Source organism: Prionailurus bengalensis, chromosome C1, assembly GCF_016509475.1.
Source record: "Prionailurus bengalensis isolate Pbe53 chromosome C1, Fcat_Pben_1.1_paternal_pri, whole genome shotgun sequence".
Classification (NCBI taxonomy): Eukaryota; Metazoa; Chordata; class Mammalia; order Carnivora; family Felidae; genus Prionailurus; species Prionailurus bengalensis.
In genome coordinates this window covers 139,262,220-140,397,966 of record NC_057345.1, presented here as the reverse complement: position 1 = coordinate 140,397,966, position 1,135,747 = coordinate 139,262,220, and the positions used below count along the sequence as shown (strand labels likewise).

General features: G+C 37.1%; 4 protein-coding genes and 3 pseudogenes across 18 annotated transcripts; 3 read left to right on the top strand and 4 right to left on the bottom strand.

The window, feature by feature from the left end:
• Positions 1-57,528: 57,528 nt before the first annotated feature.
• EPC2 (enhancer of polycomb homolog 2) lies at positions 57,529-179,696 on the bottom strand. 3 transcript variants are annotated; one of them, XM_043576652.1, is made up of 14 exons: positions 179,221-179,696; positions 130,342-130,501; positions 97,945-98,090; positions 91,331-91,537; positions 84,912-85,060; positions 84,006-84,138; positions 81,632-81,823; positions 77,249-77,338; positions 75,860-76,005; positions 75,425-75,768; positions 63,588-63,724; positions 62,035-62,194; positions 60,791-61,124; positions 57,529-59,568 (listed from the first exon to the last, which is right to left on the bottom strand). In XM_043576652.1, the coding sequence occupies exons 1-14, from the start codon at positions 179,371-179,373 to the stop codon at positions 59,496-59,498; spliced, it is 2,424 nt and encodes an 807-aa protein (XP_043432587.1). In that variant the 5' UTR covers positions 179,374-179,696; the 3' UTR covers positions 57,529-59,495. The 3 variants fall into 3 exon arrangements, with proteins under 3 accessions (XP_043432587.1, XP_043432588.1, XP_043432589.1); XM_043576653.1 differs by having other exon boundaries at positions 63,588-63,718; XM_043576654.1 differs by lacking the exon at positions 81,632-81,823 and having other exon boundaries at positions 179,221-179,670.
• A 115,596-nt stretch (positions 179,697-295,292) lies between these two features.
• MBD5 (methyl-CpG binding domain protein 5) lies at positions 295,293-742,307 on the bottom strand. Of its 3 annotated transcripts, none has more exons than XM_043576637.1 (15): positions 741,683-742,307; positions 571,139-571,232; positions 527,901-528,048; positions 439,566-439,687; positions 369,349-369,522; positions 358,302-358,975; positions 349,057-349,159; positions 347,757-347,937; positions 340,784-342,919; positions 327,594-328,619; positions 325,749-325,960; positions 320,785-321,993; positions 309,778-309,851; positions 300,902-300,977; positions 295,293-298,004 (listed from the first exon to the last, which is right to left on the bottom strand). In XM_043576637.1, exons 6-15 carry the CDS (start codon positions 358,412-358,414, stop codon positions 297,933-297,935), a joined length of 5,202 nt encoding a protein of 1,733 aa, XP_043432572.1. In that variant the 5' UTR covers positions 358,415-358,975; positions 369,349-369,522; positions 439,566-439,687; positions 527,901-528,048; positions 571,139-571,232; positions 741,683-742,307; the 3' UTR covers positions 295,293-297,932. The 3 variants fall into 3 exon arrangements, with proteins under 3 accessions (XP_043432572.1, XP_043432574.1, XP_043432573.1); XM_043576639.1 differs by having other exon boundaries at positions 328,293-328,619; XM_043576638.1 differs by lacking the exon at positions 369,349-369,522 and having other exon boundaries at positions 741,683-742,300.
• Positions 512,036-535,248, top strand: LOC122479479 (annotated as a pseudogene).
• On the top strand, positions 588,158-589,080 carry LOC122481316 (annotated as a pseudogene).
• Positions 742,308-742,592: 285 nt separating the features above from the next.
• On the top strand, positions 742,593-822,441 carry ORC4 (origin recognition complex subunit 4). 10 transcript variants are annotated; one of them, XM_043576642.1, is made up of 15 exons: positions 742,593-742,709; positions 754,722-754,802; positions 779,802-779,875; positions 782,437-782,513; positions 783,101-783,191; positions 800,095-800,170; positions 800,644-800,729; positions 803,496-803,544; positions 805,224-805,375; positions 808,042-808,215; positions 813,442-813,528; positions 818,664-818,772; positions 819,483-819,578; positions 819,662-819,729; positions 821,991-822,441. In XM_043576642.1, exons 3-15 carry the CDS (start codon positions 779,819-779,821, stop codon positions 822,177-822,179), a joined length of 1,311 nt encoding a protein of 436 aa, XP_043432577.1. In that variant the 5' UTR covers positions 742,593-742,709; positions 754,722-754,802; positions 779,802-779,818; the 3' UTR covers positions 822,180-822,441. The 10 variants fall into 10 exon arrangements, with proteins under 10 accessions (XP_043432577.1, XP_043432581.1, XP_043432586.1 ...); XM_043576644.1 differs by lacking the exon at positions 754,722-754,802 and adding an exon at positions 744,046-744,217 and having other exon boundaries at positions 742,618-742,709; XM_043576643.1 differs by lacking the exon at positions 742,593-742,709 and adding an exon at positions 751,801-751,816.
• A 5,765-nt stretch (positions 822,442-828,206) lies between these two features.
• On the bottom strand, positions 828,207-911,094 carry ACVR2A (activin A receptor type 2A). Of its 2 annotated transcripts, XM_043576640.1 has the most exons (12): positions 909,709-910,538; positions 861,489-861,696; positions 858,873-858,982; positions 858,539-858,693; positions 846,674-846,697; positions 842,226-842,369; positions 839,762-839,905; positions 838,618-838,763; positions 836,323-836,437; positions 833,706-833,844; positions 829,978-830,108; positions 828,207-829,079 (listed from the first exon to the last, which is right to left on the bottom strand). In XM_043576640.1, the coding sequence occupies exons 1-12, from the start codon at positions 909,761-909,763 to the stop codon at positions 828,885-828,887; spliced, it is 1,566 nt and encodes a 521-aa protein (XP_043432575.1). In that variant the 5' UTR covers positions 909,764-910,538; the 3' UTR covers positions 828,207-828,884. The 2 variants fall into 2 exon arrangements, with proteins under 2 accessions (XP_043432575.1, XP_043432576.1); XM_043576641.1 differs by lacking the exon at positions 846,674-846,697 and having other exon boundaries at positions 909,709-911,094.
• Positions 911,095-927,876: 16,782 nt separating this feature from the next.
• LOC122479478 lies at positions 927,877-946,407 on the bottom strand (annotated as a pseudogene).
• Between the last annotated feature and the right edge of the window lie 189,340 nt (positions 946,408-1,135,747).

Here is a 1,135,747-nt window from a genome sequence, read left to right as displayed (position 1 = left end):
CCAAAAGCCTGTAGGTCTGGTCTGGCTGCCCAGGTCAAGAACAGGGTAGAGGTCGTATCCAGTATTGCCAGTTAAGATCTCTAGATAAACCAGGTCTATATCATCTCTTTACATCTGTTCATGATCTCCAAGGAGAATCCCTTATGACAATGTCCAACCGAAACGTTATGGAGCATTTTCTCTGTGCTGAACGGTTTTGTAAGAGTTGTTGGGAAATCAAGGGGGAAATGAGATTTGCCTGAATATTTGAAGCCGGTTTTCCCCAAAATGCCTGCACATACCAGTTCACAACATATTTTGGGTCAGGGGCTGCTTTCATATCTGATGAAAGTTGGGGACACTTTCCATAACAAAAACAAAAACAAAAAAAACTTGCACACACCCACAGATTTTTCACGCTATGTCATTGGATTTGGGAACAACCAAAACCTGCCTGTGACTCCCAGGTGAAGAATCTCTCTTAATTACTACTAATTGTAGTGTAGTTTCCAGAACCTCTGCCTAATGCCTACTTAGAACCCGTAGCATGAACAGAATATATACAGGATCAAGTTCTGAAGTCCCTTGCAAAATACGCTCAGAACCCCATGATCAGATTTCTGCCGACTTATTAGCCTTATCTCTTACCACTTCTCATCTTGATGTTTACACACTGACAAATACCAAACTATTTGTGGCTTCCTCCATTCACCTCTTGCTGTGCTTGCTTCTGATACTTTAAGTCATTTGCTAAGAGTCATCCATTCATGCCTATTACTAAGTAAGTGTATTAAGGCTCTTACAGTAAAAAGTAAGAGAAACCCAAATGAAGTCACCATGGCAATAGCAGAATTTATCAGAAGAATCCAGATTATCTTGCTTATTTAGAAAAAAATGATTAAACAATGGAGCCAGGAAATAGGCAGGCTACCAAGACTCTAACTCTCTAACTGTGGTCCCTGATTCCTCTTTGTATTGCCCTCATTCTTTCTCACTCCAAATCATCCCCCCAATGTCTGGAGACCCAGCTGCCAAGAGTCTCTGGGTTTCATTCTTCAATTTCTACCATTAGATAAGGATAGATGTTTGTTCAGAGTTTTGGTTTGAAAAAAACTAGGGAAAGTCTATGATTGGCTTGAGCTTAGGTATCTACCCCTAGACCACTCAATCAGAGTCAGGAACTTTGTAAGATCTTTGAGGAATATCATGATGGGAAGGTGCCCAAAACAAGAGGGATGTCATTCCCAGAAACAGAACATGGTGCTGGGCTGGCAAAACAATTAGATGTTCACTCCCCCTTTCCAGTGCTACCTTTTCCTCTTTGACTCAACTCAATCCTCCCTCCTTAGAAAGCCTTCCCTGACTTCCTAAACACCCACAAAGGGCAGGTGGTCCTTCTTGTTGTCCTCACAACCTACTATTCACATCTCTATCACTACACTCTCATGGGCAATGATAGCTGCCTCATCTTTATGTCTCTAGCATCTAGTGCATAGTAGGCAGCATGCTGAATAAGAAATCCAACCTAGAAGGAAGTTCTACCTGAGTAAAAATCCCAGCCCTGCCACTTACTAGATGTGGGAGGTACCCATGGCAAGGTATTCAATTCCCTTAAGACTCAATTTTAACTCTATCATTGGAATAGCGAATCATCTCATAAAGTTTTTGACCGAATTTTAAGAAATAAAGCTTTTAAAGAGCATAGTATGGTGCCTGACACATAGTATAAACCCTTGAATGTTTGTTGTTGTTGTTTGCTGAGCAAATGGTGGTAAGACAGATGTATTACTTAGTTAAATTAAGGAATACATCTGTTGCTTAAATGCAAGTTCACCTGGGAATACAGTTTTTCCACCTAGCTGAGAAGACAGACCTACAAAAATAAATTTTTATAAGCCATTATGAGCAGTACCAATTTGATTTCCTGTCCTCATGTTGTAGGATTTTTTTTTTTACCACAATACCCGGGATTCGTTGTCTTGCCACTTCAAAGAATGAAGAGGTGGACACAAAATGAGCAGCAGACAAAAGTTTATTAAAATATAAGATTAGAAAGAAAGAATAGTAGGAGAGCTCTCTTCACAGAGAGGGGACATTGGAAAGTGAATGCCTGCTGACAATAAGCAAGGGTCCTTGTTTTATAAGGTTCTGGTCACCCCACCCCTTCCCCTCCCCCTTGTTCCTTCTCAGGTTTTATCCTTATTGGCTGGATAACTCTAGGTGCTGGGTTGTCCATTCCTGATTGACTAATTTCCATTGTATGAGGGGTGGCCAGTTCCTTGTGGGTCATAGGTTTTACGGTCTACTTATTTTTAGTCAGGCCTTTTGTCAAATTCCTGAAGGAAACCTGAGGGGGAGTTGCCTGAGGGGATTTGCTATGGTCAGACATTCCCAGCATTGTTCCAAAATATGTCTTTCCCATCCCAGGGACCATCAGTTCCTAATCTCTCTATTTTATCCTATTTTTTTCCTATCATCCTCAGATGCAGTGAAAGTAGGTTTAAAAAGGCCAAAGTGCCACATTCTCATCTGTTTTCACATTAGTATTCTCAGGCTCTGGCTCAGACATCCATCATCTTTAGTGATCAACTTCACAATATACTGGAGAGGTCAGTCCAATCCCGGGTTTCCCTGAGCCCACTAGAAGATTACCAGAATCTCACACACACTGAGAAGGTCTGAGAAGGTCAGCACAGGGATAATCTGGGTGGAGAGACCTGTGTGTCCACGGGTTCACTCTTCACACACCCATTCATCTATCTATTCATGAACTATTAACTAAGTGAATCACATTTGTTGTCACTATAAATATAAATTTAGGTTTATTAAATGAGCTCTTCTCAAGAGGATTAATAAAGACCTCCCCCCACCCCTGCCCACTGCTACTTGAGGGGAAGTCACAAAATAAGTCATAATCCACAGGAAACTTAGAAACAAGTCAGAGTACCCTGGGTGGACTGCTCAGTGGTGGCTAAGAAGGTTTAATCAAGGAGATGGGCGTGGGGAAAAGGAGATGGACTAGGTAAGATCGAAAAATCCTTGGGGCGCCTGGGTGGCTCAGTTGGTAAGGCATCCGACTTCAGCTCAGGTCATGATCTTGCTGTTCGTGAGTTTGGCCCCTGCATCGGGCTCTGTGCTGACAGCTCAGAACCTGGAGCCTGCTTCAGATTCTGTGTCACCCTCTCTCTCTGCCCCTCCCATGCTCACGCTCTGTCTCTCAATAATAAATAAATGTTAAAGAATTAAAAAAAAAAAAGGATTAACAAGCCCTAGGAAAAGTTTATAATTGGCCTGGGTTTAAAAAAATTCAAGAGACACCCAAGCACAGAAAACAAAGGAGAAAATAGATAAGTTGAACAACATCAAAATAATAAAATTTTATGCATCAAAGGATAGTGAGTAAAAAGGCAATTCATAGAATTGAAGAAAATATTTGCAAATCATATACTGATTAAGGATATCCAGAATATATAAAGAACTCCTACAAATCAACAATAAAAGAAAATCTGATTTTAAAATGGTCAAAGGACTTGAATAGAAATTTCTCCAAAGAGACACAAATGACCAATTAGCCCATGAAAAGATGTTCAACCTCACTCGTCATTACAGAAATGCAAATCAACACCACAATGAGCTACCGCTTCACATCCACTAGAAAGTCTATTATAAAACAACAAAAACAAAAACAGAAAATCAGTGTCGAAGAGATGTGAGGTTGAACCCCTTGTGCACTGCTGGTGGGAACATAAAATGGTGCAAATATTATGAAACACAGTCTTATGGCTCCTCAAAAAATTAAAAATAGACTAACATACAACCCAGCAACTCCACCTCTGCATATATCCTCCAATGAATTGAAATCAGGGACTCATATTCCTATACCCATGCTCATGGCAGCATTATTTTCAATAGCTAAAATGTGGAAGCAACCCAAGCATACACCTGTGGATGAATGGGCAAACAAAATGTGGCATATCCATACAATAGGGTATTATTTAGCCTTAAAAACAAATTCCAGCATATGCTACAACATGTATGAACCTAAAGGACATTATGTTAAGTGAAAGAAGCCAGTCACAAGAAGGCAAATACTATACCATGCCAGTTATATGAGGTACTTAGAGTATTCAGATTCACAGAGAAAGTGGAAAGGCAGCTGCCAGGGACTTGAGAGAGGGGAAAATGGGGAGTTAATATTGAATGAGTATGGAGTTTTAGTTTGGGAATGTAAAAAAATGTTCTGGAGATTGATGGTGGTGATGATTGCATAATGACATGAATGTATTTAATACCACTGACTGTATACTTTAAAATGGTTAAGACTGTGGGACGCCTGGGTGGCTCAGTCAGTTAAGCATCCGACGTTGGCTCAGGTCATGATCTCATAGTTCTTGAGTTCAAGCCCTACGTCTGGGCTCTGTGCGGACAGCTCAGACCCCGGAACCTGTTTCAGATTCTGTGTCTCCCTCTCTCTCTGTCCCTCCCCTTTTCATACTCTGTCTCTCAAAAATAAATAAACATTAAAAATTATTAAGACTGCAAATTTTATGCTATGAAATATAAAATAAATTCTGTTATTGTGGTATATTTTGCCATAATTTTTAAAAGATAGAAACCCTTGTGCACTGTTGATAGGAATGTAAATTGGTTCAGCTACTATGGAAAAGAGTATGGCAGTTCTTCAAAAAAATTAAAAATAGAAATACCATATGATCCAGCAATCCCACTTCTGGGTATTTACCCAAAGGAAATTACATCACGGTTTTAAAAAGATATATGTACTCCTATGTCCATTGCAGCATTATTTATAATAGACAATAAATGGAAACAACCCAATTTGTCCATCAACAGGTGAATGGATAAAGAAGATATATATGTATGTGCGCACACACACACACACACACACACACACACACACAACTGAGGGAATATTAGTCAGTCATAAAAAAGAAAATATTGCCATTTGCAACATGAATGGACTTTGATGGCATTATGCTAAGTGAAATAAGTCAGATAGAGAGTGATAGGTACTGTATGATCTCACTTATATGTGGAATCTAAACAAACAAACAAACAAAATGAACTCAGAGACACAGCAAACAGTTTGGTGGTTGCTGGAGGGTGGGGGCGGGGGAATTGGAGGAAAGGGGGGTCACAAGGTACAAATTTTCAGTTATAAGATAAATAAGTCCTAGGGATGTAATGTACACCATGGTCTGATGGTTAACAAGACTCTATTGCATATTTGAAAGTTGCTGAGAGTAAAGCTCTCATCACAAGAAAAAAATCTGTCACTATGTATGGGGACAGACATTAAACTTATGATAGTGATCATTTCACAATATATACATATATCAAATCATTCTATGTACATCTGAAATACAATGTTATGTGTCAATGGTATCTCAATTTGTAAAAATACGTAACCTTGAGGGGCATCTGGGTGGCTCAGTTGGTTAAACATCCGACTCTTGATTTTGGCTCAGGTCATGATTTCATGGTTCATGAGCCCCACATCAGACTCTGCACTGACAGCTTAGAGCCTGCTTGGGATTCTCTCTCTCTCTCTCTCTCTCTCTCTGCTCCTCCCCCACCCCATGTCCCTGTGTTCTCTCTCTCTCTCAAAATAAATAAACATTTATAAAAACATTAAAAATACATTACACTGAAAAAAACAAGGAATTGGATTTTAAAAACCTTTCTGAACAGCTCTAGCCCACAGGGTTCTCTGCTTTGGCACCTGGGCACTTCCTGCCTTGTAATGACATTCCTACTGTTGCCTGGTACTGTTCTCTAGTTCTTTCCTTTTCACACTTCTTTCTGCTAAATGTCTTGTGTGTATGTCTGGCTCCTGTATCTATGCTGTGGGGATCATGTATTATTTACATTCTCGACAGATATTTTCTCAATGATCAATCAATCCATGTCCTTCATGATCATGATAATGGCAAGGACAAATGAATGAATACATAAACCTGAAAATAAATTGCATTGTAGCTGGAGCCTTGGGCTCAGGACCTACATTTTTCATTTCTGTTCTGCTGCTAAAGAGTTCTGTGACTATTGAAAATGTATTCATCTTCTCTGAATGATTTTTTTTATCCCATCTGTTGAAATGGCACTAAAAATATTATCTATTCTAGATAAGTGAGAACCGAAAGGGAGATCTGTGAGAAAATGGTTCGGAAATAAAGTCTGGGAGAGAGTGTGAAGAGATTGGAGGAATCACCCTTCCCAAGAAAACATGAGAAAAAGAAAGAAAGGGCATATATTAATATAAAGTTAATTATTTCAGGACTCGGCATAATGCCAGGCACAGAGTAGCAACTCAATAAATGTCTTTCATGCATTCATACATTATTCATTCACTCATTCAAAAATATGAATTTTCCATCACAGAGATGAATCCCTGAGGACCCCAGTGGACAAATCTGTTGCCTAAAGGAATGATCAAGTCCTGGTGCTCTGATTTTGGCTCCTGCTTAAATTAACAGGTGTGGTATGCTTTTCCAGGACAGCACCCACTGCACTCCTCTCTTTCCCGACCCAGCAAGGCCTTCTTGAAGCAGGGTCCTTGGAAGGCAGTTAGCACAGGGTAAGAGCCTCAAACAGACCCTAAGTTCCCCCGTCAAAATTTCATCCAAAGTTTCCACCAGCAACACCTGCATGGCCCTAAAATGTCCCTGCTGAGATGAAACAGACAATGGAGAACTATCTGGATCATTCAGGCAACAATGAACAGGCTCACTTTGACTTGCTTGAGCCTGGTAGAAATCAAGGCCAAAGCACTGAATTCTCCCCCATACCCGCATTCTCTCCTGAGTTATCAGAATCATTTTCTGAGTACATTGCTTCTCTCTATTTAGCTCACTCCTAGAGTCCCAATACCAGTCTCTACTGCCAGTAAGAAGTGTAAATTGAAGCAATTATCTGGATTGTTCAAGGAAAAAAAGCTTCAGAAATTCTTCTGCCTGAGTGATCTAGGTAATTGCTTCAATTTTCACATCAGCTCCCTGTCTTCAGCAGTCACTGGAATAGCCATTTAACTCAAACCCTGGGGTCTTTAGGTCCCTGTATGGGTTTAATCATTTCTGATTGCCCAGGCCTGGCTTCATTCCTATAAGCACAAAAAATATCTGGCCCTAGTGAAGATTAAAAACCAAACGAACAGATGAAAATATTTTTTAAAGAAATTGAAAAATCCCTTTAAAACTTGTAAAAATCACCTCTGGCCATAGACTAGAAAATCTGGATGTCTTTTAAGATTTGGCACCTCAGTTCAAGATGTCCGGGTAATTCAGCTCAGCAGGGAAGAAGCAAAGATTGTCATCTCCCTTTAACATGACATTAGCCGATCTGAGGGAGAAAGCCAGTTCTCTAACTGACACATCAACTGAGATTCATTTTACTAGATTAGACTTTTAGTATTAATCCACACAGAAAAAAAATTCAGGGCTCTGGACAAATAAGATGCAGAGCCACTTACCTTAAGGAGGGAGAGGAGATGAGAGAGAAAAGCCAAACTCTGTGCCTCCAGGGTGGGAGTGAGGGGCACCACGACTGAGCGCTGGCCATCACTGGGTGGGATGCGGGCAGCAGGCACCAGGCCCTGGTTAAGGAGCCAAGCCACAGGAGGCAAGGGGCATGAACCCCCTGCCCTTCTCAGAACCACCTTAGCACAATCCCGGTGTGACCTAGGAATCAGTAACTTCCTCGTCTTCCAGCAACTAAGTCCATTCAAGCATCTTCTGGAGACAGAATTCCACATTGATAGTTCCCCTGAAACACCAACTCCCGGGAAAACATTAAGAAGTAATGTAAACTTTATTTAAAGTGCCCCAGGAATCACGGATGAGGGATTTCTATTGCACACCCCACAGTGAACTACTTAAAAATCACGAGAGACTTCCTATCTCCAAAGTCCCAATCCCACTGTGCACCACAAAAGGTCTCTTTTCCTCCCCCATGGCTCTTCTCTCCTGGTGCTGACTTCCCTTGCCCTGTTTGTCCCCAATGCAGAGCTAATCCATGGTGTTCCAGCTCTGTCCCAGGCTTGTAACTCCAAACTCATCTCTATGTGCAGCTAACTACAGGGGACTCCTCTAACCAGAAGCTCCATCCTCCTCAGACACTGTGGGAAAGAAGAATAAGTATAAACATGTTCTATTGCCCACAATGAAGAAATACAGCAGCACCCTCAGCAATCAATTTCTAGGAAATATGTTAACAACTGAAATTTTCAAGGTTGATGTAGTTCCTTATAGAGGTTCTCCTTTACTTATTATTTTTTTTTAAGTTTATTTGTTTTGAGAGAGAGAGAGAGCACGCACAGAGGAGGGGCGGAGAGAGAAGGAGATATAATGTTTGAGAAGAAGGACAGAAAGAATCCCAGCAGGCTCTGCACGGTCAGCACAGAGCCCCACTTGGGGCTTGAACTCACGAGTGGCAAGATCACGATGTGAGCCACTATCGAGAGTCAGATGCTTAACCTACTGAGCCACCCAGGTGCCCCTCTCCTTTACTTTTTGAAGCAGTAAATGAGATGGGGTGTTTTTCAACAAAAGTCAAAGAAAAGTACCCAAAGACAAGAAGCCTTTTTTCAACAATTGTATTAGTTATCTATTGCTGTGTAGCAAATTACCCCAACACCTAGTAGCTTAAAACAATACTTTGTTATTTCACAGTGAATCAGGAACCTGGGCATCACTTACCTGAGCTCTGTGGCCCCTGTTCTCTAATGTAACAGGGCTGTAACCATCTTAAGTCTCAAAAGGGGAAGGATCCACTTCCAAGCTTGCTCTTGTGGTTTTTGGTAGGATTCCATTCCTCACTGATCATTGGCCAGTGGCTAATCTCAGCTCCTTGTCACATAAGCCCCCCAAGAGCAACAGACATCAACAAAGCAAGTGAGAGAGAGAGAAAAAAAGGTAGATATCATAGTTTTTTACAGCTTAATCTTATCCATCCATTTTTGTCACATCCCATTGATTAGATGCAAATCACTGGTCCAGCACACTTTCAAAAGAAGGTTATTTCACTAATGAATAGCAGCAGGCATGGATCTTAGAAGATCCATCTTAGAAGGCTTAAAACCAATAGATGAATTAACTGTCACTTACTGATCACTTATACGTAAATAGGGGAGACAGTAGAATCAAGCAATACAACTTTGGAAGCAGACCCTTCTCTCAAAGAGCTTAAGTCCAGTTGGGAGGTAAGATATATAGTGACCAAAAGAGAAATAACAACCATTACAAACAAACAAACAAACAAACAAACAAAAAAACCCCAAAAAACCAAAAACCTAAGGTGGCTATCATCAAAGGAAAAAAGAATATATTGGACTCCATAAAAATACAAAATCCTATATGTCAAAAGTCATACATAATAATAAAATAAAACAATCCACTAAAGAAGGTTTTTGCGACATATATGACAGAGTTGATATCTTTAATAAAGATATCTTATAAATCGATATGACAGTTGTAATGCACAATAGAAAAACTAGCCCAGAGCATAAAAACTCATATACAAAAGAATTACAAATTATCCTTAAATTCGTAAAAAACTATTCTGCCTCATTAGTAACCAAAGGAATGTCTGTTACATTGGCAAAGTTACAAAGAATAATAATCCCTAATGTTGTAATATATACAGGGAAGGCAACCTTCTCTTACCCTACTGGCAGGAAGGTAGATGTGTATAATTTTTCTGGGAGGGCAACATGAATCAAACCCTGAAAAGTGTACAGGTACAGACTTACTGCTGAAAGTAATAGAGATATCAGACATGTAAGCACTTGCACTTTCAAGGAAACAGGAAATGCAAAGTTGAATGAAGATTATCTGAGGACTAAAATTGGAAAGTGGTTTATGCCAAATTACTGAGAGCCTTGGACAACAGATCATGGTGTCTGGGTGGTGTTCAACAGGTAGCAGGAAGTCACTGGAACTTTTTATAGGGGTGATGTAAAGAAAGAAGAGTTCTATGCCCAGTTAGAAACATCAATGAGAGGGGCACCTGGGTGGCTCAGTCCGTTAAGTGTTGGACTCTTGGTATCAGCTCAGGTCATGATCTCACGGCTTGTGGGATCAAGCCCTGCATCAAGTCTCACATCACACTGATAGCACAGAGCCTGCTTGGGATTCTCTCTCTCCCTCTCTCTCTCTGCTCCTCCCCCCCTTGCTTGTTCTGTCTCTCATAAAATAAATAAATAAAGTTAAAAAAAAAAAAGGAGACATCAATGAATACAAATCCAGGGGCCAAATTGGATAGACTCATCATGAGATCTCTGATCCTCCCCCTTTAGCTTCACTGTCCAGCAGAGCCAAACAGATAGCCCTTCTTATTGAACAGAGACTTGAATAAATAGCTCCAGCCTTTTGGTCTCCTTTGATCTCTGACGTTTGAGGCCTATCAGCATGAGCCAGAGGGAGGGAAATATCACATCCCACCAGGGATGGATCTGGACACACCAAAATGGCAGCAATGGAAGTGCATAATCCAGAGTATGTTACGTAGGATTTCTTGGGTTGCAAGCAACAGAAATCTACCTGAGCTCTCTTAGGCCAAAGCAGAAAGGAAGTTAATTATAATTATTGAAGAAATAATGCTGGAATGCAACTGGGCTCAGAAACTGGAATCAAAGACTCAAATATTGTAATGTTTCTCTGTCTTGTCTTTGCTTCTTCTGGGCACATGCCTTCGTCCTTCTCTCTTTGTGTATGGGGTTCCTATATCACAGAATAGTCAGCTCTGCCAGCTCAAAAGTTTGTATATCCAACAAGTTGAACAATTATGAAAACTCTGTCTCTCTCAGCCCCAATTTTGGTCTTTGGGGAAGGACTTCTATGGGCTCAGCTCAGGTAAATTTCCTCTGTTGGACAAATCAACGCTACCCAAGCGCAATGTCAGGTTCAACAATCATGGATTTTTAAAAAAATTTTAATGTTTATTTATTGTTGAGAGAGAGAGGAGAGAGAGAGAGAGAGAGAGAGAGAGAGAGAGAGACAGAGAATGAGCAGGGGAGGGGCAGAGTGAGAGAGGGACACAGAATCCAAAGCAGGCTCCAGGCTCTGAGCTGTCAGCACAGAGCCCAATGTGGAGCTTGAACTCACAAGCCATGAGATCATGACCTGAGCCAAATTCAGATGCTTAACCAACTGAGCCACCCAGGTGCCCCTCAACAATCATGTTCATCAGAAGTAATCCCTTAACCAAGTTGGCTGGGGTTGGGGAGGGTGGGTGGGAAGGTCCTACAGAAGCACTGGAAAAACACCAGGGTATTGGTATCAATGGAACTTGGAGAGTAACTTGGAGGCCATGAGAAAGACATCATCTTTCCCCTACAGAATTCTTCCCCAAATGGTTGTTGATACAGCAATATTCAATACTGTATGCCTTCCATAATATCGCTCATTTCAGATTCAATTCTACCAGCCAAACACCCCCGCTTTCTGTTCTTCTCTGCCAACTTCTCTCTCTCTCTCTCTCTCTCTCACACACACACACACACACAAACACACACAGAGACAGAGAGATGGAGAGATTACCTAATGTCAGTAAAATCCAGATCTAATACAGCCCTGATATGGCTGCCAGTCAGCCTGCCACCATCAGCCTCTCCTTTGGGAAGCCAACTGACTCGCTTGGTCTAGCTACCCTGTGGATGACATCAAGGTGGCCTTATTTTTCCCTTAAATGGCCCATTTCCTTTTGAGAGGAGATAAATTGAATTATAGAGAATTAACTGGATAAGACACTTTAAACTGACCCAGAAAAGATATGAATTTGATATAGTGCTTAAAACACCCAACCCTGAAAACGTCCAGGCTCTGCTAGTATAAACACATAGTTGTGAGCAGAGTAACAGCCTGAATCCATTTGGCAAATGATTCCCCAGCCCCATTTGAAGGACTTCTTACTCCTACAATACACGTGTTGGCAATATTCAGATTTTTAATTCTGATTAATGAAAATAAAAATGAAATGAGGTTCTGCTGTTTCTTTGTCCACTTTTACTGGCAATCATCTGGCCACGTCAGCAAAATACTAGCATCAAAACTTAAATCCTAGGGCCCATTTTACTCTATTTAATCCATATTATAAACCCTCAGTTATATATGCGTATATTTATGTTTTTTAATGTTTATTTATTTCTGAGACAGAGAGAGACAGAGCATGAGTGGGGGAGGGGCAGAGATAGAGGGAGACACAGAATCCGAAGCAGCTCCAGGCTCTGAGCTGTCAGCACAGAGCCCGACGTGGGGCTCCAACTCACAAACCATGAGATCATGACCTGAGCCAAAGTCGGATGCTCAACCGACAGAGCCACCCAGGCGCCCCTGTATATATTTATGTTTTTACACACATACGTATATATACTATATATATGTGCTGAAGATCTTTGTTCTAGTGTTTGAAAAATTTATTCATTTGCTTATTCATTTCATAGCTATGCACAGACACTCATTCACTTCACAAATATTTATAAAATACTCACTAAATGCCAGATGCTGTTCTAGGAATCTGGAGATGCAACAGTGACAAGATAGACATAATCTAAGCCCTCATTGTCCTACATTCTATTGGAAGAGGTAGACAATCAGTAAATAAGTATGTGCCAGCATATGTCACAAAGTAATATAATCAGTGAAGACAAGTAAAGATGGGGGAAAGGCTAGCGATGAATGGTGGTCTCTATTCTAGTTCAGGTGATCAGGAATCAAAAGAAATTTGTAGATGTGCTTCAGTCCTTAAACTCTAACACAAGAAGAAATGTAGGGGAAAATACACAAACACATACACGAAAACACATTACAGAGAAAGAACAAAGGGAAGGATTTAGGAACAGAGGGAGGATACTAGTCAGCTATTACTGAGTAACAAACCACTCCAAAATGCAGTGGCATAAAACATGGACCATTTGTTATTTCTCACCCGTCTAGGGGGCCCTGGGCAGTTCTGCTAAACTTGACTGGGCGCTGCTGACCTCACCTGGGCTCTTTCACATTTCAGGGGATCAGCTGGTTGTCAGTTGGCTCTAAGATGATCTTGGCTCTTCCCCCAAATGTCTCGCACATCACTCCAGGAGGCTGGCCCAGGCATGTTCTACAACAAGGTAGAGGTGTGAGAGTGATCAAGCCCAATTGTGTAAGAGATTAAGTGCAATTGCACATGTACTTTTTCAAGCCTCCACTTGCCTCACATTTGCGAACAATGGTCACATCAAACTGCATGGCTGAGACCAGAGACACAGTGAGAGGTGACTGCAAAGTTATAGGGCCAACGGTGTAAATAAGGACTGAATTGTGCCCCCTCAACTTCATATGTTGAAGTCCTAACCTCCAATGTGACCGTATCTGGAGATAAAGTGTCTTTAGGAGGGTACTTAAGGTTAAACAAGGTCATAAGAGTGGGGTCCTAATCTGATGGGACTGTGGCCTTATAAGAGAAAGAGAGAGATCCCTTTCTCTTTTTCCACCGTGTGAGGACACAGTGAGAAGGGGTGATCTGAAGCCAGGAAGAAAGCTCTCACCATAACCTGCCCTGGTCAGCACCTTGATCTTGTACTTCCCAGCCTCCAGAACTGTGAGAAAATCAGTTTCTATTGTTTAGCCACCCAGCCTATGGTATTTTGTTAGGGCCGCCTGAGCTAAGACAGATGTGGACACATAAAGGCCATTTACTACCACAAGAAGGGAGAAGGGAGGAAGGGAGGCAGGGAGCCAGAGGGGTTTGCTTATTTTTTTTATTTTTTTATTTATTTTTTTTTTAATTTTTAAAAAAATTTTTTTTTCAACGTTTATTTATTTTTGGGACAGAGAGAGACAGAGCATGAACGGGGGAGGGGCAGAGAGAGAGGGAGACACAGAATCGGAAACAGGCTCCAGGCTCTGAGCCATCAGCCCAGAGCCTGACGCGGGGCTCGAACTCCCGGACCATGAGATCGTGACCTGGCTGAAGTCGGTCGCTTAACCGACTGCGCCACCCAGGCGCCCCTGCTTATTTTTTTAAAAAGTGTATAGTTGAAAAGATTAATACATTTCACTCTCCTTCATCAGAAAGTTGGTCGTGTGCTCTGTGACCATCTGCAACCTCCCTCGATAAGCAGAAGGCAGTGAGAAGGTGAGGATTGGGACCAGGGAGAAGGGGACCAGGATTGGCTCACTTCATTCCAAAAACACTTAGAAATGGTTTGGGGATTTTCTGTGCTTGGGACAAAACAGATTGTCGTGTGAAAGATTTTCATTCTACCCAGAAGGCTCTTATCACAGCCCTACTCTCTTCCTATCTTCAAAATGTCACGTGAGCCTCAGGCATCGATTTAAAAAACAAAAGATGTCTTCCTATTAGAGTGTAAGGACACCTATAGGCATCTCTGCTTTAAAATATAAATATAACATTGGCTTTAACTAGCAAACCCACCTTAATATACTTTGGATTGAGTCACTGCAGGATCCTAACCAGCAGAGAATATGTATTCATTTGATGTGATTGATCATGAGTCTCTGTCCTATGTGCTCTAAGGACTCCTCTAACTTAAAACTAAAATGTATATTCCTGCTAGCACAAGAGTTACCAAGATAAGTGAGATAAGCAAGTCATGGTTCCTGTGTTCCCAGTGGAGGAACAAAGGTATGGAAAATACCTGCATGAATGTTGGGCTTGCCTTCATACATTCAGAGGAGTGGACCTGTGGCATTCACAGAGGAAAGTCCTGTTCCCGTGGAAGAGACATAGGCTCTCCCCCAGGGGGAGGGTTGGACAGACGTGCCACTGTTACCACCCTGGAAGAGGGAGGCAGGTCTCAGGCAGGTGGGAGAAGGTTCCAGATTCTCACAAACCCTCTCTATTTGGAAGCCTGGACATCAAGGGGTCCAGTGGTAGCGGGACCTGAGAGTGTGGAGCCACCTCACTGCAAACTCCTGTGTATAACCCAAAGATGCCCCTTTCTCTGTTCTCAGGCATTAGGAGTGGAAGAAGAAAGTTTAAGGAGTATTGCTTCTCTTCCACCAGGAGGGCCAGCTAGCCAAGGAATGAAGGCGCATGCCTCAGTGACTCAGGGATGATCCTTTTCTGCCTTCCTCATCTCTGGACATGGCAGAGTGGCCTCCTTAAATGCCAACTCTGTAGAGATCCCGCCATTCCTGCCAGCCTGCTGGGACCACCTGGCTCCAGGGAGCCTCCTCTTTGAGGACAAGGCTGCCTGCACTCACCAGTCTGACCACCTCCAGGCAGAGGAAGATTTTCTCTGAGAGAAAAGCTTTGTAGAGCGAAGAGAAGTGTGTAAGGTGGATAAGGTAGCTGTGTCTTAGGTTGGGTTCCCTAGAAGCAGAGCCTGAGGTGGGCATTTCCATGGAAGTGGTTCCTTGAAGAGCAAGGGAAGCAGGGAGTGAGGCATAAAGTAGCAGTTCCACAGGAGAGGGGCTTCAGCCTGGTCCCACCAGGAGATTCAGGCATGCAAACTGTACCACCTTGAGTCACAGGGGAAGTGTTTTATATCCCTGTATCATTCACTGGCCATGTGCTGTGCCGTCCCAGCCTAGGAGGAGGGCAACTCTCTAGAGAAGAGAGTGGCTGGGCGCTGTTACAGCCAACACTCCCAGACACTGGGGAGGGGAGCACAGCTGGTAGAGAGGTTCTGGGAGGGGCACAATGGTGTCCACCCTGTGGGAACATACTCAGCAAAGAGAAGGACCCACATATGTAAAGAGCATGTTGTGTTTGGAGATCAGTTCTGCCCGTGTATAAACTATGACAGTGTAAGTGAGCACCATATGACATCATGCAGGTGAAAGCACAGTCCACCTGTAAGGTACCGGTGAAATTTCCCATATCCATATTTCTTATAGGCTTGATATGAAGACCAGATGGGGGCACAACAGATAAAACATTACTGTATAAACTGGAAAAGCTCTATACAAGTGTTAACTATTTAAGATACATTTTTGACAGTCACGAATACATTTAATAAGTATTATGGATTTTGTCCTGTATGCCAGGCACTATACTAGACACTAGGGATACAGCAGGAACAAATATAGCCTTGGTTCGTACCCTCATGGAACTTATGATTTAGTGAGGGAAGCAGACATCACAGTCATACAAATACCTATTATTGAATTGCAACTGACAAGTACTTTGGAAAGAAAAGTGCAGAACACATGGTGGTATTGGTTGGAGGACTTGGCGATTAGGGGAGGGCTCACTGAGCATGTGCCATTTAAACTAAGATGGTGGAAGAATAGGGAATAGAATGTATGAAAAACGTGAGGGGTAACGATGCTGGTGGTTTTGGCGGGGGGGAAAGCTTGAGGGTCTGGAGACAAGCAATGGGTCAGATAGTTCAAGTACCGATACTTGAACCATCAAGATTTGATTTTCAAAAATTAGATCAATAGATCTATCCATAGATGAATGGATAGATCCATAGATGTATAGATAGATGATAGATTAGATAGGTGATGGAAGGTAGATAGATAATAGATACATAGATAGATAGATATAGAATAGACTCCCTCTCCCACTATTATCTATCTAGCTATCTAGCTATCTATCTACCTGCTAATGCTGTCATACACTGAGACTTGTGATTCATTTCCTTCCTCTCCCTTCCTTTTACAAGACTAGACATATGTTTTCAATAGATAGTAACAGCTGTTACAAATTGTCACCATCAGGTAAAGTGCTAGATTTCAGGTAAGATCTATTTCTTTTACTGCTCACCCACATCACTAAATTCAGTAAATTCATTGTCCTAAAAGGTCTTCCCTATATATCCCTGCCTTTTATGTCCCTAACGATCATCCTCGACTAAGCCATTATGACATCACACCGAAATTACTGCAGGAGCTTCTTCACTGCTCACTCTGCCCCTATACACACTGCTCTCATATTTATTATTCCAATAGCCACTCTAAAGTGCAATTCCACTGCTGTTATTCCATAAAGTATTGCCAATGTGGTAAGGCAACAAACAGAAATGAGAGGCACAGCTGTAGAAAAAATGGAAGCAAAATTATACATAATTGCAGGAAAGATGATTATTCATCCCTCCCTCCCAATATAAGGGTTAGCTAAAAGGTTAATAGACCTAATATAAGAGTTTTATAAAGTGGCCAGATGAAAAACAAATACATAAAATCACCCATTTTTCTATCATCAGAAATATTCCATTTCATAAGGGAGATGAAATGCCCCCAACAAGAGCTCAGGGTTTCCTGTAGAGATGGAGAGAAATGGACACTTTCCTTCAGCAGACAGGAAGGAGAGGAGGGCCCAGACTCTGGAACTAGATGGCATGGGTTTTGATCATAACTCCACTGCTTCACAGCTGAGTGCTGAGTGACTCTGGGCAGGCTCTCTAACCTTTCTGGGCCTCAATTTCCTCATTTTTAAAAGAGGGGTGATAATCATGCTACTTCAAAGGTGACCACGAAGATTAATGAGATAACGCACAGTAAGGATTAGAGCACTGTCTGCCATAGAGTAAGCCCCGTAAAATGTTGCCATTACTATAAAAAAAAACTTTTTTTATTTTTTTTATTTTATTTATTTATTTTTTTTTAAATTTTTTTTTTCAACATTTATTTTTGGGACAGAGAGAGACAGAGCATGAACGGGGGAGGGGCAGAGAGAGAGGGAGACACAGAATCAGAAACAGGCTCCAGGCTCTGAGCCATCAGCCCAGAGCCTGACGTGGGGCTCGAACTCCCGGACCGCGAGATCGTGACCTGGCTGAAGTCGGACGCTCAACCGACTGCGCCACCCAGGCGCCCCCAAAAAAACAAACTTTTTTTAAAAGTTTATTTATTTTGAGGGGGGTGGTGACAAGCAGTGGAGGGGCAGAGAGAAGGACAGACAGAATCCCAAGCAGGGTCTGAACCATTAGCGTAGAGCCCGATGCCGGGCTCCAACCCTTGAACTGTGAGATCATGACCTGGGCCAAGATCAAGAGTCGGAGGCTCAACTGATTGCACCACCCAGGTGCTCTGTTATTTATTTATTTATTTATTTATTTTAACTACTACAGCCACACTTTGTCACCTGCCCTGAAGTTTTGCATTAAGCCCTGGGTCCCACAAATTCCTCCATGAAAATAGTTCTATTATTTCTTAACCTCCATCCCTTTGATTCATATAGAGGTACTTCAGTGCATATCCAAGACCCAGGCACTGTGCTAGCTCTTCCATCATTATTGCCCACTCCTTAGCTAAGGGAATTTTCTCCAAAAGCAATGAAAGCATGTGGAGATACAACTCAGCATCCAGCATGACAAAATTTTATCATCTTTAAAAAAAAAATTTTTTTTAATGTTTTATTTATTTTTGAGACAGGGAGAGACAGAGCATGAACAGGGAAGGGTCAGAGAGAGGGCAACACAGAATCTAAAACAGGCTCCAGGCTCTGAGCTGTCAGCACCACTGACCGCAGACCGCGAGATCATGACCTGAGCCGAAGTCGGCCGCTTAACCGATGGAGCCACGCAGGCGCCCCAGATCATCTTAAATTCTAAGAAAGCTTAGCACCTGGGAACTAGTCTCAAATACTTTCATTTACAAGAGGGTATTTGCATTACCAAAATTCCCACTTGAATGCAATTCTAGGTCCAAAAGAATTACCTCTATAAGTAAATGACTCATGGTGCTTAATGACAAAAGCTGTTTGTTTTTTATCCTCTTAATTATCAAGGTTTCAAAAAATATTAGGATCCAAGTCTCAGCTTGGGCATGCCAGATACAGGTGTCCACTACTTTCATATTCCAAAGGCTTTAAAATAATGTAATGGCTCCATCTGGATAGTTTTGCCATTGGAATCGAAAGATGACAAGGTATCAAAGTTATCTGTTATCTGGAGGCAACAGAGCATGTAGCAGGGACCTCAAGTTAAAGATGAGTAAGACAGATTACCTTATGCTATTTTACTGTCTTTATTTCCCCTCGGTTACCCTAGGTTTTCAATAATCTTTAAAGAAATCTTCTAGACTGTTCTCATCTGTGCCAAGTGGACTTAAGGGAAGAGTTGTATGTTGCATGTCCTCATACTTGGGCCGAACCCTCAAAAGGAAAGCAGAGGTCGCTGAGGCCAACCTATAGGTGGCAGAAGCAATTATCGAGAGATTCCCAGGAGAGAAGTGAATCTCAGAGCAAGAATGAGAGCTTTGAGGTCCAGCCAGCACTCCTCTCTTGGTGATTCCTCCCCCACAGCCAGCCTTAAAGAATCTGGGCTAGATTTTATTAGGCTGGCCATCTGGTTCCTTTCAGCATAAACCTAAATAATGTTATTACAAGGGGGTGATGTTATATCATGTAACAATACCACAGGGAGTTCGAGGTAAGTGTTATGAGACTTCAAAAAAAGAGAAAAACCAGTCCTAGCTGTCAAGGAGTCAGATAAGACTTCAGAGGAAGCGACACATGAGCAAATAGTGGCTTCAACACTAAACACAAGGGTTTACACTCTTTATGAGAAGGCAATCCAGGACTGACATGGCAGCTCCAGGATATGACGAAAAACTCAGTAATCAAAGTAAAAAAAAAGTTTACTATGTTTCTACTGTGCCGTCCTCTACTGTGTAACTTCCACCCTCAAGATTGTTTCATTGGCCAAGATGACTCCAAGCGCACAGGGTGTCAACACCATGTTCTAATTGATAAGAAAAGGCAGGGTCACAATCCTGAATGAACAACTCTCTTAACAGCAGCTTTTCTAAGACACAGGCAACATTTCTACTTATAACTCATTGGCCAGAACTCATTCACATGATCATACCTAGCTGCTGTGATCTTTTAGTTGGGTGCATTGCTGCCGCCAAATAATGCTGGGATTCTGTGCTTGAGGAGCAAGGGGGAAATGGATATTAAATCACAACTAGTCCCTGTGAAATTGTAACAATTTCTGAACAATGTAATGATATCAATCAAAATGCCCCAAAGAAAATCACTTCATCAGCAGAGCATAAAATGGATTGGATGGGAATTTCACTTCTAGGTGGAGGGCCATGAGGAGCTGAGCAGACCCATTCCCCAGCAAACAAGCAAAGCTCTTGAAAACTATTTTTTACAACAACCATTTGAAGTTTATGAAAATTGTCCTAAGGGAAGACAACAAATGAAGAAACATTTATTCAAGGAAATCTGTTAAACTTGATAAGAGCAGCAAGTGTCTGTGGCATTTGAGTCACAACTCCCTACCTCCCACTCCCTACCCCATCTCAGCTTAATGGAAGCCCCACTCCAAGTAGGTGTGGTCAAGAAGTCAGGGCTCCCATTCCCCTCACCTCTCAATCAATGGTTACCATATCTCACTGGGAGAGGCAAGCCACCAGCATTTCTTATCCCCTCCAACTTCAAGTTAAAGAGGCTAAATTCCTTCCTTCCATTCACCCTCTTTTTAAAAATCTATTTATTTATTTTGAGAAACAGAGATTGTGCAAGCAAGGGAGGAGCAGAGAGAAGAGGGGAGAGAGAATCCCAAGCAGACTCCATGCTGTCAGCACAGAGTCCGACTTGGGGCTCAATCCCATGAACTGTGAGATCATAGCCAGAGCTGAAATCAAGAGTTGGACGCTTAGGGGTGCCTGGGTGTCTCAATCGGTTAGGCGGCCGACTTCAGCTCAGGTCATGATCTCGCAGTTCATGAATTCGAGCCCCATGTCGGGCTCTGTGCTGACAGCTTGGAGCCTGGAGTCTGCTTTGGATTCTGTGTCTCCCTCTCTGTCCCTCCCCTGCTCACACTCTGTCTCTCTGTCTCTCAAAAATAAATAAATGTTAAAAAGAAATTTTTAAAAAGTCAGACGTTTAACTGACTGAGCTACCCAGGCGCCCCTCCATTCACCCTTAACCCATAGGATGGAGCCTTTCTTCCAGGCCTAATGAACCAAGAAGATTGGGGCCTCAATCATCCCCATCTGAGCTTGCTCACTTATAGGGTAGAGGCTAAGCCTTGTTGGGATGAGCACTGGGTGTTATATGTAAGTGATGGATTACTAAATTCTACTCCTGAAATCATTATTACACTATATGTTAACTTGGATTTAAATAAAAATAATAAAATTAAATGAATTATTTAAATTTAAATAAAAATTTAAATAAAAAATTAAAATTAAAATTAAAAATTAAAAATTAATTAAAAAGAAAGAAGACCAAAGACCACCACACCAGCCAGTGCTTAGAATAGTGGCTCAGAGATTTTGCCTGAAGAGAGAAGCAGTTCATAAGAAAAGGCAAGTCCAAAGTTCTCATCAAAGGAGCTGATTTGAAACAGAGTGTGCAGTGGTTCAAGCTTAAGAGATCTCTAAAAAACAATAGCTCCTTTTAATTAAGAGCAATAAAGCTAAACCATAGGTTAGCTAGTTTATCAGAGAGAACAAGGGAGAAAGATTGCTAAAAATAGCCCACCTGGGATCAGAACAAACCTCAATGACTGGCCTAAAAAACTAGCCTTGGGGGGATTGGGAGAAGAGGGCAGAGTAGGAAGCACCCAAAACCTTTATCTCCACCTAGACAACAATTGCAGTGGCAGAAACAGTCTAGTGTAACTACTTGGGAATTGCAGTAATTTCAGTCAATCTCTGTTATTAGCACAATAGCAGTTACCTCATCCCCCACCCCCAGTCCCACGGCAAGCAGCGGTGCACATGTTCCTGGAGCAGCTTGCATACTGCCTGCCAGAGGCAGGGTTGGCAAAAAGGACACTGCCCTCCGAATATCAGAGATCTGTTCTCTGATCATTGATTGCTGCTTCTGATCACAGATGTATAGACAAAGAGGTGGTGGCCATTGTTGTTGTATTTCCCTGAATTGTTGCAGGCTCCTTCCTCTCTGGCTGAAGTGACTTCTAGGTAATTTAAAAGACCAGTGATTTTCCTCCCCTTTCATTTTTCTCTTTTTCCCATTTTTGGAGCCAGACATTGAAGAGTAGGACATTCAAAAGCAAACTCATGTATGGAGGAAATTAGAAAAAATCACTGTGCACGCTCAGGGAAAAGCAGAGGCTCAAAAAAGACCTGAGAAGAACTAAAGTTTACACCTCAGCCTGATCTTCAGCACAGAGATAGCCTACAACAATAAACAAAAACAAAACCCAGCAAACCCTGGGAAACGGGAAGAATCTGATTTCCAGACTTACTACATTAAAAAAATTCTTTTTTCAGTATTCTCTACACCCAACATGGGACTAGAACTTACAACCCTGAGATAAAGAGTCACATACTCATCCAACTGAGCCAGCCAGGCACCCCCAGACTTACTACATTATTAAGTTCATATGTCCAGTTTTCAACAACAAAAAAAATCATAGTCCATACAAAGAAACAAGAAAGTATGGCCTATCTAAAGGGAAAATATAAACCAACAGAAATTATTCCTTAAAAAGGCAGATGTGTTAGAAAAAGACCTTAAAATAATGGTCCAAAAGATGCTCAAAAAACTAAAAGAAGTTGTGGAGAAAGTCAAGAAAAACAATGTATGAACAAAATGGAAATGTCAATAAACAGATAGAAAACCTAAAAAGGAACCAAAAAGAAATTCTGGAACTGAAAATCACAATAATTGCCATGAAAACTTTACTAGGAGAATTCAAAGGCATATTTGAGCAAGCAGAAGAAAAAAATCAGCAAACTCAAAGATAGGAAAAATGGAAATTATTGAGTCTGAGGAACAAAAAGAAAAAGAAGTTTGAAAAAAAGTGAACAAGCCTAAGAGACCTGTGAGAAACCATCAAGCAGACTATCATACACATTATGGAAGTCTCAGGAGAAGATAACGAATAGAGAGCATATTTGAAGAAATAATGGCTGAAAAAATCCCAAATTTGATGAAATACATGAAAATAAACATTCAAGAAGCTCAATGAGAGACATTATAATCAAATTGCCAAATGACAAAGACAAAGAATTTCAAAAGCACCAGGAGGAAAGTGACTTATCACATACAAAGTATCCTCAGTAAGATTATCAGCAGATTTCTCATTAAAAACACTGGAGGCTAGCAGGCAGTGGGCTAATATATTCAAAGTGCTATAAGAAAAGAAACTACCAATCAAGAATCCTATATCTAGCACAAATGTCCTTCAAAAGTGAGAGAGAGGGGCACCTGGGTGGCTCAAGTGTCTGACTTTAGCTCAGGTCGTGATCTCATGATTCGTGCGTTCAAACCCCTCATTAGGCACTGCACTGACAGCACGGAGCCTGCTCGGATTCTCTGTCTCCCTTTCTCTCTGCCTTTCCCCAGCTCATTCTCTCTCTTGAAAATAAATAAGTAAGCATTTAAAAAAAAATTGAGGGAGAAATTATACTCCCAAATAAACAAAAGCTGAAGAAGTCTGTTGCCAGACTTGTCATAGTTCTGCCTGACAAGAAATTCTGAAGGCAGTCCTGCAGAATGAAATGAAAGGGTGCTAGAGAGTAACTTGAAGCTGTTTGAAGAAATGAAGACCTTAGTAATGGCAGATACATGAGAAATTATAAAAGCTATATTACTGTAACAATAGTCACTCCACTTTTTGTTTTGTATGCAGTTTAAGAAACTAATGCACTTAAAAATATTAGTTTAGGGGGGATGGGCTAAATGGGTAAGGGGCATTAAGGAATCTACTTCTGAAATCATTTCTTCACTATATGCTAATTTGGATGTAAGTTTTAAAAAATAAAAAATTAAGTTAAAAAATATTAGTTTATATTTTTTGACAAACAATGTATAAAGATGTAACTTTGTAACATCAACAACTGAAAGGGTAAAGGCTGAGCTGTTAAGAAGCAGGATTTTTGTATGTTACTGAAATCAAGCTGATATAAATTTAAATCAGAGTGCTATCACCTTGGAATGTTAATGCAATCACCATGGTAATCACAAAGAAAATAGCTAAACGATATACACAAAAGGAAATGAGAAGGGACTTAAATGTTTCATATGAAAAATAACTAAACACAAAAAAAGATAATAATGTAAGATTTGAAGAATTAAAAGTTATGAGACATACAGGGAAAAAATAGCCAAATGACAGAAGATAAGGCAATTATCAGTAATTAGTTTAAATGCAGATGGATTAATCTCTCCAAAGACACAGATTGTCAAAATGGGTTTTTATTTTCATTTATTTTCTAATTTTTTTAAGTTTTATTTATTTAAGTAATCTCTACACTCAACATGGGGCTCAGACTCATAACCCCAAGATCAAGAGTTGCATATTTTTCTGACTGAGCCTGCTAGGCACCCCATGGAAATGGGTTTTAAAAAATGACCTAACTATATGCTAGCTGTAAGAGACACATTTTTTTATTATTATTATTTTGCAGGGGTTGGGCATAAGTGAGTAAGGGGCAGAGAGAGAGAATCCCAGGTGGGGCAGAGACAGAGAGAGAGAGAGAGAGAGAGAGAAAGAGAAGTAGGGTTCACCCTAAGTGGGACTCATGTTTACCCGAAGTGGGGCTTGAACTCACAAACCATGAAATCATGACGTGAGCCAAAGTCAGATGCTTAATGACTGAGCCACCCAGACACTCTATAAGAGACATTTTATATCCAAAGGCAAAAATAGATTGAAAATGAAATGATGGAAAAGGCAATTCCATGGAAATAGTAACCAAAAGAGAGCAGAGTGGTTACACTAATATCAGACAAAATAAACATTTTGGTAGAGGTTAGAAGAGACAAAGAAGGATATTACATATAATAAACAGTTCAATAGAGCAAGAATATATGAAAATTGTAACATTTATGCACCTAATAACAGACCAGCAACATATATGAGGCAAAAATTGGCAGAAGGTAAGGGAGAAATCGACAGCTCTGTAATAACAGTTGGAGACTTTAATACCCTATTCTCAATAATGGACAGAGCAACTGGATAGAAGATGCATATAGGAATAGACTTTAACAACATAACAAACCATCTGGAGCTAAGGGGCACATACAGAACTCTCCACCCAACAACAGCAGAATATACATTCTTCTCAAGTGCACATGAGACATTTTTCAGGACAGACCATATGTAAGGTCACAAAGTCTCAGTAGATTTTAAAAGGTAGATACCATATAAAGTATCTTCTCTGACTACAAAGAGATAAAGTTAGAAATCAGTAAGAGAAGGAAAGTGAAAAATTCACAAATCTATGAAATGAGACAGTGTACTCTTAAACAACCAATGACAAGGGAAATTAGAAAATACTTTGACATGAATGAAATTGAAGAGACACCATACTAAAACTTATGGGATGCAGCTAAAGCAGCATTTAGAGGTAAATTTATACCTGCAAATATCTATACCAAGAAAGAATAAAGATTTTAAACCAACAACCTAACCTTCCACCATAAGACACTGGAAAAAAGAAGAGAAATAAAACTCAAAAATATCAGAAGGAAGGAAATAATAAGGATTAGAGCATAGCTAAACAAAATAGAGAATGGAAAAATGAGAGAGAAACAATGAAACTAATAGTTGGTTCTTCAAAAAGATCAACCAAATTGACAAAACTTTACCTAGACAGATCATGAAAAACAAAGACGACTCAAATTACTAAAACCAGAAATGAAAGAAGGGCTATTGCCACTGATCTTAAAGAAGCAAAAGGAATATAAAGGAATACTATGAACAACTGTATGCCAACAAATTAGGTACCTTAGATGAAATGGCAAATTTCTATAAAAACACAAGCTACCTAAGCTGACCCAAGAAGCAATTTTATTTTTTATTATTTTTAAAGATTTTTTAAAGTATTCTTTACACCCAACATGGGGTTTGAACCTATAACTCTGAGATCAAGAGTTGCAGGATCTACTGACTGAGCCCACCAGGCACCCCAAGAAGAAATTTTTAAACGTATGTGGCATAGCCCCACAATGGAATATTATTCAGCAATTAAAAGAAATGAAGCACTCACCAGCTGACGCAGTGCTGACTGAGCGAGCATGTGCCAGGGTCCAAGCTTTGAGGAAATGGCGGTGCTTAAGGAACATGCCCGCACAGAACTGCCCATCTAGGAGGGGAGGAGACGGTGCGCGGTGCGCAAAGCTGCGATACATAATGTCATGTGATGATGAGAGTTCTGGCAAAATGAAGCGGATTAAAAAATTAAATCCAAGTGGTGGTGTGAGTGCAGACGTAAACACAAAGGACTGCTCTGACAACCTGGGGCTGGAAGAGCGGAGACTCACAGGCTGCAAATGTATGGGCCATGTGACCACCCTGAGAGTGTGAGGACCAGCGAGAAGACCAGCGTGGCTGGGGCACAGTAGGCTGTGCGGAGAAGGGTAGGAGGCAGAGAGCGTGGCAGACAGAGTGAAGGAGTCAGCAGGTCCGGGTCGCTCATTAGGGTTTTGGGCCATGGTAAAAAGGATTCAGTAAGAGAGCTGAGTTTATTTTCAATATAATGAGAAGCCACAGGAAGATTTTAAACAAGGATCTGATGTGCATTCAGAAAGGTGTGTGGTAAATGAGGGCGTGTTAGGTAAATGTGGAAGCAGAATGTCATGGGTTAAATTGTGCCCCCCACAAATGGTTCTGTAGAAGTCCTAACCTCCAGTAATTGTGTCTATGACTTTATTTGGAAACAGGGTCACCGCAGATACAATGATGTGAAGATGAAGTCCTTAGGGTGGGCCTTAATCCAATGTGACTCACGTTCTTACAAAAAGAGGGAAATTTGCACAGGGACGCATGGGGAAAATGCCAAGTGAAGACACAGGGACACACAGAGGCAAGACATCCACATGAAGACAGAGGTAGAGAATGGAATCCTGTTGCCCGAACCGCAATCCATATTCGAGGCTACAAAAAAGCTGGACTTGGCAAAGAAGGAACCTCCCTCAGAGCTTTCAGAAGGAGCATGGCTGGTACCTAAGTTGTAGACTTCTAGCTCCCAGGACTGTGACAGAATACGTGTCTGTTGTTTAAGCTACTCTGTTTAGAAACTAAAGCACGTGTAAACCAAGTGGGTAGTTACTGCAGAGGTCCAAACAAGGGAGGCAGGTCCTCAGACAGGGAGGTGTGGGAGGTGTGATTTATGTTGAAAGCAGAGCTGACGGAAATTTGCCGATACGTTGTGTTTGGGGATAGACGCAATATAAGAATTAGTTGGCCAGGAAAACATTTGAAGAGCACTTTGCAAGAAACTCCAAGACCAGTAAGAAGTTTTAAAATTCTGGGTCTCAAAGGGAAGAGATCAATCAAGGGAATCCCTTGACAGTTATGGGGCACAGGGAGTACACCAAAGAATAAACAAGTTAGGGGTACCTGAGGTCACAAATGCTTTGCCTGTTTCTGTGAGACAGCATGAAGAAATGGGTCAGGCTAGAAAATATGTAAACCAAATTGACATATTAGCCTCCGATAGATCACTGCATGAGGTGTACCTACGAGTCTTGAAGACATTTGGAGTTACCTGTTGTGACACATGAGCTAATTTATCCCACCACATGACAGTGGGTAGGAGAGATTTCCATAAGGAATGAGGCCCCAGCAAGATGAACCAACCCCTGCAAGGAAGATGATATCACCCTATTTTAAAGATGAGCAAAGTGGGGCTTACTGAAGTTAAGAAACCTGTCCAAGACCGCACTGGGAGAAGCATTGGACTTCAAACCCAGGGCCATTTGACCAGAAGCTTTCGATCTTTCCATTATGTCATTCAACGTGATCTTTCTTTATTGATATTCAAAGGCAGTCCATGGATCAGCAGCATCAGCATTCCCTGGGCACATGTTCAAAATGCAGATTCTCAGGCCCCACCTGGTCTCACTGAACCGGAATCTGCGTGTTAACAGGTGGGCCAAATGCACGAGGCTATGAGAAGCACAGCTCTACTTAATCTTTAAAAGGCCTTTGATAAGGGGTGCCTGGCTGGCTCAGTTGGTGGAACAAAGTCAGTTAGTGGGTTGTGAGTTTGGGCTTCATCTTTGGTATAGAGATTACTTAAAAAAAAAAAAGTCTTCAAAAAAAAAGGCCTTTGATAACCATCCCCTCCAAATCCTACTGCCTTGCTTTACAGATGAGGAAACTGAGGGTCAGAGAGAACTAGTAAGTGCCCAGTGTTCCTGACTCAGTGCTTGTAACAACATGGTGGACCACACTTGAGGATCCTCACTAACATGCTGCTGTGGGCAGAAGGGGCAGTCAGTGATGACAGCTGCCAATAAAGAACAGCACTGAAGTTGAAGGAAAAACATGGTCCTGTCTGTCACAACCTCCCGGTCCCTCACCCAGCTCTTGTCCAGGTTCCCTTGGAAGAGTTACACTGATGCCTCCCCAACCCAACTATGAGCCCCTTGAAGGCAGGAATGTTGTCACTTCTTTCTTTGCACCTTCAGTGCCTGCATATATACTGTGCATACAGTAGGTGCGCAATCCGTGTTTGAGGACATCACTTAAGATAGTGGGTGCGAAGGACTTGCCCAGGGAATGAGGCCCCAACAAGAAGGGGTGAACTAAGACAAAGCCTCCACACTTGCCTGGGCAGCCCCACCCGTCCTCACTCCCCATTCACTTTCTTTTAATATTTATTACTAAGTATTAAGCTGCTTCAGCAACTCGAAGCTTTTCCAAATTCCTTAACGGGAGTGCCAGTAAATATGCCAGCACTTTACTTCTTGCACTGACCCCATTTCCTCCTCAATACCATTACTGCTGCCGAAACTGCCAAGGTGCTTTGGCTCTGAGCTTTAATGCACAAGGGCCACTGAGTCCTAGAGGATCAGCAAAAAGTCTGGACACAGCTAGGGACTAGCGCCCAGCCCTCTCTGGCCCCTGGGCCCCCAGGCCCTGCCTCACCTGCTGTTCACACCTCCCAGCGTCCTTGCAAACTGCGAGCCTCCTGACAACAGAGGGGCCAACACACAGTGAGCCTCCCAGGAGGGGCCTCCACCAGGCAGGGCGCCTGGAGCGATGAAAAAGCCAAGCCGAGAAGAGCAAAAGGCCGGCAGAGCGTCAGGCCCAGCCCATGGCCCTCTGCTTGAGTCCAGAATGTCCTGGCCCCCAGGTCCAGCTCTGGCTGCAGGCAATCGGGCCTGCCTTCCGTGCCCCTGCAGGGGAGGGGCATGATGAGGGGGCCCTTCCCCTAGGGCCAGTGTGTGGGGCCAGCCCCTTTCCTGTGCTGCTCAGGTAGGCCTTCTGGGGGCCTCTTGGATCGGGAATCCAGCCGCCGGCTGCCTCCTGTGGTATATTTCTGTTGCCTCCTACCTGATCTCAGATTCTGGACTCAGCTCCACCGACTTACAGAAATTTTACGTCATTCTCTAAGTTTCTAGGTTTTCCTTGTCTCAGGCTGTGCATTCCAGGAGCCCAAACTAGGACGAAAATAACTTCCTTAGGAGGTGGTTGTAAAGACTAGAGCAGATCATCTATGTAAAGCTCTTGGAAGAGAAACAAAGCGCCCAAGTGACTGAGAAAGAAAAAAGCAGCTCCTGACACCTGTGATCGGGTCTGCCTCTCAAGGCAGGCCTTGGTGTCGTTTAGAAGCTCTTCTGAGGCTCACAACTAGGTCATGTTCTCCTGCTGGATGTCAATGATCTCAAAGAACACCACCAGACACGGGCACTCTGATACTGTGATAAAGTGAGGCAAAAACACGGTCACCCTGCAACTCACGAAATACCAACAGTTCGCCGCCCCCCTCTTCCTCCCTCTCTTTCTCTTCCTACAATGATTGACTGCTGCTTCTTTACCAGTTCCAGCTTGAGCCTTACTCTAGTCTGCCCTCCCTATAGATAAGGTTTATTAAGATGACGCCCAATCATAGAACTGTGCCACTTACCATGGCATCCGATCCAGAGCAAAGCCCCCCATTCTTGACCCTCCTGGGAATAATCTAGTGGAAGCCTGCATCCTAACCCAGGTCTTTCTCATCTTCTCCCTGAGCTGCCTCTGCCAGCAGAGATGGCTTGACAGGACAGGCAGGGGAGGCTTGGAGGAGGTGAGGTCAGGAGACAGGTCCTCCCTGGTCCCAGACTCCTCCTTCGGCACCCTCTCAGCTATTAGCAGGTGAATTGGCACATCCGGTGAGGAGTGGTGAGCAGCAGAGGGTTGGTGCCCAGTGTAAACAGATCAATCAATCTGAAAACACTCTCCACACCCTGGAGGGTTTTGTGAGTGAATTGGGAGAAGCGAACACACAGGTGTGAGCAGGCAGCTTGGGTCAGTCTGGGTAGCTTAAGGGGCACAATTCCCACCATAATCTGCCCTTTGCTGTTGCTTCTACTGTCCTTTACTAGGTTTGGTGAAGCCACGGAGCCTTCGTGACATCAGACTTCATGGAACTTTGTTACTTACATTCTCTTGTTTAACAAAAAAACAAAAAACAAAAAACAACTCTAGGGGCACCTAGGTGGCTCAGCCTGTTAAGCATGGGACTCCTGATTTCGGCTCAGGTCGTGATCTCACGGTTGTGGGATCGAGCTCCTAATGGTCAGCTCCGGGCCGGCTCTGCGCTGACAGCATGGAGCCCTGCTTAGGATTCTCTCTCTCTCTGCCCCTTCCCTCACACGTGTGTGCATGCAATCTGTCTCTCTTAAAAAAAAAAAAAAAAAAAAAAAAAAAAAAAAAAGACTACACCGTGCTAAGAAACACATTTCAGAATCATGTTATAAAACACCTCTGATAATCAAGTTTAACATCATCAGTGGTAAGTCATGCTGATAGTTTAGACTCTGGGTATAAGAATGTCACTGAACCTCTGTGGTCTTCCTCTCAAAAGCCCATAATCCAGTCTAATCATGATAAATACATGAAACAATCCCAAACTGAGGGTTATTTTACCAAACGCTCGATCGATACTCCTCAAAACTGTCAAGGCCAACAAGAACAAAGAGAAGCTGAGAAATTGTCACAGTCAAGAGGAGTCTAAGGAGACATGATGACCAATTGTTTTGCACGATCCTGGATGGGTCCTGAAACAAAAAAGGGCCTGAGGTAAAAACTAAGGAGGTCTGAATAAACTATGGGCTTTAGTTAATAATAACAGATCAGTATTGGTTCATTAGTTGTGAGGAATATACCACAGTAAGGTAAGATGTTAACAATAACATGAGCTTCACATCTAATGCTGGCGGCTTCCCTGTTCTAACAGTGATTTCTACATTATGTCATTCTGTCCTACCGTAATCCGTCCTACCCTAATACCCTCACCACGACTCCACTTCAGCAGCCCCTCCTTGTCCTTGTCCCGGAACTGGTCATCTCTTGCAGTTCCCCCAATTCCCACCCATTTGTTCACTGCTTCACCTGCTCATTAATTTGCGTGTGAAATAAATAGCTGTTGAACACCTACAAAGCTCCAGGCTGAGGTAGGAGTGGCAGGAGACACGAAGAGCTCCCTCCTCCTCCTTCTCCTCAGCTTTGCCAAGCCCTCCAACCCCAAGACTCAATTCCTCCAAATGTGATCCCTGGACCACCTCCATGGAATCACCCAGAGTGGTAACAAGGTGGTACATGGGCCCTACCCCAGGATACTGAGTTAGAAATTCAAGGCCAACCAAGTCCCTATGTGTGGCTGAAATATGTCATCTCTTTTTGATATTTTAATAAAGTTCCCTAAACTAATATATTTATATGAAAAATTCAAACAATATCAAGTAAATAAAATAAGATGAAACTCTGCCTTTATTCCCACTGAAAGTCTGCTCCTCTCCTTGGAGTTAAGAGTCTGGGCTTCCATTTTACTTGTATTTACAAACATACAGGGTCTTCTTTATATAAATGGAATCACTTGGAATTAATTAGGCACCAGAAAGTTTTCTCACTGTGTTGTCCTTTTATTTCCTGCTGCCTTTTACTGGACTTCCAAGGATCTTCTGTCTTTTCCCTCCCTTAGTTATTTGAAAATTATATATTTTATTTCTATTGATCTGATGTTACACTTACATTTTGACAAAGTTATTTAAGCATTTTTTTCTACCAACCTTGAGAATTAATCAGCATCCATAACATTCATATTTAAACAGAATAATGCTGTTATCAAAATTTTGTCCCAGTCTCTCTTTTTAAAAGCATGTATTAGGGGCGCCTGCCTGGCTCAGCTGGTTGAGCGTCTGACTGTTGATTTCAGCTTGGGTCATGGTCCCAGGGTCATGGGATCAAGCCCTGCATCAGGCTCCACACTGAGAATAGAGCCTGCTAAGGATTCTCTCTCTCTCTCTCTCCCCCTCTGCCCCTCTGCCCTGCTCACTCATTCTTTTGCTCTCTCTCTAAAATATAAATAAACAAGTAAACAAATAAACAAATAAGTAAATAAATACATAAATAAAATGAAAATAAGAGCGTGTATTATGGAAAATTTCAAATACAAACGAGAGTAGACCATTGAGTATGAGTTCCTCTGTAAACCTCGCCAGCTTAACCATGAGGAGCGTGTACCACCCGTGACCAATCCCATTTCATCTGTGTCCCATCCACCTGCTTTTCTCATATTGTTTTAAAGCATATTCTAGATGTCGTATTTCATGTATAAAATTTTCAATATCTATTTCAAAAGGCATAAAGGCTCCTTTTTTATTTGTAACTATAATATCAGCATCACACCTAAGAATCAATCAATAATATAAAAAATCTAGGAGCACCTGGCTGGTTCAGTCAGTTAAGCATCCGACTTTGGCTCAGGTCATGATCTCACAGTCTATGAGTTCGAGCCCCACATAGGGCTCTGTGATGACAGCTCAGAGCCTGGAGCCTGCTTCGGATTCTGTGTCGCCCTCTCTCTCTGACCCTCCCCTGCTCTCTCTCTCTCTTTCTCTCTCAAAAAATGAATAAACATTAAAAACATTAAAAAAAAAAGAAACCTGGTAAATATTCAGAATTCCAATTGGCTCATAAATGTCAGTAATTTTTTTTCTATTGCTTGTTTGAGTTGGAATCCACACATTGCAATTGGTTGAGGTTCACACTGTCTTTTATTCTACAGGTTTCCCTTCCATCTTTTTTTTTTTTTACATTTAATTTGTTGAAAAAAAAAAGATAATTTGTCCTATAGTTTCCCAAGTCTGAATTTTGTGATTGCATCCCACGGGTGCTCTTTTACAAGCTCCTCTCTTCTCTGTATTGATAGTTAGATCTATAGGCTTGATGAGATTCAGAATAGATATTTTTGGTAAAGCATTTTGGTAAGAATACTTGCTAGATGGTGGTAGGAAGCACGTAACGTCTGGTTGTCTTTCTTTTTGTGATATTAATAGCTAACAATGCTCCTACATCCAAAATTAGGATATACAAAGTCCACTCTTCTCTCTTCATTTATTTGCTGGAATACTTCTGTCAAAGTAAATGTCTCGTGTACTATTGCTTTGTCTGGTGGTAACGTTAGTAAAGAGAAGGCAAGATACATGCTTCATTCCTTCCTTTTATTTAGAGTTTTCAAAATCATGTCTCAGTTCCCCAGCATCTTCCAGTGGCAATCAACTGGACTTACTTTTGTTTTGTTGCTGACTTAGTATTATTACACACTCGTGCATTTGCACATGCTTGATGTACTTCTATTCACTGAAGTCACCACCCCAGAGATGCTCCTATTGCCCAATCTTTGGCCAGTTGTTTGGTGTGCTCCTGAGAACTGGCTGGGTTAAGACATTATGTCACAACATCACATTTTGGGGGGTTAATCTCTGGCAAATATACAAGTTGAAAACCCATTTGGAATGGTTTTACCCTGTCCAAATATTTTATGTGTTCAAATCTCAGAGAATGGAAAGCTTCTCAACCTGGCAAGAGAACTACATGAGCAGAGAGAAGATGATACTCCTCTGTGGAGGGCACACATCCTTGATTAACATGACACGTAAATCTCTCCATCTCCTTTTAGGCACAGACACTTCCCCTGATCCAGGCAAAAACAGCTGGTGGTGAACTTGGCGGCCACACCTTCGGTCGCCTTCCAGTACCCCTTCTGTCACCCACCACTTAGAATCTCTGCTGTGAGATTTTATTATCTACTTTTCTCCAGCTCTTTCTTACCGAGTTACATACAATCACAATAACATGCACAGGTTTAATTGTAAAGTTAGGTTTTGACAAATGCACATACTGTGTACCTATCACCTCTAACAAGAAATAGAACATTTCTATCTCCAAGAAAGTTTTCATGCCTCTTTCTTTTTAAAATTTTTTTTTCTTTTATTAGTTTTCTTTATTTTTGAGAGGCAAAGAGAGACAGAGCACGTGTGGGGAGGGGCAGAGAGAGAAGGAGACACAGAATCCAAAGCAGGCTCCAGGCTCTGAGCTGTCAGCACAGAGCCCAATGCGGGGCTCGAACTCACAAACCGTGAGATCATAACCTGAGCCGAAGTCAGTCGCTCAACTGACCAAGCCACCCATGTGCCCCATTTTCATGCCTCTTTCAAGTCAATTCCATCCACCCACTCAGACAAAACCATGGCTTTGTTTTCTGTCACTGTAGATTAGTTTTTGGCTTCACATGAATGGATTCATACAGATACACTCTTCAGTGCATGGCTTCTCTCACAACATAATGTTTCTGAGATTTATCTCTATTGTTGTATTAGCAGTTCATTCATCTGTAATGCTGAGTTAACACACTGCTATTTGTTGATCTTTTCACCAATTAATGGACATTTGGGTTGTCTCCGGTATTTGCCTATAAATCAAGCAACTGTAAATATTCATGTATAAGTCTTTTGTAGACATGTGTTCTTTTCTCCTGGGCTAGGATTGGAGTTGTATTGTAAATATGTTTAACTTTATGAGAAACTACCACACAGATTTGCAAAGTGATCATACCATTCTACGTTCCTACCTACAATGTATGAGCCTTCAGATTGATTCACATCCTCACCAACATTGGGTATTCGCAATTATTTGAATTCCAGCCATTTCAATGGATGTGATCTCTCATTGTGATTTTAATCCACACTTCCCTAATGGCTAATGACATTGAACATATTTTTATGCATTTATTGGCCAATCTTATATCTTCTTTTGTGAGGTGCCTAAGTCTTTTGATCCTTTTTGGTATTGGGTTCTTTCTCTTTTGATCACTGATTTGTAGGTGTTCTTTCTATATTCTGGGTACAAGTCCTTCATCATATATTTGTGGATATTTTTGTGTCGATATTATTGTGGATATTTTATATTTGTGGATATTGTGGATATTTTTTCCTAACCCTTGGCTTGCCATTTCACTTCTCTAGATTTTGTATTTAATTTTATTTCCCACTTCGTTTGTATATTTCAGCATGTTCCTTCAGTTGCCAACCCAAGCTCAAAGTAAAACATACCATTTATTGAGGACTTACTGTAGGTCCTCTCCTGCGCTAAGCTCTTGAATAGAGACCGTTGACCTCGCCTGCTACTCACCACAATTGTGGGAAGTAAATAACATCCACCGCATTGAATCAGTGCAAAAACTGAGGTTGAGTAAGTCTTCCAGTATCGCCCAGCCAGCAAATGGCAGGCAGGCTTTAAAGCAGTGCTGTTCAGTGCTGGCTGCTTAGTGAACTACCTGAACAGAGGTAGGGTAAAAATGACTGACGCCCAGGTCTCAGCCTCAGGGATCCTGATTTAATTGGTCTGGGGAGGAGCTCGGCATGGGTATGCTTTAAAAGCTCCCCAAGTGACTCTAACATACAGAGCCTCTGATTTCAAATGTGGTCCGTGTTCCCTGCTGATGCTCAGAGCTTGGCTCCTGAAGATTGGCCTGCCCACCGGTGCAAAAAGAGTTAAGTGACAAGGCCTCCCCGGGGCCATCTCTCCGCATCATTTAGGGGCTGTGCGAAGAGAAAGCACGCCTGGCTGAGGCAGTGCTCACTGTGCAGACTGGAGATGATTTGGGTTTTAATTTAGGGAACTCTTTAAAATCTGTTTTCTCCTCCATCCCCTCCCCCTCAGGAGGCAGCATCCAGACATCAGCTCACAAAACCACGTCCAATTTTGGAGGCTGCAGCAATCTGGGAACCATCCAAGGTGTCCTTACAGACAGGCAGTCACAAGTCGGAAATGACGACTGCACAGGGGTTTTAATGTTGCATGCAAATCGTCTCTCTCCTGACAGTTTTCAACTTGCTGTCATTTAATGAGGCTTCCCGCTCTCTGAGGAAAGCTGGTACCAAGTGGGGGAGGATACTGCTTTTCTTTTCAGCATTCTACTTAGCTCTACATAGCTCCGTACTGCTATGGCTTTCAGAAGCTGAGCTGGGGTTCCTGAAAAGCCAACATCTCCGTTAAGTGGGAAAAGAGAGAGAGCCAGGGAGAGATAGGCTTCTCTAAAATAAGATCCATCTTGGTTTTTTTCTCCCTGTGATGTTTATAGCTCATAGCAATAAGCCCAGAAAATCCTTATGTGTTCTGGAATCAGAACCTCAGTGTCACTCAGTTGAGGCTAAGTCAGAGGAGAAATTTAATGTAATACTTTTGTGGAGCTTTGAAAATTACCATCATCATTTGGGTGTCAAAAACACACCGAGTGTGCAATACAGCATTGGATATTTTTTTTCCTGGCCCACAAGCTTTCACAGAGAAAGACTTGCTGAAGGGAAACAAAATGATCCACATCAGGACAGAATCTCTCCCCAGAGAGCTCAGGTGCCAAGCTCTGCAAAACAGGTTCACGTAAATTTCAGGAGTGGACACTAGGGTCATGGCCACCTCAGGTGGTGGCTGATGCCTAAAGCACTGCATCTAGAGCAGTGGTTTTCAAAGTGTGGTCCCAGGGCCAACAGCACAGACATCACCTGGGATCAACACGGTAGAAATGCAAATTCCTCCGTCCCGTCCCAGATCTACAGTGCCAGAAACTCTGGGGCTGGAGCCCAGTGATCTGTGGTTTAATGAGCCCTCCAGTGATTCTGATGTCCCTTAAAGCTTAAGAACCAGTGATCTAGTTGAGACTCTCAAGAATCATTCTTGGAAAACTTGAGCCCTACTGAATTACAGGCAGGAGGCAGGCTAGAGAGGGCCTGCCTCAAGCTTTTGAAGCATTTCCTCCTTGGTGTCAGTGGGAAAGGAGTTGGGTGGATGGTGAGAACTCCACCCAGAAGCAGAAGAAGCAGACTGAGCAAACAGAGGAGCATCTTTTCTGGGGCTTGGGCCACCTTCTTGCGGATTCTCCCTGCGGAAGGAGGACACATTACAGTGCAATAACAAAGCAGTTCCATAAGTGGGTTCCCACCTTCCGTTTCAGGGATACAAGGTCTGCAACCTATCTAGAAGGGCGCCATGATGGGTTGGAGTTAGGGAGATGGGATGGTGGGAAGGAGGAACAGTTTTTCCAGCCCAGAGAAAGGGGCCGCCTCTAGATCCACACGGGGCCAGCTGGATAACAGCCCTAATTGATTGTTGGATACAACCTGCACAACTAGATACAGCGGGACTGCTCAGGAAATAGCTGAACCAAGCAGAAACTTTCTTCTCAGAACAAAGAAGAGATAAGGAGGAGGATGCCAGGGTTGGGGAGGAGGTGGATGAAAGGTGGATGAGCCCCAGAAGAGGGTAGTTTAAAGGTACCAAGATTTGTTTAAATCAGGTTAAGACATATAATCGCGGAAATGAGCGTCACGAAGTTTGCTGTACTCACAGTCCGCTAGAAGCAGGAGGAGGGCCGCACCGTGCAAGGGGCCACAGCCAGAAGCACTGGAGACGGTCAGGGAGCAGACGGAAGAGCAAACGTGGACAAGGAACAGCCGTGGCCAGTCCAGCAGGCTTAAGATTGGCTAGTTTGAGTCGTTTCAGGGGGCCCCAGGGCACAGGGATGTCCCTAGCTGTCTGGATCCTGGTAGGTGATTACGGCAGATAAGTAGTGGCCTGGAATGTGAGAGCCCCAAGAAGGAGGTGGTTGGGTGTGGACTCTGGATTGGTTGGATTGTCTAGGAAAGGCACACTTTCAGCGAGGAATTCGTTTGTTACCTTTGGGAATTGGGAGGGGCAATCCCTCGGGGCTCAAAGCAGAAGAATACAGAGAATAAAAGATGTGGCTGATACACAGGGACAACTGAAGTAAGATCCGCAAAACTTGGCTGCTTAACTGAGCTACCACTCTGTTCCCAATCGTCTCTGTGCTGTGCCGCCCGGCGGCCCCCGGCTCCGCGTGGGTATCGAGCACTTGAAATGGGGTCAGTGTGACTGAAGAATTGCATTTTACTTTTTAATTAAATTTTAATTAATATGAATGTTAAAAACTAAAGCAGTACAAAATACTCTCCCCTTAAACAGGTGTAATGTGGGTGTCAAATAGCTCAGTTATTTGTGTATTGATCCCGTGTTAAAATGACAAGATTTTGGATATATTGGGTTAAATAAAATACACATTTAAAATGAATTCCACCTGTTTCTTCACATTTTTAAATGTGGCTACTGGGAAATTTAAACTTACAGATGTGGTTTGTGCTGTATTTTTGTTGGACGGTACTCGCCTATACACTTAGCAGTGACTGAAAGCAAAGTCAGTTCTAAATAGCAATAAAAGACTGGGCTGCCCGACAGGTGGGTGGTAACGAAGTAAACAACTGAGTGTGCCTTCCTCTTGTTGGGGGATGTCGCTCTGCGTACTGGGATTGGCATACGCTCATCAGGATGCAGGAGAAAGTGGTGGGGTAGCCGGAGATGTTGATGTGCCTGAAAAAGATTCATGCCCAAGCAATTTCTTGAGAGAGAGAAAACGACCTTCGTGCCTGCAGTCCTACAATATCCATAAGGCCCGGAAGCACTTTGCAGTATTTCCCGGCTGCTGCAGTGCATAAGGGCTGCCAAAGTCCTCCCAAGACCCCCGCTCCTCTCTCCTGCCTCACCTGACATTCCCTGGACGGTCAGGTCTGGCAGAGGCAAGGAACAGCAAAAAAGGATATGTAGAAGGACCAGATAAAGGCTTCTAAACAGCCTAGTGCCCACTGTGCTGAGTCCCTGCTCCCAAGCAGCCCTCCACCCTGGGTGTTCTTGTGTGGCTGCCAGCCCTGGGAAGGTTCATGAGTCACAGATATCCTCAAGGTTAGAATTTGGGGCGTTGTGGTTATAAATTAGTACAAGTGGTTTCTTGGCACTAGATCCAGGAGCGCTGGCTCTGTGTCAACTGCAGGCAATCCTCTCGGCTAATGGGAGGGGGGTGGTGGTTTGGATGGTGGGGATATAAGGGGCCAAGGCTTCCTGGGTCAAGGACAGAGGCAGCAAAGGTGCCACGAGGGTCACTAATGGGAATCCAAACCGGCTGGGCAGCAGGCGTGGGGCCACATAGGAAAGGGTGACCTGGCATAACTCCAGAGGGTGAAATACCACAGCTGGTAGCCATCTGAACCCACACATTTTTTTCAAGGGGAGGGGAGTACTGGTTCCATGCGTATATCATCTGAAGTTCTGGGTCACATCCTTTATTGAGCTGGGGGTGGGACCCCTTTGTGGGGGGCTCTCTTAAGATGGGAAAAGAGAGTTCTCTACATGGTCCAGAAGAAGGACTATTTTGAAAAGGGGAACAACCTTCTTTTTCCCACTGGTAGACGCAATCCAATTCATTCAGTCCAACAAGTTATATTTTTGTGTCTAATATGTTCCAGGCACTGGCATACAAGGCACTTGAGGTCCCTCCCTGCCCTCTAGTAGCTTAGAAGCAGATGAGGTAACTGTGTAATGATTAAAGTGCAACTGTTGTGGGGTATCTGGCTGGCTCAATCATTAGAGCAATGTGACTCTTGATCTTGAGGTCATGAGTTCAAGCCCCATGTTGGCTGTAGAGATTACTAAAAAAATAAAATAAACTTTAAGAAAGAAGGAAAGAAAGCAAGAAAGTAAAGGAAAGAAAGAAAGAAAGAAAGAGAAAGAAAGAAAAGAAGAAGTAAAGAAAGCAAGGAAGGAAAGCAAGGAAGGAAAGGAAAGAGAAAGAAAGAAAGAAAGAAAGAGATGGAAAGAAAGAAATGAAGGAAGGAAGGAAGAAGGAGCAGGCAAGTGTTGTGAAAAGGAAGTAAAGAAAAAGTTGTCTCACTGGAGAGCCTCATCAGAGAAGGCCTCCTTGAGGAGTGTGTTAACAACCCAAGGGAGAGCTTAGGGCAGAGGACAGTTTTTCTAGCTGAGAGATTTGCACACACAAATGTCTAGATGCAGGAGAGGTCCTGGCCTGCCGTGGATTCAACACATTCAGCTCTAATGTGTGGATTTATTAGCCACACTAGAGCCAGATGTGTTTTGGGCATGATTGTACCATCTTGATCTGCCCCAGAAGTTACAAAGACAATTACAAGCAATAGTTCTCATTTGTTTATTCATATAGCATTCATGGGGCATCCACAGTGTGTCAGGCACAGGACCTCATTGTTAGAAGGCAGCAAAGAGCTAGAGAACCCAAGGGATGGATGTAGGCACAGAACAGGACAGAGCTGGGAGAGCTGTGGGAAGGAGAGGGAATCGAGGGAGAGGGTGTTCACTTCTGAGACTGTGACCTTCCTGCCTTGAGAGCATGAAGTGGCAAGCAAAAGGCCCTTGGCAAACAACCCCAAGAGCCTGGAGGAGGAAGATCATAGTATCTCTCCTTTTCTTGCTTCCTACACTTCACCATTTGTCATGTGCTAGAAATTCTGCTTCCTTATCATCTCATGTCTTGACCCCATCTCCACTGTCAGCTCAGAGTCCCATTAATACCTGACTAGACTAAAACCAAAGCCTAAAGCAGCTTATTAAAACACAAGGATCAGAAGAGACCAAGAAGTATAACCTTGGTCTTGAAAACAGACTGGTTAGCGTGATCACTGCCCAGCAAGGACAGGATGAATGGTTGGTGTGATGGGGCAGATGGTGCCCATGGCATTTAGCTGGCTGAGCTACACTGGAGGAAGGTGGAAGCAACCACTTCGAAGTAAGTGCAGAGAGGAGCATGGAGAGCTTAGGGTAGAGGTAAAGGAAAAGTGAGGGTATCTGTTGGTGTTATGGGGGAAAAAAAAGAAATAAATTAATGAAGAAATCATGGTTTTACAAGTAATTTACAATAGCAACAAAAACCATACCTGGTGATAAGACAAAGAATAAATATGTGAAGATATTTATGGGTAAATTCCATCCATTTGATCCAAGATTCGATACAATTCCAAGCAAATCACCTACAGAGATTTTCTTAAAAAAAACACTGATTCTAAAGTTCATCTGGAAAGAAAAGTTGCAAGAATAACCAAGGTTACTTAGAAAATGCTTTCTTGAATCTACTAAATACCAAGAAGTATTAAAAACTATAATTTAAAAAAAGGTAGGAAGAGGGATTAAAGTTATGTGTTCCAACAATGTTTAAATAATAAAACTAGCAAAGATGGGAAACAGCTGGGAATAAAGGACATCATGTACAGTAACACAAGCTTAAGTACTTTTAGTGTAAAAGGGTAAAAGCAAAGAAATGAATTACTGACTAAATTGGGTGACGGAGAACAGAGGGTCAGTAGGGCAAGGAAGACACAAGCTAATTAAATTGTATTCATAGTAGGGAACCAATAGGCATTGATTAAAGAAAGAAGGAACTAAGCTTATTATATAAAGACACACATGCAAAGGGAACCACCAAAACAAGAAATGGAAGCCTTACTAAACACAAAGAGAACCACAATAAAAAGAACCAAAAAAAAGACCACATAATGAAACGAACACATATACATGCATAGACATCCATAAACATTCATACACACATTAAACATAAAATAATATAAAATAACCAAGACAAAACATCTCTCTCATATTAAAACATGTAAATGGACTCAAATTACTCAAAAGCAATGCACAACTCTATGCTGTGGCAAGAGACATACCCAAAACAACGTGAATGATAACGATCGTGAATAAAGAGGTGGGCAAAGCTGAGCTGCCACATGTCAGTGGAAATTGTGAGTGGACAGCTCCAAGGACCCATTCCTCCTTAGAAATGCCAGAAAATTAAGGGAAAATTTTTAGCATCAACCTCGTCAACTATGGAAAACAAAGATTTGCAGGATCCAAGCGAAACTTGTATCAAGGAAAAGGCAACCTAGGTGGCTCAGTCAGTTAAGCATCTGACTTCTGATTTGGGCTCAGGTGATGATTTCACAGTTTGTGAGTTCGAGCCCCACGTCAGTCTCTGTGCTGACAACATGGAGTCTTCTTGGGATTGTCTCTCTCTCTCTGCCCCTCCCCTGCTCACACACTCTCTCTCTCAAAATAAATACACTTTAAAAAAGAAAAGAAAAAGGCAACCTAAAATTGGTAGAAAAGCTTTGTGATGTTTTCATTTGCCCTTGTCCCACCCACCTCTGTGGTATATCTATGGACTTGAAGATGGTATGTCGTGTTCCCAGTGTAGGACTCTGGTACCCGGTTCCAGAAGTAGAGCAAATCTTACTTGCAAAGAATTATGTTTGTCTACTCTAACCTGTCTGAAGGACTGACACAAGGTGTTTGTTTTGCCTAACTTGCAACTTGCTCAGGGTTGGAAGGGCTGTGGACATTTCTTGAAAATGTCATAACGCAAATCAGTTACCTGCATTGATATGGGGCAAACGATTATGGTTGAAGTATGCAATACAGGGTCAAAAGTCTGGGGTGGACAAGCTGGGGAGACACTTTCTTTGGGAAATTAAGGGCATTCAAAAGGATCCTTGCATACCAAGGAATTTAGAAAGCCATGTGCATGCCCAGGGCAGAACACATGCCAGAAAAGACCTGAGAAGAACCTAAGTTTTCACCTCTGGCTGATCTCTTGGTTTAGGGAAAAGAGGAAGTGAAGACTTAAAGCAGAGATGTAAACGGACTGGCTAAACTTCAATACCTTATAACAGAACACCTAGACAGAATAAGGGAATAGAGGACTGTAACATTCTATAAATACACTAGACTTACCAGACACCTATAGAACACTCCCCCAACAGCAGAATACACACTTTTCTCAAGTACACAGGGAACATACACCATAAGAAACCACATATTAAGCCACAAAACACATTTTAATAAGTTCAAAAGGAGTTAAATTGTACAGTGTTTTCTCTGACAACAGTTGAGTAAAACCAGAAATCAGTAACAGAAGGAAAACTGAAAAATTAACCAGGACTTGGAAATTGAACAACACACTTTTGAACACGATAAAACTTTAGCTATGTTGACAAAGAAAACATAGAGAAGACACTAACTAAAATTAGAAATGAAGGGGTGCCTGGGTGGCTCAGTTGGTTAAGCAACCAACTCTTGATTTTGGCCCATGTCATGATCTCACAGTGGTCGGATTGAGCCCTTTGTTGGGTTCCACGCTAAGCATGGATCCTGTTTGGGATTCTCTCCATCCCTCTCTTTGTCCCTACCTCCCTTGTTTGTTCTCTCTCTCTTCCTCAAAATAAATAAATAAACTTTAAGAAATTAGAAATGAGATAGGACATTACTACTCATCTCACAGAAATCAAAAGGAATGTAAGAAAATACTACAAACAATAGTATACCAACAAATTAGATAACCTACATGAGATAGATAAATTCTTTTTTTAAAACATTTATTTATTTATTTTGAGAGAGCGAGAGAGAGAGAGAGAGAGAGAGAAGGGCAGAGAGAGATGAAGAGAGAATCCCAAGCAAGCTACATGCTCAGTGCAGAGCCCAACACAGGCTCAATCTTACAACCATGAGATCACTACCTGCACCGAAATCAAGAGCTGGAGGTTCAAGTGACTGAGCCACCCAGGCGCCAGGGACTAATTCTTACAAACACATAAAGTACCAAAATTGACACAAGAAGAAATTAAAAATCTGGACAGATCAGAACAAGTAAGGAGATTGAATCAGTAATAGAAAAGTCTCCCAAAAAAGAAAAGTCCAGGACTACACAGTGTCATTGGTGAATTCTACCGAACATCTGAAAAAGAATTAACACAGCTTTTTTCAACTTCTTCCCCAAACTGGAAGATAGAACACTTCCTAATTCATTCTATAAAGGTATTATTAACCTGCTACCAAAGCTAGACAAAGATACCTCAAGAAAACTGTAAACCAATATACCTTGTGAGTATAGATGCAAAAATTCTCAACAAAGTGTTAGGAAACCCAATTCAATAGTATGTTAAAATGATTGTATAGCATGACCAAGTGGATTTATTTCAATACAAGGGTGGCTCGGCATAAGAAATTCAGTCAACATAATAAACAACATTAATAAAATTACAGGGGGGAAAAATCTCAACATACGATTATCTCAGTTCACACAGAAAAGGCATTTGACAAACGCCAACAGCCTTTCATGATAGAAACACTCAGAAAACTAGGAGTAAGAGGGAACTTCATCAATATCATAAAGGGCATTTATGGAAAACCTACAGCTAATACCACACTCAGTGCTGAAAGACTGAAAGTGTTCCTTTTAAGATCAGGAACAAGATAAAGATGCCCAATGTCGCCACTGTTATTCAGCATTGCACTGGAAATTCCAGCCAGATGTAAGTAGGCAAGGAAAAGGAATACAAGGAATTACTTCAATTGGAAGGGAGAAGTAAAACTATCTTTATTCATAGATGACATTATCCTAAATAACGAAAATCTCAAAGAATCTACAAAAATAACTACCAGAGCTTATAAAAAAAATTCAGCAAAGTTACAGGATCTAAAATCAACATACAGAATCAATTATATTTCTACACACCAGCAATGAACAACCCATAAAGAAAATGAAGAAAATTCCTATTATAATAGCGTTCAAAAGAATAAAATACCTAGGAATAAATTTAACAAAGAAAATGAAAGACTCGAATACTAAAAACTACAAAACATTGTGAAAGAAATTAAACACCTAAATAAGTGGAAAGACAATCTATGTTCATGGACTGGAAAACTTGATGTTGTTAAGATTGTAACACTAGCCAAAGAAATCTCCAGGTTCAGTGCAGTTCTTATAAAAATTCCATCTCTGTTTTCGCAGATTTGGAAAAGCCAATCCTCAAATCCTCAATTATGGAATTGTAAGGGCCTCAAATAGCCAAAACAATCTTGAAAAAGGAGAACAAAATTGGAAAACTCATTTCCTAATTTCAAAACATATTGCAAAGCAATGTTAATGAAGACATTCTGGTAGTTGTACAAAAGTATATCTATCTATCATCTACCTATATAGATCAGTGGACTAGAACGGAGAATCCAGAAATTAACCCATACGTCTATGGCCAGTTGATTTCTACAAGAATGCCAAGACCACTCACCAGGGAAAGAAGAGTCTTTTTAATTAATGGGACAGGGATAAGAGGATATCACGTGCAAAAGAATTAGGTTTGCCCCTTAACTCACAGCTTATATAAAATTTAAGTCAAAATGGATCAATCATCGAAGTATAAGAGCTCAAAACCAAAACCTCTTATTAAAAACACAGGAGTAAATCTTCATGACCTTGGACTTGGCAATGAATTTTTAGATAATACTAAAGGTACAAATAACAAAGGAAAAAATAGATAAATTGGACTTTGTCAAAATTAAAAGCTTTGTGCATCAAAAAATGTTACTAGGAAAATGAAAAGATAAGCTATAACACTAGAGAAAATCTTTGCATGTCGTATAAGGGTTTACCATCCAAAATGTATTAAGAATTCTTAACATCTGGGGCACCTGGGTGGCTTAGTCGGTTAAGCATCTGACTCTTGATTTTGGCTCAGGTCATAATCCCAGGGTCCTGGGATCGACCACCACCTTGGGCTTTGCGCTGATAGTATGGAGCCTACTTGGGATCCTTTTTCCCTCTCTCTCTGTCCCTCCCCCACTCACATGCACATGCTTTCTCTCTCTCTAAAAATAAATAAACAAATAAATAAATAAGAACCCCTACAACACAAAAGGACAAACAACCCAATTTAAAAATGAGGAAAGGACTTGAATAGACATTTCTCCAGAGAAGATATACAAATGGCTGACAAGCACATGAAAAGATGTTTAGTTTCATTAGTCCTTAGCAAAATGCAAAATCAAAACAGTGAGATACCATTTCACAAATACTAGGATGGGTTTTTTTTTTTTTTTTTTTTTAAGGAAAATAAAGTGTTTGCGAGGATGCGGAGAAATTGAAACTCTTGTACTCAAAAAGTTCAACACTGAGTTACCATATAATGCAGCAATTCCACTCTTAGCCCTACACTCAAAAGCACTGAAAATATGTTCTTGGGGCACCTGGGTAGCTCAGTCGTTTAAGCGTCTGACTTTGGCTCAGATCGGGTTCATGAGTTCGAGCCCCACATCAAGCTCTCTGCTGTCAATGCAGAGCTCACTTTGGATCCTCTGTTCCCCTCTCTCTCTGTCCTTTCCCCACTGTTCTCTCTGTCTCTCAAAAATAAATAAAGATTAAAAAAAATAGGTTCTTAAACCAATACATGTACACACATGTTCACGGCAGCTTTATTCATAGTAGTCCGAAGATGGGAAAAGCCCAAAATAAATACATCAGCAAATGAATGGATAAGTAAATTGTGGTACATACAATGCGATACTGTGCAGCTATAAGAAGGAATGAAGTACTGGTATATATACAACATAGATAACTTTAAAAACATTATGCTAAGTGAAAGAAGTCAAGCACAAAAGGTCATATATGGTTTCATTTATTTGAAATATCCAGAAAAGGAAAACCATAGAGACAGAAAACAGATCGATGGTTGCCAGGGGCTGGAGGTGGCTTCTTTATGGCTATGGGGGTTTCTTTTAGGGGTGTTGACATGTTTTGAAGCTACATAGTGGTGGTGGTGGCACAAGACTGTGAATTGTGTACTAAATACCACTGAAACACTCACATCATTTATTGTGTAAGTTTTTTAACGTTTATTCATCCTGAGAAAGAGAGAGACAGCGTGAGCAGGGGTGGGGCAGGGAGAGAGGAAGAGAGAATCCCAAGCAGGATCCACATTCAGGGTGGAGCCCCATGCGGGGCTCAATCCCATGAACCCACAGACCACGACCTCAGCTGAAATCAAGAGTCAGACACTCAACCGACTGAGCCACCCAGGTGCCCTATGTGAATGTCATCTTAATTTTTTTTTTTAATTTTTAAAAAATGTTTTTATTTATTTTTGAAGGAAAGAGAGAGACAGAGCATGAGCGGGGGGGGGGGGGGTGGAGAGGCAGAAAGAGAGAGGGAGACACAGAATCAGAAGCAGGATCCAGGTTTTGCGCTGTCAGCACAGAGCCCAACAGGGGGCTCGAACTCACGAACCGTGAGATCATGACCTGAGCCGAAGCCAGATGCTCAACCGGCTGAGCCACCCGGGTGCCCCAATCTTAATTTTTTAAAAAGTATGTCTGTAAAATTAAAATGTAAAGAAAGAAGGGGTCACTGCATTAATATTGGTGAGAGAGAATTCAGACCAAAAACCACTAAACATGATAAAGAAGGGTACTTTTTAAAAAAATTTTTATTTATTTTTGAGAGAGAGAGAGAGAGAGAGACAGAGCATGAGTGGGGGGAGGGGCAGAGAGAGAGGGAGACACAGAATCCAAAGCAGGCTCCAGGCTCCGAGCTGTCAGCACAGAGCCTGATGCTGGGCTCGAACTCACAGACCACGAGATCATGACCTGAGCCAAAGTTGGACGCTCAACCGACTGAGGCACCCAGGCGCCCCAAGAAGGGTACTTTAAATAAGATGACTTAAAGTTGACTTTGAAAAATAAAACAGAAAAAATATAGGCAGAATAACTCTGAAATAAAAGGAGAGCAATTGTAGAAAACTAACTCTATCAGATATTTAAAACACTAATGACACCTGAGTATTAAAACAATAAGATATTGGCAACATGAATAGATAACACCAGTGGAACAGAAACAAACAGAAATAGACCCAAAGAATTTAGAATATGATAAAGGCAGTATATCATCAATGAAGAAAAAAAATATCTTTTTTTTTAAAGATTTTTTTAAAAAGAAATCTCTACACCCAGCATGGGGCTTGAACCCATAACCCAGAGATGAAGCGTCCTAAACTCCACTGACTGAGCCAGCCAGGCATCCCCCCCAAAAATGTACTTATTAACAAAAGTTTGATACAATCTGAGGTAAAGTTGAATTTATACCTCATATCATTTTCCAGGATAAACTGCAACTGAATCAATATTTAAGTATACAAAAAATGAAATGATTCAAGTTTTGGAAGATAAGAAGGGAGTACATCCTTTATAACTTTTGAGGAAAAGTTGGAAAAAGCCTAAGCATGACTTAATAAACAAAGGCAATAGATATTTGATATATCTGCCTATGTAAATTAAAAAAACACCCAAACTCGCATGCTAAAAATTTATAATAAGCCATCATAAGACATATATACTTGTAACTCCTATCATAGAGAAAGGGCTAATTTTTCTGGTTTATAAAGTGGAAAGGACCAATAATCCAACAGAAAAATTGGTGAAGGGACAACATAAAAGTGGCCCTTAAATATATGAAAAGATATTCAATCTCTTTCATTATAAGAGAATTCTAAACTAAACTTACACTGACATACCATTTTTCACCTTTCAGATTGACAAAAATCTTTCTTTCTTTCTTTATAAGTAGGCTCTACGCCCCACATGGGACTCAAACTCATGACTCTGAGATCAAGACCTGAATGTTCTACCCACCGAGCCAGCCAGGAGCCCCAGGAAGAGCTTGCTAATAAAGCAGTCAGAGCAGAAATAGGCTGTATTGGGGGGTGAAAGAACCTAAGTCATCACTTGATATTAGCATACTGGGCCTTAAATCTGGGTATAAGTAAGAACTGGGGGCAGGGTGTGGCCAGGATTTAAAACCAGATTCCTAGGACTCCTCACAGAACCCCTGGAGGTATAGCCCGCAAGTTTGTTTGTTTTTACAGCTTCTCAAGAAATCCGGGCGTAATCAGACTAGCACTGATCATTCACTTATTTATTTGGGCACTACGCACTGAGCCCTTACTACATTTCAGGCTGCTGTGCGAGGTGATGAGGACAGGGCCAGGAATAAGACAGGCATTGCTTCAGCTCTAATGAGACTGACAGTCTAGAGGAGGAGAAAGAGGCAACAAGTAAAGGGACAAACACACAATTCAGGTGGTAATACATGCTATGATGAAAATAAAATAGGGAGAAGTGATGGAGAGTTTAAATTTAGAGTGTAGAACAGGTGGCTGGGAAAGGCCCCTCCCCGCTGAGGAGGCACTTCAGCTGGGAACTATTAGGAAGGAGCTCGAGTCATGTAACTAAGAATGCTCCAGACAAAGGGAGCAGAGCGCAAAGGTTCTGTGGCCACAGGAAAGGACACGGATAAATCAGATCTAAGAGGTGGGCAGGGAGCAGGTCAAGAAGGGCCGTGTAGACCAGGGTAGGGAGCTGGATTTTTATTTTAAGAGGATTGTGAAGCCCTGGAGTTTGGGAACCATGTTAAGGGGATTGAAACATCCCATCTGGCAGAATTGGCAGTTGGAACCAAGACCCGGGTCAGCTGATGTCTGTTCCCTCCCTCCTCCAACAGTATAAGTGTGTGTCTTTTTTCCCAGAGGGCCCAAGACTCTTAAAATTTCATATCCCCAACAGCACCCTAGGGTGTTTTAAATACAGTGAGTGGTCAATGGTTGCTGAATAAAATGGTAAATTCAGATATTCTGAACAATCGGTAAATAAAATCAAAAGAAGACATCTTGTCCAGATTCCCATACAATCTCTAGTGGATTTCTTGAATGCCATTAGCAGGAGCTCACTACCCTAGTGATTTGCCACTTTCCAGTGAAATTGCTAGTTTGAAATATATATCTAATTTTAATACATGCAAATAATTATCCTTATAAACCAATACAATTAGGCCAAATTAGTGAATTTATGCAAAACTTCTGAAAAGTTGGCTTGCAATTAAAATTTTTTTTAATGCTTATTTATTTTTGAGGGAGAGAGAGAGAGAGAGAGAGAGAGACAGAATGTGAGCAGAGGAGGGGCAGAGAGAGAAGGACACGAAATCTGAAGCAGACTCCAGGTTCTGAGCTGTCAGCACAGAGCCCGACATGGGGCTCGACGTGAGATCATGACCTGAGCTGAAGTCAGATGCTTAACTGACTGAGCCACCCAGGCATCCCCATTGGCTTGCAATTTTTAAAAAACTTGTGTAATTTAATGAACTTCTACTTATCTGTAATAATCTTAAGTATTACCTTAAATGCAAAAGGACATTTAAAATACTAATTCCGAAGCATGCCATTTTTAAGGGTCCCTAACCTGTACAATGTGTTATGATGAACCATTTAAATGTTCGTTAGTAACATGGCTATCTAACACTTTCAAACTTAGAACTTATATAAAAGAGGTGAAAACCACTGAAACAAGCATTCGGTGGACTAAGGTCATGGATGTTCCAAAGTACACCGGAGTTGGCAAGCTTGTAGGGTCAGTTCCAGATCGGGCACCATCTAGCTGTGGACAGGCTTCTTCACCTGTCTGGGTCCTAGTTTCTTCATATGGAAAATGAGAGGGCTGGACAAGATAATCTGTAGGACTTTTTAGTTATAGAATTAATCCATGCAATATATTCCCCAAGACAAACTGGAAAAAGGTAAAGCCCTTGAGACAAGGATTGTTCATCATTCATAAACACAGAAGCAAATTTCACCTGCAGTATTGGAAGTTGGGGGAGAACAGCACTTTCTAAAGCAGCCGGGACAGAAGGGTTTACAGATGAAAAAGTAACCCCAAGGCAAACCACATCTGGAGGAGAACTGGTGTCACAGGTTAACAGTTGGGTACAAGTGTTACTTGGAAACATCTGATGTGGCTTTGGGGTGAGCAAGCATCCTCCCTCCAAAATAGCTTAAGTGGAAAGCTTTAATAATTCATTACATTCCTGGTAAGTGTGTTGAAATTTGATTTTTTGATAAAAACATACCCAGAAAGCATAATGCATAAGGAAACATTGATTAGTCACAAAACCCAGATATGAGTCTGACAGTAATCAGTAATGAAATATTTCCAGCTCACAAACACAATGACAAAAGCAGCCACTATGCAGTCTGCTCCCGGATTTTCTTATACTTGAGCTTGACTGCTAATTTTATATAAATATAAGGAGAAAAATAGCTTTTGGGAATCTTAAATCAAAGCCTATTTTCTGCCACTATCCACCTACAACCATCTGCTGGACTATGGATTAAAGAATATGACAGCAACCCTCTAAGGAAGCTGCACAAAGAAAACCAGTTTCAGAAGCTATAGGTCCATCATTTTAAGCATAATTAAACTATTCAAGTCTGTTTGGTTAATAAGTCCAAGAGAAATGAAACTATGTATAATGATCACCACTGCTTGGTTTAAAATAACCAGAAGAGTATAAAAAATAAAAAGGAAATCTCTTGATTCTGTTTGATAGCACTAATTGTTATTCATTCACTTATTCAACAAATATTTCAACAACTACCACGTACCAGACTCTGTGCCAAGTGCAGGAGACAAAACTGAGAGCAAGTCCCTGCCACCATGAGGCTCATGAGGCAGATGAAGGGACTGGTCAGCAGACAAATAATATAATTAAAAATATTTCTTTCATATCATTCGTAGAGAAGGAACTGGGACAGAGAACAACAGAGGATGGCCAGAGAGCATCTCTCTGAGGAGGGGACCCTCGAAGCCTAAAAGATGAGAATAGGCAGAGAGGAGTATTTTAGACAGGAGTGTCCGTGTACAAAGACACTGAGGCAGGAAATCATTTATTAAAGTCAGGATTGGATCCACCAGTGGAGCTCAAGTGTGGTGCCGTGAGGAAGTAATACAGGACGAGTCTGGAGAGTTTGGAGAAGGCAGAACCAGACACGGGAGGGCACCTGGGTGGCTGAGTCGGTCAAGCTTCCAATGCTCGATTTTTGGTTCAGGTCATGATCTCACAGTTCACGGGATGGAGCCCTGAGTCGGGCTCTGTGCTACAGCACAGAGCCTGTTTGGGATTGGAGAATCCCAATTCCTCTTTCTCTCTCTCTCTCTCTGCCCCTCCCCCACTTATGGGTGCATGCGCGCTCTCTCTCTCTCTCTCTCAAAATAAACATTAAAAAATTTATCACCTTCACAGTTTAAAAAAACGAGCAAGACACGGATTATCTTACAGTCCTGGGAGGTATTTGGATTTTAAGTGTAATGGGAAGAAATGGGGAAGGATTTTCGAAGACAACCGAGATAATCTGATGTTTAAAGGATCATATTTGCTACCATGTGAACTGATGGGGAATGAGCGAGGATGGGAGTGGGGAGAAGAGTCATAAGGCTGCGGCAATGCAAGAGATGGCAGTGCTCTGACCAAGGCAGGGGGTGGGGGGCGGGGAAAGCATGGGCTGCGTACATATTGTTGGAGCTCACGTCAAAAGACTTGTGGATGGATTCTAACAAGGGTGGGGGGAGGAGAGGGAGGAATCAAAATGACTAGGTGCATGAGGGAGCCAGAGCTGAGATGGTGGAGATGGGGTGTGTGGAGGTGGGGGTGGAGAGGTGGTGGAAACCGATCCGGTGGAACCGATGCAGGCAAGACCGTTTGCACACAGTATATACGTGTGGGCATGTCAATGAGACTCGCAAGTGCTGGTGTCAACAAAGCATCGGATGAAGAATGGAATTCGGTGCAGAGTTCTGTGCTAAAAATTAAAATTTTGAAGCCACCAGGATAAAAATATTCAAATCCATGGCAGAAGGGAGTACCGAGAAGCAAAGAGGTCCTGGGAAAAAGAAGCTCCCATGCGGTGGAAATGTCATGCAAGCAAAATTCTCCGAAACAGCTTCTTGAAGACAGTAACTTTGTCCTCGTAGTCAAATACCAAAGTAGCAAGATACAGTTGGAAAGGGGATACTGACAGCTGAGGTTTAGAGAGCCTGAAGACCTTTAAAACTGGAATAAATAAACCTTTGAAAAGTTGTTATTAGACCATCACAGGGGAACAATTGTCTCTGAGCACAACGATGTTCTGGGGGCGATTAGCACTTTGATTGCCTGAAATGGGAAAGTGTGAGGTATATTTACAAATCGCTGTACAGATTTTAAATAACCACAATTTTAATTCATGAACTGTAAGAATTATTTTTTCAGAACATACAATGTCAAAATCTTAAAGTAGGGAAATGCCTTTGTTATAAGGAATTCTTCATATTCAGCAGTATTTTTTTAAAAAAAATATTTGTTTATTTTTGGTAGAGCACAGGCAGGGAAGGGGCAGAAAGAGGGAGACAGAGATGTGAAGCAGGCTCTGTACTGACAGGTGGACGGCAGTGAGCCCGATGTGGGGCCTCAACTCATAAACTGCAAGATCATGACCTGAGTCAAAGTCAGACACTCAACCGACTGAGCCACCCAGGTGACCCAGCAGTATTTCTAGTGGCCATGGAGCTTGCTCAGTGAGAGGCATTCTTCGGAGCTAATGAAACTAGGGATTCTTTAACTCTTCTTATTTGACAAATAAGGAAATCTGTTCTGAGCTTTTCGGCAGTTACTTGTCCATGGTTACAAGTAGTAAACAAAAGATTAGCCTAGATATTCCCAACTTTACCTCTAACCAACAAACACCGTCTGTTGAACTTACAAAAAAACGAATGAACTAACCAATCACATGAACAAAGAGACAAAAGAACTTAAAAAATACTGGTATCTCTACCCACTTTTTGGAGATCTTGATTCAACCAGCCTGGGATGAGATCCCACACATCTATACTTTTCAGAACTCTCCAAACTGCTTGTGATGGCCAGAAGTGCTGGATAGGACTTGAACTCAGGCTTTTTACCTCACTGCTAAACTCTCATCACCTCTTATTTCCTTACCAACCAAATCACTCATGTCTACCCACTTTCACTCTATCTCTGTATGTTCTTCCGAAGGAAATTAGAAGCCCTTCGATCACCAGCTGCTCCTCCATGATTGCCACCCAAGTCCCTTCTGCCCTCCTCCCCTCTCCTGGCCACATGGGACACTAAGTTTCGGCTGCTCACATGACTGCTTTTCCTTCTCTTTCTCTACCTAATCTCATCCACTGCAGTGCCACATGCTGCTGCTGATGGCCAGCCATATGGCCAGGCTGGACCTGACCTCCTGCCTATCACCCAGGGTTGTGAAATTTATGATTTATAAAAGAACAAAATGTGTGCAACAAGACCACCTTACATTTTATCTATAAAAAATACGTTGTTCTATTGAAGTTATTCCAAGGTACTGAGATGGGGGAAGACTGAGGTGAGTGGTAAGTGGGACAGAGCTAATCTGATCACAGAGGTGTGGCAGACACACCTAAGGCGGCCCTATAATTCCCATCTCCTAGGATCCAGGTCTTCCTGTAATTCGCTCGAATGTGGGCAAGACCTGTAACTTGCTTCTAACTGGAGTAGAGCAAGTGAAAGGATTTTACAGATGTGATTAAGGTCCTTAATCAGTTGACTAAGTTAAAGCAGATCAGGCTGCTTGGGCCTGAGCTAATCAGATGAGCCCTCCAAGAAGACCTAGGCTTCTCTGAGACAAGAGACTTCACATGGCAGAAACAGTCTTCCATTGCCCATGAAGCAGCAAATTGCTATGAATTCTACAGCCATAAGGAAGTGAATTCTGTCTAGTCTGAGGAAACTTAGAAGCGGATCCTTCCCTACTTGAGCTTCCAGATGAGAACACAGAACCATTGCCACCTTGATTTCAGTTTAGTGCTACACTCCTAACCTACACATATGGGTTGTTTGTAATAGTTTATGCCTCAGCAGATTGCACAGATGTCATGTTGAAAGCTGAAATCCTACATCTTGGCTACCCCTAATTTGGGCTCACGTGGTCACTGACCTAAAGCTACTTATACTTATGGCAGTGAGAAGAGCACACGAGACAGGCATCAGTAAGACAGGAGCCATGTGTGCTCATGACCTCCAGTGGCCCTGGCATCTAGCAGAGGAAGAACACAGTGTTCTTCTACACGCTAATGGTTAGGTTTTCAAATTTGGCAAAAGGAAAATGTCATTGTTGTAGAATATGCTATCGATCAAATCAATAGTTTGTATACTGAAGATGGAGTAAGTTTCTTTTTGTGATTGGAGTCAATCTCTTTTGTTGTAACAACAAAGGTAATTGCAGAACCCGGGGCTTTCCTGAGGATAATGTTCACTCTGAGGGAGGGTCAATATTCAGAGACTTTATCATCTTGACTTGCAATATGATTCTAACCAGTTGGTCAGTGAAACACGGGTTTTGTTCAAAGATGCAATGATCTTATGAGGGAGATTTTATGAGAGTAACACAATATCTCAAGTACACACAGAACTCTTAATAGGACACAGAAGACCTCATTCAGAAGTCGTCCAAGCCTACAATGTGGTACCAAATAAGTCATTGCTGGAGAAATATGTGGTTTAGTGTTACCTTCTTCTTCCCTGTGTTAAAATTTCAAGCTTTGAAGTAAGCCACAGCTAAAAACGCTTACAGTCCATGTTTGAAATAAGAAACAGTTCCCCTTCTGATAATAGGAAAAGGAAAAGGCATGGTAGGAAGGCATATAGGGTCTGATGTTACTGATCCTTATGAATGGTGCTGGTAAGTTAAGGGATAGTGACAATAGCAGGGAAAGTGACTCTTCTGGAAAGTGAATCATCTAAAGAAGTGGGAGATTTGATTCCTGCAGTATCAGAGCTGGGGGAGATGTTTACAGGCTAATTTTACCATTTGTCCTATGATCCAAGTTCAGAGATATGAAGATGCCAATTAAATGGAGAAGGGATTAAAACCACACTCAAGAAATTGACATTCTACTGTACTTATCGTCTGTCTTGTTTCCTCCATTAACACCTCTGAAAAGTACAGAATTCTTGGGACTGTCATTGTAGTTGTTTAGAATTGTTTCCATGCAAGTTCGGCTGCATTATACGATAGAATACAACTGTCCGTATGCCGGATGTTAATGATTTAACAAAAAGAAGCTCTGGACTAACTGTATGCTCAGCCTTAGCTCCCACATAATTTACTTCCTTGGTGACAAACCACTGACACACGGGCCACACTTAATCCTTCACCATGCCTGTCACCGGCCTCCCTTCTGGAGTTTTAGTAACTTGCTCATTTTACAGATGGGGAAACCAAGGTCCAGCAAGGGCTAAACTCCACCCCATGTTGGGCCCAGATCCAGCTTCCGCTCGCATGTGCTGATTGAGAGCTTTAAGCACTTACTAGCGAGTCTGGCAGACAGAGGAGGAAAATCTGATTGGCTTGGGCTTCCTTGTTGGATGGCTAGAAGCCAAAGTTGGATCTAATGCACTCAATCTGGGAAACAGAAAACAAAATATTAATTGCCTGGCGGTGTAAGAGTGGGGGAGGTTGTTTCCTAATTAAGTTTTAGACTCGGCTTGCTACAGATGCTGCCAGTAAGTGGACTGAGAAGTACAGTAAGTTCTCCTTTGAAGGGCACTTCTTCCACTTTAAGGATGGGAGGCAGTGGTTAGAAGTGTGGGGACTACCTAAGTCTAATTCCTGGCTCAGTAACTTTGTAACTAGGTGGCATAGGGCAAGTTATCTAATTTCTCTAAGTTTCATTTTCCTGATCCGTAAAATGGGGAGAATACTGGTACATTACATGATTGTTAGGACTAAATGAAAAAGTCACTAAGAAAACTACATGCTCCATGAGGTTAGCCATGAGTACACTGCAATTAATAACGAGAAAAAAAAAAAAAAACCCTCGTCCTACATGATAGAATAGTGAATTATTTGAAATACACTTAACCTTTTGAAATTTAAGTTTGCCAAATTAATTAAAGAATGAAACATTTCTGTTAAAAGTGTACTATTAATGAAAAAAAAAGTGTCCGAAGTATAGCATTAAATTCAAATATAGCAGTATATACTAGGGATAAGTTTCTGAAATATTAGTAGTCCTCCTTCTTGCTCTTCCCCCCACAAAAAACCACCTTGGTAATAAACACTAAGCACAGGTGCAAATACTGTATTCCCTATTTTTTAAAAAGACAGAATGTGTGTGGGGGTATGAGTGTGTGTGACATATATATATTTTTTACATCTGCCCTCCGGACAGATTTATTTTTCCTTTGGTCTTTTGCAAAAGAAAGATATGCAACACATCCTCAAATACCTTTAGAGCTACATCACAGTAACTGGTCATGAACATGATCTTGAATTACTAGGAAAGGCAGGCAGAAAAATGGTTTATAAATATTTCTAACTATATCGAATTACAAGATACCACAGGACATGAGTAGCCTTTTTGCTTAAAACAAAACAAAACAACCCCCCCGCCCCGAACCCAACCAAACAACCAACCTACTCATCCCATCAAAAAAACCCACATTCTCCAAGAACTCTGGAAGCTTAGTGAACTACAACATCAACATTAGTTTCCTCACAAAACCAAGATAGGGTGGTACTGCCCAGTGGGGGGCCAGCGCAAAACCAAACTGTTCTTAAAGGTGAAAGGTAAGTCTCTCATCACTTGAAAGGTTTTGAAAAGCACTGGAAAAATGTGTGTGCAAGTAACTGAAATGCCACCTGTGAGACAGTTACAACCACCAAAATAAGGAAGGACTTAGTTTTCTATTTTACTTCGAAAGGAACAAATCACTTGGTCACCAGTCTTTGATAAGGTCTGGGTTTGCCACATCTCCAGAAACTGTACAAATGGATAGTTCTTTTGTTTTACTTAAATTATTTATAACATGTATATCACATAAGGCAAGTTCACTTCATGCTTTACTTAGTAAAATGGAAAAAAAAGCTTTCTCCAAAATTGGCACTAAAGTTAAGTTCTTAATAGCAAGGAGATACATCACTATAAGCAGAATGAACACAGTCATAATACATATCAAATCAAAATTATTTCCTTTATATCATCAGCAATGAGTTAACTCCAGAGGTAGTATGGCAGAAACGAGCATGGATCCTATCAGGTCACAACCGATGAAGAAATTAAATTTATTTTTCTCTGTGGTTTTGACCATAAATTGCTTTACACATTTAGGACCTGAATAAAAACCACTCTCAGCAGAAATCTTGGCCCATTAATTCAACTGACATATCAATTTTACAACTTTCAGGACTGCAGATATAAAAAATGTAAAGTATAAAATTATGTAAGTTTGAAATGGTTTTAATCATATTCATTAAAAATATTTACATTTCCCGGTACTTACTTGACAAAACCCCCTTGCAATATAATTCTACTCTAAACTTTTATTTATAAAATGAGGCTCATTTATGAGATTTCAGTGAATGTTATACTGCAAATTACTTACATTCCGTAAACTATTTTAAGAACTTTTCATATCAAAGGTAGTTTATATTGGATTATCTGAAACCCAATAGTGCCCACAGATGAGCTTCTTACAAATCTTTTCATTAATGCTTGGAAAGCACTGTGAAAATGAAAAGTGCTGTTAAGTGCTATCGTCTCCCTTAAATTCTCACTTACGCTGTGTGCACATTGTGAAATAAACACATATGCAGCATGTCCATGTTTTGATATGTATTTTTATTTCCCTGCAGTTTTCACTTATCAAGAACAAGTAACAGGGAAAGTTGTCTGAACTAGTGCATAAACAAACATTCTGAAACACCACTACACGTATCTAATTTACAAGAACCGTATAAAAAAAGTCACTAAAACACTACACTATGAAGGTGTCCAACGCTTACAGTCAGACTTTTTCCAACCCGTTACTTGCCTTGTAGCCACAGGAAAACTCTCCAAAATTGAAAAGACAGTCTTGCCACAACCCTCCCCCCCTCCCAACACCTGGGATGGCTCGATATCTAGACTTCCAATAATTATTGCAATGATATGATGCAATACATACCTGGTAAAATATCCTTTATGTGGTGTGTTACAGTTTTAAAGCCAGTTAAAATATGCAGTCTTCAGATAAAATGTAATCCTTGAAAAATTTTCTTATCTGCACAGTTTAAATGTGCTAGATGCATAATTTTTCCTAGTCCGTTTTTCCTGTGTAATTATTTTTTATAAACTGGTATTATAAATAGAAATATACATTCAAAATATATGGAAAAGTGAGTTACTACATTAAATTTGCATGTATCGATCCATCCCTTTCCCCTGCACAGTAATAGAAAATACTATTTTGCCTTGAACTTCATATTTGACAGTGAAATGCCACTAGTATTTACCAAAAAGTCCATCTAGTCAAATTGTGAAACAAAATGAACCAAGTGAAAACTTTACAGTTTCTTTAGAAAAAAATTACAAGAATTTCATTTCCTAGCTATGAATCTTTAACTTTTTAGACACAAAGTTGGATTTATTTTTACAAGATACAAAATGTAAACATGGCAAAATAAATAGTTAAAACAAGTGATGCAGGATCCCATTTCATGCTCATGATCCCATTAAAGAATTATTTTTTAAAATCCATTCAGTTGCAAATTCAAGTGCAAAAGCATGATGATGAATATCTACTATTCAAGTAACAGAAATAATATTGATGATACAAATAAACTATTTTACAAGGTAGTGATTTTCCCAATTTTACAAAATATACATCATATATCGATTTCATATCCGATATACTGTAGTCCATTTAGGTCCATTGTTACGCTCTGTGATCCACAGAGTGTCGCCTTTTGCATTCAGCTGGAATATGAATGACTGCACACCATCAGCACAGGTCAAAGCCACACGTTTTAGGTTATGTCACTTCCATAGCTACTGTTGTCTCTGCTATTCCATTTAAACCCAATCTTTCTGGTTCATGGTTCTCTCTATAATAAGGCAAAGAGTAAAATAAACATTAATACTCTCCAGAATATGATATTATCACTCAGTATTTACAGATACGGTTTTACGTAACTACAACTAAACATGTACTTCACAAGAACATTTCCTACTTTTACAATTGCTATACAGGAATGAGGAAAAGTTTTGTGTATCTAAGAAATTCTATTATTTCCTAATTACTTGATTATAATTGTTTACTTAGGAAACACAGTAATTTAACATAATATTTCGGGGGAAGCCAATGATAAACTACTTATGAAAATATGTAACACAGGACAATCCAAGTTTTTTACAATAGATGAAGCATATGATGCTCAAAAAGAATAATCATCAGGGGTGCCTGGGTGGCTCAGTCGGTTGAGCGTCCGACTTCGGCTCAGGTCATGATCTCACGGTCCGTGAGTTCAAGCCCCACGTTGGGCTCTGGGCTGACAGCTCAGAGCCTGGAGCCTGCTTCAGATTCTGTGTCTCCCTCTCTCTGACCCTCCCCCGTTCATGCTCTGTCTCTCTCTGTCTCAAAAATAAATAAACATTAAAAAAAAATATAAAAAAAAAAAAGAATCATCATCAGAAGCACAACAGTACTTAGATTACTTTCCACTAGTGTAATTTTATAGGTTTAAGGTCATGCAGTAAGTTATTAACTCATGCACGTCAAGTTTTTTTCTGATTCGTTGCTCTCATGTACTAGTATCACAGAAATATAAAAACATACCCTGAAATACATGATCACAGATTTAGCTAATCCCAGAAGAGTCTCAATTTTTATACACAGAATAATTTACTTTCTTCTTATAATGTTGAAGAAAACACAAATTTTGATTTGAAAATTAAAGCTCTGACGTGGGGATCAGTAACAACTCTAACCTCCCCAACTGTCTAAGCTACAAAAAAACAGTAGAAGACTCAAGCTTCTAAAATATCCTTTGATTTATTTTTTGGGCTTGATGGTTCCCAATTTGATGTGCTTTTCCCCCTTGTTTTTTATGCTTCTGGTTGGCACGTAAACATCCCACTATTGACCTCAAACAAATAATCTAAGTCACAGAGCTCTACCCTGAGTAGAACTCAGTATGTGTTAAAAGCAAGTCAATCAATAGACATCTACTGCAGTAAAAAATGTCCTTTTCCTCCCATAGGACAGCCAGCAGAAAGGGACAGGATGGTACCAGAAATACACACACACACACACACACACACACACACCTTGCTATGCTGCTGATGGCACTGCTGGGAGTAACCTTTGGCACTCTGTCCATACTGGCAGCAACCGTGGCAAGTTTTAAGGCTGTTGGCGATGGTGCTGAAGTCCGTGTATTGATATGCACATTGACTGGAGAAACAACACTGACGTTATTGAGGTGCACTGCATTTGTCAGGCAGGAATTGTTCATGGGAAGTGTTTGAGGACTGCTTGTGCACAATGCTGGGATTAAGTGGTTTGTAGTGGTGTGGCCAACTGTCCTTACAAGTTGTACAGCTGAAATCCCTGGGCTGGATGATAAAGCCATATTGGTGGAGTATAACGTTTTAGAGGTTCCTGGAGGAGAAAAATAACATCATTTAATTCGTATCATGAGACATTAATTAAACTCTCAGAAAATCAGAGTTTAATAAAAATCCGTGCAAACATTTGTATTCTAATTACATACCAAATTAACTTTCCACATAATGGCCTCTCTAAAGAGAGTTCCTGATCACAACATACTTACCTGTTACAACCCAAAGACACATTTTTCTACTAGCCTGCATAAAAGTCTACATTTGGAAAGTAGGAAACAACAGGGCAGAGAGGTCCTCTCTGGGGGTTGAGACCATGTGGAAATGACAGTCGGATTCCATCACAATTCACGCATGCAAGGAATCAGTAAGGCGGGGTAATCAGGATCATGGGTGTATCTAAAAGCAAGTGGAAAAACCCTAGGGTCTGAGTAGTAGCTGAAGGCTGATAGGAACAGCAAGTCTTTGAGGACTCAGGGTGGTAAGAAGCAGACAAGGTTTCAGAGTAATACTGTATTTCAAGAGGAGGAGTCAGAGAAAGCAGTCCCATGAGTATGTGCCAGTGGGAAGGTAAACCCAATTTCAAACTTACTGACAGACCAACCTGGATTATATTTTGCCTATCAATGCATGGATAATTCCAGCGTGATGGTTAGCGATTAGCTCAGTATGTTTCCTAAGATGTGAGGCAACTGACAGTATGTGGATAAAACCAGGCAGGATGGAGAGTTACACAGGAAGGTATCTAGTGGGAGCAGGAGGAAACAGGGAGCAGGCTCTCTGTGATTTCCAGAAAATATGCAGCTATTCCGCCACACCTATCCTCAGAAATTCTGGAGTCCTGACTTCTTGTACGATTTTTTCCCCTTGTATTTAAAACAAACACCATATCTCCAATCAGTAAGTTACAACCTCGAGCTAGTAAGTATCGCATGAAACCACAGGCTTACCTGAAGGCTGGACAACACCGTTTATGTTGTTGTGGCCAGTGTTCTGTTCCTTGGCTACCTCACTGCGACTTGGAACAGGTGCACTGACTACTGCAGATGCAGCAAAGTGGGCGCTGGCTGAGTCAAGTGTTTTAGACATACAGTCAGAGGTGCTTGAGCCCTATAAAATGAACAAAATTAAACTCTCAATTTTTCAAATGTGATTTCATGAATGTGAATATTAAGAAATGGGCAAACCCAAAAGGTGGTTTCCTTTTTCATCTTGAACAGGTGTAAGTGCTAAGATTAAGAGATCCAAGGCTCCACAGACTATTTTTGGCATTTTTAAGCAGGGAGTGACTAAAAATTGGGAAGCAACTATTTCTGAGAAAGAACTAGGGGATTAAAAAACCTCAAACCTTTTATGCTCTATTAATTTTTCCAGTAAGTGTTAAAGAATGCCTTTAAAAATACTTGACAATCTAGATAGTAGGGACAAAATGAGATTTAACCATCCTTTTTGTCACAATGTAAAAACATGTCTTGCCTAACTAACCTCGCAAGTAGGCTAGTTACCCGAGAGATTCAGAAAAAGCAAACAAAGGCAAGTTTAATGGCCATTCCTCTTGATTCTGCATGAAACAGGTCAGCCAATAGCTCCAGAATGCAGGCTAGTCCCAAATCCACCCGGATGCTAGAGGAGTGCTGAGGGCTCCTGGTGTCACTGAGATTTTCATGTTGCTGGATTCAGGATTTCCAAGGTCAGTGTATTTAGTGACCCTCTGAGAATGAACTGACCTACTATCAGCAGACGCTGGCCTGAGAGCTCACAGAATACAACAAAGATTGAGTTAACCTCAGTTATTACTTCAGAGTTACTTTTGGAATTATGAAGTAAGAAAACTTAAGACCTAAAGTATTAGATTTATTTCTTTCAGATGGCTCAAATTTCAAACAAACTTTTCAATTACACTTTTTAGTGGCTTAACAACAGAAATTTATTCTCATACAGTTTTGGATGCCACAACTTCAAAATAAGTGTTATAGGGCTCATATCAAGGTGTTTGCAGGGTTTCTTTCTTCCGGCAATTGCAATTTTAGAAAGTATTTTTGTTCTTAACCCCTAGCATATTCGTCTAATGGTGCCAATGGAAAACGTCACCTAGTGGCAATTTTTTTCTTCAGGGAAATGTGATTCAAAGAGGCAAGGGACTATGTTGTTTGGATTTAGTGGACAATTCAAGAAAATTACCTCCTAAGTCATGGGGCACACCCAAATGGCACTTAAAAACACAGTTTAGGAAGGGGTTAAGATTGGGGAAAAAAAGTTTTGGAGGCAGAGTAGGGGTGGGGATGATAATTCTAAGAGTATCTAATTCCTTCCACAAATTCTCAATACCCCTCTAAAACAATGTGGTTTCTTTCCTAAATTACAAATACCATATTTGACTCTAGTATTCTCCTCATTAAATATACATTAGTTTATCAAGGTTATCTTTGACTTGACAAAATTGTACAAAACTATGTAATTAAAGAAGAAAAAGGAAACAACCACGATTAAAAGACAGGTTCACCTGTGCTTTTGGGTGCGTCTGTTGCGAGGAATGCTGAGATTGCTGTTTCTGCTGAAGCTGAGCAAGCTGCTGCCTTTGCATTTGAACTAACTGCTGTTGATGTGTCTGAAACTGCTCTTCTGTGATACCCCCTGTTACTGGCAAAGGACATTCAGTTCAGAAGTATGTTTTAAAGTACTTTGCACAACACAAATAGAATACAATATAAAATTATTGCACAATTAAGATGAAAAGCAAGTGCAAATCATACATCAGCAAGAAACTCAATAAAAAGCAAAAGTGGTTTATGTTAATATCCATGATCTTCTAAAATCACATGCCAAAAGAAGTTCCTACATGCAGTGTTTATACTGTACAAAATAGTCCTAATATGAGGATTCTATTACTTATTCAGACTTCGTGTCTTTGGGATCATTCTTAGCTCTCTACATTGTGGAAGTATATAATGAGAAAACTGATTTATTAATACAAATAATAATGATGATGACTAAGTGATAGCCTTATTAAGAAAGCAGGACCATCTGCAGAACTATAAAGGATTCTTACTGCTGGTTCTCATCTAGGACATTTTCCCTGGTTACAAATCAGAGTAGATGACAAAGGTGTTCACCTTGCACAATCAGTAACTGTAGTTCAAGCCAACAGATTTGATGCTAAAATAAGTCTTATCTATAGAAATATGGGTTAGAAATCAGAGAACTCTTCAGAAAACTAAAGACAGAATATATCCTCAGATGCAATCAAGGGGTGACCAACTGTGTTAACAGTAGATTTCAAGTAAAAATGAGACATCTAAAACGTTTGTTTATAAGATTAGCCAAGAAAAAGTTATAAGAGGAAAGCATTTTTCTCAAAGAAATGTAAAAAATTTTCAATAATTTTCAAGTAAATCACTGATAAACTGACTTAGAGGACATAAGCTATTTCCATAGAAGTCAGTACATTATCAAAATCAAGAAGTATTAAATCAGATCAGAATACATGTACTACTAGAGTAAATTTGCTCTATTTTTCTTCATTGCTTTCTTTCCTCTCTCCTATCTCTTTCAGTCAATCAGTATTTACTATTTACGATGATGCAGAGTGCTACATTAAGAGTTAAGTGAATACATGGCAAAATAAAAGGCAAAAGGAGGGTCCCAGCTATAAAGTCCAAAAGTGTAGTTGGAAAGAAAAGATACATATAAAGGAATAGCAACTAATATGAGCCAACCTTTAAATGCAAGTGAGCAATCTCATCAATTGGACCTAAAGTCTCATTAACAGGACCTAAAGGAATTTAGCTAGAAGAGGACACAGCCTGAACCTAGGTTACTCTTGACTATTCCCCCAAGTTTTCCATTTACTACAAAGGAGAAATTTAAAAAAATGTGATGGTAAATTAGACATATAACAAGCTTTGAATAAATACAGTCTATTTTCTATTAAAAGGGAGTTAGGCCCCAGAGATGGACAAAACATTAAATAAGCCTTCATTTCTGTTCGACAACGTTATCATTTAAAGTTTGTATTGGGCTATGAAGGAAAAAAAGTTCTTAGATAGCAATTTTATTTTTAGAAGATTCAAAGACCTGGGGCTATGATAGTGCGCACTCTAAAATTTTAATATTACCTGCATTTTTGAAGTACACATTAGTTATCTTACTGAATTACCAACAAAATCAAATGTTTTTCTTTGCACATGTTAAATTCACTGCAAGTGTTCTATTTTTAAGTGTAAAAAACATTTTTAATTCTAAATTTACAATCTTCAAAATCAAATGAAAATGTGAAGTATTCATAAATTTCCAGTTGTTTGAAAACCTTGGGAAAGAGATGAAAAATAGTTTATTAGATAAAAGGCAGGAAGGAAAACTCTTAAGTTAAACCCAAATAAATATGTTTAATAAGTCTTATGTGTATAAAGGATTGTGCCAATTCAAATTAAATGAACTTGGTTGGAATCTGGTGTTAGCATGGTCTAGTCCCTCAAATCCAGTGTTAAGTTTATCTGGAGCTAAGTTTTTTGTTGTGGTGAAAAGGTGGGAGTCACAGTGATTAATTTTAAATGAGGAAGAAAATTAAGTGAATACAGTTTTAACAGCTACTTCAAAATTGGGAGAGAAATGAGAACAATGAGAATCTTCTCTAAAATCTTTTAAGCCAGAACATCATAAAATCTCACTAATTCAGAATAAGTATGTACTTAAATTAGTAGAAAGAACAAATAGCATTCTTTTAATTAAAAAATTGCTTTTGGGGGCGTCTGGGTGGCTCAGTCGGTTGAGCACCCAACTTTGGCTCAGGTCATGATCTCATGGTTTGTGAGTTCGAGCCCTGCCTGCAACTGTCCTGCTCTGTGCTGACAGTTCAGAGCCTGAAGCCTGCTTTGGCTTCTGTGTCTCCCTTTCTCTCTCTGCCCATCCCCACTTGCACTCTGTCTGTCTCTCTCAAAAATAAACAAACATTAAACATTTTTTTTCAAAAGTTAAAAAAATTACTTTTGGTTGGTAGTCCATGAGTAACAAAGTGTTGCCAACTATAGATGGTTCTGCTTGTTTTTTATGAATGGATGATCATTTACGTATATATTAAAAAGGAATGCTGATAAAATTGCCTGTTTTGGGGTGGGGTTATATCTGTTTATTGCCCTGTCTTGTTGAGACCATTAATTTGCTCAGGAACCCCATCTTTTTTCCTCATCAGAAATGCATTAAGGGGCGCCTGGGTGGCTCAGTTGGTTGAGCATCTGACTTCGGCTCAGGTCACGATCTCATGGTCTATGAGTTTGAGCCCCGCGTCAGGCTCTGTGCTGACAGCTCGGAGCCTGGAGCCTGGAGCCTGCTTCGGATTCTGTGTCTCCCTCTCTCTCTGCCCCTCCCCCGCTCATGCTCTAATAAACATTAAAAAAAAAAAAAAAAGAAACGCATTAAAATCCTAACCAATCAAGGCTCAATCCAAATTATTCAAATTAATGGTCACTGTTTCCTAACCTTTTTAAACCCTGGCTGATTTTAATAATAAAAATGTCACCCCGATCCCATTACTGGTTAAGAATTACTAATATAGGGGCGACTGGGTGGCTCAGTCGGTTAAGCGTCCGACTTCGGCTCAGGTCACTATCTCATGGTCTGTGAGTTCGAGCCCCGCGTCGGGCTCTGTGCTGACAGCTCAGAGCCTGGAGCCTGCTTCGGATTCTGTGTCTCTCTCTCTCTCTGCTCCTCCCCCGTTCATGCTCTGTCTCAAAAATAAATAAACATTAAAAAAAAAAAGCATTAAAAAAAAAAGAATTACTAATATAAACTCAATTTAACTCTATAATATGGATATGCCTTAAAAAATGACATTTATTTTTTTCTCCTTCCCATTACTTCAAGCTCAGCATGTTATATCCATTCTTGACCTCTAGCTCTTTCTTTACTATAAAGTTCCTCATTCGGAATTTTCTAGAGCATTATTTCATATCATTTTCAACTCTTTAGACAAAAAGAGCAATTAGTAATCATGACACAGAATTGGAACACATACAAAACACCCTAACTGACCTCTTTCCTTTTGTTAGGTGGAAAGAAGTAAGAAATGTATGATTTTAATAGCACAGACACAGTACTGAATTATCATTCTTAGAGTTGACCTAATGGTAGGTGGAGACAGGTGTTTGATGGAAAGTACCTTTCCTACTAATTATGTTTCCTTTCATAAATTACTTAAATATTTCCACAAGAAATTTATTTCTTACGTTGACTTACAATCATCAAGAGGCAAAAGTTAAAACAGGTCAGAAAAAGTCATAGTTATAGTGTGAAGAAGACTGTTTAGAAATTAGGGGCCCAGCTTTGAGGTGGGGGGGGGGGTGGTGGTGCGTGTAGTGGCAAAAGGGCAACTGGGAATATGCAAGAAAGAAGCCTTACCTGCTTCTCTTGCTTAGGGCCAAGCCAAGTTCTTTCTACTAGTTGCTTACACGGTGCTAGCTTAAAAGTAAAATTTATGCTGGTCATAATCTACCCTACCCCATGCCCTCCAATTCCTGTCAGTTTAAAATTTTTTTTTTTCAATGTTTATTATTATTTTATTTTTGGGACAGAGAGAGACAGAGCATGAGCGGGGGAGGGGCAGAGAGAGAGGGAGACACAGAATCGGAAACAGGCTCCAGGCTCTGAGCCATCAGCCCAGAGCCCGACGCGGGGCTCGAACTCACGGACCGCGAGATCGTGACCTGGCTGAAGTCGGACGCTTAACCGACTGCGCCACCCAGGCGCCCCCCTGCCAGTTTAAAAGTAACCACAAAACTGATTGTTTTGTGAAGGTAGCAATATTTCCTTAAAATCCAGATGGATGGAAGTGTCTTTTTACTTGAGTAACTTCCAAATTTCTGTAGTTAACACATGCTGATAGGTATACATATTACTGAATTTTCCTCATTATATATGCAAGTATGTCATTCTATACATTAGTGGCATACCTGCATTTCTAAATATTTTGTGTATATAACCAAAACTCTGTTTTTCAGTAAAGCCCCTAACCTTCCTGGCTATCTTCTTTACACCTGGCTTATTACCTATCTTAGATTTATCAGTTGCTTTATTTACCAGATGAATCCATGTAGTTTTTGTGAGAATACTTGTTACCATCCTTGGAATGTTGATTTTACTTTCAAAAGTCCTAGGTATTCTTCATGTCATCTTTTACCTTTCAAGGATGTGATTCCTATATGGTGGTCTGCTAGGTTGACCCCTTATCAGCTTTCCCTCCCGTATTTTGACAGATCCACTAAAAATATACTCAAGGTATCTCCCCTAGACTTTATGCTGGTTTCTTAACCTTGGGCCCACAGAGATATTCTTCAGTATGTGTGAAATCTTTACAAGTATTTGCTAACTTTGTATAGTTTTGTTGATTAACTAAAAAGAAAAATCTAATAGAAATACATTCTGGAACTTTTGGATGACCATCTCATAACAGGGTATGAACATATGGTTTTTGTCCTTGTGTGTGCCTTTTTATTTTTTTAATTTTTATTTGAGAGAGAGGGCACCTGTGTGTGCGGGAGCGGGAAAAAGGCAGAGGGAGGGAGGGAGGGAGGGAGGGAGGGAGGGAGGGAGAGAGAGAGAGAGAGAGAGAGAGAGAGAGAGAGAGAGAGAGAAACACAAGCAGGCTCTGCACCGCCACCGCAGAGCCCGACTTGGGGCTGGATCTCACCAACAAGACCACCACGCAAGCCAAAATCATGAACTGTCAGCAGAGCATGACAGATGTAGAGGTCGAACTCAAGAACCATGAGATCACAACCTGAGCCAAAGTTGGATGCTCAACCGACTGAGCCATCCAGGTGCCCCTGCGTGTGTGCCTTTTCAAAATTCTCTTTTAACCCCAAGTGGGCTAATACAGTGTATTCTTGGGAAGCTATGAACTTTTTAAAGCACTAGTCTAGACCAAGTTTTCATAGCTTAATGAAGAACATCTAACGTGGTAATAAAGATCTAAAAGTCAAGATGAATGTATTATCCAGTATTCTCCATCTACAAGGTAGGTCTTTGTTATAAAAGTCTTAATATACGCTTTATTAAGCAAAGCTGACTATATGCATTTTTGTTTGTCTGTTTTAAAAGACAGATTTGGGGCTGATGGGGGTGGGGGAAGATGGACAACCTATTTTATTTAAAAAAATTTTTTTAATGTTTATATTTATTTTTGAGACAGAGAGAGACAGAACATGAGCAGAGGAGGGAGACAGAGAGGGAGACACAGAATCTGAAGCAGGCTCCAGGCTCTGAGCTGTCAGCACAGAGGCTAACACAGGGCTCGAACCCATGAACTGTGAGATCATGACCTGAGCCAAAGTCAGACGCTCAACTGACTGAGCTGCCCAGGCGTCCCTGGACAACCTATTTTAAACCTTGTATGTCTTAGCGAGGAGTCAGGTGAAAGTTCACATAAGCCACTCTGAGCTACTCTGAGGACAAATGCTTCAATCCTTGAAAGCTGACATTATGTGTCTAGGACTATACACATCCTGTAATGTAACTGTCACAGTTAAAGGCAAACTCATGAATAAACTGCAAAACTGTGGGTAGAAAGGGTGAAGATGGGAGGCGAGGTCAGGAGTGAAGGGTGAGGGGGATAAGGAATAAGGAACAAATGAAATGTGAAAATAAAAAAAAATAAAGACCCATTTAAGGGGCACCTGGCTGGCTAAGTTGATGGAATGTGTAACTCTAGATCTTGCGGTTGTAGGTTTGAGCCCCACGCTGGTATAGAGATTTAAAAAAAATAAAATCTTTTTTTTATTTTTTAATTTTTTTTTTTTAACATTTATTTATTTTTGAGAGACAGGGAGAGACAGAGCATGAGCAGGGGGAGGGGCAGAGAAAGAGGGAGACACAGAATCTGAAGCAGGCTCTAAGCTATCAGCACAGAGCCTGATGTGGGGCTCAAACTCACAAACCATGAGATCATGACCTGAGCCGAAGTCGGACGCTTAACTGACTGAGCCACCCAGGCGCCCCCAAAGATGAAATCTTCAAAGACGCATTTAAACTTCTGACACCCAACCTAAATAGTTACAACTGAAATTTGAATATTATTTCCTTTAGCAATCAAACTAAAATCTTTTTAATTTCTGAAATCTGAATCTATTTCTCACCTTTGGAAGCAATCCTAACTAAAAAAATAAATCCTTGTGAATACCTTAGCTCATTGTTAAAATGTAGTTCTATTTATTGAAGAACTTTTTATACTTGCAAACATTTTATGGCAATTTAAGAAAGAATGGTGGGGGGCATGTGGGTGACTCAGTCAGTTAAGCGTCCAACTCTTGATCTCAGCTCAGGTTGTGATCTCAGGATTCCTGAGTTTGAGCCCTGCGTGGGGCTCCACACTGACAGTGCAGAGCCTGCTTGGGATTCTCTGTCTCCCTCTCTCTCTGCCCTTTCCCCACTCACTTGCATGGAGCTGTGCTGTCTCAAAAACAAATAAACATTAAAAAAAAAAAAAAAAAAAGAAAGAATGGAAAAAGAAACAAAAAATCAGGAATTTCTGTTGGAACACTGTTCAAATTGATGTTCTTACAAATTGGTAATGGTAAGATATTTGAAGCTGATCAAAAAGGGTGCTGGTACCTACTCACTACACTAAGATGAGGAAAAAAAGCGTTCATTTGCAACCATGCATTAGTCAAAACCAAGACTGAATGTAAACTAATCCATCTCTTCAAATCTGAACAAAGCTTGCTTGCTTCATTCATTCATTCATTCATTCATTCATTCATTCATTTTTAAAGTAATCTCTATGCCCAACATGGGGCTTGCACTCATGACCTCAAGATCAAGTCACATGCTCTACCGACTGAGCCAGCCAGGTGCCCCAAGCAAAGCTACTGTTAGATGTGAAATACAATTTCATTTCGGAGTTTGGGGTTTAAGAACAATATCTCAAAAAAAAAAGAGCTAAATAATAGTGCAGTTTCAAATGACTAAAAACTTTGATCTATTTATATAAAGAATGTAATACTTGCCATGTGCTGTAAGCTCCTTGAAGGTAGGGATTATTGTCTTACAAAACCTCGCAACTTTTAAACACTTAGCAGAGTGCTTTCCATGTAATAATTCTAAATCATTATCTATCCTTGGTTATTCACTTGCCATGTTCAGCACAATCCATCTTTCCTTTCTCTGTCCTACTTCTATTCTTTGAAAAGAGTTTTTCAATTAAGAAAACAGATCTTTATTTTACTTAATAGTTAATAAGATATGTCTTTGCTTTAAAATGAAGTCTTTAGTTCTAGTTCTAATACCTAGGACATACATTTTAATTTGTTTTAAGTCCTTTAAGTATGATATCAAAAATAACAATTAGATATTCTTTAGGACACAGGAATTATGACTTGAAAAAAAATTTTTTTAAATGTGTATTTATTTTTGAGAGAGAGTGAGTGCAAGTGAGTGGAGGAGGGGCAGAGAGGGGGAGAGAGGATCCAAAGTAGGCTCTGTGTTGACAGCAGAGAGCCAGATGTGGGCTCGAATTCACAAACGGTGAGATCATGACCTGAGCCACAGTCAGATGCTCAATGATTGAGCCACCCAGGTGCCCCAGGACTTGAAAAATATTAACTGGGTTATTAACAGCATAAAAGTAGGAATATTCTTCGCCACTAGCCCTCAAGTTCAAGTTTTTTTTCTAAGAACTAAGAAACTTGGGATATAAATAAATATTACGGTCAAAGGTATAGAGTTTCTATTTCTTTTTTTTTTTTTTTTGAGAGAGGAAGAGAGAATCTTTTTTTTTTTTTAACTTTTATTTATTATTGAGAGACAGAGAAAGACAGAGTATGAGCATGGGAGAGGCAGACAGAAGGAGACACAGAATCTGAAGCGGGCTCCAGGCTCTGAGCTGTCAGCACAGAGACTGACGTGGGGTTCGAACTCACAAGCCGCGAGATCATGACTTGAGCCGAAGTCAGACGCTTAACCAACTGAGCCACCCAGGCGCCCCAAGAGAGGAAGAGAGAATCTTAAGCAGGCTTCACACCCAGCCCAGAGCCCAATGCAGGGCTCGATCTCACAACCTTGAGATCATGACCCTGAGCCAAAATCAAGAGTAGGACTCTTAACCAACTGAGCAACCCAGGCAGCCGCAGTTTCTACTTCTGATTAAACCCTTTATTTGTTGAGATTTCCCAGCTGTGAAACAGAAAACTCAGTACTTATAATTGCCAAGATCAGTGACATACTCTGCAACATAAAAATATGGTCCTGTGTCAGTTTTGTTAAACTCTTAAAGACACACATGCTCTCATGACCAAGTCCATTAAGAAGAAGCAGAAGGCAACAGTGTTAATAAAGACAAAGATTAAAAGAAATCAAATCTACGAAGATTCAATTCTTTTGTCTCTGTCCATCAAATATAAAAATGTAACTTTTTAAAAACTCCTACATCCTCCTCTTTAGATAGATGAAAGAATTCTTATCAAAATTTACTGAATTGTAATGGAATCCACTGGTGCAAATGGGTACCTAAAATTGTCAGAGCTTTTCAACTTTTTACAAAAATGCTGTTAAAAGACTTGTTCCATTATGCATTTATATACCTGTTCCTAATATTTTGAAACCTAACATATTTATTGAAAACAAAACAAAAACCTTGTGGGGGCGCCTGGGTGGCGCAGTCGGTTAAGCGTCCGACTTCAGCCAGGTCACGATCTCGCGGCCCGTGAGTTCGAGCCCTGCATCAGGCTCTGGGCTGATGGCTCAGAGCCTGGAGCCTGTTTCCGATTCTGTGTCTCCCTCTCTCTCTGCCCCTCCCCCGTTCATGCTCTGTCTCTCTCTGTCCCAAAAATAAATAAATGTTGAAAAAAAAAAATTAAAAAAAAAAACCAAAAAAAAACCAAAAACCTTGTGGCCTCCATGACTAGATGGTCACAGCAGAGAAGGAAAATTTCAAACAAAATCCTTTACTCTAGTAACAGATTTAAACATATATTTGACAAATTCTACTTAAAAACACTGACTCTATGTAGCTTAGATGTTGCTTAAGCCTTGAGATTTGTCAAAGAAAGAAGGAAATGGTACTCTGTTGAGAATACTAAAAAATGTAAGGCAGGAAAAATTAATACAGACCAAAAAGAACACTTTTTTTTTTTTAATGGTAGGGGAAAGGCAAAAAATAAAAAACCTTACTGTCTATGATGTTAACATCATGTATTTGTCACTTAAGTTACCTAAAAAGTGCACGTATGCCTAAGATACTTTAAAGCTTATTTATTTTGAGAGAGAGAGGGAGGGAGAATCCCAAGCAGGCTCCATGCTGTCAGCACTGAGCCTGACTTGGGGCTCAATCCCACAAACTGTGAGATCATGACTTGAGCTGAAATCAAGAGTTGGAGGCTTAAACAAATGAGTCACCCAGGCATCGCATGCCTAAGATACTTTAAATGCTTATTTTATGCTGATGTATGGTAGTGTCACAAAATTCTACAGGTAGCTATTATGGAATTATTTAAGTTATATTAAGTTGTATTCTGGATCAATACATACAGAGTATTGATGATACTGTAACATACACAACCATACATATTTTCTGGACAAGAGTCAAGTCAAATCCTTCTGGAGTATGTTGGCAATGTACAGCAGAAAGTTGCAAATATCTGGCTATGTTCAAGTTGAGATGAAACAAAATCATTATTTTGCTATGGTACACATTATTAGAGAAGAAACTCAATCCACTGTCAAATCTAATTATAAATGCCTATTTTTAGATGTTTTATTTTTTAAATGTTTATTTTGAGAGAGAGTGAGTGAGCACATGAATGGGGGAGGGGCAGAGAGTGAGGGAAAGAGAGAATCCCAAGCAGGCTCTATGTTGTCAGCATACAGCTCAACGCAGGGCTCGATCTCATGAACCACGAATTCATGACTTGAGCTGAAATCAAGAGTTGGATACTTAAGTGAATGAACCACATAGGAGCTCCAAGATGTTTTTAAACTCCTCTTTTGGCAAAAATTATTTTGAGTAATTTTTGATACAGGAGTTCTAGTTCAGTTAAATAATTTGAACATGGTCTTGGAGTCGGCAGAAATAAAATCTGACCTAATATTCATGAACTTCCTACTACCTTTAGATTTCTAAGAAGCCTGCCACCACAAATCATATTAGGTATTTATTTCGGCTTTGAAAGCTTATTAAACTTCACAAACTCATGAACCTTATATAACAGGATACCGTTTTCCTTACCTAAGTTTGTTTAAGAGAAAATTAACCAACTAATCTGGAGAAATGACATGTCAACTTCCAATCATTCAAACAAATCCAATTTTCCATTATAATCTTTGAACAGATATATGTCTAGGTCAAGTCTGAAAATAAGCAGTCCAGTAACTAAAAATGACTGAACACTACTGAGACCAAATAAAATGCTTTAAAATCACTTTAAGGAGGTTCAACATAATTTCACTTAGTAAAATGTACATCCAGGAAAGAATTTAGAAACATTCACGTTTTACAAGAAGAAAGGGTATCAACAGTGTGAGTCAAGTCACATTTAGTTTTGACTCTGGATACCATGCAGTGTTTGTATATATCATAAGGATATTCAAAATTATACCTACTTATATATGTGATAAAGAGAAGACTATCCACAGATAAAAGCAAATCAAAATTACATTTTAGATTTTCTAGATACTATACATTATTTACAATGTACATGTCATAAAAATATTAAATTGAGCACAGAGTTTCTTAAAATGAAAAATGCTTTCTAGTCTCAATCAGAGGTTAGCTATCAGACAAAATTACAACTATTCATAGGGAGACTCTTAAAAAATCATTTTTCAGAAAGAAAGCTTTCAATGGTACTCTGGAGGAGCAATGCCTACATTTGAGCAAAGTTAATATACACAAAAATGAAACTTTTCTTTAACAAATGCACACTATGGTTATGATACTCTGGTAGCAGCTTATAACCACTTTACCCATAGGGAACTCCCTATGCATTCTGCCTACACATTCACCATACCAGGCACACACACTCAAAATATAAGTCTGGTTTAATAGATATCATGACATTGGTTAAAATGTGAACCACAATACTAGGGTTTAGTTTCTTAGGCTGGAAAACAAAAATATAATAGGTTAAGATAAAATTCTTTTCCATGATGTGATTATGAAAATAAACCTTCAAAATTTACCCTGAGCCCTTATTTATTTATTTGTTTATTTATTTATTTATTTATTTCAATATATGAAGTTTATTGTCAAATTGGTTTCCATACAACACCCAGTGTCCTGAGCCCTTATTTAGTGGATAATGAAAATTAAGTCGGAAAAAAAGAGCAGGATATATTTTTAACAAAGTGACAGCTTACCTGATATGCCATTCTTGCTGGTGTTCAATAAAGCTACAGATGCTGCAGAAACTCTTTTATTGTTCACAGTCTGCCCTGATTTTCTTGAGGTACATTCTTCACTATCACTGTCCTGTAAATTTAGTAGCCTTGGCTGGAAACACTGTAGTCGACATGATCTGATATTGCTTAATATTTCAGAAAGGGACAGTCTGTTTTCACAATGTTTACTGGAAGCATTGGTCCGAGTGAAATTAGAAGAGAAGTCTATAGTTTGGGAAGAGCTTGAAAAACCATTCAGCATTTCAGGGTCTATCTGTTTCAGGACTGGGTCATGTTCTGTGGATATTCGGTCCATTATGACCCTGAAAAGCAATATAAAACCAAATATTATCTGGAAGAATTAGTTCCCTTCTACCTTGTAAAACAAAAATCAGGTCAAGACAAATAGTATACCTTCCACCTCTGCCAATTCGCCTCCTTGCAAATCCTATACATCTTCTTGGGACTGTGAGTGTTGTAAGGCAATGCCTGTATCTCAACTTATCCAAATCTGCCAATTCTGAATTTTCAAAGGAGTGGTTAGCTTGGTCCAAACGAGGCTGCAAAGAAAGAAAAAAAAGAAAATCAAAACCCACGGAATAAATCTGAAAAGAAAAAAGGTTAAATCATGATAAAAATAAAATTCAGCATTAACAGAACAATTAAAATTTAGATATAAAACTGTAAAATTGTTTTATCTGCAAAAAACCAGATAAAATTTTACAAAACTGAATCAAAAGTTCACTCACCAAAGTAACTCAAAGTGTATTTAATATTTTAGGGTATATTTTAAAAGAAATATATCTTTAAAGAATAATATGGCTTTTAACATCTATGGCAGAAAAAGTAGAGATAGGAAAGTTAGTAATTTACAAGCTTCCTATTGAGATATACCAGAAAGAAATTTTTTTTTGGACCAAAAATTGTACTTCAAGCATGTATGGGTCAGGCTGATACTTCTTACTTTTAAGAACATACGGTTCATTTCTCTGCCTTCCTATTCCCTTTATTATTCTATTTTTCTGGGTCTTAACACTTCTCTATCCTTTCATAATATTTTTTTCTTTCTCTCATTAGCATAACTTGTAAAAAACTTTCTACCTCTTCTACACTACTCTCACACACACACACACACACACACACACACACATCCTAAATAAGTTGGAAGTGTAGATGTTTACCATAATGCAACAAGGCAAATGGTCTCCACAAGCCATACCTCATTTACTCTATAGTTACACTTTATCTGAAAATCTGAGCATCTGGGAATCAGGGTCCCTCCTGATAGAATGTTGCACCAAAACTTAATAACACAAAGCAATTTCTAAGTGTGTCAAAAAGTTATGAATATAATTATTAGATAAAATATTGCCATGAGGAGAATTTAAAGATGATTCTTTTATGTTTGATACTTACTTGGTATGTACATACAGGATGGGCTTGCTTAAAATAAATTTTAATGAACAGCAACTATCAAAACTTCAGTTAGAGATTCTGGGCTTACCTAACTCTAGCAGTGACAGTAAATTTTCATAACTGCTAAACTACAGTTAAAGCCCAAAGTAAAACTAAATTTTTAAAATTTAGAATTCTAAATTATCAATTTCCAAGTAAAGGATTATGAGATTTTTGGATATCCTCTGAAAGTACCTTTTAGCATCTTTTACTGGTATGTGTATAGGCAATATTAAATGAAAAATGCTGATGGACTTCCCATTTTTAGATCAAGACTAAGTTACCCTGACAAGAGTTACCTATGAACATCTGGTTCACAAAAACACTACAAAAAAATAAAATTCTTACAGCGTAATACTGGCATCCTGCTCGCCTCCTGAAAGCACAGGGACCATCAGGATCATTTTCTTCTTCAGGTTCCGATACTGGGGATGGTACCTAAAAAAAAAAGAGGCATGAGACATTCCATTTAGGAGTTATCAGAAGTCAACAGATCAATCTTTGTAATAATCTAAAATCAGAATCTGATCACAAACAGTATGCCTACGTTACATATAGTAGGCAGTAAATTCCCCCCAAACAGCTAAAGGCTAGCAATGATTTTCTATGGTTAAAAATGATTATTTTGAAAGGATTAGTTCTTGCAGGTACGTTAACATAGTATTGTGTAATTGCTTCTGAACACGTTAAGTACTTAAAAAGAATCAGTACAGTTTTTATATATCCCACTTATATTTTCTAAATAATGGATGCGGCCATAAATATTTTTATTTTGACAGTTATGGTTCACCTATATAGGCAGATGTATTTTTCTCCAATAACTTTCTTTCCCTGTAATAAAAGTCAAAAACTAGGAAGTAAAAAAGGTTTATGAATAGTGCCCCCTCCAAGGCCATAAAAGCTCATACGTTTTTCTCAAAGGGAGTCCCTACTCACTTTTTTAAAACACTTTTTTAGTTTTTATTTATTTAAATTCCAGTTAACATATAATGTAATATTTCAGGTGTACAGTTTAGTGAAATCACATTTTAAACTTGGCAGATGATAAGCAGAAAAATTAGAAAAGGACAGAAGGCTTGCTAAAGGTAAGCAGACTGGTTGCAAAGAGAAATGATAAGCCCATAGCCTGACAGCAAAAGAAAAAACAAAGACTTTCAAAAAGTCGTCACATAATTAAAATGCACTCTGCCTGGGAACCATGTGATCTTAGGTGAACTATCCCTATAAAACTTGAGTGGACCCCTGGGCAACACTGATACTTTGGAGCAAACTTTGTAAGTGTCATCAAAAACGGAGTAAATTATATACAAATATACTCTAATACAGCAGAGAAATAATATATGGTTTAGATAAATTTCTACCCATAATGGTTAAAATTAAAAAAAAAAAAAGTTTTGGTACTTAAGTTTCAGTAGTCTCGCAATTTCACTTTGGAGTACATCTCTTTTTCTGACAACGCTGGCTCAACCAAATTTACTTGCAAATTGTGAACCTCACAAATCCCTCTCTTCCTATTTTGAGAGGAAAAATGTGTTCTCCACATTATTTCCAAACTGTGGTAATTACCACTGAGCAGGGTCATCCAGGGGAGAAAGGCATTTGGTGAGGTTCCAATACACCTCCACCAACCCTATGGGGGAGACACAGAAACAGTAAGCTGGGGCTGATTCTTCTTCCCGTGGAACCAAGCCCCAAACCTGAAATTTGAAAGGAAATCCCCAATGTGAATTTTATACTTTGGTTCCTTTGCAAATCCTCTACCTCTTCTAAAATACACACAGGGGAAGTGTCACAAAATCTCAGAAATTCTTTGCATAAAATATACCACCCCTTCCTCCCGACCACCATTCTTCAGGAGTGGATTCGAGGATTTAGTCTGAGACACAGGAAGAGAGAGCTGACATCAGGAGAATCAGAAGTGTGATTAAGAAAAGACAGGGCTTTAATTCTGCTCTGTTGCAAATCAGTTGGAGAAGTCTGGTTAAAATGTCTGTTCTCTTAAGTCTCCCTATTCTCTTTTTCCTTGTTTACTGGACAAAGAAGCAGCACATCATTATTTTACAGATCTTTTTAGCAATAAAATCCTGATTTTGTAAGAGTTCCAGCCTAAATAGCTGCCTCACTGAATAATATCCAACCGTATAGGTAAATACTTATTCTTCAGTGACAGGGGATACCATTATAAAAATTGATGAGAGTTGTCAAAGACCCAGTAAAAGGACTCAAGAGGAACTTAAAAGTTTCAAAATATAATTTGAAATTTTGATGTGGGTTTGAAGGCTGGGGACTATATGAATAAACACAAGAATTTAGAATAGAAACAAAAGCCCCCTAATGCGAGAGGAATATATGACTAATATGTAAGTGTGTCCCACTATCAGGAGGATGGACTGATTCCAGCACTAAAGGAAAAGTTTCCATAGGTCATAATATCCCCTGGTGTCATTCTTAAGAGCTGGGAGTGTACAGCAAAACTTTAAAGGCTCTCTTCAGTACCACCAATATAAGGCTATTATTAATATATACTGAAGCCATGTCATCTTCTTACTTAAGATTCTTTAATAATGTTCTAGTGTGTATAATGGTAGATAGAAGCCATCTGCCACCTGGCTACTACTGCAAGCATCATTCTGTTCAACCTCTCTTCCCCTTTGCATTTTATGCTCCAGTAATGCCAAACTGCAAGCAATTCTCACTTACATGCTGTTTCCTCTGCCTAGAAGCCCTCCCTACACTTTCTATCAGAAAACTACTATGTGTTCGGACATTATTTTCCTCATTCCTCCAAAATGGCCACCTAATTAATATCCCATGGCTCTTTAATGCACTGAGTCTAACTGGATGATCCTTTGACAAAAGTAATCAATTATTTCATTAAGTGCTTTTCAAGCGTGTAAATTAAAACCTGTATTTGTGCATTTTACAATACATATGAATGCTAAAATATCTGGGATAGAAAAACTAAATTAGTGATAAAAGAGTAAAAAAAACACATAGTCTAGTCAAAGGGAATACATTTTACGATTCTACATTTTAAATAGTTACAACCATAAAGTATTTTATAAAACAGTTTGTTTCCAAATGTCTGTAATGTTGGTTAGAATTTTCTTTTTTCTCTTAAAGCAATGAAATAAAAATGTTAAAATATAATAAAATGTATTTGTTATAGCATTCTCTTTACATTGACTATACCATATAGACAAGAAAAAAGAGGGTGTTGCCAGACCAGGTGCTAAACTATAAATATGTATTTATCTTTTAAAATTCATCCTTTGATACATAAAGGTCTTTTAAAAACAGCACTTGTGAAAGTGAAATTAAGAATTTAAAATTGCAGGGGCACCTGGGTAGCTGAATTGGTTAAGCAACTTCAGGTCAGGTCACGGTCTTGTGGTTTCATGAGTTTGAGCCCCATACTGGATGGGCTCTGTGCTGATGGCGCAGAGCCTGCTTATGATTCTCTCTCTTTGCCCCTCCTATGCTCTCTCTCAAAATAAATGTAAAAACTTAAAAAAAAAAAAAAGATTTTTAAAATTGCAAACATCTTGCTATAAACTGTTGCAATATAAATCAAAGAATTATCTTCATGATTTACAATTTGCATTAGTTCTTTGGAATCTTTATAATTAAATGATTATTGCCAGGGGCGCCAGGGTGGCTCAGTCAGTTAGATGTCCAACTCCTGATATCGGCTCAGGTCGTGATCTTGAGCCCTTCATCAGGCTGCATGCTGAGTGTGGAGCCTGCTTCAGACTCTCTCTCTCCCCCTCTCTCTTTAGATAAATAAATAAACATTAAAAAAATATAAATGGTTATTGCCCAAATTAGCAAAGTTTACATTAAAAATTGCAAAACAAAATGCTAAAAAATTGTTAAAAAAATTATTGTTGGTTATTGTTGGTGAATATTTACAATTATGTATTAAGTATCTTAAAATATTGATAATCTTTGGTTCAGTAATTCTACTTTTTTTTTTAAGTTTATTTATTTATTTTGTGAGAGAGTAAGCATAGAGAGAGAGGGAGAGAGAATGTCAAGTAGGCTCTACATTGTCAGTGCAGAGCCTGAAGCAGGGCTCAAACTCATCAACTATTAGATCATGACCTGAACTGAAACCAAGAGTTGGACTCTTAACTAAGCCACCTAGATGCCCCTCAGTAATTCCATTTTTTTTTTTTTTAACGTGTACTTATTTTTGACAGCCAGAGGGAGGGAGAGTGAGAGAGAGAGCATGCATGTGAATGTGAATGGGGGAGAGGCAGAGAGAGAGAGAGAGAGAGAGAGAGAGAGAGAGAGAGAGAGGAACAGAAATACCAAAGCGGGCTCTGCTGAGACAGCAGAAAGCCTGATATGGGGCTCGAACTCATGAACCGTTGAGATCATGACCTGAAGTTGGCCGCTCAACCAACTGAGCCACCAGGTATCCCAGCAATTTCATTTCTAATAATCTACTTTAAATACAGATGGAAAAAAGAGAAACATTCATTTTTATAAAAAGGAACACTGAAAACCACCTAAATATTCCAGAGAATAAATTCTATCCAACTGAGAGAATATAATGGAAAGTAAATACCACATGAGTGGCTACATAAATAATGCGGAAAATGTTTATGCTATACAACATCAGGTGAAGAAAGTAAGAATCAAAACTAAGAGGTCAATTATGTTTTAAAATATAGCAATATAAAAGACTAGAAGGAAATGTCTTTAAAATAGTTTTAAAACAAGCACCTGTGGAAATTCATCTTCATCTGAGCTGTGAAAGTCATATTGCTTAATGTCACTCTTATTGATCACAGGCAATGTCTCAGGAGTGGGTTGCTGAGATGTTATCAAAGCCTCTGCTTTAGGCTTCTTTGGGTACTTCTTCTTTTGACGAACCACATCAGAAGCCTCTTCTTTCAAAGACAAATGATGAGGGTGCTGTTTACATGACGATTTTTCCCCCAAAAGGAAGAAATGAAAATCATTTTAGAAATCATGAAAAACTATACTGCTCTTTGAAAAACATACATTTTTACCCAGGAGGTGATTTTATTTACTGTTTTTAATATGCAAAAATTGTGGTCATAAATTGAAAAATGTTTTACTTTTTTCAAGTTGTGATTAAAAATAATAATGGTACCTAAATTTGCTTTTTATATTGTTATTTATACTTTAACTATGATGTTAGTGATTTAAAAAAATTACTCTATTATTATGCAATCCAGCATTTAAAAGCACTTACATTTAATTTTAATTTTATTTAAATCCACTGTATTAATGATTAATAAATTTATTTGAAAAATAACTTGAATTAGATTATAAATTCATTAATTTATTTCTACACTTACTTTCAATTTTTAAAAATGTCTATGTCTGGTAATCTTTTTGAGGAAAATGAGTTTATTAACTAGAGAAAAATTCGCTTTTTTAGAATTACTGCCTCAACTGAACAGTAATCAAACTGTTCTCAAGTACCCTAGAGTTCTGTGATAGCACTTTAGAGGTCATCTGGCAACCAGACTGACATATGGGGTGGGTTTCCAGCGCCCCCTGCTTTCCACCCCTCAGCAGAGAAGCTCTGTTACTATCTGTTTTGACATACATAGTGGTATTCCTCTTAACAAATAGGGTTCTACTACTTAAAAAGTTTGGAAATGATTGTTCTAATAGAGCACCAAAGTACAAGCAATATTGAAGTGAAAAAATATTTAAGAGGTTCTACATTTTCCCGTGTAGTCCACATTTTTGTTAAAACTACTGCAGGGTCAAAAATGGTACATACAATGAAAATGTTGCTTAAATGGCAAATTATTTAGGATATAGCTAGGTTTCCTACAATGGTTAAATCTATGGCATCAAAAAGAGAACCTCACCCTCTTCGAAACTACCTATATTTTAAGGTGGGATGTGTGACAAGGTAAATAAAGTTAGCTATGTGTAATGGGGTGGATCAACAATGAATGAGCAACCGTATCTCTAACACTAGTAAATATTCTGAGTGTTTTTCCTACAGATGATCTAAAATAAAAACCTAAAATATAGGAAAGGCTGATTCTGTCAGTAATTTCAGGTTGAGATTTTTATCTTCTCTACCAATCATATACTTGGAAAAAGCATTGGTTTATATAAAATGGATTTTAAAAAATAACTTAGAAAATAACATTTATTGCACTGATAACATTTTTGGCTATAGAGGCAAGTGTGTTTTAAAAAGAATCAAGTAGGTGGGCTAGATGCCTGTGATTAATAAGAAAGAACTTTTATGTTTGAATTGACATCAGCTGATTAAAGGAGGAGTCTTCCTGCTCCACATTCTTCTTTGACCTTTAACAACGAACCCAGGAAAAGTAAGAATTGTGTACATTTTTAAAAGATGAATTTTCCACAAACACCCTATGTTGCTTTTTAAATCTTGCTATATACAAAGTTCCACTGTCTAAATGCTCAGTCAATACCTATTTCTTAGTTAAATCTAAGCTCCTTAAAGGTTTTATTAATGAATACTTTAATTAATGTACCAAGTGAATACTGAATAAATACAATTTCTTGAAGTCTAAAAGACTTAAATAATCACTGAATCTGGCTCTTTATTAGCGAAGAAAATAGCATCTGGAAGTTACAGGACTTCTTCAAATCACTCAAAGTAGATAGCAGTTGATTCTGGAAGTGATAATGAAACTAAGAATAACTTTCCATAATAAATAGTCTCAATGAAGAAAGCTTTAATCTTAGATTTTGATGCCTGCCACTACAACGCAGGATTTGCTAAGGCTAGTGATAACAACTCAACTTTAATTACCCATATTCTCTAGAGAAGCAGATAGCACAGTGAAAAACACATGGTTTTTGGTGTTAGACCTAGACCTAAATCTCGAATCAGCCACTTATTAGCTATATAATCTAGAAGTCACTCAGAGATAAAATCTGTGTCAATGGGCTGCTATAACGATTAATGAGTTAATATGTATGTAAAAATTCCTAGCAAAGTGCTTGGCTAATAGTAAAAACTAACACATGTTAATTACTTTCTTCTTTAACCAAACTATACTAAGACAGCTGATGAAACCCCTAATTGTCTAAACAATATTATCATATGTGCTTCTCCCCAGAGGATATTCACCTTAGTTTTACATTCTTGGACTTTGTGATGATTTCCATTATGAAGAGTTGCTGGAGTGGCATATAACTCTTTTTCTGATCTATTGATTTTCACTTCATTAAGGATTTCACCGCCATAGTCTCCCAAATGATATCTTGAAAAGGTCACAAAATATAAGAAAATGTTTTGTAGTTGAAAAATAAATTAGAAAAAAAAAAACCCAATGATATCGCAATTAACTAGAATACAACTAATTAATTAGTCAGATTATTCTTTTAAAAAAAGATTATTCTTGAAAGAAAATTTACAGGAATAAAGAAGTTCATATTCGGGATATAGTAAGACAAAAAACAAAAAACCCTCTAAGGTATACAGAAGACAAATTTCTCATATATTTAATATTTTCAAACAGTGGGAAATGATGTTTAGAATGCTTACCTCAGGAATCACATAAAATTCTGTCAGGTGTAGTTTAGTCTATTTAGTTATGCAGGAAAAGGACTACTGCATTAGAGACACATTTTTAAAATGCGTTGAAACAAAAAATGTTTTCTACCTAGTTAGAAAATAAAATCATTTAAACATTCATTTCCCTCAAATTTTAATAGAAACTTTAATAAAAAGGATGGACAAAATGATCTCTAGATTCTTTTCTAAATAAAACTAAAGGATTCTGAAAAAAAATTAAGTATATTAGAGGATCTACACATAATACACATAAAAATATACCCCAAATTCGCAATCCAAACTGATAATCTAACTTAAAAAAAACTAGCAATACCCGGATTCTTCAAAAAATGTAGATTTCATTTAAGAATCCATTTTAACTGTTTTAAAGCATGGCAAAAAATAAAACAAATCATTTGGTTATATTCTGACCATCATTTAGCTAAAGCTACCATTAGTATATAACAGCAGCAAGGTTACCTTTTTTCCACAACTTCTAAGGTTAAGTGCAATAATTCTCGTTTTGTTTTCTCTCTTCTCTTAATCATTTCCAAAATTGTTATGGCTCTACTAAACTCTCGTCTCAGTTTCAACATCTTTTCATAAGAGGCTTCATCATTCTTACGATTCTGTTGAAAACAACAATTTTAGAAGAATAAACAATCCAATCATCATTCCATTTTCATTCAACAAAATCTTATGAGATCCAAAACTGTTTCATAAAGCAAAATGTTAAAAAAGTATTAAATATAAAAATGTTAAAAATCATCTTAAACAGCAACTACATAAGAGAACCTATTTAACTCTGAAAACAGAAGTACAAGCAAGTATCTCTCAAATATTAAAAAAAAAAAATGCTGCCCACTGTTGAAAAGATGGAATGATAGAAGGGATAATTCCAACGTACACACATTTTTAGAAGACTGCCTGAAACAAAACCTAGTGTATCAATCAGAAAATGCAGTCTACTGAAATTGATGCAAGGCATTTTCCAGTGACAGAAACAGTTCTGTTAAATCAAGGTTACCTACCAAAAAAAAAAAAAAAAAAAAAAAAAAAGCCAAAATGGGTCTCTATCATTCACCTCTGTAACTGCAGGTTGGAAGGTTCAATATACCACAATGTAAACACAATGACAATGACAAGCAAAACTTCCTATCAGAAACTCAGATATAAAACTGAAAGTAGGATATAAAGTATCTCAAAGAACTGGACTGTCATGTTTCAAAGTAATAACACCTCACTGCAGGGCAGAAAACAAGTGAAAACTCTAAATTTCAGAGTGTTGTTAAGAAGGTCCCACTGTGAAGCCTGAGATTTAATTTGAACAACTCCAAATCAAAGTCCTGCTTAATAATGAAAGAAGGCTCAGTTGTAATTAGCAACTATTTGCATAAAAGTTACTGTTAATATAAAATATTGTGTTTAATCAAATAACCATAGAATATTTATAGTAGGCATGGAACTATTTGTTTAAAAACAGACCATTACCACCTCTCATTCTATGTATACAGACACTGCACTTAAGCAATCTTCCCATCCTTGAGTTAATAATACAATGACATTAGAAAGAACCTGAAGCCAGGTTTCATATTGGAGGATTATAAAACAGAAAATAAAACTTAAAGATTCAAAGTTTTACTTTTTTCTTTAATGTATAGTTTCTTGTATTTGAAACTTAATCATCACCTATAAAACATAACCTAAACTAAATCTCATTAAGGTACTGCGTACCAAGTATTTTAAATGTTATATTAGTCATTCTTTTATTTCATCAAAAGGAAATTAATTTTTTTACCCCTTCAGTACTATGTGACAAAAGGCAAAATCTACAGCATGGTTTTAAGCAAGAAAACTTGGCAAGCAGGCAGAAATACCTCCCAATTGAAAAAAAAAATTAACATTACCAAGAGCAAATATTAAAGTGTCCCCCTGTACAGAGTACTGCACATGTCCCCTATCCTCAAAAGGCTTACAGTCTAGTAAGAATGAGACATACAGATTCAAAAGATGAGTAATAATATAAGGCTACATGCCAGCTGAACAATATTCAAAAGTGCACCAGAACCTTTTACGATCACCCCCCTCTTTACTAAGTGTTTTTTGTGGACTATATGCTTCTGCCCTGTCTTAACCATTCATTTTCTGCTCTCTTTAGGCCCAAATTAACTACCCTTACTAATTTTTCCTTTCTCTAGTCCTCTCTGTTTTTTTACTTTTTATTTACTTTTGAAATAATTTCATATTTACATAAAGTTAAAAAAATAATATGAACAACTCTTCTGTATTTTCATCAAGATTGCTCAAATGTTATTTGTTATTTTACATTTGTTTTATCTCTGTCTCTGTATGTATTTATTTAGTCTATGTTGTGAGGAACTAAAATGTCTGTGTCCTCTGAAAATTCATTTTGAAACTCCAAGGCCCCAATGTGATGGTATTTAGAGGTAGGGCCTTTGGGAGGTGATTAGGTCATGAGGGAGGAGTCCTCACAAATGAATTTGTGCTCTTATAAAAGAGACCTCAAAGAGCTCTTTCTCTTGCTCCTTCCACCATGTGAGGACACAGTAAGATGATCACTTCTGAATCAGCAAGTAGGCCCTCACCAGACACTGAATCTGCTAGTACCTGTATCTAGGACCTTCAAGCCTCTAGAACTGTGACAAATAAATATTTGTTGTTTAAAGCACTCAGTCTATGGTGTTTTTTGTTACAGCAGCCTAAACGGACTAAGGCACATACACATGAATGTATAATAAACACATACACAAATATGCAAAATTAGCATATTTTTTTAGAGTTTATTTTGAGAGAGAGAGAGAGAGACAGAGACAGACAGAGAGAGGGAGGGGGAGAGAGAAAAGGGGAGAGAGAGAGAGAGAGAGAGAGAGAGAGAGAGAATATGAATGCGGGGCTCAAACTCACCAACTGTGAGCTCATAACCTGAGCCAAAATCAAGAGTCGGATGCTTAACTGACTGAGCCACCCAGGTACCCCTATTTAAAAAACATTTTTTGAGAATGGTTGGGATGTATACTGTCCCTTCATCTCTAAGCACTTTAATATGTACTTTCTAGAAACAATGATACTCTCTTATATAACCAGTAACCATTATCGAAATCAAGAAATTAACACTGATGTTATCGTATTATCTAATTTAAACACTTATTCATGTTTCACTGGTTGTCCTACTAATGTCCTCTATAGCAATAAATATAATTGTTAAATATGTATTTTTATATGTTTACGTAATTGATGCTATGAAGGACATTAGCAGGACAATTATTTTTATTATTAAATTCACTCATAACAGTAAATTTTTTCCTGGTCTAGGGTCTGATTCAGGATTACAATTGCACTTAGCTGTCATGTCTCTTTAACGTCCTATAATTTGGAATAGTTCCTTTGACTTTCTATAGTGATCATAGTCTTGACATTTTTAAATAGAGGCCACTTAGTTTGTAGGATGTTCCTCACTATGGGTTTCTTCAATGTTTTGCCACAGTTAAATTCAGGTTATGTATTCTTCATAGGATTATCACAGAAGTGATCATTGTATCCGTCTCTTATATCAGGAGTTAAATGATAACTATTTGTCCCATTACTGTTGATGGTAATTTTTATCCCTTGATTAAGATGCTGTCAGGTTCCTTTAGTCAAATTACTATTTTTAATTAAAAAGGACACTGTAGGATTATGTACCTTGTTTCTCACCAAATTTCCTCCCACTGATGTAGTATCCACTGATTCTAACTTTTGCCTGAAACAATTATTACTATTGTGGCGGCCAAATGGTGATTTTCAAACTTCATCATTCTACTGAAACTTGGAAATTTTAAAGTTCTACTGTAAGGAAAAGTGTTCCCTTCTCTTTTATCAGTCAATCTACCAACCAACCATCCATTCATCCATCCGTCCCTCCCTCCCACCCTCCATCCATCTATCCATCCATTTATATTAGTATGGACTCATGGGTTACTATGGGTTATTCATTATTTATTTTGACATTTAAAACTTTCCCACATCTGGTTAGTAGAGTCCCCCTTCAAGCTGGCTCTTGAGGCCTTCTGATATGGGTCCAACATGCTTTTATCTTTAATCAACAGTCTTACTTTCTGGCATAACAGAATGTTTCAAGCGTATCTTTATATTTCCCAGCCCTAGACCTGGAAACACTATTTTTCTAAGGATTTCTGGTTCCTTTTGATGGAAAATGGTATTTAAAAATCAAGATCTAGGGGCGCCTGGGTGGCGCAGTCGGTTAAGCGTCCGACTTCAGCCAGGTCACGATCTCGCGGTCCGTGAGTTCGAGCCCCACGTCAGGCTCTGGGCTGATGGCTCAGAGCCTGGAGCCTGTTTCCGATTCTGTGTCTCCCTCTGTCTCTGCCCCTCCCCCGTTCATGCTCTGTCTCTCTCTGTCCCAAAAATAAATAAACGTTGAAAAAAAAAAAATTTAAAAAAAAAAAAAAAAAAAAAAAAAAATCAAGATCTACATGCTAGGCATGCTCACTGCTACTGAGTATCATTGCTTCTAGACTCAGCGAACAGAGCTAGAAAATACACCTGTAATATATGTATGTACACATACATTCACAGATCTATTAAAAACAATGAATTCATACTGATATCTTTTCTGTGCTTTTAAGATGGCCCTATCCCTGTTTTCAAATCTATTCACTTCCTTTACCGTTCCTCAAAATGGTCTCTGCTCTGGACCAACTCTTTTTTCCCTATTCCCAGTTACATATTATAGTTCTGACCTACTGCCCAATCTTCAGGGAAGTAGTTCTCAAACTGCTGCACTTTAGATTTAACTGGAGACCTTTTAATAACCAAGGATAATTCACAGGAGATTGTTACATGTGGCCAGACTGAGAACAACTACTTTGAGTTTCCTCTCTTGTCTTTCTCGTTTATTCTGGGCCACAGAGAGGGAGGAGAGAAAGCACAGATGTTAACAGTTGTATATATGGGGTTAAACATATTAAACACACATGCTGATTTAAGACTTCCCAATCAGCACTTTCAGACATGTTGGTGCCTTAAGACTGTCTCATTTAAGAATGTCCTAAAAGTACTTAAGCACTCCCAAATTAAATATTAGTTTACCAAATTAAAATTAAATTCTAGCCTGCCAAGCAAATATTTCAGAAGTCCTTTATTTTAGCACCTCTGTATGTAGCTATACATGTGTTTTCAATCTGTGGAAACAAAAAAGTAGAGAACCTTTGCTAGCAGTATTCATTTTTGCAGATCCCAGTGCTTGCCCACCTCTGGAACATCTAGGGGTATTCATTGTTGACTGCGTTCCCAACTTTCTCATTTTGAACCATAAACATTTTGAAGCAGCATCAGTGTGCATGAAGGGGAAAAGTCTTTGGTCCCAAAATTGAAAACAGAGAGGAATAAAAAGACTACTGGAAAAGAAAATGTACCACTCTGCAGAGGAAGGTGAAAATAACAGGCAAGAGAAAGGGTAGAAATCAGAGTGTCAGGAAAAAGCAATACTAGTTATTGCACAATGAAAGCACCTATACATTGGAATGCACTACTAGCAATTCCCAATATGCACTGGTTAGAAAACAGTGATTTAACCTATTTAAGAATAAAGCTGATTTAAACACTTAAAATGTTGTTTACATGTTAATAAATACTGCCTAGTTTTCAGTTCTTCACACCCACTCACTGAAAGTCTAATGGTATACTTCCTTCAAAAGACACTGCTAAAAATCTGTTTAGGAATGTATCTGAATTAATTACATTTCTTTTGAAAAGCAATTAGTAGTTCATATTTTTCAATGATTCAGGTAAACTTCCCCTTCCTCATGTCTAATTGCCTATATTTACAAATTTACCTCATTCCAATCTTTTCTAAGCAAGATGTTACACTTTCATAAAATATCTCAGACTATCTTATCTAAGAACTAAAACGCCAAATTGAAAACTTAGCCTGGTTTAGGCAATGTCATCTAAACTTGGGACATCTAAGACAGACTTACAGAAACTGGTTATTAACCGGTAGTAGAATTTTTCCTAAAATATACTATTCCTGGCAGCTGTTATGTTTCACAGCTGTTACATTCACAACTGACAAGGACAAGCTTTTCATGTTAGGAGAAACAGGAATCCATAGAAAAGGCTTTGCCTCCCATCATAATTCCTCATGGCTTTTACATTTATATGTTCTAATTTTTTGCAATGCTAGAGAATGTGTTATTGTGTATGGTGTTTACTGTTAATTATGAGAAATAGAAGACAATGAATACCACCTGTACAATAACACTTTCTTCTATAACATATCATTCCACAGCATGAGACCCTGTTTCTCTTATGTAAAATTCTGGCTCACACTGCTTGTGAAAGGCAGATGGGGACAAGTTCATCAATTAGAAATCTGACACAACTGACAACTCAGAAAAGAAGAAAAAGATTCCACTGTTACTTCTGACTATGGGAAGAACAGGCTTGAAAAGAACCTTTCCTTCCTTCCCATGACCCCACAGTAGCTAAAGGGAGTCAAGTTCTTTTTTATACCCAAGAATTAGAATATGGTTTCAAAAGAGCTATAAGCTCTTAAGCTTCCCAAACAAGAGGATATGTATAAAATGTATAGTTTACTGAAGAGCTCAAATTTCTGAGATATATAAAGATATAGAATTTCTTTTACTACTTCAACTGTTAAGTCTGAAATGGTAAAATCAGGAGACTATAAAGGGCATGGATATTGGTTATTGTACCAACAGAAGCTACTGAAGAGCAGGATTTCTAACATTTGGTTCAACAATGTTATTAGCTCCTCTTTATGTTCAAGGTATTCAAAATTATTGAAATTATTAGCAGAAAAAAATTGATCTTAAATACTATTAAGGCATACTAATTAAATCTAATTTGCCCATTACCTTTCGAGTTTGCATTTTCTCTGTTCTCCTCCGAAAGGCAACATAAGGGTCATTGTTGGTGGAGCCATCTCTTTTCTCTTGTTTTATCTGAGGAATGAGGGACGGCCCTCTACAGTTTTTACGTTTTCTTACCCAGTAGTCATACACAGCTTTAATAAGGTAATCATCTTCGTTTAGCAGCAGTTTTGCTTCCTGAAGTGTTACAAGCTAAATGAAAAACACAAATTGTCATCAACTATGTTTGAAAATGAGAAATCAAAGTTAAACTATTCCTATAGAAAAAAAAGTGATCAGTCTAACGATGATCAGACATCATGATTGCAGAAAACAGAATTCAATTCAATCTAACAAAGGATTTGTTAATAAGGAGATTCATTCAAAAATTTACATTTTGCCCTAAGAGGTAGTAAGAACCACAACTTAAAATACTTAAGAAGACTGAATGAATAGTAGTGGGAAGACTGCAACAGATCTATGCCTCAGGTAAGTCTTGGACTAGAAGACACCTCGGGTCCATCAAAAATCTGATAATCTGTGTTTCTATACATTTGAAGATCTAGTTTTCAACAGTCTACTGGGTTCTTTCTGTGCTTTTGTTTTCCAACAGAAACCAGAAGATACAGAACGTTTCTTTCTATATCTATCTACAATGAAAGATTAATATTTTCTAATATATTACAACTAATATAACAACTTTCTTTTGAAACTGTGAAGAATAAACTTAGCATGTTTCCAGAGGTTTAACACTAAGCAATCTTGAATTTCTTGTATGAATTACATATAAAGGCAATTCTTCTAGCAAACCTACTTTAGTACTAGAGAATCCTTGTTCTCAACACTCATTCTGCTAATAACATTGTTACATCTGTGACAGCAGCCCTCAGATGATTCCCTTGGAGTTTTGACACAGGTATCTCAAGGATGTCCTTCTCTGTTATCAGTACAGTCAACATAATGTTGACATATCTCAAACTAAGGTTTGTAAAAATTTGCTTGGTCACATCTGTTTCCTTGTTCCTTGTGAAGACTGATCAGCTTGAGCAGGATGGATTATGGGTTATCCATACCCATTTACAGGGAACTCTAGAAAAAGATCATGGAGTTAAGGCTGGAAAACGTCAACGAAGTGCTGTTATCACAATCTTTCTACTTTACCACTTTGGAAATGAAGATTCATTTTCAAAACAAGTTGAGGTATCTCCTAACAAATGTTTCCTTGAAACTCAGAAATTAAGGGAAAAATTTTCTCAATGAAACTGTAAGATCAACATATGAATCAATATGAGGGTTATATGAAGTCAATGGAAGACGGCATGACCCACCAAATAAATTTGATCTCTGATTTCTCATACTGGTATAACTTCATAGAATAAATGCAATAATCATTTGGATTTCCAGTCCTGTGATGGTGATTACCAGGGTTAATTAATTAGTTGGTTTCTTATTATAATTTGGCTGCCAAGATTGGCCACAGGAAGAGACTACACTGACAATGTCAACTCAAGCATTCTAATCCATGTAATGATTACTTTTAGTGTAATGAAATTATATGTGGCCATACTTTGGCTTATTCAATGTCTCAGTGGAGTCAGCTTCAACTCATCTGAGAGTCTGAGTAACTTGGTCTTTAAAGTGGAGGGCCACAGCCTGGAATAAGAGACCAAACCAAAAGCAGCAATATTTCCAAACATCACTCTAAATGGGCAACTCTGTTAGCTCAAGTTCTCTGGAACGGCCCAAAGTCTACAAGGCCAGTGGTAGAATAAGAATCAAACTTTCTGGATCCAGTAAAATTCTACCTCAGGACATCTGAGTGGCTCTGTCGGTTAAGCGTCTGACTCTCAATCTCTGCTCAGGTCATGGTCTCACAGTTCATGAGATCAAGCCCTGCGTCGGACTCTGCACTGACAGCGTGGAGCCTGCTTGGGATTCTCTCCCTCTCTCTCTGCCCCTCCCCTGCTCGCTCTCTAAATAAATAAACTTAAAAAAAAAAAAGAATAATTCAAAAAAACACACCTTAATAAAACACAAAAACCAAAAACCAAAAACTTGACCTCATGCTTACAGCATCATAGCATTACGAGCAGCTTTCATGTGCTCTGGGGACCAATGGTGTGATATGCTACACACCTTCAGCTGTTTGTGGTCATTCTGCTTCTGATAAAATCTTGTAACCTTCACTAATTATACTCTAACTCTAGAGTGTGGAGGAGGATAGGTTTCTTTCCATCAAGCTGCAGAGCGGTAATGAGTTTCTTATCCAACATTACTACCAGAATAACACTGCTTCCTATCTCCTGCAGGAAGTGTCATGGGATTAAAACACTGCCTCAGGTCTCCTTCTCTGGTACTTCTTGTTCCTTCTAGGAATGTCCTTCTGCCTGGTTGATACATACCCTCTTTATATCTCAGGTAACAAGAATTCAATACATTGTTTACAGTTAAAGATCCTGACCTTTCTTTCCAGTGTTAACTGTATTTTCTCAGTTGACTGATGTTTTTATGTTGCTATACAGTAAATTTTTATTTTAACCATTCTGTTAAAAGTATCTTTAGCTATTCTAAGGCAATTAGTGTCACTGGCATCATTATGATCACAGTGACAGCATCAGTTTGAGTGGGCAAAAACTATTTGCACAGTCTCAAATTATGACACACGATTAAATATCCACAAAATCAGAATCTTACTACTTTTCTATCTTAAGAAAAAACTTCTGCCATTTAACACTTTCTACCAGAAAGCAGTGGAGACCACTATTTACTTGATAAAAAGGTCTGTGGTAAAATTTATTATTTTTAAGACAGCTCGGAGTTGTTTGGTTTCCTTACTTTGGGGGCCCGGAAGTGAGGAGATTAAAAATTATTCTACTAGTGGGCTTTTCTTCTAGACTACTACTAGCTCCATGAAGACAAAGATCATTTAGTTTGCTTACATACAGATTTATGGCTTAGCAATTTCAATAAACACATTTATAATACACAAATGAATAAATTATGCATAAAATTAATGTTTTTTAATATAGTCAATTAAGCAATAAGTAGTTAATAATCAACTCCTATCAGTCCACCATTGTGTTACATAGCTTGTAGGGAAGACAGGAAAAAAACTGATAAAACCACACCTACAGAAACTTACAATATGGCAATGGACGCAAGGCAAATACAATTTAAACAATAAGTGAACAACGTAAGAACTTTAGAACTGAGTATTAGTGCATTAAGATATCTGAAAGAATCATAAAATACTCCATCTGGGAGTGCCTGTGTTGATAGCTTAAGATACAAGCATAAATTCTGAGGACAGATATTGAGGGAAACAGTAACAAACACGATGTAGAGGAAAAACGGAAGAGAAGATGAAGAAAGAAGACAAGACTCAAGAAATGTGGAGGTCAAGGCGCCTGGGTGGTGCAGTTGGTTAAGCTGCACCTGGTCACGATCTCGCGGTCCGTGAGTTCGAGCCCCGCGTCAGGCTCTGGGCTGATGGCTCAGAGCCTGGAGGCTGTTTCCGATTCTGTGTCTCCCTCTCTCTCTGCCCCTCCCCCGTTCATGCTCTGTCTCTCTCTGTCCCAAAAATAAATAAACGTTGAAAAAAAAAAAAAAAAAAAAAGAAATGTGGAGGTCAACAGCACCCACTACTCTAGGGACATTTAGTAGGATACAGGCTGAAATGGATGGATGACAATGAGAAAGTCAATGGTGCCCTGGGTGCAATTTCAGTAAACTGAAATGGATTGTAGTATGGGTAAGAGTTAAACAATACAGCTAATCTTTTAAAAATTTAACTGGTGACAAAAAAAAGAGGAAAGACACAGGGTAGTATTTTATAGAGAAATATGAGGTCAAATGAAAGGCTTCTCTTGGAAATAGGGACCCCATGACATATTTTTGGGCAAAGGTAGAAAGACTGAAGAAGTGAGAGAAGAGATAATTAAAGATGAAATATTCAAGGAATATACAGGTGGAAAAAGAAGAGTGAGAATTAGAAATTTAGGGACCAAAGGGATTAAAAAAACCCCACATCATTGTGAGTTTTGGGAGTCACTGGAGAGATGAGGAATACAGTACAGGATCATGTGGAGTTAAGAGAGCAAGTCAGAAAAGTTAAACTTGAGAGGTCTGGGGACTATCTAGGTGGAGAAGCCAACAGGCAACATGAAAAGAGAAAAAAGAAAGTCCTGGAGCTTGAGAAGGAAGTCAAGGGTAAAGATATATGTATTATTACCCTCAGAAAAATGCTTGCTAAGGTGATATTATCCCAAAATACATAAGGTAAGAATATCAAGAACAGAATTTCAAGAAACCCTGATGTTTGCAGAAATTAATGAAAAGGACTCAGTAGAAGACAATTAGAAGGAATGGTCAAAGAAAATAATGTAAAAAATCAGAAGAGAATGAAGTATATTCCAAAGAGCAAAGGTGAGGTGTTTCAAGAAATAAAGAGAGCTCAATTAAAATAAATGAATGAGGACTGAAATTAATCACGGCATTTGGCAACAGGAATTTTCAATAATGACTTCACTGCAGTAGTCTCCACAGAATGATGGGAGCAGAAGCTTTGTCTCAGTCTATCTTTTATGTCTTTTCTCTGTCAACTTAATAAATATTGCTTTAACCACAAACTTGATTCCTTGCCTTGAGATCTGCTACTATGTTAGCTGCCAAAAAGGAAAAATAAAGAAATTCGTGAATCCATAGTTCAGGTACCTGGAATGAGAAGAGTCTTTGGTATCTTTAATCCTTAGTTCTAATAACAGGACCATTATCTTGTCCCTAAGGCAAACTTCTACCTTTGTCTACACTGCCAAAAGCAGGTGTTACTATGCTCTGAGTCTACCCAATTTTAGGGCTTTGAAGCTTGTCACTGAACAAAAAGAACTAAAAAAGGATAGTGTTGATTGTATGTGGACAGTTAAGTGTATTATTGTTCACATGTGTTTTGTTTATCCTGCCTCACTTAGATGAGAAGCTCCCCAAGGGCAGAACTTCTGTCACCTCCCTTGTTCACCTAAGCACTAAGTAATTACTGACTGAAATGAAAGAAAGCAAATTACAGAACAGAGCATTGAAGGCTTCTGAGGATATAACTTCAGCCACCAAGAGTAGTTTTTGAGCAATCATGAAAAATAGCAGATATACCAAAATAAAGACTGAACCTAAGATTGCCAGAAGTTTGCAAAAAAGAAGAAAAATGAACCTATACCTGATGCCAGTAATCAAAATGTTAGGAAAACTGTGAGCACTAATAAGAATATTTTCAATATTCAATTTGATAATTAAAACAAATTTCCAATAAAAAAAGACAGTCTTTCAAAAAACCAACTAAGTTGAATTTTACAACATTCGGTTTCCAATGTACTTTTTTTGATTGCACATCAAATATTACTTTCCATCCAAATGGGGGGAAAAGACTGGAAGAAAGGCTAAATATGCAGCAGGCATTTCACAATGGAAAAGTTTTGAAAAGTGTTCTGAATAGCTGGTAATGCCTTAAGGATTTAAAGGACTTTAGTTGGGAGGTAAAGGAAAATAATGAATTTGTAATGGGTAAACTACTGAAAAGTGTTAACAGTCTACTATAAAATGTTTACTTTTATCTCTAACTTCTTACTACATTAATAACAATTAATATATTAATACACCACACAGATACACCAAGCAATTATTTTTTAAAACAATTTATTTTTAAAATCTAATTACAACAATCTATACATGTTCATTATAGTAAATTTGGAAAACAGAAACAGAATAAAGAACATAATAATCACCAATAATCCTACCACTTAAATAGAACCAACAGTGGTATTTTGTTGGATTTTCTTGATCTTTTATTCAATGCGCACATATAAATGTAAACACTTTAAATGAATCTCAGAGTTTTGCATTTAAACAATTCTGTATCCTTCTTTGAAATCTAACATTATATAATGAGCAATTTCTGTTAATATTCAAAATAATTATTTTTAATGGCTATGTGATATTTTACCCTACAACTTGTAAGTTATTCTGAACATCCTTGTTCAAAAATCTGACATTTTTACCAGTTATTTTTTTTGAGAATGACTCCTAGAGGTAGGATTACTAAATCAAAAGGTACACACATTTTAAGGTTCCTGACATATGCTGCCTAATTGCTTTCCAAAAAGACCATACCCTTTTAAATTCTCTATACCATATTTAGAATGACCCACTAAAAAAATTACTTCTTTGCGAATAATTTTTTCTTCACTTAAAATTTTAAGTAATATATACGTAAAACTAAAATGATAATGAGTACCTTAATAAATCTGAGCTTAACTAAGCCAGATTTGGTATAAGATATCTGCCTTAAAGACCCAACCAAGCAAATTTAGTCCTATGAAAAGAATCGAGAAGGTATTAAACACTATTGCAGCTAGTATTATTTTTATATCCAAACAGTCAGAATAGTACTATTCATACTCCTATTCAAAGAAATTATGCTGAATTATTCAGTTCAAGGAATACTGTAAACAGAAATTCTAAGATGTCAGGGAAATTTAAAAGGCAATATACTCAGGTCTAAAGAAAATGCAAAATAAAGCTACTAACTGGATTAACTTTAAGACAGGAGACATTTTTACAAGGTACAGTACCTGATTAGAACTGGCTTTTTCAAGTCTGTCAATCATAATTTCAAATTGCAAAGGCTTAATTTCCATCTTTCTGTTAAGTCTATTTAATAAGGTCTCATCTTCTGAATCCATATCATAATCTGGTTGCTCGTTGTCTAGATTAAAGGCTAGAAAAGAAAAGAAAAATTCTTCAAACTGAGGAGAAATTATGGAGTTACAGTGTGTTTATATTTGACCACAGAATACTACTAAATCACAACGCATTGACCAAAGAGAAGCTCATGAGCAGACATCTAAAAATTGGTTTCAGAGTACACCCAAAACTAATATAACATACATCGTATGTCAACTATACTCAAATAAAAAAACAAAAACAGAAAAAAAAAATTGGTTTCGGAGACTGGAAGCACAGTGTAAGAAAAATAAAATCTGAATTCATAGATGTGAATTAAAGTTTAACAGAACAGTAAAAGCAGTAACTAAAATTAATCTATTTTAAAAATAGAGGATCACAACAACCTACTGAAGATATCTGCAAGTGACATATTCAATAAAGACTTAGTATCCAAAATATATAAAGAACTTACACAACTTAACACCAAAAAACCAAATAATCCAATTAAAAAATGGGCAGAAGACATGAACTGATGTTTCTCCAAAGAAGACCTACAAATGTCCAACTGACAGATGAAAAGATGCTTAACATCAGTCATCATCAGGGAAATACAAATCAAAACCACATGAGAGATCACCACACATCTGTCAGAGTAGCTAAAATCAAAAACCCAAGAAACAACAAGTGTTGGCAAGAATGTGAAGAAAAAGGAACTCTCTTGCACTGTTGGTGGGAATGCAAACTGGTGGAGCCACTGTGGCAAACAGTACGGAGATTCCTCGAAAAGTTAAAAACAGAACTGCCCTATGATCCAGTAATTGCACTACTGGTATCTACCCCCAGTACAAAAACACGAATTCAAATACCCCTACATTTACTGCAGCATTATTTACAACAGCCAAGTATGGAAGCAGCCCAAGTGTCCATTGATAGATGAAGAGATAAACAAGATGTGCTATATATATAACAGAATATTATTCAGCCATAAAAAGAACTGAAATCTTGTCATTTGCAACAACATGGATGGAGCTAGACAGTATAATGCTAACTGCAACAAGACAGAGAGACAAAAATACCATATGATTTCACTCATATGTAGAATTTAGGAAAAAAAAAAACAAATGAACAAAGGAAAAGGGAAAAGACAAAGACAAACAAAAACAGACCCTTAACTATAGAGTAAAACAGATGGTTACCAGAGGGGAGGTGGTGGGAGATGGGTGTAAGAGGTGAAGGGGATTAACAGTATGCTTATTTGGATGAGCACTGAGTAATATATGGAATTGGTGAGTCACAATATTGGACACCTTAAACTAATAAAGCACTATATGTTAACTATACTGGAATTAAGATTTAAAAAATCAAAAATAGAACATCATGAAATATATGCCAAAATAGTAGCAATTATTAAAAAAAGATGTTATATATTTATCAACATGGTAGTTTGGTAATATAATGAGAAGCTATCTAAGAAAATTAAGAATCTAGAAATAAAAAGTGCAAAGTGTATGTATCATAAGAATGGTATTTCAAATCACTGAGGATAAAGGAGATTATTAATAAAAAGGGATTATACATACTAGTTACCTTTTAAAACTTAAGTTAGAATTCTACCTCATTCCTAATACCAATAAATGATGTATTTAACAAAATTTTATAGTAAAAAATAAAATGCAAAAAATGCTAGAGGAAAATGCAAGGGGAAACATGTTTGGGTAGGTATAAGCTCAGAAGCCATAAAGCGAATTAAATAAATGCAAACACAGCAACAAGATATATTTCACTCATCAGACAGACAAAGATCTAAAACTTGATGATACGCTATTTTGGAATGAATGGAGGAAGGAAATCTCAAACACCATGAAGAGGAAATTAAAACTGGTATTCAGTTCAATTAAAGACACCTACTCCTGGACTTGGCAATTCTATTTCTAGGAATTTATCGTATAAATATACAAACAGACAAATATACATATACAAGAATATTACATGTGACACTGTAAGAAGTAAAAAATATAAAAACAAGCAATGTATGTGGGAATACAGAAATACTGTATATAATGGTTTGTACATACATGGAATAGACTGAAGCCCTAAAAACGAATAATGATGTATGTATACTGATAGGGAAAGACACCTATCTTAACAAAAAGTGAGAAAAGCTAAGGTACAAAATAGTGTATATGTGCACTTATTTTTAAAAAATATAAATAGAATATATATGTATACATATATACTCTTTTAAGTGCACAGATTATTTTTATATAGTGCACAAAGATACATTTTTATTTATTTTTTAAATTGTTACATATTTATTTATTTATTTATTTTTTAAACTTTTTTTTTTCAACGTTTATTTATTTTTGGGACAGAGAGAGACAGAGCATGAACGGGGGAGGGGCCGAGAGAGAGGGAGACACAGAATCGGAAACAGGCTCCAGGTTCTGAGCCATTGGCCCAGAGCCTGATGCGGGGCTCGAACTCACGGACTGCGAGATCGTGACCTGGCTGAAGTCGGACGCTTAACTGACTGCGCCACCCAGGCGCCCCAATTACATATTTATTTTTGAGAGAGAGAGAGCGGGAGCAGGGGAGGGACAGAGAGAGAGAGAGAGAGAGAGAGAGAGAGAGAGAGAGAAGAGAGGGGAGAGAGAGAGAGAGAGAGAGAGAGAGAGAGAGAGAGAGAGAGAGAATCCGAAGCAGAGCTTTCAGCACAGAGCACAACATGGGGCTCGAACTCACCAACTATGAGATCATGACCTGAACCAAAGTCAGATGCCCAACTGATGAGCCACCCAGGTGCCCCAAAGATACGTTTTTAAAAGGGTAAGGAGAGGTGCGCCTGGGTGGCTTAGTCCATTCAGCATCTTGATTTCAGCTCAGGTCATGATCTCACAGTGCATGGGATCGAGCCCCACACTGGGCTCTGCTGCACTGTCAGCACAGAGCTTGCTTGGGATTCATTCTCATTCTCTCTCTCTCTCTCAAAAATTACTTCTGGTTAAAGGTACCTTTCAAAGTCCCTTAGATTACCTTTTACTTGGATATATTCACATGCAAGTATCTGACAGGCATAATTATATAGTGCAATGAAAATATGAAGAATCCAGAAGTAATAATACAAGAAAATTTCTCAGAGCTAATAAATAAATGGCAAGAAGTTTTCAGATTAAAAGACTTTACCGACCATGGTATGAAACGAGTGGCATGCAATTCAATGCGGCACATAATAATGGGCTAGCTACTGCCCATTACTTCATGATATTATTATGAATATGAATATTACTACTACACAATATTATGCCTATTATATATTTTGTGTTAAGGGGAAATATGTGCTCCCCACATTTCCACTCAAATCTTCAGGAGGGAAAAGTACACGAAAAATACTTTCAGCTTCTCTCTACCCCTGTACTTTCTCCTCAGCCAAGGAAGGCATGACTTAGGCAGATGAATTTGCAAGAAGGACCTAATCAGTTCAATATTTTTGAGTGCACAATCTCCTGTGCTTCTTCCTTCTCTTGAAGAGGGGCATTCTAGACAGCCCTCTACTACATGGTAAGCATAGGGGCCAATTCTGTCCTTGTATGCGGAGGCCTGCTTTGTCTCCAACCAGTGCCCAAACAATGGTGGGTAAGCTTGTCTAATTCAGGGGTTAAATATGAGAAGGTCCACTGAGGTCATGTATCTATGTCTTGTCTTCCAACACCATTTTTATTAGTATCGTGTCTGTTTCTCAATTGGTTCCAAAGTAGAAAAGAAAAAAGAATGTTGCTGTTTGTCCTCCTAAGCAAAATTTGCAGGCTACACTCAACAATTTATAAGTGGCAATGTTTTTTTTTACTTCAGAACATTCTATCTTCTATACTCCGGTCTCCATCATATGGCCTCTAAGATCATACATATTCTCTGTTCAGTTTATTCCACTCACCCTATTCTCTCTGGTTATTTGCATAACTACGATGCAATAGCACATGTGGTGTAAGTACTCTCTAACACACTGAATATAAGTTAAATGAGAGCGCTTTAAATTCCCAGCCTTGTAAAAACATAGTAAAACAAACATGGATAATTTCCCTATCTCAATTCTGTGAATTTAGAACTCTTCACATAAACCTATCCTTGTTATTTATAGATACTAATCACGATATCTGTCTGTGAACCCTCCTATGCCATGTTTGATACCATGTGACATTCCATTCCACAGGGTTAGAGTAACTGACCCTAAACACCTAACCCATTGGTAACCAGTGACCTATGAAATAGAACAGGGTTTAAAGCTTTTGTAACAGAAATGTGAACACAAAGACTGCTTCTGGTTAAATAAGGCAGAACGAACACAAATATGTGTCCAAAAATTCCAAAATAAAAGCAGAACAATGTTTGTTTTTTTTTCTTCAGATGGCATTTATCTTCAGAGGTGATGAGAACAAGGAGGTAAGAATTATCAATCAAATTTTCAGACTTACAAAAGCTACAGCTTAGCAGACAAGAGAACACTGAAATATAAAACAGGGCAGGGCAGTGGGGGAGGCAGGTGGAGAGAAAACAACTTGAAGCAGGAAAACTCCCCCTATCTATCTAAAGACTTATTAAGAGTTGAGATCAATGGTTACTCTCTGAAAGAAGGGGTAAAACACTTCTGAAAATAGGAAAATTAGTTAAAAATCTTTATATGGAGAATTAGATCCTTCTCTTGTCCAGTGTAGCTAACCAACTAGTTTTTCTCCCAAATGGTAGAAGCCTGGCAGATTAATCTGCAAAGGCGGATGCAGAGAGCCTGTGGGCTCTGGAGCACCAGGAATATACCGAGGGAAAGTAAAAGGCTCCATACCAAATGAGAAAGGGTAAGCAACAGGCTATGTGTTGAATCATGAAATCTGCCAGCACTGCCATCCACTGCCATCTCACCTTGCCATCCCCACCTCCCAACTCAGCTATAAAAACAAAAACAGGGGCGCCTGGGTGGCTTAGTTGATTGAGTGTCCCACTCTTGATTTTGGCTCAGGTCATGATCCCAGGGTCGTGGGATCGAGGCTCATGCTGGACTCTGCTAAGTGTGGAGCCTGCTTGGGATTCTCTCCCCCCATCCTGCCCCTCTTCTCTGGTCACACACTCTCTCGCTTTAAAAGAAAAACAAAACAGGAGCGCCTGGGTGGCTTCACTGGTCGACTTCAGCTCAGGTCATGATCTCATGGCTTGTGAGTTCTAGCCCCGTGTCGGGCTCTGTGCTGACAGCTCGGAGCCTGGATCCTGCTTCAGATCTGTGTCTCCCTCTCTCTCTGCCCCTAACCCACTCGCATTCTGTCTCTCTCTCAAAAGTAAATAAATATTCAAAATTTAAAAAAAAAAAAAAAAAGGAAAAAAAAAAAAGCCAAAAAAAAAAAAAAGTTAGCCACCACATAAATGATCTTATTCCAATACAACTGGGACAGTCAAGTAATCCAGATATTTGAGAAAAGACAGCAAAACAAATATAATGAAAAAAAGAAACTCAGAGAAAAAAATGAGAATGAAGAGAAAGAAAAAAATAACCCTTACAGAGGTATTACTGCATCCATGAAAGTAGAACAGAAACAGGATACTATATAAAAGGAACAGCTAGAGAACAGAAAATTAAAATTTTAAAGTATAATAGCAAAAATAAATAACATCAGCATTCTCAACAACGCTAGATGTTAAAGACAACAGTGTTCAAAATTCCTAAGTGTTCAAGAGTCAAAACAACCTAAAACCCTCTATCCAGCCAAACTATCAATCAAGCATGAGGCTACAATAAAAATATTATCAGACATGCAAGAACCCAAAAAAATGCACCTTCCAAACACCCTTTCTCAGAAAGCCACTGGAAAGTGTGCTCCATTAGAATGGAGTATATCTAAACATAAGAGAAGTCTGGAATCCAGGAAAGAGGGAAGCAAACACATGAGAGAAGCAAAGAAATTCCCAAGATGATGATGACAGATGACAATCATGTAGTAAGCCTAAGAGCAACCAGTCTAGAATAAAGCAGCAAAATTAATGGTTCCAGGAAAAAATGTCCATGAAAGAAATAAAATTAACAGATTATTTGACTATTTGAACATATTAAAAGAGTTATACTTCTATGGGAGAACTTGCATTGAATTAATGAAAGGCACATAGAAAAAGAAACAGAAACAGATAAGAAAGTTGTCTCCTTTGAACATAAAAACCTAAGCAAGAAAGGAAATGTAATCATTAAGTACTTGTTTCAGTTGCTAATATTTGCAGAATAATACTGTATACACTGAATACTGATTTAATAATGTAATTACAGCCAAAAAAAAGGGGGGGGGCCGGGAAAGTGTGTCGAGTAGATAAGTAAAAAGAACATTTTAACGTTTATTTTTGAGACAGAGAGAGACAGAGCATGAAAGGGGGAGGGGCAGAGAGAGAGGGAGACACAGAATCGGAAGTGTGCTCCAGGCTCTGAGCCATCAGCCGAGAGCCTGATGCGGGGCTCGAACCCACGGACTGTGAGATCGTGACCTGAGCTGAAGTCAGACGCTCAACCGACTGAGCCACCCAGGCGCCCCAAGAAGAACATTTTAAATAGAGGAGAGAATATATTTTTCTAAAAAAGTAGCTATCTCAGGGTGCCTGGGTGGCTCAGTCAGTTGAACATCTAACTTCAGCTCAAGTCATGATCTTGCATTCATGGGTTCGAGCCCTGGTCTCTGTGCTGATAGCTCAGAGCCTGGAGCCTGCTTTGGATTCTGTGTCTCCCTCTCTCTCTGCCCCTCCCCTCCTCATGCTCGGTCTGTCTCTCAAAAAAATAAAATGTTAAAAATAATAAAAAAAGAGGTGGACATACATTTTTAAAAAAAGCAGCTATCTCTCAGAATGGGATAAAGACTGCCCTTATTAGGGGAAGAAAATCTCAACTAAGCCTATTGATAAGCGTATTAACCTGATAAAAACATGTGATTTAAAAGACCTAAAAACCCAAACCAACCCCCCCCCCCAGAGGCAATATGCGTGTTAATGATGAGAACAAGTGAAAAGGTACCATTTATAATATGAGCCATGGAAGACCAAAGCTGTGAGGTAACAGAAATGAGAAGGAAAAAAGCAAAAGAATTCCAGTTCTAGTTTATAAGCATTAAGAATCCTTATAAAAGGCACTTGGGTGGCTCAGTAGGTTAAGTGTCTGACTCTTGATTTCAGCTCAGGTCATGATCTCACGGCTTTTGAGTTTGAGCCCTGCATAGGGTTCAGCTCTGACAGTGCAGAGCCTGCTTGGGATTCTCTCTCTCCTCCCTCTCTGTCCCTCCTCAACTCGCAATCTCGTTCTCTCAAAATAAATAAACATTAAAAATTTCTTTAAGAATCCTTACACTAATTCCCTTTTTGCTTTAGTTAATCTGAATCGTAATTGCTAACCTTATAATAAAAAATATCTATTTAATACACTTAATCCCTTGTAAAAAATGTTTCCCTGAGGGTTAGTACAACTTATTTTGAGGTTTTAGGTTTCAAGCAGAACTTTATTTTTCCTTTGATTTGTTTGTAGTCCTAAACATTTCCAGTTAGTATTCAGTAGCTTAATAAAACCCTAATTCAGTTGTTGCTTGTAAGTACTGTGAATTACAATTACTTATAACAATGGTTATCCCTGATGCAATTCCTATTATCCTCAAATGAATGCTTCACATACGTTTTCTCTAATGTTCACAAAACCCGGGAGAGGATGGTATTGTATCTTCACTGCAAAATAAAATTGAGATTTTAGAGGTGTTTCAGTTAGTTTGCACCTTGTCACACAGAATTTGAACCCAAGTATGTTGCATTCAGAAGTACATGCTACTTTCCCTTTACCACAACTTGCCTGAAAGGAGTGCATTTATATGTGCCCCTAGTCTGTGGGTTGTTCTTACGATTCTTTGCTTGTACAGAAATTTTAAGTTTTAATAGAGTACAATTTATTAACCTTTCCCTTATGGTTTCTCTCTTTGCCTTAAGAATTCTTTAAGTCATAAGGTTACCCTTTTTTTTTAATGTTAATATTTTGTGTTTCATATTTAGTCTTTATTTGGTTGTTCTTCCATATGGATAACCATTGTCCCAGCACTACTTATCAAATATTTTCATTCTTGGGGTGCCTGGGTGGCTCAGTCAGTTGAATGTCCAACTTCAGTTCAGGTCATGATCTCATGGTTTGCTTCTTGAGTTCAAGTCCCACACTGGGATCGCTGCTGTCAGTGCAGAGCCCACTTTGGATCACTGTCCCCCTTCTCTTCTGCCCCTCCCCTGCTCACACTCTCTCCCTTAAAAATAATAAAAATTTTTCATCCTTTCCCCACTGACTTGGAATGTCTCTCTGATCACACATCAAATTTCCACATATCTGTAGGTGGGTATGTTTGTTTCTTAGCCTTTTTTCCTTCCATGGGTCTGCTTACCAGTCACTGAATAAAAGATTAATATCTCAAACCATAGAATTTTAAGAAAGCATTGACTATGAAAGGAAAAAATGAAATTGGGGCAGGGGAGGCAGAAAATGGATAGCAACTAGACTTCTTTGAATATGGCTTCTTTTATAGATATGACTTTTAGAACCAATTTTACATAATATGAAACAAAATAAAATCTTGGAACAAAATCCTTAAGAACAAAATTAAATGGAACAAACAAAGCCAACTGTCATTTGGGTTCTATTACAAGTATCTTTAAAATACAGTAAAATGAAATTTCTAGTGGGAAATACTCTTAAGACCAAAAGCAAAACGAACCAACCAACAAACCAAAAAAACTTCAAACTGTTTTTGATAATTATATTATTGGTACAACGTGTTGGCATTATTATTCTGAGACTATTGTGGTGTAAGGTGGGATAAAACAAGGTAATTATGTGGCCACATATTGAGAACTGATAGATGTGAAGGTTTTAAGTTTGTAAAATTAAAACCCTGTAGTCTTGATTTAAGTAAGAAACATTAGTAAAAAACTCATATGTATTTTACCTTTCAAATTGTAAAAGTACGTATTTCCCTGTGAGGTCCACTAAAAAGTCTTAGAGAAGCTGGCCAACCCAGTAGCAGTGAACATCCCTAGTGCCCAGATAGTAGTCTCCAACCAGAATATGCCACTAAAAGGAACATAAACTCCCTGGAGAAATGGATGCTTTCAGCTCTGAGCCAGGAAATACAAAAGGTGAGCCTATAACATCTTAGTTTTCTTGCTTTTGGGTACGGTACAGCCATGTCAAAAGGATTTAAAAGCTAACCTGAATGTTTTTTCCTACAGGCCAGAAATGGATGAATATGAATATAAGGATAATAATGCAATGAATTAAGTCATAATAAAAATATATGTAAGTTCATGATCCATAATGACTCTAATAACAATAAACATCCTCGCAGTCACTTTTAGAAGGTACTAAGAAACGAACCTCCATCAGGAAGTTCAGAATTTTTGGTTCTCTCCTTTTGTTTTTAGGATCTAGAGAATGAGACCCCACCCCCAAACCCCACCCCCAGCTACCAGCACATGGATAGGGTGGTACATGCAGTGGAGTCCATATAGGCTGGAGGCATCATGAGGGGTTAAGGGTGGTGAATGGTGCCCCATCCGTCCCTGGACTTCAGTGTAAAGTGACTCCTTCCAGGATGGGGGGAAGGAGGTGGCATTCCAGAGGCAACACAGTGGGGAGGAGACCTGGAATGTGATTTTCTTCATTGTTTGAGCCTCTGGTGGCAAGCAAAGACTGGCCACGGGTCTGACTCGGGCCTCTCCTTGTACCTGCAAGTACTATGGACAAGCTGTTCTGCTGTGGAAGCCCATGCCAGGGCCTGGGAACTGCTTTATCACAAAATATTTGTGAGCATGGGGCCTGTGCCAAAGACCGTTTTTCCTAAATGACTCTGACTGTGGAGGGAGATGCTCATTTTGGTGCCTCTGCAACCCAACTATAGTCTATTTTTGCTTTTCTTTTTTTTTTTCCATATTGTATAATTTTATTTATGTGAAATGTTCAAAAAAGACATATAGAGAAAAAGATTAGTGTTTGCATAAGGCTGGGGGTGGGAAAAGGAAGTGACTCTCAATGGGCATGAGCTTTCTTTTCAGGGTGATGGAAATTACAATTACAACAGGAGGTGCGGGGGGGGGGGGGGGCGGGACCCAGGAAATGAGGATGCAATGAGTCAGGTTAGCAAGAAGGTAAGAAACTCTGATCTAGATTCGCAGGGAGAGGATGAAGAGATACAGTTTTCAGTCTGGCCAATCACACTGAAATGGCATCATCAGAAAAGTTCTCACAAGTGAGTGTGTTCTGCCTTTTGAAAATAAATCTAGACATTCTGTTTCCCTCCATTTATATAATCTGTCAATTTATTTGTGAACTCAGATCAATTCACAAAAGACTTGTGCCCATTTGAAAAGGGAATAGTGATTAGAGATCTGGGCCAGTGAGTCCTGTGTTTACTTCTTTTTCTTTCAACACCTTTGTCAGGATATCATCTATATACCATATAATTCACATGTCTTTCAGTGAATAATGTATTAATAAAGCATTTAGTGTATTATATCACCATTATACTACATCAGTCTAATTGTAACATCTTTCCTTCTGTGACAGTGGCAACCATTAATGATCACTGCCTTGATCCATTAACTCCTCAGGGGTTGCAAAACAGTGACACTCTATCCTTCCTTCTTGTTTTGCTTTAGCTGGAATACTTCTATTCAGAGAAACATCCCTGCTTCAACCACTTAGGGAGCCTGAGATACAGTTCATTAGAAAAAGGCAAGATAAATGCTCAATTTCCAATTATATTAAGAAAATGCTGTTTTTCTTGTAAGGAGTGGTGTGAGAATGGTATTATGTTTATATTTTTAAATTCCCAGATGAAATGACATTGGATTGGCTATATAAAATCATGGGGTGGGGGAAAAATGGTCGTAGAAGAACACTATTACAATGTTGAGTGATGAGTTCAAGGCAGTTCAATGTATGACTTTTTCTACTTATTCATCTTTTTAAAGTTTATTTATTTATTTTGAGAGAGAGAGAACTGCCTGTGAGTGGAGGAGGGGCAGAGAGAGAGAGAGAGAGAGAGAGAGAGAGAGAGAGAGAGAATCCCAAACAGGCTCTGCACTGATAGTGCAGAGCCTGATGTGGGGCTTGAACTCACGAACCGTGAGATCATGACCTGAGCAGATCCAAGAATCACTGAATGAGCCACCTAGATGCCCCTACTCTTTCTACTTTGGAAGATGTAACTTTTCTATAATAAAAGCTTCTTAAAATATAAATATCTAGGGGGATCTCAGGTTAAATGTCCAACTTCGGCTCAGGTCACGATCTCACAGTTCATGAGTTTGAGCCTTGCGTCAGGCTCTGTGCTGACAGCTCAGAGCCCGGAACCTGCTTCAGATTCTGTCTCCCTCTCTCTCAGCCTCTTCCCCACTCACACACCATTTCTCTCCCGGCTTCTCTCTCTTTCTCTCAAAAATACACAAACATTAAAAAAATAAATAAATAAAAAATAAATACCTAAAATATATAAAGAATCTGTAAAAAAGAGTCAGTAAATGGTCCCAAAGATATGAAGAGGTAATTTACATAGCAAAATGCTTAACGTCACTATAATTGGGAAAAGGCAAATTTAAATCAGCAAATACCATTTCATATCCATCAGATTGGGAAAAATTATAAAGCTTAACAATAACAAGTGTTGGTAAAATTATGAAAAACAAGAACTCTTTACACTTCTCGTAAAAATACAGACTAGTATAACCAGTTTGGAGAGTGATTTTGCAATATCTAGTAAAGTTAAACATGCACATTCTAAAATACCCAGCAATTCCACTTTACAAGTCTATATCCCACAGATGTACTCACAAATGTGGACAAAACAAGTACAAGGCTGTTCACTGCTACATTAGTCAGAAGAGCAAAACATTAGAAAAAAAAAAAAACCCTAAATGTTCAATAGAACAGAGAAATAGATATATTTACACAAAATTATATTTATAAAATGAAAACTTATGTTGACACAAAACATGCACATGAATGTTCATAAGCATCTTTATTCATAATAGGCAAAAATTGGAAACAACAATCCAAACGTCCTTCAACAGAAGGGTTAAACAAACTGGGGAACATCCACACTATGGAATTATATTCAGCAATACATAGGATCAAACTAAGGATACATGCAACACTTGGATTAATCTCAAGGGAATTATGTTGAATGGAAAAAAAAAAAAAAGCCAATTCCAAAGGGTAAGTACTATAGATTCCATTTATATAACATTCTTGAAATGATAAAACTACAGACATGGAAAACACATTAGTATCAGTAAAACAAGGTCAATAAATGCATCTATCTCATAAGATTCTTGTCAGGATTAAATAAAATAATTTGTGCATATCATAGGGCCCAGTACAGAGGAACAGTGCTCAATAAAGGTAGGCTGTTACTATTACTCAACTCCATTTATAGACAGATCAAGACTATCCTGTGATTTAGCAGAAGTGATACTAAAGTAATAGGTAGGTCTTTTTAGTATTAATGCCCTTAATAATCAGGTATATAGAAACGAGGGCTTTTAGTTTAATTTCTTTAAAGCAGGCCCAACTATGAATAACTGAAAACAGTAGATTATTGCAAAAAAGGTACTTTTTTCTATTTCTCTGAAGACTAAGACTTCCCATATAAGAAGAGCTGCTACATCTATTTCTCTGGCTTATTTCCTTAAGACTGATTTGTACCCAATGTATTAAAGTCACAAATACGTTGATAGAATCTGCAAAACTTTTCAAATTAACCCACAGTTTAACCTTGTATCTAGTCATGGTTATACTTGGAAGTAATTTTTTTCTATTATTCTTTAAGTCCGGACATGGGAAATTTTAACTTAAAGCAAAAAAGAAATAACAAACATCCAGGGGTGGGAGCTTGTTAAATGACTGACAGTTATGTCACAAATGACTTCTTCTCCTATATGTTTCACCTATCAAAGGAGAAAAAAATGATTTTAGGTGAGTTACCAGTGGATTTTAATTAGTATTTTAGTTAGAAATAGTTAAATAAAGGAATAGTGAACTATGGCCTACAATGAAATCTGGCCAGCAGTTTGTTTTTGGTAAGGCTGTGAATATGTAAAAAGATTTTCACATTTCTACAGAGTAATTAAAACAAACTGTTTTAAAGAGAAGAAAAAAAGAAGTAAAATACGTGGTAGAGACATATGTGGTACCCAAAGCCCAAAACGTTTACGAGCTAGCCCTTCACACAAAAAAACTTGCTAACCATGGTTTAGATTAGTAAAGAAGAACGAATTGCTTCTGAAACACTGGGGTATGAAAGATAAGCAAAGATTTACTAGGGAAGTAGTTTTCACAATTTCACTCTCTGGAGTGTGGTTTCTTCTCTCTTGGCTATCTCTCAGGCTCATCACCCATGAACAAAGAAAACAATCAATATGGCAAGTTACTAGGAGATACTCCCTGAAATACTCTTAGGAATGTGAACTAACAGCAAGAAATCTGTTGTTGTTTAAAAAATGAAATCATCCTAAGGACTGTCTAGCTCTGAAAAGCTGAGGTCTGAATTTGGCCCTTACTTCTAGGCCCTTGCAGTCACCTACTTCTTTTTATGAACTGACAAAAATCAGAAAGAACTAGTCACTAATATGCAGAATGGACCACTATAATTTGATTAATATTATGAAAAAGTATAGACAATTCTGCTATAACATGAGTTCCTAAAAAAAAAATCCCTCTATGTAAAATTATACACCAAAAATAACAGGCTTACAGAAACACTATATAACTTTATCAGAGACAAAACAAACTGTAACTGTTATATTAGCATATAAGCCACTCAGAGTGGCTGGCTACTACCTCAAGGGATACTAAAAATGCACACAAATAACAGTAAAAATGCACAAAAATAACAGAATAGATTGCTGGCTTGTGGGTGCTGAGACAATACAATCTGGAGTGGGTCTCTGCATTGGGGCTCCAGAGGAAATGTAACCTGGCACTAGCTAAGAGCTGTGCAAGGCTGGGTACGCCTCTCTTAGAAGGGAAGCATAGGTTGCAGACACTCTATTTTAAATTTTCTTATGGAGCTGAAAGGGTTCTTGCATGTATAGCAGCCAAGCACTAAAGCCTTTGTGCCTCCCTGTTGAAGATTTTTAATTCTTTTTTTTTTTTAAGCTTATTTATTTTGAGAGAGAAAAAACAGAGGGGCAGAGTGAGAGGGAGACAGAGGATACGAAGGGGGCTCTGCGCTAACAGCAGACAGCTTGATGCGGGGCTGGAACCCTTGAACCACAAGGTCATGACAGGAAGTCCCCCGCTTAACTGAGCCCCCCAGCCGCCTGTGAAGATTTTTAATTATTTTCTCACTACTCCAGTCCCCTTTGGCAAGGAAAAATCATAAAAGAATCAGGACGACTTCCACGTAATACTGGGATCATTCCCCCCCACCACCCCACAGTGAGCAATCACTATTGTTGAGCTAACTGGTATTAGAGGAACATGTGCAGCATAAGAGACTGGACAACAAAACTGTATTCCTGAGGACAAAAGAAATAATTTTATCTGAATCACCTGTCCTGATATTATTTTTCCTTACAAGATTCTAAATAATACAGATTGTCTATGCCACAGCTCTTTTTGTAAATAAGTGAGATAAGTGAATAGAGAAATGTGCATGAAAGTATTTCAAAAGCACCCATCTACATAATTATTTAGACATCTATGCTATTATTCATGTCCAATTTGTACCCAAAGGATTTTTAAGGGGTGGTGGTGGGGGTTATAAAAAAAAAGTTTGATTTTATTTTTTAATGTGGCAAAATATACATAACATAAATTTATCATCCTAACCATTTTTTTAAATGTTTTGCTTATTTTTGAGAGAGACAGAGCTCTCACTACAGCCAGAGAGGGGGAGAGGGAGACACAGAATCTGAAGCAGGCTCCAGGCTCTGAACTGTCTGCACAGAGCCTGATGTGGGGCTCGAACTCACGAACCATGAGATTATGACCTGAACCAAAGTCGAACACTTAACCAACTGAGCCACCCAAGCGCCCCTCATGTGAACCATTTTTAAGTGTAACAGTCTAGTGGTATTAAGCATATCCACACTGCTGTGCAATCATCACCACCACCCATCACCAGAAGAACCCAAAGGGTTTATTCCATAATTTCCTACTAACATTCCTTGTTATGTTGCCCAAAATAAGGAGATAATTAGTACTACCTAGAAATAATACCTATCTCTTACATGTATCACAGGAACCGTTTACAGAGTGAATCAAACGATGTTTGTAAAACATACAAAATTCATGGCCTAGCACTAATTCTATTTATTAAGTGCTTACTAAATGGATCAGGTAGAGAGATACGTACAGTAGATGAAGATATGTATCCCTGTCCTAGAGGCTTCCACGTCCTTCATTTTAAGCATGATAGTATTGATTATTACTTGCAAACACTCCTGGAGAGGGAAAAGAATTTTTTGTCCACCATGGTTTTCCTCACAAAGTTAACCTCATGGTCACTGGGCTTAGAACACTGTTCATAGTCCAACAAAGTGTTACCCTATATCCTTTGAATTACTTGATCATATCTAGTTGAACTTTTTTCTATCCTCTGATTCAGATGAGTAGTTTAGCCAAATGTCACCCTTCTTTCGGTTACTTGCATTAAAGAGGTAAATTTAGGTACACATTTCTGAACTTTAGTTCTTTAGAAGGGGCTTATACCACTGCTGGATACTGTGTGCAATTGATGAAAACAATTTAATATCCCTTTCAAAGGAGCAAACCCTTAAAAGAATTTTGTCAATAATCCCTCTTGTTCTTCCTCCTCTACCAGGTCCCATGAGGCGTGGCTCCAGCAAAGAGAAAAAAAAAGAAAGCCATTCTGCTATCAAAAAGACAGTTGACCACAGGGCGCCTGGGTGGCTCAGTTGGTGGAGTGTTCGACTTCGGCTCAGGCCATGATCTCATGGCTAGGGAGTTCAAGCCCCACGTCGGGTTCTGTGCTGACAGCTCAGAGCCTGGAGCCTGCTTTGGATTCTGTGTCTCCCTCTCTCTCTCTACCCCTCCCCTGTTCATGCTCTGTCTCTGTCTCAAAAATAAATAAACATTAAAAAAATTAAAAAAAAAAAAAAAAAAAAGAGCTGACCAGAGGATACACTATCAATATTCACAAACATGACCATAGAACATGCACCCCACATATTAAGAGACCTAAAAAACTCACTGTGAAGGAGATGGAAATACTAGACGTGTGCACTGCTAACAGGTTCAACAAAGCTGTCTGGTTTGAAGAAACAGGAATGTACCCTACCACATATGGGTACGTTTGTTCAGAAAACACCATTAATATAAAGATTCGCCAAAGAAGCTCTATATATTGGTCACCTATGTACATATCCTCACCTTCAAAAACTTGCAGAGGGATGGACAGGAGTGTATAGCACTGCTTCTGCATTTCTTCTTTCCACCCGGAGTACAGTAATGAGCATTCGTCCAAACAATGAGCAAACTAGGGTCATCTGTGTGGTCTACAATGCATTTAGTAATAAACTGCTCTGCACCAAGACCCAAGAGAAACTGCACTGTGCTCATCAACAGCATACAATACTTAGCAATGATACAATCCTCACTTGCACTGTCCCTGAACCATTAGGGGCAATGCTGACTCCTGAAGACATTTTAAACAGTATAAACAAACAAACAAAAACAACAACAACAAAAAATATAATTAAGAATAAAAAATTCTGGGATGCCTGGGTGGTTCAGTTGGTTTAGTGTCTGACTCTTGATTTCGGCTCAGGTCATGATCTTGTGACTGTTGAGTTTGAGCCCCTCACTGGGCTCTATGCTGACAGCACGGAGCCTGCTTGGGATTCTCTCTCTTCCTCCACCACCGCCCCCCCCCCCCCCGCCGCCACCCCTTTCAAAAACAAATAAACATTAAACAAATTTTAAGAACAAAAATTTCTGAAGAAGTTCCTCCTCCAGGGCAGAAAAAGCCTCTTGAGGCCATCATGTTTGAGGGTCTGGCCAACGTGGCCAACTGGCTAAGCTGATAGCTATGTTCTGGAGAGCAAGAAGTTGGGAGTTCGATCTATGGAAGATCAAAGCCCAGAAGAGGGAGACCTCCTCCCTCTCATCTTAGTTGTAATAAAGTAGTCTATTAAGGAAAAAATAATCTAACAAAAACCCAATAGTTAATGTGATTAAAAACTGTTTAAAATAATTACAGTTATAAAACAAGGTGGGAGTGGGGTTGGGGGTAGGCTGTCAAATCCAGCTTGAATACTTCCAGTGAAGGGGCAGACAGATGTATTGCTTGACAGTTGTTTCCAACCTTAAGTCAATATTTGTCTTATATACTTTCTTCCCTCACACTTCTAATAGTCACATTTACTTTGAAATTAAAAAAAAAAAGTTTTCACCTAAAAATTCACTCATGCGCACACATATTCTAATTTGATATAGCAGCATACTGTAAGCAAAATTCAGATTTAAAAGTTTTACAAATGGATAAAGTGATATAAATGAGAATAGCAATTCCTGATTTAAAATTTTTTAGCATCAAAATTACTCCATTTTTATTAGGAAACATTTTTAACCTAAAGTTCCTTGTGTTCTGGACAGGAATCAAAGAAAATAAAGAGACTGTAATATAAAATATAAAATAAAGAGACTGTAAACACTAAAGGTAGTGAATATGGTGACAGTATTTATTACTACTCTTTCAGAGTCCTTTCCTTACAAGCTGATTTTTCTCAGAACTGAACATGTACTGTTGAGGGTCTATAATTTGCTAGGTACTAAACAATAGAAAGGAGGACTATGGATGCCCAGATTAAATGCTTCCTGAGAATTGTTTTTTTTAAACCTATGTGCAATTTGTCAAGAAGAAAAAACTAGAACAAACAGAGATGTGCTGGGATATCTAGACTCTAATTAGCTTTACTCAAATTATATAGCAGTTACTCTTTTCTAGTAAACAGAGGTAAAAGTCTTAAAAATTAACAGTTCCTAAGGGTAGTCACAGACCAGAACCCAGGTGTTCAATTAATCACATGATTCCTTTTACTCATGTTGGTGGAAAAACACCAGGTGTGGGAGAAAATTATATAACTAAGGTTACTCAAGCAATATTTTAATAAAGTAAAAATCTCAGCGTCATAAAGTAAAATCTAGATAGTTTTCATTTTTAGGAAGTTTTTTCTTATTCCTGAAATCTATTCTGAATTTTTTCCCTCTTTCAAATCTTCCCTTTCCTCTTCCCTACCACCTTTTTCTCTTTCTAATAAACCAGTGCTGCAGTCATATTAAAAAACAATACAAAACAAAAAAAGTATGGTAAAGATCAGATGTATCAGCTAATTTACATGTTAAGACAATTTAAAAAGTAACATAATTTAAAGCTGGAAATACCTTATCTTACAGATCAGAAAACTGTGAGAGGTTAAGAACCTTGGTGAGTTGAGCACAGGTTTTAGGGTTTTGATTCATAGGGTTCAGAACTTACCCCATTACACCACAGACATGAAATTAAACCCTTCTAATCATAACAGCAGTAATGAAAAATTCTTTGAATTTCAAAGGGAGCAAAAATATAGATAAATCTAAAGATTGTTTTTGTTCCCCTTTGGACTTAAATGTTTAAGCTTATAAATTACATTTAATAAGCAAATATCATGCATATCAAACCAGCTGTTGTGAACCAAATGTATTAGGTACTCAAGGATTTGTTAAAAAACAAACATTAAAAATTAAAAAGAGAACAAACTCTAATAAGAGTTTTTTACTTAAAAGTTATTTCAGGTCAAGAACACTTCCAACATTTACCTATGAATTATCAATGGTACTTTTTTATTGTAAAAGAAAGCAACCCTCATTTGTATAAACTAAGCCCCTACTTTCATGCATCTTTAAACTTCGTAAGTGTTAACTTCTGGAAACTATTTGCCAATATCTGATCCCTTTAGTTCAGGCAACAAAATAAGACCTAGGTACAAGTGCACCTTGTTTGCCAAGGCCCTTCTTTGAAAGTATTAACAACACCACTTTCTAAGAGTGCCATTTACTTATAAACTCATTGGTGTATCTCTTCTTCCAACTCTGCATTTCCTTTCCATACAACTTTCCAAAATTATGTTTATTGATCCAATGAACCCGGTAACAACCAATACTGTCTGTACCTCAAGTACAACATGTATGACAGGCTCCCTTCTAAACTGGAATAAGTATCAGTGCCATAAGGCATAAAAAAAGGTAGACAGATACAAGGACATCCCAGAGAGAAGAGCAGAAATATACACAGGGAATATGCTTAACTACAAGAGATAGAAATTATCAATAATGAGTCTGGATAGAGGGCTCTATGATCCAAATCCACCTTTATATAGCAGAATAAGGAGTCAGAATTATACAGCCATGAAGCTGCATGCACATATATAACATGTGTATTATTTTTTTTTAAAAAGCAGAATTGAACAGTTTTACAAGTCTTACATCAGCAATGCTATCGTATACCCACCTAAACCTCAGTTAAATAGAACCTAGTATACATTAAAGTGGGCTCTGACTAGGTAGACCTATGAACTAGGAAGCAGTTCAAATAAAACACCTTCCTGGGATTCCATACATACTTCTTAAACCTAAGGAAGTCCAGGGATCTGACAAACGCTCACAAGTTTCTCCTTTACATGAGTATCAGCCAAGCCTTTAAACCAGTGTTTCTCAAACTTTTAACATTCACCAGAATTATCTGGATGGCTTGTTAAAACAGATTGTTGAACTTGACCACCAGTTTCTGACTCAGCAGATCTAGAGGAGGGCTTGCTAATTTTCATTTTTAACAAGTTCCCAAGTGATGATGAGCAACTTTATGAGAACCTCTGATCTAAACCCAAGTCTTTGCTCTTAAAGATCATAAACTTTACTTATGCCTAATTTGAAATACGCTGAATTTTTAAAATTTGTAAATTTTTAAGGTCTCAGACTTCAAGTAACTTTCAAAGACAGCTGATGACAGCTTAGTGTATCTCAAAGTTCGGAAGCAACATCGCCTCTGCTTGGAGCTCTCCAAGGTTCTAATAACCTCCAAGCTCAGCAGTTCTCAATAGAGTACCAAGAGATCATGAATGCAGATATAGCCAGAACTCTTGACTTTAAGTCTCCAAGATTTCCTACAATTATAAGACTCAGCTACAGACCTTACTTATATTCCTTACCCAATGTACAAATAAAACAAAGTGCAGAAGAGTCCAAGACCATTTCTACAAGATCACATGCTGATCCAAGTCTCTCTACTGCCCCCTCCAAAACAAACAAAAAAACCAAACCAGGTTTATACTATAATCAGGATTATTTTTAGTCCTTCCGCTGACTAGCCAACTATATCCCTCTCCCACTCTGAAAAACTCATATTTAAATAAATAACAAGGGGCGCCTGGGTGGCGCAGTCGGTTAAGCGTCCGACTTCAGCCAGGTCACGATCTCGCGCTCTGTGAGTTCGAGCCCCGCGTCAGGCTCTGGGCTGATGGCTCAGAGCCTGGAGCCTGTTTCCAATTCTGTGTCTCCCTCTGTCTCTGCCCCTCCCCCGTTCATGCTCTGTCTCTCTCTATCCCAAAAAAATAAATAAACGTTGAAAAAAAAAAATTTAAATAAATAACAAGTATTACTAGTCAAAATTAGTAGCAAAGATGACAACTATGGGAACCACAAACTATGAGAATGGGAAAGTGGATTCTTTGAGAGTTTCATGGAGAGATTTCTATCATCAGAGAAGGACTACAGCCTAATGATATTAGGTAGGACCTAAATGATGTAACGATGGTTTAAAAAGAAAGTCTCCTAGTCTTCTCTCTTCTTCAGACCATTTCTCTCTTGTTTTCTAACAACTCAGTAGGCAACTTGGGTAAAGGACAGTAACAATTCAGAAGATAAAAATGTTAATGGCTCCTTTAAAAGTAAGAAAAAACACTCAACCTCATTCATAGTAAGAAATCCAAATTAAAACTATACTAAAAGAAACTAAAGTCTGGATTTTGATCAACAATGATGTTCCAATATTGGTTTCTTAGGTTTGACACCAGGTGCCACAGTAATGCACGACAGTATTAGAGGAAACTGAAACTGGGTGAGAGGTATAAAAGAATACTACCTTTGCAACTTTTCTATAAATCTGAAATTTTTCCAAAATAAAAGGTTTATTTAAAAGAATAATGCACTGAGGTATATCATCTCTCACCTATCAGACTTGGAAAAAATTAAAAAATTCTAAGGCAGTCTTTTGACCAGGCTGTGATGAAATAGCACTATAATGCATTGCTAGTGGAAGTGTAAAACTGTAGAACTCCTATAGAAAGCAACTTGGCAATTTCTGGAATACATATAATCACACCTTTATGAAATTCTATATGTTCACAGTTCTTCACAGAAGCACTATTTGCAATAACAAAAGACTGGAAACAATCCAAGTTCCCTTCTATAGGAAATGGGATAATAATCTTGCACAACCAAACACAAAGAACTATTATGCAGCAGTAAAACAGAAATGAGGACACATTCTACATGTTGATATGGGCTAGTTTCCAGACTATACTCTTACGAAAAAGAAAAAAAAAAAATAAAAATCAAGTGCCAAAATGTACACATAGTATGTTAACTTTTGTGTAAAAGAGGTATAAAAATATAAATTCTTAAGTGCTTGAATTTGCATAACAAAACCCTAAAAGAAAACATAGCCTTAAAAAAAGTAGTTTCTTATAAGGGGAGGGTGACTGGAGGCTGTTTTTCATATACTTTCTATTTTGAAATCATCTAAATGCATTACCTATTAAAAATAAAACCGTATTACTTTGTGAAAACAATTTTGTGTTTAAAAAAAAATATTCTGAGTCAGTGATCTCTGCGTTCTACTGAGATTCTCCCCTACTTTCTGTTCAGACCTCATCTCTTTCTCATTCACTCTCAATGAATCATTCAACAAATACAAAATGAGGGCAAAAGCCTCACTTAGACATCTGGATGCAGACAGTATCTTAGCTTAACCAGTACAAATTAATTCTACAATTATATGTGAAAAAATATACATGCTATTAATAGCTAATAGTATAAATAATAAATAAGTCAAAGAAAAAGAATGTATCTCCATAGCGCACTAAACAGTTGGAAACATGAGAAATTAAATACCAATATTCTTATAGATTTAATTTCAGCAAAGCACTGAGTGGACCAGGAAATTAAACTTAGTACAGATATCATAAAGTTTTGAAATAGCAATCCTAAAAGATTTGAAAAATCCCAAACATGTAAAACATAAACTGGAGGGCAATGAATAACTAATTTCCTTTACTAGAGAGACTCTTTGCCAAATAAGATTTCACCAAGCTAAATAAGCTTCCGACTCTTGGTTTTAGCTCAGGTCATGGTCTCACAGTTTGTGAGTTCAAGCCCCTCATCAGGCACTGATGGTGCAGAGCCTGATTGGGATTCTCTCTCTCTCTCTCTCTCTCTCTCTCTCTCTCTCTCTCTCTCCCCCCCTCTCTCTCTCTCCCTCTCTCTCCCTCTCTCTCCCTCTCTCTCCCTCTCCCTCTCTCTGCCCCTCCCCTGCTTGCGCTGTTTCTGTCTCTCCCAAAATAAATAAATAAACTTAAAAAAAAAACCCATACATTTCAGATTTCAAAACATATTACAAAACTACAACAATCAAATTAGTGTATAGGTTATTAAAAGAGACTTGCAGACCAACGGGATCAGAGAATCATAAAATAAACCCTCACAAGATGATCAAAAAGGGTGTCAAGACTACACAATGGAGAAAGGACAGTCTCATAATGGTGCTGGGAAAACTGCAATCCACATGCAAAAAATATTAAGACAAGCCTTCTTACATTATGTACAAATATTAACTCAAAATGAATTAAAGACTTAAACACAAGACCTGTAACTATAAAACTCTTAAAAGAAAATACACAGGAAAAGCTTCATAATACTAGGTTTAGTTATGATTTCTTCCAGATGATACCAAAAGCACAAGCAACAACAACAAATGGGATTGCATCAAACTTAAAAACTTCTGCAAAGCACAGTTAACAATCAGGAGAGTGAAAAGGCAACCTATGGAATGGGAGAAAATACTTTCAAACCATATATCTGATAACAGGTTAATATCCAAAATACATCAAGAACTCCTAAACAACAACAAACCATCCCAATTAAAAAAAATGCAAAGGACCTGAAGAGACATTTCTCCAAAGATATACACATAGCCAACAAGCATATGAAAAGCAGCTCAACATCACTAGCCACTAGGGAATTACAAATCAAAATCACAATGAGATACCATCATTAGGATGGCCCCTCTAAAAAACAAACAAAAAACAAACAAAAATCACACTTGGTGTGAATGTGCAGACATTGGAATGTTGCACATTGTTGGTAGGATGGTAAAATACTGTAGCTACTGTGTGTAACACTAGGGAGGTTCCTCAAAAATACAACCACTATGTGATCCAGCAATTACTCTTCCAGGTATATATCCAAAAGAACTGAAAATAGGATCTCAAAGGGATATATATGCGAAGACCCATGTTCACTGCAATATTATTTACAACAGCCAGGAGGTAGAATCAACAGATGAATGGACAAACAAAATGTGATATACACATACAATGAGGTATTATTCAGCTTTAAAAAAGAATGAAATCTTGTCATATGCTACAATACGGATGAACCTTGAGGACATTATGCTAACTGAAATAAGCCAGTCACAAAAAGACAAATACACATGATTCCACTTACATGAGGTAACTAAAGTAGTCAAATTCATTGAAACAAAAAGTAGAATGGTGGTTGTTGGGGGCTGAGGGGAGGGTGTAGCAGGGGAGTTGTTCAATGGGTACAGAATTTCAGTAAGGCAAAATGAAAAACTTCTAAAGATCTGTTGAATAACAATGTGCATATAGTTAACGATACTGTGATACAGACTTACAAATTAAGAGAGAACATGTTATATTTTTTACCACAATAAAACCACCACCACCACTACCACCCCATTTTCCGAAACAAGTCATGAGGAAACAGGCTGACCCAAACTGAGGAACATTCTACCAAATACCTGGCCCGTACTAAAAAATGTCGTGGTATGAAGCACAAAAACACTAAGGAATAGCCTGAAGAGACAAGACAACTGAACGCAAAGCATCATCTGAAGTAAATTAGGCTTTATCTAAAAAGAGTTCACTGTGCACTAGCTTTAAAAAAAAAAAAAAATATTTTTTTCAAAGCCTAAAATCCTGTTTCTCCTTAAAATGCAAATTATATTTTACTAATGAAATTACTAATTTGCCAAGATTTACTAATACACAAAGTTGTATTTTACTAATAACAAAACCACAAATAATCCTGGGGCTAGAACTCCTATGTTAATTAAAGTGTAAACAAATAAAAACCTTCAGTATTGGCTTGCTTTCTTAGATTCCTGCTGACTACTGAAGGATGTAAAACAAATTCCTTGTAATATTATATAGCTTTGAAAATTATTAAAGCTAGTTAATGACTTGGAAAATGCTTATTGACAGTAAGTAAAAAAAAAAAAAAAAAACAACAGACCTATACATATATACATACATACACATCACACAAATTTGGAAAAAAGGGAAGACAACTTTTATCTCTGTTGCTTACCTTTGCAAGATGGGATTATTATTACGATTTTTTTTTTCAAGTAATCTCTATGCCCAACATGGGTCTCAAACTCAAGACTCTTGAGATCAAGACTCACACGCTCTACTGACTGAGCCAATCAGGCATCGTGGGATTACTATTCTTTTCTGCAATTAACACTTTATTTATTTAATTCTTTTTCATCTTTGTTTATTTTTGAGAAAAAGAGCATGAGCAGGGGAGGGGCAGAGAGAGAGGGAGACACAGAATCCAAAGCCCTACCCAGGGCTCAAACTCACAAGCTGGGAGACCATAACCTGAGCTGAAGTCAGACACTTAATCAACTAAGCCACCCAGGCACCCCAAGCCCAGGATTTCCTTTTCTATCAGCTGACAACCTATCCTCTATCCTGCAATTTATCCATCACATACACACAAAACTAATGGAAAAAAACGAATCCTTTACTCCCACTGTTGATTCTATCATCAACCACATTTGAATGGAAATGGATTTGTTTTCACATGTATCAGTATCGGCATCTTAGAACCATAAGCCATGACTGAAAAACAGTATACCAGAGTTAAACAGGCACACCCTAGAGCCAGAGGGCCTGGTTCCAATTCTGACTCTTCCACTTGCTAGCTCCATTACTTTGGGCTCTTTTTGTAATCTTTCTTTAAAAAGAAAGTACCTCGTAAAGTACCTTTGAGGCATGAGTGACATAATATATGTAAAACACTAACAGGACCTGGGCACGGCAATCGGTACAGGTCAGCTATGTTATTAAGCATTTTACCCATAACTGTGGAAAGAAAAGTTTAGTCTTCTATTAAAATTTTCAGGAAATAAGCATATAAAAAAGTACTTTTATGGGTAGGGAGCCCATTAAATTATACCAGTGGGGTAAAATGGAAGGAAATTTAGTTTTTGGTGGTAGATAGGGAGAGAGACAAAATCCTACAAAGCGCCAACACTCAGGGCAGTGTGGTGTCACTGAAGAATCTTCCGTGGAGATGCTACCTGCTAGGTGAATATGCTGAAAGCTTATTTCTGGTTAATACCTATTAACAAAATCTGGTGTGCTGGGTTATATCATAGTATCTTCTTTGTGTGGCCCCACAGGAGGTTCTAAATGCTTCAGTGCCAGGAAACATGCAATGAAATATGCACCTTAAAACCAATCTCACTTTTTTGCTTTGTCTATTAATTTCATCATGCCTAAAATATGCACTACTATGCATCAAATTTACCTCTTTGTTTTCTCCTGAATCTTTATCAAGGTCTTTAATCTGTGATGCTGTATTTTACTCAAAGTCACCCCAATTTTTCAAATTTTTTAACAGTGGGCATAAATAAATGCATAATGGCTCAAGGGGCACTCTCTTTGTACTCATTTTTATCTCTCTACCCAGACCACCAATGATTATTTTGCTTTTTCCCAAAACACCTGGCATTACTTTAATACTTTGAGTTTTGGGTTTCTTCCTCCTTCCTAGATTAGTAGCTCTCCAGGTACTGCTCTACATTTCAGCCTTCACGCCCACAGCTTTACCTAAGGAGACTCAGCACAATCCTGAGGAGAAAGATCCTTACAACCAGTTGATCTGAATGTGGGTTGTCCTCGAGGCCTGGCCTGGCTCACTGTCCCTGTTACCATGCCTCCAATCACCTGAACCTGGGATCTAGCTTCACCTGGAATGTGTTCTTCACAATCCACTTCTATACTTGTGGCACTTTTTTTCTAATATTTATTTATCTGAATGTGTGATTCATTTCATGAGATGTGTGCTCAATTTAACTGCTTTACACATACCTGGCAACATTTTTACAAAAAGTGATGTTCCTAGAATGCATCCTTTTCACCAAGAAGTTTTACTGTATAAACAAAGTAGTGCTCTTCATTTGGATTCTCCAATCAAAACATGTTTGTCCCACCAGGGGAAAAGGTCATCATTTTTGTTAAAAGAATAGCAAAGAGCATTGCAAGGATAATGAGACTGAAGTCGAATGTTAGGCCAGCATCTATCTCACTCTTGCTGAAAACCTAGTGGAACATACAGGTCCACTTTATATTGAATAAGTGGAATTTTTCTTCTTTTCCTAATGTAGACTTGACAATGGTCACCTTTATCAGACTGAGAAGAAGCCACCTTCACGTGTACTAAGGTATATAGGAGCATACACACAACGACAGGCACTTTCCTAGGGCTTTACTATCCTGGCTGCAGATACAAATAGCAGATTTCAATCTCCTTTTGGTGAGTTCCTCTGCCTGCCCAACAGAGAATGAGGAGGTGCTACCTCCCACCTATCCTTCCTCATGAACTCTCCTCTTTCAGCCAAGAAGCAGCTGAGACGGTCTACTGATCTGTGTGTGTAGGTGCAGTGCAGGGAGAAGAGGAAGAGACCTTTCCTTTCAAAACAAGATAAGGAGTCTTATTTTCAAAGACCATTTAGGTGAGTTCAAAACTAGAGACAAATTAACTTCAGAACACTTATGAAACAATATCTCAAGTTCCTTCATGTTCTAAAATTCTGAGATACTTAATGTCAACTATAAAATATTACCATATTAAATAAAAGGAATAATGGAACATCAAAATAACTTACTGCAGTGTAAACAAAGTCATTTCCTTAAGGAGAAAAGTTTGGGTTCTGAATTTGATGAAGTTCTTAAATTCCAAAAGGAATGAAGGAATTATAACATCTGGGTTGAGGTACCCAAAGTAAATCTGTTGTAACAGTAAGTAAAATGGAGGTAGCATCTTATACATGTGTCACACAACTGACCAGTGAGGAACAGTTTCAGTATCTTAGGTATCAAGACCACATGCCTCCAAGATGCCTCCATCTGTTATGCTGGAAAGACTACTCCAATGTGCTCTGATAACTTCCTCAGATTACCAATATGGGTCACTATGGAGAACTGGTACCACAAGAGAAAAGGAAGGAACAAAGTTCTTGCATCCATATCAAGACTGGTATCATTCCATTCCCAACTCCTTCTTGGCCTAAAATGACACTGTTGTAAATAACAGAGCTCACTTTTCATTTCTAACTTGGATCCACATGGGTCCTCAATTTCACTACACAAATAATTTTATTTTTTTCAATGTTTATTTTTCAGAGAGAACGTGGGGGAGGGGCAGAGAGACAGAGGCAGACAGAGAATCCCAAGCAGGCTCCACGCTGTCAGCACAGAGCCCAACGCAGGCTTGAACTCATGAACCATGAGATCATGACCTGAGCTGAAATCAAGAGTTGGACACTCAACCAACTGAACACCCTGGCAGCCCAATAATTTTGTTCTTATGTTTGATCTTGTGTACAATTTTGAGTCCTACAAGATCAATGTCTCAAAAATACCAACGTGTATATACTTTTACCTTCAATCATCCATTTATTCACTCGTTTACTTATTCAGCGAACATTACACTGCTTACCTAACCACATGCTAGGTACTATACTAGGCAGTGAAATTAAAAGAAAAAATGTCCCTGCTCTCAATGACTGGTATAGCCTAGAGAGACAGCAGAAGACAAACAATCACAACCAAAGGTGGCTCATGCTACAGTGAGGGTGTGTATGACACAAGAGGGCTTGAGGTAAACAGTGCCAAGAATTCTGCTTGGAGGGGCTCAGGGAAAAGCTGTTAAATGTAATCCTGGAGATGAGATGCAGAGAATAAGTTATATTCTAACAAATGGAAGAGAGAAGTAAAGGGGTATAACATGGAGGTATAACAATATGTGGCATAAGTCAGAGAGGTGCAAGGAGCTCATTATTTTGTAGCTGAAAAGTATAAAGGGTCAGGGGAAATGGAAAGAAAACTGTATTAAAACCATATTCTGGGGCTGTATGGTGAGTGAGATGAAATTCTGCTCCTGAAAAAAAACAGACCTTCACTTCTAACAGCTCATTTTGGTAAGTAAGGCTGGTGTCCTAGTGGTAGAACACACAGGGAAAAGTTAGGGGCACCTAGGTGGCTCAGTCAGTTAAGCATCTGACTCTTCATTTGGGCTCGCTTGAGATGGAGCCCCAGTTGGGCCCTGTGTGAAGAGCGTGGAGCCTGATTGGGACTGACTGACTGACTCTTTTTTTTTTTTTTTTAACTTTTTTTTTTCAATGTTTATTTATTTTTGGGACAGAGAGAGACAGAGCATGAACGGGGGAGGGGTAGAGAGAGAGGGAGACACAGAATTGGAAACAGGCTCCAGGCTCCGAGCCATCAGCCCAGAGCCTGACGCGGGGCTCGAACTCACGGACCGCGAGATCGTGACCTGGCTGAAGTCAGACGCTTAACCGACTGCGCCACCCAGGCGCCCCGTGACTGACTGACTCTTTATCTCTGCCCCTCCTCCACTCATGCTCTCTCTCAAAATAAATAAATAAACTTTAAAAAAATCATACAAAGTTAAAAGTACATCCAATGACAAAAGAATCTTTGAAAAACTCTAAACGGGTAATAGTCACATTAGTAGCACTGTGGAGTAATAAAGTAAGTTTTCTGCCAAAGCTCAGGGAAACAATGTGATGAACCTGAACTAAGCTATCCTACTGTGGCAATTATGCAATGTCTTTTCTTAGGCAGGCAAATGGAGATTCTTTCAACTCTATCATGTAAAGAAGAAAAGGAAAAAGCCAGAGCAGTATCTTCTGTAATTCCTTATATTTCAGAACTCAAAAAAAATGTTTAAAAGCCCTTCCTTGAGTGCCCGGGTGGCTCAGTCAGTTAAGAGTACGGCTTCGACTGGCAGGTCATGATCTCGCAGTTCGTGAGTTCCAGCCTGCGTCAGGGTCTGTGCTGACAGCTCAGAGCCTGGAGCCTGTTTCAGATTCTGCGTCTCCTTCTCTCTCTGCCCCTCCCCTGCTCACACTCTGTGTGTGTGTGTGTCTCTCTCTCTCAAAAATAAATAAACATTAAAAAAAAATTTTTTTTAATAAATAAAAGCCCTTCCTTGAGGGGTGGGCACCTGGCTGGCTCAACTGGAACAGCCATCTGACTTTTGATCCTGAGGTTGTGAGTTCAGGCCCCACATTGGGTGTAGAGATTACTAAAAACATAAATAAACTTAAAAAAAAAAAAAAAAAAGCTCTTCCCTGAAAAAAAAATCTCAATGATAACATGAGTTTAAATTTGAGTATAGACAAGTTTAAGGCCAGTAATAGGCATAGAAGTAAGCAAAGTGATAAATATCAATTTGATAGAAAATTAGTAGACACTGAAAATGACAATCACAGACAATATTCAAACGTGGGAAACTTAAAATATAAGTAGAAAAAGGAGTATGAAAATTTATATGTGCAATAGGATCTTATATATAGCATAGCATGTAGAACACATGTTGACAGACTAAAAGAGAAAAAATGAAAGTGAAAATAATTTTCTATTATTTTTATTCTATTTTCTGTGGTAACAGAATAAAATGAAATTTAAAAACCAACACAATTTTAATGTTTACTGTATCTAATGTGCCTGACCCAGATGGGTTACATGCAACTTCTTCATTCTTGGTTTTCTATAATGGTTTTTACATATGGTCCTGATGTCCAGCTACAGTGTTATTAAAATACAAAACAATAACAAATGGATACTTTGGCTTGAAAAATACTTAAAATTCCTATTATGAACCCGCTCCTTCCTGATACACAGGTAAGACAAATGCAACAAACTAAAGGGATTCAAAGAATACAGAGTCACATAAATAATGGCTGTATCATATTTCTCTCGAATGCTTAAGAGAAAAAAAAAAATTTCTGGAAATGGTTGTGACACCTAACAGCCTTTTAAAAGCCATTTAAAAACAATTATTTATTGTGCATCTATAAGCCATGCACTTCACTCTAAAGATATGAAGAGAAAATAAAACATAATCCTTGCCCTCAAGAAGCTTCTAGTCTAAAAGAAGAGAAAGAATGGTTACAAATAATTGTAATAAAATATGGCAAGTCCTCTAACAGAGGTATGTACAAGATACTGAGATTAAGTAAAAAACAGAAGTAGAGTGACAAAAGTCAGGATAAGCTTCAGAACGAAGTTAGGTGTTCAGTGAGTTGCAGGAGGTGAAAGCTGACTTGACTAGCACATGTAAGGGAGTGTGAAATGTGAAGTGTAAAATAACCAGGCAAATATGAGTAATTTCAAGTTAGTTCCTATGGCTAAGAGAGTGTGAGGAAGAGCAGTCAGGAAATGAGGTTAATGGAGTAGACAGGGGAAACAATCACAAAGGGTCTTGTATTCAAAGTAGAGAATTTGCCTGTTACTGAACTGTGAAATCTAAACTGCCACCAGCTACAAGGTGCACCATGACTTTATGTACTATTAAAAAGAAAAAAAAAGCTTTCTGCTGGAGTCTATTAACAAGGTTAACAGAATACTCCTGCATAAACACACACTACCAAATGGTAACAATCTCAGTGTAAGATAAAGAAATAAACCAACTATGCAGAAAGAAACAGCAAGGAACTTCATTTCTCAACTTGCCCTTACATGAAAGGAGGAGAGAAAAATCTCCCCCTGAGAAATGAACTCTAAGCAGGTCTGTAGCCTGAACTAAAGCTATCAGTATGGTCTAAAAACAAACAAAACAAACAGGGAAAACTTTAAAGTGGTCTGATGTTGGTAGTTTCCCTAAATGCTTGGCAGAAACAAATGCAAATTTTCTTTAGATAAACTAGACTTGTATCCAGGACAATAACAATTTAATATGCAATCTTATTTCAAAGATTACCAATAAAAAAATGTGCATCATAGATGGAAAATAGTCTTCTAGTCAGTCTTAAATCTGGAGGAGTTTCATAATTACCCGGGAACTTTTAAAAATACTTATTACTAGGATGCATACCGATGATTCTCATACAGGTGGCCTGAAGCAGAGCCCTGGAATCTCTATTTTAACAAGCTACCCAAGGCTTTTTCTTACACAATCAGACAAGATACCAAGACATCAGCATCTGTCTACACCATCAGCTGAAAACTACTGGAGACAATAAAGAACAGCAGGATTTTAAGCCAGAGAATAATTTGATCAGACTGACACTTTAGGAAGACCACTCTGGTGCTGGTGGACTTTGTCGAGAAGGCATATTAGAAGAGAGGGTAAGGAAAGGCGATGGGAGGGATAGTAAATTTAGCAGGAGGTTAGTGAAACAGTTCTAAGGCAAGAGATGGTGATCATTTAAATAGTAACAATGGGGAGAAAAATAAGAGAGTATCAAGGAGGAAGAAACAGAATTTTATAAAAATTAGACGTAGGTAGAGGGATAGAATCTAATTCTAAAAAACTTCTGAAGACTCACCCCTAATCAGCATTATAGCCACCAGGGCTTTAAAAATAAATCTTAAATTTGAGTACAACAATCCACCAACTTTTAGTTGTATAATAAAGTTTAAGTACCACACCAAATCCTAATCTACATAAACATCAAATATTCCAAATGCAACTAATGCAAATTCAGATGTTAAGTATACAGAGATTTTATTCTTTAATGTTTTACATTTCTATTAATCAGTGTGCATGAACTGAAAAATTAAAATCTCTTTGGGCATAGAAAAGAAAGGATATTCACTGGTAGATAAACTTAAATTACAAACAGAAAACAATGAATCAACAAACTTACGCTGAATATGAATGAACTGTTTTGGCTGTTTAAACTCTCCTTTGTACAAGCGATTGTAATAGTTGACGTTGCTCTCTGCCTCAGGAACTGGAATGACCATGCTCTCTTTTTTTTCTCTAAATACTTGCTGTGCTGAAATAGCTCGCTGTAAATGATGTTCCTGGAAAATGTAAAGTAGGCAACATAAGTTGTTTTAATAATGTTAATTCAATGCATAATTCTATTTAAAATTTACTTTAATAACTGCAAGGTGCTTTAAGAATTATTTATAAATAGTTCCTTCACCACAGAACTATAGAAAACATTGCCATTGATGTCCCTTAATGCTGTACTCATCCTGATATCACCTTAGATATTTATAACTTTAGTAAGTAGAATTTTATTCAAAGGTTAAATATACACATATTCGCAAACTAGAATTTAACATCTCAATTACAAGAAAATTGATCCCGTTTGCTAAATTAACAGAGGTGTCTGGCACCAATACCAGAAATACGGGAACACATGCAAATGACAGGAAAAGAATTGTGCCACAGGTTTTAATTATCTTCTGCATTTACATACCTGAACTTTAACAGTACAAACTAATTCCAAAAAAAAAAAAAAAAAAAAAGGAAAGAAAAAACCATGTTCAACAGACTACATTACTATCACAGCAGGAAATATTTCTAAACTAAGGTTAAACAAAAGTTCCTATGAAATACATCTTGATTGCAGTAACTTTTATTGCGCCTCTACCACTTAATGCCTACTTTCTCCCAACCACAAAAGGGACCAATGCCATTCCCAACAAAGCAGTATTACTTTGTAGATGGCAAATTAGGTCAAATCACTCCCCAATAAATCCCATTCAAACTCAGGTTAAAATTATCACTGACTTATAAGGCTTTGTTTCTCTCTGACTTCTCCCTACCCATCCTTTATCCTAGCCACACTACCTTTCCTTAAGGTTCCTAAATTGCCAAATGGATTGCTTCTGAAATTCCTTTAAGTCTCAACTTATCAGAGATGGCTTCTGTGATTTCTTTATCTAAAAGATAAAAGAGTACTGGCTGAGAATTGTTTTTATCGGTGTCATTCTTTCAACACTTTTCAGAGCATCTAGTAGACACCAGATACTACTCCTATTACTCAGAATTGTTAAAAGTGGATGAGACAGACTCTGCTATGAAGCAACTTAGCTAGTAGAAGAGAGATATCTCAGTATGCAATCATGTTTGGGCTTGACAAGCATGTCTCCTCAATTAGTGAAAGACTGTCTAAGGAGGATAGAGAACTATATCCAAAGAAAGTAAAATCTAAACTAAGACTTTCAGGATCAATAGGGATTTAGCAAGGCAAAAGGGAGAGAGAGAAAAAAAAAAATCCAGGCAGAGAAAACACAGCGTCCAAAATGGACAAAAGCTCAGAGACATTCAATAAAAGGCAAGCAGTTGAGGTAAGGGACAGGCAGGTGGATGCTAGCTTACATTTGAAGAGTTTCTCCATTTTCCATACCAGGAAGAAATACATTTTCTTCATAGGGTGGGATCCCAAGTTGGAACATTAAACACATTTCCCTATACAAATATTACTATCAATTTAGAGTCGATTAGTAACAATTTTTGAGTTAACTAAAAAATTGTGAGAGGATCAAATACACCCACAAACAGTATCAAGAAATTAGGAAAGCCAGGTTTTGAAAGAGCAATTTCTGCATTATTTAAGCCTATACTTTTCTATTACCTTGCTGACATTTCACTTCTCCTGGTCAAATAAAGTGATTCAATATGTGATGCCACCTTGTATTTATATAATGTTTTATACTTCTCAAAGTATATCCACAATCACATGCTTATTATTATGCTTATGCTTATTAGCTCCTCAAAATTTTGAGACAGGGACAGACACTATTACATTAATGAGACTCAAGAAACAAATGATTTGCTCTTAGTTGTGGTATAAATTACATGAGGGAGTCAAATTTCAGGACTCTGACTTAAGTATTCTTTGATTATTCCATCTTTACTAGAATGGGCTATTAAAAATTTAAAAAAAATCTTTTAATTCTAGTAATCTAGAAATATGGTTGACAAGAGGAACTGAGCTAACTGGTGACACATTTTTTATTTGAAGAGATTCTTTCTCCTCTAAGTACAAAACATTTTTAGGTATTATCCAATTACTGAAATACATCTTTAATAGACGAAGATTTAATATTATTTTAATTTTACATGTGAGGAAATTTAAAAATAGACCATAGATGACTCTCTTCTTAACACAGCTGGCAGATGACAGAGCTGCAGCCAGAAATTAAGGAGTCGACCATGACACACTCCCCCATTTTAATTTACAGACCAAATTTAGCTCTAAAAATAAATTCTCAGCTATCATTTCCTTCCCCATATTATCAGACAGCTTCTCAAACTAAAAACTCAGAAAAACACAACAATAATATGGCTTCTAGAGGCCTGTGTTTCATATAATAACCATAGTCAGTGACAAACAGACAAAATCCTGGAAGCAGGTAGAAGAGTTTTCATTTATCTTTATTAGGGCAAGCAGTTGGCAGGAATAATGTTGATTCCCTGTTACATCCTGCATTATATGTTGGTGAGGTTACCTGGGTTTTTAAAAGCATATTAAAAACCAAGCATGACTTGATTTCTTTTCCATTAAGAAGGCATTCTTTTGACCCACCAACTCCACTTTTGAAATTCATCAAAGGCAACAGACAAATGGGCAACAATGACTAAATAAAATGTTCATCAGTGGCTCAGTTGATTAAGCGTCTGACTCTGGATTTAGGCTCAGATCATGATCTCTTGGTTGTGAGACTAAGCCCCATGCTGGGCTCTGCACTAAGCATGGAACCTCCCTGGGATTCTCTTTCTCTCTTACCTGGCCCTGTCCCCCAAATGCTCTCTCTCTTAAAATAAGTAAATAATAATAATAGTAATAATAATAATAATAATAATAATAAATGGCATTATTTAAACACCAAAAAAAAAAAACCCATGAAGTCTAAATGGGAATAAGTAGGGAATTATAAAAATTTATAATTTTTATTTTATATTTATGTAACATAATTTTATTATATAATTACTTATACTATAATTTTATATATTATAAAATAACATGTATAAATATAAATGAATATGTGTGTAGAGAAAACAGACTGGAAGAATACAGTCTTTTATACACCACAAAATACTTTTTAGGTGGGTCTTATATTCTTCTGTGTGTGTCTGCTCTCTATTTTCTGAAATAAATCTGTATTAGTTTTTAAGTTTAAACAGTGAAATAAAAGCGTTGCATCTGAAATTGAAGGGACTCACCACCAAAATACACAAAGTCACTTCTTATGATTACTTTGACATTCTAAAATAACCTTTCAAAACTTACTACGTTATACCTAAATAAACATTTTTTGTTTTTCTAGATATTTACATCCTTTGTACCTTCTGTTTTTCCTAGTAATGTGTGAAATTATACGATAAATCATTAAAAGAAAATGAAAATAAACTAAATAACTCATGACTTTTAGTCATACATAAATACTACCAAGCACAATCTTGCAAAGTGCAGGAGAGAATTTTGTTTTTTCTTTTGGAGAGGAGTAAATTAAAGTTCTATGACTACATCGGCAGAAATCAGCAGTGCTGAAATGTGAATTTTTGTATGTGTGTCTCTATTCCATCTTACCAAGCTCAAGCCCCAACTTGTTGGGTCTTAGAATGTATTAATTGAGATAGGCAGCATACAAAATCAAAGATTATTCATTGGTATTTTAAAAATTCACATGCAAAACCCCCAGCAAAAGACAGCAAACTGAATCACTACCTTTATCTACTTCACCACCCTACAATAGTAAACTTACCAGTAAAGGACTAAGATGCTTATAAAGCCACAATAACAAAGAGAATGAAAAATAAGCCATCAGCACAAAACAAAGTGTAGCAAAATCCTAGGAGATCAAAATCAAAAGATCAAGTTTTGAATCCCTGCAGAGAAGGAAAAAAACAAAAACTGAGCCCATCTGTCCTGCAGAAAACAAGATAATGGGGATTTTGAAACACTAGCTGGAAACAGCTAGAATAAGACAAGTCCTTCTTTGCCTATTCCTCAAAAAGGAGATCATTCCACACAAACAGAAGAGGGCACCACAGAACCAGTAAAACTGTGAACTACACACTTAACTACAAAAATGAAGAGAAAACCTAGAAGTCTATGTTATTATTAAAAATAAAATTTTTAAAAATGCAACTATGGTTCTAATGATAAATTCTTTCCACTCTGCATGAGGGAAGAACAGAAAAAAACTTCAAGAAAAATACACCAAACTTAAATATGCCCCAAAGAAACATTTAGGGATATGAAAAATATCTTTGAATCAGAAACTCAAAAACTAAGATGACAGAAGGAGGGTAAAAGACTCAGGAAAAAATGGGAAGAGTTGAGTAACTCAGGAAAAAAAGAAAAGACAATTATCTCAGAGACAAAGACTAAAATTACTAGTAGCCAGGTACAAAATATATTCAAACAAAAACGTGTTGCATAAAGGTTGTCAAAGGACCAAGAGAATGAAAATCAGGTAAAGAAAGTAGTAAAACGAATAAGAAAGATGGTAAGATGTAAAAAGAGACAAAGAAGGAAAGACAGTCATATAAGTGGAGTCTCTGATGAAGAAAAACAATGCAACAGAACTAATTTTTTAAATTATTATTTATTATTGAGAGACAGAGACAGGGCATGAGCATGGGAGGGGCAGAGAGAGGAGGAGACAGAGAATCTGAAGGGGGTCCCAGGCTCCGAGCTGTCAGCACAGAGCCCAATGCGAGGCTCTAACTCACAAACCGAGCAAGATCATGACCTGAGCCAAAGTCAGATGCTTAACCGACTGAGCCACCCAGGCATCCTTCAGAATATTTAAAACAGCCCCCTACCAAGTGTCTGGAAATAAGATATGAATCTGCATATTGAAAAAGCCCACCAGGGAGCAAGATGGCATACAAAACTCTGCACGACCACAGACACAAACTGACAGTGCTTGGTGCAAACGGGAGAAAACACTCTGCTCACAGCTACCCTCTTGGGAGGGAAAGGGAAGAGTAGAATGCACATCCAACATTCCAGCTTTTGGGGAAACTGCCTAAGGGACTATAACTTCTGTCTCCCCTAAATCAGAGGGCTGAATGAACAACATTCTTTGGATGCCTGGTAAGGGTGGAGAACAAAAGAGAGCTCAAGCTCAGAGCCTTGTTGCAGCACCAAAGAAGGTATGGTACTGCAGCTAGACCGAGGGGAATTAAAGATTACAAGCTCCAGAAAACCAGTAACACTCTCTAACTAGGAAATTATGTGCACATGCCCAGAGAAGATGTATCTCCAGAAAAGGTTTGAAGGGCTTCCAGATTCCCTGTCTGGGCTAACGGAAAAAGGTCTTCCCTGGTATGAAGCCAATTTTTAGACACTGGGAGAGGTGGCTATTTTTTAAAAATGGACAAATTAGGGGCAGCTGGCTGGCTTGGCAGGATGTGACTCCTGCTCTCAGGGCTGTGGGTTCAAGCTCCACTTTGGGTGTGGAGATTACAAAAAATAAATTTAAAAAAATTTGAAAACTAGGGGCACGCAGGTAGCTCAGTTGATTAAGTGTCCAACTTTGGCTCAGGTCATGATCTTATGCTTCACGAGTTTGAGCCCTGCTTCGGGCTTTGTGCTGACAGCTCAGAGCCTGGAGCCTGCTTCATATCCATTCTCTCTCTCTCTCTCTCTCTCTCTCTCTCTCTCTGCCCCTCCCCTGCTCGTGCTCGCTCTCTCTCTCTCCCTCTCTCTCTCAAATAAATAAAAAACATATAAAAAATTAAAAAAATTAAAAACTAAAAAAATAAAATGCACAAATTATAGGAAAAAACAGGAGAGAAATACAGCTCAAAGAACAAAATATATCTCCCAAAAATGACCCTAAAGAAATGGAGATGTGTGAATTATTTGACAACAAATTTAAAATAATCATCTTTAAAAAATAATAAAATAAAATAATCATCTTAATAAAGCTCAACGTGCTACAAAAAACCATAAATAGACAACTAAATGAAATCAGGGAAACTGATGCATGGACAAAATGAGAATAGCAACAAAGAGATAGGAAATACAAAAAAGAACCAAACAGAAATTATGGAGCTGAAGATTGCAATAACTAAATTGAAAAATCCACCAGAAGGATTCAAAAGCATTCTTCATCAGGCAGAAGAAAGAATTAGTGAACTCAAAGATCGATCATTTGAAATAATTTAGTCAGAGGAACAAAAAAAGGGGAAAAAAATGAAGCCTAAGAGATTTATAGGACACTAATGACAGACCAATATATGCATTAATGAACCAAAAGGAGAAAAGAGAAAGGAGCAGTGAGCTTGTTTGAAGAAATAATGCCTGAAAATGAAATCTGGGGAAGAATATGGACATTCAAATTTAAAAAGCTCAAATAATGCCAACAAAAATGAATTCAAAGAAGCCCACACTAAGATACACTGTAATCAAACTGTCAAAAGTTCAAAGACAAAGAAGGAAATCTTGAAAGCAGCAAGGGAACAGCAAGTCATCATGTACAAGGGAACACCCATAAAGTCATCAGCAATTTCTCATCAGAACTATTACAAGCCAGAAAGGAGTGGGCTGATATATTCAAAGCGCTGGGGAAAAAAAACTGCCAACCAAGATACTGTATCTGGAAAAACTGCCCTTCAAAAATAAGTAAAGAATAAAAACCCACTCAGGTAAAAAATAGATGAGGGAATTCATCTCTGATAGACCTACCTCATAAGAATTGCTAAAAGGAGTCCCTTCCAGTTGAAACAAAAAGACACTAGAGAGCAACACAAAAATATCCAAAAACATAAAAATCTCTAATAAAGGTATATATAGACAAATACAGAATCTTGGAATACTGGAATGGTGGTACATAAGTCACTTTTAATTCTGGTATAGAACTTAAAAGATAAAAGCATAAAAACAGGTATTAAACATAAAACTATGTTGATGACACAAAACATAAAAAAAATTTAATTTATGACATCAATAATTTTAAAGCAGGGAAAGAGATGTAAACAGCTTGAGCTTTTCTTTTTTTTTTAATTTTTTTTTCAACGTTTTTAATTTATTTTTGGGACAGAGAGAGACAGAGCATGAACGGGGGAGGGGCAGAGAGAGAGGGAGACACAGAATCGGAAACAGGCTCCAGGCTCTGAGCCATCAGCCCAGAGCCTGACGCGGGGCTCGAACTCACGGACCGCGAGATCGTGACCTGGCTGAAGTCGGACGCTTAACCGACTGCGCCACCCAGGCGCCCCTTGAGCTTTTCTATGTAACCGAATTTACAAGTTTAAAAAAGACTGTTAGGATCTATACAAAGTTTTATGTAATACTGATGGTTTACTCACAAAAAATACCTACGGAAGATCCACAGAAGAAAATGAGAAAAGAATCAAAGCAGGTCACTTTGTGTTAATGAGACACAAAGGAAGAGTAGCAAAAGAGGAAAAGAGGGACAAAATAACTACAAGATAAATAGAAAACAATAAAATGGCAAGAGTAAGTCCCTCCGTATTAGTAATTATTCTAAATGTAAGTGGATTAAACTCTCCAATCAAAAAACATGGAGTAAATGGGCCACCTGGGTGACTCAGTCAGTTAAGCAGTTAAGCATCTAACTTTGGCTCAGGTCATGATCTCATGGTTTAAGAGTTCGAGCCCTGTATCAGGCTCTCTGCTGTCAGCACAGAGCCTGCTCTGGATCTTGTCCCCCTCCTCCCCTCCCCTTTCTCTTACTCTCTCTCTCTCAAAAATAAACACTAAAGGGGCGCCTGGGTGGCTCAGTCGGTTAAGCGTCCGACTTCAGCTCAGGTCACGATCTCACGGTCCGTGAGTTCGAGCCCCGCGTCGGGCTCTGGGCTGATGGCTCAGAGCCTGGAGCCTGTTTCCGGTTCTGTGTCTCCCTCTCTCTCTGCCCCTCCCCCGTTCATGCTCTGTCTCTCTCTGTCTCAAAAACAAATAAACGTTAAAAAAAATTTAAAAAAAAAAAATAAAAAAAAAAATAAACACTAAAAACAAAAACAAAAACAAAACCCAAAGATTAAAACAACAACAACAACAAAGAGTGACTGAACAGACTGCTATACCCTGTCTACAAGGCACTCACTTTAGATAGAAGAACATATATAACCATAAACGAAGGGATGGAAAAACATATTCCATGCAAATAGTAACCAAAAAAGAACAGGAGTGACCATACCTAGATCAAAAGACATTACACAATGATAAATCAGACAGCTTACCAGAAAATTATGACAATTATGAATATATATTATATGCACCTAACAGGAGTGCACCAAAATTTGTGAAACAATGACAGAATTAAAGGGAGAAAAAATAAGACAATCAATAGGAGATTTCAATACCCGGCTTTATAATGGATAGATCAACCAGAATATCAGTAAGGAAAAAGAGGACTTGAACAACAGTAGAGAGCAAATAAACTAACATACATATCCAGAACACTCCACCCAACAACAGCAGAATACACATTTTTCTCAAACACACACACAGAACATTCTCCAGGACAGATCATGTGTTAGGCCACAAAACAACTTTCATAAAATTTAAGAAAAGATGAAATCATACCAAGTATCTTTTCCAACCACAATGGAATAAAACTAGAAATCAACAGCAAAAGGAAAACTGGAAAATGCACAAATATGTGGAAACTGAACACACTTCTGAGCAATCAGTGGATCAAAAAAGAAATCACAAGGGAATTCAGAAAATACTCAAGACATGAAAACACAACAAAACTTAAGTGATGCAGCAAAGGCAGTATTAAGAGGGAAGTTTATAGCAGTAAATTCCTACTTACATTAGAAAAGAAAGATCTCAAATCAACAACCTAACTCTACACCTCAAATAATTAGGAAAAAGAACAAAACCCGAAGTTTACAAAAGTAAGTAAATAGTACAGATTAGAGCAGAAAAAAGTAAAATAGAGAATAGAACAAAAAAATTTAATGAAACTAAAAACTGTTTGGAAAAAGCCAAAAAAATTGACAAAACTGTAGCTATGTGAACTAAGAAAAAGTCCCCCAAACCAGAAAAAGATGACATTAAATGAGAAAAAGAATTATAAGAGACTACTACAAATAATTATGCACCAACAAACAGGGCATCTAGAAAAAACAGACAAATTTCTAGAAACATATAGCCTACCAAGACTAAACCATAACAAATTAAAAAAATCTAAATAAACCTGTAATTAGGAAGGATATTAAGTCAATAATCAAAAACATCCCAAGGTATTTGAAAAGAAAAGCTCAACACAGATGGCTCCACTGGTGAATTCTGCCAACATTTAAAGAATCAATACCAATCCTTATCAAGCACTTGTCAAATAATTGAGGAGGAAAAACTTCCAAATTCATTTAACAAGGCTAGTATTACCCTCATACCAGAATCAGACAAGTACTACAAGGGGAGGTGGGAAAAATGAGTAAAGGTGGTCAAAAGGTACAAGCTCCCAATTATAATCTTAATAAATTCTGGGGATGTAATGTACAGCATAGTGACTATAGTTAAAAATACTGTATTCTCTCCTTGAAAGTTGCTAGGAAAGTAACTCTTAAAAGTTATTCAAAAATATTCATGGATTGTAATACTTAAAAAAAGAACTACCATAACATCCAGCAATCCCACTTACAGGTATATATTCAAAAGAACTGAAAACAGGATTTAGAAGAGATATTTACATATCCACATTCAGTGCAGTATTACACGCAACAGCCAGTGGTGGAAGAAACCCAAATATTTACTAACAGATGAATGGAAAAACAAAATGTGGTGTACACATATAACAGAACATTAGCTTTAAATGGAAGGAAATTCTGACAGATGCTATAACATGGATGAACCTTGAGGACATTATGCTAAGTGAAATAAGCCAGTCCTGGTCACAAAAAGGCAAATATTGCATGATTTCACTTAAGTGTGGTCTAAAGTAAATTCTTTTTTTTAAAGATTTTATTTTACTAAAAATTCTTTTTATGTTTATTTTTGGGAGAGAGAGAGACCAAGCACGCAAGTGGGAGGGGGGGGGAGGGAGGGAGGGAGGGAGGGAGGGAGAGAGAGAGAGAGAGAGAGAGAACGCAAGCGGGGGGGGGGGGGGGGGGAGAGAGAGAGAGAGAGAGAGAGAGAGAGAGAGAGAGAGAGAGAGAGACACGCAGAATCCAAAGCAGATTCCAGGCTCTGAGCTTTCAGTACAGAGCTCAACACAGGGCTTGAAATCATGAACTGTGAGATATGACTTGAGCTGAAGTTGGATGCTTAAATTCAGCTCCCCAGGCACCCCTAAAAAGACTCATTTTTAAAGTAATCTCTACACCTCTACACCTAACATGGGGCTCAAACTCACAACCCCAAGATCAAGACTTGGATGCTCTACTGACTGAGCCAGCCAGGTATCTCTAAAGTAGTCAAATTCTTAAAAATAGAAAGTAGAATGGTAGTCGCTAGGGACTGGAAGAAGAGGAAAAAATAAACTGTTGTTCAACGGGTACAGTTGCAGTTTTCCAAGAAGAAAAAGTGCTTGATACCTGTTGCATAACACTGTGCATAGTACTGTACACTTAAATATGGTTTAGATGGTAAACTTTAGGTTATGAGTTCTTCACCACAAAAAAAAAAAAAAAAAAAAAAAAAAGCTTATTAAGTACCTGGCAAAAGTAATCCAGAACAACCAATTCTGACATATATTTGAATAAAACTATTTCAAAACTAATGAAAAAATCCTCAAGGCCTCTAAATAAACAATAATAGTAACAATGATAGTACTTATTATAAATTAATGTTAGTACAGTAACTCAAATGGCAAAAAAATAAAATCAGACTAAAATCACACTTCAAAAAACAACATAATGCAAAGCATCAATGAAGCAACATTTTTAGAAAGCTCAATGAAAGATATGAACCAAGGATTTTATACCCACCTAAGTTGTCCTTCAAGTATCAAGGCAACAGAAGAAACTTAAGAATTCTATTGGGCACTTTTGACAAATCTACTAGAATATCACTGTTAAACAAAAATATAATGCAAGCCACACATGCGAGCCATATCCTTAAATTTTCTAATAGCCACACTTAAAAGAGCAAAAAACAGATGAAAGTAATTTTAATAATACATTTTATCTAAGCCAATTACACATCTGTAACATTATTGTCTCAACATGCCATCAAAGTTTTTTCTCCCATGCCAAAATTTAGTGTGTATTTTACACATATAGAACATTTAAATTCGAACTAGCCATATTTCAAGTGCTCAACAGCCACAAATGACTACTGGCTACATACTCCACAGTATAATACATCTTCATCTTGGCTTCATCCAACCAAGAGGCAACCAAGAGGCAACTCTAATAAAATTTAATAAAATTTTACTTACACACACACACACACACACACACACACACCTCTCATAGATGGTCAAAGGATGAAAGACTAATGTACAAACATCTGCACACTAAAGTGGAAATAATGCAACTAAAAACAGATGGACGGAGTGCCTGGGTGTCTCATCAGTTGAGTGTCCAACTTTGGTTCAGGTCATGGTCTCATGATTCATGAGTTCACACCCTACATCAGGCTCACTCCTGTCACACAGATCCACTTCAGATCCTTTGTCTCCCCCTCTCTCTGCCTCTGCCCCGCTTGCACACTTGTACTCTCTCTTTCAAAAATAAATATTTAAAAAAAAAAAGAAGGAAAAAAAGCCTTCTCAAATAGAAAGCATGCACTATAACACAATACAAAAAAACTGTTAAATATTATAGTAAGAGTTGGGACCAAAGGTATTCAGTCCTATCAATAAATATGAATGGACTTATCTATGAAAACAAAAAAATTTTCTACTTGTTTAATAAGACTCAACTATATGCTGTGTACAACATCCCCCCTCCCCAAAAAAGTGGTTGGGGAAAAAGCAAAATTAAAGGAATGAATGAAAGTTTATCAAGTAATGGAAAACAGTAAGAAAGACAAACAGATCCTCATTATTACATAAGTAGAGTTCAAGTCAAAGAGCATTAAGCATGACCCAAAACCCACAATTCACAATAAGGGTTTTTAATATCTACATATCATTCATGAATGTCTATATCTATACATTTTGGATATCCATACAGATTTAAGAATATCTATACATCAAATGACATGGCAACCATTTTATAAAGCAAAAGCTACAGGATATGTAAGGACCGATAAATAAAAACACAGTACTAATATTAACTAACTTTACCACACCACTCCCAGCATAAGGTAAGTCAAATGGACAAAGAATAAGCATGGACCTAAGCACTGACCTAACTTTAATAAGGCAGATCTTATAGCCATATATCAAACTTTACACCTAATGCTCCTCAAGTTCACAAGCAACTGATAAATGTAATCATTTATCAGTTAAGAATTACAAAGACTAGGGTATTATGAATGGAGTAAAAGGGATAAGGAAAGAGACAATTCTGAGTAAACCCCTTTGTATGGTTTTGAAGTTTTAAAACCTTATTAATGTTCAACATGCCCTAAAGATAATTAAAATCAACACGGATGTGGGGAGAAACCAAAATAGTACACAAGGAGAAACAACAAATAAACCTCCCTCAATAGAAATGATTATTCCATACATCCACAATGAAGAGAATGGGAAACAAAGGTATTTAGGTTCCTTTGGAAAATAATGATTTGAAATTCATCTTTAAAACTTTGACAACATGGGGCGCCTGGGTGGCGCAGTCGGTTAAGCGTCCGACTTCAGCCAGGTCACGATCTCGCGGTCCATGAGTTCGAGCCCCGCGTCAGGCTCTGGGCTGATGGCTCAGAGCCTGGAGCCTGTTTCCGATTCTGTGTCTCCCTCTCTCTCTGCCCCTCCCCCGTTCATGCTCTGTCTCTCTTTGTCCCAAAAATAAACATTGAAAAAAATAATAATAAAATAAAATAAATAAATAAAACTTTGACAACATATACTTCAAAGGACTGTTGTGATGGTTATGTAAGTTTAAAAGGTGTTCAGAAGAGTTCATGGCACATTCTAAGGGATAAAAGTTTCTTGTTGTTATTAAAACATATCAGAGAATACAATCCTCGAAACAGTGGCATTTTAAGAACAAGATAAAAAAAATTTAGAAATTTTGACAATTAAAACCCTTTTTTCAACACCCATTCATAACATAAAATTCCCTGAAAGAAGGAAATGTCCCGAACCTGATAAAAAGCAGGCACCCATGGAAAACCTATACTTAATAACCATACTTAATGGTCAAAGACTGAATGCTTTCCTCAAGTTCAAGTTCAAGCCAAGGAAGTCTGTTCTCACCACTTGTAGCCCACATTTCACCTAAGATTCTAGTCAGTACAATGAGAGAAGAAAAACAAACACAGACATGTAGACTGGGAAAGAAGTAAAATTATTTGTACATGATATGGTTCATGTAGGGAGACAATCCTGGGGTATCTCAAAGGCTCCTAGGGCTAAAAAATGAATTAACAAAGTTGCAAGTCAATATTAAACACTCAAGTAAATTTCCATATATCAGTAACTGAAAAATGTAAATAAAAAGCAATACCACTTACAACAGCATCAAAACTACTAAATGCTTAGAGACAGACTTAACAAATTATGTGTAAACTTACACAGCAACATAAATGTAAATATTACATGTTCCTGGATTGGAGGGTTCAATGTTGTTCCAAAAAAATTTTACGTGGGTAGATTTTCCCCTAAATTATTTAAATTTCTAATAAATCCCTATCAAAGCCCTACCATGTTTGTTCCTTTTTTTTTTTTTAACAGAAATGGACAAGTTGATTATAAAATTCATATAGAAAGGCAAAAGAAAAATAGCCAAAATAACTCTGAAAAAGAATAAATGTGAAAGACATACACAATCTGACTACTAAATCATAAGTTTTAAATTATAAAGCTAAATTAATCAACATCACTAGCATATGAGCACATAAAACAACAGAAAAGTCTAGAAATAGACCCACAAACACACAGATAATGAATTTGAGACAAAGGTGTCAATCAATGGGGGAATTAAATGAGGGTAAGGATAGTCTTTTCAACAAATGGTTTGAACATGAGTTTGGGGGAAAAATGAGCCGATACTCTTAACTCATACTTTACACAAAAATTAACTCAAAATAGATCACAGACTCTAAATATAAAGCCTAAACTTATATCTGTAAGAAAATATAGAAGAAAAATTTTAGCAACCCTGGTTTTGGCAAAGACTTCTTAGGACACAAAATGCATTGATTATAAATGAAAGAACTGACAAATTAGACTTCCTAAAAATTCAAAAATTATGCCATTTAAAATACAAGAAAATGAAAAGACATGCCAGACTGAGAAAAATATTCACAATACATATGTGAGCCCTTCTATGCAGAATATATAAAGAACTGTTATATCTCAATAATAAACCAACCCAATTTTTTTTAACAAAATGAGTCCATGATTTAAACAGAAACTTCACAAAGCACAGTAATAACCAACAAGCACTTGAAAAGATGAACATCTTTGTATCAAAAAAATGAAAAATAAACCCATAGAAAGTTTTGATTACACACTCACAAAATGACTAAAATTAAGAAACTGGCAACACCAACTGTTGGTGGCAATGTCAAATAATATCACCCCTAAGGAAAACTATTGGGTAGTTTCTTATACAGTATAAATATACCCTTATCACATGACCCAACCATCTTACTGCTAAGTACGTACCCAAGAAGTGAAACACATGTTCACAAACAACTTGCACATGGATGTTAACTGCTATTTTGCTCACAACAACCAAAAATTGGAAACAATACAAATGTATATCAACAGATACATAGACAAAATGAATACATTCATTCATTGGAATACTACTCAGTTAAAGGGAGGGGAGGGGTCAAACTAATCTCACACACACACACACACACACACACACACACACAGGCACAACAATGAATTATACCAAAAGTATGCTGAGAAATAACCAGACACAAACAGCCATATACTGTTATGGTTCCATGTATAAGATGTTTGTGGACAGAGTAAACTAACCTATAGTGATCAAAATCAGATCAGGAGCTGACTGAAATGGGGGTGGAGGACAGGACTACAAAAGGGCTCAAAGGGGACTTTTGTAGGGAATGAAAATGTTCTACTTATTTTTTGGAAGGGTGGTTACACAGATATATTTGTTTATTAAAACACAGAACCACACACAAAATAAATGCTTTATGCTGTATGTAAATCACTTCAATAAAGGTGATTTTTAAAAAGAAGAAGAGGGGCACTTGACTGGCTCAGTCAGTAGAGCATGCCAATCTTGATGTCAGGGTTGTGAGTTCAAGGCCCACATTGGGCTTTAAAAAGGGGGAGGGGTTTGCAGGAGGAGGAGGAGGAGGAATAATAATAACCTGTGATGAAACAAAAATTTAATGTAAACAAAACATGCTGGCAAGGCATTATTTACAAAGCTAGTGAATTGTAGTAAAACCGACACTTTCAAGAATGAGTACTAGTGAATGTGTTGAAGTGTAAATTGGTATGATCTGGAGTACAGTTTGGGAAGATGTTTCTAAGCTTTAAATACATCGTCCTATGAGTCTTCTTAAATAATGACATCTGAAAATATTTATGCATTAAGTAGAAAAAGCAGGAAACAAAACCACATACTGAAGATAATCTAAAATATAGTAAGGTAAACAGAATAAGATGACAGCATGAATAAATGTAGAATTTTTTCAAAAGCTAGTAAGGAATGTGCCAAAGTAAAAAAAAAAAAAAAAAAAAAAAAAAGATTCAAAAGTATTAAATAGTGAACTTATAAGTGATCTATTTTCTCCTTTACATTTTCTGAAGTTTACTCAAGTAATATGTATTACAAAAAGCAACCCGTGTCAATCTTTAAAACTACTCATTTGGTATCCTTGTCAGAGTCAAAGAGAGAAGAGACGGAGGAAGACAAAAGGAAAAAGACTCTAGATAAGTCCTTATCCTATTCTAATTAAACCTGATTCTCTTCTAGCACCTTCTAAATCTGATTCTCAGTCCTAGCAACATATTAAAGTCACCTGGAGAAACCATATATGGACTACATGGGAGATAAAATTGTTCAAAGGATTCAGTAGCTGCCTTTCATTTCAACAAATGTGAAATACATACAGTGGAATATTATTCAGCCAATAAAAAAAAAGTACTGACGTATGATACAACATGCATGGACCTTTAAAACACTATATAAGTGAAAATGATCAGATACAAAAGGCCACATATTGTATGATTCCATTTGCAGGAAATGTCCAGATATAGGTAAGTCCACAAAGAAAGTGTATTAGTGGTTGTCAGGGAGTGGTAAAGGTAGTAGGATGGAAAGTGACTATGGGTATGGGATTTCTTCTTAGGGTGATGGAAGTGTTCTGCAACAAGATAGTTATCATATTGTATAACACTGAATTTATGACACTGTATAGCACTGAATGTATTAAAAACCACTGAATGCACACTTTAATATGTGAATTATGTTAAATTGTATTATAATAAAAAAATTGCAAAGAAAAAAAGATCATGTGACAAGGAATGAATTCACGCTTCTACCCGAAGCGACAAAAAAATCTGATGAGAGTTGAAACAACGGTTTTCCAGACACTGGACATTAGGCAATGAAGGACAATGATACTTGAGAGAAGTAAAACAACAAGTGGGGTCCTACAATTGCCTCAGCTTACTATTTTGGAAAAGTTTCCATGCCATGGAACATGAAAGTGAACTACGACAGAGCCTAAAAGACTTCAGGAAATGCACAGACAGAAACAAGAGTCTGAGAAGATGAACCTAAGACTACAGTACCAAAAAGGAAAGAACTGCAGAGAGTGAACCTAGGAGATCTGCAGAATTCTCTGAAGTATTCCACATAGTCCTCATCAGCACAGGTGTGTGGACTACCTGACACTGGAGAAAGAGCTATCCCAAAGGATTAGAGGGAAAATTGTCTGTCACTCAGGGCCAAGAAGAGACCTGTTCCCATCAACTAGCCTGGAAAAAAGACATGCTACACACAGAAGAAAGAAGTAAGGATGACATTAAATTTCTCATCAGAAACAGTGCAAGTGAGAAGACTAGAGCACCATTTTTTAAATACTAGACGAAAAAAACTGTCAAGCTATAATTAAATATCCAGCAAAAATATTTTCAAAAACAAAGGTGACGTTAGACATCTGTTGTACAAAAATGCACATACAGTTAACAATATTGTAATTTATATTTATAAAAATGTTAAGGATAAATTTACTTGCTTTACCACATACAAAAATGGGAAAAAAACACTTTTAGACATGCAAAAGCTTAAGTATTCATCACCAGTAGACCTGCACTACAAGAAATGTTAACAGAAGTCCTTTTGGGAAGAAGGAAAATGATACCTAATGGAAGTCTAGATGAAAACCAAGAGTAATAATAACTACAAGGATAAATACATACATCTTTCTCTTATCATTTACAAGTATGTGAAAAATAATTGGCTGTTTAAATAAAAATAATAAGTATGTACCACAGGGTTTATTACAAGTGTGAAATGTATGAAAACGACAGCATAAGGTCTTAGCAGGGAGAAATGGAAATACACTATTTCAAGGTTCTTACACTATACATAAGTAGTATATCACACAAAGGTAGACTGTGATAAACTAAAGATATACAGATGGTCCTTGATTTTTATGATGGTTCAACTTGCCATTTTTCCACTTTACAATGATTTGAAAATGATATGCACTCAGTATAAACCATACTTCAAAATTTTACTCTTGATCTTTTCCTGGGCTAGCACTATGTGGTACAATACATTCCTGTGATGCTGAGCAGTAGCAGTGAGCTACAGCTCCCAGTCAACCACACAATCATGAGGGCAAACAATCCATACATTTATAACCATCCTGTACCCATAAATCCACTGTGTTGCTCACTTTCAGTATTCTATAAAGTACATCAAATATTCAAAACTTTATCATAAAAGACTATGTGCTAGATGATTTTGCCCAACTGTAGAGTAAGTGTCCTAAGTACTTTTTTTTTTAATTTTTAAAAATTTTTTTTTTCAACGTTTATTTATTTTTGGGACAGAGAGAGACAGAGCATGAACGGGGGAGGGGCAGAGAGAGAGGGAGACACAGAATCGGAAACAGGCTCCAGGCTCCGAGCCATCAGCCCAGAGCCTGAAGTGGGGCTCGAACTCCCGGACCGCGAGATCGTGACCTGGCTGAAGTCGGACGCTTAACCGACTGCGCCACCCAGGTGCCCCCTGAGTACTTTTAAAGTAGGTTAGGCTAAGCCATGAAGTGAAGGTTGGGTGCATTAAATACGTTTCAACTTACAATATTTTCAGCTTACAATGAGTTTACTGGGAAATTAACTCATTTTAGGTCAAGGAACATCTGTATATTATAAACCCTAAATCAGAATTTCTCAATCTTGGCACTAGCGACATTCTAGGCAAGGCAAGTCTGTGTTGTGGGAGGATGGCTTGTGCATTGGAGAATGTTTAACAGTATCCCTGACTTCTACCCATGAGATGTTGGGAACACAAATTGCAACCTCCCCACACTGTGAAAATCAAAAATATTCCTGGACATTACCCAATGTCCTCTGGGAAATAAGAGAGACCCATCTGACAACGATGTCTCTAAAGCAATCACTTAAAGTAAAACAAAAAACAAAAAAAAGTAATAGGAAATAAGCCAAAAGCAGAAACAAAATGCAATCAGAAAAAATAATCTAAAAGAAGGTAGAGTAAGAGAAAAAGAAAACAAGAGAAGAAACAGAAAACACTGTTTGCTTCCACAGCACAGACACTAAATTGGAACAACTGTGCAAGGATGAGATGCAAAATCACGAAGCATTCTATATTTTTTAGAGGCGCCTAGCTAGCTCATTTGGTAGAGCATGCGACTCTTGATCTAGGGCTTGTGAGTTCAAGCTCCACTTTGGGCACAGAACCTACCAAAAACAAAAAACACAGAAAAGAGTAAGATGACAGAGTGAAACCTAACCATATCAAAAATCATATTAAATGTCAGTGAACTAGGAATAGAGGGAACCTCCTCAACTCGACAAAGACTATTTACAAATTATCATCTAACATCATCATAGTTCATGGTGAGAAACTTGAAGCTGTCCCACTAAGATAACTTACATAGGAAAAATGTCCCCTCTCATCACTTTGCTTCAACACTGGAAGTTCTAGTTAGTGAAGTAAAACAAGAAAAGGAAGTAAAAGGTACACAGATTGAGAAAGAAGACACAAAACTGCTTTGTTTGCAAATGTTATGAACATCCATGTAGAAAATGAAGTATTTTGTCATTTCCTCAAACTAGTAAGTGATTATAAGCAAGGTTGCAGGATTCAAAGTTACTATACAAAAACTAAATCACTTTCCTATATACCAGCAATGAACAAGTAGAATTTGAAATTAAAAACACAGGATCATTTACTTTAGCATCTCCCAAAATGAAAGACTTAGATATAAATCTAACAATTATCTATGAGGGAAAAACTACAAAATTCTGAGGAACAAAATCAAAGAACTAAATAATTTATTCTAGATTCATGGAGAAGAAAGCTCAACTTAAGAAGTCTCCAGGGGCGCCTGGGTGGCTCATTTGATTGAGCGTCTGGCCGGCTCAGGTCATGATCTCACGGTTCATGGGTTCGAGCCCCACATCGGGCTCTGTGCTGAGGCTCAGAGCCTGGAGCCTGCTTTGGATTCTGTGTCTCCCTCTGTCTCTGCCCCTCCCTCACTCATGCTCTATTTCTGCCTCTCAAAAATGAATAAAAGTTTAAAAATTAAAAAAAAAAAGTCTTCAACAAATGGTGCTTTAAAAACTGGACATCCACATGCAAAATAATGAAACCAGATACAGATCTTACCTCTTTTACAAAATACAAAATGGATCACAGATCTAAATGTAAAATGGCAATCTCTAAAACTCCTATAAGGCAACACAAGAAAATCTAGATGACGCTGGGCATAGCAACGACTTTTTAGATACAACACTAAAGGCACCATCCATGAAACAAATTGATAGATTAGACCTCATCAAAATTAAAAACTTCTGTTCCATGGAAAAAAACTGTTCAATGTCAAAAAAAAAAAAAGAAAAAGAAAAAGAAAAAGAAAAAAAAAAAGAAAGAAAAGCCAAGCCACAGAGTGAGAAAAAAAATCTAATGAAGAGCTGTTATCCAAAATATGCAAAGAACGTTTAAAACTTAACAATAAGAAAACAAGCAAGCTTATTGAAAAATGGGCCATGGACCTTAACAGACACTTCACCAAAGAATATATACACATAGCAAATAAGCATATGAAAAGATGCTCCACACTGTATATCAGGGAAAACTGAATTAAAACATACCACTACACCACTATTGCAATGTCTTAAATCCAGAACAGTGGCAACATCAAAAGCTGGCAAGGATGTAGAGCAACAGGAACTCTCACACATTACTGGTGGTAATGCAAAAACATACAGTCACTTTGGAAGAGTTTGGCAGTTTCTCACCAAATTAAAATGCTCTTACCATAAAACACAGCTATTGTGCCCTTGATACTTAAACAAAACGAGCTGAAAACTAGTAACCACATAAAAACCTGCCCACGGATATTTACTCATAATTATCAAAACTTAAAGGACTCAAGATGCCCTTCAGTTGGTGAATGTATAACGTGGCACATCCAGACAACAGAATATATTAATCAATGCTAAAAAGAAATGACTTATCAAGCCATGAAAAGACATAGAGAAACCCTAAATGTATACTACTAAGTGAAAAAAGTCAAACTGAAAGGCTACCTACTATATGATTCCAACTAAATGCTATTCTGGAAATATAAAGCAATGTAAACAGTAAAAAGATCAGTGGGTGAGGAGGGTTGGGGGCAATGGCACTGAAAATACTCTGTGTATACCATTATGATAGACACATGTCATACATTTATTTGTTCAAACCCACAGAATGTTAATGTAAACTATGGACTTCAAGTGATTATGATTTGTCAATGTAGGTTCACTAACTGTAACAAGTTTATCACTCTGGTGGAGAATACTGATGATGGGGAAGGCTATGCATGTATGAGGGCAGGAGATATATAAGAAATCTCTGTACCTGCCCCACAATTTTGCTGTGAACCTTAAACTGTTCTTCTAAAGTATAAAATCCTGGGGCACCTGGGCAGCTCCAGTTGGTTAAGTATTGGACTCTTGATTTTGGCTCAGGTAATGATCTCATGGTCCAGGAGATAGAGTCACAGTGGGGCTCTGCACTGAGAGCTTGGAGCCTGCTTGGGATTCTCTCCTTCCCTCTCTGCCCCTCCCCTGCTCACACATGTGCACTCTCTCTCAAAATAAGTAAATTTAAGATGCATGCCTCTAGATATGGAACATTATTTTTAAAAAGTGTAAAATCTTTTTTTATGTTTATTTTTAGACAGAGAAAATGAGAGAGCATGCACGTGTTGGGGAGGGGCAGAGAATCCCAAGCAGGCTCCATGCTGCCAGTGTAGAGCCCTACTGTCAGCGTAGAGTTTGACACGAGGCTCAATCTCATGAACCATGAGATCATGACCTGAGCTGAAATCGAGAGTGGGAGGCTTAACCAACTGAGTCACCCAGGGGTCCCAACAATCTCTGTCTTAATAGTGGTATTAACATCATTTACATTTAACATGATTTTTTAATTAGGATTTTACACTTTTAGGGGCCCCGTGTGTGGTTCAGTCAGTTGAGTGACCGACTCTTGATTTCAGCTCAGGTCATGATCTCGTGGTTCTGAGATCAAGTCCCGAGTCAGGATGCTCCGCACTAGGCACACCGGGCATGGAGCCTGTTTGGGATTCTCTCTCTCCCTCTGCCCCTCCCCCACTCGTGCATGCACACATTCACTTTCTTAAAAAAAGAGACTGTCGGACTAGGTAAAAACAAGACCCTATTATAAGCTGCCTATAAAAAATGCACTTTGAATATAAAGATTTAAGTAAGTTAGAGGTAAAAAAAAAAAAAAAAAAACGAAAAAGATAAACCATGCTAACGCTTAGTCATAGAGATTTAATATGACCATATTAGCATCCAACAAAGATTTCAGAACAAACTACCAAGGATTAAGAGGTTTATTTCATTGGGGAACCTGGCTGGCTCAGTTAGAAGAGCATGCAGACATTGATCTCAGGGTTGTGAGTTTGAGTCCCACATTGGGTGCAGAAATTACAAAAAAAAAAAAAAAAACCTAAAAAAAAGGAAATTTATATTTTCAATATTTATTTTTATTTTTGAGAGAGTGCACACACAAGTAGAGGAGGGGCAGAGAGAGAAGGAGACACAGAATCCAAAGCAGGCTCCAGGCTCTGAACTGTCAGCACAGAGCCCAATGTGGGGCTAGAACTCACGAACTGTGAGATCAGGACCTGAACCAAAGTCAGACATTTAACCGACTGAGCCACCCAAGCACCTCAAGAAGTTTATTTCATTATGCTTAAAGAGATCCATCAGTCAAAAGGACATAACAACCCTACTCATTTGTGCACCTAATAACAAAGCTTCAAGATACATTAAACAAAAACAAGTATACATTCAAGGGTAAAAAGGCAAATTCACAATTACAGAGGTTTTAATACCATATTTTCAATAACACATAAAACAAGTAGAGAGAAAATCAGCAAAGATATAGTAGTAGACTTTAACACTACTAGCTAACTTGATCTAACTTAAAAAAAAATTTTTTTAATGTTTATTTTATTTTTGAAAGGGACAGAATGCGAGTAGGGGAGAGGCAAAGAGAGAGGGAGACACAGAATCCAAAGCAGGCTCCAGACTCTAAGCTGTAAGCACAGAGCCTGATGCGGGACTGAAACCCACAAACTGTGAGATCAAGACCTGAGCCAAAATCAGATGCTTAACTGACTGAGCCACCCAGGCACCCCTAACTCGATCTGACTTTTACACAATGCTCCATCCAAAGGCAGCATACACCTTCTTTTCATGTTCACAGGGACCATTTACCAAGACAGAACATACTCTGAAAAGCATATTACATATTTCAAAAAGTTTATAAGAATTCAAACCATATGTCCTCAGACCACCATGCAATCAAGTTAGAAATTCATAACAGAAAAATCTCTGTGAAACCATTAAATATTTGGAAACTAAATAACACATTTCTAAATAACCCCAGGGTCAGAGGTATCAAAAGGAAAATTACAAAGTATCTTAAGGTGAACGAAAATTTAAACAAAAAGTTGCAAAATATTGCTAAAATAGAAAATTTATTGCACTCAATACTTACATTAAAAAGGTCTTAAATCAATAACATTAGCTTCCACCCTAAGAAACTAGAAAAAGAGCATATTAGACCCGAGTAAGCAGAAGAAAGGAAATGATCAAGATTAAAGTGGAAATCAATAAAAGAAAACAAAATCAACAGAGAAAAACCAATGAACCCAAAAGCTGATTCTTTAACAAAATCAATAAAATTAATAAGCTTCTAGCCAAACTGATGAGGGGAAAAGTGGGAAGACACAAATTACCAATATCAGGAACATAAGAGGAAACATCACCCTAGAGTGTATTATGAACTTCATACCAGTAAACTTGTCAATAAGTGAAAAGGACAATTTCCTTAAAAGAAACAAACTTTTGCCAAAGTTCACTCAGGAAGAAACAGATAATTTGAATGACCCTCTATTACAGAAACTGAGCTATAGTTAAAAATCCTTCATACAAGAAAATTCCAGGGACAGATGGCTTCACTGACAAATTCTACAAAATATTTGAGGAAACAGCAACTCTACACAAATTTTTCCATCATACAGAAGTGGAAAGAATACTTATCAACTCATTCTATGAAGCCAGTATTACGATACCAAAACCAGAAAAAGACATTTCAGGAGAAGACAACTACAGATGAATATCCCTTCAGATACAATCATCCCAAACAAAAATTTAGCAAACAGAATCCAACATGTTAAAAGGAGAATACATGACCAAATACGGTTTATCCCAGGAATGCAACATTAATTTCAAAACCAGTGTAATTCACTATATTAATTTTTTTAAGCCATGATCATTTCTATACACAGAAAAAGCATTTACAAAATCCAACATCCTTTCTAAAAATTCACAGAAAACTAAAAATATATAAGAGAATTTCTTCAATCTGATAAAGGAGATCTACTAAAAACAAAACCCACAACATCGTACTTCAGTGAAATACTGAATGCTTCTCCCCTAAAATTAGGAAGACAGGATATCTACTCTCAATATGCTACCTATCCATTCCTCTAATATTCTAAATACTGCTTTTGTAAGTAAAGTTATATGTATTTCATTAATTTTGCCTCCCAAAGAAATGTATTAGCTTTAGCTAAAAAATCAATAAACAGTCACATTACTAAGGTTTCTGTTTTTTTCTATAAAAGTGGATTTAAAGACATTTATCAACTAAACAGGTAAGTGCCCATTTGCAATAAATTCTTTTTAGAATTTAATAACAGGGTAAAGATTTTTCTCTTCTGAAAAACAGCTGTGTTAAATTTTAAATGAATAAGAACTGAATCACCCTCAGTTTCTCTATCTTAACTGCCTGTGGGGATTTGAAGAAGAAAAGAAGGTAAGAGGACTTTAATGTCTGGAGTAACTGATACCTTAAGCAGAAATGTAAAAGTGAAAGTAATCTTATTGTATAGACATATTTTATCACACACGTTATAATTCTAGAACCTGACTTACAAATCCAGTTTTGGAAAACAAGTCAATCAGAAGTTATATAACAGCAACTAGTTCCACTTGATAAAGTAACTAATGATTAATCTTTGTTATCTAATTGTTGGGTTTTTGAAACCTTGTTTTAAATTGAGAATTTCCTGATGCTGATTAAGACCCTGACCTTCAACATCAACACTAATTTAGGAAGGTGATAATAACATCAATGGCTGGCTTGCTCTTAAATATCCACAAACAACAACAGAAATGAGCAGTAGTAGAGAAAATTCAAAACTAAGCAAAAATAAATCACTGACACAGGGTTTTAAAAAGCATTATTTGATACTGAGCAAATTCATCTATTGATTAACAAAGTTATTTCCGGTATAATTTTGCATTTCTTGAATACTAAGAGTAGAGAGACAGCTCTTACAGAAAATTTCAAGATACCTATATGTGAAAACAACCAAGAATTCGATCACTGGTTATGCAAAGGAAAAATAAGAACATTAAAAAAAAAAAAAAGCTAGCAAATTGGATTCATTCACCCTAGAAATTACACAGAAAGAAAATAAGTATCTCTCACCCACAAAAAAACTGTGCCAGACTATAGAGCTCTATACTTGGAAAAATGCTTGGAAAGCAATTCTTCCGGAAACCACCAAATCTGAAATGGGCAATAGACAAAAACACTCTACTGCCACTATGAAGGAAGCAATCACATAGGGGAGGTGGGGGAGGCAGAATACTCTGCATTCATCAATATTATGTTAGATTTTAAAAAACCATCCTCCATCTCCTGGACCCATTTGAGAATTTCACAGAAATGTATCAAAACCCTCAGATGTTACAGGAAAAAAAAAAAAAAAAAAAAAGGTTGAGCACTACTGCTCTAAACCCAAGCTTCTCAAATTCTAACGTGCATATGAACCACCTAGCGATCTTTTTAAAATGCACATTTTTGATTCAACAGGTGTAGAATGAGACTTCAAATTCAAGCAATTTTAACAAAACTCCCAAGTAATGCCATATCCACAGACCAAACTGAACAGCAAGGTTCTAAACTATGCATCTCACAAAAGGTATCTTTATGGTATAACCACTCTGGAAAACAGTTTAACAGCTTTTCAAAAAAATTAAACAGTTTTACTATACCCACTATATAATCAAGCCGTTTAATCTCCAGGTATTTACCCAAAACAAATGAAAACAGATGTACACAAATGTTCACAGCAGCTTTATTTGCTCAACTGGTGAGTGGATAAACTGTGGTATATCCATAAAAGAGACTACTCTCAGCAATAAAAAGGAATGAATTATTGATACATGGTATAATATGTATGAATCTCAAACAATCATGCTGAGTGAAAGAAACCAGACCAAGAAAGAATATATGCTTAATTACTCTATTTATATAAAAGTCTAGAAAATGCAAACCACTAATCCACAGTGACAGCAGATTAGTGTTTGCCTGAAAAAAGGAGAGAGGACTTATAAAGGAGCATGAGGAAACAACTTTTAGAGATGGTAAATATGTTCATTATCTTAACTGTGGTAATAACGGTTTTACAGGTGTATATAAATGTCAACAAGTTGTACATGTTAAGTATGTGCTGTTCATTCATCAATATACCTCAACAAATCTATTTTAGAAAGACATCTTTCAAATAGGAAATTTGCTATACATAAATAATTAAATTCTAACTTTTGAAAACCCATGTAATACTGTGATAACAAGAAATACACATTCGATGTGAGTCCCAATTCCTGGCACAGAACTCCTAAAACTCTTGGAATTTCCTAAGTGATAAGTGTGACTTGATATTCCTAACAAATCCCTTTCAAGCATATATAGTTTATGTTATGAGGTGACTTTTGGAAAGCATCTAAGCATGGTGGCTGGTTGTCAAGAGAACCAATCATGTGATTAGAGAATTGGAACTTTCAGTCCCAAACCTAATCTCTGGGGAGAGGAGATGGCCTACAGATTGTAGATCAATCACCAATAGTTAATTAATCAATTATGCCTATGTAATGAAGCCTCCATAAAAAACCCCAAAAGGACTAGGTTCAGAGAGTTCACAGGCTGATAGATACATGGAGGTGGCTGAAAGAGTGGCAAATTCCAAGAGGGTATGGACACCCCGTGCCCCTTTCCCCATATGTTGCCCTATAAATTGCCTTCTCCCTGACTGTTCCCGAGTTTTATCCTTTTATTAATAAACCAGTCATCTACCAAGTAAAACGTTTCTCTGAGTTCTGTGAACCACTTTAGCAAATTAATTGAACCTAAGGAGGGGGTGGTTGGATACACCGATCTAGAACCAGTCAGTCAGATGCACAGGCGACTACCTGAACTCGTGATTGGCATCTGAAAGTGGAGGAGGGGAACAGTCTTGTAGAACTGAGCCCTTAACCTTTAGGATCTAATGCTATCTCCAGTGTCAGAATTGAGTTGAATTGTAGGACACTCCGCTGATGTCAGAGAATTGCTTGGTGTGTGTGTGCGGGGGGGGGGGGGGATCCCCCACACTGGAATAGATGTCAGAACTGAATATATACACCTTTACACATATGCTAAGATTAAGAACTTTCCCCCTTGCAGTGGGGTAGGCAGTAGTGGTGAAAGGTGACTCAGAGGGACAGCCATTTAGGATCTTTCTTAACTCCAAGTAACCACTGAAAACATGTACTGTAGAGTAGATAAGAAAGCCAGTGGTGATCCAATAATAGACTACAATTTAAAAAAGAAATCTTAGTCTGTTTCAGTAAAACCTGGAATTTTGCTAACTATGTAACTATATAAACAGGGTTTTGCAAAATACAAAATTATAGTTAGACACCTTTTGAGAAGTCAGTCTCACTCCCACCAATGTCCACTCTCTCAACTACCATTGTCTCCCCAGGAGTGGGTTGCTATCCACCAAGGTAGCCAATCATCTCACCTTACCCCAAACACAGTCAACTGAATCAGGCTAGATACCTTACCTGAATTAGGTCAATCATATTATATCTCCTGGGAAGTTAGAAATGAGAGTGAATCACTACTCTCAGCCAGAGATTTCTGCTTAAATAGATATAAATTTAGAAGCTATCGAGTGGCCACCTTGGGCCAACAAGACGCAAAATCTCTGTAAATCCTGTTACAGAGAAGAATGTATTAAGACTAAAAATATTTTAAAAAGAATAATACCTCATCACCAAATGGTGTTCATTCCACAAATGCTGGGGATGGTTCAATATTATAATTCATCAATAATGAACAGATCTGAAGGGAAAATCTCCACAAGTTCCAAAAAGGCATTTGAAAATATTCAAGACTCATTTATGGTAGAAACATTGGAGGTTTTACATATTATTTTTATGAAATTACATACATATGTATAATATTCTACTGTAAGTACCTATATATTTTTTTAATGTTTATTTATGTTTGAGAGGCAGGGGGTGGGGGAGGACAGAGAGAGAGGGAGACACAGAATCTGAAGCAGGCTCCAGGCTCTGAGCTGTCAGCAAAGAGCCTGACGCGGGGCTTGAACTCACAAACTGTGAGAGCACGACCTGAGCCAAAATTCGACCTTTAACCAACTGAGCCACCCAGGTGCCCGAGTAAATACCTATTTTGTTTTCTACGTCTATAAATCAGTCTAGAATAATCTACATCTTATTTAATGGAGAAACACTACCAGCAGTCACACTGAAGTAAGAAACAAAGATGCCCATTATCCTTACTACTATTCAATATGGAATGGAAATAATTTTCCAACAGAAATTTTAAATAATGAAAGGTAATGAGAAGCACACTAGTTAGAAAAGCAGAAATAAACTATCTCTTTAAGTAAGTTACATGATATTTATAGCTCAATAACTCAAGAGAACCCATGCAAAAGTACAATCAGGTAACTTAAGTCACAAGATATAAAATTAATATATAAAAATCAAGTTTTTAAAAATACAAATAATAACAAGTTATAAAGTATAATAGAAAACAAGGTAACATTTACAATAGCAACCAAGTAAATAAAATTCCGAGAAATAAGTTTAACCAAAAACAAAGCAAACAGAAAAAGAATGCTCCTGAAAATAAATATAACTAGACTCTAACAAATGAAGAGACAAATCATGTTCTTGGATAAAAAGTCAACATCACAAAGATGTCAATTATCTATAAGCTAATTTACAAATGTATGGTAAGTGCCAGTAAAACACCAACATTTTCTTTCTGAAGTCAGACAAAATTATAAAGGTCATATGGAAAAATAAACGAGCAACAATAGTAAGGAAAACTCTGAAAAGGAAAGCAGTAAGAATGTTAGAACTAGCCTCACCATGTATTTTTTAAATGATAAAAATATAAAAATAAAACAATGAAATGATTGATATTACAACAGTATATCTTCAAAAAAACGTGTTTTAAAAAGTCTTCTGCCCAATGAAACAAAATAGAAAATTTAAAAATAAATCCAAATGGCTAAGAAATTTCAAAGATGATGAAAGTGGCATCTCAAACCAGGAAGAAAAGATTTTTTTTAAATGGTGTTTGGACAACTGGACATGCATTTAGATGGGAAAAAAAAAAACGGACCTACAGAGCCATGCGTACTAGAGCAAATCAGACAGGTTCTAGAAGAAATCTTGAGGTAAATTTTGAGAGAGGTGGCAAAACGACCTTAATTTTAATTAAAAAACCAGAAGCATTCTTTCATTAAGAAATGAAAATTTTGGCTACATAACAACCAATATCCATCAAGAGGACACTGATTAAATGTACAATGGAACACCACCTACTTATAGTATTTAACAAATCAGAATCAATGCCTATCCCACAGGAATTTTTTTTAACAACTGTATTTATGCCTTAATCCCTTGTTTTGGGGAATCCCTGTTCCTTCCTCCCCAAACTCCCTTTACACCAATGATCAAAATGCAAACTGACATTCTCTTATACCATCCACTTCTCAGGCTACAGTAACTAGGGTTAATCCAATAATTGACAAGATGACTCAGGCTGGGCCACAGATTTCTCAATCTGAAAGGAAGAGATTAAAAAGCAAATCTCTCTCTCTTAACACACACACACACACACACACACACACACACACACCCTATACTTATATACCTATAAATACATAAATACAGAGGGAAAAAAAGCAAGGAAGGAAGTACATCCACAAAGGTCAAAAACGTGGATATCTCAGAATGGTAGGATTGCAAGGGATCTGTACTTTCTTCTTTATACTTATGGGTATATTCTGAATGTTTTACATATAAGCATATATGTATGATGCTGCTACAAAGGAGAGGTGGGTATTTTCAAAAACAGATAAAACAAGCTGGATGTTTTGGGGGTTTGCTTTTCCAATTTACAGAGACATTAGCTACTTCAGACATGCTCAGGTGGCTGAGCACGTTTCCAGTGATCATGTGTACTGCATTACCACTCTATAGAATGAGTATCTTCCTGTGCTGTATCATGCCCTAAATACAAAACACATATTAGGCAAATTTTAATTACACCACTGTTTCTAAACACAAATTCACTACAATACAGGCAAACAATTATCTAAATTTTACTTTTTTTTTAATTTTTTTTAATGTTTATTTATTTTTGAGACAGAGAGAGACAGAGCATGAACGGGGGAGGAGCAGAGAGAGAGGGAGACACAGAATCGGAAACAGGCTCCAGGCTCTGAGCCATCAGCCCAGAGCCCGACGCAGGGCTCGAACTCACGGACCGTGAGAACGTGACCTGGGCTGAAGTCGGACACTTAACCGACTGAGCCACCCAGGCGCCCCATAAATTTTACTTTTGTAAAGTACGATTCAAAGAATCTTCTTTACATTCAGTACATTTACTTTCTTCAGTAACGTGCTTCCACGTAAAAATTCTGCATTTCATAACAACACAAACTCAGTCTAAAGCTTTTTTAAATTTTTTAATGTTTATTTTTGAGAGAGAGAGAGAGAAAGAGCAGGGGAGGGGCAGAGAGAGAGGGGGAGACACAGAAACCGAAGCAGGCTCCAGGCTCTGAGCTGTCAGCACAGAGCAGGAGAGATGTGGGGCTTGGACTCATGAACCATGAGATCATCACCTGAGCGGAAGTCAGCCGCTTAACTGAGCCACCCAGGTGCCCCAGTCTAAAGCTTTTTAAATACCTCCTTAGAATTCTCAGAAAATTTAGAACTTTGTGATTCATATACAATAAGGATTAACAATGAAAAGAGCAATCTGTACCATCTACTAAACTGTAATTCTTAACCTCCTCTAGGTCATTTTCTTCATTAATAACCTGATGATGAGAGGAGTAATCAGGAGACCTACATAAAACTGTGGTTAAAAAAAAAAAATCAGTGGGGCGCCTGGGTGGCGCAGTCGGTTAAGCGTCCGACTTCAGCCAGGTCACGATCTCACGGTCCGTGAGTTCCGAGCCCCGCGTCGGGCTCTGGGCTGATGGCTCGGAGCCTGGAGCCTGTTTCCGATTCTGTGTCTCCCTCTCTCTCTGCCCCTCCCCCGTTCATGCTCTGTCTCTCTCTGTCCCAAAAATAAATAAATGAAAAAAAAAAAAATCAGTAAGGGGTGCCTGGGTGGCTCAGTCAAACATCCGACTCTTGATTTCAGCTCAGGTCATGATCCTGGAGTCATGGGATTGAGCCCTGCATAGGAAGCCTGCTTGGGATTCTCACTCTCCCTCTCTGCCCCTCTCCCCCACTTTTGTTCTAAAATAAAATAATTTTTAAAAATCAGTAAGTTCACAGACCCCATTAAGTCTATCTAGGTACCAGAAATTTCAATTAAGAATCCCTGATATAAAATTAAGACTTAATTGAAATCCCTTAATCCACAAAGCATCCCAATTGTCTTTACTCTGTCACAAATCTGCTGAAAATACATAGCTAGAAATCACATTTCCAGTGCTTTGGCCTTATAACTTGCTTAGTCTCTGTTCTGCCACCTCTGCCACCACCACTATCACTGCTAGCCATGTGCTGCCCTCCACAACCCATCCATCAACAATGATCTTTTACAAATACAAACCTGATGATGCACCCTCCAAAACCACAGCTCCCCATTATCAAGATTAAACCTTATATACTCTAAATGAAGGAAACACACAAACACGCATATATATATATATATATATATATGTATATATATATGTGTATATATATATATATACATATATATATAGCTTAATATCACTTAACTACTTAACACTGCATAACTAGTAAGTTATATGTAACATGTGTTGCTGTATCAGAACAGTGTTTTTCAAACTATGGGTTGAATCTCTAGTCAATCATAAAATCAGTAACTAGCTCATTTAACAAAACAGAAATAGCTATTTCTATTGGCTATATGTATAGCCAATCCTCAATACTCACAAATTCTGTGTTTGCAAATTCACCTCACACAAATGTGTGATCCCCAAAATCAATAGGTGCAGTACTTTCACAGTCATTCAAAGAATGTGCAAAGCGGCTTTCAAGTCATCCCAATCTTATGTTCCCAGCTGAGGTCAAAGGAGGTGACACTCTTCTTTCAGCTCTTATACTATAAATAAGTGTATTTCTAACATTCTATTTAGTGCCACTTTTTTGCATTTTTATAGTTTTTTGATGAGTTCATTGTTTATGGACTCCCCAAATGCAGTAGTGAAGCGCTATAATGTTCTTAAGCACAAGACGGCTGTGATGTAACTTACAGAGAAACTGTGTTAGACAAGTTTCATTCAGGCATGACTTACAGTGCTGCTGGCTGTGAGTTCAATGCCAAGAATCAATAGTATATGTTAAATAAAGTATCTTCAAAACACAAACATGCATAAAACAAGAATTTGTATTGATTTGTTTGATGAAAATGTTGTGACCAGAGAGGTTCCTGTGAACCAGCCCTGTATTTCCTTTAGAAGCAATGGTTCAGTATTCATTAATCCATTGTTTGTGGCAACTTGACAGAACATAACTACTGCATAAACAAACAAACACCCAACAGTATATTTGTGTGTGTAGTGTGTGTGCATGTCAAGACACACTTTATTTCAGTTTTATTTCACCTACACACACACACACACACACACACACACACACACACACACACAGTGAGTCAATCAAAAGAGTTCAAAAGCCAATGAATAAGAGAAATACTCCTTACTGGAATGGTAAAATGGCAAGGCAGACATGCAGGGGACATGGGCATACATAACTAACCGTTTTTTCGACCTAGAATCAGAATCACCCATAAACTGTGATTTGGCTGGGAAGTCTAAGGTAAACACATGTACTTTACAAAAGCACCCCAGATTGTTCTGCTATGTGGTCAAGATGGAACTGCTATTCTTCCTCCTACAGTGGTAATTTTCAGAGTGGGGTCACTGGACAGGCAGCATCAGGAACCTGTTAAAAAATATGAATTCCTAGGTCCCATTCCAGATCCACTAAAAACTACAATGTCAGAATGAAGCTCAGCAATCAGTGTTTTAACAAGCCCTCCAAGTGATTCTGATGCATGACAAAGTTTGAGAATCACTGACCTAAACCTTCTGTATTTCTTTTGGAGGTATTTTGAAAGCCCTGATGAATGTAAGATGGCTGAGCTGGTATTTCAGATAAAGTTGAAGGGGAACTACTGCTGTCTGAAGCACCTATAATGTACAGAAAATCTTCTAAGTACTTTCTCCATGGAAAGTGTCCTCTGTGTTTTAAAACAAAATAAATAAAATCTCCACATTACTTGTACAATAAATAAGGCAGCACTAGTTCTTCAGATCATCCTTCATATCACAAAGTTTCTCTTCCCACAGCTCTTTACACAGGAACTGCTCTTAAAACCAAAACCAAAACAAAAACAACAGGAAATGCTCTTAACACAAGTTTGCCTATCCTAAAACGTGACTCTACACTAGACCACAAAAATTCTTTCAACCCTCTAACAACTCTCCAGGACATCACACACTTTCCAATATGAAAAGCAATGACATGTACCAGGAAAAAAAAACATAAACAAAAAACTCATGACATCGTGGCATACGAAATAACTTCAAATCTCATTTGTAAAAAATAATTCAGTAGTATTTTTTTAAAGTTTATTATTTGAGAGACAGAGAGAATCCCAGAGAGACAGCAGAGAATCTCTGCTGACAGTACAGAGCCCAGTGCAGGGCTCAACCCCACCAACAGTGAGATCATGACCTGAGCTGAAACCAAGAGTTGGATGTTTACCCGACTGAGCCACCCAGACACCCCAATTTGGTATCTTCTACTAGCTATTACATGAACTCAGACATACTCTTGTTCAAATCACGTCCTTGTGACACAAATTTCCACAATATAATTTTTACTTTTTACATAACACATTAAACCTTATATGCAGTCATCCATGTACAACTCTTTTCTTTGGGACTACAAACTGCTTGAAGACAGGTACCACCTCTATTCCTTTCTGTAACCTAAAGTACATAACAGGCGTTGCTCGCTCCATCAGCAACTATTTAGTAAGAAGCTACCATACATCATTCACTGCACCAGATGATGGATACAAAGGTAATACAGACACAGTCCATGCATTCATGGAGCTACTTAATGAATGAACACAAACAACTGCAATGAAAGTTTGAAAGAGTGCAGTCTGTGTGAAAGATCCAGCTTACCAATATGATAACCCGAAATAAGATGACTTTCTTCAAAAGGGGAGCCTATTATTGCTCTTCTGACCTAAACTGCTACTTAAGGCCATAAATAATTGGTAAAAAAAAAAAAAAAAAAAATTCACCGACAAGACATTTAATAGTTAATCGGACTTTAAAATATTTATTTTACATATAGAAAAATAAACAAAAGTCCTATGCACAATGCAAGGCTTACAGACAGCCAAACTGCAACATGGGAATAAAAGATTAAGGTTTTATATCTAAACTCCAAACAATCCAATTAGAAAGCTACAATTTGCCAATTCTCAATTCCTCAGAGATTTTTAAATTTAAAATCAAAATTACCTGACTTAATGAATGACTCTAGATTAAGAAACTAACTCTAAGGTCACATATTACTTACAAAACGAATACAAGAAATAAGCATTTGTTTAGCAGTTTTCTAGGATACACATGCATGATGCCAACAACAGTTGCCTCTGTAGAGTGTCTGGGATGTGGGGAGGAAGGACATTTACTTTTCATATATATCATTTTGTGGTATAAATTTTTATCTTTACATCACGTGGGTATATTATTTTCCAACTTAAAAAATGTAGAAAATATCTTAAACACAAAAATAACATATTCTGTTTACAGTAACATCTCCTTTATAGTAATAAGAAATAAAATCTTTAGCCTAACTATATATTTGGGACAAGGATGACATGGCAATAAGGTTGCCATTTGGGCCAAAGAAATTCTTCTGAGGGATTCTAAACCTCAGGTCAAAGACCTTCAAAACTTCCAAAGAAAGAATTGAGGGGCCATAAACTTGGGTGAGAAAACAATCATTTCTCTTATTCCACTAACTTCTATCAAATTTAACATTTCCTTCAATTACTAATGTAGGCAAAAGGCAAAATAACAGTACTAGTAATACTCAGGACTAGCAATACAACAGAAATCACAGATCGTTTGTCATATTACAGTGGTTGCACTTGTCCAAATATTGTTTATACTTATCACTACTTAAAAAGATAATTAGGGGTTGTTAATACTTATCACTACTTAAATACTGTTTCTACTTATCACTACTTAAAAAGATAATTAGGGGTGCCTGGGTGGCTCAGTCAGTTAAGCATCTGACTTCAGACCAGGTCAAGATCTCATGGTTCCGGGAGTTCGAGCCCCGCGTCCAGCTCTTTGCTGACAGCCTGGAGCCTGGAGCCTGCTTCGAATTCTGTGTCTCCCTCTCTCTCTCTGCCCCTCCCGCACTCGTGCTCAGTCGCTCAGTCTCTCTCTCTCTCTCTCTCTCTCCCTCTCTCAAACATTAAAACTAAGATAATTAGATTCAACTCTGAATCTTGTCATTAATGTATTACTAAAGCATGTAAATTACAAACTTATATTATTTTGATAACTTTCAATATAATTGGCTTATGTGATTCTATTTTATGCATTTAAAACCATACTGATTCAGGCTCTCTGCCCATTTTTTACTTGATTCTTTTTGGTATTGAGTTGTATACGCTCTTTATATATTTTGGGTACTAGCCTCTTATCAGATACATCATTTGCAAATACCTTCTCCCATTCAGTAGGTAGTCTTGTCATTTTGTTGATGGTCTCCTGAGCTATACAAAAGCTTTTTATTTTGGTGTAGTCCCAATAGTTTATTTTTGCTTTTGTTTCCCTTGCCTCAGGAGACCTATCTAGGAAAATGTTTCTATGGCCCATGTCAAAGAAATTACTGCCTATGTTTTCTTCTGGGAGTTACACGGTTTCAGGTCTCACGTGTAGGTCCTTAATCCACTCTTGAGTTTGTTTTTGTGTACAGCGTAAGAAAGTGTTCCAGTTTCATTCTTTGGCACGTAGCTATCCAGTTTTCCCACTGTATATTCTTGCTTCCTTTGTCATAGATTAATTGACCATATAAGCACAGGTTTATTTCTAGGGTCTCTATTCTATTCCATTGATCTCTGTGTGTATTTTTTTGAGCCAGTACAATACCATTTTGATTACTACAGCTTTCTAGTATATCTTGAAGCCTGGGATTGTGATGCCTCTACCCTTGTTCATCTTTCTCAAGACGGCTTTGGCTATTCAAGGTCTTTTGTGGTTCCATACAAATGTTCATATTATTTGTTCTATTTCTGTGAAAAATGCTATTGGTATTTTGATAGAGATTGCATTAAGTCTGTACATTGCTTTGTAGAACCAACAATATTGGTTCTCCCGATACATGAGCATGGAGTATCCGTCCATTTGTTTGTGTCCTCCTCAATTTCCTTCATCACTGTTTTATAGTTTCCAGAGTACAGGTCTTTCACCTACATGGTTAAATTTACTCCCAGGTATTATATTCTTTTTGCTGCAATAGACATTTTTCCAAAGAAGACCTACAAATGGCCAACCAACACATGAAAAGCTGCTCAACATCACTATTCATCAGGGAAATGCCAATCAAAACCACAATGAGACAAAATCAAAACAAATGAGATCACAATCAAAACCACCTTACACCTGTCAGAATGGCTAGGATCAAAAAAGACAAGGAAAAACAAATGCTGGAGAGAATGTGGGAGAAAAAAAGGAACGATATGCTCTGTTAGTGGGAATGCAAACTGGGGCAGCCACTGTTGGAAACGGTATGGAGATTCCTCAAAAAATTAAAAGTAGAATTACCATATGATTCAGTAATTCCCCTACTGGGACAAAGAACTGGAACAAAGAAAACAAAACCACTACTAAAAAGATACATGCACCTCTATGTTTACTATAGCATTATTTACAAGCCACAGTCAAGCTATAGAAGCAACCTGAGTGTCCATCAATAGATGAAAGAATAAAAAAAATGTGGGGTGTGTGTATATGTGTACACACACACACACATACATATATATATATATATATATATATATATATAATGGAATAATAGTTGGCCATAAAAAAGAATAAGATCTTGCCATTTTTGCAACACCATGGATAGATTTAGAGAGTAAAATGTTAAGTGAAGTAAGTCAGACAAAGACAAATACTATATGATTTCACTCATATGTGGAATTTAAGAAACAAAACAAATGAACAAAGAAAAAAAAAGAGACGAACCAAAAAAACAAACTCTTAAATACAGAGGACAAACTGGGGGTTGCAGCAGGGGATGGGAAAAGCAGGAATTTTATCAAGCTGTCAAAGTCCCAAGTCACAAAAGGTTAAGAAGCCTTGGACAATGGTTCTTAAATCAGATCCCACAGCCCTCATTTGGAAATCGAGAAAAAAACATTTCAGGGTTATCGCAATTAGCAGGCAGGATATCAATAAACTTCATGATATGCCTGTGACAGTCCCATACACCCAAAAAACTGAATGCCAAAACCATGCCAGTTGAGAAATATCTCAAGGATCAAATGGCAAGAATACCTCTTTGGTACCATGCTTTCCAAAGTTCCAAACTTAAGTGTTCATCCCAGAGTTCATTGGTATATTAGAATGTCTCTCGTCATTTGATTCTCTAATGTATACCACCCACTGAACAGATTTTCATTACTAAAATTTATTTTCCCCATGACCAACTAACAATCAAAAAAATAAAGAAGCGGGGGGTGCTGGGTGGCTTTGTTGGTTAAGTGTCCAGCTTTGGCTCAGGTCATGATCACAGTCCGGGAGTTGGAGCCCCACGTCAGGCTCTGTGCTGACAACTCAAAGTCTGGATGGAGCCTGCTTCAGATTCTATGTCTCCCTCTCTCTCTGACCCTTCCCGCCCCTTTCTCTCTCTCTTTCTCAAAAATGAATAAACATTTTTAAAAAATTTTAAAAAGGAAGAAGAAAAAGAAAGAAAAAAGGAAATCACTTTTAAAAACAAATACAGTATCAATTATTCAGGAGTCAAATATTACTCTGAGGATTAGCTGAAAATTTAGTTTCTTTGCTAATTTTTAAAGTCTTTAATTTTTTAAATCATTTTGATTGTTAAAATGCTCTGCCAGGAAGAGATGGAAGGAGGAAAAGATGCGTATCAATCTGCTGATGTTTGACAACTATAAAAATATATTTAATTGACTAGAGAAAAAAATGTGAAACAGAAATTATTCCACAGAATAATGTATGGAGATACTCTGTATATTTTACTCTTCCATATTCCTTCACATTTATTAGCCTATATAACTGAAGACTGTTATTAATAATAAAAAAAAAAAAGCAGTTGCCTGTATAAGGCACTGACTTAAGTCCACAAAAAGATAATCTTTAAGATTACCTTTCAAGATACTTCTCATTAAACAGATGAAGCAAAGTGGCTTAATGAGATGAAGTAATTTATCTTGCCTAAAGAGAAAGTGACAGGCCAGGCCTGGAACCTAAGGCACTATTCTGAAGTACCAATTTCATCAAATTAACAGTACAAATAAGGGCTGCTTGTCAACTCCCCAACCAACAACCTCCTATCCTTTGCCCACATTCCTCCCAAAAAAGGGAAGTGAGAAAGCTGGAAGTAAAGATATGAGTTAGAGAACTAGCAGAGAGGCTGACTCTTTCACTCTGCATTCTTCTGACTGCACGGTGATACTAGCTGGCAAGAAAAAAGAAACCTAAAAACAAATGTAAGGAAATGGTGCTGAGAAGAATCTGGAAGTGGCTGTCATCTTCCTCCACTACTGATCCCACAAAAAAACAGTGGTGGATGACAGACTAGGCAAACCCAAAGTTCTATTTCATGCAAGTGTAAACAAGTCAAAATATCAGCAAGGATCAGTTTTAAGATAAAATCAAATAATCATGATGGACCTACTGCTATCTACATTGGTCTCATTCATGGCTTATTCCTACCAGCTGTCACCTACACATCCATTACTGGTTTTTCTACCTCAACTGTACTTGAAATGAAGATGCAGAGCTGTACGTTTAATAATACAATCAAATCCAATCCCAGTGGCCAGTATTATGGTCAATGCCTGTATCACAAACTTTCTACCACGTAAGAACCTGCATAGGTAATCCAGCCTCTGCTGAGTAAAACAAAGACTTTATACCTTCCTTAAGGCATTTGGTCTAAATGGGAAAACAAGTATCTATCACTCTCTCATGCATATATCCATATCCATACATACACATACATCCCTCAAGTGAGAAGTGGGAGATACTAAAAAATTTATTTTAAAACTCAAATTGTCTGGGCTAAAAGTATACCAAAATTCAGGACATTTACAGTAAGAGACAGTAAAAGAAAATTCCATGAAAAGGGAACTGATCATATCCAAAACATACAGAGGGGACTTCTCTTTTGATCTCTAGGAAAAATCAGTATTAAATAGTGGATAAATATAACTGAACCTCACAAAAAAAGGACTCTAAACCAAATTAACAGGATTACAATAATTAACTCTTTAAATAAAGCTTAACTACTAGTATCTTCCTAATATTTAGTCTTTCGCTTGTTAGTTCTTTTCATCTAATTAACATTCTGAACAATATACCTAGTAGATAGATATGTGGATTCACAGAAGCAAGTAATTTTTAGCCCCAAAGGTACTTTAACGGTCACTCAATCCAATTCTACTTCACAAATGAGGAAACTAAGGGCCAGGAAAGTTAAATAACTTCTTAGAGGTCACACAAAATGCATCCCTTACTATTTGGAAAATTAGTATGAAGGGTATGCTTTCTTTAAAAAGATTCTGGAGACTTCTTCTATAATCCTTAATTTAAATTTCATTTTAAAAAGGCAATACACATCCTACCATTATATTGTGAAATACGTAAAATATCGTTATCCCATTAAAACACCTTACAAACTTAAGGTCTATAAAAATACCCTAAGTATCCAAATTCACCTTGGATCAAACTATGGATTAAAACAATTTAATTAACAATTTAACTTCATAACTTTTGGTCATAATGTTATATACATACCAGCAGTAAATGTCTAAAGGGCAGCTCCTGACTAAAGCCTCATTCTCAGGAAAGTAGCCCTTAACAGCACTTATGTACTAACCTCCCCTGTCAGACTGTCAGACTTATAGGTACACAGACACCTGATTCAAGCCAAACCAATAATGACCAGGATCTGCGATTCTGAAACAAAAGAAACATAACAATGATGATAACAGCTAATATTTATTGACTGCTTACTGAATGCCACAAACTGTCCCAAGCACACAATTCATGCTCTCAACAACCCATGAGATTTTATAGATGAACTCAAAACCATTCAGTCTGGCTCAAAGAAGAAGATATGCACTTCACCACAACACTATACTACTACCTCTCAAATGACTGGGAATTGTTAGAGTTTAGTGATATTAATGTCACTTGCTGCTAAAAAGCCCATAGCTGCCCTGGTTCCTGGCATTCTCAAGCCTTGACCGTTCAAGCCTTCTTTGGGGTCTTCAAGGCAACACCTAGGAATCTTAAAGAAACCAGATTTGGTTTCTGTTACTTGAAATCAACCTAATGATCCTACCTGTTAAACATTTTTAGGCCTCGTTTTTAGAGACCTGATACTGATGAAATCTAAACTTACCCCACAGATAAATCATTCCTTAAAAGTTCGTGTTAAAGAAATGTGTTTACCAAAAAAAAAATTAAATTAAAAAAAAAAAAAGAAAGAAAGAAATGTGTTTACAAAAGGCATTCACCTTAAAGCTTCTTTCATATCATTCCCCGAGGCAAAAATTTTTAATGACTCTTCCATGGTAGTATAGAACAATGAAAATGTAATAAACTTAGGTATCATCTAGTTCTCAACCCACTCATTTTACAGATGGAAGCAGTACAGTGGTAAAGGTCAGAGCTCTAGACTCAATCACTCACAGGATTTGAGTTCAAATACTGGCTTTACTATGTTCTAGTCCAAGTAGGAGTGAACTTCGGCAAGATACTTAATCTCCAAAGCCTGCTTCGTCTTCTAGAAAAGACATAACAGCACCTACTATACATCCTATCGTTATAATGAGTCGTAAACCACCTACTGAGTTTAACAAAGTGCCTGGCATGTACTCAACACACTCACTAACGCACAATAAATGGTAGCTGTGATGGTAGTGATGAATGACCTGAGACTCAGAGAAGGTAGGCAACTTTCCCAGATCATTTGGCCACTAAAGAACAGAAACAAAACTAGAAAGAGACTTCACACTTGCAAGTCAGTGCTCTTTTTTCTACACCATTCTACAAACCCCTGGGCTAACATTTGAAACTATCTGTCATCTGGTATAACTGTACCCCTTTTGCAGCCTTATCTCCACCTCAACTTCTATTCATTAATTCACCAAATATTTAGTAAGTGCCTTCTTTGTTACAAACAGTTTCTAGTGTTGAAGATATAGCACAGAACAAAGTAAGGAGAAGAAGTAAAAGCCATCTGTAAGTCCAAAAAAACCAAAGAGAAAGAGCTAAGAGAATGGCGTGCTCAGAAATGATGCAGTACTACCCTCCTGAAATCTCTATAAGCAGGGGATGATGGATTGAAAAGGGCAGATAAAATACATGCAAAATGGAAGAAACTTCCTTTACTCTACTTAACATCCACAGAAATTGCTGTAAACATTCCTGGATTCCGGGTGCCCGGGTGGCTCATTCGGTTAAGCGTCCAACTTCCACTCAAGTCATGAACTTGTGGTTCACGAGTTCAAGCCCACGTCAGGCTCCATGCTGACAGCTCGGAGCCTGAAGCCTGCTTCAGATTCTGTGTCTCCCTCCCTCTCTGCCCCTCCCCAGTTCGCACTCTGCTTCTCTCCCCCTCAAAAATAAATAAAAACATTTAAAAAAAATTTTTAATAAAAAAAAATAAACATTCCTGGATTCAAGTATTTGCTTCAACACACACCATACAATCAAACCTGAAAGCCCAACTTGTTAAATCTCTCTCCAATCCCTCTATACATTCTAGTAACAGTTTTCTCTAATTCTTAACTATACTACAATTTATTTCTTTTTTTTTATTTTTTTTAATTTTTTTTTTAACGTTTTATTTTTGAGACAGAGAGAGACAGAGCATGAACGGGGGAGGGGCAGAGAGAGGGGGAGACACAGAATGGAAGCAGGCTCCAGGCTCTGAGCCATCAGCCCAGAGTCCGACGCGGGGCTCGAACTCACGGACCGCGAGATCGTGACCTGAGCTGAAGTCGGACGCTCAACCGACTGAGCCACCCAGGCGCCCCCAATTTAACTATTTCTAATGCTCTTTGTCAGGTCAACTTAACCTGGTAGTTTCTGCTAACTTTCCAGATATGTTTTTGACCTCAATGACTCATTTACATTTCCCGAAGTCAAGTTCTATATCATATTCTTCTTTTAATTTTAATCCTAGCAACACTCCAGCACACAGCCTTACAAATACTCTTATCCATGGTTACCCCTTCAAAAGTTTCCTGATGTCATATTTAGGTAACACCGGGCACTCAGATGATAACTGGCTAGTATATGCTTTTGTTGAAAGAATAAATGCTCAGTGTTTTTACAATATCAATTTATGAAATTTTATTTTATACCCTCTCTAGAACTCCTCTATAATGAAACATGAAATGTATTAGTGACAAAAAAAACTCTGAAATGTAAGAAACACTGAATATATTCCTACTCTCACTGTTGCTTAAAATATTAAGAGGATATCAAAATTAGGCAACTAAAGCATAAAAGGAGAAATGGCAATTCAAATCAGTCATGATCTTTTTCTTTAAAAATAAGCAGAATTAGGGGCGCCTGGGTGGCTTGGTCGGTTAAGCGTCCGACTTCAGCTCAGGTCATGATCTCACAGTCTGTGAGTTCGAGCCCTGCGTCGGGCTCTGTGCTGGCAGCTCGGAGCCTGGAGCCTGTTTCGGATTCTGTGTCTCCCTCTCTCTCTGCCCCTCCCCTGTTCATGCTCTGTCTCTCTCTGTCTCAAAAATAAATAAACATTAAAAAAGAAATTAAAAAAAAATAAGCAGAATTGGACACCTGGGTGGTTCAGTCAGTTAAGCGTCTGACTTCAGCTCAGGTCATGATCTCGCAGTTCAAGAGTTCGAGCCCCGCGTCAGGCTCTGTGCTGACAGCTCAGAGCCTGGAGCTGTCTTCAGATTCTGTGTCTCCCTCTTTCTGTCCTTTCCCTGCTCATACTCGGTCTCTCTCTCAAAAATAAATAAAACATTTTTAAAAATTGAAAATAAGCAGAATCACATGCTTCATAGAAATTTTGGTTCACTCTGATACAAAAAGGTATCTTATACAAATCTACATACACCTATGAGAAGGGTAATTAACACAAAATAAAAATATTGCAGCCATACCTGTGTGTTCAAAATTGTGTATTTAAAGGGGCCTCTGACTCAAGAGGGAAAAAATATATGCATTTAGTATTTAGGTACATGTTGTATCAAAGTAAGAAACCAAAAAGAATTCCATGAATAATTTCCCAAAATCTGCTAATGAATTACACACACACGCATGCACGCACACACAGTGTTTCATAAAAACATAGATCTTAGTATAGAAAGAAAAAAAAAAGAGGCTCATTCAACACTTAACCAACATTTAGCAAACATATATTATGTTCCAGGCACAGTTTCAGATACTCAGAATACATTAATGAACAAAATATGCAAAGATCCTTGTCCTTACATAGATTATATTCTATTAAAATAAAATCTAAACAATAAAAAATAATAGTTTCCCACAAATTTCTTACATGCTTATGGTAACGTAAACATTCAGATAAACATAATGGTACCACTACAGAGAAGCAAATAAACTTCTAAGAAAAAAGGAAAAAGAAACAGAAAATCTGAAAAGCCAAAAGCAAAAATCATACACAATTAAGTGATGAAAAACTACAGTTAACAATTTACTTATTTGTTTTAATAATTTATTGTTTTTAATGTTTATTTACTTGAGACACACACACACACACCCCGGGGATGGGCAGAGAGAGACACGTACAGAATCTGAAGCAGGCTCCAGGCTCTGAGCTGTCAGCACAGAGCCCGATGCGGGGCTCAAACTCTTGAACTGCAAGATCATGACCTGAGCTGAAGTTGGACACTCAACCGACTGAGTCACCCAGGCGCCCCTAGTTAGTAATTTAATATTCCAATCAAATCAATGTCATCTTTCAAAGTTCCCCAATTACAAAAAGTAAAACAATGTTTACAAAACCTGTAATGAACTTAACAGTTCAGAAGCTAATTTGGGATTCTGTAAGAAGTCAACATGAATCACAGTGGTTATAAGAATGGGTTTTGTGATATTAAAACCAAGGGCATGAATTATAGCCCTGCCAGTTACTAACAGTGAGACCCACAGTTTTTTCATCCATAAAACAGAAACAATAATACTACATAGGCTGTTGTTACAAAGATTCAATGAAAACCAAAAACAGGAAGCAATTCAAATATCCAGATGGATGGATGAATATATTACAACAATTCACTAGAATACTATTCAGTAATAAAAAGGAATGGACTGATACATGTAACAAGGATGAATCGTTAATGCATCATGCTGAGCAAAAGAAGCCTGACACGAAAGAGTATGTGAAATCCATTTAAATGTAATTCTAGAGAAAACAATACTAAAATCTATAGGAAAAGAAAACAAATGAGTAATTGCTTAGAACTACTGGTGTAGATGGAATGACTTGCAAAGGAGCACAAGGGAATTTTTTGGGTGTTTGAAATGTTGCTTTATCTTGATTGTGGTGGCATTTCCTTGTGTGTACATGTTTGTCAAAACTCATAAACTCTATGCTTTAAATGAGCACATTTTATTGCATATAAATAACTCAAAAAAGTTAATTTTAAAAAGGATTAAATGAACTAATCGTATGTAAAGTTATTAACATAGTATCTGGGACACAAGTAGTAGTCGAAAAATGGTTAAGTACTGTATTATCAAAAAACATCAACTATCTCTATACAACACTCAAGGGGTGTTGTGATGATCACCTGATCATTCTAGTTTAGATTCTAAATAAACACAAGTTAACAGTATTTGACCTAAATCAAGTGTCATGTAGAGCACTATAGAGACCAAGTTTAGGAGGATGCCTACTGGCAGACCTTAGGCAAAAGACAAGGAAAATGAGGAAAGGGAACAAAAGAAGATGCCTACATGTCCAAAAGAAAAGAAAGAGCTAAGAGAATGATGAGAGTGCTACCAATGTCAAACAATGCCTAGATTATCTCATCTAAGTATTATCAAAATATAACTCAAAACTGAGTCAATGACTATATAAACAAAGTCTAATAATAATCCAATAGACACAGTTTTTAATTTTACCGGGGCGGGGTGGGGGCGGAGTGAGAATGGAGGTTAAGATTCATGAAGGTGGTTCAAGTGAAGTCAAAAGATTCTGTCAACCAAGCAGGAAAGGAGTCATATTGTGGATAGTTAGAAATGCAAAGCAACAATTATAAATCCACAAGCCAAGGTTGTTATTTTTTTTTTTACAAGTCTATATAATTTAAAAAATACTTACAAAAATAACTAGAACATGTTGGTAATGGAAGTTGAATTGAAATACAACTCAGGGGCACCTGGGTGGCTCAGTCGGTTAAAGGTCTGACTCCTGATTTCAGCTCAGGTCATGATCTCATGGTTGTGAGTATAAGCCTGCTTGAGATTCTGTCTCCCTCTCTCTGTGCCTCCCCTGCTTGCGTGAATGCCCTCTCTCTCTCTCAAAATAAACATACATTAAAAAAAAAAAAAGAAATACAACTCAAATGAAACACAAAACATTTATGAAATTTATATTTTACTGCTGCTTAGAACTGCTTTTCAAGGCAGAACAGTTTTTTAATTTTATTTCAAGAGGGAGTGCACATGAGCGAGAAAAGGGCAGAGAGAGAGGGAGAGAGAGAGGGAGACAGAGAAACTGTCAGAGCAGAGCCCAACTTAGGGCTTGATCCCACAAACCATGAGATCATGACCTGAGCTGAAATCAAGCGGAAGCTTAACTGACTGAGCCACCCAGGTGCTGAAGGCAGAACATTTTTTTATTTTTTTTATTTTTTTTTAATTTTTTTTAAATTTTTAACGTTTATTTATTTTTGAGACAGAGAGAGACAGAGCATGAACGGGGGAGGGGCAGAGAGAGAGGGAGACACAGAATCGGAAACAGGCTCCAGGCTCTGAGCCATCAGCCCAGAGCCCGACGCGGGGCTCGAACCCACGGACCGCGAGATCGTGACCTGGCTGAAGTCGGATGCTTAACCGACTGCGCCACCCAGGCGCCCCCAGAACATTTTTTTAAAATGAACAAATAATTCTGCTTAATAACAGAAGTCCTGTAAACAGGACCAGAAGAACTGAATCGACTGTCACTCATGTAAGCACAAGTCTTCTTACACGTTAATTTAAAAAAGAGGAAAGAAAAAACGAACACCCCAACTGTACATTCTGGGAAGCAAAAGATAGTTATAAATCTTAACTGTCAGGGTTTGTTCAGTTTTGTTTTGATTTTAAGTACCACCACTTGTAACATCAAAGAGGCAGAAAGGACCAAAGAGTCAGAAGTCCTGGGTTTCAACTCTAGTTCCATCATAAATTGGATTTCTTCTTCCCTGGAAGTGGGCAACTGAAGCAGGCTACTGAAAATAATCCAATATAATCTGATTTCCAATCTCCAGATTGAAAATCACAACTGTTACTGAAAAAGTTAACAGTGAAAGGGTTTAATTATTTGTTTTTAATACATCATTAAAAAAATAACTAAACTGCAAGTTTTCTTCCTAAATTCAGGTAAAATACCAAGACACATGTGGCAAACTAAGGACCAAAAGCTGTAAGTATATTGCTGCTCAGTTCACAAAAAGTAACTTATCTTTCGGGTTAATTGTTCATTCTAGAACAAGCTTCTTGATTTTAGTTCTTCTCAAACCCAAATAACTGGATCCAAGTAATTACATCACTAGTGATACTTGAAGATTCATAAGCTACTTCTCCTCTTGGGTCAAATCCCATACAATCATATTAACAAAAATTTAACTTTGTGGAATACAAAGTTGTGTTTTTTAAAGTCCAATTCAATTCTTGTACATACTATAACTTTATTTTAATTATCGTTCCCACGGAAAATTGAGCTGCTAGAAATAAACTTCATTTTTAAAACAAAAAGAATATTCTCATATGACTTAGATCTAAATCTACAGCAAATGTTGGGTTTTCATCTTATTTTTTGAAAAGCTGAATACTTAATGTTCATCCCGATACCGTTGCCATATTCATTTTCTCCTGAAAGTGTAAGACTTCCAAGTAATCAAAGACCAAAGAAAAATGTGATTAAATCACAGCAGAAAGTAGTAATAACAGGGTAATATAATGAGGTCAGAACTGGAGCAGCCAATCAAAGGCATAAAAGCATTTCCTGCAATATTAATAGTCAAAAGAGAAAACCAATCACAGAAACCTCGAGCCTTCTTCTGACAGTCACAGAAGCAAGAGAACCAATCCACGCACACCCAGGGTTGACAATAAGGCGGGACCACAGGTTCATTGAAGAAATCCTTGAGGGTGCAGTTACTATGAACTTCGCACGCAAGTTAACACCACTCCAGAGTCATAAACACAGTCAAGCCAGACAAAATTCAACAGTATGCCAAATTCCATCAGGGAGAAAAGCAGAATCTTTGCAGAAACCGCTGTGTTATAAAAAATGCAACCGTCAATTTGGATGCATTAAGTCCTCAACTTCCAAAAGACTACCCTCTATGATGACAATTCCCGGGTACGCGGCGCGGGGACAGGGCAGCGCCAGCGGCTCGTAGGTGAACATCCCTGTTTGCTTTCTAACGCTGTGTACCGAACCGGTGCCGTCCCGGCTAGGTGGGCAGCGCCGTCCCTCTCGCCGCCGCGGAGCCAGCCGGTCAACGGCTCTCTACCGCTACACCCCGCTGGGTAGTCGCGGCTCCCGCCCTCCCCCGCCGCAGTGCTGCACCGCCTCATCCCGCTGCACCACCGGCGGCCGGGGAGCCGGGATTACCTTGCTAGGAGGAAGGTGTTTGTTATGAACGCGCTTTACTTTCCACAAGTAATTTCAACGAGAACCCAATGCAAAACTAAACTTGAAAGTGGGAAGAGAAAACCCTTCCTAGCCAAAAGATCCCTCGCCCATTAATTAACCCCGTGCCGGAGGAAGGTTCGGAGTGGAAGGTAAACAGAGGCCGTACGCCAAGTGCGGCCAGAACATCCCCTGCGCCATTCCCGGCCGCCGCTTACGGCAAGGCCCCCTTACGGCAGCGTAAGCGGCGCTGCGAGCTAATCACAACACTGGGACGCAACAACATGGCGGCCGCGGGCGGGCGCTGCGCCGGCCGAGAGGGTTTACGCTACTCCGCCGGCGTAGAGTCCCATGCGTTGGAGCGGCAGCGGCGCCCTCCAGCGAGCGTAAAGCGCTCTGTGAATGGCGAGGCCCGACTGACAAAGGGGAGGGGGGAGGAGGGAAGGGGGGGTAATAAACACTCGAGTCCCTACCGATTCCTCCTCCTTCTCCATCCCGGTGGGCATCTGGGGCACGGCCCGGTTGATGGAGACGCAGTCGTTGAGATCAGGCATGTCCTTGCCGCGGTAGATAGGCAGCGGTTTGGCGGCGTCCAGCGCCCGCGCTCGGAAGGAGAGTTTACTCATTGTCTCCCCGCCTTACAGGAACAGCCCGGGCGGCGGCGGCGGGGCGGGCGGGGAGGGGGGGAGGACTCCCGCCGCCTCCTCCACCTCCTTCCTCAGTGCAGCGCGGCCGGCCCGCTCCTCCTCCTCCTCCTCACTGCCCCCGGCCACAGCATGGGCGCCCACCCCGCCCGAAAACAGACCCCCGCCGCCCGCGGCCGCTTCCACACACTAGATCCGCCGCTCGCCCGCCCGATCCGCTCCCTGCGCCATGGCCAACATGGCGGACATTACCACAGCGGCGGCGAGCGATCCCGGCAGCCCGCGCGAGAGCGCGCCCCCGCCGCGGGGACGCGCCTCGCCCTCTCCCTCCCTCCCTCCTTCCTCTCCCTTCCCCTCCCTCGCCTGCCCACCCACTCTCTCCGCGGCGCTGCCGGCCCGCGGGAGCGTGCTCAGCCTCGGGCCGCTCGGGGGAGAGGGGGCGGCGGTGGCCCTCGGCTCGTTGGTCCGCGTCTCGCCGTGTGGCAGGTGCCAGGTGCGCAAGTTAACCCGCGCCCCCGAGCGTGCACCTTTGCCTCCGCGGCCCCGACACCCCGCTCGCAGAGTGCCCCGAGGGAAAGCGCCGGGCAAAGCTCGGCCGCGCGGAGCAGCGCGTGTCTGCAGAAGTCCGTGAGCGGGAAAGGAAGATGTCAACCAGTGCACAACAGCCACCAGCGAGCCTGTACTTAGCGCTGTCTCCACCGCGCCCCGAACGCCAGCGAATTCGCACATCCCCGTGAGGTGCGAAAGGTCCCCTCCGTCTGCCCACTCAGAGCGGCGCAGATCTGCAGAGTCCCGCCCGCCCCAAAAACGGTCAAGCAGCCCCTCCACCCTGTATCCTCTATTCAGTACCTGCCCCAAAGAGCTCTCCGTGGTAATACATCCTCGCTCATCCTTCGCGGGGAGGATGCTAATGGCAGCAGTGAGGGTTAATGTTTGAGGCTGCCAAATGCAACAAGTGCCCTTGAACCTGTCACCCAAACTTATTAGAGTTATTTAGTGGATGGTAGATATTATTCTGATTTCAAAAACAGTGTTCTTAGGAGTTAAACTTATGAAAGTTAATCAAGGCAGCACACATTTCCGAAGTGGCAGATGTGTGTGAAATACTGGGTATTATGGAAGACGCAAAGAAGTTTGAAATAAAGTTCCAACCCTCAGAGATCTTTCACGTTAATGAGATGATAGGTTCGTTGGAAAGATGAGTAACAGTAAGAGATGTAAATAGTTGAAGAACTGGGCAAAAAGTAATATAAATGATGGGAAAAAATTAAAAGTGTAAATACTTTATACAGGAGATGACACAAGGCAGTAGGACATGATTAGTTGCCAAGTGAGTTGCACAGGCAACAATGGCTATAAGAGAGCAGAGAAAGGAGACATTACTTTAGCTTGAACTGAGTAGAGAATATTCTAAAGAGGAAGGGAAATGAAGTTGACACAAATTAAGTAAGTACCAAGACTATTGTTGACATCAATCTTGGTTAGCCAAGAGTTCCTTGGTTAGTCTTTTAAGCATTACAGCTTTCTTACAAAATCCCTAGGAAGACTAACACATTTTACTCTTTTCTAATAACTGATAAAAATTCTATTTAGCTCAGAGAAAAGTAGGTGGTTGGCTGAAGACTAGAAGTGAAAAAAAATGATTTCTACAGTCATTTCTATATGGCATCAAAATTCTTCCTCCATCATTTCCCCCTCATCTACTTGTTCCCCTCTTCCTTTTTCCTCTTCTTCCTCTTCTCATTTCTCACCATATTCCCCTTTGAGGCAAAATGGTAGATATGGACTTTGTGGCACAGTCTAACACATTTGACCCAGCAAAAACCTCAAGCAGTATTTAGCAAGGGTTAAGTGTTTTCCATCTACTTTGTTGTTGGAAACAATGGAGATGTTATGACTCACTTCTTGTAAGCAGTACTTTTCTCAAGCTTATGGGCATGTCCTGCTTGAGGTACTACCCTCTGGAGCAGTTCTAGTTCTCTGCAAAGAACATGATCTTATTGGTAGTGGTCAACACTGCAAGTGTAAAAGGGGGTAGAGGGAGCCATGGTTGAAGAAATGAGTCATCCAGGGTTTTTATCTGGGTGCCTAGCACTTCTCAGATTCAGAAAAGATAACTTTTCCCCCCTATATATTGTTATTCTCTTCCTCTTTTTTTAATGTTTATTTATTTTGAGAGACAAAAAGAGTGCGAGTAGGGAAGAGCCAACGTTTTTTGAGTTTCCTTTTTTACAAGTCTATATAATTTAAAAAATACTTAGAAAATAATTAGAACATGTTGTTTATAATGGAAGCTGAAATACAACTCAAATGAAACACAAAACATTCATGAAATTTATATTTTACTGCTGCTTAGAACTGTTTATCAAGGCAGAACATTTTTAAATTTTCTTTTAAGTTTATATTTATTTTGAGAGAGAACGTGCATGTGCAAGTGAGGGCAGAGAGAGGGAGAAAGAGAATCCCAAACAGGCTCTGTGCTGTCAGCGCCGAGTCTGACGCGGGGCTCCAACCCATGAACCCTGAGATCATGACCTGAGCCAAAATCAAGAGTCAGAGGCTTAACTGTCTGAGCCACCCAGATGCCCCGTTACTCTCTTTCAAGAAAGGAAACATTCAGTATCTATTATATACCAGGCACTACAGTAGTACTTTAAAAAGTACATTATCTCAATTAATTGAATTCCACTTTGTTCTCATTATAACCCTATGGAGAAATGTTATAATTTTACTAATAAGGAAACAGGCTCAGACAGATAATTTGCTGAGTTTCAACACTAATTATTCAAATAAGTGGTTTCAAATCCAGGTCTAGCCTGAGTCCAAAACTCTCGTTTTCTCATCAGTGCCACCCTGCTATCGAAGCTCTTCAGTTTACTGATCATTCAACATTCTAAAGTTGCTCTTCCAAAGTCCTGAGACCTCCCAACCAGTGTCTAATACAGTCATAACCCAAAGCCTAAAAGATGCAGTAGGCTTGAGGAGAGCAGGAACAACATCTGCCCCGTTAATCACTGTATCTCTAGTTCTGTGCCTCACATATAGCAGGACCCTAATATATACATGTAGACTGATATTCCCTGAAGAAATTTACTGATACTGACCCCAATCCATTCCAGCTTGGAGTTCACATACCCTATTGGCCTGTCATTTGACCTAGCCATTGCTGACAATATTTGCTCTTATTATGGCCTACCCTGAATTTTAGAACCAATTAAAGCAGTTCAAAGAAATTCTTTTGAAACCTGAAATTCTATTACAGTAACAGATTTTTGCTGTAGTTATTGTTTTATTCTTCTTTTTCATTGACCATGTAACAGATTTCTTCCCCAAATCTTCACTATCCTCTTGCCCTGTAGTCAATGACTATAGAGCTGGTAATAAAATAGTTTGAGGTTGAAAACACAATATTCTTTTCGAGTGAGACACAGCCTGTGTATTCTTGGCTTCCACTTCAGTGCCCAAATCAGAACGCCTCTGTTTCATATTTGGAAAGTAACTTTTATTTGAATACAAATATTATTTTTCATAAAGTTTGTTTCTTTTTAAAAGTGTTTTAATGTTTTATTTATTCTTGAGAGAGAGCATGAGCAAGGGAGAGGCAGAGCGAGAGAGGGGCACAGAATCTGAAGGAGGCTCCAGGCTCTGATCTGTCAGCACAGAGCCCAACACGGGGCTAGAACTCACAAGCCGTGAGATCATGACCTGAGCTGAAGTCAGACACGCAACCACCCAGGAGCCCCTCATAAAGTTTATTTCTAATCTCTTTGTTAAATGCCTATATACTTGTTAGAGCTAAAAACAGAAAATATCTTTCCAACTTTTGAGGTAGATCCTGTTATAAAATTTTTTGTCAAAACTTGTTTCAAATGATTGTGCTGCCTAATAGCCTATTTTAATTTCCACATACAATGCACTGAGTACAGTTATTCTCTAATCAGTCCACTTCAAATATGCTTTGGACCAATTCCAAATGGCATACATTTAGCCAAGCAAGTGTAATATATACACACCCAAGAATTAGAAATAGTTTTAAAACTACTGTCTAAATGTAGCCTAGATTAGCATAGAGGTTAAATAGCTGTTAAGTATTGGGATTATATTCCAATTTCCCTGTACTGCAATCAGGGCAGGCAGCTTCCAGATAATGAACAAATTACTTTTTGAAAGAAACCTTAAAACTAGTAAACACAGTTGCTATTCAACTATTTCAGAGTTTTGTAAATGTCACGTTCTTTCTAATTGGCTCCCTATTTCTGAAAACCCAATTGAGAGTTAATTGGGTTGGTATGTGAACTGCATCCCTCCCCTCCGCTTATGTTCCAGGAATGAGCCCAGTACCAATAAAGCTTCGTTGTTTTCCATATGTAATCTGAATGTGGGGTCTGCACTCATTACAATCAACTGAAATCAGTGCCTTTGACTGAATCTTTGAGACAACAGGGATGGAGACTGCACTCAGAGGTGACAGGCCAAATATCTACTTCCACCTTTATATTCGCCACAGTGGGAAAACAAGATGCTAAATAAAAATTTGTGCCTGTAGCTCACTCAGCGGCATTGCTCCTCTCAGACCTGGTTGGAATCACAGGGTGCCACCTTGTGTATAAGCTGATGATTTACTTCCCAGTTCCACAAAGGATCCAGATAGACTCAAAATAATCAGTGCAAAAGCTCTCTATTTTATTAGTCAAGGAAAAATGAAACAGGTGTAATTAGAGGAAACAGATTTGAAAACATTCAACTCCAGAGGGTCCATGACACTCCGTTTTGAATCACACAAACGGTCTATCCCATTTCTCGCCCCACCCTGACCAGAAAGCACACTCAATGCCGCACACAGGGAATAGATTGCTGCTCTCCACTGGAGCTCTTTGATGGGGATACCAGAAATTAGTAAAGTTCTTGTGACAAAGCTAATGAATCCACTAAGACAACTATTTGTGTTCGAACAGTAAGCAAGCTCCATGGATTTAATTTCAGGACTTTTGATTTCTGAGAGGAACTAGGTTCTATCGATGTGATGAATATGATCCTCCTTATTTTTTAAAAAGTGCTGAGTTTGAAACAGGGAAACACAATTGATGGAGCAAGGCCACGGGTGGTAAAATAGGATCCTTTCCAATTCAGCTACCTTGCCCTCGAGAAATTCCACACTTCGCTAAATTCAGCATAGCTGCCATTCAGCTGAAACCACCATTACATTTATGGGACTGGCTGGACCTTTCATATTATTTTCAGGAGGCAGTTGAAGAGCCTGGGGCTTTGGGGCTCCAGGTGCACATCTCCTGTCTGGTTAGGTCTCCTGTAACATCTATTCATCTCAGTTGCCTTCCCTGGCCCCTTGTATCAGCACATTTTTTTCTCCTCAAGCATCTCTGAAAGGTAACTTGGAAGGTGCTTGCTCTCTCCTTGTGAAGGCAGTTTAGTCTCGCTGGTGTGCTGGCACATCTCAGACAACTGAAGCAGACCTAGAGTGGCAAGCTAGCTGGGGTCCAAAGTGTTAGCTGAGAGAAGTTCCCTGTCAGGAACCTGTGTTACTCATGTAAATGTGGGTCCTCTCACCTATGTTTTTAATCTCTCCTGCCACCAAAGGACTAATGTTTATAAATACAGATTTGTGAATGAGGTATGCAGTTGGAGTCCTGAATTAAAGAAAATTAGTGAATTGATTTAGTCACAGCCACGCCTTATTGATCTTATCTTTGTTGTTCCCAAGAACGAAATGGCTTGTTTCCTAAGAAAAGGTTCTGGTATTAGCATACTGAGAGCCCCCTAAGCTCCAGAATGACTTGTTAGGAGCCAGAAGGGAAAGCAATTTTAAGTCTCCAAGTTAAAAAACAGGTCTGCTAGTCTTTCATCAGCTATTAAAGGTGATTTGGGCAGAGGAAGAAACCATTGAACTAAAATACACCAATTACGTAGATATTTACTGGTTCACCCACACCCTTCACCTTATTTTAGAAGTGATTTCAGGTGGCTTTTGAGAGTAGCTAAAATGTGTGAGGATAGCATTTGGGCTCTCAATTTCCTGGTAACACGAAATTTCCTAGTCATGTGAAAATAGGAAACCTTGTCAGCTTCACAGTTCACAATGTCCATTAGATAAAATGATTGCTCAGGAGCTTTATGCTTGTTCCTGGTCCTAACCAGAATACCCGAGAGTTCATAAATAGAGCAACTAGGTGGTATGACAGACACCTCAACACTATCCTTACGGAAGACACAAAAGAAGCATCCCAGGGCTGTTTCTTATAGTGATTCTCCATATCAGCTAATGGCATCATATGCAATCCAGCACAATTCTGCAGGTATTAGGATGTCTGATGCCATGAGCCCCACCCCATGCAGGTCTGGGAGTATGAATGGACTCTATGATCACCCATGCAGATCTGAGAGTGTAAATGAACTCCACGATCCTCCCTGAACAGTGTTTTTGTCTCCACTGCCTCCTGATAAACTGTGTGGCCGAGAGCTCAAAACTGTGCTCTATTACAATTGCCTAAAATGTGGCCCTTCTAAATGCCCAATTAAGGGTAGACCCCTATGCCTTAAATGACTGCATTGTGCAGTATAGCAGTTAACATTCTTTTAGAAAGAAAGAGGCTTACCAAGGACCAGTGCCTGAATAGAAAGCTGTCCCTCCTACTCTTGCAGTGAGCTAAGGGTGTATCCACTGGCAGGGCCAAGAGGTAATTTTGCCTTTGCATAAACAAGGTGTGCATTGCTGTCTCAGGTTAGATGGTATGGTTGGTGGGACGCAGAGAAAAGGTGTTCTTGCACTCTATGTCCACATGAAGGCTGTCCTCTAGTGGGTAGCAATAGCCAGCTTTGTTTTCTAGCTCTGACTGCTTCCAGTGCTTACATCGGTGTGCCTTTACTTACAGAGCAGCCCCATCTCTGCTACTCACCATAGGTGGCGTTTGTAGCCCAGCAGCTGTGCCAAGGCTAGTCTTGAAGGAAACTAAGCTTCAGAGTATCTTCTCTTAAATTTTTTTTTTCAACATTTATTTTTGGGACAGAGAGAGACAGACCATGAACGGGGGAGGGGCAGAGAGAGAGGGAAACAGGCTCCAGGCTCTGAGCCATCAGCCCCGAGCCTGACGCGGGGCTCGAACTCACGGACCAAAAGATCGTGACCTGGCTGAAGTCGGCCGCTTAACCGACTGCACCACCCAGGCGCCCCATGAGTATCTTCTCTTAAATGAAGACATCAGTTCCTCAACTCAATGCCATGCAGGGGATACTTTTGTACTAAGTCCCTCATCTTCCATGCTTACCCACTCCAGCAATCCTTCACAGGATCACTGGGCTTTCCCCTCACTAGTACAGGGACTCATGCCTACAGAATACCTAGACCTGCCATTTTAGGTTAGCTTAGTGGAAGTCCATGAACAAAGGGATTCCAGAAGTAGATGTTGGTTTGAAGGCCCCACACTGATGTCTTTCACTAAGCTTGGGGGCAACTCTACCTTGGTCCAGGGCTTGCTACTTCAAGGCCCTGCTGACTGTCTTGGTCCTTTCTTCTGCCTCTCTATTTCATTGGGATAAAATGGCCTAAATAGTATGTTTCAACCCATGTATGCAATAGCTCCAGCTATTTAAAATGTACCAGAGTGGTTACCCAAAGAAAACAACGTGTGAAACCTAGTTTAAGCATAGAAAAGAGTCTGGAATATTCCACCAAAATATTCCCTCTAGTGAGGGAAATGAGATTGCAGGAAAAGAGGTGGTAGTAAAGAGAAATCCTTAGTTCTTACTTCATAAAGCCCCTCTGTAGGGTTAAATGATTATAATTCCACATAGATAGTTTAAAAAATCATTTAAAGAATTAAAGTCAGATAGTGGAGCATACTTGGGCTTTGGAGAGAGACAAAGCTTGTTTCTAGTATTCTATGACCCTTACTATATTGTTTAACCTCTGTGACTTTATTTGCAAGCTGGATGTAATGTGCCTGTCTCATAGGCTCCTGATGAGAGATAAGTGAGATAACATGCTATAAATTGGCTAGTACGGTGCTTGACAAATTGATAGGCCTAATCAACATTAAAACTACTGTGTTTTTCTCCCTTCCCTCTGCCTTTAAAAAATTTTTTTTTTATGTTTATTTTTTATGTTTGAGAGAGAGAAAGAGAGACAGAGCATGAGCAGGGGAAGGGCAGACAGATGGAGACAGAATCTGAAGCAGCTCCAGGCTCCGAGCTGTTAGCACAGAGCCTGATGGGGGCTCAAACTCACAAGTAGTGAGATCATGACCCAAGCCAAAGTCAGACCCCTAACCAACTGAGCCACCCAGGCACCCAACTCTGCCTTTTTATTTGCATGGCTTGAGATGATTCAGATTAGAGCTGTGGCACATATAAGACAAAACCTTGAGTTTCTACTCTGGCTTATGGTTTACTTTGACCTTTTTAATTTAGAGCTAAACTAAACAGAGCATTTCCCCCAGCCCCACCCCCAATAACACCTCATTCCCTGTCACTATTTTGGTTTCACCCATGGAATGGAACTATTATTCAAATCATTACAGCCATAGGGCCCTGCCAAAGAGGTAACATTAGATTCTTAAAAAAGAGAAGATTTTTATTAAGGATAGACACACTTATATCTAAATACCTAATCTGACTCTCTGAAAAGCCCAATTTATTTTCCATTTTCCAAGAGTTCTGTTCAATAATTATGATAAGATGAATCACATGACCTTAAGACCCAGATTTGAGGGGAAGGATCTACTTTTTCTTCTAATTTCTGCCCACCTCTCATCCTCCCTCCTTCTGTCCCTTGCTTCCACCCTCTTCTTATTTTAGGACATTCTAAAGCTAATTTTTAGAAGTTAAAGTTTCCATCTGAACAGCAACATAGTTAGCTCCTGTTCAAAATCACAAACAAATGGGCTACTTACCTATGAAAAATCCCATCATAATCCATGAGCTAGCTTGTCTCTTAGTTTATGTTCATCTGTAAAATAATGCTACTGGGTTCACAAGTGAGATCATAAAGGATATTAGCAGGAGTCATAATATAACATAGTGGGAGGCCTTCCAAAAAATTTTACAAGTGATGTTTGAAGATAATGTTTGTATGATTGTTTCCAACAAATCTGTCAGAACTCATCCACCCAAATGTGTGCCCTTCAACACATCCACCTTAGCTTTATAAAAAGCTAGACGTCTCTTAAAGTCAAACCTGGTGACTAAAGTGAGCGAACCATTTGAGGGTTTTTTGTTTGGTTTGGTTTTGGGTTTTTTGGTCACAGAGGAAGAAGGTAGTGATCCCGGTGCACCTACAGGATTTGTAAACTATCTCTGTGGGCTTTTCCATAAGAAGAGTTCCACAAATACTGTAAACTTATCCAAGTCTCCACCTTGGAGGATCACATTGATCTGGATGTTTGTATGTTGGTGTGCATATTAAGTCAGGCCCGTTGCCTACTGACCTTCTCTCCTCTTTATTACCCATTGATACAATTTAATTTAAAGGAAAATATTAGAGCATGAGACTGGTAGCCTTGGTTTTACTAACCTTTCCCGATTCTTGAGATATGAGAAAAATTTCCAGTTAAGAGTTCAGCCAAAAAAGAGCAAACGTCCTTCTCAGTGCTATGTTGCCTGACAAGATATTTATTCTTTATTAATTTTACAACTTTACAAACAGCTCTGAAAGCATTCTATTTGAAAAAGATAAAGAGTATGCAAGCTTGATTTTATTTGTTAAATTTTATATAGCCTTAGTCTATACAAATTTCATCACTTTTAGAGATTCTTTGTCCTAATTGGAAATAATTTGAAATAATATGAAATAGTAAGAAAAGAGGGAATAGCCATAAGATACTTAGAATTGAGAATGTCAACTTCATTTCCATCTGCAAACTAAAGATTTGTTTCCCACCCTGAAAGTTGATGCTTGCTCTCAATAGTATAGCTAATAGCCCAAAGCAGGCACAATTATTGACTTCTGTGCCCTGTTGCCCGATCTATAGCAATAAATTCCCAGGGTGGCTGCGCAATTACACACAATGTGATCACTATCACAGCAGGCCCAGCTACATATGGATACACAACATGATCACTTACCCAGTAGGCACCGTTCAATATGGTTAGACAACATGATCACTACACAGCAGGACCTTTTCAATATGGATTCCTAACATGGCCATGACTGATACGCCAAGCCAATTTGCATGTATCCGAACTGCATCCACTATCCCTGAAGAAACAGTCTGATGGGGGTATGTCATATAATAGCTAACTGCAATATACACTCAAGAATAGACACCCTGCAAAGGTTGTTTAGCACAGCAGTTTCTGCTATATGGAGAGTTGACCACAGACCCAGTGGAAATAGATTTGGCCTTGCAGACAACATGTGAGAGGACTTTCCAATGGGACTGCTAAGATGGTGGGCAAGATTCTGACTTTAGCCAAGTGTTAATAAGCAAAAGCTTAATGATGAACCAAAGATCTGTAATTTAGAAAACATCATGACAAACGGGCCTGAGGGAAAAGGCAAGGAGCACACTGTCTTATGTGGAGTGTGGATTTTCCTGCACCCACACCACCAGTGCCTCCATCAGAAGAGGATGCCTTTGACATTATCCTGCTACTTTTGTTAGAGCACATCCTTTTGAAGGAAGGTGCTTGTGTCTCTGAGCTGCTTTGATATACGTGAAAATACACCAACTTCTTTGTGTAAAGTAATGTTATCAACAGTTGTGCAGAACAAAAAAAGAAAAGCTTTTTAGGCAAATAAATGGAATGCTTCTTTTTTGCAAGCTTTAAAGAAGTAAATGAATTTGCAGATTTGAAATCAAAATAACAAAATCTGAAATCAAATTAACAAAAAGAAGAGTAATTATTTTATCAAAAAGCTTTTTATTTGCTTTTAAATGACTCTACTCCCAAAGATTCCAATTTGACTGATCTGGAATGTGGCCCAGAAATGTACATTTAACAAATATGCCAGGTGATTCTGCATCAGAGTATTTTATATAGCTACATCCCATTGCTTCTCTTTCCTTCCTCATCTTTTCTCTAATTTTCATTTTCCTTTTGCTGTCCCTATGTCTCCTCCCCGTTTGCTTGTCTTTTCTTGACTTATCTCTATCCTCTTCCCTTAATTTTTTCTTTTTTTTTTTTTTTTTCTCTAGGTGTGGACAGGGTTGGAGAGGTTAGTTGGAGGGTCATGAGGAAAAGAGAAGAAAGAAAATACTGTCAATTTCATAAGCCTCAGGCCTGTTCCAAAATGATATAATGTCTCGCTGCTCTCCCCCGCACCCCTTTAATTGTAGAACAAAGATCACGGCCACCTACTTTTCTACAGTCATGCTTAATAGAGGGAGGTCACCAGGAGCCAGGAGAAGATAGGCAGAGATCTTGGACTGAGCCTGCGATTGCCCATATTTTCTTCTACCTACTAGAAGATGCTGCATTTAAAATACTTATAGCAAACCTGGGATTGGAGCAACTACTGTCTGAATTTCTCACCAGTGGTCTTTGTATATGAGGCTCCTGTATTTGTGGTCTTCCCTTTCCTCTGTCCTCCACCCCCATTCTCCACCTATTTACTGGTTGTCTGGTTTTGTTTATTTCTTCCGTGGACTTTTTATCGAACATGAGTGAAGCAATATCGTTTGAAAAGCCCCAATCCAGGACACAGGCAGCTGGTACCCACATCTGGCCCTGACACTAGCTAACCTGGGACCTTGGATAAGTCATGCGCCCTCTCCAGTCTCATCGTCCTTGCTGTAAAGTGAGGGTGCATCTGTAATGTTCATTTAGTTCTAAAACTATACAGGGATGCCTGGGGGGCGCAGTCGGTTAACCAGCTGGCTTCGGCTCAGATCATGATCTCATGGTTCGTGGGTTCCAGCCCCGCGTCGGGCTCTGTGCTGACAGCTCAGAGCCTGGAGCCTGCTTCGGATTCTGGTCTCCCTCTCTCTCTGCCCCTCCCCCCACTTGTGCACACACACACTCTCTCTCTCTCTCTCTCTCTCAAAAATAAGTAAAATGTAAAACTATACAGAATAAAAAGAAGTATGATTCCTCTTCTATGATGCTTCAAGATAAATGAGGCTAGGTGTAAATTATAGCAATGTTTTTAGCAATCAGAAGAAGTAATTATTTTGTCCTTAAAAAAAATTAAACTAGCAGTATCTTATCTAGAGTCAAACTTACATGGCTGACAAATTTCCTACTGTTTTTGTTAGAATAAAATCAAAGCTAGTCTGAGTGGTAAAATACAAACTTAAAAAGAGGTTAATGTTTTCAATTAAACTACTGGCTTCTTAAATTTCCTTATTATTAATGATATATTTTTATCATGGTTATCTTTTAAAGTAACTACTAGAAAGCTTTTTTAAAATTAAACAATTTGAATGGATTCAAAGAGTGGGTTTATTATTACCACAACTCATATTTAGAGTACTTTTAATTTTTTCTCAATACTTATAAAAGAGATAAGAATATAATACAGAATTAACTCATATGAGTTCTTAGGATACAAAATCTTTCCTCTCGGACACAAAGTATCAGCCTTTATGGTAATATTCCCCAGAAGAAGAGATGGGGAGCAGCAGGGAGGGAGGAGGGAGAGGGAGGACTAACACTTATGGAACAATATCATTTACCAGGTACTATACTAGACACTTTTAGTTTGTTTCATACATAACTATTGAATCCCCTCTATACCTAACCTAGGAGCTGAGCATGGAATGGTGAGCAAGAAAGACATAGCCATTGCCCCCCATTTAATTCCATAACAATCTTTAAAAGTCCATATTATTGGGGTACTGGCTGGATCAGTCAGTTAAGCATCCAACTCGATATCGGCTCAGGTCATGACCTCACGGTTCATGAGATCCAACACAGAGCCTGCTTGGGATTTTCTCTCTCCCTCTCTTTTTGCCTCTCCCCCACCTCTCTCTCTCTCTCTCAAAATACATAAACTTCTTTTTAAAAAGCCCATATTAAATACATTTTTTTAAAAAAGTCTGCATTAAATAAAAGTCCATATTATTGACCCATGTTCTTTGCACCACTCACTTTGCATTTTATTCTAAGTCACAAAGCTTAAAATGTTTCCTCCCATCCCTCACAGGACATAAATACACCTTTCCTCTTCTATCCTGTACCTAGTGTTGGTGATAAATTAAGTGCTATTGAGTAGAGAGCTATTCAGCATCTGTAAGGCACATATTACCTCCTTTTACTCAATTAACCACATTAATAAGAACATTAGTATCCAACTTTTACCATCTATCCAGACAGAGAAGTCAATTAAAAAATTAACAACAGCCTGAAATTTCCTTGGATTTCATAGAGTTCTATATTTTTTTTGTTTCAATTTTTCATTTTTAATTGTGGTTTTTTAATTTAAAATTTATCATCTTAACCATTTTTAATTGTTTGGTACAATCACATTGCTGTGCAACTGGTCTTCAGAACTTTTCATCTTATAAAACTGGTTTTCCATATATCTTGACCCAAGTTGAATGCTCTATGCCTGGCTGACTTTGTGTAAGTAATTGGGTGACCCCCCCCACCCATAAAAATTAAACGGAAGGTACACTGACCAGGGATCTTTGAACTTTTCTAGAGTATGTTTCTGTTCTCAGCTCTGGAATAAAGAGGGGATTTGGGGGAGGGAAGGAAGTACTAGAAAACAATTTCTTTTCCAAAGATCATACTTTGGGACTTTTACTTTTTTCACTTCATTGATTCATTCAAATATTCAGTAATGCAAACTCTGCTGTCTACTTTTTTTTTTTAATTTTTTTAATGTTTATTTATTTTTGAGAGAGACAGAGACAGAGCATGAGCAGGGGAGGGGCAGAGAGGGAGACACAGAATCCGAAGCAGGCTCCAGGCTCTGAGTTGTCAGCACAGAGCCCGACGTGGGGCTCGAACTCACAGACCACGAGATTATGACCTGAGCCAAAGGTGGACGCTCAACCGACTGAGCCACCCAGGCACCTCTCTACTTTCTTACTAAGTAAGGCTTTCTACTAAGTGGAAAGGCTGTGATGATTCAAAGATGAGACAGTATCTGCCCCAGGTGCCTACTGCTTGGTAGAGCAAAGTCTGTACACAGTTAACTATGGTGAAACACAAGAAGTGCTAGGTATCTTACAGAAACCCCACAAAAAAGTCTATGGGAAGAGCAACCATGGAGAAATTACTTCTGGCTGATTGGCTGGGCATTATGACAGAGGAAGTTTAAGGGGGAAATATTATCAGAGCTTTGAAAAATATGTGAACACGTGGAAAAGGGGCAAGAAGTACGTTCCTGGCAGAAAGAAATGTGTGGCAAAGACATGAAGGAGAAAAGGATAGGATGCATTCCAGGATCAGGCACCTGAAGAATGAAACATGGTGAGTGAAAAGGTCTAGGAAACATCAGCAAAGCTTTCAATCTTGGTCCTGCCTATTAATGGCTATTTGGTCAATGTACTCAGTTTCTCTCAACCTCAGTTTTTGTTGTTGCAGATGGCAAAATATCTACAAGGTTATTGTAGATATAAAATATAGCAAAATGTGTGAAAATGATATATAAACCACAAAAATCTATACAAATGTAAGCAGTTTTTACTGGTAGGTTGGGGCCCAATGAGGGAGGGCTTAGGGGTTTGCACGAGCCACACCCAGAGGTTCTCTACCGCGAGCTCCCCTTGTTTCCCAGGGAAAGTCTAGTTATCTCTTTTACACAGTGGAATATAATCTGGCACAGCAGCTCTATGTACACATTTGATAACTGGTGTAGGTTTCACACCTGTAACTCTTGTGATTAAATCAATTTGCTACAGGATCAAAGTTTTAAGTACAGCCTTCCCGATTTCCCTGTTTTCCTCTTCAATAGGCTGACAGGCTTGTCTTTTTGCCTGGAGGTTGGGGTCTCCATTTTGGATTTCCTGTTCTCAAAACCACACCCCCTCAGGCATCCACTAGGTCATTCCTCCCAACTCCATGGATTCCTGGAGAATAGGATTCAATCCTGGTCTAAGGCGCAGAGTCCACTACTTACCTTACACTGAAAGGAATTCCTACCTCACACAGCAGAAAACAATCTAAGTTAATTAAGGGTGAAGATATTTGTATGCCACAAAATTTCAAAGGATCTGCAGTAGAAGTTTAATTGTCATTGACTCTAAATTTCAGTTGGTTTTATTTTATGTTTAACTTTTAGGTTGTCATTAACAATGGATTATTTGCAAAATTAAAGCCATTCAAAGTAAAGATAAATTGAATTCCTTGTACGTGCAGTGGCCTCTTCATTCCCGTGGCACACTCATGGGATGTTCTCAGTTGTGGCACCATTTCTCCATGACCAGATGCTTTTTCCTGGACTCTTACTGGTCTCCTAATTCCAGTGGTCTCCTAACTAGACACTCTTGCTCAGCCTTGCCTTCTTCCCATCCAGTCTCCACAGTGTTTCCAGAATGGTCATTCTGAACATGCAAATGCATTTGTGCATTTCCTTTGCTTCCTTAGCATGGCACAGAGCCCTCCATGACCTCACCCTCTGTCACCCCTCCCCATCCCTCACTCCCCCAATGTGCACATCTTTTCTGTCATACCACACATCTGCTGTACCTCAAGCCAGCCATGCTCTTTTAGAATTTGCTTGTTTACATTCTATTCCCTGGAGTTTCTGCTTGGTATTCTCATATTCTATCCTCAAGGTTCGTATCTATCAATCCCTTCTCTGTGAAGACACCCTGATGGGGGGAGTCCTCCTATCCTCTCCTGACCTCCAGCATCATTGATTCAGGCCTTCTCTCAGTACTTCATGCAAAATTAAGTCTATTGGAACATTATCACTGTTTCACTGTTTGCTCATCTGTCACCTTAATTTTATTTTTTTCAAGCCCAGATATCTGGGGCAGTTGAGCCCAATAAATAGTTGCTAAATGAATGAATAATGTACCCACGGGCCTGGACTTTAGAAAGTACTCTACAAATCTTAGATACCTTTCACTCTTTTTCCTAACTCCCATTTCATTTAGTTCCTAAAAATCACAATTTCCATTTCAGCCCAACCCAGGTCATCCTATGGAGATTCCAACGACAAATGTCCACTTTTAGGAAGTCATATTACCAGTCATGATGAAGAGGCCATTTTCTATTTTCAAGCAGTTTTGAGTAAAAAAAATTTTTCAAATCCATTGACTATATTTCACTCTCTTGCCTGAATCAAGTTTTCAGTTACACATACACTCTGGAGACAAATGGTTTTGTCATATTCATTTCTAGCCCTGCTTTATAAAACAGAATTTTAACCAACAGAAGTATAGACAAAAGATAAAAATAGAGGTGATATCCCAGACAATTTAAACTGGAAGTTCACTTCAATATTGGATGACTTCTCTGCACCAAGCTAGGTATGAGATAGGTCTTTGAATATATTTTTCTCTCTGGCTTACATTTACCTAGTTCATGCTTCTCTACATCGCTACAATTGGCAGTTTGGACCAGATAAGCTTTTGTTTTGAGAGTTTTCCAGTGCATCTTTGGATATTTAGCAGCATCTCTTGCCTCTACCCACTAGATGCCAGCAGTACCCCTACCCCAATTGTGACAACCAAAAATGTCTCCAGATATTGCCAGATGTCCCCTAGGGGGCAAAATGAGTCCTACTTGAGACTCACTGACATAACTGATTCCTGCTTATCCTTCATATTTTAGCTAATGTGTCTCCACCTCTAGGATGCCTTCCTTGGACCCTCCAAGTGGCTTAAATGACCCATTACATATTAAAACATTTTACACCATTCCTTCATAGTACACATCAAGATTTCCAATTAAGCATTTATTAGTAGGCTTTCTTATTATTTTCGTGTTGAGCTATAAGATCCATGAAAATGGAAACTGGGTCTGTTTTGCTCACTATTGTACAGTATCTGGTTCATACTAGGCACTCCATAAACAAATGGCTTGTAAAAAAGAGAATGGGGCTGCAGAGATGGAAGATGTAATCTCTGCCCTCAACAACAAAATTCAAAAAAGTTCAGAGGAAATATAGGTGGACTAGAAGTATCTAAGAATTAATGCAATTCGAGTGTATGAAAGCTTTTAAATAATATTCTTCCTGTATAACTCAAAGACAGTGGAGAGCAGCTATGAAATTATGTGGCAGGAAAGTCTCAGATGAGACACTAGGGGGGATTGAAGGGATGGGCACAGAGAGGCCCGGGGTCGTCTGCAAGTATTGTGCCATGGGGTTAACGCCCAGAAGGGGCCGAAGCTCATGTAATGGACTACAGGAAGGACTTTACAGTCGCATGTTCAGATAGCAGGCCTCCACCTGCATGAAAGCAACAGGCAGCAGCCATAGCCCTTAAGGGAACCCAGGGCAGGGAGAAGCTTGGGGAACATGTGTACCATCATCACATCCAGCTTCTGATACGTTCTGTATCCATGGCTAAATCAAAAGCAAAGTAAATATTTTTTTTCTTTCCTTTCATGTATGAATAAGACCATTTCCTTCATGAAGATGTAAGCAAAATAAGTACTAAACTATATCTTCTCTCTTTTTTAAACATAACATCTTCAGTGCTCTTACAATGACAGTTTAAAAAAAATTTTTTTAATGTTCATTTATTTTTGAAGCAGAGAGACACAACATGAGCAGGGGGTGGCAGAGAGAGAGAGGGGACACAGAATCTGAAGCAGGCTGCAGGCTCTGAGCTGTCAGCACAGAGCCCGACGCATGCCTTGAACCCACAAACCATGAGATCATGACCTGAGCCAAAGTCAGACGCTTAACTGACTGAGCCACCCAGGTGCCCCTAAACTATATCCTCTTATCTGCTGTCAGCACCTTTTCCAAATAAGGGGTCTTAAACTGTTCTCATCTTTTTATTGCACTAAACTTTTTCCTTTGATTTGTTTGTTGTCTGTTTATTAGAGTGGTGTTAGAGGCAGGGTCTTGACAGGAAGAAAATGGATTGATAAAGGAATTGTTTACAGGATGTATTAGGAAATCAAAGGCTAGTGCCTTGTCTGGGTCTAACAGTGAGGCACTCTTGTCACCTTTAGGCCTGAAGGAATATAGGAGGGGAGAGTGGTTACAGGAAGAGAGAGGAAGACAGAGAGAGCTATAGAAAGAGACATCTGCAATGAGCTGTGGCCACAGAAGAGGACGCAGCCAGCTTGCAGGGATCAGGCAGGGAGGGAGCACAAAAAAGAATCACTTCCTAACCTTGATCTTTTTTTTCCTTTCTCTCTCTCTCTGTCACTTTTTCTCCCCCTCAACTGCTGTTGTTACTTATTGGTGGCAATCAAGTAGGCAAGGGTTACCTACCAACTCAGTCCACAAAGGTGAACCTCCTTGGGTCCAGGACAGGGGGGAGAAGGGTGAGGACATGGAGGGGCAGGCGAAACTATTCTGCACAGGGTGTCATTACACACCATTTCCAATGGGTAGACGATCACATTATTTTGGACTTAATACCAATGATTTGTAAAATAGCTTTGATTTTTGTGACCTAGTTTTTTACTGGGAGATGGAATATATACACACTTGAAAGTAATAAAGAGTAACACAGAGAAATCCTACACGACTATCTCAGAGACCTAATAATTTTCGTAGTCAATGTAGTGGCTCAGATTAAAAACTATGTTGACACCAGCTTCCAAACCCCATTATATTCTTGAACACAGCTGTGTGAAAGACTGGATAAAACCTAATCTACCTCTGCCTCTCTCCTGGAGGAGTGTAATGGGACCATACAGTAGAGACTTCTTGCCTTTCCCTATGAGGGGAGTAGAAGTGGCTGAAGTGAGGAGAGCCATCATAGCACTTTGAGGAAGTCTGGGAGGTGGGGAGAGAAGCAGCTGTTGGGAGGGGAAGGACCTTAGGGCAATAGGTGGATGAAAAGGAATGCTAGGATGTTTGCTGGTGTGTCGAGCAACATTAGATCTCTCCCCTTGGAATTTTCTGAGAGACCTAAGATTAAATTGCTTCCTAATTTTTTATTTGAATAGGAAGCTGTTCAGATAAAGACCCCAAAGCATCCCAGCCTTCTGTAGGCTGCAGAAGCAAAGAACAGATGGCCATCTGGACAGGGGCCCTAGAGCCAGAAGGAAAATACAAAGAGCATGGGAACTCAGAGTTGCCAACCTCAACATGATGCCTAGGTGAACTCTCCTCTACCCTCACTCACATTTTCCAGGAGGAGAGAGCATTTTCATCAAGGGCAATCTGAAAAGTTCATGGATGAAGTAAGTGGAGCCTAGCTCAGCATACTGATAGGCACCAATGTTTAATAACTGTGATCTTATTAGATCCCCTTTCAGGGTAATGAAGCCTACTAGGGATGATTCTAGTTACCGTCTGAGACCATGCCTTGGCTTATGCCTGCCCCATCTCTTGAGTCCTGATCTGGGCTTGTCGCCCATGCTCCCATCTGTCCTGCTCACTGCTTGGCACTCTCTCCTGTTCATAACCCCAGCCTCCACCTGTCTGTGCCTTTGATGAGCCCATTCGGTAAGCTCTAGCCCTAAGCATGCATGTGAATTAGTAGTTTTGATAACTGCTTCGCTCACCAACATATTTCTTCCAATCGTCTTTGGGATTCTTGACACTGGCTTGCCTCGAGATACATATATTCTATATAATAACAAGGATTCATTGGGGTCTGATGCTAAACCAAGTCCATGGCACTGCCCTTAGGATACTTCAGCCTGGCCAGGGCCAACTACCTCAGTTCCTGCAAACCAATATTACATCACTACTATCGATTGATTTTTCCCCCCATGAGCCTACCACTTTGCATGAATTATCTCATGAAATCCACAGGACATACCAATCTGCAAGAGCATACTACCTTTCCTATTTTATAGATGAAAATACCAAAACACAGAAAGGCTGCATGTCAATTATACTCCAGTAAAACATCTTCCCCTTGCCCACACAGAAAGACTGAGTAAATTCTCTGTCAGAGAGCCAGCCAGTAGTAGAGCTGGGATTGAAACCCAAACAATCAGACTTCTGATCCTATGCTCTCAGCTGCTGTGATACATGTGCCCAGAATTTTCCCAACCCTCCAGAAAGTAGATGATCCAATACTTTCACAGATCTGTGCCATCCAGTCTGGAACAGCCTCCCTCATCCTGCACGCGATGAGCTCTTTCTCACCCTTCAGGTCCATGTTTCCTCCTCAGAGAGGCTTCCCTTCTCACCAGTCTAGAGATGGTCTCCCCTGCTTGTAGTCTCCTGTGCTTTCTGTCTCTTTTCTCCTATGTTGCATTTATCCCAATAGATAGTCCTTTGCATGTCTACTTGTCTAATGTGCCACCTTACTCTGCATGAGCTAGGATTGGGTCTGTGGGCTCAGCACCATATCCCCAGCACTCTGCCCAGCAACTGACCCAGAGCGGTCAATATCTTTCGAATAAGGGAATAAATGACTAGACTTCCTTCTGGCACTCTTTTCATCCTGGAACCTTCCAAAATTCCATCTATTACCTAAATTGTTGAGACTGTGACAAATGCTTTTTACTGTTTGTTTGCTGCTGAGACAGCAAACATCCGGCCTTTGAAGGTCGATTTTATTTTCAGAGATATATATAAGTCTTTTGAGGTCAAATTTGCAATGAACAAGTTTGTCACAATTAGGTAGCCTGATTTTGATTCAAAATGCCTTGTGATTATAATGTAGTAGGACTGGGTCACCTGGGTGGCTCAGTTGGTTAAACGTCCAACTCCTGATCTCAGCTCAGGTCTTGATCTCAGGGTTGTGAGTTAAAGCCCCACTTGGGCTCCATGCTAGGCATGAAGCTTACTTTAAAAATTGGAAAATAAATAAATAAATAAATAAAGTAGTAGGAGTGTGTGTGCATGTCCTATAGAAGCTGCAGAAGGGGCTTCTAATGGTTACCCAATGATGGTGGTCCCAACCCACCTGCAATCTACAGGCAACCACTCAATTGGTTGCATAAACTCTAACACATCTGTTCAAGATTACCTTTATTGCTTTCTAATTAGATTCCAACATGCCTCGTTTAGTCCAAGTGTTCTCAAACTTTTTGGACCTAAGACCTTTCATATTTTTTAAAAGTACTGAGGATCTCTAAAGTGCTTTTGTAACGAGGGTTATAAATCTATCAGTATTTACCATACTGAAAATTTAAACTGAGACATTTTAAAGACATAATTTATGACATCACTTAAAAATAATATTTCTTTGTTAGGTTGTTTTGGTTGAAGTATATGAGAAAAAAATCCAGCATCACCCAGATATGTGGTTGGAAAAGGAAGAAGTATTATATTAGCCTTTTCAGATAACCATGGATATTCTTTGATACTATTCCAAAACTCAACAATTGGTAGTTTCTAAAAGATGAATTCAATGTGAAACATGAAATGTTTGTTATATTCCCTTATCTTGAACTTTGGATCCATGCATGATTTTATAATATCACATTGTTTGGTCTCTTAAAAAGTCGTGGCTCACTGAGTTATACGTATCTTCCAAATGTTCATGCATTTTATTATGCAATATCAAAAAAAATCCATTAATATCACTACTGCTATTGTCAGAAAATTCTTTAAGTATTGGGATGTTGTCAAGTTCACAGTGGCAGACACAATTTTTCCAAAATTAGTTATTTTGGTAATTTTTGTTCGAGGGCTTGAAGTTTATTATTGGCAATAATATTGTCAGTTATTTTCCTTTATAATGTCAGGCCCACTTTGTTAATTTTCAAGAAAAGTTCTCCAAAATAACCATGTAAAAGTAGTAGTTCAGCTTGCAATTCAAATAATCACACAATTGCTTTTTTTGAGCTACGTTGTACTTCAGCATAAGACAGTGCTTTATGCATGCTTCCCATTGTATTAGAATATTAAAGAGACATGAACTCAAGAATCAATATTAAGTGAAATTGATAATTTTTATGATCCCCACCAAGGAAATCCTTAACTTACCTTTTCTTTTTTCTTTTCTTTCTTTTTTTTTTTTTTTTTTTTTTTGTGAATCCATTTTTTCTTTTCTTTTCTATTGTGTTTTCTTCTTTTCTGCCCCAGGGCTACTTACTATCTTGATTTGTGCAAAGGTACCAGCTAGTTTGACTGCCACTCATCATCAGCGCAGATGTTAACAGAGCAGCAAAGCCAAATAACATCTTTATTTATTTATTTATTAAAAAAAATTTTTTTTTTAAACGTTTATTTACTTTTGAGACAGAGAGAGACAGAGCATGAATGGGGGAGGGTCAGAGAGAGAGACGGAGACACAGAATCTGAAACAGGCTCTGGGCTCTGAGCAGTCAGCACAGAGCCTGACACGGGGCTCGAACTCACGAACTGTGAGATCATGACCTGAGCCGAAGTCGGCTGCTTAACCGACTGAGCCACCCAGGCGCCCCCCAAATAACATCTTAGTATTATAATGAAAATAGTTTTGACCTTTCTAATCCCCCCAAAAGGGGCTTGTGCACTCCCAGGAGTCTACAGAGCACTCTTTGAGAGTGGCTGTATCAGTTTATCTGCTGTAAAATTTTCCGAAAGACTTCTACAAAGTTGTGGCATTATCTTCCAGTATGATGTGACCAGACAGCACACCTGTAAAACAGTGTAGGCCAGAAACTGGAAAATGGCTCTAAAACCATGAAAGGAAAAATAAGTGGGAGAGTGCAGACTCATTTATAGAAACATTTTTGTTAACAATGCGTTTGGATGCAAACGCATTATGATGGCGCTCATTCTAAAACCTGCTTTGCTTTGCATACAACGTGCGTAAGAACGATCTCAAAGGTCACTGTGTCTTGCCGGCTTCTTCTAATTCCCAATTCTTAGAGCACACCAAGATACGAGTTTGCTTCTGAGGGAAAAGGCAACAGGAATTCAGAGAGATGTCTTATTTTGTAACCAGAATTTGCCTTTAGCACAATTTCGGTCGCTTCCTACCAGTCTGATTTGAGTTCTCACCTGTGCCCAATCTCACTGCATCTTCTCTGTCTCCAGGGTATTTAGTGGCTAATTAATAAATGCCTATAACATCCAGGAGAGGACAACTTTGAGAGTAATACAATTGTTTGCGGGAGTAGGCTTTATTTTTTTAAATGAAGAGCTTAATTGTTCCCGTACAGAATGTTGCAGCTGTAGAGTTGTTCTGAGGGGAGCAAATGGGTTGTGTTCACAATCAAGGATAGAGAACAGGGGAGCCCATCGCTTAAGACCCTTTGTGTAATGTTGAACAACGTGGGATCCTGTGTTGGCATGGCTGGCCACAGGGGAAGGGATCTTGGAGAGGGTAATACATAGAATCTGGGTGAAGTGGGAGAGAGAGGCAGAGAAAATCACGCAGTTTGTTGTCAAGGAAAACAAAGCTCTCTGTCCTTTTGGCATCTTTCTGGCTCTGAATGGTGCAGGCAGAGTTCTCCTGGGCAGAATTCACACCATCCCTGGACATTAGGCTTGCAACAAAACCTCACACCAGCACCAGGCCAGTGAGCCAGAAACACTGGAAGAGGTTACTGACCAGCTGGCCTTACCTTAAGACTGTGGAGGTAGAGCACTGGGATGGACATGGCAGTGAAATCCCAGAAATGTGACAGCAGCTGCTTCCTGTCCCTGCCTCCATAGTGGATGACTTGGACCCTGCTGGGAACCCTGACTGATGAATTGGAATCAAGAGAATTTTCCAACCTTCCACGTCAACAGGCAGAAGGGAAAAGAATATGAAATAAGAATCATCCAGGAGAGGGGCACCTGGGTGGCGCAGTCGGTTAAGCGTCCGACTTCGGCCAGGTCACGATCTCATGGTCCGTGAGTTCGAGCCCCGCATCAGGCTCTGGGCTGATGGCTCAGAGCCTGGAGCCTGTTTCCAATTCTGTGTCTCCCTCTCTCTCTGCCCCTCCCCCGTTCATGCTCTGTCTCTCTCTGTCCCAAAAATAAATAAACGTTGAAAGAATCATCCAGGAGAAGGGGAAAGGGAGTCAGAATATTTCTCTTCTTGTGAGGGAAGGCTCATTGACTGGAGAAATCTCAACCCGAGCCAAGGTTTTTGTTGAAACAAAAACAATGGTGCCTTACATTTTTTTCAAAAGCAATTTACTGTTATGGAGTATTTTCACATTTCACACTACCACAGTTGCACCTCACTACAACCAAATGAGGTAGGCAAAGGGAAAAGTGAGTAGCTTTTCGTAGCTCACAGAAAGGCTGGGGAATTTTTCTATTATAAGGAAATACACAAGTTCTGAGAGCTGCCCATGCATTTGAGCCACAAGGCTGTTCCTCGGTACAAAGCTAAAAGTAGAAACGAATGCCAATGTGAGCTCTTTTAGAAAATTTCTTTTTGATGTCATAAAAAACAAGAAGGACCTAACCTTTCTCTCAAATGTAGAACATTCGCAATGAGAACAGAAGGTATTCTGTTTTGGATGTTTCTGATGAGATCGTTACATTTTTCTTTTCTTTTTTTCAAAACAAGAATAAAGGCTTCCAGTGACTTTCAGTTCACTTGTAGTCCTTACTACTCCAAGGGCATTAAGAGTCGGCAGTGCACACAATTCTAGTAATAAGTATTTATTTGGGTAAAATTGCCAGCATCTGGAGCTTTCTCAACCTTAAGCTCCCATGGGTCTCCTGTTGGTACCTATAGTCAGAAGAATTGGGAAAAGATTCAACTTCTTTGATGCCAAGCTTCCCATCTGTGAAATGTGATGATAATATCTACCTCACAAGGTGTAAGTAGTAGATTACAGGTGATATCAAACAGATAAGAGTATACAGCACAATTGCTTGGCACATTAGTATAGAGTAGATTCATTTGGTGATGTGCTGAACTTGATTTATACAAGTTCACAAGAGCTCATTATTATATTTTGGGGAAATGTGCTGGCCAGTTGCTAAACCATTGGTACCTTGAAACCAACCATGGTGAGAGTATTCATACCCTGGAAATCAGCAAACTATAAATCAGCAGCATTCCTCATCAGCCAGGGGCTAAAGATTTATAGGCACACCACTACTGCTCATATGTGTTTCTTGTAGTTTTCAATTTTCTATTTAATATCATTCTAAAAAAATAGGATGAACTAAATTCGTATTGTGTTATACATGTCTTGAAAATGTAACACGTTTTCTTTCACTGGTATACAGTCTCTGTTAGGTTAAAGCACCAATGAAAAATAATCGGATCCCAGCCATGAACAGATTTAATGGTTATGGTAGACACTGCTGGCTACCATCCCAACAATCGCTTTCCTTGCTCTTGCCTCTCTTCCCTCCTCATAGAACTAGATTCTTTGATCTCAGGCAGGGTGGACCCCAGTGCTAATTTATAGCTCCAGAGATGGATCACCATTGCTCTAGTCAGTCATGGTAATGTGATTCTCCTTCAATAATGATTGGTTTACCAGAGGGCATATAACTGAATTCCGACTTCTCAGGTTTTATTTTATTTTATTTTTAAAAAGTTTTTTAATGTTTTTTTTTTTTAATTTTTATTTTGAGAGAGAGACAGAGTGTGAGCAGGGGAGGGGCAGAGAGATAGAGACACACACAGAATCCAAAGCAGGCTCCAGGCTCCGAACTGGCAGCACAGAACCCAACACAGAGCTCAAACTCACAGACTGTGAGATCATGACCTGAGCTGAAGCTGGACGCCCAACCGACTGAGCCACCCAGGTGCCTCTGGACTTCTCAGGTTTTAAAAAACAGACCCTGATTAGAAGAAAGCTCTTGATTCCTTTATCCAGTCACTTTAGTATGGGGATATGATGCCATGTGACTATAAGGCAACAGGCAAGCAGGCAGGAAAGTCAACTCCCGGAAGATGTCTGAGGGGAAGAGTGGAGAATGTCTATTTCTGTGTTAGCATCATTGAGCCACTGATGGAACCATGGACCTGTCTCTTACAAATAAAATGGTGTCAACCACAATTGCATTTTTTCCATTACTTTGTGGCCAAAAGCATTCCAATCTAATATGGAGAGAGTAATATATTATAAGAACAGCTGTCTTTTCAAACTTCCCCAAATTACATTGTGTAGTTGATATCTACTTATAAAGCCCATCCTGGCTCTAATCTCAACGAGCACAGGGCTCAGAGTGAGAGGGGATCCTAGAAGGCAGGTATGGAATTGAAAGGTCTGGAACTTCCCCTTGGACCTGTGTGGATTTGTTCAGGAATCAAGCAGAGACGAATATCACTTTGAAGTCCTTAAAGGGACTTGTGCCTCTTGAGATCTTGCTCATAGGGTATTCCTCTAGGCACAATATCATTAGGATCTTTTGAGGATTATTCTATCCTGAGTTATTTTAAATGCTTACCAGAATGGAATTCTGGGAAATTCATTCACAGCTGGCAAATAAATGAAAGGGAGTGTTAGAGATGGGGGTGGAGCTAAAAACTACACCTATTACCCTGTCAAACAAGACTTGAAAAGAACACATCATCATGCATATGAGAAAAGAAGAACCTGAAGAGGATGAGGATTTTCTAGAGAGGAAATAGTGAACCAGCACATTGTATACTCTCCAGGTGTCAGAATCTGCTTATGACCCTCCTCCCCACTGAAGACTAGGGATTCTTGCTGCCAAGTCAGTGGAATGCCAGCAGCAATGGAGCAGGGAGGAGGACATTTCAAAGAAGTAGGTGATAGAGGTCTTGCTCCTGGAAGCAGCCTGGATGTAGAGTTAGAGAAATCTCTGCCTGTCCGGATGGTTTCCCTGCGTGCCCCCACAGCAGGGTTTTTTCCAGACTCGCTGTAGGAGCACTGGGCACGGGAGACAGGAAGTGTGATTCAGGACGGTATGAAAATAGCCCTATGTGCTTCTTCTCCCCAGTGCCACAGTTCCGGCTCATCTCTTTTTCCACACGGTCTGTGACCGTGTCTGATGGCAACGTCTTCCCATACCCCAAAGGCTATAAGCTTTGGGGAGCTCAGCTGCCAGGCTAGTACCCAAGAGGGACAATGGCGATAGTGAGAAGCCACACTCAGGGCCTTCAACACTGGGAAATAGCAGAGAATGCTAGGAAGTCTATGAATGGCCTCCCAGGCTGCTTCAGGCTTATAAAGTCCTCCTTTCTCCTTTTGCTGAAAACTCCCATGGAAGTGAAAGGAACCTCTGTCTGGTTTATTTCAAAGGGGGGTTTGTAGAAAAAAAAATATTCAACATTATCCAAGTGGCTCCTTACTGGCTAATTTTCAGAGAGCTAAATATCTCAGCTGCTCCAAAACATTTCTTTTTCATATTAGTCAAAGGGACTGGTGATGGGCTCTGACATCAGATGCATTTTCCATTTATACATTCTGGTTCTCTCTCTTTAGGGAGATAGCCAATACTTAAGCCTTCTCAAAAATGATTTTTATGGAACAACTTCTCACTGATAAGAGTTCATCAGAATAAAATCAACTTCAGGAAGCCGGGTAGTAACTGCTAAATGTTCTTGTTATTTGGGGTCAATGAACTTCAAATCTCTCAAAGCTGTCACAGACCTGTGAAAGAAGCCTGTCCCTCTGTAGAAAAGCAAGCGAGAGCGTGCCAGGGCACTTGAGAGTCATGGCCTTTCTTTGGAGGGTATGAGTGGTATTCCTGAAGCGATGTCTGAGCGAGTGAGAATACAGACACCTCCCTTCCCTCACATCCAGGAAGTTGTGCGTGTGTGTGCCCGCGTTTAAGCTACCATCATGCTACAATTACATCATTCAAAATAAGACTATAAATAGTTTTAGTGACAGAGACACACTCAAATTACCTCAAAATATGTGTGTGGGGAGCAGTACTTCTGCTGTTGCTCTTGGGAACCCAGGAAAAGCCAACCCCCCTCGTGGGAGGAAGAGCAGGAGTTGGAACAGTGAGATGGAGAGGAGGAAATTCTCCCACTGCACACAGGTGACCTGCTGTTCGTGCGCCATTCAGCCACTCTCTCTAGGGCTGAGCCACCATCTTATTTTTGCTTTCTCAGAGTTTTTGCTTCCTCATCTTGCTCACAGTTTGTTTCCCTTTAACATCTCTGCTTGTGTATGGATCCAGCCCTACATCCCCATTTCTCTCAAAGCACCATTTCAGCTCCCTGCCTCGGTCACCAAGTGTTTCCTCGTTCCAGGTTCTGGGAGAGAAGTTGATGGCCCTGTTCATCTTCTCCTATGTTTCTGGATATCCTAAGGATTGTTAGCCCTTGGGCACAGCCAGTTGTAACCTAGGAATAGGATCATGTGGTTCAAAATAGCAATCTTGGGGCACCTGGGTGGCTCAGTTGGTTAAGTGTCCAACTTCAGCTCGGGTCATGATCTCATGGTTCATAAGTTCGAGCCCCACATAGGGCTCTGTGCTGCCAGTGCAGATCCTCTGTCCCCCTCTCTTTCTGCCCCTCCCCCATTGGTCCTCTCTCCCCCTCTCACTTTCTCTCTCTCTCTCTCTCTTAGAATAAATAAATAAACTTGAAAAAAAACAGCAGTCTTGGCATTCTCTTGCTTGGGGGTGTAGATGAGGCAGCTAATAGGAAGTTGTTAGGGGATTGCTAATAGTCTTATTAATAATGGTGGGTACCATGACTGACGTGTCTAATACAAACATGTGACTGTGCAGTTGAAGTATCTTCTTAATTAAAACTTACATTAAGGAATTTTTCATTTGATTTGTCTGACTGAACTAAAGTTCGTGTGTGTGTGTGTGTGTGTGTGTGTGTGTGCTTTATCCTGAATAACAATTCAGAGGGAAAAATACCACAGATTGTGCATCTCAGTTGAACTGTTGCCTCCTCATGGAGCCTTCCTTGACCACCCAATCTAAAGGAACCAATAAGCCACTTACACTCCAAAGTCCTGTCACTTTATTTCCTCCTTAGTTCTTATTATCTGAATTTACATTGTTTTTAAAGTTTTTAAAAATATTTATTTATTTTTGAGAGAGAGACAGTGCAAGCAGAGGAGGGGCAGAGAGAGAGAGGGAGACACAGAATCCAAAGCAGACTCCAGGCTCTGAGCTGTCAACACAGAGCCTGACACGGGGTTTGAACTCATGAACTGTGAGATCATGACCTGAGCCAAAGTCGGACGCTCAACCGACTGAGCCACCCAGGCACCACCAAATTACATTACTTTTTAAAAAAGAATTCATTGCCTCTCTCGCCCCTTCCCCCAGGCTATATATAAGCTCCTTGAGGCAAGCACTTGCCTGATCTTATTCACTACTTTACTCCCAGCACCTAGAATAGCGACTGACACAAATAAATATTTGTTAAATAAATGAATAAATAAATGGAGTGTGTAAAAGAAAAAAAATCCTCTGTAGACTTTAGATCTCCAGCTTTAGTGTGCACAAGAATCATTTGTTTCTTGTTGAAAATGCAGATTCTTTGCAGATATGCTGACTATTTCTGGGGTCGAGCCCAGGGTTCATCAGTGTCCACAACCACTCTGAGCGATTCTGATATGACTGGTGCAAGGACCACATTTTGATTATCGCTGCTGTGGTTGAACTTGCAAGACCTTCGACTTGAAATTTCCCACCCAATAAATACAAGGACAGACATGAGGTTACAGGGGGCCAGCATTTGGAAGATCAGAGCTCACTCCTTTGTTCTCAAGGGCCATCACGCCCTATGCGCTATCAACTAGCCTGTTGCCCCCAATTAGATCATGGGCTGCTTTTACCAAAAGAAAGAGAAATAGATGCTCAGCAAGTATAAATAGTAGATGTCTACCCAAATATCTTGGCAGGACTGCATCACTCTCAAACTCTTTTGTGTGATGTTGAGGCATTTCATGACCTAATTCCTGATGACCCGCTCAGCCACACCTGTCAAAACTAACCAATCTCATTAGTAAGGCAGACATACTGACCCTCAGGCGGTTTCCCCTAGATTACCATGCTCTTCATCACCTCTGGCAAGTATTTAGGATCATGGGCCCTTAGTGTTGGCAAGTATTTGTCAGCTGGCTCTTTAAGGGCAAGAAGTCCTGGTCAGTAGTGTTTGCCACTTTCTGTGATGTGGATACTCCCACCTCGACTCATTTCAGGTTATCAATGCCATGTCACTGAATGTGGAATTGGGAAAAGAGGCACAGAGTTCCCTCTTCCAATAGGTATAAGCAGGCTCCAGCACACCACTTCCTCTGGATCTTCACACATTCTGCCCTTTTGCAGGTCCTCCTGTATAAGGGTCCTTCACACCACCCCTCTGTGATGCGTTCAGCCTAATTCCTGTAGAGCTTCAACCTGTGGCCCAGCCACAGTCGCCTTGCCTGCGAGCCATGCTCCTCCTTCCTGCTTCCAAGCCCCTGGATTCCCCTCCAGTACAGACGCTCACATGCGTCTCCATGAGACCACAAGCTCACGGCATCCACACACTTTGCTCAATATCTAGTCCATAGTAAGTACTTCAAAATGTTTATTGCATGAATGAATGAATGCATTCCTTGTGTCTCACGAAATCTCCTCCCATGGGCAGCTGTCAACTTGATCTGGTACAAGACCACACAGAATATTTTTATTAAAGATGTAAACAATGCAGCTTGGATATAACTTTCCAAGGATTGGGCTGGTTGCCGGCTCATTCTCACTTCATTAAGATACGTGTGCCCAAAGGATCGGTAATTCTCTTCTCGGTCCCCAATCCTGCGTTTACCTTCATTATCCGTGAAGCCTGAGGGAGGCATTCATTAGTGAATTGGCTCTTCATGCAAAGATGGAAGGTGTCTGTGTGAGCTGAGTGCCTCTCTTGTTTTTGTTTGAGAGAAATGCTCACCAGAGGGACAATAAAGCCATCAGGATGGGGTGTGTACAGCATGGCAGGGGTGCTGGGGCGATAGCAGGAGGGAGATGGGGACAAGAGGCACTCAGAAGGGAAATCTGAGAGATATGGGTTCATTCTCAACATATTTTCTGAGTTTAGGGGGAGTGAAACATTCTATATCCAATGAGATTTGAAGGTTGGTTTAATATTATACATTTTTTTCTGGCAAATTAAAGACCAGAGCTTTCTGTGGGCTTTCTGACTCTCAGCAATAAATAAAAATTAGAGTAGCATTTCAAAGAGGGTTGGTGTCTCCTTGCACAGCAGGTGGGAAATAAAGCTTTTCAGCCTTCTGGGTAGCCGGTGGGAGAGACGTATATGCTCATGTCGCTGATCTCCGGTATGCCTCCCCAAGGGACAGTAACAATTACAGCGCCTGCATGGGCACACATTTGGGGGCACACTGGCTGTGGCAGCAATGCAGATGGGAAGTGGATGACCAACAGCTACAGCCTTGTGGCTGTGCCTTATAATTATGTAGACTCTGTTGAAGGGAAGGGAATCATTTCTTGAAACTTTACGCCATAACATGATTGTTACTGGAAAAGGTTTTCTCCTCTTCTGCTTCACGGACTCCTTACACACCCTCCGACAGTTTCTACTGCACTTGCACGTAAGAGCAAACATTTCCATGGCTCTACGGCATACCCACCCTGTAGTTAGACGGAAGTAGGAAAACAGAGACCTCTATCTTTGTCTTTAAGAGATTTTCTGACAAAAGGAGTGGTTCTTTACCTGGGCCCATGATCCTCAAAGGAGTCCATGGATGACCCTCAGAGGTTTTGCATGTGCCTTGACATTGAATGCAAATTCCAGTTGTCTGGTGGGAGGATCCATAGCATTCACTGTGTCTCAGAAAGGTTCCTGAAGCCCACACTGTTAAGAGATGGACCTTAATAGATGTGACTTAATAGAGCAAAGCTGCAAGGTGTCAGGAAAGTGCTGGGCTCTCTCAACAACCCCATGTGGGGGGTCAGAGCTCCAGGGTGATGCCCTGAAGGAGAAAGCTCTGGAGCTTGTGCCTCAGCTAGGTGAGCTTTAACTACTGGCTCTGCCACTGAGCCACAGGGAGAGGTTGGGCAAGCCACAGGGAGAGGTTGGGCTAACCTCTGACCTCAGGTCCTCACTCGTTTTGAGAATTCCATGCAGCAATGTACAAGGTGTTTGAAATGTTGGGCAACACAGCACAGATTACTTTTAAACAGCGTATCAGTTATATTTTTCAAAATGTGTTCAATCTGTTCTTTTTTTGTTTGTTTTTTTTTTTTAATCTCCAGATACCTTTTCAGATAAAGAACCTCCAAAGGTAAAGAATGAGGCCAATTCCTCACCTGGAAAAGTACAGTAAGTACTTATTTTCCCTGTTTCCAGACTTTTTCGAACGCTCTGTAGTGCACTGAAATCTAGAAGAATTTTACCTGAGAAGGTATCTGGAGGTTGAAGAAAAAAAGATATTAAGCACCTCATTTAGAAATGCAGTAGCATACTATTTTAAAATTGGTTTATCCTATATATCTGGACTTTTCAGACACCTTCTATATACAGGTTGTTGAGACACCATTTAATTATATATATTTTTTTTCTGTGGAAGAAGCAGAGGTATGTGAATCTCAAAGACACCAGTTGGCAGCATAGATAGGGGTCTCCTAAATCCTGGTCTACGTTTTGTCAGCTGTTCACTACCAGCATTCGAGTGAGCATCTGGCCACACGCCCCTGTCTCTCTCTACTCTAGTGGCTTGCAGATGTCTAGCAGTCCTGCCTCGTAGATGACTACCTAGGTCTGGCCTGAGGGGGAAGACTGCTGGTCAGAGAGGAGCTCAGTTGCATTTATTCATATGAACACAGTTTTTTAAAAACGATGGTTTGAGAATAAGAAGCCTGGAGGACTCTTTTTGACCCCTTGCTCAGACTGGGTGCCTCTGCTGTGTGCTCGCAGAGAGCCCTGTACTTTGCCTCTGAGCATTTAGCACTGGGATTGCAATCGCTCCTCTGGTGTCTGTCTCCTCTCTGGCTCACATCCAGTACTCACCAGCCCTGGGCGGTGCTTGCTACATAGCACCAGCTCGGCAGGTATGTTTTTAAACAGTTACTTAAAGAAACTTCATGTCCTCCTAAAAATGGAAAGGGATTGTTACTTGAGATTATAGAGTTGTACCTGGAGTTAAATTTTTCTCAACTAAGAAATAAGTCTTGGGGCGCCTGGGTGTCTCAGTCGGTTGAGCATCCAAATTCAGCTCAGGTCATGATCTCATAGTCTGTGAGTTCAAGCCCCGAGTCGGGCTCTGTGCTGACAGCTCAGAGCCTGAAGCCTGCTTCGGATTCTGTGTCTCTCTCTCTCTGACCCTCCCCCATTCATGCTCTGTCTTTCTCCGTCTCAAAAATAAATAAACGTTTAAAAAAATTAAAGAAATAAAGAAGTAAGTCTTGCTAGTAAAGCCAAACATCTGCACTGCAATTCCCCACCTCCTTTTCTCCCATGAAGTTGTGTCATTAACATAGGAAGACACATGGGAAACAAACAAACGCATCAATGTGCTAGCAGATTTTATTCATGAAGCAGAGTGCTACGGCACCAGCTCAGAGTCCTAGATCTGCTTCATAGAAGTTTTCTCTGTGTGAGTAGCACACCAAAGGCACTTTGAGGCCTGCAAGCAGTGAAGGAAGTGGTTTCTAGCCCCAGCATGTCAAAGCATCACCTAGAAGTTTTGGTGATAATACAGATTCCTGAAATATACTCCTGGAGATGCTGATTCAGGAGGTCTGGAGCAGGGCCCAGAATCTGTTTTTAACAAATGCTCTCTGTGATTCAGTTGATCAGCCAAGGTCTGAGGACTGACTTCTGAGGAACCTGTACTGAGTAGTTCTGGACATGTGCTCTATGACTCACATCGAGAGCAGTGGTTGAATACGTGTTAAGAATCACCCACAGAGCTCATTAAAAATGTAGATTAAAAACTTTTTTTTAATGTTTATTTATTTTTGAGACAGAGAGAGACACAGAGCATGAGCGGGAAAGGAGCAGAGAGAGGGGGAGACACAGAATCCAAAGCAGGCTCCAGGCTCTGAGCTGTCAGCACAGAGCCCGACATGGGGCTCGAACTGATCAACCACGAGATCATGACCTGAGCCGAAGTCGGACGCTCAACCGACTGAGCCACCCAGGCGCCCCTAAAAATGTAGATTTAAGGGATGCCTGAGTGGCTCAGTCAGTTGAGTGTCTGACTCTTGATTTTGGCTCACGTCATGAGCCTATGAACATGAGATCTACACCATGTTCTGCGCTGACAGCATGGAGTCTGCTTTGGATTCTCTCTCTCCCTTTCTCTGACCCTCTCCCGCTTTGCCTCTCTCTGTCTCTCTCAAAATAAAGAAACATTTTTTTTCAAATGCAAATTTGATAGCCAATAGAAAGTGGCTCAAATGACACAGACAGCAGCAAATATCAGTAAAAGGAAAGGGGGAGCAGCTGAAACTCTCATTACATTGCTGATGGGGGTGCAAAGTACAACCATTTTGAAAAGCTGCTAGGCATTTTCTTATAAGGTTAAATATATATGCCTACACTATGATCCAGCAACTTCCCTTCTAGATATTTGCCTAAGACAAGTAAAAGCATATATTCAGTTGTGCACTAATATTCATAATAGCTAAAAACTAGAAACAACCTTAGTGGATACACTCTAAGTAACCTCGATTATCCACACAGCCTTGTGTAAATCTCCTCTCTTTGAGACTGGGTGAAATTTGTGCTTCTAATATGGCAAAGATGACAAGATGTCACTCCCGTGGCTTATATCTTATTATTTATTTTTCCTTATATTTTATAGGATTCTGTGTTAGCAGATGGAAGAGTAAGGCTCTCCTGCTGGCTTTGAAGAAGCAGACAGCCTTGTTGTAAACTGCCCCTCGAGAGGACCACGTGGCCGGGAACTGCAGCAGGCAGCCAGTCTCCAGCTGACAGCCAGTAAGACGCCAATGTCCTCAGTCCTACAGCTGCAAGGATCTGAATTCTGCCAACAACATGTGAGTTTGGAAGAGGACCCCCAAGCTCCAGACAGTAATGTAGTTTGGATGATACCATAGTTGCTGTTTTGTGAGACTCTGAGCACAGAACCCAACCAAGTAAGTCATGATAGGACTCCTGAACCACGGGATTATGAGATAATAAGCGTGTGTTGTTTTTAACTGCTACATGTGTAGTAACTTGTTACACAGTATAGGAAATACACAACTGAGATATCCAGGTGAATGTATTAACAAATTATAACACATGTCTACAATGGAATAATACTTAGCAATGAAAAGAAACTAACTACTGATACATGTAACAATGTGGATGAGTGAAACATGGAGTGAAGAAGAGAGAGTATATGTGGTGTGATTGAAATGAGAATAGTGATTGCTTCTGGCAGAGGGGGAGTAACTGGAAAGGGGCCTAAGGAAACTTTCTGGAGGGTGACAGAAGTCTTGAGTGGGGTGGTGTTTACGTGGGGTGTATACATTTATCAGATCCCATTGAACAGTGTGCTTAAAAGATATGCATTTAATTGTATATCAATTATACCTCAATTTTAGAAAATCATAAGTAACTCTACTTCTCAGATTCTGGCTCAGTAGGTCTTGGACAGTACAATGTAGAATTCTTCACTTCTAATAAGCATCCCCAGACAATCCTAACACATCAGTCCTTGGACCACACTTGGGAAAACATCCCAGAGCAATGGGTCATTTAAGAAGGAAGATGGAAGAATAAGAAACACATGGTTTCTTCTGAGTCAATCTAGCTTTCTCCCCAAATCCTGTATTCTAGTTAGAACAATGTCTTCATTTGTTACTCAGCCAGTCAACAGGCAATTTCATTCAGTTCAATTAACTATTTTCTAAGTACTTGCTATTTCTCTTACCCAAAGAAATAATAAGATATAGCCATTCTTCCAAAAGAGGTAAACATTTAATTGAAGAAAAATGCTCATATATGCACGAAACTGGAAACTGTTCAATTGCAATAGAAAGCAAAGAGGACAATCACCCAGTCTTTCTACGTATCGAGTCTAGTTTTTCTTGGTCACTTTCAAAGTATTCCTTCACGCCAGTGTGTCTTCAAAGTGACCTTTTAATGCAATAGTTAATCATTCAGATGTTGTTCCCCTTACTAGGTTACCTCTGTTTTTCAACTCTTGAGAACCAAGGAAGGAAACTTCTTTCCTTCAGAGGCCCAGATGGACAGATGAAATTCAACATTTTCATTCCCAGATGCTGCTGATTTTTACTGAGCTTACCTCACTTGGGGAAATCTCTGTTAACTACCTAAGTATCGAACTTTAATCCTAATGAAGTATCACAGTCTATAATGTTCATGCAGATTCCTACTTCTAAAATCTTCCCGACAATTTTCTACTTCATTTTCCTCAATTCCAGGTCATTCTAAATGATGCTCTCCTACTATGGACAATAGGATGGTCAATAATCCATAAAATAATGTTTATCTTTGGTGATAAAGACGGAAAATTTCTCCTTTATAATGGAAGAATAAGATACTCTGAATTTACAAAGGCCTTTCAAACATATTGTTGTTACAGTAAATTCCCATGTCTCTAGAGTACAAATCCAGGGGCCTAAATAAAACACAATTGAGAAAAGTAACCAGAGAGGAGAATACACAGGGAATCTTTGGTTCAAAGAAGGGGAGGCTCAGAAGGGCTGTCTTCAAATAGAGGATGGGCTGTCTACATGGCTCCAAGAAGTAAAATTAGATGTAATGGCGGAAGAAACACAGTGACGGATCTTATTGCAACAAATAAGGAAATATTTCCTTACGATGGGTGCCATTCAAAGATAGAGCAAGCTTCTCGCGAAGGTTTATTCATTTTCTGTGGCTGCCATAAGAAATCACCACAAATTTAACAGCTTGAAACAACACCCATCTATTATCTCACGGGTCTATAAGTTTTGGAGTAATTCGTTACAGAGTAATAGAGAACTATTACACAGAGCTTTATCCTTGATGCTTTTTTATTCTTACCTTCCACATCTAATTCATCATAAAATCTTTTTGGCTCCACTTAGGATACATCAAGAATCTGACCATTTCTCACCATCTCCACTGCCACCTCCCTGGATCATCATCTTTCTGCTTCCATGCCTGCACTACCTCAGTCTCCTCCTTCTCCTCCTCCTCCTCCCCCTCCTCCTCCTCCTCCCCCTCCTCCTCCTCCTCCCTCCTCCTCCTCTTCCTCCTCCTCCTCCTCTTTTGTTTATTTACTTATTTGAGGGCTGGCAGAGAGACAGGGAAAGAGAGAATCCCAAGCAAGCTCCACTGTCAGCACAGAGCCCAATACAGATCTCACAGAACCATGAGATCATGACCTGAGCCGAAATCAAGAGTCAGACGCTTAACTGACTGAGCCACCCAGGTGCCCCTCAGTCTCTTCTTAATGGCACATCCATGATCCTTATAAGACATTAATCAGATAATATCACTCCTCTGCTCAAAGCCCTGCATTTTTTTTCTCATTTTACTCATATAAAAGCCAAATTCTTACAGTGACTCTATATGGTGTTTCCTCCCCACCCCAGTCCTGTTGGATGTCATCAACTACGACTATTCTACAACCTTCCCATCCCTTCCTCCCAGTCCTGCCCAAAGCTCCACACTCACCTCTTTGCCTCTATCTAAATGTGTAACCCCGTGTATCCTTTACCCATCCCCATATCCTTCGCACTCATGACTATCTGACATACTGTTTAGGGCCCCGCCATTTCTGCTTAGCTCAGGACTCTTCTGATGGGCAGTCTGGCCCCAGAGTTCCCCACTGTGTTGGCAGAGGTGCTGTCAGATCTGCATCATAGTCTGAAGGCTTTGCCTACCCAATCTTTCCTCCTCTTCCTTTCTATCTTTTATGGGCATTACACCCGATAATCTTTTGCACTCCTAATTTCATCTCAGTGTCTGCTTCCCAGAGACCAAAATGAATGCAAGCACTGCCCCTATGTTAACTCACTTAAATGCTTGGCTTTCCTCCCTTCTAGCTTCTACTCATAGAACTTTTAAAATTTCTTAGGATATAAAATGGCAGCAGCATGGGAATTAACTAAGCCTCCTAAATCCTTACCCTTATCAGCCAAAGTCTCCTGGTTCTTAATGTTAAATCATGGCAAGATTTCCCTAATTTTCTGCTTTTACAAAGAAAATAAACCTTTGTTGGAACCCTTGGTCCCCCTCTAATTTTCTTTCTTTCCACTGCCATACTTGCTAAACGAGCGGTCTCCTCCTTCTCCCCGCACACCTGTGCTGTGTACCTGGCAGTCTGATGTCCCACAGCCCAGGAAGCTGCACTTCCAGAACTCCTGCTGTAGTTGGCACTCTCCATAACTCCCTGCTTGCGACTCTTGCCTCTGTTTGTTAGTGACCCACATCGCCTCTTTTCCCCTCCTCCACACTCATCTATTTCTTCTGGATTTTCTTTGCTTTCTCATCTTCTCCTTCAATCTCTCTTTGGATGTTCCCAAAAGCACAGTACTTGGGCCTCCTTCTGTCTATTTCTGCATACCCTCTTCCAGACAACTCATTTATGCACCTGGTTTCAGTTACCACAGACATTTCCTGATGTTGATTTCTATCCCTTCAATGCTTTGCTACCACTTCAGAAGAGATGCCATAACAGAAAGCTTGACATGGGAACCAGAAGCCATAGGGCAGACACTAATAAATTTGATGACCAAAAATTTAAAATACCTACATGGCTAAAAAGCTCAGAAATGTGAAAAGAGAACAACCAACCAACATACCTACCATAAGTAAATTTAACAGATAATCATAAATTGAGAAAGAATACTTATAATTCATATGGCAAGGGACTAATTTTCTTACTATATAGAAGTCCCTTGAAAATCTGCTAAAAAAAATAAGAACAATACAATAAAAATAATAATAAAAATAATTGGGAAATATATGAATAGAAAATTTGTAGGGTTAAAAAAGGGAAAGTTGATGCTGGGAAAAATGGATATTGACATATGGAAAAATGAATTTGGATCCATACCTCATAACATATTTAAATGTTAACTCCAAGTGGATCAAAGTTCTCAAAGTGTAAGAGCTAAAACTGTAAAACTCTTAGGAGAAAACATAAGTATAAATCATTGTGAACTTGGACTGGGCAAAGCTGGGTTTCTTTGATATAATGCCCAAAGCACCACAACCAAAGAAAAAATAAATAGGGCTTTCAAAATTAAAAACCTCTGTGCATCCAAAAGACACTATCAAGAAAATGAAGAGAAAAGTCACAGATGAGAAGAAAATATTTGTAAATCATATTTCTGGTAAGGGACTATTATTCAGAATATATGAAGAACACTTACAACCCACTAATTAAAAGTTAAACACTTTTTATTACTAACTTTTTTTAAAGTTTATTTATTTTTGAGAGAGAGTGCACATGCCCATGAGCTGGGGAGGGGCAGAGAGAGAGGGAGAGAGAGAATCCCAAGCAGGCTCCAAGCTGTCAGCACAGAGCCTGATATGGGGTTCAATCCCAAGAAGGATGAGATCATGACTTAAGCCAAAATCAAGAGTCAGACACTTAACTGATTGAGCCACCCCAGGCCCCAAAATTTAAACACTTTTTTAATGGGCAAATAAATAAATTTAAAAATGGGCAAAGGATTTGAATCAGTATTTCTTCAAAGAAGGTATGCAAATGGTCAATAACCACATGAAAATCTATTCAACCTCAGTAGTCATTAGGGATATGCAAATCAAAACCATGATGAGGTATGACTTCATATGCCCTACAATAGTTTTCATTGATTTTAGAAAGGAAAATAAATACTGGTAAAGATATATAGAACTGGAACTCTCATATATTGCTGATGGAAATGCAAATGGTACAACAATCATGAGACATAGTTTGGCAGTTTCTAAAATAGTTAAAACATTACGTTCCCATGTAACACAGCAATTCTTTTTCTAGGCATATACTTAAGAGAATTGGAAATACACATCATACAAAAACTTGTGCAGGAATGTTTATAACAATGATATTCACTGGGTACCTGGGTGGCTCAGTCGGTTGAGCATGACTCTTGATTTCAGCTCAGGTCATGATCCCAGGGTTATGGGATTGAATCCCGCATCAGGCTCCACTCTGAGCATGGATCCTGTTTGAGATTCTCTCTCTCTCCCTTTGCCTCTTTCCCCCATTTGCATGCTCTCTCTATAAAATAAAAAAAAATAATATTTACAATATGCAAAAAATGGAAACAACCCAAATGTCCATCAATTGGTGAATGGATAAACAAAATGTGGTCTCTCCACATAGTGGAGTATTATTCAGCCATAAAATGAAGTAGTGACCCATGCTACAACATGGATGGATCTTGAAAACATTATTATAAGTGAAAGAATTCAGTCACAAAAAGTCACATATTACTTGATTCCATTTATAGGAAATGTCCAGAGACAGGAAGTAAATTGGTGACTATTGGGCTGGGACTTAGGAAGTAAGAGGCTTCTGCTGGGACTGGGGCAAGGGAAATGGGCATGACTGCTAATGGGTATGGGGCTTTTTTGGGGGGTGATAAAAATGTCTTGGAACTAGGTAGAAGTGGTGGTTGTACAAACTTGTGAATGTACTAAAAACCACTCAATTGTATACTTTAAAATGCTGAATTGTACGGTATGTGAATTATATCTCAAAAAAAAAATGAAACAAACCAAGTGGCTAATAAACTTGGGAATAGATGATCAAACTCACAACAATGTTGAATATGTGAATTAAAATAACAGTCAGGATTCATTTTCCCATCATTGGATTGGCAAAGACTTAAAAATCTATACCATACACAGTGTTTCACGCTTGTAGAGAAACTATTATATCCTTTTGAAGGAAGTGTAATTGGCATATTGTGTTCATACTCTGAATAAATAACTTCACTTCCAAGAATTTATCCTATGCTTATATTTGCATATATATATATATATATATATACACACACACACACACATAGATACATATATGAACAAATGCTTAAAGATGATAGCTGTAGCCTTGTTAAGAGCAAAAAAACCATTTAATTGTATAGCCATACAATAAAATATTATGCTATTGCTAGAACAATAAGGTAGGTTTATCAACAGTCCAACACTTAACCAACTGAGCCACCCAGGAGCACCTAAGGTATTTTAAAGACATCATTTTAGAGGAGAAAATAAAATTTTTTAGAATCTGCCATCTAGGATATCCTAAAGTGCTTTTTTCTTTTTTTTGAGTGTTGCTTTCTATGTCCTTATCATCAGTTCATGTTTTTTTTTTCCCCCTCCCATACATTTACAGTTCTTTTTATCTTTTTCTACCTAAAGAGAAAAGAGATGGAGCTTTGGAAATAAGGGGCTCCTGCTGGGGGATCATAATCCTGCTATACAGAGAATAGCTATGCCCTTGGGGAATGATTAATTGCTAACATTACCATGATTATCAATAACTTCATGGCTAACAAAGAACTTCTGCGCATCTCACCTCATTGAACTGGGGGCCTACAGCGATTCTGTGTACCTTAAGAGCAGGTTCCTATTTCATTAACTGCTGTCCCCAGGTTCCAGCTTAGGCAAAGTGCACAATAGGTGTTTTCTAAACTGAACTGAACTGGAGCTGGAGAGTGAAACAGTTGCAAGGATCCCAATTATCCACTTGCATTAGAGGAAATAGGAAGTGAGGAGGAGACTGTTGAAAATAGGAATAGGAATAACCTTTTTTTTTTTTTGAGAGAGAGCGAGCGAGCGAGAGAGCGAGCGTGAGCATGGGAGGGGCAAAGAGAGAGGGAGAGAGAGAATCCCAAGCAGGTTCCATGTGTGGAGCCTGACATGGGGATCGACCTCATGACCCTGGGATCATGACCTGAGCCAAAATCAGTTGGATCCAAAATGAGTTGGATGCTCGATCGACTGAGCCACCCAGGTGCTCCAGGAATAACCCTTTTAATAGGATATCAAGTTTCTGCCTCCCACCTCTCTCATCCCACCTTTGAAGAAATCTAGATAGGAAGGCAAGACAGGAAGGCCAGAGGAGAGTGATAAGAGACAAATGGACAATGGGAAATGACAAAGTCGAGTTTCACCTAGTCCTTGTTTTCCGGACCCAGCCCTCCAAGCACAGTGAACCGTTTTGTGTTTTTGTGTTGTTGTTGTTGTTTTGTTCTTGTATTTGGAAGCCAAGGTGTGATCTATCTTCAATATGTGGCTGAGTTACACTAGGTCGCTATTTGACATTGTCACAGTCCTCATACCTCTCCATGTGTGACAAGCATAGCTCTAAATGCAGGTGGTCCAGAGTCTCCTTCGAACCTGACAAGTTGAGGTTTCGAGCTGTGGCTTGCAGTAGCTTTAAATTTTCTCTTTGCTCTGAATTCTGCTCAGTTCAAATGAAATTCATGCTTCCTACATCAAGAAAGACAGGAACCACGTGAAATTCCCTGAAACACCTGGTGCCAGGCAGGTTGAGGCAGGTGATCCTGTCCTGCTGCCCTTGACAGGTTTGTGATAGCATCTCTTTTTGGTCTTTATGTTATTTACTGGCAGATTCCAGGTAATGTCAGTGCTGATGAATGCAAAACAGCCACTGTGACTGTGCTATCAGTACCCCCTAGAGCACAGGCTTTGATTGATCTAGAGCAGAGTTTTTCAGACTGGAGGTGGTGTGACCCATTGGTAAATTGAAGAAACAATTCAGTTGGACACTTACGTAACACTGTGTTACACTGTGTTTGTGTGTGAGCACCTATAGATGTATCTATAAATGTGTGTGTGTGTGTGTGTGTGTGTGTATAACAGTTCAGTGGATTGTGGCAGCATTTAAAAATAAAACCAAGTAGGATAAAATCAGTTTATTATTCACAGAAAACCCAAGAAACTGAAACTTAAGTTCCTGTGTTTGTAGATTATAATATAATATTAAATACCTTTCTTACAGTCATGGTCAAAAGAGGTTGAAAGCCATTGATCTAGAGTAGAAGTTGGCAACATCCAACTTACTGCCTATTGTTTGTACGAACGGCTAGCTCAGTATGACTTTTGCATTTTTAAACGTTTGGGAAAGAAATCAGAAGAATATTTCATGACATGTGACAGTTGAATTTCAGTGTCTATCAAGTATTATTGGCACGAAACCAAACCTGTTTATGTATCATCTGCGGCTGCTTTTGCCCAGAGTTGAGCAGACTTTATGGCCCATAAAGCCTAAAATATTTACTATCTTTATGGAAAAAGGTTACTGACCCTGATCTAGAGGAGCCATTTTTATGATCTTTTTTTTTTTTTTGGTCTGTTCATCTGTTTAATTTGTAGAAGAAATAGGGAAACTATGGTAATTTAGGGGTTGTGGTGGACACCGCTTCTTCTCCCCATATCTCCTGGGATCCCCTGTCCCGTTTTCTGTGGCCCTCCTCTGGAATCTGTGGGTTCTGGTGGCCTGCTCCTGCAGACTTCTGCAGACACTTGCCCTTGTGCTTCTGGAGAGCAGGTTTGCCTACCTGTGCAGGAGCTGGAGGTACCCAGGTGCTTCAGCTCTTGCAAGCAGGCCCTTGGCCAAAATGCAAGGGCATGGAATGCTAATTATCTCGCCTCAAATCATGAGGACAAAACTGTGAAGGGTCACTGTCATTCCAGGGTGTCCTGTGGGATCAGGCAGAAGTTCTCCCCCTTCAGATTTAGCCAGAATCACTCTCTCTCATGTGGTTTCTCTCCCTTCTCTGTCCTGGAGTACTTTTTAACAGTTGGGGTCATATGAACCCCAGTCACAGAGTCATCTTCTGGCGATCCCAGCCTCAGAGAGAGGGAGTTGGGGGAGAAGTTTATAAAAGGCAACTATTTGACAAAATTCTGGTTCAGTCCCCAGCCTCTCTTGCTCACTGTTGACTCTGCATGCTGTTGGTGCTTTTCAGGAAGGTGAAAGGTGGTTTTCTCATTAAAGATAAATTTGTGATGTGCTGTAATTGCAAAGAGCTCTGGGATAAGTCAAGAGAATTGGATTCTAATTCCAACTGATCCACTGGGCAAACACTAATCTCTGTAAGACTCATTCTGCCCCACTTGAAAAATAGTTAGATTCGCTGATTTTTTAAGGTTTCCTCAAACTTTGAGTCTCCTTGTGAAGTGGGTGGTTAAAACCATCATCTTGAAGCTGAGTAATACTGATAGAGCCATCTAGCCCACAAACTAGGTTGGGCTCCGGAATTTCAGGCTGAAGTCTGCATATTACCCATGCAGTGGAGGTGCTTGCCCTGTGAGCACCCATAGTGAAGGGGAGCACCCTGGGGGTCCAGTGCTCTCCCCATCACAACCTAGACTTTGATGGCCAGTTAGCAGCACTCAAGACTTGGCTTTCATAACATGCAACCACTGCACTAGGCTTTAGGCTTTAAAACTATCAACTCTCTCCTACCCCCCACCCCCCAGTTTCAGCCTGGACTCTGCTGGACTGGGCTTCCTACTTGGCACCAAATCTTTGGTCTGTCATTCTTTTCTGCCATGGTTATGCTCCATAGCTGACCATTTTTGCATCAGTTCTCTCAGGGTACCAAAGCTCCCAACTGTGAGACAAGAGCAGCTCTCACAGGTAAACCCTGAAAAGGAAAACCTTGAAAAGGGAACAGCATAGGGTGAGGTGGAAAGAAGGTATACAAGAAGGGGAAGAGGGGCAGAGAGAGAGGAGAGAGAATCCCAGTCTCTGCACTGATGAAGGGCTCGAACTCATGAACTGTGAGATTATGACATGAGCCAAAACCAAGGTTGGTTGGAAGCTTAACCACCTGAGCCACCCAGGTACCCTGTAATACTTTTAAAATTCTCAATTTTTTCTAATGTTTCATTTATTTTTGAGAGAGCGAGAGAGAGAGAGAGAACGTGAGCAGGGGAGGGGTAGAGAGAGAGGGGGACAGAGGATCCAAAGTGGGCTCTGTGCTGAGGGGAGACAGCCCAACATGGGGCTTGAACTCATGAACCATGAGATCGTGACCTGAGCTGAAGTCAGATGCTTAACCAACTGAGCCACCCAGGCTCCCCTATCATTTCTACTCTTAATTGGGTTTTAGCTTTTAGAGAAATCCTCTTAAAAACTACTGGTATAAGTGCTTCTGATTTAGGCTTTTGTTGGAATTGGTGACAAAATATTTAAAAAGACAACTATAAATTCTCTCTGAAAACACAATTGGCTTCTCAAAAATGAAGCTTCCTGTTGCAAGTGCAGAATATTCCCACCTACCCTGGGTCAGCTGAAACTATTCCAAAGAGAAAGTTTACATTTCTATAGTGTTGTGGGGACTGGGTTAACCACCGTTACCAACTCACCTAGCTACCTTCATTTAGAAACGAAAGTTATGACTACTAATAGCAACTCTGTTACTGAGTGACCTGATCATATCAAACATCAGATTTCTGACCATCTTGAAAGCTCCACAGTTTAGGGGACAAAAAATACAAAGCAAATCTAACAATGGTCAATAAGAGAAGTCTCTCTGAAGTAGTATCTGACCGCTCTTCTCACTTCCTTTAGCTTTTTTTTTTAATTGAAATATAATTCACATACCATAAAGTTCACCCTTTAAAGTGTACTATTCAGTAGTTTTCAGTGTTTTTACCCATCACCACAACCAAATTCCAGAATATTTTCATCACCCCAAAACAAATCCTCATCCTTCAGCCCCTGGCAACCACGAATCTACCTTGATCTTCTTTTACTTACCCCTACTTGATAGTGACTGTAGCCTTGGGGAGGCAGTGGCCATTAGTATCACAGGCCGTGGGAAAGTTCTGTTTCCCAAGATGCTTTTCTCTTTCTGCCACCATCAGTAAATGCTATTGACCAAGCACAGACCACAGACATCCCAAGGAATTCTCCACATGGCAATTATTCTTTGTCATTTATATATATATATATATATATATATATATATATATATATATATGTGTGTGTGTGTGTGTGTGTGTGTGTGTGATGACTAGAGAAGGATTAACTGAGGAAGGAGCACATGCACTACTACCTTGGCTGAAGTGGAGTATTGATTGTCATGGACGGCTGAAGATGACATTCTCCCAAAGACATAAAATAGCAGGACAATTTCTTTTAGAGTTAAACAAAGACATGTGCCATCACAGAGTCCAAGATTGGACCTTAAGTTTGTTAACATAACACAAAACTCTTAACTTGCTGACAATTTGTATCTGGCATTTTGTCCGGAAAGGGAGAAAGGTGGCTCAGGAAAGAGCTACACAGGAAGATGTGAGAAGAAAAGCAGCCTCGAAATCCAGGATTTGATGTGGCACTGACAGCTAGGTCTTGTTCTTTTGTTGAACATAAACAATTTCACAGAACCCTAAAAGCAGACAAGGCCATTCTCTGACCATGAAGGATGAAGAGAAGGCAGAACACTGTGTGATTATGTCTGAACGTGGCCTAAACATGAATGTTGCCTAGACCGTAAAGACGGCCCAACATCCTCCTTCCCTGGCTGTGAGGAATGAGTGCCACTTCCTTACCAACCCCAGTTTTAGCTTATGCCCATTTCTCTCACCTTTTAGATAAGACTTATTAAAATGTCAAGTCACAGAATTACCTTTGCTTTCACACAGCATCCAATCCAGAGCAAGGCTCCACTTCCTTGACCCTCCTCAAAATCAAATAATGCAAGCCAAATCTTATTCATAAGTCCTTTCTAATATCTCTTGCTGAGATATCCCCACAGTTCTCCTTCACTGAAACAAGTAACAGACCCAACTTATTCATCTACAGATGTGTTCCTCTTGGTCTCTGGCTGAAGGACATTGACGGAGAATAGATCATCTTCTACAAGGATGGTTTCAGGGCACCATACCAGGGCTCCTACCTGAAACTATTTCACCTACTTACCTGCCACAGGGAATACCTGAAATTCCACCATGAGAATGTTATTCCTTTAGGTCAAAACTTTAATGGCTATTAAATCTGAAATGCTCTTAGAAGAGAGTATAACCTGTGAAACACTCAGTGATAGATGTTTGACTTTGAGCAAGACCTTCTATATTTCAGTTATTCTTTAAATTTCCCCACATTTTAGGCCTTTGAAATTAGGGCATATCCTATGATTCCTGATGTATTAAATTCTCTGAGACATAGCGATACTATCTGATCTTCAGTTTCCTCAGTTATGAGTTCTAGTGGTAGGTTAAACACTGTTCCCCAAACCTCAGTTATCTGCGTAAAACTCTCACAATTTTTGCTATATACGTGTGCTACAGTAATGATGTTCATATAATATTTGTCTTTACAGCAATTCACTTTGAAAATTTAAGCAAATGTATCTTTCTCCTCACAATAATATCTATGAAATCCTGGGCAAGATATGCTAGTTATAGCTTTCTCTAAAACATAGTAAGAAATATATACAACTATAACAAAATTATAAAATGGCTGTTCCTGTTCCATCTAAACTCATCTCACTTATCCTGCAGTGGTAGCTGTACCATGGCTGGACAAGCCTGAACTAGCTGATTCCTAGGTGTCTTCCTGTTCCTGTGTTTGGTAGTTTCTATGGTTCTAAGAGGGACACAGTCTATCCCCCAAGGTTTATAATCTAAGGGTCAAGACTGACATGAACAAAAAGAAGAAGAGATACAATCATATACATTTTCAACACAAAAATAGGCCCTATTCACTATTTATATGGCTTTTAAGTAAGGAGAGTTGTGTTGGAGTCCCCGAAGCTTTATATTGGCAAAAACATCAGATCTCTTGATACCCAGAAACACACATGAAGGATTTCAGATGTGACCTTTGTTTCAAGTAATCTGAGGGAGGGTTTTGTCCAGAAGATAAAATAGTTTTGTTTTGAATAGTCTGGGAAAGCCTCTTGGAAGGGAAAAGATTTTAGTAATTAAACAAACTCTTTCTTTTATTGCCAGAGGTCCTCTAAGCCCTTCCTGCTCACGGTATGTTTGGTGGACATTGGCATGGCCAGGGACTTGTTAGAAATACAGGTTCTCAGGTCATAACTGCAGTCCTGCTGAACTGGAATCTGCATTCTTCCTGATCCAGGATGATTCGCATGCATAGTAAGTTGGAGAAGGGCTGCTCTAAAGCCACTCAAGCCCACCTTAGCCACTGCTTATCTGAAAATGGTCCTTCAATGACCTATCCCAAGCCAGGTAGCAAGGAAAAGCCTGAGGTCCCTGACAGCTGAAATATATCATATTCATGTGTTTCCCCTCTACCGTCTTTGAGGGACACCACATTACACAGTAGACTTAGGAAGCAAACATTTATTTTATTAAGGGGGAAATAAACATCAGTTAAACTAAAATCAAAACCCCAAGCCATAACTTGTGGTCTTTCAGCTGACTGAGGCTAAGAATAAGATTCAAATAGCCCTTATTTTCTTCCTTCTTCTGACCACCCTGCCATCTCACTCCCCTGCACTTACTGGTCCAGAACCCATCCATCCTCCACTGCTTGCAAGCCTCAGTGAGAACACCTAAAGTGATAAAGATCCATATAAAGGAAATCTATTCACATGAAAAAGAAAATGTTATTTTTCACTTGGGAAAGGCACAGGCATTTCTACGAGAAAACATTTTCTCTGGAAAGCTTTACCCCAGAGGACTCCTTCATTGATCATAGGATCCCTAATTCCTTCCTTCATTCCTTTAGACAAATACTCAATAAGTGTTTGTTGAGTGAATGAATGAAAATAATTTCCCCTCATGGGTAATGGCTTAGAAGGCCTCCTTCCCCTCTCAGCCTCTTTGGAAACTGGATTTTTGCCAAAGGCCATTTGATAGCACGTTTTCTGCCATCCCATCAACAGAATTAAATCAAAAGCATTTAAAACATTTTTAGTGACTAAGCAGAAATTGTTTATTAAGAAGGCCAAATGAAATGAGCCAATCAGAAAACAAATAGCCAGAGGCTACACTGATTCTTTTTAAGTGAGCTATACTCTAATATTTGGAAATAAATGAAAATTGTTTAGTTTTTAGTATATTCAAATTCTTTATTCCTAGGTTTCCATTCTGAACCTAAAATATACCAGGTTCTAATACTGTCAATGTTATATTTCTGTGCCATATTTCATCAACATATTCAAAAGTTTTCCCAATGAGCCTCTCAGCAGTGATAAAATATTATTGTTTGAATATTATCTCATGTAATTACATATGATAATGAAAACTGATATATTCATATGAATAAGAGTACAATCATTTATTTGAGCTTATATTTCCCTCAGTATGGACATTTTGGCAAGCACATTTCAAACCCTAAATACTACTGTGCTTTACTTTTCTCCAGGAACTTTCTAGCAAGAAGGAAGAGTGAAAAGGAATAGCCAATTATTGTGTCCCTATTCTGTGCCAGTTAGTCTGCTGGGAGCCTGGTAAGAAAAAAAGGTGAACAAAATATTAGAATAAGAGATATTATGGGTGGTCTAGTATGTGCCAGGTATTGTTCAGACTCGAAGTGCCTGAGGCAGAAATTCTTTTTTTTTTTTTCCAACGTTTATTTATTTTGGGGACAGAGAGAGACAGAGCATGAACGGGGGAGGGGCAGAGAGAGAGGGAGACACAGAATCGGAAACAGGCTCCAGGCTCCGAGCCATCAGCCCAGAGCCTGACGCGGGGCTCGAACTCACGGACCGCGAGATCGTGACCTGGCTGAAGTCGGACGCCTGAGGCAGAAATTCTAATGTAATGGTTCTCAGTGCTGGTTGTAGAGTAGAATCAGCTGGAGTCTTTAAAAGTATACAATATAAAAGAATGATATGGACCCCATTCCCAGACATTCTGATACAATTCGTTGAAGTGGGGCTGAGTACTCCAGCATTTTTTTTTAAACTCTCTAGAGGATCTGCCTGTGGGCCGAGGTCAAGAACCACTGCTTTGAAACGTGTATTACAATATTGTAATATCATCCATATGTAAATCAGAGTGGTAAATTTATTGAGATTTCAGTGTAAATAATAGATACAACTTTTCTTTTTTAAAGCCTCTTGGGAAAATGGGCCAAGTCTTTTATCTCCAGTACCTATCACAGTGTACGAAAAGTAAATGTGTGTTAAAGATCTCAACATTGATGATTGGAAAGCTTCTTGAAGCCATACTCAAGCACTTAACATATGTCTTTTAATTTGATTTTTATTTTTACTTATTTTTAATATTTATTTTTGAGGGGAGGGCAGGGGAAGAGAGAGAAGGAGACAGAGGACCAAAGCAGACTCTTTGTTGACAGCAGAGAGCCTGAGACGGGCTCAAACTCATGAACGGCATGATCATGACCTGAGCTGAAGTCAGTTGCTTAACTGACTGAGCCACCCAGGAACCCCTTAACACATGTTTATTAAATGGAAAAAAAAAAGCTTCAGTTAATGAAGAAATGATGATGAGGGGACATGGTACCACATTACTTCCTTGAAACAAGGAAGACAGAAACTGCTGGCTCCACTGTTTCCAGCTCTATGGAACTTCTACTGCCTATGTCCTCAGCAGCAAATGAATAGCATGAGTTCTTTGCCACAGATGGACTCGAGAGCCCTCGTCCTTCTCTTGGACCCTCCCCTGCTTCATCTGAGGCTCCTCACTGCCAGACTCAAGTTGTGATCAGGCAGGGAGATCAAGTAGGGAGTGCTTCAGTGCGGGGATTAGATGGGACATTAGCACCACCGGTGAAGAAAGAGTTCCATTGATTCTGGTGGCTAGTAAATGAATTCTGCTGTGGGAGTATCTCTTTTCCTTTCTTACTTGGAGTCAAACATTTGTCCTTTTACAAATTCTTCCCTCTTTGATATGACTAACTACAGTGGGACTGAGCTCTCAAGCATTGAATGAGATTCATAAGATCAAGGGATATTATGCATGTACATGGTCTGTAAGATATGTTTAAATGTCACCTTCTTTGAAAGAGTCCTTTGAACCATTTGTGATGCCAGAATCTATGTAATATATCTTGCTGTCTTAGTACATACTAGGTAAGATGTATCACGTTGTGTTGTTCCCATAGGAGCATCCCACTACATTATAACATTTTATTGCAGAGATTTGGATACATTGAGAATTGAATTGTTTCATGAAACTCATAATGCTATAAAGGACATGTTCGAACATTGTCAGCTCCTTTGGTGGATATTAGTCTCTCCCCCAAATACCAGTATGATAAACAACTATCCACTATTTGACACTAATCTACGTATCTGCTGCTGTGTGAGGCTCTATGTAGGATATTCTAGGAGGAGGTCACATGCTGCAGCATTAGTCATTGCAAATATAATTAGAGTTTCCAAGTGTCTCACCTGGGAAGATACTATCTCAAATGGAAGAATACACTGTTTCTTGGACTGCAAAGAGCAACCACGGGGGATACGCACAAGGACAGAAGGAATTTGTCAGAACTCTGGGAGCCCTGACTATACACATATCTGTTCCATGATACCATCTGGAAAGGAAATGAGGACATTGGCACAAAGAGGGTTCACTTCTGTATGGTACAATCGTAGGAAGATTCTATGAACAAATTAAACAACCTCTTTGTAGCTCTTGCCTCCTTGCTTAGTCCATCTCCCACAAATACTCTTACCCAAAACTTCACCCTGTGTTCTTGATGCATTTAAAAATACGGGGTGCCTGGGTGGCTCAGTCACTTAAGCATCTGACTCTTGATTTCGGCTCAGGTCATGATCTCTAAGCTTGTGAGTTCCAGCCCCACGTAAGGCTCTGCACTGGAGCCTGCTTGGGATCCTCTTTCTTCCTCTCTCTCTTCCCCTCCCCTGCTCACATTCTCTCTCTCTCTCTCTCTCAAAATAAATAAATAAACTTAAAAAATACACCTGATTTCTAGAATGAGGTAGAAAATAAATATGTATCTATATTGAATACCATATAAAAATATGTAGATCCAAAGATCTCTTTCCTTGAAGATTGTTATTACAGTTCATCCCATTTCACCTGCAGATTTATCACCTGACTCTTTATGAACTTATATTCTGCCACATTTATTTACTTCTTCCTCTTGTCACTTACTCTTACTGTTCCAGCATCTCCCAAACTTTCAACTGTTTACCGAACCAACTTTCCCCTTTTCCCCCTACTAATTTTTAACACTAGGGAATAGTTACGATGAAGAAAATTACATAAGGTGCCAGTCATACTGTCTCCATTTTCTTAGCAAATCTTTCCTGGGATTTTGTTTATAAAATACTAACCACATTGTCTATAGTTTGATCTTTTTTTTTTTTCATTTCACTTTCCTTCAATTTCTCTGTCTCTGTACTAAAAGGAGACGATTGCAATCACCAAGGGAAATATGCCTGACAATTCAAGTTGGACACCAGAGTGGATATAATAGTTTGCTAGACCTATTGTAACAAAGTATGAGGTAGAATATAAATATGTATCTATATTGAATACCATATAAAAATACATAGATCCAAAGATCTCTTTCCTTGAAGATTACTTGTTATTACAGTTCATCCCATTTCACCTATGGATTTATTCACCTGCCTCTTTATCAACTTATCTTCTGCCACATTTCTTTACTCCTTCCTCTTGTCACTTACTCTTACTGTTCCAGCATCTCCAAAACTTTCAACTGTTTACCAAACCAACTTTCCCCTTTTCCTCCTACTAATATTTAACACTAGGGAATAGTTACGATGAAGAAAATTACATAAGGTGCCAGTCATACTGTCTCCATTTTCTTAGCAAATCCTTCCTGGGATTTTGTTTATAAAATACTAACCACATTGTCTATAGTTTGATCTTTTTTTTTTTTTCATTTCACTTTCCTTCAATTTCTCTGTCTCTGTACTAAAAGGAGATGATTGCAATCACCAAGGGAAATATGCCTGACAATTTGAGTTGGACACCAGAGCAGATATAACAGTTTGCCAGACCTACTGTAACAAAGTACCACGAACCGGGTAGCTTAAACAACTGAACGTTATTGTGTCATAGTTCTGGGGGCTAGAGATTCTAGATCAAGATGCTGGCAGAACTGGTTGCTTCTAAGGGCTGTGTCAAATCTGTTTCATGTCTCTCTTCTAGTTTCTGGTGTTTTGCTGGCAATTTTTGGTGTTCCTTTGGCTCATAGAAACATCACCCCAATCTCTGGCATCTTGTATGTGTGTCTATTTCCAAATTTCCTCTTTTTATAAGGACACAATCATATAGAGCCCATCCTAATGGCCTCATTTTAACTTGATTACCTCTATAAAAATCCTATTACCAAATAAGGTTACATTCCGAGGGACTGGAGATTAGGACTTCACATTTGGGGGAGACCGCAATTGAACCCTTAATAGGGGGTTACTTTTCTGTATTGTGTATGGCTGGACTGGGCTATGCCTTGCTTCCTCAACAGCAGACTTGACTAGACAATGGACAGTTATTCCCACCTTAATTCTACCTTTTGACCGCATGACATTGGTCTCACTTGGTATCATCCTTCAAAGGAAATAGTCATTACTGGAGAGTGTGAAAATAGTGACTTGATTTTAAATAACCTGCCCATCTTCCCTATAGGAGAACAAAACCTCATTCATACTCTGTACTTCCTTGTTCCTGTCCCTCCTCATCCCTCCCCACTGCCCACTCCTTCTTCCAAGCTGAAACGCATCTGACCCTCCTCAGAAGTCTCTCTGGCTTAAGCTACTACCTGCTGCTGTGCAGAAAGCCAAAGAAGCAGCTTAGCTGGCTCTCCTTCTCAAATAGCAGAACTTCTGAGCCTTCCTGCTGTGAACCTTTGTCCCTCTCAGCCATTACCACAGGGAAAGACCTTCACTGAACCAGAGATCAGCAACAGGCTTATCAGTGAGTAAAGAGGTCAGTGGGATGAGCTGAAAATGCCACACCTGGGGAGCAGGGGGTGGATGTGTTTAAATGAAAATAAATAGGAGAATCCACGTGGCCATCCAGAAAATTCTGCAGGGTTTTGTTTGTTTTCCCAGCGCCCATGATGTTTCCTGTAGACCTCTTCCTTCTGGAGAGAGCGTACCCCTTGGTCATCTCTCAGGCCTAGGAGAACAAAGCTGCAAAGCCAAGTGGTGGTCCAGATAGTTCTGTTTCGGTTTTTCTAACAGAAAAGCTAGCACTTTGCTCACAACTAAACCATTTGCAATCTTTGCGTTCTTCTGATGCTTTGACATCAACAAAAATAAGAGGTACTTTTGCCTCAGGGAAACTTGTAAGCTAACTGAGTCACAGAGACTAGGAAAACTTATTGAAAATCATCTCCCAGTACATATGGGTATTAGACTTTCCAGAAAGGTGATTGGTTACGAGGGGAATCAGAAAGACTAAGAAGAAATGAAAGAGGGAAAGTACCTTTTGACTGAGAAATTTGGGCAAAGGGCTTAATCTGGGTATGGAGGAAAGGGTGATCATTTTGAAGTAAATGCCTCTTAATACCTCTGTGACTTAACCTTTCTGTTTACTTTTAAACTTGCTAAGTCAGGAAAATAGTCTGCCTCATGGATGACTATTGCGTTGAGATGACACAGAATTACAATGGTTTTGCCTGGGCGGGTCACTTGGAAGCAAATTCTCCCGCCTATTTCAACGGAAAGATTTCATTATGGTTTTGATTCAAAGGCAGGAAAGGAATGGACAAGAAAGTGAGAGACAATAGCAAGAAAAGTAAAGTAGCTCCTTAGAGCCCAAGCAGGCCTCTGTGCAGACCTTGTCTGAGGAGCTCCTCTCATTCTGAGGTGCCAGGCTGGCCAGAACAGGGCTGAGACAACATTCCTGGTCTCACACTCCCGATCCAGACTCAGTCCCTCCTAAAATTGCACAGAAACACATCCACCTGCACATGCATGTTCACAGATTGACAGGGAAACTTTATGATTGTTCTGGTGTGGGAGTTGAGGAACAAAAAAGACTTTCTCTGATGACTACAGCTCAACTCAAGCATCTCCTCCTCTCCTAATGGTGTTCTCATTCTGTAGAGTGCTGTAACTGTTCCATATACTGTCCTTTCTCCCCGCATGAAGGAGAGATGGGGAATAAGTCTTTTATTCCTCTTTTATGGACTGAAGCTCCACTGAGTAGATAGTAGATAATTAAATGTCTTATTAACTGGATTTCCACTCTGGCTAAACAGTCAACTTGTATGAGACCAACTCCACTAAACACAACTAGAATAGCTGGGTTTTTGTTCTGAGGTTTGTTTATTTATTTTGAGGGGGAACAGAGAGAGAGGGAAGGAGAGAGAATCCCAAGCAGGCTCTGCACTGCCAGGAAGGACCTGATGCAGGGCTTGAACTTAGGAACTGTGAGATCATGACATGAGCCGAAACCAAGAGGGGCTCGAACTCATGAACCATGAGATGATGACCTGAGCTGAAACCAAGAGTCAAGTGTTTCACTGACTAAGCCACCCAGATGCGTCTAGAACAGCTGGATTTTTAAAAAGATCCATCTGTTTGAAGTCACAGAGTTACCACAGCAGGCAGAAATTAGAGGCACAGTCCTGGAGAGAAAGGAAGTACACTGAGAGGAGAGCCAGCATGGGGCTCCTTCTCTGCTTCAGGTACTTGCTGACTCATAGGAGGGATGGGGCTGAGAGCTGAGGATACAGTCGATCGATCGGAGAGGGATAGCTAATCAATTCGATATCAGTATAGCTGGGGAAAACCCCTCCCCCTCAAAACAAACGTTCTTAGAACTCTAAGAAGAATTTTTTAAAAAAGGGTTGGCTAAGAAACAGAAGCTGAGCAGTCTCATAAGGTTGAGGAAATAAAAACTGGGGCTGTGGGCTCATCAAAGAGAAGGGGCCTAGGTTAATGCTTCAGGCTCTCAGTTGTGATCCCTGAAGGGCTGCCCCAGGGAGTAAGGGGGAATGGGAAATAGTGCTGTTGTCAGCAACACTGCAGCCCAATTCAGTTCAGATCAGTCCAGTCCAAGTCTAGATTCAGGTGAATGGCCCTATCTGTTGTAACTGCCTTCCAGAAGCAAAAGTAGATCCACTCTGGAGGAAGATAACATCATTTGAAACTGCTATACTTTCTCATATAGTTGTTTAATGATATATATCTTTATGTATCTCCGCTATACTCACCTTTCAAATTCTCTTGGGAAGGTATGGAAAAGGTATGGAGAGGCAGAAACCTTGGCCACTAGATCTGTTTCCTTATTTACAGGGTGAGACAGGTTTATGCAGCTTTGAAATTCTCCGTGTCTATGTGTGGAACTGGACTCTCCCTCACCCTGCTTGTATTGCCTCCTATTTTTTTTTAAGGTTTATTCATTTTTAAGAGACAGAGAGAGACAAAGCATGAGTGAGGGAGGAGCAGAGAGAGAGGGAGACACAAAATCCCAAGCAGGCTCCAGGTTCTGAACTGTCAGCACAGAGCCTGACACAGGACTCAAACTCATGATCCGTGAGATCATGACCCGAGCCAAAGTCAGACGCTTAACTGACTGAGCCACCCAGGTGCCCCTGTATTGCCTCCTATTTTAATCACTTCTTATTTGCCCCACTGTTTGGGGAGGATTCCTGCCTAGGGTTCTGGGGATGACTGAATGGGGGATACCCAACACAAATATACCCAGAGCCTCATATACTCACCACCCAGGGAAGACAGACAGGACACTGCATGCCTTGCAGGGCCACATGTGGGCTGTGCTTGAGAACAGAGCAGACCAGGAATCAGGGCTTTGGGAAGCAGGCTTTGTGGTGTCAAGATGGGGGAATGACCCCTGGCTCCCATGGAAAGAGGTGATTGGTCTGTTTGAAATGTTCCATGGGCTAGTAGGGAAGTGGAACCCACTTCTCAGGGATAAGCAGGAACTGTGCCTGGTCCCCTTGATAATGAGGGTTGCTGGCAAGAGAATCTTACCTGTGGGAGCAGAGTTGGGGAGGGGAACTTGCAGATAAGCCATTTGATACTTTCATGATTTTACCAATTGATAGAGCAGCACATAATACTGAGCCTTCCTTTTAGGCCTTACACCACACCTCCCAAGGGAGAAGGCCGTATACTTACACCCAGCGCCCAGCTTCTCCTCCATTGTCTTGACTTTTCGCCTATCTTTACATCTCATACTCATTTCTTACATGCTATGGCTCACACTGGACTTTGGGTCCTCATCATCTCCCATCTGTTGTGATAACATCATGTAACAGATTTCTCTGCCTCTGTTCTTTCCCGATTGAATCTATTCTTGTCACAACTGACATTATTAGTCTTCACAAGATACTACTTTAACCACTTTGGTTCCCGGTAGCTTCTCACAACCCATCGATAACTCCCTACGGGGAACTTGTATTTGGCTTCCCCAGGTTGTGTGAAAACACAACAGTGGCTAGCACAATGGCAGGAGGACCGAGCTAACCGTGATCCACTGAGCTTGGGGAGCCAATTCTCTGACTTCAGCTTGAAACACTAAATTCCTGCCTCCATGTTGCTACTTTCTAAACATGATCACATAATCAACCTTAAAAAGTAAAGGGCTACCTGGGTGGCTCAGTCAGTTAAGCATCTAACTTCAGCTTTCAGCTCATGTCATGATCTCACTGTGGGGATGGTGTGGAGCCTGGAGGCTGCATCAGATTCTGTGTCTCCCTCTCTCTCTGCCCCTTCCCTGCTTGTGCTCCCTCTCTCTCTCTCTATCTCAAATAAATAAATAAACTTAACAAAAAATTTTTTAAAAAGTACAGTTAGTGCCAATTTTCTTAGTGACATCTTTTTCAGTAAAATAGGTAATCTTGGTTATAAGAATATACTTTTTTACTTATCAGAGTCAAAAATAGCTCTTTTTTTTGGAGGGGGAGTACTTTTTATTTTTAATTTTTTAAGTTTATTAAAAATTTTTTAATGTTTATTTATTTTTGAGAGAGAGAGAGAGAGAGAGAGAGAATGAGTGGGGGAGGGGCAGAGAGAGAGGGGGACACAGAAACAGAAGCAGGCTCTAGGCTCTGAGCTGTCAGCACAGAACCTGCCATGGGACTTCAACCCATGGACTGTGAGATCATGACCTGAGCTGAAGTCTGGAGCTTAACTGACTGAGCCACCCAGGCACCCCTAAAGTTTATTTTGAGAGATAGTGAGGGAGTGAGTGAGCAGGGGAGGGACAGAGAAAGAGGGAGAGAGAGAATCCTAAGCAAGCTCTGAGCTGTCAGCACAGAGCCCGATGTGGGGCTTGAATTCACCAACTGTGAGATCATGACCTGAGCCTAAACTAAGAGGCAGACACTTAACCAACTGAGCCACCTAGGTGCTCTATTTTTCATTTCTAGAAAGTAAACTCTACTCCCAACATAGGCCTTGAACTCATGGCCCTGACTGAGTCAGCCAGGTGTCCCAAAAGGAACTATTTTCATTTTGAATGATTAAAAACAATGGCTATAACCTTTAAAATTTTTTTCTGAGTTGATTCGTTTCAAGAAAAGATTGGGGAAGATAGGCCCATTATAAAGACTTTCATTTTTTCTGCTTACTCCCTGGATGCACTGCCTATCATTGGGTCCACACAGGATCCCCATCACATAAATTCATCACTCATTCATCTGGCTCGCTTTTTAAAAAATAGAATGTATTTTTTTAGAGTAATTTTAGGTTCATAGAAAAACTGAACTGAAAGTATAGAAAGTTCTTATATATGCCCTGCCCCCACACATGGGCAACCTCCCCTACTATGTTCATCCTGCACCATAGTGGCACATTTGTTTTAACAGATGAAACCACATTGACACATCATCATCACTTAAAGTCCAAGTTTTCAGCAGGGTCTGTGCTTGGTGTAGTTTCTATGGATTGGACAAAAATGCATAATGATGTATATCTACCATTGTAGTATCATACAGAATAGTTTCACTGCCCTCAAAAAAATTCTCTGTGCTCTGCCTATCCATTCTTCCCTCCCCACTAACCCTTGGAAACCACTGATCTTTTTACAGTCTGCATAGTTTGGCCTTTTCCAGAATGTCATAAGTTGGAATCGTACTGCATGTGGCCTTTTCAGTTTAGCTTCTCTCACTGTCTTTACATGCCCTCCATGCCTTTCAATGGCTTGATACCTCATTTCTTTTTAGCACTGAATAATATTTCATTGTCTGGATGAACCACAGTTTATCCATTCATCTACTGAAAGATGTCTTAGTTACCTCAAAGTTTTAGCAATTAAAAATAAAACTGGGGGCGTCTGGGTGGCTCAGTTGGTTAAGCATCTGACTCTTGATCTCAGCTCAGGTCTTGAGCTCAGTGTTGTGAGTTCAAGCCCTGCATTGGGCTCTTCGCCGGGCATGGAGTCTACTTAAAAGACAAAACAAAACAAAACATCTGGCATCTGTGCCTCTGGCACACCTTTTGCCTTGTAAACAAACCTATGTGGGCTGTCTAGGCCAAACAGGACTGAGATGGGAATCTCCATTAACAGCAGCTTCATTAAGTGTGGCCGTATGGGGTGTGTTTGGGTAAGATACCAGCTAACTGCACCACAGACAGGCTGTATTATAAATTCCAGGGACACCAGATTTCCCCAGTAGAAATCATTCAGGGGGTGCCTGGGTGGCTCAGTTGGCTAAGTGTCTGACTCTTGATTTCAGCTCAGGTCATGATCTCACAGTTCATGAGATTGAGCCCTGCATTGGGCTCCACGCTGGAACCTGCTTGGGATTCTCTTTTTCTTTCTCTTTCTGCCCACCCCCCCCTTCTCCCTCCCTCTAGCTCTCAAAACAAATACACTTAAAAAAAAAAGAGACAGAGAAATTATTCAGTTAGCCCCTACAAGCATTTATAGAGTAGTATGTATAATCAATGTTAGGAGGATAATGGAGTGACTTAGAGGACTGCCTGCCCTCAGGATGGCTTGTGCACAGTGTAGAGAGCCCATGACAACTATAACATCCATATAACAATAAACCTTTATTGAGCAGGTACTAGGTGCCAAACTCTGTACTTGGCATTTCATTTAATCCACACGACAACCCAGCAAGGACATTTGATAGAACAGGGAATTGAGGCTTAGGCAGATTAAAGGAAAGCCTTCCCCAGCTGAACTGCAGAGACTTGAAGTACATTTGGGACAATCTGGACCTGCCCCTGTCCATTTGTCGATGTCCATAGGAAGCTAATCTTTGGACCCTAAGGTCCAATACTATGTTTTCAATTACTTTTCTTCTAGGCCAAGGGCAGTTTCAAGAATACATTGGAAAAACTCCTTCCTGGGATTCCTGTGATTCACACAAATCACAAAAAGCACAACAGGCCTCTTGTCCTAGCAGGGAAACTTGATGCCTTCCTGACAAACTGTTTGGTGCCCCTGAATTTGAGTAAGATAAAGACATGTAGCCAAAAATGACTACACACCTTAGGAGGTGAAGGAAAGAGGGGAAGTCATTATGAGCCTTTTGGGCAGCAGACTGTAGCTTTTGCCCAATACCTGCCCCCAAAGCTTTCTGTGACAAGCCATTCAAAAGACACACTGATTTTTAAAGAGGTTGGGTAGGGAAAGTCAGAAAAAGAACAACCACCATAATAAAATAACAAAACACTAAAGCAAATCAACAAGAAGAAATTAATAAAAATACAAAGAGAAATTAATAAACTGAAAACAATAAAACTAATATAAATAAATGCAAAAGCTGATTATTTAACAACAATAATACATTACTAATTAGTAATTCGTAATCTATACTACTACTGCACCACAGTGCAGTAGCACAGCTACTGCCACTGTTGAATGTCCAACTACCCCAACAGGAACAACACTGAGTTCCTAGTAAAGCACCATCCCTCATGGGGACCAGCCAACCAATCAGTGGTGAGCTGGTTACATTAGACTCCTTCCATCCTTCAAGGGTAAGTGATTTCCCTTGACTAGAATGGTCACAGATTACAGATTTTGATTTATCTTTACAACATCACTATCCATCCACTATCCTTTCAATGTTTCATCCACTAAGAGAATCCTGCAGAGTATCACAAAGGATCAAGGGACTCACATTATAGCCAGGGAGGCATGCTGTGAGCCTATCAGGGGATGCATTGATCCTCTTACCCAAAACTCCACCCAAAAGTTGTCAACCTGATCAAATAATGGGGATGACTTAATGCCGGGTTGCCTTGTAAACACCATCTTCTAGGATGCAGGATGCACCTTAAGACAATGACCATTGTGAAGGATTGTGTCTTCAGTAGGTAGAATCCATGGGTCCAGGAGTCAAGGGGCAGGGGAAGGGGTGGGAAAGAAGGCTGTGCTCACCATCACTCCCAGTGATTCACTTGGGAATTTTATGTTTATAGCTCCTACAACTCTCTGTGTGCCTGTTTAGAGGTCCTGGCTCCCAGAGGGAGAAACCCTTGCACTAGGAGTCACAAAAAAATCTTATTCAATGTTAAGCTATGACTGTTGCTTGTTCACTTTGGGCTCCTTGAGTAGATAGACCAGCAGCAAGCAGAGGCATTACTCTCTTGGCAGGGGTGATTAGCCTTGATCAGGGAGGACTACTTTCACACAAAGTGGCAGGGTAGATTATGTTTGACACCCAGTCATCCACTAGATATCTCTTGATAGTCCTCTGACCAATTACAATGGTAAATCAACAAGTGCAGCAAGTCTGGCTAAAGAAGGGCATGGCAACCACAGACTCAGAGAGCTTAGAGTTGAGAATCCTCATTCTCCCCAAGAGGATAGCCACCTAGACTAGAATAGGTACTAGCTGAGGCTGAGGAAAATTGAGAACGGGTAGCAGACAATGAGGACCAGTTGTCTCAAGATCAGCTTTAGCTGTGGGGGCTGTAATTTGTGTCACTAACCTTATTTTAAGTTTCCCTAGAGAAATGAAGAATCCTGGGGAACATGTTTCAAATGAGATATGTTTCTTATACTAAAAAGCAGATCTTAATGCACAAGGGGTGGACTGTAGTGCACTGGCTAGAATTCCCCCTTCAGGGCTGAGGCTGAGGCACACACTATACCAGCTGCTCTAGGAGTGTTGTTTGCCAGAGGCTTGGTTTTCAGTTGAGTCTCTCCCCAAGAATTGCCCTTAGCTGAAGGCAGGGATCTCACCCCCAGTTACAGTTATGCCCCTTGCTGGTCAGTCAGGATCTGACTGACATGAGGGTCTGGAAGGCCATCTTGACTCAATTTGAGACACATCTCTGGAGGGCCACCCCAGCTTCAGAGCTGAGGCCTCTGTTGTGACTGCATCACAATGCAACTTCTCTGTCACCCTGTTTCCCTCATTCCCCTAAAGTGTTTTTCTGGAGAGTATATTCCAACAATCCACCTGCACACAAATCTCCACCTCAAGTCTGTTTCCTAGGAAACCCAACTCATAATATTGGTGATTGGACATTTTAGAAGCTGATTCCACCTCCGCTTTATGAATACCCGCAAAAGGGAAGCTGAGGGTGGGGGGTGCAGAAAGATGACAGGGAAATCTCGGAGATACCCCCTTGCATCCTTGGCTCCTGGTTGGCTCTGCAGAGCAACAGCAGCAGCAGGAGTGAAGCCAGGAGTTCTACAGGCTCAGACATTTCCCTTTCTCTCTCAGTGGTTCTCCAGAGCCTGAAGCCAGAGGACCTGTCTCATTGCTCTTTTGTGCTGGTTATTCTGCCTTTCCTGACATCCTTGAGAGGCCTCCTGTTAAGCAATCAGCAAAAGAGCTGACTACTGCCAGAAATGAAAATAAAAGTGCTTCTTCTACTCTGTTCTTAAATGTCTCCTAGAAGAGAAACTAAGGGATATTTCCCAAACAGGATGTGGCTTAACATTTTTCTTTTAAAATACATTTTTAGCAGCCTACGGTAAAAGAAAGTTTTATCCAAAAAAGAAGCTTTATCAACCTCAAAACCATTTCATCACACTTCAATTCTCTTCAACTTTTAAAAATGTGTCCTTAAAGTCTATTAGTCATCAAAAAAAAAAAAAAATTAGAGCAGACCAGAAACAAAGTTGGAGAGACAATGAATGATTCAGAAGATCGCCCTTGTGGTTTGGGGGCCCAGCACAAAGTGAGAATTTGGCTGTATATATTTTTGTTAGATTTTCCGCAGTCCCAAATGTAGAAGTCTCCATGTCTTTTTTTAAAATTTATTTGTATTATATTATTAGAAGTCTCCATGTCTTAAGGTCAGTGTCAGAGCAGGCACAAATGGCAAGTAGAAGGATGAAAAATTGGTAAATAAAGAGTTGCCTCTGCTTCTTCCCTGTGGTCATACAATCCTACAAAGGAGACTGGAGAGAATAGACCCATTTAACAGGTAGGTTCAAAGACTGCTGGCTGCTAGCATACTCTACCTTCTTCCCTGTTCCAGTGCCTTCTCTGATGCGCACCTTCTAGGCCCAAGGAAACAAGGAAAGGAGACTGCCACTTAGTTTGTATTATGATTCTCTCAGGCAGAAGAGAAGGTGCTATGAATGCCAACTGGTAAGTGGAAAGGGATGGCTGGAGGTATTTACTTCAGCCTGTCTCTGCTGCCTGTCACAGGGAAGGACTGATTTGTAGGACGGAAGCTATCCATACCACCTGAGAATGTTCAGGTCATGAAAGCGTCAGTTTACCACAAGATGCATTGATGCAGCATTTCATTGGCCACAGTCAATTTCCTAATAAGCTGACTCTCCTCTTCTCTCTCACAAAGACAGAGCCATCAGGTGAGCTTTTGCTCCAGCAGACTACTCTACATCTAGAATACATAGTTACAGGAACAAGCACAGGAAGAGTAGAGCCCTGGCCTGCCCCCTGCCTCTTACTCTCCCTCTGTGGGGTCCCCAGCCTTGACCTTCCTTCCTTTCCCTGCTATCATTCTCCAACTCTTGTCCCAAAAGCTGGGGTGAGGATGTTTCCAGAAGGCCCAGGAGCCTTCTTTTATCAGGCTAGCCTTAAGGAAGATCCACTTTGTACCTGTTAGCACAAAGAAAGCCAGGATGTGGTGATGCTGAGAAACCCCACATGCACAGCACTCTGGGTGGTGCAATAAGGCAGTGTGTTCACCAACGCCCATGCTGCTCTCACCAGCTCACGCCCAGGTCTGGGCAACACTGGACCCACAGGGGACATTTTCTACACTCTAGAGAGCTTTTAATTTGTGTTAACTTAACAAAATTTTTAACCCTGAGGATGGCCACAGTCTAATATTATGCTCACCCTTGGGCTCAGGAAGGTTTCTGGTTCAAAAGGAAAACAAAGGGAACTGTGGTCCCTCAGGGGCATGGATTTTTTCTCACACATTTCTCTGTGCTTTTACCTCATGTTCTGTGTCCTTCCATCAGAAGCCTTTCCACCATCTGCAGGTCCTGCCATGTCTTTCAGTCCTGTGGCTTCAGTCAGCTGGCCTATGAAAGAGACGAAACAAGACCATGGCTGTGGTGGAGCGAGTTGCCAAAGGTCACTTTGTAATTAGGCTGCTTCTAGAAAAATCTCTTCACCTTAACCAACTCCTGTTGGCTATTCCACACTTGATCTTAGCCAAAAGGCTGAGAAGTGATCCTGTGTGCTAATCCAGAATAGGAAGACTGCTGAGAAGGCACAGTTCTGAAGTCCTGCCATTGAGGTATGGCACATGCAGTGATAAAAGGCTGTACAGAGAGACAGCATAGAGGAAGAAGTACATTATCCTTTTTCTTTTTTCTCTTTTTTTTTCCCTTTAAAAGTGAGGTGGTCAAGAAGCCCTGTAGAGTAGACAGCTGAGTAAGATGTTAAAGTACAGCTTTCAAAGCTGTTGCACTATTCTCAGGTAGGAATATGGCAGTACGGACCCTGGAGGTCAAATTCTGCCTCTGCTGCTTGCTAGCTGTGGGGCCTTGGGTAAGTGATTTAACCTCTCTTGTCAGAGTTTCCTCATCTATAAAACTGGAGGAAATAAAAGTTCCTGACTCACAGGTTTATCGTAAAGATTGGGTGAGTTAACATAAGTGAAGCTCTTAGCATAGTCTCTGGCATGTATTAAGTGCTCAATAAACGTTGGCTAGTAGACAATTAAAAACATTTTTTTATTAGTTTTCTTTATTTTTGAGAGGCAGAGAGAGAGAGAGCGCATGTGGGGGAGGGGCAGAGAGAGAGAGGGAGACACAGAATCGGAAGCAGGCTCCAGGCTCTGAGCTGCCACCCAGGTGCCCTGACAGTTTTAGTGTATCTGCTTTTACCCTTCCTGTGACAAGAGTCTTTTCATCTGGCCAGACAGATATAGAAGTAGAGAAAAAACAAACCCCAAAAGATGGGGAGAGAAGAGGAGAAGAAAAGAGACGGGGCTAGAAGAGTGAAAGGAAGGGCAGAGCTGCAGGTACATCCGGGGGTTAGGATGGCAGAGACTCTCACAGGCTGCTGTGGCCCAGGTGAGAGCCTTCTCCCCTGGAGAAGGAGTGACTTGGATATTCCAAAGAAGATGCATTGCCCAAGCTCTCACAAGAATCAAAAGGAGAGTATTTATATGATTTCTGAGAAAACTGAGAAGCTGTGAGACCACAAGTGTGGAAGATACACACCCCCCAGCTTCTCTGTCTACTGGGGATAATGCAGCATCATCAGTGGGGGAGATATGGTGGGGCACCCAGGGAAGTCAGTCCATGCACTTTGCATTGTTTTTATATGAGGTGGTGTAGGATATACAGAATCTTCTGTTGATTACATTTCTTGGTGTACATAGGATACAATGATCCAGTACTTCATATGTTCAGGAATGCTGGGGAAAAGGGCAGGAAGCACTGTCATTTGACTACATTCCATGCCACTGATTACCTGGTGGTAAGTGTATGTTTAAAAAATGCCTTGTGTGGCTACCACCAAGGGATGAAGAAGAGTTCCCAGGTAGATAAGCAGGAAGGGGAGAGGCCTATCAAGCAGGAGGAAGAATGTGTCTAAAAGTCTGAATATGAAGAACAGCTTGGAATGTCTCAGCGATAAAGGGTAAAGTGCAAGCACAGGGAGGGGAGGCTGAGAGCTGGGGCTAGGAGGGACATGGTGGGTCTTGCCTGGGTACTTGGACTTGATTTTTCTGAGCTGTGAGAAATCACCGAAGGATGTTGAGTAGGGGAATGTCAGCTTAGAACACAGTGGAGAATGGTTTCAAAGGGGCTGTGACAGACAGTGGGAACAATATTAGAGGCATCCTGCAATAGTGCAAGAAGGACTGATGAAGGTCCGAGCTGCTGCAGAACTCCAGGGGATGGGGCAATTTACCCTCTGGAACTTTGCCAGTGGAACTTGGAGAAATTACCAGTAAGAGAAGGGATGATACCCTGGTTTCTGGCTTGGGTGATTGAGGGGATGGCGGTGGCTCAGGAGACAGTTATGTGCAAGTGGAAAGAAAACATCCCGTATGATGCAGGGCAGTGAGGATGGGCTGGGCGGGGAGGGCAATGCATATACATATGAGCAGAAAGAGTGGAATTAGTGGAAGATGCCTTTTCTAGGATAAATGGGCAAGACGTTCAGTCTATTTGCGGTTTTTTATGATCCTTGCCACCTCTTCTCTTCTTTAGAGAGTGACTATTTAAAGACACTCCAAAAACAGAGCAACTAATATTTACTAAGTGCTTCCTTTGTGACTTCTTTGGGTGTTAGGCACTTTGCATATATTACTTCATTGATCCTCAAAACAGTCCTATAAAATGAATATTATCATGTCTAGTTAGTGACGAACACATTGAGATTCAAAGGGGTTAAGTAAGGCACTATCAATTAATAAATGATAGAGCTGATACCACTCGAGAAGGATAAAGAAAATTTCAGGACGGAAAAAGTAAGAATTTTTCACCGTTCATATTTCTGGGTGGGGGAAGACAGGCTAAGAAATGTAGGTGAACAAATGAACTTTGGCAATTTTATTAACACCTTATGTTTATATGTTCATGCTTTCAAAACATGTTCACATCCACTATCTCAGATTTCTCTCCAAATGTCTACCTGAGGCATTCAGGGCAGATGCTGGCATCTCTATCAATCCATGAAGCAAGTTAGCTAGTCTTTACGCCAACTGAGCTGCTGAGCATCGCCTCTGAGCAAGTTACTGTTCACAGGGTGTTTGCTGAAACTTCACCCATGGTCCTGCTCACAAGAGGTTTACCATCTTGTAAAGAGTTGCTATAGGGGGCTGTGGGGCACACAGGCTAAGTGCTAATTGGAGGCTTTCAACCATTCGTTTTCAAAGGAGATTCCCCAGATTCTAGTGCCTCTAGAGCAATGGTTCTCAACGAGTGGAATGATTTTGCCCCAGACATTTGGTAATGTCTGGAGACTTGCTATATTCTCCCACCTTTGGGGGTGATGCTGCTGATCTCTAGTGGGTAGACGGCAGGGATGCTGCTCCACATCCCACAAGGCACAAGACAGCCCCCACAACAAAGAATTCTCAGCCCGGTGTGGCTGTAATGCCAAGGTTGAGAAGGCTGCTCCAAGTTAATACGATTACTTGATTTGAATTTCATTTTTTAAATTACACTTTATTTTAAAATAGCAATAAAACAATAGCTATGCTGAAAATTATATACGAAATTTAATGCATTGTACTCAGCAAAGGATTAAACTTGTGCTACCAAATTAAATGCTTTTGTGGAGACTTGGACTAAATCTTCCCGACACGGTGAGTGTGAAGGAGAACAATGTCTTAACATTACCTGCTATGAGGAACATCCTACAGTTTCCAGATAATTATTGTTTTTGAAAATGTACCCATTTGTGACTATGTATCTGTCAGGATTTTCTCAATAAAATACAGAAATAAATTTGGAAGCTGAGGCTGACACAAGACAAGCAGTCATCCACAACACTCAATTTCATATTTTTTGTATTTATCAAACAGCCCAAGTGATTGGCTTTGAAAGTAAATGCTAATGGGGCACGTAGGTGGCTCAGTTGGTTGAGCCTCTGACCTCTGCTTAGGTCATGATCTTGCAGATCATGAGTGTGAGCCCCACAGATCCTCTGTCCCACCCACCCCCTCTCAGAAATGAATAAACATTTTAAAAAATAAAATAAAAGTATGGGGCTCATGGGTGGCTCAGGTGGTTAAGCATCCAACTTTGGCTTTGGCTCAGGCCATGGTCTCACAGTTCGTGGGTTAGAGCCCCTCATCGGGACTGTCAGAGCCTAGAGCCTACTTCAGATTCTGTGTCTCCCTTTCTCTCTGCCCCACCCCTCCCTCTCTCTCTCAAAAAGAAACATTAAAAATAATTTTTTTTAAATAAAAAGAAAAATAAAATAAAAGTAAATATTAAGTTTGAACTTGTACAATTGAATTAATGAATGAATACTGATCTCATTTGGGGAAAAAAACAAAAGGCCTGTGTATTAGAAAGAAATTTGGAAAGCACTGATACGGGGCATAGGATTCGTGGCCTGGCCTTCAGAGAGCACTACTCAGACCAGCAGCATCAGTGCCACTTAAGCGTTCAGTAAAACGCATGATCTCCGGCCCCGCACCAACCCCCCCTGAATCAGAATCGGCATTTTCAACAAGACTCGACACATATTAGCGTTTGAGAAGCACTGGTCTATAGGACTTCACAGAAAAGGAATCAAGTAGGGCTTACGGTATAAACAGACTGCGCACAAGGTGGGATTTCAACGGGGCATGACTCCAATATTAACTAGGCAGGGAAATGTGGGGAGGGCCTTCCAGGTGGGGGGAGGGGCAAGATGAGAGGCCCAGTAATAGACCACCCTGGCCAGACAGAGGATTCTGCAAACAGAACTCTTAGGACCAGTTTGACGAATCTGGGGGCAAAGGGGAACTTGGGGCTGAGGAATGCAGACGGCCAGCCAGCTCGCCGGCTCCAAGCTGCTTCCTCATGGGCTGCTTCCAGCCCCCTTACCTTGTTGACAGAGCAGCTTTGGTTGAATTCTGGGCCAGAATCACCAACCACTTCACCACCATGAATCAATTAAACCTTCAATAGCCCCAAGAAGTTGGGGCTCATTATCTCCATTTTCTGGATGGGGAGCCAACCACTTCCGAAGCTGTAATTACTGAAGGTCAGAGGGCACCTAAGGCAGGAAGTCTGGTCTGTAACAGCACATTCTTAGCCCTCCCAGGTTCTCCCTCTCCAGGGGCACTGAGGAGCTGCTCACAGCTGCTGGGACCCCTTCCAGAACTTAAGGGGCTTCAAGGAGCCCTGTCAAGGAGAAAAGGGACTATCAGTGTCTCCACTAAGGCCGGGCTCTGGGAAAAGAACAAGACTCATCTTGAGTCAGGAAGGGGGAGGCTCCTGAAAGGTTTGCTGGAAAGACGCTTGGATAGGGGAGCAAGAAGAGGGTGCTGGAGAGGGGTGGAAGAGAGGCAGCCACAGGGGAGAGCCCTGCCTCAGGGGGAGGCCTCTAGTGGGGCGATTTCTGAGAGGAGCTCGAACTATGATAGCCCTCCAGGCCAGCAGCAAAGAAACTTCAGTTAAGAATCACTTATTTTTCTTAAGAATACAAATAGGCTTAACTGAAGCCTTGTGTGTCAGCTGAATTCTTTACAGGCCCACAAATAAACCCTGGGAAATGAAATGTGCAGCTTGGCCGTTGGCCTGGAGCTTTGATTCTGACTAGTTCGTCCCTACCAGCCCTGGTTTTGCTCGGAGTCTGTCACAGGGTCAGCTTTCTCCTGACCTCTTGAGAGACCTGGTGAATTTCTAAGCCAAGGTAATGGACTCGATACCAGTAGAAAGACAAGTGCCCAAGGATAAGAAGAGGTGTCAGGGCGAGCTAGCCCATCCCTGAGGGCCCCCTCAGCTACCCTGTCCTGAAGATGGAGAGTCTGGGGCCCTACGCTCACTGCTCAGGGCATTTGTTGACATTCAGCTGGGGCCCCTTAACTCTGCCCTGAGGCTGATTCATCAACTCCTGGAGGCTGAGTGTGTTGAGGCCCTGCCTCCCCTTGATGCTGCCCTTTGATTCCTGGTTAATGACTCCCAGCTGTGCTGTCCGGAGTTTGTTCAGACTTTCTGAGAAGGAATGGCTCTGAAACCTGAGCTCTTCACTAGGTGGCTGTGGACAGGTTTGGGGACACAGCAAGTGCTGCTAATCTACAGTGGAGGCAGCACTATGGCCTGGGGTGTCTCCACACAGGGTGGGAGAAAGAGGCTGGGATTGCCAGGGGCGAAAGCAGGGAGGTCATCCCCACCTCTGGGCCTCTCAGACCTGCCAGACAGGCCTCAGGCACAAGGTCTTTCTCTAAACTCAAGGAATGATCTTTGAGACAGGTCTCAGCCTAAAGAGCCTAGGAGTTCACCAGAGCAGAGAGACATGGATCTTGCCTCTCCCCCAAATTCCCGAAACTATTCCCTGATGGTTGCAAAAACCTGAAGGGAGTAATCTTAAGCTGAGGGCACCTTACTAAAAGAAGCCTGTTTAGGACCTTCTGCAAAGTACACCTAGGGAGGGGAGAGTGTAAAGAAAAACGGAGGCTCCAAGTTCATTATGCATTCAGGTAAGGGGTGACCTAGGAGGGGTCACCTTCCTCAATCAGGGAGGCAATGTGGGCACTTGAGAGTCTCCAGGGAGCACTTCAGGGTAAGGCAGGGGCTGAAGAGAGAAAGGAAGACAATGAAACTCAAAACTGAGGTGTCAGTGCAGCCCCAGCCTAGGTCCCAGTTCCTGGTGCATTGGAGAGGAAGGCAGGTCTGGGGGCTGGGCTAGATTTGAGCTGTTGGGGCAGGTCATGAGGAGACCAGACACTGTCACAGCTGACAGATTTACCTCTCCAGAGGCCAGGGCAGCAGAGAGGTCAGGTGATTTCAAAACCTGAAGGCCTGGGGAAGTATAGGATAGCTGTATACCCATAATGTATAATTATATATACATACACACCAACTAGCCACTAAAAATCACACTATTCTTTGAGAATACTTATGTGTATGGGGAAATTCTCTTGATACGCTTGCAAGTGAAAAGAAGCTAGTACTACAAATAGTGGACACAGATTCCACTTGCTTTGCTGAATACACACACACACGTACACGCTGGGAATCCACTGACACATTCACACTGCTTATCTCTGTTATTGTAGTACTGTGAGGAGTGTTTATCTTCTTTATATTTTTCTACTCTTTCCAAATTTTCTATAAGCAGCCTGCGTTGCTTTTGTGAACAGAGGGGACAAAAACCGTTTCCTTCGATGATAGCAGATCTATGTAGAGTGTTAAAGAGTCAGTGGAGCTGTGAGCCAGTGTGATGGGAGCTTGGTGAACACTGTTAGTTGCCTAAAAGCACCGATTTCCCCTTCTTCCTTCCTAACTTTGGCCAAATCAGAGGGTAACCTGGGGGCTTCTGGGCAGTTCCTTACTCCTGTGAGAGAATCACAGGAAGAGATGGTCCTTCTAACCCCCTCCTTCCTCTGGACTTTGGCCTGTCTGGGCACAATGCCCACAACTGCTGTGGCTATCAGCGAGGGAGCCAAAGAATCCTCCAGCCCTGAAGGTGGTCTTGCTCTGGCCTTCCTGTCATGTGGAATGCCATATTTCTATATGGCTTACTTTGATTTAGGGCTATGTTATTAGTGGCTGGAAGCCTACCAAAGGATAGAGAGTTTGATTGGTTGTATATTACCTTAAGCAAGGTTGTTCTAATGGTTTAAAGATCCCAGCACCTTTTTAAAAAACTTTCAAAACTTGGAAACTCTTGTAAAAAAAAATTCACGATGTATTCAGTGTGTTTACACGTGGTTGGCAAATGGTAGGGAAGCAAAATGTGTAGAGATTTATAGTCAACCTCCATGTTAAATAGGGAGAGGGCCTGAAATAATAACGGTAAGGTAAAACAAAAGTCTGTGTAACACAATTGGATATTCAATTCAGCAAACAACTATGAAACCTACATGCTAGGCACTTAGCACTGAGGTATCAAATCAGAATCAGACACTGGTCATTTTCCTTGAGGTGCTCTTAGATTGTTAAAAAAAAACAACATTTTTTCTAGGTTGCATTTCATCCAAATCATGGAAAAATAAATGCAAAACTATTCATCTAGCAATAATTGCACCGTTCACCTTCTGTACTGCTCTTGATTATATACTTTGTAAGAAATGTACTGTTAATAATCAACATGAATGCAATTCAGAGGCAGAAAAATAGGAAGGAATTTGATTCAGAAAGATCACATAAAGTATGAGAACAAAACTGATCTTTACCCCCAAATGCTAAAAACTATGTTCTGCTTATAAAGTATTACTTGGAACTGTTATAGATCTTTCCCAGGGTCCAGTTGGAAGAGAACTACTTGGGGCTTGGGGGAGTGCGTGCTGGGCCTGCCCACCAAACTTTACAGTAACACAGGTAGAGACGGAGCCATTTCTCCAGCAGCCGACACCCCTGCCCCTTAATTCCAGGACCCAGAAGTAGAAATCCCTCAGTGAGTGTAGAGGATTCCTCAGTCAAAAATCACTCCCATCTCTGTGCTGACAGTGCAGAGTCTGCTTGACATTCTCTCTCTCTCCCTCTCTCTCTGCCCCTCATCTGCTCACACTATCTCTGTCTCTCTCAAAATAAATAAATACCCTTAAAAAAATCACTGCTACAAATCTAATTATACACCAGAGAACCTTTCCTTTGGGTCAAGTAGAACAGCTCCATGAATCCTTTTCAAAATTCTAGTTCTCTTAGGAGCGGTGTTCAAATTAATTCACAAGAGTGGCTGATTCAATTTTTCAACAAAGCTCTGGGAGAATGGGACACAGAGGATGAAGAGAGAGATTAAGGGACTGTTGTTTGGGAAGTCTGGCACAGGAAGGAGATTCAGATTGGAAATCCCTGGCAGGTGGAAGGCTGAGTGAGGGGCCGCGAGACAAACCACCTACTTTTTCCTCTCTCCTGGGTCCTATTTCTCATCTCAGCTTAGCCTTCCTCTTTTGAGGAATGCTTAAATAGAAGCCAACCTCAGCCAATAAACTTTCTCAAGTTTTGCTCCATGGAACAAGATACCCTTATCTTGTTCTACAAGATACCCTTAGAAAACTCTGGGTACTGAAAGCTCTTGGAGAGTTACAAATAGGTGAGCACATTGATGCCTCTGCCTCTGATTCCTGCAGTTGGGAATCCTAATCTGTGATTGTGCAATCCAGCATTTTCCAAACTTTTTTTTTGATCAAAGAGCTCTTCAGTGCATGCGAATTATCATGTCTCAGCAACATATTCTGAGAAATGCTTATCTGATGCTCAATTACAGTTTTTTTTTTAACCTGGGTTTTTAGATCACATAGTCCTATACTCCCTTCTTTTTCCATTTCCCTAGCTAAGTGTCACCCATAGCATGTGAATAGGAAAGAGAAGAGGCCAAAGGCACACTGGACCCTCAGCTCTTCTTGTCGGCTTTCTTAGCAAATGATTTCATTGGAAATAAATTTAAGCAATTCCTTGCTTTGTAGTTAGCATGTTAGCCACAGATTGCAATTATCTAAACTCAGTTCTTCATTAATCTGGAAGAATTGGAAGTTGGCTTTTACTGACTTGTTCTCAGCAACACTTGGCTCCTTTAAAAGCAGTAGCCTCCCTTAGGAAGCATCTTTTCATTATTCTGTAATCTTTGGAAAAAGCCCAAACACCTCTCCTCCCCAAGGGGAGCGGGTTCAGGAAAACCACTATTATTCCTGGCCAGAAAACGTTTCAAATAGAATCATCACAGATATAACTGGATATTCAGGATGTTGCCTGGAAGACACCAAACCACTGGATATTTGGGACCACAAGAGACAGACCCAAGAGCTCATTCTAAATCCTTCCTCAAAGTGATCTCTCTGAACTAACTACTGAGAATTTGTTAAAAATGCAGAATGTGCCCCTCCCCCAGACCAGAGAAGCAGATTCTGTATTTGAGCTAATCCCCAAGTGATTTCTATCACTTGTATATCAGAGTCTAAAAAATAACAGGATTTATCCCATCATTTCTCATTCATTCAACGAGTAATTATTGAGCACCACACGATACAACCGGCTCTCTTCTAGGTATTGAGGAGATGGTGGTTAGAAAAAAAAAGCAGGAAAGTTCCCAGTCCTCATGCAGTTTACACTCTAAGGGAGAAATAGACATAGACAAGTTTAAAACGAAAGATTGCAGGAAGTGGTAAATGGTCAAAGAAATAAGCAATTATGGATTAGAAACTGACTGGGAAGTTGGGGTAAGATGCAGTGGTCAGGGAGGGTCTGTCTGAACAGAGACCTGCACTGTGACACAGAGAGTGGTCCTAGTGATGGTCTGGGGCAGAAACATTCCAGGCAGATGGCACAGCCAGAGCAAAGGCCACGAGGAGAGTAGGAGCTTGGGAACAGCAAGAAAAAAGGCCAGGTGTCTAAAGCTTGGTAAATTAGGAAACTCAGAGGTCAGGAGGTAGGGAAGGGCCAGATTATGTGCACCAGTGGTTCTCAAACTTAGTGTGCATCTGAATCATGCCAAGGAGGACTTGTTAGACACAGATTGCTGAGTCCCATCCCCAGAGTTTCTGACTCAGCAGCTCTGGGACACAGCCCAAGAATTCACATCTCTAACAAGTTTCAGGTGATCCTCATGCTGCTGGTCCAGGGACCACACTTTGAGAACCACTGATATAGAGCCTTGTGGGGTCTTGTAAGGAGCTCAGTTATATTCTAAGTATGATGGAATGCCATTGGAGGATCCTAAGTAGGGGAGTGACAAAATCTGATTTTCATTTTCCTCTGTCACTGCCAGAAGAGGAGCAGACCTTTCCTGTCATCCATTATCATCTGAACTCGCATCGCTTTCCTGCCTTGCTCATCTCCTGATTTGGGTTTTGTTTTGACTTGATTTTTAAGCTTTTATTTAAATTCCAGTTAGTTAATATATGGTGTAATATTAATTTCAGATCTACAGTATAATCACCACCTGATTTGACCCAATTTCCTACCCTTCCCTTCCATGTCTTCCCAAACATTTCCACTGTGTCTTCTGGAATCTCCCCACCCCTCATTCTTGGATCTACAATTCTTACACATCCTCAGCCTATGACTGCCTTCCCTGCCACTTCTTGGCTTGGTTAGAGCCAGGCTCATCCCAAGGACACTGTACTTCTTCAGTTCTTTCTGGGAGAGCCCGTTGGATCTCTTGGAGCACACGACCTTAAAGGCCAGGAGGTGGTAAATGCAGGTGTCTTCTTGTTCTCAGTTGTTGTTCCCAGACCATAACTCTTATTCCCTCTTACACAGCCCCTGCCTGGTAGAAGGTCCTCCTGCCTGATTCTATCACTAGATCATGTCCCCGTTCACCGAGGGCTACAGGCCCTGCCTCTCAGTCTTCCTGTCTACACAGCCCTCTTTTGTCAACCTCAGTGAGGTTAACTACACCCATGTCCATTCCAGCACCCTGGCTTCTCTGTTTCCTTGATCTTTTCATCTCTAATGGCCTTTTCTTCCTTCATTCAACCTCAAAGTCATAATCTGAACCTTGTCACCACCAGAACTTCATGCCTCTGCAAGCCCCAATGCCCACCATCTTCCCCAGCTTCCTCTCCTTCAATGCACTTGTTCAAGTGCTCACTGAAATAATTCTTCAACTCTGTTGAGATCTCCTTTCCGTTGACTCCAACACTTTTTGCTCTCCATCAGTCACCTCTTGTGTTCAATCTTCTTCTCCAACATAAAGTCCATCACTGTGAACCCTCCCATCAAAACCTCTCATCTGTCCGATCCCCTTGTCTTCTAGGATAGAACTCTACAAAACACCAAATGGATCCAATCATCTATTTCTCTATACTTACACTCAAGTAATTTAAAATTGCTATGGAAAACCATGTCTGCCCTGTAAGCAGACTGTTTTCACTTTATGTTCATGATCACAGACCTCAAAGGAGTGTACATAACTGCTAGGTAACATTACTGTGTTTTCTGGTAAACCAGCATTCATATTTTAATGCCTTTTTTTTAATCTTTAAAATATTTTTTTTAATGTTTATTTACTTTTGAGAGAGAGGGAGAAAGAGAAAGAGAGAGACAGGGTGTGAGCGTGGGAGGGGCAGAGAGAGAGGGAGACACAGAATCTGAAGCAGGCTCTAGACTCTGAGCAGTCAGCACAGAGCCCGATGTGGGGCTCGAACTCACGAATGGTGAGATCGTGACCTGAGCTGAAGTCAGATGCTTAACAGACTGAGCCATCCAGGCACCCCCATACCTTTTTTATCTTTAAAACTCCCATGTCCCTTCCTGCTTCTTACTCAACTGATGAAGACTTCTCATATTTCATTGAGAAAAGAGAAGCTGTCACATGAGAACTCCCTCATTTCCCCATTTTCCCTGAAATCTACCCAAGTGCACTTGTTGGCCTCTTCTTCCCTCTAGTCAGATATGTCTGTTCCCATTAAAGGGCCATCAGTCCCCTGGTGCTCAGGGTGGCCTCCCCTCATTCATGCAGTCACCCTCCATAGTGCCTCCATCTCTACGGAATCATCCCCACTGGTGGATGCACATGCTTTAGTATCTCCCGTCTGTTTCTTCTGTGATTTATACCTGTACTTCTAAATAATGCAGCTATTTTTAGCTTCTTCAATTTTAGACACTTTCAATTGTCTTCCTGAACCCCCTTGTACACATTTCCCCTCCTTCTATCCTCCCAGTGTAGCTATATCACCAATTTTAGTTAAGTCAATGTTCAATATTTGCACTGTTGTCACTTAAGTACTCACAGCTGAACCATTATAATATGTTATTCTTTTATGGGTCGACTTTGTTTTTCTTGGGTTACTAATTACCTCATTTTTTCATTGCTTAGTTTGTAAAGTATCTATTACTCCTTTCTTTCTTTAACCAAACTTTCTAATCGAGTTATAAAATCCCTCTCATGAGTCACAGGTAGCTAATCAAGATGGCTTCTTCACTCTTGAGTCTGGCACCTGGGTTGTTAAGGCTAAAGTACACAAAGCTGGGAATGTCGACCTGTGTACTTGCATGTAGTCTCTCCAGCATGATGGTCATAGAATAGCTGGACTTCTCACATCATAGATCAGGACTTTAAGAGTGAGTGTTCTGGCAAACTGGGTGGAAGCTGTATGGCCTTTTAGGACATTGGTTGGGAAATCACATAGTATCGCCACACTGTATCAATTGATATAGTCATAGGTTCACTCAGAGTCAAAGTGAAGGGACGTAACTCACCTTTCAATGGGAGGAATGGCAAAGAATAAATGTGGCTATGGTTTAAAACTGCCACAGAGACACATTTATACTTGCATATGAGTCAAATGTCTTTAGAGGGAATAGCAAGAAATTGGTAAGGGGAGAAACTGGGTGACTAGGGAAAGAAGTAGGAAAGAAATTAACTTTGTCCTATAAACCATTTTGTATCTTTTGAATTTTGTGTCATGTGCCTGAACTATCTTTTTAAAAAATTAAATATTATTCACCATATTACAGCTTTGCCTAGAATTGCACCTGTTTCTAAAGGTCTGACAATTTCTAGGATACTCTAGACCAGTGCTGTTCAACAGAACTTGCTGTGATGATGGAAATATTCTATGTCTGTACTGTCCAACATAATAGCCACTAGCCACATGTGGTTATTAAAATTAAAATTAAACTAGACAAAAAGTTAATTCCTTACTCACACTAGCCACATTTGGAGTCCTCACCACATGAGTCTAGTGGCTACATATTGAATAGTATAGCTCAAGAAAGTGGGAGGGGCTTACACAAGTGGGATGAGGGTAGGGGAGCCTGAGAGGCCTTGGATCAGTGGTCTCCAAACCCTTTTACATGTGTGCTTCCTAAAGTAACTTTAAGGAAATACATTACCCCCGCAAAAATTAAAGTTGCCATCTAAATACCTTTAATTTGAAAATTTTATTTTTGGGGCACCTGCGTGGCTCAGTTGGTTAAGCGTTGTGGGACTCTTGATTTTGGCTCAGGTCATGATCTCCCAGTCCGTGGGACTGAGCCCCACATCCAGCTGTGTGCTAACAGTGCCAGAGCCTGTTTGGGACTCTTTCTCTCCTTCTCTCTCTGCCCCTCCCCTGCTCACATGCTCTCTCTCTCTCTCTCTCTCTCTCTCAAAATAAATAAATACACATTTTTTTAAAGTTTATTTTTGTTAGGAGTTACAAAAGATTCAACATTCCATAAGATGAGAACTAACTATAATTAGAATAAATATTTCATGAGATGGTTTGATAAGATAGGTTTAATTACTGAATCATGCCGATTGAATCTGAGAGAAATTGTGTAAAAAATTTAGCACCACTAACCTATCCTGCTTTAGTTGTTCTAAATTTAGAGTATTTCAATGTGGGCCATGCTTCAGCCTTAACGGAAATACATGCAAGACAGGGAAAGACAGGAAGCCCTAAGAGGCAAAGATGCCTTGATGAATCATTAAAGAGCCTCTCCAGAAAGCAATATATCAATTCCTCCCCACTTTTTGGGGGGCTTGATGTTTTCATACCCGAGAGTAAAGCTCCGTGGTGAGATTATCATGAGTGAGGGGGACATGGGAACTTTTGTGAGACAGTTTCAGAAATCTGTACTTGGAAGTAAAGATTCTGAAAGCAAAACTCTTTAGATCATTCATGGACATTTATCCCCTTTAGAGTAGACCCTCAGGTGTACTTGAACCCTGGTTTGAAGATGGCTGCCATAGGAAGATGGAAGCTGGGCTTGACACACGGGTGCCTGCTGGAGTAAAGATGAGGACAGGTCCCAGGTGCCCCTGAAGCTGAGATGGGATGGCACTGTCAGCGTCACTGCTGCAGCCCTGGCCTGCTGTCCAAGGCTTGTTTGTACTAAGGTGGAACGATTGCCTCAGGTTCTTCCATAGGAGCTTGCTTTCCTTGTGTGGAATTGTTAAGCCTTTTCCAAGAGGAAAGGGCCATGCACAGGGCTTCCCAGACTTGGGAACAATGGGCAAGGGCAGAGTGAGTTTCTTCTTACCAGTTGATTCTGTTCATACCTCCTTCCTCAGCACTGCTTCCCCCTTCCCTCTCCATCTAATTACTTCAGATGGAATATAGATTAGAGATGAAACTGGACAATCATAGTTCACTAGAATAGGGGCAAAAGGGCTGAGAGGGGCTGACCCGGTGCAACAAAGTGGACAGTAGTCTAACTGAGGTCTGATTAGAGTGGCCTCTCCACAGAGCTGTTTATCTGAAAGCAGGAGATTGCTCATAAGATAAAAACCTCACATAGTCAAAATTGCCCTAAAAAGTCTCTGAAGTCAACCTCTGAATACAGCTCACAGGGTGTTGTTTATGTGCCATACTGGAGACCAATACATCATCTCTCAAAATGTCCAGTATGGAAACCATTTTTTCCTTCTGGCCAAAGAAGGATAGATCAATGTTTCTTTGGTCAGATACTAGATGTGTAGTTGGGTTGCACCTAAGAATTATATTGTGTGAAACATACATTTCTTTGAACCCAGGAATCACACTAAGCATGTAGGGTGCTGACACCGTGAGAGGCTGGAGGGAGCTGAGACCCTGGGGGCAGAGCAGAGCTCTGTTCTCAGGCCTTCCTCACACCAGGGCAGATGAGCATTGTGTGAACTCAAGGGCAGAAACCCTGAGCACTTATACAGCCATTTGAAAACCTTCCCCTGCCCTTCATTCTTGGCCCAGCAATCTGTAGTTGAATTTTGTGAGTCTGCATCTGTATATGGCATGTCTCTCCTGTATTCCCTCACTTCTTTACTATTTTTGGTTGTCTCAGGAAGGTAGCAGTTACCTATCGATTGCTGCTCCGTGCCAAGCCCTGGGCTAAGCAGCCTGTCCCCATCTTTCAGACAGAGGTTAGCATATAAGTCCTTCAAGGGCACCCCACTCTCCACTTAAAGTAGACCCTCCTCTATCTACTTACAGAGCCATAAACGATATGGATGACTAGGAAGATAGACATGTTTGGCTTACTTCCTCATACATGAGGGCCCCGTGACTGTGGCAGTGGCAGAAGTATCGGTGATTAAACACCTAATGATCAGATGAGAGGAATGGAGTCCTCCTTGGGGGGTGGCAGAGGGTCCCAGACACACAGCAGCTGAACAATTTGAGTTGAAAATGAAGACAGATAAGTCTGGGAAAGTGAAGGTATTTTGTTTGCCAAGAGGGGTACCATCTTGATGATCTTCAGTGGAAAAAGTTTAAGTCAGCAATGTATTGCCTCTAATTTTCTGCTTTGGGGTGACGTGTAAAACATCAATTACTAACTACTACTGCATGTTAACCAATTTACCTGTAAGTGTCATTATAAAGAAAAGCAATTGCCTACGGTGAACATATTTGACTTAATAGCTTGTAAGACCTGTCTCCATTTATTCCATCATGTTAATGTTGGTTGTGGATGCTCATCTCTTCTTGGAAATGGATTCCATATTAACACTGTCACAAGAAAATGCACATGCTGTTTTCTCTTGCCATAGCACAGCCCCATCATTAAGCTTACGATGTCCATTTCCCAAAGACCACGTGGGAAGGTGTGCGGAGGCAGGCTCAACAAGGCTCCCCCTTGACCAACTACCTAAATAGCCCATTTCACCCTGCAGACTCCAGGGAAGACACAAGTACAAACCAATCAGAGAGCAAGTGACATGAGCTCCCCAGGGAATTGTACTTCTGGTCCAACACTACCAATAGACTGCTTCCTGCCATTTTTAATAACCTGACTGATGCTTTATTACCTCTGTCACTGTATTTTATTTGAAGTACTCATTACCAAACTATCAGGATGCTATTTATCCAAGTAGAAAAAAAGGCTGGTGTTTCCCTTTGTAACTTGGAACCCAGCCCTTCTGCATCTCTTTCAGCATCAGGGCTCATCTGTTCCTGAGTCAGAAGCCCAAGTACCATCCACACTAGAGTGTCTGCCCTGGAATTATTAGTTGGCTTGTGCACTCTCTGATCGCACACGGTCAGGGCCTGTCTTTTAAACATGTCTTCATGCCTAAACTCGCGATTCTGCTCACACTTCACCCCTGTGAGTACACTTCCACTCTTCTTCTGCTAAGGTCTAGTTGCAAGCAAGGGCATTCTTAATTCTGACACCCACCAGGCATTCTCTCCCTTTGCTAATGCTGACACCTTTTCTCTCTGAGCTCTGACAGCCCTTCCATGCTGCCCAATTCCACGGCACCTATTTCTGCCCTAGAGTTGCTAATGCATTTGTATGGACAAGTCTTAGCTTCCTAACCAGGTAGGCCTTCATCTTCTTCAGAGCACAGACTTTGGCTTATTTATCTTGGTTTCCCTCTCCCCCCTTACCGGCATGTCTGGCACCAGGCCCTGCACAAGTAGGGGCTCCATCCATGGATGCCTGTGCAGCACCCAGGGCCAGAGCTTGAGAGAAACAGTTTGGCCTCTCAGCGTGCAACCTGTGGGTCCACAGCTCCTCCTGCCCTCAGCCTCCCTGTTCTATTCTGGAGTCAAATAGATACTTTGGTGGGCAAGGTGGCCCTTGGGGACTCCATGCTGGAGTGCTGAGTGGCAACCACCTGGGTGGGCTCTATCTATCAGGTGGGATCACTCTGAGAGTCAACGCTTGGGAAACCCTCAGGCAATAGAGAACTTGAGACCACAAGATAGAAAACCAAGGTAGACCCTGCCTTTGCTGTATCTCTTACTTGAATTCCTCAGACAAATAAAAAATAACCTTTTTATTCCTGCCATTTGACCACGGTAGTCACTGCTCCTAGCCCTGCCACCTTCCTGTCCCCTGCAAAGGAGCTTTAGCCCCTCCATGTTGGCAGGGGTGGAAAGGTCCTGGTTCAGGTCTTTATTCAACAAAGGTTTATGGAGAGCCTACTTTGTGTCAGTGAACAAAACAGACCCTGCCCTCAGGTACTCACAGAAAACACCTGTAAGAAGGTAGAGGAAACATTTGGACAGTGGGAGTCAACAAACCACCTCAGATTTCATGTGTCACAGAATTCAAACATATAAAGAGCTCTTTCACTTACGGAAACATCACCCTTATCAGCAACAAGGAGATTTCCAAATAGGAACTGGGAACCTGGTAAAGCTCAGGGTTGGTGGTAGAAAAAACATTCAGAAGTTCCTGGGGTCTTCCTGATGGTCTTTGTGTTCATTTCCTAGGGCTCCCAAAACAAAGTGCTACAAACTGGTTAGCTTAGAACAACAGAAATGTATCATCTCACCGTTCTGGAAGCCAGAAGCCCCAAATAAAGATGTTGGCAAGATGATGCTCTCTCTGAACACGTAGGGGAATACTTCCTTGCTTCTTCTTCGCTTCTGGAGGGTGCTGGCAATCTGTGGTGTTACTTGGCCTGTAATTTGCTACATAACCCCAGTCCCTGCCTTTGTTGTCACATGGTGTTCTACCCGCATTTCTGTGTCTTTACATGGTTGTCTTCTTATAAGGGCACCAGTCATGTTGTATAGGCTCCTTATAAGTAGGGCCAATCCTACTTTGATAGAACCTTATCTTAACACATTATAATGGCAATATATTCCAAATAACATTTTGAGGTACTGGGAATCAGGACTTCAACATATCTTTTTTAGGGGGACACAATCCAACCATAACAGCATCGGATTGGAAGAAACAGGGCCAAAGATAGATGTCCCTTCACAGCTGCAATCTAACAGGAGAGAGAGTCAGAGATGACCACAAAACTCCCTTGAAAGTGGAAATATTTTCAGAAAGCAAACACTCACGAACACAAGGGCACGGGTTAGGAAGAAAATAAGTCTTGTGGAGCAGCATGAAGGGGAGAGGAAGTAGAGCAAGAACAAGGAGAGAGGAAATACTACTTGGCAATGAGAAAGAATGAAATCTGGCCTTTTGTAGCAATGTGGATAGAAGTGGAGAGTGTTATGCTAAGTGAAATAAGTCATACAGAGAAAGACAGATACCATATGTTTTCACTCATATGTGGATCCTGAGAAACTTAACAGAAAACCATGGGGGAGGGGAAGAAAAAAAAAGTTAGAGAGGGAGAGAGCCAAACCATAAGAGACTCTTAAAAACTGAGAATAAACTGAGGGTTGATGGGGGGTGGGAGGGAGGGGAAAGTGGGTGATGGGCATTGAGGAGGGCACCTTTTGGGATGAGCACTGGGTGTTGTATGGAAACCAATTTGACAAGAAATTCCATATTAAAAAATAATAAAATAAAATAATAAAATAAAAATAAAAGAATAAGGAGAGAGGAGGTCAAGGGAAGGAGGAGGCACCTGAGCCCAGAAACACACACAGGCAGTGAGAGGCATAAGAAGGGAGGGCAGGAAGAACGTTCTGAAGGACAGGAAACCACAGATGCAATGTAAGAAATCTCATCCTTGCAAGTAATTATCTTGGAGTTCATTAAGCAACTTCCTGCATGAAGCTAGAAGGGCAGTGAGTATTCTGCCCAGTGAGTTGATAATCCTGCTTCATCTTGGTTTAAAAGGTGGAAGAGCACATGAGAGAAACCCAGGGTCATAGCATTTTGAGCCAGTTCCCCTGAGCTGTGGCCCCAACCCCGGGCTGATAGACACCTCAGCTAGGGGACTGGCAGAAATGCCTGGAGGAGCAGAGCCCAGGGCCTGGCTGGATGCCGCCAGCCCCAACCTGCAGCAGGAAGCGGCACCCCCAGGTCCTCCCAGCAATCTCCACACGGGAAGAACACCACCCCTAGCAGCCAGCTAGACTCCCCAATGTCACCCTGTCCATCTCTCCTCCAAGGGCACTTGGCTATAGTTCTGTCTGAGAATGAATGAATGGGGTGGGAGGAGCAGATTCCTCCATGTGGGGTTATAAGGAACCATTTATCACCTCCTTCCAGACAGAGGCTGTACAAAGCACAGATCTTTGTGGAGCACTGATCTTCTTCAGGATCACCACTCAGATTTAGGAAGGAGGTGGCAGTTCCCCCACAGCCTCCAGTCACCCAGCATCCTGGGCTAACATACTAGACTTCCAGGTCCTCATGGTGGGTCTGAACCTCTTGTGTCCTCCCCCTACCCCCGGAAGTGTCCCTCAAAATAGCCCTATCCTGTGTTCCATTTGTTCCTAATAGTTGGCAAATATTTAATTTGATAAGGCAATCAGAACAATGTAAAAGCCCCAACGTATTATTAATGGGTGATCGTTATCAACTGACTCTCTTAGAGATTTTGCTTGTCCAGAGCAAGAAGTGACTCTAGGCACTTAGGTAGGAGTCATTTACTGAAAGGTCAGGCAGAGCATAGCAGAAGGAAAAAATCAGCTGCTATGGGAAGCACAGCTGAGCAGAAGTGACTTTTGGGAATGTCTTCTTGGTTATCACCCTGGTGGTTCTGGCTGCTTGGCACTGTTCCCTTGGATTTGACCTGGCTGTACTACCTGTGGATCATCTCCAAATGGCCTGGGCCTTTGGTCCTGGGCTGTAGCATTTGGCTGGAGCACAAAGTCCTGTGTCTGTCCAGTTTTCTGGAGGTGGGGAAAGACCATTCATAAATTCAGTTTCTGTAGTAGAAAGTATAGCCCTTTCTCCTATTTTATGATTCTTCCAAAATAGGAAGAGTGTTCCATGAGGGCAACTCAAAAGAACAACTGTCCACAAAAATAATATGGTGAGTGTTTGGAAGGGCCTCCTAAGACAACTCCCTAATCCCAAAGAGTGCCCCTCTGGAGATTTCAGGCACTATGGCGGTGAATGAGGAGACTTGCCTGATGTCGTAGATAGAAGCCCTAGAAGTCAGTCAAAGCTCAAGTCTTCTGTATAGATCCATGTGCTTGCACCAGCCTCACTGAGTGCCTTGTACATAGCTGATGCTGAAGCAGTATTTGTTAAATTAATGAATGAATTGCGGAGTCTCCCAGTATGTAACCACCTGCCTCAAATACATCATGAAATGAAGCAGGTTAGAATCATCAATAAATAAAATAAAATAAAATCTGAGGGCCCTGGGGTAAGAAGTTATTTCAACTCTTCCACATCTCACTCTCCTTATCTGGTAAGTTAAGAAGTTGGGTAAGTAAGTAAGTTAAGGGCTGATCTCTAAGAATTTACTTTTGAACAAACTATGAACAGAACTTTTGTCACCTGTAAGACAATTTAAAATGTTTAGAAATTTATTTATTTATTTTTTTTAATTTTTTTTTTAACGTTTATTTATTTTTGGGACAGAGAGAGACAGAGCATGAACGGGGTTGGGGCAGAGAGAGAGGGAGACACAGAATCAGAAACAGGCTCCAGGCTCCGAGCCATCAGCCCAGAGCCTGACGCGGGGCTCGAACTCACGGACCGCGAGATCGTGACCTGGCTGAAGTCGGACGCTTAACCGACTGCGCCACCCAGGCGCCCCAAAAATGTTTAGAAATTTAAACACTGACTAGATAATTTGATAATATTAAGGAATGACTGTTAATTAATTATTTTTAAATTAATGTCATGGTTTGATTTTGAAGAGTGCCCTTTAATATGGATGGACCAAGAGGACATCATGCTAAGTGAAATAAGCCAGACAGAGAAAGACAACTATGACATGATTATCACGTATATGTGGATTTTAAAAAACAAAACAAATGAACAAATAGCAACAACAATAAAAAGCAGAGAGGCAGACTCAAATATGGAAAACAAAGTGGTGGTTGCCTAAGGGAAGGCATTGGGGGAATGGATGAAATGGGTGAAGGGAATTAAGAGGTACAAACTTCCTGTTATAAAATAAAGAAGTCATGGTGTAAAAAGTACAGCATAGGGAATACAGTCAATAATATTGTAATATACTTATTGTGGTGAGCATTTTGTAATATATGCAATTGTTGAATCACTAGATTATACACCTGAAACTAATTTAATATTATATGTCAACTATACTGCAATTAAAATTGAAAAAAAAAACAAACAAAAGCGTTCTTGTCTTTTAAAGATACATGCTAGAATAATTTTGGATGAAATGATACAATGTCTGGGATTTGCTTTATCATGAAGTGAAGCAGGAAAGCAGGTAGGAAAATAGATTAAAAAGGCCGGGAGTTGCTCATCATCAAGGCTTGGCAATGTGTATGTGGGGGTTGGTTGCACCGTTTTGTCTACTTTTTATATGTAATGAAATTTCCATAATGAAATGTTTTTTCAAAACTTACAATTCTCTTTTCCTACAGCCCCTGTAGTGCCCATCCCAGTCAGAGCTTGTGGTAGACCCTGGTAGCTGCTGACCCAACATCTCTTGTTCCCTGGCTCTTTCTTAAAAAAAAAAAAAAAAAAACCCAGTTCCATCAAGGCACTCACTCTTCCACACAGCCCCTGTGACCCAAGGCAAGGTGACCCCAACCCAACCTCCAGCCCTAATTAGTCTCAGCAGATAAGAGTGAGGCCAACCTTCTCACTAGTGAGTGCTTCTGAGAGGATGAGGACTGAAGGAGAGCTTTGCTAGGACTTCTGAGAGGTTTCTCCCTACTCCTAGAGGGTCACTGAAAACACTTATCTCCTGTTGGAAGGAAGCAGGTGGCCCCAAATGTCCAGCAGCCATGCTGTATCCTAAAGGAAACCAGCCCCAAGAAGACCGAACATGCCGAACAGCAGAGCAGAGAGATGAAAAAATCCAGAGTCCCTGATAAGCATGCTGAACTGCTGGATCCGATAAGCTTGAAGTCCACCCTCTCTCTGGACTCCTCATTATGCAATATAATAAATGTTCTTTTTATTTTATTTTATTTTATTTTATTTTATTTTATTTTATTTTATTTTATTTTATTTTTTTACAACCAAGAGTATTTATAAGCAAGAGAACCTTAACAGACCCAATCTCAGTGAATACTTGCCTTGACAGTGGTGGAATGGGGACCAAACTAAAGGGAGGGATTCCCCCCCACAGTACAGCTACCACCATTTGGGATGCAGGAAGCAGTCAATGAAAGAGAAAAAGAAGGGTGGCGGTAGGAGGGATCTTTCAGAAGGTGGAGACATTGTACACTCTGTACCATTTTCAGCCCAGATAGTTCTTCCTGATGTCTGGCCATCTTGCTTTGAAAGACAATAACCTAAAGCTGCATAAACAAGATCAAGGGTCACCATTAGGAGAGTTGTGCCCAGTCCTTGCTGCTGTGGATTGCCTTTGAAATATGATGGCACCCATTTCTTGGCAGACATTCCTCACAGATATTATGCAAATCTACTTTTCTTGTTATGGGATGCCGAGAAGAGCCATTAGCAGAAGAGGGCGACGGGAGAGGGTATGCAACCAGTGGAGGGCTCTGGTTTTCCCCATACATTAGAGATGGAATTGTGATCTTCTCCTTGTCTAAGTGTTCTCGCCTCCTTCTCAAGTGGATTGAAATCCAGTGGACAGCACCCTTGAATGAAGCCCGAGGTTATTTATAAAACAGAAAGCGTCTCCTCAGTTTCCAGTGGGAGATGGTGTTGAATGTTTTCATCCTGTTACTCCTCACTCAGTCTCTTATTGGTTCCACTTTCTCTGCCACAGCCCCAGTGCAAATCACCACCATCTCTCACCCGACAACTGACCAAAGGGGCACAACTACCTCCCTAAATGGATTCCTGCTTCTTTCCAACTCCGTTCTTCTCACCACAGCCAGGGTGATCCTTTAAAAATGCAAGTCTGATGGGGGACCTGGGTGGCTCATTTGGTTGAGCTTCCGACTTCAGCTCAGGTCATGATCTCACAGCTTGTGAGTTCGAGCCCCACATCAGGCTCGGTGCCGACAGCTCGGAGCCTGGAGCCTGCTTCAGATTCTGTGCCTCCCTCTCTCTCTGCCCCAACCCACTCGCATTCTGTCTCTGTCTCTCTCAAAAATAAGTAAACATTTAAAAAAATGCAAATCTGATGGTGTGTTTTCCTTTCCTGGAACCTGTCAGTTGCATTCCACTGGCAACCAGGGTCTCCCTCCCTGTTCTCTTCACTCCAGACACGAGGACATTCTCTCACCTCAGAACTTTCCACATATGCTGATCCCCTAGGTTGGAGCTGTCTGTACTCCATCCTTCCTCATCATTTGCACACAGGCAACTCCTTTAGGTCTTACCTTAAATGTCACTTTCTTGGGGAGAAGACTTCTTACCCCCAGCCAAGCTACATACTCTTTACTTACACCCACAGTATCTTGCCTTTCTCTTTCATAACATTCAATGTCATTGGAAATTTTGCTTAACATCTCTCTTCCCCATTAGATTTTAAGCTCAAAGAGTAGAGATTTTGTCCATATTGCTTTATACTCCATCCCGAGGACCTACCACAGTATCTGGCACATAACCGACACTGTAATCACCGCAGGTGTAATCACAGTTGAAGCCTCCCAAAAGTGTGGCCCCAATGATTCCTCCAAACCCTGTTCAGCCTCTTGCATTCATGGAGCTTCACACCTACCAAGTTCCTGCTCTAGAGGACAGAGTATGGAAAGAAACAGATGTAGACAGATCAGAGTCCAATTTGGAACCGAAAAACAATGTTGTTGCCTTACAGAGCAAATGGCTCATTAGAATTCAAGACATTCCCCTTCCAAGCACACTTGTTTCTTATTGTTTGCTCTAAAGTGTTTTTGTGTGACTCAGAGATACAGACTACAGACTTGAAACAGAAAGCAAAGGCTGAGAGGAAGAAAAGCCGGAGCCATTTCCTGTTCAGTGACAGTACACACCAGGGAGGAGAGTGTCCTTGTCCTCCCCCTGCTGCTTCGGCAATAAGCAGAAGGCTTTCAAGTCCCCAGGTCAATGCTCTCTCCTGGACTACAGGCAGAGGTCTAGCAAGAGAAGCCACAGGTGTGGTGTCCAGGGGGTGGGAACGTCGGGAGGTGCCATGGGTGGGAACTGCTGGTTCCTCTCCCTTGGGCACTCAAGTAGTTTAACTTCCTGAAAGAAGATGTGATGGGGTGGGGAGAGGGCACTCTTCTTCCTCCACACTAGGCTGTTGGGCTTCCCTTTTCAGGATTACATAAGCCTCATCTTCACTCTGTGCAGGTGGACACCCTCTTTTCTTCATAGCCAGCCGCAACCTCTAGAAATTCATCGCCAAGAATTCCTCTGGGAAAATCATGGAGTCACTTTATCCTGGAGTTAGATGTGGAATGGCTGAGATCATTCTGTTCAGGGAATGGGTTTAGTTGAAAGTCAAGGGAGCCCAGTGGCAAGTTCCCGGACCCAGTCAGCTGGCTAAGGCATCATGGCTTCCTATAAGTGGGCCTGGCCTCAGGGACTCTGAAAGCCTGCCATATTGGATGGAGATGGAGAAGGCCAGAAGATGGGAAGCATGGGGACAATTTTCAAAAGGTGCAGGGGTGATGATATTCAGTAGGCCTAGGCTTGAATTCAGGCCATGCAACTGAAAGCTAGGTCTTCACTTCTTGAGGCTCAGTGTCCTATGGAAACATGGGTCTTGAAATGTATGTGGATGCCCTAACACACAGTATGCTCTAGATTCAAGAGGCAACTTGTATAATTATTACCCAGGGGTTGCGCTCAAGAACCTAACCTCTATTCCCTTCTGATTCACCATGCTTCCTTCAGAGTGTTTTTTCCAACACATGAGCTGACACCATCAGTCCTCAGTGAGGGAGATTTGGGGCCTCCCCGAGGTCCACTTCTCAAACTTTTCTGCTCTAGTGTCCCTAACAAGAGTGAATGTGTGCCTCAGAGCACCAAAGATGAAAATTTCTTTAAGTCCCTTGTTCTATTTTAAAAATTCATATGAATTAGGGGTACCTGGCTGGCTCAGCTGGTAGAGCATGAGACTCTTGATCTCGGGGTTGTGAGTTCAAGCCCCACATTGGGTGTAGAGATCACTTAAAAATAAAATCTTTTTAAAAAAGATCATATGAATTTATGTATCTTAATCCGTAATATAGTCCTGCTTGTTTAATATAAAAATAATGTATTCTTCAGCTATGCAAATAAAATGTACAGTTCTGGGAGGTCGCTGGGAGAAGGAGAATGCACTGACCACCCACATCTGAAACCTTGTTTCATTGTCCCCATAACTGTTTAAAATAGAGACTTTCTAAAAAGAATGAAAACATTACAGCCATTACAAAGCAGAATGTGAGCATTCCCCACACTGTAACTCCCTAAAAGAAACCCTTGTGAACAGTATCTGTGACACCTTTCTTTTCCTTGGCCTTGTGAGTTGTTGGATGTCCCTGCCTCCTGGAGTCTGTGAGGTGTCTCAATTGTACAGTCAATCGCAGACACCGTCCCCACCCTTTCAATGGAGAGTGGCAGCCTCCTGCCCAGAACCCATTCTGTTAACTCACTGTAAGCTTTGACCTCAAGTCAGCTCTGTCAGAAATCAAGAGAAGTGTTAGGAGGGAATCTCACTTCTTCAGACTTTTGCCTGATCTTTATTTTAGAAGTAGCTGAACCTAATGGGAATGTGTTGTCTGGCAGAGCCACAAGCTGGTAGCCAGCTCCTCAGGGGTCAGTGTGCAGAAAGAGAGGAGGTGATGTGGACTTCAGTTCAGACCCTGGTGGGGAGGGAGTGGAGCTGGATGGCGTGCTGTCTAGGACTCCTGCTTTGTAGTAGAGGGGCTGGGATTGGAAAGAAGCTACAGGCAGGTCAGTGACCTGCTTGCAGTGGGAGCTTCCAAGACTCGGGTCCTGAGGACAAAATACAAGGCAGGATTGGGATAAAGGTCTATCTTCCCATGTCTGCAGAGTGTCCAGGAGCTCAAGGAGGAAGGCACTGCTTCCAGATATCCTGGCCAAAATGGCCATGAGTGGCTTTGGGGGTAGCGGTCCACAGCGAGGGGCCAGGCAGAAGGGCCTGAGAGCAGAGATTGTTCTTTCACATAGACAAGTCTCCAGCAATACCCAGCGGGAGCCTTACAGGGGATGCCAAGGCACAGGCAATGGGCCAGTATAATTGAATGTTAATGCTTATGTGGCCTAATAAGTATTCGCATCCAGGGACATCTTGAAGAAATTCCGTTTAGGGAAGAATTCTGTCAACCAAGCATTTAATCATGGGATTTCTTTTGCCTGTATATGTTCCTAAAAACAAAAACCAAAAAAAAAAAAAAAAAAACCCCACAAAAAAACCCCCACAAACTGGAACTTATATGTGAAATGAATTTGCCCCTTCAAAGTAGTACTTTTGGAGCTAACGCACATTCTAGGATGCTCATGATATTTGCAGTAATCATCTTTGGGAACTGACTTCAGAGCCATCCTAAGAGTCAAACCTCAGAGTCAGCTGGTTTGATCACTCAGCTTATGCTTCAGATGTGTCTTTGAATAAGTTTTGTTTGATTCCAAAGATGAAATCCTCTATCAAGTGATTATGTTTTTTCACCAAGTCTGTTCCTCTGTAGACAGTAAATTTCTTGAACCAATGGAGCATGTCGGGCTCATCTTTGGCTGCAGGAGACCTGGCCGGGCACTTGAGAAATGCTTGATCAATATTTAGTTCTGTGCTTGTTAACTACACTCCATAGGCCTATTTCTGCCACTGTTGTGTTTTGCACACATTGCAGACACACATTGCAGACATCAAAACATTTGGGTTTTCTTCTCAGGTAGCTTTTTGTATTAAATAGTTAATATTTAATCCAGAAAAGGAAGGGTTATTCTAAATCTGCACCCACCAAAACCCACAGTAGAAATGCCTTCTGGAATGAGCATCAACAATTTAGCTTTTTCTGTTGGTTGATGTCACAGAGAACAGTCTGTCAACATTTTTCCCTATGTTGCTTTTCTTTCTGGGGGCACAGAATAAAGATGAAAAATCACAGCTCTGGGAGCAAACAGAATAGAGAGCTGGCACTCGAGGGATTGATTATGTATTCACTTATTTATTATAATTTTTTAAAAAATGGCCCAGCTGCTTCAGCTTACACAAGCTGGGCTGAAATATTTCAGTTGATAGTATTCTCATCTGGTGGTTATAATACTGTTTTTTTTAACCCTAAAAGGAGAAAATAAAAATTAAGTAAAAAAAATAATGCTTGAAACTAAGATTCAAACATTCCAGTATTCTCAAGAAATGGCCACTGTTTTGTTCTCCCTTCCTTGTGAGTTGATCCATAGTAGCCATGTTCACCAGGGGTTCACGTGGGAACCAGCTCACCTGGGAGAATTTTCCAATTGTTCACGTGTCCCTCATGTGACCTAGAAGGCCCAGGCCCAGACCTGTTCACTTGTACGATGCAGACCACTGATTGAGAATATGTGATCTATAGCAATCTGACCACTGCTGCTCTGTTATTTCTCTCCTGTGGTCATCATTATGCCAAATAAGTTACGTTTTGGTCAAATGATAGACTAGCTCAACTCCAGCTGTCTCAGAGAGAAGGAGGAATGTATTGGCTCATATAACTGGAAAGTCCAGGGAAAGGTTTGGCACAAGATATTACTTGATTCAATTACCTAAATGGTGTCAAGATCAGGCTTCTCTTATCTCTTGGCTTGGCCCCCTAATTGGTACTTTTCTCACACAAGCTCTTTTGTGAAGGCAAGATGGCTGCCAGCTGCTCTGGCCTCATAACCTCCAACTCCATTGGAAAGTTGGCCTCTATTTATCAACTTTTGGAATGAAATTCTGTGATACGTCTCTCCTTGGTCCAAATGGGGTCCCAAGTATCTATCTCTTCTGTACCAGACAGAATTCACTCAGAATACAGAAGCCACTCTAGATATTTAAAGCAGAGAGGGATTTCATTCCAGTAACTGAGTTCTTACAAAATTGGTGGATGGTCTGAAGGAGTGAGATAGATAGATGATAGATAGATAGACAGATAGATAGATGATAGATTTATTTAGTGGTAGCACTAGGGTTTATTAAGTTGTGCCTTAGTACAGGCTCTGGGACTTGCCCATGGTGCTCTTGATGTATAAAGCCTGGATGTTCTGCCAATTCTTCTTGAGCAATGGTACCAGGAAATTGACAGCTAAGTGGATGTTGTGCCCAAGCTCATCCTCTGTCATCTTCACATGGCCGATAGCCACTGCCAGACGCCACACCATCTTCAACTGGGAATTTAATTATGGACTTCACTTCACCTACTTTGGCCATCACGTTTTCACTGTGGATCAGCAAGGAAAGGAACTTGTCAGCTTTATTCAGGCCTGGGCCCAGGATTTGTGACATTGCCTCCAAACTGCTTCTGAAACCCAAGACACAATTGACCAGATGTGGAACCACTGCTTCATGGAAAGTGTCCATAAGCATGCATGCCTACAGAAAATGTGAACATAGGGGCGCCTGGGTGGCGCAGTCGGTTAAGCGTCTGACTTCAGCCAGGTCACGATCTCGCGGTCCGTGAGTTCCAGCCCCGCGTCGGGCTCTGGGCTGATGGCTCGGAGCCTGGAGCCTGCTTCCGATTCTGTGTCTGCCTCTCTCTCTGCCCCTCCCCCGTTCATGCTCTATCTCTCTCTGTCCCAAGAATAAATAAACGTTGAAAAAAAAATTTTTTTTTAAAAAGAAAATGTGAACATCATGGGGCGCCTGGGTGGGCTCAGTTGGTTAAGTGGCCGACTTTGGCTCAGGTCATGATCTCGCACTCCGTGAGTTCGAGTCCCACGTCGGGCTCTGTGCTGACAGCTCAGAGCCTGGAGCTTGCTTTGGATTCTGTGTCTCCCTCTCTTTCTGGCCCTCCCCCCATTCATGCTCTGTCTCTCTCTGTCTCAAAAATAAATAAACGTTTAAAAAATTGTTTTTAAATAAAAAGAAAAGAAAATGTGAACATCACAGGGAAATTATCTCTTCCAAGTACAGTTTGAATGGAAAATTTTGGGTAATAATTTGCATTCCTATCATTGCCTGTAGAAAAGTATAGAAAGGTGGTTTTTAGCTGTATAACTGCTACAATATGGATAACACACTGGAGGATGGTTTGAAAGGAGGAGAGTGGGAGGGTGCAAGGCTTTCTTATGCAAGGAGCCACACCCCCAGCTTCTGGGACTATCCAGGGTCAAGTACACCTGTAGTTCAGGGATTAATAGTGGGGTCAGATTGGTTGTCCAGAGGAAATTTATGTTATGGGTTATAGCCTGGGTTAAATTTAGTTTATATTATGCTGCTACTAGAAGAGAGGAAAAGATGTTGGGTGACAAAACCCAAAATTGTCTCCTGCAAGGTGTATGATGCTTTATCATTACAAGTACCTTCACCTACACTGTTCCATTTGATTCTCACAAAAGCCCCATAACTCGAGGAGGATGGGGGGGGGCGGGGTAGGAGGTGCAGTAAGGTCAAATACGGTTGTTCCCATCCTATAAAGGAGAAGTCCAGGAGATGCTTCGGAGGTTAAGAACCTGCTCAAACTAATCTCTTACAGCTGGTGAGAGGCAGCACTTGCATTCAGACCCAGTCTCCTGACTCCAATCCCATTTCCTTGGGCTACAGCAGAATGTTCTTTCTGAAACAATGGTTCCAACCCCCCAGCCCTCATGTGTAGAGCCTTATGCCAGGGGCCTTTAGGGAAAGCATTCCTCTGCTTTTCAACAGCTATGGCCAGATTGGAACACAAGGTCATGGAAGATGCCAATACTAGAGAAGAAGAGGGAAACTTTCACAAGTGCTTGGATGCTTTGTACTTCTCTTCATTTGGTCTTTATCTGAAGAATGAAACAGGGAGTTCACATTTGTTTGTTTAATGCTGGGTGTTCCAAGATGCTGTAATATCATTTCAAATATCTGAATTTAGGACATAGATTGGCTGTTTCTCCCAAACAGCAATATTTTTAGTATTAGCCATTCTCACGTAAATGTAAAATCTTCTTTGATAATAGATCAAAGCAAATCCCTCCTCCTAGCCTTCCTTGTGGGCTGCAAAATGACTGGGTTTGCATAAACCGGATTAGAGCCTTGCAGAGCTTCCACCAGCATTACAAATGGCTCCTGGCGTCAGCACCCAGGAAACCCCCGCTGCCTTATCAGCAAGAGCTTCCTCTCCATGACTCTCAGAGATTCAGGCCACCGCAGTGACAGAGATCTCAAAACTGGACTACACAGCGTCCCAGAGGCACCACATCCCAAAGAAGGGGACTTGCCTTGAGACCAGTGGGTCAACAAGAATCTAGGGACATGTTCCTGGGGAAGAAGAGCAAGCACCACGGCCTACCCCCTGGAAGTTCTGCCTCGAGGTCAGACCTTGTGGGGCCCACACAGCGGCTGCATGCAAGGCATCTCCACCCCAATGGGCAATAGGGCCAAAACTGTGATCAAGGACGTTCTTCCTTTTCACATGTGTGGTTGAGGCATCACACTCCTAGAATCCTCGCCATCTGTCTTAGCTCAGGCTGCTGTAACAAATTACCATAGATGGGGTGGTTTAAATAACAAAACTTACTTCGCACAGTTCTGGAAGCTGAAAGTCCAAGATCAAGGTCCTGGCAGCTTCTGTTCTGATGAGAGCCCTCTTCCTGGTTTGCAGATGGCTTTCTTCTCATATCCTCACATGCTGGAGAACAGAGAGACAGAGCAAGCTCCTGAATCTCTTCTTATAAAAACAGTTATCACGTTCGCAAGGGCTCTACCCTCATAACTAATCACCTCCAAGATGCCATACTTCCTAATGCCATCACATTGAGGGTTAGGATTTCAACATGCAAATTTGAGGGGAACACAGATATTCAGTTTATAGCATCATCTGGCTGTAGAGAAGACTTTTGGCAGAAGCTGGTTACTCCTGAGGTCCTGGCCCAAACTGGCTTAGTTGGGCCAGTCTTTTTGTCATTCATACCAGGTCTCAGTGAAGCCTTTATGACATTTCACACAGTGAGCTGGTTAGTTCTTTTTTTCTCTCAATGCTTCATTTTAACAAAATTAATAAAACACTTCTGTTATAGGCTGAATTATGTCTTCTTCCAAAATACGTATATTAATCTCCTAACCCCAGTACCATAAATATGACTATATTTGGAGATAGGGTCTTGAAAGAGGTAATCTAGTTAAAACGAGGACATTAGGGTGGGTCCTAATCCAGTATCACTGATGTCCTTATAAGAAAAGATTAGGACACAAACATGTACAAAGGGAAGATCATGTGAGGACATAGGGAGGAGATCGCCATCTGCAAGGCAAGGAGAGAGACCTCAGAAGGAAGGAGCCTTGCTGACCATTGATCTAGGACTTCTAGCCTCCATAATAATGAGAAAATAAATTTCTGTTGTTTAAGCTACCCAGTCTGTGGTACTTGGTTACAGTAGCCTTAGTGAACTAATATAACTTCCCTCCAGACCAGCTGGTATGATTTCCTGCCTCCGTTCTCCAGCCCTTTTCCTTGATAGCACTACTGACCATTTGTCCTCTGGATGCAGAGATGACAATGAGGCCATCACTAGTAGGTGTGTGCTTGGAGCCCTTTCCCAAGTACGACCATGGAATCATCCACTTATTCTCTCTTTCCCTGGACTCTCTCTAGGGCCAAGAAAACAATAAAGGCTTACCACATGCTTGTGGCTGGGGAACATTTCATGAAGGGGGACTTCCAGGGGGAGATGGCCCACATGTGTTTGATGCACCTCCTTGGTCCCCACATTTACCATTCTAGCCAACTGACTCACCAAATATTTACACCTCTGTTTTCTCTCAGCATCATTGGTTTAATCCATTTGGACCCCACCTTCCTAAGTTTATTTCCAACTATGTTGTCACAACACACAGACACATGGATTGCCTGGATTGGCTTGTGTTTCCTAGACAGGTTTAGTACCTTGCCTCATGCAGACACGATGGGCTCACCCATCTGAACTGATCAGACATTATCGATGATGACAGTTGACACATTGTCTTACTTTCAGCCCTTTACGGTATAGCTTGTGTTCTTGTTACAGTGTATTTAATAAGCATTGTGAACTCTTAGGAGAATAAGGATTAACCATATTACTAGTGGTTGTATGGGGAAGGTTGCATCTCTTTCTCAGAAGTCTTATAGAACCTAGTGTTTTAGCCATCCTGGTTGCTCCATCTGCACTCGAGGCAATGGTATTTACATCTCCTGTCTCCTTAGCAATTGCCTCTTTGTGGACAAGCTTTTGCTGGGACTCTCTGTGACCTCCCCACTGTACCCAGCACAAGCCCTGACATGCACAGGGGCTCAATCAAGATATCCTATAGGAATAAATTATGCTTATTATTTAGATTAATTTGCACTTATTAGTCATTTTAATTTCAAAGTATTTCTCCCTTTTCATCCTCACAGTAACCACCAGAACAGTTAAGGAATCAGAGACATGTACCTGATGTGATTAAAACGCTTAGGCCAGGGTGCATAAGAAATATTAGAATGCCTACTCGTCTGTATTTTTAATTTTGTAATTCAATGTATGTTTCACTAATATTATTAATGTGTTACATGGTACAGTGTATAATACAGTACATGTATGCACATGCCAACAAACAAACAAACAAACAAACACATTGCAGCTGCCTGCTGAAGAAATTTCCCTAAGGAGTTGGCATTTTTAGCAATGTTTCGAGACTGAACCAAGACTAAGAACCAGGCATTCCTGTCCCTATCCTGTCCCATTTCCTTACCTGTGACACAGGACCATCCACAGGTGTGGTCCTGTGATCAGGGCTCCTTCCCAGCTCTGCCAGTCCACCCTGCATGGACTTATCTAAGGGGCAGATTCCCCTGGAGCAAGAGAAGTTCCTGCCTCCTTGGACATTTTGGACTCTGGCATGATGATGCGTGTGATGTGTTAGCCCTGCTCCTGGCCCGTAGAAACCCACGTGTGATCTCTGCCATTAGTATTACTACTGAGAGAGCCTCAAACGGTCAGCACTAAATAAATGTTTGTTAAAAGAACATGTGAGATGCTCTGAAGACCAAGTCCCTGCCCTGGTGCTCAAAGGATATGTGTCTTCCTTACCCTGCTCCTTGGTAAGAGGACCAGTGGAAAGCAGGACTGTAAAGTCTGTAATTTGTCCCTGTCTCCTGCTCCCTTTAGGGTCTAGGAAGGGGATGGGAGATTGAGAGTCTTTGACTTCATGAAAACCTGCAGAGATAATTCTTCATTCCTCTTTTGCCTGATGAGGTGCTGAGTTAGGGTATCCCCATGGGATTTGAGGGTAGCCCTGCCCTGCCTTAAGCCCGGATGGCAGTACAACCCTGGCCATCCCAGCCCCCAGTTCTGGGAGGCAGAACCAGAGAGTGAGAGTACTCCTGGGCCCTGGGGTCTGGGGGAAGCAGGGCCTGTTGCCTGGTGCTCCGGGGCCCCTCAGAGCAGTGCTTATTATACCTCTTCATTCCACTGGAGGTTTCTGGAAGGACAGCCCTTTTCTGAGAGCATGGGCAGCTACAGAAACCTGGCTTGTAGTGACATCCAGAGGTCATGGAGAGAGGCAGCTGATTGGCAAGGGAATGCATGAGGGTGGAAATATTAAAAAAAAAATTTTTTTTAAATCTTTATTTATTTTTGAGAGAGAGACAGTGTGTGAGCAGGGGAGGAGCAGAGAGAGAGAGGGAGACACAGAATAGGAAGCAGGCTCCAGGCTCCAAGCTGTCAGCACAGAGCCTGTCGCGGGGCTCAAACTCACGAACCGTGAGATCATGACCTGAACTGAAGTCGGACGCTTAACCGACTGAGGGTGGAAATATTTTCATCTTAATTTGGGTGAATCTACAGTTGCATTTTTAGCTGGATATCAACGAGAGCCTGGAGGCACAACATTCCCTATAGGCACATTTCCGGAGTGCAGACAAATCCCACTCAGGCTGCCAAAGAGAGGGTCCCAAGGGGAAAGAGATCTGCTACAGAATAGCAGAGACATCTACAAACACACACAGCACAACCAGAGAGTCTAGAGAGCTTCCTCAGACGTCAAGTGCATCACTGAGCTGGGCAGCTTGTTACAGACCCAGGTTTTGAAGCCCCGCCTCAAGGATTATGACCCTGGGGCTCTGGGGTGGTTCAAGGAAATTTGCAAATGAGTTCCTCAGGTGTTGCTGATAGGGTGATCTGTGAGCCACACTTTGGGAAACACTTTCTTAATGCCCAGAATTACAGTGATAAGAGTTTGGATTGCAAAGCCTGAGAACTAAATAATTTTGAAGCCTGACTCACTTTTGGGGGAGGCGGGTCTATCCCCACCCAACTACTCCAGAACACTGGTTGCAGGGTGGGGAAGGCGGGGTATGGTTAAGGAGATAGAGTGCCAGGAATGAATGAAGGAGGAGATGCCAGTTTAGCAAAGGAGGTAGAGGATGCAAAGATACTTTCTGATCTTTAAATGAGTACTGCTCTTTCCTCTCTCCCTTATGTGGACCACTGTGGGAGGCAGCAGGGTAAGGACCAATCAGCCAGTGAACTTACTCCTTATAGAGGCCAGGCTGGGCCAGCCTCAGTGGGGCCCTGCTATAGTGCTTCCTCCCTGCCTCCCCTGAATCTGCGAGGCCCCTCCAGCACCCCCACACCTTCTCACCTTTCCCCCACCCCATTCTACACAGGCCCACCCCACCTACCATCTTCTCCCCAGGAGAGGCCTCAGCGAACATGTTGGGCCTTGTTCTCCTCTTAAGGACAAAGGCAGGTTGGGAGAAGGCAGGAGGCCATCACCGGCTGCATCTCTACTAACTGGCTTAGGCAATGATAGCAAATGGGTTTCAGACCCTGCTTAGTAAAGCCCCACCTTGGTGGGCAGGTTTCTAGAACTCACTTCTCCCCTTTTGATCAGAGCAGCCCAGCTCACAGGTACCTCCTTTGTTTCTGCTTCCCGGCAAGACTTCTTTTGAAGACAGGCTTCTTGTGGTTTAAAGAAAAAAAATGTTTTCAACCACAAATCTAGTGTGACTGCCTCGTTTTTCAGATAAGGAGGCCCAGAAAGTTAACTCGCCTTCCTAGTTTTCAGTTTTGATTTGGGTATTTGGAATATTTTCGTAAACGGGATCATATTTTTTATCCAAGTTCCAAAGTGGAACCAAAAGAATTATAGTGAAACAATTTTTTTTTTGGAAAGCCAAATTCAGGTCAGTGACATTGGCTATGGCTAACCAGCCAGCCAGCAAAGCAAGCTGCCAGAAAGGAAGGAGGCTGCTTCCCCTCCCCCTCCCTCCTCAAGTGTATGCAGCTGGGAAAACCGGGCTGGAAGTCGGTTTGCAGAGCAACCCGGAAGGCCCTGATTTCTCATGTTCAACCTTTGTGTATCCAGAGTCTACATGTAGCCTCTAAACACCACTCTTCCAGGTGTCCCCTGGCCACCGACCAGTCCCTCCAGCGTTGGACTGTGTGAGGCAGGAAAGAGAAGAGGGAGAAACAGGAGGACACACAGATGGGCTTTGCTTCCGGCACCAACCTTCTCAGCCCACTGCTCGCCTAGCTGGCTACCTCCCGGTCTCAGTCTGCCTGAGCTGCAGGCTGGGGGGCTTAAATAACAGAAATTAATTTTCTCACAGTTCTGGAGGCTGAAAGTCCACGACCAAGGTGCTGGCAGGTTTGGTGTCACCTGAAGCCTCTCTTCTGGGCTTGCAGATGGCCGTGTGCTTCCTGTGTCCTCACATGGCCTTCTGTCTGGGCACGCACTCCTGTGGTGTCTTCTTATATGGACACCAGTACCGTTGGATTAGGGCCCCACCCTTGTGACCTCATTAAAGGTCATATGTGCCCATCACCCTGGGCATTAAGGCTTCAGCATATGAATTCTGGGGGACCTGATCAGTTGTAATAGTCCCCTGAATCCGGCAGCAAGAATGCGTGGGGCAGAGGCTTACCCTCTCACACATCGTGTCAATCGTCACCTGACTCAGGCCCAGTACAACTCTCACTGACTTTTTCAACAGCCAACTATGGGCTGGGAACCCATGGCCCACAGAGAGCTGCTTCCTCCTGTTTTTCTCATGGAGATCTGAAATCCTCAAAACTCAGCTGGGTGCTAGGAAACGTGCCCTTGTCTGATGTGACCCACGTGGGACCTGGCTGTCCTTTGAAATTTAGGTTAAACCTGGCTCAGACTCTAATTGCATGGCCTCCTTGCAATTTCCTTGCCTTATTTTCTCCAGCTTCTGAGTCCTCACTGTGACTTCATGGCCTCAGACTGGAGCAGGAGTTTGCCCCTTTACGGTTCCCACACACATCCAGACTCACGTAGCATTTTCCCCGGTCACTTACTTTCCTGATTCCAGGCAGGGGCAGAGTGAGATTATACCAGTAGGGAACAACCTTCTGCAAACACCTCCTGTCTCCTCTCAGCCCCCCCACCTTTCCCAAAGTCCATGCTCCCCTGCCCTATTTGGCCCCTGAGAAGTGGGGTTCAGTTCTGGTGCATAGACGATGCAGTGATGTGCTACCCAGATCCTTTCAGGGCCAAGGCACACATTCCCCCATCCACATGGGGTGTTGCTTCTGAAAGTCTCAGAACTGAGCCTCTTCCCAGGAACTGCCCTTGACTCAAGGGAGCTGCCTCACCTAACAGAGCATCCCAAGCTCAAAGACTTCTCGGTGAGGTGGGTACAAAGGCACAGCCCATCGCTGTGGGGACAGTTCTGAAGAGCTCAAGTTCCCCCTGGAACTGGCTGCTGTCATTGCTGTGACTTCTCCCTCTGCTCAGCCAGATGCCCTCAGTCCTCACAGGTGTTGATACCGAGCACACTCCCTGATAAGCTTCCTGCACTCACACCTCCATCTCAGAAACTGTCTCTGGAAAACCTGACCCAAAATGCCAGGTCTGGCAGCCACAGGGGGCAGCCCCATTGTGCTGATCTGCACCTTCCTAGTCTCCCCAAAGTCTTGATAAGTCAAATTCTCTCCATTTTTTAAAATCATCATTCCCATCTTATTGACACAGAAACCAAGACTCAGAAAGGAGGAGGCATGTGAGCCCAATCTCACCCCTTGTGTTGTGTTGCGCTCTCTCAAAAATAAATAAACGTTAAAAAAAAAAAAAGAAGCTCCCTCCTTCCCTGAAACCTAGCTACGGAGGCACCTGTTACCCCACAAATGGGTTATCCCAGCATCTTTCCCTCAAATCCAACCTCCTCCCTCCAAACACCTTCCGATAACAGCTACCAGAAAGGTACAGCCTGAATTATGTGTCAGTCTTATTTGGTTAGTTAACTGGCTACCATATGGCACTGTGGGTGCCTGAAGGTAAAACTAAGCCATATGATTCTGGCTATGGGAGAGAAAAAGTCTCTCCCTTGCCCTTCATCCCATCCCCCTGTGCTTCCTTATAGGTCTGCTACATGGACACCCCTCTTTCTTTCATTTGGAAAGCCCAAATCTCCCCATCTGGTTTGGTTTGGGTTATTTTGGTTGCCGGGAGCTGAAACCCATTCTGGATGGCTCATATGATCTCAGGATATCCAATAAAACAAAACTGCCTGAGCTTAGGAAGTGTTGACTACCAAGGGCTGCAGGAAGTGCCTCTCATGTCCCTTTCAAAGGGCAGTAATGCATGGTAGCTAAAAGTAGGAAGTCAGGAGTCAGCCTACTTAGTTTACATCATGGCTTTACTGTGGGTCATCTTGGGCACCACTTCTTTGTGTCTTGGGTTCCTCGTCTGTACAATGAGGATAATCACAGCACCCATATCCAGGGATTTTTGGAGAAATAAATGAGGTACTATCAATGTAAAGGACTTAGTACAGTGCTTGGCATATATGAAGCACCGTGGCTCCGTTATTGTCTCTTACTCATGGCTTCTCCAATTTTCTCCTTGTATCTGTTGTTCTCTTGTTCTTTCTTTCCCAGCCACTCTCTGTGGGCCCTCATGATATGTACGTGACCTGAAAATATCCACTTTATTTTCCTTTGGTTTCCAGGTCAAGGGTCCATTCCCATGGAGCATGCTTCATCTGTACCTCTTAGTTTGGGGCTCCTATGAGAAGGAATGTGACTGTCCCCAGTCATCCTTTTGAGCCTAATCATTCAAGTGAAAGGTCATTGGCAACTTAGATCAGCCCTCCTCACATCAGGTGCCCAGTGGAATCATCTGAGGCTGGGAGCATGGGGCTAACCAATGCCCTCTCCCTCAGAAGGTCCACTGGGCAGGGGAGGCTCTAAGAGCAGGGTGTGTAGGAAGGGCAGCAATCCCCAACTCTGCTTGCTGCATCACTCTGTGAAGCTGATGCAATCTTTGACTTCCCCCATGACTATGGTTTCTCTCACCACACATGTTGAAAGAGTAATCTTTTATGATGGCTTTGCATCCTCTCTACCTCCTTAGCCCTTTGCATCAGACTGCCTGCTCTACCCACTCACCCAGAAGTAATTCCTTGAAGACCTTGCTCAGCCCTTTTTCTCCTTGAAGTGCCTGCATCATTGAACCTCCCAATCACCTCTGTGAAATTTTCCCCTCTCACTTTTCAGGCTGCTAACCAGCCTTATGGTCCTCCAGCCTCACTCATCAGCTTAGCCACTTCTGCTACTTTAACGGATGCTTGGGCATCTAATCTTGTCTTAGATTGTAAGCTTCTAGAAGGCAGACACTATCTTGTACAACTTCATATTCCACAAAGGCTTCCTCACAGTAAGCATGTAACTTACATTATCAGTGTTTTAGTCAGCTTATGCTAGGTTAAGCTGTAGTAACACCCCAAAATCCTAGTGCCTGAAACCAACAAAGGTTTATTTCTTGCTCATGCTCTTTATTTCATGGCTCTTGCGGATCAGCTACAGCTCTGCTGAGCTCCATCCAGCTTCATTCTACATGTCTCATCTTCTGGGGGATTGAGAGTGAAAGAATACTCCTCATCTAAAATATAAATTTGTGGATACAGAAAACAGCAAGAAACATGACAGAAACACACAGTGACTCTTGAGGCTTCTTTTTGGAACAGGCTCTGTCACTTCTACTCACAATTCACTGGACAAAACTAGTCCACAGTCAAGTCTGATTGTCAGCAAGGTGGAGAGGTAGAAAGACATCACGAGTATTTAAAAATGAAGTCCTTTTATAGAAAGAGGTTGTAGACAATTAGGGAAAATGATACAGTATTCTACAAAATGATTAAACAGTACTGTTTAAGGGAACCTTGACAGAGAGAGGCTTAAAGGTATTGCATAGGAGGGGTCATGGTATCCACATTTCTACACAACGAGGGATCCATTTTAAGTTATGACTCCAATCAGAATATAAGTAATACCTCCCATGAGAAGGGTCATAAAGCCCTTGCTCCTTTTGGTGCTGTAAATGTGTAGTCATCTCCACAGGGAAAGCACAACAACCATCAGAGTGTGCAGGTGGTAGTGATAGGAAGCTACGGAACCTACCATCCCAGGGCCATTTTTCAGAGCTTGATGGAGGAAACGGAAGCATTTTGAAGAAAACAATTGACACCTAAGTGTTCAATGGCTATGTTTGGTGTAAATGTTGAGGCTTATCACCAAGAATCTGTGGCAAGAGGCACCAGACGACAGTGGACAAGAACAACACAGGAAACCCAAAGTTGGCCTAGATCAGACCTGAGCTGTGCCTTCAGCTAGACAGATTAAGAGTTATTGCCACTTCCCTAATGAAAGGGAGCCAAAGACAATCCTGGAGGCTCTTTGGTGTAAGCATAAAGAAAAAATTTATTTGATTCTCACCACAGAGTGTTGGGTTAGTCTCAGTGGGTACTTGGAGTTGGTTTCATACTCATTGCAGAATTATTACATATCTGGACCAAATGAGACCTACCTTCCACGTAGATTCCTGGTAACCAAAGTAGGCAAAACAAGGTGAACAGCCCCTCAATCCAGAATTTAGTCTTACTGAGGTTTGTTCATATCTGGGTATGACAAGTGCCATAGACACTCAGTAAGCATATGCTCAGTGAGGAAATTCATTCTTCCTGGAACAGATTGGGCTTGATGCCAATTACTGGGAAGGATGAACCGGCTCCTAGTGGGACTGAAACTAGTTAATGAATTCCATCACTCTGTCAAGGACACGAACTACTTGTTATAGGGCATGATTTAAGAACCCAGAGGCTAGTGCCCCCCCCCCTTATTAGCATAGGCTAATTTTGAGCAATTCATGATACAAAACTCACCCTCTAAACTAGCTATAAAAATAAATTGAACTATACACACCCACCATGAATTTTTGTAATTTCACATAAAAATGTTGGAGGCCTGGGGGGAGTTCATGTTACATAGCACATAGCATCTTACAAATCCCTTTGCAGGAAAGAAATCTCTTTTAGATGTCTCTGCTCCTAAAATCTCCTTCTGATTCTCTTATGGAAAAAGGGGTGGGTTGGAAGGTCTGGAAATTGCCTATTTCTTCACCATTCTTCCACAACCCTCAATACCTCTCCCTTCAAGAAGCTCCCTCCTGGGGCATCTGGGTGGCTCAGTTGGTTGAGCGTCGACTTTGGCTCAGGTCATGATCTCACGGTTTGTGGGTTTGAGCCCCGCATCGGTCTCACTGCTGTCAGTTCAGAGTCGCTTCTGGATCTTCTGTCTCCATCCTTCTCTCTGTCTCTCCCCCACTTGCACTCTCTCAAAAATAAATAAAAATTAAAAAAAAAGAAGGTCCCTCCTGCCCTGAAACCTAGCTAGGGAGGCACCTGTTACCCCACAAAGGGGTTATCCTAGCATCTTTCCTTCAAATCCAACCTCCTCCCTCCAAAAACCTTCCAATAACAGCTACCAGGAAGATATTTTCTCCTTATTGTTAGGAACTGTACAAGCATATTTTGTGTGTGAGGTTGGATACAGTTATACATCCACTTATTAACTTTGAAAAATCTATTTCATGCACCTGAAACTCATACATGCAAAAGAGAGCCTGAGGAAATGTTGACAGTTTGGCTATTAATGGACAAGCCTGCCTGGGCTCCTGTCCTGGGACTGCCACTTTCTACCTGGGTAACATGGACAAATTATCTAAGGTCTTCAGGTTTTAGATTCCAGATTGATGAAATGGGGAAATAACAGTACCTGTCCTGTAGAATATGGGATAGTTTGTCATTTAACTGTCACACCATGTAGCGTGCTTAGCATTGTTCCTGGTACATGGCAAGTGCTCTGAAAACATTAGCAATTATTTTATCTTAGCAATACTTACAGAGTAAGAAGAATATGTTCCAACCACATGTTTTGTTCAAAACTTATGTGGTGGTTTTAAATGTGTCTACAAATTTTTTTTCACTCCATCAAGAAAGGCAATCAAGGGGCACCTGGATCCTCAGTCAGTTAAATGTCCGACTTTGGCTCAGGTCATGATCTCATGGTTTGTGAGTTCAATCCCTGCATCAGGCTCTCTGCTGTCAGCACAGAGCACACTTCAGATCCTCTGTTCTCCCCTCTCTCTCTGCCCCTCCCCCTGCTTGCACTGTCTCTCTCATAAATAAATGTACATTTTTTAAAAATGAGAATATTTCTTTTTTTAAAAAATGACAGTCAAATTTCCCTTTTCTAGAATACAGGCTGGCTTAAGGGCCTTGCTTCTAACCAATTAGATTGGGTAGAAGCAATGACATGTGACCTCAGAGGTTAGATTAGAAAAGGCAATACAGCTTCCACATGGCTCTTTCTCTGTGTCTTGGAGTATTTGCTCTTAGAAGCCAGACACAATGCTGTGAGGAAGCCCAGACCACACAGAGAAGTCAAGTGTAAGTGTTCTGGCCAACAGTCCTTGTCAAGGTCCTGGCTGACAGCCTGCATCAATCAGCCACTGGACATGTGGAGGGGAAGCCTTCATCATGAGCCCTCAGGCATCACTGACTACTACCAAGATGTCGAATGATAGCCACCCAGCTGAGGTCGGGGTAGGCACACACAGGTGACGTGTACATAGTGGTGGTGAATCTTGACAGGAGGTGCCATTTATGTTCTTTGTTCTTTTCTTCTACCTTGGAAAAAAGGAGTTTCGTAGATGCAGAACAACATATGAATTACATGTCATCACGTAAGTGGCATCATTTTTAGGCATGTTGACAAGCACACTACCATTTTGTCACCTGGAATGACAGAATGTGATACTGGGACACCCCACCCCCATCTTCCCTGCCATTCTTGATACAATTGTCAGGTTGTCAGGTCATTTGTCTGATCTCACAGGGATTTGTTAATCTTGGTCATGGAAATTTCAGACATTGAGACGGGCTGGTATAGGTTTTGGTACCCATCAAAGCTCATCCCATGTAGCTTCCTGTTCTGGTCCTGGAGAAAGTATTAGCTTCTTGCCTAATGAGGAGCTGTGCCTCATATAATCTTTTGTAGTAAAAAAAGAGAAAGGCAAAATCCAGTCGGAGGGAGCTAATAGCCTGCTGTGAGGTCTAAGGACAACATGCACACATCAGTGGGATTGTTCCTTGTTGCCCCATCTGTTTGATTTGATTCAGTCCAACAAAAAGGACAGTGTGAAGTGAAGGACTGTGTTGGAGGGGGGTGAGTTACATGGAGAAAGTGCTTCAAAATAAAAACTTAAATTAAAATATAAAAATAAAATTAAATTTAAATTAAAAAAGAGTACTTCAAGAAATTGTCTCTTCATTGTCAGTCCATGAGTAGGTATATCTGACAAAGATTAACCCAGAAGGCCCTAGCAGGGTTGCCACTGAATCTTAGAACATTAATTTGGGGGGCGCCTGTCTGGTTCAGTCGGGAGCACATGCAACTCTTGATCTGGGGGTTGTGAGTTCAAGCCCCACGTTGGGTGTAGAAATTACTTAAATATGAAATCTTTTTTTTTTATAAAGAACATTAATCTGAGAATAAATCTATTATTTCCTTGAAATTAGTAAGCCCAGTGAATGGTGTGATTTGCTCAAAGTCACATGGGTAAACAGGAGCAGAGCTGAGACCACAGTATAAGACTTTTGATTCCAACCTTATGGCTTTGGGTTCTAAATACAATCGTATTGAGTTGTTGACCTTAACCTAGATATTCCCTATGCCTTAATTTTGGAGGTCAATAATCTCTCTCTCTCTCTCTCTCTCTTTTTAAGAGAGAAGGAGAGAAGGGCAGAGAGAGAGAGAGAGAGAGAATATCTTAAATAGGCTTCACGCTCAGTGCAGAGCTCAGTGCTGAGCTGGATCCCATGACCCTGGGATCATGAGATCATGATCTGAGCTGAAATCAGGAGCTGGACACTCAACTGCTCTACTGATTCAGGCACCCAGGCACCCTGAGGTCAATGATATCTTGACTGGGTATCTCAGAGAACAGCTGGGTTTTTACCCGGAGGTCAATGGCGTGAACTTGAACTGTTGGCACTTTTCCAGGAGGATAGGAAGAATGATCCAACCTCTTCTCTGATCAGAGTGACCTTTCTAAAACAACATTAAATGGTGGCATAGAACCCTATTGTCATCATAACACTCATTACAGTTTAATAATCTTTTGGTGTCTGTCTTTGACCCTAGGCTATACATTCTATGAGGGTTGGAACATGGGAGTCACATTTACCATTGTATCCTACAGTAGTGCTGGCATATGTGAAGTGCACAATAAATAGAAATATTTGTTGATACGTGTATAGATAAATGATTGTTGCTCATCTGACTTAAAATGTTTCAAATGGCTTTCCATGTTCTGCTGGCCTAGAAGACCCACCAGCACCCCACTTCCACCATAAGCTAGCTGGCCTCTCCTTACTTTCCAGGCTTATCATCTCCCGCTCTCCTTCCTGGAAATCAACTCAAGACTTACTGAGTCCCTCACAGTTCTCAGAAAATCATGTTGTTCTCTACCCTTTCCTATCCTCCACCCAGCCCCTAGCCTTTCACTTTATTGCTTCTCTTGTAATATTCTTTACCCCTGCTGGCAATGCCTGAATTCCTACTCTTCCCTAAGTCACTTAACCTGATTCCCCAATATTTTAGTGTTCCAATATTCCAAAGCTGTTTGTAATTCACACCTTGCAGTGGCTCTTGCCAGTGTACTACAATGATTGTTTATACAACTTCCTCACTCACTGGAATGGGAGCCCTTGAAGGAGGGGCCTTTTTAACTTTCTCTCAGAGATAAGATGCTCTGTAAATATTTGCTGAATGAATGAATGAACAAAAAAATTACACCTCTTGGAAATCTTGGCATTATCTGGAAGCATGGAAATGTACCTAAATATTTAGAAGTCATCATTGTCCACTTGGTTTATTCTTTAGGGTTACTTATAAAGCTTCTAGGGCTCTGAGTTAGATGAGAAATCTATCATGAGCCAATTTCCCTCTGAGCTGGGTTCCTCAAGAGAATATTCTGCAGGATAGTTAATTCCAAGATTTCTAGGACAAGTTTGTCTTTATGCCTTGAAAAGACCTTAATACATGAATCTGAATACCTTTGTATTTGCACATTTTGCTTTTTGCAAAGCACCTTCATAAGTATGTTCATTTGAACTTCATGGTAACCCTGTGGGGCAGGAAGTATAATTCCAGTTCCCCTAGGGACAGATGAGAAAGCTCACATTGGAAGAAGTTAAGGCACTTGTCCAAGGTCACACAGCTGAGCTGGGCCTAGAACCCAGTTCAGCTCTTTTTCCACAATATCATGACTTAATGAATGAGATGCCTGGAACTATGCAATTTGGCTACTTGTCAAGAAAGTTCCAGAACTTTCCTGAGACTGGGGATGCATGGAGTACATGTGCATGTGCACAGTGAGGGTGCCTGACTAGGTTTGTGAGCATGGGTGTGGCCTCTCCTACCAAGAGTGGCATGGGCAGTGCTGGGCCTGCAGTCAGGGTTGGCAACTCTCCTGAGTAGGTGACAGAATCTGACAGTGACTCTGTCTCACATCCAAACAGACATAATTAACAGACACTTTGAACTTATAGAGAGATTGAGGTTATTCATATAACCTAACATAAAACATGGATTCCATGCTATTTATCAGATTTCCAGGAATGCTTTCTTTTCCTTGCCATTTAAGTAGAACTGAGCACAGAAAGTTGAGTAAGAAAAACTGGGTCCCCCTCCCACAACTCCCTTTGATCGCTCAGTGCTATCACTGCCTTTGCTCACTGAAGCAACATATTCTGGCCTCCCTGTATTTCGTCACTTAAAGCAATCTCCGAATGTGGATACACACACCTCAGGCACAGTACAAGATAATCCACTGGGATGAGAGAGGGAAAAAAGAAAAACTCTTATTTCTGTTCAGTTAATCTCAGTCTTTCTTAATTTGTATTTTGTGTGTTTCATAACGCACATCTGTAATTATTGCAGTAGTACACACAATACACACACACACACACACACACATTTGTATATAGTTAGTCCTCAAAGTTTGGCAACCACTGCTTCACAACAAGGAAATCCATTCTTTGAGGGAGAAACCACACCTCTTGTTGATTTTGTTCTTCACTCAGAGAGCTATGCCTCCTCACGATGGCAGTCACCATGGTCTGATCTCTTTTGGCTGACCTGATTGCCTTGTGAAGCACAGAATCACAACGCACACACTTTCTCTCCTCCCAGGATGCCCCACCTGCTCCACGATCGCCTTGGACATTTGGGAAGAGCTGGAAAACAATCAGAAAGGGGAGGGAAGGGTCTCTCTCGCCTTTGGTGACTCTTGCTCAGACAGGCAGCTTATCCATAGCAAGCCAGTGCACTTCATGCCAATTCTTAAACGCTTTCTTTTCCAGCTCCTGTGAGTGTCTGCTTCCCATTCTTTGCCAACTAAACCAGAAGAGTGAGACTCAGCCTGAAATCACAGGCCCCTGACCTCCATGCTTGTTTTGAAATTTGAAGGAACTTATTGATCCTAGATGATCTCTATTTGATTGGGAAAGGGGGATAGAGCCCGTAAAAGGTCACAGAAGATTTCCTAAGGATATCTTCTCTGACCACAAAAGCTGCTTAAGATTAACTTGGCAGGAAAAACTATGTTCTGGGGAGGATTCAGTCACAGTCCAGGGACCAAAGCCCCTGGCGACTAGTCCCCCAGATGCTTTCCCACGTGTGTTGTTCTACAGCAGCCCAGGATACTGAACAGACGGGAAACCCCAAAGAGGCTCTGCCCCTGGGACCTAAGTGCTCAGCTAAAATCGACTCCCTCCATCAGTGTTTAACAAATTTCGCCCCCTCTTTCAGCAAGATGTGACTAAGAATTCAGTCTAAAAAGTCTAGGTTCAGTATTTAGACATAAACTTCCAATTTAAAAATAAATAATAGTTCTTAATGACACTTGAAGATACTATCACTTCAGATTATTTGTTCTTTCCTCTCCCTTTTTGAAAGCATGTCTCAGTGTATTATCTCTTCTCATTTTCATATTAGTCCTCTGAGTATAGCTAACCCTAAGAGAGTTGTGAACACCTTCCTCCCACCCTCCGTAAGTCTCAATTTTTTTAGGAAATTCCTGATTCTTGCTTGGTTCACAGTCTTACTCCTCTCAAGAGCATCCCTGTTTAAATCAGGGAAAAGAAATAAATGGTTAAATGTAAACAGTAGGATCCTCTAAAGTGATCATCCCACAGAAGACTGGATCTTTCTTTAAGACAAATAAAAGCTATGTCATTTCCGGCTGTGGATGAAGGAACTGAGGCTCAGCCACTACTATTAGAAGTAATAATAATGACAACATCTAGACTTGCATAGCATTTACTCTATGCCTGACACTCTTCTAAGTGCTTCACATAGATTGATTTATTTAATCCTCTAGCACATTGATGATTCTATTATCCCTTAGTTTTCAGATGATGAAACTAAGGCACCAAGAAGGTAATTTGCCTGAAGTCACACAGCCACTGAATAACTGGTTTCGCATCCTAGGAGTCTAGACCCAGGATCTTTTTAGTGATTTGTCCTAAATCATGGAGTCAGTCAGCGGTAAGAACTGGGACCCCAAATTTCAGTCTCTTAAGTCAAATATACTCTTCTCTGTACTAAGCTCTGTAGTCCTGATCTGACTGATTGGAAATTGTTTACACTTTTCATACCTTGAGGTACTTACTCAAAGAACTCGTTCTGACTTCACTCTGAGGCTGAAAGCTAGAAGTTCTGTTTCTACCATGGTTGCCACAGTCAGTGAATGCAGTTATATTATTAGAGAAGTCATTTTCCCACCTAGTTTATTAGAAAACCACATTATTGATTCATTTCTGCATGTGGCATTATGGGAAGTAGAATTAATCTAAGAAACACCATAGGTAGAAGATCCAGAAGCTCAGGGCTGGATAGGAGAACCAGAAAAGGCTTCCATGATGCAGTTTGCTTGGGCCAGAACTGCCTTGGACAGGTAAATAGCACTTTCCTACCTTTAAAGCCTTTCTGGAGAGACACAACTCCTCCTTACCTGTGACACTTCACTGGCAGGAAGCTCCCTTTCCTGATCTAAATCTTTCATACTGCAGCTTAACGATACACGTTCTCTGAGGGCCTGTTATGTGACAGGCGCTAAGAACTTTATCTGCATTATCTCATTCAATCCTTAACCCCATGAGGGAAGTGTTCCCCTTTTACAGGTGAATCTAAGCATAGATAGGTTAAATAACTTGTCCAAAGTTAAACAACTGTTACTGGCACAGTCTAGATTTGACTGGAGATGATCTGTCTCCGGAACCCAGTTTATCAACGTTATAATGGGCTGCCTCCCTGTCAAGGGTCCGTTTCCTGTATACAGGACCCTGTTATAGAGGGAAGGCCTATTTGCTGGCCTCTGGATCATAGGATTGAATGCCTGTTATTGCACTGCCTCTGTTGTTGTTGTTATAGCTTTTTTTTTTTTTTTAACTGATAATTAGCTTTTAAAGCCCTTATGTTCAATGTTCATTGAATGTAGGAGGTGATAATAGTGGTTGGGGATACTTTGAAGGGCATGTACCTAATAATGACCTGGGATGGATGCTGAAAGACCCCTGCGGTCTCCCCTGCTGTGGGATAGATGCCCCTGTAGCCAGATGGCCTTGTCCTGGGTCCCCGACTCCCTGTAGTCCTGCTTTCTTGGGCTTTGACAACCCTTGGTGCTTACCTGGCACCTCTGGCATCTCGTGGGCTCTTCTGCAGCTTCCTGTTTCCTGGTGGAGCTGTGTGGGAGGAAGCAGGCATGCCGAAGGTCTGTACCTGACCTACACTTACCTGTGCATTCTGGTTAGCAGGCCTCACTTTCTAACATTTCTTAACACGGTAATGCTTTGGGGTTCTAAACTTCTGTGGCCTCTGATCATCAAAATAGAAACATTATTGGTCTGCCAGCACAGCACTAATTTGTGTGAAGGAAATAAGGGATTGATGCTACCTCAAGACTGGGACGGGGCTTTGCTCAACAAATGTGGCATGAAGGGTTATGGTGGGCCCAGGATGTTTTTCGCTTTTTGAGGATTAAGTGCTTTTCGAAAATGCTGTACTCCAGACGAGATCTATGCTCCTCAGTGTCGTCTCACTCCAAATGCCTGTTTTTCCCACAGCTGTCGGAATAGTCTTTCTAAAACACAGACCTTGATCATATCATGCCCCACCTTAAAACCCTGCAGTACTCCCCACCACCGCCATGCTAAAGTGCAGTCTGGGGAATACTTGTCCAGATCCCCCTTAGGGCTTCACCCCACTTCTCTTCTCGACTGCCTCATGCACGCTACTCCTCAGATGTTCTCTCACACTTCCGCCAGCCTCCAGCCTTAAGCGTGCCATTCTCTGTGCCCCAACATACTCCTTTACCCTCCTCCAGGCCACACACGTCTTCTTTGCCCCATTCCTATTCATCTTTCCCTCATCCTCACTAACCTAGGTCAGAGGCCTGCCATGTGCTTCCCAGACCAGCCCTTATCACCCTTTATTGTACTTACGTGTTCCACTGGCCATCTCCTTGGGTTGCTCTGTGGGGGCAAAGAATGGGGTCTGTCTTATTCACTATTGTATGCCTACTGCTGCCTACTGGGTATGGCATAGAGAGGAACCCAAGAATATTTATCAAATGAATAAATGTATCAGTGATATCTGCAAGATCTACGAAACTGCTTCTATCAGAACTAAGAGGAGGATCGCACAAAAACTACTGATACTTGAACCAGACTGCTATAGAGAGCTGTTAAAATGTATACATGGCATGGTCTCCTTAGCCAAATTCCTCATCTTGACCCAAGGCAGGCAGCTACACTATCAGCCTTCTATTACATGAAGCTCCATACACACATCCAAAGTGGGCTATTAGCCTTCTTGTAAACTGAATCATGGTATTTAGATAACTCTCCTAAGCCCAACATGGGAGTTCTCAAAACATGATTGTCTTGGGTCTTATGATCACAAGCGCCAAATGTGCTCAACATGAGGCTGAAGCTAATATATTCACTTCCTTATTGATGGATTGAGAAGCACTACTTTGGCATGGATTTTGTTTTGGATTTTGATCTAGGAATCAGTTTCCTGTTGATTACAGCAGGCAGAACATGCCAATATTTCACACAGACATATGTCCCCTAACTGATTCTGTTAAGGCAGTGGTTTTCAAGTCTCACTTTGTCCCCTACGCCCACTCTCCATTCCCCACCCCCACCCCAGGAGACATTTGGCAACGTCTAGCATCATTTTTGATTGTCACAATTTGGAAGGGATGCTACTGGCATCTAGTCGGTAGAGGCACGGGCAGCTGCCAAACATCCTACAATGCACAGGACAGGCCCCACGACAAAGAATGATCTCACCCAAAATGTCAATAGTGCCAGGGTTGGGAAGGCCTGCATTGAGGCGTCCCTCTGTAGACACATTGGTGCATGAGAACTAGGCCCTGTTTATCTGTGTAGTGCTTTCCAAGATGTGTGGAAACAAAGCAGAAAAGAACAAGTTAAAAAATGGTAAGAAGGCTGTGGTTCTTCCCTTGCCTATGATTTAGAAATTAAGATGCACAGCCCGTTCCTAAAGCAGAATAATTCAGTTTGGGGAGGTTTCCTAGGTAGGTCCCAGTCCCGGATCAAGGACTCTCCTATGGAAATATAATAAAAGGCATTTAGTATGGAATTGAACAGACGCTTGAGTGTGAAAAGGAGTTTTGGTGATTTCAAAACCATATTTGTTTTCCACATTGAAAATGTTCAGGTCATTTTCTTGTCCTAAGAAGATAACCACTTGGACAAAAATATCCACTTGAAATGCAGGTGAAATGTAAATTGCTACTCTTCTACACAGACAATCCAGTGTATTTATACTTAATCCATAAAGGCATGATGTTACAAAACACATTTGTATATTGTGAAGCCATCTGGCATCAAATTTTCCAATTTATAGACAACTTTGTATTTACATAACAAATTATTAAATCAACCATCTTTCCGGTTTATAAAAGGTTGCTGAGGTACACACACAGTGTGTATAAAAGCAGATAAGGCTGATATTACATATTTACAGTAGATACAAATTAATCTTTCATATTTGAAGATAATGCTTTTTATATATTTTTTCTGTATCAGACCCCCCCACTGTTAGCAGGATTTCCCATGCTTGAGTTGTTTATTGCTTTTTGGCTCACGGATTTAAAATTCACTTCTGGGTTGTTTACACGTATGAATTACTAATGTTCTTATCTCTTTGGCTAATGCAAATGTGATAGAGTGAATGAAAGAAAAGATAAATTAATTCAATATTACAGTTCTGGCTGTTGATATTATTTTTTTCATAGCCCCCAAATGAATCAAGTAACGCACAGCTCATTTTATACGCTACATTGAAAAGTCTTGAGACTTGTGTTAAACACCATTTGGGCATCAATGGGCAAAGTAAACAAGGTATCATATTTTCGGTAAGGTCTAGAATCTTGGCTTCCTTTTCAGAAAGAGTAATGTCACCAACATCTGAAGCATCTTAGATTTTAAAATCTCAATGCAAAACCACTTGTGACTTACAAGGGAACATTGCAAACTGCAGAGATTACCGGAGTTACCCACAATGTGTTACCCTGGTCTGAAAGGAAAAAAGAATTACCTCATGGAATAAGTCAGTTGGGAATCTTCATAAAACTTACAGAAAGCAAAATAGCAGCTCTCTGCTGTTCCCACAATTCTGCAGTGTTACGTTCAAAAATGAAGGTGGGGTTTACTTGAAAAAGAGACATTGCCAATAACTCAAAGTCAGGGTCCAACTACAAGAGTAAAAGTGGCCCATGATATCACAAGGGATGAATGCTCTTAAAGCATTTACATTCACAAGGAGACTGAAAACTACAAACCAAAAATATTCCTTTAAATAAATAAAAACCCTGATTACTTTTAATGCTACAAATGAGACAAATCAAACAAGAGCTGCTCAGTTAATTTTCATTCGTTTGAAATAATCTTTAAAAACTACTTAAAGATGTAGTTTATTCTCGTTGTGCTTCCTAAGACTGTTAAGGGACACAAAATAAAATGAGATTTTCTTTTCCAAGAGGGGTATTATGTTCTTTGAAGGAGCACAAAAATTTTTCATTGTTTCAATTGTCAGATTTGTTGGGGGGAGAAAAAAGTTTACTTTAGGAAATAAAAAATTTACTAATGTATAAAGGCTAGCCTTCATTTTTAAAAAATGAATTGGCTTCAATACAAAGAGAAAGAAATGGCTCTATGGGCAAAATTCAAGTATGAGTGACCAAGTTTTTAATTGTAAAGTAGGTGCAACATTTAAAAAAATGTTACAGCACTGCATGACCTGTAATGCTAACAATATTTACATTAACTGCTTACACGAAACCATATAACTGTAAAAGAGAGGGGGGAAAACCCCATGTGGACTGGAACAACAACACCTAGCAGCCACATCAAAGCCATAAGCAACCAGTGAAATCATGGGCACAAACATACTTTACATGGTCTACAGATGTAAAGTATACATTGGTGGGGAACCACACATCTAATTAGTTTAAAATATCTAAAAGAAGGCCAGGTGGACACAAACTCGTTCTAAAGACAGGAAAGGCTAAAGAAACTTCTACGTATCAACACACACATCCACACCCACATATACGCAGACACACACCATGCACAAACACGCATATGGATCTATCTGGGAATAAAAACAACCATGTAGACAGAACAGTAGAAAAGCAGATCGGTGGGGGGACAACAAAGGACATTTATGGTTTAAACATAGCAAACACGCAAAGATGTGTCAACTGAACTACACAAAAGATTACTTAGGGCGACTGCGCGAAGGACCGGCAGGCAATCCCACTGTTACATGAAAGACAAAATGGACCTACCCCTACAAGGAAGGTTTCCTGCCTCCAGGCCATGAAGCCTGGGTGCCAGTTGTATTCCATCAGGCGTGGGGTAGGGGTGAGGGTGGGAGTGAAAGTACAGTGAGACACAGGAGACCCAGGAGACCCTGGGGGGAAGAACTAAGAGCTGTTGCTATCAAAAGTGAGCCCTGGTGGAGTGCTCTGTGCTGTGGCCCCAAGAAACCAACTGGAAGAATGACCTTGGTCTCCTTTTTCCTGAGTTACTGGAACTCTGCTACATCGTGGGAGTGAGGAGTATGCGGGGTGGATGAGAGAGGAGGGATAGTGGAGGTGGTGGGCATCTGGGGGTCCAGAGCCTGCTATTGAAGGGCTCCCGGCAACCGGAGCATGAAGCTGTTGAGTGAGCCCCAGGCTAGGGGACAAGGCAGCGAGTGCTCTCTAGGGGTTTATGGGTTTAGGGGTGGGGGCTGGTGATTCTAAGAATAAAGGGATAATGGATCCCTTCTTTTGACAATCCATCAGCTGAAGTCAGGCTGGAGGCCTGGAACTTCTCTCAAGTGCGTGGGAGACAGGGTTATACCACCACCACAAAAATCGTGAAAAAAGACGGAAAATCATGTTGTGCTACATTTCTTATTAATAACCTTGTACTTTACAATGGCTCACAGTTTTAGGTTTGTATACTTGTAATGTAGTATTTTCTCTCTACATTTGTTTCACATTTTTTTTCTTACTTAATATAATATAAATAATTTGGTTAATAGATTTAACCTGCACATTTCAGCCACATTAATATATATAAGAATCTGTTAATGGTATAAATAATTCTTTAAATAAAATAAATCTGATATGTTACATAATACTGATAAAAAATTACCATTGCTAATAATTTTGTAAGCCACCTTCACTTCTGGTTTGAGTAATACTGATGAATGGCTATGACACTTGCTGTGATGATTGGTATTTTTTTTTTTTTTTTTTTTTTTTTTTGCCACTACAAGAAAACTGACTTCTAATCAACCTTACCTCTGATAATGGTTTTGAAGGGGGGCTTTTGCCTCCAGGTGTGGAAACAGAGTTTTATCTTGTCCGGTATTGTTTGCCAAAAAAATTCAACTCTGAGCATCCATGGTGGTGAGGCCTAAGCTATCTGAGTCAAGAGGTGGCTATCAAACATTAACTACAGAAATGACTGAGTAAAATATTCCATCTAAGATTTTTTTTATAAAACCTATTCTACTTTAAAACTTAGGTAAAAAAAATATGCAACAAATGGTTGCAGTTTCTGAATTCTTAATTTAGACCTGTGAGCCCTCATCCCTTTAGGAATCTGCAAGGTTTTGATTTCCTAGGCACCCGAAATCGGGTCCAGTGCTTCCGGATAAGGTTCATTCCAAACAGACAATAGAAATGGACACTCGGTGGTGTGCAATGTATGTCATAATTCAGGTAATACATCGTCATGCCTTTTCTCTGCTGTTAAATACAAAAACAGCATCTTTTACATTATCATAGAAAAGCATTTAGGTTGTATTTTTATTTATCACTTTACACTGGTAGTCTCTGGTAGGTGTACTCCATAGAAACCAAAGGATTTTGTACACTATTTCTTTGTACAATAAAAGATAAAGTGTGCATTAGGTACGCTTGTACATGACAATATTGTACAATATTTACATTTCTGATATCGCCATGAAATTCTGCATTTTCTATATACAACATTGAAAATTCTTCAGAAACATGTGGACATTTCTTATAATCACAATTTTAGTATTATAGAAAAAGTTTCTCAGTAATCTCTTGACCATTTATTACTCTCATCATTCAGGGATTTTGATTGGTTTTCCAGCATTCATTATCCTTCCTCATCAAAAAAAAAATATCGTATCACTGTTTCTTTTAGCACCCTGTGGTGGTGGTAGCTATCTGCCATAGTATAAATACTGATATAACAGTGGCTATATCAATACCTATATAGAGATAATATCTGTGCACGTTCCTTTAATAAACACTGCGCATTGGTGGAGTAGTCCCTGTTATCTGGAGATCTTCCTCCTCTTGGGTTTGGGGGGTCTCATTTGTCTGTCTCCCTGTGGGATTTGGTGAACCTGGAAATAAAGAGGTGGGGAAAAAATAACAACAAAGGTTGAAAGTACAAGCACCATTCGATTTCTGACAAAGAAACAGGGGAGGAAAGAGATTCCACCTTTCATTTCCAATCACTGATCTCCTGAGCCATTTAAAATTTTTACCAAGATTGTCCATAGTCACTACAGGGAATGAGGAGTCCTAGGAACAGATGAGCAGAGCAAACCTGTAACACTGGAACGCAAGGGAGGAACCAGAGAACATCACGTGTGGGAAATGACGTGTGCAGTTGCTACCTCTGCTGTGCATTTAAGACAAAAATGAAGCCCTTTTTGTTAGGGATCCCTAGATTGCCAACTTCAGCAGAGTCTAGAAAAGCACAAAAATACATACCAAACATGTTTTCTTCTTTACTTCATCACCTGACTTATTTTACAACTACTAAGAAGGGTCAGAGATGGTAAGAATATGCACTCAGCTCAGCCCATGGAAGTTTATTTAAGAGAACAATCAGAGTGAAAAATAGAAGATCACTACCATCTGTTGGCAGATCTGAGCTTGTATAGTCTGGAAAGTGTAACTGATGAACTCATCTCTGTATACTAAATGCAGAAACTGTAGCAGTTAGGGCTGTGTATCAGATTGAGCAGGCATGGAGCATGGCAGAGCATGGTTACCAGGTATCGGACAGCAGGTATGGTTTGGAGGGGCAGAGGACAGGTGCTAGGGAGGTGATCAGGTGCCCCACAATGTATGTGGTTACTGACAGGAGAGGGCAAGCCTAGACCCAGGAAAGGCAGGATGGTCCCAAGGCCGTGGTGTAGCTAATGTTTAACAACCAGTACCCTGTGGAGGGACACAAGCCGAGTGTAGGATATGCCAATTTCCATGGTGTACGTACTTGTACCACAGCCAATTTCAAAGTTACCAACGTAATGTCACAGAATTCATAATTAGGAGATGTTCCCAATCAGCTCTCAAGATCCACTACAAGTTGGCTTAATTGTTTTAAAATAATGTTAAGATAACAACGAAGGCCAATGCTATTCAAAGGCAAACACAAAAAGCTGTTTTAAAAACTTAAATTTAAAAAGTAACATTTATAAGTTTGTCACACTGCCTCTTCCTCCTAACCTGTCCATATACATTTTTTAAAAACCACTAGTTTCTGACGAAGAGCAATAACTGAAAACTTGTTATAATTGAGGAAAGAAGCCTTTATCCAAGGCTGCAAGGAAGTCTTGGTAATCTGTGAACCAAATATGGCCTGAAAAGGTATTTTGTTTAATAGCTATATGATGTTTCAATGTTTACAAAGACAGTTGTCAACATGAAAAAAGTTGGAATTTTACTTCTAGACTTGGCACCTTATGAAAAATTGGAGGAGCCGGCAATTCTGGCATAATTTCCCATAGGTTTGGACCTGCTGGAGTACGGAAGAAGGAATTCCTTCTGGAGAGAGCATGGCCTCCAGGTTGCCCCAATCCCATCACTCCTCACTGTCTGCTGGCCACAAAGGCCAAATGTCCTGCAGCAAAGACCAGCAAGAGGCTCACTGAACCCATTTTCTCTTCTTCCTGAACGGGCACATTGTAGAATGCATTTCCTAGTCCATTTGCCTTAAGAAAGCCAGATGAGGGGGTCAGTCCAGTGGAAAACAGCAGAAGTGAGGAGCCTATCCTGGCACCCCTGTGCATACTCACTTCTCTCACCTGCTGGGCTGCATGCAAATGATATGAAGGAGCACTTGGAAGCCCTGAGGAATGGGGGACACTAGAAACAGAAAGAAGAACCTGGGCCTCTGAATGACTGTGTGTGGAAAGCCCTTCCCCAACCGGCACCAGACTGAAGTAAGTAACAGTATCTATTGTGCTGAGCCTCTAAGGTAGCCTCCTTGACCTCTAGTTGGCATTTTTCAATCCACTTGAATTGCTGTTTTTTCTCACACCTGACCCACTTTACTTAGTGTATTTGCCTGGCCTTGGAAGGTGTTGGACTTCATGATCCCTGCTTCCGAACTTTCCTACATTCTGTCTGGAAGTTTAACATCTCAGGGCCTTAATTCATCCATCTGCAAAACGATGGGTTAGATCACAACATCTCTAAAGCCCATACCAACCCCAACATTCTATGAGTCTATAACTTATACCTGTCAATAAGTAGCCACTGAATGGGTTGCTGGGGTCCAGGTGACTTTACACAAAGTGTTGAGTGAAAGTAAATTAGCTTTCATTGCTGAATAGCCTTGGATAATTCACATTTTTTAAAAGAAATTACCAAAATTATATTTTGAGTGTTTACACTCACCAATGTTTGAATTAGAGAACAATGATGAAACTTCTCACATTCGATACTATTATGTGAACAGTTAAGTAAAAATGTAAAGAAAGAACAGACACAACTTCTTGAAAACCAGAGGTTACTATGTTCAGTAATTTAACAATAGGACTTTGTGCCAAATATTTTACTTTTTAGGTAACAATAGAAAGGAAATGAGAGGTCGATACACTCTTGATCTTGACCCTATTGTTCAATATCCCTCTCCCCCTTTTTTTTGGTTCTATGGACAAAGAGAAATTTGCATTATTGAATATTTAGGCAACAGTAATGGCCACTGCTGTGCAGAGAGTTAAATGCATAAAGCTGTGGTTTGAACTTTATTTTTTGCTGCTTACGTTTAGAAGGAATGTTATGTGGGAAAAACAAAAGTTATCTCAGAAAAAAGACACAGTTAATACTACTAGGTTATTTTTTCTTAAATTACTTTGAATCTTTTCTGATATCAGTCTTTTTTGGAGCCTAGTAATTTAGTATTGCTACGTGAGTTGCTTGTCAATATTGAAGACGCTTTACCAAAAAGTGTAATACAATTTATTTTCAAAGAAACATAGTATAATGGAAAAATAAATTAACTTACAGTCCCAGACATTTTGTCCAGTTCACTCATGGCCTCATGAATAGCAGCTTCTAAATGGTTATTTAGCTTTCCACTTCTGGAATTAATGAAAACAACACACCAGATTAACAAATTAAGGAAACAAAGTCTCAATTTAATCCCCTAATCAGAAAACAGAAGCACCAATTCCACCCTAGAAAGTCAATTTATATTTACATTTGAAAAAGTCTGATGACAAACATCCCTGGATTCTCACCACTTAATACTAATAATAAAGTCGCAGAACTATGAAAAAACGGAGCACATGATAGGGGACAATGGATTCTTTCCCTTTCCACATGCTTCTTCCACAGTCGGATGATTTTGCAAGAAAACTGGGCCGCGGGTCTCTTTTCCCACAGACGCAGCCTGTCGTCCAGGATTCCAGCCTGCCCTGCACTGCCTGTTCTGGCCTGTCTTTCTCAGGCAGCCAGGCTGCATGGCCAGGGGGAGGGCGGAGGGGCTGAACTGCAGACTCTGGCCACTAGGGAGCTCCCTCTGCCCTCGCTGCTGTATCCCGGCTTCTGAGTTGAGCAAGTGAAGGCTGAAATCCTGGTGCTTGCACAAGTTCTGGGTGGGAAACAGTTTAACAATCTATCACACCTAAGGCTCCCTCCTGGGCCCACCACCTTTTCTGCAAAACCAAAGTGACTTAACTATTTGAACAGATAAAGAATGGTGTCTCAGAGTGTCTATCGCTCATCTGACTTTTTCTCTCTACTCAGCCTAGCATTACACACATGTGCAGCCTGAATAACACAAAACGGTATATTCAAACTATAGGAAGCTGTGCAACAAACTACTTAAAACCAGGCAAATCCACACCATCTACCTCTGTAATTATGTACCCTTTGTCTATTCTAACTAACTTACTTTATTCTTTTTTATGCATATAGTTACGCAATTATTCTGAGTACTAAGCTGATTCATTTCATTTATCTTGTCACAACAATTACTAGAAAAGCTGCAGAGATAAAGCTGCAGGCTGTCAGCATGGTTTTCCAAGGGTTAAGTCTCACCTCGGCACGTACACGGAGATTGGAAATTTGCAGTTGGGGAAGAATTTGGCTCATAGTCCCATTTAGTTTGGCTCACGTCGTGTTTAAAAACATATTTGAACTTTAGTGGAATGCCTTTACATGAGGCCTTTTGGTTTACCACAGCCCCCACCAGGTTTTACCCTCATACACAGGGACTAGACAATTCATACATTTAGTTTCTGCATATACCCTGAGGAGTATACTGCTGGGCATATCACGGATGCTCCACATACTTCCTAAATAAAAAATCTGTCCAAAGCTAACACGACGTCTGTGTATTCTGGGATATACATATATGAACTTGAATCAGTTTAACTGGAAAAAAAAAGATTAATGTATTGGTTTTAACTAAATTATGTGGGCAATACAACAGGAACCCCTTACCTTTTGCCGGCCTGTAGGCTAGCCTCTAGCTTTCACATTCTTCGTATTTATTTTTAGAAATATAAACAATGCAGAAAAGTGCATAGAATAAGTTAACCTCTAACAAATCCACTTCTGAAAATAAACTGATAATAAATTATTATTTCCTTTCTTTTTAATTAAAAAAAAAAGCTGAAGTTCCCATTTGTTATCAATTCCTAGTCTCATTCTCTCCTCCTCTTCTCCCCAAAGGCAACTATGTTGTGTTTTTTTATAGTATGTTTTTATACTTTATACGATAGATCCATGAATGGTACGTAGTGCTGTCTTTTGTGTGTGTGTGTGTGTGTGTGTGTGTGTGTGTGTTTAATATACACACAAAGGTGTCCATCAAGGGTGGTATGGTATACATGCCCTTTGCAACTTGTCTCTTTCTCCCTTATCACTGTTTTCGGGCACTGTTTAAGTTGATATAATCTATTCATACACTGTCTTTTATTTACCTACCTATTCCAATTTTAAGGGACCATGGGCATCTCATGGAGTTGGTCTGAGTTGCTTTCCCAGTGAGGAGTTTGCCAAGCCTGATTTTGGGTGACTGGGAGGCGGGGAGGGGGTGGGAATCAAATGCCAGGATTCCATGGGGTCATGTAAGCTTGGCTGGGGTTGGATTGGGATCCCATTTGTGGGCTGTTTGGCAAAGGTCTTGACAGTATCATACATTGCCTAGTTGCCTAACACTATTACACCTTGTGTAACATGTTACATAGATTTGTCCTATTTCTTTTGTACTTAAAAGTATGAATATACATTTCAAAGGATATTTGTTATGGATTTTTATTGTAATATCTTATGGGTTTATATTTGACTACCTAAAGTTCTAAATGTCTAAAATGAAGGTAAAACATTTCAATAGAAAACCATTAGAGAATCTTGGTTCTCTCACTTTTACCTTAATAACAAGAATTGTTACTATTTATTGAAAATTGTCTATTTGCCAAGAGTTGTGTTAAATCTTTATATACATTATCTCATTTAATCTTTACAGCAAACCTATGAAATCAGTATATGACAACTGTTTCTATGCCATACTTTATGACTTTATAGGGAGAACTGGTGAAACCGATTCTAATTTGTCAATGAAGAACATGGATATTTAACTACAAACAGTTTTTAAAAGTAATAAATTCAAAGAGTCATGAAAAAGGTTTCCCTATGAAAAATTGCAATAACACCACCATTAAGGTACAAAAATAATTCAATATTACTTGCTGAACAAAAAGATAGAATTTAGGGGTCGCCTGGGTGGCTCAGTCAGTTAAGCATCTGACTCCTGATTTTGGCTCAGGACATGATCTCACAGTTCATGGAATCAAGCCCTGCATTGGGCACTGCACTGAGCATTGAGCCTGCTTGCGATTCTTTCTCCCTCTCTTTCTGCCCTTTCTCCACTTGTGCGTGTGCACACACACACCCTGTCTCTCTCTCTCTCTCTTAAAATAAATGAATAAACTTTAAAAAAAGAGAGAATTTAGGACTTTGTGATCTCTTTCTTCAACAAGATATTTAAAATGTTTATAAAGAGTTTATATTAATTTAAGCTAAATTTATTTTTCCTTTAACAAACTTAAGTACTTAACAGTTAAGTAATTGACTACTTGTGGAAGAGAGAATAAATACAGAGAGGTGGGGCATGAAATTACTTGAATGCATCATGAGATTCAAGAGGTAAAGGGAGACTCTCCCAGGTGTTAAAGCTGCAGACTAATTTTTACACTAACTGGTCGGGTCAGGGAAGAATGCACTTAAAAGAGGAAGAAAAATTTCCATGAGTTCATGAAATGAATAATTAGTCAAAATTCAGTCTTCCAGTACAGAGGGCCTCCCTGTGGAGTTTCATCCACTATTTTCTATTTCCTGCTGACATTTAATAATAAACATTTTTACTAATGGACACTCTAAAACCTACTTGATTAAGCAATAGATGTTCATATAATGACATTTCTAGTTATTAATGGAGATAATTGCCACTTCCATTTTTCACTGCCTATATTGTCACACATTATCCTTATCTTCACTAATCAAGGAAAAAGGCAGGTACACATCTGTGAATGGTATAAGAAATGAGGAAAATGAGGAACCACATGTCGCTCTACACTGTCAGTTTAGAATTTAAGCAACTCGCTTCATGTAGAATGGAACAAATTTGGGTGAGACCTAGACATCAAGAATCGTAGATTCTGAAACTTAATCCGCAGAGAAAGTATGAAGAATTTAAGGAATTTAGCATAACTACAATTTCTTGATCTTAAAGTGGAAATAGGATGTATTTTATCACTTTATCACTTTTGAACTCCACAAAAACCAGGTTGCCAGATTAAAAAAAATTTTTTTTTCAACGTTTATTTATTTTTGGGACAGAGAGAGACAGAGCATGAACGGGGGAGGGGCAGAGAGAGAGGGAGACACAGAATCGGAAACAGGCTCCAGGCTCTGAGCCATCAGCCTAGAGCCTGACGCAGGGCTCGAACTCCAGGACCGCGAGATCGTGACCTGGCTGAAGTCGGACGCCTAACCGACTGCGCCACCCAGGCGCCCCAGCCAGATTTTAAATTTATGTGTAAGTATAGGTAGAAGATTTGATCCTCATTTCGATGAAAATCATAGCAAATCTAAAAGCTATGAAATTTTTTCTTTAATGAAGCTATTTCCTCTTTCAAGTATAAAATGACCCTGAGTAATGTTTTCAATAAATATGTTAATATTTCTTCTGTGATTAGGCTGTAATAAGCATATACGTTTAAAGATATTTATTATACAGTTTGGTTGTAGAATATTAAAAATTAAAATGATTACATAGAATTCTAAACATCTAATATGGTGGTAGAATGTTTCCACTGGCAAAAATATCTCATAATTTCATTTGCTTCACCTGTATCTTTATAATAAAAATAGCTGTTTACTAAATACTTACCATGTGCCAAGTACTGTGTTTATATGATCTATATTATAACAATGCTAAGAGGTAGATATTAATATGCCCATTTTATTAAAAATTTTTTTAATGTTTATTTATTTTTGAGAGAGAGAGAGAGGCACTGTGTGAGCAGGGGAGGGGCAGAGAGAGAGGGAGACAGAATCTGAAGCAGGCTCTAGGCTCTGCTCTGAGCTGTCAGCACAGAGCCCGATGCGGGGCTTAATGTGTGATCATGAACATGAACTGTGTGATCATGATCTGAGCCGAAGTTGGATGTTCAATCGACTGAGCCACCCAGGTGCCCCTCTATGCCCATTTTAGAAATGAAGAATTTAGGCTCAGAGAGGTTAAGCAACATATGCAAGGGCATACAGCTATGAAGTGATGGAAATAGGATATGAACTCAGGCCCCAAACCAGTCTCTAAATCATCTTACCCAAATGCCACCTTCCTTTTTCACTCACTTTCTCTCTCCTTTTCCTTTGTTTACAAAAAGCAGTCACATCATTGCCATTTAAAAAATTCTTCCAGTTATTTTTCAGGAAAATTTTATATTATGGGTAGAAAGAAGACCAAACTAATTTGTATCAACACTCTCTACTCCCTTCTTATTCACTCTTCAACCCATGGCCACTTTGTTTTTACACCTGCCACTTTATTGGAAATGGTTTTCACTAAGGTTGCCAATAGCCTCCAAATTGCCCAGTTTCATGGAGATTTTTCAGTTCTTGTCTTACTGGACTTCTGTTTACCATTCTGGAAGCTTTTAGCCTTTGGTTTCTAACACCCTGCTCCCCTGACCCCCTATTCTCTTCCTTCTTTTTGATTATTCCCATCTGCTTCATTATCTCTGGTAAACATTCAAATGCCCAAGAGGTTCAATCCTTAACCCACTGTTCAAATTGGCCAAAGGATCTCTGTGAGATCACAGCCATTTTTACGTAGTCAAATATCACTTCTTCCCAGTGTCAGACATGGGTTCAACATAGTCCACAGGCACCCCACATGCACTCAACAGCCCCCCTGTACTAAATGCCATTTCAGTGTCTCCACCACCCACCAGGTCACCCCAGCTGAAACCCTGAAAGTTGTCCTTGATTGCTTGCTCTCCACATTCCAACCAATCACCATGATGTTTTGTGAATTTTCCCTCCTAAATATTTCTTGACCACATTCCTTCTCCTCCATTCTCATCACTCCTGTTCTGGTTTGAGCCCTCATTCTCCCTTGACTGCTGCCATGGCATCCTAAACAATGTCCCTGTTTCCAATATGGCTCCCCTAAAATTTATCCTCCGTACAGACATATCTAAAGTGAAAATCCATCTAGCTGTCCCATCAGGCACTTCCAATAAGATATAGGATCCCACTGGCCCTTACTAACCTCTTCATGATCTGATTGCTGCTTATACCTTTGGCCGCATCTTTTACAATTTCCTGTCTGAGGCTTTATAGTCCCCCAAATCCAACTGCTGATCTCATGTAAACATCATCCCACCCCACCCCATCTTGCTCTTTGTTTTCTTTGTCTGGCTAATACATATGTATTGTGCAAGACCTGGCTCAGATATTTCCTCTAGAAAGTCTTCCTTTACCTGAGTTTAATGCCACTTTCTATGATCCCCAAATACACTATACATATTGCTGTCATTGCAATTTTAATATTTTAATGGCTTCTGGATCTCCCTCCTTTGCTAAACAGTGAGCTCCAGGGGCTGTAGCACTGGGCCCAACACAGGTTTTTGCTCAATTAGTCTCCTTAACTAGGGCAATAACTAAATGATTAAGTAAATGAATAAACACAGGATTGGGTTCAATACACCATTCATCACTTATGTGACCTTCAACTAATTATTAAGGTTATTTGGGTTAAAGTGTCTTCATTCATAAATAGGCATAGTTATTCTGGCCCATCTTGTGATTGGGAGAATAAAATAATCGAGTTTAAATACTATATGCAAAATGTGAAGTATTCTAATGGGCATTTATAAGGCAAGTTGGTCTGAATAGACAATAGCATAATAAGTAAAGCTGTTTTTACTAAAGTTTGCCTTAGATTTTCTTCTTTTACCTCTCCAATCCATATTCTAGGTTTATGGTTTCATGAGTTTATGTAGATAATGCCACTTAGGACCCATGCAAATTCACCACAACTTGTAAACTAGCTTTGAAGAAAAACAATTTAAAATTGCTATTTATTCCTTATTACCTTTCAAAATTGATTAATACCAAATTTATGGGGAAAATGAAATTCATTTCAAGGCAGTATATTTATAAATATATATTTAAAAATTTTTTTAATGCTTATTTATTTTTTGAGAGAATCAGAGTGTGAGTGGGGGAGGGGCAGAGAAAGAGGGAGACAGAATCCGAAGCAGGCTCCAGGCTCCGAGCTGTCAGCACAGAGCCCAATGTGGGGCGTGAACTGACAAACCACGAGATCATGATCTGAATGGAAGTCGGGACGCTTAACCCACTGAGCCACCCAGGCGCCCCTCAGGGCAGTATATTTAAATATTTTAAGGAGTTATTTCATTTCTGTGTTATCAGTCAATTGGATATTTTGCACATAATTCAGCTAATGGCATATCTCACTAGAGGAAAGATTTGAGAGATCTTTTACGTCAAATAAACAAGTACTATTGAATACTCCATAGCAAACAGCCCATTGCAACTTTGTGATTTAGGTAATTTGCAATTTCCCTCCTTTTCTCCAGACCTTGTATTAATTTTATGGGCCTTATCCTACTACAAAGCTCTGCATAGCAAGTAGTACTTCAGTCAGAGCAGAGGGGACTTGCCTCACTGTATTCCTTATCAGATCTACAGCAAACCTGGCTATTCACTTGATCATCACCACAACCCTCACTACCTTCCAAAGAACTCCTGAACACAGGGGGAGTTTGCTTATTGTGGATGGCATCTTTTTGTGAGACATTCTATTGAGATGAAGAGTCTCCCTAAGAGTTGTTGAATTTTAAAATTTTACCTCTGGCGAGAATTATTAAAGATACCACTAAAAGAAAAAGTGCTCTTTAATAGATACTATTGATATCATTATGTACATAAGACACACTATTAATCATTCTGATCTCATAATTCTTAGATGTTCAATAATGTGAAAATTGTAGTAATTGAGCAGGTATGTCAATTATATGTATATATTTTTAAATGTTTATTTCTGAAAGAGAGAGAGAGAATGAGCAGTGGAGGGGCAGAGAGAGAGGGGGACAGAGGATCCAAAGCAGGCTCTGCACACTGACAGCAGTGAGCCCCATGCAGGGCTCGAACTCACAAACCATGAGATCATGACTTGAGGCAAAGTAGGAGGCTCAACGGACTGAGCCACCCAGGTGCCCCCATTATATGTATTTTTAAAATAACTTTTCATGTGCATGTACAGAAGCACATTTGTAGTTCTCTACCTTAAGATGAAATAATAATTATGATACATAAAACTACATTGTATGACAGGGAAACTGTGTTTCAAACATTATCTACTTGTCCTTACAACATTTACCCAGAACATACTAGAAATACTTGAATAATAACATCCCAAAGTACTTCTTGTTATAATTCCAAAGAAAACCTATTGCTCCTGCCCCAAGAAAAAAGAATTATTTACCATCACTTTGACTAATAGTTAATTGGATGAAATTACTTACTTGTGTACAATTGGGGATATCTCCTCAGCCCTCCTCCTGAAGGGACAGACTTTTTTTTTTTAATTTTTTTTTTAACGTTTATTTATTTTTGAGACAGGGAGAGACAGAGCATGAACTGGGGAGGGTCAGAGAGAGGGAGACACAGAATCTGAAGCAGGCTCCAGGCTCTGAGCTGTCAGCACAGAGCCCGACGCGGGGCTAGAGCTGACAGACCGCGAGATCATGACCTGAGCCGAAGTCGGCTGCTTAACTGACTGAGCCACCCAGGCGCCCCTGAAGGGACAGACTTTTACTATACTTTTATTTTTTAATTTTTAAAATTTTTAAAAATTAAAAATATATTTATGTATGTATGTTTGTATGTATTTATTTATTTTTTAGCAATCTCTACACCCAGTGTGGGGTTTGAACTCATGACCGCGAGATCAAGAGTTGCATGCTCTCTGACTGAGCCAGCCAGGCACCCCTTGCTATACTTTTAGAAACTACTTAATTGGCAAACATTGACAGTGTTTCTTTCCTAGCAAACGAGAGGGATGGACATGGAGGGAGTGAGGAAAGAGATGATGAAGAGGGACATCCCACACACAGTACAAATTGTTAAGAAAAGAAAATATTTTCTGTAATAGCTAACTAATTTGGCTTGTCTATAATGATCCTCTTGGGCGATAACCATTAAACTACACTTAGGGAGGCCCTAAGATGGACAAAATTAGTGAGATTTTCTTGTCCCTATGAATAAAACCCAGTAAGTTATATACTTGAGAAAGAAATGGCAAAAAAATAAATAAAATAAAATAAAATTGGTGCTTACTTTCTGTTCCTTTTCCGGGCTCGGCTGTAGGCTTCTAAACCTTCTGTTAGTGTCTTCAACTTCTCGGGCTCCACCTGAGTGAAGGCATGAAGACCAAACCATATTACCCAGACCTGCAATTGTTAACACCGTTTTTTACTTTCCTGCTGTGGGGAGGGAGGCTTAACTTTCACTGCCCTGTCAGGTGTCCTGTCCTTGCTCAAGCTGGGGCTGATTGTGTGGCTCCAGGCTGTAACATCAATGGAAATGAAAGATTGGTTGGCTTTCCAATTGTCAACAGTTTGTAAAGAATGTTTTAAGAACAAAATCTGGAATTTAAATAGCCTTCAATTCACAAAATCATGTAAATCAGAGATGGTTTGCTTCCCCTACTGCCTGACACCCCGCTACTGCAAATCTGTACTCCAGGAGAAGGGGGCCAGGAGCGGTGGTGAGTGAAGGGGGGCGGCCCAGCTACTGCAAATCTGTTATTCCAGCAGAAGGGGAACAGGAGCCATGGTGAGTGAAGGGGGCGGCCTTTGGAGCTGGCAGACGGAAGTTTGAATCTGACCTCCTCGGTTTCTAGCGTGAATAAAACACTCAAATGTTCTGAGCTCAGTTTCCTCCTCTTTAAAATGAGGACAACGATACCTACCTTCCTGCTACTATGGCTGTGATGATTAAAATGCAGCAAGTCATGTTGAACACAGTCAAGCACAGAGCGGCTATTATTACTTAGGACACGTTGGGTTCTGCAGAGGCCACAATTTGAGTGGGAGGTGGGCCACCTTAGTCCTTACTGCTGTGGGAAGAGGTGTGGCTACACCTTGTGGGCGTGTCCTCTCCCTTCTTGCTTCATCCCTGCCAGCCTGTGTGAAGCTTGCTACTTCTTCACAGTGCGGCCACCAATGGTGGCTGGGGTGTTGGTGGGGGTGGGGAGGTGTAGGCTTTGCCATTTGCCCCCAGTAATCTCTGTCACGGTTCTTGAAGCCACCCCCCACCAAGAAAAAGTTACTAAATAAGAAAACTTGTATGTAACTTGTGAATAAAAAGACCTTTAGAAAAACATTGTTATTTTTTGTCAATCTTAAAAAAAAAAACAATTTAAGTAAAAACAGTGTTGCTTGCTGTGTAAACACAGCTTCAAGGCAAGTCTTCTCAGCCATCGCTTAGCCCCCCAGCCTCTATGCTACTTTTATATAAAAATTCAAGAAGTTGTCAAAATGCCTCATGGGTAAGACAATAAATACTAAGAAGCAAGGAAATGATTAACTTTTCTCTTGAAATCTTCCTGAGTCATGAATATCATTATTAAGTAATTTTTCTTTGACCCCTTCAAATTGAGCACACGGTAATGGGTAACAAAGGGTTTCATCTCTTAAGTTTGAAAACAGGTATTTCTAACTATTCAGTGAGGAAAACATATAACAAAGACACTTTCCTCTTCACAATTTTGTGTTTTGTCCTAAAGGATGCAAATACACACGACTTCATGGGGGACACCCAATCTCTTGGATGCTAGAAAAGGAGACAATTTTGTTCTAACAACACTTCACAGGAGCCATGAAGGAAAGTGTCTTGTTGAAATAAAAAAGGAAAGGGAAGGGAAGGGAAGGGAAGGGAAGGGAAGGGAAGGGAAAGGAAGGGAAGGTGCCTGGATACACTTTCACATTTCATGTTAGAAAAGAGGCTTCATTTTGTATTTACTCACATGAAGAGCATAGGAAAGATATTTCACACATTAATTTATGTAATCTATAGCTAATTCCACAGATATTTAAATAACCTCCTTTGGTAGTAGGAAGGAAGCTCTCTTGTAACATAAACTCATATTAGACACGAGTCGGTGTAGTGAAAGATCTCAGAAGGGAATGATGCAAAGCAACAGGAAGCGGATTCACAGTGAAACAAAGCAAGACGCCAACATGAAGACCTACCCCCTTGGTCTTAGTTCCTCAAAGTTAAGTTAAAACTATTTTTTAAACCTCAGTTTTTATTTTTAGTTAAATAAAGAATAAGGGGTAATAAGAACATTTCTTGTGCGTTTATTACGGGAAAGGTACTGTTCTATCATTTAATATGGTAATACTGCAAACTAGTATTATTTTTGTTGTTTTACACATGGGACTCAGTGAATTTAAGTAGCATAGCCAGCATTGAAACTCAGGTCTGACTGCAAAGCACTCAACCTCTCTCCACCATACCAACTCCAATATACATTGAAGTATACAGTCATTTAAACACCCACTCCCCCACCACAGATAAACCAAAAAAAATAGATCAAATTAACTTAAATCAAATTACATTTTTACAAAAATTTAGATAACACATGCCTAAATTTATCTTTTAAAATTTTTTATGGTTGGATAATTTTCTGGTAATTTTGCTGAACTAATACTCTTCTGTGATTTTTTTTCCCCCATTTAAATCGCCTGTAAGGCTGTAAGGTACTCCATAATGAACTATATTATTTATAAAGGATTCAATGACCTTGACACAGAAAGCAATGATGGTGCTTTCCAAAACTAAATATAAATAAGATACACATCACTGTTTATTTCTGATTTGACAAGATCATACATATCCAGAGGTAAATGTTTAGTTTATTTTGTTTCAGAATTTTAGTACTCTACTGGATTGTGAAATATATGAGGAGCATACATTGTTTGTAGGGAATTATTCATACACTTATGCAATATTCAAGAAACTGTTTAAAGATACCGCCGTCCCCTCAGATGGTATCAGAGAACAAAATAAATTCAATTTCTAGTCAAATCGAAATCATATTTAATGATTTAATGAATACTCCCTCATAAATTACTTAGCTGACTTGTAAATGAGGAAAATACTGAGAAATCAAATACATAAATGCAACATTAAAAAGGAAAAACACACAAATATTTTTATAAAACTTACACTGAAGGAGCCAGTAATTCAAGACACTTAATACTTTGATCTGTAATTATAACCTTATGTTCCTGTATAGTCATAAGTCAGAAGTTCCATAAATTATTTAACTCTTATCTTGGTGAGAAATCAAGGGAGGACTTTATAATGTATCTTTCCTCATAATCTGCCCCATATTCTTACTCAAATAAGGATGATGTGAATAGTAATGACCAACATTGAATAACTCTCTTCACAGATGTCAGTTGAGACTTAGAAAAAATTACCAGAATTTATATGTATTTATAGTTCACATATTACCTCATGTATAAATATACACATATACTGAGTATTTTTTTGACTCCTAAAATCCTCCTTTCACTCATTCATATTCTTTAGACATCACAATTCTTCAACACAAATAGTTCTATAGCCTGTTTGTTCAGTATGGTTGGAAATATACCCAGAAGCATACCCATATACTCTTATAGGGAGGAAGTTTCAGACTTCTCTGAACAAACCTGAATCTCGGTTGCTGTTTTTGTTCATGAGGCACACATTAAAATTTGGTAATTTAATTAAGTTTGATTTGGGGTCAACATGGTAGCATGTAGTGTATCATAGAGGTAACTTAAATCTACAACAGAGGGAGACACAAACCTTTAAGGGAGCCAAACTGACCCTCTGAAAATGAGGTGGGGTATATGTTAGAACCTGGATCAAAGATCTTAGATCACTTTTTTTTTTTTGACGTTTATTCATTTTGAAAGACAGAGAGCATGAATGGGGGAGGAGCAGAGAGAGAGGGAGACAGAGAATCCAAAGCAGGCAGCACAGAGCCCAACGCAGGGCTCAAACTCACAAACTGTGAGATAATAACCTGAGCTGAAGTCGGATGCTTAAACAACTGAGCCACCCAGGAGCCCCTTAGATAATGTCAAAATTTCCTGCAAGCTTGAAACCTGGTAATGGGATTGCATTTCTTGGTGATTTACTTGGCTCCTACTTAGTGCTGAGGCAAAGCTGTTCCACAAAGGTCCAAGGACAGAGTACAAGCCACATTCCAGATTTCCTAAGACAGACAGGACAGCTGAACGCAAACCCGCTCTTCATTCCTTACATTTCATCCAATTTTTACAATGTCCTCAGCTCCTGGTATTGGGGAATGGTATTGTGCACAGAGTACCAAGCTTAGTTTAGGAGACCAGACTGGGTGCCTGGCTTAACTGCCTGTCATTTGTGCTCTTAGGAACGCCACTTTGCTGAGTGTCAGCTCCCTGGCCTGTAAAATGGGGATGGTTGTGCATCTTTACGGGTCATTGAGAGAATCTAAAAAGATAACGAAGACGACGGTGCTTTAAAAACACCAAAGTGTCATTGGTGGCACGTGAAACAGGACCAACCTTTAAACACGTCTAATAGTTATATATTCATATGTTTATATTAGAAAAATACAAAGAACATTATACCTGTGATTTCACACATAGTATATCTTAGACTAAGACTGAAGGAGTTATTTAAAAAGTGGCTTGAATGGTGCCTAGTTCATAATAGGAGTCCAAAAAGCATTTGTGGAATAAATAAATAAAGGAGTAAGTGAATTTGAATAAAGTTTCTAGCTAAGTGGTCTTACAGGTAGCATGCAACTTTGGCTGAAGCCTGGGAAATACAGCTCTGAAGCAACAAGCAAATATGAGGCATTTATCAGGTTCATTATTGTCAAACATTTATTAAACAGTAAATATTAAAAAATATCTTCAACCTGAAAAAGTCCTGCTAACCTAAGGGCGATATTTCAGTATTTTTTTTAAAGAATGGGAATTAATGATAAAGAAATACTTTGGAGTAAAGAGTTGACTCACCTGTGACAGAAGGATGAATCTAATTTTCCATCAATCGTACTCGTGGAAAAATCCCTAAAGCGAATCCCATTGTTCTTCCAAATGAACTAACCAAATACACATGAACAATTTTTGCCAGTAGCGTTATCTGAGGTTGTGTGTGTGTGTGTGTGTGTGTGTGTGCGCGCATGTGTGTTTCCTTTCTTCTTCACTTTGGAAGCAGTGTTTTTAAGTAGTGGAAAAGTATACTACAGGACTAGAATAAATCTATTCTAAATGTACAACAAATTTCACGTTGATCTGCCACACATAAATGGAATTAAATGGTTTGCGTAAGCTCATATTTCTAAAGCAGGACTGTTTAAAAGTTCACATCACAGAAACACGCATTGGCCTCAGGCTAACTCTATGAACACTGTCCTGACAAGCTCGAGGACACTGTGTGGGTCTCAGCTATCTGCAAATGGAACTAGGCCTCTTTAACCTTGTTTAGGGAAAAAAAGTTACAAAATTCCACAATTCACTTCAGTGATGTTTACAGTCTCACCGAGGTTTTACTTTGCTTAGTCTTTTTGCTAATATTCACATTTTTGGTCCTCTCTATTTCTTCATTTTTATTATCCTCCAAATTTTGACCAGGCACTGACTTTGTTAGCCTGGATTTTATCTTGCACAGAACTTTCCCAAAACTACTTTCCTCCCTTTTCAAGGAGATTCTGTTGCTACAGAGTGTTGATGGTCCTGCCACCCCACCAGCCACAACGCAGCCCAAATACTGCGGTTGGTGACTGGGTGTGGAGACAAGGACTCATTTCCAACTGTAATTAAGAAAATATATAAGGCAAAGGTAATACACAAAGAACACTTTCGACAGAGAATAATAGTACTAAAGAATACAAATAGCTAATCTGATAATCAAGCACAGGAAGCTGGTTCTTCAAAGTAAAATGTTTAAACATCGCAAGAAAACTCAAACTTAAGCTATACATTCCCAAAATGCGACGGTAAGCTGTCTTTATGTTTCACACTGTCAAAATGTGTGTGTGTGTGTGTGTGTGTGTGTGTGTGTGTGATAGTCACCTGACATACAGAAAGTGTATTGTCCTCAAATAAGTTTAGTTATGAGTTTTAATAATAAATGATGAGTTTTGTCTCATTTGAATGACTATTCAGAGAATTATTTTTATCTCTACCTGCCAAATATAATCATGTGAAAAAAGGCAAAGTGTAATTCTAAAGACAGAACCCTACCCACTGCTATTAAAAACATGCCTTTATTTGGTCATGTAGTGTGGCACTGAAATGTAGAACTTTTCTGGGTAATCAGGAGGTGTCTCTACCTGTCCACCAACAACCAATGTTTCATTGAAAAGAAACATTATGGTGCCAATCTAGAAATAAATCCTTTCCTAAATTTGGCTCAAGGCAGAATACACATTGAATGTAAGAGCAATGACATGAAGACCAACGGGAAATGTTCAAGAAGAGTAAAATTTATGTGCTAAAAAAGGAATTTTATTATTTGATTATTACTTTGACAGACAATACTTGTAGGCTAGTTAATGTAAGATCAGAGATGGCAGATGATAATTTCAAAATATAGTTTAGAAAACAGGAGCACTTTTCCCATTTTTAAATAATGACTGAAACAAGTATATAAAGACACCCATTTCCCCCACCCCAGTTTCATAGACTCAAAATGTAAGTTTTGAGTGTGTACATCATGGTGGAGGTGGAGAGGTGTAATGCCAGCCGAAGCCACTTCCCTTTCCAAGAATTCCCTAATACTGTGCCAAGATCTGGCAGTGTGCCTCTCCAGCTATGATGATGTACTGGAGCCCAGCACTGAGGGCTTATTCTTGGCCACTGAACCTTAAACTATAAAGGATTTATGGTTCAGAGAGAAACTTGCATCATTTATTTAGAAAAAGTATAAATATCTTTCAGGCCATACTTCATGACAAACTGGTAACTGAAGGAAAGAATGTAGCAGAGGGTAAGGAGATGAATGCTACTTTCTGAGTGGTGTAATACCAGGCACAGGATATTCTCTAGTGTTGTCACATAGCTTCAGTATTGGGGCAGTATTCTGTAGGGGCGATTCGGTCCAACTTTCCATGGACTGTTAAAAATCTCTACTAATTAAAATTGTTGTATATGTGGGGGTGGGGTAGGAAGGTAAAGGAAGAAAGTCTGAGTTGGTAGTTTTTAGCAACACTGTTGGGAGGGACTTTCAAGCTTTAAAATGCTTCCAAGTAGAACTCGTGCATGAAATGAACAGCTAATAACAACTTGTAATCTGATACGCCAATTTGTATGCGATGTGCTGAACTTGATTAACAAATGGTTATCAACTATTTCATCCATTAAACATATATATTATAATCCTCTCACTCTCAACCTGGTTAGTAAATCTTTTATTCATGGATAACGCATAGGTAAGCAATAACTAAAGTCAAATTACCACAATTCCACGGTGGTGAAATCCAAATTAATAAGGTTGTCTAACATAAAACAACAATAACAACAAAACAAAAACAAAAATAAAAAAACCACAAAGAGATGAAAAAAAATGGGCAAGGAGGCTAATTTTTACTGAGCCTCATTTGAGTGTTGGATAATCTACTTATGGTATCTCATTTAATTCTTAAGACATTATTTTGGGGCGCCTGGGTGGCGCAGTCGGTTAAGCGTCCGACTTCAGCCAGGTCACGATCTTGCGGTCGGTGAGTTCGAGCCCCGCGTCAGGCTCTGGGCTGATGGCTCGGAGCCTGGAGCCTGTTTCCGATTCTGTGTCTCCCTCTCTCTCTGCCCCTCCCCCGTTCATGCTCTGTCTCTCTCTGTCCCAAAAAATAAAATAAACGTTGAAAAAAAAAAAAAAAAGACATTATTTTGAGCAGGAACTGATATTCCCACTTGGGGGGTGAGGAGATTGCAGCTTGGGTGATTAATACAGCTACCCAGCATCATTTAGGAAACTGACGCCCCTGGATTAAGCTCATGTGAGAATGCCCAAAGCCTATACCTCTTTCTGCCACACTCTGCTTTCTCTCTAGTTCTCTGTAGACTATGTTCATAGAGTACTTGATGTTTTGAAATAAAACCTCCTAGGAAGCAATCTCAAAAAGTGCTGAACAGTTCTAATGCATTATTAGTAATTCTGTTACATTTAATATCCCACCAAAGATTAAAAATGCCTTTCTAAGACCATAAACTGACCAGGTCATTTACTATGACAGTTGGCTAAGGTATCAACTTAAGGACAACGTGGACATCTCAGCCCTAGGCAGACATCAGTGCTCCAGTCACAGCATTGATCTGTTGGTCCAGAGAGGACCCACACAACCTGAAAACAAGATTGATGCCCAGCTTAATTAATTACCATAATTTTTTTCTTTTTACTTTGCTTGCTTCTGAAAAGAATTTGAAGTGGTTTGCTGAGAACAAAGACTGCAACAGAAAATAAATGATAGGTTTGTGGGATGTGGGGGTGGGGAGAGATAAGATAATAAATCTATTCTAACACTTGAGTTAACATACACTTTATCTGGAGGGATCTGACAGAATCTTGGATTAATTTACTTTGGTGGACATGGAAATAGTATGAAAAACTGAGAAGCTAAGAAGGTTTAAAATGATAAACGTGTAAGAAAATTGGTTACCTAACCTTTTCTTCTGAGATACTACAAAGATAAACACTAGGGGATGTGGTCCTAACATTCCACATTAGCAAGGTGGAATCAATTAGATTTTCCTATAATAAACAAATTGTTTATGGAATCAGTCTCTATCTTTCTCTCTTGACTTTATTAAAATGTCAGCCTTTGCTACAGTATATAGAAGGAAACCTAATGCATTGCTTATCTTTTTAAAACCAGAAATCTGATTATTAATGCACAAGACTTTATTTGTCCAGCATTGCTGAGGACTAAGGGGTTCTATGTAAATAAAATTTACATCATGACTGGTTTGTTCACCGGACTAAGAGTACACATTTTAAAAATGTTTTACTGGAAATCTTTTCAAATAGAATCATGCTTTGTCTTACACAGATATTGAACATAGTTTAATTTTTTTCTTGATGAACCAGAATCATCAAGACATCAAGGAAAGGCCATTTGGCTTGAAGTCAGACAGACTTGTGTTTGAAATTTCGCCTTTCCTGGTCTTATACATTGAGAACATTGGCTTTCAGGGGCATCATTAAATAAGCTATGAGGAAGCCCTTCCTTTGTTTTGTGAACTATAGAAGAAAAAACAGTGTTTGTGAAACAGCACTTTGTTTTGTTTTTTTTAATGTGCAAAAGTGAGGTAGGTCCTGAAAAGACCAGAGATTTTTAAAAATGTTATGTGCCCTAGAGCTTCTAAGGCTGTTATACCTTACTTTTTAATGATAGATAAATATTTCATGTGTTATCATTAATATTTTATTATATGTTTTCAATTTTGCACCTCTAAATATATGCTTTACATTATTTTTTGGTGAATTACTGAAAATATTTTTAGCGTATCATGATATCAAGGTTTTCATACTAAGGTTGTCAGAATGCCAACTTACAATGTCAGGCAGTGGGGAAGGACATTTGAATTGACAGAAATGTTATGCTCCCTGTTAGCAATTCATCTATTGCCTATAATAAGGAAGAAGAATCTGGATATTTTAAACACTTACAATAAACATAGTGAGTGAAAACCAGGTGCTTATTCAAATGCAGCAAAATAAATGTTTCTTGGACTCTTAGATAATGATTTTTTTAAAAGTGTATCTCCCCAAACATTAGTGAGCAACTCAGTCCCAGGAGTTTGCAAACACACACTAACCAGAAGATTAGGACCATTGTTTAATGTGAAATGTGTTAAAAGTACATGCCTTTATTCTCCTGAGGACATGAAGAGATATTTAGACAAGGCATTTAGGACAGGAAGAATGTTTCCAGGAAAGGGAGGCCATAATCTTTTTTTTTAGCTAAGCTTTTTGTAAAATGGCACCTAAAAAGACGTGGTTTCATTTGCACAGAGATTGTAAAACAGTTCAGCATCTACATTTTAAATTTGTAGCAGTCCATTTATATTATAAAAGCCCAATTTTGCTGTTTCTAATTACTTTTTGAATAAACTGTCAAAAGTATTTAGGTTTATCAACCTAAAGAATGTTTTGTCTGGTCTCAGAGAGATTAGAGAATAAAATGTTTTGTGAACAGGAGTATGGAATTCATTTTCTTATCAAACGTAGAAACATTATGCCCAGAGCATATCCTGACAAGTATATATTAGGCATTATAAGCAACGGGTTTAAGGACCTCCTGGTCATTTGGAGAAAGACAATCTTTTTATTGTGCTGGCAAAAATGTTTTTGGTTTCCTGCCATTAAACCTAAGTGCCAGTGGAAGTTTGAGCAGAGTTGAAAATAGCTTTATATAATATACCCTTTAAGAGAATAATATATATTTGTAAGAGTAATTTTTATTTCCTAAGGAGATGAAAAATTACGTTTCTTCATTACATGTGGGGAATGTGCATAATTATCTCCTCCTGGTCAGATATAAATTTTTCTATCTGCTTTGAACATTCTGCATATTTCTTGCCTCGTGAGCCAATTCTACCATTGTGAGAGGGGGTAAAACCCAGAAGACCCCTACTAATTTCTTCTAAATTGAATGGTAGTTTCATGGAGAAGTTTTCATTTAATTTATATGATCAGATTGTGTTAAGTAGAACCAGACTGTGGGGTTAAACATTTCCATATGTTATAAAGGCCCAGAACTTTTCCTGAAAGGAGACACCATTCTGAACACAGACGTTACCTGTGGCTTCCAGAAATGGCTGCAATTGCACCCTGGTTTGGCCCTCTCCTCAGCAGTATGTGTCACATGCGAGCACATGGAGGAGACGCTGTCCCCCGGCACTTCCTGTTGCCCTACCTCTGCCACACCCGTGGACTCCAAAGGTCACCAGATTTTTTTCCCAGTCATTGCTACTTGCCTTCATCCTCTGGGTATGGAATGAAGAGTTAGATAAATGCAGGGAAGGAAGGCAGAATTAACAAAACTCTGGAAATCTGGTTCCTAGGTTACAGGCCCTTGTGGAATCTATGAATGCTTCACAACTCACCCCTTGATAGGACATTTTGGTGACTATAACCATCCCCTCTTCATTTTATGCTCCAGAAGTTTGTGAGACCTCAATGAGTCATGAAGAATCCTAATTTCAAATCCAAAGAATCCAAAGTGATGATAACATAAAATAACAATTGACATCTGAACAAAGGTTAGTATTTGACAATGGATAAAGATTGGTATACCTTCCCTTCCTCGGGGCTTTGTTGACATGAATTGTGAACGTCGTCTTCTCTTACTAATTTTCCAGGCCAAGAAGTGAGTCCTTTGATTTGGCCCCAGACCAAGTCGCCAACGTTGAACGTCCTTGGCCTATAATGTATCAACTCATTTGAAGAAGGGGAATCTGGATTCCTTAGGTCATCTTCACTACTAATGCTCTTAGCGTCTGAAGGGCTAGGCACACACCCATTAATGCTTTTGGCATTAAAGTCTCCATTGTAATGGATGTAGTCTTTGACTAGAGAATTTTCCAAACTATTTGAGGAGCTTGGAGATTGCTCCTCTAGGACCAGGTCTTGCCTTGTAGTGCCCAGCAGCTCTCCAAAGCCCCGACTCTGTCGAGGTCTGTTCCCATTAATGTGTGCGCATCTTTCCACAGTGTTCTCTAGTCTCTCCTTAAAACTCATCATAGTTCTTTTGTAGTTATTATACCTGAAATTTTCCTCCAGAATTTTATCCCCTTGACAGTTTCTTGGTGGTAACAGTACCGGGTGCTGTTCCCCAGGCAGAAATGGCAGTGTGGAGACATTGTTGGACCTTTCGTGACAAGGACTACTGTGGACATGGCCTGGATGATCTAAGAATTCCTCACACTTCCACCTGTTTCGCTCCCCTCCAGGGCTTTGCTCCCCATCCCACTGTTTTTTGGATGTGTGGCAACTTGCTGACTTGAAATATTCAAACCCATCTCCTTCATTTGAGTTCTTTCCATGGTCCAGATTCCTGGGCAGCCGAGCCCCTCTTGCATTCCTTAGCCTACCATCATGATCGACACTGCCCATGTTTCGTCCATGAATGACTGCACTGACAGCACTGGGGAGACTTAATGGGTCACCAATCGAGGCAGTGAAGGCACTCATGGCACTCAGAGCTGGAATGGGGCTGATCTGAGTTGTACTGTTGACTGCAGTGGTGATGACAGCCTGCACTCCTTTGCTGGCTGCATCAACCACTGCTTTGTAAATGGCATCCACAGAAGCATCGCCTGGGCCGCCTACAATGAGGCCGTCCTTCACCTGCTGACCAAGAGATGAGTCAATCCTTGGCTGCAACTCACAAGATGGATCTTGGAAAGGTGGAAGTGGGGTGTTTGGATTCTCAGGAAGAGCTGTGAGCCCCGGCTGAGTGCTTATTCTTTTGTTTAGGAGAGCTGCATCTTCCTGCATTCTCACCTTGAAGAAACAGACAGGAAGCAATGAGAGAAAGAAAAGTCTTTAAAGACCTCAAAGAGAAAGACCATATTTTTAAGATTTGCCAAAATGCAAACAAACATAACAAGGAAGGAAATATAAAGGAAGAGCAAGGCTCAAACATGAAATAAAAAGTCACTGTTTACAAGAGCTTGGGTCCCATTTCTTTGGTTGAAATCATTTCACAGATTTTTTTTTTTAAAGAAATCATCATTACCAAACATTCTTTAGCAAAGTTACAGGTGAGGTGGTTGGACACAAACTGTTTTCAGGTGATGACTCCACCCATTTACCTGTCATTACAGGTTTTGCAACTTGGAATTCAAAGAGAGAAACAAGTCCATCACCAGCACTGCTCGAATTACAAAGGGAACCAAATTTTGAAAAGGATTTCTCACTCACTTATATTTCTACTGAAATACAACTAAGCTCCCTCCCTCTCTCTCTCTCTCTCTCTCTCCATATATATATATATATATATATATATATATATATGAGTATGATATATATATCATATATATATGATGTATATATATATATATCATACTCTTTTCATAACAACAAAATGTTTCTGATATGACACTATTTTTGAAGGTTTCGGATAGAACAGTGACACCTATTCTTCAATCTTACCTGGCTACTGGCTGGGGGACACCCCTCTGCTGTCAACAGTGTCAATGTCTCTCTATAGATGTGACTGTTAATTGGGAAGAAATGAAGGGAGGGAATGCCCACTAGATAAGAATATGCATGTTCAGGACAGGAAGGATGATGCAGTTTGAAAAAGTCCCCAAGGTTATTCTAATTTCACCAACCCCACCTAAGAATTGCTGCTTCAGACCCTTGACACTTCAATTTTTCCCCTCAATGATCTCTCCCTTCTTGTCTTCACATCCTTTTCCACTAACCAGAACCTGGGATCCATCAGCATATCAACCACTCTCTTGTTATTCTTCCCCTGTCTACACCTACCAGATAAAATCTCAATCTGGGATCATTTTCACTGCCTGCTTATCTGTATCCACAGTGAGGTTGCTGAGTATCTGTCTAGGAATTCAGGGCGTTCAACTGCAGCTGGGGGCTTATTGTTCTCATCAATCCAGTGACCCTCTAGTTAGGTACCATTCTCTTTCACAGCCATTCAAATCTTCATCCACTTCTTGAAGCTGGCTGCTTACCATCTCTAGCACTATTCTTAGCTGATAGCCTTACTTAACAGAGAAAATGGAGTTCATAAGGTTAAGAATTCTCATAGTTCTTATATTCTGCTACTCTCTGCCCCCTGGCAGGACACACTTCTCTGCAACTATCTATGCCCCCAATCCAACCCTGCTTCCCAGCGTAAGAGAGCCCTCTTCTGCTCTCTGAAGGTAAGTCCTTCATTTATGCTCTGGATCCCAAGGCACTCCTCAGGGATCTTACCTCATCTGTTATCCCTTGTCTTCCTTATGTTCAATCTTCTACTTTTCATTTTCATTTTTATTTTTCCTTTAGTATACAACCATGTGCATAGCTTCCATATTCTAAAAGTTTGCATTCAACCTACGTCTGTTTCTCTTATGTTCTTCATAGTCACGTTTTTGAAAGAGTAATCCATACTCTTTAATCCTAACCTTTTCATCCCTCCACCCACTGCAATCTGTCTTGTGCTCCCATCACCCCACCAAAACTGAATTCCACCATCACTGGTGATGTCCTAAATCTAGTGGATTCTCTTCAGGCTTTATCTGCTTGTTTGAGATTCTCAGTGACATGGCTGAGCACTTTCTCTTCCCTTCTAAATTTATTTTATTCCACAAGATGTACATGGACATATTCTCATTGTCAAAATAGATAAAATTTTCTTTATCACTACTCCCCACCCAAATCTGACTTTCCCATCCCACTCTGATCCCATTTTCTTTCTCAGAAGTAATCAGTGCTGGAGAGCATCCTTGCAGACACTTATTTTTAATACATTAAGGTGTTTAGGTGTATAGCTAATTTTCTTTCTTTCCTTCCTTCTTTCACATAAATGGTTTTGTACTTTAGTATTGTTCTATAATACTACAGTATTGAAGTCTTGCAATCTTGTGGATCTTTTCAAATCAGTTATATAAAATATACCTAAACCTACTAGTACTAGAAAGAGGGATATACCATAATATATTTAATTATTTCCCTACTGATAGACACTTAAGTGGCTTCTAATTTTTGCCACCACAAATAACGTTGTAATGAACATTCTGGCATGTGCCCTTTTGTTTACATTTGAAGATTTCTCTAAAATAGATACAAAGAAGTTGAACTTCTGGGTCAAAGGGTAGGTATATTTATTTTTTACGTTATTTTTGAAAAATGCTTATTTTTGAGAGAGAGAGACCATGCACGGGTGCGGGGGTGGGAGTGGGAGAGAGAAAGAGGGAGACAGAGGATCTGAAGTGGGCTCCGTGCTGATAGCAGGGAGCTCAATACAGGACTCACACTCACAAACCACAAGATCATGACCTGAGCCGAAGTTGAACGCTTAACTGACTGAACCACCCAGGCATCCCAAGGATATGGGATGGTAACCACCCAGGCATACCCAAGGATAGGTATATTTAAAAACCTGATAGGGGCACCTGGGTGGCTCATTTGGTTAACTGACTGACTCTTGCTTTCAGCTCAGGTCATGATCTCACGGTTTGTGGGTTCAAGCCCCAAGTTGGGCTCTGTGCTGACAGCACTGAGCCTGCTTGGTTGGGATTCTCTCTCCCTTTCTCTCTGCCCTTCCCCTGTTGGCTCTCTCTCAAAATAATAAAAGAAACTTAAAACAAAAACCCTGATAAACTGTCAAGTTACCTGGATTTGTATCAGCATACAATTTGTATCAGCATACAATCAGACCAACAATATCTCTAAAAGTCAGCAAGGAATATCAATCAATCTGATTGACACATAAATGTTGTAATTTGTCTAACTCTGATTACTCTTTTCATATGTTCATTAATAATTTATTTTTCATTTTCCGTTCATATCTATTGCTCATTTTTCTATTATCTATTTCTATTTCTATTATCAATTATCTTTTTTCTTCCTGATTTGTAGGAGCTCTTTTTGTGTAATGAATGTCAATTACTTGCCATTATTATGCAAGTATTTTCTGCCAGGTGCCACTTGTCTTTAACTTTGTTTAAAATGCCCTTGATCATATGGAGATTTTAAAGTTTTATGTATTCAACCTTATTACTTCTTTTCTTTTTGACCTCCTGATTTTGTATCTTACTGAAAGAACCTTCTCTGCCTCAAGATTATTAAAAAAAATCTGTATTTTCTTTTTATATTTATTAAGTGTCATTCTTTCCATCTAGATCCTTAATCTATCAGAAATGTATTCAGCTTGTAAAGATAAAGGAAGGTGATGTGGCTGAAGCCAGGGAGAGTGGTGAGGGCAGAACTGGAGAGTCAGGCCAAGCTGGCATGTTAAAGATGTAGATTTCAGTCAGGAGAGCAGTGGAAACCACCAAAGGGTTTAAGAGGATCATATGATCAGTTTTTACTGTCCACTCCAAAAGGACCACTGAGAGGCCTCAGTCAAAATAAAATAACCTTCACACAAAAGACTGGAATGTTTAACAATAGTCATTCTTGGGAAATAATAGTAAGTGGACGTGAGAGGGCACATGACCTCCTTTTTCTGTCTCTTCCCCCCAGTTAAGTATTTTAACAGACCTAGACATTGTTTACTATTTGAATAACCCAGGGAAGGAGAGTACCTGAAAGTTCTGAAACAGACAAGCCATAGGGTTACTGTTAGCCGGGCAAGGAATTGTGGGCTGTCCTTGAAATGCTTGCAGGTTCTGGTACCCCTGGAGAAGTTGCTGCTGCGGCTGCTGATTTGGAGGAAACATCTGATTGTTGTTTAACAGCGACTGCAGATGAGTCAGTTGATGGTTATTCAATGTATTGTTTATTGAGGACATGTCACCTATAGTTTGAAAAACATAAAATGTAAGTCAGTGTGACTCTTCAGAGATCCTATGCCTATCTATGCACCTGAGGATTCCTGAAACAAAAACTGAAAACTGCACTTGGCATGGTCATTCTTTTCTCTTTTTCTCATCAATGTCTTACTAAGTGGTAAACAGAGAGTATTATTATTAATTAATTTTATCTTTCGTAGTTAGTTTTTTGACTTTATGTCCTGGAGACACTACTTAGTTTTTGCTCTATCCATTAGCCAATCATTATAGATTGAGCTTCAGTGTTATAAACTCCTTGATATTATTTTTGTTACAGCACCTAAAACTAAAGGTGGAAATTAATCGTAAAATGTTTTAGTAATCATAAGTATCTGAGCGAATTATTAAAATGAGTGGATCTGATCAGGCCTTGTTAACAAAATTTAGTTCTCATGCCACAGTCGTCAATAAATACCACCAAATAAAATCAGATTTGGCCAAGGAATATGTATATTGTTTTTAAGTAAAAGGTTGGTCACCTAAAATTAAAACTCTAAAGAAAGCTAATAATACAAAAGAATTCATTGCCATAATCATTAAAAATGAATATTATTAAATCAGATGGGATTAGTCAACAACTAAGTTCATATTCATAATTCAAAATTAACTTGTTTTAAAATTACATTGAAATTATCTTGAAGACAATGCCATTGAAATTGTCTTGTAACTTGAAATATGTAAACCTGTGATGTATTTTAGGTTATTTAACTATTGATTTTGACACCAAATAGAACTAATAAACTATAGCAAGTAGTAAACTATAAAATTAGTAAACTATATTCTAAAGGTGTCCATAAAATCTGGAAACATTATTATTAATTTTTAGGTACTGCAGATGCCCTTTTGACAGTGTTATGTGTATGTGCCTCTTTCCAGACTTTCTGGATAGATCTCTGCACTTAATATTACAGCTATCTGCATCAGTCAGTTGGATATACTTGCATTATTTTCTAACTTTTTTGCGATAGAATAATATACGTGAAGGATTTTGTTTTTAAGCCACAAAGTTCTAAGGAATTATACTGGCTGAGGAAATCTAACAGCAGCTATTGAGACTGTCTGTTTCCTTGAACTTGAGCAAAATTTATCTTTGGATGTTTTTATGCCTTGTTTCTTATTTTGCTGGATAAGCATTTACTTTTGTTTATGTAGGGGTCACCTGGAAGAAACACTTCCTCAAACAGTTTCCATCCACAGTGCAGCCGCTCATACTAACCCTGTGATGCCACACCAACTAAAATTCAAATAAGAGTTATTTTTATGATGGGCCTGTGCTTTATTGTTTGGAAAATAAGACTCTACTTGGCTTAAGAGAATGATAGGTAGGTTAAGTTTAAGTGGCATCAGAATTAGAAGATCAGAGAAAGCAGATTAAAATGTTATTCAGTACTGCTAGAATAGGGGAAGAGGAAAAAGTCATTTTCATGTTTGTATAACTATGGGTGTGTGTGGGTGTTATTATATTTAGTTCCTTAAGCAAGCTGTGACATAACAAAAACATTTTTAAAAATAGTGTGACAAAATGGAGTTTTTAAAAAGGAGAAAATAGAATTAGAAAAACGTTTCTTTTGTAAAAATTTGTGAAAAAATTTAACTTACCAAGCAGACCTGTCCCCAGTAGAGGGTTAAGTAGCTGTGGCACCACAGAGTTACTGTTGAGTTTAGCTGGACCAGGTGTATTCCCAGCATTATTAGATATATTCAGCAATGTTTCTGCCATTGACACCACTGCTGTCCCACCAAGTGTTGAGACAGTCAGTGCTGCCACTGCTGATGATGTAGTGGTTGTGGTAGTGGTTGCCTGGGAGGAAGTTGCTATGGAAACCTCTGGATGATTAGCGGTGTTGGCCGATGCTGAGTTCAGGACACCTCCCAACAGCTGGGGATTCAAGGCCATTAATCCTGAGGCCCCAGTGACAGCTGGGAGGAACAGGGGGTTAAAAGTAGTGTCACTGCCTGCAAAGCTCGGTAAAGGGTTCCCCAGGGGGCTGGTTAAAAGGGTCTCAGCTCGGCTGTTCTCTGACTGATTGCTTGGCAAATGGTCTGGTGGGGCTGTCATCTGTGTTAATGAGGGTAAAGGGGTATTTTGCTGTTGCAAAAGATCTGAGATGGTCAGATTGAAAGATGGCAGGGGAAGCATGGCAGCTGCTTGGGCTTGGTTCTGAAGCAGGGCTGCTAAGAGCTGAAAGTGAACAGGCTGCAATACCTGCCCATCCATGTCACCGGAGAGAAAAGCTAAAGCAGCGTTTACATTCGGGTTGAGAAAACCTAAAGGGTGGAGGTTGATCTCAGACTTGCCTTCTCCTGCTGAAGGCTGGAGGATATTTAATAGATTCTGGTTTAGGAGATGCTGTTGATTCACTGGCAAAGAGATAGGTAGAGAACTGAGGAGGCTGGGGTTCAAGGGGTGTGGAAGATGGTTGTTTGAAGTGCTGTTGGATGGAAAATGAAGTGCGTGCTCTTGGCCAACATAAGGAAAATCACTCCCAATAGGCAGCTGACTCTGCAGTGGGTTTCCAGCTGCGGTGGTAACTATGACGCCATCTTGAAGAACAGATGTTGTCTTTGTGATGGCAGGGTGGCTGGTGCCAGCTATGGCTATGGAGGATGATGGTCCTGAACCGCCTAAAATGAAGAAGAAGAAGAAAAAACACTTATTAATTATGGATGTTAAAGAAGACAACCCCATAAAAATACATTAAGGTATATTTCAATTAATTTGTTACACACCACCTTTGGGAATTTAAATCAGATTAATTGTAATCAGAGATGATTTGGCACTGTTTAATAACACTTAAATTTAACTCTATACTTCCTCATCTACTTTGAAAATAGGTATATTGAAGAAGTTTAGAAATATTAAAAAATATTAAGAAATAGCTAACTATTCTGTCAAATAGCTTGCTTTTCACAAAGTGGACAAGGTGATGAAGACAGGGCAATCTGTGCTGTAGCTGGTAGACAAAGGTAACAAGGCTTTATTTTTCAAAATATATTTTCATTTAAGAAAATGTTTTTGGTCTTTATTTATAACAACCTTCCTTTTAGTGAAAAAAAACCCCTAGAATATACATGAGAGTATAAAACAAAATAAAAAATAGCTATGGAGATAACTATTAATATTTTAATGTGTAGTTCTGCAGGCTTTTCCCACCTGTATGTATATACATATGCAGACATATATACACATATTACATATTTTAACAAAAATGGAATCATGCTGTTTTGTAACCTTTTTCTTTTATCGATAGGTTTTGACTATCTTTCCATGTTAAGTCGTGTTAACTTTAGAGCCATTTTACTACTATCATGTATGAATATACCAAAATTTAATCAATCTACAGTCATGGATATCTGATTGTTTACAATCTTTTACTGTTGTAAGCAACACTATGGTAAACATTCTTATTAACTCATCTTTGCCAATATGCTCAGTTATTTTCTAAGGATAAATTCTTAAAAGGGGAATTCCAGGGACAAAAAGATTTACATATTTTTTAATATGAGTACATATTGTCACACTGCCCTACAGTGAAGTTGATCAATGCATATTCAACTTACATTTTCATAAACAGGGTATGGCAGTGTTCATTTCTTACCAACACTATGTTTTATCATTTAAGAACTTTTTGTCACTGATAGCATAAAGATACTCTGTACTTAGGATTCCTTAAATCAGACCAAATGCCATCACCCAAATAGCATTCTTAATCTTGAAAGTCTTACGCTTCAGATGAAAATTCAAGGAACTTAATATTTAAAAATATAAAATTTCAGTTGCTTATTATAATCATTTTAGTTGTTCTCAATCCAAGCTGCACAACAGAATTACCTGGAGAACTTCAAACAAACAAATAAACAAAAACAATGCCTGGGCCTTATCCCAGGCTAGTTGAAAGCTTGTCTCTTAGGGTACAGCTTGAGCAGTAGTATCCTTTGAAATCACCCCTGGTGATCCAGATGCACAAGGGATGGGGTGAGAATCACATTCTGTTGAAAAGGAACCTACAATCATTGTTTTCATAAAAGGTCTTTCCCTAAAGAGAAGCATTATGTAATATATGCATTCATCAAATATTGTTACAGGCTTATGTAACATGTATATGATATAATGAACAACACTAGTGTTACTGAAAATCTAAAATAATCCAAACACTTTACTGCTGTGCTATGCCATCAAAAACTTTATATTTGACCATGTTACCATTGAGACCTTGTCTAAATACATATATGCAGAAATGTTTCCATAGTTGTAATAGTACTACAAATTTTATATGCTTCTTGTTTTCTTCTAATGGAATAACAGAAGAATTTTTCCTTTTTGGTATATGGAAGTTTGCATGAATATTTTTAACCTTGTAGTCTATGGATCGATCATATTTGTTGACCTATTCTGATAAAGTTTGGTATTTATATTTTCATCATCGTATATAACACAGGGATGAACATCTTCTTGCATATGATACTTTGCTACCTTTGAGTTTTCTTTAGGAAAAACTGGCATGATTGTTGTGAGAATCAAAAACAGGTCAGTGACAGGCTTGTAATGTCTAAAAGTCTACACAAATAAATGGAGTTATCATTGTCAGCATTATTATTTACATTAGTAGCTGCGGTTAGTAGTGGTGATGTAGTAATAGTAGTAAGTATAAATCAGTATATCCAACACACCTTATAGAATATCTCTATATTGCATGACTTTGCAATTTTTCCCAGCTGTCATGTCAGTTTTTTTTTTTAAGTTTTCAGTGTTTCATTTAAAGAATGAGATTTATAAAAAATCTGTTTAAAAATATATAAGTATTTATAAACCTTTATCACAAGACAATGACTATGTGCACAATGAGTAGAGTAAGAACATATCAAATACTGAAGGAAGCATATGGTATACAATTCTTTAAATGTTAATTCAGCTTTGTGATTAAACAGTCAACACCTTAAGCATTTCATTGCTTCGTAAAGCTTCCTATTTCTGTAAGTGGCAAAAAAATGTGCTTTATTTGCATTTTGAAACCATGTTTTTAAACAAGCCAATAACAACTCTTATTTACTGGTAATCGCTATCTGTGGCCATTTTTTTCCCATCTGCTAACCAATAATGACATATTTAAATGTACAGATCACTGTTCTTTTAACCACAACCAGAGCACATTTTCAAAATACTCTAGCAAGACATTATAGATGTAGGGTTTCCTTAGAGTTTACTATTATTAATATTTTTGTCTTGTTTTTTAAGAGAGAAACATCTACATTTAGGAGCCATTTGGGGACATTATTCTAAAAGTTCTTCATATAAATATTCTTGAGGAATGACAATAAAGAAAGTATGGTTGCTCTTGAGGAATGACAATAAAGAAAATATTACAAACAAGAAGGTTGTGGACATCCCAAGCTTCTTAAGGGTAATATGTGGATCAAGGCCTATTTTTTATTTTCTCTAACTTTCAACAATGAGCAGGAAGGCTCTGTTAAATAAAAGGATAGAAATGGTGATATAAAACAACCACAAAAACAGCTCCCTGCCCTTTCCTTCAGGAACTCATTGTATAGGAAAAGTGATAAACACACAAATCTCCCTGTCTTTCTTTTTCCTCTTTCGATACACATTTATTGGGAGCTTATATGAATCAGAAATGTTAAAGCTCTGTTCACAGAGCTAGTGTAACTATAATGCAATATGCTAAGAGATTTGACGGATATACAACAAAGGGACAATTGGAAAACTGAAGGTGTGAGGGTAAACTAAGCAATGCTAACATTTGATCTGGGATTTGAAACTGGAAAAGGAGATAGAAACAAGGTCATTAGAAAAAAAGAGAAGGAGATAATGAAGTGCATGGAGGATAATAAAGTACATGGAGGTACATATCCTGAAAACAAAGAAACTGACCAAAAATATTGTATGCTGCTTTTCCACACACACCTCCCCTCCCACCATGGTTAAACCTATTGCCTTAGACAAGCAGCACAGAAATTTGAAATTATCTTTCTAAACCATTAAAGGCAAGGATCACTTCTTATTTCTGAGACCTAACATGGTCTCTAACACACAGTTGACATTCCAAGAATGTTGGTTCAGTGAATCTATTAAGAACATAAAACCGGCATTCAACGTCTAGAAATCAGAGCTTTTGATGCTGTGTGTGTGGCATGTGTGTATGGGAAGTAAGGGAGAGGATACCATCCATTTGTGGATAAAGTAAAAACTGATTTCAGTATTGGTCCAAAGCCAGGAGGTCAGGGACAGGAAAGGAGATGGTTGGAAGGTGACAAGTTACTTTAGACTCTCACGTGGTCCAGGGAGTTAAAATCACCTTACAGAGGAAGAGGCACATTCCAAAGTATTCTGAGTTAGTTCTTAAAGTCACTCAGAAATGCTTGGGGTCATCCAAAGAAGACCCTGAATTTTTATATCTGGAGTGAAATTGGAGATTGCTTATTTCTGAGCTGCTTAATCTGCTTAATAGGCACTCTCTGGCAAACCTACTTCACAGTTCTGCATAAAAACCATATGGTCTCTTGAAGCACATGGAAAAAAAAAATGTTTTCTTAAAGATGAATTTTTTTTCCAGCCAAGATGTTTTGTGCTTAAACTAATGAAAGGGACAGTTACTAAGTTCTTTTAAAAAGCAAACTATTCACTAAACAATAAGCAGTTAAATAGCCAAATGGCATCTGGAGCCTGGAACAAGTTAGTAAGTTGGAGAAGTTCTTTAACTGAAAAAAAAATGATTATTTCACACCAGCCAGCAGCACCATGAACTGGCACAAATTCTTTTTCTCATTGTCTCTGTTGCTTTTAATGAAGTAGGAGATGAGACTGAAAAGTCACCCAAATAAACTTTCCTGGGGTGAGGTCACGTGCCTAGACACCCAATCAGAGGTTGAGATAAACTGGGACAATCAGGAATTGACACTGTTAACCTTCCCAGTGGGGTAGATTTCCAGATGTAAACAGTACTCTTCGCATACACATATAATTTATGACGTGTGTGAGTGTATATGTGTGTGTACACACAGAAGTAGCACCAGTAAAATTTTTAAAGGTTTTTAAAGGATACTTTCCTATTATTACTAGTTTCATTCTTGAGATGTTTTTTTCTGCTTCATTTAAAAATTTTTTTTGCTTTTTAGAACAAAGGTAATATCTACTTCTTTAGATTTATTTCTCTTGTCACCAATATTCTTTAAGGAAAGTCATTGTTTACATTATGGTAAACTCTTCTATGGTCGGCTCTTAAGTATTAATATTATTGTACATGTCTTTGTATGCACACAAGAGATGGCATAAAACTTATACCAAATGGATCAATAAAGTGCTTTTAAAATGTCATTATACCCATTTGATCTATATCCCCAATTTTGAATAAACACTACTTTATGCTAGAAAAATTTTTTCAAAGTTAATATGCCCAAATACTGATTTTTATCTATAAAAATTTAAGAGCCTAAGAGATGATTCATATAAAAGATATGCCTTCACCATTTGACCTTTATAATTTGCTTTGGCAAGTGTACTTTAAATGCAAACAAGGTCAACGGTAATCCTTAATAAAAATGAATGCTTGTAGAAACAAGAGGAAACATCATGCCCTAGTGAGTCTAATAAAATATAATTCACTTTTCAATCCTATGGAAATAGTAAAATTTTCTCCTCTATATTTAAAGGATTAATTTAAAAAATAAATAGAAAGATAACTTGTATGAGAAGTCTAGATCTTCCAACAAGACATTATTTTCCCAAGCCTTACTAATGGCATTGTATATGTATTTATAAAAATATATCAATTTCTATCTTTGTGCTTTGGATCCTGATGTAAATTCCTAGCATTCTTTTAGCAGAAGTAAGCAGGAAGACCTAGGGGCTGGTGGTTATTTGCTCTGTAAAAGGAAGGGAGGGAGGGGGACCCCAAACCAAAGCATTTAGAGAAGAATTGGGGGTAAGGGATCAATGGCAGTATCTAATGAAATGTTTTCCACCCTTAACAGGGCCAACCTGCTGGGGAGGAAGAAAACAAGTGGAAGGGATGCTTGAATACTGGAATATGAAGTTTGAGTCATGACTGTATCAAGATCAGTCTTGTGGTGGTAATGGTGTCAGGCAAAAAAAAAAAAAAAAGTGAATTTGTGTGTGTGTGTGTGTTACTGATCATTTGTTTCCTTAACACAGAATTACTCTTAAACTGTTGGAGTAAATGCAAAAATGCTTGAAATGTTTCAAGTAACAAAGTTTTGGTTTATTTTTAGAAATGCTTTTTATCACATGATAAAAATTTTTATTGTAAGGAAACCAATTTTGAGAAAAGAGGTTAAATCCCTAGCTTGGTGGGATTTCTGCTCTCGGAATATGAGCGTAGAGTAACACTTAAAATGTTTCAATATTCCATTCAGAAGTTTTATCTCCTTATTTTGTTTAATGAGCAGAGTAAACTGAGTTTCCAAGTTATAAGTACAGTTAACTTTGTGTCCTTCCATTGTATACTATTTTATCTGCAGTGCTAAAACAGTGCTTAGCACATACTAGGTGCTCAATAAATATTTGTTGAGTTAATTACCTCATGAATATTCTATGACAGTTTAGACCTATTTGGGGCTGCAAAACCAACTTAGTGTGCCCCAACCAGTATATTTTGATAAATGAAATAGAAAAACAAAAGAATACATTGTATATCTAGGGCACTATTTTGTGCAAACTGTTTCTGCTAATTTATATATATGAGTGCTAGGTCATGTTAGTAGGTGATAAAATCATTTCAGTGGGCCATGACTGTCTTAGAGAAAAAAAAAGAAAGAAATAGAATACGACAGGATAAGATAGCATGGGATCAAAAAGATCAGAGTGCATCACATATAATTGTTTCATTTTTGGAAACTTTCGTTATAAATTAAAAACATATATCTAGTGGATTATAATGCAAGTTAATTTCTTACTGTAGGAAGGAAGAAGTACCAAAAGGCTGAAAACATTGCTTTAGAGTCGGGCCTCTGAGTTGCTCAACTTTGTGGGGAGTGGTTTATGGAGCTGTGCTCCAGCAAGCATGTTTGTCAGAAGAGGTGTCCCTGTGGAGTTGTAGAGCACAGGAGCTCTGCCCTAGGTTATCTATGATAAATACTCTCCCTTGTACCTGTACCCATGGGTCTTGGACAGATATTTTGAAATTTCCTGGACTAGCTCTCACTGAGGAGTAGCTCAGCAACTCCTTCACACTTCCGTTGTTCCATTTTTAATCTGTAGAAAGGTGGGCTGTTACTTTGAATTTGCAAGTATAATTCTTACAAAATAACTTTTAGTCTACTCTTTACTTGACTGGATTAATGCTGTTTGATGTAAGTTCCTATAAAGGAAGAACACTAAGATTTATCTAGTACTACATGCATGTGGAAATGAAATCTATTTTGATGATACCACAGGAATATTTTTAAGCATTATTTTTAATGAGTCAAATTTGTGTAGAGTGAACATCACTGCCTAGAATTGGGTACTTTTAGAAGCTGCATCAGTGTTTTCAGACCACTTGATTTTAGTAAGTAATAGCTTAGGCATGTCCTAGAGAACTGAAGGATTTCTAGTGACTTCATAAATGAGTTTAGTGTATTGCAATGGAATAAAATTCTCCCAATTTGCACACTGGGACAATTTATTTCTTGAAAGGTACAAAATAGATCATTGAATCAGCAAACATATCACACCACTCTGAGTTCTGTCTTCACCTTTGATTATACAGACTCAATGTCTAAAGTCAAACATATTTTAAGTCCTTCTTTTGTACACAAGGAAACATTAAGCCTGGAATATGTAAACAAACAAGTGGTGTAACCCTGATAATAGGAAACCTTCTTAAACAGCAAGACATTGTTGTAAAAATATCTTACAGCAAAGAAGAAATGGCTCATTTTGCAAAAACTTAACTGAAAGAACAGACATAGATTTTTATCACACAATCAAGAATTTAATAGAGTTTTGGTACTGGCTAAAAAACAAAGCAGAAGGCAACTTTTAACTTAGAAGCCTTGTGCATCAGAGGAGGGATAAATTCTAGGCATTTAATGTTTGGTTGCAAATACTGTCAATAGCAACTATTAGTAATTCATTCACAACCTTAAAGGAGCCTTTGCCCTTCTTCACTCCACATTAGTCTCTGTAAGACTAGAAGATTATTTCCACACAAACGTCACGTATCCTGAGAGGGCTAATAACTTACATAGTACAATCCATCCGTGAACATTTTTATCCCATATTCTCTTTGCACCTGTAACTTCAAATGTAGGGAATGACAGTTTCCCTTTATTTTCTTTACTGGCATGTTCTGAGAATAAATAAATACATAGAACATAACACCAAGCTCATTGCTTTGCAGTCTGTTACCTAAAGTGTTCTTTTGTGGTCTCTATTTCATTTTCTTATACCTACCATATCAATGGCTGTACTGAGTTTCAATCACATGCTTTTTGTGCTGAAAGAAAAAACACTTTCTTTTCCAGAGTTTTTAAAAAATATATATAAATATCCGTGAACATATATTTATTCATAGGTTTATTTATATTCTTGTTAGTCAGTGTATCTCTTTAAGAGTTAAGGCAAATAAATGAATTATTTTCTCTTCTGGTATAAACTCATACTCTTCCTCTTCAGAGGATTCTATTTTCCTGTGTTTAGAAGAGTTGATTAAATGTTTTTTACTAGAAAAAAAAAAGAGTATAAAAGGGGTTTTGAAGTGAAAAAGTTGTATTTAATGACTATCACATTGGAGAAGGTAAGGTTGTTATTAAGTTGGTTAGCAGAGTAGTCTCAATCTTTTTGCTTCTTTGAAATTGTGAAAAACCACAGGGCTACGGTAGGGATAAGTTGTCCCAGGGACACTGACAGGACTTGGTCCTCTGCAGAGGCCAGGGTTACTGGCGTGTGTGATCTTGTTCTATGGCCAGCAGGTGAGCAGCGGTCAGAAAACTGAGGAGGCACAGGCCTGATAACATTTGCCAGTCAAGGGCACCTGATTTGGGATTCCTCCCTGAACCAAAACCCCACAGGACATGTGCTGGAACCATTTAAATGCTGAAACTTGGCTCTCTTCATAAATGGAAAGTTGCTTTAAATGGACACTACTGATGGATTTCAGAACATACCTGCATTCAACAGTTTGAGTATTTGAACTGAGAATCAGAACTTTGGGGTTTGGTTTGCCAGACCCAGCCAGGCTTGGCTTTACAACTTGAGGAATGTCAGCAAGGATCCTACTGGTCATTTTCTAAATCTGTTACATGGAGATACTAAGCTTTACTTGTAATTTGAAATCCAAAAAGTGAATAGAAACCTGTAAACTTTACGATGCAAAGTGTTCAGAGAGCTTTAATGGAAAGGCAATTTCAAAACAGCAAATAGAATTAATAAAACCTTGCATAGTCTTAAATTTTAGAAATATTTTCTAAGCATTTTATGTTTTACCTGATTTTTTTTTATCTCAGCCTCCAATTCCCATATTTGAGATGTGATACAATTTTAAATGTTTCCCATGGAATCCACATGTAGGCCTAAAAAAATCAGTATCTGGGTTGTTTATAATAGAAAAACTCTCTTTAAAATAAGTTTCTGACAATAAATAACCAATCAAATTAAGTGTTCTCAGAGCGAGTGATTTCTCCTCTTAAAGTCTTACTGTAACATTTTTGAGTTGCTTAGGAGAGTGGAAAAGGCACTGGGTTAAGCAGGTTACTTGAGTTGTGTCCGGGCTCCGTGACCAGAGAGAAGAGTAGCACTATGTTACCTGTGGGTTTCTTTCACCTTCACTGTGTTGTCATGCTCGGAAGGGCAGAACTAGCATCTGCATAGGTGCCTCCTTCAAAGGTCTACTGACACATCGCCCAGTAGAAAACCCATTCTTATCTGATTGAATGAGGTGATACAAATTCATTAAAATGAAGGTCAACAAATGTGACTCACAAATGAGGGGCAGTTCTCTTGACAGTTTGGACATTTCATCTGTGTTGACACAACATCCTAGCATCAGAGTACAGAGAGAAGGCAAAAATCACTGACCTTTGTCTAAAAGTGCATCAAAAGTTTACAAATGTGGCTTGTAACATGCACTGATGTGTTTTAATGTATTACCTGTTGGGTATTTTTAAAAATTTTGAAAGTGAAACATTCAAAGTTTTTTTGACTACTGAAGTTTTTAGATGAAGAACTTACACAGCTGGGAAGAAAATGGATTTTACAATCAGATGAACCTGAGTTCAAATTTTAATTCAGTTATGCACGAGTTTGGTCAATTATTTAAATTCTCTGAAGTTCAGTTACTCATGTGTAAAATGGGGGCAATAATACCTTATACTTTGGAGAACTACACAGATTAGAAATAACATAGGTAAATCACTTGGCACGTCATAAGCACTCGATAGCTATGATAGCTATAAGCAACATTTTAAGAGTAAAATGTATTTTTCTTCCAATGTCTTATTGGTATGCTAGGGCTACGTAGCAGAGATTATAGGGATAGCTGTGACGGCCACCTGCTAGCTCACTCTGCATGCCTAGCCTTGCTACTTATTTCATGGATGAATAAATGTCAGTGCAAATAAATATTTAGGCTAAGAAATTATAACGACAGTGCATTCAGTTGACACAGTTTACTGTGTATCAAAAAGAAACATGGAATTAGAGACGTTTTCAATATTCAGCTCATCAAAAGAGTTACAGTAATTAGTAAATCTACCCATTTTCACAACCAGCTGCACATCAGATCTATGTACTTTAATTAGTATTTAATTTTATTAGGTTTAATATTTTAAAACTTCTTACTGACCTAGATTTTTTATCAAAGTATATGCTTTCTGTTAGCTTACACATGATTGGTCAAATCCATATCGTTACTAGACATTTATTCTTGTACAATTTAGCTATTTATATGCTAACACTTTTCTTAGATTAATAAATTTTCAACCTGTGTTTGACACTCCCAGCACTGGCAATCCAGATCTGATGCTTTACAGAGGTTCATGGAACAAGAAAATACATGTCCGAGACTATATAAAATAAGTCTAAACTGAACATTCAGAAGAAACAAAAATATAAATAAATGTTGGTCTTTTCCATTACGGATGAATTGAAATACATCATTAATAAAATATATACACTTTGCAATATTAACTCAGACCTGAAACAAAGTAAGTTGAGGTAAGGGGTATCAAAACGTAAAGATATATAATACAACGAGACTAATAATGTCTCATCTAAATGATTGAAGGCATGCTTAATAAATATGGTATATTTTTAAATAGTTACTGATTTCATGTCACTTTCATCTGCTAAAAGCATAAGGTTAAATTTTCACTTTTGTGGAATTATTTAAAAAGGTATATGAGTCATTGAAAAGTTGGAAGCCCCTTTGGAACAAGTATCCTGTTAAACACATAAAAAATAGTTTCATGAGATTCTTTAGACTAAGAATATCTAGAAGGCACTAATCGTTTCAATTATCTTCTCCACCTCATATTCTTTTTAACACAAGAGGTCAATGAACAGTTCATTAAATACTGACATCAAAACATAAAACAGCACAAGTTGTGGAGGATGGCAGGTGTAAAGAAGTGATGCCAGGAAGGAAAACACTCAATGTTACTACCAGCAACAGAGACATGTAGGTTCTAATGCTTTTCCAGCATGACGGTAGAATACAGTCTATACATATCCAAACAATATCTTGTTATTAAAAGCCTCAGCAGTTTTCGCATTTCCAGTAGCAATCTGGTTTTCAAAGCCCGTTGTATTCATATCTGAATAATATTGTCTCTACAGTTATCTTTTGTTTCCTCCCTGTCATTTCCTACAAATCTCTCAAACCATTAGTGTTGGGTTTTGGGTATTCTTTCTGAAATACTTCCATGGTGAAATTTTCTGATGCCTCCATGAATTTACCTCTTTAGTGCTTCTTTACTGATTTTTATAACAATTTCTGATGACCCTATTGCACAAAACACAGTTCTTTCTAATGTGTCTACTTTTAAATAAATTGGTCTCCTTCATTATAGTGGATGAAGAGATACAATAAATTTGGGTTCAAAACCTTAATGTCAATGGTAAAAATAATGGCTAAATTCTACAAGAAAACTGTAAAATAATTTCAAGATCAAAAATTCTGGAAATCAGGTTTTCAAGCCTTTTTTATTAGAAAACTTAAATTATTATCTTTTTTTTAAAGGGAGTAGCCAATATCCATTTTTGAATTTTCTCAACAAATAATAATAAAGGATAGCAAACTAGGATAAGAAAACACATTAGAAGGCAGCTTTCTACTTCATACAACTTCTAGTTACCTTTCCTATCCATTTACCTATTTCTGGTCAGCAGCAAGAACAAAAATTCTGTTTATTTTTGCCTTTTTGGGTTTTCCAAGATGAGCATCATTTACCTGAATACAAACAAAAGCTAGGGGAAACGCTTTTCTATTGGCATAGACCGAGTACATGTCTCGTGAACCAGGAAACCCTGCCTTCTATGGCTTCTTTTGTAGTTTAGAGTCCAATGGTTATACAACCAACCGAAAGTCAAACAAAATTCAAAATGACAGATTGACAACAAGTAACGGAAACACATGGAATCCCCTTGGTTGTTATTTTTTCTATTAGACAAATCCCTAGCATTCTGTAAATAAAATTATAAATACTAAAGAAATGATGACAATTTCACAATGGGGAAAGGATCATTTCTTATCATAATAAATATTTTGGTACAAATTTTAAAAAACGTAGAAAAGTTTAGTACCTTGGGGTACTTTTTTCTAATAAAACCATACCTGCTTCAGAACTTGTTTGATTATAGCTGCTAACAATGCTGTTTGGTATCACTGGAGTGGAGGACGTTGAAATTCTTGACTGAGGTGGATTGGGATGTAATGAATTTCCTAAAGCCATGCCCGACTGACTGAGCATCCCACAGTTCCCGCTAGCCTGAATCTGATTTATTAAACCTGCAAGATGGTGGTTTGGGACTGGGCTGTTACTGTGAACAAAGTTAGTGTTTGCATTGTGGCAGTGCACGGCTTCCCCTCTCAAAGGTATGTTCTGTGTCAGTGAATTCTGAAGAGCACTGGAGTTCATATTGGGATCTGTAAAATGCAGCTGGTTAGCAGAGCAAGGCAAAGCAGTATTTGAGCCCCCACAACCCGGGGTACTATTGCTACTCAAGTGAGAGCTTTGACAACTCATAGACTGTAGTAACTGAGACATTGAACTGATGGGAAATGAACCCTGACCCTGCTTTCTTAGCAAGTCGGGTCCAGGTTTAGGAACTGCAGAACTATCCATTTGAGACTGTCTGAGCAAACTCAACACTGTGGTAGGTGGCTGTTTTCTTTTCCGCAATGAGTCTTTTTGCTGAGACATCAGCTTATCTCTTAGTGCTGCTCGACCACTTTGCCCTTCCCCTGTTGGGAGAAGCATGTTGGCAGTAGGAGTGAACATGGTGTTTAAAGTGCTATGTCCTTCAGTGTTGCCACTGCCAGCAACAGCTCCAGAATTGCTACTGCTGCTACAGTTGTTACCAGCAAGTTTGTTTTGATTTGCTAGCTGTGCTTTGGCTGCTGCTGAGAGTAAACTACTTGCTGGAAAGGAGGCAGCATTGTGCTGGTTCAAGATCTGATTTAAAGGCATTCCCAGCAAACCAGGCTGACTCTTTATGGAACCACTTCCGGCAGATGCAGTCGGAAAAGCTGCACTGCTTGGGGAATTTAGTACATTACTCATTCCAGCAATTAATGGGTTAGGGATATCCTTGTACTGATGGTGTCCATCGGACTTGGTAGAAGGGCTTGATGGCATTGATGGCCTTGGGGACCCTATTGTTGACCTTGGTGACCTGGGTGGAACCTTAATACCACTACAAGTGGCCTGGGGTCCTAGAGGTGGCATCATGAAATTTCCGTGATCTGATGATGTGGAAGATGAGCGTGATCTTTGGGGCGATGCCTCAATCCTTCCAATTCCAGTCCCCATCATGTGCACTGGGGATGTCACTGGAGAAGGGGACAGGGAGGTTGAAGCTGAATGCTGAACTCTTTGTATATGACTCCCATGATTCATATGACCAGGTTTTACGGTTGGCAAAGGGAGATTACTTGGCAAAGGAACAACAGCAGGAGGCATGCTTACATTCATCACAGGTACCTGAGAGTGGACATTTGAATGGAAACTAGTTGGATTAATGATAACAGGGTTCTGATTCACCGGTTTACTGGGAATAGGGTCAAGAATGCCAAGTGGATCTTTCTCGGATGTTAATGGCTTTTTCTGAAGAGCACAAGAAGGTGGAGGAGGGGGAGGTGGGCCTTGGGGTGGTTTGTGGTGGAACATTGCTCGTGGTATTTCCATATTAGTTGAAAAATTACACATTGGTTTTTTCATTACTGGACTCTTTGTAGTCAAGGTTGGGGAAAGAGGTATATTAGTCCTTCCAGCCATTGCACAGGATGACTGTACGGGAGAACCGTGTAGCATTACTGAAGGTGGAGAAAGAGGAGTCCTATTTAGATGAATAGGACTAGAATTGGGAGCTCCATGAAAACCAGGATTATTTCTTGGGAAAACATCAGGGCTTCCAAGTGGGTCAGTCCTTGGAGAGATTGAGCCATCTCCATATATCTGGGAACCTGACGATGCTGGGCTGGGGAGGCCTCCATGGCTGCCACGGAATGGAGATTTCTGTCCGTGTTCACTGCTGCCCAGTCTCTGCCGGGGGTAGATGGGGTGGAGTTCTTGTTGCTGGCTTCCAGGCAGTTCTTGTACATATAGCCTTCCCATGGCATTGGATGATCCAATCATTAACTTGAAAGGATTCTTACATTCAGGCATTACAGAATTTGTAATTCCTTCATGCGACTTATTTCTTACAGATCTTGGAGTTGCTGCCCGAGAAGGTACTACTGGAGTTGCATCTGGTGTGAAAGAGAGAGAGAGAAAAAAAGAATTCTGTTAGTAGTCTCAATTCTTTTGTGTTGGCATGGGGGAGGGAAGGAAAGGAGGAAATGAGGAAGGGAGGGCATCTGGAAATAGAAATTTTCCAAAAGAAGCTGTGACTCTATGCGATTAAAAAAAAGTTCTGTACTCTAAAATAAACTTTGATGGAAAAAAAAATGCACACTATTCTCACTTAGTTGACCAAAAGTTCTCAATAACTGCTCATTGTGCTTGTTTACTTCTTATCTGTTGAGAAAGGATGGGGATCTGAATCAGTACATACTGACATTAGCCATCCTAATAATATTTATAATGTGAAGACTCAAGATTGACAGCCCATACAGAAATGGCAATGTTACTATCTTGTTGGATTTGAATTTTTTAAGAACAGGGTTACATCAGAAAATTAAAATCTGCATAGCATAGTTTCTTATAATTTAAATGCACGGCCATTTTCACCAGAAAGTGTGTTACCCTATAAATCTTTCTGTTTCCTTACTGAAACTTCCTCAGGACAGCTACAAAAACTCTTCCTTATCTCACCATTTTTACTGTGAGAACAAAAGAGTCTTAATTTTTGTGAATTAAGTGGATGGGGTTTTGAATCTTTTAAAATGGGAGTGATAACAATAGTGAGGGCAGTGATACTGCAATCACGCTTAACTTCAGCAAGTCTGTAACACTATCCAACACTGCAATTTCTTTGCCCTTGATCAGCCATTACTGTAAAAACAGCCTTAGTCAACCAACTTAGGCAAAACATTGCAATTCTTTTACTAGGCTGGAATTCCTATGCAAAATTTACTCAGAATGCTAAAATCTTCAGTACTGGGTTCCAATCGAGTATTCTCTTTTTGCAGAAAGCATCGCTCCCTCTCTGGCTTTTTGGAATCCCTTCAGTTCCTTTGGAGATCTGACAGAATATAGGCAACAAAAGCAAGCTGGCTCATCACACAGAATTTTCATTTTATCATGTCCGAAGTCTAAGTTTAAGTTTTTTAGCCCCTAAGGATGTTTAACTATTTATAAAGTTGTGCCTTTTAAAACAGAGATGGCAAATAAAATCAGTTTCGTATGCCAATTCCCATCAACTGGTGGTGGCTGCTTAGAGAGCTATGTAGAAAGATGTCGAACTCCAGCTGGGCTCTGTGAGAAAATGCCAATGAGTCTTACAGGCACAGGAGATGAAAGTGGTCCCATGTATACCATAAACTGGCCACCCCAATTCTGAGACTTGCAATATATTAGCAAGTATACTTGGATCCGCTTGCAATTAGAGGTATCTTTACTTAAATGGATAACTGTAGACTTAAGATAAATACCCTTTTCCTGTCTGCTAGATCATATATAGGTCACATTACATCATAACAATTTCTAAGACTGTGGTTATCAATCTGGGGTAAAGCGAAGACTAGGCAGGGTATATTAAAGAAATAAGAGAATGCAGTGAACATATAGTTTTCTTGGAAAAGTGGGCTTTCTATTTCTAGTATGGTAGAGATTATTTGATACAGTGGTTTCTGCATATATGAAAAGTTGAGAACTAATGATATAAGAGAATTGCAGCCGATAAAGTCAACTTATTTTCTTGTTAAAGACAGAATTTTAAGGTTTATAATTAAAGGAATAAAATACGAAAAATACTTGGAGCATTGCACATAGCATCTAGTGAGAACACAGGTGTCTGTACTAACATCACTAGCATTATTATGTGATTAACTGTGTCTTCTTTAGTAACAAAACCACTGAGTTGTGTCTGTTCTGGGTGTTTATACAGTGTACAGTTTATACAATATACAGACGTTGGCATCCTTATATTCAACAGAATTTAGAAAACAGCTGTGGTTTAGAAAGGATGTCTTCCATACCTGGGGAAAAATAGTTACCATCTTTAAAATGACAGGAATACTGAATAAACAAACAAAAGTCATGCTGATGTTATGTTACGTTTAGGAATTAAGTAGTATAAGAATTGGCAAATAGAAATGCCAGGCACTCATCAAGTGTTTTCATGTACACTCAAGTAGACCTTTCAAAAGAATAAACAGAAACCAAATATACCCTTATGCATGCAAAATAAAGAGAAATGTAAACTACTATATGAGTCTTCTTAACTTTTAATTACTCAAATCCCAACCCCATAATATAGTTCAATATTAGGAATTTGAAATAAACACTATGTCTGAAGCTAGTGAAAGAATAGCAACTAATCCAATAAAGCATATCATTTTTTAAAAGCAGAGGTTTTAGGTTTTTTAAAAAATGTTTGTTTATTTTGAGAGAGAGAGAGAGAGAGAGAGAGAGAGCAAGCAGGGGTGAGGCAGAGAGGAGGGAAAGAGAGAGAATTCCAAGCAGGCTCCATGCTGCCAGTACAGAGCCCGATGTGGGGCTCAGTGTCATGAACCATGTGATTATGACCTGAGCCGAAATCAAGAGTGGGACCCTTAACTGACTGAGCCATCCACACACCCCATAAAGCATATCGTTTTAAAAGCGGACGGAGATACACCTCTTATACCTGTACTAGTTAAAGATTTACGTTTAATTTCAATAATGAAATTTGTATGTATAGGGTATGACAAAGGACCTAGATCAAGATACTACTAGGGTCAGGGGCGCCTGGGTGGCTCAGTCAGTTAAGCGGCCAACTTGGGTTCAGGTCATGATCTCGCGGTCCGTGAGTTTGAGCCCCGCGTCGGGCTCTGTGCTGACCGCTCAGAGCCTGGAGCCTGTTTCGGATTCTGTGTCTCCCTCTCTCTCTGACTCTCCCCCATTCATGATCTGTCTCTCTCTGTCTCAAAAATAAATAAACGTTAAAAAAAATTTAAAAAAAAAGATACTACTAGGGTCATTAAAAAAGCAACAAGGCAGACTTTGTAGAAAGAGGTAAAATTGATACAATGTGATATGAGAGCGGCAGCAGATATATGCAGGGTGATATGCAAAAATGAGAACAGTTATATCAAGGTGGCAAGATAATGGTATACTTCAAATAATTTATTACTATTAAATAGGTCTTTTAATTTTTGCAATATCTTTTAGTTTAAGAAAATGTAGCTCATTAAGAGAAAAAAAAATTCCTAATTTTTTTTTCTTACATACCTTTGTGGAGCAATTTTTTTCTGATCATTCCTGTTAAAGTTCAAAGGTTAGAGGGTTCTTGAAGAAGAGATCTCTGCTAATAACTGCCAAATTTGTCTCTTCCTACTCTCTTCACATGAGTTCTAAGTGTGAATCTTTAATTACCTGTATGATGTCACAACTGTTCCTCTTTGTATCTAAAGCTGTCAGTAATTTGGTCCCAACTTACTTATGCAGGTTTAATCTTCCACTCAAGTCAGACTAGTTTCCATATCGTCTCTTAATTACGCACCACTCATCCTGAATAAGAATTTTCTTATTTCCCTCATATGTCCAAATCTTACCATTTTCCAGGGCTAAAGATTTCTCTGATCACTGCAGGTTATATGTATCATCCCTAATTTTCAGAACTCTGCAGAACAATGTATAATTTGCCTTCATAAACAAATGCTTTGGTGCTCAGCCATATTTTATCTTGAAATATCATTCAAAATATTGTAATATTTTGGAAGGAGTTCATATCCTAGCCCATACAAAAAAAAGTTCCTCAGTCTCAAAGTATAATTCCACAAACTACATATTAGTTATAAAGGGAAGAGTTACCTTAACAACAGAGAAATTGGATATACCTAACTTTATCCAAGCACTCGAACTTAATGTCATCAATATGGGATAAACTGACATATGTGCTTTCTAATCAGGACATAACCTTACCTATGCAGTATTTCTACCAAACTGTGTTTAACCTGAGTATGAATAAATATCTGGAAACAATCAGGCATATCTGAAATGAGAAACACCTGTAAAACTGACCCAGACTCTTCAAAAATAGATTTCAAAAGACTGGGAAATTGGTGTAGATTAAAGAAGTGTAAAAAGTTAATGCAGTTGTACAATCTTTGATTGCATCCTGGGTTTAAAAAACTGTAAGAAATTATTAGGACAACTGGAGCAGTTAGAATATACACAGCATTTTAGATAATAATATTATCATCAGTGTTAAATTTTTTGAATGTGATAATTAGATTGTGGTTTATATAGGAGAACATCCATGTGTTTTGAAATCTTTAGAGATGAACTGTCAGAATAATTGCAACTTTTGCCACAAAATGTTAATTGTTGAATCTGAGCAAAGGGTATATGAGTGCTTGGTGAACTGTTCATGTAATTTTTCTGCACGTTTTAAATTAAAAAAAAAATAAAAGCGTGTGTGTGTGTGTGTGTGTGTGTGTGTGTGTGTGTGTGTGTGTTTGGTGGAGGTATAAAAAGTTCCTGACAAAGTGACTTCTCTTAGTAGGTGTTCAATAAATAGCTATTCAGTGACTGGAAGAACAACACTCTGGATGATATTGCTACTTGTGGGGGAGGACTTGAAACCATATCAATTCCAGCTCTAGCAAAAAGGTGACTTTTGTTTCCTAAAAACCGATGGCACCTTCTATTTTGTGAGCTCAGCTCTACATACTTGCACAGCATTTGGATGTGCTAATTGGTGTTTATTCTGCTCAGTTAACTCAAGGATTTAAATAGGAAATGTGGGGAAACAACTTTGTAGGAATTTTTCAGAACTAATTTGCTATCTGTAAAAAAAATGATAAAACACAGACAACTTTAGAAGCACTGTGTATGTTTTAAAAGGGGACTCAGAAAATGCTTCGCAAAGTGATTTCCAGTGACTCTTCTGGGGGAGAAGTTGCAGAGGCAAATTTCTAAACCCTTCACCGTATTACATACTTGTTCCTCCCCCAGGACTGGTGAGCACCAGAGAAGGATGTGGGGCTTCCATGCTCTTATGAAGTGTGGCCACTGCAATGATTTTTCTTTTATGTATGCATAGTTTTGTGACATCTTCATCTGCTTTAACATCTTCTGCGGTTCTCTGTTTCACAGCAGCTCCAGGATCGAAATTAAACACCTGGAAAAAGCACAGCCTCTGTTAGAATATGTCTGTAAAAACATCAGAGTAAAAAAATCTTATCATCAAAAAAAAAGTTTTGCATAGATTAGGGCATATATCTGAATAAAAGTGTCTTAAGTTTTTAAATTTAAGAAAAACAGTTTTATATATAATAGAATAAATACTTCTGCTGGACTCATGGTTTTTAGTGATAAAGTAAATAATGAAAATTATCCTAGTTCTAAGATAGCCAAGGTAAGTATATGGAAAGGTATAATACCTGATAATATTTTTAATTTTAGATATTTCCTGATGTTATAACAGTACAAAAACAGATGAGGTATAGTTAAAAAACAACAACAACAACAACAACAACCCTAAAAGCTGACATTTCTACATGCTAGCTTTTTCTTTGGCTTTATTTAATTACTATATTAATATTACTTTTTCATGGATTTAAAAAGTCCATTACTCTATTTTTAAAAAATCTTACTTGCTGTGTATATATTGATAGGCTGTTTCCAATGCGTTGTGGCGGTATGTGTGTGTGGAATGAGGTGACACAAATAAAAGGAAAAAGTGGTCTATTAATCTTTAGTTCTAAAATTAGCACATAATAGATATTCAGAGAACAATGTCCTGTTTCTATTCTACTCTAAAATAATACTTTGTCATTAAAAATAACTATTTTTTTTACCTTGCAAAGGACTAAAACAGTTTTACTTTTGGCTCAGAGGGGCAGCTTTGCAATTTTAAAAGTATTTGTGGCAGATTTATCAACACTCATGCAAAAAATAATATTGCAGATTGAGTAGTTATAGTAAGGAAGAAAATATTGCGCTATTAAATAATGGGCATGGGTATAGCTCAAATGAAAAGGTGCTAAAAAGATTTTGGTGAAATATTTAATATGAATATAGGTTTGTCATCTTTGAAAATGACTGGGACTTGAACCATTTTCTACAATTTTAAGCATTCCAGAGTGCATGCAAAAGATATCTAATTAGATAAAGACTTTAAAATGCATATATGATTGGAGAAGTAATATACAAATGAAATGCCAGATGAGAAAAATATATGAAAAACCTAAAAAAACAAAAAACAAAATGGCCAATAGATGTGTTGTGAAATGGTTACCTTGGGAAGAATAAGAGGACATTCCAAGCCACACTTGCATGTTCCGTCAGTAAGCAGGTATGTTTTAACCTGCTCCAAGCAAGATAACAAAGACCCACTGGGACTGTAAAAAAGTTAAAAAAAAAATCAGGAAATAATTCTGACTGCACATATTATATGAAAAAAGGCATAACTTAAGTCTTACTGTCCTTCAAAAGATAACATTTTCCTATTAAGGAAAAGCATTTTCTTTGTCAATATTATGTTATCTACTAAATTACAGCTTTTAACACTATCGGTCTTTCTTCTAACCAAACTATTTCTCAGAAAAATAGAGATTTTCATAGAAAATTAAATGAAAGTATTTTGAAAACCAAGAGTGGACTAAGAATGGCAAAGAATGCTGCCCTTAAGAAAGTACAGAAACAGGCAAGAGAGGAACAAGAAAACGACATGAAAGTAATCATTATTTTAAAGTAGATCTACTTTTAAAGCTGTTTGAGGAAAGACTGAAATTTAGAAACATGTTGGAAGTCAAACCAGAAAGTCATTAAGTCTACAAAAGTTGTGGCCAGCAAGTTCTTCCTTTTAATCTTGGAATCTAGAACCAAACTGTCCCAATGTTAAAAACAGATTTCTCCTTTTTTCCCCAATCCCCAAACATTTCCCTGCAATGTTTCTTTGTAGATAGATAAGTGTGGTCCAACTCAAATTGTACTGGGGAACCAAACCATTTTGGCAAGGAAAGAGGAGCAATGCAGAACTGACAAAGATCACGAACTCTGTAAGAAAATAGGGTTTTAGATGTCAGAAGGTGCTGTGTACATCTTCTGGCTGGTAATTGGGGGTAATGCTCTCAATGTTACTGCTCTGTGGGTCACAAAAGTCAGTATTTTCTGTGAATACTGATCAAGTTCAAGTCTACAGGTTAGGTACAAATTCAGATGGTAGGACAAATCTTTTGATTTGTATTTACAATGAGGGTTAGTTTAAAATGGGCAATCTGTATTAACATGTTGATTTTAATAGTATTAAATAGATATTATGCTTTGAAAACTATTATATACTTTTCATTCAAGAATAGCTTTTATTTATGACTATTTACTAAAACTTTCACTTTAGTCTTCTGATCAAATTTATCCAGAAAAAATACTCTCCATGTTGTATACAAAGCATTACTCTACTGGGGGCAGACTGCTTGCATAAAAACACAGGTAATAGTTTCATATCTATACATAAATAAAGGGCACCTGGGTGGCTCAGTCGGTTGGGTGTCTGACTTCAGCTCAGGTCATGATCTCACGGTTTGTGAGTTCGAGCCCCGCCTCAGGCTCTGTGTTGACCGCTCGAAGCCTGGAGCCTGCTTCGGACTCTGTGTCTCCCTCTCTCTCTGCTCCTCCCCCACGTATGCTCTATCTCTCTCTGTCTCTCAAAGATCAATAAATTAAAAAAATTGTTTTTATACATAAACCAGTTTTAAAATGCAATTCATATTTTATTTATGGACAGTCAAAGAAGTGACTTATGCACATAGAAAATCTCATTTAAAATCCTCAATTTTGTTGACTGAAACATTCATTTGTTTAGACAAATACTTTTTTTCAGATGATACGTAAAAAGTAATAATTCCCATATTACAGACTTGAGTTCCACCCCAGTGGTAGGGGCAATCTCATGCTTTTGAAAGTCTGGTAGTGTTGATAAAACAAGATTACCATTCAGTTGTCGTGTGAAGAATTCATGAATTTTGTGAAAAGAAACTGCCTAGCATTTTACAGTTAAAGAAAGTGTATGAACTGAATCCTAGAGGAATCTAATGGTAAAATTAAACATGAAGACAAGAATTCCTGAATTCTATTAGAGTACTCTACTCTAGACACTTAAAAACATTTCCTCTCAATACGTCAGTTGAGTTCTTTCCTTCAGTTGTAGCTCTTTAATTAACTTTTGTGAGTAATAATTAACATAAAAAATAGCTACAAGTCTTATGGCACAGATAAAGCTCAAAAGATTGGAAGCAGGTGGGAAATTTAAGGTGCAGCCTCAATGCCACCCTGAAGCAGGAGCAGCTGGAGACTACCTAAAAATCACAAGCAAACTGCACATTGAGAAGGGAGCTACAGAAGGAGGGCTAGCTTCCTATCCATGTTTAAGTACTAATTTAACCAGTTATATATACAAACAAATAAAAAAAACATGCTGACTTAATTTATTTGATGGTGTTTTACCTTATCTGACAAAGTTTGCTTCCACAATAATTCTCAGTGTATAGATTTGAATTTGGAGAACTCACACTAAAAGATAATGAAGTCTACTTACACTTGGCAAATCATGAATGAACAAGATAAATGACAGATTCCCAGACTTAACTTGGTTTCACTCAGCTCTCAGCAGTCTGAAAAGCTGATGTATCTTTCTTATGTAGTTTTATAAGATGAAGTAAAAAAATTAAATTACCAAGATTTTAGAGTCATTTGCTCTAAGATGAATATATATTTGCTCCCTACAGACTAGAATAACCACAAATATAAACAACAACATTGAAATCTTGCTATATTTATAAGAAAGTATTTTTAGTAGTTTTTAATAGCATTGGCAATAGGAAACTTGGAAAAAGTTATCCCATATGTCCTTGTCCATCTTATCTACTGTGGGGTGAGCTCCACATTCTCTGCTTTCTTATACCTTCACTCCAATTAACATAGAGCACATCTATACCACTGCAGAAATACTTATGTGCAAAAGAATTTCAACAGGTAATTAAGTTTACCTCAAGAAACACCTCAAACAAAGCAAACACACCTGAGATAGAATCTGAACTGACTTTTGAGTTGTTAAGGCATGAAATTGTCTGTATTCATATCATAGAAAATACCTCATTCATATAAATACATCTTTGCACAAATGGAGAATTCCACTGAAGCTGCGATACAAATCATCACACTGAAAAAAAGAGCAGTAATGTAATGATACAATGTGATATCTTTTAAAAAGTCCTAAGCCTGTTTCTAATAGTTTTTTCATTATATCACAAAGAAAGATTTGTTATCATAAGCTTTCATACACTTACTGATAAACTACAAAATAAGTAACTTAGGTGCCACTTGTTTAATAATAAGACTAAAACTTGATCAAGGTTCAAGATGGCAGTGTAGGAAGATCCTGAGCTCAGCTCCACCCATGGACCTAATGAATCTACAACTACAACACGAAGACCTAGAAACTAGATGAACAGAATCTCCACAACAGAGGGCAGCACTGAAATGGATGGAAGAAGCAGAGAAACAGTCTCAATAAGGAAAAGAACTCTAGGGAGGAAGTTCCATGGTTGAGAAGGATCTCAAAGGTATGATATTTGTCCCTTAAAAGCAAGAGATTTTGCTGATGTGGGTTGCCTCCATATCAGGCAGTCCAACCCTTAGATCCTACATAGGAGGGACAAGCCCCCCAAGTAGCTGGCTTTGAAAACTAACAGAGAGTATGTCTGGAAAAAACTACACAATTATAGGGAAAAAACTTGGTCTCAAAAGGCTAATGCACAGACTGACTCGGCCCAGAAACCAGAGCAAAAACACTCAATTGAAAAGCGCATAGACCATAGGTGAAGGATACCTACTTACCAATCTTGGTGAGCCTTCTGGAGAGGCAAGAGGCAGCAAGGCCTCTTCTCAAGGACTGAGACCCTGGCGACAGCCATTTCTGCTACCTCATTCTGCCATGCTGCACTGGTGGGCACTATTTTGGAATCGTTCTACTAGACCACTAATGCCAACAGGGTGTGCCCTGCTGAGAACTCTCCACAACCTTGTACCTCCACCAGGCCTTGCAGCAAGCAGGACCCTAGTTGTGCCCACTAGCATGTCCGTAGCAGTTACCCAGCGCCATACAGCCATCCAGGCCAGGAGCCAGCCCTATCCACAATTACATCCACAGCATTTGTGGCCACACTACAACAGAAGGGTAATTGCTGTCCACACAAGGGACACCCCTGTAGTAGATGGCTCTGGTGGCCAGGTAGGATTTCACTTCTGGGCCCCATAGGACATCTCATATATAAAACCACTCCTTCAAGACCGGGAGATAGCTGAAATGCCTCATACATAGAAATAAACACAGAGAGGTAGACAAAATGAGGAGACAGAGAAATATGTTCAAAAGAACAAGACAAAACCTCAGAAAAAGAACTAAACAAATAGAGATAAACAATCTATTTGATAAAGAGGTCAAAGTTAATGGTTATAAACGTGCTTACTGAACTTGGGGGAACAATGGATGAACACAGAACTTGAACAAGGAGAGAGAAAATATAAGAAAGTACCAATCAGAGCTGAAGAATATCATGACAGAACTGAAAAATACATTGGGGGAATAAAGATCAGAATAGATGTCACAGAAGAATGGATCAGCAATCTAGAAGACAGAGTAATGGAAATTGCCTAAACTGAATGACAAAAAGAAAAAATAATTTAAATAAATAAGTAAAGTTTAAGAAATCCCTGAAACAACATCAAGCATACTAACATTCGCATTACATATAGGGGTTTCATTAGTAGAAGGAAGAAATGAAAGTGTCAGAAAACTTAGTTGAAAAAATTATACTTGAAGATATTCATGACCTGGGGAAGGAAACAGACATCCAGGTTTGGGAAGGACGAGAGTCCCAAACAAGATGAATCTAGAGATCTACACCAAGACACATTATAATTAAAACGTCAAAAATTAAAGATAAAGAGAGAATCCTTAAAAAAAGCCAGAGAAAAGCAATTTAGTTACATATAAGTGAATCCCCATAAGACTATCAGTTGAACTTTCAGCAGAAAATTTTCAGGCCAGAAGGTAGTGACATGATATATTCAAAGTAGCGAAAGGAAAAAGCTTACAACCAAGGATCCTTTATCCGGCTAAGTTATCAATCAGGACTGAAGGGGAAGATAAAAATTTTCCCAGACAAGCAAAAGCTAAAGGAGTTAATCATAACTAAACTTGCTTTATAAGCACTGTTAAACTGGGCGCCTGGGTGGTTCCCTAGGTTAAGCGTCTGACTCTTGATTTCAGCTCAGGTCTGATCTCACGTTGGTGAGTTAGAGCCCTGTGTTGGGCTCTGTACTGACAGCATGGAGACTGCTTGGGATTCTCTCTCTCTTTCTCTCTTGGCCCTGTCCCCTTCTCTCTCTCTCTCTCTCTCTCTCTTTCTCTCTCTCTCAAAATAAGTAATTAAACTTAAAAAAAAAAAAGACCTATTAAAGGGAAAGTGGAAAAGGCCATGACTAGAAATAAGAAAATATATGAAAGGAAAAAATCCCACTGGTATAGGCAAACATAGAAAAGGTAGTGGATCAACCTCTTGTAAAGCTAGTATGAAGGTTAAAAGACAAAAGTAGTAAAATCAATTATATCTACAATAATGAAAAGATGCACAAAATAAAAAGATGCAAAACATGACATCAAAAACATAAAATGTGGGGAGAAGAGCAAACATGTAATGCTTTTAGAATGCTTTCAAACTTAAGCGACCACCAACTTAATATAGATTTCTGTATGTATAGGATGTTATATATGAACCTCATGGTGACCAAAAACCTAAAATAGATACACAAGAAAATAAAAAGAAAGGAATCCAAACATAAAACTAAAGAACATCATCAAATCACAGAGGAAGAGAGGAAGAGAAGAAAGGAACAGAAGAACTACAAAAAACAACCAGAAAACAATGAACATAATAGCAATAAGTACACACTTATCAATAAATGCTTTAAGTGTAAATGGACTAAGTGTTCCAATCAAAATACATAGGGTGGCTGAATGGATTAAAAGAAACAAAACAAGACCCATCTATATGCTGCCTATGAGAGATTTACTTCAGATCTAAACACACACACAGACTGAAATAAAGGGATAATAAAAGATATTCTATGCAAATGGAAACAAAAACAAACTGGGGTAGCAATACTTATATCACACAAAATAGACTTTATAAGAAAGGCTGCAACAAGAGACAAAAAAGGAAATTTACAAAATGATAAAGGGATCAATTCAACAAGAAGACATAACATTTGTAAATATTTATTTGCCTAACATAGTAGCACCTAAATATATAAAGCAAATATTAACAGACACAAAGGGAGAAACTGACAGTAATACTATAAAAGTAGGGGACTTTAACACCCCACTTACATCAAAGGATAGATCATCCAGACAGAAAATCAGTAAGGAAATACTGGCCTTAAATGACCCACTAGACCTGATGGACTTATTAGATACGTACAGAACATTCCATCTCAAGTGCACACGGAGCATCCTTCAGGATACATTGTATTTGACTGCAGAATAAGTCTCAACAAGTTTAAATCATATCAAGCACCTTTCAAACCACAACAGTATAAAACTAGAAATCAATCACAAGAAGACAAATTGAAAAACCACAAATACGTGGAGACTAAACAACATTCTACTGAACAACCAATGGCCAATGAAGAAATCAAAGAAGAAACCGAAAAATATTTTGAGATATATAAGCACAACATTCTAAAACCTACGGATGCAAAAGAAGTGTTAAAAGGGATGTTTATAATGATACAGGCCTGCTTCAAAACACAAGAAAAATTCTAAATCTTTTGAGATATATAAGCACAACATTCTAAAACCTATGGGAGGCAGCAAAAGAAGTGTTAAGAGGAATGTTTATAATGATACAGGCCTGCTTCAAGATGCAAGAAAAATTCCAAAAAAGAATTTAATCCTAAACCTAGATGAACTAGAAAAAGAAGAAACAAAACCCAAAATTAGTAGAAGGAAGGAAATAATAAATATCAGAGTGGAAATAAATGAAATAGAGACTAAAAATAAAAAAAAAATAGAAAAGACCAATGAAACTAAACGCTGGTCCTTTGAAAAGATAAACAAAATCTTAGCTAGACTCATCAAGAAAAAAAAAGGGGGATCCAAATGAATAAAGTGACAAATGAAAAAGGAGAAAAAACCCTGAATAGCCAAATCAATCTTGAGAAAGAAGAACAAAGCTGAAGGTAATCACAATCCTGATTTCAAACTAAACTACAAAGCTATAGTAATCAAAAACAATATGGTACGAGAACTAGCACAAAAACAGACACAGAGATCAATGGAACAAATTAGAAAGACCAGAAATAAACCCATGGTTATATGCTCAATTAATGAACAACAAAGAAGGCAAGAGTGTACAATGGGGAAAAGACAATCTCTTCAATAAGCGTTACTGGGAAAACTAAACAGCTACATGCAAAACAAGGAAACTGCACCACTTTCTTATACCACACACAAAAATAAGCTCAAAATTGAAGACTAGCATATAAGCCCTGAAACTATAAAACTCTTAGAAGGAAACATAAGCAGTAACCTCTTTGACATCTTAGCAATATTTTTTTGGATCAGTCATCTCAGGCAAGGACAGCAAAAGCAGAAATAAACAAATGGGACTATATCATACTAAAAGGCTTTTTACACAGTGAAGTAAACCATCCACAAACAAAATGGCAACTTACTGAATGAGAGAAGATATTCACAAAGGGTATATACAATAAGGGGTTAACATCCAAAACATATAAAGAACTCCTACAACTTAATATGAAAAAATCAAACATTCAGATTTTAAAATGTACAGATGACCTGACTGGACATTTTTCAAAGACATACAGATGGCCAACAAGCGTATGAAAAAATGCTCAATATCACTAACCAGCAGGGAAATGCACATCAAAACCACAATGAAATATCCTCTCACACATGTCAGAATGATTGTGATTAAAAAGATAAGAAATAACAAGTATTGGTGAGGATGGGAGAAAGGGAACCGTTGCACACCATTGGTAAGAATGTAAATTGGAGCAGCAAGTTGGAAAAAAGCATGGAGCTTCCTCAAAAAATTAAAAATACAAATACCATACAATCTAGCAATTCCACTGCATTGGCCATGCATACCACTTCTAGATATTTAACCAAAGAAAATGAAAACACTAATTCAAAAAGACAAATGCACTCCTATGTTCATTGCAGCTGTATTTGCAATAGCCAAGATATGGAAGCACCCTCAGTGTTCATAGATAGATGAATGGACAAAGGAGATTTGTACATGCATGCACACACATACACACACACACACACACGGGAATATTACTCAGTGATAAAAAAAAAGGATGAGATCTTGCCATTTGTGACAACATGGTTGATCCTAGAGGGTAGTATCTAAGTGAAATATGTCAGAGAAAGATAAATACCATATGACTTCATTTATATGTAGAATCTGAAGAACAAAACAAATGACCAAACCAAAGCAGAAACAGACTCATTGATATAGAAAACAAACTGGTGGTTGCCAGAGGGAGATAAATGGGAGGATGGACAAAATAGATCTTTCAGTTATAAAACATGTTAGACATAGGGAGGTAATGTACAGCATAGGGAATAGTCAGTGTAACAATTTGTATGATAATAGATGGTAACTAGACTTATTGAGGTGACTATTTCATAAAGTATACAAATGTCAAATCACTATGTTGTACTAATGAAACTAATATAATATTGTATATCAGTTAAGAAAACCCTGAAACTTCTTGGCAACAGTTCAGTTATTCCATTCAACTTGCTGTACACAAGATATATGCCACCAAAATTTTAAAAAGCAGGCATTTGCATTTTATTTGTATGATTTTAACTTGTGATATGAACAGCCATCTCCATCATGACTTTTTCTCTTTTACTGTTATATGCAATGGAATAGATTTAAAACTGTGCAGAAAAAATTAGGGAAATTATTTTTAGTTAATATCAGGAATTAAGAAGACTAATGATTGAAACTGCCTACAGATAAAAACACTCAACCTTATATCAGAAAAGCCAGCGGAAGCATGATGAAGGACAGAATAATACAGTCAAGAAATATTGGGTTTATTTCCAGTATTTTACATTTTCCTATGAATGTGGTAAAGATGCTTATATGTTTCTTTTAGAAATCTTCATATTTTTCCTTATCCTTGTTACAGAGATAAACAGAATGACACCTTAAATAAACACAAGCAATGCATAAAAATTTTCTCTTGTAACCTAAGGCAATTTACATTGCAAAACAGTACAGAATAAAACGCTCAAATATTTCTAGCAGGAAGGTCATTTATTCAAATTTATGTGAGGTGCTGTCAGTGACGGTATTTTGTTCCTCAAAAGAACAGACTCTACCTCCTTAATTTGGGGATTGCAAACTTGGAGGTGACACGGATAATAACAAGGCTCACCTGACATAAAGCACTCCATTTTGATCCACACGACGCTGCCAACCCACAGGAACTTGTATAGCTGGAAGACCTCCATCTTTGTCCCCTCCGTCACAGTCCTTGCCTCCATTCATTTTCTGTGTCTGCTTGGGACTTTCCAAAGATATCAGCAATAAGATGATATCCTTATATTACAGGGCATGATGGCCTTCAAAAATGGCCAGTGCAGCACAGTTTTTCCCAGACTGTACAAAATGCATTGGGAAGCTTCGGCTCAGTTTGGAACCAAGTCCTTGAAATCTGCCATTGTGGAAAAAATCAGTTTCCCATTATAATCTACATTAAATAACCAATATTTAATTCCTAAGGATGGTCTACATGGGTAAAAATGAGTGCTTCTGACTAAGGAAAATCATATTCACCAATGCTGGTACCTGTCTGAAGTGGGGGAGGGGAGGAGTGTAAAGTTTTTAGTTCAACATTTTGTCTTGAACCTTGATGTCAGACTAAAATAACCTCTATTGTCTAGAAACCGGTCTCATTTTTACAGTGTGAGTCGGTTAATATTTCCAGGTACTACCCGCCTTTAGAGGCCACATTCTTTAAACTTTCTCTTCATCTTCCAATCTGAATCCAAGATGTTGCAGGTTGGTTCATCTGATGTTTTCATGTCTTCAAAATTCCAATAATGTAGCCTGAAACATATGTAAATGTGTAAACTGTATATTTAATATTGAAAAACAGAGAAGCTGCACACTTTTAAAAATGGAATAAACTGCTACGTGTACCAAAACACTTTGATGTTCTCTGCCGTGAACATCACATGTCAAATTCGTCTTTTCTTCTTCCGACTTGCTCCACTCACTCTAGTTAAATCAACTTGCTTGCTCTTCATCACATGTAACTTTCTAATTATTAAAGATAGACCCATAATCATGGCATATGACACACACACATAACCTCCTTCTTACTCACAAGAAAAATATATCACCTCTTAGGTTCTGACAATTGGAAAGTTGTGTGTTAATCCAGTTACATTTTCTCACTCTTTAATTGTAAATATTCTTATGATTTACTTTTCTTTTCTAATCATTTTATTAGCCTGAAGAAGAAAATTTTTTTAAAGAAAAAAATTAAAAGGAAATCTACAGTACCTTTCCAAATATAAGAGATTCCCCACCACCACCACCCCCACCCCCCTGTTCTTGCATATAAGAGTGGGAGTTGCTTTATAGTTAAGATTTACAAATTCCCATCCATTACGGGGTACTCTGTTAATTCCTTTATTAAGTCACAAGGTGCTGCTTGGGGAAGACATACTGGCTTGAAACAATAGCAATAAGGGCTAGGGTGGAAAGCTTGTAAGAGGTCATCTTAAGGGATCTGTTAAATAAGAAAAGATGGCAAATAAATTTTTAGTAGATTTAGTACTTACTCCTAACGGAGAATGTGTTATTTCTTGTGGTATACAAGCCTTTCTATAATCAATTTAATATATAATGTGTGATTATACTGTGGGACTCATGAAACTTACTAAAAGATGAATGAAAATAATTATTCTAGTGTTATATAAGTGGGACTTGTGGCTTGTGATAAAAATTTCCAGTGACAGCATCACCCACAGATTAAAAAAAAATGCTGTGTCTCAAACAACTTAACTGAAAGTGAAGGTGTTATGCTCTGGAAAGGTCTGTATTAAAAGACTTAAGATTCATATGAAAATATTAAAATTACTTCAAAAAATTTAAATAAAAAGATTTATATTTTAGATGTTTAAAATATGTACGCATAACTTAAGCAATGAATGAAACAGTGTAAATAGACACATAACTACTTTACCTACATTCCTAAAAAACTTACATAATTAAGTTAGCTCTGGACATTTTTTGAGCTTTCTTCACAGGAGAATGCCTTATGCTAAAAGGCATCATGTACTCAGGCATAAGCTCTATTTGCAGCTTGGGCTGAGACAGATAGAAAGTGTTGCAATGAAGCATATACTCATTTAGCTGAAAGTCACAAACCATGGGCATGGGTGTGGTAAACATCATCAGGCAATGGGAAAAGTAGCAAAAATTTAGTGGGAAAAATGTGGGGTATAAGGAAAAGTGCCAAGTAGTAGCATTCCCAATGGTGTCTCAAGCTAACTTGCATTGCTGGGGCCACTCCATTGTGTCTATGTTTCTCACAGAAATGACCTACTTGTCTCCCATCCACTGTACCTTTAACTACGACCCCTGTTGATCATTTATGAGTTTATTGACGTTTCATTCAACAGTTAGTCAACAGCTATTATGTACGAGGTGTTATGCTATGTGCTGCAGTACAACGATGGTGGGACCCTTCTTTATCCATAGTCCAGTATAATGTTTGAATATAAAGGAAAGAGGGAGGAAGGATGAAAAAGAATGGAGAGAGCAAGGAAGGGTCAGTTGGGTCCAGTAGAGTTCCCAGTGCTAGTGGAAGATGGGAAAGAGGCATGAATTTTGTGCTATTCTGGACTCCCAGTTTTGGCAAATAGTGACAGACCCTGATTATTGAACCTTTTTTTTTAACAGTCCTTTTTCATGCTCATTTTATTAATTTGCTTTTCCTAACGAAATCTCTTTAGTGGTCTGTGATCATTAGATTGAATTGGCTTTCATTCTCCCTACTTCTGTTTTTGAGCTTTCTGATTATTTGATGCCTATTTTCTTTCCTTCCTTCCTTCTTTCTTCTTCTCCTCCTTCTCCTTCTTCTCCTTCTCCTTCTCCTTCTCCTTCTCCTTCTCCTTCTCCTTCTCCTTCTCCTTCTCCTTCTTCTTTGTTTGCCTGCTCTTGCATGCAACTCCAACTTCCCCAAGACTGGCTGGTTTGCTCCATTAAGTAATTTGTGTATCTGCCAGATAATAACATTGGCTTGATTCCTGCCAAATATCTCTCTCTCATATTTCAGTAATGAAAAATAGAAATATCTGATGGCTGGGTTTGTTTTGCTTAGACCAGCAATTCTCAGAGCATGGTGCTGGGACAATCATTACTGTCAATAATGCCCAAGAACTTGTCAGAAATATAAATTCACAGGCCTGGCCCCAGACTTAATGAATTAGAAACCTTGGGGGCCCTTCTGTTCTTTAAGAAGCCTTCCAGGTGATTCTGATGCCTGCTCAAGTTTGAGACCCACTGACTTAGACTAATGCCCCTGCCTCCCTTCCCAGGACATGGCCGTTTTTTTAATTAATTAATTAATTAATTAATTTTTGAGGAGGGGATTGTTTTTATTTTTTATTTTTTATTATTTTTTAATATGAAATTTATTGTCAAATTGATTTCCATACAACACCCAGTGCTCATCCCAACAGGTGCCCTCCTCAATACCAATCACCCACCCCCCCCTCCCTCCCACTCCCCATCAACCCTCAGTTTGTTCTCAGTTTTTAAGAGTCTCTTATGTTTTGGCTCCCTCCCTCTCTAATCTCTTTTTTTTTTTTCCTTCCCCTCCCCCATGGTCTTCTGTTAAGTTTCTCAGGATCCACATAAGAGTGAAAACGTATGGTATCTGTCTTTCTCTGGATGACTTATTTCACTTAGCATAACACTCTCCAGTTCCATCCACGTTGCTACAAAAGGAGACATGGCCCTTTTATATCTCTACATTATGCAGGCAGCCAGCCCTCAACTTCCTTTTGTCCCTGGGGAAGAGGGGTGGGGGGATGGGGCGGCCATCCTTTTTTTGCTGATACTTCAGCCTTCTAGAAGCAGCTCAATTGCAAGGGCCTTAGGGATTCCTCACAGAGTGGAGGTCGAGTATCTACATAGTTATCATTTATTTATCTGTAAGTGGCACCTATTTCCTCAACATTCATTTGTGAATTTGGAAAATTCGGAGATGTTTAAAGGTGAAAATTAAATTGGACTGTAATCTCAGTGTTGAATAACTACTGCAAACCTGAATGTACTTTCTTTTAATCGTTGTTTTCAGAAAATTTTAAAAGCACATGTTAAAAAAGAAATTATTATAATAATAAGCCACTACTCTAAATTCACAATGTAAGCATTTTGTCAGTTTTGCTTATTTTTAAAAATAAAACTCCATTACAGATAGAGCTAAATACTATCTCCCTCCCCCACCCGTCTCTCTTTTTTAGTCCTATTTCTTTCCCTTCCATCTTAAAGGCAACCACCATCATAAATCTGGTCCTCATTCTTATAGGCTTTGCTTTTATATGTTTATTCCCTGTATATGTATATGTAAACAATATTTGGTATTGGTATATGTGTTTCAAAATTTTTATATAAATACTATTACACATATATATCATTCTGCAACTTGCTTTTTAAAATTCAACACTGTTTGAGAGTTATCTCAGTTGAGATACATAGATCTGTCCCTGTTTCAGACATGTAGATCCAATTTGTTAATTTTTAACATCTGAATGGTATTCTATCATATTATTATAGAACTATTTATTTATTGGTGTATCAATCATATTAATGTTAGGCTGTAGAGTCTGCACAGTCTCAATTTTCAGACACTGCCAAGTTGCTCTCCAAAGTTGTACTGAATCCAAGTTTTTTTCATGTTCTAAACATGTCTTTTTCCTTTAAATATTGGATCATGACCACTTTGTACTTTATTTTCATCCTGAGCATTTTACTATGGCATTAAATATTTTTCCAAAATATTATTTTTTATTGCTGGATAGTATTTTTGGGGATACACACACAGACACACACACACATATATAATTTATTCACCTCCCTCTTGTGAACATAGATTTTTTCCTAGACTTTAGCAACTACAAATAAATCTGAGACAAATATTTCAGCCATTTTGGCATATTTACTGAGAATTCTTTGTTAAAATGGAATTGCATAATTTTAAGACCCTTGATAAATTTCTTAAAGTGACAAAAGGGTAGTTTTGGGAAAGCATTTCAGGCCATGGTTCTCAAACTTTTGAAACCCTCTTGTATGTCCTCTTTTGCTAAATATTAAAACCTTCTCTTTGCCCCTAAGATTCTGATAACTTTATTTCCTAAAGAGATTCATCATAAAATATTTAGTCATGCTTTATTTTTATAGTTTATATCTAAAAACAATAGTTTCTCCTCTTTTCCAAATTTAACATTAAAAAAAACCCTGCATATCCACAACATTTGCCCTTCATCTCCCCCGAAGATTCCATTATGACCCACCTTGTTTATATGGCTTGGTTTAAGCCCAATAGACACAGGTTAAAGCAGAAAAGATATTGTGATATGAAAGGTACCTACATCTCACCAACACTCAGGATCAGGGATAGATCTTACACTTAGGACATAATTCAAATTTATTCCACAAACAATTCTAGCAACAACAATATAAAATTCAAAAAGTGGTGTGTGGGGGTGGGTGGGTTGTGGGTGTGTGTATATTCTGAGATCTACCACAATTCTACAGACATTTTAATTTTTCTACTTCCTTTCAATATGCAAATTAGTTTGGGAATTGGCTTTTAGTGAAATGAATTTTAGTGGCTTGATTTACTTCTTTGCATTGGCTTCTTTTGATCATTCAGAATTCAAATTAGATGTTACCTCCTCGAAGAGACTATACTGTAAGCCATAGGTAATCTCTCAAACTTTGTCAATTCACTGGTACCTCTCATCATCCATTTGTTTATCATTTATTTGTTTGTTTATTGGCTTTCTCTCCCCATAGACTGTAAACTTCCTCACAGCAGGGACCATGTCTCTCTAGGTCCTTCCTATATTCCTAGTTTCTGGTATAGTGCCTGGTCTGCAGTAGGAGCTTAAATACTTCCTGAAGACTGCATATTCAAATCAGTCAACATAATTTTATATTCTGATTTTTACCATGTAGGCTTATAAAGATTTAGCAACACATGCATCTAAAATGAAAGGTTTTTTTAAAAGTTTATTTATTTATTTGAGAGAGACAGAAGCACTGTGAGTAGGGGAGAGGCAGAGAGAGAGAGAGAGAGAGAGAGAGAGAGAGAAAGAGAGAGAGAGAATCCCAAGCAAGCTCTCAGCACAGAGCCCACTGTGGGGCTTGAACTCACAAAACTGTGAGATCATGACCTGAGCCAAAACCAAGAGTCAGACGCTTAACTGACTGAGCCACCCAGGTGCTCCTGAAAGAGAGGTTTTTAAAAGAAGCCAGTGGAAGCTAATGAGTGTGAATGTTGACAAAATATATAAAAGATGTTTTGCTCTAGATTTGTCCCTGATCTCATAACCTCTGATAATTTCTGTGTAGAAAGTATGATAGGGCTTCTAAGAAAATTAATAAAGTGACTTTATTTTTTATTTGTAAAGTGCATCAGTTTTATTTATGAAGTGGTTTATATATACATTTTAATTGGATTAATAAAGAAACCATTAAAATAAATGAATCCAACAATTTAAAATTAAACTTATATTTCAGTAGGATGCTAATTAATACAATAGACCTTTTTTTCTTAATCTGCTTTACTGACATTCTTTTCAACCTAAGAATAAACTCACTAGTTTATGCAGTGTTAAATGTATATTTTAAAAGTTATACTCAAAGCACCATGAAGACTATCAGATTATGACATCATGAAAATAAGTAAGTAGGTATTCCTCATAAATCTTTCTGAATAACATCAAATGTTATAAATTCTTCTCAATAATGTCACACAAATTTTACTAATGGTAAAATAATAAATAGATTTTTTGAGTCATGTGATATCATGAGTAAATTCTATTAAAATGTTTATAATGACATCACACATTGATCTTGTGCCTTGTGAGGTTACTTGTATATATAGTAGGATAGAATGAATACCAGATGAACTACTGATTTTTCAAGGTAAGACTATGTAAATTAGGTAAAATACCAATATTTTATAATTATATAAGTCTAAATCATTTATTTTTATATGCTATGATTATAAACTTAGCCCTTGAAATGTTTAGAGTGAAATAAGAAATCTATTCCATTCCAACATTTGCAAGCGAATGTTTCATGTTCTCCAATGAGACCAAGTCTCCCGTAGAAGCTACCTTTACACTTAAATTCCAAAACAATATGTACATACCACAACAGATATGATTGTATTAAACAATAACATCAGCATTAGAATTTTGGAGAGTAATTTCTGAGTGGCTACATTATTATCATTTGACTGGGTAATAAATGGATATACTCATAATCTTTCCATTATTAGTTAAATTATGCTTGTTAGAGCAACCCTAAATCACATTTCCCCTTTTCAATTATCTTTCACCCTCATATCAATTATTCAAACAGCTCCTTTACAGCACTTAGCCAGTCCTCCCATCCAACTTTCCCATCTGTTTCACCTTTCACCTATTTATTCAAGCTATGCATTTTTATTTATGAGCACACTTATCTTGCAGTTACATCTTTTTTCATTTTTAAAAAACTGCTTCATAGATTATTCCTATTTCCACTCTGGTTATTACTGCCATTTTGTTCTTAATTTCATTTTGCAGCCACTTCTTCTAAAACATACTTCTCAAATGCATCCTATGTAAGGCTCTATTGGGTTCTGCTACCGATTGGGCTCTACTTACTTACCCCAAACTACTCTCAGTGCATTTACATTTGTTTTATACAGCTGTGTAGAGTACCATAAGCACATCTTTCCTGCCCTGATTACCAAAGCTCTCTAGTTTGAATGTCTTTGACCTTTTAATGCAGAAGAATATAAAAATTCACAATCTGTACATGAGGGATCATATTCACATAGGAAAGTTACATTTTTTCACAAACTTGGAAGGTACAGGGATAGGCTTCTCAGAGTGAGGCCAGTTCTCAGTCAAGGTAACAATGGCCTATGCCCATTTATGGTTAGGAGAATTATTTGTACCAGGCCATTTCTTGCTGCCAATGATAGGCAACTTACACATACATCCTTGCCATAAAGAAGCCTTCAGAGAACTAAATGCTGAGTACAGATAGTAGACTGCAATTGGCCTCAAATACTCTGTAGCTCCTTTTACCAGAAGGTAGGATTTATTGTTCCACACTTTGAATCTGGGCTGGCCTTGTGACTTGCTTTGACCAATGGAATGTGATGGATATGCTACTATTCAAGTGCTGAGTCTAAAACTTGATAGGCCTTGCATCTTCCACTCTCGCTTCCTGGAATGCCATTGTCTCAGGCATTGTCTCAGGACCAATCTGAGCCTGCCTGCTTGAGGATGAGACAAAGAAGTCCAGCTGGTCCAGCCAGTCCAGCTGAGGGCCCAGTCATGTAAGTAAGTCTAGTCAAAACGATATGGAACAGGGATGAGCTGGCCCCACAGAGCCCAACCTAGACTGCAAACCCACAAAATCATGATTATTTTTCAAATACCCCCAAATTATACTGGAAACAACCTGAAAGTCTAAAATAGGGTTTTATGTAAATTAATTACTGCTTTTAGAAGCTATGTAGCTCTATACTTTATTAGCTTGTGATCTTGGACAAGTTTTAACATTTCTTTCCTTATAAAAGAGAGATTATAGCCCTACAGAATTGTTCTGTGGATTAAAGTTAAAAGTTTTAAACCAGTGCCTAGCATGTGGCAAATATGTGAGTTGTTGCTATTTATGCATAGCTATTAAAATCATGTTATGGAAAATTTAATAGCACTGGAAAAGATACATGATATTGTCAGGTGAAAAAAACATACTGCAAAGTTGCATGTAGAATTATCAATCTTGGGGAGCCTGGCTGGCTCAGTCAGTTAAGTGTCTGACTTCAGCTCAGATAATGATCTCATGATTCATAGGTTCAAGCCCCACATTGGGCTCTGGGCTGAAAGCTCAGAGCCTGGAGCCTGCTTCAGATTCTATGTCTCCCTCTCTCTGTATCCCTCACCCACTTGTGCTCTGTCTCTCTCTCAAAAATAAACATGAAAAAACATAAAAAAAAAAAGAATCATAAATCTTCATTTACAAAAATGCTACTACATATGTAGATGCAGGAATACAGAAACACTGACCTCTCAGTGGTTGTCTCTGGGTAGCAGGAATATGAATGATTTTTATTTTCTTCATTGTTTTTCTGTATTTTCAAAGTTTTCCAGAATAAAAATCTATTGACTTTGCAATCAAGAAAAATATTATTTCCAAAAAACTAAATATTATATCCATAGAACAGCCAATTAATGTTTTCCTAATCCTTAAAAGCACTAGGAATACTTTTTTATTGGAAACAGTCACAAGCTTTGTAGCTAGTATTATGATATTATTTCTTTTTCTGTTTTAGCCAAGTGAAAAAGATACAAAATACTGTATTAACCTGGATGCTCTAAATACTAGAAATGAAAATTAAGACTATCCCTTTGACTGGTTCTAAAATGCTTCAGAGTGTCACTCTTACTTTTCTGCTTGGAATACGTCTCCCATCCCTACATTCTTGTTCTTCATCAAACTAACTTCTGTTTATCTCAGTTTAAATGTCACTTTCTCAGAGAGGTCTTCCCTGGTTTCTCTAGTCATTAGGTTTTCCAACTCTAACTTGGGTTCCCCTTTAACTCTTCCTTATAATATCTAGTAATTCACATGTATTACTACACATAACTGAGCTTTCATTTCACCCTTGTCATTCTACCTGACTGCAAAGAAAGAGCAAATTGAGACAGTTAACTTCAAGTTAAAGCCTCCTTTTGTGCCTTTAAAAATATTTAAGGAAGTAGAAATCGAGGGTCTATTTACATATGTAGAAAATGCTTACTATGCATTTTAAAAGCTCTCTTAAAAGCCAAAAAGTGCACAATCACCAGCTCACATTCTGTAAAAAAGAATTAGAGAACTGTTTTAAGTATAGTAATAGGTTACACCAGAACATCTATAAACTAATTGATAAAGTCACTATACTGCTGAGGGAAAAATTATCTATGATTTATTTCTGTATATTAGCCACCAGCAGAGTTTGCTATTTTTGCTTTTCTATAGAATAGTGAAGTTTCTCATAGAGGATATTTTTAAAAAATACTTGTCTACATTTACATAGTCTATTTTAGAGCAAATTTGAGGAGTAACTTTCACATTTTATCTGTACGTTACTGGTATTTTGGCTACTCAAGGAACAGCTCAATATACATATAGGTCAAATCATTTTTGAGAAATGATGTACATCAATATTGGTTTTTCCCCAAACTGTACTAGGAATGAAACAATTACGAACTATACTCATTTGGGGTTGAATAACATTTAAATAACTAATATTTATATACTCTTTTAGTCTTTTATATACTCTTTTACTTACTTATTCTTTACTATACTCTTCAATTCACCTGGCAACAGACGCCAAGTTCGTACTTGGAGTAATCAGTTCTGTAGAGAGGTAACGGTGACCCCTAGTAACCTTGAAAATAAGTTCACTCAAGGTGGAAACAGGAAGACATGTCAGCCATTGTAGAAACCTATCTAAAGACACTGTCTCTAAATATGTGTAAATATCTAGGAACACTCTGGTCCAATCAACACGTCCAATAAATGTAATTAAATGTAAAAAAAAGTATAGTCTAATTAATTGTTCCATAAGGTCTCTAAAAAAGCAAGAAGAGGAATATCGTCTGTACATGGATTCAAAAAATAAGAGTCCAAGATACACAATCTCTAAGTCCCATGAAATAAGCGACCTTTTACTGTGTTTATGTAGCTCACTTATCAGGAATAAAATGAGTAAGTAAGTAGTAATACCTGCAGATGTTCAATGGTGTCATATGAAAAGTATCTCAAGGAGACTCCATTTAGCATTTTACTGCTCACTGGAATGCTGAGGGAGGCAGAGAAAATGTAGCAGCCGAAGAAAACTTATGCACACAGTACTCAGGTTGGAGTGGAAAGGAGTTTTAGTATCATAACACCAAGCATAGAGTATCTTAGAGAACATGCTGAAGAAAAGCAAAACCTATAGAAAATAACATCTCCTATTTAACAAAGAGTTAAGCAAAATATAAGACCAAGTTACAAACAGGAGGACTCTGGGCCAAGTCCTATCTGCGGAAGTGTTTGGCATGTACACAGTTTGAGAATAATAATGAATTAGTTGACAATATTTAAATGAAAGGATATTGTATGAACATTTGCATTTCCTGCTTTACCTGAGAGACTGGATGATGTGGTAATACTAGGTCAACATTCCTGCCTTGCAACAATTATCTGGAACGGAGCAGTGACTGCTCCTTCAGAAAGGACTTGGCTCTCCAGTTCAGTGCAGTGGCTTCCTGCTTCATTCCCACCAGCCTGGCCTCTGTAGGCACTTGGGTTTCCAATCTCTGGAATAGAAAGGACCTTGAGACAAGGCTTGAAAGACTCACTATAGTCCTTGACAAGGAGTACAATTTATTTGTTTCTTAATGACCACTTAACCTATAATTCGTAGTGTCTTCAAAAGGGTGGAGGATGAACTCTCAGTGGATCATCATACATTATTAGTTTGTGAAGGAGTTCTAGTAAGCTAGCTAAAACCAAGAGCAGATAGCGAATTTTCTTAATAAAATTGAGTTGACCCTGAAACTGTGGTGATTTTTGAGTTAGAGGAGGTAGAGGGTACACAGAATTCTCACCCAACTTCAACCTTCTATCTTCCATTCTTTCTTAGCCCCATCGTCAGTAATACCACAAATTAGCATTATCTCAAGAACTCATCTTGGGATCAAAGAATCATGGAACCAAATTGTACATTACCATTACTGAGTTATAAAATGCTGCTCTCCTCCCCCTCGCTTTTAATATTGTTTCCTTTCAGCCAATAAGGGAAAAGATTATTTATAAGGACTTTCGAAAGTGTACTTGAGACCTTGTTAACCCTTATCCTATTTTCTCTGAGACATCAAGGAGACACTGACAAGGTTCTTTCTCAGTCAGAGCAAAGTAATCCTTGGGACAGTGTAAACTCATTTGTTCCCTTTCCATAGCTAATGAACAACCTTCTGATTATTTGTTGGGTTTCATAAGTGATTTGATATCATTAAGTTCATAACTTGGATATCAGGTACAAGTATTTCAGTCAATGAAAGCAAATAAACAAACAAATGGGTTATGTTTGGCTTATAAATTAATTTCTTGTAAATACAGATGATCTGCATCAAACCCTAGAGGCCCATCACCCTTGAGAGCAATGGAAAATAAATTTTTTCTTCTTTTCTTTCTTTTCTTTTCTTTTCTTTCTTTTTTAAACTAATTTCTTTGCCCAATACAGGGCTTGAACTTGTGACTCTGAGATCAAGAGTTGCACGTCTACTGACTGAACCAGCCAGATGCTCCTCAACATTTTCTTTTAATTGGAAGAGTAAGGACCACATCCTGGACCAGCCAACTTGCTCTTTTTTTCTTTTTGGTTTAGGGCCAAAGCAGGACAGGGGGATGTGTAGGACAGGGTGTACAGCATGCTTGAGTATTGCTATTTCTCAGAAAGCAGCCAGGAGAGACAAAGGAGCAATTAAGGAATGCGGAACAAAGATTAAATAACAATGTCTCTATAATCTTGATATATTAAAGGTATTCCAAGTATTAGACTTAGTGTTTTAAGCATTTACTAGCCATCCCCTACATGTGAAGCACAATAATGGATACTAAGAAACTGGACATAAAGAGAATACAAGCCCCATCTCAAGAAGCTATGCCTTGGAGGTGGAGGGTAGGGAGCTGTGCAATCCGGTAAACAGGTAATTATAAAACTGACTGACACTGGCTACAATAGGGCTAAATATGTGGTGCTAAAGGAGGACAAAGAAAGAGCTAGTCTAGTTCTCAGAGATCAGAGAAAGGGGGATGCTGGATACATTTAAGGATGCATTGAAATTAGACAGACAAAGAAAGGTTAGTAGGAGACGTGAAATTTCACCTAATCCATGCAAATGATCTTAGTTTCAAAAGATTAATATTAAAGATTTTACTCTTCTGTCTGGTAATATCAATTCCATTATTGTACTTATTTTTAGCTGGTAAGCAAGCATAAAGGTCTCATTTTGTCAGACCTTTTAACCTTGAGATGGTATAAGGGATGAAGCATTAATGAATATTTTCCACAGGAAGATCTGGATGTCTGCCTCATGCCTGAAATAGAAAATGGTGACCTGACATCCAGATAAGCAAAGAAGAAATACTATCAAAAGACGATGATTCACTTCACTAAGAAAGTATTATTAGATGTGAATGCATTGGAAGCAGAAGCTAAAAGGAGCAAGATATGGATGAGGGAGTCTTAGCCTATAGATAGAGTAGTTCAAAACTGTTTGGAAGTATATCCATTAAAAAAAGAAGTTCCTAACTGATGAAAATAAGATGGTTATTGTTCTAAAGCTATTTTAGACAAATGTATAAATAATATTAGCTGACTTCCTACCATCTTCTGGGAACAGCACTGAGCATTTTATACATACATCTATTAACTAACTTAATACTTGTCACTGTCCTATAAATAAATAGTATTGTTTTTTCTTTTCTAGAGTTAAGGAAATGGAGACAAGATAAATTAAATAACTTTACCTTCTCTTTTCCTTTCTGGTAATTTATATCTGCCTTTCCTATTTTATTGTTTTTCTCCTTAGTGTTTATCACTAACATACTGTATATACTATTTACCCTATATTTCCTCTGATAAAGAACATAAGCTCTGTGGGCACATGGACATATTAGTCATCATAACAGATAAAATTCCCTAGAATTTTTTGCTTTAGGTTCAATAGCTCCTTGAAGGCTGGCTGGATCACAACTTTTCATTTCTCATAGCACAAAGTACAGAACCTTACACATGAGCATAATCAGTATGCTCAGTATGCATATACGGAGCCCCTGTCACGCTTAGCACTGCATGTGTCACTGTAAGATAGGGAAGGACAAAATACCATCAGTGTTCTCAGAGAACTTAACACCTAGACACAGAAATAGGTAGAAGCATGAGGCATACCTAGGGTGTTCCTCACCTACGTCGTACCTAGGGAAGCCTCACATTCAGGTCCAATGTGAGTAATTTCATTACTTCTCTTCTTCAATTACCTAACGATGTCTAAAAGTGCTTATCCACCACTCCTCCCAAGACACCCTAGTTAGTCTGTGGCATTAACCTTTTGTGGAAATGCCAGAACTATTCACAACTCTATGCCTATGCACGTGTTGTTCCCTGGACATAGAAAGATTTCCTTCCACGTTCTTAAAGCAAGCAACCTTGTGCTCTTTAAACTCTCTGGTCAATTCTTCCATGAATCCCTCTTTAGACTCCTTCTCAGAGTTACTCATTCATTTCTCTCTCATTCTACAGTGCTGCTTACACATATGTAACAGCATACACTCTGTTTTATGTACACACATTCCTTGCTTTATATACCCTGTTTTTGAGTTGCCAAACACATTACCAGGTACATGATATGCAAACAATGTACTCTAAGTTGAATTATTTGTTTTTCTCACCTTTCAAAATGCGAGAGAATGTTTTAAATCCTCTAAAATATAAACATAAAATAGAAAAGTTCTTGTTAGGAATATGTTAAAACCACCCAGTGATATATGAAGGTGGCTAACTGCAGATGAGTATTCAACCAAAATCAAATGGAGGCTGAATAGAATCTACTTTTCTTATTCTATTATCAGTACAATTTCTAAATGCAGGGGCTGTCTACAGTGCCTAGAGGAGTGCCCGGTACACAGAGAATTACTTGTGAGTAAGTGAATGAGTGCTTGTACGCAAACAGAATGCCATAGCATAAACTAAATGTGCTGTAGAAATTCAGAGATGAGGTAACAAATAATAGAAAGAACAGTGAGGTAAGAGGAGGTTTAGAATCTGAAATTTTCTGGCTGTATAACTTTAGTAAGACAATTAACCTGAGCTTTAATTTTTTAATTTGTAAAAATTAATGGGCTGAACTAGATCAGCATTTTTCAAATTATTTTTGGTGTAGATTTCTTTTGTCTAAGGAAATCTAAATGGAATCTCCATTACATATTACATATGTATAATCTCCATTGCTTACTGGTAATAATTCGTTATATATATATAATATGTATAATCTCCATTGCTTGCTGGTAATAATTCATTTTATAAGATCAAATTATAACATTACTTATTAAAATTCATCAATAAAAATAAGGGACTACTTTGATTAATAAAAAGTATGAAATCAAGATATATGGGTGACAGTTGCAATTTTAAATCATCTTCAAAGGAGTCATTTTTGTACTTTGTTCTGACTTTATAATATTAACACAGTTCTGATTACCACAGAAAAGCTATTGCTAAAGGCAACTTTTTTTTTTTAATAGTGAATTTGGCTTCAGCAACATTAAGGTCTCTGCAATTAAAATGGTCAAGAAGCTTGAAGGGAGAGTAAAGAAATCTTTTTTCCACGGACTTCAACCTGTATTACAAAGCTGCAATCATCAAGACAGTATGGTACTGGCACAAAAACAGACACTCAGATCAATGGAACAGAACAGAGAACCCAGAAATGGACCCGCAAACATATGGCCAACTAGTCTTTGACAAAGCAGGAAAGAATATCCAATGGAATAAAGACAGTCTCTTCAGCAAGTGGTGCTGGGAAAACTGGACAGTAACATGCAGAAGAATGAACCTGGATCACTTTCTTATATAGCATACACAAAAATAAACTCAAAATGGATGAAAGACCTCAATGTAAGACAGGAAGCCATCAAAATCCTCGAGGAGAAAGCAGGCAAAAAACTCTTTGATCTTGGGCACAGCAAATTCTTACTCAATACATCTCCGGAGGCAAGGGAAACAAAAGCAAAAATGAACTATGGGGACCTCATCAAAATAAAAAGCATCTGCACAGCGAAGGAAACAATCAGGAAAACTAAAAGGCAACCGACGGAATGGGAGAAGATATTTGCAAATGACATACCAGAAAACGGGTTAGTATCCAAAATCCATAAGAACTTAGCAAACTCAACACCCAAAAGACAAATAATCCAGTGAGGAAATGGCAAAAGACATGAATAGACACTTCTCCAAGGAAGACATCCAGAAGGCAAACAGACACATGAAAAAATGCTCAACATTACTCATCATCAGGGAAATACAAATCAAAACCATAATGAAATACTACCTAACATCTGTCAGAATGGCTAACATTAACAACTTGAGCAACTACAGATGTTGGTGAGGATGCGGAGAAAGGGGATCTCTCTTGCACTGCTGGTGGGAATGCAAACTGGTGCAGTCACTCTGGAAAACAGTATGGAGGTTCCTCAAAAAATTAAAAATAGAACTACCCTATGACCCAGCAATTGCACTACTAGGTATTTATCCAAGGGATACATATATGCTGTTTCGAAAGGACACAGGCACCCCAATGTCTATAGCAGCACTATCAACAGTAGCCAAAGTATGGAAAGAGCCCAAATGTACATCAACAGATGAATGGATAAAGAAGATGTGGTGTGTGTGTACACACACACACACACACACACACCACATCTTCTTTATACACACACACACACACACACACACACACACACACACACAATGGAGTATTACTTGGCAATCAAAAAAATGAAATCTTTTTGCCATTTGCAACTACATGGACAGAACTAGAGGGTATTATGCTAAGTGAAATTAGTCAGTCAGAGAAAGACAAATATCATATGACTTCACTAATATGAAGACTTTAAGACACAGAACAGATGAACACAAGGGAAGGGAAGCAAAAGTAATATAATATAAAAACAGGGAGGGGGACAAAACATAAGAGACTCTTAAATATGGAGAACAGAGAGTTACTGGAAGGGTTGTGGGAGGGGGGATGGACTAAATGGGTAAGGGGCATTAAGAAATATACTCCTGAAATCATTGTTGCACTAAATGCTAACTAACTTGGATGTAAATTAAAAAAATAAATTAAATAAAATGGTAAAAAAAAGTCTTGTTTCCAAAATTGAAACACTATATCTAATCATTATTCATGTTTCTGGCCATGAATGTAAAATATAGGCAAGAAATATCCAAAACTAAAATTAAGCAAGAAAACTTGCTTGCTTTAATACAATATTATCATATTAATTTGCCATCGCAAAACTGTTAAGGAATGATAAGGATACATGGTGGGAAGATACCCCTATGTTGTGTTTGCATTTTTTCAATGAAGCCTACATATGCTGCAGCAGTGCTCTTGTTTGTATAACTTGATTTGGATAAAAAATAGTGAACTCAAGTTTTTAAAAAGCCCAGCTAAAAGCTTAAAAATAAAAATGCATACCCATAAGAAGTTCAAAATGCACATGAATATTGGTAGCAAAGCTTTAGTCAGCAGTGCATAAAAATATAAACTAGTTGGGGCACCTGGGTGGCTCAGTTGGTTGAGCCTCGGACTTTGGCTTAGGTCATGATCTCACAGTTTGTGAGTTCGAGCCCCGCTTTGAGCTCTGTGCTGACAGCTTGGAACCTGAAACCTGCTTCGGATTCTCTGTCTCCCTCTTTCTCCCTCTCTCTCTCTCTCTGGCCCTCCCCTGCTTGCACTCTCTCTCAAAATAAATAAACATTTAAAAAAATATATACAAACTAGTGTCATGGTTTACTTTTATTTCATGATAGTTTATGTGTTTGTTTCATGATGTGTTTCCAATGTGGTATAATGCATTGAATGTGCATCTTAAGTTTTTTTTACAGTGTTAATATATTTTTAACATTTAAATTTGTGTCCCCCATAAGGAAACCTTTGAAGAATCTCTTCTGAGTTGGATGCTCTTCTGCTCCAGCCAATTCTATCATTTCTACCTAATCTAGAAAAGCAAGAGAGACTTCATAAAGATGACTTCAATTTTTTCAACTCAATCTTACATATGTTTACTGAGATTAAGACACCCATTGGGGTGCCTGGGTGGCTCAGTCAGTTGAGCGATGGACTCTTGATTTTCACTCAGGTCATGATCTCACAGTTCATGGATTCCTGACCCTGAGACAGGCTCCACGCTAATGGTGTGGAGCCTGCTTGGGATTCTGTCTCCCTCTTTCTCTACTCCTCTCCTGCTTGTGCACACGTGCGCACTCTCTCTCTCAAAAATAAATAAATAAACATTAAAGGAAAAAAAAAAAAAAGACACCAATGGAACAGGGAAAAGCCTGATCAGATTGAAAGTGTAAAGTTGTGTTAGGAAGTTTCATGAATATAACTTTAAAAAACATGTCCATCTTCCTAGCATAGGGTGAATCTCTATGTACATAAGCTCAAAAAAGTTTTCATATCATAAATCTGTGACATTTCTAACATAAGCATTGCTGGTCTATAGGTATCTTAACTCATAAATGCAATCTCATTCCTATGTAGTTATTTGCTGATAATGACATCTGTCAGATGGAGAATGACTTAGTGATTTTGCAATTATTTACTTGAAGAACATATTCTAATTTGAACTACAGAGGAAACTCCCTTAACTGACCTCCACTTAAACAAATCTTCAACTAATCAAAACACCATTTCTATTTGAAAACAGACAAATGTTTACCTCTGCTTTTACCAGTTGAGTTGTATGCTTTCCAATATTAGTTGTGTTGTTTCCAAAACTGAGTCAGTAACAGTTGCTGGTATAATATTTAATAAAATATTTTGTAAACTAATGAAATGTAAGTATAAAAAAAGAATGACTATTTCTGTGAAAATTAAGCTAAAAGCATAACTTTTAAGACAAGCCTCCTAAAAAATGAGGTCAAATAAGATGAAAAAGTGGAGAATCTTGGGGTGGGGTGGGGGAACGCTAAAAATCTTGACTAGTTCTGTATTCAAATCATCTTGCAAGTGTCTTTGAATTCTTGTTCCTCTTCAAAGTTAAAAAAAATTAGCATAAAAAGAGACTGCTGTAAACTCATTGGGAACAAGTAAACTCATAGGGAAATGTTTTGATCTAAAAAGACTGTTGACTACTCTTAACTACAGAGAACCAACTGATGGTTACCACAGTGGTGGTGTGTGGTGGGGATGGGTGAAATAAGACATGGGGATTAAGGAGGGCACTTGTCATGATGAGTGCGGGGTGATGTATGGAAAGGCTGAATCACTAAATTCTACTCCTGAAACCAATACCACTGTATGTTAACTGACTGGAATTTAAATAAAAACTTAAAAAAAAAAGATTGTTGACTGAATGTACACTTACAGATTATAAATTGAAATGTCTAATTATAAATATTTTTAATGATCCTTTGCTTTAACACATCTTTTTGATTAATGAACCAATTAAGGGTTGAGAGTGTGATGGATAAGAGGTCTCTATTACTGTTACAAAAGTAATGTTTGTTTGTGACTGAAAGTATGAATTCATGTTGAAATGATGAAGTTGTTTGCAATGTAAGGTCTATTTTCATTTGATTCTCATTATTTTAAAAATATATTGATAAGGAAGTTATATAATTATTAAATGAAGAATCTTTAGCGAGGAACAAACTTTGAAAAAAGATATACCTAACAATATCCTAAAAATAATTGACACCAAAAAATGACAGAATTATAATCAGAAACTAATCAATCCACAATCAACATACAGTGATTGTGATAAATTTATCAGTGGAAACTGATAAATAGGCAAGAAATTTATAAAGATATACATGATACATGATTAGAAGTACATAAAATGTTCAATCTGATGGAAATATACAGAGGATTATACAACTTGGTAAGAATTATAAATACACATTTTTAAAAAGAACATGAGATTGGAAAAATTAGCACAGTATGGTGGTTGTGAGCATGGATTCTGGACCCAGACTGCTGGAATTAAAATTTCAGCTTGATTATGTTTTAGATTTAGGGTAAGTTACATCTCTGTCCCTCCGTTTCCTCATCTGAAAAATGAAGATAATAATCATATCTACCACATAGTGTTGAGCAAATTGAATAAATGAAGATTTCTTAAGCACTTAGTGCCTGGCCCATAGTCAGCGCTATATAAATATTTGGTAAATAGATGAAAATAACTGGCCATAAAGACAATCTCAAAGATTTCAAACAAATGAAATCACACGGAATGTATCATCTGATTAATTTCCATAAACACAGAATGTCTTAAGAAACTAATATCCCCAAATACCCCTGTGTTTGCAAATTTTAGAAAGAGTGACTCATATATGGCAGCCTTGAAAGTCAATATGAGGTCAGTGTTCATAAATTTATGGCATAATCCAAAATGTGATCTTATTTACCAGAATATGACTTGGCAGACAAGACAGCAGAATGAATAGAGTTGGATTTCTGGATTACTGAGTATAGGCATGGAAAAAGCAAAAACAGAATAGATCACATGTTTGCAATTTAATATAAAAATGTTCTAAAAAACATACACAAATACACACACAGGATGTGTGTGAGAGAGAATGATAAAGCAAATATGGCAAAATGTTAATTGTTGAATTTGTGTGTAGAGATAATAAACAGATACATAGATAAACAGATATCCAATAAATAGATAATTTATATGTACTGTTGTAACTTTTTGGTAAGTTTGAAATCATTTCAAAATAAAAAGTTTTAAAAATGTAGGGGAAACATGAACAAAAATAAAACAGGACCAGGCTTGTAGAGATGGGTGAGCAAAAGACAGAGAGGCAAGGAAGTTTGAGATATGGCAACTGTGTCACTGAAGATATGGAAAATAGAATCTAAGCTGGAATAAAGGTCTATATGAAGAACATGCAATACAGGTATAAGGAAAGGAGGAAAGGAAATATAAGTGGATAAAAGGCAGGAGAAATGGTCTGATCTGAAGGGGTTAAAATGTTGGGGAGACAAAACATGGACTCATGAAAATTATAAGGCAAAGTGGTTAAATGCTCATATAAATAAAAGGCAAAAAAAATCTGTTTAAGGTCAGAGAAGGTGACTATAAATGGCTACTGTACTTTTCAATCTCTTCCTTATTTTGCCTAACTCCCTTAGCCTCATATGTGGGTTGGAATAACTCACATTTAAGGTAAAGAAATGTTTATATGAAAAACAAACAAAAACCAACAAAAGAAAAGACAAGAAAGAAAAAAAAAAGATGTGGAGGCTAAAGAAATTGAGAAAAATAATTCTGATTCATCTTGCATGAATAGGGAAGGACTAAATTTGGGAAGGGGAACAGGTAGAGAAGGTAAACCTTCTGGAGAAGTTGATAGAAATGGGCCCCTTCATAGGTATTCATGTGAAATTGGACTGGTATTAAATATTGACTAATGAATTGGTTTTGAATATTTAGCAAGACCAACAACTGTTATATGAGATATACTTAATAGAAATAAAGAAAAAAAAACCGTTAGTACTTGAGGTCAATGTGATCATTTACTTAGAAAGCTCAAAATGAAAACTTATTAGAACCAATGAAAAAGATATTTAGAGGGTGGCTGGGTATAAAACCACCATACAAAAACAAGAAAGGGAGAATTGCCCTATCTAACAGTAAAATATATTAAAAAGTTGTAGTATTGATGTAAGCATAGGCAAGTAATATAATAGAAGAGTATGGCCACAGGTAAAGCCATAGATAAGCAAATTCATCCTAAAGGTATCATTCAATTCTATAGGAAAAGGATGGCCAATTCAATACATAGAATTGGGACAACTGGATACCCATTTGGAAAAAAAGAATGAATTACTTCCATAACTCATGTAATTCACAAAAAATACATTCCAAATGACTCAAGACTTAAGTAAAAAATAAAAACTAAATCAAACTAAAATATAAGTGTATTATGATAATATAAGAAATATGTTTAGGGGCGCCTGGGTGGCTCAGTCGGTTAAGTGTCCGACTTCGGCTCAGGTCATGATCTCATGGTTCGTGGGTTAGAACACCGAACTTTGTGCTGACAGCTCAGAGCCTGGAGCCTGCTTGGGATTCTGTGTCTCCCTCTCTCTCTGCCCCTCCCCTGCTCATGCTCTGTCTGTCTCTCCCTCTCAAAAATAAACATTAAAAAAATTTTAAAGACTACGTTTATGCCATATTTATGAAGCCCTTTTAAAAGAGATGAAAAGCAAACGTCGTAATGAAAAAGATTGTTCAATTTCACGACATCATTATTTAAAACTTCTGTTCAGCAAAAGAATAACAAAAAACTTAAAAGATAATTGATAAGCTAGAGAAAGTATTCAAAACATATTTAACAGTCAAAGCATTAGTATCTGAAATGTATAAAGAGCTTCGAAAACAGTGATAAAAAGATAAAAGGTCCAAAAGAAAAATGGACAATAAATATGGATAGGCTGCAAAGGTAAAACAAAAGGCTAATAAATGTAAGAAAGGATGCTTAGTAGTAGTCAGGAATGCAAAATAAAGCAATAAAGAAGTATCACTTTTCACTTATAACAAGGTAAACATGTTTAAAAGATTGGTAATATCAAGTTTGATTGAGTATGGGAAAAGTAGTGTCATGAACTACTTAGAAGGACAAACTGTTACCTCCTTTTAGGAGGGTAATGTATCAGTATCAATATGAATTTAAGATGTGCATATCCTTTAAAACAGCAATCCCTCTTCATCACGCATGGAAAAATAATCAAATATGTGAACAAAAAATTATGTACAATGGGAGGCGCCTGGGAGGCTCAGTTGGTTGAGTGTCTGACTCTTGGCTCCAGCTCAGATCATGATCTCACAGTTCGTGGGTTTGAGTCTCATGTTGGGCTCAGCACTGACATTGCAGCCTGCTTGGGATTCTCTCTCCCCTGTCTCCTGCCCCTCCCCCGCTTGTGTTCTCTTTCTCTCTCAAAATAAATAAGGTTAAAAAAAAGAATTATGTAAAATGATATTCATAGTAGCATTGATCACTAGAATGAAAAACACAAAATAACCTAAATGCCTATTAATTAGGGAATGGATAAATAAATAACAGTTATAGAAGATAATACAACACTTAAAAGAGGTAGTTCTATAGTGATATGGAAAGATTTCTAAGACATAGTGAAGTATAAAGTAACGAAAAGAGAGTTGAAGCACATATTCTAAGTGTAAAAACATTTAAATGACATTTAAATATCATACATAAGGTTGTAGTACTTTTAGTATCTATAGATGGTGAAATTGGGTTTCCTTTTGCATAAAATACCATGCATTTCCAACCTTTTCTTCCCTGGGTGGTCTTAGTAAAAACAATCTTTGTATCTTCATCTTCGGAGACTGACATTACATGTTAGTTCAAACAAACATGTACTGAGGCTCTACTATGTAAGTACTCAAAACCAAACAAAACATGGTATACTTTCTCCAAACCTTTTTGGAAATTACTTGAGAGGCTCACTTAAGTGGCATGAAGCAATCAGGTACTTAGAAGAGAATTATGTTTATTTTTGGAAATGGGCACGAAATGAAATTGTAGTTTCAAGAGCTGAGTCTGGCATAAAATTTAATGCATAACAGAGGTGTATGAGGTCCAATTACTCATATTAAATACTGGCTTTCTATGTTCATTAACATGGACTTTAATATTTTATAGCAAAAAAGCCTAGAATGCTAAACATAAGCTTTTATAAAAGGATTCAACTTTGTTTATTTTCATTATGTAAATATCCTTAGAATTCTTCAGCTTGTAATTCCAGGTTTTTCCTTGATGACTTAAAATGCTTAAAAGAATTTTTGGGGGACCAAGAATGAAAATATGACAGCAACCTTGATACTAACATTGAACACATTAATGTGCTATATTTGAGTTTTAAGAATACTCAGCATGGGAGAAACTCTTGGGAATCTGTACCAGCTTGGACACTAAAGCTCTAAAGTTGGCTTAGGAGGCTTTATGAATATGAGGGGAGGAGATGATGCAAGCAATTTCATCTCTGGGCAAATCAATTTAATGTTAATGAAAAAAATTTCCATGGCAACATAATACAGAAGCAAAAGAGCAGAATAAAAAGATAAAGCTTTTTTTTTTTTTTTTTTTTTTAGTTCTAACTATAGGTACTATTTGAAGACTTTATTCTTCATTGCAGTTTTTTGTTTTTAAACTCCTAAATAGGATATGTTTTAATATTTTTATTTTTATAGTTCTCAAGATGGATACTAATGACTCAGATTAACCAATCAGCTAATAAATTAGTCTCTCCTGACTTACAAAGTATGTAAAAAGATTACATAGATTTAAGGGACATATATTAATTTAGCTCATAGCTGAGCAGTATTATAAGCTATTGATTCATTACATTGGTCAGAAAGATACCTAAATTAGAATCAGAAAACAGATGGTGACAAATAAATAATCTATTAAACATAGCAGGCAATCACAAAACATAGCTAGATTTTTTTACACTAAAAATAAGAGGGACAAATGAAGGAGTTTGCCAAATTTATAAGAAAATAATCCTGAAACCCTCAAGTAATCTTCAAACTTAGACTACTAGGTCATTTCCTACTAGTAATAAGCAATTAATAAATAAATCTGAAGACACGACTGCAATGATAATTCTAATGCTTCAAGCGCGAACACTTCAATAGACAACTGCAGTAATATTTTTTATATTTTAATCATGAACACTTCAACAAACAATATCATTTAAAAAATGCCAGGATATTATAGTACAAGTGCTATGATTTACCTGTATTAAATGACTAATGTTGAACAATAAAGAGATAAAATTCCATACCATTTCATATTTTCAACCATGGTTTTATATCAAACATTACCAAACAGTTCACTACTACATAAGTTCTGTTTTTTAAAGAAAATTCCTCAATATACTTGATATATATAAGTATTCACTAATATTCATATAAATATAATTTAACATATTATGTATAAAATATGAGTCACTGAAAAGTTTCATATCATCACGAATCTTACAAAATACAAAAAGATCATAAACAGTTAAAAATGAAATTATATTCAGCAAAAACGCATGTTGCGAGAAACGTTGATGTTAATCTTTTTCATTGCTCATGAATAGACGCACAAGGGTAATTGGATCACACTGAACTAGTAATTTAGATCATGAGATTTTTATAATGCCTATGTGTCTTTTTTTCTTCACTGACCTTTTTGATACCAAAGCATTTAAAAAACCTTTGTCAAAAAGTGAATTTTATTCTAAATTTATGATTTGCTTTCTAACATGTTTATTCATTCATTCATTCATTCATTCAAAAACTGAACCAGGTATAAACTCGGGTGAAATTATTTAAATTGTTCATTAGGGTCTACTATATATCAGGTATGGTTCTAGGCACTGGTGACATTGTATATGGGACGTTGTAGTGGTGGCAACAGAACAAAACCAATAAGCAAATATATAAATACAATAACTGTAGGTCATGCTAAGTGTTATGAAAGAAAGAAACAGGATCTAAGAGAAAACAAGGATGGGGTAGGAGGGATCTCCTTTAGAGACATGGAAAGTTCTCTGAGGAGGTGAAATTTGAGAGGCCCAAAGGAAAAGAAACTGGTCATGAGAAAAGAATCGGGGGAAGAGCTTTCTAGGCAAAGGAAACAGCATGTGCAAAACTCTAGAGTTGGACAAGAGCTGGGTGTGTTCTAAAAATGAAGTTAAGATTGATGTCACTGGAGTGTAATGAGGGAAAGGGGGAGTGGCACGAGATTAAGAAACAGGCAAGGAAGGAACCATGTCAGCCGCCTTATTCATCATCACATCTTGAATTTTATTTTTAATTGCAATGGGAAAACAATAGTAAAGTTTAAACAGAGGAGTGACAAGACCCTAACTGCACTTTAGGAAGTTATTTCTTTTTAGCTATATTAAGAGTGGACAGGTAGAAGCAATCTGCTAGAAGTCTTTGGTGATAAAAGCTGACAAAATTTTGGATGCCTATTCACAATGGTCTCTTAAAACTACTTCTTTGTATTTAACTCTGAATAATAATAGGCACAACTAGAATAATTGGAGAAATGGGTCATGTTATCTTGGGGATTGTAATAGCCTAGGAAGTGCACATTGGGAGTGGTTACACAGGTATTTTAGACTTTGGAAAGCATATTTCAAAGTATTCAAAGAAGTAAAAGTGCATTGTAAGCATCCATTATAAGGAAGGCAAAAAAGGTTTTAAAGTTATTTAAAAATTTTAAAAAAGAGCATTCTAATCATAACCATACAACTAGCCTAAGCCCAAATATAAAGAAACCAGAGAGAAATCTGTAGAAGCTCAAGGGGTTGTACAGAGAGCTTTCTATGTGGCTTAGTTATAAAGAGGCTGTGTTTAAAAGGCAAAAGGAAAGAAAGGGACATAAATCTAAGATTCAGCCTTTAAGACCTTGTGTGATTGGACCTCTGAATACTTCCTGACCACATTTTATAAGTGTCTCTCCAGTCATGTCCTTTTTTCTGTTCCCTGAATATGTCAAACTAATTCTTGACTTTGGGCTTTTGCAGTTGCTTTCTCTCTTCTAAAATTCTTCTAATATTTGAACTCGAATATCACCTCAAAATACCATCTAGTTTATTTTCTTTATAGCACATATTGCTAACTTAAATAAAATACTATTTATGTGTTTATTGTCCTTCTCCCATCACTAGAATTTCAGCAAGAGAGCAAGGACTTTGTCTATTCTTTTCATGGCATTATCCTCACTGCCTAGCATAGCATCTGACACATTATAGACCTTTGATAAATGGATGGAAAAAAGGAAGAAAGGTAGAAATAGGGGAGGGAAAATGAAAAGGCATCTGAGAAAAACGTCCAAAAGTTTATTAAATCCAGAATAAAGTGGGGTTTTAGAAAAATCCTAAAGATATAAAAGGTACTTTCAAAGATATGATTAGAACAGGAAGATTAAAGTACAGTTGGGTAAGCAGCAGCAATAATAAAATAAAATTAGAAGAAAATTCAACTTCAATTTTGTTTCTATTTTCTTGATTAAGGAGAATAAATCTTATGTCAAAATGAAAAAAATATATCTGATTAAGAATAAATCATGGAGGACTTTTGGATTCTAGTCAAGATGGAATAACAGGGGTAAGATGTACTCTTGCTTGAAACAACCCCCACCCAGAAAAAAACAGGCAAAATATATGAAACAATGCTTTTTGAAGGCACGAGACACCAAGCAACCAAAAGAGACAACCAGGAAACAAAGGATAGGAGCCCTAGAATTGTCTTAACTTATTTCCTTGAGTGAGTTTCCAGACTATGTGCAGAGAGGGTGGACCCAGTGGGAGCTCAGCAGACTCTCTAAGCTAAGAAGACATAGCTAGTGTCAGGGGAGACCAAGGCAGTGTAAGTTTTCAGGACAAAGTGTGGGATAAGAAAGAGCTGCAGAGAGAGATATACACAGAGATCTGCAGAGGGTTCCCCCCCTTTTTAAATATGGGACTTCACATATACTTTATTATAATTTAAGTAAGCTCTATGCCCCATGTGGGACTTGACCTCATGACTCTGAGATCAAGAGTTGCATGTTCCAGGGTGCCTGGGTGGCAGTGTCAATTAAACGTCCCACTTCAGCTCAGATCACCATCTCTTGGTTCAAAAGTTCAAGCCCTGCATCAGGCTCTGTGCTGATAGCTCAAAGCCTGGAGCCTGCTTCGGATTCTCTCTCCTCTCTCTGCCCCTTCCCCATTCGTACTCTGTTTCTGTCTTTCTCAAAAATAAATAAAACATTAAAAAAAAATTTAAAAAAGAGAGTTGCATGTTCTACTGACTGAGCCAGCCAGGCACCCCAGAGTGTTCCCTTTGAGCATCTAACAGAGAACTAAACAGTGCATGCATGTGAGGAGACTAACTGAGGCCAAGGAAAGAATTCCCAAAAAGGATAAAGCAAGTGGGACTTGACACTCACACTGGGCTAGTAGCTACTATATTATATAACTAATAGGATATAGAGTAAAATACTCAGAAGTATCTTGCTCAGTAGTGGGGAATATGTAGACTTAAACACTTCCAGTCTTGCCTAATGAGTTTTAAAAGCAAGACCTAAAAGGATCAAATTGTTATTTCCAAGTAACTTAACTGCAATCCAGAGCAAACCTGAAAAATATTTAAATGCATACAAAAATGCCCAGGACCCAACAGAAAAAATTCACAAGGTCTAGCATCAAATAAAAATTATCATACATGGAAAAAAGCAGAAAAATAAAACACAGAGTGAGGTGAGAAATCAATCAGTCTTTGATGAACTTCCAGCGAATTATGTTGAGTGACAAAAGTCAATCCCCAAAGGTTATATACTATAGGAGACCATTTATCTAGCATTTTTGGAATGACAAAATTTTAGAAATGGAAAATAGACCAGTTGTTGCAAGGGTTAGTGATGGGGGTAAGGTGGGGGCAAGATAGAAGTGGGTATGGCTATAACAGGACATGAAGAGGGATTCTTGTGGTGACGGAACTGTACCTTGACTATGGTGGCAGATACAAGAACCTAAACTAAACATGGGATAGAATTGAACACATCTGAAAACATATGGGCACACAAGTAAGTACCAGTAAAATTAGAGAAATCTGAGCAAGATTAGTGCTTTCTATCAGCAAATTCTGGTATGATATTTTACTAGTTTTACAAAATGTTACCATCAGGGGAAAGGGGATAAAAGGCACAGGGGATTTCTCTGTAGATGAAGTTGAACTTCCAAAGATGAAAAATTATAATTTATCAGATGAAAAATACACTCGGTGGGATGAACAGCAGATTAGAGATTGCAGAAGATTAGTAAACTTGAAGACATAATAGAAACTATCAGAAATCAAACAAAGAAAAGAGATTGAAAAAAAAATAGAGTATCAGTGATCTGTGAGGCAATTCAAATGGATTACTATATGTGAAAGTGAAATCTCTAAAGGAGGAAAGAGAGTGGGGGACAAAAAAAAATTGAAGAAATAAAGGATAAAAATTTCCCCAATTTGATAAAAACTATAAACTCATAGATTTAAGAAGCAGAACAAATTCCAAACACAAAAAGCATAAAGAAAACTACACTAAGGTACATCATAATCAAGTTGTTCAAAATCAGAGATAAAGAAAAAGTTTTAAAAACAGCCAGTGAGGGGAAAATGTTATGTACAGAAGAACAAAGATAAGGATGATTTTTCAGTGAAAACAATGCTTATGAGATGACAGTGTACTCTCATATTTAAAGTACTAAAAAATTCCCCCAAATCTGTCAACCTAGAATTCTATATATAGCAAAAATATATCTTCCAAAATTAAGATAATATAAAGACTTTCAGATACACAAAAACTGAAAGAATTCATCATTATCAGACTTCCAGTACAAGTATGGTAAAGAAGGTTCTTCAGGAGGAAGCAAAGTAATACAAGATCGAAAGAAGGATCTAAGACAAAGTAATGAGGAACACCAGAAATAGTAATAATATGACTAAACACACATTTCTTATATCTTATAAACATATTCTTATATTTAATTTTTAAAAAGATAATTGACAATTTAAATTTTAGAAAATGTACTGCAGGGTTTATTTGAAAAAGTAAGATATATGATGACTATACTACAAAAGCCATAAGAGGAGAAATGGAAGTACACTAATTGTAACGCTCTAAAGCTACAAGTGAAGTGATACAATATCATTTGAAGGTAGATGTTGAAAAGCTAACGATATATGCTATAATCCCTACAACAACCAATAAATAATGAAACAAAGAGTTATACCTAAAAAGCCATTAAAGGAGATAAGAATCAAATCATAAAAAGTACTTAATCCAAAAAAAAAAAAGAGAAGGGAAAAAGAACAAAAACACATTGGACAAATATAAAAAGGGAAACATGGGGCAAATAGCAAAATGATAGATGTAAACCTGATTATATCAATACCTATATTAAATGTAAATGGTCTGAAAACCAAACTAAAAGGCAGAGGTTGTCACTTTGTATGTCTGTAATCATATAGGAAAAAGAAATAAAAGGCATCCAAATTGGTAAGAAAGAAATAAAACTGTCACTATTTCCAGATGACATAATACTATACACAGAAAACCCTAAGACTCCACCAAAAAACTATTAGATGTAATAAATGAACTCAGTCAAATTGCAGAATACAAAATTAATGTACAGAAATTGCTTGCATTTGTACATACTAATAACAAAGAAGCAGAAACAGAAATTAAGGAAAAGACTCCATTTATAATTGCAACAAAAAGAATAAAATACTAGGAATAAATTTAACTAAGAAAGTGAAAAACCTTTATTCTGTAAACTATAAAACATTCATTAATGAAACTGAAGACAACACAAGCAAAATGGAAAGATATCCCATGCTCATGGATTGGAAGAATTAATACTGTTAAAATGTCCATTTTACCCAAAGTAATCTACATATTCAGTACAATCCCTATCAAAATACCAATAGCATTTTTTCACAGAACTAGAATGAATAATACTAAAATTTGTATGGACAAGCAAAAAACCTGGAATAGCCAAAACAATCTTGAAAAAGAACAAAGCTGGAGGTATCACAATCTCAGATTTTAAGATATACTATAAAGCTATAATATCTAAAACAGTATGGTACTGGCACAAATACAGACACATAGATTATGGGACAAGGTAGAGCCCAGAAATAAACTCATGTTTATATCGTCAATTAATCTACAACAAAGGAGGCAAGAATATACAATGGAGAAAAGACAGTCTCTTTAATAAATATTGTTAGGAAAACTGGACAGCTACATACAAAAGAATTAAACTGGACCACTTTCTTACAGTAAACACAAAAATAAACTCAAAATGGCTTAAAGACCCAAATGCAAGACCAGAAACCATAAAATTCCTACAATAAAACACAGGCAGTACTTTCTTTAACATTGGCCTTAGCAGCATTTTTCTACATATATTTCTTGAAGCAAGGGAAACAAAAGCAAAAATAAATGACTGGGGCTACCCCCAAAAGAAAAGCTTTTGCACAGTGAAAGAAACAATCAACAAAACAAAAATCAACCTACTAACTGGGAGAATATATTTGCAAATGATATACCCAAAAGGGCTTAATATCCCAAATATAAAAAGCATGTCTACAACTCAACACCAAAACCCTCAACCTGATTAAAAAAATGGGCAGAGGACCTACATATTTTTTTCCAAAGAAGACATACAGATGGCCAATAGACACATGAAAAAATGTTCAACATCACAAACCACCAGGGAAATGCAAATCAAAACCACAATGAGATATCACCTTAAACCTGTCAGAATGGCTAGTATAAAAAAAAAAAAACAAGAAAAAATAAGTGTTAATGAGGATGTGGAGAAAAAAAAATTCTTGTGCACCACTGGTGGGAGTGTAAATCAGTGCAGCCACTGTGGAAAACAGTGTGGGGATTCTTCAAAAAATCAAAAATAGAAATATCGTAAGATTCAGTAATTCCACTATTTGGTATTTACCCAAAGAAAATGAAAACACGAATTTGAAGGATGTATGCACCCCTATGTTTACTGCAGCACTCTCTATATATACACATTGGAATATTACTCAGCTATAAAAAGAAATGAGATCTTGCCATTTGCAACGTAGATAGACCTAAAGGGTATTATGCTAAGTGAACTAAATCAGAGAAAGACAAATGCCATATGATTCACTTATATGTAGATTCTAAAAAACAAATGAGCAAACAAAAGAGCAGAAATACATTCATAAATACAGAGAGCAAACTAGTGGTTACCAGAGGGGAGAAGGATGGATGGATGAGCAAAAAGGTGTAAAGGGGAGTGGGAGGTACAGGCTTTTAGCTATGAAATGAATAAGTCAGGAGGATTAAAGTTATAGCATATGGAATATTATCAATGGTATTGTAATAGCATTGAATGGTAACAGATGGTAGCTATACTTGTGGTGAGCAAAGCGTATGGTATAGACTTGTTGAATTGCCATGTTGTACACCTGAAACTAATGTAATGTAATGTTATGTGTCAACTATAATTCAATAAGTAACAAACAGATTGGGATAAATGTCCCAATAAATAAAAATGCAATAAAATACTGTGCGTGGTAATAAATGAACAATAAATAAAAGTAAAAAAGCAAAGCCCAAGTATATGCCACCTATAAAAATCACAATTTAAACATAATGACATAATAGGTCAAAAGTAAAATTATGGACAAAGATAAATCCTGTTAACACTAATCCAAAGAATGGATACTTTAATAGCCCAAACTAAAAATAACCCAAATATCCATTACAGGTGGTTAAATGAATTTTGGTATATTGATAAAGAGACTGTAACTCAGGGGAAAAAAAAAGAATTACTGAGTTAGGTAACAGAAAGAATAAATCTCAAAATAATTTACTCAAAATAATCTCGAGTGAAAGAGGCCACACGAAAAGAGAGTGTATACTGTTTTATTCCATTTATATAAAATTCTAGAAAGTGCAAACTAATCTATAGTAACAGACAGCAGTGCAATGGTTGCCCGGGAAAATCAAGGAGAGTGGGAGGAAAAGGGAGGTAGGAATTAGAAATGAATGTAAGGAAACTTTTGGTGGTTATGGATATGTTCATTATCTTTATTGTGGTAATGGTTTCACATATGTTAAAACATTAAGTTGTACTCCTTATATATGTGTTGTTTATTATATATCAACTATATCTCAATAAAACTGTTCAAAATAAATAAATTAAAAAAGGAAAAACTCTTCCTTACAGAAGTATTTCAATAGATAAATGCAGAAGAAATGAGGGAGATAGAAAACAAAACAGATGAATCATTAGGGAAGAGAAGAAAAAAATAAGATGAAAAGAGAGGGAAGCAAACCATAAGAGACTCTTAAATACAGAGGACAAACAGGGTTGCTGGAGGGGTGCTGGGTGGGGGCATGGGCTAAATGGGCGATAGGCATTAAGGAGGGCACTTGTTGAGATGAGCAATGGGTGTTATATGTAAGTGATGAGTCACTAAATTCTACTTCTGAAATCATTATTACACTATATGTTAACTAACTTGTATTTAAATAAAATTTAAAAATAAAAAAAGAACACCACACTAGTAATTGAGGCAGGCATGATCCATTAGCAAATTCTAAAAACACTAGGTGAATGTTCAAGAAAAAAGAAGATAATTGCATGATATCAAAGTATCTCCTTCCAAATATTTATTAATTACAAAGGGAGAAAATAGCAACTTTACAGTGGAGACACCTGACACACACACCCTAAACCCAGTGATCAAGGTTAACATTATGGATAATAGTACATATCAACATCATGTGACACCTGTTATAGTGCCCTGAGGAAGGTACATCACTTCCAGTACTTGTTCCCAAAAAGAATAATCTCCTATAATCAGGACAGAACATCAGATAAACCCAACTGAGGGACAATCAATTGAATGCCTAGTTAGTAGTGAAAGTGCCAAGGTGTTAAAAAGATAAAAAGAGACTATGGAACTCTCACAGATTGGAGGAGATGAAAGAGACATGAAGACTAAATGTAATGTGGGATCCTGGATTGTATCTTGGAAAGAAAAAGCACACTGATGGGAAAAGTGGTGAAATCAGAATAAAGTCTATGATTTGGGTAATGATATTGTAACAATATTAGTTTCTTAGTTTTGATAATTGGATGGTGGTTCTGCAGAGTGTTAAATTAAGGGAGGGTATGGGGGTATATGGAAATGTTCTGCGCTATATTTGCAACTCTTCTAAAAGTCTATAATTATTACCAAAAAAAGTTTTTTAAACCACAAGCTTGCACAGGAGAAAAAGTAGTTACAGATTTCTAGCTGCTTTAATAGATCTTTTATTTGTATCTTGACCTATATGATTGCCTGAAAAAAACAAACAAGAGAACCTAGAGATGAAATAACAGGATTGGCGACGGTAATTTTTGAAGCACTGTAGAGACTAGAAGAAATGATGGAAGGGTAGATAATGAAAGAGTTTCTAATTTTTTTTTTAAAAAGGAGCATAATGTGGAGAGCTCAAATGATAAACCAGTCAGCCTTTAAATCATGCTTTTTAGCCTTGTAAGATTTCCAGAAGGAATTAATGAACAGATAGTTTTATGTGTACTTAGAACGGAAGGCAATAATAACTATGAGCTAGTTCAGCTTCACCAGGAACAAGTTATGTCAGACTAACATTTATCACTTTCTGAAAGGATGGCTTGTTTGACAGATCTAAAAAATCCTCTAGACCTAGTAACTTTGATTTCAAGAAGGTATTTGGCAAAATCACTAGAAATCTTGTGAACCAGATGGTAAAATAAGAGCTAGATGATATTTCAAAAGTTGTACACATTCACTGAATGACTATTTACAGGTTTACGACTCAATGTCTAAATTCAATCTCCTATCAGAATTCTCTATTGGCAAATCTAAAGGCTTTCTCTACAATCGTATCCAAGTAAACATTTTCTATTAACCAGGATGAAGATACACTGAGTTGGAAAAATGGTTGATGGCTGCAGAACAGAATTAGGGTCCAAATATCCTTAGAGGAATTTTGAAAAAAATCTTTAAAAAATAAGATTGAATGGAAGATAGAAGAGATATAATTTATAGTATATGATATAAAAGAGATTTTTTTTTTGGCTAACTGCAAGTTCAGTAAGTCTGTACAATGCAGTTGGTAAAAGAGTTAACAAGATCATATTTATCAGAGAGTAATATTAACCCTAAATTAGAATGTGAAATTCTTCTGATAAACTGCAAGCATTTCCACTCATCGAATTTCTTTAATTCATAGAAAAAATGAGAGTAAATAAATCTTTACGATATATGGAATTTCCATACTTGGAAACAAGAGCTAGAGAAAATAAATAGGCAAAGACAAATACTTATTAATCACTGGTAATAGATTCTGAAGTCATATTCCTGTTGTGTCTTAAGTGCTAGCCTTACTTTATCTAGAACCAATTCTACCTTTATGTTATATATTAGGATTCTATCTGAGATTCCATTAGATAAATCTTCCCACATTTATAAATAAAATAAAGCAAACAATTTTTTGATCTTTTAAAATACAAAGATTAGAAAATAGAAAACAGAATAGGGCCCACATGATAAACACTCATGAATTAACCAGACAACAGTAATAAAGCCAAATATAATCAAGTATGCCACGTAATCAGCTTGCTAGGGTTTGGCGGTCTTTGCTAAATAGTTTGCTTCAATATAAATCCTTTTCCCTTTCACACATTTATTTCACAAAGAGAGACTAAGGGCCTGAACTAGAATTCTGAGAGTGAGAGTAGAGAGAAGAGATACAGTTGAGTAATATTTGGGATCTGAAACAAGCAACTTTTATGGATACATGATGTAGGATGTATGGAATGTAGGAAAGAAATGGCAAATAGGTTTTAATTCACGTGCATTATCAGTCAGGGCCTGGCAGAAAACAAGACAAGTACACTCAAATTAATTAAAATAAAAGTAATTCATGGAACACTTTACATGCAAAGATGTGGGCAAGATTTATGGAAACTGAAAAGGGATAGTATATGATCCCAGGGCTGGCAACAGGAGACCTATGATCACCCCTAAGTCAGAAATGAGGAGGAATTGATAGGAGTTGTGTCTTTCAGTAAGGAAATGTATCCAACCTGTTGCAACCCCTGTAAGAATAAATATCCCAGCATCACCTTTGTCCCACTTTCCAACCTTCTGTGAATGCCTCTGAGCAAACCCAAACAGAAGACAGGGCAAGAAATCTCTTGAAGGAGTCTTGCATAAAAGTTATTGCACAAAAAGCAGAGTAGCAGAAAAGCAGGGTACCAATCCTAATTGATTGACAGTAGTTGCCTGAAACACCATGTAGAAAAGGATTCTGTGATGTCCTGCAACTTCATTAGGACACATAATCATGAAAGGCATACACCTATCATTAGAATGGGATGAGGCAGTGTTAGCATGTGTGCTCATGAGCCCTATGTCTGTAATAACCATGGGTTGGAGGAAAGGCAGCATGTGTGTCGTATGTTTTCCAACCCTGGACTATGAAGACTTTCATGTTTCTAGTTGGTCTGAATGGTAAATGGCTATACCAACAAATATAACAAAAAATATATAAGAGAACAAATTCTGGAGCAGGGATGATACATTCAGGTTAGGAAATGCTGACTTTGAAATGTTTTGATTCTGGGATGCCCAAAGACCATCCGTAGATATTTGAATCTTAAGTTCTGTGGGGAAGTCTAGAATGTAAATAGGAGCTTTGGAATCCACAGTTTACAGGTGATGAAACCATAAAGTGAAGAGAACACAGAGAAAATAAATAGTGGGTATGTATGAAATCAAGGGAGTATCAACATTAAGTAAAGGGCATAGAAAAAGCCAGCAAAAAGAAAAAGAAAAAGAACAGTCGGAAGGTTATACACAGCACCAAGGAAATGTAGACTCAAAGAAACCAAGAAAGCAGAATATTTATAGAAAAAAGTTGCCATGAATGTCAAAAGTTGAAGAAAGGGCAGTAAAATCTAGACTGAAAAATATCCACTGGATATGACAATTAGAAGATTATTGGTGCCCTCAATTAGAACAGTTCCAGGAATGTAATAAGAAAGGAAGCCCAATTTCAAAGGGATGAGAAGGTAATGAGAAATAAGAATCTGAATACAGCAAAAAATAATCTTTTGAGTACAATGGATGAGGTGAAAAGGAGAATGAATTGATGGCAGCTGGATGAAAAGAGGATTTAAAGAGGATTCTTTTTAGAGTGATTAAACAAATAAAATTAGAGTATGAGGAGAAGAAAACTAATGGAGTAAAACAATACATAAAAATGAGAGGACTATTACAGATGTCTGGAGCCTGTCCTACCAATGCATCCCTGAGGAAAAATGTTTTGCTCACAGCTGCTGTCCACCATAGTACAGGTTATATTAGGTGGCTTCTCACTCCTCAATACCGGTGATTGACTAATGTAGGCACATATGTTAGCTATCTATGACGAAAAGATGAGTTAAGTCAATTGGATTATCTTTGTTAGGAGTATGAGCTAAGAAATATGAAAATAATTGGCTGATTAGCAATATAATGTCAGATGGAAGGATGGTGATATAAAAAGAAAGGATAGTGTACTCAACACCAAAAAACAAACAATCCAATTTTAAAATGGTCAGGGGACAACAGAAATTTTTCTAAAGAAGATCTATGGACGGCTAACAGACACATGAAAGGATGTTCAACATCACTAATCATCAGGAAATGCAAATCAAAAACACGATGAGATACCACCTTATACTCATTAGAATGGCTAAAATCAAAATGACAAGAAATAACAAGTGTTGGTGAGGATGTGGAAAAAAGAATCCTTGTACACTGTTGATAGGAATGTAAATTGGTATAGCCAATGTAGAAAACAGTATGGAGTTTCCTCAAAAAATTAAAAATTGAAATGTCGTATGATCCCAAAATTCCACTACTGGGTATTTATCCAAAGAGAACGAAAACACTAATTTGAAAAGACATATGCACCCCTATGTTTACTGTTGTGTTATTTACAATAACCGAGATATGGAAGCATCCTAAGTATTCATCAATAGACTAATGGATAAGGAAAATGCAATACACACACACACACACACACACACACACACACATATACACACACACACAAACGGATATTACACAGCCATTTGAGACATGGATAGACCTAGAGGGTATTATACTAAGTAAAATAAGTCAGAGAAAGACAAATACCATATGATTCCATTCATAAGTGGATCTAAAAAAAAGAATAAACAAACAAAAAAGCAGAATCAGACCTATAAATACAGAGAACAAACTGATGCCTGCCAGAGGGGAGGTGAGTGTGGGGTTGAGCAAAATGACACAGTGTTCCAGCTATGGAAGAATAAGTCACAAGGATAAAAGGTACAGCATAAGGGATATAGTCAATAATACTGTAATAGTGATGTAACAGGAGAGATGGTAGCTATACTTGTGGTGAGTAGAGCATAATATATGAACTTATCAAGCTATACACCTGAACTGAATGTGACATTGTGCATCAACTATACTTAAAAAAAAAAAGATAGTGTAACAGCAATTAGCCATGTTAAAGCTAAAGTTAGAAAAAATTAAAAAAAATATGAGTGGCAAAAGGAAGCATTTATAAGGTAGAACGTGAGGAAGCTAGTTCTCAGAGAAACAGAAGAGGACAGAGATGTGTGGAGAGAAGCAGAGGCTTCCTGAGAGACCATGTCCCTTTAAAGTAGAGACCAAGAGAAAGAGAGCCTCCTTGGTATCTGATAGCTTTTTTTTTAAGTTTATTTATTTTGAGAGAGAGAGAGTGTGTGTGTGCGGGAGGGACAAGAGAGAGATAGGGAGGGAGAGAGAGAGAGAGAGAGAGAGAGAATTCCAAGCAGGCTCTGCACTGTCAGTGCAGAGCCCAAAGCAGAGCTTGAACTCAGGAAACATGAGATCATTACCTGAGCTGAAACCAGTCAGTTGCTTAGCCCACAGAGCCACCCAGGTACTTTTGATAGCTTTCAAGTTATGGTTCATTGATATCCTTACATTAACTCCTCTTTTCTCTTAACATGAATTAGTTTCTGATCCCTGAATCCCAACCTCCAATCTTAAGACCAGGAATAAAGCAAAATCATGGAGAAGTCAAAGTGGAAAGGGTTGCTTGAACAAGAAGGGAAAATCCAATCCTCAGTGATCCTAAGAAAGAAAGAATGGGTGTTAATGCGGGAATCAGAAGGAAGTACATAGCTCAAATGTATTTATCAAAAAAAAAGAAAAATATTAAAATTAAATGAGATAAGCATCTACCTAAAGAAGTTAGAAAAGAACCATAAAGCAAGCCCAAAGAAACAAGAAAGAACGAAATACAAATATAAGGGCTGATTATACAGAGAACAACATCAATAATAACTACAATAATAATAAGAACAATAGAAAACCAAAAGCTGATTTGAAAACATTAATAAGATAAGCAGACTTCTGACAAGACTGAAAACAGACAAAATAGAATGTGTAAACAAACAAAATATGTACTGAAAAAGGGGAAATAAGTATAGACACTATAGAGATTAAAAAATAAGAATGGGTGTTATGAACAACTATATATTAAAATATTTCAAACTGGTTTTGTTGATTGTTTCCTTTGCTGTGCAGAAACTTTTTATTTTGAGGTAGTCCCAATAGCTTATATTTGCTTTTGCTTTCCTTGCCTTAGGACATATATATCTAGAAAAATGTTATGGTCAATGCCAGAGGGATTATTGCCTGTGCTGTCTTCTAGGATTTTTATGGTTTCAGGTCTCATGTTTAGGTCTTTAATCCATTTTGAACTTATTTTTGTGTATGGTGTAAGAAAGTGGTCCAGTTTTATTTTTTTGCATGTAGCTGTCCAGTTTTCCCAACACCATTTGATAAAGAGACTTTTTTTCCCATTCAATATTTTTTCCTGCTTTGTTGAAGATCAATTGACCATATAATTGTGGGTTTATTTCTGAGTTTTCTATTCTGTTCAATTGATCTATGCGTCTATTTTTGTGCCAATACCATACTATTTTGATTACTACAGTGAAGGAAATAATCAACAAAACTAAATGGCAACTATGGAATGGGAGAAGATATTTGCAAATGACACATGAGATAAAGGGTTAGTATCCAAAAATATATAAAGAATTAATACAACCCAAAACCCCAAAAACAAATAATCCAATTGAAAAGTGTGCCAAACACAGGAACAGACATTTCTCCAAAGAAGACATACAGATGGCTAACAGACACATGAAAAAATGCATGTGTCAACATCACTCAGCATCAGGGAAATGAAAATCGAAACCACGAGGAGATATCACCTCACATCTGTCAGAATGGGTAAAATGAAAAAGACAACAAACAACAAGTGCTGGCAAGGATGTGGAGAAAAAGGAACCCTCTTGCACTGTTGGTGGGAATGCAAACTGGTGCAGCCACTGTGGAAAACAGTATGGAGGTTCCTCAAAAAGTTAAAAATAGAACTACCCTATGATCTAATAATCACACTATTGGGCATCTACTTCCAAAATACCAAAATCTTAATTCAAATAATACACGCACCCCTATGTTTATAGCAGCATTATTTATCATAGCCAAGTTATGGAAGCAGTCAAAGTGTTCATTGATAAATGAATGAATAAAGAAGACATGGTATATATATATGTGTAAACAAATGTGTATGTATATATATATATATATATATATATGTACAATGGGATATTATTTGGTCATAAAAATAATGAAATCTTGCCATTTGCAACAACATGGATGGAGCTAGAGAGTACAATGCTAAGTTCAATAAATCAATCAGAAAAAGATAATATATTTCCCCCATATATAGGATTTAAGAAACAAAATAAATAAGCAAAGAAAAAGGGGGGGGTGGGGAGAAAGAGAGAGAAACAAACCAAGAAACACTCTTAACTACAGAGAAAAAACTGATAGTTGCCAGAGGGGAGGTGGGTGGGGGATGGGTGAAATAGGTTACGGGGGGTTTAAGGAGTGTAGTTGTTGTGATAAGCACCAGGTGATGTATGTAATTGCTGAATTTGGAATTGTTGAATCACTCTATTAGACATCTGAAACTAATATAACACCGAATGCTAATATTTTAATGGAATTAAAATAGAATCAAATTAAAATTAAAATATATTTGAAATTAGAGATGATATATATAAATTCCCAGGAAAGTATGAAACATCACAATTGTTACAAAAAGAAATAAAGAACTCGAATAAATAATAAAAAAAAATGAAGTGGTAGTCAAAGACCACTTCTCCATTTATTTTTATTTTTTTATTAAGTAAATTCTACCTCTAATGTGGGACTTGAACTCATGACCCTGAGATCAAAAGTCACATGTTCTACTGACTGGGCCAGCCAGGTGCCCAAAGGCCACTTTTTTTTTTTAAAGAAACTCCAGGACCAGATGGTTCTACCAAATTTTAAAGATATATATAATTCCTATTCCATGTAAGTTCCAGAAAATATGAAAAGAACAAAAAGTACCCGTTATTTATGAAGCTAATATAATTCTGATCCTAATACAAGATAAAAACAACATTGCAAAAAACAATCTAGCCACATGGTGAACTTAGTATGGCAGAAAAGAAGAAAAGGGACCTTATACGTTTGTTGATGCAAAAATGTATTCAGTATTTGCAAAATCTTAAATCAGATTTGTAGCATAAAGCAGTAAAACATATGTTATATACTAGACAGTAATAGTACCATTGCCTAAATTTCTACCTTGAAGTTATAAGCATGACCTTTTCCTTCCAATTCAAAATTATAATATATTCTCAGTAATTTTCGACAACTCCTCTTCTTACTCCCAATCAACTAACTTCCCTTCCTTGCCATTGTACTGTGTCATTGCTACTAATCCCTCATATGTGTAGGGTTGAACATGGACATTGTGAACATCTGCTCTATCTCCAGTTTATCTGGGAGGAGGCTGGGCTTTCCTATCAAAGTTGGTGAACTTCAGGCTCAGAAAATCAGACTTCCCAAACCAGGATAAAAGCGAGAAGAGATTGGCGTCCTGGACAAAGGAGATGTCTGCTATTGACCCCCCAAATCTTGTATGTCTGGTTAACTTGAGTTGGAATAACTTAGAAACACTGGTTTATAAATCATAGGAATGAATGAAATTAGCAGCGTTCTGTTCTTTTGATTTTTGGGGTGCACAATCTTTCTCAATATGGCTTCAACATCTATTTCCTGCTACTCGGCGAAGACGACATAAGGCTAGAGATGTCTTTGGAAAAGAGAGATGTCAATCACAGACCATGTTGCCTTTTTGTTTTGTTATTTTAATTAGTAGGGGAACCAGCAAAGTCTGATTAATTTACTGTTTACTTTGCTTAATTCTAGTCTTTTGACTAGGTGATTTATTTCTTTACATTATATCATAGGGGTTTAAGAGGAGATCCTTAAACCTATAGAAAACAGATTAGGTGGATATACATTTAAAAGATTAGATAGGAATATTTTTCCACACGATAGCCAAACTTCTCAATTCCCTAAAACATTCAGGTAGTTTCCTTCTTCCTTTATCCAGAAACTCTCACAGGAGTCAGAGCTGAGTAATTTGTTTGAAGGCTTTTATCTTAAGCCCTTTTGGTTTCTATATAACAAAAAAGGCTATCTAAAGGTCTGTGGTCTATATTGTTTTTGGAACTAACTACATCCCAATAATAGAAAGCTAAAGGAAATATACCATTACTCCTAGTAGAGAATTTATAGGGTATAGTTAAGAGGTTTGAAGGGCAGCAAAGTTTTTAAACTTGGTTTTAACTGCTCCAGTTTGCAATTACATTGAATGAAGAAATGAAAGTGAATCTTTCATTGTAAACACTATCCCCTAAGTGAATACTGGACCAAAATATTTCTTTAAATAGAGCAAGAGATAATCATTCCTAAACTCACTACAACAAGTAAGAATGGGACAGATTTTACAAATGCTGCCTATGCTTCAGGCCTGACAGACAGATGCAGGACAACCATCCTGTAAGATAAAGAGAAGTTCCTCGAGTAAACTAGTGTAAGGTAGACCATTTAGCACTGAATCAGAGCTCAGGCTAGTTTTGGTTTAAGTTGTTTGATTTGGAGCAAGGTATAAAAGAGCCACAATATAGATATAATACTATTAAGAAGTAATTTGGAAAGATGCTCACCATTATTAATCATCAGGGAAATGCAAATCAAAAACACGATGAGATATCACCTCAGTAGCTATCATCAAAAGACAAGAAACAACAGGTGTTGGCAAGGAGGTGGAGGAAAGGGAACCCTTGTGTACTGCTGGTGGGAATGTAAATTGTTGCAGTCATTACGGAAAACAGTAAGGAGGTTTTTCAAAAATTAAAAATAGAACTACCATATGATTCAGCAATTCCACATCTGGGTATTTACCCAAAGAAAACAAAAACATTAGTTTGAAAAGGTACATGTACCCCCATATTCACTGCAGCAATATTTGCAATAGTCAAGATATGGAAATTACCTGAGTCCATTGATGGATGAATAGATAAAGAAACTGTGGTATATACGTATACAATAGAATACTATTCAGCAATCAAAGAGAAGGAAATCTTGCCATTTGCAACAACATGGATGGATCTAGAGGGCATTATGCTAAGTGAAATCAGTCAGACATAGAAAGACAAATACCATATGATTTTGCTTAGATGTGGAATTAAAATGAAACAAAAACCAAGGTTATAGATATAGAGAACAGATTGGTGATTGCCAGAGGAGGAGTTAGGGGAAGGGCAAAATTGATGAAGGGAGTCAAAACATACATACTTCCAGTTATAGAATAAATAAGTCATGGGGATATAATATACAGCATGGTAACTACATGGTATTGCATATTTGAAGCTTGCTAAGAGAGATCTTAAAAAAGTTTTTTTGTAACTATGTATGGTGATGGATGTTAACTAGACTTATTGTAGTGATCAATTCACAACATATGCAAATATCAAATCATCATGACATATACCAGAAATTAATATATTGTTATATGTGAATTATACCTCAATAAAAAAGTAGTAACTTGGAGGATGGGACACAAATAAAAAGGCAGGCAACAAAGCTCTTTCAGTACCCAGGCTATGGTGTACAATAGTGGTTCTTGAACTGTAGAGTGCTTAAGAATTACCAGTGTCATTTGTTAAAATGCAGATAGCCAGGCCAGACTGATGGTATTCTGACTGAGAAGCTATAACACAGCATCTAGGCATCTGTATATTTAATAAGTACCTCCAGGTAATTTTGACAGGAGAGGAAGTCTAGATATAATACATTGAAAAAACTGGTCTATGATATAAGAAAGAAATAAAATATTTGGCAGTTCTCCATGTGATTTTGTTAATAAAAAGCAATCAACCCCATAACAAAGATTTGAAATTTGGAACTTTTGCTGTGTTACTGTGTATTGTCTATGCAGCTCTTATTATAGAAATAGCCATAGCAATAAGGAAATGCAATATCATATCTTCCAGAAAGCCCATTCTAGTATGAACTTTGTCTATATCATTAGAAAAATAGACATTGTCAATAAATAGCACCATTTTTACATTCAGGAAAAAAAAGCCAATGAAATCATTTCTACTTTGTGAGAAAAAAGTAAAACAGAAATTTACATAATGTAGTGTACCAGACTGAAGGAAGCTACAGAAAAAAATTATTAAATGTTCCATTTGCTTTTCAGTAATTCAATGCAAGTCAGAGAAAACAAAAAATACATAAAAAGGTCAATGGAAATATTATTTTATAGAATACATGTTGTATATTTATATTCCTTGAGGAACAAATGCAAAACCTAAGACAAATGAATATTACCTTATCTCTTTTCAGAACAATTACTTGTAAATATTTGCTTTTATCTGACAACTTTATCAATATGTCTATTAGCTTTCAGGCTATTAAGCTTTGACAAGATACAGACTAATTGAAGAAATATGACTATTGTATAAATATCTGGAAGCTTCCATTAATTCTTACTTACATGGTTAGTAAAATCAGGCAGATGAACACATTAGACTGGAATGCTGCCTGCTGATAAGAAACCCGTTCTTTGTTTTAGGTGACGCCCAAAGTACATTACTTATGAAATATATGATGTCAAAAGAAAAGCATTCTAGAGTCAAAAATTACTTTCAGGCTGGAAAAAGAGATTTAAATAGTATAAATTACATTAGATCATCTGGGTATTTGCTAAAATTCAATGCAGAGAAATATTAAATCATTGAGTCATTCTCTGAGCAAAGCAAGAATATGTCAAAAATATAGCTGGGCTGCAAATTAAACCTGAACATTTTTGTTTGTTTGTGTTCTAAAATATAAACTCATGTGACACAACTATTTTTAGATATGAATTTTTTCCCTAGTAAGTACTGTTTTTTAACATTGTTTTCTGCAACATCTAAAGAGTAATCAACATTTCTCTAAGCCCTTTATGGAAGATTAAAAAAATCCCTTGAAATATACCTTGAGACTATCTAAGATTAAATAAAATATTCAGAAACCTCAAAATATTTTCTTCTCTGGTCTCTTACCATTATAAGGTTTGTTAAAGAGTCCTGGGAGTTTCAATTTACTGACTTGAAATGTAGACTTTACAGACTTATGCAGAGTGATTGATGAATATGCCTGTTAAGGGATATAACCATTCCTATCCTAATCAGGCTCACTTAGTTGCTTTTCTTAGAGAAATACAAAAAGGAATTCCTAAAGAGGTTAATATAAGAATTTCTGAACACCAAGAGGATTAAGAGTGTGGGATCCAAGTTCTATTTACTTTTTTAAATTAAAAATTATTGTTATATGGACTGAGTTGAGTTCCCCTAAAATTCTATGTTGACGCCCTTAACCCCCCAATATGACAGTACTGGAGAAAGGGCCTTTATGGAAGTAATTAAGGTTAAATGAAGGTTAAATGAAGGGAGGTATCCTAGTTCAATAGACTAGCATCTTTATAAGAGGAGAAAGAGACAATAAGGGTGGGACAGCACAGAAAAGGCCATATGAGGACAGCAAGAAGGCAGCTATCTGAGGTAAGCCAAGGAGAGAGACCAGGATAAACCAAACCTGCCAATATCTTGATCTTGGACTTTAGCCTTCAGAACTAGGAGAAAATAAATACCTATTGTTTAAGCCATGCAGTCTGTGGTAGCCTTATAAAACTAATATATTTATATTAAGTATATAACGTATATGTCATATATACGAGTTATAAAGCATAATAATAAAGTAAATGCCCATGAACACACACTAACTCCCTAATAAAACCCTGCTCCAGAGGACATCATTATTTTAAATTTTGTATTCACCATTAGTTTGCTTTGAAAAAAAAGTTTTATCATATATTTAGGGATCTTAAAAGAATATATTTTGTTCAGTTGGTCAAGTTGTCTATCCCTCTGCCAATACCACACTTTCTTAACTTTATAACAAATCTTGTTATCTTACAGAAGAAATTCATTAACCTTATTTTTCTTTAGGAGTCTATTGGCTATCCTAGCCTCTTTGCTTTCCCACATAAAATTTAGACCCAAGTAGAGTTCCTCAAATACCCTGTTAGGATTTTTCACCGGTATCCCATTGATCTATGAATCAAAAATTTGGAAAATTTCCAAATTTCCATAAATTTGGAAAAGACTGATGTCTTGTCTATATTTAATCAAATATATTAGTGCAACTCTCCAGTTAGACCTTTAATGTTCCTCAATAAAGCTTATAGTATTTTTTTCATAAAGCTCTTGCACACCTTTAATTCTTTGTACTTTATGTCTTTGTGGATGTAGTAAATAGTACCTCCTCTAAAATTTTTTAATGTTAGAAATGTAGTTTATTATTGTATATTGATTTTATAGTCAGTCACCAGGCTAAATTCTCATTATATTTCTTTTTCCCTGTAAGTTATTTTGAGTTTTCCATGTAGACAATCATGCCATCTACAAATGAAGGCAGTTTAATTTCTTCCTTTCAAATGATTATACTTGATATTTCTTTTCTCTTCTTGTGAGGACTCTGACCTCCACTAAAATGTTAAATCATCCTGTTCTAATTTTATTTTCTTTTCTTTAAAAAATTGTTTTAACATTTATTTATTTTTGAGACAGAGAGAGACAGAGTGTGAAAGGTGGAGGGGCAGAGAGAGAGGGAGACACAGAATCTGAAGCAGGATCCAAGCTCTGAGCTGTCAGCACAGAGCCTGATGCAGGGCTTGAATCCACAGACCGTGAGATCATGACCTGAGCCGAAGTTAGACACTTAACCAACTGAGTCACTCAGATGCCCCATCTCGTTCCAATTTTAAAGAAAATGCTTCTAGTATTTTATTGGTAAAACTGATATTTGCTGCATATTCTTGATAGATACCCTTTATCAATTTAGGGAATCTTTCCTTCTTTTGCAATTTTGCCAAAAGGATTTTTTTCTCCCCCATTAATGAGCCAACTGAAATAAAAAAAAAAAGTCTATTGAGATGACCATGTTTTTTTTTTCTCCTTTAATTTGCTATGCTAAATAGCATGTATAGATTACCCTCCAACCCTGCCACCAATATTAAACCATACTTGCATTCTTTAATGCCCTTCATCATCATGATGTATTTTCCTTTTTTTATACATTGTAATATTCTGTTTGCTCAAGTTTTGTGTAGGATTTGATATTAACATTCATAAGTGAGAATGAATTGTACTTTCCCTTTCTTTTGCTATTTTTGTTTGTTTTGGATATTAAGGTCTTGATAGAGATACATGTTGCTGAGTTTAAGAATAATTCTTCCTGGCACAAAAACAGACACATAGACCAATGGAATAGAATAGAAACCCCAGAACTAGACCCACAAACGTATGGCCAACTCATCTTTGACAAAGCAGGAAAGAACATCCAATGGAAAAAAGACAGTCTCTTTAACAAATGGTGCTGGGAGAACTGGACAGCAACATGCAGAAGGTTGAAACTAGACCACTTTCTCACACCATTCACAAAAATAAACTCAAAATGGATAAAGGACCTGAATGTGAGACAGGAAACCATCAAAACCTTAGAGGAGAAAGCAGGAAAAGACCTCTCTGACCTCAGCCGTAGCAATCTCTTACTCGACACATCCCCAAAGGCAAGGGAATTAAAAGCAAAAGTGAATTACTGGGACCTTACGAAGATAAAAAGCTTCTGCACAGCAAAGGAAACAACCAACAAAACTAAAAGGCAACCAACGGAATGGGAAAAGACATTCGCAAATGACATATTGGATAAAGGGCTAGTATCCAAAATCTATAAAGAGCTCACCAAACTCCACACCCGAAAAACAAATAACCCAGTGAAGAAATGGGCAGAAAACATGAATAGACACTTCTCTAAAGAAGACATCCGGATGGCCAACAGGCACATGAAAAGATGTTCAGCGTCGCTCCTTATCAGGGAAATACAAATCAAAACCACACTCAGGTATCACCTCACGCCAGTCAGAGTGGCCAAAATGAACAAATCAGGAGACTATAGATGCTGGAGAGGATGTGGAGAAACGGGAACCCTCTTGCACTGTTGGTGGGAATGCAAATTGGTACAGCCGCTCTGGAAAGCAGTGTGGAGGTTCCTCAGAAAATTAAAAATAGACCTACCCTATGACCCAGCAATAGCACTGCTAGGAATTTATCCAAGGGATACAGGAGTACTGATGCATAGGGCCACTTGTACCCCAATGTTCATAGCAGCACTCTCAACAATAGCCAAATTATGGAAAGAGCCTCAATGTCCATCAACTGATGAATGGATAAAGAAATTGTGGTTTATATACACAAGGGAGTACTACGTGGCAATGAGAAAAAATGAAATATGGCCTTTTGTAGCAACATGGATGGAACTGGAGAGTGTGAAGCTAAGTGAAATAAGCCATACAGAGAAAGGCAGATACCATATGGTTTCACTCTTATGTGGATCCTGAGAAACTCAACAGAAACCCATGGAGGAGGGGAAGGAAAAAAAAAAAAGAGGTTAGAGTGGGAGACAGCCAAAGCATAAGAGATTGTTAAAAACTGAGAACTGAGGGTTGATGGGGGGTGGGAGGGAGGGGAGGGTGGGTGATGGGTATTGAGGAGGGCACCTTTTGGGATGAGCACTGGGTGTTGTATGGAAACCAATTTGTCAATAAATTTCATATAAAAAAAATAGAAAAAAAAATAATTCTTCCTTTTTCTGTTTTCCACTAAAGTATGTAAATTTGAAATATCAGAGGATATTTGAAAGACCAGAGATCAACTGTAATGATGTGAGATTTGTGTTTTTTGTATTAATGAGAAGGTTTAACAAAATAGTTACTTCTTTAAGGGTTACAGGTTGACCCTCACTTTTTCAGTTTTTTCTTGAGTCACTTCTGGTAAGGTATAATTCTCAGGGGTTTGTACACTTCACCTAAGTTTTCACAATTTATTGGTATAAAGTGTCCATAGAAACCTTTACCTTTTAGATATCTACTCGATTTGTTAGTGGAGTATTTTTACTCATAATATTGTTTATTTCTGAGTTTTCTCTTTAATTCTTAACTGATTAAACATTCAGAGGTTGATTTATTTTAAAAGAAGCAATTTTAGGCTTTGCTGATCCTCCCTGCTGAATGTACGTTTTCCATTTCATTAATTTTCCTCTTTGTTATCTCATCTTACGTCTTATTTATTTATTTATTTATTTACCAGTCTGAAGTGTTCCTTTTACTTGAAGACTTTTGGTTCTAATAAATTAAAAAAAAATTTTTTTCTTAATGTTTTTATTTATTTTTGAGACAGAGAGAGACAGAGCATGAGCAGGGAAGGGGCAGAGAGAGAGGGAGACACAGAATTGGAAGTAGGCTCCAGGCTCTGAGCCATCAGCACAGAGCCCGATGCGGGGCTCGAACTCACAGACTGTGAGATCATGACCTGAGCCGAAGTCGGACGCTCAACCAACTGAGCCATCCAGGCGCCCCTGGTTCTAATAAATTTAATACAGTTACTGATACATCATGGGCAGAAGATACTCTTTGGTTAGTTTCATTCTTTTATTGCCTCTTTAAAAATATTTTTTTAATTTGTTTTTTTTCAGTTTTTATTTATTTTATTTTTTAAATTCACATCCAAGTCAGCATATAATGCAACAGTGATTTCAAGAGTAGATTTCTTAATGCCCCTTACCCATTTAGCCCATCCCCCCTCCCACAACCCCTCTAGTAACCAACCCTCTGTTCTCCATATTTAAGAGTCTCCTCTGTTTTGTTCCCCTGTTTGTATATTCTTTTTGCTTCCCTTCCCTTGTGTTTATCTGTTCTGTGTCTTAAAGTCCTCATGAGTGAAATCATATGATATTTGTCTTTCTCTGACTAATTCGCTTAGCATAATACCCTCTAGTTCCATCCACGTAGTTGCAAATGGCAAGATTTCATTCTTTTTGATTGCCGAGTAATACTCCATTGTGGTGTGTGTGTGTGTGTGTGTGTATGTGTACCGAATGTATGTGTATGTGTGCTGAGTAATAATCCATTGTGTGTGTGTGTGTGTGTGTGTGTGTGTGTGAAAATGTGTACCACATTTTCTTTATCCATTCATCCATCGATGGACATTTGGGCTCTTTTCATACTTTGGCTATCGATGATAGTGCTGCTATAAACATTGGGGTGCATGTGTCCCTTCGAAACAGCATACCTGTATCCCTTGGATAAATACCTAGCAGTGCCGTTGCTGGGTCATAGAGTAGTTTTACTTTTAGTTTTTTGAGGAACCTCCATACTGTTTTCCAGAGTGACTGCACCAGTTTACATTCCCACCAACAATGCAAAAGAGACCCTTTCTCTGCATCCTCGCCAACATCTGTTGTTGCCTGAGTTGTTAATGTTAGCCATTCTGACAGGTGTGAGGTGGTATCTCATTGTGGTTTTGATTTGTATTTCCCTGAGGATGAGTGATGTTGAGCATTTTTTCATGTGTCTATTGGCCATCTGGATGTCTTCTTAGTTGCTCATTTTCTAACTCATTAAACTGGAGGCCTATGTCATGAAATTTCAGCCTCCCTCCCTTTTTTTAACTAAGCATTTAAGGTTATGTATCCTATAAATTTGATTATGTTTAAACATATTTGTTTTATCAAATTTAGACAAATTTGTCTAGTTAAAAGCATTTTTTTTAGCTCATGACTTATTCTTTTTTAAAATAAATTTCCAAATGTATAATCATTGAAAAATTGATCTTTTTGCTATTGACTTTTATTTATGTAAGAAGATGTTGGTCTGTAAGACAATTCTTTGAAACTTACTGACCTTTTGGGCTAAAAATATAGTCAATTTTTGTAAATGGTTGGTTACTTGAGAAGAATGCTTATTCTCTAATTGGGTGCACAGTTTTACATACACAAATGTACATTAAAATTTATAATGATATTGATCAATTCATTCCTTTAATTGTATTGAATTGTAATATATTTTGGGGCTAAGTTATTATGTGTATGCAGGCTTAATATTATGCTTTTTCTAGTGAACTGAACCTTTTATTATTATGTAGTAAGCTCTCCTTATCTCTAGTCATGCTTGTTAAATTAAAATTGATGCCCCAGCTTTTGTTTGCTTGGTGTTTGCCCAGCATAACTTTTTACTATTCTTTTATTTTCAACCTTTTAATGTCTGTATGCTTCCAAAGTGTCACTAACTGCAATTGCCAATGTATTTAGATTTGTTTTGAGTATCTTACCTTTTGTTTTTTATTTGTCCAACTTTTCCCATGCTTAAAACAAAACAAAACAAAAACAAAAACACATCTCTTCTTGTCTTAAAAAATGGACTGGCATAGTTTTTATTTGTTTGAAACGTACTCCATTTTCTCCCCCCTATAGGATTGGATATCATATATTCCTTTTATACTCTTTTAGTGAGTTACTTTGAAATTTCACTATGTACTGATAATCCCTCCTGAACTCTTCCCCAGGCTTTCATGCTGTTGTTGTCTAACATTATACTTCTGTCATTTTTTCAACCCCTGAAACTTTAAATAATATCTATTATTATTATTAGCAATAGTACTTATACACATTTTATTGGGTTTGCTCCCATTTGCCAATTTTTCTATTCATCATTCCTTCTAGTATCTCAAATTTTCTTTGGAATAACTTTCCTTTTTTTCTATCATTCCACTGATTTTTTTCTTAATTAATCATTTTCTTTCATAAATTCCTTTAGTTTATGTCTGTTGGTGGTAAACTATGTTTTTGCTTGTCTATCTGTTTTACACCCTTGGCTTGAAAGAAAGTTTTGCTAAGCACCCAATTTTGGTTGACAAGTATAGTTGATCCTTGAATAACATGGGATTTGGGACGCTGGCCCTCTAGTCAAAAATCCATGTATACATGTGACTACCCTCAAACCTAACTACTATTAGCCTACTGTTGACCAGAAGCCATACCAATAACATAAACAGTTGATTAGTACACATTTTGTATGTTGTATGTGTTATATACTGTATTCTAACAATAAGACAAACTAGAGAAAATAAAGTGTTATTAAAAAATCATAAGGAAGATAAAATACGTTTACAGTACTGTACTGTATATACTGAAAAAAATCCACATATAAGTGAGCCTGTGCAGTTCAAACTCATGTTGTTCAAGGGTCAGCTATATTTTCTCTTAGCACGTTACTATTCCATTAATTTCTAGTTTCCTTTTTTGCTGTTGAGAAGTCTGTTGTCCACTTCATTGTTTTTTCTTTCAGGTGATGTGTTTTTCCCCCCACTCAGGCTGCTTTTAGTATCTTTTCTTGCTTTTAATGTCCTGAAGTTTTACAACACAATTTCAAGGTCTTGATTTCTTTTTATTTTTCTTGTTATATATTGTGATTCTGCTATCTGTAGACCCCTGTTCTTCACTATTTCTAGAAAATTAACAGTTATTAGCTCTTTAAATATTCTCTACCCTTCACTTCCTCTATTATCTTGGTGGGAGTCTTTGGTTAGTCTCAGAATTTCACATTTTAGCCTACAAGTCTCTACCTTTATTTCACGGTTTTCATGTTTTTGTGTTTCCCTGTTGTATTCTGTCATTTTAAAACATCTCTTCGAATCCACTAATTCTTCAGCTGTGTCCATGCTGATATATAACCCACTCTGCCATCTACTTGTCTGTTGAGTCAAAACCCTCATTTCCACTCTTCTGTACTCTGCTTTATATTGTTAGAATATGGAGTGTGCAGGTGTCTGCCCCTTCTGACAAGTTTCCTATTAAATTCTTCCAATAAGAGGCACCAGTAGGAGATTATAAGGGAAGAACTGTTAGTGGGGCAGTAGTGATAAGGTGATTATGGAACCCAGTAGTTTGAGAAGAGGCAGTAAATTTTTGGTAATTCAAGCACTTGTTGAGGTGACACCACTTTGGTGGATCCAAAAGTAAATGCAACAGTATCTCAGTGAATGTAGGCTTACAGGCTCCAACCAAGGAATGTTAGCGGCTTCTGAGCACTGGCTATTACTCCTTTTCCCTTTTTTATTTGCTCTGCCAGTTTTCTTCTGTTTTTCTAGTTCTTTCTAATAACCTAATTCCCTGTATGAAATGGTCCTTTAAAATAATTAGAATAGTTTCTGTTTTATTGACTAAATACGAATGTATCTATTCACTAAAGATTTCTTTCTCATTTGACAATTATATGTTCCACTTTTTAAAGTTCAATTCTGCTGGATTATTATTATTATTTTTTTAACATTTCTGATTTGTTTTAGCATAGTCTATATCAGCTGTAGTCTTGGGGGTCTACATTTGAAGTTTGTCTTTTCTGCTAACTCTCAGGGTGGCTTATTTCCTTACGTGTTTGATGGATTTTGATTATGAACTCAAGGAGGACAAAAACCCCACCCAGAAATATTTCTTCCAGCTTCTCTATCTTGCTATTGGCCTATATAGTTTCCTTCTGGATTAAGTGCTGTTCTTTTCATTTACTATTGAGAAGACCCCACCTGTCATACTTTTACTGTTTGTGCCTTAGTTTCTATCCAAGTTTTTTTCTTCCCTGCTTAAGATTTTATTTCTACCTGTGGAACTCAGCAATGAGAAAATATTAAGTTTTATGCAGGATTTGATTATTTTGTATTAAGGCAGCTCTTCAGAGTAATCTATTACATTGCTAAAAATAGATGTCTTCATACTGATTTTCTACTTATTCCACTTCTGTGCTATTTGAATATTTTCAAATTGTTGTTATTTTTATAATAAAAATTCTAGTTCCTAAAAAACTTTAATATAGCAGTGCAGACTTCAGCAAAAATGTATTACATTATTTTTTCCAATTAAAGATTGCCTTTAAATTTAACAATAAACTATAAAGTTTTAATATCAATTTATGTTTAATTATAATATTTTTATATGCTGCACCTTAATTTCTCTAAATCCTTTTTATTTAATGTAATAATATATAAAATTTAAGTCTCACTAATATTAAAAATAGGAAGATATAAGCCACAAAAAATTTTTGCTTTCCAAATAGGACAATGGATAGCCAATAATTATGTTTGTAATTACCTAACCACAAATTTGTAAATAAGTATTTTTCATATATATATATTTAAATATACCTAAGCTATGGCAAATTCCACATGAATTTTAATTAGATTAATGGACATTATGGAGATACATTACAATAAAGCTAGCCAAAATTAATAAATAAAAATGTATTGATCAGAATCTGAGTTATTTCAAGATAATATAAGATAAACATTTCCCCTCTTTTTTAATAATAGAAAAACCTTAAGTATTTCTGGTAAGAAAGTTCTCTGTAAATGAGCTAAAGAGCTATTTATGATATAGTATAAAAACTGAAACTACCCTGATAAAAAGTTGAATTATTTATTCTACTTAAAAGCAATATGAAAAGAAATTTAATCATGCCCTCATACTTGCAAAGCTATAACTTATTAAGCAGTGAAAGAAATGCTTAATGTAAGGAAATTAGATGTTACTCTTCAATTTTGGAAAGGTATGCTCCTAAACTCTTAAAACAGGTTAGCAATTTTGGAGGTTAATTTGAAAAAGCAGCAATATGATTCAGGTCAACTTTGAAATTTATCAAGAACCAAAGGTCATTAAACTGATTTTTTTTTTTTACTTATTTATCTTCGCTTAGAATAATTAAGGATTAATATATAAAACCATTTCACTCACATAAACTATCATTTTTTAAGGAATGAAAATATATATAAATTAATGAATACTGCAGAATGCATTACAAGAAAAAGACAATTTTTAAGGCTTATCTATAGTTCCTTGATATGCTCTGAATTACAGAAGGATATGCAGGAAGTTTTTTAAAAGAGTCTTTCCATGCTCAATCCCAAATCCTGACTCCATAATAGATAATTTCTCTATTGTGGGAACAACCTTTCAAGTAAATTTAATGTAATGACAAAATGGATACTTTTATTTCATTTGTTCCCATGATAACCTTAAGAAATATGTTCACCAAATTTCTGAGGCACAAAGTTTAAATCCAAAGTATGAACTAACTTTTCCTCCCTTCCTTCCTTCCTGTAGGTATCCACTGTCAAGATTATCCCTGAGGAAGGGAGAGGATGCAGAATGTTTATACTGCACAGAAGGGGAAGAAGACAAAGCAAAACAGAAGTACTAGAGGAAAGAAGTGAATTACTAGAGGCCTACACAGAAGAGGTAATTAGATTGATATAATTTCATACATTTTGAGGAAAGAATTTAGGGGGAAGCAGTGAAAGACAACATCAATGGTCAGACTCTAAGAAGCAGAGAAAAAGTAGTCAAAAGTGGTATTTATTTATTTGCGTAAATTGTTCATAAGCAAAGACATAGTTGCATCTTAGCAGCTTTCAACTGGCAATGTTTTAGTACCCTAGGAAAATCTGCCAATGTCTGAACACAATTTTGATGATCATTATAGGTGTGTGTGTGTGTGTATGTGTGTGTGTGTGCATGCACACACGTGCATGTACTAACATTCATGCTACTGGCATCTAGTGGGTAGAAGCCAGAGATGTTGCTGAACACCCTACATTGCACAGGAAAGCCCCCAACGACAAAGAATTATCCATTACAAAATGTCAATAGTGCTGAGGATGAGAAACCCGGCCTTACAACAGCAGAAGTGCTGCTCTCTTTTAGTTCAGACATGAATGATGGTTAGAGGAGCTAACATTCAGTAGAAGTGACTCACTAAGAAAACAATTTAGGTGCCTACTGGAGGCAAAGATTGGGATACATTTCTCAGAGGAAGACAATGACCTGTACCTGATCCCTAGAAATTTTAAATGATATAATGAAGATTTAAGATGAAAACTATCCAGTACAATGTTATCTGTGGACATGGGTTACCTGTGGCTACCACAAAGTTTCAAACACTTTCCTTATACAGTCACACCTTGTTTCATTGTGTTTTGTAGATATGCGTTTTTTTTTTTTTTTACAAATTGTGGCAACATTACATCAAGCAAGTCTATCAGCACCATTTTTCCAGCGCCATTTGCTGTTGTGTGTGTTCTGACTATTTTACTGACCGGCTGTTTTCCTGTCTCTCTCCCTCTCTTCAGACCTCCCTATTCTCTGAGATACAATAATATTTAAATTAGGTTAATTAATAACCCTACAATGGCCTTTATGTGTTCAAGTGAAAAAGAGTCAGTTGATGCAGCAAACTTCACCGTTGTCTTATTTTAAGAAATTGCCACAGCCACCCCAACCTTCAGCATCTACTACCGATTAGTCAGTAGCCATTAACTGAATCAAGGCAAGATCTTTCACCAGCAAAAAGATTATAACTTGCCAGAAGCTCAGACGATGGTTAAGCATTTTTTAGCCACAAAGTTTTCTTAAGGTGTGTATATTGTCTTTGGTTTTGGACAGAATGCTACTGCACACCTAATAAATTACAGTGTAGTATAAACGTAACTTTTACATGCACTGGGAAGCAAAAAAATTCATTTGAACTCACCTTCTTGTAATATTCATTTTATTGCAGTGGTCTGGAACTGAACCCAAAGTATCTCTGAGGTCTCCCTGTATTTTGTTAATTTTCTCCGGTATGATTCCAGTTTTCTTAAGGCAGAAATCAGAAAACTAGCATTCTCAGACTGTCTTACAGTTAGGTAAACACCTTAGGTCCCAGCAATCAAATTCACAGAGTGTGATTTGCAAATGGAAGCAAGCAACTTGAGGATGCAGCCTTGGAGAACTTCATTTGCTGGTGGAGACATCAGGTTCTTTGGGGATAATAGTGACATTCAGTCTGATGCGTCTTAAGTGCTTGGTGCCAGTGGAAACAGAACTTTGGAACAGGAGCTTTTGGAATATGCTCCCATAATGTTACGGACTGTCTTCAGAGCTACTCTGTGATTCTGTTAGCTACTTAATAACTTTCAACATGTCTCCTTTATTGTTAAACTGGCCAGAGAGGGTTATGTTATTTGTAATAAAGAATCTTGACTGATACAATAATGTAAGATTTAAAAATATTTCTTCCCTAAATGCCTTAGCTACCAATAAAGTGACTCAAGTTATCATCAGTAGGCCTAAGACATGCTATCCAACTATGATGTTTTGGATCTTGTGCTTATAGTATTTTCATTAATAACATGTACAATACTTTGGAAAGGATGCTAAAATAAGAGAAAAGTCCAAGGCTATCTCATTCAGGATCAATATGTAACATAGTATTTATACGCAGCAGGCATTAAATAAGGTTAGCTAAGAGGTTACCTTGAATTCAAAACAAATTCACTATATTGGAATAGTGACCAAGAATTTAAAATAGTACTGTTTTCTAGTACATCTGCCTGCGCTATCATCTTCTTCAGTATCCCAGAGTCCTGAGAGGACATAATCTGTCCTCCATACCACAACCCTCAGGCAAGGGAATGGACTGGTCACCTTTAGGCTCATCTACTATGGAAAAACACTGAAAAGGAAGGTCATTAGGGGCTAAGCTTTCATTTTCTGCTCTTTAATATCACCTTCAATTTTAGGTTCCACGTAGAAAGTGTTCAATAGGCACTGGTTAACTAACTATAATTTATGGAGGTTAGAAAAATAAGAAAACAGGACACCTTAGTAAAACTCATAAAAAGAAATATAGAACCTGGTATCATATTGCTTAGTATTGCTCCAAGAGTCTTTTACACTGTAAATGGTAATAAGATGGTTGAGGCTTGTTAGATACCTACATATACATTCAGAATTGTTTTATCTGACTTTGTAATTAAAAACTACCTGAGCACATGCAGGTTCACGTGTCTAAACACACATTCACATATACAAGGATTCTTTTTGTTTGTAACAAGTAAAAGGCCGGTGTGCTATGTATTAAGCTTTGCAACAGTCTAAATGTGGCAAATTGGCATCTAGTAAGGCTCTCCAACCCAATCAAATATTTCAGTATGTCAGTAACGTAATCATATATGCCTAGATTCAACATTTAAAAGGAATTTGTGCACCGAAAAAGGAGAGTGTGGAGGAAGGCCACAAAGTCAATAGTAGTATTATGAATAATTCTAATCAGTAAGTACTAAAAAACAAGATAAAAAGGGATTGAGTCACCTGATGACTACTGAGAGTATTTTATTTGGTTCATGTTTTCGTTGAGGACTTTCTAATAAACGTAACTGGTTTCAGAGTCTCCCAAGAATGTGACTTGCATTTAGATGGAAGCTTGTCCATTTACTCTAAGCCATCATCAATATTTATATAATATCAATACTGTTAGTTTGAAATTTTCAAAGTCTTGAAGGTTCTAAAACACTTTGATCCAGAAAAGTCTTATGGTTTATCAATTATTGGAAAGATAATGGATGTAATGTATAATAAATGAAAGCAAAAATGGGATTTGTATAGCCTCTCCTTTCAATAACAAATACAGAAGAACATGTTTGTATTTTTCCCCATATCACATAAATAAACAAGGATCATTACTGTATTACAACATTATCTGGTTATTCAATATGTACTTTTCACTGTAATGAAATGCTATCACTGAACAAGAGTTATTATAGCATAATAGTATCTTATCAAAGATACTACGTCTTGGGACACCTGGGTGGCTTAGGTGGTTAAGCATTGGACTCTTGATTTCAGCTCAAGTCATGAGATTCGGCATAGTTCATGAGATTGAGCCCCATGTTGGCTCTGCGCTGGGTGTGGAGCCTGCTTGAGATTCTCTCTCTCCCTCTCCCACAAACCCTCCCTAAAAAAAAGATATTATGTTTTTCTGCTTCCTGAAAAGTTTATATAACTATGTTTAGAAAGCACTTTTCATTTTTAAATTATTGTTATTTTTTAAGTAATCCAGTGTGGGGCTTGACCTCATGACCCCAAGATCAAGAGTCACAGACTCTACCAACTGAGCCAGTCAGGTGCCACTGCTCCCTAAAAAATTTGAATAGGTAAGCCTATTCATAAATTAGGTGTGCTTGCTTTCCTGTGATATCATAAAACTAATATTCAGTGTTTACTAAACTCTGTTCTTACCAAAGTTGAAACTTAATTTTATATCCACATCAACACATAATTCTAGAAAAAATTCAGGACCATATCCTGCTAAACTATGTGTTTATTCCAGTATGCAACTAAAGTAGGTCTTCATTATACTGTAAAGAGCTAATTAGAACAACTGCTCAAAGGCTAAACTGCTTTTCCTTAGTTACCTTGCTAGCAGAGTTGGCGGAAATCAGAGGCAGAATTGTAGAAAACGACTGCCCAACCTCTCAACCTCAAGTATCAGCGGCTTTACACTAAGTCTTTTTGCATGATATTCAGCTATCAATCTCCTCAAACTTCTTGAGCCAGCTATATTTTCTTTCATTATCTACTTCACTTAAACTCATGTTCTCTTTGCTACCCTTTCCTACCTTCTTACCTTTCACTTAGTTTCTGTAGTTTCACTTTTTCTTGTAGTTAGAAATCTCCCTCTCTGTTTAAGGTGTTTCTTCAAATTTGTAAGTACTACTTTTCAGAAACACTGCAACATGCTTTTCCTACTGGTGATGATTCCCAGTATAATAACGATTTATTGTACTCCACACACAAGGATGAAGGTAACGATCCAACTATATTAGTAGGCCATGAGTTTGAATCAGCTTTTTAGCAGTAAAGGATGGACTTTCATTAATGAACCCATATTGTTCTCCCTGGGTGCCTCAGAAAGCCAATGGTATGTATGAGTTGTGTGGCCTGAATTGGTATATGCAGTTAACCAACCATAAAGGGCCTAACAATCAGAAGAAATGAGACAAATATTTTCTTAAGACAAAAAGTCCATTATTATTATGTTAGATATCTAACACAAATGACAAGATTGCATTTGTTGTAACATTTATCATATCATAGATATTCAATAAATTGCTAGCATTAATGAGACTAATGTTTACCTTGAAGTATACTGATTTGGATCACAAAATTCACCTCATATTTTTCTAATCCCATCTTTGGTAATCAAAATCATTGACTTCCTAAACTACCCAGTATGGATTAGGAACTCTTACCACATACCTTTATAGCACATTGTACTACTTTCACCACATTTATTATCCTGCATTGTCATGGTTCAGTTTGCTTCTCAAGCAACTTGAGAATGGGGACTATATCTTCTATGCCTGCAGCTTTAATCTAACCATAGTACTTAGCAAGTATGTGTGTGATTTATGCTGAGTGAATGAATGAATGAATGAATGCATACAAACATATATACAAACAAACATAGAAGCCAAAGCAGCTTTTTCAACAGGGCATCAATCAGTAGTGAATTTAATACATTCATTTTTTTTTTAATAGAAAGGTCACTAGATGTATTAGAGTCTTAACAGGGTCCTAATACTGGTATTATAGGGGGGAAATCATTGGGGAAAAATCTTTTCCCAATTCTTTTATATTTCCCAAATCTTTTATATTTCCAATTGAGCTATTTATTTCAACCCATACTAATTAGGAGATTAGAGAACCAAAATGGCTTTCACAATAAGTGTAAGGAGATGATAAAGTCATCTGAAGTAACACAGACCTTACCTTGAGATTCTGTGACTTTCTTTCCCACTCTGAATGATGAATTTCTTACTAAAAGATCAGACAGTTTAGAGGAGCTTTAGTAAAATTTTGAAAATCTTAAAGTTCTGGAATTAACCTAGTATTTATAGCCTTGCTTCCTAGAGCATTTTTTCCCTCCATCTGCTGGTTGTTGATATGGTGTAACCTTATATTCAGATTACAGAAACACAGCAAGAATGAGTTTCTCTTTTTTAATATATTGCAATAAAATTCTGGCTTCAAATCTTGGTGTGAGACAGTTATTCTCTCACTAAAAAAATCTCAATGAAAAAAAAGTAGGTCAATATTGGTGCTGAATCCATTCTTATGTAAATAAGAGCTCCAAGGTTTAATTCTATAAATAATTTTACATGATACCACATGACCATTTTCACAGATAAATAATACAGTCATTAAAAGGGCAAAAATATTATTGACATGTTTTATAGAATACATTTCGAATGTAGACTATAAAGTTCTTGGTAGAATAAAAAAAAAAAACCTAAAATAAAAACCTAGTTTATTTGCTGAAATGCTTATACATTTACCTTTCCTTAGAAAGCTATTAAATTTTCTGTAAGGAAACAATCCTTCATGTCTTTTAATATTTATAATGTTAAGAGTAATAATAGTCCTTTTTACACGAAGCATCAAAACAATTGTAAAAGTCTGCTTCAGAGGTGCTTGGCTGGCTCAGATGCAACTCTTAATCTTGGGGTCATGAATCTGGACCTCATGCTGGGTGTAGAGATTAGTGAGATTAAAAAAAAAATGCCTGCTTCAAGCACACTCATATATTCACACATAGTTCCTCTTAGTTTACCACTCTGAAATTGTGTTTTTGCTTTTGGTTTAGACTCTTGTAATTAATCAGATGATATATGAATCTATGAGAGCTTTTGGCTCTTGACTGTCTATTAAATGGTAAATAACTTAAAAAAATTAAACTACAGTACAATTTAGTCCTCCGGGTTTTTTTTTTGACTTACCAATGTCAAACCACTAAAAAGTAATGTTGACCTCTGAACAGAAAACAAATATTGATTTGTTTATAAAGACTCTATAGCTTATGAACACAAAGAAGGTAGAATTTACGCTTTGAGAAAGATAAGGAAATAAAGTTATGTTTTATATGTATATAGATAAATATACACATAATATATGTGATCACATACATAATATAAATATACATATAGTGTCCAGTTAAAAAATTGTGATGCACTCAAAATATTAAAAATTGAGGTTATTTTAATAATTATCCCATTTTAGAAATAAAATACACTATAGTAATTTATGACACAGGCAAGTATCAAAAACTAGGCAATTTCTTAATAGAAAATGTTTTTTAAAAGACATGTTTCTCAATTTAATACATAATCTATCACCTTTATAGAGTTGTGACAATGATTTATTATAAACTGTAGAGGGCAAAAAAGGTTTCTGGACAAAGCTTTTGTTACACTTAAATTAGCCAGGTAAAGTGGGGCATGAAGGATAAATAAATGTGTGGCAGGTGGGGTGGAGGTTGGGGAGAGGATGGATGTCATAGTTTTATATGTCTCTTGAAATAGCTCTCTATTGTACATCTTCTAAGTGCATTCACCTAAAATATTAATACCCTGAATTCATATAGCACATTTAACAGAGAATTTAACGTGGCTCACAAATAAACGACCTTTTCTTGAGGGAGGGGTGATTATTAACCATCATATTAATTTTTCCTCATACTTTTGTCAATTTGAACAAAGTGCAAGGGGTACATTTCTAAGGTTTGGCCTTTTTTCTTGCATACTTGTAACAATTTGAACCATTATACTGAAGTAGGTTTAACTCTCCATAGGTATACTCAAATTTTAAAAAAGGACTACATCTTTTTATTTCAGTACAAATCAAACTTAGATGTTGCAAGAAGAGGATGAGGAACTCTCGAGAAACTTCATCCAGATTCCTCAGTTGTTTACATTTTGCCCCCTTTGCTTGTCATCTAAATATCTATCTAATTTCTTCTTTTGAGAGAAAACTGGTAATTGTGCCAATTTACCTTTAAAAACTTCAGTAAGTTTCCTCAAGACATACCTATTCTCTTACACAGCCACAATGCAATTTTTGAGATCAAGAAATTTAATATATCTAATCCACAGTTCATATTCAATTTTTGACAACTGTCCCATAATGTCCTTTTAGCATTTTATACTTGTTTTTTTAAACCCGTGGACCATGATCTAATCCATTATCACACATTATGTTTAGTTGTTAGTTTACTTAAAAATGGAACTTTTCGGGGCGCCTGGGTGGCGCAGTCGGTTAAGCGTCCGACTTCAGCCAGGTCACGATCTCGCGGTCCGTGAGTTCGAGCCCCGCGTCGGGCTCTGGGCAGATGGCTCAGAGCCTGTTTCCGATTCTGTGTCTCCCTCTCTCTCTGCCCCTCCCCCGTTCATGCTCTGTCTCTCTCTGTCCCAAAAATAGATAAACGTTGAAAAAATTTAAAAAAAAAATGGAACTTTTCTCTGTCTTTCCTTGCCTTTCTTGATCTTGACATTTTTGAAGAATGCAGGCCTGTTATTTTGTTTAGTGTTCCTCATTTTTAGTTCGCCTGATATTTCCTCTTGATTACCCTTAGGATATGCATCTTGATGGGAATATTACAGATGCAATGCCTTTTCCTTTTCAAGCACATCATATCAGGAAGCATATGAAATGTCACTTTAATCCAATACTGGTGGTGTTAACTTTGATCAGTTTGTTAATGTGATGTCCACCAGTTTTTCCACTGTCAAATTACTAAGTTTTCTTTATAATTAAGAAGGAATTTATGGGAAAATATTTTGAAACTATTTTATATAAAATTTAACCATTAATTTTGGTGTCTACTCGTGATTTTCTAACACCATTATCCCTTGTCTTAGTTGGCATAAAGATGAGCTTTCTCTTCTCTCTCATTTATTTATTTATTTATTCACTTATATTAGTATGGGCTGATAGATCCTTATTTTATTCAAGGTGTTATATAATTCATTGCTATCGTTATTTATTTTGATGTTCAACTTGTTCCAGATTTGGCCAGTGAGTGTTTCTTCAAGCTGACTCTATTCCAAATATTTTTGCAAGTAAATTTTCCTTAAAAGACTTCCACCTTTCACTCTCTCTCTAAATAAATAAAGTGTTCTTCCACTATTTTTTTTCAAAGCAGAAAGTTACTATAATGTCAAATTCAAAAAATTCTAGGAGAAGAACATGCTAAGGATATGATACTGATGATTACTAAATTAAGTGATGACAACAACTGTGTTCTATTTTGGAAAAGCTATTTCTTCTTTTACTGTTATTTTCTTAGAGTTGTAATGTGTGTAATTTTTTAAAGTACAAAATAATATGTGCATGATTTTAGAGTATTTTATCTAGAAACCATAAAGACTAATACTATATAACAACTTTAAAAATCTTTAACACTCTACTATAAATACTCTAAAATCATACACATATTACTTTTTAAAATTTTATTTATTTATTTTGAGAGAGAGAGAGCGTGAGCAGGGGAGGGGCAGAGAGAGAGGGAGAGAGAGACAATCCCAAGCAGCCTTCACGCCATCAGAGTAGAGCCCATCATGGGGCTCCAACTCATGAACTGTGAGATCATGACCTGAGCAGAAAACAAGAGTTGGGTGCTTAACCGACTGAGCTACGCTGGTGCCCTTTATACACATATTATTTTTAATTAATTAAAAAGATCTAATTAACCTCATCTAGATAAGGAGTTTCTATACAGCAAAGGAAACAATCAACAAAACTAAAAAGCAACCGATGGAATGATAGACGATATTTGCAAATGACATATCAGATAAAGGGTTAGTATCCAAAATCTATAAAGAACTTACCTAATTCAACACCTCAAAAACAAATAATCCAGTGGAGAAGTGGTCTAGGAATATGAATAGACAGTTTTCCAAAGAAGATATCCAGATGCTAGCAGACACATGAAAAGATGCTCAATGTCACTCATCATTGGGGAAATACAAATCAAAACCACAAGGAGATACCACCTCACACGGGTCAGAATTGATAAAATTAACAACTTAGGGAACAACAGATGTTGGCCAGGATGCGGAGAAAGGGAAACACTTTTGCACTGCTGGAGGGAACGCAAACTGGTGCAGCCACTCTGGAAAACAGTATGGAGGTTCCTCAAAAAATTAAAAATAGAACTATTCCTATGACCTAGCAATTGCACCACTAAGTATTTATCCGAAGGATATAAAAATGCTAATTTGAAGGGGCACATACACCCCAATGTTTATAGCAGTAGCTAAATTACAGAAAGAGCCTAAACGTCCATCAACTGATGAATGGATAAAGAAGATGTGGTGCGCGCGCGCGCACACACACACACACACACACACACACACACACTGGAATACTACTTCGCAATCAAAAATAATGAAATCTTGCCATTTGCAACAATGTGTATGGAACTGGAGGGTATTATACTACGTGAAATACCTCAGAGAAATATATCATATGACCTCACTCATATATGAAATTTGAGAAACACAACAGATGAACATAGGGGAAGGGAAGGAAAAATAAGATAAAAACAGAGAGGGAGGCAATCTATAAGAGACTTAAATATAGAGAACAAACTAAGGGTTGCTGGAGGTGAGGTGGATGGGGGGATGGGTTAAATGGGTGATGGGCATTAAGGAGTGCACTTTAAAAAAAATTTTTTTTAATGTTTATTTCTGAGTCAGAGAGAGACAGAGCACGAGTCGAGGAGGGGCAGAGGGAGAGGGAGACAGAATCTAAGGCAGGCTCCAGGCTCTGAGCTGTCAGCACAGAGCCTGACATGGGGTCAAACTCAAACTCACAAACCATGAGATTATGACCTGAGCCAAAGTCAGCTGCTCAACCAACTGAGCCACCTGGACGCCCCAAGGAGTGCATTTTTTGGGATGAGCACTGGGTGTCATGTAAGAAATGAATCACTGGGTTCTACTCCTGAAGCCAAGACTACACTGCATGTTAACTAACTTGAATTAAAAAAAATCTAATTAAATGTGGAGTTGTTATAAGATAATCCTGCAAACTAAGACATTTTTCAGATAACACTGGTCCTTCACAAGCACACAGTTGGTTATAAATGTACATCCTCTTTTTCTTTTAAGGGTTAAAAATGTACATAAATAATTTAAGATCATTGAATATATCATCAGAATTACAAGGAAGTCTAAAATATATTCAGTCCTGTATTTCCCAAACTATGAACTGAGAATCACTTAATATACATGGTACAGATAAAGAGTAATACAAAAATCTTTAATACTATATCCATCTTTTGGAAATTCACAATGCACATTAATATTGGGTATGGTAACTTGTTTCACTTAACTTTGTTTAATATAGAATTTCCCAAATTTCAGCACTGAAATTTGAAACTTTTTAGAAGTTCATCCTGAATACCTAGTTGGGATACAGTAATCTTCTCATTTTTCAGAAAATAACTATCTTTTACAATGTCTCATACATAGCTGATGGCAGATCCAGAACAGAAAATACAAATCTCCTGCTACTAACAGTTCTGTGTCTTGTTATAACATACTGCTTCCTGTATTAACATAAGACCACTTCCAGATCTTTTCAGTTGGAGTCCTCTTTACCAAGAAGTAGTAAGAGAATGTAATTTTGAAAAACATGCTTTTAAGCTCATATTAATGTCTAGGGATTGCTGTCCAAAATATGAATCAGTGTTGTGGAGTCTAGCTTCTACGACTTAACACATTATGTGATCTTTCAAAATAAGTAGCTATGGCAATTGCTTATTTGTCTGTCTATATAAATAATGTGAACCCTTTTTGTATCAAAGACTGGATCACATGCAAAGTTGCAATAGCTATATTAGTAAATCCTAGATAAATTCAGCCATTCATTCAGCCTATACTTTACCTTTTAAAAATGGCTTTGCAATAGCTGATTAAACACTAACTAAACAGGATAGTTTCTTTTTTATTTAAAAAAATTTTTTTCCAACGTTTTTTACTTATTTTTTGGGACAGAGAGAGACAGAGCATGAATGGGGGAGGGGCAGAGAGAGAGGGAGACACAGAATCAGAAACAGGCTCCAGGCTCCAAGCCATCAGCCCAGAGCCTGACACGGGGCTCGAACTCCCGGACCGCGAGATCGTGACCTGGCTGAAGTCGGACGCTTAACCAACTGCGCCACCCAGGCGCCCCAGGATAGTTTCTTAAACTGGTGTCCTGAAGAGCACAGCTCCAAAGATGGGATTTGATACGATGTAAAATAGTGTCAAGGTCAAACAAGTTTGGGAAATTTGGGTTTATAGAACTTTTTCCCTCCAGGACTACTCAGAAGCCTTTATATGATAAAGGGCATTCTGAATTTTTAAGAGAGAAAAATATGAAGAATGTGTGTGTGTGTGTGTGTGTGTGTGTGTCTGTGTGTGTGACTTTAATTCCCCAAATTTACTTGACAACTGATATTTTTCTCCCCACTTTGATGATAAAGCTTTTAGAAGATTGTTGTATAAAATACTAGTTTGGGAAATAGTGATTTGATTTAAAAAGGAATGAGCTGGAGACAAATCAGAGCTAGGTTTACTGTTTGCTCATTTATAGTAAGTTTTTAGTTCTGATAAGTCTTTTATGCCCACTCCCCAAAAAGGTATTAATATGCTTTCTGTTCAAAGTCCTGCTTCTGGGCCACTCTCTAATATCTGTTTATTGTTTATTGCATCTCATTCTGCACAGCATCTGCCTCGTTTAGTTGCAATTCTTACTTACTCCTATCTCTTCCTGCACGTCAGATTTTTAAATTAAAAAAAAAATTTAATGTTTATTTTTGAGAGAGAGAGAGTCAAAGCGTGAATGGGGGAGGGGCAGAGAGAGGGAGACACAGAATCTGAAGGAGGCTCCAGGCTCTGACCTGTCAGCTCAGAGTCTGACATAGGGCTGGAACCTACAGACCACTAGATCATGACCTGAGTCGAAGTTGGACTCTCTGACTGAGTCACCCAGGTGCCCCCCCTGCACTTCAGATTTGATTCTCAGCATTGGGTTTCCAGATTATGGCCTTAAACTCCTCAGCACAGATTCTGGGTATCTGCCTTCATACTTGGTAGTTCTCCCTGGCTATGTAAAACAAACAAACAAACAACAACAAAAAACACACACACACACACAAAAACTCATGAAAAAGTTTGGCAAGCTAATCTTTTTATCATCAAGAGGACAAACAAAAACTACACAGCTAATCCTTAGCACATCTTTGTTTTAATTTTATTAGCTGAGAATTGTGATGTAATCTGTTAGTTCTTCTACTTTATGATATTTTTTCATTGAGGAAAGAGGAACCAAATGAAACTTTTTCATTATACATATGATGCTTTACTTGAAAGTCAGTCACCTGTGTACATGCTTTAATTCATTCAATGCTTTCCTTTCAGAGTTTTATTTTTACACAGAAGTCTTAAAGGGTGAACTAGCTTCTTCTACATTGAGAGAATATGGCTTCCTGAATGTAAAAGCTGACTTTCTGTTAGAGATGCTCTATACCAAATAGACATATGATAAAATTAACTTCTCCTGATGAACATAATTTTATAATGCTGATTCTAGATACTATTTTATTTTTTAATAAATTAGCAGAGTTCACTCAAAATTAGGAAATAAAAACTAATTGCACCTTATTGGGGTTAGATTTCAAAATTAGCATTTACCTTCTAAATGCAAGGTAAATAATGGTGGGGGCCAAAATCCACGATGAGTCACAAAATTTTAAATGAACAATGATTACGTGTGCATTTTTAACTGGAAAGGAAAGCATTATGTTTAATATTTGAATCTTTTCAAACAGTATTTTAATGCCAGCTTAAAAAATGATTGTGCAGACTTTCAGATACCTTTTAAAATATCAGCAATATGAAACAGTGGGCATCCTGTAATTCTAGCATGTGGAATCAGAATGTTTCCAAGGTTTCAAAGTAAATATCAGCAATGCAGCAAACTCTACCTCGATTTTCAATATCTAGGTCACATGGACCACTTTGAATACTGTGAATAGGAAAAAAAAAAACAAGCAGGAAGATTTCTGTAGAGCTACCAAGAATTCATAACATTCAGATTATGACAAAAAACATATCATGGTTTTTAAAGTAATAATTCCTATATAATATAGAGAATAGTGCCTTAAAATGAATATCTGATCTATTATGTAAACTAAATAAACCTTTGAAGAGTATTATATTCTTAAATAAATATCTTTTGTTTTTACTGCTCCCTCAGATGTGTGTGTGTGTGTGTGTGTGTATCCATCTGAATAGTCAGGAACAGAGAAGAATACTGAAAATAAATGTATTGTAAACTAAAAAGCACATGCAATTTAGGAAAAGTCCTGCCATAATTAGCAGTAATCAGAAATTCTAACTTCCATTTACAATAAAGGCAAATAGGTATGGTAATAATGATATCTGAAAGCGCAATCTTTTTATTTATATGAAAGAGATATAGAAGGTTGACAATATACTTTAATTATGAAAAGTGTACAGTGGTTTTGTAATTTATCTTCTCCATAAACATATAGTTGCAGATATTTGGAGCCTAGAATTGTCTTTACTGTAGTTTTTATTATTTTCCTTGAAATCTACTGAATTTATTAATTATGAATTTAAAATTTCTCCTTGTCCCTTTCCCAAGTTATTATGTGAAACACAGAAAGTGAAGATGGGAGACTCTAACTCAGCTATCACTTACAATTTTTATACATATATAGTTCTTTTCATGAGAGACAGAAATGAAAGCAACTTGACTGAGTGCATTTTTCTTAATCTATTTGATAACACTAGAGGGAAATCACATATGCATCAGCGCAACAATTAAGATGGGAAATGCTGAAAAACTACATTTAAATGAGTAGGATTTATAGAGATAGAGTTTTAATAAAGATAATATTTATATTACAAAGACTTGGTTATAATCAATGTATATTATTTAACAATACTAAGCCTTGCAAGTATCTTTTAATGAAGCACATCAAGGAGCTGCTTAAGACTGCCAGGAAGCAGAAAAAACACTGTTTACATGTAACATACCATTAGTTAGCTGGAGTTCTCTTTAAGGCCTCAAAATTTTCATACAGATACTGGCTAGAGGATTTGGATTAAAGAATTTACTATAGTTACAGAGATATTTCAGAGGTGGTTTAAAAATGGGTCGATAGTCCTAATATGAAAACCCACAGTGAATATACTCAGCAGGAAAAAACAGAGCTTTTCTCCTAAGGAGGAAGAATAAGACAAGGATGTCCACTCTCACCACTTCTTTTCAACATAATAGTGGAAGTCGTAGCTTCAGCAATCAGACAACAAAAAGAAATAAAAGGAATCCAAATTGGTAAGGAACAAGTCAAACTTTCACTATTTGCAGATGACATGGTATTATATATAGAAACTCCACCAAAAACTACTAGAACTGATAAATGAATTCAGTAAAGCCTCAGGATACAAAATCAATGTACAGAGATCTGTTGCATTTCCATATATTAATAATGAAGCAGCAGGAAGAGAGATTAAGAAAACAATCCCATTTACAGTTGTACCAAAAGTAACAAAGTTTCTAGGAATAAACTTAACTAAGGAGGTGATAGACCTGTACTCTGAAAACATTAAAATATTGATGAAAGAAATTGAAGACACAATGAAATGGAAAGACATTCCATGCTCAAAGATTTAAAGAACAAATGTTGTTAAAATGTCTATACTGCCCAAAGCAATCTACAGATTCAATGCAATTCCTATCAAAATACCAAATATAGCATTTTTCACAGACCTAGAACAAACAATACTAAAGTCTATATGGAACTACAAAAAATCCTGAACAGCCAAAGCATCTTGAAAAAGCAAAGCCAAGCTGGAGACATCACAATTCCAGACTTCAAGTTATATTACAAAACTATAGTAATCAGAACAGTATGGCACTAGGACAAAAGTAGACACACAGACCAAGAGAACAGAATAGAAAATCCAGAAATAAACCCACAATTATATGGCCAATTCATCTTCAACAAAGCAGGAAAATATATCCAATGGGAAAAAGACAGTTTCTTCAATAAATGGTGCTGGGAAAACTGGACAACTGCATGCACAAGAATGAAACTGGAACACTTTCTTACACCAGACACAAAAATAAACTCAAAATGGATTAAATACCTCAGTGTGATACCTGAAACCATAAAAATCCTAGAAGAGAGGACAGGCAGTAATCTCTCTGACATTGACCGTAGCAACATTTTTCTAGATATGCCTCCTGAGGCAAGGGAAATAAATACAAGCAAAAATAAACTATTGGGACTATGTCAAAATAAAACGCTTCTGTACAGTGAAGGAAACAATTAACAAAACTAAAGGGCAACCTACTGAATGGGGAAGATATTTGGAAATGACATATATGATAAAGGGTTAGCATCCAAAATATATAAAGAGCTAATACAACCCAACACCCCAAAACACAAATGATCCATTTGAAAAATGGGCTGAACATATGAACAGATATTTCTCCAAAGAAGACTACAGATGGCCCACAGACATGAAAAGATGCTCAACATCACTCAGCATCAGGGAAATGAAAATCAAAACCACAAGGAGATACCACCACATACTTGTCAGAATGGCTGAAATCAAGAAATGCAAACAAAATGTGTTGGCAAGGATGTGGAGAAAAAGGAACCCACTTGCACAGTTGGTGGGAATGCAAACAGTGGGAAGCCATTGTGGAAAACAGTATGGAGGTTTCTCAAAAAGTTAAAAATAGAACTACCCTATGATCCAGTAATCACACTACTGGACATCTATCCCCCAAATACAAATGCACTAATTCAAAGGGATACATGCACTCCTATGTTTATAGCAGCATTATTTATAATAGCCAAATTATAGAAGCAGCCCAAGTGTCCACTGATAGATGAATGGATAAAGAAGACATGGTGTGTGTATACACACACACACACACACACACACACACACACACAATGGGATATTATTTGGCCATAAAAAAGAATGAAATCTTAGCATTTGCAACAACCTGGATGGAGCTAGAGAGTATTATGCTAAGTACAATAAGTAGTCAGAGAAAGACAAATGCCATATGATTTCCCTCACATGTGGAATTTAAGAAACAAAACAAACAAGCAAAAGAAAAAGTGAGAGAGAGAAACCAAGAAACAGACTCTTGACTACAGAGAACAAACTGATGGCTTTCAAAGGGGAGGTTGGGGGGGAGGATGAGTGGAATAGGTGATGGGGATTAAAGGAGTGCACTTGCTGCAATGAGCACTGGGTGATGTATGGAAGTGTTGTATACCTGAAACTGATATAACACTGCATGTCAATTAAACTGAAATTAAAATAAAAACTTAATAAAAAAAATAAAAATAAAAATGGTCCCGGGGCGCATGGGTGGCTCAGTCGGTTAAGTGACCAACTCTGACTCAGGTCATGATCTCGCAGTTTGTGGGTTCGAGCCCTGCGTCGGGCTCGGTGCTGACTGCTCAGAGCCTGGAACGTGTTTCAGATTCTGTATCTCCTTCTCCCTCTGCCCCTCCCCTGCTTGCACTCTGTCTGTCTCCCTCTCAAAAATAAATAAACATTACCAAAAAAAAAATAATAATAAAAACAAAAGGTCCCATAGGACAAAGAAAAAAGGGAAAGAATGAACATTATATATTTTATCTCCTTTTAGTTATCACTGCCAACCTATAAGATAGTTATTTTCATCCTCATATCTGTCAACTTACAGCAAATAAAAGATTATAAACTTCTAGAAGTTAATGGTTGGTTTAAGACAAATTTAGTGCTATTCCATGCAAAAACACATTTGTATTCAATGATAAGGTATCGAGTGATAGATGGAAACACTACTAGAGTAGTTAGAGGTTCAATTACTTCTGAAGAAAGTCACTTTTGTTTTGGCCAGGGGAATTTTATGCTAAATATATATAAAACATATATATTTTATGATATAATAATATGTAAATATGTATATATTTATATATAACATATATATTTTATAATATAATATAAATATATAATAATACATATAGTTTGCTTTCAGTAGGAGAAAGTAACTTGTTTCTAGATGATTGTATTTTGTTAAATATTAACCCATTTATTTATTTAAGAATATACTATTTACATCAGTATTTTAATAAATAGTTTTATTACTATATCTTGGGCTTATACCACTTTTATGTAAGTAGTATAAGAATCACAGTTAATTGTAGGAGAACCTAGTCTGTTAGTTGATGTTGCTATAAGTTAAATTTTAGAGAGTGATCTTTAAAAATAATTTTTTTAATGTTTATTTATTTTTGAGAGAGAGAGAGGGACAGAGAGCAAGTGGGTGAAGGGCAGAGAGAGAAAGAGACACAGAATATGAAGCAGGCTTCAGGCTCTGAGTTGTTAGCCCAGCGCCTGTGGGCGGGGCTTGAACCCACGAACTGTGAGATCATGACCTGAGCGTAAGTCAGACACTTAACCAACTGAGCCACACAGACGTCCCAAAATGATCTTTTTAAAATGACATTTTATCTGGTCGTTTTTTTGACTAGAAATTTTCAAGGCATTCTAAAGATGGTAAGATCATACATGGTTTTACTTCTTTTAAGACCTACTAAAATGATAGTACAGGAATAAAAAATAAATAACACCACAATGGCTGGGCCATCAACAGATGAGAGATTTTGAAAAATTAATGTGAGCTAGAAAACAGAGAAAAACTGCAGCCAAGGGGCACAGGAAACCACAGCCTAGCAGACATAGAGTGATAAATGTTTATTTATTTTTGAGAGAGAGAGCACAAGGAGGGGAGGGGCAGAGAGAAAAGGAGACAGAGGATCCAAAAGTGGGCTCTCCACTGACAGCAAAGAGCCCAATGTGAATCAAACCCACAAACCGTGAGATCATGACTTGAGCTGAAGTTGGATGCTTAACTGACTGAGCCACCCAGACGCTCCAAAAAAAGGGAAGTTTAAAAGGACTTCCAGGTAATATCCTCAGGGACAGCGAGCAGACATCAGATCCACAAAATAGTAATAATGACAATAATTATAATAATAATTATAATAGCAAATACATATAAGACTTACTCAATTCCAGATTTTATTCCCAGGGTTTTATGTTTATCAGCTCATTTACTCAGGGTTTTATGTTTATCAGCTCAGCTCAGAACTCTGAGATAGGTGTACTATCATTATCTCCATTTCAGGTTAAGGCAGAGACACAGAATTTAAAATTGCTTAAGATCACAGACTTAAGCGTGGGAGACTGGGATTCAAACTCAGTCTGGCTCCAGAATCTACCCTTTTCAACTTAGAATAAATAAAAATAAACAAAACCTCCAGAGAATATGAAAGACTCAGAAAATAAAACAAAATTTTATATTTCAACCTGCCTACAAATCTCTTTTTTGGGGGTTTTGTTTTAGAATGAAGAGCACTGCAAATGGAAACAGATTTGAAAAGAAACAAAGTATCATAAGAAAGATGATCATTAGATGTTCAGCTACGTAGTCCTTCACAGAATGACAGATATTACAGAAAGAAAGAAGAAAAACAATAAAGAAGGAAGGGAGGAAATTACTGAAGAAATAATGCAAGATAACTTTCTAGGAATGAAACTCCTTAGATGAAAATGCTCACTGAGTTCAACAGTAAAATATGGACAGAAAAAAGCCAAGACACATCATCAGGAATTGAAAAGCACCAAGGAAAATCAAGATGGGGCCTGAAAGTTGCCAGAGGGAAAACGAGCTGCAGGCTTAGGCTGGTGTTAATGAATTTTAGAAAACTTTCCAAGCTCAGGGAGAAAATGATTAGTGCTCTAGCATTCCAGAGAAACTAGAATTCAGATGGAAGCAGTTAGGCAGCAAGTGCTTCTCTTCAGCATATTCTTTAAAGGTGGTGCCTTTTCTACAAGTTTAACACAATGATTGTTGAGACTTTTATAAAAGGAAGTTAGTAGAAGAGGCACAAAATGTCAGTTTTTATATAGTATCTCATGTGGACCAGGCAGTCAAAACTGTGGCACTTAAAAAAAATGTTTATTTATTTTTAATAGACAAGCAGGGGGAGTGGCAGAGTGACAGGGAGACAAGAGGATCTGAACTGGGCTCTGCACTGACAGCACAGAGCCTGATGCGGGGCTCGAATTCACGAACCATGAGACCATGACCTGAGCAGAAGTCGGACGCTTAACTGACTGGGCCACCCAGGCACCCAAAACGTGGCACCTTTTAATGTGTTTTCTTCCTTTCAATACTGATGCACACACACCCACCTCTCCCTTTTCCCCCAGTGAGGCCGGCCCCCAGGCCTGTACCTTCTGATGTTAGGACCTGGATACACCTCTAATGAGAATAAAATAAACAACATTTCAAATATGTGAAAGTTCAAAAAATTTATCATTCAACTATTTTTTCATTGAAAGTTGCTGAGGGATATGCTTCATTAAAGGAAGATGTACAATGAAATAGAGAAAAATGTGGGTTGTCTGTCATCATGCCAATGGGAAGAACAGGAAGGAGAAGCCCAAGGATGACAGCTGTGTAGCCAGAGGATGTAATAAGGCTCCAGAAGAGCATTTCCAAGGGAAAAGAATAAAACCAGAGAGAGAGATCACAGCATGTTATATACAATAGAGAGTCAGAAAGAATCGGGGATATGATAAAGAAAAATAATGTATGAAAAACAAAAGCAAATGAAAAATTTTAAGAAAATTGAAAAATTGCCTAAGTCAGGACATATAACCAGAGAAGACTATTTGGGACTATAATCAATCACTAACTAAAATGATTCTGTTATCAGGCACTGTTTTAGCTATCGGGAATATAGTGAGGGAGCAAACAACAAACAAAAATATCAAACAAATTAGCTGAAGTAGATGGTATTCCTTGCCTTCTTGAAGCTATAGTCAAGAATGGGGAGAATGAAAAGTTAAATGAGGTAAGATATATCATTGGTTTAACAATAAGTGCTATGGAGAAAAACATAACAGGAAAAGTACAGTAAGAATCTCACATAGAGGGGCACCTGGGTAGTTCAGCTGGTTAAGCATTTGAATTTGGCTCAGGTCATGATCTCATGGTTTGTGAGTTCAAGACCCACATCGGGCTGTCTGCTGTCAGCACAGAGCCTGCTCTGGATTCTCTGTCCCTCCCCTCTTCTCTCTCTCTCTCTCAAAATAAATAAACTTAAAAAAAAAAAAAAAGAATTCCAGGTAGGGGAGATGCTATTTCCAATAAGATGTCCAGGAATGGCCCTACTGACTGGCTGCCAGTTGGTTTGAGTATTTAAGGAAGAGAAGGATCAGACAGTGCAGTCATCTGGGTAATGGATGTTCAGGTGGAGGACGCAGCAAATGCAAAGAGCCTTTCCACACAATAATGTAAATACTTGATTTTGGTTATAAAATAGATATAAGTGGCATCAATTTTAGAGATACAAAAGTGAAAGAACTGAGGACGGAATCACAGAGAAGGTGGGTGCACTAATGTCCTTGTCTGACAACAGGGGACAATCCCAAAGCAGCATCTATGGTTAAAGGTACTGGTTTATTATCCACAGTTACAACAGAGAAATCAAAGAAAGATAAAACTAACTGAGGAACAAAAGAGAAAAGGTAGAGGTAGGGTAGAGTGAGTGAGTGAATGTATAATGCCTCTTTTATTTATGTGTATGATAATAGATGATACCTAAAAGTGACAAATAAAAAATCTGAGGTGAAAGCAATTGACATTGACCTGAATAAATGAAGATATCAGAAGGAAAAGTGGAAAGAGAGGTGAGGCATAAGTGGGAGAAGTTGGATCACAGAACTGTTGATTTTAACCATGTGCACAAATTTGATCTAAACCACCCACCCCCCACCCCCCCACCCCCCCCGCCACACACACACACACACACACACACACACATACACACACACACACACACCCTTTGGAGGTCTCCCATTACTCGTAGGATTAATATCGAAATCTGAAACAAGGCCTCCGGGGGCCCTTCCTGTCTCACCAGCCTCACCTCTTTCTCCCTCCCCCACACTCTCTGCTCTAGCCACGCCTCCCTTCAGTTTCCTGAGCAGGCAAGACCCTCTAAGCTTCTGAAGCCTCTGTCTATGCTATTCCCTCCATCTGAAATGTTTCTGGCCCAATATTCCCACTCCTGGACTGACTTACCCATCCCGTCTAGTAGGTACAAGAGCCTAGGGCTCACAATAATACTCTTAGGGGTCCACAAAAAAGCTTTCTTTTAAAATAAGGGGAAAAAACCCTTTTAGGTCAAAGAAAATATTTTAATATACAATATTAACATACTTCTCTCTATACCAGTATAAATGCAAATCTCAATTTTTAATATTGTTTATGGAGGAAGGGACCCACAAAAGCAAAAGTGTCTAGGGCCCACCAAAATCATTGTGTGGCCCCCTTGGTCTCCAATTCCCCAATTCTACTGCCGGCGTGAATCTTCTCATCCCTTAGCTCCCAGCTGAAACACTCCTTCTTCAGGGACTCTGCCTGATTCTCCAGGCAATATGCGGTCCCTATGTATATTCCCCCATCACTTTGTAATATGGAAACAAACTAAATAATTGTGTAAATTTACATTTAATGAAATCAGGAACTGTGTCTACCTCGTTTACTGCTATATATTCCCAGCACCAAGCCTTGTATTCACTGATATGAGACTCTGAAGGACTCAGAATTTTCTACAGTGGTTCTCTCAAGTCGTTCACTTTTCTGATCCTAGATTTACTACTGATTAGTCTCTGATTGACTCAGTTTCTTCTTTTTAAAAATAGGAATAATAATGGGAGTTATGAGTTAGAATAGTGCCTGACACACAGTAATAACATTCTTCATGTTATCAGATAATTACGCCTACACTACCATTTTTTTTTCAACGTTTTTTTTATTTTATTTTATTTTTGGGGGGACAGAGAGAGACAGAGCATGAACGGGGGAGGGGCAGAGAGAGAGGGAGACACAGAATCGGAAACAGGCTCCACGCTCTGAGCCATCAGCCCAGAGCCTGACGCGGGGCTCGAACTCCCGGACCGCGAGATCGTGACCTGGCTGAAGTCGGACGCTTAACCAACTGCGCCACCCAGGCGCCCCTACACTACCATTTTTAAAATTACTATTATCATCATCATTATTATTTCATACACTGGGTGAATTAGGTAAATATTTTGTTTTGTTAATTTCCTCCCTTTTACTATCTCTTATGTAAATATGTTTTCAAGAGTTGTGGATGCCATTTTAACAACTTAACTCACAAGGTTTTAGGAAAAGAGCAAATAGCTGTAAAGACAGAGGAGAACTGAAGTTTTGGTAACTGAAAATACATAATTATCCATGAAATCAAGACTTCAGGGCTTTCAAAATATCCATACCCACCAACTCATAATTTTACATAAGATCAGGCTAGAAGAATACTTTAGCAAAGTATAGTAAATCAGAATTCTCTCAAACACAAATTTCCAAGAAAATCTAATAAAAATGAGAGGTTGAATTTATTATCTTAAAAAAATCTTACCTATTTCCCTCAAATAGATGCTCTGCAGAGTTGAAAACAATTTTCAATAGTGATATTACTTTCTTAGAGTTATAATTTTTTATACATAATTCCTTCTGTAGGTAAATAAAAATACATACCCCAAAGCAGTAAAAATAAAATAAAGCAACAGTAACTGAAAAGCCTACCAAGGGTTTTCATTTTGGTAAACATTTATCTCACCATCTAAGCTTCAGACTCCTGATATGACCCTCGGGATAATATGACAGACTCAGGTTTGATTCCCTCTGGTATTTCAACCAATACTGTGTACAACCTGAGGACCGTTTTTTTGAGGATAAATGACTGGCTAGGAAGACTAAAGTCCTGAGGCTTTGCCTGGGGCCTATAATCTCACCTAATCATTATTCACAATCCCCAGAAAAGCCTCGAGCTAAAATTGTGATTGCTATTTAGAACTAAACTTGCAAATTCATTTTTGAAAATCTTTTCTTCTTTTGTGATTTCATTTTTTTGTTTAATTCATGACCACCTTTAGATATCAACTATAGCAAGCATTAAAACCTAGAGCAATAGTCCATCTGTTTTGAGTGTTGCTTTCTTTACTAATTTATAAAAAAGATATTTTAATAGCAAAAATGCCTAAGGACTACATTGCGTAATACATGCAACTAAAAATGTAAAGTCCTTAAAGGGGATATGAAAAGCAGTGATAATGGAGAAGAGTTCTGTAAATTTAGAATTTTGTAATACAGTTCTCATAAGCCATTTTCAATTTGAAAAGCCAAAATAATTTTTATAAATGCAAAGATGAATTGAAGGATGCAATATCCTCTGAAAATCAGGGAATAAGCTAGAGTCAAGCCATACCACAAATTTCTTTAACTAACCTTTCACTTTTTTTTTTTTTTTTTACTTAGGATGTAAAAAATACTTCTTGCTATCTATCCTGCCAAAATGTTCCACTCTTGCTTATTTCTAGGATTGGCCATTGCAATCCTCTCTCTGTTCTTCCACTAATTCTACTTTATTTAATAGTGACATATAATTTCTTACTGATGATAACACTTAAGAGTCTCCTCTCTTAAAAACAGCAATTAAGAGTGAGGGCTGTTAAGTCTCAGACTGCCTAGACTAGAGTCAGATTCCTTATCTCTATAAAGGGGATAATAATACTTGTTACTTCAAAGTATATTGTGAAGATAAGTGAGACAAATGACTTAAAGTATTTACTAGATTGTCTGGTACATAATAAGTACTCATAAATGTTAGTTATTGTTAATAATGAAGACTTTTTAGAACCTTTTCTTTACTTCTTAAAGGTCTCCTGAGAAAACAAAAAACATTTGCTTGACTTTGGACAAACTTGAGCTAAACTCTTTTTTCTTTTGTTTTTTCCTTTATAAAATGAAATAATCTGACAGTATTAATCCAAAGGTCTTTCTTAACTGTAAAAACTTACATAATTTTATTTAGCTATGGCTAAGGTTCAGACTTATTTTCCTTTTCTGTTTTTAATGTGCATGGACAATTCTTTTTCTGGTTGAGACTAACTTTTCTTCTTTGATTAAGAACTACATCTGATGATATTCTGTACCCCTACTAGCCCTAGGAATCATGGGGTATTTTCCCAATTTCCTATGATGAAGTACCATATTCACAATCAAACTCTACAGAAGCCCCTAAGAAGGTATTACTTTCTTCTGAACTGATACTTTAAAAGTGAATCAGATATTAATTACATATAATATGTAAAATTTTGTGTTCTACGTAATCCAAGGATTAAACAAAAAATTGTTATGTTTTTGGAGAGGCATATGTAAAGTTTTATTCAAAAATGTTAACTTATATGGCAAAAATGAAGTACACAAAATAAAAACAAAGCATCATATCCAAACATTAAAAAATGAAAAAATAAGAAAACATAATTGTATCACATGTGATTTGTAGTGTTGATAGTCTTAATATGATTCTTCATTCTTATCAATAAAGAAAAAGCCTCAAAGACCACCAAGAATAATTTAGAATGGGGCATAAGTGACATAGGCATGAAAGAAATATAAAAGACAAATAACAATATGCAAAGATATACATTTTACTAGTAATCAAATAAATGAAAATTAGAATGACATATACTTTTCTCATTTCAGATTTATTTAAATTGAATACCAATGGCATTGGTTAATACCAATGGCAAAATTATGGAGAAAGTGGCACTCTGATGCACTGTTGGTGGAAATGCAAATTGGTAGAGCCTTTCCATATATTTCCCCTTTGATCTCCCAATTCCATTTAAAAGAATATACCATAAGCTAGCATTTTCCAAAGTGTCCAGTGGGATGTTGATATGTTCTGATGTTATTTTGTGTGTGTGTATGTAAAAGTCTAAATTTAATTTTAAATGTAAATGTATACAATGGCATTCAAAAACTTTTCTTTCCCTTTTTTTTAAATAAAATTTATTTTTCAGAGAAGTTTTAGGCTCACAGCAAAACTGAGTGTTAAGTATAGCAATTTCCCATATTGTCCCCTGCCCCCATACACCACAGTTTCTCCATCCTGTAGACAGATGTTATCTTAAGAAAACATTCTATAGTCAAATAAGTTTGATTTTTCAGACCTTTGTTACTACCTTTGATTTCTCAGACCTCATCTTTGTCTCCAAGATGGTGAACAGTGGTTCTTTATGTTATAGGCCATGGAATCCTCTTATCAGAGAGCATGCTTAGGAACTAAGAGTCTGCAACACTTACTTTTTTGGAAACTGTCCTAAAAAATCACTAGACACAAATGCAAACATGTATATACAAGAATGTTCACTGAAGTCATATTTAACACAGGAAAAAACCTGGAAAGATTCCGTATACTCAATAATTAGAAAGTGGTTACATAATTTATGTTATGTTCTTAAACTGGAATATTATATAACCATTAATAATGGAAATTCAGATGATATTTACTCACATTACACATAAGGTAATAAGTTGCTAAGTAAAGAAGCAATCTAGCCAAAGAACATTTATATCCTATTGTTACCAATCCTAATCATAATATTATATGGATACATATATTATACATTGTATACAAATATATCAATGAATTCAGAAAGACATACAACAAAATATAAAGAGTAGTTATCACAAGGTGATAGATTACTATACTTTTCTGTTTGTCTTATCTTTTTTCTTAATGAACATCTATTAATTTTATAATAGGAATATTTTTTAAAGGCAATGTGTTTATACATCTTAACTGTTTGGGGACATCTGGCATTTTATTCTTTAGGTGTCAGATGCTTTTCATACTTAACAAAAATTAAGTTCACAGTCAAGAAAACTATAATTATATAAAGAATTCATACAGAAAAAACACAATTCCTACCTTCTGGAGAGAAACTGATAAAAACATAACAAGTGCTGTGAGAGCCAGCAGCGTAATGGAGGCAGTAAATCTCTAGATGCTCTATGCCTTTATGAGTCCCTATAAGGGAGTACCTCTTCTCTCTGTAACACAAATAACATAAACACACAAATTTATTTAAAGGAGCAGCTGAATGAAAATCATCCTTAAGTATAGCTTGGAGCTATACAGGCTGCCTGTTTCCAGGTGTGATCTCACAGGTAAACAGTTAGAAATATTACCACTTAGTCTCTTTATGACCTTGGAAAAGTTACTTATCTTCTCCAAGCCTCAGTTTTCTCATCTGTAAATGGGGATAAGGATATAACCAACTATAAAGATTAATATTCATAAAGTATTCATAACAGTGCCAGATACTGTTGCTACATACGTGGTTTCTACAAATAAATACCTGAGTGGGATTGATTGTATTAATAGAGATCCTCCACAGAGCACATTACTATTAATGATATTTTACTTGTTAACATCTCAAGTAATTCTCATCTCAATCCTGTAAACTATTGTTATTATTACAAGCTAGCCCTCAGTTTGCATACCAGAAACTTGATTTTATCAACTCCCTAAACTGACACGAACAAACTCACAAACAACTGATCAATTTAAAAGAGAACCCCTTCCCTCTCCACCCCCTCCCCAAATGATATCCATTGAATAAAATACTATGTACTAATATCTGGTCTATGTAAGTACTGAACCACTTAGACATTATCTGATTAGTATAAAATTAAAGCAAGGAGAATTAAAAACTCATATTGGACCTTTCATTAAGCCATAGTTGTATGATATGCTTTTCTATAGTGTTACTGTAGAAACATTGGTAGGAAAACCAATTTCCTCGTATTCTTGGTATGATACCTTGAGAAGGCACGGCATCACCAATGAAGTATTCTTGCCAAGAATATTCAATCTGAATCTAATAATAAAAGAAATTTTTAGAAAAAAATCTAAATTAAAGGACATGTTGCGAACATTGGCCCAGACTGAAAAAATATCAGTGACATGACACAAAGAGGTTGGGAATTTTTTTTAGATTAAAGGAGATTAAGTGGATATGACAAGTGAATAAAATGCATGATCCTTAATTGGATCTTGGATTGGAGAAAAAAAGACAGCTATAATTACTGGACAACTGGGAAATCTAAACTGCAGACTTCACAAATCTCTATCGGTTAATAAATTTAAAATTAACTTAGGTGGTTTGTACCTGCAGATAAAATTATTCATTAATTCATTTATATTCATCACGATGTGTTAAATACCTATTCAGTGTGATAGGCCTGAAGATGACAAAAATTCCTGCAAGTAACAAACCCTAAAATACAGATATGGCTTAGCCAAAGAGGTCAGGTGAATTCAGTCTGGCAAGTTAGCAAATGAAGGTATGTAGCTAAACTAGTTATCTGTTATATTTGAGACTCTGACCATCTTCCTACTGAAGTATTCTTCTTTCTAATGGAGGGGAAAATTTCAGAATGTTAGAGCAGGTCACTGCTGCTTCATGCTGCCTTTAGTAAGGTTCCACAAGAAAGAGAGGCACATCAGGAAGCAGAGAAGGGAAAAAAAAGATAGCTTTGCCAAAAGAGCTACTTTCTGTCTGTGGCTGAGAATCAGATCATCTGAAGCCTGGCAGGTTGAAAAAGCCAAATTATAAATGTTTTATGATCAACTTTTACTTATTTTTGAATAGGCTATTTTCATAATGTAGAATTTGAAAGGTACAAAGAGGCAGTGAAAATTTCTCTTCCACTCTTGTCCCCAAGACAAGACTGTTTTCCCTCCTCAGAGGCAACCTCTGTTAACAGATTTATGTATTCCTCCAGAAATGTTTAATGCATTGTGAATCTACAGTTGTATTTACAGAAGCAGAGCAGGTTACACACTCTTCTACAGCTAGCTTTCTTCATAGTATGTTTTGTCAATTGATCATCTCGGTACCTATAGAGTTACTTTTATTTTATTTTATTTTTTAAATTTTTTAACATTTATTTATTTTTGAAAGAAACACAGCATGAGTGGGGGAGGGGCATAGAGAGAGGGAGAGACAGAATCTGAAGCAGGCTCCAGGCTCTGAGCTGTAAGCGCAGAGCCTGACGCGGGGTTGAAACCCACGGACCGCGAGATCATGATCTGAGGTGAAGTCAGACGCTTAACCGACTGAGCCACCCAGGCGCCCCGCAGATTTTTCTTAAGCAAAGGAAATAAGATACTGGCCACCAGGAGGAAATGAGCTTGAGATGTCTAAGTGTAGAGTACTGAAGATAAAAACTAAGGAATGTACCTGGGAGGATTTTCTTGAAGACTTCTTTGGATTCTAAGCATGCCAGTGTATTGTGGCAGAGCATCTGAAAAGTTATTGAAGCCTCTGCCATGAGAGGGGTGCAAAAGTGGCTAACACTGAGTGGGCAGACATAAAGGAGACTGAGGTTTGAAGAAACAGGGCAAAGAGTACAGGGTCCTTACAACTGGAGACTGTGGCAAGAATTATGGCAGTAGATCCCGTATATGAAGTCCAGAGGCTAAGCAAGAGGAATTATGTCTTGGTGGATGGTGGTACATGGTGCTGAAATGTCAAGGGTCAAGCAATAACTCAGAGGAGACAAGCAAGCAGAGAGAGGGGTATGGAAACCCACACTCATCCATTGATGACAGGATGGTATGAGCCTCCCTGGAACCTGGAGAAGTAGAAGGGAAGGAGAAAATACTTCTAAACTAAGGGTAAAAATCTTGGTTTAAAGCCTAAATTGATTCAATTTTACTTCAGAAGTAACCAACCAACTACCAATTGGTAAGATTAATTCTTCCTTTATCTGTGGAAATGGTCATGGGGACAGTGAAATACATGTATTAAGTATAACACATTGTTTGGCCCATGGTTGGTGGACTTAATTTCTCTAAAGTTAAAACTATGTTGCCCAGATTTTGATTTGGAAAATTTGACCATCTTTTAAAATTTTTTTTATTTTTTTAATGTTTATTATTTTTGAGAGAGAGAGAGACAGCAAGCGGGGAAGGAGCAGAGAGAGAGAGAGGGAGACAGAATCTGAAGCAGGCTCTAGGCTCTGAGCTGTCAGTACAGAGCCCAAGGTGGGGCTCCAACCCACGAACCACGAGATTATGACTTGAACTGAAGTAGAACGCGTAACCAACTGAGCCACCCAGGTGCCCCTGGAAAATTTGATCATCGTGTCATATGTCATTAATATACAAGATTGAGCTCTGTAAAATAAATCTCCTAGTTACTGTTATCAGGCTGATGGAGTAATAAACATCCCCATATGCCATGAAGGAAGCAGGTCTCTGTCATAATAAAAGCATTTAAATATAAAATACAAACATAAACAGCACTCCTCTCAAATATACCCTAAGACGAGGATAAGGATTAGATATAGTTATTTCCCATTTCCCCCAAATAGATACTATCTTTTTTAAAAAAGGTATTTATCTTAAATCTAACAAATGTTAAAAAGAAACTACTTGGTGGATAATAAAAACAATATTGATTTCTTTTTTTTTTTTTCAACGTTTATTTATTTTTGGGACAGAGAGAGACAGAGCATGAACGGGGGAGGGGCACAGAGAGAGGGAGACACAGAATCGGAAACAGGCTCCAGGCTCTGAGCCATCAGCCCAGAGCCTGACGCGGGGCTCGAACTCACAGACCGCGAGATCGTGACCTGGCTGAAGTAGGATGCTTAACCGACTGCGCCACCCAGGCGCCCCTTGATTTCTGATTAAAGAGGTAGATTGAACATACACATTTAACTACATTCCTTTTTAAAACTGTACTAAAATACAATTTAGTATTAAAATTTTTATTAAAAAGCATAAATGAATGAAGAAAAGGAGAGTGAGAGATGAATTACAGTAACAAAAATTTGGAAGCTAGACGACAGAAGGATGGCAGCTGACTGACAGCTGATTCAAACAAGCAATTCATTTTAGGTAGTAGGTAAAGGCAGGAAGCAATTTCATTTGTACTACAGTTTCCACAAAAACTTGGGAACTGGTGGCACCCAAACTTGTGGAAATGAGTTAAGTAATAGCAAACCTAGTTAGAAATCTATTTAAGAATTAGTCTTTTGCATTGTCTCTCTACCATTCACAACTGAACAAGTATGCCTCCCTCTCTCACCCTGGAAGAAGAGTAAATATTTACTCTTTGAAGTGTATAAAACAGAAGATTCCCCAAACTGGGAAATTTTGAAGAATTCTGGAGGGTAGAGTACTGTATTTAAAACAGAATTGAATGAAATTTTATATGATAAATATTAAGACTCCCAAGTCCTCTTCTACTAGGTTTGCAGAATGCTAGTAGCCCATCATAAAACTGGAGAGTGGAAGAGTCTCCTTTGGTGAATATAACTGGAATTTTAAAAAATGGTGCTCAATGAAATGGTATTGGAGGTTCCTGAACAAAGAAGCATATTCAGATCTAGGGAATCCATAGTCATTAAGCTCCAGTTATGTGTTATCCTGGCATCCCCCTTTCTTACTATCTGAAATATGAACTGGGACAGCCAATGACCGCTAGACATCTGGGGAAAGCTCCTAACATGAAAGATGGAGGCTAAAACCAAACCAAACCAAAACCAAAGCCAAAACAAACAGAAAATAGAAAAAGGAAAGAGAATTAAAAAAACAAAACCCTATGTTTAAAGAGATAAGAGAAGAACTGCATCCATGAAACAAAAACACACTGCTTTATTTATTTTTTAAGTTTATTTATTTATTTTGAGAGAGAGTGAGTGAGAGAGACAGCAGGGCAGGGCGGAAGGAGGAGAGAGAGAGAGAGAATTCTAAGTAGGCTCCTCACTCTCAGCACAGAGTTCGATGTAGGGCTTGAACCCATTAATCGTGAGATCATGACCTGAGCTGACACTGAAAGCCAGACACTTAACTGGCTGAGCCACCCAGGTGCCCCCAAAACACATTGTTTTAAAAAAAGAAAAGAAAAAAAAATCCTGGAAACAAGAAACTACTGCTGGGAAACAAAATCATGATAGAAATGGAAGCCTCAACAGAAAGGTTGGAAAATCTCCCAGGAAGTAAAGAGATTAAGAGAAAGAACCTAGGAGAGAAAGGATATGAAGATTAGGAGAGCAGTCTAGGATGTTCAACATTCAACTAACAGAAAAAGAGAAAAGAAAATTGAGAAAAAAATCATCAAAGAAATAACTTATGAAAAATTTCCTAAATTAAAGAGCATAAATTTCTACTTTAAAAGGGGTCACTGAGTGCCTGAATGAAAACAGATCTCCAACAGATCACATCATAACAAAATTTTAGAACTCTGTGACAAACAGAAAATTATAAAAGCTCCCGGAAAGGAAAAATATATAAAACAGAAAGTAGAATGTCTCTCAACTTTTCAACACTGAAACTAAAAGACAATAGAGATAGACCATAAAAATTCTGAGAAAATAAATTCCAAACCAGAATTCTGTATTTAGCTAAATATCAATCAAATATCAGTAAAGCAGAAAGACATATTCAGACAGGCAAGACCAAAACTATTGGTAGATGTGTTTCTTCAAAATGGGAGAGTAAATGAAGAAGGAAAAGACATTAAAAACAAGAGTTTCAATTCAAAACAGGGACACAAGAAGTCCAAAGGTGATAGTGAAAAGTAATCCATACCACGTGGGACAGAGGTTGCTGTTGAATCAGAAACAAGTACATAAGACACAAGACAAAAGAAAAATGAGACAATCATTAATTTTAGGGAAAACAGACAATTGAAAACATGATGTGGTTCGGCCATGAATTAAGTTTACAAAGATATAAATGTGTTTAATGAAATCTTAAACATCAAAATCATGGGGCGCCTGGGTGGCGCAGTCGGTTAAGCGTCCGACTTCAGCCAGGTCACGATCTCGCGGTCCGGGAGTTCGAGCCCCGCGTCAGGCTCTGGGCTGATGGCTCAGAGCCTGGAGCCTGTTTCCGATTCTGTGTCTCCCTCTCTCTCTGCCCCTCCCCCGTTCATGCTCTGTCTCTCTCTGTCCCCAAAAAATAAATAAACGTTGAAAAAAAAATTTAAAAAAAAAAAAACCAAAAACATCAAAATCATGATATAATTGTATTGAGAAGATGAAGTATTTGTGGTGATGGGGTGGGGATATAAAAACTTTAACTTTACTGTTAAAGTTTTACTTTACTTTACTTTTAACCTTACTGTTTCCTTACTGGGAAATTAACAGATTATATGCAAAGCTGAAAAAAATCAAGAAGTAAAAATATAATCGTATTATTTATGTATTTATTTTTATTTTTATTTTTTTGAATGCTTATGACAGCTTTATCATAAATAGCTCCAAACTGGGAACTACTTAAATGTCTATCAATTGGTAAACAGATACACAAAGTATAGCACATCTATACAATGAAATACTACTCAGCAATAAAAAGGAATAATACATGCAACAGAAGAATCTCAAAAGCATTACATGAAGTGAAAGAAGCCAGACACAAACCCTACATATTGCATTATACCATTTCATGACAATCTGGAAAAGACAAAAGTACAGAGACAGGAATCAAATGAGTGTTTGCTACAGGCTGTAGTAAAGGTGGTGGTGGGGGGGAGACAGATTATAAAGACACACGAGAACTTGCTGGGGTGATAGAAATGTCCTATAGCCCAATTGTGGTGGTTACGTTATGTTATACATCTGCCAAAACTCAACACATTATACATTTTAAAATGGTGAATTTTATTGTATGTAAATTATTCCTCAATAAACCTGAATGCATAGGCCATAAAAGGCATTGTAGCTTTCTCCTACTTTTCTTGGATCACTCACTCTAAGGGAAGCCAGGTATTGTGAGGACACTCACCACCCTTATGGAGAGGCCCACATGATAAGGAACTGAAACCTCTTGCCAACATGTGAATGAGACACCTTGGAATCTGATCCTTGAGCCCCAAACCTTGAATTAACTGGGGCTGCTGCCCTGGCGAACATCTTGCCTGCAACCTCAATAGAAGTCCTGAGGTAAAACCAACTAGCTAAGCCAGTTCCAAATCCTTGACCCAAAGAAACTGTGGGATAATAAATATTTGTTGTTTTAAGCCACTAAGCCTGGGGTAATAATTGTTACACAATTATAGATAGCTAATATACTGTGAGATGGGGGAATAATCTCAGGTGAAGTTGGTGAAGTGGGTAGAGAGCAGAGATCTTGTAGACTTATAGGCATTGTGAGTACTTCAGATTTGAGTCTTAGTTCAATGGTAAGGCATTGGTAGTTCTATTCAGAATAACAATCACAATTTCACTTTAAGTGTCACTCTACTATGGAGTGGTCAAGAATGGAGGCAGACAGACCAGTTAGGAGGCCATTGCAGTAGTCTATGTGAGATGATGGTGGTTTAGACTAGGGTGGTGACAGCGGAGATAGATGCATAGAGTCGAGGAAGTAGAGAGGAATCAAAGATGAGTCTAGGGTCTTTTGGTTTGATTAGATGAAATGAGAATAACTATAAAAGGAATATACTGGGAGAAGTGAGGGATGAAAACCAGTCCCGAAGGAGTGTATGAGCATGATGTATTTGTTGCAAATTGCAAAAAGGTCAGTATGGTTGGAGTTTATGGTGACTAAATGGGAGAAGAGAGTGATGAGAAAGGAAGCTGAGAAAACAGGCATGGAAGAAAGATCCTATTTACCACCATAAAGTATCTGGACTTTATGCAGCTAGCCACTGGAAGCCACTCAAAAAAAAATTTTTTTTTAATGTCTATTTATTTTTGAGACAGAGAGAGACAGAGTGTGAGCAGGGGAGGGGCAGAGAGAGAGAGAGAGAGAGAGAGAGAGAGAGAGAAAGAGAGAGAGAGGGAGGGAGACAGAATCCGAAGCAGGCTCCAGGCTCTGAGCTGTCAGCACAGAGCCTGACATGGGGCTTGAAGTCACGAACCATGAGATCATGACCTGAGCCCAAGTTGGATGCTTAGCCGACTGAGCCACCCAGGCACCCTGCCACTCAAAGATTTTAAGTAGGAGAGTGACTGACCAAATTCACATTTTAGAAAGGTAACTAGCAGAAGCAATAAAGAGTTTGGCTTGAAGATGGGAGACATTGGAAAGTAGGAGATATTTTAAATAACTTTCTTATTTTAAGGAAGCAGCAAAGTATAGTAGGAAGAACAAATGGCTTTGGAAGCAGACCCAAATTCAAATCTTTTTAATATTTAAGTTTATTTATTTTGTGTGTGTGTGTGTGTGTGTGTGTGTGTGTGTGTGTGAGAGAGAGAGAGAGAGAGAGAGAGAATCTCAAGCAGGCTGTGTGATGTCAGCACAGAGCCCAGTTCAGGGTTTGATCTCACAAACCATGAAATCATGAAATCAGCTGAAACCAAGAGTCAGACACTTAACCAAATGAGCCACATAGGCACTCCTCCAAATTAAAATCTTGACATAGCAAATTTCCATCTATTACAAGTTGAATCGTGTCTCCCCTCCATCTCCAATTCATATGTTGAACTCCTAACCCTAGTAACTCAGATGTGACTTCATTTGGAAATAGTCATTGCAGTTGTAATTAGTTAAGATAAGGTCATAGTGGAGTAGGATAAGCCCCTAATCCAACAACTGGTATCCTTATAGAAAGAAAAAATTTGGTCATAGACATGCATGCAGAGATAATGCCATTTGAACATGAAGGCACAGATGTACAGGTCAAGGAATGCTAAAGATTACCAACAAATCACTGGAAGCTAAGGGAGAGGCATGGAACAGATTCTTTCTCCACAGTCTTCAGTCTTCAGAGATTCTTTCTCACAGTCTTCAATTATACCCCAGTAACCAACTCTGTTGACACGTTGATCTTGGACTTTCAGCCTTCAGAACTGGCATAACCAATGATGAGGCTCCCAAACACAGTCCCAATTCCAGCCCCAGAACCAGCCACCCCAACTGTGGCAGCCCCAGCTCCAATGAACTTGGCTGCTGTGTCGATGTCCTTTGAAACAGCGCTGGCTTAGAAACTGTGGCTAGGAATAAGTGAGGTCAGGGGACGTGGGGCTGCCCAGCTGCTGAGGCTCTCATCTATCAGTGTCTCTGGTGGTTTTAGTGCCACTGCAGACAGTGATAGGCTCAACAGCTGAGAGGTGCTCCTGACCAAGAAGTGGCAGAGACGAACTTTGCACAGGCGTACATTTTCAGGGGATGAGGGACTGTGGCAGGAGAGTTGCTCCCAGTGCAGAGAAGACAGAGACTAATCATATTATTTAGAATGTTCTTTTTCATAAATATAAAAAGAAACAGCTAAAAATAAACTGAAAATGACTGCTTCTGGGAATCAGAAAATTGGTGGAAGGAATTGCAGAGCAGGGGACTGCCTCTGTTTTGTTTTTGTTTTTGTTTTTGTTTTTAAGTTTCATAGGACTCCGTGACTTTTTAAACTATGTCCATGTGTAATTTTTATAAATACAAAACAAAACAAAAAATAGCATAAGATTACCATTAACAATGATCTGTGGAACGTAATAGGTGTTTATAAATTCTTTTTTTTTTAAGTATTTATTTTTTTTGAGAGAGGGGAGGGGCAGAGAGAGAGAGAGAGAGAGAGAAAGAGAGAGAATTCCAAGCAGGCTTCGCACTGTCAGTGCAGAGTCCAACACAGGGCTCGATCTCTTGGATTGTGAGATCACGACCTGAGCCATAATCAAGACTCAGATGTTTAGCTTTCTGAGACACCCAGGAGCCCCAGGCATTTATAAATTCTTAAGTGTCATTGCAAATGAATTGTTGTATTATACAATCGTATAGGGCAAGTTTTTAGAAAAAAAGTGTTGCACCAGACAAACACCTGCTATGGCAGCCAGCAAGTACTTGGCAGGTATTTAAACATTGCTACTTTAATTGGTAACAATGAAAAACAAAAACAGGCACTGTTTTTGTAGAGGCTTCTAGACTTTAGAGGTTCTACCTCTTTTTAGTATATAATCTTGGACCTCTTTTTGCTTATGATTCTTTATCTGTAAAACCCTTATTTCACAGTAATGTTGTGATTGTAATTGATATAGGAACAGTCTTTAGCACACTGCCTGAGATATAATAAATGGTTAATAAATACTTGCTATTTTAATTGTAATTCCAAATTCTTAATTCTTTATTGTCAGAATCATATCCACTGTACTTCCTTCCACGCCCTTCCATAGAACTTGGAGCAATTTGTTCCCCATAAACATCTTGTTCAACCACCCCACAGAGATCAGACTCAATTGTTACCTTAAAATTAATCATGACTGGTATACTTTGAAACATAACTAGAAATAAATGTCATACTTGGAATCACGTCTCTCCCCTTTTTTAAATCCATTACTGCTTTATTTTATTTATTTATTTATCTATCTATTTATTTATTTATTTAATAAAAATAAATGGCATCCAGGAACAGGGTTTGTAACCAGAAGACCTAAGTTTGGGTAGGTCATTTAACCTTTCAGAGTATTCATTTTCTCATCTGTAAAGTGGAGGTGGTAATACCTGCTGGAATGGACATTTGATGTTTGCCTCCCTACCACGCTTTCCTGTTACTTCTGGTAACTGTATACTGATTTTCCTTTGGACAACTTATCCATTTCCCAGCTCTAGGGGAGGGTCTTACTGCCAAAGTAACTCAGCATATTACCCTATCCCACTGTCCACAGTTACGTGTTCAAGGATGAGCACTTAACCAAATCAGGACCAGGGACACTAAAAACTGCCAGTGTCATCAAGTGTGGAGCTGACAGTGGAGCCAGTTCAGCTCCAAATTAGCCTATCTGAAGACCATTCCATGCTATGAACCAAAATATCCTTTTTTAGTCTAAGCCAGTGTGTGTGTCTGTGCTGTAGGAAGGGTAGGGAGGGGTAGGAGAGGTAGGGCAGAGAGGGAGAATGTTCTTCACTGCAACCAAATGAATCTTAACTCCTATCTACCTTATAACCATTATCTCCACTACTTCTAAGATCAACTGAGACAATAAATGAATTAAAAATTTGGTAAACATGAAGCAATATGCAAATGTTGTTACTATTATAATTGTTAATAACAAAGCCCAACTCCTTCAAAAAGCGAACTATATCTTGCAATGGTCTTGCAAAAGATTTTCACAAAAACCAAAGTAGCCTATTTAAAATCTGGACATGTTAGATACTATTTGTGAATATATGTTTTGTATAAAAACATATGAATATGCAGTTGTTCAAATCTGTGACAGCAGCTCAGGTGGCATCCTTAGTCATCAAACTTAAAATGTTAGGCTAGTATCCCCCAATCTCTATTTTACCCTTTGATATTTATGGTTGTATGCTCCATAAACCTGTTTGAATCTTTTAGAAACTATGTATTTTGTACTAGTTACTTACAAGTGAATTTTATCAGACAATTAATTAGTCAAGTCTGGAGTATTTTACAATTGTTTTATTATTTATAAATAAGATGCTAATTAAAGGGAAACTGAAAAATGGTAACTGCTTCCTATAACTTTATAAACTAAAATAAAATACTTTGAAGTATTTATAAAGTACTGACTTTATAAACTAAAATAAAATACTTTGAAGTCAGAGGAAAAAATTGGAAGTAAATGGATATTTCAAATGAGTTCAAAGGCTTTGAAAAGGTATTTGTTTGCTTAAATAGATTTATCTCTTCATGTCTATAGGATTAATTTGACTGGCAATTCTTTTCTTTCTGACTAAAGCAATAATAAATTGTAGCTCAATTCCTATTTCATTTCTCAGAAACTGAGTAAGTGCAGCTGAAATAAATGCTGTTTTAAAGTATTTGCTCCATCCGACATGTCCATGGTCTTATTTCCACATTAGGCTCCTTCAGGTAAAGGATCAGCTAATCAGGTAATGAGGATGATTTTTGGTCTCACCTTTCATTATCACTACCTGATGAAAAGAATGAATATAATGATTTCATGAAATGTTTCATGAATGTAAACATTTTCTTATGATGAAAAATATCTTAAAAAAATGAAAAACTGAGCTACAATCACATTTTTTACAGAAATAGAATGATGAAAAAAGAATGATATTCTCTAGTTGAAAATAAGTTATGATATCAGTTTTGCAGGTAAAAATTTCATAACAATTCAAAATAGTATTAGATTGATTATTAGTCAGAAAACAATAAAATGCTTCAATTCCAGTTTTCTTCCTAATAAATTCCAGTAACTCTTCTTAATAAACCAGAGTTACTAACTGGGCCTATGAAGAGTCTGGTATTTTAATATGTATACTTTAAATCAGTTTTGTCTTTCAAAAGGGTTATTTTGGGAAGTTATAAACCAACCCCAGAAATGCTGGAATTGTTCGAAGTATTTTTGAATTTATATTTTGTTAATTGCCTTTACAATTAGCTTTTGCACCACACAAGATCTCTTGTCGTTTTTGATCCAAAAAAGGCATACATAACTTTTGACCCACTAAACTTAGTTTGAGATGACATTTAGTTGGTTTCAGAATTCAGATGAAATTAGTGTGTAGATTCAAAATAGTGTGTCACAGAACAAAAGTAATTCCATAAATATTTTGTGCAAAGGCAGTGCTTATGGAATGAGTCTACAGTGTAAGTCTACAATAAGTCTCTCAAAAGTTCTACTGAGAAAGAGTCAAATAATCCAGATTTAAAAATTTTGTGTTTGTCACTTTCCCTACAATTAACATCTTAAATTAGGAATCAAATAGCAGTCTGAATACGCAGATATAATATATTAAGTTGTAGACTGTGCAATTAAGTTTTTCTAAAATCAGTAACTCCTGGAAATTAATTCAATTTAACAAGCATTTATTGAGTATATTCTACATACCTATAGTAGTGCTAGGTACAATAGGAAATAAATAAATAATACAAAGCCAGGTCCTCAAGGCACTTATAAGCTAACAGAAGAGGACGTTATATACAATAACCACTAAAACATTCTACTTCACTTCATTGTAGATTGGACTATTCTAAATGAAGTTATAATCTTAATTGTATAAGTTAATTTCCATTTAAACATTTTAGTGCTTATTTTCTCATGTGTATCCTATCACCACTACCTTTGTGTACCTTTATAAATACATATCACATTAAATTGTGTAAATTTGTTTATATATCTGCCTCCTCAGCTAGCCTATGAGCTCCTTCACAGTAAGGACTAGAGTAGCATAATGTCTAATATAATGTGAAACATGCACAACAACTGTATGAATCATAAGGCAGGAAGTTAAGTGTACATCTAAAAGATGCAAACTGGTATGAGAAACTTGAACAAAGAATGGTTTAATTTTCACTGGAGAGCTTGGGGAAAGCTTCAAAAAGACAGCTTCAAAGAAAATTGAGATCTCAATAGAAATAGAAGAAGAAAGAGAAGATATAGATGGATGGAACAGGAAAGGTTTGCAAAAGCATGAAAGTAAAAAAGTACTGGGTATGCTTTAAAACTTCATAATCTAGTGTAATTGGAATTGTAAGCTTTTGTGGTTTATTAACAGATGTATTAGAGGTATGGAGAGGTGTAGGAGGAGAAACACCTAGACAAGTCAGTAGTGATCTGAGTGGGTTTGCTTTTCCACACCTGTACAACTGGGGGACCGATACAGGTGCCATGAAAATGGCCTTTGGGAATCTGTCACATGACCGAACACAATTCAACTGTCTATACTGTTTTAGAATAATGTAGAGCACTATTTACCAAATGGTATTTTAGGGAATAATACACTCAGAGAAGTGTAATACACTTCTGGGTTTGCAGAGCCCAGTTCAATCTAGCGTATTTTCCCAAATAATTTGATCATGGAATCCTTTTGAAATTCCCATTAACATCCCAGTTTGGAAAATATTATTGTAATTTCCCTATGTTTAATATGTAAGTTTTCACTATACTTAAACTCAAAATCTGAGTCATCAGATCAGTCTGTTTCAAGCCTCTTGATGCTATATTACTAATGGGAATAACTCCTAAATATCCACTAATTTGGTAGTAACAGAGGATATGAGAGAGGATCATGATAAATAAGATTATCAACATGTTTATACTTGTCTTATATACCTAAACCTACCTGAAATATTTAATATTTCATGACAGATTGATCAAAACTACAGTGAAAATTAGTGAAATAAACATAAGATTGACTTAGATATAATACCTCAAAAATATCAAGAAACTGGAAACGAGGTGAATGTCAATAAACAGAGGAATAGTTGAATAAATTCTGGTATATCCATACTATATAATATATTGCAGTCATTAAAAATATTACAGGGGAGGGGCGCCTGGGTGGCTTAGTCGGTTAAGTGTCCGACGTCGGCTCAAGTCAAGATCTCATGGCTCGTGAGTTTGAGCCCCTTGTTGGGCTCTATGCTGACAGCTAGAAGCCTAGAGCCTGCTTCAGATTCTGTGTCTCCCTCTCTCTGCACCTCCTCTGCTCATGCTCTATCTCTCTCTGTCTCAAAAATAAATAAACATAAAGAAATTTAAAAAAATTAGAGGGGAACCTGGATGGCTCAGTCAGGTAGGCATTTTGATTCTTGATTTCAGCTCAAGTCATGATTTCATGGACAGGCTCTGTGCTGATGGCATGGAGCCTGCTTGGGATTCTCCCTCTCTCTCTCTCTCTCTCTCTCTCTCTCTCTGCCCCTCTCCCCTTCTCGTGTGCTCTCTCTCCCACTGTCTCTCAAAATAAAATAAATAAACTTTAAGAAAACTAGAGCTGTTTCTACAAGGTATTATAGAGTAAGAAATGCAAGATACAAGGCTGTGTGTGTGTGTGTGTATGTGTGAGAGAGATCCCATGTTTTAAAGCAATGAACAAAATTCCTGTCTCTGTATTATGCGTATGCATTGAATACAGGAAAGATAATATACTGGGTTAAGAAGAAAAGACAGAATAAAGATATGATCATAATTTTACATATATGTAAAATAAAAATAAGATCCAAGTAAATGAAAAATATTAAAAACTACAAAATTTACATCAAAGTTAATTATGACTAATACAGTAAATCATCCTCTGTTTGAATTTTTTGATGGTTTGCCATTAATTCAGTGGGACCTGGGGTGGGTGGGATGTACATTTCTTAGAAATTATCATATATCCCTTCATGATCTGGTTCCTATTTTTTTCACATTACCAGTGTATATTCTACATTCCAGCTATTCTAAACAACCTAGCATTTACTAGAATGCCTTGTGCTACTTCATATTCCTGTGTCTTTGTGCACACCAGGTCCATTGCCTGAGATGTCCTTTTTTTCCCACTTCTCTGCATATTGAATTCTTACTGAAAAAATTTATGCATAAGGGGCGCCCAGGAGGCTCAGTCAGTTAAGCATACAGCTCTTGATTTCGGCTCAGGTCATGATCTCATGGTTTGTGAGATCCAGTCCTGCAGCAGGCTCTGTGCTGACAGTGTGGAGCCTGCTTGGGATTCTCTCTCTCCCTCTCTCTCTCTCTGCTCCTCCCCCCACTCTTTCAAAATAAATAAATAAACTTAAAAAAATTACATGTAATGTCTAGTCATACAAATACAAGATACAGGGGCACCTGGGTGGCTCAGTCAGTTAACGGGTCCGACTTTGGCTCAGGTCATGATCTCACAGTTCATGAGTTCGAGCCCCACGTCTGGCTCTGTGCTGACAGCTCGGAGCCTGGAGCCCGCTTCAGATTCTCTGTCTCCCTCTCTCTGCCCCTCCCCAGCTTTCACTCTGTCTCTCTCTCTTTCAAAAATAAATAAACATTAAAAATTAAAAAAAAATACATAACATTTTCTTTTTTTTTTTTTTTAATATTTTTTTTTTTAATTTTTTTTTCGACGTTTATTTTTGGGACAGAGAGAGACAGAGCATGAACGGGGGAAGGGCAGAGAGAGAGGGAGACACAGAATCAGAAACAGGCTCCAGGCTCCAAGCCATCATCCCAGAACCCGACGCGGGGCTCGAACTCACAGACCGCAAGATCGTGACCTGGCTGAAGTCGGACGCTTAACCGACTGCGCCACCCAGGCGCCCCTACATAACATTTTCTATCACAAGCATTAAGTAAGTGTTACAGGAATTCAGAGTCTTGACTGGGACAGCCAGGAAAAGCTATTTGAATTAGGTCTTGAAGGACTAGCACTTTAACAGAAATGAGGTGAGATGGTATTCCAAGCAGGGAGAAAGGACAAAATCCAAGATATATAGGTAGTATCAGTGCAAGATATCTTTAGAACACACTGCCTGGTACAAAGAGGGTATGTGGTAAATAACTGTGGATGGGTAGATGGATGGATTTATCAGAGATTAATGCAGGGAAATAGCAAGTTATAAGATGGGAAGGTTGGGATGGGGCCAAGTAACTGGGTCTTAAATATGTAGTGAAGATACCCAAAATCTATTCTGTATACCTGGGCTCTTCAAATAGGAGTATGTATACTTTATGTGACAAGAGAAAGCCCAGAATACACATGAAGCATCTTTCTGACTCATCAATTTTATTTGAAAATTTAGAATTAAGTAATTTAAATGATATATAATTTTAAACATTATTTTTATATTAAACCAAATAGATGGGGGGTGTCTGGGTGGCTCATTTGGTTAAGCACCTGACTTTGACTCAGGTAATGATCTCACTGTTTGTGAGTTTGAGTCCTACATGGAGCTCTCTGCTGTCAGCACAGAGCCCACTTCAGATCCTCTGTCTCCCTTTCTCTCTGCCTGTCCTCTACTCATGCACTCTCTCTCTCTCTTTTAATGTTTATTATTTTTGAGAGAGAGAGAGAGAGAGCAATTTGGGGGAGGGGGAGGGAGAGAGGGAGACACAGAATCCAAAGCAGGCTCCAGGCTCCAGGCTGTCAGCACAGAGCCTGACATGGAGATCAATGACCTGAGACGAAGTCAGAATGGTCAACTGAGACACCCAGGAGCCCCCCATATAATAAACATTTAAAACAAAACAAAACAAAACAACCCGAACAGATGTATTATAGAGTGGGGTGCAAAATTTGTGTGACTTTTTAAGATAAAACACAAACTTCAAAGAAATGTTGAGCTTATGGTGAGGGGCTTTCAGCTGTGCTACCAGATCCTGGTGTATGATGTTTACATCCTTTCCTGGCAGTGGAAATGTAAAGAAAGTCATGAAAGGGATTTGAGCAAGGTAGTAACAGCACAGAAGTGATGATTTATTTGTATTAATCTAGCATTAGGATGTCAGCTGGCCTAGGATGGGAGAACATTAAAATTTTAGGATGAGTAGGAGGACATGGCCAGAAGGCAGTGATCAGCTTGGAACAATATAGACCTCTAAATATTATAAGCAGAACTCAAATCCAAGTAAAATCACCAGCATTTCCCCACCTCCAATATTTTATTCATGCTACAGAGTAATTTCTTTCAAAACAGAAATCTGAGCATTACATCTGCCATTTAAAAACCCTCACTACCTTCACATTGTTATTGAGCTTATAAAAATAAAAATGTCTTCAAATGGTCTTGTAGAGCTACTGTGATCCCATTATTTAATTCCTCTAACAGCTTTCTATTCACTGACACCTTTCATCAATTAGTTCACTTTTATCTTTTAGGCACAGGGTCCCTTTGGTTCCTGGTATTCTCTATGTTCCTTCCAGTCACATGGCTTCCTACTATGCCTTCTGCCTAGAATGTCCTTTCCTTGCCTTTTGACAGAGTTAATCCATTTTCTACTGGCAATTAACAATAAGACACTATGATTTATTCTTATTTGGCCTGTGAATGAAGCGCTATGAGGGCTATAGAAAGGTGACTGCTTTATTAGGTGTCTCTATATCTTAGTTGCCAGTGATAGAAACCAATGTGGTTTAATTTCAGCAGAAAATAAATTTATTAAAAGATAGGAAGCATCTCACAGAATTCTTCAGGAAGCTGTAGAATCAGCTTTGGAGGCCACCAGCCATGAAAAGAGGCTGCAATGGGCAATGCTCCTGCTTGGAAGCTTCAAACTAGATGCTACCTCTAGAACAACTTCTCTATTTTTGGAAACTGGAAGTTGCTGCCCATTGCTACTACTACTTTCTTTAGAAGTCAAGTCTATGACCTGTTTTCTCATGTCTCTAGTTTTTCCTTCAAAGATTGAGGTGTATATGCCTAATTGGCAGAGTCTTGTTTATGAACTCACACTCAATGTGTGAGGCAGGCTGGGAAAGTAAGCAGTTGGCATTTTAAGCCTCTAAGGTAGGAACTATCTTTAAGTCAGAAGGTAAGGGACCCCCTAAACACAGGAAGAAGGATCTGATACTAATTAACCAAGAAGAACAACAAATATCCATTAGATTAAAAATGGAGATAGAATTGAGGAAAACTTTTCAGAGAAGGTGATATTTTATTTATTTATTTATTTATTTATTTATTTATTTATTTATTCATTCATTCATTCATTCATTTATTTATTTAAAATTCTTTTTAAATAAATTTATTTATTTTGAGAGAGATAAGAGACAGCACAAGCGCGGAAGGGGAACAGAGGGAGAGAGATAGAGAATCCCAAGCAGGCTCCATCTTGTCAGTGTGGAGCCCAACACAGGGCTGAACTCATGAAACTCTGAGATCCTGATCTGAGCCAGAACCAAAGTCTGATGCTTAACTGATTGAGCCACCAGGTGCCTTGAGCAGGTCGTATTATAGTTGGGTCTCTCTCGCTCACTCTCTCTCTCTCTCTTACCTCTCTTTTTTGGCTTTTGTTGAGCAAGATTTTATCAGACAAAGTAAAAGCAAGTGTTAGGGAGGATACTGCAGGGAAAGAGAAGATAATAGCAATGGGATTTAAGTAGCTTTAGAATCAACTGAGAAGCCTTTGAATAAATTATTACACATAAAAATTCTGATTCCATAGGAGTGAAGTGAGGCCCTGGTATCTCACATAATTATCAGAAGACTGTTGCCACCGGTTGGTTAAGCATTTCTGATATCAAAAGCATGGGCATGTGAAATAAATGGTATGTTTGGAGAAAGTAGTGAGTTGTTGGCCAAGTATGAGTAGAACACAGGCAGATCAGAGATGAGGCAAGAAAGGTAAATAGTGGCCAAACAGGAAATATGATGAATTAAGCTCTTAAAATTTAATATTAGAACTCTTAAATAAGTTCTAAACTTTAGACAAAGTTCTTTAAACAGAGGACTGACAGCCTTTTGCCAGGGAAGCTCTGGGAAGAGAATGAAAGAGAGACCAGCCTGAACCCGTACAGTTTGGGTTAACTGGGGGATAGTCTTCCACCAGAGAAAGGGGAAAATTTCCCTATCCCTGCTGGATAGAGGCAATAAGTGATAAAAGCCAAGACTTGCTGTGATCCAGAAGTGCTTATTCCTTTTTCTTGCAGATGACCTACAAAGTACCATCTATATGAACAGGTAAATGAACAGGTTGCACCTATTCACACATGTTGACTTCAAGTCTAAACATGTATTGTGATATTTGGGGGTGCTGTGATTCTTTGCCATGTAGTATACAAAGTCGTTTGTGGCATGATGATGCTGATTTCTAGAGCTAAAACCAATAGACTGATAAACAATAAATCATGTAGTAACAAAGATCCTTCTGAGAAGAACAGAATGGTTGATGGGATCCCATCCAAAAGTAAATGTCCCAGATCCACTTGAGAACGGAGGAGGAGTAAGGAGCTTACCAGTGAAACAATCATAACTGGCAAAAATTATAAAGCACAACTATTTAAAAGTTCTGGAAATTGCCCTAGGGGTAAAACCAAATGCAGAAACATTTTGCAATTGTAATCAGCCCTTACTTACAGAAAAGTTTTACTCCAGGTGAGGAAGGCTGGGAACAATGTGGCCCCAATCAGCCTTGTCCCATAGAAGTTCCACACCAGGAGGGGCAAACAAAGAATATCAGAGGTTACTGTTCCACCAATTGTCCCACTCATAAAACAAGGGTGTCACTCCAAGAAAAGTGGGACACTGTCCCTGCCCTTCACTTTGGAGCAGTGACTCAGAGATTTAGCCCAGGGACAGATGCAGGCCTTGAAAACAGAGAACTCTAAAGTTCTCTCCAAAACAAGTCATTTTATTTAGAATAGTGTAGAAAAGTTTAAGATTAAGGGTGCTCTAGATACAAGTAAGCAAGTAAGAGGAGGCTAATAATTCCACACAAGAAACAAGGCCACATCAGCGAAGGCAGGCCACATCAGTGAAGAATTGGAAATGACTGAATTTATCAGTTACCAACCAGTTAACACGCTAGGAAAATGGTGTTTTTACCAGAGAAAACCAAGGCTAGAGACAGCTTAGAACAGTCCCTCCTTGGTAGGCATAAACTTCAAAGAAAGGCCTCAAACTACTCTAGCAAAGGGACCAGAATTTAATTGGATCAAAGTGTGGAGTAATTTGTGTCCCTAAGCTTTATCAAAAACAATACAGTATTCCACTGGCAATCAGTGAAGCTAAACAGATGTGTGAGATACCAATAGAGGCAGACAGCATAAGAGAGATCAAGGAAAAAAGATAGTCAAAAGAGCTCTGTTATAAATACTATCATTACATGGTGACCATGTGCATGTGCAAGTCTGAACCCTTTGAGGAGTATTATCAGAAGCTGACACAGTGGGGGAAACAGACTTCACTAAAATAGTCTAGCTAAGTAATTCAACAAATAAATAAGCCAGCAACAACAAAAAGTCCTGGGAAAGAGGATCTGTATCTAGAGTTGATATAATATGTTATTGAAAATGTCAAGGTTTCAACAACAACAAAAAATTACAAGACATGCAAAAAACTCACCCAAACACAGGGGGAAAAAATGAACAAAAACTAATTAGTGAGAAAGTCCAGATGTCAGACCTAACAAAGGCTTCCAGGGAGCCAGTATAAATATGCTCAAAGAAGCAAAGCAAATACAATGACATAAACTATTCAAGGAGAAATAAAATAAACTGACTCAGGAAGAAATAGAAAATTTGAATAGATCTACAAGTAAAGAGAGTGAATTAATAATTTAAAAACTTCTCACAATGCATCAATATAAGTTCATCGTTTATAACAAATGTGCAATTATGGTGGGGGATGTTGATAATGGGGGAGGCTATGCATGTATAAGGAGCAGGAGGTATGTGAGAAATCTCTGTATTTTCTCTTCAATTTGCTGTGAACCCAAAACTGCTCTAGAAAAATAAAGTCTAAAACAAAACACTTCCCACAAAAAAGCCTGGGCCCAGATGGCTTCACTGGTGATTTCTGTCAAACATTTAAAGAACAATTAATACCAATTGTTCACAAATTCTTTCAAAAAATAGAAGAGGAGAGAGCATTTCTCAACTCATTATGAAACCATTATTACTTTGATACAAAAGCTAGACGGACATCAGAAGAAAACCACAGATCAATATCTCTTATGAATATAGGCATAAACATCATCAATTAAGTAGCAGCAAACCAAACCCAGCAACATATAAAAAGGACCATACACCATGACTATGTGGAATTTATCCCAGGAATTAACATATAAAATCAATTAATTTAATACACCATAACAGTAGAATTAGACAAAGCCCATGTCATTATCTCAATAGACACAGAATAAACACTTGACAAAATCCAACACCTCTTGATAAAAATACTGTACAAATTAGAACTAAAAGGGAACTTCCTCAAAACAATAAAAAACATGTATTAATAATCCATAGCTCATATCATAATTAACAGTGTAAGACTGAGTGCTTTCTTCCCAGATTAGGAAAAAGACAAAGGATGTCCACTCTCATCACTTCTATCCAACATTGTACTAGAGGTTCTAGCCAGGGAAATTAGGCAAGAAAATGAAATATAAGGCATCTAGATTGGGCATAAGTAAGACTATCTCTATTTCAGATGATATGATCTTGTATATAGAAAATCTAAAGGAATTCTCTAAGAAACTATAATAATTTATAAAAGAGTTTGGCAAAGTTGCAGGACACAAGATTAATATAAAAAACCAGTCACTTTCTCTATATTAACAATGAACAATATGAAATAAAGTTAAGAAACAATTCCATTTAAAATTGTATCAAAGGAGTAAAATATTTAGAAATGAATTTATCAAAAGAAGTATAAACTTACACTCTAAAAACTACAAAAGATTTGAAGAAAATCAAGACTTAAATAAACGGAAATACATTTCATGTTTATGGATGAACATGAGCCATAATATTATTAAGAGCAATATTCCCCAAGTTGATCTTTAGATTAAATGCGATCTATAAAAAATCACAGCTAGCTTCTTTGTAGAAACTGACAAGCTGAACTTAATACTTCTATGGGAATTTAAAGGCCCCAGAATAGCCAGGACAAACAATCTTGAAAAACAAGGACAAAGTTGGAGGACTCCTTATATCAAACATCACAAAGCTATGGTAATTAAGACAGTATAGCACTAGCATAAAGATAGACATACAGGTCAATGGAATCAAACTGAAAATCCAAAACCAAATCTTTTATGGTCAATCATTTTCAATGAGAATGCTCAGGAAATTCAAAGGGGGGAAAACAGTCTTTCCAAATGGAGCTATAACAAACAGATACTCATATACAACTGAATATGATTTTTATAAGATTATTAGGGAATACAAATAAGCGTCAGAATGAAAATAGTTCTATCACTCAAACACAACTGTTAAACTGTTTATTTTTGCATATCTTCTTGCAGACTTTCCCCCTATGCTTTTTTTTTTTCTTATAAAGCACTAATACTACTATACCTATATTTCATGTATTTTAAACCAAAAAGCCCATGTTTCAACAGATTCTTTGCAAACATTATGTATAACAACCTCATTTTTTATAATATAATAAGCACTATAATTTGCTCACTATCATTCACTATTGTTTATCATTTAGGTTCTTTCCAAATTTAATTATTATAAATAATCTTGCAAAGTTTCCTTTGGATAAGGCTTTTCTAGACTTCTTTAGAATAGATTTTTAGAAATTGGGTTAAGGATAATAATATCTCTAGGCCTCTGATATACATATATACCTTAATTGCTTTCCAAGAGTTGTACCAATTTATATCTACCAGCAGCATAAAAAAATACAGTTGATCCTCGAACAACATGAGGGTCATGGGCACTAACTCTCTGTGTAGTCGAATATCCATGTATAATTTTTGACTCCCAAAAAACTTTACTAATAGCTTATTGTTGACCTGAAGCCTTACAGATAACATAAACAGTTGATTAGCATAAATTTTATGTTACATGTATTATGTGCTGAATTCTCACAATAAAGTAAATTAGAGAAAAGAAAATGTTATTAAGAAAATCATAAGAGAAAATACATTTACAGTACTGTGCTGTATTTATCAAAAATAATTCATATATAAGGGGACCCATACAGTTCAAACCCATATTGTTCAAGGGCAAACTGTACCTGCTTCTACACACCTTCATAAACGTATCATCTCATTTTCAGGAGCATTATCATCTTTAAATGTCTTCAGAGCATGAATCTGAAATTCTACTTACAACCTATATTGGAAGAAGAACTAATTATAAGTTTAGTGATAAGGGTGATATTTAATATTTGCTATAAAGGTTTTGCATATTTTATGAGATTAATGTACCATACATGAAATAGGAGTCAAGTTAATTTTCATTCTGGAAAAGAATGGATTTGTATCAGTCAGATCAAACAAATATTTTGGCCGTATCTACAAGGCACTGTAGTAGTAGTGGGAGAATGCAATGGATTATAAGAAGTTTATAGATTGGTTGGAAAGGTAGAAGCACAAAAATAGTTCAATAGTAATAGGAGATTTAAATAAGTTTCACATGGGGAGCCTGGGCGGCTCAGTCGGTTAAGTGTCTGTCTGACTTTGGCTCAGGTCATGATTTCATGGTTTGTGAGTATGAGCCCTGCATCAGGCTCCATGCTGACAGCTCAGAGCCTGGAGCCTGCTTCGGATTCTGTGTCTCCCTCTCTCTCTGCCCCTCCCTTGCCTGCACTTTGTCTCTCTCTCTCTCTCTCTCTCTCTCTCTCTCTCTCTCTCTCTCTCAAAAATAAATAAACATTAAATTTTTTTTTTAAATAAATAAGTTTCAAAAAAAAGCAGAAGGTCTCAAGGTTGGTACAAAATTATTTGTCAAAAAAGCAACATGGAAAATGTAGCTTCTAGAAGTTCAGAGGAGACAGAAATCATCTCAAGTTAGGATGGATTTATTTACTAATTACAGAAGTTAGTATGTATATATAGGAAACCTTTCTATAGAAAAGTCTTTGTCTTAACATTATTTAAAGTCTTTGAACAATAAATGTTAGAATTTTAAAAATTCTGATATATGATTAATGTTTATAATATTTGACTGTTAATATGGGCATTAATAGCTCTCATTTCTAGATTGCTGTTTTTTTTCTTTTCATTTCTACTTCAAGACTCACTTCTAACAAATTAGCTTGTGAAATAATGTACTAAATTCATCCCTGCAGTGAGTGGTTAAATGTACCTGTCCTTCATCTAATCCTGTCATTAGGGCTTTCTTTTTCATTGTATGGATTTGTGCTTGGGGCATCTATTGTAATGTAATAGTGAGTTAACTGGCACTGCATTCTTTGCTCTATTATCTATCACACAGAAAAATATCTTGGGTAGTAGAATATTGTTCATGTTAAATAAATATCACTATCAACAATGACAGCCCAGTTTAGTCAATGCTGTGAATGAATTTCCATCTTATTACTTTGAAGAAATCAATTCGCTTTTATTCAAAATCTGAAGTCTACACACACACATACACCCATACACAAACACATTTCTGTGGTATTTTTAAGAAATAGTTGATGAGTTTTTGTAAGATGGGGAAGCTTTTACATTAAACTTGAAAAGCTTCAGAATCTGCCATCCAGAAAGCCACAGTTCCTTATCTGAAAGACTAAAGACAAAACAGAGACTTCCCATTATCTGAATATTCATCACCCAACAGAAGTTCTCATATTATAAAATACTGATTAATGCATACATTACCCAGTAATTGTTGCCTACTCAAATATTCTTCCCTCTTCAACAGTAAAGGGCCTGTCCTTACCTATTATGATACAAGTTTTGTTAGTTGTTTTTTTCTAAATCATTGGACATTGCAAATGTATCTATTCTTTTAGGATTCTGTTTATGGCTATAAATAATATAATGCAAATTGACAAAAGTCAGTATCAAGGAAAAATGCAGGATTTCATGAGATCAGTGAAAGTGATATTTGAGACTATTCAAATAGCACATAAAGCCATTTAGACCAGTTAAAAAGTGAAACAGAGAAAATCAGCAAGGATCATGACTCATGATCCTTGAGTGCTTCAAAGGGGAATAATTTGAACATAAAAAAGTGGAAAGACCCTTGGGAAAATTGAAAAAACAAAGACCCTGAATATTTTTGCAAAGAAGTATCCTCTTTAACAGCATCCTAGAAAGTTAAACATTAAGGGTAGGATGTCATATTGTGTTATCAACTGTGTTACAAATAACAAAAAAAAAAAAATTAAAATGCCATTCCTTCTTTAGTGATTTTTATTATTTCTACACATAAAATTATAACCTGTATTTAAATAGCTGTTGGTTTAACACTTTCCATAATAAAGTCCTACTAAACCTTCCTTTTCTAGTTCCATGCCCCCACTACTTACTATACATCTTTAGTTTCTATTTCATTTAGATTCCTTGTCCCGGTACTGATTATTCTTAGATAACAACAATAATAGTACAGGACAGTCATGAAAAGAATTTTGATTCTTAAAATAAATACAAACAGATTAAGTGAATTCCTTTTTAACACAGATGTGAACCTTAAGTTCATATGCTCATAAACAAAGCATTCCATAGTTCTAATACAGTGTTTAAAAGAAAGCAATGTCCATCATCTTCAATCTTTGTTTATACCATGAAAGACTTCGATGCAGAATGTAGGGTATTGGGTGAACAAGTAATTAAAGCTCACCTAAATAAACAGAGGTCTGTAAAGTCTGGAAGATTAAAATCAATGAAAAGTTATATGGTAAGTCAACTCGTCAGCTCAGGGATCGAAATCCAGAAGAAATATGATCATAACTCTGATTAACTTTGCCGTAACATTTCTCAGCAACTAAGACTTTTTAAAGATATATATTAAAAGTCAAATGACATGGATATGGGATAATCAATCTATCACATGAAAAGCAAGGATCATTTGGAAAGTAATAAAAATCAATGATAGTTTTCCAAGATGACAGGAAAATATATTCATTTATTTAGAGGAGAAAAAAATTCCTATGTTAAGTAGTCCAACCGTTAAATAAAATGTCAGATTTCATGTTTGTAAGAACAAATACTTTAAGAACAAGTACGGCATTTTTTTAACTGAAATATTATTGGTATATACTATATGGAAACTTGAGAATACTGGTAATAAAAACCAAGTGTTTGCTGATGTTTAAGCAATTAAAACTTTAACTAAAGTATAGAGTATTCTGAAGAATAAGCAGAAAAAAAATGACTGAAGTGGCCATGTATAAAAATGTAGTGAATTAGAGTACACACCCCATTTAACAGTTGTGTGATAATATGGATGCCTGTGGCCAGATATTCCGATTATTCAAAGTCAGAGATGTGAATTTTACTGTAAAATTTCCAAATTTTGAAAGATTATATGGCAAATGACACAAGCCTGCTGGCTGAATCTGGCCTGTAGGCAAGAGGTTTTGCAAATCTGGTATAAAGTAATACTATTTTGGTTATGTATAGTTGATTTACACTTATAATGAAGAAAATGGTTCCAATACTTTAGCCCAATCTTCTCGTGTCAATCTTATTAATATCCTTTCTTTTAGTAAGTTGACACAGGGAAATACAAAGTTGTAAGATCTTAATCGTGCTTTAATTTCCAAATGTTTTGACATTGGGTAGGATGCAGAAGAGAAAAGAGAAGCTATGTGTGCATCCAAACTTACGAACATTTAGTGAAGAATAGTTACAATCTCAAAGATACACAACTACAATCTAGACTCCTTGTTTTGTTTTGTTTTGTTTTCCTTCAGTTATCCCTCAGTTAATCAGAGTGACAGAATGCTGTGAATGGAGTTGTCTATTTGTTTCAGGAGCAGATGGGAAAAGTAGCTGCTTTAAAATGTGATTAAAATATGAGGCCTCTGTTTAGTATTTATTTTTCTTTAGGCTTAAGCAACTTTAATCAAGGGAAGAAGGACCAAACAGCTGCTGCAGCTCTAGTCCAATGCTTATGTCTCTGCATGGGAAATGCCATAACAACAAACAATCACAGCAAATAGACAATCAAATCTATCTTTTGCCAAAGCTGTGAGAAAAGTCACTCATACATTGTTTTGGGGGAGTCCAGTGTGGGTGTACAATCTTTGTGGAGAGTAACCAACATTTATTAAAATTAAAAATGCATTTACTAGGGGTGCCCAGCTGGCTCAGTTGGTGGACTATGCAACTCCGGATCTCAGGACTGTGAGTTCAAGCCCCACATTGAGTGTAGAGATTACTTAAAAATGAGTCTTGGGGCGCCTGGGTGGCTCAGTCGGTTAAGCGTCCGACTTCAGCCCGGGTCACGATCTCGCGGTCCGTGAGTTCGAGCCCTGCGTCGGGCTCTGGGCTGATGGCTCAGAGCCTGGAGCCTGCTTCCGATTCTGTGTCTCCCTCTCTTTCTGCCCCTCCCCTGTTCATGCTCTGTCTCTCTCTGTCTCAAAAATAAATAAAAACGTTAAAAGAAAGTGAGTCTTAAAAAAATGCATTTACTATTTTGTATTCTGGATATGGTGGTGGTTACGTATATCTATGCATGTGTTAAAATTTACAGAACTGTACATCCAAAGAAAGAAATCAGTTTTACTGTATGATAATTTTTTTTAAAAGAGCAAGTAAACCTAGTATATTAGTATAACCTAGTATAAGGGTTGTGGCCATTTTCAAGTTAATAATCACAGCACCTTAAAGGTGGGCAATGTTTCGACAATTCTCATCCATTGTCTCATCTGATTTTATAATTACCCAATTAAGACAGAGACTAGTCTCCAGTTTTTGCAGAAGACTACATCGAGGCTCCAAGAGAGGGGAAGTGACTTGCCTAAAGCCACATGGCAATGGGGCAATGAAGCCCAGACCAATCCAGGTCTGCCTACACAATTCTAAACAGGCCCATCGCCAATGCTCCCACTCTGTTGCTCTGAGATGGTTGAAACAATAAAGATTTTTTTTTTAATTTATTTATTTTTGAGAGACAGAGAGAGACAGAGTATGAGCAGGGAAGGGGCAGAGAGAGAGAGAGGGAGACACAGAATTCAAAGCAGGCTCCAGGCTCTGAGCTGTCAGCACAGAGCCCGATGCAGGGCTCGAACTCACAAACCATGAGATTACGACCTGAGCTGAAGTCGGATGCTTAACCAACTGAGCCACCCAGGCGCCCCGAAACAATAAAGATTTTTTTTAAATGTATGTACTCTCTGACCTAGTAATCTTGCTTCAGAAATTTATCCTTACAGATATCATACACATGTATACAACAGTAATATTTGTTTTCACTGCAGCAGTGTTTATGTCACCAAAGATTGAAAAAAACTCAAGTGTTCCTCCACCAGGAGCTGATTAAATAAACTATGACATACTTTCAATGGAAAACCATGCAGCTCTACACAGGAATAAAGAATATTAACAACAAACAAACAAACAAACAAACAACAAATAACCCCTCCACCCAGAGCTCCAAGCTAAGTTGGTCAACAAAGAAGGCAAAGTAGAAAATAATATATACATTATACTACGATTTCTGTAAGAAAGGTGAGAATATATCTGAATCTATATCTATGCTGTTATGTTTATGTGTATAAACAAACAAGAAAGTTTACGCAAGAAACTAATAATAGCCTTGACCAGAATGGGTTGGTGGTGGGAGAAGATGGGGACAGGGGTAGAAACAAGATTCTCAGTGACTACTTTTTAATATTCTTTTGAATTTTGAACCACACTGAAAAGTTAAGACAGTTAAGAAAGGGATTATAGGCAGCTGAATGGAGCTATGTTTATGTGCTAACCTTTTACTCTGCTCCCAGAAGTAGCAATTTTACCTTAACCTTTCTCATGCTCTAGCAAGAACAAAGCATGTTCCACTTAGAGTAATTTTGGCTACATTTGGGTCTGGAGAAGTAAGGGGAAATCTGTACTGGGGACTTAGGTGGAGAACACATTTACTGTGACTTAAAAAGAGCCATCCACTAAGGATAAGCAGCTTAGTTCCTAGATTTGTTCATCATAGTCCACTAAAGGTATGCAATAATTTTATCTGAAGAGTGAAGGAAATACCTACTCAACAGATTTCAGAACTAAAATTAGGATTCCTTTATTTCTGTTTCAAATTGTTAAGAACTAAATGTTGTATGCTGTGTTTGAAAGAGCGAAGGATTCTAAAACCTTGGCCTCAGAAGTTAAACCGTCAAAGACAAATACTAGATCATCCATATCTACTTCACTACCATCCCCTAAGAATCATTCTTCATAGAACCCTCACTGAGAGTTCCTTATTGTAAAAAGTACAGAATGATTTGTAAGTGAAACAAACTTTCCAGCCTCAGGGTTACCTGATTTCCATAGAAGCTCTGTAAAGCTGCTACAAATGACAAGAAGCATTCAAAGCTTATACTTTTAGAGTGATTTACAATTTATAGATTGAACTCTCCCGTCTCATTTCATTTGATCTTTACACTCTGGTATGTGGCGATTATTAACTTTGTTTTATAAATTAAGAAATTGAGGTTCAGAGAGGCGAGGCGGTTAGATAAGATCTTACCTCCAGAGATTGGCAGATAGGCAGAGGCCAGACTGGACCCCAGATTTGATTCTAAGACCAAATGATTTTCAATGATCACACAGTTATATATATATATATACATATATATATGTATATATATGCATTATATATGTGCATATATGCATTATATATTTGTGTATATACAAATGCACATATATATATGCACATATATAATGCATATATATCATTATATACATATATATGTATATTTGTATATATATGTATATATGTATATTTGTATATATATGTATATTTGTAAAAATATGTATATTTGTATACATATATATTTGTATATATGTATAAATATGTATATGTATATATACAAATATATATATGTATATATACATATATACATATATACATATATAATGCATAAAATTATTAATGACTGCCATAAATACACATATGACTAGTTTAGACATAACTAGTGATAGTTATATCTGATGAGAAGATTAAGTCTTAAAGTTGGTTTGTAATGGGGCACCTGGGTGGCTCATTTGGTTAAGTGTCGACTTAGGCTCAGGTGATGATCTCACTGTTCATGAGCTCGAGCCCTTGCATTGGGCTCTGTGCTGACAGCTCAGAGCCTGGAGCCTGCTTTGAATCCTGTGTCTCCTTCTCTCTCTGCTCCTCCCCTGTTCGTGCTCTGTCTCTCTCTCTCTCTCAAAAATAAAATAAACATTAAAAAAAAGTTGGTTTGTAAGGAAAAATATCCAGTAGTAAAAAGTATCTTTAGAGATCATTAAAACACTCACCAAGTAAAAAAACATGTAATATGGGTGGTTCAGCAACCCTGGTTCTATTAAATTTCAAAGTACAGGGGCGCCTGGGTGGCTCAGTCGGTTAAGCGTCAGACTTCGGCTCAGGTCATGATCTCACGGTCCGTGAGTACGAGCCCCGCGTTGGGCTCTGTGCTGACAGCTAAGCTCCTGGAGCCTGCATCGGATTCTGTGTCTCCCTCTCTCTCTGACCCTCCCCCGTTCATGCTCTGTCTCTGTCTCAAAAATAAATAAACATTAAAAAAATTAAAAAAAAAATAAATTTCAAAGTACAAATTAATATATTACATAAACTATATTACCTAAATAGGTATATACCTGAATATTTTATGTTACATGCACTTCACAAAAAAGAATGACTATAGGTGAATTTCTACAAATAAATGTACATATCATGCAACTGCACTACTGTACCAATAACTAACATTCACTGAGAGCTTCCTGAGAGTCACATATTATGCTAATTTTTATGTTACCATATTTAATGCTTTACAGATGTCTATGAGGTAGATCCAAACTCACAAATACAGATGAGGAAACAAAAGTCTTTGAAAGTTTTAGTCACACAGGAAGTAAATACCAATGACACAATTTAAATCCATTCATTTTGAGTTTAGAACTCACACTCCTGGAATATGAATTAGCGTTCATACTCTCATTTGGATGCACATAACTGTGCATCAAACAAGGCAGCAGAATCTTATAGATATCAAAGATGATAAGTTTGTCAAAGATTCATAACCTAATTTCCAAATTCTTATGTGAAAACTATGGCAATGAGACTTCTAATCAAGATGGCACTGGAAACACACATTAGAGACTCGTCTGTTTCAAATACATAGTATTATAAAGTACAGAGAGAAAAAAATCAAAAGACATATGTGTACTAAAAAATTTTTTGTTACTGTTTATTTTTGAGAGAGAGAGAGAGACAGAGTGTTAGCAGGTAGAGGCAGAGAAAGAGGGAGACACAGAATCTGAAGCAGGCTCCAGGCTCTGAGCTGTCAGCACAGAGCCCGATGTGGGGCTCAAACTCATGAACCATGAGATCATGACCTGAGCCAAACTCGGATGCTTAACCGACTGAGCCACCCAGGTGCCTCAAAAGATATATGTGTACTAAAAATAAAAATCCCCATGTAACAGAACACAAAACAATAAGTAAGGTTGGTGGTGTAGACTTGTTAAGTTCCAGGTCTGGTAGCAGACAGAGACACCAGGGGTTGACATTGTATGGTAGTGGAGATGAAAAAGAACACCTGGCAAGAGAGTTCAGCCAGTCTCACTGCATGAAATCTGCACTGAGGAGTGATTCACCAAACTTTGAAAAAGAGACTGGAAAAAGTTCAGCTAAAGCTTATGCAAACCCAGGGATCCAGAAGATGAAGACAAAGCCAACCTCCTAAAATATAGGACAAGACCCTCCTGCTGCCCCTACTTACTCAATGATTAGAATGAGCAGAAAAAGAGGAGATAAGAGAGAAAAGTTTTCTTTTCAATACAAGCCTGCAAGCTAATTTCCAATGCACATGAGGAAAACTTAAAGCAAAGAAAGATAAGACCTCAACAATTAGTAGAGTATATAAAGTTAAAAAAAAAATGTGCAAAACAAATACATACACAGAACAATCAGAAAACATCTTAAAAATGAGGTTTTAAGATTCTCAAAGAAATAAAGGAATAATATCTGTAAAAAGAATGAGAAAATATGAAACAAAGTCATAAGACAAGAATATATGTATATAAAAATACATAAGAAACATCTTTGAAAATGAAAATACTCAGGGCGCCTGGGTGGCTCAATCAGTTGAGTGTCCAACTTCGGCTCAGGTCATGATCTCGTGGTTCATGAATTTGAGCCCCGTGCTGGGCTCTGTGCTGACAGCTCAGAGCCTGGAACCTGCTTCAGATTCTGTGTCTCCTTCTCTCTCAGCCCCTCCCCTGCTCATGCTCTCTCGCTCTGTGTTTCAATAATAAATAAACATTAAAAAAAAGAAAATGAAAATACTGAATTAACTGAAAAAGAAAACATTAATAGACACCAGAAATTCTAAACTGGATATAGGAGAAAACAATAAACTGGAAAACAGATTTGAGAAAATCACAAAGAATAAGACACTGAGATACAAAGAGATGAAAACTGGGAAAGAGTAGTTAACAGTCATGGAGGATAGATGCTTTAACATATATCCAAACAAAATTTTCAGAAATAGAAGATAGAAGGCATGGCAGATATGCAATGTTTGAATATATAATGGTTGAAATATTTCCAGTACTAAAGGTCAGTATGATACCCATGATTAAAAGCATCATAATCGTCGAATCTATAGAACTATACATGAAAATAAATTCACACCTCAACCTTTCATATAGCAAATGCAAAAATCAAGGTTAATAAGAAAGTATTTTTTTTTTTAAAGTAGGCTCCATGCCCAGTGTGGAGCCCAATGTGGGGCTTGAATTCATGACCCTGAGATCGAGACCTGAAATGAGATCAAGAGTCGGACACTTAACCAACTGAGCCACCCAGGCACTCCAAGAGAAAATCTTAATACCATGAGAGAGAGAGAGAGAGAGAGAGAGAGAGAGAGAGAGAGAGAGGTGGGGGGTGGGGGGAAGATTATCTGTAAAGTAACAATAATTAATTGGCAGGCTTCTTATCTATATCAAAAGATTCTGGAAGATACTAGAGTAGTATCTCCAAAGTACTGATGGAAAAATAACTGTAACCTAAACATTTAAATGAACTAAATTGCCATCAAATAGTGAGGCCAAAATAAAGATATTTTTAGGCCTATGAAAACTAGTTTATTGCTAGACATGTTTGTTGAAATTATTTGTTATAGCCAAAAAAACCCCTCCAAAATAAAAAACAAAACAAAAACAAAAACCAAAAACCCCAAAACTGAACACTGTGGAAAGGCATGGGACATAAGAGAAAAATGTGAGCACAGAAATCAAACTAATGTGTGTTTTAGAATAAAACCAACAGGAGTAACTGGGTGGCTAATAAGTGCCGGACTTTGGCTAAGGTCAAGATCTCACAGTTCGTGAGTCTGAGCTCCATGTCGGGCTCTGTGTTGACAGCTCAAAGCCTGGAGCCTACTTCAGATTCTGTGTCTCCCTCTCTCTCTGTCCTTTCCTCACTCATGTCCTCTCCTTCTCTCAAAATTAAACATTAAAAAAACTTTTTTCAATACAATAAAACCAACAAAACACCAAGGAGAAATTACAATTCTAAATACATTTGTAAAGAAAGATAACAGATAAAATGTGGAGATTATTTAGGGAGAGAATATTATAAGCAATTTTAAGTTTCGTGAGAAAATACTATAGTACTTATATATATTAAAAATTTATGGGTAATAATTAAAAGAAAAGAAATGCAAACTTTATAGCTTCCAAACTAGCAGAGTGGAGAAAAAAAGGATGAGAAAGAAAGAAATAAAAAAACAAAATAAAAATGGGTCCAAATATGTCTATGACTACAATAATCATAAATGTATTAAATTAACTTCTTAAAAGAAAAATACTATCAAAGTGGGCTTAGAAAAATAACTCCAGCTTTATTATGCTCAGATGGGACACACCTAGAACAAAATGGTTTGGTGGTATAAAAATAAAAAAGAATGCAAAAGACTTTCCAGGCAGGTACTAGCTAAAAGAATGTATGAATGTAGGAGACAACATATTAATAAGCTTTCCTAATAGCTGGTATATTAAAAAAAAACCCAGCTCCAAAAAATAGGGAATTCCTATTAAGCATACATAATTACTGATTCAATTTATTTGCTGGTTATTGGGCTTTTCATGGTTCCTATTTCTCCCTGTTTCAGTTTTGATAGTTTATATGTTTCTGGGAATTTATTCATTTCCTCCAGGTTATCCAGTTTGTTGGCATATAGTTTTTCATAATATTCTCTTATAATTGTTTGCATTTCTGTAGTGTTGGTTGTCATTTCTCCTCTCTCATTTGTGGTTTTATTTATTTGGGTCCTTTCTCTTTTCTTTTTGATAAGTCTGGCAAGAGGTTTCTGAATTATATTAATATGTTCAAAGAACCCGCTCTGGTTTCATTGATCTGTTCTATTGTTTCTTTACTTTCTATATTATTTATTTCTGCTCTAATCTCTATAATTTCCTTCCTTCTGCTAGCATTAGGCTTTGTTACTCTTTTTCTAGCTCCTTTAGGTGAAAGGTTAGGTTGTTTATTTGAGATTTTTCTTGCTTCTTAGGTAGGCTTATATTGATTGATATTTCCTTCTTATGATTGTTATTGCTGCATCCCAAAAGTTTTGGACCATTGTTTTCAGTTTCACTTGTTTCCATGTATTTTAAATTTTTTTTAATGTTTATTTTTTAGAGAGACAGAAACAGAATGCAAGTGGGTTGGGGCAGAGAGAAAGGGAGACACAGAATCCAAAGCAGGCTGCAGGCTCTCAGCCGTCAGCACAGAGCCTGACACGGTGTTCAAACTCACGAGCTGTGAGATCATGACCTGAGCTGAAGTCGGACACTCAACCGACTGAGCCACCAAAGCGCCCCTATTTCCATGTATTTTTAAATTTCTCTCTGATTCTTGGTTGACTCATTCATTGTTTAGTAGCATGCTATTTAACCTTCATGTATTTGTGGACTTCCCAAATTTTTTCTTGTACTTGCCAGGGACTGAAGGAGAGGGGCTGACTACAAAGAGATACAGGAAATTTTTGCGGGTGATGGAAGTTCTATAAATTAACTGTGGTGGTAGTTAAATTAATAGGTAAATTTGTCAAAACTCAGAATAGCACACTAAAAAGATGATTTGATTTTATTTAAATTATACCTTAATTAACTTGATTTCAAAAGGTCTGCTTAATTGCTTAAAATAGTGGTAAAAACATTGCCTCAAACACATTTATTAAATTAGAAAAATGATTAAAAATCGATCAAATGTTTTAATCAAAGAAGTAAGATAAAACCAGAGTAAATGTAGGAAACAAGGTGAGAAACGATGAAGATAATCTAGCAAGACTGATGAACAAAACAAACAAAAAACCATTATGGGTATATACATAAACTTTACAGACTTTAAAAAGACTGTATATTCATATACAGACTTAAAACTTTTTTTTTAACATTTATTAATTTTTGAGAGAAAGAGTGTGAGTGGGGGAGGGGCAGAGAGAGAGAAGGAGACACAGAATCTCAGGCAGGCGCCAGGCTCTGAGCTGTCAACACAGAGCCCAATGCAGGGCTCAAACTCATGGACCTGCAAGATCATGACCTGAGCTGAAGTCGGATGCTTAACAACTGAGCCACCCAGGTGCCCCAAATCCAGACTATTAATAACACCCTAGGACATATTTGATACCTAAATGAACCGATCAACTTATTTACTTTTTTATTTATTTTTGAGACAGAGAGAGAGAGTGTACAAGTAAGTGAGGGACAGAGAGAGAGAATCCCACAAGGGGCAGAGAAAGGGAGAGAGAAAGGAAGAGAGAGAGAATCCCAAAGTGCAGCTCAAGCTCATGTGAGGTGGGGCTTGAATTCATCAACTGTGAGATCTATGACTTGAGCCAAAGTTGGATGCTTAACTGCTTAACCAACTGCACCATCCAGGCACCCCTGAATTGGTCAATTTATACATATATATTATATATATATATAAATATAAATATATAAATATATATATATAATATATATCTCGGTTTTTTTCTGGTAGAATTCAAGAAAGGAATGGGTTTTACAAAATGCCTCATATGGTCATACTCCAACCAAATTTTAATGATCTGTATTCATTAAACTCTCACTAGGAATATTTTCCTTATTACTAAAATCTTATCCAACTTTTCAGTCCCAAGGCTTTGAGCTTTCCATAAGCTTTTACCATTTCTTTCCATTGCTCTCCAATTGCCTTACCTATACGACTGTTGTCTATTCAACCTCAACGTACACTTATTTTGTATTCTTAACTGGATTTCACATAATGCTCTATAACTACTGTGAGTGACAAATTAAATAGTTTTTTTTTAAGAGTGATGTTGAAGAAAGGAAGACACGATTGTTTTCTGAAGTTATAGAGATAAGAGTACCTCAATTGAGTATATTAAAACTAGAGAAAAAATAAACTTTCCATTTCCTCTTCTCTGGGTTTAAATTTTTTTATGGACCTATATAATCTTCACAAAAATTCTGAATTCCTGACACTGGGTATTTATAGAACTGCTCTTTATGATGAGAAAACAGAGAAAAATCATCATACGTACATATAAATAAGGGGTTCCTTCTGAGGAATCATATCAAATATTTCCTTATGAAACAGTTGTACATCAAGAAAGAGCAGATCACTTCAAAAAATATCTTACATGATAACTAAGGGCAATGTATGATTCTTGACTGAAACTTACAGAAAATAAATGCTATAATAGGATAGTATCAAAATAAATGGCAACATTTGACTATAAGACTGTATATTGGGGTGCCTGGGTGGCTCAGTCGGTTAAGTATCCGACTTTGGCTCAGGTCATGGTCTCGTGGTTCGTGAGTTCAAGCCCCACGGTGGGCTCTGTGTTGACAGCTTGGAGCCTGAAGCCTGCTTCAGATTCTGAGTTACCTCTCTCTGCCCCTCCCTTGCTCTCTCTCTCTCAAAAATAAACAAACATTAACATTTTTTTAAAAAAGACTGTATATTACATGATAGCATTGTATCCATGTTAAATTTTATGAATTCAATAACTAATTCACTGTTGCTTTGTATACTGTAAGAAACATCATCTAAAATGAAAAAGATGGAGCGCTTGGGTGGCTCAGTTGGCTAAGTGTCCGACTTTGGCTCAGATCATGATCTCACAGTCCGTGAGTTTAAGCCTCGTGTCAGGCTCTGTGCTGAGAGCTCAGAGCCTGGAGCCTGCTTCAGGTTCTATGTCTTCTCTGTCTTCCCTTCCCCCTCTCATACTCTGTCTCTCTTTCAAAAATAAAATTAAAAAAATGAATAAAATGAAAAAGAAAATCAGGTTGACATCAGACTTCTTTCACACAACCACATATAATAGAAGACAATGGAGCATGCTCAATTAGTTTTTAAAAGTAAAAGATGTCTACCCAAGAATTCAAAGCTAGCCTAGCTCTATTATTCACCTCTTTAAAAAAATTTTTAATGTTTATTTTTATTTATTATTTATTTATTTATTTATATTATTTACTTTTTATTACAATAAAAAAGTGTGTGCATGCATGTGCGTGGGGGGGCAAAGTAAGAATGAGAGGAAGTAAAATTATGTTGAGTCTCTTATTGTACATACAGGGAACTATTATATAATTGTATTCAGGACACTGAAAGAAGGATGTAGCACTTGCAGAGTAAAAATATAATATATAACTCACAAATGGGAATGAGAATAAAGATAAAAAAATACTTAGCAGGTTCAGCAAAATATAGGAAGAGAAAAAGAATAGGAAAAAGCAAAAAAAAAAAAGTATTAAAAACACAGTCCAGCACTAAGTACACATGATGAAAAAGTTCCATATCCATAAGGAACACAGGCAAATTTAAGTACTCTCACTATCCAGGGCTTCTATGAGATAAGATAAAGAAAGAGAAGAAGAAAATGTTTTCTAAAAAGAAGTGTAAAGAATAGTATAAAGTAAGAACAAATCTATTTTTTTTCATAATAACAGTGAGATCATTCAGTTCTTTGACTAAAAAAATAAGACTTTTAGGCTTGTCCAAAAAACAAAATCCAATCCTTTGTTGATTTCTATGTTACATAAGCAATTCTATGCTATAAGACTCATATCTTAAAAATTTATAAGCAAAGGTTAACATTAAAGGAACAGGGAAAGATACATCAGATGACACAAACCAAAAAGCAAGAGCAGCAACATTAATAGCATGCTTGTGGAAATCAAAGCAAAGTATATGATACAGGCAAAGTGAATTATTTTTAACTGATTAAAAAGTATGGATCTACATTAAGTATATATATTTTATGAACTTTATGCTACAAATAACATAGCACTGAAATATGAAACAAAGCTATTTGAAATTCAAGAGGAATATGAAATTTTGGAAGTACTTGTTGGGAAAATAACTTTTCTCACATAGTCATTTTTACAAATCAAGCATCCAGAATTAAATTAAAAAATCAACCAACACAATGTATGTGCATAACTTTGGATATAGAAGAGACCATAATTTTCTTCAAATGTCCATGTAATGTTTATCAAAATTGATTATATTGTATACCACAATGAAAACTTCATTGAACTTCAAAAGCTAAAAAATTTATAGGCTAGCAACTAATCACAGGACAATAAACCTAGAAACTACTGATTAAAGATAAAACGAATAAATAATACTATCTAGAGACAAAAAAAATCATTCTCTAAAGAGGAAATAAAGTCATAAATTAGATATTTCATATTTTAAAAATAACAAAAAGGCAGTCAAAAGTTCTTAAGTTAGGTTTCAGTTGCAAGATGAGAGGTTGAACTCATATTTCTATCTCCTATCTCTTGAGATCTCATTAAAATACTAGTAAAGAAATAATTTTTAAAGGGAAAAAACATACAATAAGGAGAAGGGATGGAAGACAACCTATCAGTGGAAAACGGAGTTTAACAACTTCAGAGAGAAGGAAAGTAGAAGGAGTTTTAAGTGCTAAAGCAGAACAGTAAAGCAGGGAGCCAACCCACTTGAGGTAGCCCGGAAATAAAGAAAACACAAAATATGACAGACTTTGGTAGAAAGACATAGAGCTGAAAGCAGGAAATAAATGAAAGTCAGAAGACAAAGTTGTGCATTTCCCAACTACTTGTCACCCTAGGATGATCAGCAGTCACTTCCACCCTTACTTCAATTAAAAAAAATTGAGGTTTCTTGTCCAAAGAAATTTCACACACCATCTGGTATGAATCAGGGTGGCTAGAATGAGAGGCAGTGCTTCCCATCAGAGACATCAGCATTTTACACTTAGGGTTTGTAAAACACAGTGACTATTTTCATGTATATCTCATACAAAGTGAAGTCAGCCAATATACGAGTCTATACTAAAGCTCTTCTATTTACTCTATTTAAAAAGTAAACAAGGACCAAAGATCACCAACTACTTCAAGTATATCTGCCACAACGAAGAGAAAAATAAAGACCACAAATGGGGGGAAACTGACTATGGAGAAAGTGGAGACTATTTACAAAATATAAAATAACTTTGAAAAGCTTCCAATACATCCATAAAACAAGAACAGGATATCATTAAGAAAGAATGAAGTCAAAATAAGAAGGAGCCCTTGGAAATTAATATATGATTACCAAATTCAATATTTGGAAGTTTGGAAAATCACGTTAAGAAATATCTTTAAAAAACAGAATAAAAAGTACAGGATAGGCTTTGAGAAAGAAGTTAAGAGTTACAGAGGATTGATTTTAAAGGGTTACCATTCAACTAACAAAAAAGCCTCAGAATGAAAAAAACTGGGGATATAAACAAGAAAAAATAATCACAGAAATAAAAGGATAATCCAGAGATTAAAAAAGGATATAAAACTCCAGATTAAAGGATCCCTGTGTGCCAAGTATAATAGATTAAAAAAAATCCATAATTAGGCATAGCTTCATGAAACTTTGGACCACTAGGTAAGGAGATCTTAAAGCCTTCTAGTAAGAAGAAAAAGTCAGATAGCAATCATCTGATGAGCAATACTGGAAGAAATGGAGCAGTCTTAAAGTTGTAAGAAAATGATTTGAACTCTGATATCTAGCAAAAGCAGTTTTCAAATATGGAAATAGAATAAAGAATTTTTCAGGTCTACAAGGACTTAAAGAATTTACTTCCTATACATACTTTCTGGAATGATTACTTGAGCTTTTGCATCTAATCTAGCAAAAGAAGAGAGAAAATCAAGAAAGAGGAAGACTCGGGGATCAAAGAAATAACTCTCACTCAGGACATTTGATTAGACACATGTTTAACTCTCAGACTAAAATATAGACTAGCAAATTGAAAAAAAAGGAGTGACTGAAGGAAAAAAGAGTAATTCACAGAAGAATATTTAGCAAAAACACATGCCAATTCAGTTAAGTCTTATTGTTAATGTGCATTGGGAAAAGAAAATTAAGTTATAATCTATCATGGTTGTGGGTGTAGAGAAAGGTGAGAGAAAATTCAAGCATTTTAAAGTTTTTGTTTTGTTAGGATTCACTGATTACGTCTATATTTTATTAAGAGAATGAAAGTTTTTTATACGTGGATGTGGAAAAAAATTAATACAGGATGCAAAATTTCCAAACCACAAAAAGAAAAACCAGGATAAAAAGGAATATTAGATCAGTTCCACTGAAAGCAGGGAAAAAAAATAAGACAAACAAATATTCAAAAAAGTAATAAGTAGAAATCTAATTATGAGGCAGGAAATAGTGCAAATGTGTCAATAATCATAATGCATATTAACAAATTCTATTCTTTCATTAAAAGACAAAGACTCTGGCTAAAAAGAAAGAAGGAAAGGAAGGAAGCGGGTAAGGATGAATGGAAGGAAGGAAGGAAGCAAGAAAGGAAGGTAGAGATTCCAGCGACAAACTAGTTTAAAAAGGCACGCTTTAATCAATATGATGGAGAAATGTTGAAAATCAAAGGATAAAAAAGATAAACCATATAAATGTTAACAAAAGAAAACAGTTATCAGATAAAACATTTTTTTAATGTTTATTTTGAGAGAGAGAGAGAGTGAGCATACATGTGTGTGAGCACACAGGGGAGGAGCTTAGAGAGAGGAAGAGAGAGAGAATCCCAAGCAGGCTCTATGCTGTTAGTACAGAGCCTGATGCAGGACTTGATCTCATGAACCATGAGATCACGACCTGAGCAGACATCAAGGGTCAGATGCTCAACTGACTGAGCCACACAGGCACACAGAAAAAACTTTTTAATTGAAGACAAAATCCATTAGTTAGGACACGAAGGGTATTTAAATTGAAAAAGTCAAATTCCAACAAAAACATAATAATAATCTTGATGCCTTAGTCTTATTTAGAAACATATGTTCCGTACATACACACATACACATATATATACTATTAATATATGTAGTATGTGTAGTTTAGTATACAATAGTATATATTACATAATATATAGTATTTATATTAGTATATAATAGCATATAGTATAATATATATACTGTGTGTATATATACACACACAATATTCATAGTACATATCTGTTTGTATACACATACACACACAGATATTGTTTACTAATATAAGGAGAAATAGTCATATCTACAACCATAGTAGAAAACTAAATAGAGCGTTTTCATAAATTAACAACCAAGTAGTCAAAAATAAATGTCAGAAATATTAAGCTTCATCAACAGAAAATACGTATTGTTTGTAAATACCCATAGAGAATGATTATGTATTAGGCTATAAAGAAAATTTCAATAATTCCCGAAGTGGAAATTATGCAGAGCATATCATCTAAACTAAGAAATAACACTATCAGGGCACCTGGGTGGCTCAGTCGGTTAAGTCTCTGTCTTTGGCTCAGGTCATGATCTCATGGGTCGTGAGTTCGAGCCCTGCATTGGGCTCTGTGCTGATAGCCTAGAGCCTGTTTCGGATTCTTTGTATCTCCCCCCCCCCCCGCCCCTCGCCTGCTCGCACTCTGTCTCTGCCTCTCTCGAAAATAAACATTAAAAAATTTTTTTTAATAAAAAAATAACACTATCAATCGACAGCAAAGAAATAACTAAACACATATCCTCTTAGAATTAAAAAAAATATTTTCTAAATAATGCCTGTATTAAAGAGGAAATAAAAAATAGATTACAGACTATTTAGAAATAATTGACCTCAGAAAAAAACCCTAGAGCTTTAAAAGTTTTTAAAAATGTTTTACAAAAACATTTATGTATTAAAAAAAAAAGACCTACTTTGAAACATATGAACCAAGCATTTAATTCAAGGATCAAGAAAAGAAAAATAGCTGATCAAAAAGGATTTAAATAATATAACAGAAAGTGAATTTAGAATAATAGTCATAAAATTAATCGCTGGGCTTGAAAACAGTATAGAGGACAGCAGAGAATCTCTTGCTACAGAGATCAAGGGACTAAGGAACAGTCACAAGGAGCTGAAAAACGCTTTAAATGAAATGCAAAACAAAATGGAAACCACCACGGCTCGGATTGAAGAGGCAGAGGAGAGAATAGGTGAACTAGAAGATAAAGTTATGGAAAAAGAGGAAGCTGAGAAAAAGAGAGATAAAAAAATCCAGGAGTATGAGGGGAAAATTAGAGAACTAAGTGATACACTAAAAAGAAATAATATACGCATAATTGGTATCCCAGAGGAGGAAGAGAGAGAGAAAGGTGCTGAAGGGGTACTTGAAGAAATAATAGCTGAGAACTTCCCTGAACTGGGGAAGGAAAAAGGCATTGAAATCCAAGAGGCACAGAGAACTCCCTTCAGACGTAACTTGAATCGATCTTCTGCACGACATATCATAGTGAAACTGGCAAAATACAAGGAAAAAGAGAAATTTCTGAAAGCAGCAAGGGGTAAACGTACCCTCACATATAAAGGGAGACCTATAAGACTCGTGACTGATCTCTCTTTTGAAACTTGGCAGGCCAGAAAGAATTGGCACAAGATTTTCAGGGTGCTAGACAGAAAAAATATGCAGCCGAGAATCCTTTACCCAGCAAGTCTGTCATTTAGAATAGAAGGAGAGATAAAGGTCTTCCCAAACAAACAAAAACTGAAGGAATTTGTCACCACTAAACCAGCCCTACAAGAGATCCTAAGGGGGACCCTGTGAGACAAAGTACCAGAGACATCACTACAAGCATAAAACATACAGACATCACAATGACTCTAAACCCGTATCTTTCTATAATAACACTGAATGTAAATGGATTAAATACGCCAACCAAAACACATAAGGTATCAGAATGGATAAAAAAACAAGACCCATCGATTTGCTGTCTACAAGAGACTCATTTTAGACCTGAGGACACCTTTAGATTGAGAGTGAGGGGATGGAGAACTATTTATCATGCTACTGGAAGCCAAAAGAAAGCTGGAGTAGCCATACTTATATCAGACAAACTAGACTTTAAATTAAAGGCTGTAACAAGAGATGAAGAAGGACATTATATAATAGTTACAGGGTCTATCCATCAGGAAGAGCTAACAATTATAAATGTCTATGCGCCGAATACGGGAGCCCCCAAATATATAAAACAATTACTCATAAACATAAGCAACCTTATTGAGAAGAATGTGGTAATTGCAGGGGACTTTAATACACCACTTACAGAAATGGATAGATCATCTAGACACACGGTCAATAAAGAAACAAGGGCCCTGAATGAGACATTGGATCAGATGGACTTGACAGATATGTTTAGAACTCTGCATCCCAAAGCAACAGAATATACTTTCTTCTCGAGTGCACATGGAACATTCTCCAAGATAGATCATATACTGGGTCACAAAACAGCCCTTCCTAAGTTTACAAGAATTGAAATTATACCATGCTTACTTTCAGACCACAATGCTATGAAGCTGGAAATCAACCACAGAAAAAAGTCTGGAAAACCTCCAAAAGCATGGAGGTTAAAGAACACCCTGCTAACGAATGAGTGGGTCAACCAGGCAATTAGAGAAGAAATTTAAAAATATATATAAAGAAATGAAAATGAAAATACAACAATCCAAACGCTTTGGGACGCAGCGAAGGCAGTCCTGAGAGGAAAATACATTGCCATCCAGGCCTATCTCAAGAAACAAGAAAAATCCCAAATACAAAATCTAACAGCACACCTAAAGGAAATAGAAGCAGAACAGCAAAGGCAGCCTAAACCCAGCAGAAGAAGAGAAATAATAAAGATCAGAGCAGAAATAAACAATATAGAATCTAAAAAAACTATAGAGCAGATCAACGAAACCAAGAGTTGGTTTTTTGAAAAAATAAACAAAATTGACAAACCTCTAGCCAGGCTTCTCAAAAAGAAAAGGGAGATGACCCAAATAGATAAAATCATGAATGAAAATGGAATTATTACAACCAATCCCTCAGAGATACAAACAATTATCAGGGAATACTATGAAAAATTATATGCCAACAAATTGGACAACCTGGAAGAAATGGACAAATTCCTGAACACCCACACACTTCCAAAACTCAACCAGGAGGAAATAGAAAGCTTGAACAGACCCATAACCAGCGAAGAAATTGAATCGGTTATCAAAAATCTCCCAACAAATAAGAGTCCAGGACCAGATGGCTTCCCAGGGGAGTTCTACCAGACGTTTAAAGCAGAGATAATACCTATCCTTCACAAGCTATTCCAAGAAATAGAAAGAGAAGGAAAACTTCCAGACTCATTCTATGAAGCCAGTATTACTTTGATTCCTAAACCAGACAGAGACCCAGTAAAAAAAGAGAACTACAGGCCAATATCCCTGATGAATATGGATGCAAAAATTCTCAATAAGACACTAGCAAATCGAATTCAACAGCATATAAAAAGAATTATTCACCATGATCAAGTGGGATTCATTCCTGGAATGCAGGGCTGGTTCAACATTCGTAAATCAGTCAATGTGATACATCACATTAACAAAAAAAAAGAGAAGAACCATATGATCCTGTCAATCGATGCAGAAAAGGCCTTCGACAAAATCCAGCACCCTTTCTTAATAAAAACCCTTGAGAAAGTCGGGATAGAAGGAACATACTTAAAGATCATAAAAGCCATTTATGAAAAGCCCACAGCTAACATCATCCTCAACGGGGAAAAACTGAGAGCTTTTTCCCTGAGATCAGGAACACGACAGGGATGCCCACTCTCACCGCTGCTGTTCAACATAGTGCTGGAAGTTATAGCATCAGCAATCAGACAACAAAAGGAAATCAAAGGCATCAAAATTGGCAAAGATGAAGTCAAGCTTTCGCTTTTTGCAGATGACATGATATTATACATGGAAAATCCGATAGACTCCACCAAAGTCTGCTAGAACTGATACAGGAATTCAGCAAAGTTGCAGGATACAAAATCAATGTACAGAAATCAGTTGCATTCTTATACACTAACAATGAAGCAACAGAAAGACAAATAAAGAAACTGATCCCATTCACAATTGCACCAAGAAGCATAAAATACCTAGGGATAAATCTAACCAAAGATGTAAAGGATCTGTGTGCTAAAAACTATAGAAAGCTTATGAAGGTAATTGAAGAAGATTTAAAGAAATGGAAAGACATTCCCTGCTCATGGATTGGAAGAATAAATATTGTCAAAATGTCAATACTACCCAAAGCTATCTACACATTCAATGCAATCCCAATCAAAATGGCACCAGCATTCTTCTCGAAACTAGAACAAGCAATCCTAAAATTTATATGGAACCACAAAAGGCCCCGAATAGCCAAAGGAATTTTGAAGAAGAAGACCAAAGCAGGAGGCATCACAATCCCAGACTTTAGCCTCTACTACAAAGCTGTCATCATCAAGACAGCATGGTATTGGCACAAAAACAGACACATAGACCAATGGAATAGAATAGAAACCCCAGAACTAGACCCACAAACGTATGGCCAACTCATCTTTGACAAAGCAGGAAAGAACATCTAATGGAAAAAAGACAGCCTCTTTAGCAAATGGTGCTGGGAGAACTGGACAGCAACATGCAGAAGGTTGAAACTAGACCACTTTTTCACACCATTCACAAAAATAAACTCAAAATGGATAAAGGACCTGAATGTGAGACAGGAAACCATCAAAACCTTAGAGGAGAAAGCAGGAAAAGACCTCTCTGACCTCAGCCGTAGCAATCTCTTACTTGACACATCCCCAAAGGCAAGGGAATTAAAAGCAAAAGTGAATTACTGGGACCTTATGAAGATAAAAAGCTTCTGCACAGCAAAGGAAACAACCAACAAAACTAAAAGGCAACCAACGGAATGGGAAAAGATATTCGCAAATGACATATCGGACAAAGGGCTAGTATCCAAAATCTATAAAGAGCTCACCAAACTCCACACCCGAAAAACAAATAACCCAGTGAAGAAATGGGCAGAAAACATGAATAGACACTTCTCTAAAGAAGACATCCGGATGGCCAACAGGCACATGAAAAGATGTTCAGCGTCGCTCCTTATCAGGGAAATACAAATCAAAACCACACTCAGGTATCACCTCACGCCAGTCAGAGTGGCCAAAATGAACAAATCAGGAGACTCTAGATGCTGGAGAGGATGTGGAGAAACGGGAACCCTCTTGCACTGTTGGTGGGAATGCAAATTGGTGCAGCTGCTCTGGAAAGCAGTGTGGAGGTCCCTCAGAAAATTAAAAATAGACCTACCCTATGACCCAGCAATAGCACTGCTAGGAATTTATCCAAGGGATACAGGAGTACTGATGCATAGGGCCACTTGTACCCCAATGTTCATAGCAGCACTCTCAACAATAGCCAAATTATGGAAAGAGCCTAAATGTCCATCAACTGATGAATGGATAAAGAAATTGTGGTTTATATACACAATGGAATTCTACGTGGCAATGAGAAAAAATGAAATATGGCCTTTTGTAGCAACGTGGATGGAACTGGAGAGTGTGATGCTAAGTGAAATAAGCCATACAGAGAAAGACAGATACCATATGGTTTCACTCTTATGTGGATCCTGAGAAACTTAACAGGAACCCATGGGGGAGGGGAAGGAAAAAAAAAAAAAGAGGTTAGAGTGGGAGAGAGCCAAAGCATAAGAGACTCTTAAAAACTGAGAACAAACTGAGGGTTGATGGGGGGGGTGGGAGGGAGGAGAGGGTGGGTGATGGGTATTGAGGAGGGCACCTTTTGGGATGAGCACTGGGTGTTGTATGGAAACCAATTTGTCAATAAATTTCATATTAAAAAAATAAAAAGAAAAAAAAAGAAAAGAAAAATAATATAAACCTAAAGAAAAGAGAACAAAGAGATGAACAGTGATAAAAAACAGAAATAAAGAAAACAAAAAAAAAGATGGTACACTTGGACCACCAAACAAAAGCTGGCCGTTTCTACAGTCCAGTAAAACAGATAGTTCTGGTAGTATTTCAGTATTTTGAATGATCCTAGAGAAAGAATAAAAGCCTTTAAATTTACTTTAAGAAACTGATGTACTTTGCTATAAAACATGACAATGATAAAGCAAAAATAAAAACTAGAAACTAATCTCACTTATTCTTTCATTCAGTATTTACTGAGAGTGTACTGTATTTCAGGTACTGCACCAGGGACTACGGATAAAGCAATGAATAAAAAGACAAATCCCTACCCCACCACCATTTGCTTATTTTGAAAATAAGCAAATCAATACATGACCAAGTACAGTTTATAAGAGGAATATGAGCTATCTATGTTGAGTATTTAATAAAATATATTATTATATTGATAGGTCAAAAAACCCCATATGATCATCCTTAAAAATGGTTAAAGTTATTTGATAAAGTTCAATATCTACTTCTATTGAAAATACTTTAGGTAAATAAGAAATTGTGCATGATATACTTATTTAACATTGTTCTGCAAGAATTAGCAGTGCAACCAGATAAAATTATATGAGATGCAAACATTGGAAAAGATTTGGAATTATCATTATTTGCCAATGATAAAACTATGTACATGAAAAAACTCAAGTGTACCAGTTAAGCTAGCAAGATACTTCGTGAAGTAAGATAGTTCATGCCTGTTATAATTAAATGTACAATGGGTGCAGGGGTGGCTCAGTCGGTTAAGCATCCAACTTCCGCTTAGGTCATGATCTTGCGGTTCATGGGTTCCAGCCCTGCATCCGGCTCTGTGCTGACAGTTCAGAGCCTGGAGCCTGCTTTGGATTCTGTGTCTCCTTCTCTCTCTCTGCCCCTCCCCTGCTCACGCTCTGTCTCTCTCAAAACTATATAAACATAAAAAAAATTAAAAAAAAATAAATGTACATTAAAAATAAGAACAAGAAGAGTTTTATATAAACAGAAACATAGTAGAACATGTAATAGAAAAAAAGAGAGTTCACAACAGCAACAATGGTAATGGTAATATCATAGAAGCTGCACTATTAAAATCAGTGGGAATAGGAAGAGCTCTACTAGACAATATGTCGGGCTCTGTGTTGACAATGTGGAGCCTACTTGGGATTCTCTCTCTCTTTCCCTCTCTCTCTGCCTCTCCCCTGCTCATGCTGTCTCTCTCAAAATAAATCAAAAAACTTGAAAAAATTAAAAAATAAGAAAATTTTAAAAAGTGGGAGATAAATCAGAATTAAGTGTAGCTTGATTTGATTGAGTTACTTTATTACTTTCTGTACTTTTAATATGTTTGAAATATTTCATAATGAAAAATAGAAACTTTGCAACATCTATAGTCCATTTGATCTTTATTTTGGTGTAAATTGTGAGATTAGGGGACTAATTTTATTCCCATTGCCACACTATTGAATAATCCATGCTTTCCCCATTTTAATTTGAAATGCCTGTATCATATTGTAAATTTTTCTATGCTTTTCTATTTCTGTCTTCGTTCTGTTCTTTTTAATGTCTATTCTGGCCTCAGTACTAATGTTTTAGTTATTAAACCCTTTAAAATAAGTTTATAAATGAATAGATGGCCAAAACTATTATTACTTCTCCTTCTCTTTCCTGTCCTTCTTCCCCTCCCAAAAACATTTGCCTGGTACTTCCTTTGTGTTTATTGTCCCTCATAGCATACCAAGTAAATGTTAGAATATCTGGAATAACTCCTGATGAAGCTTGGAATACTTTATGCCAGCTCCATCAAGACACGGATTTCTGTTTTATTTTTTGCTGTATCTCAACAGCTTCCACAGAATTTGACATACAGTAGTGTCTGAATATTTGTTCAGTGAATTCATTCATTTAAAAAAATGCACAAAAAACCCTGAAAAGCTAGGATTTTATTATATTAATAGGCTAATGGGAGGATATTTTGCATCTCTATCATATTTAGTCATGCCAACATGGATCTGTTTGTTAATGTGGTTTTAAATGTCTCCCAGCAAAGTTTTACAATTTTCTTCAGCTAAATTGTAAATGGAATTCCTTTTATGTTTATCCTTTGTATGATTTTTATTATTATTAATATCCTTTTTCTTTCTTCTTAAAAATTGGTATTGGTAAACAGGGAGTTACTAAATTTGTGAGTTTATTTTTTATTCAGCAAACTTGCTGTCTTCTTTTAATCTGAAAATAATATTTTGTGTTTTGCTAGCCAGTCTATATATTTCTCTTCTTTTCCTTTTCTTATTTTATTGGGTAGAACTTGTAGTAAGTTGAGATGCTGGAGTGATGATAGGCCACATTTTTTTTTTGAGACTTTCAAATGGAATGCTTGCTGTTTTATAAATTTTATTTTTAGATTTTTGTAGATAGCTTTTTATCAGATTAAGAAATTTTCCTTCAGTTCTTAATTTGCTATTTGTTGTAATTGTTGTTGAATTTTACTGAATGCTTTTTACACATAATTATACAGTTTTTCTCTTTTAATATATTCAATGTAGTAGATTACCTTGATAGATTTTTTTTTTTTTTAAACATTGAACCATTCCTGGAATAAAGCCTACATGCTCAGGAGATAATACCCACATACATAAACATTATTCACTTCAATCTGCCAATATTTTATTTACAATTCCTGCATCAAAGTTTCCATGTGAAACTGGAATATAATTTTTCTTTCTTTATTGTTTTTGCCTTATTTTGATATTAAAATCAAAAGAGAGACACTTTCCCACTGTTTCTGAAATATTTCTTTCCTTTTTCACCTTAGTCTGAGCCACTATCTGAATTATCCTCTAATCTTCCCTTCTTTTCAAATTTATTTTTTCTATTCCCTGACCCCATTTTTTCCTTCCTGCATTTTACCACCTCACACATACTCTAGAATGTAAGCTCCAAGAGTAAGGAGTTTGGGTCTCCCCAGAAATTTGGCTTCTATTACCTATAACCTTGTTATAACCCTATAACAAGGGTTCCAAAATTTCTGTTGAATAAATGAAAGAAATAAGATCCTACTTTTCATCGTTCAGGCTGGCAAAGATAAAAAGCTTGAAATGCCCATATTGACACTTTGGGGAAAAAATGAACATACATTTATATGCATATATTCTAAAAAGTAATTCGAAGATAGCAACCAAAAGCCTTTAAAATGTGATACCTTTGACCAAAGAAGGGTACTTCTAGCAATTTATTTTTTTGATATACTCTAATAATGTGAAAACATTTTTTATCAAAGCATTGTTTACCAGGAAAAATGGCAAACGACCTAATTGTTCAATGATACGTAATTTTTAAATAAATTATGATACATCCATTGACTGGAACAGTATTATTTCTAAAGTTGTCATGGAAAGATGTTTAGGACAAATTGCATACTTCAAAAAGATGTTAATATAATATGCACAATCATTCTATTCTGGTAAAAAAGTTTACTTCTATATATTGAACAACGCCTAGAATGTGCACAAAAATATTGCTATGGTTTACCATTAGTACTAAGATAAACAAAACTCTTTTTCTTTTCCTTTACCCATATTTTTCTACCTTTCTATCATGAACACTATGTTTTCATTGGAAAGCATAATTTTAAAGCAAATTCTAATATCACGCTGTCACCAATTTAATGAAAAATCTCTGGGTTTGGGAAGTAAGATCAAATATTCAAGTGTGTGTACGTGTGTGTGTGTAAATGACATCTATTGTGGGCTACTCAGTATCTGAACACACTTCTTATTTTGGGGAATCTCACAACAAATTACTAATGAACAATAATGTGACTTAGGTTCAGGCAAACCAATGCTTCCATCTAGAACTTTCAATTCTGTGACAGCAATGCAGAGACACAGAAGTCATTAGCGATTACTCATTGAACATGTGCCTAACTGAGATACCAAACTCCAAGAGTGTCCAAGGGCAGCAGAGTGCAGCAGCATGATGAAGAATGTCCAGTGGAAACTATGTTAGCAGCAGCTCCTAAAGCAGAATTCTTATGGCAAGATATTGGCTACGCTTTGCCTTTTTTGGTTTCTACTACATTCTTAAGCCTGGTTCTCCAGTGCCCATACAAATTCTGTAGAACTCTATGATGTGTTTCCAAAAGAGTCCTTTTGTGCTTTAGACAGGTTCAGCTTCTATTGCTTAGAATAGATGTACAGTAGGAAATGTACAGTATAGTAGGAACGGCACCGGAGGGTATGTAGCTCCTGCAATCCAAGAACATCTATTGTGGTGAAAAAGAGAAATAGTCAGTTGTAACTCCATGTGATAAACGTTGTGATCTAGAGCACATACTGGGGCATATGGTATAATTCTCAATTGGTATAGCTGGCATCTGGTACAACTGCTTTGCAATTATCACCAGTTAATGCTCTTGCATTTCAAAAATTGCCACTATTTTTCTAGGTAGTTCAAAAGTTTACTAGAGAGTACATGGGTTTAATGCCAGAGAGATCAGGTATGAATACCAGCAATGATATTTACTATTTTGTGACCTTGGACAATAGATCTAATCTCTCTAGGTCTTAATCTCTTCATTTGTTAATTATTATGAGGATTCAACATGATCATATTAAAATTTCACATATCCCACGCTGAAATTCTTAACTCTGCTCCTTTATTCTGTAGCTCACGTTATATCTACACTTTTAATTCATGTATACTTCCACTGTAAACACCGCTTGCCAATATGATCAGTTCTTCCTATCTCATCAGAATATGAAACTCCTATGCATAAATCTAAATATCTCCTTTCTTTCATACTATGCATCAGCTACTGCAGTTCTGGTAGAGAAATTAGAAATAGCCCATATAAAGTCAAGCTGCCCTTTGCCCAGACTCACAATGCTATGTTCAGATAAACACAAACAAAATGGTAGCCCATATCCAAAAAAGCACTGAAAAGTGAAAAAAAGAATTTAAATCTTTGCTGAACTCCGTGAAGAAGAACTAATGTAAGATTTCATTGCTAATACATAACAAAAAATCTGAAAATTCTCTTTTGTCATCTCCTTAAATCAGAGTAGGGCAGCTGCCCAGAATCTTAACTTAGACCCTCAAATCTTCCTCAAACTATCTCTCTAAGCTCCACCTAATATAACTTTTTCCCTTAATACATCCTTTCTTCCAGTCTTTCTGGATTATTTTCTCCCTCTAACTTCCTAATGTAAATGAATCAAGCTTTCTCAGCTTCTTTCAATTCTCCTCCCTTCCATCTATATAAAACAGCGCGCGCACACACACACACACACACGCGCGCGCACACACACACACACACACACACACACACACAAATGGCCCTGAAGCTGAGCAAACAGAAAAAGATTGATTAACTTTTAAGTTTCATAATCTTTTATCCTTCCCCATGCCTTCCAAATTTCTCCTTCCCTCATTCCCAACCATCTCTCCCCTTGTCCCTTTCTCCCTTCCTGCCCCCCCTTTTCTCTCTTTCTCTCCCTCATACTCATGCTCACACCCCCACATCCACAATTGTATAGATTTGAGCCATGAAATATTTTGATTTGAAACTGCAATTGTGTCTTTAAACATGCTTGGCAATCCTACATTTTCCTGCTTGGTCTTTTACTCTTTCCCAGCTCTGATCTTTCTCCTGAGCTACAGATTCACAAATGTCTCTATCTTCTGGACATCATCATTTGGGTGCTTTATGGGCATTTCAAACACAAAATTTAAAGTGAATGAAAGACTCAGAAACTTGCTCCTTAAATCTTCTTTTCTCTCCTGTATTCTCTATCCCAACTATCAACTTTCACTTGGTCAGTCAAACAAAAAGCCCTGGTATGATCCCTGGCTTTTCTGCTTCCTTCATACTCTATGTTCATTAATCACCAAATCCGGATCTTTCTCACTGTTATAATCTGTCACATTGTACAGTATTATACACATTAGCTGTTACTACCGTAGATCAGACTAGCTTCCATGTTTTCCTCTATCTGGTCTTCCTGTTTCCTGGTCTGTCTTATTTCAGTCCACTGTTTTTACTGTTGTTAAAACAATCTTTTTAAGATGCCAATCTCATTCTGTCACTTAACAACATGGGTTCTGGAGTCTACCGTTAAGTTCTGAACCATATTTAATCATCAACTAGGGAGGGGGGAAAGTGTATGTTATAGTGGGTAAGCACACAGACACTAAAATCTGTTTGCCTTGGTTCAAATGCCAACATTATCTTTATTAATAGATGACCTTGGAACTATTAGTTAAATTTGTAGGACATGATCTTCTTAATTGTAAAACTGAGATAACAAAAGAATCTATACTACAGAGAAGTTGTGAGGATTACATTAATAAATAGAAAGCTCTGACAGAGCCATGTAAATGCGATTATTATCATATGGCCTTACCTAGATATATAGCCTTTTAGTTCTTCAGTCGCCCTATCTATAAATAGAAGTAATATGTACAACACAGGTTTTTTGATATTAGACAACATAAAGAGACTCATTAGATGTCATATTCTCTGTTAAAATATCCTCTGATCTCTCAATTCCCCAAGGCAGAAATCAATGTATATGCCGCCAGTGCCCCAGTATGTGCTCTAGATCATAACGTTTATCACATGTAGTTACAACGGACTATTTCTCTGTCTTCTTCATCACAATGGATGTTCTTGGATTGCAGGAGCTACATAGCCTCCAGTGGCTTTCCTACTGTACATCTGTACATTCCTACTGTACATCAGCAAAATTTTATTCTACAAGTTAATGAATGAATATATATAAAGTGCCTTTCCCAGTGTCTACCAAATAATATGTCAATTCTCTTTATCAATTTTTCAGTCTGTATGGGGATGATGGTAGGACAATTTCCTACTAGAGTTCTCTTTGCTTTTAATTTTGACCTCCACCAAAGTACTAGGTCATTTGGTGATGAGCCCTTTTACCTGGATCTAAGCCAACTGTCACTGCTGAGTTTCAGTATCCCAACCTCAATAATCTCATAATAAGAAATTAAGTCACTTTTCCATTTCTGTGTCTTTTTCTGAAGGGCCAACACTGAAGAAAAATGTCTCTAACAATAGTTCAGGGCACATTCTTCAAACACTACAATGCCATCGTGACATCATTAAAATTGATTCTTTCCCCACTAAAACATCTTCATGGAACAGATGAGGTTTGTTAAGTTTAAAGATTTTGCCTTGGAGATCCCTTAACTCTCGGAGGCTTTTCATAAACATATTTGGTATTTTACACATATTCAAAATTAAAATATGAATATGAATCATTTTCTTTCAGTGTTTCTTAATGAAGGCACCTCTTATAATTTGGATAAATCTTTGGAAAAATCTTTGTTCGATGGGACTGTTCCATCCTCTGCAAGAAATCTGAGACTTCTGGACCCTTCCACTAGCACTCTCCAATGGCAATAACTCTTTCCTATCACTGTGATAGCCAACAATGCTTCTAGACATTTCCAAACTCTCTTTGGGGAGCAAGAGTCAGGGGGAACAAAAATGATCACAATTAGATGAGGATCATTGTCAGTTAGATCATTCATCTAACCTTTAAAATATATCCATTTCTCTGGTATACTTATTACTTTGTCCCTATATCTTACTGATGAACTCAAGGCAAAGGTAAGGGTTACTTATTTTCTCTCTCAAGAAATGTACTTTTTCTTTACAGAGGTAAGATGTTAAGAAAAATCAACACTTGCATTAATTGAATAGGTATATACTTGCTAAACATTATCTTTGAACTATTTTTATTTGTAGTTAGTTAAACCTGCAAACTTGGCACTCTCTCCTACAATATGAAGGAATTCCTCCGAAAAGTGACCACAGTTCTTCAAATCCATGACTAACGGATATTTTACATTGAATAGAAATTATGTAAAATGCATGTTTTAAACAGATTTTTATGGAAAATTCTACCTATCTAATTATTAGGTATAGTAAGTTACTGGGAAGTTTCTTAAAAATACTATGAATAGATACTGAATATTTTCAAATGCCTGTCATTTTCATCAAAATGGTCATCCAAACTAAAAATATCATAAAAATGAAGACCAATAATTTTTCATTTTGATGATAATAAGAATGACAAACTACAAAGAAGTACAAATTGTATGGGAGTTCTTGGCTTTCTTTACTTATGACAACCTCACTGCAACAAGACAAAAAATCAGTGAGATAAATGATTCAAATACATCAAATAATAAAGTCTTCTGAAGTAGAGTTTTTATATTTCAATTGGAAATATAAACAAAGTCTTATTTTATAATACAAACCTAACCTTTTCTACTTTGAAATAATTGCCCTGGCATGTTTCTTACATTGTTTCGAAGAAGTCAGGCATACCTACCTTTCCTCTTTGCACCCATCTGATTCCTAGCTTTTTCTTTTTAAAGAATACTTATTAAACATTTGTGTGTGTGTGCCCATAGCACTCTATTAAGTACTCTGAATTATGTCAGGGCAAGAAATGAAGGAAAAGGGGAAGCGCAAATTAAAACAACAGTGAGATATCGCTACACACCTATAAAATGGCCAAAATCTGGAACACTGACAACACCAAATGCTGGCAAGGATGTAGAACAGAAGAAACTCTCATACATTGCCTGTGGGGGTGCAAAACAATACAGCTATTGGGGAAGGCAGTTTGGTGTTGTTTTTTTTTTTTTTATAAAGCTAAACATACTCTTACCTTATGATCAAGTAATTGCACCCGTTGGCATTTAAGCAAAAGAGCTTAACATTTATGTCTGCACAAAAACCTACACACAGATGTCAGCAGCCTTATTCATAATTGCCAAAACTTGGAAGCAACCAAGATGTCCATCAGTAGGTGAACAGAGAAACTATGGTATATCCAGACAATAGAATATTATTCGGTACTAAAAAGCTATCATGCCATGAAAAGGCTGGATAAATCTTAAACACATATTACTAAATGAAAGAAGCCAATCTGAAAAGCTACATACTCTAGAGTTTCGATGATATGACATCTGGAAAAGGCATAATTATGGAGACAATAAAAGATCAGCAGTTGTCATGGGTGGGGTGGGAGTAGGGATAAATAGACAGAGCAAAGGATTTTTAGGGCAGTTAAAATACTCTGTATGATATTATACATATTTCCAAACCAATAGAATGTATAACACCAGGTATGAACCCTAAGGTAAACTATGACTTTGGGTGATTATAATATGTCAGTGTGGGTTCATCCTTGGTAACAAATGTACCATTCTGGTAAGTTATGTTGATAACGGGGGAGGCTGTGCATATGTGAAGTTAGGGGGTTATGGGAAATCTCTGTACCTTCCTCTCAATTTTGTTGTGAATGTAAAACTGCTCTAAAAATAGTCTTTTTAAAAAATGAAGGGAACCAAGAAAAAAGGATGTATTTTTTAAAACACACTATTTTTCAAATAGCTTGCTTTCTAGAAAAAAAAAAGCCTTAAAAAAGAACTACATGCAACAAGCATGGTACAAGCCACAAAGTGCAAAGTGGCAGAATGGAATAGTAGAAAGAACACTAAACTTGAGTTAGAAAACTTGGGATCAAATCCAAATTACTGTGAAATTGGGCAAGACATTTATATTTACTTTTTCTAAATCCCAGTTTTCTTTTCTGTAAAGTAAGAATATTAACATTTCTTTTAGAGTTGTTTGGAGAATTAATGAGCTAAATCTCTGAAAATACCAGCATAGTATAATGACTGGCACACTTAACTAGCCACCCATTAAATGTTTCTTTTCCGTAAGTCTAGGAATGGAAAGCAAGGGGGAGCAAAAACTGGTGGGATTTTTTATAGTTTCATTACTTTGCCTACATGTCATAATTTATAGGGGAAAAACACTATCACAATGTATAGAAGAGCAGGAAAGCCCTGGCTGTCTTCATTCAAACCTATTTCTGCCAAGTCATTCTCCACTTTCTGTATTATCTTATGGGACCCAGTGAAGAAAAAGGTGTATTGTATGGCTAGATGTTAGCTGTAGTAGCAGAATTCAGAAACACTGTTTTTTACATTGGGAAAATGGTCTACGAAGGCAGCTATTTCCAGAAGAGCCAAAAATAGAAAGTAGACAGGCATGCTATGAAAGTAGCTAGAAAGGCAGCTCTAGGGCAGGGTTTCTCAACTGTAACACTAATTGCATTTTGGGCCCCATGGCTCTTTGTTGTGGGGGGCTGTGCTGTGCATTGTTAGATGCGTAGGAGCATCCCTCGCCTTGTATCATACCCCACCAATCATGACAACCTCAATTGCCAATAGATATTGCCAAATGTTCCTTTAGGAGGAAAAACTGCCCCTGGTTGAGAATCGCTGATTTAGATGGTAACAATGGAAGGAAAAGAAAAAGAAAAAAGAGTGAGGTAACTAATAAAACTGCCCAAAAGATTCACAGTTAAAAAACAGGCACAATTTTAAAAGATTTATCAACACAAAAATGATATATGTTTATATGAATCATGTCTGGGGAAAACTATCAGCAGTAGCTCTCAAGTAGATCATGCAATGAGCAGACGAAGAATAAATGTCATATGATGACTGTGTCGAAGGTCAGAAGCTGAGCGAAAGAAATAATGAGCTGGGTGGGGGTAGAACCAGGTCTGCGGTGATTTTTTTCAGTGTGCCAATTTTAACTTTCTTTTTTTTTTCCAAAAAACTAATTGAGGAAAACATGGTAGTAGATGGCAGGTGGATAGACAGGCAAAAGGATTAGAAATAGTCATTTGAAAGCATAATCAGATTAAAATATAAAAAGTCTTTTGTCCATTTTTCTTTTTTTCTTTTGAGGGGGTATTGATTTGTAATAATTCTTTTTCAATTATATGTGTTGCAATGTCCTCTCCAGTTTGTAACTTGTTTTTTTCATTCTCTTTAAGGTGACTTTTGAGAGAAGAAACATCACAATTATAATGCAATAAAATTTAATGATCTTTTCCTTAATGACTTTTTTCATTTTGTATCTTAAATTTTTCCCTACTCTGAAGATATTTTCTTAAAATTTTATAGTTTTGCCTTTCACATTTAATTCTTTACATCACTTAGAGCTGGTCTTCATATAAGGTATGAGGCAGGGGTCATAACCATATAAATGTCTCTGGGCTGTCCTAATTCACTCCACTGGCCACCCCACCTGTCTTTGCACTAAAGCTTTATATTAAATTCTCAATGCTGGTAGGTCAAGTCTCCCTACCTAATTCTTCTTAAAGAGTATAATATCATTACCTTAATCCCATCTTTTATTTATTAAACAGATTTCTTTTATGTTCTGTGCAATAGTTTTAACATGTGAAATGTTTGCAAATCTTCTTCTTAGTTAGTATGGTTTCTGATACTCTTTCTTGATACCTTGTATTGTAAGTATTTAATGTAAGCTCATTTTTTTTGGCGGGGATGGATTTTATCTGTGGGAATTTTTTGAGTCCTATATTCTAAATAGATTCTTTAGGAGAGAATTCATGTTTGCTTCTACCAGTGACTTGGGGGATTTTAAACTTGGGACCACACTAAATTCTTGGCTTTAATTTTCCTTTTCGTATCATATTCATAGTGTGAAGCTCAGCAGCAAACCCACAAGACCAGCTTGTGGTTACAAATGATTAGGGAGGTATTTTATTATTCTCAGGGCCAAGATTGGAACCAATCAGATTTTCTTGAAATGCTATGGGAAATGATAGGCTGATCTTATTATGCACTCTCACAGTGAAGGTGCAAAGATTTGGAAGTCTATGCTGAGGGGACCTTATGTTTATGAAGAACCTTGGACTTTGATTCTTTCTTGGTCCTCTTTCTTTCAATGAGGACAGAGTCTGTGAAACCCTAGCCCAGGGCTAACCAGGCTCAACAAATACCCTAAAGCTTACCTCTCTGGATGGCACTTTTACCTAGGTTTGTTTGTTTTGTTTTGTTTTAGCCTTTTAGGATAAACACACCATCACCATCTTTCACACCATCTTTCCAGTTCATAGTTGAATGCAATATTATGTTTATATCAATCATATCATTTTTAATTGTTTACCATGAAATGCTAGGGTGTCTAGTTCACCATACTAACAAGACATAAAGGTTAAATTTTATTTTTCTCCTCACCTTATCTATCTGTTCTCTTTTCTTTTTTAATTCCTGGTTTCAAAATACAAGATACTCATTTTGGAAAAAAAAAAAAAAACTCAAGTGGGGCGCCTGGGTGGCGCAGTCGGTTAAGCGTCTGGCTTCAGCCAGGTCATGATCTCGCGGTCCGTGAGTTCGAGCCCCGCGTCAGGCTCTGGGCTGATGGCTCAGAGCCTGGAGCCTGTTTCCAATTCTGTGTCTCCCTCTCTCTCTGCCCCTCCCCCATTCATGCTCTGTCTCTCTCTGTCCCAAAAATAAATAAACGTTAAAAAAAAAACTAAAAAAAAAAAACTCAAGTGATATGGAAATATAAAAGTAAAAAAATCACAGCCTCCTGTCCAACCTCCCCATAACTCTAAGGAAAAGACACTTTTATAGTTTGCTCTCATACAATATATATTTTTATTTTTACAAAAATAGTATTATGTCTACAAACATTCCCCTATTGCTCCTTAACATGGTTTTAAAAAATAAACAAACATACATCAGGTAGAATTTAACATGTCATTAATTATAGATCTACATCATGAATATTTTCAAAAGAAAATACTGTCTTGCAAATATTGAATTTCTTTGTCTTTTCTTCAATATAGAATCCTATTTTCTGAAAGACATTCTGAAAGTGTATTTTAACTTGTTTTATTAAATATGCAATGTTTCATTACGGATCCACATTTCATTTATAACTATGTTATTTACCAATAAACATAGATTCAACATATTTTCAAGGTTAGATATTCTCATTTCTCTTTGTAAGACTGCATGATCAGAAGTTATCAACCTCAGTGGGTTTAGAAATTTGTAAGTTATTAGTTAATAGTAGGTTTACAAAATATTCCCAACATGCTATGCAAGTGTTATTTCAAATGACACTAAGCAGATTTAAAGTAGTTATACTCCTTAAAGGGACTCAATATTCTCACTGGCTTTGAGGTACCACCTTCTCTGGCTGTTCACATGTGCTATGAAAGAATAGTTCTGAGATTTCAAATGAACAATTAGTGACATTTACCAATATTTTGGATGTCCAGTATCTAAGAAGATAGATGTTACACATATTTTAAAGATGTGCTGAAAACCCATACCAATTTATTTAAAGTACTAACTGATTAAAATATTCCACCAACTATAGAAGTTATTTATTGTGAGAAAAAGATCAAAGATCTTTGTTTTAAATTTTGTCTATTTTATCAAAAGATGTTTTAAATATGGCTTTTGGAAAACTTTTGGAAACAAGGGAAAATAGTCTTTAAGAATTAAAGTTCATTTCTGGCAGGGATGGGTTGCAGAAGCTGCAACAAAACCTGCCACAAATTTAATAAAGTTTAATAAAAAAAACAACTGTATAAAAATTAACATTTATGCCAACCATATTTTCAAAGAATAGTGACAGATAGGAAAAAGAATAGGTGGAAAGAATTTTTTTTTCTAATTATAGGAAGCTCATGACAGAGAACAAGAGAAAAACTCTAGGCAATAAAAAGTGCTCTACATGGAAGGAAATGTAATTATAGTATACTAGGTTTTGCAATGAAGAATATTTCCATAACACCAGTAAGCTAATTATTTACTTTTAAAACTACATTGGCAAGACGCGGGGGCAGAGAGCTACCAGGTGGTACAAGTGAGCTAGGTCATCATCTAATGATAATAGATAGATTATCTATAATTTCTATCTGTAAACAATGTATAATAATGGTAAACTTACATAGAATAGTAAACCCCCACCCCCATATTATTTACAAATAGGTGGATGAATTACTTGGGAAAATAAAAGCAAGTGAAAGTTAAGGCAGTTAAAAATTAAAAGCAGTTAACTGTTGGTGGGCTCGTAGGGAGGGGACACTCAATACCATTTGACTCAACATACACAAAAAATATTTTTTTTTTCTTAAAAAACAAAGGGAAAAGAGTAAGGCCCTAACAGGGAATCTAAGGCTGCCTATGCATTCTCACTCCACTTCTGCATTTAGTATCCAATGGAGAATCAATGTAGCGTGATGAGGGTTGGGTTTGGATACACACAAATATGGGTTTGAATTCTGGCTCTGCAACTGACCAATTCAAACATCTGTGAGATGTCGCTTAATATTTTACAGGCCATTTTTTTTGTATATAATTAGTCGGTAATGATTTCTACCATGCAGAGTTACTGTGAGGACTACCAATAACCTACGTGAAGCATATGACATGTAGAAAATGCTTGTTTAATAGTAGTTGCTATTATTAATCATTATCTCTTGCTAAGGAAAACAACAGCAAACTCAATCAAAGTTTATAATTTCTAAAGCTACAATCTTATGGGGCGCCTGGGTGGCTCAGTCGGTTAAGCGTCCGACTTCGGCTCAGGTCATGATCTCGCGGTCCGTGAGTTCAAGCCCCGCGTCGGGCTCTGGGCTGACAGCTCAGAGCCTGGAGCCTGTTTCCGATTCTGTGTCTCCCTCTCTCTCTGACCCTCCCCCGTTCATGCTCTGTCTCTCGCTGTCTCAAAAATAAATAAACATTAAAAAAAATTAAAAAAAAAATAAAGCTACAATCTTATTTTGGATTCTAAATCATATAACTATCAGGTGAGTTTTATTATCTGCATTTTACAGTTGAGCACAAAGGATAAGCATGCATGACCATATCTTTCTATTAGTAGGAACTTAAACTTGAAACAAATCTGCAAATAGTCTCTCTCAAAAATAATTCTGCCTCATTTAAACAATAAACAGGAAAGCAGAAAAGGCCTTTTCTGAGGTTTTGTAGAATGTTTTAATCAACAAAATTTTTTCATTATAGTTAGCAATAGGGTGATTAATGGTGGGGAAGATAAAAGAAAAGTTCCAAACAGAAAATAGCTGTGAATCTAGGTACCAGTCCAAGGCCCAAGGCCTCCTAGTATTTATAAGGTAGAGAGAAATGTAATTATTTTTACTTAAAGTAGCCTAGATAATAGACCTAACAGAACTCTAATAGTAGAGTTAGATTCAACTGTGATCATGTACTTCTTGACCTATTCATTTGTACCTAAGTCTTCATAACTCTGTAAAGCGTGTTAAAAAATTCATCATTCTTGGGGCACCTGGGAGGCTCAGTAGGTTAAGCATCTGACTTTGGCTCAGGTCATGATCTCACAGTTCTTGAGTTCAAGCCCCGTGTCAGGCTCTGTGCTGACAGCTCAGGGTCTGGAGCCTGCTTTAGATTCTGTGTTTCCTTCTCTCTCTGTCCCTCCCCTGCTTGTGCTCTGTCTCTTTCTGTCTGTCAAAAATAAATAAACATTAAAAAAAATTATCATTCTTTTAAAATTACAGACTTTAAAGAAGGTGGGCTATTGACATAACTTTTCAAGTCTGATGCTGTCATGTCTTGTTATAATTCATGGAGTCAAAGAAAGAAATGCTCATTCATGTGACATCTACTCCCTAAATCTCAAGCACAGCATCTAGGATACTGTGAACCACCTTTGAAGGCCCAGATTTGCAAATCCAGGTCTGTGAACAATGAACTAGAATTCAAACTAAATTTAAACTTTGATAACAGGGACTTAGTCACCAGTGTTTACCACAGTGTCAATGCCTGGCAGACAGCAGGTGCTTGGTCAATATTTGTGACATGGATAAATAAATGAGTGAAAGAGTGAATAATTCTTAAGTGATTATTTGAGTTTTCATTCTGCAAAGATAAAATGACCAAGTACAAAATTAAATAATAAATTATTTTATTTATAATGCATGAATTATTTTTCCTTCATTTAAAAAATAGAATAATATAGATTAAGTGAAGTTTCACTTGTAGGAAAAATTCTGCTACTTACATACATATAAAGTCAATGGTATAGTTTCACTACTTAATTTAAAAAATAAAATAATATAGATTAAGTGAAGTATCACTTGTAGGAAAAATTCTGCCACTTACATACATGTAAAGTCAATGGTATAGTTTCACTACTTCTGTTTCATAATGAGGTATTTTCACCTATCCCTTAGTAGCAAAACTAATGAGAACAGTAATAGTAAATGTAACAATGTTTTTTAATCTAAAATACTATAGTCACTATAATATAGGCCTGACATTTATTATCTCATTCACCCTTCACAACAAACTTATGAAACAGATTATCACCACATTTGACAGATGAAGAAAATGGGGAGTTTAAGTAGGTAATTTGCACAAGATCACAAAGATGATAGAACCCAGAGAAAAAAATCAGCCTAATTCTAAAATAACTGGCTTAACCCTAGGGGCAGTTAACACACACACACACACACACACACACAGTCCTACCACGTCTCGCCTGCTGTCCAACCCCAACCATGACACAATATTTTATCTATTCTCTCAACATCTATTGTACACTAATTATACTCCAGGTCCTATGCTAGGCTCTCCTAAAGATCACTTGTAATTCTGAAATACAACAAAAAATGCTACATACCAACACTGCTCTCTGGAACCACACTGTTGAGAACTAGACTCTGAAAGTTTCCACACTCTGTTCATATGCATGTGTGACATGTGTGCTTTTGTTTGTCTTACTAAGATACACACTTCTTTTAGGCAGGGTGGTACCAGGTTTATTTTTATATCCCTTAAAAATGCCTAGCACAGTGCTTTGCTCATAAAAAGTTCCTAATAAACACTGTTCAAAAATAACACTATGTGTAAATTGAACTAAATTTCCTTGGCTGAGAGAAAATGTAAATGAAGATTTTATCTTCCAATCTTCTGTGCAATTATCTTACACTTAAAAAAACCATAAATTCCAAAAACAGGACAGTTTTATTATTTTAAATCTTTTATTGGTAAGATTTAATAAAATTGTTAAATTTTCATGGAAACATATGAGATCTATGCTGATAAATCGCATGTAGTATGTAAATAGATTTTATTTGCTTTTCATATTTTATAACCTTAGGTAATTTTCTTTTTATAACATGGCCTTCCCCTACAATCCAAGTTAGGACATATGATTGCACAAGGATAAATTGATTCCATTTTAAAGAGGATAAATAATAATTTTTCTGTTTTTTTCTCAGAGCCATTATTATGATTACAGAACTATATGAATACTTGATTATGTAAGAATTAATATAAAAAAAGAAACCACATACTGGCAGGAATTATTTTATTTCCTCTTCTGACACTGCATTTTGCTTTTTAGTCTAGATAAAAATAAAATCAATTTGAAAAGACAGATTTTAATCTGAGATGATACTGAGCATTTTTTGTGTGTGTGTGGAAAAATAAGATATGTGGCAATTCATACTATGCGTTAGAGATATGACTCTGGCCCTGAGTTTACACGATTGATGGGTTTCTATCTGAATAGGCATACATGTGAATCGTAACTGTAATAATGCTTACCAGAGACAGTGGATATGACCTCAACCAGTTTCTCCTTTTATCTTTAGCATTAAATTGTTTCCTCTATAGCAAAATGTTTTTGAGAAGCACACACAAAATCCTATGCATTAGTTAAAATATAACACAAAATAACACATATACACATCCATAGCATGATTTCAGTAGACAAAACAATGATGTTAACTATTCCTAGAAAACCTCATCCAATAACCAATTTCTGAAATTACATGCTTGCCCAGGGTACAAATCATTCATTTGTGAGTTAAAATAAACCCAGAGGGCAGAATAGTTGCATAGCAGTATATTTTGTATTATTTTCTTTACTGACCATATATACAAATGCTACTTATTTTACTAGGCCTGAGTATTCTCACTGAATATTCTGTCTGGCTCTAAAATTAGAAACTTATTTAGACTCATTCTTCTCTGATAGGACAAAAATGCTACAGTGCTATCATCTGGTCACCAGTCAGTTGGCTGGCTCCTAAGTGCTCACAGAAGAGAAAAGGACATCATCACTCAGTACACTGACCATGTAGTCTTATTGTTAGTAATCTTTGTTTTGTTGTTCCTCCTCTAAATCATAATGAGGTTTTTCTCCTTCTTATATGGTATAATACTGAAATTGAAACTGGAACCCCTGGGAGGCATAAACTTATCTTGCAGAAATGATTTAATTAATCTGTGCTCTTATTACTTAGTAGTAAGATCTTAGGTAAGTTATCCCACATAGTAATATTTGACATTCCAACCTTATAGAATAACTATGGTAATAAAGGGTAGCAGCATTTAAGAAGTCCAATGAAGGCCCTGTGCCACTTGTTTTACATATATTGTCACATTTAATATTCAAAGCAACCAACCTTATAAGGTAAATATGATCATTTCCACTTTATATATAAGGACACTAAAAAATCATAAATTTGAAGTAATGCCATAATAAATGGCATAACCAGGAATCAAACCTAGGTCTACATGACTAAACTGATCATGAAGTGAAATAAATATATGAAAGTAAGATAATGAAGTGAATAGGTAATTATAAAAGCAAAAAAAAAAAAAAAATCCCAGGAACTGCAATCCTGGTAATGGTACAGTAACTTGAACCAGACTTGTTATCATCCCATGGTAACAATTACAAACTGAAAAAAATCCTAAAACAAACAAATAAAAAACAACTATTTGGAGACTGATCAAAAGTAGGCAAAACCAGAAAAAGAGACTCCGACCCTTGAAAGAAGAGAACATTCCTGGACAAGATCTATATTTATATAGCTTTTCCTCTGAGGTAAAAAGTTGTGGGAGTAGCCAGAGCTAAAGCAGAAAGTCACATTCTTACTGGCTTGAGGTATTAGAGGCCAGAGTTTAGGGCTGAAAGAATGGTTGAAAATTGAGGGTTGTAGTAGGACATGGATTTTGGAAAGCAGGGAAACACAGAAGGAGAGATTAAAAAAGTTGCATATATTTCCCACCCCTGAACTACACACACATGGGGAAGACTTCAAAGATCCTACTGGAAAAAAATAGCTGAAAGGATGAAAAGGGATTTCTGCTGCTTCCCATTGCACAAGACAAAGAGTTTGGAGTTTGAATCTCACCAAACTGAAGCAGCTTGGTGAACAACTTAGACTTTCCACAGAAATCCCCAAAGGGCCACATTTTTGGAGTTAAGATTATATCCCTGTATTAAAAGAGTCACCCCAGGATTTAAGGTAAAACCAAAAGAGACCCATTCTAACGAGACAAAAAACCAAGCCTTTACTAGAAAAAGATAAGCAGCCAGTAATTTAACTGTTAGAAAAAAAGTTAATATTCTCCAGAGGAAAATAATAGAATCCAGAGTCTCTAAAGTATATAATCTACCCAGTATAGAATAAAAAATCTCAACACATGAACAAATAGGAGAATGTGACCAAAACTCATAGAAAAAGCAACAAAAGAACAAATCTGTAATGACTGAGAAAGTACTTTAATGCAGCTATTATAAATATTATCAAGAACATGGGAACCCTGGTTGACTTAGTGGGTGGAGTATGTGACTCTTGATCTTGGGGCTGTGAATTCAACCCCATGTCAGGTATAGAAATTAATTAAAAATAAAATCTTAAAAATAAAAATAAATACTATCAAGAACATAAAAAATATCATCATGATGAGTGCACAGAGAATCTTAGAAGAAATGGAAACAATAAATAAGAATCAAATACACTAAAAATGGTTAAAATTATAAATTTTATTATGTACCTCTTACCACAATAAATTTTTGTAATGATTTAAATTGAAATTATAGAACTGAAAGTGCTTTATCAAAATGAAAAATTCACTGGATGGCTTAACAGCATATTGAAGATGACAGGAAAACCAGCCAGAGAACTTGGAGACAGATGAACAGAAATTTCTGAAGAGTCTCAGTGACCCACATAGCCAAGAAACAGAATCAAGTAATTTATCATACATGTATATAGAGTCCCAGAAAAAAAAAGAAAGAGAAAATAGGCAGGAAAAAATATTTGATTAAATAATAAGTAAAATTTCCCATGTTTGGTGAAAAAAAATTAACCTACAGATCTAAGAAGCTCAGCAAAACTCAAGAACAAAACATACAAAGAAACATAATCTAGGCACATCATATCAAATTGCTAAACAACATGGATAGAGAGTAAATCTTAGAGTTGCCACAGGAAAAAAGAAAATTTAATTCTGTCATCAGAGAACTGATTCTTATAATTGATGTAACTCTAGAAATTCAACTGTTCATTCAGCCCTATTTCACTTTTTAAAGAATTTTTTGATTTGCAGTTAGTAAAACCTTGGATTGTGAGTAATTTATTCTGTGAGTGTTCTGCAAGATGATAAAATATTTCTAATAAATTTTAACTTGATAAACAGTGATGTCCTGCAATACAAGTAATATATGTCGCTGAATGCCACATGATCACAGCTGAGCCAATGGTTCTTGAAATTCGCTTTGATATACAAGTGCTCTGGATTACAAGCATGTTTCTGGAGCAAATTATGCTTGCAAATCAAAGTTTTACTGAACCTATTTTTCCTTTACTCAGAGCTATGAGAGCTATGATGGTGTGTGTCATATCTATAGTGGGAAAAGTATTTATAGGTTCAAAAAAAGTTAAAATAATTAAATTAATATTGTTCTGGATATACTAGCTAATTAGGTAGAAGAAAGAAATAGAGATATAAATATTAGAAAGGAAGAGGCACTACCCTTAATAATGGATAAATTCAGATAGAGACTTAATAAGAAAATAGTGGATTGAACAATACTGTAGATCAAATGGAACTAACAGACAACTATAGAACACCCCATCCAATTAACAGAAAAATATGTATTCTTTCCAAGCATGTACGGAACATTTTGGAGGACTGATCATGTATTAGGCTACAAAACAATTCTCAAAAAATTCAAGAATATAGAAATTATAGCAAGTATGCTTTTTATCACAATGGAATGGCATTAGAAATCATAATAGGAGGAAAGCTGAAAAATACACAAATATATGGAAATTAAAGTGTATACTCCTGAACAAGCAATGGAGCAAAGAAATCAAAAGAGAAATTTAAACAATATCTTGAAACAAATGAAAATGGAAACACAACATACCAAAATGTATGGGGTATAGCAAAAAGCAGTTCTAACAGTAAGGTTTATAAATGCATACACAAAGAAAATAGATCTCAAATAAACAACCTAATATTACATCTCAAGGAACTAGAAAAAGACCAAACTAAGTCCAAAATTAGCATAAGGAAGGAAATAATAAAAATTAGAGCTGAAATAAATGAAAGAATAAGGAAACAAAGGATTAACAAAGCTAAGACTTGGTTCTTTGAAAAAATAAACAAAATTGACAAACCCTTAGCCAGACTAAGCAAAAGAAAGGACTCTAAATACGATTATAAATGAAAGAGAAGACGTTACAACAGAAACCACAGAAATATAAAGAATAACAGACCTACTATGAACAATAATATGCCAATAAATTGGACAATCTAGAAAAATGAATACATTCCTAGAAATAAACAATCTACCAAGACTAAATCATAAAGAAAGAGAAAACTCAAATAGACCAATGAGTAAGATTAATTCAGTAATCAAAAATTTTATAACAAACAAAACCCCAGGACTTGATAGTTTCACTGGTGAATTCCACCAAACATTTAAAGAATACCAAACCATCTCAAACATTTCCAAAAAAATTAAGAGGAGACAAGACTTCTAAGATAATTTTTACAAGGCCAGAATTATCCTACTACAAAGGCAGGTAAGGATACTATAGTAAAAGAAAACTACAGGTCAATATACCTAATGAATATACAGACAAAAATTTCAACAAAATATTAGCGAACTGAATTCAACAGCATATTAAAAGGGTCTTCACTATGATCACATGGGACAGATCCCTAGGATGCAAAGATGGTTCAATACATGCAAATCAGTAAATGTGAAATATCATAATAACAGCATGTAGATCAAAATCATACAATCTAAATAGATGCAAAGGAAGCATTTGACAAGTTCCAACATACTTTCATGATAAAAACCCTCAACAAAAATCTCAACATAATAAAACCCTGTATAAGAAGGGTTATATAAAATACTTAGGAATACATTTAACCAAGGAGGTGAAAGACCTGTACAATGAAAATCGTAAGACACTGATAAAAGAAAATGAAGAAGACAAAAATAAGTGAAATGATATCTCATGTCATAGATTAGAAGAATTAGTATCATTAAAATGTCCATACTACCAAAATTCATCTATAGATTCAGTGCAATCCCTATCAAAATTCCAGTGGTATTTTTTTTTTATAGATAGAAAAAATCTTAAAATTCTTATGGAATCACAAAAGACCCCTAATAGCCAAAGCAACCCTGAGAAAGAACAAAGCTAGAGACATCATGCTTCCTGATTCCAAACTATAGTACAAATCTAAAGGAATCAGTAATATGGTATTGGCATAAAAACAGACACAAAGACCAATGGAATCAAATATAGAACCCAGAAATAAACCCATATATATGGTCAACAAGGGCCCAAACTGACAAGGAAGGAGCCAAGAAAATTCAATGGGGAAAAGATAGTCTTTCCAATAAATGGTGTTGGAAAAACTGGATATTCACATGCAAAATAACAAAAGTGGACCCTTATCTTATACCACTCAGAAAAATTAACTTGAATTTAATGCTTAAATGTAAGAGCTGAAACCATAAAACTACTAGAAATAGGAAAAAACTTCTTGACCTTGCTCTTGGCAATGATGTTTTTGATATGACATCAAAAGCACAAGAACAAAGAAAAATTAAACCAGTGGGACTACATTAAACATGCTTCTACACTGCGAAAAAAAGAAAATCAACAAAATGAAAAGGCAAGTTATGGAACAGAAGAAAATATTTGCAAATCATATACCTGATAAGGGGTTAATATCCAAAATATGTAAGAAACTCCTACAACTCAACAGCAAAAAACCAAATTATCCAATTTTAAAAATGGCAAAGAAAATAAATATACATTTTTCCCAAGTAAATACCAAAGGTATGGTCAAAGGTACATAAAAAGAGCCCAACATCAATAATCATCAGGAAAATGCAAATCAAAAACCACAATGAGATACCACTTCACACCTGTTAAAATAGCTATTATCAAAAATACAAGAGATAGTAAATGCTGGTAAGGATGGGGAGAAAAAAGAACCCTTGAGCACGGCTGGCAGGAATATAAATTGGTACAGCCATTATGGAAAACAGTATGGGGGGGTCTTCAAAATATTAAAAATGGAACTACCATATGACCTAGCAATTCCACTTCTGGGCGTATATCTGAAGAAAATAACATCACTATCTCAAAGAGATATTTGCATCCCCATATTCACTGAAGCATTGTTTACAATAGCCAAGACATAGAAACAACCTGTGTCTATCAATGGATAAGGAAAATGTGATCTGATGTGTACATGCATGTGTGTGTGTTTATAACATGAAATATTATTCATCCACACAAAGAAGGAAACCCTGCCATTTGTGACTATAGGGATGAAACTTGAGAATATGATGTTAAATGAAATAAGTCAGAGAAAAACAAAAACTGTATGATCTTACTTAAATGTGGATTCTAAAATAAAAATGAACTCATAGAAACAGAAAGTAGATTGGTGGCTGCTGAGGTGGGAGAAATGGGTGAGGGTGGTCAAAGGGTACAAACTTCCAGTTATAAGATGAGTAAGTTCTGGGGATCTAATGCACAGCATGGTGACTAGAGTTAACAATACTATATTGAATACCTGAAAGTTGCTAGAAGAGCAGATCTTAAACCTTCTCTCCACAAACACACACACACACACACACACACACACACACACACACAGGAGCTATATGAAGTGATGGATGTGCTAACTAAACTTATTGTGGTATTCATCTGCAATACATACTTATATCAAATCATCATATTGTACACCTTAAACTTATACAATGTTATATGTCAACTCAATAAACTTAGGTGGGGGGAAAGGAAGAGATAATTGTATCCTTATTTCCATGATAACATGCATGTATATTTGAGAAACCCAAGAAAGTCAACAGAAAACCCCCTAAAAGGAATTTAGAAAGGTACTAATTACATAATTAGTATATGGAAGTCAATGATTCTCCTATATATATATGACATGCCCAATTATAAAATAAAAACTAGTAACAAATTCATTTAATATGAAAATCACAACAAAAATAAGTAACTCAGAATAAACAAATCCGGATATCTATAAGACATGTAATCTGTTTTCAGGACAGATATAACCATTATTCAAAGACTCGTTTTTCTGCCTAAATTAGTCTTTTAATAAGATTCTCGTTAAAATACCAGTAAGATTTTTTATTTTGAGAACATGAAAGCTGACACCAAAGTTCATCAAAAAACATGTCATTATCTACAAGTATTTTGAAAAGAAAAAAAAAAAAAAAGAGGAGTAAAGAGGAGACCAGTCCTTCCAGAGTATAAAAACACTGTGAAGATACAGTAATTAAGGACTTTTATACTAGAGAAGAAATAGACAAATAGAAAATGTATACCAGAGAATCCTGAAATATATTCCAATATACATAAGATTTTAATCCAATATACATATGATAAAGGTGACTTTTAAAAAAAAGATTAGTCAATACCAAAAAAATAAAAATAAAATAAAATAAAAAATGATTAATCAGTAAGAGCTGCTGGGACACTAAGAAAATTCCAGGTTATTTAAAGATTTAAATATAATATAAAAACTTTATTTAAAAAAAATGAGAGGGAAGGATGAATAGGCAGAGTATAGAGGATTTTTAAGGCAGTGAAACTACTGTGCATGATATCATGATAGTGGGTACATGCCTTTATAAATTTGTCCAAATCCATAAGATGTACACCGATGGTGAACCCTAAGGTAAACTGGAAACTTTAGGTAACAATGATGTATCAATGTAGGTTTATCAATTGTAACAAATGTACCACTGTGGTGGGGAAACTGATAAGGAGGAGGCTATGAATGTTTGGGGGCTGTGGGCCTATGGGAAAACTCTGTATGTTTCAGCTTTAATATAAACCTAAAACTGCTATAATAAAGTTTCTCAACAAAAATTAATCCATAAGAGTAGGAAAGAAAAAATGGTGTTATACTCTTGGACATAATCTAAAGAAGCTATAAGAGAAAAGACTGATTATTTGACTAAACCAAAACTTAAAATTTCAGTATGGGAAAAAAGAAACTACCACAAATCAAGTCGAGTGCAAATTAAACTGTAGGAAAAGGTGTGAAATACATGAGAAAAGGTACATTTTATTAGTGTACCAAGAATTCTTAGAATTCAATAAGACATAAAGGAAAGGCCATTAGTAAAGAAAAATGGATATGCTGCATTTATGTAAAAGAAAGCATATACAGTATATGCCTATGTATAAGTGTGCATATATGTGTGTGTTAAATGTATGTACACACATAAACTTGTATGTGGATAGAGGATTTCTGAAATGATACATAAAATAAGTTAATACAAGTTACTTGTGGAAAGTAGAAATAGGATAGTTTCAAATTTTACTTTTTATTTTATGCTTTTTCACATTATTTGTTTCTTATTTTAAAAATCATGAGTATGTATTGCTTTAATAATTCCAAAGTAAAACCTAACACAACATATTCCTTCTGAAGAAACTTACCGTAATATGCTGATTGTTTAAACCAACACACATTAAAATTTCTGTGGTCCCTCTTTCCACAACTGACAGTATTACATACTGGATTCTATTATGGAGTTTAAACATTTCAAAACAGGTAGTGATTTACTAAAATCCAGTAAAACAAAAAGCAGTAAAATTCTAGAATAAGGGAAGTTATCTAAATATAAATGTAAACTCAATTTTACTTAAGGACTTTTTTTCTTCTCAAATTGTTTTTGAAGTACACAGCAGAAGAAAGAAAATAATTATTGTTGTTTTCATTTTGCTTCTTTCAAGTCAGAACCACAGAGTTTTCTCTAGAAATTCCTTTCCCTTCACTCCCGCTGAGGCTCCAAATCAATGGAGTCCCGTCCTCCAAAGCCCATTACATTCTCAGACCTTTCTCTTATGGATGCTGTTTCTCTATCCGCAGCAGTTTTTATTCCAGGAATCTGGCCTCTCTCCCCAAGATTGTGGCTATTAACAAGCAATAGCTGTATCAAAAGCAACTTGATCAGTTGTAGACTCAGTAAATGAGCATACAGGCAAGGAACAATGATAGTAATTAACATTACTATCCGAGTCTTAGCCTTTAGTAATTTGAGATACAGCCTATAGCATATCATATAGAGTTTTCAAGAAGTTTCTCCTCAAACATTCTGGATCAAGATGAAACTTTTTCTAATATTCATAATGCAACTTCTTTCTGAACAATTAAGTACACTGGAATTCCTATTTCATGTATTTTGGTTAACGCCTAAGTGGTAATACAAATAACCAATTCATGTATAAATGAAATGCAATTACTCAATTGCTTCGATGATACTTTACTATAGCGATTATCAAATCTATTATGTTCTATGTTTCTTCACATCTACAAATTGTATCTACTACTATGGTGTCTGACACATAAAAGCTTTCTGAATGTATAGATGGATAAATACATGTAACAGAAGAACTGTCAATTACTTACAAACATAGCAGATTGGATAGAGCAGGTTAGAGAGGGCCCTAGAAGTTTTCTAAAACTGTAAGAATTCCATAAGTCGCCCCTACCCTATTACTCCCCACCGTAACTATCACTGTCATACTCCTAGCATATAAGCTCATTCACTCTCACCAGGAACATGCTATTGATATTAAGGCCTCCATAAAAGAAATCAGTCCATTTCAGTCTCAGATATACGTTGGGCCTTGGAATATAGACATTTGAGGGCAAAAGCACAATGCCCTAATGTTTTCCTTAGGTATGTTACCAGTAATTCGGGGTATTTACTTCACTCTTACTGATGTCTATCAAACTATAAAGTCCTTATTGTTTTATGTGCTAATTTATGTCTTCAAATTCCTTACTTTTCAGTTCAAAGTTTTACTAATTAGATCAGCACACCTCTAAGTAGATCTTATGATTTCAATTTCTGTGAGGCACATTCTTATCCAGACGTCCAATACTTTTGTATCATTTCCACTTCTACAGAATCCAATTCTATGGAATAAATAATGCTCAGTCACGCAGGTAGTAATTACCAGAATTGAAATTAACCAGTAGAGATAGGGCTAAAACATCTACATTTTTAAAAAGTTCTCCAGGTTATGCTGAAGCATAGTCAGGGTGGTGAACTGCTACTGTAGTAATTTGATCCAAAGTTTAGAAAATCAAACTCCATTCCTTAAATAGTCAACTGCTCATTTAATCTTGTACTTTGTTTTCTTTCCCCGGAGTTTCAACATTCATTTGGAAAATGAGATAAAAATATAAACCAAAGCCGTAAGTCCTTCAGTTTACTGAAAAATTCTGGGAAATAAAGAACATATCTCCACTCTGCAGCATTTCAAGCTCTCTGGTTTCTGTCTGTTTATCTCCTATACCAAATTTAAAGAAGATATTTAATGTGAAAGGCGTATAACTGAATTAGCTTCAGAACTTCCTTACTTTCTTTCTTTATTTTCTTTTTTCAACGTTTATTTATTTTTGGGACAGAGAGAGACAGAGCATGAACGGGGGAGGGGCAGAGAGAGAGGGAGACACAGAATCGGAAACTGGCTCCAGGCTCTGAGCCATCAGCCCAGAGCCCGACGCGGGGCTCGAACTCCCGGACCGCGAGATCATGACCTGGCTGAAGTCGGACGCTTAACCGACTGCGCCACCCAGGCGCCCCAAGAACTTCCTTACTTTCAATATCATTCTTTCTGGATGCCGTCTATAAGTAGAGGGGCTAATTACAATTTCCTTCATTCACTTCATAAACATTTATTGAGTACCTATTACATGCAAATAATAATGTGAAGCAGGTTTTACCTGAAAGAAGAGTATGTTTCAGAAATTTTATGTTTCATGTAACAAAGAAAAAACAAAAGGGCCCCAATTCAAGAATTTTTTGTTTTTTTATCTTTTATATTTTTAAAAATATTAATTCCAATATAATTAATGTACAGTATTAGTTTCAGTTGTGCAATATAGTGATTCAAAAATTCTACACTTATTCAGTGCTCATCATAATAAGTGTACTCTGAATTGTCTTCACCTATTTTACCCATTCTCCCACCCACCTTCCTTCCGGTAACCATCAATTTGTTGTCTACAGCTAAGAATCTATTTTATTCTCTCTTTTTTCTTTATTGCTTTTGTTTCTTAAATTCCACATATGAGTGAAATCATATGGTATTTGTCTTTCTCTGACTGACTTATTTCACAAAGCATTATACTCTCTAGCTCCATTCAGGTTGCAAATGATGATTTCATTCTTTGCTATGGCTGAGTAATATTCCATTGCATATATACACTATATCTTCTTTATCCATTCATCTATGCATGGACGCTTGAGTTGCTTTCATAATTTGGCTATTATAGATAATACTGCTATAAACATCAAGGTGCATGTATTCCTTTGAATTAGTATTTTTGTATTCTTTGTGTGAATACCCAGTAGTGGAATTACTGGATTATATAATAACTCTATTTTTATTTTTTTAAGGAACCTACATACTGATTTCCCTAGTGGTTGCACCAGTCTGCATTCCCACCAACACTGCAAAAGTATTTCTTTTTTTTTTTTTAATCTTTATTCATCTTTGAGAGAGAGAGAGGGGAGGGGGGAGAGAGCGAGACAGAGAATGAACAGGGGAGGGGCAGAGAGAAAGCGAGACACAGAATCTGAAGCAGGCTCCAGGCTCTGAGCTGTAAATGCAGAGCCCAATGTGGGGCTCAAACTCATGGACTGCAACATCATGATCTGAGCCAAAGTCAGATGCTTAATGGACTGAGCCATCCAGGAGCCCCAAGAGTATTTCTTTTTCTTCACACCCTCGCCAACACTTGTTTCTTGTGTTTTTGATTTTAGTGATTCTGACAGGTGTAAGGTGATATCTCCTTGTGGTTTTGATTTGCATTTCCCTGATGGTGAGTGATGTTGAGCATCTTTTCATGTGCTGTTGGCCATCTGGATGTCTTCTTTGGAGAAATGTCTGTTAATATCTTTGGCCCAACTTTCAACTGGATTATTTGTTTTTGGAGTGTTGAGTTGTATTAGCTCTTAATATATTTTGGATACTAACTCTTTATTGGATATGATATGTCATATGCAATTATCTTCTCCCATTCAGTAGGCTATCTTTTAGTTTTGTTGTTTTCTTTGCTGTGCAGAGCTTTTTATTTTAATAAAGTTATAATAGTTTATTTTTGTTTTATTTTCTTTCCTTAAGGACACATATCTAGAAAAATGTTGCTAAGGCTAATGTCAGAAAAATTACTGCCTATCCTCTCTTCTAGGATTTTTATGATTTCAGGTATCACATTTAAGTCTTTAATCCATTTTGAGTTTATTTTTGTGAATGGTGTAAGAAAGTGGTCCAGTCTCATTCTTTTGCATGTAGTTGTCCAGTTTTCCCAACACCATTTGTTGAAGAGACTTTTTCTCATTGCATATTCTTTCCTCCTTGATCAAAGATTAATTCACCATATAATCATGGGTCTATTACTGGGTTTTCTGTTCTGTTCCATTGATCTATGTCTATTTTTGTGCCAGTACCATATTGTTTTGATTACTATAGCTGTTATATATTAAAGTCTGGGATTGTGATGCTTCTAGTTTTGTTCTTTTTCAAGATTCCTTTGGCTCTTCAGGCTTTTTTTTGGTTCCATACAAATTTTCAGATTATTTGTTCTAATTCTGTAAAAAATGCAGTTGGTATTTTGATAGGGATTGCATTAAATCTATAGATTGCTTTGGGTAGTATGGACATTTTTGCAATATTTGTTCTTTCAATCCATGAGCATGGAATATATTTCCATTTCCTTGTGTCATCTTCAATTTCTCTCCTCAGTGTTGTGTAGTTCTCAGAGTACAGGTCTCTTACTTTGTTGGCTAAATTTATTCCTAGGTATTTTATTATTTTTGCTGTAGTTGAAAATAGTATAGTTTTCTTAACTTCTCTTTTGTTGCTTCATTTTTAGTGTATAGAAATGCCTTGGAGGGGCCCCTGGGTGGCTCAGTGGGTTAAGTGTCTGACTTTGGCTCAGGTCATGATCTTGTGGTTCATGAGTTTGAGCCCCGCATTGGACTCTGTGCTGACAGCTCAGAGCCTGAAGCCTGCTTTATAGTCTGTGTCTCCCTCTTTCTCTGCCCCTGCCCAGCTCACGCTCTGTCTCTTTTCTCTCAAAAATAAATAAACATTAAAAAAAATAAAAAAGAAATGCAGTGGATTTTTGTATGTTGATTACTGAATTCATTTACATGTTCTAGTAGTTTTTCTATATATATTGTTATGTTATCTGCAAATAGTGAACGTTCTACTTCTTCCTTACCAATTTAGAAGACTATTATTTCTTTTTGTTTTTCTGATTTCTGTTGCTAGGGCTTCTAGTACTATGTTGAATAAAAGTGGTGACAGTGGACATCTTCCTCATCTTAGGGCAAAAGCTCTTAGTTTTTCACTATTGAGCATGTGGTTCTTTTATATATTAGCCTTTATTATATTGAGGTATGTTTACTCTAAACCTATTTTCTTAAGGGTTTTTATCATGAATGGATGTTATACTTTGTCAAACGCTTTTTCTGCATCTATTGAAATAATCATATGGTTTTAATCCTTTCTCTTGTTAATGTGACATATCATGTTAATTGAGTTGTGAATATTGAACTACTCTTGTATCCCAGGAATAAACCCACTTCTGGTGAATGCTTTTTAAAATGTATTGCTGGATTCTGTTTGCTAATACTTTGTTGAGGATTTTTGCATCTATGTTCATTAGGGATATTAGCTTGTAGGGTTTTTTTGTTTGTTTGTTTGTTTTTTGTTTACTTGTTTATTTTGGTAGTGACTTTATATGGGTTTGGTTATCTGGGTAAAGCTGGTCTCATAGAATGAATTTGGAAGCTATCCATCCTCATCTATTTTTTTGGAATAGTTTGAGAGGAATAGGTATTAACTCTTCTGTAAATGTTTGGTAGAATTCACATATGAAGCCGTATGGTCCTGAACTTTGGTTTGTTTGTTTGTTTTTTAAGTTTTATTTTTTTTATTACTGATTCAATTTTATGGTTGGTAATTGGTCTGTTTAAATTTTCTATTTCTTCCTGATTTAGTGTTGGGAGTTCATATATTTCTAGGAATTTATCCATTTCTTCTAGGTTGTCCAATTTGTTGATGTATAATTTTTCATAATATTCTCTTATAATTCTTTGTAAATCTGTGGTGTTGCTTGTTATTTCTCCTTTTTCATTTCTGATTTTGTTTGCATCCTCTCTAGTTTTTGATGATATTGGCTAACAGTTATCAATTTTGTTGATTTTTCTAAAGAACTAGTTATGAGTTTCATCGGTCTGTTCTACTGGTTTTTGTTTGTTTGTTTTTTGTTTTTTGTTTCATTTCATTTATTTCAGCTGTAATCTTTATTATTTCCTTCCTTTGGGTGTTGGGTTTTGTTTATTTTTCTGTTTCTAGTTCTTTTAGGTGTAAGGTTATGTTGTTTATTTGAGATTTTTCTTGCTTACAGATAGGCCTGTATTGCTATAAACTTCCCTCCTAGAACAGATTTTGCTGCATTTTCAAGATTCATTTTCATTTGTATCCATGTATTTTTTTAATTTCCTCTTTGATTTCTTGCTTGACCCATTCATGGTTTACTAGTGTGTTATTTAACCTCCACGTATTTTTGGTCTTTACAGATTTTTTTCTTGAGGTGGATTTCTAGTTTCATAGCACTGAGAGTGGAAAAGATGCATGCTGGACTCCAATCTTTTTGAATCTGTTGAGACTTGTTTTGTGGCCTAACATATGATCTATTCTGGAGAATGTCCCAAGTACACTTGAAAAGAATGTGTATTGCACTGTTTTAGGATGGAATGCTCTGAGTTTATCTGTTAGAAACATCTGATCCAATGTGTCATTAAAAGTCACTGTCTCCTTGCAGATTTTCTTTTGGATGATCTATCCCTTGACATAAGTAGGGTGTCAAAGTCCTCTACTATTATTGTATTACTATTGATTACTTCTTTTATGTTTGTTATTAGCTGCTTTATGCATTTGGGTGCTCTCTGTTGGGTGCATATATATTTACAATTGTTACATTTTCTTGTTGGATTGTTCCCTTTATGATTATATCGTGTCCTTTTTTGTTTCCTGTTACAGTCTTTGTTTTAAATTTTATTTTGTCTGATACAAGTATTGCTATCCCAGCTTTCTTTTCATTTCCATTTGCATGATAATTGCTTTTCCATCCCTTTACTTTCAAACTACTTGTGTCTTTAGGTCTGAAATGAGTCTCTTGTAGGCAGCATATAGATAAGTCTTGCTTTTTAATCCATTCTGTCATCCTAGGTCTTTTGATTGGAGTGCTTAGTCCACTTACATTCAAACTAATTATTGATATGTATGTACTTACTGTCAGTTTATTTCTTGTTTTATAATTGCTTTTGTAGTTCTTTTTTCCTTTCCTCTCTTGCTCTTTTCTTTCACAGGCTGCTGGCTTTCTTTAGTGATATACTTAGATTCTTTTATTTATTTTTTACCTATTTATTATCCAGTTTTGATTTGTGGTTACCATTAGATTTACATATGACATTTTGTGCATATAGCAGTCTATATTAAGTTGACGGTCACTTATGTTTTTTTTTTAAAGTTATTAAACTGCTTTTTTTTAACTTGTTTTATTTTTTATTTTTTGAAATTTACATCTAAATTAGTTAGCATATAGTGCAACAATGATTTCAGAAGTAGATTCCTTAGTGCCCCTTACCCATTTAGCCCATCCCCCCCCCACAATCCCTCCAGTAACCCTCAGTTTGTTCTCCATATTTATGAGTCTCTTACGTTTTGTCCCCCTCCCTGTTTTTATATTATTTTTTGTTTCCCTTCCCTTAGGTTCATCTGTTTTATCTCTTAAAGTCCTCATATGAGTGAAGTCATATGATTTTTGTCTTTCTCTGACTGACTAATATCACTTAGCATAATACCCTCCAGTTCCATCCACATAGTTGCAAATGGCAAGGTTTCATTCTTTTTGATTGCCGAGTAATACTTCATCATGTATATATACCACATCTTCTTTATCCATTCATCCATCGATGGACATTTGGGCTCTTTCTATACTTTGGCTATTGTTGATAGTGCTGCTCTAAACATGGGGGTGCATGTGTCCCTTCGAAACAGCACACTTGTATCCCGTGGATAAATGCCTAGTAGTGCAATTGCTGGGTCGTAGGGTAGTTCTATTTTTAATTTTTTGAGGTACCTCCATACTGTTTTCCAGAGTGACTGCACCAGCTTGCATTCCCACCAGCAATGCAAAAGAGATCCTCTTTCTCCGCATCCTCACCAACATCTGTTGTTGCCTGGGTTGTTAATGTTAGCCATTCTGACAGGTGTAAGGTGGTATCTCATTGTGGTTTTGATTTGTATTTCCCTGATGATGAGTGATATTGAGCGTTTTTTCATGTGTCGGTTGGCCATCTGGATGTCTTCTTTGGAGAAGTGTCTATTCATGTCTTTTGCCCATTTCTTCACTGGATTACTTGTTTCTTGGGTGTTGAGTTTGGTAAGTTCTTTATGGTCACTTATGTTTAAACTCATTTTAAAACCAGTAAATTTTAGGGGTGCCTGGGTGGCTCAGTCGGTTAAGCAACTGACTTTGTCCCAGGTCATGATCTCACAGTTCAAGGGTTCGAGCCCTGTGTCGGGCTCTGTGCTGACAGCTCAGAGCCTGGAGCCTGCTTTGGATTCTGTGTCTCTCTGTCTCTCTGCCCCTCCCCAACTTGTGTTCTGTCCCTCTCTCTCTCTCAAAAACAAATAACATGTAAAAAAAATTTTTTTTTTCAACTTTTATTTATTTTTGGGACAGAGAGAGACAGAGCATGAACGGGGAAGGGGCAGAGAGAGAGGGAGACACAGAATTGGAAACAAGCTCCAGGCTCCAAGCCATCAGCCCAGAGCCTGACGTGGGGCTCGAACTCACGGACCGCGAGATCATGACCTGGCTGAAGTCGGACGCTTAACCGACTTCGCCACCCAGGCGCCCCCAAAAAAATTTAAAATTTTTTTTAAACCACTAAATTTTAACTCCTCTCCCCCCATGTTTAAGGTACATGGGGTGACACTTAATATTCTTTTATTTTGTGAATCCTTTGACTGATATTTATAGATATATTTAATTTTACTGCTTTTGTGCTTTCTACTTTTATTCCTCCTGCTTATGGTCTCTTTTCCACTCGAAGAGTCTCTTTTAACATTCCTTGTAAGTCTTGTCTAGTGGTGATGAATTCCTTTAACTTTTGTTTGTCTGGGAAACTCACACATTCTGAATGATAGCTTTGCTGGATAGAGGATTCCTGATTGAAGTTTTTTTTTTTTTTCCCCTTTTAGCACTTTGACTATATAAGGCCAGTCCCTTCTGTTTGAAAAGTTTTTGCTAAAAAATCAGCTGATAGCCTTAAGGGGTTTTCCTTGTATGTAAATGTTTTCTTTCCTCCTGCTATTTTTAAAATTCTCTCATTATCTTGGCATTTTAATTACTATGTGACTTGGTGTGGACCTCTTTGGGTTGATTTTGTTGGGGACTCTCTGTGCCTCCTGAATCTGGATTTCTATTTCCTTCTTTAGATTTGGGAAGTTTTCAGCTATTATTTCTCCAAATACATTTTCTGCCTACTTTTCACTCTCTTCTTATTCTAGGAGCTCTATAATATGAATGTTATTATACTTGATGGTGTCATTATGTTCTCTCAATCTATTTTCATTTTTTATTTTTTTCCTCTTTCCTGTTCAGCTTGATTGCTTTCCATTACTCTGTCCTCCAGGTTACTGGCCCATTTTTCTGTCTCCTCTAGTCTACTAATTATTCCCTCTAGTGATTTTTAATTTCAGGTGTTGAGTTCTTCATCTCTATTTGGTTCTTTTTTATGTTTTCTATTCTTTTTTAAGAGTCTCACTGAGGTCCTCCATTATTTTCTCAAGTCTAGTGAGTATCTTTATGATCTTTACTTTAAATTCTCTATTAGGTATATTACTTACCTACATTTCATTTAGGTCTTTTGCTGTGATTTTGTCCTATTCTTTCATTTGGAACATATTCCTCTGTCTCTTCATTTTGTCTAACTCTCTGATCTGTTTTTATGTGATAGGAAAAGTCAGCTACATCTCCTGCTCTTGCAAGTAGTGGCATTATAAAGAAGAGGTCTTATAGTACCCTGCAATGCAATGTCCCCTGCTCACCAAAACCTGGTGTTTCAGGGGTATCTCCTGTGTGTGTTTTGTGTGCCCTACTGTTGTGTTTGCTTTCAGTTCAGTGGTCTGCAATGGCTCTCTTTGCCTATTATGGGCAGGGATGTCTACTCTTACCACTGTTGTTCAACACAATACTGGAACTCCTAGCTTCAGCAATCAGACAACAAAAAAAGAAATAAAAGCATCCACATTGGCAATGAAGAAGTCAAACTTTCAGTTTTCACAGATAACTTGATATTTTACATGGAAAACCTGCAAGACTCCACCAAAAAACTACTAGAACTGATATATGAATTCAGCAAAGTTGCAGGATATACAAACAATGTACAGAAATCGGATGCATGTCTCTATACCAATAACGAAGCAGCAGAAAGAGAAATCAAGGAATTGATCCCATTTACAGTTGCATCAACAACCATAAAATACCTAGTAATAAACCTAACAAAAGAGGTAAAATATCTGTATGCTGAAAACTATAGAAAGCTTCTGAAAGAAATTAAAGACAAAAATTGAACTGAATTGAATTCATGAATTGAAAGAACAAATGTTATTAAAATGTCTACATCTCCCAAAGCAATCTACACTTTCAATGACATCCCTATCAAAATAACACCAACATTCTTCATAGAGAACAAACAATTCTAAAATTTGTATGGAACCAGAAAAGACTTTGAATAGCCAAAGTAATGTTGAAAAAGAAGACCAAAGCTGGAGGCATCACAATTCCAGACTTCAAGCTGTATTTCAGAGCTGTAATCATCAAGACAGTATGGTACTGGCACAAAAACAGACACATAGATAAATGGAATAGAATAAAGAACCCATAAATGGACCCACACACGTATGGCCAACTAATCTTCAACAAATCAGGAAAGAATATCCTAATGGAAAAAAGACAGTCCCTTCAGCAGATGCGCTGTCTCTTTAAGGGTGGGGATTCAATTTCCTCTTGTCCTTCCAGCTCTCCTGTAGCTGAGCTTACTGATTTTTAAAGTTCCAGGTGTTAAGCCCCAGTGATTGTAAGAACTCACAAATTATGCCCCACAAGTTTTCAAAGCCAAATTTTACAGAGATTTGTCTTTTCTAGGTGGGTTGTTGTGCCTGGTGGAGGGTCTGTTTCTCTCCTCTATCCATGCCCTTGGTGTCCTTCCCTCCTGCAGAAAGTCCTCTGGGTCAGTTTGGCTCTTGACCACAACTCCTACCCTATATGATGTGGCCTCTTTCTATTTCTTGTGGAGAGTCTGTTCTGCCAGTCTTTGGGTCATTTTCTGGGCTATTTACACGGAAGCGGGTATTATATAGCTGTAGCCATAAGATAAAGTGAGCTTAGGATCTTCCTACTTCATCTTTCTTCACTCCCATAACAGTTTATAATGCTTTACTTCCCTTCCTTTTTAGAAGCTCAAAGAAGACACACAGAAAATTTTCTTATTGAAGTTCTGAAATAAGAGGGTACATCTTGTGTAAGTTGTATTATATGAAAAGTTTGTGATAATTATTTAAATATATGGGAAATGGCCATAAAAAAGATAAAAATGTACTGATGATATATATACCACATACTGAATTATATATTAGAAAGACTTCACTAGAATTAGCTTTATTAGAATAGGCTATAGAATTAATGTTAAAAACATATAGTGGCTATGTTCATTTTGAAAGATCAACAATGTTTCTTAATTTGAATTCAAAGTTAATTTCTTACCCATGAAAATAAAAAAGTAGCTCTGGTTTGAATCAAGATTAGCAAAGGAAAAACTAACTCAGTTCATTTACAAATATAACTACCAGTACAATTATAAATGCAAATACGATGCCATCTCTAAAGTCTTTAGGGAATCTCATTTGTTGATGTATATAATATGGATACAATCCTCAACCATAAAACTGTAAAACTAACATTTGAACTCTGAGCTCAAGTAAACCAACAAAATGATAGATATTGTTTTATAACTTTAAATTATAGAGCTAAAGAGTATCTGGGCCAAAGTATTATCAAGAAACATCTATGTTCAAGAAATGGTACTACCAAATCATTGTAAGCAAAATATGTACATCTACTAATAGAGCGTATCTTGTCACAAGTGAAACAACCTCTTTCCTAGGAAAAGGAAATTCTCTTGTTTTTACAATCAATTTTTCTTCCCTAACTTTATTCTCAGTTCAAAAAAATATATGACAGTATTATTGTTTGAGTTGTGTTACCTCTCCCAAAATATGTTTAAATCTTAATCCTTGACCCTTGAATGTGACTTTGTTGGCACATAGGGTCTTTGCAGATGTAATCAAGTTAAGATGAGTCATGCTGATATAGGGTGGGTTATAGTCTGACTGTGGCCTTATAAGAAGAGGAGAAAAGACATAGAAACACATGGAGAAAACCATGTGATAAGGGAAGCAGAGATTGATGTAATGAGCATAAATGAAGAATGCCAAGATTGTTAGGCAACACCAGAAGCTAAGAGAAAGGCATGTAACAGATTCTTCCCTACAGCCTTTAAAAGATCATGGTCCTGCAGAGAACTTGATTTTGGACTTTCAGCTTCAAGAACTGTGAGAAAATAATTTTTTTCAAAATTTAAACCCCCAGTTTGTGGTAATTTGTTACAGCAGACCTAGGAAACTAATAAAAGATCCAAACTGCCTGTTTACTTTTATTTTTCTAGTGGAAATATCAGTTTCTCAGACTAAGCACCTGATCAACGTATACATAAAAGATACTTAATCCCAAGAAGAAAATTCTTCAAACCACTCTGCCTTGCACATGGAATATTTCTGTAAATAATAGTGGTTGATATAAAGTTAAAATTTTAGAGCAGGCAGTGAGTTGATGAGTACCCTAGTAAAATTACTTACAAAGTTTGGAATGTATAGTTTTCATGAGACTCAAAGGTTAACAATCATTTTTCCTAACAACTATGATTTTAAACAGTGATTTTTTGATAAACTGCATTTTCACATGTTTAAACATAAACTGCTTGTTGGGAAATTTCAGTAAACAAAATTTAGTTCTAGTACAACAACATAATGGTGTAAAACAAATTTGGCATGGGTATAATGGGAAAATTAACTATTTCTTTTGTAAGAGTTGAGCTTACCATGAGGAAATCTGTTTTCAATCGTTTTAAAAAAGGAGAATAACTCTATCACCTATTTATTGAATTATGAGCTACGGCGAATGCTAAATACCTAAGATTTTTAATTATATCACCTATCTCATTTAATTCTTAAAATTATATTACCATTCAAATTTTTAAAATTTACAAATTGTGGGTCAAAGAGAACCAATAATTTGTCTATGGTCACACAGCATGGTAGGTGTGGCAGAGTGGTGGTTAATTAGTTATTGTTACTATGTTCTTTGAATTTGGCTTATTATATAGTGGACTCATAAGTTATACCTGCTATGCTCTAATTGTCTTTCTAGGTACTAAAAGTTTTTACAACTATAATATTCAAATAAGCCTTAAAATATGGCAAAAAAAATTAAATAGCACTTTTGATTAGAATTATAAATATCTGTGGCTTATTAATGACATGGTCATAAATAGAATGTGATTCAAAGAGAACAAATGACTGGTTTTTAGTATAATGGGGAGGATACATAAATTAGAGCTATCTGACAGAAGATATGTTGCTTTTGGGGTACTTGGGAGGCCCTGGGGTACCTCTGATAGCACAGAGCCTGCTTGAGATTCTCTCTCTACCCCTCCCCACTGTTCCCATTCCCTCTCTCTCAAAATAAATAAATAAATAAATAAATAAATAAATAAATAAGTAACATTTTAAAAAATATATATATATTGCTGTGGTTAAAGAAAAACTTAGATAGAATATGATATGTGAATAAGTCAAAAAAGGAAATATTAGGGAAAATTTGACAAAAATAGGCTGCTTATGGAGAAGCAGTGTTTATGGAAACTATTCCTACTAATTTAGCAATGGTCAGTTTTAAGTATTTTCTTAAAATAGTTAAGTGGATTGTATCAAACTATGAAAAGTTTTAAATCATGAGTAAAGTATAATTCTAAGAAAACAAGTTTTAGAAACAACCACTGAAAGTGTGTAGAGGGTCATATGAACTTCCTATCCCCGAGAGCTGTTCTACTAGATTGGTTTGCTAAAGGCAGCAGTGGAAACTATTTCTTTGAAGATCTTTAGGAACAGAAGGCACACATTGCCAGCAGTTCAGAATGGGTTAGGTGTGTCTCTGCCAGAAGGCAGCCAGTGGATAGCCACTCTTGGTTCTCCAAGCCCAGTGACTACATAATAATGCTATTCTTATAACTGTGGAGGCAAGGGCAACACAGCTGCTTTTTCCTTTCTTTGGTGATCAGGATTTGCTGTCCAAAAAGTTGCAGAATAATGTGAATGTAATTAGATGAAATTTTCCCCAACAGGAAATCAAGAATTAATTCTGACTCTAGTTACTGAAAGAAAACTCAGAAGCTCTGCGCTGGACTTTTTAAACATTTATGTCCTCCTTTACTTAGAAAGTGTTCCTCTATGTACAACTTAAAAAGCAGACTCGTTTGCTAGATGACCTCAGGCCTATGAGTTGAATTAGTATTAAATAAAAAATTCTGAGCATATCTACAGTTTCTTTGTTTGTATAAAATCCTTTGAAAAATTCAATTTTAGTGCATTCTACTTAAATTTTTATGAGTTTATTTTTTATTTCATTTCATATTCATCTACTTAAGGTTCTATATTTCATGAAGGTGGCAAAGGGAGATTCCTTATATTTATACTTTTTTTCTTTAAAATACAGTCAATTTCTTTCCAAGCAAACTTTCCCTTTAACTGGTAATGTAATTAATTTCAATTTTAAAGACGGCACTGTGGTCCACAATCCTTGGCTGACTACTCTTCCAAGAACAATAAGAGCTGCTGAGAAAGGAACTAAAAGTTCCATGAGTTCTTTTGATGCAGGATTCTCACAAAATATAAAGCTGTGAGGAATGTAAAGGGATGACTTTCCAAGATTTTGGAGCACTTCAGAATAGTTGTTAAAAATAAGTAAGAAAAAATGCTGGAATGAAACAAAAAAATTTCATAAACGGTATGGATCATTCCAACCAAATAAAAAATAATTATAATCCCCCAAACTATTTAGTATTTGTAGTTAGATGATAGATGTGTCCAAGATGGATACAAATAGCACTGTTTTCAAACATGGGTGCTTAGTTTCTGTTACTTAAATAGCTTAACTATAAGAAATAGCTATATTAGCTATGCTTCATATATAAAATTGTTATATTAAAGAACATTTTATTTTTCCATTAAAATGCAAGATAATACTACTTATTTCTACATACTTAACAACAGAAAGCTCATAGTATAAATATTTCATTGCTTGCCTCCAAAGAATTGTTGACATCCTTTGTGGCCATCTGCCAAGGTGGTCATTTCTTTGTGTGTGATGGAATTAGAGAAGTATCAGGGTTCTATGGATTGATGAAAGAAAGTATTCTGTGCTCTTGGCTTCTGATATTTGTTTCCTTGGTCCTGTTAAAAAGGAAACAAGAGTGAATTTACCAATTTTGAACAGATAGCCAGTTATTGTGTATTTCTTTAGAATCACATTTAAGGACACTTTGAGATGTTTATGAGTTCTCATTAAGAATCACAGAATTTTAGCCTTATACACAAGTTGCTAAACTTATGACTGCAAGCAAGAAAGAGCTATGTCAATCAGATGATTCAATCCCCATACTTTGCACTATAGGGAACCAAAATCCAAGAGGTTAAACAACTCAAGCAAAGTTACAGTCAATTAGTGTCAGGGCTAGTATGAAGAAACAGTTCTTATTACTTCAAGTTTAGGGCTCTTTCTTCTGGTTGTCTCTTAGCAGGTAGAAGATAATAATCTTTGGGGGAAATTGGGAAAAGCATTATCATGACCAAGCTAATTTCTCAGCCTTAATGCTTACAGAAAATTCTGGAAACAACAAACAAAAAAACACAATAGTTTAGTAATATTTAGATAAATTCATAGCGCAGCATTTGCTCAAAGAAATATTTTAGTAAAGTACGACTAAGATACTATTTTATTAATAAATTAAACGTTACCATTAAATTTCTGAATTTCAAACAGAGCTAGGATCCTTTATTTTTCCAAAAGAATGCTATTTTTATTATTCACAGAGAAAAAGAGTGATGTTTTTAAAAAGAAAATTGTATCTTAGATACTGCCTTAATCAAAACCCTCCAAAGATTTCCCGTAACAGTTGTGATAAAGTCTTCTCCTGAGCTACATGATTTGGCCCCTGTTTACCTGTCAGCCTATCTCATAACTCTCTTCTTGCTTGGTATTCTACAGCCTTAGTGGCCTTCTTGCTCTTCCTCAAATATGCTAAGCACACTTTTGGTTTCTGTATTTGACCTTGGTCTTCCCTTAGACTGGAACACTTTCCCCAGATAGCCAAATGTTTGTTCCCAGTAACTGAAACACTTTCTTTTCTCTTAAGAGCATCATTGCATGTTTCAAGAATCTGCTCAAAAGTCACCTCCCAGGGCGCCTGGGTGGCTCAGTCTGCTGGGCATCTGACTCTTGATTTCGGCTCAGGCTGTGGGATTAAGCCCCATGTTGAGTTCAGCACTGAGTGTGGAGCCTGCTTAGGATTCTCTCTCTCCCTCTGCCCCTCTACTTGGCTTGTGCTCTCTCTCTCTCTCTCTCTCTCTCTCTCTCAAACAAACAAACAAGCAAACAAAAAAGTCACCCTTCAGAGATGCCTTCTCTTATTACTCCAGTCAAGCAACCTCCAACACTCACCCTTCCTTCCCAATAGGACCCCATTCTTTATACCTATATCTGCTTCATTTTCATTCATGGTATTTATAATTTGTGATGTTATATAGCCCAACACAATCCTTATAGGGACCACATATATTTTAGAATTAAGTATTATTTGAGTTTTTAAAGGTAATATGGTACATGTACTGTAATTAGGTAACATGCTCCTCCTTCTGTATCTGAGAAGTCTAGTACTTTAATATATTTACAGCAAAACATTTACACATTCTAAGTGGGATTTTAAAAAAGAAAATAGCCTCATACAAGTTTCACTATTAAATGAATTAAGATTATGTCAGGTTTTACCACAATATGAATTATAAACACCTTCAGTTTCAGAGCTTTTTGATTTTGGAATTTCACATAAGAGATTGTGGAATATCCTATATATTAATTTTTTTACTGCCTCTCTTGTATATTTGTATTCCATGAAACGCAAAGGAATGACCACCCGGTATACTCACCAGACCAGAGATTTTTGTTTTTTGTTTTTGGTTTTTTTTTTGCATTATAACTAAATCCTAACCTGTAAGAATATATTTCTTCTCAATTGAAAGAATAGTATAAAAAACATATTTTAAGAGCTTCTTAAAATTACTTCTTCTTTTGAGGTTCACTAAAAGAAAAATATGATAAATGGCCTTTCAATAAAACTATAGGAAACAACACCTGGGTTGTGTGATACAGTGGCAAGAATTTTCAACTAGAATTCTAGGGATCTAGGTTTGATCTTCCTTGCATTCCCATTTTCTAGTTAATTCCTTATCTATTTATCATTCACACATCCATCCTTATCCATCTAGTTCTTTCTCTTTCATTTAGGTATCTCACGATTCTTGGCTGAATGCATTATCTGTGAAACAAGAGCATAGAACTCAGTGGTCTTTAGTAGTTCTATGATTCTACTAACAGTTAAATAATTGAGCTAGTAATCACTCTATCACAGTTGGCTGACCAGTCTGAAAGGTACATACATAACCTTGCTCATCTGATCACAATAACAAAAATAGATACCAGTTTTAAATTAAATTTTAGCATGTCTGCTCAACGCCAATGAAATGCCATTTGTGTCAAATACATTTTATGTCACATACATACAGTCCTGAGCTTTTGTGTGAGTTTCTTCATAAGAGTATGCCCAATAATAGCAAGTATTTATTGATCATTTACTCTGTGCCAGCCACTATCCTAAGCTCTTTACAACTTACAATGATTCCATCAGATAGGTAGTAATATTATCCCCTGTGGTATATTGGATATTCCTCCCTTTCCCTCGTATACCTCCATGGAAGGTATATGTGTACCTCTCTGCTCTTTGACTTTGGACTCAGCCATGTGACTTGCTTTGACCAATGGGATAACAGGAGACATCGTGCAAACAGAACTTTGAAATATGCTTGTGCAGTTGCACTTCTTCCCGTTACCTTGCTTCTCACTCTGAGACAAAAATGCTTTAGTTAGCTCCAAGGAATAGGAGTGACATATGGCTCAGACTTAGATCCATCCTCCACTTGAGTCCATTTGAGCCCTGCCTTGATCATACTTACTTCAACTTACTTGCAGTCTCCTGAGCAAAAACTAAAAGCTTATGGTAGTATGCCAGTGAGATATTATGATAGGTACTACAGCAAAAGCTCACTGATAAACTGCTTTTTTTTTACAGACAATAAAAATGATGGGCAGAGACTGAGTAACTTGTCCAAACTTTTATAGTTACTTAAGTGATATGAGAGATGAAGCCATGCAGAGTCTCGCTCAAGGGTCCACACTCTTAACACCTAAGCTATAGTGCCACTACGTTATACTAGCTGTATTATATATTAAGCCATTTATTAATATAGCAGCAGGTGATCTGGTACATATTAAAATTCATAATTATAAAGGTAGTCTCGTTGTCAATAGACAAAGTTGTCTTGCAGTGAAACGTTTCTTCTTAAAAAATTAGTTAAGTACAAGAAATGTACTATTTCCTAGAAGCAGATTAATAAGTCTACATACATATCTCTTGAGGTGGCTTTCCAGCTCATTCTGCTACCATACAATGGACCTCAGTGCCGATATCTCTAGTACATGATTCCAACCCCTGACCTTGGCTAATTCAGGCATGCATCTGTGATCCAAGCTGGATCAGTCCGGTTCCTTTCTGGTATTTTGAAATATGGACACATGACTGGGAGCCACCATCAATGGACCTACTCTGGAGAAAATTGAAATCACCAGAGCTACGCCTGTTACTTTCTTCCCCACCTGTCAATTCCATGACAGTACCTCCTCGGAAAAATGCGTTTTTTGACTAAGCTTATTAGAACCTGTTTTTCTTGTTGTAACCAAAAGAAATTTAACAGAATAGATTTTTAAAAAATACATTGTTTTTATTATAATTTAAAAATGCAGACTAAAGATTTCTTAAAGAGGAGACCAAATAAAGTTTGCAATTGTTTTACATTTTATTAATTTTGCAATTTATAGTTACGGATTGTGTGTTTCCTGATAACCAGCTAAAAATCTTTCAATATATTAAGAACCATGGGCTATCTGTGAATAGAACTACATTTCAGTAAAGTTGAATAAAGTCAATCTTTCTTTGTAATTCTATGTATTTTATTTTATGCATTAAAAAACATTTTGTTTATATATGGCTTTCCACATTCCTTTTGATAACAAAAATCAAGTAAACATATGGAATTATTTGAATTACTAATTCAACTCAGACACTATATATGAGACTCAAATACATTCCAGACATTGTTTTGAGTCCTGGGGATACGCAAGGACAAAACGGTCTCCGCTCTCACAGAGTAGTGATAAGAAAGAATATGTGGAATATAATTTGAACATTTTACAGTACCATTAGTGATGAACCTAGAGATCTATGTAGTTAAAAGATAAAAGTAGCTTAAAAGTGTGAGAATATGGAGGCAAAATGCCTGGAGAAAATTTATGTGCAACCCTTAATCTATTTCTAATCTTTAAGAGGGGTATATCAGCATAGGAAGCTCTGTCAGAAATCATATGTAAGAGTACATAAAAAGTGCAACCACTAATGCAATGGCATATTTATGTTACACTTTTCACTTTACCAGTGATTTTCATATCTCAGTGATTTCATATATTACAACATGACCTCTTAATACCTCCTTGAGATGAACAGGTACAAATTGAACACCTTTTGTCATCAAGCATATGCTCAAATTACTAAAAACTTTGGAATGGTGTGAAAGACTTGGTAGTGGAGGAGTTTAAGAATTACTTAAAGCATATTTTCTCAACTGGTAGATTTAACCATTTAGAGCAGAGGCTGGCAAACTTCACCCAGAAAACAAATCTGGTCTGACATCTGTTTTTGTATGACCTGTGAGCCAAGAATGGTATTTACATTTCTAAATGGTCTAAAAGCATAAAAAAACAAAAACAAAAACAAAAACAAAAACAAAAACAAAAAACCTTCTATGACATCTGAAGATTATATAAAATTCAAATTCCAGTGCCCATAACTACAGCTGGAATACAGCCATACTCATCTGTTAATGTATTGCTTAACGCTACCTTCACACCTTAATAGCAGAGCTGAGTAGTGCTGGAGATATGTTGGACTGTGAAGGCTAAAATATTTACTACTGACTTTTCACAGAAAAAGTTTGGTGACCCCTGACCTAGAAGATCACAGTTTTCCAAGGAGTTCATAATGCTAAAGGCAATAATGACATCTATTTAAACTTGTAATAAAAAATAATAACTGCATAGTTAAATATTTCTTCCCCTTAAGAGCATACGAGGCAGATGAGTGAATGACTATCCTAGGAACCTTAGAAGTGTGTTCCCTATGAACAGAAGGCTGTTCATATGGATGACCTCCTTGATATTATGGTGTCTGTGATTATTATACAAGTTTAAACTGTTTAGCTCTCAGGCCTACTTTTGAAACTTACTGTCACATAGACTGATGGTTAAAGATAGCAAGCACAAAGAACTTCTGGTGACATATAATTAATGAGTAGTATAAAATTTCTACGAAGCCTATAAATTTGCCTTCAGACAACCATCATCAAATCTGTACGTTGCATTTATCTAATCAAAAGGAACTTCTAGAAGTCTCAAATACTTTTTAAAAAGCCAAAATTCAAAAGAATATGATCCTATCCCAAATTTTCTTGAGCGAAATAGCCTTTTTTTTTAGGTTTATTTATTGATTTTTGAGACAGAAAGAGAGAGAGAATGAGTGCATGCAAGCAAGGGAGGGGCGAGAGAGGAAGAGAGAGAGAGAGAAAGAGAGAGAGAGAGAGAGAGAGAGAGAGAGAATCCCAAGCAGGCTCTACACTGTCAGAGAACAGCCTGATACTGGGTTCAAACTCACAAAACATGAGATTATGATCTCAGTGGAAGTTAAGAGTCGGATGCTTAACTGAATGAGTTACCAAGGCACCTTCCCCCACAAATTTTTTTTTTAAGTAGGCTCCTGGCTCAGCATGGAGCCCAGCACGGGCTCAAACTCACAACCCTGAGATCAGGACTCAAGCTGAGATCAAGAGTCTGATGCTCAACCAACTGAGGCATCCAGGTGCCCCCAAATTTTCTTACTAGAAATTAAAAACAGCTCATTTCAAAAGCATAGAAGATAAAGAACTCAAAAAGATGAGATCATAAAAGCAGTCTGGCACCTACTTTTGATGTTGTAGTTTAGAGTTACTTTTCAACATACATTTAAAAACTCATTTGGCCACAAAGTCAAGTATTATTTAAAATGTCATAATTTTAGATTTACTATTGCATAGTATTGTCAAATCATTTTCTCTCCACATAATTAAAAGTAAATTAAATGAGCAGGTCACTTACTAGCAGTGAAACCATTTGAATGTCTCTATTATGTGTATTAAATATTAGTTTACATTGAAAATAAATTTTGATTGGGGTAGTTAGGTGCCTCAATTGGTTGAGGAGCTGACTCTTGGTTTTGGCTCAGGTCATGATACCAGGGTTGGGGGATGGAGCCCTGCATCAGACTCTGAGTGTGGAGCGTGCTTGAGCGTCTCTCTCTCTCCCTGCCTCTCCCCAACTTGCATGCTCATGCTCTTTCTCAAATAAATAAGTAAAATAAATAAATAAATGAATAGATAAATAAATAAATAAATTTTATGATGTAATTTTTAACAATATAGTTTAAGTGATAATGTTTATTTACTCATTCATTCATTATTCTTTCAGCAAACAAACAGATGAGTACAAACTCTTTGACAGCTACTGTAGAAAAAAGTTAAGAAATAAATGACAGGTCTTGCTTTCAAGGAATTTTCAGGCCAGCGGCTGGAAAAGAGACAAGTATACAGAATGTTCAAATACAATTTGATTAAAATTCTCTAATTGATGTAAGGTACATTGATGATGGGTGTAAAAAAAAAACTGCTATATTATAATCTAGAACAAAAATGAACTTGCTTCCCAACACGACCTAGTCGTTAACATCACTGAGCTGAACCTGCTGCAGCTAGAAATGCTCAAGAACCAGCTGGACCCGAAAGTGGATTTCTTGTCCAGATCAAGGACAAGATGCCCAGATCAAGGTGGTACAGACTAAGTGTGTGGAAGCCAAGGACTGTCTAAACATGCTGAACAAGAACAACGAGGGGAAAGAATTACTCGTCCCACTGACCAGTCCTATGCATGTCCCAGGGAAACTACATAATGTGGAACATGTACTCATTGACGTGGGAACAGGCTACTACGTAAAAAACGAAAATGAAGATGACAAGGACTTTTTCAAGAGGAAGATAGATTTCTTCACCAAGCAAATGGAGAAAATGCAGCCAGCTCTGCAGGAGAAGCATGCCATGAAACAGGCTCTCATGGAGATGATGAGCCAGAAGATCCAGCAGGTCACAGCCCTGGGGGCAACTTAGGCTATTGCCAAAGCCTGAGAGCTTTGCCAAAGCCTGAGAGCTTGTTTCAGAAGTGGGGCAGAGGGACCCTGCTTCAGGAGCCTGAGACTTTGTGGGCACAGCTTTCTGGGGTAAGGGAAGAGAAGGGTCTTATGTTTAATCTTAATAAATGTGCCAGTTGGGGGAAAAATGAACTCAGTTCCTAGAGGTGAAGACAGAACAGGGAGAATGAATTAAGAGATTTTAATAAGGTATAAACCACTGGGCATACTGACCAATGAGATGAGGAAAGTAAGACAAAGACTTAAAATTATTGCCAATAAGGGTGTCCTTTATTTAGACATATATAGAGAAGGAAAGAAGTGTCCACTGAATGCTACAGAGAAAAAAGGATAAATTGAATATTCCCTATAGATGACCAACTTTTCCTTCCCTTTTAATTTCCAGATACTATACACAATCCCTCATCCAATACTATTTGGAGCCATATGTGATTTGGAATTAAGAATTTTGTAAGTTTTGAAAGGCAAGCGTAAATCTTTTAGAACTATTTTTTTTTTTAATTTTTTTTCAACGTTTATTTACTTTTGGGACAGAGAGAGACAGAGCATGAACGGGGGAGGGGCAGAGAGAGAGGGAGACACAGAATCGGAAACAGGCTCCAGGCTCCGAGCCATCAGCCCAGAGGCTGACGCGGGGCTCGAACTCACGGACCGCGAGATCGTGACCTGGCTGAAGTCGGATGCTTAACCGACTGCGCCACCCAGGCGCCCCTAGAACTATTAAACAGACATACAGAAACTTTTTTTAAAACACAAATTTTTAATTCTACAACGTACATCAAAGACTGCTCAGTACTAAACTATAATTCCAGGCTTCTTGTCACTGAAGATTAATAAATGATTATTAATTAATAAGTTATTATTATTATTGATTATTAATAAGTGATTATAATTATTAATTATTAATAAGTGAAGATTACTAAGAACAGGCTCTCATTAACTGATAAATAGATATACAAAATGTAGTATAATCCATACAATGGAATGTTATTTGGCCATAAAAAAGGACTGAAATTCTAACACATGCTTACAAGATGGATGAACCTTGAAAACATTATGCTAAGTGAAAGTCAGACACAAATATCCACATACTGTATGATTCTATGTATAGGAAATGTCCAGAATAGGGAAATCCACAGTTATAAAAAGATTACTGGTCGCCAGGGACTTGTAGTAGAGGGGAATGGAGAGTAACTGCTAACAGGTGTAGGGTTTCTTCCTGAGGTCATGAAAATGTTCTGAAAGTAGGTAGCGGTGGTTGATGTACAACATTGTATATATACTAAAAAGAACCAAAGTGTACAATTTAAAATTGTGAACTGTGTAGTGTATGAATTGAATCTCAATAATGCTGCCACTAAATTTTTCTTAAGAATGAATTCATTTGATCAGATAATCTTCAGTTTCTAAAGTATTTAAAGTGAATTGCCAAGACAAATTATACTAGAGAAATATTTCTGTTCATGACTGAATAACTACATTGATCTTATAAAATATACCTAAAAGAAAACAGTAATATATTTCTTCAGATATTTCACATTTAAAAATCTACACATACATAAATAGGTCTAAAAATGGAGCACACATAATTGGTATGTATACAAAAAGAAACATAGGGAAAGAAACAAATAATAAAATAAGCCTGGGCTAGACTATAGTACGTCCTTACCTCAAAGATGTAACAACAACTAAAAATTTCTATCAAATGATGAAAGCAGTCACAAAAAGTTAATATGGCAATTTTCTCTTTAAATCCAAAGTCCAAATTTATTTTATTCCAGTTTAAGTTGGAGAATGTTTATAAACCAATATAAAGCTACTTTTCACTGTAGACAATGGCTTTTGGAAATGAGAAAATTTTAAATTGAAGATTCAACCGGAAAAATGAAAGAATAAAGAAACTAGAATCTGCACTTGAACAACCTTAAGTTTTAATTTATAAAAGATGAATTATAGAGGAAAAGTGAAAAAAGAAAACAAAGAAAAAGCAAAGCCCACCAAAATTATGTTCATCAGTTGGGCCCCTGACTTGATGTTCTATCAGGCTTGTGCTGAAGATGGTTTGGGTAGTAAGATCCGCTAAATGGCCTCTTCTTCTAGCAGATCACAAGTAGTCAACAAAGGGTAAAAAGAGAAATGTACTTCAGTAGATTAGGAAAAGCTACACTGAATTTATACTGCATAGTCTTCTCTTGTATATATACATATATAGACATATATAACATTTATACATTTATATATGTGTGTGTGTATTATACATAAGCAATTATCAAAAAACAATTTTTTTAGAATATAAATAATAAAATGTAGGTACAATTGAAAATTTACAAAAAAAAAGTATATGTAGCAAGAAACCAACATACTTTCTTTAATATTCTTAGAAAATAAATTGCAACGGGATAAAATTCTTACCAAATTACCAGTTTATTTAGTCATCTAAATTGTTTTTTATAATTTATGTTTTATTCACATTGAGCAATATAGGTAAAATGGATAAGTTTTGATTTATAAATACAACATGATAATATGATTACTAGATTCTGTTATATGACCATGAGCTAACTGCTCCCAATATTTATCCCAGTATGTGGTAAATCACAAAAACATTTAAAATTCTCCTTTGTTGTTTTGTCCTTTTAAGATCACAATATAAGTTTAATGTTATGATAATGTTTAATAACATAAAGCATAAAATATAATTGGATCTAGATAATTTAGCAACTGTGAGCTTCCCAATCATTTTTTAAAACCTGCTATCTCTTGAATAGCTTGTATAAATATAATACGGCATGTTTGAAGTATTAGAAAAAGAATAGTAGTCTTTCATAAATGGCATACTCTTAACATTGGAGGTAGAAAGGAATGATAGGAAGGGTACGTATATGTTAAGATAACGTAGCAAGTAGCAACTGATTTGTACGAAAATCAGCCCGTAGGTATTAATATTTAGGATGAAGAAACTGGGTAATACTTGCAGCAGGAAATTAGGAGTTTTATGGCTTTACTTTTCTTTTTGAAATGAAAATGATATTAAGATCTATGATATAACATAAAGATACTGTGATCAAATAGTATTTATTAAGCTTCTTAAATAAAGTCTACATTAGAATTTTAGTTGGAACTGCAAAAGCAATAAAGAAACTAATGCCTTCCTTCAGTAGGTAGCTTTATTTTATATTTTTAGTACTAAGTAATACATGAAACTAAAAATATCAAACAACTTAACAATATATATAATTAAATGGTCATGTGTAGCAAATGCAGCTATATGGACTACTATGTTTACATAGTCAGTTTTATAAAGTGATTAAAAAACTATGCATTCATGGTAAAATTAAATGCAGTTACAATATGTCATGCTAATGCCAATTAAAAGACAGAAGTAATAATATGGGTTAAAATCACGTTTGGATTTGGAAAAATTCTGTATTAAACATAAAGATGTTTAATAAATCTCACACAGAAACATAAATGGAGACACTTAATTAAAATTTAATTTGCTTCAAATAATTCTTTTACTATAATTTATAGTAAAAGTATATAGTATAGTATTATATTTATAGAGGCACGTGGTGACACTGTTTCTATTAACTTTTTTTTTTTTTAATTTTTTTTTTCAACGTTTATTTATTTTTGGGACAGAGAGAGACAGAGCATGAACGGGGGAGGGGCAGAGAGAGAGGGAGACACAGAATCAGAAACAGGCTCCAGGCTCTGAGCCATCAGCCCAGAGCCTGATGCGGGGCTCGAACTCACGGACCGCGAGATCGTGACCTGGCTGAAGTCGGACGCTTAACCGACTGCGCCACCCAGGCGCCCCATTAACTTTATAATTCATGGAAATATTTGCTTTGTTATTAAAAGCTTAGTTTGAGAGTTTCTAAGAAAAAAATAAGTAATTAAAGAGAAAAGTTGGGGAATGAAGAGCTCATATAAATGACAAACAGGCAAAAAGAACCTATAAAAATAATTGTAATAGTCAAACAATCTTTACCAGTAACAGAAAAGACAAGAACAGATAACTAAAAATGTTGAATGAGAATTAGGTATGTGGCAAGATCACAAAATTATTTCCAGTCACACATTTCACCTAGAAGAAATGAAGAGTCTAATAATTTAAGCTTATTGAAGTAGCTATCTGAGTGAAGCAAAAACAGTGTAGTGCCCTTATTTCATGTTTTCAAAATTGTATGATATGCAATCCACGTTAAAATCAATTGATTAATTAACTAATTAATGTAGAACAATGAAAGGAAAATTCTACTAAATTAATCTCCATTGCAAGATATTTTCAAGTCCTATACATAAGAATATAAAATAAAGAATTCTTGGGTAATATAAAGTAAAAATTAACAGATCTGTACAATTAGCAAGAAGACCAAACCAATCAAAGTACACACTATGTATTTTCACCTAATATTATCCTTCCTTCTGCTATGCTCTTCCATTGTCTGTATCATTTTCCAAACCTTTCTCATATTTTAAGATTTGCCCCCAAATTTTCCATAAAGTATATCCTTTCTACTCCAGCTCATAGTAATCTCCACTTTCCCCAGACTCTTGAAGTGAGTACCACCCACTTCAAAATCATGAGATAGACTGACAGTTTCCTGATCACAGAGATATACCAAACTTATTTTTAAAATCACTTTTTAAAGAAATTCATGATCAATACAAAATTCAAAATGCACAAAAGGATATGAAGTGAAAAAAAGCCTCAATCTTCTTTCTATAGATAAACACCATCAATAATTCTTCGCATGTCTCATTTTATAATTTTTATACACCTCTTAGAAAGTCTTGGGGAGGGGCGCCTGCATGGCTCCATGGATTGGCTCCATGCAAGAGTCATGGCTCCATTGACTCTTGATTTCAGCTCAGGTCAGGATCTCAGGGTTGATGAGTTGGAACCCCTCCCCCACCTCCTTGGGATTCTGTTTCCCTCTCTCGCTGCCCCTTTCCTACTTGCTCTCTCTCAAAATAAATAAAAATAAACTTAAAAAAAAAGTAAAACTTAAAGAAAAAAAGAAACTCTTGGGGACAAATTATTTAGGAATTTGGAGTTTTTCAGATTTAGAAAGGTAATTTCATTTACTTAATTTTATGTAACATTAGCCAATGGTATTTAGGCAGCATCTCATCATAAAATACATTAATATGTTTGTAGTGAATATTCACCCTTTTAAAAAATGTTTATTTACTTATTTTGAGAGAGAGAGAGAGAGAGAGAGAGAGAGAGAGAGAGAGAGAGAGAGAAAGAGGTTGTGAGCAGGGGAGGAGCAGAGAGAGAGAGGGAGAGAGAGAGATAATCCCAAACAGGCTCCTCATTGCCAGAGCAAAGCCTGACGCTGGGCTCGAACTCACAAACCGTGAGATCATGACCTGAGCTGAGAGGGAGTCTGACGCTTAACTGACTGAGCCGCCCAGGAGCCCCTCACTTTTGATATAAACATAGAATGCAGGGACTCCTGGGCAGCTCAGTCAGTCAAGCATATGACTTCAGGTCAGGTCATGATCTCACGGTTTGTGGGTTCGAGCCCTGCATCGGGCTCTATACTGACAGCTGAGAGCCTGGAGCCTGCTTCATATTGTGTCTCCCTCTCTCTCTGCCCTGCACCCGTTCACATTCTGTTTCTTGCTCTCAAAAATAAACATTAAAAAATAAACATAGAACATAAATAATTTCACATATTCACAAATAGTTTTTTTCCCCCCTCAGAGGATGTGTCTTTTTTCCTCCAACATTATTGAGATACAATTGACATACAACAGTAGTAACTTTATGGTGTATAACATGATGATTTGGTACATGCTTATACTGCAAAATGATTCCACAATAAGGTTAGTTAACACATTCATCATCTCACCTAATTATATTTGTGTGTGTGTGTGGTGAGAACATTTAAGATCTACTCTCTCAGCAACTTTCAACTATATAATACAGTTACTGTTAACTGTTATTGTTCATTCAGCACCAGGCTGAATACTAGATCCTAAGAATTTAATTCATTTTATAACTGGAAGTTTGTGTCCTTCGAAAAAAATCATTTCCCATTTCTCCCACTTTCCAGCCCCTGGCGACAACCACCATTCTATTCTCCATTTGTATGAGTTTGAGTTTTTTTCCCCAAGTTTTAATTTAAATTACAATTAGTTAACATACAGTATAGTATTAGTTTCAGGTATAGAATTTAGTGATTCAACTCTTGAATACAATACCTGGTGCTCATCACAATCTTTTTTTTTTTTTTTTTTTTTTAAAGATTCCACATTAAGTGCGGCCATACGTAAGTCTGGCTAACATTTCACTTAGCAGAATGCTCTCAAGGTCCATCCATGTTGTCACAAATGGCAGGATGTCCTTCTTTTCCTATGGCTAAATTTTATTCATCTGTATTTTCTTTATTCAGTCATTCATCCACTGATGGACACTTAGGTTGCTTCTATGTCTTGGCTGTTGTAAATAATGTTGCAATTAGCATAGGGGTGCAGTTCTCTCTTTCAGACAGTGATCTTATTTCTTTCAGATATATATCCAGAAGTGGGACCATATGGCAGGTCTATTTTGAATTTTTTGAGGACCCTACATACTATTTTTCCATAATGGCTATACCAATTTATTTCCTCACCAACAGTGCATAAGAGTTCCTTTTTCCCACATCCTTGCCAGGACTTGCTATCTTTGTGGGTTTTTTTTTTTTATTTTAATTTTTTAATGTTTATTTATTCTTGAGAGAAAGAGAGAGAGAGAGAGAGTGAACATGAGCAGGGGAGGGGCAAAGACAGAGGGAGACACAAAATCTGAAGCAGGATCCAGGCTCTGAGCTGTCAGCACAGAGCTGGAAGAGGGGCTTGAACTCACGAACCGTGAGAACACGACCTAAGCCGAAGTTAGACTCTTAACTGACTGAGCCACCTAGGTGCCCCTCTCATTTCTTTTTAATAATAGTCATTCTTACAGGTGTGAGGTGATATCACATTGTGGTTTTGTTTTGCATTTCTCTGATGATTAGTGGTGCTGAGCATCTTTTTATGTACCTGTTGGCCACCTGTGAGTTTTCTTTGGACAAATGTCTATTTGGGTCTTTCTGCCCATTTTTTATTCAGATTGTTTTTTGGTTATTGAGTTATAAGAGTTCCTTATGTTTTGGATATTAATCCCTTGTGTGATATATGGTCATGTAGAGTTTTTAAATTCAGGATGAATTTAAGTAGGCCTGTAATGGTCCCAGGTCAGTTAGGTTTGGCCCAAATGTGCTGAGGGAAAAAGAAACTTTTGGATTGCAGAGCTTTTTGCCTTTTTAGAACTGCAATTTCCGGCCTGTACAACTCTACCCATAAAAACACAATACACTACCAGGGCGCCTAGGTGGCTCAGTTGGTTAAACGTCTGACTTTGGCTCAGGTCATTATCTCACGACTTGTGGATTTGAGCTCTGTGTCGGTCTGTGCTGGCAGCTCAGAGCCTGAAGGCTGCTTCGGATCCTGTGTCTCCCTCCCTCTTCCCCTCTCTCTGTTCCTCCCCGGCTTATGGTCTGTCTCTCCCTCAAAAATAAATAAACATCAAAAAAATTTTTTTTAAAAACCACAATACCCTACCATACATGTATAGTAATGACAAATTGTACCCTTTTGTTCATTCTTATGTTTCAATATGAATGAAACACAATCTTGTTCTCAGTCACAGAGCTCAATGATTGAAATTTACAGAGAACAGTGCATATTTGACTCTCACTAAATACAGGTAGTAATTTAGTACCCACTAGAAAAAAACCTTACTGCTGAGTTGTTTCTGGATTTGTATATATTTCCTAGAAGGAGATCTTGCAGAGAATTCAGATAAGAGAATTCAGATAGTGGGTCAATTAAAGATGCTCTATCAGATAGTATGTGGTGTATTCATTCCATTTCTTTAACTATTGTCTCCAATATCATGCCTTACATTGCTTCTAGATGTATCCCACATTCCCTCTTTTGCTGTTGATTATATAGCTTATTAATTGTAGATATCTTTTATACATGTTTGATTCATCTTTTGATATTTCCCTCTTTTCATCTTCAACTATTGTGGTTTTTCTTTTTATGTTCTCTTACCAGCTATATTCAGTAGATGTTCAATCTGGCTGATAATCCACCTAATTCTTTCTGATATGCAGGTATGGATTCAACTTTTCTTTCCAGATGCCTAACCCAATGTCCAAACAACATGCATTAAATAATCCACTTTTCCCACTGATACGTGATGCCATCTGTATCATTTCCAATATTCCTGCACTTATTTAGTCTGGAATTTATTATCCTGTTCATTCTGTCAGTTCATATACCAATACAGACTTTTCCAACTTTGGGTCAGTGAGAGAATTAAATTCTAAAAAATGTGATATGTGACTATTTTCTTAATTATACCATAGGTAGTTTCTATATGCCATAGAAAGGAAGCTAATTCATTATATACATAGCTGAATAATGGTCACCTAAAGATATTATGTCCTAATGCCTGGAATCAACAAATATTACCTTATAAGGAAAAAGGATATTTCCAGATGTGATTAAAGGACTTTTAAAAGAGCAGATTATCTTGGATTATCAAGGTGGGCCCTAAGTGCAATTACAAAGGTCCTTATACAAGAAAAGGAGATATATATAGAAGGGCAAGAGGCAATGTGGCCATAGAGCCTGAGACTGAAGTGATGTGGCCATAAACCAAAGCTGCTGGCAGCCCTAGAAGCTGGAAGAGCCAAGAAAATGATTCCCCACCTAGACTCTTTAGACAAAGAAGACCCTGCCAACATCTTGATTTCGGCCCAGTGACACATATTTCAGATTTCTGCCATGTGGAACAGTGAGAAAATCATTATCTGTAGCATTAAGCCACCATTTATGGTAATTTGTTACAGCAGCCATAATAAATGAATACACAAACAATATGCCTAAACTATGGTAAATACCCAAACAATATGCCTAGGTACAATATGGCACTAAGGCTTAATTCAGAGTTATTTTGGTATACATGAAAGTTATTCACATGGATACATTATTAATCTTGTACCACAATTATCTTATTATTTGTAGTAGTTACTCAGTTGAATTTATTTGGGGTGGTGGATCCAGGTATATAATATCATCTGCATTCAGGGCTTTAACTTCACTTTCTTGATTTTTAAAAAGCTTCTTGTATCTTTCTCTTGGCTGGTTCCCTTCACCATGATGTTAAATGGCAGTCATGACAGTAGATGTCTTTACAAATGTTCCTGACTTGTGCAAATGCATTTGCAGTGTTTCCTCTTTCCTATTTACCCCCAACATCTGCTTAAACTGTCATGAACTGAGAGGAGAATGAATAAGCTTCCCATGTCTAGTGTGTTTTTGACTATTTTTCCTGGTGCCTGAACTATTTTTGTTTTGTAAGTGTTGATACCATGTTATTTGGCTTGTAAATATTCATAAGGAAAAAGGATATTTCCTTTCTACATCATCATTGTGAATTATACCCTTTGCATTAAAAAAACTACTTTGTTCATCTCATGGGATGTTTACGTGGACTGATTCCTCTGGTCTGAAATAAGTATTTTGTTAGCTTTTATTTGACTTAATTTTTATCTTTCTTTAGTTTTCAACATTCCTAAAATTCTTTTTTTTTAAATGTTTATTTATTTTGTAAAGACAGAGAGACAGAGAGCATGAGGAGGAGGGGGGTAGAGATTGGGAGCCACAGAATACAAAGCAGGCTCTCGGTTCTGAACTGTCAGCACAAAGCCTGATGCAGGGCTCAAACCCACAAACTACAAGATCATGGCCTCAGCCAAAGTCAGGATGCTTAACTGACTGAGCCACCCAGGCACCCCTCAACATTCCCCAAATTCCTTAATTTACTTATATTCTTGCATATATCAGAGAACAGAATTTTGCTCTGTGCTTTAGCTGGAAATCCATTAAAAAAAATTACATGAATTAAGTCCATTTACATTAATTTTTCTCTTGGCTGATTCCCTTCAGTACAATGTTAAGTGACAGTGGGCTTCTGATAAATAGAAACGGTCTGTTTTCATTCTGTTGTTATTTCAACTTGTTTTCTGGATTTTTAAAAAAGAAAATACATTAGCATCATTTATCTCATTTTTCTCCATGTTTAGTCCCTCTCTATCTCTGTTCCAGTAGTTATAACTTTATGCGACTTTTCATTTACAAATTGACTTACATAATTTTTATAACTTTGTTTTTTATTTCTGTATTCAAGATCTATTAGTTTACTCTTATAAGCAATTATGATATTAGCATATTTTCTATTGCTCTGTCCAGCTTTTCCTTTCATTCATCACACTTCAGTTAATATTTTTCTGTGCTTTTTGTTGTACTGTTAAACTCTTCTTATACTTTTGTTATTTGCAGCTTTCACTGACATTTCTTGACTTGTAAGTATTAAGGAAGAGGGAATCAACAAACTTATGACTATAAAACCATGGGATGAAAGGAGAAAATAAATGATGTAATATATCATTTCAATTTTTAGGGAATATAGTGTTTACATTTTGTTCTTAAATTTTAGTCCTTATTTTACAGTTAAATCCTTTTAATGCTCACTGCTTATCCTTCTGTGGTAATTTTTCTAGTTATTTCCATCTGGTTGGCCATTCATTTTCTAGGAATTTTTTCAAAAAGAAATAATATTCTCCAATTCAAAACTGTCTGTAGTCTTTACATCTGGAGACTGTTTCACTTAATTTAAAACACAAAACCCTGGGTGCATGGGTGGCTCAGTAGGTTGAGTGGCCAACTCTTGATATGGGCTCAGGTAGTGATCTTCCAGTGATTGGATCAACCCTGTGTCATAGTCCCTGCTGAGCTTGGGCCTGCTTGATATTCTCTCTCTCCTTCTCTTTCTGCCCCTACCCCTCTTACATGCTCTCATGCTCTCATGCTCTCTCTCTCTCAAAATAAATAAAAAAATAAACACTAAAAAAACTAAAATACAAAACTTTCTGTTTTACAGGATCCAGCAGATGTTATTCCATTGTCAGCTGCCACTGAATGTTGATGTGGATAAATCAGAGAGAAGCCTGAACATTCTTTTCTTGTATCAGTGGTTTGATCATTCTTTGTTCATGATTAAAATCTAGGAACTTCAAGAGGATAAGTCAAGAGCATTAATAGATCTAGATTAATTTTCCCTGGCCCATGGTGTGCCCTTTCAATAAGTGGATTCAAATTGCCATCTGTCTATAAAAGTTATTAAATTTTAACTTTAAATACATTTTTCTATTATTTTGGTTTTTTCTTTAGTTTCTCTCTCTCAATTTATGTATCTATACACAATCACACAAAATTTTCTCCCCAATTATTGTGTTTTTTCTTTCTTTTCTTTTTTGTCATTGTCATTTTGATCTTTTATGTTCCTTAAGGTACTTTCTATAATGTCTAGTCTCTCTTGTGCTCTTTCCAATTTTATCTTTTGAAATAAATACTTCTTTCATAAGTTTGGCCAGCTAGTAATTCATCCTGTGCTATCTTTACAACATTTTCCCAGATTTCTTGCTTTCCAGACCATGAGTTTTGCTCTCAGAGGTAACTGCTTTATTCATTTTCTCTGTTGTCTCTCTGCCTCTCTGTCCATCGATCCATCTATCCCTCCCTCTCTACCTTTTTCTTTCCTTTCCTTCCTTCATGGAGAATGCCATACAATACATTTTCAGCAATATTAAGATTCAGATATAATCCCCAAACCCTAAAATAGGCAAGAGTAGCTAAGACTAGCAGAAACCACATAACAGTAAGTGAGGCAAACAGTCTTGGAGAAATGTAGTGATAAAGGACCCTTGTCATACAGTTCCCAGAAATGACAGCAAAAAATATGGCCTGAAGGTATATAACATACTTAAGTTGCCTTGTTTGCAATCACAGGTATGGGAACGGAGGTGAGCTGAGTTGTTAGCAGAATCCACTAGACTCAGGTTTATAGAGGCAGAGTGGGTGGGAGCTACAAAAAGAAGACACAGATAAGCCTACTCCCTTGTGAAGAGTAGCGAACCTGAAACAATATTCTGGACCCTCCTACCAACACACCCACCCCCCTCTCGAAAATGCCTAGCCACCTAAAACCATTACAATCGGTCATATGCAATATAAAAGGAACTGCTACAGCACTGATAATAAAAATACTCTAAAATAAGATGATGAAAAGAATAATAAAATATAGTAACAGGCAGCAATCAATCACTAGTGGTTCCACAGTGCAAGGGAGAGGTTGGAAAATTGAACATTTTCATATGTGTATTAGCCATTTGCAATTCTTTGATAAACTGAATGTTCATGTCTTTTATACAAACGAATTGTTTTTTCTATATTGAATCGTTAGCACTCTTTCTATATTACGAAAATCAGCAACTCCTTTATTGTAGCTACCAAATATTAATTCTCAGTTTTCACATAACTTTTAATTTAATTTTTGGATTTTTTCTAACTCATTAGAAATTTTTATAGTAAAAAAAATCAGTGTATTATTTTATAGCTTTTAAAGAGTTGCTTTTAAACAAAACACCAAAGTTATCACTCAATGTTTTCCAAAGATGTTTTAAATTCCACAAATCACATCAATCCCATACTTAAAACCCACATATGGCTTCTTCTCATGGTTAAAACAAAATCTAAATTTAGTATTCCTTAACAGGAACTCTAAGGTCCTTATATGTCTTGCCCCTTCAATCTCTTCAGTCTTATTTCAAACCATTCTTTCCCTTACTTTCTCTATGACACCTCATGAGATTTCTTGCTATGCCTCAGACACATTAGTTCTTGCCGACTCAACAGCCTTTCCATTTGCTGTTCCATTCTGCTGCCCAGGCCACTCTTCCCTCACTCATTGCTTCCACTTATATCATCTGGGTGGTTTCTGCTTCAATATCATTTCCTCAGTCTTCCCTAACCACCTTATCTAAACTAAAATAGCACCCTAGCTCTTCATCACCCACTATTGCTTACCATATTTTATTTTTCTTTTTAAAACATGTCACTTTCCGAAATTAAATGATTTAATTATTTGCTGGCTTACTGTCTGTCTCCCATAAGAGGTAGTGAGCTCCATGAGGGAGGGACTTTATCTCCTTCATTGTTTATATAAGCTTCTGAAATAAGCCCCAGTAAATAATTGGATCACTAATGTTTTTTTTTTTGTTTGTTTGTTTTTTTTGGAATTTATTTTCGAGTTAGCTAATATACATAGTGTATACAGTGTAGTCTTGGCTTTGGGAGTAGATTCCCATGATTCATCCCTTACATACAAGACTCAGTGCAAAAGTATTTTACTAATGAATGAATGAATAAATAAATAAATATAGAGTTTCCAATGCTTAATTTAAAAATGTTTTAAAGCAGCCTTAAAAATATTGCCTTTATTCATTCAGAAAAGGCATAAGATGACAAACTATTTAGATAAAAAGCACTTCTTTAGAAGTTCTTGCTTTAAAATTTTGCCTTATAATATTCTAAGTGTTTTTTAACCCCATCAGTACATGTATAACATATAATTTCTTCTGTGGTGAGACCAGACCACATGTACATTTGAAAACAATTTAACTTTGATTTACACTTGCTTTACATGTTACAATTTTATAAAAACTGAGATTCTATATCTACAACTTCCTTGAGAAAGTAAGTGTATTAACTTATAAAATCCTTGCCTTAGTGTTGTTTGGCTTCTAGTGTGGGCACACAAGAAATATGTACATTACATAATGCATCAGAAAATTCAAGTTTAAAAAAAAGAAAAACAAGGTAAGATGAAAAGGGGTTGCCATTTAAAGTAGAATGGTTTTACAAGAAGAAACCCTAAAAATTCACAAATATGTGGCGATTAAACAACATGCCACTGAACAAACAATGGATCAAAGAAGAAATCAAAAAGAAAATAAAAAAAAATTGCTTGAGACAAATGAAAATGGAAATGCAACATATCAAAACTTATGGGATGCAGTAAAAACAGTTCTAAGAGGGAAGTTCATAGCAATAAATGTCTGAATCAAGGAACAAGAAAAAGTCTCAATGAAAGAGCCTAACTTTACATCTCAAGGAAATAGAAAGAGTAACAAAGCCCAGAGTTAGTGGAAAAAAGGAAATAAGAAAAATCAGAGCAGATATAAATGAAATAGACAATAAAAATACAATAGAAAAGATAAATTAAACTAAGAATCAGTTCCCTGAAAAGATAAATAAAATGGACAAGATGGGTAGTCTTTAAAGATTTTCTTTTTGTTTATTTATTTTTGAGAGATAGAGAGAGACAGATTGCAAATAGGGGAGGGGAAGAGAGAGAGGGAGACACAGAAACAGAAACCAAAGCAGCCTCCAGGCTCTGACTATCAGCACAGAGCCCAACACGGGGCTCAAACCCATGAATCGTGAGATCATGAAGTTGGATGCTCAACCGACCAAGCCCCCCAGGTACCCCTAGATAGATAGTCTTTAGATAGAGTCACCAAAAAAAAGAGAAGACTCAAATAAATAAAATCAGAAATGAAAAAGAGAAGACATTACAACTGATACCACAAAAAATGCAAAGAATAATAGCAATGAACTATTATATCCCAATAAATTTGACAGTCAATTTGACAATAGAAGAAATGCATAAATTCCTAGAACACTACAACCTACCAAGACTGAATCATGAAGGAATAGAAAATCTGAACAGACCAATTGCTAGTAGGGAGAATGAATCAGTAATCAAAACCTACCAACAAACCAAATTCCAGGATCAGACGGCTTCACTGATGAATTCTACGAAACATTTAAAGATGAATTAATACCAGTACTTCTTAAACTCTTCCAAAAATTAGAAGAAGAAATGCTTCCCAATTCATTGTACAAGACCAGACAAGGATGCCAAAAGAAAAGAAAAGTATAGGCCAATACCTCTGATGAACACAGATGCAAAATTGTCAACAAAATATTAGCAAACCAAATTCACTGATACATTAAAAGGTTTCATACATCATGACCAAGTGGGTTTTACTCAAAGGACACATGAATTATTCTACATGCACAAATCAATCAATATGCTACACAACATTAACATGATGAAGGATAAAAATCATATGATTATCTCAACAGATGCAGAAAAACCATTTGACAAAATTCAACATCCATTCATGATAAAAACTCTCAACAAAGTGGGTGTAGAGGGAATGTACCTCAACATAATAAAGGCTACATATGATAAGCTCAAAGCTAGTATCATACACAACTGTTAAAACCTGAGTACTTTTCTTCTAAGATCAGGAACAAGACAAATGTACCAAATCTCATCTCTTTTATTCAATATATTATGTAAATGGAAATCCTAGTCAGAGCCAGTAGGCGAGAAAAAGAAATAAAAGGCATCCAAATTGGAAAGGAAAAAAGTAAAACTGTCATTATTTTCAGATGACATGATAATATATATATAAAAACCCCTGAAGAATATACCAAAAAATGTTAGGCCTAATAAACGAATTAAGTAAAGTTGCAGGATACAAAATCAATATACAAATGTCTATGGCATTTCTATACACACACACAAAAAAACTATCAGGAAGAGAAATTAAGAAAACAATCCCATTTTATAATTTCATCAAAAGGAATAAATATGTAGGAATAAATTTAATCATGGAGGTGAACGATCTGTACACTGAAAACTATTAGACATTAATGAAAGAAACTGAAGAAGATACAAATAAATGGAAAGATATTTTGTGCTAATGGACTGGAAGAATTAATATTGTTAAAATGGTCATATTACTGGAAGCTATTTAAAGATTTAATGCAATCCCTATCAAAATGCCAATGGCATTTTCCACAAATAGAAAAACTAATCCTAAAATTTATATGGAACCAAAAAAGACCCCCAACAGCCAAAGAAATCTTGAGAAAGAACAAAGCTAGAGGTACCATGTTCCCAAATTTCAAACTACGTTACAAAGCTGCAATAACCAAAACATTATGGTATTGACATAAATACATACACATAGATTAATGGAACAGAATAGAGAGCCCAGAAATAAACCCATGTGTATGTGGTCAATTAATTTATGACAAAGGAGCCAAGAATATATGATGAGGAAAGGACAATCTCTTCAATAAATGGTGTTGGGAAAACCAGACAGTCACATGCAAAAGAATGAGGCTGGACCATTATCTTACACCATCCACAAAGATTAACTTAAAATGTATTAGACTTTAGTATAAGACCTGAAACCATAAAAGTCTTAAAAGAAAACATAGGTGGGAAGCTCCTTGACATTGGTCTCAGTGATGATTTTTTGTATTTGACAAGGGGGAAAAATAAACAAGTGGGATTACATCAAACTAAAAAGCTCTGCTGGAGTGCCTGGGTGGCTCAGTGGGTGAAATGCCCAACTCCTGACTTCAGCTCGGGTCATGATCTCATGGGTTTGTGGGTTTGAGCCCCACGTAGGGCTCTGCACTGGCAGTGTAGAGCCTGCTTGGGATTCTCCGTCTCTCCCTCTCTCTGCCCCTCCCCCACTGGCTCTCTCTGTCTTAAAAATAAGTAAACATTAAAAAAATTTACAAAAAAAGCTTCTCCCCTTCAAAATCACCAACAAAATGAAAGCACACTACTGAATAGTAGAAAATATTTGCAAATCATGTATCTACCAAGAGTTAATATCCTAAATATATAAGAACTTAGATATTTATAAGAATATAAAGAACTTATAAACTCAATAGCAAAACAAACAATCTGATTAAAGAAGGGGCAGAGGATCTGAATAGATATTTTTCCAAAGAAGACATACAGGGGGCCAAAAGATACATGAAAAGATGCTCAACATCACTCACCATCAGGTAAATGCAAATCAAAACTACAATGAGATATCACTTCACACATGTTAGAATGGCTATTCTCCAAAAAAAAAAAAAAAAAAAAAAAAGAAGTAACAAGTGTTGGTAAAGATATGGAGAAAAGGAAACCTTTATGCACTGTTGGTAGGAATGTAAACCAGTGCAGCCACTATGAAAACAATATGGACGGTCCTCAAAAAAATGAAAAATAAAACTATTATATTATCCAGCAATTCCACTTCTGGGTATTCAACCAAAGAAAATAAAAACACTACTCTGAAAATATATCTTCACCCCCATGTTCACTGCAGCATTACAAGAGCCAAGACATGGAAACAACTAAGTGTCCATCAATGGATGAATGAATAAAGAAAATGTGGTGTACAAATGATTTCACTTATATGTGGAATCTAAAAAACAAAATAAACAAAACAAAACAAAAAGCAGATTCTTAAATACAGAGAATAAACTAATGGTTGCTAGAGGGGAGGTGGGCAGGTGGGGGATGGGTAAAGTAGACAAAAGGGATTAAGAGATACAACCTGCCACGGAGATGAAAAATACAGCATAGGGAATATAGGCAAAATAGTATAGTAATGTTGTTTGGTGACAGATAGTGACTGCACTTATCATGATGAGCACTGAGTGGTATAGAATTGTTGACTCAATATGTTGTACACCTGAAACTCATATAACATTGTAGGTTAATTATACTTCAATAAAAAAGAACATGTTTAAAATAAGAATACGCATATATAATAGAATATTATTGAGCCCTAAAAATGAAATGTGATATATATATGAATATGTATATATGTATATGTGTGTGTATATATATATATATATATATATATATATATATATATATGTATGTATATGCATATATGTAACGGAGTATAACTGAGCCATAAAAAATAAAATGATGCTCGGGCACCTGGGTGGCTCAGTTGGTTAAGCGTCCGACTTAGGCTCGGGTCATGATCTTGTGGTTCATGAGAGCATTGGGCTCTGTGCTGACAGCTCAGAGCCTGGAGCCTGCCTCAGATTCTGTGTCTCCCTCTCTCTCTACCCCTCCCCTGCTCGTACTCTGTGTGTCTCTCTCTCTCTCAAAAATAAATAAACATTAAAAAATAAATAACAAAATAAAATGCTGCCATTTGACATAACATGGATGGACACTGAAGGCATTATGCTAAGGGAATAAGTTGGACACAGAAAGACAAAAACTAAATATCATATGATTTCACATATATGTGGACCACCCCTCAAAAAAATACCCCCCCCCAAAACACGAGCTTACAGATAGAGAACAGATTGATGTTTGCTAGAGGTGGGGGCAGGAGTGCCCAAATGGGTGAAAGGGTCAAAAGGTACAAATTTCTAATTATAAAATAACTCAGTCATGGCAATGTCATGTACAGCATAGTGTATACAGTTAATAATACTATACTGCATATTCTAAAGTTGCTAAAAAAAGTAGGTCTAAAAAAACAGAAATAGAATGGTCAAATAAGCCTTGTCAAGGCTCAGCAATGTTGAAGAAGGTGGGAGGACTATCAACGTAATCAAGACTGCATTTCAAGCTTAGAAGACAATTCTAAAAGAGGAGTTTCAAAATATTAAGGAAGGTTAGCATTATGAGATAAATATACAGTTTCTCAAGATGATTATTTTGGAGGATTTAACATTCATTTGGATCGCATGATGTATTTAAGAGTCAGATCACTTTGCTTAGTTACACTTCAAATGATAGTACAGTATACACGATATCTTTGTAGAGTAGACATTCATGGGAAGTATGTTCTAGAGAACTGTGTCAATAAGAAATCATAGAATCTATATTGATAACATGTTTACTCCTTTCACACATTACCACATTTATTATTTATTGTTTTTCTTTTAAATGTCAAAATTATAGGTATGAATTCAGATTGAAATGCTGAAATGTATTAATATTAAAATCACTATAAAAATCTGCCACATTATTAGCCTTTGTAATGGCTAGTTTTATGCATCAATTTGGATAGGCTACAGTATAATTATTCAGTTAAATGCTAATCTAGTTAAACAAATTCAAACTAAAACAACTCTGCAGTTAAATGTTAAAAACTATCAAGGATTTGGAGAAAATGATACAATTTGTATTGATTATTGTAATGTAAAATATTTTCATTTTTTAGATGTTAGTATAGCTAGTCATTAGACTGAGCTCAGGTGGCTCACTCGGTTAAGTGTCTGACTCTTGATTTCTTTCAGCTCAGGTCATGATCTCACAGTTCATGAAATCAAGCCCCGTGTTGGGCTCTGTGCTGACAGCCTGTAGCCTGCTTGGGATTCTCTCTCTCTTCTGCCTCTCCTCTGCTCTCTCTTTCTCTCAAAATAAATAAATAAATAAATAAATAAATAAATAAACAAACATTTTTAAAAAAAGTTTCCGATGCTATAGCACAGTAATTCTACTATGAAGAATAGAGTCTATGTAAATAAAAACAAAAACAAGCTTTTCCTAAAACATGTAACAGCAAAATGTTGTAAATATTCTAAATGTGTAAGCACAGATAAATGAAGGGCATGATGGTTTATTAATAGAATACATAACCACTGAAATGATGACCATGGACATGCATTCTCCAATGATAACATATCAGATACTTTATATAAAGTACTCTATGATCTTTTTGGAGAATATCACACATATAGCACATTGAAGTCTTTCTTATAGAAAAGAGACTTCTTTTGATGCTCAAATTAACTATTTTCCAAACTTACTTGAAAACAGCACTCTTTGTGTACCCGTTACTATTGCTGCAGAATAAACAACCTATATTGTTTACAAGTTCAGGCAGAGTTCAGCAATATTAGCTTGTTTCTGCTTAACTCAGTGCCAGATGGGGCAGCTTGAAGGCTTGGCATGGAATCATCTTAATCACATGCCTGGTAGGACCTCTTATGTGGCTTGAGATTCCTCACAACATAAGGGCTGGGGTTCTGCCTGGTAGGACCTCTCTTGTGGCATGGGCTTCCTCACAATATCAGGGCTGGAGTTCCCAGGGTGAGCACCCCAAGAGAGATATAAAGTCAGGCAGAGCTGTACTATCTACTATGATTAAGCTTCTGAAGCTACCTAATGTCATTTCCACTGCATTCTACTCATCAAGGCAGCCGGATTTCAAAGAAAAGGGGAACAAACTTTACCTCTTCATGAGAGAATGGATATGTTCTGGAAGAACATGTGGAATCAGAAATATTTCTGTTGTCAGTTTTGGCAAATATAATTTGCCATATATTTTTCAAGTAATAACTATTAATTTCCCATATTTGGTAAATGTTGATGGAGGTACATCAAAATAGTTATGTAATGTATTTGCTGCATACATGTTACATATATATTCATATACATATGATTCAGATATATATGATATGTATTTGTACATATATATTATACACATATACATATATATTATGTATTTATACATATAATATGTATTCATACAAATATATTATACACACACCATTTGGTCTGGGAAAAAATCCCCTGTGTTTGACAGTAAAACAGTCCCAGTCATTGTGGATGAATTAGGCAATATCCATTCAAATTTATATGAAACAACAATAGGAATTAGGACTGTCTCCAGCTAAATTTTCCCACTGCCCACTTGGATTAGCAGGTTGTCTACATTCTTGCATTTACAAGAGACACCAAGTTTCCGAGATACGAAGTCTTACTGATGTTAGTGATGAAAAATATCTTAATTTGACTTACAGGAAATCTATACAAATGGATATATCTATTTTGGCAAAAACAATTGTGAGTAACAAAGTATGATGAACAGAATTTATTCTTTTAATAGCAATGTCTTATAGAATTTTCTTTCTTACAAAAGACAATTTTTCAGAATACTTCTTTTATGTAGTTACAGCCAGTAAATAGAAACTATTTTTTAATGGTGGCACAAAAACATTTTTCAACAGCTACTTCTAATTACCTTTACAAAACATGACAGGTTAAGGCAATACAAATGAAACCAAAGTGGAAAGATCTAATATCTATGGAAATTTAAAACTTAGAATGTTGGGAATGAAAAGTACAGCATAGGGAATTTAGTCAATAATATTGTAATAATTTTGTATGGTGACAGAGAATAAGTACACTTATCATGGTAAGCACTTTGTAATGTACCTAATTGTTACATCACTATCTTGTATACCTGAAACTAATGATATATGTCAACTATAATTTAAAAAAAAAGCAATACAAGAGTAAAAAAAAAACCCTTAGAATTAAAATTACCTTTAAAAAGTTAAAATAAAATAAAATTACCTCCTAAACATTCTTTTTCAAGAAACCACTGGAAAACTCACTCTACAAAAATGAGAGAACAAAATAAAAACCGAAGGTTTAAGAAAAAGGAGTTTCACATAGGAGAGAGAAAAAGAGAATCTCACAAACGAGTAAGGGATATCCCAGAATGATACCTATGCCATCAGGGATAGCAGCCAGACTAGACTGCAATATGACTCAAGTTGAGGGCTATCATGAATATTTCCCACTGATTCTTTTAATGACTTTTCCTTTCTCTCTTTTATTTTTTGATCAGTCTGCAAGAAGTTTATCAATTTTATTGATATTTCCAAAGAGCTCTTGTGCTTTCACTGATTTTCTCTATTGTTTGGTATTCCCTAATTTATTGATTTCTGCTTTTATATTATTTCTTTGTTTATAGTTACTTTGGGTTTAATTTACTTTCTTTATCTTTTTTTTCAAGTTTTTATTTAAAATACATTTAGTTGTTATACACTATAATATTATTTTTAGGTGTAGAATTTAGTTATTCATTGCTTACATACAACACCTGGTGCTCATCACAAGTGCCCTCCTTAGTTCCCATCATCCATTTAACCCATCCCACCACCCACCTCCCCTCCAGTAACCCTCAGTTTGTTCTCTAATGCTCAGAGTCTGTTTTCTAGTTTGCCTCTTTCCTCCCTCCCCATCTTCATCTGTCTTGTTTCTTAAATTCCACATGTGAATGAAATCATATGGTATTTGTCTTTTTCTGACTGACTTATATAGCTTAGCATAATACTCTTTAGCTCCATCCATATCGTTGCAAATGGCAAGATTTCATTCTTTTTGATGGCCAAGTAATATTCCATTGCACACACACATACACACACATCCCACATCTTCTTTATCCATTCATCAATCGATAGGCATTTGGGCTCTTTCCATAAGTTGGTTATTGTTGATAGTGCTGCTATAAACATTGGGGTGTATGTGCTCCTTTGAATCAGCCTTTCTGTATCCTTTGGATAAATACCTAGTAGTGAAATTGCTGCAATGTAGGGTAGTTCTATTTTTAACTTTTTGAGGAACCTCCATACTGTTTTGCAGACTGGCTGCTCCAGTTTGCATTCCCACCAACAGTGCAAGAAGGTTCCCCTTTCTCCACGTCCTCGCCAACATCTGTTGTTTCCTGAGTTGTTGATTTTAGCCATTCTGACTGGTTTTGATTTGTATTTCTCTTATGATGAATGAGGTTGAGCATCTTTTCATGTGTCTGTTAGCCATATGTATGTCTTCAAAAGTGTCTATTCATGTCTTCTGCCCATTTCTTCACTGGATTGTTTTTTGGGTGTTTAGTTTGATAAGTTCTTTAGAGATTTTAGATAGTAACCCTTTATCTAGTATGCTATTTGCAAGTATCTTTTCCCATTCCATTGGTTGTCTTTTAGTTTTGTTGATTGTTTCCTTTGCTGTGCTTTTTACCTTGATGAAGTCCCAATATTTCATTTTTGTTTGTTCCCTTTGCCTCTGGAGACATGTCTAGTAAGAGGTTGCTCTGGCCGAGGTCAAAGAGGATGTTGCTTGTTTTCTCCCCTAGGATTTTGATGGGTTTTGTCTCACGTTTAGATCTTTCATCCATTTTGAATTTCTTTTTGTGTATAGTGTAAGAAAGTGGTTCAGTTTCATTCTGCATGTTGCAGTCCAGTTTTCCCAGCACTATTTGCTGAAAAGACTGTCTTTTTTTCCATTGGATATTGTTTCCTGCTTTGTGGAAGATTAGTTGGCCATACATGTTTTAGTCCATTTCTGGGTTCTCTATTCTATTCCACTGATCTATGTGTCTGCTTCATATATTTTTTAGATCTATTGTTAGGTGCATACACATGACGTAATGTCCTCTTGATGAACTTTTTTTTTTAAATTTTTTTTAATGTTTATTTATTTTTTGAGACAGAGAGAGACAGAGCATGAACGGGGGAGGGTCAGAGAGAGAGGGAGACACAGAAACTGAAAAAGGTTCCAGGCTCTGAGCTGTCAGCACAGAGCCAGATGCGGGGCTCGAACCCACGAACCATGAGATCATGACCTGAGCCGAAGTCGGATGCCCAACCGACTGAGCCACCCAGGCGCCCCTTGATGAACTTTTATCAAGTTTTTTCTTTATCTCTGGTAAAGATGTCTTTCTTCTCATTTAGAAGTCTACTTTGAAATTAATTTAGCCACTTCAGCTTTCTGATGATTTGTGTTAGCATGGTTAATTTACTTTTAACCTATCTGTGTCTTTATATTAAAAAACACTTCCTCTATCCAATATACTAGGGATTGGCAAGCTATGGCCCATAGGACAGCTATTTTTCTTTTTTTGTAAATAAAGTTTTATTGAAATACTGACAGAAACACTTGCTTACATTATGCTTTTGGCTGTTTTTGAGCTACAACAGCAGAATTGGGTAGGTGTAACAGAAACTGTATGGTCCTCAAACCTAAAATGCTGATTATCTACTCTTTGATAAAGTTTGCCAGCTCTTGTGGTATAGAATTTTTACTAGATTATTAATCTAACAAAATATTCCAATTCACTGGAGTGTTTAGACAATTTACATTTAATATGATTGTCATATAATTGGATATAAATCTACCATCTGGCTATTGTTTTCTATTTGGCCCATCTCTTCTTTCATCCTCTGTTCCTGCTTTCTTTTGAACACATTCAATGTTTTAGTATTCCACTTTATCTTCTCTATTGTCTTATTAGCTGCCTTTATATCTTTAGTGGTTATTCTAGGGTTTATATATGCATCTTTAACTTATTGCAGCATAGATTTAAATAATACCATACCACTTCCTGAATAATGTAAAAATCTTATGACATTTTACCTCCAATTCTCCCTCCCATTCTTTGCACTGTGGTCATGCATTTTATTACTACATACATCATAAACCTCACAATTTGGTTCTTACTTTTTATTACTTCTTTTGATTTAAATAGTTCTTTTTTTAATTAAAAATAGATTTTAGTTCAGTATAATTAACATACGGCGTTATATTAATTTTAGGTTTACAATATAATGATTCAACAATTCTATAGATTAATCAGTGTTCATCATGACAAATATACTCTTAATTCCCTTTATCTATTTTCTCCATACCCCTACCCATGTCCTCTATGTCAACCACCTATTTGTTTTTTGTTTTTCTTTGTTCATTTGATTATTAAATTCCACATATGACTGAAATCATATTGTATTTGGCTTTCTTTGTCTGACTCTTTTCACGTAGCATTATATTCTCTAGGCCCATCCATGTTGTAATAAATGGCAAGATCTCATTCTTTTTTATGGCTAATATTCCATATGTATTATGGAATACTACACACACACACACACACACACACACACACACCTACCTCATCTTCTTTATCCATTCATCTGTGGATGCACACTAAGGTTGTTTCCATACCTCGGCTATTGTAAATAATGCTGTGATAAATACAGGGGTACATATATTTTTTCAAGTTAGTGTTTTCACTTTCTTTAGATAAATATCCAATAGAATTATTGGATCACGTGATATTTCTATTTTTTACATTCAGTTATCTTTTAAAAATTTAAATGAGAAAAAAGCAGTCTCTTATTTACCTATATATTTACCATTTCTGGGGCTCTTCATTTCTTTGTGTGAATTGTGCTCCATCTAGTACTGTTTTTCTTCTACTTTAAGAATTCATTTAACATTTCTTGTAACAAACATCTACTGGTAATGAATTTCCTCAGTTACTTTGCTGTTTTATCTGCAAAGGTCATTATTTTAGATGTTTTTACTGGATATATAATTTTAACTTCACGGCTTTCCTCTCTCAGTGCTGATCTCATTCCAATGTTTTCTGATTTTCAGTATTTCTGTAGAGAAGTCAGTAAATTTTTTTATCTTTTGTGTTGTATATATAATGTGCCTTTTTTCTGGGCCTTTATGATTTTTATTTTTATTGTTAGCTTTCAGAAATTATGTCTTGGTGTGGTTTTCTTTCCTGTTTGAAGTTAGTTGAACTTTTTGTACTTTTCATCAAACATGGAAAAATTTTGGTCATAATTTCTTGAAATATTTCTTCTTTCTGGAACTCCGATTACACAAGTTTCTAGACTACAGGGTACCAGGACACTAAGGTGTCATCCATTTTTTTTTTTTTTTTTTTTTTACAGTTGTCTTACTCTCTGCTTCAGTTTGGAAAATTTCTTGAAGTCCACTTATATATATGTATTTTTAAAATTTTTTTTTCAACGTTTATTTATTTTTGGGACAGAGAGAGACAGAGCATGAACGGGGGAGGGGCAGAGAGAGAGGGAGACACAGAATCGGAAACAGGCTCCAGGCTCCGAGCCATCAGCCCAGAGCCTGACGCGGGGCTCGAACTCACAGACCGCAAGATCGTGACCTGGCTGAAGTCGGACGCTTAACCGACTGCGCCACCCAGGCGCCCCGTAGTCCACTTATATTTTTATCTGCAGTGTCTAATGCACTGCTTAACCCATCCAGTGGATATTTCATTTCATGTATCATTATTTTAATGTTTTTCTTTAAATCCCTGAATAAGTAAACAATTAGGTGTTTTAAAGACTTTGCTAATTATATCATCCTGGTAATTCTTAGTCTGTTCTCCCCTGGATTGGTTACTGTATCTGGCATTACATAAGGAGAGAGGCCAGCGCTAAGTCTATGCCATTGTCAGTGAGGTCAGAGGACATATGTACCATATGTATGAGGCTACATGATTAAGTAGGCATAATACCTTCCTCATAAGAATGTTATAGTTCGACATAGGAAGTAAAATAATTAGTTCAAAAGGCATATATATATATATATATATATATACACACATATATATATATATATATATATATATATATATATAATTTTAGAGAGAAAAAGAATGTGCACAAGTAGGGAGGAGGGGCAGAGAGAGAGAGAGAGAGAGAGAGAGAGAGAGAATGTTAAGCAGGCTCCCCAACATGTGAGTCTTGATCCCATGTCCCTGGGATCATGACCTGAGCTGAAATCAAGAGTTAGAGGCTCAACTGAAAGGGCCACCCAGGTGCACCTGAAAAAGCATTTTAATAGAGTTATAAATATATCCACATAAAAGGGCTAAATATCCACATGTAAGGGCTACCTATGTAAGCCCACAAAGGTCAAATAAGTCTTCTAAATAAATAGTATGAGCCACTGTGATGTCCTTTATTCTTTACATCTCCAAAGACAAATGTTAGATTATTCAGATGAATTATTTTCCATATTTTAAGAAGGCGGTGAAAATTATATCAGTCAGTAATTTTCCTTTTCTTCCTTGATTTCAAATTTTTAGGAAAAAAAAATCAAGTGAACAGAGAAGAAAAATGCAAACTAAATGCTTGTCACATCCAGCCCCCCACATTCCAGTTGATTGGTTCTGCTTTGTGTGTGTGTGTGTGTGTATATATATATATATATATATATATATATTCCTAATTTAGAGTATAAAAGCAATATATGCTTATCATGGAAATTTAGAAAAACATAAAAAAGGACAGCAAAAATAAATCCACCCATCATTTTATACTAGAAGATAATCTCTGTCCCATTTTACTGCATATTATGTAGACATTCACTTTTTTTAATGTTTATGTATTTATTTTGAGAGAAGTGAGGGAGAGCAGAGAGAGAGAGAGAGAGAGAGAGAGAGAGAGAGAGAGAATCCCAAGCAGGCTCTGAGATGTTAGTGCAGAACCTGATGTGGGGCTCGAACTCACGAACCATGAGATCATGACCTGAGCTGAAATCCAGAGTTGGACACTCAACTAACTGAGCCACCTAAGCACTTCTCACATTTCTTTCTTTTCTTTCTTTCTTTCTTTCTTTCTTTCTTTCTTTCTTTCTTTCTTTCAGTAGGCTCCACACCCAGAGCAGAGTCCAACGTGGGGCTTGAACTCACGATTCTGAGGATCTAAGACCTGAGCTGAGATCAAGAGTTGGTCACTTAACTGACTGAGCTACACAGGTACCCTGACATTCAGTTTTTTAAAAACAAAAATGAGTAGCAAAAAATTAGTTATCTTAGGAAAGTTTATTCTATCAATATAGGTTTATTTAATTAACTCTTATTGTTGGGCATTTTAATTGTTTTCAAACATCAAACATCTTAATAATATACTTACAAGAAATTTCTAGAAATGTGATCCCTGGGTCAAAAAGTACACACATAGGTAAAGCTTTTGTTAGAGTTTCTTCTTCTGTTAGAGTTTATTCCAGGATGATAATACCAAGATGTTCACTAGAACAACTATTGGATCTCTCTCTAAGCATCAGCTCCAGTAGAAATTATAGACAGGAAAAGCCAAGAATAAGAAAACTTGAAAACTCCTCAAAAAGGCAAGGTGGCATAGAGTACCGTTTTGAACTTGAAAATGTGCTTGGGCCATGGAACCTGAGGTTCTAGACAAGAGGAGGCTTATAGGCTGTGGGAAGACAAAATAGGAAGTAAACTAATGGAGTTCTGTTTTGGATTCTTTCCTCTCATTGCCTTGAGACAAAAACTGACTGTTCCCATATCTGCAGGGGCTCAGACTACTATAGAAATGCCTTCAGGAGTAAACAGAGTACTTATAAACAGCTGAGAAAACATGAGGGGACATTGGGCAGTCATGTCCCTATTCTTTTGTACCAAATCAGAGAGCTGGTGAAAAACAATCATCAGTTTTGGTTGCTGCTTCTTTCTGGTGGGATGGGGGAATGAGGGGAAATGTTGAAGTACAGACTTCGGGTATCACTTTGTTGATTTGATAAATTATTAATTGTGATTTTATCGGTGGCTTGGGGCTTTCCTACCTACCTCCCATCCTCTGAGCTCACCGAGAATGACATGGACTGAGTGCTGGCCTCTCCCTATATGTAATGCCAGATACAATAGTCAATCCAGAGGGAAATGGTCCTACAAAACCAAATATCAAGACATTGCAAGGAGCACAACTATTTCCAAAGGAAATAAAATTGGCATAAAGATTCTAAGAAAAGCTACAATGTTAGATCTAATGGCCCAAAATTTAAAAATAGTCTAATAAACATCCCAAAAGACATAAAGGAACATATTAGCAATATGTAACAAGAATAAGAAAACAAAGAAGCAAGCAGAACTATGAGGTACGAAAACTATAAAATCTGAAACATAGATTTCATAAAAAGTAGAATTAAAATAACAAATGAATTAATGAATTTGAAGACAAGTTTCAGGAAATCTTCAATGCTAAGGAAAAACAAGGAAATAGAAATATAAAAGAAAGACAAAGGGCTTGTCACTACTATCTGAATAACAGAGATGTGGAGAAAAAAATTAGAAATGATGAAGGTAACAAGACAAGAGACCATGGATTTTCAAAGGATTAAAGGAAACATAAAATCTAGAGTTGGATATAGAGCTATGTAGTCATTAAAATATGAGGTTATGATAATATGTTTTCAAGTATATAAGGCCTCATAAAACAGTTGTTGATTAAATACTCAAATAGAAAGAGAAGCAGGGTGCCTGGATGGCTCAGTCAGTTAGGCGTCCAACTTTAGCTTGGGTCATAGTCTCAGTGTTCCTGAGTTCCAGCCCTGCATCAGCTCTCTGCTGTCAGCACAGAGCCTGCTTCAGATCCTTTGTCCACCTTTCTCACACACATTCTCTCTCTTTCTCAAAAATAAAAATAAAAATAAAAAAAAGAAAGAGAAATGAAGAATGTCTTTAAAAGATGTATAAAGTAATCTATAAGAGAAAGGATTAAAAATCATACGATTATTTCAATAGATGCAGAAAAAGAATTGGACAAAGTACAACATCCATTCATGACAAAAACTCTCCACAAAGCACGTTTAGAGGGAACATAGCTCAACATAATAAAGGCCATACATGAAAACCCCACAGCTAACATCATACTCAATGGCAAAAAATGGAGAGCTTTTCCCCTAAGCTCAGGAACAAGACAAGGATGTCCACTCTTATCACTTTTATTCAATATAGTACTGGAAGTTCTAGCCACAGGAATCAGAAAACAAAAAAATAAAAGGCATCCAAATTGGTAAGGAAGAAGTAGAACTTTCACTATTTGCAGATGACATGACATTATATATAGAAAAACTACTAGAACTGATAAGTGAATTCAGTAAAGTCACAGGATACAAAATCAACATACAGAAATCCATTGCATTTCTATACATTAATAATGAAGCAGTAGAAAGAGAAATTAAGAAAACAATCTCATATATAATTACATCAAAAAATAAAAACCCAAGAATAATACTTAACCAAGTAGGTGAAAAATCTGTTCTCTGAGAACTATAAAATATTGATGAAAGAAACTGAAGATGACACAAGCAAATGGAAAGATATTCAAAGCTAATGGATCAGAAGGACAAAACTGTTAAATATGTATACTACCGAAAGCAACCTACAGATTTAATGCAACCCCTATCAAAATACCAACAGCATTTCTCACAGAACTAGAACAAACAATCCTAAATTTGTATGGAAGCACAAAAGACCCCAAATAGCCAAAGCAACTTCGAAAAAGAACAAAACTGGGGGTGCCTGGGTGGCTCAGTCGGTTAAGTGTCCAACTTCGGCTCAGGTCATGATCTCATGGTTTGTGGGTTTGAGCCCCGCGTCAGGGTCTGTGGTGACAGCTCAGAGCCTGGAGCCTGCTTCAGATTCTGTGTCTCCCTCTCTCTCTGCTTTTCCCCAGCTCATGCTCTGTCTGTCTCTCTCTCTCAAAAATAAATAAACATTAAAAATTTTTTTTTAAGAAATAGAACAAAACTGGAGGAATCACAATCCTAGATTTCAAGATACACTACAAAGCTATAGTAATCAACACAGTGTACTGGCACCAAAACAGACACATAGATCAATGGAACAGAATAGAGAGCCCAGAAATAAAAACAATTATATGGTCAATTAATCTTAGTCAAAGGAGGCAAGAATATGAAATGGGAAAAAGAGGTTCTTCAACAAATAGTGTTGGGAAACTGGACAGCTATGTGCAAAAGAATAAGACTGGAACAATTTCGTACACCATACACAAAAATAAACTCAAAATGGATTAAACACCTAAATGTGATACCTGAAACTACAAAAGTCCTACAAGAGAGGACAGGCAGTAATTTCTCTGACATTGGCCATAGCAACATTTTTCTAGATATGTCTCCTATGGCAAGGGTAACAAAAGCAAAAATACGGTATTGCAACTATATCAAAATAAAAAGCTTCTGCACAGTGAAGGAAGCAATCAACAAAAGAAAAAGGTAGCGTACTGAATGGAAGAAGATATTTGCATATGACATATCCAATAAAGAATTAGTATCTAAAATATATAAGGAACTGATACAACTCAATACAAATAATCCAATTGAAAAATGGGCATAACATGATCAGACATATCTCCCAAGAAGACATATAGATGGCCAACAGACACAGGAAAAGATATTCAACATCTCTAAACATCAGGGAAATACAAACCAAAACTATAATGAGATATCACCCTACACTTGTCGTGATGGCTAAAATTAAAAAAAAACAAGAAACAACAAGTGTTGGTGAGGATATGGAAAAAAAAGGAATACTTTTGCACTGTTGGTGGAAATGCAAACTGGGGTGCAGCCTCTGTGGAAAACAGTATGAAGATCCCTTAAAAAATTAAAAATAGAATTATATACCATATCATTCAGTAATTCCACTACTGGGTATTTAGCCTAAGAATATGAAAACACTAATTTGAAAAGACATATGCACTCCTATGCTTAATGCAGCATTATTTACAATAGCTAAGATATGGAAGAAGCCCAAGTGTCTATCGACAGGTTAATGGATAAAGAAAATGGTGAATAAACACAATAGAATATTATTCAATCATAAAAAAGAATGAAGTCTGGGCATTTGCAACAACATAGATGGATCTAAAGAGTATAATGCTAACTGCAGTAAGTCAGTCAAAGACAAATACCATATGATTTCACTCATATGTGCAATTTTAAGAAACAAACAAAAAAAGAAAGAAACCAAAAAACAGATTCTTAAGTATAGAGAACAAACTGATGGCTACCAGATGGGGAGGTAGGTGGGGTGGATGGGTGAAACAGGTGAAGGGTACACTTATTATTATTATTGTATTTAAGAGTACACTTATTGTGATGAGCACTGAGTAATGTACAGAATTGCTGAATTACTATATTGTACACATGAAAACAATATAACACTGTATGTTAACTGTACTGGAATTAAAATTTAAAAATTTTTAAAGGGAAAAAGAGAAAAAAGAACCCTACACTTATTAAAAAGATGATGCACAAAGTAATGCTGATAGAGTACCTTGGTAAAGTTTGTTGTCTTTAAAAATAGCAGCAAAGAAAAAGAGAAAAATTGACTGCAATATTTTGTTGTTTAAAGTAGATAGTAGCAACATGATGCAGTTGGGGAAGGTGAGAGAGACAACAGGATGTCAGAATGTACAAGAATCTTTTTTAGGGAAGATATATAAACACTACACTTTTAAGTAAGAAAAAATTAAAAAGATACACAAAGTGTGTGGAAAAAAACTGAAATAAGATGGTAGAAACACTTAAATGTATCAAAAAATTATGATAACTATTATATTTTTATTGAAAGTGTGTTTTGTTGTTAGTGGGTATATGAAATTCTTGCTTATAATCTCTACTTCTTCCTTTTGTAAGTAGAAATAACTTTAATTTTTCTTTTAATAATACACGGTTATTATGAAGTTTCAAATTCTAGGGATAAAGTGAGTATCTTCTAGAGTTAACTACCATTTGGTACATACTATAAAGGACATTAGACCAGATGACTGCTGATTTTTTCCCAACACATGCCTACCCTGAACTTATATACCTCACATATTTTTTTGGCAGAATATTTACCATTTATATAACCTTGACATATGTAACCAGAGTATGGCAACAACTTTAGTAGGGGATAGAAGGAACTCAATTCAGGGTATCACTAACCAAACTTTCTGTTTGTGGTAGAGTAGAAAACTAATGGACAATAGGATTAATTTAGGTATGGGGCAATGGGAGTTTAAGTGAAGCAAGACTGGGCAGATCAGAGCCCATTGGTCAGGGTTAAAAACTGAAGCTCTAATCAGTTCAAAAGGGGGGTGACCATTATCATATGGCTCAGTTAGATGTGGAGATTGAGGCTGTCTAGGTGTATCCTACGAAAGTGAGTCTGGACTATGTCTGCAGGTGGGGAGACCGTCAGGTGTCATCAGTACCTTGGGAGAAGACTGAAGAAGGGAGGAAAAAACTTGAATAGATCAAAAAGTATTTAAAGACATAAATAGCATTCATGGAAGTCTCACAAAAATCCTCAGAACCAGATAGGTTTTTTTTTTAAAGATTTTATTTTTAAGTAATCTCTACACTCAACATGGGGCTCAAACTCATAACCCCAAGTTCAAAAGTTGCATGCTCTACCAATGAAGCCAGCCAGGCACTCCATGAGTTTTAACATGAGTTAAACATTATGAGTTTTAACAAACATTAAAGAAACAGTAAATTCATATCTTGTAAAGTTGTTCCAGAAAATAGAAAAAGAGTAAAAGCTGTCCATCTTATTTTATTAGGCTGGTGTAAATCTTAATTGCAAAGTCAGACAAGGAAAATAAAGAGAAAACAATTACAGCACATTTCATTTAGGACTGTAGATTCTAAAATCCTAAATAAAATATTTGCTAACCAAATAAAATAACATTAAAAATAAAACACCATGATCACTAGAAACACAGGGATGGTTTCACATTAGAAATTCTATTCATATAATTCACAACGTTAATATACCAAAGGATAAATGTCATGTGATTGTTTCGAAGATGCATAAAAAGCATTTTATAGGGTTCAATAGCTATTTATGCATACGAAGCTAGAAATAGAAGAACTTTCATAATTTAGTAAAGGTTGTATGTTAAAAACCTTCAGTAAGCATTATACGTCAGTGAGAAGTGAGAAACTAGATGCATCCTCTTTAAGACTGGGCATAAGATAAGGATGCCCACTGTCACTACTACTGTTTAGTTCCAGATGAATTGATCAAAGGTATTAGAAAGAAGAAAAAAGTAAAAGTATGAGGATGGGAAGGGTAGAGAGAAAACTATCACTTTTGGAATTGATATATGATCATTTTTCTAGACAACAGAACAATCTATTAAGAATAAGAGAGTTCAGCAACATTGTTAGAACTTGTATCAATTTTCAAAAAATCAGTAGCATTTCTGTACACAAATGATATACATCCAGAAAATATTTTAATCAAGTTTTAAATATTGATGTTTACTCAAAGAATATCAAGCACAAGATTAAAAAGTTGAAAAAAATGGGATGCAGATATTTTTTAATATTTAAAACTAATAGGAAATGAATACCTAGAATACCTATGACAAACTCTTAAAGAACATTAGTCAAAAGAACCCATATGAAAAATAAAGAGTATGAACAAACAATTTCAGAAAAGGGAAGCCAAAAGGCCAATAAAAATATGAAGCAGTACTCAAACTCATTATTGATAAGAGGAATTAAAATTAAAATAATAAGCTATAAAATTATGCACATAATATTAGCACAAAATATTAGCAAGCTAGATAATGTTAAGGTTGGCAGGACTGACTGAGAAGGTTACTGCTAGTGAAAGTGTGGACCAAAGTATTTTATTTGGTAGAGCAACTGGCATAACTTGGTCAAGTTAAGTATAAACATGTATCCTATTACCCAGCAATTGTTCTCCTGCATATATATCCCAAAGAAATCCTTGCAAAGTCCACGATAAAGCAAGTGTGATAATGTTCATTATAGCAGTGTTTGTTGTGACAAAAGTCTGGATGGCAATCACTGGGAAATACAAGTAGTTAAAACATGGTAGCTACAAACGATGGAATACTATGCAGCAGTTAGAAGCGATGTAAACATGACAATATAAGTAAATGATAAACACTTAAGGTTAATTAAAATAAAATAGTAGGAAGAAAATGAAATACATAGCACAATACCATCTACGCATAATAAAATTTCATACACATAAAATGGGGCAGGGGGCAGGGTAGAGATATAATTAACCCAAGCCCAACTGTGAGATAACTGCTGAAGCTGAGAGATGGGCCCATGAAGATTCATAACATATTCTCTTCTTTTTTTAATTTATTTTAAATTTTCTATTTAAAATATTAAAAAATACATGTATATAAAAGCAATGCCTTATGAAAATACATATAAACAAAAGAGAATGGTGCAGTAGTTATTATAATGACTGTCAGAATGGTTTCCTATGGGTCAAGGTCAGAAGCATGGGACTAGAAATGAAAATAAAAGAATATGTATAAACAAATAAAATAAGTGCTTTGCATGGACCAATGATGACAGCGTGCAATGAACTGAGGAGCATGTTTAGCTCTATTCTTATGCAAAAGTTCCTTTAAAAAAAAAAGACTCCTTATTATTTTTTTCTTTAATTGAGAGGATCTGGTTTAAGACTGTGGAGATGGAGGAACTATAAAAATAATTGTCTAATTATTATAATTCAGAAAACAATTGAATAGCTGTTCCAAGGAACCAACTCACCATATGTTAACTATAGAAATGAATTAGAAGTAAGTAATGTCATTTATATTTTCAAGATAAGTCATTTCTGATAATAATATTCATCACAAAAAACTAGCAAAATCAATAAGCTGCTACCCACAAATTAAGGGGAAAAAATAGACTCTAAAGTAGTTGCACTCTAAAAGAATAAAGAAAAACAGAACAAAGGGAAAAAATTTCCACAGCAGAGGCTGTAAACTGTTTTATTTCGTTCACACATTTGGCAAAGGAGATTTTTTTCACAGGCAAAATTTTGTGCTGATATTTAAAAATTAGGACTTTTCAAAATCCATATTTATTTCTTCTGAAGATACAATAAAATTAGATTTTACAGTCTCTTATTTCCACTTAGAGAGGATTCTAGAGCTGAACAAAAATGTCCCATTTACTGGTCACATAGTCTCTAAGGTTACATGGTAACTGCCTGGCATGAAACATTATTTAAAATACTTTTTTCTTTTTTAACATTTTGTGCGCCTCATATCTCACTGAAAACTGTACCAAAATATATTCGGAAATATACTTAATAATGTGAACATGTAAGCAGTCATGGGAGGCATGGACAGAACATGTTAACTGAAAGGATATGGTAGGTAAAGAAAAATCTTTGGGGACTCAAGAAATAGTGAAAGGAGATTTGGTATTCAGAGGTAACACTCTGAGTATTTGAAAGTATGACAGAGTTTTTTGGAGTGGTTAAAGAACATGTTCCTAATGTAGTCAAAGAACTGATTAATGAATATGGTATTCAGAAGAAAGTGCAGTGAATAGTAGTTTTTGTTTAATCTTCCAAATTAAACTCTACTGAGTTGAGCCCACAGATTTAATGGAAGCTACTTCATTTCTTCTCCATTCTTCTTAATTGGTTTGCACACTTCCATAATAATATATCAATTTTATCCACTTCCTATTATAAATGACATATGACACTTCCTGTCATGATAGTGTTAGGGCATAACACCTTGTGTCTGAATATGAATGAATATGGTTTTGAAGTCACTTAGATAGGGCTAGTGATAAAACGAGTTTAGCAAGTCAAAGTACAGTCTGAAACCCTAACCATTTAAATGAGATGATTTATGAGGTTGTATCTATTACTTACCTTGAGTATCTATATTTTAAAGATCTTGTCTGTAAACCATATAACCTTCAATATCTACTTCCCATATGCAGAAACTGGCATCCTCAATAAGCATCTAAAAAAGAAACAAAAGAAAATATCATGAATTTGTGGTTATAAATATTGTTTATTTTAAACATATAAGCGGATGTAAAAATTATTCTTTATGATTTTATTAAGTTTGGACAAGGGGAGGCATATCTCATAGGACATATTTTATATAAATAAACACCAGTAATAATGAGATCTTTCCATTTAGAAGAATCAGAAAGTTTTGTGGAACATATATTTTGATTCATGCCAGAAAATTTAGTGCTTTCCATTGTCCTAATTTTATCTGGCTACCAAGTTTCTATGAGCATTTTTAAGAAATATAATTTTAAATACATTGATTCTGAGGTTCTACATGAACATAGCCCTACCCCAGGAAATATTTTCCTTGCTCAAATGGATCACAAAAATATATTCTTGATTATATCTGAGTTGCTTATAAATGCCAAAATCAAAGAGATCAACTAGTTAAATATCATCCTCATAAAAAAGGTCAATATTACTTAAACTGCCCAATCAGTACTTTATAAACACCAACCTAAGGAAGCTTTCAGAGATCTTTTAAGAGAAATTGCCACTAATTGAGAATTAGGATTATCTAAACAAAATGTTCTTTCCTAAAAGAATATGATTTTGGAATGAAACTGGACCACTTTCTTACATGGTACACAAAAATAAATTCAGAATGGATGAAAGACCTGAATTTGAGACAGGAAACCATCAAATCCTAGAGAACATAGGCAGAAACCTCTTTGACTTTAGCCATAGCAACTTCTTACCAGAAATGTCTTCAGAGGCAAGGGACACAAAAGCAAAAATGAACTATTGGGACTTCATCAAGATAAAAAACTTCTCAGGGAGCCTGGTGGCTCAGGGGCTGAGCATCTGACTCTTGATTTTGGTTCAGGTCATGATCTCACAATTCGTGAGATCAAGCCCCACACTGAGCTGCCAGCATAGAGCCTGCTTGGGATTCTCTCTCTCTGGCCCTCTCCCATCCTCTCTCTCTTTCTCTTTCTCAAAAATAAATAAATAAACATTTTTTAAGGAGATAAAAAGCTTCTGCACAGTGAAGGAGACAATCAGTAAAACTAAAAGGCAGCCTACAGAATGGAAGATATTTCCAAATAACATATCTGATAAAGGGTTAGTATCCAAAATGTATAAAGAACTTATTAAACTAAACACTCAAAACAAATAATCCAGCGAAGAAATGGGCAGAGGACATGAATCAATACTTTTGAAGACATCCATATGGCTAACAGACAAATGAACAGATGATCAACATCACTCATCCCCAGGGAAATACAAATCAAAACCACAATGAGATACCACCTCACACTAGTCAGAATGGCTAAAATTAACATCACAAGAAACAGATGTTGGTGAGGATATGGAGAAAGGGGAACCTTCTTGCATTGTTGGTGGGAATGCAAACTGGAGCAGCCAGTCTGGAACACAGTATGGAGTTTCCTCAAAAAGTTAAAAATAGAACTACCTACAATCCAGCAAATGCACTACTAGATATTTATCCAAAAGATACAAAAATACAGATTCATTGGGGTACATTTACCCCGATGTTTATAGCAGCATTATAAACAATAGCCAAGATATGGAAAGAACCAAATGCCTATCGACTGAAGAATGGATAAAGAAGATGTGGTATATGGGGCATCTGAATGGTCAGTTGATTATCCAACTTTGGCTCAGGTCATGATCTCAAGGTTCATGGGTTCAAACCCTGCATTGGGCTTGCTGCTGTCAGCCCGTCAACACAAAGCCTGCCTCAGATCCTCTGTACCCCTTTCTCTCTACACCTCCCTGGCTCATGCTCTCTCTCAAAAAATAAATGCAACATAGGAAAAGAGATGCGTTACATATGTATGTAATGGAATATTACTCAGCCATCAAAAGGAATGAAATCGTGCCATTTGCAATGAAGAGTCTGAGCTACAGTGTACTATGCTAAGCGAAATAAGTCAGGCAGAGAAAGACAAATACCATATGATTTCACTCATGTGGAATTTAAGAAATAAAACAGATGAACATGTAAGAAGAGGGGAGAAAGAGAGAGGGAAACAAACTATAAGAGACTTTATGATAGAGAACAAAATGAGGGTTGATGGAAGGATGTGGCAGGGAGATGGGCTAAATGGATGATGGGTATTAAGGAGGGAACTTGTTGTGTTGAGCACTGGGTGTTATATGTTAGTGATGAAATTAAATTCTACTCCTGAAAACAATATTACACTATATGTTAAGTAACTAGAATTTAAATAAAAATTTGAAAAGAAAAAAAATAAGTCTTGAGAATGTAATGTACAGCACAGAGAATGTAGTCAATAATATTGTATTAACTTTGTATGGTAACAGATAGTAGCTAGATGTATTGTAGTGATTGCAATGTATACAAATGTGGAATCTCTATGTTGTACACATGAAACTAATGAAAAATATGTCAATTATACTTAAATAAAAAATGGCCACACATAAACACACACAGAAGAATTTTATTCTCTCTTTGATTTTTTTAAAAAACAAGCCTAAGACAAGCAGTTAGGGAAACAAGGATTTGAAGGATATAATGCCATACGAATATGTGATTTTGAGTATTATGGATTCCCAAGCCAAACAGCGATAGTTTTTGGATTCAATTACACGATCCTTTTGCTCATTGCTGTAGATCTCTCATTAGAGTAGTTTCTTAGTTACAGCTGCACATTAAAAATACTTGGGGGGTGGGTGCTTGGGTGGCTTAGTCGGTTGAAATCTGACTTTGGCTCGGGTCATGGTCTCAGGTCATGATTTCAGGGCTCGTGAGTTTGAGCCCCATGTTGTGCTCTGTGCTGACAGTTCAGAGTCTGGAGCCTTCTTCAGATTCTGTATCTCCCTCTCTATCTGCCCCTCCCCCACTTGTGCTCTGTCTCTCTCTCTCAAAAATAAACATTAACAAATATTCGGGACACTTTTAACTATACTGAGATTTGGTATATTTCTTAGATATTCTTATTTAACTGGTATGGTGTGGTGCTGGGGCCTAGGGTTTTTGTTTGTTTGTTTGTTTGTTTGTTTGTTTGTTTTTAAGTATTAAGAAGGAGAGACACCTGGGTGGCTCAGTCGGTTGAGCAATGGACTCTTGGTTTTGGCTCAGGTCATAATCTCATGGTTTGTGGGTTCGAGCCCTGTGCTGGGCTCTGTATTCTCTCTCTCTTTCCCTGCTCTCTCTCTCTCTTTCTCAAAATTAAAAAAAAAAAAAAATTAAAAAGCATTAAGGAAGGGTATCAGTCCTTCTGTGAGTGGGAGGGGGCAAAAGAGAGTGAGACACTGAATCAGGGTCCAGGCTCTGAGCTATCAGCACAGAGTCCAACATGGGGCTCAAACTCATGAACTGTGAGATCAGGAGCCGAAGTCTGATGCTTAACCGACTGAACCGCCCAGGCACCCTCTAAGATTATATTTCTAATCTTAAAAGATAATCCTGAGGCATCCTGGATAAGAAATAACTTTAAAATATAAATAGGACTTTAGCAATAAATCAATGTAGATAAGCTAAAATAATGTTTATGGGTAATGTATTTTGTAAGCTGTGCTATCCTCCTAACCTAAGTAAACTGTGTAGGTAATCAACAAAATACTATGGCAAAAAAGAGAAAACTAAATTTATTCTATAATGACAATTTAACCCCAAACTACATAAATAATTACAAACATGCCCACAATGTCTCAGAATTAAAAATGTTTTGGCCTTAACTTAGCAGTGGGGAATAAGCTCTTCTACTATCATTTGCTCTAAGTGCAAAGCAACAAATTCTCAAAGAAAAAGTCTTGAGTCATTTCCTTCAACACACACACTAACATAGCTTACTAAAAATAAGATGAAATAGGCTGTTAACATTTTAGTCTTGAAAATTCTTTTAAAACAAGTCCAGAAATACTTTGTAATAAAAATAATATATTCATATGCACATACTCTGTAGATTCTTTCTGAAAAAGAAAAGTCTAATAAACAGAGGTGAATATCCAAGTCTGTGCTATACATAATAAGGATGATGATCTCAGTAACTGCTAAACCTTTAGAGAAAATTATAATTATTTTCACTTATCTACCTAGTATGGAGGTGCTCCTAATAAAGTATTCTTTCTACATGCATGTGCTGCTAACTACTTCAGGTTTTCCTATTAAGTTCACATCAATCTTCAGTTTATGACTAAAGTTGATTCTTTTCCCAGAACTAGTTCTGCTTAATAGCTAGTAAACAGTCATGGACTTCCTAAATGTCTTCACAAACACAGAGCCACCTCTCAAATCTGCAGGATCGGATGCAAGTTTGCCTCTGGTTTATAGCTATGCAATGAAATTCCAATGTCTTTTGGCAAGACTCATGATCTTTTACTATTTGACCCCAGATGCCTTTTGCTGTTTATCTCTCATCTCTTCATCAACCAAAACTTGGCTCAAATACTGCTTCCTCCTTGAAGGAAATTTCCATGAACCAGACACTAAAAGCTTTCTTTCTTTTTCTGACTTCCAACACTAATTATTGCCAAGTTACTTAGGTAATTAATCAGGTACTCACTTATGGTCCTTTATCTCTATCTTTTATTTTTAAGATTTGGCATGTTTGCTTTATTCCCTCAACTAAATTATAATTTCCCAGCAAGCCCTAGCTTGAAAGCATTTAATAAATATGTGATGATTTTATTTATTGGTCTTCCCATTAACTGAGCATAGCATTTTACAGTGATTGAGTGAAGCACCCAGCTTTTCTCCTTAGTATACTTTACAACTATGAATGATTTAAACATTGTAATTTCCCTAAGCTGCAAGAACTTTTGAGGTTACTGCACCTTACTCTCTTAATGTCTCACGATGTAGGTAATTATAGCAACTGAGAGTAATGGCATAATAATTGCTGTTAATAATAACAACTGAATAAAGAAAAATGAACATTATTTTTTTAATATTTGAAGGGATACATACATCCTGATGCTTATAGCAGAGCTATCAACAATAGCCAAATTATTATGGAAAGAGCCCAAATGTCCACTGACTGATGAATGGATAAAGAAGATGTGGTGTGTATGTATGTAAATATATGTATATATATGTATATATATGTATATATGTATATATACACATATACATATACATATACATACACACAACGGAATATTACACATCAAAATGAATGAAATCTTGCCATTTGCAATGATGTGGAAGGAGCTAGAAGGTATTATTCTAAGTGACACATGTCAGTCAGAGAAAGACAAAATATCATATGATTTCACTCATATGTGGAATTTAAGAAACAAAACAGATGAACATAGAGGAAGGGGGGAAAAAGAGAGGGAGGCAAACCATAAGAGACTCCTAAATATAGAGAACAAACTGAGGGTTGATGGATGGGAGGTGGGCATAGGATGGGCTAAATGGGTGATGAGTATTGAGGAGGGCACTTGTTGGGATGATCACTGGGTGCTGTAAGTGATGAATCACAAAATTCTATCCTGAAAGCAGTATAACACTGTGTGTTAACTAGAATTTAAATAAAAACTTAAAAAAAGAACATTTAAAAAGTAAATTAAATTCTATTTAAATACATGTAACACAGAAGTCCTAGGGAACATGGTTTAGTGTTTCCTTAGAAAAACTACATACTTCGGGGCGCCTGGGTGGCGCAGTCGGTTAAGCATCCGACTTCAGCCAGGTCACGATCTCGCGGTCCGTGAGTTCGAGCCCCGCATCAGGCTCTGGGCTGATGGCTCAGAGCCTGGAGCCTGTTTCCGATTCTGTCTCCCTCTCTCTCTGCCCCTCCCCCGTTCATGCTTTGTCTCTCTCTGTCCCAAAAAAAATAAATAAACGTTGAAAAAAAGACTTTAAAAAAAAAAAAAAAAGAAAAACTACATACTTCAATAAGAACCAACAACTCTATAAATAGCACAATACTCTATATATCACAAAAGAATTCAATGTATACAGATTACTCTTTAAAGACCAAAAATACAAACTTATAGATAATAAACAATAAATGTATCCAAGATTTTTAAAGTTGCTAACACTTCTTCCTTGCTTTGAAATACAGTAATGAGAGCTAACATTTATTGATTTCTAAATTCTAACCATCATTAATTAATTTAATCTTTACAACAATCCTAAGAAGTACTATTATCATCTATATTGTATGGATAGGGAAATTGAGGAACAGAGAAATTAACTTGTTGAAGCTTTCACAGTTAATAACTGTCAGAGCTAGATTTCAAACTCATGCAGTCTACAATTATCTACAGTATTTCTTTTTTTTTTTTCAACGTTTATTTATTTTTGGGACAGAGAGAGACAGAGCATGAACGGGGGAGAGTCAGAGAGAGAGGGAGACACAGAATCGGAAACAGGCTCCAGGCTCTGAGCCATCAGCCCAGAGCCCGACGCGGGGCTCGAACTCACGGACCGTGAGATCGTGACCTGGCTGAAGCCGGACGCTTAACCGACTGCGCCACCCAGGCGCCCCTACAGTATTTCTTAAAGGCACTATACATTAAACTAAAATCTTCAGTAGTTCCGGAAGCCTTACTTAATGTATCTGTATATAAATTTCTGCCTTATACCCTCCACCCTTTTCCAAGGTTTTTGAGATTTCCCACTCAAAGGAGAATGCCACGGAGGTCCACTTCAACTCTTCTTCTCACAAAAAGATGATTTCAAAGTCTTCATTTAGTGTTACATACTTTCTATTTCTGTACAATTTACAGAATAAAATCTGTAAAATTTACATAATAAAGCATAATACTAAAGGTTTATGTTAAAAACCCTGTCTTGATTTGAATGTGATGTTCTATGAGTCTAAAGACATTAAGATCCATTAAGTATGGTTCAGTAATGGGATATCATATTCATGGATTTAACTCCTTAGAAATTTTTTAATGAAAAACTATACCTTCTTAAAATATTACTGCACTCCCAAATTTGAAATATGGCAGTTTTTACAGGAAGAAAACATGCTTTCCACTTCCCTGAGCTATGGAACTATATCAAAACCTAAACTTTTATAGGTGGTTACTCTCATAGTATTAGCAGTATACAATACTGTGGACCTCAAGATCCCATTTATTCTAACAGGTGACTTAAAAATAATTCTAATTTAGGGGTACCTGGTGGCTAAATCAGTTAAGCGTCCAACTCTTGATTTCAGCTCAGGTCATGATCTCATGGTTCATGAGTTCGAGCCCTACATCAAGCTCTGCACAGGCAGTGCAAAACCTTCTTGGAATTCTCTCCTTCTCTCTCTCTGCCTGTCCCTCATGTGCTCTCTCTCTCTCTCTCTCTCTCTCTCTCTCTCTCTCCTTCTTTCTAAAAATAAATAAATAAACTTAAAAAAATTCTAGTTCACAAATTTCATATGTGGCTGAATGGAAACAGATCATAGCAAAAAATTATGGAATAAAATAAAACTTCACAAAGTATTTTATTTCAATAAAAAACAAACATTAAAATAATTAAAAATATTTTTAAGCCATGTCTGCTTTTTTTTGTTTCCATATTTCTTCAGTATAACAAGAGTTCTAATCATGTAATCAATGGAAGATTTGTTTTCTCAACTGTTTGTCATAGAGCATAATCTTAGCCTGAGCATATTTAAGCATTGCTTAGTACCAGTTAAGTCCATTATTAGGTTTATTCCCAATCACGTATTTAGTGGACCTTGCATAACTTTGATTTATGGTTTTAACACAACCATTCTATTTTTAAGTCAACAACATAAAAGACTCTTATTGGATACACCCCAGTCAGTGTCAAAACAAATAACCATAGGTAATTTGAAATCCTGTCCATTAAATTAGGCCTTGCCTTTAGCCCTCTTGCAACTTGCCCAGATGACCTGGCTTCAGTTAAGAAACTATATTTAGAGTCCAACATAACTGAAGTTCTTTCTATAAAAGTTGATAATAACCAGGCTATCCAAGGTATAAGAGTAAGTAGCATTTCTTTTTCATTAGAAAAAGACCTCTTCCACTGGAATAAATTATCAATTTGGTTCTGACAGACCACCTTAATAACATCTATTATTTGGGAAATACCAATTAGTGATATTTGGGTACACTAACATGCCAAACACTTTAAGAGCTGACATTTTTGGATAGAAAGAATTAAGTACAACATTTTGGCAAATATAGTACCAAGAACATGCATATAAATATTCTGGCAATAACAAATTCATTATGCTGGTTATCCTATTGGGTTGGTTGATAGACAATTAATGAGCTAATAGGGCTGGGACATAGAAAATGGGTTAGCAACCCATTTATTACTCTAATTCTATGTAGCTTCTCCCAACCTCAAAAATAAGGTACTTGAAAACCACTAAGGATCTCTCAACTTAAGGTTGAGAAAATAAGTATGTTCTAGAGAAAAACAAATGGGGTTTGGTGATTAAAATAATGTAAATATGAAGGTCTATGTTAATAGGTTTATATTCAATAAAACAAAAACATTTTAAAAAATCATTCCACTTATTCTTTCATGCACCAGAACTTTTCAAGGATTTCCTCTATGGCAGTGTTACAGAAATAAATTACAAAGCTATTCCATATACATTTATTATATTTTATAAAGCTATTTTACTTTTAGAAATAATAAATACACTAATGACCTTGCTCTCTGCCTTGCTCTAAATGCTGGTAATGTTAAAAGTTTATGACTAGGATGTTACTGATGTTATATATCTTCTCAGGTTCTGCCTTTTGCCTCTCTGACTCCTGACTCAGTAGTCTCTATGAGACATTTCTAGCAATATATCCCTGTTATTTTTTTCACAGCGTCTTTAGAAATCACTACCACTGACATCGCTTCCATTTTCTTTTTAAAAACCTCATGTTCCTCTTTTTCTCATTATAATCATTAACAGCAGTTGCCCACCTTTCCAGAATGCTGGAAATAAAATATTTTAATGCTAAAAAGTTCTACACAGGAAACAAAAAAGAAGAGAGAAAAAAGCAACAGTGATAACTCCTGTTGATTTCTTTGTTCAGGATTATGCTAAAAGTGTACTGGCATACACCTCTGAGATATTGTGGGTTTGGTTCCAGATCACCACAATAAAACAAATATTACAATAAAGTGAGTCAAATGAACCTTTTGTTTCCCCACTGCATGTAAATGTTATGCTTACACTATACTGTAGTCTATTCAGCGTGCAATAGCATGATGTCTAAACAATGTATATACCTTAATTAAAAAAATACTTTATTGCTAAAAAATGCTATCGTCTGAGCTTTCAGAAAGTCATAATCACTAATCACCATAACAAAATAATAATAATAATAAACTTTGAAATACTGTAAGAATAACCAAAATGTGATACAAAGACACAAAGTGACTACTGTTAGAAAAATGGCGCCAAAAGACTTGCCCAAAGGAGGGTGGCCGCCAACCTTCAAAGTGTAAAAAAACGTATCTGTGGAGCACAATAAAACGAGGTAAGGTGGTAGATGGAATTACGGACAAGAGATGGGGATATCAAAGGGGGAATTTCAACATCAGAGGGTATGCTTAAATTCCTTCTGAAACATGGTAACCTTGATTCCAACTCCATGATTCTATGAATCTATGATTAAAAATCACAAGAAATTTTATGAGCAAACAAGAGAATGCTTTGAAAAAAAAAAAAAAAAGGCATTCCTAAGTCAAATACCAAAGTTGCACTGCCCCCTTTTGGAGACAGACAACAGAAATTCATAAATATTAACAGGATATTGTTAATATTTTTAAATTCTAAAGCAGTATTATAGATACAGGCATTACTTGTATCAGTCAGAAATTTGTTCCCCTAACATATTTAACTAAATATGTTATTTGTTATAAATTGATGGCAGGCCAACATGAAGAATAAAACAAAACCTTGGAAGTGCCACCACGATCAAAAAGAATGTAATCCTGCCATTTGCAACAATGTGGATGGAACTAGAGTGTATTATGCTAAATGAAATAAGTCAGTCAGAGAAAGACAAATATCATATGATTTCACTCATATGTGGAATTTAATATACAAAACAGATGAACATATGGGAAGCAAAAATAAGATAAAAACAGAGAGGGAGAAAAAACCATCAGAGACTCTTAAATAGAGAGAACAAACTGAGGGTTGCTGGTGGGGTGTTGGATGGGGGAATGGGCTAAATGGACTATAGGCATTAAGGAGGGCACTTGTTAGGATGAGCACTGGGTGTTATATGTAAGTGATGAATCACTAAATTCTATTCCTGGAATCATTATTATATTATATGTTAACTAACTTGGATTTAAACTAAAATAAATAAATTAAAAAATAAATAAAATTCATAGCACCAAATAAAAAACTGCAAAAGAACTAGAATTGAGCCCCCCCACCAAAATGATGTTTCTCTTGATGATGAAACAGAAAATGGGTCTGTAACTCTGTGTGTGTGTGAGAGAGAGACAGAAAGAGAGAGGGTCTTACTTTCATTCACAAAAATTAAGAGTGCTTAAAGAAGCTTCACTTTCAAGTTTTTAATGGTGCTATGATATAACATTTGGGGGCATTTGATACATAAAACACTATAATCCTAAAGAAAAACACTATCATAAAGATAAATTTCATGAAGCTGTCATACATCTACTTCAATACCTAAAAAGAAATCCAGATCTAAATATAAACCATAATGCTTTATTTACATGGTGGTAACAAAGATAATAACAAGCCTCAAGTGATTCCACTGTACTGAATGAGATAAACTACTAGAGTGTTGTAGGAGATTAGAAAATACTGAATCAGAACTCAGAAACTCTTTTTAGAAGATGTTCTCTGGGATGCTTGGGTAGCTTAGTCAGTTAAGCATCTGTGCCCAGCTCTGTGCTGACAGTGTGGATCCTGCTTGGGACTCTCTTTCTCTGCCCCACCCCCACTCACATTTTTTCTCTTTCTCAAAATAAACAAATAAACTTAAAAAAAATGTTTCTTTCAAAAAAAGATGAGCACTGGGTGTATACAACACTGGGTGTTGTATGTAGCCAATTTGACAATAAATTATATTTAAAGAAGGATGAACTCTGTATAAAAACAAAAGAAAATCAGGTAAGTTAAAAACTAATAAAATATGATAGACTTATTAATTAGTACTTGTTAATTAAGACTAATTTAAAAGAAACTAAAGGAAAGATATATTTAAATTAACATGTAAATAATTTTAATATAGTTTTAAAGTATGTGCATACAGACTAAAAACTGTCTTCATAAGATTTTTAAAATAAGCAGCTTCAAAATGCAGCTATAGATTATTAAAATCAGCATATGGGGTGCCTGCATGGCTCAGTCAGTTAAGCGACTGACTTCAGCTCAGGTCACGATCTCACGGTTTGTGAGTTCAAGCCCTGTGTCAGGCTCTGTGCTGACAGCTCACAGCCTGGAGCCTGCTTAAGATTTTGTGTTTCCCCCTCTCTCTGCCCATCCCCTGCTCGTGCTCTCTCTCTCTCTCTCTCAAAGATAAATAACATTAAAAATATTTTTTTAAAAAATCAGCATATAAACTGCTTACAGAAAATATCAAATTTATGCTGTAAGACATTTTAAATGTTCTATTATATGGAAATACCCTCTTTCCAGTATTTATGGCATAATTTTTTTATGTAATGCATACTTCAGCTAAAGTGATTTTTCAAGTCATTAATGAAACAAAATAAAACAACCATCCAAAATGAAGGGTCTTCATTCATGGAAACAAATCCTTCAGTATTATCCTAAGGGAAGAGACTTTACCCAGGATAATGAACAAAAAAGCCATAAGTAGTTGCATCTTGGGAAAATCAAATTCTACCATGATTTCCAATAAAAACAAAAAGATATCAGGGAGAGATGTTAGAACCCCGTGCAAGGAGATGAAATCCTCACATGTCAACGCATTAAAATAAAAAAATGACAAGCAGGGAAAATGCACATAAATGCACAGAATAGGAGTATCATCCTTAGTGATGTCTGAAAAGGAGGTTAGTGTGACCAGAGTATCAAAGTCACCAGCGAGTGTTTGGGGGAAACATCAGGCTCTGACTTTCTGCAGATTTTTAGTGCAGGCACTCATAATAGCAAAAGAAACCATATTACATGAGGAATTTTATGAGCCAGTAGTATGCCTGATTTTATGATATCTGGAAATAGCTTTACCAAAAAAGCATATTTCAAATCCTACCAAAGATCAGTTCGGTACTATGCCAACCTGCCAATAATGAAGAGGTTTATTAGAGAAAATAACACAACGACACAAGAATAAAATCCCTATAAACAGAAAAAGATGTCTAGATTACACAAATTGCCTCCAGAAGTAAATAATGATGGGGTCATTTTCGACTCAGTGAAAGATAATTGAGAAATCAAAAAATGAAATCTAAATATGAGCAAGTGCAACCAAAAAGAGTTTGAGTCACTCTTGTTTACATGTTTAAAGGATTGCCTTGTCAAGTTTCTTTTTTGAGATACACAAGAAATAAATGGAATATCATTTTAGATCTTTGAAAGGCAACAGAAAAAATAACTATACATATAAAATGTGAAGAATTTGCAGAGATTTGCTCCATCTTCTCCGTGTTTATAATGAACCTAAATGACTATGCAGAAAAAGAACTACTTAAATGTTTGAACCAAAACATTATAGGTCATTTTGCTCTGTAAGAGTGATTTAAGTCTTAATACCATCTCTCTCTTTAAGCTTAAAATGCTACTTAAAATTAATCAAATATTAAATGTTCCTTATATTGCTGGCCTTTATAATGCTGTGACTTTTTCTGATGATTCCTTAGCACTGAAAATATAGTTGTAGATACTATTGTAGATACAGATACAATAAAATGTCCCCTAGATAAATATACGTAACATAGAATTTTAACTTGTTATAGTGAATTGCAAATTAGTGTGAGGAAGTAAAACAGTATGGTAGGTTCATGTTCAGTAAAAGTTAAATATATAACAATTAAAAATACCTATTGACAGGTTCATTGCAACAGAGAGCAATTGAAGCAAAAATAAAATGAAATATTCAGTTGATTCATATAGAAAATAATAAAAAAAAATCTCAATATGTTGGGATGCCTCTCTTTTTGATTGAACCAGGTGAAATTTTTTTATTGTTCAAAAAAGACTGAGGATTGAAAATTTCTCATGGTTTAAACTAAAAGCACTAGAGTTAGTTCATTTAGTTCATTTTAGTTCATTTAGTTCATTTAGTTCTATGAAACATTGCAATACAAACCAAGAAACAATGTATTCACTGACTAAAACCTATAGTTCAAATAATTTTACTACCACACAAAAAAGGTGAAAGAGGAATAAACACTATAAGTGATTTTTGTTGCTCCCAGATTCTTAAGAGATTATGTGTTTATTTGAGCATATACTGTGTAGATTATTAGGTAAAAAAAAATCATCACTGTTTTATTCTTCTTGGATGTTGATAAAGAAGATATAATAAGAGGAAGGTTATAAATGAGAGCAAATTCACATTTGGAAGAGAAGGAAACCAACAAAGTCCTTTATGATATTTACAATAGCTTAATAAATTTTTTGGCCAAGTACTGTAAGGTAAAAACTTCCTCTACCATATATTGCAAGTTCATAATTTTAAAAAATGGCTGACTGTAAATAAAGGCAATCTATTTAACTGTCTATTGATCAATCAGTGAAAAACGACCATATATTTATATAACAGTTTAGCAGAAATTTCAAGGAAAGAATTCTCAATTTTGCCTGATCCTAAAAATGTGTCTTATAAAAACCAACAAAAACCCAAAAATTAACATAGTATTTAAATTTTTATATACATAATTATAACATTAGATGCATCAAAATTAATTTTTATACATCTAATGTTTGGTCAGAACGAACAGTGTTGCTGTACCAGTTGTTAACATACTAAATAGTAAAAGGCTTCCATACTTGTTAGAAAATGGCCACTACTCTCTATTCCTCTCCCCATGTACTCTTCTCTAGGGACATCGCTCCCACCAAGCAGACTTATCCATATTCTAACCCCTTAGGAGATAAGACCTGGCAGAGCTGGGGGCCTATAAGACCCTTAGATCCACCCAAACTAGTGCCTACGCCATACCAGTTGTTATGTTTCAAATCTCTCCTCTGTTAATGAAACAGGGATAGTTGCAGAAGCTTTGTATTTGGAGTCAGACAGACTACTGCCTGGGTAAGTCACTGGTCTTTTCTGAAATTTTAACTTCCTCTTCTGAAATAGTTATTACTAACTACTTAGTAGAGCTTATTGTGGATTGTGTGTAATAACATAAAGTGCCTATTAGCAATGGTAGGCATACCACTTACTCTCCTCTCACCTTACTAGAAACATGGTATAGGGGCGCCTGGGTGGCGCAGTCGGTTAAGCGTCCGACTTCAGCCAGGTCACGATCTCGCGGTCCGTGAGTTTGAGCCCCGCGTCGGGCTCTGGGCTGATGGCTCAGAGCCTGGAGCCTGTTTCTGATTCTGTGTCTCCCTCTCTCTCTGCCCCTCCCCCGTTCATGCTCTGTCTCTCTCTGTCCCAAAAATAAATAAACGTTGAAAAAACAAACAAACAAACAAACAAACATGGTATAGTTAACACCTGAACAAAGGGGATTAGGGATGCCAAACCTACATGCAGTCAAAAATCCACATATAATGCTTGACTTCCCAATACCCTACTGTTGACCAGAAGTCTTACTAATACCATAAACTAATACCTTACAAATAGCCAATTAACATATTTTTAAATATATGATATACTGTATCCTATAATAAAATAAGCTAGAGAAAAGAAAATGTTATTAAGATAATCATCAAGAAGAGAAAATGCATTTACAGTACTGTGTTTATCAGAAAAATACCCTGTGTGTAAGTGGACCCACACAGTTCAAACCTGGGTTATGCCAAGGTCAACTGTAAATACTACATGGAAAAACAAGCAAAACTGCAGTCCTTTCCTCACAAATGGGTCATGTTTCAAACATTCATTTTTGAAATCGGTAGTCTGGTAATTAAGAATGCACTTTCCTCACAATGATCATTACATAAAAGTAGTAACGTATCTCAACAATTTTATAAATTCTAATTTCATCTACAATATGCTGTTTTCATACATGGACAAAAACTTATTGAGTATTCATATATGCTAGGTGCTATTTTAAGAATTTTACATTTAAGTGGTTTAATCCTCAGAGCAACCTTATGAAATTGTATGCTCTTATCACACCCACATAACAAATAAGGAAACCAAGACAGAGAGGTAAAGTATCATGCTCTAGGTTATAGTAGCTAGTAAGTGGCAGAGCCAGCATTCAACCTACGCAACCAGGCCCAAGGGCGTTTGTTCCTAATCACTATACTGTATTGTCTTTGGAGTTGTCTGATTCATAAAACATATAAAAACTTAAAAAATCAAACCATTGAGAGAAAAATCACATGGTAGTTCCTCAACTTGTGATAGAAATCAAACAGCAAAAGATGAAAAAATATACCAAATTTATCTTGCATCCTGGTGGCTTGAGGAAAAGCAGCCTTAGATTAGATTTGTGTAGATACAGACTGTCTACCCTCAAAGGTTTAAATACTACTATCATGGGTTCTTCATCACAGCTAATGCTCCTGAATTACCTTTCCTTTCCTTATTTATGTATCTATTATCAGTTTCTACAAAACATTACCTAAGGAATGGGAAATGCAGCAGAAAGTCTGGAGTCCCTTACATGAGCTTGGTTTCTCCTTTTTCTTTCAGAGGAAGTGTCTTTTTAAAGACAGTTTGCAAACAGGCCCAAGGCCAACTTGTATTGACCTGGGCTCCCAAGTCTGAATTATCAACAGTGACCAGGCTCTTGTCTGGCACCTTTCCCACAGATCAAGAGAATGGGTGTATTTGTTCCATGGAGATTAAGTTCAGCTACTGCCTGACTCCCCATCTTCTTCAGACTACACCTAGTACTTCTGTTTATCCTTGAGACTTCTGTGAGTTCTTCCTGTGACCATTTCTTACTTTGAAAGATTGCTCTTTAAATTCAGTTGTTGGTGTGCAAAAATAGTTTCCATCTAATGTTCTTAGTACTTTCAGATTATTTGTAATATTTTCATTTGAGCTTTTTGTTACATTTTACTTTTAGTATCAAGGTGACTGTCAAATATTTTATTTACTTGGTATATTAAATGCTCCAAAAACTACTTTTCAATATCCTAGAATCTTATTACTTTGCTATTTTAAATTCTTTAGCATTTTAGGCATCCCTAAATATTTATATTTAAGCATTTTAAGGGTATTAAGATTTGTTTTAGTTTAAACTGTAGATCTCACAGAATTTTTTGTTAGAATTATATTCAATTTTTTTGGTTAAAAAGCATTTTTTCCTTACTTCCATTTTTAAACTTTACTATATATATTGACTTCAGTATTTTAAAATTATGTGTAGAGTCTTAATGTAAGGGTGACTGTGTGAGATCCTTTAACTCACAAAACTTTGTTAAGTCACAAAAAAATTAAAAGGAATCTATCATACTATATATTTTCAGCCTCAAATTCAAATAGATCATCTTTATAACTGTCCATTTACTCTAAACAACGTATCATTAACAGTATAAAATAAATAATACCAGCCTAAATGGGAAGGATTCTTATCTTTGGGTTTATTAGGTAGTTGTCTTAGTGGGGTTTCTAAGGAAGCAGTCTCTGAGAATAAAACTGAGTATACATGGTTTTTTTTCATTTGGGAGGTTCAGAAGAACTGGCAAGGAAATGGGGAAGGTGATAAGAGAAGGGCAAGCAGCTAATATAGGGTACACCATTAGGCTAGCTATCACAGAAGCCAACTGAAACTTCATCTTCTGGGGGAAACTGGCAAATGGTATAAGATACAGGTCTCAGAATTGTCTAAGACAGGGCCAAGGAAGCTGAAACCTGTTAGTCACTCTTTACAGTCTAATCCCAGTGGTTTCTAGCAGGTCAGAGGCAGTCCTATGGCTTAGATGGAGGTGCTGGCCTTTGGAAGGCTGATGTGCACAAAATGGTAAGAGGCTACAAGGGTGTATGAAAACAGTACCACATTAACTATTACAACAACAAATCTATTAGACACCCCCCCCCCCCAAACACCACAGTGATCATTCTGACAAAGTAAATTTAGCCCTGAATGTTGGTAAAATTTTGGTAAACCAGTTTTACCTGTAAGTATAAGGTATGCTAATAATATTTAAGTATTACTGAGAGTGTATAACTTCTCATAAAATGCTAACAAAGCAAGAGCATGGGACTATACACTAGGAAACATGTATAAGCTCAAGGAATAATATCAGCCTGTGATTTAACTTTTTCAGGAAATAATCTCTTCCTTCCCAGCTGCTTAAAGCTCGGATGCCATCATGAACGACACAGTAACTATATGGACTAGGAAGTTCATGACCAAACAACTACTTCAGCAGAAACAAGTGGTCAGTGATGTTCTTCACCCTAGAAAGGCAGCCATACCTAAGACAACATTTTGGGGAAAACTAGCCAAAATTTAAGACCACACCAGAGGTCATCTTTGTATTTGGATTCAGAACCCATTTTGGTGGTGGCAAGACAACTGGCTTTGGCATGATTTATGATTTCTTAGATTATGCAAAGAAAAATGAACCCAAACATAGACTTGCAAGACATGGCCTGTGTGAGAAGACAAGATGTCAAGAAAACGGCAAAAGGAACGCAAGAACAGAATGAAGAAGGTCAAGGGGATTGAAAGCCAATATTGGTGCCAGCAACAAGTGAGCTGGAAATTGGACAACATGAGTAAAGACTGTACGGTGACTTTAACTGTGGTGATTGTGCAGTTTTTTTCATGAGAGAATAAATAAACTACATTTTTTAAAAAGAAATCCTCCTTATAGATCCCTATACTGTTCCAAACCAGAGCAAGGACAAACACCCATCAGAACAAAAGATATGAATCATCATCTAAGTAAAATGTGTATATTCCTATTGCAACTTGAAGGCACATGTTACAAAAAAAAAAATGAACTATGGATTAAACTCAACCCAAGTACAATTTTTTTGTACTCAATTTTGAATTCTTTCTCATCTTTAAAGCCTTTCTTGGTTCCTCTCAGTATTTGTCTGACTTGAATCTTACAATCTGTTCTTAGAGTGTGCATGCATGGCATTTATGTTTCTCAAGGTCAGGTGATAGGTGCCAACTAGAAGGGTTCAGGTCTAGGTCCCAGCTTCACCATAATTCCAGAGCTCCTCTGGTCAATGGGATGCCAAGCTGATGGATTCTTATTTCTGGATCTTGACTCTGCAAGCTGGATTAGTGCTTGCAGCCACTAGATAGCTACAACAGACTAGATGGCTAAGTGTTGAGTCCTGTGGGCCAGATAAGGGCATCTTTGGTCACATACTTCCCACTAAGGTGGATTTATTCAAGAGTAATGATCTTTTAAAAGCTAAACATAGTGAAAAAGCTAAGTGTATGTAAACTATATATCTGTCCCCAAGACTAATATTTATAGCTGTAAAATGGATTTGTAGTTGCGATTATTTTTTTGCAGAGAATAGAGAAAAAAAAAGGTGGAAAACAAGTGTGTGTGTGTGTGTGTGTGTGTGTGTGTGTGTGTGTGTGTGTAAGTGAAAAAATGACATTTCCCCCCTAAACTGTGCAGGCTATAAACCATACATACCATTTGGGACAATTATGCATGCATTTATTTCCTCTGAATTATATTTTCACTAGATAGTTGCCAAGCATTGGCCTATTTCTACTGCAGAGAGTAGTGCCTGGAATTTGTCAGGGCACCTCTGCAATTTGTGGGTTGTGTGGTTGTCAGACTTACTTTCAGTGTGTACACACAGGGAAAGTGCTTGGGGTGGGCGGGGGAGAGAGCTAACAGGAAATAAGAAGAGGAAGAGAGTCACCTAAGGAGAATATTTTCTGTCTCAGAAAGAGTAAGTCTGGTAAAGAAATATAGTGCATAAAGTAGTAAACATTTAGGAAGCACAGAGCTGGACACAGGGCTCGAACTCACAAACTGTGAGATCATGACCTAAGCCAAAGTCGACACTTAACCGACTAAGCCACCCAGGTACCTCTCAAATTTTTATATGTCTAAATAGATCAATTTGCAATATAAAATTCTATACTATTAATAACTCTTGAGTAAAACAATTATTTTATGTACAGCATACCTAATTTCTTATCCTATCAAATTGTAATAACAATAATAGATATTTACAGCTGGAAGGAACCTTAGCAATCCCCCAGACTTTGCCTTCATTTTCAAGAAGAGGAAACAGAGCTAAAAGGTTGACTTGCCTAAGGTCATAGTGATAAAAGGGCTAGGATCCAAGTCTCATCATTTCTTCTTAGATTTCTTTTACAAAAATAATTTTGAATAATTATTAACAGGTTTTTTTTTCAATTTGTAGAGCTTTTTACTTGAGTTCCACAACACATTTTCACATAAATAATATTTGTGGGAAGTATTATTAGCATTGCACCACCTCCCAATATGAACATATTTCAAATCTGTGTATCTCTACTTTTAATTCATTTTCTTAAGAAAATAGTCAAGAAAAGATGTTTGTATTATGGGTATATATTAAGATCTATAACTTAGACTATTCTTATCAATTTCAATAATATGAAATATATCTGAAATATTCTAATTTTTAAAATTTACAATTCATGAGTCTCAAAGATAGAGCTATTTTCTGAAAGTCATACCTTCTAAAATCAAGCAAATTGTGGAAAAGAGGGGAAATGAACACAAATCTTTTAAAAAATTACCCAGCATTCTAATCCAGCTCTTTCCCTTCTCCTGTTTTTGTTTTTCACTTCTCCCCAAAACTATGTGTAAATAATATGAGAAAAGCATTTCTATGGCTCTCCATCAATCTATACAAAGTTTTAAGCAACAATGTCACACTACTTCATTAACAAGTCCTCTGGGTACAGAAGTTTTTGTGTGGACATGGAATAGGTTGAAGAAAATTATAGTCTTCAAAAATTTGGCTCAGAATAAAGACTGACAGGGAGAAGATCACAAACTAGTCTAGATCCACGTGACAAAAAGACCCATTTTCTTTCTTTCTTTCTTTTTTTCAATATATGAAATTTATTGTCAAATTGGTTTCCATACAACACCCAGTGCTCATCCCAAAAGGTGCCCTCCTCAATACCCATCCCTCACCCTCCCCTCCCTCCCACCCCCCATCAACCCTCAGTTTGTTCTCAGTTTTTAAGAGTTTCTTATGCTTTGGCTTTCTCCCACTCTAACCTCTTTTTTTTTTCCTTCCTCTCCCCCATGGGTTTCTGTTAAGTTTCTCAGGATCCACATAAGAGTGAAAACATATGATATCTGTCTTTGTATGGCTTATTTCACTTAGCATCACACTCTCCAGTTCCATCCCTGTGGCTACAAAGGGCCATATTTCATTCTTTCTCATTGCCACGTAGTACTCCATTGTGTATATAAACCACAATTTCTTTATCCATTCATCACTTGATGGACATTTAGACTCTTTCCATAATTTGGCTATTGTTGAGAGTGCTGCTATAAACATTGGGGTACAAGTGCCCCTATGCATCAGTACTCCCGTATCCCTTGGGTAAATTCCTAGCAGTGCTACTGCTGGGTCATAGGGTAGGAAAAAGACCCATTTTCAATAAATAATATAGTGAATATGCTTGCATTCTTAAAAACAGACAACTGCTTATGTTAAGAATAAAATAGCTTTTCGGGGGAGTGGGGAAACCACAATAAATTAATCCAATATCTAGCACAGCTTTTGTAACAAAATGTGTTTTGTTCCTGCTTTGGAGGCTGGGAGAATGTCCTCCTTTTGCCAAGGATGGTGTCTACTGGCATAGAGGCAACATGGAGGCTCAAGGAATAAGCCTCCCTCTCCAGAGGAATACAGCATTAGCACAGCACAAAGACAGCATTTGTTATGCCTTCACAAATCAGATGCTGTGAGTCCACAATACCTAGACTCATATTCCTAGTGACGGGGAAAATCTATAACAATTTGACCACAGGGATTACAGGTTTCAAAAGGACAAAATAAAATTTCTTTTCTCAACTTGTGAAAATCTGACCTGGATCCAATTAACATTTAACTAAGTTTCTGGTTTATGTCACATACTTTCCCAAATAAAAGGTGATTTAATCACCACCAAAATCTTAGGGTATAGGTGTTATCATCCTCATTTAGTAGATGAGAGAACTGAGAGAGTAAGAGAGGTCAAAGCTCTGGCTGTTGATTGGAAAACTGCAGAGCTAGAACCTGAACCTGTCTAGTGCTTTACTCCATCTTTCCGCACTGCTCTGTTTTATCTCTGATAATGGCTTACAGTTGTGTTGAAAGGAAGACTTATCATATTGTAAAATGATTATTTATTTATCTGTCTCTGTTTATTACAAAGTGATCGAGGTAGCTTATAAATACCAGTGCCACGTATTAAAGTGGGTATGTGTGAGGAAATTGAGACAAAGAAAAATTATGATTTGGAAATAGTTTAAGAAAGAGTTGTAGGAAATGAATGTTTTACATATCATCATGATGGCACAGCAACGTAACACATAAGACTTTTTTCAAAATATCATCACCAAAATAGAAACTGCATGGGAGGCTCAGCAATGTTATAAGGTGTAAATTCCCTCTGGAATTCTCTTTTCTAGGGGTTTCTTTCATTTCCAGTGATATAGCTGTCAACAGTAATCTAAAATCAGATAAGGCCTCTTTTCCAGGTGACTAGGATAATGTGATCTCTGGGAATGATGCCCTAGGAATCTAGTTCTATTTATTAGCTCCTTTTGAAGACAGAAATGTATACCCAATTCTAAAACAGTAAATTACCAAAATAAAGAATCGGCTGGGGGTGAGGGTTTCAGTAATTTCCTATTTAATGGAGTAATGCCAAAATTCTAAGGGCAATGACCAAGAACATCTACATGGATGTTTCTACTTTCTAATATTTATTTCCTAACAGATTTTAATTCAAATCAGATCAAATGCACTCAATAAACTACATTAATATAATACCTAATTTTGATCATACTATATATTATGGAAATTGGAAGATATATTACATATTATATATGAAAAATGGAAGGGAGAAATCGTGAAAAAGTCAAACTTTCCAAAATAACACCTGTAAAATGCAATTTGAACATATCCTTTCAACTAAATATTAATTGGAAATCAAACCACAATTCCCAACTGGGAAAAAGGAGAGTGTATTCATTTAACATAGCACAAAAATAGGGTACAATATAAGGTTTACAAGCTTGGCTTTTAGTCTACGAATGCTTTTGGATCTTATGACATAACAAATTATTCATTACTGTGAAGAATGCTGACACACACCTCAACTTGGCTAAAAGGTAAAGTTGTCAAGTGTGTCTGTCAATATTTAGATTCACATGCTTATGAAAGGACTGATATAGTGGGGAAAAGTGAAAAGAAAGTTTAACCTCACTCCAGCTCAGTCCTATTCACACGGTATTCTGATGAGACCATACTTTGGTTTTCTGAGTAGGCTTGGTGCCCTGTGGTTTACTAAGAACCTCTCCAGGTCCTCTGCTTCCAAGCCTTCCACTGTAGGATCTTGTGAGGAGACAAAATTACACATGATACACGTTTTAAATCTCTTCTCTGCTCACCTGCTTATCTACCTTCCATTCTTTCCTCCCTCTTTCTTGCTTCAAGGATAGAGATTAGAAATGATATTGCTTACTTCTCCAAACAGACTATGGGAATAAAAGGATACTACTAGGTTAATACTGAAATTTAAATAGTATGACTGAACTCTATCTCTGAGGAAATAACAAATGCTTACCTATCTAAAGCATTTCTTGTTTTGTTAATAAAACCTAGCTCTTGAAGCTGTAAATGATTTATTAATTCCTTTTGTTTATTTATTTATTTATTTATTTTGAGAGAGAGCACAAGCGAGGGAGGGGCAGAGAAAGAGGGAGACACAGAATCGCAAACAGGATCCAGGCTCTTAGCTGTCAGCACAGAGCTCAACGTGGGGCTCGAACTCACAAGCCATGAGATCATGACCTGAGCCGAAGTCGGATGCTTAACTGACTGAGCCACCCAGGTGCCCCTATTAGCTCTAACGTAGATATCTCTGCATATATGATTGGATTTGTTTGTTATTTAGACTTCCATATTGTTAGCATTATAACATCATAGTTCCTCCATTAAACTAACATTAAAGAAGATAACTAGGTCTTCTCTCTTAAATCAATACAATACCATTTTGAAACCCTACTGTGCTCAAGACAGGTTTTAGATGCATCTGAACATTTGAAGGAGAACAAGCAGTTGGGGATATAAAATCACACACGAATCACCGTAACAACAGAAGTACAAATAAAATGCCATGCAAGCTAAGAGGCGAGAGAAAGAGAGGGCAACAGTTCCTTTGTAATTCTTAAAGAACTGATATGAAGAAGAATAAATTATGGTAGACTGAGGTTCGAAATCCAATACGAAGAAGCTTAGACAAAAGAGTATCTCTAATCATAACTTCCAACAAAAAACCTACAAATTCTTTCCGCTTATTCTTCTCAAAGATCTTGTATAAGACATTGTATGTTTTGAAATGATTCCACTCAACATTTTCCTGTCATATTTCACATGACCCCTGAAAATGCCATCACCTCTAGGAGGATCTAACTGCTCCAATTATCTTTTAGATCTTAACAGGAAGGTAAATTCTGTTCAAAAGCTTGCACTAACCCTCATAAATTGGAGTTACGTATCTACTGTGACTAAGACTGCTTGTACTTCCCTTCTCAAAGCAGTTATTTCACTGTCATGTTACTAACTGCCTGTATGATTCTCTCCAGTTACCATGAATTTTTTAAGGGCAAGCTTGATGGCCCTTATATTCACAATACCTAGTGCTGGGCTTAAAACTAGAAGTTGTTAAAAAAAAAAAAAAAAAGCTCTTGAATGGGTGCTGAATATGAAGTGTGCAGTTAGCAGCCAATCAGTAGGGTGACCAATGAGAAAGGCCTGAACTGAGGCAAAGGCAGGGAGGATGAAGAGGACAGACAGGACAGTAATATAGGAGTTGGAATCAATAAAACTTGGTGACTTACTAGAGGTAAGAGGAAGAAAAAAAAAAAGGAAAATGACAGAGTAAGTCCTGAAGGATTGTTCCCAATTTTTAACAAAATGGGTAGACAGGACAATCATGGTCCCTATAAACTCTTTGACCCTTCTCTTACTGCTCTCTCCCACAAGCCAGGCATGATGGCTACCTCATCGTTTCCCCAAAATGCCAGACACACACACCATGTGCAGCTGCTGTTTCCTCATCCTGGAGGAATCTTCCCCCAAATATCCACATAACTTGCTCCCTCACCTTTTCAGGTCTTTGCTCAAATGATACCTTTTAATGATGCCTTCCTAAGCATCCCACTCAGAACTGTAACCTTTATCCACATCTTGGTCCTCCTTTGTTTTCTTTCCTGCTTTATTTTGCCCCACAAAATTTATATCAGATACACAATGCATTTATTTGCTTTGTCTCATCCACTACAAATACGGTCTCTGAGGTGTAAAGATTTGTTCATTTGTTTACTTCACTACTGTACCCTCAGGGCTTAGAACATAGTAGGCATTCAATAAATGTCTAAATAATTAACGACTGAACAAACGAATGAACAGTATTGCCAACATGGGTAACAGAGTGGGAAAAAATTATGTAGAAGACGACTGTGTTCACTTTTGGATAATGCTCAATTAGAAGAGGTCTCTGAGACTTACAGTTGGTGCTCAGGGAAAAGCTTTCAGCTGGTGCAAGAAGCATATGATACTCAGAAACAACGTGCAGAGGAGAAAGAAAATTTTAAAAATCTATAGACATTGGGAAACACCAATGTTTAAGGATTGGGCAAAGGAGGAAGGGTAAGCAAAAAAGTCTGGGAAACAAAAAATAACCAAAGAGTAGGAAGAACACCAGAAAAGGAGAAAGGAGAGAATTTTAAGAAGTTCAGTAGAAATATCAGGTGGATTAGAAACTAAAATAAAGGAAGAGAAGGACTCATAGTATCTCATAATTAGGTCATCGCTGCTTTTAGCCAATGCAGGTTTACAGGAGCACAAAATAACAATCAAGAAACCAGCACTTATTGAGCACTCGTGTGCTATGCAAGATGGTTGGGGCTTCAAATACACCGTCTCTAATCCTCCCAACCAGGTAGCTATTCTATTTACCTAAATTTTATAGGAGAAACTGAAGAAAGGTGAAGTGGTTCATGGCTGTATAGATGAAAAAAAGTGGAGGAGCTAAGGTTTGAATCATAATACATAATAGAAATACACTTGATAAATGTTTTGCTCATTTGACACTCTCAATTTAAATTCCACATAAATTAATTTTCCAGGTATAAAAAGGCTTGCCACCTTCCGCACTAATACTCACATATTTTAAAGATCTTTAAAAGAATTTAAAAAACCCAAACAATCTTATACTTGATAATTTAAGAATGCTATTAGGAATATCAATTGCTTATATTTATGCCTTTGGGAACTCTTGAAGTGTTTAAATTTTTTGCTTTTATGATGAAAGGCACCACAATGATTTGTTGTTGTTGTTGTTTTTTGAAATTCTGTGTCTTCACTTTATAATTTTTCTGCCTCTGGGCCAGAACCATGCTAAGCGCTATACATATCTCAGGTAATCGTCACCATAACCTTATGATTTAAGTTATATTAGAAGAAAAAAGAGGCACAGAGAGGTTAAATAATGTATCCAATGTCACACAGCCAGTCCCAGCAGAGGTTTTAGGTCTCTGAGAGTCCAACTCCAAAGCTCTCAATCTTAATTCTGACTCAGCTGTTTTCCAGGCTGATATACCAATGAGGTCCTTAGTCATTTTGCAGATAGACCAGATTTCCAGATAAGTATTCCCCTAAATGAACTCTGAGATATAAGACTTCCAAAAATTTTGATGTTAATTGAAAAAAATGTTAACCTTTTGATGTATGAACAAACTAAAAATTTAAGAAAAAAAAGAAAAGCTTGTAGCATATTAAACATTTTACCTGCCTGTTAATGTTTACAAACACAACAAAGCATCAGGATTTGAGTGCTCTGTCCTAATAGTTTAATAATTGCATTAATTTCCTATTTGCTGCCAAAACAAATTACCACAAACTTATGATTTAAAACAATGCTTTTTATTACCTTGTTGTTCTATAGTCAATGACCTTGTATAGGTCTCACTGGGTGAAGGCTGAACATAGCTGTATTCCTTTCTGTGGGTTCTTAGGGAGAATCAGCTACCATGCCTTTTCCAGCTTCTAGAGGCGGCCCATATTTCTTGGATTGTGGTTCCTTTCCTCCATTTTCAAAGCCCACAAGAGCAGGAAGAGTCCTTCTCACATGAAATCGTTCTTACCACCTCTCTTGCCCTCCTCTTCCACGTTTAAGAACTCTTGTGTTTATAGGGGGCCCACCTGGATAATCCAGGATAATCACCCTCTTTCAAGGTTAGCTGATTAGCAACTTTAACTCCATCTGCAACCTTAATTCCCCTTTGCCTCCTAAGGTAACATATCATAGGTTCTGGAGATTAGAATATGAACATCTCTATGGAGATAGTATTCTGCCTACTACAGTAAGTAAGAAAATCCTCAACTATACCCTAAAATATGTTCCTATTACTGAAGAACAGGATGGAGAACATGGTTTTGTTTTGTTTTGTTTTGTTTTGTTTTGTTTTACCAATAGAAGGAGAAGGGAAAACATACTAGGCTGAGTGGGAAATACTAATTTGGATTATACTATCTTGCAGGAACATTTCGACTGAACTTATCTTGGAGATCTTAAAAATAATCTTCAGATATCTTCAGTCTAGGCAAAAAGACATAGTAGAATACTGCGATGGTCCTGAAAGACACTTACATTCTGTAAGAGTAACTTTTTTGTTAGTCTTCATCTATTCCTTCATCCTTTGCCTTTGAAATTTACAAAGACTTTCATCCTTCCTGGGAATGTCCTTTGGCCTCTAAATTTACATATACAACCCAAACTCTAGCTATATAAATGAAACACATCGAAATATTAGTAATTCACCTTAAGTGCTGAGGGAGGCCTACACTTTTCAGAGGTTTTACTATACTTAAGAAGAGCTGATTATGCCAACTAATTTTTCTAGCAGTAGAATGAAGGAAACATGAAGGGAACATTTTAAAGCCATGAATGGAAAAACTTAAGTAACATCTGCTTATCAAAGCTCACCTTCCTTGCTTTCCCCAACATTTGTTCCAATTTCCCAGAGGGTAACTTAATATTAACCCCTACTTCCATTGCAATAAGTCGAACAAGGCTTGCTAACCATGAATATTTAAAATAGTGATTCACAAATTTCAAAATAAGGGGGTGGTGTCTCTGATACTAAGTAATAATTATAAACTAGCCTGTATTGCAATGCATAGGAATGAATTTAAAACACAAGTATTATCAATATAAAGAAAACATTGAAACTCTGAGAAAACAGAACATAAATGGAATGGCATACCTTGTCATCAGAATGAATACTGGATGGATGTCTCAATATTAGTACATATTTACTGGAGTCGTTCCAAAAGCAGGGTGCCCCTGACGCACAGCACCATCACCATTTGAATTTTTTAGATATGTGAATTCTAAAGTTCCAACTCAGACTTAGTGCATCAGAAACTCAGCACACTGTTTTAACAACCTTTCCACATGATTCTGACATTTATACAAAAATTGAGATTGCTGTTTTAATGTAATCTCAACAAAAGTAACAACAGAAATTTTTCCTCAACAGGGAAACAGAACAAGACAAGCTGATTCTAAAGGTCGTATGGAAAAATACACATTAACATTTTGGCACGAGAGAAGGGACAAATTGGCACAGAAATCAATGGAAAAGAATAAAGAGTCCAGAAATATTCTCCCTACATAAAGGAATTTAGTACTTAACAAGAGTGGCATTTTATATCACAGGGGAATGATACAGAGACAACTGGTTAGCACTCATGAAAACAAACCAGCCAAATAAATAAATATATAAATGGAACAGTAAGTTCCTGGAAGAAATAAGAGATGAATTTTTATAAACTGAGAAGAAGCAAATGCCCTTCTAAGCAAGACATAAAGACAGGAAGAAGACTGGAAAATCTAACTCCTTAAAAAAAAAATTAACAAAGAAAAAAATACTATAAGCTATGCCAAATAACAAATAATCAGCTAGAGGAAAGAATATTTGTGATATATAAAACAGACCAAAAGTCTAATTACCCTAACTCACAAAGAGCCATTACAAATCAAAACTCAATTAAAAAAATGAGTGAAGGATATGAAAAGAAGCACTCAGGTGTGGTGTGTGTGGTAAGTGAAGGAAGAATATTTACAAATAGATGCAAAGGTATTAGGAAAGAAGAAAATTAAAATAAAGAGATATTTTTCATCTTTGAAATTGGCAAAATATACTTGATAATACGATGTGGCAAGAGTAAGGAGAAACCACATTCTCTTTTTAACATAAACAGAAGTATAAACTGATGAAATGTCATTGCAGAGGCAATTTTGCAACATCCATCAAAATTTAAAAACACACTTTACATTTCATAGGTAGGAATTTATCTGACACACAGTCAAAAGATACCCATGCAATAATGTTCATCCCATCTTTGTTAGAAATAACAAAACAGTAGATCAACCCAAATATTTGTTACTAAAAAAAAATGTTCAAATAATGAACTATGCATCTGTGGAATACCAAACAACCACCACAACAAACTGAGATAGCTCCATGTATCAATATCTAAGGTACTGTTTATTCCAATGACTTATTCCATAATGGGAAGCCTGTATTTCCCACTCTTCTTCACCCATTTCCTTTTCCCCCCACCCCCTCCCTTCTGGCAACCATCAGTTTGTTCTCTGTATTTATAGATCTGATTCTGCTTTTTGTTTGTTTATCTGTTTTGTTTTTTAGGTTACACATATAAATGAAATCATATGGTATTTGTCTTTTAAAAAGCATAGCTCAATTATTTGGAATGGTAAAGGCCTTCAAAAATAACTTGTGCACAAAAGCAATGCAAAACTGGCAAAACTGGCAAAATCGTCTTTTTCAAAACTCTGGAAATTAACTTTAATTATCTCATTTTTCTCTTAATCTCATTTCCTTCTCAGGTTCTGGAGTAGCCTTGAAAACCAAGAGCCTCACAACTCTGGTAGCTGTATAAACTGCCAACCTATTAGCACATAAGGATTAGGACAGGTTTAGAATTCCCTGAAATGTCCACTTGCAGAAAACTGTCACTATTTTGCCTTATCTGGCACCTCATTAAATGATTCCATTTTCAGGGCATTTTATTTCATGACTCAGAGCTACTTCTGTGCAAACAATCTTCTCCCCAAGCATTGTGCTGTTGAAGGAAATCAGTGGCAACTGTTTAACCCTTGGGGCTAACAAGAGGCTGAACAACAAACAAAAATTAAAAGGAAAATTGAAGAGTGGCACCTGGGTGGCTCAGTCTGTTAAGCGTCCAACTCTTGGTTTTGGCTCAGGTAATGATCTCCTGGTTCATGGGTTTGAGCCCCTCCCTCCCCACCACGTTGGGCTCTGCATAGTGAAACAAGAGCAGGCGTAAAGTAACTACATATGTAAATATAAAACACAGTAGAGATATTATGTTTCATTGTAACTCTTGCCTTCTCCCACATGATTTAAAAGACAGCTACACAATCTTAAAACTGTGTTGATGGGTTTACCATGTATAAAAATGTAATTTATATGACAATAATAGCACAAAGTAAAGGGAAGTAAACAGAACTATACTGGAGCAAAGTTTTTCTGATGAAATTAAGTTGGTATTAATCTAAACTAGATTGTTAACAATCACCAGGGCAACCATTAACAAAACAATTCTAAAACATAGTAAAAAAAAACAAGGAAATTAAGATAGTATATTAAAAAAATGTGTCAACTACAGAAGGCAACAATGAAGGAATGGGAAAAATGGGGGAAGACATTAGAAACACGGCAAACAGGAAAATGGCAGATGTAATTCTTACTTTATCAGTAATTACATTATATGTAAATGTAATACACACTCCAATCAAAAGTCAGAGATTGGTGGAATGGATAAAAAAAAATGTTCCAACTGTATACTGTCTATAAGATACACACCTTAGCTTCAAAGACAGAACTTGATTAAAAATGAAAGTATGAAAAAATATGTCATATAAGCAGTAATCAAAAGAAAGCTGGAATGTTTAAACTAACATCAGAGAAAAGAAACTGTAAGGAAAAAACTTTTCCTAGAGGCAAAGAACATTTTATAATACTTTTATAAATAAAAGGATCAACTCATCAGAAATAACTATTGTAAACATATATGCATCTAACAAAAAAGCCCCAATATCCTTGAAGCAGAAAGTCAGAACTGAAGGGAAAAATAGACAATTAAACAATAATAGTTGGGGTCTTCATTAATCCATTTTCAATAATGGACAGGATAACTAGGCAGGTCAACAGGGAAACAGAGAGTGAAACAGTACTAAAAATCAACTAGACCCAACAGTAGAATATCATTCTTCTCAAGTGCACATTGAAATTCCTGGATTTGTGGAAATTCAATGACACAGTCCTAAACAATCAATGAGTCAAACAAAATAATACAAGAGAACTTAGAAAAGATTTTAAATAAATAAAAATGGAGGCAAAATATACCCAAATTAATGGATTCAATTAAAGTAGTGCTTAGAGGGAATCTTATCAATGTAAATGCCCATATTAAAAAAAAAGAAGAGGGGCGCCTGTGTGGCGCAGTCGGTTAAGCGTCCGACTTCAGCCAGGTCACGATCTCACGGTCCGTGAGTTCGAGCCCCGCATCAGGCTCTGGGCTGATGGCTCAGAGCCTGGAGCCTGTTTCCGAGTCTGTGTCTCCCTCTCTCTCTGCCCCTCCCCTGTTCATGCTCTGTCTCTCTCTGTCCCAAAAATAAAATAAACGTTGAAAAAAAAAATTTAAAAAAAAAAAAAAAAAGAAGAAAATCTCAGGTCAAATCAGGAACACGAGGGATATCACTACCAACTACACAGAAATGAAAAGAATTATAAGGGCATACTATAAGTAATTGTATTTCAAGAAATTAGAAAACCTAGATAAAATGCACATTTATTAAAGTGTTTTTGTTGTTGTGTTTAAATGTTTGTGTATCATAAGTTCTGCAAAGTGTCAAATCAACATACAGTTAACTCTTGCTTTCAAAAAAGGTGAGCTGTAGTATTTTTAAAATTGATATTTTTATCAAGGTAACATATGGAGGCAGTTTATGAAATAAAATTATATTAAAAGTTTTATAGTGAAAAATTGCATTCTTCTGCCACATCCCTCTCTATGTCTCCAGAAGCAACTGTCCTTTTATCTCTAGGCTTAACATACATATTACTACATGTATGTTTTTTAATTGAAGTATAATTAATGTATAGTGTCATATTGGTTTCAGGTGTACAATGATTCCATAAATCTATACATTACTCAGTGCTCACCATGATAAGTGATCTCTTAAATTCCTTTATCTATCTCACCTATTCCCTCACCTACCTCCCCTCTAGCAACCACCAGTTTGTTCTCTGTATTTAAGAGTCTCTGCTTTTTTTCTCTTTTTTCCCTTTGTTTTGTTTCTTAAATTCTACTTATCAGTGTAATTACATGGTATTTATCTTTCTCTAACTTATTCCACTTAGCAGTATAACCTCCATGTCCATCCATGTCACTATAATGGCAAGATCTCATTCTTTTTTATGGCTGAGTAATATTCCATTATATATACTTAATATATATCACATTTTCTTTATCCATTCATCTATTGATGGACACTCGGGTTACTTCCATATCTTGGGTATCGTAAATAATGCTACAATAAACACAGGGATGCATATATCTTTTCAAATTCGTGTTTTCATTTTCTTTGGGAAATGAATTCCCAATAGTGGAATTACTGGGTCATATGGTATTTTATTTTTAAGTTTGTGAGAAACCTCCATACTGTTTCCACACTGGCTGCACCAATTTACATTCCCACCAACAGTGCACACGTGTTCTTTTTTCTCCATATCCTAATACTTGTTATGTCTTGTCTTTTTGATTCTAGCCATTGTGACAGGTGTGAGGTGATATCTCATTGTAGTTTTCATTTGCATTTCTTTGTATAGTGATGTTGAGTATCTTTTCATGTGTCTGTTGGCCATGAGTAGGTCTTTGGAAAAATGTCTATTCAGGTCCTCTGCCTTTTTAAAAATCACATATATCATTTGCAAGTACATTCTTCCATCCAGTAGGTTGCTATTTTGTTTTGTTGATGGTTTCCTCTGCTAGGCAAAAAGCTTTTCATTTTTGTGTAGTCCAAATAGCTTATTTTTGCTTTTGTTTCCCTTGCCTTAGGAGACACATTTAGAAAAATGTTGAGATAGGTGATGTCAAAGAAATTACTGCCTATGTTTTCTTCTAGGAGTTTTATGGTTGTAGGTCTCTCACATAGGTCTTTAATCCTTTTTGAGCTTATTTTTGTGTAGGCATGGTATAAGAAAGTGGTTTAATTTCATTCTTTTGCATATGGCTGTCCAGTTTTCCCAGCATTATTTGTTGAAGAGGCTGGTTCTTCCCCATTGTATACTCTTGCCTCCTTTGTCATAGATTAGTTGACCATATAAGTGTGAGTCTAGATGATATCCTTATACTTTTATTGCTTCATTTATCAATTTTAAACACTATTGGTTGACTCCCAATCATAAATGAAGACTTCATTCTTGTGTATACTTATCCCACATTTCTACCCATCTCTGATATCAAAATAATGTTATAGTATTGGGTTACACAAACAGCTAATGTACATATAAATAGCTAATGTAAATACTGTAAGCAAAGAAGTGAACTAGGACCATTTCTGTTATCTCCTGGAGTTAATAACTGCCTCATTTTTTTCACCCATCTAGTTTCTAAGTACTTAGTACAATTATTACAACACCATTGCTACATGCAAATCAATATTTTTTTCTATATGCTCAAACATACCACTTTCCTTTCTTTCCTGGAGAACTCCTTTGTTTGTTTGTTTGTTTGTTTGTTTGTTTGTTTGTTTAGAGAAGCTTGGGGGGGGGCAGAGGGAGAGAGTGAGAGAGAGTGAGAGAGTGAGAGAGACAGAGAACCTTAAGCAGACTCCACGCGCAGCATGGAGCTGGATGTGCGACTCCATCTTACAACCATGAGATAATGACCTGAGCCGAAAACAAGAGTTGGAAGATTAATCAACTGAGCCACCCAGGTGCCCCAAGTTTTTCTTTTAGAGGATACAACATGGAGCTGATTGCCCTCCTGATATGTTGAATAGCAGCCATGCTGACATTTTTCTTTATGCCTTTCTTGAGCAAGACCCCTTCATTTTAGTCTCTTTCTCTTTCTTATTTAATCACCTAGAGAAATCACATCTTCCAATAATTTCATAGGCATCAGTCCATGGAAAGTATTTTTTAGGGAAGGGGGAGCTACTCTTTCAACCATCACACTTGATTTGGCTGAGTACAAAATTAGGTAATGAAATTGCTTCCCTACAATTTTGAAGAAATTGTTCCACAGTGTAGTTGTGGAGAAGTCCAGTGCCATTTAACTCTTTTGGGTGTGAACGATCCCTATTCCTTGCTCTTAGGAAGCTCTTACAACCTTTTCTTTATATGCTTGGTATACTGAACTTTTGTGATGTTTTCCTTTGGTGTGGGTCTTTTTCATTTATTGTGCTGGATATTCAGTGGGCTCTTTCAAAGTAGAGACTCGTATCCTTCATTTCTGAGAAATTTAAACATATTAGTTCTCTAAAAATTTTTTGTTCATTCTACTTTTTCTGTTCTTCATTAATAATGAATAATATGATGGGCCTCCTGGGTTAAGACTTGAATCTCATGTTGGTTTTTTTTGCCTTCTGGGTTTCTTTTCATCTCTTTGCTTCTTGCTGTATTTTCAAGGAGCTCTTCCTAACTTTCTCTTCCAGTCTATTTAAGTTTATAATTAAATTTTATTTATTATATTTTTAACTTCAATGTTCTGCTTTGTCTAATTTTAAAAATTTAAATAGTACTTTATTCTTGTTTAAAGGATACAACAGTTTCTCTGATTCTTTGAAAATATAGTTTGTCTCTACTTTACATATGTTTCTTTTTCTTTTTGTATTTTAATCTTCTAGCTACCTTCACTGTCAGTTTCTTCTGGATCACATTTTACCGTTTGATTAGGCTTATCATGTTTTTCTTGTTGGAGGACTTCCTCAATTATTGGACAACTGTTGGAGTGAACTATTGAACATTCACTCATATTAAGAATAAAGCACCAAAAGGAAGTGTGTGGGTATGACCTGTCCATTGGTGAGCTTCACTGAGAGTTAATCAGGTTAATAAGATATGGTATCCTTTTTGTATGGGAATCTCCAAAAGTAAACATCTGAAAATCTTATGTTCTGGGAATATTAAAGTGCTATTTGAAAGTAAAGTGCTATTTACTTACTTTTTTTTTTTTTTTTTTACTATGCAGGTTTAAACTGTATTTCGAGTAGTCTTTCTAAAACCTACAGCAATCTCAAAGATATTTCATAAATATATTCACCCAATCTGAAGTATAAAAATTATTTTATAATTAATTCTGAATACAATCTTAAGTAATTTGTCAATTTAAAATGCTTTAGCTAAAATAAAGTTCAAATGATTTATGACATCGCAGATTTTCAGGATATGTTAGACATATTTTATGCATCCTTCTTACCTCTAAATTCATTAGAAAAAAGGATGACACAGCATTTTAAAATTCAAGTTTTAGATAACTCTGACTCAGATATAGAACTAGAAAGGATTTTGAGCTATCATTCCAAATAAACCATCTTATGTTGTAGAATAGGGAATAGCATTGGCATCATTCTTTCGGGATATTAACTAAACTGGAGAATCATGACTAGCTAACTATTTTTATATGAGATGCCGATATGTAAATAAACTTTTTAAAAAGTAGCCATATATTTATTTAAAAATTATTCTAATGTTTATTTTTTTAAGAGAGAGACAGACAGAAGGCAAACAGGGGAGGTGCAGAGAGAGAGGGAGACAAAGAATCCAAAGCAGGCTCCAGGTTCTGAGCTGTCAGCACACAGCCCAACATGGGGCTCGAACTCATGGACCACGAGATCATGACCTGAGCCAAAGTCGGCTTAACTGACTGAGCCACCCCAATAAAGTAGCCATATATTTAATGCAACATTCTCTTACTTGCTTTTGTCTGGAAACAACCTACACACCTATAGAATTTGGTCAATACTAAAATTTATTAGTGATGTTCAGTGCTTTTGATTCAGTTATGTAAAAGAGTAAAATCGTTTTCTAAACTTTAAAGCAAAAATTTATTCTTATTGTAAATGGAGAAATGAAAGGCCTTTCAAATGATATTTAAATCACAAATCCAGTATGATATGGTAAAAGAGCACTGAAATGGGAATAAAGGAATCTGAGTTCTAATTTGGTACCAATATTTTGAACATGGGGAAATCAGTTAACCTCTCTGAGCCTCAGCGTCCTCAAGTATAAAAGTGTTAGACTAGATAATCTCTCTTAGGACTTCTCTGTCACCGAAAGTTTCATTTTCAACAGAATTATTTGCACAGCAACAATATTATTTACTAATTGATAACTTCAGTGACAGACTTAGTTTTGCAATTCTGATGTCTAAGTTCTGCGTAATTATTCATTTTGCCATTACCACAGAAGAGGAGATTGACCTTAAAGGCTGGGAAGAGAACAGGGTATGTTGGGGCCCAGCAAGCCAGGGAAGAGGTGAAAAATTCCACACATGTCCAGTGAACATTTCAAGAGACCACGGGAGCAGAGGGGTCATAAGAGTCTCCTGGAGAAACAATGCATCCTATGGGGAAGGACACAAGAATGACTGTGTCTGCACTTCAGGTTTTCTGGGGAGAGTGGACATAAATAGGACACTACTATGGCTATTTTCTCTGCACACACCAAGGCCTAGACATCACACTCTTTTTCTAATATTCTCACATAAGAAACTTAACAATTATCACATCTACATATTGACTTTAAAAAAGTTTACAGAAAATATTTTGGAACAGTATGCTTAGGAAATCAACCATTTACCCTGTACCAACACATCCCCCAAGTGCAGTCTCTAATTTTATAAATTATAGATAATCTAAGTGGAGTATAGCTAGTCTTAAATATGCTGAAAATCATAATTCAAAAATGAAAAAAATTCTTTTAAAATTACTTTTCAAATAATCTATTAATGAAGTTACAAAGTATTAATCTGGCATGTAAAAAGAAACAACACAACAGTAGAAGAAACTACATTCTCAGAGATTTAGATCCCAAGAGAAGCTAGAGGTGCATTTGAACTGCTGCCTCCACCTGAAACCCAAATAAGTTGTTAAATAATCCTTCCAAGGTAAACATTTTTTGAAATTTCAAACTCAATGCGTTAGCAATTTTTCCTAAAAGGGTTTACCTTGTGGGGTTCAGCAGACAAAAAATTTGAGGATTTGAATTAGGTACTCTCTCTTCCTTGCCCTTCATATCCATTCAAGTGTCAGGATATATACATAATATATCAGGATATATATTTCTATATCCCAAGCATTCAGATTCCTCTTTGCATTCCTACTGCCTCAACTAGTTCAAACTCACAGTATTTCTTGATTACGTTGGTGTAACAGCTTCCTAACCACCCACTTCATATTGTGTACCATAGTGATCACTCTAAATACAAATTTCTCCATTATTTTTCCTTAGGCAACTCTTCTAGATAAGCCCTGCCATGTACTATATGTTACATTCTTAAAAAGTTATGTGGACATGCCATTTTATGACAAATTTGTTCCTAACGAATTGAACAAAATTACTTGATAAATGTACTTTTTTCTATATTCTGATTGTATTTTAAGCCTGGATTCTCTGGCTAGACTTCCTGGATTTGAACAGGACTATGGACAAATGTCTTTACTTTCAAGTGCTTCATTTTTTGTATCTGTAAATTTAGTATAATAGTTGGAATGTCTCACAGGATTTTCCTAAGCATAAAATGTGGAAAAAAAAATACAAATCTTAGAACTCACATGACACTGTGTATGAGGCCTTAGTGCAGGACCTCTTCTTACACAGTAGGAAATCAGCAAATGTTAGTAGTGTTATTGGCACCATACTTATTACCGTTGTTTTTGCCCTCATTGTTGTTACCTGAGATTTAAGTTTCTTTTCTAATCAGTCCTCTACTAAATAATTTACAACTCACAATCTGACATTTTTATCCATCCATCACACTGTACAGGGCAGAGTGTTAGAAAGGACCTTGAAGGATAGGTAAGATTTTGACAGCCAAATATGAAAAGGAGGACACCTAAGAAGGAGGGAAAATAACCACAAAAGAAACAAAAGAGGGGCAAGGCAGGGAATATGTAGAGAGCAGTAGCAAGGCCCTAATTGGATGGAGCCCAGGGTAAACAGAGAAATAACAGTTGGTACAGATGGATTTAAACCTAGTTGGAGAATGGGTTTAGCAACCAGAAAAGTTAGTAGTGAATAACACTACGAAAAAGTTTAAGGAAGTCTAGACCTAGTTTGTATCTGATGTATGTGTATGAAGTATGAATGCAAAATCAGGAGAAATGTATTTTGGCTACAATCAGATGGACTTAGGGATCTTGGGCAAAAGATTCAAAGGAAATTAAGAAGAAATTCAAGTGTCTGATAACTACATATAAATAGACTCAATTAAGAAGGACAATTCTTGAATTCAGTAAACTGGACAGAGGATTCTTATATTAAGGATTTTGTAAGTAAGATTTCTGGTTAAAGAGAGCTACTGTCTGATTTAGTTACTGCTTTGGCAACTGGATAAAACCTCACATTTTAGTCAAGTAACACTGTTGACCTAATGCATGCTTTACTGCCTTCTTTTTAGTAAGGGAGAAATTAAAAGAGAGAGAGCTACATGACCAAAGATTTTCTGGAAGAAGACCCCAAATCTTTAGTGATGGTCACAACAAATGTACCCAGAAAGAGATCCCTGTCTTATCACATTTCGCCTAATTTGTTCATATGTAAACTTTGGTAGTATCAAATTTCTTAACATTTCTCTTCTTCTAGCAAAAATTTCAGCTTCCCCTTTTTCTATTTCTTACTTGTCTAGAACCATTCCTCCCCATCAACCCCAAATTATAAATTCTATCAAATGTATTTTTAAAAAATGTTTATTTATTTTTGAGAGAGAGAGAGAGAGAGAGAGAGAGAGAGCATGAGGGGGGAGGGGCAGAAAGACAGGGAGACACAGAATCGGAAGCAGGCTCCAGGCTCTGATCTGTCAGCACATAGCCCGATGTGGGGCTTGAACTCATGAACTGTGAGATAGTGACCTGAGCCGAAGTCAGGTGCTTAACCGACTGAGGCCCCGGGGAGCCTCTCTATCAAATGTATTGAAACACAGAATAGATTCCTATCTCAGTTTCCTTATTTGTAAAACAAGATAATCCCAAGTAGAATATATCTAAGATTATGATTCTATAGTTCTCTGAAAAAGTTGAATGTTGCAGTTAAACAAATTCTTTTCACTTAACTTGCTGAGAAAATGGCTACCTGAAAGTGTGTCTCTTATGCCTCCATTTCCCAATGCTAGCAGCCTCCAAATCAGTTTCCAAATCACCTCCCCCTCAGTGATCACTAGGTTGGTGATCACCCAGCTCAGAAAAGGTACATGCGGCAAGACCACAGTATATACTGAAATCCTGGAAGGATCAGACACCCACTTTTGCTCCCTTCTGAGATCAAGAGGGACTAGGAGTTGTGGTTGACAGGCCAGAGGGTAGCACTAAAACTCCCAGGATACTAAGAATCTTGGTCTTTGTTGAAAATAAGTACATGCTCATGTGTGTAGTCTTAGAAGTTCTGGCTGATGTTTGTGGAAGACTTTCTAAGAAGACATAAAGATGGTCAGAGCTGCTCTCTATTCCTAAAGAGAAATTTAACCCAAATAATCCTGTTGCCTGAAAAAAATGGTGAATAAGCTTGTAAACTGGCATATTTAAAGCTCACAGATCAGAGAATGCTGGGACTCTCACCACTCAGAGGCTGCACAGAGACATTGTTAGGCAAAGGGAAATAATAACGTGCCCAAGGGGCCCCAATAAGCACAGAGAGAAAGAACAAACCAAACCCTGAGACTTGGGCAGCACCTAGTGGAATGGAATTGTTGGAGGAGAGAAAAAAAACATTAACAGTAACAATAAAGAAGAATGATCAGCTTTAAAACATACTCTAAAATTTAGAAATCTAATTTTTAAATTTAAGAATGAAATAATTGAAAAAAAAGTGTGCCACTGTTGAATCCAGAATTACTGGCTTGTAAGACCACGTGGAAGAAATCATGTCTGGTATTTTCACTGTTAGCATCTTTGCCATAGACATTTTTACTGCGTAACTAATTGGCCGTAAGGTAGTTTTGCCATAAAAGACACAATCATGAAAAACAACAGAGGGGCACTCATTGACAGAATGAAACAGGAATAATGAAAAACAAAAAGACTTTGTTGTGAAATACAAAATATTTGAATATATTCAAAATGTATAGTTTCATGGCAGTACTACATAAATAATGGATTTTATTTTCTGGATTGTACCTAAGCACTTACCTTCAAATTCTTTTGTTCACAGTAATGTATATATGTTTGTGTGTGTGTGTGTGTGTGTGTGTGTGTGTGTGTGTGTATTTGTTTTGTTTTGGTTGATTCACCTGCATGTTCGGCAATGTCCACTAAAATTTCTTCCTTCATTAAGAGAGATATCAGTTTCCAAATACACGGATGTGTATTTGTAACTGAGCTTTTTTTGCATTATGAAAACTTTTTGCACTGTTGTTGGCATATTGTTATGTGTCAGTTGACAGATGTTCCAAAGTTCTATGGGTAATGTGGGCTCAAAAATCTGCAACACTGTATAGACCAGTATGATGGTTTAGAGTATATAATATAAAAATGGGAGTAGTGCATCACTGAAGAAAAAAACCCAACTTGTCATCCAGTTGATGATACTAACAAACTGTCACACCAAACTGTCAACCAGTTATTTTTCTACCTTTTATGGCAAAATTGCCTTAGGGCCAGTTATCTATGTGGCAAAAATCTTTGGGGTGGAAAAGCTTACAGCAAAAATGCTTGTGGCAAAGATGTTTATGGTGAAACTACCTAGAACCAGATGAAATATTTCAAAATACGGAGCAGATATAGAAAGAGAGGGAAATCTTCAGGGAAAACAGACTTGGAAAATAACTACAAGTGAAGTTTCAGACAAGGAAGATAATAATCATAAAAGGAAAGTAAAAAAAAAACAGAGGAAGGTGAGGAATAAAGAAATGACACAAATAAAATTCCCTGATTTGAAGAAGGATTGAGTATGCAAATGAAAGGGTTTACTAAATTCTACGTAGATTAACCAAAGTAACACATACAACTAGATATATTTTGGTAAAATTCCTTTATTATGAGGATTAAAAGAAAATATTACAAATTTCCAGAAAGAACATGTTACTTAGTAAAGAAAAAGAATCAGATTGACATCTTACTTTCTAAAGGCAATACTTGAGGCCAGAAGACAGTGCAATACTGAGGACAGAGAGAAAAGGACTGCCAGCAAACAATTCTATGCCCAGTCAAGTTATCATTCTTCTTGCAGGCTAGAAGAAAGAATTCTGGATATGCAAAGATGAGCTATAATGCCACTCCTCTACCCAATCTGATGAAAATACTCAAGAAAATACCTGAACCAAATAGCATAAGAACCAGAATAGAAATCTCAAGATAGAGATGATGAATAGAAAACAGTGTAATAAGCCTTGCAATATATGTGTTAAGACTAAATGGATAATGATTGTCTGACTGGGAATTGATAATATAACTGCCAAGTAAGGATTCTTAAAATAGAAGAGACATATGGCAAGGGAAAAATCTAATGAATCTGGAACCAAATGTATTGAACTATGTCAGCAAAATTGAGGAGTTAGAAGGGGGGTAAAGCAAAGTAAAAGCACTCTAAAGGACAAGGGGAATGGAATGGGGAATTAAAACACTCTAAATCTTTCATCTAGGAAAAGGGAATAGAGTATATTAGTGGAAATATTATTTGGTTTTTGGTTGTTATATAATATTATCAAATTGTGGAGAAATGGATGTTAGGTAATTAGTATCAGAAGTATCAGAATAAAAAAGCACATTATTTGCAGATTAACAAGGCACGACAAAAAATAATAATGCACTGAAAAATGAAATTAATAGTAACTTGAACAAATCAGTAAGAATAAAGAAAAGGGGAAAGAGCAAACAGCAAAATAAATAACAAACAGAACGCAATATTAAAGAAATATAATGAATGAGATATATAACTTGTCCCTCTACATAGTGATAAGAGGATTTCTCTTAAACACAGAGTTTCAGACTGGGTTATAAGGCAAAATCCAGGTATATGACATTTTACAAAAAAACACACTTAAAAGAAGTTACTAAATATCTTTCTTGTTTTAGTGCTATGAATTTCAGAATATAAATGTAAATATATATATCTCTACACACACCTATCTATCTAAAATTAGGATAAAAAAAGAAGTAGGCATGATAAGTACTAAGTAAAATCAAACTTAGTACAGAGACAGATGATACCTGGTCATTTAGCAAACACATATATTTTTTTTATATTCCAGAATACTCTAGAGGAATATTTTCTTTATGATATTCATGGCAATTTAGATACCTACCTGCATTACCATCACTTTGCAAATAAATTTTCCTTAGTGTAATGTGAATCTGGGGACAATTTATGTTCCTTCAAAATAAGTTAAAAATGGTATGTTTAACTTGATTTCCCCCCCCCCATGTTTATTTATTTATTTTGAGAGAGAGAGAGAGCATGCATAAGCAGGGGAGGGGCAGAGAGAGAGGGAGACAGAAAATTCTCTCATAAGAGGGGAGGGGCAGAGAGAGAGGGAGACATGGGGCTCAATCTCATGAATCTCGATATCATAACCTGTGCTGAAATCAAGAGTTGGACGCTTACTCGACTGAGGCAACCAGGTGCCCCTAACTTGTTTTTTTCTGAAAACGGTATAACTTTATTTAAACATGCTTTTTTTTTCTATATTTGACAACAAGAGTGACAAGAAAAATGAGATGAAAACAAAATGAAGGCAGAAATATCAGACAATGAAAACTTATCCAAATGGAGATGAAAACTTGAGGATGAACAGGAGCAAATTCATACCTCAATATTCTGAGAATAACTTACTTGGAATGGTATAATATGTAAATGAGGTTTATAAAGTAAACGGCAGTACCAAATCTCTTGAAATATGAAAAAAGAAAATACGCTTTACCTTAAGTGACATTTAATTACCCCAAGAAAAACGTATACAAAGATTCTTCTAAAAACAGGATGGATATGGTCTCCTTTAAGAGATGAAGAAATAGAAATTAAACTACTATTGGATCTTAGAAATAGCAGAAGTAAATTTTTTGGTTTCCTTTATAAATGATTGCATAATCCCTCCAAACTATGTATTCTGAGACATTGTCAATTTTTTTTTTTCAAAAGTAACATTCTGTTATAATACTATCCCCACTTTCTAATTAAAACTGTTGTTAAGCATGGACCACCCAATTCTTTTTAGGTAGCAAGAACAGTATATGAATACATAAAATAAGTTACATTATTATGTCATCCTTTAGATAAGGTTTCACTGTTTCATGCATTTTATGTAAATGAACCAATATTCTTATGTAAATACATGCATGTGTCTGTTAAAAAAAATCATAGTAGCTACAGCCTACAAAACCAGGTTCTGGTTAAAAGAAAATCATATTAGATTTTAATATTCCAGCAAAATCCAAAATATCTTGAAAAATGATGTATGACTAAGGGAAGATTTAAAAAATTTACCAGTCTACCCTCACTGAACTAACCTAGATGAAATGACTGATTACAGATAAAATCTCACTTTCACTCCTGCACAACTTCCTCAAAGATTTGTTTGGGAACTGTCTCATGCTTAGTCATCCTCCAAATATGATTTTTATGAGCAAAAGCAGTTAGCTATTTTTGTGTTATACAAGATGAGAAAAGATGTATGAGTATTCCTTTTTAAGCAACATAATTTGATTTTTATGCTTATTCAATATCAAAAAAAGTGGTTCATTTTTACATTTTAGAATTACCATATGGATATATTTCAATGAAGATCCATTCCTATTGAAAGCCTGGAGAACTTTTGTTTACAATAAGAGGTAGAGCAACAGAGGATAATTTATACATTGTCTATGTATATTTTATTTCCATTCCAATTTTTGAATGGTAGACTTTGAACAGAATAAGTATACTTAGTCTCCAGAAATGTGAAAACATGAAAGAGCAGATCCTTAAAAATCACCACAATGCACATAAAATTCTGTCTGTATCCTCTAATAATAGTTTTGACTGTTTATTGAGTACTTTCAATGTGCCAGACATTGTCCTGTGGATATCTCATTTAATCCCCATAATAGATCTATGTGGCAAGCATAGTTATTCTCACTTTAGTGAGTAAGGGAACAAAGTTAGAGACATCACATGGGAAAAATCTTAGCTCAAAGTCTGACTTCAAAGTTCTTTCACCTAAAATAAAGGCTATTTATCAAAAACATTTAACTCTAAGATGACAATGTGCAAAGTAGTCATTAGCAAATAGTACCCGGAGAGGAATGCACGCACGCACACGCGCGCCCACATACACGCACACATGCACGCACAAATGCACGCACGCACACACACACACACACACACACACACACACACTCACACTCCTTAGGTGAAAAGGCTAGCATACTAAAAAGATACAATAAAATTTCATTCATCTGGAACCATCAAAGAATTAGAAACTTTAAATAAAAGAGGGGTTTTTTTCAGATATTTAAAACATAATACTCTTTCAATATTTAAAATATTTAAAGACATTTTTCTAAACACACATATATTTTCCTATATTCTTAAAAGAATGAACCTTGAAAAACAACATAACTTTTCTTGATAATGCAGGCTTATTCTTTTGAAAATTGGGATTTCTCTGGTTAACAAATTCAGTGAGTTGTGCTGTCATTAAAGTGATCATCTTAGTATGCACAGTGAGTGCAGTGCTATTTGCCCTTATTGTAATAGGATTACAATAAACCTGGATGACCTTGTTTTTTGATTTCTTAAATCTTTTCTAAGATTTTCCTATTTTCTTTTATTAGTTGGCGTCTCTAAGCAAGCCTACCTCTGCCCAGTATGCCCCTCAGTCCATTAAAAAAAATCTCTTAACAACTGCAGGTTAGGAAATAGAAATACAAGTTGATCTTTCAACCCTACTTCCTTCCTTCCTCTCTTCTGTCTTCATCAAATATTATGTGACTATTTTAGATGCCAGGCACTGTGGTAGTTGCTGCTTAAACTTAAATTTTATGTTATAATAATCATGAAAATGACCGATAAACAATTCCTCTATAATATTAACTCTTTGGCCTTTGGGACACATAGCTCAACAATGTATAGAGTACCCTATACAGTGAGAGAGCAGCTACCGGATAGGAAAAATTTATAAAGTCCCCACTTAGGCCTTACACTCCTGGAGTGTAAAGAAGATGCTATCTCTTTTTTTTTTTTTAATTTTTTTTCAACGTTTATTTATTTTTGGGACAGAGAGAGACAGAGCACGAACGGGGGAGGGGCAGAGAGAGAGGGAGACACAGAATCAGAAACAGGCTCCGGGCTCTGAGCCATCAGCCCAGAGCCTGACGCGGGGCTCAAACTCACAGACTGCGAGATCGTGACCTGGCTGAAGTCGGACGCTTAACCGACTGCGCCACCCAGGCGCCCCAGAAGATGCTATCTCTTATGTAGAAAGAATGACATTGTGATAATGTAAAAGGTGCATGTGAAGGCTTATAAGCAGAGGAGCCCCAATAAGAGTACAAGTTAGATAAAGGGCATCTATGTAAACAAAAGCAAAGAGAGGGAGAGAGAGAGAGAGAGAGAGAGAGAGAGAGAGAGAGAGAGAGAGAAAACCCAACTTTGGAGCCTATGATTATAATTACATCATAATGTAATTATATAAACTCCTAATATAGTCTAGTGGTAAGTCAGAAGCTGCTTGTACTGGCCCATCAGATCACGGACTACAGAGCCACATCCCCATAGCCTTCTTTCGGTCTTAGATTCTGCCTAGGAATGCTTTATTAAATAACTCAGCTAATGCTGATGCTGGTGGTCCAGAATCCATTCAACAGATTGAATAGGATCCATTCAATGGCTGTTCAATACCATTTATAGAATAATATCAATATTGTAATATCAATATTACACTTGAAAAAGAAAGGTAAGGTTTTACATAAATTGGAAAAAGAAAATGGCTATGGTAGTTCAGGGATGACCTGGGCACAGGTTTGGGTGCAGTGTCTCTCAGTATGGTTCGCTTAACACCTGTAAAATAATCACCCACAGCGCTTGTTAATAAAATGTGGATCCCTCAGTCTTATCCCAGATCTAGTGAATTAGAAAATTAGGCCTAAGCCCAGGAATCTTTGTTTTTAACAACCTCCCTTCTAAGACTCTAAAAAGTAGTCTTATATAATAAACAGTTATAATGGGAAACTACATTAGAAATAAAATACCCTTGCAACAAGTTAAAATGGATTTTCTATCTTATCTACATACAAAGACCATTCCTTTGTTCACTCATTAATGATCTATGGAACACTCATTATACGTCACACAGTGTATCTAGATGTTGATAGTATAAAGATGACCAAGAGATAGTCCCTGAACTCAAAAAGTTCAGTCTAATGTTTGCAAGGACAGTAAAATCAACAGTCTTTTCAACCAGTAAGTTTTAATTAATTCCTATTAAAGAACATGGACAAGTGATCATTGTAATCAATTAATATAACTTGACCCATAAATCCTCTTTAAAAGACAGCAACAAAATAAGTCCTTTTGAATGACCTCTATACTGCATTCTAGGACAAAGAACTCATTCATCTCTTATCGTGAGATGTTATGGATGAATATAGTTTTTAGGTAAGTGAAAAATACTTATAAAGTACCAAATTACTTTGACTCTAATCACCTTTGGTATACTTTCTAAAATTTAATACAAATTACCTGGTCTCCCCAACTTCACCCAGGTGAATGATTAACCATCATTAAATGAGTAAATTCCTGCTTCTGCTCACTCTGCAGCATGGTACACAAGACAGAGCTGGATAGCAAATCAGAGCCTGCAGTTTGGCGGGTCCATCCTTGCGACTTTTGATTGGAAATTCATATTTAATATCTCTACTTTCTGTCTTCATACATATGCTTGTATCTCTTGATCAGGAGTCAAGAGCACCTTGTTGGTATGGTAATTTTTGTCCCTTGAGTTTCCAGAGTAAATTTTCTTTATATTACGTATTTTATGTTTTCAGTTAGACAATCTCAAACAAGCATTTGAAATTTGCTGAAAATTTTCTGCATGCTTGTTTCTAAATATCTGTATGGTAACAAACAGATATATCCCTGTTACACTAAACAATATGTCAAAAATAATTTTGCATGGTTTCATTGACCTAACCTAACTCATCACTTACAGTACCATTCTATAAAATAACGATACTCTAGAGGCATCTGAGGTATACAGAGTCATTGCTATACTGTGTTAACTTCAATAAGTACAGTCCTTCTAATGTGATTTGTAGGAAGAATTGAGAGTTGCCAGGAGAAGCCAGGAAATAAAATTTATTTAATCAACTTAACTAAAACGTATATTAACATTTTACCAAAATTTTGTATTAATATTTTTTAAAAAAAATTTTAGTAAAGGTAATAGTCCTCTGTTTTAGGACAAAAAGCATGAGTTTTGCCAAGAAATAAGCCCATGCTGATATCGTCAATTAATCCAAAACAAAAAAGGCAAAAATATACAATGGGGATAAGACCATTTCTTCAACAAATGGTATCTGGAAAACTGGACAGCTACATGCAATAGAATGAAATTGGACCACATTCTTACACCATACATACACAATATTAAACTCAAAATGGACTCAAGACCTGAAATCTTTATAAAATTCTTAAAATAAAACATAGGCAGTAATTCCTCTGACATCATCCATCTTAACATTTTTCTAGATATGTCTCCCAAGGCAAGGTAAACAAAAGCAAAAATAAGCTATTTATACTATACAAAAATAAAAAGTTTGCATAGGAGAAGAAACCATCAACAAAACAAAAAGGCAACCTACTGAATGGGAGAAGGTATTTGCAAATGATATATCCAATAGGGGCTAAATATCCAATATATAAAGAACTAATACAACTGAACACCAGAAAAACCCAAATAATCTGGTTTTAAAAAGAACAGAGGACCTGGATAGACATTTTTCCAAAGACCTACCCATGGCCAACAGACACATGAAAAGATGCTTTAGTATCACTATACAAGGAAATGCAAATAAAACTACAATGAGATATCACCTTACACCTATCAGAATGGCTAGAATCAAAAAAAAAAAAAAAACAAGAAATAACAATTGTTGGAGAGGATATGGAGAAAAAGGAACACTTGTGCACTGTTGCTGGGAATGCAAGTTGGTGGAGCTACTGTGGAAAACAGTATGGAGGTTTCTCAAAAACTTCAAAGTAGAAATACCATATGACCCAGTAATTCCGTTCTTGGGAATTAATTTCCCAAAGAAAATGAAAACACGAATTTGAAAAGATATATGCACCCCTGTGTTTATTGCAGCATTATTTACAATACCCAAAATATGGAAGTAACCCAAGTGTCCATTGATAGACGAATAGATAAAGAAGATGCGTATTTATATATAATGGAATATTACTCAGCCATAAAAAAGAACAAGATCTTGCCATTTGCAACAACAGAAGTTGATTTAGAAAGTATAATGCTAAGTGAAATAAGTCAAACAGACAAAGGCAAATATCATATAATTTCATTTATATGTAGAATCTAAAAACAAAACAAATAAATAAAAAGCAGAAATAGACCCACAAATAAATAAAAATGATGCAGCCAGAGGGAGGGTGAGTTGAGGGGGGGGGAGGGGCGGTGGGCAGAATGGGTGGAGAGTGGGAGATACAGGCTTCAAGTTATGGAATGAATAAGTCGTGGAGATAAAAGATACAGCATACGGAATACAGTCAATGGTATTGTATTAGTGTTCTAAGATGGCAGTAACTATATTTGGGAGCATAGCATAATGTAGAGGCTTATTGAATCACTATGCTGTATACCTGAAACTAATGTAACACTGTGTATCAACTATACTTCAAAAAAGAAAAAGCCCATGAGATTAGAAACTAGTTTCCCTAAATGTTTAGACACTTTGTTTCTAGATCCAACTTTCTATAAAGGAGCTATTTCAAAGTTGAAGGAAGCCACCAAAATGTCTACAATGCCACAAAATTACTTAAATTTGAAAACTGTATTTGAATCACAAACATTTCAACAATGAAAAAATCTTATTAATTCAAAACTTTGGAAGTGTCAATTAGGGAGGCAGTCCAAAGTTCAAAATGGCATTAAATAATATTTATTCTACAGACACAAGTTAGTACAGAAAGTAAAAATATTTTAAAGTCTTATTTAACAATAAATTAAATATGAATAACATATTCTGCATTTATTTATGCAATTATCCAGTAAAATATAATGCCTGAGCTAACAGTTTTTGTAGTGTACTGCCACAAAAAAGCAAAACAGATGTAGAACTAATAATTAGTTTTGTCCCCACATTTCAACATTTTCAACAACTGCCATATGCTTAAAACTTATTAACAATGAAATGTTCCCTTTTGTTACTCTTTAAATACACATGACAACCTTCTTTGTACAATGCATCAGCTATATTTCCACTGAGCCTATCTCTTTAGACATAAGACTATGATTTGAGCCACTATTTTGGTTAAAAAGTACCTTAAGTTTCCTTCAGCCATAGTTTGTATTCCATTTTCCTCTTAAGGACTGTTAACAGTTCTTTACTGTCTTTAATTCTTCTGGAGTGTAAGATCTTTAAAATTGGGGTTGGAAGAGTAAAGTCATTTTGGAGATCATTATAAAACTGACAAAAAGCAATCTGAAATTGCTAGCCTAAAGAAATAGACCTAAAGATTCAACTGTTATGAGATCAAAACTTTGTGCTAAATCTTACAACTGTACTGATAGGAAACATTCAATCTGATGCCAGAACTTTCTTCTTAAAGAAACAGGAATTGTGCTGGTATAATGCATAAGGATAAGTGCAAACATTTACACACATGAAATCCATTAATTATAAATAAGGCCTTCATAAGACAGAGGTGGAAGTGTAGCTTTATATATTTGCTGCTGGTAGAACAGTTTTCAGGTATTTAAAGAGTGACTCAGTAATACATGCATGTCTGTAGATAACAGTATGTGTATTAAATTTATGCATTCCTTTTTGTGCTTATTGTTATTTTCAGTCCATTACATAGCAGGGTGGTATAAAGGAAAAACGAAACTTGGGATTTACTTTATGCTCCAAGGGTACTTCATGTGTAACTTTGTCATTGAACTTCAGGCTGCCAGGACTTTTTCTACCAAAGATACAAGGTTACTGTGAGGATCCATGACATGTGTACTGTATGTATTACATTCATGTCAAGTAATATATGTAGACATGCTTTTCAAAGTAAGGTTTTTCAATAAGATGTCACAATAATGTATTACAAATAATTAAGTACTCAAGTTTGCAACACGTTACTTATTCTTAATGTAAGAAGTATTCAATACACCCTTATACTATAAATTATGTTCTGTCTCTCTTTCAACTAACTGTATTCTGACACGCTTTTTTGAGGAAGGAATGTGTTGTGTATGTGACTGCCATCCATCACACGCATGGTCATGTTGGATAAGAGATTGGCAACTGCTCTTTAAGTAAAATCAGTTAGGGGGAAAAGATGATATTATCCCTATTATTAAAATAGCCCAGGTTAAAGGCCTCCTCTTAACGTTATAACTTATACAGTTCATACAATATAACTCATACATTCTATGAAATGCAAGTACAAAGGATTGCTTTTTTTTTTTTTTTTTTTTTTCCCTTTTGGCATGTGAGGAGTATGGGAAGTAAGCACCTGGGAGAAAGCACTGACTATGTATAGTGGGAGAAAGCATAAACACTCTGGTTATCAATATGGAAAGTAATATTTAGCCATCTAATAACTAAAATTATATTTCTCCATTTAAAACCTTAAATAAATTTTCCTTTGTAAGGTACCTACCTCTTGACCTACAATTCTCAATACCCTGGTTGGGTAGATAATAAATTCCTTGAACAGATTTTTATTTTAGTTACTGTTTAGTACAGAAGAAAGCATGCACTTTTATGCCAACACATTTTTCATTTCCTTTTAAGATAGTCATATAGCTTAGTAAATTTATTTTTATTTTTTTTTTTTTTTTAGTGTAGCAAAAAACTTTTCATAGTCAATCTTGAAAAAATATTTGGAAATATTTTAAGAATATTTCACATCATGAGTCACTCTTTCGATATTTACTGACCTATTAAGTGGCAGCTAACTTGTTTTGCTATCTACACAGTGCCAGACCTTAAGGAAGCCTAATACGAGAGACAGAAAAATTAACAAGGCATCTTCAGCACGGGGTGCTGTTGGGCTATGCTGGAGACACCTTCAAGGTTGAAGAATGTCTTCCAAGAAGACACCAAAGGCGAGTCCTGAAGTCAGTATGGGAAAGTGAAAATTCAGAAAGGGTATTTGAAGCTGAGGGAATATCATAAGAATTTATATCCTATATTACATGTTTGTCATGATCACATTTACCTTTTAGAGAGATGACTTTAATTGCAAGATAGAGAATGGATTAGAAAAAGGCAAAAATAATATATTAAACACTATTCCATTTTCATAATGTATGCAAATTCACAATGTAGCCTGTAAGAACTTACATGAAATGAAATAAACACAACATTTAAGGTAGAAAAAGAATGTTCATTAAGCCATTTTTGGTGATAGTAAAAAGCTAAAAAACAAAAATCCTCCCAAAACATAATAAATAACAACAAAAATCCCTAAAATGTAAATAAGGGAATGGTTAAAGAATTATGAAATTCAGCCAAGAGAAAGAATTCACTAGTATATTTTCAGAGTCTAAGATAATAGAAATGGAAAAATATAACCTGTATTCAGAGATGTCAAAAACTAAAAAGTACCTCTTAGATTGATGAAACATGCTAATTACATATATATATGAATTTCTATATTTCAAAAACATCTTAAATTTAAAAGCATGTTCTAACAGTATATATACCAAATCATATTACAAATTTGATCAATTGTAGACCACTCACATGCACATGGATGCGTGTGCACACACACACACACACACACACACACCCTTAAGCAAAGTATGCAACATAGAAGCCAAACATTTATATTTGTATTTACAGAGAGATACAGAGATATATAAACATACAGAAAGAATATTATAGAACACAAACTCATATTTGTGATATTCTTTTGCCACATAGTTACTTCAGTAATGTGATTAAGATGAAAATAATGTGGGTGGAAGAAAATAGAGTTGCATATGGTAAGGGTAGGTGAATCTAAAGTGGAAAGATCTGAGGAAGTTATAGAGACAGCTGTGATGTGTGCAGGGTTTTAGAAATGCATATAAAAACCGATAATGGGAATTATAATAAACATTTCTAAAATATTGCTCATGGAGTCTAAGACAAGCAAAACTGTTGAGTTTTCAAAAATGTATTTAAACTTCAGACTGCCCTTTGACTTCGATCATATTGCAGGACTGAGTCATGCAAGTTGCAATTTATAAGAATTGTATTTATCAGTGGGAAAACTGAAATAAAAGGGTTTTGGGATGATTAAGTTTATTCACTTATTAAAAAAATAACTGTGTATGTATATACACATATATACAAATATTTATATACACAGATATATATGGACACACATATATACTAATCCCACTTGTATATTTTATACAATATGCATATTATGTTTGTATATACTTATTACATATGTATTTCTTATATTTAAATAAATATATTTATAAATATATATGTACTTTTAAAACTCACATATATGTTTTTTCTATTCCTTGATTTTCAGATGGTAACATTGAATACTAGTCTTTCTGAAAAAAATCCATCAAATTTGAAATATACATCACTTGTAAGACATCCTAATTTTAGAAATATTAAAATATGGCGACTTTTGTATTTATTATTATAGGAATACAGTAATACTTGAATATGTAAGAAAATGATTAGAAAGATGAAAAGAAGTTTAACATTTAATACTACAGGGAAGAATGCAATCAGGAGAAGGGCACTTATTTTTCACTTTCTGCCCTTTAAAACTCTTTCAGTAATTTTTTTTCAAATTTTTATTTAAATTCTAGTTAGTTGATACATAGCGTAATATTGGTTTCAGGAGTAGAATTTAGTGATTCATCACTTACATACAACATTCAGTGCTCATCACAAGTGCCCTCCTAATACTCATCACCCATTTAGCCCATCCCACGTCCACCTCCCCTCCATCAACCCTCAGTTTGTTGTCTATCAGTAAGGGTCTCTTATGGTTTGCTTCTCTCTCTCTCTCTTCCCACCCCCCCTTTCGCATATGTTCATCTACTTTATTTCGTAAATTCTACATATGAGTGGAATCTTTTGGTATGTGTCTTTCTCTGACTGACTTATCTCACTTAGCACAATACACTTGAGTCCCATACACATCATTGCAAATGACAAGAACTCATTCTATTTGATGGCTGAGTAATATTCCATTGCATATAAATACTACATCTTTATCCATTTATCAGTCGATGGACACTTGGGTTTTTTCCATTGTTTGGCTATTTTTGGCAACGTTGCTATAAACATCAGGGTTCATTCGCCCCTTCGAATCTGTGTTTTGGTATTTTTTCGGTAAATACCTAGTAGTGCCATTGCTAGATCCTAAGGTAGTTCTATTTTTAAGTGTTTGAGGAACTTCCATACTGTTTTCCAGAGTGGTTGTACCAGTTTCCATTCCCACCAAAAGTGTAAGAGGGTTCCCCTTTCTCACATCCTCACCAACATCTGTTGTTTCCTGTGTTGTTAATTTTAGCCATTCTGACCAGTGTGAGATGGCATCTCTTTGTGGTTTTGATTTGTATTTCCCTGATGATGAGTGATTTTAAACATCTTTCCATGTGTCTGTTAGCCATCTGGATGTTTTCTTTGGAAAAGTGTCTATTCATGTCTCCTGCCCATTTCATCACTGGATTATTTGTTTTTTGCGTGTTGAGTTTGATAAGTTCTTTATAGATCTTGGACACCAACCTTTATCAGATAGGTCATTTGCAAATACCTTCTCCAATTCTATAGGCTGCCTTTTAGTTTTGTTGATTATTTCCTTCATTTTGCAGAAGCATTTTATCTTGATGAGATCCCAATAGTTCATTTGTGCTTTTGTTTCCTTTACTTCTGGAGACATGTCTAATAAGAAGTTGCTGCCTGTGTTCTCCTCTAGGATTTTGACGGGTTTTTGTCTCATATTTAAGTCATTTATCCATTTTGAATTTATTTTTGTGTATGGTGTAAGAAAGTGTCCTGTAAAAGATATTGGGCTGTAATGTTTTTAGTGGGGTCTTTGTATAGTTTTGGAATCAAGGTAATGTTGGCCTCATAGAAGGAATTTGGAAGTTTTCCTTCCATTTCTTTCTTTCTTTCTTTTTTAATGTTTAATGATTATTTATTTTTCAGAGAGAGACAGAGTGCGAGCAGGAGAGGGGCAGAGAGAGAGAGACACAGAATCCAAAGCAGACCCTAGGCTCTGAACTGTCAGCACAGAGCCCAATGCGAGGCTCGAACCCACGGAATATGAGATCATGACCTGAGCCAAAGTCGGACGCTTACCCAACTGAGCCACCCATGTGCCCCAGAAGTTTTCTTTCCATTTCTATTTCATGAAACAGTTTTAGAAGAATAGGTATTAACTTTTATTTAAATGTCTAATAGAATTCCCCTGGGAAGCCATCTGGACCCGGACTTCTGTTTGTTGGGAAATTTTTGATTACTTATTCAGTATCTTTGCCAGTTATGTGTCTGTTCAAATTATCTATTTCTTCCTATTTTAGTTTTGGTGGTTTGTATGTCTCTAGGTATTTGTCCATTTCTTCCAGATTGCCCAGTTTTTTGGCATATAATTTTTTGCATAATATTCTTTTATAATTGTTTGTATTTCTATGGTATTGGTTGTGACCTCTTCTATTCATTCATGATTTTACTTATTTGGGTCCTTCTCTTTTCTTTTTAATAAGTCTGGCTAGGGGTTTATCAACTTTATTAATTCTTTCAAAAAACCAGCTCTTACTTTCCTTGACCTGTTCTACTGTTTTGTTTCCATAGCATTTATTTATGCTCTAATCTTCATTATTGCCCTTCTTCTTCTGTGTCAGGCGTTATTTGCTGTTCCTTTCCTCACTCCTTAAGGTGTAAGATTAGGTTGTGTATTTAAGACTTTTCTGGCTACTTGAGGTATGCCTGTATTGAAATATACTTCCCTCATAGGACTGCCTTTGCTGCATCACAAAGGTTTTAGGCTGTCATGCTTTCATTTTCATTTGCTTTCATGTTTTTTTTTTAAATTCCTTCTTTAATTTCCTGGTTAACCCATTCATTCTTTAGTTGGATGTTCTTTATCCTCTGTGCATTTGTAGTCTTTCCAAATTTTTTCTTGTGGTTGACTTCAAGTTTCATAGTGTAGTGGTCTGAAAATATGCATGGTATGACCTCAATCTTTTTGTACTTGCTGAGGGCTGATTGTGACCCAGTATGTGATCTATTCTGGAGAATGTTCCAAGCACATTAAAAAAGAATGGGTATTCTGCTGCTTTGGGATGAAATGTTCTGAATATATGTTTTGAGTCCATCTGGTCCAGTGTATCATTCACTGGATAAAGTCCCCTACTATTATTGTACTATTATCAATAAATTTCTTTATGTTTGTTATTAATGGATTTATATATTTGGGTGTTCCAAGTTGGGGGCTTAAGTATTTACAACTGTTAGTTCTTCTTGATGGATAGATGCCTTAATTATGATATAATACCCTTCGTCTCTTGTTGCTGTCTTTGGTTTAAAATCCAGTTTGTCCTTTCAGTGATTTTTAAAATAATATAATTCATTACTCATGAAATTAGAATTTCTTAAAAAAAGATCACTATGGACGTTTATGTTAATTGCTATCACTGAAGTGATCTGTCCTTTGTCTTGTTGGATACTTCACTCTTCCTACTTTCCTAAGTGTTCTACCCAATCTCCTTCACTGGGCCCCCTTCTACTGCCCAATTTTACACGTTCCCTTCACATTTCAGTTCTTAGCAATCTTTTTCCTGCAGATACTTCCCTTGGAAACATTATCTATTTAATGGCTCATAATCAGCTCATATCTATGTGTTCCTTAGGCCTCACCTCTCACATGTGAATAACAGATGAATAAAATTGGAAATAGTCTGTTACCAGGTTCTCTGATGGACATATCTAAATGCATATCATATAGTCAACACAAAATGAACATATTCAAACACAACCCATTTTATTCATTCTCATTCTTACTTTGACAATTGCTTTACATCTTGAGTAATCTATCATAAACTTCAGAATGCTAGAAACTTCAGAATCACTCCATCCTTTTTACAAGATCCCAATCTAGGCAGTCATCAGCCAACAAAATGTTGAATTTATGCCTGCATTGCTTCTAATAGTCTCCCCCTTTTAAGGTCCTATAACTTGCACACATCTCTCATTTAGATTAGAATAACATTCTGAGGTCTCTCTAATCTCCCCATGTCAATTCATACTAAAGTCATTTTCCCAAAACATAGTAAATCTATTCAGTTGATACTTCTAACTTAAAATTTGGATAAGGTTCCCACACTATAAAGCTCATACTCTTTAATTTTTAATATTTCCACACACGTTTAGTAAATACTTATTTTGTGCCTATATATGTGATAAACAGGAGAAATACTTCCAAATAACATTGGGATTGGAGGTAAAAGGTAAGGAGAAGAGTAGCACTTGATGAGACCACAAAATTGCATATTCTTAGCTATTACTACATATCACTCAACTCTCCATTGTCCACCTCCACTTGTCTATTGTTATTCTTCTCTGCCTTCAGCCAACTCATTTGGCTCATATATGGACTCTCATATTCACCTATCCTTCTTTAAGGGATATAGAACAGTAAAACATAGCTTTAAAGGAAATGAAAATGGCTAAGAACAAACTCTATAAAACACTTAACAGTTTACAGAGATTGGTTTTACATTCACTTAACATGATCATTGACCATTATTTGACATTTAGAGTCTAAAATAGCATAGTTCACTGATTACAGGCAAAAAATAGTCAACCTAATGAATAGGTAACCGTAAATCTTATTTTCATCAAGTCATCCTATGGAAAAGTTACAAAATAAAATACTTAAATTACATAGTTTTTAGTAAATGAAGTGTTTGACATCAATAATTTTCTAAGTAACTGATATTTACCATTTCAAATGTCAAACTTAAAAAAATTAACTACTTTTGAAGAGAAGCATTATAAAATATGGGCATACATCATTTCATTGTACTTTGCTTTATTGTGCTTTGCAGATATTGTGTTTCTTTACAAATTGAAGGTCTGTGGCAACCCATTGCTGAGCAAGTCTATTGGTGTCATTTTTCCAACAGCACTTGCTCACTTCATGTCTCTATGTCACATTTTGACCAGTATTTCGAGCACGCTCATTATTATTATATTTGTTATGGTGATCTGTGATCGGTGATCTTTGATATTACTATTGCATTGGTTTGGGGTGCCATAAACTGTGCACATACAAGACAGCAAACTTAATAAATGTGTATGTTCTGACTGCTCCACCAACCAGCTGCTTCCCCATCTCTCTCCCTCCTGTCAATACTGATAGGCAAAATTAATAATCCTACAATGGCCTCTAGGTGTTCAAGTGAAAGGAACAGTTGAATGTATGTCACTTTAAATCAAAAGCTAGAAATGATTAAGCCTAGTAAGGAAGGCATGTCAAAAGTCAAAACACGCCAAAAGCTAAGCCTCTTACACCAGTTAGCCAAATCGTGAATGCAAAGGAAAGTCCTGAAAGAAATTAGAAGTGCTACTCCAACTAACACACAAATGATAAGTGAAATAGCCTTATTGCTGATATAAAGAAAGTTGTAGTGATCTAAACAGAAGATCAACTACCACATTGCTTCTCAGCCTTTTGGCTAAGACCAAATGCAAACCAACTACCACCTTTCCTTAAGCCTAAACCAAAGGAAGGTCCTAACATTCCAATTCTATGAAGGCTGAACAAGGTGAGGAAGCTGCTGACGAAAAGCTAGCAGAGTTTGGTTCATGAGGTTTAAGGAAAGCCATCTGCACAACATAAAAGTGCAAGATGAAGCAGCAAGTGCTGATGCAGAAGCTCCAGCAAGTTATCCAGAAGATCTAGCTACGATAAGTAACAAACTACACTAAATAGATTTTCAATGTAGACAATGATGTTCTCTACTGAAAGAACACCATCTAGAATTTTCGTAGGTAGAAAGGGGAAGTCAGTGCTTGGCTTCAAAGCTCCAAAGAACAGGCTGACTCTTGTTGGGGGCTAATGCAGCTGGTGACTTTAAGTTGAATCCAATGCTCACTGACCATTCAGAAAATCCTAGAGCCCTTAAGAATTATGCTGAATCTACTTTGCCTGTGCTCAAAACATGGAACAAATAATTGTGAATGATAGCACATCTGTTTACAATATGGTTAATTGAATATTTTAAGACCACAGTGGAGAACTACTGCTCAGAAAAAAGGATTCCTTTCAAAATATTACTGGTCATTGACAGTACACCTGGTCACCAAGAGCTATGATGGAAATGTACAATGTGATTAATATTGTTTTCATGCTTGCTAATGCAACATCCACTCTACAGCCCATGGATCAAGAAGTAATTTTGATTTTCAAATTAAAAAAAAAAGACCTTCAGGTCTTTGATTTTCAAGTATTTAAGAAATACATTTAGTAAGCTGTAGCTTCCATAGATAGTGATTCCTTTGATGGGTCAGGTAAAGTAAATTGAAAACCTTCTGGAAAGGATTCACCATCCTGGTGCCATTAAGAACATTCATGATTTATGGGAAGAGGTAAAAATATCAACATTAACTCTTCCAGGAGTTTGGAAGTTGATTCCAACCCTCGTGGATGACTTTGAGGGGTTCAAGACTTCAGTGAAGGAAGAAACAGGAGATGTCATGGAAATATTAAGAGAATGAGAATTAGAAGTGGAATCTGAAGATGTGACTGAATTGCTGCAATCTCATAATAAAACTGACAGATGAGGAGTTGTTTCTTATGGATGAGCAAAGAAAATGGTTTCTTGAGATGGAAATTACTGCCGAAGATGCTGTTAAGATTATTAAAATGATAACAAAGGATTTAGAATATTACATAAATTTAGTTGACTGCACGGTAGGGTTACAGAAGATTGATTCCAATTTTGAAAAAAGTTCTATTGTGTGTAAAATGCTATCAAACAGCATCTCATGCTACAGAGAAAAATTGTTCATAAAAGGAAGAGTCAATTGATGTGGCAAACTTCATTATTGTTTTTACGAATTTGCCACAGCCATTCCAACTTGCAGTAACCACAACCCTCATCACTCAGCAGCCATTCAATCTTGAGGCAAGATCTTCCACCAGCAAAATGATTACAACTCACTGAGCATTCCAACAAGGGTTAGCATTTTTTAGCAATAAAGTTTTTTTTAATTAACATATGTATCTTGTTTTTTAGATATTAATGGTATTGCACACTTAATAGACTACAATATAATCATAAGTTTTATATGCACTAGGAAACCAAAAAATTCATTTGACTCATTACATTATTACAAATTTAGTTTTACTGTGGTGATCTGGAACTGAACCCAACTATCTTCAAAGTGTGCCTGCATACCATACACATTCCTGCCTTAATAAGTAGAAAAGTAAAGAATAATTTTAACTTTACTAAGTAATTGCAGCACATCTAAAATGATACACTGTCATAATATCATTTTGTATCTCTAATTTTTTTAGATTCCTCTTTAAGTGGAGGTCATTTCTCTTCTATCCAAATCTTTTACAAATCTCTACATTCAAGTATTGCTTCCTAGCTTTTTTGTTCTGGAAAACTAGAAAACTATGTTAAGAGTCAATAAAGCTAGTGAACATCTAAAGAGAAAGGGAGTTGCTTTAATGTGAGAGCTTTGTAATAAGTATTTTCAGCGAATAATTTTCATATTATTTTATATCTGTTTTAGGAGCTGTACTCAAATGGTGGCTTGTGCTAAAATTCATTTTCCATCAAAAGTGGGGAGGTCAGGTAATTCTAGAATTTTTCTAGGTAGCTAAAATAATGATTTAAAAATGGGATTCAAATTTTACAAGATGAGAGTAAATCATATACAATCACTGTTCATAAGGAAACTGACATGCTGAAATTGATGCTTTCATCGTTGACTCCAAAGAAATCCAAAGAATTTCATTTTGAAAATTCATCTCAAATCTATATATTGAACTCATAGCAACAGGAAATGAGAAAACTGTATCTGTATATCTGCTTTCTTTCTTTTAATTTACGTCCAAAGGAATTCTCAGAATACAAAATGATATTTTTTTTTACTCTGACATAAAAAGCCTAGACACTTAGTTCTTTAAATTTTAGGATGTTCTTAATGAATCTAGTCCCCCATGGGAAGATGTGTTGCTTTTCATAGCTATTCATTCATGTTCTCTAAAGAAGTAGTTTAGCTAAACTAAATATCAAAACTGAAGATGTGTCTCTGAAGCTTTTTTACAGACATGGTACATGGCTTTTTAAAAGACTTGATCTGAAGAACTGAAGTCACCTGTAATAACAGGCCAGGCATAAACACAAGCCAAATTAATTTAAAAAATTTCCAAAAATTGAACAAAGGTTTCTGAATCTCGTATTATCTGATTTTGTAGGTGCAAAGTGTGTAGACTTAGATAAGTCTGTTTGAATATTCTTCTACCAAGAGGAATATGTGCATAAAAAACAAAAACAAAAACACTGAGACTAAAATAAAGCTGTGAATAACATAACAATTTCTTAAAGAAATGCCTTCTATATATATGTGAAAAAATATATTGTGATTAATTTGTGCATAAACGATGCATACTCTTAATAACAACACATGGCTGTGTGCTTACAGTGGGGCCAACAAGTATTCTAAATGCTTTACTTGTAAATAGTTCAACCTTTAAAAGGCCATATAAGTTAGGTACTACATCAGTCAATCCCAAGTCTGCAGATAAGAAAACTCAGGTGCACAGAAGTTAAAGCTGCCCAAGTTGACACAACTAGACAGTAGAGGCACGGTTAAGAGAAAGTAGAAGAGCTGTTAATATAACTTAAGGATATTTTAGTTAGGACAGTCTCTATATGGTATGACTTCTGAAATACAAAATGTTGAATCCAGTGTAAAAATGGAGTAGTGGGTATTTTTAATTCAATAATTTAAACATTACATGGAACAAATTAGAAGAGAAATTCCTCAACCTGTTAAAGACACCCATGAAAAAACCACAGCTATCACAATACATAATGGTGGGAGATTGCATGTTTCCCCTTCTTAAGATGAGGAACAAAATGGGGCACCTTGGGTGGCTCAGCCAGTTAAGCACCTGACTCTTGGTTTCAGCTCAGGTAATAATCTCATGGTTTGTGGTTCAAGCCCCGCATGGAGCTCTACACTGACAGTGTGGAGCCTGCTTCAGATTCTGTCTCTGTCTCTGTCTCTCTTTGCCCCTCCCCTACTCTCTCTCTCTCTGTCTCTCTCAAAATAAATAAACTTAAAAAAAATTTAAAAAAAAAAAAAGGTGAGGAACAAAACTTTAACCACTTGTATTCAGTATTGTACTGGAGTTTATAGCCAGAACAATTGGGCAAGAAAAAGAAAGAAAAGATAGCCAGATCTCAAAGGAAAAAGTCAACTGATCTTTATTTACAGAGTACATGAACTTATATAGAGAGAATACTAAGGAATCTACTAAAAAAAAACTATTAGAATAGAAGAGTTCAGTAAGATACTAGGAAAAAAGACCAATACACAAAAGTCAATGGTATGTGTCAACACAGTAGCAATAAACAATCTGAAAGTGAAATTAAGAAAACCATCCCATTCACAATAGCATGAAAAAAAACTTAGAAATAAACTTTTTAAAAGGTGTAAGGCTTAAGATTTGATAACACTGTTGTAGGATATTAAAGAAAACCAAAATAAGTTGAAGGATATGCTATATTTCTGAATCAAATACTTAACATTGTTAAGACAATAATCTTGAAATTGATCTACAGATTCAACACATAGGTATCAAAATTCCACCTGTCAATTGCATAGAATTGAAACCTGATTAGGATTTCACATGGAAATGCAGGAATAATCAAAACAATCTTCCAAAGAAGAATAAAGTTAGAGAACAGATGCTTCACATAATCAAAATAATGAGGTACTGGCATAAAGATAAACAGACATTAGATTAATAGAACAGAACCATGAGTCAGGAAATAAACCCTTACATTTACAGTCATTTGATTTTTGACAGAGATACTAAGGCCATTCATTGGGAAAGAAGTATCTGTCCAACAGATGGTGATGTGTTTAATTAGAGATCCACATGAAAAATAATGAAACTGGACTCCTTCCTCACACCATATACAAACATTAACTCAAAACTGATTATAGACTTTAGTGTAAGAGCTAAAACTAGAAAACTCTTAGCAGAAAACAAAGGAATACTGGTACAACTGGGTGGTTGGGTTAAGCGTCTGACTTCGGCTCAGGTCATGGTCTCATGGTTCCTAAGTTCAAACCCTGAATCGGGCTCTGTGCTGATAGTTCAGAGCCTGCTTCAGATCCTCTGTCTCCTTCCCTCTCTGCCCCTCCCTGTTCTCTCTCTCTCCCTCTCTGTCTCTCAAAATAAACATTAAAGGGGCGCCTGGGTGGCTCAGTTGGTTAAGCGTCCGACTTCAGCCAGGTCACGATCTCGCGGTCCGTGAGTTCGAGCCCCGCGTCAGGCTCTGGGCTGATGGCTCAGAGCCTGGAGCCTGCTTCCGATTCTGTGTCTCCCCCTCTCTCTGCCCCTCCCCCGTTCATGCTCTGTCTCTCTCTGTCTCAAAAATAAAAATAAAACGTTAAAAAAAATTAAAAAAAAAAAATAAACATTAAAAAAAAAAGAAAACAAAGGAATAAAATTTTGTGACCTTGGCTTAGGCAAAGTCCTTTTTATTTTATTTTATTTTATTTTATTTTATTTTATTTATTTTTTTAAATGTTCATTTATTTTTGAGAAAGAGACAGAGCGCAAGCAGGGGAGGAGCAGAGATAGAGGAGGGACACAGAATCTGAAGCAGGCTCCAGGCTCTGAGCTGTCAGCACAGAACCTGACATGGGGTTTGAACTTCAAGCTGTGAGATCATGACCAGAGCCAAAGTTGGACACCTAACTGACTGAGCCACCCAGGTGCCCCTATTTTATTAACAAAAAAAAATTTTTTTAATGTTTATTTATTTTTGAGAGACAGAGAGACAGAGCATGAGTGGGGGAGGGGCAGAGAGAGAGGGAGACACAGAATCGAAAGCATGCTCCAGGCTCTCAGCTGTCAGCACAGAGCCCAATGTGGGGCTCAAACTCATGAGCAGTAAGATCATGACCCGAGCCAAAGATGGACGCTCACCCAACTGAGCCACCCAGGTGTCCCAAGGCAAAGCCTTCTTTAGATATGACACCAAAAGCACAAGAAAAACAAGAAAAAAATAATAAATTGGATTTCACCAAAATTAGGAACTTTTGTGCTGTAAAGATGATACCATCAAGAAAATGAATAGACAATCTATGGGTGGGAGAAAAATTTTGTAAATCATGTAACTGATAAAGGACAACTCAAACATCCATCAACTGGTGAACGGATACACAAAATACAGTATATCTATATATTGTGATATTATCTGTCAATAAAAAGGAATGAAGTTAGGATACATACTACAACATGGACAAACTTGAAAACATTATCTTAAATGAAAGAAGCCAGTCACAGAAGATCACATATTGTATGATTCCATTTGTATGAAATGTCCAGGATAGGCAAATCTATAGAGAAAGACAGTAAATCAGTGACTTTTTAGTTTGGGAGGTGAGGGAGAAAGAGAATAGGAAGTGACCACTACTGGGTACATGGATATTTGGGGGGTTAATTAAGACATTCTAAAACAGATTGTTTTGTCATACAGCTCTATGAATATATTAAAAACCATTGAATTGTTCACTTTACATAGATGAAATACATGATATAGGTTATATGTCAATAAAGCTGTTAAAATAACAAACATAATTTTTTTTACCTTATATAAACTACTTCATGAATAAAATCTTAGATGGTGACCCTGGGAAATCCTCCCTTTGTGAAAGACAACAAAATGTTTAAATCCTTTTCATCACATGCTCCCTAGTTTGATCAACACCAAGCAAGAGCAGTTCTAGTATTGAACTATTATCAGATAAAATAGTTTAATATTAATCAATGTAAAGCTAAAATTACTAACCTGTAATAGTTTTTCTTGAAAATATAATTGACTTAGAGCAACAATTTAATACGGCAAATTAATTCATTTTTGCAAGTTGGGGGCACATTTTGAAACTAACTTATTTAGTAGAATGAGACTTCGTCACCCATCATTTTATTAAGTCCATGGGAACATTATCAAAGAGATTCACTCATTCTCTGTGAACATTTATTGAGTACTGATTATGAGCTTGGCACTGTGATAAGTACTGGGTATCTGGTGGTAACCTTTCCTTGAGGGCAAATGGTGGAATACTGGTAATGCCTACTCTAGTTAGTAGTAAGCAGGACAAGACACTTTATGGTGTTTTATGCTTTATGGTAAAAATTTCCCAGGACTCAGTCAACATTGTTTTCCTGTGTGGTAGAACTCTTTTTTAATATTTTTAAATATTTTTACTTTTTAAATATTTTTTACTCTTTTTAAATATTTTTAGTTTTTACTAAAGGTGCAGCATGCTATAAGGACGCATTTTTAACCAACTGAGTCACCCAGGCACCCCTATGGATGCATTTTTAATTCACTTTGCTTGGTTTTATTTTTTCTCTGTGTCTTAATTTCCACATTCACAAAATGGGGATAACTGAATATACCTTGTTAGGTTCTTATGAGAATTAATGAGATAATCTATTTAAAGCACATAGGTTATTACCTATGTGCTTGAGTAAAGATTCAAAAACATAATGATGATAATGATGATGATGGTGGTGGCAGTGGCAATGGTGGGAATTTACATATATGTATATATACATACACGTACATATTCCTGTATGTACAGAGATGAATTCTGTCTCCCTCTAGGTCTATGTTCTGGTTCAGCTATTTATTTAAAAAGCACATAATTTTATCCTTTGTTCATCTGGCTTTCAAAATTATATGGATATATCCTGAACTAGCAACTATTTACAACTGGTTTCAATCCGGCTTCTATGCTATATCTGGTTATAAGAAGTGGTATGTCAGATATTATTTGAAGGTCATGTAATTTGTCCACTCTTCTATGTATTGTAAATTCTATGGTTGCATAAAACATAACTCCCAAAAGGCTACAAAGTTGGACTATATATATCTTAACCCTTTGCAGAAACTCCATTTTTCAATTGAAAAAGTAAAGAATAAACTGCCATAAGAAATCTATTTATGCACTTGTATTTGAAATTATGTAGAAGCTATAGCTATGTACCTCTTAATCATAATCTCCAAAGATGCTGTCACATTCTAGAAATGCATTTTTTCCGCTTCTCTTGTGAGTAATTACTTTTAAAAAACACTAAGAAATGATATTTGTGGAAAATTATTTGTAAGGTATGTATTTTTCAACTCCTTTAGGTACAATTCTTAAATAAACTTTCACCACCAGAAGGCTATAAACTCAAACTGTATTATCTATTATATAAAAAATATAAAATAACAAGGAATGATTTATCTGACTATTGTAATGCATACAAAGGACTGAACTTCTTTCCTACAAGTTTATCATATTCAGTAGTAAAAATTCACCGTTTCCCAATGCTCTCCTGCCAGGGAACCCTTGTAGCCAATACCTACCTATGTGTTAAAGCTCAACTGAGACAACAGTTATTAATAGACCTATACAAATAAGGATTACTGGATATAAAAGGAGAATCAGCAGTTTATTTTTATTTTACTATTTATTTATTTATTTATTTTAAAGGGAAGAGAAAGGCTACAAATGTGCTATTAGCACCCAATGTATGCAAGAAACAGAAGTGATTGAAATTTTCTAATTTTGTTTTCAGTTATATTTGAGAGGTACTGTGTCAATAAAACAAGAATATACTACCATAGAAACAGAGCAATTAACAGTAAAACAGCAAAAAAAAAGTTGTGCTAATCTATAATATTCCCCAGGACATGAAATTCAGAATTTCTCCACATACTCAGTTAATCTGATAGGCAATAGACTAAATCCATTATTATTTTTATTTATAATTCTTATATGTTAAGAATTCTTATAAGTTGTTTGTTGTTGGCAGAAAGCAATGATAACATTCAGAGTTCTAGTAGTGCATTTCAAAGTAAAATAGGAATTCATTGTTGAGGGAAGTCCTGTACACTATAGGAGTCTGGCAGACATCCCTGGCTCCTGACCACTGAATACCAGTAGTTCTTTCTCAGTCACCGTGAAAACCTAAAAAGGACGTTAACATTACCAATATGTCCCTTGGGGGAGTAGAGGAAGAGCATACTAGCTGTATTTTTTTTTTTAAATGGAGGTAAATATTTAAGTGTAGAAAATAAAAATGATAAAATCCATAAAACACAACAAGATAATTTTACTACCTTGCAGTAGTGATTTCCTTTCTTACCATGACATAAAGACCAGAAATCACAAAGACTGACACATTTGACTAAAAAAAAAAAAAAAAAAGTGAAACTTAAATCCAGCAAATTATGTAAAACAAAGCAAAATTATGTAACAAAAGCAAACAAAGTAAATTATGTAAAACAAAGCAAAAATGAATTGGGAAAAAATATTTACATTTACAAAAGAGACTAATTAATAATCTTAATATTAAAAATTCTTCCAGGGCACCTGGGTGGCTCAGTCTGTTAAACTTTTGGTTTTTGATATTGGCTCACGTCATGATCTCACGATTCTTGAGATTGAGCCCTGCCTCAGGCTCAGCGCTGTGCACAGCCTTCTTGGGATTCTCTCTGCCTCTTTCTCTGCCCCTCTTCCCCCAAATAAATACATTAAACATTAAAAAAAAAAACCTCTTCCATAAAATCAGTGAAAAAAAACTACATAAAAGAAAAATAAGTCCATAGTAGTTGCCTTACATGAATTTCCTCATTAGGAGAGGATATAAAATTCTCAACAATTTTCTAAAGTAGTTTTTAGAATAACATCAATTTTATAGTAAGGTCAATTAGCTTGCCACTGTTACACAGCATGGTAGTGGTAAAGGTTGGGATTCAAGCTCTAATGTTAGAGCTCAGAGTCTTATCATTGCTCTCTACCAATAATAGACAATTTCACTACTGCAAGTATATTAATTTTATATAATTATTAATAAAGCAAATAGATACCTATATGAGACAGAATCTGCCCTCTCTACTTGTAATCGAGAAGAAAAAGAAATAATTTAAATAATTTCCAATAGGGAATTTACTTACTAAAATATAGCATATCCATAACATGTAATATCAGACAGAAATTAAAAAGAGTGAGGCAAATATATATGTAGCAATATGGGAAGATGTTAGTAATATGTTGGTAGATTTTTTAAAAAGTAACTTGCACAACAGAATTAGAGTACAATCTCACTTGTATAATTTTGAAAATTAAATATATATAATTATATACTTACATAACTCTAAGGAATAATTAATAATTCCAGAGAGGAATTTTTACTTTCCTGTGTTTTATATTTGTACGGTTAGATTTTTTTAAATAGCATACATATATTTCATTATTTACAATGAGCAATAAAAACACCCCTATATTGGAAAAAAATAAGGGAAAATTACATTAATCAAATAATTTCCTATACAAAAGCTTATAGTTTTTATATATTAGTAAAATGTCCAATGCTGTCACATAGCTATCACTTTTATTTTATATTGAAAATTCCTAGTATGTTATTCCTAATGATAGCAGGTAATAACTTATTCTCACCTCCAGATCATTAACCAACAATTTTACAGCTTGCTAAGAGGTTATCTAAAGTTCTCAGACAGTATTTAAACCAGCTACCTTCTGGGGTGCCTGGGTGGTTCAGTTGATTAGTGACTGACTTTAGCTCAAATCATGATCTCACGTTCATGGGTTCAAGCCTCATACTGGCTCTGTGCTGACAGCTCAGAGCCTGGAGCCTGCTTCATATTCTGTGTCTCCTTCTCTCCTCCTGCCCCCTCCCCATGTTTTGTCTGTCTCTCTCTCACAAGTAAATGAATATTAAAAGAATAATAGCAATAAAAATGAACCAGCCACCTTCTGTATTGATTTTGTCTAAAAAATAATAAGCTATTTCAGTACAGAGTGCTTTAAAAAAGTAGTTGAGCAGTATGTTTCAAAAAATTAAAAATTTCAATCCTCTTTCATCTAGCTATTACATGTTTTAGTAAGAAGAATTGTGCCTGAAGACTTATTTCCTGTCATTAGAGCACTAGTATAATAAAAAATTTAAATCAACAATGGGAAGCTGTTAAAGTGAACTACACAACATTACACAGATATATAAAATAATAATGCAGAAGAAAATTAAATAACATGGGTACATGTTTATAATGTACTATTCATGAAAAAATTCAAGTAACAAAATGGCATATACAATATGAACTCATTTAAAACATAAAAATCCTTAAAGAGAAAGATCTGGGAGTATAGGCACCAAAATGATTATCTCTGGATGATATAATTACATGTGATTTTTATCTTCCTCTTGTATATTTTCTTTTTTTCCCTCCTATATTTTCTAAAAGAAATAAATATTACTTTGTATTAACAAAATTAGCTTAAAAGTAGAAAAAAATCAAAATTGTGTGTTGTGACATGTTTACCAGATAGTATACAGTCATCTTCAGATTATTCCCAGAGAGAAGAAAAATGGGATACAAAGGCAAAGTTATGGGCAATCATTTATTAATCTAGTTTTCCATTCTGTCCTACTTTTCTTAGCAGTCCTTTCCATGCTGAAAATTGGCTGTTCACAACAGAATAAGGTGTATTTAGGCTACTAACATTCTTCTGCAACATGGGAAGGTAATGAAATGGTGTCTCTATGCATGTCATTTTAGGTTTCTCTAAACCTCTAACAAAACTGGTGATGTCAACAACATTTTAATTAGAGATTAGAAGCTGTTAACAGCAAATGCCAAAAATATCAACAGTACAAGTTTGAGAGCAAGTACTATAAATTAAAAAGTTTAAACAAAAGTTTTCAAGGTAATATTCCCAGTAGATGAAATACAATGTGCTTGCCATTATCTAAGAGTTAAACTTCATGTGCAAAAAGGAAGCACCAATTACTGGATCATTGAATGAATTATTACAAAATGTAAGAAGCTTCAAGTTATACCAGTTATTTCTCAAGCTCAAACTCACCTCAAGCATTAGAGTTGGAGAGGATTTGTTTAATAAAATGAGCAAGCTGTTTAGGTTTCAGAGTGAACAACTAGAGACTGCACACAAGAAATGGGCATGACTACGACCGTATGATTGAGCAGAAGTAACATTGGTGATTCTTACCTACGTATCTTGTCTAATAAAGTTTTCAGAGTACCAAACAGACACAGACATTTAGATGAACAAAGAGATGCCCGAGTTTCAGAGAGTCAGTGGCAGAACTGGGCCTCCTAAGATTTGAGACTGAAAGATTTTTTTTCTTCAAGTTCATCATTATAATAGTAGACCAACTGTGAATGACAATCCATAAACAGAATATGATGGAAATCAAATTTAAGTAAGAATTAGATAAGTGGATAGAAAAGGAAATAAAGAGAAAATAGATGAGTCAATATTAAGCATTTAAAAATTGTAAACTTGTTAAAAAATAGCATTTTTTATTCTTTTTAAATTAAGTATCAGAAACTACGAATTGCAAAGAGGTATTATCATGTGATAATATCTCATGCTTATTTTATTTTGCAATGTGTGAAAATTCACAAAGACATATTCATTTTGCATCAAGTATAAAGTATCTGGTACCAGAGTTTGTTAGGCCATTTTGGAAAACATTTCAAGAAAAGCTAATAAAAAGTATAGTGTTTTTAAATAAGGAAAGAATATTTTAGTTCAGATATTTATGACAGAACAAAACCTCCCCGAAAAAGTACACATGCTTAGATTTCTGGGGGAATAGGATTTCAGTAAAGCCACTAAAGGTTCTCACAAATGCATATGTGTACACACATATGCACAATTTCTTATAAAAAAACAAGAACTAAAACAAATTGTTAGAGAAATTATTACTGAGGAGATGTACTTTTGTGTATAAGAAAGCTAAATTTGAATATTTTTGACACTATATACAAAAGTTACCAACATAGATTTCACTTTTCTAACCTGAAAATTTTCAAACTTAGGAAAAGTTCCAATAATAGTATCCCCACAGAACACCCAATTACCTTTCACCTAATTTAATGATTTTTAACCTCTTGCAGTGTTTGCCCTTCCTCTGTCTTGAGTATCTGCTCCTGTGTGCATATCTGTATATATATGTGTGCTTTTTTTTCTGAACCATTTGAGAGATAGTAGCATACAATGTGATGCTTGACCCATACATATTTCAGTATGTATCTGTTAAGAACAACAATATTTTCTACACAATTGTGATAATATAATTATGACATTCAGGACATTTAACATTGATATTTAATATGATATCATTTACAACCCAAAATTGCATTTTGTCATTTGTCCCCAAAGTATCCTAACCTTTTGTTATTTTTGCCTTTATTTTTTGTTTCCAAATTAGGATTCAATTAATATTCATTCTGCTTTCATCTAGAGCAAATGCTCAGTCTTGTTCAGCTTTTCACATTAGTGACATTTTGGAAGAGTCTAGGTAAGTTGTTTTCAGACCGTTTCTCAATTTGAATGTGTCTGGCTAATTCCATTTCATGATTAGATTTAAGTTCCACGTTATTGGTAGGACTACAACAAAAGTGGCAGCTTTTCCTTCTGAAGTGTATATTAGGAGGCACATGATACCAGATCATGTTTTATTGGTGTTCTGAAGTTTAATTTGGTCTATTTGGTAAAGATGATAATCTTATGGCAAGAGCCCAAATGTCCATCAGCTGATGAATGGATAAAGACGATGTGGTTTATATATACAATAGAATACTATTTGGCAATGAGAAAGAATAAAATCCTGCCATTTGCAACAATGTGGATGGAACTGGAGGGTATTATGCTAAGTGAAATAAATCAGTCAGAGAAAGACAGATATCATATGTTTTCACTCATATGAAGAACTTGAAAACCTTAATGGAGAACATGGGGAAGGGAAGGGGAAAAAATAGTTTCAAACAGAGAGGGAGGCAAACCCTAAGAGCCTCTTGAATAAGGAGAACAAACTGAGAGTTGATGGGAGGAGCAGGGGAGAGGGGAAATGGGTAATGGGCATTGAGGAGGGTACTTGTTGGGATGAGCACTGGGTATGTAAGCAATGAATCACAGGAATCTACTCTCAAAACCAAGAGCACACTGTAGACACTATATGTTAGCAAACTTGACAATAAATTAAAAAAAAAAAAGGGATACTATCTGCCAGATTTCTCCATTTTAAAGGTACTTCTTCCTTTCTAATTAATAAGTAATCTGTGAGGTGACACCTTGAGACCATGTGAATATCCTGTTTGCCAACAGTCTTTTATTCAATAATTTTAGCATCAATTGGTGACTGTTACTTGATTCAGTTATTATAACTGTTGTACAATAAGGTGATTTTCTATTTCTACAATTCTTTCTACATTTATTACCTGACATTTTTCTGCTAAGAAGCACTTTACATTCACCCCTTCTTCTAATTTCTTTTAAGTATCAGTGTGGACTCATTGATTGCTATTCTTAATTCATTGTGTTTAATCCATTTCTAATTATTTGATAGTCAAATTGTCCCAGATTTGTCTAAAGGGAGCCCCTTTAAAGCTGGCTCCTGTACCCTGTGGACATGTCTCCTCAGGTTTTGAGCTTGTCCTAAAAAACACTGTAGAAATATTGACTTATTTCAAAACAGAAGTCAATATTACATCCAATAGTAGAACCCTACTAGAAGTATTCCCTCCAAACTAGAAAACTGGAAAATTCCTTTAAGAATATGAATTATTATTAATATTAGTTTTGAATATTTTTACAAATGCAAAAAAAGAAAAAGAAGCACAATGAATTAATATAACATAGGAAGAGGCAAAATATTATTTTGATAAAATGATTGGATGTTATGAAAGAATCAGCACAGAAGTTAGGAGAACTAAGGAGTTTAATACATTTTCCAGATATAAGTTAAATATATTAAAGTAGTATCACCAAATAATAACTAACTAGGAAATACAAAGGGAGAAGAGATTTCATTCCAAGGAAAAACTGCATTATTTAGAATGTAACAGTGAGAGGTACATTTAATCTTTATGAAGAAAACCATTACATTTAATTAGGAAATTTAAACTATGACCTAAATAAATGGAGAAAATGTCATATTCTTGAATGGGTGGCCGTAAATATTATAAAAATGAGTTTTTTTAGTTAAACATAGTGGATTACACGTGTGTTATCTCCACTCCTTCTTGAAGTCACCATTGAAATAAGAGTAAATATATTTTTAAAACATTACAATACTATATAAAAAACAAAAACAGGTAAAATATATCAACATAATTTTGGAAACTGGAAGTTGGATGGATTAAAGATAACCCAAGGGGTGAAAAAAGGTATAGAAGTGAAGGAAAAGAGAGAGGGAGAGGGGGATGAAGGGAAAAGGAGGAGAGAGAATGCAATTCTATTGCAGAACCTCACAAAAGCTTAAATTATCCTTCTGGATATAAGGGATTAATAGAGAAGGGCTTTAAGTGTAAGTATCAGTTCACAATTTTTTTTTAAAGTTTATTTATTTTGAGAGAGAGAAGGTGTGCACACTTGCCCATGTGTGTGGAAGGGGCAGAGAGAGAGGGAGAGAGAGAGAATCCCAAGCAGGTTCTGCATTGTCAGCATGACGCCAGATGTAGGGCTCGAACTCACAAAAAGTGAGATCATGACCTGAGCGGAAGTCAGACACTTAACCAACTGAGCCACCCAGGCGCCCGTGTTCACAATTTTTTAGTAGAGAACTAATCTCCTTCCCTAATCTGGAGCCAAGTGACTACTCAAATAGGTGACTGGAGTTTTATTCTCTAGAAGGTTGAACCAGAGAGGCCTCATTGTGAGACACCCAGAAGAGCTGACAGTGGAATAATGTGCCTTGTTTAACAACTGGATTTAAGTAAAAGTTTATTATACCACCACTACTTTTCCATTCATTGCCTCCTAGAATGCTGTCATCCAGGCTTTTATCGCAGAGGCAAGACACTGGAAAATTCCTAAGTATAATCTGAACTACCCAAGAGTAAATACTTTGAGATACTGACATTTGGTGATCTCCCAACAAAGAGATCACTTCCTTGCTCACTCAACTCTTAGGGAAACTTTTCAGTCAACAGCTCTGCCTATTGTGAACAGGATTCAAACAACTGAAAGAAAAACAGTAAACTTGGAAAAACTGATACAATTCAGGAAACAGAAGAAATATCAAAAAATATATATTTAAAAACCTCACACAAATAAGAAAACTATATTATACTCAGGAAATAAGAATCAGAAGCTTATAGGAAAGAAACTTTCAGAGAACAAAGAGCAGGAAAAAAAGCATAAATGTATAAAAAGGTTCAAAGATAAAAGTGAAGACTGCTTCTACAAGGTAGAACAAAATAATAGAGAAATGAACAACAGGAAACAAAAGATAAGACAATTAGAATCTAAGAGGTCCAATATCCAAATAATAGGAGTTCTAGAAGGATGAAAAACCAACATCACCAACAACAGCAAAATTAGAAGACAAGAAACTATCAAAGAAATAATGCATGAGAAATTTCCAAATGGAATACCTAGGTCAAAGGATAAAAATACAACAAACAAAAAGGTGAATCATTAAGAAAGTATAAAACACTATGGAAAAAGAGAAGATTCCAAAGCTTCCAGAGATTGTCAATGGGGATCTCCTATGTAGAAGATAAGAATCTGAAAGTTATTGGTCTTTTTAACAACCACACTGGAAACTAAAAGATAATGATCTTTAAAATTCGGAAATAGACATGATATTAAGGAATTAGTGCAAACTAATGTTCGTTCCTGTTAATATTTCCTGTTAACAATTATAGAATAGTTTTAGAAACATCAACAGAAAAAGCTCAAACCAGCACCTTTTGGGATGAGCACTGGGTGTTGTATGGAAACCAATTTGTCAATAAATTTCATAAAAAAAAAAAAAAAAAAAAAAGCTCAAACCAGAAAAACAATCAAATAAACCTGAATTGCATTCTTGCTCAATCTCTTACTAGCTTTGTAGTTAGTGATTACTAAGAAGCTAATTACTTAGCTTCTTTAAACCCGTTTCCTTCTTATAAAAAATAATAATGCCTAATTCATAGAGTTGTCCTAAGAATTAAATAATTTTTACAAAATCACAAAGAGGTACTTAACAAATTCTGACTATTATTATTATCTCCAGAATTATCATTTGTACTATTTAGTTTATGTCCTAGCCATAAGAAATAAATGCTAAAACAGTAAGTATTTAAACAATTGGACAAAATATATTAAATTTTAGTAACTAAAGAATACAATATAATGTGGTCATCAAATTGATATTTGCAAAGCCATTTAGAAACTTAGAAAAATTATTAGAAAATCCCAAAGAAAAAGGGAGATCACAAACTATATGTATAGGATAGTTTAACTACAGAAAAATGTATGTGCTAAGCATTATAGAGTTGAAAAGTCAATATGCAAAAATAGTTGTATTAGAGTATTGGCATTATAAATTATTCTTATTTAAGAATTTATTACGTGGCATATTATCTATTTTTAATAATGTTCAGAACACTGTAGAAAATACAAATAAGTAAAAAGAAAATGTGTTAAAAATCATGCAAAACCTCATTTGCAAGAGCTATTACTTTTAAACTTTTGAGACCGATAATGGATATATATACTCCATTGTTTTAAAAAAATTAGATTGTTTATTTTAGCTTACAATCATATCTGTTTCCCTTCAATAAAGTATCATGAACTTCTTTTGATAGCATAAATATACTTCAAAGACATTTTTAAAAATAGCTATTTAGCATTTTATTATATGGATATCTCACATTGAACCCATTCTCTCGTGAGGCAATTACTTGTTTCCATTATTTTAATTTTCTATAAAGTGATGAAATGACCACCCTTGTGGATAAATCTCTGAACATAACTTTAATTCTTTTCATAAATTCTTATAGGTGAAATTTATATGTCACAAATATAAATATTTTAACAACTTGGATGTACACTGCCAAATTGCTCTGCATAGGAGTTGCAGCAATTAACTTCTTGCCAGTAAGAGATATGACGGTATCTAGATTCTTGAATGTATGTTAACTTGGGGTTTCCAATTCTGTTTTCCTCCTCCCTCCCTTCTTTCCTTTTCTTCTTTCCTTTTCTAACTTGATAAGAAATGTAGTATTGTACAGTTACTTCCATCTGTATTTCTTGAATGACTAATGATTATGAATACGTGAAATATTTGTGTCTGTTTGTTCTTTGTTCAGTTACTTCTTGAAGCATGTGCTCAATGTCGATTTGGGATTTTTGTCTTGGCTTAGCTATTTACAAGCTGTATAATGGACTTCTATACCCTGTACCATGAGTACCACTTAAAGACAATGAAATAAAATAAGAAATATAGGGAAAAAAATCTCAAATAATCCCATAAGCTAACAAAAATGTATGGAATTCTGATAAGATTAAGTGAAGACTGATAAGGCAGGTACTAAAATTGTCTTTTACCTTAAGAATATTTGCTGAAGCAGTTGGACCTGAGTATTAATTTTGTGGCCTCAAAAGGTAGGGTATCCAACAGTAGACCCTCCATAGTGCTGGGACCATAAAGCACTACTCAGTGTAAGATTAAACTAGACAGGATAATGATGATCATGATAATAACAGGAAACATGGATAGAACTTACTGTGTTCTAAGTGTTTCAAAGATATTAACTCATGTAATCCTCACCAAAATCACTGAAAGGCACCATTATAATCTTTATATTAAAGGTCAAGACAGTGAAGCACAGAAAGGTTAAGTAATTTGTTCACAATTAGTAGTATATCTAAAACACATATTCAGACAGCCTGGGTCTAAGGACAATACTCTTAAGCACTATGCCATACCAACCCCCCTACTCCCCCCCCCCCCCCCCCCGCAAATCCCACCCAGAGAAACTACAAGGAAAATTGTACATACAGATCTTTGGCACTGGGTGGATGGGAAAAATAAGTCATCTCTGAGAATTTGCAACCAGAAGCTAACCCTCACTGAAGTCTGCAGTCCAAAGACTTACTACTCATTTGCTTCATAAAAACTCAATCCACGAATTTAAAGTGGTCCTAGATCAATGGTATCATACTAATAGTTTTCTCAGGCATCTAATGGAAGGAAACAAAAGTAAACCTTGAAAAATCCATCTTCATCACAGATAGTTCAAGATTAAAAAAAAAATCCCCCTAATGTCAGGAACAAGACAGGGATGTCTGCTCTCGCCACTGTTATTCAACATAGTATTGGAAGTCTTAGCCTCTGCAATAAGACAACACAAAGAAATAAAAGGCATCCAAATCGGCCAGGAGGAGGTCAAACTCTCACTCTTCACATGATGACATGATACTCTATATGGAAATCCCTAAAGATGCCACCAAAAACTGCTAGAACTGATTCATGAATTCAGCAAAGTTGCAGGATATAAAATAAATGCACAGAAATCGGTTGTGTTCGTATACACCAACAATGAAGCAACAGAAAGAGAAATCAAGGAATCGAGCCCATTTACAATTGCACCAAAAACCATAAAATACCTAGGAATAAATCTAACCAAGAAGGTGAAAAATCTATACACTGAAAACTACAGAAAGCTTATGAAAGAAATGGAAGAAGACACAAGAAAATGGAAAAAGATTCCATGCTCCTAGAAAGGAAGAACAAATAATGTTAAAATGTCAATACTACCCAAAGCAATCTACATATTCAATGCAATCCCTATCAAAATAACACCAGCATTCTTCACAGAGCTAGAACAAATGATCCTAAAATTTGTATGGAACCAGAAAAGACCCCGAATAGCCAAAGCAATCTTGAAAAAGAAAACCAAAGCAGAGGCATCACAATCCCAGGCTTCAAGCTATACTGCAAATGTGTAATCATCAAGACAGTATGGTACTGGCACAGGAACAGACACTCAGATCAACGGAACAGAACAGAGAACCCCGAAATGGACCCACAAACGTATGGCCAACTAATCTTTGACAAAGCAGGAAAGAATATCCGATGGAATAAAGACAGTCTCTTCAGCAAGCGGTGCTGGGAAAACCGGACAGCGACATGCAGAAGAATGAACCTGGACCACTTTCTTACACCATGCACAAAAATAAACTCAAAATGGACAAAAGACCTAAATGTAAGACAGGAAGCCATCAAAATCCTCGAGGAGAAAGCAGGCAAAAACCTTTTTGATCTTGGCCACAGCATCTTCTTACTCAACACATCTCCAGAGGCAAGGGAAACAAAAGCAAAAATGAACTATTGGGACCTCATCAAAATAAAAAGCTTCTGCACAGCAAAGGAAACAATCAGCAAAACTAAAAGGCAACCAACAGAATGGGAGAAGATATTTGCAAATGACATACTAGATAAGGGGTTAGTATCCAAAATCTATAAAGAACTTATCAAACTCAACACCCAAAAAACAAATAATCCAGTGAGGAAATGGGCAAAAGACATGAATAGACACTTCTCCAAAGAAGATATCCAGATGGCCAACCAACACATGAAAAAATGCTCAACTTCACTCATCATCAGGGAAATACAAATCAAAACCACAATGAGATACCACCTTACACTTGTCAGAATGGCTAACACTAACAACTCAGGCAACAACAGATGTTGGTAGTATGTGGAGAAAGAGGATTTTTTTTGCATTGTTGGTGGGAATGCGGGCTGGTGCAGTCACTCTGGAAAACAGTATGGAGGTTCCTCAAAAAAATAAAAACAGAACTACCCTACGACCCAGCAATTGCACTACTAGGCATTTATCCAAGGGATACAGGTGTGCTGTTTCGAAGGGACACATGCACCCCCATGTTTATAGCAGCACTATCAACAATAGCCAAAGTATGGAAAGAGCTCAAATGTCCATCGATGGATGAATGGATAAAGAAGATGTGATATATATATATATACATACATACACACACACATACACACACACACACACACAATGGAGTATTACTCGGCAATCAAAAAGAATGAAATCTTGCCGTCTGCAACAACAAGGATGGAACTGAAGGGTATATGCTAAGTCAAATTAGTCAGTCAGAGAAAGACAAATATCATATGACTTCACTTATATGAGGAATTTAAGAGACAAAACAGATGAATATAAGGGAAGGGAAACAAAAATAATATAAAAACAGGGAGGGAGACAAAATAGAAGAGACTCATAAATATGGAGAACAAACTGAGGGTACAGGAGGGGTTGTGGGAGGGAGGATGAGCTAAATGGGTAAGGGGCACTAAGGAATCTACTCCTGAAATCATTGTTGCATTATATGCTAACTAATTTGGATGTAAATTAAAAAATAAGTAAATAAAATGAAGCAGAAAAAAAGATTAAAAAAATCACTTAAATACATAGAAAACAAAGCACTCTTGTAAAATAAACAAACAAAAATATGTATTAGAATCACTCCCCAAAATTTTCCAGGTATCAGAATTACTACACACACAATACACATATGCTTAAGATGCTCCAATAAACAAAAAAATTAACAATATAAGAAAAGAACACAAATTCTGAAAAAAGAAAAATCTTAATTTTTAAAAATGTAAAACATGTTAATTAAAACAAAGGAAAAGTCAATCAGTAAATTAGGCAATAATTTTAAAATAGCTGAAATGAGAATTAGAAAACTGGAATAGACAAATTAATACTATGTCAAATGTAGTCCTCAGAGGTAAAGAGGCATGGAAAATATTGTGAAAAGATCTAACATGTATTTGAATTGAAGTTCTATCAAAAACAGAAGGAGGTGGAGGCTATACTAGAAGAGCAAAAAGTGTAGAAAATACAAGGGAAAAAAAGATCCCAAAAGAAAACAGAGAAAAAATAAATTACATTCAAAGGATTGACAGACGAGTAGTTAAATTTTTGAAAAATATAAACACCAGAAGACAGTGAAATAATACCTTTCATAAGCTAAAAGAAATTCACCAATAACCTAGAATTCTATACTCAAAACTATTCTTTTAACAGTGTGAATGAAATAAGGTCATTTATAGATAAAGACTGAGAGACTTTATCACTCTTATATCCTCACTGAATATACTTTCAAGCAAAAGAAAAGTAATACCAGATGGAAGATCTGAAATGCCAGATGAATGATGAGAGGAAAAAAGTGGTAAATATGAAAATATTAACATTACAAAATAATGTTAATTTCTTACACAATTAAAAAATGATACAATTAAATACATAAATACATATAAACTGGGAAACAGTAAGCAGAGTTACAGTGTTCTCTTCTAAGTTTCATTTTGTATGAGCAGAGAGTAAAGGTAATTTTAGAAGTCCAATGCGCTATCCATTGCGCTATGGAGCCACCTAGTAACGGTAATTTTATGTATTTATTAAAAAAAATTTTTTTTTTCAACGTTTATTTATTTTTGGGACAGAGAGAGACAGAGCATGAACGGGGGAGGGGCAGAGAGAGAGGGAGACACAGAATCGGAAACTGGCTCCAGGCTCTGAGCTATCAGCCCAGGGCCTGACGCGGGGCTCGAACTCCCGGACCGTGAGATCGTGACCTGGCTGAAGTCGGACGCTTAACCGACTGCGCCACCCAGGCGCCCCGAAATTATACTTTTTAATGTTTGTTTATTTTTGAGACAGAGACAGAGCATGAACAGGGGAGGGTTAGAGAAAGGGAGACACAGAATCCGAAGCAGGCTCCAGGCTCTGAGCCATCAGCCCAGAGCCCAACGCGGGGCTCGAACTCACGGACCTTGAGATCGTGACCTGGCTGAAGTCGGACGCTTAACCGACTGCGCCACCCAGGCACCCCGTAAAGGTAATTTTAAATGACACCTGGAGTAGTCAAGTAAAAATAGATAATATAACTTCCAAACTAGCAGAAAAACAACAACAACAACAACAACAACGACGATGACAACAACAACAAAATAATGAAGTATACAAAAAGAAGGTAATAAAGGGAAGAAAAAGAAACAAAGAAATGGTGGGAAAATAAAAACCCAGAATAAAATAAAAGTGAACCCAAATATATTAGTAATTACAATAAATGTAAAAGGCCTGTATGTTCCAGTTAAGAGGTAAAAATTGTCATTTTGTATTAAAATGTTTTAGCTATATTGTTTTCTTTTTTAAAAGATAGATACATAACATAAATAAAAGTACAAAGTGGACAACTATATTAACAGAAAATTATGCCAAAAGTTGTATTAATATAAGTGAAAATGTATTCTCAGGCAAAAGACATTATTAGAAATAAAAAGGACCATTTTTAAATTCTCCTGGGAAGATAACAATATCCAACTTATATGCAACCAATAACATAATCCCAAAATACATAAAGCATAACTTGACACGGAGAACTAAACAAACACGGCAAAATGGAAGATTTTTAATATAGCTTAGTAATTGAAAAGTCAAAATGGCAATGTCATAAGCACATAGATTTGACCTATTACCTATACCTAATGGACATATATATAAAATGGCAACACTAATTACAGAATACACATTATTTTCAAGCACATTTCCAAAATAGTACACTTTAAAAATCTGACCACAATCTAGACCACAAAAGCAAGGTTCAGCAACTTTTAAATAATTGACATTATACAAACTACATTCTCAAACAAAATAAGATTAAGATAGAATTTAATAAAAAGAAGATGACTAGAAGTAACTTACTTGATTTGAAAATAAAAAGCATAATTCTAAATAACTCAAAATGGAAATATGGCATTAAATATTCAGAACTAAATGACAAAATCTAATATGAAAATTTGTGGTATATAGTAAAAGCAATAATTGAAGAAAATTTTATAACCTTACATGCCCTACCATGGAAAAGGATGAAAATTCATGTCAGAATCCAATAAAATGTGTTTGATAAGAGAAACAAAATAAACTTAAAAAAAGCAGAAAAGGCAGGGCGTCTGGGTAGCTCAGTTAGTTAAGTGATCAACTCTTGAATTTGGCTCAGGTCATGATCTCACGGTTCATGAGTTTGAGCCCTGCATTGGGCTCTGTACTGACAGTGTGGAGCCTGCTTGGAGTTCTCTCTTTCTCCCTCTCTCTCTGTTCCTCCCTACTTGTGTTCTCTCTCTCTTTCTCTGTCTCTCTCAAAATAAATAATAATAAAAAAAGAGTCAATTATGTCTCAATAAAAAATTGTAAATTAAAAAAAAGTAGAGGACAAGAAATAATTAAGAGAAATTAGTGAAATAGAAAAAAATTAAAATAGACATGACAGCAAAACTAAAAGTTGACTGAAAAGTCTAATAAGACTGAAAATGTCTGGAGAGGTTTAGCAAAAAGTAGTAAGAAAGGAAGGGAAAAGGGAAGCTCTCGAGAGAAGGAGAGGAAGAAAAGGAGGAAAGCATGTAGAAATAGCTAATGACAAACTACATTAACTATAGATGCTGCAGGCAGTAAAATCATAAGAGGATATTAAAACAACTTTGTGCCAATACCTTTGAAAACACAGATGAAATGGACATCTAAGAAATTTCTAGGAAATATATATCTTACTGCCACTGATTCAAATTCAAATAGAAAAATCTGAACAATAGTAAAAATCTTCCCAAAAGTTAAATTCCAGACCCAGCTGTACAACTAAGGTGTTATTTAATTTCTGAATCTTAGTTTATTTAATTATAAAATGGGATATTATAATATACCATTATATTATCTCATAATTACTATGCTATCTCACAAGCATTTAATTTGAGGATTATATAAAACATTACATGAAGACAATCTGCAAACACTCAAAGGTTATAAAAAAGAGCATTATTTATCCAATTTTGGATTTAAGTCAGGAAACCTATAACTTTAAAAATAGATACATTCCAAAGAATCCACCAAAAAGTCAAGTTTTCACCATAAGGAAAATCTTATTTTGCGACTGTGTTCATTAAATAACTAAGGGCATTTTCTTTGGGAGGAAAACTGGCCACAAAATAATACAACTACAAATTAAGAATGCTGAAAAAACTTTAAATTCATGTTTTCAAAAAGTCACTATTGTGTGTTTAAACCTTACTGACATAGTTATAAATAACAACTATTTTTTTTAGTGTAATAGGCTCAAGATCCAAAACCCAAAAACAATATTGCAGGATGAAGAAGAAACATAACGAAGACACTAGTTCAATGTTTCATTGGTAATGAGTTAATGCTTGTTTCTTCCTGAAACACCGTCTTTTATGAATGTGTGCTTCATAAAATACCTGTAAACCTATTCATATTCATTTTTTTCATGTATGCATTCATTTAACAAAGATATTAGTGCTTACCAAGTATCAGGCACAAGATTAGTTGCTGAAGATAAAAAGATGAAAAACAGTGAGGTTTAGAATAATTTTACAGTCCAGTGAGAGAGGAAGAGATAAAGTACTTGAGTATGTTCAGAGTGCTACAGATGTTCACAGGAGAGGTACACTTAATGTAAAATGAAAAGATCAGAGAATGTTTCCTGAAGGGATGACTCCTAAGTTGTATATTAAAGAAGAAATTAGAGTTAGTCAGGGGAAAGGGGGGAGTTGGATGGCATTCCAGAAGAAGGAAACTCAGGCCACTGCTGTCATTGCTCCTATGTACATATATGTTATACTACACTGGTAAAGCATGGTGACTGCTATAAAAATTATTTCACAAAGAACAAGGTTTTAAATTCACTACTGAATAATGTTAAATATGAGTTTTAATGATATGAGTTATATAATAAATCATTCTAACTCTGAAAAAGATACCTTAAACTCATTTTGAAATCAAACTTCAGAGATCTATGTTTGACTAAAATACAATAAAATTTAAAAAAACAATGCTCATCTTGCTTCATTTTTCTATGCACTGGCATAGCTAGAAATTATAAGAAAGAAACCAGGGAATCTATGTTGGGATGGGAAAATTGGTCATATCTGGTCCAGAAACAAAGAAAGGGCACTTTACTGAATTGAGCTGACTTTCCAAACTAATTCATGTACTAACTTGCCACCTTACCACGTAGCATGTGAAAACATCAATAGGTTATATGGCTTCCTAAAAAGATTCCCTAACTACAGCTACTGTCCTGGCTCTTCCTCCAGCAGTGACTGGCTTTAGGGAGTTTTCTTATACCACTATTTCTACCTTAACTTTTTTATGACTCCAGTAATATTTACCCATGAGCCACTACTTTAAATACTAAAGTATTTTCAAGGCTGCAGTGTTTTCAATTACATTAATTTTGATCTCTGTAAGAAATGCAACCCCACCGTTAGGGATATATGTTACTCTGAAGAGGAAAAAAGTCACTGATGGAAAGCAAAAATAATAGAAAGAAAGCAGTAAGTAGCAACACAGCTGGAGTCGTGTTTGGCTTTGGTACAATAAAGAAAAACATAATAAAAGTGGATAATGTACTTTTTATTTTCTTGATGCTGCCTACATGGATATGTGAGGAATTTATTGTAAGGCAACAGTTTGATTTCTCACAGAATGTTATATTTTCTCACAGAAAACTTTTTATGTTCTGATTAAATTTTTCCATCTATCTTTTTCTTAGTGAGCTGGAATGTTCTGGTCTTGTATAACATAATAAATTATGCTATTTATAGTTTCTTTTGTATAAATTTTTGGTGATAAAAAAGACCTTAAAATTTTTGATTAGCCAATGAATAGACTGAGCTCCTAGTAGGGCCAATGTTCTTGTAAGTCTTCTGTTCCTACAAAAAGCCCTATATAAACAATCCAGATTTATATACATATGTAGCTGAATAAAACAAGGAATATAATTCTGATCATTCACATGAATATTAAACCAAAATCAAAGTAATATTTACCTGAGAAATATTGTAGAAAAATTACAAAACTGAATGAACACAGTATTTGGACTTAGACCTAGCCTAGAATCTTACTGTCACCACTATTTCACAGCAGTGTAACAGACAAGCTATTTCATTTCTTCCAGCCTTTTGCTTTCTTTACTGTGAAATAGAGAAAATAACACATAGTATTTTGAGTTGTTTTGAGGATTAAATAAGTTAACAAATGCACAGAACCTGGCAAAAATAGTGGATACCACAACTTTTCAACTCTACTTTTTATTAAAATAGACTGGTCAGAAGGTGTTTTTTTTGGTCAGAGATGGTCTAAAATTTGGCTAAGTAAGTGAAAACTATATCCTGCTTAACTTCATGCCAAGCTCAAACTTATTCCTACCATATTTTTGAGGCAGGAGAAGGGAGGATGGGATAGATTAGAATAGCAAACTTGACATCAAGAATAGATACATGATATTTTAAACCTTTGTTTCTAACTTAATTAAGACCTCCCTGGATCATTTTAAATCAGAGGATGCAGTGGATGGATAAGATAAGTGAAACAAGAAAGGGCTTATTTGGGGATTTATAGCTATTATGAATGTATATATTGTTCAACACATTTGTGTATATATATACATGCAAGTGTGCACACGTGCATGCACACGCACATCTTGCACAAACATATATAATTATGTGCATGAGAAAATCAGGACCAACCAAAGAAAAACAAACAGAAATGTAATGACTTGTACTTTTAGCTTTAACATCTACTTTTACAGAAAGAATACATTTTTTTTGAAGTTTAGTATTCTTTTTTATTATACTGAGGCTAGTAGACAGCATAGTGCAATGAAACGAGATTCAAATAACAAACCTGAAACCGTCTTACCTAGTTAGCAGACTTATAAAGATGATAAAGTCGTACTGAAGTTCCTTTATACTTAAAATCATTTTAGGTTCTGGAGGATGCTCACTTAATTATATTTGTTTATATGTGTAAAGTGACAACAACAGCAGTAGCTATAGTTCTGCATACAATCATTAAAAATCTTTAATTTCCAATGGAAGCATAATTTTTATTACTACTACTTCAAGGTCTCATTCTGCTTTTATACAAAGTGGACAGGGTGGGGGCTACTAACACTTATACCTCAAAAATAATGTCAAAGACATTATGATTGCTAACATGTAAGCTATAAAGGGCCAATTAGTGACTCTTACTAGTACAGTGGAACATAGATTCATTCTTATTTGTGAATATTCTTAAGTGAGGAGTGTGCAAGAGTATATTTTCCAGGGGCGCCTGGGTGGCTCAGTCAGTTAAGCGTCCAACTTCAACTCAGGTCATGATCTCACAGTCTGTGAGTTCAAGCCCTGCATCTGGCTCTGTGCTGTCAGTTCAGAGCCTGGAGCCTGCTTCAGATTCTGTCTCCCTCTCTCTCTCTCTGCCCCTCCCCACTCATGTTCTGTCTCTCAAAATATGAATAAATGTTAAAAAAATTTTTTTAAAAAGAGTGTATTTTCCAAAGATGTTAACCAATCAATCAATTCTTTCCCATATCTCTTCTTACAATGTAACTAACACTCTTCCCACTGGGAGGTAGGTTCTATGTCCCTTCCCTTGAACATGGGCAAGGGCTTAGACTGACCACTCCAATAGATATATTATGATAAAGATGATGTTATGTAATTTCTGAGACTAGGTTATGAAAAGGACAAAGCTTCTACTTAGTTCTTTCTTGAGATGCTTGTTCTGGGTCTTGGTTACCGTGCTGTGAGAAAGCTCAAACTAGTCCTTGACAGAGCATATGGAGAGGCCCTTTTTGAAAAGAATTAAATTCCCTAGTCAATAGTCAGAATCAATGGTTAGGTGAATGGACAATGACACAGATGATTTTGGTTCTCCCAGTCTTCCAGACCTAAAGTTGAGATTCCAAACATCATGGAACTGAGACAAGCCATCTGTACTATGCCCAGACTCTGAGTGTAACAAATGTTTATTCTGTATGTTTGAGTAATTTGTTATGCAGCATTAGATAACTGGAACAGATTCTTCTATACACACAAGTTTGAGACCTTGACATTTGAGGGCTATATGTAGAGGTTTATACTCACAGGAAAATCAACATACCTCTGATGATAGAGATAGGGAAGACAAGGGGAGGTTAAACTCTCATCTAATTTTCCTAGTCAGTATACGGCTGTTTGCTTTCTCTTGTCTTAAGAATGTTCTACTCTAACTATTCCCTGAGTCTGAACATTTATCCTCCCCAGTGACCCAACACTCTGATCTTCACTTGGCAAATTCCTCCTCTCCTTAAAGGTCTTATGTCTCTCATGAAATGTCACATTCTCCCAGAAGACTCATCTTACTGCTAAGGAATAGGTTTGGGTGCCTTCTGCAAGATTATAATGATTTTATCCTATTATATTTCAGTTGTTTAATTATCTGTCCACCCCACCAGCCTGTATACTCCTGAGGGCAAACATATTCTTACTTACTACTGCATACAAGCAAGCAATAGAGCTGCATGATCAATAAATAACAGTTTGATGAATGAATTAATGCTCCTTTCTACCTCTACCCTGGTAAAGCACACGGACTGAAAGAGTAAACCTTGGAAAATTAGAAGAGGATATTGAGAAATTGCAGTAGGTGAACAGAAATGAACACACTGAAGTTAGCAACTTTCCAAATAAGTCTTTCTAATTCAGAGCACCCAAAATATACCAAAGGCATCATGTTTGATGAATATCAAGAGGTAAAGCAATCTCCATTCTGGTTCCAGAAAATTTGGCAAATCAGACACAGTTCTCCCTCTGTTCCTGTCTCTCCTGACACTTTGTCTCACTTCCTCATGTTACCCTAGTCTGTAGACTTTCATGATAACCTCCAGATTCCAGTCTCCTAATTTATCCAGATTTGCCATCATAAGTGTTCTTTACTTAGGATCAAACACCTGGTAGGTTTCAAGACAATACTGATTTCATACATTTTTTTTTTCTCCATTAATCTAAACCTCAGTCTACATGAAATAACATCATTATAAAAACTATCACATAAACACATTCATGAATCAAAATAAGTGTGAGAGAGATTCCAAGTGTTTGGAGAGAAAATAAGGACATTTGACTAACAATTCCAAAATTACTCTCTCCATTTCTTTTAAGTTTTTACTTCCACTCCTTAATGCTGATTCAAACTAAATATTGATTTCATTATAACAATTAACTCTAGAGTGCAAATCACTTTAGCCCTCCTGGAGTTAACAACAGGAAATAAGAGACTTGTTTACTTGAATGAATCACCTACAATGGATATGAAGAATTACTTTTGAGTTAGGAAGGTCTGTCAGTATTTATTGTCTACTCCAGGTATTCTATACAAAAAGTCTCTCAGGAAGTACAAACTCATGCCTTTTTGCAGGTTCCTATATTTACCTGTCTATCTTGCTGTCATCTACTAGGTAACATCCTCTTCAAAAACCCCTTTCGTATTTTATTCTCTGTTACCTGGTTCAAAGGTTTTCCCTCCTATCCAAATATTGCAGTCTACCAAAGTAACTTCAGTATGCTACATGAATGATCCCATACTTATCTTCCATTTCTCGATTTTTGTTGGTGATTCAGTCAACCATTTCCATAGACATTCCTAAATGTCATACTGCTATACCCTCAAAATAATACGTTCAGACACTCTGACCCAACCATGGCCTCCTCACTGTCTAGCATTCTCTTCTAATTACAATCCAATATATAGATCCTCCAGGCAAGTAATATCCAAAGTAGGATATGCAAGATGATATAAGCTTATATAAAGCATATTAGCATAGAGGTAAATACATATAATTTATAATTACACATATACGTTGGTGGTATGCATTTAAAAAAATTGGAGACCACTTCAGACGCTACTTTTTCCATATCTACCTTTTATCCTTTTTCTTCACTGCCTTTCCTACTCTGCTTTTATCACATTGTACATCACTTCAACCTGTCAATATTTTCAATTCCCCTGCCTCTGTCCTTCCATTGTACCTAGGTCCTGAGTGCTTCAAGGAGAATAATGGCAAAATATAAAACTATACAGACAGTGGCCACCATAAATTCTTGATCAGCATCATCTGGGCCCCAAAGATGCCAGGTAATCCTATTAGCTGTCTCTATTTAGCTCTCTATTCTTCCACCGTGATTATCTCAAATATTCATCACTTCTCTAAAAACTCTTACCCCGTGCCTAGCAGCTGATATAAAGTGCTGGTTAATGGAAAAAAAATAATTGCCTTTAGATGAGATGAGACTTCAACTCCCTCAATTTTGTACCATCAGTGCTAAACACTGACAGATGGATTTCCAACATTTCCTTATAATAGAAAGGTGTTTCTCTTTCTGTGCTGTGCCCTTCTAGTCTCACTACTCCCCTTACCTGTTTCTCCTTTCTGATACTAATTTGTTCATACCTCTACAGCCCTTAGCAGTTAAACTTGCTCAGGTTTCTCCCATTATAAAAAGAACCCTTCTCCAACCTCAACTTCTCTCCAGCTACTATGCTTTTTTTTCTCCTCCCTTTCATAATCAAACTCCATGAGAGACATCAAGACTCCTTTTCTTACCTCTCATTTAGCAAATTACAGCAATGAGACTTCCATGACCATTAATTCAAGCCATCATTTCATATTTATATTGGCAAACCCAATGACACTTTTTGATCATTATTTTTCATTACACTTCAGCAATTCTGATTCAGCTTATTCTTTAAAATTTTTCTTTCTTTGGCCTTGGAGACAACAGATAGTTTTCAGCCTATGTCAGTGATTATTGCATGTTAGTGTTTTCTTCATTCTCTGGCTAACCCTATATCCGTGGTTTTCAATTTTGGCTGTACATCAAAATCACCAGGGAAGCTTTTGAAAATATAGGATATCTTAGGACACACTGAGACCACGTGAATCACAATCCCTGGAGTGTGGACACCAGGTACCATTTTTCAGAAAATCATCAGGTGATTCAGATGCACTGTGAAAGTAAGAATCTCTGTCTTAAATCTTGTCTGCAGGGCTCTGCCACAGGTCCTCTTCCCTTCTTACAGTGTGCATTTGCCTTATACAAGTTTACCTCATCTGGTGGCTTCAGTTATGATCTATATACTGATAAACCCCAAATCTGTATCTTCAGCTCAGATCTCTCCTCTGATCACCAGACCTAAGTATTCAGCTCTTTTGTTTGGACACAAACACTTCGATGTCTTGCATGTCTCAAGCTCAACATGTTCTAAACTGAACCAGTCACTCCCCATTCCCCATGTAACCCATTCCTCATTACTGCCCATAGAACAAACTACTAAACTTCAACCGTTATACCTTTTAAATATCTCCCCAATCTATTTCTTTCTTCTCATTCCTTACAAAGGTCACCATCACTGCTTAACTGGACTGATGCTAGAGCTTCTTAACTGGCCTCCCATCTGCAATTTTGCTCTCCTCCAATCCACACTCTTCACTGCAACCAGAATGATCTTTCTAAAATGCAAAGTTTATTACACATTACTATACTCAGATTACTGAAACTATGTCATGGTTTAAACCATCCAGTGGCTTTTCATTGCCTTCAGAATAAAATACCTTAACACACCTTATAAAGTCCTTCATGACTGTGCCCCTGTTTATCCCCTCCCCCCACATTCAATGTTCAAGCACTTAATTTCCAGTACTTAGAAGAACCATCCTTCTCTCTCCTCTAGGTATTAGCACAATATTATTTCTACTTGAAATAATCTCTCTCTTTCCAGGTCTAGCTAACTACTTCTTATTTTCCAGGTCTCAATTTAAATACCACAGCGTCTAGAAAAACCTTTCCTGACTTGTCTAAACTGTGGTAAAGACCAATGGCAGTGCTGGTGCTCAACAAATAGTCAAATGTAGCTGTTCTGCATTTTCTAGCATTTTCAGTTAGGTTGTAACAATGAGGCTGGTTGCTGGACAGTAAGATGTGCGGGAAAAACATATAAATTACTTACAAGACTGGTCTTTAAAAATGTCCAATAGGATTTTCCAGCTCTCCCTTTCACTGTCATGACAACTGATAAAGCCACATGTTTCTTTTTTTTTTTTTTAATATTAGTTTCATGTGTACAATTGAGTGACTCAACACTTCGATACAACACCCAGTGCTCATCACAAGTGCTTTCTTTAATCCCCATCACTCGTTTAACCCATTCCCTCACCCACCTCCCCTCTGGTAACCATCAGTTTGTTCTCTACACTTAAGAGTGTGTTTTTTGGTATGTATGCCTCCCTCTTTTTTCCCCCATGGTTGTGTGTTTTGTTTTGTAAACTCCACATGAGTGAAACCATATGCAAATCATATGGAAATCATAGTGAAATCAGTGAAATCTTTCTCTGACTTATTTTGCTTAGCATAATACTCCGAAACTCCATCCTTGTTGCAAACGAAAATATTTCATTCTTTGTTATGGCATATATATATATATATATGCCATATATATGTGTATGTGTATATATACACATACATACACACACACACATACACATATATACACATATATATGGTATATATTATATGTATATAATACTCCATTATATGGATATAGATGTAGATATAGATCACATCTTCTTTATTCATTTATCAGTCGATGGACATCTGGGCTATTTCCATAATTTGGCTATTGTAGATAATGCTGCTATAAACATCTGGTTGTATGTATCATTTCTGATTAGTATTTATTTTTTTTGGGGGGAGTAAATACTTAGTAGTGCAATTGTTGGATTGTAGAGAAGTTCTATTTTTAACTCTGAGGAAACTCCATACTACTTTCCAGAGTGAAAAGCTACATGTTTTTGTGAGATGGTGGAGGACAAGTAATTGAACATCACTCAAGTGAAAAAAAAAATCCTTTAATGACGAATTATGGAGATTTCTGATTTAATTTGTTAGCAAGTTTAACCCAGCCTACCCTTACTAATTACAATACAGGTCTTCAGCTATATACTCCTACTGGACTCCTTTACTACTTAGCACAATTTGTTATTGCTTATCTGCTTTCCCTCATAAGGCTATTAGCATTTTAAGGAAAAGTTTTGTCCCTACCTTGCTCACTACCTTGTCCCTAGAATCTAGCATAGTACTTGAAACATAGAAGACATTGAGAAATATGCTACATGAATAAATGCATCAATATAATCTGCTGTATTAAATGGAATGCTGTAGTACTACCCTCTGAATTTATAAGTAATATTATACACCAGATATTTTACCTGCCAGTATTTTTCCTTTCCTTTTAGTTAAAAGCTGCCATATAAATTTTGTATCTTGTTTTATTTTTTTTTACTTAACATAGGATGTACCTTTGTGATCACACATTCATCAGAAAAATCATTTATAATGAGTACATAATATTCCTTTATATATAAATACTGTCATGTCCTACTCTTGGACATTCAGCAGATTTCCAGCAAACAATTTTATTTATTAATTTTTAAATGTTTATTTACTTTGAGAGAGAGAGAGAGAACACACAAGTGCGTGAGTGGGGAGGGGTAGAGAGAGAAGGAGAGAGAGAATCCCAAAGAGGGATCTCCCAAGGAGAGGAGAGATTCTGCACTGTCAGCACAAAGCCTGATGCAGGGCTTGATCTCATAACCACGAGATCATGACATGAGCCAATATTAAGAGTGGGACGCTCAACTGACTGAGCCATCCAGGCACCCCTCAAGCAAACAGTTTTAGATGCAAGATAGTTACCTTCTTTGTTCAACTTAAATTTTGAATAATTTCTCTCACATTTTAAAGGTTTCATTTTCTTTCATCCTGTAGTTTCTCTGAAAGCTAGAATTTCATCTTTAAATTCTTATACCCTTTTCGTATGCCTTGTTAGATGCCTTGAACTGAATACACATGGATAATATACATTAAATGTTTAATGGAGAAAAAATTGAAGCTATCAATTCCAAAACAAAGGGTACTTTAGATATTTTATAAGCAAGGGGACATCTGAACAAACTAAATATAAACCCAATTACACTGTAATTAAGAGAAACAGAAATGGAGACACACCATTGACTTTGATAATTCTCTTGCTTTTTTAATCCATTATTCTCCAAAATTAACTGAAGCTGTGATTCTAAGAACAATGAGAAGCAAGGGAAGCAAACTAACTCAAAAAGTCAGGAGATCCAAGTTCAAGTTTCGGCTACTTCATTTAGTAGTTGTGTGGTGTTACACATATCTCCTTGTATTTCTATTATTTTGAAATAAGGGGAATATGTCTCTTTCTAAGACACAGTTTCTTAACCTAACACTATTAACATTTTAAACTAGAAAATTCTTTGTTGTTGGGAACTGTCCTGTGCATGTATGGTGTTTAATAACCTCCCTAACCTCTACCCACCAGACGCCAGTTGCAACATCCTGATTCTCTCAGGTAAGGACAGTCAAAAATATCACCAAACACTGTCAAATATGTCCTGAGGGGCAAAATTACCCACAGTTGAGAACTACTGCTCTAAAATAAGAACAATACTTCTGCAGCTTCGTTATTTCAACAACTTACCCCTCAAATTTTTTCAGAACTCCTAACAAATTAGTAGGTTAAATGTTTATAGTCTGTCTGTAGTATTTCCTTTTATGTCTCTGTAATTTCCTTTTCCTTGTCTGCTCTCTTATAATTTGCTTGTAAATAGTCAAAAGCATATCAAAGAAAAAAAGAAAATGGAAAAGTGTAAATGTTAAACTGATTATACAATTTGTCCTGGGGTAATTAAATATTGATAATATTGCTCTTTTAACTCTTAGCAGTATTTCAATTACTTTTTTCCTATATTCTCTTTTAAGAAGAAAGGACTACCTCAATTTCCCTTCTCCCACACATAAGACCATTTAAGGTGGCTTTATAGCTCAGGGATTCCAATTAACATTTAACATTGCAAACACTGAACAGCACCTAAAACTGCTTCTCATTCAGAACATTTTTTTTTCCAAGTCTGTTGAAGGTAGTAAGAAGACTCCAAAAAGAATCTAACTCATAGTAAAGGAATTCATTAATTTATTAAAAAATTGTTTTAATGTTTATTTTTGAGAGAGAAAGAGACAGACAAAGAGAGAGAGACAGCACGAGTGGTGGAGAGACAGAAAGAGTCTACACAGAATCTGAAGTAGGCTCCAAAGGACCAAGCTCTCAGCACAGTGCCTGACACAGGCCTCAAACCCACAAAACAGTGAGATCCTGACCTGAGCCAAAGTCAGAAACTTAACTGACTGAGCCACCTAGGCGCTCCAGTGAAGGAATTAATTTAAATATGAGTATTATGCATAGAGACATATTGCTCATAATAAGCAATTTGTATTTATACTATACCACACACTCTCAAAACACTATAAATGTTAAATCTAATAATTAAACATTCCCACCTTTTATAAGAGGGGAATAAATTTTAAGCATCTGAAAATGAGTCTTCAAATAAAAGTATCTTTTTTAAAATACACTCTGTATTACTACAGCATTTTAATGGTAACTCAAACACACTTTTACTTAAATCCAGATTGTATATATTAAAGGTATTATAGAACTAACAATATATAGTATGACAAGCAGTCAACTATAAATCATTTCCCAGCAATTACGTTTAATTTTATATTTCCTTCAGTATCTAATGTAGAAATAACAAAAAGAAGTACTGTGGTTTTAATTTCTAAAGCAATAGAATAAGGGAAAATTTTTTCACTTACAAATATTTATTTTAAGGTGTTATTTTAATATTCACTGTGTTCTTTTAGGAATCTGAAAATGAACATTTCTATGACAAACAACCTTTTTCCACATATTAAAAAGAGTTGCTGAATCTGTATTTCTTAACCATGATCCAATATTTTCAAGTGATTAGGCATATGCTGGGAGTAATGTCAACCTTTTAACTACATTTAGTGAGTAGAGAGCAATCAGTTGCCATAATTTTATTTATTCATTTATTATTTATACTGTGCTAGCTTCCAATAATGACTTAAGATGATTCACCTGTTTTTTTATACATTGGAATTATAAAGCAGCACTGAGAGAAAAAGCACTGTTTTGGAATCAGACACACCTAGGTTTGAATCCTGTCTTTGTGGCATAATACTCATGGAACTTTGGTCAAGTTACTTATTCTCTGAATAGCATATTTTATGGCTATTAGAACTATTAACTCAAATATCTGTATATACCTGGTTTATGGCAAGCATTCCATAAGCTGTATTTCTTCTTCTTCAAAGATGTTTAGAGTTTCAGAAAATTAAACATGCTAGTTTTCACAGTATTCTATTCTAGATCAAAAAAGTTAGGGCACTGGTACTGTGCCTGATAAGAAAAACATCAGTATCTGAAAAATTAATGCCGATGCCATTCTGGACTCATTCTTTTTTTGAACTACTTTATATGTACTCATACCATTAAATTTAGTTAAATACTACTTAAAGGGTACATATGAAAATTACAGTGTAAATTAATATTTCAAGACAGATAAAATGTAAGTGAGATTTTGAAAATACTTCAAAGTCCCTGAGTGAACCTTATTTTAGAGCAGTGGGCTTCAAATACAGGGTTCTATATTGAATTTTCCTTCCAAAGATCTGTAGGAGATACTGGACTATGCTAATCCTTAGAATGCCAATGCACATCTTTGATCAAGCTTTGTCTACAACTTACTAAAAAATTTAATTAATCTTTGGAACAGTTCATCTCAAAATAGATTCAAGGAAATTCTAAACTTCCTTAGAAATTAGCATAATGTAATTTAAAAAATACTTTTGGAAACCAAGTCTTATGATATTTAAGCAGACAAAATTATGTTCTCAATTATGGGATTAGCTATATTGACTCTCATTAGAGGTGTACATTTTTGAAATTTCTACATGTACGACAATTTAAAAAATATATTGCTAACAAAATCATGTACAGAAAAAAATACATTTTAAATATGGCAGTCTGGCTTTAAACAAAACAAAACTGATAATTCTGACAATTTATTGGTACAAAGTCTAAATGTGTGGTTCTGAACCAGAATCACTACCTGGAAAGCTTATTAAAACAGATTGCAAAGCCCCACCTCTAGAGTTTCTGATTTAATAGGTCTTGGATAAGTTCTTGGAATTTACATTTCTAACATTTTCAGGTGATGATGTTGGCTAGTTTAGCATGCTGTGAGAATCACTGCTGCAAGGATCCCTAAATGTTTATTATTCCTAATCTTCTTTAATCTGAATAATGTGTTACGTAATTTTCTTGACCTAATTTATTCATTTGTTCCTACAACAATTTCTTGGCTAGGTTGTTTCAGGTTCTGGTAATAAAGTGGTGAACAAAATAGACAAGATTTCTGCTGTCATGGAGCTTACAATCCACTGGTAAGAGAGATAATAAACATATAAACAGGAAATGCTGGATTGCAGTAGGTCCCATAAACAGAATTAAAACAAAGTGATGTGACTTGAGTGATTTCTTGAACTTTGGTAGTGGTTGGATAAGACCTCTCTGAGGAATTAACATTTAAGATGAAACCTGACTGGACATTCTAGGCAAAAGAAACAAGTCATATAAATGTCTTGACGGAGGAATAAATTTTGTGTGTCAGGAGATAGGTCAATTTGGATTATACATGAGAGCGAAGACAGTCAGGAGTCAAATCAATCATATAGGGTCATTTGGACCAGGGTAAAGAGTTTGGAGATCTCCACTATACCATACTCAAAAATTTCCATTAAAATATAAACAATGAATTCTGCAATTGATCTGCTGGCATCATATCTGTAAGGAAATGTTTCACCATATAGATAACAGAATATACTTTTAATTGGTCAAAGGCTCGTGCCCGTAGTAGTAGGCACAGTTTAAGAAATTTAGAGCACTTTAATCATAGAGGCCATATACAAAAGACCCACAGCTACTATCATCCTCAAAGTCAGGAACACGACAGGGATGTCCACTCTCATCACCTGAGAGTACTATGTGTTCAACATAGTACTGGAAATTCTAGTCTCAGCAATCAGACAACAAAAAGAAATAAAAGGCTTTCAAAGTAGCAAGGAAGAGGTCACACTTCCACTCTTCACAGACATGATACTCTATGTAGAAAACCCAAAAGACTCCACCAAAAAATTGGTATAACTGATAAATGAATTCAGCCAAGTTGCAGGATATAAAATCAACTACAGAAATCTGTTGCATTTCTATACACCAATTATTACGCAGCAGAAAGAGAAATCAAGGAATTGATTCCATTTACATCTGCACCAAAATCCATAAGATATCTAGGAATAAACATAACCAAAGAAATAAAAGATCTGTACTCAAAATTATAGAACACTTATCAAAGACATCAAAGAAGGCACAAAAAAAAATGGAAAAACATCCATGCTCATGAGTTGGAAGAACAAATATTAAAAAGTCTACATTATCCAAAGCAATCTATACCTTCAGCGCAATCCCTATCAAAATAACACAGTATTTTTCACAGAGCTGGAAGAAATAATTCTAAAACCTATATGGAGCCAGAAAAGACCCCAAATGGCCAGAGTAATGTTGAAAAAGGAAAGCAAAGCAGGAGGCATCATAATTCCACATTTCAAGCTATATTACAACAAAGCTGTAATCATCAAGACAGTATGGTAGTGGCACAAAAACAGATACTCAGGTCAATGGAACAGAATAGAGAGTCCAGAAATGGACCCACAAGTATAAGGTCAATCAATCTTTGACAAAGCAGGAAAGAATATCCAGTGGAAAAAAAGACAGTCTCTTCAACAAATGGTGCTGAGAAAATTAGACAGTGACATGTAGAAGAATGAAACTGGACCACTTTCTTACACCATACACATAGGTAAATTCAAAATGGATGAAAGACCTAAATGTGAAACTGGAAGCCATCAAAATTCTAGAAGAGAACTCAGGCAGCAATCTCTTTGATGTAAACCATAGCAACTTCTTATTAGACATATCTCCAGAGGCAAGGAAAACAAAAGCAAAAATGCTTATTGGGACCTCATCAAGATAAAAACCTGCACAGCAAAGGAAACAATCAACAAAATTAAAAGGTAACCGATGGAATGGGAGAAGATATTTGCAAATGATATTTCAGATAAAGGGCTAGTATTCAAAATCTAAAAAGAACTTATTAAACTCAACACCAAAAAAAAAAAAAAAATCCAGTGAAGAAATGGGCAGGAGACATGAATAGACATTTTTTCAAAGCAGACATTCAAATGGCTAACAGACATAAAAAAACGCTCAACATTGCTCATCATCAGGAAAATACCAATCAAAACCACAATGAGATACCACTTCACACATGTCAGAATGGCCAAAATTAACAGCTCAGGAAACAGCAGATGTTGGCGAAGATGTGGAGAAAGGGGAACCCTCTTACAATGCTGATGGGAATGCAAACTGGTGAAGCCACTCTGGAAAACAGTATGGGGGTTCCTCAAAAAGTTAAAAATAGAACTATCCTACAATCCAGCAATAGCACTACTAGGTATTTATCCAATGGACACAAAAATACTGATTTGAGCGGGCACATGCACCCCAATATTTATAGCAGCGCTATCAACAATAGCCAAATTATGGAAAGAGCCCAAATGTCCATCAACTAATGAATGGATAAAGAACATGTGGTATATGCACACAAAGGAATATTATTCAGCCATCAAAAAGAATGAAATCTTGCCATTTGCAGTGATGTGGATAGAACAAGGAATGTATTATGCTAAATGAAATAAGCCAAAGACAAATATCATATTTTACTCATATGTGGAATTTAAGAAACAAAACAGATGAACATAGGAAAAAGGAAGGAAAAATAAGATAAAAACATAAAGGGAGGTAAACCATAAGTAACTCTTAACTACATAGAACATACTGAGGGTTGCTGGAGGGGAGGCAGGTGGGGGATTGGCTAAATGGGTGATGGGCATTAAGGAGGGCACTCGTTGGGATGAGCACTGAATGTCATATGTAAGTGATGGATCACTGGGTTCTGCTCCTGAAACCAATACTATACACTATATGTTAACTAACTTGAATTGAAATAAAAACTTGGAAGAAAAAAAAAGAAAAAGAAATTTAGAGCAGTTTCAGAAAAAGTCAGAAACTCAGAAGGCTTTGGTACTCATTAGCCATGTGATCAAGACATGGTAGCCTTCAATTTTTTGGACCCCAGTTTCTTCCATCTTTAAAAGAGAGCAAGTATCTCTAAGAATTGTTGTGAATATTAAATAGTATAATGAATACCCAATAATTACCTGTTATTTTGTGGGTACTTAATAAACAAAACTTACAAAAATGTTATTTCAGATCAGTCTCTTCTGCTCTTTCAGATATATTAATCAGTTCAAAGAAATGAAAGAATGATTGAAACAAGCCAAGTTTTGAAGAAAACTTTCTTTTGTATCTCAATCCTCATAGATTCAATTTCCTAATGATGTCATATCGTATACGTGTCTATATGTGAATGTTTAAATACACTTGTGTAACAACAAACCTAAGAATAAAGAATATGTATTTTAAATCAACATACAATAGCCTATACACAAAATAAATGTTGCGCCATTCAAGTATAGGATTACAGGGCTACAACTGTTTCAAATAGCTTTGAACCTCCTACTTTAGAACTACTATAAGAATCAATTTAAACCTTCCCCTGCCAAAATCTGCTTTTTTAGCTTTGACTTGTTTTTAACCAAGAAAGAAACAAACAAAACAAAAACCTTCCTTATTAGACATTACTTAGACATTTATCTATAAATTCTAAGTTAATTCTCAAAAAATGACTAATAATACATAAACATTCAAAATATGGTACAGGCTGTGAAGACAACCTAAGGAGTTCCAAAAGTATTTAAGCAGAGCAGCAGCACTGATGTGAGTGCATAGCCTCTCATGTGATTACTGTCTAAGAATACTTGTTTGAATAGTTTCTAGGATTTGTTTAAAAGTAATCTACCAATGTGTGCATTGTTTGTATTGTACAACACACAGTAACCTGAAAGATCTTTTATAGGAAAAGGGTCCAATGGGAGTATTCCTTAGGAAACTGAATGTCATATAACTAATAATCTGCAAGAAAATCAAGTCATGATAGACAAGAAGTCATGCTTCCAGCTTTTCTAACTTCTTGGAAGTAGTACTCCAATATTCTTTCGACCCAGCCTCAGTTACTTAATACCTTTAATTATCTATCATATATATTTGAGTAGAAACTATTAGCCTTCCTTATGAAAGGAAAATTGAGATACATAGAATAGAGTTAAGTGGACAATTCAAAATCAAAGATAAGGTGAAATGGTAGATATGAAAGAAGGAAACCTAGTCCCATTACTTCCAAATAAACAGAACTACAAGAGGACATAAATGAGAAAGGACTTACATAGGGCAGTTCCTACAGTCCACAGAAGAAAAGAATGCAAATAATAGTGAAGCTATGATAAGCAAAAATAACAAAGCAAACAAAAACAACAACTTATTCCACCCTGCATCCTGTCAGTTAAAGGAGCCTTTAGCAACGGTCTCAGCCTATTGGAAATCTCACTCTCTTTGCATGATAGGATAAGTGAGCCTCAGAAGTCCTGGGAAGACTCCTGTGAAGACTGCAGTAGGGGTGTGTTTATTATCCTTGAGGATGGGCCAGGCTAAGGTAAAGGAGATGGGTATAGTCTAAAAATATTTTCCATAGAAACACTGCCATAACATCCATAGACCTGTTAATATCATGTTTTATGTACATTATAGATTGATTAAAGGAACATAATACCACCAGGCACAACCACCACATAAAATAGCATATCTATGATAAACAGATTCTGAGAAAACTGATAGACAAATTAGAGACTATCTATATTAAGCTTTTCAGGATGATGAGGCCTATCACAGTTAACAGTTACTAAATATGTGACTCCAAGGTCACATGATTGAAACTACTATTGGGCACAATATCTCTCACTCAAAACCCCTGGGGCCAGCAAAATTTCAGAATTGATATACATGTATTCTTTTTTATTTTAGAAGTTTAAACTAAGAAATATATACACTATATAATTATACTATATATGATATAACATCCCCCAAGGTAACTGGAGCAGCATCTGAGAATCAAACATTAATATTTCTGGAGTGAAATATAGGAATATTTACTACGGGAAAAATAAAGTCTATTAATAGTCTCATATAAATTCAGCTGTGGATTTGCCACCAAATGATGTAAGTTCAAGTCTGAATTTGCTGCATGAACAAAATGTACTTTTACTTAATTTTTTTTCTTATAAAAAAAGGGTCTCTCTCCAAACTGAAGATAGAGGACTTATATAGAAAGAGACTATGAACAATTATATCAGTATTTGTCAGTGTTATTTTCTCAACATCCTCACTGTCACCTTTAAAAAATAAAATTTGGGGGCTTCCTAACTAACTAAAGACTAATTGACAATAGATGAAAAGCTTAAAAAAAACCCTGAATATCAGTAATTGTTGTTCTAGTGCCCAAGGATTCCTGAAAAGGTTTCAAAACTTGAAGTGATGGGAGGAGAACAAAGTTTTCTTAAATTGAATGTAAGAAAATGCCATTATCTAAAATACAAGATTTTGATTAGCCTCTCTGCCACAATCAACAATAATTACTGTAATAATGATAATAATGATGTGGGTAACTCTGCTTTATACTCCCTGCCAACAAAACCTGCCATTCCTTGTTTCCTCACACTCAGGTGGATCGCCCTGAACCTGGGCAGTGTTGCTCAACCCTGCCCTTGTTTCAGGGGTCATGATCTGCTGCTGTGTTGCTTACATAGATGAAATACATTTACATGGCACAGAGGATGCTATACCTGGGTTAATCAGCCTAGTGTTTCCTTCTCCCTCCTTCCTACTGACCTCTTTTGTGCCAATTTCTATATCTATACTTGGAATCTACTCACTTCTGCTGTCAGGAACTTCTCTGACTTCAGATTAGACTCTATCTTCTATTGTTTAAGAATTTATATTCTCCCTTGGGGGTGGCTAGTCGGTTAAGTATCTGACGTCAGCTCAGGTCATGATCTCGTGGTTTGTGACTTTGAGTCCTGCATTGGGCTCTGTGCTGACAACTCAAGGCCTAGAGCCTGCTTTGAATTTGGTCTCTCTCTCTCTCTCTCTCTCTCTCTCTCCCCCTTCCCTGCTCATATTCTGTCTGCTCATGCAAAAATAACTAAACATCAAAAAAAATTTTTTAAATAAAAGAATTTATATTCTCCCTAAACGCAAAAATGAACTATTGGGACATCATCAAGATAAAAACTTTTGTACAGCAAAGGAAACTATAAAACTAAAAGGCAACTGACAGTATGGGAGAAGATATTTGCAAATGACATATCTGATAAAGGGTTAGTTTCCAAAATCTATAAAGAACTTATTAAAATCAACACCAAAAAAAAACCACCCAAATAATCCAGTGAAGAAATGGGCAGACGACATAAATAGACACTTTTTCAAAGAGGACATCCAGATGGCTAAGACACATAAAAAGATGCTCAACATCACTCATCATCAAGGAAATAAAAATCAAAACCACAAGCAGATACCACTTCACACCTGTCAGAATGGCTAAATTAACAACTCAGGAAACAACAGATGTTGGTGAGGATGTGGAGAAAGGGGAACCCTTTTGCATTACTGGTGGAAATGCAAACTGGTGCAGCCACTCTGGAGAACAGTATAGAAGTTCCTCAAAAAATTTTAAAAAACACTACACTGTGACCCATCAATTGCACTACTAGGTATTTATCCAAAGGATATAAATTGCTAATTTGAAGGGGCACATGCACCCCAATATTTATAGCAGCACTATCAACAATAACCAAATTTTGGAAAAAGCCCAAATGTCCCTTGACTGATGAATGGATAAAGAAGATGTGGTATGTATATACAATGGAATACTACTTAGCAATCAAAGAGAATGAAATCTTGCCATTTGCAATGATGTGGAGAGAACTAGCAATGTACTATGCTAAGTGAAATAAGTCAGTCAGAGAAAGACAAATATATTATTTCACTCATATGTGTAATTTAAGAAATACAACAGATGAACACAGGGGAAGGGAAGGAAAAATAAGATAAAAACAGGGAGGCAAACCATAAGAGACTCTTAAATACAGAGAACAAGTTGAGGGTTGCTGGAGGGGAGGTGGGTGGGAAGACTGGCTAAATGGGTGATGGGCATTGAAGAGGGCACTTGTTGGGTGTTATATTTAAGTGATGAATCACTGGGTTCTACTCCTGAAACCGATACTACACTGTATGTTAACAAACTTGAATTTAAAGAAATTAAAAAAAAATAATTTTTATTCTCCCTTCTAGAGTAGCTAATGTTCTGAATGAAGCTCTGTGTTTGCTGAGACCCTTATTTTCTATATCCTCTTATCAGCCTAAATCAACTTTAATCCTTGGCTTTTCTTGGCCTACTTCATCTCATGACACTGATAAAAGCAGTGTTAATTTCTGAAAGTACTAGTTTATGGTTATAAAAAAATGTCTTCCTTCTATATATCTCTTCTTTACAGATGTCCCATCAACCTCCTTAAATCAAATAAAATGGAAGCCAAGAGTCAAATGTTTTGAAGAAAGACAAAAATATTATATTACAAAAAAAGGAAAGTAAAGGCCAAATGCAAAGATGGTCAAAAATATTTAATACAACTCTTTAAAACCCATCATCGATAACTATCAATTTCCAACCAAATAAATAAGGGAAAATGATGTCAACAAGGAAATATTTCCTTGGGTCTGGGGAATAGGGGAGTGGATTGTTTAAGAATGGAAGAAAAAGGACTCAGGAAAAAAAAAAAAGTCAGGCACCATTAAAATAAATTGCAAAAATATTCTGTAAATAGTAACAAGATACCCAGTATATATATATATATATATATATATATATATATATATATATAATGGCTTTCTTCCAATGAATTCATGGTGATGTATTTTTTAAAGCGAAGGCATTTTTTTTTTTTTTTGAGAAGATGAGCCAATATGGGATCAGCCTGAATTGCTCTTAAAGTATATGCTATTTCCATATTGAAGATTAATTACTTGGTCCTAAAAACAAAAAAAGCAGAATCTATTACAGATAGTAAAGATACTGTTTTTCATCTGAGATAAAGATTTCAATAGGCCCAAGTTTCCACTGAACAGTCAATGTAATAATGATGAAAAATATGTACTGAAAAAATAACTTGGAAGTCAACAAACATTGTACTGAAATATGTAAATATTTTAAAAAATCTTTAAGAGGTAGAAAATAAGGTAGGTATTACTTGAGATCAGTGTCAAAATTGTTCCACTTTTTCAATGGCTATTATAATATACTGCCTTTTGTATTATTTGTTCTTATTTTTGGGATTAAATTCTACTTGAGTAAATTTTATAATCCCAACAAAAAGATAAAGCTTTAGTTAGGCATGTCACAGTGAGTTGGTGGCATCCCATATAAGAACAGAAGCATGCAAAAGGTTAAGTAATCTGCCCAATATTAATGGTAAAGCAAGGCAGAGTTCTTATTTAATTTCCAGCCCAATGCTATTAAATACTACATAAATCTATATTCTAAAACATAAAACTAAGTATTAAATTGCAAATAAGCAAAACAAAAAAGACTTTATATCATAGCATTTCTATGCCAGGTTTTCCTTTTGCAGGGGAGGTGCAATCTTCATCTAGGGGGAAAAGTCTCCTAGTAGTGAAAATGTGAAGGATATAAAAACATTTTTCATAAGTGATATATACAATGGATGAAAAGGGAACTATTTCAGTAAGAGCAGGATGGAATATAGGGCCTTTATTGGGGTGCTTTACTTCTTATTTTTGGATGAAATATGTTAAGTGAATGTTAAAAAGTGAAAAATATACATATTATACTTCAGAGGAAACCATATATGGTGTCTTTTTATCTTCTTGTTTTAAAAAATTTCATCTGTAACAAAGAGAGTTATGTTTGCTGACTCGCAATCAAGCAGAGGTTATGATTTAAAATCATGTGTAATACTAACATGTAATCCTTTTCACCAAAACATTTTCCACTTAGTAGTAAATATTTCCCAGGGTCCCCAAAGTCATAATCTTTCACAATCAAAAACAATCAACCAAATATTAGGTTTCTGAATATGGTTATATCCTGATTTTTAAAATTAAGATTCCCTGACATTTTATAGAACAGAAATATTGAATGGTTAATAAGAGAAGGGGGAACATAAATTTTACACATTTGACTTTTGATGAATTTCACTAGTGATGGAAATCAGCAAACAGGAGAGAGAATCGAGCTCAGGTTTTGGGACCAAACAGACTTGGATTTGAAATCCCATTTTCTCACTTGGTATCTTAATAACTTTGAACAAATAACTAACTTCTTTGTGGTTGTTTCCTCATAAGTTTGTTATGAGGATAAAAGGAAATAATACCAATAATGGGCAAGAAACACATGCCTAATAAATATTAGTTATAATTACTTATTTTTTTAATTAATTTATTTATTTTGAGAGAGAAAGAGAGTGCAGGAATGGCAGAGAGAGAGAGGGAGAGAGAGAATGCCAAATAGGCTCCATGCTATTAGCATGGAGCCTGATGCAGGGCTCAAACCCATGAACCATGAGATCATAACCTGAACCAAAATCAAGAGTCAGACGCTTAACCAACTGAGCCACCCGGGCGCCCCTAGGTTATAATTATTGAGACATTTATAGAGGATAACATACTCATTTTGTTGGAAACATGCCAAATGGTCTTGAAATTGTGCCAAAGCTACCAGCAAGCAGGTAAGATTATTTTATTCTTTTTTGGGTCGCAAATGTACAGGAAGTTATGTAATAAAAGTGTCCTTCCCCTGAACTCACATGCAGATTCAGTAATATAAATGTAATAGTTGTAGATGTGTGAGCTTAATGTTTTATGCTTCAATTGGACAGCTACGTTTATTTACCATTTATCCTAACACCTAGAATGGCTCTGGTACATAGTAGTGACTCAATAAATACCTGTTAAATGACTGAATAAGTGAATGTGCTAATGTCAATCAGAGAAGATATAAAAAGGTCAAAAGATAAATAATGAGAAATATAACCATCTAAGAGGAAAAACAATCCAGAATGAGATGCTGGTGGCCCTGGGAAAATGGTAGAGACCTGGGGAGTTTAGAGAACCCGTCAGAGCCAAAAGGAACAGACTTGAAAAAACTGTGATAGCAAGATGCATATATGCTCTAGAAAGGGGAAGATACTACAGGAGACACAGAATGACAAGAATTGGAAAACTCAGAACTCGAAGTGACAGATGCTATCACATAAACATTCAAGCAGTTCTGGAGAGAGCAGTTTTAGCCCAAAACTTTAGAGGTCTAGGGCTAAAGAAAGAAAATTATGCGGTCTCAGAGTCTAAAGGATCCATGAGAAATGCCTCTGATTTTGCATAAGAAGTGTGAAATATTTTCTCAAAGAGGAAAATATGGAAGGAGACAACCAAAAAGAATAAGGCTACAGAATAAATGAAAGCAGAAGATTCAGAAGAGGCTAAAGATCATTTACATAGAATCATGCTGAAGTGAATGAAAGGAAATAATGAGTATACTGGTCATGAGCAAGACTAAATGATTTACCAATTAAACTAATGCAATCACTTTCCAAATGAGCAGCTATTTATATTTTATATAGTTTTGTTCTAAGATACCAGGAACTCCCCCACAAAACTACGAGTTACAGTGCAGTAGGTACCATGTGGAAGAAACAGAAGGGCTAAAGTTGTGATTCTGGGGTAGACCCCAAGAGTAGGTTGCATCAGGTCATCTAAGTATGCACAGAGTGGGGGCCACCTTGAGTTGTGCTGCAATACAGGGTCAATTTATGGAAAGCAGACCAGGATTATGGGATATACCTATCACTTCTCTGCTACTACTGTATCTCATTCCGTTAGAGCCACATGTTTTGCTGTGAGTGAGGGGGATATAACTCCTTATCAAGGTTGATCTTGCTTGGTCCCAAGTTGCGATATTCTCTATAGTTCAAGGCATCTTTAATCCAGTTTCATATTCCTCTGGTTTAATAGCTTAAACAAAGTGAGATGGTGAGGGAATAGGGAACATAAGTTATTTAGACTGGAACTATCTGTACATAGTTAATTAGGAGTTAATTGCATATCTCTCTCATTTGTTACTTATTCACTCATTTATTCATTCATTCATTCAACATACACTTATTAAGCTATGTCCCAGATATTATTCTAAATACTAGGGATATAACAATTTGAAAAGACAGACAAGAACTCCACCTTTATAGTCTTTATTGTAAGTGTTTAGGGAAATGAGAAGGTTTGAAAGATAATAAATAAGTAAATGTTTATTTGACCCCTTATACTAAAACTTATTTGATACTAATTTTGAAGATTGCCTAGCACCCTGACACTGTGAGCTGTGAGTTGCTTCTTATGCTGAAATATACTCTAAAGATAGTACAGTCTTTTAGGTATATGAACTATCCTTATATTTAATATAAGTGCCTTTGAAACATTTGCCATAATTAGAAGCAGCAAATGCTTTTCTGTATTTAATCTTAGTTTTCTTTATTGCATTTTACAAAAACATATTTATCCTTCTCATCATAAAAGTAACAACCATGTTATAGAAATATTGGAATCTAGAAGGAAAAAAGGCCCTAATATTAGCAATTTATTACAGCATTTTGATACATTTTCTTCTAATATTTCTCATGATTAAATAGCTATATGTTTACATATTTGCAATACAATATATAATAAATTTGATTTTTTAATTTTATTTTAAACATTTTTCATTACTTCATAACTTTTTACTTTTAAAATTAGTAGACCACATATTAGGAACATATGTATTTATCTTTCTCCCAAACCATATAAAAACTTTAAGAATGAAACAAAAAGTCTATTTAAGGGACACCTGGGTAGCTCAGTCGGTTAAGCGTCTCACTTTATTTTATTTTATTTTTTTATTATTTTTTTTAAGCACCTCACTTTAGCTCAGGTCATGATCTTGCAGTCCATGAGTTCAAACCCTTTGTCAGGCTCTGTGCTGACAGGTTGAAGCCTGGAGCCTGCTTCGGATTCTGTGTGTCCCTCTCTCTTTGCCCCTCCTATGCTTGCACGCTCTCTCTCTCTTTCAAAATAAACATTAAAAAAAATAATAAAACACCCATGCTCTTAAAAAAAAAAGTCTATTTTAAGCATAACTAGTCTTTAAATTGAGGTCTAATACTGAAGATTTTAAGTCTAAACAATGCTAGGTTCAAAATCTGATGCTAGACATTTTTTTAAAGCATTAGTATATACAGCAAAATGTTGTATTTATATTACCACAATTTCTACTTTGGATTTGTTATTGAATAAAGTTAATGAGAAAATTGATGAGATTTTTCAATAATAAAGATTTATTTAGCAACTAGTGAAAATATCAGTTTCTAAACATATAACTCAAAAGTTCAGAAAACTGAAGAATCATATTTTTTTAAAGAAAAGAATATTTATCCAAATTAAACTTGTGCATCTCTCATGACTCAACATTTCTGGATCATTTTTAAAGTTATCTGTAAATACGTCTTTAAAAAACTAAATACAGAATAGAGTGAATTTCCATATATACTGATTTTACTGAAGAACTATGATTTTAATAAATCACTTGCATTACATGATATAAATGTCTCAGCTTGACAATAGCTTACTCATAAATAAGTTTAGTACAGGCCTACTTCAGAGAGATTGTATGTTTGGTTGCAGACCAAAGCAATAAAGCAGTATCTCAATAAGGTGAGTCAAATAATTTTTTTTGGTTTCCAGTACATATAAAAGTTATGTTTACACTATACTGTAGTCTATTACGTGTGCAATCCACTATGTCCAAAAAACAATGTATATGCCTTAATTGAAAAATACTTTATTGCTAAGAAATGCTAAACATCATCTGAGCTTTCAGTGAATTGTCACTGATCACCATAACAAATACAATAATGAAAAAGTTGTAATAATTGTGAGAATTACCAACATGTGACAGAGAGGCACAAAAGTGAGAAAATGCTATTGCAAAAACAGCATCAACAGACTTGCTCAACTCACAAATCTTTAATTTGTAAAAAACTCAGTATCTGCAAAGAGCAAGAAAGTGCAGCACAATAAAATGGGTATGCCTCCATATGATACCTGTCTACTCTACTTGAGGAATAGATTAATCCACTAATTCTATGTCTCCAGACTGTACCTTTACCTTGACTCTACACTTCTTCTACACAATGAGGGGTGTTTTTTTTTTGTTTTGTTTTCACTTTGTTTTAATTCTAAAAGATCCACTAAAAAAAAGTAGTATTTACTAGCATGACAACATGATTTATCAAATTAACTAGATTCAGGGATCTGGATACTAATGAAAATAGGCAAATATAGGTTTTTAATAGAGATGAGGGTGGTCACAACTATACTTGAGATGGGGATGAAGTGAATGAGAAGAGACTGCCTCTCAGACTTGAGAATTTCAGGTACATAAAAGATGGTGTATTTTCTGTATTCACTCACTAACCATGAAGATTCTATGAAGCTTCACTTTCTCTAGTTTTTATTAGCAAAACTGACTACAACAATCTCCTCAGAGGCTGTTATTACTGCCAACACTACTGTTACCCTCTAAAACATCTGTCAATCACTGATATAAGACAGGTTGAATGAGGCTAGGCTAAACCTAGTACCCAAAATGTTGGCGATACAAAGGCAGTGGTTTTGAGATTAGAAGACAGAATGCAAACTACTCATAATTCGCTGACATTTCAAGTAAGCATTTTATGAATTAGAAGTGGTATAAGTGGTAATGAATAACTTTAAACACATGATCATTTCAATATTGTTTTAAAAACTTTAATGATGTTGACCCGGAAATGTATTTCAATGGATTACTCAAAATGAAGACAGAAAAGCTATACATGAAGAATACATGGAAGAGATGAGTTAACAATATTAAACATTATTTTTCTATAAACATGTCTAAGAAGGTTAGCTATGGGGTCGTTTGTTCCAGTCTCTGTAGCATTCATCTCCATGGATAAAATATTTTGATGACAAAACAATTTATGCACTAATTCTTTTATAGTGTTAAATTTTCCAACAGAATAGCAGGATTATTGACTAATTCCAAGTTATAGCTATGATACTCAGTTATGTGAAAATTACATTTGTAATTAGCATTAACCAAAAGAAGTTCACAATAATCAAGAAAAAAGCTAAATTTGTAATGTAGAAATCAGAGAGATGAAAGGGTCAAAGCATGTGTGTTAAAAGAAGTATCAATGGGGGGGGGGGCGCCTGGGTGGCTCAGTTGTTAAGTGTCTGACTTCCACTCAGGTCATGATCTCATGGTTTGTGAGTTCAAGCCCCGTGTCAGGCTCTGTGCTAGCCTGGAGCCTGCTTGGGAATCTGTGTCTTCTTCTCTCTCTGACCCTCCCCCACCTGTGCTCTGTCTCTCTCTGTCTCTCAAAATAAATAAAAGAAGTATGAAGGATAACATATACTTAAACTGGATTACTTTAGCTACAGTAGAAAGTGAAGTCAGTCATATGACCTTGTTATATAATGGTACATTTGTGGTTGATAAGCTGTAGGGCAGTTCAGTTTAAGGAAATTAATAATAAAATGACTACATAAGGAAAAAGGCGATTTTAAATGATGATCTCAGAATTACATATAGCAGCAGTCAATAGTCATGAGAAATGGATCATACAAAATCCATAGTAAACGCTAGTGCATTCAGTCTACTCTGAGTAATCTGTCAGTCCTAAAACAAACAGAAAGCTGGCAAAATACTATGCCAGCCTGACATGTAAGTCAACTGCACCCAGTGGATACTGCAGGCTATTCAGTATACAAGCTCAGAACCTGATTAGAGTTACTCAGATCCACAGACCCGAGCCACGTCTGTCATCTGGTCACAATCAGTCCTAACACTAGAAAGAACCCTAGGAATCACTTTGAAAAATATGCTTGCTCATTGTTCAAAAATAAACTTCAGTGACTGTGAAATAGTTGAGAGTAATGTTTTAAGGGTTCAAGCTCTGAACACCAGATCTGAAGGAGGATTTTCTCCTCATCTATAACAATTTGATTCTTATAAGTGACTCAATAGGAAAGAAGCTGACCTTGATCAAGACTAGAATTCCACAGACTGTTGTTAAACAGGTGTTTGTGGCACTGACAATCTACATTTCACCTATCAGAATACCTTAAGTAGACTGTAAAACTGGTGTGGAATCTGGTAAAGGCTATAATCGAACATGCAAGAAAAAAAAAATGAGGATCTAACTGAATTGAGCTCTGGTGGTCAATACAAGAGTGAATCAAGTATAAGCTTAAGGCATCTTTTCTCTCATGCTATGAAAGCTACATATTTTGGAGGCTTTGACTCTGGTTTAGAATAAACCAGATTTGTTTTTATACAATCCTATTCCTCTCAAACTGAATCAGAATACACTCTTCCTTTATGTTGAACTTGAGTATCTGGGGTGATTCTCACTTGTCCTTGTATCTCAAGTGCCTCATTCATAGCAGGGAATCTACATATAGTCTTTGAACTCTATATATACTTTGAGCTACAGTCTCTTGTTCTGTTTAAAAAATAACTAAAATTATATTCCTTAATATAGCTCAGTCCATAGTACAGAAAATTTTTAAAATCTACTTTTATGTGTATTTCCATTCACTGATTTTAATTTTTTTTATTTTAATTTTTTTAATGTTTATTTATTTTTGAGGGAGAGAGAGAGAAAGATTGGGGGACACATAAAGTAGGCTCCAGGCTCTAAACTGTCAGCACAGAGCCCAATGTGTGGGGCTCAAACTCATGAACTGCAAGATCATGACCTGAGCTGAAGTTGGACGCTTAACCAACTGAGCCAACCAGGTGCCCCTGATTTTGATTTTTGAAGTCCATAAAGTTTAGGTCTTATTTCTTTGAGGACACAGACATCTTCATGGTTGTTTTACTTCCTGTTCTTGACAAATAATTACTTAATATCTGCATATACACATTTTAGGAGACTGACCATCTTGTAATCAACTGTGCAGCAAATTGAATAGGTACTTCATGTCTCCAGTGCCCAGTAACAACAAGATCACTCAAATACCAATAAAAATCACCATTCCAACAACACAGGAAAACATTTATATTTCCATAGAAATGTAGTATCAGATCAGCAAGGGTGGTTCAATATCTGCAAATCAACATGATATATCACTAAGAGAAAGAATAAAAATCATATTATCATTTCAACAGATGCAGAAAAAGCATTTGACAAAGTAAATATCCAGTCAGGATAAAAACCCTCAGACAAGGTAGGTTTAGAGGGAATATACCTCAATATAACAAATTCCATGTATGAAATACACACAGCTAACATCATCCTCAATGGGGAAAAACTTAGAGCTTTCCCCTGAAGTCAGGAACAAGACAATGTTGTTCACTCTTGTCACTTTTATTCAACAAAGGACTGGAAATCCTAGCTAAAGCAATCAGAATACAAAAAGAGATAAAAAGGCATACAAATTAGTAAGGAAGAAGTAAAACTTTCACTATTTGCAGATGACAAGATACTATATATATACAGAAAATTACAAAGATTCCACTAAAAACCTGCTAGAACTGATAAATGCAGTAAAGTTGAAGGATACAAAATCAATATACAGAAATCCACTGTATTTCTACACACTAATAAAGAAACAGCAGAAAGAGAAATTAAGAAAATAATCCCATTTGCAACTCTACCAAAAAAAATAAAATACCTAGGAATAAACTTAACCAAAGAGGTGAAAAACCTCTACTCTGAAAATATTAAAACTTTGATGCTCATGGATTAGAACAAATATTATCAGAATGTCTATACTACCCAAAGCAATCTAAAGATTTAATGCAATCCTATCAATATACCAATAAGATTTTTCACAGAATTAGAATAATCCTAAAATTTCTATGCAACCACAAAAGACCCCAAGTAACCAAAGCTTTCTTGAAAAAGAAAAACAAAACTGCAGGTATCACAATTCCAGACTTATATTCAAAACTGTAATAATCAAAACAGTATGGTACTGGCACAAAAATAGACACATAGATCAACGGAACAGCACAGAAAGCCCAGAAATAAACCCGCAATTACATGGTCAATTCATCTTTGACATAAGAGGCAAGAATATGCAATGGTAAAAAGACAGTCTCTTCAAGATATGTATGGTGTTGGGAAAACTGAACAGCTACATGCAAAAGAATGAAATTGGACTGCTTTCTTACACCATGCACAAAAACAAACTCAAAATTGATTAAAGACTTAAATGTGATACTTGAAACCACAAAAATCCCATAAGAGGGGGCAGGCAGTAATTTCCCTGACACTGATCTCTGAAATATCCTTATAGATATGTCTTCTGAGGAAACAAAAGAAAAAAAAAACCAACTATTCAGACTATTACAAAATAAAAAGCTTTTGCCCAGGGAAGCAAACATCCAACAACCTAATAAGTAACTTACTGAATGGGAGAAGATATTTGCAAATGACATATCTGATATAGGGTTAGTGTCCAAGATCCACAAAGAACTTCTATAACTCAACATTCAAAAACAAATAATCTGATTTAAAACTGGGCAGAAGACATGAACAGATATTGCTCAAAGAATACATACAGATGACCAACAGACACATACAATGATGTTCAACTTCACTCATCATCAGGGAAAATGCAAATCAAAACCACACTAAGGTATCACTTGTCAGAATGGCTAAAAAGAAAAGAAAAACAAAAACAAGTGTTGGTGAGGATATGGAGAAAAAGGAACCCTCTTGCACTGTTGGCAGGAATGCAAATTGGCGTGGCCACTGTGGAAAACACGAGGGAGGTTCCTCAAAAAATTAAAAATAGAATTACCCTATGATCCAGTAGTTCTGCTATTGGGTATTTATCCAAAAAATACATTACCACTAATTCAAAGGGGTATATGCACCCCTATGTTTAATGGAGCATTATTTAAAATAGCCAAACTGACTAAAAAACAGACTTTTAAGCATACAGAACAAACCGATGGTTACCAGAGGGGAAGTGGGTGGGAGAAGGGGTAAAATAAGGGAAGAGAATTAACAGTATACTTATGTCCTTATTTTTTGAAGAAAACTTCAATTTTTTAAGATATAAAAATAAACAGACTATGAGATCCTGGAGAGAAGGGATGGAATGTATTTTATTCATTTTAATATTTCTATTGTCTAGTCTAGTGATTTGCACATAGCAGCCATTCATTAAATATTTGATTTATGAACAAATGAATGAAGAAATGAATGAAGAAATCTGTTAGCAGTCGGGTAACAGAATTATTACTTATAGGATTAGTTATATGTACTGTTCACCAATAGTTGGTTCTTCTCTCTGAGGTTGCATAGAAAACTAACTTCCCAGCCTCCTTGTGATTGGATTTGTGACTTATAGGCTAGGACATTTAATTGTAGATGTAAGACCTTCCAGGGCTCTTTTTTTCTCTTTTTTCAGTGTGATGATCAGCAATGATTGAATGGTGGCTGCTCCATTAGGTCCCTAAGTGACTATTATGAGCATAGATACCTCTGACCATGATGGACATGCAAAGAGAATAAGAAATAAACCTCTATTGTTTCAGACCACTGCGGTTTTGTGGTTATTTCTCACTACCTCATAATATTGCTTAGCCTGACTGATACACTACCAATCACATTCTTATGTTCAGGTTGTATGCAAACTATTTTAAAACTCACGCCTGTCTGCAGTACACAGCAGAAAGACAAAAGCATTTTTATCACTCTGCTAAGAAACCAAGGGCTCTGAGTTTTCAAACTAGTTTCTAAGGGTAATCTGGGATAAATCACCAATTATTCCATTTTTGTGACCTGTTTTCCTAACCAAGATAGTATAATCAAGATAATATTTACATTCTAAGACCACACTTGTAGGGCAAATTAAGAAAACAACTACATAGATGTTATTTACAATGAAATAAGTTGGATAATTACTAGTGGTTCTTGATTTCTTGCAAACTAGTTATTTTCATTGTTAATGCATTTATGTGAGGACTGTGTAAAAAACCTCAATAAGTACTTTCTTATAAATATAATCACTACAATATGCATTGTTATTTTCTAAGATCTCTATGGTTAGAGAAATTATACATATAAGTCTAATCAATTATTAATCCTGAGGGAGAAAACCTATAGATACAGAAACATGAGCACCCTCAACTAATTACAATGTATGGATCTTATTTAGACCTTGATTCAAACAAACAGCCATAACACACACACACACACACACACACACACACAGCCGTAATTTTAATGCAATTGAAAAAAATCTGAAAATTGACTGATGTACAATGATAATTAGGATTATGTCTAACTTTTTAAAGTGTAGTAATGGCATTGTGGTTTCTTTAAATTGAATTGTCTTTTAGATATACATATAAAAATATTTATAGATGAGAAAAGTTCTAATAGCTGATGTTCTAACCCTCTCAGAACAATTATTCCCATTTCTCTTAGCCTAGTCTAGAGCATTAGGAAAGAAGAGCAATGAGATAGAGATCAGACAAGGAAAAGAGGTATAGTGGGCAGGGTTCTAGACTCTCATTCTGATTTCAAACAGTGTAAATCAGTTTCTACTTCTGACTGTCATTACCAAACAACAGCAAATAAACAAACCTGATTAAATCTAGTTTACCCCAGTATGCCCTATAGCCCTGTCATCTTTGGCTACTCCCTGAAACAGAAACCTCTCTTCTAGAGTCATCTACAGTCTTCCTTAGTTGCCTCGTTCTACTCTGGGCTTCTTCACTGAGCTACCTTTTAAATAATCCATTCCTGTAATGTTTTTTCTACTGTACCTCTATTACTGATACTATAATCACCAATTAACAATTTACAATCCCCTTTACCTCATCATCTTGACAAAATGCTCCCTCTAGAGACCTATTTGCCTTAGTAGAAACCCAGAGAACACCTTTTTCTGGTGGATCTTTCTAGAGGAAGCAAGCTTTATTCTCTCAACCCCCTTGTATAACACAAGAATCTGAGGGAAGTAGGAGGTCAGCATTCCTTAAGCCACTCGCGATCATTTCCAAATCATTACTGCCATATCCTCATGTAAAAAGTTCTATTCCATTGAGGTTTATTATTTTACAGTTATACCCACTACTCTTTTTAAAAAGAAATAGCATACCTATAAATCTGTTTAATCAGAAAGCTCACGTTTGTTTTTTTCCTCATCTTCAATATTTATTAGAAGTCCAATAAACACCAAGCTACATTATACAGAGGTTTACAAAGGAAAGAGGAAGCATCCAAAGGGAAAAAAAAAAGATACACACAAATTACAAATATAAAAGGTGCTTCTAACAATGAGGGACTTGAAGGTAAGCAGACTAAGCAGTGTTACTGATGCTTAGTAGAAGTTAAAGCACCAAGATTGATGGGGAAGGGAAGAAACACAAACCAAAAAATGAAAGAGAGGATACTTTGCGCAGTAGTTTGTTTCCAAAACGCAAAGCTTTATTTACTTTTTCTGATTGGAAAAATCATAAATCTAATTATAAAAAAATTCAAAGAAGAAAACAATTATCTGATATCTTATAAGCCAAAATTACCAGGGTCAACAATTTCATGCAAATAGAATCATATTATATATTGTATATTATTTTTCCCTGTTGTTTTTATAAATAATAAATACTTCCATATTAGCAACAAAGATTTATATAGTATAGTTAATAGCACTGGCTCTGGAGTCATACTTCTGGATCCATAACCTAACTTTTCTTTTTAATAGCCAGGTGAACTTTGGCAAGCTATTTTTCTTTATCTATGGTAAATCATACTTAAAAGTACCTATCTCATGGGTTATTGAGGATATGAGATATATTCCATGCTAATTGTTCAGAATAGTACCCAGAGTATAAGTGCTCAATAATTATTACTAATTTTTACTTTTAAATATGTCATTTTCATATTAATAATTATAATAATTTGACATATGTATATATTGCAAGTAATTACCACAATAAGTTTAGTTAACATCTATCACTGCACATAGGTTTTTGAGAACCTATTTTTTTTGAACTTTTAAGATCTACTTTCTTAGCAATGTTGAAACATACAATACAGTATTATTAACTACAGTCACCACGCTGTACATTACATCCCCAGAACTTACCTAATGTATAACTCTAAGTTTGCCCCTTTTGACCACCTTCACTCATTTTATAGCACCATCCCCACCCCCTTGCATCTGGCAACCATCAATCTGTTCTCTGTATCTGTGAGTTTGTTCTTTTGTTTTTGTTTGTTCGTTTGTTTTAAATTCTACATAGAAGTGAGATCATACAGCACTTGGCTTTCTTTGTCTGAGTTATTTCACTTAGAAGAATTCCTTCAAGGTCCATCCACATTATCACAAATGGCAGGATTTCCTTCTTTTTAATGGCTAAATATTTCATTTTTGTATGTGTGTGTATACACATGTATACTTTAGTATATACACACTATATATAATATATACATATACATATCTATCTACATATATATCTATATAGATATCGATATACATATATAGAGAGAGAGATGATCACATTTTCTTTATCAATTCACCTATCAATGGACACTTGTTTCCATGTCTTGGTTATTGTAATATAGTCTACATCCGCCATTTAAAAATGGCTCTACAGGGGCACCTGGGTGGCTCAGTTGGTTAAATATCTGACTCTTGATTTTGGCTCAGGTCATGATCTCACAGTCTGTGAGATCAAGACCCACAATGGGCTCTGTGCTGACAATACGGAGCCTGCTTAGGATTCACCCTCTCCCTTTCTCTTTGTCCCTCACCCACTCTCTCTCTCCCCTCTCTCTAAAAATAAATAAATAAACTTTAAAAAGTAATGAAATGGCTATACAGTATGCCATTATAAGAAAGTGCTGTATGTATTTAAACTATCCTCGGAATGGATATTTAAGTTGCTTCCACTGAAGCAATGTTCTTGGGTTTGTATTTGTTTTTTGGGGGGAGAGGGTACAAGCGAGCAAAGGGCAGAGAGAGAGAAGCAGGGCTCACCTGAAGTAGGACTTATGTTCACCCAAAGCAGGGCTTGAGCTCACCCAAAGTGGGGCTCGTGATCACCCAATGTGCAGCTTGTGCTCACCTGAAGTGGGGCTCAAGCTCACCTGATGTGAGCTGAAATGGATGTGTCACAAATCATGAGATCATGACCTGAGCTGAAGTCAGATGCTTAACCACTGGGCCTCCCAGGAACCCCTGAAGCAATGTTTTTATATGTAAGAGCAAGGAAGACAGAGGGATAACCAAGTCATTTTTACATAGTTTTAATTTAATTTACGAAAAACAATGACACTATATTTTAACGTTAACTTCAAATCCACCAATTTTAGCAATGTACCCTCCCCTTAACTCCCAAGAGTTTTATTTGTACAAGATAAAAGGTTTAATGGGCAGTCTGACTTACACCTCACGCCCCTCTTCTCCAAACCCAGTAAATCTAAAATTAAGACAATCATAACCTTTTTTTCTTCTAAACGGATTTTATCACCCCAGTAGGGAGCTTAATCTTATCCATCTTCTTGTCACACAATAATAAAAAATCATCACTGTGAGAATATCACTCTTCTGAGTGCAGGATATTTAGATTACATCAGGTACTAAGAAACTAAAATATTTCTTCCTGAGGATTCTTGGCCAGTTCTATGGGAGGGGTTTAAGGCCTTGGGTTTGCAAAGAAACCTAGATGGAATATTTATTCCATCTATCACTCCATCTCACCCTTTTTGTTTAAAGGATAAACTTTAGAACTGCATATGTGTATCCCAGAATATTAACAAGATAAAACAGAAATTTGTATTTCTTGATCAAATCACTGTTGTTTAGAAAGCTTAAAGAAAACAAACATAAACATTTACCATGGGTGAAAGGAAATACTATCTCCGTCAGATCCAACCAATCTAGCTTTCTTCATGGGATATGAAAATTTGAATGGTAAAACTTTTGAGTTAATAAATAAATCTGATACATTCATAATATAAGCGCCTGTCATGAAAAGTGATGATCTATTGGCAGAAGAAATCAAATGCCATTTTATTCAGCTTTCAAACAACAGCTAATTCATGTACCCCTTAAGGAATTAAAAGTATTCAACTGGGGTGTCTGAATGGCTCAGTCGATTAAGCGTCTGACTCTTGGTTTTGGATCAGGCCATGATCTCATAGTTCACGAGTTCGAGCCCTGCATCAGGCTCTGCAATGACAGCACGGAGCCTGCTTGGGATTTTCTTCCTCTCTTTCTGCCCCTTCCTTGGCTTGCTCTCTCTCTCTCTCTCTCTCTCTCTCTCTCCCCCAAATAAACAAACATTAAAAAAAAATTAAAAAACAACAGCAGAAGTTTTACCCATTAAGATTAAAGTCTGCATTTTGGCATATACATTTTTTAAATGTTTGATTTCTGGTAAAAGAGAAACCTGTTTTGCATCTAAAAATATATTATCCTGAGGGATGACACAGTGTAAAAGGGCACAATTTAGTAAACTTATTTTTAACTAAATGATGACTCACTTACAGTATGCAGATTTCAGGCAACTATATAGGTTTACCCAGTTCCATTACCTAAAGGTGTTTGTTATTAGAATTTTCAGTAGGTCTCAAGACATTATACCTACTACAAGAAATGCTATTATATTGGAGAGTGTAAGCAAGGTAGAACCTACCTTTCAGTTAGCATACTAAATTTTCTAGGTGAATGTACATTGGCATACAATGATTAAAACATGGAGTACAGACATGTGCATTTCGCTATGATTTATTTCCTCCAGATAATGAGAACACCTGATCATGTGAGACATTTTGTAAAAATGCACTTTCCAATTAAGTTTTAAGATTTTCTTCACATAATCTTTCAAATTTAGTATTAGAACTCACCATGAACATTATTTTAAAACTTAATGATTCCAAAACTCAGAGGATGCTAATTTTTTATTCCATTTTCAACTAAAAAGATAGCTAACATAACATCTATGCAAAATTTGTAGGAGGAAAATAATAAACTTTGTTCTTGAAAAGTGTTTAAAACAAAAGGCATTTGAAAGGCAGAGGCCAGACTAAAAGGACTCAGAAGAGAAATGGGTAATACTGAATTATCAGAAAGAAGATATCTCAGATCATTTTTTATAAATATATCCTCAAACAGGTGTAGGAACATACTGAGCATATATGTATATATTGGCTACCATATCAGAAAACACTGAGAGACCTGAGTTTGAGCCCCATGGTCTATTTTCTGATGACTGTGTAACCTTGAACAAGTTATATCTCTCTATATGTCAGTTTCCTCATCTCAAAAAAAAAAGGGGGGGGGGCTGAGGCGCCTGAGTGGCTCAGTCAGTTGAGTGTCCATCTTTCTCTCAGGTTGTGATCTCATGGTTTGTGGGTTCTAGCCCTGCATTGGGCTCACTGTTATCAGCGGGGAGCCCACTTCAGATCTTCTATTCCTCTCTCTCTTCCTCTCCCCTGCCCATGCTCTCTGTCTCTCAAAAATAAATATAAAATAAACATAAAAATAAATATAAAAAAGGGGGCTACAAATAGGGCCTATTTCATTGGATTATTAGCAGGATTAAATGAAAATATAAAGTGACTTAGTCCAATGTCTGCTTCAATAAACTGGCCCTCTGGTAACTATTCACGTATTTACATGCACAAATTTATAAATCCACCACCTACTTATATACACACAGAGAAAAAATACATTATATATAAATACCTATGTATGCTTACATATGTAAGACAGTTGGAATTTGTCAGAAAGAGGGGGAGAAATCATAATCTAGTAGGCTAATATTAGTGATTTTAACTTTAAATTAAAATGCTTCTCAATATTTTAGCCTGTATGTCTATTAATTTGTTAAATTACTACCTTACTCAGAATTATCAATTTATAGTAATATTAGTGTTGGTTTTACACTTACACTTTAAAACACTATTGTATAAAGAAAATAGTATTAAGATCTTGATTAATGTTATTTCTGTATTTCCAATTTTTATACTAGTGAAGCTGCCAGACTTTTCTGTAATTCTAACAATCCAGAATTTGTTGGGTCACAAGAATAGCATGAAGTCTAACAATACAATGAGCAAAAAATTTTCGATATATGCTTGTGGGCAAGATGGCAAAATGTGAACAGGAGATATGATCCTCAGACTCTCATACCTTTTATCCTACCAACTTCTCCATCAAAGAACCCTGGTCCCACCATGACAACAAACAATGGTCATTTTGTCTAAGGAATTTTTATTGGTTTGTTTTTCTAAGAGATCTCTTAATGGTGTTAAGTTCTAACAATTCTGGTGGTATTTTGGATAGTGATGTTGGGATTAATTAGTATATAACAAATAGACTATCAATATCAAATTAATGAAATGGATATTACATACACCATGATATAGAGCACCACTGGCTTAACAATCTTACCCCTAGAGTGCTATTCAATGTAGAAAGAAGTTTTAGGGAAGTGTCACATACTTTTGTTCTTTTATCCTATTCAGTATTTTTATTAATTAATGAAGACATTGAAAGGGGGGAAATAGTTTCGTCATACTTTTATAAATGGGAACTGCGTGCTCTTGTTCCCCACAAGCTCCTTATTATCCAGCAATGCAACATAGCTGCTAAACACAGGAACAGAGTATAAGCTGACATTTATATAAATATTAAATCCAACAAAAAGCATTGGTTGGATGTTCATTTACAGTTTTTTTTAATGTTTATTTATTTTTAAAAAAGAGAGATTCCTGTCAGAAAGGAAAAAAAATAAAGGCCAACAATAGTGGATTGGTCAAATAAATTATGGTTCTTCCATTTAGAACTCTATTCTGTATTTTAAATTATGTTGATGAAAATGTATTGACATGGAAACGTATTCATGATGTATCAAGTGAAAAAGGCCTGCGTAACAGTATGCACATTTTGATTCCATTAAAATAGAAATAGATCCATCTTGCTTTCTCTCTCTCTCACTTCCTCCTTTCTTCCCTTCCCTCCCCCTTCTCTGTGTACATACACAGAGTAATAAAAGGCTTGGAATGAGAAACATGAATGCTAACCAGTGGGTATCTTTGAATAATAGAATTATACATTTTGAAACTTTTCTCTTATTTATCCAGACATAGCAAATTTTCAAAAGAGAACATACATACATTGTTTCTGTAACATTAAAAGAAATTAGATGAGTGAATCCTGCATTAGCTGAAAATTTGGGTTTTGGTTTAAAGTCTTTCCCAATTTTGAAAAATCTGTGATATTTTCCTTTACCTACTAGTAACAACACATCACTTAAAATTATGACCAAGGACTGAAAAGCTTCTTATAAATGACTTTAAAGATCAAATTTTAAGTAAAATAACTGAAGATCTATCAATATAGTATACAGAGCAATGATATAGTGAAAAGTGAATTACGATACCCCAAAAGTACTAATTAGTTACCATTATTTCTTCACCTCTTAAGATGGTCCCTGAAGCATAAAAACAATAAAAAAGGAAACTACCAATGCATTATCAGTGGAAATATTTGATAAATAAACAAATATTGCAACACACAACTACATCAGACTTTCTCCAACAGAAGGTATTTGTTTTAAGTATTCTACAAACTACTGTGGAAAGAACTCTACAACTCAAGAAGACATGAGTACTATGATCACAAAGAGACAGCATCACTATGAAATAACTAATCCAAGATCTTTGCTTCTATTCTTTCAATACAATCTCTCCTTAGCACAATTCTGGAAACAAAGTGTAGCCAGATCATCAAGACCCACTAAAAAATCTTCTTAGGTTCAACTGGATGTACAGACTCACAAGACAACCATAGGCTACTCTGAACACCAGTCTATCCAGCATGTTATAGGATAAGCACCAATGTCTGCCAGCAGGGCAGAGTCAGCTTTTCATCTTCTGCAGGGGTCCTTGCAGCACTCCATAGAGTGGTTCATATAGTCAGCCATCTGGGAGCTTTCTTTCCTGGCCTTCTAGATCATGAGTTTGGTACAGGATAGACCCACATCAAACAGATGAGGAAGTTGCACTGACTTAGACACCTCATGTACCATCTGTAGTCAGTATCACTTATAACAATTCCATAGGCATAGCTTCCAGGATTCCTCCAAGGGACATTCAAGGAAACCCAAAGATATGGCTTTCTGCTAAGTATTTATAGTGCTATCAGTACAGATGAAGTTTATCAATTAGGGGACATTTTTTCCATAAATAATGTTATCTAGTGACACAGCTGATATACCACCCTTATCACATAACCAAGGATACAAGGTTGGAGAGTTAACAGAGTTAACAGAAGGTCAAACCCTCATGCTGAAGGGGAAAATGTTTTTGTTAAGCCTTTGCCCATACAGGGCAAGATACTTCCTTGGAGCACTGGTGAGAAATGACAGTAAGAATGAGCATTCAGTTACCATGAGATTTTAAGTCCGCTTTGGAGGATGGAGGGATATAGGTGGGAAGGGTAAGAAGTAGGGGGTAGTATAAGACAGGGGAAAAGAAGTGAATGAAATTATTTTGTAATCCTGAACAACACCTATTTCTATTTAATTCTAGTTCGTGTTTGAATAAAAACAGAATCTAAATTCAATGAGTTTATTTTGTTTTTTTTTTTTTATTTTTATTTTTATTTTTTTTTAAATTTTTTTTTTCAACGTTTTTTTATTTATTTTTGGGACAGAGAGAGACAGAGCATGAACGGGGGAGGGGCAGAGAGAGAGGGAGACACAGAGTCGGAAAGAGGCTCCAGGCTCCGAGCCATCAGCCCAAGAGCCTGACGCGGGGCTCGAACTCACGGACCGCGAGATCATGACCTGGCTGAAGTCGGCCGCTTAACCAACTGCACCACCCAGGCGCCCCTCAATGAGTTTATTTTGTAGACAAGCAGACAGAGTGAAATCCTAAATTCTATTTACTTAAGTAACAAGTCATCTGGAATAAATCTATAAAATACAGATCTATCTCTTAAGGCTTGGAGGTATCAGAACTTAAGAAAAATGTATTTATGCCTTGGCAAATGAAATAAGATGTTTACTGAATTCTTGGAGATTGTATCTTGCTCTATGTCTAATGATAATCTGTAAAGAAAATCAAACATAACAAAAATGGCTAACAATTACTGAGTAGCTCTTAATGTGGAGTTCTAAATACTTCTTTGATGTAGATACATTCAAAGCTCCTAAACATGTCAATGTCTACTATAGTGTCTGGTTCAAAGTAAGTGCTCAATAAATGTACCGAATTAATGAATATTCAGAGAGTGTATCTTTTGAGTTCTATTTTTCACAGTTATTATGAATAGAGTGAAAACTTCTACCAACATTAACTAGTATTTTCTTAGCATTAACCAGAATAAGTATAGATATTCTTAAATTTATACTCCATTCCACAAATACTCATCAAGTACTTCTATGTGCCATGATCTGTACTAGTCACTTGGGAACACCACCTTTGCTCTCTAGATATTTCCAGAAAACTCTAACATGGCTGAGAGTACAATACTGGATGATGCCATTAGGTCACTGAAGGATAAAAGAAGCCTCACAGGATGTCTCAGCCAAACCTTAAGTAATAAGTAAGAAAGAAACAACCACAGATAAGTGAAATGCATTCTTCATTGAAGGAATAGCTCGAGCAAAGGTCTGGAGGTGAGAAAAAACATGGTATATGTGATAGATCTGAAAACAGCTTAGTATTGCTGAAGGATATATTAAATACTAGAGTGAGAAAGCAAGAGATGAGGTTTCATTTGGAGATGAACAGAAAATATTTACCTATTAACATGTGACAATAAAGACAAATAAATGTCTTTAAATCTACTCAATGGAAATAATGCTACAAATGTCTCTTGTCCCCTCCTAACTCCCAAAGCTTTAACAACACCATGTGCTTAATTTTGGAACAAACAAATAACAGATATATTTTAGTAACCACATATCAATTAAATGCTAAGCTCATGTTTTTAGCTTTGCTTTGTATATAATCCAGGCAATGCATATAGACAGTTCTTCCTACTTTTAAGAAAACTCATACAAGGCTCAGAGTTTATGGTCTTTTCTACTGAAAAAGCCACAGAATTTTCAAATTTAGCATTCTATAACATTCCTATTCCCCACTTTCCATGTCATCCCTGGTTTATCTAAAACACAATCATTAACTGTAACACATTCAACTTAAAAAATTCATATTTTATTACATTATACTGTGATATCCCTATAATAATTTCCTTTCCTAAGATTGGTTTTTTCCTATATCTTTTGTTGAATGATGATTTCAAATGGTCATGACACTGCTTCGGAAATGTTACTGTTCAAGGAGACAGTCTGGTTTCAACCAATGGACACAGAATGCTCACAGGCTAGGAAAACACAGAAGCACCTCACAAACTCAAAGGTTTGCCCTTCTCAACCAATAGGTAGAACCTCTGGTCCACACAGCCTACTGCTCCCAGCTTCCTCTAATCTTAAAGTTACTCTCATGTCACCTTCCTCCCTCCCTCTATTTTAATAATGCTGGAAAATACCAGGCTACCCAAAAATAAGAAAGCCTCATCATAGGGCCTATAATGGCTTCTGGAAAGAGGCCTTCTAGGCCCCTCTTGGTATATGCTCCAAAGGAAAGCAAAGATGTTTTACCCTTCCCCTATTCCTGCTCCAAGCAGGTCAGTCTTATACATGTAAAACACTAGGGATGACACTGGGAGTTATCTAGCCCCAAATCTTCATTTTAGAAAGGGTGATGCCTAAATTTATTGTCTCAGATGCTGGCTGTGCAACTCTATCTCTGTTAGACTCGAAAGCAGTAAAGAATCTCACCTACCTACTAGATTTTGGGGCTTGAAGAAAGTAAGACAAGCATGAACCATAATTTTAGGTATCAGGAATTGACCATAAGGTATAATTTCAGCTCTCAAGTACATTTTCAGAAATACATTAATATAAAAATTGTGGGCTGCAAATAAGTATGAATTGCTGTCAATATTTTATATATTCTGTTTTTCATACATCAATTACTAAAGGAATAAAGGAAGGAAAGAAGGGAAGAAAATGGAAGGAAGCATGAAGGGATGGAAAATTGGAAAAAGTGGCCTATATCAAACCTCTAATTACTTGCAGTATTATCTAAAAATTATAGCTCCTTTAATATGTTTGTCACTAAGTAAGAGAATAAAGGTGAATTCAGGTTTAAGGCTTGATGGGCCCCTATGCAAAATTGCTGGGAATGGGAATAGTTGGGGCTGGGGGCATTAGCTATCTCAGAGAAAGGTGAATAGCAGCCAAATTAGTGTCCACAGGGTGATGAAGAAGAATGTATATTTGAACCAGGGTAGCACCAATTTCCAAATTATCTTATCTGGTAGTAGGAGCAATATGAAAGGAATCCTTGTGTGGTGGTGACATTTGAAGACAACTGATAGAAGCATAACTGTCCTCAAGATCTACACAGAACAGACCCGGAAGCATAAGGATTCTCTGCCTGGGCATAATGGGCTGCAGTCCCATCAGATCTCAAGAAAAAGAAGTTTACTAGTACTCAACGAGTTATCAAGTCAGACTGAGCAAACAGGGTGGCAGTGGTGGGATAAGGTTATACCTTGTTGACATTAGAGCACTTCTGGAGTCAACCTAGCACCTGGATACTGGGCTAAAAATGAGAAAGATTAATGGCCATGAAAGAATAAGATCACTAACACCCCGGCTCAGGAACAGGGTTGGATAGATATGTAGGGCAAAAAGTCTTAATAAATAAGCAAGTAGCAATATTATAACTGATACATTGATGGGTTTTTCAGAATGTATAAACTGTACTGATGGCAAAAGCTGCCAAGATCTGCAACTTTTGAAAACAAAGTAGTCCTTGGTCACACATAGGCAGTGTCATCCAAAATATACATTAGCACAGGAGTCAGCAAACTAAGCCCGTCATCTATTTTTGTAAAAAAAAAAAAAAAAAGAAAAAGAAAAGAAAAGAAAAAAGAAAAAAGAAAAAAGAAAAAAGAAAAAAAGAAGAAAGAAAAAAAGTTGTATTAGAACACAGGCATGCCCATTTATTTGTGTATTGCCAATAGCTGACTTCACACTACAAAAGCAATGTTGAGTCTGGCTCATAAAGCAGAAAGAGCCTTACTATCTGGCCCTTTACAGAAAACATGTATTGAGGTGCTCATTAGGGTAATACTATCTAGAACAAATCCAAAGGACCTCCAACTTCCATCCCTGCCATTTATTTTACTTCTATTTCTCAGATACATTAAAACCTGGATTTTTTCAGGTCAAGATTTATAGTAAAATAAAGACAAGAAATGTATAAAGGTTCTAAAATTTCAGGAAAAACATAAATTCAAAACACTTGAATAACAAATTCTAAACAAATGAAATAACATTGGTATACAATGGATCCACAATCCCTAAAGCAAATTCTAAAAATAGTATGTACTTCAGGTTTCCTTAAAAACATTTGTGGTTTTTCTCCCTATTAGTGACCAAGATGATTATTTAAAAGTTGTATTAAAATAGTGAAACAAAGAGTGGCTAAGAGAACTACTTCTCAAACAGGATCACAGGTCCCAAGGAACCTGTGAATATGTTCAGAGAAATTCTTGTGCCTCCAAGACAATGTGTAATTTTGCTTTTGTTTGTACTTTACTTTGTTAATGCGGGGGTGGTAGTTACAGGTATATAGGAGGTATAAGAAACTGAATTCATACCTGCTTTCTAATGATACATATATATGAAATTTTTGAGAAAAGAGTCTACAACATTTTTTTCCTTTTAGTGTTGTACATACAATAGTAATATTTGAGAAATCCTATCAGAGTATGTCAGTAGAAGAGGGAAAATGACATTAAAAAAATCATAGCAACATAGTTAAAACTCAAGTGATTTTATAATTTGACTACCATTAATTATTAAAAACTCCTAAACCAAAGTCCAAGCTAGATTTGTTTGCGTGTAACAGCAATCATACATCTGCAAAACACAATGGTTACATGAAATTAAAACAGAAAGACTTCAGCAAAAGTTTATATATATTACTTTGAGCTTATAGAATATAGACAGCTATGTGTTAAACGTTTAAAATACTAAATACACATATAAAATTATACACAATTTGAAAACATGTTAAGGGACTCACATTTTCCATGGTTACTGAAAGCTCTGAAGAGTGTAGTTTAGAAAGTATTCACATTTTGAATAAAGACTACAAATGCTTTAATAGCAGGAACCATGTCGTTTTTACTTTTTACAAATTAAGATTCTAGGAAATCACATCAAAATTTATTATCTTGCAACTTTCCTCTCACCAAAAAAAAATCTAAAATAATATATGTGTGTATATGTATTATTATATCTATTCATCTCAAGGTTAAGACTGCCAACAGAAAGAGAATTTGTAGAACAATTTTATAATAATTCTGATTTCAATTTAATATATCAGTTGACCCTTGAACATGGGTTTGAACTGCACAGGTCCGCTCACACATAGATTTTTAAAAGTACAGTACTGTAAATGTATTTTCCTTACGATTTTCTTAACATATTATTTTCACCAGCTTACTTTACTGTATGAATTCTGTATATAATACATGTACAAAATATGTGTTTATCAACTGTTTATGGGTAAGGCTTCTGATCAACAGTAGGCTATTAGTAGTTAAGCTTTTCGGGAGTCAAAAGTTATATGCAGATTTTTGACCATGTGGAGGACTGGCACCCCTCATCTCCACATGTCCAAGGGTCAACTGCGACAAAATGTTAATACCCACACTATATAATATATTTAATATTCATAAATTTAAAAATTAAGGCCTTAATAGAAAAAATAAAAGAACAAAACAAATTTCATGAATAAATATCTTATTAAGATAAAAAGAAGTACCAATGGTAAGGAACACATGATATATTTTACCATCCTGAAGACTAATAAATAAAAATTAAAGATCTTAGGGGTGCCTGGGTGGCTCAGTCGGTTAAGCGTCCGGCTTCAGCCAGGTCACGATCTTGCGGTCCGTGAGTTCGAGCCCCGCGTCGGGCTCTGGGCTGATGGCTCGGAGCATGGAGCCTGTTTCCGATTCTGTGTCTCCCTCTCTCTCTGCCCCTCCCCTGCTCATGCTCTGTCTCTCTCTATCCCAAAAATAAATAAACGTTGAAAAAAAAATTAAAAAAAAATTAAAGATCTTAAAGAGGAGAAAATTCAAAGCTTTCAATTGTACAGTAAGTCATTGTGCTACATTGCCAGATGGGATATATGAATCAGTTTCATCTTTCTTTTTTTTTAAATTTTTTTTTTCAACGTTTATTTATTTTTGGGACAGAGAGAGACAGAGCATGAACGGGGTAGGGGCAGAGAGAGAGGGAGACACAGAATCGGAAACAGGCTCCAGGCTCTGAGCCATCAGCCCAGAGCCCGACATGGGGCTCGAACTCACGGACCGCGAGATCGTGACCTGGCTGAAGTCGGTCGCTTAACCGACTGAGCCACCCAGGCGCCCCATTCAGTTTCACCTTTCTTAAGCAAACTGACAACATGAGTCAATAGCTTTAAAATTTTTCATAGACTTTGCCTCAGAAATTTCATTTTCAAGAATTCTAGTCTTTGGGCATTGATATAGACAGTCTTATGTAAAAAAAAGCATTCACTGATATGGAATAATGAAATATTAGAAATAACATAAGGTCAAACATTAAAGGAATGGCCAAATAAGTTATGATACATACACATAAGAAATACTACATTTGAAAGTTTTGTATAACATGAAAATATATATAGATACATATATATTTTAAAATTTTTTTCTTTACACGTTATTTTTGAAAGAGAGAGAGAGACAGAGACAGAGTGTAAGTGGGGGAGGGGCAGAGAGAGAGGGAGACACAGAATCTGAAGCAGGTTCAAGGCTCTGAGCTGTCAGCACAGAGCCCGGTGCCCAATGCAGGGCTCTAATTCATGAACTGTGAGATCATGAGCTGAGCTGAAGTCGGACGCTTAACTGACTGAGTGACCCAGGCTCCCCAAAAATACATTTATGAGTATATTTCCCACTTTCTTTGAGTAAGAAATACTAGATGCACAATAAGATCTTAATTATGAAAAGGAAACGGTACACACACACACACACACACACAAAAACCATGCTAAAGTCTTAAAAGTGGTTCTTTCTAATTTTATGTACTTCCTAATTATCAGAATGAGCAGGAAGTAGACTTAAAATCAGAAAAGGTAAACATAAAAAGGAAAAAAATAATTGCCACTGTGCCATTGATCGTTTAAATACTGTTACTAGCTACTTATAATTACAATAACCTTATAATTACAGATCAGGCAGATCTACACCTCTAGTAAGTAGGCAAGCAGTTATTTACGATAAAGGGAAGAGCATTTTGTAACAGAGTAATATTCTAAATAAAAATTCTATGGGATTGTGAGCATATTAAAAATGGAAAACTAGTAGAAATTATTAATGTTACTTTAATTTGTAAAAACCTTGACAAAAATCAAACCTCAAAAACTATTTCAAAAATTGAGTCAACTATATCAAAATTGAGATTTGGAAACTATTTTGCAATGAAGAAGAAAATATGTAAAGTACAAAGAATAAAAAGAGGGATAAAGAATACTGGCATCAGAAACTAGTCCTTTCTAACCTTTTTAGACTCTTAATGGAAACGTGCAAAGCCTCTTTGGTTAAGTAATGAACAAACAGTAAAATACCAAGGTAACAGGAGGCATCTAAGTATATGAAAGGAGACAAAAACAATATACATGATTTGACTGAGGTTAGGGAGTTTCTGTCATTAAGGGAGAAATGACAAAAATATATTTACAGAACAAATAATCATGCTTTATCAGTCATAAGAAAAATAAACTTAGAAATAAATTTTTCTGTTTCTTCTGTGACATCTTCTATTTAATACGTTAACAAAAGTCTACGTTATTATCAAGGACACTAACAATAAAATATATATTTAACTTAGAAATTTTTAATGAATTTTGGAATACTTGAGAGCAGTCCACACCTCAGTTAAGTCCTTAGAATAATCAGTTTACAAGTGTATGCAATATAAACAATTAACCCTCACTACTGTGGAAAGAAAATATAAGATGGAAATGTATCAAGTACCAAAAGAATGAAAGACAAAAACTTGTTTTCAATAAGCCATATAATTAAAAGATTTATAAAGTGGGGCATTTTAAAGGCATGGTTCCATGTATTTGAGGCCTTCAAATGCCCGAAAGCATCTCACCAGTTATCAAGAACCAAGATTCCTCTTGGCACTGTGCTAAAGAAATCCTTTAAAGAATCAGAAGAATTTGCTTTAATTATTTTTTAATTGAAAAGTAATTTTAAATGTACTTAAATTCAGACTATTATACATTTTAATTATACTAGTATATTTGTACAGCTTACTTAATACCAATTATATTTCTACTAGTATCAAGTAAAACAGCTTTACTTATCTAAACTTAAGAGTATGGTGATATGTATAACATAATGACTACAGTTGATAACACTGTAGTGTATAACTGAAGTTTGCTAAGAGAGCAGAACCTAAATGTTCTCACCAAAAAAAAAAAAAAAAAAAAAAAGACAAATATGTAAAGTGATGGATATGTTAATTAAATCAATGGAGGAAATCCTGTCCCAATGTATATATGTATCAAATCATCACATCATAAACTTTAAATTTTAGTTTTAATTATACCTCAATGAAGATGAAAAAAAAAAGTGTGGTGATGTCAATAGGATAAAAAAGTTGCTTACTGAGTATTCCATTATTAAATGTGTAAATGCTGTAGCTTATTGTATATATGGAAGGCAAATAGTAAATTATACTTTTTTTCAGTTGTCAGAACCAGCTTTCATACATGTGCTAACATTTCATAATAAAAAAAGCCATTTATAGCAGTGCTATCAACAACAGCAAATTACGGAAAGAGCCCAAATGTCCATCAACTGATGAATGGATAAAGAAGATGTGGTATATATACATATGATGGAATACTAGTTGCCAACGAAAAAGAATGAAATCTTGCCATTTACAACAATGTGGATGGAAGTAGAGGGTATTGTGCTAATTGAAATAAGTCAGTCAAAGAAAGACAGATATCATATGTTTCCATTCATATCTGGAAGTTAGAAACTTAACAGAAGACCACAGGGGAAGGAAAAGAAAAAATTATATACAGTTACAAAGTGGGAGGCAAACCATAAGAGACTTTTAAATACAGAGAACAAACTGAGGGTGGAAGAGGGAGGCGGGGGCTGGGAAAATGGGAGATGGTCATTGAGGAGGGCACTTGATGGGACGAGCTCTAGGTGTATATAAGTGATGCATCACAGGAATCTACTCCAGAACCTAACAGCACATTGTATACACTGTATGTTAGCTAATACATGTATCTATATATAAAGCCATTGATAACTCTTCAGTTAAATACTTCAGTTAAATATGTATTTATAAATGATGCTAAGATGCATATATGCAAACTACAGAGTAGATACATAACTTTTTATACAAGTACATAATACCACCATGGGGGATATAAGTTCTAATGAGGGCTCTTCATCCGAAGTCTTCCTTCCTTGTTGTATTGATAACATTAGCAATATCGCAAATGTACACATACAGGAGACTAGATACTACAAAAACTTATACTATAAAAACTTTCATTTATCCACCCATCATTCATCCATCCATCCATCCATCCATCCATCCATCTATCCAAAACACTTCATGAAACACTCTCATTGAGTTCCAATGACTTAATTTAAATATTGAAATAGCCAGAAGTTCTGACTAAATTCATACGAGGCAACTATGTTTTTCTGCAATGCCATGTTTAATAAACACACACACACACACACACACACACACACACACACACACAAAATACATTGTGGCAGGAAGTTTTTAAGCTAATAACTCACAGATTTTGCTTAATAGATATTTTTGAACAAACCTTTTAAAGTCAGACAGAAATAATGAAATCTACCTGAGAAAAACTTCAAGCACTTTGTCTATCCTATAGAGATATTAGAACTAATTGGGGCACCTGGATGGCTCAGTCGGTTATGTGTCTGACTCTTGATTTTGGCTCAGGTCATGATCTCACAGTTCACGGGATTGAGTCCGGAGTGGAGCTCTGTGCTGACAGTGCAGAGCTCTCTTGGGATTCTCTCTCCCTCCCTCTCTCTCTGACCCTTGCCCACTCATGCTATCTCAAAATAAATAAACAAACATTAAATAAGTAAATAAATAAGTTAATAAATGGAAAAGTATGTAGGGAGACAGAATCAAATTTTATGATTACACTTTGCTCATTTTTTTAAATGAAGTAATGAAACAAAAGCTAAATGACAGTAGAGAATATTTAGTAGTAAACAAGTTAGAATTTCTGAAAATCTTTTCTAAAAGCATTTGCAATGCATATAAAAGCAATCTAGAAAGTCAAAATAAATATTCAAATATATTGGGACATGTTAAGCTATCCATAATTTAAACGTGTTTCTTGGGGAGCCCTGGGTGGCTCAGTCAGTTAAGCGTCAGGTCATGATCTCATTCTTTATGAGTTAGCCCCACATTGGGCTCTGCACTGACAGTGTGGAGCCTGCTTGGGATTCTCCCTCTCTCTCTGCCCTTCCCCCATTCACTCTCTCCCTCTCTCAAAATAAATAATATATAAACTTAAAAAACTTTAAAAATAAAATAAACTTGTTTCTTAATAAGATCACACAAATCACAAAAGATTTACAGAGTAAAACTTATAGAAACATAAAAGCTGACAACATTGGGGTTAGATGGGCTTGAATTCTGGGTTTCCCCACTTACTAGCTAAGGGATATTGATGATTAAATTTAGCATTTCAGTTAGGTTTTACTATCTGGAATATATAGAACACTACCTAATTTGTAGCATCCAAGAAATAGTTCAGGGAAAACAGTTCATGATACTGTTAAATGATAAGTAAGAGTTAAATGCTAAATAAATATAATACATATTATAAGATAGAAGTAGGGAAAAAATACTGACTCAAACTCTGAGGTACAAGGTAAGGAGAAAAGAATCATACCTTCCCTTCTTAAAACAGCACTCTAAGAACAATATTCATTGTGGAGTTTAAAGTATTTCAAGTACAAGGTGAAAATGTTATCATTGATGTAATAATGTCTCTGGGAATGAACTATGAATAACATTGAAGATTTTTAATGTCTGTTCTTTATAATCAACAAATGTGGACCATGTTTACACTAGTGCTTATTTCAGGGTCCAGAAAACAAAACATATTAAAAAATAAAACAACAACTCAGTAAGAATTTTTAGAATCCAATTTTTTAAGCATGGGAATGAATTGTGGTCATTCTCTTCATGCTGTTGTTAACATCTAGGATCTAAGATTCAAGGTGAGAAACCTCAGTAATGATCGTACTACAAATGCATTTTTGGCTAAATTACAAACCCTAAAGCACACTGGATGTACTTTTTTTTTTTAGCATTCTGGATTTAAAATTCAAAATCTTTATCCCATGAACATAATGCCTTTAAAATTTAGCAATCAATAACAAACAAACAAACAAAAGATATTCTTAAAGGCTTGAGGCAAACAAAACAAAACACTTTTAAAGAACTCAGAAGTCACTGAAGAAAGCACAATAGAAATCAAAATATATTTATAAGAAGAGTAACAAAACCCTACATTTCAAAACTTGTGGGATATAGTTAAAGCAATATTTAGTGGATATTTAATGGCCTTAAATGTTTATATTAAAAAAGATAAAAGCCTGAAAATTGATGAGAAAGTATCTAAATTAAAGTTTAAAAAGTCAGCAGAATATATAATGAATAAAGTAAAATTAAAAAGTAAAAGAGGGACACCTGGGTGGCTCAGTTGGTTAAGCCTCAGACTCATGATCTTGGCTTGGGTCATGATCTCATGATTCGTGGGATCCAGCCTCATATCAGGCTCTGCACTGACAGAGTGGGGCTTGCTTGAGATCCTCTCTCTCCTGCTCTCTCTGCCTGTCCCCCACCCTCAAAATAAATAAATTTTAAAAGAGGAAGAAAAAATAAAAGATAGTTATAGAAATAAATTAAGTAGGAAATAAGGATACAATATTATCAGTAGTACCAAAAGCTAGCTATTTCTTCAAAAAGAAGAGCAAATTTGATAATGCCATTACAAGGTTAATCATGAACAACAAAAACACATAAATAAAAAATGTTGTATATGAAGAGTGGAATGTAACAAATAATGCATATATTAAACAGATAAGAGAATATTAGGAACACCTTTATGCCTATAAATAAGAAAAAACAGATATAGGTAACTTCCTAGAAACTTCCTAATGTATTACCTAAAGAATAAGACTGAATATTCTTTAACCACTAAAGCAATTATATCTATAAAAGTTAAAAACCTTCTCTCTCGGGGCGCCTGGGTGGCGCAGTCGGTTAAGCGTCCGACTTCAGCCAGGTCACGATCTCGCGGTCCGTGAGTTCGAGCCCCGCGTCAGGCTCTGGGCTGAAGGCTCAGAGCCTGGAGCCTGTTTCCGATTCTGTGTCTCCCTCTTTCTCTGCCCCTCCCCCATTCATGCTCTGTCTCTCTCTGTCCCAAAAATAAATAAAACGTTGAAAAAAAAATTAAAAAAAAATTAAAACAAAAACAAAAACAAAAAAAAAACCCTTCTCTCTCACACACACAAACACAAACAACAGCTCTGATGGATTACAGATATTTTTCAGCATGCGTTCAAACAAAATTCCAACCTTATATAAACACTTCCAAAGAATGAGAAAAAAAAGGATAAATACCAACTAATTTTTTAAAAAGGACATATACAAAGCAGTCTTGCTTCATGAAGAGATGCAAAATGCTCAAACTAAACATTTAAAAATATAATCTAGCGATGTAGAAAAAAGGTGTTACAACATGACTAAGTTGGTTTAAAACAGGAATGCCAAGTTGGTTTAATTTAGAAAATCACTTAAGCATAATATAAATTAACATTTTCATTAACAGATTAAAGAAGAAAAATCATATAAATAACTCAATAAACTGCATTTAATATAACTCAGTATTTGTGTGTGATAAAAACTTTTAATACTGGGAACAGAAAAGGACTTTAAAAATCTAATACAAGGCATCCACACAAAAAAATTCATACTTAAAAGGTGACATGTAGAAAGAACTCTTTTTAAGAAGCAACATTACAAAGATGTCCATTATTATCAGCACTGGGGATTCTAGCTCCCAAATAAAGGCAAACAAGAGAAATAATAGGTATAAGGCTTGGCAAGGAACAAATAAAACTTCACTATTTGCTGATTATGGTGATCTATTTTGAAAATACTCTGAGAATGTACATATAAACTATTAGAATGTAGAAGAGTGCTTAGTAAGCCTTCTGAATAAATAACAAATATGCAAAAGATAACTGCATTTCTGTACAAAAATGAGATACAATGTATTTTAAAGTACCAAAACTATACTGAAAAAATAAACTGGGAAAATCTCAAAATTTTGTGAGACATTAAAGACTAAACTACAAGAAGTATCCCATGGTCTTAGACTTAAAGACTTGTTATAATACTGAGATCAATTAGAATAAAAATCCATTTGAAGTTTCTAATAGACTATGGACATTCTGATTATATTTCCATTGATGCACTATGTGATAAGGCTTATGCTATCAGCTATCAGGATTTATTTTAAAGGTGTAGCAATTTTATGCAACAGTTAGACAAACGACTGATGGAAGTTCAGAAGCTGACCCAAACATATATTAAAACACAATTTAAAACAAATGGAGTATTAAAAATCAATGGTAAAAGGGAATCTATTCAATAAACAATGCTGTTACAATTAGCCACTGAAGGGAATAATAAAATTAGATCCTTATCTCAAAGTCTACATAGAAATCACTTTCAGATGCAGATAGGTATAAAGAAATGTAGAAGACAATACTTTAAAACTTAAAAATATGTTATAGGAAAATTTATTAAACACAAAATAAAAAGAATTAAGAACTTCTTTTCATCGAAGAACCATAAAAACAAAACGTGAAATGGAAGAAGGTATTTGCTACATGCATAACCAACAGATAATTAACATCCAGACATGTAAAGAATTCCTAAAATGCCAAATGGAATCACAACTATATCATATACCTATGAAAATATATTTAACCTCCCTCATTAGTCATTGAAGAAATGCAAATTTTAAGGTAAGATTTCACACCTACCAGATGGCAAAACTTTTAAAAAAGGGGATTGGGGAAGGAAACATCAAGGGTCAAAGAAACAGCAGAGCAATGGAAATTCTCATACCCTGGTAGTAGGAGAATAAACTGATACAATAATTTTGGAAAACAGAATGAATTTATTTTATAAAGTTGAACATATGTATACACTGTGATTCTGTAATTCTATATAAATCTACCTTAGAGTAGTGCTTCTCAAACTATCCATTGTGAAAAACCAGCTGTATTTATTAAAATTTCCAATCTGTTACAGATCAATACTCATGTACAATATAATACAAATGAATTGCTAGATAACTAGTCATGTGCTTGGATGCTGCAACTATTAAAGTTTCTAAACATTTTCAACTTTTATACTTACTTTGTCACAGAACAGTGACAGTTTGCAAATCAGTACTGGTCCGTGAAACACAGTTTTAAAAAGCATTATGTTAGAGCAGTGCTATTTAAGAAAATCTATAATAACAGAAATGTTGTATATCTGAGCTTGAAAAGCTGAATTCTAAGTGTGTTTTCTAATCACAAAGGGGTGAAATTTGAGGTCAACAGCAGAAAGAAATTTGGAAAATTCACAAATATGTGAAAATTAGACAACACACTTCTAAAGTTGTCTAATAGAAAATACTTGAAAACAGGAGAAAATGAAAGCACAACATATGAAAACTTCAGGTATGCAGTGAAAGTTTAGTAGGGAAGTTGAAGGGTCTCCATTTTAGAAAGGCTCCATCTCTGTTGTTTATCTGTGAGGCCCTACTTATTCATGTTCCATATTTTGTCTCTGAATAAGCCAAGGAAGCTGTGTTCCCACTTCAAGGGGAAAGAAAAAAAGTCAATCATTCTCTCAGTTTTGTCCTAGGCCCCAAACACTTGTTAACATCTAAGAAGACCCAGATCCCAAACACATTTCAGGACATTAGCTTCAAAAAACCTCATTTGTGACTGGCTTCCTACCTTCAGTAATTTGTGGAATATCATGTATCTTCACCTGACACTCACCTTTGATTGGACCCTACCGTGGATTCCTGAAGGAACCACAGACCCCTTTCTAACATAAACCCCAAGCTTTAAGAGATGACTCATTCTGCTTTCCTTTCCAAGTCTCCCAGAGACACTGCTATTCTCTTTTACTTGCACTGTTCATTAAACTCTGTTTCCATTTTCTCTGGCTCATGTTTAATTTCTAACCTGTGTGAAGCCAAGGACCCTCTTCCCTGGTCCTGTGAGATGCCACTCTGGGTCCTCAGACGCAGCCTGCCAGCATCAAAAGCAATTATTAAAGGGGAAATTTATAGATGTAAATGCTCACATTTAAAAAAAAAAAAAAAAAAAAAAAGAAAGATCTCAAATCAATAACATAATCTTCCACCTTAATAAACTAGAAACAGAGCAAAGTAAATGCAAAGAAAAAAGAAGAAACTTAAATAAAGTTTAGAGCAGAGATAAAGAATAGAGAACAGAAAAACAAAAGAGAAAAAATCAACAAAATCAAAAGTCAGCTCCCTGGAAAGATAAATAAAATTGATAAACCTTTAGCTAGAATGATCAAGTGAAAACAAAAAGAGAAGATTAAAGTTACTAAAATCAAGAATGAAAGCAGGGACATTACTGAGGACTTTATACAAATAAAAAGGATTATAAGAGAATACTATGAACAATTGTATGGAAACAAATTAAATAATGTAGATGAAATGGACAAGTTCCTAGTAGAAAATCTGAATGTACCTGTAACAAGTAAAAAGATTTAAATCAATAATAAATAAATTACTAATATAGAAGTCCAGAACCAGATGGCTTCACTGGTGAATTCTACCAAATGCTTAAAGAAAAATTAACATTAATCTTCTTCAAGCTCTTCCAAAAAAGAGAAGAGGAAAGAATACTCCCTAACTCATCCTATGAGACCATTATAACCTGATACCAAAACCAAAACTAGAAATCACAAGAAAACTATAGACCAGTATCTCTTATGAACATAAATGTAAAAATCATCAACAAAATATAGAAAATCAAATCCAGCAACATTTATATGGATTATACATTCTAATCAAATGGGATTTATTCTAGGAATGCATGGTCAGTTTAACATTTGAAATTCAATGAATTATAATACACCATATTAATAGAACAAAGGGAAAAACCATATGATCAATACAATAGATGCAAAAAGCATATAACAAAATCCAACAACCTTTCATGATAAAAAAAAAAAAATACACCCAACAAACTAGGAGTAGAAGAGAAATTTCCTCAACCTGAAGGAGCATTAAAAAAAAAAAAAAAAAAAGAAAAAACAAAAAAACCCACAGATAAAATCATACTTAATGGTGAGCTGGTGAAAGCTTTCTCCCTAAGACCAGGAACAAGAAAAGGATCTTTGCTCATGCCTCTTCTATTCAACATGAAGTTCTAGCTAGGTCAATTAGGTAAGAAACAAACAAACAAACAAACACAGTATCTCACTAGAAAGGAAGAAGTTTTAAAAAAGAAAAAAACTATCACTATTTGCAGATAACATAATTTTATTGAAGAGTTTACTGAAGAGTCTGGAAAAAATTATTAGAGCTAATGAGTTCAGAAAAGTTATAGAATATAAGATCAAAATACAAAAAGCAGTTGTATTTTTCAACACTAGCAATGAAAAAACCAAAGAGAAAATTTTTTAAAAAATCCATTTACACTAGCATCAAAAAAAAAGTAGATAGGAATAAATTTAGCCAAGAAGTGTAGGACTTGCACACTGCAAACTACAGGACATTGTTTAAATAAATTAAAGAAAACCTACATAAATGGAAACACATCCCATGTTCATGGATTGGAAAGCTAACATTATTAAGACTGTAATAATCTCCAAACTGATCAATCTATAGATTCAATGCAATTTCTATCAAAATTCCAACAGGCCTTTTCTTTTTTTTCTTTCTTTTCTTTCCTCCCTTCCTTCCTTCCTTCCTTCCTTCCTTCCTTCCTTCCTTCCTTCCTTCCTTCCTTTTTTGCAGAAAGAGACAAGCTGATTTTAAAATTCATATGGAAATAAAAAGGATCCTGAGTAGCCAAAGCAGTCTTAGAAATTAAAAAAAAAAAAAAAAAAAAAAAAGTTGGAGGGTTCACATTTTCTGATTTCAAAACTTACTACAAAGCTACAGTACTCAAAACACTGTGGTAGTGATATAAGGAGAGACATATAAATCAATAGAAAAGAATGGAGAGTCTGAAATACACCCATACATTTATGGCCAATTGATTCTTGACAGGGTGCTGAGATCATTCAATGGGGAAACAATAGTTTCTTCAGCAAACAATGTTGGGAAAATTGGATGTACAAAAGAATGAATTTGGACCTTGGCTTCATACCATATACAAAGTTAACGCAAAATGGATCAAAGCCTTATATGCAAGAGCTAAAAATATATACTGCTAGAAGCAAAGGTATAAATCTTTGTTACCTTGCATTCGACATTAATTTTTTAAACAGGACCCTAAAATTTCAAGTAATGACAAAAAATAGACAAATTGTAACAATTAAAATTTTTTGTGCATCAAAGGACATTACCAAGAAAGTAAAAGACAACACACAAAATGGGAGAAATATTTGCAAATATATAGATTTGATAAGAATCTAGTGTCCAAAAATATATATAAAAAAACCCTCTTAAAACACAATAATAAAAAGAAAATAAAGAGACAAATAACTCATTTTAAAAATGGGTAAAAGATTTGAATATACATCTCTGCAAATAAGTTCTGCAAATGACCATTAAAAACATGAAAAGATGTTGAATATCATTATCCCCAGGAAAGTCAAATCAAAATCAAATGAGATACCACTTCACACCAACTAGGATAGCTATAATACAAAAGACACATAACAAGAATGTGCAGGAATGTGCAGAAACTAGAACCTTCATATACTACTGGTGGGAATGTAAAATGTTGCAACCACTTTATAAAACAGTCTGATAGTCCCTCAAATGTTAAACATGTTATCATATGACCCAGCAAATTCCACTTCAAGGTATATGCCTACCTATACTGAAAACATGTTTACACAAAACTTGTACATAAATGTTTACAACAGCATTATCCATCACAACCAAAAAAGTGAATGGAAACCAAATGTCTATTAACTGATAAATAAACAAAATGTGCTGCTATAACCATAAATGAAAAATTATTCCACCATAAAAAGGGCTGCAGTATTGATATACTACCACATGGATTGAGCTAAATAAAATAAGCCCAGACACAATTATATGATTTCATTTATATGAAATGTCCAGAATAAGCATATCAATAGGAAAAGAAAGTAGATTACAGGTTGCCAGGGGGTGGTAGAGGGGGAAATTTTAAGCGACTGCTAACAGGTTTCTTTGGAGTGACAGAAATATTCTGGAATTAGTGATGATGGTTCCACAACATTGTTTATATACCCCAAACTACTGACTACACTCTAAAATGGTCAAAATTAAATTTTATCTCATAAAAGTAAAAATAAATCCTCCCCCCCACCCCCCCCAAAAAAAAAACCAAAAAACCCCAACCAACCAGAGCAAGATAAATGCTCAACAAATTTCAGTTTTTTCTTCTTCACCTTCTGGTTTAAAAGATATTGCAATAGGCCTCATAGTTTGGAAATAGTTGGAGCATAAAACAATAGAACGATTATTCTATGACTAGTACATACCCAGAGTTTCCAGGGATTTCTAGTACTACCCAAATTCTTTCCCTGGTTCAAAGGAAAGGTAAAGAATAGCTGACTCTCTGGGATATCCCACCACCTCCACATGTCACATGATTTCTAGCTTCTAGAGAAATAAGGTGCTGCCCAATTTCTGGGTACAAACTACTGGGCTGCTAAGAACCAGTGAGTATACCACCGGGCAGTCAAGCCACGGTCTAGTCAGTCAATGCATCACATGTGTTGTTACCAGAATCTTTAAGCAACCACAAAAAAAGTTGCCAAGAAGTTGGCAACTTCTTACCAACTCCCACAACATGGTCAATTTTACTTTTGCTCCTGGCACCGCCTCTCAGAAACTAGTATCACTAATGAAATGGTGTCACTTTGCTCCTCCTGTTTCGCCCACTGATTCAGTGCTCAATGCTCACTGTTCAGAGCACTATCAATGTTTTCTTAGACCCAGGAAGACTCCATGCCTTATGAGTGGAACTTGTCAGTACCTCAGGCTGTGACAGGGCAATTTTTCACTCTGAGGATTTTCTCTCTTCTCTCTTCTCAAACGAGCAAAGATGGAACTTCCGGCCCTCTGGGGCACTTTTCAACTAGTGAGTTCCACCTGAGAAGATTCAGGTGTATGTTTCCTACTATCATCCTTTTCTTTCATAGGTTTCATGTCACTTGTTTTTCTCTGAACAACTTATATTGCCTTAACCTTACTTTCCCTGGAAAGCCTCAGTCCTATTCAGCCTCCAACTCAAAACCAGACAACTGTTCATTCTCCAAGTCACAGTTTTCCTTGATGAACTTTTCTAATGCCCCCAAGTAGTTTTGGGTGCTCCTTTCTCAGTTCTTACCTTCTTATAACCTCCCACCCCCACCATTAAAGCATGTGTCAGGTTATAACTGTTGATTCTCAGTATACAGTAGAATATAGTACATATCCTCACTAAATTATAAATTCTTCAAGGGCAGAGGTTGTGCCTTACTCATCTTTGTAATGCCAGCACCTAATAAATAGTAAGCAATCAATAAATCACATCTTAAATATGTGAGATTAAAAAAAAAAAGGCCTATCAGGAGTCCTACTGAGACCTTCTTATGGACTAGGCTCTGTGCCAACAGCTCTGTATGCATTCTCTCTCTGAATCTTTGTAAAAACTTGGAGATGTAGGTAAAGATAATATCCCCTTTTTCTGAATGGATAAAATGATGCTTAAATAAGCTAAGTATTTCAGGATTAAACTCAAATTCTGATATCCAGTTCATGCTCCTATCTACTTTACATTCAAAGGGAAAGGATAAATTAATATAAAAGGATTTTTTTAAGAGAGCATATTTCAACATTTAAGTTGGGAATTATCTATGGTATCTTAATGGAGGCTTCTTTATGAGGCTTTCTAAAATAAACAGCCATTGGTATGAATTCTTGCAAACAATGGTGTCTCTGATCTTGCTGCTTTTGCACTTCATACCTTAGTATATGCTGTTGTTAGTCTACTAAGTTCTTACCACCTTATTCATCTGTAGAATTCCAATTCACACTTTAAAACTTTATGAGGGCATCACTTTGGATTTGAGGTTTTTCTGCCAAAAATATATTATCATAAGGAGTTTCTATAAATCAGGATTAGTTTATTAATGCAAATTTCTAGACTTGATTTACTTATCTTTCTTATTCACTCTGAATTTTTTCACATGCAGAATCCATTTCTTACTCCTCCTTGTATCTGTAGTGATTGTGTAACACAAAGCCACACATACATTGAGGCATTTAATAAAAATCTTGGCCAACCACATTTCTATGTCTCCATTTGGCCCCTGGGTAGATTTGAGGTATGATTTGCCCCTAACACTGGCCAAGAAGGATGTGAAAAACATCCAGATTTGCTATTGCCCATGTTCCTTCCTTTTTAAAACTTCCTGCTTCTCCACACAAAATGTATCCATTCCTTTTGGTTGCAGAGCCCTTACTTCAATCCAGGTCTGTCTCTTTGCGAAGGTCACGGTCTTAAAGTCTACATATACCTGAGACATGAATCTATTATGGCTTAGGCTAGATTTCAAAGTACACATAAAAACAAAACAAGCACTAGAAAATCTTGGGAGTAGTTAGGCACTGAAGGTAAAGAGAGAACTTTATCTGATGATAAAAAAGATAAATGTGTGTGCCTTTAACTAGAAAAAGTAAATTAATTTTGCTGGGGGGGGGGGTTTAAGATGATTTGATACTAACATCTAAATTGGGCTTTAAAGTAAAACATGTTCATTTGTGGGGGGAAGAGGTGGGCAACCAGGAATGGGTAAGGTAAGAGGCTTTGTACAGAAGACAGCATATGTGTAAAGGCAAGGAGACCTGAAGAAGCACAACATACTGTTGAGGAGGAAGCAGTTTCCTGAATTGCAACAAGACAAGGGGAAAAGTAATAGGAGGTGAGGTTGGAGGTCTAAGATAAAGTAAAATAAAGATAACTGACTTATGTGCCAGACTGAAAATGAGGTTTTATATAAGCTGAGATGAAGGGACTTTAATCAGAGTAGTGACATAACTAGATTTATTTCTGAGAACAACTAACTTCAGTGAAAGACAGAATATGGAATAGAGAAGGCCAGAGGCAGATTCATTAGCTAAAGAGACTATTTACTATCATTCCTAGCCAAGGAATGAGCTAAAGCAACAGAAATAAGCATAACGTGAAGATAGAACTGAACAGACTTAGGTGTTAGGAAGGAGACAAATTCTATAGGAGTTACTGACTAGCTGACTATGGAGGTAAAGCAAGGGATAGCAGAGATTCTGACATTTCTAATTTGGGACCTGGGGGGAACAGAATGACACTATGCTAGAGTAAATATAAACAGAAGAGACGTTTGTGAGAGATGTTAGTGAGTTTAATCACAGAAATGCTGATTGTGAAGGACCTTTGGGACACAATGTTAACCACTTAATCTAGGACCTAATCATATGTTGTTGAATTAATTTGATGTGTTTATGTAGACTTCTCAACCAATGCTAAAATTTTTGCAGATCTTGGATTTTACTTCCTTCACATCACTCACATATAAAGACTTCATTTAAACAACAATAAAAACAAACCCCTGGTGAACCGATTTGATTTGTGGGGACCATGAGTCTGTACATAAATCTAGACACAATTTTATTATCTATTATAGGGTTAAGAAAAATCATCAAAATTTCTAGATTGCTATACACAAAGAATCCTAATATACTTTGTAAAATGAAGGCAATTAAGAAAGAAAAAAGATAACATTTCTATACATTTACTAGTAGCTAGAGGATATTTTCACCTGTAACTCCTGGTTTATCTGCTCTTTATCCTGGAATAATTAGTATCCAGTCTACTTGAGAAAATGACGCGATCCAAGTTCAGTCTTTTATTCACTAGTCACGAGGACTATGGTGTCAGATATTGGCACTTTCAGATAACGTATGGCCTTCAGCAAATTAAAAAGTGGATCCTTAGCTTAAAACTGCAGAAGAGGATAACAAGGCCTATCTCATAAATAAGAATTAAATGCTATATGTAAAAGTGTCTGTAATTATTTCTGATATATAATAAGTAGGCAAGTTAATAGTTTTCCTTCATGAGTTCTTCATGAGTGGAGAGAAAAATCTGTATTTTTTTTAAATATTGTTTTTAATATAAGACTTTGGATATTATATTTTAAAGTCATCTTCAAAGTTAGTAACGTATACTGGTTAAAATGTCAAATACTGAGGAGCGCCTGGATTGCTCAGTCGATTGAGCATCCAACTTCAGCTCAGGTCATGATCTCCGCTTCAGATCCTGTGTTTCCCTCTCTCTCTGCCCCTCCACCACACATGTGGTGCTCTCTCTCTCTCTCTCTTTCTCCCTCTCTCTCTCTCTCTCACACACACACACACACACAAACAAAATGGAAAAAAAAAGTCAAACACTGATATTAAGCCTAGATTAAAGTTTATTAGTCATGTGACCTTGATGGAGTTAGCTCAAATATGCTTTCTTATCTATAAAATGGGAATAAGGGAGCTTGGGTGGCTCAGTGGGTTAAGCGTCTGACTTCGGTCCAGGTCATGATCTCACAGCTCATGGGTTTGAGCCCCGCGTCGGGGTCTGTGCTGACAGCTGAGAGACTGGAGCCTGCTTCAGATTCTGCGTCTCCCTCTCTCTCTGCCCCTCCCCTGCTCATGCCCTGACATTCTCTCTGCCTCAAAAATAAATATTTAAAAAAAATTAAAAATATAAAATGGGAATAAAAACTTTACTTACTTTGAAGGTAACTGTGTGTATTTGGTGACTGTGTGTATTAAAAGGCATACTGCACATAAACAATGTTATTATTATGTACCAGTTTGTATGTTAATCCAAACATTAGCTGCTATTATAACTATAAACACTGTAATCCATTTAGTCAAATATAAAAATATATGTCATTCTTACTGAAGAAATAAAACAACATATACATATGTGTATGTATACATGCATGTGTGTGTGCTCCCATGCATGTGAGGAAATGAAAGGGAACCAAGAAATTAAATTCAATACACTGAAAAAGATACCATAAAAAGTTGTATGTTGTAGAAAAACATAAATAAACTTTTAGTCAGAAATAAGATGCAGTGATAAAATTATTAACTAAATTTTAATCCTTGTAGAATAACTATCTAAACTGTCATTTTTATGTAAATTTGGATGATCACAGGAAACATGGAAAAAATTATAGGGTATTTTCATGTATTTTCCAGAAATAAGGACCTTAGGAATAACAGATTTTACATTGATAATATTTAACTCTAACCTGCTTTTAAGAAAGAAATACACAGATGGGCATTTATAGGTCTTTTTATTTTATCAATAAATAATGTAACAATAGCACAAATATTTTTCCCACACAGAAATGATATTTCTGACTTACCACTGATCACCTTATAAGTTTTTTTCCTCTTAGCAATAAAGATCCTTCACTGAGCTATTTATATTATTTTATCTGGACTCTCTTGACTCCCAACAACATGTTTGATAAGAAAATTGACTAAAATACATTTTATAATCCGTCACTAGGGAATTCTTTCTTCTGTGTTTAAACAAAAAGTCCTAAGAGTACTGGATTCATAACCCATCTCTCAGTGCCATGGCGAAAAAGTGTTTATGCATTAATACTAAATAGTTCAGCAACATGGGCATACTAGCTCATTAATCCAGATTTAATCATTTGAAATGAGATAACGGCATGTCCCTATTAGTCTAAAGTTCAACCCTGAATTTATCTATGAAGGAAACCAGCAAAAATAAATTAAGACCATAATAAGATTTAGAAGGAAATGTTTCTCCAATTTTACATACTATTTTCAAGCAGTCTTTAAACTGTTTTAGCAGCATTGATTTACATACCGCTACTTAATATGTGCATTACAAATAAGGCTGATTCATTCAGATACAGAGATGATTCTTCTTGGAAAGAGTTATATCACTATATACATCTGAAGTAAAGATGAATATATTTTTAAACAATTGCAAAAGTCACTGGATTACCTCAATTATTCTGATTTAGCAGTACTCTCAAGTAGCTATCATTGGAAATCCTAGTCTAATGTCTATTAAACATTTGAGTAACTGCAGATATATTTTAAGAGCAAATATGCATATTTTGCTAAGACTAAAATAAGTCTTAAAGTCTTAATAAAAAATTTCATTAATTTGTATTATACATACCTACAGACCTAGGGGCTAAAATGTTTATTACTCATAACTTATTTCTTTCAATTTAAATGAGTAACCCAGTACAAACAACTGTGGTATTTTACAATCCTCATGCTCATTAATGTCACCGATTTGATATTTTGTAGCCAGGTTAAGAATTTAGTAGGTAATGCATTAGGTATTTATCCAAAGGATAAAAAAACACAGATTTGAGGGGGGTACATGCACCCCAATGTTTATCAATAATAGTCATTATCAATAATAGTCAAAGGATGGAGAAAGTCCAAATGTCCATTGATTGATGAGTGGATAAAGATATGGTGTGTGTATAAACACACAGGAATATTATTCAACCATCAAAAAGAATGAAATCTTGCCATTTGCAATGACACGATTGGAGCTAGAGTGTATTATGCTCAGTGAAGTAAGTCAGAGAAAAACAAATACCATATGATTCCACTCATACATGGAATTTAAGAAACAAATGAACATATGGGAGGCGGGGGGAAGAGAGAAAGGGAAACAAACTATAAGAGACTCTTGAAGACAGAGAACAACTGAGGGTTGATGGAGGGAAGTGGGTGGGAGATGAGCTAGATGGGCGATGGTTGTTAAGGAGGGCACTTGTTACGAGGGGCACTGGGTGTTGTATGTAAATGATACACCACTGAATTCTACTCCTGAAACCAACACTGCACTGTATGTTAACTAAGTAGAATTTAAATAAAAATCTGAAAAACAAAATTTAGTAGGTAATGTATTGTAAGTCAAGTATCATAGAAAACCTTGTTCCTTGGCCAAGGGCAGAAATGGCATAATACATAAAACTCTAGAGAAGTGATTCTCAAACTTTAGCAGTAGGCAGAAGAATCCTGTAGGAATGCTTGTTAAAATGCAGATTCCACAGCCCAACTCACTGGAAATTCTAATACAGTAAGTTTGGGGTACACTGTGTAGTTTAATACGCAACTCAGGGGACTCTGAAGCAGGTGATCTAGGCGGTCATTAGTCTTCAAAAGGTTAAAAAATTCCCTGGTACATAAAGAAGGCCATAAAGGATTTTTCATTGACACTCTCCCTTAAAGGTCCAATACTTTTATTTATTTTTTAATGATTATTTTTGAGAGAGACAGACAGAGACAGAGCACAAGCAGGGAAGGGGCAGAGAGATAGGGAGACACAACATCTGAAGCAGGCTCCAGGCTCTGAGCTGTCAGCAAAGAGCCCAACACGGGGTTCCAACTCATGAACCACGAGATCATAACCTGAGCCAAAGTTGAAAGTTTAACAGACTGAGCCACCTAGGTATCCCAAGAGTCCAATTCTTTTATCAGATTCTCAAACAGAGCCAAGACCCAAAACAGGGCAAAAGCCACATTGCCTTTGGTAGCCCTGAAGCCCCAGTAAAACAATCCCTGACCAGCAATGGGATTCCGACAACTTGTAAGATTTCTTCTAGTCTGGTTTTCCTTACCTTTTTTTTATACTTAGAGGCAGTCACCCTGTAATTTTTATAAAATTACCAAATGCTAGTATAGAAACTTTATCAACATCACGTTTCTTTCCAAGAGACGTTGAGATCTGCAACTTCTCTTATTTACAGTTTGGTTTTTGAGTGTTTCTGTGGGGCTCTTTCCTCACCTTCCTAAGTTTGTTAAAATAAAGTAACTACATTACTCTTTATTTAATGTGGATTTTAGAGGAACTGCAGTTTAAAAAAAAAATAATGTAATGTGACTTGATAATGTAAAAGTTTAAAAATTGTCCTTGTTTTTGAGAGGCTAGCTAGCTTCAGATATTCAATGGCATTATTTAAAGAGAAAAAAAAAAGGCTCTTTGGCCTTTAACTTGAAGTTCCCTATAGTTTACTCATAGCTGTGAGAAATGTTCTATCTTTAGGTCATAAACCCCTTTTCTTCCTCATAGAGGCATATACTTCTCATCAGTTATGTAAAGAAAGACTTAACTTTAAAGTGTTATTCAGGCACTAAAAACAAATGGTAGGAAAAACTGCCAAGAAAGGGTATAGAGAGATGTACAATCACTGAATTCTTAGTGTAGCAGTGCCTTGTTCATCAGCATGTTTAGTTATTCTAAAGACTATTATGTAGGAAAAAGGAAGAAAATGTTTTTTTCTGAACCATGGTAACATCTATCTAATAGCTCTTATTATAATAGTGTTTACTATTTCTATCCCCATAGATTCTTATAAAAAAGAAATTCTGCATTTTTAAAAAAGAATACTATATGCTAATCACTTATCTGCAACTTGACTGCTCATCTGAGGCTGAGTAGTGAACAGTATTTTTGTACATCTCTTATGTATTTGTTCACAATGAAAGATAAGGAGCAAATCAGGAAATGAGCCATCTCCCTTAGGTGGCCAGAGCTTTTCTATCCTTTCCCTTTCTCTCGGAGTAAAAACAGTTAAAGACACATTTAACTTGTTAAGACTACTCTATTCTGTCAGAAGATGCTAATGTGTATGCTTCCTTCACCTCTATTTAAGGAAAAAAATCCATTCCCCTAAAGGAATTTCAAGTACAAGCCAACAGGTATTGAAAGTTTTTTGTTTATGCTTTTGGAGTGGGAAGGTTGAAGGAAAGCAGAAGAAAGGCAGTGGAGACAAGGAGACAAGGAAGAATCTTCTTTTGCCTCAGTAATCAATTTCTGCATCAAAACATGTGTAACCTTACTTGATTTAGAGTAACAGGGTGGCAGCTGTGTAAGATATGCCTGAGTGCATGTGTACACTGGGACAAGGGGGAGCACTGTTACAGAGGATAGCCTGTTAATGCCCAGTTCTCATCTTTCTCCCTAAGAAAGACTGTACATTATGGCATGGGGTAGCTTTTTTGGAGGTCCACTGCAAGGCACTTCAGGACATGAATGGCTATATAATTGGCTATTTTTAACTATTACTTTCTGGGACTTCTAAACTCACTTCAATTTCACCTAATTGAAAAAAGTCCCCTCTCCCTTTTTTTAAAAAAAATTTTTTAATGTTTATATTTGAGAGAGAGAGAGAGAGAGAGAGAGAGAGAGAGAGAGAGAGAGCGCACGTGCAGGGGAGAGGCAGAAAGAGACAGAGACAGAATCTGAAGCAGGATTCAGGCTCCAAGCTGTCAGCACAGAGCCCAATACAAAGCTGAAACTCAGGAGCCGTGAGATCACAACCTGAGTGGAAGTCAGACACTCAACCAACTGAGCCACCCAGGCAAGAAAGCCCCTCTCCTAAGTCTCCCCTGGGCTGAGCAAGGATGAGTGCTCTCAGCTATCCTGCTCTAGTCTAAGCAACCAGAGCTGAGAATCTAGAAGCCACTCTCACAGGAATCTTCATCACATTCTATTATCAGTTACAAAACAAGTTAGAGTCCAGATTCTGCAGTGCCATCTGCCTTCCAGCAACCTGTGATCCTGGTGTTTAAGGATCTCTCAAGTGAAAGGCATGAAAATGTTAACCCAGCAGACCTTAGCCCTAGAACAATAATTCTCAACAGTGGCTGCACTTCAGCATCATCTGAGAAACTTTAAAAAATAATAATAATACAAGAATCGTCATCTTCAGATATTCTGATTTAAACTTTATGGCTGGTCTTTGATGATTTTAATGTGTATCCATTAGAAATACCACCTTACATCTAGGAGGAAGAAGTGTGCAAAAACAAACAAAAAGTATTGCTTTGACATGTCAAATTGTTAAGAATGAGATAAGCAATTAATAAATAGTGGATGTATACATATGATAAAGATTAAAATGTGTTATAAAATCTGATACTAGTGTTTGGAGAAATAAAATAGAAAAAAACAGCTGTACTAAAAAACACTATTATTATCATTTATAGCAATTATATATTATATTTGCCTAATTATGAACTTCAACAATGACTCTAAACACCATTAAATGTATAAACCATGTTAGTTTTCATTAGATTACAGAAATACAGAAACAGAATCAGAGGACTAGATACTCTATGCATACACCATATGCTCACATTTAGTGGACATGAACTTCTTTATAATTTAAAATAATTAAGGAAGATATTACTTATCAGTAGGGTGCTCTGATTAAATACTGTACTAGACAATAGCCCAGTATTATAGACCACTGGATTCCGTTTTGCTAAATGAGGAGCAATAGCACATACACAAACTATCAAACATTTTGAAACATAACTAACAGGCCAGTGCTTTTGTGCTTAATTGATACTCACACAATAATGTCATCTTTATATATAAAACTCATTATTCTATGTATTATTTTCATTTGGACTGTAAAAACTACTTTCAAAGATAACAAAATTAAAGAATATACAGTAGTACTCAAAATGAATATATTCAGAAGTTAGATTCAAACAGAGTTTCTATATGCAGAATATCTTTTCATTAGCTTATGATTAAAATTTCAGAAATGTTTTACCCTCATTTCTGATTACTATTCAAGCAGCAGTGGCTTCTGACATTTCAGCACTGAGTTTTCTTCTATCTCTTTTAGTTAGCCCAGGGTAGGAAGTGATTTTAAAAACACTTAAGTGCATCAGAAGAGCTTTCTATTTAAAGGAATTCTTTAGTGAAACCTTTTTCATCATTTACTTTACAGTCTTTATAGGTTCAATTTTTCATGTAACAAATTTATTAAAATTTGGCATAATAAAGTGAATACAGTATGTGTCCCTAAGGGACAAAAAGCACAAATATATACCCCCCAAAATATAAAACATACAGGAAACATTATGCCGTAACTATAAATAATGTAATAATATGAAGTAAATACTTTAAAAAGTTTCTTATAAATCAAAATATCTTCATATCATTATTATCTGGAAGAAAGATATAGTATTACTATTTCTGAGATGACAGATCTAAGGTTGTAAAGCAGAATATGTGTTTTTAACTTCCAGCTATTTTATCTGTCGTCTGTTGCACCACCTTTCTCCTTTACCATATGCATTGTAGGTGGGATGCTTCATGTTGTTACTATGTCTAGCTTTGCAGAATCAACTTTCAAACTCTTTTATTTACTTCTCAAATGTGATCCTATAATTGTGCTTTATTGTCCCCAAGTCAAAGTAAGTTACTAGGATTTGTAGTTTTTCTATTTAATATCCTTGAAGAAAAATTCAAACTTATTTAAACTATAACATCAAAAATACAGAAATTACAATGGAAACAAAGATGAAATCATATAACTTTCTTACAAATCCTTGTAATTTATCTATTAGTTTAATCAAAACTTTATTTGTAGTTGGAATATCCTTTATAATTTATCATGAAGCCTTTATTATCAGATACACCCAGGATTAGTGTATACAAACAGGATTTCAAACCAGTATTAATCAAAAGTATCCCAGGAAAAATTGTGTCTTTAATCTTTTAGCATCCCATTTTTCTTTTTACCCAGCAAAGTACACTGTAGCTTAGCAAATTCAAGATAATTAAAGTAAACAACTTTCTTTACTGAGAAAAAACCCAGAATAAACCCCTGAAAAGTTATAGTGGACAAGAGCCTCAAGAACCATACAACCAACATAATGGTTTACAGGGGCACAGAACTCCCTTTTAAAAATTTTGTACAAATATGGATGTACTGTAAAAAACTATTTAGTAAATGTTAAAGGAAAACCAAAGGAAATTTAAAGAAATTCAAATAAAGTAAAAATAAGCACAAATAAATAAATAAATTTAAGAAGTACAATTTCTCAAAATACATAAACTATGTTCAAGTCCAAAGTGTCTGGTTCAAATTTTTAGGTACCTTGCCTTACTTTCTTCTTTTTCAGCTTCCTGTTTTAATCCAAGTGGCAAATATAAAAAGTCCAGGGGCAGACCTCAGTCCTAGATATACCACTTGCTATATGGCCTTGGATATACCATTCACCTTTTCTAGTAACAGATTTCTATTTCTTCATCAGTAAAACTAAAACACTGAAAATTACATGCCTTTATTATTATCATCTCGAAATGTCTGTCTTACAACTCAACTTGTATCTCTATTCTCTAACTACCTGAAACACTTGTTTAGTCTTTGTAATGTGGATCACTCTTGAGCATCTTGGTCCCTGTCTGTCTTATTTATTGCTGAGTAACTAACTCATAGCAAGTAATCAGTATTTGTAGAGCAAGTAACTGAATGAATGAATGGACTTTATGCTTCTCTATACCACTATGAAAAACCCAAGATTATTTCTTGACTCCTAGGTCTCTCTTTACCTAACTACATATATAATAAGAATCAACACAACAATCCATGTTTTCTCTCTCTTTGAGAAAAATTCCTGCTTAGAAAAATACTACTATTCCCTTGAGTTAGAATTTGATGTCCCTTAGCCACTGTTAGCCTAAAATGTCCACAATAATCTCATGTAAAGAGATTAATTCTTTTCACAAGACAGAACTTAAAAAAAAAAAAAGACTTAGACATAACTTGATTTTTTTAGCAGAAACATAAAAGTGGTTTAATGCCATCAGAATTTGCAAAATAAAGTAACTTGAGTTTTCAAACTAGGTTGTCAGTTGATTAGGATTCCTGAGTCTATGCCCCCAATCATCAGAATGAATATATCAAAATACCAGAGAGAGAGAGCAAGTGTGTGCACAAGCATTTTATAGAAGTTGTTTACAAAATATAAACATTATTTCATGCGGAAAGTAGCAAGGTCGTTGCCTTTCCGTTAATTATCTTCCTATTTTAAATACATATGAAATTGTATTTGTTTAATTTTCTATAATGAAAGTGACATTTTTGTAAAAATCCCCATAAATGTTAGCAAATTATTAGATTGGAATACTAAACTTTAAGTTTTGTTATTTTTAAAAAGAAAATTAATAATAAATTATTGTACACGATAATCCTACCTCCTAAGCAACTATGAACAATAATTACAAACTTGAAATTAGATACTATTATACTACTTGTCTAAGAAATCATTTACAATTCTCTCTCAAAGAGATGGTTCTGAGTCTTTTGGTCTTAATCTTAATATTTTCTGTATCCCAACCAGGCTGTTTATCACTTTCTTAATGCTGAATTATAAACACCACATAATATTTTAAACAACTAAAGAACAACTTTTTAATGTTTCTCTCATGTGTCTTTACAGAAACATACTGTTCTTATAATCCTACTACTTTTCAAAAGCTAATTGTACAATAATTTACTCTTTGAAATTGGAATTACTTTTCACAGAAACGAAATATTAACAATGATGGTTAAGTTTCTAGGATGGCTTGGAAAACTACATTGAGCCCATAATATATAGTATGACATACTGACAATATGAGAAACAGGGAAGGAGTTTTTTAATTAGTTCATGGTGGGGGCGGGAGCCATTGATACCTTTAAAAAAATACTCAATCCTTAAATATCCAAAGTGATAGCTTTAATCTAATCCCATTTATTTTTTTCTTATTTTATTTAAATTTTTACTTATTTATTTTTGAAAGAGACAGAGCAAAAGCAGGAGAGGGGCAGAAAGAGGGAGACACAGAATCTGAAGCAGGCTCCAGGCTCTGAGCTGTCAGCAGGGAGCCCGAGGCGGCTAGACTCAAACCCATGAACCACAAGACCATGACTTGAACTGAAGTGGGACGCTTAACCAACTAAGCCACTCAGTCGCCCCATTAATCCCATTTAAAACATTATTTTCATACAAGTTTTCAGTGAATAAAACTTAAAAGGACACATCCACGGAAACACAAGCCAATAAAATTTTTGAAGAACAGAGTAATATAACTTTAACATTTACTTTGCCAACGAATAGGTGTGTTGTTTGAATACTTAATAAAGAGCAGACATAGCTGGATCAAAATACTGGCACATGAAATATTCTGAATTCTAATTTAGTCTTTCTACTAACTTTTCTACTACCATGCTTTAAAAGGTATGAACTTTCTGTATGTCTCTGTTTCTTTATGGGAAACAATGGGGAGGTTTTTCCCACTATGTTTCAACAATAAGATAAAAAATTTAAAAATAATGTAAAGAATTTGGAAAATACAAAATCCTAAATAAAAGTCTGACATAGTTTTCAAGGAACTGTAAATTAAACTGAATTTGTTTTATTCGGCAAATGAAAAATTACCAAGTTAGACACTCACCATATTTAAGCCATCAGTTTTTCAATATATAATTGCTAGAACAGTTAATGTTTTTAACAGTAGTGCCAGACATTTTTAAAGATATATCTATATGTATATGTGTGTGTGTGTATATGTATATGTGTGTGTGTACATATACATATATATGTATACATATGGGACCAATCAGTTTATACTTTATACATTTACATATACATATATATGTATACATATATATGTATATGTACACACACACATATACATATATATACACACACACACACAAATATATATATATACATACATACATATACAAATGTACACACACACACACACACACACACACATATATATTACATACCCTGATCTTATTAAACAATCCTGAGGTGGGCATAATTATTACACCTATTTTACTAACGATGAAACTGAGGCAGATAGGAAATGGTAGAATAAGGATTTGAATCCAGACAGACTGGCTCTCGAGTCCAAGCTCTTAACTTTTAAAAAAATATTGCCTATTTTTTTTAATTAAAAAAAATTTTTTTTTTGAGAGAAAGAGAGTGCAAGTAGGGGAGAGGGGCAGAGGGAGAGACAGAATCTTAAGCAGGCTCCATGCTCAACGAGAAGCCTGACATGAGGCTCGATCCTACAACCCTGGGATCATGACCTGAGTTAAAATCAAAAGTCAGATGCTCAACTGACTGAACCACACACATCCCCTAATACTGCCTTAAGTTTGATGTGGAGAAACTAGACAAAGAAAAGTAACCTATTTGTATATTATTTCACTTAATAAGAATTACCAAAAGCACTGCTGTAAGCTAGGAATAGAATATTTACATTAATGAAGTATGATCATTTCTTCAAATTTCTCTAATACCTGAGCCCAGCAGTATTTATAGGTACCCATTTTATTAGCTGAGCACAGGAAAGCAAAAGTAAAGAGTAGATTAGGTCCTCATGGGTAGAATTTCAGGGAAAGTTTTAAAGTATTTTTAGGAGTAATGGATAAATTTTTTTTAAAAGAGGAGAAAAAATTAAATTCATAATTTCACAAAGATTCTGAAATGTGGTTATTACTAATAATAGAAGCAAAGAAAGAAAAGGAAAGGAAATTAAATTTTAGTGAATGTCCACAACATGCTATGACTTCATATGCACTCTATTATTTAATAATCATAACTGTGTGAGAATGGAGTCACTATGCTAATTCTACAGATAATCCCCCAAGTTCAGAACCTTAACAGCTAGCTCACCAAAGGCTACGTACTATACGCTCAGTATGTGGAGCCAGTGCTCAAACTGAGGACTGCTTCTGAAGCTCTAAAAGTTGCTACATATTAAACAAAAAAAAAAAAAAAAAAAAAAAAGTATGGTTATCACTGATCATCTGTGAATACTATAGTTGTACTATATAGCTTTTTAGTATATCTCAAATTCTGGAATTGTGATACCTCCAACTTTGTGCTTCTTTCTCAAGATTGTTTTAGCTATTCAGAAGTGTTTGTGTGGTTCCATACAAATTTTAGTATTATTTGTTCTAGGTTAAAAATGCTGTTGGTATTTTGATAGGGATTGAACTGAATCTGTAAATTGCTTGTGGTAGGATGGACATTTTAACAATATTATTTCTTCCAATCCCTGAGCATGGGATATCTTTCCATTTGTTGTGTCATCTTTTTTTTTTTTTTTTTCTTTTTAGAGGGGAGAGAGAGAAAGAGTGAATGCATGCACGCAGGAGAGGGGCAGAGGAAGAGAGAATCTTAAGCAGGCTCCATACCCAGCGTGGAGCCTGACACAGGGATCGATCTCACAATCATGAGATGATGATTTGAGCGGAAATCAATCAATTAATCACACTTAACCCAACAAGCCACCCAGGCACCCCTGTTTCATCTTCAATTTCTTTCATCAGTGTTTTATAGTTTACAGAGTACAGGTCTTTCACCTACTTGGTTAAGTTTATCACCAGGTATTTTATTCTTTCTGGTGTAATTGTAGATGGAACTGTTTTCTTAATTTCTCTTTTGGCTACTTCATTATTAGTATATAGAAATGTGACCATTTCCACGTATGAAACAAATAAGTCACAGGAATAATAGGTACAGAAGAGGGAATATAGTCAGTGGTATTGTAATAGTGTTGCATGGTGACAGATGGCAGTTACACTTGTGGTGAGCACAGCACAACATACAAAGTTATTGAATCAATGTTATCTACCTAAAACTAATATAATGTGTGTCAACTATACTCAAATAAAAAATTAAATAGTTCATTCCAAATATAAAATATAGAAACATACTATTGAATATTTAATTTTAAGCATATATTTCCTAACCTTTCTTTTCCAAAGCTATAGGTTTGTAACAGTGTAAAGTGCTATTTGTCTCACTTTTACATTCTTAACAGACTTTTTTGTATTGGTGCTTACAAGCAGTGCATTATATCAAGAATATACTTCTGAATGTTTTTTCTGGTCGTTAAGAGGATTAAATAAGATAATGTATGTAAAACACTTAGCAAAGTGAATGGCAAAAAGTAAGCACTTGATACATGTTAGTGATTTACTACTGCAGTAAAAAATCCTATCCAGCATTCTTTAATCATAATCATATTTTTCTTTGAGAAAGAGAGTGCACATCAGGGAGGGGCAGGGCAAGAGGGAGAGGGGATCCTAAGCAGGCTACATGCCCAGCGCACAGCCTGGTGTGGGGCTTTTCCTCAGAACTGCGAGTTCATGACCTGAGCCGAAATAGTCAGATGCTTAACCGAAGTCACACAGGTGCCCCATAATCTTACTTTCTAAACTTAATTTGATAAAGGAACTTTGGTGGGGGTGTGTCATACCTATTAACTTATCACAGAACTAGGGATCTCTGGAACACACTTTGATAGAAAGAAAAACAGGAAGGTGTAAATGTAAAACATAGAACATATCAATCCCTAAACAATTCCCAAGTGATTCCTCATTTCTGTTTAAAAAGTACCTTGACCCATCAGAATTATTAAATTAATTTGGTAAACTATCTTTTCAAACACAGTAAGCTTCCCAAACACTTATGGTCTATGAATCATCAGTGGTCAGCTAGACACTGCATGAAAAATAAACCAATGTTACTGATACCGTCTCATTAAAAATGCTTTATAAATTAGTTAAAACACAAATAAGTGAATAAATAACACAAACTCAATTCTGTAGTTTTTAATTTTAGATGTTAACTTGCTTTAAAACCGTGGTTTGCCATTTCTGAAAACGGCAGAAAGTGAAGTTCAAGATGACCAGATGGATGACGCACTGGCAGAATTCACCAACCAATAGTAACGTGATACAACTTGTCCCTTCAGTAAATGCTTATATATATTTACCTCATCCTTACCATTTAACACATCTTTGCAATATTTTGGTCTTATACTAACTAAAATGACTTAATCTATTTTTATAATGTTCTTAGTATTTGGGATATTTCTTGAACTTTTAGTTATTAATTACATGGTTTCTTACTTAACACAGACAGAAACCAGTGTTAAAAGAGGCTTAAAATTTAAAGATCAACATGAAGATATTTTATCAGCAATATAAATTAAATGGAAAATAACAATTAAAAATTAAATTTCTTCAACTTTGTCTTTAAGCTACAACTTCAATTGAGATACATCAATATTTTCAAAGCTAATATTGAGGCCTGAAATAGTTAATGCAACTTAATAATTTATAATTAATTCTGAGTGTACAAATTATTCTAAAAATTAGCAAAATAAAGTTGGCATTGTACTGTGATTAGTAATTCTACTTTTCTTAAGGGAATTAAAAAAAATTTATATTCTAATAACATCAACACAAATATGCCCTAGATTTGCGACATTCTGTTTGTGAATATGATGTCTTCTACTCTGTTTGTCTTGGTTTGCTACAGATATCACATTATATGTTCAGGTGCCAGTTAAAGGTCTTCTCAAGATGTCCCACTGAATGTGTCCCTCACAATCATTTGCTATGATATCCTATATCAGCCTACTATACTTGCAGACTTTTTCTTTTTCTTATTTATAACTCAATCACACCCTGGATATTCTCTTGAATACATACAAACATCAATTTTAATACCCTTTCTTCCTTTTCTTTTCTAACCTCTACCTAGTTATGTTTAGGGCATGATGTTATGTTCACTACTTTCCATTGTTATCTGTGTTAAAGAGGTTTTATGAGACCTCATAATTCCATGAGAAAAAGCATTGAGTTTTAAACTGAAATAAAAGTGAACTCTTGGGGCGCCTGGGTGGCGCAGTCGGTTAAGCGTCCGACTTCAGCCAGGTCACGATCTTGCGGTCCGTGAGTTCAAGCCCCGCGTCAGGCTCTGTGCTGACAGCTTAGAGCCTGGAGCCTGTTTCGGATTCTGTGTCTCCCTCTCTCTCTGCCCCTCCCCCGTTCATGCTCTGTCTCTCTCTGTCCCAAAAATAAATAAACGTTGAAAAAAAAAAAAATTAAAAAAAAAAGTGAACTCTTATAAAACAACCCTTTTATATGTGGTAGTAAATTTTTGCATTGAAAATAAAGAATATTAGTCTAAGTATAAATATTAATCATAAGGAAAAGAAAACATTGCCCTACATCTTGCAGTTTGGTTCCTACATTAATCCCTAGCATCACCTTTTCCTATGCACTCTCTAGTTCTTGAAACTTCTGTCATGCTGACCTTCATTTAATGTTAGGTACTATGTTCCTTCCCCCTCAGTACCATTGTACGTACTATTCCTTCCTTTCAGAAAACTTTTCTCTCTTGATCAAGTTAACTAATTTATCAAGATTTCAGTTAACTAAGCACTTCCTCCAAAAAACCAAAAACCAAAACTAACTTCCCTTGATCCCATTGATTGGTTAAATTATCCTTCTAAGAGCCTCATATTAAATCCCATGTACCTCTCTACAGCAATTGGAATAGTTCCAACCCTGCATTCATTTATACAATTATTTGATTACTATCTTTACTCTTTAGGATACGTTCAAAAGAGCAAGACCTATGTCTATTTTTGGTCACTATTCCAGAGCACATAATTGATGTCAACATATATTGGCTGAAGAAAGACACTGGCAAGGCACTGGTATAAAAAAAAAAAAAAAAAAAAAAAAAAAAAAAAAAAAAAAAAAGAGAGAGAGAGAGAGAGAGAGAGAGAGAGAGATAAGGAATACTGAGTACTTAAAATGACCCCTACATAAGAGAAAAATCACTGACTTCTCAGATGAAAACAAAATACACAGCCATATATGATAGAACTCTTTAAAACCGACATTTTTCAGGAGAAAAAAAAAGTTCAATTTGTGATGGTACAGATAGGTGGATTGGTAACTGACATGAGGCAGCCAGATGGAAATAAATTATGCCAGATGCAAATAAAACTCAAGTAAATGGAGAAAATATAAGCTATATCTTCTTGTTATTTTTTAGAATTTATATGTAAGATTTACAGTTTTAATTGTATACTAATTACTATTGATCCTAGGGACCAACTTGGGTATTAATTTAATTATGAAAAGAAAAAGAACCTCAGCTAATATCCTTGAATAAAATTTTCTTATTTTTTTTAATTTCTTTTTAAACTTTTTTTTTAATGTTTATTTTTGAGAAAGAGCAAGCAGGGGAGGGGCAGAGAGAGAGAGAGGGGGTACAGAGCACCCAAAGCAGGCTCCATGCTGACAGCAGTGAACCTGATGTGGGGCTTGAATTCACAAAATGCGAGATCATGACCTGAGGTGAAGTGGGACGCTCAACCAACTGAGCCACACAGGCGCCCTCAAATTTTCCTGTTTTAACTACATAGCATTTGATTTCTAACTCTTTCAGAATATATTTGCTTCGGGCTCCTGACAAATTTTCCTGTCATAACTATAAAGAACTATTCACTTCCTTATGTTTTATGTAAGTTATTTTTTCCCTATTTCTTTTCTGACCTGCATTCTTGGAAATGAAGTGTTAAAAACATAAATGCAAGGTATATTATTTCTAATGTCTGTCTTAATTTACCAAGTTATTTTGAATTTTAATCCTAGCTTTCAAACTACTAAAAATAAGCTCCCTTAACCTCATATCGCATTGGAAGCTTTGTCTTAACTTGAATTACTCTCCTGAGCCAACCTATGATTTCTCCTCTACCTAAACTCTGATTAACTCATGTCCTCCCAAGAAGCCCACTGTGATTAACTCTACAGAATTCTAATTGTTTCTTTACTCTGCGTATTTTCATACTCAGTTTGATGTTATTTTACAAAAGCTCCTGAAGTGTTTTTCAAGTACATATTCCAGTCACTTAAAAAAAAAAAAAGACTTAAAGTTAAAAACTTGTTTTATCTTTGTCTTCTATTCAAACCAGTACCTGAATACAGAAAAATTATAAAAATGTTAAGTGACTATGCCATCTGTATTTTGAATGAGGATATAATAATTTGGAGCACTGATTAAAATAATAAGAGTCTATCTTAGGTCCACCACATATTCTATCTGATCTCAGACTGAAACTGTCTTATCATCACCACTTTATGACTGACATTCTTTACCACCAGTTCCCCAGTTGATATTTTCCCAAGTTCGTGAGAAATTCATTTAGCAATAAGAAGCAAAGTATTTTAAAGTCAGGATAGATCATATTCATTGTTCCTCCCTCAATTGACAATGCTTTTCACCCTGTTAGATAAGATTAGATCAGTCTAACAGACCTTATTCTGTATCGAGCTATGATGATTGTTAGCCAATACTCAATTCTCTTCAAGGTATTCAAGGGGATATATTCATGTGATGATTAGGGGATGGGACTGCAATTTTCCTGGGTCATTCTTTTTCTCATTCCTTTAATACATAAATATTTCTTTCCATTATAAAATTACTACATGAATATAAACTTATTGTTAAAAATAAACCCAAGTAAAGTATGCAAAACTGTAAGAGTTCTTAATTTTCTACCATCCCACATACTTTCTATAAACCAAGGATATAATCTGCTACATATTTTCCAAATCTTTTCTTAATATATTTACATAAACATAAGGCATATATTTTATGCAATTTTTATTTTACAAATATATGTACATATGGTATAAAATATGTATTATATGCATGTAAATATAAATTCTTATATTTATTCTGTTTGGGCAATTTTTTACATAAATGGGATCATACTGTACACATCATTTTGTGCCCTGTTTTCAGTTTAGCTTATCTTAGAGATCTTTCCATATTTTTTAGCTTACAAATCCAAATTTTGCATGGCTGTTGTTAGTTCTTTTTACTTTTTTATTATTATATTTTTTACTTTAGAGATGGTGAGCATTGAGTGGAGGAGAAAGGCAGAAGGAGAGAGACAGAGAGGGGGAGGGAGAGAGAGAGAAAGCAAGAGAGAGAGAAGGAGAGAGAGAGAGGGAGAGAGAATCTTAAGCAGGCTCCATGCTCAGTGCAGAGCCTGATGCGGGGCTCATTCCCATGACCCCGCAATCATGACTTGAGGCAAAATCAACAGATGCTCAATCAACTGACCCACCCAGGCTCTCTGGTTGTTGTTAGTTCTTATCCTCAAACACTCTAGGTAGTATTTTTTAACTTTCTTATAAAATTTCAAAATAAATGAATCCTTTCTTTCAGTGCCAGGAAAATGTGTAATGTAGATTTTTCCATTGTAATGTATTTTAATTAAAAGCATTATAGCAAGTATTCATTGAATTTAATATGATTTTTCATCTTTCCTAAAATGTTTAAGCCTCCTATAAACTTGTATTTTAATAAAAAATATATGTATGTACATAAAGAATGTATAAATTTAGTAATCAAGGTCTAAAATTAGTAAAAACTAAAATTTATTCTTATAAAAAGAGAAAGCAATATAACATAGCAAATTTGCCTAGTCATTACAAAATTAAACACATACACACATAATTCATTTTCTAAATCAATGAGGTAGAATGAGCAAAAACAGTGAAGCTGCTGAAGAAATGTTTTTAAAGAATTCTTAAGTTTTCAAAAGAAAAAAAATTAAATAGTTTACCAACATACTTAGAACATAGAAACCACAAACAGCAGAGCAGCAGACCAGAAAAGCAACATAAGATTAAATTAAAATCTGTACTATGCGGGTCTAGTCTCCTCACATACACAAAACACTGGAGTAATATGACTGTTACTTTTGTTTTCTATTACGCAACATATCGCTACTTTCTTCAAACTGGAAACCCGAGTTGAATCAATTAGCTAACAAACATCTACTATCAAATTTATTAATTAAAAAAAAAAAAAACTAAAAACTAAACTGGCCATTTAAATAAGATATACAATAATATAAGCTGTTTGGTTTCATTATCAAAAGAAACTGCTAAAGAAAATGCTTTACTACTGGTAGAAAATAAACTTCATCTTTAGACTTCTATGAAAGAATTAATGTTAATACCATCTAAAATGAAAAAAGTATTCACAAGGAATGGCATAATTTAGGAAGGCCTATGGCTACACAAAATCATTGCCATCATTAGTGGTGATATTTGTAGCTGGTATAAGCTTTCTGATATATAGTGAACTGAACACTGCAGCTTTAATTGAAGTTTGAATGTTATAAACAGTTAGATGTCTGGCTCTGGCCTGCATTCTAATACCATCAGCAGAACAGAGATGGGAAGTATAAACAAACCTTTTAACTAGATTACAGTCTCTAAAATGGCCAAGAAATCCTTCAGCAAAAACTCGTGTGACAAATGTGGAAGAAGGAAAATGATTTTGGAATAATGCTAAAAAATAGCCTCTATAGTTCTGTCATTACTGCAACATGTATTTGACTTTCTAAATATTTTTATGTTGCTTAATATTCATTCATTAATGATACACTTTACATTTGACTTTCCAAATAAATAAAAATACTTTTTAACTTACATAGCTGCTGTTTTTTAGATCAGTAATCCCAAGTAAGGAAAGTTATTTAAAAATCAATACGTTTCTTTTGTTGGATGTGGAATACTTCCCTCCTCCAACATTAGTGACTGTATATATACAGCCAAGATTATTATTTTTAGATAGTAGTAACATTAAGATTGTATAAACTAAGTTAATTAATGGTCACCAGATCAGTAGAACATGTCTGGACTCAACGTATATAGCAAAAGATGGCTTTGGATGCAAGGATAAATCTAATTTTGCATTCAGTCAACCTGAAGAAACAAACTTCCATGAGTTAGACACTAAATTAAAAAAAAAAAAAAAACAAAAAAGGGCAGCACAAGAATGTAAATTTTAACACTAGCCCCATACAGAAATGTTTCCTCTCATTGCCTGAATGTTGGTTGGTTGGCAAAGAACTCAGTGAAGCATGGATGTGCAAAAATTTTTCACCACTGCAAGGCTGGTGACTGATTTATGTAACTCATTTTAGTCCTTTAACATAATATGTTCTAATAAATTATTCAATGACACAAAATTTAATTACAAGTTCTCTAAGAAAAGGTTATATAGGTCAACTGAAATAGGACTCAAGTTAGAATTAGTCACCTACAACTTTGAATGAAGTGTATGCTTTACACCAGTATGATGTCATTAGTGATTTTCTTTTCCATTATGTCCAACTACATTAGAAGATATGTCTTTAATAGATGTTAAGCCTGGTTCTCACCTTGTCTTTCTGAAAAATTCTGAGTCATTCCAACTTCTGAAATTTTACATGATATAGAAGTACCTCAAACAGAAACAATGACAAGTAAGAAACTTTACTTTTAATCTTTATATTTAGGTATTACCTTTGGGTAATATAGGTACCTTTGGGTACTTATATTTAGGTATTACCTCTTAAGAATTACCTTTGGGTTATCTAAGGAAATTACTGGAGACCAATGACTTATTCTATCTGACCAATTACTTAGATTGTTCTTAAAAACAATAAAACTAATTTGGTATAAAATTTCCTTTCTGAAGTATAATAGATAACAGAGAATAGTTCCTCAGCATTTAAAATATTTTGAAATTCTACAGGACATAATGCATTGGCATAATTGCTTATAGAATGATATCAGCAACTTATGCATATAGGATGAATGTGTATCTACTTAGGATAAATATGAAAATTACTTGATTAGTAATTTTTACAAATTACTCTTTTCTCCTAGAAGCAAAGAATGTAAAAATCAACTCTAGTTAGCTAGATCAAAAAGTATTTTAATTCAGTAGCTGCTTTAAAGAATAATAATTTAGGAATCTGGAGAAACCAACAAGTTGTCCATTCTCATACTAAAAATATTTCTGACTTTAAATAGTACTAAAAAGAATACATTAAACTTAATTCTATATGTGTAATGTGGTAATTATGAAAATCTTTTAAGATACAGGATCCAGAAGATGTGTATATAAACACTCAAGCATTAGACAATATAAAGTCTCCTCTATTTCGAGGTTTTCCATTATCAACATTTACATTAAAATGTTTATAGTAAATATTCACTGGGTCACAAATTGTTGGAACTTTCAAACTTCATGTAACAAAATGCTAAATGTAACTCATGCAAGAGAAAAGGAAGTTCAATATGTAGAAAGCCTAAATGTAATTTTTGCCATACAAAGAGAAGATTGACTTTACTTTTACAGCTGACCCTTGAACAATGAGAGTGCTGACCTCTGCGCAGTTGAAAATCCAGTATAATTTCTATCTCCCCTAAAAGTTAACCACCAAAAGCCTACTGTTGACCAGAAGCCTTAACCAATAACATAAACAGTCAATTAACACACATTTTGTATGTTACATGTATTATATATTGTATTCTTATAATAAAACTAGAGGAAAAAAGTTAAGAAAATCATAAGGAAGAAAAAAATACTTACAGTGCTATAAAAAATTTGCATGTAAGTGGACGAACAGTTCAAACCTGTGTTGTTCAAGGGTCAAGTGTATTTTACTTCAAGTTGCACACTGATCTGTATCTATGCTCCTTATAAAGAATTGGATTTTTTTAATTGTTTTTCTGTCCTTGTAAACTTTTAGAAATTTTCCATCACTCCATCAATAAGTTACTAGGGCAATGATTTTAGTGATGTTTACCAGAGAAATTACTGACTGATAAAAGTTACTGTGTCTGTATTTTAAATTAAAAAGTTAACGAATTTACTGTGATTGAATATTTTGCTGCTATATGTAAAATGCTGCTTTGTCAGTAATAGGTTTCCCCATTTGTAACATGGGAACAATGTTCAAAATTCACAGGATGAGTGTTTTGTTATTTTGTCACAGTATTAGATACTTATAATAAATGGTAATTATGATTAGTACTAAAATAAAAGTTAAGAATGACTTTGAAAGAGATCAGATTGACCTTCAGGAATCTATTTACCTGCACAAGATACTGTACCAGCAAGGGAGCCCAAGCCCCTCCTCCTTCCAAATTGTGAATCAATATTACTCTAAGAGGTACAGTTTAAGAAGGACAAAGAAAATCCAGGAAATCTCTCTCTAATCTTTAAATTACATACGAAAGCCATGATAGGAACCAAGATAGTATTCTTTGGTTTTGAAACATCCATTAACTAAGAAATTAATAACTCATTTTACTGAAGTTACATAACATAGTGAGGATTAATAATTGCAACTAACCAATTTAGAGGTAGAACTGGAAAGTTTCTAATGAGAATCTTGGAGAAATTTATCTAGTACACAATGAAAATTCCAAAACTCCTGAACAGCATATACCATAATTATTCCATGATAAATAAATTATACTGTTAGCTTAAACTATAGAAAATAACTAAATGATCAAAATGAAAATGATGTACCATGTATTCCAATGAACCATGAAAGATAACCTGGTATATGAAATGTAAGAAGAGAAGTTACTTTTGAGAAAAAAAAGTTTAAGTTTGGAGAGTTTGGGTTTTGTTTTTTGTTTTGGAATAATTTTATAAGAGATACTTTAATAAACAATGTTGATAATCTTCAAATAAAAGTATGTATCAATAAAATACTAGTAATGATGGTCACATAGACTATTTTTATGGTCTAAAATTAGTGAATTATATACAGAATAGAAAGCCCCAGAATACAGTATTAAGTGGAAAATTTTTCATTATATATTTCTATTTTAATAAAATACAGCAAAATCCTTCTTAAACATGCATTTTTCCACCTAACAGTATCCATTTATTTAGTTAATATAAAATTTATTTAGAAACATCAAAATAAAGTTATGACCAATATACTTGTGGAATACAATTAAAATACCTCTTCACATTAAACTGTAGGGACCATCCTTGTTTCTCAGATGCCTAGCACAGTGCCTGACAGACAGTAGATGCTCAAAAGATGTTTAATGAATACCTAAGTACAATCTGTTTTGCACATACATTCAAAATCCAGACAAGTTTGCAAAGGTACATAAGTTGGACATAGGCTTTCTGGCTGACTTCATGGGGTCCCACTGATGACTAGGAGTAAATCTTCATATCCATAGAAAACTGGAAAGTTGATAAGTGTCTGGGTAAGGACCAAAAAAACAAAGTCAGGGAAACATGTCACCTAAGTAACAGTTGCTTTATAGAGCTGGTAAAAGTGGCCTAATCATTCTAGTAACCTATCGCACTAGTCTCTCAATGAAATGAAATTTAAGTGTATCTTGAATATTTGCTAGGATATTTTTAATAGGAATTTTTTGAAATCTCTCACTAAAAATAAATTACTTTTGTCAAATTGTATCCTGTACAGGATTAGAGGGAATATGTTTTTACTTTCTATGAGTACTATATTATTAACAGGATTTGATTTGGCTAATAGAAAAAGTGACAGCTACAGTAAAAATAAAGAAAAAAAAATTCATAGTAGTGGAGAAATTGTAGCAGGGAGGAGAGGAAAGGAAAAAGGAAGAAAGGAAAGGAACCCCACATATGGGAGTAAAGAAATTCAAATATGCCTAACTCTAATACCAATTACGGCAATTAATCAGTAGGGCCTACTGTGCACCGGACACTGTACCGTGAGGGATGTAAATCTTAAGATACAAATTTTTAGTCTTAAGTGGTTCACAAAGCAAGACTAGCAGGTAAATGTTTATAATACAATATGGGTCATTATTATATATATGTCTCTAATCCAAGCGTAAAAAGCATATTTACTGATTAATTAGAAGTGCAGAGAAAACATAAGCATCAAGGGAAACAAATAATTCTCAAAATAGTAACTATCCACAATGAGAGAAATCAGTACCTTTTAAATCAACAAATTATTGAATTATAAATAGACAAAATTTTGGCTTAAAGCTATTTACCTAAACATTCTTAGGATAATACGCCTCTACATAAAATCCTTAAGTGCTATAGACAAAATTGTGAATGACAGTTTCATTTCCAACAAAAGAAAATGAGGTCGTGCAGCACAGGAAATGTTAAGAGACCTAAGTTCTCTGGTCCATGCTCTGCCCACTTACAGGCCTTGGAACCTAGGTAAGTTCCACAAACTCTCTGAACTTCAGCAAAATGGAAAACGAAGAGTTGGATAAAGTGACCTCCAAGATGTCACTTAGATGAAAATTACAATCTTAAAATATGTCTTAATAGTTAAAAAATAAGCTAGAATAAAAAAGGTTTTTTAAACATAAATCATTATCCAACTCAGAGGAAGTCTGGAAATCTCAAATTATACAGGGTTAGCCAGGGAGTGGTGAGATAAAGGAATGTTTTCAAAAGAAAAGCAGACATATATTAAGTAAAGGTATTATACTCAAGACTGTAAATTTTCACTCAGCTGCCGACGGGGCAACCACCATCCAATTATCTGCACAATTCGCCTTATTTAAAATTGATTTCTTCACTAAGTTCTACTTTCTCCCTCTTATGTTAAGGTTGCTGAGGTATTAGAGTGAGGACAAGAAATCCTAGGTGGACCTGGAATATTAGTATTGATGTTGGGAGAAAAACTTGAACTTGACACAGATTTCTGCTGAAATGCACCAATTACACCTTAGAGAAAGGTAAGAAATTGTTCAAATTTATAACAGAAAGGAAGGAAATAAGGCCATATTGTTTATTGCTACAGAGCTTTTTTCCTGTGTCTAAATGTCTACTCTTGTACACATTAATGAAAATTTACAGAACAAGTTTCTACATTTGCAATGCTTTTCTGCCACTAAAATATAAGCTTATTATATTTTGGCTTTGCCATAAAAAAATAAAAAATTAAAAGTATTATCCTGTTTTATAATATTTATGTCAAATATCCATCTAGATTTATTTTTCTTCAATCCTTTCTATTTGATCAAATTGCTGTTTTCATATTATCAGTCTGATCATAAAATTGCTGTTTTACAGAAGAATATTTTTTGCTGACATAAATTACGGGATCAGAGATACCAATGCAGTTACAAAAAAGGGTGTGTGTATGTATGTGTGTGTGTGTGTGTGTGTGTGTGTGTGTGTGACAGAGAGAGAGAGAGAGAGAGAGAGAGAGAGAGAGAGAGAGAGAGTGTGTGTGTGTGAGAGAGAGAGAGAGAGAGAATATATGAATGTGTGCATCCATCTTCAAGGAAAGGATAAAGAAATGTATGTATGAAACAAAATAACACTTTCCAATGTAAGCTCTAGTAAAAGGCCTATATTGGAAACATACTTTCTAGCATTTGTGAAATAAAATACAGCACTGAAATCGAAAGCCACAGTGATTTTTATGAAGACTGTTATTCTATAAACCTAAACCTGAATTTATCTTTCAATTTATGTCTAAACTACAGTGAATATACTAACTACAACTTCATTATTTGACTCATGAAAATATATTTTTGAAATTTGTCTCCTTTCACATATAGTGAGCAATTTGGTTCAGTACCCCAAGAGATGAAAAACTCATCTCAATTTACAACAGTAAATAAATAATTCAGTTAAAATTGAAAGTGGTACCAATCCAGCAAACTATTGATGGAGAGGTTTGGCCTTCCATGAAGCCAGAACAACATAAAGTTTTCAATGGGGATTACTTGTTCAGACAAGTTACAAAGATAAGAAAAATATCCAGATTAATTACAAAATAGCTAATATTCTCATCTTGTGGAAAATATCAAGAACCTATGTAAGGAGAGACAATACTAGTGGTATTGAAACTTTAAGCATTTTAAGCTTTGAACTTTATATGCTAATATAGGAAACAAACATTTAACAAAAAAGGCTGTAATACAAGTCAAAACCTAACCAAAGGCCTCTATCAACTAAAAATTTGAAATCTCCCATGCAAGTCAGACACAACAACAAAAAAAAAAAAAAAAAAAAAGAAAGAAAAAGAAAAAGAAAAAGAAAGAAAGAAAGAAAAATTAAACCCAGAAAGCAAAAACCAATCAAGTCTGTTCCAACACTGAAGTCAATTTCCAAATCACATACAGAACCAAAAAGGGGAAAACACTCAGGTCTACAAATGGATAAGCAGTTCCAATACAATCCAGATCCCGACATTTTCCCACTCAGAAACAAATGCAGTGGAGCTTTTCCTGGGGAAAAAGGAAAAAAGCTCTCCAAATGAATTTTTTCAAGTGACATCTAGAAAGTGTGCCTCTTTCTGTCTCTTTCCCTGGCGCCTCATTGGAGGAAGGAGGGGGTTGTTTTTGTATTTTCCCCCATTGGAGCAAGACACAATCAGATGTTAGCTGGAGAAGAGAAACCACTTTTGACAACAGCAAATAAAAATAAAAGTGCCCTTCCTCCTCTGACAGGATGGGCACCCACCTCACACACCCCTCCCCACTCCAACCCCTCCTTCACTCCCCCCCCCCCCAGCACCACCCCCTCCTCACCCCGGAGCTCCACTGCGTATGTGGTTTGGTGCTACTGTTGCCCCGGAGTTAAAGTCAGAGCCAGAGGAAGGCAATGAAGCCCCCACAGACACACTTACCTTTCCTGCCCCCCACTTTTGAGTGCCTTCCCTGGAGCTGTGGAGGATGACACAAAGGGTAATAAAGGGGGGGGAGTGGAGGAGGAGGAGGCGAAGGAGGAGGAGAGCTGGGGAAGTGGCTGCTCCTGGGTGTAGTGAGATGTCTCCAGCCAGGGCCAAGCAGCAGCAGCAGTAGCAGCAGCAGCAGCAGCAGCAGAGAAGGGTCTGTGTTGCTAAGAGGCTTTTGGTCTCTTTCTCTCCTCCTCTCACGGCCAAAGAGGAGGAGGGTGGAGGGGGCTCGGGAGGGAGGCTAGTGGAGGGGTGAGGGGGTAGGAGTCGTGGATGGGGGTTTTCGAAGAAGAAGAAACTCCTTCTTCTTCTCTCTCAGGCTCAATCCCCCTCTCAGGTCTCAGGGCTGGAGGGTGGGGGAAGGAACTCAGCCGCCTTCCCCCCACCCCCCTCAATTCAAGGTTGAAGTGGGGTAAAATTAGTGTCCTGTCCCTTTAAAAATAGAAATAAAAGGTGCCCCCCCTCTGCCACTGCCTCTCTCTTCATCATCAGCTGCTGCTGCTGCTGGGGTCTCTCTGCTGGGGGGGGGAGGGGGGGTTCGGGTAGAAGAGACGGGAGGCACTCACTGCGCATGTCTCTCTCTGACGGGAGGCTGGTTGGTTGAAGGCAAGAGGAGGGGGAGGGGAGGAAATGATCTGGTTTCCCAGAAGGCTCCGAGGCACTTGCGACCCGGAAGACATTGTAGCAGGGGGTAGAGGGGCGGGGGCGGGAGTAGGAGGAAGTCGCTACTCTTTAACAACCCCCTGACCCCTCCTACCTCCTAAGGGAAAGTGGAGGAACGGAAGTGGGCGTGGACGGAGACTAATGTAGGTCACGTGTTTGGGCGGGAGTGGGGCGGGGTGGGAGACGCGCTGCGTGCGCGGGGAATGCCGGGAGTATTGGTGTACCGTTGGCAGTGGCAGGTGAAGCTGAGCTGTCTACGCGGCCAGGGGCGCTTGTGAAGCGGTTCCTGTGGTGGCTAGATTGCTGCTCTGCCGTGGTAAGGGCGTCTTTTGTGTGAGAGGTAATATGGGCTAGGCTGGCCTCGAAACGAAGGCCTAAGGTCGCCAGTGGTGAAAGGCGAATCGAAAAGAATGAGGACGGAAGGTTGTGGAGACTCAGAATGCGGGAAGGGGGCAGGCTTGTCTAGGCCAGGCAGGCCAGAAATCTGGAAGGCCACTTCTGTCTCGTGGCTTTCCTCGTGAGGCTGCCTACGAATCTCTGAAGCTTGTAGGGATTCCTCATGAAACTAGGTCTCTGGCTGGGTGTTGACTACACCCGATGGTGGTTGTAAGGAATATGATGATACTGCTGTCAGAGAGAAATGGAATCTTTGGAGCCTATGCAGATGACTGTTGACTGCTTCAGAGCAGGGGAAGAGAGAAGCGCCATGTGTGAATTTTGACAACTCAGGCATTAGATGCATTGCTTGTATTAGGTATTATGACCATTATTCCTTACTTCGCTACCCTCCTTGGAATTCTGGAGTGGTTTTTGGGGAGGGAGCAAGCTTGGGAAGTCTTGAATGGAATTTCCTCTTTATAGCTTGGCGTTGTTGCTGCAACAAAACGCTTATGCTTGCTCTCAGAAAGCGATATGGGATTGTGTAGTCCTCGATATGGAGGAATGTAACGGTTGATAGAGAAGAGACATCACAAATTTTTCCTTTTCTGTGGTGTAGATAAGTGATTTTTAAATGAATATTTTGCTTTAAGTTTTTTTGGTTACTAGTCTCGGATTTAGATCCTTTGGTTTCTCAATTAAATGCTACCTATTTTTGCTGGAAATGTTTCCCTCATAAGATAATAATTCAGACTTTTAAAGGATTCGTGTATTTACATCGGTAAGGCTTTTTTTCAGTAAAGTCACACCATTTTTCACATCATTTCATAAATCTTAACTAGAACCATTTCAATCTTTAATTTCTTTTGTAAAAGTACTTTGAAAGATTATCATTCTGTATAGTTTCTTTTAAGGCCAATAATCTAAAATTCCTCATGTTTGTTCCTCATACAGGTATTTAATTCTGTAATAATTATTCTTTAGGATACACTATCAATTAAAGTTGTTACTTGTTTTCTACATTTTACTTAAGCTTTGGCAATTAACCCTATTTATGCATCATTGCCTAGTACTTAACTGCTTTCTTTGTGTGCAGTAATCTTGTCCAGTGGAATCAAAACTAGAGTCCTGTGCCTTAAAGTGTTGTTTATATTGTAACCAAATATATATCATTTTATAAAAGAAAGAAAGTCACAGCAAAGTAATATAAGTGCTTTAGGTAACAAATTTTAATTTCTTACGTTAAAATACTAAATATGCAAAAAAATACACAGATCATAGGTATACAGTACGATGAGTAATTACTAAGTGAACACTGAGTGATCACTACCACAGTCAAGAACTAGAACGTTCCTAGTACTGGAGACCTACTCCTCCCCCCATCAATTCCTGAATATTCCTCCTGCCTCACCACTACAAGAGGTTAACAGCAACCGGATTTTTATGGTAATTATTTTCTACATTTATTTCAAGTATTTTTTAACCACCAGTGTTGGCATTACTACCCGATTCAGATGAATTTTATCTGTGTTTTACCTGTATGTAAAAGAGTTACACGTTATGTGTTATTTTCCTCACGTGTCACCAATATTTAACCCAATTAGTACATTTAGCTATTGTTCATGTTTTTTTCATTTTATATAGTAATGTCTATAGTGTGATGTAGTCTTTTTCTGAATAAACCACAATTAATGTAACTCATCTAATATTAATAGGCATTTGGATTGTGTCCAGTTTTTAGCAGTTACGAGCAATGCTACTGTGAATGTTCTTGTGCATGTATTTTTCCACGCATAGCATGCATTTTTGTAGAATGGAGATTATGCCAAACTTTTCCAAAATAGATCAATTTAAACTCCCACCAGCAGTATATGGTAGATGCTTTTTTTCTACAGTCTCACCAACAGTTGATGTCTTTTGTTGATGCCAACATGATGAGTGTGGCTTTATGTTTTTACAGTTCCCTGGTTATTAATGACCCTGAGCAATTTGTAAAATATTTGTAGGCTGTTTGGATTTCTTATTTGAATTGTCACAATGTTTCTATTGGGTAGTTTGTGTTTTACTTAAATATTTGACTAGTATCGCAAATATCTTCTCTATAATTGGAGCATTTCTCGCTTCCTGGATGATTTTTATCTTCATTTCATTCCTTACTGGTTTATATGCTAATTCCTATTGTTTTAAATTTATTTGTAACTTTAACTCGAAGAAGTTCTATACTTGTGCTACCCAATACTGTAGCCAGCTTGTGGCTGGCTATGGACCACTTGAAATCTGGCTGAAAGTGTTACTGAGGAACTGAATTTTTAGTTTTGTGAAGTGTTAATTTAAATTTGAAAATTGATACTTGATTCAGTTGTTGAAAAATGCTTAAGTATGTTTGGAACAACTTGGGTATGTAAATGAATTTTCTCAACTGTTTTTGCATCTCTGAATTCTCTTTGAGGATCTTTTTCCTTTTGCTTTTAGTACACTGTTTAGAATCTTTTTTTTTTTTTTAATTTATATTTTGAGAGTCAGAGACAGAGGGTGAACTGGGGGGTGGAAGTGGGGGCAGCAAGAGCTACAGAGACGCAGAATCCTACGCAGGCTCCAGGCTTGGGGCTGTCAGCACAGAGCACGACACAGGGCTCGAACTCACGGACCACGACATCATGACCTGAGCCAAAGTCTGACGCTTAACCCACTGAACCATCCAGAGCCCCTAGAATATTTTTAATTCAGGTGTACTGATGGCCAATTACCTTAGTTTTTTTGCTTACCTTCCAAGTGTCTTTTTTCACCTTCAATCTTGAAGAAAGTTTTGGGTCTTTTAAATTGTAGGATTGTGGTGGTTTTTCAGAATCTTGAAGATAATGTTCCATTGTGGGTTTTTGTTTTTGCTTTTTTTTTTTTTTTTTTTTTTTGTTGTTGTTGTTGTTGATTTTGAGAAGTCACCTGTCAGTCTAATACTGGCTGATTTGGAAGAAATCTTTAAAGAATGTTTCTTTGTCTTAAGTTTTCTTCTATTTCTTTATGGCATTTTATGTAGAATTTTTTTTTTCCTGTTTTGAATTAATTGAAATTCTTGAATCTGTGGGTCAGTGTCTTTTTAAGAAGTAAATCACCTATATCTATTCTTACTGTTTCTAGCTACTTACTAAAAATTACTGTGGCTTTTATTGGCACAGTATTCATAATTGTTGTTTGTGACCAGTAATTCCAATTTCTTAATTTGTAATGGGTCTGTTTTTGCTGGTTTATGATTTTTCTTGGTTTCATGGTTTTTCATGTGTGCCTGTGTGCCAGTTGTTGGATTTGAAAAATTATAAGAATATGTGAGTCCTAAGATAATGGTATCTTTTTCAAGAAGCCATGTTTTCCTAGGAAAGGTAACAGGCACACTACCAGTCCCAAGTCACTTAGTTCATATTCAGGACTTCAGAGTAATTCTGTTTTACACTTAACTTTAAGTAGGACTTAAGTCATGAGTTCTACAAGTTCCATTTTACTTCCAGTTCTTCCTAATCCAAATGATATTCCTTAAGATCTCAACTTTAATTTGAGTGATGATTTATTTGCATCTGGATTTGGTGAGTCTTGTGCTTCGATTTTTTTCTTCATAGCCCAGCAGAGCTACCCGTAGTTCAGCCTTTCTTCTTGTTTCTCAGTCTTTTCTTCTGGATAAGTACAAGTCTTCAGGAAAAAGTGACTGACTATGGTGTTTATTTTTCTGATTTATCCTCCTGTATTTTGGCATGTAATTTCATACTGCTTTGTTTCTTTGGTTTTTATTGTGAAGGTTTTTTGTTGGTTTTAATAGGATTGATCTGATCTGCCGTTACCATATATGGAACCCTTATCCTCTTTTCTTTTCTTTTTAATTTTTGAGATTTGATTTCAAGATCTTTCTACTTCCAGCCAAAATTGTGTGTTTTAACTTGTCATACATTAGTTTAAAATTTTTCAATCAAATTGGCCTCTACAGCATAAGATGCCAAGGTAATTAAAATTTAGAAAATATTTTCAAATATATTTTTTTAAGTATTAAGTTTCAAATGTAAACGAACATGCACTTGAAATATTAACTATTTGTACATGGCTTATTAAAAAAAAAAAAAAAAAAGCTTAATTTATTTATCACAGGTTCAATTCTCCAGAATGTGGCCCACCAGAATTGCACCATGGTGGGTTGAAATGGTTGGGCCTTTATCTCCACACCTTGCTAGGCCCCAGGGAGGATGTGATGTTGGAAAAAGTGACTGTTAAAGCCTTTACTTCCCCCTCGCTAGGGGCAAAAACTTTTAAAGCTTTTTTTTTTGGCTAGTTCTTTTGATATTTAACTCTGTATTTACAAATAACATCTTATATGCTGCCACTTGATTTTTCCATGTTAGACATTATCCGTTGACTTCCACAGTGAGCGATGTAAATTTGGTTTTTTTCCCACAAATACCCAAGCCCTGCGCCCCCCATCATTTCACTGATATCTTAGTTTTTGGTAAATAACCATCCTATGTCTGTGTAGTTTCTCAATATTTATCATTAATTCAGCCCCGAACAATCTGCTTGCTTATTGTCAGCACATCTGCATAGGTTCAGAAGTATCAATTTTTTAATTTTTTTTTTTAAATCAGTTTATCGCTAAGAAATTTCTCCTAGAACATTCTGATCTCCAGTTTAGGCTGGCTCCTTGATGTGGTTACCCCTCATGCAACCTCTCTCTATTCTGTGATAGATCCTGTATCCCATGTAATTCTTCGTTTTATGTTAATTTTTGCATCTCTGAGTTTTCTTTGAGGATCTGTTTTCTTTTGCTTAAGTACATGCTTCAGAATTTCTTTAACATAGGTTATCATCATTAAAAGATTAATGGTTATCCATTAAGGTTAATTATCCTCATATTATTTGGTCACAATCTCCAGTAGCTATCTGAGAGGCGAATGGTCTGAGGCGTTATGTTCTGTATGTAAATATCTTTAGATTACCCTAACTTAGTTTGGATGTAGGATTTTAAGTTGGAAATGTTTTTCTTCAGAATTGCAAAGGAATTCTTAGTGTCTGATATAAAATCTGAAGCCATTCTTATTTTCAACACTTTGCATTTCACTCTTTTCTTCTTTATGGAAGCTTCTGCACCCTATTTTTGTTTGAAGCTTAAAGAATGTTCCCAGTGTTCTGAAATGTCACAGTGTTTGTTGTGAGGTGACTTTGCTGTGCATTTCATGGGTTCTTTCTGTCTGGCAACTTGTTTTCCTTACCTCTGAGAAAGTTTCTGATACTTGTCCTGTAATATCCTTACATCTATTTTTGGTTCTGAAGCTGCAATTAGATATTACACTCTTAGAGCCGTTTCTTTTCTCCCATTTTTAAAATCATCTTTCAGTCTTGCTTTACAGTTTTTTGGAAACTTGCTTGATTTTTTAAACATTTGAGACTTTAATTTTTGTTGTTATATTTTTAATTTCCAATACCTTTTTTGATCTCTGCATTTTTAAAATGGCATCCTGATATTTTTTTCTCTTTATGGATTTAATTGAAGTTTTGAATGTTTAATTGAGTTAAGCATTTAATTTAATTTTTTGAAGTTTATTTCTCCCTACTTACTCGGTTTTCTCTAAGTTATTCTTTCTGTTAGGATGTTTCAGAGGCTTTCATCTTAGAAGTTTTCCTCAGCTGTCTTGTGATTCTTGGTTGTGTGTTCAAATTTATGTAAAGGGCATCAGGAAGCTATTTCAGGCTGTGAATTTGGCTGAGGCTTGCTAGTTATTAATGGTTCTCACTGGAAGGATTTGTCTGGAGCATATTTGTGGGGGGATCACCGACATCAACTTTTTATTCATTTGAAAGCCTTTTCTCTTGGGCTAATAAGAACCCAATGAGTAGAATTTTCTAATCTTTTGCCTCTGATCTTTTGCCTTTTCCTGTCAGTGGTTCTCAGCTGTGACAATATGACTCCCAGAAGACATTTGGCAATGTCCAGAGACATATTTGATTATCAAGAGTTGCAATTGAAAACTGGTGGATAGATGCTGCAGATGCTGTTGAACATCCTATAATGCATAAGACAGCCACTCACAGCAAAGCATTAGTTCGAAATGTCATTAGTGCCTATTATGAGAAACCCTGTTCACAGAAGGCATAAGTTTGATTGCCAGGGATTTGAGAACCAGCTGAAAACAGCACAAGAATCACAACATTTGATTTTTTTTTTATATGATATCCTCGCCTTCTGTTGTGTCTGGTATCTCCCAATGTAAAGTCCTTTTCTTACTCTGTAGAATCTCTTGTCTTCTGATGGAGTGGGATAGAGGCTTCCATTTTAATTTTAACTGTTTTAGGAATGTAGATTTTTGAGAGATGGCTTTGTAAATGAATTCTATTGCAAATTAAAATACTGATTATTAAGTGACCTTGTTATGTGTTTATTCTATTTGAACCGGATTGGCTGATGAGACTGTGTTTTATGAAGTGCTTAAATGAGAAAATAAGATGCAAGTTGAAGATTATAAACTAGGAAATGGGTGAAGTCTGGAACTGACAATTGTTCCTCATCCTTCTATTTCAGTTTTATTACCCCATTTCACTCCAGATTTTTCCCAGGTGCTTATTTTCAAAGAAGCATCTTTTGGGGTTGCTAGTTTTTCCTGATTTCTTCTTCCCCTTAATAGTATATTCTTTTCCCAATGTCCCTTCTCATCCCAATGTCCCTTAAAAACACAATAAAATCTTAGATATTTTACTTCTTCCTTGAATAATGTGACAGATTAGTATGAAGTTTTGACCAAAAGATTGAGATCAGATTTGACAAGATTAAAGGTCTAAGTATGTTAGCTTTTCTTTTGGTGTGCCTACACATTCTCACTTTCTCGCATCTTGCCACCATTGTAAAAATAGACATTTTTTAATATAGATGACCCAGAAATGTCACCTTATATTGTTTTCTTAAAGTAATCACTTCTAGGTTTGTGTATGTTTTAGTCAACTTACTTTACAATGAGTAAAAAGCAATGTATTTTCTCTAAAAGCTGTGTTGTAGCTAATAACTATTAGACTTCTGTCCAATGTGTTATATATAGCATCATCCTGATGCAATGTCTGATGGGTATCATGTATTAAACTTAGGTTGAAACGAATTTTACATGTGTAACATGTTTAGAAGCTAAAATAAAATGTTTATTGTCCTAGCACTGAAAACTTTATATAGTCAAATTATATATTACTTGATTTAAATGTGCAACATGATTTTTTAAAATTCAAAAAAGGTAATACATTCAGTGTAAAAGTGGTGAGAAAAAATGAAAATAATCTGTTATTCCTGCACCTGGAAACAATTCTAAGATGTTGATTTATGTAATTTTAGTCCTTTTAATCTGTTTCTATGGATTTATTAACAGCCAGATCATAAAGTTTTGCCGTGTACTTTTATTTTTAAGAAAATGTTTATTTTGAGAGAGAGAGGACATGGGAGGGGCAGAGAGAATGGGAGAGAGAACCCCAAGTAGTCTCCATACTGTCAGTGTAGAGCCTGACCTGGAGCTTGAACTCCCAAACCATGAGATTATGACCTGAGCTGAAATCAAGAGCCACCCCAGTGCCCCTTGTGTACTTTTAAAAGAAATAATATGTAACTAATATCTTTCCAGTATATTACATACTGTTACAAAATAGTACTGTGTATATTTGCTTTATATTGTAGAAATAACCTGCCAGCCTCTGGGAGTTATGTTCCTAAATAGTGCCATGATCAGTGTTGACAAGAACAAACTGTAACAATTTTTCTTATTTTTGTATATAAATATTCTTACTTTTTGCGTTTGTTAATTTTTGAGAGAGAGTGTGTGTGCGAGGCAGGGAAGGGGCAGGGAGAGAGGGAGGCAGAGGATCTGAAGTGGGCTCTGTGATGACAGCAGGGAGGCCAATGCAGGTCTTGAACTCAGGAACTGAAATACCATGACCTGAGCTGAATGAAGTCAGGTGCTCAATCGACCGAGCCACCCAGGCGCACCAGATAAATTAGTTTTAAAGTATTTTTACTCGTGTGTGTGTGTGTAAGTATGTGTTTTTCATGTTTTATTTTTGAGAGAGAGAGAGAGATTGAGAGAGAGAGCACCTGCCCGTAAGCAGGGGAGGAGCAGAGAGAGAGGGAGACAGAATTAGAAGCAGACTCCAGGCTGAGTTGTCAGCACAGAGCCTACACAGGGCTGGAACTCATGATCCCTGAGATCATGACCTGAGCTGAAGTCAGCGCTCAACCAAGTGAGCCATCCAGGCACCCCTAAAGCATTTTTAAAGTAGCTAATATTTCCTATGAATTACCATTATTGTTTTGCAAACATTTCTGTACGGTCATATTTTGCTAAAACAGATTTTGTCTATATGTTTTACTTTACAGAAATTTTTACTTCATTTTATAATCTGTATTAGTAACTTGAAACTATGTTTTTGGTACTTACATTGCATTTTCACAAATCTTCTGTAAGTTTGTGTTTTCATCTCTGTTTTTCACAAATTATCATTAAAAAGAGTAAAGCAGTTTTGAGTGTGTATTTTTGCATGTTTTTTGGGGTCACCATAGTTGTCCACATGGAAGAGTAAGAATTGTGACTTTTGATCATTTCTTCCTTTCTTTTGGATTTTTTTTTTAATAAACTTTTTTAGAGCAGTTTAAGGGTTTAGAGAACAATTAACTTGAGAGTACAACAATTTTCCATATATTCCTACTGGCCTAGGTCCCCTAGCATTAACCCAGTTTACCTTATTATTAGCTTCTTGCCTAGAGTGGTATGTTTGTTACCATTGATGGACCAGTATTGATACATTAGTATTAAGAAAAGTTCATAGTTTAGATTAAGGTTTACTCTGTGAGTTGTACATTACACGTTTTGAGAAATGTATTATGACATATATCCACTGTGACAGTATCACAGGAAAATCATTTAGCTGTCCTAAAAGTCTTCTGTGCTCCACCCATTTTCCCTTCTCTTGAATTCTTGGCAACCATGATCTTTCTGAGTATCTCCATAGGTTAGCCTTTTCCATCCATAGAGCTGGAATGATACAGTGTGTATCCTTTTTCAAATTGTCCTTTGCTCCTAGCAATATGTGTCTAACTTTCCTTCATTTCTTCTCATGTCTTGATAGCTCATTTCTTCTTAGCAGCAAATAATATTTCATCTTATGGATGTATCACAGTTTGTTGATCCATTTACCTATTAAAGGATATCTTTGTTGTTTCCACTTTTTTGTAGTTATGAATAAAATTGTTACAAACAATCTGGTGCAGGTTTTGTATGGACATAAGTCTTTAACTCATTTGGATAAATACCAACATGTCTGATTTCCAGATTGTGTGGTAAGAGTATGCTTCATTTTGTAAGAAACTGCCAAACTCTTCCAAAGTAGATGTACCATTTTACATTCTAGTCTTCAGTGAATCAGTTCTTATTATTGTATGTCCTCACCAGCATTTGATGTCATCATTTTTTGCGTTTAGACATTCTATCAGGTATAGAGCAGAAATATCATTGTTTTAATATGCAATTTTCTAGTGACATATAATACTGAGCATCTTTTCATATGCTTATCACCTATATATTTTATTTGGTAAGGTGTCCAGATCTTTTGTCCATTTTTTTAACTGGGTTTCTTTTTTTTCCATTTTATTGTTTAAATGTTCTTGTATGTTTTGTATACCGGTCTTTTATCAAATCTGTGTTTTGCAAGTATTTTTTTCTCAGTCTGTGGCTTGTCTTCATTCTCTTAACAGTGTCTTTTATAGAGCAAAAGTTTTTAATTTAAAATTCAGTTTATCAATTTTTTCTTTTCTAGATTGTGCTTTTGGTGTTGTACCTAAAAATTCATTGCCAGACACAAAGTCACACAGATTTTTTTCTGTGTTCCTTTTTAGAAGTTCTACGGTTTTGTGTTTAATGTATAGGTGTATGTTACATTTAATTTTTGTGAGGTTTAAGTGCTCTGTCAACTCAGTTTTTTACCTGTGGGTGTCCAGTTCCAGTACCTTTAGACTTTTATCTTTTGAATTATCTTCTCTTCTTTGTCAAAAATATTTTTGTGAGTCTATATCTGGGTTTCTATTTTGTTCTATTTATTTATTTATTTATTTTTCTATTTTTTCACCATTACTACACTCTGCAGTTGACCCTTGAACAACACAAGTTTTAGGGTTGCAACTGCCTGTACAGTTTAAAATGAGTGTGTAACTTTTAGTTCCTCCCAAAACTTCACTACTAATAGCCTACTGTTGACTGGAAGTCTTAACTACTGATAACATAAACAGTTGATAATACCTGTTTTGTATGTTATATGTGATATATGCTATATTCTTAAAATAACCTAGAAGAAAGAAAATGTTAAGAAAATCATAAGGAAAATACACTTACAGTATTGTACTATATTTATTAAAAGAAAAAAAAAATGTGTGTGTATAAGTGGATCCAAGCAGTTTAACCCTTGTTGCTCAAGGGTCAATTGTATGTGTTACTTTAGCTTTATAGTAAGTCTTGTAGTAGGGTAGTTTCTGACCTCCAACTTTGTTCTCTTGCAATATCATATTGGCTCTTCTGTGTCTTTTTCCTTTCCACGTAAACTTTAAAATCAGTTTATATCTACAGAATAACTTTAGAATTTTGATTGGGATTTCATTGAATCTATAGATTAAGATTGAAAGAACTGACATAATAACAATACTGAGTCTTCTTATCCGTGTAAATGGAATATCTGTTCATGTATTTAGGTCCACTTTGATTTTTTTTAATCAGATTTTTTTAGTTTTCCTCATGTAGAAAGTAGTTGACATTGGTATATTAACCTTGTATCCTACAACTTTGCTTCAGTAGTTTATTAATTCCAATAGTGTGTGTGTATTCTTTGGGATTTTCTCCATTCATGATCTTACCATCTACAAAGAGATGATTTTATTTCTTCCTCCCTATCTGTATACATTTTATTTCCTTTTCTTGTCTTACTGCATTAGCTAAGTGTTCAAGTATCATTTTGAATACCAGTGGTGATCCTTCTTGATCTGAGTGGGAAATCATGTAATTTCTCACTATTAAAAATGGTGTTAGCTGTAGATATATTTTTTTAGATTTTTTTAGCATTAAAGAAATTCCCTTCTAGTCCTGATGTATTTTTGAATTGGTATTAGATTTTCTGAAATGCTTTTTCTGTATCTCTTGATAAAATCATATTTTCCTTCTTTTATTCTATTGTTGTTATGGATTAATCATTTGTTTTAGGAATGGTGAATGAGTCTGGCATAGTTAGAATGAATCCCACTTATTTTTATGTATTGTGTGATTTAGTTCACTACTACTTTGTTGAGAATTTTTGCATCTGTATTCATGAGAGATATTGGTATGTAGTTTTCCTTTCTTGTAATGTCATTGTCTGGTTTTCCTATTAAGGTAATGCTTACCTCATACAATTAGTTAGAATGTATTCATTCACCTTTATTTCCTGGAAGAGACTTATCATTAGTAGGGAATTACTATCATTTGTTCCTTAAATGTTTGGTGGAGTTTACCAGTGAACCTATCTGGGCCTGATGGTTTCTGTTTTGGAAGGTTATTTATTGACTCGATTTCTTTAATACATATAAACATATTCAGATTATTTTTCTTGCATACATTTTGTTAGATTGTGCCTTTCAAAGAAATGGTCCATTTCATCTAGGGATCAAATTTGTGGGCAGAGATGTTGTTCATAATTTTGCCTTATTACCATTTTAATGTTTAAAGGATCAGTGCTGATGGCTGATTTTTTGCTGTTTCCTCTTGATTCATTCTTAGAAATTCCATCTCTGCTTTTACAATGCTTGTTTGTAATTGCATGATACCTGCTTTTTCCATTAGAGCCCTTAACATGTTAGTTGTAGTTGTTTTATACTGCCAGTCTGCTAATTCCAAAATCTTAGTCACATCTGAGCCTCGTTTTGTCTTTTCAGGCTATGTCTTTTTTCCTTTTAGCGTGCCTTGTAACATTTTGTTGAAAGCCAGAAATGATGTACTGTCTATAAAGAACTGAGGTAAGTAAGTCTTTAGTGTGAGATTTTTATGTTTATTCAGCTTAAAATTAGGTTGTGTTTATTGTTTCCTGCACCCTTAGGTGTCAAAAACTAAAATTTCTTCTTGTGTTCTTGCTTTTGTCTCCAACTGTTTTCTTTGGAATTCCCTAGAGATTTCATAAACAAGGTCTGAGAGTTCTTTCACTTGTAAACCCCTACTTTAATACAGGAGCCCTGTTAATGTGGTGGGAAGATGTTGAGGGAGGAGAAGCATCATATATTACTGTAATTAGGTCTCAGTTTTGTGTGTAAGAGAGCCTATGCCCCTGAACATAGTACCTATACAGGTACTTCTCAGATTCCCCCACCCTCAACAAGTAACACACACATTACCCCTTTAGGGGAGTCATGAAGGGAAGAAGGGGCTAGCGTTGGGTATTTCCCTTCCCTAAGAGAGCTGGACTCTGGTAAAATAATTTGCTTTGCAGGCAAGCCTTGTTAAAGAGGACAGAATGCTCTAGATATATTTCAGTGTGTCTACTTTTCCCGTATCCCTGTTGCAACAGGAGGAAATTTTTTCTGATCCTTGTTAGAAGATCAGAAGTGTCTAGAGAACCTGGAAGGGTACTTGGAGGTAAAACTCAGAATAAGTGTGGTGTCTTCCCTAAGACTGGCCCTCCTGGAGTTTTTAACTCTTAAGCTTTTTAACTTTGAACCTCTAGCAAATTGTCAGTCACATTCTAATTTCGTATACTTTGGAACTGCCTCCAGTGCAGTCTCTGTACCTGGGCTTCTGCTCCAGTAAGCTATGATTCTCTATATCTGCCTGTGTCTAATATTGGAAGACACAGTGCCCTCTGACCTCATTCTTACAGATCTAAGAAGAGTTGTTGTTTTTCAGTTTGTTCAGGTTTTTTCTTGCTATGAAGAGAAGAGTGTCAACCTCCAAGCTCTTTACATGCTGGACAGAACCTTGATCCTTTTTGAATAAAAATTTCTGGTTTTGTTTGTTTTTACTTTAAAATCAAATTAGTGAAGACTGTAGTTGAAGTTTTTCATTGTGTGTGTATAGTGATGTAGTTAATTAACTTCCTACCACTAGCTATTTAATTTTTCCTTTTATAATCAGAATTATATTAAACATCCTTATAGCTAGGTATCTGTATATATCTATAATTTTTTTTTTTGAGTAAATTCCTGCAAGTGGAATTAAAGTCTGTATTAAATTGAGCCTTCTAGTAAAGATGTGTTTGTACCATTATTTTGTGTTGCTTCAATTAACCACAGCCTTCCCAATACCTTAACTCAAACATTTTACTTTGTGTTCCAAAATAGTACCTCACTTAATCTTTTTTTTTTTTAATTTTTTTTTCAACGTTTTTTATTTATTTTTGGGACAGAGAGAGACAGAGCATGAACGGGCGAGGGGCAGAGAGAGAGGGAGACACAGAATCGGAAACAGGCTCCAGGCTCTGAGCCATCAGCCCAGAGCCCGATGCGGGGCTCGAACTCAAGGACCACGAGATCGTGACCTGGCTGAAGTCAGACGCTTAACCGACTGCGCCACCCAGGCGCCCCCTCACTTAATCTTTTTAAATTTAGTTTTAATGGGAAAGAACTATATTTTAAAGATGAAATTCACTTTGTTCTCTTCCTCAATTTTTTTATTCAAATGTAATTAACATACAGTTATTAGTTTCAAGTGTGTACTATGATTCAGCAGTTCTGTACCTTTCAGAGTGCTCATCAAGATAAGTGCAGTCTTAATCTCTGTTAAGACTATTTGAACCATCCTCTAACCCACCTACCCTCTGGCAACTACCAGTTTGTTCTCTGTACTTAAGAGTTTGATTTTTTGACTTTTTTTCCCTTGTTTCTAAATTCCACATATGCACGAAGTTTTATGATATTTGTCTTTCTCTGATTGACTTATTTCACTTAGCATTATACCTTCTGGGTTCATCCATATTGTTGCAAATAGCAAGTTCTCACTTTTTCTTTATGGCTGAGTGATGTCCCTTTATATGTGTGTGTTTATGTGTATTTCAATATGTATGTACATAACAATTTCTCTATGCATTCATGTATGGATGGACACTTGGATTGCTTCCATATCTTGGCTATTATAAATAATACTGCAGCAAGCATAGGGATTCATATATCTTTTTTAATTAGTGTTTTCGTAGTCTTTTGGTCATTACCTATTAGTACAATTACTGGATCCTTGGTAATTGTATTTTTCATTCTTGAGGAACCTCCACACTGTTTACACAGTGGCTGCACAAGTTTGCATTCATGCCAGTAGTGTACGAGGTTCTTTTTCTCCACCTCTTCACCAATACTTATTGTTTCTTGTGTTTTTGATTTTAGCCATTCTGACAGGTATAAAGTGATATCTCATTGTGGTTTTAATCTGCATTTCCCTGGTGATTGGTGATACTGAGCATCTTTTCATGTGTTTGTTGGTGATTGTGTATGTCTTTGGAAACATGTCTGTTCTAGTCCTCTGCCTACTTTTTGTTTGGATTATGTTCTTTTGGTTTGAGTTGTGTCATTTCTTTATATATTTTGGAAATTAATCGTTTATCAGATATATGTCCTTTGCAAATATCTTCTCCCATTCAGTAGATTGTCTTTTAGTTGTGTTGATGGTTTTCTTTGCTATGCAAAAGCTTTTTGTTTTGGTGTAGTCCTGCTACTTTAATGTTGCTTTTGTTTCCCTTACCAGAGGAGACATACCTAGAAAAATGTTTCTATGGCCAACATCAAAGAAATTACTGCCTATGTTTCCATCTAGGAATTTTATTATTTCATGTCTCCCATTTAGATCTTTAATCCATTTTTAGTTTATTTTTTGAATATGGTGCAAGACAGTGGTCTGATTTCATTCTTTTGCATGTAGCTGTCCAGTTTTCTGAGCACAATTTGTTGAGGAGATTGTCTTTTCCCCATTGTATAGTCCTGCCGACTTTGTCATAGAGTAATTCACTATAAAAGCATGGGTTTATTTCTAGACTTTGTTTTGTTCTGTTGATCTGTTTATACTTGTGCCAGTATCATACCATTTTGATTATTACAGCTTTGTAGTATACATTGAAATCTGGGGTTGTTGTATGTCCAGCTTTGTTCTTTCTCAAGATTGATTTGACTATTCAGAGTTATTTTGTGATTCCATACAAATTTTAGTATTATTTGTCCTAGTTCTGTGAGCAATCCTGTTGATGTTTTGATAGGAATTTGTATTCAATCTATAGAATTCTTTAGGTAGTATGTACACTTTAACAGTATTAATTCTTTCAGGCCATTAACATATATTTTCAATTTCTTTAGTCAGTGTTTTATGGTTTTCAGAGTACAGGTCTTTCACTTTCTTATGTTTATTCCCAGGTAATTTATTCATCCTGGTATAATTGTAAACAGGATTGTTTTCATAATTTCTCTTTTTGCTATTTCATTATTAGTGTATAGAAATGCAACAGATTTTTGTATGTTAGTTTTGTATTCTGTGACTTTCCTAAATCCATTTATCTTTTTTTTTTTTTTTTTTTTTCATTTATCAGTTCTAATGGTTTGGTGGAGTCTTAGGGTTTTCTATATTAATACCATGCTATCTGCAAATAAGTGAAAGTTTTACTTCTTCCTTAACAATTTGGATTCCTTTTATTTGTTTTCCTTGTCTGATTACTGTGGCTAGGACTTCCAGTACTATGTTGAATAAAAGTGTTGACAGTAGACATCCTTGTCTTATTTCTGACCTTAGAGAAAGGGCTCTCAGTCTTTCCCCCACAGAATATGTGAGGTGTGGGTTTTTCATATATGACCTTTATTATGTTGAGATGGGTTTCATCTAAACCAACTTTGTTGAGAGTTTTTATCATGAATGGATGTGTTACTTTGTCAAGTGTTTTTTTTTTTTCTGCATTTCCTGAGATTATCCTATGGTTCATATCTTTCTCTTGTTAATGTGATGTATTATGTTGATTGATTTGATTGTAAATACTGAACCACCCTTGCATCCCTGAAATAAATCCCACCTGGTAATGGTGAATGACTTTTTAATGTGTTGTTGGATTTGGAGTGCTGTTATTTTGTTGATATTTTTTTTTGTAACTGTTTTCATCAGAGATATTGGCCTGTAGTTTTATTTATTTGTTTGTTTTCTTACTCTTGCTTGATTTCTCTAGATTAAGTATTAGTGGTAATAGTGGATATATTCATGATTTTATTTGTAATACTGTTTACAGTGGGTTTTGATACCTATCGTATTATAATTGAAGAACCAGATTTTTCCAAGTCCAACATGGGGCTTGAACTCATAACTCTGAGATCAAGACTGAGCTGAGATCAAAAGTCAGAGGCTTAACTGACTGAGCCACCCTGGCGCCCCAATCTTTTACTTTCTAAAAGATACCTTTTTTTATTTATTGGACTACTGGCTAATAAATATTTGATCCAGAATCTTTTATTCTGTTTATGAATTCTGTGTGAGCCTCATCTGCAATGATATTTTTTGCCTTTTGCCAAGTTTTATTAACAAAGCTTATATCAGGTGCATAGAATAAAGTACGAAGGCCTATATCTTTTTTTTTTCTAGATTTTGGAATTGTTTAAATCCCTGTAAACTTCTTTTTTGAATATTGGTTAAAAATTAAATTTCAAGGGTTGCCTGGGTGGCACAGGCAGTTAAGCATCCGACTCTTGATCTTGGCCCAGGTCATGATGATTTCATGGATCATGAGTTTGAGCCCACATTAGGCTCTTCACTTCTGGTGCACAGCCTGCTGGGGATTCTCCTTCTCTCTGCGCTGCCCTTCTCTCTGCCCCACCTCGCTTGTGTGCATTCTAGCGCGCGCTCTCTCCCTCGCTCTCAAAATAAACATAAAAAGAAATTTAAATTTTAGAACTCCTTGGTGCTATAGCTATTTTTGTGCGAAGTTTTGAGCACCCTTCCCATTTCTTTTGTGATCACTGATTTTTTCATGTTTTCTGCCTTTACTTTTCTTACTATTGTTTTGTTAATAATTATTTTGTCATTTTTCTGCCTTTATTTTACATTATGCACTTTTTCACTTAAACTTTTTTAGTTTTTTAAGTTAAATGTTACACATTTCACATTTAGTTTCTTTAATAATAAGTTTGCAAGCTTGTTTAATGCCAAGTAGTTCTGCACCCAGTTCCAACAAAAGTATTGGAGGGAGTGTTCCCCACACCACCAAGCAATTCTCAGACCTTAGCTGGGTGGCCTCCAATTCATCTCAATTCTGACATTGTTTACTTAGAGATCATATCTGATTCCACAGTTTAAGAGCTCAGTCCTATAAAACTACTCCCCCGCCCCCCACTTCATATGCCAGTCACAGGTTGAAGTTGTCACCTGTTCTGACTAACCTGCTGTAGATCAGAGGTTCCAATGTTCCCCTGCTATTGAGTGGCTCACAGAATGCAGAAAGACATTTTATTTATTAGGTTAGCAGTTTATTATAAAAGGACATAACTCAGGAGCAGCCAGGTGGATGAGATGCATAGGGCAAGGAATGTGGGAAGGGGTGTAGACTTTAATGTACTCTCTGAGCATGCCACTCTCCCTAAATCTCTCCTGTGTTCACCAACCCAGAAATTCATTGAACTTCATACTTTTGGGATTTTTTTTTACTTTTGGGAAGCTTCATCACACAGGCATGATCACATAGGCATGATCTATCATCATCTCCATTTTCAGTTCTCCCTTCTCAAGAGAATAGGCGTGGGGCTGAAAATTCCAAGCTTCGAATCATGGCTTCCTCTTTCTAGTGACCGGGACCTATCCACAATTCCACTAAAAGCTGCCTCATTAGAACAAAAGAGACTCCTGTCAATCAAGAAGTTACAAGGGTTTCAGGAGCCCTGTGTAGGAACCAGGGTCAAAGATAAAATATTAGAACCAAAAAAATGCTCCCAGTGCTCTTAACACTGAGGAAATTACAAGGGTTTCAGGAGTATGTGCAGGAACCAGGGCCTGAGATCAGTATTTTTTTATTATCTCAAAAATACCAAAAGTTTTTCTCTGGATTTTGTGGGGTTTTTTGTTTTTCTTTATGGTAGGGGAAATTTACACTATTTATGATCAATTCTCTATTAATAATTGGATTATCACTATTAGTGTTTTTTATAAATTCTTTTTTTTTTTAATTTTTTTTTTTCAACGTTTATTTATTTTTGGTACAGAGAGAGACAGAGCATGAACGGGCGAGGGGCAGAGAGAGAGGGAGACACAGAATCGGAAACAGGCTCCAGGCTCTGAGCCATCAGCCCAGAGCCTGATGCGGGGCTCGAACTCACGGACCGCGAGATCGTGACCTGGCTGAAGTCGGACGCTTAACCAACTGCGCCACCCAGGCGCCCCAGTGTTTTTTATAAATTCTTAAGTAGGAAATATTGGTTATCAGTTGCTATGTAGCACACTGTTTCACAACAGTTGCAACCAGTAGTGTTTTAAAACAACAAGCATTTTTTTCACACGGTTTCTGTCAGTCATGAATTCAGGGGCAACTTAGTTGGATAGTTGTGGTTCTTCAACTCTCATGAAGTTACAATCAAGATGTTAGTTGGGGTTGCAGTCATCTGAAAGCTTTACAGGAGCTGGAGAATAGTTCACTCACATGGTTGGCAAGTTTCTACTGACTCTTGATAAGAGGCTTGGTTACTTACCATATGGACCTGTTCATAGAGTTGCAGGACTTCATTGCATGACAGGTAGCTTCCCTCAGAGTAGGTGGTTTAAATGAAATCAAGACCTATCCTCGGAAGTCACACTCCATTATTTTCACAATATCCTCTTGGTTACACTGGCCAGCTCTATAATGTGGTAGTGGATTGGTTACAGATAGGCATACTAGAAGTTAAGAACCACTGAGGGCCATTTTGGAAGCTAGTTAAAATAAAGTGGAATTACTAAATTTTCTTTTAGGTTGTAAGAAAAACCTTGCATTTTGAGTATGAGACCTTCTCTTATGCATGCCTGTCTTCTGAAAAAGCTCTCACTTTACGTAGAGAATTATAGTTTTGTGCATTTGAGTTGGATAAATGGAACTGCTGAATTCAAAATTAGAGATTGGTAGAAAAAGGGGGGGGGAGGGGGACACCTGGGTGGCTCAGTTGGTTGACCATCCAACTCTTGATTTGGGCTCAGGTCATGATCCCAGGACCATGGTATTGTGCCCCACATCAGGTTCTGTGCTGAGCATGGAGCCTGCTTGGGATACTCTCTCCCTCTCTCCCCCTCCCTCTCCCTCTTCTTCCTCATCTCCCCCACTTTTACTTTGATGCTGTGTCTCAAAAAAAATTAAAGATTGGTAAACTCCTTTACCATTCATTTTCCTCATCTCTTTTATGGTTTTTGGCCTCTTCCTTTAGATCTTATAGTTATTCTAGGGTCCTAAGAGAACTTAGGTTTTATGGAAGTCTTTTACAAATACTGGGTTATAATATCCTCTGTTTAGTCAGTGTGCTTTATGTCTTAACAGAAGTTTTTCAGCATTCTGGTCGTCTCATCTTTTTAGCTTACCTGATGGTATAGATTTGTTCTTTTTATTGTAAACAGGAGCCTAATGGTCTGTCTCACAATTATGCAGTGTAGTCTGGCTCCAAAGGGAGAAAAGACTCCTCTTTGCTTTCGTGTGTATTTACTTCAAAAAGACCATTTTTTTATTAGCAAGCATATTGCACCACAGATCTAGTGTTGGGAATTCTGTGTTTGCTTACCTGATGCCTTTTCAAGGAAATAATGTGGGTTTCATGAGCTACCTTTATCTTATTTAAGAATTAGGAAATTCATTGGTCAAATGTATTTGAACTTTTTCAGCTAGAAGAGTGAGTGCTCCCTGTAGCCAGTTAACCAGACCAGTGCTTTTGTTTATTGTTGGGAGTTTTGTTTCGATGAGAGTGGTTTTTATTTTTGTTTTCCTTATGTCACTGATTAAAGAATAGCATTTTTTTTTCCGAATAGAGAATGGTGTTTACATAGGAAGAGGTGTATAAAAAATGACACAAATATAGGAAACAGTATATTTGAACCTGTCTGTCCACAGTTGATCATCAGTTAGTCCTCTCATTGACAGCCCTTTAACCTTGGGTGGGTGGGGATGGGTTGCAGAAAAGGATAGACATGTTATTTCACCTGAATTCTTAACCTGAATATGCCTGCAACTGGGTCTCTGAGTAAATTTGTGTCTCATTTTTTTCTTACGTAAAAATGAGGGAGTTATGTTTGATGATCTTGCTAAAAATAAATATCACTTTTATGAAGACATTTTGGGTATTTTATTGCCTTAAAGTCATCATGATGAACAGCTATTTTCCAGTACAAGGAAAAATGTAAGTTCCTGAGAATTCTGGTTTGGAGTGTCAAAAAGATAAAGTTTTCCTCTGAATTTGTACCATGTTATATAAGAAAAAATTCTAAGCTGTCCTTTTAAAGCAAAAAAAAAAAAACAAAAAAAAAAAACTTTTTGGGGACTCTCTCCCTTTAAAAAAATCCAACTATTTGGAAACCTAATTACAGTATAAATGTTTAAACTTATATTTTTATCTGTCATGGCAGAGTTATCTAAGCATGCTGATGGGTGTAGGGAGTGTATATTCATTAATATTCATTAGCAAACACCATGGGAGAATATAATTTTGGGCCATAGTACTCAAATTATAGGAATTTGATCTCCCTGTGTTTCCTGCACACGTTGAAGAGTCTCATTAGAAACAACAAACTGTTCTTAAAGTTTTTAGGATAAATTGTAAGATTTTGGGTTTACATGGGGTTATTTCTAGAAATTCTCAAAATTTTTTTCCAAAGGCAGTGTTTTCAGTCTTTTTTTCTTCTAAAAGTAGTTTAACATTTGTTAATTGATTCACTGAGGTTGTAGCATATCATATTTACATTTACATAAATTTATCTGTGAACATGTCAAAGGAAAAAAACTAAATAGTGGGGAGGATTCTATTCATTATTCTTCTTAAATGAACATATGCCCTGGAGTAATTGCACTTGCAAGCAAATACAATACTGTACAATATTACACTTTATGTCTATAAAGTATACCATATACTTTTCAAAAAAAAAATCTATATACATGTGTTCTCTCCTTACTCACTGATTTTAGAAGCCAGGTCTTAAATCGACTCCTATTTTTGGTACCTTCCTCCATTCAAAACAAAATGATGTTTTTGTTGATTCAAGTCTTTGTTGTCTTTATGCTGTTTATCCACCTAAGTAAGCATATTAGCTTTGATTCACAGCCTTCATTCCTCTTTCTATTCAGCATATTTCTAGTCACATTCCATGTGCTCAGAGAAAATAGAGTATAATTGACCAGTGTAACATTTAGGATAAAGTTACAAGCTAAATCAATGCCGGTAAAATGATACAATGCATTTCAAAAGCTGAAAGGATTTCTAGATTATTTGCAAATGTGTGTTGCGTCTTTCATTAGCCTATATAATTCAAAAGTGAATATATTTTAAATGTGTGCTTTAAAGAAGTTCTCTCAATATTTTCTTTTACACTAATACAAAATTGATATTTATATGGGATGTTTCATCGTTAATAATCATAAAATGTTGCAGTAACTTATAAATGCCTTTTTTACCTGAAGATTTTGTGTTATTAAACCTATGATTTTCCCAATGAGAGTATTTACTTATTTTGTTGACTGCTCATCCACCAATGTTCTTAGAAACAACTCCGTGGGCATATTCATTAATATGAAGATTCTAATAGTACTTTACAAAGTACTGTATGTATCTATGCACATAAATGTACATAGATACATATGTACATGATATGTCTCCATGTGTATATGTGGTTCCAGGCACATTGCTATGCAGTACTGAAAACTAAAAGGTAAGAGAGAGCATGGCTTTTCTGGAGAATTGTAAACCTTTCAGTCTGAATTATTTGGTCAGTTTTGAGTATTAGACATTATAGAATTTTTTCCTTCATTTTAATATCAATGAAGAGAATAGCATGTCATTATGTAATTATACTAAAGATGATTAAACTTTGAATTCATTTGAGCCTGAGTGAGTTTCTGAGTAAATTGTGTCCCCTCTATTCCCTGAGAACAAATGAAGAAGAAAAAAATTTAAGTTGTCAGGAGTTACTAGTTACGTTACTGTGGATGACTTATATTTAGAAACAACAACAACAAAAAAAAAACAATTATTTGGGATTATTTGGGATTACTCTTCAGCTCTGGGGAACTCAAGGAAACATCTCACCAGAGGCTCTGCCTAACTTGACTTACTAAATTCACATGATATCATAGATAGCATTTCAACTTGATCCTTTTAGGAAGTACTAACAATATGTTTGCTAGTCTGTAAACTTGGAATTTATACCTATTTTGTCCCTTATTTGTCCCACCTTCAACCCTTCCTTTAATTCTATTTTAATCTTTTCCTTGCTGCAAACACTCCAACTGGCAAGAGATAAGTGTGGAAACTAATTCTAGCTGGCTGAAAAACATATATTCTAACCTCAGTTTCATCTTAAAGAATAATGACAAAATGTAGAAACCGCCCACAGATTTCTCCTAAAATATTTCTTGTTTTACAATATTTGACTATTTATCCAATCAAGGACATTTTTCTAACTGAAAAGAGGCAGAGTTCTAATGTTTTGTGCATTCTTACTGTTCTTTGAAAAATGTCAGCCATACTGAGTTAGACACTAAGCAGTAGTAGAATTTGTATTTTTACTTTTACCTAAATTAAAGATTGATAGTGGTATTATTTTCAATTTTTTTTCTTCATCGGAGTTTTTTTTTGTTTTTTTGTTTTTTTTTTTTTAAACCAGGAGTTCTCGTCACAAAGTAATACTCCTCTCTGCTGGAACTTCGGAGTTTTGTTTAAAAAAAAAAAAGTCTTGTAAAAATAATGATTGTATGTTTTTCATTTTCAGTCCCATCCACCAATTTTACATAGATTTTGTAGGAGTTCTGTTAGTAAATTTCATCTTTTCTCATGTAAATTGGATGTTTTTCCAAGCTGATTGTAAAGGTGTTTTTATATTTTTAACAAATTGATATAAATAAAGCTCATTCTGCTCTTTATAGGTATATGTGTTAGAAAGTCTTCTTCCTAAGTGTCAATTGTATATTTATAAAGATTTTTATAGATAATATACATCATTTTCAGACACAAAATCAGAGATGAAAACATTTTTAAAATGTTTTCTCCATAGCACAAATTTCTTTCAAAAATCTTTCTTTCCTACCTTTATTTTTAAAGTTCTACTTATTTTTGGTTTTTCTCTTTCCTTGTCCTTGCCCTTGACCTGTCCTTCCCCCACCCCCCATAGTACTTGAATTAGTTCATCTTCCTTTAAAACGTCATAACAATACCTTTAAGTTCATTATCCATCCAACTGGACTCACACACCTAACTCATATAGTAAAAAGCTGAACGTGAATAAACATGGTGCAATTTGTAACCCCTATCTTTTACTTACTTCCCATTCTTTCTTAGGGCTCCTAGATTGCTGTTGTGACATGACATGACATGACTAGCTAACACAGATCAAGTGGAGGTATTAATGTCAATTTATATATTAAATATTATCTAAGCTTAATTTAATTCTCATGTTTTAGATAAATATTTTAAATAGAACCCTTTAAATAAATACTTGTTTTACCTGAGAGAGGGTTGTTTTTGCACCAACTAGTTTGGAGCCTATTCATCTGCAGGGTAGGAAAGACTCTTTGTTGTGTCTTTGACCTACTTGGACAATTTTAAAACTAAGTAAATGGGACATATTCTCACCTGTTTTCTCTTGTAAATGCTTTCTTTGGTATACAGTGTTACAGTTCCTGCTCACATTACTAGTGTAGGCTCCATTAAAATTTTTTTCTCCTTGTAAATTTACTGACTCTATTCCCTTGAAAAAGAAGTGTTTGCTCCCCCCCCCCCGTTTTTTTTTGTATGACCTGATATTTTCTATTTAAAAAGTGAACATTCGAATCTAATAATTTACAATTCTAGAAATCAGAAGATATCCCTATTCTGCAAAGTTTGCTGGGGTTTTTTGTCTTTGGCTATTATTTTACTTTTTTAATTGTTGTAGTGTGTCTCTGTGCCAAAAATCAGCTTGAGGTATAAAATTACGATTTCTCAGGTCCCTGTGAGCCTTCACCTTTCCCTGGGTATGTATCATGACTTTCTAATTCCCCTCATTTGTACAGTTTCTTTTTAATGTCCTAGTCTGTAATCTCTGGCTTCCAAAAAGAGGAAGAAAAAACTAAAGGGACAGAAAGTGGGCACTAGCCTTTTTATTCCCATGGAAGTTATACCTGCAGGAGAAAGAGGGACTTCCAACAATAAGGGGAAATGGAATAATAATGGCAACCTGTCTCTTTCTATTTCTGAGGTGAAAAGCCACCATCAACACAAATCCCTGACATTTGGGTAACAGGATCCCTTTGTCACCAGTCTGTCACCATAAGCTATGTGCAAGATGCTCAAGGAACAGGTTCATAGTTGCCTACCATTGGGCTCAGTAGTGGGGGATAGATAGCTGCTACTGAGCAAAGAGCTGAAATTAACCAAAATTATTGGCAATTTGCTTTGCAAGTCTTCCTCTGAATATTAAAAACCGTAAATAGACTCTAGCGTTCCAAAATACTTATATTGGATTCTTCCCTGTACAGTTGCTTTCTAGGTGTGGAGAAGGATTCCTGGTGCTTCCTAGGTTCCATAATCCATTTTCCCATCATCCCCCAGGACATTTCTTCATTATTAGATATTGCAAGGACAAGTATTCTCTGATTTCATTTTGCTCAATGATCCTTATCCACATGGCTCCTTATTGGCTTTCCAAAGTTTCTGTGATAAATAAGTATTACTTTCTAATGTTAAGTTTTTTTATCTTAAAAATACAGATATTTATTAAAAACCTAAGTTGTAGGGGCACCTGAGTGGCTCAATCTGTTAAGCATCAACTTTGGCTCAGGTCATGATCTCATGGTTTGTGGGTTCGAGCCCCACATCAGGCTCTGTGCTGACAACTCAGAGCCTGGAGCCTGCTTCAGCTTCTGTGTCTCCCTCTTTCTCTGCCCCTCCCCCACTCATGTGTGTTTACGCACCAGTGCTCACTCCCTCTCTCGCTCGCTCTCTCTCAAATAAATAAACTTAAAAAAAAATCTCTCTGCCCAAATTCTACTCTTAATACAAAGTGGACTGTATGTTCTTTAAGACCCCTTTCATTACTAAATTCATGAGTTTATTCCTTGTTTTGTACTTTCACTGCTTTTTCTACTTTTATATTCATATATCTTATTCCAGTCAGACTTTAGGCTTTTTGAGGATAGAGACCAACTTTAATATTTTATCTTTCCCATAGTGCTTCTCATAGGGCCTTGTAATAAGTACCCATTCACTAAATATTTGTTAAATTGAATTCATTGAGAATCTTTGTTATTAGCTTGGTGCTACTTGGTTTTCTCATTATAATACAGGGAGGCAGTTATACATTTATTTATTTAAATAAATATTTAATCATTTTTTTTAGATTGCATTTATCTTCTGTTTTGTTTGTAATGTCATTCCAGGTAACAATTTCTATTTAATGGGGTGAAAATATTCCTTTAAGCAGTGTCTGAAACTGAAACCATAATCATTTATACATACATACATATATATATATACATATATATATATATATATATATATACATAGACACACAAATATGTTGTATAGCCATCTTATTTATGTCTTGAGTCAAATTAGTCGGGAAATGTTAATCACCATGTAATAATACTACCAAAAAATTTATATCTAATTTACACAGCTGACAAGTTGAGTACCTAAAATCTGTGGCATAAAAGGACTTAGTGACTTAAAGCAACAGTATTATTTTGGTGAAACAATGTTTTTTTTACTTTGAAATATTTGTTAAATCAATTCAGTAATTTATTGAGCAGCTTATTCTCAACTATAGCTGGTGGTTATCAAAGCAAGTGTCATAATCTGTGCCTTTGTAAGATTTGATAACTTGAAGTTCTTTTAGATATTACCAGTTACAATTTGGTTTTATCTTATAATACAGATATTATATCCTGTTACTAATCAGCAAGCTGGGAGATATTTGGTCAATTTTCTAAACTTAAAAAAATCTGATTTTTTTTGTTTGAATTGGTGAAATATTACTCAGGCATAAAAAAAGAATGAGATCTTGTTATTTGCAACAACATAGATGGACCTAGAGGGTATTTTGCTAAGTGAAATTATGCTAAGAGAAAGACATCCCTTATGATTTCACTTATATGTAGAATATAAAAACCAAAACAAGTGAATAAACAACAACAAGATAGAAACAGACCCAGAAATACAGAAAATAAAGTGATGGTTGTCAGAGGGGAAGGGAGTGGGGGGGGGGGGAGGATGTGCAAAATGGGTGAAGGGGAGTAGGAGGTATAGGCTTCCGATTATGGAATGTATAGGAAAGGTACAGCATTTCCTCATGGAGGTGAAAGGTACAGCATTTAGAATATAGTCAATGGTATTGCAATATTGTTGTATGGTGACAGATGGTAGCTACACTTGCAGTGAGCAAAGCATAATGTAAAGACTTCTTGAATCACTATGTTCTCTACTTGGAGCTAATGTAACATTATGTGCCATCTGTAGTTCAATTAAAAAAAAAATCTGACTTAAAAGGACTTCCCCAGGAGTTTATCCAAGTTGGTTTTCCCTGAATCATTTCTTATTCTGTTAGTCTCAAAGACAATGATTAGAACCAAACTAAGATGAAGACATTAAGTTGGCTGTGCCTACCTGGTAGATTTATGTTTGCCATCTCTAGGCTGGGAAAACAACCTGACATCTTGCTGAATATTGAGCTCTATTTGGGAATACGTTATTACTGTCATTTATTTCTTTTCTTGTTATGTTTTTACAAGTTAAGAGATTTTCACAATAATCGCTTTTATGTTTTATTGTTGGCCAGAGTTAATTTAAAATATATGATGTAGAGACAATGACGTATAAGAGGCTCTGAGTGAAGGTTGGAGCTGGGGAACGCATTATGATAAAGAAGAGCTATAAGTGCCCATTGAAATCTCAGGAGCAGTAAAGGACATGTTTCATAATTTTTAGGAATTAGTCAACATGTAGTTTTTGGAAAGAATAGAAATGGGTAATTACTGTGATAAATATGCCACCTCAGTTGGTAAGTGGAGGCTGAATATACACATGATTGTATCTTAAATTAATGTAGTCATCCTGCTTTGTTTAACATCTCTTTAAAAGTCTAAAATTCCACATATAAGTTTGCTAAGTATCCATCAAGGAATATATTTTAGTGTTTCACCTTTTAACATTTCTTCTTCAATTAGTGTGAGTTGTAGGGACCATGGAAAATGTAGATAGGCTACTCTGAGCAGGCAGCTTCATGTGACATAATTTTATAATTCCTGTCGTTTTGGTCATTTGTCAACATAGGAACAAATTTCAGTGGTCAGTACTTTTCTGATTTACAATTTAGAAGTGCTCTGGAATTGGTGTGGTGAGAAGCTTTCCACCCTCTATATGTATCCACCTTTATGTGTATGTCAGAACTGAGTAGAATGACCTAAGAGAGAAGTCAGAGCTACATTGCAATTCACTTATTTGAGCCAATAGTGTAGAGCAGTGAGTCCTAGACCTGGTAGTAGAGCAAAGTTCATCAGAGAACATTCTGTAGACCCAGATTTATGACCAAGACATGCAAATCATGTTTTAGAAGAATTTTCCCAGGCAATTAATGATATTTGGGAAACTTACATAGAGTAAAGCAAATGATTGATTCTTTGTGTATGTTTCTAATTATAGTTTAAGGTTACGCTTGGGTCCAAAACTTCATTAATGCCAGCTGATTTTCCTTTGCCTTTTTAAAATAAAAAAGTGTAATAATTTGTGAGCTTGTGCTCTTGTTTTGTGAGAAGAATGCTTTCACTGGACCTACTGCATTTCATTGTACATACCACATTAAAGGTACCTCGCTGGGTGCACAGGGATATAAGAAATAATAAAGAGCAGAATCCCATCATAGATGAATTGGCTATGATCTAACTACCCTTTAGTTTGATTCCACTATACTACATGATCCTGAGGAATGTTAACAGTATAATTAGGTAAGAAGAATGTTTAACATTCAGACATTTTATTTTTTTATTACTTATTTATTTTTTTAATGTTTATTTTTGAGAGAGCGAGCGTGAGCAGGGGAGGTGCAGAGAGAGATGGAGACAGATCTGAAGCAGTCTCCAGACTCTCAGCTTTCAGCACAGAGCCCGACATGGGGCTTGAACTCACAAATTGAGAGATAATGATCTGAGCTGAAACTGGATGCTTAACGGACTGAGCCACCCAGGCACCCCGACATTCAGATACTTTAAAGATGCCTGTTCTGTGTAGCTTTAGCTTTTTCTCTATTGACAGCTAGCTTCTAGTGAAAGTAAAATCTTGGGTAGCATAGCCAGGAAGACTTTCAAGTTTAGTGCCTTAGCTCTGGACATGTAAGAACATCTAGAAGACCGTTAATGAAAAACAAATTATATCTGTTTGTGTGTGTGTGTGTGTGTGTGTGTGTGTGTGTGTGTGTGAATATTCCGTGAATGGTATGCTTTATTTGGCTGTTGCGTAAATGAATATTCTGGCTTGAGTAGCTTCATATGTGCACATTTATGCATGGGTAAAATGACATTGTTTATTTTTAGTTATCTGGTTAAGAGTTTTTAGTATCTTCAAGTGTGAAGGTTTTTTTTTTTTTTTAAAAGTCATTGCCTCATTTGTATTCTGAACAATGGTCTGGTGGTAATATATATAGAGAAAAGGTTATATAATTAAGAATCAACTTTAACTCTCGCATAAACGTGTACAATAAATAAGGGCAGGTAATTAATTAGATTAAATACCTATTCACCAAGACCAATGCATGGAAACATTAAGTAAATAGGAAGAAAAGGTGTGGTTTTTGTTTAATTTTTTTTTTCTGCTTTACTGCTTTTCACAGGGTATCTGGTAGCTTCTCTGCATTTTTTAGGCTGTGAGGTCATCACATCCTCAACAGTGTTTGAAGCAGGTGGCCTTGGGCAAAAAAGTACCTTCCTTCTGTGGATATTGGCAATAAATTCCTCTGATAACAATCTCATATGGTACACTTAACTGCTCAAGAGATCAGTGTCTAGGGAAGTGGAAAAATTAACACAGACCTAAGTTGCTCAGGTTTTATAAAAACAACCCCTTTGTCATTTACCAGCAATTCTACAGGCATGTTCTGTGACACTATTCCAGTTTTTTTCCAACGCTACATATCAGAATGATAATTTATGGCACTAAAAGGGGGGAGGGGTGGATTCTACCCCTAAAGATTCAGATCTATTCCCCTGGGATTTTTTTTTTTTTTAATGACCATTCATCCATTTTGCTCATGTCTACCTGAATACTACTTGTTCTTTGCCATTGACCACCCACTTGGCATCATAGTAACTGACACAGCCTAACAGTGCCACACCATTAGTGCTTTTCTCATCTTGTCATTGGAACTGTGAGACTGTAATCTTCAGTTAGCACCATTATTTAGCTGGCTTCATCAGAGCAAATGTTTGTCCTATCTCCTGAATCAAGCACATCTTATTGTTCTTTTTATATTAAGTGCTTTTCATGTTGTTTGATACCAGTCTGAGACTGGTACTAGGTTAATAACTATTTTCCAAAGTATTTTTTAGACACTGATTTTTACTTTTAATTTTTTTTAGCCTAGGGATTTTAATTTTTCCCAACAAATCTTGACGAATCAAAAACTGTTTGTAAAAACATTGTCTTCTATGCTGTTAAAGCATATATATCAAAACAATTTTAAAATTCTTTGCAGGAAAGATTTTTGGGTTTCTTTTAAATCAGGGGACAACATGTAAATGTAAAACATCCAGGCAACCGAAAGAATCTCTCAAGTAGATCACAGAATGTATACTGTTTTGGAATGTCCTCCAAAGTCTCTCTGAATTATCAGATGATAGGACAAAACCTTTGTTACTTTTCAGTAACTAGAGGAAAGAAAAACTCTTCTCACTTTCTTATTCTACTTGTGGTTTATGTTCAGTGGTCTATTTTCCTATCTAATAGGAAGCTTTCTAGCTTATTTATTTACCGTGATAAAAGTCCCTTGGCTTCCTGGTGTCTTTCCATTCCAAATTCTCCTGTTTTGATAACCCTTAGATAACTATTTAAGTGTGATCCTTAGATACTGTTTACCTTTAGGCTTAGCTTGGTTTGAAGAGATGTTTTCTATACCCATGGATTTCTTTACCTTCTGTGGTCTCATCAGTTTTACCAGGTCTGATGTGGAATGCAAAGTAATCAAGTCAATTTTCTCAGTAGTACACAAAATATGGTTTGGGGACTAGCAAGAGGAGCATCATCTGGGAACTTAACAGAAATGCAAATTCTCAACCACTACCCCAGACCTATTAAATCTGAAACTCTGGGGATGCTGCCTAGCAATCATCTCTTCCAGGTGTTGAATAGCTTCTTACAATTAGTGATTTGAGGTCTTTGGGATCCATGTAACTATAGACTGATCTGCCCATAATTTCTTTTTATTATACCAGTATTTAAAACTATTATTTTGTATTGAGCAAAACTCAGTGAATGTATACCATTGAAGTATGCTCTCATAGTTCTGAGGTACCTTAGTTGAAGTTGCACTTGACATTTATTGCATTGTCAAAGAAGTACTGTCACAGAAATTGTTTAGAACAAGATGATGTGCTTCTGCACCCCTCTCATCCTCATTTTGGTTCTTCTCTAATGTAATGTGATAATTTAGAAAGGGTACTGTGTTCACTGTGCATGGGATTTGACAGCATGGCATATCAAGTAAACCATTTAATTTAACCCCCACAATACCCAGTGAGTTAGATAATAGTTTTATCTCAATTTTGCAGAGGAGAAAACTAGGACTTAGGAAAGTTAATTTGCAAAAGTGACACCACAGAACAAGAACCCAAATCTAGGCCCTGCTAGTAACAAAGCTCTTTAAGGACACAATATTGCTACCAATTTCATTTCTCTACTTCTCCTTTTCCTTGGCTCTTTCTGAATTTGCGTTTATCTTAAATTTGATATAAATGGTCTTTACCATTTACTTCTCCTTATTCACAGTTCTAATTTGAATAATGTTCTTAAATATGTGTGTGTGTGTGTGTGTGTGTGTGTGTGTGTGTATATATATTTAGTTTCATCACTTGTGACTTTCTAAGAAAAACTAAAAATTTCTAGAAAAATTCTGGTATCTTCATATTCACTTCTTATACCTTTACTTTTTTCTGGTTTAATTTCAAAAATGGAAATCTTTTCATATATTCAGTAAAAGGTTTAAAGTATTGCCAAATTTTTCAGACATGCTAAAATGCATCTAGCATTTTCAAGTTTGAAATGAGTAAGGAGAATATTCCAAATCATGGCAAAATTACAAATTAGAAAAGGAAAAGTGTAGCTATTGACTAGTAATTTTAATCTTCATTTGGAATAAATATTCCTCCTAAACCTCAAGGTTTAATTGAAGGCAGTAAATAAAATTTGAAATATACAACCCTAATTCCAGAAAGAATATTTTGTTAATTTTTTTAATGTTACTAGCAAGCTGTCAGTCACTTATAAAAAGATAAAAATTCCTGATGTCTTTGTCTAACAATAATTGACGTTAGCTTCTTTTTTTTTTTTTTTTAATTTTTTTTTTTCAACGTTTATTTATTTTTGGGACAGAGAGAGACAGAGCATGAACGGGGGAGGGGCAGAGAGAGAGGGAGACACAGAATCGGAAACAGCTCCAGGCTCTGAGCCATCAGCCCAGAGCCCGACGCGGGGCTCGAACTCACGGAGTGCGAGATCGTGACCTGGCTGAAGTCGGACGCCCAACCGACTGCGCCACCCAGGCGCCCCTGACGTTAGCTTCTTTTGAATCACCATACAGCTTTATATGCTTTGCAACTTGATTTAAAAATTATTTCTTAAAAAATGTTCATGTACTTTATCTTTTGTTAATCTTGTAAGTTCTCTGTTAAATGAATTTCATAAATAATTTAACTATATTTTAACCATTTTGAAATTCCATTGCTGTGACACTACCATGAGATATACTGCATATATTTTACTTGAATTAGAGAATAAGTCATTCTGTATTTTTATAATTTATTATTCTTTTATACTTGGCAGTTTTTTTTAGAGTCATGGCATGTAATTGCTAAAAAAATTTGAAACTTAGCTAAGAAGTTGATTTAACCTGGCTTTGGCTTTTTTTTTGGCAGCTAGTTTACCTGTGGACATCCTCCACTACCTAGCATGTATTCACTTATCAAATACTTTTCTTGAAAACCAGTTGTATGCCAACATTGTACTGGTTGGTTTGGATACAATGATAGGCATAATTTCTGAGCCCTTCTTTTAAGGAGACTGTGACCCAGTGGAGCAAACATATAAGTAAGCACAGAGTTAGTTATATCACACTGTGTGATGATTAAGTTTTATGAAAGGAGAAGATGGCATATATCCTGAAAGCATTTGACAGACACATCCCCTCAGACTTTACCCAGAGTAGGAGTATATAGGGGTATCACAGGAACGTATTCCAGAGGTTGGTATGAAGCAGGATACAAGAATTGTTGAATGTTCAGACAGAATATTAATAGAAGGAGCTAGTAAGTTAAACTGAGAAGCTAGTCATTCAGAGCATTCCATTTATTTATTTATTTGTTTATTTATTTATTTATTTATTTATTTATTTATTTATTTATTTTTAACGTTTATTCATTTTTGAAAGAGGGAGAGAGACAGAGCATGAGTGGGGGAGGGGCAGAGAGAGAGAGAGGGAGACACAGAATCTGAAGCAAGCTCTAGGCTCTGAGCTGTCTGAGCCACGTGGGGCTCGAACCCATGGACCCCAGGATCATGACCTGAGCAAAAGTCAGATGCTTAACTGACTGAGCCATCCAAGCACTCCATTCCTTTTTTTTTTTTAACTTTTATTTTAAATTTTGTTTAAATGTTTTTATTTATTTTTGAGAAAGAGAGAGAGCACAAGGAGGGGAGTGGCAGAGAGAGGGAGACACATAACCTGAAGCAGGGTCCAGGCTCCAAGCTGTCAGCACAAAGTCCAACTCAGGGCTTGAACTCGTGAACCACAAGATCATGATCTGAGCTGAAGTCAGACACTTAACTGACTGAGCCACTCAGGTGCTCCCAGACCCTTCCTTTTAAATGGTGTTAGAGAATTTGGAATTCAGAATTTGGGGGCTTGGGGGAAACTGAGGGGTTTTTATGTGAAAGTGGTATCACTAATGAGTATAAGAGTTGGAGACCGATAAAAATGTTGCTATAGATTTCTGGTCTAGAAATGATGTTGATGTAAAATGGGATCGAAGCAGCTAGTGACAGAAGTGGATTGGGTTGAAATTCTTTAGGCAGTGTAATAGGCCAATTGTTACTCCAGCATCTGAGATTGAAAACTGGTGCGTTCACTCTAGCAGAACATAATTTGAGAGGAAGGTCCACTGGAAGCTAAAGAAATAATATGAGAGTAAGCCATTCCTTGGAATTGCCCATTTCACTGCTCCTTGAAATAGTATCAGTAAGTAATAGTAGGTTGTACCAAAATTCCTACAAATAATTAGAGTCACCCAGGTTCCACCAATATGAGTAATAGTCATGCATAGACATTCAGCTCTTCTTACCCTTTGTCTAGTCCTACTATTTTAGAATAGCAAATAAAATCATATTATAGAAAGCAAAGTAGGAAGTGGAAGTAGTCCCTGGATGCACTGGTATAATTTGAAGAGAAATTCAACCAAGCATACTCTAATGATCAATTTTCAGATAATCAAGATTTAGTTGTACCACTATTACTCATTTCATTTTTTGTCATTAAGCAGTTGGGGGGAAAAAACTTTAAAATTAGAATTGTCTTTTTCTTAAATTTTTATTTTGAAATTATTATAGACTCACAGAAGTTGCAAAAGTAGTACTTAGAGTCCTGTAAACCAGTTTCATCCAGCTTCTGTTAAGGGTGACCTCTCATGTAACTCTATATATAGAGTTATACGTATAACTCTCGTATAACTATAATACAATATCAAAATCAGGAAATTAATATTGCTCTAATATTGTTAACTGGACTATGGGTCTTATTTGGTTTTTAAGCAGATTTTACTTGCACTGATTTTTGTATGTCTGTATAATTCTCTGTGATTTGATCCCATGTATAGATTTGTGTGACCTCAATAAAGATACACAACTGTTCCACCATTACAGAGTAACTCTCCATGCAACCCTTTTGTAGTTATACTCACCCCTGCAACCTTGACTCTGTCTCTTAGCCACTACCACTCTGTTCTTAATTTCTTGTCATTTCAGTTGTACCAGTGGATCTTGGGACTCCTTCCACTTCCCTCTGTGCTTTATTTTATTTACTATTCCGAAATAGTAGGACTAGACAAAGTGTAAGAGGAACTAAATATCTATACATGGCTATTAATCATTTTAGTACCAAATGTAAGCTTGGGTGACTACAATTACTGTAGAAGTTTTTAGTACAAATTATTATTCACATTGTTTCAAGAATGTTGTTTAAGTGGAATCAGAAAATATGTAATTTTCTTTTGAGGTTGGCTTTTTTTTTTTTTTTACTATGGGTAATAAATACTGTTGAGATCCATGTATGTTGTTGCATGTATCAGCAGTTACTCCTCTTTTTTTGCTCAAGTATATTCCCTTATTTGGATGGATGTTTGAGTTTGTTAAATTCTGTTGACTCATTGGAGAACATCTGTATTGTTGCCAGTTTGAGGGTTATTATGAGTAAATTTGTAATGAGCATTCATATTACAAGGCTTTAGGTTGAACATAAGTTTTCATTTCTCTGGGATAAATACCCAAGAGTACAGTTGCTTGCTGTGTTGCATGGTAAGAATATATTTAGGTTTTTAAGAAACTGCCAGCAAGAAACTTTGCAGAGGGGCTGTAACCAGTTTGCATTCTCACCAGTAGTTATGTGAAAAATCCAGTTTCTCTGCATCCTCACCAGCATTTGGTGTTACCTCACTTTTTTATTTTAGCTGTTCTAACAGATATGTATTGATATTTCATTATGGTTTTAATTTGCATTTTCCAAATGGCTAATAATGTTAAACATCTTTCACTTGTTTATTTGCCATCTCTATATCCTCTTCAGTGGAATGTCTGTTTATGTCTTTTGCAGAATTTTCTAATTGGATTGTTTCTTTTTTGTTGAATTTTGAAGATGCTTTATATATTGGTCCTTTGTCAAATATGTGGATTACAAATATTTTCTGTCATGCTCTAAAGCTTGTTTTTTGTCTATTAAATTAGAATTGTTTTTTAAAATATTCTTTGTTATGGAGTGCAGATTTGACTATTATTTGGAGGGGCAAAATGTATTAAAATTAATCTTTTGACTAAGATTTAATTTACAGCAAGGTAGGCACTGAAGTACTGTGTGCGTTTCTTTCATGAATGATCCCCAAAAGAAGACAAATGCATGCTTTTAATGGTTTACTTGAATTATATTTGATGCAAGGAGGCAGATTAGACACCTACCTATGACCTCAGACATTTTACTTAGCTTTCATGAGCATTGTTTTCTTAATCCATGAAATGGGGAAAATATTTTTTAATTCAGTGATAGTTTGAAATAGCTATTATAGCCCTAAAAACAAAAGCATGTTGTAAAAGCTCTCCCCCACTTTTTAAAAATTCAGTCCTCATTTTCTAGTAGGCAATTATTTCATGTTTTTTTGTGAGTTCGGATGTTGACTTACAGATCTTTTTCATAGTCAAGAGTATCTTAAACCACAGTGAGGCTGTCATTTCATTTTGCTGAAAGGGTTTTCTAAACCCCAGATACAACTCTGATTTAAGGGAAAAAATAATAAAGTAAGTAGAATCAAGTAAAAATAATTAATGTAAAGATGCTCAAACAAGGTGCCTTGCATAGACATTAGGCTGATAGAAGGTGCCTTTTAGGGATTAGGTGCCTTCTAGGGGCATAATTTTCTCCTAAGAAAAAATATTCTTAAAGTTTAAGACAGCAGTTGATGGCTCTGTTTTTGAGTTTCCAGTTTGGGAGCTTGGCACCAGAAGCCAGAGTTTAGGCCCTGGCTACATAGCTTATACAATAAAAGGAAGACAGATTTTCTTGCTATTTATCTGTCATAGCCTTTCTCAGATGTTTTCCAGGGAAGCATAAAACAGCATTCCAGGGGTTGGCATCTAATTGTCAGTATGTGAAATTAAAAATATGAGTTAATGAGTTATTAAATGAGGTATATACGAAGCACTTATAACAGTTCCTGGTATATAAGTAAACACTGCTTAAGTTCTTATTACCAGACTAGTAAAGGATTGCTATTGGAAGTCAATGTGAAGAAAATTAGATCTTTTAACCAAAAGTTAAAAGTTTGGGGATACTGGCAATTAAGTGGAAATCTTTTTTAATGAATTTGATTATGGGTAAAGAGAAATACAGGCAATTATGGATGTTCAGAGAAGATGCATTTTACCTACTCTCTAATGATTGTGTATGGTTGGTGAATGGAGCAAGAAAGCAAAGGTTTTGTGGAATGTGATGATCCTGTGGGATGGATGGGGAGGGAAACATTCTGTATGAAGGAAGCGCATAATTAAAAAAAAAAAAAGTTAAGGAAGGGATGTGAATAGTAGATTGAAGAAAAATGGAGTAGTTGTCTGTAAGAAAGAAAAAATTGACATACATTAAGGTATGAGTTTGAAGTGTATAGCATGATGGTTTGATTTACATATACTGTGAAATGGTTATCACACTAGGTTTAGCCCAAATTTTTTGAAGTTTGAGAAATTGGACATTTTCATGTTTTCATGTTTTAAAACTTGTGTTTATTTTGATTCTATGATAGTAAATTCTTAAATAATCTTTTCAAGCCAGTAATGTTTTGTATTCATGCTAATTTATTTTTTTTTAAGGATTTCAGTTTGTTGAAATGAGCAGTCGTAAATCAAAGAGTAACAACTTAATACATGCAGAGCTCCTTTCACAGGTTAGTATTTTCATTAATCCTAAGGTCTCTTAACATGCAACGCTGATCAGAGAATTGTCATCTTCTTAACTGGAATTCTCCCTTTAACGTGAAGGGAGAACATAACTCCCTTTCCATTCAAAAGGGTAGAATGTCTTACACTACATTTATTTATTCTTTCTAAGTCTTTGGATAGTTGGAGTGCTAACTTGACTTCTGCCTTCCCAAATGTCTTCTGATTTCCATCTACTTTAATGTAATCTTCAGAGTTTTGTACTTCTTTATTAAATTTATTCCTCTTTTACTTCTTGTGATGCTGTTATAAATGGGAGTTTTTTTCTTAATTTTTTTTACTTGTTCATTGTTAGTGTATCTAAGTGAAATTGATTTTTGTATATTACTCTTGTTTCCTGTAGCCTTGCCAGACTTATTAGTTCTAATAGTTTTTAGTGTATTCTTTAGTTTTTTAATATATAAGATCATGTCATCTGCAAATATAGTTTTACTTCTTCCTTTTCAGTCTGGTTGACTTTAATTTTTTTTTATTGTCTAATAGCCCCAACTAGAACTTTCAGTGCAATATTGAGTAAAAGTGAAAAGAACATTCTTGTTTCATTTTTTATATTTGGGAAATACATTCAGTCTTTCACAATTGATATGATGTTAGCTATAGTTTTTGTAGGTGCCCTTAATCAGATTGAGGATGCTGTCTTTTTTCCTGGTATGTTGGGTGTTTTTATCATAAAAATTTAATATTAAGTGCATACTGTATTCCAATGGTGAGTGTACATGTATGTGTGTCTCCCTTAAGGAATATAGTAGGGAGTGGGTATAATAACTGCTCTGGTATTTCTATTTATCTGGCTTGACCAGAACTGTGTGTTTTTCTAATAAAAACTAAATGTAAGTTATTGGCATCCCTTCATATAAGACCTTACTTTCTTTTTGGAAGGAAAATGTTTAACTCTGTTTCAAAGAAAGTTTTTAGCTGAAGTATAATTTACATATCCTAGTAAAGTGCACAAATCTACATACAGTTCAATTTCTGTACATGTATACACCTATTTAACCTTCATCTCAGATCACTTGAGATTTTTGAACCTTTCACTGTTCACTACAGCTTCACTTCACTTTACCCCTTAGATGTTATACATAGTTCTTGCCTTTCTATTAGACTTTAATGAAGTTTGAGAAAGAAAAAAAAAGTGAGGTTTATCTTTTGATTTCTAATGATCATACGTAAGTAGAGAAATAAGCATTATGTTTAGTTGAGTCTCTGTAGATGCTCATTTAAGTGTTTTATAGGTATCAGCTGTTACCTATACAATACCTGTGTTATGTTACAGATGACTGCCTTATTTAATCTTGAGAACAGACCTGCCAGAAAACTGTTTCATTGTTTCAATTTTGTATATTAAAAAAATTAACATTTAGAAAAGGCTAACTTTAAAATCCATGTAGTTGACTTCTGGCATCACTCCTTATTCTTTCCCCTTCTTATACAATGATAATATGGATTATTTTATCTCTACTGAATAATTTGCTTTGCTTAGCCTCTGGTACATGTAAACAGGACTCAGATTTATCTTTTTGGTACATGAAGGATCGGTCCAATGTTGTCAGTGTGGGAGAAGCAAATAATCTTGGAAGCTTCTTTCTTCTGATGATGGGACCAAATCTGAAATAGCCTCTTAAGACTTTTGTCCCTGAAAGACCTCTGTAGTAGCAGCAGATTCAGAAACGGAATGCCTTTAATGGTCTATATTTTAAAAAATTATGCTATATTGTCTGACATAATTTTTTAAAGCCCAGTCTAAGCCCTTTTTTCTAAGGCAAACTCAAAATTTAGGTCCTTAAAAGATTTTTTTTCTTAATTCATTCCAGTGATTCTTCATTTTATAGGTGTAGATGAACACAATTTCTTCCATGTAATTGAGCATTTCCTTATATGCTGAATTACTACTTTTTTCAATATGTCATTTCTTCCCAATTTAGTTGCAGTGTTTCTTTAGGCATGGGTCATGCTCCTTTAGTAGTAGTATGTTCTGAATCTAATAGGTCCTCAATAAGTATATAGACTTTTAAACTTTATTTTCTCAAATCCTGACTGTCATGATAGGTGTAGATGGATAGGGCTTGAACTAAGCCAGTTTAGATGTGTTTGGTCTCTAGAGATTGAGGTGTGGTTCATGAGCATTATTAGATGACATTACGTTATTCGATTCTTTTGTGTCTTTGTTCCTTGGCTGATATGTTATGTACAAAGTGAAGCAATCATTCATTCACATGCAGTAAAACAGCCCTCCAATTTGCTGATGTGGCTAAAGTAATTCTCTTGTTGGATTTCACAAGTAAATTCTCATCTTTCTTCTGGGACTTGGGATAATAAAAAGAAAAAGAAAAAAAACCCACTAATTTTACAACTCATGAAAATGGTACCAGAACTCTTGAACACAAGCTATTTATGGAGGGTTAAATAAATTGATTAATACCTAATTCTGACTGCTATAAATGTGTATTCTCAGTCATTTTGATTTCATGAATAACATTTTCATTTGTATTTACTCACTTCTTTAAATCAGGTACAAAGAGTTTTACGGGAAAGATTTTGTCATCAAAGCCCACATAGTAACTTATTTGGAGTACAAGTACAATACAAGTAAGTTTAGCTATCCCTTTTTCTACGTAAAGATGCCCTTTAGGTTTTTCAAAAACCTACATAGATTTTACGTTACCTTACATGGATTTTATCTTGAATATGGCTAACATTTTTATAGAGATAAAAAATTTTGCTTTTATACAGAAGCTCTGAATATTATAAAGCAAGAGCAGATATAAATGTTTTCATAACAGGAAAGCTCCTTAACTTTGAATCTTTTGTTGTTTCTGTCATCTGGTATTATGGAGACAAATTCTGAGGTCTTGTACCTGATTCTCGAGTGCCAGCTGTGGAGTGAAAAGTTCCAAGAATTGCCACTGTTGTCCCTTGTCCCATATCATCATAAAGCCAAGATATTTCAAACTTAACTTGGTTTCCTCTTGAAGTTTCTAGTGATTCGTATGGACTTACTATCTCTTCCTGTGTTTTTCTGTGTAGGACTATATATAGCATAAGTCAAGTGCCAAGTGGGAGAGAAAAAGGGAATGCCTATTTTCTGTGCATATTCATATTCAGCTTTTAAAAAGTATTATCTAGCAAGTTATTCTAGCTTCCTTTTTAAATGTTGGCTATTTATGTCATTTCAGACACTTAATTGAGCTGCTAAAAAGAACTGCTATCCATGGAGAAAGTAACTCTGTTCTCATTATTGGGCCCCGAGGATCAGGAAAGACCACGGTAAAACTATTGATTTCTGGTATTTCCTTGCTTCTGTAGACATGTGATGATTCTTCTAGCGAATACCGGAAATATCTTTTATTTTCATTATTTTGTTAATTTTTCTTTTGTTTTTTTTCTTTAAATAATAGAAGACCTACAAAGCCTTAAAACTTAGGGTGGTATATTTGAATTGAGCATATCCTTTTTACCTTACTTTCCTCCTCAGTAACAAATTTTCATTTGATGTTTTCCCATTGTCTTTTGTCCTTGAAGAATTAGTCATTGCCAGTAGAAACAGCAAATTAGCATTTATTGAGCATGTTTCTTATGCTTTTTATCTATGTTCTGTACCTTAACTTGTGCTTTTTATCTGTTATCAGTTTTATACTAACCCTGTAAGGTAGGCATTGATTCTGTTTATAAATTGGGTAACTCTCATACCATGCATTCTTTTCTCCCTACTATTTGATTATTTACTGTTTAATCCTAACTCAAGTAATTTTTTCATTATACTCCCATCTTCTAGAATTCTTTTCTACTTTCCCTCTATCATATTTCGCTTAGTTACCTCAAAAGCATACTCTTGCTTTTTCCTCTGATTTTGTCTTTTCACATTCTTTTCGATATATGAGACAAATTATAGCTGTTACGTTGAATATATTACTATTAACTTTCAGTACTTGGGCTGCGTAAAATTTCTTTTCTGCTATATTCCATGCAATGAATTTAGATTTTTCACTAACATAGTTGTTTTTATGTGTTGAAGTAAAATTATGTATTAAATAAAATTATGTAAATTATAAGTTAATTATAATTATTAAATTATATTAAGTTAAATTATAAGTAATATTGCTTATTTTATAACCAATAAATATTGACTGTACATTAGGTAAGATGAGGAAATAAGGACTTTAGTATTTTACTCTTCTCACCCATTTCCAGTATTTGAAGTATATAAGTTGGGAATACAGATCTAGGTAATTTCTTTTCTTTTTTAATCTTGGAATACTTTTTCACATTTATTATATTACAGTTATATTTAGAATAATTTTTTCATTTTGACTATACTGTATTTGATTCAGTCCTTATGCTCATTTTATATAACCACTATTTTTTTATTCTTGCTTTCTTTATTATGATTTTCCTTTGTGTTTGACTTCAGTGCTGTTGGAATAGTTTTAACAAGAGAGCCATATGATTGGTATGCCTTTGAGCTATTAGAATATTTTAAATTCTTAACAATAATATTAACAATAGAAACACTGAGCAAAGGATATGCACAGAAAGGTCACAGAAAATTAAATACAAATCTGTCTTAAACTTATAAGCATCTTCAATCTTACTTATAAGTAACAAATTTAAAGCATTAGCACTTTTGTCTACCAGGATGACAAAACCTGTAAAATTGAGAACACTAAAATTGTGAACTTATAGGAAAATAGACACATGTTCCTACTGGTAGTATAAATTTACGTAACTAGAATAAAAGACAGTATCTAACCACATTACGAATTCATATGCCCTTTGACTCAGCAACAGCATTCTAGGAATTTGTACTTTTTAAATGATGTATATACACTTACTCATTGCAACAACATTTATTGATAGTGAAAGATCAGGAACAACATAAATGCCCATCAAGAGAATACCAGTTAATAAATGCTGGTTCATCCATCCATATGATAGATTATTATGCATCAGCAAAAAGTAACATTTGTCTGTAGTCCAGAAGAAAAGGGAAGAGGAAAAAATATCCTATTTTTATTGGTTTGTACAGGCATACCTCATTTTACTTTGCTCTGCTGCACTTTGCATATACCGTGTATTTTACAAATTGAAGATTTTTGGCAACCCTTTGTTGAGCAAGTATGTAGGTGCCGTTTTTCCAACAGCATGTGCTCATTTTGTGTCTCTGTCCCATCTTGGTAATTCTCAAAATATTTCAAACATATTCATTATCATATGTGTCATGGTGATGTGTAAACAGTGATCTTTGATGTTACTATTATAATTGTTTTGAGGTTTCAGGAACCATGTGCATATAAGATGGCAAACTTAATGGATTGATGTGTTTGTTCTGACTGCTCCACCCAGCGGCCACTCCCCCATCTCTGTCCCTCTCCTTGGGCCTTCCTATTCCCTAAGATACAACAATATTGACATTAGGCAATTAATAACACTACAGTGGCCTCTAGGTGTTTAAGTGAAGGGGAGAGTCACACATTTTAAATCAAAACAGTTTAAATCAAAAGGTAGAAATGATTGAATTTAGTGAAGAAGGCATGTCAGAACCAAGATAAGCTGAAAGCTAGGCTAGGCCTCTTACACTAGTCAAGCAGTGAATACAAAGGAAAAGTTCTTGAAGGAAATTAAAAGTGCTACTCCAGTAAACACACCAGTAGTGAGAAAGTGAAATAGCCCTATTGCTGATACGGAGAAAGTTTTAGTGGCCTACACATTCCCTTAAGCCAAAGCCTAATCCAGAACAAGGCCCTAATTCTGTTCAGTTGTTCAAAGGCTGAGAGAGGTGAGGAAGCTGCAGAAGAAAAGTTTGAAGCTAGCAGAAGTTGGTTCATGAGGTTTAAGGAAAGCAACACCTCCAAAACATAAAAGTGCAAGCGCTGATGTAGGAAAAGGGAGAATGATGAAACACAGACACATATTCTTGTTACAGTTCCTACCCAGAGGTGATACAGACTGCATCTCCTCACAGTTGCCTGGCCAGAGTGTCACATGCTCATACCTAATTTCAAGAGAGCGAAGAAGTGGATTTCTCCTAGATGCCTAGAAGGGATTGCTAGAAGTATTTGGTGAATGTCTGTGATGTTCACCACAGCTAACTTGTTTTGTGTGTGATTTTTCCCTGACTTGATAGTTGCAGAATTTCTTTATCTTAGCAGTGTAAAAATTTCAGACTATAAGCATAGGTCATAAAAACTGATACTGTATAAACTCCCTTAATATGAATTTAGATCTTTTTTCAGTAAAGGTTAATTTTTTTTTCTGTTTTCATTGTTCTGTTATCTTTGGAAAACACATCATCATACAAATGTTTAAAGATTATTTTTAGATAATGCTTTAATTCTTCAAGAGCTCCATTAGTGATACTCTGAGAAAATGAGATGTAGGAAATCAGTACATTAGATCTATTATTCCATCATAAACTATGCATCTTGAAACAAAGTGGCATTACAACAGAGAAGTTGTACCTCAGTGGTGTGTATATTAAAGGGTCTAGCCTAAAAATATAACTTGGGTCGCAAGCAAGCAACTGAATTTATTCTGAACTTCATCTTGGAAGTTTGTCCCTAAAAGCATGGAGAAAGTTCAAAAAAAAAAGGAAGTAGAGTTAGTAAACACTTGTAAAGATGTTTAAATACAAATTGAAACTTTACTCATTTAATTAGTAAATTGGCTAAAATAGACCTATTTTTTACCAAAAAAAAATTTAAACATGTAAGAGAGTTCCCTGGTTATTTTTTTCAATATTTATTTATTTATTTTTATTTATTTATTACTTTGTTTTATTTTAATTTACATCCAAGTTAGTTAGCATATACTGCGACAATGATTTCAGGAGTAGATTCCTTAATGCCCCTTACCCATTTAGCCCATCCCCCCTCCCACAACCCTACCAGTAACCCTCTGTTTGTTCTCCATATGTAAGAGTCTCTTCTGTTTTGTCCCCCTCCCTTTTTTTATATTATTTTTGCTTCCCTTCCCTTGTGTTCATCTGTTCTGTGTCTTAAAGTCCTCATATGAGTGAAGTCTATGATACTTGTCTTTCTCTAATTTTGCTTAGCATTATACCCTCCAGTTCCATCCATGTAGTTGTAAATGGCAAGATTTCATTCTTTTTGATTGTTGAGTAATACTCCATTGTATATATATGCCACATCTTCTTTATCCATTCATCCATCGATGGACATTTGGAGTCTTTCCATACTTTGGCCATTGTTGATAGTGCACTATAAACATGGGGGTGCATGTGTCCCTTCAAAACAGCATATCTGTATCCCTTGAATAATTACCTAGTAGTGCAATTGCTAGGTTGTAGGGTAGTTGTATTTTTAATTTTTGAGGAACCTCCATACTGTTTTCCAGAGTGACTGCACCAGTTTGCATTCCCATCAGCAGCACAAAAGAGATCCTCTTTCTCCGCATCCTCGCCAACATCTGTTGTTGCCTGAGTTGTTAATGTTAGCCATTCTGACAAGTGTAAGGTGGTATCTCATTGTGGTTTTGATTTGTATTTCCCTGATGATGAGTGAAGTTGAGCATTTTTTTGTGTGTCGGTTGGTCATCTAGATGTCTTCTTTGGAGAAGTGTCTATTCATGTCTTTTGCCCATTTCTTCACTGGATTATTTGTTTTTTGGGTGTTGAGTTGATAAGTTCTTTATAGATTTTGGATACTAACCCTTTATCTAGTATGTCATTTGCAAATATCTTCTCCCATTCCATCGGTTGGCTTTTATTTTTGCTGCTTGTTTCCTTCACTGTGCAGAAGCTTTTTATTTTGATGAGGTCCCAATAGTTCATTTTTGCTTTCTGTTTCCCTTGCCTCTGGAGACGTGTTGAGTGAGAAGTTGCTGTGGCCAAGGTCAAAGAGGTTTTTTGCCTGCTTTCTCCTCAAGGATTCTGATGGCTTCATGTCATATGATTAGGTCTTTCATCCATTTTGAGTTTATTTTTGTGTATGGTGTAAGAAAGTGGTCCAGGTTCATTCTTCTGCATGTCACTGTCCAGTTTCCTCAGCACCACTTGCTGAAGAGACTGTCTTTATTCCATTGGATATTCTTTCCTGCTTTGTCAAAGATTAGTTGGCCATACGTTTGTGGGTCCATTTCGGGGTTCTCTATTCTGTTCTATTGATCTGAGTGTCTGCTTTTGTGCCAGAGAGTTCCCCTGTTATAACCATCCCTCCCCCCCCCCCCCCCCCACATACACACATACAACTTCCCCTGTTATTAACATCTTCCCTTAGCATGGTACATTTGTAGAAATTCATGAACCAGTATTAATATGTTGTCATTAACTAGCGTCTCATAGTTTTCATGAAGGTTCACTCTTTCTGATGTACAATTCTGAGGATTTTAACATATGCATAGTCATGTGTCCAACATTACAGTGTCATACAAAATAATTTTGCCACCCTAAAAATCCCCTGTACTTTACCTATTAGTCTTCCCACCCCCAATCCTTGGCAAGCACTAATTTTCTTATTATCACCATGGTTTTGACTTTTTCAGAATGTCACAGTTGGAATCATAAAATTAAGAAGATTGGCTTCTTCCACTTACCAGTATGAATTTAAGGTTCCTTCATGTCATTTTATGGCTTGATAGGTCATTTCTTTTAATTGTTTAATAATATTCCTTTGTATGGATGTACCACTGTTTATCCATTCACCTATTAAAGGAACTTGATTAGTTCCAATTTTGAGTAGTTCTGAATAAAGCTTTTATAAACACTTGTATGCAGGTTTTTATGTGGACATAATCTTCAACTTAATTGGATAAATACTTGGGAGCAACATTGTTGGATCGTATGGTAAGACTGTTTAGCTTTGTGAGACTGTACTAAGCTGTCTTCCAAAGTGTCAGTACCATTTTGCTTTTTTCACCAGCAATTAATAAGAGTTTCTCTTGTTATGCATCCTCATTAGCATTTGGTATTATTGTTGTTTTTAATGTTAGCCATTCTAGTATGTATGTATAGTATCCCAATGCTATTTTTATTTCCAATCTTCTAATTATGTATGATATTAAGTATCTTTTCATATGCTTATTTTCATCTGTATATCTTTGGTAAGGTATTTTCTGACCATTTTTGAATTGGGTTTATTCATTTCTTATTGATATGTTTTGAGAAGTCTTTGTATATTTTGGATATACCAGCTATGTGTTTTGCAGATACTTTCTCCAAATCTGTGGTTTCTCTTTTAATTCTCTTATGAGTTTCCTTGGCAAGCAGTTTTTCCATATCAACTTACCATTTATTTCTTTCATAGGTTGTGATTTTGGTGTTATATCTAAAACTTCATCACCAAATCCAAGGCCTTCTAGGTTTTTCTCCTATGTGTCCTTCTGGATCTTTTATAGTTGTTGTGTTTTACAGTTGGGTTGGTGATTTATTTTGAGTTAATTTCTTTGAACGGTGTAAGGTCTGTGTCTAAATTCTTTTTCTTTCTTTTTTTTCTTTTCCTTGTACATGAATGTTTAAATTGTTTCAGCGTTTGTTGACAAGGCCGTCTTTTCTTCAGTGAATTACCTTTGCTTCTTTTTCAAAGGTCAGTTGATTGTATTTGTGTCAGTCTGTTTCTGCCTGTCTTGATTACTGTAGCTTTATAGTAAGGCTTAAAGTTAGGCATTGACAGTCTTCCAACTTTGTGTACTGCTTCAGTATTATTTTGGCTATTCTGGGTACTTTGCCTTTTTATTAACTTTAGAATTTATGTATTTATTTCCAAGTACTGGAATTTTTGTATTCAGTTGTGGGATTTTGTGTTCAATCTGTAGATCACAATGGAAAAATTGGTTTCTTAAGTATATTGAATCTTCACATTGATAAACATGGAATATCTTTTCATTTATTTAGGTCTTTCATCAGACTTTTGTGGTTTTTCTCATATAGATCTTACACATATGTCATTAGATTTATACTAAGTAAATAGTTTTGGTGCTAATGTGAGTAGTATGACATTTTTAATTCAGATTCCACCTGCTCATTGCTGATATATACAAAACCAAATGACTTTGTGTTTTATCTTGTATCGTGCAATCTTGTTGTAATTGATCATTTGTTCCAAAAATTTGTCAATATTTGGGCATTTTCTACAATCATGTCATCTGCAAATGACAGAAAGTTTTTATTTCTTTCCTATTTCCTTTTGTACCTTTTATTTCATTCTCTTGTCTTCCTGCATTTATCATTCACAGGCTATCTTTAAGCACTGATCATAAAATTAATATTATTCAAAGCCTCTTAATATGAATTTAGGTCTGTTTTCACTGAAGAATAAGTTTATTTTGGGATATTTCTTCTCATTTATTTCTTCTTGTCCTTTCTTAGCATTAGCATATCCAATTCTTAAGCCTTTGTTCTTATTTCTCTTTGTCATTTCTCCATGTTCTTTCTTTTTTTTTTTCCCCCTCAGCATTCTGCCATATCACCAGTGTGATTTTCTTCACCAGCAGTTCCACACTTTGCTTCTTCTAATGTGATACTGCATTTTAGCTTCTAACAGTCCTTCCTACTTGTCTGCCTCCTTGTCATGTACCTTCTTAGTCTGTTGTTTTGTGTTTATCTAAGTCTGGCTTAAACAGCTCACAATATTTATTTTCTAAAATACACATTTTCAGTACTAATTAGTCTTTTTCATCAGCTTATGTCCTTTATGTAACATAATTTTTATATAAACTCCCATGTTAGTTTTTTCTATTTATTCAAGGTTAAAGAAGACGACAGCCATTAAGTCATAGTATTTATCACTTAATAAAACAGATTGTTCGTGGTATGCTGACAGTTTGTCCCATTGTTGTTGCTTCTCAAACCAGAGAGGCCTGTTCTGGTGCTTTAAAGTCATTTATCAAGTGTGACTTTGCTGGAATGGGGAAGAATCCCATACTTGGTATTCCATTTTGTTATGATTTGACTTATTCCTATTGCACTCCAATATTGAGAGGACAGAGAGCCAAGGAGGATTGTTTAACTTTTGTGATTTGTTGTGTGTGGAGTATCCTGAGACATAAAGTAGATGATTTTAGACAAGAACTCTTATTAGTATAACTTTTTAAATGTAAATTTTAATTTAATAAGAATACAGTATATTTTTAATACTCTCTTTGGCCAAACTACTTGAAGTACAAAAATTTTCAATCTGCAGTTAACTGATAAAGATAACAGAAAGTTAGTGTGATTTACTGTATCTCAAACATTTTATTGAAAAAATACATGTGGTTCCAAATGACAGATTGTATCCTGGAAAATACTTTTCTATACAGAAATTACTGTAGACAAAGAAACAAGCATGTGGTAACAGTAATAGTAGGTAAGCATAAAAATCCCTGATTGCTGGCAGGTCTAAATGAACTATGCCAGTATGTTTGGAAAATTAATTGTTAGCTACAAAGATTGTGGAAATGGGGTAGCCATCTTTGTTATGGTGGTTGGTGTAATATAATGTCAACTAAGTATTTTTAGTATATAATGTAGCTTAAAATATTTGGAAAGATGAAATTGTATACAGTAAAAAATTTACCAGTTACACAATTTGTTAAAAAATTACACAATAGGGGGGCACCTGGGTGGCTCAGTCGGTTAGGCACCCGACTTCGGCTCAGGTCATGATCTCTCGGTCCGTGAGTTCGAGCCCCACATCGAGCTCTGTGCTGACAGCTCAGAGCCTGGAGCCTGCTTCAGATTCTGTGTCTCCCTCTCTCTTTGACCCTCCTCCGTTCATGCTCTGTCTCTCTCTGTCTCAAAAATAAACGTTAAAAAAATTAAAAAAAAATTATACAATAGGTAACACACCAGTCAGTTTTAGCAATATGTAGATTTGAACTAAAATTATTTGAAGACACATATGCTAATACATTTAAATTATCATTTCAGATCACACAAACACATCATGTAAAAATTGTGAGCTGATCTAGACAAATGATAATAAGTTGTTTAAAATAAATTTAATGGAAAGAATGTTATAAACTTGTTTTAACTCTTTTAAGTTTTTATTTTAACCACCTGATGCTCATCACAAATGCACTCCTTTATCCCAACAACTATTCTACCTATCCCCCCAACCACCTCCTCTCTGGTAACCATCAGTTGGTTCTCTAAACTTGAGTCTTTTTCATGGTATGCCTCTCTCTCTTTCTCTCTCTTTCCCTTTGCTTGTTTTGTTAACTCAATTCCACATGAGTGAAATCATATGGTATCTGTCTTTTTCTCTGACTTATTTCACTTAGCATTATAGTCTCCCTCCATGCATGTCATTGCAAAGGGCAAGATTTGATTCTTTTTTAATGGCTGAATAATATTCCATTGTGTGTGTATACCATGTCTTCTTTATCCATTCATCTATCAATGGACACTTTACTTCCATAATTTGGCTGTTGTAAATAATGCTATATAAACATGGGGTGTGTGTATCTCTTTGAATTAGTGTTTTTGTATTCTTTAGGGAAATACCCAGTAGTATATTTGTTGGATTGTAGGTTAGTTCTCTTTTAACTTTTTGAGGAACCTCATATTATCTTTCACAGTAGCTGTACCAATTTGCATTCCCACCAACAGTGCATGAGGGTTCCTTTTGCTCCACATCCTTGCCAGCACCTGTTCTTTTGTTTTTTATTCTAACCATTCTGGCAGGTGTGAAATGATATCTCCTTGTGGTTTTGATTTGCATTTCCTTGATGCTGAGTGATGTTGAGCATCTTTCAGTGGGTTTGTTGGCCAGCTGTATGTTTTCCTTGGGAGAATATCTGTCTTCTGTCCATTTGTAAATTGCATTATTTGTTTTTGGGGTGTTGGGTTGTATCAGCTCTTTATATATTTTGGATACTAACGCTTTATCAGATATGTCATTTGCAGATATCTTCTCTCATTCAGTAGGTTGCCTTGTAGTTTTGTTGGTTTTCTTCACCATCCAGAAGCTTTACATTTTGATATAGTCCCAATAGTTTATTTTTGCTTTTTTTTTTTTTTTCCTTGTCTCAGGGGGAGCTATTTAGAAAGAAGTTCCTAAAGGCCAGTGTCAGAGAAATTACTATCTGTGCTTTCTTGTAGAATTTTTACGGTTTCAGATCTCACATTTAGGTCTTTAGTAGATTTTGAGTCTGTTTTTGCATATGGTATAAGAGAGTGGTCCAGTTTCATTCTTCTGCATGTTTCTGTCCAGTTTTCCCAGCACCATTTTTTGTTTGTTTCTTAATTTTTTTTAATGTTTTTATTTATTTTTGACACAGAGACAGATCATGAGCAGGGGAGGGGCAGAGAGAGAGGGAGACACAGAATCTGAAGCAGGCTCCAGGCTCTGAGCTGTCAGCACAGAGCCCAACACAGGGCTCGAACTCACAGACTGTGAGATCATGACCTGAGCCGAAGTTGGATGCTCAACCAATTGAGCCACCCAGGTGCCCCCATTTTTTGAAGACATTATCTTTTTCCCTTTGGATATTCTTTCCCCCTTTGTCGAAGATTAATGGACCATATAATTGTGGGTTTATTTCTGGGTTTTCTATTCCATTGGTATGCATGTCTATTTTTGTGCCAGTACCATACTGTCTTGATTACTGCAGCCTTGTAATGTAACTTGAAGTCTGGAATTGTGATGCCTCCAACTTTGCTTTTAAGATTGTTTTGGCTATTTGGGGTCTTCTGTGGTTGCATAGACATTTTAGGATTATTTGTTCTAGCTCTGTGAAAAATGCTTAGTATTTGACAGGAACTACATTAAATGCATATTGCTTTGGGTAGTTTAGACATTTTAACAATATTCTTACAATCCATGAGCATAGAATGTCTTCCTATCTCTTTGTGTCCTCTTCATTTTCTTTCATCAGTGCTTTATAGTTTTCAGGGAACAGATTTGTCACCTCTTTGGTTATGTTTATCCTAGATATCTTACTCTTTTTGATGCAATTGTAAATGGTATTGTTTTCTTAATTTCTCTTTCTACTGCTTCATTATTGATGTATAGAAATGCAATGGAGATCTGTACATTGATTTTATATCTTGCCACTTTACTGACTTCATTTATTTTAGCAGCTTTTTGTTGGAGTCTTTTGGGTTTTCTATATAGAGTATCATGTCATCTGCAAATAAGTGAAAAGTTTTACTGCTTCCTTACTGTTTTGAATGCCTTTTATTTCTTTATATTTTCTGATTGCTGTGGCTACGTCTTCCAGTAGTATGTTGAATACAAGTGTTGAATACAAAGACATCTTTGTGTTGTTCCTGACCTTAAGGGAAAGGCTCTCAGTTTCTCCTCTATTTTATGTTTAGGTATGTTTCCTCTAAACCTACTTCATTGAGGGTTTTTATCATGAATAGATGTTGTACTTTGCCAAATGCTTTCTCTGCATCTACTAAAATAATCATATGGTTCTTATTCTTTATCTTATTGATGTGCTGTATCATGTTGATTGATTTGCAAATAGTGAACCGCCCTTGCAACCCAGCATTAAATCCTGCTTGATTGTGGTGAATAATTTTTTTAAATGTATTGTTGGATTCTGTTTGCTGGTATTATGTTGAGAATTTTTGCATCTGTATTCATCAGAGATCTTGGCCTGTAGTTGTTTTTGTGATATCTTTATCTAGTTTCGGTGTCAGGATAATGCTGCCCTCATAGAATGAATTTGAAGTTTTCCTTCCTTTTTTATTTTTTGGAATGTTTGAGAAGCATAGGTATTAACTGTTCTTCAAATGATTGTAGAATTTGAAAAGCCAAGTGGCTCTGGACTTTTGTTTCCTGGGAATTTTTTTGATTACCGATGTAATTTTCTCACTGGTTATTAGTCTGTTCAAATTTTCTGTTCTTCCTGTGTCAGTTTTGGTAGGTTACATGTTTCTAGGAATTTACCTATTTCTTCTAGGCTGTCCAGTGTTGGCATGTAGTTTTTCATATTGTTCTATGAATGTTTGTATTTCTGTGGTGTTATTTGTCTTCTCTCGTTTTTGATTTTATTTATTTGGTTTTTTTCTTTTTTTTTCCCCCTGGTAAGTGTGGCTAGAGGCTTACCAGTTTTATCATTTTTTTTCCCCCAAAGAACAAGCTCTTGGTTTCATTGATCTGTTCTATTGTGTTTTTGGTTTCTAAATCATTTATTTCTGCTCTAATCTTTATTATTTCCTTCCTTTGCTGGTTTTAGGGTTTTTTGTTCTTTTTAGCTCCTTTAGGTATAAAGTTATTTACTTGAGATTTGTCTTGCTTCTTGAGGTAGGCCTGTAGGCTCATATTGCTATAAACTTCCCTCTTAAAACTGTCCCACAGGTGTGAACCATTATATTTTCATATTTATTTGTTTCCATGTGCTTTTTTATTTCCTTCTTTGATTTCCTGGTTGACCCATTCATTGTTCAGTAGCATGTTAGTTAACCTCCATGTATTTGTGGTTTTCCGAGATTTTTTTCCTTGTGGTTGACGTATAGTTTCATAATGTTGTTTTCATAAAAGATACACGGTATGACTTTCATTTGTTGAGGCTTGTTTTGTGGCCTAATATCTGGAGATCTGTTTTGGAGAAAGTTCCATGTGCACTTGAGAAGGATGTGTATTCTGCTATTTTTGGATGGAATGTTGTCAATATATCTGCTAAATCTTTCTGGTCCAATGTGTCATTCTAAGCCATTGTCCTTGTTGATTTTCCGTTTAGATGATCTGTACATTGATGTCAGTGGGGTGTTAAAGTCCCCTACTGTTGTATTATTATTGATTCATTCCTTTATGTTTGTTATTAAATGTTTTATGTATTGGAGTGCTCCCATATTGGATGTGTAAATATTTACAATTATTATAGTCTATTGGATTGTTCCCTTAATTATTACATAGTGTCTTTCTTGGTCTCTTGTTAACAGTCTTTGATTTAAAGCCAATATAAGTATTGCTACTCTGGCTTTCTTTTGACATCCATTTACATGATAAATGTTTCTCCATCCCCTCACTTTCAATCTGCAGGTGTGTTTAGGTCTAAAATGTGTCTCTTGTACACAGCATATAGATGGGTCTTGGGGTTTTTTGTCCATTCTGTTCCCCTCTGTCTGTTTATTGGAGTCTTTAGTCCATTTACATTCAAAGTTATTATTGATATGCATTTGTTGCCGTTTTATTACTTGTTCTGTGGTTGTTTCCGAAGATTTTCTGATTTGTTCTTTTCTCTTTCATGGTTTGCTGATTTTCTTTAATGATATGTTTGGATTTCTTCTCTTTATTCTTTGCATATTTATTAGTGGTTTTTGATTTGTGGTTACCATTAGGTTTGTATATAACATCTTCTGCATAGAGCAGCCTGTATACAAGTTGATGGTTGTTTAAGTTTGAACCCATTCTTTACTCTTCGTCTCCCCATGTTTTAGGTATGTGGTGTCATATTTTATATCCTTTCATTTTGTGAATTCCTTTACTGATTTTTTTTTACAGGAATATTCATTTTTACTATTTTTGTGTTTCCTGCCTTCATGCTGTCATTTTGGTCTTCCTTTATTTACACTCAAAGAGACCCCTTTAATATTTTCTGCAGGGCTGGTTTAGTGGTCATGAACTCCTTTAATTTTTGTTTGTCTGACAGACTCACTCTTTCCTTCTATTCTGATAGCCTTGCAGGAAAGAGTATTCTTGGCTGCAGATATTTCCCATTCAGCAGTTTGCATATAACATGGCACTCCTTTCTGGATTGGAAAGTTTCTGCTGAAAAATTCTCTGATAGCCTTATGGTATTTCCTTTGTATATAACTGTCTATTTTTATCTTGTCACTTTTAATATTTTTTCCTTTACCACTGTATTTTCCCATTTTAATTACATATGTCTTGGTGTGGATCTACTTTTGTTGCTTTTGTTGGGGTTTCTTTGTGCCTCCTAGATCTGGATATCTGTTTCCTTCCCCAAATTAAGGAAGTTTTCAGCTATTATTTCTCCAAATAAATTCTTTACTCCCTTTTCTCTGTGCTCCTGGGACTCCTGTAATATGAATGTTATTACACTTGATGGAGACATTGAAATTCTCTACATCTGTTCTCATTTTCCATAATTCTTTTTTCTTTCTTTTGTTCAGCTTGATTATTTTCCATTACTCTGTCTTCTGGGTCATTAATTAGTTCCTCTTCTTCCAGCCTGCAGCCATCAAGCATGTTTCTCATTTCATTTATTGAGTCCTTTTTCTGTGCTGTGTTACTTCTTATCTCTGTGTTAATGGTCTCATTGATGTGCTCCAGTGTTTTCTCAAGTCCAGTAAGTATACTTGTAATCATTGCTTTAAATTTTCTTTTATCTGTTTCACTTAGGTTTTTTGCCACGTCCTTGTCCTGTTATCTCATTTGGGAGAAATTCTTCTGTCTTCCCATTTTGTATAAGTCTCAGTGTCTGTTTCTATGTGTGAGGGAAGTCAGCTACTTCTATTTTTGAGGGCAATGGCTTTATGAAGAAGAGGTCCTGTGGTGCCCTGCAGTATAGTGTCCCTTCTTCCCCAGGACCTGGCACTTCCAGCAATGCTAAGTGTACTCTGCTGTTGTGTGGTCCTGATAGTTTTATGCTTCAGGGCAGTCATCTACAGATGCCTATTGTGGGCAGTGTTTGGTCCCTGCCCTGAATGTAGTGCATTTTAACTAAATGTGTTCTGGTCTGCTTTGTGAAATAACCTGTCACCACCATCACCTAAACTGCAGCTTTGCAAAACTTACCAGATAGGAGCCATAGTATTGGCACGGGTTTGGGCCAGTCTTGTAGGAGAGGGGGCCTGCCATGCTGCCACCTAGGCAAGAGTGACTAGGAAGGTTGTTTTCCCCAGATCGTGAGGGGGTGAGTGGGGCTTGGTGTAAGCAAGTTAGGTAATGAGTGTGGGCCCAAGACTGTTTTTTGCAGGTAGCTCTGTATTCTGACAGGCAGGTGAGGTAATTGGTACCTGCCAGTTCCTTTTTACCTGGAGATCTCTCTCTCTCTGAATGCCCTCACTCTGGAACATTCTCAAAGAGGAGTAGCTAACCTCCCTACAGTGTGCCCCAGGCACTATCCAGATTGGTTTTTGCAAGCTGTGTCCATCCATAGGCTGTTTGCCCAGCCTTCTCTCCAAGAGCAGTCCCAGTGTCCCAGTCCCAGCTTTCCCTGAGCCAAGCATGCTGACCTTTAGAACTCCAGGCTTTAAGCCCCACTGGTTGCAAGAACTCAAGAAATTCAGGCCCTCTCACTTTCCAAGCCAATTGCTGTGGGGATTCATTTCCTGTATACTTCCCTATGTGTTAGCCTCTCTTGCCCTTCTCCAGATGGTAACTTCCTCCCTACCCCATTGGCTACGATACATTTTTCTCCCAAGTTGAGTCTCCATACTTCCTACCTCCTTTGATGTGGCCTCCTCTCTACCTTTATTTGTGGAGGGTTTTTTTTGTTTTGTTTTTTGTTTTTTGTTTTTGCCAGTTTTCAGATTGATTTCTGGGGTATTTAGGATGATTTGATTGTTAGAGATATGAAGTTTGTATTACCTGGGGACGAACTCTTACGATAGACTCATACTTAATCTAAAGGCCAAGAAGTGCCACCTCATTTTCTAATGGTTTTCTATAAAGAATGTCACTTCTTACTCGGCTTTATTTCATAGTATGTCACTTAATATTTTGAGATTATCCCTTTTTTAGAGGACTTAGTTTAACTATGATCTGACATAGAGTTCCATTTGTTTTTAAAACAATACAGATATACCAGAATGGCTAGTATGTTTGATACCATATTGTGAAACCTAATAGTTTAAAATGATATTTACTTCTTCCTATTTCACAAAGATGTTGTAGTGACAAATAGAATATTGGAAATACAAATAGTATTTTGTTTTTCAAAATGGCTTACCAGTTGTTCCATTGGGTTTTTTTGTTTTTTGAATAATCCTTTTGTCCTCACTAAATTTTGATACCAACTTTAGTAATTTAATTTTGTATACACAGCCTATTTTGGGCGACCATTTATTTTGTAATAGTCCTTTCTATTTTAGTATTAGAAGGAGTAGTCCTTCATCATTGCTCTTCCTTTTAAAAGCTTTTTTGCTTTTCTTAGTTGTGTTCATTTTTAAATTTAAAAAAATGAATGCAATATTAATTTGAAGAGATGTATATTATATTGCAGTGTAATTGTGATATCACAAGTCAAAAAAATAGAGAATAGAAAGTATGTGGCATAGGAATCTGTAGTTACACAAATCCGAAACTTTATAATTAAAACAGTTTAAGATGGTATAACACTTTGTGAGTGTATTTTTAGTAGTAATTATATTAGTAGTAGTAATTTTCTTATTACAAGCTCTACGTTTCTTTAATAGGGTCTTGTTCTGTACACAGTAGTGTCCTCTCACCCATAGGGCATACATTTCAAGACTCCAGTGAATGACTGAAACCAGGAGATAGTAACACACCCTATATGTACTGTTATTTTTTATGCATATATACCTTTGGGAACGTGTAATGTATAAATAAGGCACAGTAAGAGATTAAAAATAAATAGTAATAGAATAGTTATAACAAATACAGTGAGTTATTTCAGTGAGGTGTCTCTCTCAAAGTATCGTTTTGTCCTATATTTACCCTTGTGATGATGTAAGATGATAAAATGCCTACACGATGAGATTAGGTTAGGTGAATGATGTAGGCATTTTTATGTGACATTAGGCTACTATTGACCTTTTGACCATAACGTCAAAAGAAGGATTCATCTGCTTCCACACTAATGGAAATTGAAACTGTGGATGAGGGATGGGTACTATACCTAGCAACTAACAGAGGGGCCATCTCTTTTTTCAGGTTATCCTCTTGGTAGTTTTTACTTTTCGAGTTTTTATTTCATGGTAACATACAGAGTAGTTAACAGTATTTCATAGAAATCGATATATTGATTGGGGTTGATTTTTGTAGTCATTTGATACATGTGACTTATGTGACTTAACAGACAAAAATGTCTTTGTAAACTTGACGGTTGTTTATAAACATTTATTAGTTTGGGGAGATGATTGAGAGAGTGTGACATCAGTCTTGTCTCTGGCATCTTGAGTCGGACATTAGGTATTCTACTTGAACCTTTCTTTTATCTGAATAATGTGCAAATTTATTTATTAGTTTCAAATGATATTTTTATTATGTTCTGTTTCTATTATTCATAGTTTAAAAAAATACAAACTTATGATTTTTATCTAAGTATTCCATAAACTTTTTTTAATACCACTTAGTTAATAAACCATGCTTTGAAAGAACTAATGGAAATAGAAGAAGTGAGTGAGAATGTATTACAAGTTCACCTAAATGGTAAGTATGTCATAATTTTGCCATTGGAAATGATATAAGCCATGTGAGCTTTTTATAATACAAAACCTAATTTACCTAAAATGTTTAAAGGTGGATGACAATTATATTTTAAAAACATGATCCATGCTTAACAACTTCCACTTTAAAGTACCATATGCATTATTTTTAGAAACTAAAATAATAATAATAATAATAATAATAATAATATACAAAGGAAGCACATAAGGACTCTTGTTTTTTGTCTTTCTTTTCTTAAAATAAAAGAATCCCAAGGTAGATAGTTCTTTGAGTCTACCACATCTTCATTGCTGTGCTTCAAAAAGGAAGTAATGTAAACAAACAGGCTTTTGACTTTTTTCTTTCTAGTTAAATTTAAAAAGCGTTAGAAAACTTACTTGACTGGAAAATAACCTGTGCTTTATCAAATAAATATTTCATTTTAATTAAATATTTTTAAATGGACTTTATTTCAGGACTGCTGCAGATCAATGATAAAATTGCCCTAAAGGAAATCACAAGACAGTTAAATCTGGAAAATGTAGTTGGAGATAAAGTTTTTGTAAGTATCGTTTCTATTCCTTTATTAAATAGGCTTTAATGTTTGCATGGCATAGATATTTTTATATTTTTGAAAGACTAGGGCAGGTTCAGAGATTCTAAATTGAAATCTGAAATATTCTTGCCATAAAAAAGTATAAGGTTCTAGGATGCATTTATTCATCATATCTTTATATTTAGATTTTTTAAAGTAGATCACACTATAAAATAGTCAAGAAATCCGTGTTTCTGTAGATATTATCTGAGTTTGTTTCTTTACGTGTTAAGAGAAATATCTTGATTCTCTGTCTTTGGAGGTAGATTAATATATTTTTTAAAGTACTACACTCTAGCAGTCTGTTTTTAGTCTTTTGAGACTTGGGTAGCTAGGTGTAATGGAAAATGTGCTGAATTTGAAGCTATTAAATGTGGATTTGAGCCTTGTCTTGAAACTGTTGACTACATGGCCATCATGGCTAGTATCTCTGAAGTTGAGATTTCTCATCTGTGTTAAATGTGCATTATCTTCTCATACTTCACAGATTTATCCTAAAGACAAAAGGGAGCATTGAACATAATTTATATTTGAAAAATGCTGGGTTTGTAATGTACTATACAAATTTCAGTTATCTCTTACAAATGTCAGTTATCTCTTACTATTAAAATGTTTTCAGAAACTTATTTATACCTCATTATTGTAGCAGCTTGGAATCTCGGGATTGGTGAACATCAGTTACTTAAATGAAACTGATCAGCAATGTTCTGGAACTTTTATTAAAATGTTTACCCTATCACTTTATTTATAGGGTTCAAGAGAAACATTAATTTATAGCTACCTTAACTTTCATAATGAAATGACTACCTCTCCTACTGCTTACTCAATTAAAGTGGGTTGTATACATCCCAGTTCATTTTCTGCTCACTGGTGATCATACAGTACTATCACTCTAAAATGTATACTCTTTTCTGCAATGGCATAGCCATAGTTGTAAGCCTCTTTAGTAATTACTTATAAAAAGTTGAGCCAATCATGTGTTTTCCTTCTACACTGTCTACAGGTTCATAATGCCCCTTCTATAAGTCTAATGTTCTGTCTCCTGTTCAGACTGTACTGTTGAAAACAGTGGCCTACCTGATCAAGGAGATTTACTATTAGGTAGGCTCAGTTTGGCCTTCGGTTTGCAATCGATGTAGACTGGTGTTTCTAACTTTCCTAAATGGACCTATTTATATTGGATTCATAGGAATTGATTAAAAAGTCACCGTTGTTTAACATCCTGGGTCATTACTTTTCTTATAGCATCACATAAAGACATTATTTAACTTCTACATTATATAGATCAGTCACCTGAGGCAAACAATATATTTAGCTTACCTAAGGTCATAAAATGACAAAGGCTGGACATTAAGAACCTAAGTCACTTAACTGAACCCAGAGTCTTTCTGTTTTGATATACTTAGAGCAAATTTCTATATTCCTGTAAATGTATATGGATATCTATATACAATACATGTATATGTATTCATATAAGGATATTCTTATATGTGCATATGTATTTATATAATGATAAACTTAATGTCAGGTTATAACTGTCTTTAAAAAGAGAGAGAGTGGCATCTGGGTGGCTCCTTTGGTCGGGCGTCCAACTCTTGATTTTGGCTCAGGTCATGATCTCCCAATTTGTGGGATTAAGCCCCAAATCAGGCTCAGCACTGACAGCACAGAGTCTGCTTGGGATTCACACACACTCTCTCTCTCTTAAAAATAAATAAATAAACTTTAGAAAAAAGACTAACAACCTTTGAATAACTTTGGCTAGTAGTTATTTGGCTAGTACTTTGGCTAGTAGTTGAATAACTTTGGATAGTACTGACTTACCCACAGCCTTGTGAGCCTTTATTTATGTTATGGTAAATACTTCTTGCCCTACCTGTCTTGGAAATAATGTTGATTTGACAACATGCAATTATAGTAAAATAAATGCAAGTTCTTAAAAACCTATTATGCTATTTTGTATCAGTTCTCTCAAAATTGGGAAACAAGTGGATTTCTTTTCTCTGATATGTCTTTGCAAATTTAAAGTTGGTTATTTATTTAAATCAAAAAATCTGAATAACGTAAAAATTAATGACTTAAATGAAAAAATATTTTAAAGGGCCTTTATCCACAAGCTGGAACATCAGGGTAACGCATGTGCTCCTCTCTTAATTTCCACATAGAATATATTTAAGTTTTATCCAAAAATGTTTTGGCTGTGTTCCAAGTAAACAGCTAAATTTGATATGATATATACACATTCTATGATATGCTCTTGAATAGGTAAAAACAATTATAGTATGGAATATTTGAGGCAAATTTCTTCTCCCATTTCCTTTTGGATCTGATTTAAATTCATGGGCATTTTTTAATGTTCAAATTAATCTGAGACTGGCAAGAGCTTAATGTATTTGAAGTACAATGGAGTTTTAGTTCTCTGACTGTATTTAGAATATAGCAAGTCTTAAAAACAACCTTTAAAGTTAACATTTTTACAGATTTTATCTGGAAAATGCAAAATTGTAAACATGACAGAGTAATGCCGTTTTCAACACTATGCCATCCCTGCTTCAACATTTTAAGTTTTTAGTGATGCACATAGAAATATCCAGCTCAGAATCTGACTACTGACTAATTTGAATCTAGAAAAAAATAGATACATAATGCCTATATAATGTCCAAATATCATAGTCCTCTTTTATTCTTTATTTCATTAAACTTTTAGTCATGGTGTCTATTTTTGTTGTTCAGGGAAGCTTTGCTGAAAACCTTTCATTTCTTCTGGAAGCTTTGAAAAAAGGTAAATATTAGCATATTTAACACCATCTGAAAATATCACCTACAGTATATCACTGATACAGATGGACGTAATTTTGTATAAGATTAAAATAATTTTCCATATTGTATAACCTGTATCTTTTCACTTACTTAACGGTGTGTTGTGAACATCTTTCTGTGTCAGTAATTAGTGAGCTACACCATCATTTTTATGGTTCTCATTCTGTTTTATAAATTAATTATGCTCCCAATATATTAAATTAGGTTCTTAATCACCAGTTCTGGACATTCTAACTTTGTACAATTAGGAAGAAATGCTTAAATTGTCATTTGGATTTTTCCTGGGGTAAATTTTAGTGAGTAGAATTCTTGATCAAACTGTACCACATTTAAAAGTATAAATATAACCAAACTACCTTGGAAATTCTATTTTCTAAACATATTTGAGAGTACCTTTTCCTTCACAACTTTTATTCAAAGTTACTATTTTTCATGTTTGCCTAAGAGAAAAAAATACATCTCTTAGTTTAATATGCATAATGTTGGTGTTAATGATGCTCACCACTTCATACTTTTATTGGGCACTGATATTTTTTGGTTTGTGTATTTCCTGTTGGTTCTTTTGCCTTATTTTGGTGATGTTTATCTCATACTCATTCATGAAAATTCTTGCACTTATTTTTCTCTTAAATTTGGTTTGGACTTTTCTGCTGAAGTTTTAAATTTTTTACATAGTCGAAACTTTTGTCTTCAGATTTTGAAGACATCTAGTTAATGTTTTCATCTAACATATACTTATAATCTGGTGAGAACTTATTTTGATAAGGTGTAAAGTTGAGATGTGACCTTGTATAAACCACTTTTCCCCATGATTTGTAATGGCATATTTTATCAAATACTAAATTTCTATATTATATAGGTTTGTTTATAGACTTTTTAAGTAGTCCTCGGGCTTTTCATGCCATTTAGGTTTCTGTATATGTTTTATTATCTGTTAAATGTCCTCTTATCAGATTTTCTTTTCACTTGTGTATGTAAATATAAAGCCGTAAACTTTAAGGTAATAGCGATTCGTCTGTTAAAGTAGTTTCCCTCATTGTAATGAGAAAAATGAATTCACAGAGTCATGTTGAACTTTCCCTGTTGTTGAAATATTAAAATTGTCAGGGCAGGGCTCAAAAAGGAGTTAAAAGTGGCTTTGGTTGAATTCATAATTTAACAATTTATTTGTAAAAATTTTAAGCACCTGGGAAAATGCACTTTGTATTTCTGCTAACTAAACAAGTCTCTTTTGAAGCAAAAGTTTTGTTCATAAGCTAGTTGCTCCCTTTATTATTAATACCAAAGTGTTTTGGAGTATGTAGGTGTTAAGAGATCCTTGTCAATTTTTTGATGGTAAAAGATTATGTTTCCATAATTTAAAAAATAATGGCATAAAATAATTCTTGAGTTTTTTATTAGTAAACTAGAATCTGGTAATTAGACTGTGAACTACTTGAGGGCAGTAAGGGCTATCTTGTCATGTGAACAATTTTTTGTTGAATAAATGTACATGCACTGTTAAGTATCCTACCCAAAGTAGGTTTTTCAGTATGTATTTGTTGAATTGAGTTTTAACAACTAAAATGTAGTGAATAATTTGGAAACTTAAGAAAGGTTGATATAATTGCTTATTAATATAAAACTCTTATTTTATCTTAGGTGACAGGTCTAGTAGTTGCCCAGTGATCTTCATATTAGATGAATTTGATCTTTTTGCTCATCATAAAAACCAGACGCTCCTCTATAATCTTTTTGACATTTCTCAGTCTGCACAGACTCCACTAGCAGTTATTGGTCTTACATGTAGATTGGTAAGTTATTCTTTCTATTAAAAAATTGATTATAATATTTAGATAATTAAAGCTTAATTACTGATGTAGTCACCTATGTAGGTGATTATATTAAGCATTTCTTTCAAATGTGTTTTATCAGTGCCTCGTGCATTTATCCTACTTTTCAGCTCAGATTGAAGGAAACAATTATTCACACATACTCATAAACTAATACCTCCCTCTGTCCAGTGGAATCACTGAATGAAAATGCGAAGTCAGATTATGCTAGTATAATTTCTACATTAGCAAGTAAAAAGACAATGAAATAATCTTACCATCATGTTATAAAAATTGCTAATTACTTTTATATTTAAGATTCGTTCTATATTTTGAATGCTTGGAATTGAGTAAAAATGATACTATCCCCTCTTTGTAAGTACACATCTTGAGAAATGGAAGGGATTACTTCTGTCAAGATGTCACAGTAGATAGTGGCTTCTTTGCTTTTTGGGGGGATTTTAGAATGATTGTAACCATAGTCTCATTGTTGCTATCACATTACTTTGTGAAGACTCTACATGTTGAACCCCATGTACCTTCAGATGGCTACACAGGCCTTTTTTTATCTTCTTTTACATTATAAACTTTATTACTGAATTCAGATAAAACTGGTACTTAAGGGTCATCTCTCTTCTCATGCTCTGGCTGCCATGAGTCTGTTGTTTTCATCCTTCTTTTCCCTCCTGCATTCTTGGTAGCCTTGTATCAGGCTCATTTACTTCTTTTTCTTTCCTGCAGCTGTTTTTTTTTTTTTTGTTTTTTTTTTTTTTTTTAGAACAGTGAAATGCTTTAAGTCATCTTTCAACAGTCCTCCTGCCAGTGCTGTTTTTCTGTGTAGTGTCTTTCTCTGTTTTCTTTTCCCGGTGCTCTAGAGCTTATGATATATGCCTTCATAATAAGCCTCCCTCATAGAACATCTGCCAGGTCTTTATTTCTCCTTGCCAAAAGCAGCAGTTATACCACAGGAGTTAAGGAAGCATCTTCTTGCTAAAAAAACAAAAACAAAAACAAAAACAAAAAAAACAAAAAACTCTTTGGGTAGAAGAAGCAGTGGCAAATGTTATTGCCCCAATGAAGGACCAAATAAAGAATCAGCTGCTCCCTAGCAGTGTTATCTTAGGCCTTTAAAAATTCTACATGTATAATTCTCCAACTATGCAGTTCAATTCTAAGTATATCCATATGTCCATGTTTATAGGAAAAAAGTCAAAAGATGGGTGGATTAGTGAGTTTGCCAGCAAACAACCTCTTCCCTGTGGAAGTATTTCTTTTTTGGTACTATCCCCTTTATTCCCACATTGCCAGCTTCTGTCATTACTCTCCACCACTAAAATATCTTTTACTTCTACCTCTTTCTTTCCATTCCCAAGTTGAAGCTCTTAATTATTGGTTGTATAGAGTGTTGTTTCCACTACCTTTCAGGCACCTACCTATATGGATGATCTAGAACTACTCCTTAATAGAAAATAAATTTATAATACTGCTGTTTCTGAACATAACTTTTGTCTCTTTTAATTATGCTGGCACTTAACCTATTAAGAACATTCCAGGTTTTTTATTCACCTTCTCCCTTCTAAACCCAAGTTATTAAGTCTTTCCTGTCTTCCTTTCCAGACTAACCATGATCCCATGTTGATCACTTGAATTCTTTCAAGCTCTATATGATTGGTTTCTCAACCTAGTAATTAGGAAAATCATCTGGGTAGATTTAAAAATCCATATTTTAGGGCCTCACCAGAGCATTTTTAAGTTTTTTTTACTATAGAAACTTGACAGTAAACTTGATTTTAACTTTTTAAGGACAAATAGCACAAATGCAAGTAGTTTCTAAAATATCACTATAAAAAGACAAAAGACAGAATACTTATCAGTGTCATGGCGTGTTCCTGCAAGTTTCCTCTCCTATAGTTTGTTCTTGTAGTTCAGCTTGCTTCAGCTTGAATTTATAGGTAGTTTTGTGAAGTCAACTTTTCTCCATTACATGTACTATTTCTTGAGTCTTTGTTACATAAAATAATGAAGATATTTAAATTTGCAGGAATGTAATAATCTTACTACATTTTACCATTTCTTTAATCTGAATTCTTTATAGAATATGCAATTCCTTATTGAAATTCTTGGTGATGGGGCACCTGGGTGGCTCATTCAGCTAAGTGTCCAGCTCTTGATTTCGGCTCAGGTCATACACTCTCTAATGGTTCATGAGGTCGAGTCCCGTGTTGGGCTCTGTGCTGTGCCTTTCCCCCAGTCACACTCACTCTCAAAATAAGTAAATAAACACTTAAATTATTGGTCTTACTGTGGTTTAGAACTATTCAGTAATAGTTACAATTCTTTCGCAATTATTGTTGGTCTTAGAATGTTAAAGATTAACTGATAGTAGCATAGTAGGTAAAAGGCATGATAACACCAGGCCTACCAATGCTTAGAAGGGAATTAATAAAATTAGCTTGTGTAATAATTAAAGAAATCAAGGGAATGATTTGAGGTTTTCGAGGCTTACACAAGTTTTAAAGTTCAATTATGTATTATAGGATAAACATTGTTAATTACAGGTGATTGTTCGAATATGTATACTTCTAATATTGGTATGTTGTTTTTTAAAAAACATGCATCTTATATGGATTGTTGTTGTTGTTTTTAAGGATATTTTGGAACTCCTAGAAAAAAGAGTGAAGTCACGATTTTCTCACCGGCAGATACATTTAATGAATTCATTTGGTTTTCCACAATATCTTAAAATATTTAAAGAACAATTATCTCTACCTGCAGAATTTCCAGACAAGCTCTTCACTGAGAAGTGGAATGAGAGCATTCAGGTAACTTGGAACAGAGGCAATAATGTTAAAGTAATTTTTTGTGCTTTGGTATACCATTGAAAGCAATAAAAACCTACAAATTAAAAAAAAATTGTAAATTAGCACAAAGCTTCTAATGTTACTGTAGCATAGAACTGCATTAATACAAATCATACACTTATGTGTGCGTGCATGTGTGTGTGTGTGTTTTAAAGGAGATTGAAATGTCATATCCTAAATTTTTTCTCAAAAGAACTTCAGTGAGATTTTTATTTGTATCTACTTATATTTTAGATTATTTTGTTAATATTTAGGTTACTAAAAAAATTTTATTTTCTTTATTTACAAGTTTAGCAATAGTTTAGCTTAATGGTTCATCACTATCCAGTGTGGATTGTTTTCTTTTCTAGTTCTCAGACAGTTTTAACTTTTATCTCATTTGGGTCTCTTAAGTCAAGTAAGGCTTGGCATGGTTGTATTGTCTGTGTTGGTGAATATCATCATGCAGTCCCTAGAACCCTGAGAGTCTTAGCTACCAAGGCACGTTCACATGTTGATTTAAAAGTTAACTAATAAACCTTGTGGACTCTATAAATTTACCTAACCTTAAGTTGAATAGCCTAACTTATATAGACCATTGTCATATCAACTCAGCATACTAGCATCAGTTTATCTTACACTGACAAGAGTTTTCAGGGGTACCTGGATGGCACAGTTGGTTAAGCATCTGACTCTTGATTTCAGCTCGGGTCATGATCTCATGGTTCGTGAGATACTTTGGATTTTACTTTTGCTTTAGATTCTCTCTCTCTCTCTCTCTCTCTCTCTCTCTCTCTCTCTCTGTCCCCTTCCCCCACTCACACTCTTTCTTTCTCTGTCTAAAAATAAACAAACATTAAGTAATTTTCAGTTGGCAGGATGAAGGGAGAGAGTATGCCAGGAGTGTATTTAATAACAAAATTGAAAAACTATTGCTGAATAAATCCCACATGGTAGAATCTTTCAAAACTATGGGTCTTGTGAAGGTGGAAGATAATGGAGAGTCCTTGGTTTTCAAAGAATTTGGAGGGGAGCCTGGTAGGCTCAGTTGGCTAAGCGTCCGACTCTTGGTTTGGTTCAGGTCATGATCTCACAGTTTGTGAGTTCAAAACCATCATCAGGCTCCATGCTGACAGTGCAGAGCCTGCTTGGGAGTCTCTCTCTGCCCCTCCCCTACTCTTCTGTCCCTCCCTCTCTCTCTCTCAAAAGTATATAAACTTAAATAAATAAATAAATAAATAAATAAATAAATAAATAAAAGAATTTGGAAAAACTGATCTATAATATTAAATACTGATGCAAATAATTAGATCTTTAGACAATTAAATTTGCACAGTGTGTATTCACCGGCTCTAAAAAATATTGTTTATGTCAAAGCAGTAATTTTTTTTTTCAGTTTCAAGTTTTTATTTAAATTCTAGTTCATTAACATACAGTGTAATATTAGTTTCAGGTGTAGAATCCACTGATTCGTCACTTGCATACAACACCCAGTGCTCATCACTAGTGTCCACCTTAATACCCATCACCCATTTAACCTTCCCACTCCCCTCCCCTCCCCTCCAGCAACCCACAATTTGTTCTCTATAGTTAAGAGTCTGTTTTATGGTTTGCCTCTCTGGAATGAAACTGGACCACTTTCTTATACCATTCACAAAAATAAATTCAAAATGGATCAAAGACCAAATGTGAGAAAGGAAACCATCAAAATCCTAGAGGTGACCACAAGCAGTAAACTCTTTTGACATCAGCCGTAGCAACTTCTTACTAGATATGTCTCCTGAGGCAAGGGAAACAAAAGCAAAAAATGAACTACTGAGATTTTATCAAGATAAAAAGCTTTGGCATGGTGGAAGAAACATTGGACAAAACTAAAAGGCAACCTATGGAAAGGAAGAAGATTTTTGCAAATGACATCTGATAGAGGGTTAGTGTCCAAAATACATAAAATACTTACAACATTCATAAAACAAAGACATCTTCTTTTCCAAAGAAGACATACAGATGGCTAACCGACACATGAAAAGATGCTCAGCGTCACTCATCATCAGGAAAATACAAATCAAAACTACAGTGAGCTATCACCTCCTACCTGTCAGAATGGCTAAAATTAACACAAGAAACAATAGATATTGGTGAGGATTCAGAGAAAGGGGAACCCACTGCTGGTAGGAACACAAACTGGTGGAGCCACTCTGGGAAACAGTTTGGAGGTTCCTCAAAAAGTTAAAGCTACCTTATGATCCAGCAATTGCACTACTAGGTATTTACCCAAAGGATACAAAAATACTGATTCAGAGGACACCAGCATGGCTTAGTCAGTCATCTGACTCTTGATCTTAGCTGAAGTGTTGATGTCGGGGTCATGAGTTCAAGCCCTGCATTGGGCTCCATGCTGGGCATGGAGCCGACCTTAAAAACAAAAACAAAAGCAAAAACAAAACCTGATTCAAGAAGCAATAGTGATTTTAATCTTGAATATCAATACCAAATTAAATGTGAGAACTTTGTATTTATTTTGCTCTTAAACAATTTTTTAATTTTTCCCAGCTTTGTTGAGCTATAATTGATAAAATAAAAATTATATATATTTTAGGTTTACAGCTTGGTGTTTTGATATACAAATACATATAGAAATGCCACAATCAAGCTATACAATGCATCTATCACTCCATTAGTTACCATTTTCTTTCTATTCTTTTTCCTTTTTCCTTTTTCCATTTTTATTTTGTGGGAGGAGGTGAGAGCACTTATAATCTATCTTCGAAACAAATTTCAGGTGTACAATATTGTTTACCATAGTCACATTTTTATGTGATATTTTTATTTATTCATCTTGCATAACTAAAACTTGATTCTTGTTTTGATTATAAAATATAGTCTACTCATATAAGTACTGTTAATTTTGTCATTTTTTATTTTTTTAAAGTTCCTCAAACGGGAACACGCTACTGGCTCATTTGGAAGAGCATGTGACTCTTGATCTTGGGGTCATGAGTCTACACCCCACATTGGGTGTAGAAATTACTAAAAGTTCACTGAGTAAAATTTAATCAGTTCATAGGAATAAATATACGGTGAAAGGTGCATGGCTCATGGCTCAGTTGATTGTCTGACTCTTGATTTTGGCCCAAGATACCAGGGTCGTGGGATTCAAGCCCCATGTTGAGGTCCACACAGAACTTGGAGCTTGCTTAAGATTCTCTCCTTCTCTCTCTCTTAAAAAAAAAAAAATACAAGTTTCCCTTATATCCATGCCTATCTCCCTCCCTTTAGTACGGAGTAATTATTTGGTTTATAGCATTTCAAACATATGTATACTGAAGTTGTTACTACATAAAGAGTTCAAACTTTGCATCTTATTTTTTCTTTCCCTTTCCCATTTTGTTCTGATGGATACTTCATATTATTCTTAGTATAACTGTACAGAATTGTATGCAAAAATGGTTGACTTTATTCTTAAAATTCACATATTGTGCTATGATATAATTAGGTGTGGGTTTTCCCTTGTACCCTTCTCCCCAAGTTAATCTCACCTGGGACTCAGATACTTGTCAGCTCAGGAAAGTTTTTTTTGATACTGTATCTTACTATAAGATTCTGTTCTTTAGGAACCCTTTATATTTGGTACTTCCACATTGTCCCTTTCCTTAAATAGGTCTGTAGCGGATCAGAACTCTGGATCTTTGGCCTCTGAATCCACTTTCAGTGCCTCAGACTTTCACCTTGTACAGTTACAAGACATTCAAATGCAGTCTTTCATAGTATTTAAATGTCTTTGCCAGGTCTTCTGTTATTTCTGTCTCTACTTCCTGTCTTTTCCCAAGATGAATTACATAGCCCAGGTTGTACTGTGCTGTCATTTATCTTTCTGTCCTTCCCAGCTATATTGCATTCTGTGCATCTGAGTGGGTATATAAAGGAAGTAGATGATAAGGGTTACTGATGAAGCATAATTCTGGATGATTTAGAAAATGGTAGCCGTGTGGTAGGAGATGGCTAACGCTTGTGTTTTTGGTCATTTTTTGGTGATTCTATATCAATGAATTTAGGGACAGATGGTAGAAATGAATGTGAGAAGATAGAAGACTGTCTGGTCTTTTGTTTGTTTCCTTTTTACAATTTTGCAGTTCTTTAATAAGGTAGAACTAGTACAACTGGAGTTAGTTCTAGAGTTTTCTTCCTTTTATCCTAATCCTCATTTGCCACTTACTTTTGGTGTGCTAATAGAGGAACTTCATTTGAAAAATAAGTCAGCACCATGGCCAGAGGCCCTGTCCTGTAAGAGGGGAGGGCTGCATTGAGGGAGCTATCCTGTCTCTCAGTACTGACTATCCAGCAAGTTTTTCTGATTCCCATGTTAAAACCAAAGCAATGGTATAGATAACAGGTTGCCTGTGGAATTTCGTCCAAGAAACATATGCAGGATAAGGTTGAACCTGGATGTTCTGCCTAACTTGAATGTTTGTTGTAGTCCTACCCCAAATGAATCAAATAAGTAGAATGAACACCATCTCAGCATGGCAGTATAAGAGAAATTCCTGTAAAAGAGCATTTAAAAGGACCATAACTAATTCTCCTCAAAGGAAATTCCCCCAGAGTACTATAGCTAAGTTCAAGGACCTCAGCCACTGTCGTAACCTTTCCTGTTTAGTTAACAGAAGGTGAGAAGATATAGCAGGAACTGACCAGGAGAAAACTGAAACTTGGAGGTACAGGACTACTCATCTTCTGTCAGTATGCCACAATCTTCCTACATTGCTCATGCTGTTCCCTGTAGATGGAATGCTTTCTTTTTAGCGTATTGACTCATACATACAGTTTAAGCATTCTTTGTAATGCTTTACCTTGTTTTCCCAAATATAGTAATTCTTACTCTCTGTTGTATTTTGTGCTGAATTTTGGTCATCCCATTGGTGTGACTATAGATTCCCTTTTTAGACCAGAAAGTTTGGGATAGTAAGGGTTGTTTTACCTTTGTGTATATTTAATCAACATAAAGGGATAAGAAGAAAATCAATAGACTGGAAAGTTCATTTTGACCTATTTTGATCTTTGTATTCTACAAATAAAACCAACACATATTTAATAATAAATAAATGTCAGAATTAATGAGCTACAGCAACAAGTGAGGCACAACATTATAGTTAGGTTTTAAACTGCCTTTTTACTACTTACCTGTTTTACTGGGTTTTTTTTCCCCTCTAGTGTCTCACGGAAGATAGAAGTGTGCGAGAAGTACTACAAAAGCATTTCAATGTCAGCAAAAACCTGCGGTCATTACACATGCTATTGGTTTGTATTCATTTTATTTTAACCTCTCATTTTCTTTCACTAGGTAATTACATTTTGATGGGAACTGATTAAGCCTACAGGTAAATTTTGGGAGAATTAGCATGATTACTACACTGAATCTTCCAATCCAGACTATGGTACATTTCTCCTTTTACTTAGTTTTACTTTAATTTATTTCATCATCATTTTATAATTTTTACCACACATATTTTGTACATGCTTAAAATGTATACCTAGGTATTTCATTTTCTTTGAAAATTATATTATACAAATATCATATGTAAATGATATCTTGTTTTTAATTATGTTTTTAACATGCTCATTGTTAGTATATAGAAATGTAAGTCTAATGGTATAATAAATGTCTGTGACTATTAAATTTATGGCTGCGAGTAGTGTAAATATGTACAGATACTTTGAAAAACAATTTGGTAAATTAGATATCCAGAGAAACTCAGATGCACAAGATGGCATGTACAAGATTGCTTACAGCAACCTTGTGTATAATTGCAAAAAGAGGGAAATAACAGATATCTATCAATGAGGATATATGATGGGAAAATGAATAAACTGGAATTGATACCTCAACATGGATAAATTCTCGGAATAGATGTTCAATGAAGAGAGTTGCATAAGTACAATATGGTATTTATATAAAACTTGAAAATTACACTGTGTTGTCTAGGAATGTATACATATGTAGTAGAAGTATAACAGCATGCATGGTTTTTTGTGCGAGAAAGAGTAGGAGTCCAACCAGGGAAGAAATAGAGTCTGTAAAATTATATTTTATAAGCTGAGGAAGTGGTCATAAATATCTGTTACATCATTCCTTTGCCTTTTTGTATGTCACAGATATTTTATAATAAAAGGGAAAAGTTACAGTTAAGACTATGAGTAAGAGAAGGAGTTACTATGTACCAAGTTCTCTCCCAATAGAGAAATGAAGGACAAGGATTTCCAAACTCTTCTGTTCAACTAAGGACCCTGGGCCCTAGTTAACATGGGGGAGAATTTCTAGTATAAATATTTTCCAAATATTACAGGGTACATAGTTACACTAAGAAATTATTCATTGTTTACCTGTAATTCAAATGTAAGCAGTTGTCATAACATTTTCATCTGCTAACTCTTCTTACCCTGTGTAATGACTAAATTTAAATATTATGAAAATTACACTTAAAGGAATCTTCAAATTGTTGGAAAGCCAAGTAGCTACATGACAAGTTGTCTCTAGGTGTCATTTTGGCTTTTAATTTTTTTTTTTTTTTATGTACAATTGAACATAAAGTGGGTAACTTCTGTCACATAACACTAACGTGAACTAGCTAATTTGGTAGCCAAAAAATTTATACAAGTCACAGGTCTGCCTTTGTGATTTGGTCTAGGGCTTTGAATAATACTTTGTTTTTTAATTGACATATAGTTGACATACAGTATTATGCTAGTTTCAGCCACACAGCATAGTGATTCAACATTTTAATGCATTATAAAATGCTCACCGTAAGTATAGTCACCATGTTACCTGATTTCCTGTTTCAAACCATTATACCTGGAAAACATGCTTAATATGATTACAGTCTGATTAAATTTATTGAGACTTGTTTTCTGGCCTAACATGTAACCTGTCCTAGAGAATGTTCCACGTAGACTTGAGAAGAATGTGTTTGGCGCTGTTTTGGGATGGAATGAGCTGTATATATCTGCTAAATCTACCTGGTCTAGTGTGTTAAGGCCCATGTTTCCTTACTGATTTTGTTTGGATAATCTACCCACTGATGTAAGTGGAGTATTAAATTATAATTAATGTAATTATAAAAAGTATTCTGACACTTTAGAGCCTGGAGCCTGCTTCTGATTCTGTGTCTCCCTCTCTCTGCTCCTCCCCCACTCATGCTCTGTCTCTCTCTCTCCTTCAAAAATAAATACATTAAAAAAAAATTTTTTTTTAAGTATTATGGTGAGTTTCTCCCTTTTTGTGTTAATATTTGCTTTATATATTTAGGTGCTTCTGTGTTGGATGCATATATATTTACAATTGTTATATTTTCTTACTGGATTGATCCCTTTATCATTACATAATGTCCTTTGTGTCTTATCACAGTCTGTGGTTTTTTTTTTGGTTTTTTTTTGATGTCTATTTTGTCTGATAGAACCTTTGCTACCCTCCCTTTTTTTTTTCTTCCCCCCATTTGCGTATCTTTTTCCATCCCTTCACTTTTCAGTCTGTATATATCCTTAGGTCTGAAGTGAGTCTTGTGTAGGCAGCATATAGATGGATCTTGTTTTGTTTTTTTCTTTTAATCATTCAGCAACCTTATTTATGTCTTTTAATTGGAACACTTAGTCCATTGACATTAAAAGTGGTTATTGATAGGTATATACTTATTGCTCTTTTGTTAATTGTTTTCTGGTTGCTTTTGTAGTTCTTCTCTATTCTTCTCTTGCTGTCTTCCCTTGCGATTTGAGGACTTCTTTAGTATAGTGTTTGGATTCGTTTCTTTATTTTTTGTGTATCTGTTTTAAGTTGTTGGGTTTGTGATTGCCATGAGGTGTATTTATATGTATATATGTACACATATACATGTATATATATATACACACACACACATACACATATATATACATATATAAATATAACACTGTATGTTAATCTATTTTAAGTTGGTAGTTGTTTAAATTCAAAAGCATTTTAAAAGCACTGCATGTTAACTCTCCTCCAACTCCTACAGTTTATGTGTTTGGTCTCATATTTTACATCCTTTAATATAAGCCTTAACTAATCATAGATATAGTTGATTGTATTACTTTTGTCTTTTAACCTTCCTTCAAGCTTTATAAGTGATTGCTCTCCTCCCTTTACTATATGTTCACTTTTACCAGTGAATTTTTTTTCCCAAAATTTTTTAAAAATTCCTCTTGAGCTCTTTTCTTTATTGCTTTAAGCAGTGCCTTTAACATTTCTTGTGAGGCTGGTTCAGTGGTGATGAACTCCTTTAACTTTATCTTGGAAATTTTATCTCTTCCTCAATTCAGAATAATAATTTTGTTAGGTAGAATATTCTTTGTTGTAGGTTTATTCCTTTCGGCACTCTGAATATTATGTGTCTTATTGTAGACCTCCTTGGGTTCCATCTTCTTTGGGGCTTTCTGTACTTCTTGGACCTGGATGTCTGTTTCCTTCTCCAGGTTAGGGAAGTTTTCAGCTATGATTTCTTCAAATAAGTTTTCTGCCCACTACTCTCTTTCTTCTCCTTTTGGGACCTCTATAATGTGAATATTAGTATGCTTGGTGTCCTAGTGGTCCCTTAATGTATCCTCATTTTTAAGATTCCTTTTCCTCTTTGCTGTACAGCTTGGGTCCTTTCCATTACCTTGTTTTCTGATTACTGATCCATTCTTCTGCATCTTTTAATTTGTTGATTCCCTCTAGCTTATTTTTCATTTCAGTTATTGTGTTCTTCAGCTCTGATTGGTTCTTTTTTATTGTTCTTATATCTTTGTTGAAGTTCTTGCTGAGTTTGTCCACTCGTCTCCCAAGTTAGGTGATCATCTTTATGACCATTATTCTGAGGTCTTTATCAGGCTGATTGCTTAATTATATACTGTTTTGCTCTTTTTCTGAGGTTCTGTCTTTTTTCATTTGGAACATATTCTTCTGTCTCCTCATTTTGTCTGTATTTGCGTTTGTTTATAGTAGGTAGGTCAGCGACATGTCCTGGTCTTAAAGGTAGTGTGGTCTCATGTAGAAGGCATCCTTGGAGCCCAGAAACACAATCCTTTCTGGTCACTAGAACTGGAGCTTTCAGGGCTGTTTCATGTGGGCTGCTTGCACCCCCCTGTTGTTACTGGGCGCACTTGTCAGGGCTGGCTCCTGGCCCAAATAGCTGCAGCGCCTCACCACAACTACTGCGGGCATACCAGTGTGTGCAGGTGGAGCTGGCCCTCGTGGCTGAGAGAGCAGACTGTAGCTGCTGAGGGTAGGTGGGTGGGGCAGCCCCTGTGTGGCTGGTTGTGAGATCCCACCATGACTCTTCTGTGCTTGCTGGTGGGTGGGGCTGGCTCCCTCTTTCCTTGAGTAGGACTCATTTGGAAGGGATACCTACTAGGTGGGTGATTTGGGTGGGGTTGTTCCACAGGGGAATGCCCTTGGCATGGATAGTGGTGCTAACAAGGTAGATGGATAGTGCCACGGCTGGCTCTTGTAAGTATCTAATGAGCTTAGCTGAAGGAAGACAAGAAAAATAGTTCTGCCAACATTTCCATTCCCAAAGAAAGCTCCTACAGAATCCTGCCCCTCCAGCACATACCTTAAATCGGTTAATGTACCTTCTTGTATGGCCCAGACGATTTTCAGACTGCTCCCTCTGAACAATTGAAATTGCGTATGGGGTCTGTAAGAATGGAGTCTCCATGTCCTGTAGCCCTCTGGCTCTCCCAGAATTAAGCCCCACTGATTTTCAAAGCCAGACATTATGGAAGCTTGTCTTCCTGGTGCAGATACCCAAGGCAGAAGTTGCCCACTGTGGGGCTTGAACCCCTCACTCCTCAGGAAGGACCTCTACACCAGTGACATCCCTCCTGCTTGTGGGGCACTGCACTGGGTATTTGGTTCCTACCCCAACCGCATCTCTGCCTTTATTACCCTTTGCAGTGTGGCTTTTTAAAATATCTTCAGCTGCTAGTTTTCAGGGCATTCACAGAGTTGCTTTATATGTAGTTGCAGCTTTGGTGTGTCCATGGGAGGAGGTGAGCTCAGGTATTCCCCTACTCCATTTTCCCATGAAATCAAAATAACCTTTGAATAGTAATCTTACCTATTTTGGCTCTCTTCCTTGCCTTACTCCTTTTTAAATGCTTCTCTTTTGAGGAATGGTAAATAAGATATGCAAATGGGAAGAGGTATAGAGAACAACAAGAACTTTTTTTTATGCTCTTATAGACTTACATGACATTGGTACTGAAATACTGTATTTTAATAGAGCTAAGCATGAGAATACCTTTCCCAAGCAATTAATACTAACTCTCAGAATAGACTCCAGATTAAGAAATTTTGTTCAGTAATATCTCCAGATATTTTTTTCTGATCCACATTTTCCTAGATGTAAATGTTTTTCTGATCCACATTTTCCTAGATGCTTGCTTTAAATCGCGTAACAACATCACACCCGTTTATGACTGCAGCAGATATGATGGAGGCCCACCAGTTCTGTAGCATGGACTCTAAAGCAAATATCGTACATGGTGAGAAACTTGCTTGATTTGTTTTTTATAAGTTTATATAATGGAATTCTTTCAAAATTATGCTTGACATTGGGTATGATACAGACTATTTATATATCCATACAGCCTTTAACTCAGCCCTGCAAAAGGTATTATCACTCCCATTTAAAGTGAAGGAAACTTGATGCACCTCCCTTGCTACATTGAAAGTCCAGCTAACACTGTATTGCAGGATTCACATTGCATCGAGTACTAGTAAAGAGAGTTGGCTCTTAGCCAGTTTGGATTCACTATCCCTTTTAAGAATCTAATGAATTTTCTTCTGTCTAGAAACAGAAAAGAAACTTTTAGATATAATTTCCAAGAGTTTAGGACTTCTCTCAATATTCAAGGAAGCTGTGTGATTTAAAACATAATAATTGCCATTTCAGTTTATGTTTACTATGGGCTATATGATAAGTGCTTGATGATATTGTCTCTCATCTCTATAAGTTTAAGAAGATCCATAGTTTGCTTATATGAAAGCTAAGCCCAGGAAGGGTGAGTAGCTTGCTTAGGATTGTATAAGTCATTGTGACTGAAACACATTTGAACCTCGGAGAGGTCTTGATCTCCTGCCACCCCTCAAAACAATGTCTTTCACTTTATCATTCTGTTGAGAGGACAGTTATTTCAATCTTCTGGATCAGTGAGAAAACGACAACTCATAATTTGTTTCCCTTTTACTATAGGTCTGTCAGTCTTGGAAATCTGTCTTATAATAGCAATGAAACATTTAAATGACATCTATGAAGAGGAGCCCTTTAATTTTCAAATGGTCTATAATGGTGAGATGAGATGTTGGTAGTTTTTTTGACTCTACTTCACTGCTTATTTGAAGGTGTTAATGTTGTTGTTGCTTTCTGTACAGAGTTTCAGAAGTTTGTTCAAAGGAAGGCCCATTCTGTTTATAATTTTGAGAAACCTGTTGTCATGAAGGTAAGATTTAAGAAGTTCATAGTTATTTTTCTGCTGTCAGGTATATTTTTGTATCATTTGATTGTATATATCATAGTTACTCTCTTATTAATTTGGAAACATTAGGTATTTGCCATATGATTTTTTTTTTTTTTTTTTTTTTTTGCGTAACAGACCAAAATGATCTCAAAATGAAATGTTTGAATTCTGAAGAAAGCAGCCAATGGTTTCCCAGTTTGTGGGAATATACTGCCCTCTACTGTCTGTTTCTAGCACTGCATCTTGCAAAGAACTATATATTGCAGTTCATCAAATGCATCAATAAAACTCTGTCCCTTTACAATCCAAGGGTTGGATTTGTAATCTTAGCAGTAGAAAGACAAAAATGCAGATATTAGCCATTAAGAAACTAAAGGACAAAATTTCATGGGATAGTGAGGACATACAAAGTGTTATTAGGAGTTGGAGTAAGTTTTAAAACTTGAGGAACTTTATTAGAGCATTCCATTGTCCACCAGAAATACATGACTCACAGTGTAATTTTGGATTTTCTAGTAGCGACAAAAATGTTAAAAAGGTGAAATTAATTTTAATTATAAATTTTATTTAACCTAATATATGAAAATATTTTAACCTATTATCAGTGTAGAAGATTATTAATAAACTATTTTTATGTTTTCTTAGGTATTACATTTTAAAAATTTCATGTGTGTTTACACTTAAAACACATCTTAATTCACTAAATATGCATTGGAAATACTTGCTGTTTAGATTGCTTAAAATTTGTAGCTGAAGTAGATTTATATTCTGAAATTGTTCCAAACTTAAAATATTCTAATCAGCTTGACTATCAAATTTTAAATTAAACTTAATTACATGATTTAATTAAAAAAAATTCAAAACCAAGTTCCACAAATAGCACTAGCCCTGTGTGGTTACCTTACTGGACAACGCAGCTCTAAAGGACTTTCTGCGAAAAAGCATTTTTTTTCTCTTTTTTTTAAATGTGTGTGTGTGTGTGTGTGTGTGTGTGTGTGTGTGTATACACATATATATATATATATTTTTTAACATTTATTTATTTTTGAGAGAGATCGTGGGTGAGGGAGGAGGAATAGAGAGAGAGAGGGAGACAGGGAATCCAAAGCAGGCTCCAGGCTCTGAGCTGTCAGCACAGAGCCCTACACGGGGCTTGAACCCACAAACTGTGAGATCATGACCTGAGCCCAAGTCGGACGCTTAGCTGACTGAGCCACCCGGGCACCCCTTGTTTGTTTGTTTTTTTAAAAGCAGTGGACCCGTAAGTCTTTTATCATTCTTAGTGGTCAGAATTTTATTTCTTCTACCAGCTAAAAAATGTGATTACAGAGCATTGCCATTTCTTCAAAACAACAGAAAAAGTGTGTTTAGCCTACCGGAGGTTGGTTTTCCCCCCTTTCTAATGTCCATGTTTGTGTGATAGTTTTCTGTGAGTAGAAAAGGTTACATGAACATTTAAATTCTTACGAGCAATTTTGTAGCTGCTTGTTTCTACATTTTAAATAAAATATTTGCTGCCTAGAAATATTTTAGCTCTCAATTTTATTCAGCCCCAATAATGCCTGCAGCCAATATTTTCTCATTTTCAGAAATGACTGGTGTCTATTTTTCTTTTCATTGGAAGAATTCTTATGATACATAAAGTATATATTTGATATTTTTTCACAATAGAAGAGAAATAGAAAGTTCCAAAATCTTTTTCAATGTATCAGTATTTAATGGTTAGTAGTCATTAATGGTTTCTTTTTCTTCATACACTAATAAAATACCTAAAACAATAATCAGGGTGAGAAAAGACATAATACATGAATGTTAGAGGTGAGATGAAACAGTAGACAACACTATTAGAGGGAAAGGTGGAAGAAAGGGACTTTTTTACAGGTTATGGCATCAGATGTTGGGTTTTTAGAGAGAACTAAAAGCCCTTCCTTTATCTTAAGTACTATTAGGTGTTAGATATCGAATGAGGTTTGGAAGAAAAACCATATTGTGCAGAGTGAATTAGAGTTTGCCCTGTTCACATTCAACAGTGCAGGGACAGAACTGTATATTTGACTCTGCTTCACCTGATACATGGAGTTTTTATGAGGTTGATGAGAGTTGTTTTGAACCCTACTGATTTCTATTAAGTTTTGTTTCCTGGTACTCTGTTCTACAACTGACCACAAACCTAATTGTTTACTGGATTAATGTTGTTATTTTGCTTCCTCTATTCAACTTACACTGTTTCTTTCATCTTTCAGGCTTTTGAACACTTACAACAATTAGAATTAATAAGGCCCATGGAAAGAACTTCAGTAAATACACAGAGAGAGTACCAGCTGATGAAACTACTTTTGGATAATACTCAAATTATGAATGCTTTGCAGAAATACCCCAACTGTCCTACAGATGTTAGGCAGTGGGCAACATCCTCGCTAAGCTGGTTATGAACATAACCAGTGGCTTCACTTATGGAGTTTCAGGCATACTTCTCTAAGGAACTAAAAGCTGTTTTCCTTTAACAAGATATGTTATTACATTTTTTTATATTTATAAAACTGTATTTTTGTATTTATGGGAGACTGTTATACATGTAGGTCTTGGCTGTGTCTTGCCTTTGAATCATGAACAGTTACATGATTTCTAATTCCAGTGGTTTAGATTATATTGTAAGAGTTCAAAGAAATAAATGTGACTGTTTTAGGAAATGAACCATATGCTTATTTAACACTTGTCAAGTATTTATGTGGCATATATATTTGAATAGTTCGTTCCAACCCAGCAGCCAAGTGTTTTTCACAAACCCTAAAGCAGTAAAGAAACAATGGTAAGAGTTGTGGTGTAATGATGAGTAATCTTTTTATCCAATGGGAAGTGCTGCATTGTTTTTCTCTGTCCATGGAATTTTTGGTTTCTGTCCCAGACCCAGGTTTTCTAGCTCAGAATACTGACCAGTTTGGCCATAAGATGGTTCACATGGAAGAGAAAAGAGAAAAGTTTGAACATTTTCTTCCAGGCTTCTCAAAAGTGGTACTTACATCATTTATAGAAGAATGCCTTGTAGAATTTTTTTTACCAGGCATATTCTTGCACCTGTCATAGGCCCAAAGGATCAGAATTTAGAATGTGTCTTTTTAATAGGGACTTTAGGAAATGCCTGGAAAAACATTCTCACAATTAATGGGAAGTGTTTGGCACTATCAGGTAAATATATTTGTATCAAAAATCCCTAAAGCGAATGTGGAGAATGCTTACCTCATAAATTCAGGAGTCCAGGAATTAATACAGGTATATGTTTAAAATGAAATTTAGTAAGTTAGTGACTTCCTTTATTCAAGAATATTTAATTGCCTATTGTTTTCATGGAAGGTTTACAGTAGACAGTCCATATGCTTGTATAGTTCATAAACCTTTTAAAATATCAAACGCCCTATGATATTCCGGTTCTGTTAAGAAAACATGGTAGTGGCAGTGTTCAGAATCACAGAGGTAGAGAATGATGGACAGATCCTGGAATTCAACTCAGGTTTGACTGACACCAAAGCCCTGCCATCAAGAGCTAAAATGCATTAACAAGTTTTGGCACATATTTTTTAAAGTATGCTGTAAGAAATGACTTATCTGGTTTTTAAGAAATAGCAGATGAAGAATGGAATGTAAGATTTCTGTGCATAAAAGTAGCTCTTCAGTTCAACCTATTTTTTTGCAGACATAGCTGGTCCTTCCCTGCCTTCTGTCTTCAGATCACTGTCATTTACTTTTCAGCAGTGTCTCAGTAAAGGTAAGGCTTGCATACTGGTTCTATGCAATAGTCTACGGATTTTTAGGAGATAATTTTGCCAAAATACATAGCATGGTAGCATCACTATTAACTAGAAGCAAGGATTTTTCACTTGAGCTTAAGTTTTCCCTTTAAGAAAAATTTCTGAACTATTTTAGGGAAGTATTATCTGCCTTAAAGGCACTCATTGTGAAAGAAAGCACCTAAAGAACTTGATTTGAAGATTGCAAATTACTAGCTTTTTTAACATGCCACTAAAAGGCTGGAAGCTCTCATCTGCCTTCCTGGATACATAAGACCTACAGAAGCTCCATCAACATCCAGGTATACAGATTATATATTTATATATATATAACATACATATTATACATCATTCTCAGTGAAACAGTTCTTAAAAGCAAATTAGAAAAAAAAAATGTTAGCAAAGGTCATACAAATAAAACATATGCCTATGTTAGAAAGGCATTGAGAGGAGGAGTGTTGATGTTCCCCTTTCTGTATTCCCTAATACAAAGAAGCTAAGATGTACTGGGAAAAACATTAAGGTCCATCTCTTAAATTGCTTAAAACATCATCAATAAAAAAATCTGAAAAGCTTTAGTGAAAAAATTTTTAAGAATATTAACAAATAAGGCTTAAGGATATTTTCTTCACATACTAGAGTCATGTAGCCTTTTAACAGCACAAAAATACATGAGCTCCATGGGTCATCAGATTGGAAAACAGGTGGGGAAGAGTTTTAGAGGCCTCAGTGTAATCCCTCCAGTGCCCTATCCGAAACAGGATCTTATTCAAAACAAAACACCTCTCTAGTTCACGTGCACATGCTTGTGAATGGCTCTGAGGAATTAAAACCTGTTGGTCCAAACTTAGTATATCATAATGCTGTGTATGTTGAGTATATACCATCTATCAACTTTTGAATCAGTTTGGGAGAATACACTGTGGAAAATAATTTCAATCTTTCGGTAGAGATTCAGTGCATATTCCACCATAGTTTGCATTTTCATTTGGTTTAGAAGGCAGTGCAGGTTGTTTCAAACCACCATTACTTAAATGTCCTTTCCTTCACCTTTACCCTCAAAAATACTGAGAACTCATTGGAGTGAACTGTGACACTCAATTTGGTGCTTTCTATTCCCCTTTCCTTTGAAAGCCACAGGATAAACAAAAGCCTTGGTAACAAAAATGTCAAAGCTAGCTTGACAATTACTCTTACTGATTGATTACCCTAAGTGAAAATGCCAGAATTCTTTCATGCAGTAGAATGGATATACCCTTAGGAAGTGTAGTTTATATCTTTGATGATTATTTCCTAAGCCACATTTTTCTGTTTCTGTATAACCAATGCGAGCTAGCCTCTGGTTTCCTAAAACTGGCAGGACCAACACACAAACTTTCATGGGAATGCAGTCTGCTTAGACAATAAAGGAGGGAAATGCCACCCTTGATAAACTTGCCTTCTTTCACCACTATCTCCATTCTTGCATATCTCAAGGTGTGAGCCTCACCATATTACAGAGCTACTTTTCCCCTCTTTAAGAATAATGTAGGGGCGCCTGGGTGGCTCAGTCGGTTAAGCATCTGGCTTCAGCTCAGGTCATGATCTCACAGCTTGTGAGTTTGAGCCCCCCCCCCCCCCCCCCCCCCCCCCCGTTGGGCTCTGCTGATATAGCTCAGAATCTGGAGCAGCTTCAGATTCTGTGTCTCCTTCTCTCTCTGCCCCTCCCCCACGAGCACTCTGTCTCTCTCAAAAACAAAACAAAAAGAATGTATAGCAAAAGGAAAACTGCATAAGCAAATAATACGATATTCATTTTTTTTTTTTTTATTTAACTCGGGGATGGAATGGGGATAGCATACATTTTATTTGTACAATATTTAACAATCACTTATCCAAGGTGGGGTTTTATGGGGCTTTTTTTTTTTTTTTAGCTTTTTGTTAAATACTTGCAGAAAAAAATAGCAAGTACAATTTGACAGTAGTACAACAACCTGTGCCCAAAACACTGACAAGAAATACAGAGTAAAGCTAAAATAATTGCTTACCAATATTTTGAGAGGTAACAAATAGGATATGGATTGAGACTGCATAAAAAATGTACTGCTGGTTGAATATCTGAGGTAAATGATGTTCAATCAAGATGCTACTTGTATCATTTTGCCCATAAATCAGTAAATAATTTTATGCACATTATACCAAATGTTTCTAAAAAGTAATTTTTTAAAAAGGTAAAAAAGAGAAACTGGAAAATATTTGTGGAGAAGCATTTTTTCTAAAATAGTAATCAGTTTAATTCCACTTAAACTATCATCTGGCCAGGGTTTTTTCCCCTACCCACCTGCATTTTACTTAAATGTAGCTGTTACTTAGGGTTGAGGAAAGGAGGAAGAAGAGGTTCTTTTTAAATTTGATGACAGATGATTCTACTTTAAATTCCAAACTCCTTTTGTTTTGTTTTCCTGATTGTATTTTTAAAACATCACCATGAAAGATAGTGCAAGTTCATGGGACCAACAATTGTGAGGCACAGTCTCTGTTCTGGAATTCACAAGGTACCTGTAATAAACATTCAAACGAGAGTCACACTTCACATGCTAAAAACTTCCTAGCATCTAAAATACATACAAGAGCTGTGCAGGGCATAGACTTCGAATAAAGCCAAACACTGGTTAATCCATCAGTCCTAGGGCAGTTGATCATAAAGCATTCCTTACGCGGAGATTTGGGCAAGGTTAAAGAGTGGAAGAGCAGCAGTTCTGATGGGTATCAGAAAGGCAAAATACAAGACGAATCATAAAGAGCACCATACACATGAGGAAAAAAATACTGGGGTCTCAGTTCACCCCAAAACAAAGAAGTCATCGTTTTTCTCATTCTTGGATCTATTTTTCAGTATCCCTAGCTCAAACCTTTTGTAAGCTTGCCCACTCTGCGCTGACTGTAAACCTAACATGAAAATGCCCTGCAAAAGAAAGTTTTAACAAGACTAGGTATCAGGACAGGTAGTCACTGGAACATTCTTATTTTACTGCTTATAAAAAGTGTTTTTCTATTAATATAGTTTTCAAAAGGATACAAGTTTTAAAGTTGGTTAGCTAGAGTTAAGTATAATACCCAGGATTTCTAAAAATGTTTTCTAACATGAAGAGAAAATAACTGATCTTATAAAATTTATCTCAAGTGCTCACATAAGCCAAACATTCATCATAATATTCCTTGTTTTTGTTTTGATTTGATTTTTTTTTTTTTACTCTTAAAAATAGAATTAAATGTTTAGAACAGGTAGAAATTGGTCTTCAGGAGATTGACAGTTTCCATGTTATGAACGTTGTCATTTTCCCATCTTGGTATTTCAAAGTGGAAGTAAAACGAAATCAAGAAATTGAGATGTCAAGTACTTTTTGAAATAAAGAGGTGAAACTCAACATTGAAATGGGAATTCTTAGGAATACAATGAAAACTTGGGTATATATGTGACCCAAGAGCACAAAATTCTGTATGGTGTGTGGCACACAGACAACAATGCTATTACTCTTCTTTCCCTCCCTGCTTAGAGTCTGTTGACCTATGCATTATCTATAAATAATATAATTTATTATTCCCAGAGATTAAGTGCACATTATATGTAAAACGTAGTGTACTGTGTGGTTAAATAGCCATTTGAAGATAATACATTCACAGTGAGCTCCTGATAGTGACATGTAAAAAATTCTTGTATAAAATTAATGTATGGATTTTTAAATGACCTGACAAAAGTACATAGCATAATACTGGCTATTTGTTGGTCAGTAATCTAGAAATTCAGGAAATTAATGTTTTACTTTGGCCTGTATAAATTTGAGGAAGAATCCAATTATATTCTAATGTAATAGTGTTTTGAAAAGCACTTTGGCACCTACCTACCATCAGTTCCATTTTCTTATCAAGGAAACTTCTAAATATCATAGTTGTGAAAGCAATTTATGGGAAGAGGCTAGGTTATATTACCTATACCAACATGGGTTACCTCTAAATGTCATTGCATATTTTAAGTTTGTAAGTTTAACTTGTTATCCCTGATTTTTTTTTTTTAAAGCAGTAACATCTGAAATCTGTGCTTAAAATTTAAAACCTCTATCCTAGGATAATTCTTCATGTATCACAGACATCAAATATTACTCTGACAAGATGGCACCAAGCAGAAATATAGTGATAAAGTTACAAGTCTCAAAGCAGAGAGTGAGGAATTCTGGGTAATGACACTTCCTGAGGTGATCCTTAAACAGTGATAAAGAATGTCCCACACACTGTTTGGTGAAAAGAAATACACTACAATTTTACATATATAAATAGGAAAAAAATCTATTTTAAAAGAATAAAAATGAAGAGCTTTCCAGTGTCACAGCTCACTTTAAAAAATTTAAATCATGCTTTAAATTTTCAAATATTCCCCAAACACAGCACACCTTAAAAAAAAAAAAATACTTAGGTAAGTATGCAATAATTTGGGAACTGGATAGAAGATGAAGCTTTAAAACATGGGAAGAAGGGGGAAATGACATCATTTTTTCATTTCAAAAAACAGCACTTTTTTTTTCCTTAAATTACAAGCTAGCACAAGAAAAGCTAAAACACTGCTTTACAAATGGCCACTTAGTGTTGGCACTAAGCATAGCTTACCTTTTTTTCTTAAATAACACAGTGAATTTGTAATACCTTGTTAGAAAACATGGATCAATTTATTATTCAAATTTTGTTAGTGTTTTCAATTTTTATAATTTAGCAACCGTGGAACTGAGGTATACCTTGTTGAGGGAGGTTAAAGTAATGCTTGGAAGCCTCTTTACTGTACCCCACTTTGATGACTTTGTTTATGTACACAGAACAGCAGCACACTAAACATTCACAAGCTGTGTCATATTGGCATTACAATAGTCATTTATAGAAACACAACAGCAAATGCAATAAAAACAAGTTACCCTTTTTAAAATCTGAAATGAAAAGTTTTTGATTTAAAAAAAAAAAATAGCAGTAGTTCATTTAAGGAATTAGTGTCTTCTGACAGACATTAAGAAATCCAATGTCAGTTTTCAAACACTTGATTAGCCAGGTCCAAAAGACCCTTGATTTGGAGAGGGCCATGTTCTTCATGTACACTTTTTCAAAAGTTTCTTTAGAGTCTGCAACTTTTCTTAGTCTCACGTCCTTCGCGTCTCTGCTGCAGGCAATGCTGTACGTCTCCCAGAGCCACATTTTCAAATGAGGGTCATCTTGACGTGTCCGGGAAACATCCTACGCATTTCTCACAGAAAATAAACTGTAAGCAGTTTCGTTAGCTTAGCAGCTCCAGTTCAGAGTCCTGTTTCTCAGTGTGTACACATGGTGCAACCATCATAGACTAGATTCTTTGGGAGGAAAGTCAACATTTGTCACCATCGTGACCACTGTTACAATGTCCTCTGTAGTAATGATATTTGTAAGTCTTTGCATCTGAGTAATTCTTTCACCTACACATCCAGCTGATAACCTGGCTTCTGCATCGTGATCCCAACATTCTTCTATCGTTTCACAGAGCATTGCCATTCCCTAAAAAGGAAAAAGATACACACAAAATTTGTTTTCTAATAGCAAACAGTAATATTTCCAAAAAGAAATTGCTATTTATGTGAGTCAAAGAAAGTTCAAGATTAGCCAAGTTTGATATTATTTGTCAACATCCACTTATGAATATCTATTATATGCAGGAAACCGAAGAAAAGCATTAAAAAAATCAAACTTCTTAACAATGGAGACTATCACAGCAGGTAATTAGGTATTTTTAATTCAAAAAATCCCTATCCATTGCTTATAAACCAGGTCAATTTGATGCTAACCCTTGAACTGGATTCAAAACTAAGGTGTATTTTTTTAAACCAATTTTTGTTGTTTTCTTAATATCAGCATTTCTGTCTTGTAGTTAAATAGAAAAAAATATTAGAAAAGCATCCTCGAGATACTCTACCTGATTTTATCGACGTTTCCAGTTATATTTGGACCAAAATAACGAGGGCAATACTGTTCCATTCTGCACCTATCTAAGTCTCTAGTTTTAGAGCATTCTTAACCTGAATATATCCCAATCCCAAATCAAAACATGGAGAGCAGAAAACGGCTTCCCTTTTAAATCTAGCATTAGGTGGTGATCATCAAGGTTACCCCAGTATCCACACGCTCAGTGTCAGGTACTCCTTCCCCCTGGGAAGCTTTCCAAATAGGATACAAACTCGTAGGACCACAGCAATGAGAGCCGCCTTAGGCTCTATGACTTTACCGTCTTCCGTCATAGCTCTAAAATTCTCTTGTTTCCAGAACTCTAGATAGAATATCCTGTATGAATATAACCTCCCCAGAAAATCCTCCCAGAAGAAAAGTGTGCAGAGATAGAAATCATTCTCTGAAAAGCATTTTACTGGAATTTCTAATGAAAAGCTACTGTATAACTTACAGCATGTTTCTGCCAATAATCTCTTAAAACAGGCCTCTTTTTTTTATGCACAACAACTTCCTGCATATCTTCAAGAGATGGATGCTGGCCAATTTCCTCCTCAAATGGCAACATGTATTCATCTACAGGTCCTGAAATGTAAAGAAAAAAAGTCATTTTAATTCAAATCTTCCTGACTTCCAAACTGGACCAAATTTTCTGAAACATACTCTGTATCACCTTTTCCCAACTGTTAACATGCTATAATGACAGGAGAGAAACAGACTCAACTACTGCCACAGTTTGACCCAAATGCTAATTTAGGAGAAATCAAAAACTCCATGATTTGGCAAGTAAACCTGCTAAGGATTCCGTAAAGGAGCTTTCTTATCTACCGAATGAGGAATGCCAATCTCCATATGTATATAGGACAAAGGGAACTTCCCCATCAATATTTGCAAATCAAGGCTATAATGTCCCTTTAAGGTACTTCTTACAATTCAAATCAGATGGGTAAACAGTGGCGCTTCCATTTCTGACAATTTGGGGCAATGTCTTCTAACAATCTTTACTCTATGACACACCCTAACCGCCCCTTCCCCCCCCCCCCCGCCCCCCGCCCGCCCACACTCCGCCTGCACAACTATGTACCTGAGAGTCACACCTCTTTGCCCTCAAAAGAGCTGCCAAGAATAGTTTTTAAAAAATCACAAACATACTCTCCAAATAGGGTTCCCAACCAGTCTTCAGAATGTGCCTTCACAGATGATTTATTCAACAAAATAAACGGTTCCTTTTAGGCATACTCAAATAGGAAAATGCAGTTACGAATTAATAATCTTATAAGCACTTATCCTAAATAGGAACTTCACATATGTCATTTACTTACATTTTACCTCTATGCAGTGAAGGGAGCATTACCTCTATTTTACAGATAGGAAAGAAGCTCGGAAAAGTTCATGATTTACACAACAGCATTCAGTGGTGGAGCTGGAATTTGAATCCACCATTTGATGGAGTCATCTCTGCATGACTCCAAAGTCTGTGCTTTCAATCACTGTACTACTGACCTGCCCTTGAAGGAAACCAGTCACTGAAGAGCAATTTCCTATATAGACCTAAACCTTGTAACAGATACTCCTGGAGAGAGACTCCTGGAGAGAAGAAGGCCATCTAACATCTAACTCCACCCTGTCTATATGGAAGACTCCTCCCTCAATGCCTGGATGGCCATGTCTGCTTGAGCGCTTCCAATGCCTCAGAGTATTGGCATTCTAGAGGATCTATTCCGCTCCTGCTACAGTCCACAGGTCAGCAGCACTGGCACCAACTAGTAGCTTGTAAGAAATGTAAATAGCAGGCTCCAGCCCAGACCTACTGAGTCAGAACATGAACTTTACCAGGAGTTCAGTACATATTAAAGTCTGAGAGTTGCTGATTTTAAAGTTTACAGCACTCACTTTAGCAGTGTTCACACCATCCCCTCCTGCCCCATTTCAGACTTAGCCTGAATCTGTAAGTATTTCATAGCACATGCAAAAGCATTTAAGAAGTGTCAGCAGGGGCGCCTGGGTGGCGCAGTCGGTTAAGCGTCCGACTTCAGCCAGGTCACGATCTCGCGGTCCCTGAGTTAGAGCCCCGAGTCAGGCTCTGGGCTGATGGCTCAGAGCCTGGAGCCTGTTTCCAATTCTGTGTCTCCCTCTCTCTCTGCCCCTCCCCCGTTCATGCTCTGTCTCTCTCTGTCCCAAAAATAAATAAACGTTGAAAAAAAAAATTAAAAAAAAAAAGTAGTGTCAGCATCTGCCCTTTTCATTTTTCATAAAAACTTCTCTGATAACCCCTCTACCCGGAAAAAAAGCATTTTTCATTCTTCTAAACTCCCATATCACTCCTTTACATTTCTCAGGTATTATATTCATCCAAAATAACTCACTGGATATGTACGTACTGAGCATGGAGCTGGACCGTTCACACTTACCTTACTCTAGAGTTAATTGTCCAGGGTATATTTTATCCCCGTAATTAGACTGCACATTACTTAAGGGCAGGGCCTTGTACATCCCCCATAACACCATATCTAATGATTTGATTTGGAGTGTTCATATTATTAAAGTTCTTATGAAATATATTTTCCTAGAGTATCTGCCATCCAACCTACTTCTGCTTCTATAAATGCATGTAATAAACATACCTCCTCTTCCACTTTGAGCCAACCTACACTGAACGTTAAAGCTTACTCTTCCTTGCATAGAACTTCTAAGCTAGAATTATATCCAAATTGCTTCAAACTTTCTTAGGTCTGGATCAACTCCCATGCCAAACCCCTGATCTTAAAAGAATGAATGGCTGTCCATTCCTGAGCACTCTACCAAGTTCCCTTTAAAAGCACAGTACCCCAGTGGCACCTGGGTGGCTCAGTCGGTTAAGCATCCAACTTTGGCTCAGGTCATGATCTCAGTCTGTGGGTTTGAGCCCCACGTCAGGCTCTGTGCTGACAGCTCAGCACCTGGAGCCTGCTTTGGATTTTGTGTCTCCCCCTCTCTCTGCCTCTTCCCTGCTCCCACTCTGTCTCTCAAAAATGAATAAACATTTAAAAATAATTAAAAAAAAACAAAACAATGCAGTACCCCAAATCAAATTTCATGTACCACAGGTAGTCTGTCCTACACTGAGAAACCATTAAAGCACTCGGAAAATATTCTTACAAACACAGGTTAAGTTGGTTTAAGTACTCTACAGTTTCTTCTATGGTCTTTCACAATCTGCAGGAAGTTTTTAGGTAATTATAAATTTAAAAAGATCAAGCTAATATACATTTGTCAAGATGTTTGCCTTGTATCTGCACAACCAAAAGAAAGTGCTGTAACACAATTGAAGAGAATAGAGGCCTTATGAGAAGAACTAAGGACTAATTTTCTCACACCAGGAATATAGTATGCAAGTTTATAATCAATCAGTGCAAATATTTATGACTTGAACAAGGATTTAAATAACAAAAACAAAGAATAAGAATCCTTTAGAACCAGTGTGATAGAGAATGCAGCTGGTGTTCACAATAATGTCTACATCAGCTCAGACTTTCAATGCTTTTAGGAGGCAGAATTTAACCTATGGTATATCCAAAGGCATGCTCAATTCTGTCATGGAGGACAGACTGTAAATTCCATCTGGTTAGGTATATTTTGGGCATCATGGGAGTGATGAACAGACTCAGCTGTGAGTGACTTGGGACGGAAAATCCCCCAGCTCTTCTTCATCCATCTCCTCTTGCCATGAAACTTGACTTTGGAACCTGAGGGCAGGCAGGACCTGCAGGACCTACAAAAGTAGCAGCCCTGTCCCTACATCTGGATCAGAGTTTCAAATCTAGGTTTTACCATGTACCACCTTGAAGCTAAAACTGACAATCTGCTTAATTTCTACTTAAAATTTGAGACTCAAATTGTTCACTGGTAAAACTAAGATAGTAACTACCTCCAAAGTCATTTTAGGAAATAAGCTAGACATATGTGAAGTGCCCGGCAAAACACCTGGCAATGGTAAAGATCAATACATATCAATCAATACCTTCCCTCTCCAGCCTGCCCTCATCCCCTGCCTCCTGAATTCTCTTTAAGCTACTGGAGACCTGGAGTCTACCTAAAAAAAAATTCTGTACTTTAACATAATACCTTGAGTGTAATCATCCCTTTTCGTACATGTGTAGTAGGCAGTAGGCATATCTTTTTAGAAAATATTTTTTCCCTTACCATCTGCAGCAGTACAGCGAGAAGCCAGTTCCCACAGGACTAATCCCATGGCGTACATATCTATCCTCAAAAATGCATCCCTTTGGAAGTTTATAGCACCCTCTAATACCTCTGGAGCCATATACCTCCGGGTACCAACCTGAAAAAGATGTTGAAAGCAAACAGTACTTATTCATTAACTTTATGAACTAGTATTTTATGATTCTGTAAAGAGAAACAAAACCAAGCATGGTCTGCTATCAGGTCAGGTTACTAAATTATGACCACCAGACTACAGAGTCCAGCAGAATTTTATTCCGTTTCAAGTAGTAACAGCCAAGACACTGGAAGTGGGAAGTTTCCATCAGTAGGGATTGCTTTAACAGTACCATGCAGCTCTTAAAAAATGTGGGGGTAAACCTGGACTGATAAGGAAAGATTCCCAAAAACACTGTACAGCAAGGAACAAAACAGTATATATGCTAAGATCCTTTCTGGGCATACTTAATAAATACATCAGCAGACATGCTGGGTGTTGGCTTAGAATTTTTCCCCCTTCTGGAAGTAATCACAAAAACAGTGGTGGTTTTGTTGGAGACAAGGACAAGAAAAACTACTTTTCAGTTGTCCTTCTGATTCAAATTCCACATTTGAAATGTGTCTTTAAAAAAAATACTTTTTGAGGGTTTCTCTTTCTCTGTTAAAAAAGAAAAAAAAACTAGTATATAACAAAAAGAATTAGCCAAGTAAAGGATGGATAAACTTTTTAAAGTTCTATTTCTATGAAGTCTATAATATTTATTTATTCATGAATTCTGTCTTGGCATTCTTTATTTATATCTGTCCCTAACAATTTGGTATTTCTTAGTAATGTAACTATGGTTACCAAGCTACTATAGCTTGCTTTGGTTGACAGTATTCATATATGAACGCTTAAAAATTTTATAAGATAGCTGGGTGGATCACAATCTAATTGAGTTTTTGTAGATCTAGGGAGTAGCCCAGATAATGGGTTCCAAAAAGCTCTATCCTTAGGTGACTGATCTCTAGACTAGAAATTAGATGATTATCTGCAAATACACATATAATTGAAGTGTTTAAAAAAAAAAAAAGGAAATAGATCACTAAGACTCCCAAGTTCAGGTTTTTAATTCATTTAATAAGGAGGATGCTTTAGAGAAAGAAAAAAAATAGCAGTTCTGTTTTGCTACTCTGAGTAACTATTTAATTGTACTAGGAGCAAGGATTTCTGAACACCTCCTAAAGATAAATGTATGCCATCCAAAGTAGTTTTCTTATGAAATGACAACTACCTTCAAGCATAAAATGTCCTCTTTTATGAATTAATAAGATAAAAATCTTATTTTTCTCCAGCATTCTTTGCAGTATATAAAATGCACAATAAAGTATATTTTGAAATTTTCTGGTCCATGAAATATAAAGTCAAGGGAACCACTTATGTAATTATTTTTCCTTCTCATGTAAACCAGTTGAGAGGGCAGTAAAAGGTATGAATGGGTCCCAAAATTATTTCATAAAAAAAGGAGGGGAGGGTTATGAGATGCCAGAGGATTAAAGTATTTCCCAATTTCAGTTTTATGATAATCACACCATCAGCTCAGACGTTTGTCCCTAGGCCTCCTGCACAATCTCCCATCTCTGTAATCTACTCCACAAGACTGCCTTCGTTCCAAACACATCTGGTGTCAACTTTTCGAGAACTATGACTGCTGACCACTGCTCTAAACTAGATTCTTATATCATTACTCAATACTGCCAAAATTTGTTATGGCGATGATTCTTTAATAACTATTCTTGGAGGTCAATATACTAGGAAAAATGAAAGCTGAGAATTTGATTACCAAATTATTTCCATGATTTGAAAGATGAAGAGATAATCATACCAACTTGGTAAGGAAATGTCACCTTTCAGGTTAGACTGGTCTTCTTAACAAAAAGGTGATCTTTTGGAGTGAAAGCACCTTTACTAACCTTACAGTTTCTGAGGATAAATGTATGGATAATGTTACTTTCCTATTTGGCTCTCTTAAAGATTCCTGTTGTTGACAGCTCTTTGTACAAGATCCTGACTAGACAGGCTCATTGCACAGGGCTTTATAAGTGCTTTGAACTCTGGAGAGAATTCAGAGAAAAGCTAAGAAGTAATGAAGCACTAAAGACCAAGAAGCAAGAAACTATCATTATTGTCTGGAAAAAAAAAAATCAGATAACAGATAACAGTAGCATGAATAGTGACTGATTATTCTGCCATTCCTCTTAGGATGATGAAGTTAACAAATTAAAACTACTGAGTTAATACTAAGAACTCCCTAAGAATTAGATTTAAATGTGCTGGATTCTAACTTGATTTGTTTTAAAAACAGAATCCCATGACATATGTGTCTAAATTGTTGTATGAATTGATCTAAACCACTGGAGCTCCTAACAGTCTTTCACCACATGAAAATGTCTTCCTCAGCAAATTTAACGTATTACTTTCTTTAAGAGAGTCATTCTGTATTAGATGCTGAAATAATAACCACACAATAATTTTAGAACAATTCAATCCAGATATGCCATTCTAAGAAAATATGGGACAAGATTATTCTTTCTTACAGTTTATAGTTATCATCCTTACCTGTCCATGGGTATCACCAGCAGACTTGCCAGCCTCAAATTTTAACGCCAACCCAAAGTCTGCAATGCAAGCTGTCAGGTTGTTTTTCAACAGCACATTTTTACTTTTGATGTCCCTTGCAAATAAAAAGACAAAGTATTCAAATTAATTTTAAACAAGTTATTTCTTAAAAATTTTCATTGAAAGGGAGAAAGGAGTGTATACTATAGAAGTCTGATACACAGAAAAAAGGAGAGGGAGAAAAAGCTTAAGCAAATTCCCCCTATACCATGAAGTACACAAGTAGAGTGACAAACTCATTTTTCATAACATGGACAGTAAGGAACTTTCTCCATGAAGTAGTTTTTTAAAGAGCTGCTATTCTAAAAATACTGTCTAGGTCATTCCTTCCTACCTACCTACCAAACATAAAATTGTTTTTTGAGGTAATAAGAATATTTCAGAGTTTATAGTTGGAGAAACTCCCACTGAAACTGAAATTTAAGAAACCAAACAAAGAATATTCAAACAAAATGAACTGGCCTATTGGTACAGGCCTACATGTTAGAATGGTCCCTTAGCAGTTCTTATATTCATAAGCTTTGTTGTAGAAAAAAGCATCTCTAAGAATATGTAACATCTCTAAGAATGTGTAACAGAAATTTTTCACTGTAAACATAAACAGCTCCAGCTAGATCCTGGTGTTCTGAAGAGTAACCATTTTAAAACCATCAGGTATCTTCTTCTACACACTAGCTTCAAGGATTCATCCTAGAGATTACTATACTCTAGCTAAATACATCTATGCCATGAGCAGTGGTTAAATTTATGTGCCCAGACACAGAACGAACAGTGGAACACAGGAGGCAACAGGTACATACCCACGAATGCTATAAAAACCAATCAGTTTTCACCTCAGAAGATTTTTTGGAACCTTACTCCCAATAATCTTTGGGGATGCCAAAGAATGAATTCCCTATAGGTCTAGGTGAGGTAAGCAAAAACCCAGGAAGAGACCGACTATATGCAGGAAGGTGAGAAAAAAGGGGAGCTCTTTCTGAGGTGGAAGTTATTCAAGATTTGCAAAATCAGAAGCTATGCTAGAGCTGAATTAAAAGAAATGCCTCCCAGGAACCCAAAACACCCAACTGTTGGCCCTCAGCTAAGTATCTGTTAAATGAATCGGTTCATAACTACTTTTTTTTTTTTTTAATTTTTTTTTTCAACGTTTATTTATTTTGGGGACAGAGAGAGACAGAGCATGAACGGGGGAGGGGCAGAGAGAGAGGGAGACATAGAATCGGAAACAGGCTCCAGGCTCTGAGCCATCAGCCCAGAGCCCGATGCGGGGCTCGAACTCACGGACCGCGAGATCGTGACCTGGCTGAAGTCGGACGCTTACCCGGCTGCGCCACCCAGGCGCCCCCATAACTACTTTTAAAGCAAATCTTTTTTGTTTCATTGAAGTATAGTGGACATGCAACATTACATTAGCTCCAAGCTTACCACACAGTTATTCAGGAAATCTATACATTCTGCTGTGCTCACCACAGTGCAGCTACCATGTGTCACCTACAACACCACTGACTATATTCCCTATGTTGTACCTTTTAACGCCATGACTTATTCCTTCCATAACTGGAAGCTTCTTGCCCATTCCCCTTCACCCATTTTGCCCATACCCCCCATCTCCCCTTCCCTCTAGCAACCATCAGTTTGTTCTCTGTATTTTTGGATCTTTTTCCAAAGCAACTATCTTTAAATTGAATACAAGACAAACTGATCCCATGTTTAAAGGAACTAACATTTTCCCTCTTGAAGGTATGATAATCGTTGGGTCCAACTACTATTGCTTCACTGATGAAGGCAATTGACTAAACCCAGTTATCCAAATGATGCCTCCTTCTACCTCAGCTCAGGTAGTGATCACATAGTCATTACAAACATAAGAAAAAAGGTAACTCAAAGTCTCTCCATAATTATATCTAATAATTATCTTGAAATAAATCATGTTTTGAGGCAAAACAAATTTCTTCCTTTGTGATAGATAAAATACATTTTCAATGTTATCCATGCTTTCAGAAATGAGACAAAATGTAAGTCAATAATTAAATTTTGCTAATGATATTAATATATACATTATCCAAAATACTTCCTAGCCAATCTCAAAGCCAATGTGAAAAAGAAATGAAAATCAACTGCCTCCTATAGCATGGTTGGAGAATTAGGGGGAAAATAAATTTTCCACAGGATTATTAAAAATTTAAATAATAAATATTAACTTATTTGGGAAAACAGTATAAGTTTTAGCTCTACCTGTGAGATATGGCAGGTTTGTGGCCATCTTTTAGGCCAGGTATATCCTCATGTAAGTATGCCAATCCTCTTGCCATGGTTTCTGCAATATGACACAATTCGTTCCAAGAGACCACATTAGCCTTTAGAAAGTCTGACAGTGAACCCTAAAGAAAAGGGCGGGGGGGGGGGAAAAACAACTTATGCTCTTGATAAAAGTCATATGACATGGAGACTTTACTTTTAAGAAATGATAGGAGGCAACATATCTTTACTTTTAGTGAATATTAACATCTAAAAATCCATTTTTCTGGAATGATTCAAGTTTCCTCTTAGTAAACATTTGAGTAGGAAGGAATATCCCTAATCTTTAAAGTTTTGCTACAAGACACAGTCGACTTCCTCCTATTTAGAAGGCAGGAGTTAAAAAAAAAAAAAAAGACTATTTGAAAATTAAGTTCGAGAAATATTTAAAAAGTTAAAATATACAGACTACAGAGATGTTACACCATAGGACTGGGAAACCCAAAATTAAGACCAATAAACTATGTCAGAATCTTCCTCTAAAGATTATTGCCATCCTTTTGGTCAAGAATTTAGGGAAGTATAAGAGCCACTTATATCTGACAGTGACGAAACTGACTGCCAAGGAGAACACAATTTCCTATTTCATTAAAATGTACTTTCACACTAAATCTGAAAGTAGAAAAATTGAGGAAAAATAGCAGGTATGTTTTAGTGATAACCACTCCACAAATCAGTGACAGAACAAAGATCATCAGATAAATCTCTTGCCTCTATTTTTCTCACAGGCTACACTGTGAGGAACAAAATTCAAGCTAAAAAATGGTCCGTGTAATAAAAATGGATCACGTATGGTAAATGAAAATTACTAAGCACTAGCTACACTGAAATAATTATTTGTGAGAGAGGTATAAAACTGCAGCACGAGAAATAAGGGACAGAAGACTGGTATTATATAAGTAGAGGGTTAGGTGAAAAAGTTGCCATCTTTGCTCTTATATTATTTTTTTTTTTAATTTGTAAATATTAACTGTCTATAATAACATACTGTTCCCAGAAAAATAAATCTGAGCAATTTGTGGCCAACATTAAGTAGGTAAGCCAACCCTGATCTGGAGTTAAAATGAAAAGTAGTTTTTACCTTTTCATGAAATGCTGTGATTAGCCAAAGGTCCACATCAACACTGGTGCCTCGTTTTTCTGCACCAATGAACTGTAATATGTTCTCATGTTTCATTCCAGGTAAACTATAAACTTCATATTCATTTTGCCATGACTGTTTGTCCTAGAGTTAAAAAGAAGGAATGGTAAGAATGCAAAGAACACAGGCAAATAAACCATATCTAAGAGATAACTGAAGTAGATTCTAAGGCAAAATTTAAAAATAAAGCTGTGTGTTAAAAGACTCTTTGATTTCATCTTATTTTTTCATAAAAGAAATCTGACAATAAGGTAACAACTCCATCACAAATGCCTGCCCTGCCCCATTCGCTCAAACATTCTTTTTCGTGTTTCTTGCTTGTAAATATAGGAGTTAGCAGAAATGCCAGACTTCTGTATCTAACGATGGTAATACATTCTGCTTACAATTTAGTACTGTAGTGTAATTTTATCATGGTATGAAGTTACTTGTGTTTATTCAGAATAATCTCTGTAAGATATGAATTTCAGGTAGAACGACTTCATCTCAACAGAAGACAATGTTTTTGTTCAAAGACTAACATTATATCAAACATTCTTAACAAAATGTTGAAAATACCCCGCAAAGTCAATAGGAGAGCAATAGGGTATAAATAGGCAATACAATAATTTTAAATACTATACGCTCATTTGTGCCTGCAAGTGATCCATGCTTACTACATGTCTACTTATAAAGGATTAGTTTCTCTTCACAATGGAAGAATAATAAAAGTTTGAGGCACCATAGCATAATGGTTAGGAACCCTCTGGATCCAAACTATGTTAAGAACCTTTGCCAAGTTACATCATCATTCAGTTACCTCATTAACAAAATGGAGACTATAGTGTCTGCCCACAGAGTTGCTGTATTATAGGTATACTGTATGTTTTATTCTATGTATGAGTACTGTATCGATACGTATTACAGAGTACACGTATGTGAAGCACCTCTACCTGACACAACAGAAGCACTCAATAAAACATTAGCTACTGTTATTCTTGCTGTTGTTACCTTTATGTTAATATCCAAAGGCCTTTCTCTAATTTTTTTTTTAAGTTTATTTATTTTGAGAGAGCAGAGGAGAGGCAAAGACAGAGGGAGACAGAGGATCCCAAGCAGGCTCCACACTGTCAGCGCAGAGCCCAATGTGGGGCAAGAACCCACGAACCATGAGATCATGACCTGAACCAAAATCAAGAGTCAGATGCTCAACCGACTGAGCCACCCAGGCACCCCAGCCTTTCTCTCATTTTTAAGCTTCTTCCAACAATAAAAGAAAAACCCTGAATTTGTGAATATTAGCAGTACAGACCCAACTCTTCCTCTGAGAACTATAGTTTTAAAATATCTGCACTGCTACCAAAAAAAAAAAAAAAGGTAAAAAACTTCTTCACCGACTCTAACAGGCTTTAGAGGAGGCAAGAAAGATAAAAGATAGGTATATAAATTTGACTGTATAACTTTGGAATAAGGAAGATCTGTGAAGATACAGTGGTGGAGCCTGCATCACCAAACCCAACCAGGATTGCAATACCACACATGGCATTAGCTAGAGGGGCGTATAAGCAAGAGACAAGGAAGAAGAAATCATCATAGATCGATACCACCAATGGAATAAAACAAAACATAAGAACAGCTCAGAGGTGCATTAGACCAGGGTTTTATGAGGTAAGCCCCCTTTAAAAGAAAAATAAGTCGGGGTGCCTGTGTGGCTCAGTCAGCTGAGCGTCCAACTTTAACTCGGGTCATGATCTCACAATTCATGAGTTTGAGCCCCGCATCTGGCTCACTGCTGTCAGTGCAGAGCCCACTTCAGATTCTCCATCCCCTTCTATTTCTGCCCCTCCCCTGGGTTCTTTCTCCCTCTCTCTTAAAAAAAAAAAAAAAAAAAAAAAAAAAAAAAAAAAAAAAAGATTAATAAATACTTTAAAAATTAAAAAAAGGGAAAGAAAAACAAGTCCACAGTAAACCAATTACTGGGCATCCTGATTCACTGCCTCTGATAATTCACCAAACAAAATGAATCAGTCCGGGTAATAATACCTTTAAATAACTCTAGAACAAGCATGCTATTCTATCATTCTTCTGTTTGTTTTCTGATAATGTCAATGGGACATTAAAAGTTATCCAATGAAATTATATTACTGGAATCCTCATCTTCATTTTGCACTTCTGTAGAATTTTTATTGGCAAAAGATCTCCTGTGTGTTCATTTATTGTATTTCCACCACTCCAAAGACTACTGTATACAATTCCATGCCTCAGATGAGAAGGCGGACAAAAGGGGTAACCATTTTCCTCAGTATCACAAAGAACCACCTTGAAATATATGGTTTGTATTTTCAGACTGTTTCTGAATTATACTAATCGAGCCAGGTGTATCTTTTAAAAAATATGTGCAGATCAGAAAAATACAATAACATACCTGTATTGGAAATATTTTCACAGCTACATATTCATTGAGCAACTGGGCTTTCCAAACACAACCAAATCTTCCCCTTGCTTTCACTTCTAATAACTGTAGTGGCTTCAAACCTAGTAACGGAGAAGGTGGGGGTGGTCCTGGGTCCTAAGATAAACAATAATGATAATATTAAAAAGCAGCACACAATACATATCAATTCTAAATATGAGAAAAAAGGGAGTATACTGAGGAATCAATTGACAGAAATGGTAAACACATACAAATGACATTAACTTCAGTCTTGCCAAAACTGATTTCTCAAGCATTACTAATTATTTATAGTGATCATAAGGCAAGCCACTTGAATCAAGAGTTTTCATAATAACATTCAGTGAATAACATTCACTACTGCTATCTAAGTACAGCAGGAGAAATCTCAAATCATTTTTAGTTTCACTAATTTTCTGGACTAAGATTTTCTGTGACTTTTAGGATATTACTTAACAGTATTTCAATGGTTTCATCTAGTTGATACTTCATTAGAAGAGGAGGATTTTAAAAGTGCCAGCAACAGCAAGTTATGACTATGTCTCAAAGAAAAATACTCCTCAAAATCCACTACTTTCCCCAGTGACTGTTTATCTTTAATCTCAGAAATGCCCATAGTCCTTCTCAAACACACTGCAAATAAGTGTATCAAAGCACATAAGAGAAATATTTTGAATAGCCAAACTATTACGTTCATTCTGATTTTTCAACCTATTAGCAATTCATCCCTTTGCTTATAATTACCAAATTGACCTGAAATAAAAATTATTAGTGTTCTGAGTCTGACTGGCAAAGAAAGTACAAATTATAATCCAGAAAATGAGTGGTCACTGTAGTAGATGTACAAGGTAAGTAAAACGAAAGAGAAGAGTACTGCTACAGGTAATTTAAAAAATGGAGGAAATACAGTATGTGAACAGGAGCACAACATTTATGAAACACAAGGGAATCCTCCCTATACGAACTCCTCACTAGAAGCCTCGTATCAGTTCAAGATCTACAACTAAAACAAGATGTAGGAAGCCTTCAGAAAAGCTTCCAGAGCAAAGTAATAAAAATGTTTGAAAGGCTGCATAATGAGTATTGTAAGGAGGAACTAAAGTTTCTGTGGCAACAGCAACAGACACTGTGACCCTGGATGGCATCTAAGTCGCTTGGAAAGAGTGTGCCATACCCTTATCCATGCAGCTCTCTTTCCCTTTCCTCTCAAGACAAAAATCTCTTCTAATGCCCTAAGACTGTCAGTGCTCCCTTTAGGTATTATTCAGCCTATTGGTGGCACTCAAGAATTTTAAAAGTTGACATCTACGTTAGAAAGACCCTCAAAAAATAGATACATTGCAAGGTATAAAAGAGGAAAAATGTGCAATTTCACTGTGGGCAATCTTTATAACATGGCTTTAGAATTCCTATTTTAAAATAGGAGGATAAACTAGAATACTTCCTGTAACTAATTTCAACCTCAAATGTTTATTTTTAAAATGTCTACAAAAGCTGCTTTTCCTTCACACATTGAAAAGATGAAAGGTTGTACAGTAGAGCTAAAGAGTGCTGCGGTTTCACAGAGTGAGGAGTCTAGGAAGTCAGATACAAATCTTAGAGAAGTATGGCCCCCAAAGTTACGATTCTCAGTGGGAGAGGACAGAAGAATCTATGGAGAGATTTTATCAAAACTAAACCTACCCTACCTCATTCCTTGACTGGTCACTTATAACTGTAATAAGAGATTCTACTGAAAAAGAGTATGTTATTTACGTGGATGTGAAGACAGGAGAAAAAAAGGTTGAAAACTACTCTTGCGGAGGCAAGAGAAACCACTCATGTTCAAAATCCAAGAATTATTAGATAACTGCATAAACTAATTAACGTTAACAGAAAAATTTATGTTTGAAAAACTTTATAAGCATTTTTTTAATGTTTATTTATTCTTGAGATAGAGGAAGAGACAGAGCATGAGCCGGGGAGGGGCAGAGTGAGAGAGGGACACAGAATCCGAAGCAAGCTCCAGGCTCTGAGCTGTCGGCACAGAGCCCGATGCAGGGCTTGAACTCAGGAGCTGTGAGATCATCATCACCTGAGCTGAAGTCGGACGCTTAACCGACTGAGCCAACCAGGTGCCCCTGAAAAACTTTAAAATTACTATAAAGTTAAAATCAATGATTTCCCCCCTTCTTTAGAAGTAAGTCAGAAACGTCAAGTTGTCAAAGCAGGGATAACAAAAACTAAAGTATGCAGATAAGAGCTGAAAGGTGAAGAGGCAAAATAACGAGGTAAAGAATAGAATCGCTCTTTACTTAAACATTAAGATTTTGAATAACCTTAATATAAATTGATAATGTCTCTTGATAACATTCTATATTACCAATTCTGTTCTAAAGAGTACCAACCGCACAGCTAGGATTTAGTCTATAAAACAGTATTGAGATGACTTAATCCACATCTCAAATTAAGAATATGTCAGCAGTTCAAAATAATACTAACCTTAATTTTAGGAAACATGCAAGAACTCTCAATGTCTATACTTAGGGGGAAAAGATGGCTGAATATTTTCTAAGTGCAAAGATAAACTTCAAGGTTCCCATAAGTTTCCAAGGTTTTGTTTGGCAAGTTCTAAGCTACCATTATTTCAGTAAAGCATCTTAGGTCACTCTCCCAATGACATTACCATTCTATTCAGTATTATATCATAACAACCTGAAAACAGACTGTTGTCAAAATTACTTATAAATAAAAAGCTTAAATTTAAGAACACTGGCAAATTTTTAAAGGGTGAGGAAAAGGTCTACAAAAACACATTCGTATAAAATCTCAAAACTTTTAGAAATGATACATGTGTTTTTAAATAATACTCTATAATACTTAAAAGTTGAGACTCAAAATGAGCTAATGAAGTACAGCTAACTGAATAAAATATATAGTGCCAAATCAATATGCCTTTTTGTTTTAATGAAAAATTACTAGAATATTCTATGTCATACTTTTCAACTCTTCATTAAATTTATAAGACGCTTTAACTGTATCTCTAATATTTGGCTTTTATTTATCCTATCATCTAAGAATATCAGAAATTATTTTCAGTTTATGAGCATCATTATACTAATTTACCCACCAAAAGTCAATGCAGTTCACGCTTGAACAACATGGGTTTGAACTTCAGCGGTCCACTTATTATGTTTCTTTTTTCTTCCAATAAATATAATGCAATGTATTTTCTCTTCCTTATGATTTTCTTAATAACATTTTTTTTGTCTCTAACTTACTTTATTGTAAGAATAAAGTAAGTATGTATATCAAACATACAACATACAAAATATATGTTAATCAATGGTTTGTGTTACCAGTCACAAAATTTAGTACTTTGATGGGGGTAAAAAGTTACATGCAGATTTGACCGTGTAGGGCGTCGGCACTCCCTTCACCCCGCATTGTTCAAGAGTCAACTGTACTTGATTCTAGGAATAAAGATTTATACCTTTAAAATATATCAACAACCCAAAGAGACAAATTCAGATTTAAACTTCATAATGACATCAACATTCTGATGTTATCCATAAAACATGTCTTCGTCCTACTACACAGAAAACCACCTTCTAGGGAGCCATGGTAAGGTGTGCAGAATTCCTGAAAACTTGCCCTAAGTCTCCAGTTCTCTTGCAATAAATACCCATGCTACTTTGCACAGTTAAGAAGACATGTATTAGAACATAGCTCTGATTACATCTCTTCTTTACCCATTTGTATATGAAAATTATACAATTCTGGCATCAGAAGACCTCATGTCGAGAAACAACAAATGGCAGTAGCTGAAAAAAAGTGCACCTACCCAAACACCACTACCCTCTAGAATTACTAAAATCAAGACTGGAATAAATTAGTACAAGTGAAGAGCTGCAAAGTAGTCTGTGATCATTTTCTTTATTCTGAGTTCTCAAGGGTGAGAAGGGTGAATTCTAATCTAAAATAAAGCCTTAATCTCTAGAGAGCAAAAGATGAACTGGCTAGCCCATTTGCTACAGAGGCTAAAGATGCAAGAAACTATCTGAAAATATAGATTTCATGTATAAGATAATGGGTTCAACCAGAAAGTCAGCTCCTGTTAAAAATGTGCATACGTGAACATTTAAGCTAGTGACATTTCTAGCCACTAGGGGTTAATGTCTACTCAACTAAAACCGTTGTTTCTACATTCCAACTTAGATAAGTATAAATGCTGGTAACGATTCCTTGAAAACCAAAACTATTACGTGGCAAATCAATCATGTTTTTAATACTAAAAGTGGTAAAAAAAAAAAAAAAATCATAACAAATTTATAAAGGATGCACAATAAAGCAACAAAGACAACAAAAATCTAAAAACAAAATGTTCAGTATGCATCCACAAAAAGTTCCACAACCATAAAACAAACATCAATGCATCTTACCTCTATCATTATATGAAAGGCGTGCTTGTGAAGAAAAAACACAGGCAAAAGAAATTACGATTTATATCAAGAATGAAATGAAAAATGACACATCAGTTACAAAAGTGAAAGAAAGAGAATAATGATTTAGCTTTTTAAAATTGGCAATGATCCAATTTATCATATTTTTAAAATAAAAGTTGGGAACACTTTCCTTATAAACAGAGGAAAGTAATATCAAACAAACAAAAAACTTGGACATTACCTTTCAGATAAGGGGTATTATTATATACATGGTTCTGGTATGACCCCAAGTTACCTGATCCAATAAACTTCCGAGTCTTAAGTAATTGTTACGTGTTTTTCTAAGAAGTTCTAGAGTCTCAACTGGAAGAGTAAAATGAGCAATTTAATTGAGAAAATATCTTGGAATTGGCTTCTGGACACGAGAGGGCAGTATTGCCTTTAACAAAAACCAGGAGCAGCACAGGAGACATTTTTATGTAACTAGAAGTTGGTTCTCAGCCCACACTCTAACAGTTGTTTTACGAATCTCTAAAATCTATTTCCTGAACTGCTTCACTCCCTTTTCATGGAAGACAGTAGAATCATAATAGAAAAATGTTCCTGATGTCTTTGTGTGTGCAACATAAACAATATACTAGGGTAAGAAAATAAGACTGAGGAAAAAATTTTAAAAATGAGATTTAAGTAGAACACAGTGACAGGCCAGGCCCACTGTTGACTACTTACTAGCCACATAAGAGTGAAGAAGTCAAGTAGTGGTGGCCATGAGAACAAGTATCCATACATATTTTTTAGTCTGAGGACACTTAGATACTGACAAGACTTTTGAAAATAAGATTTTCATTTTCCCAGTCATCCTAATATAGTTAAGGGCCTAAATTTATAATTAAGAGAAATACTGTCACCAATATAAAAATCCCCTCCTTCAAATCCCCTCCAATCGCTGAGTATAACCGCCATTTCTAATATCTCTACAATATTTATACAGAGAATAGCACTGATTTGACAATTCATTTATCTGCACCAGCAGCTTAGTTTTTCTTCCTTCTTGATTTTTCTCCTATGATAATGGTTCAGGATTATTTATAATTCATCTAAACGGCTTAGCTAATCCTACTATCACAACATCTTATCAGTACTCCAGAGTAAAATTCATCTCTTTGAAAGAAATACATGCCAAATGAATAACTAGACTTTAGCTTGCCAGGGCATAGGTATGTCTCAGGTTTTGTTTTACAAGGACTTGTAACAGGGATAATAAACCTACCACTGCAAGTAACACTGTGCAAGTATGTGCCATCCATGCATCTTACCAAAAAGTCTATCTTTGCTCAATATACTTCTCAATAAATGAACATGAGAATAAGTCCTAGAATGATCAAGCTAAACAAGAGATGCCAACGACAGGCCTCAATGTGTAAACTATGTTACAAAATAAAAGGGTCAAAACAGAATCCAAAAAAATTAAATCACTGAAATACATGGATAAAAAGCAACCAAGCCAAACAAACAAACACACAAAAAACAATCTGAATTCACAACACAGAAAATGAAACTTGACTATCATGCACTATAACTGGAGAGAACAGTAAAAAACAAATCAGCACATTAATGTCAAGTCATTAGGCTCCTGGATGCGAAAGAGACTTCGCTGCTTATTCCATAAGGGGGAAAGAAATTTAACTAAATTATATTGCCAAATATCAGAAAATAATGACTAGGACTTCTCCATTCACTCAACCAATCTTTACTGAGCGCCTACTTTGTGCCAGACACTGACTATCTGGCTTCTCGTGATGCTTACTACAGTGTGGGGAAGTAAGACTAATCAAAGATACCACACAAATGAATGCATAATTATGAAATAATTGCAATAAAAAGAAATTCAGTATCCTGAGCACCTGTAAGGAGAAAACTGACTTACACTGGCAGGTTAAATAAGATTTTCCTGGGGAGAGGATCCTTGAAAAATGGAGTAAGTACTAGAGGGAGACAGATTAGGTACGAAAATGGCATTGGGATACAATGACTCGTGCAACCAAATAGTTACTGGTTCTATTTACTGAGAACGAGGTTTTGGAGAGATTATTTCCCTGAATGTTAACTACTTGGAAATATCTGATGTTTTAGTTGTTTAGTAGGCAGTTAGATGTTTAGTAGGCAGTTAGATATGCTGATGTTTAGTAGGCAGTTAGATATACAGAACAGGAATACAAAGAAATCTTTCTAGATTACGGATTCTGGTTCATTTATATACTATAAACATATAGGACATATACTATGAATTTTCTATTTACTACTTAAACCATTCCAAGATTGATATATTTTATGTGTGTGTGTGTGTACATACACATATGTGTATATATACATACACACACATATATACATACATATAACAGGGGGATAACTCACTAAATATCTTCTTAGGACCTCAAGAAGAATTAAGGACCCCTCCTACCCCCTGCCCCCTACACAAAGCATTCGAAAACCGACCAATTCTGAATTTGTCTCATCTTAGTCATCTAATTATCTCATGCTGTAGGAAATTTTACAGTTGCTAATTTTAAAAAAGACTATTGCCAAGCAGACAGAAATAGAATATATAAAGAAATAATATAGTGTATGTATCAGAACAAATGTTTCTGAGCTAGGAAGACATTATACATTAACAGATTCAATAATATTGATACCGCCAAATGCACAGCCATCATTCTATCCAGTTAGATCTTCAAAATTCCACTGTGATGGACCAACTCCTACTTCCTCCAGTTTCTCTCAACTAACTCCTGAAAGCAAGGCAAAGGCAGACAGAGGTGGATGAGCCAGGATTCTGAATAAGTTCCCTAAGGAGAAGGTAGCTCCTCAGGGTAGTTAGCAGGGGGGAGGTTAAAAGTCTGAAGAGACCAATCTCCTTCTGGCCACTGCTCAAAAGCATCAGGTTTATTATTAAGGATAGAAGAAATTTTTATTTATTTTAGCATTTGTATTCTTCAAGTAAAGCTGCAAAAAGCAAAAGGATCACTACATATATTCTATAAATTATGGCATGGTAAGATGGTTATGTTTACCTACAGGGTTATATGTACTTACTATAAAAGCTATTTTGACTTTGTAAATATTCGTTGTTTATATTTTTTAATGTTTTTTTTTTTTTTGAAAGAGAGAGACAGCATGAGTGGGGAAGGGCAGAGAGAGGGAGACACAGATTCCAAAGCAGGCTCCAGGCTCTGAGCCATCAGCACAGTGCCCGACGTGGGGCTCAAACCCATGAACCGTGAGATCATGACCTGAGCCGAAGTCGGACGCTTAACCAACTGAGCCACCCAGGCACCTCTCGTTGTTTATATTTTTATATAAACAGTAACTCAAAGGGTATACAAGGTTGTATCTGAGAAGGGAAACGTTTTGGAGATGAAGGATACAAAAGGAACTTCAACTTTATCAATAATGTTTTCCTAAAGATCCAAAGTAGATGTAAGAAAATGTCTGTTCTGAGTGGTAGGTGTTTGTAATATTTTTCTCAAAACTTCCCTGTATTTTGCTCCTTTATTTATGACATAAATGTAAATAAAGATTTAGTTATCAGCCAAAAAAACAAAATACTTTAAACATACTTTATATACTCTGATCATCCTCTTTATCCTACTTTAGTTTTTTACAGACCCCACCTAATTACTTACTGGAATAAATAAGCCACTCAATTAAAATCATTTCAGTGAATAATAATCCTTGGATATAAATGCCCAGACTCTACCATTCCAAAGACTGACACTAGAGCAAGACGCTTCACCTATCTGTCCCTTGTTTTTCTTGTCTATAAAATGGACTTAATAAAACAGAACCTATATTTGGGGTGTTGAAAGATTAATCTGTGTAAAGTGCTCTGTGTAGTCCTTGACAGAGTACTCAAAATGAAATTTTTTATTACGCTAATTTCAAAGTATTGGCATATAAATATGTATCTTCAATGGCTTCAATAAATACAACTTCGAGTACAATTCTGAAGTTGTTACTCTGGCAGCAATAATAGCTAACAGGTTTTGAGCACTTATCATTAGATAAGCGTCCCAGATATGGCTCCTGGTCACTATATAACTGGAGTCAGACATTTCTCCTCTTTTCCTCCACTCTTGCTCCCTTCTTACTCTGCCTGTCATTGCCAAGCTGCAAAGCCAAACAACCAATCAACCAACCTATTTTTTGTTCCCTTATATACTAACTGTGGGCTTCAAAAGGGAAGAACTGTCCCTCCGATGCTTATCACCACACATCAGCATGATGCCCAGCACACAACAGGCTCTCAAGCATTAGGTGAGTGGTTAAGCTAAAACAAAACAAACAAACCCGAACGAACACCTGACAGCCTATGTGATACAAGCAGCTTTTCACTAACAAATGGGCCTTTTCATTTTATTGTCTCAAATTAACAGAAAAGATTTGACAGTGATGAAGTAGCTAGGAATGAAGGAACAGATCTACGATGAGGTCCAGGAAGTAGAGTTGAGAAAAAATCAAAGTCACATCTTCCTATCTTCCATCTTGCCACATAAGAAAAAAGAGAAATTTTTTATTTTTTTGAATGGTTATTTAATTTTTGAGAGAGAGACAGAGCTAAGCAGGTGAGGGGCAGAGAGAGAGGGAGACACAGAATCCGAAACAGGCTCCATCCAGGCTCTGAGCTGTCAGCACAGAGCCCAATGTGGGGCTCGAACCCATGAACCATGAGATCATGATCTGAGCTGAAGTAGGACACTTAACTGAGTGAGCCACCCAGGCACCCTGAAAAAGGAGAAATTAGGTACTCTCATCTACATGCATCAGTCCCATTTGTAAATTGGAAGATGCGGTCCTCCACAGTCCAAAGAAAAACTGAATTCAAGATTTTAAAAATTAAATGGAAGTCATTTTTAGAAATAAAGTGCTCCATTATTAACTTTAGTGTACAGCTTTAACTCATTTTAAACTTTGGATAAAGCTTTTAATTTTTTTTCCTTCTCCTCTTCCCTTCTTTTTTGCTTTTGGATATAGAATTTCAGCAAATCTCAAGCAGTCTTGTCCATTCATTTGTTAAGTAAAATAATTCATATATGCCTAAGAGAGTAATTTTTTGTCAAGCTGCAAGTCTACAAATAATTTATGACACTTCTCCCAACAATCAGTTTAGAAGTATACATAAAACTTAGTTGTAATTTAAGTTGTAACAAAAATAATCACACACAAAGGTAGAACACAGAAGAAAGAGACATTTGCAGTAGTTATGAACTATTTCTTAGGCATGTACCAAAAAAAAAAGAAAAAAAAAAAGATGCTCAACTGCAAGACAAGAGCATTATATCACCAGATTTTAAACCTCCTAAAATAAGACAGTTAAAAATATTGTGAAATGTAGACTCCAGGTCTTAGCAGAAACCTAACACCAACTCAAAGCTAATAAAACATCAAGTTTTGAAATTTCATGAGCATACATTAGAGCTCCACTAAGTTTCACTTAAGAACACATCACTTAATCAGAATGAGACTGAAAAGTACTGAGCTGAAAAGCTATCCTCAGTATACCTTTAAATTAAAAGAAACCAATTGTGAAATAACATTTGTAGTTTATAAAAGGGAAGGAAAGCATGTATTCAAACGAATGAGATTAGAAAAAGGTGTCAGAGGATACATATCAACCCGTTAAAATTGATTATTTCAGGAAAATGATGAAGGAAAAAAAAGGAACAAATGGTTCTATCTCCTTTCTTTTGAACACACTTCCTTCTGTAGAATTTGTCTTATTATAACAAGCAAGTATTATAAATTCTTAAAAAGAAAAGAATTAAAAAGAGAAAGTGAGCCAACCTATTTCAAGATGTGGTTTTGCAAGTATAACAATATTAGCATGTTAAATACTCACTTAAATTTAGTAAATTTCCCCTTCATCCTCCCCAAATAAATAAGCAGCACACTTTCCTAAACTGGCTTGGTTGAATGTTAGGCTACCCTTTCAGTATCTTATTAATTTTAAATGGGTGCACATACAGACTCACGTTCAACAGGAAAGTCCTACACAGCATTTTTAGACAGCTTGGTTTCTCAGTGGACAGTAATTTGGCAGAGCATGAAATGACAACCTATTATTACTTTAATATTAAGGTCAACAGGATTATTTTGTATGCCCAATTCAGTATCCCAAACATCTGACAGCCTTTATTCTCTATCAGACCAAAATCTAGACAAAATGTCATGATGCAAAGAACTGAAGAGACTGATGTCACTTAAATAAGTATTAATGTTGCAATACTACAGTGCTATTTATATAGCCTTTAAAAATGCACAAGAAGTTAACTTCATACCTTGTTAAAGGTAGGTAATTTCTAGTTCCTAAAATCTGCTTTCTTATCAGCAAGTGTTTTTTATCAGCACAAATATAGATCTTATTAACAGGAAACTGAAGCTCACGTATGGTTTTGAGAGCGATGCAAACACTTTTATTGAAACCACATTAACTCTAACCACAATAAGACTTCTTAATCATAGAGTCAATGCATCTATTCCCTCCTATTCTTGACTCACCGGCACTAGAAAAACCAGTTGTGTTCAGTTTACTCACTGTAGATACAAGAGCAAATTCCTACATGTGGAAAGACAGTTTCAGCACAGGCAAAAGAAAAGGACCTAGGTGATGGAAATTAAAAGGATGCTTCAAAGCTTGTGATTGCAGAAAGAACTGAATACTGGCATTCTCTTATAAAAGCCTGAATACTTCAACTTATTCTACCCTAAAGACATACAGCCTCAATATTTTTCTTAAAACTAAGCCCTAAAGCTTTTTATTAAAGGAATCCCTGGGCATGCTGCATTATCATCTCAGTACAACTCTAAATGCAACAAAGTCAATTCAGTAATTCGTCACTTACAGAGTGGTTATATCTACAAACAGTAGGTGACAGACAGTAGTGATTACAATACACCCATGGTATTCAAGGGGCTTACAATCAAGTGGGAGACTGGAACATGTACACAAATGACTAGTGCCTTTCTCAACTGGGGCTATTCATCTGAATCACACAAGATATAAACTGACTTCAGCACTATTTTCTCAATTCTTTCAAGGACAGTACATAACTAATACCATTCCAGATATATATAATGGATGGCTTAAGGTGTAATGGGAGGAAAGAATAAAAAGGTAGATGTATGGAGGTATGGAAGCCCATATATCATACTCCAAACTGTGTATTCTTTGCTGTGGGTCATTGAGAGCCCTCAAATATTTTTTTAAAACAGAAGTAACATGGGGCACCTGGGTGGTTCAGTCAGTGAAGGGTCCAACTTCAGCTCCGATCATGATCTCACTGTTGGTGAGTTTTGAGCCCTGCGTCAGGCTTGCAGCTGTTAGCACAGAGCCTACTCTGGATCCTCTGTGCCCCTGTCTCTGCCCCTCCTCTACTCACACTATCTCAAAAATAAACAAACATTAAAAAAAATAATAATAATAAGTAATATAATCAGACATGTAAAACACTATTCTACAGTAACAGTATAGAAGAAGAGAGAAGACCAGCTGAGATTACAGAAATAATCTCAGCCATAGGTGTAATAATGTTCTGAACTACAAAAGATCAAGAAAGATAAAAAGGTGAATGAACAGGACTTGGTAAATGACAGGGCCAAAAAAAGTAGCAGCTGTCTCCAAGGCTTTCCATCCAGGATGACTGGATGATACCAAGACAGTGATACCATGGAACAATGTTAGAAACATAATAGTAACAGATTATAAAGAAAGAAGGATGGCTTCAATTAAAAAAAAAAAAAAAAGAACAAAATTACTTTACCCATACTTCTAACTATACTAGATCTGAGAATAAATATTTTTTACTGGTTACTAAGAACCATAATTAAAGACCAGATTTTAAAGCATGTATATTTCCATATCACTTCCTCACAATAAAATACTAACACCAGAAGAAATTCTAACTCGATGTCTTAGAAAGAATCCTACAATTTAGCTGTCAGAACCAGCTTAGTAAAAAGATACATGTGGATATCTCTCGTCTTCCAGGATGCCATAGAACTGATCTTTTAGCCCCCAGTGAGAATAAAAGACTGAAATCAGACCAAGGAATGATCACAGTATGTATAACTTCAGCTTGCTCTGTGAGATTCACTGTAAATTCTCAAGTATAGTTCTTATTGTAGCAATGACTTTTCAAGAAGATATTACCACAATGAGACTAATGTCTTACAAAGACCAATTAATTCACAAACCAGCCTTTAGCCAAAGCTTTAAGGAAAAGTTTACCTAATAAAAGGAATGAAATATTTCATGACACTGTCTAAAAATGTTTGAAAATTTGGGAGGAAAAATCCACAAGAATATAAGATCTTTCCAGAATTCCTAAAGCTAAACCCTGGAATTTTCCTAATTCATAAAACTTGAAATTAAGCTTTGAATATGCGAACCTGAATATGGACGAAATAGAGAAATCACCGTAAGACTTCAAATGTATGTCTCCCTTACTACCCCTGTCTCTCACAAAAGTCTTGAATAACTAATAGGGAGGGGCACTATCAATTCAGAGACTCAGGAATCCTTACCTACAACCAATCAATGCTGATAAACCTTATTCTAAAATGTGCTAAAAAATTTTCTTAATGGAAACACAGGAATATGCCCTTCTATATTTCCATGACTTTTCCTTTTTGTCCTATGTGAGGCCATATGATGATGTTATTACTCATTTTAGTAGTCAGACTATTCAATATCCAAAGTAGGAAAATAAATTAACCTATAGAATGATTTTGAGATGGCAGTGATGTTTACTGAATTTTTAAAACAGCAGAGACATCAGCTTCCTGGGGGGAGGGGAGGAGGCAGAACAGCATAAAGCAGTAAAGCTTTAGTGTCAGAGTCCTTGGTTCGGATTCCAGCTCTGACACTTGTGAGCTTTGCTATGTCTCAATTTCTTTATCTATAAAATAGGGATTGAAACTACATAAACAACCCTGTGAGGTAAAATCAAATCAGCATTTTTCACACCTGGCTGGTCACAAGAATCACCTTGGAAATTTATTAGAAACATAAAATCTCAGGCCCCACTCCATACTTACAGGGATGTGGCCCAAGAATTTGTATTTTTTAACAAATTCCAAAGATGAGCCTTACATACCAGTCATAATTTAGGAACCATGGAAAAAAATTTATGTATGTTTTTACATATTCTTATAGAAAATTCTTGTCTTTATATATTTATGTAACTTACCAGTATCCTAGTACAATACATTCTAAGTGTTCAATAAATACTTGATGTTATTATCAATAATTACTTTAAAATAGGAGATAAAATTGATCATTTTGTAACAGGATGGCCACTAAGCAGTGTTGCAGAACTACTTTGTATAATCCTCTCACCAAAAATGAGACTTAAAGCATGATACTATACTGTTTAAGACAGTGAGAGATGATCTAAACTAAGTTCCAAATTGATGACAACCCCTCTTTTGCACAACATAGTTTGCAACAGATGGAAAGCATAAAGTTAGGCATGTTTATATTTTTCCTAACAAAGCTTGACCATTCCAGATCATTCCATCACAAAACCATGCAAATTCACCACAGAGCAATTCAAGTGCTAAATAAATGTGTACAGTATCATTAATACGGTAACAAATATCCAAAGCCCACAGAAATGGATATTCATTGAAGATTCCTGATTCTCAGTTATTTATGAATAATAACTGCATCTTTCCTTTTTAAAGTCTAAACGTCTGAATTAATTATCATTTCTAAATAAAATGGCCTCATGTGTTAAGATACTGAGCCTTTTATTTTTTTTATTTATTTATTTTTTAATTTTTTTTTTTTAACGTTTATTTACTTTTGAGACAGAGAGAGACAGAGCATGAACGGGGGAGGGTCAGAAGAGAGAGAGGGAGACACAGAATCTGAAATAGGCTCCAGGCTCTGAGCTGTCAGCACAGAGCCTGACGCGGGGCTCGAACTCACGAACCGCGAGATCATAACCTGAGCCGAAGTCGGATGCTCAGCAAACTGAGCCACCCAGGCGCCCCGATACTGAGCCTTTTAAAAGAAAGTCCACGGGGCGCCTGGGTGGCGCAGTCGGTTGAGCGTCCAACTTCAGCCAGGTCATGATCTCGTGGTCCGTGAGTTCGAGCCCCGCGTCAGGCTCTGGGCTGATGGCTTAGAGCCTGGAGCCTGTTTCCGATTCTGTGTCTCCCTCTCTCTCTGCCCCTCCCCCGTTCATGCTCTGTCTCTGTCCCAAAAATAAATTTAAAAAAAAGTTGAAAAAAAAAAAAAAGTCCAACCACACCTTTGTGCTAATATTATGTAAATATCAATGCTTTCTATAAAATTACATGATTTTTTTAAGTTTTATTAAGAAACTTAACAAATTTGTTTTTAAATTGAGTTTCCAGTTTGTTTCGATCATCACACAAATCTAGGGTAAATTCAGACACTACTACAAGTACTAAATACTCTCCCTTCTAAATACAAACATAAATAATAAATAGTTGCCACCAAGAGAAGATAAAGTGTACAGCCTACGACCATTTGGAGTAAACTACATATATTTATTAGGCATTTATTTTTTTATTTTAAAATACATTTTTAGAGACAATTTTTAATAAACTCATAACTTAGTTACTAATGTGCAAATGTCAAAATATTTCAGCTGCACAAAATAGCATGTTTACCTAATTTGCAGAATAAGGTATTTTACTTTTGGGTTTATTTCTCCATACACACATCTTAAAAGATTAGGGGGATCAATAATCTAATGCTAACAGATTGCTTCAAGTACTAAGGAAGAAGGATGTTATGTAAATAAAGCTTAAAGGGAAAGAAATTATTTTGGTCATTAAAATACAGGACTCCACCATTTTTTTCTATCAAGTTTTAACCATTAATCCTAGTGGTATCAGAGAAACAAAGTTAAACCAAGAGAGCCAGAAGGCCAAGGTAATCTGATCTTAAGAGTTAAAAGAAACACAGTAAAAACTACAGTTCAAAGATGTCTCACACAAGTATGCCAAAGCTTTCACCACTCCTCAGCCTGCAGAACATTAACTACTTATATTAAAAGAGCTTGTAAACCACTGTACCAGCACCACCGCCTACATGACAGGGAATGAAGAAAATTTCATGAATTTAATTTGATTACCCAACATATCTACATTTTCAGGTATATTTGGGGTCAGGAGAGTGAAATTGAGAGTATTACAAAAGTTTTTAGTCTTCAAAAAAAAAAAAAGCTTTTAGTCCTCAGTACATGCTTGATATACTGCAAACAATAACGATGCACCTGCAACTACCAATGACAAGTAATGAGAAGCACTGATTATCTGCTCTTCTTCCCAAAACGTTTTTATGCATATATCTTCCTGGCGCCTTTGTGAAACCTCTTTTTTCCACACTTTCTTGATTATCTTGCTAAATCCCTCCCTGTGGTTAAAAGGATAATTTGGCAAGCTGTCTTGAAAAAGGCACAAAAATTTAAGAACGGAAAAAAGAATGGAAGGAAAGAAAGGGTTGTGGTATTGCTTCTCCATCATCAATTAATTCTCAAGAAACAAAGCAGGGAGAATCTCCCACTCGAAAGTACTACAATGACAATAAAACTGTCCAAAGAACAGGAATACCCTTTGTTCCACTCTACTAGCTCAACTCCTGAGTAAGAGAAGTTCAGGATATAGCACTTAGTACGTTTGGAAAACTAGCTACAGTTCTCATAACAACAAACATTCCAAAAGTTAACTCCAAAATAAAATGGTTTATAGCAATTTGGTGGGTTTCACCGCAGTGGTAGTTCTTTAAAATATAAAATTTAAAAGAGCACAAAGTACAAGACAATAACTTACTTGAGTTGGAACAAGTACAGGAGGGTAGGCCATCTTATGATGCCTGTACACCCAAAACGCACAAATAACAATCCCCGCAATTAACATAAGTGGCACCAAGGAATAGAGCAATATGTTGTAATAGGGTGGCTTAGGTGTAACTGGGTTCGAAGTAGCTGTGGAAAATGGAAGGAAAAAAAACAATTCAGATTTGGCCTACAAAATTCCACAAGAAATATTTATCATGGTATCAAATTTTAGGAGAAGGTATGAGTAAATTATTCCATCAACACAAATATGCTTTGTTTTCAGTGTACTAGTTGAACAGACCTATGTATTTTCCCTGTAAACTTACGCTGTGTAACTTCCATCTCTGGAAAGTAAGAAAACCTTTCGTTACACATATTGCCCTCACAGCAACAAAAATATACTTCAGGGCTGTCCTTTTTTTCTATACAATCAGTCCTATAAACAAACAAAGGAGAAATAATTAAAATCAACATTATATTGAATCTACAATGGAGTTTTTCTAAAGTTCTTCTCAGAGATGAAATAATGAAAAAGTCATTCATAGTCAACCTCAAGATTTTTATTAATATTCAATGATCAATTCTTAAGAGCCAAAAGTTTCTGTAATCCTGTTATTAAGTCTCATCAAAACACAACAGATGGTTTTATAGCAATCACACTAACTCCTTGAGACCACTACTTTATTTTGGTTTTTAATGATCCATCTAAGGCAACCACCTTTTATTTCTTTCTTTTTAATTACTAGAAAAGCTTGAAAAGGAACATTAAGCCAATGAAGAAATTTGCTTTAGGAGTGCTTTCTCTTATAGGAAATACAGCTTTCCTATGGCATAAATACAAAAGCTAAATGCTATCAATAACATTATGTGTATGTATACACATAAATACATGGACATAAATATACATAGTATACACAAAAGGACACAAGTTCCTATCATGGCAGAACATATCTCAGCATCAGAGACCCAAGCTAGATTTGGGAATTAAGAGTGTCAGGTTTTTTGTTTTTGTTTTTTTTTTGAGTAGATTTAAATTCCCTAAACACAGGGTCACCTGGGTGGCTCAGTCAGTTAAGCAACAGATTCCTGATTTCAGCTCAGGTCATGATCTCATGGTTACGGAAGTGAGCCTCATGTCAGGCTCCATGCTTAGCCTGGAGCATGCATGTATGCCCTCTCTCGCTCTCAAAAATAAACAAACATTTAAAAAAAAAATCTTCATATATACAATATGGTCTTATTAACTGTAGTTGCCATGCTACATTACTAATAACCCTAGGACTTGTTTTATAACTGGAAGTTTGTACCTTCTGACCACCTTTAACCATTTCACCTAACCATCCACATCTCAACCCTCGCCTCTGGCAACTAACAATGCCTGGTTCTCTGTATCTAGGCATTCATTTTATTTTTTGGTTTTCTTTTAAGATTACATATATAGGTGTGATTGTAATGGTTGGTATTTGTCTTTCTCTGTATGATGAATTTCACTTAGCATAATACCCTCAAGGTCCATCTATGTTGTCTCAAATGGCAAGATTTCTTTCTTTTTAATGGCTGGGAAATATTCCTCTGTGTGTGTGTGTGTGTGTGTGTGTGTGTGTGTGTACACACATCACATTTTCTTTATTCATTCATCCATCAGTGGACACTCAGGCTGCTTCCACATCTTAGCTATTGTAAATAATGCTGCAATAAACATGGGGGTGCATATATCTTTTTACAAGTTAGTATTTTCATTTCCTCCAGAGAAATACCCAGAGGTGGAATTGCTGGATCATATGGCATTTTTATTTTTAATTTTTTGAAGAACCTCTATCCTGTTTTCCTAGTGGTCCCACTTACCTTTCATAATAGCAAATATCACTTGATGATCACTTCTGTTAATCAGGAGGCTATGAATCAGAAATGTAGCTAAAAATGTGTAATTACAGAGAAATAACACCTGGAAAATTTACAGATTTGGAAATATACTCTAAATACTAAATGCATACCCAAGATTTTAATTTCTCATAAAAATTAATACAATTCCATTTTCATGGGCTTATTCAACACATTTTGCTATTAATCACATATGGCCAATCAACCACAGGTTCATGGTAATGAACTGACGCTCCTAAAAGTGGAAAGGCAAGTACCTAGTGTTCCATGAGTATATCAGTATTTTCTGGCTCCAAAATGTCTGTTTAACTAGGACCTTACAGCCTCTCCGTGATCAGCACCCACCTACAGTGGAAATCCTGGGGCCCAGTCAGTTTCAGTGATCAGCCCAACATCTGTGGGACTCCTTACAGAAAGATCACAGTCAGTCAATAACATGTCTAACGTATTTTATTTCCAGTACAGAATAAAACAATTTAAGCACAATCTTTTAAATAAAACGTAGCTTTCTATGAGGACTGTGTTAGTTCTGATGTAATTCTGAACGTCAAGTTAAAATGTCTCTTGGGGATAAAGAACAAAGGCTTACTTTGCAAGAAAAAGAAATGCAGTAAGATCAATTTCTTCCAGATACATAAAGAGGGAAACTAAAAGGAAATTAAATACTATGATTAGGCTTACTCTCCTTGAAGACAGAGGATAGATTTTCAATAGATATACTGTCTAATTTTAAAGCAATTTTAAAAATCCTTTTTCCTTAAAATTGATATTAAAAAAGTTTATCATCCTAATAACATAGGGGAAAAATGGTTCTTATCTATAATTCTCACTACTTGGTAGACTATTCAAAGTATATCAAAGATAAAACATAAACATCACATACTTATTTTATTACTTTAAAATGTGTATCTTGTCATTAGAGCATGTTAAAACGGTTTTCATAATCTCATCTTAAAAAAGAAACCTTTAAGTGAAAATCCACGCACTGATCTTTCCCCTTTAAAAAGGGAATAGAGAGGATTATTCAACATTCTCATAAAAAAAATAAAATGTTTCCTTACCTGTCATAACAGTTGATATCATCCAGCCAACAACCTTGCTTCACTATTTCAATGGAACCAGAAATATTCTTCCAGGTAGCAAAACAATGTCGCCTTTTATCTTTGTCACCATAACAGGGTTCAACACCAGTTCGGTTGGTTCTATCTCTTTCCCAATTAGCGTTATAGAAAATACACTCCTGAGTTTCTGATCTACCAAGTATAGCACCTATAAGATAATAAAACAACAACTTAATATAACTGTATTAACTCTTAAAATAAGAAACTCACAGTATACCAACCTCAAATGTTCCTAAAATGTCAGTAACTTACTGTCTTCCTAGTGTTGTAACACTAAGTTCAGGTTTCCAAGTCAATCTCTGTACTTGAAGTATAATAAACATAATAATACAAAGTGACCACATTTATCACAACATTTCTCTGGAAAAGGCCAGTCTCACTTTTAAGAATGTCCTTGATAAAAAGCAGTAAAATTGTTAATCTAAGTGTATCTTGACCCTAGGTAGACTTCTTTTCAATATTCTGTGTGACAAAATGGGGACTAGGCAAAAGTACCTGTGCTGCTTACTGAAGTACAATGGTTGCCTCGGGAAAAAGCCTTGGCATGACTGAGTTGGGAACTACACCAACTATGGTTATTCAGACGTCGATATCTGACAGACGTGTTCTCAAAAATGAACCAAGTAAGCCTATTACTTCAAGAAAAACAACTGACAGTATACATTGCCAATTATAAAATCTGAATTTTCAAGCAAGGGAAGAAATTTGGAAAATCTATATTGCCACCATCAGCCTGACACTTTCCCAACACTTGATTCTCTTAAAAAAAATCAGTGGTGATAACAAATTTAACTTTTAAATATTAAATAATGAAATGTGCCAGTAATTAGTAGGTGTATATAATTCAAGAAACCAATATTTTCTAAATGAGTTACGTGTGATGTTATAAAAGTATTCACGGGTTTAAAAAATTCATTCAATGTTCAAGACAGTCCCACAGATTTTAATGTTACAGAGGATTAATGTTTCAAATTCTGCACTGTAAAACTAACTTTTAAAAAACTATCTCTTGTCTTATATGGAAAAACAAGGTAAATGGAATACCCAAAATAATTCTAAAAAGATTTACAAAGGAAAATTCATACCACCTGTTTTTAAAATTCATTATAAAGCTTCAGCAATCAAGACAGTGTGGTCTTAGTGAAAAGACAGACACATGCTTCAATGGGATAGAACAGAGAATCCAGAAATAGACCCACACATAATGTTCAACTGACACACAGCAAAGGTGCCAAAACATTTCAATAGAGAAAACACGGTATTTTAAACAACTGATGCTGGAACAACTGGACATCTTACGAAAAAACAAAAACTTCACATCTCACACTGTTTACAAAAATGATCTCTAAACATATCAAAGACATAAAATAAAACCTAAAAATATAAAACCTGTAGAAAAAAACATGAAAAACCTTTGTGACCCTAAATTATGAAAGATTTCTTAGAACACGAAAGACATGAACACGAAAGAACTGATAAGTTGCACTTCATTAAAACTAAAACTTTTCTTCAAAAGTTAAAGAAAACAAAATTCACAGACTAGGAGAAAATACTTGCAAATTATATATCTAAATAAAAGGGTTGATATTCAGAATTCAGAATATAGAAAAACTTCTAACAACTCAATAATAATTTTTTAAACCACCAAATTCCTTAAAAAAAAATGGGCAAAAGATTCAAAAACATGCTTTGCTGAACAGATATGAAGGGAAAAGATTCTCAATATCATTAATTATTAGAGAAATACAAACTGAAACTAATTCTAATATTGATTAGAATGGCTAAAACAAAACCATCTCAAAGTTGGTAAATATGTAGAGCAACTAGGACTTTCACATATTGGTGGTAGGAATGCAAAATGGTCTACCCACTTTGGAAAGCCAGTTTGACAGCTTCTTATAGTTAAACATACACCTACCATGCTACCCGGCAATAGCAGGCCTAGCTATTTATCTAAGAAATGAAAAGATACGTTCATGTAAAAACCTGTACATGAATGCTTAGTGGCTTTATTTACAACCCCCCCAAAGCTGGAAACAACTCAATATCCAGTACTGGTAAATGGATAAACAAACATCCATACAACAAAAAGAAATGAACTAGTGATAGCTGTAACTACATGAATGAATCGCAAATACATTACGCTATATTTTATGTGATTCCATTTATACTATGTTCTGGAAAAGGCAAAAATATGGAGACAAAAATCTGATCAGACGCTGCCAGAAGCTGGGAATGATGGGAGAGGACTGATTATAAAAGGGCATGAGGAAACTTTTCAGAGTGACTGAAATATTCTACATAACGACTATGGTGATGGTTACATGACTTGTGGGTTAATGAAAACTCACAGAATTATATACCAAAAACAAAACAAAAAAAAAAACCCACACACATTTTATTCTTTGTAAATTAAACTTCAGTAAACCTAACTTAAAAAAAAAAAAAAAGCAAAATCACTACCACTTGCTGAGTTTTGGTATAGTATCAAACAAACATCCACAATTATTTAAAAAGCTATTAAAATACTCATTTTTCTAACTATGTATCTATGTATGGCCAGATTGCCTTCATATCAAAAGAACATATATATCACAGCAGAGTGTATGGAGAGGTACAAGAATTCAGTTGTCTTCTACTAAAACAATCATTAAAGAGATTTGCAAAAATTTTACTAATTTTTTTTACAAAATATTTTCCATAAAGATGTTCTTTTGTGAACATACAATGGGTTTATTATTGTTACTTTTAAATAAATATATTAAAATTTTGTCATTTTCTAATGTGACAAGGATGATAGATATAACCTGTATTTATAAAAAAAAAAAAACCTCTTTACAGGGGCCCCTGGGTGGCTCAGGTCATGATCTCATGGTTCACAAGTTTGAGCCCCACGTTGGGCTCTATGCTGACAGCTCAAAGCCTGGAACCTGCTTCAGATTCTGCCCCCCTCGCTCTCTGCCCCGCCCCCATTTGTATTCTCTCTCTCTCTCTCTCTCTCTCAAAAATAAATAAAACATTAAAAAATAATAAAAAAACAAACAAAACAAAAAAAAACACCTCTTTGGGACTCTACATTTTTTAAAGTCTTAAAGAAGTTCAGACCAAAGAATGTAAGAACTGCTGCTGTTCTACAATGTCCTACTACACAGATGTAATTATAAGCTGCTAAAATCTGTGGTAGTATCAGTGCTATGGACTTCCTCTCAACTACATAAGAAATAATAGCATGAGCTCACAGACTATAAGGCTGGTAACTCTATGTTCTTTGTATTCTATAAAAACAAATGAAAAAAAGAAAAAAAGAAAAAGAAGGGTTATTTCTATTTACCTATATAAAATAGCAGCTGTTTCCTAAGTTATTCCTTTTCTGAAACTTGTTGAAAATACCAGCAAAATAAGTTTTGTCCTTTACTAAATAACCCCAAATCAATCATTCACCGTCACATTATTATCTCAAAACAAGGGAAGGAAAACTTTTTCTGTAAAGGGCCAAAGAGTAAATATTTTTGGCTCTGCAGACCACAGTCTCTGTCACAACTACTCCATTCTGCCATTACAGCACAAAAGCATCCAAAGGACAGTAAATGAATGAGAACTTTATAGACACTAAAAACAAAATTTCATATTTTTCCATGTCTTTTTTCAACCATTTAAAAATGTAAAAATCTGGGCGCCTGCATGACTCAGTCAGTTGAGTGACTCTTGATCAGACCTGATCAGGTCATAACCTCACAGTTCATGAGTTCGAGTCCCACAATGGTCTCTGCAGTAGTGCACTGACAGTACGGAGCCTGCTCCGGATTCTCTCTCTCCTTCTCTGACCTCCTCCCTTGCTCATGCGTGCTCTCTATCGCTCTCTCTCAAAATAAATAAACAAACAAAAAAAGAAAATAAATTTTAAAAACTATTTTTAAGAGCATTATTTTTAATTTCCAAAGAAGACACCATTGAAGCACAAGAACGCCACTTAAAACCGACAAAAATAAAACAAAATATTGCCTAGAGCAGAAATGTCAAATAGGTTTCATCTTTGGTGTCAATTCCAATCAATTAATAGTAGCTGAGTGGAGTAGTATATTGAGAAAGATTTTTAAGTAAAAGGGTCTTGAAATTAGCATGGAAGGAGGGGGAGCAAAATTAGTCTTTTATTTGCCATCTCTGGTCTAAAGAAAAGATAAACAGGGGCACCTGGGTGGCTCAGTCGGTTGAGCATCCAATTTCGGCTCAGATAATGATCTCACGGTTCGTGAGTTTGAGCCCCATGTCAGGATCTGTGCTGACAGCTCAGAGCCTGGAGCCTGCTTCATTCTGTGTCTCCCTCTCTCTCTGTCCCTCCCCCACTCACAATCTGTCTCTCTCTCTCTCACACACAAATAAATAAACAAAAAAAATTAAAAAAAAAATAAAGAAAAGATAAATGACCATTTCTTCAATTAAAAAAAGAAAACTCTACCACTTAATTTTTAAAGGCAAACAAGATTTCTAGCTGGTTTTTTGATTTAGACTACCATTTGTTATTTTCCAGAGACAGAAAGAAGACTGCTTATATGGAAAATTGTGACAATTTCATCACCCACCCACTAGCTCAAGCTGATCCTGTAATCAGTCTCTATCCCATCATATCTCTAGCTGAATACTAAATATAGTAACATGACAATTATACAAATAAAATCACATCACATATATTTTTATGTTCATAAGCTCACATTGTGACTTTAAGGGTGTAGTTATAAAAAAACATGGCAGGGGCGCCTGGGTGGCTCAGTCGGTTAAGCATCCAACTTCGGCTCAGGACATGATCTCACAGTCTGTGGGTTCGAGCCCCGCATCGGACTCTGTGCTGACAGCTCAGAGCCTGGAGCCTGTTTCAGATTCTGTGTCTCCCTCTCTCTCTGCCCCTCCCCCACTTGCACTCCACCTCTATCTCAAAAATAAACATTAAAAAAAAAAAAGATGGCAAAAGTTGCTTATACGTACTAATTTTTAACAACTTCAACAATTAGCAACTTCTAATTTAAAATTTTCCAAAACTTAAAATTTCTACCCATAAATTTATTCTATCAAAGTAATTCCAAATAGTTCATACTATTTTCAAAAGAAATAGACACAAATGTACGTGTGCATCATTTAGTATGGTGGTTCTTAACTAATTAATTATGTATAACAGAATCCCCTACATTTTCTCAAATTCATGCTTCAGTGCCATTTGTAGCCCTGGGAACAAGTAACTGAAAAGCATACAACAGGAGGGGTATTTACACAGAGAAAGTGAGTGAGTGAGTGAGTGAGTGAGTGAGTGTGCGCGTGCGTGTGTGTGTGTGTGTGTGTGTGTGTGTGTGTGTGTGTGTATCTTTTCTTTTTCTTTTTGACAAAGACCCACTGATGATCTAATGTTCCTCCCTAGTTAAGCACCACTGGCTTAAAAGACTGTGACATGAATTTGGGATTTTGTTCACAAACTGTGACCTTGAGTTAAATTACCAAAACTTTTACTACCTTGCTGCCACAGCTGATTGATTTCCATAAAAATTTCATAATTATTATGGTTAATTCCATAGTTTCATAAATCACATTCAGCCTAGCTATAATAAATCAGGAAGTCTAATCACAGAACCTAGTACCAGAATTTAGATAATACTTCTATTTCCAAAGTACTACTTATCCATTAATGACCAGTAGTACTGACTTCCATTTTTCCTACCATTAAAAAAAAAACCAAAAAAAAAAACAAAAACAAAAAAAAAAAAACACTGGATCTGAATCTTGGTGGAACATTTGACCAAAAAATAGCCCTGGAAAAGTCATATTTGAATCTAAAATACTCGTCATATGAGGAAAAAGCAAATTTTTCACCTAGAATAACTATATAATCTCTTCCAGAAACAGAAAAGGAGGGACTACTTCACCAACTTATTTTATGAGGCCCAGTATTACCCTGATAAAACAAAATAAACAGAGACAGCACAAAAAAAGAGAAATATAGACCAGTATCTTTCACTAACTTAGATGTTAGAGTCCTCAGCAAAACTTTAGCAAATTCCAAAAATGTATTTAAAAAAAAATAATAACACATACCAAGTAGGATTTATGTAAGGTTGGTTCAATATTCAAAAATCAGTCAATGCAATCTTCCAGATCAAAAGGCTAAAGCACAAAAATCATACAATCTATCAGTACACCAGGAATAGAGGGGAACTTCCTCAAAGTCACAAGGAGCACCTACAAAAACACCAATAGCTAATAACATCATATTTAATGGCAAAAGACTGAATGTTTCCCCTCTAAGATCAGAAACAAGGTAATGATGTCTACTCCCACTACTCATAACACTGTACTGAAAATTCTAGCTATTTTAATAAGACAAGAAAAAGGAATTAAAGGCATACCAACTGGAAAAATATATGTAACTTTCTATATGCAGATGACATGACTGTCTTGGTAGAGAATCCCAAGGAATCTTCAAACAAAAAAATGTTAGAACTAATAAGTGAGTTCAGTAAGGTCATAGTATACAAGATCAATACACAAAAATTAACTGCATTTCTATATACTAACAATGAACTGAACAATAGAACTAAAATTAAAAATACAATACCAGTTATAACTGTTCCTTAGATAATAAAATACTTACAATATAATCTGACAAAATGTGTAAAATCTGTATGAAGAAAATTATAAAATATTGATGAAAGAAATAAAAAGAAGATTTGAACACTTGGAGAGACATACCATAATAAAGATGTCCATTCTCCCTAAACTGATGTATTGGATTTGATAAGTAATTCAATTCATATCAAAATCTCATCAAATTTTTTTGTTGACATAAATGAGCTTATTCTAAACATTTTTGAAAAAGAAGAATAAAGTGGGAGAAATCATGCTTACTGATGTTAAAGATTACCATAAAGCTGCAATAAGCATGACCATGTGGTAATGGAGGAGGGACAGGTACAAAGATTAATGAAACAGAAAACCCAGAAAGAGATCTACACAAATATGCCTGATTAATTTTGGACAAATAAGCAAAAGCAATTCTGTAGATGAGAGATAGCTTTTTCAATAAACAGCACTGGAGCAGGGCACCTGGGTGGCTCAGCTGGTTAAGCGACCAACTCTTTTTTTCGGCTCAGGTAAAGATCATGATCTCATGGTTCCTGAGTTTGAGCCCTGCAACAGGCTCTGTGCCTACGGTGGGGAGCATGCCTGGGACTCTCTCTCTCTTCCCCTCTCTCTGTCCCTACTCCGCTTGCTAGTTCACTCTCTCTCTCTCTCAAAATAAACAAACTTAAAAAAAAATTTTTTTTTAAATAGCACTGGAGCAATGGGTCATAGTTCAAGCAAATATTTCTTAAATGCCCTCCCCTTTGTTATCTATCATTTTAATAGTTCCTGAAAGCCCAGCTCTTGCAAAAAGACTCCCAGGCTAAATCTCACATAAGACAATTTTCATGTTTTCTCAAGGCAGATGTAACAAAATCCTATAAGTCTTTTAATCAGGACTCCTCCTTCCCCCAAAATTCACACCACTTGCAATCCAACATAAAATGTATTATTTTACATTTATTTATTGTTTTTAATCAATTGTCTCTTTGTATATTCTTTTCCACACCCAAATGCCAATGAGTCTAAAACTATCCATCTTACTTGCCCTAAAAACACAAACAGTATTTAATGAATGATAAAATGTAAAAAAAAAAGCAGTGTAACAACTGAATTAAAAAAAAACCCACCAAATACAACTTGAATGAATATCATACAACCCTCAGTTTGAAGGATTCCCCAATTTCCACGAGTAGGAGATTTTTAAAATTCTGACCAACTTGAAATATACAAACTTTTGTATATTTATATGAAACAGTTCAACATATACTTATTTTAATTAATTTAGTTTTACAAATGTTTTAAAATCATAAAGCACAAAAATTTTACAAAAAAATTTGGTTCTAACTTCACATGCATCTCGACAAGGGTCCTCTCAATACTTTGTGAGTCATCAAAAAGCATAAAAATATGAATCATCTTCACTTTAACTTGCTTGAGAAGGAATATGTGTTAAATTCATATAGAATATTGTCACTGCAAATGTTTTTCCAAGCCAATAATATCCATTCACATAATACTAAGATTTTTTCCAATGTTCTATAGGTATACTTTGTGATCTTCATAAAGTAACTACTTACAATATTATTTTTAAAAATGAGTTTTTAAAGTTTCTTCACAGTCTTTGTAAACAGTTTACAACAAATGATAGTAAACTACCCAAAACCACCACCCCATCAAGAATAACTTCTTATTTTTTTTAATTCTTTATCCCCTTCTACGTCTTTCCTTAGGAAACTGACATAAACACTTAATATAGCACTAACTGGCATCATTTTGAACTTGTCTGCCTTCTCCAAAGGAAATAAAATTGAGACAGCCTCAAAATATGAAAAACTTTGTATTTGTATTTGTATTTGTATTCAACTTTGTATTTGAACTCAAATACAAAATTACTTTTTCTGAGGAATAATCTTTTAGAGAAAATTATGCTTTATAGTGAGCATTTACTGCATATTGACCATATGCTTGCACTGTAAATTAACACACCAAGATAAGGGCTCCAGATAAATGCCAGAGAAATTAGAGATGATAACATAGGACCTCCATTAGACTTTGAGCTTGTAGAACAAGCCCTGTCACCACTTCTGTATCACCAGTGCCTGGCACAGTACAGCAACTCCATAAATGTGCACAAAATCAATCGATTCACACAGAAAAGAAAAAAAGAAAGGCTTTATGGAGGAAGTGGGACTAAAGCAAACTACTAAGGAGAGGTAAAACTATGGTAAACAGAGGCAGAGAAGATAAACATGAGTATGTGAATAATCAGAGCGTTTGACAAAACTGCTGTCAATAGACATGAGCATTCCATATTGTTTAGTATCTGGTATAATCAAGGCAGGTTTGCAAGACATCAGAAGTTAAGAGAAAGAATTGAAGTGATATTTTAAGATTAATCTGAATACAATAAGCAAACAGTGTTGTAATGGAAAGAAACCCAGTAAGTCATACTAACTACCCAATAAAAACCAGGGTCTACAATATCACTTGTTGACTAGACAGCCCCAAGTATCAAAAGGACTGGCAAATTAGAATACAGATATCAAATTTTTGCTTTGCATAGTCCCTTACTTGGTCCCTCTGCGTGTAAGAAAGTAAGAGATAAAAGCGATTTGATTTATAAAAGTGATTTGGGTTTAGATGGTTGGCCGTTTCCAAATGTTTATGTTTCATCATCTGACCAAAAAAAAAAAAAAAAAATCTTCCATATTATCTACCCTTTGTTTCTCTTAGTTGCTAACTCTCTTCCTGATATTTATTCTTACTGTCATAAAAGATCCATATTTTCAGGATAAGTAAGATATCTTCAAAGATGAGGCACAACAGAAAAGTGTTTTTGCCTACAGCCACAAAATGTGTGGGATATCTATAAATGCCCAGGACGCAAGATTAAAATAGTTCTACCCAGTTCTCTGGCACTCATTCGAAATATGCATTACATCAAAACAAATACAAGTAGATACAAGTATTAGCTAGACTGTAAAATAGATTTCTGATATTAGATGTTCATCTTATGAGGGTAGGGGAGATGACGGTGACTGCAGCCAGAGGCCAGTACTCCATCGGAATTAATGGGCTATTTTAGAAATTGTACAAAAGCCAAAACTGGGCATAAATTTAGAATAGTAAGAGATAAAAGGTAAATTCTCAAAATCAGAACAGAGCTCCTAAAATAGATTAAGGAAACACACACACACACACACACACACACACACACACACACACACACATATAGAGTTCCTACTAAAAACAATCTACGAGTCTCAATTACACCACAAAGACACTACGTACATTAAGGTTTCTTAGTACCTTATTTACTTTGGAAGATGCAACCTTTTTAGTAAATCATCAAACTCTTGTCTGATGTAAAAAGACTATAAAAATGGATCATTTCAGCTCCTATGAAAGTAAATGTGAAATATCACCCTTGAGGAGCCAGTAGAATCAAGAGTGAGAATCTGAGGAGTGGCTCACTCAGTTAAGCATCCAATTCTCGATTTTGGCGCAGGTCATGATCTCAACATTCATTCAGTTCATGAGACCAAGCCCTTCATCAGGCTCCACGTGGACAGTGCAGAGCCTGCTTGGGATTCTCTCCCTCCCACTGCCCCTCCACAGAGGGCTCATGCGTGCACGCACTCTCTCTCATAAATAACTTTAAAAAAAAGAGAAACTGAAAAAAATAAAATAAAATAAATTAAAAAAGAGAAACTGGAGGAAAAAAAACACCTCATTGCAAAAGTGTTCATCAAAGTGATATCAGGCACTTTAAAATCCGCAATTGAAGAAAATTACCAATACTTAATAGAGTAGCTTTAACTAGCCATACAATTCTATTAAAGGAAAAGAATGCAGACTAAAAACAAACTGACATTAAATAACAATGGGTATAGAATCACTTAACTAGCCTTATTTTAAAAATCACCAAGAGCTTTTTTCATATTTATAACCAAGACTCCTAGTATTAGAAAAGAAAAACACCTAAAATTCTTGTTATTACTTTTGTATGTTATGTAATTTCTGTCCTATTTCAAATCTCAATTTAATAATATTTTCTATGCAACTGTAAGTACATTACAGGTCTTCTGGTATCCTTTCTTTTCTTTATTAGTACGCATCACAGAAGACAAGTCACCTTCCCTATTTGGCTGCCCTGGGCTGTTTTTAAGCATTACCAAGAAAAGGAAATCCACAATGTCCCAAAAGCCTTCTGATAAACATACCAGAAATATGAAGAAGGAGAAATAAATTTTCAAATAAAATTTCTACATGCTAATAAAAACATTTTAGGCCCTTTTTTTTTTTTTTTTTAACCAAGTACTTCCATACTACCAAACAGTCACTTCCAAAGGAAAACACAAACACTTTCTGGCATTCTTCCCAGAAATTTTTTTTTTTGCTTTACCTATTATATCCTGTACTTAGTACTATCAGTCTGACAAAATATTGCAAGATTCCATCCATCTAGCTCAAGTAATATAAACTAGAAACACAACTAATATGGAATAAACTAAAAATCTAAACGTTGTATGGTGTAACACTAGACACAGTATGTGCACGTGTGTGTGATAAAGGAGAGTAAAACTACTTAAAAACTGAAGTGCCTGGGTGGCTCAGTCAGTCAAGCATCTGACTCTTGGTTTTGGCTCAGGTCATGATCTCTCGGTTTTGGTTTCATGAGTTCAAGCCCCATGTCAGGCCCAGTGCTGCCAGTGAGGAGCCTGCTCAGGATTCTCTGTCCCCCTTTCTCTCTGCCCCTCCCCCACTTGTGTTCTCTGTCTCTCTAAATAAATAAATAAACTTTTAAATAAATAAATAAATAAATAAATAGTACTTGTAAGTCAACATTTAACCACTGGTTATTTAAGGACTCCTAATGTTAATTCCATATTAATTCCTGACAAATCATTAAGATAACCACCTCAAGTATATTTGAACACTGTTAACTCATAAGTGACTAATTTTTCCCATATAGATAGTTCCAAAATAAACATATATCTACTTTGTAAGGATGAAGATTTTCTTTAATATTATTTTTTAAAATTTAATTCCAGTATAGTTAACACAGAGCTAAATTAGTTTCAGGTGTACCATTTGTGATTAAAAATTCCATACATCAACCAGTGCTCATCACAAGTGCCCTCCTTAATCCCATCACCTGCTTCACCCATCTACCACACACCTCCCCTCTAGTAACCATCAGTTTGTTCTCTATAGTTAATAAAGACCAAGATTTGAAGAAAAACATAAATTTCTCAATTTCTCAAACCTCTTTCTTAAAAAGCATCTACATAAATAAAGTTTTAGATCCCCAAAGAGATCATCAAATTTGTAATGGTAGAATTTCCTTTTTGAAAGAGGCAAACAGCCCTCTTTAAAGTCCTTACAATTTCTAATTTTTTTATTCACTTAATTAATAAAAAGATGTATTTCTTAATTAGCAAAGCTTTTAGAGGACCTCATTTCTTAAACTCTTCTCTAAATACAGAAGATAGTTGGGGCGCCTGGGTGGCTCAGTCGGCTGAGCGTCTGACTTCTGCTCAGGTCATGATCTCTCATTTTGTGGGTTCAAGCCCCAGTTCGGACTCTGTTTTGACAGCTCAGAGCCTGGAGCTTGTTTCGGATTCTGTGTCTCCCTCTCTCTCTCTGCCCCTCCCCCACTCATGCTCTGTCTCTCTCTGTCTCAGAAATAAACATTTAAAAAATTTTTCTTTAAATAAATACATACATACGTACATACATACATACATACATACAGAAGATAGTTTACAAAGGCATTGTTCAATAAGAAACTACCTAACCTACAGTTAATTACTAAATTGATAAATAACAAAAGCCATCCGTTATAATGTCTTCTCCCAAAAGAAAATTACTTCAAGTTGGTATATTTGGTTGGTGGCCCAGAACAAAGCATTGATTTTATCATCAACTATCAAAGAACTTCACTTTCCTGAATACATAAAGTATATATAGAATAACAGCAACCAAGAAAAGAACAAATTACAAACGCCTTACTTCTGATTCAAATGACGAGCACTTGGGACCATATTTAAGATTACTTTTCTAGGACAGGCCAAGAAATCCTGGCAAGCTTCCAAACCTCAACCTCCCTGTTTTTAATAGGGGTAAAAAGTCAGGAAGGAGTAATGGTTGTAAGAAAAGACCTGCTGTCTTCTAATTTTAGCGAATATAAGTAGGTTTCTGATAACATTATGAGGGAGAGATTTCCACCAAAAAACAACAGGAAAAGAGGCCCAATGTTTTCTCCTTCACAAATGAGAAAATTCTACCCCTCTACAACCCCTTCTGTCCCTGGCAAGACACTTTTTAAAGTCTATTTTGGTGACATGCTACATGAAATGTTAGAGGACATTAAGTATTTCACAGAGGTAGAGCATCTTCTATGTCCAACAAATATAGTGTTGGCCATACTATGTGCCAGGCACTTTGACACTTGGGTACTAAGAAGAAGTAGTGAAAAAGAAAGTATTTTCAAAATTTGAGAAATCTTTAACCTCACCCGGGAAAAAGAGAAAAAAAGGAGAGACTGAATTTTCAAAACAACATACTAAAGTAGAAAGAAAAAAACACACAAACCTTTAGATACTTCTGAATTTCAATTAAGGCTTACTCTAATTTCTCCAGTAAGGTAAGTGGGAAGGCAGGATAGATTAACAATCAGAAAATCACAAAGGCTAGGGAATTTCAAGGATGCTTCTTTTTTTTTTTAAATTTGTTTTTAATGTTTGTTTATTTTTGAGAGAGAGAGAGAGAGAGAAAGCAGGGGAAGGGGAGAGAGAGAACGAGAGACAGAATCTGGAGCAGGCTCCACGTTCTGAGCTGTGAGCACAGAGCCCTATGCAGGGCTCGAACTCATGAACTGTGAGGATACATGACCTGAGCTGAAGTTGGATGCTTAACCGACTGAGCCACCCAGGTGCCCCTCAAGTATGCTTCTTTATCAATGTATTTTATTTAAAGGAAAAAATCATGTTAGTGCCTCTAAAAATATAGACTTTGTCTTGGAACTAAATTTACAAGAAAAAAGGTGAATAAAGTAATATAAAAATCAAGTGAGAAATCCTGACTTGCACACAAAAGTGTTCACTACTAACCACTGCTTGATATTACAAAGCAGCCACATTAACTCCTTATTGTAGGCAGTAAGGACCCTTTAAAAAGTAAATAAACCCTCTATAAAGGTATTCATACTAACTATAAAAAAACCATGCATTCATATTAGTAGCTCTAATGAATAAAACAATAAAATAATGTCACCCAGCTTGTCAAGAATATTTATAGATAACTAAAATTTTAAAAGAACAAAACCAAGTCAGGGATTTAAGTCATAAGCAGCAGAATTCAGAGAAAATCTAAGCTAGCTTTTGAAGGAAGTGTCAGTGGATTAAGAAAGTTATTAGTTCAAGTCAGCCATCTCTTCCTAGACTAGAGCAATGGCTTCCATAACTGATTTCCCAGCTTCCACTTCCATCTCATTCTATCAACTCTTCATCCAGAAGTCAGATCCTTTAGTAAAGCAAACAAAATCCAGTCACTGCCCCAACTTAAAGCCATTCAATGCTTTTCCACTGCCCAGGCATTTAAAATAAAACACGAACAAATCCTAGGCAATCCACAATCTGGCTCCTCTTTAGCCTCAATTCACACCAGACAAAGAACAAACTCCTTCAGGTTGATACATTCTACTACTCCTTCCCTATTTCAGACCCCTTTTAATGGCTAACATAATGGAGTGGAGTAAAACATTAAGAAAATGCTTCAAAAAGTTGAGAAAAGTTACCAGATCATGGCAAAATATCAACTCTAATTTGGAAATAGTTCTCAAACTACTGAGAACACAGTTTGATTACATTTAGTAAGTTCTTTAAATATGTATATTTAGCAGCACCTGGGTGACTCAGTCAGTTAAGCATACAACTCAGCTCAGGTCATGATCTCGAGGTTCACAAGTTCAAGCCCCCCACATCGGGCTCTGTGCTAACAGCTCAGAACATGGAGCCTGCTTCAGATGTTGTCTCCCTCTCTCTCTGCCCCTTCCCTGCTTGTTCGTTTTTCTCTCTCTCTCAAAAATAAATAAAACATTAAAATTTTAAGAAATACATAGAATATGTATATTTACCATCAAATTTTCCATTCCCAAGAAACCAAGTTCTTAAAAATTAAAATAGTTATTTTTCTATGATATGTCTATAGCCATTATCCATTCCTCCAAAAAAGAAAGCCTCATTTGGTATTTAATTCATAAGAGACAAAGGTAAGCCCTTAAATCTAATAACCTTTCTCTAAAAATCCCAAGTCACAATAATACAAAACATGTATCCTTCATCCTAAACCCAGAGAAACCTAAGCAAAAATTTCAGATGAACATTCCAAATCAAATGAGTATCTGACTCTGGTTTCGTTACTGGCCTCTTGCTTATTAATAAAAATGTATTCGTTTATTTATACAAGTCACATTTGCCCACTTTGAAGATAAAAGTCCACCCAACATCTTTCAATAATGATCAAAGTTGCTTCAAAATACTGGCTTGTTCGGGCGCTATGAAAGTAGAAGTAGAAGAAATAATAAAATCAGATTAACAAACACATTTTTATTTAATATTTCAAAATATACTTCATCTAAATCTTTCATATTTACAATTTTAAAACACTTCTTCCAAATCTAGCTTTAACCTTTACCTTCTAAACTGAGGGAAAAATGTTTTTCTTCAACACTAAAACAGTCTTCCTTTAATACTGCCCAAAATATAAGAATTTTGTTCTATGCTAATTACCACAAAAGAATTATTTTAATAGCACCCCAATAGAGTTTTCCCTCCACAACTTAATGGAATAAAATATATATACTACTGCATCCATTTTTAGTGTAAGTATTCCTATTTCTCTGTATAACCAGTGAGTAGTTAAGAAGTAGGGTTTTCAAAGAATAAAAAAAGGAACATGATAAATATAACACTAACAGTTTCAATCAAGGATCAAAGTTATAGTAGAAAATAGTCTACAATGAGCCTTCCTCAGAAAGCTTTCACATACATATCTGTAAAGCCTATTACATTTAGTACACAAATTTTATCACCCTAATATAATGTTCACTTGAAATGTTGTTTACTAAAAACAAGTCGTTTACTTCAACAGTAATTAATAATTGATCAGTTTTACCATGTGAATGATTATTTTCTAATATGCCAACACCTACATCTCATTAATGAAACCAAGAAAACCACTATTCGCTTAAGCTAATAGTTAAAAGAACTTTTTGTATTCAGGAATATGACAGACGACCTTAAAAAAGTAAAACTGAAAAATAGTAAATAAACTATTTACTTTCCAATACAATCATAGAAGAGAGTTAACACCATGATAAACCTTTTCCTAATATACTAGTAAGTTAAACATCTTGAAAGAATTGTTATTCCACCTTGAATAGCATTCTACCATTTCTTAACATCCTCCCTCCTAGAAATGTTTATGACAGACAACCGTGGAAAAGTAAAACCGAAAAATAGTAAATAAGCTATTTACTTTTAAATCCAATACTGGAAGAGCGTTAATACCTTCATGTACCCTTGCTTGTGTTCTAGTAAGTTAAAGATCTTGAAAAGAGTTGTTAGCCCACCCTGAATGACAGTCTACCATTTCTTCAACATCCTCCCTCCCAGAAATGTTTACATCCATCGTTTTGTTAAAGAACAAAGACCTACAGAATCCTAACAATTATTGGGGCTGTTCCCAGTCCTCTATTTGTGAAACATTTAAACATAAGGCAAAATATTCTTACTAATGAGCCACTGAAAGATACCAAAATAAGGCTCAAAGATGTTCAAATACAGGGCACTTTACTCCCAAGTTAAAAGCTACTTTCCCACTGCCAGAAACTAAGGCCACAGATGGCCAGTGTTTAGGTTCAGATCTACCCTTGGAAGTCTGGGATCAAGATGTATAGCAGAAAGCAAAGGAATTCAGAGAAACAGGAACTTTAATAATGCTACTATTGTTACCCCTTTTCATACTCAGTGATGTATTTGTGCACTGAGGAGACTGAGAAGGGACGAGAGCAATGGGACAGAAGGGACAGGAGCAATGGGACAGAAGACAAGGATGGAGACAAAAAGCAGTTGGAAGGACACAGGAAACAACTGCATCCATCAGAGTTGTTCTTAGTGAAGCAGCTGGCTGGCTGCTGACTCAGGGGCCAACAATTCTAATCCCTGGCCTTCCACTAAGTCTGAAAACCAATTCCTGGTGGAATTCACACACCCTCTTCCCATTTAGCACATATACCCACCTGCCCCAATTTTCAGTGAAGACCAATTTTCCTTTTGAAAAACAAATTGAGAACAGGAACAACTGCAATGATAGTTTGAACCCAACAGGAACTTACATATCTATAGGTATTAAAAGTCTCTTAAGTTTAATGAGGAGAATGACAGTGACAGGCTGATGACAATTATGTCCCACATGCCACACAACCCAAGATCCGTCTTTAACATTAGCACTTTCAAATATAAATAAGCATTTATGGCATATTCCTAACACCTGAGGAGAGATTTGAGGTTAAATACCTAAGAAAAATAGCAGCCACACTGGTGTAAAGAAAGAAAACTTAACAAAACAAATTTTAGTTTTTTGTTTGCTTTGGTACTTAGAAATTTTAATTTTTTATAAACTATTTCATTTATTTTTATAACTATTTTATTCAGTAAAAAAGGGAAACCAATAAGATAAGAGAGACAAAAAATTGAGGCACATTACAAGAAAAACAGAAAAAAACAGTGAGCGAATAGACTGCTGAAATGAGAAACAGGAAAAAAAAGACCAAAATCTAAGGATTGTTCATGGGAGTGATGGTACATAATCCTTCCAAGAGGTGAACACTAAGTGGTGTAGAAAACACGCTGGGAGCACAGAACCAGGCATACAATAATGCTCAATAATTTTTCTTAATAGAAGTACCAGACACTGCCTGTCTATACTATTTTCTGCTTCCCTATTTACTTTGCCACAAAATCTTAACAGTTTTCACTAATGGACTGACTGTAACGTTTTTGGATCTCTGAAACTAACTTAAAAAGGAAGGGTGAGAAGTACAGACTTCTTTGAGAGCCAAACATGTTCTATGATTTTCTTTTTTCTAAAAATCCTTTCTGGATACTAATGATTTCTGGTTTTTAACCTAAAGGTGATAGGTTTGTCCCCTAATTTGACATCTGTGTTAATACCTTATTTTGACTCACTAGGGATAATATATGTGCACAAGCGCCCACACACAGAGTTCTGATGTGCAACATTTTTATGTTTCTTTTCAAGCTGGAAGCATACTATTCCTAAGTCACGCCATGCAATTTATGTGCCTACAATTTATGCCTCTGGATGCAACCAGAAACTCAGAGCAATGTTTCTCAAAGTGTGGGCTCTGCACAAACTCCATCAAAATCACCAAAATGCTGATTTCTGGGCCCCATTCCAGACCCACTAAATCAAATTCTCTAATAATGTGTTGTCTGTTACGCTACATTTTTAGTAAGTATGGCTACATATTATGTGTAGGGATGAGATACAAAAATAAGAATTTTTGAAGATGAAATGCTGTATCCAACACAAAATAGATGTTCAGTAATAGTTTGCTCTCTCTGGAAATGGAGAAAATGGGGGATTATATTTTATTATCCCCAGAAAGTACCCTTGTGTTGGTGGTGGCTTTTTATTCTGGGCTGGGTTTTTTGTTTGTTGACGGTAAAAGAATATTGCAGGTAGACTTCAAATAATCCCCAAACAAGATTTCTATTTAAATAATAGTCACAGAAATAATTTTTAAAAATTATTCTTAATACTATTAGGAATTATTTCTAATATTAATATTCCTAACCTTAAACACTTTAAACTTCTGTATTTAAAAATTAGAAAAGACCTGAGTCTTTCCTTCAAATTATATATTTACTTCGCTTGAATATCTACAGTGCTGCTTAGCCTCTATGCAACTAATAAAAGCAAAAAACTAATGAAATGAGGTAAATAAAAATTCATTGTTTTGTGCATAAGAAATCTGGTAACATATACTTAATAGGAACTGTTATCCACCAAGACTCACCTAATACAGAAATCATTATAGTTTACAGCTAAGCATCACTGCCTATATATACAAATAAAAATACATGTGTTATATATTGTGGTATATGCACAGGTAATACGCATTATATATATTACAATCTATAGCAGTCTAACATTTAGTTATCTTTTTACTTAAACTGACTTTTAAAAACAAAGATATCTTACTTAATCCCTACAACAATCCTATAGGGTAAAAGGAAGAGCTATCATTATTCCTACCAATTCCTACTCTAGGCTTCTAATACAATCAGAAGATTCATACTTGAACCAAACAGAACCATCCCTTCCAGTGTTTCTCAAACTGGATGTGGTGTGGGTCAGGTGAGTGCTAAATAAAACTTCCTTAGTTCTACCCTCAGAGACTGATTCAGAGGGTCTAAGGTGGAGCTCAAGAATCTGCATTTTTATCCAAGTACTCAAGGTGATTCTAATCCTGGGAGGACCTCAAACCACAGTTTGAGAATCACTAAACAATTCAATCCCAACTGAGACCGAGAGAGATGATGTGATTAGCTCATTACGTGGCATCCGTGGGACTCAAACCCAGACTTCTGTTCTCATTTTCACTATGCACACCTTTCACAAAACAAGACTTAGAAAGTCTTTATTCACTTAATAGGAATTATGTGTAAAGAAATTTTCATCAATTGTTAATCAAGACTGCTTTAAGGGATATTAGCTTTGAAGATGTGGTATGAACACGTATTCCAAGAAAACACTATGGTAACTCTTCTCTTCCATCTAGATATTCCAAACTAAGAGAAGTAACAGGAAGATCAGACCAGTCAAGATGCATACTCATGCATACTCATTTAATCCATACTTATCAATGAAGTTGATACTATTTCTGCCCATTTTATGGATGAAGAAACTGACACACGTGTAATTGTAACTGACCAAGGAATATAAAATTCAGCGGTCAGGCCAGGCCAGGACTAAAGTTAAAAGTACGAGCTCTGAACATCACTTCTATACTGTGACTAGTGTCCCCTATCACTAGGTGCTCTTAATTCACTGCCTAAGCAATAAATTATGATCTAATATTCTGCATAATCTTTCACCTGCTCTTAAGTCACCAAGAACTTTGTTCAGTTCTTATTTCATTAAAATCAATCATTTACCTTAGACCCTTCCTCTCTACTATCTTAGTGTAAATCATCCTCCCCTGCCTCACTGCTACCCACATTATTTCTCTGCAATCAGTTTTATCTACTGATCTCAATGGTTTCTCTTGAATGTCATTATGAGTAACTACTGGTCTTCAGTAGTGACATAGCCTACGCTAAAAAGTCCTTGGTTGGGAAAGATGTTTTCCTTAAAATAATTATTTTATCTGTATCACAGAATACTGTCCACTGTCAAGTCCTGCCATTTCCTATTTTCATCTTCTTTTGAATCTCTGCTGTTCTCATCTTCCAGATGGTTTCCCCACCACCTACCAAAGCTCTGCTTCACACTAGTTCCTCAATCTCTCTTCTGAAATTACATACCATTTCATACAGAATTCCCTGCACTAGGTCTATCTTAAGAGATTCATGTTTGCTCATCTTATGCCTTCCCCAATATCCTGGCATCATCACAATTTCACCAAACACTCCAGACCTCAGCTGTCTGATACAGTAGCCACTAGCCATATGTGGTTCCTGAGCACTAGAAATGTGGCTAATCTGAACCGAGATGTGACATAACTGTAAAACATATAGCAGATTTCAGAGTACCAAAAACTCATCAATAATTTTCATATTGATTACATGTTGCAATAATATCTTTAATATACCGAGTTAAAGTATATTATTAAAATTAATTTCATTTTTGGGTTTGGTTTTTGTACTTTTTTAATGTGGCTGCTTGAAAATCTAAAATTATACCTTGTGGTTCACATTATTGTGAACTTGTGTCTTACATTATTTCTTTCGCAGTTCTGCTTTCCTTAGCCTAATTGGCCCAGGGCCCTCATTATAACACATCATATGAGACCTTCTTAGAATATGCCCACTGTCTCTGTTGAACCATCTCCTCAAAGCTATATCAATTAGTTCATCCCATAAAAAATTTCAAAACATTTCACCACAAATTATATACATGCGCATTTCAAGAAACATCATCTAGAAATGAAGCTACCATGAATGTCCCAAAGTGGGAAGTACAACTTAGGTGTCAAGTAAACGAGCTGTTCAAAGGCATATAAACTACCATGCTTAGTCTAAAAACTGTCCCCTCCTATACTTTGAACTTTTCTTGCTCTCTCTCCTGTGTACTTAAAAGCTACCCCAAGAAGGTAAGGCAATGGCTACCTCTAACAAAGGGAAAAAGAAAACCCTAGGAACTATAAGAAACACAAACATAACTTCTATCGCTCAGGTATCTGTATGTAAGATATCTGCATAACTTCTATCACTAAGATACCTATCACTAAGATATCTGTATATAAGATAATGTATGTAAGACTCTGAGAGTCAGAAGATCTGTTATTAAGAAAGAAAATCATTATAACTTTTAGAAAAGATGCATTTACTACCATATGCCACAAATCCTGCTTAACTAGATAACCTGGAGACAGTGGCAGGTGACTCAGACTTCTATCATGGTCATCTAGTAGCATTTCTGTCAAAGGAAGAAGTCACACCAATATTTTTCTAATTGTGGGAGTCAAGAAATGCATCAATGACAACTTCCCTGAATTTGCAGAAGTGACAGTGAGAAACCAAAAACATCAGATGAAACCACGCAGTCTGTTGATGTCAGACTGGAAAAGGAGGTTTCTGTTGAGAAACATTCTGTAAATATAAAGTACAACAAAATGTAAGCCATTAATCCTTTAAATCAATTACTCAACATGTTGAATATCCATGAAATCCAACTTTCCATTAAGACATAGTAAAGAAGCTTTTTGCATCAAGGCACATTTTACTTTTAATTGGGCTTTACAGAACACATTCTACGTGGAAAAAATAACACATGACTCCCTTTTGATAGATGCGAAATTAGTAGGTGAGACACATTTAAGAAGTCAGCTATCAATCATTAAAATTTTACTGTGGTAGAATAAATACATACTAAACCATGGGCTCCATGTTTTCAATGCTAATTCAGAGGAAATGGAAGGGAAAGTACATGATCATGTTTGCCACTCTTAAGGGTAAAAAAAAACTTGTATCAGAGAACAAGAATCACCAATAAGGCTCCCTTATACAGTAGATGCTAAACAAACTGTTTTTCTCCTACCTATGCCAACGACCAGCAAACAAACAAAATCAAGTCACAAGAAATATAAACGGAAGTAACAAGAGAAAGAGCAGAATAATTAACAAGATGTGAACTTGAAGAAGAACAAGAAGAAGGCAATGTGAGCAGCAATTTAAGATGTCCCAAAAAGCAGGAGGCAAGTTTTTCTTTAAAATGAAATCTTAACAGATGGTTAAGTAGGGGACTTAGTCCTCAGAATATTTATAAGATGAGTTTTTCAGCATATATCTGCTCAATTCCACTGACACTAAAGACTTAAGAGGAACTATTCCATGCTTTTGCTTGTTAGGACTTACCTGAAGCAGATAGGACAGCTTTTTACTTTTCTTCCACCACAAAATACTGATATATTATCTGTAAAAACGTATTTATAATTAAATATATCACATGTACTTTTATGCACAGGCACCTAGCTCAGATATTCTGCAGATCTTTCTATCAGGGAGAACATACAATATTTTTATTTGAATAAAATCCTGACTTAAAAAGCAGAAGCAAACCAAATTATTTATTGATGGTCATTAGAATTTAAGTATTAGAATTCAAAGAAAGTGATTAGCAAAAGGTAAGTAGGAGAAAGCTTATTAACTTAATTTAATTAGTAATAATGTATTAACTTGGCGTTTACTCAACATTGACCAAAAGCAAGAAAAAAATGTCTTCCTAACACATTTTTACTATCATAAAAATGATAATAAAATAACCAGAACTGTGTCCCAGGGAAAATACCTTTTGAACACATGATTTCTGGGTCCTGGAGAGGAGTACCAACCATTATACAAAAACCAAATCTAAGTACTCAGAACACTCAAAACATTACAGAAATATAGCACAAGTCCTTTTTTGACCTTGGGGAATCTGCAATCCACTCTGAATATCAAACATGCCAAAAATTTAGAACTTATTTAGAATAATTTGTGTGTTCATTTGCAAACCAAGTACATGAAGAATGTGAAAATTTTATGAGGAATGTAAAATTTAAAAGGATATATATGATATAAAGGATTAATTAGAAAAGTCTTCATAGAAAAAGTTCATGGAAAAGATTCTAGCTATATTTGGAAAGTAAAGATATTTGATCATCTAAAGAAGGAAGAGGGTAGTCAGGGAAAAGAATGACACATGTGCAGAAAGCAGTCTGTACCAAGAAGTAATTAAAAGGAAGCTCATTCATTAAAAGGGAAGAAGGGAGAAGGGAGGTCTTCACAATATAGTCAGGATTAACTAAACAGGAGAATGAAAAGAGAAAAATGGGGGTAAACAGTTCTGCAAATAAAAAACTTATGATAATTACCTATGGTATTCAGAGTCACTGCATATTGACTTTATTAAGTTAGCCCAGAGGGTGTAGAGGGTAAAACTCCATTCTCGGTACCCCACAAGGTACTAGACAGGCCAAAGAACTGAATAAACTGTGACACCTGCTCTCAAGTTGCAAATACTCAAACAAGAAAACTCAGACGTGGCTTATTAAACTCAGCATTCTGGCAAGGTATACTTAGAGACATTCAAAAGAAGCACCAATAGGTAGAATTATCAGAGATGAAAGGTACAACTTTTGATTAAAGTAGCAGAGATGACCAAGTAGAATATTAAAGGGAGGAAGAAACAGGCCAACACTTAATTTGATGATGCTATGCTACACAAAAGTACCACAATGTCTAATAGACATGTCTGAATATTGAAGGTTTCCTTATACTTGGGACATTTTTCACTTCACTTTCTTTTTGCCTTGAAGAGGACACTCTTAACACTCACACCCTCCATACACACCCTCACGCTCCCACATACCGCCACGCTTAGCTCCCACACACAACCTCTTCTCACACAGCCCACAATACCCTCACACTCCTACACATACCTTCCTCTTACAGACTCCTACACAGCTTCATAGCTCATACACCCTCACATCCTCTCCTCTCACACAAACCCACAACTTTCACACCCCCACATAGCTCTCACATCCCCAAGCACATCCATACATCATTCAACACAAATAATGTCATTCTCATATTTCCAATATCCATATCTTAGTTCATGTCCCTACACTCAACTCACAACAACTCCCCTGCCCCCCACATACACACCACTTTCCCAACTATCTAAATTTTAATTCATCTTTCAAAGTCCACTGAAGTCCCATTTCCTTCATGAAGCTTTCCAGACTACTTTGCCTCTTGATTTTTCTTGGTCCTGAATTTCTTAGTTACTCAGCTAGTACTCAGCTGGTTTCTCAAGCAATTCAGCATTTAAATATAAACTATATTGTAACATTTACTGTTGATTTATATATAGAATTCTCTCCAACTAGAGCATAAGCATAGATCACAGCTTTCTGTTTTCTCTACAGGAACACAATATATGGCACACACATACCCCTTGTGAATGGCTGTTACCCTACATGCTATTCCCCATTTTGATCTAATATTGTCTAACAGTCCCCCAAATGCATTTAAATCCCTGGATTTCCTTACACAATCTCCCAATATCATATTTAAACACATAACTAAGAGGGTCTTGCAGTCATAAACTGGACATTGGCTTAGGGAATACACAAAAGGCAAGAATGAATAGTCAGTCTCCCTTATCAATGATACAAAATCAATTTTAACAGATTTTACAAATAACCTGGAAAAGTCTGTGTATAGCAGAATCTCCACACTTACAGATTCCAACAAGCAATTCTAGGAAGCACATTACCATGCCAAAAGGGAGCAACTTTATGAAGTTCTCTAAAGGGCACAAAAGTGTAATATTAGAATGTTTTCTAATATTAAAGGAACAATACAAACTGCCCTTATTAAATAATTATTTCTAAGAGAAAAACACCTAGAAAAACATTGAGAAGTCATTAAGGATTGCTCTAAAAGATATTAAAAGACAGTGACAGAAAGTACTGATCTAGGCATAAAGGGCAATATCTCATAATCTTTAGGAAAGAACTAAAAAAAAATAAAAACAAAAGAAATTACTAAAACCTTGAACAAAAAAAGACAGGTTATCTTCCTTTTTTTGTTTTTTATGTTTATTTATTTTTGAGAGCAAAAGAGACAGAGCACAAGTGGAGGAGGGGCAGAGAGAGAGGGAGACACAGAATCCAAAGAAGGCTCCTGGCTCTGAGCTGTCAGCACAGAGCTCCACAAGGGGCTCAAACTCCCAGATGGGGAGATCATGACCTGAGCTGAAGTCAGAGGCTTAACTGACTGAGCCACCCAGGCACCCCCAGGTTGTCTTCATCTCCTATTTCAAGAAGATACAGAGCCCTTCCTCAGAATTCTAGAGTTGGTGTTACTTCCCAGTTTAACAATACACAAGGGCTGCTACAGGGGAAAAAAGAAAATCTTAAAGCACTCCATTTCACCTGTACCCAACTTATTTTTCTAACCCTCTCCCCTATACATTTTCTACCTCTTCTCTCCTATCTAAAAGAGGCATTCAGCTTATCTGTAAGTATTATCATGTTTATTGCCTGGATGCTCTTCCATATGCTGGCCTCTCTGTACAGAATCTTCTTCCCCATCAAAGACCAATGGGATTACACTTGGTGAAATCCTACCATTCTCCCCCAGTCCAGTCAAATGCCACTATTTCCACATATAATTCTTTCTACATCTAATCCTTGAACATGAGCTGAGCACCTACCTACCTACTCTAGCAGCACTGAGTCAGGCACCAAGAATTCAGAGATGAATTAATAAACAAACCCCTTACAGATCTCACGTGAAAAGAAAACCAGAGAAAAATGTCAATAATGTAGGAAGTATAACAACTTTCTGAATCAATAAGGTGGTATGGAAACACAGAAAGGAGCAACAACTTGCTAGGGGAGGTCCGCCATGAGCTGCAGCAAGTACAAAATGAGTGGTGTTTGGAGGCAAAATCAAAGTATGTGGGGGAAGGGGAGAGATTAGAAGTTTTTTTAGTGTTATAGGATCAAAGTGGGAGACAGTGAAGGCCAGGAAATGAAGTTGGAAAGGAATAGTCCCAGGGGGTCTTGTATGTCACGTTAAAAAAGCTTGGCCTTCATCCTGTGTAGGTGATAAGTCAGTGCAGGGGATTCAAGCAGGTGAGTGTCAGGGTCAAATCTGCACATTCATGACGCATGTTTTAGTTTCTATAGTCTCTATGGTTTCCAGCAAAGAGTGTGGAAGACAGGTTTTCTTATTCCCTGGTGCTTTTTTTTTTTTTCGCTTTTTTTGGGGGGTGAGGGAACAGTGTCCATTCAAGAGTGTGGGGAAGGAATGGTCAAAGGGTAGAATACTCTGGTAATGGGAATGGGTAAGAAAGAACAGATTCAAGAAATATTCAGAAGGTAAAATTTACAGGATTTAGTAATTTCTCAGATTTGGCACAACACTAAGAAGTGTTGAAGATGGCACCCAAGTTTCTGGTTCCAAAAGGTTTAAATTTTAATCTTCCCCTTTCTATAATCTCTCTCCTGAACCAACTCCTTAAGCACATGAACATCTCAACTTTAGCTTTCTTTCCATTGCTTCACATCACTTCTCAGCTAACATTTCTTAAGAAATAATTGACCACAGCTGAACCCACCTCCTTATCTACATGTCACTCCTCATCTTCGACAGCATGGTTGTCTCCACCATTCCAGTGAAATGTCTCTTGCTAACATTACAAATAATCTCCGAGTTGACAAACTTAGTGGTGACTTTTCAGGTTCTATCTTATTTGGTCTCTCTGGCACTGCTGAATAGACTTCTTACAATGACACTATATTTGTTTCCTTCTACCTTTCTGGCCACATTATTAGTCTCCTCTATAAGCTTGTCCTTGTCCTCTCTCCCTACCCTGAAAATGTTAGCGTTTCCCAGTTTGACCTTTAGAACTCTTTTTATTCTTCCTTCTGCCTAGTTGATTTCATGCCTATACAGCTGTTAGCTGAAGACTCAGATCTCTCTCCAGTTAAGATCTGTATCATCAACTACTTATTTGATATTCCTATCAGGATAAGCTACAAGTAGTTTTTGACCTCAACTTGATGAAAACTTAACAAATCTCTTTATGCTGAAGTTCTAATCTGATGAAGCACTCTTTGGCTCAAAATGGCCCTCCGGCAGCCTTCGGCATGAAGTTAACATTCTTGCACAAAACAAGTCCTTCGTGATCTGATCCCTCTCCAACTCTGCAGACTCATCACTGAGTCCATCACTGCTTCCTGAACTAATGAACTCATGTCTCATGAACTAATTCCAGTTCCTCAAACATTATCCATGTCTCCATATAAGTTGTTTTCTCTGCATGTGTCTGGCCATTCTTGGCTCCTCTAGTCCCTCTCTACTCCCAAATACAGAGACTGACACATAGAATCACTAGGAATTGTTAGAAATGCAGAACCTCAGGCACCACTCCAAACATACTGAATCAAAAATCTGCATTTTTAACATTATCTCCAAGTGATTTATATGCATATTAAAGCCTGAGAAGTACTGCTTTAATTTATCAAAACCATTACTACAACAATGTAGATAACACAGAAAAGGACAAATCTAGCACACATTACTTCCAGAGCCTTAATCTAAATCATTTCTTTACCCACACTGCTGCTGACTGAGAAGTAATGGATTTTGTTATTAACTCTCCTTTTCAGACAGTCACTTCTCTCCCTCCAGATATACTGCTTGATACCATTTTGTTGGCCACGACATTGGCTCCACCGAAAGATGCTCACTCTCTGCCCTGTGGCTATGTGTTCTCAGACTTTGGAGGCTTCCATAATGGACTGTCTCACCACCAGGAAGCATACCCACCAGACTTGACAAAGACAACATAAAATATTCCTCCCACTCCGTTCCCCTGGTGAACTCCTAGTCATCGTTCAAAATCACTTCAAACATCTTTGAGGGAAAACGTTACCCGACTCCCTCTAAACCGAATTAGGCCACGTTTTTCTGTAGTCCCTAGGCACTCTAACATAGATATAATGTGCTACATAACTGCTCCTTTACTAATCATTCTCCAACAAAACTGAGTCCTCTAGGGTAAAGGCTGTGTCTTATTCATCCCCCTATTCCCAGTTCTCACATATACTTAATGTTCACTGGATGACTAATAAATAAGTCTGGAGCTCAAGAGGGAGATCAGAGTGAGAGATATCTCTGGACATCTACATTTAGTTAAAAATAAGAGATGGGATTACTTCACCAGGGAAGGATATGCAGATTAAGAATTCCATGAAGACTGAACTCTTGAGAAACACAAAACTAAAAGGACAGGCAGACTGAGTATTGAGGTGGTGAGGTGGCTATAGTCAGAAAAAGTGGGAGAACAAAGGGACAAAAGAATTTCAAGAACAGGTAGACAACAACATCAAAGTTACAGGAAAGTCAAGTAGTGACTGAACACAGGTAAGAAGAATCCTTTAGGCAATTAGAAAATGAAGGGGATTATTTCACTTACTTCAGGATGACAATGGGTTGAAGAGAAAATAGAAGGTACAGATGTGAAGCCAGTGTAGGGCAGAAACCTTTCAAGAAATTGGACAGAGGAAAAAGGGGGACTGGCATTAATTCACTCAAAAAATACTGAGCACTGGGCACAAGAATGCAGTGATAAACACGAAGGCCATAATCCCTATCTTCATGGTGCTTTTACTGTAGCAGCACTAAATTCAGGAAGAAACAAAGCCAAGAAGGCTTTTTCTGAAATGCATCCTTTACCTATAAAGTCCTAAAAGACAACCAAAGCCTCCAAACGAGAGAGAGAGAAATGCCCCTTAGTGCCTAACACCATTAATTTTAGTAATTAATGTGTCAAATGCTTTCTGTATTACATTTTAAGTTTCAAAATGTTTATTATGTTTCAGAGTATAAGGTTTATCATTCCAACGTGACTATTTCTTAAACAAAAACTTCATATTCCTTTTATAACCTCCACAGTACCTGGCATACTAAGAAGGACACAGCAGGTACCCTTTAAATATTGGCTGATATCAATTCTAGAGAAACAGATAAAGGATATTACAATATTCGTTTTTCTATAAATTCAGTCACTTAAATTCAAACCAAATCCCTACGGATTTATGAGTTTCTACTACTTGTTTGTCATTCATTCTTCCTAATGTAAGAAACACAGAATAAATAAGGGACTACCTTCTCTTCCTATTCTCTTCATCATTCAGTTTTCTGCACGCTAACCTATAAAAGTTACAGTAACAGAAAAACTAAGTCCTTAGATTTTGCAAAACAAAGTATGTACTTTATCTTTTTATCAATCTGTCTTAATATGGGCAAGGGAACCACAAATCCAAATGCCAGCACCGTTCAAACTTATCTAATACGTTCTTTCTCACTCACCCAGCACAGGTAACAGGCACCGAGTCAGCAATTAACCACTATTACCATTAAATTATTTTCCAAATATCACTCAAATCACTGGATTTGTTTTCTTCTACACAAGCCAATTTCAATTAATTCATTCTCTCTGAATCAAAGTATAATCATTTTTAAATGATTGGATCCTTTCATTCACTAATTTCTCAAACGGTGATCAGAGCAAATGATTTCTGACTTAGTTCTGATTCTGGCTCATTATATAGCCAAAAGGAACAACTTCTGTTTCCCAGTCTTTAAACAGCTGTGAACTTTTACTTAGGAGGTGGAGAAAGCTCTGCTTTATCCGCTACAGGAACCATGGTTAGAACATCAAAATCTCAATTTGATAACTCAGCCTTGTTTACTGCACCATAGGTTTTAATGAGTGACAGCAACAGCAGCTACTGTCAGGGCGGGAACATGGGGCAGGAACCTGGGGAGAACAGGCTCAAAGAAAATCACACTGCCCTGGAAGTGGTAACTTTTATTTTAATATACATTTCAAAATATTTGACTCAATAGAATAGATGTAAGCCCTGCAGACCAAGGTAACATACCATGGCTCTGCAACTTATTTAGTTTCGTAGCCTTAGGTAAGTCACTCTCAGGTTCTTCGTCTATAAAATGGGAATAATATCTATCTTGTAAGGTGAGTCACACACATTATCACTAAAACTTAAAAGCACTTAGCCCAAGGCATACAGTAAGTGGTAGCTATTAATAATGGCAGCTTTACCAAATGTTAATCATTAATAACATTGTTTTACATAATGACTGAGCTATGACATAATTTGTCAGTCCCAATTTGACCAAAGAATATGATAATGTAAAATTCTGACACATGTGTAATGGGACTCACCTAATAATGACCGCTTTGGCAAAAAAAAAATTAACCAGTCTTCATCAAAAGCAAAAGTAATTGAGAAAAGCACATCTGCAGCAATCAAAGGCAGGATTTACCTACAGCCACAATTAACATATGTGGATTTGTGGTTGCCGTCAAGCTGTCAAACAAGAGCAAAACAACCCCTGCCCTGGAATTGGAGCTCACTTTGGTGTTTCTTGCTGCTGTACAGCTACTTCCAGCTCCCCACTTCCCCACCAAGAACGTTATTTCTCAAAGTGTACTATAAGGTTTATTTGCAAAACAACCACCTCTATAATTGACTGCAAAGACCTCCCCCTACTAAGGGTGGGAAATGGCAGAGGAAGATGAGAAAAAAGTTAGTAAGCGCCGTTTACTTTTACATAAGAACATTTAACTTAAAAATGAGGGTTTAAGTTCTAGCTCCACTGATTAGTGAATTCAAGCTATTTTTCTAGAGCTCAGGGTCTGACTTAAAGCAAACTAAAAGACAAAACAAAACACGAAACTTATTTCAAACAGATTCAAATATGATCAAATAGGAACATACACAAAATCATGTCAAAAACTATAAAGCATTAATAAATGGAAGTTCTCTTCCCAGAAATGATGATAATCAAATGCTGAAAAAAATCACATAAAATACACTTCTAGAAATTTCATTTATTTCCCCTAACACACTCACTTCCTTTTTCTCTTCATCTCATTTTAGAAAGATTCTGAGATGTTCCCCTTTGGGAATACACTACGAAATGACACACTACTCCATTCTTTGTATAGTTTTCTGAAGAGATCTCCCCAAAATCTCTTTACAAAATACCACCAAATTACATAAATGAAAATATTAGTATTCTTCCCTGAAAACCAACTGATGTTCTAGAATTAAACCAGAGTCCAGTAAATATATAAATAAATATAACTATTATAAATAAAACAAACTATTATATCCTGAACAGCACAGCCATCTGCAAAAGTGTAATTTCTCAGAGTGCCTGGGTGGCTCAGTCGGTTAGGCATCCGACTTTGGCTCAAGTCATGATCTCACAGTCCGTGAGCTCGAGCCCCGTGTCGGGCTCTGTGCTGACAGCTCAGAGCCTGGAGCCTGCTTCGGATTCTGTGTCTCCCTTTCTCTAACCCTCCCCTGTTCATGCTCTGTCTCTGTCTCAAAAATAAACAAACATTAAAAAGTATAATTTCGGGGCGCCTGGGTGGCACAGTCGGTTAAGCGTCCGACTTCAGCCAGGTCACGATCTCACGGTCTGGGAGTTCGAGCCCCGCGTCAGGCCCTGGGCTGATGGCTCAGAGCCTGGAGCCAGTTTCCGATTCTGTGTCTCCCTCTCTCTCTGCCCCTCCCCCGTTCATGCTCTGTCTCTCTCTGTCCCAAAAATAAATAAACATTGAAAAAAAAAAAAGTATAATTTCTCACTAAATATACCAGAATTCCCTCAGTTTTAGATTCTACTCATTCATGTTCAATAAACAGTTCAAGCTAGACATTGTGCTAGGCAAAAACAATAAGCAGCAGCAGCAATTATTTTTTTGAGACTTAATTTTACTTTAGAGCAGTTTTAGGTTCACAATAAAAAGAAGGTACAGAAAAACCTCATATACCCCCTGACCCTACACATACCTAGCCCTCCTGCATTATCAACATCACTCACTACAGTGTTCCATTTGTTACCAAACCTTGATACATCAGAATCACCCAAAGCCCATAGCTTATCTTAGGGTTCACTCTTGGTGTTGCACATTCTATGAGTTTGGACATAACCACCATTAGAATATCATATAGAGTATTTTCACCATCCCCAAAAAAACCTCTGTGCTCTGCCTATTCATCCCTTCTACCCCTGGCAACTACTGATCTTTTTACAGTCTCCAGAATTTTGCCTTTTCCAGATGTCATGTAACTGGAATCATACAATATGTAGCCTTTCCAGATCAACCTCTTTCACTTAGTAACATGCATTTAAGCTTCCTCCATGTCTTTTCATGACTTGATGGCTCATTTTTTTTAGTGCTGAATAATATCCCATTGTTTAGATGTACCACAGTTTATATATCCATTCACCTACTAAAGGACATCTTAATTCTTCCAAATTTTGACAATTATGAATAAGCTGTAAACATCCATGTATATAGGTTTTTCTTTGGACTCAAGTTTTCAATTCCTCCAGGTAAATACAAAGGGGCGTGACTGCTGAATCGTATGTTAAGAGGATATAAGAAAGCACCAAATTATCTTCCAAAGTAGCTGTGCCATTTTGCATTCCCAATGAATGAGAATTCATATTTTTCTACATTCTTGCCAGCATCTGGTGGTGTCAGTGTTCCAGATTTTAACCCTCTGAATATGTGCGTAGTATCATCTTGCTGTTTTAATTTCTATTTGCCTGATGACTTATGATGTCAGAGCATTGTTTCATTATGTTTATCTACCATTTGTATATCTTCTTTGGTGGGGTGTCTGTTAAGGTCTTTGGCCCATTTTTAAATCTGGTTGTTTGTTTTCTTCTTATTGAGTTCTAAGAGTTCTTTGTTTATTGAGGACAACAGTCCTTTATCAGCTATTACCAAATATTGCAAGTATTTTCTTCCAGTCTTATCTTTCAACTAATATTTTCACTGAGTTATTTAGAACCTTTACTGTATGCCAGGTATCATTCGAAGCACTTTACATATATTAACTCATCTACACTTAATAACAACTGTATAAACTACCATATTATCTCCATTTTCCAGATGAGAAAAAGAACTTCATCACAGCGCCAGAAAATAATGCAGCCAGGATACAAAACCAGGCACTCTGGCTCCAGGGCTCTTACACCTACCTTCAGCACTAAGCACTACACTGAAAGAATCTAAAAGAATTCAGTGTCAGCTAGTATATGGACGCATTAAGAAGCAATTCTAATACAGAATATGGTAAGCACTACCATAGGATTAACCAACAGGGCTAAAAAATATTAAGTCCAAGTCTTCAGATATTACCAGTTGAAACTAATTCTATATATAAATTAGTAATTCCCATTGGAAAATCAAAACTCCCAACTCAGCCTGACAAAGATTAACATATTTTTTATGTCATCTTTCCATTCAATTAACCAGGTATCTATCTGTCTGCTATGGTTTTGTTACTTTTCTAGTTAAGAACAATAGCCTTCCTATCAATCTTTTTCTTCCCAAGACAATTGTAAATCAAGTTAGACATCAGAATCATCATAAATTAGTTTTCACCATACTTGCTAACAAAATATATAAGAGAAACAGAAATGTCTTAGACATTTAATATAATTTTTAACTACTTAAAATGGGTAACTAAATCTGGACTAACCAAGTATTGTTTAAGAGAAGCTTCTCCTTAGTAACTGGAAAGGAACTATTTTAAATTAGCATATCAAAGCTACTAGTCTCCAACGCCTAGACTGCTGCTTGTAACATGATTAATAGCAGTCCCTGTTTTACTTATACCCACTTATAAATCGCCACCTGAGAATAGCGAACCCGTTCAGGTGGCCAGGTGGCCCTGCTACTTGGGTTTCCCTCCTTATTCTCCTTTCAACTAAAGACAAGATTATATTACTCTTCCTCACTAAACCTCATCCTCTAGCCCTTGTTTCTGATATTAGTTAAGAGCTAACACTGCTAGTGAGGTATGAAAGAGCAGGGCTAGCAGTACAGAGAGGAAGAAAAGGAAAAATGAAGGCAAAATGACAGAGCCCTCTACTCTCTTACACATCCTATCACTCTTCATACAGAGTTCCTAACCATTTTCTTCCTACGACCCTGTCCTAATACTTAAGCCAATGCCCTGTCTCAAGAAATCTGGTGAGGTGCCACCAATTGAGATATTTTTTGTCCTCTGTAACACAATGGAAGTCATATATAGCTTCTTTCCCTACAAGCAAAACCACATAGTATGATAGGAGAAGTGCATATTCTAAAATACAGGTAAGGTAAGTGTCTATATGACTATCACTTCTGAAGCTTATTATTAGTTTAAGATCCTGCCTTCTCATCTATTAAACAGATAACTACCTCATGAAGTAACTTGGTACCCAAAACACACTGTAGCAAGCGGTAAGACTTCCTTTCATTTTTTCATTTTGGTCTCATATACAATAAGCGGGTGGGGGGTGGGGGGAAGATCTCAGGATTAGTATCTTAAACCCTTAAAGTATAAATTTTCAAACTTTATGACTACGAGCCACAGTAAGAAACACATTTTTCATTATGACCCAGCACATATGTGCATATAATCACACACATAACTGAAGTTTCACAAAATACTACCCTTACTATGTATGATCACTCTAATACTTTCTATTTTATTTCTTCTCTCTGCTCCCCCTGGAACTCTTTTCCCTCCATGCCCTCCTCCCTAATCACATACAGGAAGCTCTTTTTATTCTTGTCATCATACCACCATATTGGAGCCCCAGAGAGCCAGATACTTCCCAGGATGCAAAGCCCAGCAGGTAGAAAAGGAGGGATTCAGAAAGAAGGAAATTCTGCTGGTGCTGGAAGAGTCTATTTTTCTTCTGGTCCAAGAGAGAATTCTATACCCATATTCTCTCAGAAACAATGTTATTGCTGGGGAGCAGAGTTGTACTGCTGGAATAAAGAACACTAGAGGTTACAAAAAAGGCTCAGATATTAGTCTGGGAACTTAACCAACATATACGACAATGATCCTATAAGAAAATTCTTCCTAGGTTCCAAAGTTTTTAAAACATAAAACATTTCTAAATTGGGAAAGGGGTGCTATTTATACAATGTCCTATGTCAGAGGCTGGTAAACTACTGCCTGTGGGGTCAAATCTAGCCTGCAGCCTATTTTACTATAGCCCCTAAACAATGGTTTTTACATTTTTAAATGGGTGAAAAAAAACAAAAGAATATTTTATGACACAGGAACATTACATAAAATTCAAATTCCAGTATTTATAAATAAAGATTTATTAGAACAGTCACCTGGAGAGTGCCTAGCCAGCTCAGTCAGAGGAGCATGTGACTCTTGATCTCAGGTTTGTGGGTTTGAGAACACAGTCACATTCATTCATTTATGTATTGCCTATAAATGTTTTTGTGTTAAAATTAGTAGCAAATAGTTGCAAAAGAGACTGCCCAAAATATTTACTATCTGTCACTTTACTAAAAAGTTTGTGAACTCCTTGGTATTTGAAAGGATTCAACATTCATTCACAAATATCGTTTAAACACTCTTTATGTGTCAGACACTGGGAAAACTAGAGTGAATAAGTCAGAGATGGTTCCCCCCTCATAAGTATTCATGGAAGGCAAGTGAAAACAAAAGCTAGGGGGAATAAAAAGCACTTGGTTTGTTGTGGGAACAAATAAGGTGGCAAAAGATGAAGTTGGAGAAGGGCCATATCAAGCAATGACTTTAAGGTCACTGTAAGGATTATACATTCCTCTAATAATTTATTGTATATTCAGTTTTTTGTAGAATTAATCTCTTTATTCACAATGTAAAGATAAATAATGTCTACTGATGAAGAATCACAAAGTCTGATTTAAAACTGTTACAGTTCACTTGAACCTAGCATTCTACTGCTTTCCTTAAAAAAGTCATTGCATTGATTACAAATATCTGGAATAATATTTCAAAGTTTAAAAAGTTTCAAGTGTATTATGTGAGTGTGCTTGCATTTGTGTATATAGCCTTTGATCCTCACTGTACTCCTGTAAGGTAGGGGTATAATAAACTCCATTTTACAGATGAAGATTACAGAATTTTCCCAAATCCACACAGTATATCACACCATGATTTAAAAAAAAAAGGCCCAACACCCAATTTTCTCCCTAAGAATGCCTGCTCTTTCTACTATATCAGTCCAAGAAGTGCATAATTAATTACTTTCACCGAATTTAAGATAAAGAACGTTCTTACTACTATTTGTTTTTGAGAAAATCATTCTGTTTTAACCAACAGCTATATTTGTACCAACAAGATTAGCTTTTGTTTCTATTAACTAACCCTTACTGGCCAACAGGTTTCAATGGTAGAAAATTCTATAATCTGTAACAGACTGGGCTCTTCTGATTTCTTCTGCTCTCTGGCTTAGTGAGCTGATATCTTTACCTATAATGAAAACAAGACCAGATATTAATTTTAAAATATTGTTTAATCAAGCTGCTAAATGTATGTTGCTAACTAGGTTACAATTCTTGGTGTGAGGTTATTCTAAGGCTGTAGTAGTGAAAGATAAGATCTGTGGACAAAAGATCAAAACCACCCTTCACTGATTCAAAACGTTAAAAGTATAACCAACACTCTTCTTCTCTGACCCTAATCTTTTAATTTTACTCCATCCTTCAGAAGTGAGCATGAGCTTGAATAGCTTATTCCTCAAAAAATCATACTGATAGAGGCAGTTACTAGAAAAAATAGTACCTGACTGTCTGTTAGGCCCTCTCAGCAGTTAAAGCCTCCTAATTTAATTGTTTCTATTATTTCTAGCCCTCTCAGCAAACAGGCAGTTTCTATTTACATTTTAACAAACAATTAGCAATTAATTTCCTAATTCAACACCCAAACCAGATGTATGTATCTGTAAAGAAATAAAGAAGAGAATTAAAAAATGTCAGCTGGTAAGATTTGTTATGTAATATTTATGTAAAATGAAAGGATGATCAGGAGCTATTTAATCATTTTCCCCATCACATAGAAAGACGTTTTACTCTACTTCTGAATGTCTACTGATCAAATTGCTTTACTATTATCATGCCTATCTTGTATAAGTTATCTCACAACTGCCTTTGCTCACTATTTACCATTCTCTTTTAACTTTGACTTTTCACTTCTCCCCATACCATTTTAAAGTATACTTACACAAGCAGTTTCAGGTCTTAGCTTAAATAAAAACACTTAGCAATTTCTATTCACAAATAATACACTATGAAATTCCACTACCAATTAACACAAAACCTACCAAACCAGTTATTTTTCAAGAACTACTTTAAGGTAATAATAAATAAAATGACCTATTTATAATATTTACAGGGTAAAACTACACTTCTTTATAGAAGGTGGCTTACCAAAGACAGCTTTACCTGCTTCCATAATGAAAGAAACCAAATGAAAAGAGACAGCTACCATTATACTTTTAAATTCAGTAAAGTTTAATGTTTCTTCTGGTTTTATCTCTGTGTAATAATACAGTTTTTTCCTAGTCAGAGATGCTGCTGCTGAACTTCTGCCAATATAGAGTTGATTTCCCTGTGCCAAGCACTACCTCCCCCTCCTACCAACAGTAGAGGTTTGAAATCTTTCACAGATAAAAATATTCAAGCTGACTACTTAGAGGCCACAGCCCTGAATAAAAATAAGGACCCATAGTATTAACTATCCTTTCAGCCTTTATTGTAAGACCTCAATAACCTGTAAAGATATCAAACTCCTAAGAATTAAGATACAAAGTATGCTGTTTCTACTTCTGAATCTTCAACCATACCAACAGTAACTATGTTACATGTTTAAAACAATAAAGAGGTGATCTTGTGAAAATATAGGCATATGAAAAGGAGTAAAGTCAAAATTTCAGAGAACTAGAAATGGTTAGTAAATAAGAATATGAATGAGCAGATGTACAAAATCTAAATGTAGGCACTAGCCACAAAAATTCAATGAACTCTGGTCTGTGTTTTATTATCTCTTTTTTAAGAGTTTTATTTCTTTTTTTTTTTTTTTTTTTTTTTTTTTTTAGATGTTGTATTCAAAGTCCTCAGGTGCACAATAAGCCTATCCCTTCTTTTTAAGGAATAAGCAGGGCGAATATGAGGTGACTAAGAAAATCTGAGAGAAAGACTGGCTAAGTGTAGGCAAGTTTTAGAATACAGAGAATGTTCAAAGCTAGAAGGGTCTTGGAGAGTCTCTCCAGTTTAGGTTGATGTAACAGCCTCCTAATCTCACCTCTTCACTTCTACATATCTCCAACAGATTTTCCAGAGAGCTGCCAAAGTGATCTTAACACATAACCCAGATCCAGTTCCTCCTTAAAACTCTGCTTCCCACTGCCCTTTGGATTTTATTCTAACTCCTTCCCACATTAGATCAAAGCCCCTGCATGATCTGGTCCCAGTCTATCTCTCCAGTCCCAAGCCTGCATTCACTTCTTCAGGCAGACAGACAAACATTTACTGAGCTTCTTTCTATTCTGTTCTGGAAACTGTGCATCCCCTGAGGGTACTGTAATAAAGGTGAGACCCCCCCTTTTAGAGTGTACACTCCAGTAGTGGAAAGTGCAGATAGTAAATAGGCAGATAAACTAAGTAACTAGAGATTTGTGGTATGTGAAGTGAGGCGAATAAAGAGTTACCCTGTCAGGGCCCTGTTTGTTTCTGTCAGAACTCATATGATGATTTGTAATTATTTTTATTCATTTGGCTACTTACTTTAAGACTATAAGCTCCATAAGCACATAATCATATCTGTCTTGTTCAGTGCTGCATCCCAAGCACTTAGCGGTGTCTAGCATGTAGTTCAATATTTGTTAATAAATGAATACTTATTTCATCCTCTTTAATTTAGAGATGAGTAAAATGAAATCTTAGTGATTGCCAAGGTAAAAGAAGAGTAAGTAGCAAAGTAGGAATTTGAATGAGACTCTTAAGTTTTAGTCCAAAATATTATACCACATTCAAAATACTGATCTCAAAACTTAAATGATTATGTTTTCAAAGCTTGCAGCTGTTACCCTATAAGAGACTTAAGAATCTTTCAAGACTTTACTTTTACATGAAAAATTTTGAAACACTTAAGGTTTAAGTGAAACTAAGAAAAATATTTTAAATTCCAATAAATAGAAATGAAAATGTACTCCAATGTTTCCCTTTAATGCATGCTGGAACAAGGAGACCTTAAAGAACTCTTCATAAAGGAAAAAAAAAAACAAAACAAAACTTATCTGAATGTTCTAGATATTTCCTGGCTCCTATTTGGCACTCTTTAGTGATATTTTCTTTGGCTGAATCATTTAGTCAGAATATTATTTCATATTGACTGATAAGTAACTTACCAGCAAATTAAAAAACATATTCCAAGAAATGAATCCATATTTTTAAATGTTTTTACAGATTATATTCTTAAAAATAATACTTAAACACAGATTAGAAGCTAATATGTGTATGTAACATCTACTATAAACCATTTACTGTTATGTGGCATGTTACTTCATTTAATACATCGTGGTTTACAAATTTAAAAAATTAATCTAAGAGGTTAAGAAACTTGCCAAGATCTCATAATTTGCCCTGCCCTGGTTTCTTAAAATAATGCTTTGGAGCAAGCTTGACTTATGTATAGTCATAAAGATGTGAAGACCCACAGATATTTCCTAATAAAGGTTTCATTTCTATAAAGTATATATTATAAAGTTTGAAATCTTAAGTAGGAAAATTCCTTTGTCAAAGCTTTATATATAGATAGATTATTTTTACTACAATATGTAAAGATGGTTCATTTTTCAAATCTTTTAAAAAGCAACCACTCCCTAATGGGAACTTCTAATAATTATCTTATTGCTTTACTTTTCTTCAGCAAATTAGAGAATAAAATGATTCCCAATGTAACAAGAGCTACTAAGAAAATAGTTAACTGAAGAAAAAAGTGCTTTTATCTAGTCCAAAAGAATGATATTGAAAAGGTTTAGGATTCAGACATGAACAGCATATATCAAGTCAGAAAAGTTTCTAAATCTACTTATACAGAACCAAGATCTACTGTGAGGAAAATGCCTCACGAAGATTTCAAAGAATATAATCTGGATGGCCAGTATGAGCAATAATTGCAGTTACTGTAATCTGACCATTATTTAAACACAAACAACATATTGAGCCACGAGTGCTTAGAATTCTTTAACTATACAATGAAGACTTTTCCATCATACAGTGTCTCTGCCCCTGTAAAAGAATATCACACGTACTCACGTTTCCTATGTACTCTTATTATTCCAAATCTATGTCTATATTTTCATTTGTGCTTATAATCTAAATCCGTATCTGTCTTTAGAATCTCTTTACTTATGAAATTGCACCCTATTTTCTCCTGGTTTATTTCCTTACCAATTTTATTTAGCAGTGCTACCAAAGTGCTCTTCTATATTCCACATTTTTATATATTTGAAACATCCTCAAGATCTGTATCATCCACTCCTATCCCCTCTTAGTTTTAATTACCTTTCATCTGATTGAACCCCCTTGACTAAGATTGTTTTACTTCTTCAAGCAATTATAAACATCTTCTCATCTCATAAATCTCTTCCTCAGAGTTAGTCAAAATTCCTTCATTTCAACTTGCCTTCCATCATGGTCAGGTTTACTGTCAAATGTTCTCTGTATTAATGATACTATTTTGTACATTTTCCTTCATATTAAGATGAACATCCCTCTCAACTACCTGCCAAGATTATTTTTTTCCCTATTATTAGGATCTATCTATGTCCTCCAGCAAGCCTTTCATGGGGGGGGGGGGGATCTGAACTCTTCAAAATTACAATCTAATTTTGTTTTAACACCTTAATGTGTGCTTAATTTATCCAGCGAATCCAGAAGAGAAAACAGCTTAGACGGAGCAGGTCCATGTTCTCCCTTGGGAAGTTTTCCCTATATTCTGTACATAAGTACACATTCTCTATTGTAGATTAAATAATGAGCACATCTTTCAGCTCCCATATTTTTCACTGCACATATTTACTTTGTAGTTTCCTTCTCTAGTCAGAATATTGGGTGGAGAGAATAAGGAATTGTTGAACTAGGTAGGTCGCTATTTCTTAGGAGGTTAGATCAACCCATTAGTTGATCACTGAATTAATTAATGGATCACAACGATGAATATAAAAATAAATAAAAGTCTTACACATAGTACAAGTTCACAAAAATATTTCTAATATATATACATATTTATGTTTAAGGGAACTGAGTCATGATGCAATGTGTCATTTCTTATTGTGAGTTATGGTCAAAAAAGCTGAAAGTCACAGAACTTGATGCTCTCTAAGATGCCTTCGATATCTCTGCAATTCCAATTACATTAAAATATTTAGTCTAAGGATCAGAAACACAGCATTTCAAAAAAATGAAGAGAACTTAAGGACAGCAGCAAAACAACAACCAGCAAAATCATTTTTTCTTAATAAAATATCACTATTAAACTCTAACCTTAGGATTATAGAATCATAAAGCTTTTAGAGACAGAAAAAAAGTCCAGGAATAATCTAATCCAAGTTTATTGCTTTAGTACATAAAAGAAAATTCAGGCCCAGAAATTAAAAAATTTCACTTCATTCATTCACTAAACATTTGCTCAGCACCTAATGTGTGCCAGATTCTAGGACCGGGTCTGTAGATAAAGAGGTCTTCGGAGAGCTCATAGTCTAAAGTATATACAGGCAAATAAAGATTTGCAATAATTGCTGGAATCAAGATCATTTAGAAGAATAGAAAGTAACTAGCTCAATCTGGGTTGGGTGGCAGAAAAAAACCTGCTTCCAAAGAGGGGATATTTCTCAGTCGTAAAAATTTAGGAGTTAGCCAGGTAAAGGACGAAGAAACAACATATACAAAGGTACCATACTGATACACAATAAAGGAGGACACATTCAAAAAACTGCAAGTCAACTTTGTACAGCTGGAATATAGGACTCACACTAAGGAGGAGCCACATCAGAATACCTAGTATTTATGTGATATTTAATCTTCAAACCACTCTCTCAGGTAGGCACTGTTAATATACCCATTTTGTAGATGACAAACTGAAGCACAAAAAGTGAAGTGATTTGCCCAAGGTTAAACTGTGAAGCCAGGATGTAAACCAGGGAAATATAACTCCCTTAGCCAACCAATATACTAAGATGTTAGAGAAAACATGCAGGAACCAATGATAAAACACCATTCTAAGTACATGCCATTCCAAGACTTTGGGTTTCATGCTAAAGGTGACTCACAGTGAAACATTTTAAGTAGGAGTGACATATTTAGATTTATCTTTTAATGAGATCAATCTGGAAGTCATATGTGGATGGAATGGAAGAGGAAGTAGTGACAAGAACCTAGGTAGTCTTAACTAGAAAAGTGCAACAATAATTCAGGTAAGAGAAATGATGAATGAGCTGGACAGTGGCAGTGCTGGCACCAGAACCAAAGTCCACTGACACCACGACCACATTCTTGTCCAGTATCTGTAAGAACCTCCCATTTTTTTCCTTTAAGCCCACCGTTTAACAGTTTTTAAAAATCGAACCTCAAAGACAACAATACATTTCCTTTAGATCCCTTTATTAAATGTGACTACTAGATGCATTTGGGTATACGCAAGTGCCTAACAGAAATCCAGTTGGAGAATGACGGAAAGTCAATTGCTATCTACAGTAGTTTTCTTACCTCTTGACTTCTCCTTCTCCTTCCCCTATACACTATTCCTGGAACTTTCATGTTCAATAGTCAATTTGAAATCAATGTTCTGTCTAGACATGACTATCATAACCTAACAAAATTAAATCTACCACAGAGGAAGTCTGATGTGGTCCCAGCTGTAGCAATAAATATATTCTCTGGTCTGGTCAAATTTTGGCTTAAACAGAGATGATGAATGAATAATAACAAAAGACAGACTTTCTGAAAAAAACAAAGAGTTAAAGAAAACCAGAATATTAAAAAGGGTGTAAGAGCAATCTACAGTTCAGGTCATTTGATTCCAAGAGAGAAACACTACTCCCAAGTGTAAGTGTGTGTGTGTGTGTGTGTGTGTGTGTGTGTGTGTGTGTGGTATTCCAGAAACCAACAATTTAAAGAACAGTGGAAAAGACTATCTGGTTAATTCTCAAACATCCTAAATTGAACCTGTTTTCATTTAAACCATGGGTGTGCCCTCTTGAGCCACCCCTGATGCTAAGCAACAAGTGGGTTCCACAAGCAAGCAGCCTATAGTTTAGGGAAGTAGAGAAGGAACAGTGGGGAGCAGGCCGGGAAGAGAGTAAACAAAGAAGGCAGAAAGTGGAAAGGGAACAGAAGAGATTATAAATTACAGAATATGGAATAAAAAGGGAAGGAGTACTAGTGACCCCAATATCAAACAGTGCTAACCTTACTTTGACAAGTAGCAACATAAAAGAACATGAAAAGACAAATTTAAATCACAGATTTCTGAGACACCAAAGATGAGATATAAGAGTACACTACTTACAAAAGTAAAAAAGCAACAAAATAGTTTTAGAATCTAAAGGAACATTTAGAGATTATTAAAATCTCATTTGGTTTAGTTATGCTTTACTTCTCATGAAACAAGGAGTCTGGTAAACCCAAAAGGTAAAAATGTCAATAGTACCAGAGATATATATGTATGGGGAAGTGTTACAAAGATAGTATAAGGCGTATTTGCATACTTGTTGTGGGAGAGATTTCAGAATTTTTCCTTTCACTGGTGTAGTGCTACTTAAACTTTTTCACTTTAATCCTTACCTGGCTGGTTAACTTCCTTAAAACCAGATTTCAAAACAAAGTAAGCACTTATTAATTATGGTCAAATTTTAACCTTAAAAAGGACAAGGGTCTGTGATAGAGCACAGAATATTAATTAGTATACCCTACATGAGCCTAATGATAACCAAAACCCTTCCAATGAAGACTGTATATTCATGAATAGGATGGTTCATGAAGCCAATGGTTCTTCAGAAAATTATGTAATTAAGAAACTACTTTAAAAGTTTCTTCAAATTGGGGCACGTGGGTTGCTCAGTCCAGCGTCTGACTCTTGATTTCAGCTCAAGTCATGATCTTAGGGTCATGAGATGGAGTCCACGTTGGGCTCCACACAGAGTGTGGAGCCTGCTTAAAATTCTCTCTCTCTCTCTCTCTCTCTCTCTCTCTCTCTGCTTTCCCCTGCTCGCGTGCGTGCACACACACACACACACACACAACACACGCTCTCTCTCTCTCAAAAATAAATAAGTATTTCTTCAAATTAAAGTTATCTAAAAAAGATGAAATACCCTTTTAAAAAACCCTGAATTTATACTCTGAAACCTTTCACAGACATTTAACAGTAAACATATTTCTTCCATATGAAACTTACAGGCACCATGTTCATCTCTTTCTCTCACACATAATCCTGTTGCCACCACACAGTCCAGACACTGATTTTAATAAGGATAAAAGGAAATATCCTTAAAGACGATTATTATAGCAAAGACACTACTGGATCAAAAGCAAATATAATTAAACTTGATACCTTGACCAATCATTCATCCTATTCATGAATATACAGTCTTCATGGACTCTCCATCATAGCAAAGTGATTGGAGAGTTTATTCGTAAGTCAACAAAATATTTTCATTAAAGTATAATAAGATGAAATAATGTGCATACCTATAGTCTGTTTCTCTAATATAATCATTCTAATTTTAAAAGATAAAAGATGGAAGCTCTCAATACAAGGTCACCTGGAGATCAATAACATGTACTTGTAAAATTTGGATGATTGACCGTGGGAGAGGAAAGCAAAGCCCTTTTACTAATATACCAATGCTTTCAAAAATGAAAAGTTTAAAATAAGCCTTCTTATTGTCAATACTATTGACATTTTGAGCCAGATAACCCTTCACTTCGGAAGGCTGTCCTGTTCATTATGAGATGATTAGCAGAATCCCTGCCCTTTACCCACTAGATGCTAGCAGCACACCCTCCCCCACAATTGTGACAAGGAAAAGTGTCTTCAAAGGCCCCCTGGGGGGAGAGGTGCAGGGGCAAGGAGCAAAAGACACCCAAGCTTGAGAACTACTGTCTTAGAAAAAAATTCAAAATGAATTAGTAGGAGAGGGAGTTTATTTTGTTTCTCTTATGGTCTTAATGTTCCAATATATTATATTTGAATTTGATCACAGACTAGATTTAAGAGATTCTGCCTGTAGAAAACAAAGCATTTAATATCTATCACTTGTTAGCCAAAGTTCAGAAGAGTCCCAGAAGATTCACTGTACTGCCAATTCTCCCTCCAACTGCACATACACTCACTCACAGAAACACACACGGGCCACACACACACACACACACACACACACACACAGTATTGTCTAACTGAAGTGAAGGAAATGCAGATAATTACTTTATTTCCAGTTCTTATTTCATGGAATATATGGACCAGACTCCTTCAGCTCTCACAGAAATCCAAACAAATTCTCAACTTATACAGTACAATTCAAATACCACAATAGCTGCATCATTCTAGGTAGGATAAACCTAAGTACTAGAGCAAGCATTAAACTCGGCTTCACAGTTTAAGGAATTATGAAGAAAGATACAAATTAACCACAATGCTTTAAAACCATACAAATAAAAATCTAAGAAATAGATCTGTGTTTTGAAACAGAATCTGAGGAAAGATAAGGAGAATGAAAAAATTCAAATACAAAAGGAAGCTGAAGGCATTTGAGGATGAAGGAAAAACTCCAAAATGTTTCCCCTGGAATTACAGAAAGAAATTACATATTTGGCCATATTCTACAAGAACGCAGAATATGCAAAATCAGTCTGCAAAATCAGTCTCCAGTATATATAACACAGAATAGAAACTGAAAAATCAAAGTCCACAAAATACTAAAGAAAACAATAAACGTCCATCCAAAAATCCTGAAATACAAGAGCTCTTTACCACCATTTCTCATTTGCTTAAAAAAAAAAAAAATCCAGAAACTAAAAACTGACAACTTGAAAAATTTTTTAATTCACATAAAAATAGCCATCCTCATGCTTCCAGCATGCCAAATTTACATATTACACAGAAAAATCAATTAGGAAAAGAAACATAATAATTTTTTAGAGTATATTTGATTCATAACAAAAGCCTTTTAAAAAAATCAGATATTTTAAGTACTAAAATCTTCATACATAAACATGGATTAAAGTCTTCCAGATGATTTCAATGATCTTCAGCAGAATTATATTTTAGTTCAACTAGGAATTTTTATTAGAAAAAAAAACTATGCAACAATATTCAGTAGCAATTTTATGTAATTCTGTGTGCTATATATATATATATATATATGCTCTAGAGCAACAAAATTACTGTATTTTAAAATTTTAGTTATTAACCTCTTGGCCCAGTTAAAACGATCCTACAAAAAAACTAATGCTCAATTCTTTTTACTTCCAAACCAAGCAGAGGAAGCTGTAAGATCTGTATCGACAGCGTGCTTTTCCAGAAGTAATACCTTGAGACTGCTCAAGAATAACCTCCTTCACCAATTAGTGTGACTCAGGTGGGTTTGGGAGGGAATAATGTCCACAATTCCTTGGTCAGTGGCCATGATGCCCCTCCTCCTCAAGGGCAGGAGATCAGAGAAAGGGATTTGAACAAGAGGAGTTTACCAACCAGAACATACAGGAACACAGGATAAAGAGTACTACGGGAAAAATAAAAACTACACAGTTAAGTCATGTCACAAAAGCAAAAGGTTTAATGTTATCAAGGTATTCATTCATTTCAGAGACACCATTGTTTATCTTCCTCCCCAAACCGTGCACAAAAAGAACTGTCAGCCTGCCTTAAGCATGTTCCTTCTTCCATTTAAACAGACATGATTCTTTGGTTAATCTCTGGCAATGATCGCCATTTCACAACACATTTAGCCCACCCGGAACTGATCAATACCACTACAGACATAAGACTAGACTTTATCCATTTATTAACCACAAGGAAATGTACCATTCAGCAAAATTCTATACATTACAAAAGATTCTATTAAAGGGGGGGGGAGGGTTGGGAGGATGGACACACACACACACCACAGAGGTACACAAAGAAAAGACTAACACCCTCTAATTTCCCTGTAGCAAACGAGATAAAGACATGGCCATGAAACCTGTCAATTCGTTTCCCCCCCCTATAATTCTGTCACAACCTAGTAACTGAATATTGAATTTTATGATAAACAGGTCCATTGTGACTTTAAAATTGTTTCATCTATCAAACAAACTCTCCTGTTATGTACATTTGCACCTTTGAGCTAGATGATATATTCATTTACAGAATTTCAAATACAAAGGACTAGATAGTTTTCCAACCACTGGTTGCAAGCATAGAACGTTCTCACAAAATCAAAATTTCAAATATAAAAGGACCAAATTACTCTTCCAACCTTGGGCAAAACCTATTTTATGATTATAGTGTATTTGACAGTATGAACAATCTCAAATGGCTGCTCTAAACCAAAAACAATGCTTCAATACAACGCGTTTAAAATAAGTATTCCGTAGGTAAGCAAAATCTATGCCAGAAAAGAGCACATAAATGGTGGTTGAAAGCCAGCACATTACCAACACACAGAGGCATACCTCTCCAGCACTGGGTTATTGTTAATACTCCAACAACAACAACTACAACTATTTTTAACACTGCTGGACAGTGAAGTTGAAGAAAACGTAAAGGGAGACCCAGATGAAATTGCTGATATGATGCATTGTTTCTCACGGTCAAAATTAAGTAACAACTGGCTTGATCTCTGTCGTGATAGTCACTGGTGAAGCACTAATTAAAAGACGATTAAAATAAAACACCCTTATTTTGGAGAATGCCACAGTAAATGACATTCCAGAAAACGCCTTTCGGTTCTCAAACCTTTGCATAGATTGTCACTTGTGGTATCTGTGGCTTAACTGCAACCCAACCAGCGCTGTCATCCAGTGTTATGGCCACAAACCATGACTTTCTCACTTCCACAACAGAGCAGTCACTCTTATCAGTTCGCCAGCCTAACTCTAAACGAGAAAAATTCACGGAGGTTTCCAGATCACAATCAGACCTGGGGGGTCGCAGCCGAGGGGCTCCGGGTCGGGGAAAACCTCCACAGGCTCCACTGGAGCTCGCCGACCCAACAACAACCTCGGCCAACAACAACCGCGGCCGCCAGCAGCGGCGGCAGCGGCAGCAGCAGCAGCAGCAGCCCCGCCGCGCCGGGCTCCATGCACCTACCTGAAGAACAAGAGATAAGAAAGACGGCAAACGCCAACTTTGCAGCAGCTCCCATTTTCCCGAGGCTCCGAGGAATCCGTAGGAAGTTCTCGCTAGATATCCAGTTCCCTGGGTCTTCCTCGGAGACAAACCTCCTGGTGTAAAATCAACCGTCATAAAACATATTCGGAAGCCCCGACCAAAAAAACGTTCACGGGGTTAAGAAGAAAAAAAAAAAAAAAAAGAGAGAGCACAACAATAAAAAAAAAAAATGCACCACGGGGGAAAAACCGCCACACACACGCACAACACACAAAACCAAACAACGAAAAGCCAACAACAACAAAAGCGGGTTTAAATCACTGTCAAAATCACTGTCAGCTCCGCTCGCCTCTTGGGTCTCTCGGAACAAAACGCCAGGCTGAGGCGACGAGGAGGCGGCGGCGTCCGCTGCCGCCCGGACAGTCCGGGAACCGAGCTGGGTCCGACGTCCGGACCGACCTTCAACCCGGACACCCAAAGTCCGCGGACCACTGACGGCCGAGCTCACGGCCGTGGCGGCCGAGGCAGCTGCGGCGTGGGGAAGGAGCAGCGGGCGGCGGCGGCGGCAGCGGTGCAAGCGGCGGCCAAGTTCTGGTCCAGGCTCTGGCTCCGGCTCCGGGCTCCGGGCTCGGCCGCGTTTTCGGTCCCCTGGCCTCCGCCGGCCCCGCCCCCCAGACTTCCGGTTCCGGCCCGAAGCTGGAAGCCAGGCACCGCGGAGAAACGCTCCGCCGCGGCGGCGGCGACGGCGGCGGCGGCAGCGGCGGCCGGGCGCAGCGCGCGTGCCGGGCCGGGAGCGCGAGGAGATTGTCGGGGAAGCGAGGCGGGAGCGGGGGAGGGGTGAGTGCGAGGGCGGGGCCGGCTGGAGGGCGAGGAGGCGGGGCGGATGGAGGCTCGTTACCGCGAGGCCTCGGCGTCCGGCCTGCTGGGCCTGCTGGGCTGCGGGGCTCGAGTGGGTGGGTGACTGGATGCGATCGGGGACCTGGAGCGCCTGGTTTTCTACTCGCGCACCCCGCTGGTCTCTTTGGAGCGTACATTCACAAGATCAGTGGGAGCCCAAGAGGAACAGGAGCCTGAGGCAGGGCGGGTGGCCAGTGACTCCGACGGGCGTCTGCGGCACCTTGTCTTTCCTCTGGGGGGACGCCTCGTCCGCACGGAGGCGCGGGGGAAGCCGGGGTGAACCAGTCCGAGCGGAGCTCAGTGCGCGCGAGCTGGTGTCTGTGCCCCCAGTGTTAGCTCCGCGTCCCAACCCTGTAGCTACTGCTTAAGCGTTTTGTCTTTTGGCTAAAAAAGAAAAGAAGGGAAAAAACTCGTGGAGGATGGGCTGTCAACCCGGTCAGGATATCCATGGCAGTTATCACCGTGTGCAATTTGAGTGCATTCCCACCATCCCTTTTATACACAAAGCATTGTGTTGAGAACTCTTCTCCACGTAATAGGTTCGCAAATACTTATTATGTGCCGAAGAGGAAATCTGATTTCGATCGACATATTTGATGGTCAGACAAGTATTTACTTTTTCAAATTTTAGTTCTTTTAGGACTTATTTTTACCCCTTAATACGAGTTGATGGCTTACAAGGTGCTGTGCTAGAGGCACGGAATGGATCCTAAATGCAAAAACAGGATCCCTACCTCAAGGAACTCACAGTATTTGCTATACTTGAAGTTGGCTACAAAATACAAACTTAAAACAGTATTCAAGGTACTACCTTTCTCATTTACCACACTTTAGCGAGCTCCGTGAAGGTAGGAATCTTACGTCTTCTCCATTTTATGCCTGCACTCAAAGTGTCTAGCATGTGATAGGTGTATAATTGTATGGGTGACTAGGGGATTATTGCCTTTTTCTTAAGTGCAATATTCTTGCGTGTACTCTATAAATTTGGGGGTTTATTAATAAAGAATAATAAAGCAACTGTACTGTACGTCTAACTCATGTTTTACTGGTGGTTTACTGATTCCCACATTTTTCCCACAAAGCCAAGCCTTCTCCCTTGTATTCATAGTGTTTTATTTTTCTCTTCCTCTAAATTACTCTATATTTCTGTCTATTAAGTTCATCCTGTAATTATCTGCCCATTTCTACAACTTGTCAAGGTTATTAGTAATTATTGTGACTCTTTAAACTCTCTCCAAGATTTCCAGTTCTCAAGTTGTGGTGCTCAGAATTTGACTGATATTGTGCAAGAGTTAAGAAAAGTCCCAAGTTGGTCTTCAGGGTGTCTAAATGATCTCATATTATATAATTCTCTGAACTTTATGAGCTGGTCAGAGAAATAAATATAAACCTTCTTGCATTCTCTAGTTGCACTAAAAGTTGCCACTAATGTTTCTGGAAGCGAAGAGTGTATTTAATTCATTCAGGAATTTGATGTCGGTTATACCCTGGATCAGGCCTCACTGTTGTCTTATCTCTGCATCACTTCCATATTTCTTGAATTGTGAAATCAGAGCAAGTGGAATAACTGGAATAACCAGTAATAGGACTAAAACTTGAAAATATATTCCTTATCTAACCACCTAAATTTGCCAGTAAAAGAATGTAAGAGAAGATGGAAATTATTTTTCTGTAGTATGAAAGAGGAGCAACAAGTCCACGTACTCACTAGAAGACTATTCTTCTCTAATAAAGAGTTTAACCCCATGCGAGAAGTTATTAATATCCAGTAACAGTAGTTACCTATTTTGTTCCTAAAATCCCCCATCCTCTGTATATTTTTAAAAATTCAAAAATAATTTAACCTAGTAAGACATGAGAGAATGTGACTAATTCCCACTGGAATTCCAAAGGTTAAAAAGAAGACAAAGGTAGCTGCAGCTAACCCTACTGCCCCTCTTTCTTTCCTATTTCTACAATCACTTTTTTGTTAATCTACATATCCAACACCTCCCTAACAGTGCAATCTGCACAAACTGAGGAAGAAAGGAAGGAAGGAGAAGAAAGGGAAAGGAAACATGAATTCTGGTCTGCCAGAGCATTAGATAATTATGTATTAAACATCTTTAGCTAACACCACTCAATCTCCATGCCTGAGACCTGGTCTTCTATTCACTCTAATGCTGGAATTTCAAGTCCAGAGTTCAGACAAGAAGTTGAATTGAACTGCAAGTTTTTCCCAGCTGGAGGAATCTTGAGAGGCCAATTCAATCTAGAAATTCAAGTGTATGTTGGCTAGATGAGGATACAGAGGTAAACAAGTGTCATAGACTGCTTCCAAAATAAAGGACAATTGATTTTTTATGCTAGAAACTCATATGGCTCTAAAAGGTATGGAGTAAGTTTAAATCTTCAGCTCTGAAATAGAGCTGGAATTGAATTAGGTCAGATTTGAACGTGCCTTTGAGATTGGGTGGTATGCCATATATTGTGAAGAAACCCACTGTAATGTACTCACTTGCCTTTGGACATACCAACAGCCACATATAAATTAAGCATAGACATGCCAAATCTCTCTTCCTTTATCATGAGTAAAATGACTGAATTCTTTGGAGTATGAAGGATGTTGAATTTCCCTAAGATGAAGGATTTAAAAATATTTCTGCTGCTTTCGATATACTCTAAAAGTATATATTTGTGTAACTATGTGAAAGTATACTATAAAGGTACTATAAAAGTCTTCTCCTGTGTTCAGATAACATGGATGTTCCTGAAGTGGCATAAGTAATGAATTTTTCATATACCAATGCTGTAAAGCATAGTACGTGAGGAAAATCTTGGTAACTTGGTAAGTCAAAGGAAGGCAAATAATAGCATATCTTCTATGAACATTCTCCTCTCCCTAAATGCTCAAGGTGGAAATGAAATTCCCCATATCCTAGCTTTTGCTACCGCTATTCCTCTCTTTTTACTTAGATCTAGGCATAGCATTGCAGTATGTCAATGGTGGGGTGTAAGGGGAGGAAATAATGAGAAGAATATAGATGTGGGAATGGACGTGGGACAAAACATGAAGGCAGAATATTTTAAGGCAGGAAAATGAGTTAGGAGAGTTAGGAAATACTAGCTGTGGTGGAAATAATGTATCCAGCACTTTGATAAAAAGGCTATACTAACCAGTAGTAATAGAATCCTCAACAACCAATTGGTTCTTGTGTAACATCCCGAGGGTAAATTTTGACTTTTCTCCCACTCTCGTGTCCTTCAAAATCCAGAGGTATTTTCCCACCCTCCAATTTATATTCATGACTACAGGGACTTAGTTTTCTGTTTTATAACTTTTTTTCAACTAATTTTCTAACTTTTATTTCTAAATTGTATGCCTATGTTATACATCTTATGGCTTTTATTTTGTTTTCTATTTTACTTCTAATGGTTTTCAACTCCTCTTTCTATAACAAAGGCTAGATGAGCTTTGAGATATAGTGAATAAATCAATCCCAATGACTCCAGTCATTCATTCAAGTTGGAGTAAAACAACACTACTCAAAAATGCAGTTCTCAAACCAGCGTTGGCTCAAACTCTTTGTTATGATCTTCAATGCAATTGGCATAGACATTGACAACATTCAATTAAAAAGTTTTATAGAAACTTATGTTAAGTCTGTGGAAGTTAAAAATAATTGGGCTTATATTTTGTTATTTTTTTATTTCATGTTTTTAGCAATTTAGTTTTATTGTATTTTATAAAAGTCTCATAGATGGGAAAATCACCATAGATCATTTGAAAGGACTGAAGTGGAAAATAGGCTATATACCTAAGACTCTGTCTCAAAAATAGTGCTTTCCATCCATTTTAACAAATGTTTAAGATCTTAAATAAAGCTTTGATGGTTATGGCCCTAAAATTGTCTCTAATGCAAGACTGCATAAGAATCAGTCATTTTCATCACATTGTCCATCTTTGTCTGTGGTATTCATTTATTCCACAAGTAATTATTAGCTACAGGATCTGTCCTAGGTGTTGGTTGTATAATGATAAAAGAAGTGGATATCATCTCTTCCCTCATTGAGCTTACAGTATCATAAGGAAGATGGAAAAATAGCAAGTAAACAAGTAATTGTCAAGTGGGAAAGATTATGTATAAAAGCAGACAGGGTGCTGAGATAAGGAAGAGTGGTGGAACTGGAGAGGAAAAAAGGCATTATTTAGAATAAATCAGGAAGGACCTACTAAGGAAGTCGTATTTAAACTGAACCCACAAGACGAAAAGGAGATAGCCATGAATCGAGCTAGTTAAGGAGGAACAGTATGTACAAAGCCTATAATGTATTCCAGAAATTGAAAAGAGGATCTCATGGCTATGAAGACATTGGTATGAATAAGGAGAAACAGGAATTCAGGCCCCAGACCATGCAATATCTTATAGACAGAAATAAAGTCCTTGGATTTTATTCAATGTGAAGCATCAATCCATTGGGCAGTTTTAAGTAAGGGAGTTCTAGCTTAGGTCTTTAAAGATTATTCTTGCTCTTATATGGAGAACAGGTTGTAAGAAATTACCAAAGAAAGCAGAGACCAGTGAGAAAGGTGTCACAGTAAGTCAGGCAAGAGAGTATGGTACTATGAACTAATATGGAAAGAAGCAGACAGATTCAAGATATAATTTGGAAGAAGAATCAACAGGATTTACTGATGAATTGGATGACTGCTACTTTTTTCTTAAGCAAAGGAGCAGAGATAGTGTCATTGGTTGAGATGGTGAAGATTTAGAGGGAGGGATATAGAAAAGGAAGCAGAGAGATGAATAATGAAAGAACTCAATTTTGAAAATGTTAAATCTGAGATGACTGCAAGACATCTGAATAGAGATGTAAAGTAAGTAAGCATTTGGATGTGACTGAAGTTTCACGGAACGGGCAATCCTACAGATACAAATTTAGGAATTATCAGCACATAAAAGGTATTTAAGTCCATGGGAATGAATAAAAGTGTTTAAGTAGAGAGGGGACAGAGAGAAGAAATTTAGCAAATGGAAGATAAAGAGCCAGGAAAGGGGATGAAAAAGTAACAGCCAGAGAGATGAGATAAAAACTGAGAAAGATGTCATACAGATGATTGAGTTCTACCTTGGTTGGGTTTGTTAAGTAAGTGATTTTTGAGTAAAAGAAAAACAAGAAAGTTATAGGAATTGTATTGAAACACTGAATAATGGAATTTGAGTTGGACAGGAGAAAATGCAATCTAGAAGAGGCTGTTGTGGGTAGAGTTGTGATAGGAGCAATGGATTAGAAGGCTGACACCATTTGGACTCATTGCCTTCTGGCTGATATTTAAGCAAGTGAACTAGGATAGGAACTATTATCTAAGAATAAGAATTCAAGGTTTTGGAGGGGAGTTGTGTCTGTGATGACAGTGGCCAAGGAGTTACCAATGCAGTGATAGAAAAAAATTGTGACTGGCAGTGGATTCAAAATTGGATGTTAAAACATCAGTGAGCTGAATGGGTCATTTCTAAGGAGGTGGAAGCTACTTAGAATGGTGACAAATATTAGACAAGGGAGTAAAAACATTAAGACCTCAAGAATACAGAGATCTTTCTTGGAGGCTATTAGAGGACAGCATTCCTCAATGTTATCTCCAACAAGACAAATGGTTTTCAAAGTGTTTTGTTATACATACTTACTTGATTTTCATTACAACTTTGTTAAATAGGTAGCCTTGATGATATTATTGCCATTTCATAGATTAGAAAAAAATTAGTCTCAGTCTAGTACCAGTGCACTAGAAATAGTTATAAAGAGATACATGGTAAAGAAAGTCAACTTATTGTCCTCTATTTTAAATTAAACTCAAATTTGTGAAAAAAAATTGAGGGTGATTTATTAAATTTTTAAAGGCATTCTTTTTAAGGCTTCCTTTCAATGGCACCTTTCCTAAATACAAGTATTTTGAAAATTCCTCTGTATTAAAAAAAAAAAAAGATTATCTTTACATTTTTTCAAAAGCGTATATTATGCAAAGCAAGATAAAGTACCAGGCAAAGGAACTATCCGAATATTTGCTCCTTTTTATGATATGGTGAGAGCATTTTTAAAAAAATCTGTGCTGAGATAAAATTATCATAAAATTTAACGGTAATTATTATTACAATTCCATTCTAGAGAATTATAAGAAAATGAAAAGAGTGGATGTAAGTTTATTGTTATTGTGTGTAAAAGTGAATTTTTGCACTGAGGCAATAGAGAATAATACATGTGTATGACAAATAATACTCCTTACAATTAAAAAAACAATGGGTAAAGAAAAATTATTTTTCTCTTTATTTCTAAAAAATTTTTGTTTTCTCAGGCTAAACGACACTGGATTTTTCCCATCTGTTTAAGCATGCAAATTAAAACACTTAGCTGCACTTTATTGTGCTTCATTTTAACTTAGATCAGAAGAATTTTAATCAAAGCAATACTGAGGCTTTGGGGGGAACTGAATTGTAGGAACACTTGTAGTAATTTTAACTGGTCAAAATATATTGTATGCATTTCTTTATATTCAAAATTAGTTATTACTACCTACTCTTTCAAATAAGTGATCATTTTATCCCATTTTTTAGGTGAACAAATGCAGAGGTTAAATGTTTTGCCCAGGGACATAAATCGAATCAGTAGTAGAAGTAGGATTATAACTCCAAACTACTGACTCAAAGCTTAGTCCAATGAGCCATGCTGTTTCTCAAGTAGTAAGCATATTAATTGTCCCTCCAAGCAGGAAACTGAGCTCTAAATGGAGCATGTCCCATCCAGAAGACCTACACAACATAGTAAAGAGACCTATTTCTTACACTTGAAAACAAATAAAAAATAAAAAATAAATAAAAACAACTTACATACTGAAGCGTCGGACTTACCTTTCTGTAGAGAGAAAATATATGTTATGAATTCAAAAAGTAATACAAAATATATGTTACAGAAAGGCACTATATTTTATACTTATAAAACCAATAGAGTGTTTTAATTTTGTTGTTCAATACTGACATTAGACCTGTAATACACAGAATGCTGAATTTGCAGTATTAGACTAACACCTACATAATTCAGGAATCCATTTTCCCTTTGTTATTTAGACTAACCATAGAAAAATAGCAATTGTACAGATTTTATTTAATATTTGAATAAATGCCTCCCTGACTCATTTTTCTTATTTCAAGTTCACCCAGGTACATACTTTTTCTGACTCAGTTTTAACTCTGCAGTTTTAAAACCACAAATGAAAGACTATATTGAAAGTAGAGATTATGGAAAATTGCAAATTAAAAGTGAATGATTCAACTTCCACTTCAGCTATGATAGAATAGCTTGTAATATTTTAACTCTCCTGTTGAGAACAACCATTTAAAAATAATATATACAACAACTATTTGGAGTCACCAGAGAAGAACTAAGGAAGCCAGTACTAGGGAATCCAAGATCCCAGAGAGGAAAAAACTGTAATGAATTGAGCCCCACATTCACCTCAGCTTTTCACTTGTGTATTGGCAGATTCTTGGCATGGGTAATAGAAGCTAAGAAGAAGTGTCAGCCTGGGCTTATGGCAATCTCACTGGGTTAGGGAGACAGATGCTGTAGTTTGAGGCTACCAAGGTGATTGTGACTTGAGAGACTAAGATACATGAATTGAGAAAACCATAGAGGAGCAAGCCCAAACTTATGTACAATGTCCCCTCAAGGCATGTGCTGACTCCTAAACTGTGCAGGGTAAAATGCAGAGAAACTAAGTGCAAAGGAACAGCTTGGATGTTAAATAGCTGAGCAGAGATTTTCACAGCCTTGGAAACCTTGGGAGACAGAGATGAAAATTTAGAAACCACCAAGGTGCTAGAGCCTAAGTAAACACCTCAGGATTTCAGAAGAGAATCCAAGAAGGCTACTTCTTAAAAATTAAAGGCTATATTTTAAGAGTTAGAACAAACTGAAAATCAATAAGGCTAACAAAATATGAAACCCAGCATTGACTTGAGTAATGTGCTCAGTCCATATGTTATATGACTGGAGCATATCGAATCCTTTCAGGATAAAAGATAACTTCATGTAGAATCTTTGCAATTTTTCACACATGATGTTTACCATCCAATTTAAAAATTGCCAAGCACGTAAAAAACAGGACCAAACAGAAATGCTAGAACCGAAAGTTACAAGAACTAAAACAAATTGAAAGATGAGTTAATAACAGATTAGGCACATCAGAGAGAATAGTAAAAGTAAACTAAGAGAGAAGTATAAAATATTCAAGTTTAAGTATAAAGATTAAGAGGAATAAAAACCACAGAAGAGAAAATATGAGTTATGTGAAACAATATTTAAAAGTCTGATATAACAGGAGAGACTGGGTGGCTCATTTAGTTAAGCAACCAACTCTTGATTTTAGCTCAGGCCATGATCTCATGGGTCATGAGTTCGAGCCCCACGTCGGGCTCCACACTGTCAGTGTCAGCTTAGGATTCTCTCTCCCTGTCTCTCTGCCCTTCGCCCTTCTCAAAATAAATAAAAATTTTTAAAAAGTTTGATATACCAGTAATTAGAGTCCCAGAAGAATAGGAAAGCATAAATGGAACAAAAGCAACATTTCAAATCTACTGGCAACTAATTTTACAAAACTGATGAAAGATAGCAGGTCATGAATTCAAAAAGTTCCACAAACTGTATTTAGGATAAATACAAGGAAGCTACACCCAGAGTATTATAATCAAACATCCAAAAAACAACAATAAAAGGAAAATATCAAAAGTAGAGAAAAACTTTTTAAGCAACAAAGACTTCAGCTGACTTTTTAATAGAAACCATGGAATCCAGAAGACAATGGAATGACATTCTTGAAATTCTGAAAAGACCAAAACTGCCAACCAAGAATTCTATACCTACAAATATACTCAGCAGAAAAGAATGTGAAATAAATTCATTTTCAGGCAAACAAAAGCAGAGAAAATTTGTTTCTAGTAGACCTACACTAAAAGAGAGTCTTAAAGGGATTTTTTCAGGTTTAAACACAGCACTGCAGGAAAAAAATTAACATAGAGAAGGGTAAATAAATGCAAATAATAGTAAGTAAATCACTGTGGGACTTAAAATAAGTATAGAATCAATATATGTGACAACACTAAAAGTATTATCCAAGAAGTCATAAAAGCACAAACTTAAAGTAGAATGCAATGAACAAAGAATGAATCTTGGCATTTCTTATTTTAGGGTGACTAATAAAATAAAAAAATATATCACTAACAAGCTAACACACATATATATATATCACTAACAAGCTAACATGGGGCAAATGGTATAATTAACATTTGATTAATCCAAAAGAAGATGATACAATAGGAAATATATAGTAAAAAAAAGTAGATTTAAACCTAAATACATCAATAATTACACTTAAGTACTTGGATTAATATTCCAATTAAATGACAAAGATGGTCAAAGTGGACAGAGAAACAATAACCAACCATATACTGCTCATGAAAGATATGCCTTATATGGGGCGCCTGGGTGGCGCAGTCGGTTAAGCGTCCGACTTCAGCCAGGTCACGATCTCGCGGTCCGTGAGTTCGAGCCCCACGTCAGGCTCCGGGCTGATGGCTCGGAGCCTGGAGCCTGTTTCCGATTCTGTGTCTCCCTCTCTCTCTGCCCCTCCCCCATTCATGCTCTGTCTCTCTCTGTCCCAAAAATAAATAAACGTTGAAAAAAAAAATTAAAAAAAAAAAAGATATGCCTTATATATAAGGACTATTGAAGATTAGAAGTAATAATATGAAAGATATAATGTGAAATGATAACCAAAGGAAAATGGTGTAGCTGTACTCATATCAGGCAAAGCAAACTCTAAAGCAAAAAGTATTACTGTAGAAAAACAGTGTTTCCGAATAATGAAGAATCAACTGGAATATAAACAAATTTAAATATACCTAATAACACAATATTAAAATATGTACATGATTATAAAATAAATATATTCTAACTTCCCCTGTGATTTTTTTCACCCTTTGGTGTTTAGAAGAGTGTTGTTTAATTTCCACATGTTTGTAAATGTACAAAATTATTTTATGTTAATTTTTTTGGTATTTATTTAGTGAAGTATACTTGACATACAAGATTACCTTCTGTTATTGATTTTTAATATCAATCCATTGATGTTGGAGAACATACATTGTCTGATTTCAATTATTTTACATTTATTGCAGCTTGTTATATGATCTAACATATGGCCTATCCTGGAGAATTATTCCACGAGCACTTGGGAAGAATGTGAATTCTGTTGCTGTTGGGTAAACTGTCCTATAGATGTTTGTTAGGTCTAGTTGGCTTATATTGGTGATACACTTTTATATTTTCTTCTTGGTCTTCTCTCTTTATGTTCTATCCATTATTAGAAATGGGGCATTGATGTCTCACTGTTATTTTTTAATTGTCCATTTATTCAATTCTGTAAACTTTTACTTTGCATACTTTGGAGTTCTGCTGCTAGGTGGGTATGTATTCAGAATTGATATGCCATCCTGATGAATTGACCCACTTTTTATTATAAAATGCCCTTCTTTGACCCAAGTCATCAGTTTTGTTTTGAAGTCTATTTTGTTTGATACCATTATACCTATTTTAGGTCTCTTTTAGTTACTGGGTCTCTATTACAATAACCAAAGAGACTATTCCCCATTCTTTTACTTTCAAACTCTTTGCTTCTTAAGTCAAATGTGTGTCTTTTATAGCCAGCATACAGTTGGGTCATTTTTTCAAAATACATTTTGCCAATCTCCATCTTTTGATTCAAGTGCTTAATCTTTTCACATTTAATGTAATTGCTGGTAAGGTAGGACTTTTATCATTTTGTTATTTGTGTTCTATGTATTATGTTTTTTCCTTCTCAATCACTGCATTCTTCCGTGTTAGATATCTTCCAGTGTACAATTTCAATTCTCTTGTTGTTTCTTCTATTACATTATTGGAGTTAATTTTCTTAGTGGTTTCCATGGGGATTGCAATTAACATACTATCTTAAAACAATCTACTTCAGATTAATACCAACCTAATTACAATAATACACAAAAACTTTGCTTTAGTTCCTTTCTGCTCCCCATTTTTGGTGTTATTATTATCATATAAATTATATTCTTATGTATTAATGTCCATTAACAAAGTTTTATAATTCATGCATGTATCTTTTAATTCATATAAAAGAAGAAAAGCATTACAAACAAAAATGTGTTTTTACTCTTTGTCTTTTGAAGTGTGACTATCATTTATATATGTAAGAGAATGGATCTCTTTATGTTCATCATACTTTGAGTTTGTTGAACTTCCTGGATCTACAGATTAATGTTTTTCATCAAATTTGCGAAATGTCTGTCCACTGTTTCTTCAAATATTCTTCTGTCTCTTTCTCTCTCTTTTCTTCTGAGACTCCCATTATGCATATACTGGTACTTCTGATGATGTTCTGCAAATCTGTGAGGGTCTATTCTTTCCCACAAATCTTTCTGTTTCTCAGACTGGACAGTCTCTATTGACCTATATTCAAGTTTGCTAATTCTACTTTTGCCAGCTCAAAATTTATTTATTTATTTATGTATATATTTATATACATACTTATATTTATATACTTATATATAAATATATACTTATATTTATATATATAAATATGTATACATATACATGTATATATATATAGTATATATATGTGTATATATGTATATGTGTATATATATATAGTTGATATTCTTTATTCTATTTTTTTAATGTTTATTTTGACAGAGAAAGAGAGAGCATGAACAAGGGAGGAGCAGAGAGAGAGACAGAGACAGAATTTGAAGCAGGCTCCAGAGTCTGAGCTGTTAGCATGGAGCCTGATGTGGGTCTTGAACTCACAAACCTGACATCATGACCTGAACCAAAGTCGAATGCTTAACCTACTGATCCTCCCAGGCACCCTGATATTCTCTAAGTCATCTTTCTCATATTTCTCTTTAATTCCTTAGCTATGATTTCCTTTAGCTCTTTAAACATGTTTATAGTGGCTGATTTTAATTCTTTGCCTAGTAAGCTTAACATCTAAGATTCCTCAGGGGTAGTATGTATTAACTGCTTTTTCCACTGTATATGGGCCATAACTTCCTGTGTCTTAGCAAGTCTTGTAATTATTTTTTGTTCTTGTAAACTGAAATTTTTATGCAATATAATGTGGTACCTTCATACCACAGGGGTTATTGTTGTTGCTATTTGTTGTTGTTGTTGTTGTTTTTAGTGACTTTCCTAGACTAATTCTGTAAAATTAATATTTTTTGTTATATATATATATATGTGTGTGTATATATATATATATATATATATATATACACACACATATATATATATATATTGACGTCTCTGCTTGGTGAGCTTAGTGGTCAGCTAATAATTGCAGGATGACTTTTTTATAAGTCTTGAAACAATAAGTGTCCAAGATTTTGCCAAGAGACTCTGTGTGTGTTTGTGTTGAGTATGCCTTCAGTGCTCTGGCATCTTATAAGTCTGCCTTAGCCTTCACTTCCTGTTTGCACTGGGTCTCAGGTTGGGCTAGAAATGAGAAATAGGGCCTTTTACTTTTTCTGAGAGATGCATACAGCCCTACACCACCGTGTGGCCTTCTAGATCCCTAGAAATATTTTGGAGCTTTTCAAAGCCCACTGTGCATATCTGATTCCCAGATTTCCCTTTAAAAAAATTATTCATTTTTGAGAGACAGAGAGAACGGGGGAAGGGCAGAGAGAGAGTGTGACAGAGGATCTGAAGTAGGCTTTGCGCTGACAGCAGCAAGCCCAGTGTGGGGTCGAACTCACAAACCATGAGATCATGACTTGAGCTTCAGCTCACTCAACTGACTGAGCCACCCAGGCACCCCCAGATTTCCCTTTTAAGTTTTTGTCAAGTGATATTTATTTCTGTTTTAGGTAGCTGTGATGTTAAACAATTACCACTCACTGTTTTGGACAATGCCTTGGGGATAGAGACCTCTTCACCGAGCAAACCCTAGTTCAGGTAAAATAAAGGCAAATATTATGAATGGCGGCTGTTCCAGGGAGTTGCTGGATGGGTCAAATAGTGACAATTGACTGGGGATTTTTTGGGAGCTCCAAACTCATTCTCTCCCCTTCATTGTCTACTTGGGTGATTTTCATAGCTACTATGGTGTAAGACTGCTGGGTTTCAAGGTTACAATAGACCTGAGGAGAGGGTAACCAGAACAGGGCAAGTTAAAATGCTGCAAAGCTTGCTGTTTTCACCAAAATTCAGTTATTTTTCTTGAATAAATGCTCTTTAGATTGTGCAAGTCTTTGCTTTATTTCTAGAAGTCAGAAAAAGTTAATTTTGACAATTTTTATGAATGTTCTTATTGCTTTTATAGAAGAAAATCAGAAATCTTTACTCTGCCATTCCAGAAGTGCCTTTGTTTTGAGATTTTGTTGAAGTAAAGTAGTATACAGCAATAAAAGTAATGACTACTGTTTCATGCAACCACCTTGACGAATCTCCCAGAAATGACATTGAGCCAAAGAAGCCAGACAGAAAGAGTACCTATTGCTTGGTTTTATTTATGTGACCTTCCCAAAACAGTTAAAATGAGTCTGTAGTGATGAAAGTGAGAATATTAGTTATCTTTAGGATGGTTAACTGGAATAGAACATGAGAAAATATTGTAGGATGTTGGTAATGTTCCATATCTTGACCTGGATGGTGGTTACACGAGTGAATTTATTTACTAAAATTCTTTGAGCAATACACTATATGAACTTTATGGTATGAATGTATACTCTTTGAAAAAAAAAAACACTTTAAAAACAAACAAAAGTAAATGGTTAACCTCAGTCCCTTCTTTTATTCTTGGATATAGATTCCCTTGCAGAGTGTTATGTGAGGAGTGAAAGTTCTCATATTTGTGGTTAAGAGAGTCAAATGTGTACCATACAGACATAGGAATGATTTGTTTCTAATATTATTGTTTCTTCTAATTAACAGAAGCATATATGTCTACAAAGTGCTATGATTCTTAAACTGCTTTCGCATATATTATCTTGTCATCTGTATAGCTATTGAAGTTGGAGGTCAAGTGTTATATTTTCCAAATGAGGACACTCAGATGAAGAATCAAAATCTGTGAATAATAGACTGAGGATTGATACCTTATGTGTCTGACTCTTAGATTATTATGCTTCTTTACCACACCTACAGTCTTCAGAGTTGCTCGACACCAACTTATAAAAATTAGATGTGTGTCAATGGTTTCAGAACTTTCTAAAATTCTCTTAAATCAGTTCTTAAAGTATGATATTAATTCTTGAATCTCCAGATAATCCCAAGATTCTAGAAACAGACAGAATTCTGAACTTCCTCTTTTAAGAGTCTCTGTGAGATACAAGAGTATTTATCATCTAATTTAAACATATATTTTGAGAGATTTCATAATGCTCGCTCATTAGATATCACATACTTTTTATGATAGGAACTCATCCCTTATTATACTAAGTTTCTATTCTGCAGCCTGTTGTTTCCCTGACTTCTACTCAAATATAGAATGATTGATCACAGTCTATGATTCCTTTCTAAATATCTGAGGAATATTAAAAACCATCTTCACATTAGTGATCATTTCCCTACTTCATTTAGGCTTTCCTCCTATCGTTTCTTAAATATTTGCGTATTTGTTGAACTTCTCCCTATCAGAAAGTATCCTTGTCTTGTCATTTCATCTATGCTATGAAACTTTATTCTAGAAAACAGTACTCTGGTTAAGACCTGGTCAATGTTAATACAAAGATTTTATTGTTTTTATTGTTTTTGATATATCATGATTACCATATAATATTCTGCCATGTTTATGTAAATTTCTAACATCTATTTCTTTTACTTAGGTGATTTAATCTGCATTTGTTCCCTGAATTAAAGGTATTTGATTTGTGAAGATGTGTTTTCTTAAGTAATAGGCATGCCAGCTAACTTTGCATCTTTGGCCAGTTTAATAAGTATACTCTCAACATAAATCCTGGGATCACAAATGAGAATAATAAATAAAGCAGGGCCCACAGAGCTGCTATGTATTTGTGAATAGTTAGTAGAAAGCCTTAATTTGCTTTTCAGGCAAATGAAGAATAGCACACAAGTGAGAAAGTGCCATTTATAAAGAGAATAAGGGGCTTGGAATATTTATTTATTCTTTTGCAATTAAGTTCTAAATAGCTGATGAAATGCCACTCCAGATCCCAAACAGAAAGCAACTTTAGTTGGATTTTCTCTGCCCCTCATCTTGAGCAAAAAACTTAACTTCTCAACCACTTGAAGACTCAAGGGGGGCAGAGGGGCGATTTTTCTTTCAAATATCTCTCTACAGCGTCATACCCTTTTTACCTCCCTGGAGCACACCTTTCCCCTTATATCCAACCAAGATACAGTACACGGAATCTGTTGAGTCCCACAACTAATATTACTTTCCTCTTGGGCTTCAGGAAAAGCTATAGATGGATGAGGTGAGTTACTGGGGTACATTGCTTCATCAACTCAGAACAGCCTGAAAACAGTAACCCTTCTCTCCTAGGCCAGCTCAGTTCTTTTCATTTGATGCTCTCTCCTTGAGTCCAAACCATCGAAATCACTGCCTTTCTTCCTAGTTCAGACTGCTTCCATCCTCAAGCCGAGGGCAGATAAGCGCCCCCACCTTTTTTTTTTTTTTTTTTTTTTTTTTAGAAAACTTTATCCTTGAAGGCAGGGTCTTTTTCTGGATGGATCAGTTTTGGGCTAAAGCTACAGTTCTTGTAGGCATCTGAGTATTAACCCTGTGTGAGGTCTTTGGGATTGAACCCACAGAAATCCCATGATCAACCTTCTTTCCTTTATTCTGGGTATGTGATATATGCAGAGATTGCCTGAGTTCAGCTTTCCATTATCAGCTGTTCCTACGTTTGTTCTTTCCCTTCTTTTCTCATGTTCTTTTTTACCATCCAGACCCACAGTTCCTTGAAAACCTTATTTCTTTGTAGCACCTTGTCTAATCCACACCGGGTCCCCTCTAAACATATAAACAAGTTCGTCGACCCACCTCAGTACCCCTCTCTTCCAGCATTCAGGGATACCATCACTTTGCTATCTCTCTACTTTTCTAATCGTATTAAATACAGTAAAATTGGGGCGCCTGGGTGGCTCAGTCAGTTAAACGTCCAATTTCAGCTCGGGTCATGATCTCTCATTTTGTGAGTTTGAGCCTGGTGTGGGGCTCTGTGCTTGGAGCCTGCTTCAGATTCTGTGTCTCCCTCTCTCCCTGCCCCTCACCTGCTCACACTCTGTCTCTCTCAAAAATAAATGAGCATTTAAAAAACTTAAAAAATAAATAAATACAGTAAAATAATAGCACATTTTCTTCAATTATACTTTCATCTCTGTCTCTGGACATAGATCCAATTTGGGGGATGAGGCCAAGAGTAATTTAGAGGCTATCTGATAAAATGCACCACAGCAAAAGAGACTAAGAATATACTTTAATGTCTACTTATTTTAATATTTTGTTATGGAACATGTTTGAAATATACCAAAGTAGAGGAATATTATATTGAACTCTCAGGTATCCATCACCCAACTTGTACAATTGTCATAGTCTGCTTATGTTTGTTATTTTTAATTTTTTAAATTTATTTTGTAAATGTTTATTTATTTTTGAGAGAGAGCGAGTGTATGTGTGTGAGTGGGGGAGGGTCAGAGAGAGAGGGAAACAGAGGATCTAAAGCAGCTGACAGCAGAGAGCCCCATGTGGGGCTCAAACTCAGAAACCATAAGATCATGACCTGAGCCCAAGTCAGATGCTTAACCAAACTGAGCCGTTCAGCTGGTTATTTTTAGAAGAAATGTTTTTGGTCACTATATTGTATTAATATTGCTTTCTCATGAATTATTATTCCCCATGACCAATCTGCTCTTTATTCTAAATCCAGTCCTGAAACCAAATTAAACACGGTTAAAAAAAAAAATTAGGGGTAGAAAAAGAAAAACGAACAAACTGAATATAGTTCTTCTAATTCCAGGAGTATCTCTTTTGTATTATCTTTACCATATAAGGCAAGTTATGACATAAAATGTCTTATAAATTCTCAATGGCTAAAGGGGATTCTAGACTATTGAAGTTACTTTTCTTTCACCACACTAGTGTTGTTATAATTATCCTACATTGTATTCTTCAGTGAACCTCTGGACAAAATTGAATCAGTTTCAATCCAGGCAGGTTGGGCCTGGGGATATCTGCAGCATCTACAAGAAGAGGAGAAGAAGCCTTCAAACAACTATAACAGTGAGGTCTGGTTTATATCACTTCTGGATAATCAAACAGTTTGACAAAGTTACAACAAAGAGTAGTTAGCCATGGTTGTGTTTCTAGATAAGGTGAATCAAGTGACAATTAGTGGAAACATGCTATGAGGATAATTTTCTTCATATCTTTATTGATGTCCTGGATAAAAGATTCAGAGCATATTGTCAGACTCACAGGGAGCTGAATTAAGTGGTTTGCTAATATCCTGGAATGGCGAGAGAAATGACTTGAAAGTTGATAAAATGTTAGTCTGAAAACAAAGTGTAAAATCAGAGATGACAAATACAAGGTGAGGTTTAACTTCAAAGAAATTCCCAAAAATTTATTTTGAAAGATAATCCTTCCACTCTACTTTTCATTTGACAGACTTGTACTAAAACAATTTTGTAGACAAAATTGAGGGATTTCAAAGATTAATGGCAAAATCAACAAAAGTAGAGAAAAATTCAGCCTACAAGAGGTTCCAGAGAGTTCTCTAGCTTCTTCCAGCATGTGAGGATACAATCGGAAGTCTGAGACATGGAAGACGGTCCTCACCAACCCTGTTGGCACTCTGAGCTCAGACTTCCATCCTCCAGAACTCTGAGAAATAAATTTCTGTTGTTTATAAGCCACCCAATCTGTGATATTTTGTTAGAACAGACACATGTACTATGACAAGGACAATGCTGAATGGTGTGTTTGTGTGTGCTTGAAAAGGGTTACAAAGAAGAGACTTAAAGAAGGACCCACTGTTTGGGGCCAAATTCCTTTTATCTTCAAAAAAACAACAAAAAAAGTAAAAAAACAAAAAAAGTATTTGTCTTGGTTCTTTTTCCAAAGTGTGGCTTTCATGTGTACTTTTTAATAGAAAGGATTCTTTGGCAATGAAAAAGCTAGTCTTAATTGACTTCCCACTCTCCCCAGCAGCAAGTGAGTGACTTGCTGGTGACTAGGGCTGTAAAGGAACAGCTCCTCCTGGCAAGCACGGTCTTCCCTCCCCCCTCCCCCCCCACTAAAATGTCATATATTCACATAGTGCAAAATTTTCAAAAAATGTAAAAAGGCATATAGTGAAAACTTGTCCTCTTGTCCTGTCCACCGTTTACACAGCTCTCTTTTGCACACACACACACAGCCATAATCAATTCTTATATATTCTTGACAGATTATTCTTAACAGATTTCTTTATGAATTGACCAGAAAATATCAATATATAGTTGTATTCTTCCTCTTTTTATAAAAAATAGCACATAGTATACACTGGCTTATATCATTTTTTTCACTTTTAAATATACATCTTAATGATCAATACCAGAGAGCTTCCTCAGTTTTTTAAACCACTGTGTAGTACTTCACTCTGTAAATGTTCAAGAACTTTTTAACTAGTCTCCTATTGATGGGCATGTGAGGTGTTTCCAGTTTTGTATTTCAAGCAATACTGACCTAGATAACATTACACATAATGTCATTTCACATGTGGGCAAGTATATCTGCAGGATAAATTCCTGAAAGTGTGATGTATGTGCAGTTTTAATAAACCTTGAAAATGTCTTTCCATCAGAGTTGTGCCACTTTCAATTCTCCCTAATGTATGAGGAGGGCTGCCTTCCTAAAAACAACAAAATGTGTTATCAAGCTCTTAGACCATTACCAAACTGGAAGCTGATATATCAGTGTAGTTTTAACATTTATTTCTCTTATTACCAGTGGACTTGATCATCTGTTTATGTTTATAAGCCATTTCGATTTTTTCTATGACATATATGTCATGTGACATATCTTTATGTGTATTCCTATTTTTCTAGTATGTGATTAGTCTTTTATTGGTTTCTAGTAGCTCTTCATATGTTAGGGAGGTTGGTATTTGTCTATGACATAAGTTTCTCATTGTGTCATTTATCTTTTGACTTTGTTTATAGTTTCATATGTTGTTAAATTTATTTTATTTTATTTTATTTTATTTTATTTTATTTTATTTTATTTTATTTTATTTTATGGATTCTAGAGTTTGAGTCAGAAAAAACCTTCTCCACTGAAATGTTAGAAAGGAACTTCCTGTGCTTTCTTCTAATACTCACATGCTTTCATTATTTTGTATGTATATCTTCAATTCGTTTGAAATTTATCCTGGTTCTGCTACCTTGCTAGAGTATGGTATGACGTATGAGTCCAACATCTTTTCTTCAGATATTCTATCACCATTTATTGAAGTGTTTATCTTTTCTCCACTGATTTGAAATGCTATCTTTTTCATGTGGCGAATTGTAGTATGCATTTGGAATTATTCCTGGGCTTTGTATAATATTGTGTTGGTCAGTTTGTCTAATGATGAACTGATACCACTGTGATGTGTTCAGGTTTTATGCTTATGTTTTTGTAAGACATTGGATAATTTCCCCTCATTGCCCTTTCCCTCCCCCAGTTTTCCTTCCCATTTTTGATAATTTTTCCACAAAACATCATGATCACTTTGTCTAGTTTCAAAAAACTCACTGTCAATATTTTGCTTTTTGTGCTCTTGTTTAAATTATAAATGAACTCAGAAAGAATTGACATTTTTTAATGTTAACTCTACCAACTAGATACATCTTCACTCCGTACAGAATTTCTTGTGTGTCCTCCAGTAGGATTTTAACACTTCTTATTAAGTTTATTCCCCTGCCTTTAATCTTCTTTTCTTTTTAAAATGAGTACTTTCTTCCATTATATATTTATACTGTTTGTTATTTTTATTTTGTATATTAATTTTGTGCCCCACTACTTTGCTAAATAGCTTTTCTAGTTGAGTCTCATGAGTTTTCCATGTATATAATTATAATACCTTGCAGGAAGATTCATAATGGATGCTGATAAAATCTCAGAAAGGACAAATATAGATACATTATGGACTCTTGGGTACTCTAGACCAGACTAGGTAATGCCCAGTGTTCAAAAACTGTAATATCATTTTAGAAGGGATGTATTGGAATGATGATTGTTTTAAAACAAATAATTCATTATGATCTTAATCCTAGTCATCATAATCACCATCACACTTATATTTGTAGAGAGCACTCTATTTTATTGTATCTATGTATTTATTTAAACAAAATTTTAAATTTTAATTTATTTTAGAAAAAGTGAGGACATGTGCACATGAGCAGGGATGGGCAGAGGGAGAGAGAGAGGGAGAGAGAGAATCTTAAGCAGGCTCCACGCTCAGCATGGAGCCTGACATAGGGCTCAATCCCATGACCTTGGGAGTATGACCTGAACCAAAATCAAGTCGGATGTTCAACTGACTGACCCACCCAGGCATGCCATGAGAGCACTCTATTTTTAAAAATTACTGATACAAAGCTACCAATTTGTTACCACTATTGTTATTACCAAACATTTCAACAATACCTCTAAGATATTCATATAAGTCTCATGGAGTTTAACTCTAATACAGTATCATAAAGAAAAAATCCAGTTGTGTATGCAAGCAACTACCCATCAGTCCTGAAGTGGGATTTATATTTAAGTAGCTTAAATGAGTTGCTTTGTGTTTATGATGGGCACAGCAAATCCTCCTTGCTGGTTGTTAAACCCTCCTCACTTAACAATGATCTTCTTTGTTGATCTTCAGGGCATGGTGTCTCATCTGTTTAGTTTGGCTTTTTATTTGACTTTCATTGACTTTGCAGCCAAGCCTGTTTTCTTTGTTTGATATGTTAGCTCAAATATGTAGGTGAACTCAGCCATTCAATGATAAGCATATTATTTTTAAAAATAACATATACTAGATTTTGATGAAAGAATATAATTTTCTCTTGCAAATGGAGAAGAAATGTTTGACTTTATTTTATTTTTTATTTTACAGACAGCATGCAAGTGGGGGAGAGTGGCAGAAGGAGGAAGAGAGAGAGAGAGAGAGAGGGGAGAGAATGAATGAATCTGAAGCAGGCTCCACGTTCAGCTCGGAGCCTAGCACAGAGCCCAACGGCGCTCAGTCCCACGACTCTGGGATCATGACCTGAGCCAGAACCAAGAATCAGATGCTCAACCAACTGAGCCATCTAGGGGCCCCCAAATGTTTGACTTATGAATAATAACTTGCTGTCTTTTAGAGGACTTGTCCAACTGTCTTTTACTAGGAGACACAGATGTCTGGTTGCTGAATTTCTGTTAGCCTTTTTTCTATACACAGTTCTCAACCTTAGATTAGATAGAGACAACTTTACATCTTCTTTAAGCACTTCCTAAGGTATTAGCACCCTTTAGTGCTAGTTTCTGAAGAGCCACAGCTGTCACCCAAGTCTTAGTACTGAGCTAGCCATGGTCAGATGCATTGTGGTGTGTTGAAGAATCTTCTCATTTGAAGCACCTCACAAGTTGTGCCATATTTCCAACTGCTAGGAAAAATGTAAACATATCTATTGGGAAGTATGTCAATGAACACCAGTGATGTATAAAAGAAAAACCAAAGATTGTGAACATGTACATATGTACCTGTGGGTACTGAAATCCTGATTTGGTCTAGTAAATTCAACTTCATTGCCTTCCTTCTAGTATGGTTGAATCTCAACATTTTACCTCTCTTCTACAAAATTCTCTTTAATAAAGCCAAGTTATAAAATGCTTTTAAAATCCTAAAGTTTTATATAAATTTTAGTTTTCTCTGAGACATTAATTTTGGTGTAAAACCAGTGAAACTTACAATCAAATAATGTGAGGTATTCAAATCTTAAGGACTGCATTGAGAGATGTTGACAATTAGAATATTCTCATCAGTAGGAGGTTTGTGTTGGCTCCAAATGTGGATTACTTATGTAAATGCCCCTTTGGAACCTCTGTTTATATGATAGAGACCTTAGGGGATGTTAGAAAGAGTGTTGTCTTGTTTTATAGACTTTCTGATTTGTTAACATACTTGAAGTTTCAATATTCAAAAGTCATTCATGTAACCACTTTTTTTATTTTGAAAAGTTTCAGATACTTACTTGTGAACGCTTCCCAAGAACATTTCGTTGTGTCTGGGGTGTTCTATGACATTTACACTCTTTCACTTTCTTCTCTGGATTATTTTAAAACATAGGGCTTTTCTTTTTTTTTTTTTTAATTTTTTTTTCAACGTTTTTTATTTATTTTTGGGACAGAGAGAGACAGAGCATGAACGGGGGAGGGGCAGAGAGAGAGGGAGACACAGAATCGGAAACAGGCTCCAGGCTCCGAGCCATCAGCCCAGAGCCTGACGCGGGGCTCGAACTCACGGACCGCAAGATCGTGACCTGGCTGACGTCGGATGCTTAACCGACTGCGCCACCCAGGCGCCCCAAACATAGGGCTTTTCAAACATTGTACCTCTTTCAAAGAAAGAAGACTCAGAGAAGAAGGGGCAGAACCAATCCCAGGTTTTTTCATTGACCAACAAAAGAGCAAAGGAAGGCACTCTTCTCCTATTTTCTAATTGACCAAGATAGGAGAATTTTTTAATACTAAGGGCCCTAATTTTATTTCTGGAATTATTTGATTATCTCAGTTTGCTGATGCTAATTGATATCAAATCAATAAGCAAGAACTTGAAACAATCTCCCATCCTTTTGTGCAGTGGGAGTGTGGGGCAGCTGGTGGATCACAGGAATAGGGTTGGGGAGTTGTTGTTGTTGTTATTGTTGTTCATTTGAGCAGTCTGTATTATGAAGATTGTATATAAGGTTACCTTATTTCTGCATCTTCTCAACTGTTTTGTCTTATATTTACCCTTTACCTCTCCCACTTGACAAGATTTTGCTTTACATTCAAAGATCTTTTTGCTGTGTTTGTCCTGTTTTAGCGTAGTGGTGATCACCTTTTAGGGCTGGTGCTGCCCATTTGGACAGTTGTGTCATTGGCTTCTGTTGCACATGTTTGATGTAGATGACACATTTCTTTCCATAAACTTGGACTACTTTGCCAACTTGCTGACCTTTGTTATGTCCTCATACAACCTGAACTGTTTCATCCTTTCAGATGGACATGGATGGGACATTGTACTTCTGTCTCAGCTCTTTGGAAAGAGGGAAAGACACAATCTTCCTGAAAATGTGGGAAGGTATATTGAAATGTCTTTTATGGTTCTTGCTCTGGTTAGAAGTCACAAAGGGATTGAATTTCATTTTGGCTGCTGTTGCTTCAGCAATGGCCATAAAAGAGAAAAGAAGATGGTTTTTAGATCAGTTTCTCTAATATAATCTCTTGGTCTGGTCAAGTGTATGGTTCTGCCTTTCTAATCTCTGCTCAGCCTTTTGCCTGGCCTAGTCAGTGTTTTTCTTTTAAAAGCTAGGATGTATAATTTTACACATGTGGAATCCTAGTTAGGCATTAGGCACCTCTTTTATTTTTTTTAATTCTTTTAAGTTTATTTTATTTATTTTGAGAGTGAGAGAGAGAGTGCAACAGGGGAGGGGCAGAGAGAGGGGGAAAGAGAGAATCCCAAGCAGTAGAGCCCAATGCAGGGCTCCATCTTACTAACCATAAGATCATGACATGAGCCAGAATCAAGAGTCAGACGCTCAACTGACTGAGCTACCCAGGTGCCCTTAGTTGCCCCCTTTAATATGAATGTTTGATTTCATCTTTTCTATTACTGTTGTTGTTGTTGTTGTTGTTTTAAGTTTAAAGAGGCATGTTTTAAGTCATATCAGAGAGAGGTGCAGCTCAGGCTGCACCCTGAGCAGGTAATGCTTGAGCAGAGACTTGAAGGAGGTGGGAGAGTGAGTTTTGTGGATACCTAAGGGAAGAGGGGGTGGCAGGTATGTTATCCTGAAACAGGGAGGCCAGTGTATCTGGAATGCAGTAGGACATGTACCTAGACAGACAGCAGAAGCTGAATCATGTGGGACCCTGTAGGCTACATGTGAGAACTTTGGGTGTCACTCTGAATAGAAGTGGAGCCATGAGAGGGGGTTTGAACAGAGAAATGACATGATGTGACTAATATTTAAAAAAGAAGCACTCAGGCTGCTCTACTAAGAGAAGACTATTAGATGGATGAGGGCCTAGGCTGGGGAAACCAGTGACGAGGCTTCTTTAGTGAATTGTAATGGTCTGGACCAGAATAGTAGGCAGCAAAGGAAGTGGTGAGAAATGACTGGAATCTGGATATATTTTGCATATAGGGCTGACATAACTTTTTGAAGGATTTTTGTAAGGTGTGGGAAAAAAAGAGGTGAGTAAAAGATGGCTCCAAAGTTTTGGGCCCAAGAAACTGGAGTTTCTGAGAGAACAAGACTGGAACATGAACAATTATTTGGAGTTGGGGTGAAGATGGCGATCCAAAGTTTGGATTTGGGTATGTTAATTTTGAGATTAAAAATGTCTACTAGACTTAAAAGTAGAAAGGTTCATTAGGCCTACAAAGTCATGAGACTGGCTGGGAACTACCAGGGAAAGAGGATGGATACACACACAAGAGACTAAATCCTGGGTCCCTCTTGCATTAAGAGGTGCTGGAGATGAGGAGAAACTGTCTGATTTGTTGCTCACAGTGAAAGTTGTAGAGGAGTACATTTTGAGGAAATTTATATTCACCTTACTTCCCAATTCAAACCCTAAGAAATTGGGGTATTTGCTTTCCAGACGTAACAAATACTGCATATCTGTTGCTTAAGAAGCATAGAACTCTAGAAATGTTCAGAATTTGTACAGAAAGTAGACAAAGTCATTTCCACATTGGAGACACTAAAACCTCTAAAAAAATAGTATAGAGCTAGCATCAGTAAATTTAGAAATGGCTTATAAATGTGTCAAATGTAGGTAAGTGGACTAATAGGCAGAGCTGGGAAGTGATAGCCAGTGTTTTTAAGAAGAAAAGCCATGTGGTTAGTTTAGAAATGGTTCGTGAAAGAGGTGAGCCTTGATCCAAATTTAGGAAGGAGAGAGCATGGATTTGTAGAAAGGAGAGAATTTCAAAATTGAGACAGGCCCATTAGCCACTGGATTAGTAGGACTAGTTTTTGATGAATGAGTCATTTCTTCTTTATTGTATCACTCAGGATCATAAGAACAGATGGCTCACCCAAAAAGAGCAATTTAGGAGAATATAATTAATGAACTATTTATAAAATTATAAGCAGGGTTAAATCAATAGGAAGGGCCAGGCTAGATTCTGTAGGTCCAGGGAACAGGCAAGGCAACTATGGTTGTAATTATAGGACAGGACCAGCTGAGGGGCTGTGGTCTTCAGTGAAGGACCACAGGCACTGCCAACCTGTAATGTGGCTTGGAGAGAAGTAGGGGAATAAATACCCAACTTCAATGTCCTTCCATTGTCTGATATCCTGTTGGAGCCTCTCATTAGCAAGTTTCAGCAAAAACTAAAGAGCAAGCAAGTCTAGTGATGTGTTCCATACAAATCAGCCGCTTAGGGTACAGATCAGGTGGGGAGGGATGGGAAATGGATCCAAAGGACACACTGAAGCCATTCAGTACCCGTGTCTCCATAAAAAAGTTTATAATAAGACTTTGTGAAAAGTCAAAGAATTGTGAGAATTTCAGCATCGGAAGACCTTTGAACAATTGTAACTTGAATAGTATACTCCCAATCTCCAATGTTAATTCTTTTTTTTTAAAAAAAGTCATTCACCTTTTTTCCCCTTCCTTTTTTTTTGGGGGAGGGGGGCATTATTGTTTTGTTTGTTTTGTTTTGGCAAAGTTCTGCCCAAATTTGTTGTTCAATATTTATAAAGACCTTGTCTTGCCTCTTCCTATTTAAGAAGAATCTGCTTTTAAACTGGGTACCAGGTTTTAAGTAAACAAGATCTTGGTTGGCTGTGCACTGTGCAGATAGTTTACGTCTTCAATATTGATACCCTAGCTTAACTTTTCTTCCTATTAGTTGTAATTGGATAACTTGTCACCAGATACAGGGAGTTAAAAGTCTCATGCAAGCAAAATAGTCACTCTGGAAATTGTCATTTTCCCCCTTCCATACGTTTCTTGTTGACTCCAATATTTACAACCATTCTCCTTATGACTTTAAAACCTTCTTACCATAGACATCTAATGAACATATTTAGTCCAACTATGTAAGTACAGTTAGTAAGATGAGGTAGAGGCTAAAGAAAACATATCACAAAATTATAATGTTAAGGATATGTACACTTATCTTGAAAATTATATTAGAACAAACTTAATAATCTATTAGGAATATACATATCACTTGCAAATATCCATTATTTTCTCCCACAAGCATGTAGCTTTTGTTAAGGAGGGCTAACTCTCCCCTAATATCGATTTGCTCCTTCTTTCTTTAGTATTAGAATTCTCAACGTTTAGCTGAGCACATGGCTGGCTAGATAAAGACTACATTTCCCAGCTACTCTTACTGCCATGTTTGGCCATATATTTTAGCATCTGGCCAATGATACATAAGTAGAATCAAGCCACACTAGCAAGAGCTACAAAAGCCATTTTAGACTGGGGATGAAAGCCCTGTCTTGAGAATGGCAGAATGACAGTGTAGAAAGTGCCTAGGTCCTCATGACTGAAGACCTGCCATATGACCCCTTGACTGCTTGTACTCCAGCTCTTATATGAGAAAGAAATCAACGGCTATTTGTTTGAGCTATTGTTCTTTTGGCCTTTGTGACAGCATACAGACTTGTATCCCAGTTTACGCATGGCCCTTCTAATAGAGGCTAGTGTGCTAAAGTGCAATAATAGTTGTCCTTTATTATCTGTTGATAGAGAACATACATAATGACAAAGAGGCGTTATAAATACAGGAAGATTTTAAATGGATTTTTATTTAATTAATCATAGCTATGTATATTTGAAAAACAATAGTACTTGCCTAGCTGAAATATATTGCTTAGTCACCCTACTGATAATGCTTGGACTGACATATATATTTAAGGACTCTCTGTCAGATCCCTTCCCCAAACTACTTTTTGAAATCCATGGACTTAAGCCTTAGAGTTAAAAATGAGGTTAACAGAATAGGATCCAGCTCAGAAGATGCAAATAAAATCTGAAATGCCTGGTCAACTATGCAGCTGTTGATTATAACAGGTAAATGAAGAGAGTTGAGGCCCAGAGGGCCCAGCATCTAGTGGACATTGTAGGCACTTCCCCAGTATCACTTTGCCACTTTCCCATCACATAGCAGCCATCCCGCTTAGAAGAGTGTACTGTGTTGAATAGCGTCCCCCCAAATTCATGTTCACTTGGAACCTGTGAATGTGTCCTTACTTGGAAATAGGGTCTTTGTTAATACAATCAAGTTAAGATGAAGTCATGCTGGATTGAGGTGGGCCTTCATCCAGTGACTGGCATCCTTATAAGAAGAGGGACATTTAGACATGGGCACATGGACGATCATCATGGGAAGATGAGGGCCAAGATTGGAATTATGTTACCATAAACCAAGGAACACCAAGGATGGCCGGCAACTACCAGAAGCTACAAGAGGCAAGGAGAGATCCTTCCCTATAGACTCTGGAGGGAACATGGCTCAGCCAACACCTTGATTCCAGAAATATAAGAGAATGAGTTTTTATTGTTCTAAGGCACTCACTTTGTGGTACTTTGTCATGGAAGCCCTAGGAAACTAATATAGTGGGGTTGGTAATGCCCTCAGCTATAGGCTGAGGTTATAGTCAAAATGTTTTACATCAGGGTTGATCCATCTAAACAGAAGAGATGCATGCTGCATTGCCGGAGCAGGGACCAAATGGATCCTTCCTTTGTAGATTAACTTTTAGTTGCTGGATAAAGGTAGGTCAGGAGGATTCCAGGATGGATTGCTGTGCAGTGAGGAACATGTAGGGGACACAGAGCATGGGCTACTTATCATCTGGTTTAGAAGCATTTCAATATTTAAAAAAAGCTATGGAGTTATGTCAGCGTGTGCTAAACATATGCCTTTGTTGGTTTAAACTAATACATCTTGCCTTCCTGCTACTACAGATGATTCAAGAGTGTCCCAAATTGGATCAATCAGAATAAAGCTCAGGACTTTCATTTTCTGGGTGGGGAAGAACGCACTCCCTCTTGGGAGATGTGAGTGGGAAAGAAGGTGACTCTGGTTGCTGTGAGCTAAAATTGTGCAACCTGGAAAGAAATTGGTCTCAGGACAGAACCAATAATCAAAGAAGGGAAGAACTGAGACAACTAACTGCAGCCAAATCATCTGTAGCTCTGGTCATTTGCACCTGAGTCTCTCCCATCCTCTGGACTGTTAGTTACATGAGCCAATAAATTCTCTTTATTGTTTATGCAAGTTTGGGTTGGGTGTTCTGTTGTTTATAACTAGAAGCATCCTAATTGATACGGTCCCTGTGACTTTCTTAGCAGATATTTATCAGGTCCTTTTCTCCGAAACATTTTATTTTGATGTCTGCTAGTGTAATTATTTTGTAATTACCTTTTATGTTTGTGTTCTGTTAGTAAATGAAACACCAGCCAAGCTTCAAGGAAATAGGACTTTGCTGAAAGACTACTATCATCAATTTTATACTGAATCCTTATTTTAGAATACAACCTAAAATCAAACAGACACACATGCACACGTGCAGGCAAGCATGTACACACACACACACACACACACACACACACACACACACATCTGCAATTTCCCCCACTGCATTCCTTGCCATACATAATAAAAACTAACTTGTATTATAGATGCTATTGATGGGCAAAATGGCACAAACAAACGGGAGAGGATATGTAATCTATGGGGGATAGCGGAAAAATAAAGGAAAGTATTCACTCAAAGAAATATGGCTTTGTGACTGAAATTTTCTTCTATAAGAATAACTCCAGGATAAATCAAATGTTAGTGCAAGGGCCAATTTAAATATAGAGGCGAGCAAAGGAATGGAGATGGAGAGAGAAATGAATAGAGGCAGCCAGGGAAAAGTCATGAAGTTTAAACTCCTTTTCCTCTGTCTTGGCCTTCAAAATAAATCTTTCTTTTGCAGTTACAGGGGCCATTTCAAAACAGGGCTAAGGAGGGGCAGAAACAAAGTACCAGTGTCCTCTGTGGCCCCTTAAAAATGAAAAATTTGAGTTGACTCCATTGATTTAGGTTACCTTGAATACTGTTCATCTATTTGCATCCTGAATTTGAGGCTTCTGCTTTGTACTCCTCCTGGCAGTTACTGTCTGTACATCGTTAACAATAAATATTAGAAAATGCATTTCCAGATTTGGCCAACATTTCAGTTACCTTTGATTGATTTTGGAATTAGTATATTGCTTTCAATAATAAGGAAGAAAAAAGTTTAGAAAGGAAACTGTAAAAATGCTAAAGTAGTTTTTTCTTAGTATGCAATTCCTGTTAGATCACTGGTGTCTGAAGAATACAGAACTGAGATCTTATCAATACATGCAGTACCACACATTTCCTATTTTAGTTGCTAATTAGTATTCAGGTGTGCAATGGAATACATGAAATTCAATGCTAATGCTGTTTCATTTGTGATTTAACATGTACGAGTTGTTACTATATGCAGCATTATCCTGTCAATGCACATGTATAATTGTTGTTTTTTCCTTTTTCTTTGTAATCGTAGTATCTCCATGTATTAATTTGATTCAATCTTCTAAGGGCATGCTCTGAATACATCTTCTTGGTTACAAACAAATGATTACTTTCTGTAGTTTAGAAGTGAACATAAGAGATATCTGAGAGTCATTTTTAAAAGGTTTCTGTTGAGGCCTTACTTTAATTGACCAACTTGTTTAGAAATTATAGTCTCCCCCTTTATTTCGTTTCACATAATTTGTGATTAACAGCTACATAAAATTGTAAACCATCAAATGGAACTAGTTTTATAAATATTGCATGCCATTTTATGTTCTTCAATTTGTACTTCCCTTATCAAGTATTTTTATGTTAAAAAATTTCAAAGTTAATGTATGAGGAAGTAACTAGCTACTTTAGTTAGTTAGATTTCTCTTCCTTGAAGAAAATTACTATAATGGTTACTTTTGCTAAAATGCAATTACTGTCACTGTAACAATCAATCATATTTTTATATAAGAAACTTTAACAACTTTTGAATGCATTAAGAAAAGTAAATGAAAAAGACTCAGTGTGAAACAAGACTAGACACCCAAACCCCCACCCTGACATCTGATGTGAAAAAACTCAGCCACCTTTCTTGTAATTCATTTTAATACCTTAGCTAGGATCACTGTAGAAGTTTTATAATACAGTAGTAAAGCAAGTTTCTTAGAACATCATTGAAAAATGCAATGTATATTCAACAACTGGTGCTATTATTGTTTCTGGTGAATGGTTTACTCCTAAGCTGTCAGAGTCCGTAGTACGAGTTTTGTGAACTAAACCAGGAGACACCATTTGCATAGATTTAGCTTTGTTAATACTCCTAGAGATGAAAATATCTCCACAGGAGAAGTGAAGGTTAGGAAATATGAACTGTATCAGTTCTTGGCTTTGAAGAGATTACTAGTTGAGGTCAGAAAAATGGTTTTTGTCTCAAAATATTATGCAGTCACATGGAGACAGAGTTTTTTCCCCAAAACCTGTAATATTCTCATAAAGCTGGAATACTAAACATAACATGAGATTTCTGTACTGCTACTCAGAATATCATACCCCTCTTATAATATTGGAAATATAGAAACAGATAACATGGTGCAAACTATTACTTAATAACAAGTATTTTGACAGAATGAATACATTTAAGTGGGGGCATTAATCAAAATATATAAAAGGATAACATGTATGGGTGAAACAGGTTGTTTTATGTTATGCATGCAATTAATGTCTGGGCTCATAGGCAATCATGAGCTCCATTCTCTTTCCTACTCCATCCCAGCCCTGCCCTCTATCCTCATATCTGTTTTGTTTTGTTTTTCTGTTTCCGCTAATATCTTTAATGGTATCTCCATCCAGCTAGTCTCCTAAACTGGATACAGGAGAGGTATTTTGATTCCTCCCTCTTCCTTAGCTCCATCATTCAATTTATTGCTAGTAATTTCCAGTCTCAATTTCGGCCCCATATCAACCTTCTCTGTACCCTCTTCAAAGCCCCAGAATAATCAGTCTCTCTCCCTTGTCCTGCTTCCAGAGTTACCTTTTCAAATTGCTTGGCATGGCATCAATTCCTGTCCCATTCTGTCTGGTCTCACCGTGTTAGTTTCCTGGGCATTCCTTCCCACTGTTCCCTGTCCGGCCATTGACACGATTAATTCACAAAGTCCTGTAACAGTGGGTGCTGCCTTTTCTTCCTGGAATATCATTTTCTAGGGCCTCTGATTAGAAAATTACTATTTTCCCATCAAGACCTTGATCTAAAAGGCCTTCTCTGACATCCCCAGGCAAATTTCATTGTTTGCTCCTCTGTGCTGTCATAAGCTGTCTGGACATAAGAGGTTTGTAGCACTGTATGTTTCTTGAGCTTTCCTCCGCGACACTACACTGGAAGCTTCTCCAGGGCAAGGACATGTCTTATTCTTTTTGGTATCCTTAGTGCTTAGTTCAGTGCATGACAATACAGTGGGCTGTCAATACAGAACGAAAGAATGAGGGAATGGATAATCCTTTAGTGCTCTTAGTTGTGAACCAATTTCAGTGTTATTACCTATGCATTACATTTTGTCTGAAACAAAACCAGTAAGAAAAATAATAATTCTAAGTCATGCTATAAAAATTAGCTTTTAACCAATTTACCTGAAAGTAAATCCATTACAATTAAAGGTCATTCTTCATTATCAGGAAGTCTCTCCATTCTTATGGATTCTTTTCTTTTTTGGTATTAGAAACTATGAACTGTGAATGACCAATGGGTAACAGCTGCATACATGATTATTTGATAATAAAACATCCTAAGCAAAGGCAAACCATTACAGGATATCTGTTGGACATTTGATTTTTTTTTAATTCCTTCAAAGCTAAAGCTGGCCATAAAGTTCATCTGGTGGCAACTTTTTGAATGTATTTTAAATTGAGATAGCAGCAGGCCAGTGCTATCTATAGAAAACTGCATTTGGTTCTATTGCCAATATGTGCTGCCTTTTTTTTTTCTACACTCCGTCTGTTATCAGGTGCTTCTTTACGTCACTGTCATGCTTTCTAGAAAAAGGAAAAGAATAATAGCATAAACTTCAACATCTTCCTTTGCTACCAGTGCAGACTCTACAATTATTTGATTTAAGGTACATTTGCGTTAAATATCAATCATTTTAATCTGACCAGAACCTCTGTGTTATTTGAGGACTGGCTTCTCCCTCATCCTACATATTTTGGTAGAAAGGACAGTCTCCGTGTCTTGCAGCTTCTGCTGCAGGAGTGGGCAGGAGACCCAAGCCTGTCCACTCATGGTGTCTCACCCTTTTGTCTTGACCCAGACAAGGCAACTTTGTGTGTGTGTGTGTGTGTGTGTGTGGTGAAAGAAAGGGCTTATTTATTTTTTGCATCTCAAGATTTAAAGATGCACACTTGGAAATACTGGCACTAATGTTTTCTGACATGTGAAGATAGTCTGTTTGGAGTAGGAAAACATGTGCCTTATAATCAAAGAGAAGTAGGGACTAGCATGGTTGAGAGATGCTAAATAAACTTTAATGATACTATTTGCACCCCTGTACCTAGCCATTCCTGAAGTGAGAGCCATCCTTAAATTTCCAGATATGTAAGCCAACAAATTCCTTCTTTTCTGCTTACACTGGTTTGAATTCTTCCAACCAAAATAGTATATATCAGAGTGACATTATGCTGAGAAAAACTAAGTGTTATGGCTCCGTAAGTATGAAATGTCAGGGTTAAATAAATAAAAAGTACTCACGATCTGTCACTGCATGGGAAGAAGCTTCTGGACATGAATTCTCTGACATCTCTCAGTATTTTCCACTCTAGACCCTCGAAAGTTCGGGAAAATCACTTTATTTCATACTTTCCTATGTCAAATACAAGTTTTAGTTAATTCACAGTAAAAGTACTAACATGGTGTGATGTCTTTGTACCATGTCAATTTCCCCAAATTCTCCTCCCATATGGTTCCAGGTTAGGATTTGCCACAAGAGAAATTTGTGCAGGATTTGGCACTGAAGGGTACCCATTTCTCAGCTCTGAGGATTGCTGTAGGGTGGGTACTGTTGGAGTTTGTGCATGTTGTCATGGATCTGCTGGTGGCAAGGACACCTACTGGACCCATGGCACCCCCTGCTCCCATCAAACTCCTTCAGCTTCTGAGAATCCCGGACTAGGGGCATGTGCAGCCCTATGGTAAAGAGATGTTGGCTTATCCCTCAAGTTGCCTAAATTATCAGGACAGAAGTCAGTGATTAGGTGATCTTTCAGTTTTTCCTAGCAGGTTCTGCTTTGTTTTTGGTTATCCCTTTGTGTCCACCTTCTCTTCCTAACTGCTGATGTTTGGGCTCATTACCAGACCTAAAGGCGGCAGACATTCATGGCTGCATATGGACTAATGTGTGTAAGAGTGAATTCCTTGGTTCTGCCTGCCTGCTTGAACTCTAACTGATGGGTTGTCCATTTTTGTTATTCACTTCTGAAGCTATATGAGAGTTTATTTATTATTGGTAATCAACACTGGTGAGGTTGAAAGAATTTAGGCCTATTCTCAGTTTTTATAATCTGCCTTTGCCACTTGCTATCTGTATGACTTTGACCAAGTTGTTTGATCTCTTGATGCCTTAGTTTCTTTAGCTATCAAATGGGAAAGAGCATATCTACCAGTAGGATTGCTATTAGGATTCACAAGGAAATTACATTTGTTTTGCCACTAGGCTATTGTTCATTATTGCAATCCCAGCATGTAGCCCCCAAATCAGTACATTATACCTACTTCACAATCTTTTCTAAGTTGATGGATAAACAGGTATGTGCTTAATACATGCTAACCTCTTCTAGTTCTTTATTTGAGTTATGATAGAGTCAACTATTTGGCAGATAGTATTTAGTTTCTTCTGGGGCGCCTGGGTGGCTCAGTTGAATGGGCATCTGACTTCAACTCAGGTCATGACCTCACAGCTCATGAGTTCGAGCCCTGTGTCAGGCTCTGTGCTGACAGCTTGGAGCCTGGAGCCTGCTTTGGATTCTGTGTCTCCCTCTCTCTCTGTCACTCCCCACTCATGCTCTGTCTCTCTCTCCTTCAGAAATAAACATTAAAAAAAGTTTTTCAATACATTTAGTTTCTTCCTCTAAAAAAAACCTCCAAAGAAGAAGCATATTTCCCTATTTCATTGATGTTGATCTTGGCTATGTGACTTATCTTGACCAATGGGATGTTAGAAATGTGAGCAAAGGTTTGATATATGCTTCCACAGTAGGATTTGGTCTCTTTCTCTTCTGCCTCCACTGGGATAAGAATATATAGCAGGTAGCCACTGCTCCTTCAGTGTGGGCCTCTGAATGAGACCAGTGAAGCAAAGCAGTTCTGGTGCAGTCTAAAGAAAAGACACTCCAACTAACCCATAGACATGTGACTAAGAATCAAAGCTTATTTTCTACGACTGAGTATTGGGGTGGTTTGTTATGGAACAATTGCTTACTGATACAGAGGGGCTTAATTATAAAGATAGAATCAATATTTATAGATTTAGCATGTAAAAAAACCTTTAAAACTCAATTGGGTTTATGTGCCTATTATAAATTAGACAAACAGATTTGAACAATAGTTTTTAAAAGAGTCTGGCCAGATTAATCCAGCACTAACATAATCCATGAGTACAATTCTGCTTATACTTCTGGAATGGCTGTAATGAGTACTTGAAGAGCACAGGAGTTGGTAACCATCCTCAATGAGTACATCCTCAATCAGTGTCCTCAGGAAAAGTGAGAATCTTCTTTTTAAAAAATACCTCATTTCAGGGCCGCCTGGTTGGCTCAGTCGGTTAAGCATCCAACTTCAGCTCAGGTCATGATCTCACAGTTTGTGCGTTTGAGCCCTGCATCGGGCTCTGTGCTGACAGCTCAGAGTCTGGAGCCTGCTTCGGATTCTGTGTCTCCCTCTGTCTGTCTGCACCTCCCCTGTTCACACTCTGTCTCTCTCTCTCTCAAAAATAAATAAACATTAAAATTTTTAAAAAATACCTCATCTCAGAACTCCGTAACTGGCTCAGTATAGGGTCACTGTGTTGCTTATTATTTGGACATGTAGAAAGAATCCTGCACTACTTAGAGACTGTGACCTTGGAGAAGAAGAAACTCAATTCATTTCCTCACCTTTAAAAGGAAGATGATAATATTTACCGCCCAATGGAATTGTGTGACCTAAATGAAAGCATGCATACAAAGCTCTTAGCGTACTGTCTGGCACATAATAAGCAGTCAATAGAAGTTAGCCCTTGTTAGAGTTGTTATTATTGTGAGTGACAGAATGCTTAGGCAAGATGCCAGGCTAATTCTGCCATTCTAAACCACAGTGAAGTGATAGAACATTCCAGCTTGACTTCATGATTGGACAGTGAGTCTCATAGCAAGAAGAATTCATTAAAGGGATGATCTAGGAGAACTTATGAAAGAGAAAATAATGTAGATCATAATTTTTTTTATGACTACTTTAATGGAGTCTTTTGGATCAGATTTTGGATTTCCTTTCTGTAGGCTAAGAAATCCAAATAAATTTATCCAACTTTGTTGTTTATCTATGAATTACCTATTAATTTTTCATATTTGTCATTTTATTTTGTTAACACTATGGATCAAGGAAGGTCTGATCTGAGCCAACCATGGTGGTTGGTATAGAGTACATCTTTTACCATCTTATTTTATCATTTTGTTTTATTTTGTCTTGCAGTATTCATTACCATCCTATCTTCTTCTATTCTTAGTCAATGATGTGGTAGGTGGGATTGATGCTATTTGTAGCCCTGGGCTGGGTCTTATTTGGCTTATCAGTATCTCATTCCTGAGATCCTGGCCCTTGTGATTGGTTCAGAGTTAGCCATGAGATCCAATTTGGACCAAGAAGATCCTGAAAAAAAAATTGTCTTTGATTGTTGGAGTCTTTCTTTTCTTGGCTGGCATGATATGAAGATACCACATTTGCAGCTGTTGTAGATGGGGCCACGAGGGGCAAATATGTGGAACTGGAGAATCAAATCAGCAGTGAGTAAGATAAAGTGGGAAAGATAGAGACAAATTGGCTCATTGGTAAAATCAATGAAGCTGCTAAATTCAGCCTTACCTAAAGTCAGAATTGCCTCTGGATTTCAGCTGCTTAAAGCACTGTTTAAGGCAGTTTGAATTTGTTTTTCTGTTATCTGCAACATAAAGAGTAATCCACACCCTAATGATACACCCTATGGAAAGCTTACGTGATCAATAATAATAATGAGGTTAAAAATAATTTATAAATAAAAGTCTTGCTTTAGCACTGTGGCATGTTCAGCTGGCTGCCCAGTTTTTACTATTCTTTTTCCTTCCTTTTGACTAGGGATGTGTAGCAGAAAAAGGATCCCTTAATTACACTTTCAAAACACTTTCTCAAGAAAATAGAATGTAAGATGTAATGTTAGATGAAGAAAGCAGGGCAAAAAAAATCTATCCATATACATATATACATACACATATATAATGCATATATAATTCTATATATAGTATATCTCAACTATGTGGACACAGGAAAATATTACTTTCATAATAAAAAACAAACATTATTAAAAATACTCTTCCTACCATGGCACTATTAATATAGGATGTTGTCTTTTTAGGCATGAAACACCCCCTCACTATCTAGATGGTCCTTGCGACACTTCTGTTATGCTCATTTGTCACACGATCATTTCCCTTAACAACTAAATTATGATCAAACATTACAGCGCATTAATTCCCTAGTGAGACAAGTTAGAATATAGTGTGCCCTGCTGTTTTGTCACATTTTCCTCTTTTTATTGTAACTTTCTTTTAACATCACCAAATTTGGTGCTTTTATCAAAATGATTGACTCTTAAATTGGAAGATTTGTTTGATGGTTAGGCTCCATATCTTGAGTTACAGCATTTCGCTTAAGATTTATAAGAGCCTGAGAACGGCGTTATCTTCACTGGCCTTACATAACACATATATCAGGTACTAGGTTTCTCATTCCTGAATTGTAAGTTCAAAAACAAAGAGAAAGTGAAGGAAAAACTTTCTACTCCTGAAGGTAAGTATAAAATGTCTTAATGATTTTTTATGCACTCTCTCTAATTGTTACGAAATTCTATTTTTCAGATCTTGTCATATACCTTTAAAATAGTTGTCTTTCTGACAAAGCAAAGGAAATGAGTTATTCCAAGTGGGGGCTAATAAAGCTGACATTAATAAGAATTTTGAAATATCATTGACGTGGTTGATTTGTAAGCTCCATGACTAATTTCGTTGTTTTTTGCTGTCAGGAGAATATGTTTACACTTCCAGGAGTACAGATGAAGTGATGGAATTGTTATCAGGAGGGAAAAAAGTTTTAAAAAAGGGTATATTGCATACATCTTCCTAGTGAGTGATGTAATCACTAGAGTGTTTTTAAAAATGTGAGTTATTTTCTAATGTCTTTGACCATACATAGCTTCTTAGGGTTTGCCGTTTGAGGGGATGAGGTGGTGGGAGGAGAGGGAATGTGGTAAGAGAAGGAAGGCCAGAGATGTAGAAGGGAGACTTGGGGATTTGCTTTGTGTTGGTTCAACAAGGAGAATTCTGTATCTTTCTCAAAGTTGGACTTTTAAAGCTCTGGTGAAACAATGGAGCTACTGTGATAACGTTGGTGACAGAGATAAAATTTACATTCATCATTTGGGTTTTTTCTACATTTTAATGAGAAAGATATGCCAGGGTCATTATTTGAACTAAAATATAAATCTGATTCACAGTAAAATGAAATTATTGCAGGATGATATTATACTTTGATTCCACCTAGATCTTAAGTTATATATCTTGGCACATTAAATTATGGTAAATGAGCATTTCTTTTTCTATCAAGATATTTGTAGTAATATACTCAATTATAGATAAGATGATAGGCAAAATTTTAAACAATTTTCTCTCTTTGCCAAAGATTCATAGTAGAAATTCAGTAGATGCTGTGTGCATGGAGAATGCTTACTGAATAGCCATTGAATTTACTGTGATATTTGAGACAATAAATGTTGACCAAGGTTAGTTAGATTTCATTCTTTCCTGATGTGAGGGTTCTATTCCACTTGTTCTTAGCTTATATTACATAACACACACACAAATCTTTAGGTACTTTGCATATCTCAAGAAAAAATTTTACATATGGCATTTTTTCCCACTCAGTGTTAAGTTTAACAGTTGTTTTAGAAGTTATTAACAAATTGACAGATTAAAAATTCAAATAATTAACTATGGTTAGTATCAGAGAATATTTTTAATATATGTGCATTTAAAATAATTATCGAGTATTTAAACCCATCTTGAAAATACGAAATCTGTCATTATTTTCCCCAAATCTGAAATGGTGCCAGAACTTTAGCTCATTTTCCATATTCATAATTAAGTATGTTTAAGACTTCTAAGAGGCATGGACAGATAATATTCTAATGACTGTCCATGGACCTTTAACCTACAATCTTTTAAAAAACTACTTTTCTCTCAGTTGTGAATTTAATAGTATACTAAGGAGTTTAAGAGCAAGGACTCTGGGACCAGGCTGCCTGGCTCAGTTCCACACTAGCTATCTAACTGAGTTTGTATTATTTAACCTCCTTTCTCTCAGTTTCCTCATCTGTAAAATGGAAATAATTGTATAGCTCATTATAGGGCTGTTGCCAGGATTAAATGAGTCGATAAATGTAAGCTACTTAGAATTGTGCCTGGCATGGAGGAGGCTCAATAAATCTTAGCAATTTTGATGATTTTTTACCTCTCTTAAGAGCTGATTTAGAATAATCTAGGGGCTCCTAGTTGACTCAGTCGGTCATGCATCTGACTCTTGATTTCAGCTCATGTCATGATCCCAGGGTTCTGAGATCAAGCCACATTTTGGGTTCCACACTGAGCATGGAGCCTGCTTAAGATTCTGTCTCTCAAAAAATGAAATAAAATAAAATAAATAGAAAAAATAAAATAATCCAACGAATACTACTTTATTACACTTCAAATCACAGTATGTCACACCAAATATACATTGAGTCTCAAACCCTATATCACTCTATTTAATTGAAAATTACAGAATATCTAGTCAATACTTTCAACAGCATTTTCTACTGCATTATGGGAAAAAGACAATCAATTAGTGAAAACTTTATTTTCTTCATCTATGTCACTACTATTCTGAGGAACTAAAAAGTAAAGCATATAATATACATGTTACAGGAAGCACATAAGTGTAATATAATAACTTGCTCATTCCCAGGGTGCTTGTGAAGTTTAATTAGTTAACATTTGAAATGTGCTTTGTGGATTAAAAGTGCTACATAAGTGCTAAATCTTTATTGTTAGTAACAAAAGACCAAGTTTGAAAGAACACATCAAGCATATTTTACAAAGGAATTGTATTTTATTGTAATTTTTGCTTTTCAGCTTTGTAGAAAACTGCCATTAACGTTTATTCTTGTAAGAGATAAAAGCAGATCACTCCCACTGGAAAGCTCAGCTCAGTTAACCTGGTGATAAGGGTGGGACTTTGACTAAACCACCCCAGACCAATGTCTTTTACTTTCATTAACACTGAAGTGAAGATGATCATACTTGACCCCTACCTACTTAAGATGCAGATATGAAAATAAGGATTCCTGGAGGTATTAGCTAACATTAGCTTTGAGTTCTTTGCAGGACAGTGCAATTTATAATTGTTGTGATTATTGTTCAGTGACACTGCACTCCCCATGTGTTTGGGGCAATGGTGTTGAAGCATTTAAAGAGTCTTTGTCTATAGTACTGACTGCAGAGCCAGGCAATGTCCTGTCCATTACCTTCCATCCCCTCCTAAAGAGAGAAAATGGGATAGCACAGCAAGATGGAGAATCCCTGAGCTGCAAATACCTTGAGACCACCTAATCCAACGCTTTCATTCCCTGGACACAGATAAAACCTACTTTGAAAAGAAAACAGTAAATGGGTGGACTGTATGATGTATGGATGACATAGCAATAAAATTGTTTTTAAAAAACACTTGTATGAGCAAATACGTTTGTGTGGTGGATGTAAATGTCTGCTTCTTTGGCCGTTCTCTAAACTGAATGGCAAACCTACTTCACTGAACTTGTTCTCATTAATTTGTGATCTTTGATGGATTCCAGAATGCAGTGCTGTTGGTCAGACAAGAACCCCAGGTGATCTCTTCTTTCTTAAGAGTCAATGGCAGGGGCACCTGGGTGGGTCAGTCAGTTGACTCTTGATTTAGGCTCAGGTCATGTCCCAGGGTTGTGGGATTGAGCCCCACGTGAGGCTCTGCACTGAGTGTGGAGCATGCTTAAGATTCTTTCTCTCTCCCTCATGCTCTGCCTCTTAAAAAAAAATGGCAAACAAGTTATTTAGACTTTTCTCTTTATCAGATGGCACTGACTTGACTTTTTAGGGGTTCTGAAAAGATCTTGTTAACTTATCATACTTTCCTTTTCACACTCTTTTCCAATTAGGTTTCTTACCCAGCCCCTGGCTGTTGGTTTCTGACATTTCTTTAACCTGGGAGTTCTATTCCTTTAGGTCAGTAGTTCTCCACTGGGAGTTTCTTACAGAGCACCTGGTATTGAGAGAAGACCTTTTGGATTCCTACAATCAATTGGAGCAGGAGACAGGGATGAAGATAAATGCCTTTCATGAGAAGTCAGTCATGTAGAACAAAGAATTATCCTACCTAAATGCTAAGAGTGCATGTGGCGAGAGATACTGACAGAGTCCAGGTTTAAAATTTGATTCCTTTTAACTTTTAAATACAGCAACCTCCCCTTATCCACAGTTTTGCTTTCGGTGGTTTCGGTTACCTGCAGTCAACCATGGTCTAGATGCAGATGATCCTCCTTTTGTCGAATCATCAGAAGGTCAGTCAGTAGCCTACCACCACATCATGGTGCCTACATCTTTCACCTCACATCATCTCATCAAGTATGTGTTTTATCATCTCACATCATCACAAGAAGAAAGGTGAGTAGAGAACAATAAGATACTCTGAGACTACAGTCACATAGCTCTTATGACAGTACTGTATATTAATTGACTTTTATTGTACTACCGTGTATTGTTGTAACAGTATTATTTTATATTAGTTGTTATTGTTAATCTCGTACTCTGCCTAATTTATAAATTAAATTTTATCTTAGGTATGTATGTTCAGGAAAAACATGGAATATGTAGAGTTCAGCATCATCTGCAGTTTCAGGCATAGACTAGGGGCCTTTGGATAAAGGGGACCTATTGTACTGGAGTTGTCACTGTCATTCAGAACTTAGAAATTCAGTAGTCTTTCCTTGGAACTCGTTTTGATATATAGACTGGTTAGAACTGGCGGGAAGAGTACATGTAGATGACTGTCTTGGAAATAATGCTATCATGGGGGCAAAGAAGATGGAAAGGGAAGAATCTGTGTGTGGCAGGTACTGTTGGTTGACTGACTGACTGACAGCAATTCCCTGTCCCCCCGCACCCCGCCCCCCCCCACACACTTTCCTTATTGTCTCTTTTCACCAAAGAGGCTGGAAAAACTAACTGACTTCCTCAGCTTTCCTTGTAGATGACTTGACCATGTGACAAAATGCTAACCCATCAGGTGTACGTGAAAGCCTACTCAGGGTGGAGGAGGGGCTTTGGGTAAACTATTGCTTTCCTGATAAAAGTCATGGTGTTACCCCTTTCCCTTTGTCCTGCTCTGAGTAGGGATGTGATGTCCAGAGCCATCTTTCAATATGAAATGAAAACCATACCAAGGAAAAGCCAGTACACAGAGTATGGTAAAGAAGAATAGAAAGAGCCTGAACCTCAGTACATCTTTGAGCACCCAAATTAACCCTGGCAACTGCTACCCTTGATCTTGTAATGTGAGATTTGATTTGAGACAGTTAGGTTTTCTATTATTTCTAGCTGAACACATTCCTAACAATATAGAATCAAAGGAAAATTGCCTACGTATGCATTGTTTTGTCTATGTCTATGTCCATGCCTGCATCTTCCCAGAATATTCTGTCAGTCAGGATCACCCTACTCTATGCCCCAAAGAGTTAGCCAAACCTGACAAGGCCCTCATTTAACCAATTTCTACATTTACTGAGGGTCTACTACTTGAAAGGTAATATAGCTGAGATAAAAATGAATAAGGTATAGTCTCTACCTCAGTGAGCTTGAATTTAGAGAAAAATAAGGTACACAAATGATTTTACTGAATTATTCTGATCCATTCTGTATTAGCACCCTTAATATCATTGATTTGGAAAGCATAGACTGTGGTTTGGAGGTGGGAGATTGGAGGCAGAGAGGCCAATTAGGAAGTTATTGCTATCATTTAGATGAAGGCAGTGTCTATACTACAATGTAGCTCAGGAGATGCCATTGCTCAGTGACCAAATATGATATAACATAGAGCTTCTGAGTTATCAAAGATACTCTCCTTTTTACCTGAACAATTGGCCTTTCAACTGCTTTTCCACATTTTTATGAATGTGCTTGTTGAACTCATCTATTCTCATATCAAAGTTTGATTAAGCATCTATGCTGTGCTTAGTGAAAGTGTTGCTTAGGGGTCAAGAGTGTATACTTTGGGTTTGAATTCCAGTTTTGCTACTCACAAATGTGGATTTGTATTTACGCAAGTTACTGAACATCTCTGTGCTTTGGTTCAATCTGTAAAATGGGGATAAAATGGGGATAAAATTAACACTACTTCAATGTGTAGAACAAGGCCTGGCATATCGTAAACGCTTAATAAATATTAGCTATTCTGTATATGGCATTGGATGAAGCCATTGGGAATGCAAAAAGGGATCCAAGGAATGTTAGGGCCATGAGCCTGCCACTTAGGGGTTTAACACTATGGGGGAAGGGATTTGAAGGGGGCAATTCAGTTTATTAAAGTTACCTAGAAGAAGAGAATTGAATTGTCTTAACTCTAGCAACTCTAACATACACTACCTGGTTCTGTATGTACTTCAATCCAGGTTTTGTGTACATACCTCAAGCCTGGTGATTTTTTAAAGTTTTTATTTTAATTCTAGTATAGTAAACATACACACACACACACACACACACACACACATATATATATATAGTCTAGTATAGTTAACAATATAGTGCTGTATTAGTTTCAGGTGTACAATATAATGATACAACTATTCTAGACATTACTCAGTGCTCATCACGGTAAGTGTACTCTTAATCCTCATTACCTATTTCACACCTCCCCCCCACCCACCTTCCCTCTGGGAACCACCAGTTTGTTTTCTATAGTTAAGAGTCTGTTTCTTGGTTTGTCTCTCTATCTTTTTTTTTTTACCTTTGTTTATTTGTTTCTTCAATTCTACATATGAGTGAAATCATATGGTATTTGTCTTTCTCAGACTTATATCGCTTAACATTATACTCTTGAGCTCCTTCCATGTCATTGCAAATGGCAAGATTTCATTTTTTAAAATGTCTGAATAGTATTCTATTGTGTATATACACCACATCTTCTTTATCCATTCATCTATTGATGGACACTTGGCCTGCTTCCATAATTTGGCTATTGTAAATAATGTTGCAAAAAAAATGGCGCATATATCCTTTTGAATTAGTGTTTTTGTATTCTTTGGATAAATACCCACTAGTGCAATTAGTGGATCATAGGGTAATTCTATTTTTAATTTTTTGAGGAACCTCCATGCTGTTTTCCACAGTGGCTGCACTAGTTAGCATTCCCACCAATAGAGCACAAGGTTTCCTTTTTCTCCACATCCTCACCAACACTTATTATTTCTTGTGTTTTGATTTTAGCCATTCTGACAGGTGTGAGGTGATATCTCATTGTAGTTTTGATTTGGCATTTCCCAATGATGAGTGATATTGAGCATCTTTTCATGTGCTGCCAGCTATCTGTATGTCTTCTTTAGAGACATGTCTGTTTGTGTCTTCTGCCCATCTTTTATTTGGATTATTTGTTTTTTGGGTGTTGAATCTTATAAGTTCTTCACATATTTTAGTTACTAGCCCTTTCTGTGAAATTTTATTGATAAATATTAGCTATTATGTATATGCTATGTATATGTATATGTATATTAGAGAGAGAGAGAGAGAGAGAGAGAGAGAGAGAGAGAGAGAGAGAATGGGGGAGAGGAGCAGAGGAAGAGACAGAGAATCCCAAGGAGTCTGCATACTCAGCATGGAACCTGGTTCAGGGTTTGAATCCATGGACCCTGGGATCATGGCTTGAGCCAAAATCAAGAGTCAGATGCTCAAATGACTGAGCCACCCAGGTGTCCCTAGATACTAACCCTTTATTGGATATGTAATTTGTAAATATTTTCTCCCATTTAATAGGCTTTTAGTTTTTTTTAAATTTATTTTATTTTAATTCTAGTATTAAAATAAAATTCCAGTATAGTTAACATACAGTGTTGTATAAGTTTCAGGTATACAATATAGGAATTCAACAATTCCATATGTCACCCAGTGCTTATCAGAACAAATGCACTTCTTAATTTCCAACACCTATTTCATCCATCCCTCCACCCACCTCCCCTCTGGTAACCATCAGTCTGTTCTCTGTAGTTTAGAGTCTATTTCTTGTCTTCTAGCTCTCTTAGTTGTCTTTTATTTATTTATTTTTTATTTTGCTGTGCAGAAGATTTTTATTTTGATGTAGTCCCAATAGTTTATTTTTGCCTTTATTTCCTTTGCCTCAGGAGACATATCTAGAAAAATGTTGCTATGGCTGATGTCAGAAAAATTACTGCCTGTGCGCTTTTCTAGGATTTTTATGGTTTCAGGTTAATCAGTTTTGAGTTTATTTTTGTGTAAGGTGTAAGAAAGTGGTTCAGTTTCATTCTTCTGCATGTAGCTGTCCAGTTTTCCTAACACCATTTGTTGAAGAGACTTTTTCCCATTGCATAGTCTTGTTTTTTTTGGTCAGTGATTAATTGACAATCATGAGTTTGTTTCTGGGCTTTCTATCCTGTTCCACTGATCTATGTTTATTTTTGTGCCAGTACCATACTGTTTTGATTGCTATAGCTTTGCAATGTATTTTGAAATCTGGAATGTGATATCTCCAGCTTTGTTTTTCTTTTTCAAGATTGTTTTAAGCCAGGAAATTTTTAATGCTCCCCCACATATATGCCACCCCCTCCCTCCAAAACCCTTCACTTCTAATGTAAAACTAAATGTGCAGCTAACATGTGGCTGAGTAATCTTTCTAAGGCAGCTGGGAGGTAAGATTTGGACACAGACACTCTGAACAAGGTAGAGTCCAACCTACCTGCTACTAAGACTGGGGAGAAAGAGACATGATTGGGTATACTTGCCCCATTGTTCAGAAACAATTTGTAATGGTTTATATACAACACAATGGGATAAAAGGTAGAGGAAATTTTAGGGTAAAATGAAAGAAGTAAGAATAGGAAAACAAGATTTAACCTGGATTAGGAAGGCTTGGAAAGAATTTGTTGGACTCTCTTAAACTGGAAGAAGAAAAAGGAGTAATTCAATTTTAATCTAACAGAGAATTGATCAAAATACTTTATATGAATGGCTGTCTTTGTCTTTTTTTTTCCAAAAAGGTGGCAATGTTTTTTTATTTATAAACAACGTGTATAGTTTTATACAAATGTATGGTTTATCTCAGTGCTCAGGAATGCATATATACCAACATCATCTTGTAAATGTATGAGTTTTCTGAGATTGAATTACATCATTACGCCCACATAGATATGTAAACTTCATGCTGCATTTATTTAACACAACAAGACCCAGTTACTAAAACATCCTTTGTGTCTTTCATTTCCACCACATGATATTGTTTAGAGTAGTGTTTTGGTTCCAAGCACATAAGACATTTTTTTAAATAAACGAGAATTTATTTTCCTTGTGAGGATGTGGGTTGTCTGTTTGAAGCATTAGCAAAGTCATTCTTCGGGCTTTAATGTTTTCATTTGCACAGAGATCTGCAGGAATGTACAGTAAGTAAGTTGTTGAAGGTGAGTATAAGACATCTCTAAGTGTTCCAATAGCCAGGATTGGAGATGTCCTTTCTTTGTATTTCTTTCTCCTGCGTGTACACACATGTATGGAGTCACAAACAGATCCCATTTACTCAGCTGTGAGTAGGTATTGGTGATCCTGTGACAATCCTCTACCTGTTTCTATCACCTCCATTTGTGGGCATACATTCCAGGGCAGAGTGGAAAAATAAGGAAGACACAACCAATCCCCCATTCAGAGACGGAGCCTCAGAACTTCATTCTTCCTGTACTAAAAGGCATAGAGGTATGCTTCTTTGTGTTTTGCACCTTTTAGCATATTTGGAGCTAGAGAGCCAGCCATTAGGTAATGGCAGATGAAAGCACTGATGAGAAATTGTACAAAAGCCTTGCCATTGGTGTATCAGAGAAATTTTATTTCAATGAACTGAAAAGAGATCATTGAAACAAAAAAATATTTTTTGTCATTTGTGATAAGATTTGAGATTGCCTTTTTTTGCAACACAAAAAGATAAGGAAAATTTCTGACAACAAAATACTATTTAGCAGACTTCTTTTTTTTTTTTAAAGCAGACTACAAGGTCTTGTTTGTAAGATTCACAAACATGTTAATATTAATTCAATTGGTGGTAAAGTTGTTAAATTGGAAAACCAAAAGAATAATAAAAACTAAAACAGTAGTTTTTCTTCATTTTTGTGTGATATAGGAAAATCAAACTAAGAAACTTTGCAGGTTAACAGTGTGTACTTTAGTTCTGTTTTTAACAATCTACCCTTTGATATGCTTTGAAATAACCTACAAATGGGCATGTGTGTTCTATAAATAAATAAATAAACTGGCTCTACTTTTTTTCATCATGATGTTTAATAATATTTCATAATGAGGACATTTCTTAATTTATTTCATTTAAATTAACAAAAATTGTGAAGCTTGGTTTACTATATATTTATAGTAAATTATTATATCATGGGAAAAGGAAGGAGAGAATGACGCTAGTTTTTGTCCTTTTCCTCTCTCTTTGAGTTGACCTCATCCATAATAAAAGCTGGTGATTATGATTTTTTTTTAGTTTTTTAAATATTTATTCATTTTTGAGAGAGAGAGAAAGAGCAGGGGAGGGGCAGAAAGAGGAATCTTTCAAGTTGTCAGCACAGAGCCTGATGCAGGGCTCGAACCCACAAACTGTGGGATCATGACCTGAGCTGAAATCAGACATTTAACCCACTGAGCCACCCAGGCACCCTGCTGGTAATTATGATTCTTAAGCTAACTCCTCTCAATGCCTTTACATCTATATTTGTATTTAAAAGGGAGGAATAAATGATTGATTTCCTTTGTTTTCAGGAATAAGAAATTATTGAAATGTATATCATTGTATTCACATCCACGGTCAGTTTTATGATTATTTCTAATGATTCTTCAGGTACTTTGTTCCATCTGACTATGAATTATTTGAGTGACTGGGTTTCCCGTAATTGGCATAATAAAATATTTCATGATGGAGTAAAGGGAGACTTTTTAGCTTCTGGGCCTTAAGTGGTAATGGGAACGTTTCAATATAGGTGAAGTTTTTCTTTTATTCTTGAGGCCCATGAACAAATATGGAGGGGTATTGAAGGGCATTTGAGTGTCAAAAATGCACATGGTACTGTGCAAGAGTGTGCCAAAATAATCAACAAGACATGATCTCCAGTTACCTGGGGCTCATAATAAAAAAGTACAACCTGCCCATTTCTAGTTCTCTCTCAGAAGTGGCCAGAGCCTGACTAGATTACTTCTAGGGCTTGGACCACTATGTTTGTGGCCTTGCCCGCCAGAAGACTTGCAGAGAAGGTAGAGGATTTTCACACTTAAATCTATTTGTTATTTTTATCAGGCTCTTTTCCCTTAAGTAGAAAGTTCTCCTCTAAAGCATTGCTTGTTGTCTTTCTTGTTAAATACTAAGTCAGAAAATAGTTTTCTTTTGTTACTGTTGTGGCAAGAATGATTTTTTTTTTTTGGAGAGAGAGAAAGTGTGTGTGTACAGGGAGGAGCAGAGAGAGAAAGAGAGAGAGGGTCTTACGTAGGCTCTATGCCCAGCACAAAGCCCAAAGCAGGGCTTGATCCCACAATTGTGAGATCACAACCTGAGCTGAGATCAAAGAGTCAGATGCTCAACTGACTGAGCCATCCAGATGCCCCAAGAATGAACTTTTTATATCAAGCAACTGGCCAGCTTCTATATAATTATGCTATATAACCATAAAAAGCACGAAAACCAAAAAACACAAACCAAGAAAAATGTGAAAAGCTATAATAGGGATATGAGACCTCAAAACTAAAACTATTTTTATAGATTCATGCTTTATGATGTTTTACTATTCAAATCAATATTAAAGAGGTAACATTGATGACATTCTATTGGACCACAGGATTTTGTTTATATACTCACAGTTTCATCATGTGAAGGACATCAAAAGTTCCTCACATCCTGCCTCCATACTTCCAGTGTTTCTTCACAGACTACAATTTGCACAAAAAACCCTGGATATCATGAAATTGCAACCATGAAACTACTGTTGTGTTCAGCATCTGTATTTTATTGTAAATTTCTCTGATTAAGTTTGGACACATGGAAATGGGAGAGAGGACACGTACATTCTGTGGGGAAAGAGATGAGGAAAATTGAGAATATCTGTGGTTACAGGACTTCTCCTATGGGGGCCAAGGCAGCCCTACTACCTTGACAATGGGAGGAGGATACTAGAAGGTTCATTTTTTAAAAAAGGCAAAAAGTGCAGAAAAAAAGATTTGAAAGGGTACACAAAGTTATCTATTTCACATTTTTGACCAGAGGAGGCCATATCTAGACACCACACTGAAATAAGATCTGCCAACTTATGACTTTGTAAGAAGTAAATGAGCAGATGATTCATGCAAATTTATTCTAACCGCAAAATGAATTTTGAAAGCCCCAGAAGTTTAGAAATATAAATATATGCTTTATTCTAAGTCCATTGAGCATAAAGAAAATGTTATATAAGGTAAGTCTAAGGATGGTATGCCAAAATAATAAAAATAGTGAGATCAGATAGTGGAGGCTCGAGGTAGGCTGAAATATGCAGGGGAAGTTATGAGGAGGCCACATAAGAGATCTGAGGAATTGGTAGGATTTAAATAGATCAGCAGAGAGGAAAGGAGCTGATATTCCAGAAGGCAAGAAAAGCATGAGCAAACACAAGGGATGGGTTTTCCTTGCATGTTTTGTGGAAAGAATGGTGAGCACAGCAGAGTCTTCTCAGCTGGGAGCTCAGGTGGGACAGGCCAGCATGTGGCAGTCATGTTTGATCACACAGTTGAGGAGTCTGCACTCTATGGTGGTGCCACAGAACAGGTGATATATGTATAGTCAGAGGCATTTAAAATAATTGTGCTTCTCATAATGCACCTTTCACTTGCATTTTTAATATATTTGATTACCCTGTATAATCTATGAAAGCAGCACTGGATATAAAAGCAAAGGGTGGAGTGAGGTAACTAGCATTTATTATATGCCTTTCAGGCATATTATATATATATAGTAGTTGGTATAACTTGCCTAAGTCATACAGTTACCAACTATATGACTTACAGAAGTCATCTTTCTGTGACTCTGTTTACTTGTATATAAAATAAGAACAAGAGTATCTCTACAACTGTGTGCCTACCCATCCACTCATACATCTAATGGATTGGAAAATTAAGGGAAAGTCTCCTTTGTGGTTAGTATGTATGTATAGTGAACTCAACAAATATTTGTTCAGTGGATACTTGAATGGGCTGCTTTAAGGAGTGAGTGACTTGAGTATTAACTGAGAAAAGTATTTTATAAGCATCAGAGTAATACATAAATGAAGAAAAAATTTTTCCCTTCTGCTTCTGTCCCAGATCTCTGCAGAGATTCTACTCATTCCCGGTCTGAGTGGAGAGTCATTTTCACCTCAAATTCAGGCTACCCGACTTGAACTAGGTCACTATAGCAGGGAAACTGTCATGGACTCACCAAACCCTTTACTTTTTATCCATGGCAAATAGCTAAACAACATCTTCTTACCTTTCCTGCAGTAAAGTGAGGCCTTGTGACTGAGTTCTAGCTAATGTTATGTGGATAGATGTCATATACAGCCATAGCCTCTAAAATCTCCAGGAATTGACCCTGAAGTCTCTGCAAGATTCTCTACATTTTCTCTTTCCCCACCTGCTGATTGGTTGACACCTGGGGACTAGGAAGCCATATTAGTTTACTAAGATGGCCATAACAAAGTATCATGGACTGGTGGTTCCAACAATAGATTTTCTCACAGTTTTGGAGGTTGCAAATCTAAGTCCAAGGTGTTGGCAGGGTTGGCCTTCTGAGGGCTATAAGAAGGATCTGTTCCTGGCCTCTCTCCTTGACTAGTACTCTATACACATGGCCATCTTCACCCTGTATCTTCACATCTTCCCTCTGTATGTGTCTGTGTCCAATTTCCTCCTCTCATAAGGACAAGTCATATTGGATGAAGCCCACCCTGATAACTTCATTTTTATTTAATTGCCTCCTTAAAGACCCTGTCTCCAAGTATGGTCACATTTTGAGATAACTGGCAGTTATTCTCAAATATATGAATTTGGGGGGAGATACAAGTAAGGCCATAACAGAAATTATGTGTTAAAATTAGGGGGATCCTAGTCCCCAACATGCATTGACTATGACATAAGCTAGAAAACGTTATTGTTTAACTCAGATTTGGTGTATTACAGCAGCTCAGATATCTTGACTAAGTATCATATCTTGACTGGTATCAAAACTGGGGTAACATATAATAAAAACCTAAAATATATGGCATTGGCTTACTGGTGGGTGTGGTGGGGTGCAGGTAGCAAAGACACTAATATTAAAGTCTGAAAAAATGGCAATCCATGTAATATACTGGAAAATTGTTTGGTGCGGTTGTCATCTCTTATATTTTGTGAAACAAATACATCTATATTGAGAAATAGCTCTATAGGATATGGTAAAAAAGAATCAAGCTGTCAATGTGTATTGATTACCTTTGGCTAATTTTTAAAAAATATTTCAAAAAATAGATAAGGTCAGGAAAGAACTGGCCACTCAGTGAGCAGAAATGAGATTAATGGAGTCTAGAAATTTAGGGCCTTGAAGGGTGGGCAAAGGTTATCATTTCTAAGCCCTCAATCAGTAGAAAATAAGATTGAAAAGTTAAAAACCCACTAATAATCCAAACATTTGGCAAATATCAGATTAAGAATGTATGGTTTTCCAACCAAGCTTGATGGCATTGAGGCAACTGCCATTAATGAGACAGCAGGTGCAGAGTGAGGAAAAAAAAACATATTTGAGAATTATGTCTAGAAGATAATTTTGGGATGTTTATTTAGCTAATGAGATGAGCATGAGTTAAGTAGATTAGAAACATTCTATGCTTTTGAGGGAACTGCATTATCAAAGAAATTGCAAACTTCAAGCTTGGATTAAAAACAAAAAAATACTGACTGTTTAGGGAGTAAGACCACTCTTGGACCCCCAAGTTGTTCTAACAGGAAGCAGCCTAGAAATTGTGCAGTCGATAAGAAAGGAGTACTCCCAAGTACCCATTTTAGATATGGCCAAAAATGTTGCATAAGGAAGGAGCTCCTAGAAGGTCAAAGGAATCCTCCCAAAGAGGAGAATCAGGGCCATTAGAATGGCTTTAACTCATGTCTGCTTCTGCTTCCCAAATGGGAGTGTTTTTGGTGGTAATTCTGTGCCCACTCTACCACTGAATTTTGGGAGTATGTAAGTTGAGAGGCAGATGGCTCGTGCCTTTTTTTTTTTTTTTTGCTTATAATTTATAAGAACTTGAGAAATCCCACCTGGAATTGATGGAGAGCTTGATCATTACTGAGAGATCCTGGCATTGGGGCTGGATGCAGTGATTGAATGGGAATTTGGGCTGCTTCTTATGGGGAGGTGGTGATTTTGTTTTATGTTTGAAAAAAGAGGTTGAAATAAATATGTGATGACCAGAACGGCAGACTGTGGCAGAAACGTTTTCATGTGCTTACCAAATCTGCTTTTTTTTTTTATCCAACTGGTCTGCAACAAAATTATTTTTTTGCCAGAATTTCCTGCAGTTGGATGAAGCCATATAACTGGGGTCTGACTATGCATAGAAGCAATATATTCCTTTTCTGGGTGTGACCTCTGAAATGTCTTATAAATACTCCACAATCCATCTTTCCTCATCCTCTTGTTGAATGATACTAGAGTGGTCTTGACACCACAGTAGAAAGGTGAAGAAATTGGAGTCCCTGAATAAGTATATGAAGCAGAGTCAAGCCCCTCACTTACCCTAACCCTTTACTCCCTCTGAACCTCATTAATTCTCATTGAACTGTGATCTAAGCAAGAGATGCATGGTTATTGTGTTAAGCTGCTGAGATTTGGGGCTGTTTGTTACAACAGTTGCTATAGTCTGACTGATACAGCCATTGATGTTGCAAGATGACCCTTTCACTCCTTCCCAGTGTATTCCTTCTCAGGTCCCACACAATGATTTCTTCATAGAGCCCATAAATTGAATGGAGGGGCAGAAAATTCAGCTAGCCTACCCTCACATTTAAAGGCCCACTTGATTCAACCCCGCCCCCTCTACATCCAAATCCCTGAGAAGTAGTCTCATGTACTATTTTAAGTAGTACTTCTGTATAGATGACCCCACACCTATCTCTCCAATTTAGACTTCCCTCCTGAATTATAGACCCAAATTTCCAACTGGCTACTGAGCATTTTTCTAAGTCAAGTTGAGTCTGATTTTCAAGTAAGAAATACATCACTAACATCATTGTCTTTCAAAACCAGGTCCTTTCTTCTCAGTTAATGATCAAAAGTCTTACTGAAATCCAGCTTGAAGCTTGAGAGTCATTTTCAACCCCTCCTTCCATCTGACCCTCCATCTCCACTCTGATACTGGACAGTTTTCTTTTGCCATCCCATACATCTTTTCCTTCTCTTCCCTCTTTCAGGAATCAGGATCTCCTCATCTTATCTCTGGTTCACTAATAGTTTTACCTGACTTTAGTCTCTTCCTCCATTAACTCCATCCTTCTTTCTAATGCTTGCAGAATTACATTTTAAAAGTTGTGGCTGGATCAGGACACTCCTTTTCTAAGAAGCTCTGGCAAGATTTCATTATTTATAAAATAAACCTGCATTCTTTAACTTACCATTTGAGAGTCTTTATTCATTTATCCCAACCTAACTTTTTAGTCTCTACCTGAATGCTCCAACTACATCAGTCTTTTCTGCATTATTCTGCATGTCTGTCTCGACTGTAGCATAGCTAACAAAGATTCTTAACTACTCCCAATGACTATCTCCCTCAGAATCACTAGGGAACTTAAAAAAATTATGTTCCCAAGCAATACTCTTATAGATATTATGGTCCTCTTAATCTGTTTTACATTGACTGGACAATCTCTTTTTGGAGATGGGAATAAGAATAAGAAAAAAATGTAGCAGCTTTAAAAATGATACAGTTTCTTTGGGTGTTTTAGAGACTACTGAAATCAGAATCTGCAGGTGTAGAGGGGCACCTGGATGGCTCAGTTGATTAAGTGTCCAACTTCGGCTCAGGTTATGATCTCACAGCTTGTGAGTTTGAGCCCCATGTTGGGCTCTCTGCTGTCAGCACAGAGCCTGGAGCCTGCTTTGGATCTTCTGTCTTCCTCTCTCTCTGCCCCTCCCTGGCTTACTCTCTGTCTCAAAAATAAATAAACATTAAAAAAAAAGAGAGAGAGAGAGACTCTGAAGGGGTAGAGTTTCCCTGAGCATTTCTGATATGCAGCAAGCTTGGGAACCACTGATAGGCAAGCTGGACTAAGAAAGAATAGAATAAGGCATTAAATATGTACTCCAAATAATACTGCCAAGGGACAGAAAAGGGAAGTAGCGTTATGAAATAAGGGAAGATTTATTTGAGTCAACGTGTTTACAAAAAATTAGATACAGTAGGATCTGGAGTTTGAAGAAGAGAAGGCCCCTTATTCTTCTTGTAGGATCTTCATCACTGGGAAGAATATGAATAAAGGGAAAATGACATCTTTAAAGTTGACAAATTGTTAAATTATACATGAGACTCAAACTGCACTATGGCAAATGCCATATCTAGCAACAAAGAGGGCATATGCGCTCAGGAAAACTACCCTCTCAACAGACAAGAAACAAAAGCGCACTGACAAGTGTATAAAGCGGGAAGGCATGAGGAGGCGAGATGACAAAGGTATTTGTGTCCAACTGGCTATGTAAGCCAACTGGCTATTCTGTCAAGTGGGGAGTGAGAAAGAAAGAGCCATTAAGGACTCCACTGTCTCTGGCCTAGACCCTATGTTTCTGCCCTGGATGAAGGAAGAAAAACAGCAATTGAATAGCTCATAATAACAAATGAACAAACGGGTAGTAAAAAGGACTGTGACTAGCTAAGTAAGGACTCTCTGATGAGTCAGCTTCTATTTTGACCTCAACATATGAATAGGAGAATTATGTCCATTTTGCTTTTTTTCTTGGCTTCAGCAATCTGTAAGCCATTGGATGCCATACAGTAAGTAATTTAAGGTAGAATGCAGCCACCATTGTGTGAATGTCATATGCTGAGATACAAGCAAATATTTGGATACAAAATGATTTTCTGTGACATTTTTTTCTCTTTAACTTTGAGGATAATCATTTCAAGGAATTCCACATCTTGAAAAAGATTAACAATATAGTGTTTTGAAACCAGATCTGATCTGTTTTTCAAGCTGTGCTGGGTTTAGTTAGAGATGTATTTAGTTCTGTGAATGTCTTGAGTCTATCGTTGAAATTGGACTTTCCCATCAAAACCAGACACTGCTTCTCGAGGAGCCAGAATAGGGCGTTCAGTGCTATTTCATGGAATCACTTTCATTCTGCCTTCCAGTGTGTGAGGGAGCATCACAGCAAAAGAGCTGATACAGTTCTTTTCTTTTTGTCTGGCCCAGAGAAGCTATCTCCAATTGGTGGTGCGATGCAGGTTATCAACTTTTATTTGGGAATTGACTTGACTAAGAACAGTCTTTAAGAGGTGTGCAATTTAATCAGTCTCAGAGTTTTTAAAAGATGTAGAAACAGGAATTAAAAAGCATTATTTGGAGAATAATTGATATTCTTTCCAGAGAAGAACTGTTGAAAATGGTGAGGGGTGAGGGAGATGTGATGAAAAAGAGGGAAATATTGAATATTCTGGCAGTTCAAGATTCTATGAGCCTCCAACTTGTCAAGAAGTGAGGACCCAAGATCTGAGGAACTCAAGATTATATCTGAGGTCGGAATAAACAAAAGCAAGAACCATTCTTTTTTAAGTTGGGGACTAAATATTTATATAAATGGTCTAGGAACCATTGAGTATGGCAAAAACCTGGCACATATCTCATCTGATTGAATAGATTTAAAAAAATCATTCAGGGTAAAATGGTTTTCTATTGCTATTGTGTTATTTTGTCCAATTTTTTCCCCAAAGGTGTGATTTACATAACAAAGTTAGCAAAAAATTTCTAGGCCTAATTATCACTTTCAAAATAGAACCTGGAAATCAGCCATTGGTAACTGAAGATTACAGATTGTTTTTCAAAAAGCAAATCTTGACTTCAGCTCAAATGTTACCCTTAAAACTGGATTGTATTATTTTGCCACATCAAATCAAATGCCTTTTTGGCATCAAAGAAAACGGCTCCAAGCTAGTTCATAACTCAAGTGCTGTCAATTTAGGCTATATTAAAGCTTCAGCTTTTTTAAAGTTAAAAAAAGACAATTGTGGCTATATTGTTTATAATGACAATTTGCCCATGTGGTATTAGACATTAGTTGGAAACCAAAAATATGTTCTTTTTCTTCAATCTATGCTCTATTATGGAGACAGCAGGGGAAGTAGTTACAAGTATAGGCTATAGGTTAGATTTCCTGAATTCATATTCTGGCTCTCTCACTCTCCAGCTCTAATTCCTTGGGCAAGTTTTGCAACTTCTCTGTGTCTCAGTTCTTTCATCTGTGAAAGGGAATAATAATACGACTTCTCTCATAAGGTTTGTTGAGAGGATTAAGTGAGTCAATACATGCAAAGCACTTAGCTCAGTGCCTACAAATAGAAAGCAATCAGTATTTATTATACTCTGAAATATTCTCTACATTAAATTCAGGAATATTCAGACTTCTATGCATAAAAGAATACTTATCACTTCTGGTCATACTCATGCTAAGCTAGTTGACAATTTTTTTTTAATGTAGAAAATCCAGAAATTAGTACAAAAAGATTTTTTCAGTGTGGATATGATTTAAGTGATTTGTTTACAAAGTCAACTAATTTAAATAATACTATCAAATACAGGCTTTTATGCCCAACTTCTCTTTAATAAAAGTTTTTTTCTTAAAACATTTGGATAAAAGCCTAACTTGTATAGTTCAATTAATAAATGATAAATAATTTTTGAATTCTTATGGAAAGTGAAGCTCTGTGCTGATAACTATGGGCAAAGTGGTAGTGGTAATTAAGAAAGTCACACATACAAATAAATGTACAACACTGATCCTACTCTACAGGAACTTATTCATTTTTGGTAATTTTATTCCTATCACAAACCATTCAGAATCCAAAATGCTTTAGATTGTACCATGAAATAGAAATAAAGTCTTTGTGTTGAAGTATTGAGGTTTGGGGCTTTTCTTTTATAGCAACGATAGTTATTTACCTTAACTAATAAAGTTGGGGTTTGAAATCTCTAGTAGGACTAAGAAAATAAGATTTGGAACTGCTGTTAAGTCCAGTGTTGTTGGTGGGTCCCAAGAAATCCTGCCTCAAGAGCATAGCAGATAATACTCCTTTGTTAACATTTTGAAATTTTGTGGAACACCTACTGCATAAACAGGTGCTATATAAGACATTGGGAATAAAAAAGAGTAAGGGGTGCCTGACTGGCTCAGTTGGAAGAAAATGCGACTCTTGATCTTGGGGTCATGAGATTGAACCCCACGTTGGGTGCAGAGATTACTAAAAATAAATAAATAAAAACTTAAAAATAAAGAAGAAGAAGAGTTGCTGTCCTCAAGGAGTTTATGAACTAAAAGCAGCCCAGTGAAATAATATAACTAATATTTATTGAGAGATTATTGCATGCCTTGCATTCATTATTTCCTTTATTCCTCATAAAAACTCTGTTAGGTACTTGTTCCAGGTCCATTTTGAAGAAGAGGAAAGTGGAGTCTAAAAAAAATTAAGAAACTTGGAAGTATTTCCAAATACTATAATAGAAAAAATATGCAAGTAAAAGACAATGGGATTAAAACTAATTGAATACCTGCAATGCCTATGGCATGCTGGGCATTATGGTATATAATTATATACTATTATATATTACCATTATATATATAACATATATATATATATTATATATATAATATATATATATATATATATATATATTGCATTTAATCCAAGTATTTCCCCAAATGCATATATTATCTCTAAGTTACAAAGAAAGAATATAATAAGAGTCAGAAAGTTTAAGTAAATTCATCCAGCTCAGATCATTCAGATTGTAGTGGTGGGGTAAGAAATGTAAATCTGCATCTTTCTGGCTTCAAAACCCAAGTTCTCTTCACCATATCAAATGGTCTTTGCAAGGTTAACAGAATAAGAGAACTGCAAGAGACAAGGCCAGATCATGTTGAACCGGCGGGGTGGGGTGGTGAGAAACAATTGAAAGATTTTGGCAGAGGAATATCAGATTTGTTTTTCAGATAGAACAGTCTGGTAGCAGTTAAGAAGAATGATTATGCATGAAAAAGTTGTATAAATTACAATTACTATGCTACTTTCTTTCTTGACTCCAAATATTACCAAAATGAAGGTCATGAACAAGATGCTTTGTCACCCCTTTTTCATTTTGAGTCTTAGATTCTGTACTTTCCCTTTTTTCCAGGGGTAGATGACTCATGCTCTGGTCCTACCCAGTCTTGAGTCAAAGTTCCCAGCTTTTATGAGAATGCCCACTACAGATGCACACCCCTTTCTGTGTGCATTTATTCCATTTCATATCTTCTTTCCACATTTATATGATAACATTGTCATCTAGATTTGACAGTGGATGATATTCTCAAGTCAGTGTTGTAATAGAGGTATTTCTTGTGTGTTATAATAGTATAATAAGGCAGAATATGTGCTTGTTTGATGAAATTATCAATCCTATATTATTTATCTAGCAGTGTATTATACTAATTAAGAATTAGGGCTCTATACAAGAACTGCCTGGGAGTAAGAATTCTGCCAAGCTACTTACTAGCTGTTAAGCACTTGGCTCAAAGTCCTTTAGTTTAATAAATAATTGAAACACAATGCAAAGAGTATGCTAGGTGCTATGCTGCATGCTTCACATATCACATTGCACTTAATAAGAACATGGCAAACCTTGGTAGATACATGCTTTACAAACATACTCTTCATTTAATAAGTATATGGTGGACTTGGGAGTAGGTTTTATTTCCCGAAGTTGATCTGTTTGTGCATTACTTTTCTTATGTTTATAAGGATAGTAATAGTAAGTATCTCTTAGGGTTATTATAAAGAGTAATGAATTAATCCATTACTATGTGCCTAGCACATAGTAAGATCTCAATTAATATTAACTATTACCGGATGAATCAAGAAGTGATTCAAAGTAAAAGCAGATGGCCTTTGAGACACAATGTAGAAATGGGTTTATTCATATTTAAAGAGAGAAAGAAAGAAAGAAAGAAAGAAAGAAAGAAAGAAAGAAAGAAAGAAATCCAGCAGGGAGAAAACAGGACCATTTTTTTCCAGCTGGTTTATTAGATTAAAGTAGAGCAAGCTGACTAGCTGTAAAAATTGTGCTGTGTATCTATGACCACAAGTACAGAAATAGCACCAGTTTTTAGATTTAAACATCCTTGATAATTTATTGAAAAATCTTACAAAATGAATACTTTAAGCAATTACATGTTCACTGATTAAACCACAGAAACTAAACTTTAATGAAAGAAAATCAGCTTAACTCTTAAGTGTACCAATCTAATGGAATCCAAGTCAGAAAATGCTGAATTTAAATTCTATGAAACTGAAAAATGAGTAGATGAAATTGCCTGTAAATATCAATTGCATGTCATTTTGATTTTTAACCAGTTTTACATATGTAAATAACATTCATTTGCATAAAGAGAATGTTGGTTAGATGAAAATGCAACCTTATCAAGAAAAACTTATAGGAAAACAATGTGCAGAAAGAGAAAGGGGCATTACTCATCACATCAGACTGAGCTGAAATCATGAGTGCCCTGAGCATTCAAACATGGTACTTTTCTCATTAAATGTCAGAATAACATTCAAACTTTCCTCTATGAAACATTAACATGATTCTTGACACATGTGAGTGGCCATACTGATCAGTTTTCCCATTCTGAGGCATGGTCCAGTGATACTTCTGTTTAAACTGGCCTTTTTTTCCCCTCTGTAATCGATTATTGGGTCAAAAATACCAAATCACCCTGCCTTCACTCTTCTGAGTATTCAAGAGCTATTTAACTCCTGATATATTGGCAACTTTCATTTCTTTATTCATTGGGTGTCCATTCAAAGAAGGAGTTTCTGAGATAAATTTCAAACTATATTTTCTAACTACTGAGAAAAATTTAGGTTGATTTTCTTATTTCAAATCACTTTCTTCATGTGTCTGGATTTCTATGCTGCCTTTGTGCTTGGAGCTTTTTCTCGAATATAGACAGTCAATTTGGAGAAGGATGAACCCCTAAAGTTTTGAAAATTAAATGACTGGTTATGGGTTGGAGACAGTTTAAATAAGGAGATGGTTCTATCTGCTAATACTAAAAGAATAAAGACATAAAAAAGGATTCAGGAGACCCATTAGTGAGGAAATAATCCCTTTACCCCCAGATTTAGGGGTCAATAAAAACTAGAGATGGTTGGTTTTTGTTGTTTTGCCTTTTCTCTAGCACCAGGCATCTGTTTGGAGTTGGCGGTGGAAGTTGTATGAGTCTGAGTGTGTGTGTGTATGTGTGTGTGTGCGTGTGTGTGTGTGTGCACGCGTGTGCATGTGCATGTGTAAGAAAACCAAGGTAGGAGCTGGGGAAAGTATTCCACAGGTATCTTTCTTTGTGAAGGTTTTATTCTCGAGATGTTGCTTGTGAGGTTCATTGGACACTCAAGGAGAAAGTCTAAGTTGCTGGAATTTTAATATTTTTTCCGCCCCTGTTTTTATTCCCTTCTGAAATGCCACTAATTCTTTAGTAAGGAAATTTGCTGGAGTCTGTGCTGCCTGGTTAGTTATTCTTGTGGAAACAAAAAAGCTAGTGTGGCAAAAGGAAGGGAAATGCATTTTATCCTTTCCTCTCCCAGTAACGCTGAGTTGCAGATGAAGGTCTAATACTGAAGGCCATCCTACAGAGAAGCCCTCAGGGAGGGATCAGCTCCTGGGAAGAACATGGCAGCAAGAACAGGCTCTGACTGCAGCCAGAAAACAGATACCACCATTTTCCTGAAGAAGAAAGTAGTAACCCCAGGGAACTCCTGGGTTCCTTATAAAATGCTTCAGCTCTTTTTCTTTTTGAGAATTTTTTTAAAGTTTATTTATTTATTCAGCTTGAGTAAGGGATGGGCAGAGAGAGAGGGAGAGAGAGAGGATCCCAAGCAGGCTCTGCACTATCAGCACAGAGCCCAATGTGGGGCTCAAACTCACGAAACTGTGAGATTACGATCTGAGCCAAAACCAAAAGCCAGATGCTTAACTGACTGAGCCACCCGGGGTCCCCTAAATGCTCCAGCTCTTGACCTGCTGCTGGTTGCTGGGCAACACATCTCCTGCATTTCCACTTACGCTTCTCAAGAAACATCTTACATTTATGTGGTATCTCTTCCTCTTCTTTTATCTTTCTAGATTGTCCTCAACATCCATTTAAAGACAACATAAATTTTCATGGTAAAAAAATGTAATTTAAAGATATCACTTGGCAAACATCACCTTCTCAGTGAGACCTTCCCTGGGAACCTTATATAATTGCATCTATTCTCCACCAACATTCCTTATCCCCCTCACCTCATATATTTGCTCCATAGCATTTATCACCATTCTTATATATTACATATTTTACTTACTAATCTATTTGTCTATATAACAAGAAAGATCCATGATGGCAGAGATTTTATCTCACTACCACTATATATTCCCAGTGCCTAGAACAATGTCTTTTCTAGTGGTCATGCAATGACTATTTGAGGAATGTTGATGCAGATGACAAATGAGAGTCCCCGTTCCCTTCTGTTTATGCACAAAGTATATAGGTGAGTCCCAGTCTCACATGGGTAGCTCCTTCATGAAAGTTAATTTGAGCCATCCAGTCCAACTGTGGCGACAGTCATATTCTTCACAGGGTCAGTTTTTGCACACCACAAGAAGAGTGTAGCACATCCAATTATTTCCTTTAGCAAACTGTTTTCTGTGTTACCTGGCTCCCTTGGTCTTTCGGGAGCCTCTCACCTGCTCAAATACCTGCTATTACTTGCTGCAGGTAATGTGTTAGTCCAACCGTCTTGAGTTATTCTGGCTTCCCCTTCATGGTCTCAGTCAGAGGAGCTGCTCCTGGAACCACAGATAGGTCTCCCTTTTTGCTGACCTCCTGGGGCTTTTTTTGCTTGCCTTCACCAGTCTTTGCTACCTCCCCCATCGATGTTCTCCCTCCCTCCCAGAGCCAATGGATGCTTCTCTGATTCTCATTTTTGGAAACAAATGAACAAAAACTCCAAGCTAAAAACTGTTCCTAGAAGGGCATGTGCATATGGGTTCTATAAGCTCCCACTCTCATTCTGAAATCCCTGGGAACTGAGAAAACAGGAAGGCCAAACTGGCCAGAGCCATTAACAGTTCCTTGCCTGCTGGTGAATTTGTGTATGGAACAGTAGCACAGGCTTCCTCCCTTGCTTTGTACCTCACTCTCTGGACCTTTGGGTCTCTGGACCCCTCTGGACCTCTGCCTTCTATTGCAAATCTTGTGCTTGAAACTATTTCTGGTTCTAAGCTTGATCCCTGGTCTTGATGCTTTGGGCTGTCTGGTCTGGCATTAGGACTTTGAGTCCCCTTTGGCTGTAGCCTCAACCTAGCCCTGACCATTGTCCTAGATGCTGCTACTTTTGGAGCTGGGAAGGTTGAACACTAAGGGTTTCTGTCCCAGCCTTTCATTCCCTAATGAGAATGGCTAGTTTCAACCAGGGTGGAGTAGAAATGGACAATGAGAAATCAAACACCTTAATTTGTGTGTACTGAAGCCCCTGGATCCACTGATGGCAGAAACACAGTTGACCCCAAGAAAATTTAGATAACCACTCTACACACTCATAACACTTACCACCAGCATTGCCCTAGATCAGCTTTCAGCAGCTGAGTAATTTTCCCTTCTCTAAATTGACATGGGCTATGGGACCATCGTCTTAAAGCACATGCATGTTGTCTAACAAACTCTGCCTTTTCCTGTCCAGAGCAACATTTGACTCCCTTACAGATGGGGAAGCCCAGAGGGGTTTCTTTGGGGCTTTAAAGGTCCTTGGAATAGGCACTGCTTACAGAAAGCTTTCCCCACAGGGGCTCTCAACCTTGGAACATATGGAGCATATTTGGTATCAAGAGCAGACTTAGAGGTAAGGGGGAATGTTATACCATTCAATCAAGCATCAGCTCTCAGGCCAGGTTGGGGAAAGATGGAAGTGGTCAAGGTATTACTCACATATCATATGCCCACTTGGGAGTCTTGATGTCATCAGGGCTATGATGTCAACAATCTGTTATCTTTATATACAGAAACAAATGCAGTCTCTTGCACATTTATTAAGTTTTAAAATAGTTGCAGGTAAACATTTTTAAAAATATTTACTTATCTTGAGAGAGAGAGAGCATGAGCAGGGGAGGGGCAGAGGGAGAGAGAGAGAATCCCAAGCAGGCTCCATGCTGTCAGTGCAGAACCCAATGTGGGGCTCAATCCCATGGACCATGAGATCACGACCTGAGTCGATATCAAGAGTGGGTCACTCAACTGACTGAGCCACCAGGGCACCCCATTGCAGATAAACACTTACTGAGCATCTACTATGTATACATTATTGGGCTGGGAGATGGAAGTGCTGAAGTTTGTAATGAATAAAATCTATTCCCTGCTTTCCAAAGGGTTTACTGTTTTGTGGGGGAGACAGATAAGCACAGAAACAATACAAAAGGGTAAAAAGGGGCATGGCAAGTGATGAGTGTGGAGGCTGAGAATGGAAGTAGCCAGCAAAAGTTTCTAATTTTGAGCATTAGTGTTACAGTGAATGTGGCTTTTATTTCTTTTGCAAAAGGAAGAATAAAAATTCTGTGATCTTTTTTTATAAGACTATTAAGCTAAACTACTTCCAACAACTTAGAGAAATTTGGTTATTCATGAGAATAACACCTTTTCTAAAAGAAATAAAGTTAATTTTCTGCTCTTCTGCAAAGGAGGTCATTAATTATACATTTTAGATTTCATCAATTTCAGTTAGATGAGACTAACATTTTAACTAGATGTCAAAGAAGACATAAGATATTAAGTTAAATACACTGGATGACAATAAATGGTTATTAAAGAACATAATTCTGTTACTCTCATAATTTTCTCACTTGGGTATCTAATTGAAGACCTGGGTTTCACATTTAGGCAGATAAGTCAATGTATAGCAATCCTGTGAGCTTTAAACAAAAGCTTCTAAACCATTGAGTCATTTCCAGATTAAGGACAGATGGATGGCATTTTTTTTAAGCACTTAAAAAAACAAAATCAACAAAACACTGGCATCCACAGTAGTAACTATCTATCTGCAAAAGAATCGACATACCTCTTATCCTGCTCCCACTAGGAATTTACTATTTTAGAGATAGGAACTTTATCTCGAAAAAAATTAATGCATGTGATTCTATGTTTTGGTGACTCTCATTGCCAACAAATGTAGAAAAAGAAGGAAGGAAAAGCTAAGAGCACTAGTAGTTTGGCATGCTTGGTGATTTTCCCAGGTTGCTCTTCTGTGTTCATCTCCTACTGTTTTTTAAAAATTGCCCTGTTTGGATAGCCCCCTATCAGGAGAAACAGGAGAAGTAACACCACACTCCCTCCAATGCTGCATGGGGTAGCAGGAGCCATCTTTTATTTTTTCACATTGTCTTCTGCTTGTTTGGCACAGATTCACAAATGGAGAATTGTTTCCTTTTAAAATTCTTTTTCCTTAAGGGATCCAATGAGAATTTAGTGAAATTGCTTTATTTGTTTGTTTGTTTGTTTGTTGATTGATTGATTGATTGATTGATTTTACATGTTCTTTTTTATTATTATTAATTTTTTATTTCAGAGAGTGCAGGGAGGGGCAGACAGAGAGAGAAAGAGAGAGAGAGAAAGAGAGAGAGAGAGAGAGAGAGAGAGAGAGAGAGAGAGAGAATCTCAAGCAGGCTCCACTTCTAGCACAGAGCCCAACATGGGACTCAGTCCCATGACTGTGAGATCATGACCTGAGCCAAAATCAAGACTAGGTCACTTAACTGACTGAGGCACCCAGGTGCCCCTGAACTTTGTTTTTATTAAACCGATGGGGAGGAGGGCATTCACTTTCCAATGAAGATTTGAATTAATTTCTTGAGTATAGTTCGGGGATTAAAAGATTCCTTTAAACCCTTTGAATTCATACATCTGTAGTGACATTTGAGTAGTTCAGACAACTGTGTGATGAAAGATTGATACATGTGGGTTGCATCTGTTTGACCCTGCTTTCTTGTTCTATGGTGTATTCCATAAGCACAGTAAAGCAGTGAAGACTCTCACAGAAGTGACAAGGGAGGTGAACTGTACCATAGAAGTTAGGGTGATAAATCATTCTCGTCTTGGATTCTGGTCCTGCATGGATACTCAGCCTGGCCATACATATTTCTCTATATTTTTGCATGTCATTCATTGTTTTTGTATTCATTAGGTTTGTTTTGTCCCTATTAGATTTTGAGTTCCTCAAGAGGCATACTTATTATCTTCTGCTTCCTGTTTCCTCATACAGAATCCACTTCAGTATTCTGCACATAACATCTGTTTAATAGATAATTATTAGCAGACTAATCTTTTTCTTCCCAGTAATGCATTGAAATTGGGTTCTTTTTCTTTTTTTCTTCATGTTTGCGCCAATGCAAAATCAGTGACCTTAATCTGCAGTGTGGTACATAAAGAAAAGAGATCGCTGGAGTTGACACGAATTTGAAACAGCAAAGAAATGGGTCATCCAAACTGAAGTCAACAATGTGGAGACTTTATGCGTAAAAGAAGCCTCTGCTTTGTAAAGTAAACACTCACTATTAGTAACTGTCACTTACTTTTTGTTTCCAACTCTTATGGGCTTGATTTTCTTCAGGGTGGCTTTGAAAGACCTCTAAGAGTAAACTCATCATTTAACAATGCTTATTTATTCCCAGTGTTGCCCTCTTTTCAATGTGACATACAGGCATTAAACTGTAAGATTCCTGTTAAATGTCATTGGAACTGAGGGGATAAATTCCCAGGGCAATGAAGGCTAAAAAAAAAAAGACTTTTTAGTATTCTTTAAGAGGAAGAAGCAATTATATTTTGTAGGTTTGAGAGAGTTTCCCTTCTTTTCCTTTTTCATTCTGTCATTTTTGCTTTATTAGAAAACAAGTACCATCTGTTTTTTATATGAAAATGTTTCTTAATTGTATTTATATACAAGCCAGTAATTCCAAACAACATGATTAATATAAGGCAATAAATAAATAACTTCAAGAAAATACTTATAAAGGCCACTACCCTTCAAGTTGCCAGTTTTCCTCACATTCTCAAGTTTCTTGGGTAAAATCCTTCTTGATTTCCCAATTGTTACAAATTTTCATTGCAATTATTACCAAAAAAGGAAGGTCAGTAGGATAAAATTTAATCACTGCACAAAAGAGAAAATTTGTATCAGCTACCTGAGCTATGGCTTATCTTTCAGAGGGCAATTGGATAAATCTAGAGCCAAAGAAACCTTTAAAAAACCCTTTTTAGCCATGTCCTCACAGGAAAAGGCTGTCTAGACAGCATGGCCTATTAGGTCAGAAAAAAGTCAGGCTTTTCAGTATGATAGAGATTTCCCCACATAATTATATTGTAATATGGAGTCTAGAAACACTTATTCCAATACACAAAATGGTTAAGATAATCCCACTGACTCTCACTGGCTAAATGTTTTAGTTCAACTCTTTGTTAGCTTGTCCCTATAGATTACTTTATTTGAAGAAGCTTTTCCTGGTGTGTATAGTTGCTTATATAAGCAGAGCCATAAAGTTAAAAAAATGTATTCAGTTAAGGCAATTGTGGAATGAATATGAGTTTTCATCTCATCTTCTTTGTTCTAAAGTAAATTATAAAAACAGATTTCAGAAGGAAAAATATCTAGTTATTCAGAACATCTCAAACCACCTCAGACCACCTCTCAGACCACCTCAGACATTTTGGAAATTTGAAATTTAGTTATAATGTATTTTCACATACAGCCAAAAATTGATCAGTGATAATCTATTGAAACATCATTTAATCAATATTGCTTGTGCGCCTTATGTATATCAGGGTCTAAAGTAAACTCTAGAGACACAGTGTTTTTTCTTTATGGATGTTATATGCTAGAAGTTCTAAAAATAGAGAAACAAAATGGCACTTGAGATGTGTGTGAGCATTCTGGGAATTAATCCTCTATTAATAATTGTTCTAATACTAACATATGCCTTGAACAGGGTATGAGGTGTACTTCTGGGCACGAGTAGGGTTATCTTAACCTTGGTTAAGACAAATAGAAAAGAAGATTTATGTATCTTTGAACTTGGACTAAGGAAAGGCAGAGCAGATACTTTGCTATCTAGTTGAGGAAGTAGAAAGGTGACCCAAGAGAAGTTGGATCATCATGTCTTTAAGGTGGGGAAAGAAAATGAAATTAGAATAAGAGGAGAATGGAATATCTGTTCGATGTGTCCATATTTTATACCTAGCTATCTTGAAGAAAGCTTTTCTACTTTCGGTTGGCGTTCCGGTATCAAAAACCAGTAACAAAGGCAATAAATCCCAGCCCCATTTGATTCTGGTATCTTGGTCTCCTTTAGCTTATTAATGTGCCCTTGGAAATTTAGTAATATATGTACAGGTATTTTTGGTGAATGGTGTAGCTGAGACCAGTATGTAATTTAGCAAATACATATGTGTATACACACACACACACACACATATACTTATTTATATTTACATATATAGTTTTATTGTGGATTAATGATTATATGTGAATACTCAATTTGTGTGTTCAAGCATACGTATACTTAAATCTCTAGACACACTGATGGCCAATATTAACAAGGATTAAAAAACACCAGATTAGCAAATTCACACATTTTCTCCATAACACATGGTTAATTACACAACTGGGGGATCAAAGTCCTGTGCTATGAAAGTATGTTTGCTTTTCACACCAGGGAGCCAAGTTTAGTGGCACTTGAGGAATTCAAACAGAACCTGTGTTTACTAGCCAGAGGTATGGTAAGAGCCAAAATTAGGTAAATGCCCAGGGTATAGAAAGATAAGCATAGGCACAATATATGCGCTTTTGCTTACAGTTCTTTTTCCTTTCCTCCTCTATAACATGAATTTCCACCTTTCATCTATAAATTGTTCAGAGTTTCTAGTTGCAAGCCACGGAATCCACTCTGGCTAGGTTAAAGAGAAAGAGATTTATTACAGTATTTCTGGTAGCTCGGGGTACCTAGGTGGCTCAGTTGGTTAAGTGTCCAACTTCAGCTAGGGTCATGATCTCATGGTTCTTGGGTTTGAACCCCACATTGGGCTCTGTGCTGACAGTTCACATTCTGTGTCTCCTTCTCTCTCTGCTCCTCCCCTACTCATGCTCTGTCTCTCTCTCTCTCAAAACAAGCGAGCAAACAAACAAACAAACAAACAAAAAGTGTTGCAGGTAGCTCAAAGAATTTTTGCAAGGTTCATCAGGCCAGGTTTAAATGTAACAGATTCTCCAACAATACAGCTTGGAGGTCTGCTCTGCTGCTGCAGAACTGTTATTACCAAGACATCAATGCTGCCCCCCTTCAATGATTGTCCTTGGTGCTACATGCCAGCACCTCCTGAAGAGATGCTTCCACTTCCATGTTTGCCTGGAGGTTCATCCCCTACATGTGGCCATGGTTCATGTTGCTACCTTCCACATTTTATTCCCAGAGTCTTATAATGGGTGTGTTTGCTTGACACAGTCTAGTTCTGATGCTTGCACTGTAGCTACAAGTGAGACTGAAAGAAGCAGTGTGTGTGTGTGTGTGTGTGTGTGTGTGTGTTTAATTTCACTTCAGCAAGGTTGGAATCATGATTTGAGAATCTATCAAAATATTGAGAATTTTTAAAAGATATCAGACAGCTACAAATGACAAAGTTCCAAAGGCTATGACTAAAGAAACTCAGTGAGGACACATTTATTTCAGGATGAGCTGGAGATTAAAATTAGGTGGCACATTAACAGGATGCGCTGACTAAAAGTTGGAGGCTAAAATCTTTTTGAATCTTGATGTACAAGATATGGACAAATTATAATTTCTAAATTGCAAACATCCAAAATACCTAGGAATAAACTTAACATGAGATATGCATGACCTATGAGGAAAGTGATAAAATATGCCGAGGAGCATAAAAGGAGACAAAAAATTTAAAGACACCTTCTTCTCTTGGCTAGAAACACTCACTAATGTAACCATGTCAATGACCTCAAAGTCAATCAATGCATGAATGGTAATCCTAATCAAGACTCCAGATGGGTTTTTTGGAGGGAACTTGATTAAATGAGTCTAAAGATTATATTGGATCATAAATATAGCCAACAATATTCTGAAAAGTATAATAGTCAATGAATGTAACAGCCAATTAAATTCCAAAAAAGAAAAGAGATGAGGGGTAATTGTCTCTAGTATCAAGGCATTAGTAAGTAAAGCTGCCAGCACAGCAATACATAGAGAGATGAGATGAAACAGGGAGTCCAGAAGAAGATTCATGTTAGTGCGGGAATAAAATAAGACAAAGGTGGCAATGCCAAAAAGGTAGATTATTTAAAAAATAATGTTAAGATAACTGGTTAGTCATTCAGAAAAAAAAAAAGCTCACTACTGACTTCAATTACTGTGTTAATAGAGACTCCAAATGTATCATAGATTTAGTTCAAAAATTAAACCATAGAATTACAAAAACAAAACAAAACAAAACAAAAGCAAGGGTGGTGAGAAAAGCCTTTAACCATCACATAGACACACACACACACACACACACACACACACACACTCCCCCTCATATACATCAAAAGAAAATATCGACATATTTAAGCATACAAAGAAATTCAGTATAGCAAAAGAAACCATGAAAAACAGAAAGACCATGAAACAAATTGGGAAAATATTTGAAACAAAGTTTTGAGAATGTATATGAAAATAAAATCAGGTGGCAATACAGTCCTATGTTTAAGGAGTTCTCAATCTTTTCACACACAGAGTGTATATATATATATATATATATATATACAGACACACACACACACATGCATGCACACACACATACAGATACTGTGTGTCTTCCATAATTTAGTCCCTTTATAGAATTGCCATTGGCTGTATATTTTAATAAATAAAGCAACTATGCTGAAACATTTTAAGAGATTTGGTTAATTCATCTGGCACATTTTTTAGGTTCAAAAAGTATATTTCTTTTAAAAAAAAGAGTTGTAGTTCACGGTATGAAGTCAGATTTTGTATATTGAATATGTTTCCCTTAACAAAAAACTCTTCAAAGGAGTTGCTTTTCTGTATAAATTAATAAAAAGTCTTCTGGGGTTATGTAGAGTCTTCTAGCTTCTTTTACTTTCCTGAATCCAAAGGAAGGGAAGGTAAGATTTTTTAAAGGGGGATTGTGTTCCCTTCAGATTGTTATTCTAAATCTGACTTGATGGCAGAATGCAAAGTACATCATCTCCCAAATAAAGCTAGCTGCTTGCCAGACTGCTCTGTTACAATTGAACTGTAAATGGCTCACATCAGCACATTCCGTCAACTTTATATAAACCCTACTTTATGTAATACGATTATAGATCCCCTGAACACTGTTCTGTACCTGCAACGTACAGAATGATTGTCTTGATATTCTCTACCGGATATTATCACCATGAAAAGCAGCATGGGCTGATGTAGAGGACACAGGCAGAGATAACAAGTGGCTAGTGCCTGGTAGTTTCATCTTTCTAGAAGTCTGTGACTTTAAATGCAAAAGATAGTAGGTAATTGTGTTCTTTCTCCCTTTTCCCCTCAAGCCCTTACTCCTTGATCCCTGTTTTTATCACATGTAGAGATGTTTGGAGATGACTTTCTTTGGACAAAGGCTCTGACCACTCCACAGGAAGAGCACACGATTCATATGGTCAGTATGCCCTTCTGTGCAATGTGATTTAACCAGGAAAGCTTCACTCTCCATTTCTCTTTGACAGTATGATTCCCTCTGGTGCATAATCAGGCTGACCTGCCAGCATGAAGAATTCCTAGGAGATTCAGTTCAGATCAACAAGCATTTATTGAGCCTCTGCTGTGTGGAAGCACTGAATGAGGCACTGTGGATTCCAAGACATAAAGTGCAAGATCCCTCTTTTGTGGAGGTGACAGCCTAGGGGGAAAACAGACAAATGCTAGGGGGAATATGACTAATGCTAAGATAGGACTCCTGGATGCTGAGCACAGGTAAGCTACTTAGTCTAACCAAGAGTTTCTCAGGGAGATGATGCCTGAGCTGAGTCTGGAAGGTTGAGAGAGAATTGTATAGGTGGGAAAAGAAATCTATGCAAAAAGTAAAGCCTGGGGGCACCTGGGTGGCTCGGTCAGTTTATCTTTGGACTCTTGATTTCGGCTCAGGTCATGATCCCAGGGTCATGGGATCAAGCCCCTCTTCAGGCTCCATGCTCAGTGCAGAGCCTGCTTAGGATTCTGTCTTATCCCTCTCTCTCTCTTTGCCCCTCCCCTGCTTAAACTCTTTCTCTCTCTCTCAAATAAAAAAACAAGAAAAACTAAAACATTTTAGAAATTTAAAAAGTAAAGCCTGAAAAATGTCACAAAGATGCAAAACGGCATCGGGACAAGGGCAGGGAAATACCCAGATTTCAAGAGTTACTGAAGGGAAATGTATTAGGTGTGGAATGGTGGGAGAGGAGGCTGAAGAAGGAAGCAGGTATTGGGTAGGGAAGGACTTGGATGCTGTCCTATAACCTTGGGTCTTATTTTTCAGGCAATGCCAAATCCTTTATTCCTTTCTTTCTCTCATAACTACCTTCAGTCCTTCAGCAAACCCTCTTGACCCACCACCATAACCAACAAGGCTAAGCTACCATGGATCATAGCAATAGCTCAGCAATGATAATGGGAATCAGTCTCGTCCCATTTCTGCCACTGTGAGGTCAACCTTCTTCACAGAAGTGAGAGCAGTACCTCTAAAATATAAATCAAGGCACCCGGGTAGCTCAGTTGGTTAAGCGTCTGACTCATTGGTTTCGGTGTAGGTCATGATCTCATGGTTCACAAATTTGAACCCCTCATCGGGCTTTGTGCTGCTGGTGTGGAGCCTGCTTGGGATTTTCTCTCTATTTCCCTCTCTCTCTGCTTCTCCTGCATGCTCTCTCCCCCACCCCTCAAAACTAAGTAAATAAACTTTAAAAAAACAAATAAAAAACTTTAAAAATATAAATCAGATGATGTTCCCCAGTGAACACTCAAGCCTCTTCACATTTAGAATAAAATCCACATTCTTCCCAAGGTGTAAAAGGCAAGTCCTTACTTGAATTGGTCCCTGCCTTGCTCCTCATTTCACCTTCAACTCCTTTACATCTTGCACTCCAACCATGCAGGCCTCCTTGCTGTGCCTGGGACATTCTGGCATATCTCTGACTTAGGGCTTGGCACTTGTTAATCTCTCTGCTTGACATACTTTTCCTTCCTTCCTTCCTTCCTTCCTTCCTTCCTTCCTTCCTTCCTTCCTTCTCATGGCTGACCCTCTCCCCTCCTTCCCTTCTGCTGAGAAAGGGCTTTTCTTCATTGATTACTCTCTCTAAAACTTATCCTCCACCTCCATTACTCTGTCTCTTTTTTCTGCTATAGCTATACATCTATCATTGTATAGTTATCTGCTACTGCCTGTCTTACAGGGATGTAAGCTTCAAGAAGGCAAAGGTGTGTGTTTTTTTATCTGTTGTATTCCCAGTGCTGGAGCACTGGGGATTTGTTGAATAAATTGATGAATGAATTAAGAGCCATTCAAAACTTGGGAGTGAAAGGATCAGGTGTGTGTTTTAGGCAGGTCACCCTGGCTTCAGTGTGGAAGATGTATGTAGGGGGATAGACTGGGCTGGGGGAGGTGGGTAGATAGGAGTTAGATCAGTTTGGAAGTTCTTGTGTTACTCCAGGTCAACAGAAAGAAGGACTGAACTAAGGCAGTGGTATTTTGCATGAAGAAAGAGGAGATAGATTTGAGAAGTGTTTTGGAGATAAAATTGGCCAAACACGATGAAATTACATCTGGGCCTCCCTTCAGACTCTTGACTACAGAAGGGATGATAAAGGATGCTGGAACTGGAAGTGGTCCAGAATCAGAGGGAGCAGGATGATGTTGCCTGAGTGCCTTCTGGGACTAGTGCTTTTCCATTTCAGTATTTCCCTGGGTTAAAATTTCCAAGGCATTTATATGTCCCTTGTGAAGCACAGAAGCGTTGTCTTGCTGCAGATCTGAATGACTGCAATGAGTTGGATGTATTTTTGGCACCAGATACATGTTCAATAATAGTTTTAATGATAGTTTCTACAGCAATTGGGTTTACCCTGGAGGCTGTCCATCTCTAATGACTAGGGCCAAGCCTGCTTAGTTTATAAAATCTGGCAAAATTACAGTGCGAACTGGTAATGCCGTGGGCTGTTATACAAATTATACCAGGTCTGTCTTTGAGAAACTTACCCGAGCCCAAGTGCCTGTAGGGACTTCAAGAATACTGACTTCAAAGGAAGTACTGTGTTGTTATGAACACCACAAACCATGTACCTAGCAAAACAAGAAAAAGACCCATGGTGCCTAACTTGTAGAAGTATTTGATCTGCTTGAAATTTTTTTGAAAGGGTTTGAGCTGTTGAAATTGACAGAACATCACAATTTTGTTTTCAACGTGGTTTGGGAAAGTTCCTTTTAGCTTGGGGAAATTTATTATCTTAGCCAAGGAAAGAATTATGTATAGGCCTCAGATCTATAAACTCTCAATCCAAGAGAGATTATGAAATTATTTTGGATGATTGAGACGGAAGCGTTTCCAAATAAAAGGTTTATCACATGGGTGATTTAAAACACTACTAAAATTGCCCCTCCAAGTGATGACCTAGGAATCTGACAATGCGATAATGAATTCTTAAACAAAACAAACAAACACAAAAATCACACTGGAACATTTCACAATTGGCAGGGTGAAAACTGGCAACAATGACTTCTGGAAAAGTGTGTTGGATCTTATCGCATTAAGATGAATTTTGGGACTATAACATGAAGTCAACACTTTGGTGAGAATTTTGGAATGCTCAATTTCCCACAAGCTCATCATTTCTCTGCCTGACAATTGTAATTATTCTTTGTCAACTTGACAGTCAAACTTGCTTCCTGTTGTGATGATATACCTGCTACCATCCTGACCATATTGGACAAAGAGCTTTTTCTTTGATAGGTTTGTTCATTTAGAAACTAACTTTCTATGTTATTCTAACCACTCTCTTACATTATTCATTAACTAACCACTATTCATGTTTGACGGTAGTTAGTAACTTTGGGAAAAGATGAGGGGATATACCATTGTCTCCCTGGTTGCAAAGAAAAGAGTACTTCACTTATTTCACATATTAAAACTAATTAGTTACTTGAGCAAAGTATGACATACTACTTCAGAAAACATTGGACAACATTGTATGTTTCCACATCATCCAAGGTCATTAAGTAATTGTGGATTTAATGTATGAAACGTTATCAATTTGAACAGGTGGAAAAAATAAGCAGGGGACATTAAGGCCAGGTCATGTGTTTAAAAAAGAACAATAATAGGGAAAATAGAATAATTATAAAGTAAAAGTGCCTGCTGATTATAAAAAAATATCTCAAATCTCTTCACTTAATTACTTATTCAATAAGTTTTGACTCCCTTCTGAACAGGTGACATTTGAGTTAAACTTAAAGGACGTGAAGTGCGCTCGTGGAAACAACTTTCCAAGCAGAGGGAATGACGAAGGCCACGTGGTGGAGGTGGGATCATGCCTGGAGTTTTGGAAGTGGTGCAAGGAACACGGTGGAGACTGTGTTCTGGAGGGCCGGGGGAATGAAGTCAGGTGGTGGCTGGAGATTTCGGCTTCTATTCTGTGTGAAATGGGGAGTACTTGCAGCGTTTTGAATTAAGTTTTAAAAGATTCAGTCTGTTTGATGCTTTCGGAGTAGATTGTAGAGGGCCTGGGTGGGATCATGGAGACTCTTTAAGGGGTTGATCCAGGACATGGAGGTGGTGAGAAATTGGGCAGACTCCTGGTATATTTTATAAGTAGTCCCATTGGATGAAGTGGCAGTATGAGGAAAAAAAAAGGAAAACTCCAGGAGTTTTGGTTAGCAAAGAAAGAAAGAGTAGCCATTTGCAATAGATTTGGGGGATGCTGTAAAAAAATTACCACAGATTAGGTGGCGTAGAGTGACAGAAATGTATTTTCTCACAGTTCTGAAGTCCATAGGTCCCAGATCAAGCTATTGGCAAGCCCATACTCCCTCTGATGACTCTAGGGGAGAATCCCAGCTCTGGTGGTTGTTGGCTTCCACTGACATTCCTTGGCTGCATGATTCGAGTCTCCGCCTCTAGGTCACATTGCCTCTTGCTCTTTTGTCTCTCAGGGCACATGTGGGGGAAATCCAGGATGATCATGCCATAAGATTCTTAACTTAATTATATCTGCAAAGTACGTTTTACCAAGTAAGGTAACTTTCAGAGGTTCCAGAGATTTGGATTTGGATCTATTTGGTGGTGGTGGTGGGGGCATCATTCAACCCCAGTACATTGTTCACTGAAATGGGAGGAGCTTGTGGGCAAAGCAGGTAGGGTGAGGGAGAAGAATGTATATAATTTTTCTTTTACCTGACAGAAGACCTGATAACAGCCTGAGTTGCTAAATTAAATAGTCAGGTATTAATATTATTATTATTATTCAAGATAATTCATTTTATTGGTTATATAAAAGAATAGATTATTGAATCTCTATAAAAACCCAATATTCTGCTCAAATTTAGCCATTCTCCTCATTCTTTATGAATTATTTTACCTCAAACTGTTGAAAAAAGTGAATTGTTCATGTTTCAATTTTATTTCCTCTCCATTTCACCAAACTAGGGTTTGTTTAAAAAACCCATTATTGGGGCGCCTGGGTGGCGCAGTCAGTTAAGTGTCCGACTTCAGCCAGGTCACGATCTCGTGGTCCATGAGTTCGAGCCCCGCGTCAGGCTCTGGGCTGATGGCTCAGAGCCTGGAGCCTGCTTCCGATTCTGTGTCTCCCTCTCTCTCTGCCCCTCCCCCGTTCATGCTCTGTCTCTCTCTGTCCCAAAAATAAATAAACGTTGAAAAAAAAATTAAAAAAAAAATCCATTATTTTTTCAACAGATATTTATTTAGTGTCTAGAGTGTGTAGTTCACCGGGCTGGCCAACTCAGAGATACAAAGATTATGAAGAAATAGTTTCCATCATTAAAGAACTTACATATAATAATTTGACTCAAAGTAGTATCCCCCACCCCATCCTATCCTGATGTGGCTTATTAAACATATGCCTTACCTAATAGTAGGTATGTTGTGAGTGAGAACACAGGTGATTAAATCTCCTTTGTTAGGCAAGGTTGATAGCAGTCACAAAATCTTTCTCTTGCTTTTTGTTTCCCAACCATTTTTCCTCTTTACATTGAGAAAGTTTGGGCAGTCAGAGACAGTGAGCTGCAAGTCCCACAAACGCAGAAATGACACCAGAATGAATACACAGTGGAGGGAATCAGTTTTCTCCGAAGAGCTTTCCCTAGAAATAAGCTATCCACTACTGATTTGGAGAAGAGAAAGTTTGCTAAAGAGATGGAAGGCTCACCGAAATAAGCACCCTACATTGTAACCCGTGGAAAAGAAACTGTAATTTTGGAGATGGAAGCATGTTCTTGGCAAACGATCCTTATGGAGTTTAGGAAATGGAAAGATGAGGGGTGAGTAGTTTACCTATGACCACTCAAGAGGAGAAAGAGACTCTATTTGATATCATTAGTAATCTAATCCCCTGAAAAGAGATGAATTCTCTGAACTCTCAGATAGTCTGTTTTAAATAGTTCACGGAACTATCCAACCACCTTTGCAGTGAATCTGGGCTCAGCAGACACCAGACTATTACTGTAAAGAGCTTAGGGGGCAGTGCCTGACACATCATATGAGTTCCACAAAGATTAGCTATTATTATACATTGTTATTTTATTTTCCTTGCTTCTTTATCATTTCTTCCAGTGTGATCAAACTGATGAAACAATGTATACACCTTCTTCAGCCTGTCTGAACTGTGATGGTTCTGGTCAAGATGTAATAAGTTATTTAACTAGCCACTTCTGAAGCAGTCTACTAGCTCTCTCCTAATATTGCACCCAGCATGTTACTCCACACTGAGATAATATTTGCTGATAATTGTCATGTATCATCACCTAATTATCATCTCCTTTTTTAATCATACTGAGGCACTGTTTGGTTATGCCCTTCTTCCTCAAAACACCCTTCAATAGATCACTGGTATCTACCAAATAATCTAAACCCCTTAAAGTAGCATTCAAGATCTGCTTATTACCATTTGATTCCAACCTGGTTCCAACTTATTTTCCTTTTTTAAAAGTAATTAATTAATTAATTAATTTTTTAAAAATATAATTTGTTGTCAAATTGGCTAACATACAGTGTGTAGAGTGTGCTCTTGGTTTTGGGGGTAGATTCCCGTGGTTCCCCATTTACATATAGCACCCAGTGCTTATCCCAACAAATAAGTGCCTTCCACTGTATTATTTTTAGGTTACCACCAAAATAGATTATTATGTCTCTTTTACAAAACGTATGCTCTCCTATTTCTATGCCTCCTGACTCCTGGAGTGACCCAACCTCTTGTAGTTACTCATCTTCTATTAGACTCCTTGCCATTGCTCAGGGGTCAGCTCAAAGGCCATCTCTAGTTCCCTCTGGCTGAGAATGATTGCTATTAAAACTGTGTTCATGGGTCTGCTTTTAAGATGTTTTCCATGTAATAATAGTTTGTGTATTGTGGGAGACATAGTGCGATATCACAGAGGGGAACTAATGTTCCTTGGAGTCAGACCAGCAGGTCCTACTTACTAGTTTCATAACCTTGAAACACTTACTGAACTCTGTGAGCTTAGTTTCCTTATCTATAAAATAAGCATAATAACACCTACCCTGTATTTTTAATATGAGGATTAAATGAAATCCCTCAATGTGCTATAAAGTTCTTGGTACAGTCCATGACACAAAATGTGACCCAACATATGTTTGAAATTACTATTTTTTGATATATTATGTCCTCTTCTATTTAATGATTGTAGTCATTTTGAGGTCAAGGACATGTAGTCTCATTCCTCTTTGTATTCTGCTTAGCATAATGTCTTGTACAAAGGCCCTCATTTGCTAAATTTGTGAGTGTATGCATATCAGTTTTGCCTCTCCAACTAAATTGCATGTTTCTGGAAGTCAGAACAATGCCACACATACTACAGTGCACAAGATTAGTGCCCAGTTAAAGGCTGACGTAATGTGTATATACCCAGGTAGGAATATGACCTATTCAAGCACCCTCTGCCAGCAGTAACACTTACCTACCCTGGTCACTTTGGGCAGCTGAATCTTGACTACAGTTGTTAGCTGAGGTCTTGGGAATCACCTGATTTAGACAACATTCTTTAGTAAGGTTTGAAGGAATTGTGTATAGCTGAGAATAACTAAATCCATGATATGAAATTAGTACTACTATACTTAAAATTAGGTTGTACTTAAATACATATACAAAAACTTACAATGAGTACTGAGTGTTATTCCATTCAGTGGCATTCATCTCTTCACATGGAGGAATTGGTGGCCTCTTAGGTAAGTGTGGGTCAGAGAATATCTCTGACCTAGTGTTAATCCCTTTGCACAGCTCCTTTTCCAGATCCTACACCCTGCATGTTCTACAACTGCCTGCCACGGAATGGGTGTGTATTGCCTCAGACTCAAGATTACTATTGTAAGAGGATGTTTGTTTGCTACATTTACAGTTGCATATGAAAGCCTCTAAGTAGAGTTTTCATAAATCACTTCTTTAGGTAATTGCATCAGATGTAATTTGCATTACATTCAATGCAAATTCATTATTGCATCAAATGTAAAAGGGATTCCTGTGCCTCCCCTGTCGTTTACAAATTCCTTGCCCTTATTTTGTCCCTGGAATGGGATTGTTCTTTGTAAGCATTGCTGCAACTTGCTTTCTCTGGGAATTTTTTGATTTGCCCTATATTGCAAGACTGGGAAAAAAATTATATGTGTTTCCATGGATTTTTAACATAATGGAGCAAGCTAGTGTCTGGATTCAAACTGAAAAATAGTCCTCTGTTGTGTAGAAATCATGTCTATGGCTTCGTGGGTGTTATAGTCAAATACCTTCTATGCCTACCTCTAGTTAAAAAAATTTAAGCCTTGCTTGAGTTACATGGCAGTAATAAACTTCCAATACTTATGGAATAACTTTGGAGTTTATGTTATTCTTCTTACAGTTCATAAGATATATGAATCCTAAGTATACCAAGTGTCTGAAAAGTGTCTTATAACAGCCACACGAGCTGTATATTACCCTTACTGATGAGGCATAGGCAATTATGTACCATTATGACAGTGGAAAGATTACTAATTGTATTAAGTCTGGTCATAATAACATTATCATAGTATAAAGGAGTAAATTCAGAGAGGAAGCTGAGATGATGAAGGGAAATTAATAAGAAACCTGAAATCATTTAAACTTTTTCTCTGGTGGATTGTTCCCCAATGTCTCTCTTTCATCAGTCATGATATATAAATTATACATGCTTTTGCAACATTAAAGCCATCTCTCCTATAGGTACTGGGATTTATTTGCTTCTAGAAACAAAACTGGATTTTTGTTTGGAAAAGAGATAATTTTTGAAAAGGAAAGGGAGTTATAATTCAATCATCTTTTCACAGCTGGATAGAAATTAATTTTGGCTGATGTCAGAAAAATTAAGTGCTGGAACAGTCTTTTTGCTCTGTAAAAGGAATATTAATTCTGATGGTGAGTCTGCAGTCCACCTGTCTCAGTTTAGCACATGGAAGAGATGGATATTCAAAGACACAAATGACTTGTAATACAACTCAATTCTCTTCTAATCCAGGGCATTTTTCACTACTTTTCATTCTCTATAATTCTATTAATTGCAAAATTCATCAGAAATTACCAGTATTATGGATTGAATGTTTATGTCTCCCCAAAATTTATATGTTGAAGCCTTAAACCCCAGTGTGACTATATTTGGAGATAGGGCCTTTACAGAAGTAAGTAGGATTACATGAGGTCATGAGTATGGGGTCCTCATGATGGGATTAGTGCCCTTATAAAAAGAGATACCAGAAAGCTTTCTGGCTCTCTCTCTCTCTGTCATATGAGTGCACAGGAAGAAGAAGGTGGTTGTCTGTAAGCTAAGAAGAGAGCCATCACTAAAAAGTGACCAGGCCGGGGGCACCTGGATGGCTTAGTCAGTTGGGCGTCTGACTTCGGCTCAGGTCACGATCTCATGGTTTGTGGGTTTGAGACCCATGTGGGGCTCTGTGCTGACAGCTCGGAGCCTAGAGCCTGCTTTGGATTCTGTGTCTCCTTCTGTGTCTGCCCCTCCCCAACTTGTGCTCAGTCTCTCTATGTCTCTCAACAAATAAATAAACGTAAAAAAACAAAAAACATGATCAGGCCGGCACCCTGATCTTGGACTTCTCAGCCTTCAGAGCTATGAAAAAAGAAATTTCTGTTGTTTAGGCCACCCAGTCTATGGTATTTTGTTATGGAAGCCCAAGCAGACTAATGCAACCGATGAAAGAAAGAATACTTTCTTTATATGGCCAAATTTGGCTACTTTCCCATTGGTTTGGTATTGGTACAAGGACTGATGTTGCCTTGATGAAGTACAATTAAATGGTGAGAAGGAAAACAGAAGTCTTTATCTTTATCTTTACCCCTGTAGTGCTAAGTTTCTATAACTCATAAATTCACATTTGTAGATAGAGATGTGTTGTGTGATTTATGCGCAAATTCTATCTTGGACCTGCCCTAGAGATGGAGCTGCTTATGCAAACACAGATTAATTTGATTAAAAAGAATATTTATTATGTCTTAAAATTTCTCTTTCAAGTGGGAATATGTTATTCACTACTGAATGTTCAGGGCTAAATTAGGTGCTTCCTAATTATCTTGGTCAAAGGGGTTAGTAGCAGAGGGAGTTTTACATTTTTTATTCTGCAGGGCATCTATTCACACTATTGCCCCAGCTTCCAATGAGATAAGAATTAGCTGGCAAGGTAAAATTAGGTCTACAACTTCTACCCAACATTTAGGGAATCTAAACATTTAGGAAGGAACTAAAATCAAAATGGGTTCTTTCCAAATTTTTATATGGGTTTTCTTCCTAACAGAAAAAATGCTCTTGATTTTCTCATTGTAAGTCAAATCTAGATGGGTAATGTGTTTGGAGGGGACACTGTAGTTAATGTTTCAGTTTTGGATTGAGAAGTGGCGGGGGGGGGTCAAATCCTAAGTAAATGTGTGTAATATTGATTATGATAAAGACATATCTGGAAGGATTTGAAAAGAATATTTAGTTCATAGTGGTTATCTCTTGGAAATGAGATACTGCAATATTTTATTTTTATGATTTATGTATATTTATGTTATCAAAATAATGTTAAAGCAAAGATAACCAATAGGATTTTTAAGCTTTTTTTGTTTAAAGCCATGCCTTTAAAATCAATGAGTTTTAAGTCAGAAATAAAATATGTTTTCATTTGGAAAAAAAAGACATTTAGGAAAGTAGCAATATTACAATATAAACACATCTAGAATGTAATATAGATTACATTATAAACATGGACTAGTAGAGCAAACACTAAATTTCAAGCTTTCCAAAATATTTCTCTTAGGATTTTTTTCCTGCAGCACAAGGATGCTTAGGTAGTAATAACAATAATGATATGTATTACCTAATTGGGTTTCATAGCTTACCAGCTAAAGAACATCCTCTTATTTGAACCCAATAAGAATACTCTCCGGTAAGCAGGGCAAATGTAGCTTTCTTCAACTTACTCATTAAGTAACTGGGACTCACAGAAAGTAAGTGACTTGTTCAGGTTGAGAGGGTAAGAAATGGCTGGGTCAAAAGTAGAAATAATGTCTAGTGTTTTTCCACCATAGAACTATAATCATGATCACCACTTAAATCACTTCCTACTCACTTAACTCTCCCTGGGTTTTTATACCACTCCAGTGGGCTCACCCTTACAAAGATCACCAAGGAACTCCATCTTGCCTTGTGATTTTTAAAAATTTTTTAAATATTTTAATTTATTTTTAAGAGAGAGAGACAGACAGAGACAGAGCACAGCGGGGGAGGGGCATAGAAGGAGAGACACACCGAATCTGAAACAGGTTCCAGGCTCTGAGCTGTCAGCACAGAGCCTGATGTGGGGCTCAAACTCATGAAGCACGAGATAATACAAAGATATATGTATATAGGTATATATATGCATACTTTTATTTACTTGTATCAGAGATAGATAATACACCAAAGATACTAATCTAAACTGTGACTTGTTTCATTTTATCCTATATCTTCAGGAACCTTCTGTATGGTACCTGTAGAGCTACCTCATTTTTTTAATGGCTGAATTATATTCCAGGATAGCCATAATTTACTTAACCAATTCCCATAATTTTATTAGTTATTTCAGGATGAGCCATAATTTATTTAACCAGTTCCCTGATGATATATATAAGTTATTTCCAACCTCTTACTATTGAATATTGTTCTTCAATATATATTGTTGCACATTTATCATTTTGCACAAGTATAAATATACTAAAGGACCACTTCTCAGAAGTAGAATTGCTTGGTCAAAGGGTCCATTCACACTTAAAATATTGATATTACCATGTTGCTCTCTATAGAGAATGTGCCAATTTATACTCCCACCCACAATACATGAGGCTGTTTCTCTGCAATATTGCCAATGTGAATGTGGTGTGTTACTGAACTTTTTGATTTTTGCTAATCTGATAGGTGAATTTTATTAGTAAATTTTATTTTATTTTTTAATTATGAGGGGTATTGAGTATCTTTTCTTTCTCAAGATCCATTTGTATTTCATTTTTCAGTCACAGTGTTTCTATATCCTTTACTCACTTATTTTCTCTGGATGCTCTGTAATTCTCGATTTCTCACCCTCCTGGTTTTCCTGCTGCTGGACTGGTTGCTCCTTCTTCGTAATTTGTGCTGGGTCTTCCTCTTTTATAGACCTCTAAGTAGTAGAATGCCCCAGGGCTCCGTCTGTTTTATTTTCTACTCATTACCTAGTGATCTCCTCCTGTTCCATTGGAAAGCTGATAGCATCCAAACTTATACCTCCAACTCCAGTCTCTTCCCCAGTGCTTTGTCTAACTGCTTTCCAATATCTCCACCTACGTGTCTAATAGGCATCTCAAATTTAATGTGTCTAAAGCATAACTCTTGATTAACCCCTTTTCTCTCCAAGTTGTCCTCATTTCAGTAAAGAGAACTGCCACTCTACCAGTTGAGCAAGATAAAACACAAGTTATTCTTGATTTCTCTCTTTGTCTCACTCCCAATAGCCAATTCATTGGTAGGCTTATCAGCTCTAACATTAGAATATATCCTGAAATCTACCAATTCTGATTACTATAGCTGCTACTGCCACTTCTACTACTGCTGCTGCTTCTACTACACTAATCTAGTCCAACGAGTCTCTTGCAGTTTTATCCATGTGCAGAGGTACAGTGTGTCTTCTCATGTGGATCAAAGAATCACTGACCATGTACTCCAGTTTTATTGTATAACATTGGTAGGAAACGAATAACACTTGGGGAAGAGTGCTTGATCCACAAATTCCTGGTTGCCGAAAGATTCTCACTGCCTATTAGATTGGGGGCATTTTGAGAACCATTCAGGACTGCTTTATTCATCTCTGTATCCACAGCACTCAATAGGGACCAGTAGGTGCTCAATTAATGTTGGTTGAATGAATGAATGAATGACTTGACTATTGGTAAGAGGTGGCTGGCATCATGCTAGAGAGCTTAATGAGTCAGTAGCCACAAATAATTCATTCAACAGACCTTTAGTAAGTGTCAGGGGCATAAGCTCACCTCACAGACTGCATTCCAGGTCATTTAATGTTAACAGAAAGCACAGGGTTCTTGAGCAAACCACTCTGATTCCTTGACTCCATTTTTCCTTTGATTCTTTCAAACTGAACATCTGCATTAAGTCTGCCACCATGACCCTGTTTTTTTTTTAAGTTTATTGATTTATTTTGTGTGTGTGTGTGTGTGTGTGTGAGAGAGAGAGAGAGAGAGAGAGAGAGAGAGAGAGAGAGAGAGGCAGAAAGAGAGGGAGAGAGAGAATTCCAAGCAGGCTCTTTTCTGTCAGTGCAGGTCCTGACATGGGGCTCAGTCTCATGAACTGTGTGATCATAAACTGAGCTAAAATCAAGAGTCAGATGCTCAATTGATTGGGCTACCCAGGTGTCCCTACCCTGTTTTTATTTGGGTAATTTTTGTTAGGAGATCGATTGAGAAACTCAGATGTTCAGCTTACTGGTCCACCTCCTATTTCTGTGGTAGAGCTAATAGTCAGGCTCTTATTCTGCTTCAGTACCCAATTTCAGTAATCAAGTCCTTGTCATCCCTAGGACTACCTTGATAGTTTCCCTCATACAGCAATTGCTCTGGGATATATCTTACTTTAGATCCTTTTCCAGGTTTCTAGGGTCCTGCCTTTGGTCTCCATGCCTGCAGTTGAATACTTGATATGTTTAGAGACCTAATCATCTCTTACCCAGATCTGTGCTTATTGCCTGCTGCCTGACTCCTTAAAACTTGCCCATCTTCTCAGGCGTCCTTCCTTCCTACTATGTCTGTGTCTCCAGGTCCTGCCACCTCTGGTTTGGATTTTCAGTCAGTTTCCCTCTGACTCCCTCTTTCACTCCCTATATTGAGGTACAATGAATGAGAAAGTCAGCTTGCAACTCTTTGTAGCCTGGGCATGATCCCAAAGGAAAAAAACTCATGGAGATAAAGGAAAGAAGCTCTTTGTCCTTCACCAAAGTTCATAAGTGCTATGAACATTACATGCTTTGAACTCGATAGATTGCTTTCTTCCTTTGTTGAACTCCTACAACACATTCTGGATGTCCTAGAGTGCATTGTCATCACTTAGATGTCCCAAGTGAGATAGTAATCTCTTCCCAACAAGATGATAAGGTTCTTACAAGTGTACATCTTAAGCCTTCTTGTTCCAACATCAGTTCCAATATCAGTACCAATTACCATTTTTGAACGCTTATGGTATGCTAGACACTGTGCTAAGTGCCTTATTCATAATACCTTATTTAGTCTTTGGAACAATCTTATAAAGAAGACTTGAATGTAAGGGAAATTGTTATTTGATGGGTATAGACTTTTAGTTTTGCAAGATGAAAAGTTCTGGAGACCTATTGTGCAACAATGTGAAAATACTTAATACTTAAGTGTACACTTAAAAATTGTTAAGATGGCAAATCTTATGTTATGTGTATCTTATCACAACTTAAAAATGTTTACATGTAGGACGTAGACTGAAATACTATATAGTATTGTGCTACACCCAACAATACATACACAATATAATTTTGCTATTAAAGATGGTAGTTCTCATGACGACAATGGTTAAATGCTTAAACTATACAATTGCAATTTTTATAAATATCATCATCATGTTGAACAGTTGTTAAGAAAAATTAGTGAAAGCTTAAGACTTTGTCTCATGTCTCTGAAATTTGGTTAGAGGTGATTTTCTTGGGAGCACATACATAATATACGTTATGTGCATGCAGAGACATAGCTTTACCACACACGTTCTGACCCTTTAACTTACTCTGAAATGTGTATTATTTAGTGAGTCAGTACCTTCCCTGAGTGACAAATGTGCTTGTTTACACTTTATTTATATCTAGAAAAATTACACATCTGGCGCCAAATATCATGGTTAGATTTCTATATTTCATTACATTTGAAAAGAATATCTTCTTGGGCTTATATATTACAACATAAAAAAAAGCTACATTTTTAATGAGAAAATGCCCTTTATTTCATAGCTTTTTGGTATATTGAATAGGTAATCCCATTGCCTGTTATTTTCCATTAATGAAAGTTCATATTGCTTTAGTTTTTATAATATCCAAATGTATTATTTCTGATCCTTAAAATGCCAAAAAGTTTCAAGTGTTTCAATTTATATAGTGTAAATAGCCTGTGGATCTGACAGGAAGCTGGGAAGTTTCCCTGCTCCAAGATATAGGCCTACTGTGGATGTTTGAAATGCCACCAATAGTGATTCATTGCTTTCTGCTAAACTTTTCCTTCCTACAGTGGTTCTATCCTAAATTGCAAATACTCCAGGAAGGGGTAATATACTGAGTAACTCATACCCTATTATGAAATAATTGATCATATATTTTCTATGATGGGAGAGACTACACTGGAAGTCTTCACCCAGGACCCATGAAAGAAAACTAGATAAGGATGGTCCCAATCAGGTAACGTGTAGTCTGGAAAGGATTTCTCCTTCCACCCGAACAGAAGCTGAGTTCCTGATCCTTGTATAAAATGAGTTTCTCAATTGCAAGTTTAAGTTTTGTGGATACAAGCAAAGTGCAATAGAAATCTGGGACAATTACCTAAATTATTTCATTTTTTAAAACCTTCATTAAATCTAAACAGGGATTTTTGGCTTAAATTATTCAACAGGACTAACTGCATTAAAATGATCTAAAATTGCCTTGCTCTCTATTTCACCTTATCTGTTTAGAGAGACAGACCTTAGGCTGTGTCTGCTTCACCCTGTATGGATTGATTTGGGGCCAAAAAAAATTCAATTAATTCTATTCACAGAGGACCATCGTAGTGCTGAGCAAACGGCAAAATGAATGCTTCTGATTTCTTGCTGCCCCATCCCACTATTAAGTCTGGGAGGGAGTGAGCCTGACATATTTAATGATCTCAGTTCAGTTGGTTCACTGTGTGTCTATGTGGGTTTCCATTTGACGTCTTATTTTAGATATTTTGGCTTCAAAAACCGTGTTGCCTTGGGATAATCAGTAGAGCCAGTTCATTGTTTCAGAAGCAAAGAAAGCAAATTGAGGCAGTGTGTTGCTAGCTAACATCTACTGTGTGCTTGTCATGTGCTGGACATTCATTAACTCATTAATCTGAGGTTTATTGTAAGTGGTACAGCAGCTTCAGTGCTTGGCGGTTTGACTCTATAACCTGTGTGCTTAAGTGTAGCTCTGTGCTGAAAGTCAGTGGAGCACACCGGTCAAGACTGTGGGCTCCAGACCCGGATTGCTGAGTTATATAACCTTATTTGCCTCAGTTTCTCTCATTGTAAAATGAGGGTGATAACAGTTTCTATCTCATTGGGTGGTGGGGAGGATAGTGGATACATGTAAAACACTTAAAAGAGTGCCTAGTGCATAGCAGATTACTTAATAAATATTACCTGTTATTATTAATGGCATTATTATTATAGTCCCTATAGTCAATGAAGCAATGCTCTGAAAGGGGTCGTGTGGAAATCCCAGTCTTTTGCCACTCAATTTGCGCCCCCCCCCCCCCCCACTTTTTACTCTTCGCTGCAGCACTCCCATCCAGCCACCATTACATATTCTTAAGAATTAAGGTTGGTTTGGGACTGTGTATTTCAGCAGAGTTATAAATCAACATCAAATGAGCTATTTTGGTTCATGTGACAGTCATATGCTTATTATCTTTTTAATTAAAAAATGATCATAAATGTCATCATGATGATGGGAATTGTGTAGCATGTTACCGTGTTAGTATATTTTTATATTCATTTCATTTGATATAGCAATACTCTGCAGAAGATTGTGCAGATGTGACTTCCATCAATAGAAATTCTAACACAGAGAAGTCAAATCATTTGCAGAGAAAGGGAAGGGAATTCAGGGACTCCTTGTGGAGTCTGCCTGGGGCAGGAGAAGTGGAGGGGAGTGGATGAGAAAAGTTTGGTATTAACCTGGGAGTTTGGAGTTACTGGGATTTTCAGAGTCAGGCCTATGTCTGAGGACAGGAGTGAAGGAATCTTCAGAAAGAAAAAAGAGAGAGAGATGGAGAGAGAGAAGAGACAGAGAGGCCAGTTAAGCAGAAAAGGGAAAGAAAAAGCAAACAGGGAAAAGAGGTGGACAATCTGGGAAGAACAGAGGACTAACAGTGGTTTCCCCCACGTTGCTGACTATTGACATCTAAAAATGGAGGTTCCTCAATGGCAGGGTCTTTATCTAGGTCCTTAATTTTCTCATGGCACTTAGTGTAGTATTGTTGAGTGCCTAATGAATTGTTCTCTCTTGTGCAAAGGACTTCCACTACGGCAGCAACTGTGAGCCTAAATGATGGGAAATGGTTCATTTGTCCCATTGAGGAGAAAGGAAGACCTCCTATGAAGTCAAGGAATTGGATGAAAATGATGGGTATTCTCTGGGGTGGTTGAAATTAGAGCTCTGTGGTCCGGAAAATAAACTGTGCTTCAGTACAGATACATTTATGGAAACATCAATAAACACTGTGATTAAACTGCAAATAGGATTCCATCAGAGAGAACAATTCAAATAGTATCACAAAGTTATTTTAAACCCCTATTCATATTTGCAGGTAAAAATTCCAAATTAATTAACCAGATGGGTTATTTAGATGGTTTTGTTAAATTCAAATTATGTTAAAGTAAAAACCTTGTGCTGCAGGATATGGAAAGTTTTCTTTTCCCCCTCTGCTTTGGTGTGTACTCTTTGCAAATTCTAGCTTCCTAACATTGAAAGTTTTGATGGGGGCATGAATTATTTCAATCAAGAAGCAATCATTAAGTAGTTATTGTGTGGTGAGCTTTAGGTTTATGTAGAGGGAACCCTGATAGCGTTCTTGCTCCTGAGGAGATTAAAATCTTTTGGAGATTAAAAGACAGTGTGACAATGACAAGGGCTCCTAGAGACAAGCTCAAAAGACCATGGGAACTCAGGAGAAGGGCAGAATCGGCTTGATCTGTGCCCTAGCTGTATATCTTGGAGGATGAGCTGGTGAGGGTGACGAGCCATTCTTTGCAGAGAGCTGTGCATGTGCAAAGATGCAAACACTCAGGAGCTGAGGATGCTGGCTGGAGTACAGATAGGGAGGGGGAAGAGATGGGCGAAAAGATGAAGTTGGCATTGTAGGTAGGGTCCAGTCTTAGAGGGTCTTGTCTGTCATTCTAAAAGTTTGAAGTTTATTTGGAATACCCTAAGGGTGCCACTTAAGGAATTTAAGCATCAGGTCAGCATGGGAGGTAGAAGGAGGGGGCAAAAAAAAAATGGGAGTAGAAAGAGTGTGTGCATAAATGATGCATTTTAGATAAAAGCCCTCTGGGCTGCTGGGTGAAGAACCGATTGCAGGAGGGTGTGACTGAAGTCAGTAGGAGGTGGTTGGAGGAGTGTGCAGGAGAGGTGGTGGCAGTAATGGCGAAAGGGGGACAGGTTTGAGCAACAGTAAAGTGGAAGAGTTATTGGAACTTGGATGTTGACTCAATGGCAGTGAGTGAGGGAGAGGAGTCTAGAAGACCCCCAGATTTAAGGCTCAAGAATCTAGTAATTTCTTTAATTGAGAGAAGTATAGTGGGGGGAAGAGAAGGAGTGAAGTGGAAGATGATTTAAGATGACTGTGTTTGGGAAGAACTGTTGAAATTAGCATTGCTTAGAATGGTAAATGTCAGGGTTTCCTGATTTCTGCTCTCTGCTAACTGTCTCTGAAACTTTGGTTTTGACTGTCCTGCCCTGTCTTCCCTTTCTCCCTGTCCCTGACTTCCTCTTACTTTACACCACTGCTGTTTTCTTTCATCCTTACCTGGCTCTGCTAATGCTTCTATCTCGGTTCATTCCAGCACATCCCCCCCAACCCACCCCCCACTGAGACTCAGCAAACCCACACATTTATAACAGATAGAACAAATACTGAACCAACATTTTTGTTAAATAGCTTGACTGCTTTGTGGACAGGGATTTGTCAACACATCTGTTCTAAAGGATTTTCTTTTAATAGATTTTTTTTTTTTTGTGAAAACCAGATCAGCAAAGCACTGTTACCATGGTCTATCCTTGGAGACCTGGAAATTGCTGTACTAAGCAGAACTGATTAAATGGTATTTTACCTGTTTAGAATGAAACTCACAATCTGTTCCTGAAAATTGTTGCCATTACTTGGCAAATGGTAGTTGAGGAGAGGAGTATACTATTTGTTATATTCTAAGACTGAGATTTGTCATCTATGTATACAGACAATGGGCTCCATCCTCAACTGGATGAATGCAAACTGAACATTGAAGGGGACTCGTTGAGAGCAGAGGGAACTCTGTAAGAGGGAGCACCAAAGCTGACTATCAGTATAACCAGGGACACCACTAGATTCAGAGCTAGAGTGCAGGTCAAGCAGACGACCACCTGGATCCAGCATGGATGAACTACTGCTTCTCAGACATACCTTCATGTGATGCTGCGAAAGGGTCTTGATTACAAATCAAGAAAAAGTGAAACATGGATCACCTTGATGTATAAGTTCTAAAGATGTTGGACCTGCAGAGTGAATGTTATCCTCCTTCGGGAAGGCAGAGAGATAAGGAGAGTCTGACAGCTCTAACACCCTTTTACAGTAGCAAAGATTCAACCATGCCTAGTCTTCACCAAGAACACAGACTACACACCTTTGAGGTAGTATGGTAGCAATTAAGCTTCATCCATCCAGGCAGCCTGACATGACAAGATTAACAGCAGGGACTCTGGCAGACAGGGTCCAGCTTGGCCTTGCCTCTCTCCTTCCCAGCAATGTAACTTTGAGTAAGTTGCTTAACCTCTCCAAGCTTCACTTTTCCTTGCATATGAGGAGAATAACATTACTCATCACATTGGGTTGTGGTGAGGAGTAATAGCCACTGTGCTTACCATGCTTAGCATGTTGCCTGGCATGTAATGAGAGCTCAGTAAATGCTGTCTGGGGCTCTTAGTGGCCACCTAAGATGGGAAGACGAAGTTGGAACTAGAGGGCTGTAATGAAGGGCTTTGTCAAATAAAGATGTTTTCCTGTGATGGAATTAAGAAATTGGTCTTTGGGCATTGGGTTACAATGAATATGCTACAAGGAATAATCTTATACTACATAAGCATTCTTGAGGTTTGTAAAAGTCTCGTTTTCTCCCTGCTCACGCTTTACCATGTTCAACAGTATTCTGTAAACTGCTGTCATTTAAAGTCAGTTTTAGTCTCTATGTCTGATCACTCTTCACCCACAACCAATTACCAACTTGCCCAGGGAGTTTCTACAGGACATGTGAAGGGTATGCCACAGAAGTCAGAATCCTGACTCTGGTTTTGTCCATCTCTGACCTTTTTTCCTTTCTTTCTTAACCTCCATTGCCAAGGAAATTAAGCATCTTCTGGAAGAGAATTAGAGCAGTGGTCCTCACTTCTGGCTGCAACCCAATCAGTTGTAGAGCTGTTAATAAATTGTAGATGCCCAGGTGCCTGTTGCTGAATGCACAGAGGACAGCTTACCTAATTCCCCGTAGAACCCCCGTGTGTGTCCTTGTCAAATCAGAAGAAGCCAAGGACCACCCACAGTTGTATTAATCAATCAGGAAACTTGTGAACACCCCTCTGTAGCTATAAGGCTCTGCACATGTCTCACAGAGCTAGTACACCCATATAGAAGTCAGTCCTGTTTGGACTTAACTCTCCAGTACAGTACTTTCTGCTTCACACATGACATCTGTCAATTGCAGTTGTCTTTGACTCAAAGTTTTCCCTTCGTTCTTTTACAAATGTATCAAATGGGAGAAATGTAGGATATGTGTTTTCCCCCAAATGTGGGTAACTCTTTAAAACAGGTTTACAACAAAACATTCTTCCACATCTGAAATAAATCTGTGAGGAGTTAACTGGGCAGAGAGAAGATGATCTCCTCCCTGCATTTCTCCCTTACTGGTCAGAAGCCCTTTTCTCTGTGGCAGTTTATTGTTTCAAGATATCCATGCATGCTCCTCCCCCACCCCCCAAACTGTAATATCCAGGGTTACAGACGGTTCCCTTGTGAGGAAAGCATGCCTTACTGGGGCTCTTCCTTTTAACAGCTTAATGCCAGCATCCATTAAAGCTAGAGCTGCCTCCTCCCTGTGAAGTTTATTCACAGGTAAAATTTAAGGTTACAATATTTTTATCAGTACTAATTTGAAGGTTATCATTTTTTTCATAAATTATGTTGCATTTCCTTCTTTGTCCCAAATTACAACAGACTTGTGAGCATTTCTCAAAAAATGTTCCTTCATTCCAGGGATGTTTATAAGCGTTGTTGAAAAAGAAAAATGTTTCCTGGTGAACAAAACTTGGGGAAATGCTAGAAAAACAAGTTGGTTTCTCCTCTATAGAATCATTTAACCTGGTAATATTCATCGTGTATGCAGTATTTTCCCATAAAACTTTCTTTATTCACAGAGAATCTCTCAGGACTAGGTTTTGGGGAAAATGCTTTGGGAAATGGTGTCCTAAATTTCTTAAACAAGAACTGTAGAAGAGAAGAGAGCAGATACATATCTTGAAACAAAAATTGATACACATGATCTGACATGTTCTTTGGTAATAAGACATTTTGAAATTGAATCTGCCTCAAATAATTCAGAACTTTTGATCAATGTGTACCTCATGCCATAAGGATGATGGGGGACAGCACAGCCTTTCCCAGGCAACCACTTAAAAACAAGAGTCTTTGATGTTGTTGTCCTCAGTTGGCAACATCATCGAAAAAGTGGGTGCACAATACTGAAAATGGGGTAATCCAGACCAGTCCTGTAATTCTACCACTGTTGCTGAGGGAGTTATGAGATTTGGAACAAAAACCATGGGGCCTTTTAGAAATAGGCATGATGTTAAATTGCATTAGAGATAAGTAGGCAACATCTAAAGTGTGGGACAGCTGTTGTGGCTGGTACTGCTCAGTGGACAGGGAGAACTATTGGATCATCTCCTGGGTTAACATCTGTGTAGCCAACTATTAAGAAGGATTCACATTCCTGTTGTTCCCATTCAAAGCATCCACTAATTCACTCCATAAATACTTACTGGATGCCTGCAAATTAGTAAATACTGTTCTGGTCACTTGGGCTAGAGCAGTGACAAAATAGATAAAGTCCCTGATCTAAAAGGTTTACTGTCTAGTTTAATCTATATAGTGCCCCCATTTAATAGATGAGAAAGCTACTCTAAGAGATTTTAAGAGATTGAAACTGTAGATTTTTAAGACTGGAGTACCTTAGAAAACATTTTTATTCAAACTCTGCATGTGACTCATGAAGAAATACATTTAAAGGGTACTCCTTTTTATTAGAAATAGTGACAGGGGCGCCTGGGTGGCTCAGTCAGTTAAGCGTCCGACTTCAGCTCAGGTCACGATCTCGCCGTCCGTGGGTTCGAGTCCCACGTCGGGCTCTGAGCTAATGGCTCAGAGCCTGGAGCCTGTTTCCGATTCTGTGTCTCCCTCTCTCTCTGCCCCTCCCCCGTTCATGCTCTGCCTCTCTCTGTCTCAAAAATAAATAAACGTTAAAAAAAAAATTAAAAAAATAAATAAATAAGGCAATCTTAAAAAAAAAAAAAAAAGAAAAGAAAAAGAAATAGTGACAGCTAGGACCAAAAGCCAGGTCTTCTACCTTCCAACTCTGGTCTCTCCCGGTTACCATATGCCGCTTAGAGAATTGACCTGGATGTGTACGAGGTAGGCCCTCGATAGAGGTGTGATTCTCAGACAGTGGGCACATTCTCTGTCCTAACACAGTTGGAATTTGACACTGTCAGCTCAAGCTGCTAACTGAAAATCCAAAAGCAGCAGCGGCTTAAGGACCATGCCAAAGAGTATTTTGCAGGGTAAAAGGGGGCAGGGATCCCCATCAACTGAGAAGGATGAGATAAATGGTCCCAGAACTCTTACTTGCATCTTGTTGGATTATGAAAGCACAGTGGATGTGCTCCAATTTAAACTTGGCCAGACACTGGGGGATTAAGTTTCATGACACAGGAGGTTGGTATTGTAATCTTTGTAGGTTCTCCGTGAGAAGATGGAACTCTTATATGTCATTACATGTAAGGAAGTGATTTAAGGACCATATTTCTGTTACAAACAGTATTAGAAATAAGTATTTCATTTCCCCTTGATTGCAACACTAAATCTAAGAATGTCAAGGGAGAGAATGTACTTTATGGAATGCAGAAAACTTAGTCAAAAAAACCCTAATTGGTAAAAGTATATCAAAGAAAGCATATAAAAAAACCCCAGCAGACATTTCATATTTCAAATTTATTTATTTAAAAATATTTTTTAATGTTTATTTATTTTTGAGAGAGAGAAAGAGAGAGAGAGCATGAGCAGGGGAGGGACAGAGAGAGAGGTAGACACCGAATCTGACGCAGGCTCCAGGCTCTGAGCTGTCAGCACAGAGCCCGACACGGGGCTCGAACCCACGAACTAGGAGATCATGACCTGAGCCGAGGTCAGACGCTTAACTGACTGAGCCACGCAGGCACCCCATCACATTTCAATTTTTTATTTGAATTATCTAAATGGATATTTGATTGAATGCATGAAAGAGAGGTTAGATTAATATTAATAAACAGGCATGTATTAAGCATCTAGTGTACAAAACATCATTAGATAGTAAGAAATACATCTTAAAGGTGAATAAATCTTGATCCCTGAGAGATGGTGAATCCGGCAACACAAGGGATGAAAATTGTCATCTTCATTAAGAAGCATGACATGTTTGGGAGAACAAAACTATTTCTCACTATGGGAAATATAATCATAAAAGAGCAAGCAAACATTTGTTGCCTATGAGAATGTTGGGTCTTAAGAACCTGGTTAGGAATGTGCCACAAAATTATGGAATTACATGATTTACCTTTTGGAAACTTAATTTGGTATGGATGGTATGATTCAAACTACCATTTGCAGTATGATCTATAATAATAGATGTTATTTTTTGAGATGATGTTATATTGGCCCGGATCCTTCTGAAGTTGGTTCTGACATTTATAAGGGAGCAGTTAGCTCCTTTGCAGACAGCAAGCTCACCATCCTTGCATACTTGTATCTAAAATAGTCCTAAAATTCTCTTTATTGCCACTACACTGTTTCCCAAAATGAAGCATGAGATCATGGTAGTATTTAGTTATTGGTTCAGTTTCCTGTCTTCTTAGATCTTTTTAAAGCTCATATGTCCTTACAGAATGACCTCCTAGCTTAATGCCTGATCATGTGATCAGCTATTTACAAAGTACTGCTGTTCTAATTTGATTCCTTTTGATAACATAAGAGAACATTTAGTTGTATGGTCTGTGGTAAGTATAATTTATTTCATACTCTCAGAGTTCTGAGATTGCAATGGCAGAAAGCAGACCAACTAAATAGCAACATTGCATGAGAAATTAAATCAGCCTTTCTGTAAAGGAATTTCTTCCAACTATTTCCCCTTATTGATTATATAGGTCTAAATGAAATAGACAAAAAAACAAAATTCAGCCGGTGAATGTGCTAAGCCACGCTTTGTCAATTTTATTATAAAAATATGTTAAATGTCTGTGTATTGTGTATATCACATCTTACTTGTGTAGGAGTATGTACACTTTAGAATACAGTCAAAAAATTTTTTACTGATAGTATTTATAGTATTAGTTACTAAAATCCTTACCCCAGAGCTCACAGCTAAAGATTCCTTTAAGGCAAATGTGCTGAACACCAGTCCCCAACTTTATTGCAAACTTATTATGCATACATAACCATTCCACACTCTTGCAAGATACAAGTCACTACTCCTCAATAACGTTCTTACACACAACTCTGCTTTTCTGTCTCTACAGGAGTGAAATATCTTCCTGAGTTTGCATTATCTTGTTTTGTGAAAGTTTTGTGAATTTTACCTATGACCACAGAGAATTGGTTGTGATTTTACTGAAAACTGTAGCACATTATTCTTATGCAAGTCTCCATGAGTGGCTATTTTTGTTCTCAGTTCTCAACAGGAACAAGTAAATACTGCGGTATGAGTTATTTTTAAGGGCTTTTAAATAGTGTTTGTTATTTCAAGGCATTAATGAGTAAAACTTCTTAGAAAATACTGGTCAGTTGTGTTTATTGCTTTATGTCAACACGCTTGTCATTTTGAGAAAGTGTCATAATCCTAGAAGAAGATGGTTTGCACTCCTTGAGTCTGATTCTAATCTGAGAAGTGTTCTGTGTATCCCTGCATATCTCGCAAAGGATCTGTGGCTGCACATCTGTAAGCATCTTGCTTCTTACAGCAGAGCACACGCATGTTGGGAAGGCTTAGGTTCTTTTCTTCAGCAGTGCATTTGCAAATTGGGTAGCTAATAGGAAAGAGTGGAAGAGTCCATACCCACCTGTAGTTTTTTTTTTTTTTTTCTTCTCTTTTTTCCTCTCTGCACTCTTTATATTGTTGACATATTTAGGTTAAGCCAGTTTTATTTAATGGTATGGACTGAACACAGAGATATGGACTCCAGGCCTGCACTTGCCCACAAGCGGTTATTAGACCTTAAATGTAAACTTCTTGAGCCCCAGTGTCATCATTGTGTGAAGTGAGAGATTTGCAAACTGGTGGTTCACAGCTTAAATCTAATGTGCACAGGTGTTTGGTTTGGGTCACATAATCACTTTAAAAGTCAGGAGATTTTATATATGATTCTTAATGTCTCTTACCAAATGGGAAGATTTGGCAACATGGAGCCTTCATTCTCAAGCAGCACCAATTTTCTGGGCCTAGTTTGCTATCCTTGCACTTGACTGGGTTTTGTTCCCTTGATCTAAAATGGTACGACTTTTTAGGTTTTGTTTCAAGAAATTTTGTGGGAAAAATTTAGTTCCTTTTAAAATTCATTAGACATGTTACTTTCCTTTCTACCTTATAAGGCCTTAGTTTTCCTTTGGTTCCTTTCTGTCCTGACACTCTTACAAAGGATACAGTACCCCACTTGTGTCTGTTCTGTCCTACCCATGTATGGCCTGTCCCTGTCTGCCACCTCTTTAGGGCAATGGTTGAGGGGAATAACCTTGGCTTTATTTTTCATACCCCCATTTAACTTTTCTCTTTTCATAGTTTGCTTCCAGATGGATAATGTAAAATGATTTATCATTGCTTCTGTGGAAATTAGAGAAACAATGACTTTCTACTCATGAAATTCAGAAAGTATGTGGAACTGAGAATAAAACAGTAAATCTCACTTTCTGAAGCTGTACTTGTTCATATTTTTTGGTTACCACACTGTATCTAATGAGATTCTTGCAAAGCAATGCTATGCATGCAACAATTCTCCTATAACTCTCTTTGGAGACAGAGTCCAGCTGCTGTGGTGAGGGTTAGTTGCTTCTTATGGCTTGGGATCATCTTTCATTAACAATCACAGATGGTAGTGTATCCATCTTGGTATAAGAACTGATGTAAGCTTTGGTCAGGCAAAGGAGGACTGTATGAACATGAAGAGCTTCTTCAAGCACCACATCCCTGAATCATGTCCAATGGTCATGTATCTTCAGTTGAATCCTCATCCCTGATTCTTGGGGAGAATCAATATAGTCAACGAAAATCCAGGGTAGGAAGATAACCTTGGATCTATAAGGGGGCTTGTGGAGAATGATGAATGCAATATTTATTTCTAATTGTTTTATTAAGAGTTGAATTTGTATAGCTAAAATAGCATTAGAGAGATGGTTTAGAAAAGACAATTGCCTATTTGCTAAAATAAAGCCTCATTTTTTTTTTTTAATTAGGTTCTTACAACATGGCTACTCTTCAACAGCTTTAGAGAAAAGCAAATGTTCCTTATTATCAAATGTGATCCTTGAGCTTGGTTATTGACAGCTAAGGACCATCTAAAGATAGCACACATTTTGCAAGATTATTCTCTTTTACCTGCTGATTGAATTGTGAAAACTCTGAGCCCAAATGCAAATTTCCCTGTTCCTGTTTTACTGGATAGGCTCCCAAGACTAAGACTAGAGGTAATACAAATTAGAGAATTTCCACCAGTTGATTCAAGGAAATAGCTAGCTTGAAAAATAAACCTGTTAGCAGTGAGGTTTTGTAGAAAAATACAAAAGTAGGAGCTTTGATTCAGTTAAGGAGCATTGGGGGCAACACGATTCCTTTTATAGAGCTATTACTCAACCTATGAAGTAGATTGACTAGATTCTCAATTTGTGAGCTTATTCTCTCTTTTCCTCCTCATCTTTTGTCTGGCTTCTCTTTGCTCAAGGTGGCCTACTGAAAGTAGGGCAGAACACCTTAGGGTAGACCCTCTACCTCTGCTTTTGCAGTATGCATTTCCCTAAGTCCCTCACTGGGAGATGCATTCCAAAATAATGTTGAAAGCAGAAGGGGGTACATTTTGTGAGGCACACAGGCAGTGAATAACTTTGGGCAGAAAAGGCTGATGAATTGATCTCTACTTCATTTCTGAGTAAATTTTTAAGAATTCCGTGGAAAGTGAAAACTCAGACATGATTCCACAAAAGACAAAGATGTCTGGAAGAAGGCATTCTTATGGATGTTAATCTCAACTTTTTTCATATCTGGTCATGATTTGGCTCTGGAAGTTCCTTAATAATATAGACAATTTGGTAAAATTTTATAACAAGTTTCTACCTGGTGTCGTTGAAGACCTCATGATCTGCTGTAGGATTATCATCTGCCAAACTATGCAAGGAAGGTAACAATCAGTCCTGGGTAAACATTTAAAAGTGCTTTATGAATAAGCAATTAAAAAATTGAGGAAGGGCTGAATACTATTTTATAAGCTTCGTTTATATTTAAGTTTCAGAGGGGACTTGGGGGCAGATGGACCAACGCCTTCATTTTACAGATGAGAAAACTGAGGACCAACGAATGTCAATGCCATAATTTAGGTTACATAACTTTGTAGCTGCAGAACCAGAATGAATTCTTGATTCCCAGCCCAAGGCTTTGTTATTAGGGCATGCTGCCTTAGATTTTCCCACCAGATCAAGCTGCTGGCTTGGGTAGAATTCTAATAATTGATATTTCATTTTTGATAAAAGTTTGTTTTGTGAAGCCTGCATCACATTATGTCCTTTCAGCACTGTAAAAAGGAGCTTAATTTGAATGTCCTTGTAGCATACTGCACCAACTAAGTGTACCAGCTTAGCCAGTACAGTATTATCACCAGGCTCCAAGAACACTGTGTAACTTTTCCCACCTGATGCTAGACCCTATCTGTCATGTTCAGCTTCAGTTTTGAAAAGCTGCCCAATTCTTCCTGTATCTGACTAATCTTACAGAAAGATGCTGCCTTTAGTGTATGGTAATTTTCAAGGAATCCTCCGCCCAAAACCTGCTTCAAATTAATGCACATAAGTAAATGGAGTTATGTTTTTCATAGAAAACATTGGCATAAATAACAAAACATATATAACAAATTAGTTGACCGTTATGTTGAGACATCTAAGTTTACATAAAAATTGCTGTTGTACTAAATCATGGAGCCAAAGTCAAGTATGTATATGAGACCTAGACTTTGGATTGCTTTTTTTTCATTAAATGCTTTATTTATTTATTTATTTATTGAAAAAGAGAGAGAGCACGAGGGAAGGGCAGAGAGAGAATCTCAAATAGGCTCCATGCTCAGCACAGAGCCCGACATGGGGCTGGAACCCACGAACTTTGAGATCATGACCTGAGCCAAAATCAAGAGCTGGGAACTCAACTAATTGAGCCACCCAGGTGCCCCAAGACCTAACTAGCCTTTGGATTTCTTAAGCTCCCTGTCTGAATGTTAGGCATCATGGAACTGTCATAATTGTCATTTTGGGTATCCAACTTTATTTATTTATTTATTTATTTACTTTTAAGATTTATGAAGTCAGACTGCTCAGTGGGAAAAAAAAATTCTTCTTTAAGAAAAAAAATGGGGAGATCTGAACATGGAGAAGGCCCATCAGAAAATATCTGTGACTCAAAGACTATCTTTGAGTATTATTTCTGGGCCTGAGTGATCTTCATGGGTTTTGGGTGTCACAAATGTCATGGCCTGGGAGAAGGAAAAGATAGTGATGGAGGATTTAAAAACAAACAAACAGACAAAAAAACAGAACACAAAAAAAGCAAAGGAGAGAGTAAAAGGAGAGAATGGGAGTGGCAGAGTACTTCCAGAAATGATTCCAAATATGTATGTATGTGCTGTGTTCTCGCTCAGGTTTTTTTAAATTTTTTTTTTAATGTTTATTTATTTTTTGAGAGAGAGAGACAGAGTGTGAGCAGGGGAAGGGCAGAATCCAAAGCAGGCTCCAGGCTCTGATCTGTTAGCACAGAGCCCAACATGGGGCTTGAACTCACGAACCACGAGATCATGATCTGAGTTGAAGTCAGATGCTTAACCGGCTGAGTCACACAGGCACCCCCCCCCTTTTTTTTAAACAGCTTTATTGAGTTATACTTTACTTACGTAAAACTTCATCTGTGGCAATTATACGATTCAATAATTTTAAGCACTTTGAGTTTTTCATTTAAGTTTGTCACTTGGCCTCCATTGTGTCTAATGAAAGATTAGTAATTAATTGCATTTTCTCTTCTCCTTTGTCAAGTTCCCACATTTTTCTTCCATATTACATTTTCAGGTTAAACCTTCTAGTGAAGTTTTCATTTCAGTTACTGTAGTTTCAACTCTTGAATTTCTACTTGGCTCTTTTATAATTTGTGTCTTTTTATTGAGATTCTCTATTTACTGAATCATTGTCATCATATTTTCCTTTAATTCTTGTTTCCTTTCATTCTTTGAATATATTTATACCACTTGTAAGTCTTTGTCTGCTAAATCCAACATCTGGATTCCCTCAGATGTGTCAATAATGTCTTTTGACTACTTTCCTCCCTGCTTGCCCCACCCCCCATTCCAAGTATGGGTCATAATTTCTTGTTTCTTTGCATGTCTCATAATTCATAATTTCATTGTTGAATATTGGATATTTTAGATAATCTCTTATAGCAATTCTGGATTCTGACTTTTCCCCCTGAAGGATTTGTTGTTTGTTTAATAAATTGCCTGGTCTAAACCTATGAAGTCTGTCTCCTCTGCAGTGTGTGGCCTTTGATGTTTCTATTCTGTTTCTTTTTCTTCTTCTTCTTCTCCTTTTTCTCCTTTCCCTCTCCCTCTCCTTCTCTCTCCTGCCCCCTTCCCCTTCCTTTTCCCTTCCCCCACCCCTTCCCCTTCTTTGCTTTCTTCTTCTTCTTCTTCTTGTTTTTATTCTTAAGTCTAACTTTCTAAGGATCATCTTTGTGCCTAAATTTCTTAGTGTTAGTCAACAATTGGTCAGAGACTATGCTCAAATACCTTGAATCAGTATGGATTCTGTTCCTTGCTGATGGATCGGTGTAGGCCTGGGAGTATATTCAAACTTCAGGTCACTTTCAAGTCTGCATCATCTTTTGCCTTCTGCTAACCTCTCTTGAATCTCCTTTTCATATGCCCAAACTCAGCTCTGTCAACTAGGAACAGTGTGGGTGGCTGTGTATGTGCCCAGCCTCTGGTAAATTTAGGATATTTGAATCACATCCCCTCTGGATGTCTCATATCCCACAACTACCTCTAAAAACTCTGGCTACTCTACCAATCCAATGCTTGCCCCAAACAGGCAAGCTCAGGCTAATGGAGACCTGGCCCTCCCTTGCCACCAGATCTCCTTTTAAATTAACTATGCTCCAAATCAAGTGAATCCCCTACAGCAGCAGCAGCAAAGCTTATTATTTTCACAGCCAGTCCCACTCTGGTTGTACTACTAGTCTGAGAACTGAAGGAGAGATGATTGTAGCCTCGGGCAAAATGCACAGACTTGTGCTGTCCTTACCCAAAGTTTAGTAGTTGTCATGAATAAATGCCTCTCAGTTTGTTATATGTCTTTGGTCAAATTCCAGAGTGCTGAGATGATTGGTTTTGACTATTTTGTCCAGCTTTATAGTTGCTTTTGGGAGAGAGAATTTTTTGAGTGTTTTTTTTTTCTTTTACTCTTGACTTATTTTATTCTGTCACAGTAGAAGTCAGAAGTCTCCTAAACTTTAATGACAATATCTTCATTGAAGATAAGCAGCCCATACCCTTTGCATGTGGATATAAAAGCTCAGCACATATTCCAAAGGTCATGCACTATATTTTATAGTATGCCGCCAAATAGGTAATATTCTGTCCACCACCCATCTTTTAAGAAGCAGACAGGTTTGAGGTCTACCCACACCTCTTCCCCTATGTTCTGGTGAATAAGCATTAAGTGTTTTCATACCTGAATGCGGATAACCAAGGTGCAGAGGATTATTCTTCTCCTTGGCAATAATAGTAGTCATGTAGTTTTCAGGTTGGGAGATTGACAATGGAAGGACATTATCTTTCTGCCTCCTTAGTAATAAATATTTAGAAAGTAGTAAGAATGTTACAATGTAGTGAGTGCTTACTATGTGCCAGGTAAGCATTGTTAAGCATTCATTGTTAAGCATTTCACAACTTGTGTATCGTTATCTTCATTATGAGGCTTAGAAAAGTTAAGTAACTTGCCTGAGGTCACTCAGCCAGTAAATTGTGGAGAAAGGATTCAAATCCAGGTCAGTTGGATACCTAATTCCATGTTATTAATGAGCAGGCTGTACTCCTTTGGGGCATCACTACTCCCAGACATCAAGCCAACAAAATGAGGTTTACATTTGTTTTGAGAGACTGGCTTCCAATAAGGTGGCATTGCTGATGATCTGTCCATGGTGATTCTTGTCTGTTTCAACTGAAACATTCCTTCTTAAGCCCTTCTTTACTGGCTCACTAAATTTACTTGTAAGTTAGGTAATGGAGGAGTGGTTCAAGGAATTGTGCTTAACAACTGATTATTTTTCTAAATCTTTAATTTTCTCATCTTGTCACAGTTTGGGTCCCCTGGGAAGTAGTATCTAAAATGGAGATTAGTATATAACATGCATGAGAGAGCGCTCTTGAGATCAATACCTTTTGAAGGGACTGGAAGGGGGCAGAATTGGGCAGAGGAAAGAAACTGAGCTATGATGGAATTTCAACAGAGTTCAGACAGCCCTATGGGTAGTTTTGAAGCTAGGATACCTTTTCAGAATTTGGGGGTAGTGTCTGGGCCTTTCATACCCACAAAGATCTATCATTGGATATGGGCCACCTGGGGGGATGGGGTGTGACTTGGGGTGAGGTGGCATTCTTCAGCTGATGTAAGCCTGGAAGGGGGTTGACCCCCGAGAGTTATCAGCCAGCAGCACTTGCTCCCAGCTGGGGAAAGTACATACTTTGTTCCTTAAGGAAGATACGGCAGTTTGTTGGAGTACCCTGCCCAACCATTTTTATTCAAATATTTTTTCTGTAATTATTACTTTTTTAATTGGGCAAAATTGTTTATGGGAGAAATTATTTTTTTGTGGTTGTTGAGCTATAATTGACATAATATTGTATTTGTTTAGGTGTGCAATATAATGATTTGGTATATGTGTATATTGTAATTCTTTATTCTTTTGCTTATTCAAGCAACATACAATTTTTAAGTGTAAAAATTTCACACAGCACTATGTGAGAGGCTGAAGATATGAAAATGAAAAATATCTACAGAGTTCCTGTTCTTATAATGTTTATAGCTTGGGGGAGGCTATTTGTATTTAATTTTCTTCCTTGAAGTCTCTTGTTTAATCAGAACTTGGTTCTAGGTCAGTAACTCAATGTGGCCTAATTGAAGCCAATTTTAATCTCTCATCCAAGCCTTAAGCATTTGGTTGTTGTTTCCCAAATTCTTTTAAATTAGAGGATATCTTTCTTAGAAATACACTAGACAATGTTTAGAAGTTTTTACCATTTGTAAAGTTACAATTACCAGTTTAATGGGCTGTGAGCTGAGGGAAAGGAGCCTCTGTATTTTAAAAAAGGCATTAAAAATTAATTATAATTTTTGACAGAAAGTGGTGATAGCAGCAGTTGAATTTGTTGCTCAAGATTTTCCTAGCTTCTTAGTGTTATCCTATTATCCTTAAAAAAGAAATAGTGTGTTTTAATTGTAATTACTTTTGATAATTTTTTTACCCTAGGAGGTAAATTATTAATTAGGGCGTGCATTATAAATTACTTTTTTATTAGGTGATTTCTGTCTGACAATAGTTTCTAGCTTTTTTTTAATTAAACTATGTCTCTAGGATTTATTATTAATAGCTTTGGGCTCTATTAAGAGGGAGGCTAATCTGATTTCCACCTTATGACCCCACATATACCTGGAAAATGATTCCACCCAGCTGAGATAACTGGTAAATTATGTGTGTCCGATACCAATGGCTCTGGGTGAGGAATCATTTTTAAATGAATATTTCCTTCTCACATGTTTTCATCATGGTCTTTCACTATAGATTTTAAGTTAATTTGCCTCACCATTACACATGTGTCAGGAGGAATAGGTCTTTAAAAAACTAATCCAGGCATAAAAAGATATCAGGGAGAGAACAAGAAAACTCAATGTAGGATCAACTCCAAGCGATAAAACAAATGAATGAATGGATCACCAATAACGTTACCATTTATGTATAAATGGGGTACCTTGGCTAAAACTGAGTCCTAAGACTATTTTCTCTTCTGAAATTTCATAGGTATAAGTGAAAAAAACAAAAACAAAACCAAACCACAATCCATAAAAACATCCAACAACAAAACTGCTATGAAGATAGGATTATTTAAAAGAATAAATTAGTTTTTTATTCAGTTTACCCTTTGAGCAAACAATCTTTTGTTCTGAGAAATCCTTTGAAAGAATGGGGTCTTAGAGGAATATCTGTTTCATGTAGGTTTGGAACAGAGCCTCATAACCAAACTCTTTAATATTTCTACACTTAAGTAGATGAATAAAGACCATATGTAGCTGCAGTCTGTTCAGGTCAGATTTGCTACCTAATGAGTCAGCCCCAAACTTAGGAAAAGATATTTGATTTTTAGAGATCTTTGGATTTCAGAATTGTGGGTAAGAGACTGTGAACCTGTACCAGCGAGGTACCTGTCTCTCAGAAAACTAGAGTCATTTATTTCCGGGAAAATATTTTGAGACTTCACCTCTCAAATAATTGAATTAACCTTGGAGGCAAGTGAAGTCTTTTGATATGGGTACTGGTACCCTTCTTTATTTGGGGGTGGGTGAGGATAGGGTCTGCAGCCTCAGAGTTGACTTTTCCCCTCACTCCCTAAATGAAGCCTGAATGTTTGTTTTACCCATGTGCACATAGCTCTCTGTTAGGTTTCCTACTCAGAGACTTCCAATCTCCCAAGTAGATTGGTTTGTGCTGCAGCAGCAAAAGAACCCTTAGCAGCTCTTTCATCCTTTTTTCTTAAGTGTGACCGGACAGGGGACCTGGGTGGCTCAGTTGGTTGGGCATCCGACTTCGACTCAGGTCATGATCTCGCAGTTCGTGGGGCTCTGTGCTGACAGCTCCGAGCCTGGAGCCTGCATCAGGTTCTGTGTCCCCCCCGTCTCTCCGCCCCACCCATGCTTGTACTCTGTCTCTCTCTGTCTTTCAAAAATGAATAAACATACAAAAAAAAAAATTAAGTGTGACCGGACAGCCAAGGAACACAGAGAAATCTAGCACCATGAGAAAGAAGGACCAAGATAAACAGACAAAAAAAACTAAACCTGAAGGAAACCAAGATCATTTAGGAAACAGAATAAAACTTAAAAAAAAACACTCATAGTCAAGAAAATATTACATAAAATAAGAGCAATCAGAGAAGTAAGAGCTCTTAAAGAATAAAAATATTATTGCCTATATAAAAAGACTTTAGTTCAAGAGCTGGAAAATGAGGTAGAGGAAATCTCCTGGAATGTGAAACAGTAATACAAAGAAATGGAGTATATGAAAATGCATGAGATAAGAGACAAAACCTGGAGGTCCAACATCTTCTGAGAAAAAGAACAGGGAATGTGAATGGGGAGGAAATAATCAAAGCAATTAAGAGAAAAATAGGTTCCCAGAGTTGCAACACATGAACGTTCAACCTGAAAGGGCGTACCCCGTGAGTGAAAAAATGTCTCTGTTCAGAGTACTGAGGAGGACCAAGAGGAAGAGTGAGGCCTGGAGTCTCTCTTTGGAGAGCCCAGAAGTAGGTGGGGGTGAGACCTGTCCCTTTTGGTGGATTGTTCTGAATCCTATTTGTAGAGGAAATTGTGATTTATTTCTCTATATCATTCTGACCAAATGGTGGTGGTGGTGGTGCTGGGGTGAGAGAAAGTGCAGCACATCTTTTTCTACCAGGAAAATACAAAATGTTAGAGTCAGATTCTGCTAGCATTTATTAAGGCACTTTATTTTTTTTAAATTGTATTTATTTATTTTGAGAGAAACAGAGATAGCACACAAGCAGGGGAGGGACAGAGAGAGAGAGAGAGAGAGAGAGAGGAAATCCCAAGCAGGCTCTGCACTGTCAACATGGAGCCCCAAGTGGGGCTCGAACTCATGAACCATGAGATCACAACCTGAGGTGAAATCAAGTGAGCCAACTCTGAGCCACCCAGGCACCCCTATTAAGGCACTTTAAAAAAGAGCTTTGAGTGCCCTTATTAATTCAAGAGTACAGGGGAAAAAATAGATTATATTATAGAATGTGTTCATGGTCTCATTCATTGGTACACACATGAGAATTTAGAAAGTAATCTAGAAGGATATATTCCATCTCTCGGTGGGACGATGGGTGCCTTTTATTTTCTTCTTTTAATTTCCTTTATTTTATGAAATAAGTGTACACTTGTTTCACAAATTTAAAAAATACCAAACTTGCTTCCATTTGTCTGTGTGTGTGTGTGTGTGTGTGTGTGTAGGGGTGGGGGGGGGGACTTTTTATATTTAAATTTCAAATATCCCCAGAGAAGGTAAAAATCTGAGGAAAGTAGCTTGTGAAGGTAAGAATAGGAGAAGCACCTTAGGGTGTTGAGAAAGATGGCCTGGAGGGGGAGAAACTGACTGGAGGGGGAGAATAAGGAGGTTGTAAAACCCGGAAGGTTAAGCTAAAGATAAGCTTCATCTACCTCCTGGTTCATGCAAGACCTGTCTTAACAAATTTCTGAACCGAGATACATAATTTTCTTACACTGATGACACGTTGCTTGAGGGCTGATGCTATCCAAGATTACTAAAGGGCAGAAGAAACAGAAACAGATCTGGAAAGAGTCTGGCCAGGGCTCAGCTGTGAGAGCGAAGGGAAGGAGCCCAGGGCTTACAGTGAGGTAGTTGGGGCATTCTCTGAGTGCAGAGATCTTTCAACTTCTCTTAAATTCATTTAAAAATAGATACACAATGCTTTGCTGACCATTCCAGTGTCCTTAAAGAATAAATCTGTGGCCATTGTCCCTATTGTCATCGTGAAGATGCATTTGCTCTCAATTGATCCATGAAGAGGGCTATTCTGGGCACTTTAAAAAGCAGGTTAATAAAGTAGAAATGGTTTCTTTTTCTCTAAGAGCTTGCAGATTGTGAGAGAGAATAGTTTAAAAGCTTACTTTGTGTAAAAACAGAAATTATAGAACGTAGCTTCTCACAGTGAAGTGCTGAACGACCATGTGATGATCCAATTGGTTAAAAACACCCCTTAATTGAGTTTAGGTCACTAACTTTGGCATTGCCCCCCACGGTAGCCCAAATTTCAAGAATATTCAATATTAAATGCATCCAGATTAATTTAATAATCCATTTAAAATAACAATGATGGAGAATTGTCATAAAATTTTCCATCCAGGTTAAATTTTTTTCTCCAAAAGAGCATTATGTTTATAAGATTAAAAACAAATAATTCAAGCTCTAAAAGTTACTTTTCTCTACAAAAAAACTATTGTGAAATTCTATTTTTTTTTTCAAAGCAGAGAGTAACAAAAGCAGGGGGAAGGTAGGAAAGGAACAGAAAAGTGGATTTAAGAGATAATGTATTGCATTTAAAGAATTTGAATGCCATTACTTTTCATCACTTAACTTTTCAAAGAACACTTTCAGCTTCCTTATTTGCATGTTTCATTGTTTTCCAGCCTTTAAGCACTGTATGTTTAAAATGCAAATGGAATAATATAAGAATAATGAGAAGTAATACTTGGAAATGTTCTGTGAAAATGTTGAAAGAGGGCCTGGTTTCCATCTGATTGAAAGGAGGTGAGGCTTGAGAGAGCAATCAGACTGGATATATTTTACCTTAAGGTCTAACTAGTAGCCCATTGCTAGCCCTCTTTCTCTTGTGTACTGTTGAAAATTAGTTAACATTTCCTTTTTCATGACTCTCTTATTATTTATCTATTTCTCTTATTCTTCACATTAGGTACCTATCAATCAGTTAACCTCAATTCAATGAACATTTATTGAGCACTTATTAACTAGTCATTGTCATATCTGGAATGTAGAATCAATAGTTCTCTATTAAGAAAAGCAGGGTTTGGATAAGGGACAAACATGGGGAAACATTTGTCAGCCTCCTGCTCCACCCCTTTTGATATCTGACTCTCCACTGGATGGGCTAAAAAATCTGACGTCTTGGGTTGGAGTCCTGCATTGCCATTTCTCAAACATGCTACTTACCTTCTCTGAGCCTCCATCTCCTCACCTGTAAAAGGGAATGATAACATCTTTGGTGGCTGTGATGACTGAGACAATACAAATAAGATGCTTATAGCAATAGCGCAGATGATCTCTTTCCTTTGGTTTGTGATGCAACAAAGAAAGTGTAGGGTGACCAGACATCATAGTTTGCCTGAGACTGATGAATTTCCTGGGACATGGTTCTGTCAGTTTTAAAATGGAATGGTGCCAGACAAATCTGGATGAAGTTGTCAGCCTAGAGACAGAAGGATGTGTATTCAGTTAGTCTTAATCCCAACTTGAATAAATCAAATTACATGCTAGAAGAACAAAGTTATACTGGGGCATAGAGCAGAGCATAGCAAATTCCTTCGCAAAGAAGAAGGAAAGAGCATTTCATACAGAGGGAGCTGAAGAAGCAAAGGCATGGAGGTAAGAGACTACATGGCCTGCTTGCAGAGGCCTTAAGCAATCTCCTGCGGGAAGCATAAGGGCGTATGAGTTAGTGAGTTAAAGGTTAGTTAATGAGTTAAAGGTTCAAAAGAGTACGGTATGGTCAGACTATCTGAGGCCTTGAGTGTTATGCTGAGGACCATGGAGTTGTTCAGAAGTAATGGGGAGATGGCCATCAAGGGGGATGGGATAGAGGTATGACATATACTTCTCAAGCCTCAGTTTAATTCTGCAAGAGAAAGCACTCATGTGACCTCTTCAAATAGATTAAAATGAGCATTTTGTCTATAGCTTTCATTGTATTATCAAGTAATCACAAATTTTCTGTTATACCAAGTATTTAAGGTGGCTCTCCTTATACGATGGCATGTAGAAGGTACAAAGTCATTTTTGCTTCCTTCCACATTCAAACTTAGGGTCATTTGACTCTCCTCTTCCCATTATCCTCCTCATCTAATCAGGTGGCACAATATGTTGGTTTTTGTCTTCACAGCCGAATTTTCTTCCTCTCCATGCCCTCACTTAGGCTCTAGATATGTTCCCCTAGATTCAACAAACCATCACATGTGGCCCATGCTCCCAGCCTCTCTCTAGATATAAACATTCATGAATATTGTGCCCAATTAATCTTGTTAAACAATATTTTTGTCATGTCACTTTCTTATTCAAGAACCTATCATGATTTCCTACTAACACTTGGATCTAGGCCACTTTTGTCAGCCTGCCTTTAATATTTCTTCATCAATGGGCCGTTTCCCTACAACTACTCAGGTTCTCAGAAACCATTTGTGCTATTCACATCCACTTGCTTTTCGCCTTTTTGTTTTGTCTCGTTTGTTTTTGTTTTTAAATTTTCAGTTGTGGTAAAATACACATAACACAAAATTTGCCATCATAAGCATTTTTAGGTGTACAATTCAGGAGTGTTAAATATATTCACATTGTTGCACAACCACAAATCTCTAGAAACTTTTCATCTCTTTTTGCCTTTAACACCAGGCCTTATTCACAAATCCAGCCCCTCCATCTGTTTCAAACCACTTGCCACGCATGGAATTGAGCTTCTTTTCTTTCTCTCTTACTGTTTAAATCCACAGCCAAACTCCAAGAAGAGAAATCCTATGTAAAGTCTATAAAAGAAGAGGTGCTCAATAAATGGATCAAGTTCAAGTACTATTGTTATACTTAGTATTGTTATACTTTGTATTGTTATACTTTGTGTTATACTTTGTGTTAGTCATAACTTGTATGTGGAGAACAAACACATCATTAACAGGTCTCAGGCACATTGGTTATCTCAACTGGTCCTCACCACAGCCCTGTATGATAGATGCAGTAGATGCTCTTATGTGCAGTTTTCAGATGAGGAACCCGAGAATGATTAAGGTACTTGTCCAAGGTGATGCAATTAGTAAGTGACAGAGTTGGTAGTAGAATCTAAGTATTCTGACTCCTAAAACAGAACTATTTCCACATTGTTTAGCTGTATTTCTTTGAAGCATATCTTGTCTCTCCAACAAGAGTGAAAGCTCCTTGAGAGAGGGAACTTTAAGAATTATCTTCAGCAGTCCTAGTGTATGGCTGAGTCTTGGGCACAAAGGTTCTGTTTCCTGGGTACTTAGGAGCTTATTGATAATTCACCACACTGTTGTCTATGGTTTCTAAGATATTTTATACGTTTTATGTATAATCCATGTATATCCTTACATAACTCAGCAGAAGAGGCTTTCAGTTCTCACTGAATTCTTTTGGGTACATGGGAAAACTGTATCTTCCTTGCCTCCTCCTCGCATTGGGAGAGGTCATACGACAAATTCTGGCTAATAGGTTGTCAGTGGTGATGCCACAAATCTCTCCAGTCTCTTTTCTCCTGCCACCCCATCATGGAGGGAGACTTGTGTAGAGATGGTAGAGTCCAGGATCTAACTAAGCATCAGAGATGTTACCTGGAGACTTGGAGAACATCTCCCCTGGAGAGTGGCCCAGGTCTGTCACTGACCTTGTGACATAACCAACTTGTATCAGGTTAAAACACAAAGATTTTAGTTTAGTTTTTTCTTTTAACCTCAGCACAATCAAATGGCAAGCACATTAGCGTCTCAAACTCTCATCGTTGCCCTGGAAAAATCATAAGGAATTGTTCTTAATTTGTGGTTAGGAAAAAACGAGGGTACAGAAAGGTTAAAGGAATGACCTTGAGCCACTCCTCAGATCAGCCTCTTAATCCAAGTTGGTGATCTTTCCCCACATATGTAAGGACTACTATAGGAAATGTAAATCAGGTGCAGAAAAATGCAGACTGACACTCCAACCCTCTCTGCTTGTGCATAACATCCTGCAGCCCCAGTTCTCCACCCGACTTCACAGCCATCTTCCCTTTTCTTCCCTGAGGAGCCAGTTCCCTCCTTAACTGACAGCTGAAGCCTTTACCAGGGCAGACTATGTTGAAAAGGGCATTATTTATCACTGTGCTGCCAGAGTAACACCAGCCTGCACAAAGGTGTGGTTGAAGGACTGGAATGTGTACGAAAGATAGTTCCGTTGGTCTTGCATGGACTTCTCAGTCCTCATCTCCCAACCTTGCCCCGTGTGAGGAAAAGATGGGGATCAAGCTTGCTGCCTTTATAAAGAGGAGCATATCTCTAAGAAAGAAGGAGAGAGAGAGAGAGAGAGAGAGAGAGAGAGAGAGAGAGAGAGATTGCACAATCCCATAGTTTCAGTTCAGTGATGGTCATTACAGCTTTTCCATTGCTTCCATTTGAATCCTTTCCTAGTCGGGGCGCCTGGGTGGCGCAGTCGGTTAAGCGTCCGACTTCAGCCAGGTCACGATCTCGCGGTCCGTGAGTTCGAGCCCCACGTCAGGCTCTGGGCTGATGGCTCAGAGCCTGGAGCCTGTTTCCGATTCTGTGTCTCCCTCTCTCTCTGCCCCTCCCCCGTTCATGTTCTGTCTCTCTCTGTCCCAAAAATAAATAAACGTTGAAAAAAAAAAAATTGAATCCTTTCCTAGTCAAACTCATTCTTATTAATAACTCCAAATAAAATCCAATTACCAGAGTTTAGGGTCTTCTTTTCATCTTCCCAACTTTGGTTGAAATTTAGACTTTTGGCTTATTTCCCATTAGACCTTATTTCCCTAAAGTTTTACACATACACATGCACACAACTCTTACATAATATATAAAACTTCATGCACACAAAGTTTATATTATTTTTTCAAATTTTATTTCTTTTTTTTTTTGAGTTGAGTCCGGTTTTTGGAGGAGCTAGAGGGTGATGATTGAGACATTAAGCCTTGGATACAGACTAATTTTTCTATATAAATTTGCATGGCCTACCGGGAAGTTATGAATGTTTCTTTGCAGCATTATAAAGTTGAGCAGATTATTCAATTCATATTTTAGCCTCACAATTTACAACTATTAGGAAAAAGCTGAGAGGGAGGCTGAAAAGATGTTCCTTGGGGGAATTTTCATTGCTGAAATAAAAGATACCAATAGACTCACAAAAAGTTCCATAAAACAAATGGGAAAAAATGTTACACTGAAGATACAGATAATTTGGGAAGCTGCAGCCATCTGGTTATGGTCAAAATAGCTGCTTCTGATGTCCTTAGATGGTACAAATTACTGGCAGACCTCAAAAACCAAAACAGGAATCCATTTTGAGATCAGATTCCTTTTGCCTTCAAGACATGTTTATAAAGAAGTCAAGATTAGAGGAAACAGAGGAAGAACTGAAGTGTGGAGAGAACATATCACCAAATGGTTACTTAATTTGGCCAGTGATTAACATGGACTGCATTTGGAGAGAAGGCATATCCAGCCCCAAGTTTTGGCTTTTTCATTTTACTAGAGCCATCAGTGCCCCCAGCCTCCCACCCCGGAGCTATTTGGTGATCTCTTAAGAGCTGTGTTACCAGTGGCAATCAAGAGGCTTCTTCAAGGAGGGTAGCGGACATGAACCATAGAAGACATCAATTGGTGACCAGTGGACAGTTGCTTTTAAACACATAGGACTCACTCTTTGGAGGCTCCACCAAAAATGTCGGGGGAGTACTTTGCAGGGTTTGGGCAAGGAGGCTGAGAACTTCGTTTGTAGGAAATACTAATGTGATTTGAGCATTTAAAGTAGATGTACTCTTGGGGTGCCTGGATGGCTCAGTTCGTTGAGAATCTGACTCTTGATTTCGGCCCAGGCTGTGATCCCAGGGTCGTGATATTGAGCCTTGCATCTGGCTCTGTGCTGAGCACGGAGCCTGCTTAAGATTCTTTCTCTCTCTCTCTCTCTCTCCCTGTGCCTGAGTCCCTGCTTGTGACTGCTCTCTCTTTCTAAATAAAAAATTAAGAAAAATTAAAGTAAACATATTCTAAAAAATAAAAAGTAAATGTACTCTAAAAAAATAAAAAGTAAGGGAATTTAGAATTCACACTTCAACAAAACCTTACTCTTCTGGTCTCAGTATTGAACTGCTTCAAGCAGCCTATGAGGGGCTTGTTCACTGACTCTTTCTCCCTTCAGTCACTGCACAGCTAACTGTGGGACACCGTCAGCTGCTCCTTCCAACCCCATGATCCCTGGCTGTTGAGCATGGCACTTGCTTCCCCTTGTTTTTAAGCTAAGATCATCTTTCCTTTTCCTTATATCTTCTCTTCCTTCTATCTTCCTCCTAATCTCCCTCCCTAATTTCTAGGACTGGCCTCTGTTCAGGTCCCTGTTCTGATTTTCTGTTCTAGGAATCTGTGAGGTCAGAAACTAAGAAATCAAGTAGCTTCCTCAAAAGACTTGTTTTTCAGTAATGGGGAGGGAGGAATGAGGAAGAGGGGGGATATTCTAGTACGTAAAAAAAGTAATTTGCATACTTTAACAGATAATTTAAGCATGCTATTTACACAGATTTTAAAAATTATTTGAAAAAAAAATTTAAACCATTTAAAATATACTTCAGAGTAATTGCATGGAATGTTGAAGAAACAGCATCTACCTTACATTGGTTATATGCACATTGTTTTCGACTTGGTCCTTGCATTGTTCAAAACACCGAATATCTTTTTATGTCTTCAGTTGAGATGGGTATTGATGCACAATTTGTGTAAATAAAAAATCTTACTCAAACAATTACTATATAGCATCACAGAAATTCACTTGTGAGGGTCCTGGGGGCCACTTCAAAGACATAGGTGTTCATTTTCCAGATAGGCTGAAAGGGAGGCATCATTAGAAACTCTTGGCCTGTGAATTAAGGAGGGTACTTTGCATGTGTCAAGGTTCCCTGAAAGAAAACCAACAGTTGTTTCAAAATGAGTCTTAAGTGAAAACTCTCAAGGGCGGATGTTCTGATTTGTAGACGTTGATTCGCAGTCAAGCTAATCTATGTAGATGGGCTTCTAGGTAAATAAGGGAACTTATCTATAGGTGGTTAATGCTTCTGCTGAGTAATACCCAGGAAATCAGTCAAAACTGAAATGATTTTAACACATTTGGAGCTTATTTTTGCCTGAAAAATGTGTCCGTATTAGGTAGGATAGACTGACTGCCATAAGAACAGACCCCAAAATATGTAATGACTAAGACATGGAAGTATATTTCTTACTCATATGATGACACTGGGTAAGTGAGCAGGTCAGAAGGGTGCCCCTCTTTCATGAAGCCATGTAGGGGCCTGGGCCAATGGAGGCTGTGCCATCTTTGACATGTGGCTTCCAAGTGCACAGCTGGTAGGGAAAAGGGCATAGAGGAGCATGCATGGAAGGTTCTCGGGGGCCAGGCTGGGAGATGGGCACGCATCACCTCTGCCCACATTTCACTGACTACATGGCCATATCTAACTGCAGAGGAGGGTGAGAAATACAGTCTATTGGAGCACCCAGGAAGAAATAGAGAACATGGGTGTTAGTGAGGAGCTGGTCGTCTCTGCCAGTGTCTGTGTATCAATCAGTGGCTGTTGGGACCTGTAGGAATAGATGTATTTCATTCAAGAGATGGATTTTGTCAAAAAGATTTAAAAGGGAGCTCTCTTTCCAAAGCATTCAGATAACTGTGACTTCATCCAAGGGAAATGTTTATTTAACATACAAAGTTACAGAACTTCATACTCCATGCAGCCCCAGCTCTGTGTGTTGTGTCCCCAGATCAAACAGGAACAGCATTCTGCCTTCATTCCCCAAGGCAGTCTTTTAATATCCTAAGGCTCATACTCAGTTTTTTAACAGAGTGTTTAACAAAGCTTTACTTAATACATTATCACTGAAAATGTTTGTTTGAGTATGTATTTGTGTGTGTACGTGTGTGCGTGTGTGTACTTTCTGTCATTGAGATGAGGGTCTCTACCCAGGGAATGACATAACTGTGAACCTAACTCACGCGTACTGCAGCTACGCCCTCTAAGATCCATTCATTATCAAGATGAACATAATACCCTCCTTTGGACTTTTCTGGCATTTGAAAATGAATAAACACACCCTGGTTGGATAGGCAATGGGAGTAAGAGACCTTAAAATAACTTAATGACCTTGTTCATTACTGGCCTTAAATTGTATTTGATCTAAGGGCGGGCCCTTGCTGCTGTCTGACTCGCAGAGCCAGTTAAGTTCCAAATAGAATGACTTTGCTCGCCTAAAATCAGAGGTGAAGTCTTTGCCTAGGCTGATTAGGTGGGTAAAAGGGCAAAGCAAACAAAACTGCTTTGGAGCCAACTTGATTGTGCAGGCTTATGAAGAACAGTGAATACTGTGATAACTGAAACATGCAGATAATCCCTAAATCTCACTGTACCCATTGGTTTTAATGACTTCCTCCTTGGGTTTGGTACCAGGTGCGTCAAATCAATCACTTGGTGTTTCCTCTTTCCCCTGCCCTCGGCCCCTGTGGGCTTGTTCCTCTAACAGAGGGTCTAACAAATGGGTGCTGTGAAGACAATGGCAAGGCTGGGTAATCCATAAACTGTATAAGAGGCCCCAGGCAACTGAGAATTGACATCAAATGATCTTTTCTTATCACTGGGCTCATGGCACAAGCCAGGATAAAGAAATGGGGTGTGGGCTCTGAACCCAGACAGACGTTGGTGCAAATCTCACCGTCACCGCATGTCAGCAATGTGATTTCAAGCAATGATTTAATTTCTCCGAGTCCTAGCTCCCCCATCTGCAAAAGGAGACTGAAGTCGTCCCTTTCTCATAGAGCTGTGGTAAGGAGTAAACGAGATCCTGTGTATTTATTACATTCCTAGTCTGGTGCCTGGCATGCAGCAAGCACTTAATCAGTGTTAGTTACAATTACTATCCAGGAAAAATTTGGACACCCCTTTCTTCCCTTCACGTGCCACACCCGTCTCTATTCCTGATAAGAAGCAAAGGGGCACATATTGCTGAAATTCCTCAACCTGGTGCTGTTTTAGTGGTTAACGCACTAGCCCTCAATGCCCTTTCTGACCTTAGGGATGAAATAGCTTGGTGGTTCAGAGCAGCTCTTCTTCTCAGCTCTATTTTGTTCTTGATATAGCTGTTCTATTCACACACCTTGCAATCTGTGAAGTTAAAATTAACCTATTTGCCAACCTGCGTCTCAGTGAGAAACTGAAAAATTACACCTTCTCTACGCACTAGACAGTGTTTTCTAGTGCATCTTTGATGAAGAATATGTTAAAGGAAGAGATGGCTTAAAGGGAAAAGACTGAGTTCTATCTGCGCTTAGTTTATTCCCTTGGAAGAGTACTCTGCAAATGTCAAAAGCTGGATTGAGAGAACAGGATGTGACATGGAAGTCGCTCAGTTGTGTCTCCACACACGTTTTTGAAATGGGGAATCAAAGTGTGCCAGTGTAACTGTCAGATTTGGGCATATGGAACAATCTAAGGAATCTGACTCTTTCCAGTAACAAGTTTAGCAACTTCCTTTTAAGAGAGAGAAAGAAAAACACTCACTGCACTCACAATCAATGGTTATCTTTAGTCAACAGTTCCAAGGAGTCAGTCCACTTTTCCATTTCGTGTCTGAGCTGACATTTCCCTGACTCCAGGAAGGAGGAGCACAGCTGACCTGGAGGTGCTGCTCTTTGATCTTAGGTGCCCTGGATTAACCTGCTAGTCTTCTGCCTCCCTATTACTTCAGAGCCACGGAAGCTGGCAAAGGATGGATCTGTTTGCCTTGACCTCGTCCCGGAGGGCAGCTGGGTGTTATCATCTGTCTCTGAGATAGCCTGGACCACCGCACCAGGCTGCACAGATGTACACTCTTTTATTTCCTCTCTCCTTCGGTGAGCCATTGTGAGATATTCCTCGGTCCTTTCACAGCATATTTCCCCTTCCTCCCCCACCTCTCCCTAATGATTCTTAGAGACTCTGACGTTTCAGGTTTTAGAGACTAAAATCAGTGGAGATGGGGCACAAACTTTGAGGGAGTGGTCTTCAAGGCCTAGGCCTAAGAATTCCTAAGCCATCCAAAAAGCTACTTGAGATTAGATTCTTAGAGATGTTGGTAAGAGGAGAATAAGAGTGAGAAATACGTGCTTCTCGCCTGGCACAGTGAACCCAAAATCATGGTGAGCAGGTGTCTGTATAGTGGGGACTGAGGTATTAGTCATAACTCTCTGCCCTGAAATGTTCTATTCATTTCTGTAATTTTATTACTGGAGACTTATTCTTTGGATTTGGAGATATTTTAGTTCCCAAAAGGTCTTTGTCTATATCCTTTTGGGAAGTAAAATTTTAAAGTGCTTTCACATAAATTAATCTAATCCTTAAAACAACCATTTGAGTTATGTACTATGACCATTCCCATTTTACAGATGAGAAACCTGAGGCACAGAGTCACTAGCCACTTTCCCAAGATCCCACAGTTGGGCAGCGGTGGAGCAAGAATTTGAACCCAGGCAGTGTACCTCCAAAACCCCAGCTCTTAGCCCCATCCCCTATGTTCTACACTAACAGCTTTAATTCCTATTTTGCTAACCCTAGCATCTAACTACTATTGCAGAAACTCCAGTCTCCAGCAAAGTACCCACTGATCCCACCCTCAATTATTTCTGGGAATTCCCAGAGATTGGTAAGTGTGGACAAGTAGATATTGGTATAATGTATAGTATCTATCAAATCCCTTTCTCCTGTTTGGGTGTCCTTTGGATATTATCTTGCTTCTGCCTCTATATTACAACAGTTTAACCTAAGGAGGCTATGTTCTTTATAGCCCCCAGTGAGCTAAAACCATGTGGTGTTCCGTATAGAAGGAACTTTTTGCCAGTGTGAGACACTGGGGCTTTGAGCAGCACTGTGTTGTGCCCAGCTGTAGAGGACATCTGGCATGTGGGAGTGTCTGCCCGGATCCCTTTACTACAAAATGCCCCCCTTCCTTCCATCCTCATAGTTAATATAGGAATAAACACCCGAGTATCCCTTCACGTCTCTGTTCCCAGGCCCTACCTGAGAGATCCACCACGGAAAGTGGACCAATCCCAGCAGCCCTCCCTCTGGACCCAGATGATGGTCCAAAGCTGATTCAGACAGGGCTAATGAGTCTTTTCCTTGGGTGGACTGGTGTCCAGAGAGAGCTTGAGGGCAGCCTCTTTCTAGGAGTTAAATCTGTAAGATGTAAAACTTAGCAACCCTCAAAGGTCATGTATCCTCTCATCTGAAGGAAATCATTCTGCAGGGGGAAAGGATATAGTAGATAGGCAGAGAGGTAAGAGTGAAGAACAGAGGAAAATCCAGTGTGCACCTGATTCCCCAATTCTGGTAATTTCAGAGATTCAGCAGTATCTCTGCTCTTCCCATGTCTGACTGTTCTTTCTTGGATACCATGAGCCAGTGAAGTCCCATATTTACTCAAGTTGATTTGAACTGTGTTTTTGTCACTTGCAACTAAAACAAATCTGAAAGTCCAGCAGGTGACAGTTTCTGGCTTGTGTCTTGATATTTCCTTGTAATTCTCCCTTGGGCTTTGACTGGAGGAGTGGGTCAATTGAGAATTTTTCACTAAAACACTTTCCTAAATTCCATTCTACTCTCCCCGCCATATTATAATTAGTTCCTGAGACCTAAGGCTGATGATTTTAAAGCTTTCACTTATATATGCAAATACAACTGGGAAAAGAAACACCTTAAACCAATATCAGCTAAAAGCCATTATCTGTAGAGACTAGCTGACAGTCAGCTAAGAATAAGACATCTGGGAAATGAGAACTAGTTGGAGAGAAACAGAAATATGATGTGTAAGTCAGGGGAATGGAAGATAGAATTTGTCAAGGACAAGTCTTATTTTCTGGATGTCCTCCTTACTTTAGCAGGATAAATCCAGACATTTGTATGTTTGTTGTACTTCTTTTCCTACTGAGAATGTGATTAAGTCAAGACAAAATATGTATTCTGTGCTGTATTTGAGTAGAGCCCAGGGGATTGTTGTTTATTTTATTGTACATACTTTAAGATTGGGCCTTTTAAAACTTAAGATTTAGACATTCCAAATGGGATGCAAATTGGTAATATGTTCTTTTTGAACCAAAGCCTCTGGAACTTTAAAAAAATCAGATTACAATACTGCAAGTCTACCTTCCTCATCACGATTTAACATTCACTGAACGGGGGAAATGGCTGGGGTTAGGAATCCTGTAAATAAGTACCTTTGATTTTCTCCTGGGTTGTTAATCAACCTGTGTAAAGCCAAATCTTTGTTGCCTTCTCTTCAAGAGAAATGGAAAAATAGAAGAGAACTTAGCTATCCCGAGTTTTGCTTGCTTGATGCTTCCTCAAAGGCTCCCCTAGCTTCTTGTGTTGTTTCAGGAACGTTTATTACTAGGAAATTTATACACCTGTGCTTTCTGATCTGCTCATTTTATCCAACTGTGGAATTTTAGATCTCAAAGGGACTTCAGGGACTGAATGATCCAAATCGTTTGATCATAGGCTTTAGAAGATTAAGCTAGTTTGATCAGGCTATTTAGAGGTCTTTAACTCCTAGGACAGTGCTATTTCCAGGTAAAACATAGGATTTTTCCAAATTAGATCTGGTGATCATATATCAAAGCAAAATTTATGTTCAGTCTCCATTTGTTTCCTTTTGCTTACCTTTCAAGGAAGAGCTGACGGAACTCATTTTTGCTAATTTTTGATTCCCTTCTAGGTTCAAGGAGCTTGACCTAGGCTAGCAGGACCGTGGGAGGTGGGGGCATTGGGTAGGTGGGATTGCCTCTCTAGTCACCTGAAGTAGAGTCAAGGGAGCTCCCAAAGCCTATCCAGATAAGGATCTGAAGTTCAGTCCAAATTGAAATTTCCATTTCTAGGAACTGAGTGGAGATGGAGATCAATGGCTGAAGAATGCAGGCTAGAAAATCAGTGAGAAGCAGGAAGTTGGGAAGGGAGTTCTGCAAGGCAGAGGTAGATGAAGTGCCTGAAGCCTTAGAACTGGGGAAATTCCTTCCCACCTCCCCGTGCCTGCACCCTTCTTTGAGGATGTGGGGGAACTGATCTGTACCCACAAGATCTTCAGTGATTACATAAAACAGAAACTTTATCAGAAAACCTTTGTTAGAAAACAACCTTTATCAGAAAACCTTTATCAGAAAAACTGTGATTTTGGATGGTATTTTTGGCTGAATATTTGTCAGTCTTGTTTATTTCCTAGTTGAAAAGCCCAGTGCAGGATGACATGGTTGCTTGAGAAACCTTCTTAAGTCCATGGGTCTGTTATGAGCCTAAGAGATATTGCTGATATGCAATCAAAGAACTAGAAAGTGTGAGAAACAATATTTTATGTATTTTAAGGAATACATATTTTTGTGGCAAATTCTTGATGCACTTCCATGCAAATAATTTATGATTAAAATTCTCCCACCTTTCCCTTTGACAGATTGGTGTTGAAATTAGAACAATGAGTCCCTTGAGAAAAACACTGGAAAAGAATTGTAGAAATATGGATTTTCATGCTGGCGTAAGACTCACTTCTCTGTTCCCTGCCTGAATAGGGAAGGGTGTGGAATGAGGAAATCTGTAGGGAGAACTCTAGTTAGAGAACTTGTTTATTTTTCTTGTTTTCATCTTCCATTTCTGACGACTCTTCCTCCTCCTCCTTCATTTGACCTGGATTCAGATTTAAAAATTTCAGAAGCCATGAATCATATGTGTATTTCTTGGAATAATGTAATACACAAATAAATGAAAGTATTTTAAACTTTCATGACACAGGATGAAAGTGCACAATGAGGCATAATGTGTTGTTTGTGTATAACTGGTTAGAGTGCAGGTATGGTCAGAATCTGAGTAAAGCAAGCAGGCTGATCCTGTGTGCTCGCTACGTTCCTCTTTGCTACTGGTACAGCGTGAAGCATGTGCCTGCCCTGCCAGCGCCTGTCATTTCATTACTGACATTTTCAGTTCTCCTTTCCAAGCATACTTTTGAAGTTCTGTGCTTTGCCCGTACTTTACTGAACTGTGGTCACAAAGGGGTAGGAGATTTGGAGGGAGTTTAGGAAAAGGGAGTGAAGGGAGGTACCCCAAAGAATGGTTTGCTGCCAGGACCACCCTGGAGGTCAGGTAGGTGGGTGATACAGAACCAGTGCCGATGATCCTGGTTGGGCCACATCTTTTCACTTCATAGATTTGTGCAGACAAAATCTGGTTAAAATGATTATCATGGGAATCACTAAGAGAAACATTCGCCTCTTTATCCCATCCATTATCTCCCTGAGGCTCCAACTCCTTTCTTCACAGCAGAGAAGCACTCCTCCCAATTCTGTGTGCCCCTCCATACAACATGGGGAATCTCTGAGACTGCCTCCCTCATGCACTTCCAAATGGTGCAGAGTGAGCAGAAGCTCTAGGAAAACCTTGCTCTGTAGGTACTTTTCTGGCTGCCTTTGACATACTATTCCCCAAACCAGTATTTCTCCCCTCCCTCCCTTTTTTCTCTGGATGGGTGGGGATTAGGGGATTCTGTAACAGTATCTTCACTCTAGGATTCGGTTGTTCTGGAGTCTTGTTTTCTGTATTCTGGGATATTTAGCCTGATGTGAATAGGTGTTATATAAAGAGTCTTCAGAGGATGAACATGCATGGTGGATTCTGTGGCTCATTGATGACATCAACAAAACAAGCTCTTTCAATCTCCTGTCCAGTCATTCTCAATGTGTTGGTATTTGGCTCTTGTGCTGGTTATCTCAGGGCCATAAGAAGGCTACCACAACTCCTGACAACATAGCCATGTTCACAGACAGAAAGGAGGAGTGGGGGCTGGGGTAGGTAGAAGAAGAAGTGGCTTAAGGTAATTCCCTCTTTGTCTCTGTTTCAGGCTCTCTCTGTGTGTAGATAGATTGATAGATATATAGATACCTATAGATATATAGATATATTAAATATATCCACAAGATGTTCACTCATATCTTGTTGACCGGAAACATGTCCTATACCACCTATAGTATAAGTATGAGAAAGCCAGTATTAGGCAAAAATGAATGGGATCACTAACAATGGCTTAGCTAATCATGATTCAAATGGTGGAGATTGAGCACATCGCTGTTCTGCACAAAATGGTGGTTCTGTTGGTATGGAAGAAGGGGTGGGTGGCTGTTGTGGGGCCCAACAACAGTTCTACCACACTAACATAACCATGGTTATGTTTTTTCCTCTTCTGCACTGTCACGGGAGTGTGAATCATTCATTCTGAGGGGCTCCCTTCCCAGTCCTAGAGAATGAATCATGATCATGAGTGATTTAAGCCAATCATGGTGGCCCAATTCCCCTTGCCAGTGGTTGGATTAAGCATGGAAGTGTGACACAATTTTGACCAATGAGATGTAACAGGAATTGGACAGGGGGATTCTGGGAAATATTTGCCTGTCTGACTAAAAGTGACACATGAGGGAAAATAGTATTTGATTTTTCCGGAGGATGTTGGCATATATGGTGTGATGATGGCTGGTACTACTGAAGTCAGGAAGGGAACCACACAACCTTTGCTGAGAAAGGCAAAAGGGAGAGACAAAAGTTCATGGGGCCTGATGACAATTCTGATCCACTGAACTATCCCTGCAGACACTTAATGAAGAACTTATATGAGTAATAATTCTTATTATTTAAGCCACACTGAATCATTTTTTTTTCCTGTTACTTTCCATCCAAAGAATCTCAAGGCAAGGTATTAATTAGGTGAGTTTCCCAAAATCTATAACTCAAAATATTACTCTCTAACCCAAAGTAATCCATGATCAAATAAATGTGGGAAATTTGAAAACTATACATGTTTGTGGAAGTTAATGATCATATTAGCATATCAAAGGCTCTGAGCAAAATTATCTTAAAGAGAATCTTTGCCTCTACTCGTAATTCTATAGCTCCCGGGCACCTGGGTGGCTCAGTTGGTTAAGCATCTGACTTCGGCTCAGGACATGATCTCACAGTTCATGGGTTTGAATCTGGTCGGGCTCTGTGCTGACAGCTCAGAGCCTGGAGCCTGCTTCAGATTCTGTGTCCCTCCCTCTCTCTGCCCCTCCCCCACTTATGCTCTGTCTCTCTTTCTCTCTCTAAAATAAATAAACATTAAAAAAATTAATCCTATAGCTCCCATTTAAGAAAAGAATTAAATAAACAGTATATAGGTAAGAGAAATCTCTCTATTCAAGAGATTTTGAATAGAAAATATATTTGATATACTAACCCCTCTCTCCTAGTAAGAAATCCATAAAAACCCCTGCTCTTCTCTACCCCTTGGACTTGAATCTATCCTTGACACTGGGAAATCACTAGCAGGACTCTCGTTCTTTGCAACAATCTTGAGGTGGTCCATTGTTTCCACTAAAAGACCAGCTCTCAGTTATAGCCACACAGGCCAGCTTCCCTGACTCTTGCAGTCATCATAAGGGCCTTCCTGTTAGTCAACAAACATTGATTATTGATTATCAGCAATAAACCCCAAACTCTGTGAAATCTGAAGAAATACAGGTATAAGATGTGGTCTATGTATTAGTTTCCTAGAGCTGCTATAACAAATAATCAAAACCTGGGTGGCTTAAAACAACAGAAATTTATTCTCTCATAGTTCTGGAGGTTGTTGACAGGGCCATGCTCTCTCCAAAGGCTGTAGGAAAGAGTCCATTCTTGCCTTTTCTAGCTTCTGATGGTTGTTGGCAATCCTTGGCTTTGTTTGCTTGTGGCAATGAAACTCTGCCTCTACTTTTTCATGTAGTCTCCCCTCTGTGCATCTGTGTTTCTCTCCTTATGAAGACACCAGTCATTGGAATAGGACTCACCTGAGTCCTCTATGATCTCATCTTAACTGATGATATCTGGAAAACCCTATTTCTAACTAAAGTCCTACTCTGAGGTTCTGGATGGACACTATCAAACCCAGCACAGTCTGTAGTTGAGGAGCATTCACTGTGGTTAGGTTTGCCCCACATTTCTGTTATTGGCAGTAAGTGTCCTTACCGTGAGATCCAGGTGGCTCAGAGAGAAGAAAGTGTTCAAGTTGTTTGGATGGGGTCAGGGAAAATGTGTGGATGAAGTGGAACTTGAATGGAACTTTGAAACAGGGCTGGAATTTCGTCTAATGGAGGTGACAGAGTAGAATGTTTTGCATCTTGGAGATGGGAAAAATTCATGACCAAGGACTGTGAATTAACAGCTCTATTCTGAATAAATGAATTACTCAACCCCTTACTCACTTGGACTGTGATTCCTGAGGACATATGTAGTCAGGGCAGGGCAAAGTTACCATTCCCAAGGCCCAACCTCTTCTTTATAGCTGGGAGGGGTTGTTGTAGGGAAAGAAGATGTGTGTGTATGTGAGGGGTGGGGCACAGAGGAATTTCCTTTATGTAATGAAAATGGTCTGTCTCCTTGCAAGAAAGAAGTTGGGGATAGTAGCAAGAAAGGATTATATACTTTAAGTATATAAAAGTATAGAAAAGTATAGAAAAGCTTAAGTATATAAAAGCTTAAGACAGAAGATAGATATTACCCACTTAAAATAGACATGTGAAGACCACAGTTGTAGGTCAGATTTAGATGTGGATTTTTTTGGCTTAAATCCAGAGGAAAATTTAAAATCTTGATTATTATTATCTACAGTTTTTTCTCTTGCCAGCACTGTTTTTTTTTAAGTCACCATCAAGATTTGTACACCTGTCTAAATTTATTTCCAAATATCCTAATAACTATTTACTTATAGCCTTCTAAATTTTTGCAGTATTGTTTGGATGCTCCAACTATTAACCTTAGTCATTTTAAAGTAATTGTAGCATGGCTCCACATGCAAAACATTACTAGAAAAGACTTTGCTCTGCTTCACATAGAACCAGCTGAGTATTTTACTTCCCTTTCCTTTATATAGCTTCTTTTCCCTATATATAGATCAAACAGTTTTTAAAAGTATCTCTAATTCCTGGTCTTCAAAGTCTGCTAGAGCAGCCCTGAAAATTGTCTCCAGAAATAAGTTTCTTTGCAGCCTACTAATTTAATTCAGCCGTCCCCAAATTTACGAATGGTGTTTGCTCCAAAATGACCTCCTTTTCCTTTGCTACAACCACAACTTTGGTTCAGTGGACTTTTGACCATTATTGCCATCCACAGTGCTCCTGTATCACCACTGAGAGTTTTACCTGATACCCTTAGGTCACCTGGAAATATGTCTCCTGCCTGTCACTGGCTTCTTTGATAAATCCCATCATATTTTGATGTCAAACTTTAGGTTTCAGTGGCAAAATTGTCCTTTTCCCCCTAGCTTCTGCAGGATGGGATCAAGACGCACTATCCATGTTGAAACTGATGAGGCTGAAACAAAATAGAAAAATATTTAATGATATGAGCAAAACCAGAAAAAATCTATCTGACAATTAAAGAGAAATGATTAAAAGGGGTGTATCTAGGGGCAAGGCACAGACTCTGACAGAATGGTGGCCGGGTGGAAACATCTAGAGTGATTATTCTTATGGATACTGATTGCCTTTTCCAGGCTGTTTGCTATCACTCAGGTTCTCTTTGGGTCAGTTGGCCTCTTATTTCTGTGATGGGCTGCTGCTGGAAGGTGTGATGTCACACTTCCTAATGTACCGAATGACTTTCCTTTTTGAAGAAAGCTGCTACTTTTACCTCGAGGATCATTTTACAGAGAAACTATTCAAGGGGTCTCTCCAGTTTGTAAATTTGAAACTGACCCTGAAGTGTTTTAGAGAAAAGTTTTGGAACACTTCTGGCAGATCAACTTTTTAGTCGTAGAGGTTGAGGAGAAATTAAAGACTTGACAGATATCAGAACTGGGAAATGCTTTTTAGTTAAAATCGGGATAGAAATTTCTGGGAGTTTGGGGGCCTCGAAAGAAGTAAAAGGTATTTGAAGTGTGTTGGCTACAATGTTGAATCAGGCTTCAGTGTTCTTATGTGAACCAAGATTGAGAGAATTGTGTATAAGTTCTGTGAGGTCAGGGACTAGGTCTGCCATATTATTACATTTTTAGTACTTTGCTCAGTGACTGGTACATAGTAAGCTCTCAATAAACATCTGGTGACTGAATGGATAAATGAATAAAAAAATGAATGTCTCTGAGATCTGTGGTAGTTGGATCTTACTGGTAGATGAAAAAGACTTGAAATTCCATTAGAAATTAATTACTTTGGTTTAAATATTGCTTTTTTACCTCCCACACCTTCTTTGAAACACAAATACCCCTGAGCAAAGTGACATGCTAGTCCTCTGATGTTTTACTGTGAATGGGTTTATCAGATCATGATGCCATGTGACATTAATGAAAGGGAGGAGAAACTAAATGGAGGTAAATTGTTGCAGAAAGGGAGGCCAGAACACAGGAGACCAATTTGATGCAAGTAGTTTCCCTATGGCTGCTTTTGTAAGGAGAACCCTGCTCCAGCTGTTATAGTCATTCCCGGGAGCACCTGCAGCTTTTGGAAAGTAGCACAAATTAGGAGAAAGAGAAGAAAGGTAGTTGGAGAGTGGACTTTTTTATTCTGACCTAGTTTTCTATTAATAAAATGTATTTATTACTTACGCAACATTTTTCCCAGCAGGCAAATTATAACTAACAACATACAATTTTAAGCTAACATTCTTTCTGCTAAAGGCCTCAGTCATAACAGGTGCTATTAAGGGTAATAAGTACTTGACGAGGGAGAAAGAACAATTCTTTTATTGGAACATTTGTGGAAGGTCCAGTCAATGTAGTTAAGAATTATGTCAAGTACCTTATTTTTCTGCTCTCAGGGAAGACCACGATCTGTGAATGATTTTGCAGTGCTTGGGTAATAATGGATTCTGGTAGATACAACTGAAACAGTCCTGTGGATGATTATGCCCTTGAAGGTAATGACACTGGGTTTAAGGAAAATGGATATTTACATGTAGGAATTGAAACAAACACTGAACGTTCAATCTGTGGTACTGTATTGCTATTAAGTTACCAAAAAGAGAGAGAAACCCTGTACATTCTCAGCTCAGAAAAGAGCCCAAGGAAGAGGAGAGCTGGGAGATAGTACCAGATGGTCACCCTTTCTACGAGCAGTAGTGGTGCTTTGAAAGTCCTCTGGAAGAGCATCAACTCCTGTGAGCGCATTCCTTGGGCCACTGTTTTTTGCTTTCTTCCTGAGCCTGGGTGTCTGGGGTGCATGGAGTTGGAAGAGGGGCAGGGATGGCCTGCTGCTCAGATCTGCCATGTCTAGTATTTGCAGCCTAAAGAATATAGGACCATTGTAAGAGTCATTTATCGTCGGGGCACTTGATTGGTTTTAAGAATAGACACTATTTTATTTAGTTGTGAAAGTCCCTTCTGGGCCCAAGGGCCGCACAGTCTTATTAGCAACCAGTTTAAGTTCACATTGATACCAGGTTAGTATTACTCATTTCTTTAGCACATTGAGAGCCTACTATGTGCCTTATTCCACAGCTGGGTACGCTGTTGTGAAAAAAACCAACAGAGTTTCAGGATTCTCAGAGCTTATGTTTTAGTGGGGGTGATATACCGTAAACAGCACATAAAGATAGAGAGGTTGCTTTTAAAAAAATAGTCTCTACCTTGGAGGATGTAATTTGACAGACTAATATATCAGCATATACTTAACAGATAATCTAGAAAGACAGTATCAGTAACTTAGAGGACCTTTGTGGATCTCCAGTCGATGTCATTTACCCTGTTATGGGGCATGTTACAGTTGCATCTTTACACTTCAAGCTGACTTGGAAACTTTTTCTTGTTATTGCCCTACCCCTTTCTGATGATGTAATTACTTACCTTACTGGAGAAATTAACATTCTGATGAAATAGGTCACTGTCACATCGTGACTGTTGATTTGCATGCTGTTCTCCTACAGAAAGTAAGAGAACTGAACCAGTCCTCATTGTGACTTTCCATTCCCACTTTTCAGTTCTCAGATAACATCTTGAAAAGTGGCCTCTGGCCCCTCTTACCCCTCCCCCCCCCAGTTGTTTTTTGTCTCCTTGGTTTATCCCATAGTGTTTATAAACAAGAAGAGGAGGTAAGAAAAATATGTGAATAACCATGAAAACAAGGCAGAAGGTGTAAAATGCTACAAATAATTATAAATAGTGTTAAGTAGATTTAGTAAAAAAGAAGTCACTTATCTTTTTTTATTTCATATTTTAAAAATATTGAATCCTTGGAAAAGATGAGGTCTTATACATCTATATCATCTATATCTATATCTATATCTATATCTATATCTATATCTATATCTATGTATCTTTGAATCATTGGACAAGAAAATAAAGGTCCTGAAATGTTAACAAGATTTATGAACACAGGAACAAGGTCTTATAGAGGCGATTGAAATATGTGACAAGCATTAGCATTTCAGAGTAGTGATGAGCTATTTGTATAGATTGATGTGGCTAAAAATTAGACAAGGCATATTAAAAGCTGAGATCATTCAGGCTTAGGAGCAGCTGAATATGAGCAATTATGAAGCAGTTAAGCCATTAAATAAAACTGAATATCTTGTGAACTGCCAGAGCAAAAAGGCACCTCCGTGACCGAGAGCTTTATCACCAACACTCTCGTCTCAAAAACATAAACATTAGGAAATGTTGGTGCCAAGGGCGATGGAGAGGTTCTTTGAAGGCAAATCATGTCACATGTTGCTCAGGACAGCAGTCTCATGCAGAGAAAACCATCTCTAACTGGGCATACCGATTGTGTGAGCAGAATGTGGGGATAAAGGGATTAAGGCCACCGTTTTGGTTTGGGGGCTGATACAGGGTCTGAATGATTCAGACCCTGTGGTGAATGGTTCACCTGGTTTTCGTCATGCTCCTATAATTGTACATTCAGACTGGCTGCCTTCATCAGCTGATCCCTCTTGTGTGAAGGATTGTAAACATGGGTAATGCTGTCTATGTGAAGATGATTATTCTATTCCCGTTCTGCTCTATGTTAGGTGCTTTAACATGAGAGGGTTTCAAGAACACACTATGTGAGGGGAAATAATCCTTAAAACATCTGTTCTTTCTCCAGTCCCTGTGACTTGGCTATACCATTTGATAGTAAATAAGATTATTCTGTGAAGAATAAGCTGAGGCAGTTTCAGAGTGGATCTGCCCACATGCAGTAATGCTGTGTCTATATGCACAAGTCGTTTGAATGGCTTAATTGGTTGTCAATAAAACATCTAATATTTATTAGGAATCTGCCATGTGTTAGGCATGGGGTAGGCACGTTTACATATTTATACAGGAGAAACAGGGCGTCGGAGTAGAAAGAGCACAATTAGAGCTTAAGTCTTGGCATAGCCTTTAACTAGCTGGGGCAACTAAACAAGTCATTTAAAACACTCAAGGGCGCCTGGGTGGCTCCGTCAGTTAAGCATCTGACTTTGGCTCAGGTCATGATCTCCCAGTTCGTGGGTTTGAGACCCATGTTGGGCTCTGTGCTGACAACCCAGAGCCTGGAGCCTGTGTCAGATTCTGTGTCTCCCTCTCTGTCTAACCCTCTCCTGCTCACACTCTCTTTCTTTCTCAAAAATAAATAAAAACATTTAAAAAACTAAACACTCAACAAATGTAGAAAAGGAAAGCAAAGTCTCTAGATCTGCATTTATTTTGCTGTTTAAAAGCATGTGTGTGTGTGTGTGTGTGTGTGTGTGTGTGTGTGTGTGAGCATGTGCATCTGCGTCTGGAAGAGATTATCTTTCATATTCCCTCCAGCCCTAAAGTTCTATGGGCTGTGTGTGTATACAGCTTTATTTATATTTTTGACCCTTCTGCTTTTTCTTGGAAAATATACTTTCCATTTGCTGTATTTTCTTTCTTCTACATCCAAGTCAGTCATCAAATTCCACTTTGATTCTTCTTTGAATTCTCTCTCAAATACCTTGCTTTCAACCAGTCATTCTGTATCAGGAAGCCCAGTGGTTAGAAAAGCAGTCTCTAGAGTAGAACAGATGCAGGTTGCAATTCCTCCTTTACGGTTGGTAGCTGTGTGATCCTATGATCCTGTGATCTTTGCTATTTATTGAAAGTGTTTGAAATTCAGCTTCCTTATCTGTAAACAGAAATGGTGATTTCTAACTCTCAGGATTGCTGTGAATATTAAATGAAAGAGTGCATACAAAGCACTTAGCAAAGTGTCTGGTACAGAAAACTCAATGTTAGCTAGTCCTTATACTGCTACACTATTAGTAGTAGCAGCTGTGGAACTGCTTTCCTACCATCGCCACCGTTGTTTTCATCCTACCATCCTTTTTCATTAGACTGGTTCGCTACAACAGCCCTGTAGCTGATGTGCTAACACCATTCATGGAACATGTACTATGAGAAACAACTCTACAACAGGGTAGACTCTCTCTGTGTTTCATTTTGGAGAGTTTCTGTCATTTTAGATCCAGGTTTATTCATTTTATTCCTGTGGCGTCTAATCTGCTGTTTATTTCACTCAGTGTATTTTTCATCTGATTGCATTTTTCATCTATAGAAATTTTAATTTTTTTGGAGCAAGTCTCCTTGACTTGCTCATGGTTTCCTCTACCTTAGTGGTGCTCAACCAGAGGTAATTTTGCCCTCGAGGAGACGGATGAAAATGTCTGAAGATATTTTGCTTGTCACAGGGGAGCATGGGGAACGCTACTGGAATCTAGTGGGTAGAGGCCAGGCTGCTGCTAAACATCCTATAGTACACAGGACAGCTCCCTCAATGAAGAATTATCTGGTTCCAAATGGCAGGAGCACCGAAGCTGAGAGACACTGTTCTACCTTGGATAAATGGAATATAGTTGTAGTATTTGTTTTAATATTTTTGCCCACTTGTTCCATCATTTGTGTCATTTCTGAATCTGTTTCTAGTCATTGTTTTTCTCCTCATTATGCTTCTTTGCATGCTTGGTGATTTTTCATTGGATGCCAGTTACTGTGAATTTTATCTTGTTGGGTGCTGAATATATTTTGCATTCTTTTAAATATGCTTGAACTTTGTTCTGGACACATTTAAGTCACTTGGAAACAGTTTGATCCAGTAGGCCTGTTTTGAAAATTTGCTAAGTGGAGTAACCTTCCGTCCAGGAATAATTTTTTCTCACTACTGAGTCGATAGCCTTCTGAGTCCTCCACCTGATGCACTGTGGTGGGGGCAGGGGAGAAATAGAACTATTTTCAGATGTGTGTGAACTCTGTGGATTGCTTCTTTTCAGCCGTCTTTACCTGTCCTCAGTAATTTCCTCACACATACATGTCCTGGTCAGCTGTCAGGTGAGTACTCAGGGAAACCCTCTGTATATCTTTCAAACACGAGATTCCCCTCTCTGGTACGGCGTGCTGTGAATTCTACCTACTTGGCCTCCCTTCTTAGTCAGCTCTATCTTCTCAACTCAGGGAGAAAGCCAGGCTCTGTTTGGGTTTCCTGTCTCCATTATAGCCTAGATACTCTCTCAAGGCAGTAAAAGGGAGCAGACGAGGTAAAACTCACCTGGTTTGTACTCTTTCACTCAGGCATCACTGACCTGTGCTTCCTATTGTCCAATGTCTGGAAACTAGTGCTTCATATGTTTGGTCTGTTTTGTAAAGTTACTTAAGGTGAGAGGGTAAATCTGGTCCCTGATACTCCATCAGGGTCAGAAGTAGAAGCTTGCAGTAGACTTTTAATAAAGGTACACAGACAGTGCACTATATTATATTTAAAATAGAATCTCATTTTGTTTCCACAGCTGTGCTTCTAGAAACATATTCTATCTTCAGAATCAAACTGGCGTCAGTGCTGAGATCTAAGCCACAAGGTATGCATTTAGCAGAATAACCTCTGAACTCTTCCATGTCGCTTCTCTTCTGCTCTCTCTCTTTCTGTATCTCTCTCCACGTGGTGTTCTTCTCTTGAGAATGTACTTCAGGGCTTCAGCTGTTCCATTTTAAACCTTTTACCCTCCTGTATCCTATTACTTGCTCAATTAATTTGGAACTTTTTTGGTTGCTCTTGGCCTTTTCTGCAGTCAGGTCCTAAAGTTTATGTACGGCTCAATAATTCATATGTCTGTTTGTTGGTTACAATGCAATTTAATGGTGTATTTATATTGCTGTATTTATTAGCTTTGAAATTCCTAACAGAGGTATCCATTTTCTGCCCTCAGGGCATGCTCACATTTTAATTACCACTCATGTATTAAAGAATATTTCTTTACATGTTTTCTAGTCACTTTTTTTTTCTTAAAGACTTTCATTAAGATATGTTTATTGAAGAGGATGGGGGCTGGAAATATAATGAGAACTGGGGAATGAAAGCAAAATAAAATACGACTGAGTCCCAAGTTTCAGTGCTTGCCAGCTGTGCCATTACTATTTCTCTTGGTGGCAGGATATCTTCAGATTTTTCCAAAGCTAGAGAAATGTTAGCTCTTCGTGGTTTGTGGTCACTAGCCTGGAAGTTACTAATCCTGATGCTGTTATACTGTAGCTTGAGTGAGCTTGATCTGGTTAGGGGCTTGTTATGCTACTCCACGTAGTATGATGCTTGACAATAAAGCCCAGGATTTAGGTTGAGTGGCTCATAAGATTAGAGATGGGAAATGTGGAGTCTTTCATCTTTTGCTTCTTAATTCGGGGCCAATCAAGAAGTCATTGGATTTAATGACCTCCAGTTAGAGGATTCTGTGAAATAAGCTGTTGCTGTCAATCCTATTTTTAATGGACAAGAATCCCCATAATTCAGTGCCACATGGTACCCTTTGTTCTATAGGGTTGATAAATGGGCTGTGAATTGATGGTTTCTGGAAACAATTTCTCCCTCCCTCCTCAGAGCTTAGGCAATTTGATAGGATAAACTATAGAAGTGTAACCAAACTTTATTACTGATCTAAATATGTTATTTGGAGTTGTTCCAGGATTTGGGGCTCATGTGGAGAATGGGGCCGCAGTAGGAAGTGAATTCTATGCAAATCAAAGGAAGTTAGGATCCACCATTGACCTAATAGCTTCGGGAGCACTATGGAAAAGTGTCAGCAGTTTCCAAGCCAGGGAACCAACTCTTTATTCCAGGGTATAGCAGCTGTTTGAGCTGCCAGCTTGAGGCCAGGAGGTCAAGGCCAAGAAGATAGTAAAACACTGAATACATACTTGAATAGCAGCCTGAAGATATTAGCAATAGAGAGGTTAAAACTGAGGCTCCCCCTCTTGACAGAAAGTCTCTTACATTTTTCCTTCCAGTGGGTGTAGATGAGCCAATTTAAGAGAATAGCATGTAGATTGAACAGTATGATGCAAAATGACAACAGGTTATGACAAATGGCAAGAGGTCCCAACATACTTGGATTTAAATCACTTGAATTCAACTCTATCCACTTGGTGGAAAAAAGAGAAGAAAAAAATAATTTAAATGGAGTGGATGATTCTGCTTGCCTTTTCATCCAATAAATGAGCAAGAGATATATGTGAACCCAAGTGGTTTCCTGAGTTGGTCTCAGTCCTTATGTGCTTCTTACACTGAGTACTTCTATGCACAATGATTCAAATGTTTAAGGAGACTTAATTTTAACAACAACATGTCACTAAAAGCAAGCTAAGAACTTCACCTAGTGCTCGGTCAGAGAAGGAACTGGGAGAAGGGGTTATAAACCTTCCTAATAGATTTTTTCCCAATGGCAATTTTGATTGTGTGAGTTTTGCTTCTAGTGCTAATCCTAGAACCTGATTTCCACAAAAGATGCAACTACAATAGAATGGCATAATATCTGGCACATGGTTGGCACTTGACAAATATTGGTAAATTGAATGAATGTATGAATATTAGATATACTTATATGAGCAGAATGACAGGCAATCCTTTTCTAGAATATTTAATAGCTCTGCTAGAAATGTCTCTGTGAATTGCCCTAGCTACCATACATATATGGGTCTCATCTGTGTATCTTTTAATCGATCAATAGATCAATTTATCTAAAATATAGTTGTAGCTACCACAACTCTTTAGTACTTTGAGTACTAAAGAATGGTCTTGGTAAAATTTTAGTAAAATTTGAGTTGTAATACTGAGTGGTAAGTGTTATATTTTGTGACGTGCTCATCTTTGAGTTTAAAAAGAAATCTCTGTCATTAAAACAAAATAAATCAAAGAACGTTGTTGGAAACATATTGTAGAAATAGTCCACGTAGGCAGAAATTCACCTTGAGGTGAGTACTGGAACAAGGACCAACAATTGAATTGTAAGCCTTCCACTGGCCTTCCTAGCTGACTGACCATGGGTAAGCTGTAATCTTTCCCTTCTCACTTTCCTTTCCTGTAAAATGAATGGGTTGGATCAGAACAAACTCTGAACTCTTTAGACTTTAAACATTCCATAGTGAGTTTGAAAAAAAAAAATCTTTGAAAATACTTTAGCAGACGAAAAGATTAAGGGATTTTTATTAGACTGCTTTCCTTTTTCAGAGATCTCTAGCATTGTGATTTGGTATTTACAGAAGGGGCCAATCTTCAGAGCAAAGATTTCTACCTTAATACCTAATTTGCACCTCTTTAGAAACATTCAGAAATACTATTTGGAAGTCTCTTCTTAATTCTATAGTGGTTCTTAAATTTATGATGCATAAATATTAGCTAGGAGGTTTGCTAAAAATGTGCATTCTGGGGTGAAGCCTAGAAATCTGAATATTTATGAACATACTAATTCTGAGGTTATGGTCCCTGAGCTCATTTTAAGAAACACTGACTTAAGGTATAAATACAATTGTCTTTGGATAGGAAGGAGCTCAAGAAATAATCAAATCTAATCTATCCTCAAAGATAGCTTATTCTCAAGGTCCACCATAGAAAGGTATTATACAAAGTTCTACTTTTATTTATTTATTTATTTATTTATTTATTTATTTATTTATTTATATTTTAGAGACAGAGTGTGGGTGGGGGACAGGCAGAGAGGGAGACACAGATTCTGAAGCAGGCTGCAGCTCTGAGCTGTCAGCACAGAAACCGAAATGGGGCTCAAACCCACGAGCTATGAGATCAAGACCTGAGCCAAAGTTGGCTGCTTAACCAACTGAGCCACCCAGGCTCCCATACAAAGTCCTACTTTTAATTTATTCATATCTTTAAGAATTCCTTCTTTGTGTTGAAACTAAAACAATCCTGTTTCACTTTTATGGTTGCTTTTCTTTGTTGGCCCCAATACTTCTAGTAAAAATTCTTATGGGATCATGAAATCTTGGAATTGAAAGTGACACCAAGGGATGGTTTTATTTAAGTACTCTGATTTTTGGCTGGACTAGAGTAAAATAAATTTTTAAAAAATCGTGAAATGATTAGAAGGCTAATATAAAAAGATTTGCTCAGTAAAAGACCTTAAGGTCATTTTGGAACACACAAAAAACTAGACAAAAATAAGGAAGCAATTAGAGACATTTCAAGACACAGAGCATTCCCAGTTAACTACCCTTAGGGAGTCATGTTAAAAGTAAGCGACTGCCTGGCAGGTTGGTAGGTAAAAGGTGAGTAAGTAAAATCTGCCCTTAGGGATTTGTGGAAATGTAGATGGGCCACAGTTTGAGTAGAAGAAGGCAAGTGAAGAGAATAAGTCTTATGACTCTTACCCACTGATACTTGGTACCATTAAGCCTCCAGTTAGCTAGTGCCTGGACTTCATAGATGGTGCCTAATGACCTAAGAATTGTTTTCAAAGTCAGGCATGGCTAACAGCTCTGCCTTAGGGTATGGTGGAGGGTGGGAGGTGATGATAGAGAAGATAAGTTTGTCAATACCTTTTGTCATAAGCATGTGTGGGCTTGAGCCTAAGTGTTGTGTTGTTTATTTTGGCTTCCTTGCCACCTTCCTGTAGTGAGAATGCTCTCCAGAGTTTCATCATCTCTCAGAGGTTACTGAATGTCTGTTCTTTGTAGTATCAGAGGGGATGATTACAGGCAGCGACATTCTGGCTTTCACTCCTTTGCCCTTCTGACCCCAACAAATGTGTCCCATGGACAAGTCCATTTTTACTCTCTAGTCTGAACTTCATCTTTGATTTCGATTTGAACAACATCACATAATAGAAGAAAATGGAGTTGGAATTGAGAGCCATGCTTAAGGAAAATAACAGAAATTGATCAGATAAGGCTGGCCTAGGACATCCAAAGTAAACTTCAGTTTTGCCAGAGTTTCAGGTTGGTGTTGTCAGAAAGCATTTACCACCTCCCTTGTTCCTTTTTTCCCCACTAGTAAAGCAAAAATCACATTATTAATATTTTTTAATTGAAGCACAATTAAGAGAAATCTAAAAAGACACATTTTGCTGGTTTTTAAAATACTACATGTGAAGTCATTCAGTTTATTCTTTGTTCTATAGCTCTGAATTTATTCAGAATTTATTCTCTTGATAACTTGTTCAAATAATTGTAAAGTTTGGGTTGAATTCAAACAAATAACTTGAAAAAATAATTTCCAACTGGATGGTTTTCCCCAATCCCTTTTTTTGAATGAAATAAAAATTGTCTCAATTGTAATAATAATGGTATACAAAATAAATAGTATTTAATTCCAATTTATTTGATCATCAATACTAAGGAAAAGATCCTCTCCAAAGAAAAAATCAATAACCTCAAACTCAAGACATACTTTTCCAGAAATTTCTGAAGCCCCGACTAGGTCATATGTTCCTTATCTCTGCTCCTACAGCTTCCCATGGATACCTTTGTCATAAATTTTACTAAAGTACTATGAGACAGTAGTACAGCAGGAAGGGCCGGTGTATAAGCTAAAACCTAAAGCCTGAAGTATAATCCAAACTCCAGCATTTACTATCTCTGTGATTTTAAAAAAGTTAATCAACTTCTTTAGACTCGGTTTCTTCATCTGTCAAATGAGGATATCACTAGTATTTACCTCATACTCCACACATGAGGATTAAATGAGACAATCCATGTAAAGTGCTCAGAGCACTGCTTGGCATATATCGGATGCTCATTAAAAGTTAGCTAGCTATGATAATTGTCTGGTCCCTCCTCTATACTGTGAGTTCTCACAGAACACAATTTATATGTCAACATTCATGTTTATTCCTGAAGTTTGTGGCATATATTCTCTACTCCATAGATGCTGAATGGCAAGATGCTTTCCTCTTGGTGACACTGTGGAATCCAGTTTGCAAATGGAATTAAACAAACACAAACCCTCAAAGCTGATATTGTGGAGTATCCACACAAAGAAGCCACAGATACATTATCTCCAACATTACATTGTGTGCAGCAGGGACAACAATGGAGCTTTAACAACAAATCTGCAATGGTTCTCTACCTTCTCCAGTTTGTGCTAAATATACACAAAATTTTAATACTTAGGAGAAGATTTGCAATTCGCCAAGTCGACAGAAGACTGCAAAAAGATTATGGAATTTTGGTGCTAAGAGGGCTCTAATCCTCTCATTTCATTGATGTGACTTTGTTCCTAATGGTCCCTGTGGTTGATGCTAAGACACATAAGTAGTCATTAGAATGTCTGGAACCAATACCACAGACACCCAGTTTCTTGGAAAGGCTTTTGGGAGCAAACTTGCATAACTGAGGATAGTATGAGAATTTACTGGGTAATCTTAATGAACAACAACAAAAAAAGGGAGATGGGGTTATAAAAAAGCCTGCTAAAAAATCTTTGACTGAATACCCCAAGCAGCAAACTCTATCGCCAGCAAGGTGCTGGATTGCTGTGGTGTAGCAGAACAGTTTTGACTTTGAGGTAGAAGGATAGTGCTACTTAGTGGTTTGGAGCCTTGGCCGTGGAGTCAGAAAAACCTGGGTTCTAACCTCAGCTCTGTCCTTTACTAGTTCTGGATCCCTGGAACCTTAATTATCTCTTTGTTATCTCAAGTGTATTTATTTATTTTTTAAAAGTTTATTTATTTATGAGAAATAGAGACAGCATGAGTGGGGCAGGGGCAGAGAGAGAGACACACACAGAATCTGAAGGAGGCTCCAGGCTCTGAGCTGTCAGCAGAGAGCCAGACGTGGGGCTCAAGCCCACAAACCATGAGATCATGACCTGAGCTGAAGTCGGAAGCTTAACCGACTGAGCCACCCAGGTGCCCCTGTTTTCTCAACTTTAAAATGCATACAATAGTACCTACTTCCTAGAATTATTTTGAGGATTCTCTGAGAAAATTTATATATTTAGTATATAATATTCAATAAGTGATAGATGTAGCCTTTGAAACTTCATTAGATTCTCTGAGCCTCAATTTTCATATCTGTACATTGGCATAATAACCTGTAATTTGCAAGACAATTTTAAGAATTAAACTTTCAACAACTGTTCTTTTGAAAATACCTACAATCTGGGTGTATTGGCTTCTTTCCTACTTTCTTCTGTCTCTTTGGCCTGTGTTTCCTCCTTCTTCTCTTCTGCTACCCAAGGATCAGGACCTTACGTTATCTGCTGGTGGTCCAATGCTCCTTATTGATCTGACAGTTCAAACCTAACTTTCTTGTTAGTGCCCTGTGCTTCTGTTTTTATTCTTCTGGTCAAAATGTCACAATTCTTTTAGTGTTCATCTTACATGAGTATCAGTAAGGAAAGCAATCTGATTAAAGCAATTCACAGTCTACGTGTAGATAACTGGTAAATTAACTCAGAGACATTTGTGTTTTACAGCTCACGCTAGGAGAAATATTCTTACCTTGAAAAAACACATACAATTTATTAAATCAAAGAAATCAGCAACAGCTGTGTGGAAGATAAAGATAAAGAAGAAATAATTTGTGGAAGAAATATTTTGGGACAGTACACTTTCCTCCTCTGGCAACTTTCCCTTAATACATACAAAAGAAAGAAATGGGTCAGCATCCACACTCCGGAATGGTTGCGTAAGCAAGAGGAGTCTTTTAAAGGTGAGAGTGGATGTAGGTATTTAGATTTGGGTCTCTCGTGGGCCTAAGTGTCTCCTGTTCATGTGCCTTCTCTAGAGATATAGTCTGTGAGATCTCATTTTTTTTGAGACAGCCCCAAGTACCGAAAACATAGACTTTTTTTTTTTCCTTGAGAGCACAATGGAAGCCTCTATTTTTATCTTGGCTGGAAATGAAAGGGAATGCTTCCAAATGTTTCAAATCTTCAGATGTCTTTAGTTTGGATGGAATAATATGAAAGATGAAGGCTGGCGGGGATGTGATTGAAGTCTATAAAGTCACGAAGGGTCTGAGCAGGGTGAATACAGATTTGCTCACCAAATCTCTGAAAGCTAAAGCCAAGGGCAATGCCTTAAAGCTTAAAGGGTGAACTCTTTGCACTTAATTGCACCTTAGCAAACATTCCTTTAGTTACAAAGAAAATAGAGTAGAATTCGAAGAGACTGATGGGGAGTTTACCTCGAGAGGCGCTAACTGGACATGTGAGTAAACTCTGGGAGAGTTTAGGTTTATGTTCTGCATCGAATCTGCAGCTGAAAGGCTTGGATTAGAGAATACTTCAAGAGTCTCTGACATCCTGTGGCTTTGTATGTGATTAGTGAAAAAATTATGGGGTGCTTCTGGGTGTGTCCCTACCTTTCAGAGGCTGACATGGTATAAGAATATAAGTTCCTTAGTGTCAAAATTGGAGACTCACTACTGGATCCAGAGTGTCTCACCTTTGCAGGTCCTCACTTCTCATGAGGTGAGTTTATCCAGGGGGAAAGTAATTTCTGAATTCTTAAACTAATTGTTGAATTCTTAATTGCCCACATTGTTATATGAAAAAGCAGAAGAGAATGTCCAAACCCTTGAGATTTATCAGATGCTCCTAATGAAATCATATTAGTATTAGCAACAAAACAGACACATTTAGTTAAGTTCCAATATATTTGTTTCTTGACCTGCCATGATTCTATTAGTTTTAAAACACACAGTGCTGAACTCAAAATGGATTGTTCTCTTGTTATAGCAAATGTATATTGATTTGATTAAAAATGCATTAATTTCTTTACATTTCAATAACAGTGGATTTTTTTTCAGAAAGAAAGGGCTGGAAAATGTGTAGTCATGTAACCTGATAATCTCAGATAAGTGATATTTAATATCACTCAACAGGAAATTTTTTCCCTTATACTTTTAAAGCAAAAATCTCCAATATTAAGTAATGTATGTAGTGCATATGAAACATTTAGAAGAAAAGAAACCTCTCTAATTTAACTCAAGGTCATATGAACATTGTCAGAGCAAAGAGGGAGCTGTGAAATTATCCAGGGAACTTGAAACAGTCTAGACAGTCAATCCAGATCATTTAAAAAGATATGTTAAAGATGCTCATAAGAATAAGAGAGTTCTGCTAATATGAAGATACAGTTTGGGGACAAATCAAGTTTTGTTCTGTTTAAGAACTGGAGGTCTTACTTGCAATTCATTTTATTAGAAACATATATGCTTAAAATAGTTCCAAAGATAGGAAATTATTTAATAAATTAATATGTTTTATTCGTTTATCATGCACACACATATAGCCATAGAAATAGCCTTAGAAATAACCTCAGGGTACTCTCATTAAATCTCCCATTGACTGTATTTAGGCAAGTCCTTTATTCTTTTTAAATTTTTTTCATTTGTAAAATGAAGACATGATAGCTGAAAAGGCACAGAATAGATCATCTCCACGTATGGCTTAACATAAAATTGAATAAACTATGTCTATGTACCTTTACATCATACAGACATACCACAATGTAAGTCTGCAACAGTTAGCTAATTATATAACTGGGGGAATAAATAGCAAATTAATAAATTATGCTTTTGTTTACTCTTCTGCAAAGGATAATTGCTCAGTAGCTCAAGCTTCCAATTAGTGGGAACTCATTCAATGATTGTGGAATTGAATTGATTGTGACCCATATCACATAAAAATGGGCTTGAATTCTAGCAGATATGCTTGAATTTCACAAATCTTGCATTCCACACTAGGGAAATCAGCCTCCAAAAGTATTTTCACTATTTTCATGGCTTGGATAAAGGTGGTAGGTTTCACTACCAAATAGCTATCTTTGAGAACAGAAATATAAACAAAATCACAGCTTGTATGTGAACTGATTCTCCTTTCCAATGCAGACTGAAGGCCAAATGTGTAAATATACGTTAGCAGTGCGAAGGCTCTCTTTCAGACAAACTGACATGCTAATTCTGCCAGGAGAATGTCACACACTTGCCTTTCTCTCCATTCTCAACATTGTCAACATTTTCATTGCTATCACCGCCCTGAAATTACTCCTGGATGACTTCTTTGCCCCCACCTGAACTGTTCAGTACAGTAGTCATAGCCACTGTGGCTGTCGAGCCCTTGAAATGTATCTAATTCAAATGGAGCTGTGCTTGACATGTAAAATACACAGCGGGGTTCAAAGACATAGTATAAAAAAAATGTAAAATAACGCATTAGTATTTTTTTATGTTAATTACACATAGAAATGATAGTATATTGGATACACTGGATTAAGTAAAATATTTTAGCAAAATAAATTTCACCTCTACTTTTTAAAGTGTGGCTTTCAGAAGATGTAAAGTTACCTAAGTGGGTCCACATTAGTGATTCATGTTTTATTTCTGTTGGATCGCGCTATTCTTAAGTATATGCTGAAAATGAATCGTTGCCACACACTCTTTCTCAGAAACTTTCAGTGGTATTTGAATCCATCCACATAACCTATATGTCCCTTTTAGCTTTCAAGGCCATCTCTAGTCTATACCTTTCCTATTTAACTGTTTTAGGAGGAAATTTCCTCTTCCCTCCTTGATCGTGTTGTTTACTGTCCTTTTTCTCTCCTTCCCGGCTTGTGCCAAGACTCTGAGCAGTTTCATTCATCTCACATTTACTGCTTTTACTGCTGGGCTCTGGGGCTACAGTCCCTCCCTCTTGGAATATACAGTCTAGAGGAAGAAAGAGACAAGTAAACAGTAAATGGTAATATAGCTTATTCGTGCCACAGGGGGCGAGAACAGGGGGGAGGAGGGGACACAGATGGGTCCCAACTCATGTTCAAGAGTTTAAAAAAGACTTAGCAGAGGAATTGAAGTGTGAGTTGAAGCCTGAAGAATGAGTAGAGTTGACTGGGCAAATGTCAGGTGAGATGGGGGAAGAAATGGCCTTCCAGGCAGATAGAAATTAGACCAAGGCCAGGATGTGAGAGAACACCAAGTCTCTTAGTGAGATGAAGAAAGCGATATGGGTGGGAAAGGAGACAGTAAATTGAAGCCATAGGTCAGAGTTAGCCATGGGTAAACCATGCCAGGGAGCGTGGTCATGTATACACTTTTGCATTTCTCTCTTACCTGTCTGCTATGGGTTGATTCCATTCATGGACCCACATCTCAGCCTTTTCTGTATCCTTGCCCCTTGTCTCGTGACATTGCAGTACTTCTCACTAAATAGGCAAAGTCTATTTTCCACCCTTCAATCTGGATTTGGACACGTGACTTGCCTTGGTTAATAAGATATTAGCAGATCCTATTTAAAAAGTGCTTGTGCATTTTGCCTGTGCTTTTGCACTCTACTGTTGCCATGAAAAGGACATGCCCAAGATAGCTTGCTGGTCCCAGAAGGGGAATGAAACACTAGTCACCCTTGTCAAACTAGCTAAGGCCATACTTGACCAGCCTATAGACAACCAACCCCTAGACATGTGAGAAAAGCCACCCAAGATCAGCAAATTCACCTAACAACCCCAGATATGTAAATATTAAGTGCTTACTTTGCATGATTATTTGTTATTCAGCATTTTTTGTGGGAATGTATATCTGATACACTAGCCAACTAGTTTGTGTGCTCCTTGAGGGCAGGACCATGTCCTTTCTATCTTTTTTCCCGTGCTCAAAAAACCAGTAGCAGTTGATAGATTTAAACTTTTTTTGGGTTGATCAAGGATTTCAATGCCACAGTTTTAATGAAAAATGGGAGATTTCTCAAGGTAATGTTAATGACCTTGCTAAAGCTTTCCATCGAGGAGAAAGATAGCACCTAATTCTCCTTCTTTATTAAAGACACCACTGACAGCCCCCGAGGGAGGAAAGATGAGGAAGCTAAGTGTGATTGCTTAGTGGGTTTTCTGTACCAAGGAGAACCCCCCCTCCTTGATCCCAGGGTGCCAGTAGGATTTAGGATACTTTATAGCGGGGCCCACACAGTTTTTAAAAGCAGCTGACATAGGAGAAATGTCCAGTACAACTTCTGGAATGTAAATCTTATTTGACAGTTTTTCTAGAATGCCCATCCTTCCCAGTAAAGCTTGGCTCTGACAGATGCTAAGTAGACTGCCAGAGAAAATTGCTGAGCTTCATGGACTTTGGTCAGGTGGGTCAGAGTTGATGGCATTGTGTCATAGTCATTTTCCATCACCACAGGAGAGAGGGAGGCTTCTCAAAAGATCCAGCTCTGCTCTATTTTGTGTAGCTATACTTCAGAATGCCACTAGACATCTAAGAACTGATGTTAGTCTCTGCTTCAGATCTCCTAGAAAACTTTCCTAGATCATCAAGAGTTACTGAACATCTAAAGTCCTTTCTTAAGTCAATATATATATATATATATCACACTAAGAAAGGCACACATAAGCAGATGTGAGGAATATTGGTCCACTTTGTGAAATCAGTGCAGTGCTGCAGTCTGAAAAATGAAATCACATACCCATGCCTATGTGAGGAAATCCCTGCCCTAATGATGACAGTCTTTCTTGTGAATCAGAGATAAAAAATGGCTTTGGAGTCACATTTCCTGGGTTTGAATCCAGCTCTGTTACTTATCTGCCACATGATCTTGAGCAGGAAAACTTAAGTCTCTAAGTTGTCTCTTGGTAAATGTCCTCTCTTGGAAGATGGAAATGAGAATAGTTCCAACCTCATTGAGTTAAGGCAAGGACAAAATGAGATAAAACAGGAAAAGGTGTTGAATTCAGTGTGTGGCATTAGTTCTCAGTAAATGGTCCATTATTATTAGTGATTTTGCACTCTGTTGACTTTGAGAGCCAGGTAGGAGGCAATAGTGGTCCAGCTTGTCCTATAAGAGAATGACTGGCATAACTGTGTCATTCAACAACAGTTGAATCTTTAGGGGAAGCTGAGGTTACCTTAACGGTGGATTGCTTGTTCCATTATGAGGCTTGTGCTGGCTGCAGATGATGCTGTTGTGCCACCATTACTGTCCTCCCTATTGTGGGTGGCAACCAAACTGTTCTGAGAATGTTTTATGCTCACCTACTCCTACTCTCCCAAGTTTGGGCCACAGACTACTAGAAAAGAATTTTGCTCAACGGTGGAAGCTGCTTACCATATTCACTGCTCTTGGATAATTCTTCACTCCCATTGGCTATAGTCTGGCATGATGGTAACTTTGGATGATATAGAGGCTTGGTATTCCAACAGGCCAGTGGCCACAGATGGCTAGTATCAAAGTTTTAATAAGTGCAAGGTATGCCACTGTGAGGTGTGTGTGTGTGTGTGTGTGTGTGTGTGTGTGCACGCGTGTAGGGTGCAAAGGGTATCTGGCTTTTACTTCTCCTTTAGTTGTTTAGTCTTTCAACACATGTTTACAAAATGTCTACTGTATGCTAGGCACTATGCTTTAAGTTAAGTAGATATGCCTCACTGATGAATTGTTTACAGATTAATTTCTTGATCTTTTCCTGCAAACTGTGTTTTCCAGATTCCTACATCAAGTGGCTTCTTGGTAGATTCAGCCAATAGGAGGTACTAGAAAAAGATAGTTGAGCAGGAATAAGAGGAGAAGCAGTGGTATTTCTCACTGTGGCCCCCATCTTCCACATTGGGAAGTGGCTACATGTTCTCTGTGTCCTGCCTCCCACAAGGCATATTCTGTCATGAGTCCTGCCCCCACTAAACAGCCCAGATCTTGGGATAAAGTACAAGTCCTTCCTTTCATTTTCCTTCTAGCCCTAGTAGGGGCTTCCTGCTCTTGCTTCACTCTGGAATGTTTCACTCTCAGGTTTTCCACAACTTTGCAACTAGTTTCCTAAATTAAATGCCTTCTGTTAAACTATCTGATGTGGTCTCTGTTTTCCTGACTAGATTTTGAGTGATATGTTCTCAACACTTTACATTTTGGGGGGTGACAGATATTATTCAAATAGCCCTCCAAATGTCTAATGACATTCTGTGATCTGCTACGAAGTACAGGTACAAGGAGGGCAGGTAAACTGAGTGGGAAGCTGTGTTTATATGGTTTAGGGTCTTGCTACTCCAAGTGAGGATTGCAATCCCTTGAGGGCTTGTTAGAGATGAAGATTCTCAGACCCTAGCCCAGTTACAACTGGTTAAGAATCAGTATTGTAACAAGCTTCCCATTCAGAGGAGTGATCCAGTGATGGCCTCTAGTTTCAGTCTGATTACCATAATGCAGTCCTCCCAGCTGTAGTCTGTTGGGATTGTACAGAATCACTGGTGGCCCTGAATCTCAGCTCCATTCAAACAAGGGAACTTTATAATGCCTGCCTCTTGACGCTGCCTGAGCAAACACTGTGGGCTGGACTCTAGGGCCAATGCAAGACAGAGGGTAGACAGTAGGGTAATTCAGGTATAAAAACCAAAACACTGCCTCTCTGCTGGCTGTTTTGGGATAGCTGGAACTGAGCCCCAGAGGACTGGGTCTTTGAAATGTATTGAAGAATGTTGTGGGAAAGTAAATATCTTCCCCAAAGTGACCATATCTTACATCAGCCAATGTAGGACATTTGATTGCTATAACATTTCCATATCAGTAAACTTCAGATGAGACTCACATGCATTGTTTTCTTAAACCATAGTGGAAGAAGCTTTCATAAGAGCAGAAATTGTACAAATGTTATAGGCAAGTTTTTACCAATAATCTCTTCAAGTTTTTAATAGTTCTGCCCACTCCCCAAACCTAGTCATTGATTTTGGATGTGGTATTTCCTTTGCCATGACCATCCCCCAGAAGTGAGAATAATGTAAGAGGAATAGAATCTGGAAGTAGAAGACCATTTCAGGTCCCACTCGTGCTGTTCTGTGGGCAGTGCTAACTTGGACCAGTGCCTTAATATTTCTGATACTTAGTTATTTCACATGCCAAATAACTGAAACCTACTTACCCATCGGTTTGTGGTATGGTTCAGATGGTATAAGAATGCTGTATAAAGTGAAAGGAAGTGGGGCGCCTGGGTGGCGCAGTCGGTTAAGTGTCCGACTTTAGCCAGGTCACGATCTTGCAGTCCGTGAGTTCGAGCCCTGCGTCAGGCTCTGGGCTGATGGCGCAGAGCCTGGAGCCTGTTTCTGATTCTGTGTCTCCCTCTCTCTCTGCCCCTCCCCCTTTCATGCTCTGTCTCTCTCTGTCCCAAAAAATAAATAAACGTTAAAGTGAAAGGAAGTAACTGGTGTTTGAAAACTACACTTCAAGCAAAGCAAACTGGCAAAACTGTGGGGAGAAAGTGAAAGGTGTCAACAATATGATTAAAATGAGATGCTTTATAGCCTCTATGCTTGGGTCAAAAGGGCTAAAGACTGCAGAGTGTCCCTTGTAAATACTTGTGTGTGTGTGTGTGTGTGTGTGTGTGTGTGTGTGTGAATGCTAGTCTGTACATCTTTCAACCACCCCTTGCCTCTTGTTTTGAATTTGTGGCTGCTAATACTCACTTCTTTCTTACTTGTGGCCATGCATGTTGAAATTCATTCTATGCATATTTATTGAACACTGACTCTATTCCAGGCACCATTCTAGGTGTTTGAGATACTCCGTGAACAGAGTGGACCCCAAGCTCCTGTTTTCATGGAGTTTACACTTTAGAAAGCTCAAGTGACCCTTCTGTTTACACTCAAGTCTGTCAAATATCCATGAACTCTGCCTAAGGATGTGAAACCTAGCTGATCCTAGGTGGGTAAATATGAAGATCCCTATTTCAGCTGCATACTGGTTGTAATGCTGTTTGTACAGCTCTGATCTTATAGTAAGTAAAAGTGTTCCATATTTACCCCACTTCTGGGTATCTTCATGCTACCCTCCCCTTCTCCCATGACTATGTCAACTCTACTTCTGATCTCCTGGAATGAGATATTCTGCTTGCATGGGATTTCTTTATTCATTCACTTATTCATTTGTTCACTCATTTCTTCAACTGGCATATACTGAGAACTTCTGCTAGTCACTATGCTAGGAAATGAGGCTATAGATATGAACAAAATAGAGAATGATCCTGTCTTCATGGATCATCCTTTCCAGCAGGGGAGCCAGTAGATACAATTAATTACTCAATTATAATTATGAAAAGGACTACAGAGGGTAAGTTTGCCATATTAATAGAGTGTCTAATAGGGGTACTTAGACTAGTCTGACTTGTTCACTTTCTTGAGGAAGACATTTGAACTGAGTTATTGACAATAAGGGAGTGAAGGGAGGATTAGTGAGTAGTGGGGGTGAATAAGAACCTTTTATATGGAGGAGCGCCATGTATAAAGGCTCCAAGACAGGAAAGAAAATGGCATATTTGAGGAACTGGAAAAGATTGGTATTACTGAATCACAGAGAGTGAGTAGAATCAGGAAATGGGATGAACTGGAGATATATTTAATCTTGTAGGTCATGTAAAGGTTTTGATTTTTATTCTAAGAGTAATGGTGAACAGTTGACGTGTTTTATGCTGAGGTATGGTATGATTTCATTGTGTTTCCAAGTAAACATTTTGGTTGCAGTGTTGACAATGGTTTGGGTTGGAGGTATGGCCAGAATGGGTGTGGAGGGACCAACAGGGAATCTATTACAGCTGTCCAGAACAAGAAATGGAGTTAAGTTGTATTAAACTAGTGGCCTGGGTCATGGAAAGAGGTGGGTGGATTTAACAGGTATCACGGAGTAAAATATGTGCAGGATGTGGTGACTGAGTGGATATTGGTGCTAAGGAAAAGGGAAGATCCAGGTTGACACCTAGGATTCTGGCTTGAGCATCTGGGTAAAGGTGGTATCATTCACTGAGATGAGACATAGAGAAGACCTAGGTTTTGGAGACAAAATGACTTTGATATTGGACTTGTTGGATTTGCGTGGTCTTTAAAATTTTCAGAAGGAGATGTTGAATAGGTAACTGGATGTACAGGTTGGTAGGTCGAAGGTAAAGTTTGGGCTGCAAATTGCTGCTGCTAACTACCGCCATCATTGTTGACTAAACACTTCGGTTATTGAAATAATACTTCAGCTCTTAACTGATGGCAAAAGCATCTTATCAGTTCTCCCCATGAAATGGGTGTTCCAAATAACATTATTTTCAATGCCTCTTGATAGATTATTAGACCTTTACAATGCCTCCATGTTAACCCTTGGGCTTTTAGATGTAGGATGCCAAATTGCTCTGTACTGCCAATAACCAGATACCCAGTTTTGATGATAATGAAATGTACTTACTACAGATATTGCTAGCTGCTTCCCAATGTCCATTCACCCTTATTCCTTAGTAACAGAGTCTGGGCCACCTTTCCTAGCCTCTTTTGGAGCAATATGTGGCCCTGTGAGTGAAGTGCTTGCCAGTGCGATGTGAAGAATAGTAAGTAGTACCATGTGGTCAGGGAAGGAGGGATGGGGAGAAACTCATCTCCTCCTGCCAGTTTCTTGGAAGCCAGATGTAATGGCTGTAAAAAAAAATACCAATTTGGATTATGAAGTTCATATGCGGCAGAACAAAAAGACAGAGGGAGCCTGGGTCCTTGATGACTTTTTGCAGCCCCAAATATTAACCTTCAGTTGACTAAAGTATGTCTTCTCTTCCCCTCAAAGAGGTGCATTTACTCTAAATTTGGCAATTATCTGGATACTGTACTGTAATACAACCTATCGCAACAAAATTTGGTGTAAAGAGAATAGGTTTGAATCTCATTCAAAGAAGTTTATTATTGGAGTGCTAGTGGAATCTTATTATAATATTTTTATCTCTTGCCCAAGTCCTGATCAAGAGGATTGTAAAGGCAGGGATCTGGAAGATCAGAAACTGAGATTGGATAGTAAATAGGAACTCCAACTGAAGAAAAAGAAAGAAATGAATTAGTGATTAAAAAAATACACAGATTGTAACAGTGAGTTTTTGCTGCTTAACAAACTACCCCGTATTTAGCTGCATAAAACAATAACCATTTATTTAGTTTATGCTTTCACAAATTGGAAATTTGGGCTGGGCTCAGCTGGGCTGCTCTGATGATCTGGGCCAGGCTTGGCTGCTCTTGGCTGGAGCCCATCCAGGCATCTGTGATCAGTGCCAGGTCAGCTGGGGCTTACTGGCTTTTGGCTGGGGTGCTTTGGTTCTCTTCTATGCAGTCTCTTATTCTCCAGAACTTGTTCACCTGGTAATGGTGGTGGGGGGTCTCAAAAGAGTGAGTGAAAGTACGTGAGGCTTCTTGAGGCCCAGGCTTAGAACTAGCACAGAATTGCATCTGTACCCGTTTTTGGCCAAAACAAGTGACAAGGGCAGCCTAGACTTAAGGGGTGAAAAAATTGTTTTGTTTCTTGATAAAAATAACAAGAGAATTCGTAGCTGCTTTTTCAGTCTACCGCATGGATACCTAAAGGTCTAATTTAAAGGAGAAATGATGTAAGATATCCAAATTCCTTTTGTAGGAAATGTAACCCAGGAATTAGGAGTGTGTCTATGGAATTAGACAGAACTGGATTCAAATCCTAACTGTGTTTTTGACTGGCTGAGTTGCTTACTTATAATGACTATCTCATGGTTTTGTGAGGATTATATGTATGTAAAACTCTTAGGCACAGTGCCTGGGATGTGCTAAGCGATAATAAAAGGCAGCTGTTGTAGTTGTTATTATTACAGGATACTGCTGTGGCATAGGGCCTGGTTGGAGACAGGATTTACCAGGTGGAGGGTTGGGCAAGAGAAAGTTGGCTCAGGTTAGCAGAGAGAAAAGAGAGTTATCACAGGATTATGCAGTGGACCACAGCATCTGACCACAGGATCAGATAGACTAGGGACTCATCAAGGCAATAGGCATGCATATTGGCACAGGCCTTCTACCAACAACAGTGATAGTTAACATTTGTTGAACACTTACAGTGTGCCAAGCACTTTTGTTGAGTGCTTTGTATTAACTCATTTAATCCTCATAACACACTTACCTAGGTATTTTTGTTATTCCCATCTTAAACTTGGGGAAACTGAGGCATAAAGAGATTCTAGCACATTGCCCAAGGCCACACAGCCCATAAGTGGTGAGCTGGGATACCAGCCAGGTTTGTCTCACTCCTGACTCCAAGCTTCTAGTACCTCACTACACTGTGGGATGATCTCAGGCAGGAGTCAATGGCAGGCAAGTGAGGTTCCAAAGTTCCCAGAGAGGTAAGGAAGATTCAAACAACCACTTGTGGCACCCAGAGAACCATAGCTGAGGAACTACTAGGGGCAGGGGGAAGATTGTCTTAATAATTGAAACGTCTATAGCTTGGCCCTCCCATTTGCACTGTCTCTGGCATTAAAATCTCTGGTACTCAGAATGAGGAAGGTGAGAATTGCTTTCCCTTCACAACTCAGCTACTGGAAAAAATAGTCTCCACTTGTTGACTTCACTTCCTCCTCTCCTCCTGCATTAGCCCCCTGCAGCCTGACTTCCAGCTCCTACCTTGGTCAAGGTCACTAGTGAACTGGATGGTCACATTCAGTGGACTCTCTTCAGTCCTCATGGCCCAGTGTTGAAGAGTGATGGTTATTCATTTATTGAAATGCTTTCCTCCCTGCCTGATAATTTTGGCCTACGGGAGCAGACCCACCTTTTCAAATGTGGCCTCAGGCAGCCTACTCACTCTCCAGGCCAAGTGGCCTCCTTTCTTCAACTGTCTTCTGTATTTACAGCAGCATATTCCTATCCCTATGGCCAATTTCAGGCATGTCCACTGTTTCAAAAATTTTTTTCTATTCCTTTGAATGATGAGAACATAAATACTTCCACAGTCTCTGACTCGTAGCCTAGAATAAGTGCAATTGAAGTAGGGGAAGTTACTATCATTTATCGAGCCTATGTTGCAGTACTTCTTTATAATTACAGAATGTAATTAATTTTCACACAAGTCTGTGAGCCAAGTAGTACCATTTTTATTTTTCATATAAAGAAACTGAGTCTCAGAGAGAAACTCAACCTACAGCTGATAGAGGAGTCTGGATTCAAAGACACCCTGATTGGTTTGACACCCATGCCTGTGTTTTCCTAGTGTTGCATGCCGCCTCTCATAATTCACGAATTGTATACCATGGGATCAATAGCACTGTCTGCAATAACACAAGAGTCTAATTTGCATTTATTTGTTTGTTTATTATTTATTTACTCTCATTGCCTTTGGGACACAGCAGACCCTGCCTGACTAATTAAGGAGAGTTTAAGCATAGACCTGCTTCCTCAGTTGCCCAGGGTGTGAACGGACGGCCAAAGGTCTGAACTCTATTTGGATGCCTGGATGCCTCCTTTTCTGTAATTTGTAGCCATGCTCTGTCCTTAATTAGAATGTCCCTGGGATTTTATGAGGAGGGAAAAATGCACTGGTGAGATTACAGATCAATAGCTCTTCCATAAGACACAGATATAGAGCAGGTAAGAGATTAGAAATTGCAATCCAGGCATGAAGGCACCTTGGAAAAACACATATTTTATCCCACCCCCCTTTGGGATCATTGAGTGTCACTGAAGCCAATAAGTTAAAACTTAATATGTGAAGCTTAATGGGCAAAGCTGCATATTAACGGGGGAAAACGAGAAGCATTTCTTGACCTGGTAATTTGGAAGGAGAGTAGGTGAAGTGTGTAAATTAGAGAAAATTCAAAGGTGAGTCATTTTGGAAATGTATAGTAGGCATATATCACACTAACTGCAGCTCAGAATTGTGGATCTTACTTCTGAAATCCATTAGAGCAGGGCTTCCTAGCATTTTTAGCATTTTAATACTTGCATCGTTGTTTGCTTGATTTTGTCATATGTGGTCTATGTTTATTTAAAACTTCAAATGAATTAAAATGATTCTTTCTCTGAAGTTTTAATGATGTTCCCCTGAGGTAATTAGAGGCACTCTGTGGTGGGAGGTGTCCCAGGGCTGGGAGTAATGGCACTATGGAAATAAAACCCACGTGCTACCTCTTTCCATTTTTAATTTAGAAGGAACAGCTGGACGTAGTGTTTAAGTGCTGAGGATAAAAAGAAAGGAAACTCAGTGATTGAAACGACTGGTCTGAAAAGAGAAGCAGGAAGGGTGGTGACCTTTGAGGGCCTTGCCCAAGTCCACATAGGAATTACTGTTGTAATCGCAGGAAAGAAAAAGTCTATGGCATCTCATTCTGTCACGAATCTCATAGCTCTGCCAGTCTTAGGATGCTATCTCTAGGAGTTTGTTCATTCCACTGCTGTTTGTTATGTTCCAGGCTTTGTGGTACACAGTGGGCATTCAGCTGGGAGTCAGGGTCCCTGTCTTCAAGAAACTGACATTCTGCTGGGGTAGATTAACAACCAACAAATAGAGTTTTATGTCAGCTGGTGATAAGTGCTATTGAGAAAGAGGAGGAGAAACAGGATAGGGGAGACGTTTGAGGGACGAGGTTCTGTTTTATCCAGAGTGATTAGGGAAGGGGTCCCTGAGATGGTACTATTTGAATAAAGGACTGGTCTGTACCAAAATTCAATGGAGTGAAAAATAACAAGAGCAGTGTGCTTGTGGACCTACGTCATCGGATGGAAAAGAGAGACAGTTCATTAGAATTCATGTGAACTCCAACAATGCCTTTGGCTGCAGTGTGACAGATATTCAGAAAAGACCCTTGAGTTCTCATTAGGGTCTCATTGCCAGAAAGCTACCATATCCTGGCCTTGAAATGCTGCAGAGTTCAATATCCTTGCTAATAATTTAAATCTGGGATGGTAAGAACCACTGAATAATCCCAGTTTGGACACTGATTTAGTTTATCATTGCACCTGGTCCCCAGTGATGACAGGAACAGGCAAGGCAATTATCCAACTCCAGGGAAAAACAAATCAAGATGCTTGGACCACGCAATACACCATAGTCATTCTTTTTGACAGGTTGTCGTGGCGTGTTAAATAAAATTTCTCATCTACACATCTGAGGGTGAGAAGTGCCGTGGCATAGAAGCTTCAGCGAGAATAGAACTGGCTATCTGGGGGAAGTTTTACCTTCAAGACAAAAATCACTTGTTTACTTAAGTAAGCCATTATCCATCTGCTTTCTTATGTCTGAAACTTCTCTCTTATAGTTCAGGTTTTGCCTTGGTTGTTTTGTTTTGTTTTTGTTTTTGTTTTTTTTTTTGTTTTTTTGGTCTGTTAGAAAAAGAACCCATTCAGACAACCTTAAGAGGAATTTGAGGGATTTATTAGGGACATACAAGGCAATAGCATGGAACCCAAAGAAGGAAGTCAGTCAGTCAGGGCTCACAAGATGCTGGAATCCCAACTAGAAAATCATAAAGAATGGAAGTTACTTTTCCTAGGTCCCTGGGATCTCATAGTCTCTTGTCTTTGCCTCTCTCTGCTTCTTTTGTGGCTCTCTCTGAAGAGTGGCTTTCTAGGTTTGTCTGAGCACACGGCTGTTCTAGCTTCTGTCGGTATATTACTTCCTTGTTCATTCTTAAAAAGAGACTCACTAGAACCAGTCCTATCCAATGAATAATTGCATGTAAAAAGCAAGTTATAAATAAATATACATGGTGTAATCCTATTCTATAAACAGTTTTAGTACGGGTATGTATGCTTAGAAGAAAGGAAAGAAATGCACTAAAGTGTTTTTAATGGTTATCTCTATGTGATAGGATTATGTGTGATTTAAGTTTTTTTTCTTTGAGTATGTCTGTACTTTTCCATCATTACCAGATAGTATTTTTGTAATTGTGAAAATTATTGAATAAAAAGATGAGGTTGAAATACATGTAGTAAATCCAAGTGGTCTAGGACTAAATGGTGGGTCGGACATCTGCCAGATCTAGGGTGCAGGGAGGGGAGGGTTTGCCGAAGCTGGTAGCCAACTCTACTGGGGAAGGTAGCAGGAAAGACTTCACACACAAAGAGGAGCTGGCTCTTTACTTCTCCATTTATTTAATGGTTTTAAAGAAAATATTCTCAGTTGTCAGTACCATCATAGGAAGAGCATTTGACAATAAAAAGCATGTCATGTTCCCTAGGTCTCTGGATTTTCTTTTTCCTCTTGCTTTACTTGTACAGCTGTATGTTGTCTAAGATTCAGTCGATCCTATAGCATCCATGTTGTAGGACTGACCATCTGGTAACATCCAGGTGATAAAGCTGAGATCCTGAGCTCCATCTGTTCTCTGAGTTGCCTCTTTCTTGGAAGACATCAGAGTGATCTTGTTGGTTTCTCTCCCTCTACAAGATACCACCTGAACGAGCTGGTTCTTAGAGCCTTTCTCTGGCTCCCACCATACATGGAATCAAGTCCATACAGCTTAGTATAGCAAAGAAAGCCCTCAGTGCCCTGGCTCCTGCCTACTTGCCATCCTGTCCCACCCTCTCACTTCACCTACAACACGAAATTGCTTGTAGTTCTTTTAACACACCATAGCATTTCACATTGACTTGCATTTGTATATGCTATGGCTTCCTTCTGGAATGTTCCTCTCCTCCCTTGTCTGCTTGGAAACCTTCTCTTCCTTCCTTCTGCTCAGATGTTACATTTTTGGATGGATTTCTTTGAAATCACAAATAGAAGCTATTCTCTATGTACCTTTGTGCCTTTAGGCACCCCTGATATTGCTTCTACACAGCCACATAGTAATTTCTTTGTTTACATGCCTATCTCTCCTCCTAGAGGGCAAGAACTACTTCTTTGTTTCTGAATCCTCAGTCTTATTAATTAATAGGTGCTCAATAAATGTGTCTTTAAAAAAAATTTTTTTTTAGTGTTTATTTTTGAGAGAGAGAGAGAGAGAGAGACAGCGTGTGAGCAGAGGAGGAGCAGAGAGAGAGGGAGACATAGAATCTGAAGCAGGCTCCAGGCTCTGTCAGCACAGAGCCCGACACCAGGCTTGAACCCACAAACCATGAGATCATGACCTGAGCCGAAGTTGGACGCTTAATGGACTGAGCCACCCAGGTGCCCCTGAATAAATGTGTCTTAAACAAATACATAAATAATTCCAATCTGGGACTCCTGCATATATTGTGTATTAGAAGGTACAGAGGACTACAGGAAAAGGGAAGGGGTGGATAGGCTGTAAGAGAAGCTTTACAGACCTTATTTCCTTTAATCCCCAGAATAGACATGTGAGATTTTTATTATTCATCCCATTTTACAGATTAGGAAACCATAGCTCAGAGAGATTAAAAAACTTGCCCCAAGCCCTGCTTCTAGAAAGTGGCAGAACTGGGACTTAAACCTATGCTCTTTTAACTGCAGAATCTGTGTGATTCTGAACCTTTGCCTGCTACTAATGAGCCATGTGATCTAAAACAGTTCGTTTCATGTTCATTATGGTCAGGTTTTCACATTCGCCAAGCAAACTAAACTCTAAGGAATTAGTTCTCAAACCCTGGTTGTGCATTAGAAGCCCCTGAAAAGCCTTTATAAAATACTGAAGTGTAGCTCTCATACTGAGAGATTCTGATATCATTGGTGTGGGGGTGGTGCCAGGACATCAGTGTTTTTTCAAAGCTCCCCAGGTGATTCTAATGTGCAGTCAGAATTAAGAAGCATTGCCTTAGCTCAGTACTTCTTAAACTTTAATATGCATATAACTCATTTGAAGATCTTGTTAAATGAAGATTCTGATTCAGTAGTTTGGAGGTGGGGCTCTAGATTCTGCAATTCTAACAGATTTACCAACTGCACTTAGGGTAGGGAGCCCACATCCTATCTGACCAAATCTAAATTCCCCAAACAAAGATACCTGTTGTTATCACCAGCTCTGCCTAGCGAAATGCAGCTTCTACTGGTCATTCAACTCAGCTTCTATGGACCTACAGTCTTTGACCCTGTGTGGCCCTGACCACCATCATCTTTACAGCTAGGTCTGGTAACTGGCTGTGTTTCATCTCTTAATACGTTTTCAGAGATTAGGAAGCAAGATAGGAAAAGACCTAACTTAGGGCACAGTTCAAAAAGGACCTTGGCTAGCAATCGGGGCAGCAGAGAGAGTTAACCAAAACACCAGGGAATCCAGAGTAAGGCACAATGGAGGGTATGGCAAGGCTGGTTGAGGTCTAGAAGCTAGTGGAGTAATGGGTGTGTTAAGAGGTCAAAGGAAGGTGAAGGCAAGGGATAAGAGAACTGTTAAAGTTTAACTAAGGGCTTAGAAAGAGACAAGATGGCATCCCATGAGGCCTAGCTGTCAACAATCATTAATCAATCAATACTGAGCTCTTCACTATCTACTACCTACCACTCCTGAGCTGGGTGTGTGTTCTGTGGGAGGGTGTGTGTGGGATAAATGATTTGTGTAAATGTTTGTGAGTCATAGAAGAAACCTGGCTTGCAAAGGCCCTGCTTCCAATAGAGAGTGGACCCCGAGTTCCCAATCAATCCATGAAATCACTTCACAGTGAAGACCCACAGGTAATTTATTATTGAGAAGTGCTACACCTCGGTGGGGCAATCTCTTTGAACTTGATATTCACATCCCTGCACGAATGTGGATGCAGTTCAGAATGTTTGGTGTTCATATTACCAATAAGAGGGAGATTTGTCCCTTTATAGAGAAAAAGCAAGAAGCAAATTTAAAGTGAATCAGACGTTGGGGAGAATTTCCTTCCCTCAATGTTTGAAGAACCACTGATGGAAGGAACTATAGATCCTTACTCTGAAAATTTCATAGTTCTCTTTCAGGTTCAAATCCTGCTTGGCCAGAAGGCAGGGCAGGGCTCAGATGGCCTTTCAGGATGATCTTCCAGCTCCAAGTTTAGTTCTGGGTTTGTGGCTTGGAAAACCCAACACCTTAACTGCTTAGATATCCTAGACACTGAATGTTTTTCACAGATTTTGTAGCAGGAACACCCTACTTCTTTGTTTAGTCACTTGAAAAGGAGGATTAAAGAAAAAAAAATCAGAGTCTTGCCACAAATAGATGGAGTGGAGCTTCTTTTGTGAAACAGTGCCTCAAATTGTGCCCATATTCCTTATGGAAACTGAAGACAGAGACAAGTCTGCTTTGTTCAAATTCAGCAGCTTTGGGACCCCTTGGCAGAATGCCATACATAGCACCCCTTGCTTCGGCGATGTTTGTGCAAAATTTTTCTTGGTGAGGCCTTGCTTTCTTCTGAGGAGCAAACAGAGTAGAAATTCCTGATCTAGCTTCGTATCACCAGTAATCTGACCTGCAAGCTTGTACTTGAATACTGAAACCTTGGGGTTCACTGCTCAAATAGAATACTTGGAAAAAGAAGAAACGGAGTAAAGAGACTCTTCTTAACCTTTGCAAATGTCACGTACTATTTATATAACATTTACCACTCTTATTTTCTATAGCCCAGGATTTTGTGAGGAGAAAGGAACAGGCATCTTAAGTTAAACTGCATTCCTCCAGGTTTTAAATTGCAGCTTCTCCTCTCTGAGGGCCAAGCTAATTGTATGGACATAATTCTTCAGGGTCTGATTGCCTCATAAACAACTTGAATTCTACTTTTTGGATAATTCCTGAAACTGGCTTTCTCATAGCTTCAGGAGGAAAAAAAAAATTTTTTTTCTCCTAAATTAAGTAAATTACCGGTCCTAAAAGACAAGTTGCTATCTGTTGGATGGAAGTTTTGGAATTCTTTCAGTGTGTGTCATAATAAATGCAACAAGTTTTTATTTCAAATCCAATCTTCTTAAATAAAAATTGTCCTTTTATGAAGACTGGACTCAGATTAAGTTTCCATTGTCTTGCTTGTGTAACCAGTAGAAGCCTGAACTTGACTGAATGAGTTGCTATGGCAAGGCTCGTGAGTGGTTTACAAATTCTAGAAAGGAAGAAGCCAGAGTCTCAGTTAGACAACCTCACTAACTGTAGGTAGATAAGAAAAGCAAACAGAGGTTAATGCCACCCAGGGATAAAGAGAACATGAACCTCTGGGAAATATGATAGACAAGTGTGTAAATGCTTGAGGACTCCTCAAAGGCATTTGTTTCCACTACGATGCAGGTGTCATATATTTGATCCTTTAATGAAACTAGACATTTTTAGACCAAGAGCTTCTAAATAGCTGAAGTGTTGGAGTGTTTTAGAACTAATACACCGTACCTTGTCTTCAAATGTCTGCCATGACTAAAAGCAGAGGTCGGTAAGTGGTAGAGTTCTGGCCGTGTCTGACCCAAAAGTTGTGTTTGGTTTGCCCCCTCCCCCGACCCCCCCAAGTGTGTGGAAATGAATTTGTTGCAACATCTTCAAATGAGGATGTTTCAAATAAAAATACAGATTTCTGGATTCTCTTGAAAAATGGGCAGGTTCTATACGAATTGGCCATACCCCCATTTGGTCTTGATTGGCTGGCAGTGGGTAAAGGTTGCCCCTTACTGGGGCACATACCTTCCAGTTTGGCACAGGTGGACTGAGACCCACTTTGCTCATGTATGTTGCCTCCTTGACCCCAGTAGGTGTTTGGTTTTTTCAACCAAAACCAAAGCCTGGATGCTTCACTCTGGCACAGGGATGGCAGCCTATGGCAGGAAGTCCTGTAGGTGCCACCTGAGACAGGTTGTGTCGGTTTCTTTCATTCCCAGGTGAAGACAATTATTTTCTTTTTCTTCTTGAGGAGGCATTATAGCATCCATGAAGGAGCCCTGGATTGAGGGGTGGGGACTTGGCTCTAGTGATAATTTCTTTCATCTAACTGACTGAATTCAGGAAAGCCACAATCTTTTAGTCTCAGTTTCTTCATTGTGAAATGAAAGTTTCCTTGATTCTTTTATTCATTCAGCTAACAATGTAAGGCACCACTGTTCTGCTCCACAGGTTTGAAGATGGACCAGAGTACTCAATTATAAAAAGAAACAAACTGATGTACAGGTATGCTCTGTGTCTGGGTCTAACACCTCTTTGAAAAGGCTGAAAGTTTTAAAAATATTTTTCTGATGTTTATTTATTTTCAGAGAAAGAAAGAGAGAGAGCACGAGCATGGGAGGGGCAGAGAGAGAGGGAGAGAGAGAGTCCCAAGCAGGCTCTGCACCGTCAGCACAGAGCCCCACATGGGGCTCGATCTCACGAACCCTGAGATGGTGACCTGAGCTGAGTCAAGAGTCAGATTCTTAACCGACTGAGCCACCCAGGCACCCCTGAAAAGGCTGAATTTGAATGCCTGTGGATGTTCTCCCACAGTCCCTGATGCTCCTGGGCAAGCAGACTCTCCATTACCCGTCAGGCCTGGCAGTCATTTGAGCCAACCAATGACCCCAGACTCCAGGCCCTTTTCCTGCTAGGATGTCCTGTGTTTTTTCCCTCTCATCCAACACTTGCCTCTTCTGCTACCTGGCCTCTCTCTTTTGTTCTCTTCCTGTCTCCATCTCCCCCAGCCTAAGGCTTGCCAGGGGCTTAGCTTTTAAAGTCTCCCATAGAATTTCTGGAGAGAGAATTCTTTTGGCTTTGTCCCTTTGTTGCTTTTCATCCTCACCTTGACAATAAGGACATGATTCTCAGTTTTACTCTGTAGTTTGGTTTACTGTTAACCGCAGCCCCCCCCCTTCTTTGCAGCAGCTGTTCTTATTCTTCTAACCAGTTTTTAAAAGGCTTGAATTTGGAAATACGGTCGCTGTGCGCCTCTTCAGAGATTCATCCATAACTGTCAGAGCCTTTTCATTCCCTGTCTTTTGTATAGGTTTCTTTTATGAGCAGAGTAATTTGCATTTGTCTTTAATTCTTAATTTGTCTTTGCATTTACTGTGGATGTAACATGCAGCTGAATTTGCATTTTCTTTTCACTTCCCTTCTCATGGACTGGGGCTGTCTGAGGTGTAAACCATGGAGACATTCAGGAGATGTTTGCTAAGTGGCAAACTTGGCTGCGCTGGTTTTATCTTATTCTCCCCTCCCCATACTCTGAGTTGTCTTATTATATTTAGATGCTCTAAAGTGTAACCAAACATAGCCTCTGTTTTCCAATCCATTGGTTACTTAATCCCATTAGCCATTAAGCTGCATTTGTACTCATCAGAAGAAACTTTATGTATTAGATTCTTGAGTACAGAAAGCTGGGTATTTAATTCTGTCCCTACCACCAACCATTTGAATACATATCATGTAGCTTTCTGGTCCTCAGTTTCTTTGTGGAAGAGGACTGATACTATGTTTCTGGCTATTTCAGAGTTCTCCAAAGGTACACGTGGTTGGATGGGCATGGAACCTTTTGAGGAGTGTCATACTCTAGACAGATATAAAGTATAGTGCCCTGAGGACTCCAGGGAGCACTGCCCTTCAGCACTCCACTCAGTTTCTGCGTGGTTGATGATATAGCTTTGGCTCCATAGAGTTTCACCAACAATGGCCACTGTGTTTCAAATCATATCAAAGTTTCCTATTACCAAAGGTAAAAGGACCAGGTTAAAATCCACCTACAGCCTCACCCTAGGGGCTTCTCTTCAGTGCTGTGAAATAACATTTAAACAGAAGGTTAATGCCTTGCACTAAACCTGTAGTCCTGATGTGCCTACAAAAAGCATTAGTTCTAATTACTCTTCATAGAAAAGCAGAGAGTAGAATGTTGAATATTCCAACATTCAATTAAAAGGTTGTTCTTGAGAAATAGGTTTTTTTTTAAATATATAAAAACTGTGTTGTAGAATGTTGAGAAAATTGTTAGTTGCTTCTATAGCCCATTCTGTAACAATGTGTAATTTTTTGCCTCTCTCAGAGAGAGGAAAATTTTAAGTCAGTGTGAACTAATTGTAGGGTTTATAAAAGTAGTTTTCAACAAAGTCCAGTGATCCCTTCTCACCACTTCCTTCATAAGCCTAATTACCAGAAGGCTCTTGAGGCATTGGAGGGATGTGTAGATTTCTTATAAAATGTACCAGGTCCCAGAGAAAGGGCCACCCCCTTAAACCATGAACCTCTTCCCTCCCTGCCACCCACTCCTGCCCCAGAATTAGATCTTTCTCTGTTGGAAATGTTTGAGACCTATGGACTTAATAGATTTATCTGAATCAGAGGGTCAGTTTGATAGGTTAGAGAGTGGGTCCATTTATTTTCTGGCTAAGGATCCATTCCCTCTCAATTCTTCTTGCAACCCCTTTACTACTCCAGGAACCCTTGTTTTGGGTTGAGGAAGAGGAAAGATTTCAGTTACTTTGCAGAGATCTCTGCTCCAGCTGGTTCAAATGTGGATAATAAGGATTTTGGTGGGAATCTAAGCCCACTGTCCTTGAGATATACCCCCAAACCCAGAGGCCAGATTGCAGAAAAGAAAGAGAAAAAGAACTCAGGTTGAGAGGTCAGAAAGGTGCAGGGGACATCCCTAGGAAAAAAACAAAACAAAACAAAAGACACACACTAATTTAATATAAACTGAGGAAATCATTGCTTTTCTTGAAATTTTAGAATGAAAGGTTGGGTTCGGAGGGTTAGGTTTTATTTTACAACCTATCAGCAATATTTCATTGTAGCAGGAATGTTCTTCACTACAATCTTTGTCGTTGCATAAGACGCTATTGTTTTCTTGAAGTTTACCAGAACTTGTTGACAGTATTAATTCTTAACTATGAATCAGAGCTAAGGAAATGGATTTATTGTCCTATTTAGCCTTGCCCGAGTGACGAAATGCAAACTTCATTTCAACTGATTTCTTTGGAAGCAGCTTCCCAATTTCTGTGGTTGGGAGGACAGGCCATTTCTTCTTTAAAACTCGATGGGCTTCAATGGGGCGACTATAAATTCTCTTCTGACCTAATACCTCGCCTAGGCGAGGGTTATTTTCTCTCCAGATTGCTGACTGACTTCCTTCCTGTAGTGCTGGAAAGCCTTGTTCAAAGATCTCAAAGACTGGCTGCATCTCTTTCCTAATGAAGCACCCTTAGCTTGAAGCTGGGGGAGAAGGTCCATCTGGCTTCTGCCATATGTGTGTATGCTGTCAAACCAGTAAACACAGCAGAGTTTGCTGACAGTGAGGAGTTTCAGTTAGTCAGTCATAAATTAGAGATGAGATATGCTGTGTTCCTGCTGCTGCGAGCTTTCACACTCCAGAAAGGAATCTTTCCTTACCTATCCCGAAGAAGAGGAAAATGTGGATCAAGGATGGCATCTGATGGGGTGCCACAGCAAGTCCAACGCACATATACTATTCAGAGACAGTGAGAATATGCACGGGATTAGGAAGCCAAAATCATTTCCTGAGCACTTGACTTCTATCTGTTTGCTTACACAGTGGTACGTTGGCTCTTTGGTTTTAACACATATATGTCTAATTATGGGATTTTCGCCCCACTTGGGGTTAAGTATTGGGGAGAAATTCCTTGAAGAGTCTTCAAAAACTCTCCTGTGCTGGGTGAACATATGTATAGTTTCCCCCCAAATGTGCCTTGTTCTTGTCTGATAATCAGATAGGGAGACAATAATTAAATTTTAATGCAGCTGTCTTTTTAAAGAGAAAAGTGCTTTCTGACTCCTAATGGCAAAATTTCATTATTATGATTTTAATGCTTTTAGACCAAAGGAGAGTTTACATTGAAGCTGCAAAGAAGCACAGCAAAACTATTCCTTGAAGACATATTTGTTTCATTTATGGGCTTGTGTTGAGGTGTGTTTTAATGCATTACATTTAAAGCAGACCATGATATATTAGACTATTTCAACATTTAAACCGGAATAGCTTCAGATAACGTTGCTATCTGTATCTGAAGGTATTGCCACGGGAGGGTCATAATTTCTAAAACAGATTATCACACTTTTTATTCTGAGAACCCTTCTTAACGAAGAGGTCCTGTGACCCCCACACATCTTCAAACCTTCTCACTCTAAAAAAAGAGTAAGATGTTAAGATACTTACAATAATATGAGAAGTGGAAAACTCATGGCAATCTATTTTATTTGATTAGTTCAGAAATGGTCAGCCCCTGATCTCAGCCATATTTTGTTTCTTTGAGGCTGGGATTTAGGGCAGGGGCAGAAAGGTGATGACAGATGGGGTAATCAGAATAAGGAAGTTTCTAATTCATAATAAAAGGTTGTTTGGGAAAGAGGAGGGGAGGGGGCCAAGATTATGGTAGGCAAGAAAAGGGGACCATTGGTTTTATTCTAGTCCCAGAAATAAACATTATAGGCCCTTTGAAATTCCCTGTCTGATACCTACTATGAGTAGGATTGATATAATTTTAGAAAAATTTCAGATCTTGCATATGTAATTGGTTGTGGCCATTATTTAATAATACCCCAAATTGATACGTTGCTACAGTGGGTTGAATAGTGCCCCTCCAAAATTCTTGACCACTTGGAATCTCTAAATATTACCTTACTTGGAAATTGGGTTTTTGTGAATGTGATTAGTTGAAGACCAAGATGAAATCATTATGGATTAGGGTGGGTCTAATTTTGTACTTTCAGTATTATACCACTGGTCACATTTAGTTGTATGTATATACGTATGTATTTAATTTTTAAGTAGGCTCCGTGCACAACATGGGGCTTGAACTCGTAACCCTGAGATCCAGAGTCATGTGCTCTACTGACTAAGCCAGCTGGGTACCCCTGTAATTCTTTAATTCATTGCCTTCCCCATTAGAATGTAAGCTGCATGAGGTCAGGCATAGCGTCTAGTTTTGCTCCATATTTTATCCCCAGCACCTAACTTTGTGCCTGGTATATTAGGAGTTAATAAATGTAAATAGTAGGTACTATTGTAACTGTAGTACTATTGTACTATTAACTGTAGTTAATAAATGTAAAATTGAATGCATAAACACATGTAAATACATATGGATATACTGGAAAGGTTCTTATTTGTTTTAGGCAGTCCATTTGAGGGGACTGTTGTCAGTGTGGCCTGGAATTCTCAGCCTCTTTCCAGAGTTAATACCCTTAAATAATTGTGCTCTCTCCAGATCAGAGACTTGCCCTGGGGTGCAGTCTTTGGGACCCATTCTTCCCAGCTGCCATTTTTTTCCAGCCACCATGTCTTTAGGTTACCTCTTTCCCAGCCCTAACCTTGACCTACACCCCATTCTCTCTCCAGTGGTTATAAGATGGAAGTTTCCATCGGAATGCCTATGGGAGCATTTCTAAAATAAGCTTGTTCAGACCTCTACTACTTTCCAAATTCTGACTTGGTAAGTTTGGGGTGGGTCTTCGGCATTTAGGTTTTATAGAAGTCCCATAGATTATTCTGGCACACAACCTGGCCTTTCATGGCTTCTAAATGTGTGGTGTGACTACTAGGAAACCAAAGAGTGTGAAAGTCACATGGCAGAGGGCCAGAAGGAGAAAGATGTCGTCTGTAACTTCTGTCCACCAACTAAGGCCTGTGCCCTTAGTTGTACCTATGGCACATTTATGCATTCCTCAATGTTCTTCCAGGACTCATGACTCTTCTTTTATTGCCTAATCCAGAGGAGTGACCTTATGGTGACTCTGTCAGAGGATTGTCAAGGCCACGCAGACCACGGGAGGAGATATTTGAGGTTGGTGGAACACTGTAGGGCTGTCTAAATTGTAAACACAGCTAACCTCTTTTGGGGTTCATATGACGGGGAAGTTTTTCTCCCAGCTGCATAACTGAGGCTGGCTTCTGTCAGTCTGCAAGAAAGGGGACCTGGCACTTTGCTGTGGTGTCACTAAGTGTTCCACTTTATGTAACACAGCCTTTAGAACATTGCTCTTAAATATATGTTAGGATTGGGCTATTTAAAGCTCAAGACTTATGCTGCTCAGACATGAAGCACAACACTCTAACATAGCTTTAAGTTATGCAAATTGTTTCTTCTCAGTTGCTACAAGAAGCTTTGTTTTGTGATATTGGCCTAGGGCCAAACAGGTAGCGTGATATGAGTAGGCAGCCTTCCTACTACCTCTTAAATTGAAGGCTTCAGCCATTGCTATTCTCAAACATCCAAACAAGGTAGAAGCAAGTCTGAGGAAAGATGTGATGAGAGGTGGCACGGACCAGTTACGTACAGCCAGCAGCTGACCAGGAGGTAGAACACCTGGGACTGAGGTTGGCTGCAGCACCGGAAGGGTGTCCACTCACTTCTCTGTCTCCCAGTCTCCACTTGGTCCTAGCTGGCCAGGGCCATCTTTCTAAAACCTAAAGTTTTTCTTCTTAAAAGTTTTATTTTAACATTGGCATACATGAATAAATAACAAGCATCAATAGACATCACATATCGATAGCCTCGTGTCAGCCAAATCTCTTTTTCCCTCAGAGATTTTGTCTAACTCGGATCCTAGTCAGCCCCAAGGCATTGAAAGTCCAGAGTTCTCTCATGATGTCTATCATTTCCAGGCTCATCCCCTCATGTCTGTTTCATTACCTCCATCTCTCTGGGTACAAACTCAGCCCAGTTTACAAAAGCAATCCACTTACTCAGCATTTTGTAAGCTTTGGTGGAATGTATTCATATATATGGAGAGGAGTCACTTCCTGCTAGGCATGGCCTCCTGCTACCCTCCTGGCTCCATTCCCTTCCTCTCTCCTCTGCTCCCACCTCCTCTTTCTACACTCCCTGTCTTCCACTCCCAACCCCAAGTCATCCCTGTTATGTAGAGCAGTCTGGTCTCTGGGGCCAGTGGAGGGAGGTGGGGTTCAGCCTCTATCCCTGAACCTGCAAGCCCAACCTTGAACGACTTACTGTTTTTGTGATTCACCCTTCTTAGGGAGCAGTCTTGGTTATGGATGATTTTTTTCTTCCTTGGTATATATTTGTTTGATATCTTACCATGAGGTAAGGTTTATCATGCATATGTATACAGTGGAAACTGTAGAAATTTTAGAATGTACAGGTGGGTTCTCCTTCAGGCAAGCTGTGTGATGTTATTAGCCCTAAGCTATATAAAACCAGCAAGACGTTAAAGCTTGAAACTGCACTATTTTGGTGCAAGAGAGAAAGTGATGTTGAGGAAGAATGAGAGAAGAATTGGCGTCTTTAGGTATAGATGTGCAACTTCCAAAGCGAAAGGTGGAAAAATATATAAACTACCCTATGAATATTAATAAGAATACTTTGCAAGGCACTCTGAGTTCTCAGAAGAAAGACGCTACATAAGCACAAGCTTTACCTCATTAATCCTAACAGCATCCCTGTGAGAGGAGAGCCAAGGCAGATTATTCCATTTTAAAGACAAGGAAATGGAGAAAGGAGGAGACATAACTTGTCCCCAGCATCATCATTACCTCTGTTGCTGAGATCCTGCAAATCTTTCCTCTATAAAGTGTCCTCGCACAGGCCAGCCTCACTGCTGCATCCATTAAATCCTTTACTGCTGGACTCTGTTCACAATTTCACCTGTGAGGAAAGAGACTGGGCCCTCAATGTTTTGCATCTCTCCCTCCTATTACATCCAGCAGAACATCAGGGTCGTAATAAGTACTTAATAAATGCTTGTGGACTGATGAACAGTCATTGCAGTATGGAAGTGACAGTGGTTTCACTAGCTGTATTTTCTTTTTTTTTTTTTTTAATGTTTATTTATTTTTGAGAGAGACAGAAACAGAGAATGAATGGAGGAGGGGCAGAGAGAGGAAGACACAGAATCCAAAGCAGTCTCCAGGCTCAGACCTGTCAGCACAGAGCCCAACGTGGGGTTCAAACTCATGAACCACGAGATCATGACCTGAGCTGAAGTCAGACGTTTAACTGACTGAGCCGCCCAGGCGCCCCTAAAACTAAAGCATTCTAGAAGTTCCCTTTGTCTATCACCATCTTCTCAGATTTAATCAGTGATACATCATAGGATTAAGCACAGTTTTAGTAATATATTTTGGAAAAGTAACTACATATGCATAGTATAAAATTTTAAAGGTTTTATAAGAGGATATTCTGTGAAAATACCCTTTCCTAGGGCCTCTTGGTCCCCCTTCCAGAGGCAATTGTCATTACCAGTCTTGTGTCTTTCCAGGGATGTTCTGTGCATATACAAGAATGTATATGCATGTAATTTTTTTTAACCCAAATGATAGCATATTGTAGACATTGCTCTGTACTGTGCTCTTTTTGCTTAGTAACATATCTTGGAGATTGTTTCATGCCAGTATTTATAGCTGCCCCATTTGCAGTATTTATGTGGACATACCATCATTTCACTACTTTCCTACTAATGAATAATTGGTTATTTTCCATCTTTTCCTTTATAGACAATGTTAAAATAAGTGTTTTTCTACATATGTCATACTGCATATGTGCAAATTCCTAGAAGTAGAATTGCTGTTTGAAGAATTTGTGCATTTAAAATCTTGAAGGATATCGCTAATTACTCCCCATAGAAAAAAGTACCAATATATGCTTCCAATCACAGTGGAAGAGAGCACAGCACATTTTAGAAAAGCCATATATAAGAGACAAAAATGTGGGGAAAGTAGCATAGTAGCATGTCCCAGTGAAGATGTTGATAGCTAACATTCATATATAGAGCTTACTGTGTACCAGGCCCTGTTATGGGCTCAGATTCATTAACTCAAAACGGGTCTGTAATTATTAGGTGATTTTATTTGAAGGACTTTAAATTGGTACATTGCCTAATAGTTATAGTAGCTGATATAAGAAAACATTTTGAATATCTCCTAAGCATCAGATATAGAGATAAACATAATAATTCTCTATTATTTAATCCTATGAGATAGGTATTATCATCCTCATTTTTTTTTTTTTTTGATGAGGAAACAAATTCAGGTTAAGTAATTTGCACAAGATATGCATTGGGATTAAAGAAGGCCTTTCTAACTTTCTGCTACACCACAATGGCTTGTGTGATTTGGAAGACTAACGATACTCAATTAAGAATTGAAATGGCATTTTCCTAAGGAAGAAGGTTATAAGTCCAATGGTATTGGACAAGGATGTCAAAATATATGTATCTTGAACTTGTCTGCAGAAATAGAAACCACCTGGTAACCAAAGGATATTTTCTGATGTAAAAATCTCAGCGATATCAATGCTCTCTCTCACTTAGTGAAGGTCTTAGAGATAGATCTGTCATTATTACACATGATGACCCCATGTAAGAAGGAACAGATTTTAACCTCAGCATCATTTTAGAAATTGACAATTTAAGGAAAAGGAACATAAAGGAGTAGAACACAAGTTTCATTTTCATGTTAGGATATGCAGCTGAGCTGGGACACTATCAGTGACCAAAATTTGAGTCCTGTGGTTACTGCTGTGATGAAATCCTGTGGAAAAGGGAGTTTCACTTCCAGACACAGATTGACCACCAACAGAACCAAGAAGACCCATGCAATCTTCTGCTGGTTTTTCTCTACCAAAGACAATTGGCTGTGAACCTTTTGCCAGAAGCCAGGAATGGCAAGGTATACCTTCTGTGAGTTTGTGTTCAAAAGATGGTAGTGCTGGGGCATTGGGAGTATCTTTTTAATAGGGGTATTTTGCATACTGAACCTCAGTGAGCGGTTCTAACACTATTAATTAGTTTAGTTCAATAATTACATACTGTGTTCTTGGCAATAGGAGAATATCTCCATGATGCATCAGCCGGAGGGTACATGAAATGTAAACTCTTGTCTTTATGTACTATATGCAGAGAAATATTTAGCCTAATCGTGTAGCTAAAAACACATACACATGACAAGCCACAAGACATTCCTCCAACAAATGTTGCTCAGAATCTACTATGTGAAAGACACTAAGCCAGTTCCTCAGAATACTAGGTTCACAGGAAAAGAGATATGGGTCCTTGCCCTCCTTATTTACAGTGTAGATGGGGAGACAGATGATTGAACAGTTACACCAAGTGAGAATTGCAGAAATAACTGCTACAAGTGTTCAGAGAGGTTATGCTATTGTAGGTTGGTGGAAGAAAGCTTTAAGTAGAGGGTAGATATGGAAGTCAAAAATGCACATTACCAAATATTTTTATTATCTTTCTTTCTGGATAGAAGAAATTTCCTAGTTAGAAGGTGGGTATGGAATCATAAGTGCTGCTAACCAAATATTTCCATCTTTCTTTTTTCTGGGCACATGGAGAATTATACTTTTCCACCCTCTTTGAAGTTAGGCCTGGCTGTTGTAATTTGCTTTGGCCAAAAAAATCAAGATTGATATGTGTCACTTCTTTTTTTTAAATTTTTTTTATTTTTCATTTTAATTCTGGTACAGGTAACATACAGTGTCACATTAGTTTCAAGTGTACAATATAGTAATTTGACAATTCTATATATTACCCAGTGCTCATCATGATACACGTACTCTTAATCCCCTTCACCTGTTTCACCCACCACACCTCCCCCCCACTTCCCCTCTAGTAACTATCAGTTTGTTCTCTCTATTTAAGAGTCTCTTTTTTGTCTCTTTTTGCTTTGTTCATTTGTTTCTTAAATTCCTCATGAGTGGAATCATATGGTATTTGTCTTTCTCTGATCGACTTATTTCATTTAGCATTATATCCTCTAGATCCGTCTATGCTGTTACAAATGGCAAGATTGCATTCTTTTTTTCATGGCTGAGTAATATTCCATTATTGTGTGCGTGTGTGTGTGTATGTGTGTGTGTGTGTGTTTACCACTTCTTTATAGATACTTGGGCTGCTTCCATAGTTTGGCTATTCTAAATAATGCTGCAATAAACATGGAGGTGCACATATTTTTTGAATTAGTGTTTTCATATTCTTTGGGCAAATACTTAGTAGTGAAATTACTGGATCATATGATAATTCTATTTTTAATTTTTTTGAGGAAACTCCATACTTTTTTTTCACTGTGGCTATGATATGTGTCACTTCTTGCTTTAAACTTTAAAAGCCTCATGCTATTAACCACACCTTGTGGCATTGGTGTGCTGATCCTCATAGACACATGAGTTGAGAGAAAGCCTCTGTCAGTCATGGTCCCCAAGGGATCTAGTCTTGGTAAGGTGTACAATGCTGTGGTTTTAGCCCACTGAGATTCTGGAATTATGTGTTTCTGTAGCCCATTCTGACTATTCCATTCATTTACATTTTTTAATGAAGATTTATTGAGGAATTCTAAGCATTATGCTCAGGTGCTAAGAATAAATCATACAAAAATACACATAAAGTTTTTTTCTTTTGTTTTTTCTTAATTTCTTAATGTTTATTTTTGAGAGAGAGAGAGACAGAGTGAGAATGGGGGAGGGCAGAGAAAGAGGGAGACACAGAATCTGAAGCAGGCTCCAGGCTCTGAGCTGTCAGCACAGAGCCTGACATGGGGCTCAAACTCATAGACTGTGAGATCATGACCTGAGCCGAAGTCAGATGCTTAACTGAATGAGCCACTCAGGCGCGCCAAAGTTTTTTCTTCTTTTAGGGCTTATATTCTAGTTGCACGGAGGCTAGGAGATGAAACTGCAGGCTAATAACAAACAACTGAACAAGTAAAAACATAATTAGATTTTGATCATGATAACTCTTACTGTTGGTGAGATAGAGAATCCCTATTTAATAGGGAATGTTTTAGACAGGGTAGTCAAAAAATACTTCTCTGAAAAGGCGATATTAGTAGCTAAAATCTGAAGGATGAGGAAGAATCAACATGAGAAAACCCAGTGAAGAGTGTTCCTGAAGGAGAAAACAGCAAAAACATCTGAGGTCAAGAAAGAAGATGGCTTATGTGGACAATAAAAGACCAGTATGGTTTAAACAAGGTGTTTATAGGGAGGTGAATGTGGTACCAATTGAGATCAGAGAGTCAAGAGCCAGTGTGGTAGACTGCAGTGAGAAGTTTTGAATTTTAGTTGAGGTAAAAATGGAAGTTCGTTGCAATATTTTATGCAAGAGAGTGATGTCATTTATATGTTAAAAAGACCACTCTTTTCTTGGGAGAAGGCTGAGCATGGATGTAAAGGCCACTTAGAGGACTCTTAAGACATTTCAGAAAAGTGACTTTGGGGACTTGGTTTAGGGTGGCAGCAGTGGAGATGGGGAGAATTGGGCATATTCGAGATATATTTTGCTAGTATAACACACAGTATTTGCAGATGGATTGAATGTGGGTAGATAGTAAGAATGGTGACTAAAATTTTGGTTTGAGTTAATTAATAGTATCATTTCCCGAGAGAGGGAGAATTAGAGTAGAAACAAGAAGGAGATGGGAGAGGTGAACTAAGAGTTCTGTTTAGATAAGTGTAATGTGCATATTAGATATCCAAGTTAGGATACTAAGACAGAGCCTGGGGCTTAAAGCGAATGTTAAGCCTGGAGGGAAAATAAGGAGTCCCCAGCAAACAGATAGCATCTAAAGCCATGTGTGTAAATGAAATAGATTAGGGAATGTTTGTGGATAGTAAGAGAAGAAGAGCCTAAGCCTGAGACCCCACGCGATCCCAAATTTAGAGGCTGAGTAGAAGAGTCATGGCAGAAGACTGGGAATGAGTTACTCATGGGGTAAGAAAAAAAGTGGCAGTGTGGAGTGCTGGAAGCCAAGAGAAGAAAAGTTAAGAAGGGAGGACATATTGACTGCTACAAAGGGGTTGGTGAGATGAGAAGACTGATCTTTTCATTGATTTTGGCACAGAGCTGGTTCTTAGTAAATTGAACAGAGCAAATTCAGCGGAGCTGGATGCTAGATTGTATGGGGTTGAAGAAGGAATGAAGACAAAGTGAAAAAGTAGAGAAGTTGTAAAAGCCAGCAAGGAAATGGTCTGATTGATAGATGGTGGGTAGATGAGGTGCATGTGGGTCAATGGAGATTTTTTTCTTTTATTTATTTTTACAGATAAGAGGTTCTAAAGCATGTTGTATGGTAATGGGGATGATTCAGGGAAGGGAAGGTAAAAGAGAGGGGGGAAGGAAGGAGGAAGAAGAGGAAGGAGGAGAAGGTGAAGACTCCAAGTACAAAGTGCTTGAGAGCATATAGAGGTATGAACACCAGCAGAAAAGAAGGCATTGACTTCGACCTCAGTGGGTGATTAGAATTTGTGTGGCAGAGGGAAGTGGAAACATCATTAGCACAGGTGTATTTGTGGTATTTAAGATGGCATTTTGGTGAAAAACAAATTAGTAGGATTGATTGATTAAAGCCATGGCTTTATTAGGGAAATAGTACAACTAAAATTGGAAATACCTAATACAACTGGGGACTCAGAAAGGAGGCTTCCTCAGTGCAGGAGTCTGTGCTATCACTGCCTTGACAGGCATCTATCTGGCCTATGCTCAAGGTGAGGGTGGATTGCAAAGGCACTTACATCTGAACTAGCTCTGGGAATTCATTATTTAGGCCATGAAAATCCAGAGTGCATTTTAGAGCAGGGGGGCTTGATGAAAACAATATTTTAAGCAGGTTATCAAGGAAGGAGCATTTAGGAGGACTGAAGCAGGAAGGCTGTGGAGGTGGAGAGGCCAGGTGGGAGGTCTGTGGGACAGAGGCCAACAGCCTGGTGGTACTGGGATTGCAGAGGAAGGGAAGCAATGTGGTGGATAACATTAAAGGGTGTAAGAGGAAGCATTTAAGATGGTTGATATCTGGGAGGAAGTGTGAGGAAGGGGTGAGGGCATACATTTTTAAGCTTGGAGATGTTGTGAACAGAACAGGGTAAGTTAGAGACATGGAACTGAGTTTTGGGGGTAATTCTCTTATGAGTGATTTTTGAGTCAGTGAGATTAGATGAATTTGTAGACAGAAAGTATGGACAGAGGAAAGCAGGGCATAGAGGAGAAAGAAGAATGAGGGAAGAAGACAAAAATGAACAGTGGAATAGAGAATAGAGCTTCAAGAAGAAAGCGTTCCTTGGGATCAAATGCAACAAAGAGGCGATTCAGCTGGTGTTGATTGCTAATGCTGTACCTGCTTAGTTTCTGAATCAGACACAGTGGGGTTGGGGCCCTGCAATCAGTGCTCTAACAGGCTTTCCAGGAAATTCTGTGGCACACTAAACTTGGGAACCACCATCTTCCATATAACAAGCACATGGCAGAAGGAAGACAGATGCCAGAAGGTTAAGAAGTGAATGGGAAGTAAGAAAGGAAGGCAGCTGCACTGGTTACTTTCCCCAGCTAGGTCTGACCTCATTTCCTCCACTGGTGGTTGGAGGGTGCTCATTCAGGACCTCTGGATTCTGCTTTTTCAGTACTATCTTGACTTCCAGTTGACCATAAATTGCTTTGGTAATGTGTTTATTCAGTACAATAGTATTTGTGGGAGTAGGGATTTTTTTTTAATTAAAAATCAGATTTTATTAGTGTAAGGAAGAACCATATATATATGTTCTCACAGTGCTTAACAATGGTGATCCACATTCCATGATTTCTTAGCAGGGACTCATTAACATCTCTGTGCATCTGTAAACTACAATGTCCAGGCATGGTTGTGCTATGGCTATTTAGGAGAAACATGAAAACAGACTGATAGAGCAGTCTGAAGTAATAAGTGCCTAAACAAGCATGCGATCTGTTCTTGGGGATATTTGATAGTCTTGAGGATCTTTGGGGAAAGTTGAAAAGTAGGACCTACGAGAGTTGGTTAATAAAAGATGACTGTTCATTTGGTACAGGTTAGTGAATTAGCATGGTGTTACTTCAAGGAGAGGAATTACAAAAACTTTTCCCTTTAACAATTTGTGTTCTCTAAAGAAGAGGATAAGCATGTTGAATGTAAATGTTTTCTGTCTCTGTCCCTGTTTATCAGTAACGCTTTCCCTTGCCCCAGTGTCAAAATAGAGTTCACTTTTTGACTTAGATAACTGGCTACTGATCCATTGAACCCCACGTCCTTGGCCTTGACCTTTCCTCCTTGGCATCAATGCACTTTCTAACTTTCTTGGCTCCTGGCTCTAGCTGGGAAGTTCCTTATCTCTTTAGGGTCTAACATGTCTGTGTTCTCTCTCCTTAAGGACATGATTTCTTCATCACTTAGGCTTAATGTCTTTGGGTGTTGTGTATGGCTCAAGGAAGGAAGTAAACAAATTCTGAAGGTGCCATGTCTGTGTACCAGTTGTTTTTCCTTCTTCTATTTTGGTCAGACATGTCTTCCATAGTCCAAGGGGTCAGTCAGGGTAGGAAACACCACATTTCCTAGTCCTCAAATAACTCCTGCCTGAGAGAATTCTTGATTGACTTTATAGAAAAAAAAAAAAACACGCAAAAAATGCTTTTGGCAATCTGCAGTAGGACAGATGGAAATGTGCCTGGCAGCGTTTGATGTTCTAGGATGAAGTTTCCATCATCTTTTGTCTAGTCACAGAAGGTACTTTGGAGTAAGGAAAGTAAAACTGAGTTTGATGTGGGCTCATTTGGCTAGATATATGCTAGTCGGACATGTAAGTTTTTGGCATGGGTGTCTAGTGTTTTCTGCAGTGAATGGGGAACTGAGTGAGCATTTGATGAAGAAAACATAAGACCTCAACAATTGCAGCAATGGAAAGAAAACATTAAAATAGGAAATTAAAATCCACACATGTGTCTGTAAGTATCTGTAAGTGTAGACAAAAACACGTTTATGGGCCAGACTAGAGCAAACTTAAGGAAAGATCTAGGTTAGATCAGCTAAACAATTGAATACAATTGGCAAGTTTACTGAGCTTAGGGGCTGAGCAAAGGTGTTCTGCAGTTTGTATTTTTGATGTGTGTTGTTAATTAATTAAATGCATGCAGCCTTCCTGTGAAGTGAGTCAGTGTTCCTCATTTCACGTGTGAGGAAACAAGGGCAGGAAGGATAAATGACTTGCCATTTTGCCAACCAGTAGCATCACCCTAGCCATATTGCTAGAATTTCCAGTGGGGTTTCAAAGAAAGACCTTAATTTCAAATGAGTCTGGGTTCATGTAAGGCCACTGAAATGAAATTTTCATGTCTGTGAAGTCACTCACTTGGTCCTGCCTCAGAGGTAGATAATGGTCAGTAAGAGTCTACTTGGAAGGTGTGGAGATTTTAAGTGCTTCTCATTGTGACTTAAATTAGCACTTGTCTTGCTTTCTTAGTATAAACTTGCCATCCCTGAGTGCCACTTATGTGCGATACAGAACAAAGAGCAAGCTTGCTGGAAAATTAATTAATTCAATAATTGGTGGCAAAGGACCTTGAAAGTTTGCCAGACCAGCAGCCCAGTGTGATTTGTAGCAACAGAACAGAAAAATACCTGAGGAATGAGTTTCATGTTTATTTTTTGGGCACAGTAATGATCAGCAATGAGGGAAAGGGGTCAGTGAAAGTAAATGTTATGGATTCAGTTATTCTCTTACATGATGGGAGTTCTCCGTGTGGAGTAACCCCCTACACAAGATGGAGCACTTGGTGTGTTGGTAGAGGAGCAAACTAAACAGATTGTTACAGGGCAACTAACTGTGCTTTGGAGGACTGAATCAATCCACACGATTAGTGAAGTCAGTGTGCCTCCTTAAGCAAACTGTGCAGAGAGGGCACAGAAACCATAGAGTCTGAAAATGGAAACAGGGTTTAGGAAACAGCCAGGATTTTGAAGGATAAGATGTTACCTATGGGCAGTAGTGGTGGGGTGGCTGGGAAGGAGGAGAATGAAAGTCCAGTATTAGGTTAGAGAGAGGTCCTCCTGGAAGATGGGAACGTTTAGGCTAGCGGGCAGTGGAAGATTCCGGTTGTGTGCTTCATTCCACAATCTGTAAATAGATTATTACTCTTGCATTTTGCCAGTGGGAAAGGGAACTAATTAATTAGAGGAACAGGGGATCTTACAGTATTGGGACACTTTGAATTTCAACGGAGAAGTTGTCAAAGTGTTTCAGAATGAGTCAGAAGGAGCTAAATGTTTAGGGGTGCATGGGTTGTGAGTGTATGATTCATAAGGGGAATTTTGTGTGCTAAAAATATCATTGAGTAAGTGGGCTTTCCATTTTTTTCCTTTTAAACAGCAAAACTCTAATATGATGTGATTATATTCAGGAAGCTATGTTTTAAAAATCTGAAACTTAAATAATTTTGTAGATAAATTTTAGTATGGTAATTTCATATAATGACCTTTCTTAAAAGAATCTTGATAAAAATATCAGCAGGTGTTGAATGGCTGCATGAAAAACATCATGTCAAGTTCTTAAGGGGCTTCAGAAAGAATATTTATAAATATAAATATTTATATTTATATTATTTATATAAATATAAATATATATTTCTAATCTAAAGCCCTACTTTCAAGGTATATCAAAATACCCAAAGATTGTTGTACTCTTTCTTTCTCTAAACTCTTTCTGGGGGTCTGTTTTTATAGGAATAATCCAAATTGGAAAAAGTCAATGAGCAAAGATATTGATTAACATATTTACAATAGTGACATAGGAAAAACATTGGAAATTACAACAATACCCATTTGATTAAGCATGCTATTTATGTTCAAATAACATTAATAAAATGATGGCAATGCAGGCTATATGAGGAATATGGAAAAAAGTATGTAAACTTATGTTACATGGAAAGATTAAAATAATAATAACTAACATTTACTTAGCATCTATTAGGTATTATCTCTGTTTTAAGTCTTTTAAATGTTTTAACTCACTTGATTATCACAACAATCTTAAATGGTGGGTACACCCTCATTTTGCAAATGAAAGAACTAAGGTTATGTAATTTTCCAAGGTTACACAGCTAGAAAGAAGTAGAGCCAATTGGCCCCAGAGACAGGCATAAAACTGTATCTACTGTATGATTAAAACTATTTATAAAGCATATATGAAGAGAGAATATGTTCATTTTCAAGAGTGAAAACACTTCTTATATATAACCATATTTCTACAGGGCGGTTAGCTTCTGTGGTTGTCTACTTAACTAGCCATGTAAATGAACATGATCTTATTAAGGCTCAAAGTACTGAATGGGATGTGTGGCTCCTTTTGGGAACACATTGGATTTCTTTTTCTGGCACTGTGTGGGTAACCTGCAGTAATAGTGTTAGCTATAGCTCACCATTTCTTTTACTCTCTGTGAATCTGGTTACACACAATTGGAGGCCAGAAGAGGTGGCTGATGTTGGTGTAGATAGAGCTAAATACAACTCTGCCAGGTGGTACTACCCTTGGAGCACATTGTGGATGCTAATTTCAGACTCATATGAGGCTATCTTATAATATTATTACGTGACATTTGATTGCTATTTACAGTTCACCCATCATTTTCATCATCTCATTTGATTTTCACAAAAAGATTTCCTTTATTTTGCAGATGAAGAAAGTGAGATTCAAAGATAACTCAAATTGCAAAGCCTGAATCCAAACCCTACTATTCTACTCTTTTGCACAAAGATGGATCATACTATATATACCTCACAGTCCTGTATATATGTATGTATCTGTCATCTATCTAACTTCTCTGTAACTTGCTCTTCTCACTTAATACTATATCATATACCTCTCTCCAAGCTAAGATGTAAATCTGACTTGTTCTTTGAGTAGCTGCATAATAACCTGTCCAATATGGATGCATCGTGGTCTGTTCAACCATTCCATTCTTGTGGACGTGAAGGTGGTTGCAAGTTTTGGCCATCACGAACACAACTGCAATAAACATCCTGGTATGTATGTCCTCATGTGCTGGTACTTTAATTTTTACAGGGTTGATTCCCAGAAGTAAATTTGCTGAGTCAAAGGATATGTGCTTTTAAATTTTTAATATATCGTGTCAGATTCCTCTCCAAAAGGCTGGGTCAAACACTTTTCCACTATGATGTCTGGAAGTGCCTGCTTGTCTGCACCCTCATCAGCGCTGGGAGTTGTCACTCTAGTCTCTTACAGAAGAAACCCTGACTATAAATCTAGGCCTCTGTCTTTTCAATTAAGATGTCTCAAATACAGAGACTTTGGGGAGATTTTTAAGAAATAATTATCTTTAGGAGATTATTCACAATCTAATAGGCTTGGGTACTGCTTTTGGCCTCAGCCATTGCTTTGTTATACGCACAACATATCAATAAATAATAACCATTACGGTCGAACATTAGAGTTGACAGTGTAGTAACTTATGAACAAATCTCCTCATTAGCAGCACTATTATTTCGTTGTTTGCAGCAATCTAGTAGTCACAGCCAAGTTGAAACAAGAGCCATTATGTATGTAAGACATTTTTAGCTCATTTACTCTGAACTCACTTTGCATACAAGAGCACTTGGCCCGCACCATATGGTGTAATGTCGGAACGAAGTGCTATTGGAAGTAAGGAGGAATAGGACCTCTGTGATGTGAGGGTGCATTGTCATGTACTTGGACTCTTGTGGCTTGAGAACTGAGTTAACAATTGTTTCTGAATAGATTCAGATTTTAATTCCATCTGATTGACCCACATAGTTTCTTGGTGTTGAAATGGAGGGTCTACGGTCCTAATACATTTACTTATGTAGGTCTGTGTTTGTTGATTACTCCCAAGCTAGTATTGTGACATTGTATCACTAGACTTAATTTCCCTTTTTAAAAATTCTTGTCGTTATCTCACAAGCTGAGGTTGGGGAGTTCATTAATTTGAGTGCCGGATTGGGTAGCCTTTAGCTGGCTGGCAACCATTTCCTTTTTTTCTAGTAATGGCAGGCACTTTGATTTTACTCCAGGGAACCTCCCTCCCCAGAACCTCCCTCCTTCACTCCAAGGATGAGGCTTATATCTAATATATCCTCCCTTGGTGTATGGTTTGTTCAGGGAGGAGCATGTAACCTAGTCCTGGACCATTGTCTGGACAATGACACTCAATTCTGAGACACTAGTTAGGATTAGAGGGAAAAGACAATCCTTCTCTTCAGTGATTGCTAGCTCTGAGGTGAGGTCAGTCTGAACTACAAATCTCTGAGAGGATGGAGTCTACCTGAGAACGAAGCCAACTCAGAGGTCTGCCAAGAGGTAGAAAGAAGTTGAGTCCTGAGGCTACATTTGAGCTTCTGGTTCAGGGTTCTCTGGACTGTACCATTTTGTTAGCCAATAGTTTCCCTCCCTTTCCTTATTTTTAACTTTACCCTTTTTGAGTTAAATAATGCTTTTTCTTGTATCCAGTTGCATCCTAACTGATTTAGGTTTTTAAATTGTTTTGATTTTTCTACTGCATTATTTGTATGATTTTTCAGTGGCTTCACTGTTTCACTGCATAACCAAAGAAATGTATATATATATATATATATATATATATATATATATATATATATAACATATATATGTGTGTGTGTGTATACACACATTTTTTTTTTTTTTTTTGAGAGTGAGCGAGCATGTGTAGGGGAAGAGGGAAAGGGAGAGAGAGAATCTCAAGCAGGCTCCATGCTGGGCGCAGACACAGGGCTTGATTTCGCTAGTGTGAGATCTGAGCCGAAATGAATAGTCAGATGCTTAACTGACTAAGCCACCCAGGCGCCCCAGCAAAGATATTTTAAAGTGACTTCTAATGCAAAGTATTAATTAGATTTAAAAAGGAAACATAGATGCTGAGAGATGAGCTTTTCTTTAGCAGTTCAACAAATATAAAAAGTTAGTCTGTCTTATTTTTCTAGTGAGTTTGTTTAGTATGTTTTTAGGTCAGATGTTGGCATCTGAGTTCCCTTCCTCCTTGGTCAAAGTTAACAATTTTATGGGATTTTTTAATGTTTTTAGTTCTTCAGATAATAGCATACAGAAGCTTATTACCCCAGCATGTTAAATATTGCCCCAGGGGCTGAGAATACAGCAAAAGCTACTGTTAGTGCTGACTGAAGCCGGGTTCCTTCTTTGGGGAACCATTTATGTGAATCACAAATGATTTCTTAGCTTGTATTTCACTGGTTCTTGTTCCAGGCACGTAAGGCAGCTTTAGAAATTAATATTCTCTCCTCTGAGCTGAGATAGATCATATGTTAATTGTCTTAGAAGAGTCAATAACAGTGTTTAATTGTTTTAGAAATAACATGTAAAGGTGGGTAGGGAAACACAGCATATTTTCCCCCAAAACAGAGCTAGGGGAGGGCAAGTCGTTCTCTGTTTAAAGCCCAATCTGAAAAATATTTTTCTCAACAAAAGGATCTGCAAAACAAAACAAAGGTTTCTCCAACAGTCTCAGAGTGGCCAAACATGGGGGCAAGACTGGGAGTCCCCTGAAGTAGGGACGTGCAGAGAGCACCGTAGGATGGAGGCACACTGAAAGAGGCATCTTTTCTGAGTTGGAGCTCTAAAAAAAGGAAATACTGGAGGAAGAAAACATTCTTAGAGATACCATTGCTGTAAACGCCACACTTAAATTATGTCCCATACAAGGTAAAAAGAAAGACTAAAAATTATCTAGAATTAACCATAATAGAACTTGCATGAGGAAATGACACTCCAGAGCATAGGACACAGGCATGACAAGGACAGTGTGGAGCACACAGAATATGATGGACAGTGTAAGGGGAGACCTAGACGGGAACTTTAGAGCAGACACATTTCTCTCATCCCTTCCTGGCTGAGTTTTCACCAATTACTTTTTTTTATTAAAAAAATTTTTTTAAACGTTTATTTTTTGAGAGACAGAGAGAGACAGAACATGAGTGAGGGAGGGGCAGAGAGAAAGGGAGATACGGAATCCGAAGCAGGCTCTAGACTCTGAGCAATCAGCACAGAGCCCGATGTGGGGCTCAAACCTACAAACCTTGAGATCATGACCTTAGCTGAAGTTGGACGCTCAACCGACTGAGCCACCCAAGTGCCCCAGAGTCTTCACCAATTATTATTGAGTGGAGTTGATGAAGAAAAAGTATTTGTAGAGTGAGTACTAGTGGCCATATACTATTGGTAGTCCAAGGTCAGATGAATTTTATATTTGCTTTGTATAATTTTTGCTTATGTTAAATGTATATAGAGCACTGCTCATGGTTCTTATTCCACAGAAAGAAATCTATCATTGTAGGTAATCATCTGTAGTTTCCATGAAGTCTTCAGCCTGGTACACCTCTCCTGAGTGATGCCCAGTGTGGGTGAAAAAGAGGAGTGCATCCTTGGTGAAATCATGCTCTTGTTGGGGTGAATTCTATATTTTGCTATCTGGGCCATCTTCCCATGTAGTGTATTCAAGGAGGTTTGAGGCTTCCAGTCATACTTTTTCTCTCCAAAGCCACAGACCTAGGCATATACCATGCCAAACCTGTGGATATTCTTTTTAATAGCTTAACCTATTGGTGCAAAGAAGTCTCCGCAGTGGTATCTCTGCATCTCACCTATTCATCTGGCTCTGTTCTTTTTTCTTTTCCTTCGATATTTGTGTGTGTGTGTGTGTGTGTGTGTGTGGTAAAAGACACAGAACATAAAATTTACCATGTTAGCCAATTTTAAGTGTTCAGTTCAAAGATATTTAATATTTTCATAGCGTTGTGCAATCATCACCACTATCTGTAAGTAGCTCTTTTTATCTTGTAAAACTGAAACTGCATACCCATTAAACAATAACTCCCCATTTCTCCCTGCCTCCAGCTCCTGGCAACTACCATTCTTTCTGTTTCTATGATTTTTTTGTTTGGCTCTTCTCTTGATAACATTTTAGCTGGTCAGGGAAACTAGGAGGTGAGGGAAGGTGGTCAAAATAAGGAACTGTAGGAGATACAACGAGGAAGGATGGGACCTGTACTTTGTTAAGCATCCAACAGAGTTAATTATAGGATCTTGCACAAGTTCCTTAACCACACTGTCCTCAGTTTCCTCATTTGTAAACAGGGATAACAATACTTTACCACATAAGATTTTTATGATGAAGAAAGTATTTTCCATGTAAAATATACAGAGCAGTACCTAGCATGTACTAAGTAAGCACTAAATAAATTTTAGTGATAGTGATGATGATGATGCTCTCTCATTAGGGTAATTAACATTGGTTGAATTAGCCAAGTCAAACAGAATATGAAGTTATAGCTGACACAACCCTACCACGTTCTGTGGAAATAGAAATTCAGTTGTGAAGATGGTTTGGTTGTTCAAATGGCCTGTATGCTATTTCATGTTTATGCCAGCTCATTCACATTGTGTACACTTGCAATGTTATTTTTTGTTGAAAGCAACTTATGATAATGTGAAGGATACAAATAAATCAACATTTCTCTTGTGGGAGGAAACCCATATGTCTATCATTTAGGTCAACGATCATGTTAGTGACTACACCATTACGTGAAAAGTATTGGCTATTACCAGAGAAAGTATCCAAGGAGCTATGATAAAACTGCTGTTAGAGAAATTGGCATTTTCTTTGCATATGGCATCACTGCTTACAACTTGGGCTTTGAATAGCTCAAGAGATGATATGGCTTGAGATTGAAAGGCCAAACTGAGCCTGTACTTACTTATGCTCCACTTGTGCTTTGCAGATAGTGGCTGCAGCATTTTTTAATTCCACTCCTACCTTGATGCTGTTGCTTGTTTCCATGGCACTAGTTCTGGGAATGGCACCAGGCACATTCAGCATCTGCAAGTGATGGATTAGATAGTAATTGATGTGTGTTACGAAACTCACATCTGGGCCTTCCACCAACTGAGAGTCAGTTTGATTTGATCTGGCAAAAGGAGTTTCAAAGCATTTGGTTTTTAAATTATAGTGATTTATAGAAAAGTGCCCCTTAAGATGACTATCAGCTGGTAGCAGGTTGAGTTCCCAGAAAAAGTGTGCATTCTTTGTCCCGATTTCTCCAAATGGCAAACCCACTAGGGCACTCCTCTTCAACATGGCCTCCTGGGGCTATCTCTTCCTTTTGTTGAATCTGCTGCCTACAGATAGGATTGCTGATGTTAAGATTGTAGCACACTGTGCTGTAAGTTTATTTTGTTTCCTGGATAATACTTGGATTACCAAAACTGTGGGAAAAAAGTACTCTGCTGATAAAGATGGACTTTAAAAAATCTTCATAAATTTATGTGAACAGTTTTTTTTTTCAATTCAAAGTAGTGTTTGCCCTACAAAAAGTACCATGCCTTAAATTCTGTTTTCCTACATTTCTCTCATTCTGTCATGTTATCTCCCGAATATACAACCTATAAGAATTGAATATCTTTCTTCTCTCTCCACCCCCACTTCCCTAGCAAAACCTGCAGAAATCTACTATCAGCCATTTATTCATGTTTTTGAATTTCACCTTAGGATGATTAAGTTTCTGTCCATATTTAACCTTTTCTGGGTATTTGTACTTTAGGCTTTTTATTTGTGGTTTGGAAATGAAAGGTTCTTCTCCTCTGTTAAAGGAATTTCAAGCATCACTGAGCAGCAAGAGAATCTTTCTGGAACTGGGTAATACAGGTTTTTGATATTCTAGATCTTATAAGACAGGTGCTGGAGGTAAACATGATTTAATCACACTGGAGGCATCTGAAAGAGAATCATCAGGAATCACCTTCTACTCAGCTATGGCTGCTGGAAGCTTATACTGGATGAGGAATGGTCATTAGGTATAGGTCTTCTATATAGATTCCCAGAGAAGCGCTTCTCAAACTTTAATGTGCATATGAATCACCTGGTACCTTTTTCAAATATTGAATTTAGTAGATTTGGCATGGGATCTGAGATTCTACATATCTGGATTCATCTCATGTGATGCTAATGTGGTTGGTCCCTAGACCACACCATTAGAGTAGCAAGGGTGTGGAGGGTTCTACTTTTGCAAATCTTCTTCATTGTCTCTTCTTGACCTTATTCTCCTTTTCCTGAGATTAAGTTTATATAGGAATATATTATGGCATCTTTAATGTTATTGTTACTAGTAATTGTAACATTCCATAAGATAATTCCTTTAAAATAATCAAATAGCAAATGGCAAATTATTCATTCAAAAATATTTATTAGGCACTCACCTAATACCTAGTGTGCTAGGTATTTTTCTACATACTGAGCATATAGGAGTGAACAAGACAAAACCCTATCCTCATGGAGCTTTCATAAACAACTATCAACTAATAAATATACAAAAGCATGCCAGATGGAGGTAGTGCTATACAGAAAAATAAGTCAGAATGATTGGATAGAGAGTGAGGGGGTAAGAGTGGGGAAGATGTAGGTCTATGGTAGGGTTATTTCCCTTCTCTTCAAACTAGAATAAGGGTTAAACTATTAAATTAATTATTTAAAAAGCTTGTATTTAATTCAAACACTGGAAACCCAAAGAAAGATTTACTGAATGAAAACAGTAAGTTGTATTTCCTCACTGCCAAAAATTTTGAGTTGCAAATGCAATGTACATCAAATTACATGATTCTCCCTAGGAGTAAACCATTCACCACCTGATATGTGGACTCTTTCAGGCTACTAAGGCACCACTTTATATTTCCCATCGGCACTTCTAAGTACTCTAGAACATTAATGACTTCTGAAAAACAAATTAACAAATCTTTTTTAAAAAGGCTTAATATCAAGAACCTACATAGAATAGAACCACATGAATGTAGTCAACTGATCTTTGACAAAGGAAGAGTGGAACAAATATAGTCTTCTTCTTCTTCTAGAATTTCTTTCTTTCTTATTTTTTTTAAAATAATTTATTATCAAGTTAGCTAACATACAGTGTATACAGTGTAGTCTTGGCTTTGGGAGTAGATTCCCATGATTCATCACTTACATACAACACCCAGTGCTCATCCCAACAAGTGCCTTCCTCAGTTCCCACCACCCATCTTCCCTGTTCCCCAAACCCCCCACCCCATCAACCCTCAGTTTGTTCTCTGTATTTAAGAGTGAGCAAAGATAGTCTTCTAACAAATAGTAATGGAACAACTGGACATCCACATGACATCCACATGCAAAAAAATAAATTGACACACAGACCTTACACTACTTCACAAAAATTAACTCAACATGGTTCATAGATCTAAATATAAGATGAAAAATTGCAAAAATCCTAGAAGGTAACATAGGAGACAACCTAGATGAGACTGAGTATGGTGATGACTTTATATATAATACCAAAGGTATGATCCATGAAATATATAATTGAAAGCTGGATTTCATTAAAATGGAAACATTATGTTCTGTAAAAGGCAATATGAAGAGGATGGGAAGACAATCCACAGAATGGGAGAAAATAGTACAAAAGATACATCTGATAAAGGACTGTTATCCAAAATATATAAACTCAAAAATAAGAAACCAAAAACCTGATTAGAAATTGGGCCAAAGAGGGGTGCCTGGGTGGCTCAGCTGGTTAGACATCTGACTTCGGCTCAGGTCATGATCTCACAGTTCGTGAGTTCGAGCCCATGTCAAATTCTGTGCTGACAGCTCAGAGCCTGGAACTTCCTTCGGATTCTGTGTCTCCCTTTCTCTCTGCACCTTTCCTGCTCATGCTCTGTCTCTCTCTTGCTCTCTCAAAAATAAATAAAAATTAGAAATAAATTGGGCCAAAGATCTAAAAGACACTTCACCAAAGGAGATATACAGGTGGTAAATAAAAATATCAAAAGATGCTTCACATCATATGCAAATTAAAACAGTGTGATACCACTATGTACTTATCAAAATGATCAAAACCAGATCACTGACAATACCAAATGCTGGTGAGGATATAGAACAAAAGGAACTCTCATTCATTACTGATGGGATTGCAAAATGGTACAGTTACTTTGGAGGGCAGTGTAGGGGGTTTCTTACAAAATGAAACATATTCTTGCCATTGAATCCAACCATCATGCTCCTTGGTATTTACCCAAAGGAGTTGAAAACATGTCTTCACAAAAACGTGTACATCAATGTCTATAGTAGTATCCCTAATTTCCCAACTTGGAAGCAACCAAGATGTCCTTCAGTAGGTGAATGGATAAACAGCTATTTCACATCCAGACAATGGAATATTATTCAGTGCTAAAAAGAAATGGAGCTATTAAGCCATGAAAAGACACAGGAATCTTACATGCATATTACTAAGTGAAAAAAACAATCTGAAAAGGCTACATACTATATGATTCCAACCGTGTGACATTCTGGAAAAGGCAAAACCATAGAGATAGTAAGATCAGTGGTTGACTGGTGTGGGGAAAGGGGGAGAGGGATGAATAGGCAGACCACAGAGGATTTTTAGGGGGATGAAAGTACTCTGAATGATACTCTAATGATGGGTACTTGTTGTTATACATTTTTCCAAACCCATAGAATGTACAACACGAAGAGTGAACCTTAAGATGAACTCTGAGTGAGTGTGATGTCCCTCAGTGTAACAAATGCACCACTCTGGTGGGGGGTACTGGTAAGGGGGGAGGCTATGTAAGTGTGAGGACAGGGGTCACACAGGAAATCTCTGTACCTCTTCTCAGTTTTGCTGGGAACCCAAAACAGCTCTAGAAAAAAAAAAAAGACCCTATTTCATCCCTTTCCTCACTTCACTGATCAGAGGCTCTGATATTCTGATATGCTGCCTTCAGTATTTCTAACAAGCCCAACCTCCGGGCTTTATAGATGAGGATCCTGAGGTGGAAAGGGTGGGAGCTTAATGGCCCGAACTCCACTGGAGATCTGTAGGAGCTGGGACCCGAATGTCTCTCTAAATTGGCAGCTTCCTTGTCTCCTCCTGCACTGTTGCCTCAGGCAAGGCGTGCTTCAATGGATAGAATTGCATAGAGTTTTAAACACAATGCTTAAAACCTTTCAGGGAAAAGATCAAACAAGTATGCTAATTCAGCCCCCTCCTCCTTTTTTTCTCTCCAAAACTCTCATCAAATAGTGTGGATTCCTAGCCTGTCTGTACAGGGTCTACGCCAGAGCATCTGTACTTGGTTGGAGCAGAGTTCAGGAAATATCAACAACAACAATAAATCGGCATCTTTGAAGTCAATATCTTTTTTGAAAACTAGAATTGATGATGGCGTGATATGGCCAGTATGTCTGGTCAAAACACAAGTGTTCCCTCAGAGAAAAGCAGCTGGAACTATAAAACGCACTTTTGAAAAAGAAAAAAAGAAAAAAAAAAAAGAATGAAGTAACTTCTGAGCAAGTTTTCCATGGCAAGAATACTTAATTTGTGGCATCACTCTAAAAATTAGCAAATTAAGAACGCTTGTTTACATTTAAAAACCAGAACTGATGATAATGACATTAAATAAGCACTTTGGGCGCAGGTTGTTGAATGGGTGGGTTGCTGCAACGCTGGCAATCCCAGTGTGAGCTTTCCGCCCTTGGGCTGTCCAATTACACTGGCAAACAAGATAGGTAAGAAGCAAGCAAAAGCCATCTGGGCAATATGTCTTCTTAATTTAAGGTTGGTTTTTGTTTGTTTTGTAATTCTAACCTCTAGTTTTACCTTTATTTGATCCTTCAGCTAGGGAACGTGAATTGGTTTGGGTTTGTCCTTGTTTGAAATCTATGTACATACAACAAAGAAAATTAATGTAGAAAGAGTATTTCCTGTTACTGAAGGTTTCTTTTCTCTCTCTCCCTTTCTCTCTCTTTCTCTCTTTCTTCCTTTCTTTCCTTCTTTCAATAGCAAATCTCTCTTGTAATTATTCACTGATCATTTCAGAAGCATCGTGTGAATTATACCAATGGTAATTCCTTTAGAAAGATAAAATTTTTAGGTTTTTGCCAATTGAAGTATTCAGTGTAAAAACAGATTTCTCCAAATGTAGCAAATTGTTGGTTCATTTACTAACCATGTTTGTTTCATGTATTTGCATTTGCCAGACAAACACTGAGAATATATATTTTAATTTTATTGCAAAACTACCATTTCAAGGCATACCGTGAAATTATAATTTATGTTCCTGAGATTTTTGTAGTTTTAGAATGATCATTTCAATTTAGCCCTGGGTACCTTATACCATTATGCTAGGAACACTTCCAGTTTAAACATATATAATTTATTTTTAACAGATTTTGCTTGGAGTACACAAATGAAATGTAACAGTCATTACAGAGATTGTCTTGGTTCATTTACTAAACATGAATCCATGTTCTCTATTTCCCTTGTTCTGTGCATGACTCCCTGGCTGGGCTTCTATTCCCTGCTTTGATGCAAATTGCAGGTTGAAGGGGACTCTGAGCATGAAGTCCCTTTTAGGTGACATTCTTGGCAAATGGGATGTGTGTGTCACTCAGATATTCTGTATTTTTAGATAGTTCTTTCTGAAAAATCCAATTTATAAATGGATCCTTCCTCCATTCCTAGCCACCTTACCCATGGAATCCCTCTTTACTTCAAAACCCCGAAACGACCGCCTTGATCTTGAGACTTTCTTTTTGGGAGATGATGATTCCATTTTTTTGAAGTTATTTTACCTTTATTTTGAAAAACGTATTCAAACTCAACTTCTAATGAGAGTCCTCCTTTTCTCTCAAGCAGCACAGATCAAGCAAAGGTGGAGATTCTGTGTGCCATAGCTCCATGGGTTTTTCAGCAGGAATTATGCGCAGCATTGACTATATATAAATTTAAATAATGTAAAAACGCTTTGTGATAGCCTTTGTATTGAACCTATGCCCAGCAGGTTTTGGCCTCCCAATATTTACACTGAGTTTGAATTACCTTTGCACACCACATCTTTGTGGCTTTCTATGTATTGTCAAGCTTAGTACAGCTGGTGTACAAAATATTTCCTTTTTTTAGAGAATGTTAGAAGAATGTTTGAGGAAGGTCTCCCAGTGTAAAGCTGTTTGTTGTGTGCACAGATTTTATGCTATTTGAAACTGGAATTAGGTAAAGCAGTTATCGGGAGTGTAACTGAGTTTTTGGATTCAGCAAAAGGCGGGGCTCACAAATTAGGTTTTCATCAGAAGGGAATAAAAGTCTCCAGGGGATTAAGGTTGCAGAGGAAGCTTTGCAGATTTGTATGCACCATGTACTGAGCTTTCAGAAGATGCCATAAGGAGTTGTAGAACTTCCCTGGCAGAAGCTGAAAAATAAAGATGAATTCTGTGAGCGTTATGGGTTGTTAGGTGATTTTGCTTCAGGCTATCAAATAAAAATGGCACGTGTCATTAGCCTTATGGAGAGGCAGCTTTAAATATCTTTTTTTCAAAATTATATTCTCTTGTGATTTACTCTGCGGTCCTTTTATTTGTCTCAGATTTCTGAAAGAGGTCTGTGACGGGGTGGGGTGGGGGGGGGAGCCAAGGGATCATCTCTCTTATAATCTGACATGTTGAATTTTGTATAATCCACACATTTTTTTTCTTTGATATTGGATACTGTCCAAGCGCCGAATTAATTCTGCTGTTTAAAAAAACAAATCAAAACAAAAGTCTCCTTAAGAGAGCAAAACCCTTAAAATATGGCTGTGTGTCTTTGCAAAGCAGAAGCCTGTGTCATATTTGAATAACTACAAATATTTAGCACAAGATGAGATGCTCTGGCCTCTTCATGGATGACATTTTGATGGTGCTTTCAGTTTTCGTTCATGCACATAGCCTCTGTTATCTTGGATATTCCATCTACAGAGAGAAAGATGAAGTGTGTCTTCACAGGGAGGCACATGTGTAACAAGAAGGTGGAAGTGACTTCAGTGCATAAAGGTCTGCCAAGCACTGGCCCGCAGGCTCTCATTACATAGAGGTTGGAGGAGAGCAATAAAAAGATCAAATTCAGCAGAGATAAACGGCACACATCATCTTAACTGATCGATAACCAGCTTCTGAGAGTAACCAATGTCAGCTGATCTGAGTCGGTCTCTCCTAGACCCACCAAGGAGTGAAGATCACATCCCTTTCGAGCTGGGGGAACTTTAAAGCCAGAAATACCTAAAGGGATACAGGCGTGTTGTGATGATTTCTCTTTAACATTTTGAAGGTTTGTTTTACTGATGGAAATAGAATAATTTCACCAATGCAAGCAGTGTGAATTAAAAAAAAAAGATAAATTATGCCATTATTGTCACATTTTTCACAGCCGCCCTAGTAAACACTGACGTCTTAAGAGAAGCTTATATAAAGAGGAACATTATTTTTGATACAATACTAACTTGTGGGTTACTGAAGAGCGTACTGGAGAACAGTTTGAGCATGTTCTGACTAGAACAAAGTCTTAGAGGTGGCTTCCAGTCAAGCATAGCTACATATTTCATTTAGACATTTCCAGAATGAAAATGAGAAAGAAGTTTTAAAAGGCCTTAAACCCTATCTCCCCACCCGTTCCTTCAAGTATAAATTTAGATAAGTGTAATGTACAGAAAATAAGCATCCAAATAGACTCATTTGATTATATGGCTTTTCTGTCTAGGAATTATGGATACAGGATGCTTTATTTGATCTTGGGTTATAATATTACTAAAAGTTTTTGCTAAGGTTAATAAAAAGGAAATTCAATAGATACATTAAAATGTCTGAAACAGGCTCATGAGTTAGGACACTGAGCTCACTGCACTTAAAGCTTGGAAGTCAGAATTCTGACGCCACTCAGCAGTGAGTTTGTGTGTGTGTGTGTGTGTGTGTGTGTGTGTGTGAAATGGGAAGTTGCTCCAGGAAATCTCTTTTGCTCAATATTTTAGAGCATGTTGCTTCAGAGAAGCACCTTTTAATTGGCATTTAAACTCTTCTATTATTACAAGTTGGTATGAGAATGACGATTTTCATTTCTGGAGACTGTTTACTACCATTCTCATCAATAATTAAACATTGGGAAGCAAGGAAGGCCTATTAGGTTATTTCAAGGATTGGTTCAAAATCTGTGATAATTTGAATCAAAATTTCCTCCCAGAAAACTTGGAAAACCTGTCTGGCTAGAAAGCTTTTCTTCTTCCCCATCCCTTCCTAAAGTTCTTCTGAATTGTGAGCCCAGGGCAAGTTTAATTATAATTAGTTAATGTTAGTTAATTAGGTAATGTTCATGTAGTGCTTTGAAGATGAAAAGTGTTTTAGAAATGCTAAGTGCTATCATTATTAATATCAGCAAAGGGGAAAAAGTCAGCATGATGAACACTTTTGGAAGCTGCAGAATTTGAACATGAAATGCTTGGTGCCACCATCTCATCTGTTCCTGGCAGGACATGAGGCAGCCTTTTGTCTTGTTTGGGTGTCCAGAGCTCCTATCCTTCCTCTTTCCCTGTCAAATATGTATACTTGAAAACATACACGCAAGTCTGTTGACACACATAACTCAGCTTTCAATGTGAAGTTCGGCTCATGTATACTTCTGAACTCCAAGACGTTCCATAGGTTCCAACTCCTAAATATTTTCTTTAATCTCTCTTATCCCATATTTCAAAAGAAAACAGTAGGGAATTCACAAGAACAAAAAGGACCACCGTTCTTTGGATTATGTAGTTCACTGAAGGAAATGAACCTGCCAAGTAAAAAGTAGCATCTCCAAGTTTCAGACATAGGGAATCCTCCTGGTTGTAACTGAGATGCAAACTTTGGAGGCATGTGGCTCCTAAGTTTTAGAAATGCGAGGCTGTCCCATGCAACTTGCAGGACCGAAAGCATTTGTGGGTCATGTCAAATCTGGATGGGGCTTCACATGACTTGCTATTAGCCATGCTGATAGCTGCTATATGGTCAATATAAGTTCTGACGTATTGGTGGAGGAAAGCAGGCCCAGGTAAGGATGGAGGTGGCTATTTGGACAGTAGCGCTAATTGGAGACAGTGCCTTTCTCCGATCTGTCCTCCAAACAGAAATCACATTTCTTGTAGATTTAATTTTGATGAGGAGTATAATAAATAATACAGTAAGGCTTGGGATCTTGGAATGAAATAAGTCAGTATATGGCAATCAAGACTCACAAGGGCTGGAAGAAGTTTCAGGGCCAACGTTGCCACCTCACGGTGGGCTTCTACAAACAAGTGTAGATGTCTGAGTGATCCAAGTTCACAGAAAGTCATATGGGAAACTCTCGCTGCATGATTCCTCACTTCTTTCTTTAGTACATTGATTCCTTGCTTGCTTTCCTTAATATAAATTGTTTAGGTGGCAGTAATATCGGGAAAATGGCATAGATGCATCTTGGACTTGAGTTAAATTATTCCCAAGCGTCCAAATTGGTTTCTTACTGTTTGGTGGAGTAATTTGTGCATCTCACTAAAGGGCTAATGAACACTTCACTTTGGCACTTGGAAATAGACACATTCAGATCATGTTAATCAAACATAATTAACTTTCAAGGAAGGAGGCTGGAAGAGTGGGCCAAAACAAATATGCTGAAATAGAACAGAGATGAATGCAAAGTCTTGCAGTTAAAAAAAAAAAAATCAACTGCACATACATAGAACAACTCTGTGGTTTATTAAAACAAAGCAAGACAAAACAGTATCCACCCAGCGTTAAAGGCTTTGGTTGACTAAAAGCTCCACATGCATGCAGTGATGTGACCGGAATGCAAAAGTGCCAGGATGCTTCAGCTTCACACAGCAAGTGTCCAGCACTGAGGCTGAAGGAGGAGCGCTTTGGCCTGGTGAGACCACATCCTCAAAACCAAGTTTTCCTGGTCTTTGAGTTCTTGGAATACTTGAGTATCTTGAGAAGAATAGTTGAACTGGGAGAGATTTAGCCTAGAAAAGTAAGGTATCTAGAAATAGCATGCCATTTTATTTATTTTAATTTTTGATTTTGAATTTTTAATTTTTTAGAGAGAGATTGAGAACATGAGCAGGGGAAAGGGGCAAAGGGGGAGGGAGAGCATCTCAAGCAGGTTCCACGCTCAGCATGGAGTCTGACTCAGGACTTGATCTCACAGCCCTGGGATCATGACCTGAGCTGAAATCAAGGGCCAGGCACTCAACTGATTGAACCACCCAGGTGCCCTGAGAGGATGACATTTTAAATTAAAAAAAAATTGGCGGGGGGTGGGGTGGTGCCCAGGTGCTCAGTCGGTTAAGCATCTGACTTCATTTGGCTCAGGTTGTGATCTCATGGTTCATGAGTTCAACCCCACGTCAGGTAAGCTCCAGCCCTAATTTGGACTCCACCCTAATGGTGCAGAGCCTGCCTGGGATTCTCTCTTCTCCCTCTCTCTCTGCCCCTTGCTCACTAGCACCCCCGCTCTCAAAAATATATAAAAACGTTAATAAACTGTTTAAAAAAATTTTTTTTTCTAATATTAAAAAGCCTAACATCTGGAGGTGAGATTAGACCCAGAATGACTATGGCCAAGGAAGAAACGACCAGTTAAGCTGTTTCTGGACTTTAAATCCTTCCACACATCAACCCAAACCTTCTCCCTCATGCTATTCCTCCCTGTTCCTTTATCAGAATCCATCCACCCTGGCTTGCCTCACTGTTCCCTAAATGCACCTTCCTGGTTCCCTAGAGGGCTTTCCCTCCCATTTATGTTGTCCCTACTGCTTTTGTGTCCTATTGAATCCTTCAGTCTTGCCCAGTCTTTCTCAACCTTGGCTACATATTAGAATTACCTAGAGAGCTCTAAAAAATGCTATGCCTGGGCTCTACTTCCAGAGGTTCTAATGTAATTGGTTTGGGGTGGGGCCCAGGCATCTGTATTATTTTAAAGCTCTCCAGGTGATTTTAATGGAAACCTGGTGTTAAGGACCACCAGTTGAGTCCCAGCTGGACTTTGGCGATGCATTGCTCTATTTCACTTATTCCTCTGAACTCCTGCTGAGAAACTCACTAATAATTAATATTATGTCTGATTTAATTCATTCAACAAGAAAGAACTACCTGCTTTCTATTGTTAATCATCTTTCAGGGTGCATACATCTCACTTCGTCAGTTGAACCCTCAGCTCTTTGGACGTATCTTATATTCCATACTCCTTTCTGTCCAGTACAATACACAGCACAATATGTTACACATGGGAGTGTGCATGAATGAGTTTTTATTATAGAAAATCAATAAATATCTCTTGCTTAATTAGCAAATATGACGTTTGATAGTTGATACTAAAGTTACAAAATCATTATATCCAGAAATGTCTGTAAGAAAAGAGTGGGCCGCGAAAGTTTAGTTAAACTATTGGGTGAGAACACAACAAGATAGGAACTAAAGAGTATTTTGGCTGCATTCATTTTTGCAGTAGATGTAACAGAGAGTAACTGTGACAGCTCACCAAACTTATCACCTGAAAGGCACAGAATAACTGGGAATGGCTCACCCTAGGTGGCTTAGCATGACTTTACTTATGAGTAGTTGGGTCAAGAGACTGTGATAGGGTGCAAGGTTAATTATTTCTGGCTAATGGGGCTATCTCTGATTTCTTTACTATCTGAGGGAGAGTGGATTTTTGAATTGTGCTGAATTTTGATGTATTCCTACAGGTGGATTTGTGCAAGTCAGAACAGAAACTAATGCCAAGAGACTGATGGAGTAACTAAGCTGTTAATAAATTCCAGTGCCACTCTAATAATAATACTTTGTGTTTATATAGCGTCTTTCTTGGAGGAGCTCAAAGTACTTTATGGGCTCTGAAAGTTAATCAAGTTGGGAATTTTTCAATCACTGTGGGAGTGAGATCCAGAGCTCCAAACCCCCAAGCTGTAAAGCTTGCTTTCCTTATTTTATACATGTGGACCCTGTTAGTTGGGGGACCTAGTCTCAGGCTCTTTGGCCTTAGAGACATTGTAACATGAAGTGAAGTGAAATTCATTTCTAGCCAGCTAGTATAAGATAAGCATCCAAACAATGTTTAAAATATTTTAACAAATAAAAACATAGAAAGATATCATATGCAGCCGTCTGGCATTACTTTGTCATCATGACAATTGCCGAAATACAATAATCCCTGTGTTTGTGTTTCTAGTTATTATAGAAATAATTGTGAAGAGGAAGAGTAAATTTTACTTTAATTTTATTTATTGAAATTTTCTTGTTTCTCTTTATTCTAATATGTATCATCTCTGAGTACTGACAAGGACTGGGGAAGTAGAGCGAGAGACATAAGTTCTTTCCCGGGCTAAGCTATGGCATGAAATAATTTTGTTTCAGAATTTTGGCTAATAATAAGATTCATGCAAATGATCCATGTCTCCAAGGCTACTTACATGAACTTAATCTTCAAATCTGACCTGTGGGCTGTTGCAGCCCTTGCTTTGGAACTCTTTCCTTAGCACTTGGACTTGGAAGTTTTATTGTGGAGCTGGATTTTGTTTCGGCAACCACTTTTTTTTTTTTCCTGGGGTCCTCGGGACTTGAAACGAGTTACATGTAGCAAGGTTTTATGTATCTTCTAAAGAGCCAGATGGGATTGACTTTGAGCATCTGCCATATTGTAGTGGAGTAGGTCTTCCAAAATTAGAATATCAGCTCTTCATCCAAAGAGACTTTTAATTCCGAGCTCAGTGCAATGAAAATCACTGGGCTCTGTAAGCATTTGTTGATTGATTTTCTTAATACAGGATTTTCCAGAGTGAGATGAGCAGTGTGGTGATGGTCAGAATGATTTTAGATGGGGCTGGAGCCCTACATTTCATAAAATGGAATCACATAGAAAGTTATTCTTTTCCAATTCTCCTTCCATTTTTTGGATTATACTCAGGCCTAGTTGAGTACTGGTATGTCTTTAACACTACTACCTTTGAAACAAAAAGAGTGAACCTCAGCCTTTGCACTAGCATATAGAGAGATTTTAGTATAACATCATTTAATATAACATTGTTTGGTCTTTGGTATAAGTGATACTGGTTTTCCACTTTTGGTAATGATACAAGGTATCTTTTAAATAAGTTTAGGTAGAAAAAATGAAGATATTTAAAGAAAATATTAAATAAACAACAGCACAGGTGGTATGTATATGTTACAAAAATTAGTTTCTGAAACTGACTAAATTCCCTTACCATTTAGGTTTATTGCTAACTCTTAACACTTGCTTTCATTTTCTCTTATTTTTTTTTTTATCAGAGTTGCTTACTACTTTTTAAATGTGAGTTTCACTTCTTACTACCCCTAAATTATGTCTATATAAATGGCAAAAACTATCATTTTCCACTATTATGTTACTAATTGGCTATCCTCTTCTGAGTAAAGGTTCTAGGACAGAGTTAAGCATCCACTGTGTGTAATGAATAAGCTTGTCACTTATGCATTTAGAATAATACTATCTGTGTACCATTTTAGGGAGGCTTGGGAAAACAGTCATTCTGTATTCTGTGATTCAGATGAGGAATCATGGTTGAGAAAGGTTTTGAAGTTGTCAAGTCAAACTTATTAGCTTAATTATCTCTGCTTTGAGAACCCTCAGTCACGTAAAGAAAGGGAAGAAATATCAGGGAGAGGTAAGAAAGAAAAGGGCAGAGGTGGAGAGAAGTGGGTACATTGAAAGAGCAGGGAGGGATAAAAAGTGAAGAGGAATCCCATGAGATCAGAGGAGGGAAATTGGAAACAATGTAAAAACACATTGTGAATTAATATGTTTGTTTATGGAATATTTGGTGTTAACAAAACTATTTTGCAGTATGTTGAAATACAGATAATTTATGTCCTGATAATGTTTGCTCAAGGGAAGGCACGTTTGGGCTCAAATAATGAGCTTCAGTTAGCTTCAGTTAGCTTCAATGAGCTTCAGTGAGCTCTGTGACCTTGGACAAGTCATGGAACTGTTCCTGTGCAATGCAATTCTAGCATCTACCTTACAGGATTGCTGGGTGCCTTAAATGATAGCTGATTGTGAAGGGCAAGTAAGAACTCTACTGCAACACAACTAACAAGTACATTGTAGAACTGGGATCACCAACCCCAAACACAAAAGAGGAAAAATATTTTCTTTGTTTTTTTACGAGACCAATAAATAGTCTGAAAGAATGTGAGTCTCTTTGCTCTTTTCCTTAGCAGCCCTCAGTATTTCATGGTGATCATGCTCTCTCCCTGGCTGCAGTATCACTGTGAGCTTATGATACCAGGCTCTGGAATCTGCTTCTGGCCACCATCCAGAGATTGACTTTCGGCTTAAGCTGAATTGGGGTGGGATCATTAAGACAGTTGCTCTGATGTCTGTAGGGTGTCAGTGAATGTACAAGTGAAGCAAGATGAGTTCTTCCTTGGCCAAACTATGGCATAATGGAGTTTTATTTCAGATAACCTTTTTGCCTTATTTTCTCCTTCCACAGGACAACTCCTTTTCAGGTACATAAGATCCTTGTCTTATATCTCCTCCCTGTGATCACCCAACCTTCATCCTCACATCAAAACTCCTCTCAAGAAAGCAGCTATTTAGACTTTGTGTTAAATCGAGTTAAGAGTTTTACCTTTCCCAGGTGTGTTTGCAATTTGAGGTTTTTATTGCAAGTTGTGGAACCCTGGTCCTGTTAAAGGGATTACAGACAATTCCAGAATTCTCTGGAAAAGGGCCCTTGGGAGCAGGGTCTTATAGGCATAATCCTGGAAGTGAGCCATGTCCTCATGCCTCATGGGCTAGCTCTCTGGGCCTGTCCCTACAGTCCTCAAGGCCAGTGTTTCCCAGAGCAGCCCTCATTTAAATATTCTACTCTGTGTATCAAACCATTTTCTTGATTTGCTGGGTTTGGTTTGGGAAACATAATTATGTCGGGTGCATAGCAGACACTTAATTCTCGTTTTAATGGAGTTGTTCATTGGCAATACATATAGGCAGCAGACCCAAGTGTCTTTATCTGTTGGTGCTAAGTTGGCTCTCTATCCTTCCTAGGGTATCAGGGACTCCTGACCCTAAGTCTCCATGACTAGAGCATTGTACCTTGCTAAGCATATTCATAGCAGGCTCAACCCCCTGTAGCAATATTATCTATCTATCTATCTAAAATCTATTCAACTATCCATTATAAAGAAAATGGAGAGAACAGAAGGCTTTCACACATTTTCTTTACACAGGTCAAGATTTTGGATAGCTCTTCCTACCATGTCCCTTCAAGAGGCTGGGCTTAATAACATTTAGGACAAAATGAGAAACCCCACCTCTTTCCACAATGCTGCATGGTAGAAAGGTCTCTTGAGATTTGCTCTTGCAGGCTGCTAGCATTTCGTTTTGATGTTATTGCTGCTGTTCTGGGTTTTAAATGAAAATTTTTATTGAAATGAAAATTTTTATTGTGTTTGTGGACTGGCTTTTAGCAAAGGCTGCAGTTTAAGAAAGTCTAATAAATGAATGAGAGATGTGTATAAAGAGAATTAAAACTGAAACCTGGTCAACTCACACTTGCAGTGCATTTCATAAAACACGAGAGAATCTGATGTTGTTTTGGAAAGTGACGTGCCTGACAAACTGGAGAACTAGATTGGGCCTCCCTTTCAGAACTATTACAAACCACAAAAGTCTGTACTTTCTGTGTTGGTTTGGTGAGTATTTGGTGCTCTCCTCCTGTCAAGTGGATCAGTATTGTTGTCGTAATGGGGTCTGCATGTTTCAGAGCACTGCCCGATGATACAAAGAACAAAGAAAATGAAGAAAGTGATGTTCTACCTAGAAAACCTAGCCTCGTGTAACTGTCTCCTTCCTCTTGCAAATAAGTGATGAAATCTTATCTGTGAGAGTTCTCTGTTTATAAATGTATGACTAGGCCTAAATATCTAAGCCTGTGTGTAAAATATTTCCAATGAGCAATAGAGCTCGTTTCGTGAACTGTACCCCTTCCTCCCACCTCTGGTTGTGATGCCTTAGGGCCTTTCCATAAAAGATGATCTTATGCAATACAGCTTGGTGGTTTTCACATGCTTTAAAAATGCATTCTCTTTTGGTGTGATGGGGCCAGGAGCACCATAGGATTGTGTGGGCCTATCCCTCCCTTCCAAATGTCCAAAGACAAAATGGAAAATAATTATGAAATGTGCTGGTGCTGGTCATTTCCTTGTTGGCTCTCAGACCTATTCCTTGCCCTTCTCAGGCTCTGCTCTGCATAGTCAGCCTCCGCCAAAGAGAGGTAGTGAGCACAGGAAATTGGATGTTGGGAGGAAGGGAGAGACTTGGGTATTCTGCATTCTTTCTTTCTCAGGTAGCAACTCGGGCAGTGTTTCCAGCTCCCAAACAGCCCCACTCTTTGTGGCCCCGGCTGCCCCCTGGCAGGCTTGTCTAAACCCTGTCTCCAGGCTGCCCCAGGCTCTGGGATCTGGTAGTACCACCTCCTGCCTCCTTCCTCCCATTTGTAGTAAAAAAAAAAAAACAAACCATTATTTTCTGATTATACATATTGCATGATTATTGTAAAAAAAAAAACAAAAAAAAACAAAACTATAAAAAGAAATATGTTGAATTACCTGAAATCCCACTATCCAGCAATAACCATAATCAACATATCAGTGTGTTTCCTTCCTGTATTTTTCTGCTATAAATACGTATAAACTGGGAATGTTTTTGGAAACATCTACTAGATGCTATTAGTGGCTTCTCGGGGCTATAATTTGTGGAGGAGCTTCTGAGATAAAAGCTTTGCTATCAGAACATCAGTCCAGTTCTCAGGATGATGGGCACAAATACCAAAATACGGCAAGTTGTGGATATGGCCCCCTGACCATGTACCAAAATACACATGTGCACACACATGTGTGTGAACATACCAGCACCTGCAAACCCAGTTGTCCTGAAGGCACCTCCGGGGTAAACGTCTTTGGAAGAAGCCCCACCTGCATATTGCCCACTGCCGGTGGATACCGACTGGCTTCAAAGATTTCTTTCCAAAGGGAAGCAGGCTTGCGCAGCAGGTCCGAGAAGCCCAGGAACAAATGTGGTTCCTTGAGTGGAGTAGCAGCCATAGCAAACCCTGTATGTGTGAGGTGCTTCTCTGACCATGAGCTGGAAGGTGTTCTGGCATTATCCACCTCATTGTCTTTTCATCCCTGTGAGGAAATGGGAAGGCTGTTTTTATTCCTTCTTTGTAGATGAGGAACCTGGGACTAGCAAGGTAACCACGGGTCCAACATCTCCTGGTGCTTTCTAACTCTGAGAAGTTTATGACTTCTCAACTGCAGCCCTGGGCCCCAATCCCAGTGATTCTGATTCCATAGGGGCTGCTCTGGGGCCAAATAATCTGCATTTTCCCCAAGCCCCTCAAGGCGTTGATGTGTAGCTGGGCTTGGGAGCTGTTGCAGTGGGAACCTTGTTCTATCCACACTCTTGTTTAAACTCATGTAGCGCGTGCTAAGAGCTAGTATTTGTGAAATTTTTGTGTTCTTTACAATGTCAGTCCTTTAATCTTAAGGTGGCTAAATTGGGGGTATTTGGTCCTTTCTTGGTTGTGATTGGTCTTCTTCCTGCTTCTGGTTTTCTGTGTACGTGGTCTTCTATACTGTCGCCTTGCCTCATGTTTTGGAACCAGAATGTGGGCTCATACCTGTGATGACAGGGCGAGTTCTAGGCAACACTGGGACAGGGTCAAAGCTCCTCCCTGGATCCCTCCCTTCTACTTTCAGGCCCTGCTGGCTCTCCTGTCGTAAAATTTCCCACTGTGCCGCACACTGGCTGGTCCTCTCTGAGAGTATGAATTGACTCCAACTGATAAAAGGATACAGAATATCTGACTTTCCCTTTTCTTTAAAATTCTTTAGTCCCAGGCCTGATTTCCTCAGTGGCTGAGTGGTTAGCCGTTCTGAATTAATCTGTTGGTGGAGGAAGAGTGGATGTAGGAGACATCTATTGCTGCAAATAAACTAACCCAATACTGAGTGGCTCAAAACCACAAACACGTATTATCTCACAGTTTCTTTGGGTCAAGAATTTGGGAAGAGTTTAGTTGGATGGTTCTGGCTTGGCTCTTTTATGACACTGCAGTCAATTATCATCTAAAGGACCGGTGTCCAGGATGGCTAGCTCATGTGGCTTTGACTGGAGCCTCAACTCCTCTCCTTTTCCACAGGACTGCCTGAGTGCCCTCATGGCATGGCAGCTGGTTTCCCTCAGAGTGGGTGATAGAGAAGAGGGTAATACAGTCAATGATACTGTAATAGTGATGTGACGGGACAGGTGGTTGCTACACTCGTGGGAACATAGCATAATGTATAAACTTGTCAAGTCACTGAGTTGTATACCTGACACTGTTACATTGTAGTCAACTATACTCAAATAATAATAATAATAAAACAACAACAACAAAGAAGAGGGTAAGGAAGAAGCCACACCTCCTTTTATGGCCTAATCTCAGAAGCCATAAAGTATCACTGCCACTTCTACCACATTCTTTAACTAGACACGTCACTAAATACAGTCTGTACTTAAGCAAAGGGGGATTAGGTTGCACCTTTTGAAAGGAGGAAGATCAAAGAATTGATGGAGTATTTTAAAACTATCACAGTGGAGGAACGCCTGGATGGCTCAGTCGGTTGAGAGACAGACTTTGGCTGAGATCATGATCTCATGTTTCGTGGGTTCAAGCCCCGCATCAGGCTCTGTGCTGATGGCTCAGAGCCTGGAGCCTGCTTTGGATTCTGTGTCTCCCTCTCTTTCTGCCCCTCCCCCACTCTGTCTTTCTCTGTCTCAGAAATAAATAAACATTAAAAAAAAATAGGGGCGCCTGGGTGGCTCAGTCGGTTGAGCATCCGACTTGGGCTCAGGTCACCATCTCGCGGTCCGTGAGTTCGAGCCCGGCGTCGGGCTCTGGGCTGATGGCTCAGAGCCTGGAGCCTACTTCCGATTCTGTGTCTCCCTCTCTCTCTGCCCCTCCCCCGTTCATGCTCTGTCTCTCTCTGTCTCAAAAATAAATAAATGTTAAAAAAAAAAACTTAAAAAAAAAATAAATAAAACTATCACAGTGGGTAACCCTTTAATGTGCTAACGCTTCCAGATACCATATTTGCATATTAAAAAAGCTTCAAGCTGTTCAATGCTTAATAAATGCTAGAACTCCCTTCTTTGACCTACTGACTTTATTTTTTTTTTAATTTTTTTTTAAGGTTTTATTTATTTTTGAGACAGAGACAGAGCATGAACGGGGGAGGAGCAGAGAGAGAGGGAGGCACAGAATTGGAAGCAGGCTCCAGGCTCTGAGCCATCAGCCCAGAGCCTGACACGGGGCTCGAACTCACGGACCGTGAGATCGTGACCTGAGCTGAAGTCGGACGCTTAACCGACTGAGCCACCCAGGCGCCCCGACCTACTGACTTTAAAGAGGGAACAATAGGCGCATTTCAGTCTTTGGTTGATTTTTTAATACCCTCCCCTGTTTGTGATGTGTACACACACACACACACACACAGAGGCAATCACTTGCTAGTTCTGGATCTGGTCCACATCTGGTGAGTCATCTGACCTCTGTTGCAAGCAAAACTTTCTCTCCCACAGGGTCTTCCCCACCCCCATTCCCAGTCAGGCTCTGGTCTCTCTGGTTTCTGACCTTTATTTTGAATACCTCATCCCTGCAACCCTATGCTTTGTCCTCAGTTTGGCCTTGAAGAAAAGCAGAGCAAGAATTGGAATGACATTTGTAAGAAGGAGGAAAATCTTTTCCTTCCGCCTATGTATTCAGGAGTTGTGATATCCCTATATCCTAGCAACAGTCTTAGAGGTGAGGCAATGCTTTCTGAGAATCAAAGCAAGTCTGACTGTAGAAGCGTGAGTATTGAAAAGGCCTTTGAAAGATGAAAAAACTGCCAATTATATGTCTTTGAATTGGATTCCATCCAAGCCCTCCCTGAAGGAATCCCATTTACCTGGAGTCTGAGCAGGGACAGGAAGGGAGGAAGGAAGCCTGGAACTAGGCATGGAGTGCCCTAGTGCATGAAGCACTTCCTCTTTACAAAGAATGATACCTGTTTCCCAAGTTAGGTTAGTGAAATGTGACGGATGGATAAACCGAAAATTATGGCTTTGTCATGCCTCATTCAGGACACCACGAGTTAAAGACTTGTAAATCACCTAAAAATATGCCATTAATCAATGGTAGAGGAGTAAGAATGCTTCCCTGTGTAGGTCAAATATGCAAAGGAAATTGCTCTGGGAGACTCATCTTCCAAACCTCCTCTCTGTATCTAGCCTGAGGAAGACATGCTTTTGTAAGCTTTTGGAACGAAGGCTTCATTATTATAAAAGATATAGAAACAGTGTTGCTGATTGTAAAGTGGCATGTTTTTATGTCTTCCTAGGGACATGGACAGAATCTGACTTGGTTTGTTATTTCATTTGGGTGTGTTTATGAGGGATGTTAATTAGGAGGAGCAGGTGGCACTGTGTAGATTTGATATATAAAGCATCCTTTTCTGAGTGGTTACTGAGTGCCAGGCATCATGGCAAGGCTTGTTACTTGCATTATTTTATTTAACCATTATAACAACCCAGAGAGATTGCTTATTATTAGCTCTATTTTTTTTTCTAGATGAAAAATTTTTTTCAGAAGGGTTAGGTAACTTGCCCATGGTCACACAGCTAGTAAGCAGCCAAACCAAACTTAAACTCAGATCTGGGGGCTTCCAGCGCTGTGTGAACTCTACTTTGCCGTATAGATATAAATGTTACTTGAAGTGAGGGGGTTACCAAAATCTCCCACTTCCCATGTGGCACAGTTTTAGGCTTTTCTGAAAAGCAGTGAAATGACTTCTTGACTTTTCTCAGCACCTTAATCTGTAAAATGGGCTAATGGCTAGATTGATGTGGGGATCAAATGAGATATGTTAAAGTATCTCTGAAGCTGGAAGGTACAACTTAAATACAAGGCATTATGCTCCCACTTCGTTTAACCTGCTTCAAGAGTGGTTAGATTAGCTAAAGGGCATGTAGTAGCTTCTGGATGTGTCCAAAGCCGTTTATTAAAAATGAATATTTGCAGAGTTTAGGCGATAATGGGATTTCTACCTAGCGCTGTTGTGTCATTTCTTGAGAATTGGAGCATAATGAGTATCGGGGCTGACTGAAATTGTCACAGCAAAAATGGTAACATTGTTTGCATGAGTTCTATGCACTCACACTTCTGAAGTTGAGCTATGTGAGTAGTAAATCACCACCTTTATAGAAGATAAGCAGCTGCCCATTTTCAAATACTAAAATCTAAAAGAGGCAAAGGAAAACATGTTAAAACTATTACTTAGTGCAAAATGCAGGAATGACCCTGAGTTTCAAGTACAAAAGAAAAACAACCCGAGCTCTTCTCCATAGAAATTCAGGTGGGAAAGAGCCATATACAATGAAGTAATTGAATAAATAACATGAGATATTTATAAGATGAAATTTCTCTTCCTAGAGAGACGGTCCTGAATGCAAAATGTAACATATTTATCTTCTTGCTATTCACCATTGTCTGTTTTAAATAAGGTTGTCTAGTTCATTAATAATGAAGAAGACAGCAGAACACCATCATTCTTGAGACGATTGTACAAATTTATAATAATTCATCATTTCTAGGTGCTTACTTTCACACATTAGTTTTCTGGGCATCCAGAGCTGCAAAATGGAGGCTATCAAAATTGTTCTTACTTAATGGATTCAGAAACCCTGCAGTGCACAGAGATGAGCTTCCTGTGATGCAATACGTTGAAGAAGGGGTGGGTGAGAAAACTTGAGTTTAGGTTTATTTTGGTGTCCAACGTGCAAAATCCCCAGTCCACTGCCTCCTACCGCATCATTTTGCAAAGGAGATACCTGAAGCCTGAATGGACACACTGGTGGGCTAAGGAGCTGTGGCTAGAACCCTGGCACTCTGTTTGTTACAGCTCACTTTTGTTCATCCCTAGTGTACCTCGTTCTGAGCCACTGCAAGCACAGCGTGGTGACACAGAGAGGCTGCTCTCCTGCCCTCTGCTTTGCTTTCTGGTCGGAGCTGGGGTATGCAGGGAATAGTGGGTGTGCGGAAGTCAGGACACAATGGGAGTCAGCCGTGTGAAAGATTTCAAAACCCCTTAAGCATTTTTCCAGCCCACAACATTTGCATTGGCTCCACTCCCTGCCCACCTAATCATCTTATTCCCCACCAGACAACACGTACAAATGCCGGCAGCCATGGCCTCGATTTTCCCAAAGCCACCAGTTCCTGTAAAGCCAAGGGAGAGCAGGGAGAAAGGCTGAGTACTCTCAGCTTAGCTTCTTCTTGGAATTGGCCCAAGTTTCTTCTCTTTTCTCCAGATTGCTTGCAGTCTCTCTAGTCACCTGAGTTTATTTTCGAGGCTGGTGCGGATGGTGGAACACAGATACGCGGAGCCGTGTGCCCACGTGTAACTGCAGGGGCCAAGATGGTGATGTAAGATAGCTGGATGTTCCCAGAACCAGACAGATGGTTGTAAACAAAGTGCAGAGTGAGGCTGAGAGTGGCTCCCAGCAGGGAAAAGAAAGGTGCAGGTAAAGCACAGGACCAGCTGAATCTCTAATCTCATCTCTAATGCTCCTATTTTAATTCAATGCCATATCGTTTGCCCCTAGATAGGACTGGCTGCTTTGGGCTCAGAGCAACAAACATGTTCCAGACATTGTGCTAGGTGCTGGAAAAAACACTCAAGGATAAGACACGTTCCTTTATCCTCCAAAGGTCATCACCTTCCTCAGCATCACCTGGAGACTTGATAAAAATCCCGACACCTGAGCTTCACTCTGAACCTCGGAACCTGCTGAATCAGAATCTCTGGGGGTTAGGCTCAGGGATCCGCTATTAAAGCAAGCCTCCCAGGTTAATCTCCGTAAAATTTGAGAGAAGGCAAGTGAGAGAGTCCTGAATCAGAGGTGGAGGAACACTCGTGTGTCCTAGCTGGGAAAAAAACCCTGATGGGCTCTTGATATCCAGAGGGATAGAATCTTTTAACTTGGGAGTTTGCCGGGGCTTGTGGGTGATCAGCTGGGATTCTGTAGGTGTGAGGGACGAATACTAAGAACCACTTAGAAAATTTTAATTAACCTAAGTACGAAAATCAAGTTAAAGTCAGATCAAGAAATATTTACTGATACCTACTATGGTCACGGCGATTTGGGGGATGAAGACGTCCAAGGTAAGTTCCTGCCTTCCATTTAGCAGTGGACATAAGACTTACTAATGTAAGCCAAAGGATGAAAAAGAAGTAAAACTTTAGGGAGGTGAGAGTATGGAGAACGTCATCTTGTAACGGGTAGGGATGTTTAAATGGGCCCCTGAGAATACTGAGGAATGATGTCAGCATCATCAAAGGTTGCTCCTTTTTGTCCCCTTTTTAACAACTAATTAGGCATCCATCCACGAACAAAAGTGTTTCTGTGAGAGTTGTAGAATCCAGCACCGTTTACACAGGAGGACTCCTTGGAGGAGTCCTGCCCACCAGTGCGTCTGGTGATAGGCAGACACACCTTGGTCTGGGATGTGGGACCAGCAGGAGCCAGCAAACCGGCCCCAATCCCTCTCTCTGCTGCAGCTGGGGAAAACCTGGCGCATGCCCATGGAGAGAGACTTTGTAGAAATCCAGCCTTCTGGAGGGGAGAATACACCACTCCGCTGGAGAATCCCGGGAGAGATGAAGTGGGTTGAGGTGGATGAGGATACTCACCGATGGGGACATGGCTTTTTTTGGAAGGTTCATGGAATCAAATGAGTGCTCCTAGAATTTCTATTAGTTAAAGATGAATGCTTTGACGTATGGGTATTAATCTCCTTTATCGTCAATGGGTTAGATGTTATTGCTCTTCCCACCTCCCAGATGAGAAAATTGAGGCACAGGGACGTTAAATCAGTTGCCCAACATTGTACAGCAAAGAAGCAGTAGATCCAGGATCTGACTCAACAGTCTGTTTCTGGAGCTTTGGCATTGTGTATGCAGTCTGTCTCCCCATTCAGGGAGCTGGCTGAAAGATGTGCACTGTCCACATGGCTGTGCTTTCTCTCCCTTCTAGGCTTCTGCAGAAAAAGCTCATGAGGGTATCCCCTGGAAGGGGAAGGGAGAGCTGTAACCCTTAGGAAAGTGTACCCTGTGAAGGAAAGGATGAGAGAAGCTAAGAAAGCTAGAATAAGTTGAGGCTTTGACAGAGTCAACGAAGACAGCACAACACACTTCAGGTCATTTCTTCTCTTTCCAGGGGTGAAAGGCAACCTGTGACCTTTCTTGGCACTCAGGTGTGCCTTTGTATTGGTGCCAGTTAGCTCTCCTTCAGCTGCTTGTTTTTCTGCTGGCGTCAGCAGTTCAGGGCAGGAACAGAGAAGCATGGTCAATTTTACTGAGGATCAAGGGTTGGCAATGGAGGTTATGTAGCCGGAAAAGGTAAACTGTTTGAGGAAACCTAGGGCTCTAGCAAGAACACAGCTGTAATGCCTGATCTTGACGTTGGATATGGAGAAAAGTGAAGCTGGTCAACTAAGATGGTTGGGAGACCCGCACGGATGGTTGTCAGATGGAGGACAAACAGCATCAGAAAGGCAGACTTGGAAGCTGGGAGGTACTGGCCACAGCAAGGCTTGTGAATGACCGAAGTGGTCCAAGGGAATGCTCAGAGCTTATCGGTGAGGAATTGAAGGATGAAGGTGTTGAAGGAATCATTACGTGAATGCTGAGGTCACAGAGTATGTTGGCAGTGTTGGAGCAACCTGGTGTAGAGGACTTTTGGAAGTGTCCTTGAGTGGGTGGAAGGCAGTACGATCTGAATGAGATGTTCTAAATTACACCACATCTCGTATGAAACAAGCTGTGACCTGTAGGCTACTATTAAATGATGGTAATAAGAGGCAGGAGACACCACTGGTTAGGGAAGCGTTAATAGAAGAGGTGATCCTTGCACTGAGTCTGAAACCAGGAGAGATTCTTGATGGGCTGGTGGAAGAAGAGGGCTAGCTATAGAGTGATGGGAGCAGAACTGAGGAGGCAAAGCATGAGACAAGTTATAAGGGGGCTGCTTAGAACTTACTTCACTATAGAATAGTTGCGTTTTATAATTATCAGTTGTGCAAATGTGTATAGTGCTTATTAATATAAGTTGCATTGGGACTTGCTTTAATAGTATAGCCTCTTGGCCCCGGTAACCTTTGAAAGGCAGTGCAAACAAACACTGTAGCTGCAGAAAGAGGCCAGTTTTTTAGAAAATTTCCCCCTGAAGTTCTAAGACTGGCAAATATATTACTACATGGCAATAGGGAAATGTTTGCAGATCTTTGTCTCTCCCTTATTGCCAGTATATTCATTTTTATTCTTTCGAGAGAGAGAGAGACTTTTTTTTTGAAATGTAGTGATCCAGAAAATTAAATTTTCTGTTCTGATCAATAACTTTGAACAAACACCTCTATCCCAGAACCTACTGGGGGCATTCTGGCATAAATTGGGTTTGGGCATCTGTAGGTATATTAGAGATGTCTTCTCAGAATATGTCTTGAAATCTTTATGCTAATATTTTGGAGGTTTGGTGAAAATTGAGCTGTATTTAAATGTTTTTTAATGTTTATTTTCGAGAGAGAGATCGAGCACGAGCAGGGGAGGGTCAGGGAGAGAGGGAGACATAGAATCCAAAGGAGGCTCCAGTCTCTGATCTGTCTGCACAGAGCCCGACATGGGGCTCGAACCCATGAACCACAAGATCATGACCTGATCTGAAGTCAGACCCTTAACAGACAGCCACCCAGGCACCCAGAGTTGTATTTAAATGGAGACAGAGTGCGCTTGTGAGAGCATGCACGTCTGGACATGACACTCCCGCCCTTTGTCCTAGAGCTGGCACTGGTCCTGCTCAAAGCTACTGTTGCTTGAGATGCTGATGGGTGAAATAATTATACCAGATATTATACCAGTTACTGCATCCAGAAAAACTGGGTCCTGGTGTTCTGTGATGTGTGGGTTAGAAAGTTGACTTAGAGAACTTGCTTTAAAAGAGTCTTTTGAAACGGAATGAAAAGACTTTAATATTTTGGAGAGAAAGGAAAAGGTGACTTTTGTATGCTTCTTAATGCATATGTGCAGCTTTGAATGGATTTATTATAGAACTCAAGAACAGAAGATTAAGAAATTAAGGATCATGATGCTTAAAATAGATACCACATTTTTTTTTTCTCACTTTAAGCAAAGCAATCTGCTAGGCAGGTGAGATTTCTGAAATGATAACAATAAAATATCCAGAAGCCTCGGAGGCTATTCCTCTACCAGTAATATTTCCAAATGGACTTTTGATGAATATTTTAACTGTTATTGTAGTTAGAGATAGCAGAACTAGAGAAAACTAGCTCCTGCTGCCCATCAGGCTGGCCAAAGTACACTAAGTATAAAGAACTACGATGCATTTAAAGATGTTCTTAATCTCCTACAAAATCAAATCGGTGCCCAATTCTCTTTCTTTATCAGATTACAGATGTGTCTTTTGTTGTTAACATTGGTGACGGCTAGGAAGGAAAAAAATAATCACCCTGGGTATTTTTTACAAGGTGTATAATTGTGTTTCTCCTCTCATCAGATAACTTTCTTCTTCCATTTGCTATTACTGCCATTAAACCATAAACAGAGACAGGGGGTTCAGCCTCGCTAGGGTCCCAGTGAGACCAGTATGCACAGTTGAAAAAGTGTAATCACGACTATAAGTATACTGCGTCTGAAATTGATCCTTAATACATGCAGATACTCCGTTTCTCAGGAGGAGGTAGCCTGTTACCTCCTGGAAGTCCCGTGGTACTCTGTTTCCATGTCTCTGCCTAGGATTGTATTTACATCCACTTCTTGTCTTCCATATCGTCTACTCCTTAAAGGCAACAGCTTTCTGTCTTCTTCAACATCTTCAGCTGAACCTTTCTATTAGCAACAGCTAATAAATGCTACTTTAATGAATGGAAGATACAGGTAGAAGGAGAAAGTCATGTTTGTTTGTTTTTAAAAACTACATGTTTTTATTTGAGGGATATGAAAACCCCACTGTCTCTAAATGTATTGTCTCTGACTTGAAGGTTCTTCATTTCATTGTCACTTTCTTGGGGTTAATTAAAAAAAAGAAACCCAAAAGTTTCTGTGAAATCAAAAGTCTTACCTGGGAATAGCGCCTTGCAGGCATGGGACACAGGTAGGTGTGTTTTGAATGGGAAAGGCTGGTGGGAAGGAGGTAAAGTTGGAGCGCAGCTGGTGGAGACAGTCCTACGTGAGGGGATCTGGGGGGAAGAGGCTGCTGAGAGATGGTAAGGTAGTATCAAAAGAGGTATATTTTGCATGTTTCTTAAGATTCCCAGCGTAAGAGATGGGCAACTAGAAAATCTTGCCTGTTAGGAGTTGCAATGCAGTCTGGGCCTGCCCACAGAATTGCCATCTCCCAACACAGACCCCTAGTGTATGCACCCACGTCTGTGTGCCCCTCAGTGACTGCTCTCAGCAGAACTGCAGGTGGCTGTCGTCAGGCGGGGTGAGCTATAACCTGTGAGGACATCCATCCTTTCCAGATCAGCAAGACTTGATTCTGCACATAGGAGGAATTTCTAAAAAGCATTCACTTCCTTTAAAATCCTCCAAAAGACTTTAGCAGGATGTAAATCCAGATAGTGATCCTGAGGGAGCATAACAATGCTAGAACTTTCCAAGAGGAAGGAAACTCTGGCAACAGTCACAGGCAATGTGTCCCAAGACACTTCCCACTGCATCCTTCATGACCCCCTCCCATTACTTCTCCCTTGCCTTTCTTCAGAGCCCTTTATACACAGTTAGCAAGGGACTCCCATATAAAGGGTTGTCGGTTATTGCTTCTGGTTTTGCCCTTCGGAATCCCTACCTAACTGGGAAGGTCTGGGGTCACACAAAGTCGATGTTGTTAGATAGCATGTTCAAGGACAGACATGTCAATCAAAGATACAGTAGCCTTTGGCCAATAAATAATATTTTTATGAGTTCTGATACAAGGTAGGGTTTTCTTTGAGTATAGAAATCAAAAACTGGTCTAAAAATAGCACAATTCCCTTGTGATAGTGGAAATGGGAGGAACAGTCAAGAAGGTGGACCAGAGAGGGTGGGAGGCCCTGGGTACTGAGCCTGTATTTCAGGGCCTGCAAACATTCCCATTACAGGTGACTGTAACTAAATGTAAATTAAACATTTACCCTTTGAATTGAGAGTTATCACCTGGAAACTTATCTTGATGGTATTTTGCAGCTTTTTTGAAGAAGGAGAAGGATGTACTCCCCTCCCCAGCCATGTTAAAATTAGAAAAGAAACATAGAATGCCTACTTCATTTGGCTATTTTTGAGAGACCTCTGAAATAAGATAATGTAGTGTGGGTTTGGAAGCAAAACTTTTTCTATTTCCACAGCTCCCTTTTATTTTTAAATACTGTCTTAATTTACATCTTCTTCTTTGCCTTCCAGAATGTGTGTGTGCTTGTGTGTATAAAATATATTATTCTTTATATCAATCCTCTCTCCACCTCCTCGCAGACCAAACATTTGTTCCTATCTGCAAGGCAGTGTGCTTTGGGCTCAGAAAAACAAAGAATAATAAAATATTCTCTGTCCTTAATAGCAAATTTCTTTTCTGTTGGAGAAATATTTAGTTTGTTTCTTTTTCTTTTTTAAAATTAAGGTAGAATTGATAGATAACCTTATGTAAGTTTCAGCTGTACTTGTAATTCGACACCTGTATGTGCTACAAAGTAACCACTAGAAGTCTAGTTACAATTCATCATCATACAATTGACCCTCTTCACCTGTTTGGTGCCTCCCCTCCGACTCCCTTCGCCTCCGATAACCATCAGTTTGTTCTCTGTAGCTATGAGTTTATTTTTGTGTTGTTTTGTTTGTTCATTTGTTGTATTTTTTTAATCCACATATGAGTAAAATCAAATGATATTGGTCCTCCTCCAGCTAACTTATTTTACTTAGCATAATACCCACAAGTTCTATCCATGTTGATGCAAATAGCAAGATTTCATTCTTCTTTATGGCTGAGAAGTATTCCATTGCATACACGAAGCACATCTTCTTTATCCACTCATCTATAGATGGACATTTAGGTGGTTTTCATATCTTGGCTATTGTAAATAATGCTGCAGTAAACATACAGGTACATACCTCTTTTTGAATTAGTGTTTTTATATTCTTTAGGTAAGTACCCAGGAGTGGAATAGCTGGATGATAAGGTAGTTCTATTCTTATTTTTTTTTTTTAAGGGTTCATTTTTATTTTTATTTTTATTTTTATTTATTTTTTTTTCTGAAATTTATTGACAAATTGGTTTCCATACAACACCCAGTGCTCATCCCAAAAGGTGCCCTCCTCAATACCCATCACCCACCCTCTCCTCCCTCCCACCCCCCATCAACCCTCAGTTTGTTCTCAGTTTTTAACAGTCTCTTATGCTTTGGCTCTCTCCCATTCTAACCTCTTTTTTTTTTTTTTTTTCCTTCCCCTCCCCCATGGGTTCCTGGTAAGTTTCTCAGGATCCACATAAGAGTGAGACCATATGGTATCTGTCTTTCTCTGTATGGCTTATTTCACTTAGCATCACACTCTCCAGTTCCATCCACGTTGCTACAAAAGGCCATATTTCATTTTTTCTCATTGCCATGTAATATTCCATTGTGTATATAAACCACAATTTCTTTATCCATTCATCAGTTGATGGACATTTAGGCTCTTTCCATAATTTGGCTATTGTTGAGAGTGCTGCTATGAACATTGGGGTACAAGTGGCCCTATGCATCAGTGCTCCTGTATCCCTTGGATAAATTCCTAGCAGTGCTATTGCTGGGTCATAGGGTAGGTCTATTTTTAATTTTCTGAGGAACCTCCACACTGCTTTCCAGAGCGGCTGCACCAATTTGCATTCCCACCAACAGTGCAAGAGGGTTCCCGTTTCTCCACATCCTCTCCAGCATCTATAGTCTCCTGATTTGTTCATTTTGGCCACTCTGACTGGCGTGAGGTGATACCTGAGTGTGGTTTTGATTTGTATTTCCCTGATAAGGAGTGACATTGGGCATCTTTTCATGTGCCTGTTGGCCATCTGGATGTCTTCTTTAGAGAAGTGTCTATTCATGTTTTCTGCCCATTTCTTCACTGGGTTATTTGTTTTTCGGGTGTGGAGTTTGGTGAGCTCTTTATAGATTTTGGATACTAGCCCTTTGTCCGATATGTCATTTGCGAATATCTTTTCCCATTCCGTTGGTTGCCTTTTAGTTTTGTTGGTGGTTTCCTTTGCTGTGCAGAAGCTTTTTATCTTCATAAGGTCCCAGTAATTCACTTTTGCTTTTAATTCCCTTGCCTTTGGGGATGTGTCGAGTAAGAGATTGCTACGGCTGAGGTCAGAGAGGTCTTTTCCTGCTTTCTCCTCTAAGGTTTTGATGGTTTCCTGTCTCACATTGAGGTCCTTTATCCATTTTGAGTTTATTTTTGTGAATGGTGTGAGAAAGTGGTCTAGTTTCAACCTTCTGCATGCTGCTGTCCAGTTCTCCCAGCACCATTTGTTAAAGAGGCTGTCTTTTTTTCCATTGGATGTTCTTTCCTGCTTTGTCAAAGATGAGTTGGCCATACGTTTGTGGGTCTAGTTCTGGGGTTTCTATTCTATTCCATTGGTCTATGTGTCTGTTTTCGTGCCAATACCATGCTGTCTTGATGATGACAGCTTTGTAGTAGAGGCTAAAGTCTGGGATTGTGATGCCTCCTGCTTTGGTCTTCTTCTTCAAAATTCCTTTGGCTATTCGGGGCCTTTTGTGGTTCCATATGAATTTTAGGATTGCTTGTTCTAGTTTCGAGAAGAATGCTGGTGCAATTTTGATTGGGATTGCATTGAATGTGTAGATAGCTTTGGGTAGTATTGACATTTTGACAATATTTATTTTTCCAATCCATGAGCAGGGAATGTCTTTCCATTTCTTTAAATCTTCTTCAATTTCCTTCAGAAGCTTTCTATAGTTTTCAGCATACAGATCCTTTACATCTTTGGTTAGATTTATTCCTAGGTATTTTATGCTTCTTGGTGCAATTGTGAATGGGATCAGTTTCTTTATTTGTCTTTCTGTTGCTTCATTGTTAGTGTATAAGAATGCAACTGATTTCTGTACATTGATTTTGTATCCTGCAACTTTGCTGAATTCCTGTATCAGTTCTAGCAGACTTTTGGTGGAGTCTATCGGATTTTCCATGTATAATATCATGTCATCTGCAAAAAGCGAAAGCTTGACTTCATCTTTGGCAATTTTGATGCCTTTGATTTCCTTTTGTTGTCTGATTGCTGATGCTAGAACTTCCAGCACTATGTTAAACAGCAGCGGTGAGAGTGGGCATCCTTGTCGTGTTCCTGATCTCAGGGAAAAAGCTTTCAGTTTTGAGGATGATGTTAGCTGTGGGCTTTTCATAAATGGCTTTTATGATCTTTAAGTATGTTCCTTCTATCCCGACTTTCTCAAGAGTTTTTATTAAGAAAGGGTGCTGGATTTTGTCGAAGGCCTTTTCTGCATCGATTGACAGGATCATATGGTTCTTCTCTCTTTTTTTGTTAATGTGATGTATCACGTTGATTGATTTGCGAATGTTGAACCAGCCCTGCATCCCAGGAATGAATCCCACTTGATCATGGTGAATAATTCTTTTTATATGCCGTTGAATTCGATTTGCTAGTATCTTATTGAGAATTTTTGCATCCATATTCATCAGGGATATTGGCCTGTAGTTCTCTTTTTTTACTGGGTCTCTGTCTGGTTTAGGAATCAAAGTAATACTGGCTTCATAGAATGAGTCTGGAAGTTTTCCTTCCCTTTCTATTTCTTGGAATAGCTTGAGAAGGATAGGTATTATCTCTGCTTTAAACGTCTGGTAGAACTCCCCTGGGAAGCCATCTGGTCCTGGACTCTTATTTGTTGGGAGATTTTTGATAACCGATTCAATTTCTTCGCTGGTTATGGGTCTGTTCAAGCTTTCTATTTCCTCCTGATTGAGTTTTGGAAGCGTGTGGGTGTTCAGGAATTCATCCATTTCTTCCAGGTTGTCCAATTTGTTGGCATATAAGTTTTCATAGTATTCCCTGATAATTGTTTGTATCTCTGAGGGATTGGTTGTAATAATTCCATTTTCATTCATGATTTTATCTATTTGGGTCATCTCCCTTTTCTTTTTGAGAAGCCTGGCTAGAGGTTTGTCAATTTTGTTTATTTTTTCAAAAAACCAACTCTTGGTTTCGTTGATCTGCTCTACAGTTTTTTTAGTTTCTATATTGTTTATTTCTGCTCTGATCTTTATTATTTCTCTTCTTCTGCTGGGCTTAGGCTGCCTTTGCTGTTCTGCTTCTAGTTCCTTTAGGTGTGCTGTTAGATTTTGTATTTGGGATTTTTCTTGTTTCTTGAGATAGGCCTGGATTGCAATGTATTTTCCTCTCAGGACTGCCTTTGCTGCGTCCCAAAGCGTTTGGATTGTTGTATTTTCATTTTCGTTTGTTTCCATATATTTTTTAATTTCTTCTCTAATTGCCTGGTTGACCCACTCATTCGTTAGTAGGGTGTTCTTTAACCTCCATGCTTTTGGAGGTTTTCCAGACTTTTTCCTGTGGTTGATTTCAAGTTTCATGGCATTGTGGTCTGAAAGTAAGCATGGTATAATTTCAATTCTTGTAAACTTATGAAGGGCTGTTTTGTGACCCAGTATATGATCTATCTTGGAGAATGTTCCATGGGCACTCGAGAAGAAAGTATATTCTGTTGCTTTGGGATGCAGAGTTCTAAATATATCTGTCAAGTCCATCTCATCCAATGTCTCATTCAGGGCCCTTGTTTCTTTATTGACCGTGTGTCTAGATGATCTATCCATTTCTGTAAGTGGTGTATTAAAGTCCCCTGCAATTACCACATTCTTATCAATAAGGTTGCTTATGTTTATGAGTAATTGTTTTATATATTTGGGGGCTCCGGTATTCGGTGCATAGACATTGATAATTGTTAGCTCTTCCTGATGGATAGACCCTGTAACTATTATATAATGTCCTTCTTCATCTCTTGTTACAGCCTTTAATTTAAAGTCTAGTTTGTCTGATATAAGTATGGCTACTCCAGCTTTCTTTTGGCTTCCAGTCGCATGATAAATAGTTCTCCATCCCCTCACTCTCAATCTAAAGGTGTCCTCAGGTCTAAAATGAGTCTCTTGTAGACAGCAAATAGATGGGTCTTGTTTTTTTATCCATTCTGATACCCTATGTCTTTTGGTTGGCGCATTTAATCCATTTACATTCAGTGTTATTATAGAAAGATACGGGTTTAGAGTCATTGTGATGTCTGTATGTTTTATGCTTATAGTGATGTCTCTGGGACTTTGTCTCACAGGGTCCCCCTTAGGATCTCTTGTAGGGCTGGTTTAGTGGTGACAAATTCCTTCAGTTTTTGTTTGTTTGGGAAGACCTTTATCTCTCCTTCTATTCTAAATGACAGACTTGCTGGATAAAGGATTCTCGGCTGCATATTTTTCCTGTCTAGCACCCTGAAAATCTCTTGCCAATTCTTTCTGGCCTGCCAAGTTTCAAAAGAGAGATCAGTCACGAGTCTTATAGGTCTCCCTTTATATGTGAGGGCACGTTTACCCCTTGCTGCTTTCAGAATTTTCTCTTTATCCTTGTATTTTGCCAGTTTCACTATGATATGTCGTGCAGAAGATCGATTCAAGTTACGTCTGAAGGGAGTTCTCTGTGCCTCTTGGATTTCAATGCCTTTTTCCTTCCCCAGTTCAGGGAAGTTCTCAGCTATGATTTCTTCAAGTACCCCTTCAGCACCTTTCCCTCTCTCTTCCTCCTCTGGGATACCAATTATGCCTATATTATTTCTTTTTAGTGTATCACTTAATTCTCTAATTTTCCCCTCATACTCCTGGATTTTTTTATCTCTCTTTTTCTCAGCTTCCTCTTTTTCCATAACTTTATCTCCTAGTTCACCTATTCTCTCCTCTGCCTCTTCAAGCCGAGCTGTGGTGGTTTCCATTTTGTTATGCATTTCGTTTAAAGCGTTTTTCAGCTCCTCGTGACTGTTCCTTAGTCCCTTGATCTCTGTAGCAAGAGATTCTCTGCTGTCCTGTATACTGTTTTCAAGCCCAGTGATTAATTTTATGACTATTATTCTAAATTCACTTTCTGGTATATTATTTAAATCCTTTTTGATCAGCTCATTAGCTGTTGTTATTTCCTGGAGATTCTTCTGAGGGGAGTTCTTCCGCTTGGTCATTTTGGATAGTCCCTGGCGTGGTGAGGACCTGCAGGGCACTTCCCCTGTGCTGTGGTGTATACCTGGAGTTGGTGGGCGGGGCCGCAGTCAGACCTGATGTCTGCCCCCAGCCCACCGCTGGGGCCACAGTCAGACTGGTGTGTGCCTTCTCTTCCCCTCTCCTAGGGGCGGGATTCACTGTGGGGTGGTGTGGCTCGTCTGGGCTACTTGCACCCTGCCAGGCTTGTGATGCTGGGGATCTGGCGTATTAGCTGGGGTGGGTAGGCAAGGTGCTCGGGGGCAGGAGGGGCAGGCTTAGATCGCTTCTCCTTAGGTGATCCACTTCAGGAGGGGCCCTGTGGCAGCGGGAGGGAGTCAGATCCGCTGCCGGAGGTTTGGCTCCGCAGAAGCGCAGAGTTGGGTGTTTGCGCGGAGCGAGCAAGTTCCCTGGCAGGAACCGGTTCCCTTTGGGATTTCGGCTGGGGGATGGGCGGGGGAAATGGCTCTGGCGAGCGCCTTTGTTCCCCACCAAACTGAGCTCTGTTGTCAGGGGGCTCAGCAGCTCTCCCTCCCTTTGTCCTCCAGCCTTCCTGCTTTCCGAGCAGAGCTGTTAATTTCTGACCTCCCAGACGCTAAGTCGCGCTTGCTGTCGGAACACAGTCCGCCCGGCCCCTCCGCTTTTGCAAGCCCGACTCGGGGGCTCTGCTTGGCCGGCGAGCCGCCCCTCCGCCCCGGCTCCCTCCCGCCAGTCCGTGGAGCGCGCACCGCCTCGCCGCCCTTCCTACACTCTTCCGTGGGCCTCTCATCTGCGTCTGCGTTTGGCTCCGGCGACTCTGTTCTGCTAATCCTCTGGCGGTTTTCTGGGTTATTTAGGCAGGTGTAGATGGAATCTAAGTGATCAGCAGGACGTGCGGTGAGCCCAGTGTCCTCCTAAGCCGCCATCTTGCCGCAACTCCCGGTAGTTCTATTCTTAATATTTGGGGAAACTCAAAACTGTATTCCATAGTGGTTGCTCCAATTTATATTCCCTCCAACAGTATGTTCTTTTTGCCACACGTCCTCTTCAACACTTATTTCTTGCTTTTTGACAGCAGCCATTCTAACAGGTGTGAGGTCATATCTCATTTTAGTTTTTATTTGCATTTCCATAATAAATGTTTTTTTTAGTATTTATTTATTTATTTAGGGGGGACAGAGAGAGAGGGATAGGTGAAGGGAAAGAGTGTAAGAATCCCAAGCAGGCTCCATGCTCAGCACAGAGCCCAACGTCGGGCTCAGTCTCATGACCCTGAGATCATGACCTGAGCTGAAATCAAGAGTGGATACTCAACCAACTGAGCCACCCAGGTGCCTCTGCATTTCCCTAATAATTAGTGATGTTGAACATCTTTTCATGTGCCTGTTGGCTATATGCATAAGACATTGGAAAAATGTCTATACAGATTCTCTGCCAATTTATAGCTTATAATTTTCTGTCCATATATAATATATATAGTTTATTTTCTTATTGTTGACTTCTATGAGTTCTTATATATTTTGGATACTAACCTCTTATTGGATACGTGATTGGCAGATATCTTCTCTTATTCAGTAGGTTATCTTTTCATTTTGATGGTTTTCTTTGCTGTGTGAAGCTTTTTAGTTTCATGTGGCCCATTTGTTTGTTCTTGCTTTTCCCTTGCCTTTGGAAATAGATCCACAAACTCATTGCTAAGACTGATGTCAAGGAGCTAACTGCCTAAATTTTCTTCTAGGAATTTTATAATTTCAGGTCTTACATTCAAGTCTTTTATCCATTTTGAGTTAATTTCTGTGTATGGTGTAAGAGAGTGGTCTAGTTTTATTCTTCTGCTTGTAGCTGTCCAGTTTCCCCAGCACCATTTTGAAGAGTCTGTCCTTTTTCTGTTGTATGTGCTTGGTTCATTTGTTGCAAATTAATTGTTACTATGTGTATAGGTTTATTTCTGGGCTCTCATTTCTGTTCTATTGATCTATGTATCTGTTTTTTATGCCAATACCACACTGTTTTGATTACTATAATAATCTTTGCTGCGGTGCAGTTTGAAACCAGGTAGTGTAACTACCTCCAGCTTTGTTTTTCTTTCTCAAGTTTGCCTTGGTTATTCGCAAATGATGCTCAACATCACTCATCATCAGGAAATACAAATAAAAGCCACACTGAGATACCACCTCACTCCAGTCAGAGTAGCTAAAAGGAACAAATCAGGAGACTACAGATGCTGGCGGAGAGGTGGAGAAATGGGAACCCTCTTGCACTGTTGGTGGGATGCAAACTTGGTGCAGCTGATCTGGAAAACAATGTGAAGGTTCCTCAAAAGATTAAAAATAGAACTATCCTATGACTCAGCAATAGCACTGCTAGGAATTTACCCAAGGGATACAGGAGTGCTGTTGCATAGGGGCACATGTACCCCAATGTTTATAGCAGCACTTTCAACAATAGCCAAATTATGGAAAGAGCCTAAATGTCCATCAACTAATGAATGGATAAAGAAGATGTGGTTTATATATACAATGCACTACTACTTGGCAATGCAAAAGAATAAAATCTGGCCATTTGCAGCAACGTGGATAGAACTGGAAGGTATTATGCTAAGTGAAGTAAGTCAGTCAGAGAAAGACAGATACTATATGTTTTCACTCATAGGTGGATCTGGAGAAACTTGACAGAAGACCATGGGGGAGGGGAAGGGAAAAGTTACAGAGAGGGAGGGAAGCAAACCATAAGAGACTCTTAAATACAGAGAACAAACTGGGTGTTGATGCGGGGTAGGGGAGGAGGGAAAGTGGGTGATGGGCATTGAGGAGGGCACTTGTTGGGATGAGCACTGGGTGTTGTATGGAAACCAATTTGACAATAAAGTATATTGAAAAAATTAAGTTTTAAGTAGAAAAAAATAAATCAAAGGCATGGTTCTAGTAAAAAATAAAAAAATAAAAAAATAAAAAAACAGAATCTTTTGTGGTGTTTTTAATAAATTTTAGAATTATTTGTTGTAGTTCTGTGAAAAATGCCACTGGTATTTTAACAGGGATTGCATTTAATCTGTAGACTTCTTTGGGTAATATCTACATTTTAACAATATTAATCCTTCTAGTCCATGAGTGTGGAATATCTCTCCATTTATTTGTGACATCTTCAATTTTTTTCATCAGCGTCTCATAGTGTTCAGTTTATAGGTCTTTCACCTTTTTGGTTAAATTTATTCCTAGGTATTTTATTCTTTTTAATGCAATTTTCTTAATTTTTCTGATAGTTTGTTGTTAGTGTGTAGAAATGCCACAGATTTCTGTATATTTATCTTGCATCCTGTAACTTTAGGTTTGTTGTTCTTGTTGTTCTTGTTGGTGTTTTTGATAGAGATATTAGGGTTTTATACATATAATATGATATCTGCAAATACATGACAGTTTTGCTTCTTCCTTTTCAATTTGGAATAATTTTATTTTTCTTACCTTATTGCCGTGGCTAGGATATCCAATAATATGTTGAATAAAAGAGGCAAGAGTAGACATTCTTGCTTTGTTCTTGATATTAGAGGAAAAACTTTCAGCTTTTTAGCATTAAGTATGATATAGGCTGTGGGTTTGTCATAAATGGCCTTTATTATGTTGAGGAACATTCTCTCTATACCCACTTTATTGAGAGTTTTTAACTATAAATGGATGTTGAATTTTGTCAAATGCTTTTTCTGAATCTATTGAGTTGATCATATGATTTTTATTTTTTATTTTGTTAATGTGTTGTATTATGTTGATTGATTTGTGGATGGTGAACCATCTTTGCATACCTGAAATGAATCCCACTTTCCCATTTGCTTATGCTATATGATCCTTTTAATGTATTGTTGAATTCAGTTAGCTAATATTTTGTTGAGGATATTTGCATCTATATTCATTAAGGATATTGGCATGTAATTTTCTTTATTTTTTGTGGTAACCTTGTCTGATTTTGGTATCAGGGTAATACCAGCCTTGTAAAATAAGATGGGAACATTCCCTTCTCTTCAATTTTTTGGAATTTTGAAGATAGGTATTAAATCTGAATGTTCGGTAGAATTCACCAGTTACATGATCTGGTCCTGGACTTCTGTTTTTTGGGAGATTTTTGACTATTGATTCAATATCTTTACTAGAAATTGGTCTATTCAGATTTTCTATTTCTTCATGATTCAGTCTTGGATGGTTGTGTATTTCCAGAAATTTATCCATTTCTTCTATGTTGTCTAATTTGTTGGTTCATAGTAGTTTCTTATGATGCATTATATTTCTCTGGTATCAGTTGTAACTTTACCTCTTTTCTTTCATATTTGTTTACTTGATCCTTCTTTTTTCTTGGTTAGTCTAGCTAAAGCTTTGTCAATTAGGTTTATCTTTTTAAAGAAACGGTTCTTGGGGCGCCTGGGTGGTGCAGTCGGTTAAGCGTCCGACTTCAGCCAGGTCACGATCTCAAGGTCCGTGAGTTCGAGCCTCGTGCCAGGCTCTGGGCTGATGGCTCAGAGCCTGGAGCCTGTTTCCGATTCTGTGTCTCCCTCTCTCTCTGCCCCTCCCCTGTTCATGCTCTGTCTCTCTCTGTCCCAAAAATAAATAAATGTTGAAAAAAAAATAAAAAATAAATAAAGAAACGGTTCTTAGTTTCATTGATCTTTTCTATTACCTTTTCAGTCCCTATCTTATTTATTTCTATTCTGATCTTTATTGTTTCCTTCCATCTATTAACTTCAAGTTTCATTTGTTCTTCTATTTCTAGCTTCTTCAAGTGTAAAGTTTGATTGTTTATTTGAGATTTCTTGTTTCTTGAGTTAGGCCTGTATTGCTATGAACTCCCCTTTTAGAACTGCTTTTGCTGCAGTTTGATGTGATGTTTTTTGTTTTCATTTGCTCTAGATATTTTTTAAATTTATCCTTTGATTTCTTCAATGACTTATTGGTTGTTCAGTAGCATGTTGTTTAATTTTCACATTTTTGTGGCTTTTCCAGTTTTCTTCATATAATTAATTTCTAGTTTCATACCACTGTGGTCAGGAAAGATGCTTGATATACTTTCAGAGTTCTTGAGACTTGTTTTGTGGCATGATGTGATCTATCCTGGAGAATATTCCACACATATTTGCAAGAATGTGTGTTCTGTTGCTTTTGGATGGAATGTTTTGTGTATATCTGTTAAATTCATCTGATCTATATGTCATTTAAGGCCAATGTTTTCTTATTATTTTTCTGTATATCCACTGATGTAAATGGGCTGTTAAAGTCCCCTATTACTATTGTATTACCATCAGTTTTTAGTTCTGTTAATATTTGCTCTATATATTTTGGTGTTTCTATGTTGGGTGCATAGATACTTATAAATTTTATATCTTCTTTCTGATTGGCCCCTTTATCATTAGGTAATACCCTTCTTTGTCTTTTATTAGTCTGTTTTAAAGTCAATTTTTTTTGGACATGAGTATAGATATACCAGCTTTCTTTCTTTCTTTTTTTTTTTTTTTAACATTTGCTTGGAATATTTTTCTCCATCCCTTCCCTTTCAACTGTATGTGTCATTATTTCTGAAGTAAGTCTTGAAGGCAGTATATGAATGCGTCTTTTTTTTTTTTTTTAATCTATTAAGCCACTCTGTGTCTTGGAAAATTTAGTCCATTTACATATAAAGTAATTATTGATAGGTATGTACTTATTGCCTACTTGTTATTTGTTTTCTGGCTGTTTTTCTAGTTCTTCCCTGTTCCTTTCTTCTCTTTCTCCCTTTCCTTGTAACTTAATGGCTTTCTCTACTGTTGTGTTTAGATTTTCTGTTTCTTTTGTGTATTTACTATGAGTATGACTATGCTTTGTGGTTACTTTGAGGTTCATGTATAATATTTTAAGTATATAACAGAAAGTTTTAAGTTGATAGAAACTTAAATTTAAATACACTCCAAAATTTGACATTTTTACTCCCTCCTAAACCACATTTTATATTTTTGATGTCAGATTTCACATCTTATTTTCTGCATTCCTTACCTAATTATTGAAGTTTTAGTTAATTTTGCTATAATTATTTTTTTAACCTTTATATTACATTTCCTTCCTAAGTGATTGATCCACTACCTTTTTTATATATTTACCTTTTCCAGTCAGATTTTTACCTTCATGTGTTTACTTGTCATTAATTAATTAATTTCTGTTCAGTCTGAAGAAATCAGTTTAAATTTCTTATAAGGCTGGTTTAATAGTGCTGAACTATAGTTTTTGTGATTTTTGAGAAACTATCCCCTTTTAAATTCTAAATGATAACCTTGCCATGTAGAAAATTTGTGGTTGGAAGTATTTTCCTTTCAGGATGTTAATCTTAAAAATAAAAAGGCAGTTATTTTTCCAGCAAAAGTGGATTTAATAGGAAATAGCAAAGAATTGTAATCTGGGACAAGGAAGCTACTGTAAAAGCATTGGCAAGTCCAGAGAACAAAAGAGAGGTTTTTTTTTTGTTTTTTTTGTTTTTTGTTTTTTGTTTTAGAAAACAAAGAAGGAAGTAAAGAGGGCTATTATAAACTGGGAGTTTAAAGTATAATGGCTTTTTAAATAAAGTTTTTATTTTAATTCAGTCAGTTAACACACACATACGGTATTCTATCAGCTTCAAGTGTACACTATAGTGATTCAACAATTTCATACATCATCTGGTGCTCATCATGACAACTGCACTCCTTAATCCTCATCACCTATTTAACACAACCCTCTATTATTCCCTCCTCTCTGGTAACCATCAGTTTATTCTCTTAATTAAGTTTGTTTCTTGGTTTGTCTATTTGGCTGAGTTGTGACAGTCTGTCATTGTGTAAGCTGTTCCTTCCTCCTACTGGGATAGTGAAGTAGTAGCTAAAGCAGTATGGACTTGAAAGATATATCTCTAACTGTTGTGCTTGCAATTCGGATGTTGCACAGGGCTCAGATGTGCTATCCCTCCCTACCTGGGCCAGGTGTTCGAGGGGTGTTGCCTATGTGAGCTTTGTGTGCCTGCTTGCTGCCATGGGGACACAGCTGTGGTGCTGGCATAGGTGAGGCTGTCATTTGGCCCAGCCACTGTGCACTGTTATGGCATGGGGTGGATCCTTGGCAAGGTGGATCTTCTCATAATAGCAAGCTAGAAGAAGAGTTCCAAAATGGTGCCCACCAGCACTGGCACCAGCAAGTTAGAATTAGATCGTAAAAATGGCCCCTGTTAGTGTCTCTGTCCCTGGAAGGCGTCTCAACAAGTTCCTGCCTCTCTGGCAGACACATCAAGATTAGTGTGTGTCCTTCACATATGGTCTAGGCATTTTTCAATCTGCTGCTTTTGTGCTGGGGCCTGGGGTGAGTGAATCTGTGTGTGAGCCCCTTAAGAGGGGATTCTTGTTCCCTACAGTTCTATGGTTTTCCTGGACATCCTCATTGGGTTTCAAAGGCAGATGTTTTGGTGTCTTGTCTCCTATGTAGGATCTAGGTGTTGGGATGCTTGATGTGGAGCATAGACCCTTCACATCTCAGGAAAAACCCCCTATTTTTCAGATCCTTCCCAGCTGTGGATCACAGAGCCTGGTGTGTCTTTGTGTGTGTGTGTGTGTGTGTGTGTGTGTGTGTGTGTTCGTGGGACTGTGTCTCTGCTTCTCCTACCTGTTGTGATGCTGAGCTTTTATCCTTTCTTGTGGAGGCTGTGTTCATAGATTTTCAGGTCTTTTTCAGAGGAAATTGTTCCATATGTAGTTGTGAATTTGTTGTGTCTGTGGGAGGAGGTGAGTTCAGGATCTTCCTACGCCACCATCTTGAACAACCCCTCTGACTGTTTTATTTTTCTATGTTAAATTTTAACCTCATTGAAAGTAAAAGCTGGCGCTATAGTCATAAATGTACTTAACAAAAA

Coding starts and splice junctions, on each gene's coding strand:
- EPC2 (XM_043576652.1), bottom strand. CDS start 179,373: ATGAGTAAACTCTCCTTCCGAGCGCGGGCGCTGGACGCCGCCAAACCG. Junction 85,061..91,330: donor AGAAAATGCAAACTCGAAAG/GTAATGGGCAAA, acceptor TGTTTTCAACAG/AATCGTAAGAATGATGAAGC. Junction 75,769..75,859: donor CGAATTGGCAGAGGTGGAAG/GTATACTATTTG, acceptor ATTGCTTTTCAG/GGTCATAATGGACCGAATAT.
- MBD5 (XM_043576637.1), bottom strand. CDS start 358,414: ATGAATGGAGGCAAGGACTGTGACGGAGGGGACAAAGATGGAGGTCTT. Junction 342,920..347,756: donor CAGTCCTGGGGGAGGAACAA/GTATGTAATACG, acceptor CTTTCACACCAG/ATGCAACTCCAGTAGTACCT. Junction 309,852..320,784: donor AAAGCCCCGAGGAAGGGAAG/GTATACCAATCT, acceptor GCCTTCACTCAG/GTGGAGCCCGAGAAGTTGAA.
- ORC4 (XM_043576642.1), top strand. CDS start 779,819: ATGAGCAGTCGTAAATCAAAGAGTAACAACTTAATACATGCAGAGCTC. Junction 800,730..803,495: donor TAGTTGGAGATAAAGTTTTT/GTAAGTATCGTT, acceptor TTTGTTGTTCAG/GGAAGCTTTGCTGAAAACCT. Junction 819,730..821,990: donor AGAAACCTGTTGTCATGAAG/GTAAGATTTAAG, acceptor TTCATCTTTCAG/GCTTTTGAACACTTACAACA.
- ACVR2A (XM_043576640.1), bottom strand. CDS start 909,763: ATGGGAGCTGCTGCAAAGTTGGCGTTTGCCGTCTTTCTTATCTCTTGT. Junction 858,694..858,872: donor AGAGATGGAAGTTACACAGC/GTAAGTTTACAG, acceptor CATTTTCCACAG/CTACTTCGAACCCAGTTACA. Junction 830,109..833,705: donor TCGCTGTACTGCTGCAGATG/GTAAGGGAAAAA, acceptor TTTACATTTCAG/GACCTGTAGATGAATACATG.